The sequence below is a fragment of the Lissotriton vulgaris genome, chromosome 5 (genome assembly GCF_964263255.1).
Source record: "Lissotriton vulgaris chromosome 5, aLisVul1.2, whole genome shotgun sequence".
NCBI classification, from domain to species: domain Eukaryota; kingdom Metazoa; phylum Chordata; class Amphibia; order Caudata; family Salamandridae; genus Lissotriton; species Lissotriton vulgaris.
Window position 1 is genome coordinate 838,211,793 of NC_141693.1, and position 1,028,800 is coordinate 839,240,592.

Here is a 1,028,800-nt window from a genome sequence, read left to right on the forward strand (position 1 = left end):
GTGTTTCCTGGCCGCCCCTCCTGGTTTTGTTGTGGTTCCTGCCTGGTTTGTTCCTGGCTGGGGCCTCCTGGGGGTGCCTGGTGGGTTTTTTTCTGGCTGGTGTAGTGGGCGCCTGCTCTTCTCCCCCCCCCCCCACCCCGGATTGTTTTTCCGGTGGTGGTTCGTCTTTGGTTCATGTGGTTCTTACCGCTGCTGTCTAGGCCTGGCTGTCTTTTGCTGCTGCCTTGTTCTGTCTTGCCGCCTATTCTCCGGGTAGCCTGCCTGGCCTCCTGGGGCTGCCGAGTGCTGTTGGCTTCTTGGTCCATCTGCACTCGGGTGTGTTTGCTTCCTGGGTTGTTGTGGTCTCGTCTGGTTCCCATGGTGGGTGCCTGGCTGGGTGTCTGATGGGGCTTTTCCGCTCCTGCGTGTTGGGCTCCTTTTTTTTTCTTTTTTTTTTTCCAAAAACCTTTATTGCACCAGTAAGTTACACAGCGGAACGCCTACAACCCGTCTGGCTGGCCGCTATAGCAAGTTATCAATCACATTGCGGCATCATAAAGTTTGCATCTGAATAACCATCTTAATACATATTTAAATATCTGCCGCGAAAAGGAGGTGCAGTATACGTATCAAGGTTACAGTTCGTTATAGGTTTTTGATTTTCCAGTTTTGAAGAACAACAACAAATCAACTTAAACGTTAGGAATAGTGATTTGGCCGTGTGTTGGGCTGTGCAGACCGAGTTACAAGTATCTCACCAGAATGTTCCACGGTAGTCCCTTTCCCAGCGACCCTGAAGGCCCCTGGGGGCCATGTGTATGCACAAGTGTATTCCCCTCGTGACTAGTGTATCACATTACCCCCCCCCCCGTTTCCCCCCCTATTATCGCAGTAAAGAAGGCAGTCATCTTGCCCCAGGCTTTCCTTCCCCCAACAATTCGCCTACAGTATCAGCCCACTTCCTCTTCCTCGTCTGACTCATCCTGGTCATCTTCCGGTAAGGCATCACAGATCTCCCCCTTGTACACATTCCATTTGGTCCAGATCTTATTCCATTTTCCCGGGCATGCACGGGCAGAGTACACCGCCCTTTCTGTTATCATTACCGTATCCATATTTAAACACCGTGGATATCCCTATGGTGTCCCAGTGTGAGAATCCCTTACTATTTCTCAGATTGCCTAAAATTCGAGAGTCCCATAGTGGGGTCATTTTGGTGATCCTCCCCTCCCAACCCAGAGCTGCTGTCGCTGTATGCCAAAGCTGCACCGTTAGTTTGGTGGGTCCGATTAAGGCGCGGATTTTGCGTTGGTCGTACAATGGGCCCAGTAGGCTATTAGTGCCCAACTGCGCCCGGTCGGCCCGGAATGCTAGCTCGGCCTGTGAAGCATGAATCCATTGGTTGATGGGTTTAAGGTGTGCCGCCCAGTAATAGTTTTAAGTTAGGTAAGGCGATACCACCGTCGTACCAACCTCTGTGCAATTTGGATTGCGCAATGCGCGCCGGGAGGTTTCCCCATATGAGGTTTGATATCAACTCCGCCACTTTTTGAAAAAACCAAGGGGCCACTGGATAAGGTGTATTTTCAAGGACATATAAAAATCGAGGCAAGGACATCATTTTATAAAGTGCCGCTCTACCCAGGAGCGTGAGCGGGAGTCCTGACCAAAACGCAATATTTTGTTTGAGTCTGTCCAAATGGGGCTTCAGATTTTTGTCAATAAACTCCATGGGATCCCTCGTGACATGAATGCCCAAGTATTTAAAAGACGAACCCGCTATCTGCAGAGGACACCCTGCATCGAGGGTCGGGACCTGCCCCGTTAGAACATACATCTCCGATTTACTCCAATTCAACGTATACCCGGATATCCTGCCGTGTGTATCACAGAGGTGCAGCAGGGCCGGCACTCCGCTTTCTGGGTTTAAGTAGATCAGCATGTCGTCTGCATATAGAGACAGCCTGTCCTCCCACCCCTCCCTCCAGCATATTCCCTTAAGTAGGGGCGAGGTCCTTATAAGAGTGGCGAGGGGTTCCAGGGAAATCGCGAACAGTAAGGGTGATAGTGGGCAGCCCTGCGTCGTGCCCCTCCCTAGTGGGAACACTTGCGAGATATGTCCATTAGCCACCACCTGAGCCACCGGGTCAGTGTATAATAGTTTAACCCACGCAATAAAGCGGGGCCCGAATCCCAAGTGCGACAGTGCCTCAAACAAGCATGTCCATTCCACCAGATCAAATGCCATCTTAGCATCCAGGGCTAATATCACTGCCTGTGTGGTGATCGAGTCCGCCCTAGCCAGTACTCCGTGCAACCTGCGCAGATTTAATGCTGTGTTTCTGTGTGGCATAAAGCCGGACTGGTCCAGGTGTATAATCGACGGTAAGTGAGGCAGGATTCTCATTGCAAGGAGTTTGGCCAGAATTTTGGCCTCTGCATTAAGCAATGATATGGGGCGGTAGGAGGAGCATTCCTCGGGCGGTTTACCTGGCTTTGCTATTGCCACTATGGTCGCCGCTCTTTGGTCTGGTGGGAGTGCACCCCTTTCTAGACATTCCCTAAACATCCCCAGCAGATGCTTACTGAGGGCCTCCGGCACTGCTTGATACCATTCAATAGGTATGCCATTAGGTCCCAGTGCTTTGCCCGGGTTCAAGGCATGAATAGCCAGTTCGATTTCATCAGCGGTGATGTCCGCTTCCAGCTCCCTCGATACTTCCGGGGACAGTGTTTGGATTTCGATCGGTGCTAGGACTTCTCTGGCCATCTCGGGTGTAATCACACGTTCAGGGGTGTACACCCGTTTGAAATGGTTCGCAAGCAGTTCAGTAATACGTCCCGGGTTCGTATGTACGTCCCCGTGTTCATCCTTCAAACATTGGATTCCCTTAGGATTCCCCTCCTTTTTGTCAAGCCACGCCAGCATTTTCCCGGCCTTCTCACCCACCTCATAGATCCTATTGTAAGTGTCAGTTAGGTGCCCCTTTACTTGGGTACGCAAGTGATCGTTGTACAGCTGCTGTTGAAGAGCAAGCACGTGTTGGGTGGATGGAGTGGGGTGTTGTTCGTGTGCTGTCGTCAGGTCTTGCAAAGCTAATTCCAGATTAACCAGTTCCTGAGACTGCCCCCTTTTATGTCCCGTGATAGTTTATAGCTTTTCCTCTCAAGACCGTTTTATAAGCCTCCCAAAGTGTTTCAGTGGAGCACACTGAATGAGCATTTTCATTAAAGTACTTTGTCGTTACTTTCTTAAGGGCCTTACGAACCTGGGGAATCTTAAGATAAGTGGCGTGTATGGGGTATATGCGTTTGCGCGATCGTTCCTGCAAGGAAAGCGTGAGGACAAGTGGGGAGTGGTCCGAGATCCCTCTGGGTTGGATTGTAATTGTGTCTACCTGTCAGAGACCGTCCCCCAGGGTCAGGAAATGGTCGATTCTAGATAGACTGCCATGTACTGGGAAGTGAAACTTGTATTGTTTAGCACCGGGGTGTGTGTGTCTCCAAATATCGATCAGTCCCATGGCTGTTAAGAACCGTTGGAAGTGAGGGGCCCCTCCAGTGTGGATCGGTGTGGGAAATCTGTCGAGTTGTGTATCCAGAATTGCATTGAAGTCCCCCCCAAGGATGATCTCCCCCTTGGGAAGAACTAGAATAAAGTTTCCCAATTTCGGGAGGTGAACAGAGTGCAAAGCCGGTGGGATGTATACTGAAACTAGGTTGAAGAGCTTTCCCTCCCACTGACCCTGCAGTGCCGCAAAGCAGCCTTGGTCATCGGTCCTAGTCTGTAAAGGGATAAAATGTGTGTTTTTCTGTATCAGGATGCCGGTCCCCCTGGAGCCGGAGGTGAACTCAGAGTGGACAACCATTTTATAGCCTCGTCTATCCAAAGCCTTGGTGGCTCCCCCAGTCAGGTGTGTTTCCTGCAATAGTGCTATAGTGGGTTTCTGTCTCTTAAGTGCAGTTAGCACCAGTCCCCGCTTAACCTTATCCCCCAGTCCTCTCTCGTGCCAAGTCAGTATGCGCAAAGAGGGGCACTGTGTTACAGCGACTATGTCACCCCTTTCAGGAACTGGGACGTTAGCCATTTGGTACTATGGGATCCATAATATATTGATCGGCATGAGTGTCAGCTGCGCCGTCGTGTAGTAACATGTTGAGGGTCTGCGTGGAGACATCTAGTCGACTCCCCCCCTGCCCACCTTGCAGTGACTCATATGGAAGCTTAGTCTGCGTCTTCGACCATACATATGTATTCCTAACTATAACAGTGTAACCCTTCCCCCAACCCCCCCTCCCTGCTACCCTGCCTAACGGACTTTCAACTGCCCGCCCCCCAACTGAGCAGAGTGCTTCACCCAACCCAAAACCAGAGTACTTGCGTGTAGGGGGGAGAGCGTCTCCCCGAGCAGGTGGCATCCCTGCGTGCTGTCGGGGTGTCCATGCCAGTGTCCATGTGCAACTGCTAAACAGTGTAGAAACGGTCAGCGGTCGCCTCGACCTCAGAATCCAGAGGGGGGGGGGGGTCATTCCTCTCCACCCGCCCCGGCAAATACACTGGACGGAGAGCCTTCCGCCCCTCCTCGGCCAGACGTCTGCGAGCCAGCCCTACTGTCACCTCTGCGGCCGTGATTAGATCTGTGCGTTCTCCGCTGCCGGTCCACAGTTTGCCATCCCTCCAGCCAGTCCCAGGCTGCGCCTGGGGAGTCGAAGAATCATACCTTTTTGTCCGCTACCACTCGCAACCAGGCCGGGAAGAGCATCGAGTACGGTAGTTCCTTCTCCCTTAAAGTCTTTTTCACCTCCAGAAATGTCCTCCTCCTCCTGGAGACCTCCGCCGTGTAGTCCTGGAAGAAGGCTATTCTCGAGTTCTGAATTTGTATAGCCGGAGCTATTCTTGCGGCCTGGAGGATGGCGTCGCGGTCCCTGAAGTTGAACAGCCGTGCTAAGATTGGCCTAGGCGGACCTCCTGTCTTCGGTTTGCCCCTGGCACTCTGTGGGCCCTCTCCACCGAAAAGAAGTTCGAAAGGCCCTTGGGCTGGAGTCTGGTTTTGATTATGTCCTCCACATAGAGGTCCATTGCGCCCGTGTCTTCCGATTCCGGCACCCCTAAAATTCGGACGTTGTTGCGCCGGGAGCGTCCTTCCTGATCGTCCAACTTTTCTTTGAGCAGTTTATTGTCCGTTTGCAGTCGCTCCATCGCCGTCTGTAGTTGGGATACATCTTCGACCAAGGATTTTGTGACAACTTCTACTTGTTTGACCCTTTCGTTCATTTTCTGGAGGTCCGCCCGTATCAAGGTGACTTCTGTGGCCGTAGCTCCCACCGTCGCTTGCACCTGGGCCAGTGCCGCCAAGACATCTTCGAGTGTGGCCTTCTTCGTCCCCTCTGTGTCCGCCGCTTTCCCAGCGTTCTTGCGCTGTTCTGGCGGAGGAGTGTGTCTCTCATAAGCAAATTTGTCTAGCTTGGCCTTGGTAGTGTTATGCTTGGGGCCTCTGGTGGACATTGTGATGTTCTTATGGGCGTTTCAGTCCGGTGTTGAGGGACAGTGTGTGGGCCCAGGGGGGCTACCCTCCCGTCCTCCCGCGTCCGTCTGCGAGGTCGCTGCGTAGTTAATTGCTCAATGCCCGTGAGTAGGGTCTCCTTATAGGCCTTTGTGTGTAGGGTTCCTGCCCAGTGGAGGCACGATGTCAGGCAGGTCACTATCTGCACAAAAGGTATGGGATGTGGTATCCCACCTACAGGTGTCGCTGCTTATGTGGCCTGCTGAGTTTATGCGCCCGCAGAGTGTCCATATGCAGGTAAGGCTGGGGACTGCGTGCCGCGGCGGATGCTTGGCCTCTGTCCGCTCTCCGCTGCGTGATTGTGTCCCCTCAGCAGGTGTGCCGGTACTGTCTCGTGTGTTGTCTTTTAAAATTATTTCCCGGGGAGGGGGGGAAGGGGGGGCCTCAGCTCACCGCCCCTGCCACAACTGTTTGCCACACGTTCGTCCGCCGACCCCTGCAGAGGCACAGCTGCAAGGTCAGCGGGTCTCAATGTTCTAGCCCAGGGAGAGTTATCCGTCACCTGCAGGAGCTCGGCGCGCGACGCGCATCCAGTGCTCGAAATGGCGGTTCCTGTTCACGGACCGCCGGTGTCTTCCCCGGCGCCCCTGGAGGTGGCACAACAGTTGTGGCTGCTGCCACTGGATGTCGCCGGGCCCGCTCCCGTCACCTGGCCTCCGGAGGATGTTTGAGGGCCGTTCAGGTAGCGCGTCCCAGAGACCGGCACTTCCGGTCCCTCACCGCCGCCCAGAGTCTACTTCCGGCTGGTTCCGATCCGCCCGCAACTCCGCAGCTTCCAGGAGGCCGGCAGGCCCCTCCTCACTCCGATCCCCGCTGCACTAGTTCGAGCTGTGCCAAGGCCATCTCCGCCTCCAAATTGCTCAGTCAGGTGCTGCCAGGACTCCAGGTCCGGTCCACCCCTCCAAACACTGTGAAATTCAGGATTATTAGGTCGGATTTTCGTGGGAGGCCGCCTCGTCGCGGGAGCCCCTCTACACTGCAGCCGCCATCGTTGGCTGCTAGCCGTTGGGCTCCTTTTTGACCTTTGCTTCCTAGCCTGGGCTCTCTTGGCGGGGTGCTCTGCGGCTGTGGCCACATCCTGGTCAGTCCATCCGGGCTTTCTCCTGCTGGTGGTTTTCTTCCCGGGCTTGTTTCACCTGTGTTGGGGCCTGTGTGGGGTCCTGTGGCTCCGGGTATGCCGGCTTCTTGCTGGTTCGGGGTGGCCTCAGGCTGTGCCTCTTGAGTTTTCTGGCTGTGCTGTCGCTTTTCGGCCTGCTCTGGGAGTGTTTTGCTGGGCGTTTCCTGGTTCTTTCCTGATTCTGGTATCCTGGCTCGCTTCTTCCTCCCTTGCTTCCCCGGACTTTGTTCCTGGTGTGGGTCTGTTTGGGTGCCCCCCCCCCCCCCATCTGGTTGGGGTGCGGTTCTGTGGTGCTCTTGCCTCTATGGGGTCCTCCCTCCTGGATGCGGGTTGTCTGGAAAAAAAAAATTCCTGCTGCTTGGCCCTGTGCTTTCTCTGCTTCCTCCGGCTTTGGCGGTTTCCTCTGTTTCTTATCTGGCCTTCTGTGTGGGCCGTCGGTGGGATGGGGTATCCCTGTTCCTCCCTGCCCTTTGCTTTGGCCTGGGCGCTGCGTGGGCTCCTTCCGGGGTTTGGTTGGGCCTGCGGTTCCTCCTGCGTGGTCGGGTTGCTTGGCTCTGGTCCTGGCTTCCTGGTTCCTTTGACGTGTGTTGCCCCTTTAGATCTGGGTGCTGTGCGCCCTGGGGACTTTTCTTTTTTCTGCTGCTCCTGCCCTTGCTTGACCTACTCTGTGCCTGGTTTGGGTGTCCCGGTTGCTCTGGACTCCCGTCCTACCTTGTTTTCCGTCCCTTTCTGGGTCTGGTTTTCTCTGGGGATTGTGGCCGGTGGCTTTGTCCCCGCCCTTGTTGGGCTTGTTTGTTGTTGGTTTCCGGTCTTGTTGGCCTCTCCTTTGTTGGTCGGCTTACGGCTGGTTCTTTCAGGGGGCTTCTCTGGCCTGTGGTCTTTGCGTTTGCCTCCTCTTCCCCTGCTGTTCTGGGTTTGGTGGCTTTCCAGGTTTGGTTGGTGGCCTCCTTCCCTGTGGGGTTTTTGGCCTCCTGGGGTTTCGGTTCTCTTTCCCCTTCCCTGTCTCTTCTGTTTGGTTGGGGTCTCGCTCCTGTCTGGCTCCTGGGCTCTTGCTGCTTCCTGGTCCTCCTCAGCGGAGTTTTGGTGGGTTTTCTCTTCTGGATTCTCTGGGGCAGGGTCCTTCAGTTCGAAGGGGTGGGCCGGTTTCTGGCCTGTGCTTTCCTCCTTTCTTGGTTGGTCTTGGTGCTTGTGTCTGCGCTCTGTTGGCCGTTTCTTTCTTTGGCCTTCTTCGGGGCTGTCTCGGTTTGCTCTGCGTCTGTGTGGCTGCCAGGTCCTGTGTGCCGTCCCGGTGGTTCTGGGCTTAGCAGCCTTGTCCGGTGGTTTGCTTTGCCGTGTCCTTTGGTTCCACTTGCCCTGTCTCCGGTTTCTCTGGTTGGCGGCCTCCTTGTTGGGGTTCTGGCCTTCTGTTGGTCTCCGGTCCTTGTTTCCTCTGCTGTCCTGTTTTGGGTTGCAGGCCGGTTGTTTCCTGCGGTTCCCCTTTTCCTCCTCCTTGGTGCTCCCTTGGGTTGCCACTTTTGTTATGATTTCCTGGGTGTGCTTGTGGGTGTGGAAGGCCAGTTTTCTGCTTTGGTATTCTCCACTTTGTAATGAATGGGACAAGGACATGAGGGACCTGGGGGTAATGTTTTATTACTTACCGGTAATCTTCATTACTCCGGGTCCCGTTGTCCTCGTCCCATTCATACGCCCCTCCCTCCCGGCCGGCCTTCCTGTCTGGGCTTGTTTGTACAGGAGGGCAGCTGGGTAAGTACTGCTTATGTACTCCCGGTGGGAGGGGCAGTATTGGGGTACCAGCGTGCCTCTGCTCTTTTTTTCTGTCGGGAGATGGTCATCTCCACTTTGTAATGAATGGGACGAGGACAACAGGACAAGGAGTAATGAAGATTTCATGTAAGTACTAGAGCATTTCCAGGACTTGAGGAGCAAACCTGTGAAAGGCCAAAAAATTGCCACATTTTTGCACCTGAGAAGTACTGATAGGATCATACAGCCGCCTCATACTTGTGACTGTCCAGCATCGCTCTGCTGAACCTTGCAGAAAGTGCCCTTTAGAGCTGGCTACTGAATCGTGCAGTCCTCCAGCGTCTGCCCAATCCATCCAAGCTACTGCACCTTGACTATGTGGACAGGACCGGTACATCTGATAAAAGACCAACGCATAGTCTGACTGACTGACTGACTGAATTATTTTTAGAGCGCTCTTATGCCGAGGCGTCTTGGCGCTGTAAGACGGAGGGATAGAGGTGGGAGTTAGGGCAGCACAAAGAGCCAGGTCTTCAGCGCCTTTCTAAACTTAGCTATGCTCTTTTCGGAAAGTAGTGAGGATGGTAGACTGTTCCAGAGCTTTGGAACTTGATGGGAGAAGGATCTGCCACCCCAACGGACTCTCTTAGTCATAGGGATGTGCAGTAGGTTTTGGGAGCTGGATCTGAGTGAGCGCTCGGGTACATAGGGGGAGAGAAGATTGGAGAGCTGTTTAGAGGTCTGCCCATAGAGGGATTTGTGGGCCAGGCACATGACCTTGAATTGGATTCTTCTCCTGACTGGAAGCCAATGGAGTTCGCTTATTGCTTTAGAGGTGGGATGTCGTTTGGGGAGATTAAGCAGTACTCTGGCCGCTGCGTTTTGGATAGACTGGAGTCGGTTAGGTTGTTTTTCGCCGGCATCTATGTACAGGGCAATACAGTAGTCTACCCTAGACATGATCAGGGCTCCCACTACTGATTTCCTCAAGGCGAAAGGGATGTAGGGCAGGATTTTTCAAAGGACCTTCAGTGTAAAGAAACAGGACGAAGTGACCTGGTTGATTTGGGCTGTACAGGAAAGGTCTTTGTCCATTATGAAACCAAGGTTTCTGACCTTGTTGGCCGGGGTTCTGGCTTCTGAAGGCCACCAGAGATCGTTCCAAATGGAGGGTTTTTGGCCAAACTCGATCACCTCCGTTTTTTCGGTGTTAAGTTTGAGGAAGTGAGCGTTCATCCATGACTTTACGTCTGACAGACAGTTTCTGAAACTGGTGGCAGTGGCTTCTACTGTCTGCGCCAGTGAGACCACCAGTTGGGTGTCGTCAGCGTACGAGACTAAATGCAGGCCGTGGGATTTTATCAGTGCAGCTAGGGGTGTAACATAAAGATTAAAATGGGTTGGTGACAGAGCGGACCCCTGAGGGACTCCGCATGGTAGAAGGAACTCCTCGGAGAGGAGACCATCCCAGTGGATTTGGTGAATGCGTGCCTGCAGAAAGGACTGGAGCAGTTTTAGGGCGGTGTGGGAGATGCCCAACGTTGTTAGTCTGTTTAAGAGGACTTCATGGTTCACGGTGTCAAACGCCGCTGTCAAATCCAATAAGATCAGAGCGTCTCTGCCTCCTTTGTCCATGGATTGACGAATGTCATCAGATGCAATGATCAGAGCAGTTTCCGTTGAGTGACAGGCCCTGAAGCCATGTTGCGTGGGGTCTAATAGGTGGTTGTCCTCAAGGTGTTTTGTTAGCTCCTGATTCATTGCATTTTCAAGAATTTTGGCAGGGAGGGGCAGGCATGATATAGGGCGGTAATGCTTAGCTTCCTTGGGGTCGAGGGTCTCCTTTTTGAGGATGGGCCTGATACACGCCTTCCTCCAACTGCTGGGGAATTATCCGGAGTTAATTGCAGTATTAAGGAGGGGGGTTAGGGCTTGACTGATGATTTCGGGGACCAGATGTAGGACATGAGGGGGTCTGCCCTCCATGGGTGGAACGCAGACAAGCGGCAGAACGTTTCTGCAGTGACTCACTATTCTAGGGCTAGTTCAAGAAGCCTCCCAACTAAACATAATAAACTGGACAGAAAAAGAAAATGACCGGCAAGGAAACAGGTAGCTTAAGGGAACATCACACAAGACAAGAAAAATGGTTCGTTAGATGGACTGGGGTGAGGTTACAGGAGGTGGGAGGATTAAACAAGAGACGGAGAAAAACATATTGCTTCAAATAAGCATTGTTAATAAGGCTTCTTCCCGGCTTTCATAGGTAGGAGGTCTCTGTGAAGCATACACCTTTATTATGCAAGTACTGGCATAAGGAACATAGAAACTGAAGTAACGTCATAGGAGTAGCACAGCAAGCCAAAAATCTGTACTCAAGTTAAACACACAATCATTACTTTAATTGTGCATGTACCCCCCACACATCTTTACAAATCTTAGACTCAAACATGCAGCGCTGTGCACAACTGGCCCCAGTGCTGTGTCTGTTTGAAATGCTTGAAAGCCAACACTCATGAAATCTATGAAACGTTTCTCTGTATATTTTTAGTGGCTAGTGTTTTTATGTTCACTGCACGTTGGAATATGCTAATTTGTTGGACGTGGTATCTTTTTATTTATAATTTCAGGAATTCATGTATGTTGAGTGGTTGCTTCTACTAGGGGCGGCTCTAGGGTAATGGCGGCCCTGGGCAGGGAGCGTAGGTAGGGGGCCCCGGAAGAGGGGGTCCGGGTGGGGCAGAGCGCGGAGGCCAGTAATGGGGGGGGGGGGGGTCAGGGTGTTTAGAAGTGGAACTGAGCCGGAGGCCGCCAAATCCCTGCCAGGGGCCGCCACACAAATATGTATCCATCCTCAGAGGATAAATATATTAAGGATATATATTGGTGTGGTGGCCCCTGGGGTCTGGTGGCCCTGTGCAGGTGCACAGCTTGCACGTGCCTACGGCCGGCCCTGCTTCTACAAAAGGCACACCACACACTTTTTTTGTGTGTTTTATAGCGCGAACTAGACCCGATTGTATCAGAGCACTCACTGTACATGAGCACTAGATGTGTTGCAGAGGGGCACATTCATTTCTGTTAGGCTCGGGGAGATTAAGTGATTTGGCCAGAATCACAGGATGTTGCGCTTCGCTTTGAGACTCAAACCCGGTTCCCCAGCTCCGAGGTCGACCGCTTTAGCCCTTAGGCCACATCCTTTCCCTGCCTTTGCTGGCAAAATTACCTAATTTTCTATGGCTACAACGGAGACCTTTAAATACTTAGGGCCCGGGGGATATTTACAACTGAAGTGGCGGAGTGGGGCTTTAGCCGTCATGGCTTAACGCCTAACTCTGCCACTTCAGAAACACAAGGCTACACAATATTTGCAAAAATGTGGTGCAGCCTGGCGTTTACACCTGCGCTGGTGCTACACTTAGCATTAGAGCACCAACCCAGGCACCCTTGCACTATAGTGTAAGGGTGTCTGCGTGAAGGGGAAAGATTATCTATGTACAGGAAGGTCCCCCTCCCTATACAGAAACAATCTTTAAATGCCAGCTTGTCACTTCCATGTGTACTGCTTAATGCAGCACACATGCAAGTCACAAAATGTCATTTTTTTTAAAAGATCATTTATGTGCAGGAAGGGCGACCTTCCTGTACACAAGCAATCCAAGGCTTTTTGCTTTTTCCATGTGTGCTGCACAAGACAGCACACATGGAAAAAGCAAAAACGAGGAGAAAAAGCATTTCTCCTCGTTTCGCCAATTTAAGACTAGGGGGGTCATCCTATCTGTGATTGGGACCGCCCGCCATAAGGGCAGGGGTTCCGTGGGGGGCATTAGGGCGCATCCTGCATTTTTAGCATTGTGGCGGGCGGTGCTCTCAGCACCGCCAGCCACAATGCTAAAAATGCACGTATGCATTTGCATACAAAAAGTGGCAGGCACCGCGCGGTGCCTGCCGCTTTCTTTATGCAAATGCAGGGGGGTACCACAGGTACCCCCCATGTGCACCCCCCACCTCTCCTTCACTCTGGGGGCCCACAGGGGGCCCCCAAAGTGAAGACCGCATGCCTTTCCGTGGCAGGCATCTAAAGAAGCCCATGTTAACATGGATGGCAGTGTCTGATAGACACCGCCACCATATTAAACCTTTTCCGCCCCGGTCGCCGGGGTGGAAAAGCGGCGGACGGTCTTTCCGTCCGCCGCGCTCCCCCCCCCCCCCCCCCCCTAATATGGCGGGGGTCATTTAGGTGAGGATGGCGGGCAGATTGCCCCGCCAGGCCGGCGGTGGCTACCGCCAGCCTGGCAGGGGCAATCCGCCTGCCATCCTAATGGACCCCTGGGTATTCCCTGGTCTTAATTTTGGCGCTGCCTCCTAGTTACGCTGCCCTTGTAAATAGGAGGCAGCCTCAAAATCAATGGGTGTTGCGGTGGAGCGCCCACTGCAACACCCATTGCGAACTCCCACTGCAACACTCATGGGCCTTCCCTTGCACGCTAAATAGAACGTGAAAGGGGGTCTTATTTACAAGGCAGTATTAAGCCACGTTAAGTGGCTTAACGCTGGCTTGTAAATAAGTCGAGGCCCCTATCGCCATCACAACGTCACTGAAAGTGACGTTGTGACGGCATAGGGGCTTGTAAATATGCCCCCTTAGATCTTCTGCTGTGGTCACTCACCTGGAGATCGCAGACAGTGGCTCACTCTGCGGCACTTTTTACCGAATACCAATGTCTGAATCAGAAGCCTTTATGTTTCTGGAAGAGGCTCTGACCTTTGAACCTAAAGCACATGGAACGAACCCATCTTTAGTCAGTTTATTTTTTTCGTGCTTCTTTAAAGTTTTACTATTTGGATTTAACGAATAAAAATGACACTAACATTACTGGGTTTAATTGGATTCGGATTTCGATTATAATCTTTTTGTAATCTTCGGGTTTCCACTGGATTTGAATGTGTGTTTTCACCATCAAGCATTACGCTTTTGATAACAATCACTAATAGTTAGCCTTTGATGGAAAGTGCATTTTAAAAGACAAATACTACGGATTTCTGTCGAAAGCACGCCGAAAGTGTGACAGTTGATTGTTTCTTAGCAACCTAAAGAATGGTGTTTACAGGAGAGCCCATAAATATAGAATTTGGCTTGGGGCAAAACCCTCTGTTCAAAAGCAATCCAGTTACAGAGACCTGCCCACATGAGAAACCCTACACTGAGGCACGCGCCCCAGCTTGAACGGAAGCAAACAGGCCGCAGTGACCAGGGATATTCAGCTGAAGCAGGGGCCACATTTTGCGGAAAGGATTTCTGTTCTACCAAAACATCACTTTTGCTTAGCAAAGTTCAGAGAAACGGAGAAACCAAAAAGCACCGTGATGAGGAACGGTCGTCGAACAGGCTGAAGGTATGCATTTTAACTTAATATTTTAACAGAACTGAATGGTTTATGTTATCGGTGAAAACTGACAACACAAGCATGAGATGCTGGAAAGCAGTCTCGATTATGAAAGAATGTTGTTTGCAAGAACTGGGAAGACGAGTTTCAAACGTCTGGCCCGTGACGCAGATTTTTATTGAAGGTTAATGTGTAGTCAACTAATGCAAACTATGGCATCAGAAGGGCATATATATGATTGGTGGGCGTGAAGCTACTGTATTTTGGATATGGCTAGACATGTCAGCCAACCAAACAGTAAAATCCAGTCTTTTTTATTAAAAAGCGATTAGGAAACATGGAAATAACCTCGACTGAACGTATTGGCATATACATGCCCCTCATAAGGTGTCATAGTGGAGAACATGAAAACCGACTCGAATTTACTATCTGCAGGTATAGCACCCCAGCCCTAAATTTCAACCGAGATGAAATTACTCAAAATTACTTTCAATTCAGCTGCAATCTAAATTAGACCCCAAACCTCCGAACTATCAGAAAGCTAATTTCGTATTTTCACTCAAACGTATAAAACCCAAAGCGCATTTTAAATACAGAACAGGCTGAAAATGAAGAAAGTACTTCAAGCTGTGCAATATAATGAAGAAAGGAAAGTCAATGTTCTGGAATTATCAAGAGACAGAAATTGATGCGTTTTCTTGAAATAATTTTTTTTTCTGTTCTCATTGTGAGCCTCTTTTATATGCTCATTTTCATCTTTGGGAGCCTAGAGCCAGTGCAGGCACCCTTGGATCATGGTGCAAGGATGCTTGCGTTGCGAGGAGAATTGTTTATTTGCAGGAATTGATACCTTCCTGCACAAAAACAATCTCTCGAGGCATTGTCCTCTTTCTAAGGGGACTAAAAATTGCAGAACACATAGAAAGAAGAAATAAATAGGAGAAAAAAGACGTATCTCCTCATTATGCCATCTTCTGGGAGGCATCGCGATTTCACGCAATCCCACGTTTACAACCTTTGTAAATCCAAGCTTGCATGAAATCCATAGCTGGATGCATGGGAACGCCCATGTTCCACCCATGGAACGCCTTTCAGAATGAGATGTAACGCAATGCCGCGGAAGCGGCTGCGTTCCATTACATTTTATTTACAAAGCCCCGCAAGGCAGCACAAATCGCCCCTTGTGTGGCATTGTAAATATCTACTAGCATTTTGCGTCAGGGCTGCGCCACAAAAGTGGTGCAAACATGATGCAAATTGAGAGTAAAACTGGCCCTGGTTTTCTACTCTGTCTTTGGTATTTGCTGATTAACCATAGGTCATGTGTTCCTGTCTCACCTCATGGGACACAAGAAGGCCAATATACCTCTTTGACATGCCCTTCTGAGAGGTATTTCATTAATATTACCAAGAAGAGATTCCAACACTCTCCAAAACCTCAAGGTTAGTTCGGTTGGCCGTCTTGGAAACTATGGTGCAGCGGGTCACTAAGTGAGCTGTCATCCACTTCAACACGTCAGCTTTCCTGGCCTTAATCGTTGGAGTTTCAGCTACTTTCCAGTACATAGCTAGTTAGCTTTTGGCCAAAATAAGCATCAAATCTCGGACTTCAAATTAGTTTCTACCCTCTGGGGAGATTCCCAGCAGACAGATATCCGGTGCATTAACTACAAATGTTCTAATATGCCTTTTATTTTATTATTTACTGTTGCAAGCCTATATGTCTGTATAACAGGCCACCCCCACCGCATATAATTAAACCTTGCAGTCTGCGAAATATGAGGAAGGTTCCCTGACCTGTGCCAAATATTCTTCTTACTCTCTACGGCGCAAGGTTTAGTCCATGTAATATAGTGGATTCAGTTTGAATCTTCTGTTCTGGACAGTCTGATGATTTACTCTTTTGCAATACTTCATTCTTCCTTACGAAGGAGCATATTCATGAGAGCTTTGCGTCATGCTTGCACCACCCAACGTGGTACATGCGTGATGCGAAGCTCTAACTTTGCGTGGCGTCGAATGTCTTTAAAAATATGGAATAATGCAATGCAACGAAAATCGCTGCGTTGCATTACTCTGCGCAAGGGAGGTGTTCCTTGGGCGTTTCGGTGGGATGTAACCCTGGTCTTGCATTGGCACCTCTATACAGCCAGGTGGGATCGCACCGCCCCAAACACTATCAGGTCCTCTACCTGAGAATAGACTAGTTCCCATCAAGGCAAAGGAGGGTCCTGGCGACATCATTTATACTCACACTAAAGACATACACCCCACCCACAGCGTACCCACGCAGAACTATAGGGGATTGTGTGACAGAATAACGAGAGACAGAAAATCGACCTACAGAAATATTGACGCAAAAATATCGAAATCAAGAACATTGACATCCTATCTACATTATGGTAAGTACAAATATATCGAAAAAATAATACCGATGACAAAAATATTGTCGTTAAAAATATCGGGTTTTTTTAAGTTTCAAAAATAGTGTAAAATAAAGTAAATAGAACATATAATTAAAATCAACATAGTTAAAAATATTTTAAACTGTTTAAAAATTTAAAGTAATATATATAATGTAAAAATAAACAGATACATGTAACATAATATATATACTTAATAATAATTTTTAATAATTATTTCATGAACTTATAAATTGTTAAAAAATATCTGACAAAAAAACAAATACATCTCTACATATAAAACAATAATATAAATATATTAAAAAAAAAAATTGTGTTGGATAGCAAAGGGGTTAAAATTACTATTCCCACTCCAGCGTGTGCAACAGTGTGGAAAGTGTTGGATAGCGTAGGGGTTAAAATTACTATTCCCACTCCAGTCAGTGCAACAGTAGGGAAAGTGTTGGATAGCGTGGCGGTAAATAGTGTAGCATAGGGGTTAAATAAACATACAGATTAATTACATTTAAAAAAAAATAACATATTCATAATTAAGGGGCCTATTACGATGGTGGATGGACAAAGTCCACCCGCCATCGCAAAGGAGCCAGGGACCGACCGACTAAGGATGCGCCCGCCACACTGGCAGGCCCATCCCGCATTTTTTACATTGCGGCGGGCGGTTCTGAAAGCAGCAACCGCCGCAATGTAAAAACTGCATGTTGTGCATTTGAATGCACAACATGACAGGCACCTTGTGCATGCGAATGTAGGGGAGTACCATGGGTACCTCCCAAGTGCACCCCCACACACCAGGGGCCCGCAATGGGCCCCCAACACAGAAGACTGCATGCCTTTCCATGGCAGCATCGCCGCCATGGAAGGGCCATTTGTCGCCTGCATCATAATATGGATGGCAGACAATGCCAGCATGAAATGAAATGAAATGAAAATGGATTTTATAAAGCGCGAATAGCTGCCCTGAGGCATCCAAGCGCTGAAACCGAGGTGCTGCCTACAGAGGCCCATGATATGCTCCTTTTCCGCCCAGTCGACCGGCGGAAGGGCGGCAGACGGCCGTACTAATATGGCGGGGGGGGGTCTTTTCAGGTATGGATGGTGGGCGGACCACCCCGCCGGGCCAGCGGTGGCTACCGCCAGCTTTGCGGGGCGATCTGCTCGCCTTGCTAATGGGCCCCTTATTAACAAAAATATTATTAATAAATACCACTAAAATTAAATAAATATTTACTTAATAAATGACTTCCCACCCTATTCCTCTATAAACGTACAACCCACTAAACAAAAAAGATAACAGCATTATTTAAATGATCAACTAATCAATTAATAAAAATTAACTACCATTTAATAATTAAACAACAATAAATTAATCAATACCAATTAATACAAATTAAATATACTTATTTATAATAAATTACTCCCCACCCTATTCCCCTATAAACCCACAACCGGCAACACACAAAAAAATAACAAAATTAATTTAATTATAAATTAACCAATTAATACAAATTAATTGCCAATTAATAATGAATAAACAATAAATTAATAATCAATACCAATTAATACAAATTAAAATGTACTTAATTATAATAAATTACTTCCCACCCTATTCCCCTATAAACTCACAACCCGCTACACATAAAATATAACACATTTAATTTAATGATCAATTAATCAATTAATAAAAAATTATTACCAATGAATAATTAACTATACATTAATTAACAATAGCAAATACAAAATAATAATGAATGAATTATAGTTATAAATTAATAAAAATGTATTACCGACGAATAATTAATTAACAATCAATTCATAACCATGCACCTGGTGGGCTCTGCGACGGCTGTTGGTCTCTAGAGCATCCGGGGAAGTGAAGCCTTGAGATGCCGCCGAAGTGAGCCAAACAAGCAAAGGAGCGGACGGAGCTGGCGGGGATGCTCCCAGCACGCCCTACTCCCCTTGGCAAGAAGCCACCCCTCTACTGCAGAGATATTTTTGGGTTAATTAGGCGGTCAACCCCCGTATGATCAGGGTAAGGTGGTAGCAACAGCCTCAGCACAGGAGCTGATTATACCTTTGGCCACAGGGAATAAAGCAGTGGAAGAAGGGGGGCTCTAGCTCCTTTGAATGTCCTGCACAAAAAGTGCCTGAAAATGAATGCGGGGAGCAATTAGCCTCAGCAAGAGAGATCCTGGGGACTGGAAGGTCTGGGATACAGGGGTTGGAGACAACCACAGTCGTTTTAAACGAGGTAGAACCGCCAGGGCAAGATACTAGTAGCGAACTAGGTCCCCAGCTTGTATATAAAAAAAACTCATGAGCAAACAGATGTGAATCAGAGAGGGGGGTCCCATGCAGAGAAATTATTTTTCAGACGATTCAGACCTGTCTGGCCTTAGCGAGATGCTGACGGATGACGGATCCGTTCAAGAATGAAATTAAATTAATTTGTACTTATAAAGCGCACTTATACCCCAACCGGGGTTTCCTGGCGCTGTACGCATAGCGCTGTGGAACCCTTCCTGGCTTTTCCCTGTGAAATGTCCACTCCTGGGCACCCCCAAGGTGAAGAAAGGCATCCCAGCGCTGTTGGGGCCGTTATGGAGATTAAGCAAGCTATTGCCCAAAGTTGCAGAGTTGGACCCATGATTAGAATAGGCACCGAGGCGAGAATTATCAGGTCTGAGGAAATTGAGCCCAAGACCCGCCGAGGCGGGAATTGAACACTGGTCCCGGGCCAGACCTCTGCATCAGGGTCTGCCGCTCTAACCATTGAGCCACACTTCTCCAAGAATCATCACTGAACAGATGAAAGGATGGGAAAGCCCACAACTTAGAAATGGCTCCCCCCTCTATAAAAGAAGCTGCGAGCGAACGTGAAGAATTGAGAGGGAATCAGGATCTGAATTGGGCATTACAACTGAAGTGGGACTCGCCAGGTATATAGCGAGAATGAGGGAGAAAAATCAGGCACCTACCAGGGTGCCCCTACACCGGATCTGTCTGCCGCACCCTCAATGGAGGTAATCTACGCCACCCTGAAGCAGATGCAGTCTGAGGCAAGAGTGGAACACAAAAGAGCTCACTTGGCTACTAAAAAGATTCAAGGTGCCGTATGTAAGGTATCTAAAATTTGTTCTGAGATGGCAGAGCGGGTTACTATGGTCGAGGAGGGAATAGAGGCAGTTGCCATGGTGGCAGCAGCGGTCGAGCAACGGCAAAATGTACAGGAGACACAGCTCGCAGATGTGATGTGGAAGTCGGAGGAGTTTGAAAACCACCAGCGTAGAAATAACCTTCGGTTCCTTGGTCTAGCTGAGATGGCAGAGGGAAATGACATCAGATCTTTCATGTTGAAGCTACTTAAGGGAGCCTTTCCCGATGTTGCCCATTGGGAATGGGAATCTGAGGTCAAAGAGTTCATCGTTTTCCTCTGATGCTCAAAAAAAATAATCAATCTCAGCAGGAAGAGAAACCAAAAGCGGTTCTGGTATATTTTTGCAATTTTTTTCTGCCCCAAGCCATCTTCGACAAGGCAAGGCCTGAGGCAAAGAGGTAATTTGATGGCCATAACTTCTTTGTTTGCATAGATTTTTGTCATGCAACGGTAGAACAGAGGTGGCAGCTCCATCAGCTCTTTTCTTCATTCCAGTGACTTGGGTGTGAAGTATATCTATTGAGTCCGGCCCGCCTCAATATTATATTCAAGGGAAAGACAAGGACTTTTTTCTCTGTATCAAAGCATTAGACTATTTAGGTTTAAAGTATTTTATTCAGTGCAACAGACATAGAAAAACAAAAACATACAGACGGTATGAAGCATTAGTGCGGGGTGGACACGGCTGCTCCCACAGCGTTACATATGCAGAGGATAGGTTGACTACGGGCCAGCCCAAAGTGGCCTTGCTGGACACGCATTGTTGCAGTATAGCGTTACATTTCCTTCCCAAACTCCCCCCAACCCCAACTCCCAACTCCCCAATTCCCCTACCACCCCCCTCCCACCCACCTGCCGTCCAGTGTACAAATCTTTCCAAGACAACCGCCAAGGTCGCCCGCAAGTGGAGGGGTGAATCTCTCAGTCACTCAAGGGTTCGGCACGGTTGGATCCGTGAGCCGCAAGAGGCGAAGATATCTAGGACAGGTGAGTTCCCTAAATTCAGTGAGTAATAGAGAGTGGAATGGTTTCCAAAGCTCGTTAAATTGCTCTATATCCCCCACCACCGTGAGTGATAGTTTCTCCATGCCCAATAAATGCCACAATCTGTGTAGCCAGCCCGTGAGTGATGGTATCGTGGTAGTGCGCCAATGTAGTAAAATGTTCTGAACGGCTGAACCCAATGCAATAGCTATCTGTCTGCCCCTGCGGGATCGAAGGGGATACATCAACCCATTCGGGAGCCCCAACAGGGTGTATGCGGGGAAACGTGGCAGCTCCGTGTCAAAGTGGGAGTCAATTTCGTCCAACACTTCCTTCCAATAGGGCTCTAGTAGTGGGCATTCCCACAGAATGTGTGTCAATGTGCCTCGACCTCCACACCCTCTCCAGCATGTGTTCTCCCTGCTACTGTCCATTTCATGAACCCGCTCCGGTGTGTAGTACCAATAGGTGGAGACCTTTGTCAGAGTGTCAGTAAGGCCCATGTGGTATGCTGAGTGTCGTGCCCTGTAGTATATTTGTTCCCATTCCTTGTGGCTCAACGTTCAACCTAGCTCCCGTTCCCAACGCTCTCTTCCCGGGTTATTGAGGTGTGTGGAAAGAGGCTGCAGCAGCTGATAGAGATCTGTAATCAATTTGGAGTCCAATGTGCGCGTCAGATGCCATTTCTCGTATGGTAGGAGTCGTCTGTCGGCCGATTCCCGCACCTGTGGCTGTATTGCCCAGTGGCGAGCCTGCATGTAGCAGAGTCTTCCTGATTCGGGGAACGAAAATTCCTGTCGAAACTGCGGGAAGGAAATAATTCCTTCAGGACCATACAAATGACACAGGGCTCGGCACCGGGCCGCTCGCCAATGGGTAAATGCCCCCTTCTCCAACCCCGGAGTAAAGTCCGGGTTGTCCACCAGCGGTGTAAGTGGCGACAGGAACGTGGTGAGATTATGTGCAAGGTTGGAGGCGTCCCAGACCCGCAGGGGTACCCTAGTGACAAAGGAGGCGAATAAATTCGCAGGTCGGTGAGGCCGGCGCAGAAATGGAATTTCTTGCAGGGATCGGCCCGCTACAGCCTGATCCTGGAAGAGCCAGTGCTTATCCGACTCCCATCGGCTCCATTCCACCAGATAGCGTAATTGGGCTGCGTAGAAGTGTCTACGGAGATCTGGTATTCCTAGCCCTCCTGCCTCGTGCGCCAGCATGGAGAGAGCTCTGCGCATTCTAGGCTACTTGCCGTGCCAGATAAAGCGCGAGAGATCTGCCTGCAGCTGAGGAATCCACCCAATCAGTGGTTGGAGTGGCAAGGCCCGGAACAAGTAGAGAACCTGGGGGAGGACCGTCATTTTGATGGCAGCTATCCTGCCCAGCCAGGAAAGAGTGCCGCGATTCCACCGACCCAGTTCCTCCCGAACCTTCTTGCCCAGTGCGGTGTAGTTAGCTGTTACCATGGCCGGTAGGGTAGGGGTTAGCTGGATCCCCAGGTAGGGCACCGAGTCCGACGACCAATGCATGGGGAATCGGCCTTGTAGATGCACTCTGGTGGCCGCCGTAAGGGAGATATCCAGAGCCACAGATTTCCCCATATTCATTTTAAAACCTGTGACTGCACCAAAGGAGTCCAGCTCCTCGATGCAAGCCGGCAGGGCCGTCATGGGCTCATCCAGCGACAGTATGACATCGTCCGCATAGAGGCCAATGGTGTGTATAAAGCCCCCAAACCGTACCCCTGTTGCTGCCGGGTTGTCACCCACCCGTTGGGCGAATGGTTCCATATAAAGGGCGAAGAGTAATGGAAAGAGCGGGCAGCCCTGCCTGGTACCTCTCTCGATGTGAAAACTCCCCGAGCTGCAACCATTCACCCGCACCACCGCAGTCGGAAATTTGTAGCAGTTAAGAACCATGGAACGAAATTTATCTCCCATGCCTGCCTTCACCAGGACCTGCTCGAGATAAGGCCAATGCACTCGGTCAAACGCTTTCTCGGCGTCCACCGCCAGCATCATTCTCTCTCCCGGAATTCGAGAGGCCTTCTCTAAGAGGTGAACAATCCTCTTGGTGTTGTCCACCGTCTGCCTCCCTGGGACAAATCCCGCCTGGTCCGGATCTATAAGACCTGGTAGGTGGGGGCCAATCGGGCCGCCAGAATCCCTGTGTACAATTTTAAATCCACATTCAGGAGGGATATCGGTCTGTAGGAGCCGCAGTGCTTCCGGTCCTTCTCAGGTTTGGGGATAACCGTGAGTGAGGCCCGTAGGAGGTCAGGCGGGATAGCCCCTGGAGTGGCAAATGAATTAAAAAGGCGAGTGAGAATCGGGGCCAGTGTCGAGCAGAACGTCTTGTAAAAAAGCGATGTGTACCCATCCGGGCCCGGTGCCTTGCCATGCTTGAGCTTAGCGATGGCAGAAATTACTTCTTCTATTTGGATTTCTCTATCAAGATGCTCTGCCTGCGAGGCATCCAGGGAGGGCAGGGTCACCGAGTCCAAATAGGCGGACGTCGCAGCATCATCCGGCCGGTCTCCGGCATATAGATCCGCATAGAATCTACGGAACGTATCGACTATCTGGGCGTCTTCCGACACCACCGCCCCGTGGGATCCAAGATTTCCTTCACCACTTGACTCTGTTGCTCCACACGGAGCCGGTTGGCCAGCAATCTGCCACAGCGGTCCCCACCTGTATAGTATTTATGGCGCAGGCGAAGCGCAGCATATTCCTCGCGGTCCAAATCCAGGGCCGCCAAGAGCTTCCTCGCCTCCTTAAGCTGCCTCCATATTCTGGGGGCCCCCGTCCTGTGGTGTATCTGTTCGAGCTCACTAACCCGCTGGGTGAGTTCCTCCATTTTGGCCTGTCGTTCTTTATTCTCAGCCGAGGAGATCGCTAGAAATTCCCCCCTGAGAACTGCCTTCAAGGCTGCCCACTGCGTTGCCAGGGTGGTGTCAGGGTTATCGTTGTGGGACAGATATTCCCGGACCGCTCCCTCAATGCGGTCCACCACTGCCTTCCTGTGCAGCAAGGTGTCCCGGAGGTGCCATATTCTGGGAGAACTCGCCACCGGCGGTAGGCCCAGGGTGGCGGAGACCAGGGCATGGTCCGATAAGGACAGTACCCCCAGGTCCGATGTAGAGACCAATGCCCGTACCGGAGTTGTGACCAATAGATGGTCCAGCCTCGCGTACGTCTTATGGGCATGGGAGTAATACGTATATCCCCAATCAGTGGGATGCATGTGTCGCCAGAGGCCATGCAGGTCAACTTCTGATAGCTGCGCCTTACACCCGGCTGAGAACTCCCCGACGTGCGGGGTGCGGATCGGTCCACGGCCGAGTCAAAAACCATATTAAAACCCCCCCCAATGATTATTTGCCCAGCTTGCGATGCAGTAACATCCACAAGCGCTGATCGTAGGAAGCGTTCCTGTTGTTCATTAGGGCTATACAGGGACCCAACGGTGAAGGTGATACCCCCGGTCCTAAACCAGTATGCCAGCAGCCGGCCTTTGTGTTCTGTGTGTTTGTGAAGAATTTCCCCCTTAAAGTGTGTGGCTACCAGGATTGCCACCCCTGCTGTCTTATTGGCGCTGGAAGAGTGAAACTGTGTAGGAAATTTATGCGAGTGCATCCTGTGAGTGTCCATCTGGAGTAGATGCGTCTCTTGAAGGAGACATATGTCAGCTTGAGTGCTCTCCAGGAGAGACAGGACCGCACGTCTCTTAACCGGGTTGTTGAGGCCCCGTACATTAAGAGTCACTACCTTAAAAGTGCTGGGAGGCATGGAAAAGGGTATACGTGAACACGAAGTGTCCCCGCCCGGGCAAGGCAAGGTAGACAAGCGCAGCTGAGGCTGCTAGGGCCTACATGGTACACTGGACGGCTCCCCCCCTTCCCCACCAACCCCTAAATCCCTACCCAAAACTCCCCGACCCCCCTCCAACCCTCTCTCCCCAATCCAAAACCGAAACATCCCCAACAACCCCTTCCCCTCCCTCCCTGCCCCCCCAACCGGTCCCAAAATTCCATTGTCCCAGTCCGGTCCTCAGCGGACAAGTCTGCGGAAAGTTACTCAAGTGGACGTCCAGCCACTGCCCACCCCCTCGCCGCCCCCCCGCCCCGAACCCCCAAACCTGCTTCAACTGAAAGGCTATGTCGATCTCCCCCCGGAGTACATTCAGGCTGTCAGAGCAACTTCAGTAGATGCTGTGTCTCTGGCTACTTCTTGGACTGCGTTGGCCATGTCCGCTCGGATAGTGGGTGAGTCTGGTCGAGCAGAGGATGCAGAGGATCGCCGCGCTGGGATCGTCTGCCAGCCGTCCCTGGTAGCGCGCCGTCGGCGAGGGGTGGGAGCCGCGTCGTCCGTTGCGGTAATTCCAAGTACCCCGCAGGTGTCCTGGAGGGAGCGAAGCTGATGTAAAGTCCTGTTCCATCTAAAAATAAGGCGGAAGGGGTGGCCCCAAAAGTACTGTGTGTTGTGATCCCTCAGGAAATCCTTTGCAATTTTAAATGCCTTACGCTTCTGGAGTGTGATTATCAATAAATCCTGGAAGAGAGCGACCTGGTGCCCCCGGAAATGCAGGGACTGCTGCTGTCGCGCCTCACGGAGATTCCGCTCCTTCAAGGCATAGTCCGGCAGGAAAGCCAAAATATCAGGCGGGGGTGCAAAGGCTCTGCGTGCCGGGCCCACCCTATGAGCTCTGTCTATTCTGATGGTGAAATCATCCGGCTTCCCCAGTATCTCCCTAAAGAGGTCTCTTAGATACCCAGCAATGTCCTCACCCTCTTCTCCAGATGGAATTCCCCGGACCCGTATGTTGTTGCGACGGGACCGGTTCTCGAGGTCCTCATTGTGCGATTGGAGTTCGATTTGCTGATCCCTTAGGCGCAGCACCTCCTGCTGCAGCTGTGCAATCTCTTCATCCCGGGAGTGACCAGCTTCCTCCATAGTAGACACTCTCTCGCCAAGGCCTTCGACCTCTCTCCGCACCTCCCGGACCTCCCCTGCAACTTCCTGCTTCAGTGCTTGGAAATCTTCCCTAAGTGAGCTAAAGAGGGATTCGAGGAAAAATCTAGTTACCGGAGGTTCCCCCCCTGCGGCCCCTTGGGAGCTGCTCGAGTGGCCTGGCGATTGCTGTCTTGCCTCGCTGGGCCTCTATTCAGCATTTCTGGTAGTGTCCGGTCCCCTTTCTTGTTTCCTCTGTTGCCAGCCATGCTGCCAGTGAGGACCCCAAGGGAGCACACTGTCGCTTTATAAGCACTTGTCGTAGTTATCCTCGCTCCGGGCGCCCGGTGCCGTAATCACGGTCCGTGGCCAGTTCCACAGTTTACGTCAGCGGCAGGCTGGAGAGGATTCGCTTCGGGGGAGCCCTCCGCCAGGCCGCCACCCCGGTCTCGCGTAGTGAACTGCGCCGGCGCTCCACACCTAAGTCCGTCTCCTCCGGGCACCGGACATTCGTTCCTCCCCGCTCGGCGCCGGAGTCCGCTACGGTGATTCCCGCTCTGGTCCTCTGGTGGGCCGGCTCAGCTGGAATAAGGTCGCTTCAGGGGAACTCTCCACTAGTCCTCATCCCCGGCCTCGCGTAGCGATCTGCGCCAGCGCTCCGGGTTCAAGTTTCTCACCTCCGGGCACCGGTCATTTACACTCCCCGGCTCGGCGCTGTAGTCTGCCACGGGGATTCCCGTTCCGGTCCCTCAGCAATTCGCTGCCGCCGGAAGAAGTTCGCTTCAAGGGAGCTTGCCGCTAGGCCTCATCCCCGGCCTCGCGTAGCGATCTGCGTCAGCGCTCCGGGCTCAAGTCTCTCACCTCCGGGCACCGGGCATTTGCACTCCACCGCTCGGCGCTGTAGTCTGCCACGGGGATTCCCGTTCCGGTCCTTCGGCGAGCCGCTGCCACCGGAAGAAGTTTGCTTCAAGAGAGTTTGTCACTAGGCCTCATCCTCGGCCTCGCGCAATGATCCGCACCGGAACATCGGGTACTAGTCTGTCGCCTCTGAGCACCGGGCACGCGCACCCCTCCGTTCGGTACCAGAGTCTGCCGAAGCAAGTCCCGCTCTAATTCTCCAGCGGACTGCTCCACCACAGGACGTCTCCGGGCTGGCCCGAGCCTCGTGGCCTCAGCCTGTGGTCATCTCGACGCGCCGCCTCTGCCTCCGGTCACACTCCTTGGGCTCCGGGACAGCGGCCCCGGGAGCCAGCAGTACCACCGTCGTCGTCACTGGGCGATCTCTCAATCTCCTAACAGATCCCCAGCCGTTTGGGGGGAGATCTGCTAATAAAGGCGGTACAGGGGCTCGGGATTATGGGAGCTCGCAGAGAGTGCGACCGCTCACTCCGCCATCTTGGCCACGCCCCCGCATTAGACTATTTAAAGGAGATTTCTAACGTGACTGTAATAGGCGGATTGTCATGCTTGGCTGGTTCTGCTGTTTCATAGACAAGGCCCTTTTCTTTAAGGAGGGATGCTGGGTATTTTCCTACTTTTTTTCTGTGTGTTCTGTTCTGGATGCAGGCCCTTTTGGTGGGTCCCCCTTGGGGGCTTTATTTTGGTGGTTAGGCTCGGGGTCGGGACAGGAGCAGCAGCGGCTTGGTGGGTAGGAACAATATTGAGGGTCAGAATTGACCCTTTTGCTCGTTATAAGGGATGGGAGTGGGGAGGGCTAGTTGAAAGGGGGTGGGGAGGGTTGCAAGTCATGGGGTAGGAGTTGCTTGAGTAGGCAGCAGAGTTTCTGGCAGGTTTTGCATCATATTACAATATGACTAATTTAAGAATAGCCTCAATTAACATTTGTGGGCTTAACAACTTTCAAAAGAAACAAAGGGTCAACATAGACTTTTCTTACAAGAAACTCACGTTGAAGGGTCTCAAACAGCTATTAGAATTCTCAGGTTACCAAATCATATCCAGGACTCTGCAAGGATCCCGCACGGGGGGGGGGTAGTAATTCTGGTTCATAAGAGCAAGATTTGTTATAATAAAACCAGATCAGATAATCACGGGAGATGGGAGGTTGCAGAAATTTTGCATACACAAGGCTCTTTTACTCTTTGCTCTATGTATGGTCCTGTTATTGATGATACTACTCTACTCGCTGGGATTTGCACTGAATTAGATGGGTGGGCATTCCCTTTAGATATCTGTGGGGACTTTAACATTAATATTAAGGGAGACACCCTAAGTGTTGATACCGTGGCCTACCATGGACACAAGCCTAAGGTGTTCCGGCCATTAAAACATCTAGTTCAAACTCATGGGTTATATGATGTATGGGCTAAAAAGTTCCCCTCGGACCCCGGCTTTACATACTATTCTGCTTCACATAAAGTACACGTCCTCCTTGATTACTTTTTTATATCTAGTGGATGGCTCCAGGTGTCACGTATTTTTAAATACTCTCATGTAATGTCCGGCCATAACCTGTTAATATTGGAGGTAGATATTCAAGAAATTCCACAGATTAACAAAGCATGGTCGTTTGAGAGAGCGTTACTCTTAGATGAAGACTATCTGTACCAGATGAGGAATTGGATACGGTTATTTATGACTGAGAATGTGGGGACTGCCCCCCTGAGCTTAGTATGGAATGCGCTGACAGCAGGGATCGGGTGGAAATGATAAGGTTGCGCTGGGGCATACCGCCCAATTACTTTAATCAACTGCGATACAAAGATCTTCACCAAAATGTTGGCCTCAAGGTTATCGGGGGACATAAGGAAAATTGTGTCACCTATACAACATCGTTTTATCCCAGGGTTTCAAACAACAGACCACACCCAGTGGGGTATTACCTTATTTGATATAGCTAAAATTTGAGGGTAGCCCATGGCATTGCTGTTATTGGATGCCGAGAAAGCCTTGATAGGGATTCTTGGCCCTATCTCTGGAAAAGAAGGGATTGAGGCGCAAGTTTATCGGGTGGATTAATATGTTATACATTAACCCTACGGCTAGGATCACATTAATGGGTGGAAAATCAGAGCTAGTTAAAATTCAGCTCTCCCCTGCTTTTTGCCCTTTATATAGATCCTCTGATTTATCGAATTAAGAACAACCCCCTAATCTAATTTCCACTTCGGGCTTGGAGACTAAAATATTGGCGTATGCCGATGACCTTGCAATTGTGACTCCAGATCCCACTACGGCAGTTGAGCAGATTGAAGCCAAGGCTTGTCGATTTGGTTGAATCTCGGTTTATTAGCTGAACCGGAACAAAATCCAGATTCTCATTAATGATAATGTTTGCTATGAGGATACACAAGTTTTGTCGGATGCTGTTAATTTGGCGGTTAAGATCTCGGCAGACACGGATAAAATTATTGGGGGGAACCTGGGTCCATTGTTCCCAGTAAGCTGCGCGGCCGGGCGCGCGCACACTGTCTCTCCTCGAGCACACAGTGTGACATTTGAAGCGTGCACTGCAGCAGGTTAGTCCAGCAGCAAGTACCTCCTGCGCTTGCTGCATTTTTTTTGTTGAAAGGCCACGGCTGCAGGACAGACAGATTGTAAGTGTTTGTGAAGGTATTCATGTTAATCGCAGCGCCCATCACACGCTGCAATTAACATGATTACTCTAACAAAGGCACACAATCTGTCCCGCAGCTCCGTCCTTTCAACAAAAGAAATGCAAAGAAGTCTACAATCGTGACTTGTGCTTACCTGAAGCCACACGTCGTGCTTGTAGACTTGCTACATTTCTTTTGCTAATAGAGTGGTGCAGATTGTTTGCAGAGCTCTATTAACAAAATAAACTAGCAAGTCTACAAGCTTTGATTCTTAGGTTGTTGAACGACGTGAGGCTAGGAGCTGCTTTCTCAACTCGAAAGATGGCAGCTCTAGCCTTAGCCACAACCTCGCCCAAAAGTAGAGAAGCATTTTTTATTTTATATACAATGAAGTCATAGCTATTTCTTATTTATCTTATGAAATTACAACCATTGACAAAGCCAGTAGCCCTGGCTTGTTGTAAGTGTAATGTTACTCGATGTGTTATATATTTATACATATGGATAAATGGACAGATGCAGCAAAATACCAGTGGGGCAGCACACTATCCTAAGTACAGATTTTAGTTTAAGTATTTCAAACCACTCCCTTAATTACATTAGACAAGCCCCTATGAGAGGCCCCCCATGTTTTTCATCCCACTTAAAGCCCTGACTACAAGCATGATGTGCTTTGATCTGCCACCAGTGGTGTCAACAGACTTACTTCATGCCTGGGACTCTATCTGCCAGAGAGCAGACATACACAGAAAGTAACCCCAAACCCAAGGCTTTAAGTGGGCCGGGTCAGACACAAAAAGTTACCCCAAACCCAAGGCTTTAAGTGGGCCAGGACCTGCTGGTGGTGATCAGCAGGTGCCATGATGACCCTAGCACTGGTCGCACATAGTGCAACAGTCTTTTTTGGTGCCCCCTCCCCCATTTCCTCTTTCTCCATGAATTCCCTCACTACCACTGACCAACTATGCACCTCATCTCTCTATAGCACCTTTCTGACCAACATTTAATTTTGTTATTACGCTACTCATAGTTTACTCACACTCAGTTCTGTGACCTGCATGGTACACTTTCTTTGTAGCAGGCACATTAACCCTCTGCGCTGTGTGGGTGGCAGGAGTGCCCATGTGAGTGCACAGTGAGCAATGCAACAGTGGAAGTACGATAAGAGGAGTGACTGCAGGTTGAGTGATGTTACCGCATGAATTCGGGTTCGGCTGTAAGTGCAGAGTAGGATGAATGAATGCACAATCCTCAAATTACTGATATTGATGTTGCCCCTAGCTGTAATATTATTAGCTGGAATATCGTGGGGCTTAGATCCAAAAGGGACAATCCGAGTTGGCTTAAGTTCTTAAAAAAGTACGACATTATTGCTCTTCAGGAGACATGTGAGAGGGAGAGCAATTTTTGGTTAGATGGGTTTAAATCATATTGCTCGCCCGCTCGACCTACGTCGGCAGGAAGAGCCAAGGGAGGCTTAATGCTCCTTTTCTCCCTAAAGATAAAAGGGTCCGTAAAGCTGTTGGAGGTAATCTCTGATAATTGTTTGATAGCAGAATTAGGTACTCCCAATCATCCTAAAATATTGTTAATCAACTTCTATAATTCTGGGGAATGTGATTCCAGAAATGAACATCTTTCTTATTTGAAATGTTTTTTAGAAGCGTATAGATCACAGCAATCCACTTTTTATTATACCATACTTATGGGCGATTTCAATGTTCACCTGTGTGATTTGAACTGCCAAATCGACGATGCCCTTGGTCCTGATTATTCGACGATACCCCATTTTGAGCATACATTTAAGGGGGAGGCTCTGTAGGATCTCCTGTTAGGAGCTGATCTCTTTGAACCGGGTTTCCATGATCCAACTGAGAGGGTACCAACATTTAAGGCCAGGGGTAGGGACACCATCATTGACTACATATTTTTGTCCCCCTCAATGCTAGGGAACGTAGTATTTTATAATGTGAGGTTATCTCCCTTTAGCGACCATAACCTAGTTATCCTGGAGTTAGATAAAGATATGGACCTTTTGTGCTCTCCAGGCAAGGCCAGGGGAGCCAATCTTGTGATAATTAGAGACCAAGGTAGGAGGCTCAAATGGTCTAAGGTAGTCCCTGAATCTTTTTTTGCTAATTTATGTAGGAAGGCTAAAAATCATATTGCAAAGTGTGTGGATTATTCCACTCCAAAGGACAAGGTCATTAGAGCCTTTGAAGTTATCTATGACCAGGTAGCAACTGATTTGACTGTTATAAGTAAGGCCAGGCCTAACCCAGGTGAATGGTGGTTTGATGCTAAATGCTCTAGAGCCCTGAAAAATAAACCAAGAGACAGGGAGCAGATAGTTAGTCTCAGAAAACATTATAAACTAGCGGTATATATCTGCAAAAATGAGATTAAATCAGAGACCTGGAATGCCTTAATGTCTGTTGAAATTATGAAGGATAGCTCAAAGTTTTGGGCTATTGTAAACAGCCCTTTTCTCTTGGGGCAGGAGAATGGTAGCCTGGAAACTAACACCCCAGAGGAGCAGTGGCTATCACACTTTGAGGGTATTTATGGGTCAAATGAGGCTCATGAGCATTTTATAGTTCCAGATATTTGTGATGATTTACCTCTCTTGGTTTTTATAGAGGAGGACATTGAGAAGGCAATAATAGACACATCTAGTAATAAGGCACCCAGCCCTGATGGTGTTCCTGCTGACCTTTATAAGGATGAGCCTACATTTTGGGCTAAAATTTTAGCAAATGTGTTCAATGCAGCAGTTGTCCAGGGGTTCCCTGCATCTTGGTCCCAGTCTACTATTAAACCGGTTTTTAAAAAGGGTCAGAGAGGGGATCCAAGGGTTACAGACCTATTTCATTGATTGACTCTGCCGTTAAAATTTTAGGTAAGGTAATTCTGGCCAAAGTCACGGATTGGGTAAACGATAATGGGGTTTTATCCAATCTTCAGTATGGCTTTAGACAAGGTAGAAGCACTATGGACCAGTGCATTAATCTATATTTACTGACAGGCAAATACACTGTAGTGAAAAAAGGTTCCCTGCATATGGGCTTTATGGATCTTTCCTCAGCTTTTGATCTGGTAAACAGATCGAGGCTCTGGTCCATTTTACTCGACATAGGGATTGATCCTCGTTTGGTTTATTTTTTAGCAGATTTACATCGGGGCCTTTTGGCAGCTGTTAGGGTTACTCAGGATGGCAAATGTACAAGACACTTTGAGTCTGGTAGAGGCGTTCGCCAAGGCTGTATATTGGCACCATTACTTTTTACGCTTTACATCAATGCCCTAGACAAAACCCTGGATAGGGCCAGCCTGCACATCCCGCGTGTAGGAAATAGGACCATTCCGGTACTCCTTTATGCGGATGATGCCGTGTTATCTCGAACTCCCAAAGACCTTCAGAGACTCTTGGACACATTTGGGATTTTTATGAAATCCCTTAATCTGGTGGTAAACATCTCAAAATCACACGTCCTGACAATGGGTCAATGAACGAATAATGTTAAAACTTTTTTACGCAATGGAGCTGAGGTGACAAGAGTGACGGCTTTGACATATTTGGGGGTTTTATTCAACGACAGATGCTCTTGGGTCCCCCAGCTTAAAGCTAAAAAGAATGCAGTAGTGAGATCGTCGTCAGCGCTACTGGGCTTCTCGCACCGATTGGGAGGCAGGACTTTTGAGGCAATTCTTGCCATCTATAGGTCTAAATGTTTGGCTATCGCTACCTATGGCGATGCCATTTGGGGTTACAAGCAATTGGCAGGGGTTCAGTTGGCTGAAAACAAATGTTTACGTTCCCTTTGTCTGTCCCCCAATCAACCCCAACTTACGCCATTCATCAGGAATTGGGGATGGGGTATGTGACTGATCTGGTGAGATTGGCTCCCTTGGTTTGTTGGATGAAAACTTCGCTCAATCCAGAGCTAACCTTGAACCATCAGATTTTAAGGGACTGTGTTGCCTTAGATAAAGCCAGCAGTATCCAGTGGTTGTCGTACGTTAAGGGTATGTTTATTAAATTAGGGCGCCCTGATATTTATAATGCCCCTGAAGGGATCAGAAAAATTGATGTATAATGGGTGAAATCACAGTTCTTGAATATATTGAGGTTGGAACAGGAGGATCAGGAAATACAAAAACCTTTGGTTAGGGCTCATTATTTAACAATTTCCTCGCCGTCAATAGAGCCCTATCTGAGACTTGTGACTAAGCCCTTCCATCGCTGGCTTCTGACTAGGTTTCGATTTAACTTAATTCACTTTTCCTCTGGGTAATTTCCCCGGTTGGTGTAAACCAGAAGACATAGGCCGTGTCATTGCAACTATTTTTCACCACAGGACACTATGCACTTTATAATGTTTTGTGATTTTTATACTGACATTAGGAAGAGGTTTAGAGGTTTTTAATTCTGCTCCTGAGCAGAAAGGGCTTTTTACAGGTCAGACCAGCTCTAATGTACCTTCAATTGTTAGATAACACCTGGAACATTTTTAACATTGCCAGTTTTCTTGTTGCTGCTGTCCATCTTAGGAAAAAAAATTCCCTATGACGATTGAAACATTAATTTTACTGAATTTCATCTTACTATAACTGTTTTTTATCTGATATATTCTTTTTAAGTCTTACTTAATTATAGATTTTGTGTAGAAATTTTATAAATTTTTATGTCGCCCATTCGTATTGAAAGATAATATTGTTGTTTTGTGTTCTGTGTTTTGTATTGTACTGTTATGATTTTAATTAATCGAATAAAGTGGTTTGACTGACTGATAGACTGAATGAATGCATGATTAGTGATGGGCTTATTTGAGCCAGATTGCAGATTGATCAGTGTGGGGGACAAGTGAGTGAAGTGTCACATGAGTGCAGGGAGAGTAGTGTGCTCTGTGACTGCAGGGTGAGGCCCAATGTGAACAGCACACATGCATTGTGAGTGCAGCGTGATCACTGTGAGTGCAGGGTAAGCGGTTGAATGGTGTGGGCTGCATGGTGATCAGTGTGAGTGAATTGTGATCGCTATGAGTGCAGGGTGAGTGTGAAAGTGAAAGTGAAGTAGATTACCAGACACTTGAAGTAACTCAGCATGTTATTGACGGCAGCCTAGGGTTTCAAATACAAGTTAAACTATTGCTAGTATGGCATTAATGAGGGATCAAGAGTGGAGGAAATAGATAATGTGCTGATCATTCAACAAACGTTCACTCTTATGATTAGGGTTGCCAGGTCATTATTTTGATGTCCCAGACGGTACAAAAATAAACAGCCACCTTATTTATCATATGCAAATAACAACCAATGACAAAGCCAACAATAATGGCTTGTTGTAGGTGTAATGTTACTTGTTGTATTAGAGATTGGAATTTTCTCTAGTGGAAGTTTTAAGGTAGCACAGAGGGTTAATATGCCTGCTGCAAAGAACATGTACCATGCAGATCACAAAGTGCAAAGAATGAAAATTGGTTAGCGGGTTACTATTTCTGTCAGAGAGGTAATTTTGTTACTTGCAGTTTATAAGTTAAAATCCTAATATAGAACAGTAATCTATTAACTGTCATCAAAGAACTTCATGCATACTGCAAGGTATAAATGAGAGCCTTATGATTTTTTTTCCACAGCCATTCATTATCCTAATGTTGCAAATAGGGTTCATTGGGGTACAATGCGATCCTTATTAATGAGTAATCCTAACCATGGTGTTACATTTTAAATTCCGAGTTTGTGATTCTCCAGACAAAGTACTCTTAAACTATACTGCCTATCAGTATGTATCACATGTCACGCATATACCTTGCAGATCTCTGTCATTTGTAACATTTCTTATAGACTGATTTACATACCTATGATTGATTATCTCCGTTTAATATGTGTGCAATATAAAGTACACCCCACACTCGTATGAGAGACGTTATAAAACAAATTAAATACATCTCAGAGAGAATAGTAATGGAGACCTTCCTGGGCACTGTTAAAGGGTAATAGCAAGGGAATCACTGGCGGGGTGGTCATTGGGGTGCGCCAACAAATGTCACACAAGGCGCCACCAGTGCTAAGACCGGCTGTGTGCGGGGCATATTGTGTGCCTCTGAGAAAGTATTCATGGTAATTGCAGCACATGACTGGCGCTGCGATTAACATGAATACTGACACAATCGGCACTGATATTTGTTGCTGCTACTGCACACTCGGTTGGGTTACTGGCGCACATAGCCTTCGCTGCAGCGCACAGAGACCTTACAGTGCCACACACAGAGGGAAGAAATTAGAGGGAACATTGCCTGGGACCATTAATAGACAGAACTAAAACTAATCTACACAGATGGAATAACCTTACATTAACTTTGATGGGTAGGAGCAACTTATACAAATGATGTTTCTCCCTAAGATCTTATATTTTTTTAGAGCCATCCCATTGGAGGTAAATAATAATTGGTTTAAGATGCTGGACAGCATGATGGTAAGGTTCTTTCGGGCTTATGGTAGACCACAGAGGGCACTGAAGTTTATTTGTTTGTCAAGAGAACGGGGGCGGGGCGGTATCACATTTTAGGTTGTATTATTGGGCTTCTGCCCTTCAACAAATTACTCCCCTACTGTTTGATGCAGGTCAGAGAGGGGCAGGGGGCAGGACTGTGCCATCGTGTTTCGAGAAGTGGCCCGTGGGTCTTTGTTCCGACAGCTCAAATTTAGCTACTTTTAAAAAGTAAGATTCAAGACCCTATTATATGCAGCTCAGGTATGGACCAGCATTCGGAATAAGTGTGGGACATGCGATTCTGCTTTTACAATCCCCTCCAAGATAACCTTCTTCTACCTGTTATTTTTCACAATTCATACATCAATCGGTGGGGGAAGAATAGCTGCCCCTATATTCTTGGGTACTTTTTAAATGTAGAGGGTTTTGCCACATTTGAGGATGTGAAAAGAAATTTTCATTAGGAAATAATTAATTTTTCAAATTCTTCTAAATTAGAGACTTTGTTAGGAAGGAAAAGGGTGGAGGTGAAGGTTTTAATAAAGTAGAATTGGTGGAGTTGATGAGGGGAGAAAAACACCCGATTGGGAAGATTTATAAACTGTAAAATGGCAGGCTGGGGGATGATATTGAGAAACATGTGGCTATGTGGCTGGCAAGCAATTAGGTTAAGGAGAGGGACAGCCTCCTCTCTTTGGAGCTTACTCGATCAACGCTGCTGTCTGCTAATCTACAAGTCCAACATTATAAGATTTGGTAAAATCTATATACAACGCCGGCAGAGATCAGCAAATGGGGGCAGGTTGGTGATTTAAATTTTCCACGCTGTCAAATATTCTGGCTTGATTTTGCCAGATTGTCCAGGGTTAGCGAGTCTAAGACGAGAACGAAATTATTTTTTTAAGGTCAAATTGAAATTGAAGGTTTTGGTCACATTGCAATTAATTATTTTAGGAGTTTATGAACAGGAAATCTCCCCGGGGGCACACTCTATGTTTTTGTGTCTCTTGATGGCTGTGTTTAGATTGTGCTTAACGACAGCTTGGTTGGACCCTAATCCTCCATCGTATAATCATTGGCTGGGCCGTTTAATTTCAGTGTACCATATTGAAAGGGCGGTTTATGCTCAGAAGGGTCTCGCGCTCGTAAAAAGGGGGCTGTCAATTTGGGCACCTTTGAGGGAATGGTTGGAATCCCAGTAATATGGCCAATAGACACTCTGCTTAAGGCTTCCTTATTTCTTTTCCCTTTCTTGCTTTTCTTTGTTTTGTACAAGTATGTTTTGCTTAAATTGCTGCACGGAACAACTGATGTGGTTCTGGTTTTGTGTAATGGCTTGGATCGTGGGTGGGGGAGAGAGGCTTAGAGAAATTAATTTGTAAAAAGCTAATAAAGATGGTTTAAAAAAAAGGATGGTGCAGCCTACCGTCACATCGGGCTATACCCCGGTCCAGGAAGGGCCAATATTATATTCTGCCCCTCTAACAGGTTTGTTCCAATTGGGAAGGTTGCCCCAAATCTCTCCCCCTGGAGGTAGGAAACCCATTAGACACCAGGGTTTTTGCATTTGGGGCAAAATAAAGTGGTGGGGATGTTGCACGTTGACATTGGAAACACCCTCACCACAAATGGGGCAAACCAGTCTTTCTTCCCCCTCCCCAGTGTTGGCCAGGCGCTTTGCCCATATTTTGTTCCTGAGAGGGCAAAACACTAACTGAAGACTCGGGAAAACAAAATGGTGCCAAAACAAACACAATGGAGGGGGCGGCCTACATGGGCATTGAGTTATATCTCAGCCCTAGAAGGATCAATGGTGTCTATCTCCCTGGGGGCAGATAGAAGAGGCTTGACCCAATTGGGAAGGGTGCCCCAAATCTTCCCCCTGGGATGGTATAGGTGGGGGCAAAAAGCCCACTAGACACCAGAGATTTTGCATTTGGGGAGAAAGAACGGGATTACGTGCATTGCACTCTGGCATTGTCCACACCGCCCATCCCCCAAGGGAAAATCCAGTCTTTCTGCCTCCCCCCCTGGAAGAGACAGGGGGCTTTGCCCCCAATATGCCCCTAGGGGTATCAGAAAGCAACTGTAAGGCAGGAATATATCTTTCTATAAAAAAATGGGGTGGGTCTGACCCATCCTAACATCAAACCCCACCCTCACCCTCAACAGTCTTTCTGCTCCCCTGGGGACTAAAACATCCCATCCCATCCCATACCAATGGCAAGTGAGAGGCTATTTGATTATTTTGGGTGTTATTTTTACATATGGGCCAGGAGAGTGGCTAAAATCCCAGTATCATCCCACTTGCCATGGCGAATGACAGCTCTTTTTTGGTTTGGGTGGGCCACCCGGGGAACCCTACTGGAGTCCGAAATTTCTGAAAACTAGACACCTGGGGAAGTCCAGGGTGGTGTGCTTCCCATGGATCCCACAAGATTTTATTATCCTCAATGCCCAGCAAACCTCAAGTCTTGCCCTAAATCACACACTTTCCCTGCATTTCTGTGGCATAAATTTCCACAATCCACAGGAATCCAGAAAATTGTTACCACACAGCAGTCCCCAATTGTCCTGATAAATAAGCTACTTGCTAGGCCTAGTGCCCGAGATAAAAATTGATCAAACCAGTGTCAATGGTAGTCCTCGCAGTAAAGGTTTGCAGGATATTGTGGGTAAGAAAAGCTTTTGGGATGCATGCAAGGCACGCTACCCTTGAATCTCCTGGGTGTCTAGTTTTCAAAAATGTCTGTGGTAGGTAGGTTTCCATGGGTGGCAGGCTGAGAACGCAGCCACCTTTTTTGCTGATCTCTCCACGTAGTGCTTTAGGGCCTTTTGTATCACAGCTTCTTGGCCTCCTCACACAAGTGGGGTACTGTTATCGAAAGCTATGAGATCTCGGGGAGGGGGTACAAAAGTTATGGATCCCCACATATTCTGGAACTTTCTAGCATACATTTATGAGTATTATATATGTTTTAGTCAAAGTCTAAGGTTTGTAAGGGCTTCTGGGTAAGAAACCCTGGGGAGAGCTGTTGTATGGCCCATGGGGACATTGTAGTCTTCTATAAGTTAGCATGAGCATGCTGCAGACTGTCTGCTGCTTTCACACATTACTACACAAGTTTATTTAGCAAATGCCTCTTTTGCCATTTTCACATGTTCACTCTCTGAAGGTTCCTGGGATTTAGTCTGAACATTGTGAGCAACGTTAATCAACAGTGACCCATTTTATTCTGTTCTGGTCAGGCCCTAGCACCTAGACAAAACATACTGATGCAGCTGTTGTTTGGGAACACGTACTTTGGTCTTAATGGAATGCATGAATAGGTATCACACACTTGGAGAGGGACCTTTTCAGGGAGAAGAGCAAGACAGCACCTATGATGTAGATCTACCATCTATAGACTGAGGTATGGGGTCTTCAGATAATGCCCAGAGATCTTTTATTATATAATCATTCTGGTTAAATATAAGGGGAGGGAGATTAGGCTATACTGTCTTTTCATAATGACAGCTCCTTTCATAACTTATAGACTAATTGCTATGCTAACCATATTTGTGTCATGCATTTTCTTGCTTATTGTGGCACTTATACTGCACCTTAGAGCATGTTAGTTAAAATAAATATTTTACACTTATTCATGTCTCTGTCAATTCTTATTGTGGACAAGTACAAGAGTGTGAGCAAAAGGGTGTGTCTTGCAACAGTGATTCCTCAGAGAGTCAGCAGTGTTGTGTTCTGGGGTGTCTTATCATTTGTTTCTCTGTGAGTTGATACGAAGCAAGTGAGACACAATAGCTAGTCGGTCCTGGTCTCATGGGTACTAAGCTGGTAGGATGACCCAGTCCCTATGCACTAAGGTCCAATATTCCTACGCATAGTTCTGTGTTTGCGCAGAATCCCTGCAACATGGGGCCGCCAACATTTGGTCTGGTACTTATTCACAGGACCCCTGAGTAGCGCTTGTGCTTGTCCATGATACCCTCTCACCGGTTCCGGGAGACGTCCAATGGGAGGGGGCTTTGCCTCCTATATCTGTAGGGTACACCTCTTTTTGTAGGTTTTTCAAACTTGAAGTTTAAAAGGTTTAATTGACACTGCCATTTTAGTTGCTCTATTTACGTTTACACCTGGCACAACCAACAGCTATTCTGGCACATAGCCGGGCAGCGGTTACAGCCTACTCGACTCAGCATGAAGTCCCCATTGCGGGCGCAACCTTTATTTTCATGGTTGAGGCAAAGCCACCATACCGCTTCAAAGTGTTTTATTCTTAGGTTGCATTTCAAGCGGCAGATGCAAATGGAAAGGGGCGACCAATCGGTCCCCCCGAACGTATGGCAGAGTACCACGATCCCCCCGGGAAGCCATCTTGGGCGGGAGGCGAGTCTCGGCTGGTATGCCCGAAGCGGCGTAGCCGGGGCGCGCCTTTTCCCGCCCTCGAGTGGGTTGGCCTAGACACTAACGCGGCTGGCCACGCCCTTGGGGCAGGCAGGGGCGGGTTTACGCCCGCCCTGAAGACGGATAAAAGGAGAAGCATGACCAGAAGGCATCCTCTTGTTCCTGTGCTCTGAAGCTGCACCTCCTCGCTGCACGTGAGCTCGAGACGGAACGAAGAGCCAATTTTGAGCGTTGTAATCCTCTTGTTTGTTTTCTAGATACTCTGCTGGAGAATGCCGAAGAAGGCGGGAAAGCGGATGACTACCGACCAGATGCTGCGTGTTCTCATGAAAGAGGTGACCGACTTAAAGAGGCGAATGGATAAAGACGAGGAAGGGAGGCCGAAACGTCCTTTGGAGGGAACAGCCCCGGGAGGAAAAGGCAAGAGGCCCAGGAGGGGAGCAGCTGGGGGAAATATCCCGGGTCCCAGTGTCCCGCTCGAAGCACCCACTCCCGTGCCGGAGGAAGGGAATCCGATTCCCGTTGTGGTCACCCCCGTGTCCGGGGAAGATATGCCGCCCGAGCTGGCAGCACAATTAGCAGCGTGGTTGGGTAAAGGTAGCGAGGGCGCCACGGCTGTCGACGCGCAGGTGTTGATGAAGCAACTGCGTGAAACTCGGGAAGCAGCGAGGGTATCCACGCCGGCTGCGGCCGTAGAGAAGCCACAGGGGACGGTTGTAGTCGCTGAGACGGCGTCCGGTTCAGGTAAGCGGCCATTGCCGATTGCGAGGGAAGAATCGGCACCCTCTCGAAGGGAGAAGTTGGGTCAGCATGTCCCTTTAGCTATTAAAGAAAAGATATGGGCAGGGGAATATGTAAACATCTTCTCGTTGCTTACTGATCATTATGAGATGGAGCATGTTAAAAGTCAGAAGGACCTCATGCATCCGAGTGTTTGGCGCGCAAAGATGGCCGCCTTTAAGGTAAATGAAAACATTGGCAATTGGGGCAAGGCGTGGGGGGTTTTCACATCGATCTTGGGAGAACGAAGGCCCGAATTGCTACCCGAATTGCCGATTTATCAGTCACGGATCATGGGGTACTCGGTATCACACGAGGGTAATCATTGGTTCTGCTATGATAACCTGTTCAGAAAAGCAAAAGAGCATGATAAAAACTTAACTTGGGATTGTTATGATTCTGTGTCCTGGTCCAAAATGAAGGATACTGGTATGTTGAAATTGCCATTAGTAGGGAGTAACGTGGGCGAATCCTCCCGTCAGTATGCGGGGACGCCCTTTCGATCAGGTACGGGTACCGACAATCACTCGAGGCCTACCGGTTTGTTGGAACTTTAACAGGAGTAAATGTACTAGGCCCCAGGGGTCGTGCAAATTTAGACACGAATGTAGTGGGTGTGGGCAATCATCCCATCCTGAGTCCACGTGCAGAGCCAGAACGGGTGATAACGGGGGTAGAGGAGGTGCCAAACAGGTCTAACATAGTCCGAGGGGCGCCTTTACCTACCCCGATTGATACCTTGGCAATGATTCCCTGGCTCAGTGAATACCCGGATCGTGCTTCCGCTGGGGTGGTGCGGAACGGGTTTTCATATGGTTTCCGCATCCCAGTGGGGGACTTTCAGGGTGTGGAAAAATGCAAAAATCAGATATCGGTCTTGCAGCATACGACCGTGGTACAGGAAAAGATCCGGAAGGAGGTTACTCGAGGTCGAGTCGCCGGTCGGTTTAGTGTGCCCCCGGTTGCTAACTTTGTTTGTTCGCCTTTAGGAGTGGTCCCCAAGAAGGACCCGGGTGAGTTTCGGCTGATACATAATTTGTCAGCCCCACGTGGTCTTTCCGTAAACGAAGCGATAGACCCGGAAATGTGTTCGGTGCGGTACGCATCCTTCGATGAGGCCGTAGCCATTTTGAATCGCCTGGGGCCCGGTGCGCTGATGGCAAAATCTGATATCGAGTCAGCGTTCCGGTTGCTCCCGGTACATCCAGACGATCAGCGTCTCCTGGGTTTCATGTTTCAGGGTCAGTACTACATGGATAAGTGTATGCCGATGGGATGCTCTATTTCTTGTGCCTATTTCGAGAAATTCAGTAGTTTCCTACAATGGGTCTTCACTAAGAAGACGGGTTTCCAACATGTGATGCATTATCTCGATGATTTTTTGTTCCTGGGGGCAGCCGGGGATCCGGAATGTGGGCAAGCTTTGGCTGCATTTTGTGTTTTAATGAATCAGTTTGGCGTGCCATTGGCACCAGGTAAGACGGTGGGTCCTTCGACTCGCCTCGAGTTTCTGGGGATCGAGTTAGACTCCGGAGAAGGTTGTTTCCGTTTACCAAGTGATAAAGTGTTAAAGTTCAGGGCATCCCTGCAGATGTGTATGAGTGAATCTAAGGTTAAGCTGCATCAATTACAGCAGTTAGTGGGACAGTTGAATTTTGCCCTAAGAGTTATACCAATGGCCCGCCCTTTTTCCCGTTCGATCGCTCAAGCCATGGTTGGACTGAAAGAAGGCCATCATCGCACAAGGCTCTCGGCAGAGGTCCGCCAGGACATGCGCATTTGGTTGGCATTTCTGGCGGATTTCAATGGTCGAGTCGTCTGGAACAAACCGGCCGTGTCCTCTGAGGAGCTGGGGCTGTGGACAGATTCGGCAGGGAGTATAGGTTTTGGTGCCATTTTCGGTACTCGATGGTCTGCACAAAGATGGCCGGCATGGTGGCGCGACAGGGGACTGACAAGTAACATTGCTTTCTTGGAACTCTTCCCCATTTTGGTGGCCCTGAGAACGTGGCCTGAAGGGTTCAGAGATCACTCTGTGGTATTCTGGTCTGACAATATGACCGTGGTTGAGTGTATCAATAGCCAGGCAGCACGATGCAAATGGATTTTGAGACTGCTCAAAGAAATCGTATTACTGTGTATGCAATTGAATGTGCTATTCAAAGCAAGACATGTCCCGGGGATAATGAACCAGGCGGCTGATGCCCTTTCTCGTTTCCGTATGCAGGCTTTCTGGGGTTTTCTTCCCACAGCGGACCCGGAGCCAGCACCCTTTCCCGAAGCTCTCTGGTCTCTCGGTGCCCCGAACTTCGTAACCTCGTGGGAGAGAGTTTAGCACCCAGGACGAGGAAGGCATATGAAGGGGCGTTCCAGTCCTATTTAGCCTTTTTGGGGACTGCTAGAGAGGAGCTTTGGGGTCAGGAGGAATGGGTAGTGAACTTTCTGATGTCTTTACATCTGGCAGGGAAATCGGTGGCCACGGCCCAGAGGCTGCCATTTCCTTTGTTGCTAGGGCTCATGGGATCCAGGACCCGACAGCGTCTTTCGTTGTGCAAAAAGCGCTACGTGGGTGGCAACGCCTTGAGGGTCGCAGAGTAGATGACAGGCGCCCGATAGGTTTGGATAGGTTGGCCCAGTTATTATCCAGACTCCCTACAACATGTTCATCTCAGTTTGAGACAGTGCTGTTCCGAGCCGCTTTTACGCTGGCATTTCACGGGGCTATGCGGGTATGCGAATTAGTGGCGATGAACAAGCAGGATGTGACGGGAGGTCTGTGCGCAGAGCACGTTCAGATCAGAGGGGAGACAATGACTGTCTCGTTTGTGAGGTCCAAGACCGATCAACGTGGGATGGGTGACTGCATAATTATACGCAGGATTCCCGGGTCATCCATGTGCCCAGTGAAGTGTTTAGAGGATTATTTAACACGAAGGATGGCATCATGGGGGGGGACCTTGTTGAGACACGCGGACGCCACCCCACTGACAAGGTTTCAGTTTCAGCGGGTGCTAGCGATGTCAATTACAGCTGCGGGCTTGAACCCGGGCGAGTTCGGGACCCATTCCTTTCGGATAGGGGCTGCTACAGAGGCTACAGCCAGGGGTCTGAATGTAGAACAGGTTAAACGTGTGGGGCGTTGGTCCTCCAATTGTTATAAAAGGTATGTGCGTTTGCACATGTTGTGAAGCTGTAATGATGTACTCACGCTTCTTGTTTTGTTTGGTTTTCAGTTACGCAAGCCTACGAGGCGGGGCGGACTATGCAGTCGATCCAACACCGGGACAGCGGTCAGACATCACCGGCTGTGAAAAAGGAGGTGTGGGTCGTGGGCCACTCATACGTGAGGCGTGCCGCGGACGTATTCAAGGCAGGTGACATGGTGCACGTGGCTGGGGAATACGGGTACAGTGTGTCCTTCTACGGAATGGGCGGTCTCTGTATTGACCAGTTTCAATCATTTTTTGAGGGTTTGCTAGAGCGGACGAGGTCACCGCCGTCTGTAGTCATAGTACATCTTGGGGGCAATGATTTGGTCACCACTGGTAGACGACTTCTCCTGGAGGCGATGCTTTCCACTGTAAGTTGGTTAGCGAGGAGAGTTCCAGGGTGCACAATTGCGTGGTCCCATATGATCCCACGAAAAGTGTGGCGGGGGGCTATTTCTGTTTCTGCTTTAAATCACTCGGTGAGAAAAATTAATAACAAAGTGAGTAGGTTGTTCCGGTCCAATGCACTGCATTCTATTTCGCATAGGTGTATTAATAATGACAGTATGTATTTGGGGGACGGTGTTCATTTGTCTCGGGTGGGGAATGAGTTACTCATAGGAGACTTCATAGCTTGGCTAAAGATGTTAAAACATGACCTTTAGATAGGAGTTTGGTGGGGGGTCCGGATAGCCGGTCAACTATCCGGACCTGTGGCGGTAAGGTCATGATCGGTGAGCACTAATTGGAAGATCCCTATGAGTGGGCGTTACCCATTACGGATGGGGGCGCTCGGGGGAGGTGGCCATTGGCCCCTCAACGGGGAGGCGGTCCCTTCTAAGGATGGGTCGCCGAAAGGAAAGGGAAGGCGGTCAAGGCCCCTTCATGGGTAGGAGGGGTTACAGCCCCCTCCTGGTGAATTTCCCGGGGCCAGGACGTCTGCGACGGCAGATGTGGTAAGTTGTGTGGGGTGTGGGGGGGGGTCTACGCTACCTTCTAGATACCTCACACGAGCCTCGTACGACCTTTAAGTGGCGTCGAGTTTTACTGGGGCCCCCGTCAAGTCAAGGGAAATTGGTAGTTGCACTTGAGGTATGCCTCCGTGCCGCCCCTCACAAGGGAGGGGGATATGTCTGGGTTAGGGATCTTGACACCGGTTACGACCTTGCCGTGGGCCCTTAAACGTTAGGATGTACAATTTCAAAATTTCAAGTAAATGTTTTGTAGGATGTTAGTTCGGCTAGGAGAACCTTTGTATTAGAGGATATGTTAAGGTTAGCCAAACATCGCAATGTGGTAATGAAATTGTACATGATATGAAACTGTTATTTTTAATGTTTTAATTTTGTTTCATATTTTAATAAATACGGCCGGGAAGGGTAACTCCCTTCCCGACTTCCAAAAGTTCAAGAACGGTTTCCGGTTTCCCATCCTTGGGGAGTGTGTTGAGAGGGGGTGGCGGGTATCTCAGCCATATGGAAAGGGGCGACCAATCGGTCCCCCCGAACGTATGGCAGAGTACCACGATCCCCCCGGGAAGCCATCTTGGGCGGGAGGCGAGTCTCGGCTGGTATGCCCGAAGCGGCGTAGCCGGGGCGCGCCTTTTCCCGCCCTCGAGTGGGTTGGCCTAGACACTAACGCGGCTGGCCACGCCCTTGGGGCAGGCAGGGGCGGGTTTACGCCCGCCCTGAAGACGGATAAAAGGAGAAGCATGACCAGAAGGCATCCTCTTGTTCCTGTGCTCTGAAGCTGCACCTCCTCGCTGCACGTGAGCTCGAGACGGAACGAAGAGCCAATTTTGACCCACCCACCAGCCCCTGAAGACAGCGAGTGGTTTTAATAAAGTTTGATGGATAACTGTGATTTTCGTTTACAGGTTGTGGTATTATCGTGAAGATTTTGAGTATGCAATAAAGAATGGTCGATTTGTGTTATGTTTTGCAAATAAAGTAATTCTGCTTTAGTGTTCATCAGTACGCATGCGTTTGAATAAAGTTGTTGTTGCTACTGTTGGTTAGATGTAGTCATTTAGTATTTAGTTAGCGTTGTCGTATTTATTTTGGTCGGGCGGTAAGGTCATGATCGGTGAGCACTAATTGGAAGATCCCTATGAGTGGGCGTTACCCATTACGGATGGGGGCGCTCGGGGGAGGTGGCCATTGGCCCCTCAACGGGGAGGCGGTCCCTTCTAAGGATGGGTCGCCGAAAGGAAAGGGAAGGCGGTCAAGGCCCCTTCATGGGTAGGAGGGGTTACAGCCCCCTCCTGGTGAATTTCCCGGGGCCAGGACGTCTGCGACGGCAGATGTGGTAAGTTGTGTGGGGTGTGGGGGGGGTCTACGCTACCTTCTAGATACCTCACACGAGCCTCGTACGACCTTTAAGTGGCGTCGAGTTTTACTGGGGCCCCCGTCAAGTCAAGGGACATTGGTAGTTGCACTTGAGGTATGCCTCCGTGCCGCCCATCACAAGGGAGGGGGATATGTCTGGGTTAGGGATCTTGACACCGGTTACGACCTTGCCGTGGGCCCTTAAACGTTAGGATGTACAATTTCAAAATTTCAAGTAAATGTTTTGTAGGATGTTAGTTCGGCTAGGAGAACCTTTGTATTAGAGGATATGTTAAGGTTAGCCAAACATCGCAATGTGGTAATGAAATTGTACATGATATGAAACTGTTATTTTTAATGTTTTAATTTTGTTTCATATTTTAATAAATACGGCCGGGAAGGGTAACTCCCTTCCCGACTTCCAAAAGTTCAAGAACGGTTTCCGGTTTCCCATCCTTGGGGAGTGTGTTGAGAGGGGGTGGCGGGTATCTCAGCCATATGATAATTTGTTTTGCGCTTACACAGCCGCTGCTCCGCCAGCAGCATATTGTCCTTATGCATTAATTGAAGTTTCGTTGACGTCCTGGAAGCATACAGTTTGGTTTAATGGTGCCCTTCCTCACCCTGTCTCTATTTTTCGAATGGGCCCCTTGTCTATCAATAGGTTTACTTGGCCTGTTTTTGCTGGTTTTACACCACATCCCAATTATCTTAATGTTTACTATAGTGGAGCTACGTCTACTATACACACAATTAGTTCATCTTCATAGGCAAGTCATACAGTTTATGTGTTGTGCACTTCAGGCAGCTCCGGCTGGAGCTGCTCCTCCGGCACCAGGTCAGGGCGGAGGACTTGTGATTAATCCTGTCATGATTAACTCTATGATGGGAAAACGTCCTCAGAATCGTTAGGACTTACCATTTTGGATCGCATAAAAAATTGAGCAACTTGAGGCTGTATTTCCTCATACATCTCCTCTTGAAAAACACAGGATCTTTACAATGAGTTTGCCAAGTGATTCCTCCTTTAGCGGACTACACCACCTGGGGGCCAGTGTTTGCTTCAGTATATACATTGTGCTTGGGAACCCCTCCATGAGCATTCTGCCGACCATTCTGAAAAGGGTACAGGATGAACAAGGGGCTGGTCCAGCCCTGGATTTGGGGAAGAAGTTTTAGTGGGAATGTTCCCTATCATCTTCAATATTATTCTGGCCAACATTAACGGTGAAGCAGTTTGCTTACAAGGGCGCCAATGCCTGGCAGCGGTGGCGGATGTGGATCGGGAGCGACAATCGACGATTACTATTGCAGATGTGCATACATCCTTGGGTCACAATAGCTTAGGAATTCGACCATTTACCTGGCACAGAGTAAACCCCCTCCGGAAAAGAAAGGTCATCCAGTCTTGGAATAAAAATGTACGGCAGCACTAGAAACCTGGTTCTCGTGCTGGTTCGCCTCCACCTGACCCTTCTGAACATAGCTATGATTTGCCTGACTGCTCTAAAATTAACACCGCTGAGAGGTTTCAGGTTCAGGTTCCTGATCCTCATTCTCCTTGTTTCTTTCAGGAATCATCATATCAACAGTTTGACGGAGAAGGGCGACTGGATTGCAGACAAGGAGAGCCTACGCAGGCGAGATGTGATCTGCAGCACCAGTTTGACATAAAAGTCAAGCAGGAGGAACCATCTCAATATCGAGCCCCATTTCAGAAGAAAAAAGTTGCTGCTTTGACTACCAAGTATACCTTAGAGGGTAAGAACCCACCACCTCGACAGGAGTTGCGCAGTAACCCTCCTCGACAGTGCAGCGAAGGTTACCATAGTACGGCAGACACTCCACTAGCGTCTGGAGGTGAAAGCAACTGACACTTTTATCACCATTGAGACAGCTGACACTTGTGTTGCTCCTCCTCATAGGCTCTATGAAGTGAGCCTCCAATTTGAAGGTGATATAAAGCAGCCTTTTTTGACAATCTAACATCTTCTTATGATATTTTGCTGTTGGAGGTCGTTTGGCTTTCCAGGTTTATCCTCGCCTCTTCTAGGGGAGAGGAGGTAATTCTTCCATGTTTTTCACTATATGTCCCAGAAAATGCTAAAAATGCCTATGCTTCAGAGTGGGCACTGGCCTTAGCTCCTGCATTATATTGTAATCAGGCAGGTTGGGACAAGGATTCACCAGTGCATGTTATTCCTTTGCGTTCTACACCACAGTCCCAACCCCAATATCCAATTAAACGTGATGCTAAAGCGTCCGTGGGTGACATTTTGACTCAATTGGAATATCAGGGTGTGACTGAACCCTGTGTTTTGTCAATGAATAATCCTCTTTTTTCAATATTGAAGCCGAAACGGTTCATATTGTATAGTTTTAGACTACAGACATGTGAACAGTCATGTTGGTACCTTTGAGGTACAGAACACACATAGCTCTGCATTAGTAAACAACATTGTTCGTAAGAAATGTAAGACTACGTTGGATATCTCCTTTTTTTAATATCTTTATTATTCAACAAGTCAGCAAATAACATAAGCAATCTTGCAATAATTCAATGATTCAATCCAATAATGATAAGCAGGAGTCCATATATCTAAAAAAGAAAATGAATATAAAGAAAGAGAAAAAAGTCATAGGAGCACAAAAAATAATATAAAGGCTAAAGTAGGAGACATAATATACGTAAGTAATTATACTAAATTCCTAATCAAAAACATTCTGATATAAGTCCCCAAACATAATTAAGTTTGTTCTGGGCTTGTAAACCCTTAGAATTTGCCAATATATGTTCCATTGAATACATCTCCTTCAACAACATCCACCATTCACTAATATTAGGAGGATATATGCTAATCCAAACTCTAGCGATGACCAATCTAGCCACCACACATAAGATCAATAATAGCCGATTTTGTTGATGACTAAACATACGAGGTCCTAACATGATATCCCTTGCGTTTGGATAAAAATCGGTCCCTAATTTCTGAGAGCAGACTTGACCTATCTGTTTCCAAAGATCTTTCAATTTTAGACACTCCAAAAACATATGTATCAGACTTGCAGAATGGAGATCGCATTTAGGACATTTCGTGCATGTGCTGGATGAACCTACAGGGACCCATTTAGTTATTTTCTCTGGTGTATAGTACAGGCTACAAATAGTGCGAAACTGCTGGATTTGTAAATTAGTGGCATGTACAGACTTCTTTACTATATGTAAACTATACTCTATGTCTTTTTTCGAGACCTCCTCACCAAGTATCGTGCTCCATTTATGAGCTAATTGATTACAATTCCCCTTTCTATTACTAGTAAGAATCTTGTGCATGCGACTAATCTTGAATTTAGCACTGTCTTGATATAATAGGTCCCATATATCCGACTCAGCAATATTAGTCCATTTTAAATGCGTCACCAGGAAGCTCTTTATTTGTAGATATTTAAAAAACATATGGCCTGGTAAATTAAACAAAATGTGTAGTTTCTCAAATGAAGCAACCCCACCATGATCAAATAAATCCCTTAATGGCTGAATCCCAAGCTCCGCCCTCTGTCTTAATACATTATCATGAAAAATCTCCGGGATCATTGGATTCGCCCACAACGGGAATTTATCGTGATAGTAGGATTGGTCACAGCTATTAAAGAAAGTTTTCCATATAGAAATAGTATCCCGCACAGTCTTGAATTTTACCCGCTTAAAGTAATTAGGATCTGTGGTTTTGTAAATATACAACTTACTGTTTTCTACCAATAACAGTTGATGGAAAAAGGTGGAACAAGAAATTAATAAGCTCTGGAAACGAGCTATAAAAGAAGACCAAAAGTACATTTTAAAATCTGGAAAGTCTATACCCCCTTGTTCAAAAGGACACTTGAATAGAGCCATAGCTCGACGTGCCGTCATGTAACCCCATAGAAAGCTGCTAAAGAGACCATCCAACCTTTTACAAAAACTGTTAGGAACACGTAAAGGAATAGATCTAAAGAGATATAAAAATCTTGCCAATATCTTCATTTTAATTATGTTGGCACGGCCAATGATACCGATCGGAAGTTTAAGCCATTTCTTTAACTGGATGGCTGTTTCTTTAATCAATAGCTCATAGTTTAATGAAATTATTTGACTAACCTGCGATGTTATTCTGATCCCCAGATAAACAGCTACAGTGCCTACCCCGCTTAGGCTATCCCAGTGTTAGAATTTACCACCACCTGTATTTTATGTGCATTTAACTTATATCCGGCTACCTTTCCGAATCTATCTGCTTCTTTTTCTATTTCTAACATTGCCCTTGCTGGTTCGGATGAAAATACAGCTAAGTCATCTGCATAGGCTGTTACCTTTAATGTGTTTGTACCTTGCTTTAATGGGATGATTTGAAGATTAGCTTATAGCGAAAAAATAAATGGTTCAATATAAAGTGCAAATAAAAGAGGAGAAAGTGGGCAGCCTTGTCGAGTACCCCGAAATATAGAGAATATTTCCGATTGTGTACCTAAATACATTAGTTTAGCTCGAGGGCTACCATATAAAGCTTGAACCCATTGTTTAAATCTTCCCCCTAAACCCGCCCTCTCCAATACTACCCATAAGAACTTCCAATCCACCCGATCAAAGGCCTTTTGTGCATCTAAATGCAGCATACCCAGATGGATCCCTCTTTTTTTCTGCAAGATCGAAAGCAGAAACTGCAGTATTTATATGAGACGTAGTCTCTCTGCTTTGAATAAAACCATGTTGGTGGATTGATACAAGTTCGGTCATTGCTGGTGCTAAACGAGTAGCTAAAATTTTGGCAAAGATTTTGGCATCTGAATTAATAAGTGAGATAGGCCTATCGGAGCCACACTCAGAAGGAGACTTGTCTTTCTTTAAAAAGAAGACTTTTCGTGTCAGGTTCCAAGATTCTGGTACTACTCTATTTTGACCAATATATTGTGTTAAATCCCTGAATTGTTTAATTAGGTGTTCCTTAAAAACTTTATAGAATTCCAAAGGGATTGTGTCCTCCCCAGTAGCTTTTCCCGAGAGGTGCGCAGATATTGCCAATATTATTTCCTCACAGCTAATATTGTTACCCATAATAACTATATCTTCTTCTTTTAATTTTGGCAAGTGTATGTTCAGAAAATATTGTTGTATATCTTGATCGTTAGCAATAGTGTCAGAAGTATATAATTTCTTACAATAAACAAAAAAAAATTGTTCTAAAATACCCTTCGGTTCTGTGTATAAAGTCCCATTTGCTGATTTAATTGCCTGAATGTAAGTTTTATCCTGATCATCAGGCTACCTTATGAGCGAGGACCTTTCCCATATGCTCCCCAAACTCATATTGTGTAGCCCGATATTTGTTAAATCTATTGACCATACTTGATCCATTAACTTTTGTAACAGCTGCTCTTGGTTGGGTGAAGCAGACCGAACTGCATTTATATGGGCCTCTTCAGCCTGTATCATAAGCAAAATATCTTGTTGTTTTTGATCTTGCTTTTTTAATTTTGTTGCAATATATATTGTAATGTCAAACCGCGAACCACCGCTTTCCATGTATCCCATATTACAGTAGGTGTAGAAGTATCCTTATTTTCCTGAAAGAAAAGTTTAAGCTGCTTGTTAATGGTCTTCACATAAAACTCGTCATTAAGTATTTGAGATTCCTTTCTGCAGGTTCAGCCAGAAAATTTAACATAAGGCAATTGTGGTCAGAAGTTATGCGCGGACATAACGCCATCTCAGCTGTGATAGCAATTCCGTTAGAAACCCACGCCATATCAATTCTTGAATATGACTGATGCGGAGATGAATAATAAGTAAAACCTGCAGTATTAGGATGTAGATATCTCTACAAATCAGTCACTAAATGTAATCTCCCCATTTCTATTATGGCTGATCTTGACCTTTTCATTCTGCGACCGGATGTCGGTCTACTAGTGTCTATATTACAATCCATAATACAATTAAAGTCCTCCATGATAATTTTTTCACCTTCCCAATTTAAAAGTTCCATATTTAGCAAATCAAAAAACAGTGGCTCATCTAGATTAGGGCCATATACAGTACCTATAACATACTTTTTAGCTTGTATTTCTACCTGGGCCAGTGCCCATCTTCCAGCTCGGTCTGTTAAAGTTTTTAAAGGGAAGCAGCAAAATCCCTTTTGATTTAAAATAGCCACCCCCCTGATGGAACAAGATTGTGAAGTGCATATAATTGTTTCATAACCCAGCTGACCTAGTAACTTCCGGTCCTTATGAGCAAGATGTGTTTCAGTTAGTACTACAAGATGCAGATTATATGTTTTCAATTCCTCATGCACCAACTGCCTCTTGAGTTTACTATTAAAGCCAGAAACATTCCAAATAATACATTTAACTTTACTCATCATAAAAATATTTGTTTTCCTGTTTAATGTAACCCCTCATTCTATCAAGTTTATTTCTCTCCTGCTTTATTGTAGTTATCTCTACTTTTTTTTTTTAGCTGTCTTGTTGAATACTTTTCCATTTTTTCCCCTATCCTACCCCACCCTGCACTCGTGAACCCACCCCAGTACCTTGGGAAAGGAATTACCCCCCTAGAAAAAAGCTGCCTAACAAGCAGCCAAAGGGAGACAGCGCATCACCTAAACAGCCCCCTCGCCCAAAAGCCCCTACCACCCTATTTATAGGATCATACAATTGATTAACCTCATCATAACAATTCTGCAACAATTCTACAGATATTCATCGGTTCAGTGCTTCCCACCCTTCATCTGTTGCCATGTATTGAGTGACTTCTTAGCCTCTTCAGTTGCTGAAAAAAAATAAGTTTGACCCCATCTAAGTACTTTTAGCCGTGCCGGCTCTTGTAAAAAGACCTGTGCATTCAGGGATTTCATAGGCTTTATTATCTGTCGCATGGACTAGCGCCTATCCATCGTAGCCTTACATAAATCTGAGCGTACAAAAAAAGTTACAGTGTCGATTGTTATAGGCGAACTAGGACGGGCCTTTAAGTATACAGCTTGACGTAACAAAAAATTGCCAAAATAAAATAACATAGGCCTTGGAAATTTAGATCCCTGCCTCTGTGGCCCAAGAGGTAATCTATGTGCCCGCTGTATCTGACTGTACCAATCCCAATCTGCCAGATCTGGGAAAGCTTTCTGAAATAACAGTACCTGGTAAGCTAGGGGGTCTGAGCCCTCTTTCCCTTCTGTTACACCAAATAGTCTCAAGTTCTGCCTCCTCTGGCGATTTTCCAGATCTTCCACCTTAAGTTGGAGTTCTTTAATTGAAGTATCGTGGGTCTATGTTAAATCTGCTGTTTGTAATACAGCTGCCTCAGTTTCCACAATACGTTGCTGAAGATCTGTTATATCGCTTACCAAGGAATCCACTTTAGCTGTTGCAGATTGGAGAGCCTGTTAAATATCTGCATTATCCGTCCTAAGCTGTGAGTAATGTTCCTGTGCTTCTTGTCTCTGATCCTTTAGAGCTTGAAAGATCAGAGCTAATGATGGTTCTAGACTAATTCTCATACTTAAGGCAGCTTCGTTATCAGCCACAGGAGATCCTGAAGCTGAAACATTATCAGTTGGCTTTACTTGTTCAGGGGCAGTGAAAGTTATCGTAGGCATCACAGAAGGGGGAGACATGCTGGAAACAATAGGAGTTCTTTCTGTGTTTTTCCTTATCGGTGTGTCTGTCGTACTGCTCCCAGAGAGTCTTAAGACCAATGATTTGACACCACCCTTCGTTTGCATCCAACAGCGAAGGAAAGTATTGTTAGGAGTTTCCTCATTGCCTGTTACACCATCCTGTTGAACCACTTTAGCCGGTGTATTCTTGTTAGTTCCCCTCAAATGTTTTCCTTTAATCATTGCATTCTTTTTCTTGGCCCTCAATCTGGGTGTATTCTTTATATTTGACTCTAGATCTTTTCTGTCTCCCTTTTGGTTTGAACTTTGAAGTGCCTCCCCTTCTTCTGATGAGCTCAAGTTTAATGAGTTCTGAGTACCATTAGGCTCATTAACAATACTGACCTCAGCTGCGTTTTCTATTATAGTCAAGCTACAGCACCTTCCTCTACTTCCTCTGTCATGCTGGCCTGAGGTCCTGCTTCATGCATAACATTTTCGTTATTCCGATTCAGCGTCTCATTATCCCCAACATCTGGCCCGGCTGCCCCCTGTTCCCCCTGTTCCACAGTCTCACCATCATCTAGTTCTACAGAGCCTACCGCCATACTAGTTTGCTGGCCAGGTATAGCCACCATAAGCAGCGCCGCGATATCCTGATTCAAACCAGTATCTGTAGTTACTTTAGATGAAATTAACTCTGCTGCTTTCCCTGAGCGGATCAACTGAAGAATGAGCTTACCAACCTTGAAGTTGTCGGCCCGAAGTCTTGTGTTCGGAGTTCCTTGTATTGTCATCAAGTCCTCGCTCCAAACTATTTCCACCACTGCCGCAGGGGGTGGGGCTTCCCTGCCCGTGTAGTACGAGCCGGCGCCTTCGGCGGGGCCATTCTGAGCTTGCTGCTTCTGCCGGCCGACCAGGAAAACCTGGACTCCCAGCCGACTCTCAAGCGCCGCGAGCAAAGCTGCCGCGGTTTACTGCCTTGCCTGAAGACTCCAATGCTAACGGCTAGCGCGAGCATGAGTCACTCGACCAGCCGGCAGGTATGTAAGAGGCACCAAGTGATTACTGTGTTGCAGCTTTATTAAAGTTAAATACTTTTTTATGCTTAAAGTCCTTAAGCTACAACCGCCGGAAAAAACTGCGCCACCCACTAACAGAAGACCGCTCATCCTCATCCTCCGCATTCCAGCAAAGCAGTGTAACAGGGCAGGGCTCGGTATAGCGATAACGGTATTACTTTAAGATCCTGTGATTACAAATCCAATTGAAGCTCTGTTTCGGTAACAACGTTACCTTGTTAGCATTTCTTCGTCTTTCTCCATTTTAGCATTCCGAAGGAAAAGGCAACTCACTAAGCGCTGTGGTAGTGCTTGCGGGCTTTAGCGGGAGCTGCTTAGAGTGCCTGACATCCCGGCGGCGTCAACCCGCCATCTTACGTCGGATATCTCCAATGTTTTTTTACAGTCACACATTGGCTCCTGAAAGCCGAGACTTGACTGCATTCAGCACTCTAGGCAACCAAAAATGATCTGAGCCCCGCCCCCAGCAATGGTGGATTGTGCTTGGCATGTGTGCGGGAGGCTGGTGTCCTCGCTCTTCTGGCCTTGAAAGCTTGCAGTTTTCGCGGCTGAGCAGTAATGCAAAGCGGAGCATTCCTTCTCGGCGGTGTTTGTTTTCCTGTCCAAGACTCCTCTGAGATTCTGAAGCGCTTGTCTGACTGAAGCGCTACGTTCTCCCTACCAGGGGTTGACGGGGCCCGTCAAAGGTAAGGAGAGAGAGGCGAGAGAGCCACGGTGGTGGCGACAGCCGCCGCCTCTATGACGCACGAGCGCTGCCTTTAATTTCATTGCAGTTATATATCGCCGAGGTCTGGGCATAGGCGGTAAATATATCTCTGCATCCTGCATCCTGCATGCTCTTTGGAAAATCGGGCGGCGAGCGGAGCCCATCCGAGCTGAGATATAGCGGCTGACGCTGTGGCCGCGAGGCGACAGGGGTAAACTTGGAGCCTGGGAGCGCCCGCAATGCTGCTGGCTATTGAATGCCCCGCCACGGAGAAATAAGTTTATGTGCTGTGGAGTGCATCAGCGCCATTTTGCAATAGGTCGGAGCTACCCACTGCTGAGATCGGCGATAGGCGCCTCGTCTTGCAAGTGTGGAGGCACGGCGAGCAGGAGGGCTGACACACTATCAGAGGCAGCAATACTGTGACATGTCCAGCCCTGCACAATAGGCTGCATAGAGGAGACGTATGTAGTGAGGGGCGGACAGAGCGGAAAATGTTGCGGTGTTCTGGAGGAAGGTGCCCCGCTGCGCGTGAGAATGATGTAAATGTAACTGTAGCCGTATTTGTAAAGCGCACTGATACCCTGGCAAGCAGTGTGTCCTGGCGCTGTACTCATACCGCTAGGGAACCCGTCCTGGCTTTTCCCCGTGAAATATCCACTCCTGGGCATCCCCGGGATGCAACCAGGCATCCCCAGCGCTGTAGGGGGCTGTTGTGGAGGCTAAGCAAGCTATTGCCCAGAGTTGCAGCGTGGGACTCATGCTCAGAGTAGGCACCGAGGCGAGAAATCATGTCTGAGGAATAATGAGCCCAAGAACCGCCGAGATCGGCCGAGATCAGCCGAGGCGGGATTTGAACCCTGGTCCCGGCCAGACCTCTGTACCAGGGACTGCCGCTCTAAGCAGTGAGCCACACTCCTCCACATGATGGGGCCACACTGAGTCTGCAGGCCTCAGGGACCAAGGAAGCGCCACTCGAAAGAGCAGACTTGTGTTTTGGGGGCACTTGGACCCAGCGGATTGAAACTGCCTACCAGTTCCCACCCACAGCTTCCTCATCATTCCTCGCGGCCCCCGCCGGCGCGCGCCGGGTGAAGCCCGGGCCAAGGGCGGGTCCGTCTGAGCCAGTCCGAACACGACTTACGGAGGATAGTACGTTTATGTGGGTTAACTAAGTTTTTGCTTGTTATCCTCATCCTTCGTAGAAGTTGGGAGCTGTCTCACTGCAGCCATAAATAAGGAAATGGCCACAGCTAGTGCGGGAAAGGGGAGAAAGTCGCTATCAGGAGGCCCAGGAAGATCAATTGTGGGAACAATAGATCAACTTTTTAACAAGGGCGTCTTCTGTCATCCAACGTGAAATTGAAATGACCGAAAAGAGGCTTTCTATGGAGCCGGTTTTCGACAAGAGGTCATCTATGGGCAGGCTGGCCCAGGCTCTTTCACCTGTGTCTCAATTAACAGCTGAGTCTGTGCCTGCTGGCCTAACTGGCGGGAAAACTCAGATCTCAATTAGCAGTAGGCCAAGTCCCCCAGCTACTGTGGACACAGCAGCAGTAGGCCCATGCATTCCTCCGCAAAACCATGAATATGCAGGAGCTACTAGATCAAGACATCTGACTCGGTCTGTATCTAGTATTAAACCAGTGACTACAAATCAGGTACCAGACCCGGCTGCCAAAAGAAAACGTGGGGGACAAAAAAGCTAAAATTCAGAAACGTGGCAACATGGAGACAAACCTGAATGTAACAGATCTTGATGCATCGCAGCCAACAGTACAGAAGTCTATGACTATACCAGGCATTGGCGACATGATCCCTTTCGAGTCCTGGGAAGACTTCTGGGTTAAATTGGAACAAATATTCACAGAGACTTGTCTACTAATCTATGATAGATTGAACTCAATAGAACATAGACTCTCTCATCTTGAATCTGTTTACACCACAGGCAGAGGGTGGCACGTGGGCAGATGATGGCACTGGGAATGTAGAGGGGACTTCTGGTATAACAAACGCAGTTTGTCATTATGGAACCTCGCTGGTAACAAACGTTCTAGTGGATCTACCAGCCTCTACTGCCTTATCTGACAAACTCCCTATTCAATCTAGTGTCCCAGTTGTGCCTAATGATCCAGTAATATCTAGGAATGGGGAGGGTGGGGGGGACTTAGGGGCAGCAAGCTATGATCAATCAGTAAATATGGCTAGGACCTCTAATGCACGCAAGAGTGTGCTTCCATGTATTGATCTCCCCCAGAATCTACTGCTTTGTGGTGGTTTTAGCAGGGGTTCCTGTTTTGAGCCAGGGAACAAAGGAGACCTACAGTGAGCTTAAAAACAAATGTATCCACTGGTTAAATTATAATAGGCCTCTCCCTAACCAGGTCTCAAGTGAAATTTTGTTTGCTAGACGTGTGGACTGGGTGGGACCATGGGCGAAAAATACCCAGGAAGATTGTGTAGTAATTAACTTTAGGAACAGATGGGCCATTGAGCACATCTGTAATTGGGGGGCAGGAAGCTCTGCAACACAAATACAATCTTTCCCCCTAACTTATTTTTACCCGGCTGCATCTACTAATCTTCAACTTGACTCTATTGCAAGAAGGCAGCCCCGGGGGGATAGGGAAAACCTGGGCTGTAATCCCTATATAGGTTACCCCAATTGGAAGGGACCTCAAAATTGTTCCCCGACACTGGCCATGTTTTATCACAACAATAGATAAAGCACCTTGGACCAAGTAGATTGACGGTCGAGGTGTAGTATGTCCCCATTCGATAAAGTTAATAAAACAAGTCTCCTAGAACCTAGGGATGGTTGTGTAGGAATAAAATGCAGTATCTTACAACATGGTTCTTTGGAGGGTGAGAGTAGCCCCGGGGCAAGCAGAGGTAATAGTTGGATGGCGAACACTAGCAAGGATGTTGGTGCCCCAGCTACAGTAACAAAGGTGGGAGCATATGTTATGGGTAATGGAGGGGTATATGATAGAGCTCCAAGGGAGAGGGAGCCCAAGCGGGGGGTGGTGGGGGGGATGCTTATGGATGACTCACCGTCTCAGTAGGACCCATAGGAGGTCAAAAGCTGGAGAGTCAAATGGTAACATCAAAATTCTGTCTTGGAATTTGGCTGGGATTAAAAACAAACTTATATGTCCTGACTGGGGTTTGTTTATAGATAAACATGATATCTGTTTTATGCAGGAGACGTGGGCCCTGGAAAACCACCATCAGAGTGGTTTTGCCTCTTTTAATATACCAGCCACAACAAGGGGCAGGGGCAGACCATCCGGGGGGCTCAGCATCTGGGTGGGGACGCACCTGGGCGCTAAAGCAGAGCAGCTGGCAACAAATTCCCATGACCTACAATGTGTCCTCTTATCCCTCCCAGCTAAGAAACGGATTGCCTTAATTAATATTTATTCAAAACCAACGCAGAGAGGCCAAGAGTCTAGAGTTATTGAATTATTAAGTGAATATATATTGACCCTTGACCCTGAGAATATCCTAATAATAGGGGCAATTTTAATTGTCAGTTTGAGCCCCTTAGTAGTATGAGCCTAGATGACCCAGATAGTGAGAATCAGTACTGGAATTTTCCAGAACCCCTAACCCCACCTGTTAGAGCGTGGCGCCGTTGGTTCTACAAATAAATTCATTCACCCTTTCCTTATCCCGGAGGGCCTGAAACGGGAGACTAAAATCTGACAGACCTGGCCTAACAACATTTAATAGAGAAGGGCAATCCTCGACCATAGACTATATTATGGTCGAAACTAGATCATGGGATAGGGTCTTGGATTTCCAGATTTACCATAGGAAAGATAGTGACCATAATGCTTCAATTGCTCTGTTTTGGCAGAACTCTGCACTCCGGACATTGAATTGCTGATTTTTAAAACAACTCATTCCACCAAACAAACCAGATTAGGAGCCCTGGTCTATCGTCCCCCTGGACCTAGCTCTAACTTTGTCAACATATTACTGGAAAATCTTGCGCCATATGTTCAAAAAGACAAAGAATTCTTGCTAATAGGTGATTTCAACCTTCACAGTGAACTTATAAATTGTAAAGAAGCACAAGCATTTCTTAACGATCTCTCATTGCTAGGTCTCCAACCACACAATGTGGGCTCAACTCACGTGGCCGGACACACCCTAGACCTGATTATAACCAATTTCCCTAGTGTCACATGCCTTCCCCCTACACAGGTCAGCTGGACTGACCATTTTATCCTTGAGTTTTATACTCCCTATCCTGTAACCACTATCCTCAAAACCACCAATATCCCTGAAATACGGCGGCAATGGCATAAAGTTAATGAGGCCTCCTTTGCAGAGAAATGTGTCCAACCCTACCATGTGATTCCTGATGATATCAACAAAGCTATTGATATGTTCAGCAAAGCCACTAAAACAGCCATAGATGAGATAGCCCCATTAAAACAATGTAGACCCCGACCAGCCAAAAAACAAGAGATCTGGTTCTCTGAAGAGCTCAGAAATCTAAAGAAAACAGCCAGGAAATTAGAAAAGATTTGGAGATCTACCCATCTGGTAACAGATAGGAAACATTATTGGGACGCTCTAAGTGTATATCATAAAGCTATTAGAACGGCGCGAAAAACCCATATTACCACTCTTATTACGGCTGCAGACAACTCCCCCAGAGTATTATACCAGGTCCTTCACTCTTTCACTAATCCTACAGCTTGTGAGAGTGCAGACACTTCGTCACAACTACTTTGCGACAATATATCGCAATTTTTCTCCAACAAAATCGATCTCATCTATGCTAAAATAGTCAACTCTAACAACAACTTGACTACCAATACAGTCCCTATCTTTCAGGATTCAGAACTTGATAGTGGCCCTCATACTTTAGACCTCTTCCCCCCTATCACTCCTAAAGAGGTGTCCCTGCTCATGACGCAGATTAAAAGTGGAAGTCCTGATGATATCATCCCGGCAAGACTCATGCCCACCTTGCTCGGAATCTTATCTCCCACCATCGAAAAACTTGTTAACTTATCCCTATGTACAGGCTCTGTCCCCAAGCAGTGGAAACAGGCCTTAGTTAGGCCAATCAGGAAGAACACCACAACTCCATGGACTGATTTGTCAAATCTCAGACCTATCTCGTTGCTGCCATTTTTGGGAAAGCTCACTGAGAAATATGTCAATCGTCATTCATCCAGCTACATTGAGAAAGCTGGCGGCTTAGACTACTCCCAATCTGGGTTTAGGCCGAAACACAGTACAGAGTCCACCCTCCTGTCTGTTACTGACGATATGCATATGTTTCAGGACAAAGGCTAATCGGTAATTTTGGTGTTATTAGACCTTTCAGCCGCGTTCGACACCGTGTCACATAACATCCTCATTGACCGGTTGTCGAACGTAGGGGTTAAGAACAAGGCCCTTGCTTGGCTAAGGAGTTTTCTTACGGATCGCACCCAGACTGTCACCATGGGTGAATACCGATCAACTGAGGTAGAGATTACGAAAGGGGTGCCACAGGGCTCCTGTCTGAGCCCAACACTCTTTAACATCTACGTGGCACCCCTGGCAAGAGTGATGCGCAAATTTGGTTTCATCCCCGTGTCATATGCGGATGACACGCAGCTCCTCTTTCCCTTTCAAAATCTCACCACGGAAATAAGAAACTCCTTCTCCGCTGGCATGAAAGCCGTCGCACAGTGGATGTCCACCAACTTCCTACAGTGCAATGTCAACAAGACGGAAGTAATGCTGTTTGGAGATGCCAAATTACTGTGGACCCCTGACTGGTGGCCATCTGATCTTGGTACTGTTCCGGAGCCCAAACAGATTGTCAAAAATCTGGGGATACGCCTTGATCACGACCTTTCCCTCAAACAGTACAGTAACATGGTAGCTGGCTCATGCTTCCACACCATCAGCATGATGCGCAGAATATTTCCCCTGCTACCGGATTCCTTCAGAAAAACTCTGGTGCAAGCCCTTATATTGAGTCGTATTGACTACTGTAACGGACTGCTCCTTTCTGCTAATGAAGGAGTTCTGGATAGGCTCCAGGTGGTCCAGAATACGGCAGCTCGCCTTGTCCTAAATGCTCCCCCCAGAACAGCATCAAAACCTCTATTACAGAAACTACACTGGTTGAGTATTCGACAAAGAGCCAAGTTTAAGATATGTTGCATTATCCATAAATGCTTAAACGGAAATGGCCCTACATACCTGGAGCAGAAATTTATCCCCTACACTCCCTCCAGATCGTTGAGATCTAGTGAGAATTTTCTGCTGGTAGTACCTCGTGCAAAAAAAACCAGACACGGAGGGAAAGCTTTATCTGTTGCAGGGCCCACACTGTAGAACAAACTGCCTCTGGCCCTCAGGCTCTGCACAGACCATTTAAAATTCAGGAAGCAACTGAAAACTCTGCTGTTCACTGACAAAATCTAGACCCTGCCCCTCATCTGCATATTTATTTAAACTCTATTTGGTATCACAGCGCAGAGATACTCCGGTTGGAGTCGATTCCAGCGCTATAGAAACCCATAAATAAATAAATAAATAAATAAATGACACTCAAGCCAGAGAGCTGGGACCTGTACAACTGCCCAGTAGAGCCCATTATTGTTCAACAACCTCTCCTGTTACATAATAATAGACAGAGAGTAAAATGGCCTCACATATTGGGTTCACCAAATAAGTTAGCACACATTTATCAGCAGGCTGTGCTGTTCCTTAGCGAAATGGCTGGGGGTTGGGCCATTGGGTATTCTAGTTGGGCAGGATGTTAGGCCAGTTAAAATACATAAACAGCTGACATCTAAAATGCTTGAGGTGTTTTATCCTGAAGTAAGCATCAAGGAAAAACCCGTCGTATCCCATCCCTGGTATAACTCCTCCTGCCGCAAAACAAAAAGAGATGTATTAGAAGCTATAAAGGCCAAGGACAAGCTGAGGATAAAGGAACTTCGGCTGCAGTATAAGCGGGTGATCCAAACAGAAAAGAAGTCCTGGGAAATCAACAAATGGGAAGATCTGAGAATTGCTCTACAGTATAAGGACTTGAAATCCTTCTGGGCAATAGTCAGTGATGGTGGGAGTGAGGGTAGATCAGCTATAACTAGAAATATAGCATCAGCAGTATGGGAAGCTCATTTTGGAACCCTGTATGCATTCTCGGGCACTGACGATTTAGCACCTTCTACCTTGGGTCCCCTCCACGAGTATCAACTGACGGGGAGACCTGAGATTACTATTGCTGAAGTAGAATCTGCGATCGTCAAGTTATTACCTAACAAAGCGCCTGGTCTTGACAAGCTTCCAGGGGACCTATTTAGGTCAGAACCAAAAATATGGGCACCCTATCTTTGTGTCTTGTTCAATTCCATTTTATTGGATTTGGACCCGCCAGATACCTACCGTGGTGCAGAAATAGTTCCCATCCACAAAAAAGGCTGTCCCCTGATACCTTCCAACTACAGGCCTATCAGCCTAATAGACATCACCCAAAAGTTGATGGAACGTATAATCTTGGAAAGAGTCCAGGCTTGGGTCGAGGAAAATGAGATCTTGAGCACTCTTCAGGCAGGCTTTAGGTCGTGTACGTCAACCATTGACCAGACATTCAGACTTCAGTTCCTGTATTGGAAAACAGTGAGTGTGGAGGGTGGCAGCCTCCAGCTAATTTTTTTGGACCTGAGGTCTGCTTTCGACCTGGTCCCTAGGGAAAAACTGTGGAGTGTTCTCTTGGACCTCAGCATCCCAACCTACCTCCTGGATGTGCTAATTAGGCTTCATACAGAAATCTTTGCCCAAGTGAGATGAGGGAAACACAGAGAGCTGACAGCCAGCTTCCCGGTTAAAAAGGGGGTGCGCCAGGGGTGTGTTCTGGCCCCTACCCTTTTTATTTTATTCATAAAAGGGCTTATAGATCATCTATTAAGTATAAAGGACATCGATGCCCCGAGATTAGCCTCAGGACGGGTACCCGCACTGATGTTCGCGGATGACACTTTGTTGTTGTCCAAGACATCAACGGGTATCCATCATCTTGGATGGCTTCGCCGATTTCTGAGCATTAAGAGGCCTGGAGATAAATTTATCAAAAACTACATTTATGATTTTCAACCCTCCAAGGCAGACCCGCCCAAACCCAGTACTGAATGGTGTACCTCTGGAGAGAGGAAAGACCTTTGAATATCTGGGCATTACCCTCGAAGAACATCTGGTATGGAACGCCCAAGTAGCTAAGGCAGCTTTAAAGCTGACTCAGATGGTGGGTGGGATATCGAAAATGCTCAGAGCATTGGTGTATAAGCCTGCTGCTCCAGTTATAGAAATATATAAAGTACAGGCTAGAGCGGCTTCCATGTACGGGGCGGAGCTGTGGGGGCACCATAGGCCCTGGAGTCTTTCAAGGGTAGAGCACTCATTTATGAGGAACATGCTGGGATTGTCAGCTAGCACCCCGCTAGTGCTTTTTCGGTTGGACCTAGGGCTACTCCCGATTGAGAACGAAGTGGCCTTAAGGCCACTTACTTACTAGAGAAGACTATGGTCAGTACCTGAACTGGCTCCATATCGAAATGAGCTCAGGGATGTGTGGGATAAAATCAGAAATAAGAAAATCCTGTGGTTAAATCACATCAAGGAACTGGTTTAATTCGATTTTAACATGAGGTGGTTTTACTTGTGTAATGTAGGAGTATATATATGATTGTGCTTGTCCTTGATCTGTTTTTATGTTATTTATCTCTTGTAATATAGTGTTGTATGTATTTTATCCTGTACTTTTATGGTCGGTTGTGACCGAAATAAACTTATCAAAAGTAAAGATATACAAGATTGCCTATTAAATATAAGAATAGCCCAGGTGTGTTTGCGGCACGCATTGTATTGATATTACATGAAATTGACCCTGATGGCTTTTCGAACGTCGATGTCATATACTTGACGGATTATGCAATGGGACCACATTATCACATGTTTTATGGCACTAGGTTACAAGTTGGAATTTGCAAAGTCGCATATTGCCTTTTTGGCTGTCCTTTTCCTTGGTTATGAACTCAATAACGAAGGTAGGGTGTTGGCCCCCCACATTTTGGAGAAATATGCTCAATTGCAACCTCCGTCTACCCTTAAAAATTTGCAATCTTTGCTGGGTTTCTTAAATTTTGGCTGGACTTATATTCCTGATTATGCCCAGCGTATCCCTCTTGACCAGTACAAATGTATTATTTACACTGATGGATCTGCACAGCCCGCCATTTGTTCTAATTATGCTTATTCAGCAGCCTGCACGATTGTGGCTGGCATGATAGTGGACTATGATTTTAAATCGTCCTTGGTTCACACACAATCCCTTAGGGATTACACAGCACAATAAGCTGAGTTAGGTGCTTTGGTTTTGGCTCTTGAATTTGCTAATCTTGAAGGAAGTAGCCTATTTAGGGTCACCCGGGACACTCGAAACCACCTCTCAGCCTTCCATCCCAATTGAAGAGTCGGTCAAACGGTATAGAGACAAAATACCGACTTTTAATTATCGACTAGACAGAATATCGAGTAAAAAATATAGAATCGACAAAATATCGACTAGACATAATATAGACTACCAAAATATCGACTAGAAAATTTTAATATCGAATAGAATGGACATAATATCGAATCAAAAATATAGAATGGACATAATATCGACTAGACATAATATAGACAACAAAAATATCGAATTTAAAGGTAAGTTAATAATAATTTTTAATTTTTGTATAATATAATTCTGTAGCGGGTTGTGAGTTTATAAGGGAATATGGTGGGAAGTAATTTAATTATAATTAATTAAATATGTTATTTTATTTATTGGTATTTAATTAGAATTAATTGTTAATTAATTATTAATTGGTAATCAATTAAACTGTAATTGGTAATTAATTTTAATTGATTAATTGATAAATATGTTAATTTTAGTATTTTATTTTCTGTAGCGGGTTGTGGTTTTATAGGGGAATAGGGGAATAGGGTGGGAAGTAATTTAATCATATTTAATTCAATGTGTTAATTTATTAATTGATAAATATGTTAATTTTAGTATTTTATTTTCTGTAGCGGGTTGTGGTTTTATAGGGGAATAGCTTGGGAAGTAATTTAATTGTAAGTAATTAAATGTTTTAAATATTTTGTTTGTGTCCAATTTTTATTTATTTTTATACTGTAAATTAATTTATTGGTAAATAATTAGTAGTAGTAGGTAATTTTTATTATTATTTAATTTTTATTTGTAATTTTAATTGATTAATTAATATGTTTATTTTGTAATTGGTATTAATATTTAAGTTTTTTATATTTTTATATGAAGTATTTACTTTCCCTACTATTGCACTCACTGGAGTGGGAATAGTAATTTGTACCCCTACGCTATGTTATATGTTATGTTATATGTTGTTTTATACAGCGCTCAATTACTACCGGAGTATCCTGGCGCGAATAACTGTTGCACTCTCTGGAGTTGGAATAGTAATTTTTACCCCTACACTATCCAACGCTTTCCCTACTGTTGCACTCTCTGGAGTACAAATAGTAATTTTTACCCCTACGCTATCCAACGCTTTCCCTACTGTTGCACTCACTGGAGTGGGAATAGTAATTTTTACCCCTACGCTATCCAACGCTTGCCCTACTGTTGCACTCTCTGGAGTTGGAATAGTCATTTTTACCCCTATGCTATCCAACGCTTTCCCTACTGTTGCACTCACTGGAGTGGGAATAGTTATTTTTACCCCTACGCTATCCAATGCTTTCCCTACTGTTGCGCTCTCTGGAGTGGGAATAGTAATTTTTACCCCTACGCTATCCAACGCTTTTCCTACTGTTGCACTCTCTGGAGTGTGAATAGTAAATTTAACCCTATTGCTATCCTCCGGAAAAAATATTGTATATGTTTTGTTAATAATATATATATATATATATGTTTTAAAATTAATTTATATTTTTTTTAAGTTACATTAATTATTTATTAATTTTAAGTTTATTTAAGTATTTTAAGTATGTTTAAAATAATTATATTTATTATTATATTACTTTTAAATTACTTTTAGGATATTTAAAAAATTTGATATTTTGACTGTCTATATTTTTTCCTATCGATATTTTGGAGTCGATATTTTTGTACTTACCTGTTTGTAGATAGGAAGTCGATATTCTGGCATTCTATATTTTTACCTCGATATTTTTGACAGTCGATATTTTGACTGTCGATATTATGTCAGTGATCCGGTCAGACAGTAAAGAGTACAAACCACGTATATGTTTATTCAGATACAGTCGAGCGGAGCCCCGTCTGCCCAGACGCTTAGGGGTGCTGCAGAGAGGACTGACATCAGAAAACATGTTGATATATTAAGACACCCCCAAACTGGAACTTTCCACATGGAGGCAGCTACACAAAGGAAGTACAGAAGGATAAGTTTTGATCTTGAGACCGGACACACACTATCTCTATGCCAAGGTCGTTCTGCCCGTACCCATTGCTGGACAAGTGGATGCAGGCCTCTGTCTAGTTTATTTATTTATTTATGCAATTTTATATAGCGCGGACTTTACCCGAAGGTGTCAGAGCGCTTCACAATAGGAACAGAAAAGATACAAACTGAGAACATTACACGAGCAACAGATTGCAGAGGCATACGTTACGTTACATACGGTAAAGTGATAATTGTGAGCAACCAAGAATACATGAGGTAGTAAAGCGCATACCTTTCTAGTGGGAAAATTTACCTCTTATTAGCGCATACCTTTCTAGTGGGAAAGGTATGCGCTAATAAGAACAGTGTATTCATTAGCAGAGCAAGGCCTAACCTTGGAGGAATTAAACTTTCCACAGCCTGCTTCGTGAGGAGAAAATAAGCAGCTAATGGCATGATTCAAAATGGCAGCTAAACATAAAATGGTGCAGCAAATGCTGACTTACATAAAACAATTGCAAGAACAGAATAGGAAAAACATCTTAATTTCATCAGTCTTGATGTGCCTACGCTTGTAGTGTGAGATTCCTTTTAGTGTGTACAATCCTTTAATGACAAATTGTTCTTCTGAACACAAAATGATTTTCGTGATTCTAAAGGTAGCGCAATTAAGCAGTTCATGCTGACTTTGAGGTGCCTCTGCCTCTAAGCGAAGGGAGTGGTAGTAGTGCAGAAAGTTAAAGAAGAAACCAGCCTTAATTGATTGAGTCACCTAAAGCCAGGGTCACCGGAATTATGAGTTTCTGAAGCAGCGTTTAATTGATTCCAGCTCAAATGGAACAAAAGTTACTTAAAACGTGACAAAGTGTGCAGAAGCAGTGGAAGGCCTTTTGCAAAGATTGACTTGTAATCTTGTAGCTGCTTATTGCTGTATTCGTGTGTTAAACTGGTATTAATGAGGTGAAATATTGCCCCTAACAGCATAACCATGAGTTAAAATGTCTAAATAATGAAGTAATGCTAACCACAAAATGTGCTGATTTGTGCTGCATAATTTATCTTTTCTTGCTGTATTATTTATTCAACCCTGCCGCATAATGTGGGCATCTCCTGTTGAATAATTCCAGTAGCTCTGCTTGTAGCTTCATGGTGGCAAATAATTAATCTATTAGAGGTGTAATGTTGGGATGTTGTCAGCTGAATTCTGGAATAATGGAGACATAAAAATGTTTGCATTATATACAGTCTGATTACTTATTACTAAAAACTATATTTTGTAAAAACTTGTTTTATCTCAAACACTGCATCAATTTGCAGCAGCCTAGCTTAGACTATGTGAAATGCTATTTTAAAATAATGACTTACATATTTACAGTGCTTTCTGCCATAGGCTGGAACCTCACAGCACTGTAACATGTCCACTGGAATTATGTGGCAGGAGAAGGCCAAAATATGCAGCAGGGTTAACAACATTTTGGAGCAAGCAAAGGCGAATTATGCTAAATAATGCTGACATTTTGTGATACGATTAGTTAATTATTTTGACATTTTTTACACTTGTTAACACTGTCCGGGCATATTTCCCTTCAAAAGTACCAGTTTAATACCCACATACATCAATATTGCACTTAAATTACTGTGAATACACAAAACAAAGACTTTGTTTTTAGCAATATCTTTGACCTAGCCAGCACACTCAGTGACCTCTGACCTCAAGGCACTCTGATCACAGTTTTGACTTCAAGGGCACTGACTAAATGAAGACTGCCTGGGCCATCTTCATTTACATGTGTTTGCAGAGGCATTTGCGCCCCCTGGGAACCAATCCAGGTCCCCCCAGGGGGGCGCTGTGAGACGTTTGCCTGATATGTGATGTCCACTATTCTAGTGGGCACCCTGTATCAGTCCAAACAACCCTTATGGTGATGGTTGTAAAGTCAACCTTATAGACCAGCTATCCTAGAGGTAGCATGGACAAAGCAGTCTTAGGCTAAAACTTCAGAGGGCATGTGAAGCCAGCTGTTTTACCATATGTAACCCTTTGAATACTAAATGAAAGGACACCACACAGGATATATATAAAATATAGATGTATTTATTTCTAAACAACCCCTCTGAGCTCTTTATGAGATCAGAGGCACAAGCACATAACAAGATACTCAATTATCATACAATAAGTTGTATAATATACAGTAGAGCCCTAGGGGCACGTCAAACCATATACTAAAATAGTGGTATAGGAACCATGTCATGAACAAAGGAAAGGCCCAGGGCCTGGGGAATCGCTGGGGCTATGCAGTACTACCAAAGGTTAGGAAGTAGGAGGCCCAGGGGAGGCGTGTGCAGTGTCTTTACACACACGCAAGTTACCATAGAGTTAGAATGAGAGCGAAAGAATTGGAAACTAGTTCTTTTAGGTCACTTCCGGATGGACTAGGAGAAAGCTACTTGAAAGTTAGACACTAGGATAGTTAATACCCACAGGAGCACCGGAGTACTCCCGTTTCCTCACCCACAGGAAGCGGGTGCATAGGTGTCAAAGTGTGTCGGGTTTCGTCGCTGAATCCTATGGAGCCTTGGAGAAAGATGCTGCAGGCGACCAGGAGAGAAGTGTCCGGGTGGATCCAAGGGTGGATCGAGGATGAAGAGTACCTGAAAGTAGAGGGGACAGAGTCTGGGTCACTAGTCAGTGACCAGGAAGGAACCAGGAAGGAACCAGGCGATGTCGAGAAGCAATCAGGTGATGTTGTGAAGCTTGTCTCTGCAGCCACGTGAACCAGGAGACGTCGACGACAACCAGGAGTCAGGCACGGACTGTCCCACAAAGGCTCTCCGTGTCAGCGGTGTCGGTTTCCGGATTGGAGTCAACAAGCCTTGGCTAAGGCAACCCACGCAGGAATCAAAGATGGCTTCTTAATCAGACCAGCAAGGTCTGATGGGCTGTTCCTTTTCAGGGGAGCAAGGGCCAGTCTGGAGCAACCAGACCAGCAGTGTAGATTCAAGTTTTCATTGTCACATAGACCACTAGCCAATGGGCAAGCGACCGGACAGACGCGTCAAGCAGGAAAATGCAAAATGACCCCACGCAGCACTCGTGGAATGTGGAGGGATGATCTTTGGTGCAGATGATGCTCCGGGCTGGGGCTTCTCAATCCCTATGCACAACTTCGAGGGTGTCTCAGAAGTTGCACAGAAAGCAATTTGATGGCTTTCCAAGATGGCCGGTCCCACGTCTCACGTCCCCTCCACGGGTCTCAGATTTAGTGTGGCTGTGGATCGGGCTGAAGGAAGTCTGGAAGTACGGGTCTTGTCAGGCTCTGTGTTCGGGCTCCGGCGGGAGCGATGACAAAGCAAACCGTTGATCGCTTGATGGTGCCTGCTTGTGCAGGGTGGTCACTCCTTGACCACAAGGGAGATTCTTCAGTCTTCTATCTTCAAGTAGAATGTCGAAGGTCCAGAGTTTCGTTTCAAGTTTCAGTCAGGATTAATCTAAAGTCTTGGGACTCAGCTCCTACCTATATACCAAATCTAGGGGCTATGTCCCTCCTATGGGCGGGACCAGGGAAGGGGGCGGTTACACCCCTTTCCCTTTGTCCAGTTTCACGCCAGAGCTGGGGCTGGAGTGCCCCAGCACCGGTTTGAACTGGACTATGCATTGGACACCTTTTGTGCCCCAGGCAGTGTCTCATTTCTTTCAGCCCTCCCTGCCCCATTACACTAGAGCCTGTCTGGACAAGACAGGAAACCTATTGACCAAGCCTCCCTCGCTGGAAGTACTCCCAGCAGCAGGAGTTCAGACTTGTGTCTGTGGCAGCAGCATCCAATTTGTGATGCTGAGGCTCTGGTTAACTTTAACCGGGATTAGTAGGAACAACATGTCTTCTCCCTCTAGAAGGGTGGAATGCTACCCCCGTCACCAGAACTGGCGAGGGGGTAGTATTCCAAAGCGTATGAAACCTTACACGACATGTTTTGATAAAGCCAAACCAGAGTTAGCATTTAACCTTGAGGTTCATAATGCACTTAAGAGTATATGGTATGGCTATATCCTAGAACAGCTATAAGGACATGGTTCCGAAAGCTGCATACAGGCTCAGCTCATGCTAGAGCCTCATCTCATATAACACCAAGCACTCTGCCTCCAGGATTGTTAAGGCCTGCCATAGGAGTGACTTATAGGTGTATATGTGTCTAGATATAAGGTTAGATATAGGAATGCTATATCTAAGCAAGGGGTGATTACACAACCTTGTCCCAGCTGAGTGATCCGCCAGTTGTGTCAGTTTGTATGGCCATCCAGGGGTGGCAAAAGATATGCTGCAGCCCCTGGTAGGCCTTGGATGCACCTATGCCCTGGGTACCTCTAGTACACTGTACAGGGGCTCATAAGGTGACCCAATGTCCAATTGGTAATGTACCTAAAGTACATTGTATAGAATTTAGAGAGAGCACAGCTGGGCTGTGGGTCTGATTAGCAGGTCCACAGCCTCATTAAGTCGAAAACCAGTGAAGCAAAAAGCAGAAAAGTGGGGTGACCATAGGAAAGCTGACCCTACTCTCCTACACAACCCCCTCGCCCAAACGCAGGGACATTATACTAACCTTGACCAGTTGTGTCTTCATGTTCTAAGTAGAAGTACCTAGAGAGACCATCTGCATTACCATGGTCAGTCCCTGGTTTGTGCTCCACTGTAAAGTCCATCCCCTGTAGGGAAATGGACCACCTGAGCAGTTTGGGATTTTCACCCTTTATCTGATTTAGCCACAAGAGGGGTTTATGGTCGGTCTGAATCTTGAAGTCAGTGCCAAACAAGTATGGTCTCCACTTCTTCAGGGCCCAAACCACATCAATGGCTGACCAACGTTTCTCTCTAGGGGTCAGACTTCTGCTAATAAAAGCAATGGGCTGGTCTTGACCATCTACATTAAGTTGTGAAAGCACAGCTCCCACCCCCAACTCAGAAGCATCTGTTTGGACAATGAACTATTTGGAGTAGTCAGGACTCTTTAAGATAGGTGCAGAGCACATGGCCTTCTTCAGGTCATCAAATGCCTTTTGACAGCTTACAGTCACCTGAACCTTTTTTGGCATCTTCTTTGAAGTCAAGTCATTAAGTGGTGTCACAATGGACCCATAGTTCTTAACAAACTGTCTGTAGTAACCAGACAGGCCCAAGAAAGCTCTGACCTGTGTCTGGGTGGTTGGAGGAGCCCAGTCCTTGATGGTCTGGATCTTACTCTCCAGTGGTTGAACCTGACCCCCACCTACAAGGTGGCCCAGGTACACAATCTTACTATGCCCTATCTGGCACTTTGTGACTTTGATAGTTAGGCCTGCCTTCTACAGGGCCTCTAAAACCTTCTTCAAGAGGATCGGGTGATCCTCTCAGGTGGAGCTGAAGACAGCAATATCATTTAGATAAGCTGCGCAAAAGTCATCCAACCCAGTGAGGACTTGGTTCACCAACCTTTGGAAAGTGGCAGGTGCATTCTTCAAGCCAAAGGGCATCACCACAAATTGGAAATGACCTCCTGGGGTTGAGAAAGTAGTTTTGGCCTTGGCATCCTCAGCTAAACTGATTTGCCAATAGCTAGCTGTCAAATCAAATGTGCTCAAAAACTTGGCAGAAGCCAATCTGTCAATGAGCTCATCTGCTCTTGGAATTGGGTGAGCATCTGTCCTAGTGACAGCATTGAGACCTCTGTAGTCCACACAGAACCTCATCTCTCTCTTACCATCTTGGGTGTGAGGTTTTGGCACAAGGACTACTGGGCTGGCCCATGTGCTCTCTGATGGCTCAATTACTCCCAGCTCCAACATTTTCTGTACCTCAGTCTTTATACAGTCCCTGACATGGTCAGGTTGCCTGTAGATCTTACTCTTCACAGGCAGACTGTCACCAGTGTCCACCTCGTGGGTGCACCAGTTAGTCTGACTAGGTGTCAAGGAAAACATATGTCTGAAGGACTGTAGAACTTGTCTGCAGTCCTGTTGCTGCTGACCAGTGAGGCTGCCAGCTAAGGCCACACCATCAACTGAACCATCAGGGTTGGAGTCAGCAGGTCTGGGAGATGGTCACTCTCTTCCTCTTGCCCCTCATCTGTAGTCATGAGCAAGCCCATGTCTGCCCTGTCAACATATGCTTTGAGTCTGTTGACATGGAGCCCCCTGTGGGGGCTCCTGGGAGTTCCAAGGTCCACCAGATAGGTGACCTCTCCCTTTTTCTCAACAATTGTGTGGGGTCCAGACCATTTGTCTTGGAGTTCTGCTGGGGCCACTGGCTCCAGCACCCACACCTTCTGTCCTGGCTGGTACTCAGTCAGCACAGCCTTTTGGTCATGCCAAGCTTTTTGAAGTTCTTGGTTAGCCTCAAGGTTTTTGGAAGTCTTCTTCCTATACTCAGCCATCCTGGAGCGGAGACCAAGTACATAGTCCACTATGTCTTGTTTAGGCTTTTTGAGAGGTAACTCCCATCCTTCCTTCACCAGACATAGGGGTCCCCTTACAGGATGCCCAAACAAAAGTTCAAAAGGGCTGTAGCCAACCCCCTTTTGTGGGACCTCTCTGTAAGCAAACCGAAGGCAGGGTAGAAGGATGTCCCATCTTCACCTAAGCTTTTCAGGTAAACCCTTAATCATACCCCTTAAGGTCTTGTTGAATCTTTCAAGAAGTCCATTGCACTGTGGTTGGTACAGTGTAGTGAATTTGTAATTTACACCACACTCCTTCCACATTGCAGTCAAGTACCCAGACATAAAGTTTGCCCCTCTATCTGAGACAACCTCCTTCGGAAAGCCCACTCTTGAGAAAACTCCCAGGAGGGCTCTTGCCACAACAGGAGCTGTTGTGGTCCTTAGGGGAATAGCTTCTGGATACCTGGTGGCATGATCCACTACCACCAGTATAAATCTGTGCCCAGAGGCTGTTTGGGGATACATTCGTCCAACAATGTCAATCCCTACTCTTTCAAAGGGTACCCCCACCACAGGTAGTGGTATGAGGGGGGCCTTTGTTGTGCCATCTGATTTGCCACTGGCTTGGCAGGTCACACAGGAGAGACAAAACTCCTTGGTATCTTCTGACATATGGGGCTAGTGAAAGTGAGGGACAAGCCTGTCCCAAGTCCTATTCTGGCCCAAGTGTCCTGCTAAGGGAATATCATGGGTAGGGCTCCTGGTTTTCCGTTTAAACGGATTTTTACATATAAATACAGATGGAAAACAATTTTTCCTTTGTCTGTATTTATATGTAAAAACGGCAAAATACTAGAAAATGTTGCTGCGCTGCCGTCTCAAATACAGAGTATCTCCCCACGCCCCCTTCCTGGTGCTGGAAATTCCTCCCTGGGCACACACACAGCCGCACCCAAGTACTTCGCAGGTCTTTTGAAAGACCATTTACTTGTTAAAGAGGCTTGATTGTTCTTTCACCCCATGCCGTAGCCTCCTCCAGCGCCCCTGACACCTCCTGACCCAGGCCCCATAAAGTTGCTCAGCTCTGCCCACTGATGCCTGCAGAGGTCTTCAGTCTGTGGGGCGCGACCCCCAGGGAGGCCTGTGCGTCATGGAAGGGGGGGCGCATTCACCACGGACATTCCGTGTATGTGTACTCCGTGACCTTCAGCAGTGTCTTTGAATCTTGCTGTGTCTGCACGCATACGGGACAGGGAATCAGTTCTAAAATTCTTTTAATTAACCTTTTTTTCTCTTCATGAAAATTCGTTTTTCTTCGTCTTTCCTTCCTACAGCTGCCTGTGACAGTGTGAAATATCTGTACACTGCCCATGCCTTGAGCCCAAAGTTCACCGGCCCTTGGGACGGAAGTGTAGATGTCCAACCAAGCGAGGGGCTGAATTCCACGGTGTAGTGCCTGCAAGCTTTTTTTATGAACGTGGGGGTTCACCCCTGGGCCTCATGTTTATATGCATAAATGACAGGTGGCACTGCCGCGTGTGTAACTTAGGCATTTTTGCCTTTATGGACTCGTATTGCCACGTGTGACCTGAGGCTTTTTTTCCACACTTGAGGTACCTGGTGAGTTGAAACAACGAGATGATGGTGTCAGACTCTGGTATCCTTTGGGTCTGGCAATGTCAAGTGTGGTTTTTTGGCAAGTAGTGTGGTTTGGGCAAGTTTGATGTCATGATTATTTTTCTTATATAAATATCGAGGACTAAACCGCTCCGCATCTTGGCGGTGGAATACAAGAGCTGTGAAACCGGGGATAACCAGGCTGGTTTCCCAACCGGGCATAACCAGGCTGGTTTCCCTATCAGCCGAGGTTTCACCCAGAGGTCAAAGTGGTTGGGACCGGAGGGGAATGACGTGTCCAGACTTTTTGTGATTTATGAAAAAAATTCTTCTACTTTTAGTAAAAAAGACAACTGTCCTAGGATGGTTACTTTCGATAGTTTAAATGCTTCACCTAGAGTATCATTCAGGGAGTGACTTGTGTTGTGGAACCCCGGCAGAAAGCTAAACAATGGGAGGTAGAGGCTCAGTGCAGTTCAGTATTTATGGATTTACCACTGTCTTCCTCGAGCTGTCAGTACAAATTATCGGACTCCTATTTGTGCCATATTATAAAACGGTAATGTGACGACTGGCTGATTTTATTTCGAACAACTTCTGAGCCCTTTTATTGCACAGGCGTGCTACTCTGGGAGACGTGGACACTGTTCAGGATTTACGAGCCTGTCACTTTCTTTTTTGCATTGTTTATACAAATTATTCCACTCTATTCGGCTCATATCCTAAAATGGGAATATTAAAAAAATTTATACTCTGACTGACTTTAAACTTAACAACCATCAGAGAGCCAGTCTCATTGGGTTCCTTTATGCTTTTACAGACACAGACCACCCCACTGAATATCGAGCAGTAGTTATTAGTTTACCAAAGGATGATCTTCAGGGATGGAATATTTAGAAACCACAGATCTCCTTTTTAATCCCAACCTCCCCTTGACACTTTGATGTACACACGTTGGTATCAATGTTGCTTTGTTTTCTCAACACGTTATTCTGCACATATTTTGACCCATTCACTAAGCTAAAGTGTTTTTATAGCAGAACTGAGAAGCACAGGTACTCTCCTTTTCAAATTACTCAGTACCGGACCATTTAAAGCACTGCTAAAGCCACAACAAATCGCTAGTTTAAGTGAGCGCATGTGTGTATTGCCAATTAAAATAAATGTGGAAAAATACTAGCTGTAGCAGCGTCTTTTGCTTGTGGCAAAAATAAACGTGGATAAATACAGAAAAAATGCCCAAAAAATAAATATGGATAAATACAGACGGAAATGGCAAAAAATTAAATACCATAAAACCGGGAGCCCTAATCATGGGCTAAGGTAAAAAGGAAACCCCTAAATGCCTGAGGTATGACCAACCTCCTGAAAGCACCAGGCTTGGGGTCTCTAGCCTCAGAATAAAGGAGTCCTTCATCCCAGTAAACTCTGTGGGTACCTGTAGCATTCCCAGCAGCCTCAGACAGAAGCAGCTTGCAGTCTGAGGGGTTCAAGAGAGGAACAGTCTAACTGTGCCTGCCTCAAGTCTGCCCTTGAAGGTCCCCCTGTCCCAAGAAACTCAACCTGGTCAGGTTCAAGTTCTTCTAGGACAGTTCCTTCAGGGGTCTCAAGATCAGCTTCCTGCGAAGGCTGATCCTCACTTGCAGGCAGGGGGGAAGGCACTGCCTTAACCCTACTGCTCTTTCTCTTGGGTGGCACTTGGTCCTTAGTTTCAGGGTCCAAGGCCTGTTCAGTTTGGCACTTTTTGGCCTGTGGCCTGGTCACAGCAAGGACATGTGCTGATATACCTAAAATCTCTGCATGAGTCCTATACTCCACTTCTGACCAACCTGAGGATTCAAGATCATTGCCCAACAGACATTTAACTGGGAGGTCTGCACTTACCACAACTCTTTTGAGGCCAGTTACCCCTCCCCAGTAGAAATTAACAACTGCCACACTAGGTGTAGTAGTGACATTGCTAGCATTGGTCACCAGGTAATTATCACCCAGTACAATCTGTCCAGGGTCCACATAGTCAGGTGTCACCATAGTGACACTGGCACATGTGTCCCTGTATGCTTGAGCCACTTTGTCATTGATTAAAGGCGTTTGCCTGTACTTGCCCAGAGTACTGGGACTCACAGTAGAGGACATACCATGTCCCCATTACAGACAAGAACAGCCTGAGTTGGAATCCTGACTAGGCCAGAATCCATTTCAGTACCCATGGTTAACCCCACTATAGCCTTGGGAACTACCACTGTTAACTGTACTAGGGGGTGCAGATGCCTTCGGGGTTACAGTGGTGGGGGCTGTACCTTTCTTGGTGTACTCACTGAACCAGTGAGAGGCAGATTGACAGACAATAATTACACCAAGGTTTCTTTGGGCCTTCTTTCTTCTTCTTAGAGTTTTGGGACCCCCCTTCATTAGAATTTTGGGGGCCTGCTTGAAGATTTCTGGTCCTTTAGTTTCTGATCCCCACCGTTTTGGTCTGCCTTTTTCTGATCACCACCTTGAACCTGGTTTTTCTGCTTAACCCTGGTTCTGACCCATTTGTCTGCCTTCTTTCCCAATTCTTGGGGAGAGGTCAGATCTGAGTCAATCAGGTGTTGGTGCAACAACTGGTTCTGACAATTGTTAAGTAATTGCTCTCATGATCAAATTATACAATCCTGTATAGTCCTTAACTTTACTTCCCAATAACCAGCCTTCCAGAGCCTTAGTGGCACAATCAACAAAATCAGTCCAGTCCTGAGTCTGTGTCTTCTGGGTATCTCTGAACATCAACCTGTACTGTTCAGTGGTTAGGCCAAACCCATCAATCAAAGCACTCTTCAGGACAGTGTAATTATCAGCATCCCCATCACTAACTGTGAGGAGCTTATCTCTACCTTTTTCTGAAAAGGAGAGTCACAAGATTGCTGCCCACTGACTTTGGGGTACCTGCTGTACTTTACAGGCCCTCTCCAAAGCAGTTATCCATTTGTGGATGTCATCCCCAACTTTGTAGGGGGGGGCACAATATTACTCAGGTGTCTATTGTCATAGGACCTGTCTTTATCCTTAGGGATATTGCTGCCACCAGTGGGTTCTGACCCACTTAACCTCTTTTCTCTAGCAAAAGCAAGTTTTTCTTTAGCTAGGGCAAGTTTCCCTCTCTCTCTATTCTGAGATTGACCTCCCTCATCCTAGCCTGGTGTTCTCTCCTCTCAGGTGAAGTCATTCCCCTCTGAGAACCTCTTGAAGCATTGGAGTGAAGAGTCACCTGAGTGAGATCTATTCCTCCTATACCTCTGATTAAGCCCACTTGAAGGCCTGAATGGGGCTGTCCCATTCTCAGCCCCAAATTGGCTTAAGTTAGCCTGGCTAAGTCTTCTGACTGGTACCTGGCTGTCTACCTCTTCTCCAGAATCCTCATCAACCTCATCCTCCTCGTCTTCTATGACTGGGGGGTCAGCATCATCATCTGTTGAGGGTAGGACCTCATCTGTCTTCCCTGTAGGGCGTGAACTAGAGGCCTTTAGAACTTCAGATTCCTCTAGGAGTTCTATCAGTTGCTGAAGGGTAGGGTTAGACCCTTGTTTCAGCCTTCATGAAGTACACAAGTGCCTCAGTTTCCTGAAGCTGAGTATATCAAATTTGGAGGGTGCCCTGGGAGGGTCACTCACCACAGGTAGAGATCCATTTGGTTGACCTGTGCCAGCCATGATCTAGTGAGGTGGAGGTGTGTGCACCTACCTACACTAAGTGTTTTCCTACTGAACCTCCTTAGGAGTTGTAGTCAGGGTGTGCTAGGCCCTTTGGTCTACAACAACTAAGTTCAGTAGAACTTAAGTATTCTAAGTCTTGTTATATGTACCTATAGGTACCTATGTGATCTTTCAAATGATATCTTAAGATTACAATTGGTAAAATAACAGCGGGCTCTTATCCCAACCGCTGCACACCAATGTGGGACGTTGGCCTGATATGTGATATCCACTATTCTAGTGGGCACCCTGTATCAGTCCAAACAACCCTTATGGTGATGGTTGTAAAAGTCAACCTTATAGACCAGCTATCCTAGAGGTAGCATGGACAAAGCAGTCTTAGGCTAAAACTTCAGAGGGCATGTAAAGCCATCTGTTTTACCATATGTAACCCCTTGAATACCAAATGAAAGGACACCACACAGGATATATATAAAATATATATGTATTTATTTCTAAACAACCCCTCTGAGCTCTTTATGAGATGCCCAAAATACAGTAGCACCCTAGGGACACGCCAAACCTAAGTTTGTCATCAGGTTGAGCACTCCTGGCAGGTACTCCGCCGTAAACGATAATTTGTGTGTCAGGCAGTAATTCCAGAATTCCTTGGCCAAATCGGCTAGGAGTTTGGACCGCGTACCCTTCAACTGGTTGATATAGCTCACTGCTGAGATATTGTCCATCTTCAATAAGCTAGCGAAGGAGGCCTTGTTGGCCGCCAGACTCTGAATTGTGAGGGAACCGGCCAGAAGCTGTAAGCAGTTGATTTGTAACAATTGCTCATGCTCGGACCAATGCCAGCCTGTAGTAACATCTCCACAGTGGGCACCCCAACCCAGTCGGCAGGCGTCTGATTCGATCACCAGATCTGGGGTAGATCCACAATGCAAGTGTTGCATCTTGAGATGCTGTAGACCCTGGTAATGTTACGGCCTGGAAAGATCGCTTGTATCGAAGATGAGTGGCATAGTGAGAACTTCTCTCCTGCCAGGGTACGACGCAGCTCCCTGCAAATCAAACGCATCTTCTGCTGGGGCAATCTAAGGCACTGCTGTACCGTGTCAACCTCAAAGCGCAAGAAAGTCATTTGTTGAGCTGGCACATAAACTGACTTCTGGTCATTCAGAATGAAGCCCAGATTCTGTAGGAGGTTCTGAGTCATTCAGAGCTGAGAGATCAAGGTGTGTTCCACCTGGTGCATTAAAAAGATGTCGTCCGGGTAAACTATGAGGCGCACGCCTCGGGCTCGGAGCCATTCCATGGCACGCCTTAGCACCTTGGTGAAGCACCAAGAATCTGACGACAGGCCGAAGTCGTATATGTGCTCGCCCCATTGAAACTGTAGAAACCATTGTGGGGCAGATTAAGTGGTACCGTCAGGTAGATGTCTTTTAGGTTGTGCTGAAGTAACCCATCTTTTGCCAATAATACTTCTCTGAGAAGGTGAAGGCCTTCCATTTTGAAGTGGTGAGGTTGATCACTGGCCTGAACCCCTTGTCCTTGTTGACAGGAAGATATTGCTCAGGAAACCTTCAGGGTGCAGGGTCATGCACACGATGGCCCCTTTGCTTAGGAGATCTTGTATTTCTCTGTCTACCACTTGCGCACTCTCGTGTGAGAAAACTAGAGTTCTAAGGAGCAAAGAACTTGTGGGGAGTCCCATAAAACTTGCTATGGAAACCCATCACCGATTGTAAAACCCAAGCATCCCCTGTAATTGCTGCCCAGTTGTGTCGGAAACACTGCAATCTTCCCCCCACCTCTGGTAGGAAAAAAGGGGTAGTCATTATTGGTGGGCCCACCAGCTGCGTTATTGGCTCCTCGGGGTTTCCTCTTCCGCTGCGAACTCTGCCGCAGCCTCCCAAGGATTAAAACCCTCTGAATTTCCATTGGTCCTGCCATTCACATGGTCTGTAGCTTGTGGAGGTTGGCGTTGGAAGGATGGGCGGAGTAGTGCCCCCTACCTCTTCTGGCCCTCCAAAAATGTGCTGGCTGAACACTTTCTTTATGGACTGTTGTGCATTGTCTAAGGAGGAGAAGGTGTTAGCAAAGTGAGACAAATCTTTAATAAATGGATGTCCAAAAAGATCCCCATTTTCCACCAGCCCGGCTTCTGTAGAAGCCATATCGCTATGTCTGGGCTCAAGCTTGATCAGTAGAGAGAGTCTACGCACAGTTGATAATGTGCAATTCGCATTGCTCTCTATGCCCAACCCGAGAGAATCGTGGGATCTATCAAGTGGCCTGTCTCTTTGGCGCCCTCTGCCATATCTAACATTTTTGTAAGTGGCCCCAGCATATTCAAGACCTTGTTCTGGCAGGCCCGCCAGGAGTGGTCAAGACCCTTCTTAAATTCTTTTATAAACTTGATGATAAAGGTGGCCATTCTGGTGTCAAATTCTGTGGTACTCGCCACTTTATTAGGCAGGGATGGCTGGGGGCATTCCTCCTTCCGGTGGCCACGGACCTCCTTGTACATCGCCTTCCGAATTCGGCTTTCCACATAGTGGTATAAGAACCACATCACGAATAAAGGAAAGGCCTAGGGCCTGGGGAATTGCTGGGGCTACGCTGTACTACCAAAGATTAGGAAGTAGGAGGCCCACGGGAGGCGTGTGCAGTGTCTTTACACACATGCGAGTTACCATAGAGTTAGAATGGGAACAAAATAATTGGAAACTAGTTATTTTAGGTCACTTCCGGATGGACTAGGAGAAAGCTACTTGAAAGTTAGACACTAGGATAGTTAACACCCACAGGAGCACCGGAGTACTCGCGTTACCTCACCAACAGGAAGCGGGTGCATAGGTGTCAAAGTGTGTCGGGTTTCGTCGCTGAATCCTATGGAGCCTTGGAGAACGATGCTGCAGGTGACCAGGAGAAAAGTGTCCGGCTGGATCCAAGGGCGGATTGAGGATGAAGAGTACCTGAAAGCAGAGAAGACAGAGTCTGGGACACTAGCCAGTGACCAGGAAGGAACCAGGTGATGTCGTGTAGCAATCAGGTGATGTTGTGAAGCTTGTCTCTGCAGCCATGTGGACCAGGATGCATCGACAACAACCAGGAGTCAGGCACGGACTGTCCCACGAAGGCTCTCGCTGTTGGCTGTGTCGGCTTCCGGATTGGAGTCAACAAGCCTTGGCTAAGACAACCCACGCAGGAATCGGAGATGGCTTCTTAATCAGACCAGCAAGATCTGATGGGCTGCTCCTTTTCAGGGGAGCAAGGGCCAGTCTGGAGCAACCAGACCAGCAGTGTAGATTCAAGTTTTCGTCGTCACAGAGGCCACTAGCCAACGGCAAGCGACCGGACAGACACATCAAGCAGGAAAATGCAAAAGGGCCCCACGCAGCACTCATGGAGTGTGGAGGGATGATCTTTGGTGCAAATGATGCTCGGGGCTGGGGTTTCTCAATCCCCAATGCACAACTTCGAGGGTGCCTCAGAAGTTGCATGGAAAGCAATTCGCTGGCTTTCCAAGGTGGCCGGTCCCACGTCTCACCTCGCCTCCACGGGTCTCAGCTTTGCTGTGGCTGTGGATCGGGCTGAAGGAAGTCTGGAAGTCTGGGTCTTGTCAGTCTCTGTGTTCGGCTCCGGCGGGAGCGACGACAAAGCAAACCGTTGATCGCTTGATGGTGCCTGCTTGTGCAGGGTGGTCACTCCTTGACCACAAGTGAGATTCTTCAGACTTCTATCTTCAAGTAGAGCGTCGAAGGTCCAGAGTTTTGTTTCAAGTTTCAGTCAGGATTAATCTAAAGTCTTGGGACTCAGCTCCTACCTATATACCAAATCTAGGGGCTGGATTACCTGCTAGGTCCCTCCTATGGGTGGGACCAGGGAAGGTGGACCAGGGAAGGGGGTGGTTACACCCCTTTCCCTTTGTCCAGTTTCACGCCAGAGCTGGGGCTGGAGTGCCCCAGCACCGGTTTGAACTGGACTATGCATGGGACACCTGGTGTGCCCCAGGCAGTGTCTCATTTCTTTCAGCCCTCCCTGCCCCAATACACTATAGCCTGTCTGGGGTGGTGCAAGCACCTCCCAAGACAGGAAACCTATTGTCCAAGCCTCCCTCGCTGGAAGGACTCCCAGCAGCAGGAGGTCAGACTTGTGTCTGTGGCAGCAGCATCCATTTTGTGATGTTGAGGCTCTGGTTAACTTTAATCTGGATTAGTAGGAACAACATGTCTTCATCCTCTAGAAGGGTGGAATGCTACCCCCGTCGCCAGAACTGGCGAGGGGGTAGTATTCCAAAGCATATGACACCTTACACGACATGTTTTGATAAAGCCAAACCAGAGTTAGCATTTGACCGCGAGGTTCATAATGCACTTAAGAGTATATGGTATGGCTATATCCTAGAACAGCTATAAGGACATGGTTCCGAAAGCTGCAGACAGGCTCCGCTCATGCTAGAGCCTCATCTCACATAAAACCAAGCACTCTGCCTACAGGATTGTTAAGGCCTGCCGTAGGAGTGACTTATAGGTGTATATGTGTCTAGATATAAGGTTAGATATAGGAATACTATATCTAAGCAAGGGGTGATTACACAACCTTGCCCCAGTTGAGTGATCAGCCAGTTGTGTCAGTTTGGATGGCCAGCCAGGGGTGGCAAAATATATGCCGCAGCTCCTGGTAGGCCTTGGATGCACCTATGCCCTGGGTACCTATAGTACACTGTACAGGGGCTCATAAGGTGACCCAATGTCCAATTGGTAATGTACCTAAAGTACATTGTATTTAATTTAGAGAGAGCACAGCTGGGCTGTGGGTCTGATTAGCAGGACCACACCCACATTAAGTCAAAAGCCAGTGAAGCAAAAAGCCAAAAGTGGGGTGACCATAGGAAAGCAGACCCTACTCTCCTACAGGCGCACCCCACAGTTTGAAGACCTCTGAGCTAAGCAGACTCTAAGATCTATTGTTTCAACAAGTAGTAGCTCTCATATCAGCTAGTGAGAACTTTGAATTGCAGGTGGCAGGTGGCAAGAACATCAAGTGAGTTGCAGTCGCTGCTAAACATGAATCTCACCCTACATTCTGGAGAATTGATTCACCAATATTTAATGCATCTGGTACAGTGGGCCTGGCCCACGTTTTTAAAGTTGTCGGATTTGCCCTTGTCACCTCTTTTCAGGCTATTTTTGGAGTAATCCCAGCTTTTATCCATTATCCATCAGAGGGTTTCCCCTTCTTCTCCTTTTGGTTTGCAGCATTCTGGTACTACTACTGCTGCTCCGTATTAGCTGCTCAAACAGTGGGACTGCCAAGCCGGGACCAGTTGCAGCTGTACAGTGATCAGATAGGGCAGCTTTTTGGTTTGATGCCATTAGAAGCTCTTAACATCAGCTATTGGCTGACCTTCCGTTATGCCTACTTCACCTGCGTGCAACCTGTGTTCTCCTGCTTCTGGTGCCCTTTTTAATGGGCCTTGGACGTCTGCCTCTCTAATACCTCACATGCTGCCCTGGATTGTGAACTGTTGATGGGTCCATTGATGGCCCATGAACAGGACTGTTCCGTGGGTAGGCGTTTTGTGTATGATTCTACATTTGGGCCATCTGAAGACTCAAGTACCTGTGCTCGCGCACAGCACTTCTTGGATCAAAGCTTCATTAAAGTCAGCGCAGGTTGTCCTGACTTGCTCCTAGCCGTGTCTGGATATGAGGAGCATGTTTGCTCATTTGAGTTGCTTAATTGGATGGCAAACCTTTTTAATATGGAAGTTTCTGACATCCTGTTAGAGCTTATGGCATTCCACCGAAATTTCTGGCCCAGATGATATGCTGTGAATGGATATGATATTGGACACAAACAAAAAAGCGGAGGATATGGGGATTTTTATCATCTCTACATTCGTTTTCATTTTTTCTGTTGATTATGATTCTATTTTGATTTTAAAATTTCTATTTCGCCTTTCACCAAGACGCTTTGCCTCTGTTTAACTCTGAGTTCTGTTTTAGTCCAGGGCTACTGACTTGACCAAGGGAGGGTGTCACATGGTCCATGGGGACATTGTCGTCTTCTCTAAGTTAGCATGAGCACGCTGCAGACTGCCCTCTGCTTTGCGCACGTTACTACACAAGTTTATTTAGCAAATCCTCTTTTGCCATTTTCACATGAGAATCTACCGCAGTGTTCAGTCTCTGCAGGTTCCTGGGATTTAGTCTGAACATTGTGAGCAAGGTCAATCAAGAATGACCCATGTTATTCTGTTCTGGTCAGGCCCTAGCACCTAGACAAAACATACTAATGCAGCTATTGTTTGGGAACACGTACTTTGATCTTAATGGAAACATGAATAGGCAGCACACACTTGGAGAGGGACAGTTTCAGGGAAAAGAGCAAGACAGCACCTATGATGTAGATCTACCATCTATAGACTGAGGTATAGGGTCTGCAGATAACGCCCAGAGATCTTTATTATTTAAACATTCTGCTTCTATATGAAGTGAGGGAGATTAGGCTATACTGTCTCTTCATAATGACATTTCCTTTCATGACTTATGGATTAATTGCTATGCTTACCATATTTGTGGTATGTATTTTCTTGCTTATTGTGGCACGTATACCGCACATAAGAGCACGCTAGTTAAAATAAATATTTTAAACGTATTCATGTCTCTGTCAAAGCGACAGGCTGTGTCTTGCAACCACAATTCTTGAGAGAGTCGGGCGTGTTATGTTCGGGGGTGTCTAATAATTTATTTCTCTGTGAGTAGTAGAGCAAGTGAGACACTATAGCTAGTTGGTCCTAGGTACAAAGGTGGTAGGATGGCCCAGTCCTTATGCACTAAGGTCCCATAATCCAACAGATAGTTCACATAGTTCTGTGTTTGTGTGGAATATCTGCAACAGAGCCATTTCCTCAGGTGTCTAGTTTTAAAAAATGTGCACATTTGCTAGGTTTTCCTAGGTTCTTGCTGAGCTAGAACCCAATTCTACACTTGCATCCTTTGGGCCATTCCTCACATAGATACCCATCTTACCATTGGCAACAAGAAATCAGCTACAACTTGAAAGATCTCCAATGTTTGCCCTAGATGTTAGAATTAATTTCAAGATGGCGGGCATCACACATAAAACTATGCACCCAGGACTAACCGCCTACTTAGGAGGCAAACTCATGATCAGAAGAAAAGGGAAGTACGAGAAACAATCCCAAATGTTAGTACAACACAATGAACCGGGTCTTCTCTTGTCTGGCCTCCAGACTCTGGAATGATTTATCTGCAGCCCTGAGGATTAATGATAACCTATTGTAATTTAGGAGGAAATGAAAACTCACCTGTTCAGAAACTGTCTGTAGATTTCTAGTCATCCTCTAGAGCACCTCAGTTTCACCTTAGTGCTACTCCATCCCTTTTCATGTTACTCTATCCACTTATTTATTGAATTTCTGGTTATTTGCAAAGTACTCCATTACCCATGAAAGAGCCTGAATTAAAATTAGAATTAAGCATTACTAACGGTAAACCTGCCTTAGGCTTCAGACATAAAACTGCATTTAAAAAGTAACATGCAGACATTTGGTGCTGCAACATGAAAACATAAGGCTTTGCTATTCACAGACTTTATTTAGACGCTTTCTATTTAATAAATCATGTAAACATTGCACAATTGTATTGTATTGTATTGTAAGGGGAATTTGTAAAGCGCGCTGACACCATGGGTTTCCTGGCGCTGGTTGGAAACAGAAAGACCAGGGGGACTTAGCTGGATTGAGGGAAAAGCCATGTTTTTAGGGTTTTACGGAAAAGAATGAGAGAATTAGAGGTTTTGAGAGAGAGGGGAAAGGAATTCCAAAGTTTTGGGGCCAGGAAAGCAAATCGCCGGCCTCCAGATCTGCAGAGTTTAATAGGGGGGATAGACAGGAAGTGAAGGTGGGAAGATCTCAGGTTCCGTGAAGGGCAATAGGTCTTGATGAGAGATTTCAGAAAGACGGGGCAGGAGCCAGATATAGATTTAAAGGTAAGGCAGCCAATCTTAAAGGCTGCCTTCGAAATGACAGGGAGCCAATGCAGTTTGGAAAGAAGGGGTTTGGCGGATTGCCACTTCGGGATCCCAAGGATCAGTCTCGCCGCTTGATTCTGAACAGATTGCAGTCTGGAAAGAGATGTTTTAGGCAGACCATGGTAAATAGAGTTCGAAAAATCTAAGTGGGAGAGGACGAGGGCCATGATGACTTGCAGAAGGGCTTCAGGAGTGAGGAGATAGGCCACCTTCCTGATCCTGCGCAGCTGGAACATGCAGGAGGAGACCACCGTCCCCACTTGGGTCCCGAGAGAAAGGCCGGAGTCAATAGTGACCCCGAGACTCTTTACCGAGGCCACGGGGGTGGGGGGGGGCCAAGGTCTGCCGGCCAAAAGTGCGGACCCCAGTAGGTAGAGCTCCTGCCAGGAAGAAGGAGCTCCGTCTTTCCGGGGTTCAGTTTGAGCTGGTTTTGACACATCCACTGAAGGATGTGGGACATAGCTGCCTGGAAATTAGGGATAGCGGAGGGGGAGTTGAGAGGAAAGATGAGTTGCAGGTCGTCCGCGTAATTCAACACGGTGACGTCCCACTGCCTCAGAGAAAAAAGAAGGGGTCGAAGATAGAGATTAAAGAGAAGAGGGGACAAAGAGGAGCCCTGGGGGACCCCACAGGGCGAGTGCTCCCTAGGAGCTCTGAAAGTGCCCAGGCTGAGGGTCTGAGACAATTAATTCATAGTTTGATTTAATGTGGCTAGTTTAGATTTTCTCCTCGTGATTAATTTGCAAACATGTTAAATGTGTGCAGCAGTAGAATATAGTTGTAATGAATTAACATGAAATTTTAAAATGTAGAAACACAGAAACAGCTCGTGATTCAGCTTTTGCTCTGAAAGCTCCAGTTGACCTTCAAAATAGGCGAATGAATTTTTCTTTCCGTGTGAAATAGAGAACGATTGGCATACTTTACAGCATGTAACCTCGGAGCCTTATATTTAGTTGCTGGAAATGTCAAGCAAAGCATCAGTTAATTATTTGCTTTAGAGAGAATAGAAAAAACGTGTACTTTAAAAATGCATTACCATGCTATGCTTCAATGATTTTCACTTAAATAACATAGTTCTTTTGCAGCATATGTTATATGTTTAGTTAAAAATAAAATATTTATGAAAGGAAGGTTAGGAGATGGAGTTATAATACCTGTCTAATGGATGACGTATGCAGACTGCCAAAAGGTGGAGATGAGAATGCTGGATTCTAATTGGATGCAGAATGAAACCATGCCACCTGCTTTGTAACAGTATTTTTTTATATAAGCATGTTCCTAGTTTAGGAGTTTCAGAACCCTTGCAGAGACCTTTGCCAGAGGTCGACTCAGACAGATTTAGGGACGGAGACCTTTGCAGACTTTTTGAGACCTGCTGAGGAGGGGAGGACATACCTTTATGGATAGCAGAACAGAGGGAGATGAAGGCAGATTAGATGCAGGTTTTGTTCCATTCTGACTTTTATTAAAATCCCCAAGCTTTATGCTTTGACTAACTGGCTTTGCCAAGGCTTATTGCTCTGTGCTTTATTTCTCTTTATGGGAGATTCTGGCATTATTAATTAGTGATTTAGCTTCTTGCTAATATCTCACTCTTGCTGTAATTTGATTCCTTCAGGAGTTCTGACTGACATCATTTGTGCCTCGTTTTCTGAGAATAGGGTGTCTTCCCTTTATGGAACACACTGTATGCAATTATAATGTGCAATGTACTAACATTATTTTTCTATTATCAATTCTGTAACCTGATTGATACCCAACTAATGCATGAAGAGTCAGAGAATCTTAAAATTAATTAGAAAATAAATCTCTATAAAACTACTTACAACTCTCATTATTGCCTAAAATGTTTATTTGCATTTGATTATTTGCCCATGTTTATGGTGGCACAGATTCATCACCTTGAGCGGAAACAAGGGTGTTGGGTATTGAAGGTAATGATGCCACATTTTCTAAATTTTCCAAAGAGAGACAACCCTGAGATTTCCGCTTTCATACCCATGCGGCTAGGCCTGCTCAATATATTTTTAGAAATTAAAATAAATACATATAAACTGTAAACATTGAACATATAGTGAAATGGTAGTAACATCAATGTTTTTTTTAGGGATTGGAACAAACAAAAATTGACAGGGCCTTCGAAGAAACCTATTGCAGTAGATTAGCTTTCTCAGGACTAGTGAATTAACTAACATTCATAGAGAAAAACAGATAATGTGGGGCAGGGGGGCATATTTCTTATTTTTAGACCTGCTTATCTTACTATGAAATCAGACCGACATTGAATTTGACAAAGAAAAATATTGATTAAAAATATCAGGAACTTTTTTAATTTTTTCCATTTACAGGAGAGATATTTTAAATCATGTCTTTCTCAGAATAAGTAGGAATGGGACACATAGCGATAATTAAACAGAAGCTCAGAATATGTTTTCAATTTACTACAAACTAAAAGAAAATCTTGCTACTAAAATGTGTAACATATTTGTATGCTCACTCTTTTAAATGAGTAGTTATATATTGTGAATTTAAGAACATATTTTAAATATTCACAGTGAGATACAATTACTTTTCAGGTGTCTGCAAGTTCTGGCCTACCAATTACCTACTTATCAGATCCTGAGAGCTTCCTCCAGTGATGTCACAGGGGAAAAAACTACTGCTCAATTCTGATGGAGAACGTTTTGAACCCCAGACACATTCATGGAGACCAAATGCTGATTTTCCTGTGCATACACAGGTTGAAATGTCAGCGGACAAAATACATTTGACATGGAATGATGGCTCAAGTTCACACATTACAGATGAAACCGGCATGCAACATCAGTGTAGCAATGCAAGTGTGATGGCAGGATTTGAGACACAATCCCCGACAACATTTTTGCTAAATGATAATGGTTCAGAAGAACGATCAACACAAGGAGAATTTTGTGAAAAATGTATTTCTCCAGTGTTTGAGTCACCTCAGGAATATGAACAAGCTCACAATCGCGCCATTAGGCACGGATGGCAAAGAAGTTCGCCTACAGCTAGAGAAGAGAACGTTAAAGCTAACCAGCCTTTTTGTCTATCTACAACAACAAAACATGTATGGGTGCAGACACGCAACAGTGAACATGACAGCTGTACTTGGGGACTTGACTACTCCGAAGAGATTCCTCGGAGAGAAGATACAATTGCTGTAGAAAAGCAACACTTGTGTGACAATATCTTTGCACAAAATCACTTTCGAACACATGTATCAATTGCAGCACTCCCTACGGAAAAGGACGCACCAAAAAATGCAGATAGGTTTTTGCAGGTTACAACCCAAAAGGTAAACATTGATAAAGTAAGTGGTGTAGTGTCTCGAGGCGCCAGATTAGAAAAAGAAAGCAAAGAACCGAAGGAGAAGCTTCAACACATGCAAAGAACAATCTCTGAATTTGAAAGCAACACATACAATAAAACGAAACCACAAAAAATTAATATTTATGAAATATTTATGTCGAGGTACCAACTTCAGTTAAAAACGAATGACTTCCAAAGTTCCGAAATGGATCTGAAGAGAATTAGAGACAACTATCAACATGTACATAAAGAAGGGGGCAAACTAACACAAAATGAAACTGAGAAGGCAAGTTTAGTACAGTCCTTGATAGACGAAATTGCACAGAAGCAAGAAGAAATAAAGTATCTAAAGGTGAAGAATGTTTGTTTAACAGATAAACTCTCACAGCAAAAGAAGAACAGCAACCTGTGTGTTAATGAATTAAAACATCTTGCTTCTAAATATATCACGCTCAAAAAACATGCAAAACAATTGGAGACCGAAAAACACCACAATATACAAGCGAAGAAAAAGGTACTGCAAATGGTGAGAAAGGCAGATATTGAAAAAGTCAAAGTTAGCAACAGGTGCAACGTACTCAAGGAAGAAAATGCTGTTTTTTTTAAATCTTCAGAAAGCATGAAAGAAGAAATACATTATTTTAAGCAAAACCAATTCAGGCTAGTGGAAGAAAAGCAAATGCTTGAAGAATGTGTCAGTAGATTACAAACAGAAAATAAACAGCTGGTAAAATGCCTCGAGCATGCTACCGAAGAGATCGAAAGCACAAAAACATTAGTGTCAATAAAGGATTTGGAAATTACGATGTTAGTAAAAAAGTTGCGAGATGCAATGGATGATCTGACAAACCTTGAAATAAATATCAGTGAGTATGAATTTGAAACAAGATCCATGGCCTTTCAAATTGAACAGATTAACCAAGAAAAATGCAAATTCGAAAAGAAAATAGAAAATAATTACCTGGAGTCCATAGCTAGAGACGAGGTTGCAGGAAAAAGCATAAGGTCATTGCAGGATGAATGCAGCGCTCTGTCAAAAATGGTATCTGATCTTAAAGAGGACAAGAAGCTGCTGAAAGATGAACTGCAAGAGCAACTAAAAGAGAAACGCTACCTAATTACAGAAAGAAACAAATATTGCAGAGACACTGAGAAGCTTGAAAAGTCAGCTAAGATTCTAGAGAGGGAGCGAGATATTCTTAAAGAAGAACTTGCTGTTATGCACATAAACTACTTGAATTTGAGTGATCGCATAACCAATCGTATAAACGTCATTGAGGAAGAAGAGGAGATTAAACTCCAGCCAAGCTAGTGGAAGGCAGGGATGTAGCCGAGAGTATCCTACAACAAGACAAAGATTATAGGGATGATTTACAAGGCCCAGGATCTGCCGGTGCATCACGTTGTGTGACGCACCGGCAGCGAGCCTGTTGCATGATGTTTACAAGAACATGCGCATGTAAAGCCACCCTGCATGGCTTTACCCGTGCTTGTAAATATCGCCCCATTTCACACAACACTTCGCGTGTTAGGGGCCCGACATGAATGTTGCTGTGGGTGTTCCCACGCAACACTCATGTTCACCGATGCATTTCCAGATCTATGAGCAATCGGAAACCTTGAAATGTGTCAGAATGCTACGCCACCCTAGGGGTGGCGTAGCGAGGTGTAACGAGGAGAAAAGTTTTCATTTCTCCTTGTTTTTTTCCTCTTTCAATGCGTGCTATATTTTACAGCACACATTGGAAGAGGAAATCACCTCAATTGATTGTTTTTGTGCAGGAAGGTGCCGCTTTCTGCACAAAAACCCTCTCCCCACGATGCAGGCATCCTTTTACCATGGTGCAGGGGTGCCTGCGTTGGCGCATGGCAGCAGTTTATGCGCCTGCGCAGGGGGAAGTGGAGAGATGCGACATATTGTTGTAAATATGGCGCATCCCTGTGCTTCCAAACTAACGCATCGCTACACAGCAAAATGACTGGCGGCAATGCGCTGCATTAGTTTCTTGTAAATAGGGCCCTATGACTAAATTAGAAGCTCAGTTACAAGTAGCAAGCAAAATAGGTCCCCAATCTTGACAAGCTGATGCAATCGTTAATTTTAAAAAATTGTTTTTTTGTAGGCATATGCCACAATAATGAAAAGAAGGGGAAAAAACAGAAAACATGGCACCACCCAAATGTGCCAACTATATGCATGCAGTAACTATGTAAATAAAAAAAATAACCTTCATACATAATGTTTATAGAACAGTTCAGGTACTTCTTTTCAAACACTTTTACTTAGAACAGGTGTTAAAGAATTATTGGCTATGGATTACTTTAACCCGAAGACTCCTCTCGGGGAGAGGAGTTGGCCTATTGGCTAGGTTGGTCGACCTCAAATCTGGGGAACTGGGTTCGAGTATCTGTAATGACGCAGAACATCCTGTGATTCTAAGCAAATTACTTAATCTCCCCGTGCCTAACAAAAAAGAATGTGTCCTCATGTAACGCAACTCGTGCTGTGTAAAGCACTCTGATACCCAATACCCTCGGGTCAAGTTCGCGCTATATAAAACTCCATTTAAAAAAAAAACCATTATATATATATATATATATATATATATATATATATACTTCAAACACACTAAGATGACACAAAATGGAAGGAAAACGCATTGTCAAAGTGAAGTATTGGCCCACTGGATCAAGAACTGAAGTGCACTTCTTTTTAGGCACATTTAATCAGGAAAAAATCAATCATCCTCAGTGCAACAGATTTAATGGCTGAAGTTGGTGATCCTTTGCTCATGCTTTGTGCTGAGTTGTGCGGACGTATCCTATGAATTGCTAGTGACTAGACCTATGAATAAAGAGAGTTGACACAAAACCTATCAATGTATATATGTATGCATTATTCATTTTGATTTTGTTTATTACATTGGTCTTGTGTATTGGGGAGGGTTACTGGCCAGTTCCCTCATCTCTGCAGCAGAATAATTTATTGGATGCTTGCGCTGCATGTGGCGTATCATCGTGTTGTTTCCAAATGAATATTTCTTGCTCGGGTTTCCCCTGGAAAGTTCCACGCCACAGATTTTGCAAGTTACCTTGGCTGCATTTACTTTTTTCTTCCCCTGTGGGATGGAAAAAAAATCCCATATAATGTGGGGTCTTGGCTGGTATGGGGTATTTTATTCATCAAGCCATCTTCTCCCTTCTTCCTCCTCCTCCTCCTCCTCCTCTTCCTCCTCTTGTAGACCACCAATGATATCTTGTGGTGGTCCTCTTGGTGGTTGTGGTGGTGGTGGTGGTGCAGATGCACCAGCTGCTGCTGCGTGAAGCCATTATAAAGATCAAAAAGGTACAGAGAGGTACAAACAGGTCTTCCTAAGTCAAAGGACAAAGTCAGAATAAGGAAAAAAGGTGGGGTCTTTCATCATTTGGATAAAAAAAAGGCCTGAACCAATGAGAAGTGTTATTTTCTGGTCACAAGACCAGGGATTTCATCATTATGAAACTAAAACTGTTCTGCACCAATTAAAAGTGTTATTTTCAGGTCACATGACCGACGCGCTTACGCGATGCGCGGGCGCGCCCTGGGCGCGCCCCGGGTCGCGTCGCGTAAGCGCGTCGGATGTTTACGTTGCGCGATCGTATTCGCTCGAGTCCTTCCGGGTGCATTTACGCCGTGCGTATCACGCGGCTGCGCGATACGTCACAATGATGTTTTCGTTCGCAATATTGGCGCTTACGGGACGCTCCCCGGTGCGCGCCCCGGGGCGCTTCATAAAACTACGCTTTCCAGGGCGCTCACCGGGGCGAGCACCGGGAGCGCTCCAAGGCAAAAAAATATATATATACAAAAAGAAAATTGGCAAAATTGTAGGGACTGGTAGCCCGATGTGCCTTTGCTATGTCTCAAGATATATGCTCAAGTGTTTTTTACGAAAATTAACTTTGAAAAGAATATATATTGTGCTACATTGGGCTATATATATGTTTGAGCCCAAATGTAGCCCAATGTAGCCCAAAGATGGCCACCAGAGACAAAAAAAAAACAAATGTAGCCCAAATATCAGCCAGATGTAGCCCAAATATAGCCCAATGACAGAATGTCACATAGTGTTCTAAAGAACAACTAGAGCGCTAACAGTCTTACTTATAAACTGAGACTTATAGTTAGGGATTAACATTTAAAAAACCTTTGAAATTCACTGAAAAAAACATAGGTTTCACACCAGTTATAGTTAGGAATTAGCATTTAAAAAACCTATGAAATTCACAGAAAAAACCATAGGTTTCACACCAGTTATAGTTAGGAAATAGCATTTAAAAAACCTATTAAATTCACTGAAAAAACCATAGGTTTCACACCAGTTATAGTTAGCTGGAAATTTTACTGACATAAAACCATTGAAATTCCACGTTATAGTTAGTTGGACTCACTATAACTTGCGCGTGTAATGCACTGCTGATGACGTCACATATTACATCACTCATGACATGGTCAGTGACATCACTCATGACATCACTGATGACACCATCCTTGTGACAGAGTGACAGACCTCCTTTCACTGTAACCCTTGAAACACATATTCAAAAATAGAAACTAAAATTTTCAAAAAAAGGAGATACCCATACCAGTTACAACAAATTCAGTAATTCCACCATTTATATACACAATACACATCCACTAATTCACCAACAGTTCTATATAGTCACTCATACATATACTCACTCATCATATGTAGTGATACACCTATACATCCTGTAACACATCGACAGTCTTCCAAAAGTTGCTCACACACATACTCACACATGCAAATAAACTATTGATCATCCATTTATTTGCATATACAGCTATACACACACTACCACCTTACTTCGAAGGAAACTTACACATACTTACTCTCTTAAACAATCACTTATAGAAACACATACTTATTTAAACAGGAACTCTTACAATCTCTCACTCTCACATATACTCACGTATATACATCAATACTCACATATACTAGATTAAAACATATGTAGTTACTGATAAAGACACTAGTGAGACAGTCATTCACTCACTAACACACACATATACACACTCATCCATCCATACAGTCCTGCACATATGCCGTCTTCCAAACACATACAAACAGTGAGTCAGTCATTTATGCATCTATGTGCTTAGTAATACCCCCACCAAACCATATAGACACTCATACTGGTGCCGCTCACAGTGTGCTTCCTGTTTGCCCTGCTGCCAAAGGATTACCTTTCCCGACGCGCATAGATCCTTGCTGCCTCCCCACTGTTCCTGACTCGCTGGTGTGAGCGCGTCCTGCAATCGGCAGGACCCGGCAACGCTCCCAGCTGGAGTCACGTGGGTAGAAGGCAGAGGCGAGTAAAAGCGCGAGGTGCACCGACCGGGGGACTGCGAGGACCAGCATTCCACAGTAAGCCCAGCTGGTGCCTCTTCCCCCGGCGGCCATGCCCACCGCCTCACGGACTTTAAAACCTTTCGCAACACCTGCTCCGCGGGTGCCGCTCACAGTGCGCTTCCTGTTTGCCCTGCTGCCAAAGGATTACCTTTCCCGATGCGCATAGATCCTTGCTGCCTCCCCACTGTTCCTGACTCGCTGGTGTGAGCGCGTCCTGCAATCGGCAGGACCCGGCAACGCTCCCAGCTGGAGTCACGTGGGTAGAAGGCAGAGGCGAGTACAAGCGCGAGGTGCACCGACCGGGGGACTGCGAGGACCAGCATTCCACAGTAAGCCCAGCTGGTGCCTCTTCCCCCGGCGGCCACGCCCATCGCCTCACGTATAACACTGACATCACCCCGACTGCGACGCGGGACGCGCACGGGACGGAGCTCGGGGCGAAGACCGCGCAAAGAGCGGGCCGTTTGAGGCCGTTCGAGAGCGTGAGAGACCGGACCGGGCCCCTGCTCTAAGCTCTGCTCTAACGGACTATTACTGCAGGTACCCATCTAAATAATTGCCACCGAAACTGATTATTCATTTGCCACCCACAAAGTCTTAGTGCATCTCACACACTGAAAATGAACACGAGGGGTAGCAAATTAAAAAAGCTAAAAAAAAGCTGGGGTCGGGGAACAGCTATTAGGCCCAATGGATGACTTTATTACTAAGGCAAACACATTCATTGATCAAAGCATTAGTTTGATTGAGGGCAGAGTCTCTACTGATCTTGCTATCGCAAGGCGATCATCAATGGGGCTATTGGCTGTAGCAAGAACTCCAGAGACAGAGAGTACACTACCGCAATCATTACAAGGCAACAATAGGCTCAGTCTCCCAAATGTCGTAGACCTCTCAGCCTCCCAACTCTCTGTAACAATTTCAGACTCTGATCTAGAAAAAACGCCTGAAATCCTACCATATCACACCCCAGAGGAAGTAAGACAAGCAAGAGGGAGGAGGGAGGGAGCCATTAAGAAAAGGAAGGGAAAGGAAAAGGCAGACAAAACTGTAGCCAAGGATCTGGTCGATCCAATAGACTCAATTGTAACTTCAAACCTGGTAGGCTCAACCCCCCAAACAGTTGATGCCGTTAACCACCATGTGACGATACATCATCCCCCACAGAATATTCCAGACACTATCACCCCAGATTCCCCTGCCATTTTGATTTCCAGCAAAGAACAGGACACATCGGAGCTGGTAAATAAAATAGCTTCATTATTAAATTCCTTCTTCCTTCCGTTAGAAACCAGATTACTAAACATCGAGACCCAATTGACTAAACTTGCTAATTATCCAAAGTCAAAAACAATTCAAGGACCGCAAAAAATGAGGATAAACAACCCTGTCGCATCATTCCCACAAAAGAAAGCTACAACTCTAGTCTGCCCATCCCCTAAACAACAAATAGCAGCAAAGGCCCCCACAATAGTGAACCCCCCCCTAAAGCCTCAACGCTTACATCTCAGATTAATATGGCCCCAAAAACACCTACATTAAAAACGCCAGCTGTAAAAACACCAGCCCCAAAAACACCTGCTCCCAAAAAAACAAATTCTCCAGCAAACAAAGGAGGTATGAGAGGAACAACCGAGAGCAGGCTCCCCGTAAACATGCCACCTGAAGCATGCCCATACGTGGTAGTGATGACTGGGGTGCCAGAACTAACGGGGGAGGGGGCAGAACCGAACTGGTCCTTAAAAAATAAGGTTTAACACTGGTTGAATACAAACCGACCCATTCCCCCCAACTGGTCAAGTAGGATAACAGCGGTATGCAGGACCCCTTGGGTGGGACATAGAAAAAAAACAATACAGGGAGATTGTATTGTGATCACCTTTGAGGACCCAAGTGTAGTCGAGTACATCTGTTCTTGGGAGCATCATAGTATAAGTGGTGGGATTGACACAAAGTATCTTTCTTTTTTCTATCCAAAAAGACACCATAATAACTATTTCCAAGAATTTGATAACACCTGGCGCAAAGCAGTCTCACAACCTTGGGAACTTGACTTCCCTGGGCCAAAAATGCCCCAACGATATAGTGACTATGACAACCCTTGGTGGTCAGTAGACCCCAATCACCAGCACTATGAGGGCCCATGGCAGATCGTGGGACCACGGAATAGAGGCAGAGAATGGGAACACTGGGGCGGGTCCCGATATCGACCACACAGACCCACCTACAGAGATACATCACACTGGGAAAACTGGCCGGGTATACCGACTATGAATCGGTTCAGTGGCCTAGAAATGGTCGACTGACCATTAGTCGAAATCCCAACTCCCGCACAAATTGTTCCAGTCCCAGTCCCAGATCCTTCTGGGAATAAGACGGTAGGGCCACAAAATAAAACACTATCGCTGTCCGTCATCTTCTGGAATATTGCAGGCCTCCGACCAAAAATAGAGGATGGCTCTGCTGCTCACTTCCTTGAGGAAGGCAAGATAATATGTCTACAAGAGACATGGGCCACGAAGGCCTTACATCTTGTGGGCTATAAAACGCACTTCTCCCCAGCCCTCCCAAGTAACGCAGGTAGACCCAGAGGGGGCCTGGTAACTTACATAGCTAATACAATAACAAATCTAAAGATATTAAATACAGAATTTCTCCCAAACTTTCAACTACTTTGCCTTCTGGTAGGGAAAAAAGATATCATTATCTTAATAAACTTTTACAATAACTTAGAGGATGAACACTTTCTCAATACTCTTCTAATAATTCAGGAAAAAATTGTTCACCTCAGACAACTATATGAAAAAAAGGGTAATGTTCATATATTATGGGGAGGGGATTTTAACTTACACCCCTGTCCATCCTCGGGCAACCAGAGTTGCGGAATAGTGGACGAAGATAAGAACCCTCTCATACACTTCCCCCATCTAAGAACGGGGTTAGCCATGAATAATCTCCTTCAGACCTCGAACTATCAATAGTAAATCAAATAGATCCAATCAAGAACCTATTAGAACCCACATATCGAGGGAGGGGGCACGAGACCACCGTTGATTACATCCTTTTGACAGATGGACTGAGACACCTAAGTAGAGATTTCAAACTCATGGAAAACACCCTAAGTGATCACTCCGCTCTTAGGTTAGACCTCCATCTGAAACACTCAATATCCCACACAACAACAATAGTAAATACCCTATCCCAAAATAGGCTTGAACTGGGAAAAAGAAATGGATACACTATAAAATGGGAAAAAGTTGATCCCACTAAACTGACCAATACATTAATAAAGACAACATACACCAACATAACAAAATGTCTAGACCTATCAGTAGATGACGGTACAGTCCTTGAAAATTTTAAGATAATACTAGAGCAAGTAAAAGTATTGCTGACCAGAAATCCGAAGCAAAATAACTCAATTCCAATAGGATGGTTTAACCATGATTGTACCAAGGCGCAAACCAATCTAAAAAAGGCCCTTGGGCAACCAATTAGAGATCAGCAACAGATACAGCACCTTAGGCTACAGTACAACAAGGCCAGAAAGATGAGGAAACAAGAGCTGAAATTAGCCCTATGGGACGATCTTCATAAAAGCGCACTTATGAAAAATAGCGAGTCTTTCTGGCGGATAGTGAAGTCCCCCCTGTTATCTGATTCCAACAGACCCCAGATCGATGTCGCCATAGATGAGGAAACCTGGGTAAATCATTTTTCTAATATCTTCAAATTAACATCCCCAATAGAAGAATCACATCATCTTCTTCCCCCAGTTGAATTTCCAATATCACTAGAATTTGATCTACTCGATATAGAACAGGCACTGCGAATGAGTAAGGGTGGTAAAGCACCTGGACTCGATGGGGTCCCAGTAGATCTGTTCAAACATCTTCCGGATCTCTGGGCCCCCATACTCACACGAGTATGTACTGCAGCTGCAAAACTGGGACTGATGGAGTCCTGGTCAAACTCCATCATGGTGCCAATCTTCAAAAAAGGGGATCGCCAGGACGTAAAATGTTAACGTCCCATCTCACTTTTAGACTCTCTGGGTAAAGTAGTTGGCAGAGTAGTCTTAGAACAACTTCAGCAATGGGCAGATGATAAAAACATACTATCGGACCTGCAATTTGGATTCAGGGAAGGCTTGGAACTGTAGAACAGGCCCTTAATCTAAGTATGATTGTGTCCAAGTATATCCACGCAAAGCCAGGGACAATGTATATGGTATACGTGGACTTGTCCTCCGCGTTTGACTGCGTATCTCACGCGAAGCTCTGGACCCTCCTAGGAACCATAGGGGTGGATCCCCCCCTTTTGGATTTCCTAAGAGAGCTATACGCTGAAGCCTCTGCAAGAGTGCGTTATGGGACAAAAGGAGAGCTCACCGCGCCATTCAGAGTAGAACGAGGAGTAAGGCAGGGATGTGTCTTAGCCCCCTTCCTCTTCTCCCTGTATACCAACGGACTGGAGGAGATGATGCTGAGGGGGGGGCAGGACCTCCCCAGACTAAAACATCGCCTGATTCCCGCACTGCTCTACGCGGATGACGCGGTTATCTTAGCACGCACACCAATCGAGCTCCAGAAATCCCAAACCAAGTATGCTGACTTCATGAGTGCCTTAGATCTACACATGAATGTAAAAAAAAACTTTTGTTATGGTGGCGGGCGGAGGGCGAAAACCTACAAAGAACATTTACCTAAATGACCAAAAACTTGAGAGGACACCCCAGTACCCTTATCTGGGTATTATGATCGATGAAAGACTAAACTGGAGGGCAGCCGTTGAGTCTAGGAGGCACCTGTTTAAGAGAGCAATTGTAGCATTGATGAACTTTTCACAGCGACTTGGAAGGAGACCACCAGCTGAACTCCTAAAAATCTATGCAGCAAAATGCCAAGCCATCGCTCTCTGTGGGGCTGGTGTATGGGGACATGCAGACATTGGCTCACTTCAAATAGCAGAGAACTCATTCATGAGATTCCTTTTATCTACCCCAAAGTGTTCTTCCATCTACGCGTGCCATATGGAACTGGGAATCCCATATATAGAAGACTTGATAAAGGTTCAGCCATTGCTACTCTGGAGACGTATGTGGCTGTCGGACAAAAATGTGCTGACCAAACACATCTTAGAGGACTCCATGGCACTGGATTGCGCGCACAAAATAGCATGGCTTACCTATGTCAGACACTTTTTCTCCGACTTGGGTCTAGAAAAGTACTATACTACTCCAGAGAAACTAACTGAAATAACTAAGAGAGACCTGAAGCAAATAACGTTGAGCCATCTAGAGTCTCTTAGACTCACCCTGCTATCGACCAAACAATCTGTGCTCCATGCGAACATGATACAGCATACCCCGCAAATGCAGCTCTACCTCACATTAGAACTCAGCACATACGATAAGATGCTCCTGACAAGGTTTAGACTGAATCTTTTTCATAGGCTTGTGGCCTTTCCAGAAAAAAACACTTGGGACGAAAATTTGGCTCTCTGCCCATGTGACGACATGTCTCCACACAATACTGTTTTGTAATTATTTTCACACTCACAGAAAGATCTGGCTATTTCCGTTGTTAAAATGCTGGGGTTTCAGACAGTGTCGGCCCACCATGTTATCCCTACAGATGTTAGACTCTGAACGCACCTGTTATCACGTACTTAACTTTTTAAAATGATTATTAGGCATAGGAATAACCTTTAAAAAAAACTGAATTACATGTATTAACTTATTCCTTTTTAAACTCAGGAATTCGGCTACATTTATGTCTTATATTTGATAACTTGTTTTCTTTTTAAATATGAAAATGTATGAACTTTGTGATTGCTTTTATGGTTTTGCATTGCCAAAAACCGAATAAAGAAATTTATATATATATATACTGATACTTAAAAAAACATCTAATAACCCATATACACAAACATGTAGCTACTCATTAACCCATGCAGCCACTTATACACAAAGTGAAACACTGATACAAACATTTAAATATTTAAACAATATTCGCTAATATATGTATTCACTAAAATACACTTAATAAGCCAGTTAACCAATCAATTTTTTTTTTAAAAACATCCATTAAAACACTTATTTTAACATTTATTCTTCCATCGACCTTTACATATACATATATAAAACATTTATTTTTCAGAAAGGCACACATTCACTGGATGGTGTCATCAGTGATGTCATGAGTGATGTCACTGACCATGTCATGAGTGATGTAATATGTGACGTCATCAGCAGTGCATTACACGCGCGAGTCCAACTAACTATAACGTGGAATTTCAATGGTTTTATGTCAGTAAAATGTCCAGCTAACTATAACTGGTGTGAAACCTATGGTTTTTTCAGTGAATATATATATATATACATAAATATATATATATATATATATATATATATATATATATATATATATATTACCTACTGGCGGTCGCCAGTAGGTAGTTATAGTTAGGATTTTTTTCAATGTTAAATCTGAAAATTCTATTTGGAATAACTTTGGCACCGGTTGACGAATCTGCCTGAAAATTTCCTCAAAATGGCCTCGCGGCGTTCCGGTCCTTCCCTGAAAGTTTGGGGGGGATTTGTCACGCGGGGGCCGAGATAAAAGGGGGGTCCCAAAACGCGTTTTCCCCATGTTAATTTCCATAGGGCGGTCGATTTCACTTTTAGCCCGAACGGCTGAATGGATTTCCACCAAACTTGGCAAAATTGTAGGGACTGGTAGCCCGATGTGCCTTTGCTATGTCTCAAGATATGTGCTCCAGTGGATTTTGAGTAATTAAGGTTCAAAAAAATATATATATCTATAGCTGCGCTCCGGTACGCGCACCGGTACGCGCACCGGGCGCTTACCGCGACTTGCGCGCAGAAAGCTGATTGGCTCTGGGGTGTCTGTAAACATTCTAAACAGTCCGGAGCGGCCGCCATCTTGTGTCTCGGTAGGATCGAGACACGAGAGGTGGCCAAAACAAAGAGGGAAATGACCATAAGGGGGCAGAGTAGACCCCCCTTGACCCCCTAGGTTTGATGTGGGGGCCATAAAAGGGCCCCGCGGAGCAAAAAAAAAATAAAAAAATTTTTTGATTTTCGCGGGGTGAGCGCCCGGTACGCGCACCGGTACGCGCACCGGTAAGCGTACCGGGGAGCGTACCATGGGGAAAAAGAATGACAGTTTTAAAAGTAGCTGTTTAAAAAAAAAATGTTTTGTTGTTTTTTTTATACATACACATACATATATATAAATGCATATGCATATATATATATATGCATATATGTGTATATGTGTGCGTGTAGAGAGAGGTAGAGAGGTAGAGGTGTAGAGGTAGAGAGGTAGAGAGGTAGCGGTAGAGAGGTAGAGATTAGTAGAGAGAGAAGAAGAGAGAGGTAGAGAGGTAGAGAGTAGAGAGTGAGTAATAGAGAGTAGAGAGTGAGTAGTAGAGAGTAGTAGAGAGCAGTAGAGAGAGTAGCAGAGAGTGAGTAGTAGAGAGTAGTAGAGTGAATAGTAGAGTGAGTAGTAGAGAGTAGTAGAGAGTGAGTAGTAGAGAGTGAGTAGTAGGCAGTAGTAGAGAGTAAGTAGTAGAGTGAGTAGTAGAGAGCAGTAGAAAGTGAGTAGTAGAGAGTAGTAAAGAGTGAGTAGTAGAGAGTGAGTAGTAGAGAGTGAGTAGTAGAGAGTAGTATAGAATGAGTAGCAGAGAGAATAGTAGTGAGTAGTAGAGAGTGAGTAGTAGAGTGAGTAGTAGAGACTAGTAGAGAGAGAGTAGTAGAGAGTAGTAGTGAGTAGTAAAGAGTGAGTAGTAGAGAGAGAGTAGTAGAGAGTGAGTAGTAGAGAGTAGTAGATAGTGAGTAGTAGGGAGTAGTGAGTAGCGAGTAGTAGGGAGTGAGTAGTAGAGAGAGAGTAGTAGAGAGTAGTAGAGTAGTAGAGAATGAGTAGTAGACAGTGAGTATTTGAGAGTAGTGGAGTAGGAGAGAGTAAGTAGTAGAGAGTAGTGGAGAATATTCCAAAGTTTGGCACAGCACCACTTTCACAATGAGTCCAATCAAATCATATCACTTAGAGTCCTTATTGAAGCGCTGAATCTTGGTGTATATTCAAATGCTTTTATTTTCCTTAAGTTTATGTACCACAGCCAGCCGAAAGGTTTCGTTCTGTACAACAGAACTTCTTCAGGGCGTTCTTATTTCCTTCAAGTTATGTCGGTATCCAGTTGTCATATAACTAGATATTTCTTCCAAATGTTAGACGAGACATAAGTATATTCTTATTCAAAGTGACTAGGTATCAATTTTACCCACACAATTCGGGCAGACTTGAGTAATTTATAGCATCCTCAAAGTCAGTCTTTCAAAAATTCCAAAGTATAGGACATGATAATCCAAATCCAAATGTTTCTCAAGAAAAGTAATTTACAATCGTTCGGAATATCGGTGTTTGGGCAGATATGATCCAGGGACCCCCAGTATGCAAGGGGAATTAGTCCCCCCTCTACAAACGCGCCAGTGGCCTGCATTGCAGAGAGGTGTAACAAGGGTGTGGCCTCATTACACTTCTCTGCAATGCAGCTCCCTCGCGCATACTGGAGGCTCCTGGTGGACCAGTTGACCCCAGGGACCCCCAGTATGCAAGGGGAATTAGTTCCCCCTCTGCAAACGCGGCAGTGGGCTGCGTTGCAGAGAGGTGTAACAAGGGGCATAGTCTCATTACACCTCTGCAATGCAGCCCCTGGCGCATACTGGAGGTTCCAGGTGGGCTAATTGGCCCCCAGGGGCCCCCAGTATGCAAGGGGAATTAGTTCCCCCTCTTCAAACATGCACGGGGGCTGCGTTGCAGAGAGGTGTAAAAAGGGTTGTGGCTTCATTACACCTCTCTGCAATGCAGTCCCCTGGCGCATACTGGAGATTCCTGGTGGGCTTTCAGGTCTTATATAGTTAGGAATTAGCATTAAAAAAACCTTTGAAATTCACTGAAAAAACCATAGGTTTCACACCAGTTATAGTTAGGAATTAGCATTTAAAAAACCTTTGAAATTCACTGAAAAAACCATAGGTTTCACACCAGTTATAGTTAGGAATTAGCATTTAAAAAACCTATTAAATTCACTGAAAAAACCATAGATTTCACACCATTTATAGTTAGCTGGAAATTTTACTGACATAAAACCATTGAAATTCCCACGTTATAGTTAGTTGGACTCACTATAACTTGCGCGCCTGTAATGCACTGCTGATGACGTCACATATTACATCACTCATGACATGGTCAGTGACATCACTCATGACATCACTGATGACACCATCCTTGTGACAGAGTGACAGACCTAATTTCAGTGTAATGTAACGCTTGAAACACATATTCAAAAATAGAAACAAACATTTTCAAAAAAATGGAGATACCCAAACCAGTAACAACAACCAATTCAGTAATTCCACCATCTATATACACATCCACTCATTCACCAACAGTTCTATATAGTCACTCATATATATACTCACTCATCATATGTAGTGATACACCTATACATCCTGTTACACATCAGCAGTCATCCAAAAGTTACTCACACACATACTCACACATGCAAATAAACTATTGAACATCCATTTATTTGCATATACATTTATACACACACTACCACCTTACTTCTAAGGAAACTTACCCATACTTACTCTCTTAAACAATCACTTATAGAAACACATACTTATTTAAACAGGAACTCCTACAATCTCTCACTATATATACTATACTCACTTATATACATCAATACTCACATATACTAGATTAAAACATATGTCGTTACTAATGAAGACACTAGTGAGACAGTCATTCACTCACTAACACACACATATACACACTCATCCACCCATACAGTCCTGCACATATGCTGTCTTCAAAACACATACAAACAGTGAGTCAGTCACCAACCCCTGCAGCCACTTATACACAAAGAGAAACACTGATACAAACATTTAAATATTTAAACAATACTCGCTAATATATGTATTCACTAAGATACACGTAATAAGCCAGTTACCCAACCAATTTTTTTTTTAAAAAAACATCCATTTACACACTTATTTAAACATTTATTCTTCCATCGACCTTTACAAATACATATATAAAACAAATTTATTTTTCAGAAAGACACACATTCACTGGATGGTGTCATCAGTGATGTCATGAGTGATGTCACTGACCATGTCATGAGTGATGTAATATGTGACGTCATCAGCAGTGCATTGCAGGCGCGCAAGTTATAGTGAGTCCAACTAACTATAACGTGGGAATTTCAATGGTTTTATGTCAGTAAAATTTCCAGCTAACTATAAATGGTGTGAAATCTATGGTTTTGTCAGTGAATTTAATAGGTTTTTTAAATGCTAATTCCTAACTATAACTGGTGTGAAACCTATGGTTTTTTCAGTGAATATATATATATATATATATATATATATATATCCCAAACAGTTGCCCGACAAAACAAGAGGGGAGCCACGCTTGAAGATCGTTTGTGCCACTTTTATTCAATGTAGGAAGCCTCGTGCACAAACTCCAGCTAGCAACAGGAAATAAATCAGAGCCTGAGCCGTGGAGTGGAGCACCGGGGCTTTGATTAGCTCCCTTGCAGAGATGTCTAATGACGCTCAGCGAAGGAAAGAAGATGCCGGTTCTGTGTGGGACAATGAAGCAGCGTGTCAGCAAACCAAGCTGCAACACCCACTGAGGTAATACATATTTCTTTCTGACACGACAGCACATCAACGAAAGACAGGGTACCACAAGTACCATCAGGCAACAGGAGTTGCCGCGCCCAGTGGGCGTGACCTATGGGAGTCAAATTGTGGCGCCAAGAAATGGTCGAGCTGATCTAAAGAACAGTCTACAGCCTCTGATGAAATGCCTTTGCATGAAACGCGTCAGGCGAGACTTTATTTCCTGTTGCTAGCTGGAGTTTGTGCACGAGGCTTCCTACATTGAATAAAAGTGGCACAAACGATCTTCAAGCGTGGCTCCCCTCTTGTTTTGTCGGGCAACTGTTTGGGATATATATATATATATATATATATATATATATATATATATATATATATATATATATATATATATATATATATATATATATATATATATATATATATATATATATATATATATATATATATATATATATATATATATATATATATATATATATATATCCATAAAAAAAAGTTGCCCTCGATGGGGCGCCCTCACTGAAGGATAGCCCTAAAGGTGGGGGCAACAGCAGGGACAGCTCACACTTCTCAATCGTGTCATATTGGCTTAACGCCTTTCAGACGGAAGTTCTTGTTCACAAGCGATTAGTAAAGAGACACAGCAAAAACGATGTAGGACTCCTGCTATTTATTGAAATCCCGCCCTAATGGGCGTGCCATGATAGGCCACTGCCTCAAAGCATCCTGGTATTAGCAGCTCATTCACCAAAAAATAACACCACAGTGGGCAAGCTGTCAGTCCGAATCAAACTCTGTTTAAAAAAAACAAGTGGTTTGATTGAAAAGCTCACACTGCAGTTGCTGAAATACTAATTCCCCACAAATGAACCTGCAGATCTGTAATTGACGCTCTGCTTTCAAAGTGCCCCAGATCCGTGCTGACAAGGCAGTTCGCCCCCGCGGCTAAGCCAGCCGCTATTCATCTGTTAGAAAAAAGTTTGCCCGTGAGGGGGCGCCAACACTGAAGGTTAGCCCCTAAAGGTGGGGGCCACAGCAGGAATAGCTCACACTTCTCAAGCGTGTCATATTGGCTTAACGTGTTTCAGACGGAAGTCCTTGTTCACAAGCCATTAGTAAAGAGACAAAGCAAAAACAATGTAGGACTCCTGCTATTTATTGAAATCCCGACCAGATGGGCGTCCATGATAGGCCAATGCCTCAAAGCATCCGTTCATACACCAAAAATTAATACCACAGTGGGCATGCTGTGAGTCCAAATCAAACTCTGTTTAAATAGAAAACAAGTGGTTTGATTGAAAGGCTGATACTGCAGTTGCTGAAATACTAAGGCCTAGATGTAGGTAATAGCAACTTACCGAATGGTAAATACCGAATTTTACAGATTCGGTATTCACTATTCGGTAATTGCTATGTAGGTAAAATATTCGGTAAAAATACCGAATCTGTAAGATTCGGTAATTACCGATTCTGTAATTACAGAATCGGTATTTGCCATTGATTCCTATGGGCCTTGAAGCCCATAGGAATCAATGGCAAATACCGATTCTGTAATTACAGAATCGGTAAAATTACCGATTTTGCAAGGGTGACAGGGTGTCACTTTGACACCCTGTTGCACCCCTGTTTCTGGCTGTGTGCCATGTGACACACAGACATGCCCTTAGGGCATGTCTGTGTGCCACATGGCACAGGTGTACATGCACAGATGTGCATGTACACTGAAATTCGTTATTTACCATGGAATAGTATTCCATGGTAAATAATGATTGGGTAAGGGCTTGTGGCACTGATTACAGTGCCACCTACATCTTGATTTACAGAATCGGTATATTTACCGATTCGGTATTTTACCGATTCTGTATATTTACCGAATCGGTAAATATACCGATTCTGTAAATAAAATGCCCCCTACATCTCAAAAGCCAAATATCGGTCGGAAACGGCCGAAATCGGCCGTTTCCGACCGGTATTAAGGCTCCTACATCTGGCCCTAAGTCCCTACACATGAGCCTTCAGTTCTGTAATCGACACTCGGCTTTCAAAGCACCACAGATACGTGCTCACACAGCGGTTCGTTCTCGCAGCCAAGCCAGCACTTTTTCATCCATTAAAAAATGTTGCCCTCGAGATGGCGCCCACACTGAAGGATAGCCCCTAAAGGTGGGGGCAACAGCAGGAACAGCTCACACTTCTCAATCGTGTCATATTGGCTTAACGTGTTTCAGACGGAAGTCCTTGTTCACAAGCCATTAGTAAAGAGACAAAGCAAAAACAATGTAGGACTCCTGCTATTTATTGAAATACCGCCCAGATGGGCGTGCCATGAAAGGCCACTGCCTCAAAGCATCCTGGTATTAGCAGTTCATACACCAAAAATTAACACCAGAGTGGGCATGATGTGAGTCCAAATCAAACTCTGTTTTAAAAAAAACAAGTGGTTCCATTAAAAGGCTGACAATGCAGTTGCTTGCCCGTGGCAGCTGGCAGTCAAGTTAGCAGGCCAGCCAGCAATATGCTGAATATGAGTGCATTGGGGGATCCTACAGTAAAATTGTTGTGTGATTGTGTGCACTCACCTTTGTCATCTTCTGCGCAGGTCCAAGAGGGAGATTGTCGCAGGCATTTAAAGCGTGACAGGACTATACTTGGGCCAGCCCTCCTCCCGCGACCCCAGGAATCAACGCAGTTAGGGCCCAGCCCATGTAGCATAAAGAACCCCAGTCGCTAAGGTAATACATGGTGTGTGGGGGATTTTAGGGGGGATGGTCAATCTAGATTGACCAAAGGTTTAGTTGTGGGGGAAGGGACATGCAAGCATTGGTAAGGAATAAGTTCCAGGTCAGCTTCCAGCAGGTGACATGTGCAGGAATAACGCTATTCTTTTATCGCAGGAGACCTTCTGCCCCCCCCGGGGCTCTCACCCCCCCCGCTTACCTCAACGTGAGGGTCTGGGGAGGCAGACCGACTGCTCGACAAAGTAGCAAAGTAAGTAGATTTGGGGAGCTGGGGGAGCAAAGCTCAAAGGGACAGAAAGGCCCACCTGTAACCTCAAGCGCGGCCAAGTGTTTACTGCCCCATTTCTTTTTCAGGAGAACCTAGCCCGAGGTGCCGACATGACTAGCCAGGGATCTCCCTCGCTTTTCTCACAGATGTCCCAGGTGGAGGACTCCTTGTCCGGAACCTCCCAAGATGCTCAGCTGGCAGGGTAATGGAGATGGTCAGGGCAAAGGGCGTGCTTTGGGCCAGCGAACTTTTGAGATCCAACAATCCGGGAGACTCCGGGATTGTCATGTCCGTTCCCCCTAACATGCAAACCCGTTGAAGAGGCAGGGGTCACTAGGTCCAAATGGCTTAAGAAGGCCACAGCCAGGTACTCACCAGAAGAATCTACAAACGCAAAAAGTAATAACACTGAACTTTCAAAGAGGCCAGTCCCAGAGCTGTCTGCGCCTGCACCGGTACCCGTGGTTGCCCTTCTAGCCGAACCTACTCTAAAAGCAACCTTTGCAACAAGGGAAGACCTTGGTAAGCTTACGCACACGCTGGCTGACTTTATGAAGGAAGTACGAGCCGGCCTACGGGCGTTCAGTAGCTCTGGGGGGGGGGGGCGGCAGCTCAAATAGTGGTGGGAGCAATGGGGCCGCACCCACCTAAGGGCAAGTGCTTGATGGCATACCATTTACACAAGTGTGGTGTGGAGGGGAAGTCATGCCTGGGGGCAGCAGTGTGCCAATTTAAGCTGTGCCAACTCAGGTGTTGAGGGACTGACAGATGCGACAAGGGAAGGGCAGCCGCAGCAGGTGGCAGTGCCAGGCAAGTCGATAACAACAGTTCCCATTCTCCCCTCCACCTCAACTGGTAGTGTGGCACCGCCAACAGTAGTAGCTACCCATCCTCCTCCAACTGCTAGCGTGGTAACTCCTATCCGGGCAGGGGACAACACTGCCCTAACGCCAACACCCAGGGAAAAAACACCGGGGGCTTCGGGAGCGCTAATGACGATGGCCCCGCTCCTGTCGGGCTGTTGCTCTTTAGCCTAGCAAGTGCCATTGGCAGCCGAGAAAGGCATTTGGCGCAGGGAGTTCATTGAGATCTTCACACACCTGATGCATGGGGCTGAGGGCGCAGATACAAGGAAAATGGGTGGAAAAGAAGAGGATAAAAAAGTTTGCTTCCAGGCATGCCCTGCGAAAACAATCAAGACATGGGCACAGGCCTTTCGCATCCTGACAGCTGTGATAGCGGAGAGAATCCCAGATCAGGGGCAGGGCTTGGTCCAATATTCTAGCTTCATACCAAACGAGGCAGAAACCAATGGGGGCATGGGATGGTACAAATATGACTGTGAGTTCAGAAAGAAGATGGCCATTTGCACAGAGCTAGATTGGGAGCAATTGGAGGTTCGACTATGGATGCAGCACATGGGCAAGGGGGGAGTAGAGCCAGTAGAGAAGGCTGTGAGTAACAGCAGGAAGGGGGAGGGGAGCAAGGGTAACAAACATGACAGGAGGTTTCAGCATAAGCAGTCCTTTCGGGGGGCAGAGGAGGTGGACAGAGGCAGGGTCCCAGAAGGCCATCCAGTAGGACATGCAGGCTCTATAATGGCGGACACTGCACCTAGGGGAGGGCCTGTAGATACTCCCACACATGTAGCAAGTGTGGTGGTCCCCATCCAGGGTTATCATGCGATAGGAGGGAGTCCCCTGCGGGACCTGCTACACAAGAGAAGTAAGAGCAAGGCGTATGCAGGACCTATCCCCCCTCCCCCCTACTGGCCATCTTGCCCCCCCCCCTAGTTGGTACAAGTTAGTGGCCTAACAAAAGGTCCCTCTCCCATTGTTATTCAGAACTTACTAGCCCTCCTAAGGGGATACACCAACGTTAAGGACAGGGGTATGCTGGCAGAGAGTTTTGTGGAAGGCTTCAGGATCCCTTACCAGGGCCCAATGGTTAGCAGGGATGCAGAGAACCTTAAGTCAACCAGGGACCATCTAGAGGTAGTGGGAGAGAAAGTCAGGAAGGAAGTGGCCTTGGGGAGGGTGGAAGGACCTTTCGCCCTACCCCCCTCCCTAATTTTGTGGTGTCACCGCTTGGGGTGGTGCCCAAAAAGGATCCTGGGGCTTTCAGGATGATACAGCACCTATCGTACCCTGAGGGTGACTCAGTGAACGCATGGCTTGATGAGAATGCTTGCTCGGTATCCTACTGTTCCTTCGACATGGCTGTGGATTTAGTGAGGAGGGCAGGAGAAGGAGCCTGGTTGGCGAAAGCTGACATCGAGTCGGCCTTCCACTTATTGCCTGTTCACCCTGAGAGCCAGCATTTACTTGGCTTTAAATGGCAAGGCAAGTTTTTCTTTGACAGAAGCATGCCGATAGGCTGTGCAGTGTTGTGCGCCTTCTTTGAAGGGGAAACAACACTTACAACGCAACTTTTACAACGCACTTTTACAACAAAACTTTTACAATGCAACATCCATTACAACGCATGCCATTACAACGCAACCATTACAACGCATGTCAATACAACGCATACCACTACAACGCATACCTTTACAACGCAGTCATTACAACGCATACCATTACAACGCATACCTACACTATCCAACACTTACCCTACTGTTGCACCCCCTGGAGTTAGAATAGTAATTTTTACCCCTACACTACCCAATACTTACCATACATGCAATGTAATGGTATGCGTTGCAATGGTATGCGTTGTAAATGTAGTATGCGTTGTAGTGGTATGCGTTGTAAAAGTAGTTTCAAAGATTTCGTTGTAATGGCATGCATTGTATTGGAATGCGTTGTAATGGATGTTGCGGTGTAAAAAATTGTTGTAAAGGTATGCGTTGTAAAAGTATGCGTTGTAACGATATACATCCTCTTTGAAGCATTCAGCTCCTTCTTGCAGTGGGCCCTCACGGAGCGATATGAGGTAGACAAGGTGACCCACTACTTGGATGATTTCTTGTTCATTGGTGGAGTTGGCACGCAGGAATGTAGTCGAGGTTTAGACGCTTTTCAGGATTTGGCCCGGCACTTAGGAGTGCCCTTAGCACCCGGCAAGACTGAAGGCCCTGCGCAGGTCCTCCCCTTTTTAGACATCGAGTTGGACACAGTAAAGGGTGTGTCGAGACTCCCGGCTGAGAAGGTGCAGGCGTTGCAACTGGACATTAGGTTATTGCTGGGGAAAGATAAGGCACCTCTGGGCGTCATCCAGAGCATCTTGGGAAAATTAAACTTTGCAGTTAAAGTGATCCCGGTGGGGAGGTTCTTTGCTAGGCGACTGGCCAGAGCCACTGCTAAAGTGGTCAAGAAACACCACTTTGTCAAGATCCCACTGGGCCTGAAAAAGGACCTGGCCATGTGGGACGAGTTCCTGTCCAATTTCAATGGAACGGTGATCTGGAGGGCTCCCTGGGTCGACAGTCCAGAACTGAACATGTTCACAGATGCTTCAGGGAGGGAGGGCTTTGGTGCAATCCTGGGTGATCTTTGGTGTGCGCAGGAGTGGCCCACGCCTGGCGCAAGCGTGGGATTACGTCTACAATCACTGTCCTTGAGCTCTTCCCAATTGTCATCTCTATCCATCTCTGGCCTGAGATCCTGTCTAACAGAAGGGTCCTATTCTGGTCGGACAACATGGCAGTGGTTCAAGCGGTCAATGGGAAGACTGCCAAGTGCCCCCTGGTACTGTGTTTATTGAGAGAGCTAGTGCGAGGGAACCTGCGCTGTAACATTCAGTGTAGGGCGAGGCACATAGAGGGGGTTAAGAATGTGGCGGCTGATGCTCTCTCTCGTTTCCAGTGGCACCGTTTCCGAGAGGCATGGCCGCAGGCGAGAGCAGAGATGACCCCCTTCCCGTCAACGCTCTGGCGGATCTTGGAGTGGAACAGGAGTTGACAACTATGGGAGAGAGGTCCTTGGCGCCAGGCACCAGGAAACGCTATGCAAGCCAACTGAATGCTTTTAACAATGCGGTGCACACTTTGGGCCTAGCGGGAATTCCCCTGGAGGGCAGGGTGCAAGCTTTTGTGGTATGGGCAAAGAAATAGGGTAGATCACATTCCTGGGTCTGTGGCCACTTGGCTGCAGTCAGCCATGATGCCAAACTTAAGGGAAACTTAGACCCAGCAAAATATTTCGCCATTGGGGCTGCCCTCAAAGGGTGGGCCAGGGAGGAGCCTAGGGTTCCAGACACCAGGTCACCCATCGAATTTCCCACTTTGCAGGCCATGTTGGAAGTAGTAGGAGGGGTGACCAACTCTCCTTTTGAGGCCTCGCTGTTCTCTGCGGCCTTCTGCCTCGCTTTTTACGGTGCCTTCCGCATCAGCGAGCTGGTGGCACGATCCAAGATAGATCAATCAGGGGATGCGTTAGGGCTAGCAGACATCACCCTGGACGAGAAGTTGGCAGTTCACCTTAGAAAGTCAAAAACAGACCAGGTGGGCAAGGGAGTTAAGGTCGTGTTGAGGCCATTGGACGATCCCATGTATTGCCCAGTCAAGTAGGTCAGGGAGTACCTGGCTATACGCCCGGCAGTAGCCGGCTACCTGCTCATCCATGAAGATCAGGCCCCCCTAACTAGGTACCAAATGGAGCGGATCATGGGGGCATGCTTATCCAGGGCGGGCATCTTAGTTTCTGGAAAAAGATATTCTAGTCATCCTTCAGGATTGGAGCAGCTACGGCTGCCTTCACTGCTGGCATGGCACCAGCTGAGGTAAAAAAGGTGGTGCGCTGGGAGTCCCAATGCTATAAACAAAATATCCGCCCTTAAGGTGCACATTTTGCAGTGTTGTGGAATTGTGTTTGCAGTGTTGTGTGTATTACTGTAGCGTGACTAAAATTTTAATAAAGAGAAGAATTTTAAACGTGTTCTTTTCCTTGTCAGGCTCCAGAGTGTGGGTCATTGGGCACTCGACGATCGCCAGGTTAGCCCGATGGGCAGCGATCAGGAACTGGACGAGTGGATTTTCAACAACTAAGTTTGAGTGGTTGGGGCATCCTGGGATGCGATGGGGCAGCCTGATGAACAAACTAGACCACGCGCTGGCATCGGCAGCATGCCACCCCAACTATTTGGTTATCCACCTGGGGGGTAACGACCTCACTTCCTTGGGAAGAACTGTTCTACTGCACAGGATGAAGAATGATCTGGGGGAGGTTAGCAGGCCCCTGGGCCAGTGCGAAGTCTTGTGGTCAGAGATCGTACAGCGGAGAATATGGCTAGGCGCGAAATCAGAGCAGGCGGTAGAACGCTTCAGGAGGCGGGTCAACAGCACTATGCATAGATTCACAGACCAGAGCGGCCTGGGTTACATTAGACACAAGATGATTCAGGAGAGAGTAAAAGGTTACTAGGAAAGGGATGGGGTCCACCTAACACCAGTAGGTATGGACTTATTCCTGCTAGACCTTCAGGAAACATTGAAACTGAACGGTTGTAAGTAGGTCAGAACGGGGCATGGTGGGGGATCCTGTCAGCAACGGGGGCCTCCGCCAGGCCTGTGGCAGAGTTACAGGGTGATCTGGAAGCAGATGGTACAGATGGGTACCTCAGCGTGGCACATAGGTGTGCCAGAGCCTAACACCCAGGGGCCTCATGTGAGGTTCCTGGAACCAATGTCGGCGCCCATTAGTCCTTAGGGCGGTTGTGGGCCTGAGCAACCGGGGGCTTGCCTAGCTACGCTCAGCCTCGAAAGGGGTGCGAGTATAAGAAATGTTGGTCAGGTGATTCTCCAAGGGTCACCGGAAGAGGCAGCATAGAGGTGGTTTGCCACGGTGCTGCCCGGCTCTTCAGGTGGACGGGTGGCGAGAATGCTGCCTGCCCATGGATCACCTGTATGATAACTCACAAGCATTACATAATGTTGTATGTAATAAACCTGCGGCAGCTTTTCCCAAGTTATCCATTGTGTGATGTGTATTATCTGCGGGAAGCATGCTAGCGGGGCGGGGTGGGCTTGTCGCCATGATGTCACTATTCCACACGCACTCCACAGTGGCGCAGCACTCTTCCGCCCTATGCATTTGTGCTTCTGTATTTCAGCATCCCACACAGTTGCGGGAATCCCCTGGGGCCTACAGTTCCTCCAATATCCCACAGGCTCTGCAGTCCATCTGTGATATCCGTCACCCTCATGGGCACACTTCAGACCAGGCGCTTGTTTTCTGGGGGCTCTCATCAATTATGTGCATCACAACCCTCTGCAGTCAGGCCCAGCACCACTGAGTCCCAGCGGCGGTGCGTCCATTGGTGCGCTGGGGCGTTGCCCCACTAATAGAAAGTAATACTCCTGTACGTCTGGCAGACATACACAGGTGTATTACTTGAAGTCCGTGCCGGGCGGTCACTGATGACGATCACCGGTGGAGAAGTGTGGCTCAATGATTAGAGCGGCAGACCCTGATGCAGAGGTCTTGCCCGGGACCAGGGTTCAATTCCCCGCCTCGGCGGGTCTTGGGCTCAAAATTCCACGGACCTGATAATTCTCGCCTCGGTGCCTATTCCAATCATTGATGAAGTAATGAACAAGACAAATGCCAATACTGTGCACTAGTTTTCAATCAATTAAAGAAAAAGCTTCTAGTCGCTAATTCAAAAAAGACCACTCTTTCAGTCAAAGTTTCTCGTAGAAAAATTAGAACCTTTTTATTTTTATTTTTGCTTTTTGTTATAGTTTAGTTTGTTTTTATGTTTCAAGGAAGAGATTTTTTTCTTATAAATGCATATACATATATTTACAACATCAAACTATCACCATAATTAGAACATGGAGGAGGGAAAAACTTTTTGGTGGGGAAGGGGGAATGAATGTGGAAGTGATTTGTGTAAACACTAAAGACACAAATGGACACAAGACACGTGTACACAAGACAGTGAAGATACATCAAACATTTCTGGGGCGCGGTGGTAATTGGTGGTACAGTTTTATCAAGTTACAAAAAAATTAATTGAGTTGCTGTATTTTATAACGGAGCTAGAACCTAGTCCTATTCACAATCATAGGAGTGGTATCAAACAATCAATGGGCTCCAAAGGTCAACACAGTAGTTAAGACCAAACACTGTTTTACAATATTTTTTTATCACTCTTATTAGTACATAATTTGATCTAAGACCAAAAACTTGGCACCACACACAACTACCGCCTCGGTCGACGCGTTTCGAATCCTTAATAAATGTAAAGGATTCTCTTCAGGACCATACACAATTAATCTGTTGCAGATTCTCGATAGAGTTTAGAGGTTGTAGTAAGTAGCAAGTGGCAATAGCATATCCAGCTATAGGTCGAGTTCCTTTCACGCACTCAGTGTGGAAAATCTCCAAACTTCAGATTCAGTCAGTTGGGGTTGTTGTATCTCAAGATAAGTTTTGAGAACAAGTGTCCGTCTCCTCCCGATTAGTTCGCCATCCTGTGTTTGGCGTAAACACAGGATTGCGAACTAATTGGTAGGAGACAACAGATTAATTGTGTATGGTCCTGAAGAGAATCCTGAAGAGAATCCTTTACATTTATTAAGGATTCGAAAAGCGTCGACCGAGGCGGTAGTTGTGTGTGGTGCCAAGTTTTTGGTCTTAGATCAAATTATGTACTAATAAGAGTGATAAAAAATTATTGTAAAACAGTGTTTGGTCTTAACTACTGTGTTGACCTTTGGAGCCCATTGATTGTTTGATACCACTCCTATGATTGTGAATAGGACTAGGTTCTAGCTCCGTTATAAAATACAGCAACTCAATTAATTTTTTTGTAACTTGATAAAACTGTACCACCAATTACCACCGCGCCCCAGAAATGTTTGATGTATCTTCACTGTCTTGTGTACACGTGTCTTGTGTCCATTTGTGTCTTAAGTGTTTACACAAATCACTTCCACATTCATTCCCCCTTCCCCACCAAAAAGTTTTTCCCTCCTCCATGTTCTAATTATGGTGATAGTTTGATGTTGTAAATATATGTATATGCATTTATAAGAAAAAAATCTCTTCCTTGAAACATAAAAACAAACTAAACTATAACAAAAAGCAAAAATAAAAATAAAAAGGTTCTAATTTTTCTACGAGAAACTTTGACTGAAAGAGTGGTCTTTTTTGAATTAGCGACTAGGAGCTTCTTCTTTAATTGATTGAAAACTAGTGCACAGTATTGGCATTTGTCTTGTTCATTACGTAGTGGCGCAGCCTTACTGTGCTTACCGCCAGACCCGTTAAGTTTCGTTATTCCAATCATTGAGTCCCACTCTGCAACTCTGGGCAATAGCTTGCTTAATCTCCACAACGGCCCCCACAACGCTAAGGATGCCTGGTCTCCACCTTGGGGGTGCCCAGGAGTGGACGCCTCACTGGGAAAGCCAGGATGGGTTCCACAGCGGTATTCGTACAAGCGCCTTGAGACCCTTGCGGGTGAGTAGTGCGCTATACAAGTATCAATTTACTATTTACTTTACTTACCGGGCGACGCCTGAGCAATCATCAGGAATAGGGGGTGGTGGTGACGTGACAAGGGGGGGTGGTGACATCGGGTGTAGCGCACTTCGTGCGCATGCTCAGCTCGGTCTGGGGTGGTCATTTTCCTGACCAGCCTGTGGAGCACATGCCCATTAGCCTGCAGATTAGAAGAGCGGGGATTGCTTCATGGCGCAGCCCCCGGTCTCCTAATGGGCGGGTGTGTACTCCTGCCCAAGCCAATCCTGGCGCTGCTGGGGAAGCGTCTGGATTGGCTTAGTCACAGCGAGGCACGGGATTTGGGAAGCGTAAGCGTTAACTGTAGTCCATAGTCGGACAATCGGACTGCGACACGACGACACGACACACACCTCGTGTTCTGGTGCGAGGACCGAGGCTGCCTGCTACTACTGCTCGTCGTGGGTGGCTCCGGTAAAGAAGAGTCTCACTGCTGGCCGAGACTTCACCACATAATAAGGTAAGTTAAGTACTTCCAAAGTGAGCTGATGCTTGATGACAAGAAATATACAATGTACCTTTCACTCGCGCCACCAACCTGATTATTGTAAGTAATAGTACATTTTAAATTACTTACAAGCAATCAGCTTGGTGGCACGGGTGGAAGGAAATGCTCATGTTAAACGTTGCTTGGCGCTCTCTAAAGTGCACAATCAAAGCGCCGGCCATTAATATACTCTTTTCCTGGAAAAGAGTATATTAATGGCCGGCGATTTCATAGTGCACATTAGAGAACCGAGCAAAGTTATGCCAACAGCAAGGCTTGTTGAAAAGTGTGGCCGGCGCTGTGATTGTCCACTTTAGAGGGCGCCGAGCAACGTTAACATGAGCATTTTGTTAACGTTGCTAGGCGCTTTTTAAAGTGCACAATCAAAGTGCTGGCCAATAATATACTCTTTTTGGCCCACAGGAATGAGAGAAAGAGGACAGCCGTATAGTGGGCTACTTCTTTGTATGTCCTTTTCACTACCTGTACAAATTTGAAGAATTTTCTTGCCTTACGTGTAAGTTATTCGAATGGCTTCTCAATTTATTTTCCCTGTTTTTACTGGAGTTTTGTTGGAGTTTCTTGACACTTCAAAGCAAAATACTAACTCAGAGCCATCCCCTTCCATAGCCATTGTTATCACCAGCGATTTTAATGCTAAGAACAGAATGGGTATTAATTATGTTAGTAATGGCAAATGCGATTTTCTCTTACAAAAAGTACATTTTAGTTAATAATCAATTGCTTAAGAGAGTGGATCTTTTTCCCGTTTATGTGTTTTTGTTTTTAAATTGTAAGTTAAACTGCCTTACTTAATGTACTTAGCTGTAAATATCAGAGTGAAAGATGGGATGCTAACAGGTGAGGCAACTTCCATGTGTCTATGATTAGTTTTATAAGACCAAAAGTACAGGTACTGTTGTATATGTGGGTGTATTGGAGTATGTAGATTTACATTTATGAAGCAGCAAACTCCTGTTTTGCCTGCCACCAAGGGATTTGCCGTGTGTATGGAAGAGACAAGATCAGATGGGCGTGGAGTCGGGGCTAATCCACAACCTTAACCCCATCGCTCAAATATATTGTAAAGGCAGCCCTTCACATTGGATGCTCATACTCTATGGATTAAACTAGCAAAATAACCTTGAGCAAGATGTACAAAGAGACACGGACTCTTTGTGACCAGTCTCATTTAGCGATACAACTATGTACTAATAGGTCACCAAATGTTCAGTCGCAGGAGTGCACAGAACAGATTGCCTAATGAATATTAGTTAGGCAAGCCGCGGTCGCAACCCCCTCGCTCGCTACGGTGCTCTATGAAATTCATTTTCCGTCTCACCACTTACAAATGTCCCCAGCCGACACTGCTGAGTCCCCGTCTCGGGCGCTAGGCTCACCTCTTCTGTGGGATCAGTTTTATCTCCAGCATCCCTGGTCACGTTGTCTCGGGCCTCCTTTCAGTCGAACTGCTTCTCGTCCCGCGGAGGTCTGTTTTCAGGCTGGGCCGTTTCTTTTCTCATTGGGACCATCATTGCTCCATTGCCAGTCCCCCCCCTGTGCCCAGCTCCTCAGAGGCCGCCTGCCACTCCCTCGTCTTTCCGCTCGGTGCTGCTTATCAGCGATCTTGCCGCCCGTTGCTGCTGCATTGCCACTGCTATGCGACACACTAGGCCCAAAGTTCGGGAGTAAGGCCCGACACACGCACTCACGTCGCTTCCAGGGAAATCAGTGGCAGCCCCTAAATGATCAGTCACCTCCACTGGGCCTCGGCTCGCTTCTCAGTGGCAAATCGTGGGTGCATGTGGTTTAGTCAGGATTTTAAGGCCTGGTCTGCCACGGAGCTCCTAACTGAGCGTCCGCTCTGATCGCCATCTTGGCCACGCCCCTTGTATCAATGTTTTCTAATGTCAGTCCTTTCAAAAGTGGCATGGTGATCCTAACTTGTCTCTGGTGGTGGGTGCTCTGCCTTTGATGGAGGTTAACCCTGCTGTGTGTCACTGTGTTTGAGGAAAGGGAATGGGCTTGGGTAGGGGAAGCAACATTAATATAGGACATGGTCAGCGACTGGCTGCCGCCCCCTCCCCAACTGCCCACACCAACCCCCGGACACATGAACATGAAACATGGTTATCTTTGGAAGGCGGGAGGTCGCAAGACCCCCCGGCCGTATTTATTAAGATATAAAAAATAACACATTTTTAATTGCATGGTAAACAAGTTATACAAAAATCAGCAGGACATTAGATACAATATTGTCAACAAGTTTGAGAGACTAACCTTAACAGAAACTCTAATACAGATTGTTTCCTAACCGAATCTAACATCCTCATCTAGATTTTTGTATACTACATTTCTGGCCATATGGCAAGGTCGCTAACCGGTGTCAGGTCCTACTAGCTGCGCCTTACCTAGAGATGTGCGCATGCGCAGCCGGGCCTGATAATTACCCGGTCCACGCCGTGAACTCCATTTACCCACTAAAGGAGGGCCCTTACTCTGCGCCATCCGGTGACGTCATGAGTATGAGCGCGCGGGGTGGCTACCAGCCTAAGGAAAGCGTGACTACTCCAACCCGCGCCCCTTTGAAGCACCAGTTACCTTGCCCCTGAAGTTCTAGGAGGGGCCAATGGCTCCCTCCCCCTGGGCGGGAACCTCCATAGGATGATGTCCGCCCCCTCAGACCTTAAAATAGCTGCTAACCGGTCATGACCTTACCGCCACAGGCCAGCATTGTTAACCGACGATCTGGCCTCCCATTCTAGACCTAAACCAGGGGCGTGCTCACCTAGGAAATCCCTTCAACCAGGCCCAGAGATTATTAGACCACAGGACGTTCCCTGCCTCTGTCAAGTGTACTTCATCCCCCAGGTAGAACTGTTCGCCCCAGATACACCCATGTGGAATCGTCTGCAACCGGGGGGCTCAAAATAGTTTGTCCAACTGTGTGTTGATCCTCTTTACCGAGTGATTCAACGCCCTGACCGAGTCCCCCCCCCTCGCCCCTGCCACCGAGGGATAAGTTGCGACCATACTACTGTGCAACCCGGGCAATTCCTGGCCACCCACCCCGCAGTGGAGATGATCTATTCGATAAGGATGCGCCACCCCAGTTTGGCCAGATCATTCTCCCCTAGGTGAAGTATGCTCCTTACTCCACGCAGAGTTATTCTTAACAAAAAGGGGGGGCGCCTGCAAGCACAGGCGCAACCGTCTCAATACCAGTCTTCCCACTGGGGAGTTGTTGAAACGTCTTGTCCATACTATCCCTGCCCCTGGGCCAACCATGGTAGTATACCCTTAGCACCCCACCTGGATGGCAATTCCCACTTCCACCTTAGGGAATGGGTAGCACTTACACCTGCCAGCACCACTTGAGCCCTTGGGTGTCCTCTTTCTCTTGATCAATCGCTACCACACTTGAAGTCGCTGCTTGCGGTCGCCGTGCCTGACGTATGCTTCCCTTTTGCCGTTCACCAGTCGCTGCTGTTGCGGTGCGGAGCATCCCTCTGATATCCGCCATGGACCCAGCCGTGAATACAAAGATAGACAAACACAAACAATTAGTGTTTCTGGCTTTGTGGCGAGAACTGCATTACACAAGCCTGTCTTACATTGCCCGCACAAGCCATGTCCTAGCCATGATTAACGCCCAATGTATTACCAGGGACACGTCCCATCGCAATAGCAACCACTTCATTCAGCCTCGAGTTAGCACAATGCATACGTGCCGAGCTGTAAAACTGGCCCTAGGCCCTTTATCAGTCCAGTCATTGCTTTGGCTCTTAGTTACCTACCGCCCAAAGTAACCTGACATGATTCAAACCACCCCTGCCCTGTGTTCCCTGCCATTACAAACCTCGGCGAGGTACAGCTCTGTCCTAGCCCGAGGGAGCATCCATACCCTTGCTTAAACAGTTGCCTTGGTCCCTTATTAGGCAGAGGGTCAGGTTCAAGTGTCTGTGCATTGCGCATAAAGCCTAATTTGTAATGGCACTCGAAGTCCTATGTGCCTAGTCAGCACCTTCAGTCTGCCCGTGTTTCAATAGATCCACCATGGGAGGACGGGCTTTCTCAGTCGTGATCCCCCAACCCCAAACTTACCACCCTCTTGTTATGTGAACACAGACAGGCATGCCATGGCGGAATGGGCGGAGCAGGCAATGCCCGGAGTAGGAGGGAGAACGCCACACTCAGCAAGGATAAAACATTGGGACCAAACTAGGGTGCAGAGCGAGGGAAAACCTCTGCGAAAGAGGCCTGTAAGAACCCGAAGCTCCTGAGGGGCACGTATTATGGTATTAGGAACATTTATTTGAAAAACAACATACCCCCACGCTATCTCTTGAAGTGAATACTCATACTCAGACTAATTGGGCCTTCGGGACCTCTACGTTTGGCATATCGGACGTTACGCTTGATACGTGCATGTTGACCTTGTCACCCAGGGCATGTCTAGAGCTCGACTGCCTATTACAGAAATGAGACATTATCCTATAACATTTCAATTATCTTCACCTAAACAAACATACACTACTGTGACCCACTCATCTCTAAATATTTGGAGTTAATATCACAAACCCATGCTAGTGACTAACCATACCACACCTAATAAAAGATGTGCTTCCCCCGACTATCTACTCTCGCTGCATTGTGTGTGGGGTAAATCCTGTCTCAGTTCTGTCCCTATTGTGAAGCGCCTTGACGCCTTCGGGTACAGTCCGCGCTATAAAAAACGCATTACTAAATTAAATAAATAAATACTGTCTGTCTCTAAACTTTGCAGCGCCAGCCCGTGTACCGATGGACTGCGCAGGTGCCCTGTGTTTAAGAGGTATAGCGCATTTAAGTAGAGAGAGATCCTATGTATGGCTTGAAGGTCATGCTTTTGAAAAAGTCATTTTTGAAAACTTTCCACAAACGATAAAATTGCACTTTCTTCCATCGTCAGCAAGACCAATTCTGCATCAGCCTCGTGACTGTGCGCTGATGAGCGATTACATTTATTTAAGCCCCCAGAGCTTCAAGGTGCATTAGTCAATATCGGGCATAAAATGTGTGTATATTTAACTGTGGTTTTTAACAAGTTTTAACTGCCTCAGACCACTCGGTTCATATCATAGCGGTGAGAAACGACCTCCTGAAATACATCGCTAATGTAAACGCAAAGCCCTTGAGGACGGTCGTGATGTATTAGCTTTCAGGTCTACTGTGTGTACGTTTTTCTTCAAACAAGACCGCTGCTTTGAAGGCTGTTGCCTAAGGGGTCCATCATATTCATTCGCATCTCCCTAGCTAATGCCTTAAAGTCATTTAGTGAGCTAGGAGCAAGAACAAGTTGTTTGTGATTTGTGGAAGGTAGTGCAGCCCTGCTGGGCCCCCAATTAGAAATGTGAGGCTCGTTGTTGTCAGAGATATCTGTCTGAAAAAGGAAAACACTACTGAAGCATGTTTCCTTTAGCACAAGTTTTGTACAACGGGACAAAATCATAAATGCGGACACTTTTCTCTTATCACAAAACAAATACAGCACCCTTAAAGTTGTGTAGTTTGCTCTCCATGCAGGCAAGAGCCTCAGTCTCACCCAGGGGTAGTTAGCGCTATTGAAATATCTTCATAAAATACAAAAACAACCACAGTACCATACTCTGTAATGAAAGTGCTAAAATCCAATTATTATGAGTGGTGCGCTATGTATAACTGCATATCATAATGAGGTGAGCAGGTTATCTGCCCAAGATCATACTGCTTGACAAAGGACTCAAAAACAAGGTCCTAACTGCAGTACTAACCAAAGTACGTGTCCCTCTTATTACCAGGTTTGTGCTGTGCTCATCAAACCTTGAAAATACAACCAGTGCCTGGCCAGGTGATGCAGAGAAACGAACTCTACTCAGAAACTAAGCCTTCGGCGTTAATGATTCAATGTTTTTTTTTTTTTTTTTTTTTTTTTGTTTTTGTAGTAAAATGATTGATTAGGGAATTTCTCCTTAGCACGAATCTAGAAAGTCTACGAACCAATGGTGCCAGGCAGTGACTAGACCGCATCAAGTTGCACTGTTGCAGTGCCATGGCGGCTGGTGACATTTGAAAGTGGTGTGGCGTAAATACTGAACTGTGGCGAGCGAGTTTTTAGCAAGCCAGGCCGAACCACCTATGGGGCGTTTGGAGGGTTCGGGGGGTTCTGCCATGAGAACATTTTGAAAAAAGCGTGGGCAAATGGTGCATTCTGAAGCACATTTGAGAAAGAGGTGGCTTGGCGAATACATCTCTGGGAGTAGCCAGACAAGTCTTTTTGCACTTGCACAGATACATCTCTCTCCCTGCATTCACATAGGCACAGTCACCCTGCACTCATAGACCCATTAAACGCCCTTCTCTGACACATCACTAAGCCAGCATTCACCCATCCACATCACTCACCCTGCACTCACACAGGCACACTGCTCACCCTGCACTCACACAGGCATCACTCACCCTGGACTCACACAGGCACACTGCTCACCCTGCACTCACACAGACATCACTCACCCAGCACTCACTCAGGCATCACTCACCCTGGACTCACACAAGCACACTGCTCAACCTGCACTCACACAGGCACACTGCTCAACCTGCACTCACACAGACATCACTCACCCTGGACTCACACAGGCACACTGCTCACCATGCACTCACACAGACATCACTCACCCTGGACTCACACAGGCACACTGCTCAGCCTGCACTCACACAGACATCACTCACCCCGGACTCACACAGGCACACTGCTCAGCCTCTTGCAATACTCGCGGTCGTGCCGTGGGGGTCATGGCAACATTGTATATTTTATTAAAAGGGATACGGCTATTTTTTTTTACCAGTAGGTTACCAACAAAACAACGTTATTATGGGCAATCTCCGGAGAGGGGCCAAAAAATGAATGGGCATATCATCTAAACTGACGTGTCTCACGTGTCTGAGCTGTTTTGAGGCACAATAGTGTGACAAACTGACACTTTCAGAATCTTCATTCAAAGTACCCTTTGTCTGCCTCATCTCACCTGCCACAAATCCAGATTCTAAACTTTTGAAGTAATTCTGTGCTGCGTTCCGGGCTTTGTTACAGCGCCTTGGGCACCCGAGGGGCACTTGGCTGTGACTCACCTCAGCATGAACTGCTGCAGGCTCGAGTGCGCGCATTCAATTTATATCTGACGAACATGCGCTGAATCCTATGCGTCGCGACACAGAGCACCCTTCACAGCTAATGGAAAGTCAAAATTGCACGTAACCCACATGGAGGAGAAGCGGAAATTAGTAACATGATCTATGCAAACTTTACACGAGCCTATGTAGCCCGGGCAGGTAGAAAGACATCAAAACAATAGAAGCTAACTGTAACATTTAGCTGAAAACGAAATCATACAAAAAAACTCATCCAGCCATACCTGAATAGAGCCCTAGGAAAGACAGTACTCAAGCAGATCCTTAGCCGGCCTAACTGGGTGCCCTCCCCCACAGCTGAGGCATTGCCCAGTGGATTAGCGAAGCCCAGAGACTCGCTACCAATCCACAGTTTCCCGTCTGCTTGGGTGAGCCAGCTCGCAGGGTGCAGGCCCAGCTGCGCGCTCACACTGACTCCCCTAAACACCAAAGGCTGCCCAGAGGCAGAGCACCAGGTAGGGGCGCCGAGACTGCACTCGAGAGAGATCAGCTGCCAAGGTACGATACAGCTGGATGGTTAATGTGTCTGCAGCTGACACGCGTGCAGCCAGAAGGTGCCAGGTTCGTGATTCCAGTGAGGCCGACTAGGCCTTCCCTTCCCATGTGGATACATTAATACCAGATTTAGACCGCAAGAGGCTCGCCAGGGGTAGTGGTGGATGCCATCCAAATAGAAAGATCTGCTTTACAAAGATCAGGTGGAGCCCCGCGTGGACCACCTCAGGCACCACCCCCCACCCACTGCCACCCAATTACTTTGATCAGATTAAGCTTTATAAAATCGCACAATCACCTGATCAGTTTAAATGCACGCCGCAGCCTTCTCCCTTTGCAAACAAAATGGGTCATGTCGCGCAGGGCTGGGGTTAACAAATACAACATTTTACTTTTTAAAACTTACCAGGTCCGCGACCGCGCCTTCTGTGCTCCGGTGTCCAGGTCCCATGATTGCTGTTGGCGCCTAGCCGCCTACAGGAACTTTCGCCGACCGCCGAGCCCTCACAGCCAATCCTGGCGCCTTTAGGGCACAGCTGCTCTCTGCCCGCCCAGCCCATTAGAAAACGGAACTTGAGCCTTTGCCCAGCCACAGCAGGCACTAGTGCGCGTGCGTGGGCACGGAGAAAAATTCGCCCTCCGTGCCCACTCATGCGCACTTGTGTCCCATGTCTGACGACAATGTGAATGCCTGTCAGTTAGCATGACGTCGGGCCGCCCGCCCACCCCCTTCAGACTCTGAAGTGGGTGGGCGGCCCGACGTCATGCTAACTGACAGGCATTGTCAGTTCAGTTATTCTACATAGGCAGGGCATCTCTGACCGAACTTAAGTAAACTGAATGAGAGTTCAGTTTACTTAAGTTCACAAAAACCGACGGAGGGAGCTGCAGGCACGGTCGGACGGCTGGCTGGTGGGGCAACGCCCCAGCGCCCTTAATGGACGCACCGCCACTGCGATAACGTAAGCATGCGTATACCCCAGCGTACCTTCGGGCTGAACAACAGATGTCTAATCAAATGCACTGTTAAACGGTAAAGGCATGGGACGAAGAGGTAATAATTTTCCAGTGTACGCAAGTAGCATTTGCACCGCGTAAATCTCGTCAACAGGCAATGCAAAGCTGTGCAGGGTTAAAAGGTTATCTTTCCCTCCATGCATGAAGATAGAGGGAAGTGGCTCAACCAATATCCGGACTGAAAATTACGTAACTCATTATTCCATATGAAATAGGACGCATTTTCTGTGTCATAATAAATTCTAGAGCAGAGGTTAGATAGCTGCTTTCAGTCGCCTATGACCAACAGTTCACCAAGTGTACACTCGTCACCCAGATGGGCATGTGCGTGTCTTGCCTGTAACACCAGTCTTAATGTATGTGCCCCAAGAAACCCTGCGTACACACCACTAAAACCAGCAACATTCCTCACACATTAAATCAATGTTTAAAAACGTCACACATAGCAATCTGAAACCCTGGCAGCTATGGTTTTAAAAAGCGTGAAGCATGAATCCGAGCGCCTTACCTAGCACCAATTACATTACATAAAGACACCTTCATTTTTTTTTTGGGGGAGATTAAATGTTTTGCCCTGACTCACAGGATGGTTAGCGTGGATACCGAGGCTCGAACCCATATCCCCAGTTCGTATAGCGTGAACATGAATCCTGAATCAAAGCGCCTTACATAGCACCAGTTACATTACATACAGACACCTTCATTTTTGGGAGATTAAATGATTTGCCATGACTCACAGGATGGTTAGCGTAGATACCGAGGCTTAGAGGCCGATCTTTAGCAGCAGCGGCATACCAGTGGACCAGCTCCTAATTATAAATGACCCATTATCTCTTCCTTAATCTTGATACCAGCCTGGCTTTCTGCCCAAATTCAAGATAAGCATGACAAAATCTGTAGATGCCAGGGATTGAACGCCGGGACTCATATACATGACAAGCATGTGATTTACCACTGAGGTACATTCCCATCTGGCGAAACCGCAACATCTAAAATGGGCAACCGGCAGCACCGACACCGCCAGCCCGGACACAACACCCGCGCCGATCACCCACGGCACCACGGCCAATGGCTCACCTGAGCGCGGGGCACGACATGCTGTGGGGGAGCGTCCAGGGAACAAGAGGGTCTCCTGGGCGCTTCCCGCTTCCTTATTCCCAAGGGCCTGTAATGTTGCCGCCAATAACCACAGATAACAGGATGTACCGGAACTGTTCTTTATTAACAAGAATTTAGCTTCACTCGAGGAGCGCCGGCCGGCGCTGCCGTCTTCATTCAATACTCGGCGCGCAATCACCCGATGCGCGCGCATCCCGCCAACATGGCCGCTGCACGTCACGTACAACGTGACGTGCATCAACTAGAACACACACTACATATCTCCCCCTTTTACTGAACCTTAAGCAGACACTTATGAGTCATTGTCTAATTCAAAGTCTCGGAATCTGGAAGGCCTTACCACCTGCCTTCCGCTCCTGGTAACCCTGAGGGGGTTCCCTTGAGTCCCATAATTTTGCACTTCAGTTCCTTCCATTTCTTCACTCTCCATTCCATCATCATTCATGCTTCTCCCTGGCCAGTCTCTCTCTGCTCCTTGACTCTCGCTCGCTCCTTCACCTTCACGCGCCATCTCTGTACTTGCTCCCTCACCTTGCTCACTTACTCTTTGTCCTTTTCCAGTGTTTACATCGTCCATATCTTCCCATTCCATTCCGGGTTGCTCCCAGCTCAATACCTTGTTGCACCGGGCCATGCGGTCCTGGGACTACACATTTCCGTCGCTCAGCAAGGCCGCTCGATCATACACTTCTTTAACTTGCATCGGTTTGCTATATTTACTGTCCCCTTTCTTCTGTAGAGTGGCCAGCTTGACTCTTACCCACTCTCCCTTCTCCAGGCCTGTTTCTTTCACATTCCTTCGTTTGTTGTAATGGTTGGTGTAGATAGTTTGTGCTCTTTCCAGGTTGGCTCTGACCACTGCAGGGGACCACTCACTGGTGATGACCTTTTCCTTCCAGACCCTATTGTCATGCGTAAAGGGTTCTCGCCCCCTCAATATTTGGAACGGGCTGTACCCCATGCCGGTGGGGGTTATTCTGTAGGCTCATACCATATTCTCTAGTGCTTTCTTCCAGTCCTTGTTGCTGGATATGGCAGCTTGTATGGCTCCCATCACTACCCTATTAAATCGCTCCACTAGGCCATTTCCTGCTGGATGGTAGATTGCCGTATGTTTGATAGTGATTCCATTTCTTTGCATGAACTTGCTCCACCTTTCCGACGTGCACTGGGGGCCATTATCGCTCAGAATAGACTTGGGGATCCCTTCCCTAGTGAAGGTCTCTGACAGAAACTGTAAGATGTTCTCTGTGTCCATGGATTCGTCCACTTTCAACTCCGGCCACTTGGAATACCGATCCATGATTACACACACGTACTTCTGTGTGCCCTGGTCATCTAGGACGGGTCCCAAAATGTCTACAGATAGTTCTTCCCACAGATTTGAGGGGGGGTCAAACTTCCCTAACGCTGGCCTCAAGGGTTTTAGGGTCTTGTCCGCTCCTTGGCATTGTGGACACTCCCTGACATGCCTCTCGGCCCTTATGTCCATGCCTGGCCACCAGTAGTTTTGTTTAGCTCTTGCCTTGAGCTTTCCTATGCCTAAGTGGCCCTCGTGTAGCAGGTCCAAGAGTTTGGTGGTGAGGTTCCTTGGGGGGATCACCTTGTCTCCTCTGTAAATGAAGACCCCTTTGTCCCCTACTGACAGTTCTTCCCGCACTTCGTAGTATGGCCTAAGGCTTACTCTCACATTTCTTTTGTCTGGCCATCCTTGTACGATGTGCTTCTTCACTTCCTTCATGTCGGTGTCCTCCTCGTATGCCTCTGCCCATTCTTGTTGGCTGATTAACTTCTCCTGGTCTTCTATGAGAGCTACCAACTCCCCCCTGCCTGCAGGGTCTTCCTTTCCGGGCTCCATGGCGGCTGCTCTACTCAGGTAGTCCGCTATTCGGTTCCGGTTTCCGGGGATGTACTCCACATCATACCTGAACTCGAGTAACTTTAGAGACATTTTGGATATCCTGGGTGTGGCACTGGCGTGTCCGCTCGATGTTAGTACTTTTAACAACGGCTTGTGGTCTGTTTTGAGTAGAAACCGGGTACCCCAGAGGAATTGCCGGAATCTCGCCATGGCCCATACCACCGCCAGCATCTCCTTCTCAATCACGCTGTATTTGCTCTCAGTATCCGTCAATGCTCTGGATGCAAAGCTGATTGTCTCCATTTCCCCTCTTCCTCGGTCTTGCATGAGCACAGCGCCCAGGCCCTTGTCGCTGGCGTCGGTCGTGAGCACAGTGGTGCCCTGTGGGTCGTAACCTTTGAGCGGTACAGCTCCTGTGACGTCCTTTTTGATGGTTTCGAACTCTGCTTGAGCTTCCGGTGTCCACTGGAACGCAGTGCTCTCCCTGGTCAGCAACCTCATGTTGTGGGTCTTTGAGGCAAAGTGAACCACAAACTTGCTGTAGTACTCCGCCATCCCCAAGAACGACCTGACCTCTTCTTTGTTCTTGGGGGGCGGTGCTTCAGCGATGGCTTTCATGTTCTCCGCCTTTGGTGTGATGCCCTGTTGTCCGATTTCGTGGCCTAGGTACGTTACCGATTGCAGGCCCAATCGGCACTTTGTCCACTCCGCTGTAAGGCCTTTGTTCTCCAACGTTTGTAGCACTTTTTCTAACTTCTGATCATGATCCAGCCTGTCACACCCCATCACCAGGATGTCGTCCTGGAAATACTGGACGCCCTTGCAGTCTCTGAACAGTTGGTGCATCATTTTCTGAAAGGCCGAGGCCAGCCCGAACGGCATGCGACAGAACTGGTAGCACCCGAACGGGGTGATGAAGGATGTGAGGCTTTTGCTGTCCGGATGTAGTGCTATTTGGTGGTAGGCCGAGGTCAAGTCGATAGTGGAGTACCACCTTACTCCTCTGGTCTTGGCCAACATCTCCTCGATTCTGGGGAGGGGAAATTTCTCCACTACAATGTTTTTATTCAGTTCTCTCAGGTCCACGCAGAGCCTGACCTTCCCATTGGGCTTCATTACAACCACTAAGGGCGCCAGCCATTCGGCGCAGGTGATCGGTTCTATTATACCCCTCTTTTCCAATTCTTGGAGTTCCATCTGGACTGCCTCTCTTACCGCAATTGGTACATTCCTCACTTTGTGAGCCACTGGGATGGCTCCTTCCTTGAGCACGATCTTGTGTTGGAATTTCTCCATCCTTCCCACCGTGCCTCCAAACACCTTTGGGTAGTTCTACCTCCATTTCTTCAGATCAGGCCATTCTTCCAGCTCTGTGAGTAGTATTTGCTCCTCTCCTCCTGGATCCAGCTTTATTCCTAGGTCGCCCTGGTCTAGCCATCCTAGGATGGAGGGTCCTCTCTCTGCAATGTACAGCTTGCACCATGCTGATCGGCCCCTAAATTCGAACAACAGGCGTCGGAATCCTACCATTGGAATGCGGTCGCCGTTGTAAGTGACCGGCCAAATGTCTAGTTTTTCCAACTCTGGGACCAACTTGGGTTTGAACGCTTCTTCCCATACTGCCCGTTGTACAATGGTGAATGGAGATCCAGTGTCTGCCACCACTGTGATGGTGATCCCGCCCATTGACATGTCCAGGACGGGTTTAGTTGACCTCTTCCCTTCCACACTCAATACCTGGTCGTATATGCATAAGACGGTGACCACCTCTTCCTCTGCGACCTCCTCCTGATCATCTTCGCCTTGGTCGACATATTTCACCACATCCTTGGGTTGTTTCTTCCGACACACCTTCTCATAGTGGCCCAAGATGCCACAGTGTAGGCACTTGGCCCGAAACGCCGGACATCTTCTATCATGTGCTTCATGGGACCAACTTCCACACCTGTAGCACGTTTTCTTGCCCTCATTGCTCGTCTGCTTCCCTTGCCATCTGTTGGTTCCTTTGGGCACCGGATTCTTGCCTCTCTGGTCTTTGCGGTGGTTTTCCTCTTGTATTCTGTTCACCATAGTTGGGGTGGCTACGTCTTTCTTGGTTGCGTCCGCGCACCTCCGTGCGAGTTCCGCCCTCTTTACGATGACCAACACATCTTTGAGTGTGGTGTCGCCGCTTGCCCATAACTTGTCTTGAACGTTTGTGCTCGTGGTATGCATCACAATCTGATCCTTGATGAATTCGTCTTCCCACAGTGCGTATTTACACGTGGCCGCCAGCTTCCTCAAGACCGCTACATATTCTTCTATGGTTTCTCCAGCCCGTTGTTTTCTCTGCTGGAAATTAAATCTGTCCACTGACACACAAATGGTGGGACGATAACGTTCATCTAGGTCTTCCACTGCGTGGGCATATACGTCGTCATCGGTGTCTTCTCTCTTTTTGGGCACCAGACTCTTGTAAATTCTGAGTCCTTCCGGTCCCAAGTTCAGTAATAGGATGCGTTTTTTCCTTTGTGGGGTGAATTTTTCCTCGTTTTCATCCTCCAGGACCCCTATGAAATTATCTATATATTCCTTCCAGTCCTCCCACTTCATCAGTGGGTCTCCGGGCTTCGGTAGGAATTGCACAGGTGCGATTGCATATCCTGCCGGTGTACTCATTTTCACCTCCCTGGTTACTGATGCCTTGCTGTCTTTGCCGGTGGGGCTACCTGGAGTGCTGTCCTTTGTCTCTGTGCTTATCTCTACTTGGGGACTCTCTGTGCTAGTCCCCACCTCTTCCTCTTTAGTATCCAGCGCTGTTCCTCTCTGGCTTTATTTAGTGGGAATGTTACGCGCTTATTCTGGCTGCTGTGGGGTATCTGTGCTGCCGCTCTGACCTCTTCGCCGCCTCCGCGGGTGGCCTTGGCTCTGCCACGCTCCTCGAGCTCGCCGTACCTTGGGTGTATCCTGCCGTGTTCCTGTGGGCCTTCGAGGTGGCTGGGTTGCTCAGGGTAGCTGTGTGCCCGGGTCTGGATGGGCCTGATGACTGCTTCCCCTGTTGTTGCCCACATGGAAGGGTCCGTTTTTTTTTCCTCCTTTTTTTTTTTTGTCTTGTTATTTTTTCTGGATGGTGTCCTCTGGCTGGGCACCTCCCGACCTCGTCGCCACTGTAATGTTGCCGCCAATAACCACAGATAACAGGATGTACCGGAACTGTTCTTTATTAACAAGAATTTAGTTTCACTCGAGGAGCGCCGGCCGGCGCTGCCGTCTTCATTCAATACTCGGCGCGCAATCACCCGATGCGCGTGCATCCCGTACAACGTGACGTGCATCAACTAGAACACACACTACAGGGCCCGCCCCCACCCCCCCCCGACCCGGAAGTCTTACTATGACATCGGGGTCAGGGAGGGCGCCAACCAATCGGTGGTGGGGTGCACCCGGTAGGGCACGCCCCACCACCGAGAGGCACGGAGGAGGAGGCGGTCGCCACGCCGCCATGCGGGCGGGGGGGCCAAGAGCCCCCCCTTTTCATTCTGTTTAGTTTTGTAATGTAGAAATAGAAATACCTACAGTGACTCCATCTTGTGAACAGACTTCCTTTCACACAAAAGCAATACGTAAGACAGAAATAGACACACCAGTAAAATATGTGCTGAAACCTGAGTTTCAATACATGGGCTAGTCACTGGGTTGAGGGTTGTGATCATTGGTAAAAAGAACACCCACTTCCAAGAAATAACCTACTGACCTCAGCACTCAGCTGAGCATATATGGCCTTGAGGGAAGTCCGGGATTAGCTCAGACATGAATAGAAGACACTCACAGCCCAAACGAGATGGTGTGACTTATGATCAGCAGCTTTGGAACGCTCTACCACTTAAAATCCGCTCCTTAGAACACCTACCTGCCTTCCGAAAAGCAATCAAAACGCACCTATTCCCGCCCCCCTAATCCTCCTCTGTTTCCTTCCACTTCCAGGCTAGGGTCTGTGGTTTCTATAGCGCCGGGACGGCTCTTCGCTGGGGCAGCTGTTTTGCGCTTTACCAAAACAATAGAATAGAATAGAATAGAATAGAATTGTGAGCAATGGAATGTGGCCAGGAAGCAACCAGTGTATCCAATGTTATAGGAAATGTATATAAGCTTTGCGCAATCAAATCTACTTTGAGACATGGTGAGTGTGCATTTGCATGTGATACTTCAGGAGGCCTCCCGGCCATGAATAAAGGCAATCCTAAGACACCAAGATGGAAGACTGGTGTAATTTTTTTATAGGCGGAGGGAAATAAATAATCACATCTGACATTTTCAACCCAGATACGGTCAAGCCTGACGGGCCTCGAGGGTCAAGCCCATCACCTCTCCTTCTCCGATTAAAGAGTGCTCAAACAGGTAAGCATAAAACAGTGTTGTATAAAATCTGCCTCCAAGGGGGGAGTAGTGGGTCCTTGTGGTTCGGGATGACAGGTAAGCCCAAGACAGTGTTTAACCCCTTAACTGCTGCCGACGGCCAACGGTCGTCACGAGCACTACCTCCCTAGTGCTGCGCACGACCGTTGGCCGTCGAGCCAGCATTCGTTCTTCGAACGTTCAGCACTGGGCGCTGAACGTTCGAAGCTCTGATGAGGTTAAATAAATACATTTATAAATAATAAATAATTGTATGTCCTTATTAGAAGAGTCTTTCCCTTTTTCCTATATTACTTTACATAAATCAACACATAATTCAACAATGAATTTGTACAACATATTTTTACAAGTTCTTCCCACCTCACAATATTTAAAGGTAAGTCCTAAATGTGATTAGACATCTAATGTTTTTGCTGGGGTCCTTCTACTTATTGTCATGTGGACTTGATTCACTTGGGTCCTCCCTCTAATTTACATAATGATACTGTACTGTGGCCCTTGGGAGGTCAGAGCTACAGTTAATACGCTGGTGCAACGTCCTGAATTACTTTTTCCTTTATGGTGCCACCTATGCACTGACTTTTGCAGGAAATGCTAGCTCTTGGCCTCAATGTAGGATACACCAACGCTTTTCAACCTTCTGGGGTGGATCTGGGTTGTAGTTGTGTGGAAGGTCTTCTTCAGGGCATTTGTGAGACACTGTGGGTGCATTAAAGGACATGTCAGAGATTTTCATGTCACAAGTGTAATGTACTGGGGTGTTTCAGTTAACACTCAATCATTTTAGACATTCCGTAATCCTGCCTAAATGGGGTATGGATCCTTAAGGTGTGGTCTGCTCTTTACATGGAAGGCTGTCTTCCATGGCAGGTGCTGTTGGCTGTGCACCTTGTCAAGCGGCTTCTGTGACCAATAGGTTACGGGGAGAGGAGGGAGGGCATGGATGTCTTATGATGCGCTCAAATCATGTGATTGCTCAATTAAAAATTCTATCCCTTTGGTTGCCCAGGTCTTTCTGTGTCATGCACCATAACCCACATCAACTCTGTGTGCATGAAGCAGTGGTTTGATTGGGTGGGGAGTAAAGGTTATCAGGCTGCAATGGACTTCGTGGTGTCATGGAAAAGTGGGACTAACTCAATTTTTCCAGTGATGACCTCACATGCTGTGGATTCTACTGGCTTATTTCAGCAACCCCGAAATTGATGAGTTTTATATGACCAAGTGATCAACCCTCTGGTTGTGCTGCCTGACCCTGCAATTAATTGCTCTGAGCAAGTGTTGATTATTAACGGTGCCGGCTCTTAGTGGATGTTTCACTCTCATACAAAGTGCCTTCGGTGCGCTGTACCCCTACAAAGGTTTTCCTCATTTTTAGGTCTCGCGCCTAGCGTTGCAGTGCGCAGAACTGCACAAGACATTTAGTAGGTAAAAAGGGGGTTTCAGAAGCTGACCTAGGAATGGCACACGCACAAGCGTGTGCTTTTCCTTTTGTGGCACGCTATTGGGCTTTGCATGCGTGCTTTTTACCAAAAGAGCAGGCAATAGGCCAAAGGCGGGCGCATTGCTCCGCCCATGGCCTGTTGGTGTCTATTATGCGCACCGGCCGTCATGTGGTTTCAATTATCGTGCCCAGACACAGGCACGATAATTGAAACTACATGGCTCGCAGTGGCGCCCGTGCACCACTCGCAGGCTTGTTCTTTTTATTTGGATCCATTTCTCAGGGAAGCAACTAAATGAAAGAAGCTGTGTTTTGTTCGGCACCACTTTCACACCTCCCAGGATAGCGATGTTTATAAAACAAAGTCTACCTATTTTTATGTGGTTGGCAGACGGTGAAATACTTAAGCTTCACAGCAGACAACATTCGTAGCATATACATTGTCATCCATGGAGGTTGCTTTGGTCAGCGCCTGGCTCTCTTCCAGAATCACCTGTAGCAGATATCCAGACTGTGTCAGATTCTTCGGAAGGCAAATCTGGTCTTTAAGTAAATTCAACAGCAAGGGCTTTTCAAAATCTGCAGGAAGACAACAGCAACCGCAACAGGCACCACATTTCAGTGTTTTCAAGACCTGTTCTAAGTGAATGGGAGTAACCTTGATGACAGCAATGGGACTAGTGCTGATGACAATTAAAATAGCACTGATGATAACAATGGGACTAGTGCCGATGATAACAATGAGAATAGCGCTGATGATACCAATGGGACTAGTGCTCCTGACAACAATGAGATTAGCACTGATGAAAACAATGGGGCTCGTGCCCATGTCAACAATGAGAATAGCACTGATGATAACCATGGGACTAGTACCAATGCCAACAAGGAGAATAGCACTGATAACCATGGGACTAGTGCCGATGCCAACAATGAGAATAGCACTGATAACAAGGGGACTAGTGCCGATGCCAACAATGAGAATGGCACTGATGATAACAATGGGACTAGTGCCCATGACAACAATGAGAATAGCACTGATGATACCAATGGGGCTAGTGCTGATGCCAAAAATGAGAATAGCATTGATGATAACAATGGGACTAGTGCCAATGCCAACAATGAGAATATCGCTGATGATAACAATGGGACTAGTGCCGATGCCAGCAATGAGAATAGCACTGATAACCATGGGACTAGTGCCCATGACAACAATGAGAATAGTACTGATGATACCAATGGAACTTGTGCCGATGCCAACAAAGAGAATAACACTGATGATACCAAAGGGACTAGTGCCAAGGCCAACAATGAGAATAGCGCTGATGATACCAGTGGGACTAGTGCCCATGCCAACAATGAGAATAGCGCTGATGATACCAATGGGACTAGTGCCCATGACAACAATGAGAATAGCGATGATGATCCTAATGGGACTAGTGCCGATGCCAACAATGAGAATAGCACTGATGATATCAATGGGACCAGTGCTGATGCCAACAATGAGAATAGTACTGATAACCATGGGACTAGTGCTGATGCCAACAATGAGAATAGCACTGATGATAACAATGGGCTGGTGCCTATGCCAACAATGAGAATAGCACTGATGATGACAATGGGACTAGTGCCGATGGCAACAATGAGAATAACAATGATAACCATGGGACTAGTGCTCAGGACAACAATAAGAATAGCGCTGATGATACCAATGGGACTAGTGCTCCTGACAACAATGAGAATAGCACTGATGATAACAATGGGACTAGTGCTGATACCCAACAATGAGAATAGCACGGATGATAACAATGGCACTAGTGACGATGCCAACAATGAGAATAGCACTGATAACCATGGGACTAGTGCCCATGACAACTATGAGAATAGCGCTGATGATACCAATGGGACTAGTGCTCCTGACAACGAGGATAGTACTGATGATAACAATGGGACTAGTGCAAATGCCAACAATGAGAATAGCACTGATGAGAACAATAGGACTAGTGCCGATGCCAACAATGACAATAGCACTGATGATATCAATGGGACTATTGCTCATGACAGCAATAAGAATAGCACTGATAACCATGGGACTAGTGCCTATGACAACAATAAGAATAGCGCTGATGAAACAATGGAACTCGTGCCCATGCCAACAATGAGAATAGCACTGATGATAACCGTGGGACTAGTGCTGATGCCAACAATGAGAATAGCACTGATGATATCAATGGGACTATTGCTCATGACAGCAATGAGAATAGCACTGATAACCATGGGACTAGTGCTGATGCCAACAAGGAGAAAAGCACGGATAACCATGGGACTAGTGCTGATGCCAACAATGAGAATAGCACTGATGATAACAATGGGACTAGTGCCCATGACAACAATGAGAATAGCACTGATGATAACAATGGGACTAGTGCTGATGCGAACAATGAGAATAGGTCTGATGATACCAATGAGACTAGTGCCGATGCCAACAAAGAGAATAACACTGATGATACCAATGGACTAGTGCCCATGCCAACAATGAGAATAACGCTGATGATACCAATGGGACTAGTGCCCATGACAAAAATAAGAATAGCGATGATGATCCTAATGGGACTAGTGCCGATGCCAACAATGAGAATAGCACTGATGATATCAATGAGACCAGTGCCGATGCCAACAATGAGAATAGCACTGATAACCATGGTACTAGTGTTGATGCCAACAATGAGAATAGCACTGATGATAACAATGGGCTGGTGCTGATGCCAACAATGAGAATAGCACTGATGATAACAAAGGGACTAGTGCCAATGGCAACAATGAGAATAGCACTGATGATAAGAATGAGACTAGTGCCGATGCCAACAATGAGAATAGCACTGATAACCATGGGAATAGTGCCCAAGACAACAATGAGAATAATGCTGATGATACCAATGGGGCTAGTGCTGATGCCAACAATGAGAATAGCACTGATGATAACCATGGGACTAGTGCCGATGCCAACAATAAGAATAGCACTGATGATACCCATGGGTCTAGTGCAGGAAGACAACAGCAACCGCAACAGGCACCACATTTCAGTGTTTTCAAGACCTGTTCTAAGTGAATGGGAGTAACCTTGATGACAGCAATGGGACTAGTGCTGATGACAATTAAAATAGCACTGATGATAACAATGGGACTAGTGCCGATGATAACAATGAGAATAGCGCTGATGATACCAATGGGACTAGTGCTCCTGACAACAATGAGATTAGCACTGATGAAAACAATGGGGCTCGTGCCCATGTCAACAATGAGAATAGCACTGATGATAACCATGGGACTAGTACCAATGCCAACAAGGAGAATAGCACTGATAACCATGGGACTAGTGCCGATGCCAACAACGAGAATAGCACTGATAACAAGGGGACTAGTGCCGATGCCAACAATGAGAATGGCACTGATGATAACAATGGGACTAGTGCCCATGACAACAATGAGAATAGCACTGATGATAACAATGGGACTAGTGCCGATGCCAACAATGAGAATAGCACTGATAACCATGGGAATAGTGCCCAAGACAACAATGAGAATAGCGCTGATGATACCAATGGGGCTAGTGCTGATGCCAAAAATGAGAATAGCATTGATGATAACAATGGGACTAGTGCCAATGCCAACAATGAGAATATCGCTGATGATAACAATGGGACTAGTGCCGATGCCAGCAATGAGAATAGCACTGATAACCATGGGACTAGTGCCCATGACAACAATGAGAATAGTACTGATGTTACCATTGGAACTTGTGCCGATGCCAACAAAGAGAATAACACTGATGATACCAAAGGGACTAGTGCCAAGGCCAACAATGAGAATAGCGCTGATGATACCAGTGGGACTAGTGCCCATGCCAACAATGAGAATAGCGCTGATGATACCAATGGGACTAGTGCCCATGACAACAATGAGAATAGCGATGATGATCCTAATGGGACTAGTGCCGATGCCAACAATGAGAATAGCACTGATGATATCAATGGGACCAGTGCTGATGCCAACAATGAGAATAGTACTGATAACCATGGGACTAGTGCTGATGCCAACAATGAGAATAGCACTGATGATAACAATGGGCTGGTGCCTATGCCAACAATGAGAATAGCACTGATGATGACAATGGGACTAGTGCCGATGGCAACAATGAGAATAACAATGATAACCATGGGACTAGTGCTCAGGACAACAATAAGAATAGCGCTGATGATACCAATGGGACTAGTGCTCCTGACAACAATGAGAATAGCACTGATGATAACAATGGGACTAGTGCTGATACCCAACAATGAGAATAGCATGGATGATAACAATGGCACACAAGTGCACAAGCGAATATTACAGCATCTACGAGCTATCACCCATGCAGATGCGACATATCCTGTAGCCAGGCACTTTGAGAACAAACATGGAAAAGATGCATCCTTGTTGAGGTATTTTGCGATAGATTGTGTTCCTCCCCAGAGGAGGGGCGGCGATAGGGAGTCCCTATTACGCAAATTGGAGACTCGCTATATAATATTACTCGACACCAAGGCACCGCAAGGTCTCAATATCGGGGTGGATTGCTACACCTATCTCTAAGTATCAAGATACCTTCTATTGCCAGCTCTCTGCACCTCATATGATTAAATTATACAATGAAGTTTGTTCCCCTTTTCTGAACTGTGGATCATTAAGTTTAATAGTTTAACATGTTCTTTACACCCTCCATGACCTTAGTAGTTCCATTGTTTTTGATTCATCATTATTTTCACTTTCTTGGTAGCACTTTATTGCCATTACAATGTTTTGCACCAACAGCGTATTTGCACAATTAATAGCCTCTACCTCAGGTTTTATGCATTTGCCCACTTGGGCATTATTGTACATTGTTTTGATTCCATGTCAACGGAACATTACAATTAGAGCATACTTTGCACAATTTTTTGGTATTTTAATGGTTATATTTTAATTGTATATAACTATTTATTCGGCTTTTAACTTTTATAACATTTTAAAAGTTTGTTGTAGCCGTTGCCATGTACAATCACACTGCATTATTTTTACCTGAGAGTTATTGTCTGGTCGATGTTAATTGTATTGTATTTATTGCAATTCTAGATCAAATTTAGACATTGAAAGTATTTTGTCTGTTTCCATCACACGTGATGGCACTTTGCACTTTAAATGGGTGATCAGCCCTCGTGACGATGTCATGTGATCAAGGCTATCTCTAGCCGAAACGCGTCATTGCGGACTGGTGCTGGGCTAAATATTAAATAAAAGAAAATTTGCACCATCTTTGGGTCTTGCTGGTTCCTGTTTTGCTAAGTGGCTGAATTTGCTGCATTGGTTAAAATCTTGGGTGCGCCACATACCTCATATATATATATATATATATATATATATATATATATATATATATATATATATATATATATATATATATATCACAGCTCAAGTTTCTTTCGCATCCCATGGAAAGAAATTACGGCACTCACGGGGAAAGTGTTCAGTATGTTTTTAATCGCTCAGCAGACAAACGCGTTTCGGTATTCCTTCGTCAGTGTCTACCATTGACACGGAAGGAAGCGTGTTTAAAAAGTTTTTTTCACGTTTGTGCATGCACATAGAAAGAGGACTGACGTTTTACCTCCGTGAGAAACGCTGTTTACATAGTAAATTACTTTTTACTTCCACATTTCAGAAATCACAATCATAAAGGCATTTTAAATTACATTTCAATAATTTAGGCACTTTATATTCTGTAATTTACCAGCATTTTTGCATACATGTGTAAAGTATATTTGCCTTTGTTGTGTGGTGTGAGTTATTCAGCCGTGGATCGGCATTGCTCACGGGGTATAATGGATCTCGTTATTTACAGAGTTTAAGCTTTACCCAAATGGGAGGACAATTCTTCATTCCTATTAAGTCCCTTAGGGGCCTTTGTTTGAAGGTCAATTATATAGCGGGATTCTAGTCTTCTTAATTTCCGCAGCCTGTCTCCACCCCTTGGGTCTACTGGAATGTGATCTAGCGCAAAAAACTGTAAGAGTTCCCTATTGCTGTTGTGCTTGAGGGCAAAGTGTTTCGCTACTGGATAGTTAAAATCCTTATTCATAATTGCACGTTGGTGCTCCAATACCCGTAACTTAACATTTTTCACTGTGCTGCCTATGTACTTTAATCCACATGGGCACAATAGGCAGTAAACAACGTATGTGGTGTTGCAAGTGAGAAACTTGGATATTTTCTTGCTGTGTCCTGACCCCGGTATTTCAAAAGTAGTTCTTTTCTTGCTCTTCTCGCAGGCTTTGCATTTGCCGCAAGGGTAAAAGCCCGGCATATCTTTAATTCTGCCTGTCACTGTGATTTTTTCGGGTAAGTGACTATGTACAATTTTGTCCCTGATGGATCTTCCTTTCCTGAAAGTGATTAGGGGAAAAATTGGAATCTCTTTTCCGATAACCTGATCAGTTTTCAGGATATGCCAACTCCTCTTTAGGATAGTTCTCAGATGATTGGAATCTTCTGAGAAGGTAGTTATTAACCTGAATTTCCCATCATTTTTATTTGGTTCTGATTTCCTAGTTTGTTCTTTTAGGAGTTGGTTTCGAGGGATTCGTTCAACTCTTTTCAGGGTATTTTGTGGAAGGATATTATCATATCCTCTAGCTTGGAATCTACCAATGCTTTCTTTTGCTGCTTTTGCAAAGTCTGTCTCTTTGGAGCAATTTCTCTTGATCCTAAGAAGTTCTCCGTAAGGGATGCTTTTAACTAGGGTCGGGGGATGGCTGCTTCCGGCATGTAAGACCGAGTTGCCAGCTGTTGTTTTTCTAAACAGTTCAGTCTCAATTGTCTCACCATTCAAGTTAACTTTCAGGTCCAGATAATTCACTGTGGATACATTAATATCTGCAGTGAAATTCAAATTCAAGTTGTTACAATTTAAAAATGCTACAAACTCTTCTGCTGAAGTCACAGATCCCTCCCATACTAGAAAGAGGTCGTCAATATACCTATACCAGACTTTCAGATTTCCTGCCCATTTTTGGAACCCGGGGCTTTGGGTCACCTGCTCCTCCCACCAGCCCACGAATAAATTCGCGTAGCTGGGGGCGAAGCAGGTTCCCATCGCCGTCCCCGTAATCTGTCTATACATTTGTCCTTGAAACAAGAAAATGTTATTGAAGAGACAATATTCAATGAATTCCAGCAGCATTTGACTATGTTTGCTGAACTTCATGGGTCTCTTGTCAAGGTAGTGTTTTATTGCCAATAGTCCCTGGTTGTGATCAATGCTCGTGTATAAGCTGGTAATATCCATAGTTATTAAAATACACGAGGGGTTACATTTCACATTTTCAATCTTATTCACAAAGTCTTTAGTGTCTCTAATGTAAGATTTTAGCTGAAGGACACTCTGAAAAAGAAAATGGTCAATGAAGATAGACATATTCTCAGATACACTTCCTATAGAGGAGACTATTGGTCTACCGGGGGGGTTCCTGCTATCCTTGTGTATCTTGGGCAACTGGTAAAAGGTTGGCACAGTTGGATTGTTATTTTTCAAAAAGAAATACTCATCGGTGTCCAGCATATCATTGCTGTGCCATTTATTGATAAGTGATTGGAATTTAGCAATGCTTTCATCATATGTCTTTCTGGTGGTTTTTTCATATGATGTCGAATCTTCCAATTGTCTCAATGCTTCTTGGCAGTATTGTGATCTTGACATTACCACGATGTTTCCACCTTTGTCAGATGGCTTACAAATAATATCTGGGTCGTTGTCAAGAGTTTTGAGGATTTCTCTTTGTTCCTTGGTCATATTCGGTGTTTTTCGTCTCATTGTTCTTTGTTGTGCTCTGAATTTTACTAGATCCTTTGTGACCGCCTCCGAAAAGGCGTCAATGGCGTCATAGGGCATGATTGGTACGAATGTCGAGGGAGGTCTGAAATTCGTTGTTGGTGCCTCTTGTTCGACACCAATCCTTCTAGTTCGTTGGGTGATGGAATCTGTGTTATCAAATTCACCACTTTCCTCCGTCCTTAGTTCTTCCAGAATCTCCCAGGTTGTGATATCATTTGTTGTTAAGATATCAGTCTCTCTGGTTCTTAGTTGTCTTGTTTCTTTAGATGAAGGTTTTAATTTGAAGTATTTATGTAATTTCATTTTTCGCACAAAGGTAAACAAATCGATTCTTGTTTGTGTGAATTCAAGTCTCTCATTAGGGCAGAATGACAGGCCCAATTGTAGGGTTTTTTCTTCCAATGGTGATAGGATTTTATCGGTCAGGTTTACAATTGTTAAACTGTCCTGGCTATCTACCATTTTGCTCCCCTTTTGCTTCTCGTGACTCTCGGCGTGAAGTTGCCTTGGTTTCTGCCTCTGCCTCTGCCTCGGCCCCTTCCAGCCCCCTCTTCGGGTTCTTCTGTTGCTTCCGGGGGTCTGCTTTTTCCTCCCCTTAGCCAAGTTGACCGGACTAGGTCGTACTCCATGTGAAAAGGGGTCTTCTCATGTGAGGTGCCTGCCAATTCATCCCCAGATTGTTCATTTTCGGTGACTTCTGATTCAGAAGTTTCTACTCTTGGCTGGGACGCACGGGCAGCTCTTTTCTTCATCTCTCTCCGTGGGGCATCGAATTTTTTCGCAAATGTTAATATCCTGCCTTGGGAGTAGTCTCTTTCGTCCCGCTCGAATTTTTCTTGTTTCCTTTGGCGAATCTTCAATTCATATTTCTCAAGTCGCTTTCTCATTTCAGATCTCAGCTCTTCTTTCCTTTGGGTATTCGTATCCTTGTTAATCTCATCCTCCAGTGCCTTAATTTCATTAATCGCCTTCTCTCTGTCACTCCATGCGAATCGTATTAGCAATTTTAACATCCCTTGACTGGATAGGGCTGTATGTTCTGCCCATAATTCCAACAGTCGGGGATCAGGATTTTCATATGCCGGGACAGTGTATATTCTCAGGCCTCTCGGCACCCTGTTAACATCCACGTAGCTTTGTAGAGAGGTGAAAGTCTGGTATAGGTATATTGACGACCTCTTTCTAGTATGGGAGGGATCTGTGACTTCAGCAGAAGAGTTTGTAGCATTTTTAAATTGTAACAACTTGAATTTGAATTTCACTGCAGATATTAATGTATCCACAGTGAATTATCTGGACCTGAAAGTTAACTTGAATGGTGAGACAATTGAGACTGAACTGTTTAGAAAAACAACAGCTGGCAACTCGGTCTTACATGCCGGAAGCAGCCATCCCCCGACCCTAGTTAAAAGCATCCCTTACGGAGAACTTCTTAGGATCAAGAGAAATTGCTCCAAAGAGACAGACTTTGCAAAAGCAGCAAAAGAAAGCATTGGTAGATTCCAAGCTAGAGGATATGATAATATCCTTCTACAAAATACCCTGAAAAGAGTTGAACGAATCCCTCGAAACCAACTCCTAAAAGAACAAACTAGGAAATCAGAACCAAATAAAAATGATGGGAAATTCAGGTTAATAACTACCTTCTCAGAAGATTCCAATCATCTGAGAACTATCCTAAAGAGGAGTTGGCATATCCTGAAAACTGATCAGGTTATCGGAAAAGAGATTCCAACTTTTCCCCTAATCACTTTCAGGAAAGGAAGATCCATCAGGGACAAAATTGTACATAGTCACTTACCCGAAAAAATCACAGTGACAGGCAGAATTAAAGATATGCCGGGCTTTTACCCTTGCGGCAAATGCAAAGCCTGCGAGAAGAGCAAGAAAATAACTACTTTTGAAATACCGGGGTCAGGACACAGCAAGAAAATATCCAAGTTTCTCACTTGCAACACCACATACGTTGTTTACTGCCTATTGTGCCCATGTGGATTAAAGTACATAGGCAGCACAGTGAAAAATGTTAAGTTACGGGTATTGGAGCACCAACGTGCAATTATGAATAAGGATTTTAACTATCCAGTAGCGAAACACTTTGCCCTCAAGCACAACAGCAATAGGGAACTCTTACAGTTTTTTGCGCTAGATCACATTCCAGTAGACCCAAGGGGTGGAGACAGGCTGCGGAAATTAAGAAGACTAGAATCCCGCTATATAATTGACCTTCAAACAAAGGCCCCTAAGGGACTTAATAGGAATGAAGAATTGTCCTCCCATTTGGGTAAAGCTTAAACTCTGTAAATAACGAGATCCATTATACCCCGTGAGCAATGCCGATCCACGGCTGAATAACTCACACCACACAACAAAGGCAAATATACTTTACACATGTATGCAAAAATGCTGGTAAATTACAGAATATAAAGTGCCTAAATTATTGAAATGTAATTTAAAATGCCTTTATGATTGTGATTTCTGAAATGTGGAAGTAAAAAGTAATTTACTATGTAAACAGCGTTTCTCACGGAGGTAAAACGTCAGTCCTCTTTCTATGTGCATGCACAAACGTGAAAAAAACTTTTTAAACACGCTTCCTTCCGTGTCAATGGTAGACACTGACGAAGGAATACCGAAACGCGTTTGTCTGCTGAGCGATTAAAAACATACTGAACACTTTCCCCGTGAGTGCCGTCATTTCTTTCCATGGGATGCGAAAGAAACTTGAGCTGTGATTCATTACGTGGGGCGCCGCCACGAGAGGCACCCGCCTGCGAGTGACCCGGATTTTGGTGCAACGGAGCGGAAATATATATATATATATATATATATATATATATATATATATATATATATATATAGAATCAGGTGAGCCCAGTTGGGTACCCTTGCCCTTAATGTTATACTACTGACACACACCAGGTTTTGACTCTGCCCTCCTTTGTCTTACATTCACAGGCTGTCCTAACTTCCTCTTTTAGTTCTGATGAAGACCCGACACAGATGCACACAATTCGGCGCATTTACATAGGGTCGAAAGGTCGACGTTCTTTTTATGTATCCGTCCACACAGAGTTTCAACGAAACAATGGAACAATTTATCCAGTTGAGACAATTGTATTCTAAAGTGGACATTCATAATGTAATGTTTTGTCTATATGTATGATTATTTGTCATTTCATTCAACTGTGTACAGCACCCTGTCACCAGTCATGACCTATTACCTTAATGTATTCATAGTCCATGTGTTTGTTTGTTTTGGACAGCTATTCATAAAATTGGGAATTAACTCACTACAAGGTTTACAATAAAATATTTACCTTAAGAACCAGTGTGGTAAGTGTGTGTCTCCTTATATATCCTTCACTGGATATATTGTTTTGATTTGTATTAATTACAGTTTGTTCAATTTACTTGCGATCCCCAACAGAACCATTGTTGTTGTTTAATGTGGAGCCTTGATGAGAGAATCTTTCATCAATGCCTATAGCGTTCACACAGTGGATTACTCGCCGTGTGTTTCAGACGCAAACTTACTTGCTCGCCAGTGAAATTTTTAATGATGCATGTCAGTGACATGCATTTTTGTGCTTGACCCACCATACGGTTCTCCTTACTTTAGGTTCAATTTGTGATGCGTCCGGACGTGATGCTTCTTTTTGCCTTCTCTGACCATTCGTGCTCCTGCTGTCAATGCGTTTCTTGAGCGTTTGCTTGAAAGCTTGAATCCTGTCAGTGTAATTTAACAGTGCTGCTGATGCTGATCCCATGGGCGGAGACGGAACGCGAGGGACCTCAGTGGGCATTTTTTTGGTTCTTTTGACGTGTGCCTGACTTCTGGGGTTTCCCAAGTGCCTGCCTTCCTGCTTTGTCCAGTTGCCTGGTTCTCTTTTAGGAGATAACGGGAGCTGTTCTTTCTTGTAGCGAGATGTAATTGAAAGTGGATATGTGCCCATTTTCCATGGTGATTGCGTATGGCCTCATACCTTGATAATGTAAATGTAAGTGGTGACCTAAATAGTGTCTTTTCTTCATATTCGTCCCTATTGTGGTGGTTCTGTATTGCGTTCCGTGCTTACATGTGTGGATTGGCCAAAATGGATTGGAGCTGACTATCTAGTGCTTGTGGTGCAGTTTATTGGACAGTGTGTCACTACAGCAAGTCCATGACTCCTGTGTAGGGATGTTCATTGCTTATATGCAAAGCATTATTTTGCTCATCTCATTGTGCCAGTTGTCCGTGGTTCCCAGGCTTAAGATAATTTTTGCTTCGAGCTGTGGCGGCAATAACCCTTGGTGAAGTACTACTTCAGTGCCTCCTAGATGCGACTCACAAGTTCTCGCAACAGAATGGCCTAAATATAAATTTCCCAAAAACCAAAACCATGGCAGTAAACCATCACAAGAAGGCAAATCCTAGTTGGTATCTGGCCGGCAAACATCTAGACCCAGCAACAATCTATAAGTACCTGAGCGTGTTGTTAGACCACAACAGCTCATTTAAGCCGCAGCTGAAATCCTTGCGAAGGAAGGGAGTCACGACCTATCTAGCGCTGAAACCCCTGAAGAAGTTGCTTCCAGACCTAACTCTTGACCCTTTTATAAAAGTCCTCTGAGCCAAACTGAAACCTATAATCACCTACGGAAGTGAATCTATGACCGGTAGAGATGCTGCAACTCTTGACAGCATAATGGTATCCTCCTATAGAGCAATTTTCCACCTTCCTAATTACGTTTCACCAGCTCAAATTAGGCTGGAATTTGGTCTTCAAAAACAGGCAGTAGAAAGGAAGGGAGCCTTAATAAAAAGCTGGCACAAAATTAGAGCTGCTGAAATAGGGTCCTTAAATATTCATCTTTGGGTAGAGCTGCACCGCACCGTAAAATTGCCAGCTTACATGTACCTCCAAGAATCCATTAAAACCCTAGGCCTGACAGACGCCTGAAACATCTCAATCGGCCACTTGGAGTTTAAAAAACTAGTAACAAAGACAACAAGATTAATATCATCAATAGCGGACAAGTATACATTGTCCAAACGTGCTCACGGAGCGAACTATGACCTTGCCCGCAGACAGGTCGCTCCCTCGCTGCTGCATGGCTCTGCCTGCATTGTTTTTGCCTAATCTTGTATTTTTCCCTTATGCCTAACTTGCTTTCTTGCCCAGACTTGTTTTTTTTCCCCTGTGCATGTACTTGCTTTCTTGACCAGACTTGTTTTTATTCCCCAGTGACTGTACTTGCTTTCTTGCCCAGACTTGTTTTTATTCCCCTGTGCCTGTACTTGCTTTCTTGCCCAGACTTGTTTTTATTCCCCTGTGCCTAACTTGCTTTCTTGCCCAGACTTGTTTCTATTCCTCTGTGTCTGTACTTGTTTTCTTGCCTAAACTTGTTTTTCCTTCCTGTGCCCAGTTCTCCCGCGGCCCCTGCCCATTTTTCCCACCACTGCGTCCCTCCGGCCCGCCCACCTGCAATCCCATTCGCCGCCCCGCTCCCGCTGCCCAGCTGCTCCTCCCTCCCACATCCTCTCATATGGAAGCCGCTATGCGGCCGCACAGCGGCCGCGCTCAGCAAGCCCGTCTGTATCCATCCGTGCCTGGACCGCGCCCAGCGCCAGGACTCATGGACACCACGAACACCACGACGCCCGACAACGCTACGATGCCAGAACCCTCAATGTACTCAACACCAGACGATCACACACCTGCTTCCTGGCCGCCCGAAGCGCACCCACGGAGCTTTTACCTGCCGGAACTGCAGCTTCACAAGCATCCGCCCCACCATGCTGCCGACCAGGAAAGAACCCAACCACCTCAGATGCATCCTTCTCAACACCGGCTCCGCCCGAAAACATGCCGTTGAACTCTGGGACCTACTCGACTCAACCTCCCCAGACGTCGCCTTCCTGACGCAGACCTGGCTGAACCCCGCCTCGGCCACCGACATAGCCATAGCTGTCCCGGAAGGCTACAAGATCACCCGCAAGGACCGCACCAACAGAGTGGGAGGAGGAATCGCCATCGTCCTCAGGAACACTCTCAGAGTCTCGACCAACACAGACGACACTCTCAGCACCGCTGAACACCTGCACTTCCAGATCCACACCGACCCCAACACCACCCTCAGAGGAACCCTCATCTACAGACCGCCCGGACCCCGACCACAGTTCAGCGACTCCATCGCCGACAGCACTTCGTCAGCACACACGCCCTCGCCTCCACGGACTACATCCTCCTCGGGGACCTGAACTTCCACCTCGAGAACAATGATGACACCAACTCCACCACCCTGATCGACAACCTAGCCAACCTCAGACTCAGACAACTCGTCACAACACCCACCCACTCCGCCGGTCACATGCTTGACCCCATCTTCTCCGCAAGCCCCCACATCTCCTTCAACCATACCACCGAACTCCACTGGACCGACCACCACTGTATCCACTTCACCTTCAAGAAAACCACTACTCACCACCGCACCCAAAAGATAACTCACCGCCGCTGGAGCAAAGTCACCGAAGACCAGCTAACCACCACCCTTGCCCAGAGCCCACCCGCCGACCATACCGACCCCAACACCGCCGCCCGCAACCTCAGACAGTGGATCAACGACTGTGCCAACACCCTCGCCCGATCAAGAAACCATCCAACAATCATACCAACAAGAAAGCCAGCTGGTTCACTGAAGACCTCCGGGACTCCAAGCAAACCTGCCGAAAGCAGGAGAAGATCTGGCTCCGTGAACGAACACCGGACAGCCCGCCGCCCACAAGAATGCCACCCGCAGACACCATCACCTCATCAGATCCGCCAAAAGGGCCTCCTTCAAAGACCGCCTAGACAACAACGCGCACAACAGCAAAGACCTCTTCAACATCGTGAAGGAACTCTCAAACCCCAGCTCCAACACCAATGACGTCCCACCCTCGCAAGACCTGTGCCACTCGCTGGCCACCTTCTTCCACCGCAATTTCACAGACATCCACGACAGTTTCAACGCCACCACCAGCCCCGACAACCGCTGAGACCTCCGCCCCCATGACCACCATCCGCACCAACCGCCTGCTCTACTGGACCAACATCAACGACGATGACACCATCAAAATCATGAACACCATCCACTCCGGATGTCCGTCAGATCCATGCCCACACCACATCTTCAACAAAGCCAGCACATCCATCGCACCCCATCCCCGGAAAATCATCAACACCTCCTTCGAGACAGCAACCTTCCTGGAGAGCTGGAAGCACACCGAGATCAACGCCTTTCTCAAGAAACCCAAGGTGGACCCCAAGGACCTCAAAAACCTCCGGACCATCTCCCTGCTCCCGTTCCCGGCAAAGGTCATGGAGAAGACCGTCAACGAACAACTGACCTGCTACCTCGAGGAGAACAACATCCTGGACCCTTCCCAGTCCGGGTTCCGCAGCAACCACAGCACTGAGACTTCCCTCATTGCCACCACCGATGACATCAAGTCCCTGCTGGACAACAGAGAAACAGCGGCCCTCATCCTCCTGGACCTGTCAGCCGCCTTCGACACGGTCTGTCACCACACACTACGAACACGCCTCCACAACGTTGGGATCCAAAAGAAGGCCCTGGACTGGACCACCTCCTTCCTCTCCGGCAGAACACAGAGTGTCCGCCTTCCCCCCTTCCGCTCCGAAGCCACCGACATCATCTGCAGCGTACCCCAGGGCTCATCCCTCAGCCCAACTCTGTTTAACATCTACATGGCACCGCTCGCCCACGTCGCCCATTGGCATGACCTCAACATCCTCTCCTACGCCGATGACACCCAGCTGATACTCTCCCTCACCAAGGACCCCCACACCACCAAAACCAACCTTCATGAAGGAATGAAGGCCGTTGCTGAATGGATGAGGAACAGCCGACTGAAGCTGAACTCGGACAAGACGGAGGTCCTCATCCTCGGATCCAACCCTTTGGCCTGGGACGACTCCTGGTGGCCGACCGCACTGGGAACCGCTCCAACACCCACCGACCACGCACGCAACCTAGGGGTCATCCTCGACTCCACCCTCTCCATGACTAAACAGGTCAACGTCATCTCCTCATCCTGCTTCAACACCCTCCGCATGCTCAGTAGGATCTACAAGTGGATCCCCACTGAAACGAGAAGAACAGTCACCCAGGCCCTTGTCAGCAGTAGGTTGGACTATGGAAACGCCCCCCTATGCAGGAGCCTCGGCCAACTCATGAGACGGCTCCAACGCATCCAGAACGCCTCTGCAAGCCTGATCCTCAACATCCCTCGCCGCAGCCACATCACACCCCACCTGAGAGACCTGCACTGGCTCCCGGTCAACAAGAGGATAACCTTCAAGCTCCTCACCCATGCACACAAGGCACTCCACAACACCGGACCAACATACAACAGACGACTCACCTTCTACACCCCCACCCACCAGCTCCGCTCCGGCCACCTCACCCTCGCTACAGTCCCCCGCTTCCAAAGAGCGACCTCAGGTGGCAGATCGTTCTCCCACCTCGCCGCAAAGACCTGGAACACCCTCCCCATCCATCCACCTACAGCAGACCCAAGACCTGCTGATCTTCAGAAAACTCCTCAATACCTGGCTTTTCGAGCAGGACTAGCATTCCCAACCCCAGCGCCTTGAGACCTTCACGGGTGAGTAGTGCGCTTTACAAATGATATGATTGATTGATTGGGCTGTGCTCAATAGTTATGATGTCCTTAAACTCCTACCCTACCTTATGATACATACAAAGATTGCCACCATGGAAAAGTTCTTAAGACTTCGGCTGGGAGTTGGCCTGATTAATCCATTTCTACCGCCTTGAGAAAGAAAAGGAGGCGATCAGTCTGTGGCACGGAGAGTCTTATTCACATTATTTGTATCTGCAAGAACTTAAAGGACATACGGATCTCCTTGCTGAAACCATTCTTTAATCTGCATGGCGTTAGGTCTTGCAGACAGGCGGTGATGCTGTGCTTTAATCCAACTTTAGTACAGCTTAATTGCCGTCTTGTAAAATTCTTCAAACAGGAAAAAGGCTGAAAAATGTATCCTCAGTTGTCATGGACTAGATCTGCTTAACAGCCCTGGCTCTTCAAGATCTTGCCCAGTAAAGCTACCTTATGGCTTCCCAAATTGGTATTGTGAACTACAAGCAGGGACATCAGGCAGTTGTCTCATGCTGCGCAGGTGCATCCCATCAGTTTAAAGTGATAAACTTTATCGAACTGACTTTTCACAGACTGAGTATTAATTGCACAATTGATTTTAGCACATATGATTCAATAGGAAGCAATTTTTTTTATGTAGTTATTTTAGCCTTGTAAACTCTTCATTTATCGTAATTTCGATTTTATTGTTCATGTGTTATATGCAAGGCTTTAATTAATCAAGCTTAATAAAATGTACTTACTTGGTGTAGTACTACGCTACGCTTGCGGAGCTTGCGTAGTTTGCGCTACTAGGCACTACGCGAATTGCACGTAGCACAGTGCAAAAACGCGTAGCGCAGCGTGCATTTTTTGCTTGCTCGCGGTCCTCAACGTCAAGTTGGCGACCGCGAGCGAGCAAAATCAACATCCCAGCGAGACTTTTTCCTCGTTCACGATCAGCAACATCAAGTTGCCGATCGTGAGCGTGGAAAAGAAATCTCCCGGCGAGATTCTCAGCGCGTGGAGGTCAGGTTTCTCATTGCGAGTGGTCGTGTATGCTCGCGACCGCTCGCGATGAGAAACTACCAGTTTGCGTTGAGGAAGCTGTCGCTCGAGTACAAATCTACTTGAGCTGCAGAAAACGACTGCTTGCACTGTGCAAGATGTCGTTTGCCAGGATTGCACTGTGTGGACAAGCATCCGGAACTGTGCAATCAGTGCGAACAGCATTTTCCCTACCGCACTACGCAGTTCGCATAGCTACACGTAGCATGCGTAGTGCAAAGTGCACTTTGCATAGCTACGCTTAGCGCTACTACGCAAACTACGCCCAGGGTTAGACAGCATAGAGTCTGTGCATCTTCCTTTGACGTGCTTCAGTACTGCAAATGTTATGTCTTGTGGCCCATGCCTATTTTCTTCGCAGTGCTGAACCATGGGTTGGTTCTGGACTTTACATTTGATCCGTGATTGATGTTGGGTAATACTTTTCTTAACTGCCTGGGTTGTTTTGCCTACATATGCAATCTTTCATGGGTATATCACACAGTAAATTACGTTGGTGCTATTACAGTTTAGGAATTCAGCATGTTTAATAGTTATTTATACCCCAGTATTCAAATTCGTCCCATTCGATGGTACTTGAACATGAGTTACAATTTCCACATCGACGGTGTCCTTCAATCGGGTGTAGTGCTAATATGGTCTGTAGGGCTGCCTTGGGTCTCTTCACCTGTGTGCTGGCATGTACCACTTTGTCCTTGATATTTTTGTTCCTTATCAATGCAAATATCTGTACGTCTCTCAGTTCTTCCAAACCTTTCACAGTATTCCAATTTCTTCTGATGATTTTGTTGACTTCATTGGTCATCCCAGAGAAGGTGGTCACACAGACCTGGGGTGTTTCTTTGGGTAGCAATAGCGTCTCTCTTGGAGTGTACCAGGCCCTTTTAAGTGATCTCTTAAGTAGTTTCCATGGGTAGTTCCTGTCGAGCAGTGTGTTCAGCAGTATGTTTGTGTTGTTAACCGCATCGCTGCTGCGGTCATTTTTGTGCTGCGCGGCTTTTTTACAAAAGCCGCGTTACATGACGAGCTCAGCTCGTCATCCGCACACGCCCCCCGTGGCTGATGACGAGCTGAGCATGTCATCAGCATCGAAGGGGTTAAAGTCATCATCCTTCTTTGCGCAGTTTCGTCTCAATACTCGATACTCAGGAACTTACTGTACGGTAGGTCTTCTCTCAAATTCCTTTGGAGGAAGCTTGAACAATGCAGGAATGTATTTCTGTCCGTATGTTTGGTATATAGAGTTGTATAAATACTCCCATTTTCGTGTTTGACAATGACGTCAACGAGTTAATCTCCTGCTTGCTTGAGTTGATTAGAAACTGTATATCTCGATTTCTGCAATTCAGCCAATCATGGAACTCCTGCAGTGTGTCAACACATTGTCAATATATCGACGCCACAATCGTATGTTGCCTTCACTTCATTGTTGAATTATGTGTCGATTTATTTAAATGTAATATACATTCAAACTGCAGTGACACACATTGTCTCAAGCGCTGCCACAGACCACTTGTTTTGTTTTGTCACGGTGTAGCTTGTAAATAACCTCTGCATATGTGAATATGTGTGCATATATATGGAAAAAGAAATGTTGATGAAGATCCATTTGACAAACGAGTGTTGTGTTGAAGAAGTTGTTTTGAGAAACAAGAACGGGGCACTACTTTCCACTCAAAATGAAAACAAAACAAATAGTTAATTTCGTGACCCTGAATAGGAAAACTCGTGCAGTTTCTTATTCATAAATAAAACTTGAATCCATGGTCTGGGAGGCCTACTGTTGCTGATAATCTACTCTGATTCCAGCCTCCTTAGCCCTCAACCGAATCACTCCCCTATAGGAGACCTACCAGAAGATTTACAGCAGCCCCTAGACACAGTGGTATCAATAGACAGTAAATCATGGGCAGAAATCCAAAGGATAATATTGCACCACACAAGGAGGAGGCTAGAAAAAGAGAGCAAGGCATAAGTACACCTACACCACATTACAGCCCAATTGGCTACCCAGAAAGTAGGAAATAGTGTTGATAAGGAAAACACAAGGGGGCAGATTTACAAGCCCCGTGTGCTACTTTTGTGCCGCTGTTGCGTCACTTCTGTGATGCAGCAGTGGAGTAAAGCTAGCGCCATGCTGCAGGGGATTTACAACGTGAATCATCTAGGGAGATGCGTCACTTTATAAAGCCCTGCGCCACATGAAACCTGCGTCAGGTTTCATGTGGGCGTAATGGCGCAGGGTGTGCGTTCCGGCGCAGGAACGCCTCGGAAAATTGCCTGAGTGAAATCTACAGGATTTCACTCAGTCACTTTTACGACCCCGCTGCGTCAAAACCTTGCGCCTTCTTGAAGCAGGTGTAAGGTGTGACGCACTATATGGAAGATAGGCCGGGTTGGCACAGTGCTGGAGTTGCGTCGCGGCCGTGACACAACTCCAGCAATGCACCAACCGTACGCCGGCAGATGTGACACGCATCTGCCTATCCATGCGCCATGGTGCGCCACATTGTAAATGCTATATATAGAGCACAATGTCCCAATAGGTACCAATAGATAAGGCAATTTCAAGTATGCATGCATCAAGCATTACAGGCAAAGGACAACAAGGAGTCTCAATTCATTCGTGAAAGGCTTATTAATCACCGTTTTTTCAAATGGGAATACAGTTATAAAGCAGCACTGTACATGAAAACATCCATGAGACAACCCAAATGGCACTTGGTGACAAGGTGATAAATAAAGTGAAAGTGACGACGCAAGTGAACGTAGTGAACAGCGTGGTCGGCGCAAAGTGACAAAAAATATACAGTGTAGGCTCAAAAATAAATTCACATTATTTCAGATTACAAGTAGAACACAGTTATGAGCCAAAAGTAATGCGCCAAAGAATTGCGCTGCAGTGTCGACGGCGTTTCGATCCTCAGTGGTTTGGGATCCTCTTCAGGACAGGGTTGACAATTGATGGAGTGCTGAGGTGAAGAAAACTGCTGGTACTGGTTAGTTGCCAGTCGTGAGGTGGCCTTAGATGCAGGCGATCAGAGGAATGAGTCGCGATCCGTCCTGGGGAAAGTCCAGGTATCTTAGATTGATGCCGGTGCAGCGCCTGAGAGAATCTGTGAATCAGTTCCGACTTGCACGGAGTGCAAGTCGGAACTCGCACTACTGATTCAGTCTCCCACAGCGCAAGATTCACTCAGGCGCTGCACCGGCATCAATCTAAGATACCTGGAATTTCCCCAGGACGTATCGCGACTCATTCCTCTGATCGCATGCATCTAAGGCCACCTCACGACTCTTGGCGCATCCCTGCTGATTTGCAGGAATGCGCCAGGTAACGTAAATCTGCCCCAAGGGGTTCAAATGTAGAAATTCAAGCACCTACCATTCACTTCCAGGTGCCACAGCCACTGCCCCAACAGCAGTGGACTCAAATGGCAGCTGCTGAACCTTCCCCAACAAATGATGCAAGGATATCAGCAACAGCAGCAACAGAGGAGATGAAGAGCAAATAAAACACATATGACATGCTATTATTGCAACAGAAAAGGGCAGGGGCGCTTAATAGCGGATTGTCGCTTTTGAAAGGCACAACTGGGACAAGGAGGACATTTTTATCCTGCACAACAATACCAGCAACAGCCACGAGGTTTCGTATACAGGGCACCACAAAGGGCTCCACAACAGCAAATGCAAATGACATTGTGAATTATTTTCAGTGTTTAACAGGGTTCTGAGAAATGATTTGCCGAAGTTACAATATGATAGTACAGTATTACAGTATATCTTTGATCTATCGGTCTGTAGCGACACACAGGAACAGTGCCCAAAGGACACTGTAGAACTACTGATTCTTGTACATAAGGGTTACAAAGTTGAAAACCAGAAACTACAGATTGCGCAATAGCCAGAACAATATTTAGGACCGATAGTGTCATCCGAGGGCTGCCACATTTCCCAGGACATAGAGGAAACAGTTAGAAACCATTAACTACCTTAGACAGTGAAGGAATTACAGACGTTTTTTGGTCCATGTAATTTTTTAAGGCGATGGATTTTTAAGGGCAGTTCCAAAATTGCAGTCTTGTTCCAGATGGTCAGGGGCACGCCCTCAAGGACCACTTTGTTACAGTGGACACCAGAATTACAGAAAAACTTCCACAAATTAAAAGAGTGTATAGCAACTGCCCTAGCACAAGCAACTCCAGATTATAACAGATAGTTGTTTCTGTTTTCCCACACCAATGGAAACACTATGACAATCGTGCTAACAAAAATATCCAGTGGGTCACACGCCAATTGCATTTTTTAAGTGGACTGCTAGATGAAATAATGAAAGGACAGTTTCCCTGTGAACAGAGACTGGCAGCTGCTTCATTTACAGTTGAAAAAGCAGCCATGGTAACAGCATGAAATCCTACAAAACTGTATGTAGAACATGAGCCCTTTGTGGTTCTACAAAGAGCAAACAGTACATTAACTACTCCAAACGCATCTGGATATGAAGTGATACTTTCAAATACAGCTATTAAGATAATTTGTGTTCACAAAGTGAACCCAGCTCAATTTCTCATAGAACCCTTAATAAAGGGTGACCATGACTGTACAACAAAAAATGAAAAAAATAGAAGTATATGCTTCAGAAATAACTTCACACTACAGCAGACTGCTGTACATTGATCCATCAAAGAGGAATAAGATACACACAGTAGTAGACGTAGCAGTAGTAGAACAGTAGCAGAGCAAAGAGTAGCACCAAATGTAGTGTATTCAGTATTACAATACTTACCAGTGCATTCACACTTTTTAGCACAAGCTGCTGAACTGAAAGCCTTGATACAAGATTTGAAAATAGGCTATCCAGACAATGTTACTATCTTTTTCCATTCAGCTTATGTCTCCTCTACCGTACATTCAGGCCTCAGTAAATGGGAAAGAAGGGACTTCAAGAAAAGTGATTGAACACCAGTAGCACATGGTCTCCTCTTGCAAGAATTGGTTTCAGAACCAGGAAGAGGGGGGACAAAAACAATAGTAAAATGTCAAGCACATACTGGGGCATTAGATGCCATTTCCCAATGGAATGACATAGCAGATAAAGCAGATATCCTCACCAATACATACAGTACTAGAAAAATAATTGAACACACTGATGTATCATATCTTACACTAGCAGCACATCATTTGCAAGACATCAAAGAAACAGCTCCACCAGAAGAAAAAGAGGTTTGGGGACAAACAGGATGTGCAGTTTCAAGTGATTTCCTGTACAGACACAGGGAGACTAGTAATGCCACAGTAATTGTTGCAAACAGCATTAACTCATTTATATTTAATACCATGTGGCCAAAGAGAAACTATTAGACACAATTTCTGCTGATTGGTTTGTCTCGGAGCTTCCCAAGTTAATAGACATATTTTTACATCAATGTCTTATATGTAAATAGTATAGTACAACAACATCACCAGTGATACCAGCATCATCCATTCCACGACCTGAAGGCTCCTTTCAAGAATTACACATAGATTAATTGGACATGATTCACAGGTGCTAGAACATGAGATATTTGATTGTAGTTATCATGTCCATCCTCTAGATGGATAGAAGCAGGGCCTTGCCACAGTGCAGGAGAACAAAGTGCAGCTAAATTCCTAGTGAAAGCACTTATCACAAAATGGGAATTCCAAAAGAGATTCATTCAGACAATGTAAAAACATTTCCCCAACCGTATATTTGAACACATGGCTATATTATTTGGCATACAACATTATTTAGTAATAGTCTATCACCCTCAAAGTAACAGAATAGATGAATGCCTTAATGGTGCTCTAAAAGACTAAGTAAGCAAACTATGAATTACAATAAATGCAAACTGGCTTTAATATTTACCATTGTCGTTGTTCGCTATTCTATTCTATTCTATAGTTTTGGTAGAGCGCAAACAGCTGCCCCAGCAATGAGGCGTCCCGGCGCTAAGAACCAAGACCTAGGCCTAGGCGGAAAAGGGTGGAAGGGAATTACGGGAATAGGTACGTTTTTATTGCCTTCCGGAACGCCGGTAGGCTTTCTATGGAGCGAATGTGTTGCGGCAGATCGTTCCAAAGTTTGGCTCCAAGACGCTGGGACGCATAGGAGGTTTTGGTTGGAAGATCGCAGGTTACGTGACGGCGCATAGGGGGTGAGGAGTGGTCGAAGCAGTGGGGGGGTATCAAGTTTGATGATTTTGAAGGTCATGATGAGGGTCTTAAATTTGATTCTGGAGTCGACGGGTAGCCAGTGTAGTTTTTGGATGGTCGCTCTGGCTGAACATCTGCGGGGGAGGCCGACTAGAGTTCTAGCCGCGGAATTTTGCACGCGTTGGAGTCGTGCTACCTCACTTTTGTTGGTGCCAAGGAGGAGTACATTGGCGTAGTCAAGACGCGAGAGGATGGTGGCTTGAATAATAAGTTGGCGAGTTTTGGCGTCGAAGAAGCCTAGTATATGGCTAAGACTCCTCAACAGGCCGATACAGGTGCCTGCAACTTTTTTGGTGTGGGCCTGAAAGTTGAGTGAGGCATCCATCCAAACTCCTAGGTTTTTCACTAGGGATTTGGGAGATGGGATGGTGCCTAGGGAGGACGGCTACCAATGCTCATCCCAGAGGCAGGTGTTTTTGCCAAGGAGTAGCACCTCTGTTTTACCAGCATTGAGCTGTAGACAGTTCATGGTCATCCATTGGGCAACCGCGGAGAGACCGTTTTTAAAACTGGAGGATGAGATGGAAGGACCTTCTGTAAGAGCGATGGCCAGCTGTGTGTCGTCGGCGTACGACACTAATGTCAGGCCCCACTCTTTGGACACCGCCGCCAGAGGCTGGACGTAAAGATTAAAAAGGGATGGGCTCAGCGTAGAGCCCTGCGGAACTCCCTGTGCAATGGGGTGGGGTTTGGATAGAAAGGGGGGGGCAGAGACCCGAAAGGATCTGTCTTTGAGAAAAGACCGGAACCAGTCCAAAGCATGGCCAGATACTCCAAATGTCTCCAAACGATTAAGAAGGATGTCATGGGAAACCATGTCAAAGGCCGCGCTGAGGTTCAGAAGAATCAGCGCAGCACTTTGACCGGCATCTAAAATCGTTCGGAGATGCTCTGTTGAGGCTAGGAGAGCAGACTCAGTACTATGGCCTGGTCTGAACCCATTTTGAGATGGGTCCAGTATGTTGTTTTTGACCATGTGCTGGGATAGAGTACTGTTCACATGTGCTTCAGCGAGTTTGGACAGCCATGGGAGCAAGGAGATTGGTCGAAAATTCTCCGGTTTAGATGGATCTAGAGTGGGTTTCTTGATGATGGGTGAAACCCACGCTTGCTTCCAGGCAGAAGGTACACTCGCTGAGGTAAAGGAGAGGTTCAAAATAGAGGTGAGTGAAGGTAGAAAGAAGTTGAGTGACTCTAAAAATTGAGCCGGGCGCATGGGGTCAGCCGGTGAACCAGATTTAACTTTTTGGCATAGTTTGATGAGGTTATCGCCGGAGATTTCCGGGATGTGAGTCAAGTTAGAATAGTTGGAGGGAGGAGAAGGGCTGTTGGAAGGGCTGGGGGCGTGCTGAGGAAAAGAAGTATAAATTTCTGTACCTTGTCGACAAAGAACCTAGCAAGATCTTCGCATTGTTGCGCGGAGGAGATACTGGGGAGGGGGGATTTGCTGCTCTGAAGTTCTTGAACGAGTTTAAAGACTTCTTTGGCAGGGGTGGGACTAGATTCGATTTTGTCAGCATAAAAGGCAGTTCGCGCAGCACGGATGGCTTTATGGTACATTTTTTGTTGTAGTAAATAGTTGGATTTTTCTTCGCTGTTATAATCCCTTCGCCAGAGGCGCTCCTCCCTTTTACAGTCTTTGCGTAGGGTTTTGAGGGTATCGTTGTACCAAGGGTTGGATGGAGAGTTGCGTCCTTTCAACCATTTTGCTGGGATGAGGACATCTAGCCCTCCCGTGATCCAGTCATGAAACGCGCTGTAGTTGGCGTTGATGTCAGAATTGGTGTCATGGGGAAATTCCCCAAGGGTGGAGTGAAGGTCACTGCGGGACAGTTTGTGCCATGGTCTTTTTAGACGACGGGTCGATGCGGTTTTGTGCCTGCTTTTGTTGACCAATATGGCCAGTTTGATGAGGTAGTGATCTGTCCATCCCATCGGTAAGGGTGTCTCTGATGTAAGTTTCTCCATATTTGTGAATACTGGGTCTAGAATGTGGCCAGCTAGGTGTGTTGGAGTTAAAATAAGAGAATTAAGTTGCAATGCAGAGAGATCCGCGAGGAGATTTTTGATCGTAGCGTCGTTTAGCAGGTCAAAGTGAAGGTTGAGATCGCCTAGAATAGTAAAGTTTGAATTTTTTGTGATTAGAGAGGTTACTGTCTCAAGGAGAGCCTCAATAAATTTTGAAGCGGGGCCAGGCGGGCGATAGATATATAGGCCCGATACAGTGAAGTTGGTGTTTATGGTGATTTTAAAGTGGGCGCTTTCACAGTCGGGCAGTTCTTCCTTAACAAAAGAACAAGGAAACATTTTCTTGTAAATTATGGCGATACCGCCTCCTCTTCCATCCCTATTGATGGTCGACATAAGGTAGTCATCTGGTAGCCTAAGGTTGGGTATGGCAGAGGTGCCATCCCGTAACCAGGTTTCACAGAGGAAGAGGATGTCAGGATCTTCGTCCAGAATGAGGGTATTAACCTCAAGGTGGTGCTTGGCTAGTGACCTCACATTGAGATGGAGAATCGTGATGGGGTGGTATTGTCAGGTTCTAGTAGCTGTCGGATGGTATGGGGGTTAGCGGTACTAAATTCACAAGTTTGACATTGAAGGCAAGTGAGACCAGGCGTACATGTAATGTTTGCGCAGGACCGTCCAGGGTTCCAGGCAAGTAGTTGCTCCCTATCGTAATGGAGGGGTGCTGATGGAGTAAGGCCAGGGGGACTGGCGAGAGGCGATGACTTGGCGAGGACGGGCGAAGACGGGCTTGCCTTAGGCGCGCCCGCTGCGCCCGTCCGCTGCGCGTCCGGTAATGACACACCTTTTATGGGGAGGGAGGAAGGAGGGCGTGGCCTCCACGGGGGCGTGGCCTGTAAGCACGCCGGCAATGGCGCCGTGGTTGTTTTTGTGAGTCCGCTGACAGCGCAGGGGCAGCTGTGCGGTGTGCTTTAGGACCGAGTCCCGTGAAGCCTGGGTGAGTAAGTGCTATAAAATCAGCAAGTTATTCAAGTGACACAAAATTTTTAAAATCAATTAGCGTCTAACTCCCGGCTTTTCGCCTCAGGAGGTTCGAAGGTTCTGGCAGGTGAGCGCTATGGATCAGCGTTATATACCTGCTCGGAAGGGGGCGTGGCCTGTCAGCACGCCGGCAATGGCGCCGTGGTTGTTTTTGTGAGTCCGCTGACAGCGCAGGGGCAGCTGTGCGGTGTGCTTTAGGACCGAGTCCCGTGAAGCCTGGGTGAGTAAGTGCTATAAAATCAGCAAGTTATTCAAGTGACACAAAATTTTTTAAATCAATTAGCGTCTAACTCCCGGCTTTTCGCCTCAGGAGGTTCGAAGGTTCTGGCAGGGGAGCGCTATGGATCAGCGTTATATACCTGCTCGGAAGGGGGCGTGGCCTCCACGGGGGCGTGGCCTGTCAGCACGCCGGCAATGGCGCCGTGGTTGTTTTTGTGAGTCCGCTGACAGCGCAGGGGCAGTTGTGCGGTGTGCTTTAGGACTGAGTCCCGTGAAGCCTGGGTGAGTAAGTGCTATAAAATCAGCAAGTTATTCAAGTGACACAAAATTTTTAAAATCAATTAGCGTCTAACTCCCGGCTTTTCGCCTCAGGAGGTTCGAAGGTATTCTCCTTCTTCGGACCATCATTTGACACCACATCGAATTGTTACAGGCAGATCGATGCCAATGGGTTATGCACCTCAGAGAAAAAATACTAAAGCACAAAAAACGATTGATTTAGTGTGGCAAGAAATGTCAGCATATATGAATGCACTAACACATGCTGTGCAAGTTTATGCCAGTTCAGCTGCAAGCAAGCTCCACTGCCCCATCAGTGGTACCACAGAACAACTTCTACCCGGGATGTCAAGTCTTCGTGAAAACCTTGTGAGACAATGAATGCAAAAACATTTCCATCCACCCTACAAAGTTATTCAAGTGCGGTGAAAGCTGAAGCACTGGATCCATGTTGCTATCTCTCACACTAATAAAAGTGAGAGCTTGCTAGATAGTCATTTTCAGATGTTGCTGATCCCCTCCTTACGACATAAGGGTCTGCCAGGTAGTAACAAAAGGGCATATTATCAAGGACTTTATCGCCGCTTCAGCTGGACTTTTTCCCCCTAATGCGGCGATAATTTCATCGCCCTATTAGCAAGCTGTCGCCAACAGCAGTTAGCGACAGTTTGTAGGCGATAGCAAGTGGTTTGGGGCCTGCTTTGCATGTCAGCGATATTTATCGCTAATGACATGCAAAGTGGGTGTACCCAACCTGTTCGCGACTGAAAGCAGTTGCTAACATCGCTATCGCCTATTGTCAATGCAGGCACAGCGAATAAAAAACGCCTGCTCAGACCACTTCTTAACCTGTATATCCAATGGGAGTTGGATATTCAGGTTAAGACCCAATTGGTGTTAATGCATGAATATCGCTGATTTTCCACTGATATTCAAGCATTGAGCCTCTATCGCCGGATATTTTATCGCATTTGAGATAAACGTTGCTAATAGCACGTTATCTCTGAGATAAAATCCGCCGATGCACGGCGATGAAAAAAATATCGCTAAGCTCATTTAGCGATAAATATCGCTAGTTGTTGATAATATGCCCCAAAGAGTTGCTGATCCCCTCCATGCGAAATAAGGATCTCCCAAGTAGCACTGCAAATGTAACGCCACAAGCACCTAGAGATGACAGGAATGTATCTGCTCGATCATCCAGGAAAAAAACTAGACTCTACAGCACACCCTTTACATACATTATGTATGGGGAATGTTTGGTATAGTAGTTTACACACCACTGTTAGAGAACACTCCAGCATGTCATGCTTTGTTTGCTCGCTGATACCACTGAAATACTGAGTGAAAGAAAAAAATAGGTCCAATGCGTCTTTTAGCAATAATGTCCTGTTACTTTGAGGGTCAGATATAGTATTCCAGGTACAATTTTAGTACACAAAAATGAACACCACAGCAGTGTTAGGAGGAAGAGCACAAAGACATTACAACAATGGCAGCAAAATAGATGTAAAAAGCAGGGCACAGGAGTGTGAAGAATGGCCTACACTTACCTTTCGGAGAGCCAGCCACAGTAGGAATGCCGGATTCATATCACTTTTGCAATATATCCCTCCAAAATACTACAGGAAGTATCATACAATGTCACAGAAAGATGCAATAAAACAAACAATACATGTAGCCCTCTATGGGACCAATAAGTCATTGGTATGACCCATTTTGACCCATTATCAGTGCAATGAGTATTTTACCACCCCTGAAATTCACTATATGTTTGAGGGAATGAAAGAGACTGTAGAAAGTTCGAGGGAATGGGACAGAGCGCATAGGAAGAGACAGAAACTGTAAGAGAATATTAGACCTCCAATGCTTACAGAAAGGAACAGCGGCATTGATGGATACCTACTGGGCATACGGTACACAAGCACATTATCATTTGCCCAAAAGTTGGCTAGGTGTTTGTTCTCTTGTTATGCTAATGTCTCAAACACTGGTGGTACCATTGCACGAAAATCTTATGGTGAGTGACATTTCCACACTTGAACAAGAGAGAAAGCATGCCCTAACACACAGATGGAAGAAAAGCATCCGTCAGCAGTTTGCTCTAGATGCCAAAGGTGTGCATAAGAGTTTCTGTTGTTCTCCAAAAGTGAAGTATGAGGAGCAAGCATCTCCCCTGGGAGACTGTTTCCAGTGTTCAAAACAGCTGCAAATGCCAGATGGCTGCAACAGATGACATGTATACCTAATGTTGATGGCCAACGGAACAGACAATGGGTTTAATGTCATCAGAGAAGGGCAATGAGAATGATGGTGATGCAACACTGTGTTGTGCTGGACTTGCTCACAGCCATGGAAGGAGGAGTGTGTGCCAATATTGGCTCCTCCTGCTGTTTGTTCATTACAGGAAATGATGAACCCTACCCTATACAAAGCAATGCTAGCTTTGCATGCTCAGAGAAAACATGGCCCCAGAAAAAATTAAACCTACTGATTGGTTTTCAAAGTGGTTCTCATGGTTACAATCCTGGATGTCAGGGTTATTTAAAGCCCACCTACCCATCATAATAGTACTATTGCTATGCTGCTGTTGCTTCTAGCTAATATTACAATGCTGTCAGAGAGGGATGGCTGAGAATCATTTCATTTTGCTGTGAGGGGAATGTCTGTGTTATTTTCCTCTGCTCACTTTACCTGCACCAGCTCCGTGAGGGGAACGGCAAGCACCGGGGCATCCACGCCGGAGACTCCATTACCCAGAAGGCCCTCTGTGGTGCCGATGAAGGGCGTCACTGTGGGGCGACTGAGCCCTGAAAAGCAACTCGGCATCACGGCAGCGTGGGACTTGCGCGGGTGGCGCCCGGGCCAAGGCCGAGCCAAGGGCAGGCCCGTCAGCGCCCGTCAGAGACCGGAGGAGACTGGACTGGGACACCCCCCTTTCAACCAGAGTTTTGCTGATTGTAACCCCTCCCAGGTGAGCCAAGTATACCTCCATATACTAGTAAGATATATGCTAACGAGACCATGGGGAAGCGTGTGGGTCAATCGGGATTTAGGCCTACTGCAACAAGTATTTACAGTATGTTGAAAAGAGCAGTCAGCATTGTCTGTAATGAAATCAAACTCACTAAGGGGCGTCTTTCTCTTGGCCTGGGGGTACCACTTCAAACTACTATTCTGACAACAGAAGTTATAAATCCAAATACCAGTGACTTAGACATTTGTACTACTACCTATGAGGAGCATAGAGGTGACTCTATAACCCATGCCCCTGTATCAGACACCCCAACAAACATTGGTGCACCTACTGGGGCGAAACGCAACAGGAAACCAGTTAAGGCAGTGCCAAGAGAAAGCAACTGACTTGACCTTGTTCATCTTGCACAACGTTGAACTCTTGTATCCTCCCTTCTACCAATCTTACAACAGTTGCGGCTCAGGTACACGTTTTAGATACCAACCCCCTCTATTGCTCTATCGGAACTCAGACTGAAACTGACCAGTTTCTTATTGATAGTAGCAGTAGGAGTGAAGGGGCCATAACCCATATCGTGGGTGCTATCACTGACCGTGTTAAGAGCGCATTTGACTGTTTGTTCTCCACTTTGAGGGATCGTTTGCGCTTGGTGCCCCCTACACCCAAACCTCTGATTTTTGTACTGGTACCCCCGTAGATGCTAATGTGATTGTGTCTCCTGATTTGGGGATACCTACCATGTCAACCATGTCACCTAATAATGCTTGAATTTACCAACAGCCCCCAAATGATCCCCCTAATTTGAATGCAGGCTCTACTCACTGAGATATTTGTAATAAAATCCGCTTGAGTTGCGAACCAGGGAGTATTGGTGGGACGAATAGGAAGATTGTGAATGATGGCATTAACAGAACTGCTGATGTATATGTGACACACATCATGCCACCCATTAGCATCCCCTCTGTGGCTTTAACTAATGCTAACGCTGTTGGCAACACCCCACAAGAGGGTGCTATTGATCCCACCTGTTCGTCAGACCCTCATGGGAGCAATTACGCTGTAAGAGTGTGGATTGGCTTTCCAAACATAAAAGGTTTAGGACATCCCTAATCGAGAACATTATTACGGTGCGGAGAGTAGGATGGGTGGGTACGTCCACAAAATCCATTAAGGGGATTGTATAGTTATTAACTTTCATAGACCATCTGTGGCAAAAGCAATATTATCGCTGCAGGAGGAGCAGGCTAATTTTATTACTAGTATCTGGGCTTTACCATTAGGCTACTTTTATAAGCCCATATTAGAGGTACCCGCCCCGCACTAATATGTCTTGTATTCCCCGTCCTTTTCGCATACTCAACAGATTTACACCCTTAACAGGTTTGGACTGCCAAGATTGTCTGTCTAGTCCACTCATAAATCAAGAGCCCCCAGAGGTAGAAGAGTCAGCATCTTGCCGAACTTGCCCCCAGCCCCGTGAACTTGACATCCCAACTGTTTCTAATGAAGATTCCATCCTTAAAATATTGAGTTGGAATGTCGCAGGCTTGATATCCAAATTAAATCTACCAGACTGGTTGGAGTTAATCCATAGTAAAGATATTGTAATGTTCCAAGAGACCTGGGCAACCCAGGAGTTGTTCCTGGAGGGGTTTGAATGTTTAAATATCGTATCCCCTACTCCTGATTCAGGTCGGCCAGCGGGAGGCCTTTCAACTTGGATTAACATCAGGGCAGGTGGTCGCACTTGAGTTCTGCCAACCAATAATGATAAATTTCAGGTCACAATTTACACCCGCGGGATTTCACTATATTTGATTAATTTTAATAATGATGATTTTAAAACTGTCCCCAATATGAACTTTATTGAGTTGTTTAAATTTGTTTCTAACCTACATACAGTTAATAGTGGTGCCCAAGTCAAGGGAATTTGTTCAGGTGGTATTTTCAACGTAAAAATCCCAACGGGTATTTATTCAGCTATTTACCCTACCGACACAAGACCGTTATGTCACAGAGGACACCAGTTATTGGACCTTTTAAGCTCAAATAACTTCCTGGATGTTATGGAGCTCGCTGCTGTGCCCTCTAGAGTTGGACACATAGAACCCACCTATAAAGGCAGGGGCTCAGCCTCTAACATAGACAATATTTTTATCACTGCTTGTTTAGAAAATTGCGTGTTAAAGGCGAAGGTAATTCTCACACTCCAGGGGGACCACAACCCGATCAATTTGACCCTGAGTCTTACACCCAGACCAATTTATGATAATGCCCAGGATGCCAGTGATCTGACTCCTACTACTGACAACCTCAGAGTGGTTTGGCGTGACATAGATAATAAAGTGGTATTCGAAAGGATGGTACGGTTTTACCCTGATTTGATTAACACCTGTCTGACGTACAGAGAATGCAACTTGGAGGTAATCGGTGCCTTCTCAGAGCTTTGCACTGGCATCAAATCACTGATGTCCGTGCCCAATAAGAAAACTAATTTAGACTCAAGTTGGTTTAACGCTGAATGTTCCTCAGCTAATGGAGCCCTGCGAAGGGCGCTTGCCAATAAAGCTAGAGACAGCTCCCCTGTTAAATCACTTAGGCTGAGATACAAGAGAGTAATCACAATCAGAAAGGAGGAGATTATAAAAGAGCATTGGGATAACCTCACTCTGGCAAACACTTTTAAAAATGGCAAGGACTTTTGGCAGGTTGTTAAAGGTAAGAGGTCTCTGGGAAACCCTATGTCATCAATTAGTTGTAATATTCCCAGTGAGTCTTGGGAGGCCCATTTTAGTAAGATCTATGCTGCCCCTGATGCTCCCTCTGTTATTAAGGAGAATTTGCCAATTACCAGGATCCCAATTATTCTAGTGGAGGTAGAGGAGGCCATTGAACAGAGCCTGGGATGTAAAGCCCCCGGGCCTGACGGTCTGCCCATTGACCCTATTAGAAGTCACCCTGATTTCTGGGCACCACTACTGTTAAACGTTTTTAACAATTTAACCAATTCCTCTATACCCCACACTTGGTCCTTCAGCATTATAGTGCCGATTTTTAAGAAGGGGGACCGCTCAAACCCAAGTTTCTACAGGCCGATCTCCCTAATCGATAATACTTTGAAAATCTTAGGGAGGGTACTGTATAATAAAATTAGGTCATGAGTCGAAGAATGTCAGATTTTACACCTGTGTCACTTGGGGTTCAGGAGTAATACCAGCACTGTGGAACAATGCCTTAACCTCAACTTGATTATCAGCAAATATAACATAGCTAAGAAAACACCTGCATATCTGGCATTTTTATGGACCTTACGTCGGCCTTTGACTTTGTTAATAGATCTCGGCTGTAGACAACCCTTTTAAATTATGGTTTGGAGGAGCCCCTTGTTTCCTTTGTAGCTTACTTGCACAAAGACCTACACGCCCGGGTGCGTATTAGCAAGGATGGGTAAGTCTCCAAAGCCATTGATGTTGGTAGGGGGGTCAGGCAGGGCTGTGTCCTGGCCCCGCTCCTATTTATTTTATACATCAACGATCTAAACAAGTCTTTGGCAACATTAACTCAGGATGTCCCACTTATTAATGGTAACAAACTCCCTGCATTGTTATATGCCGATGATGCGGTGCTGATGGGGCGTACCCCAAAAGCTCTCTGCATCTTGGTCCATGGCTTTGTAGAGTTTATGGCAGCCTTGGATCTATGCACCAATTAAAAAAAATCTTTTTTAATGGCGTGTGGGGCAAAGAAGTATTTTAAATTATCGATAGTCTTAAACTCGAATTGTTTACAGAGCACTCGCACTTTCCCATACCTTGGCTTGGTATTTGCATCAAATGGGTTGTGGACTGACCATGTGGCCTACTGTAGGAGGAAGTTTACTAATTCAATTAATACTATACTTGGGCTTCCTAAGCAGAGGAATGTTGAGGTAGTGTCCAGTTGCTACTAGCATCCAGGGTGAAGAGAACAGATTCTGTCATAAAATCCTGGGTGGCCCATCTCATCATCTAAATATGCTAGTCACTGTGAACTCAGTCTTCCATACATTGAAGACTACATTAAGGCCAGCCCAACCCTATTTTGGTTGATAATTTGTAAAAATCCAGCGGCTCAACTAACCAGAGAGATAATCTCAGACTGTCTGAAATGTGACAGGGGGATGGATATACCATGGTTGGCTGTGGTTCACAAAAGTCTAGTTACTGTGAACCTAGAATCTGCGGGCCATATTATCAAGAAAGGGCAATACATTATCTCCGCTTTTATCGGCAGGAAACTGCCGCTAAAGCGGCGATAATGAGCTTGATAATATGCCCTTGTCAATTCCCATAGAAGCCAAGGTTCTGGTGTTAACCTGGGCTTCTATGGTAATTCACAAGGGCATATTATCAAGCCCATTATCGACCAGCACCGACGACTTCATCAGCATGCACGCCCTGACCTCCACCGACTACATCCTCCTCGGAGACCTGAACTTTCACCTGGAGAACAACAACGACAGCAACTCCACCACTCTGGTCGACAACCTTGCCAACCTCGGACTAAGAAAACTCATCACAACGCCGACCCACTCTGCCGACCACACCCTAGACCCGGTCTTCTCCTCAAGCTCCCACATCTCCTTCAGCCACACAACCGAACTCCTCTGGACCGACCACCACTGTGTCCACTTCACCTTCCAGAAACCCGCCACACACCACCGCTTCCAACAGATCCGACGCCGCTGCTGGAACAAAGTCACTGAAGACCAACTACAGACAAACCTCGCTCTCAGCCCACCCACCGACCCCTCCAACACGGACGATGCGGCCCACAAACTCGGATGATGGATAGACAACTGAGCCAACACCCTAGCCCCGCTGAAAAAAACACCTAAAGAGACACCAGCAAGAGAGCCAGCTGGTTCACCCCGGAACTCCTAGCATCCAAGCGGACCTGCCGAAAACTAGAGAAAAAGTGGCACAGTGAAAAGACACCGGACAGCCACGCAGCACACAAAGACGCCATTCGCAACCACCATCATTTCATCAGGTCCACCAGGAGGATCTCCTTCAAAGACCGCCTCGACAACAAAGCACACAACATCAAGGAGCTCTTCAACATAGTGAAGGAACTCTCTAACCCCAGCTCCAACGACATCCCACCGTCGCAAGCCCTGTGCGACTCCCCCGCCACCTTCTTCCATCGCAAGATCTCCAACATCCACGACAGCTTCAACACCCAGTCAGCCCCAACAGACACCGACACACTAGACCCGCCGCACACCATTGACCGTAACCCCCTGACAGCATGGACCAACTTGAACATTGATGACGCCATCAAAACCATGAGAACAATCCACTCTGGCTCCCAGTCAGACCCTTTCCCGCACCACATCTTCAACAAAGCCAGCAGCTCCATTGCACCCCACCTGCGCAACGTCATTAATCTTTCCTTCAAGACCGCGACCTTCCCAGAGAGCTGGAAGCATGCCAAGATCAACGCCCTACTCAAAAAAGCCAAGGCGGACCCAAGGGACCTCAAGAATTTCCGGCCCATATCCCTGTTCCCAGCCAAGGTCATCGAATAGATCGTCAACAGACAGCTAACCCGATACCTCAAAGATAACAACATCCTGGACCCATCCCAGTCAGGGGTCCACAGCAACCACAGCACAGAGACCGCCCTCATCGATGCCACCAAGGCCACGCCTTGAGACCCTCGCGGGTAAGGTGCGCGCTTTACAAATTCTGTGATTGATTGATTGAATGTGTCTTTGCATGCAATAGTTCAGGAAGCCTCATGGCCATGAATAAAGGTGATCCTAAGAAACCGGCGCGGTTATTTGATGGGTAGAGAGAAATAAATGACCACATTTGACAGTATCACAAACTTACTAATAGCAGAAGTTTTCATCCTGTCTAGTTTATCCTATTTTTGAAAACCTTCGCAAATACTGTGAAGTTCACAAACATAGATGTTCAGGAATGTGCCCGCTCATAGAATTAAACATTAGTGAATTCGGTCTGTAGATAGTACATTATTTACATGTTTTACATTTTCCAGGAGCAGATGAGAAATGGGTTGTGGGGTTTAGGTATGGTATTTCCACTTGGAGCAGGTGTTTTTGAAGATCTGCAAATTTCGAATGACTGAGTTAACACAATTCCACTCCGTTTTTATTTTAGAATGGTTTGATAACTGAAGGTGCTTTAGTCAGACAGAGTTTACGTTGTGCTTCAAGTTATTCCTGGTTGGATGACAGATTTCGTGTTGTTTTTCTGTCAATGCAATTGTAAATCTCTCTAGCTCAAATGTAGCATGCGAGCCAGAAATTTTGATCCTATGCATGTTTTTAGGTTGAGCCTAGTGCAGTGCATTCACTGCTCTAGGAAATCGGCATCTTGGTATCACTTCAGCTTTTGCTGTGGCTCATGCATGTGGTGCACACACACCATTGGCCTTTGCGTCTGGTTTAGCACGCAATTGGCCAAAGGCATGTGGATGTGCTAGCTTTTAGGGAAATGTTTCCCCCCCACTGCGTTTTGCTCTCGGGAGCCAGCAACGGCGTGCAGGGCTGTCTGTTTTGGCTGAGGTTTCCTTGTGCATTGTTCAGCAGATGGCTTTTTTGAACACACACCACATTTCTTTTTAGGTCTTGCCTAAGCCAGCTCTCGTGAGCTTCTCTGCAAGACTTCTAGTAGGGACTTTTAACTTGGAGAACACGCTTGAGCACACACTTGTGCGTGTGCTCAAACGCTATTGGCCTTTGCGTGGGTCTTTCTAAGAAAGACAGCACGCAATTGGCCAAAGGCAGTGCATGTCCCGCCTTCTCTCTCCCCTGGCCTAGGGAGCTCGGGAGCGAGCAGCAATGCAGCCTGGTGCCAGCTGCATACCTCGTATTCCAGTGCACGCACACCGTGCTTGTTGCTGCATGTAATAGCCCGGCGTTGGCCTGCCTCCAGGAAGTCAAGTCGTTCTCAGTTTAAGTGTATTTTTAAAAGTTCTTGTAAGAGCGTACAGATTCGGAAATTTTATATTCTAGTAAACTGCATATATGCAGTTGTGGCTGTCATTTTAAAAAGACAATATTTTCAACATTACAATTGTTTGTGTTTTCCCCTTTAAATCTATTGTGCGTTTGGTGGCATCGCTTCACAAGCAGTTTGTGTTGAACTGCGCCTGCAGTCTTCCCAAACGTAATTTTTTTCAACATTTTATTCCAACATTTGCTTTGGGTTACTTCTAAAAATGTAGTGTTACATTTATTGCCATTCAACAGGAAATGCACAGACGCCTATGTATGGGTCTATTGTAAACTCAACATTCTTTTTGTGCGGTTACTGTCCTCAATTATGTGGCAGTGCTTGTGTATGTGACCGTCAATAACATGTTTTTTTCCCCTGGTGCTTGTTTTGTTACTGTTCGTAATAAAACAGAACATGTTTAACCCAAGAGCCTTTTGTTTCTGCTTTTAAGGGTATAGAGAACTAGACACGGACACTATTAGTTTATATGGTGTTTTTAAACCACCCCAGTAGCCAAATCTACTATAAGTTAATATTGACGTGTTAAATGTAATCGTTAGAGTGAAGGGCCTTTGATCACCGTGCTAGAGATATGACCAGTTAATTATTAGAATAAAGCCAGTACGCCTTCCCTATTTTTTGTCTCGCATACAGACAGACCTCTTTGGCTTTATCAAACCTATTGTGTACAATATCTGTATTTACAGTGACTTTGGGACCGCCCATTGAATGGCCTTTCTATCGGTTCCATTTACTTGCTCCATATTTCCTGGCTTTCTTTCCTCACGTGTTTGACCCCCTCTTGAAGCCCAGACGTTTTACTATCCTTATAATTGGAATATTTTTACCCTCCCACTTCCTACATTCAGTGAACTACCTTTTCTTTTGCTGCCAGAATTGCTTGGGATTGCATGTGTGTTTTTTTTGTTTGTTAAACTTTGCAGGCCGCCCGACTCGTCGCCGCAGGTGACCCTCATAAGAGGGCGGACACCATCCTCCCCCTGCTGGGCACCCCCCGGAGGAATGGGATGGTGTCGCCACGCAGCATGGAACCCTGGGTTGCCGCCGGAGTGGAGACTATGGGAGACCTCTACACGGATGGGGGCCTACTTCCTTTTACGGAACTATCGGAGGGCACTGGCCTGCCGCCAGGCCAATTCCTGCTCCACGCGTCAGTGGTGAGGGCCTACACGGAGTCCTGGGGGGACATCCAGGAGGAGCCACCGCTCCATCACTTGATCCAGTACCTACACGTTATGGGCAGAGGATCACACATTACACACTGGCTGGCGCAGGCGCTCCTCATACACACTCAGCGGTCCACACAACCAATTAGAGACAAGTGGGCGGTCCACCGGGGGAGGGATTGGACAGACAAAGAATGGAAACTAGTCCTAGCCAGCCCTGTGAACATCCCACGTAACTCCCGATTCCGCACTATACAACTGTATATACTGCATCAGGCATACCTGTCGCCAGACAGAATAAATAAGTACTTCACGACAGACACAGCAGCCTGCCCCAGGTGCGACCTGCTAGATGCCGACATACTGCACATGCTTTGGAGCTGCCCGACTCTGTCCACATACTGGGGGGAGGTGACATCACTCCTGACGCACAGCACAGGCCCGGGGCTACCTAACACGTGGGAGGCATGCGTTCTTGGGCTATACAAGAGGACTAAACAAAATAGAACACTGGCTCGGTTCTGGGACCTAGGCCTCATCACAGCCAAGCGCCTACTCACCAGGCACTGGAAAAGCAGAGACCCACCGACTCCCGCACACTGGCACGCATCCTTTCTCAACTGGGCCAGAGCAGAGGGCACGGCACTGCGAGGTGAGGAGATTGCGGGGTTGAGACAATTCCCGATCGCACACGTCTGGGAGGATATCCTGGGGTCCCTGCGGGGGGAGGGCGAGACCAGAGGACTCACGCAGAGACAGCTGGGAAGGGTAGGAGCCCCGCGAGCGGCGACACCATAGACGGGGATACACGCCGCGATGGCCCCCCCCACCCCCTCTGAGTGCACGGCACTGACCCCCCCCGACACACATGCCACGACCAACAACCGGCCGCACACACGAGGGCCCTCCACCACATAATAGATCGAACACTGCTCTTAGCAACTTTGCCTCGACCCGGTCCCCTAGAGTACACTTTCCCCCCCCCTCCCCCCCCCATGTCCGACCCCCCCCACGCAACCCCAAGTTAAGAGTTTCACACTCCTGTCCATGCCAGCCGCGTGAACACCCACCACCACACAGCGGAGGTCAAGTACCACTGCCTGGACACTCGGCAGGGAACACGGGAGCGGGTGACACCCACCGACGGTACAACAGTGGCGACGCATATATCTGCCACACGCGCCGCATACTGACTTGACAGATGGGGGGTCACCACCGCACACCGAACCCGTTCTGCACCAGCTCTACAGCTACATACATGAGCGAGCCATTGACCCCACATTTCATTGATGCGCCACCAGCGCATGCCTAACACGTCGATGGGACGTTGGTGCCGTGCGCACCGATGGTACGGGGCGCGGCACTGGCATCACAGACACGCTGGGAAATACTGATATGGTCATCCCTGTTTTATGTTGAAAAAGTTACTGGTTGAATTATAGAAAAATGTAAAAATGAGACGTCAATTTTAGAACTGACCGTGTGCGTAATGTGAAGAGTATACATATTCCACCAGTGAAGAGGCACGCCGGACCACGAGCGAGAAGATGCATAATGCCCTCCCCTGTAACACTATGTCCCTACCATACACAGATTTCTTGCAGCCGGCCCGCAGGGTTGTAGGCTCAGCTATATGTACTGCACCTTTTTTTTTTTCTCACAATAATAAACGTCTTCAAAAAAAAAAAAAAAAAAAAAAAAAAAATAAGAGGGCGGACACCATAGTGCCACAAGATGGCAAGCGCACCAGCCTTCTGGTGGGCAGCGGCTGGGTGCCGCTGCGGTCACGTCACTTCCGGTAAGGGGGGGGTCGGGTATTTAGGCTTCCCCCTCCCTCTGAGCGCCCTCTTTGTCGCTCCTACTGCCCTCGATGTTGGTGCCCAGGATCATCAGGATCAAAGGTGAGAGGCTTTTCCCCCTTCGTGCTCGCTCCCCCCATTAGGGGGGTTGAGATGGGCCGGGCGGCCTGCTTAGTATCGGGCCGCTGAAGCGGGGACATTTAAATGTCGAGGCTATGTGGAGTTAATTAATTTTGTGTAGTTTGTTCTCGGGGGGGCTGGGCACTGGGCGGGGTTCTGTTGCCGTTTGGTATCCAACTATTTTATGGTGTATCGGATGATGTCTTATTTAAAGTACATTCCGTATTTTCTATCATCCTTACTTGCGGAGCGGGTTTACGTAGGATAGTTTCTTTTCTGGGCAGTGGGTGTGGCTCATTTACCTGCGCGCTCGCCTCCGGCCCTGGGGACCTGGGTTCATTTCCAGAGTCCACGGAAATGGCACTCATGGCATTTCGTACGAAGCACGCGGGTATTCAGTTGGAGTATCAGGGGTCGGGGAGGTCTCTTGTCCTGGATAGTAGTTAGCACTAGCATCTCTCCCGAGTCTGGAGTAACCTCGAGCTTTAGCAGCATCTCGCTCCGTCCAAGTGAGGCAGCGGGTTCGCGGCAGTCCCTTCTCCTTTAAAGTGTAAAGTCAGTCAGCTAGCGGGCACGCAAGAGGAGCGGATGGCTGCCCGCACTCTTTCCTAGGTGGTCCTCTCCTCAGACCCTCCGGGGCCTGCAGTCCATTCCTCTACATGTAGTCGCCTGCCTACCTCTTTGCGTGGGGTCGGTCCACACCGCTGAGTTTCTCCCAGGTCGGGTAGGCCAGCTGTACCTCGTGACCTCCAATTAGCGCGCGGGTTATGGGGTTCGGCAGTGGCCATTTTCGGGGGCGCCATTGTCCGGCCGCGTGGGATATACGGGGGAGGGGCGTGGGTGTGTGGCCATTTTGGGGCAGCTTTGGACCATGCCTACCTCGTAGTGCAGGGGCCGGAGTGCACGGGGCTAAACTGCTTTCTTTATGGTCTTGGGCACTCGTCCTTCCGACATATCTTGGACTTCCTTCACTGCACTTTGGGGGCTATGCGGTGTCCAGCATGTGCTCAGTGATGGAGCGCAGGCCCGCAGGTACGATGCCTATAATTTTATGCCCGCATTCCACTTTCTCTTTCCGCATACCATTCCTTGATTGGTGGGCTATCCTGTTCTGGCAGCCTCCACTGTTTGGTCATCTGTGCAGGTTGCCAAGCAGGGGGATTCAGTGCAAGTTGCAACTTCACCTGTGGCTAACACAATTTTGAATGGGGCACCGAGCGTGGCGCCGCTGGGGAATCTCCCCGCCGCTCCTTCCGCGGCCATTGCACTGGTTCCTATCACGCCCTCTGCCGCCACAAGCGCTCCCTCAAGGGTGCCTCCTGCTTCCAGCCCTTTGCCTGTTCCCTTGCCTTCACCTGTCCATGCGATCTCCACTGCACCGCTCCTCTCTGGGCGATGCTCCTTGGCTTGGCAGGTACCTCTAGCTGCCAAAGAGGGCATTTGGAAAAGGGAGTTTATTGATATCTTTACACTGCTTATGTTGGGTCAGGAAGGCATGGATGCTAGAAAATTTGGGGCAAAGGAAAATTACAAAAAGGTAAAGTATCAGCCATGGCCTGAAAAGAACATTGCCAATTGGCTAGAAGCTTTCTCCATTTTAGAGTCCGTCACCATGGAACGTTTTCCTGAACAGGGCCCAGGCCTGGTACAATACTCTAGGATCATCCACAATGAGGCCTTGAAATGGGGTGGTAATGGATGGATCAACTACGATAGGGAGTTCAGAAGGAAAATGTCTCAATGCCCAGAGATGAACTGGGATCAAAAGGAGGTGCAGCTCTGGATGGAACACATGGGAGCTCTGGGTCAGCTTGCAGTTGGAGCAACAAGTAGTCCTCCCAGTGGGCAGTTTTCTACAGGGGGATTCTCCTATGTTCGGGGCAAGGGTAAACATTCCTTTTGAGGAGGCCGTAAAGGGGGTGGGGCCAGAGGTGGCTTCAAGCGATCTCCACCTGGCACTTGTCGCCTCTTCAACAATGGGTCTTGCTCCTGGGGGAAGACATGCAAATTCGTACATGCCTGTAACTCTTGTGGGGGACCCCACCCCGCAACCTCAGCCTCTTGCCATTCCAAACAGAGCTCCCAGCCAGCTAGTAAGGGGGGGCAGTAAGTTGGGGACAGGCAGCAGGTCCCCGTATCTGGTTCCTCCTTACACGATCTATTTCCCCAGTCTCACCCTCTCCTCCAGCAAGTTTTCACCGGCTAGCGCCACTTGGAGGGTCCCCTGTGATCCTTGACAACATCACTCCTTTGCTCAGGCGTTATCCCTTAGAGGTAGACAGCCGCTTACTTTTATTTGGTTTCCACAAAGGCTTTAGGATCCCCTTCACAGGTGCTCTGGGAAGCAAGGATGCTGACAACCTTAGATCTGCCAAGGAACAACCAGAAGTGGTGAGGGCGAAGGTGGAAAAAGAGAGATCATTGAACAGAATAGGAGGTCCTTTCCTGCACCCACCTCTAGAGAATTTTGTTGTATCTCCCCTGGTGGTCGTGCCCAAAAAAGAACCAGGTGCCTTCAGACTCATCCACCACCTTTCCTACCCTAAAGGGACTTCAGTCAACGATGGGCTAGAGGAGGGAGCATGCTCTGTGTCTTATGCCACGCTGGACGTAGCATTGGATCTAGTCAGGAGAGCGGGCAGAGGGGCCTTGTTAGCCAAAGCAGACATTGAATCAGCTTTTAGGTTACTACCAGTCCACCCGAGCAGCTACCACCTGCTAGGTTTCAAGCTCGACGGCATGTTTTACTTTGACAAATGCATGCCCATGGGTTGTGCTGTGTCCTGTGCATACTTCGAAGCTTTCAGTTGTTTCCTGCAATGGGCACTCCAAGACACATACGGTGTAGAGGGGGTGATTCATTACTTGGATGACTTTTTGTTTATCGGGAGTGACGGGACACAGCTGTGCTCACAGGCCCTGGCAGATTTTGTTCTCCTTACAGACCACCTGGGGGTCCCCCTCGCTCCCGGTAAGACAGTGGGGCCAGCACAAATCCTGACATTCCTGGGGATAGAGATCGACACGGTTGCAGGGGAGTCCAGATTACCAGAGGATAAGGTGCACGACCTGACTAACAAGATTCAAGCTTTGGTAGGGCTGGACAAAGCGTCCCTGGGTTGCATCCAGGACATCCTAGGTCTTCTCAATTTTGCTGCCAGAATCATTCCAACAGGTAGGGTCTTCGCAAGAAGACACGCCAGGGCCACAGCTAACATAGCAAAAAAGCACCACATGGTGAAACTGAACAAAGGTATTCAACACGATTTGGCCATGTGGGCTGAGTTTCTGCGCAATTTCAATGGGGCAGTGATTTGGAGGGCTCCCTGGGCGGGCAGCCCTGACCTAGCCCTTTACACGGACTCCTCAGGCAGGCACGGTTTTGGGGCCATCTTAGACAGGGAATGGTGCGCAGAGAAATGGCCCAACGCCTGGATTAAGAAAAAGGTTACTTCTAAGATCACAGTCCTTGAGCTCTTCCCCATCGTGGTGGCCTTCTACTTATGGCCTGCTATCCTGTCCGCCAAAAGCGTCCTGCTGTGGTCAGACAACTTAGCAGTAGTACAGGCCATCAACTCTCACTCTGCTAGTTGCCCCCGGTTCTATGCCTGCTGCGCGAGCTGGTGCGAACTTGCCTTTATAACAATGGGGAATGCAGGGCGCATCACATTCAGGGAATCAAGAACATCGCTGCTGACGCTCTGTCTTGTTTTCAGTGGCAACGGTTCCGAGAAGCTTGGCCAAGAGCGAGAGAGGAAGCCACCCCCTTCCCAGCGCACCTCTGGTACCTTCTGAAGTGGTGAACAGGATGAGGGCCCTGGGGGAGATGTCACTGGCGCCGAACACTAACAATAGATACAAAGCATGTGTGAAAAACTTTTGTGCCACTATGGGGCCTTGGGAAGACTCTGGGGAGGCAGCAGAATTGAAAGTCCAGGCCTTCATCCTGTGGGCCAAAGATAACAAAAAGAGCCATTCTTGGATTTCAGGCCACCTAGCAGCCATTAGTCACAAGGCCAAGTTGAAAGGACAGGCGGACCCTACCAGGACATTTGTCATCAGGGCAGCTTTAAAAGGGTGAGCTAGAGGTGAACCCAAAGTGCCCGACAACAGATCACCTATTGATTTTTTAACACTCCAGAGAATGATCTTGTGTTTGCCTCAGGTTACTTCCTCTGTTCAAGAGACTGCCTTGTGTGCATCTGCTTTCAGTTTAGCTTTCTTTGGCGCTTTCAGGATCTCAGAACTCGTTGCCAAGTCTAAGAATGACACGTCAGGTGTAGCATTGTCTCTGCAGGACGTTGTGGTACTGGGGGACACGCTCAAGATCACCCTGCGCCAATCCAAAACTGATCAGAGGGGAAGGGGGATAGAACTTTGGTTACGAAGCCTAGGCTCTCCAAAATTCTGCCCTGTGAGCCTCCTGACTGCCTACCTTGCCATCCGCCCTTTAAGTGAGGGATATCTCCTCTTGCATTCAGATGGCACGCCGCTTACTAAATACCAAGTGGAACATGTCATGCACGCTTGCTTGTTTTCGGCAGGTGTCTCAACGCTAATCAAGAAGTACAGCACCCACTGTTTCTGCATAGGTGCAGCCACAACTGCATCCTCTGAAGGGGTACACGTAGAGGGCATCAAACAATTAGGGAGATGGTCATCTGACTGTTACAAAAGGTACATCAGACCAGACAGCAGCAGGTAGTGCTCAGTGAGCACAGGATATGTGTTAATTTTTGTTCTGGGACGTGAGGCAGCAACTGTGAAGCTTGAGCATTCTTGGCCCTGTCCCACGAACTGTGTTTTGCTGTGTATGTTTTGCAGTGTGGCTTTCCTTGCCAGTGTGTTTATTGCATGTATATTAAAATAGTTTCATACAACACTTCTCTTTATTTACCAGGAACCACGGTCTGGGTGCTGGGCTACGAGGGGGTTTTCAAGTTGGCCCTGTGGGCTGAAAGCAGGAAGTGGAATCATGGGTTTAGCAAAACTCAATTTGTGTGGTGAGGAATTGCTGGCTTGCGTTGGAGCGGGGTGCTGGGCCTAATATCACAAGAATTACGAGGGAACGCCCACCCTCCAGACGTGCTTATCCTGCACCTGGGAGGGAATGACTTGCCTATCCTAGGGAAAAGGTTCCTCTTGAGGGACATGAAAGTGAACATTACCAAGATCAGCAATTTATTAGGACCCTGGGAACTATGGTGGTCTGAGATCACACCACGCCGGGTTTGGCGAGGTGCTCGCTCTGGGCAAGCGATAGAAGTGGCGCGAAGGAAGGTAAACTGTGCAATGCGTAAGTTCGCAGAACTGATGGGCTTTGGCTTAATTCGACATGGGGAACTTCACGCCAAAGCCACAGGGTGCCTTGATGAGGAAGGAGTCCACCTTTCCAAAGTAGGCATGGATTTATTTCTGTTGGACATTCAAGAAGCCCTTCTTTCAGCAGGCTGCGTCTAGGAAGGTTAGCTCAGGTGGGGGGCCCTGTCTGTGACGGTCGACACATCCAGGGCTGTGGAGGAGTTACAGGATGATCCAGAGGCGAAAGGTACTCAGGAGTACCCCATGCAGAAGCACAAAGGGTGCTCAGGCCCAAAATCCCCGGGAGATCTGTGCAGTGAACCCTGGGGGTGCGATGGCGCCCCGTTATCCTATGGGCGGTTGGTTACCTGGACAACCGGGGGTCGCTTGAACGCTCCGCCCCTCGTAGGGGGGGTGTGAGCTAGAGGGTGGACCAATGGTTCCACCGGACAGGGGAGGGGCTATCCTCTCACCACAACCGCTAAGCACCGTCTGGCCAAGGCCGAGGGCTACTTGACCTATCAGGTGGCAAACTGCGAGGGGCGGCTTGCCTTTGGATCATCTGCAAGTTAACCCACCATTGTTTTGGCATACGTATGCTAATAAACCTGCAGCTACTTTTTCCCAACAACAAGTTGTCTTGTCTGCTTATTTATTGTGGTACAACATGATTATTGGGGGGATGGTGTGCGGGCCGATATTGGCACTATGCAGGCCGCCCGACTCGCACCGCAGGTGACCCAAATAAGAGGGCGACCACCATAGTGCCACAAGATGGCAAGCGCACCAGCCTTCTGGTGAGCAGCGGCTGGGTGTCGCTGCGGTCACGTCACTTCCGGTAGGGGGGGGTCGGGTATTTAGGCTTCCCCCTCCCTCTGAGCGCCCTCTTTGTCATTCCTACTGCCCACGATGTTGCCCTCCCTGCCACTTACCCTACATCTCAGGGGGCGGGGTGCTATGCTTGTAATATTTGTTATTTGTGTTGCAGGAGGAGTTACAGGATGATCCAGAGGCGAAAGGTACTCAGGAGTACCCCATGCAGAAGCACAAAGGGTGCTCAGGCCCAAAATCCCCGGTAGATCTGTGCGTGGACCCTGGGGGTGCGACGGCGCCCCGTTATCCTGCGGGCGGTTGTTTACCTGGACAACCAGGGGTCGCTTGAACGCTCCGCCCCTCGTAGGGGGGGTGTGCGCTAGAGGGTGGACCAATGGTTCCACCGGACAGGGGAGGGGCTATCCTCTCACCACAACCGCTAAGCACCGTCTGGCCAAGGCCGCGGGCTACTTAGCCTATCAGGTGGCAAACTGCGAGGGGCGGCTTGCCTTTGGATCATCTTTAGTTAACCCACCATTGTTTTGGCATAGTATGCTAATAAACCTGCAGCTACTTTTTCCTAACAACAAGTTGTCTTGTCTGCGTATTTATTGTGGTACAACATGATTATTGGCGGGATGGTGTGCGGGCCGATATTGGCACTATGTCCCTTCCCACCCCGTAAGACGCCTCCCTCGTCACATCTCGGCTGTCTCATTATTTCTAGTCTGCTGCTTCCTCCACCCCTTCTGCTGGCCATTTGTTTCCGAATGTAATATAACACCCTTCCCCCACAGCCCACTGGGGCTCCTTCTTTCCTCACCACTACTCATTGGCGGGTAGTGTTGACTTGTCTCCTCCCACTTTTTCATTGTTTTCCTGTTCCTCCTGGTCCTATCTTTTTTTTGTTTGTTTGTTTCTTTCATGTTTTTTTTTCTTTTTTTCTTCTAGGGTAGCTTGGCACTGCAGTTTGCTACCTTACTGCTCCATTCTCATTTTGAATTTAAAAAATGTACCATTCCATGATGAACATCCAACATTTTGAAGTGGTACAATCAAATGAAAGGCAACATCGCAGCCTCATCATGAAGTTATGCGTACATGCATGTGGGTACAGTATCATGCTGGGGCAAAAATAGTTCCTGCATCGCGACTTTCTTTCAAGCATGAATGAGGTCTCTTGCAAGCCCATAAGTCATCCTGCAGGGGGCTGAATTGTGGCCTTTCTTTTTGCTAGTGCTGCTCTATAGTGGCAACAAGCATTGGCAAAGCAAAAATCTGCAAAGTCCTGTCAAAGAGCATACATATCGGTGTTGCCAATACATGTTTTTAATTTTTCAAAGAACGATTATTTTGGTGTGTGATTTCTGGGGGTATTGTTCTTCATGTATTTTAGGTTTTCTACAATATTCAAGTGTAAGGCTATATCTGTCTAAATCTGCACTGTATCTTTCCATTTGTGCTTTGTAGTTGACATTGCCATTCAGAATCCCTCAATTGGGAAAGTTCTTATCTCTCAGATGAGTTGCTTTCCATTAGTCTAACCTTATCTTATCCTTTTTTCTGAAAATGTTCGGTTGGGCAGTTAAGATTCTATGGCTTGTATTGCGTAAATCAAAGCTGTGCAATACTTTATCCATCTTTTACCACTCCTACTAAATTAAGATACACCAACTGGGAAATGTACTAAATGGATGAGTCTCGCCTTTGGGACCTTATAAGTGTTTAGTTATCCAGCACAATATCCTTGGTGCAACAACATCAACTGTGGAATACCTGAACAGCCGGCTCAAATTCCACGCACCCCAAAGGACCCAACGATCAGCCCAGCTCTCCTACACCGAGGTCCCCCGCACCAGAAAGACCAGATCGGGAGGCCGCTCCTTCTCCTTCCTCGCGGCCAAAGCATGGAACGCCCTTCCGCTCCACCTCAGACAGACAACATCGCTCCCCATCTTCGCAAGAAACCTCAAAACCTGGCTCTTCGACGGACCCCTTCCTTGATGGAATGGAACCTGCACCCCCTCCACCCCTAGCTCCTTGAGACCCTCACGGGTGAGTAGTTGCGCTTTAACAAACTCCTGATTGATTGATTGATTGAATGGCTAAACACTTAAAAGGTCCCAAAGGCGAGACCTGTTGGCTATGCCAATGCTTGCTTTCCTGGTTTTACGAAGCTGTGCATTCTTTTACTGCCTTCAGTGGATGGAACTATGGGTACCTACCTGCTTGTTTGCGTTCCTTGATAAAATTCAATAACAATACGGGAACATGAATTCTAATGACCAGAAAAATTATAACATAAAAAACAAAACAGGAGAGTTCGTTTCATTTCGAGTGGTATTAATGTCTCCAGACAAATCATACTTCAGCTAAACACTTGTGATTAATTTAGCAACCTTCAAAATGCAATATCACCTTTTAAAATACAGAGTTTATTGAAATGTATAACATTACATGCCAAACGTATGAGGAAAGTATAACAGAGAGCACTCGTCTCGTCAGTTGTTGTGTTGACCGTTACTGTTACCAGTTTAATTTGTGGGCAAATTGTGCCACATGTGTACATCGCAAATATTATTTACTCCCAACACTGACGGAACCGCAAGGGAAAACAGGCAGTTACTCGAGATCCCGTGTATGTAAAGCAGAGCCGCGTTCATATCCTACTCCAGGGCTGGTAATGCCGCGGCAGGGTGAGTGGCAGCGCCGGAAGACCCTGGGGGTGCAGCACGCCCGGTCCCTGCTGGCATGTCGCGGCACTCTCAGGTTTAGGGTTCACTGCACGCAGTGCACGTTATCCTCACGCTTCTGTTACCTGGTCAGCCCTGTGGTTAGTTAAGTCTATGAAAAGAGTGCAGCTTCGGGTGTCCGTCCGAGCGGGTAAAATAGCTCGTGGGTGGAGCGCAGTTCCACGTGCAACCTGCTAACAGTATTAACTGCCTGCTGTACCCGCACCGCTTTTTATCCTTCCCATAAAGATCAAAGCTGTACTGTTAAAGTTTGGTAATAATAGTGATGAATCCATATAGATGGTGACTATCAATATTTAAGTTTCTTGACTTATTTTCATAAGATCTTATTTGAATGTTAAGAACAAGCGTTGTGGTTAACAATAAAGCTATCTGATATGGGGAGCTCCTATGTTAAAACAATTTGTGTTACTTTTCGTTGTTCACAAGGCATAGGGTGGGGTGTTTACCAAACTGTTCAATTAGGGTTTTCATACACCCTGAAATTCAAAGGCCTACCAGTTCTATGTAGCGTTGACTTTGATCTGAAATTGCGACATCATATCATTAAATCCTTTTACAAACATTAAAATAGAAATCTGTAAGCTTCAAAGAGATACGAGTTTACCAAGACTAATACACATTGAGAGATAGGACGGGACATTTGAGAGTGGAGAAAGAAAATTTGGACAAGAGCTAGTGAAAACGAGCATTGGCAAAGCCAATAGGCCTCGCCTATGAGAAATCTATTGGTTTGTCAATGTTTGTCAGACTTGAGCTGCAGTGCAACATGGTTTGAAATCAAGAACAAGCATTGGAAATGCAATAGGTCTCGCATTAGGAAAGTTTGAGCTATTGGTCTTATAAATTACTTTTTTTAATTTATGTGTTGTTTTTTAAAATATCTAAATTAATAACTTTGTCATTTACAATGCCAATAGTTATAACTTTCGCAAATGTGACACCTATAGCATTTGTAATGCAACATGTTTTGTATTTACGTGACTTAGATGTAGTGATATTACAAATAACAATGGCTTTTAAGTTTTTTAAATAATTATTACTTAAATAAAAGTGATTCTAATTTATAATGGCAATAGCTTAAACTTTTGTAAATAACTTTAGTGAAGATTATGTTCAGAGTATTTTATTGTGACGAAAATCCAAGAACAGAAGTGAAATATTAACATCTTTTTTGACATTTGTAATAAAGCTTGAAACATTGAGAGAACATATTTGAACCAGTGATGCTGTGGTGATGCTGAGTGATGCTGTGGTTGCGCTGAGTGATGCTGTGGTTGAGCTGAGTGATACTGTGGTTGCGCTGAGTGATTCGGTGGTTGCGCTGAGTGATGCTGTGGTTGCGCTGAGTGATGCTGTGGTGGTGCTGAGTGGTGCTGCGGTGGTGCTGAGTGATGTTGCGGTGGTGCTGAGTGATGCTGTGGTGGTGCTGAGTGATGATGTGGTGGTGCTGAGTGGTGCTGTGGTGTTGCTGAGTGGTGCTGTGGTGTTGCTGAGTGGTGCTGTGGTGGTGCCGAGTGATAATGTGGTGGTGCTGAGTGATAATTTGGTGGTGCTGAGTGGTGCTGTGGTGGTGCAGAGTGGTGCTGTGGTGGTGCAGAGTGGTGCAGAGTGATAATGTGGTGGTGCTGAGTGATAATGTGGTGGTGCTGAGTGATAATGTGGTGGTGCTGAGTGGTGCTGCTGAGTGATGTTGTGGTGGTGCTGAGTGATAATGTGGTGGTGCTGAGTGATAATGTGGTGGTGCTTAGTGATAATGTGGTGATGCTGAGTGATGCTGGGGTAGCACTGAGTGATGATGTGGTGATGCAGAGGGCAGAAAGGCACAAAACATGAGTCTAACAGAGGGCAGAAGGGCAGAAAAACAAGGGAAAAACGAGTCTAACAGAGGGCAGAAGGGCACAACAAGAAGCTCTTTACAAGGAACCACTTTACCTCCATATATAGTTTCAGAGTATTAAAAAAATCACGAGTAAAGGGATCAGGCTACCTTGTGTTCAGGCTGACATGCTGGTTGCAGGACTGAAGTAGATTTAAGGGAAATAAAAAAAATTCCAAACGGTTCAGTCACTCTGAAAGGCTAAAAAAGACGAGGAAGAGCCAGTGAAAAGAAGATTCAAGAGTGCAGGAGTGGAAGTCTAATTCTGTGGTAGGCGATTAGTTTACTCCTTAATTCCAGTGTTGTATTTACCTCATGTCGCGCTCCAGTCCTCTTGGTTAACATAGCGTCTTTAAGCAGACTAGCCCTGAAGTGGCAGTACTCTCTGCAGACAGGGAAGGCAAGTCAATTTGTCTGCTTGCCCTTTGATTGCATGCTGTCTGAATTTAGCACTTAGTCCCACGAGTTAAATAGCACTTGTCAAAAACAACAGCTTTGTTCAAGCCTGTCGTTGACTTTTTACCATGCCATGAGTCCAACACTCAGTGCCAATTCTGGTGACATGGAAATGTTGATTCAGGAACAATGTGGAAGCATTTCTTCGCAGCTCCGGCAGTACACATGCTAAAGTACCGGACCTTGTAGGCGCCCATGGGACCTGTACATGGGGGTGTTGGGAGTGAGAGGGGTGATTGGGCAGAGCATGGAATGGCTACAGGAGGAGGAATGAGGGAGCGTTGCCGCTTAATTGAGAAAGACTCCATTTGTGCTCAGAGGGTGGGGGAGGGCTCATAATGCGGAGAAGGAGTGGGGAAGCAAAAACAGCTTCAAGGAACACACTGCCGTGCAAAACAAAAGAAAGGCGGCAGAGCTTCAAAAAGTATGTTTATCCATGCTTCCGTTGAAAGTGTTAGCCTGTGTTATAGAAAAGGCGCGGTATGTGTTCTGGGTAAAATATATATATATTTTTTTAAAGCAGACGCTGTATTAAAGATAAAGCATGGTATGCGTTTTGCAAAAACAAAAAGTTTTAGCTACACAATGGGCTCTGCATCATGCCACTTCTTTTGCATGTTGGAAGCAGTAAAACATAAGGCGCGCCAGCTAGTATAAAAAACAAGTAGTTGTTTAATTTGGGTGGGGGCAGCACGTATAATGGCAGTGAGTGGTGGGGTGAAGAATTAACACAGACAATGGGAAGGTAAGCGGAAAGAAGGAAAACAAAAGAAGCAGCACAGGCTGGAAAAAAGAAAGAAGCAGCAGCAACACTGACATTGAGATAGAAGGAGGAAACGGGAGTCAGGCAGCATTTTTAAAGTGGACTTGACAAACACCGCGATTCTGTGGGAAATAATATCAGAGCAACGCTCACTGGATTAGCTATCCCTCAATCTGTAGCCTGAAAAGTGATGTTAAACCCAAAAAGATGCAAAAATTGCAGACCAAAAGTGACATAAAATGGACTAAGACTAGTTGATAATACCGCACCTGGAGCAGTTTAATGAAAGTTGGCCCATGATCCCCCCCATCCCCCTCCATTATGAATTCCTTCAGTGTTCGTTGTAATAGCGCAGATAATTATGGCCGCTTGGTATGCACGGGGAAGGCACCAGCATTTTGGGTGTCGTTTGTGTGAGCAAATGGGCACTTAAACTGTGAGCCGGAGATGGATTGGGGGAGGGGGGAGAGACGTGTGGAGGAGGAGGGTGTGAGGGAGAAGTATAGAGAGAGTGAGTGAGAGAGCCCTGCGATGGAGTTTACTGTCAGCCAGAGATGATGGGGGGAGGGTAGGAGACATGATGAGAAGCAGAGACTGAGAGAGCCGCAGTGAGAGTAAAGAGTACCTGGAGTTAATACTGTAAAAAGGAATGGATGTGGGTGGTAGGGAGAGAGAGGCAGAGACAGCAAGAAAGCATTGGCATTTAAACTGTCAGCCAGAGATGGGCTGCAGGAGGGTGGGGGGAGTAAGCGAGGTTTCAAAGCGCCACGGGGAAAGGGTTCCTTTCAAGGCGCATGTCACGGACGTCGAGTCAACAAAAGGACAGGGGTTTCGAAAGGGGCAGGAAAAGGCCCTGTCACTCTTCCCAACTTCAAAAGGGGATGTTTTGTTCCAGTAATTTTTTATGTATTAGCAATCACGAAATTTAACCACTTGGATGCTATGCTTCTGCTGGAACTTCAATGTAATTTCCATTGAAATCAATGGAAACTCCATGACGAGTTACCCTTGTCATTAGCGGCGAAGAGGATAATAAATTGCTTAACAGTGTCAGTTTTTGTTTCATGGGGTTTATTCAAAAGCGTGCACATTACTCTGCTGAATTTTCTTTTTCTGTGCAGATGGATAACAGTTTGAGACATGAACACTGCCTGTTGTTTAAATAAAGAAGAGATAAAATAAAAGGAGACACGGCCTGCCGGCTGTGAAAGTACAGCCATGCAGATGGATAACAGTTTGAGGCATGAACACTGACTGTTGTTTAAATAAAGAAGAGATCAAATAAAAGGAGACACGGCCTACCGGCCGTGAAACTGAAAGTACGGCCGGCAGTGAATAATTAGGGGAGGAGAAGCTGCTGGCGGCACCAAGCTGTGGAACAGATGGTTGGCTTTGATGTGCACGCACTTTTTAGGTCAATGCGCTTGCGCATTGACCTAAAAGCGCATGGGCACATATCAAATCGCCAGTTTGGTTAAACTCTGGATAAGCCCCTATATCTCTCGCCAGCTTGAATGCACAAGCGCATCGGCAGGCGAGACCTAAAAAAACTGCTATGACGCGGCCAGCGTTGATCGCAACATAGCGCTTTAAAATAAATATAAGCCATGATGCATAGTGGCCCACACTGATGTGCAATATGTTTAAAAGAAAGGAAAGTGGGGATCGGTGTTGGTGGGGGGGGCGGGGCAGCTACTTGAGGAAGGAGCATTAACAACAGACAGAGGATGGGAGGCATCATCAGGGAGGGGGGAGGAGGGTGGAAGCAGCTCTTTTCAATTCTGGTGCAGCCAAGATGTTTTTTTAGGTCTCGCCTGGTGTTATCAGCGCGGATGCGTTGCTCTCGCCATGCGACGGCTTCTTGGAATCAATACGGAATCCAAAGCTTTCAGAGGTGGACTTGAAACTCTGCCCATCTTTTTCATTCTCTGGCATCATCCTCCATTCTAAACGTTAGCTCACGATTAAAAAGGAGGTTTCTTAGTCCCTCCTTGTTACCGCCCTGTCCACTTTTGGCCCCGCCCACTGGGATCGGATCTCTCACTTACGGCGTTACACACTCTCCTTCATTAGCTGCTACGCACTATATTTTTTGCACAACGCAGACAGCTTGTTCAAAATGCGCCTTGGGGTGCTTTTTAGGTCTCGCTGAGAACCTCGCTTGTTCATTTAATGATGATTTGCTGCGCGATTTGCTTTCACCACGCTTGTTTTATCAGATGTGCACAGTTCACTGGGATGGAGAGGTTAGGCCGTGTGGCTCGCAGAATTTACAAATATTAGCCCTCTAGTTACCATTCTAATTATATACGCTACAGAATACCCTGAGGAGAAAAACAGTGATGCGTTTTCCACTGCAGGTTTCCGGCCTGAGAGCGGACACTGGGACTGCGTAGGTACTTCTGAGCTAGACGTCAGTCACAGACGGGGTAGTTCTCCCATACATGGACAACCTGGCACTGTGCCTTTAAGACTAACAGACAGCACAAGCAGAGCCAGGCAAGCGAGCAGAAGTTCACAGCCACTAAGCTCCAATCATTACTACCACCACCCCCCTCCTGCACCTCACTTTCTGCCCTCCTTGTTCTACCTTTCCTGTGTTTTGTGTTTTTTCAGGCTGCTCTACAGCTAAGAAATGTAACTTGTGTTGGTTTGTGCCTATTTTCAAGCTGCCATACTCGGGCTCGTTAACCACACACCTTTGAACTTCTTGGCGAGTCTTCTGGTGTTTCCGCGGGTTCTCGAAGTTGCAGAGCTTTCAAAGGCGGATTTCACGCTCACCTAAGACAGAAACAAATGTATGGAAGGAGGGCGGGGGGTTGCTGGAAGAGACCATGTAACCGAAACCAATGCTAGGCATACTTTTATTTAGCCCAATGTCTCCTTACGTACCACTGAAGTACGTGTTATTACTTCTGTAGTCCAAAAAAAAGTATGCTGTTCCTAAAGGGTAAAGTGGAGAGAGAGATGTACCGAGAGGACAGTTATACCCGACACCTTGAACCAATAATGTGGGTCCGGGAGGGAAATTCCTTCCTTTGGAACTAGGGCCCTCACACACCCAGCCAGCTAGGTGTCATGCTTCATCATTGGGCCTGCTCCTCATTGGGTTGGCACTGCAATCCCCAACTGGCACCCATTGAGGGGCTCTTTGGTGGAGATCTTTTGTTCCTTGCCTGTGCAGTGTGGGTGAGGGACCTAGAAAGTGTAAGTGTGTGTTAAATGTGAAGGTTAAAAGAGGTTAGGTCAACCAATAAAATGTATTAAGCTCTGGGTCCTACCTGATTAAAAGAAAAAAGGAAGGCGGCTTTGTCTGACTCAATGGATCAGAACAAAGTTCTGCTCTATTCCAAAAGGTCAACATGTTTCTTGCCTTGACAGCCCTACAGGGTCTATGGCAATTCATCAGAACCAAAGAAAAGTGATGTGAAAAACTACCTACACACCGTGGTGATGGTGGAAAAACGACCTACCAAGTTATAGTATTGCTGCTGGTTGAACAACCATGAACGTTTAAGGAATTTCTGCAAAAGAAAAATTTACTGCACATACTTAGGTTGCGGCGTATACTTGCATTCAATATCTCTCTCATAATGATGGTAACATGAATTAAAACCCTTATGAATGGAGGGCTTACTAACCCTTGACATTAGATATAATGTTAAAAAATGCACCCATGGTTTAATCGCCAACACTTAAAACTGAGAACACGGCTCATATTACAACTCTGGCTCCCTAGTAGGACATGGACTCACCTATTCACTTTATTAAACCTCGCCTAAACAGTTTCTGGCGGGCTGCGACACCAGCAGATTCAGTGACCTGGAGGATTCATATAAGTAGGAAGAATTAAGCAACCATACACACAAAGGTACAGTTAACTGGTCCAACTCTGGCGGGTAGAAAGAAGTGACAGTATGTCCCACCTGATGGTCAAACAAAATTCACTGGTAGATCAATATGTCAAGTGGTAGAGCTACAGGGGAGGAGGCCCCACCTTATCACAATTATATAACAGAGCCCCCAAGTAGCAGTATCAAATGATGTGGAGAGCGGTGTGCATTAACTTCCAGAGGATGTGACATTCCTCAAGTCTTGATACAAACGTGTTATGACAGCCCAAGTTAAAAAGGCAGCACCCCAAAATACCCCACAAATGTAAACTAAGGGGTATAGGCAGAGCGGTTTTCATGTGAGCCCAGGATACGGGAGCACATATCAGTGTTGAAGGCAACCCATGGGCAGTGACATCACGAAGTAAAAAGCGCGCAGGAGAAAGACCAAACACGAGGTCTTATTTGCCGCGAAACCCAAGGTAGTCAAATTCTACAAGGGCCCCAATGAAGACCCCCTTCTTACCTAAATTTGATGTCGAAGTGCTTATGACCTTATGACCTACCTACCCCATCGGAACTGGGTAATGGCAGAAGACATCTCTCTTGGAAAATTATGCTATCCGGAGGAGTGCGGGGCCAGGGTCCCGGAAGTGACAAAGCATGCGTCACTTACATCTAGTGCAGAAGGTCTAGAACGCTAATTCAATTAAACTAAAACCAGGTCACTACGTCTAGAACAAAAGTGTCTAGAACGCTAACCCGGTAAAACTACATGGAGTCACTATGTCCAGGTATCACAAATGGTGGCCATATTGAGGTATATGTAAGGATTAATGTGCCGCAATTCAAAACATGAGTCTCTTTAAATTTCATGGATCTCACAAGCCTGGGCAATATCATCCGTTAATAGTGGTCAGTAAAATATCCCGCTATATGTGTAAACTGCCCGAGGGTTGCCTTAAACACCGATATGTGCTCCCATATCCTGGGCTCACATGAGAACCGCTCTGCCTATACCCCTTAGTTTAAATTTGTGGGGTATTTTGGCGTGCTGCCTTTTTAACTTGGGCCATCATTACTTCTGTAGTGTCAGAAAATGACATTAGCAAGTACTGTGGAATGTCAGTATGCGTTTATCTGTTTACAGGGGAAGCCAGTATAATATGTATCCACTGGCTTTGTATTCTGAATCAGACCCTGAGTTGGAAAGTGATCGGGAAATATTTTCTTCGATCGAATACGAAAATCGCTGAGTCGCGATGTTTTGTTTAAATGACTTCGCTAACTTCGTTTGCATTAATTCAAAATGTATTTAAGAAATTACATTTTAGTTTTATAAAATAGAGGAGACTCGCCCTACATGCATTTAGGGGATTGAGAGGAGAGGGTCGATGGTATTTTTGTAGGGCTCACCTGAGCCAGCGCATGCGCTACTCTGTGAGAAATTTAGTAAGTGGGTTTTGAAAGTGCTACCACAGGCTTTTGCTGGCCTCAAGCTTGCGGTTACGCGCACATGCACGCGTGTAGCCGCCATCTGTCTTTCCTCGTCATGGGTCATTAAATGCATCGCTCGCGGGCACCCTTACAGTCTGCGGCCACGTCACTTTCACGGCCGCTCGACCAATGCTTGTAAACCTCCTTTCACGCTTTAGTATCCTAACCCCTGTGATCGAGCAAGCTTGCACTCAAATACTCACAACAAATCACTTAGATTTATACATTTTCTACTAATTACGAAAAAAGTCCAACGCCATTGTATTGGTTGAGAGAACTATTGTCAAGGGGTTGGCTGGTAATCTCTTGTCAGTTGTGCATTGGGTGCCACTCACTACGTGTTGCCCTATGTCAGTGAGTAGTTTACATTACAGAACCGCAGAGAAGCTGACTTTACAGTAGTTAGTGTGTGCCAAACACAGTGAACAGGGTCAGTGCTAATGAGTAGGATTTCTCACCACTTCATTTTTATTTTGCATTTAACTTCGCCCTGCAGCAGCTTCGGTGGTGCGATCAATTGCCGAGAGACACTCTGTATTAAACTTGCTCCCCTCCCAACATTGCCACCTGCTTTCATTACACCTTCCTCTATGTTCCCACCTACTAAGCCTCCCAGAATGCCTGTGTACATTCTATGTTGTACTTGAATGTTCCGACTTGTCAGTTAATGGTCTGGTCAGCTGGCGAGGTGTGTTGCTCTGCTGAATCTTAATAAACCTATCTTGTAACTACTAAGAAGTGTCCTGCTGCCTACCTGAACATCTTCACAACATTTTGGCGACGAGGAGATAAAGGTTGTACCAGAACAAGGTCTGGACAAAGGTCATCCAGGAGAGCATAGAGCCCATGACTGGTATGGCGACCAGAAGCAGGTCAGAGGACCCAGAACAGGAACAAATGTTTCACATATGGAAGCTGGTCAGGAAGCTCTTAACCTTGACTGAGAACCAGGAGGGGACAAATGTCCCACTGTTTGGACAGTGGGTTCAGAACCGAGAAGAAGCTCCTGCAACTGGGTCATAGTGCCCCAGTACGGAGATAAAGCGTCCAGTATCAGAAAATGAAAGAAAATCTTTAAAAAAAAAAAAATCATGAACTGAGAGTCCAAAAATTAAACCTTAATCTGAGGCTCTCAACCATTGCAAAAGACCCAATACCGAAGAAAGAGGTCAAGAACCGGTTAGAGGGATCCAGAACCAGACCTGGTCACCTAATTCAAATTAATATGCTTCAAAAACATTGATTCCTGATCTTTGTTTGATGTAATTTCTAAGTAGAAGCATTGTAGCATCAGTTGAACCTTTATCTTCAACTTGGAGCGTAAAAAAAAGGTTGAAGACAGTGAACTGTCTCTTTATGTTTTTTGCTGGTCAAGTACAGATAGGAGAAAGTGGACTGTCATTTCCTGTTTTGGTCTGTCTAAGGGGAATAGGTGGTGGTGATACCTGTTAGTTGTTTTGGGTGGTGTGTGTTCTGGGACAACCATTGTCCCCTTTTGAACGAGCTTTGCCCACTCCTTGTTCTGAGTAAGCATGGGCGAATTTTGCGACTCTGGCGTTCGCGAACTCGCAATCCGCAAAATCCACGAATTCCCGCGATTTTTTTTTTGTGTGTTCGCAAGTGTTTCTGCCAGTTCGCGAGGATTTGGTACTAGTTCGCAATTGCGAACTTACTTGTCGGCTCGCAACGGTCGCGACTATGTTGTTTCTACGTCTGGTTCATCATCACAGCCTCCCAGCACCCTCTGTTTCACCACTGCCACCCTCTCTTTGACCCATGCCACCCTCTGTTACATCAATGCCACCCTCTGGTTCATCATCACTGTAGAAGATGGGGGGGAAAAGCAGGCACACCTGCCCTGCTTCAACTGACATGAATTAATTTGGGGTTAGTTTATTAACAACACCTGCCCTGCCCCAACTGACAATAATGAATTTGGGGCTAATTAATGTGTCACTGAATTTGAAGTTCCAGCCTGGCACCTGCTTGTCTGCTCCCTTAGCTGTAAATCAGGACCTTTGTGGCATACAGTTAAGGTCAGAGCAGGGTCACACAATAGTTGCAAGCAGGCAACCGAATTCTGGAGGGCCCCCTCAGGAAGCACAACAGGGAATCGTTACAAATCATGAGATTGACCTTTTGCACCTGCTCATTTGTTTTGCTTTTGCAAAAATCGTTTTTCGGTAATTTCGCGCTATTTGCGAGGCTCGGCGTCGTGCGAAACCGACCGCGGAAGCCGCCAATTCGTGCGAATGAGCTTTATATTTTTTTTGCGGCGTGTTATTTCGCGAGTTTTTTTGCAGTATTCGCGAGCCGCTTGCAGCGCAACACGCAAATTTACTTCAAGTTCGAGTATGGGCGCGGCCATTTTGTTTGCGTGATGTATTTCCGTTTCCGGCCGCTATGTATAATCTCGCGAAGTAAGCGCATTGCGAGTACAAGTTCGCACGAGATCGCGAGGAAAATCGCGTGCGAACTTACTTTCGCGCTCGTGAACAGGCGGCCACCTTGTTTTTCATTCATTTCCTGTGTCTGGGCATGGTGTTTATCCTCTTGCTTTCTTTGCCATCCTTTGCTTGTTTTCAGTTTTTTTTCTAACGATTTTGCTTCTTATCTATCCCTCTCTTTTCCTAGCTTTTCCTAGTCTTTTCTGCTATTTTGTTTACTTTTAAACTACTTTTTAAAACTCTTTTCTTTTCTTCTTCCCTATCCTATTCTTTCTTAATTTTCTACTTCCTACCTTACCTGCCTAGACCATGGTGAAGCCAGGCGAAGTGAAGCTGCCCAGGCACTTGAGGGCCGCAGCGGAGGCGGGGAGGAGAAGTCCTGGACCCCGTGCCAGGACAGCATGCGGGCAATTGAGGGGGGAGCAGGTGACGCGACGGGAGATCTTCAGCCCGGAGGAAGTGGGCGCGCTGGTCTACTTCGTCCAGCGCCGCCTGCCCAGGACCATCGCGGGAGGCGGCAGGATCGCGGCCGGCGGCTACAACATCCGGGAGCGCCGGAAGCGGTGGCAGAAGGTGTGCTGGGCCATGTCCCAACTCTCCGGGGTCCAGCGCACCTACAGCCAGGTCACCCACCGCTGGACGGACCTCCTGGACCGGGAGCGCGACCTGCTGGACCAGCTCGGCTTGGAGATCCCCGGGCTTGGTGAGTAGTAGTAGCTATTTCATCACTCACTACTATGTTTTCTCCTGCTCTGTGTTGTTGTATTGCAAATATTTGTTTTTTACATGGAGCAAGTCAATAATGCTGCTGACGATTACATTGTAGTTAAATTATATTTCAAAATCTTCTGTGCATTTCAGGTGCACTGCTCTCCTTCTCAGTGGCGTTGCTACTATGCTTATTTGTTTTCTATTTTGTGGTCTCATTGGCCTGAGTAACTATTATGTATGAGTGTACTTTACAGAACTGCGTAATGCTAGACACTAGGGGGCAGATTACATTTACAAGCCCCTTGCGCCACGTTTACGTTGCCTTGCGTGACGCAACAGCGGCGTAAACGTGGCGCATCCCTGCGAGTCATTTACAGATGCGTCACGTTATAAAGCCATGGGCCTGCGCCACAATGGGTGCGTTCCTAGTACGCAGGGTGGGCGGTCCGGCGGCTGTGCGCCTCGCAAAAGTGCCTGCGTGAAATCTACAAGATTTAACGCAGGCACTTCTGCGACGCTGCTACGTCAATTCAATTCCTTTTGCCTGCTTGAAGCAGGCGTAAGGACTGACACAGCATGTTAAGTATTGGGTGGCCCTGAGCATTACTGGAGTTGCATTACATTGGCGACGTGACTCCAGCGATGCGCCGCTCTTACGTGATGAGATGCGTCACGCAAGTGCCTACCCTTGCGCCAGGGCGCGCCGCATTGTAAATGAGGCGCATCTGCCGTGTCGCAAGGGTAGTTTTGCGTGACGCATTTGATCTGGCTCATCTCTGGAGATGCGCCAGAACGCGTAAGTAAGTATGCCCCTAAGGGGCAGAATTGCAATTACCGTTGCATCCCTGCAAAGTAGCAGGGATGCGCCAGTAATTGTGCGGCCCGCTACCACCACCAAACATGGTGCGCCGTATTTGCAATGCGGCTCACCATGGGCCCAAAACGTCACCGAAGCTTTACTGCTGGAGTTGCGTCGCAACGATGGCGCAGCTCCAGCAATGCTCTGGGGTACCCTATCTCCCCAATGATGGGTCAAGCCGTACGTCTGCTTCAAGCAGGTGCAGGGTTTGTGTGACGCATCATTGTCCTAAAGGTGACTGATTGAAATTTTGTAGATTTCCCTCAGCCACTTTTAGGATGTGTTCCAGCGCAGGAATGCCCTCCCTTGCGCCGGAACGCCCCCTGATGGCGCAGGGCTTTATAACGGGATGCATCTCCCAAATGCGTCACGTTGTTATAATATTATACGCCGCACCATGGCGCCTTTTTTGTTCAGCTGCTGCGTCACAAAAGTCACGCAAGAACGGAGCAAAAGAGCCGCAAGGGGCTTAAATCTGCCCCTTCCTTTGTACCCCTGACAATAAGAAAAATAGTGGCGGTGGATTGATAGTTTGACTATTTAAATGACTGGTTATGTAGCAGGCAACTGTTAGTGTTGTCACTGATCTGACTGAAATCACAATGGAGTTTGTCTGTCACTTTGCGTCTTGCCTGCAGACTGCTGCCTGCCAGTCCTAGGTGAACCTTTCAGTACTTTGTTTAGTGAGTTACGTGACTTTCGAAGTCGCAGGTCCGCAAATCAATGAAAACTAACCCTAATCAATATAATTTCGCGGAAATATTTTGTTATTGTTGTTTTGAAATGTTTGATTTGGTTGACATTGACAAGCAACAATCATCCATGTTTTCTGTTCTTTCTTTGATGTTGTACGTCAGCTCCCCCCAGGGGCCAGGGGACACAGGAGCAGCAGGCGGCGGATGCTGTTGAACAGGGCCAGGATCGGGCAGGCGAGGGCTCCTTTGCTGGCCCCAGTAAGTTTTCATTTTAGACTAGTACCTATTTTTCCTAGCGTTCCTCATTGGATTTTTTCAAAATCGTCTTTGATCTTCTTGTAGACTGTATCTAAATACTTATCCTGCCTCTACTATGACTCCCTGTGGTATTACTAGATTATTCTTATTAGTCTGTCTGTGTAGCTAACTAAGATTGCACGGTTGGCGAAACTCCCATTCTAGTCAGCAATCGCTCTATCAACTTAGTGCAGTCCTCTGGGATTGTCCATAATGTCTTTTGAAGTGTTCTATCTGCTTTGAAAATTCCCAACTATAAAATGTGAATGACCACCAAGAAAAAATAAGATACCTTTTGGTTTGGATAGGAGGACAATCCATACCACTACTGTTGCGGGGACAATTCTTCTGCAGAAACAGAACTATGGACAATAAATAGTGCATTGCTTATCAATTATAATAGGCGCTGTTAGAGTTTCCACATACCTCTGTGATAAGACTTTGAACCCCCAATGTCCTTACTGACTGACTACATAGTGTGGCACAGTCATTTACCTCCCGAATTCATCGATGATTGATCCCCAATGATGATTATCCAACGTAGCTCAAGAGTACGGAGTCAGAGTCAAGAAGTGTCAGAGGCACGGACTCATGCTTGCAAAAATTGCAAAACCTTTCGCTCAGTCACTCTAGTCTGGACCAAAAAACACAGAGTCTATTTAAGTTTAAAAGCTTTATTAAAAGTAAACACATTTATTAAAATGAAGTCATAATAAAAAAACTAAACGTTTAACTGAGAATGGAAAAGTGGTTAGTGCTGACGATTAATTGAAGACATTTCTTGTGGTCGAGCCGAGCTCTCACCTGGTTTCAACTTGATCTTGTTGTTAGAAGTCCATCTTCTGTCTGTGTGGAGAAAAATGGTGCGTGTTAAAAAGCCAGCCTTCATCAGTTGTGCCAAAAAGTGCAGCAAGACAACACCCTTCCCTGGAAAAAGGGACCATTTTTTTTACTTTAGAGTAGACAGTCACAAATTACATTGTTTTCACATGTCTTCATTCCTAGACCAAATACTAGTGAGTGGTTTATTCTAACATTCTTAAATGTACTTTGTAGGTGGAACATCTGGTGGCGGGGCCAGCGCGGAGGTGGTGGTGCTCGACACGGAGGCGGAGGGCAATTCTTCAGGGGAGGAGGCGGCGGCTCCAGTGCCGGCTGTGAGAGTTGAGACGGTGGTGGTGGCGGGCAGAGGTAAGCTCTTATATATTCCTTACTTATTGAGATTGAAGGCGTGGCTGGGAAGGAAAGAATATGAGATGCATGGCTGGGTGAATGATGAAGCAATGATTGGTGGAAGGACAACAGCCTGGGTGGGTAACCCAGAAACTGTATGTGTCCATATACCTGGATCATGCTACTATCTGACTCTTAGATAGCATATGTGTATCTAGAGCAGGGGTACTCATAGTACGGCCCGCGGGCCGGTGGCGGCCCGGCAAGCCTTCCTTGGCGGTGTGCAGACCTTGCAGACAATCACTGCTCCCCCGGCCCCCACAGAGCAGAGTGGAGATGCAGGGCCACAAAGAGGTGAAATAGAACAAAGCCTCTGCTCTGTGGGGCCGGGCAAACAGTGATTGTCAGGGTGGAGATGCAGGGGCGCTACAACAAACAAAGCCTCAATAATATGTTAATGGTCTTTTAAAGACCTGTTAAGTACTTTGGTGTGGCTGTCTGTGTGTGCGCATTGAGGAAGCTGTCTCAGCCCGGGCTGAAGGCTGACAGACAGACACACACACAGTGAGATGACAGAGGGGGAGGGAGAGGGAGGGCAGGAGGGAGCGAGAGATGGAGAGGGAGGGCAGGAGGGAGAGCAGGAGGGAGAGAGATGTATGTAAATGCTGGGTCTGGTGGCTCAGTGGATGAAGGCATCTGCTGCAGGGACCTGTGTGCAACCTCATGGTCACAAGTTTTCGTTTTGCTTTAGCCCCGCCCCCTCTGACTCCGCCCCCACCAGTGCGGCCCTCTGCCACAAACTACACTGTGAATTTAGCCCCTGAGAGAAAGTTTGTGAGTACCCATGATCTAGAGAGAGTAGACGGTCAGTGGATGAACTAAGTGTAAGTTTGAAGAGCATGTAACACTGCACCCGCACGTCCGTTCCAGTGTAGGAAAGGCAAGGAAAAGAAGTTGTAATTTTGTCCAAATACTACCATCAATAGTAGCAGTAGTTTGTATTGCAAGCACAGCATAGATCCGGTTATTACAGTGGCCACTCCCTACCTCTCTTAATAAGTTTAGTAGTACTCAGTCATTCATGTGTGGATGTATCACTGGTCACTCAATAAAAAGCAAAGCACCTAAAGTCATCCCATATGTAAGCAAAAACATCCCATCTGAAGTGATAGATAATCAGATTATTTATCTTCTTCATTCTCCATTTCTAGTACTCATTTGCACTGTAGGGTGAAAGTTAAATTAATTAAGCAGTAGCCCTTGTAACAGAGTATTCTCAGTGCCACCTAATAGAAAAGTAAGAGCTTCACCACCTGCATGTACTGGACCGGTACAGTAACGCAAGTCTAGGTCACTCATCATGGCGTGCGTCTCTTTCTCGGGTGCAAGTTCACTGCGCTGGCATTATGCCGGCTTGCAGAAGATAACGTACCAATTTTCCTAAACAAGAGACTAGAAGAAGAATAAGACTGGTGTACTTTCATAGTCGACTCCAATAGAAGTCCATAGTGCTCGTAGAATTTGTTCCTTAAACTACCACTAATGTTAGAGCAAGGATGAAGAAGTGGGAGGTTAGATAGATACTGGCCTCAATAGTTATGTAATGCGCTTGCAAGTTGCTAGTTGTACTGCAACACAAATTTCTGCTGAATGATTGAGTTAATCTTAAAGAGCATTGGTTACAGACTATGTCTTTCTTTCTTCATACAGATGCTCCTTCCAAACCAACAAGGAGGAAGGAGCTGGCTAGAGCGGCCCGGCAATGGAGGATCGATGCCACTGTTGCAGAATATCGGCGGCTGGTGGCCCTGGAGGACGACGAAAGTGCGCAGTCGACCACGACAACAACGTCGGCTGCATCGTCCTCCGTGCCCCCACAGGCTGCCACCCAGCACAGTGCACCAGCCAGACTGAGCCGGGCTGCCAAAGCCAAACGCCGACGCCGAGCAGCAAGAACAACAGATGCCTCTCACAGCCATTGCAACTGCAAGGCACGCCTGCGCCGCAGTACCCTGAGGGTGTCCCGCCTTCAGCAGGAGCTCCACCACTTTACAAACGTGTTGGAGGGGCTGTGCTTAGAGCACGCCTTGCTCCGTGAGGAGTATGATGCCCTGGCCTAAAAAGTAAACAGCATCCACCCATAGTGTCCCTTGCCCCTTTTTTAGAGACTTTTGGGGGGTGGGAATCGGGAGTTGGGTTTGGGACTTTTAAAGGACAACCGTTGGGGTTAGGGAGGGTCTTGCGGGAGATTATTTTGTTAGGGATATAAATATACTTTTTCAAACTTTATCTGAGCATACCTGTTTTTTACTGCTTGCCTGGTGGGTGGGGGTTTAACAGTAACTTTGTTTTCCTGAAAGTTTAGTTCCATTTTCTTCCTTTAAGTGTAAATGCCCAAATGTTTTCAACACTAAGTGCCTCTCACAGAGTAAGTGAAGTGAATTCAAGAGTCCTAGGACTTTAGTAGTACTACCGTCAGTCTCTCGTCTCTCCTAATACTCCATTATACTCCCTCCCACCAAATGCTTATCTTACCTGTAATTTGTGTTTGAAAGTAGGGCTAGACCCCGGGCTGGCTCCACGGGAAACAGAGAATAAGGTAGGCAGTCCTGGGCGGATAAAATTTCCTCATAGCGGTGGTACTAGTGGTGTGACACAGTGGCAGTTGCATGCCTATGAAAAAAAAGAAAATGAAATCTGGTTTGTCCTCCTGAGCAATACAACGGTACAATAGAGAATATAGCAGGTGACAGTACACTAGAACAGTGCCACATTGTAGCCTAACAAATGGTAAAGTATAACTACTAATTAGGTTGAAGTTCTTTGACATTAGCCATGGGTCTTTGTCAAGCAGAGTAAGAATATATCCTCGGATTTCTTCACCAGCCTGTTGCTATCACCTTATCCTCCCCAGCAAGTGTGTGGATTTATTGCTGTAATTTAGTCACACATCAATCAAAACCACACAGCCCGGGGGAAGAGGGTTAGGGTTTGAAAAATGGATGGGTACGGGGGTTTTTGGGAAAGGTTTTGGGAGACAAGAAAAATAGAACAGCATGGACAAACAATTGTGAACATAAACAAACCTATCCATCAATCTTTGAAAGTGCATACACTACTGCATGCATGTCAGTGAAAAGTAAGTAGTACTTTCGACAACTGTGGAAGAAAGAATGCGACAGTACAGGGCGTGTGTGGAATTATTGATAACTATATTCAACATAAGGTCTCTGTTGCCAGATACCTGAGAGCCTTGCTGGTCACTATAAATCCATTCACAACACTCAATGGGGTTGGTCTGGAAGGTATAGTAGATAGAAAAGGAGAAATTGCTCTTTTTCTAGGTGTCCCCTCACTCACCAGGGTTGCCCCTTGGTGACATGCTTCATCATTGGGGCCATCCCAGTCCTCTACGGGCTGGGGCGTGCTGCGACTTGCGAATTATGTAGGAGCACTTACAAATGACTATGTGTGGTGCAGATGTGATAGTGGAGTGGACTAAGTGATGTGTTAAGGGATCAATTTAGAAGCAGAGAGAGATCCAAGAAATGCAGTCACAGTCATAGAAAAAAACAATGGATACTGTATCTGTATGTTGTTGTAGTTGTCCTGTTGAATTTGGTAAGTAAGTTGCATGCAGAAAAAAATTCCTCTTATTAGCGGCACTCCTCCATTCCATCTGACGCTTCGTCCATCAAAGCTGGTGACCAGAAGACACCCTGTCCACTGCCTGCCTGGCGGATGCTGAATTGCGGCTCGCTAATGTGAAGCCTGACTCCATCCTTTTTTCCCCATTGCACAGATTGAAACCCGGCCTGCAATTATTCAACGAAAAACAGGGAGTGATATAATATTACAACACCACTGATAAATAAATATAAGGTATGTAGGCTGTGGAGTGCAAAAAGTCGCACTTTGATTTTCCTAGTAGACAGTACAATATTTTTGAAAGTGCGTACTCTGTCTGAGTCACCTTTTGAAGGATAAATAAGTATGGGCAAATTAATGTAGCGGATCTTTCCCCTCAAGCTAGGTGTACTGTAAACTGTGTTTTAGAACAAAATTAGATCTTCCCAGCAGTGCTCCCACCCAGACCCTTACTAAAGCCAGTCGCAAAAAATGTAGAAGACCCCCAATCAAATCTCAAAAAACGAGGCCTAGCAGAAAACTGGTGACAAAACGTACTTTGAAAGTAAAAGTAGGCCCAAATACCCCCTTACCCACCGTGGATTGTATTCAAACCACTTGCAAGCAACCAAGCAAAAGTATCCATAGCCAGCATCGCTCCAAGACTCGAACCCCCCCCCCCACCCAAACACATGCAATAGAAATACTGCTAACCCTAACGAACCCTAAGTTAAGAATAGTGGCAAAGGCTTTCTTTAACTATGCGAAATCCCCCCTTTCCCACCATGGATTTTCTTCAAATGACTTGCAACCAAAATTACACATTCTCACAAGTGCTCTAAGACCCCAGAACTCAGTTGCAAAAATCTAGAACACCCCGAAACACATGCAATCCTGCTGCTAGGGCTAACCCTAACGAACCCTAAGTTACAAAAAGTGCCAAAAGGCTTTTCCGCGTGGATTTTGTCCCAACCACTTCTATCCGGTATTAGACCTTCCCAGGAATGCCCCAAGACCCGCCAACCCACCCGCCAAAAAGCATAACACCCCCAAACAGGCCAAAAGCAAAATCTCCTACTTACAATATTTCTCGGCCTTAGGTCCAAACGCGCTGTGTAGCTAGGCCATAAGTCCGGTTTACCACCACGGATTTCCTGAAAAGCAAATGCAATCAAGATTAGAGTGTCCCAGCAGTGCTCCCAGACCCCGAAACTCACCCACAAACACCAGGAAGCCCCCCAAACAGGCCCCCAAAAACGCTACATTGAGCAAAATGTCAGAAATAGCAAAAAAGAAATCGGCGTGGATTTTGTCCCAACCACTTCTATCCGGTATTAGACCTTCCCAGGAATGCCCCAAGACCCGCCAACCCACCCGCCAAAAAGCATAACACCCCCAAACAGGCCAAAAGCAAAATCTCCTACTTACAATATTTCTCGGCTTTCGGTCCAAACGCGCTGTGTAGCTAGGCCATAAGTCCGGTTTACCACCACGGATTTCCTGAAAAGCAAATGCAATCAAGATTAGAGTGTCCCAGCAGTGCTCCCAGACCCCGAAACTCACCCACAAACACCAGGAAGCCCCCCAAACAGGCCCCAGAAAACGCTACATTGAGCAAAATGTCATAAATAGCAAAAAAAAATTGGCGTGGATTTTGTCCCAACCACTTCTATCCGGTATTAGACCTTCCCAGGAATGCCCCAAGACCCACCCGCCAAAAAGCATAACACCCCCAAACAGGCCAAAAGCAAAATCTCCTACTTACAACTTAGACTGTGCGAGAGTGTGTGGATAGGGGCGAGGAGGCCATGTTGGTCCTCCTCGACCTATCCGCCGCTTTCGATACGGTGTCCCACCAAATTCTTCTAGGCCGACTGGAGCAGATTGGACTGAGTGGCACTGCCTTGGCTTGGGTCTGTTCTTTTCTTCAAGAACGCTCCCAGAGGGTTCTTCTCAGACCCTTTGAATCGGGATGCAAACCTCTCGAACGCGGAGTCCCACAAGGCTCAGCGCTGAGTCCTTTGTTTTTCAACGTGTACTTAGCCCCACTGGCCAGGGTGGTGGAGGCATGTGGAGTCAGAGTGATCTCATACGCTGATGACACACAGCTGATTTTTTCTTTTAGAGATCCCTCTGACCCCAGCCTCTCCAGTTTCCGCCACTGTCTCGGCGAAATCTGTTCATGGATGTCCTCGAATCACCTACGGCTTAATACGGACAAGACTGAGGTCCTGTTTTTTAATCAAAAAATGACCATTCCACCCCCACTTTGGTGGCCAACGGTACTTAACCCCCCTCCAGTCCCGGTCCATTCGGCCCGTAATCTGGGCTTTATTTTTGATGACACCCTCTCCTGTAGCCCTCAAATCAATAAAGTCACTGCGACCTGCTTTGGCAAATTAAAAATGATGAGAAAGATCTTTCCATTTCTGCCAATTGAGGCTCGCAGAACCGTCACTCAGGCATTAATCACCGCCCATCTGGATTATGCCAACAGTCTGTATGCTGGGGCTCCTTTATATCAAATCGAACGCCTGCAGGTGATTCAGAATGCTGCGGCAAGACTGATTGGTAACATCCCATACAGACACTCTATCTCTGCGTTTCGAAGAGAACTTCACTGGCTTCCTATAGCCAACCGTATCAAATTCAAAACGCTTGTTCTGGCCTATCGAGCTATTAACGGATCTGGTCCAGAACACTTAAGAAAGAGATTGAGACTGTCCCACTCAGTTAGAGACCTTCGTTCTAACAATCTGCGTCTCATGCTTGTGCCTAGATTCCGGCGCTCAAGAATGGGTGGCAGAGCATTTGCTGTCTTAGCTTCCAAACATTGGAACAGCCTACCGATTGACCTTAGATTTACTCCATCTGAAGCTCTGTTCCGAAGACGCCTGAAAACTTGGCTATTCGCCTCTATCTAGTTTGCTCTTCTCCTCTAGCAGATAATTTTAGCGCCGGGACACCCCCGTTGGGGGTAGCCGTGCGCTTTACAAAATTCATAAATAAATAAATAAATAAATACAATATTTCTCGGCCTTCGGTCCAAACGCGCTGTGTAGCTAGGCCATAAGTCCGGTTTACCACCACGGATTTCCTGAAAAGCAAATGCAATCAAGATTAGAGTGTCCCAGCAGTGCTCCCAGACCCCGAAACTGACCCAGAAACAGCCGGAACCCCCCCAAAGAGCACCTCAAAGGCAAGCAAGTCAGCAAAAACACCAAAAAATTTCCGCCTCGGATTTGGTCCAAACCACTTTTATCCGGTATTAGAGCTTCCCAGCAATGGCCCCAGAGCAGTCAACCCAGGAGAAAACGAGTAGAAGACCCCCAAACAGCCAAAGAGCAAAAGTACAAAAATGGGGACTTAGTCATTTTTTTGCCAATTTCCCAAATCACTCCGCGCGCGCTATGCAGCTAGGCCCTAACTCCCCTCTGCCACCATGGATTTGCTTCAAACCTCTTGCAAAGTAAAGTATCCATAGCCAGCAGTGCTCCCAGACCCCGAAACCCACCCACAAACACCAGGAAGCCCCCCAAACAGGCCCCCGAAAACGCTACATTGAGCAAAATGTCAGAAATAGCAACAGCAAAAAATCGGCGTGGATTTTGTCCCAACCACTTCTATCCGGTATTAGACCTTCCCAGGAATGCCCCAAGACCCGCCAACCCACCCGCCAAAAACCATAACAACCCCAAACAGTCCAAAAGCAAAATCTCCTACTTACAATATTTCTCGGCCTTCGGTCCAAACGCGCTGTGTAGCTAGGCCATAAGTCCGGTTTACCACCACGGATTTCCTGAAAAGCAAATGCAATCAAGATTAGAGTGTCCCATCAGTGCTCCCAGACCCTGAAACTCACCCACAAACAGCCGGAACCCCCCCAAAGAGCACCTCAAAGGCAAGCAAGTCAGCAAAAACACCCAAAAATTTCCGCCTCGGATTTGGTCCAAACCACTTTTATCCGATATTAGTGCTTCCCAGCAATGGCCCCAGAGCCGTCAACTCACCCGCAAAGAGGTAGAACAACACACCCACAAGTGCTGAGTCTTTCTTCATTGGGCGTAAACCAGCCCTCTGCTTTGATGGAAATAGGAGTCTGGAGGAGGAGGATAGAGGAGCATGTTCTTCTGAACTTGTGAACCTGAGGAATGCAGACTGCCGCACCTTCAAATCAATAAGCAAACAAGTGAAGACAGTTCTGCTGATGGGCTTGTTTTTGTGATTAGGTGATTAAAGTTTGAATTATATTAACTGTGCACAACAAAGAAAGACAGACACACAGGAATAAAAGTGAATAAGGACGAAAAAGAAAGTTATTGATTCATTGTCTCATTTTCAGGGCTCGGTATGACGGTCCACGAATAAGAATAAGGCTTCGTCATCATACTCTGCGAATTCAGGCAGGGTGAGCTCAGTGTCACCTGACAGAGAAGAAATTCCCTCATCTATGTTGCTGTCCACCTCGTCTTCATCCGGCGCGCTTTCTCGTACTCTGTAATCTGGTGGTATGAGGTGCTGATTCATCTTGATCATTGTTAACCTCTCCACATTTTTGGGCGAGAGGCGGCTCCGTTTGGAAGTTACAATGCCACCAGCAGCACTGAAAACACGTTCAGAAGACACGCTTGCGAGTGGGCAAGACAAGTAGTTTAAAGCCAGGTTGGAGACCTGTGGCCACAATTCTTTTTTCCCATGCCAATACGCCAATGGGTCAGCATTAACATAGACCTCTGTTGAGTCATTCAGATAGTCCTTCACCATCGACTCAAGGTTCTCCTCCAAGGTTCCTCCACTTTGCTTAGCTGTTGCTGTGACCTTTTGAGAACCAAACCCAAGCCGAGCTAGCCAATCCTCTTCAGCCTCCAATGTTACTGTTGTGTCTGGTGGTGCAGATGATCCGGTTGCCGGTCTCTTTAACGGCTGAGAGGTCACTTGTGCCGCAGCCACAGGTGCAGAAGTGGATTGTTGTGACTGGGGATGGCCTGCTGATGCTGATGTACTGCCTTTTCCTTCAATTTGCTGCCGTTCTCTTTCAAACCTCTTGGCTGAGGAGGCTAGCCACTGTTTGTACTTTGTAGCATCTTCATCAGCAAAAGGAAAGAATGCTTGGCCTGCCAGTGCCTTTTTGTAGCGTGGATCCAGAATAGTAGCACAAATGTAATGCTGGTTTGAGTGGATCATTTTAAGACGTTCATCACCTTGTAGGTGCTCTAATAATATCTCCGCCTGAACAAAAGGGTCTTGGTTTTCTTCATCTTTTTCAAACACAGAACACACCTCCTTCAGTTGGTGCTCCAGCATGTACAACAATGGGATAGCTTTTCCCAAATTACAGTCCTCCTTGCTGACTGCACGCGTGAAGAACTCAAAAGGACGAAGCATGCTTGTCAGGCTTTTAACTATGTCCCATTGCGCCGCACCCATCCTCAGGTCTTCCTTCTGAGCTGTACCCTGTGTTAAGAAATAGTGATCGAGTACCGTATACTGCTCATACAGACGCTCAAGCATGTAGAAGGTTGAGTTCCAACGTGTTGCCACCTCCTGGATGAGTGCTTTCACTGGCATGTGACGTTCATATAGCAGGCTCCTCAGATGCTTCCAGGCCTTAAAAGAATGGCTGAAATGTTTGCACATTTTTCGGCAGGTGTCCACTACCCTGTACGCTGCACTGTCTTTATCACTCAAGAATTTTTTGACAACCAAGTTTATACAGTGCGCCAAACACGGCACTCTGAAATAGTGACCCAGCTGCATGGCCTTAACTATATTGGCGCCATTATCCGTGGAAACATAACCAACCTGGCGTTTTTTTGGGGACAGCCAGTCAAGGACCTTTGTGTTAAACACATCCAAAATGTTTTGTGCTGTGTGACGTTTCTCCAAACCAAACATGGCTAGTGTTGCATGTTTCCGAGCAGCTTTAAAAACTTGGTCTGGGTCAACACCTGCGTTTAGCTTTGCTTTAACCCCTGAAAAAGAGCCCCAGTGTGCAGTGATGCACATGTAATCAGCGCCTGCGCCACTGGTCCACATGTCTGTTGTCAGATGTAGTGTGAACAGCACTCTTCTGCAAAGCTGCCCCAATCACCTCCAGAACATCTTCATGTGGTGCTGGAACCGCAACTCGGGCAAAATAGAACCGGCTAGGAACCTTCCATTTAGGGCAGAGCGCTGCCACTAATTCTAGAATACCAACCCCTTCTACAAAAGAAAAAGGGAGAAGGTCCAGAGCTAGCATTTTAGCCAGCTTAGTGTTATACAGACGCGTCAGTGGGTGGTTGCGTTCATATTGCGCTTCTGTAAACAACATCTTTTTAATGTTGCCCTGGACCAAGGATTTACGGGATGATGATGATGATATCCAGTTACGCTCGCTGATGAACTTTTTCGCATTGGTGTCTCACTCTCTCCCACACTCTTAGTGTAGCTCACATGGGGTGTGCTGCTGACAGGAGTACTGGGTGTAAGTGAAGTGTTTGACACGTCTTCTTCCTCCTCGTCATCATCAGATGAAACATCAACGTTTTCATTACGTGCAATTCGGGCTTCCTTGATCGCCTCTAGGTGCGCAAACCATTGGACAGTGTGCGTTCTCCTAAGATGACCTCTCTGGCCTCCGGTACCATAGTTGGTACCAAACTTACCACGACTAACTCGAAGCTTACAAATGCTACAAATGGCTACGTTTTCCTTTTTTGGGCAAACACTAAAGAAGTCCCAAACTGCAGACTTGAAATGTCTTTGGGGGCCGGAGGAGGCGGCGATACTGGTGGTGGTGGTCCTGCTGCTAATGCCAGATGAAGTGGAGGATGTGGATTGCCGAACTTCAGTACGTTTTGCACTTTCACCACCACTAATTGAGGTTGAGGTGGATGGAGGTCCCTTCTTGCGAGGAAGAAATATGGAAGCGGTAGGTGTTGGTGTACTAGTTAACTCCAAATCCAATGATTGTTGTGTTTCCATTGCCTCCTCGTCGACATCATCATCACGCTCAGCAGCTTCTCGGGATAGGGTCAAAATGTCTCTTTGCTGCATGCCCGCTGGGGCTGCAGTGACCTTTATGATGACTGGCTCGTCGTCGTGAGAGGCTTCATCAGCAGCAATATCCGTCACTTCTTGTTGAGCCTCATCACACTCCATAGCTATGAGTTTTTCGACAACCTTCCTTTTACGCTTAGGTATCTTTGTCAGATCATGGTGTGCCTCACTCTCAGACTGCCGTGATGATGGTTCCCAATCTTCATCCAGATCATCAGAAGGAGGTGGGCTTGAAGAAGATGTAGACACCCCCCTTGATCTTTTCCTTGATAGGGATGTGGAAGACAATGAATGATCATCAGGAGGAGTGGCTTCCTCAAATGATACCTCGGTTTGATTGTCAATTTCCTGATGTGCCCCTACTTCGGGAGGAACAACTATTGTGGGCTCTTGTGAACCTCCATGCACCTCTGCTTGCGCATCTCCTTGCGCTGCCTCTCCTTCCACATGTACTTGGGCTTGTACTTGCACATGGTGTTGTTGTTGCGGCTGTGGTTGTTCAACACTTGTCAGATGAGTTACAACAACCTGTGTGGATTCAGGGACATTGCTGCTACTTTCTTGCGATGAGCCAACATCACTGGTCGATGGTGATTGAAGAAGTACAGTGACTGCCTCTGAAGCACTCAAGGGCTTTGACTTAAGTTGGCGTGGTGGTGGAGGCACTGAACCCAATGGAGCGGGGGTGCTGCTCCCAGCTTGGCCCCCAGCAGATCCCGCTGCTGCTGCAGGCGTACTTTTTTTTTTGCTCCCAAAAAACACGGCGGCCGGCACACCAGCCTCCTTGGTAACTTGCTTCTTCTGCTCCTTACTAGCAACTTTCTTGCTAGAGGAGCTACGGAGACCTTTTTTTGGGGCCATCTTCTTCAGAGCAGGTCAGACAGCAGGCCGCTGTTGCACGAATTGCAGAGTTGTCTGAGGCCAGACGTGACGTCGCGTGACGTTATGCTGCACACACACACCGCTGCAGGACTTCTTCCTGGCACTGGTGGTTCTCTTGAGTCTTGTGCACCTAAAAGCAATGGAAGACAGAAGAACATCAGTTCAGTTATACACCCCAAAAAATCGAAAAAAAACAGAAAAATCAGCACAATCCCATGCCCTCCATGATGCTTAAATTCAAGACACCCCACAGAAAGACTAGGCACATGCAAAACTCACTAGTCACTACCCCTGGTGAAAAGGCCACAACAGGCCAAAAAAACGAAAATCACAGAAAAATCAGCACAATCCCAAGCCATCCAGCCCCTCCATGATGTTTAAATTCAAGACAACCCACAGAAAGACTAGGCACATGCACCACTCACTGCCCCCTGGTGAAAAGGCCACAACAGGCCAAAAAAACGAAAATCACAGAAAAATCAGCACAATCCCAAGCCATCCAGCCCCTCCATGATGTTTAAATTCAAGACAACCCACAGAAAGACTAGGCCCATGCACCACTCACTACCCCTGGGCATAATGGATGAAGCTAGGCAAAATGGGTGCAGGCCTGAGAACACTGCCTGCATTCAAAATGGCCCCCTCCCTCACAGCACATGGCCAGGGCCTGTAGCAGCACTCAAAATGGCCCCCATCACATGGCCTGTCCACAACAGGCCAAAAAAACGAAAATCACAGAAAAATCAGCACAATCCCAAGCCACCCAGCCCCTCCATGATGTTTAAATTCAAGACAACCCACAGAAAGACTAGGCCCATGCACCACTCACTACCCCGGGTGAAAAGGCCACAACAGGCCAAAAAAACGAAAATCACAGAAAAATCATCACAATCCCAAGCCATCCAGCCCCTCCACGATGTTTAAATTCAAAACACCCCACAGAAAGACTCAGTGCACCCACCACTGAGTACCCCTGGGCAAAAGGCCCCAAAACAGCCCAAAAATCGAAAATTCCAAAATTGTAGTTGCAGCAACTGTAATGCCCCAAACAAACTTACTTATGAAATTTCTAATCCAAAAGTGATCCAAAGAAAGTCAAAAAGGCCTCAATTCCAAATATCCAGCAGCATCCACAAAAAGTCATCCTTCCAGCTCCAGATCCAAATGAAAAGTGACCAGGAGATGGACAAAGCACTGGGAGGAGCCTGCTGGACAGGAACAGGAAGTTGAAGACTGTGGGGCACTTCCTTCCTCCCACCCGCCCCTCCCCAAAATGGACTCCTCGTAAAAAAAGTGCAGGCAAATGTCAACCTGAGGAGTTATTCAGATAAAAATCATCATTTCCAGAAGGTTTATGCTGCTTGCTGGTGGATTTCTTGTACAGAATTGCAAATTTTATATTTTCGCGAGTGCGAGATTGTTGCTGCTCACCGCATCTATAAGCTCACATTTGCGAAGTACTGCGATACGTGATCACGGCGTACTCGCGTTGACAAACTCTCGCTGTACAAGTTGGCAAGCCGCGATTACGTAATCGCGCTTGCCAAATTCCCGCGGGATCCCGCAGCAAGATCCAAAATGGCGCAGCACTCGCAAAATATCTAGAAAAATAACTCGGCAAACGATGAATGACGGGAAGTAAACGCCACGCGCCGCAAAATTGTATCACCAAGAAAAAAAAAATCTGCTGCGTGCGAATTTGCGGATTTTGTGGGAAATCCGCGAGCGGAACGGATTTTACGCCCATGCTTAGTTCCGGGACGACCATTGTCCACTTCTTTGTCCTCTTCTAGTTTTGGGACCTTCGTCCTCAGCTGGTTCTAGGAGATGCGCGTCCTATTGGTTTCAGGGCCTTTGCCCCCTACTGGTTCTGGGACCATTATCTCGGTCTTGCTTCTCTGACATGGTTAGGACTAGCTTCCTGTTGTAGGACGTTTTTCCCTGGTTTAGGTCCAGCGGCCTGCTTATGGGCTTGCTTTCAATTAATTGAACTCTTTACCCTGCTCCTGGGCTCTCTGTGTCAAGCAGGTAGTAGTTGTGGGGCGCTAGTCCCTGTTTAAGGTGTTCTGACCTGCTTCCGGTTCTCCCAGGCTTCTTCACGCATACATTTTTTTAGAAAGGCTTTATTATTTTCAAGTATTTCTCACACTCCACTCATACTGCCTTAGTTTTTTCTGACTTTCAGAAGCAGATCAATAGTGTGAACTTCGTACTGCCTTAGACTTGGTACTTCTGTCAGCCTCTCTGTCACAAATCTCTGTCGTGTTCTGGTTCTGGGTCCTTGTTTGGACTTACTTAGACACAGTCCTGTTTCTGATTTTGTTTCACTCAACTTTATATAGCGTTGACTTGACTGCAGTTCATCATTCTCTCAGAAAGGGCCTTTAAACACTTTTAAACTTGAAATTTTCCTTTTCTTCATTTGGTGAAGTAAAACGGTTTCCTTTTCTTCATTTGATGAAGCATAAATGCACAAGAGTGCATGAAGATCCTCCTTTATCTAGAAATGTATTACACACTCGTTCTTGTTTTTCACCATGGGGCAGCTACTCCACCGCCATTGGGTTAAGCTCCACCTTGTGCCACCGACGCAGATTGCCCCAGCTGAGTGCTTGGTTTAGGGAGTCACGTTATTGGTATGTTTATTACCTGTTCTCGAAATTCCTCACATTAGTAGGGGTGTAAGTACAATACATGCCACAGGATCCACAGCGCTCTTGTGAAGTAGGGCAAGTTTCCAACCCTTGACCGCTACCCAAAGTGGGGGCGGAGCAGGGTTACCCACCCCCGAATCACACCACTAGTAATAAGGAATGGGACCTGTTGTAATCATAATTGTATTCGAGATTACTATAGAAGTTTTTTTGGGTGTTCGTGGTGGGGCTTTGTAGCACAGGGTAATCGTGCTTCACTCCTTTTGAAACACGCTTTACATTTAAAAACGTATTTGTCTAATAATACAGTCAGATGTGAGCCGTGAAATAAATTGCATAGTGGTTGTACTAATTCTGTACATTGGCCATTTGTATCGTTCTGTCTACAGTTGGTATGTGTATCTTAATTGGAACTAATGTGCCTACTGGAGATTTCCAGAGTTGGCAGGATCAGTAGTATAAAATACTAGTATACGTTTCGCTGCCATGCCCTTTGATTTTAAATAGCGAGGACCTAGGTCTTGGTACTGCAGACTGTGTGGACGTGATTAGGGCTCCAGCGCACCGAGCAACCCCGAAGCTCCGGTCCTGCTCTCGCCGTGCTCCAGGGCTCAGCTGTTGCACTTGTGGAATTTACACCCAGATGCTCTTCGTAGGAGGAAGAACCACAAGATGTGGGCTGACGACACCACACTGCGGCCAGGGATTGGCTGGCTTCCTCCATGTCCGCTTATTGTGCAGTCCGGCAGTCATCTTTGTTGATGTGTCAGCAGAGGCGCCCGGTGCTGTACAGGAGTGGATTGCGGGTGCGAAAGGTGTACTAGGCCTGGAGTATCAGCAAACCAAGACAAGCTTCTCTGGTGAGAAGGTAAGCCCTGGAAGTTTCAGGAGCGATTTCTGGCACCAGAAGGAGCTCAGTAGCCTTTTGGGTGCACCCCGCCTAGACGGTGCTAAAACTTGTTAATTTAGCATTGGCATAGCCAATAGGTCTCGATTTTGGGACCTTATAAGTATTTAGTTATGCAGCACAATACCCTTGGTGCAACAACATCAACTGTTGCATGGCTAAACACTTATAAGGTATCAAGTAAAGAAAAATGTTTTCCCTGTGGGAGATCCAATAATCTCAAATCCAAACGGAATTCAGAGACCACAACGAGCCCCTCTCTTTGGATTTCAACAAATAAACACTTATAAGGTCCCAAATGCGAGACCTATTGGCTATGCCAATGCTTGTTTTCTTTTGGGGGAAGGAGGGGGTAGAGGAAGCGAGTGTCAAGCGCCCCCCTCCCCCAAGATAGCTCAGAGCTGTGCAGATGCGGAGGGGGGTACAGCGTGACATGTCCAGCATCAATCCTGAATAGTGAGTATTGGGTGAGGGTGGAGGTAGAACAGCTGGGGGTCATAAAGGATGCATGAGGGCGGTGGGGAATTGGGGAGAGGGACGCACATTTTGTACATTTTCTACAAGTATTGATTATTGAGCCCCTAGGATCTGATCTGACACCGACACCCTCTTCCCCCTTAACTACTAGAAATGAAGCATCGGCATGCCCTGTGCACCTGCTGCCGATGGAAATGGCCATGGGGTGTTTTTCATCGAACTGATAATATAACGACACGTATTATAATGAAGTGACTGGTGCCTTTAGTACTTTAAAAAGTACTAAAGTGGAAATGAAAACGTAAATGAGTAATCTTTCGAGCTCTTTGTGGCTTTTGGTGAAAAACCTGAATAGATAAGATGCCACGGTAAAACAAGCACTTACCATAGTCTCTATGGAGAGTACCACCTACCAGCTATGCAGTTAAGTCGCAAATGAACAGAAAAGAGTATGCGGATTGTTCAGAAATATCTCAATGTAGCTCCTGCATCAGTGAAACATTTAAACTTGTCATTCTATTTCATGGAGGTTATTTTTCTGTATCAATGCTTATGTGTTTTGGTCATGCTACCATTTCAAACAGAATGACAATTCAGAACAACAAAAGGCGTAGAAGAGCAGTAACAGGCTGAACACATCAACTATATATGCCATTTTCTTTTTTCAAGAAGAAGTGGCTGCATTTCCAACCACTGCACTCCAGCACTGACTGAGTGACTTCCTATCCAAACCCAATTTCACAATTTCTCTCTCTCCTTCTTATTCCCTCATCCTTCCCTTCCTTATTGGCCTCCGTAATCCCCTTTACTTCTTTCCTTCCTTTGTTTCTAATCCTCCCACCTTTTCCCATTCTTCATTACTTCAACCATCTCTTCCCACTTCCTCAATTCCTTATTCCCTCAAACCCTTTCTTCCCATTTACTTCCACTGCCTCTGCCTAGAATCCTTTCTTCCTCCCTATCTTTCTTCATTACCCCCTTCTTCCTTCTTGCCCATCTTAATCCCTCTCTTCACTCTGTAATTATATACCCAGCCTTATTTCCTCAAACCTTATTTCAACTTCACTTAATCCAGTCATTCATATCTTGCTCTTCCGCCTTTCACTAAGTCCTTTCTTTAGGTCTCGCCTTTTCCATCCCGAAGGAATGGGAAATGGTGAGAATTCAAGTGCTCAAAATACTAGTGAAACCACTGGTTTTTTCGTGCGGTTTTCTTCGAGTTCACGTGGCAACAGGCACGTGCTTTTGGGCCATAAACTTTCACGGCCATCTGTTCCCCAATGTCCCTCCCACCCTTCCTTTGATCTTGCCGCGAGTTCTTACAGGCTAATGCCCCCCCCCTCCCCCCTCCCCCAGCACAGAGCGCGCATCGCTTGTTCGATTAGCAATGCAGACAGCAAATGGTCGCACGGCGTGAATAGGCGTGCCTGGAGCACCGGTCCTTTCAATTTACACAAGAATATAACTATTGGGAAAGTATGTACATTTACTGACTTGTTTAAATCTGAGTGAAATATGCGAAATACCAATTCTTGTAACTGTTTGAGTTTTGCACCTTGCTTAGAAATGGCTAAAAACTTCTTATACATTTGCGACTATTTTGAAAGTAAGTAAGCCTTTCATTTGGCTCCCCCAGTTTCCTCATTCATAAACTGTAGCACTACTCTCACTTAATTTTCAGTTGGCGTCATTAAGAGGTGACGTCACTTTCCTCTCGTTTGCTAACTTCCTTCCGGTGTCGTGTCACTTCCATCATGATTACTAGTTTTCCCTTGATGTCATCGTGCAGAGCTGATATCAATTCCCTCAAATTTATTTACTTCCACTCGGTTTCAGAATATAATGTGATGTCATTTCTGTCGTGTTTACTAATATCCAGCCTTTATCAATGATGCTAAAGTGACGTAATTTCCCATATACTTCGTAACTGTCTCTGTGTCCTGATGAATCTGTGCCTTGTTGCTTCGCCTTTAGTAGCTTACATGGGTGGCATTAAGCAAATGTTATGTCACTCCTCTCATACTTACAAACGTCCATCCTATGTCATGGTGTTAAGTGACATCATTGGTCTCATACCGAGGACTGTTCAGCTGTTGTCATGATGCAAGTGTCGTCAGTTTCCTTACATTTATCTTCACGTTGAGTCAAGATTCAACAGTGACGCCACTTTCCGAATGTTGAGCAACTCCTCTCTGCTTGCCATGATGCAATAGTGATGTCACTTTCTTCAAGTCACAACGCGTCACAATGCAAATATGATGGTACTGCTCCCACATTATAGGTCTTTCACTTGCTTTCATGGCGCTGAAGTGACATCACTTACCTCCCACTTACTAGATTCTTCCCATTGTCTTTAAACCCATTTAATTAAACATTCTAACACACTGGGGAACGTCTACGCCGTGCCAGGGTGCAAAGGTAACGTCACTTCCCTCCCATTTATTAACTTCCACCCGCTGTGGTGATGCTCAGGTAACGTCACATTTCTCACATGAGAAGCTTCTAGCCGACGTCACAGTGGAACCGAGACGTCACTTACCTCACTTTTTCTAAATCCGCCCTAGGTTATAATGCAAACGTGACGTCACTTCTCTCACTTGTACTAACTGCCGTTTGGTGTAATGATACCCCGATTGACGTCCCTCGTGGGGGCTTGCGTCCACGACCATTAAGGGGAGTGAAATGCAATAAAAACGTATAGGGAAATAAAATGTATGTTTTTTTCTAACTTTGTGATAAGAAAAGGCGATGAGGCAAGCGAAACACTCTTTAAAGACAGGGCTTTGGGTGCACGTGATTTTTGTGAGATAACGTGCCGACTGCCTACACCGATTTGAACGTCCTATATATATATATTGATTGAATTTATAATGTAAAATATAACATGTAGGTTAGTTTATAAAAATGCGCATCCTCGTAGTTTCTGCATAGGTTTTATGGTCAACTTAATGAACGGCGTGAGCTTGCTGGCTGAACGCGCCTATCAACAGTGCAGCAGGTGCTGTGGCACCGAGGCCAAGGTTGTGACCAGACATCGCCGCTCCTCAGTTCGAGGCTGTTTCTTGTCACCGAAACAGGCGATAGGAGACCCAAATTCCTTTCTTGGATTAGGTCCCATGGCCACACCATGGGAGGCTGGTAAAGGGAGTCAGGCGGGACTTTATTTTTAACAAGCATGAAGTTCAAGGATAAGACCGTGTTGAAGACAAAAACATGTAATCAGAAATGTGGGGAAAGTGCCACGACAGGTGAAAAGTTATATTTTCATATATATAAATCAGCATGGGAAGGAGAAATTGGGAGAGAAAGCCGCTGAATAAGTAAAGATGTGCATAAGGGCATCACGGTTGGGGGAATGGAATAATCTGTCATTTTTGTGTAAGGGCAGTAGCAGCTCCGAGCACTGTGAATGATACATATAGATGTGTTTCGGTGCTCGCTGGTCCTTCCTGACAGCAGTTGTTGTCGGCGTGTAGTCAAAAGCGGTTTGTTCCTTGGACGACGCATCAGACCTTTTACATGAAGCTCAGAAAAACCTATCCCCAATTTAGCTGGGAAACACTGAAAGTGTTAGTATTGTTGATGTGTGATCCTCGGCATGGGATGAAATAAACGCACATGGAGGTGGTATGTAGGGGCAGCAAAACTGGCGGATCCGTCACCTGACAAACTATGTGATCCTGAACAAACAGGCTATTTCTCTGCGCGTCAATCCCATTATCTGCCAAACACTGCTCTTTTCGGGACGGTCAGCGTTACTTGCGCTCGCAATAGGCGTCACTTACAGCTGAAGCCCGGGGCTATGTGACTCTAACCCAAAAACTTGGGATCTGCTTCCCCGCCCACTGCTTCACACTTCACAGCCTGGCGGCCGTGACTCGCATCAGGTCTGCAAAGCTACGGCCAGCTGCTGGGCAGTAAGGTTGCCTCCCCCCCAACCATGGGAAGTCCCTCCAGTGAAAGCGCAAAGGCATATAGGGGGTCTGCCCCTGATTTTCAACACTGTTCTCTATCAAAACGCCAATACTTATTGTGGGTTTTATTAACCTGCCTTCAAAATATTTGTTTTGGTAAAAGTTTCCATAACAATTATGCTGAGATTTAGTTTGTTATGCAAACGCCAGATATGAATTTCTGCCATGTTTTCTGTGCCACAGTTTTTCTATTTTGCCACTATTTTATCTACTTCGGACCATTGCCATTATAAATTACAAGCACTTTTATTTAAGTATTAATTATTTAAAAAAATTAAAAGCCATTGTTATTTGTAATATCAATACATCTAAGTCACGTCAATACAAAACATGTGGCATTACAAATGCTAAAAGTGTCACATTTGCTAAAGTTAAAAGTATTGGCATTGTAAATCACAAAACAAATATAATACAATTATGATTACAACAGGTCCCATTCCTTATTACTAGTGATGTGATTCGGGGGTGGGTAACCCTGCTCCGTCCCCACTTTGGGTAGCGGTCAAGGGTTGGAAACTTGCTCTACTTCACAAGAGCGCTGTGGAGCCTATGGCATGTATTGTACTTACACCCCTACTAATGTGAGGAATTTTGAGAACAGGAAATAAACATACCAATAACTTGACTCCCTAAACCAAGCACTCAGCTGGGACAATCTGCGTCGGTGGCACAAGGTGGAGCTTAATGAAAAGTTGTAAATAAACGTAGAAGTATGATGTTGATTTAAATTCCACACTACATAATTCACCAACAAACCGCATAATTCAACTCAAAAACACAATTACATAACACCATATACATCCAATCCAAACCACATAATTCCAAATAATGCTTCAAAATTCAACAGCACACCACATCATTAAACTCCACTACATACCATTTCACACCCAAAATACCATTCCAAATAATTACACATCGTCACACCCACTCCACATAATTCCAATATGTGCAATACCACATAATTACTATCCACATATTTCAACTTTAAACCATGCCACATATTTCCACTACACAAATCCACTCCACACCACACAATTCCGTGCCACACAATTTCACAACTAACAATCCCAAGACAACTCACATAATTCTACTACACACCACATGCATACACTCTACAGCATACAGGTAAAAGACATTATCATTAAAACGCCAATTACTATAACTCAACCACATGTGAGAGCTATTGCATTCCTTTTTGGATCATAAAAGTAAAAAAAAGGCACTTGCATGGTTTCCCGTGGTAATGCATGCATGTGCCTAAAATATAATGTGGCCATTCTTGTTTATTATAACTTTTCAACATGCTGCACAGCAGCCACGCTGCTCTACAACATAGCTTAAAAACAAAGGCCAAACCAAAACCTCTGGCTAAGCTTTTATATGGTCCCAAAGGCGGATCCTATTGGCTATGCCAATGCTTGTTGCTTTAACATACAGTGGGCTTCTGGCCCAGCCACTTGAGCTCCCTACTTCCGGTCAGCCCCCTTTAGCCATTGCTTTCTGATCATATTATTATGCGCCACAAGTGCCTACACCTACAACGGGGCACTATGCATGCCCCTGCTTTCCCTTTCAGATCTCTGGACGTGGTGCATACAGCGGGGTACAGTAGCCATTTCACCCACTATCCAGCGCTTTAAGTTTTGTTTTGTTTGTTTTGTCGTTGATGTATTGTTACACAGAACTGCACTTTACACTGTCCTGCACGCAGGCTGCCACATTCCAACACTTCATTGCACCATGGCCCCTGACCTCTTGCTCTAGCGACCTGGCACTTCAAAGTTCTCAGGTGCCAAGAAGTGATCGGGACATCCCTGTGTGTGCTTTCGGGTGTAGATGACCCATTAATGTTGCTTTTTGGAACAACTATTGAACGTGCCATCTTGCTATGGCCAGGACGGGCTGCAAGTCCTTTCACACTTGGGTCCGTGTGTGGTGGGGGCATTTTGGGTTATAGCAGCTTTTCGTGGATTTTGCCCTGTGGCGCTTAATAATTGGTCGTGTTTAAGGGTAGGAATGGATGGGGTCGTTATCCATGTTGAAACTGGATTTTATAATTATCGCAAAGTCTTTCTAGGGATCCGGCCCTGTGGAGTTGGCAGGACTAATCAAAGACTATTTATTACCCTGGCAGCGTCATGCCCCCACCTCTGTTTTTTTTATTCAATTACTGTGCCATTCTGGACACAAGCAGCTCTTATTTCACAGGCTCAGTTTCGTTTGGTGTTCAAGCTTTTCTAAACTTTAGCATTTAAGATGAAGTTCAGAGGTTACTTTTTCATGCAGTGCTCAGATTGTAAGCAATATAATAATCATGGTATGTTCCTTTAAATGAACAGTTTGGGAATACTGTAGATACCAGCCAGAGACACTCAAAAGAAGTTTGATTTAATTACTCAGTGCGTTACTAGCGTCCCGTTTTCCTGTGGTATTATGTACTCATTCAATTTGTTTTGGCAACGTTTAGGGACATTTTGAAAGATAATGGCTTGTGAAGAGTAGAGGAATGTGATGAACCACGCCCTGCCCACCCCATGACCTCCTCCTGCAATAGAGATCAACTGGCATTTAAGTGTAAAGGTAGTTAGCAGGAGCCTGACCAAACTAACTGCCGAGGCCCCGTGGGGTAGGTCTAGCATCTCGCTGACACCAGGCAGACCGAGCAGCATGTGGGACTGGAGTGAGTATGGCAGGTATATTCTCTTTGACCTCACTTTGTGGAGAAGTGTGGCTCACTGGTTAGAGGCAGACCCTGATGCAGAGGTCATACCCGGGACCAGGGTTCAATTCCCGACGTGGCTCAAAAATGTCCACGGACTCAATAATTCTCACCTCGGTGCCTACTCGAATCATGGGTTCACACTCTGGCCAATAGCTTGCTTAATCTCCACTACGGTCCCACCGCGAGGGGATGCCTGGTCTTCACCTTGGGGATGCCCAGTAGGGGTTATCTCGCAGGGGAAGCCAGGACGGGTCCCCAAAGCAAGCGCTAAGAGACCTGTCGGTGATTTGGCGCTATATAAATCGAAATTAACATAACTTTTCACCACCCCAGCTCTGTCTCGGATTTGCTGTGCTCACAATACATGTTTACCCTCCTACTATGTGTTTTAGCTTTCCCCTGCCAACTCTCTCCAGTTTACTCCTCCATATGGGTGTTTTCATACCATCTGTCATGAGTGTGCTTAGAAATGTAATGCTTAACCGGCAGGCACAATTATGCATGCCGACCATTGTGCAAATTGAGGCATGATTTGTGCAATGTTTTTCTCAGGGCATTTTATTAATATTGTGGGACTGAAATAGACTATGTTCAGCCTCCATCCCACAGTTTTTTGGGTTCGTCCACAAATCCTTCTCATCAGTTCTTCACGGTCAGCCATCGCAACACGTTATCAAGGCGGCCCAGCTTTTTTGAACAATTACATTAATGCGCGATCAATTTGTGCATTTATATTCCAATGTGCACTGCTTACTAAAGGAGGCACATTTGATACATGTTCTGGGCAGGGAGCCACGTTTGATATATGTTCTGGGCAGATCCGCTTATTGTTGACTCTTACCTATTTATGTAGTTCTACATGTACACATTTCCTTAATTGTGTGTTTGTTTCTACAGCCATGTATCTCTGCGATGCAGTTACATTGTTTCTCCTGTTGCCAAAGAAACCTTGGAATTCAATGACAGCTTATTAACCATTTTAATACTTAACTTCTCTATAACATGCTTACAAATATTAGCAAAGCCAATAGATCTACCTAAACACTTATAACAGAGGTCTTCAAACTTTTTGATGCCGAGACCCCCTTGTAAAACCTTTTTAGGCTTAAGGACCCCCTTCCGACAAAACATTCTAGAAACTGGTACTCCTCATCATAAACAACTATCGACAACCATAAATGCGCCTGTTGGACCTCATCACATCCATCCATCCATCATTCATCCACCCACACTTCCACACATCAATCCATCCTTCATCCATCCACCCTTTCATCCTTCCATCCATACATCCATCCTTCATCCATCCATCCTTTCATCCTTCCATCCATACATCCATCCTTCAACTATCCACCCAACATCCACCCGTCCATCCATCCATCCATCCATCCATCCACCCACCTTTTCACACATCCATCCATCCATCATTCATCCGTTCAACCTTTTATCCATCCATACATCTATCCTTCATCCATCCACCTTTTCATCCTTCCATCCATACATCCATCCTTCATCCATCCACCCTTTCATTATTCCATCCATATATCCATCCACCTTTTCATCCATACATCCATCCATCCTTCATCCACCCACCCTTTCATCCATCCATCCACCCATCATTCATCCCCCACCTTTTCACACAGCCATCCATGCATCCATCATTCATCCATCCATGCAACCTTTTATCCATCCATACATCCATCCTTCATCCATCCATCCACACTTTCATCCTTCCATCCTTCCATCCATCCTTCATCCATCCACCCTTTCATCCATCCATTCACCCATCACTCATCCACCCACCTTTTCACAAATCCATCCATCATTCATCCAAGCAACCTTTTATCCATCCATACATCCATCCCTCATCCATCTACCCTCTCATCCTTCCATCCACCCTTTCATCCATCCATCCTCCATCCACCCACCTTTTCACACATCCATCCATCCTTCATCCATTCATCCACCCTTTCATCTTTACACTCATCATTCATCCACCCACCTTTTCACACATCAGTCCACTCTTTCATCCTTCCATCCGTCCATCCATACAGCCATCCACCCTTTCATCCATCCATACATCCTTCATCCGTCCACCCTTTCGTCCATCCATCCATCCACCCATCATTCATTCACCCACCTTGTCTGTGCCTCTCTCATGGGGGGTCAGTATCTCTCTGCGTCGTCTTCCTTCTTCTTCCTCTATCACGGGAGGGCATTGTTGTCTTCCTTCTTCCTCTCTCATGGGAGGGCATCTCTGTGCCTCCCTGCTTGGGGGGGGGGGGAGGGAGCGACAGGCTGTATAAACGTCTCACCGTGCAGGCACCAGGTATGAGGGCTCGTGGGACTTGAACAAATGATTGTAATGTCCTTCTGCTGTTTACTGTGTGTTTGTAAAGCGCTCTGATACCTATGGGTTAAACTAGCGCTATATAAAACAAACGTTAAAAAGAAAAAGAAACCCACATCTTAGTCTATTGAACTCAAAGGGCTACAGCCTTCTCCCCCCCCCCCCCCCCCCCCCAGCTCGTGTATGTGAGCCTGGCTCAAACAGCTTGGACACACACAAAGGCACACCAGAGCACTTCACAGGTCTTTGAAAGACCTTTACTTGTTGATGAGGCGTTGATGTTTTTCACACCTCGGTGTGAATTAGGCCGTGAGCACCCTCGATCAGCCCGACGCCAGGAACTGCAGAATCTGCGACCCCCTTCCCAGGACTCCACGACCCCCCTGGGGGTCGGGCCCCACAGATTGAAGACCTCTGACTTATAAGGTCCCAAAGGCGATACCTATTGGCTATGCCAATGCTTGTTTACAATAGGAATACTCAGGTTCATTGCTTGAAAACGGAAGTGCGATTTTGCATATAAGTCGACAGTAGGTTTTGCCCGTAATGGAAATAAACTACCCCTTCCAAATGAACACAGTTTCCTTTCAAGTCATAAAAATAGGATGGGGTTATCAGCCAGGATAAAGGAGAGTTGAGGCTTGATCATACTGTCTGTACTGCTATAGTGAAATTCGTTTATGGTGAATGCGCCATTTGTGATTATTCAAATGGGGATAAGTTGCACACCTTGTTTTTCTCAGTTAACTCAATTCATCCTTCATATTCTATTTAAAGTCAAGCGTGCTCAATGGTGCTGTGCCCAGCTCCTGTGGCACGTGTTCAATAATTCACTACGTAGGGACACCATGCGCCATTTGTGCCAACAAGCACTAAAGGGGGCGCTCATACAACCTTCCATACTCTTTCGTTCAGAACAAAGTGTGGGAGGGGGCTCCTGCCATGGAAAATGCAAGGGGGAATCCTGGAGAATGCTTAGCAAATTGCTAGCCACGATGTAAACACTGTAGCGGGGGGTATATGGTGGGGGGGGCGTTAGGGATGATCTGGGTCCTGGTAATGGGGAACCCAATAAGTCATAGCCAGACTCTGTACTCGGTCTGTTCCGTCAGCCATGAGCGCTGACTTCACGTTTAATTTATACTCCCGGTCCGCACCCGCCCAGGGAGTTGAAATGGATACATTGTCCAGTATGAGCTGGGTGGCTCACTACATCCCTTCCTACTAATGTGTTCAAACAATAAACTCAAATAATAAATGCAACATAATAAACTAACAGAAAATCCAAATATGTGATGCTACAGAGTCTCTGCGTGTCCATTCTCTTCAGCAATTCAGCAACACAAAGTCTTTTAGCTTCTGACTGGGCCTTGTGTTGTTTCTCAGCTTGTACAGATGTCCCTGCCGGAGTATGCTCTCCTCTCATCTGTTTTGATTTTTCGCTCTCTGTTTTTCAAGTCCACGCTCTTACTACTTTTCTTCCACATTTTCGTCTCCTGTTTGTGCCCCCGTATCTTCAGGGAACTCAAAAGTGTTCGGGGTACTCCTCTGTCCCCCTCCTCTGCAGTTTTAGGTACGGGAGACACCAACTTCTTAAACCAGGACACCTTTCTTGCTATCCTCCTCTCCCCTCTTCTTGCCGTGACCATCGTTCCTTGCACCTCGATGACTTCCCATGGCTCCTTTTCAAATGGCATTCTGAGTTTCCATCCGGGATGTCTATGTTTCACCACCACTCGATCTCCTCTCCTGATGGCTACCTCTCTGGCTCTTCTTCTTTTGCTGGCCTTTTCATTGTTGTTCTGTCTTTTTGACTGTGCCACTGCACTGTCCAACACTCCGGCCACCAATTGTTCGCTCACAGGTACATTGTCTTGTACAGCCCTCTTCATTAGAAGGTCACTGGGGGGGCCATCCTGTAGTGCTATGGGGTGTACGTCGTTATGTCCTCAGAAATCTATTCAAACACTCTTCCAGATCTTCTCGTTGATCAACACCAATACTTAACGTCTTATTGATAGTTTGCATGAACCTCTTAACATCACAGTTGGCTTGATACCATTGAGGAGTCACCTTCGGGTGGTGGATGTTACATTGTTCCAGGTATTTTCGGAAGTCCTGACCCTGAAATGGAGGTATATTGTCCATACGCATCTCTTCGGGAATACCTAACAGGGCAAATGTCTTTTCCATTATTAGATATGCATGACAACCTCTCACTTTCTTGTTGACCATGCGAACTATCGCTGGAAACCACACTTTCAACCGGATGCGAACTTTGGTCTTCTCGATTCCTTGGTGGCTCTGGTGTGCCAGGTCCACCGTCCTCTTCCACAGACTAGAGGGCATCACTATTTCCGTACCTCGGAGAATCAATCCTTCTCAACTTTCACTGACTTCATCTCTACACCTCCACACTCCCATTCGTGCTCCCCAGTCTTCCTCCGTCATCCTGCTGTTTCCTTCTAGGAAGTTCTTCCATTAATGACTCTGCAGTGTTTCTTTGACCACCGCCAGGCACGCATCTTCTCCCGTTGCCACTACAAATTAATCTAGGGAGATTGCACGAGGACAAGCAGCGTTGACTATCTGTCTGATGACTGATTCCGCACCCTCATCGACCTCTTTGTGGCAGTCAGGACTTATCGCCAGAGGATGCCGTGACAGGTAGTCCGCCGGATTGTTCACTCCCAGCTGGTACACTACTTCTCAGTTATGTTGAAATTGCCCAACCCATCATTAAATGCGCAGCGGTCCACTTCTTGCCGTCCCTCCAAACAATGGCACCAGTGGCTTACGGTCCATGATCACCTTGAATTTGTGTCCGCAGAGATAGATGTCGAAGTGATGGCATGCCCAACGGATGGCCAACGCCTCTCACTCAATCTGTGCGTGCCTGGTCTCGACTGTCATATGCAATAGGCACCCATTCTTCACCACCATCCTGCTGAAGGACTCCCCCTCCCCCCCAGTCCCACCGTAGGGTTCCCAGGTTTGAAATGCCTCACTGTTGTCCCCTTTAAGAGTGCTCCTTTGACTTCTAAAAATGATTTCGCTGCCTCGCTGGACCATTGCCACTTCAAGTCCTTCTTGGTGGGAGCCCTCAGCGGCTCCGATATTGTGGCCAAGTGTGGGATGAATCGGCCGCAGTAATTCGTCATCCCTAGGAAACTACGCATTTCTGTTTGATTCTGGGGTGTTGCCACGGCACGGATGGCTTCCACCTTCACCGGATCCAGTTGCAGCCCATGTGTTAAAAATTTGTAGCCAAAAAACTCGACTTCATTGGTGTAAAGCACACATGTATCTCTATGCAAGGTCAGGCCTTGATCTACTAGCCTGTGCAGCTTTGCTCTCAGGCGTTCATGGTGTTCCTCTAGGGATTTTGAGAATATCAGCACATCGTCGCTGACGTTTATTACTCCCACTAGACCAGATAAGGCTTCATGGATAGCGTCTTGAAATATCTCCGCCGCTGAAGCTCCCCTAAAGCTGAGTCGCTTGAACCTTCTCAACCCCATGTGGGTGGAAAATGTGGTTATGTACCGACTGGCTTCATCTAGTAACAGTTGGTGATATCCCGAGTTCAGATCTACTTTTGAAAATCATTTGGCTCCATTTATATCTGCGACTATTTATTCTATGGATGGAGTTATGGGCCTCTCTCTCTTAATCGCTTTCTTCTGCAAGCGCATGTCCACACATAGATGAATTGCCCCTGGTTGTTTGGGCTTTGGTGCAATTAAAAGTGGTGACACCCAGGGGGTGGGTCCCTATACCTTCTCAATCACCCCTACCATTTCCAGTTTGTCCAACTCAGCTTCAACCAGTAGCCTCAGATGGAAAGGTACTCTTCTGTGTCGCAGAGCTACAGGTTTTTTGTGTTTCGTCGATGTGAAGTGTAACCTTTACTTCTTTCAGGCAGCCAAGGCCCCTGACACCAGGTCGTCGTCTGCGTGTAACTGGTGTATTTGTCGTGCAAACATCCCTAATCCCAGGTCCTCAGCTGAGTAGCAGCCCAAGAGAATCCCCGCACTACCCTTGGTCACATGGAACTTCGTGGTTGCCGATGTCCCTCCATGAGTGACTTCCACCTCTATCACCTCCTGTAGTGGTATGGGTGTATCTCCCCATGCATGAAGATTTTTGCTCTCATGCTGGGGAGGGGCGGTTTGGGTATAAGTTGTTCGTATTGTTCGGTATCTGATGCTCTGGTGTCTATTAGCACTGTGATCTTATTTTCTCTGATACCTATCTGGCACATTGGCTGTGGTCTCTTCCTTGGATTTGTGTACAATATGGCGAACACCTTGTCATCTTCATCGTCTTCTGTTATGTTCATTCTCTGGCACATGCTTTCCACCTCATCTGTCGCTTCTGTGGTGGGTACCACATGTTTGCTGGGCCCAAATTTCCTCTGTTTGCCTCTAGTGGCTGACGTTCTTGTCGCACTCAAACATGCTTTGGCAAAGTAAAAGAACTTGTCACACCTCAAACACGGTTTACCTTGTGCTGGGCATCCCTACGGTGGGTGACTATCCAATCCGCAGTTGCAACATCCTTTGCCTTCTGGGCAGCCACTCACAACTCCTCTTCCTCGGTCAGGCCCCTTCCGGACGACCTTGACTGGCTCTTCCTTGATTGTGCATGGATGCATTGGAGGGTGCCCCATTGATCGTTGCGTCCGCGCGGACACCATTTCTCTTGCCCTGGCATCTGCAAGCTCATGAGATCTCAGCAGGACTTGTATATCATTCAGCGATATTTCTGGCTGACATAGAATCAGCTTGTGAAATTCTGACGACTTGCATCCCAGGATTAGTTGCACCTTTATCTCCAGCTACTTGTCGATTCCCGTGCAGGAGCTCGCCAGCTTCCTCAGCCGTGCAAAAAACATGTCCATGGACTCCTCTTCTTTTTGTTTCGCTTGCAGCAGTTTGAGGTGTTCAAAATCAGGGTTCCCTTAAGGGTCAAAGTAGCGATCCACGGCCCTTACTGCTTTGTCATATTCGTTTCTGTCACCGGTGTCCGATAGGTCCTGAAACAGCTCATACAACTCATCCCCACCCATGTGCAACATGGTGGATCATTTGACTGCGCCATCTGTTTTGCGCACAGTGATAAAATAGTTTTTAACTGTCCAATATATTTGCGCCACCATGGCGCTGCTGTCACTGGGTCCGCCAAATGACTGAATGGTAACAGTGCATTCAGTGACGCATGCGAGCTGTGTTCTCCGGCCCCTTGTGCACCACCATCTGCCTGTACTGATATTGTTCTGGGCTTTGTTGTGCTCTTTATTGCTGCTGCGGTTCCCTCAACAGGTCTGCGCTCCCCAGGTGTGCCTCAATAAGCCCACTTGATTGGTGTGACTTTCAGGTAGTCTTGCTCTCCTCTCATTTATACTTCTCCTTCTCTTGTCTTGTGTTGCTTGTGCCCTTGTTCTTATCCTTTCTTTTTATTTTTATTTTTGTTGAAGGCTTGTTTCCACTGTCACCTGCAAGTGGGCCTTGCTGCTGCTGAGAAGCCTTACGTGCCCTGCTGTTCCCTGCAGGATCGTACTATTCTGTTGCGCGCTTCTCCCCTCGCTGTTTTGCCGCGTGGTTGCAGGGCACGACTCGTGTGCAGCTTTCGCACCTGCAGCCGTCATCCTCGCTCTTAGACCAGGAGGTCTCCTGTGCTCATCCTGTGCGCCACACACTCACTCGCTGGCCTGCCTCGACGGTGCTCCTCTCCCGGCATCGCAATGCCGCACCTCACTAGCAGGATCTTCAGGCGAGGTGATCGCCTCCTTGCTGCCTGCCACCTCTCACTACCTCACCTCAGCGCGCACCCAACCTTGTCGCTGGAGTCACGGTCTGGAACACCAATCCCACAAATACTGGTACTCTTGACGCGCCAACACACTGTTGGTCCTTGGCTTCCACCTAGTCGCCAGTGTAGCAGAGGGTCTATGGTGGGGTGCGCTAGGGAGGATCTGGGGCCTGGTAACGGGGAACACAATAAGTCACAGCCACACTCTGTACTCGGTCTGTGCCATCAGCCACGAGCACTGATGAAGTGTTTATTATATACTACCCGGCCCAGGGAGTTGATATGGATCCATTGTCCAGTATGAGCCGGGTGGCTCCCTACAAACACCAAGATGTTGAGAGTATCTCACTCACCTTTTTTCCTCGCGTAAAGGGAAGGAACCCCCTCCCTGGTAGAAATGTTTCCCAACCAGTACAATCAAAGCATAACTGGGAAATTAAGAGGGAAAAAAGCTGAATAGGTTTAATAACATGCTTAAACTTAAGTGGCATTCCCAGACATTCAAACATTCAATCCACTGAACAGATCAAGACTGCTAACCCCATCTGACTCTATTCCATGGCTGTCTGAGAACAATTATCACATGCAACAATAAGCAGGTAGAACCCAATCTTCTGTCAGACAACAGGAGCGGGTTAGTGCTTAGTTTTACTTATTTAGAGTTGCCAATTAATCCTCAATATCTACCACTTCCGTGACATAGTCTGGATGCAGTACCTCAAATTGCTTGCCTTGATAGTTGGCAACAAAGTATACCCAGCACAGCATCAACATGGACTCTATGGTGCCAATGGTAGTTCCTACAGAAAGGAATCTGAAAGTAAATTAATCATCACAAAAAAATTCACATGTGCGCATGAGCAGAGGTTACCTTAGACTCGGTACGTCGACTTTCACCTCATGGCAAGAAAGGAACTGGCCTATGATGAGGGGACATTCAATGTACATTACCTCAAAACTGCTGGCAACCGTACAACAGCTTTCTCTTAACACTCGCCAACTGAATAATCAACATACAGCCCTAACCGCCTGCTCACAAAGAAAGGAGAGTATAAACACCATGGATGCATATATTCCCCTGGGGTATAACGGTAAGAAGAATGGCCCTTTTGCTGCATAGGATATAATTGTAAAAATGAGAAGTGCCCAAATAGAGCAGATACAACGATTGGGTTACAGTGTGCAGGGATTTCAATATTCACCCGTCAGTCAGTTCCTGAAGTCAGTCCTGGTGAAATTAGGACTAAAGGAGAAAGTGGCTTCACTAAGTTATTACTGGATACGGTTATGCGATTTTTGATTGGTCGTACACAATGGGTTAGTACAGAAAATTGTACTTTACAGGGGGGTTGAAGTAAAAGATTGTTCTACAATTGAAAGCAACCAAGATCCCTTACTGCTGACATGACAGAGGGTGTGAAGATAAAGCCAGTACACTCCAAGATTCCAATGTATTCAATGACCATTGAACAAAGCTCCAACACAAGGTTCGTAAGGTGGCCCAAAAGATATTATCCTGTCTTTATGAGTCTAATAGCAAACAACACAAATGAGATCACAGACAGTGATGGGTACGGAAAAAAAGCCCTCGATGCATTGAATATGATGGGGAAAATCTCATTTTTCTAGATAAAATTGAATCCTTCAAAAGGACTGAAGAGGAGGTATCGACTGGACTGGTATGATCCTGAATGCCTCTTATAAGTAAGTTCTCTTATAATGCTTTGGTGAAGCAAAGAAACTCACCTAGCTCAGAATCACATTTCCTGGACTTAATGTGGGAGTGCAAGAACCTGTTCATGAAGAAAGAAACAACTGCAGGGCAAGTGAGTGCTTAATATATATTATTGGATGCTGCAGCAGCAAAAAATGCTAAGCTGTCCTGGAGTAAGGTCTCGCTAGGGTATATGGGCGGGATCAAATGATTTAAACATCACATTGGGCAAACTCGTAGGTGACACACTTTATTCGGATATAGATCCAAGAATTGATAAAACTGGGTGCATACCAGATAGCACAGATGCAGTTAATACACAACTTATGCACATCCCCCAATCCCCTGAAGTGACCAGAGCCATAAAACAGCAAAAAGCCAACAAAGACCACTGGAGGTCTTTTTTTGGAAGCTCCTGAATACTGTAGGTACTCCGCTTACACCCAATATCTTTAAATACGCAATTAAGAAATGACCACTATTTACCATGTTTATCAATTTTTGGTTTGCAGATCCAAGCTCTGGAGCACATTCTGGAAGTTGGGAATAGACCTGCCTTTGTTGGCAGTTTTCAGAGGGCTCCACTCCCCCAATACGGCAAATGTCCAATGTGGCTCTATGGTAGAATTTAGTTCCCCTTTCCCCTTCCCCACAGGAGTAAGGAAAGGCTGCATCCTAGTCCCCATGAATTTAGCGGATTTATAAAAATGATGGGTCAATTAGTTACTGCCATTTTAAAAGTCTATAGGCAAAAAACGGTAGCAACAGTTTGTGTACTGCTGATATGGGGTGATCCTAAACCTGGAATCTCCAAGTAGCGGAAAACAACAAAACTGATACTGATCAGTAGAAGGGGTTTTGCAGCTTTAAGAATTTTCTGGATAACATGCTATGTATTATTCTGCCATCCAGTGGTTGGATTCCTCAGGAACCGCCTAATCCAGACAGGAATAGCGGCTAAAAAAACCAGAAGAAACACCCAACAAAATTTCTGAGGCATTTTAAGATTGTTGTGGCGCTTCTCTATGAGGTGAGTACTCGAGGAAATCTTTAGTGAAGTGCGCATTCTTTTCAGCGCAAGCACTTCATCAAACCTCTAAGCACCTGTGGGGAAATAGACAAGACCACTGATATGGGTTGAAAATCGGCGTCTATCTTTAAGTTTCAGGCGTTGTTTAGTATTGTCCAATTGTTGGTTCCTGGCCACTTTGTCCCTTTCAGACAATGACCTCCACCCAGCAATGTACCCACCATTTGGGTCACGCAATCTGGGGTTCTGGTAGTGCCTCCCAACAAAGGAGGTCCTCTCAATCTTGGCTTCATAGGAAATCTTTGATGAAAAGATTTTACCAACTTTGGAGCATGAACGTCTGATTAGTTCCCAAGATCGTTCCTCTGGACAGTAGCCTTTCCAATCTACTATGTAGTACAATTTTCCTTTAACCCTTTTTGAATCCAACATTTCTTTTACTTCAAATTCAACTCCATACTCTAATTGGATGGGTTTCAGTCTTTTCGTAGATCTGGTGATACTTTCTTCAACAAAGAAACATGAAAAACTGGAAGGATCTTTAGCTTGGTAGGTAGTTTCAAACAATAAGTAACTGGAGTCATCTTTTCCCCAATCAGATATGGCCCTATAAATCTGGGTTGAAATTTCCTATTACCTTTTAACCTAAGGTTCTTTGTTCTTAGCCAAACAGTATCTCCTTTCACTAGAGGAGGGCCCTCTCTTCTCTTTTTATCTGCATAAGTCTTGTATTTCTTTTTGGCTTGTTCTAGATTCTGTGAGGCAGTTTGGTGGACTTGTTTTAAGTAGGACATTAAATCTTTCACTGCTGGGACTGACATTTCAGTTTGCCTTAATGTAGAAATCGGGTGTTGACCATAGTTCAGATAAAATGGGGAATAACCTGTGGAGACATTTCTAGCATTATTGTGCACAAACTCTGCTGTCCATAAATAATCTGGCCAATCACCATCTTGTTTCAAAAGGAACAACCTTAGGTACTGTTCCAATTCTTGTTTCACTCTCTCTGTCTGCCCATCTGTTTCGGGGAGGTAACTGGTTGAATACCTGGCTTCAATTCCCAAACCTTCCACAAAAGCCTTCCAAAAATGGGACAAGAACTATGAACCCCTATCTGAAATATTAATCTTTGGAATTCCGTGAATCTTCACTGTTTGTGTACTAAAGTGACAAGCTAGTTGTTTATCAGTGGGAACCCCTGTCCGTGCCGTGAAATATGCTATTTTTGGAAAGGCGTCTACAACCACCAAAATCGTAATAAAATACTGACTAGGAAGTCAGTCAACTATGAGATCTAGTGTGATCGTGTGCCATGGAAAGGGTGGAGTAGGCAGTCGTTGCAGCAATCCCTTCGGAGCCTGCCGTTCAGATTTTCCCTGAGCGCCTATTTTTCAAGTTTTGACATATTTTTCAATATCTCTAGTCATATGAGGCCACCAATAATGTCTTTTTACTAATTCTTCCATCTTTGATTCTGTCCTGCCAAAAGATTATCAGGGCATTCATAATTTGCTTGATTTTGCAACTCCTCGGTAGGTAAGTATAAGGCTCCTTTATGGTAAGGTAGTTGATGTTGAATTTCTCTTCCTGAATCTTTCTCGACCTAATTTTGCATTGCTTCTGGGCTCATGGCTTGAGTTACTTGCTCCTTTAAATCAATGGATGTGGTGGCACTAATTATTCTTGAGCTTGGAATTATAGTTTGACTTTGTTTGACTCTTCTGGTTGTCAGTTCCTAGTCTGGACAATTCGTCTGCCTTCCCATTCTGAGCTCCTGGTCTGTAAGTGATTATGAAGTCCTAAACAGCAAAGTACAGTGAACATCGAAGTTGTCTTGGAGTTAATGTTCTGGCCGATTTTAAGAGTTTTAAGTTTCGGTTTCTGTTACTTGATGCTGAGCCCCCATAATGGGTGCTGCCACTCCTTAAAGGCATCTTTGATGGCCAACAATTCTTTCTCTGTTACAGTATAATTCACTTCGGTGGGCGTCAGTATGCTTTATATGTAGGCGACTGGGTGTAGCTGACCTGTTACCTTGTGTCTTTGGGATAGCACTCCTCCAACTGCTAGATCCGAGGCATCAGTCTCAACGTAAAATATTTCAGAAGGATATACATGCAAGAGTATGGGTGCTGTGGTGATATCTTTTTTTAAAGATTTAAAGGCTTCTTCGGTTTCTTCTGTCCATTCAAAACAAATTCCTTCTCTGAGTAATCGTGTAAGAGGAAGTATCTTCCGTGAGAACTTGCTGATAAATCTTCTATAGAAGTTTGCAAATCCTATAAAGCTCTGAACCTCTTTAACACTTGCAAGAGATTTCCAGTCAACAACAGTCTTTATCTTTCGCTCATTTACATTTATTTCCGTTGATGAAAGGATAAAACCCAAAAACTCCACTTCAGAAACATTGAATGCGCATTTTTCTAGCTTCACAAACAGCTTGTTTTCACTGAGCTTTTGTAACTCCTCTTACTTGTCCCCAATGTTTACTCTTGTTAGAGGAATAAATCAGGATATCCCCAATGTACACAATTGCACATTGATCTATGTATTCATTGAGAACGTTGTTGATAAAATTCTGGAAGGCAGCCGGGGCATTGCACAGACCATACGGCATGACATGGTATTCAATAGCCCGAATCTTGTTCTGGAGGCTGTCTTCCACTCATCACCCTCTTGATTTCTAACTAGGTGGTAGGCCCCTCTCAGATCTAGTTTTATATATACTTGCGCTCCTTTACGCTGATCGAACAGAACCGAAATGAGAGGAAGTGGGTAATGTTTTTTTTGTGATCTTATTAATTGCGCGATAATCGATGCAAGTCCTCAAATCTCCTGTGTACAAAAAGGTATCCCCAGTTAAAATCAGGCCTAAGAGGAGAGGGAAAAAAATGTACATACAATGCCAGCAACCTCTTATCTGGCCTATCTAATTTGTGCAATGGTGTTACTCCAAAACAGACATTTCCCCAAGAGAGACCACATCTCAACACAGAAAATCAATTCTTTCCAGTTTTATTTATCAAAAAATTAATTTATTGTAGTTTTCTGCATTTTCATATACTTTTTTATGTATAAATGCTTTTTCTTATAGTCCTAACATTTACAGGTGAGAAACAAATGTATCACATTTCATTTGGAAAGAAACCTAGATTGGAACCACTGCTTTTCCATGCAATTTATATTATCCCCCAAAGAAAAGAGTCTAACACCATCATCCTTCCATTCTCACCTTGCATTCCTCTCATACATACCATCAATCATACAACACTGAAGAATCACAAAAAAACACACCTGAAATAGATTCCTGCTCATTAAACCTATCCATCACAGTTATCAAAGTCCCAGTTAGGTGTTTATAAATTCATCACATTTCTTTTCCGAATTAATCTTCTCTTGTTTTGATTCTTGGATAGGACTCCCAGATGTGTGATGACTGGCCTACGCTCGTTTCGGTAACAAAAAATGCTTTATATCACCTTGTTCTGGGCCACATGAACAATATAATTGTCATCTGTATAGCGGTCTGGGGGTCTATCTGTAATAATACAATCATTTCTGTGAGACTGGAATGTCTAACGCTATAGCCATTACATAATCATTACATGTATTCACAAACCATTTTATAAAGGCACCATCTTAGTCTCGATACGTGCATTTTGGTGAATCACTCATCACTCCTTAGATACCAAATCCCGTGTTGGAGTAGAAAAGTTATCAATTAGAAGAGGTACAAAAGTCACCCAAAATACTGTGTAGAGTGAGCAGCAAAAGAGAAATTTTTGTTTAATTAGGTACGAAATGTGAAGTTCCTACACCAATGAGAAAAGATAGCAGCATAAATAATAATAAAAAAAGAGAAACCTGCATGCGATTTAGGACATGGTATCTCTGATTTTGATCACTATTAAAAGGTCCAAAGCGTGATCATCAGAGGAGGGATTTCCTGCAGGGATACCTTTATAGCACGGGTACTCATAGTACGGCCTGGCAAGCCTTTATTGGCGGCCCGCGGACCTTGCAGACAGCGTACCTGTGTAGATTTTTTTTTTTTTTTTTACAGAGTGTTTTACAGAGTGTCAGCTCTATGGGAGCTGGGCGATTCAAGCGATAGAGTGGAGCTGCAGGGGCGCTAAGAAGAGGTGAAACACAACAAAGCCTCAGTAACAAGTAAATGGTCTTTTAAAGACCTGTGAAGTACTGGGGTGCGGCTGTGTGTGTGTCCGGGAAGCTGCCTCAGCCCAGGCTAACACACACGTGGGGTGAGGGTGACAGAGGACAGCAGGGAGTGAGAGCTGGGTGAGGGGAGACAGAGACAGATAGAGCCAGAGACAGATAGAGACATGTAGAGACAGAGCTAGATAGAGGCAGAGACAGGGACAGACAGATAGAGGCAGAGACAGATAGAGGTAATCAATCAATCAATCATCGTATTTATATAGCGCACTACTTACCCAGAGGGTCTCAAGGCGCTGGGGGGGGGGGGGGGGGGGGATCTGCTACTGCTCGAACAACCAGGTCTTGAGTTGCTTCCTGAAGGCGAGGTGGTCCTGGGTCAGGCGGAGGTGGGTGGGGAGGGAGTTCCATGTCTTGGCGGCGAGGTAGGAGAAGGACCGTCCCCCTGTGGTGGCTCTACGGATGCGGGGGACGGCGGCGAGGGCGTGGCTGGTCGATCGAAGCTGGCGTTTGGGAGCGTAGAAGTTGAGGCGGCTGTTGAGGTATCCTGGGCCTTGGCTGTGTAGGGCTTTGTGTGCGTGGGTGAGGAGACGGAAGGTGATTCTCTTGTTGACCGGGAGCCAATGCAGATCTCTCAGGTGTCCGGAGATGTGGCTGCGACGGGGGATGTCCAGGATGAGTCGTGCTGAGGCGTTCTGGATCCGCTGGAGTCTCTTCTGGAGTTTGGCGGTGGTTCAGGCGTAGAGGGCGTTGCCGTAGTCCAGGCGGCTGGTGACGAGGGCCTGGGTGACCGTCTTCCTGGTCTTGGTGGGGATCCACCTGAAGATCTTACGTAGCATGCGCAGGATGTTGAAGCACGACGTGGAGACGGCGTTGACTTGTCTGGTCATGGAGAGGGAGGAGTCCAGGATGAAGCCCAGGTTGCGTGCGTGGTCTGTTGGTTTGGGTGCGCTGCCTAGGGCGGGGGGCCACCAGGAGTCGTCCCAAGCGGCGGGTGAGGATCCCAGGATGAGGACTTCCGTCTTATCTGAGTTCAGTTTCAGGCGGCTGTTCTTCATCCATTCGGCTACCTCTTTCATCCCTTCGTGAAGGTTGGCTCTGGCGGTGGCGGGGTCGTTGGTAAGGGAGAGGATCAGCTGGGTGTCGTCGGCGTAGGAGATGATGTTGAGGTTGTGCTGGCGTGCGATGTCTGCGAGGGGGCTCATGTAGATGTTGAAGAGGGTTGGACTGAGCGAGGAGCCTTGAGGGACGCCGCAGATGACTTCGGAGGCTTCAGATCTGAATGGGGGGAGGCGACTCTGTGTCCTTCCGGCGAGGAAGGAGATGATCCACTCCAGTGCCTTCTCCTGGACTCCGACGTTGCTGAGGCGTTGTACTAGGGTACGATGGCAGACAGTGTCGAAGGCCGCGGAGAGGTCGAGGAGGATGAGGGCCGCTGTTTCTCCGTTGTCGAGCAGCGCTCGGATGTCATCGGTGACTGCGATCAGGGCGGTCTCGGTGCTGTGGTTGGCCCGGAAGCCAGACTGCGAGGGGTCGAGGGATCCGTTCGTCTCGAGGAAGGCGGCCAGCTGCTTGTTGACGGTCTTCTCGATGACTTTTGCAGGAAACAGGAGCAGCGAGATGGGGCGGTAGTTCTTGAGGTCGGTGGGGTCAGCAGATGGTTTCTTTAGTAGAGCGCTGAGTTCGGCGTGCTTCCAGCTCTCCGGGAAGGTACCGGTGTCGAAGGAGGTGTTGATGATGTCCCGCAGGTGGGGTGCGATGATAGCGTCGGCCTTGTTGAAGACGTGGTGAGGGCAGGGATCGGTTGGAGATCCGGAGTGGATGGAGTTCATCGTGCGGACGGTGTCTTCGGTGCTGATCAGAGTCCAGGCGCGGAGGGTGGTGGTGGGGGGCGGTGGTTCGATCGTGGTGTTCGTCGGTTGAGTGCTGAAGCTGTTGTGTATGTCAGCGATCTTGTTGTGGAAGTAGGAGGCAAGGGAGTTGCAGAGGTCTTGCGAAGGGGTGATGTCGTCGTTTCCGGCGTTGGGGTTGGAGAGCTCTTTGACGATGTTGAAGAGTTCTTTGCTGTTGTGTGCGTTGTTGTCCAGTCGTTCCTTGAATGCAGTTTTCTTGGTGGCGCGGATGAGCTGGTGGTGTTTTCGGGTGGCGAGCTTGAGGGCAGTCATGTTGTCCCGTGTTGGGTCTCTGCGCCAGGTTCTCTCGAGGGCTCGGCCGTTCTTCTTGAGCTCTTGAGTTCGTCGGTGAACCATGGGGCTTTCTTGCTGCCGGGTCTGCTGGGCGGGGTCCTCAGGGGGGCGAGCTCGTCTGCGCAGTCGCTGATCCACTTCGTGAGGTTGGTGGCCGCCTGGCTAGGGTTCGTTGTGCTGGTGGGAGGGTTCCTGCTCAGGGAGGATGCGAGCTGGTCGGCTGTGATCTTGTTCCAGTTCCTGCGTGCAGCCTGTTGCTGGTGGTGGTGGATCGTGGTCCTTGGGAAGCTGAAGTGGACGCAGCTGTGGTCCGTCCAGTGGAGTCCGGTGGCGTGGCTGAAGGCAATGTCCTTGCTGGATGAGAAGACGGGGTCGAGTGTGTGTCCGGCGTAGTGGGTGGGGGTGGTCACCTGTTGCTTGAGTCCCAGGTTGGCGAGGTTGTCCAGCAGGGTGGTGGTGTTGCGGTCGTTGTTGTTCTCCAGGTGGAAGTTGAGGTCCCCTAGGAGGATGTAGTCGGCGGAGCGGAGGGCGTGTGGGCTGATGAAGTCGGCGATGTCTTCGCTGAATTGTGTGCGTTGTCCGGGGGGTCTGTAGATGAGGGTGCCTCTCAGGGTGGTCTTGGGGTTGATGTGGACTTGGAAGTGCAGGTGCTCGGCGGTTGCGAGGGTGTCATCCGTGTTGGTCGTGATGCGGATGGTGTTCCTGTGGACGATGGCGATGCCTCCTCCGGTGTGGTTGATGCGGTCCCTTCGGATGATCTTGTAGCCATCTGGGATGGCGATGGCGATGTCAGGCGCAGAGGAGGCGTTCATCCAGGTTTCCGTGAAGAAGGCGACGTCTGGGGCTGTGGTGTCAAGCAGGTTCCAGATCTCCATGGCGTGCCTGTGGACGGAGCGGGTGTTGAGCAGGATGCATCACAGGTGGCTGCTGCTGTTGCTCGTCGAGGTCTTGGGCACTGCTGGAGTGGTGCAGGTCCGGATGCAGGTGAACTTGCAGGAGTTGCAGCAGAAGGGTCCGTGGGTGCGTCTCGGGGTGGCTCGGTAGCAGCCCGGGACTCGGCCGGCGTTGAGTGCGTTGAGGGTGGCGGCGTCGTACGTCCGGCGGGTGGGCTGGGGTCTGCGGGGGCCAGGCGTCCTGGCACTGGGCGCAGTCCAGGCGCGGACGGGCGCAGACGGGCTTACCTTTGGACGGGCTTACCTTTGGCGCACCTTCGGCGCTCAATCGGTGCTCCCGCTGAGCGCGTCCGCTGCGCGGTCGCTCTGGGGGCGTCATAAATCTGTAGCCGGGAGGGCGGGTCAGCTGGGAGGCGGGAGAGAGAGAGAGAGAGAGAGAGAGAGAGAGAGAGAGAGAGAGAGAGAGACAGAGAGAGACAGATAGGGGCAGGGACATATAGAGGCAGGGACAGATAGAGGCAGGGACAGATAGAGGCAGGGACAGATAGAGGCAGGGACAGATAGAGGCAGGGACAGATAGAGACAGGGACAGATAGAGACAGGGACAGATAGAGACAGGGACAGATAGAGACAGGGACAGATAGAGACAGGGACAGATAGAGACAGAGAAAGATAGAGGCAGAGACAGGGACAGTGGCAGACAGATAGAGGCAGAGACAGACCGAGACAGACAGACGGAGAGGGAGACAGAGGGCGACAGGGATAGACAAGAGACAGGGATAGACAAGAGACCGGGACAGACCAGAGACAGGGACAGACCAGAGACAGGGACAGACAGATCGAGGCAAAGAGAGACAGACAGGCAGAGACACAGGGAGAGGGAGAGGGAGGGAGACGGTCGGTTCCCACCTTACTTCCCTACTCTTAATTGGCTGGATCTCCCCTGCCCGCATTGGGAAAAGGCATGTTTTCGTCCAATTAACTCGCAGCCCTGATATATCTCCGAACTCCGACAGCAATTCCGCCGCACCCTCCAACGCTCCTCCTGCATTCTTGAGAAACAACAACAAGTCATCAGCATATAATAAAATATATTGCTGGCCTCCCCTGCACCACAATCCGTCATAATACTCGCCCGCTCTAGCCCTCGCCGCCAGCGGCTCCACAGCCAATGCAAACAACATGGGGGACAGCGAGCACCCCTGCCGGGTTCCTCGCAGCACTGGGTACTGAGATGAGATCAGCGAGCCCACTCGCACCCTGGCCACGGCTGATGCATACAACACTTTCGTCCACAGCACAAAGTCAGATCCTAGGCCAAAGCATTCCATCGTCTTATATAAATATGTCCATTCCAGGCTATCAAAAGCTTTCTCAATATCTACAGACAGCACCATTGGATGGCGCGCTCTTGGCTGTTCCCCCTCCATTATCCGCACCAGTATCCTAACATTTGCGCATGTGTTCCTAGTTGGAATGAACCCAGCTTGATCTACGTGTTTTAGCATCGTCATATGCTCTAGAAGACGGGTCGCCAGAATTCTGCTCAATATCTTATAGTCGGTGGTCAACATTGATAACAGTCGGTAGTAGGCCGTGTTCTTCCCATCCCGGCCCGGCTTCTGGAGTGGGATCACCAAAGCCTCGCGCATGGAAGAAGGCAATCGACCCAACTCTTTCGCTTCCCTATACACCTCTACTAGTCTTTGCACCAGTGCGTCCACATGCTTCCCATAGAACTCTATCGGCAGACCATCTACCCCAGGCGTTTTATTGCGGGCCAAATGCTTGATAGCGCATCTGACCTCCCCCACCTCTATGTTTCGACCCAGGCATTTCGCATGGTCGTCCTCCAGATGTGGAAGTGTAACCCCATCTAGAAAGGTATCAATGTCGGAGTCTGCCGCCACCAACAAGCTTTCATATAGGTCTTCGTAATACTGCAAAAAGCAGTGTAAAATCTCGTTCTGGGTATACACCTCCACTCCCTCTCTATCTTCCAGGGCAAGAATGGAAGAACCTCTCTTCGCAGGATTAACTAGCCAAGCCAGCAGCGTTCTGGCCCAATCAACCCTCTGCATGGGTCTTCGCAATATAATTTTTGTGGTGAAAACAGCGCAGTTCCTCCACCACCGCCGCTACCTCTTCCTTCGCTGTCCCTACCTCCTCCTGAGTTTCAGGATGGCCAGGCCGCACTCATTCAACCTCGCGTAATTTGCCTTCGACTCGGGTTACTTCCTGCAGCAACACCTTCCGCACCCCTACATGCTTTCCTATGCAGAACCCCCTCATAACTACCTTAAAGGCGTCCCATTCCACAGATCTCGTGGAGGCCGATCCCGCATTATCAGTAAAATAATGGGTTATCTCGTCCCCCACCTCCCTCTGGAAGATGGGGTCCTCCAACGTCTCAGGCCTTAACCTCCAACCCCGGTCATCCAATGCATACTGAATAATAACGGATTATGATCCGAGATCGTTCTCGCTAGGTACTCCGTGTGTACCACCTCAGGCACCAACAGCGGAGAGCACAACACCACGTCCAACCGGACATGCAGGTCGTGCATCCCCGAAAAATATGAGTAGTCCCTGTCTAGCGGGTGGTGCATGCGCCACATATCCACCAGGTCCCACCTGCTCTGCCATTCCAGCCTGCTTTTAGTCAACCTGTGTACCAGGGAGTCTGCCAGGGGGGGAATGCGACCTGTCAAACAATACATCCATCACAGAATTAAATTCTCCTCCCCCCCCCCCCCCAACACACCGGACCCGCCAAGCAATGAGCTAGTGACCCTGTCAATTGTTCCAAGAAACATGGTTGCTCAACATTAGGCGCGTAGATGCTGCAGAGCGCTATGTCTCTGCCCCGCAGCCTACCCTCTATAGCCACAAACCTGCCTTCTGGGTCTATTATCTGTTTTGTGACATGAAAATGGACTCCAGCTCTAATCCAAATTAGGGCCCCTCGTGCAAAAGCTGAGTATGTAGTGTTAAACACTTGCCCTCTCCATCGCTTTTGCAGAGCTAGACCTTCCGCCTTAGTGAGAAGAGTTTCTTGGAGAAATGCTATGCGAACCCCTCTACGAACTAGGTATGCGTAAATCTTGTGGCGCCTTACCATCGTGTGAAGCCCCCTCACATTCCAGGTGATGCATCTTAAATCAGCCGTATTCCCCATTGTCTACAGGTAGCTCCAGTCTCACATTTCTTACTCCAGAGATCGCACCGGTGAATCCCAAACCTCTCCCCAACAAAGCAGCAATACCTTCCCCCCAAGAGCAGGTCCTAGAACAAAACAACTAGTCCCCATCCAAACCAATGTCAGAACTAACACACACCTAACCCCCACCAGCAGTCGCTGAGGGAATGCCTTATGGGCAATGAGGGGGATCCTGTGCCGACGGGCTTCTGCCCAACCTCTGTCGTTCGTCCTCCCTAATCCAGCCCCAAATAACTAACAACTGCAATGAACTCCCCCCCCCAAGCGCCACCAAACCCCTCTCGAGGGCACCCATCCAAAATATAGCTTCACGCAAGGATAAAAGTCCTGCCACCTCCCATTACCCCTTCAGTTTCCTCGGGCTGTCCGATCCTCGGCCTGCAGAATCCTCAGTCCTTCTTGGCCACAACTCGCTCCCCCCTCCCGAAGCCTCAGCCTTCATCCAGTATTCCATCTGCTGTCGCCGGAGTGACCTGCCGCAGACGCACACCATCAACTTCAGAAGTTTCAGTGTCTGACTGTTCCTTGTCCTTCTCAGAGTCAGTCCCTTCCGGGGATCTCGTCTGTCGGTCTCCTGACAACGCCGATATCTCATTCAGCACCCCTCGCCGCTCCGCCTCCGCCTGCTGAACCGACGGTCTCTGCAGGTCTCGTCGTCTGTCGGATTCTCTGCGATTTACGCTGCGGCAAGCCCTCAGGGATGGTTTGCAATCCGAGGTCTTGGCCATCCTTCCCAGCTCTATAAGATTCTAACCAAGCATAGGCCTCATCCGAAGTGTCATGGAAACAGATTTGGCTTCCTGCAGGTCGCGCTGCGGCCGCGCTGCATTTTTTAATTACCTGTTTCTCATTTTATTTGGCATTATTTGTATTATCCCCTGCTTTTAGGCGTTTGCATCTGGGTATTGCCCCTCGCCCTCTTACCTGCATTTAAAAGGTTAAAGCACCGCTGTTTGGCGGGTCTGGGTCCCGGGGTTGGATCGGTGGGCGCCATCTTGCCTTGGGCTGGGTAGCTTGTTACACGGGCGCCATTTTGGAGCGTCTCTTCGCTCGTGGTGCCATTCGACGCGCCTATTTAAAGTCGTCCTTTCCCGCGCAGCGGGAACGCGCAGTGGGACGCCGTCGCTTAGCCGGAGTCGCGCCTGAGTCCTGCCCGTCTGCGCCCGTCCGCACCGAGGACGCGCCGGGCGCGCAGGGCTCAGTGGATCACCCGTTGTTTTTCTGTGGTGGTCGCGGCTCTTCCTGCCATGTTTGTGTACTCTAGCGTAACTCTGCGGGACATAGGACACTCGACTAAGTTGCAGCCTTCCTCCTGTACACCCTCTGGTCGGCCTATATCATTGTGAGTGCGGCAGTTGGACTCTTGATTCTCCAACCTCGATCGTACAGAAAAATTCTACGGCTGTACCTTGCAGCAATCACCTTGAGCATGCCCTTCGCATCTTTAGTCTTAATGCTAGGTCTCTGGTGCAGCATTATCAGGACGTGTTCGACCTGATACAGCAGGAGGCCCCGGACATCGTGGCCATTACAGAGACATGGCTGAAGGACGACGATGCAGCGATCATCAATATGGCATTCCCCTCTGACTTTTCGGTCTTTACCCTGAATCGATCTACTAGGGGAGGGGGCATTGCTCTTGCCATGCGTTCCAGTTTCATTTGTAACTGGTCGGAGCTGACTATTGCGGGATGTGAAAGTGCAGTGTTCAAGATTTTGGTCACCCCACATTTCTCACTCTCAGGGATGGTGGTCTATCGCCCCCCTGGTGGCGATGGGGCATTTAGAGCTGCCTTCCCCGACGTGGTCAGTTCTCTCGCGGTAGGCTGCCCCAACTTTTCCATCTTGGGAGACCTCAACTTACACTTTGATAATCTCAACATCTCAACGGTTAGCGGTCTTCTTGCTGACTTGGAGGCCCTTCAGCTTGTGCAATTGGTTCGGCAGCCTACTCATACAGGTGGCCATACTTTAGACACGTTTTTTACAAACTTGGCAGACGCTTCTGTCACGGCCGTTACACCCCTTGGCTGGTCGGATCACTCTTTGGTTGCCATCTGTACCCCCTTGCCGGGAATGATTACTACTCCCCCTGCTAAGTTGGTCGCGAGACGGCATTGGAGTAAATTACGGCTAGAGGACTTACATCGTGTCCTCGCCGCGGAGCCTTTAGAACCTTTGGTAGCTGTTGATTCAGGCTACGATAGGTTCTGCTCCTGGATCTCCAAGGCGCTTGACGCCCTTATTCCTATCACCGCTCGTAAGATCAGCTCCAGAGACTCAAGTCCGTGGTACGATGGCGCCTTACGTACACTCAAGGGTAGTTGTTGGCGAGCAGAGAGGGCTTGGCGGAAGGCGTACGATAACGGGAAAAAAGCTATTTATCTCGCCTCCGTCAAAACTTACCATCGGGCTGTTTGCCGAGCGCGGGCAGCCTACTACGCTGCTGAATTCGGCAACAGCTCTAACCCCTCCAAAACCATCTTTAAAGTGATGAAAGATCTTCTAGCAAAGCGAGCCTGTGCCCCGTCGACTGGTTCGACCACTCACTGTGAAGCTCTTGCTTTGTTTTTTCTGGAGAAGGTCCAAAACATCTATAAGACGTTCCCTCACACCGGGCCTCCAGTTGAGTCTCCGATTAACATCTATGGAGGTACCTCTTTGCACGTGCTGCCCCCTTTGACATCTGAGGGGTTTGACCTCCTGCCTCAGCAGGTCAAATCAGGGTCCCCCGCCGATCCGCTTAGACCGACTCTTTTCAGAGATCAGGCGTTCCTGGGCCGGGCCGTGGTACACTCCTTGATTAATATCTCGTTGGAGTCAGGCACGGTACCCGCTAGCTGGAAGCGGGCGGTGGTTTCTCCCATCTTAAAGAAGCCCTCCCTGGATCCAGAGAAACCTGAAAATGATCAGCCTATCTCCTTGCTCCCGTGGCCGACCAAAGTGTTGGAAGCCCATGTCAACAAGGTTCTTTCGGCCCACCTCATCCAGGCTAACATCTTGGATCCCACCCAGAATGGGTTCCGTGCTGGGCACAGCACGGAGACCGCCCTTCTCTCCATGGCTGAACATCTTCGCATGGTGATGGATGCGGGGCAGACAGCGGCGCTTGTTTTATTAGATCTGAGCGCCGCGTTTGATACTGTCTCGCATCCCATCCTATTGCATCGCCTGGAGGAGTTTGGTCTGAGTGGTCTGGCCCTCCAGTGGTTCCGGTCCTTCCTAGACGATCGTTTCTTTAGCGTTGCCATCCCACCGTACCAGTCCCAATTCCATCCTTTGAAACAGGGGGTGCCGCAAGGCTCCTCGCTGAGTCCCACGTTGTTCAATCTCTACGTGAGACCGCTGGCTGAGGTCGTCAAGCAATGGGGCATGACCATGGTCTCATATGCCGACGACACTCAGCTAGCGGTTACGATCAGCGGGGATGCGGACCGGGATGCCCCCAGGTTTCAGAGTGGACTCAGGGCGGTGGCAAGCTGGATGAAGAACAACTGTCTCCAGCTCAACGCAAAGAAAACGGAGATCATGATCGTCGGTAGGAGGGCGGAACTCTGGGGGGACAGATGGTGGCCTGTGGAGCTGGGGCCGGCCCCCATTCCGGTCACAGAATTAAAGAACCTTGGAGTATGGATGGATCCCTCCCTCAGTTTTGTGGGCCACACGAAGAGAACCGCGGTCTGTTGCTTTGGCATACTACGGTCGCTGCGCCCCGTCTTGAAGTTCTTTGACCATCACACCAGGCAGCTGATAGTCCAGGCTACAGTGCTATCTCGCCTGGATTATGCCAGTTCTCTTCTGGTAGGCGCTAATGTGGCGGAGGTAACCCACCTCCAACGCGTTCAGAATGCTGCGGCGAGAGCCATTGTTGGCTTACCTCGAACCTGTTCCGTCTCTGGCACTTTGAGATCTCCGCACTGGCAAGAATCCAGTTCAAAGTGCTGTGTCTGGCGTTCAAGATTCTGAGGGGTTGGAGTCCTCAAATTCTTGTGAACCTTTTGGCTTGGTATGTGCCTACCCGGCCCCTGAGATCTTTGGGTCAAGCTCTTACGGTGATTTCCCAATACAGGCTGTGTCGGGTCGGCGGCCGCTCTTTCCGGGTTAGAGCGGCCGAGCTTTGGAATTCTCTTCCTGTTGAGATGCGGTTGCTCGCCGATCTTTTAGCTTTTCGTAAAGCTTTAAAAACTTTTCTGTTTGAATAAACTGCCTTTGTTTCCTTCTCTGTTATGTTCCCTGTAGGTGTTGCTTTCTACTTGCCATGCGCCAGGACGCCCCTTAGCTGGGGCAGCTGTGCGCAATACAAAAGTTCGTAACATAACATAACATGTCTTGCCATCCACTAGGATTCTCAGCCGAGCCGGAAACAACAGAGTATTGAAGTCCTTCTTCCCTGAGTTCCCGCTTAACGGCCAAGAATGATGACCAGCGTCGCTGAGTCTCAAAGGTATAGTCCGGAAATAGGTTGATCTTACTATTCCAGACATAAGGACCCTCCGTTCGGGCCTTCTGGAGCAGCAGATCCCTGTCCCGAAAGTGCAGCAGTCTGGCCACCACCGGTCTGGGGGGGCGTCCCTGGGACAGCGGCCTGGCTGGTACTCTGTGCGTTCGTTCCAGAGTATAAAAAGAGGATAAACCCTCTGGCGTCACCTCAGTCTTCAGCCAGGACTCAAGATATCGTACTATGTCCGGTCCCTCCACTTTTTCCGGAAGGCCTACGATGCGGACGTTGTTTCGGCGATTCCACCCTTCGGCGTCCTCAGCCCGCTTCTCCAGCACACCAATACGATCCAGAGCATGAGCCACCTCAGCCTTCAGGTCCTTCTGCGCCGGCTCGATGACCGCCACCACCCCTCCACTGATTTCACTCTGTCCCCCAATTTGGCGTGGTCCACCCGCAGCAGGCCCAGCCCCGTGGCGACCTGCGCAATGTCATGTTGGAACGCGGTACGGGTTTCCGCAATCGCTGATAGGATTGTATCGAGCTGTTGCTGTAGTCCCTGGTCTCTCTGCGCACCCTGCCCATCGCAGTCCGTCCATCCCAGGGACTCGTTATGGGACTGTTGGGCTCCATCCTTCCTGCCTTTCTGTTTCACCATGGTGAGGGGGTAGGCGCTTCAACAACAGTGTCAGCTACCTCCACGCAGCTCTCCTAAATCAAGCAGGCCACTGCCCAGCACTCTCTCGAACTCCTCGCGACAGTGAGCGTCCTGTTGCTGCACCAACGCCAGTTCCAGCGTGTGGGCTGTATATTCTGTCACTATGCCACACCGTCTATTATCTACCAGGCTTCAAGAGCCTTCACCAGCACCAGCACGCACTCTGGGCCCGTCTGCCAAATATCTCAGTCTCCGGGAGGCACCGGCAGCCCAAGTGGCAAAGATGAGGCCCAGGAAACAGGAAGAGCCTCCAGGCATAAGCTCCTCGCCCCCCAATCACCGCCTCGGGACCTCCTCCTGGGCTCACGAGCCACTACCAACGCTCATACCTGCGACAGTCCTAGTGTTCCATGGCCTCTACACCAGCTCACTGATCCAGGTTTCGCCGCTCCCTGCGCACTGGCAGCAGTCCGGGCCCCCCAGCCCGGTGGGCCGGTTCCGCTCACCCTTGATAACAGGAAGAGCTCCACTCTCTCATCGGCGCCTTTGGGCTCCTCCACTGCAGCTCCGCCCCCACTCTTAATCGCAATGCAGGCAGCTCCCAGCTCAGGCCCAGTGCGCTCGCCTCAGGGGTCACTCCGCTTCTCACCACCGATTTCCCCAGACCACCGGGGGGTCCCAAATCACCGCCGCCAGCCTCACCAGACTCCTCCGTTCCCGCGCCGGGATCAAAAATGTATGTTTATTATGACCGTAGTCTTTAAATCCGCGCCGGGATCAAGGCGGCTCTCATCGCAAGCTCCGCTCTCCCGAGTTTCGATTTGGGACAGCGGCCGCCATCTTGCGCCCGCTCTCGGTCACTTTGTTCTTCGAGCCTGCAAACGAAATAGCAGCACTCCGGTGCCGTCCACGGAGCCCTCCTCTCCCCCGGGCGGGTCCACTCTATTCCCCCAGGTTCTGGCGGCACCGGCGGGGGCGATCCCTCAGGATTTCAGGATTCCTGCGGGCTTAGGTACAGAGCTCGTCGGTCAGACAGCTTCCACCAACGGCTCCCAAGCCACGCCCCCCCTAGAACTGTGTTAGTGATGAAGTTCATTAAGGTATACGGTATCTGATTTTTTCTGCGCTATAGTCTATAAATATGTAAAAAGGTGGAAATTACATATTCTAATGTATATGCCAGTATATAATAACTGATAGATATCGCTGATACTGGTGTATTGTGTGCCAAATGTGTTATTTGAGGTTCCTCTTCCTTCATTGAACATATGTATAAATCAAAAGAGAAAAAAACCAAGCTCACCGCGTATTAGTTTATTATTTCTGGATTGGGGCAAAATGCTCCTAACTAAGCCTAAGTGAACACATTAAGAAACAGAGTGATTGTCCTACTTTTAAAAGAAGGATAGCATACTGCTACTGTAAATTCCATATGTTGGCTGGAGCCACACTGACCACAGTGAGGTGATTCTACTTGGTATAAGAAGAATAACAACATATTTCTGTATGGCTGAAGTTATTAAATGTCAGTGAAAGAATGCTTTTTCCTTCCAGACTCAGATTATAATGACCTCCTTTTCCAGCGTTAGCTGACCGTGCTCAGCATAACTTGCTTGGTTCAAATACTATTCACTGTACCAGTATTTTGATCCCCAGTGGGGCCCAACTGAAGGGCAAAAAATGCTGTCTCACAAGAAGGTTCTATTAGCAGTTTCCAATAAGAGGATATCACTGCCAGGTATTGAAACCGGGCAACTCACTTAAAGCTATGTATTCATGACATTAACCGTTGACTACGTTGTCACCACCAAATAATTTCCTCATTCAGGCCTTTACGGACTGTGTCTTAAGAGAAAATCCAAAAGGTCTCTTTGTTTTCGTATTTTAGCTGGGTCTTTTCCTGGTATTGTTTTCACCCGCTCTAGAATTAACCATTTCATATCAGTTTCTGTGTGTTGGTGAGCTTGGAAATGGCTAACTAGTGGAGCCTGCTGTTTCCCAGTTCTGATTGCAGATTTATGTTCTGAGAATCTAGTGCGAAACTCTCTCGAAGTTTCGCCTATGTATCCTAGTCCACACGGACATAGGATCAGATAGACAACATTAGCACTTCTGCAGTTTGCCATATGGGTTATTTTGCCCGATTTGTCTCCATATGTCCATGTCTGGGTGGTGATGGCTGAATCACAGGTATGGCATGTGCCACACCTATGATTACCCATCAGTGGTGGTAATCCATCTATGGTGGTTTGTTTCCAGTTGTTCAGGGACCTAAATCTACTGTGCACCAATTTGTCTCTAAGGTTAGGGTTTCGTCCATATGCTACCATGGGTTTCTGCATGGTGCCCTCTCAGTCATTGGTGGTGAGTATTTTCCAATTTTTCTCCAGTATCTGCTTTATTTTATAATTGATACTGGAATGATCTACTACACAGACTAGCTTCTCTGAGGGTTTCTTGGGGTTTTTACTTATAAGAGCATCCCTGTTATAGTACTTGGCTCGCTTGAGTGATTGGCAAACTAGTCTCCTAGAATATCCTCTAAGTTAAATACGTTCCTGTAACTGTTCAGCATGTGTCATAAAATCGGTCATGTTGGTGCAGTTTCTTCGGATTCTACATTCTTTAGTGTGGTATGATTGATGGTATGTATGAGAGGAATGCAAGGTGAGAATGGAATGGAAGGATGATGGTGAGAGAATCTTTCTTTGGGGGGATACTATAAATTGCATTGAAACGCAGTGGTTCCAATCTAGGTTTCTTTCCAAATGAAATGTGAAAAAAAATTCTCACTTGTAAATGTTATAGGACTATAAGAAAAATAAAAACGTATACATAAAAAAAATATGAAAATGCAGAAAACTACAAAAAAAATTACATGTTTTTATAAATAAATAAAACTGGAAAGAATTGATTTTCTGTGATGAGATTTGGTCTCTCTTGGGGAAATGTCTATTTTGGAGTAACACCATTGCACAAATTAGATAGGCCAGATAAGAGGTTGCTTGCATTGTATGTAAGTCCTCAATTCTCCTTCCTTCTTGGGCATGAAAAATTGAGGTGAAGATACAGGAGACTGTGATGGCCAGATAAACCAGTTTGCCAGGTTTTGTCTAAGTATTCTTTCAAATGACAATGTTCTTTTTCAGTTAGAGCATAGACTCGACTGCAAGGCAGATTAGAGTCTGGCTCAAGATCTATTTTACAGTCATACACAGGATGGGGGGCCAGTTGTTCAGCTTCCGTTTCATTGAAGACATCTTCAGAATCCTGGTATTCTTGTGGTTTTTCCTGGGAATCGATGACGCACACTGATTCTCCTGTCATACACAAAGAATGAGCAGGATTACACCCAGTGGTTCTTTCCTTCCCTCCATAGCAATTTCTTCTACAATAATCGTAATACATCACAATCATCCTGGAGCTCCAATTGATAGTAGGATTGTGCTTAGTTAGCCATGGTAGACCTAACATGAACTGAAACTGGGGTGCATCATTTAGGATAAATTGAAACACTTCTTCATGTCTGTCACTAGAAATCAGTTGCACATGTTCCGTAAGGCTCACGATGGGTCCGGACGAGAGATTCGTCCCATCCACCGCCCGGACCGGTTCACTTTTTGGTTTTAGTCTTGCTCACAAACCTATTTTAGATCCAAATTATAGATCACAAAAGTTTCAGGTAGCTCCAGTATCTATCATTACTGAAACTTCTGTTAGCGTTACTTGCCTAAACTTAATTATCATGGACAAAATTAAGTGTAGGGCAGACTGGAGAGTATTGGCCACTTGATGTTCTGTTAGAGTTAATTTTTGATTAGCATCCACCGGTCGAACTCCCGCTACAGGTGGTGCTGCAAGTTTTCTTTCGGTTTCAATTAAGTCTTTGTTTTTTTTGGACAACCTCTCACAAAGTGTCCACTTGAGCCACAGTACATGCATAAGTTGCCAGCTCTCCTTTTCTCTCTCTTCATTTGTCAAAGGACCCCTTATCATTCCTATTTGCATGTGCTCCGAACCTAATTGTCCTTCTGTAGTTCTGCTGCTCTCAGACCGAACTCTATTGAATCTTGGAACTAATGGTTTGAAATCTATTCTCTTCTTGCCTTTTCTTTTGCCTTGATAGAAATCGATTTCTAAAACCAGGTCTACTAATGCCGAGATTTCCGTAGGTCATTTTGGTATTTGCACCAGCACGTCCTTGAGTTCATCTCTTAACCCTCGATAAAAGGCTGCAGCTCTTTTGCTCTCTGGCCAGTCAGTCTCTACAACCAACTTGTTAAACTGAGCCAGGTAGACCACAAGATCTCGGTTTCATTGTCGTAAGTCATGCACTTCATTATCGACGGCTTGAGAAATTCTTTGTCTGTCAAAAATCCGAAGACATTTTGTTTGAACTCTTCGTAGTTATGCAATAGAGGATCACCGCGGGAAACCAGAGGCATAGACCAAGATGCTGCGTCGCCGCTTAAGTATGACAAAACAAAGGCCACTCTTGACTGCCATCTGGGAAAATTGAGGGGCGGCACACGAAGTATAGAGAGCATTGAGTGAGGAATACCTGAGCCTTTTGGGGATCCCCACTAAATTGTTCTGGAGGGGATAACTGGGTACAAAGAGTGGATTACTTGTGTTGTCACCCTATTTCAGCCTTCAATAGGAGGGTCTAATGTTTCTCGCCCTGAACTAAATGGTTGTCTTAATCTCGGGGCTAATTCAGCTGTTTCCTTCCTTGAGTTTACAACTTCCTGTCTAAGACTCTGATTTTCCTCCCTAACTGCTACCAGCTCCTTTTGTATCATCTCCAAGACCGTTCCTAAGGTCTACAAATTAATTCCTTCAGCCATTTTGTGAGGGTGCAAGTGTAAAACGTGGGCACTTCACTGTCAAAAGCATACAGAGAATCCCTACAATGAACTTGCATAGGAACAGAGACGCTAGTTCCCTACTCTCTCTCAAGGATGTCTCGGAGACCTATTTTATATCTAGACTCCAAAAACCCCTCAAGGGGGAGTGCGTACAATAACAAACTAAGGAGAGACTGGCCCTGGAACCTTATTCACTCTGCTTTTCTTGATCTTTCGTCCGTCCAGCAGACTGTTATTCCGAGAAGACCTGAGGATACTAAACACAGAAGGTTACTGCATCACCTACTCTACTCGGTTCTAGTTTTTCTTTTATAATCATTACAATCTTATTACCTACCCAAAGTTCCAAGATCTGTGCTTCTCCTCTATGTATTCTTATGTAGTATTCTTTTCTTTCCTTTCTTTTACCGGTTACTGCCACCAGGAGACTTAACCTATCAAACAATGATATTTCTTACTGTAAATGCTTACTTAACTAACTTAAATTATATATGTACTCTTGTAATACTTCACCTACTTACTTTTTTTTTAAGTCTGTGCTTCTTTTCTTCACAACATTTTCTATAGTCATAGTGCTATACTAAGTAGGAGTCTAATGGCATTTATCTGTACAGTGCTCCTTAATTAGGAAACTAACTTTTCTTTCTTTTACAGCTTTGGTAATCACTATTTATTTTTCTGGTAAGTACTCACTCTATATTTTTCATAACTTTATACAATGCTTAGTTAATTGTCCCAAGTTCCATTATAACCGTCTTTAATAACACTCATGTCACTTAGCTCATTTCTTTCTCTCTCGTTCTTCTCACGCCGGTATCTGGAATCTGTGAAAAAGACCGACTGTCAAGAAGTTGTTGCCAGGAGCAAAGACGCTGATGGAGGGGCGACTATATGATACGCCTCAGAAATGCCCACTTGTCTCTGAAAGCCGCTGAGATATATCCTAAAACGAAGAATGGAACCGCCTAATCTCGACAGGAATAGCGGACGAAAAACCCGGAAGAAAGACCCGACGAAATTTCTAAGACACTAAAATTGTTGGGGAGCTTCTCTATGAGGGGAGTACTCGAGGAAATCTTTAGTGAAGTGTGCATTCTTTTCAGCGCACACGAGTCATCAAACCTCTAAGCACCTGCGGGGAAGTAACTAGACCGCAGATATGGGTTGAAAATTGGCGGCCATCTTTACGTTCCAGTTGTGGTTTAGTATTGTCCAATTGTTGTTTCCTGGCTGCTTTCTCCCTTTCAGACAATGACCTCCACCCAGCAATGTACCCACCATTTGTGTCACGCGATCTGGAGTTCTGACACCTGGCCAAGAGGACGGCCCACCTGCCGGTAATTGAGGGCGTCATCTTGTGGGCCCGGAGGCCTTAGCTGACTCCGCCTGTTGCTTGCACATCGGACCTCGGCGAGTGGCCCGTGAGCTGAGTCGGGCTGTGTTGAGGCCCCACTTGGCCTGCTAGAGGATCCTGGAGACCTCATCCTGCAAGCCCCTCGCTGTTCCGGACGAATATCCACAATGGTACGTCTCGACTTTGGGCCCCTGGAACGCTGAGGCGGGGTGGCACATCACGGAGTGAAAATACACGATCGCCGTCTGGGCAAGGTGAGTCTCAAATCAGGGCCGCTGTTGCTGGAACTGGCGGGGTGAGGTGTGTGCTTGGCGGCATGACTGTGCGTCCTCCCTGCCCCCTCCCCCCAGTCTCCCCTTCTCTGGAGGAGACCTGCGGACTTGGCTCCTGCGACTCTACAACTGCGTGGGGCAGAGATGTGCCCTCTTCCTTCACACTGTGGGGGCCTGCAGGCCTTATTTTGCGCACTCCTTTTAGACTACCTGAACCTGCTGGCTACACCCGGCTCCTACGAAGCGGACTTGCAGGGGGATCCTGGGGTGCGGGGTTCGGGGGTCCTGACACTTCGGTGTACACCACCTCTGGCAGTATATGGTGCTGACTTGCTGGAAGACCGCGGTCGGGACTGGTAGGGTGGAGGGGAGCGACCGACCACATGACTGGGAGGCAGGGATTCCCCCCCCCCCCTCCTGCGGGCTCATGGACCTCATTACCTAGGCTTAATCCCTGCAGCTGTGGGGTGGTGACCGATAGAACCTTTGAGCAGCAGTGATAGGCAGACTCCACCTTCTCTGGGGTAACAGGGACTCATAGACTGGGAGTACACACTGAAGGATATTCTACCCTGGCTTGGCTACCTCCCCTCCAGTGTGATCACCCCAGACTCCATCCTCACACCCTACGCCTGCTGGAGACCTAAAACCTTGCACCCCGCTGCAAAGAAAGACCCACCATATAAATAAACCTAGTGCACCATGGGCTGTGACTGTCCGGGGGGACCCTCCGCTCACCCATTGGGTGCTCTCACCAGAGGCCAATCTGACCTGAGGCTTGGGACCTATGAGGTACGCACCACTGGAAGAATAGTTGCTGCTGACTACTAAATCCTACTAGCCGAGCCAACATCAGATTGACTCACACATAATAGTGCTCCCTATTTGAGTCTGGGACTCCCGCACCGGGAGGCGTTGGGGTGCTGGGCCGGTGAAATCCAAGGAGAGCATGCCTCGTAGGAAAGCGGAGAAAGAGGCCCCTTTGGCCCCCACCAGAGAAGCCACTGTCCAGTCTATGTGGCTAAAGACTAACCCTGCCACAGTATCTCATATGAATCTTCTGTTGGCGCAGGCCCCCGAGGCCCTGTAGACAAGCTCCATCACGCAAGCCTTCCTGACCAACTTCTTGCAAGAAATAAAGACTGAAATAGGCTCCCTTAAATCTGATTTCGGATCATGTCTCCTTGACCTAAAATACGATGTGGCCAAGATTGGGGGTAGGTTGGATGACTTGGAGCGGACCCTTGACACCCGCACGGAGGAGCAAGAGAACCTTTGGCGTAGGATGTCCACATTAGAAGAACATATAGAACTCCAAATCAGGCAAGAGCACTTAGGAAATAGGAGTAGGAGGAATAACCTCTGTATCAGAGGGTTCCCTAAGGGCGCGGAAGGGCAAAATATCATGGCATAAACAGCATACAGAGTTGAGGCCCCGCGTGGTAACCCGGCCTAGTACCGGACATTACCAAGTGCACTTTTTATCAACGGAGAAGGAGGCAATTTTCCGAGTCGTCAGGGGAAACCGGGTTCAGACATATGGAGGGCACTATATCCAGATCTTCCAGGACCTAACAACAGTCACACTGAGACGGTGCAAAGACTTCGAGCAGATCACAGATAAACTGAGAGAACTAAATGTTAAATATCAATGGGGCCACCCGTTTGCCTTGATCTTTAAATGGGAAGGCCGACGAAGGTCTATACATTCTCTACGGTAAGCCCAGCAACTTCTCCAGGTCTCAGTGGAGTCCCACCCCTCTAGCCCAACTATGCCATACGCTCGGTCTAGAATTCCACTGCGCCCGGACTGGCTGGGGGCCGTTCGCTGACTTGCTTCCTCCCTGCCACACCTACGTCTTCACCTCGAGCTTCATAGACATTGAATCGCCCGGGGACTTGGAGACCCAGGTGTCTGGCTCAGACGACCCCCTTTCCCTCAGCCTAAACAGACACATTGAACGCCTTACCCAGCAGACTGGGGGGAAACTTGGGCCTTAATGAACAAGTTACTTACCTTCGGTAACTATATATCTGTAAGAGACATATATTAGTTATGGATTCCTTACCTTAGAATTACCCCCTTGTGTCAGACTGGAACCGGAGAATTTTCCTTCAGCAGTACCTTTGCACATCGGTAGGTGGCTTCCGTCGACTCCACGTTAGTCGTTGGCGTCGTGGTTCCACGCCAGAAGCACAGAGCCCTGCAAGATACTTACCACTGGTGCACAGAAACTAGGGCCCTGAAAAGGGAGTCCCTCACCCTCGAAGTCAGTACACAGAATGGGGAGGATGGGTGGGGCGGTGAGGAATCCATAACTGATATAGGTTTCTTACAGATATATCATTACTGAAGGTAAGTAACTTGTTCATCTGAATGAGACTATTAGTTATGGATTCCTTACCTTAGAAAAGATACCTCAGCAATACCAACCTGGAGGTGGGTCTGCAAACTAAGTTCCCACCAGAAAATCCTGAAGAAATGAACGGTCAAAGAACCCATCTCTCCGGACTTGGATGTCCAGGCAGTAGTGTTTAGTAAACATGTGCAAGGAAGCCCACATAGCTGCCTGGCAGATATCAAGAAGGGGGACTCCACGTCCCAAAGCAGTAGTGGCTGCCATTGCCCTCGTGGAATGGGCGTGCAAACCCACTGGAGGTTCCTTTTGCACTAAGGAATAGCAGATTTTGATGCAAAGAATGACCCATCGAGAGATGGTTCGCTTTTGCACAGCCTAACCTTTCTTGGCGCCCACATAGTCAACAAAGAGCTGGTCATCCACCTGAAATTGCTTTGTGAGAGCCAGATAGAATGAAAGCCCATGTTTTGAATCCAGACGGTGGAGCCTCTCTTCCTCCTTAGGACAGACCATCACTTTGCCCACCTTCTTCCCGCCCCCGCATCCTTCTATGTGGAAAGAGGTAAACCCTTTGGGAAAGAAAGAAGGCCTAGTGCGAAGGACAACTTTGTCTGGATGAATAGCTAGGAAAGGAGGTTTGGAAGAAAGATGCAGAAGTTCATTCACCCTGCACGTAGAGTTTATGGCTACCAAAAAGGCAGTTTTAAGCTTCAGAAGTCTGAGAGGACAGTTATGTAGCAGCTCAAAAGAAGCGCACATAAGAAGTCAGAAACCATGTTCAAGTCCCACTGGGTCATTACAAAAGATTTGAAAGGAAACGAGTAAAGCCCTTAAGGAAGCGATTTACAATAGGGGACTTGAAAAGAGAAGGCTGATCAGGTAGTCGAAGAATGGCCAAAATGGCCGAAAGATAGCCTTTGGGAGCGCCCAGAGCAGAGCCCTGCTGGTCCAAAGAAAGAATGTAGGGGAGAACGTTTGAAAGGGGGCAGAAAGGGGATCCACAGCCTTTGCTGTGCACCATGCCACAAACTTGCGTATACTATTTTGGGGGGGGGTGGGCGGCCTGGCTGCCAAGGTAACGTTACAGTCTATGGGAGGAAGGGCACAAGCAATCAACTGTTGCCGCTCAATCTCCACGCAAGGAGGTGGAGCTTGGACAGGTTCGGGTGGATGACTGTCCCCTGCTGCTGCAACAGAAGATCCTCCCGAAGAGGCAGCCTGATCAGAGGATCGATGGCCATGTGTAGAAGGTCGGGATACCAGACTCTATTGTGCCCAGTCCAGGGCCACAAGAATTACTTGGACCCAGTCATGCTTGCTGATCTTCAGCACACGGGGTAGAAGTGGTGTAGGTGGAAAGGCATATAGAAGGCCGCAACGCCACTGGCAATGAAAAGTATCGCCTAGCGAGTGCCGCCTTGAAAATTCAAATGTGCAGAATTGCTGACATTGCGCATGCTCTTCAGTGACAAATAGGTCTAACCAAGGCTCTACCCACTGCTGAAAGAGACCTTGCACCACCACTGACTGAAGACACCATTCGTGATCCATCATGCACCGGCGGCAGGGTTTGTCCGCCCACATTCAGAGAACCTGCCTGGTGTTGAAACACCAGGGACATGCACGGATGTTCCAGCCATTTCCAGAGACAAAGCGCACCCTGACATAGGGTCCACAACCCCACCCCGCCCTGTTTGTTACTGTACCATGTGGCGGTGGTGTCGTCCGTGAACACCTGCACTACTCGCCCTTTGACAAAAGGAAGGAATGCCTTCAGTGCAAGACGGATCGCCTGAAGCACCAGAAGGTTGATGTGTACCCCGGACTCCGCCGGACACCAGATGCCTCTGATATCCACCTCTCCCATGTGGCTGCCCCACCCCAAAAGTGATGCATCTGTCACCACTGTGAACTCTGGCTGGGGAAGGGAGAGGGACCTGCTGTTGACCCAATCCTAGTTCGTTAGCCACCACTGCAATTGTCGTGCAGTGCCCTCCAAGATCTGGATGCAATCGGAAAGATTCCACTGATGCTGTGCCCACTGGAACTTCAGGTCCCACTGCAGAGCCTGCATATGCCATCTGGCATAGTCCAACAGCAGGATGCAGGAGGCCCAGTAGCATCAGGGTCATTCTGACCAAAACCCGGGATAGTGGTTGAAAGATCGGAATCATAGCCCGAATATCCCGGACTCGCTGCTCAGGAGGATAAGCCCGAAACTGCACTGTGTCTAGAACCGCTCAGATGAAAAGGAGCCTCTGAGGGACTCAGGTGCGACTTCGGCACGTTTATGGTGAACCCCAGCGAATGCAGGTGGTCAGCCGTAGTCTGGAGGTGGGAGACAACAGTCTGGGGCGACGCCGCCTTCAACGGTTGACGTTCCTGAGATCCAAGAGAGGACGCAGGTCCTTGTCCTTCGTGTGGCACCAGAAAGTAACATCCACAACGTACTTCGCTCAATGGCTCCCTTGGCCAAGAGAGCTGTAACTTCTGGTTGGAGAAGGGCCAAGTAATCCTCCGACATGTAATGGAATTGAGGTGGCATGGATGGAGGGTTAATCTTGAAGGGGAGGGAGTAGCCCCTTCATACTATCTGCAAAATCCACATGTCCAACGTTATGTTGAGCCAGTGGGGAAGGTGATGGTGAATCCTTCTGCCCATTGGGGAATGGTGGCCCTGAAAGGTCGTACTAGGACGGCTTGGAGGCTGCTGCAGAGGAAGCGCTGGTGGGTCCTAAGTCCCCGGCCACACAGAGGCTGGGCAGCTTGCGCCGGCCTGTGGCCTAGGACAGAACGTGGCGGGGCATCCCTTCCGTAGCCACGAAAGGGGGGAAAAGCAGACTGCGCAGGGTGAGATATGGAAGCGAGACTCAAAGACCTGGTCGTAGCCATGGAGTCCTTAAGGAGCTTGAGCGTGTTGTCGGCTTTGTCACCAAACAAGCAACGGCCATTAAAGGGCATGTCGAAAAGCGTAGCTTGGACATCACCCAAAAAGCCAGTGGCTCTCAGCCAGGTGTAGTGTCTCAGGGCTACTGAAATCGTCCGGCCCAAAGAGTCTGCGGTATCCAGCCCACATCTTATGGCGAACTTTGCTGCGTCTCTCCTTTTGGCAACTGCACAGGAGAGCACGGCCCGGGCCTCCTCCGGGTACAATGGCAGAACCTCCACAACTCTGTCCCACACAGATTGGGAATAACCACCCAAGAGACATGGGGTGTTCACCAACCGCAGTCCTAAGCTGGAGGAAAAACACATCTTCCCAAGGTGGTCCAGCTACTTGGATTCCCTATCAAGTGGTGCAGTATGGAATGCACCCTTTGGCAGCCGAGGCTTGGACCACCAAGCGCTCAGGGGTGAGGTGCTGGGAGAGGAAAATGGGGTTGCCTGGGGCCAGGCGGTGGCATCGGGCAATCATCCTATCCACAGGAGCCCCTGTGTTGGGCTTGTACCAAGTGCCCAAAAGGATGTCTGTGAGGGCCTCTTTGAATGGCAGCAGGAGCTCTGAAGAGGCCGCGCCGGTTGAAGCACCTCGGTCAGGAGGTTAGTCCTAACTGCCGCCATAGGAAGCTCAAAGTTTAAGCCCTCAGCCATCCTATGAAACACCGTTACATATGATGCACCCTCCTCTGTAGCCACAGTAGGGAGAGAAAGCATGCCAAGGTCTGGAGAAGTGTCCAGACCACTGGCCTCACCGAACCCTTTCTCCAGTCTGGTTCTTTTAACTGGTCTGCCAAAGTGTACACAGACCGCTTCCAGTCCTCCTCATCCTCCCCCACTCAGGTCGATAGGAAACACCAGGGGAGAACAGGGCTACAAAAGTACCGGTCAGCGCCGGTCCAGACATCGGGCGTAGTCGGTCCGGCTACGTGTCCACATCGAGGGGGAGGCTGGGGTCAACGTCGGTTGGGGACACAACCGGCGTCAGATGGGGCAGATGTGTCGCCACTGGATTAGGTGTTACAAGGTCGACTGGCGCCAATCCGGATCCAGGCCTGTATCCCAGGGGGCCCTGCGGCGCCAAAGCTTCCGGCATTGAAGGCCTAGAGCCCCCAGTTGAGTCTGCGGGCCCTGAATATGGGCCGGCGTAGTCAGGCTGCCCAAAAATGGAGCGGGGGCATTATAAAAGCTACAAAGTTGGGTAGGGGTCGCCCTGGCTCCCGGAAAAGGAGGGAAGCGCAGAGCTGGACGACTACCGTCCGTATCCCACGTTGCCAGACACACTGAGATAACACAAAGAGCGACTGTGCTTTTTCACCTTCTTTTTGTGCTTCGACTTACCCGAAGACGAGGAGTGGTGGTGATGGCTCTGCAACCGGTTCCACGACCTCCCTCTCGACCAGGAACTCGAGTGCCCCCCGCAGTCAGAGCACGACTTTAGGTCATGGTCGTGCACCAGAGGCACACAAGATGGGGGTCTGTCATCTACATCAGCTTGTGGCACAAGGCTTGAAGTCGGTACGCCGAGATGACATCCCTGTGCACTAGGAGTGGAAAGACTGGAAAAATAGAAGTTGACAAAAGTCGCAAAAAGAGTCAAAAGTTACCCGAGGTACCGCTCTCTCCCGATCTGCACTGACAGGCGCAGAGAAAGAGAATTGACGTCAGTGTGCAGGGGCAGCGTCTAAGTAGATACCGCAACGTCATTCCAATGACCAGGACGCCAACGACAAACGTGGGGTCACCAGACGCCACTTACCGACGTGCAGGGGTACTGCTGAAGAAAAATTCTCTGGATCCAGTCTGACGCCTGGGGGTATTTCTAAGGTGAGGAATCCATAACTAATAGTCTGTTTCACATATCCCACTTGCGATCTTTGCCCCTATCCACTCAAGATCTTTACCTTACAACCTTGCTAAGTGTAACCCCGGGAGCGGAGGTCTTGCCCCCCCACCTCAGCACTAAGAGCCGGCCGTTAGGCATGGAGACCACACCCTGCAAAGCAACCTTCTTGGCCCACCCCCTCCATTCAGATGGTCCCCAGGAAGAGTGACTTCCCCAGAGCGAACCTGGTTGCTACTATAGGGTCTCTCCCACATCTTGAATGGTCCGTTCGGGCCCGTTTGGCTGTTTTGTTTTAGTTACTGTTGGAATGCCCCTCCCCTTTTTCCCTCACTACCCCTGAGTCCCCTGGGAGTTGGCAACACTAAACCTATACACTAATGCTTCATCCTGCCCCTATAGACACGTCCCCTAGAGGGGGGCAAAATAGGCTGGAGACCAGGTTATTCCCCTCCTTCCTCACATGTAGGCATATGGCGAAGCCCCAGATTACACTGCAAATCCCATTTCTAGTGACTAGGGAAGGCCCACATGTACTTGCTTCTCTTTCCCAACTAAGTAAATATGACACAGCTTACATTTCTTTCACTCAATGTCAAAGGCCTGAACGTTCCCAATAAGAGGCGACATATCTGGCGCTACCTTTTGTTGCAGGATCCCAACTTTATTTTTCTTCAGGAAACCCATCTACTGGGAGAGGTGTTGCGCGACGGCCAGGGTGACGGACGCTGGGGATTACGGTTCGATCCCCGGCTCCGGCGACAGGGGTCTGCCCAGCACCATGCGACTCTGGGCAATAGCTTACTTAATCTTCCCAACGGACCCCCAGCGCTGAGATACCCCTTCGGGGGTGATTTGTGCGCTATACAAGTACTGGATTTATGGATTTATTTACTGCACTCAGACAAGTCGTATGGCACACCCTAATACCCTAATCAATACTCCGCTTCTTTATTCTCTAAAACAACTGGGGTAGCTATCCTTAACCTACAAGAAACCCACCTCACACAAGACAAGGATGGTTGATATTGAATATTCAAATTTGTAATTAATGGTAGTCCTCTAACTTTGATCAATGTATATGCCCCCAATCAAACCCAGGATTCTAATCTTAGGACTCTCCTTAAGAACCTTGTCTCGCAGGAGGAAGGCCATGTGATCCTCGGTGGCAGGACTTTAACTTAGTATGGGACCCTCTCCACGACCGCAGTGCATCCTCCTTCCATGGCACAGGGGCCATGTTGGAATAGCTAAAAAGAGACATTACAGCCCTGGACTTGATAGACGCCTGGCGCTACAAGGCTCCTGATGAGCAGGACTACCGTCTTCTCTCACGTGCACCGCTCGTACTCACACATTGATCTATTTTTCATTTCGCAGTCACTCCTTCGGACACTGGAATCAGCGAATATCTCAGATATTTCTATCTTGGACCAAGCGCATATTAAGATCTCCCTGGGAGGTCTTCTCACTTTTTGCCACTCTGGCGTCTCCCTCCCGATATATTGTGGATGGGTGGATAGGGTGGTGGCATGTGGAACTTAGCCTGGCTGACAAAGCGCTTGCGACCACGTAGCACTTACATCGCTACCCCAACGGAAACTATTGTGGACATTTGAGATGAATTGGCAGGGAGCAGGGGTCTCACCACCATCCCCTCCCCTAACACCACATTGGCCCAGAACCCTTGCTTCCCCCCGGCTTTACAACCCAACTGTTTTCCTGCTTGCACGACAGTGGAATGCCACACGATTGCCAATCTCTTTGAGGGGGATACCTCTAAGTCTTTTGACCAATGCAAGCAAGACTTCCGCCTTCCAGCCATGATAAGGTTACAGTGCAACCATCTTAGTCACTATCTGTACACAATCACTGATATTCAAGGGACAATGTGCCCGCTTACCCCCTTTCAGACATTGGTAAGGTCCTTTTATGGCTCACCGGGGCTGATCTCATGCACGTACCTAGTCATGCAAGACTCCAACTCGCTACTCCTTCACCGGCAATGGATCTCTGATACCTCAAATGATATCCCCCCGGAGCAATAGGAGCAGCTGTGGCGAGATATCCACAGGACGTACAGAAGCATTGCTCATCGGGAGACAGCTTATAAGGTGATGATCCGCTGGTACTATATACTTAGGCTTTCCTGTTTTCAGTTTCTACTTTTGGTAATTTCTAGTGTTTTTTTTCAGTGTTTTCAAGTGATTTCAATACCTTAAAAAACAGTGCTCATCAGTGGTTTCACATTTTCGCGCCATTAAAAACTACAGAAATAGTGTTTTTCCGGTGTTTATGGAACGTTTTACTTTTATTATTGATTGCTTTCTGCATTGATAGCGCATGGTATATAGACAGTGTAAGTATAGTGTATATGAGGTCCAAATAGATTTTTGCAAATTAAACTTATTGTAGTACACCATACAGTACTTCTTCAGTGAGTCTCTGGTCATGTGCGCTTGCTCTTTCCTTCCCATGTAAACATTCTGTGAAAAGGACCTCTCAACATTGGCACTTGAGATGGGCAACGCTAAAACAGCCAGCACACAGTGTTAACTCTGAAGATTGCGATTCTCAGGGCAGGTTCTACAACTTTGCGCTGATCTGGGCGCTTATCCCCTCAGAGTTATTGAAGCGGTCAAAAATGAAGCAGCACTATTGAAACTAGAGGAAATTCCACAGTGATGTTTCATTGACTTCAAATGCCATTGGTGGTGAAGGGACATTTCTATGCATCATTGCAAGCCATTTCTCATACATTGTAAAATAAAAGTTCCTGAATTGCTCTTCACCATGGTTTTGCTTTCCAAGTGACAAGCATTCTATCATGGAATATGTCACTAAAGGCGTCACTCAGCCTACTCTCAAGGAGATGTTTCACATCTACACCAATTATGCTGAGCACTTGGCAGACAAGGGTGTTTCCAGACTCTAGTTTTCTTATTATGTCCACTACAGCAGTTATGTTTTCCTGTCAAAAACAAAGAATGCAGTATAGTGTTTTTCTCACATCACAATTAATATGTAACTAAAGCTCCTCACATTTCTTGCCTTTGGCATCATCACATCAAAATTAAAAAAAATTGTAAAAGGTTGCCACATGAATAATATAACATTCATTGCCCCTTGGACTGATAACCATCAGCTAAGGGACACAGTTGCGAGGACTCTTTCTTTGATGCCACACACAGCACAAAATGATAAATATTTGTGTTTTAGGTCCTGTGCATAAGAAAACAGTGCACCAGAATGGACTGAAAAGTCAATAGTATTCCTCATTACTTCTGAAGATTGGAAATATGCTATCAGCATACCATCTAACAAGTGGCAAGGATCTTTTACAGGGAAGCACTTCAGCTCAGGTATCAATTTTGACAGGTCATCACACGTTTTCATATATACGTAGCTGAATCACAGCAAATACAAACAATATCACTCCAATCTTTGTTGAACTTGGTAAGAACCTTTCTTGCAGAGCATTCCAAGTGACACTACATTCCATGTTTTCCAAAAGTCTGGTGTCATGTCTTAACCACTATACCAGATGCCTGGCGACAGCGCTCTTTACACATATGGAGGGCCAGGTCAGGCGCCATCTTTGGTGAGTCCCGGACCCCTGCTAGACTCGAGTTAGCGGTCCAGCTGGGGGAGGGGCTTGGGCCTTAAATAGAATCTGATTCCGGGGTCCTGAGCGACTGATCAGGGTAATGGCAGCACCTTGCTATATCGTTTGGAAAGGCGAGCAGACTGCGAGGGACTCTCTCCTTCTCACTTGCTCTCCGTAGTGTCACTGCAATAGCTTTTTAAAATGTTACAAACAATTGATTTAATAATTGTGTTGTGTGCTGATTTACTAATTGTACCTTTTAAAATCTTTGCGCGCTGCTACCCGGCCTCGCTGTGCCCCGTTCCACCGCGGCTTGTTGGTGCCGATTGCTGTGGAGGGCCAGGTCGGGCGCCATCTTTGGTGAGTCCCGGACCCCTGCTAGACTCGAGTTAGCGGTCCAGCTGGGGGAGGGGCTTGGGCCTTAAATAGCGATGCACTTTAGAACGCGCAGCGGCCGCGCGATTGCGCGCCGACGGAGCGCCAAAGGAGGGCCCGTCTGTGCCCATCCGTGCTCCGGACGTGCCCAGTGCCAGTCCCCCTGTCTGTTCACACAGGAAGCCGTACTCCACCAAACTACGGTACTCCCGCGATTTCCTTACTTCATTGAATGTTAGGAACTGCGGAAGTGATAACACTTGGAGGGTGGCCGATAATTTATCCCAGGAGTGTTCAGGGTGTAGCTTCCACTTTCAGCCCACTTTAAAGCTACCTTGCTCGAGATTATGTCGACCCCTCCATGATCAAAGCTGGCTTGATTAATGCTAGGTCATTGGTTAAACATGCCGCGGATATTTCTTTTTTGCTGGAGGAGAAACAATTTGACCTATTTTTCATAACTGAAACCTGGTTGAATGACACGTGTGCCCCAGCGGTGGAGCTTGCTATTCCTCGGGGCTTTAAAATCTCGAGGGTGGACCGTCCACTTGGTAGAGGGGGCGGCGTCGCTGCGGTTTATAGGGATCAATGGGCCTTTTCCTGCGAGCCCCAGGATCAGCTGGCAAACGCGCTCCATTTTGCCCTTGCATTTAATTCACATTTTACTGTAGGTGGCACTTTGGTGTACCGGCCTCCGGGATACGTTGGGAACTTTGTGGGGATGCTAGAAGAGGTTATAACTCCGCGGGCTCTTAGGTATTCAAGGTATCTCCTTTTGTGGGACTTTAACATTCATGTCGATGTCTTGGACTCCGCAGAGGCTATCCGCTTAGGCGAAGCCCTCGCTCTAGCCCACCTAAAACAGTGGGTTGGTGCACCCACTCATGTTGGGGGACATCTTTTAGATCTGGTATGTTCTAACTTTGACTTTGTCATGGCTCTGCCTGAGAATGTAACCTGGTCGGACCACAAGCTGATCAGGTTCTCCTGGTCTTTGGATGCCATCTCAGAGAGTGGTACTCCACTTGCTCACTCACAGAGGATCAATCTAGACACCTTGACTGACCTTTTATCTTTAACCCGTCCACTATTACCTTTGGAGATGGAAGCGGCGATCAGTACTTTTAATGTTTGGGTGGAACACGGGGCCGCCGCGTCCATCAACAAAGGTTGTATTCGCAGGTTGCGATCTACTCCCTCCAAACCCTTGTTCTCACACACTCTTCGAGAACTGAAATTGGGATGTAAGAAACTTGAACGGGTGTGGAGACAAGCCTATATGCCCGAGGCTAAGCGAGTTTTGCGGACGGCGCAAAAAAACTCCTATGCAGCCATTAGATCTGCCAAAAGCAGTTATTACGCAGTGCGATTTAACAAAGCAAATAACAGTAAGGAAATTCTCAATAGTAAAAAGCTTCCTATCACCATGTGCTGCACAACCAGTGTTGCCTTCATCTGAGCAATGGTGTGAAGAGCTCTCTACTTTCTTTGTTGATAAAATTGCCAAAATTCAGGATGACCTGCTTGCTGTCTGCGACGGCTTCCGGTCCTCCCCTGCATCTCCACCCACTACTATGCCGAAGCCAGGCGAACCATTTGCTAATTTTGCCCTGTCTACTGAGTCTGATATTCTTGCTGTCCTTGCGGCCTTGAAGTCAGGGTCTCCTTCGGACCCTTGCCCTGCTAGAGTCCTTGGGGGGATAGCGGAAATAGTTGTTAATGAGGTCACCCAGATTAATAATCTTTCTTTTCTTTCTGCCACTGTTCCACTCTGTTGGAAACAAGCTAAATTGCTGCCACTTTTGAAAAAGACTGGGCTGGATCCTGCTGTGCCTTCCAACTATCGGCCAATATAATTACTGCCAGCCTTAGCAAAAGTTTGCGAGAAGATAGCTTTCAAACAGTTGGACAACTTCGACACGGTGCTCCACTCCCTTCTTACTAGATTAGACTCCATTAGCATTACTGGCAAGGCACTAGACTGGTTGACGTCCTTTTTAGATAACAGGACACAAGTCTGGATGCCCCCATTTGCTTCCTCTCCAAAGAAACTTTCCACTGGGGTGCCCCAGGGGTCTACTTTGAGCCCCCTGCTTTTTAATATCTACCTGACCCCTTTGGTCTATTTGGCAGAACAGCTAGGGGCTAAAATTATGGCCTACGCCGACGATACCCAACTTTTGTTCACTTGGCCTAAAGACAATTTGGATACGAGGGCGGTTCAACTTTGTCTCCCTTCTGTCTTTCGTTGGTTAACATGTGCCCAACTTAAATGCAACGAAGGCAAGTCCGAGGTTCTTTTTTATGGCTCCTTCCCCGATAATTTTAGCAATCTTATATGGCCCAGTGATCTGCCCTGTCCAAAATCCATTGGTGGTCCAGCTAAAAACCTAGGAGTTTGGTTCGGGCAGGACCTCAAGTTTGATGACCACATTAAAAAACTTAAGGAGGTCTGCTTTTCCACCCTTAAAGCCCTACGTAGGTTTTTTTCCGCTTCTCCCGAGAGAGGCCAAAGAGACAGTTTCCCATGCACTAATACTTTCCAGGTTGGATTATGCGAATGGTTTGTTCTGTGGCCTACCGGCCTATCTGATCCAACGCCTTCAGGTCATACAAAATGCGGCCGCAAGACTTTTGTTTAACTTACCTAAGAGATCCAGTGTCCGTTCTCATCTCCGCAGCCTGCATTAGCGCCCTGTTGCCCACAGGATCATGTTCAAAAGTCTTGTCCTTTCTTTTCGTGCTGTCCATCAGACTGGCCCTACCTACTTGAGAAAAAGGTTTAATTTGTACATCCCTAATCGATCCCTCCGGTCGGCCAAATTGTGCCAAATGATCGTGCCTAAATTTAAGTACGCCCGTCTAGGTGGTCAGTCTATCTCGGTCCGAGCTGCGAGGGCCTGGAATGCTCTCCCCCTTCACTTAAAGACTGCTCCGACCATTACGGCCTTCAAGAAGGGGCTGAAAACTCACCTGTTTAACACCACTTTGTAAACTACTTCTCTTTCCCTTGTGCCCTCTGAATCGTCCTTACCTTTCCGCGCCAGGATACTATTTTAGTAATAGAGCGCGCTATAAAAGTTTTTATATCATTATATCATATACTTGTCACTATACCTTGCATTGAATGTTTAAAGCATGAGGTGTTGGCAATTTGCCTACTATCAATAGTGACTCACTTGAAACCGGGGGCTCATGTATTTAGGGGTTTTACCCATTCCATATTAGGGAAGATTCTTATGAAACCAGCCATTGTGCCTATCAGTGCAAGAATCAAACACAGAAACTATCAAATAGGATTTTTTTTGTTTTTAAACATTTTATTGGCACTTTGTAAGAAAATACAATTGATATAGTGCAGTGGCATTCAGCAAGGCATATGTGGTGTGACAAAGTAAAATACATGACTTAATTATCTTTAACAATAAGCAGAGTAAAGTGTGTCGCTTATACATTATTCACATAGCATATACTGAGTCCTATCACAGCGCAGATTACCCTTGCTTTGGTCCTGTTAGTCGCTAACATCTGACAGTGATTCTTTCTGCAAAGGCTCACAAATATTACCTCGGAAAGCATTCCACCTGCCCCACACCGAGTCCATTTTTTGTGGCATCCCCTGTGGATGTAGACTGATTTGTCTATTATAATTGCATTATCCATGTCCCGACACCATAGGCGATGGCTAGGAGTCTGTCTCGATACCCAGTGCTGAGCTATATTTCGCTTTGCCAACATCATACCCAGTGTCGCCCAGTCATGAGATTGAAGTCTGTAGGTTCCCATATGTTAAGCACACACCTTTTTGGCTCCGGCGGTAACGTAACCCAGGCGACCTGCGAAATTGTGTCCATGACTTTATCCCAAAAAGTTGTGATTATCGGGCAGTGCCAGATCGCGTGTAGGAATGTGCCAGGTGTGCCGCATTGCCTCAGGCAGAGCAGTGTGTCTGTTACGCCTAATTGATGCAGAAGTGGTTGTGTGCAGTAAATGTGGTGCAAAATTTTCAGTTGTACCAGTTTTAAATTTGGAGAAATCGCTACCTCTTTTGGGGACACAATTGCATCCTGCCAGTCCGTTTGGTCTAGTGTTCCCACCTCTGTCTCCCATCGCTCCTTAAGGGCGGTCATGGGGTCCAGCTGATTGTTTATTATTTTCCGGTATTTCAGGAAAATTGCTTTTTTATTCAGGTGGTCTGTCAGGAGCCTGTCCTCTAACGGCGAGGCTTTTGGTAGTTGTGTACCTGGTGGAAGTACTCCTCTTGGTGCATGTCTGATCTGCATGTATCGGTAAGGTTCTGTCTGTGCCAGCCCGTGAGTGGTCTGTAATTCGGCAAATGGGACAACCTCCCCTTTTTTCTATGTCTCCCACCTTTGAAATACCTATCAGGTCCCACTGTCTGAACCCTTTAATATTTTACAGTTTGCCGTTCCGTTGGGTTTCCCATAATGGCGTGGCCTGCGTTATGACCCCTTCCAATCCCAACATTCGTTGTGCCTCGAAACAGATTTTGTCGGTGTGGGCCGTTGGACCTGTGAGGGCGTCCTACTTGATTTGTTGTATAGTGTCCCCATAAACCCATCAGCTTCTACCTGTCTATCCATACGAAACGCAGGGTCATCTTGCGATGCGTGAAGCCATTGATTTATTACCTTGAGCTGTGATGTCCAGTAACATTTTTATATTGGGGAGGGCAATGCCAATGTCATTTTCCCCCTTCACTAGTTTATGCATGGCTATCCGGGCAGGCCTCCCGTCCCACAGCAGAGTGGCAACCTCAGTGTTTATCGCTGCAAAGTATGCGGGGGACTCTGGAAATGGCATGTTTTTTAGGGTATATAAAAACATGGGGAGTGCCATCATCTTAAAGAGGGCTGCTCTCCCTAGTAGACTGAGTGGCAGTGAGTGCCAGTGTTTGAAATCGCGGCGGAAACGAGTCAGTGGCTGTGTGAGGTTTTCTGCAATAAACTGTGTTTTGGTGTGTTATGTATATGCAGAGGTATTTAAATCCTTTGGTCACAATCTGGATTTCACAGTTATTCAGCCGTGGCGGGGGACCGTGAAGTACATAGAGGAGCGACTTCGCCCAATTTATGGTGTAGCCTGAGACCCGCCCATATGCTGCTCATATATCCAGTAGACTGTTAATAGAGCGTGCCGGTGATGCCAGATATAATAATATATTGTCCACATATAACGAGATGCGGTCTTCCCACCCTATCGCCCATTTCAAACCATGGATGACAAGTTCCTGTCGTACCCATGCCGCCAATGGTTACAGCAAAAAACGCAAAGAGGAGTGGTGGCAGGGGAAAGCCTAGTCTCATCCCTCTACCCAGAGGGAAGTCCGCAAAGATGTGGCCATTCACAACTACCTTCGCCAGGGGCTTTGTGTACAATCGCTGTACCCACGCGCAGAACTGTGGGCCAAATCCCATGTGGCTGAGGACCGCGAAGAGAAAAGGCCATTCGACGAGGTCGAATGCCATACAGGCATCTAAAGACAGAATAACCGCATTCAAAAGTAGTCCTGCGCGCCATGACACTGTGCAACCTCCTCAGGTTAAGTCCATGTGCTGATCTCTTGGTAACTCCCCTTTTTCCAAACTATCTACATACATATTGAGCAGATATGGTAGGAGCTGTGGTGCTGCCTTCTTATAGAGCTCCACCGGTATACCATTGAGTCCTAGTACTTTTCCCGTGTAAAACTCGCCCAGAGCTAGCATAAGCTTGTCTTGGGTTAGACCTTTCTCTAGAGCTTGCGCTGCCTCAGGTGTCAGCTTGGTCATCTGTATATCTTTCAGGAAGGCTAGATTTTCATCTATTGTGGCTGAGGCCAGAGGCGTATATACCTGTTTGTCGTGGGCCGCTAGTGTCTCAACTATTGCTGCAGGTCTGAGGTTGTAGACCCAGTTTCCAGCTGGAGTTGTGCCACCCACATGTAAGCTCTTTCCTTTCTGTCGAGCCAGGCAAGAAGTATGCCTGCTTTATTGCCTAATTCATATAGAACGTGTGCGTACATTTGGATTCGTCCTCCTCCCATGCATATGCCCTGTATTTCTGTTGCGTTAAGCGCATCTTTTGTGTGCAGAAGCCTCACTGGTGTCTGTAGCGTGGTCAGCCTCAGCCTGGGATACCCCCCGTTCTAACGTCTCAATCTGTTGTCGTTTGGTCAGTTTATGCTCAGCAACTAGTGAGATGGCTTGGCCCCATAGCACAGTTTTTTATGCCTCCTACAGAATCGAAGAGGAAACTGAGTGTTGATTTGCCGCAAAATATTGCTCGGTTGCTTTAATTAGACCTTTCCCAATCTTACTTTTTTTAGATATCCTGGGTAAAGTGGAAAGAGTCAGCGTCGTCCAGAGGTGTGTGATGCATATGTGATGAGCACCGGCGAGTGGTCTGAAATGCCCCTCAGCAAGTGTGAGATTTCAGCTACCCTTTTTAACCCAGTTGCTAGTGTAAGTATGTAGTCTATCCTGGAAAGACTATTGTGAACACTTGAGTGGTACGTGTATTGACTCCCTGTGGGTAGTGTGCTCACCATACATCAATGAGGCAGAGTGCCTCAGCAAATTCTAATAGTTTAAGGTTTGAACTGCTGGGGTCTCTAGGGGGGTTTCTGTCTAAAGATGCGTCCATTGTGTCATCAAAGTCACCCGCCACTATGAGTTCGCCCTGCGGGAGCGATAATAGGAATTTTCCCAGGGCAGGGAAGGATGTCTGATGCAGCGTCAGTGGGATATAGGTGGATACTAGGTTATAAGGTCGCCCCTTCCATTGACAAGCTATCGCTGCAAACCGTCCAAGGTGATCCGTCCAGGACCCCTTCATTATTAGTGGGAAGTGTTTATTAATTAAAATCCCCACACCTCGGGAGCCAGAGGTAAAGTCAGAGTGTACCGCCATTTTGTAACCCCATCTATCCAGGGCCTTACAAGCCGAGCTCATCAAGTGTGATTCTTGTATCAATGCGAAATATGGACCTTTGCGTTTAATGTATTGAAGGACCAGTCCCCTTTTTATTTTATCACCTAGACCATTTACATTCCATGATATCACAGTGAAAGAGAGGTGTGAGTTGTCCATCGATTTGTCTATTAGCGTCTCATGTACCATCCCGACTGTAGAAGCGAGGGGCGTCCTGTGCTATGTGTGTCATATTGCCACCCATTATGCCTTTAAGTATCCCACCGTGATTCTGCACTGAAAAAAACATCACATTAAACCGAACCCTTACCTCCTCCCCCCTCAAATAGGATTTTGATATTTCCTGATTCTCTACAGTTTATAAAATAATTTAACAAGAACTGAAACATGCTTCTAAACACTGCATCTTTAGAACATAGACCACAAAACTGAAAAAACAAAAAGGAGAAATATTTTAGTGGCATCCCTAAACAACAAAAGTAACCCTGGGCAAAGCACTATGCTACGCTCGCGTAGTTAGCGAAGTTTGCGCTACTTCGCACTACGTGAACTACACGTAGCACAGTGAAAACACATAGCGTAGTGCAGCAGTCATTTTTTGCTTGCTCACGGTCCTCAACGTCAAGTTGGCGACCGCGAGCAAGCAAAATGACATCCCGGCGAGACTTTCCTCGTTCGCGATCAGCAACATCAAGTTGCTGATCGCGAGCATGGAAAATAAACCTCCCGGCGAGATTCTCAACGCGGGGAGGTCAGGTTTCCCATGGCGAGTGGTCGCATATGCTTGCGACCGCTCACAATGAGAAACTATCAGTACGTGTTGAGAAAGCTGCAGCTTGAGTAAAAATCTACTCGAGTGGCAGAAAACTACAGCTCGCACTGTGCAAGAAGCAGTTTTGAATGATTGCACAGTGCCAGATGCTTGTCCGGACTGTGCTTTCATTGAAAACGGCATCTTGCTCAGTGCAAACAGGGTATTACGCAGTTCGCGTAGTGCTATGCATAGCTCGCGTAGTGCACTTCGCGTAGCTACGCGTAGCACTACTTCACGAACTACACCCAGCCCTAAACAAAAGTCCAGCACAATAATGTTAGCCCAGACTTTCTCACAGCTAGCTTGCATAACAAAGTTACATTGTATTGGCCCCTTCACTAAGAAAAAAATGACTTTCACTCTTTTTCCTTTCTTTGAATGGCATTTAGTTTGTGGTTGTGCAGGTGTTTTTTCAGTGTTTATATGTTTTCACTGGTGAGGGCTATTTCTCTTTAAGTGGGGTTTTATCAGTTATAGGTTTAAACCTAAAACCGGACAGCCTATATATACTATGCGCCAGCACCACTTCAAAAGATGTTTCCTACTTTCTCAGCCATATGGTGGCGCTGCGACTATGATATGGCTCCTAAATCCACATCTGGTGGTCTGGGCCAATGCTAACTTCTTTGGAAGGAGGTGCTGAGCCACATTAAAGTCCCAGTGGGATTGCCCATCCCGAATTTACCGCAGGTCATCATCTTAGGGATTAGACCCCAAACTCTTAAAGGCATGACACGCTACGATTGGCACCTATTTCTGCATATGTTAGGGGAAGCCAATAAGGTCATCGCCCTGCAATGGCAGAAGCCCTCAACCCCTCCGATGTCGTTGTGGCTCACTCGCCTGTAGTACATCATGGCTATGGAACTCTGGATTTGCCGCATCACACATACTAACGCTCACTCCACACAAGTATGGCAACCCCTAATACAGCATCTATCCGAAATAGAACACTGCAGCTTCCTCCCACTGTGCTTGCGTGCATTGCAGCTCTTTGAAGACACCCTGCTACCACAAGGTGATGCACCCTCAGAGTGAAGCCTTGCATCTGGCTTTCCATGAGAGGCCCTTTGTTTGGCTGCCCTCCCTGACTTCTTACTAATCGTATCCTCACTAGACGCTGCTCAAACGCCCATAACGTCTATTGGCTGCAGCCTTGTCCTAAACAAAGTCACCCCAGGGACCCCCACCCCTTCCCGCCCCTTTTCCCCGTTTTTCCTTCAATTCAAATAACATGTTCTCATGGACACTGGCGAATTACCCTCCTATACTGGGGCTAACTAACCAGAGAAGACATGGTATCCTAGGACCTATTCTAACAACAAGGAGGGACAGATAAAGGACAATGTTTACCGGGGTCCAATGTACGTGTCCTACAACTAGATATCAAAAGCGTGTACAGAGTTCCCCACACGAAGTAGAGTAAATTAAATAAGGGAGTGACTCTCTCTCTGAAAAATGTTTGGTCGTGCAACAGGGAATAAGGTAATCCCTTGACGGAATTAAGGATGCCTCTCACAATTAAAAGGCTGGACAACTGTTGCCATCCTACCTGATGATTGTATCGTGTCATCATTGGCCTCCTGCTCCAACGACAGGCTGGCGGTGCAATGCCTGCCGGGTAGCACTGGGTGCTACACTTTGGCGGAGTTCTTTTATTCCTGGCCAATAGATGCGTGTGTGTGAGGGGTCTAAAGAGTGCAGTAGTGAGCGTGAGTGGAGAGTTAAAAGAGGTCAGTAGAGTCCATTGAGAAAACTTTAATGATGTGGCTCACTGCCTCGTTAAAATTGGTGAAGGGAGGGGTACCGAAGCAAAAAGAGTAAGGTAATTTGGCCTCGTTCAACCCTCGCCTATGGTGCGGTCAACATGTTTCATGCCTCTAGGGCAATTCTTCAGGACCTAAGTAAGCTCATCAACTAGCAGGAAATCTCCAACCATTAGAAAGAAATTTTGCATACAACCTGCATGGTATGACGGGATGGAATCCTACGTGAGTTCCCGCCCTAGGTATGGGAAGAGAAGAAAAGAAGGACACAATCATCCCTGGGCCCATCTAGTGGAAACTTTGCACGTGGAAACATAATGCAAGAGTACGTATGGTTCAATGGCCTGTACCAAAGCACAGTGAAGGTGCAAGAGAGAGAGAGAAAAATAACCGGGGAAGGGGTTTACACTGTGTGTGCCATATGTCATCAATGATACGAATACCTTAGTTCGATATACATTAGACTTTACACTCCATGCTTTGTCACTCATCTGTGTTTTACAGCCAAGGGGTAGTGTAATTGTTAAATTGAAACAGTGGAAACAGAACCATGGGCACTTCAATGGGGGAAGGAATAATGGGATCACCAGGGTGGAACACTCTAAAGAAGACCTTACCCTTGATCCCTGGTAGACGGTCCCCACAGACTGTCCTTGTGGGGCCTGAGCTGTAAGGTGGTTACCTAAATAGGAGGGGGGAAAAACATTCTTTTTATGATCGTGGTCAATGTAACAGGACGGTCTTAAGTGGTCCCTGAGGTGGTTACACCTACAGGATCGCCAATTGATGCCACAAAAGACCCCCCATCGTGTCCGTTGACCACGTCTTACCTTGTTCGCTCGAGGCACTAGGCTTGTAAGCACCTACCCCTACCACAGCGGCGAGATCGCAGGACAGCCGGTGGATCGGTGTGTAGCTGAGCTGCTTAAGAAGCAAAATGCCGCGGGCGCCGTGAGTGGGCGTGTTTGGGGAGCGTTGCTAGGTAACGCGGCCAAGCACGGTGTGGAAAGAGGGGGCAGTCAGAAGCTAAAGCCGGTAAGCGTGAAAAGCGGAGCGCCATCTTGGAATAGAGCAACCGCAATTGTAGGCGAATGCGACGGGTACCTTAATGGATGTGGCAGAACCCAAAGAGGTTGTGGGTCCCTTGTTCAACTATGGATAGCATTGAGGGTGCTTAGACTGGAGTGGAAACAATCTAAGCATGGTTTATCTGGCTAGCATATTCCAAGGCACAGAATCATTGAGACCATGTGCATCTGTCTGGAGACGATGCACCCACCGCTGTTCCATTCTGTATAGTGCTTGTTGGTTAATGGAAGGGTGGCATTCAAGGACAGTCCATTGTATATTCTCCGCCAAGTGATTCTGTTGTCTGCAGTGTTCATACAGTCTGGTGTGTGTCTTTTTACAGCAGATGTTGCGGTTATGTTCCATGATGCGTAGTTTTACAGTGCGCATCGTCATACCGATATAGGTCAACTTGCATGGGAACGTTAACATGTAGATGCACTTTGCGCTGTTGCAGTTCGTATGCTTGTTAAGGTGCCAGGTAAAGTCATTAGGAAGTTCTATGGTTTTACCCTGGATAGTCTGAGGGCATACCACACATGATCCACATCGGTAATGGCCCGTGACAGGGGGCAAATCCCAGAGAGTATTCAGGGGGTGAGTGCTCGACTTCTTGGGGCGAGTATGGATCAGGGTGTCCTTGAGGTTGGATGTCCTTTTAAATGCAAAGCGGGGCAGAGGTATATCTAGACCCGCCGTATTTAGGATTCCCCAATGCGAATTCACAGTCTTTTTTATGAATGTAGAGTTTTTTGTGAAGGACGTCACACATGTGATCGTGTCATCTTTCTCCTTAGTGTGGACTTCCAGGAGCGAGTCTCTGTTATTATTGAGAGCCCTTTTTGATGATTTCTTGAGAAGTCGCGTCGGGTACCCCCTATCCTGGAGCTTGTGTTGTAGGGTATTTGCTTCTTGTTTATAATCTGTTACTGAGGAGCAGTTCCTGCGAAGCCGTAGAAATTGCCCGAAAGGCAAGTTATCCCTTAAGGCTCTGGTGTGGTGGCTGTTATACAGAAGCAGGCTGTTCCTGTCAGTCTCTTTCTTGAAAAGGGTCGTTGTGATTGTACCCTTCTTAGATCTGACAATCAAGTTGGATCCCACAGCAGAGTCCTCTGAGATCGTGCCTGTGAATTTCAAAAAAGGATCTTGCAGATTGATCCACGTGCAGAAGGCTTCACAGCTGGTTCGATCACCCTTCCAGAAGACTAGAATGTCGTCGATATAACGACGCCAAAGGGTGAGATTTTCTCGGAACGGGTTCTGTTCAGATGGGTAGATGTAGTTTTTTTCAAAAGTCGCCATATAAATACAGGCCAGGCTCGGTGCGAACGTAGAACCCATCGAAGTACCGCGGATCTGGTGGTAGAGCTGTGACTCATACCTGAAAAAGTTTTCTGTGAGGGCTATGTGGGCTAGTTCCATGATGAAGGCTATAGGGGTGGGAGAGGACCATTCTTCCTGCCGCAGTGTGGAATCCACAGCCTCCAAGGTGGCCTGTTGCGGGATGTTGGTGTATAACGCCTCTACGTCTAAAGTTAGGAGGAGGTCAACATCTTCTCTGCCATCCACTTCATTGATCAGACGGAGGACGTCTCTGGTATCCTGGAGGTACGAAGGAATTTGCTTCACCAGGGGCTGAAGGAAGGCATTGCAGAATTGGGATAATGGCTCCAAGAGTGACCCAATTCCGGAGACTATGGGTCTCCCGGGGACTGGGGTAGTCACCTTGTGAATTTTGGGGAGGGTATAAAAGTAAGGTGGTAAGGAAGTCAGCCTCTTTCTTGGTAATCCATTCGTTCGTCTCTCTCTCAATTATGAGGCTCATGATGGTAGTCGTCAGCCGTTTAGTAGGGTCCTCAGTGAGGTGTCTGTAGTGAGTATTATTAGACAGTTGTCGTCTACATTCGCGGTCGTAGTCCTCATAGTCTTGGATGACCGTTGCTCATCCCTTGTTGCCTGTTTGATGACAATAGATTCGTCCTTGCCCAGATGGATGGATGCTTGTCTTTCTGCAGACGTGAGGTTGTGGAACTGTTTGACGTATGGTTTGTTCTTCAGGCTCGTCAGGACTGCTCGTTCGAAAGTCAGGACTTCCGGGGGGACCATCCCATCAGTGGGAGTAAAAGTGGACGGTTTCCTTAATCCAGTGTCTTGGCTGGTAGGCTCGGGTTTATTATCAAATATGCTAGCCAGATAAACCATGCTTAGATTGTTCCCACTCCAGTCTAAGCACCGTCAACGCTATCCATAGTTGAACAAGGGACCCACAACCTCTTTGTGTTCTGCCACATCCATTAAGGTACCCGTCGCATTCGCCTACAATTGCGGTTGCTCTATTCCAAGATGGCGCTCCGCTTTTCACGCTTACCGGCTTTGGCTTCTGACTGCCCCCTCTTTCCACACCGCGCTTGGCCGCGTTACCTAGCAACGCTCCCCAAACACGCCCACTCACGGCGCCCGCGGCATTTTGCTTCTTAAGCAGCTCAGCTACACACCGATCCACCGGCTGTCCTGCGATCTCGCCGCTGTGGTAGGGGTAGGTGCTTACAAGCCTAGTGCCTCGAGCGAACAAGGTAAGACGTGGTCCACGGACACAATGGGGGGTCTTTTGTGGCATCAATTGGCGATCCTGTAGGTGTAACCACCTCAGGGACCACTTAAGACCGTCCTGTTACATTGACCAAGATCATAAACAGAATGTTTTTCCCCCCTCCTATTTAGGTAACCACCTTACAGCTCAGGCCCCACAAGGACAGTCTGTGGGGACCGTCTACCAGGGATCAAGGGTAAGGACTTCTTTAGAGTGTTCCACCCTGGTGATCCCATTATTCCTTCCCCCATTGAAGTGCCCATTGTTCTGTTTCCACTTTTTCAATTTAACAATTACACTACCCCTTGGCTGTAAAACACAGATGAGTGACAAAGCATGGAGTGTAAAGTCTAATGTATATCGAACTAATGTATTCGTATCATTGATGACATATGGCACACACAGTGTAAACCCCTTCCCCGGTTATTTTTCTCTCTCTCTCTTGCACCTTCACTGTGCTTTGGTACAGGCCATTGAACCATACGTACTCTTGCATTATGTTTCCACGTGCAAAGTTTCCACTAGATGGGCCCAGGAATGATTGTGTCCTTCTTTTCTTCTCTTCCCATACCTAGGGCGGGAACTCACGTAGGATTCCTTCCTGTCATACCATGCAGGTTGTATGCGAAATTTCTTTCTAATGGTTGGAGATTTCCTGCTAGTTGATGAGCTTACTTAGGTCCTGAAGAATTGCCCTAGAGGCATGAAACATGTTGACCGCACCATAGGCGAGGGTTGAACGAGGCCAAATTACCTTACTCTTTGTGCTCCGGTACCCCTCCCTTCACCAATTTTAACGAGGCAGTGAGCCACATCATTAAAGTTTTCTCAATGGACTCTACTGACCTCTTTTAACTCTCCACTCACGCTCACTACTGCACTCTTTAGGCCCCTCACACACACACATCTATTGGCCAGGAATAAAAGAACTCCGCCAAAGTGTAGCACCCAGTGCTACCCGGCAGGCATTACACCACCAGCCTGTCGTTGGAGCAGGAGGCCAATGATGACACGATACAATCATCAGGTAGGATGGCAACAGTTGTCGAGCCTTTTAATTGTGTGAGGCATCCTTAGTTCCGTCAAGGGATTATCTTATTCCCTGTTGCACGACCAAACATTTTTCAGAGAGAGAGTCACTCCCTTATTTAATTTACTCTACTTCGTGTGGGGAACTCTGTACACGCTTTTGATATCTCATCCTGGGACCTATCCCAAATGCATATGTATATGGTGTGGGGCCAAGGCCCTGTGGGCCTCATTACCCAGCTAGTAGTCCATACGGTTGATAATTGCTTTTCATGTGATTTGTATGTATGCATAGTTTTATGAAAACAATTAAACTGATTTAAATAACGGTGCTTCTTCCTATGTGTCCTCTTGTGTAGGCTAATACTGCCAAGTATACTTTCAGTGCTTTGTATGTTAAATTTCTTTTAAGCAAGTACATGAGGTAGCTTACCACTGTGGGGTCCTGTGTCCTGTTGTGGAGCAATTCATTTTCTCTGCTCCACAAGACATACTGCCTCCATTTTGCTATGTTGCATACTTTGCCTTCTAGCTTGCTTTGGAGGTCCGTGACTCGTTTTAGGGAGCCCATGTGGCCACTCTCTATGTCCTCAGGAGCCAGCTGCTATGCTCAGGCTGCTGGTTTCTGTGTGGTGGACCCTGCATTCCTCCATGGAGTGTAGGTCATGTATTGCTGACAGTCCTTTCACGTTTCCTTGTGCCATCTCCCCTAGGTCTGAGAACCACATTTGTCTTGCCAATGTGGAGAAATTATTTGCAATACTTTGTACTTGTTTATCACTAAAGAAGACTTGCTGAAAAAGTGTACGCTAATCTCCTTGATCAGTCTATCACCATGTCCTTCCCTTGAGTGGTGGTGTGGGTGCCTGGATGACAAGTCTTGGCATTTTGCATTTTCTGGGATTGTGCACAGGTCGATCTCTGGAGTGCCCTACTGCTGCAGGAACACCTTTTGAAGCACTCGTTTGTTTAGTTCCCATTCATGTGATACAAATCCCAGTCTGCTTAATCTCTCTGCTGCTCATTTTTCTACAGGTATATTGCTATCAAGTATATTCTCGGATAAGCCCACCTCCAAATCTCCTGGGCTAGTTTTGACAGAACACGACCTTGTCCCTCCTTGTTTGTTCAAACAGAAAGAAAATTGTGATTGTGTTATCCATTTGCATTGTCTTTTCCCTCACCTGCGTCTGAAAGGGCTGGGAAGACCGTTTTTAGCTCCAGGACATAGTGTGTTGAATTACCTCTTCCTCTAGTGATTCTCCACTGTGTTGCTGCTCCTTTCTCCACTGTTCACCCTAACATTTCCACTATCTTTTTCTGGGGGTGGGCAGTGGCTGTGGGAACATTAGCACTCTTTCTTGACCATGACCACCATGATTGAGTCACTATTGCATTTTCTCAGCCACATAGTGGATCCTTGGAGGAGTGTTTATTTTTTTCCGACATTCTAGGTTACGGTCTTGCAGGCTGCTGGCTCCCTGAAAGTCTCCTTTCCCTTGTCTAGGATAATATGCAGCATTGGGGATATTGGCTCTTGCTTTCTTCTACAAGCCTCCTACCCTCAGAGCAAGTCTGTGCCTTATCTTCCAGCTGGACCCCATACCTGTGTTTGTGCCCATTTCACCAGCAAATTGTACATGGCGATGAAATCCGGAGGCGATGGTCTCGTAGAGTAAGAGATTACTCTCATCCAGTGAGTCTGCATCAAGGTCCTGCCTCTGGTTGTCAACACTGTCAGTGTCTTGAAATATTTATTCCCTGATCATCCAGGCCTTGCATTTCGAAGAACATCTCTTGCTCTTTCTCATGTGGCTCTGGCGTGGTGGGCAGTTCGAGTTAGACTGGCTCAGTCTCTTTGTAGTGTTCTTACATTGTTGTATAGCATTTTAGGACCCTAGTGTAATTTTCCCGATTCATGCCCTTATATAAGTATAAATCACCTTGTCCTTATATAGGCATAGTAATCATAACCATATTTAGACATAGCCCATGCAGTCCAAATACAGGCATGGCTACTTCCACCAGTTCCGAAAAGCCACAACGATTTCTTGGAAAGCTTGGCTTCAGCAGTCAGGGACTTCCACTTGCTTGAATATTGATTTGTCCAAGAACTTATGGAGTTTTCAAAGAACTTCTACTCTTTGATGACGTTATTATGTCCAACTGTATGTCAAACTAGGCACCTTCAAGGTATAAATATGCCCACACTTGCCATAGCAAACACACGGTGGTTTGGAGCAGTTAGACTATCTACTTGCCCGACGCACCTCGCTACAGCAAGTGCCGAAGGAAGCCAACCCTCCAGCAGACGCAATGAGAGAGACGCTGTCTTTTCTCTTGCAGAGAAATCCAGCGGCAGTGTTCGCAAGCTCCCCTTGCGGGGTGTTGGGAAATCGAGTCCGGAGACAGATACCAGACCTTCATTTTAAACCAAGGTACGGAGCGGATTAGACCCTAAGAGAAATCTTGGATAGATTCTTGGCAAAAGAATATTAAACTTATGCTACACCACACTTACTTCTTACCTCGTACTAGACTTAGGTTAGGTACATCGGGGTAGGCGTATTTTAGAAGCACTAGTTGAGTACTTTTAGTTGTTATTTATGTATGCATGTATTTTATGGCTTAGAAACCATACCATGCTTTTACAGTATTATTTTAAAATACTCTTCTTGCTGTATGCATTATACTTTACAGCCAGTATACGATTGTAGCAGTTCAATACTTTTATTGAAAACACCCGTCTCTTTCTCTGCAACGCTGATGAAGCGAAGCATGCATTATTGACTGAGTAAAATATCTATTGTTTCCACGACTCTGAAGATACGTTTTATCTTGGGGAAAAAAAGTTGTCATGTTTATGCGGTTGTCAGAAACTAATCCCTTCTTGTTCCTTCGAGAAAGTTTCTAGTGACCTCTGAGCTAGCTGGCACTAACAATTAAGTGTGATATATATTCGATAGAGACCTAGTAGACATAAGTCCTACGTCAAATCTATAGGATATATTATTCCAATGTGCAGAGCCTATTGGGAATATAGGAACTACCCTACATGGCGCCCAACGTTTGGTAAGGCATTCATTTAACGCTAGATACTAGAGTAACTCAGTCGTGCTTTTCACAGAAACCCCTTTTTCCCTAAAATACTCCAAAAGACGTCTGGAGTGGGTTAAAGGATAAAATATCCGCCATAAATGAGTAGGACGAAAATCCATTGTCTTAGTTTGTGGTTTTGTTCAAAGTTGAAGGATACAGTGTTCCAAAATATTGTGCACTTTATCTGTGTTTCCTTGAAACTTGCTCTGCAAGACTTTTAACAAAATGTCGAATAGCGACACCGAGAATGGTGGAGCTGCAGGAACTGCAGCCCGACCAGGTTTAGACGTTACAGGTTTCCAACAAGACAGGGATGCTATAATCATCCCGGAAAATGTACGGAAAACAATAGCTATAAAGCTTATAGAAAATGGCCTATCACCGAGAGGTTGTAGGGTAATTTTTGTCATAGAGGCACACGAATATCGGCAGACAGAGGTATTCTATTCATGGATTATCTTTCCTGAAGCAAATCTAAGAACACAGGTGTTCCACTTCTACAAGATAGAGTAACCTCCAGCGGAATACGTTCCTTTCGAGGACATTGAAATTCCACTATCTTACCAAGAGCATCAGCTCTGGTTTAAAGGCGCTCTACAACATCAAAATCACATTACCAGGCTCGGTAGACCAGGAGCAACATGGCCGGTACTAGCCAGCTATACACCACATCCTGACATTGAAAGAATGACAGGTCCAGAACTGTTAGCTCAGCTAAACCAATTAATTAAAATACACAGACCAATGGTACAATATGTCTTGAGGACTAACAGTCCAACCTGCTATAAGAATTCCACAGCACACCCCTCATCAGGGGAACACAAACAGAAGTACACCACAGACTATACAATCGGCCATTGGTAAATTACCCACAAAAAGGGAATAAATTCCATTCTGATTAGCTCAAAAAAATACTCAAATCGAGGCAGTATTTCCCGATAGTACACCTCATGAGAAACACAGGATTCTAGCAATCTGTTTACCAATGGGGATCGCACTACACCTGAAGGACTGTGACACTTGGGGTACAGTCTTTGCTGCAATCTACACAAAAACACATGGTGTTCCGTCCATGGCGGTAATACCAGACGTCCTGAAACAGATTCAAAATGAATACGGGGCAAAGCCTGCTTTAAATCTCGGTATGAAGTTACTGAAGGATTTCAAACAGGTCTCAGCTATAATATTAGCTAATATTAACGGTGAAGCAGCATCCGTGGCAATCGGCCAAAAACTAAAAGAACTTGATGTAACTGAGCAACCATATGAACTGGCAAGAATAATAAAAAAAATCCTATGAGGAACTAGGTAGAGATAGTTTGGGTGGGAAACAAGTAAAGCCCGAACTAACAGAAAATCCTGAAAAAGTTTTTATTAAAAACAATCTCACTACTCCTAAAAAGAAGTAGGAAAATACTAGACAGACACTTCCTAAAGAGAAGCATTCTCAATCCAGGAGGTAGGTCTCCTCAAAAGGTGCCCTCTGAAAAAAGGTATAACCTCAGAAACCGGGATAATTTAAAAAAACCTGATAGATATCAAGATACTGATACATGTTCGTCTCGTAACTTTCAGACTTCTTCGCAGAAATCCGAAAGAAGAGGATGATCAGAACACAAGGAAGAACGCGTGAAGTCCAAAGATGATCAACACGTTCTAAAAAATAAGAAAACAATTCACCAAAAAGAAGGTAGCAAGTCTAAAAATCAGACATGCAGAGGATCTTGAGGTCACAACTCAAAAACAGGGAGTGGGCCCAGACAATGCTGGACAGCGCAGCTTTAGTTACCATAGCTCGCAAGATCCTGAAGGATCTTCTGGAGACAGTGGACCAGAACGAATACATTCAAGTTGAAACTGCAGATACCAGGGTTAGTGTACCCCATAAGTTATATGGGGTAACACTCCGGAAAGAGGGGGACATAACTAGAAAAATAAGAGCACTCTTTTGGGAAAAAACTATCTAGGGGTTATGACATCCTTCTGGCTGTAAAAGACTGGCCACCTGAATTTGTCAGGGAGTGCCCACACGGCGAAGAGATTATTATGCCAGCCTTCTCAAATCATATTCCTATTCATAAAAAATACACTTATGCCAGAAATGGGCTGTGGCCCAGGCTCCAGCATTATATAATAATCATGTGGGATGGGATAAGGACTCTCCTCACCATAAGATCCAGTTAAAAAATCAACCTACTGCTCAGAGGCAGTATCCAGTTAAGCGAGAAGCTAAAAAAACAGATCAGGGAGATCCTAGATCAACTTGAATACCAAGGGGTGATTGAAACATGCACCTCGTCAATGAACAATCCTTTGTTTCCGGTCTCCAAACCAGACAAAACATATCGTCTTGTTTTGGATTACAGACATTTAAACTCTTGTTGCAAAACCTTTGCAGTTCAAAATGCGCACAGTGCAGCACTGATTAATAACATTGTGCGCAAAAAATATAAAACGACATTAGATATTTCAAACTGTTTCTTCTGTCAAAATGTCGCACCTGAAAGCAGGTATTTGACCGCTTTCTCAATTATGGGGACATAACGTCACTTCTGTAGTCTTCCCCAGGGATTCAAAATAGTCCAGGGTTATTTTCAGCCAGAGTAACAGAGTTACTGCAAACGTATGATGATGAGGCATTATCTTATGTCGAGGACATCCATCTTACAGATGATGACTTGAACAGGCACTTGAACAGAGTAAACACCATAATACTTTGTTTCGCATCTGAAGGGTAAAAATTAAAAATCAAGAATTGCCCATCTCAGTGTCCTATTCTTAAGATACAAACTTTCAAGTGAAGGCAAAAGCCTGGCAGCAAACTTTTTAGAAAAATTTGCCTGCTCCAACCTCCAAAGACGCTGAAAAACGTAGTCAATTCTAGGATTCCTGAATTTCGGAAGAACTTACATTCTAAACTACGCAGATAGGGTTAAACCTCTATGAATTAATCAGACCAAATTTCAAACCTGATAATTGGAATCAACAACACACAAATTTTGCGTTCAGTGCAAACAGATGTTAACAACCCATTTACAGACACGCGTAAATGTACCCGTAAATGTACGCAACCTTGAAACTGAATCATCCCAGGGAGATGAGGATTCACATACCTAACCTTTAATGAAGGTGAAAAGGTACCAATAGCTTATAAATCACACTTGTACACACAAGCTGAAATGAAATTCACTTCAACAGAAAAAATTCTGAAAGCGGTTCAAACTGCAGTAGCAAAAGAGAGCTCTCAAAGGGAAAACGCATAAAGGTCGTTACTCCTGTACCTGCCTTAGAGGCAGTGACCAAAGCGAGCATTCAGAATGCAAAAGCTTTACATCCAAGATGGATACAATGGGTTAATTCTCTTGCTGCAACAGACGTTGAATACGTTTTTGAGCCCCTACTTGAAAACTCAAGAATTTCTATAATACGAACAAGAATATCCTCTGCCCACTGAGATTCTGCCTCTAGAACATTACGGATGTATAATTTATACAGACTGATCAGCACAGCCTGGGGAAAACAAGCTTATAGTGCTGCGTGCTCGATTGTCAAAGGTCGCTGGCGCGATGGTAAATTCAGACCTATGGTCACAAAAACTCAATCTCTAGGAGACTGTACAGCAAAGGGGGCTGAACTACAGGCTTTCAAGATGGCGCTGGAAAATACTGATCGCGAATTCCCCACACTCATTGTGTGCGATTCATATTACTGCGTCCAGTCTTACAATGAATACTTGCAGAACTGGGTTCAAAGACGCAAATGGTGGCACAATCAAGCATAAATTGCTTTGGGAACAAGTAGTTCTATTACAGAAAGAACTACAAAAGACTCACGTGATCCACACACTGAGTCATCAGCGTGATGGCGTTCACGTTGCAGGGAATTCATTGGCTGATGAAGCAGCGAAGGCAGCTGTGCAAACAGCTTCCGAAGCTCCAATCACTCGTTCATAAACAAAAATAGACTGCGAAATAATGCAGGTTGTTACCGCTTCCAATAAAGACAGCGGTAAAACGTTACCGAAAGGCTTTCCACTCAATTACTCCTATATAACTGATGCAAATAATATTCCTTTTGCTCGAATCCCTGGAGTGGGGGATAGAGTAATTCCAAACATGGAACACAGATTAGGACTAATTTTAGCAGCACATAAAGGGCTTGCCTCTGCGCATGCAGGTGTTTCCGCCACAGTGTCGTTATTAAAGCAAAGAAACTGGTGGCCGCGTATGAGGAAACAGACCCGAAACTATGTTTTTGAATGTGAAACCTGCCAGAAAATGAAAGTGAAACGCCCGGCACAGACGCCCCCTCTAATTTCAGATAAACCATTAGCATGTGTTTACCTGGACCACTGTGGTCCCTTACAGAGGGATGGCAATTATAAATATATCATGGTCGCAGTGGATTCCTGCTCAAGATTCATTTGAATGTGGCCTCAGCACTCGGCTGACGCCCAAACTGTTATAAAAGATTTGAGAGTCTTTATCGGCACATACGCAATCGACACGCTACATTCTGACCAGGGTCCTGCGTTTAGCTCTCGAGCTTACAAGGAGGCCATGGCCAGCATGGGCGTTCCATTGCGGTACTCAAGTCCATTCCATCCTGAGGGAAATTCTGTAGTGGAAAGAAAAAACCGGGACATAAAGCAATCTATAACAGCTAGGGTATTAGGCTCAGGTGACGTGTGGGTCAACATCTTATAAGTGTCCAACGTAGACTTAATCTGCCAAGAAGTTCTCTGGGTGGAATCACTCCATATGAAATACTTTTTGTTACTAGAATGATTGTCGAAGACCTCGATCGTCATACTTCAGTGGTAGAACAAAAACCCTTTGATATCAAAGACCCTTTGGCTGTTTTGCAGGACTTAAATGAAACAAAAAGAAGTCTAAGCAACACATTACAGAAGCCAACGACCACTGAGGAAAAACCACCTGTCCCAGCAAGACCTGTCTGGATTTCAAAGATTGGGGATCTGATCAGAGAAAATAGCGGATAAGAAGGAATTTGTGCCTTCTTACAGAAATCCAGTACCTGTCTTAGCAATCCACGGATCAAGAACAGTGTTACTGCTGCCCCTTGCTGGAAGAAAGGAGAACCGGTTTGTGTCAATCGACCTGGTAAAACCACATCATGTGGCCGATAATAAGTAGTACTCCCAGGGGACTCCAAAGATGTAGCAGAAGACCAAATCTTGCTACAATCCAAGAGGTTCAAACTGAGAGACTCATCACCTTTGAAGAATCTGCAGTAAGAAAAGAAGGACTATGCAACAAAGCCATGGAACTTGTGCCTCTTGAAACCCAAATAGCAGTAAGTCAAGAAACTCCCATCTACAATGATGTAGCATCTGACTATACCAACATGTCAAGGGTCCAAGCAGCTCCAGCGATTTCAAACAATCCGGATACAATACCAACAATTGATAGAACTGCCTCTGGTTATTTCATCAATTTTGATACATTTTATGAGGATCCCAGTAAGCCCGAAACATCAGTAAATAAAACTTTCAAGGAATAAGAGATATTTTTCACCAGCTTGCAAATACAGATCTGGTTTCACCATGGGTTGCATTTTGGATTGTTTTAGGTGTACTTTTACTCCTACTGTGGCTCATTCTCGTTTTAAGTTTGGGAAAGATGATAGATGGAAAATATAGTAAAATGGACACAGCAAGTAAGAACATCAACTTGCTCCTGAAGTCACACAAATCATCTCATCGTGAACAAAGAGACCTGTCTTTAGTGAACATCACAGCCGTTCCCCTACCTGGTGGTATAGCATGGGACAGAACTGATTATGACATTTATGGTCCTGTAGAGCTGTTGAAGATTCCACACCAATTTAAGGTTTCCTTGAGTGACTTTGTTTCACCCAGCACATTTTCTTATGATTGGGACTTTGAGACTTAATTACATAATGGAGAATTAGAAATGTCAGCAAAATTTACAGAACATGAATACTTAGAAGGTTCATCAGATTATGAACAAATGTGTTGTTTTAATCATTATGGTCATCATTATTTACACAAATCTGCAAACCCTAGAAATGTTTTTAAACAATCAATCAATCAAAGACATTTATAGAGCGCACTACTTACCCGGAGGGTCTCAAGGTGCTTGGGAGGGGGGGGGGTGCTGCTACTGCTCGAACAGCCAGGTCTTGAGCTTCTTCCTGAAGGAGAGGTGGTCTTGGGTCAGGCGCAGGTCGGTCGGGAGGGAGTTCCAGGTCTTGGCGGCCAGGTAGGAGAAGGACCTTCCTCCGGTTGTCGTTCTTCGGATGCGGGGGACGGCGGCGAGGGCGTGACTGGCTGATCGGAGGTGGCGTTTGGGAGCGTAGAAGTTGATGCGGTTGTTGAGGTAGCTAGAGACCGACGGTTTGTAGTGGCGGCTTCCAAACTTTGGAATACCCTACCCCAAGACATTAGGGCTTGTCCCACGCTACTCCAATTCCGCAAGAAATTTAAAACTTGGCTGTTTAATAAATAAACTTCTAATTGATTCCAGGTATAGAATTATCATTAGAGCAAGGCAGTCTCACCCAGCCGGCAAGTTATTCAGCGCCAAGACACCTCAGGGTATATGTTGCGCTTTACAAGTACCAATAAATAAATAAATAAATAAATAGGGCCTTGATCGTGTAGGGCTTTGTGCACGTGGGTGAGGAGAAGGAAGGTGATTCTTTTGTTGACGGGGAGCCAATGCAGGTCTCTCAGATGTCCGGAGATGTGGCTGTTTCGTGGGATGTCGAGGATGAGTCTGGCTGAGGCATTCTGGATCCGCTGGAGTCTCTTCTGGAGGTTGGCGGTGGTTCCGGCGTAGAGGGCGTTGCCGTAGTCCAGTCGGCTGGTGACGAGGGCCTGGGTGACTGTCTTCCTGGTCTCGGTGGGGATCCACCTGAAGATCTTCCGTAGCATGCGCAGGATGTTGAAGCACGACGAGGAGACGGCGTTGACTTGTCTGGTCATGGAGAGGGAGGAGTCCAGGATGAAGCCCAGGTTGCGTGCGTGGTCTGTCGGTTTGGGTGCAGTGCCCAGGGCGGGGGGCCACCAGGAGTCGTCCCAGGCGGAGGGCGAGGAGCCCAGGATGAGGACTTCCGTCTTGTCTGAGTTCAGTTTCAGGCGGCTGGTCGTCATCCACTCGGCTACATCTTTCATCCCTTCGTGAAGGTTGGTTCTGGCGGCGGCGGGGTCGTTGGTCAGGGAGAGGATCAGCTGGGTGTCGTCGGCGTAGGAGATGATGTTGAGGTTGTGTTGGCGTGCGATGGCCGCGAGGGGGCTCATGTAGACGTTGAAGAGGGTGGGGCTCAGCGAGGATCCTTGAGGGACGCCGCAGATGACTTCGGTGGCCTCTGACTTGTACGGTGGTAGACGGACTCTGTGTTCTTCAGTCGAGGAAGGAGATGATCCACTCCAGTGCCTTCTCCTGGATTCCGACGTTGCTGAGGCGCTGCACTAGGGTGCGGTGGCAGACAGTGTCGAATCAATCAATCAATCAATCAATGGGAACATTGTCCAACGCCACCAAAGGGTAGCTAAAAAACATTTAATGAAAAATGTCCATACTTCTCAGGTTTTAATGTCATTAATCCAGAAACATTTTACTTTAAAAAATGTTAAGACAGGAATGAAAAGTATGTTGACTAACACTAAGCAAGTTTATACTGCAGCCTTTTATGCTCAATTGTCCACATTAGGTTTTGACGTTTGGAAAGACAACATTGAGACCAAAACTGTCTGGGGCACAAAAGACTGGCAGGTGCAAAGTTTAGAAGCCTTATTCAGGACCTGCACCATCCCAGAACAAATAATGTTTTTAAATGAAACTGTTCAACAGACGTCTTGTCTTGGCCTCGCTAAGATAAAAGATTTAAACAAACCGTCCATACCTAAACCCACACCTGACAGCAATGGAACTACAGATGAGGAGGTGGACGTAAATTATATTTTACAACAGAACAGAACTAATCCTAATTGGAAAAAATGGTTAATCTGGCCCACAGACACAAATAACTTAAGATAGATTCCTGAACAAGTCACAAGGGTTTACAGTAACTAGGCCAGATCCAAGATATTTCCAGAGACAATATCCAGGGATAATAACTTACAGTGTAGGAAAACTGTGCCTCCAGTGGCTACAAAAATCCGCACTCCCAGATAAAAAAACAACACTTAACTTCACTTAAAGATGGCGTTGATGGGGAGGAGCTACGACACCAACCAAGATGGCCGCATAGTCTCCCGGCTCCGCTGACCTCCGTCCTACGCTCTACTATCCTGTCACCTATCCTGACTTCCTGCCCCGGATCCGTGTGTCTGACCCGATTTGCACTCCGATGATGTGCTCCCGGAGTTCCTCCGACATCGTGGAGCGGAGTAACGTCGAGGACCGATTTGAGGCCTAACTCCGGAGTCTCGAGTGCTGGCCTAGCCGGGTCCGAGTTGAACAACAACGGACTGCTGAATGCGGTTGGGTCCGGTCTCTGGAACATTCGGAATTTTGGGATTGCTCTGCTACCATCTGCTGCCTGGTGCTCTATAGGAGGTGAGGTGACTAGTGACGCGCGGTGCTGTGTTGCGGAGGTCCCGGACCGGGGGTCCGGCATTCATACCGTCGGTGCCCCTTGGGTTGGAGTCTCGCTGCGCGCTACTGCACGCTAATAGTCTGTCCCTCATGGCTAATTCCTGCCCCGCCCAATCTTCCCCCGGAGAAGGCGCCTCTCCGTGGGGACCACCATGCCTGAGGAAAAATGGAGGCTGACGGAGCAGGCTCAAAATGGCCCGTCATTGCGGACGGTGCTGGAGGCCCTTGTGGCACTCCAGGAGACGGTTAAAGCTCAGACCTGCAGCCTGTTGTTGGCGGCGGATTGAATCATAGGATTGAGACCGGATCCTGACTTGACGCCCGAGACCCAGCGGCCAGCTTGCCTTTCGATTGACGCCCCGGTGGCGTACTTAGGCCCGGCGCTGGAAGATGTATTTGCCCCTATCGCAGTGGAGCTACCCGAAAGTACTGTGCTTGGTGACAATTAATCCGTGAGAATCCCCGGTTTTGCAACTGTCGGAACATTTGCATGCTGTCCCCACTTCGGTTCCTTTTAATTGGTACTGTGAACTGTTTTGGACTGTGCCGACCCCCCTCCCCAGTCAGTCTATCAAGATGGCGGATGGGATAAAGCCTGGCTTCGGAGACGGGGAGGGGCATCGTTGATACCAGCCGACTAATTTGGGACCTGCCGTGCTTTTTTCATCTGTGGACCCCTGTTCTGCCAATTTCTGTGTAACATTCGACATTTTGAGGACGGGGCTTTCTTCCCCTTACGGACTCAGCAAATTTCATCGACGGGGCCAAGGCTGAGATTGTTTTCTGGGTTGTTCATTGTCGTACTATGGTTAACGGGATTGTTTTATTGAATTAACGGAGTCCGGGGCGGGCTGTTTAGGACGGGGGCGAGAGACCGGGAGTGCGTTGAATAACACCCTCCTCCATTTCCCCTCTTCGGGTGGGGTTTAATTTCTTTTCCTTTTTTCCCTGTTTCTTCTATATTTCGCGTTTCGGTTTTTGGGCGACAGGCACGCTGCTAGGGGGGTAGGCCGTAGTCATCTGCAGGGGTGCAGGGTGGGTGGATGGGAGTTTTGTTTTTCTTTGTTTCTATGGCCTTTTTTCTCTTATCTTTCTTTGGCCTTTTCTTTTCTCCTCTTCCGGGTCAGTGTAATGGGTTCCTTGTTTGGTCCATCTCTGCTTTCACATCTGTGCCTCAACTCTCGCGATGTTTCGGGGCCACAGGGCGGGCCTAAATGTTGGCGCGAACCGTAATAGTATGCTTGTTTATCCGGGTGTCGTCTGCTTAAACGCCACTGACCTACATGAAAACGGATTAACTGTGGACACATTGCTATTTCGCTCGCCCCCACTTCATAGCTTGAGAAATTGTATGGAACCTGATCCTTCTATCTTATATTATAAAATTAAACCTTTTGTATCCTGTTTCCAATTTGATATGTCTTCCAACCAGTACGTATTGTGGATGTAGCGACTATGCTCCCTAGAGGCTGGGTCTGAAGTTTTAATCGTAGTATTGTGTTGCAAATGCTTAGCGGCCAGCCCTGGGGGTTGTAGGCCCGTGTTTGTATCTGGTTGAAAATGTCAAATAAAGGTTTTCCAAAAAAATAAAAAAAATTAAAAAAAAGATGGCGTTGATTTAAGAGACTTCTTACTAGGACCTTGTAAACCACGTCATAAACGTTTCATATACGCTGGTATTTACGCTGCTTACAATGAAGCCTGCAAAGTCACGCAAATGGAAACTGCAGAACGAATATGAGAAATTGATCGTAGTAATTTAGAGAAAGCTCTCTCTGTAGTTGACAATGGGTTAACGACTGTCATCCAGAATTTATTCTTTGGACAGCAATGTATCCTCTGCCATAAACATAATGGAACAGGACTTGCTCATGTTACAACATGGACAGTCTCAATTGAGTTCTATAATGCTGCTAGGCTGGACGTTACAAAATCTTCGTTTAGGTTATGTGCCTTGGCGTCTAATCAACACCACGTCATTGTTTACTGGATTTAACCTTACAGATAAACAAATCTCTTTGGCACAGAGGGGAGCAGACTATACGGTGCTGAGCATAGAAAAACTGGAAAGATTACCATTAACAGTTTCTGAGAAACCAGCCGTAGAATGGATAATACATGGCACCATTACGTTGCCAGTGACAATTTTCCAGTTTCTGTATTGCTTGAAACACATACAAGCAGGCCTGTATGAAAGGTTAGGTAAAGAATACATAAAGTCAACCTGAGATATACCATACACCTGACAAATGTTGGAGTGGGGAAAAAGAGGTATTTCTTAGTGGTAAAGATTGCAAAAGCACACCGAGCTGTACACTTTTATGTCAGGGTATTAATTTACATGGAGCCTGCGATGGTTATTCGACCAACTTATTTTGCCACCTGCAGTGTTCCCCAGCAGCAGTGATAGATCCAATTTTTAGGCAGCTGTCCAATGGGAGCTACATAATGTTGAATGATCACAGCTGTTGTGGAATGATGCCAGGAATAGCCTATCTCGTTAGTGTGTTAGCCAGGGTCACTTATATGCAAGTATTGTTTCCTAAAAGTAAGAGACAGGGAGTCGCCGCTATGGCCTTCACTGAACATCTCTTCTATACGAATTGATACTTTAAGCAGAATGAAAGCCATTCTTTAACAAAAAACTGTGCCACTGGCCTCATCCAGAGAGACGTATGATCTGCAAGTTGCAAGGTCCTCTGCAGAGATACATGCCCTATTATCAACAAACTGCCCAATACATTTCGCAGAAATGTTAGGTCTTATCTTAAACATGTCTGATACCAGTGGTATGGTACATGTATTTAAGACTATTTTTCAGGACTGTTAGCACCCTTTGAAGCAGTCCTAGGCATTTTTCCAAACTTCGCGCACTCTCTGTTGGGCGGCCTGCCTCTCATTTTGGGACGCGTAGCAGGGATTCTATTTTTGTTCCTTCTGCTCCGATATGGCAAGTCCAGTCACCAGCGATACCCAGATTACCATGGAGAACACTTCTGGCAATGCAGTATCGTGAGCACATAACACAGATGCTTGGCTTGTTTGAGAGATGTGAATACCACGTGGTTCCTATCGTTCAGACCAATCTGGCAAGATTGCATCTTACCTGTTCTACGATGCCTGCTTTGTGGAGAGGAATGAGTGTTGGATATTTGTCTGACACTTCCATCAGCACTGCCAACGGATGTGGACGCTTTGCTTGGTTCAGTAACAGCTCATGCATTGTGTGGTCCCCAATCCTGATGACGGCATTCATTAAGATCTCACCAGCAATTCCAGCTGAGGGTGAGATGCGTGGACCGACAGGCACACAGGCACCATCTACTGCGAACATTGCTAATGCGAATGATGCTGACGGCGATGCTTCTCATCTGTGTACGATTGATCTACTTAATGAAAAGGTTGAACTTTCACCTACTGTGGTAGACTATTTCTTTGGCAGCTTAGAAGATTTAATGTTTTCTCATGACACCGAGAAGAACTTTTGAAATTAGCACACAGCGTTCTATGAACTCTGAATTCAACCTTCGCTTTTTCAAAACAAAACTTCTAACTTTGGAACTTTATTTTTCTACGATTTGATTTGACTTTTTTCCAAAATTGAACCTTTTTCCTTTTAGTGGCACAAAGTAATCTGCTTGAAGTAGAACTATTCTTAGAGAACAAGAATTCTTTGAATACTTCCTAGAGACAATATTGACCTTATCCAGAAAACAAAACAGTTTATATATTCTGCTATGGGATGGTCTCGACCTTTTTCTTCTGAATTTAAGAGCCATTTCATATATGTAATTTTCATGATTCATTCGGTTAACATTGCCAATATCATACTATATGCTGAAAATGAAATCATTGCTTTCAAATGCGTACAATAGAAATGCTCATTTTAGTGTACAACCATTTCAAATACATTTTATGTATTTTTGGGTGGGATTGTAAACCCATTCTTTAGATATGTTTTAGTGCTTAAATTTAGTAATGTTGAACATAATAAAGTGGAGTGGGTGTTGTGTAGCATTTTAGGACCCTAGTGTAATTTTCCCGATTCATGCCCTTATATAGGTATAAATCACCTTGTCCTTATATAAGCATAGAAATCATAACCATATTTAGACATAACCCATGCAGTCCAAATACAGGCATGGCTACTTCCACTAGCTCCGAAAAGCCACCACGATTTCTTGGAAAACTCAGCTTCTGCATTTAGGGACTTCCCCTTGCTTGAATATTGATTTGTCCAAGAACTCATGGAGTTTTCAAAGAACTTCGACTCTTTGATGACATTATTATGTTCAACTGTACGTCAAACTCTGCACCTTCAAGGTATAAATATGCCCAACCTTGCCATAGCAAACACAAGGTGGTTTGGAGCAGTTCGACTATTTACTTGCCCGACGCACCTCGCTACAGCAAGTGCCGAAGGAAGCTGACCCTCCAGCAGATGCACTAAGAGAGACACTGTCTTTTCTCTTGCCGAGAAATCCAGCTCCAGTGTTTCCAAACTCCCTTGCGGGGAGTTTGGAGTCCAGAGACGGGGAGAGAGAGAGAGATACCAGAACTCCTTCATTCTAAACCAAGGTACGGAGCTGATTAGACCCTAAGAGAAATCTTGGATAGATTCTTGGCAAAAGAATACTAAAATTATGCTACACCACACTTACATCTTCCTTCGTACTAGACTTAGGTTAGGTACATCGGGGTAGGCGTATTTTAGAAGCACCAGTTGAGTACTTTTAGTCTATTTATTTATGTATGTATTTTATGGCTTAGAAACCATACCATGCTTTTACAGTATTATTTAATAATACTCTTCTTGCTGTGCGCATTATACTTAACAGCCAGTATTACAATTGTAGCAGTTCATTTCTTCTCCATGAGAAAGAAGACTGTTCAATACATACTTTTATTGAAAACGCCAGTTTCTCTATTTCTCTGCACCTCTGATGAATCAAAGCATGCACGATTTAATAAAATATTTATTCATTGTTTCCATGACTCTGAAGATACGTTTTATCTTGGGGAAACAAAGTTGTCATGTTTATGCGTTTGTCAGAAACTAATCTCTTCTTGTTCATTCGAGAAAGTTTCTAGTGACCTCTGAGCTAGCTGGCACTCACAATTAAGTCGAATATATTCGATAGAGACCTAGTAGACATAAGTCCTACGTCAAATCTATAGGATATGTTATTCCAATGCGCAAGGCCTATTGGGAATATATGAACTACACTACAACATGATGTTTTATTCCCTAGGTTTCTCTGCTCTAGCTGCTCAGCCTGTGTGTGGGTCTTCTGTATGGAATGTTAGTGAGTGGACCTTGAGTAAAAATGCCTGGGTGAGTGGATGAGGAGTGACAGTTGGTGAACGGGGCTGAGCAGCTAGCAGACTGCTCCTGTTGGGGCTGTTGATTATCACTTAGACTGCCTACAGTATTTATATACCTGCTGTTTATGATGGTCTACATGTTACCTGTCAACCAGGGAATAAACCTACTTAATTTACATCATACCAGCGTGGCGTGATTACTACATTAATTTTGGCGACGAGGATGGGATACCTACTTGGATTCCAACTTACCAGCGTGTCATCATTACTACATTAAATCTGGCGACGAGTTGGAGACCACCCCACGCTCTACAGTTGGTAGAAGTAGTCTGAAGAGTATAAAATATGCTTTCTACAGGGAAAAGACATCAGGCGCAGACTACAGGAACAAGACGCAAAAAGCTGGAGCCACAAGATGAAACACTGAAACTTAAGGAGTTACAAAGGGAACATAAAGAGCATGCAACGCAGCCCCACCGGAGTCCATCAGACCGGACAGCCCCTATCCAAGCGTACTTTACCCGGTCTCAAGAGGCCACAACAACAAGATCTTAGACTTCAAATACAGTGATGGATGCTGCGCTGAGTGAGCCTTCTAGTACAGTAAGATTATTCTTTCATTTCCTGGATGCTGCGCTGAGTGCCATTCTTCGTTCCAACCTGCATCCTCAACAGATGGGTGCCTTGGATGAGACAAGCATATGCAGTGTTTTCTTACTACACTTTGGGAATTGGGGGATTTGGTTTGATACGTCTGGCTACAGCCAAAGTACCTGCAAGGGAAGTACTGTTGCTTTGCCAAAGACAAGTGTACATGCTGCAACATGAGTGCCATGATCGATGCACACAACGTCTTGTGGCCTTTCAATTTCTTTGACGTCAAGTAGTGAATCCAACCACTGGTACTACGTACTGACCATGGGGAGGCATATTTTGTCCATTATTAGTTTGTACACTTGAGATGTGTCCAGAGTAAGGACAGTTGAACAGTCTCTTTTCTTTTTAAATGAGGCACAAGCTGTGCCTAGCACGCACTCGGAGCGTGACAAGAAGCTTTGTTAAAAAGTTTAAGCATGTGCAGTCCTACCTGGCTTTCTCTTCTGATGTCCAGTGTTGCAGCCAAGGATCTGTTGTGACGCATCCACTTCTACAAGGTTGCTGGTTGACACGCGGCGTTTGGGGGCACCTACGGGCCAGGAGCCACCCGGCGTGACCTGAATAGTGTGCCACCATCTTGGATTTATTCTTCTTTTAAGTGTGCCAACCACATTATTTTCAACAAGGTTACTTTTGAACCTGTTGAATTTTGGTGATGTTGCAGTTTTAGTTATCTATGGAACTTTTCATCTGCCTTCCTGTAGAGTGCACATCAAGAAACTGCAAGGGTAAAGAACATACTCTGCATTCTGAGGACAAGCCTCGTAGCATGCTGCTTGTGTCGGCTGCTGTGCTCGTCAAGGGGATCGGTCTGGTAAGGCCATTGTGACTGTTTTCTCATTGGATTAAGTTGGCAAACCCTTATTTGTGTTTAGACGTGTGAAAGCTACAAGACATCTAGTATGTGTCTGCCATGACTTCGTGCTAATTGCAATTTTTGAGTTTTTGGAGTAGCTTTTTCTGAACTATGGTAAAATATTCACGTAGGAATAATTTGTGGGAGACATCCCTCACAGGTATTTTTCATCCTTTGAGTTTTTCTTCGGCAAAATGTTTGTGCACAGTCGGCCCAGACCAAAAATGTTTTCGCTACGAATAGGAGCCTGATGTGGGTTTCTGGGTAAGCTCCATGAGAAGCTGCTGGTGGACACTGCAGATGACAACAGAAGGATGACTATAGCTAATTTATATGAGACACTGCTCACAGTTGTTTTTGGTATGTGTTATTTTGCACCTGGAAACATGGTTTTGATTGAAAAGGTTTCCTACTTTAATGTTTTTTTTCAGGAAAAAAATGCATGATTTTTACAAGTGACTTATTATTGCTCTACGCTAACATGTTTTATAACCCTAAATCTTCAACGTTCTTACATACTACATTGTTTCACAGTTTAGGGGGGGAGAGTGGTTGAATTCACACTGTCCCTTACATTAGGGCTGACATAAGGGTTTTGGTTTCCCTTTCACATATGGATGGGTTTTAATCCCATATCCATATTTTTTACATGGATTACCTCATCAATTGTTGCAAGGTGTTGTTCCTTGCGTGTGTAAGACACCTTGTGCTGCACTTTTAGTTTCAAATGTATTTTATTGGGTTTTTCAGCAGGTTTAAATTGAGACATCTCGGCATATTGTACAGGCACGAGGCATATACAGCGGGCGGGACAGACCAGCATGTCTTCCCTAGCATTGAATATCCAATCAAGACATATATGCCAAAGGGATATAATGACATCATAAGTGCAAATGACCTGCAGTGCAATAAAATGAATTAAGAAGAACAACAACAACCAATAACTCCCAGCCCACCCTCCCCCAAGCCCCCCTACCCCACCCGACAAGTGTGCCTTGTGGTGTCAGAAGGTTCAACAACGGGCTCGAAAGGTCCAATGCCCCCGTCTGGGAAGTTACCGAGAGTCACAGGTGGCATCGGTGAGACGCAGAATCCTAAGGTATTTGGGGCATGTGACTTCATTGAATTCTCTGGACAGGAGGGTCAGTAACAGTAAAGGAAGCCACGTTTTCCGAAATGCATCGGTTGAGTTGGTAAGTGTGGCTTGAATGCGCTCCATCCCAAGTGTATACCAAAGCTTGTGGAGCCACCCCGTGTGTGTAGGTTTAGTCGTGGAGCCCCATAGTGATAGTGTGTGTTGCGTGGCTGCCTGTATGGCAATGCCCATTTGCCGACCTCGCAGCGACTTCATGGGGAAGGTTAGTGCGTTGGGTAGACTTAGTAGCGTATATGCCGGGAATCTCGGGATTTCAGTCTCAAAAACGGAATCTATATCGTCCAAGACCACCTTCCAATAGTCCCCGAGTTCCGAGCATTCCCAAAGGAGGGGAGTTAGAGTGCCCTTGTCTCCACATTCCCTCCAGCAGAGCTCGCTACGTGTCGGGTTCCCCTTGTGTAGGCGGACTGGGGTGAGGTGCCAGTACATGGCCAATTTCACTGCCGCCTCTCTCGCCTTCGTATTACGTGTGGTGTGTGAAACCCTGTAGTAGACATAGCCCCATTCCTTAAGTGTCAAGGTTCTATCCAATTCAGCCTCCCAACGCTTCTGGCTCGGTGTTTTAACCGGGGTGTGTGGTGGTGTAAGCATTTTGTAGAGTTCTGAGATAAGGTGTTTATCTGTGTCCATAGTGAGTAACCATTTTTCGAAGGTTGACATGGGGCGACCTACTAATGCAGCGGTGTCCGGATCTGTGAGCCAATGTCTAAGTTGGAGGTATTGGAAAAGGTGAGAGTTCTCTATGCCATATCCCTGTTTGATATCCGTGAAGGGAAGAAATCCCTGTGGATCAAAGAGGTCGCCCGCGGCACGGCATGCCGTACCCCGCCATTGGGGAAAGGCACCTGCGCCTTCACCCGGAGGGAAATCTGGGTTATCCAATATGGGAGTGAATGGGGAAGGAAAGGTTGTTAAATTGTGTTTGAGTGCCACCCTATCCCACACCTGTATAGTCGTGCGTGTGATAGGAGACCGCAGCATGTACCGCGACCTATGTTGCCTAGCGAGGAATGGAATCCTCCAAAGCGGCAACTGTGCCATAGCCCTGTCTTGGAAGAGCCATCTCTTCTCCGATTCTACTAGGTAGCTGAGTTGAGATGCCTGGAAGTACCGTAGTAGGTTGGGGACACCAAGACCACCGTCGTCCATGCTCTTGTATGCCAGTTGTTTGTGGATACATGCACGTTTACCTTCCCAGACAAAGGCAAGTAGGATGTCCTGTAAGGTTTTCAAAGTGCCCGCCGGGGGCATAACTGGGATGGTCTGGAAAAGATACAGGATTCGAGGCAGGATCGACATTTTCACCGCCGCTACTCTCCCCAGCAAGGAAAGGGGCTGTTTGGACCACCGCACCAGATCCGTCCGGATCTGTGTGGTGAGGGTGTTATAATTAGTCGACACCGTAAGGTCTGTTGAGGAAGTTAGGGTAATCCCCAAGTACGGTACCTGGGTGGCTAGTTGAAGACCGCTCCCCTGACCAATGGTAGGGGCACGTGGGGATGCATTTTTGCCCAGCGGCAGAATCAAGTACTTATCTATGTTAATTCGGAATCCCGAAACGGCTCAGAATGAAGCAAGTTCCTCCATAAAAGCGGGTATAGAGCTATTAGGTTGGTCCAGGGCAACTAGGACGTCATCCTCGTATAGGCTGATGGTATGGGGTTCGTGCCCGAAGTTGACACCCTTAATTTGTGGGTTATCTCGGACCCTCTGCGCCAGCGGCTCTATATACATGGCAAAGAGAAGAGGGGAGAGAGGACACCCCTGCCTGGTGCCGCGCTGGATTTCGAAAGGACTCTAGCGCAGACCTCCCAGGCGAACCCTCGCTTGCGGATGATGGTAACAGCTTGCTATGCGAGCACAGAAGCGGTCGCCCAGGCCAAATCGACGCAGAACTTGTAAATAATTGCAGTTCACACGATCGAACGCCTTCTCCGCGTCGACAGCAAGCAACGCGGAATCTGAGGCTTGAAAATGTGACCTGTCTATGAGGTGCAGCACCCTTTTGGTATTGTCGCTGCACTGCCGGTTGGGCACAAAGCCCGATTGGTTGGGTTCTAAAATTCCAGGGAGGCAAGGGCCAAGGCGCGCGGCAAGGATGCCTGTAAAGAGCTTTAAGTCAAGATTCAATAATGAAATGGGGCGAAAGGCAGTGCAATGCGGGGGTTTCTTACCGGGCTTTGGAAGCACCACCACCTCCGCGGCTAGCATGTCCGGAGGTATGGTGCCCAACCCCTCGAAGGAATTGAAGAGGCGGGTGAGCACTGGGGCTAGCTGCCGATTGAAGAGTTTATAAAATCCCGCCGAAAAGCCATCTGGCCCCGGGGATTTGAGTGGGCGCAGATGGGATATTGCCGCCAAAACTTCATCTTGGCGGATAGGGGCATCTAGGGCATCCGCGTTAGCTTTGGAAACCTCAGTTAGAGCCGTCGTGGCCAGATACCATTGATCTTAGCTCGTTGGGTCTTGACCTTCAAAGCGCTGGCCAGTAAGCGGCCCGTTCTATTACCCCGACATAATAAGTATGTCGAAGGCGGAGAGCCGCGAATTCTGCCCTATCTGTGTCCAGGCTAGCTAGTTGGGCACGAGCCGCTTTTAACTGCCTCCACACGCGTGGGGCGCAGGTGCGACTATGAATCCTCTCCAACTCCGCGACGCGTGCCGTGAGGTCATCCCTTTTACTTTTACTGTCCTTGGCCTCGGCCGCTGCTATAGCAATGAGTTCACCTCGAACCACCGATTTCAGGGCGCCCCAAAGCTGTCATGGATATCTCTGGTGTGTCGTTGGTAGCCAAGTAGGCAGTAATGCACTCACTGACTCGTTTAGTGACATCTGGACGTTGTAGTAGGGTTTCGCGTAGGCGCCATGGGCCTCGGGGACGGCGAGCCGCCCGAAGTGTGAGTGACATTTCAACTGCGTCATGGTTAGAGACAGCCGCCGGCGCTATGGCGACCTCCTCAAGATTCTTAAGTAAATCCGAAGAGCCTATGAAGTGATCGAGTCTGGCATACGTGTGGTGCACATGTGAGTAGAATGTGAATTGGGAAGTGTTCGGGTGATTGGCTCTCCAGAGATCTATCAAATCCCTATCTTTTAGCCATTCGTGTCCAGCGGGTGAGAGAGCACCAGTCCCTCCGTAACGGTGTCCTGATCTGTCAGCGAGTGTGTCCATAACTATGTTGAGATCCCCGCCTATGAGTAGGGGTGCATGTGGGGCTTGAAGCGCCTCCGAGATTGCGCCTTTTAAGAAGGCCTCTTGTCCTGTGTTCGGGGCATAAAGGGAGCCAATAGTAAGGTGTGTCACCTAGCTGAAATGTATGTACTAAGAGACGACCCCTGATCTCTCCCACCCTGTTACCCACCCTTCCTTGGAAGCTTCTGGAAATTAGAATCGCGACTCCAGCGGTTTTCGTTGGGAGGGAGGAAAAGAACTGCTGTGGGAAAGCGCGGGAGCGCATCCTATGCCAATCTTTTTGCAGGAGGCGAGTCTCCTGTAGTAAGCAGATATCTGCCCAGAGTGTTCCAAATAGGAAATAATAGCCCGCCTCTTGATAGGGTTGTTCAGCCCCTTCACATTTAGTGTCAGTATCTTGAGGGTAATGTATGTCATGGTGCAGTGGACTTGTAGCATAGCGCAGAGTAGGCTTCCGGCATGTCACTAACCCGCAAGGCAGCAAGTCCCAGGTCGTGTCCCTCCCGGTAACCCTGCGGATCCAATTCCAGACCCTGTACACAAGGGAATGATGAACCTCTGAGTCGGCACAGCAGTGGAGCACCATCCCCACCAATGATAGATCCAGTCTGGCACACTGGTCCCCACCCTCGAACCCCCCCCTAGCCCAACAAGCCCCCCCAAAACAACCCAGAGCCACCATTGTTTGCATCTGTGCACATGTAAGCAAAAGTTTTTGTGAGCGGAGGCTCTGCAGCTACCCTCCAGCTCAACCTCCATTCTCCCAGCCCCAACACCCTTGAAATGTATAGTCCTACTGTTCTTCCGCACAGGATCGTGGTAGAAAATACTGAAGGGGTCATCTCAGACGGCGGCCCCTCCGGCCTCCCCGCCCGACCCACCACCGTATGAGCAGAGCGTGTGCAATGCAGTCTCCCTTATGGAAGTGTCTATCACTCTGGGGAAGAAGTTTCTTTGGCCACCTCTGCTACCGCTGTCTCGCGCTCCCGGGAGATGACAGAGGCATCTGGTTTAAGGCGGTGAGATGGGGACTGTTTATAATGCACAGTTTGCCAGCCCCCCCCCCCCTGGTTGATCCTTGTGAGTTTCTGAATACTGGTTCAGTATCGACTTGGTCCAGACCCAGGAGTTCACATGTGTCTTTGAGTGACCGCAGCTGCTGTAGCCGTCCATTCCACTTGATTATCCAAAATGGGTGCCCCCATGAATAGGGGACCTCTTTCTGCCGCAAGAAGTCTGTCACTTGTTTGAATTCCTTCCTTTTTTGGAGAGTGATGGAAGAGAGATCTTGGTAGAGGGCGATGGAATGACCCTGAAACTGGAGGGGCTGGGCTCGTCCGGGAGGAAAGCCAGGATGTCCAGTGGCGGGGCCGGAGCTCTACGAGGCAACCCCACTCTGTGCGCCCTATCTATGCGAATGTTAAAGTCCGCCGGCTCCCCCAAAATGCTCCTGAAGAGGGCCTGCAGGTACGCGGTGACATCAGTCCCTTCCTCTTTCTGAGGGACCCCCCGGACCCATATGTTGTTTCGACGGGAACGGTTTTAGAGGTCCTCTGCGTGGGCTTGGAGGTCCAGCTGCTGGTCGGTGAGTCGCAAGACCTCTTGCTGGAGCTGTTCAATTTCGGCGCTTCTAGTTTGGTCGGCTTCCTCGACAGCGACCACGCCCTCACCGAGGCCCTCCACGTCGCGTCTGTGTTCTTTGACTTCACCCGCAACTTCCTGCTTTTAGGATTTGAAGTCTTCCCTGAGCGAGTTAAATAATGTTTCCAGGAAGGATCTGGTGATGGGCACCTGGTCGTCCATTGATGCCGGCGGTGCTTTCCCTGTCCCTGGGGACGGCGGGTCTTTGCTAAGTTTGAGCTGCGACTTAGCTAGTAGTTCAGGGAGCGTTTGGGACTCCTTCTTCCCCCTCTGTCCCGCCATGGTGTGGGGAGCGCAGAATACTGGCATCTCAGGACCCTAAACCGATGTAGGGGGACAGCGATGTGGGGTTGCCTGAGTGGGGAGTCCACTAGCGTCTAGTAGTTCATCCCTCACACTACTCGGGGTCAGGGCAGATATGGTAAGCTATGCACCATCCAGCCGGGGGGGGCAGTGAAGACGGCACCCCCCCCAGACCGCCAGCCACTGCGCAAGGTGGTGTATCAGGGTTCAGGGAGTGTGGCCCCACTGTCCCATTGAATGTGCCCGGACCAGCTCCTCTCACGGTGCAGTTTCGGCCCTCTCAGTCAGTTCTCCGCCGGGGGCTTGATCATGCCCCCCCGAGCTTTCCCCCGCGCCCTCCTCCACTCTCCTCACCTGTGTGGTTGCTGTGTGCTCAGGGATCGCGGCCCTCCAGCTCTGGGAACGCGGCCCGCTAGGCCCCTCCAGCGTCCGCCCTGCCCAGTGTGCTGCGGCTGTTCCTGACGGCTTGGGGCTACTAGAGGTCATGGGTGGTCAACGTCTTGTACTCCGCTGTTCACTGGACCCTCCTCATGCGCTTAGGGCCGCTACGATCAGCCGGAGAATGCGAGGTGTGCAGAGTCTAGGCCCAGAGCCGGGGGGGTCTCAATTTTCGCGACCGCCGGTCGGGGTCTCCGGCAGGGTCACCTGGTTGGAGGTGCGTCTGTTTGCCCCGGTATTTCAGCTAGTGGGGGGGCGTAAACCAGATCGCCCCGCTGGTAGGGCCACTTTGTCCGCGCTGTGCTGCTCCGGCGAGCCAGCGTGAGAAGGCGCCAGCGTCCAGCTAGCAGGCCCGAAGACGGGGCCTCGAGTTTTGCAACGGCCGGCCGGGTATTCCCTGTACACCGGCCGGGCCGTTAGTGTGGCGGCGTGTTTCTTCTTGAACCTTGCGGCTCCAGTGGTACAGGCGGAGTCTGTTAATTTACCGCTTTGTTCTCGGTGCTGTCGGCACTCTCGGACTGACTCTCAGTCCGCCGGGTAACGGCACAGGACCTGCTTAGCTCCCGGTGCGGTCACCGCCACAGATCGCCGGGTGTCAGTCTCTTGTCCGGCTCTCCTGTTGCAGTTGTCGGGGCACCGGCGGCACTCCAAGGCTGTCGCAGCTGAGCAGCTGTCCCCCTATGCTGCGCTCTGGTTTTCGGGAGGGATTTAAGCGATATTTACGGCGTTTTGGCTGGATCGGGCAGGGAGCTCTGGAGACCTGCGTCCGATCACGCCGCCATCTTGGACACGCCCCCCGCCGCCATCTTAGGCACGCCCCCCCGCCATCTTGGACACGCCCTCCCGTGCTGCACTTTTGACTCTGTTTTATATAGTGAATTTCCACTTTATGATGTGGGCGTTGTTTCCTTCATCTTTGGGCTGTGGACTATTTATTATTGCTGTATTTTTATGTTTATAGTTTATGCATTGGTTTAGTTTATTCTTCTGGTCAAAAGGGAAAATATATGTAGTATCCTTACAGGATGTTTTATTCCCTATGTTTCTCTGCTCTAGCTGCTCAGCCTTTGTGTATGTGTGTCTTCTGTATGGAATGTTGGTGAGTGGACCTTGAGTAGAATGCCTGGGTGACTGGATTAGGAGTGACAGTTGGTGAGAGGGGCTGAGCAGCTAGCAGGCTGCTCCTGGTGGGGCTGTTGGCTATCACCAACTGGCTGCCTCTCAGGACTTATATACCTGTTAATAATGACCTACTTCTTGATAAGGACTTACTGATACTACCTGTGAATAAACCTACTTGGATTACAACTTACCAGCGTGTCATCATTACTACACTTCTTGCCTCAGCCTTCCCTAAGGGTTTTGATGGGAATCAAATTGTCAGAGATGCATCAAAATCCCATTTTCTCTAGGAATGCCACCATTTTGGCTTTGAGGCAAAAACAATTCTACTCAACTTAGAGAGCTCTCTCTTAGATTTGGGTTGGCAGCCTCTTAGGAGCAGGAGCTTTGATGTGTCGATTCCTTTAACCTCTCTCGCTCTAACCAGGTTGTGTTTCTCGGTGGGATGTCTACCATTACTGTTACTGCGTTGAGACTTTGTTCGACAGCTTGAGTTCTCTCAACAACAAGCTCATTTTCTCCTGCGCCTGCACAGTGGAGTAATGTACCTGGCTCTTTATACAATCAGTGAACAGGTTTTTAAGTGTTCAGAAATGTGGCGCTCAGCTTATCACGGTAAGTATTAAGATGTTGTGGTATGGAATTAGGTGCTTCTTGGCAGAGGAAAACCTTAACCTCTGTAAGAGAAGAGGATAAGGGACCTCTCTCTAATGTAATTGGACAAGAATCCAGAGCACACTTAGTGTATCAAATCAAATTTCAATCTTCAAATGGTCAAATGGCCAAACCAATGGGATAGATCGAACAGACATAAGTTTTCAAAAGGTTTTATTGTTCAACAGTGTTCTTTTCTCAGAATCACTGTGCTTATCACTCTAGCCTACACGTGTTTCATCACAGCATGTGGCTGTGAATCTTCAGGGCTAAAAGGGATGTATAAAAGAACAAAAGAAAATAAAAAGCAAAAAGAAAATTGTAAAAACATACATGTATTATGTGTGGAGGGTAGGGGCACCAGTGAAGTGGATACCAAAAAAGAGGGTAGGGAAAAGACAGAAGGTGGCTTTGGTTATGTTTGCTCACAAAAGATTTCTAACGTTAGGTCTTAGCTTTATGGCGCGTGCAATAGGTTGTGTGTAGTGACATACGGCCTGAAAAACGGTTGGTTTATCCTATATTTAGTGAAACGGTCACAAGTTTACAATAAGCATACAATTGTGTAGTGCGGTGACTTATCATGATTGAGTATTTCCCTTTATGGGGTCTACACATTATTATTTCATTAGTGAAAAGGTTTCAAGCTTCAATTAAGCATACAATTGTGTAGCGCGGTGATTGAGTATTTCACTTTATGGGGTCTACACATTATTTCATTAATGAAAAGAATTCAAGCTTTAACTAAGCATACAATTGTGTAGCGCGGTGACTTAACAAAATTGAGTATATCACTTTACGGGGTCTAAGCATCATTCCATCATGCCTTCAAAAAAACCACTTATTGCTGTAATTCGGACAGGTGTTATTAAGTAAATTAATGTACATTAAGTAGAAAACGTCTTCCATTACTCAAATCCTAAACAGTAATCCATCTCAACATGCCATTTATCTAGAAGTATTCTCTGCCTAGAATAGGTACATAACATATTAACATCCACCTCGTATCCAGTAAAAGGGAAATACTCAATCATGATAAGTCACCGCACTACACAATTGTATGCTTATTGTAAACTTGTGACCGTTTCACTAAATATAGGATAAACCAACCGTTTTTCAGGCCGTATGTCACTACACACAACCTATTGCACGCGCCATAAAGCTAAGACCTAACGTTAGAAATCTTTTGTGAGCAAACATAACCAAAGTCACCTTCTGTCTTTTCCCTACCCTCTTTTTTGGTATCCACTTCACTGGTGCCCCTACCCTCCACACATAATACATGTATGTTTTTACAATTTTCTTTTTGCTTTTTATTTTCTTTTGTTCTTTTATACATCCCTTTTAGCCCTGAAGATTCACAGCCACATGCTGTGATGAAACACGTGTAGGCTAGAGTGATAAGCACAGTGATTCTGAGAAAAGAACACTGTTGAACAATAAAACCTTTTGAAAACTTATGTCTGTTCGATCTATCCCATTGGTTTGGCCATTTGACCATTTGAAGATTGAAATTTGATTTGATACACTAAGTGTGCTCTGGATTCTTGTCCAATGTACCTGGCTCTGCTTCGCTTAAGTTCATTATGTGTTCTGGGGGAGCTCTGCGCACGCTCCGCCTCCTTTGGCATTGTGGTCTCTCAGCAAACAGGGGTTGCAAAGTTGATGGTTGTCCTTCTGGGCGAACTCATGGTGGCACATGAGACACAGCCTAAAGGGTGTGTTATGCATTTCTGCCTGCACATTCTCAGACTGCGTGGACATCCGCCCACGTAATCTTTATTTTTTTTTCCTTTATTTCTCTTCTCTCTCCACAGATGACCTTCATAGAGTAATTTCTCCTTTACCTTCTTGACATTTTGTTGAATTTCTCACTACTGTTTCCTGGGGTTTGCAGAACTTTGGTTGATGCAGTCAGACCCGATGACCGACAAAAGAACACCAAATTGGGGACCACGCACAGGTTCTTCCGGGGAGCAAGTCTGATGTCAGATTTACACACACAGCACCAAATGGCCAGTCTACACAGGCAAAAAAGAGAAGATGAGCACTAAGATTATTCCGGACCCAACCCATAAATGGCAGAATAATGTACTGCATGTGAATCCCAAAAAGATTCATGTTGCAAAAAAAACTTATTGCACACCCTGCTTAAACTGGGACCTAGGACACCAGCAATTCCTTTGTATGTGGAGCGGAGGATGCAGAAAGTCTTGGATATAGTTGCTCTTTTTCCGCTTTTATACTGGAGTTGTTCAAACAGAAATCATCTTTCAAAGGTTTACTTACAATCAGCTTTGTAACTCTTAACCATATAGAGCAGAAAAGTCCACAGTGGGGGCATGTAAGCAAAGTGCTCAGCAATTTATGTTTGAATCATGTATAACACCCTAGTTAAATTAACGTGGAGAGCATTTCAGCCAACAATGTCTTGCAAATTAAATCCACCATTATTAGTTGCAGTACAAGTCTCATCGTTGTTATTTATTGTGCGCATTACAATCAGAAGCAAGCGCCTTAATTAGACATGTTTAGGTAGTCAGTACTTTTGGTGGTTAAATCCTAAAATAAGGTGACCTTACAAATTACTTTAAACAAACTTGAAGCTCGTATGATAGAAAAGTACCACACAGCAACACATGGTTTGAATGATCGCGATGAAATATGGGAGATTATTTGATTGCTTCTTTTTTCTGTCTGATATAGAATAGGACGATTCTGTTCTGTGTACATACTGAATATCTGTAATATGTTTTGTATATAGCTGAGCATGTCTTAGATTATTCTCCTGCACATTTGTGAACATTTTTGTATATATGTGTATATATTTGCTCATTTGTATGACTATTCTTATTCTAGTCAACTAGTAACAAGAGAGGAAGAAGAGATTAGGAACGCCCCTATTCCCATCGGATTAAGATGCAAAAGAACAATGTAGGAGCGTCAATATTAAGGATGACTACAAAATCAAGCAAACAAGTAGTCTAGCACATAGTCTTAGTTGCTTGCGAAAAACCTCAATAGGTTTGTTTGAAAGCCCTCACTCACCGACCTGGTCGGTGGCATGCTTCATCATCTGGCCCCACCAGGAGTGGGCGAGTGCCACCCTGGTGTGCTGCAACTCCAGATTACTGCAGAGCTGGTTTTTGTGAATGTGAAGTGAAAGATAAAAAGGCCAATTGAGTAAAAAAAAAGGAATTTATTCGTTTCACCAATTGGACAGGGATAAAAAATATTTATATATAGGATGACGGACAAAATTATAATTCCAATGTTATCCTAGCGTGAGGTAGGTCAACATGTTTCAGCCTATGTGAAATGTTATATCAGGCATTCGTCAGGACCAGTGAATTTAAAATATATATAGTGTGGTGTGTGTCAAGACCCCGGTGGTATGGGCGCGCTAAGGCCAACCATAGCCAGAGGTCAATTGTTTGAAAAATAGAAACATTTGTCTAAGATTCCAAAAGGTTAGAGTGGAACCGAGTTTATTGGGGGGGGGGCGCTAATAATTAGAACGCCATGGATCTCGGGAGGGGGGTGGTAGCAAAATGGCACACCGCCCTGAATGCTAGGCACCCGCTTGGTACCTGCAACGCCCTCGATTGCCGTACCCCAAAGAACGGGGGAAGGATGTCACAACCTGTTTGGGGCGTTGGTGTGGGTGGGAGAAAGGTTGGGGTCTATCTAGGACACAGTTTCTCCCTAGCTTGGGGGTGAAGTGGTGGGTGGGGGATTTTCAGGTCCACTAACTGCATTGTGAGTTCTCAGCTAGACACAATGGTATATCAAACAGTTAGAGGGGGTGGGGTAACTGTTGCTCTGCTCTACGGTTTCTCATTTCACACTGTACTCACAGTCTTTGCAGATCCATCACTTTACTCCTTATAATCCCATTCAATACAGACTCTGATCAAGTAGATACTGTGGCTTGCAGGTCCTGCCTCTCATGGAATATACAAACGCTAAATGATGGCAGAAAGGTACGGTTGATCCACACCTATCTTAACCAACAAAATCGGTCTGTTTCTTAACAGAGATCCACCTGGCCAAAGTCTCCGCACCTGGGCTTCACGTACTTGGGTGGGGCGAAATCTACTCCTTGGCCTACTCCAACTAGGCCAGGGGAGTCACAATATTATCAAACAAGCACTTGGAATGCAATAGGTCGCGCATTACTGATGGTTTGAGGTATTGGTGTTGTAAATAATGCAAGCACCCTGTGATTCTGACCGCACTGTATGGCCCAAACACGGATGGCCCTGGGTTTTTCACAGAGGTGTGGAACCAAATATCAGACTTCGGCTCCGGAACAGTAATAGAGTGGGGGGGGGGGGTTCTTTAATGCACCAATTGAGGATTCCATGGACAGATCCAGGACCTCCAGACACTCACATCCCCAGGCAGCCAAAACCCAGCATACATTGATTCTCGACAACTACTTACAGGATATCTGGCATCTCACATTGTGTGGCGTTCGAGGGAACATGCCTCTGCTCACATCATAATACATGGTCAAGAATTGACTTTTGGTTAATAGCCAAAGATGAGCAGACTTGGACCAGATTAATAGCTCACCTGCCACATACTTTTGAACTATCATGCACTGGTAAATATCGTTCCACTGGTTCCCCAAACTCTGCCCCGAGCATTTACTTGGCGTTTGCCACTGCATGTGCTGTGAGACACTGTATTCAGGGAGAAATACAGCCAGCCATTTTCGAATATTTTGAACATAATGCAGGCTCTGTGTAAACTGTCTCCACATTATGGGAGGCTTTCAAGGTAGTCATACAGGGTGTCTGCATAGCCAAGCAATCTGTTGTCCTCAAAGCTACCCATGGGTCGCTCTCGAGACTAGAGGCAGACATTCATACCCTTGAATCAGACTTCTTTCATTCCCAGGATGCCTCCATATTAGCCAATATCCGCAATAAAATCTCCGAATACCAAGATGAGGAGACTCACGAAACACTAATAAGGTAACGATGCCCAAGCTTGTGAATATGGTGAAGGAGACCACCATGGGGAAACACTAGTAGAGCTTCTTCGTAAACCAATGCTTCAACTTATGTGGCAAAGCTCCTTAAAGCAGAATGCCAAACCATTTCTTCCCCAGCTGAACTCATGAGCGTTATGTCCTCTTTTTACACCCAACTTTACATCGCCACCATCATAACTTAAGGCATATCTGGATCCTATTCAATTATTATGGCTGGACAACACCCACCAGGAATATCTTCATTCACCCAGACAGAAGAGGAAATCTCTCAAGTGATGACGAGCCTACCTGGTGACAAGACCCCAGGCCTCGACAGCCAAACAAGGGCCTTTTTATAAAGAATATGGTCCAATCCTATTTCCTTGCTTCCTGGAAATGTACCAGAACTCAATGGATGCGGGCTTCCTTCCCCCTTCACTGAAAGAAGCAGATATTGTTACATTGCTCAAGCCTGACAAACCAGCTGAACAATGCAACACTTCACACCCTTTATCCTTAATATAGGGACAAGATATTTGCAAAGGTGCTGGTGAACTGCCTTTACTGTTGCTGATCGTCAGGCCAGACATCCCACAACCTCCACACCATGTTTGCAGTCATGCACCACTTGCACCTGCAGGTAGCAGCATCAGCTGTGCTTCTTGATGCCACTAAAGCTTTCATTTTGCCAGAATGGGCATATCTTTTCTCCCTACTTCAGCGATTAGACCCCATCTCAGTTTTTCCAGAGGATCCAGCTCTTATATACCTGGCCCAGGTGCGACTTAATAGCCTCATAGCTGAACTATTTCCAATCTCACATCACAAGCGGCAATGGTGCCCACTCTCGCTGTTATTATTCTTCATTGCCAGTGAGAGTTCCTAGCAGGAAGGCCCTGTCAACATCACGCTGATAGGGGTACAGGCTACACGTCCAGGGGGTTAGTGATATTATACACAGATCACATCACCCTTTATACATGTGACCCCAGGTCAAATTTGGCCCCGCTGACGCAAGAGGTTGTGCAGTTTGGGGGTATTACGGTACACAAATAAACTGGGCCAAGTCAGTCCTCTTAACATTTACAGATACCACCCTGCCCTTACCTACATAATAGCCTTTGGAATGGGCAACTGGCCCTATCAAACACTTAGGAATATGGCTCACCAGAGACCCAGAGGAAGTATGGCAAGCCAACTATGGCCATGCAATAGACTGGCTGGAAGACTGGGTTTCAGCATGGTCCAGGCTCCCTTCATCTGTGGCAGGCCGCATTGTAATAGCAAAAATGATCATACTCCCCATATCCTTCCATCTATTCATACATTTTCCGCTGCCACTCACAAGAAGCTTCTTCAAACGCTTACAATCCAGTCAGATATCTCCGATTTGGGCAGGGGGACAGCATCGGACCCCTATGAACTGCATACACTGGTGCTCCCAGGCCCCCCTGTGAGGACGGCAGACCTGCAGCTTTGTGTGCACAGACCCATTTCTTGCATTAATGGCTCCATCCCACACCATTCCAACCACATTTGGCCATAGAGCTCCACAAAGCCTCCCTCTGGCCGCTCACAACAGCACTGTCCCTGCCTTGTAAAGACACCTAGGGCTGAGATTGACACTGTGGAAAGTGTACGCTGGGCATGGGACGGGCTCCGGTAACTTGCCAGTATTTTTAATCTGTATGCTCCTTCAGTTCATCTTGCCAATAACCCCATGCGCCTCCACTACAGGAAAAAAGGAGCTATTGGGCGCACAATTACAATGGGCGTAAAAACCTTTACGGATATATACCTAGATGACTACTTCCTTTTCTCACCCGAGGACACAGCCCTAGCCACCCCCACGTCGCTGGAAACTCTTATATTTCCAATTGCAAGCACTGTGTTTTGCACTCCACAACTTTCCGTGCCCCACCTTACTACATTGGACTAAATATATTCTAGTTCATTAGCGCAAATTGATAATGCATCTCTACTTACACAAAACACCTCTCCAATCCTTCACCAGAAGGCTTGTGAGGCTTGGAACTCTGACCGGCTCTCCTGTCTGATACCAAATGGGCTTTCTGCTGTGGCCAACTAGAAATGCTATCAGCTAACTATCTGCTTCATCTCATGCACTTCAATTACATACATCGGCACACCAACACAACTATCCAAGATGAGATTATCTCCAGACCCCCCACTGTTTACAATGTAACGTACCGTAGGCCACCGTTATACATCTTGCATGGAATTGCCCGAAAGTCCCAGCTTACTGATGCGAGATTTCCAAAACACTAGATAACATTACTGGGTGCACCACTCCCACTTCATCCTGTGATCGGCTTACTAGGATACGCAAAAGATACCGAATGTCCACCGCAGACTTAGTCATGCTACTTTTATTATCTAAACGCAGGGTTGCAATGCACTTGGACAGGAAGCAAGCCTGACGGTTCAGGTCTGGCTTAAAGATGAGTCTTACTGCTTCAAACAATTGTCTATATTTTGGGAACTCATGCAATTACGATCTCGCCCTAAAGATATTTGGGAACCCTGATTCACCTGACCCTGCAGCTTTAACAAGAACTGATGCCGCTAACCCAGATTCAAGCCCCTATAACTTTTCACAATATTTTGCAATAGGCCATTATACATGGTAGTCTGCTAACTGGCTAGCCTAGGGTGGATCTTAACTAATGTTACTGATGACCAGCTCTGCATGATGTGGACGTGCAATACGAGCTGAATTGGACTGTAATTTCTGTATTGCATGACTGTTGCATTCGAAATGTATTACTAATATGCGAAAAGCCAATAAACACAAAAAAGCCAAGTCATGTTACTAGCTGACTTCTGACAAAATGTAATTTCTTTTTTAAACATGGAAATTGGTGTTTAGTTTTCATTCTCAGACTTTAGTGATACGATTTTGTAAAGTCAGCTGCGTGACAGTTGTGCTGGAGCTTGTGAACAAAAAAGCTGCAGATGTCAATTTATTTCCAACAAAATCTAAACAGTAAATGAACTGTACAAACATTTCAAACTATCAGCAAATGGGAAAGTATAAATAATCCATTTTTAAAATTCTGAACAGTGATGGACACAGATTTCAAAAGGTTGAAAGAGACTTTACTTGATGGTGGGCAAATTATATATTTGTTGAAACCAGATTACACATTATTGTGAGCTATATGAACAAGTTAATTACCTTCGGTAACAATATATTTGTAAGAAACATAGGTTAGTTATAGATTCCTTACCTTAGAATATCCCCCAGGCGTCAGACTGGATCTGGAAAGTTTTTAGTCAGCAGTACCCCAGCGCGTCAGTAGGTGGCATCGGTCGACTCCTCGTCCGTCATCGTGGTTGCCGCGATGAGGTTGCGAAAGTTCCTTAGACGCTGCCCTTGCGCGCTGACACGCCCTTCCGCGCCAGAAACGCAGAGCCATGCAAGACACGGACCACTGGTGCACAAAACTAGTGCCCAGACAGGATGTCCTTAACCCTAGAAATCAGTTGGCAGAACGGGGAGGATGGGTGGGGCGGTAAGGAATCTATAATCAACTAATGTTTCACAGATATATCGCTACCGAAGTTAAGTAACTTGTTCATCTGAAATAACCAGCTAGTTATAGATAGCTTACCTTAGAATAGATACTCCAGCAATACCAACCCTAGAGGTGGGCCTGCGAGCCAAGATCAAACCAGAAAGTCCTGGAGAACAGAATGGCCAAAGAAGCCGTATCACCGGACTTGGCTGGCCAGGCAGTAGTAAACGTGTGTAGAGATGCCCACGTAGCTGCCTGACAGATGTCATTTAGGGGAACTCCTGTCCCAAAGCAGTAGTAGTTACCGGCGCCCTGGTAGAATGGGCATGCAGCCCCACTGGAGGCTCCTTCTAAGCCAAAGAGTACCAGGCTTTGATGCACAGAACAACCCACCTGGAGAAGGTCAGTTTGTGCACGGCCCGACCTTTCTTAGAGCCCACGTATACAACAAAGAACTGGTCGTCCACCCGTATTTGTTTCGTGAGATCCAAACAAAAAGAGCACACATTTTGGATCCAGACGGTGGAGACTCTTCCTCTTTCGAAGGATGCAGAGGCAGAAAGAATGTGGGCAAAGTGATGGTTTGGCCAATAGGAAAATAAGTGACCGACTTTGGAAGAAAGGAAGGCAGAGTTCTGAGGGCGACCTTGTCCCGATGAATAGCCAGAACGGGAGGCTTAGAAAACAGAGCTTGTAGCTCACTCACCCTTTGTGCAGAGGTGATGGCCACCAGAAAAGCAGTTTTAAGAGTTAAGAATCGGAGAGTACAGTTGTGTAGCAGCTCGAAGGGAGCGCACATAAGATAGGTTAACACTAAGTTCAAGTCCCACTGAGGCATTACGAAGGGAACAGGAGAAAACAGATGAGTAATGCCCTTAAGAAATCTATTTACAACCGAGAACTTGAAAAGAGAAGGCTGATCAGGAAGGCTCAAATGGCCAAAATGTAGCCCTTAAGAGTGCCCAGAGCACAGCCCTGATGGGCCAAAGACAGGAGGAACAAAAGAACTTCAGAAAGAGGGGCAGAAAGGGGATCCACAGCCTTTGCTGTGCACCATCTTGGGGGAGTATTTGGGTTGACGGACTAGTTGCCCAGCCCTCGCAAGGATATAATGGCCTTACCCACCCGGACATGCGTAGCGGGCACGCCGATGGCGTGCCAAAGGCAAGCCCGTCTGCGCCCATCTGCGCCAGGCTGGGCCCAGGGGCCAGTCCCCCTGCTCAAATGACCATCTATTCCTCTGAAGCTCTAAGATCATTCCACCAGGTAAAATGTTTGCTCTGTCCCACCACTTTTGACTATCTTAAACACCTCGACATCCTCCGAGACCCCACAAATCAACCAGAATCTCTGCTCACCGCTCCTTGTCAGAGCCAGAGGCCCACCTCAGCATTAGCCAGTGACCAAAAACTTCACATCTCCTACCTTAATACCCGCTCCTTCGTCAAGCATCAATTAGATATTTTCCTGTTTCTCCTCTCAGACAAACCCGATATCTTTTTCATCACAGAAACATGGCTCAATACTGACTCCTCCCCGACATCCTGGCAGCTCTTCCAGACTCCTATTACATCTTACATGCCGATCGGGCTCCAGGAAAGGCTTATTTTTTTTTTATTTGTTTACATTTGTAATGCGCACAGCTACCCAACAAAGGGTTTCCCGGCGCGGTAGATCCCAATAGCAATGCGGTTACAGAAAACTAGATGTTAAAGAGCCATGCTTTTAAGGCTTTTCTGAATTTGATGTAATTCGACTCAGACCGCAGTGTATGTGGCATTGAATTCCAGAGAGAAGGTCCTAGGAATGAAAAGGACTTGCCACCCATGCATGACAGCTTGGTCCTTGGAATTTCAAAATGATTTGCTGTGGAAGACCGAAGAGATCTGGAAGGACGGTAGGGGCGCACCAGGTTTTGCAGATATTTAGGAGCGGTGTTGGTGGAAATCCTGTGCATAAAACAGAGATTTGAATTTAACTCGATTTTCAATTTTTAGCCAGTGTAACTTCCTGATGTATTTAGTGGTTGGGGTAGAGATGGGAATTTTACAGAGTAGTCTTGCTGCTGCATTCTGCACTGATTGCAACCTGCGGACAGTAGCTTTGTTCGCCCCCAGGTACAAAACGTTGCCATAATCTAGCCTAGATGTTATTAGGGCATTGACAACTGTTTTCTTGGTGTTTTCAGACAGCATCCAACAGATCTTTTTTAGCCATTTTAATATGGCAAAGCAGGTGGCTGAAGTCTTTACCGCTTGCTGATGTAAACTGTGTGAGTCGTCAATAATGACGCCCAGGTTGCGAGCCTGAATGACCGGGGTAGGGGGGGGTGCCCATTTCAGTTGGCCAATGTTGGGGTCCCCAAAGTTCTTTATTTTTGCCCAACACGATTAACTCGGTTTTTTCGCCGTTAAGTTTTAGGAAGTTTTTTTGCATCCAATCGGCGATTTTACAGAGTCCGAGTTGTAGGGAGGAGGAATTATCAGTGTCTGCAGCTGATAAAGAAAAAAGCAGCTGGGAATCATCAGCGTAAGAAAACATTAACAGCCCTGTTTCCTCCACTATTTTGGCCAGGGGGCTCATATACACGTTGAAAAGCAACGGGCTAAGAATAGAGCCTTGTGGAACTCCGTGTTTGAATGTCATGGTATCGGAGCAGGCAGTTTGTGAGAAGACCTGGAACGTGCGGTTTTCCAATAATGATCTAATCCAGTTGAGAGCTGCCCCACGGATGCCCAGGGAGTGGAGTGTTTGGGCGAGGACCGCATGCGACACGGTGTCGAATGCCGCGCTGAGGTCGAGCAGCACAAGTGCCACTGTTTCGCCCTTGTCCACCATGCAGCGGATATTTTCGGTTACCCCCAGCAAGGTAGTTTCTGTGGAAAAGCCTGCACGAAATCCCGACTGGTGGGATGGTAATAGGTCATGAGTGGTAATGAAATCAGTGAGGCAACGATGTACATGTTTCTCCAGTATTTTTGCAAAGGTGGGCAGCAAGGATATTGGGCGGAAGTTAGCTGGCAAATTGGGGTCTGCGCCGGCTTTCTTCAGGAGCGGATGAATCATTGCATGCTTCCATTCACTGGGTACAAATTGTTCCAGTAACGAAGCATTGAGAAGATCAGTGATGGTAACCAAGACGTTGCTGTTAAGTTGCTTTAAGACTGAGCATGGCAATGGGTCTTTAGGTGAGCCAGATTTAATAGTTTTTAGCAGCCTTTGAACCATATCAGGGTTCAGAAAGGGCCAGCTATCAAGTGTGACAGAAGATGCATTAACCGGAGTAGAGCAATCCGGAATGCCTAGGGCATTACCCGAGATAGGTGATGCACAGTTTGGGGTAGCTTCAGTGGTTAAATTATATTTATTAGAAGCTTGATTAATGTCTTGGTGAATCTTGTCGACTTTATTGATGAAGAAGGCAGCTAATAGGTCACATTGAGTTTTATTAAGTTCAGGTGGGAGTTGAGACGTATTCGAGCCAGCCAGCTCTTTTACTAGCTTAAAAAGTGTTTTGGAGTGGCCTAAGGCATTTGTGATTTTTGTGCAGATGAATTCTGCTTTAGCCTTGCTACACTGCTTTTGATACGCTATTAACTGAATTTTGTATTTTTCCTTGATTACAGGTGAGTAACTCCTCCTCCATTGACGTTCAAGATTTTTACATCTAGTTTTTTCATTTTGTAAAATATCGTTGAACCAGGGCGCAGGAGAGCGGTGGGTGTTAGGTTTAAGCTTTGTTTTGGGCAGGGTGGAGTCAATGGCTGCAAGAAGCCAGTTTTGTACTGTGGAGGAAAGCTGTTGAACAGTGGTCTTAGTGCAAGGCCTATGTTCTTCCAGGAGGGTATTGAGACTGTCAATGTCAAGTTGTTTCCACTTTCTTATAAACTGGGTGGGTAGGGGAGTATTATCTTTATTTATTGAGTCGACCTGAAGGGCAAATTTAACCAAATAGTGGTCGGACCAGGGCAGAGGCTGGGCAGAATGCGTCACAATATTGTTAAGATTGGAGAAGATGGGATCTAGCAGGTGTCCAGCACGATGTGTAGGCCCTGAGTTCTTTAAGGTTAGATTGAGAGCTGCTAAGTCATTTATAAAGTCTTTGGCTAGAGAGCATTCCTCATCCTCTAGATGCAAGTTTGTCGCCTAAGATTGTGAAATTGGCAGTTCTCATAGCTAACGGTCCGATAAGTGCAGACATATTTGTCACCCATTTGGATGCTGCCCCCGGAGGCCGATAAACAAGGACTCCGGCTAAAGTGAAATAAGGGGCTAGCGTAAGTTTAAATGTCGCCGCTTGGCAGCCATCACATAAAAGAGGTTTAAATTCGCAATTAAAAATCTTTTTGAAGATGATGGCAATTCCTCCGCCAGGTACCTTTTCCCTGTCAAGTCTAGTGATAGCGTAGGAGTCCGAAAGTGCCATAGCTATGTCTGGACCCGAACTTTCTTTGAGCCAGGTTTCAGTAATAAACAATGCGTCGGGTGCTTCATCTAAGAGCAGGTTAAAAATTTCTAGTTTATGCATTGGTAAAGAGCGACAGTTGAGGCTAATAAAGGAAAAGGATTTTGTCTTTGATTTTGAGGAGTTCTTGAGGGAATCAGACAGCGTGGATTTGATCCCTACAGGGTCAATGTGTAATTGACAGGTTTGACAGGAATCCTTCTCCCACCCCAATTTTAACAACCTGCAGGAGGGTTTTGTTGCCGGTTGTAGAGCCTTCAAATCGGCAGACGTATATTTGATGTAGGGGGATTCTATGGAATGTATTGCTACATCGGCTATAGGTACCTGTGGTAGGTTGGGGACCGAACCATATGGTGGTGCCATAGCCCTGAGGTACGTCCGAGGCGCTGACGGGCTGACTCTGGCGTGACTCCGGCGCTGAGGAGGCGCTTCCGCAAACGCGACCGCTAGCGCGGAGATAGACCGTTTCCTTAAATACCGGACACTAGAGCGCTCTCACTGCTCTCGCCCCCTCACTCAAGATGGCCGCCGTAAATGCTGTTGTCACTAGCCCTCGATCTACAGCCCTAAAATCGGCTGGGAATGTCAGGAACAAAGCGAAAATAGTGGCAAGTGAGTGCCAAGTATGCCAGGTATGCTGTATGCAAACAGTATGAAAATTAGAGCAATTTAAAATTCGTCGTTTTTAAAATAAAATAAGTTGCTCGCAGTAGCTGGAAATCGCTCCTAGCGTGATCAGAGGTCAAACATTATGTTAGCAAAGCGCTGGGATCTCGCGCCTGCTTCCTAGGGGCTCCTTAAATACCGGACACTAGAGCGCTCTCACTGCTCTCGCCCCCTCACTCAAGATGGCCGCCGTAAATGCTGTTGTCACTAGCCCTCGATCTACAGCCCTAAAATCGGCTGGGAATGTCAGGAACAAAGCGAAAATAGTGGCAAGTGAGTGCCAAGTATGCCAGGTATGCTGTATGCAAACAGTATGAAAATTAGAGCAATTTAAAATTAGTCGTTTTTAAAATAAAATAAGTTGCACGCAGTAGCTGGAAATCGCTCCTAGCGTGATCAGAGGTCAAACATGTTAGCAAAGCGCTGGGAGGTGGAGTAGCAGCCATCATCAATAAAGACCATGTTTTTACTTCTATGTCCGCTCTGAATCTCCCTGCAGCAGACAACCTAATTATCAAACTTAATCTAAGGCTGGCCCATTGATCTGCGTATTAATCTACAGACCCCCCCAACATATGCCATTATTTCCTCGTTCCCTGTGCGAACAACTAGCCACTGTGGTCACGGACTACACAAATTCTTCTGCTCGGCGATCTCAACTACTGGTGTAACAATGATCTACGCGGCCCCCAGGCCAGCAAATTATTGGAACTTCTTTCAGGCCTTAATTTCAGTCACCACATTACCTCCGCTACCAACGTTAAGGGACATAGCCTTGATCAGGTGTGGAGTACCAATCTCACCATCTCCACACCTACCATATGCCCTTGCATATGGTCTGATCATTTCCTTATCAATTTTACTATTTCTATCCCGACTGGTAGCTAGTCCCCGGCAATGGAGGGGGGGCTTCATCAGAAAATGGAGCATTTGACAAACAAGCCCTTCTGGACAGTTTAGATAGCTCTATCCCAGTCGACAAAATGGACCTTGAGCAGGCTGAAGCCAACATTTCCCATTGGCTATTAGCAGCGAGTAATGTACACGTGCCCCTGAAAAGACTTAAAACCGCCCGCCGCTCGGATGCTCAGAAGTGGTTCTCCCACGACTTGAGGGCCCAAAAATTAGATATCGCCAAAAGACGTGAAAATGGAGGAGAGATTATGATCCACACGTAAAATCTCTCAATCTGGCCGCTCGTGCAGATTACAAGAAAGCAATCACCAAAGCCTCTTATTTCTCGGACATAATTACACATTCGGGAAATAAATCCAAAGATATCTTCACAATTAATAATAATTAATCTAACATGGAGAGAGTTCTTCCCAAACCGGTAGTCACCCAAAATCTGTGCAACTCTATTAATCAATATTTTCCCTGCACAAATCTCTAGCGCCTGCTCTTTCGACCATTTTCCACCTCTTGATGTACACTCCCTACAGGCCCTTCTGACAAGGGTGAAATCCGGTTCCCCAAGGGATTGTTGCCCCCCCTACATTTTATATATATATATCTTTTTATTTTTGAAAACCTTTATTGTGCAATAGCAGAAAAACAAATACGGGCCCACAACCATCCGGCCGGCCACGATACCATTTGAAGCACTGATGCAAGCAATGCGGCGACTCAGTAGCACCTCAATAAAAATGACAATCAATTAGGGTTACACTGGATACTACTGTGTTACTGAGAAACAGGAGAAATGAAGGTTAATGAAAAAAAAAATTTTTTTTCCTAGTATAAAAGTATTTTTAAGTATAGTAAACCAAGATGAGGAGAGCCCGTACAATCCCCCTAAGACATGAGTGGGCAACGTCGTCAAATGAAGACCAACAAACAAAGTAGAAACCCCCCCAGTCAGCATGGCGACACAAGGATATATGCAACAGGATTATCAACCAACCATTATGTACCATGCCGATCGTTACCCACCTCGTACCAAACCAACCCGCGGACCCAAAGACAGAAACAAGAGGAGAAAAGAGTTTAAGAGAGAAGAGAAAAATAAGGCCCATAGAAACTAAAACGGAAAAATAAAATTCCCCACCCCCTACCCCCCACCCTACACGCATGCAGAGGCTACGGCCTACCCGCCCCCAGCAGTGTGCCTGTCGCCCAATAAAGAACCCGAAATATAGAGACGAAAGAAAAAGAAGAAAAGAAAAAGGAAACCATGTAAAACCGGAGGAGGGCCAAATCCAAATTCTCCCGGTCTCCCCAGCCATACGTTTGAACTCTACCCCATTTGTAAGAACAACAACAGAAAGCATCAAGCACAAAATTGAATGGGGAGAATCACCACATCACAGCAGTACGTGTTGTGGAAACGCTCCAGACCGAGTCCCCACCGGCCAATCAAGCACAAGTTGCAAAGAGAAATCCCCTAGCCCTGGCCAGTTCGTGGGCGTCCCCCTAAACATGGCTCCCGAAGAGGACCCGCCCCAAACAGAACAAAGGAACAAAATGGCCACACTCGGCAGAGAAGAGGCGCTCGAAAACAAAATGGACATCGCCAGTCACAAATAGTTCCATAGACCCAAAAGTGGGGCGACTCCAGGTTCGCCCGATGATGTGTGTTCCATTGTAGGGAGAACAGAGCTTGCAAGACGAAGGCAACAAAGGGAACCAGTAGCTGCGATAACGGCGTCAGAAACAAAAGTAGCGATACCATAGGTGAAGGCTCAGGCTTCGGCAGAGAGGGAAACACTGTAGCGCCGCTGAGGTAGGCGGACGACAGTCCGCAAGCACTAACACAGCCGAAAGACCGCTCCTCACTGCACCCCTGTCGCAACATAGTAGCCCATGCAGAAATCAGCGGTGGCAGATCAGTGCAGCGTTGAAAGCAGGCTAGTGACGCACATCCCAGTGCGAGTGCGGCATCGTCAAGCTTCCCACCCAGCACTCGGGAGCCCTCTCGCCATTCAGATCTCAAATCGGCAAGAGCGGCAAGAACAGAACCATAGGTTAGCACAGGCTGCTGTTCCAACAACTCCGCTTTACGAGATGGGACATGCGCTCCAGCACACTTCTCCAATCCGTACAGGGTGACACAGTCTTGAGTCGAGATGACACCCGCCCTCACAACCAAAGAGCCAGCCGCCATTGCCACCCCGTCAGGGGATGCACAAGAATGCGGGGGCGAAACCGGCACCGAGAAGCTGGAGTCCAAGCTGCTGGTTTTGTCCGGACACGCTAGTAGTGGGCGACCCACAATGAGAGTCATCACCTTTTCGGCTCAAGGCGGGGGCAAACTCGGGGGTGATCCACGATCGCCAGGCAAGCGCCAGAATGGGGTCAGCACAGCGCAGCTCACCTTTAGCGTTCCACAAGGAAAAAGGAACACAATGGGCTCCCACTTGGCCGATGTGCTCAGTTCGCATAAGGGTCTATCTATTTCCCTTGCAGCAGGCAGCGTGTCTGAAAATGCCAGCTCCGCCCCAGCTCGACTGTCCGACGTCGCTCCAGCAGCAACCGGCGGTGTACGATAACACAAGTCCCGGCTCCAGGGCTACAAAGGCCGCCAAACAATCTCGTCGATATCTCCGGCAGGCAGGGACCTCGGAGGAACGCGAACAGCAACAGCGCACTTTCTCCGTCATCCAGCTGCAGCGCTATCACAGGATGGGGTTCAGGATATCATTGCGGGAAGAAAAGGCTTGCGGAGCCGGGAGCCTACGCGTCCGTCTCAATTGCCATCTTGGCTCCTCCCCCCCCCCCCTACATTTTAGGTTTAAAGTATTTTATTAAGGTACAAAAAGAACATGGGGAAGGGAATAGGAGGTCAAGTGAACATACAGTACAAGAAGCGGAACGTTGCTGCGGTTCAGAAGGAAAGTAGGGAGGCAGGAAGCCCCAGAGGGTAACAAGTCAGAAGTCATAAGGCAATAAGGCATTGTAAGTGGCCCCCCAGTAGACCCCCATTCCCTGAGCAATGCCGAGCTGTAATAGCGTCCCGCAACACAGCAAAAAAGAAAAGCACACCATCCCCCCAACCCCCCGTCCCCGGAAAAGGAGAAGAAAGAGAAACAAGGAAGGAAAAGAAAGAAAACAATACCCCAACATCCCCGTCCGAAAGTCAGCATTAGAAGCATATAACCCCGCCCCCCACCCCCAGCCCCAGACCCCAGAACCCGCACCCTCACTCCGCTGTAGCCGCCGGCGGCGTCAGCCTAAGGAGTCGCAGGTACCGTGGACATGTGAGCTCGCGAAATTCCGTGGACAGCAGTGCCAAAAAGGGGTGCCAGAGCTCTTCAAACTGGTCAACATTCCCAGCCACCGTTAGCGACATCTTCTCCATGCCCAGTACCTGCCAGAGCCTGTGTAGCCAACCAGTGATAGAGGGGGCAGTGGGGGTACGCCAGAGTACAAGGATGTTTTGAACCGCGGAGCCTAGCGCAATCGCAATCTGCCTACCCCTACGGGACCTCAGCGGGTACATCAGGTCATTGGGGAGGCCTAGCAAGACATACGCAGGGAAGCGCGGGAGCTCGATCTCAAAATGCCTATCCACCTCATCCAAGACCTCTTTCCAGTAGGCCGACAGCACCGGGCACTCCCAGAGAATGTGCGTGAGGGTGCCCTCCTGTCCGCAGCCACGCCAGCAGCCCTTATCGCCGATTTTGCGCATCTCGTAAAGCCTCTCCGGGGTGTAATACCAGTAGGTGGACACCTTAGTAAAGGTCTCCGTCAGCCCAGCGTGGTACGCAGAGTGCCTCGCCCGATACGCAATCCTGTCCCACTCCTTGTGGCTCAAGGTCCTACCCAATTCCCTGTGCCAGCGCTCCCTCCCTGGGTTATGGTAATGAAACGGCGGGGGTTGGAGAAACTTGTACAAGTCGGTGATAAGCTTGGCATCCGAGGTCCGGGTCACCAGCCATCGCTCATAGGGCGTAATCGAACGGTCAGCGACGTCGCGTATTGGGGGTTGAAGAGCCCAGTGGCGGACTTGCATATAGCGCAATCTGTCCCCCTCCGTCAGGCCAAACTCCTGTCGAAGCTGCTGAAAGGGGAGCACACCCTCCGGCCCGTAAATCTGGAAAAGCGCCCTACAGCCTGCGCTCACCCAGTGGGAAAAGGCACCCGGTTCCAGACCCGGAGTGAAGTCCGGATTGCCAACAATGGGAGTGAACGGCGATGGAAAAGTGGTGAGCTCACGAAGCTCACACACCGAGTCCCACACTCTCAGCGGAACCCGGGTGATAAAGGAGGCCTAGAGGTTAGGCGGGCGGTGAGTGCGCCGCAGGAACGGAACTTCCTGGAGGGTACGGCCCGCAACTGCCTGGTCTTGAAAGAGCCAGTGCTTGTCCGATTCCCACCGGCTCCACTCCACCAAGTACCGAAGTTGCGCCGCCTGAAAGTACTTCCGGAGGTCCGGGACCCCGAGACCCCCCGCCTCCGGGGCAAGCATGGAGAGGACCCGCTTCATCCGAGGCTTACGGCCCTGCCACACAAAGCGGGAGATGTCTGCCTGCGCCTGCCGTATCCAACCCACAGGGGGCTGGAGAGGTAGAGCGCGAAAGAGATACAAGATTTGAGGCAATATCGTCATCTTCACCGCTGCGATACGGCCCAGCCACGAGAGCAGGCCTTTGTTCCATCGGCCTAGTTCCTCTTTGATCTTCTTGCCCAGAGAAGAGTAGTTAGCTGCGACCATTGCAGGCAAGGAGGGTGCGAGCAAAATTCCCAAGTAAGGCACCGAGGAGGAGGACCATTGCAGGGGAAAAAGACGCTGGAGGTCCCGCCTGGTGTCGACAGAGAGCGACACGTCCAGGGCAGCCGACTTAGTCATATTCATTTTAAAGCCCGCCACGCGGGCAAAGGAGTTCAGTTCCTGGACGCATGCAGGGAGCGACCGCTTGGGGTCATCCAGGGTCAGCAAGATATCGTCCGCATATAAGCTAACAGTATGCGTGTATTGCCCCATCTTCACCCCAATAGCATCCGGGTTATCGCGAATCCTCTGGGCAAATGGCTCCATATAGAGGGCGAACAGGAGCGGCGAGAGGGGGCAACCCTGTCTCGTGCCGCGCTCAATGGCAAAGCTGCTGGAGCTGTGCCCATTGACACGCACAGATGCTGACGGTCTCCTATAGCAATTGAAGATCATAGTGCGGAACTTCTCGCCGATCCACAGTTTCCCGAGAACCAGCTCGAGGTACGGCCAATGAACCCTATCAAAGGCCTTCTCCGCGTCGACCGATAGCAGCATCCGTTCCCCTGGAACGCGTGAGGCCTTTTCAAGCACGTGCGTCACCCTCTTGGTGTTGTCGACCGTCTGCCTACCGGGTACAAACCCGGCCTGGTCCGCCTCCACCAAACCTGGTAGATGTAGACCCAATCTGGCCGCCAAGATCCCCGTGTAAAGCTTGAGGTCTACATTTAGAAGCGAGATGGGCCGGTAAGAGCCACATAGAGTCCGGTCCTTTCCCGGTTTCGGGATAACCGACACAGTCGCCGAGAGAAGGTCCGGTGGGATGGCTCCCGGTTCGGAGAAGGAGTTGAATAAGCGAGCCAGGAGAGGTGCGACAGTGGGGCAGAAGGTCTTGTAAAACAAGGCCGTATAGCCATCCGGGCCCGGGGCCTTGCCGTGCTTCAGCCGTGCAATAGCGGAGATGACTTCTTCCACATGAATATCCCTCTCCAGGTGGTCCGCCTGGGCGGGATCCAGGGCTGGGAGGGTTACGGAGTCCAAATAGGCCTCAGCCTCTCCCGGTGGGGAGGGCTCTGCAGTGTACAGCGCCTCGTAAAAGGCACGAAAGGAATCCGCCACCTCCGCATCACCGGATACCGGGACCCCATCTACTCCCACTAGCTCTTTTACTACGTTGCGTTGCTGCGCAGCCCTGAGCCGGTGGGCCAGGAGCTTACCGCATCTATCTCCGCCGGTGTAGAAGGCATGCTTCAGGCGCAACGCCGCATACTCCGCCCGGTCCAGGTCCAACGCAGAGAGGAGTTTCCGCGCCGCCTTCAGCTGCCTCCAAACACGAGGAGCCCCCGTCCGGCGGTGAACCTGTTCAAGTTCTCTGACCTGCGCCGTTAGTTCTTCCCTTTTGCGTTGGCGCTCCTTGTTCTCCGCCGAGGAAATGGAGATAAACTCCCCTCTGACGACCGCTTTCAAAGCCGCCCACTGCGTTGCCAGGGACGTGTCGGAGTTGTTATTGTGGGTCAGGTACTCCTGGATGACCTCCTCCACTCGCTTCACCACCGATTTCTTATGGAGAAGCGTGTCCCGAAGCCGCCACATCCCTCTGGAGGGGGGGCTGCCGGCCAAGCAAAGACTCCGGAAACCGGCGCATGGTCGGACAGGGACAAGACTCCGATGTCCGCCGTCGTGGCGGCCGAGCGAAGCGGTCCGCTCACCAAGAGGTAATCCAACCGCGAATAAGTGCGGTGTGCGTGGGAGAAGTATGAGTAGTCCCTATCGGTGGGGTGCACGGTGCGCCAGAGGTCATACAGGTCCATCTCTGCAATCTGGTCCTGTACCGCTTTAGAAAGCTCCCCCGTCTGCGGAAAGCGCTGGGCGGACCTATCCAGGGTGGAGTCGAAGACCATGTTCAAGTCTCCCCCCAGGATGATATGGCGATCAGGCGAGGCAGTAACGTCCACCAACACAGATTCCAGGAAACGATCCTGGTGGTCATTCGGGCTGTACACGGAACCAACCGTAAAGGCAACACCTCCTAGACGCATGCGATACACTAGAAGCCTCCCCTTCTGCTCGGCATGTTTATATAACACCTCACCCCTAAAGGAGCTGGCTAGAAGAATGGCCACCCCTGCGGTCTTAGTCGCAGCCGAGGAAAAGAGTTGCGTGGGGAACTTGGCAGAGCGCAACCTATGGCAATCTTTAGAGAGTAAATGGGTTTCCTGCAGGAGGCAAATATCCGCCTGCGACCCCTCTAGCAGAGAAAGGATCGCCCTACGCTTCACAGGGTTATTCAGACCCTTAACGTTAAGGGTCACCACTTTCAGGGGCGGCATCTCTCCCGGGGAAGCAAAGCGCTATGCAGCAAGCGAGGGACTAGTGGAAGGGGCGCGCGGGCCAGGGGCGCAGGGAAGGCCAGAGTCGGCTTCGCATGTATTCGGACAGTATCGGACGGGACCCTCCCAACATCAAACCAGTTCTTAAACCCCCCTAAAACCAACCCATGGCAACTAGCCAAAACCAAAAACAAGAAAAAACACCCCATTGTCTCAGTCAAGCCCAAGTGGGCGAGTCTGCAGAAAACAGTCAAGTGGACGTCCAGCCACACACCTCCAACCTCTCCCCCCCCATTCCCCAGCCCCAACCCAGCATCGTAGAAGCTAAGAGACTCTCCCCCCGGAGTAAAGTTAGGCCGTCAGGGCCACGCCGGTAGATTCAGGCAAGTTCCTGGCCGCAGTCCTCAGGGCCTCCGCCATGTTCGCTCTGATGGTAGGAGAGTCAGGACGACTCGCCGCCGCCGACGAATGGCGCCTCCTCGATCTCCGTCGGCCCCGCCGCTCGGTGCGCCTCCACATGGGGGTAGCCCCTTCTTCCTCTGTAGCTGTGAGGCCCAGCACCCCACAGACATCCTGTAAGGAGCGCAGCTGATGTAGCACCCCATTCCATCGAAAGATAAGACGGAAGGGGTGACCCCAGGAATAGGCCGTTTCATGCTCCCGTAGAAAGTCCGTGGCGATGCGGAAGGACCTGCGTTTCTGCAGTGTGATGGCGGACAGGTCTTGATAGAGCGCCACGGGTCGTTCTCGAAAGGACAGCGGTTGCTTCCTGCGGGCCTCCGACATGATGCGCTCTTTTAGGGGGAAATCCGGTAGGAATGCCAGGATATCAGGCGGGGGCGCCGATGACTGGCGCTGGCGGCCCACCCTGTGCGCTCTGTCGATGCGGATCGGGAAGTCCGCTCCTTCTTCCAAGATGTCGCGGAACAGGTCCTGCAGATAGGCCACTAGGTCCGTACCCTCATCCGCGGATGGAACGCCTCGCACCCAGATGTTATTCCGTCTGGACCTGTTCTCAAGGTCCTCCGAGTGGGCCTGGAGCTCGACACACTGCTCCCGTAGGCGAAGGACGTCCTGCTGGAGGTGGACTATCGCCTCGTCGCTGAGCCGCCGTTTCCACAGTGTCGACCCGCTCGCCCAGGCCCTCGACTTCCCTACGTACTTCACGGACCTCCCCGGCCACCTCGGTCTTGAGAGTCTGAAATTCCTCCTTGAGAGAGCTGAATAAGTCCTCCATGAAGGACCGCGTGACTGGTGGTTCGCCTCCGGTGGCATCCGTTGAGGCCCGGGAGGACCCCGGGGACGGCTGCGCCCTGTCGCGTAGTTGCTGGGTCCTGCCGAGCATTTCCGGCAGAGTGCGATCTCCCCGTGCCGCGCCTCTTCGCCCAGTCATCCTGGCTTCCGCGGTGGATGAGGCCTAGAGCCAGCCGCTGTGGACGTGCCCAACTGCTCGTGGGCACAAGATGCGAAGTCCTCGCCAAGGACAAGGGTAGTGCGTCACAGGCGACAAAATGGCGGCCCGGGTCAGGGCGAGACGACCATCGAGCCAGTCAGGGTGGTCAGCAATGTTCAAAACGGAGGCTTCCAGCCATGTGTTCCCAGGGGGGACAGTAGATGCGTAGGCACCAGAATGAGCCAAGGTGTCTACGAGGCAAGGGCGCGGGCGAGGGCCACCAGTTCCAGCTCCAAAAAGACAAGATGGCGGGAGGGCGGAACCCAGACGGACAGCTTAGACCAGCAAGTCTATGGGCGACCCTCAAACAGCAATGGATCGTGAAAGTGCGAAACCAATGTCCCCCATTAGCACCGGCCAATACGCCCGGTCCGGGCACCGCTCAGACTTCGTCGCCCTTCGCTTCCAGGCTCGGGGTCTGCAAGGCGTCACACACCGACATCCATGGCAGGGGGGTGGATCGTCGTCGCAGGGCTAGGGTCTGTCGTCCGACGATGGTTCTTGCCACAAGGGCGCCGGCCAGGAAACCTCCACACTCCGCGGAGTCCGACTAGTCCGTTCCCCCAGGGTCTCCAGCGTTTCAGCACTCGGCCCAGCCGAGGCGCGCGGACAGCGCCGCAATACGCTCCGCCTCCAGGCCCTTCTCCTCGGGGCGACCCAGGCTCCACTCCTCGGAGCGATCGTTAAGCAAACTTTTCGGGGACTTCCCCCCGAGGCAACAGAAGTCAAAGTGGTATCAAAATGCGCCCCAAGAACGCCGGCACAGTTCTCTCGCCCGCAGTACAGCCGCGGGGGGAGAGAAGCGCAGGAATCGGGGCTCGAGCTGAGCTGGGCCGGGGGAGCTACGGGAGGAAGCGTCCGCTCACCCCGCCATCTTGGCCACGCCCCCCCCTACATTTTAAAAGATTTTCTCGACCCTTTCCGCCCCCATCCTGACCTTTCTCAATGCCTCCTTGTCACAGGGCATGGTCCCTAAAGCCTTTAAAGAGGCAGTAGTCGTACCCCTTCTGAAAAAACCGGGTGCGGATCCCTCAACCCTTTCCAATTACAGGCCTATCTCCCTCCATTACTTGGCCAAGGTCCTAGAAGCCTATAACCACCCACCTCTCCAATTTTATCGAACAATCCAATTACTTGGATCCCCATCAAGCTGGGTTCCGCCCTGCCAACTCCACCAAGACTGTCATTACCGCTGTCATGGACTCTCTTTGTGACAATGCAGATAAGGGAATCCCACAGGCCGGCATCTGTAACTCAGCCTACAGCTGGATCAGGTCCTTTCTTAGCGACCGCACTCAAGCGGTCCATCTTGCCCCCTTCATTGCCCCCAAACTCCACACCACCTGTGGGGTTCCTCAGGGTTCCTCGCCGTCTCCCCTTTTGTTCAATCTGTATCTGGTCCCTTTGATTCAGTCCCTGAAAGCGTTCAAGGCTGTCACATACAATTATGCAGACGACCTTCAACTTATTTTCACAATAGACAACTCCCCTGAATCCATCAGGGAGTTTCAGGGCACCATGCTGCACATTCGTCATTGGATGGATTCTAATCACCTAAAATTGAAACCCGGTAAGACTGAATTAGTCCTTAACGGCAAAAGTCAAATATTCTGGGGCCCACACTATTGGCCTCCAGAACTTGGCCACCCCCCTACTCCCTCCACCTCGGTAAAAGGCCTGGGGGTGGCCATTGACAAGGATCTGTCATTGAAAACCCAAGTAGGCACAGTGGTATCCTCCTGTTTTTACCAGCTCCGCAGGATTAAGAAAATCAGTCGGATGTTAACCCATTTGGCTTGATCCAGGTGGTGATAGCCTTAGTACTGTCACACCTGGATTATGCCAACTCCATCTACTTGGGCCTTCCTCTTTTCCTCAGCAAACGTCTCCAACTGGTACAGAATCAAGCAGCCAGATTGATCCACCAGCAACCTCGTTGGCAATCAGCTAGGCCCCTATTAAAAAAACTCCATTGGCTCCCTATTGCCCAACGAGTAGAATTTTAAACAGCATGTATCATTTTCAAATCTCTTCATGCCCGCAGTCCCCAGTTCATTAACATTCTTCTGCCTAGATACATCCCTTCTCGCAACCTCTGGTTCGCCAATCTCCATCTTTTGGCCACCCCCTCTTTCAGGCTCCAACGCCAGGGAGGACGCAGGTTTGCGACTCTTGCCTCCAGATTTTGGAATTTCCTCCCTCTGGAAATCCGCTCCTGCACTAACCTCCTAATGTTCAGGAAACAGCTTAAGACCTGACTTTTCACTCTGGCCCAGGCATAATCCTCCATCCACCCGGGCATCTGCTAGTCAGCACCTCTGGGTGAACGTGGGCTATATAAAAGATTATTAACATAACCATGCCACAAATTTGTTCCATCTGCAGGCGTATACTGCCTTAGTGAAGGGACGTCTGGCTGCCAAGATTACATCAAACTTCAGGAGGCAAGTCAAATGAAATCAACTGCCGCCACTCAATATCCATGCAAGGAGGTGGAGGATGGACCAGTTCGGTTGGAGGACCGTCCCCTGCTGCAACTGAAGATCCTCCTGAAGAGGAAGTCGGATCAATGGCCATGTTGTGCAGCTCGGGATACCAGACTATTCGTGCCCAATCCGGAGCCACAAGAATGACTTGGGCCAGGTCGCGCTTGATCTTCAGCACTCTGGGCAGAAGTGGTATAGGTGGAAAGGCATCTAGAATACAGCAAATCCGCTCCCCACTGCAGAAAGAGACCTTGCACTACCTCAGAGTGAAGGTGCCATTCATAATCCATCATGCACCTGCGGCTGAGTTTGTCCGCCCTGGCTTTCAGTGAACCTGCCAGGTGTTGAACCACTAGGGATATGCCCTGATTTTCCAGCCATGTCCAGAGGCGCAGGGCCTCCCGACAGGGTCCATGACTCCACCTGCCCGGTTTGTTGCAATAGCACATGGCGGTGTTGTTGTCCGTGAACCCCTGCACTACTCTTCCCTGGACAGAGGAAAGGAATGCCTTTAGTGCAAGACAAATCACCCGAAGCTCCAGAAGGTTTATGTGGAGCTTGGACTTCGCCGGAGAACAGAGGCGTCTGATCTCTGCCTCTCCCATGTGGCTGCCCCATCCCAGAAGGGACGCATCAGTCACCACTATGTGATCTGGTTGGGGAAGGGAGAGTAAGAGGGTTCTGCTGTTGACCCAATCCTGGTTAGGGAGCCACCACTGCAATTGTCGTGCAGTGCCCTCCGAGATCTGGACGTAATCGCACAGATTTCCCAGATGCTGCGCCCAGTGGAACCTCAGGTCCCACTGCAGAGCCCGCATAATTGACCACCAGGATGCAGGAGGCCATGAGGCCCAGCAGCCTTAGTCATCCGGACTGAAACCCTCCGATAGAGGCTAAAAGATCAGAATCATAGCCCGAATATACCGAACTCGCTGTTCGGGAGGATAAACCTGAAACTGCATCGTGTCAAAACCCGCTCCGATGAAAAGGAGCCTCCAAGATGCAATCCGGTGTGAATCCGGCACGTTGAGCGAGAATCGCAACAAATGCAGGTAGTCAGCCGTAGCCTGGAGGTGGGAGACTACTGCCTAGGGTGAGCCCGCCTTCAACAACCAGTCGAGATAGGGTAAAGACTGGAACCCCTGAATTGCGCCGATGAGCTGCAACCACTGCCATCACTTTCGTGAACACCCAAGGGGCGCTGGTAAGGCCAAAGGGGAGCACAGTAAACTGAAAGTGCTTGTGGCCTACTGTGAACCACAGGTAACGCCGGTCGGCTGGCAGAAAGGGGATGTGAAAATAAGTGTCCTCCAAGTCCAACGTTACCAACCAGTGTACAGGGTCAAGGACAGACAAGACCTGAGCGAGCGTCAACATTTTGAACTCTCCTTCCGGAGGAATCAGTTGAAGTTCCTGAGATTCAAGCTAGGATGCAAGTCTTTGTCCTTCTTGGGCACCAGAAAGTATTGGGAATAGACACCACAACAATGGGGAAATTGCTGTTTGTGGAGCGAGAGCCAGGTCCTGTTCCTGGTGAAAGGGAGAGAAGCTCTGTTGCCTGTTCTGTGTGGGCTGCTGTTAGATTTTGCGGAGTTCCTCTGGGTGCCTGCTCCCAGCCGAAGCATCTTTAACATCTTTAGCAGCTGCCGAGAGGTGAGCGGGACCAGAGGACTACAATCCCAGCATTCCCAGCGGCCGGAGCCGCCCGCATCACTGCACAGCGCCAGGAGGCGCTTAAAACTAAGCCACATCCCGCCTCGCGGGACGCCGGGCAAAGGGCGAGCCGTTTTGTGGCCGTTCGGTGGCTGAAGGAGGCTGGGCTGGGGCCACTCTGTGTCCTCTCTTCTCTGTGCCCTGCTACGTTCTTCTGTAGCAGACATCATTGGGTGGGTCATTACTTATGGCTACTACCCCTGAAATAGCCGCATTGCCACCAGAAGGGGGAAACAGTAAAGGTACTCTAGAAAATTATTTTTAAAAAGCTGCCCCTGACAAAGACAAGGAGAACTTACTGGCCGAACGTAGGGCAGAGCGACGTCGCTCCATCGAATGTATTAAGAGCAAACCTCCCTCAGCCCCACTATCTCAGACTAACTCTCCTGGTATAGGTCTGGTCTCAGAAAACGAGGACCCCCTATCCACTCAGGGTATTCCAGCACTCCTGCGAGAAACATCCCCTACACAAGCTGTCTCCAACAATATGGATACAAACGTTACATTACTTCCTAGTAACTCAAGCATGGGGTCAGAAGCTATATCCGATACCCCGCAAGTAGTGATGGTGACTACAAAAACTAAATCTAAGAAACCGGAGGTGCCCAAAGTGCATGGTCCGCCACCGAATAAAAGACGAAGGAGGGGTGGTGTTCAACAAAGAGGCAAGATCAGTCATAGTGATTTTGGTAAAGGCACTAAGACAAGAGCTACACTTGCACCTACATCAAAAGACACCTTAATATCTGATTTAACCCAAACGATTCCTCAAGCAACATCATCGACCCCTACACTAACTGCTTTGACATCTGGCCCAGAATGTGTTAGGGATTGCACACCCAACGAACAGTCGCCTGTCCTTTCCCTAGATACCATTGAACGCCTGTTTAGGTCATTTACAGTACCCATCCTAGAAAGACTGAAGAGGATAGAGCAACGGATGGAGCATTTAGAATTGGCTATTACCAACAAAGCCGGACTACCTAAGGATATAGCTAATTCAACTTCACCCCATACAGCTGCAGTGCCTTCTTCTAATCTTGCCACCCAAAAGGACTTACATCCATCTAGTAATTCTGTGAGCCGAAATCATCAGGGGGTTAATCGAGATGTATTTGCCCATCAATCTGCCCCACATGTCCCTAAGGTAACCTCGAAGGGGGGGGAATACAGCTGCTACAAGAAACAAGCCGGAGGTAAGAGGGAGGGCGTCCCCAAATAGAGTAGAACACCGTAGAGCCCGTCAAGTTGAACTACCTCCAGAAGCGGTCCCCTATGTGGTTGTGCCATATTAGAGGATGACAGGAGAGAGGGTCCCATTCAGTTAAGAAATAAAACCATGCATTGGCTCACCCAGAATAGGCCACTCCCTGGTAACATCAACAGTGAAATTGTGCATGTGCGTCGCCTCTCCTGGTTGCGGAGTCGAGAGAAAGACATCAAGGGCGATCTAGTAGTCATAAACTTTAGGGATCCGGGTGCTGTCAGACACATCCTAAATTGGATGCCAGGGAACACCAATAAGACAATTGTGCCCTGTGATCTGACGTACTTCTACCCGAGAGCCCTGGTGGCCCCTATAATGCGTCCCTGGGTCCCCTCTGGCCCACTGATCAATCCATCTATGAATTTTAGCAATCAGTATCCGCCGTATGTGCCCAAACCTATGGCCCTAAAAAATGCCTTTGGGTGGGATACTGTGCCCCACAGGGGCTATGGTAACAGTTTTAGGGGGAGGGATCATCCACATGGTATGAGGGATATGGAACACTTGCTTCCATTTACCCCATTGGAAGTTACTAACAGATTTGAAGCCTTCTCGGGCCTTGATGGCTGCGAATGACGGTCGGGGTCCCCCGATAGTATATTTCCGTCGAATAGGATCAATGACACTAAAGAGAACCTAACCCCCTATAATCAAATTCTGGTTCCTGTTTACACAGTAGTTGCAGCTAGCACAGAGGTTACCCAACAGAACATGGGTTACAGTAACTTATCTCCAGATCTTAATGATAGGATAAATCTTATGCATACCAAATCCTTGATATCCTATGACCCCATCCAACCTCAGGATTTGAAACCCCCTGAATCTAGATTTTCCCACAATAATCCATACACCTTTTCCATACTATTCTGGAATGTAGCAGGTTTACGCCCAAAATCCAACCTGCAACCATGGTTGGATACGATGAACTCACATCAAGTAGTATGCCTGCAGGAAACATGGTCAACTGACCCTATTCATCTGTTAGGCTTCAAATAATTTTTTGTCTCGGCGTCCCCAGGTGTGTTTGGTAGACCCAAGGGAGGTTTAGTAATTTATGTAACCAACAATCTCTTTCCCTCACATATAGTGGAATTGAAGGGTGAAGAGAGTTATCAAATCCTTGAAGTGTCTTTTAATAAGTGTATAACGTATCTCCTGGTTAATTTCTATAATAATTTGGACTCCGCTAACTGTGTGAGGATTTTAAATGAAATTACAACCTTTTTTACCGCCCAGCGGATTAAGAATGTCTTCTGTCTAGGTCATCTGGGGAGGGGATTTTAATATTCCACTGTGTAAAAATTGTAAAAATGGTAATTGTGGGTTACTAGATGAATGTGCTCTTCCTCTGTCTCATTTTGTGCATACACTGACTGGCAATTGTCTAAATGAATGTCTCTTTTCCCTAGAGTTGGACTTTGCTAACGAATTGACCGATCCCCCGACCGATTTCTCGCCAACCTTTCATGGGAGAGGGCTGTCTAATACTATAGACTTTATATTGTCTTCCCAGAGCATGAAAGGCCAAATGGTAAATTTCAGAACAGGCTCGATTACTGTCAGTGACCACTTCCCAAATAGTTTAGTGGTGCTACCAAAAAATGTACCCCTCAGTCCCGTAACTAATAGTTTGTTAACCCAACAAACCCCGACTATGGACAAAACAAATGGCTTTTCTGTAAAATGGGCTAAGACGGACCCGACAAAATGTTTCTGGTCATTTCTAACTAAAGCACTTCCATGGGTACAAAAATGTTTGGCGTTAGATCCCCCCCACTGCAGGTTATTACTAGCTTCCAAGAAATTACTAGAACTATTAGAGAGGAGCTTTTCCGTAAACAGACATCTAAAAAGTCAACATCCAACAGATGGTTTAATTCTCACTGCCGTAAAGCACTTTCTAACTTAAAGGCGGCCCTTTCGGAATACAGTGAGAAATAAAACCGAAATAGCCAATCTAAGAAAGCAGTATAACCTTGCCCTACTAAACCGCAGGAAAGAAATTAAGAGTAATCTATGGGCCCAACTCCACGAGAGCTGTCTAAAGATAGTGCAATGTTTTGGCGAGTAGTTAAATTCCCATTTCTGGCTGACTCATCTGCCGCGAGACATCTAGATGTCGCGGTGACAGCCGACTAGTGGGTTGCCCAATTCTCCAAAATATTTGACGGTAATCTAATTGAGACCAGTAAGGAGGGCGCAGTCATGGGTGGTCAACCTCTGGACAAAATCTACCCGATAAATCTCCTTTTTGACCACAAAGAGGTCTTTAAAGCCCTGACAGCTTCTAAAACTGGCAAGGCCCCAGGCCCTGACGGGGTACCAGTAGATATTTATGTCCATAATCCCGAACTTTGGTCCCCCTTGATTACCCAGGTTCTAGCGGCAGTTACATCTGCCGGCTTAATTGACTCTTGGTCTACATCTATATTGCTTCCAATCTTTAAGAAGGGCGACCGCAACGACCCCACCTGTTACAGGCCTATCTCCCTTCTGGACTCCCTGGGAAAAGTTGCAGGCCGGTTGATATTGGAGCGCCTTCAAGATTGGGCGACCACAAATAACATCGTGACCGACCTGCAATATGGGTTCCAGGAGGGCCTCGGCACAGTGGAGCAGGCTTTGAATCTTTCCCTCTTGATAGGGAAATACACCGGAGCCAAAAAGTCTAATCTGTAACTGGTGTACGTGGACATCAGCGCAGCATTCGACTGCGTCCAGCATTCTAGACTTTGGACCATACTCTGGGATCTGGGGGTTGACCCCCCGCTCGTTATTTTTCTCCGCGAACTCTATTCAGATGCCACTGCTCGCGTCAGGTATGGAGTAAACGGAGAATTATCCCTCGCATTTACCATCACAAAAGGGGTTAGACAGGGTTGCGTGCTAGCACCCTTCCTGTTTAATTTATATACCAATGGCCTTGAGGTGGCCATGCTAGAAGGGAGCCAGGACCTCCCAACGATAGCGCATCGCCCAATTCCGGCGCTACTATACGCTGAGGATTCAGTAATTCTAGCCAGAACACTGAACCAACTACAAAACCAACTCAACAAATACTGTCAATTTATGGGTGCATTAGGCCTAAAAGTAAATGCGAAAAAGACCTTTGTCATGCACCTTGGTCCCAGGGTACATAAACCAAAGAGTATTTATAATGATAAAGTGAGGCTGGAATGTACCAAGGTATATCCCTACTTGGGATAATTTGAGTTGGAGACAGGCTATGAACAGCAAAAAACTTTTTTCAGCATGCAACTTCGGCTTTAGTCTTTCGAGAAAATTGGGTAAACTGGCTCCACTAGAACTGTTAAAGATCTATTATGCAAAATGCCATTCTGTAGCAGTCTATGGAGCCGGGGTCTGGGGATACTCAAACATCGACCCCCTCCAGAGCATTGAGAACGGGTTTTTAAAATATCTGCTGGCGGTACCACAAAGCGCCCCCAAATTACGCAAGCCACACAGAATTGGGTGTAGACTATCTCATAGATATCATTAGGTCCCAACCCATCCTCCTGTGGCACCTTATTTGGACAAAGACCCAATGTCATTTGACACGCTCACTAATCACAGACTGCTTGGGCTTAGATAGATGGAATAAAATACCCTGGCTAACATATATTAGCAATTTCTTCAGAGACTGGGACCGCTCTTCCTACTTTCAAGACCCCTCCTGTTTAGCCGATATCAGTAGGAAAGATTTAAAAAAGTTATGCTTAACTCACTTGAGAGAACTACGTCTATCTCAGGAAATAAATAAGCCCTCCAACGTTCAAATTCTGACAGTACAGACCATCCCGGGTATCCAAGCATACCTAACCTACCATCTCACCTCATATGAAAAGTACCTATTAACGAGGTTTCGTTTTGATTCTTTTTTTCGTATTGTGACATTTCCTAAAAAACAGGACTGGTCTCCCATTATTATAAAGTGCCCGTGTGACGGAATATCCCCACAATCAACAATGCACGTCACTCTCTTTTGCAGATATTATGTCTTTGCCCGTAAGCGTTGGATTGTGCCGCTCTTACGCACATTAGGTATGAGATCCTGTCGTCCGGCCTATTTGGCTTTGAAATTCTTGGACTCAGAATATGCCGCAAAATGTGTAGCCTGTTTTTTAAAATCCTGTATAAAATATCGTTCTAACCTTGACTGATTATATTACATTAACTTTTCTTCCTTTTATAATTGTTTTTCTAAATTGACTTATCTATATGCACTAACCATGGAAATGTTAATTTTAATCAGCTGTTTTATTTTTCAGTCTTTGTTCTATTTTTAATTATATTGAGATGTTTTTATATGTTCTGTTTATGTACTTTTTATGGTTTCAAAAGTTTTGTAACCGAATAAAAGTTTTATGACTGACTGACACCACAACCTACTTCTGGGGCAGGAACGCGCTCGAGGGCCCCCTTGGCCAAGAGGGCTGAAACTTCCTGTTGGAGAAGGGCCAGGTGATCCTCCACCATGCGATGGTACTGAGGTGGCAAGAAGGGAGGGGTAGTCTCAAAGGGAGGGAGTAGCCCCTTCAGACTATCTGCAGAACCCACCTAACTGATGTGATGTTGCGCCAGTGGGGGAGGTGATGGTGGATCCTGCCGCCCACTGGCATTTGGTGGCCCTGGAAGGTCTGGCTAGGAGGGTTTGGAGGCTGATGCAAAGGGGGATGTGGTGGACTGGCCCACTCGCTGGCCCCCAGAACCACACCAGTGGTTTCCACGTCCCAAGCTGCACTGGGGCTGAACAGCCTGTGCCGGCCTGTAGCTCTGGGCGGGACGTAGTGGGGCACCCCTTCCGTAGCCACGAAAGGGGCGAAAGGCAGACTGCGCAGGGCGGGTGGTGGAGAGGCCCAAGGACATGGCCATAGCCCAAGAGCCCTAAAGCGCTCTAGCGCGTTGTCTTCCTTGTCGCCGAAAAGGCGACTGCCATCAAAGGGCATGTCCATAAGTGTGGATTGGACATACCTGGGAAAAACCAGCTGAACGCAACCAGGCATAGCGCCGAAGGGCTACTGACGTGGCAATCGTCCTGCCAAGTGCATCAGTGGTATCCAGTCCATAGCGGATGGTAAACTTCGCTGCATCTCTCCCTTCGGCGACTGCACGGGAGAGCACGGCCCGGCCTCATCCGGGCACTGAGGCAGCACATGCGCCACCATATCCCACACAGAGTGGGAATAACGGCCCAACAGACATGCAGTGTTTACCGGCCACAGTCCCAGGCTGGAGGAAGAAAACATCTTTCCAAGTTGGACCAGCTTCTTGGATTCCCTATCAGGTGGAGCTGTAGGGAAGGCACGTTTGGACTACTAAGCTCTTAGGGGTGGGGTGTTGGGAGAGAAAAGTGAGGTTGTCTGGGCCAGGCAGTGGTGTCTGGCAACTATCCTATCCACAGGAGCCCCTATGTTGGGTCTGGACCAAGTGCCTAAATAGATTTCCGTTAGGGTTTCATAGCACGGCAGCAGGGGCCCGAAGAGCTCGCTGCCGGCTGAAGCACCTGTCAGGAGGTTAGTCCTGACTCCCACCGTAGGAAGCTAGAGGTGGAGAGCCTTGGCCACCCTACGCAACACCACTGCATATGATGCTTCCTCCTCTGTAGCCAAGGTAGGAGGAGACAACATTCCTAGGTCTGGGGAGGTATCCACACAACTTGCATCCCCCAGTTCCTCTCTCCAGTCCGGCTCGTACTCCAGCTGGTCTGTTAAAGGACCACTATACCCCTCCCAGTCTTACTCACCCTCCTCTGGCGGCCAAACTGGCTGCAAATGGGCAGGGTGGAACACAGACACAAAAGTACCCATAGGCGCCGGATCTGGCGTTGGTCGATGCCGGTCCAGCTCAGTGTCCACATTGGGGTGGAAGCCAGGGTCGACGCCGGCTGGAGGTCCAGCTGGCATCTGCTGTGGACGTGGTGACTGTGGAATCAGCACAAGTGGAGGTGTCACGAGGGTGACTGACGCCGACCCAGATCCAGGCCTGGATCCAAGGGAGCCCTGAGGAGCCGAGGCCGGAGCCGCCGTGTCAAAGGCCTAGGGCCCCCAGCCGAGTCTGCAGGGCCTGAAGGGACGCCGGCGGAGGCGGGCTGCCCAAAGATGGCATGCATTGAGTCATAAAATTTACGAAGGTGGGCAGGGGTCACTCCCAGTCCCGGAAGAGTCTACCCTGAAGCCTCTGCATCCTGAGCCGCTGGAGGGGCACCCCCCGCACCCTACATCTTGTCAGCCGACTAATGAGGGGAAGTCGAAGAGCGATGTCTCCGACTTTTTCTTGTGCTTCGACTTACCTGCCCGGAGTGCAAAGACTTAGACGAGTGGTGGTGATGGCTCTGCGATCGGTCCCGCAACCTGGGGTGTGTATCTGTCACTGACAGTCTGTTACAGGAACCGCGGGCCTTGAAACCAGGCATCCCTTGTGCCCCAGGAGACAAAAGTCGCAAAAAGTCCGTCAAAAAGTGACTGGGGGTACCGCTCTCTCCAGATCTGCGCTTGCTGGCACAGGAAAAAAAAAAACAGTCAAACGCGCGAGGGCGACGTCTAAGTAACTTCCTCAATGTTATCCTGGTGACCACCATGCTGACGACGGACACAGAGTCGACCGACTCCACCTACCGACGTGCAGGGGTACTGCGGATTAAAAACTTTACAGATCCAGTCTGACGTCTGGGGGAATATTCTAACGTAAGGAATCTATGACTGTTTCTTTCAGATAGTTTTATTAGTAAAACTGCATGTCTCTGCAAATTTTAATGGTAAATGTGCTACTGGTTAATGACAAAGCACTACCACACCATTCTATAGCACTAGATTTGTGACCATGAGCTCCAAAATGCACCACCAACTACATACCTCAGCCAAACCTTTCCCTACTAAATGTGGCTCTCATATTACCCTTTATTTTTAATCCATGCAGTCACATGGATTCAGGGCAGACAAACTGGGCCAACGTGAGCATCTTGAATTGGTCTTCCACAAACAAAGGTATTTTAGAGGTCAAAAATCTAAAATAGGCCAAAGGCATCTGTCCTTCATCACCATGAGGAAATGGCAGTAATAAAAGCCAGCCCCCATTCCTGGAGCCAGAACACTATGGCTCTTTTGGCCAAAAAATCCTGAACCTCTTGAAGCAAGATGGATAAGTGCTCCTCTGGAAGACATGCAGTTGTTGGTGGAATATGCAGGGGCCGAAAAGTTATAGCAGGGCATAGCCCATGTGAACAATCTAAAAGAACCCACCTGTCAGATGCTATATTTTGCCACTCTTTGAGGAAATGTGCGATACTGCCTCCCAAAGGAGTCCATGTGACAGTAAGGGCAAACTAAAGCAACTTGGAGCAGGGGACTGCGAATTTCACTGCCCCTGGTGGCCTGGAAGCTATCTGCTTGATTCTCGCCTGATCAACTAACAGCTCCATGACCACCACCTCTGCAACTGGCACGCTAAACCACTACAGTTGCCCTGCAAGAGGTAAAACTGATGAAGGTACTGTTTCACAGGAGGTATGAAGGCCTAGGGAAAGCATCATGGCCCAGCTTTCTTTGAAGAATTTCAATGTGGAATAAGCTTTCTTGCCAAAAGGGTGGTATCTGTAGAATGGATTATCCATCAGTAAGACTTGCATGTCCATAGAGAAGCCTATGGATTTCATTCTTGCGCGACACCCAAGCACCACTAGTGCCAAAAGCTCTGCCCAAGCAGTTGATCGTGTCTAGTCCAGAACGGATAATTTATTTGGCTACAGGTTGACCATTCTTGATCTTTAAACCAGTGTGGCCCAAAATTCCGCAAGGACTGCAGGCAAGAGCTTGCTAACCATTTCCTATAAACTGCAGGAATATCTCTTCAGCAAAGAGCTGCCAGTGACTGAACAGAGGGCTAGGCTGGCTGATCACTGAATGCTTAAACTATTCAAATTTGTCTTGTTGGGGGTTGGGGTGGGAGGGTCACGGTAAACTAACTGGGTTCAACTTAATGGTGAAAACCTGATCACACTTGCTGGTATAGGGCACTGCGTCAAGAAAACTGGGTTGCCTTGCTCTGGCCTGTGGAATTTTGCTACTAGACTGTTAATCAAAGGCCAGGTACAAGGCTTAGATCAGGGGGCCATTAATGGGCAGTTCAAAAATTCCCTAAAGGCTCAAAGCAATTTGGCCCAGATTGTAGATTGTTAACGTGGTGGTCATTTCTTTAGAAGGCTGCTGTAAATTTAATACTGAAGCTGCATGTCTTATCACTTAACTGTAAATAAAACACTCTTCTATTAATGGTTATGTGGTGGGACACAAACCAGTGTCTGGCGAAGTATTCAACCCTCTGGGCTCCTGCCACTCCATGTAGAGATTGTGTTCATAGCTTGGGGGAGGTAGAAGTAGATGACTCCATCTCCAAAAGCGGGTTGATTTTAATTTGGAGTAGAAACCAAAAACTTGTTGGAGTTCTGGGGTGGTCAGCATGAATTGGGACTCTGTCGGGTTGAGGCAAATTCAGCTGTGGGTGGAGGGAACTAGTGGGACAAGGTCTTCTTGTAGCGATCTGAAGGCTGGTGAGGACATCAAAGGGGACTTGTGGGAATTTTGGTGCTGGATCAGACAAGAACCAAAAAAGTGTTGAGGCGTCAACGGTGCCAAGGTTATTTTGGCAGCTGTCCCCAGCTGGAGAGGGTCCCAAAGGTGTGTAAAATGGACCTGGAAGCTTGCCAAAACACAAAACTGTTGCAATGTTGCGGATGGCCCAGGAAAGTCAGGATGCATAAGGAGCATTTGAGGAGCTTCTCCTGAGAGAGGGTACAGGTGCGAGACAGAGGCACCGAGACATCCTCTTTTCTGGCTGAATGGCAGACTCATAAATCTCACTTGCCTTTCTTGTGCTTCCATTCGACTTACCGGAAGACTCAAATGTGACTAGGACCTGTAGCAGAACCAGCTCCGCACCATAGACTTCACGCAGAAGCAAGACTATTGGGGCTTCATTCAGGTGTTCAGCAACATGCAGCTGCACTTCACTTCCCCAGATCGCTTTCAGATTTATAAGGGCACACTCCTTGCAAGACCTGAAATTGTGCTCTGAAACAAAATATAAGAGGCATACTGTGTGGGGGTCTTCCATTGCCGCTTGCTTGCAACAGTTCCTACAAGGTTTAAGTCCTGTTTTAGGAAAGGGCATAGTTTCCTTGCACACTGCAACAAAAAATAAGAATTGAGAGAAACAAAACTTGTCATCAGACGAGCAGAACGTGGGAGCAAGATTCAGATCAGCATACAAAAGTGCAATAAACCGGGATGGTGCGAATACATGGCCCCATCATTACTTCCAGGGCTGAATGAAGTATACGTACAGCGACAGTGCTACGTACCAGTACGCAGGAGCTCTGCTATTTTAATTTTTTGGATCTATTTTACTGCAAGGGGATACACTAAATGTGAGGAATACACAGTTGGAAGTATCCATCAGAAGCAACAACTTCTGTTCTCGAATGACTGCATAACAAAACAAGATCTTAAAGCAGACATCCCATTCACATACCACTTTCTAATTAGCATGTAATCTGGAGGGTAATCAACCATTCATTTCAATACCTCCCACCATTTGCCAAGGGATCACAAGCCATAGGTGCATTACAGACAGTGAACAGCATTGGTGATTGCTACACTGCTGGTTCCCTCTGGGTTCTGATCTGGTAAACAGATATATTGTAAAATAACCGGGGAGAAAAACGTTGAGTACATTTACACCTACTCGGTTGTAGTGTGCGCAAACAAATCAGGAGTTTGGTTTTTGGGTGGGTTGGTTAGGGGGGAGTGGGCCCTAGGAAAGATTTGTGAATTTTGTCTCACTGGCCAGTTAGCTGCTGGTATGGGAAGAGCAAGTAGAGTGTGAGAAAGAGGCCACCAATGTTGCCAATAAGGAGTAATATACTCTACCGGCCCTAACATATCTGGTTGCAAGGAGGGCATCCCAACTTTTTTTTCAGTCAGCCTACCACAACAAATGGGCACCAAAAACCAAATATTGAAATTCAATTTTAGTTTCTCACAGGTAGTAAATGAGTGCTTTCCACAAGCTCAAGTTATGAAGTGCCCTCTCTGCTTGAGTCTTTGGGTCCTGAAAGAAAGCAGTTGGGATACTCTGGTAATACCATTTTTGGTAGAAACGGTATTAGTTCCCAAGACAACCTTGTCCTGGTCTATTTGAAGGTATGGTTCTAGGATTGTCAGCCCCTGCAGCTCACTCACCCTGCAGAGTGACGTGATGGCTAGGTAATTCAGTTAAGTCTTGTCCATTGGTTCAAATGGTTCTGCCATGAATTGCGTGAGCACTGTATTCAGGTTCCACATGGGTGTTTTTCTTGGCAAAGTCACTCTTTGATCCTTCCAGTAGTGTTTATTAATGGTAGTGTTAAAAGGCAGTTATCCTGGTATAAAAGACTATGGCGTCCAGGCGTACCTTTAGTTATGCGTAAGACAGGCTGCAGTCTAGTAGGTGGTACGGTTGTTAGAAACGTTCCGTGTTGTGTCCTTGTTTCTACTCTTCCTTGGACCCTGCACCAGTCCACCTGGCTGTATAAGACATTTTGGTGCTGTAAACATTCCTCACACAGTATTTCTATTGTTCGGGGGGGGGGGGGGCTGTTGAATGTGCCCAAACTCTATTAGGCATTCACAAGCCACTAAGTTGAGGGTGGCTGGCACCGGGTGACTGTTCTGCATGTTTAACAGGTCTCGAGTTGTCTTGATTAGCATGACTTGTCCTTTGGAAATCTCTAATAGATCCAAGTACCATGTTTGTCAGGCCCATTGTGGGAAATGTAGTGTGAGTAATGTTCCTGGTGGGTCTGGCCTTGTCCCGAACTCTTGGGATCAGGGAAAATAGTTGGAAAGGCATAGGCAACTATGACCAGTTTATCGACAGGGCATTCACCTTAGACTCTTGGTGTGGAAACCTGGATGCAAAGTTTAAGCATTTCGCATTTTTAGGTTTTTCCCCACTGCTTAAACACACTGTCCAGTACTTCCGGGTTCATCTCACATTTGTGGGAGGAGTTCTCTTGCCTGCTCGGTCTCTGTTTCTTCATTCTGCATCCCAGGAAAGTGTATTGTTACCAGGGTTGCGTTCTGTTGAATCACACACCTCCCTATCTCCTGCGCTAGTTTTGACAATGGGAATGCCTGGTTACTCACCAGTAATCATCATTACTCCGAGACCTGGTCTCCCCGTCTCACAAGTTACTTACCTTCGGTAACAATATATCTGTAAGAAACAGTAGTTAGTATTAGATTCCTTACCTTATAATATCCCCAGGAGTCAGTCTGGATCCGGAATTTTTTGCGTAGCAGTACCCCTGCACGTCGGTAGGTGTCGTCTGCGGCTCCGCGTCTGTGCTGGGATGACGTCGCCAGAGTACTTAGACACCACCCTCGCGCGCTCACGTCAGTTCTTATTCACAGCTTTTCCGTGCCAGAAACGCAGAGCCATAATAAAAACAGACACTGGTGCCATGAAACTAGGGCCCTCAAAGGGATGACTTTAACCCTAGATATCTGTTCGCAGAACGGGGAGGATGGGTGGGGCGGTAAGGAATCTAATACTAACTACTGTTTCTTACAGATATATTGTTACCGAAGGTAATTAACTTGTGCATCTGAAAGAAACAGGTTAGTATTAGATTGCTTACCTTAAAATAGATACCCTAGCAATACCAACCCCGGTGTTGGGTCTGCGAACCAATGATCACACCAGAAAGTCCTGGAGAACGGAACAGCTAAAAAAGCCATCTCTCCGGACTTGGCTGTCCAGGCAGTAGTGTCTTGCGAACGTGTGCAGCAAGGCCCACGTAGTTGCCTGACAGATGTCCTGCAAGGGGACTCCCCGACCCAGGGCAGTAGTAGCCACCGTGGCCCGAGTGGAATGGGCACGTAGCCCCACAAGATGCTCCTTTTTAGCCAGTGAATAACAAGCCTTGATGCACAAGACAACCCATCGGGAAATGGTCCGTTTGTGCACCACCCGTCACTTCGTAGCGCCCACGTAACCAACAAAGAGTTGGTCATCCACCCGGAACTGGCATGTGCGATCCAGATAGTATGAGAGCGCACGTTTTGGGTCCAGACGGTGGAGCCTCTCCCTCTTTCGAGGGAGGCGGAAAGAAGGTGGGCAAGGTGATGACTTAGGTAAAGGTCTATAGACAAGTTATAGCAAACTAATGACAATTAATTGAAGAAGCATTTAACAACCCACATGTGAAGGACTTATCACCAAATTAGATCCAAAATATTCATTATATTTTTATTTATTGATCAAAAAATTGTTTTACAGTTATTGCTTATATTTCATATTGTGTTTCCAAATTCTAATTCATTATTTACAGAGCGACACCATGAATCTTCATTAAACCCACATAAGACATATACATTACATGAGACATAGAAAATAGAGACAAAACCGTGAGTAGACACATGGACGATGGAGGCAAAGCGGTAGATAAGGGCACTACGCGCGTTTCGGCTTGTAAGCCTTCATCAGGTTACCGTCTATTATACTACAATTAAAAATAGGTGATTAGTCAATTTATATACAGTGGGAATTATGAAAATAACAATGATTGATATAATCAGTACATTTATCTGATCTCACTCAAAAGAATTAAAAATACAGATACATATTTACAAAACTATACATGTAATATTTACAGAGACACTTATTTAATAAGAATGTATCTAAACTAACATATACATATACTATATACAAGCTTCATTTATTTGACCCATCATAAAAGAAAGGGAGATATTTATTTGCTTCACCTCAAGAACTTTATAGAAAATCATCATTGCCAGAAAAAGAAGTTACATAAGACCTCTGGATACCTATTGACCTAAATGATTAAAAGAAGGTTCACAAAGAAATGACAAATGGATGGAAACACATGAATATTGTGTGGTATCTTAAGGACAGAATCCATTCTATCGAACAAATAATGAAAATGATATAATGATGAATAAGTAATACTTACAAAAAAGACACAAATAAACAATGACTTTGAAAACAGCCAACCGTCGGCACCAGATATATCTATTTAAAAGGAAAGACAACCAGAAATAACATAGTAGAAATGGGCGTAATAATCTAAATGCAATAACGGGCTATACGTAATAGCCCCATGAACATACACATTGCATACATATAAAGAAAAATTTAAACCAACCTTCAATATCATTGACTGAATTGAATTTGTGAATTAAGTGCACGTGAAAGAAGCAAAAAGAATGGAAAGAATACTAAAAACGAAGCGGTCATGTGATTTACTATAAACCAAGAAAGAGGAAAATAAAAGAGAGCCGAAAGGGACCCAAGTGACTATAGATGTGACTCATAAACCAATTAAAATGTACTTTAGGTTTAGTAAACCGCACTTACCCAAAAGAGAGCAATGAGTTTGGAAACACAAATAAATCGATGATATTACATTAATGAAGACACAATTCCTATTGACACGATAAAGATAATTCATAATGAAAGTTACATAAGAATATGTAATTGTCAGACAGCTCATTAAACAATGTGCTCAAATATAGAAAAATTAGGAATATATGTACCTCACGGATACGGAGGGTCTTCTAACAATTCTCCTGATATGTATCACTTAGGGATGTGACGCACCACATGTGCGACGAAAATTGGGGGGGGATTTAATAAAGAAAACCTGGAATTTATAACACAAAAAGACACCGATTGTAACTGAAGATAACATAGTGAAGAATAAGGGCTCACATAAATGGTATAGATACATGAACAAAAATGGGCACCGATCGAGGGCCGGAATAGTGTGTCAATTCATCTGTGCCAGGATATCTGAAAGAGGACTGAATATGAGTGATTGCAAGTATATTATTTTTTATATATATACTCTATAAGTATGCACTTATATTAGCGCTAACCTGGTCATGTAATTACTTATCCAAGTACTGCACGCAAACACCATTAAATGCTAATTAGTGCTGTGTCAGTAATAGCATGTAAAAAGGCTTTTAGGTTACAGTCTTATGGTATGTAAAGACTGCTATAAATGTCTTTTAATGTTATATATATGATCACACGTTAAAGTCCAAACACGTAATCTCATAGTAAATATAAAAGTCTGACATTATCAGAAAGCGAGCAAAAGGAAATGAACTATTTTAAGTGTTGGAGATAAACACCTACGAGATGCAATTATATGGCATTGGTTAGACGCCATTATGTTATATGCTCGGTCGAGGGACCTCACCTGTGCAACGTGATGATAAGGCGGGGTAAGGCCCTCGAAGTTCGGAATCACACCGTCACGGTCGACGTCTGAATCGGACAGGTATCGGTAAGACCAGTGAGGACACAAGCACAATATGCTCTGCCATTTATATGTGCAGTAAAGTGCTAACGACGCAACGAAAATGGACGAAGGACTAACACGAAGATTGAGTGGTGAACATAGACAACGGACTAATGATAAAATAATCGCAGGGAAATGAATGATGGACTAACAGGGAATGGAATAATGAACACGGACAAAAGACTAGTGATATGAGGGTTGTGATGGGGTATGGACTAATGATGAAATAGTCGCAGGAAAATGAACAAAGGACTAACGGGGAATAAAATAATAAACACTGAAAAGACTAATAATGTGATAATCGTGTTGGGATATAGATAAGAGAAGGGGGAGGGTTGTATGTTTGGAACGAAAATCGAAACTGAACTGATGAAGACTACCAACATTATAAACCACTTGTAAACAGATGAGAAATGAACAATGGACTAACAGGGAATGAAATAATGAACACGGACAAAAGACTAATGATATGATGATTGTGATGGAGTAGGGACTAATGATGTAATAGTCGCAGGAAAGTGAACGAAGGACTAACAGGGAATAAAATAATAAACATGGATAAAAGACTAATAATGTGATAATCGTGTTGGGATATAGATAAGAAAAGGGGGAGGATTGTATGTATGGAACGAAAATAGTGACAAAACTGATGACTACCAAAATTATAAACCACTTGTAAACAGATGAGGACATGATAACCTATGCATATTTTGGAAAAAGACACTATAGACATAACAGAAAATAATAAAAAAAAAAAGAAACACGTTTTTAAAAAAAGAAATAAATACAAAAAGGTAAAAAGCACAGTTATTTTCACGTGGTTTCATCCAAACAGTCAAAAAAATTAATGCACCCTACTATCCAATCACCATCTGGCCAATGCAGTACTAAAGGTTAGAGAAGAGGTACATGTGCAAGGCATACAAATGCATTAATAAAAAAGTAATCAAATTTGCATCAAAGAGAGAAAAGAGGAATAGCAGTAATCCAGAGCTTAAACCTCAAATAATGGCTTGTTCCCACAGTAATGCCGAGTTCAGTCCATTAGATACAGTATTAAACATGAAGATATAGTATACCTCACGTTTTTTTCATATTTTATCACAGCAGATCCCTGCTGTAGGTATCTTCTCAAGTACAAACCAACGTAAATCATCAGCTGAATGTTGATGTTCAAGGAAATGGAATACCATCGGAGCTGTTATTTTCTTAGTACGAATAGCGGATCTATGTTCTGTGAGTCGGACGTTCATAGTCCGAGAGGTTTCTCCAACGTACGCTTTTTGGCATGGACAGAATAGAATATAAATAATGTTTTTTGATTTACAGTTAGTTATACCCTTACATTCCACAGTTATTCCATTATGACATATAGATCTAGTTTTAAAGGATAGAGGGCATATCTTGCATGTTCTACATTTGAAGTTTCCATTAATTGGTTGCATATCAACTATGCTTCGCTGTATAGGTTGTTTAGAAGTGGGCATGCGGGATCTTACTATTAGATCTTTGATGTTCTTATTTTTTCGGTAAGCAAACATGGGTTTCTTAATGGTTTCGTTATGTGGTTTGTTTGTATTTAGCAAATGCCAATTAGAGCATATAATTTGTCGCAATTGCTCATTCAAGACAGAATGTCTTGTGACAAATACAAGATTAGTATCTTGTGTTGGAGTCACCCGACAATAGATGCTGGCGATCGTAAAAACGTGCACGTTTATATGCATCGCGTACGACTCGGTGAGGATATCCTAGATTTATGAATTTTATTCTCATCTCATTTGCACGTAGGTCATAATCCGCTAATTTGGTACAGTTACGACACAATCACAAAAATTGGCCAAAGGGGATCCTATTTTTTTTGCTTCAAAGGGTGAAAACTAGTGTGATGTAGAATGGTATTACGTGCCGTTGGTTTGGTATATAGATCCACATATAGTTGACCATTTTCATGTTTAATGATGATATCCAAAAACTAGATTTGAATATTGCTGCAATGTGATGTAAACTGGAGGTTATGGTCACACAGGTTTAGCCATTGAATATATTCTGACAAAGTATCCTCATTATCATCCCAGGTGAAGATAATGTCATCTAGACAACGTGACCATTTAAACGTTGTCTCAAAGAACGGGGCCACCTTGTTGAACACAAATTGATGTTCAAAGTGTGCTACATAAATGTTTGCTATGGTGGGTGCGCAAGAAGCGCCCATACTACCACCTTTTGTTTGTCTAAACAAGTTGCCACGAAATTCAAAAATGTTTTCCTTAAGAATAGTAAGACAGTCAATAATGAATTTTGGATTGCAGTCAACCTGATATGTCTCAATGAACCATCTGACTGCCACAAGGGCACCTTCAACCGGGATATTAGAATAAAGGCTATCGACATCTAAAGTCACTAGACATTGTCTATGTTTATTGTACGTCATTCCTTCCAATAGATTAATGACTTGGCAAGTGTCTTTTAAATATCCAGGTATATTCTCTATATAAGGACGTAAAATTGCATCCAGATATTTTGAAATAGGTTCAGTCACTGAGCCGATCGTGCTAACTATTGGCCTCAAAGGGGGATCTATCACATTTTTGTGTACTTTTGGAATACCATAAAGGCAGGCCAATTTTGGGTTTTGTACATTAAGATATTCATATTCCTTCTGACAAATGATATCATTTTTTAATGCTTGTGTAGTCAGACGAAGTATTTTAGACTTTGTTAGAGGTGGTGTTTTTGGTAATTACAGTACAAAACAGTGTCATTCAACATGTCCTCGATTTTAGTGATGTAATTATCAGTGTCCATGATGGCTATACCTCCACCTTTATCACAGCTTTTGATAGTGATAGCTGTGGAATTTTTAAGATTGGTTAGGGCTTGATACTCCTCACTGGTAATATTATATGGAGTTCTAGGAACGTATTTAGTAGCTAAAAAGTTTGTTGTAAACTACCTTTTCAAATATCTTAACCTCTGGTGCCACTTCTTCTAGAGTAGGCGTAAAACTAGATTTAGGCATTAGGCCAGATTTATTAACCTCCTGGCTAGTAGATGTATAGTCTGAGAAAAAGAACTTAAGACGGATCTTACGGAAGAATGCCATAAGATCTGAAAAAAGTTCAAACTTATTTAGCCCAGAATGGGGGACAAAGGAAAGTCCTTTTGACAGTAGAGATAAACTCGATTGGTTAAAACTAGTTTTACTGAGGTTAAAGATAGGGATCGTATCTATTACCTCCAGTAGAGGGCATTCCTGGTCTCTAAGAACTGATTGCGATTGACTACTTGAGGTACTTGGTATTGATGCGAGTATTGAACATGAGGTTGGTATTGCATTGGCTGTTGGTATTGGGGCTGATGTTGATTTGGATAACGTGGCCTCCAGTTGCCCCTGTATGGGTTGCGGCTCCCTAAAAAAGGACGCCCCCCCTTTATTATATCTTGGAGTGTATCTGGACCCTCTATGATCGGAAGAGAATGAACTTCCATCACGGTCAGAATCTGACGAATTAGAAAAAGTGATCGTTTTTTTGTAATACGGTCTCGTAAATGGCTGAAATATTGTGATGTCAGTTTGTATCACTGATTGGGTATAGAATTCATCAGCAAGATAGGGATATATTCGTTCCTTACTAAAAGATCTAATATCTTTCTGTAATTTCTCTGTTTTACGTTTTGTTAAGTAATCGTTATATGAGCTTAATTCCAAATCTAGGTCATCAAGGGATTTTTTTGCATCACTTATTGCTGGTGATGATTAGATTTTTTCTTCTAGCTCACTGATCTCTTTTAGTTATTGTGAAATAAGATCTTTTGTCGTTTCAACTATGAGCATCATTAGATCTCACGAACAGCGTTTCGCTATTTGTGACCATTTTTCTAAAAATTCCTTTGTGCGCATAGAGACCGGGGTTGTTTTTAATTTGTAAGCCCTGTGGAATTATTCCTGCTCTCAGATATTAGAGCATATATTCCCCGTGTAGCTCTATACGTTTGGTTTTCATTCTTAGAGCCAGAAGTGTAACTAATTCTTCATTAGTTTCAATATCACTTGAAGTTTGATTACCAAAAGTGGTGGATGATCCTACATGGACATAAAGTCAGCATCACTGAAGCCAAAAGTTTTTAAATTAGCCATGTTAAGATACCAAAAGATCAATACTGAACGAATAACACTAGGGACTAAAATACAGCCTGAACCAGAAGAAGGAAAATAGACTGAAGTGAAGCAAACCACTTACTGGACTAAACATACAGCAGTTGACATGTGACTCTAGTACAGTTATCTCTATATATATATTCATAAATCAGACAATATATTTAAGGAATGAGCAAACAAATTTCAATACACTTATTCAAGATGGACAAGGTGATGGACTGCCCGATGTGGAAGTCTGACTACCTTGGGCAGGAAAGAGGGTCGTGTCCGCAACACAACTTTGTCCGGATGGACACAAAGGAAAGGAGGTTGTGAAGAAAGGGCCTGGAGCTCACTCTCCTGGCAGAGGTGATGGTAACCAGGAATGCAGTCTGAAGGGTAAGAAGACGAAAATGACACTATTGAAGTGGCTCGAAGGGAGCGCACTTAAAATAAGTCAGAACAAGGTTCAAGTCCCTCTGAGGCATCACGAAAGGAACAGGGGGGGGAACATATGAGTGATGCCCTTCAAGAACCTATTTACAACTGGGGACTTAAACAAAGAGGGCTGATCAGGGAGCCTTAAGAAGGCGGAAATGGCAGGGAGGTTGCCCTTGATAGTGCCCAGAGCGGAGCCCTGCTGGGCAAGAGAAAGAAGAAAGAGGAGAACCTCTGAAAGAGGGGCAGAGAGTGGATCCACAGTCTTCTGCGCACCATGCCACAAATTTATTCCACCTGCAGGCGTATACAGATTTTGTGGAGGGCGCCTGGCTACCAGAATAACATCACAGACTTCAGGAGGCAAGTCAAATGGCCTCAACTGTCGCCGCTCAATCTACACGCATGGAGGTGGATCCTGGACAGGTTCGGGTGGAGGACCGACCCCTGCTGCTGCAACAGAAGGTCCTCCTGAAGAGGTAGACTAATCGGGGGATCGACTGACATGCTGAGCAGTTCAGGATACCAGTATCTTCATGCCCAGTCCGGAGCCACAAGGATGACTTGGGCCCGGTCGTGCCTGATCTTCAGCACTCTGGGCAGAAGTGGTATAGGCGGAAAGTCGTACAACAGACCGCAACTCCACTCGCGACGAAAAGCGTCTCCGAGCGAGTGCTGCCTTGGAAATTCCAATGCGCCTTCTCTTCTGTGGGGAATAGATCTAACCAAGGCTCTCCCCACTGCTGAAACAGACCTTGCGCCACGTCAGAGTTCAGACGCCATTCGTGATCCATCATGCAACAACGGCTGAGTTTGTCCGCCCTGGCGTTCAGGGAACCTGCCAGGTGTTGAACCACCAGGGTCACGCCCTGATCTTCCAGCCACTGCCAGAGGTGCAGAGCCTCCTGGCATAGGATCCACAACCCCACCCGCCCTGTTTGTTAGAGTACCACATGGCGGTGGTGTTGGCCGTGAACACCTGCACTACACTCCCCCGAACAGAGGGGAGGAATGCCTTCAGTGCAAGCCGGATCGCCCGCATCTCCAGAAGGTTTATGTGGAGTCGGGACTCCGCAAGAGACCAGAGGCCTCTGATCTCCACCTCTCCCAAGTGGCCCCCCCAGCGCTGGAGGGATGAGTCAGTCACAACTACGTGCTCTGGTTGGGGTAGGGAGAGGGATCTGCCGCTGACCCAATCGCGGTCCGCGAGCCACCACTGCAACTGTCTTCCTGTGCCCTCTGAGATCAAGACATGGTCGGACAAGTTGCCCTGATGCTGGGCCCAATGAAACTTCAGATCCCACTGCAGAACCCGCATCCGCCACCTGGAGTGATGCACCAGAAGGATGCAGGAGGCCATCAATCCCAGCGTCAACCTGACCGAGACTCGGGAGAATGGCTGAAAGATTATAATCGGAGCCTGAATATCCAGAACACACTGTTCGGGAGGATAAACCCGAAACTGCGCAGAGTCTAGAACAGCACCGATTAAGGAGCTTCTGAGAGGGACACAGGTGCGACTTCGGCACATTGATGGAGAACCCCAGCAGGTGCAGGAGGTCGGTGTAGTCTGGAGGTGGCCGACTACTTTCTGGGGCGAGCCCGCCTTCAACAACCAGTCGTCTAGGTAGCTTAGGAGGCACTTACGGAACCGCTCCCGCCTAGCCTTAGACGTCAATGCCTGGCAGTCAGGGTACGACTTGTCATCATGGTCGGGCCCCAGGTAATACAGGCACCGGCGATGGGGGTCAGTAGCCGACATCAGTCTGCTACAGTCGGCACAGGGTTTGAACCCGGGCATCCCTACCGGCACCGATTGAGTCGGTCGACTCGAAACGGATCCAAGAAGGATCGAAAAAGCTTAGTCAAAAAGTGACTAAAGGGTACCACTTTCTCTTGACCTGCGATTGCTGGCGCGGAAAAAAGAATAACCGACGTCAGTGCGCGAGGGCGGTGTCCAAGTACTCCGGCGACGTCATTCCGGCGCCAACGACGCCAAATGCAGAGCCACAGATGACGCGCAGGGGTACTGCTACGCAAACATTTCCGGATCCAGACTGATGCCTGGGGATATTCTAAGGTAAGGAATCTAATACTAACCGGTTTCATTCAGATGCATTCATTAACAGTGAGCAGCTAGTCTGGACAGGTGTGCCTTCACAGAAACCTAATACCTAGCAGAGCTTTTTGCACTTCCACAAACATGGCATCACCATCATGTGACAAAGGGGGAAGTGCTGTAGAGAAACTTCCTGAGAACACCAAAGAAAAAACCTAGAAACCAAAGAATCACCCCAAAACCAAATACAGGGAGGGAAGGGCTCAGTAATGGGACGGTGAGACCAGGACTCCGAGTAATGATTATTACCGGTGAGTAACCGGGCAAGGAAGGACGAAGACCCTGCCCAGAGAGGACATAGGTGACAAACAAGGAATCAACCGTACGGAAATCAGAGATCCTCTCCAAAGAGATGTGGAGAGCCCTCCGCACATCCAAAGAATGGAGGACCACCTCCGCAGGAGAGGCAGGATCCAGAAAAAAAAAACAGGGAGAATATCCTCCTGACAGTGGAAAGATGACAACACCCTAGGCAGAAAAAACTGACTGGGACGGAGAATGACATCAGCGCAAAAAGGCAAAAAGGGGGGCAAGGCCATCAAAGCCCCAATCTCACCAACCCGCCGCCCAGAAGTTACGGCCACCAGGAAAAGAACCTTAGCAGAAAGGAACTTAAGGTCCACGGAGACCAAAGGCTCAAAAAGGGTGACCCGTCAAGGCCTGGCGAACCAAGGGAAGATCCCAGGCAGGCACAGGGGAGTAAGAAACCGGATGTTGAAGCTGAAAACTCAGCAAAAGGCGAGCCACCAACGGAGAGACAGAGGACACCGAGGAATCCCGAAAGGCAAGAATGGCAGCCCACTGCGCATGCAGAGAAGAAACAGCGAGCCCCAAGACGAAACCATACCGCAAGAAGTCCAACACCCTCACAGGAGGCAGAAGAGACCCCATCTAAGACACCAGGAGGAGAAATTCTTCCAATGACGGCCATAGGACTTCAAGGCGGAACGGCGTCGCAATAACTGGAGGCACCGAGCAACCTCAACCGAGCAACCCTGACCCAACAAACCAACCCCTCAAGTTCCAAACCCCCAGCCGCAGGTGGCGCAGGGAGACAATCCCGAGAAGAGGAGCCCGCAGAGGGGAGGGACACAGGGGAAACCTTCAATGGGGGCATACAGATGAGGCCAGAAGCAGAGGGAACCAAGACTGACGAGACCACTCCGGTACAACCAGGATAACCTCCACCCGGTCCAACCGAATCATCCGTAGGACCCGCGGAAGCAAGCCAACTGAGGGAAGGCAAACAGGAGCCCCATCAACCACGGAACCGAGAAAGCATTGGTCGCCCACACCAACCGGGAGGGAACGAGGCTGCAAAACCGCGGAAGAAAGGCAGAATCCTCCGAGGAAAAAAGATCCAGCCATGGAAGGTGGAACTGGAGGACAAACAAACAGATCTAACAGAGCCAGGACAGACACATGGACACCGAGGAAGGGAACACACTGCCCAAAGAGTCTGCAGGCCCATCCTCCCACCCCGGAAGATGGGGCAGCCGTCAGAGATAAGAGAGACCGCCCGGCCCAAAGACTGACACCCTGGAAGAGATAAACAGAGACCGGCACAAGCCCCCATGACGAGCGACATAAGCCAGAACAACCAGGTAGATGGCCTGAACCGAGAAAGCACGGCCCGAAGGAGAGGTTCAAACAAACAAAGAGCTATCCAAACTGCCCACAACACCCTCCAGTTTGAGGACTGGAGAGACACGAAAACAGGACCACCGAACCTTGGAAGCACCCAGGACAGCACCCCAACCCATGGCACAGGCATCAGTGGACAACACCACCACAGACTGAGAAGGAAGAAGGCCGAAACCCCTAGAAAGAGAACCACTGGAGAACATCCTGAAGCCACGGAGCGACGGGAACCAGGGCATCGTAGACCAGAGAGGCAGGACCCCAGTGCAACAGGACATGAAGGAGGGGACACAAAAGCAGCCGGGTCCAAGGGAGGAGTGGTAGAGGGGAAGCCAACTCCCCATGACTCTGCCACCAGAGACTGGCAGACACCCGGGACACGGACAGAACCCAAGAAAGGTGACGGAACAAAGCCAACTGGCGATGCCGGGCGAGGAATACTATCCCCAGAAAGGGAAGACACCCGGCGAGCGGCAAGGAACCCATTGGACCCCAGAAGACTACACATCAGGGCCACATCCCACAGATGCAGACCTCCAGAATGGAGAACACCCACCAGAGGTGCCAAGAGGCGCACGAAAACCTGTGGCTCAGAGGAAAGGCTGAAAGGAGGCACCCAGAACCGGAAGAGCTGAGAACCAACCACAAACCTGAGAAACCGTGGAGCCGCAGGATGGATCGGGACGTGCAGATAAGCAGCCAACAGGTCCATGGACAACAAAGTCACCAACACGAATGTAAGGCGGGGGACGAAGAGATCGACCCCCACCAGAACCAAGAGAGGGGGCAACCCTGAAGCATTGCACCCGGAGACCAAGAAGATGAGTGAACCCACGCCCTCACCAAAGGAACCTTCACGACAGCCGCCCGCCCCAACATGAGGCACACGAGGACCAGCACAGCCACCCGCCATAGAGGGTGACAGGGAGGAGAGAACTCTACCCTAGAACCCTCGGCACAGTAGTCAGCACCGTCCCAAGCATCCGGAACCCCCAACCACCGGGGCAGGAACAACAAAGGCGACCCCCAACCGGAAAATCACTGGTAGGGGCATGGGACCAGTCACCCCCAGGGGCCCCCTGGCCATGACCCCAGTCATGAAAGGGCTGCGAAGTACCCCGAGCAGAAGGCCCAAAGGTACAGCGGTAGCCAAACCCACACCCCAGAGAAGGAGGGCAGACAGGAGTCACAAGCATGCAGCACCCTGCCGATAGCACGAGCATATCCACGGGAACCTACAAAGGGCAAGCCAAGCAGGACCAACCACTGAGAAGACCCAGCCTACCAGGAACACATCCAGACAGGACGCCTCGCAGCAATCTAAGCTTCAGAAGCAGCGCAGTGGCACACAGAGTGACAATCAGGGCACCTGCAACACCAGGAGGGCCAAGAGAGGAGGCATCCACACCACCCCGCAAAAGAATAGCCAGGGCCCGGACCATGCCAGCAGAATAGGCCGTCGCCCCGACAAAAAAGCGGGAAGCAGCAGTGGAACGCCACTCTCCCCTCAACATGCTAACCACAGCGACAGAAGGAAGGGCACCTCCATACAAGAACCAAAAACGTGAGGAAAGGCCAACAATCAAAACGCCAGCCAGGACGGAGTGGAAGCGCACACAGATGAACAAGTCCGAGAGCTCCGCACCGTGAACAAATTCACCAACAGCCTGCCAAGCCCAGAAGGTAGCAGCAACCGCCACATGAAGCAGGCGAAAGGAATCCAAAGGATGCATAGAGGTGCATGTTGAGAGCACAGTCTCACTGCCTGTAGTGCAGCAGGCAAACATGGTGCAGGTCAGAACAGAACTACATTGCGAGAGATGTCGGACGTGTTTGCACTGAGATATCCATATGAGGCATATGCAGAAGAGGCATCCAGTGCCACGGCAGCAACGCAAGAGAGGAGGACACAAAGCAGCCAGAGGACAGGACCCAAGAAAAAGAGACCCGCCCTGAAAGGCATGAAGTCCTGAGGCCCTGTCCCACACGAGACACAGGGGGAGGATGCTGAAAAAGTGTCCGGCTGCCCAAAAACATCCCCAGGGAGCTGCGCATGCCGCAGGAAACACAGCCAAAAATCCCCGCCCGCTAAAGCAGGGCGCATCGGGACCGGCATTGAGAGGAACGGCCGCTAGAGCAGGCCGAGGAGGCACAGGTGCACTCGACATAGGCTGAAACCTAAACAGTACGAGTCGAGACAACTGACTGCAGAAATCAAATGCCCCAAAACAAGCAGCAGCCAAAAAAGAGGTACAGGCGGCCACTAGAGCGGACCACGCAAGTGACAGGCCCCCCCACCCACAAACAAGTACATGAAGGCGGAGCCACAAAGTGCAGTGAGCGAGCCTCAGGTAGTCACACATGCAATAAAAAAAAGAAAAAAGGCGGCTGCGAAAGCAGGCCGCCACAACAACAAAAAACAGAGAAAATTCACCCCCAACAGCTCCTGCTGGGACATCAGTAGACTGCGAAGGCAGATAAAAAAAAAAAAAAAAAAAGAACAGGAAGTTTCTCTACCGCACTTACCCCTTTGTCACATGATGGTGACACCATGTTGGGAGAAGTGCAAAAAGCTCTCCTAGGTATTAGGTTTCTGTGGAGCAGACTAGCTGCTCACTGTTAAGGAGTGGGAGGGGGAGACAAGACGAGGAGGTAATGACTATTCCTTCATGCTTGTTGAGGTAAAACAGTCATTGTATTGTCTGTATAAGCACTGTTTGGCACCTCACATGTGCCTGAAAAGCACTAGGGAGACCATCTTAAGTTCCAGGTAGTTTATGCCGTTCACAGCTTGCACCAGGCTTGAGACATCTGATCTTTAAATTCCCCACGTGCGCTGCCCAGACTTTGTGAGACACATCTGTTATGGTCACCAGGGGTGTTGGTAACTTGAAGTCTTCCTATACTTATGTTTGACACTATAATTATGTTTGACAGGTTCCACCATTCTATACTCTCCTGCAGTGACAACCACTGGACTCTCCAGCTCCTTGGGATTATCCATTGCAGATCCACTCCTGTATGGCTGGCATGTTTGGTCTTGCATGTGGTACGAAGGCGTTGGACTTGGCCATTTTTGTAGGGCCATCCCAGGACTTTTTGCCTTCCTCCAGTATTTTTTTGACCTGTTGGTGGTTTTATGACTATGGGCACTTTACCACAGCAGATCAGTGCTAAAGTGCATATGCTCTCCCTGTAAATTGTTATGAATTGGTGTTTCCATGTTTGGCATATCGGATTTACTAGTCAGACCCTAGTACAGTGCACAGTAGGAAAGTTACGTTTAGTATGCCTGAACTCAATGTAAAACTGCTTCTTTTAGTGAGGGTGCTTTTTGCATTCTGTGTTTGAAAATACCACTTTTAGAAGATAGGTATTTTCTTGCTTAACCATCCAGTGTGTCTCTGCTAGGTTTGTGTATTGCAATCTTCTGAAATTTCGCAAGCTCCTAAAAACTCACCTCTTCCCGCAATAACTTCTTCTCTTTCCCCGTCTTCTACCCTCAGAAGTTCTGCAATTTCAGCGCTGGGACGCTCACGGGCAGCCATGCGCTATATAAGTCCCAAATAAAAAAATAAAAAAAAAAATAAAAAAAAATGTATGGCTTTTGGATGACGGTGTGGAGAGGTGCAGAGTCTCCAGAGAGCTTGATCAATCAGGGATGGGCTGAAAAGACCTGGGTTGCATTTAGAGTCGGGTGAGGAGATTTCCTTATACCTGAATGGGCCAGGTCTGTAAAGGACAATTCAATCTCCACCTCCTGCCAGGAAGCTGCACCAGAGAGTACAGAACCGGTTTGGACTGAGCACAGAGCCTCCCTGCCACCCGAGAACAAAGGATTTTGTGGTATAAATATTGGGGCCCAGAACTTTAGATCACTTCTGGGAAATCAAGAGCAACCTTTGCCAAGGAGAAAAGCCGGAGAAGTGGATGAGGAATACTGCCCCTGTGCTGTTTACTGTCTGGAATGGGCCTGCAGTGGCTACTTGCTGCCAGGGAAAGGAGAAAAGGACCTGGAACTGAGATTGTTCGAGAGGTCTCGGGAACAGCAAAGACCTGACCGCGTCTGTGGGCACCACCTCGGATCGCTTCACAGAAGAAAAAGGAACTGACTGTCATCGAGTCAGTTGCAGGATTCCATGTCCTGAAAGCAGCGCCGAGAGCAACGACTCGCTTCGCAACCCTGGTCTTACTGTCAACAAGCCGCTACTTGCACCACATCCTGTGGGCACCGCACCCCGCAACGCTTCATTACACGCTGCAAGGACGTCACTGACTCAGTAAACAAGCCGCTGCCTGCACCAAATCATGAGGACATCGTCCGCCACAATGCTCCATTTCACAACGTGACCGCGACGTTTGCCTTGACTGACTCGCACAGACGCGTTGGTCGCAACAAGAAAGGTACTTCAGAGTCTGTCGACGCTTCAGCTGGCCCATATCGATGTGTTTTTTGATTTTCCTGCAATTTAAAGGTTATTTTGCATCATTACTATTTTTCATGAGTATTGTTGGATTTTTATTGCATTTGGTTTTGTTGGTTTAGATAAAGATTTACTATTTCTTTTAACTGATGTGGTGTCCATAGTGTTTTTAAGTATTACTGAATGTGTTCACAAAAGCCTAATACACTGCCTCTGCTTGTGCTAAGCTACCAAGGGGATGAGCAGGGGCTATATTAGAAGTGTATCCCCCTTACCCTTACTAGAAGCAAGCGCCCCTTTTTGGACAAAGGTACCTACCTCTGCCAACAAGAGACCCCCACTTCTAACAAGGGGGATGTTATGTTATGTTACGGAATCTTGTATAGCGCGTGGCTACCCCAGCAACGGGGCGTCCCAGCGCTTCCAGACAGGCCTGAAACTAGTGCGACAGAGGATGTGCTAGATGGACGTAAACAACCAAGTTTTTATGAGTTTTCGGAATAGCAGATGGTTAGAAGTGGCTGGAGCTTTTAGGGGAATGGAGTTCCAAAGCTTAGGGGCCAAATACCTAAAGGAGCGGCCGCCGGCTCTGCTCCTCCGAATCTTGATGGTGCGTGCTAAGGAAAGATCCGTTGAGGAGCGGAGTGCGCGCGTAGGGATATAAAAGGAGCATAGTCCTTGAAGAGTTTGGGGGCCAGCGCTATACAAGATTTTGTGGGTGAGGCAGAGGGTCTTGAATTGTATGCGTTGCTTTATAGGTAGCCAATGTAGTCGCTGGAGAAAGAGGGGATGTATGACAGGTTTTGGGTAGAGCAAATAGAACACGGGCAGCGGCATTTTGTGCTCTTTGCATCCTGTTTATTGTAGTCGTGTTAGAGCCTAACATGAGGGAGTTGCAATAGTCCAGATGAGAAAGGCCTGATGCCTGGACTATGAGCTGGCGGGTGGGGGGCTCAAAAAAACCCAGAATAGGTCTGAGAGAGCACAGACGCCCGTAGCAGGTGCCCGCCACTTTTTTGGCATGGGATTCCAGATTGAGCGAGTTGTCAAGCATCACTCCTAGATTTTTTACTAACTCCTTAGGTATAGGAGCTAATCCCAGCGGCGGAGGCCACCAGTGCTCGTCCCATGTCTGCGTGCCATTGCCAATCAGGAGTACCTCTGTTTTGGAGGAGTTTAATTGAAGACAGTTGATGTATGAAGCAGTCATACCCATCAGCTTCATGACAGTTGTCCCCGTCAGAAACTGTCCTTTCTGGTAGAGGAGAGTTTGCTCCGCTACTGCGGTCATTCTTGGGGACTGGGTATACATGCACTGTCCTAGAGTCAATTTTATCCCCTAGCAACACCTTCACTTTCTCCTGGAATGGGGAAGACTTTTGCAGTTTATGGTAAACCCTAGATTCAGAAGCATTCTGATGACTGTTTGCATGCCTCTGTTGTATTTGTGTTTCCAGTTTGCCTATACCAACCAGTAGTCTGTTAGTGTAGACATGTTTTTTTTGTTCAAATGTTTTTATTGAAGGTTTCTATTGCATTACAACCATTATCCTGGCAAGTGTATACAGTTTGAGATATGATAAAGAAAAATACAGTAATTCATGGCTAGTGGCTATACTTCGGACAGCAGTAACATGTCAATTCGATCGTTGATGTTATCATCCCAAACCTAGTCCCTGTACATATCTGTAACTATCACTCAGTGGGGAAAGAATCCATGTCCACCCGTTAGTGCATCACTATGCAGGGCACGGGCCATATGGTGATATTGTTTAGGGGGTCTTGGGACTCTGATGTTAGTGTAGACATGTTCACCCTTTCTTCATGGGTGGGTCACCACCACAGATAGGCATTTTGAACACCCTTGGCGCAGATTTATCCTGAAGATAGAACTCTGAAATAGTAGTGTACTCTGTCCACGAGAAAGCAGTGTTATTTCTTGTGGCACATTGACATTTGAAATTAGTGTCTTTTAGGTCTAATGTGACAATATAGTCTCCCCTTCTTAGAAGCGGGATCACTTCTTGCAACTTTGGCATTTTGAAATGTGTTCGTAAGAATTGGTTTAGGTACCAGGTCTAGGATTGATCTCCTTACATTTTGTTTTGCTATTAGTAAGTATGCCGAGTAGATGCTACCGCCGGTTTCTCGCTGTGGGACACTATGGCTCACTTTTTGATGAGCTCCTTGACCTCTTCTTGCAACTGTGTGAGTTTTTGTTCCCTTTATGTTCTTGACTTTATGGGAACATGAAGTGGTGGTTTGGTAAGTTCTATACAGTAGCCATGCTTTATGATGTTTAAGATCCAATTGTCCGAGGTGACTGACCACCATTCCCGGAGTAATTATCCTACTCTTCCCCCTCCACAGGTGTTGTGTAGTCACTTGGTAGTTTCCTCCCCTCACGGGTCGTCCCCTACCTCTGGACTTTCCACAAAAGAACTCTCTCACTGGGTGTTGTAACGGCTGATGAGAAGGTTGCTGTGTGGCCTGTTGGTTCGAACCCTGTTGGTCTTCTGTTGTGGGCATCTCCCCTTCTAATAGACCCTCAGAACATTAAGGCCCCATGGACTAACCCGTTTCATTGTCTTTCTTGATTAGTTGGAGTGCCTGGACGGCAGTCCCTAAGAGACCCTTCCCTTTAAATGGCATGCTTATCACCGAGTATTGTACCTAGGACTTGAATTCAGAGACCCTGGGCAATAAGTGCATCCTCAGTGTGATGCCCAGGCACAGCAGTCTGCTTGCTGGCTCTGCTACGTCCAGTGTGGATTTGAAGGAGGAGTTGGTGATGTTCTTGCCTTTCTGGATGACTGCTTTTCCTCTCTTTTGGAACTCCTCTGGGAGGTGTTGCATCAGTCATTCCCTTTCCTCCAAGCACTGGTGGCCATTTCAGTTAAGAAGTGTGTTGGAGTTCGAAATTCTCCATTGTGTTGCCATCTTCCTACCAACCAGGTCCATCATCTTGATTTCTTTCTCTGGAGGTAGGGCTGTAGATGTGGGTGCTTTATTACTCTCTCTGGCTGTGGCCACTATTATGGAGTCTGCTGTTAAGTTTTTCTTGATGTACTGGGGATTTTGTGTAGATATTTGTTCTCCACTCAAGGAGTTATCGCCCTGGCAGGAAAGGATTATATTCATCAGTCATAATCTATGAATAATCCCCACCCATGTGCGGAATCCCGGAGCATATAGAAAATACATTAAAATATATATATATATATATATATTAATATTACCCACTGGCGATAGCCAGTAGGTATATATAGTTAGGATTTTTTCTCTATGGAACTTTTGAAAATCCTATGCCTAATAACTTTGGCGTTTGTGGACGGAATTGGCTGAAATTTTCAGGAAAATGGCACATTTTGTTTCTGAGCAGCGCCTGGAAATTTGGGGGGGTTCGTCAAGGGGGGGCCGAGAAAAAAGGGGGGTCCCAAAACGCGTTTTTCCCATGTTAATTTCCATAGGGCGGTTGGCCTCACTTTTAGCCCGAACGGCTGAATGGATTTCCACGAAACTTGTTAAAATTGTAGGGACTGTTAGCCCGATGTGCCTTTGCTAGGTCTCAATATATGTGCTTCAGTGGATTTTGAGAAATTAACGTTTAAAACAAGATATATATCTGTAACAGCGCTCCGGGTAGCGCTCCGGTTCGCGAACTTTTCGCGTATCGGAACTTTGCGAAGCGAAGCTGATTGGCTCTCCGGTGTCTGTCAACATTCTAAACAGTCCGGAGCGGCCGCCATCTTGTCTCTCGGTAGGATCGAGAGACAAGGAGGCCAAAACAAAGGGGGAAATGAAGGAAAGGGGGCAAGGTAGAACCCTTCTGACCCCCTAGGATTGATGAGGGGGATATTATAGAGCCACGCGGGCCCCCCCAAAAAAAAAAAAATCCGATTTTTTCGCCGTAGAGACGCGTCTTGGTACGCGAACCGGGCAGCTAACCGGCAGTGTAACGGGAGTCTGAGGAGTAGCTGATTGGCTGTCAACATTGTAAACAGTCCGGAGCGGCCGCCATCTTGTCTCTCGGTAGGATCGAGAGACAAGAGGAGACCAAAACAAAGAGGGAAATGAAGGAAAGAGGGCAAGGTAGACCCCTTCTTACCCCATAGGATTGATGAGGGGGATATTATAAAGCCACGCGGGGCCAAAAAAACCAACAAAAAAAAAACGATTTTTTCGCCGTAGAGACGCGTCTTGGTACGCGAACCGGGCAGCTAACCGGGCAGCTAACCGGGAAGCTAACTGGCAGTGTAACAGGAGTCTGAGGAGAAGCTGATTGGCTGTTATTGTAAACAGTCTGGAGCGGCCGCCATCTTGTCTCTCTGTGGGATCGAGAGACAAGAGGTGGAAAAAAAAAAGGTGTAAATGAATGAAAGGGGTAAGGCAGACCCCTCCTGAACCCCTAGGATTGATGAGGGGGCTATTAAAGTTCCCTGCGGGGCAAAAGAAAAAACAAATTGCGATTTTTCGCGGTAAAGGTGCTTCCTGGTACGTTAACCGGGCAGCTAACCGGCAGCGTAACGGGAGTCCGACATATTGTGTTTTTTGAACGTTTGTGATATGTGCACGTGTGGATTTTGTCTAATTAAGGTTAAAAAAAAAATATATATATATATCTTTAAGCGTGTTCTGGCGCGCTTACGTTTTGGGTTTGGTTTGCGCTGCAGAGACGATACGTCACGGTTATGCGATGTATCATGAGGCGTCTCACGGGCTACGTGATACGTCACTTAATAAAGAATATATTTTACAGCTATAGATATTAGCTTTTAAAAAAACCAATGAAATTCACAGAAAAAACCATAGGTTATAGACCATATATAGTTAGGGATTAGCATTTAAAAAACCGTATTTTATTTGCACAAAACCATTGAAATTCCATATATAGTTAGTTGCACTAACTATATATCGTGGACCCGCAATCCACTGCTAATGATGTCACATATTACATCATTCATGACATGGTCAGTGACATCACTGATGACATCACTGATGACATCTCAAATGACATCACTGATGACATCTCAAATGACATCACGATGACATCACTGACATCTCATTTGACATTACTGATTACATCACTGATGATATCATTTATGTGATAATACATCTTCAGACTCTAATATAACCTTAGATACACTCAGTGTAAACAGGCACTCACAGACTGTCACACATCCATGGAGTTACTCACACACCTAGTCAGTCATGGAAAGAATCAATCACATCTCCATTTCCTCAACTATACAGTTATACACACCTTACTTATTCAAACATATAGTAACACATATTTACTCTCTTATACAATCCTTGATACAAGTTCACAATGATTCATACAGCCACTCACACATTCACTGGCTCTTATGTTCAGTTATTTATATATGTCAACTCTCACATGGAGTGTGTTTTACATATGTACTTACTTTGACATGTAGCACTGAGATATCCATTCACTCACCAATATACTCATGCACACAGTCAACTGTCCATACAGCTGTTTCTACATGCACTTTTGAACCCATACACCTAGGGAATCAACTGCTCACACATCTATGCACAGAGTTACACACCGCCCAGCCACCCACACACATACTCAGTCTCCCATACAAATACTTGGGCAACCATTCAATAACCCATATAGTTACTGATATAGCTACTGATTTAAACATGCAGCAGTTTACAGAACAACATAAATAATGATTGCCAAATTAAGACACTTTAATCACTAACCCATACACTCAGTGAGACACATTTAATCATTCTCTCATACAGTCAGTCATGCACCTACTAAATCCTTCATCCAGACACTTATACATCCACTCATTCTTCAATATGTAAGACATATTTTAACTTTACAGAAACATACAGTCACTGGGTGTTGTCATCAGTGATGTCATCAGTGATGTCATTTGAGATGTCATCAGTGATGTCACTGACCATGTCATGAATGATGTAATATGTGACATCATTAGCAGTGGATTGCGAGTCCGCGATATATAGTTAGTGCAACTAACTATATATGGAATTTCAATGGTTTTGTGCAAATAAAATAAGGTTTTTTAAATGCTAATCCCTAACTATATATGGTCTATAACCTATGGTTTTTTTCAGTGAATATATATACACACACACACACACACACACACACACAGATATATACACACACACACAGATATATACACATATATATATGCATTTGTGAAACATAACTGCAGCCTAAAATATTTCCAACCTGGCAAAAGTAAAGCTGAAATTACAAAGGTTTGCATTGTAGACACCATACCTTCCCAACCCCTAAGGAAAAGCAAGAGCAGTAAACATTTGTCATACAAACAATGCTTTATTGCCATAGAGAAAACCTGTAATTGCAGGCATTTGCCAGTAGGCTGCAGCAAAATACTAAGAAACAAGAAAAACCTGGCACCTTGCCTTTGAGGCATTAGTAAGGGTACCGTGCATTTAGGACCTGCAGGAGACCCCTTGCTCCCATGATGCACCACAGGTGACAGTTTGGTCAGTTTTTTGGAGGTGCCTAAGCACCTGTGCAGATCCGTAGTCATTAAACAAAACACTTCTAAGCAATGCTCGTCCGGGGAGGTGGGTGGGTCGCTTATGATGTTGATGAGTATATCCCTGGATGAGAACTAGGAATACATGTAAGGCACAAGTTACTACTTGTAAGAGACATTAGTTAGTGATAGATTCCTTACCTTAGAATATCCCCAGGCGACAGACTGGATCCGGAATTTTTTGCGTAGCAGTACCCTTGCGCGTCGGTAGGAGTCTTCTGTGCCTCCGCGTCAGTCGGCGTCGTGATGACGTCTGAGTACTTAGACGCCGCCTCCGCGTGCTGTCAGTTCTTAGACAGCTTTTCCGCTCCAGAAACGCAGAGCTATGCTAAAAACCAACACTGGTGCCTTGAAACTAGGGGCCTGAAAGGGGATGACAGTAACCCTAGATATCGGTTCGCAGAACGGGGAGGATGGGTGGGTCGGTAAGGAATCCATCCCTAACTAATGTATCTTACAGATATATCGTTACACAAGTAGTAACTTGTGCATCTGAAAGAGACACGTTAGTGATAGATTCCTTACCCTAGAATAGATACCCCAGCAATACCAACCCCGGTGGTGGGTCTGCGAACCAATAATCACACCAGAAAGTCCGGGAGGACGGAACGGCCAAAGAAGCCATCCCTCCAGACTTGGCTGTCCAGGCAATAGTGTCTTGCAAATGTGTGCAGCGAGGCCCACGTAGCTGCCTGGCAAATGTCCTGCAAGGGCACTCCTCGGCCCAAGGCAGTTGTAGTCGCCGTGGCTCGAGTGGAATGAGCCCTCAGCCCAACAGGGGGTTCCTTCTTAGCCAAGGAGCAGCACGACTGGATATACAATATGATCCACCGCGAGATGGTCCGTTTGTGTACCGCTTTTCTGTTCTTAGCACCCACGTAACCAACAAAGAGTTGGTCATCCACCCGGAACTGGCATGTGCGATCTAGATAGAAAGAGAGCGCATGTTTTGGGTCCAGACGGTGGAGCCTCTTCCTCTCTCTCGAGGGATGCGGAGGCGGAAAGAAGGTGGGCAAGGTGATAGATTGCCCAATGTGGAAGGCCGTGACTACCTTGGGCAAGAAGGAGGGCCTTATCCGCAACACAACCTTGTCCGGATGGACTGAAAGGAAAGGAGGTTTACAGGACAGAGCCTGGAGCTCACTCACTCTCCTGGCAGAGGTGATGGCTACCAGGAAGGCAGTCTTCAAAGTGAGAAGGCGAAGAGGGCAGTTGTGAAGTGGCTCAAAGGGAGCACACATCAGAAATGTAAGAACCAGGTTCAAGTCCCACTGAGGCATCACAAAGGGAACAGGAGGGAACGTATGTGTGATGCCTTTCAGGAATCGATTAACGATGAGGGACTTGAACAAAGAAGGTTGATCAGGCAGCCGCTGAAAGAGCAGAAAGGTAGCCCTTGATAGTGCCCAGAGCAGAGCCCTGCTAGGCAAGAGAAAGAAGAGGAGAACCTCAGAAAGAGGAGCCTTTGCTGTGCACCATGCCACAAATCTGTTCCACCTGCAGGCGTATACCGACTTTGTGGAGGGACGGGTAGCTGCCAGAATGATGTTGCAAACTTCAGGAGGCAAATCAAATGGCCTCAACTGTAGTTGCTCAATCTCCAAGCATGGAGGTGGAGACTGGACAGGTTCGGGTGGAGGACCGTCCCCTGCTGCTGCGACAGAAGGTCCTCCTGAAGAGGCAGACGAACCGGGGGATCGACTGACATACTGAGTAGCTCGGGATACCAGTACCTTCGAGCCCAGTCCGGAGCCACAAGGATGACTTGTGCCCGGTCGCGCCTGATCTTCAGCACTCTGGGCAGAAGTGGTATAGGCGGAAAGGCGTACAACAGACCGCAACTTCACTCGCGACGAAAAGTGTCTCCGAGCGAGTGCCGCCTTGGAAATTCCAACGCGCAGAACTGACATTGCGCGTTCTCTTCGGTGGCGAATAGATCTAACCAAGGCTCTCCCCACTGCAGAAAGAGACCTTGCGCCACGTGCGAGTTGAGCCGCCATTCGTGATCCATCATGCACCGGCGGCTGAGTTCGTCCACCCTGGCGTTCAGAGAACCGGCCAGGTGTTGAACCACCAGAGTCACGCCCTGATGTTCCAGCCATCGCCAGAGGCGCAGAGCCTCCGGGCAGAGGGTCCATGACCCCACCTGCCCTGTTTGTTGCAGTACCACATGGCGGTGGTGTTGTCCGTGAACACCTGCACTACACTCCCTCAGACAGAGGGGAGGAATGCCTTCAGTGCTAGACGAATCGCCTGCAGCTCCAAAAGGTTGATATGGAGCCGGGACTTCGCCAGAGACCAGAGGCCTCTGATCTCCGCCTCTCCCATGTGGCCTCCCCAGCCCTGGAGGGACGCGTCCGTCACAACTACGTGCTCCGGTTGGGGAAGGGAGAGGGATCTGCCGCTGACCCAATCTCAGTCCGTGAGCCACCACTGCAGCGGTCTCACAGTGCCCTCCGAAATCAGGACATGGTCGGACAGGTTGCCCTGATGCTGGGCCCACTGAAACTTCAGGTCCCACTGCAGAGCCCGCATCCGCCACCGGGCGTGATGCACCAGAAGGGTGCAGGAAGCCATCAGCCCCAGAAGCCGCAGCGTCAACCGGACCGAAACTCGGGATAAAGGCTGGAAGATTGGAATCAGAGCATGAATATCCCAAACCCGCTGTTCGGGTGGGTAAACCCGAAACTGCGCCGAGTCGAGAAACGCTCTGATGAAAAGGAGCTTCTGAGAGGGACACAGGTGTGACTTCGGCACATTGATGGAGAACCCTAGCTGGTGCAAGAGGTCTGCCGTAGCCCGGAGGTGGTTGACTACTGTCTGGGGCGAGCCCGCTTTCAACAACCAGTCGTCGAGGTAGGCGAAGGCTGAGACCCCTAACCGGCGCAGATGAGCTGCGACCACCGCCATCACCTTCGTGAACACCTGTGGGGCGCTGGTAAGGCCGAAGGCGAGCACGGTAAACTGAAAGTGCAGGTAACGCCGGTGGGCCGGCAGGACGGGGATGTGGAAATACGCGTCCTGCAAGTCCAACGCTACCATCCAGTCTCCTGGGTCCAGGGCAGCCAAGACCTGAGCCAGAGTCAGCATTTTGAACTTCTCCTTCCGGAGGAAGCCATTGACGTTCCTTAGGTCCAAGATAGGGCGTAGGCCCCCTTTGCCCTTCTTGGGTACCAGAAAGTAGTGGGAGTAGCAACCACGTCCTACTTCTGGCCCAGGAACGTGCTCGATGGCCCCCTTGGCCAAGAGGGCCGAAACTTCCTCCTGCAGAAGCCGCAAGTGATCCCCCGATACGCGGTGGTGTTGCGGTGGCATGGCTTGAGGAGTCATCTCGAAGGGGAGGGAGTAGCCCCTCCGGACGATCTGCAGCACCCACCTGTCCGAAGTGACAGTGGGCCAGTTAGAATGGTGATGGCGAACCCTGCCCCCACTGGCGTCACATGGGCGGAAAAGCACGGACTAGGAGGGTTTAGAGGCGGATGCTGCGGGGGAAGGTGTGGACTGACCTCGCCGATGTCCCCGACTGCCTCCACGGCAGTTTCCACAGCCGCCACCGCGCTGGATGTTAGTCTGCGGCGAGTGGCTGGCGGCACGTGTGGGGTCGCCCCTTCCTTTGCCACGAAAGGAGCGAAAGGCGGCCGTTTGCTGGCGCGGGGCCGAGAGGCCCAAGGACTTGGCCGTAGCCCTGGAGTCCTTAAAGCGCTCAAGCGCGTGGTCTGCCTTGTCGCCAAAAAGGCGTCGGCCATCGAACGGCATGTCCATCAGAGTGTTCTGGACATCTGCCGAAAAATTGGCGGCCCTCAGCCAGGCGCGGCGTCTCACCGCCACCGTCGTTGCCATTGCTCTGCCCAGCGAGTCGGTGGTATCCAGCCCACACCGGATAGAATACTTGGCTGCATCTCGGCCCTCCACAAGGGCTTGGCCGAGTTTGGCCTGTACCTCAAACGGACACTCTGGCAGCACTTCCGCCACCGTCTCCCACAGAGAGTGGGTGTAGCAGCCCAAGAGGCATGCGGTGTTGGAAGACCGCAGTCCCAAACTAAGGGAGGAGAATATTTTCTTTCCATAATTCTCATACCTCTTGGATTCCCTGTCCGGCGGAGCCGACGGGAATGCGGTCTGGGAATTGGAGGCCTGGATGACCAGACTCTCGGGGTGGGGTGGGTGGACAGGAAACATTGGTTGCCCGGGGCCGGGCGGTGGCGTCTGGCCACGTTCCTACCTACGGGCAAACCCATAGCGTGCTTGGACCAGGTGCCCAAAAGAACGTCGGTCAAAGCCTCATTAAAGGGCAGCAGAGGCTCGGCCGAGCTTGACTGCGGTTTAAGGACCTCAGTGAGGAGGTTAGTCCTCACGGCCGCGACGGGGAGCTCAAGGCCCAAGGCCTTGGCAGCCCTCGTCAACACCACACTATAGGTTGCCCCCTCCTCCAAAGCCATGGTAGGAGGAGAGACAAAACCAGTGTCTGGGGAGGTGTCCAGACCACTGGCCTCCCCAAGGTCTCCTGCCCAGTCCTCTTGAGACTGACACACACTGGTCAGAGGGTCTTCAGACCCCTCCCAATCCTCCTCATCACCCATCTCCTGATACTCAGGGTTGTCAATCAATGTGGCCGGTTCGTAGAAGTGGATATCTCCAAACGGCGTCTGATGCGGCGCCCAGTGGACCTTACGACACCCCCCCCCCCCCCCCATCCCCCCGGCGTCGGTACTGCAGGTGTCGTCCGAGGACGGCGCCGCCCCCGATTCCTCCTTTGCTCCGGTTCCGACGTCGGAGCGGCGCCGTCCTCGGACGACACCTGCAGTACCGACGCCGGGGGGATGGGGGGGGGGGGGGGGTGTCGTAAGGTCCACCGGTGACGATCCAGAGCCCGAGGAAGGTCCAGCGGTGTCCCGCAGCACCGGGCCCGAAGGCGCCGGCGGCGCTTGACCTTGCGGCGGTGTATGGGCCGAAGCACCCGACGGGGTTGGGCCGAAGCACCAGACGGCGTCGAGGCCGAAGCCCCCGACCCCATAGGGGCCCCAGACTGATTCGAATAGAGGGCCCGGCAGTCGGAGCAGGCCTTGTCGTCGTGGTCGACGCCAAGACAAGTTAGGCACAGGTGGTGAGGATCCGTGACAGACATTGTGCGGTCTCAATCTTCACAGTGCTTGAAACCAGGCATCCCTACGGGACCGATCGGAGTCGCAAGACTTCGAGAAGGATCAAAAATGATCTCAAAAAAAGTTAGCCAAAAATTGACTGGGTTACTGCTTTTTCGAGATCTGCGTTGGCTGGCGCGGAAAAAAGAAATACCGACGTCAGCACGCGGAGGCGGCGTCTAAGTACTCAGACGACATCACGGCGCCGACGATGGACGCGGAGCCGCAGACGACGCCTACCGACGCGCAAGGGTACTGCTACGCAAAAGTTTCCGGATCCAGTCTGACGCCTGGGGATATTCTAAGGTAAGAAATCTATCACTAACGTGTCTTTCAGATGAACTTCTGTATCACCGCCGGGATCAGAGGGAGTGGAGGAAAAATGTACAGGAATGTCTGAGACCAGCTGATCAAAATTGCATTCCCCGTGATCCCTGCTGGGGAAATCTGGACGCAAAGACTGGGCATTTCGCATTTGCCGCGTGAACAGATCGATGTCTGGACCCCCCCCCCCCATTGCCGAAACACCTCCTGAGTGAAGTCTTCGTTTAGCACCCAGTCATGTGCTTCTAAGAAGTCTCTGCTTAGACCATCTGCCTGAACATTCAGGTTCCCTGGAAGGTGAAATGCAACAATGAAGAGAACTCTCACCAGAAGCCACCGCCAAATATATTGAGCTTCGAGACCGAACTCGTGATCTGGTGCCTTCTTGTTTGTTCAGATAGAACATCGTTGTCGTCTGAACTTGAATGTGGCCGGACTGACGAGACGGGTACAGGGACTTGAGCACCAGATAGACCGCCTGTAGCTCCAAGAATTTGATATGATAGCTTCTTCCTGTCTCGGACCATAGACCTTGTACCTGAAGCTGGTCCATGTTAGCGCCCCAGCCTTGCATGGAGGCCTCCGTGACCACTGTGTTGGAGGGGACTGATGAAACGGTAACCCTTGCAGCAGGTGAGAGCGTTTCATCCACTATCAGATGGAGTCCCTGGCAAGTTGGTGGAGAGAGACCCGATCCTCCCAGTGACCTGACCTGTGAGACCATTGATCCTAGAGTGCCTGCTGCAGAGGTTGCATGTGAAGGCATGCTTTGGGCACAATGTAGATGCAAAAGGCCATCGATCCCAGTAGTGAAGACACTTGTCTGGCTGTAGGACTTTGGGTGTCGAGAAGGGTGCGGCACTTCAGAAGCATTGATGACAACCTCTCCTCCAAAGGACACACGCTTGCTTCTGCAGAGTCCAGGAAGGCGCCCAGATAGTGTATTCGTTGGGTGGGGTTGAGGACCGACTTTTTGTAGTGGACTTGCAACCCCAAGGAATGCATCGGGTTGAGACAGTAAGAAAGATGGCTCTGAAGTAGCACAGGCGTGGAGCTTTTCAGGAGCCAGTCATCTAGGTATGGTTAGATTAATATCTTCAGTCTGCGGAGGAAGGCAGCCACCACCGCCATGCACTTGGAGAATGTCTGCGGGGCGTATTTGAGGCCGAACGGAAGAACTATACTGATAGTGGTGACGAGCTATCTGGAACCGGAGAAACTTGCGATGCTTCACTGAGACCGGTATAAGAAAATAGGTGTCCTGCAGGTCGATGGCACACATCCAGTCTCCCTGGTGAAGGTGCTTAAAGATCTGAAGCAGGGCCAGCATACAAAATCTCTCCTTGATGAACCTGTTCAGCAGGCGCAGATCGAGGATAGGTCTGTACTCTTTGGCAATTATGGATGGAACGGAACCCACCGTAGCAGGGGTGTGGAAGGTGGCCATAGCCGGTTCCAAAATTTCTGGCACTAGGGGTAGCAGCCGGTCTAGGAGCTGTAAGGTATCAAAGATGACGGACGTTGACACCACCAGGGTATGCAAAGTGATGTTGAGTTTCTTTGCACGCCTACCCAGCACATCCGTGAAAGTCGAGATGTCATCGATGGGCGACACCAGTGATGGAAGAGTTGACAAGAAGGTCAGGGAGTAGTCCCGGACCGAAGATCTTGTAGAGGAAGACCATGTGGGTGATCTTGTGCGCCTTCTCTTATGGGGTCTGTCGTGATGATGGCCATGACGACCCCTGACGAGAAGATCGAGATCTTGGTCTGGAAGGCGATCTTGGTCTCCTAGGGGGAGACTTCGAGGGTCCAGCAGTAGTACTTCTCTGAGGAGTGGTCCTGAATGGCGAATATGTGCGGGAGTAATCTGAGCCCCGACTACTGCGGCCACCTGACCCAGCACCTTGTGGACGGCGAGGTGACAGACCATGGGCCCTCTCCCCTGTAGGTCTGGGGACTACCTCTGGTGATATCTCGACAATATACAGTTCTGGAGACGATGACCGGTCTCCAGATGATGATCTGGACCTTGGAACAGACGGTCCTGTAATCTTTTCCCCTCTACGTCGAGTGCCTCAATGTCGATGAGTTCTGCGTCACCATCGGCGTCAAATGGGGTCTCGATGGTGGCCTTAACATTGATCGCCTACGGCGATTAGATCTTGACGTGGACCTTCGAATTCGTGTTGGAGATCTCAATGTCGATCTGCCATGGCGTCGAGTCGATGGTGATCTTTCATGACATTGTGTCGACTGATCTGTCCTGTCGTGTCGACGTCAATCTTCTTGATGACGAGTGGTGGGACCTAGACGACCCTCTCGACGGTGGCAAGCCCACTGGTGGCGAGACGTTTGCAGTCGCGGCTCTCGACGCTGACCCCCTTGAGGGCGGAAGAGTGTCCTGACGTCGATGGAAGCCTCTACTTCAATGGAGACATAGGTCTCTCAGCACCCACATCCGTCAAGCCCGAAGTGTGGTGCCTGGACGCCAACTTACTTGCATGCGGCGGAGACTCAACTTCGAGATGGTGTTCTGTCCCTCGACGCTGAAGAGTATCTGGGCCTCTTCGACGGCGACGATGGTGAGTCTTTTGTCCCCTTCCTCTTTCTGGGGTCAGGAGAGGTGGAATGCCGCAGTTTTTGATATTGCTTGCTGGAAGATGGTCCAAGGTCTCCATGGCCACCAAACTGATAACTTAAGTCCTTTTCCAGCAGTGCATGAAGTTATGCGTTCCCTGTCACGCAGGGTCGCAAGGAGAACTTCTGGGAGTGGTGGCACTGGTCAGGATTGTGTGATTATGGAAGGCACACAATACACACAGAGTGTGGATCTGCCAGTGCGATTTTCTTGTCACAGGAGGGACATTTCCCGAATAAGGCTGGCATTCTGACTGGAAACATTTTATGGAAGACCACAAAACCAGCAGAAGCCACCTTTAGAAAGCAGAAAACGTTGAATGTTCTGAAAAACATCTCTTCAAAATCAGTTTTAGTCACAACACTGAAGAGCTCATCCAGGATCCTCTTAGGAGGAGCCGGAAAAAATAACTGACCCAACTGTCACCTGTGGTGCATCATGGGAGCAAGGGGTCTCCTGCAGGTCTTAAAGGCATGGTACCCTTACTCTAATGCCTTGAAGGCAAAGTGACAGTTTTTTCTTGTTTTAGTATTCTGCTGCAGCCTACTGGCAAATGCCTGCAATTACATTTTCTTTATGGCAATAAATGATTGTTTATATGACAAATGTTTACTGCTCCTGCTTTTCCTTATGGTTGGGAAGGTATGGTGTCTACAATGCGAACTGACTTCAGCTTTTCTTTTGCCAGGTAGGAAATATTTTAATATGAAGGTATACGCTTCACATATGCATATATATGTATTTTCTATATGCTCCGGGACCCGCACATGGGCAGGGATTATTCATAGATTATGACTTTGAGTATCCCCTGGATGAGAACTTAAAGGCTTCTTTGCCCTGGTCCATAATGCTGGGGAGCATAAAAAGGTTTGCCTTCTGGGATGGCATCCTGGTTTCATGGAGGATGCAAGATTCCTTCTCCTCCTCCAGATGGAGCCCATATTTGTCGGCTGCCATCTTTATGAGTCGACTGTACATGGACAAGTTCAGCAGGGGCAATGGCTTGAAGGGTAGCTGTGGATTCCTTCCTTGGAGATTCGGCATTGAGATCCTGGTATTCATTGAACCGGCTCGGTCTCTCCCCTCCTGTTCTTCCTCGTGGTTCTGTCATCAACGTTGCTTCGATGTCTGGCACATCTCCCAGAGACCTCGTCTCCAAAGGTTTTGTTGGAATACGAAAGTACTTAGAGGGAGTCTTGCTCCCTCTCAGGAAGAGCGCTGCCATTTCAGCCACGAGCGAGCATTCGCCATGAATCGCTGAGGAAGGCTTTCTTCAAGGCAATCAGCTCAGTGTCCTTTGCCTCTCTGGCCCTTTCCTTCTGCACCTCCTTTGCCAGCGTCCAGGCTTGCCCCATTTGAGTCCCTTGATCGGGACCCACCAGACTGTCGGTGCAGACATTCGGTTGTTGATTCTTTAGACATTGTGTCCTTCTTGGCCTTTGGGGACTTGTGTTACCTTCCACTCTTCTGCATCCCTCTGCTTTCCTCACAGTTTGTTCTCCCCCCCCTCCCACCCCCCACACCCCCATCTACAACTTTAACTTTCCTTCCGGCATCAGACTCTCCTCCCTGCGCCAGTACAGCTTCTTTGAAGTTTTCTTTGACGCTGGCGAGACCCAAGACCTTCAGTGATTCCTGTGATTTCCAAGTGCCGGCCATAGAGTGATATACAAGTCGTTGCATGAGTCTGGCCATAATGCTTTGGTAGGGTTCCAGCCCAGGCTTTGCAGTCTTTGGCTTGATCGGTTGGGAGGCACAGGATATAATGCAGTTTGGACAGAATTTAAAAGGAATGTTCTCCATATCGGTCTTTCTCCTCTATACTCTAGCCACATGTTCTCAAGTACTGGGGTCCCTCTCCAATGATACAATGTTCCTTGTGGTCTACAGAGATTCTGGGTGTCTTTTTTTACTTTCTCTGAAGATCCTCTTAGATTCTATGAAGGTCTTCCGGTGTGCTTCCTGACCACAGAGGGAAAGAATCTAAAGGTGGTGACGCACAGGAACTTTCAGGGGCTGCCTGACATTACACACAAGATGGACTTACCACCAAATGGTGATTGACGATACCCACACAAAAAAAGAAAAGATGGGAGGACAAAACAATGCGGGATCCAACAACTAGATGGTAAAATAAAATTCACAGCATGTGAATCCGGAAAAAGATTCATGCTGTAAAATATGCGTTTCCCCTTTAATGTGGTTCTTTCACCATTTTTCTGTTTTATGGGCTTTCTATAACAGTTTGCTGTGCTAATATTATTTTAATGGACACTACCACTCTTGGGATGTGTACCAAATTGGAGTAGTGCATTGGTCAATGTGGTTTGCATTGGGAGGTCGACTGGGATAGGAATAATGAGTTTTACTCGAAGTTTGAATTTAGTTATCATTTTGTCACTCAATTGTAATGTGGTTGAGCATTAAAAAAAACAAAAATGTGTTATTAAAAGAAGGCTTGGTTTTTCAGACAAAACAGCATAAAGTAATGGATGTAATGCTTTAATTAATTTCCTACACTGGTTGACTTTTTGTACGCTAAATTTACAAACCAGGCAGATGAGGGACAAACCATTGTAACTCAGCATTTATATTTATTTAAACATGAGCAAACCATTTTTCAACAAACCGTAATTATAACTTTAATACAACGATACAAATATTACAATAGCTTTAGTAATTCTTCCACAGGAAGGCTTTACACTTTAAGTACTTAAAATTCCTAACTAAATGTTAGACAAGTGCAATGTTGGTATGAAAATACAAAGCCCTACATATAAAATATACATTGGTGCATTTTCCAGTGTAGGGAATCTAAAACTGTAAAATTTAGTGGACAGTTCCATGTGAGTAAAGTACGTAAAGCCACAGTCAGAATATATTCATTCTCATGGTCCTGCTTTATCAATGTAGAATGTTTTCTTTTATAATAAAGAACCTAAAAACACAAGTCCGATAGTTTATCTTATGAACGTCAACCTTGGGCATCACCAGAAGCAGGTTGCATCAAAGTGCAACAAAACCTGTTTTTTGGTCTGCAGGCACCTTTTATTCAGAGGTCATACTAGTTATTACTTTCAATGACCTTGAATACTCCAGTTTCCTTAGGTGGTATAACAGTCTTCATCTGGCCTGAAATTATAAATAAGAGTTATGTACATTAAAACCCACAACATAAAATTTCATTTCACTAACAATTCAATTACTTTAGACATTTTTTTGCATTGACACTTTCTGGCATTAAATGCCACATTCAGACAAAACAACAAGTCCTGTATAAGAGGCTAACTATAAAATGCTTCTTTCCCATAGATTCCAAAATGCAGTTTTAGGTTTCAATCCTTACCTTTTGAATCAAGCCAGGACACTGGTTTTAATAGTGATAAGTTGGAGGTTTTCGCAAATATGTACCAGAATACTGCAAAAAATATGTTGGCTCCCCCAAAGCAGTTCAAGCTTAATTGCATTCTGAATGTGTATAGCACTGCAGGACAGTGACATCGTTCAGTTTAGAATGACAATTGATTGAAAAATAAATGCACCAATATAAGGAAGGATAACCAGAATAACTAGGTAACCAACAGAGCATTTGCAAGGATTGGACACATTTTATTTAGTAAAACCTGCACAAATTAAACTGGAGGATATAAGGATTTCATATTTGACTGCAGCACTCAGTTTGAGGAGTACCTTTTCCAAAACCTATTCAAAGTCAGGAACTGTAAGAGGAAACAGAAAAACACCAAGTGGGGCAAATAATCAAGGTGGGTTTAAAATGGCACAGGGAAATGGAAAATCTGACATCCAGTGCAGAACACTTGGGACTAAATTAAAATGGTTAATAGTGTTGTGAAGTGTTAAGACTGCGGATCCACTTGGGAATCTTTATTTTAATTATCTTTACAGAATTTAGTGGATTTGTATTACCGAAGAAGCTTCTTGGTAGTCCTGGAATTGACATTGCCAGGCCACACAAATCCTGGCAGCTTAAGTAAAATAAAATAGGGCTGGGTACACCTTGCTACCATAAGAAGTTCAAAGCAGGAACTTACAAAGCTCTGGCACTAAGCTTAGAGTGTGGAGGATCTAGGCAATGAAATAAAGCCAATATTGTGAATTCCAGGTGGGTGGATCCCACATGTAGCGGTAATTCAGGGCCAGGTCAACTATACAGGTACTGCCATGAAGTATAGGGGAGTATGGCAAGAAGAGGGTAGTCTTGGGAAACTACTGAGCTGTGGGTGAAGCAGCAAGGGATTGTAGAGATAGCATCCAGCCTCCACTCACATGCCAGCAGCATCAATGGCACCAACGATGACACAGAGTAACACAATTACATGCCCAGCACCAGTCTGCATGGTAGTGCCAAAAATCAAGTTTCTCACCTTTGAAAATGCCTTTTCTGCGGTACAGACTAACTGCAGCTTCCTCACCTTGTTAATTTCCCTGACACCAGACTTGATCTAAGAAATGTTCATAGCAACACTCGCATGCCAGGTGTTGATATCCTTAGGCTCTGTGCGGGCTTTATTCTTACTTGGATGTAAAGTCGGGTACACTGACATCTGCATGCAGAGGTGGTGCAGATATAGTTTATCAATTCTTTTTCCACACTGTTGGACACACTAACTTCAGGAATCAGACTGCACCAGTGTACAGATCTCTAGAATGGAATCTCATTAGTATGGGTAGATTAGCCCATTCCACAGAATGGGAAAGAGGGTGGTTCAGTGATGAATCTGATCTGCGATCAGACATATCCTCTACCAGAAATGGAGTTACAAAAGTCAAGTAACTTGTTCTTCTAATGGCTACTTGTAACTGCAGCTTCCACAACTTGTGAACAGATGCCAAAGCAGTACCTCCCAAGTGGTGGGTGTGAGGTTTGTGGTGTATTATAAAGTATGGTTGTGTCACCTTACAGTCTTATACACTCGCAAAATTATCTTGGGTTCAAACAGGCTAGCTTGTGAAACCTTTAGCTAAATGCAGCATAGCGGTGGCGTCGAGCAGCAAGGCTTAAACAAAGGTACTAGTGTAAAGTATTTATTAGCACCAAGCAACTTAAGTCACAAAACACGAAAGAAATCTGCAACCAATTATTAAAAATAGAGGATATTTTATGAATTTTTCGACACCAAGGTGAGCAAATTCAACCGAAGGGTTAAGGAGATATAGATTTTAAAGTAAAACAAATCTCTGCTTTTTAGCGCAAAGCGCAAACAAGCAATGATAACAGTAAAATTGAGTAACTTTTGAAAACATTTAAAACCATTGTGTTAGACTAATCTGGCTTGAGTAGGGCAACCAAACGCGGCAAAGAGAAGATTAGGGAGGCCACTGAGGAGTATCTGGACCGTTACCGGACCATCAAATGAGTCTCAATGCCAGTCTACACTTGATATGAAAACCGCCATAATGGAGTGATCTGGGTGCTGGGGATGAAAATGCTCTGGGTGCTAAGCTGTTTATTGGGGGGGGGGGCTAGTCCTTGCGGTCATTCCTCAATCCGTCCACAGATTAGGTGTGGTGACTTTAGCAACAGAGGTCGGGGTCCTCCCAAGTCCTCTTAGCCAGCATAAGGTCAGCTGCTGCTGGGCTACTAGACTCTGTACACAGCGAGCCCAGTGGTATTCTTTGGTGGAGACTTGTGTCCCTTGGGGGGTGACCAACCCGGACTCAGATGTCCAGCGGACTCCGGTGCAACTTTTGGCCATCGAAGTCTGTCTCTCGTGGTACCCAACGGTGTTTGGAAGCATATCCCGGAAGGTGGCTACTGCCTTTCTAGAAGGGGCTTTTTCAAATTTGATGGCCCTCGTGCTAATTCTAGGGGGTCAGTCAAAAGTCCCTTGGAGTCACTTTTTTGATCTGGGGCTCGAGAACGACTTTCCCTTGAGCAAGGAGGCACAGTCCTTTTTGCTAGCCCAAAGTGAGGCAGGTGCAGCAGGGTGTAACCTCTTGTCCAATCCAGGGGTCCAAAAGGCAGTCCTCTTTTGGTCCTTTCTCCAGTTATGGTGTGATCGGAGGGTCAAGGTGCTATATTTATGCCCAGAACGTGCCAAATGGAGACAAAACAGTTACTAGACAACGGGCTACCAGGATCCCTCATCATTCTGTGACAATTTTAGGCTTTGGGTGGCATCTAGCAACCCCAGAGTGCTCTATTGTGCTCACTCCCAAGATGTCAATAACAAGAACCCTGTACCCCGGTCGTCGGATAACACTGTTACTTGGCGCTAATAATTAATCACCTGGAGAAAACACAACTGTCAACTTCCAGATAAGCATCCCCTCTTATGTAGTAAGGTATGCTAAACGAGTCATATAAGACAACAAATCTTTCTATCGATAATAGTTTTCAACCAGACAGTCACACAGAGACAAACAATGTCTGCTCCACTGAGACAGTACACCAAACCACACTTACTCCGTTTCATCACACTTTTTTCACAGGACGACACCTCACGGGCGCACACCCTCGGGGCCAACGGCAGATGTTACCAACCTAGGACCCCTTTCTCATCATTGGTAGTCATTCTGATTCAAAAAAGAAGGAAAAAGGAGTGCCCAAAACAAGCAACTTAGCATGTGAAAAATTAATTATTAATTAAAAACTCGTCCCAGGTTCCTGGGACGAGTTACCACGCCGTTCCAAACCCTGTATGATTGATGCAACAATCGCCAGGAGGAGCGTTTCAATTATTGAAACGGGCTTACATACAGAGCCTTTTTTTTGCCCTACCAGCCGGTATGAGATGACATGGCTGGATGAGGTCCCAGAGTTATGGTGTCCAACATTGGTGCAGTGACTAAGTTGTGAGCCCTGACTAATCTGCCAGAAGGTGTGAAGGCAGAGAAACATGTTGGCTGTAGGTATTGGTATGCAAAACTAAGCTACCAACCTTTTTATTTCATCAGAACACAACTAATTTAAGAACAACATTTGTGTCACAGGTGTGCCTGGTGATTTTAATCACTTGTTCTGTCACTCTAAGGAGCGGTTTCTAGTTATTTTTCACATGCTAAGTTGCTTGTTTTGGACACTCCTTTTTCTTTTTTGAATCAGAATGACTACCAATGATGAGAAAGGGGTCCTAGGTTGGTAACATCTGCCGTTGGCCCCGAGGGTGTGCGCCCGTGAGGTGTCATTCTGTTTCATCACACTTTTTTCACAGGGAGTAAGTGTTGTTTGGTGTACTGTCTCAGTGTACTGTCTCAGTGGAGCAGACATCGTTTATGTCTGTGTGACTGACTGGTTGAAAACTATTGGGAATTATCTATAGAAAGATTTGTTGTCGGATATGAAAAAATTTAGCATACCTTACTACATAAGAGGGGATGTTATCTAGAAGTTGACAGTTGTGTTTTCTCCAGGTGATTAATTATTAGCGCCAAGTAACAGTGTTATTCGACGTCTGGGGTACAGGGTTCTTGTTATTGACATTGTTTGAGTGGCGGGCTGCCCTGTTCTCACCCCCTTTTCCCTCTTGGCTCCTTGTTGAAATATATACTCACTCCTTGAATGTGAGATTAGTTGCCCATCCTAGACGTGTGACTACCTGTGGGCTACACACCCATGGGAAAACCAGATTAAGCTCTAGTCTCCCCTCTGTTCCAACCTAAACAAAGGGGAAACCTTTCAGGAGTGGGATCGCCATTTGCCCACCAAAGATGGCTTCGTCCTTGAAGCTCACCTTTTAGCCAGACAGAAGTCAGTCAGCAACTCTGTTAGCCAGTGAGGCTACTAACTTTTCCAGAGTAAAAACAGTTTGGAAGTTTCACTGTTAGAGCATGTAAAAATTGGATGTCCTCCGTAAAAATATACAGCCCTATGCCTAAGGGTTTTATGGGTCTTTCTTATGGGAAACAAATATTGTTTAGGGAAGTGGGGCCTTTTCAATTGGTTTTAATGGAAAAGTCGAACTAGCAGTTTTAAACTGTCTCTTCCAGGCTGTAGAAGTTGTCTGGGAGCCTTTTTGTACTTTGTCACAGACAATACTGCAGCCCTGGGAGGACACTTCTTATAGGCCCTTATTACTCTTAGTACCATATACTAGCGAGTTAGAAGTCAGCTTAGAAAAAATTCTTTCAGTGACAAGTGAATTGCCTGCAACACTAGCAAGTTGATACAGAGGGGAGTCTCCGGCGGAGATCACTGTCCTCAACACCACCTCTCCCTGATGAACACCACAAACAAGCAACGATGTAGCAATCATGATTCTTAGTCCCAAGTGGGGTGGGAAGAAAGATATGAAGTTGGCCCAATTGCAGCCCAGCAGCCACCACTTCAGGTCTTTTGCAGCCCAACGACACCTGGATGAAATGTGTAGGGTTCCCTTGGAGTGGAATCCATTGAAACTTCAAATCCCATTACAGAGCCTCCATGTGCCACCTGGCATGGTCCACGAGTAGTATGAAGAACGGCAAGAAGCCCCAGAGCCACTCTCATAGACCAAAGGTTGAAACATCAGGATCATAGCATGAATGCCTTGGACTCGTTGAGAAGGAAAAGAGGCTCAGAAATGCACCATATCTAGGATGGCTCCAATGAAGGGGAGACATTGTGAAGGAGTCAAGTGTGACTTCTACACATTTAAGGAAAATCAATAGGAAAGGAGAGTAGGGGGTATCAGTATTCCACGATCTGGAGTACCCACTGATTTGACGTGAGGCCCCTCTATCCACGGAGTAAACTGTGACTGTCTCCAACCGGGTGATTACGTGCGACTAATTACATTAAAGGAGCTTTTTCTGTGGCTGTAGGAGGGGGTTTGGGTAGCAGGTTTCCCCTGGTTCCACAGCTCTACCTTGAATGGAGAGGGAGGCCTGTTGCTGCTAAAGAACATATGGTCTCTGACCATATGGTCCCTGCCTCTGCTGGTAGCCACTACTGAAGCCTCAAAAGTGGAGCTCCTGCCAGGGGAACTGCAGAGCTAAGCTCAGAGAGCAGGCAATGGCCATATTTTCCGTAAACCTCAAGGACAGTCACCTTCATATGAATCGCCTAGAAGCGTAGGGTAGGTCCATGAAAAACAGCTGGATGTCAGATGAAAAACCTGTGGAGTGAATCCAGGCATGACACTTGAGCACCACACTGGTACCAAATGCTCTGCCCAGATCGGATTTATACATTTCACTGCATCTTGCCCATTTAAGATCAGCTTTTGCCAGGTTTGATGTACGTCGTCTGAGGGCGCTGGCAAATGTCTGCCACTTTGTCTCATACTGTTTACCCACGAAGCATGTGGTATTAACTGACCTGAAAGCGAAGCTAGCCAAAGAGAACATTCATTTGATGAATGTCTCCATCCTTTTTTAATCAGTCTTGGTGATGGTAGGGAATGGATTGGGCTTCATGATCCTCAAACAAGGCTGGGTGTAAGAGGATGTTGCAATGGGAAGTTTGGATCTCTGGGTGCAGGCCTGTGCTGGCTCACCACCTATATATTCGACTAGAGGGCAAGATGCTGAACCCCCATGACCACGATTAGAACAGTCACAGGAGGGTGTCTGCTCCCGTGATTTTAACTGGGACCGTCGGACCATAGATTTTGATTTGTGAGCCCCCCCCCCCCCTTTTTTTTTACTTCTGGTATTTAGCGACTGCAAGTCTGACCTGGCAGTCGAGATGGCCTTATTTATCTTTGTGCAGCACAGACAACGCAGTAATGTTTGAAGCCAAGACAGGTGTCCATCATCGACATCTGTTGGCGACAGTCCCAACACGGTCTAAACCCTGTAGTCTTAGGTAGTGATATTGCCTGCACTATGAGAAGATTTGAGGGAAAAATATGTCCGCAAAGAAAGGATTTGAATAAAATAAAGTTCTGCACCAGCAGGTGTGAAAAGAAATCAACTGACAAGCGAGGAGGTGGCACCGAATTCACTTTCAGGGCGGGACTGATTCGACATTGAGCCACACAATCTATCAATGGACAGGGGAATTTATACAAAGGTTGTTGAATACAGTCCTACACCTGGGGAAAATCACAAGCTAAGGTTGAGAGGCGTCTCCAATCGAAGCCTCTGATCTCTAGCTCCTTCAGATGGGCACCCCAACTGAGGTTGGATGCAGGCAGTCAGCACCATAATCCTGGTCACTGGAGAGCAGAAGGCCATGCCTTGAAACAGGTGCTCCTCTACTAAGCACCATGCCAGGTCCACCTCAGTGTTCAGCAATATCACAATGGTGTCAGACAGATCTCCCCTATGTTAGAAGCATTCTCTGCAGAGGCACCACTGTAAACCCTTCATGTGCCATTGTGCTTATGTGGCTATGAGAAAGCAGGAAGCCAGCAGGCTAAGCAAACAAAAACCCATTAGGATTGGGATCCAAATTACTCAAAACATTACAATGATCCTGAATGTCATAGCACCTCAGTGGAGGAGGAAACGTTCATACAGATATTTTGTTCAGTTATGCTCCCCTGCATAGGAGATGCTGAGAGGCTGAGATTGGGGCACATCGATGGAAGGGCAGAGACAGTTACCTGCATTTGATGCAAAACCATGGGTGGCAAGCAGGCTTTGAGTAGCCAATCGTCCAGGTATGCGAATACAGAGATACTTTAAAAAAAAAGTTTCAGAGACCTTTATTGGTTATAGCACGTGGTGTACACAGCACATGGCCTACAACCCGGGGGCAGGGCACTCAAAATGTCAGGAAGGGATAAACATATCTCGTACAACACTGCCATAAGGCAGACAACCCAGAGGTCCGGCGGCAAAATATTTTCATAGTGTGAAACATAAGCAAGAACAGAAGGGAGGGGAACAGTAGAAGGCCATCCTACCTCCCCAGTTGAATCTTACTGTGCCCAATAGTATGCTCAGGTCTCAAGCCATGTTCCACAACGCCAGCCATCCATATCCCCGAGAAGGTCAGAACACAACCAAAAAACTCAAAAGAAACCCCACCCCATCCCCCCACCCGCCATCCACATCTATCTCCAGTCTGACCTAAAACGTCCGCCACAACCTGCTTCTAAATCTAGACTGCTCTGCTGCCTCAAATAACGCGATGGTCAAAGCACAGCATCTCACGCCCAACCACATACTGTGGGGAGGTCCAGTGCCAGCTCCACGCCCCCTCTCAAACAGGTATTGCTCTGAGGTGTCAGACAAGGGCAACCCCGATCACATCCACCAAGCACAGACTCCCATCCGGCTAGCACCCGGGACTGCTCTGTCAAGTCAAACTATTCCACTTCCGTAGTTTGCATTCCTCCAAATGCTCCCCCCCTCCCCAGCTGCCTCCTCGTTCTCCACTACATCTAGCACCCTCAGCTGTAGGCGCTTGGTAGAGACCCCAGAAGTTCTTTGGACGACTAGTTGGCGGCAATAGCTCACTAATGCTCCGACTGGGTGCAGCAGTACAACATGTCATGCGACCATCTTTTCACAGTGGGCAGAGGCCCTCTCATCCAGCACAACGCAAGCACGCGACTGGCAATCAGCATTCCCATGTCCACAAGGTGCCTAACAACCGCTGGCAAAGACTTGGAGTATCCCAATAGCGCCAGAGCCGGATCAGGGGTCAAGTCTGTTCCTAGGATCTCATTCAATCCCGTGTAGACTCTAATCCAATATTTACTGACCCCCGGACATGTCCACGCCAGATGTAAAAAATCTGCAACTTGCACGCGACAACGCTCACATTCCGCCGAGTGCCGGAGGCCATATCTATGCAAACGCTCTGGGGTATAATCGACCCTCTAGAAATATAAAGTGAATCAACCTATGTCTACTATTTTGCTAAATCCTCTTCATGCAGCAATATTTCCACATGTCGTCGTCAACTGTGGTCTGCAAGTCTTGTTGCCAGGCAGCCCTGGCCTTCATGTACTGGTGCTCCCTATGTGTCATTGCAGTCTTGTACAGCACTGTCACGAGCTTGCGGGGTGACTGCCTTAATTACATAGGTAAGCTCCGGCACCTCCGGAGGCTCCGCCAAATCCGACCCCAACAATTCCAGAAACGCGCTGCGGATCCATTGATACTGGAACTTCAGTAACAGTGAGCTACGGGCGATGTCAGTCACCACCTGGTCCCACCTCCTAACCGCGCCATCCAAGAACAAGTCTCCCATCGTGAAGATGTCCAGGCTATGCAACACTTGGATAATGCCTCGCTCTGTAAGCGGTGAAAGCCAGAGGGCCCATTCTATTGGCATGACTGGAGAGTACATGAGAGCTTCCCCCCTGTGCCTGCAGGAGAGAGTACCAAGCATGATTCGTGGCTGTAATGGAGTCTAATATGCCAGTCCTGCGGTCTAGCGGCCGGCATATCGTGGCCGGTATTGGCAGTGGGTCTGCAAAAAGCCGTTCCATCCGAACAAGAGGAATGTGCTCATCTCCATGTATCCAAGTGTGAAGATGTGCTGCCTGTGCCGCTCTGTAGTATAGCTCCAGATCTGAGGCTGCGAGGCCGCCCATGTTCTATGGAAGCGTCAGAAGAGACCACCGTACTCTGGGCTGTTTGCCCGCCCAGGCGAGCTTAACCATTAGTTGTGTCAAAGTCTTAAAGAAAGCCTTCGAGAGCACCACCGGAATCGCACTAAATAGGAAGAGGAATCTTGAGAGCACTACCATTTTCATGATAGCAATACGCCCCATGAGTGAAAGGGGGAGACTGCACCAAACATCAATATCATCTTCCAGCCTATTGCAGGTTACCTCATAATTTTCACAAAGTAATGTCTCATGGTCAGTGTGGATCCGGACTCCCAGGTACCTGACTGGGTCGCTAGACCACTACAGGGGGAACTCCATGTCAAATTGTCTCATTACCAGGGTGAGCGGGAATATGACCGATTTCGACCAATTAACCTGCAGACCAGAGAGTGCCTCAAAGTGAACAACCTCTCTAATCATGGAGGATAAGTTATGCTCAGGGTCACGGACATACAGTAAAGTGGGATCCGCATATGTCGAGACGACAATCTTATAAGACGGAAAGCGGACTCCCTCGTGTCCATGGTTTTCCCGCAGTGCGCAGGCCAGTGGCTCAGCAACTAGGGCATAGAGTAGCGGAGAAAGGGGGCATCCCTGTCTTGTTCCTCTGCCGATCTGGATAGGGTCGGTAACCATATCTTCCAGACAAAGCCTCGCCGTCGGCTTATGGTATAGAGCCCCTATCATTTGTAGAAACTGCTCACCTACACCAGACCGCCGTAGAACCAGGGTCATGAATGGCCATTCGACGGAGTCAAAGGCATTTTCCATGTCCAGGAAGACATCAATTGCCTTTGCGTCCTGCCGAACATGCTGTATGGTGCCCAATACCGTCCGTATATTATACGTCAAGTTTCTGCTGGGTATGAAACCTGCCTGCTCCGGCGCTACTACTTCATGGGCCAGGAGGGAGAGGCGAGTCGCCAACACTTTAGCATATATCTTGGTGTCCATGTTCAACAACGAGAGAGGCCTGTATGAGCTGCACTCGCTAGGATCCTTCCCTGGCTTTAGTATGGTAACTATAAGAGCCTTTCTCAGAGGGCGGCATAGCGCCGTCCACACAAATGTCATCAAAAAGCGACGCCAAATGGAAGTAATTTGTCTTGGAAGGCTTTGTAAAAGGCAACAGTCAGGCTGTCAGTCCCCGGCGCGCCACCTGAACGCATGCTCGCAAGAGCTTCCACTATTTCGTCCCGTTCTATGGGTTGCATGAGGAATTCACGGTGGGCATTGGACAGTCGCGGCAGATCGATGTGCTCCAAATAATCAGTCGCCTCATCAGTGAGATCCCCCCTATAGCGGAGTAAAGATCAGAGTAATACCTCCGAAATTGGTCTGCAACTTCCAGCTCCCCAGTCACCGTCTGTCCGTCCGAGGCCAGCAATTCCGAAATGAGGGACTTCCCCCCCCCCCCCTATTCCCCTTGAGTAGTCTAGCTAGAAAAGAACTCGGCCGCTCCCCTTCCCCATATGTACGTGCAACCGTGTCACAGGGCGAGGCCAGCAGTCTTCGCTCAAGGGACGCCAACTGTTTTTAAAGTGTAGCCAGCCTCTGTCTGATAGATATATGCACGCTGGAGTCTCCCATACCGTGAGGAAACTGTCCACAGAGTCAACATTTGCCTCGAAGATGATTTCTATCTCCTCCGCTAGTTCGCCTCTGAACACTGGGTCTAACAGTGAGTAGGGTGGAAAGCACCAGGTGAATGGGGGGATCCTTTTCTTGGACGGCTCCAGCACCAGCGGTAGAGGAGAGTGATCAGACAGCGTCCTGGGTAGTACCATGCAGGAGCTAATTTGGGCCATCATGGAGGAGGAGGCCAACCAGTAATCTATTCTGGTATGAATATTATGGAAAGCAGAATAATGGGTATACCCTCCCTGGTTACTGTGCCTAAACCGCCAGACTTCTTCCAGGTCTAGTGTGGTAATTGCCCGCTGTACCACTTGCACCGCAGCCGAGGGCCTGCAGACCTATCCAGCGCTGGGGCCAGAACTAAATTTAGACCCCCACCCCCAAATTCGCACGGCAGGATAAGAGCGTGCCACAGTTGTCACTTTGTGAAAAAACTCCGGGGAGTTGTAATTCGGGCCATAAACATTGAGTATCAACAGGTCTAGTCCCATCCCCGCACATCGGGACACCACAAAGCGTCCCTCTGGGTCCGCAACCAGCAAACTCTGGGTAAGCTTAGACCTAGGGTTGACCCAAGTCAGCACACCCCTGGCGTGGGACGTAAAGCCCGCAGTAGCTATGTTACCCGCCCAGCCCTTGCTAAGCAGCATTCTACTTGTGAGGGGTAGATGCGTCTCCTGTAACAGAGTAAGGTCTACATGCTGTCTGTGTAGTTTAGTACCTTCCTGAGCTTTCGGTGGTCATTTAGGCCACATACATTCCACATGAGGGCTCTGAGTAAAGTTTGTGGAGCGCTGTTATTCAGCTTCGGCGTGGAAGACGTAAGAGTGGTACAAGAACAGCGCTAGCAACAGGCAGTGTCTTAATGGCCGAACAGTCTATGTGCATAAGCAAAGAAACCACAACAAACTTCTTAATCCACCATCTGTCAATAAACAATCATCAAACAGACCCAACCCCCACCCACAGTAGACCCCCCCCCAAACTGGACTCCAAATCCACCCCACCCACCTATATTCCCACCCCTTGAATTCGACGTCTCAAAAGCGTCGATTGGGAGCATCGTCCACTGGGGCCATGCCACCATTCACTTATGCTTAAACACACAATATCTCGGCAGCCTCGTATGGCTTCCGCCGTTGTTCCATAAAACACCAACCAATAAGCAAGGAACCTGGAGCGACCCCAAGAGCCAGCCAGCTATGAAGGACAGTGTAGAACGCAACATATTCTCATCATCTAGGAAGGGACGGCACCGCGAGGGAGCCCTCTCATAGAATCGCATAAGTCGGAACGATCATAAGCACAATTAGTACAAGATATTCGTAGGGTACGAACAGAATCTAGTGACCCACCACTGTGCGCTGCCCCCACCCCAGCAGGATTGTTCAGCAAATATGACAATGTCTGTGGTCCAAGTCTGAGGCATAGCCATCTCAGGAGAAGATCACTCCTCCACCTTACCGCCTCACATTACCTGCTTCATTAGGGCCACTATTCTTGCTCGTCCAGATGACTGTCAGCCTCGACCTCAGTGCGCTGCTCACGGCGTCTCCGCGTCGCTCCTTCGCCCATTTTTTCAGGGCCTGCTGCAGGGCCAGAGGGTCTGTGAGCAAGTGGGAGTGGCCCCGCCTGTTGACCCTCAGTTTGGCGGGGTAAAGCATTGCATAGTCCAGCCCCTGTTCTGAATTGTTTCTTATAGGGAGCACAGTGCTTACGGGCCTACTGTACCCTGGCAGTGAAATCCGGATATAATATTTGAGCCCTCGTATTGCAGAGACTTTTCCCGGGCTAGACGCAGCGCAGTATCCCAGTCTCTGTAGTTGAGCAGTTTGGCGATTACAGGACGAGGCAGCACGCCCGGGTGCAGACGCGGGCCCAGTGAGCGGTGTGCTCTTTCGACGATGAACACCTGTAAAAAGGATTCATTCCCTAGCAGGGTGACCAACAGCTTTTCAACGAAGCGCTCCATGTTGCCTGTCTTCGTGGTCTCTGGAAGGCTCGTTATCCTGAGGTTACACCGACGTGAACGTGCCTCCAAGTCCTCGGTTTTATCCAGCAGCACTTGCATCAGTTTTTCCACCTTCTTATGGTCCGTTCCAAGTTCCATCTGCGACTCTTCCACCTCCGTGAGCCTCCTCTCAGACATGTCCAGCCGCTCAGCATGCTTATCTATCCTTTCAGCCATTCTATCCATCCTATAGGTCAAGGCATCAATTTTGGAGCCTAAGGCAGTTATACTGGTCTGTAGGCCTTTCTCCATGGCTAGCAGGATCGACTTTATATCCGTAGTATCAGCAGCTTTGTCTTCTGGATGCATGGATCCCGTCTCTGTTTCTGCCGCGTCAAGCGTCTTGGCCCGCCGCTGACCAAAGGCGAGCTAAGTCTGACTTAAATCACCTTTACCCATTTCCGTGGAGGTTCCAAATCGGGCACTACTACGAGTATTACTCTGGATACTGTAGTATTGTTGTTCGCCAATACGTAGGCCGTTCGGGTCCTTACGCTGAGGACTTTATTTGGCCCTGGGGTTTACGCAGGCCTCTCCGCACTCCGCCACCTTCCAGTAATTACAGTTCACAGCAGGTAATCGTGGGACCGACCAGGGCCCCACTAAGAGCCACAATCCAAACACTTCCGACAATCGCGTCAGCGCCCCAACGCAGTCCCAATGGCCTTGTTCGGTCGTAGACGTATGCCGCTACTCACAGGTTCTACGGACGCTAGGCTGTTCCTCCTGTCTTCTCATGTGGCCGCCGCAGACCCTTCCCTCACAGATCCCTGTACCCAGTGCAGCGTGCAGTTTCTAGGGCGTCCGCGGTCATGACACCTATTGTCCCCGCCACCTGCTGGCCAAGCCGCGCCAACGCTGCCTGGTGGTAGATGTATTATGTGGGCCCACTCGCTCCTCGCCCGCAGCACAATGACCAGGCTCAGCCTCCAGTTGCGTCAAGTGTACGCAAGATGGGGCAGTCTGCATCACACTCAATCCTACGTAGTCCAATGTACACTCAAGTGAACCTGGGGACTCCCACTGTGGTAATGCTGAGCACTAGCAGCTCAAAGGGGAAATCGGCATGTGAATTTTGCCCCCCATCCTGCAATAATGCCTGCAGCACTTGTCCTTGATATTATTCAACAGGTGTTCTTCTGCCTATTGAGCGAATGCACAGCTACACCCGTGTTCTCCCCATACACCAAGCAAGTACGTCAGTCCTCCTGCTGTGCGTCCAGCCCAGTTATAGGAGATGTAGAGGGTTCTTTTCGTGGGCCTTCCCTTCGGGGCTCTCTTTACTTAAGGCAACCCTCTGTCACCAGCATACAGCCTCTGCAAGTCTAGGAGGCAGCCGCTCTCACCATCGCACTGGGGCGCCCGCGACCGCTCCTCCTCAATGGCCGCCGTCTCCTCACGCTACTCTCCCACCAGGGAGACGGTGGATTATGGTGCCGTGGGGGGGGGATTTCCAGGCGCCCCGCTAGACCGCCGAGGCGCCCCTCCGTCGGGCCAGTCTCCGATACGGCCGCCAGCACGCCCGCCTCAATCGGCGATCTGCCTGTTCCATTCCCAGGTGGGCGGGGCCAATCGGCCGCCCGCAACAGCTCGCCAGTCAGCCCCTGTGGCACTCTAGGTTGTGGCTCAGTACAGCCAGCGTCTCTCACTCTCCCGGGCAATCGCTGGGCGCAGCGGCTCAAGGAAAGCACTCTCAGGTGCAGTTTCTCTTCTCTAGCGGAATTAGCAGATTACCGCTGTTTTGCCCACTGTATGCAGGATAGTGAAGGATATTTACGAACCACCTAGCGGAGCCCAAGGCTCACCTGGCCATCTTAGTTGCCGGCAAGCTCTGCCCCCCATCGAATACAAAGATCCTTATCTAATATAAATCACAACATTCGCCATCTCCTTGGTGAAGATCTGAGCTGCCGGCGTCAGTCCAACAATGAGGACTGCAAACAGGTAGCGAGTGACCCCACCACATATTGCAAGTATCTTCAGTGTGACTGCAGGATCAGTGCATGCATATATAGGTCCTGCAAGTCAAGGAACAACGCCAACGCCCAAAAAAACCTGAACAGGGACATGTTGAAATTCTCCTTTAACAGGTAAATGTTCAAGAGCCAGAGGCCAAAGACTATTCTGTTGGATTTATAGTGCACATGGCTACCCAGAGGCTTCCCAGCACTAGACTACCAACACAACCCCACCAAATCTGTATCCAAGGCTAAAAGAAATCTAGAACAAAGGCTGCAGGCTTGGGACGGAGATTCTTCAGGTGCGACCACCACTTCGAGAGGCAAGTTGTGATCTTGGAGAAGAGGTAGGTACCCCAAAGGAAGGCACAGGGGACCGTGGAGCCCCGGGTTCAGGGGTGTCTTTTGGTGTTGGGAAAGCTTACCCTCACAGCTGGTCGCGGTAGGAGGGGTCCCTTGTTCTGAGGCCGCAGGTGTCGTCGAGGATAGTCTTTGTGCCCTGGACTTCGGGTCCCAGTTGCCGGGGGGACGTCCTCGTGGATCACTCTGGTACGGGCCGGGCGCGTGCAGAGTGGGCTGGATTCGCAGTTCCTGGCTAGCACCAGGGGTATTGCTGTTGGAGCAGAGCCTCTGCTCATGGGAGTCCCAGTCTGTTAGAGGGTCAAGGCAGACAGGTTCTCCGGGTTGTCCAAGGTTGCTGTCCGCATGAGTCGCCGGGATTTTTGCAGGAGCAGGTTCCAGAATCGACAGGCCGGTAGGGCTGGGCCCAAGTCAGTTGGTATAGTCCTGTTAGCAGCTGCACGGCGGGTCTTCTTGATCTGATTTCTTGTTTTCTTATCGGGATCTGCCGAAGGAAGGTTCAGGGTGCCCCTAAATACTAACTTTAGGGGCGTTACAGGTAGGGCAAGGGCAGGGACCAATGGGTCCCTGTCCTTGGGTGGGTACACCCCCTTGCTTGCTCCTCTCCTGTGGGAGGGGGGCAGGAGCCTAGATGTGATTGGGCAGGGCTCCCCATCTTCAAGATGGCCGGAACCCGGGGTCGTGCTTCACCTCGCCTCCTCCATCCGGGGGTGTGGGATTGGCACAGGCTGGCACCCCCCGCCTTCCTGACGTTGGGTTTCCCGCCAGAGTGGGGGTCAGAACTGGTGGGGGCCAGTTGCAGAGTGCAGCAAGTGGCCTAGGGAAGCTCACAAGGGTGGCAGGCCTTTAAAGCTTCCCCCTGCCCATCCTGGGGGAGGAGACCTAGCATCTTGCCCAGGATGTGCATTGTTGCGGGCCCAGGAGAGCGGGGGGCTCTCCACTCAGGGGTCCAGCAACATGTCTGCTGTGTGGCAGCCCGGTCAGCCACTCAGACAGACGTGGATTGCAGGTTAGGGTTCAGGGGGCATCTCTAAGATGCCCTCTGAGGTGCATTTTACATTAAATCCCACACTGGCATCAGTGTAGGTTTAATATGCTGAGAGGTTTGATCTCAAACTAGTCAGACTTCAGTGGAGCCATTATGGTGCTGTGGAGTTCGTAATGACAACTTCCCAGCACCATATACTCTTAATGGCATCACTGCACTTACAGTGCCCAGGAATGTCCCTAGGTACTGTAGGGGCACAGGGCTCATGCACCTGTACCCACACCACTGGCATAGGGCACCCAGCTAGAGGGGTGACTGAGGTATGCCAGGGCAGTGGGTTTTGTGGGCATGGTACACAGGGATGTGTGCCATGTCGACTTTGTTTAGTTCTGTACCTAGGCACTCAGCCTGCAAAGGCAGTGTGTGGGTGTCAAGGTACAGGGCCCCTAAGGGTGGCACAATAAAAGCTGCAGCCCTTAGGGGCCTTCTCTGGTCACCATGCCCTGGGGACCATTTACTAGGGGCTGATATAGGTGGCCAGAGATGCCAATTTGGTTTTAGTTTCAACACAGTTTTAGGGAAGGAACACAGGCCCTGGGCACCTGGTTGGCGGGAGCCCAGGGCACAGTCAGTCAAAGCACATCAGCAGTTAAGCAAAAGGTGGGGGCATACCAATGCAAGAAAGATGGCACTTTCTCACACACTTATTATGTTACTTTGATGTATTAACATTTACTTAACTAATTAAGGTAACACCTTATCATATTACTCAATGTAAATGTCACGCCCCCTGCCCTAGCCCTATTTAACAGTCTGGAGTCACCGCTGCGCGGTAGCGACCAGGGCGAAGACCGGGCAAAGAGCGGGCCGTTTGAGGCCGTTAGAGACTGTTGGAGACTGGACTGGGCCACAGCTCTTGGCTCCAATACTTGACCTTAGCTACACTGCCCTAAACCCTCCCCAGATCACGCATTATGTCAACTCGAGAATACAAGAGTAGGGCAGCGAAGGGGAAAATGAAAAACGGAACCTTAGATGATTTTATCTCCAGGACCAACATTGCCATAGATCAGGAAATTGGCAAAATGCAGCGTAGGGTGTCCTGTGAACTAGAAGCAGCGAGAAGGTTATCACAGGAATTGGCCATGGCTAAAAAATCTTCTCCAGGGCACTTTGCTTTTGTTAAATCACCAGACCGTACAACTGAACCTACTACTACTTTGATTGTCACACAGGCCTAAATCCATCAGCCACTAGCACCTACGTCACATATACCCAAGGCGGAGTCCTCACAAGCAATCCCCGACACTCAACCATCCTTGGCAAGCGGGGAGGCCGGGTTTGATATAACTGGCGAGGGGGCCCCGCTGAAGACGGTTCTTACTGTCAAAACCAAGGAAGATACCGGGGGGATTCCGCATCCCACTCAAAAGGGCTCTAACCTCAAAAGAAAGCGCAAACAAACTTCTGCCTACTCAAGGAAAAAGGCCAAGGTAGCTAAAGCCCAACTACCCACCAAGGCACTGCCTCACACACCGCCCAAACCTCGTTCAAATCTAGAAATAGAACCTAGCGTTGTAAATTCAAAGGATGAGAGTGACCTAAATAATCTTGTAATTGATAGCGAGGATGGTGGGGTTCCACTTTGTACTATAAAAGGGAAGGATGTGGAATTCCTGACAATTGTGTGGGGCCCGTCGAAGCCAGATTAATTCGAATAGAAACCCAGTTGCTAGAGATCGAAAAAAGTATCCTTAATCTAGCCACTATTAGTATAACCGACAAAAACAAAGCACCCTGCCCACCGACCGCTACCAATAACACATTATCACCACCATCTGTTGCCACACCATTACCTGCCCCAAACTCCACGAAGGCCCCGAAAGCCAGACCCATCCCAAAACCACAGCATAAGGGTGTCAACGATATTCCTGCTAATAAGGTAGCGGCTGACGTAAATCAGCAGGTGATCCCTCCCGCTCCTGCTACGACAATCACGACAGCTACCACCAGCGAGCACAATAACCCTCATTCAACAACATTGAGAGCAAGACCTAACAAATCATTATAGGGGCTATGTAGATCTTCCCCCTGACGTTAGGCCATATGTAGTCGTGCTCACGGGGTGCCAGAATTGTATCACCAGCAGGAAGACTATGGGTCACTTAAAAATAAAGTTATACACTGGCTCAACACCCATAGGCCTATACCAAACCACCTGAGAAGTAAAATTCTCATGGTGCGTCGGGTACCCTGGATAGGCACCTCGCATAAGTCTATTGATGGTGATTGTGTGATTGTCTCATTCGAAAATCCCAATACCGCACAACACATCTACTCCTGGAATTATAACAGTGCGAATTCGCCCATAGCATCCAGACCCCTAACCTTCTTTTATCCTCCACTTCCTCACTACAACGCAGGAGGAAACTGGAGCTGGATACCAGAGAGGAAATGTATGCATGGTGGGACTCAAACAATGGGCAAACACATATAGCGGGTGGTCAGGAGCCCCTGTCTACAACAGATTTGGGTGCCTTGAGGAAGTGGACTGACTCTCTCATAGGCTCACAACTAAACTACCACAAGTAGACTTAACTGTTCTGCCCACCCTTTGGTACGATCTGCCTTCATCCCAGCACACTCACGGTCTGGAGACTCCAATCAACTCGCAGATGAGAATAGGCATGAAGATAATCTTTCCGTTGACCATTCTGTAGGTACTATACACACCCCAATAATCCCAATCAATAAGTCACTTATTGTCAATAGAGATTTAACCACTAAGTATAACTCCCCTCTAGAGGAAATGTCTCAATCAACCTCACTGATAAATGGAGGCACGCCTCAATATTTGCACAGTCATCTAAGGGCAAGTGGGGCTTCCCACTGGAAAAATTACACTGACCAGTCTATGACCCCTGGACGACTCTCCATACTCTCTTGGAACCTCGCAGGGCTGGCTAATAAAATAGGCTCCTCTGAGTGGCTGGAACTAATAGAAGGCTACGACATATGTTTGTTCCAAGAAACATGGGCCAGGGAGAAGCAATCCCATATAGGATATGCTTCTTTTGAAACTTTGGCAAATTGGTGTGGGAAGGGATGCCCATCTGGGGGCCTTCTGATCTGGGTGGCTTCTCATCTTGGCTGTAGGGCAACACTCCACGAAACTGACTCAGCTGACTTCCAGTGCGTTGTGTTGGAATGGGCACACGGTCCTAGTATAGCATTGATGTATACGCAAGAGCGGTAGGGGTAGCAGGCACCTCGAGAACAATTGAGGATTTAGCACTATTCCTTGATTCCGCCAGCCTAAGTTCCACACTTATCGTAGGGGGAGATTTCAATACCCAATATGAGCCTCTCCCAGACCATCTAGTGGGTGTCACGAGTGATGAGGATGATCTTTGGGGGATCCCCTCCCTGGTGGCTCCACCGTTAAAGGCTTGGACACCTATCGCTACTCAAATTACCTCCCTAACGCTTTGCCACTCACGGAGGGCATGTAATGGCCGGGCCGAAGGAGACAATCCACCTAAATACACCTTCAACAGGCCAGGCTATGAGTCTAGAATAGACTATATCATGGTCTCGTTGAAGGATTGGGATAAAGTGCAGGACTTTAGGATAGTCTCTAGGAATGATAGCGACCATAATGCGCTCTCATTAACACTTATGGCCCAGGGTTTGCCCATGGGTAGGGCAGAAGAAAGCTCAGCCTCCCCGGCTGCCTTGGTCTTGCAAAGCAGTAGGCGCAGAATCAAATGGCCGAAATTCCTAGAGAACCCAAATAATATTCAAAGAATCTATACAGCGGTGGTCAACGCGCTAGAACAAGTTGAGGTCCTTACTCCGCACTCTGTTATTGCCACTGATCCTCTTGCGTTAGAAGAACCTGAGTTACCTAATAACACTGAAATCAACACTGCTAACTTCCCTGTGCTTGGGGTTATCCACTCTGAGCTATGCACTAACCTGGCAGAAGTCCTAAACCCTGTGTCTAGGCCTAAGAAACCTAAGAAGAAAAGAGCCACTTGGTTTAATGCTTCATGCAGGAGAGCAAAGGCTGCATTGCTAGAGTCACTAAAAACAAGGGAGAGCCTAAGCAAAATCAGGGCAAAACGACTTGCCTATAAATCCACCCTACACATTGCCAAAATAGAGTGGGATGAGGGAAATTGGTCTGATATGACAGCCGGCCTTAACACTGGTGACAGCCGGAAATTCTGGCAAATTGTTAAGCATGGATCAGCAGAACCCCTACCCGCAGTTGAAGCAAATATAGCACCCGCAGTTTGGGAGGAACATTTTAAAAATCTATATAGTCCACACAACTTGGAACAATCAGTGACCCCTTTAGAACACACAATGGATCAACACACCGAAAACATGGTACCCATGGACGGATTCACCTTGGAAGAGGTTACTATGGCGATCACGGGGCTAGCGCCCGAAAAGGCGCCAGGCCTCGATAGGCTTCCAGGTCACCTATATAAACACGAAGCAAAAATTTGGGCCCCGTACCTTCAGGTGCTGTTTAACGCTATTTTGAATGGCATGATGATCCCCCCTACTTGGCTGGGGGCAGAGATAGTACCCATTTTTAAGAAGGGTTGTCCTCTGCTCCCGGTCAATTACAGGCCAATAAGCCTGATAGACGTCTCACAAAAGCTATTCGCCAGGCTATTGTTGGATCGTCTGTCTGAATGGATGACGGAACAAGACATACTGAGCCCCCTCAAGGCTGGTTTCAGAGAGAAAGTTTCAACGATGGACCAGGTCTTTCGGCTTGCCCTCATTCATTGGAAAGCGGTACAGTTGGGGGCTGGCAGCCTCTACACTGTATTTCTGGACCTGAGGGCGGCGTTCGACCTGGTCCCCCGCAAAAAACTTTGGGATGTACTAGCCAAATTGGGTGTCCCCAAGGGCCTGCTGGAGATGATTATTCATCGCCACACTGACAACTTTGCACAAGTAAGGTGTGGCAAGGATGGCGCCTTGTCAAATAGGTTCCTCGTTGACAGGGGGGTAAGGCAGGGCTGCGTACTCGCACCAACCCCGTTTTGCCTCTACGTCAACGGGGTTATCCCGCACCTCAATGGGGTGGCCAATTCTGATGCTCCCAAGCTAGCAGGATCCCGAGTACCGGCGATCATGTACGCTGACGATACCTTGTTGCTTTCTAAGACTATGATGGGTATCCAGAGAGTACTCGATGGTTTTGCGGGTTTCTGTGCGGAACATGGTCTAGAAATTAATACCACAAAGACCAAGTTCATGGTGTTTAATCCCCCCCCCAAAACTCCGATCCACCCCAACTATTGCACATAGGAGACTGGAAAGGGTGAGGACCTTTGAGTATCTAGGAATTATCCTAAATGAAAGAATGACCTGGTGCACCCACCAAGAGAAAGCACTCCTTAAACTGACTCAGTACTCGGGTGGCATCATGAAGCTTCTGTGTAATAACAAGTCATCTATCCGGCCTGTTGGCCCACCACTGCAGATCTACAGGGCACAGGCAAGGGGGGCTGCCATGTACGGGTGCGAGCTCTGGAGTCATGTACCCTCTCAGGATTTGCTAAAAGAGGAGAACAAGTTTATCCGGAGGATTGTAGCCCTTCCCCCCCAGCACTCCCCTTGTTCCCCTAAGGATGGATCTTGGGATGCGACCCCTTGACGAAGAACTGGCTTTCCGACCACTAGCATATTGGCTCAGGATATGGTCTGTCCCGGAACTAAAGAGCTACAGACAAGGACTTCAGGAGGTGCTCGCAATCCCTAATGCGGGAGAAATCAAATGGCTGAAATTTATAAAAACAGAGCTGGAGGGTCTGGGCCTTCTGAAATTGTGGTCCGACCCCATAACCACCTGCCCATTGCTTCCCAAAAAGCTATTGGCTAAAACATACCATGATTGCAAATTATCGGCACTGTACCGCCACCAAAACAACGGGACACTAACTGATTCATTTCTATGGACTAAGGACACTTATACTTTTGAGCCAGTACTAGATAACCTTTTCCCTCCCTGCTCAGGAAACTCTATTTACAATGGAGACATGGGACTCTTCCGCTCCGAGTATTCACAAGCAATTGGAGTGAACAAACAAACCGTGTATGTCCTGCTTGCAAATTGGCTAATGAGACTGAGCTCCATATAACTTTTTTTTGCCCTGTTTATCATCCGATACGTAGGAAATGGATTATTCCTCTGTGTAGAAACTTAAAATTTACTGAATGTTCGGCTGCTTTTAGAGTTCTTAAAACTGACCTCTCCAACCACATTGTATTTACAGTAGCTAAGTACCTAGGTGCAGTCTGGTCTCTTAGGAGTAAATGTATCAAGGCTGCCTAGCAAACAATTTATATTGCAATGTGATGAAATTTATAATATTTTAAATGTTTTATAATGTATAAATGTCTTTTATGGTAAAACATTTTTGCCGAAATAAAGAATAAAGTAAAAAAAAAAAAAAAGTAAAATGTCCTATTACTTATGTTCCTATCCAATACTCATCACCATACCATTTAAGATTTTGCATGCTTTATTCTATACGTTTATCTCTTTACTTTCCTTCTTCCTCTTCCTTTCTTTCTATTATATTGTATTTCTTTTATGTCCATCTCTATTTATACAATGCATTGTAAATATTGCTTTTCTAATATTTATCTTATCCATTTATATCCATCTAATTAATTATGGTAATGCTAAAACTATATTACTATACAGCTGTTATACTATTTAGTTATAGTATCTTAACATGATTGTCTGATTTTTATTACTATCATAAGATCGCACATATATTATATTATTCTATATATTGTTCATTACTCTTCATATGATGACTTTATCGTACCCTTTTCACCTATCTTACTGCCAGATGGGGCTCCACCGACGCGTCTAGCCGGAAAGTTTAGATCAATAGGAAACGGTTTTATCCCCTTAAATACTATTACTTTTACGTAGTATACACAACTCTTTCCAATTTTCTTTCCTATTTGCCTTTGCTTTCTTTCCCCTTTTTTATAAATTCTTTTAGTTTTAGCATACCAATCTCTTTTTCATCAATTATCCCAATATCTATTATCAGTTATCTGATACTACCTCTTCCTCCTTGTCCAACACTTTCTCTTTCATCCTTATTCCTCTTCCATTCTCTTATCCTTCTCAGAGGTTAATATCCTCTCATCTCAACGTACAAATGGCATTTAATGTCCCTTCCACTTTTCATCCACTGCGTATCATTTCATGGAATGTTCATGGCCTCACATTTTATTAAACTGAAAAAATATTATCATACCTACAAACTAAAGACGGATATTGCACTTTTACAAGAAACTCATCTGAATGCTCAAGAATCCTCTAACCTACGAATAGACTGGGTAGGAAAGGTTGTACATTGTGGTCTGACAACACAGCCTCTTCCAAATGATGCTCAACCAAGGAAATGTGGCGCAGCTATTCTACTTCATAATTCCTTACCTGTTACGGTTATCAAAACCTGGATTGATCCGAAGGGCAGATACATTTTTTGCAAAGCTAAAAATAGGTGACAAGGTCTTTTGTGTAGGCTCCGTGTATGCCCCAACAGGAGCAAAACATTTAATTTTTTCTCAGCTTAAAATAGACTGGTGATTGAAATTGGCGCATCCAAATACATAATTGGTGGTTACTGGAATTTAGCCCGTGTCTCTGCATTAGATCGAACAGGCCCTTTAGACAAATGTAATGAAGGATATAGAGCTTTATTGAGCTACATAACCTCGGATAATGGACTAATACTGGCGCCTTTGCCATCCATTGGATCAGGAGTTTACCTTTCTTCTACCCATGGCATCCAATCCAGAATAGATTATTTTCTTCTCACATACGATGACTGCTAACACCACAGATTCCCAAATCTTAGAAACTGCAATATCCGATCATGCGCCTGTTCTTCTTGCCTTAGAATTAGGTTTAACCTCTCCAGGCCGTAAACCATAGTGTCGAAATATCCAAAGGTATCACCCACCTAACAGTAAAACCCTACCGCGCTCACACCTCTCTGATTTTAACATTAACAAGTTTTCAGTTTCTTCCAATAGAACTGTTTGGGCTGCGCAACCATTCGTGGTCAATCAATGAGAGATGCAGCAAAAGCCAATAAGTCAGCGTCACTTTGTTGTATTGAGTTGGAGACTCAAATTATTTATCTAACAATATTCATCCCACCCTACAATAACCAACCATCGTAGATTAGAACTCGCTAAAATGCAACCTAATAACTTCTAAACTTCAAAGCAGAATATGCCCTACAACGCCTTAAGGGTAGACAATATGAACAAGAGGAGAAAGCAGGTTGATTGCCTGCTGCCCAACTGAACGTGACGCAGCTATGGCTATTCCTGAAATACGTAGTGAAACGGGTGAGGCTCTTACAAAACCGCAAGAAATGGTTGACACCTTTACATCTTTATATAAACCTCTTTATTCTCCTGACACGTCAAAAACCGAAAATCAATTAGCCGGCTATCCTGCAGACATCAATCTTACTTCCCTTACAGATGACGGTAGAGCCCTCCTTGCCGGAAATATTACCCAAGAAGAAATAGCTGCAGTTATTACCAAATGACCTAACCACAACTCTCCTGGGGAAGACTCTTCCCCTACGGAATTTTATAAATGGACTGGATCAGAAACAGTTGACACCTTGTTTTCTGCTTTTCAAAAAGCTGCCCAAGTAGATCCACTTGGTCCTATTTCTACTAAAGCATTAATTGCAGTTATTCCTAAACCTGGTAAACATTCAATAATCTGTAGTAGTTATCGACCTATATCATTAATAAGGAACATGCTACTTACCAGTATGCATCTGTTCTTGGCATGTAGAGATGCAGAGTTGCACACTGTGCATAGATCGCCACCTAGTGTTGGGCCCGGATGTTTGCACTTTGCTTTCCTGAAAAGTTCTTCGGAAGTCACGAGATAGGCGGCGACTCCATTGGACCACATTATGCATGGGCATCGGCTCCATCCCAGATTGTTTTTCGGCATTAGGGAAATGATGGAGCTTTTGCAAGAAAAAGGAAGGATGCCCATATAATTTATATCTAATTAAGATAATCCTGGAACAGACAAGGGTAGCCGGGTGGGAGTGTGCAACTCTGCAGCTCTACATGCCAAGAACAGATGCATACTGGTAAGTAGCACTTTCCATTCGAGGCATACGAGCTGCAGATTGCACACTGTGCATAGATTGTATAGCAGTACCCACTCTTAGCGGCGACCAACCCTATCTTGCAGTTTGGAATAATGTTTTGAGAACAGCCTGGCCCACATTAGCCTGTTGTTTGGTTTGCACATCTACACAATAGTGTCATTGAAGCCCCTATTTTTCTTGTAGAGTGAGCTTTAAGAGGAACAGATAACGCACGTTTAGCTTTGTGGTAACAAATCTGTATGCATTTGACAATACATCTAGCTATCCCAGATTTTTAAATGGGATTACCTTTGTGTGGTGGTGAGAAAGACACAAAAAGTTGTTTCGTCTTACGAAAGGGTTGTGTCCTCTATGTAGTATAGCAATGCTCTTTTGACATCTAATGTGTGAAGAGCTCTTTCTGGTACTGTCTGGTTGCGAGAAGAAAACGGGCAGTTCCACAGATTGATTGAGATGGAAGGGAGAAATGACTTTGGACAAGAATTTTGGATTAGTACGCAGAACTACCTTATTGTGATGTATTTGCAAGAAGGGTTCTTGAATGGTTAGTGCTTGTAGTTCACGAACTCTCCACAGAGAAGTAATAGCTACTAGTAAGGCAACCTTTCACGTTACAAATTGTAGTTCACATATGTGTAAGGGTTAGAAGGGAGGTCCCATTAACAATGTGAGAACCATTTAAATTCCATACAGGTGAAGGTGATACTCTGGGAGGAATTATTCTTTTAAGGCCTTCCATAAAGGCTTTAATGGCAGGCACTCTGAATAGAGATAGATGTTGTCTGTTTTGCAGATATGCAGCTATTGCAGCAAGATGTAGTCTAATAGACGTATTGGCTAAGTTACATCTTTGGAGATGCAGTAAGTATCTTATGATGTGTTGAATAGACACATCTAGAGGATTAATATTGTTGTTCTGACAATATATTACAAATAGTTTCCACTTGGCTGCATAACATACCCTAGTGGTTGGATATCTAACAAATAGTTTCTTACCTGTCGGTGTAGTTTTGCAGCTTGAAGATCTTTCTGGATTCACTATGCTGTGCATATTCCGCCATCTAGTGGTTGGAGTTCGGAAAGTGCTTTGTATTTTTTTTTTTGCTGTGAGAGGTTGCGAAACCTGATCCCCTCTGGTGAGGCTACAACCCCCATTGTGTGTGTGCAGGCTCTCAGATTATTTTTCCCATTCTGCCTTCCGATTTTTTTTTCATCGCTTAATAAGTCTACTATATATATTGCCTAAGGGGCTGAGAGTACAGAGACACTTGTAAATATTTAAAAGGATACACAAACAAAAGGAAGGGTATCAAAAGTTCCAAAAGTGATGCTGTCAAAAGCTTTTAAAGATTGAATAATAAAGAACATTTTGCAACTGAAAACATCGGCTTGTTCGTGAAATCAAATTTACATTGACTTATCAATTGCAATAGACTTGTGCTTAAAGTGTGCTGGGCTACTACGTGTTAGATTTTTTAAAGGAGACTTCTATATAAATATTATATACCTATTGACATGTACACACCTGTTTTTTGTTTTTGTTTTGTATGTATGTGTTTACATACTTATGCAAACATCTATATCTCTATATATCCTTGTATTACAACCTGCTTCTCCAGCCTCATCTTTCTGGCAGAGGTGGGTGGGTTCAGGGCCGACTCTAGGCTCATGGTGGCCCTGTGCAGGGAGCGTAGGTGGGGGCCCCGGAAGGAGCTCAGGAAGGTGTTTTAATAATACGTCCAGAAAAGTCGTTCGATGATTGACCTCACTGTGTCCGTCACTCACTATCCTCCCTGCGTGTCTCCATCAGACAATCTCCATCACTTCGCCCAATCACTCACTCGCTTCTGTTTGTGTCTCCATCACACAATATCCTGTCTCCATCACTCATTCGCTATCACTCACTCTACTCCCTGTGGGTCTCTATCACACAATAACTGGTCTCTCTCCCTCCTTCACTCTGTTGCTCTATCACTCACTCTCCTCCCTGTATGTCTCCATCAGATTATCTTCAAGTCTCTCTCCATATCTTCCTCTCTATCACTCACTCTGTGTCTCTCCATCACACAATATTGTCGTTGTCTCTCTATTCATCACTCCCTCTCGTTACTCAGTCTCCTCACTGTGTCTCCATCATATAATATCTTCTTTGTCTCGCTCATCACTCATTCTCTATCACTCACTCTCCTCTGTGTGTGTGTCTCCATCACACAATATCCTCACGGTCTCCATCACTCATTCTTTATCACTCACTCTCCTTTGTGTGTGTCTCCATCATATAATATTGCCCATATCTCTATTCACCACTCCCTTCACTCAGTCTCCACCCTGTGTCTCCATCAAATAATATCCTCTTTGTCTCCCTCATCACTCATTCTCTATCACTCACTCTCCTACCTGTATGTCTCCATCATACAAGATCCACATTGTCTCTCTCCTTCCATCACTATGTGTGACACCATCAGATAATCTCCTCTGTGTCTGTCTCCATCACTTCCTCTCTATCACTCACTCTCTTCACTCACTCTCCTCCCTGTATCTCCATCATATAATATCCTTGTTCTCTCTCACTCATTCTCTATCACTCTCTACTCTCTATGAGTCTCCATTAGATGATGCCCTTCGAGTCTCTCCATCTATTCCACCCTATCACTCACTCTCCTGTGTCTCTCCATCACAAAATATCCTCGCCGTCTCTCCATCAATCATTATCACTCACTCTCCTCTGTGTGTGTCTCCATCAGACAATATTGTTGTTGTTTCTAGCACTCTCCTCCCTGTGTCTCCATCATATATTATCCTCTTTGTCTCTCTCATTGCTCACTCTATCACTCACTCTCCGCCCTGTGTGTCCCCATCAGATCATCTCCTTGTCTCTCCATCACTTCCTTTTTATCACGCACTCACTCTTCCCTGTTTCTCGCTTTGTCATTTCCTTCCATCTTTATCTCGCACTCTTCTTTCCGTTCTTGACCACACAAAGGTCTCTTCTCCATCACTTATGTCCACTCCTGTCCCCATCATTCTCTTTCTCTGTTGCTGCCTCTGTTCATCACTCCCTCTAGTCCGTCTCCTCCACCCACCCTGTACTCACTCGGCTTTTTCTCAATCACTTCCTCTCACACTCCGTTTGTCTCCATCCATCCCTCTCCGTCTCTTTCCGAGTCCCTCACTTCTCCTTGTTCTCTCCCAGTCCCAATTCTTCGGTGCCCTCGCCCCTGCAGCTTTTTATGTCATTCCCTCTATCTGTAGTCTTATTCCCTCATCTCTTTCTTCGTCCTGTACACTCTCTCATCAGTGCCAACTCTTCTATCTGTTTCTCCTTTATCAGCTCTTGAGTGTCGACCTTTATTTCTCTCTGTCCTTTCTACAACACTCTCTTCACTTTCTCAGCACATCTTTCCTATCTTTTTTTATTCACTCTTCCCCGATCTCCTTATTCGGCGCCTCGTCAGGGGTAGTAAGCGCTATATAAATACAATTACAGTGACTTCTGTAATGGGCGGCCACTCCCTCTCTCTCTGCGTTGCTGTCTCCTCTCCATCCACCTTTCTCTCCTCGCCTCTCTTACCCTTCTCGTTCTATGTCAATCAGCTCCTTCATGCTCTTCGGGACCTCTGTGACCTGCCTTCTGTTCACTGATCACCTTTCCCAGTCTGTCTCTTTCACCATCACCTCCTTCCCCCTCTCAGACTTTCCTATCCTTTTCTCCCCCTCCAAGGCTTCGCCCCCGATCTGTCTCTGCCCCTCGTCCTCTCAACCTGGCTCATTTCAGGACACGTCCACCTGCTCTCTACTCTCCTCGCAGCCCCCAGCTCGAGCTCTCGGAAGAGAGTACTGTGCTGAGGGGCCCCCTTCAGCTCGGGGCCACCCGCACTGCGGGGGCCTGTGTTACACCCTGCCTGGAACAAAACCATCAGGAGTCAGGAAAAATACAGGCCTCGTAAAGTACTCATGGTTTTTTCAACCTAATGCACCACCCCCTGCAAAAGAACCCGACCGATGCACCCCAAAATGACATACATGATTACTGAACGATTTCAAGCTTATATAGCTTTTATCTTAAGTGCTGCCCATTGCACATTATTTATACGTGCCACCCGACCCGATTCTGAAGGGAGACTTCCGATTTTTGAAACGGTCTCCCTCCTTAAATTGCTTCTGCTTCCTTACAAGTCAAGTCAATGGTGAAAATACTTCCCACACATTTTTTCAAATTCTCCTACTTTTCAGTTTTGAAATATCGTTATGAATGCATTATATGACTATAACAGGATTGAAATGTGCATACATTTTACGAACATCGGATTCAAACCTGCAAAGTACAAGTGTGCGGATGTGATACAATAGCAGGCTGGACCGTCGGACTAGGAGTCAGACTCGGACGCAGACTCACCTCACACAGACTCACCTGACCTGAGGTCTGGGGCCTGGGCGGGACTGGCCTGCAGCTCAGAGTTCTGTTAGCCGCAAGCGGGACGGGCAGAGGCTGCGGCCAGCGCGACGCTAGCCAGGTAGGGGGCCGGGGTGAAAAGAATTTAAATGACAGCCCTGACCTGCGAAGGAGAGTTGCTGTGCGAGGTCTTCTCTTGGATGTCACAGCCACACCTTACCTCATCTCTAACGCGCATTTTTAATTGCCTATGTCATGACAAATAGAATCACCAGCCCTGCCCCCGCCCCCCCCCCCTGCACAACGCGCAGACGCGTCCTGGGACCGGAAGGGGGAAAGTGAAACCAGTGCGCACAGTGCCCGCGCGCACCCATCCAGTTATTTAATTTAAAGAGAGCCTTGCGCACCATTTCTTAAGGCCCCGCGCACCACTAACTATCTTCAGGGGCCCCGGCCGGGGCCCCGCACCATTTAACATCAGGGGCCCCCCGCACCATTTGCAAGAACCTCAGGAGCCCCGGCCGGGGCCCGCGCACCATTTGCAAGAGCCTCACGGGCCCCGGCTGGGGCCTCCGCACCACCATAGTAACTATCCTGACCTCAGGGGCCCTGGCTGGGGCCCCCCCGCACCATTTGCAAGAGCCCCAGGGCCCCGGCCGGGGCCCGCGCACCATTTATAAGTGCCTCAGGGGCCCCGACCGGGGCCCGGGCAACAATCAGTTAAGAGCCTCAGCGCGGGCCCAGGCATGCATGCCAAGGCTTGCGCACCACCACCATTTAATTTTTTAAAGAAGCCGCTGGGCGTGCAGTGCGCCCAGCGCACTATTAAAATCCACAATGTATTGTGAGGGGGCCGGGGCCCCTGGAGCACGGGGGCCAGGGGCGTAGCTAGAGCTTGTGGCGCCCAGGGCTATCCCTCAGATTGCCGCCCCTTGGGCTATGTCGCCAATTAAACCGTCTTCAGATTATGCCGGACTCAGATTAACCGGCTGGAAAAGCACTTCCCGAATGGGCTGCATTGTTTCCGGGGACCATTCAGCTGCCCCCATCTGGCCATCAGCCAAAGAATGGTGGAACATTTAATCACCAGGAGATAGAATGCTCTTTAACAGCGTATCTCATACAAGTTACAAGTTACATTAGAGATTAAAACAATTACATAATTTATCAAAACACCTCATCTGACACTTTTCTTGCATGTTGGGTGCATTAGCCTCTCACTTGTGCTCATTAGTTATACACGAGTTAGCACCTTTAGAGGAAGGGTACCGAAAATGTAAATGTATAGTGCACTAATCACCCCAAAGGGTCTCAAGGTGCTTGCTTTGGGAACCCGTCCTGGTTTTTCCCTGTGAGATAGCCCCTACTGGGCACCCCCAAGGTGAAAGCCAGGCATCCCGCTGCGGGGGGCCGTAGTGGAGATTGAACAAGCTATTGCCCAGAGTTGCAGAGTGTGAGCCCCTGCTTTGAGTAGGCACTGAAGCCAGAATTATCGAGTCCGTGGACATTTTGAGCTCAAGACCCTGCCGCCCCGGGAATTGAACCCTGGTCCCGGTCTGACCTCTGCTTCAGGGTCTGCCTCCTCTAACCAGTGAGCCACACTTCTCCACAAAAAAGAAAATACACATTACTCATTAGTTCCCCATTAGGTGCCTGAAAGTCTATTACAAACAAATACCGGCTCACAGTGGCTGGTACTTACTGTCTTGGGCCACGGCCCGGCCGGCCGCAGATGAGTCTGAATCAGTCCGGACTGTGGAGCTGCAGGCAGTGACTCTGGTCTGCAAGAGCTGGCTGCAGGCAGGCAGGCTGCGCTCATAATTACAGGAAAGGCCGCAAAACACCACGGCCCACGGCTATTCAGGTTTGTAGCCCGGTCCGCAGGGCCGTGACCTGCACACTGATCAGGCTGTCCCTGGCTGACTCTAGTTCCCGGGGGGGCCGTCCTCTGTGTCTCTCCTGGCGGCTCCTTGGCATTGCAAACCAAGTCACTCACTTAGTTCTGGTCTGCAGTTGAGTGTGTGCCTGCCAGGAATGCCTTAATTCACAGTGGGATCCCCAATGCATGTGGGGGCACTGACACGGAGTCCTAGCCCCCCATGGTGTGCACAGCCATTAGCAACCTCTGAGGGCAGGCCCCGCCCCGTGACTAATTAGTGTCAAAGCTGCGCGGCGCCACAGGAAATATGCAGCCAGGTGCGAAATGAGTCCGATGGCCGGGACAGACCAATTGTAACATTTTAGCAGTCACTCTCATCCACTCGAGCTGAGAGCAGACTAACAATTAACCATTAAGTTTATTTATTTATGTGTTTTTATATAGCGCAGACTTTACCCGAAGGCGTCAGAGCGCTTCACAATAGGAACAGTAATGATACATGAGGAGAAAATTACAATTGAACAAATTACAAAAGCAAACGTTAAATTACATGAGGCAAAATTGACAATTGTGAGCAACAAAATACATGAGGTAGCAAACGGTGCAATACAGGAGGAAAAAGTGACGTGTGCAGGTTAAAAGAGAAAACAAAGTGCAATTAGAGGTATAATACTGCAATAAATGGCAGATACTCAAGCACAAGAACAAACGTTACGTAGGCAATGGTGGCACTTGTGCAAGTATCTAAAGCAAACAAAATGTGAGCGGTAGCAAACAGTGTGTTACAAGAGAAAAGAGAAAAGTGGCGTGTGCATGACCACTGTCCAGGAAGTTCGGTGGAGCTGTCACTAAGACCTTCCTGCGTGAAGCTGAAAAGATCCTCAAGTTAACCTACAAGGCGTCTGACTCAGTGGTGGCTGGTGAAGTTTTATAGTGGTAGGGCTCCAGATGAACCCATGTATTTGCCTAGGAGAGTGAACCCAGTGAGCGACCGCAATCTCCCCAAAGGGGGAGGTGAGTTATACCTGCGCATGGCCAACTTAAGTTAAAAGCATTCTTTCATTGATAGGATTTATCCTCATGTTTGCACTGTTAAGTACACTGGATCCAGTTGAACACTGTAAACCAGGCACTGCTTGTAACATAATTATCTGAAAAGAGATTGTGTTGCATAAAATATTATTTTTCCTAAATTTAAGTCATCAGCCACCAAAGAACCCTGTGACAACAACCTGTACGTAGGAGGGGAAGGCTAAAGACACATGTAGACGCTGAAGCCTTTATAGACAGAGAGGTGTTGCCTGGAGGAACGTGCTATTTGTTTGACTAGGCAAGTAGTAAAAGTTAATAATGGCACAGATTGCAATCACTAATTTTAATAAATGGACAAGTGTTAATTTTACTCAAGTATTAAAATGTAACTGAATGCAAGGCTTCACATTTGTACGATAATTATTATAAAACTGTGCACTGTTTAAACAAAAAAGGGATTCCAAATAAGGAGGTGCACTTCCACTTCCTACCACAAAAAAGGCAGCCCACATTCCTTTAACCATCACAAAGTCTGAAGAGCAGTTATGATTTAAGCTGGAGAGGGGCAAGTTTTTGGGAAAAATGTTGCCACTTAGTTTTTCCTACTCTTTATTTTGGACAGCATTCACACCTTTAAACTGGGTTTACTTTAGTTTTGTTTCTTTTAAATTGAATGTTTTATGGGTGTCAACACATACCAAAGTGAGAAACAAGAAAAACAATCTTATAAGAAGCCCCCATATAAAATTCATGCTAAACCGAACATCCGCAAGCAAATTCTTTTACACGTGTTCCTTTTCCCCCCGCTTGTTTCTGCAGAGTAACTTTCTGGCAAAGGCATGCACATAAAACATGTCAATCACCACACGCCCACAACACGTACTAGCATTTAAACATATTTATGTTCTATCAATCTTACACAAGAAAGGCTGACCCCGGCCCGGGCCTCCTCCAGTTCAATCACTGCCTGTGCCGTGGTGAAGTGAGATTTGTTGACCTCCGTTTAAGGCAAGTGAATAAAACTACCTGCAGTGCTGTGCTCTGCCTTGTACTCCTGCTCTCCAGTGCGCGCTACTCTTGTCTGGACCGAAGCAGTGACCCAGTGTTGAATGCTATTGCAATTTATTTGAAGTACATCACAGAATCATACCATTGGAGCCTGCAGCATTTTAAGAACACTGACTGGGCAAAAACTGTTGCGCAGCCTTCGATGTAGCATGTTTAGACTCAGTCTCCATCTACGCTTGCGCATATCGTCATGGCAGAGGGGTGGGGCCAGAGAGGCTTGCTAACCCCACCACAACCCGTGACGGTGTTGTGGAAGCTGAGGGGTCACAGCGCCAGCGTTTGATTGACACTTAGCCCCTTGTTCTGCAGGGCTTCAGACTGAAGCGCCCAGGGCGAAGTTTACATCTTTGTCAGAAGGGGTCCAGTCGGCCGCCTCAAAAATAGTGCCGCCCGGGTAGGACCGCCCCCCTCGCCCCCCCTAGCTACGCCAGTGACGGCCGAGGCCCCTCCCCCCCCCTCCCCCCCCCCCCCCCCCCCCAATGCGGGGCCCTGTGTTACGCCCCTGCAAGAGATTGAACACAACGCTGCCATTGCAATTAGGGGTCCGAGCCGGAGGCCGCCAAATCCTGCCAGGGGGCCGCCACTGCCACGATTATCAGATCCTTCCGATCCGAGTCGTGGAGGCCCCTGGGGTTTGGCGGCCCTGTGCAGGTGCACACTTTGCACATGCCTAGGGCCGGCCCTGGTGGGTTCGCTAGTGAATCCAGAAAGATCTTCAAGCTGCAAAACTACACCGACAGGTAAGAAACTATTCATTTTGCAGCGTGAATGTTTCTGGATTCAATATGCTGTGCATAGACTTCATAGCGGTTTAGTTAAGTTTGCGGCGGCTGGGTGGAAGATGAGCATTGGTTGTTGATCATATGTTGAAGCACCTTCTGTCCGACTCGTGCATCCTTGTTCATTTGTATATCCACACAGTAGTGCTTCGTGAACGTGTGCACTGAAGCCCATGTTGCCGCCAGGCATATGTCTTGAAAGGGTGTGTTAGCCAAGAAGGCTATTGTTGCACCCCTCTTCCTGGTAGAGTGGGCCCGTGCCCCTCTTGTTAATTATTGGCCTACCTGTTTACCTAGTAGGTATCCATACGGCTTTCCTTTGAGGAAAGTACCAATATACGTACTACTTTCCGTATTAATTTGTATTTGCTTAAAAAATGTTAGATGTGACCAGGAACAACCCCAATGGACGTTTTATTCAAATGGTTAAACGTTCTAGGCCCATTCATCCTTGTGTAGGCTAACACCTTGTTATATTCTGTGCGTGCTATTTTTAATATGGTCCTTACCAACCACTAGCTCCCTTTTTTTTAATGCAATGGGCCGGTTTTTACTACCATAAGTAGATATGGCTTAATGGTTTTTTGGGGTGCCTGGTTGATTTACTGGAGTATGTATTTGTTGTCTGATGCTCACCTTGGTAGCCCAGACCACTGCAGGGGCATGCTGATGCCCTGTTGACATTTGTTACCACCCGTCCGTGGTTATGGTGTTGTAGAACATGGGCGCTATTACCTGCTTATGAGTCCTGTTAATGTTCTTAGGAGAGTAAAGAGGGTAGAGGAAAGAAAGGCCTTACCCTATTATCTGCCTTAGCTTGTACATAGAAGCGTACCTGATGCTATATCAGCCATATATCTAATATATATATTTTAATGCAGAAGCCCACATATGTGTGCGCTAATCCTTTCTTTACTAAGAGTACTCCACCCATGTGGTCTACCCAAATATGGACTTGTACAGGAGAAGTTGTCCTGGACTTAGTTTGGCCACTGGGTTAAAGGAAGGTGACGGCCCTCTGAGTGTATCGCGCCCAGTGGGCCTTTTGGCTAACTACTTGCGAATGTCTCCTAACTTTTATTAGGCCATTGCCTTGTGCTAGTTGGTATTGAGCTGCCTTGTGATTCCGTGCAAGGGAGAAACACCGTAACCTTTCTCTGACGTGTGAAGACCATGTGTAATTTCTATTATGTAGGCAGGAAGCCTGAAGAACTGCACCCTGCTTGTGTTCATTGTGCCCTTATGTAAGGTAATGGTAGTTGTAACGGGAACACGTCCTAGTTAGGTGAGTGTTGCATTTGCCCTTTTACCTTGTGATGAGGAGGTCCCCTCCGGTGGCCCACATGTGTATGTGTTCATACATGATCCCATTCAACCTACTTTGCTATAGGGTAGGCATATGCAATGTGTGAGGTATTGCTTTGATTGTGTTTGTGTTACTGTGTGTATGTGCAGCACGTGGTGGTAGGGTGTGCACCCCCCACTGTAGTTGGCGAATTTTATGGTCACGGTGAACCGCAGTTGGCCGGCCATATGGGATGCCTTTGGAAGTCTTGGTTAACTCCATTTAAGAGCCCCAGCTTCTTTATTGTGTTCAGAAAGGCCGCAGTGAACCTCAGTTGCCGGCTTTCTGATTGGAATCGGTGGCTAACTCCCCTTGAAGAGCTGCCGGCTCCCTTATGGTGTGAAGGCAGTCTCTGTCTTCCACCTTTTGGGCTCGCCATGCCCATAGTGTGTGTGAGGTGAGTGGTTGTGGTAAACCCACCCCTCTCATGGTGATCAGCCCATTTAGTGAAGTTGAATCACCCTTGTTATGGAAGCAACCATAATGTTGTACTGCAATAGTTTTGTGTGAAGTGAGTGTGGTTGTGGTAAACCCACCCCTCTCATGGTGATCAGCCCATTTAGTAAAGTTGAATCACCCTTGTTATGGAAGCAACCATAATGTTGTACTGCAATAGTTGTGTGAGGTGAGTGTGGTAAACCCACCCCTCTCATGGTGATTAGCCCATTTAGTGAAGTTGCATCCCCCTTGTTATTGAAGCAACATAATGTTGTGCTGCAAGTATATATTGCATTGGTGAAAGAAATGCTGTGTAGCGTGCGTAGATATGAACATGCATTTTTGGGTTTGTAGTCTTGCTGAGTGAGACTCCAATACCCCTTAGAAGTAACAGTGTGCTTAGAGTATACATTGTGTCCTTTCTGCAGCACTGTCTTTTTCAGAAAATTATGTATGTTGTATATTTAACCCAGGCGCCATGCGCTGAGTGTTACTGGTAAGTGGAGCGTATATGCCCGCATACATACACCTATACATACCTACACTCTACACACAAATACATGTATATACACGTATACCTGTATACATATACCTACATATATACAGCCCTATGCGAAAACTGTACACACCCCTATAGTTGAATGTACCTCTGTACACATATATGTATACATACAACTATATATACACACCCGTATATAAATATTTTATTTATGTATTTATTTCATGTTTTCTTCATGGATATATCTTTATATGTATCCCTGTACATTGAAATACCTAGATATATATATGCGCCCATGATACATATACACATATATATTTAATATGTAACCCACCTTTGATGTGGGTATTATATGTGTTCCAATATTTGAGCTGCAATAAGGGCTGACTGTATATCTCTTGGTTGCATACAAACGCAACCCCGAATTATTTCTTTTTACTCTGCCCTTTATTGGTTTAACCTTTATAAAGTGAAAGGTGCATGGCTGTATGTACTTGTCCACATGTAGCCCCAGCCCCTGTATTTATGCGTGCAAGATTAATGCTATTCATTCTTGATCCCTTGTAGAAGGGATTAACATAGCCAAGCCACGTTAGAGGTTGCAGAGGCCCAGTCTGTAAAGCTGCAATATTGCGCGCCTTTGTACCTTGTGGTGTGAGCACCTTTGTGATTCCGACGGTAGCAGTGCCCTGCAGCAGGACAATAATGCTTTGAAAGTGGCCGTAGTCACTGGTAATCTGTTTGCATATTACCGGTGTTATTGTGATATTCCTGGCCATGTGCTTTGTAGCTGGATTGTTTATGACTTAGCACAATAGTTGTAAGGCAGCTGTTTCCTTTGCAGTTGCGATGCATTTTTCCCTGGCCCACGTGTTAATGCGTGTTTGATGCGCCAGCATAGGTTATTCGTGAACTGTTGCTTTTTTCTTAGTTTAAAGCTTGGCAGTTTCTGGAGCAATACAGGGCATTTCGCGTGTACTTGATCTGTATCACTTTCCCCCCCTAATTGTGAGGCAGCTATTTCATTTTGCAGCTGCGATAAAATGTGCCCTGGCACACGTGTTAATGCGTGTTGGAGGCAGCAGTATTGGTTATTTGTACCTGCGGCTTACTATTAAGTCAAATGCCTTGAGCAGCTATAAATAGTGCCAAAGGTTGTAGCTCGTTTTTTGGGCCCTTGCGTTATGTTATAGAGGGGCTATGTACTATATTTGATAGCCCCAGCCAACATTTTATGTTGTTGCTGGGGCCCCCTTTTCCAAATTCCTGTGTCTCTGCCTGTTCTCAGAGAGCATTAGAGGAATGCGCTCTTGGAGAGAAGCTGAAAATTTATTTGTGGGGGATGGCCTTCAACTCTGAAGAATCCCTTGTGCCCGCTTTGAAGTGGAGTGAGGGGTTTCCCTCCATCTGCCGAGACGTGAGCAGCATATGGCGGCCCGCTCCAAGTGTTGTGTCCAGATATTTGCAGTTGTGCTGAACAAAGGGTTTGTTCTGCAATGAGGCCTACTAATATCTGCGGTTTTCTTTTTCTTTTTTACAGTTTGTGAGGGAGAACTTTTGGTCTAGGCCTCTATATGGAGTAGGCCTGAGTATCATCCGTGGTATCTGCTAAGGCATGTGCCAAGTTAGAAAAACAACCAGCCTTCGTTTTTTTTAGGTCTTGTAGAGAGACCTATTGCCGCCCATCCACAAAGCTGACTTTTTACGATCCGGATTTTGACGAGTGCATGTGCTCTCGTGCACGAGCTTGCCCGAGCCTTCTGCCTGCCTCCTGCCTTGAAGGCAATCTGCTTCTCCGCCTTCCTGGCAGCCAAACGCTCTTCAAAGGGTTTGCTCCACGCCCCCGCCTGCACCACTCTCCATACTTCTCCTCCCACCTCCCATGGCCGTCCTTTCTGCCCGCCTCAAACCCGTCCTCCTCCTTGCCACACTGAAGCACCCCATGTTTATGACCTACCTAGTTTCTCATTGTAATGCACACAGCGCTCATTAAAGCTGAACAGAGGCAAACATCACTTCGCGCACTCCCTGCCGCCCTCCTTTGTTGTACGAGTAGTTACAGTGAAGCCGTGCATCAGGCAAGCTGAACTCCTCTTGAAGTACACCGCTTTGTTTATGATGAGGTACTCAAGCGCGACGCTTCCCCAGCACGCGCTTGGCCTCACTTCTCATGCACACCCCATATGGTCGTTCCCTCCCACTCGCTCGCACATCAAAGGCTGCAGCTCCCCGCACCACCATTCCCCCCCCACACCAATGCTGAGAGCTTGTTGTTGGCCATATTATTCATAAGACATTTCTCTGATGTGCAAGCTAGCAGAGAAACCCCTCAGACGGTTTAAAGACTGACTTTGCTTCACCTTCTATTCATTTCTACCAGCCGCTGCGTTAGTGAAATACGGAAATAATGTTGGGGGGTGTCTGCGTCGCTTTTCTTGTAGTTGTCTGGCGACGTGCTCAGAGGTCTTCTTACTGCACGTTCAAAGCAACAAAGACCCCAAGGAAATAAGTTGCAGTGCTAGATGGCAGGAGAGCACACAATAAACCAGGTACATTGTTCTTTTTTGAGATCTCACACCGTGAATGCACGGCTAAGAGCGATCGCTTTATGCAGCGGTTCTTCCTGTTTGACTTCTCGTGACCCCCACTTAATTATTACTGGAAATCCCCATTGAGTCATTATTACAATCTGGACCCACCCACACACCCAAGTCACTGAGGACTTCGCCTAAGCAATTTAAAGTGATTTGAACCTCAAATACTGAAATAAGCATTCAGCAAATAAATGCGCCAACAAAATATTTTACTTTAGCCACAAGCATTTTTTTTAACGAGATTTTAATGGGTAGGCCGGTTCATCTTTAAATTCAATTGAGACCATCTCTCTACATACTATATTGTGTTAGACATTCTTGCAGTAGTCTCACACATCAATCTGATAACTTAATTTAGACTCGCTCTATACATTTTTTATGGGTGCACCGTTTTAACCAATTTTTTCATGTTGGGTTGAGTCTTCACAAGGACGTCAGGCTTAGCAGGAACCCGTGCCCCCTCTAACACAGCAAAGGCCGCATCTGTGGTTTCTAGAAATGGGTTCCATGTATAGGATTCATTGTCTGACTTCAGAATGCACCTTCTCACAACCCCTTCGAGCACTGTTATCTTAACATTTGTGTTTCTCTCTTACGATGTCTGCCCTGCCACTATTTACTTGGTACCCTCACACCTCCTCACCCTCAAACCCTCTCACCTTCACCCCACACACCCTCACCTTCACCTCACCCTCACACCCTCACCTTCACCCCACACACCCTCACCTTCACCTCACCCTCACACCCTCACACCCTCACCTTCACCCCACACACCCTCACCTTCACCTCACCCTCACACCCTCACACCCTCACCTTCACCCCACACACCCTCACCTTCACCTCACCCTCACACCCTCACCTTCACCCCACACACCCTCACCTTCACCTCACCCTCACACCCTCACCTTCACCCCACACACCCTCACCTTCACCTCACCCTCACACCCTCACCTTCACCCCACACACCCTCACCTTCACCTCACCCTCACACCCTCACCTTCACCTCACCCTCACACCCTCACCTTCACCTCACCCTCACACCCTCACCTTCACCTCACCCTCACACCCTCACCTTCACCTCACCCTCACACCCTCACCTTCACCTCACCCTCACACCCTCACCTTCACCTCACCCTCACCCCCTCACCTTCACCCCCTCACCTTCACCTCACCCTCACACCCTCACCTTCACCCCTCACACCCTCACCTTCACCTCACCCTCACACCCTCACCTTCACCCCTCACACCCTCACCTTCACCTCACCCTCACACCCTCACCTTCACCCCACACACCCTCACCTTCACCTCACCCTCACACCCTCACCTTCACCTCACCCTCACACCCTCACCTTCACCTCACCCTCACACCCTCACCTTCACCTCACCCTCACACCCTCACCTTCACCCCACACACCCTCACCTTCACCTCACCCTCACACCCTCACCTTCACCCCACACACCCTCACCTTCACCTCACCCTCACACCCTCACACCCTCACCTTCACCCCACACACCCTCACCTTCACCTCACCCTCACACCCTCACACCCTCACCTTCACCCCACACACCCTCACCTTCACCTCACCCTCACACCCTCACCTTCACCCCACACACCCTCACCTTCACCTCACCCTCACACCCTCACCTTCACCCCACACACCCTCACCTTCACCTCACCCTCACACCCTCACCTTCACCCCACACACCCTCACCTTCACCTCACCCTCACACCCTCACCTTCACCTCACCCTCACACCCTCACCTTCACCTCACCCTCACACCCTCACCTTCACCTCACCCTCACACCCTCACCTTCACCTCACCCTCCCACCCTCACCTTCACCCCTCACACCCTCACCTTCACCTCACCCTCACCCCCTCACCTTCACCTCACCCTCACCTTCACCTCACCCCCTCACCCTCACCTCACCCACACCCTCACACCCTCACCCTCACACCCTCACTCTCACTCACACCCTCACACCCTCACACCCTCACTCACTCACACCCTCACTCACTCACACCCTCACTCACTCACACCCTCACTCACTCACACCCTCACTCACTCACACCCTCACTCACTCACACCCTCACTCACTCACACCCTCACTCACTCACACCCTCACTCACTCACACCCTCACTCACTCACACCCTCACTCACTCACACCCACCCTCACTCACACCCTCACTCACACCCTCACCCTCACTCACACCCTCACCCTCACTCACACCCTCACTCTCACTCACACCCTCACTCTCACACCCTCACTCTCACACCCTCACTCTCACACCCTCACCTTCACTCACACCCTCACCTTCACTCACACCCTCACCTTCACTCACACCCTCACCTTCACTCACACCCTCACCTTCACTCACACCCTCACCTTCACTCACACCCTCACCTTCACTCACACCCTCACCTTCACTCACACCCTCACCTTCACTCACACCCTCACCTTCACTCACACCCTCACCTTCACTCACACCCTCACCTTCACTCACACCCTCACCTTCACTCACACCCTCACCTTCACTCACACCCTCACCTTCACTCACACCCTCACCTTCACTCACACCCTCACCTTCACTCACACCCTCACCTTCACTCACACCCTCACCTTCACTCACACCCTCACCTTCACTCACACCCTCACCTTCACTCACACCCTCACCTTCACTCACACCCTCACCTTCACTCACACCCTCACCTTCACTCACACCCTCACACCCTCACTCACTCACACCCTCACACCCTCACACCCTCACACCCTCACACCCTCACTCACACCCTCACGCCCTCACTCACTCACACCCTCACGCCCTCACTCACTCACACACTCACACCCTCACACACTCACACCCTCACACACTCACACCCTCACTCACACCCTCACTCACACCCTCACACCCTCACTCACACCCTCACACCCTCACTCACTCACACCCTCACTCACTCACACCCTCACTCACTCACTCACACCCTCACTCACTCACACCCTCACTCACTCACACCCTCACTCACACCCTCACTCACTCACACCCTCTGTCACCCTCACCCACCCTCACCCCCTCACTCAACCTCACACCCACACCCTCACACACCCTTACCCTCACACACCCTTACCCTCACACCCTCACCCGCACACACCCTCACCCACCCTCACACACCCTCACCCACACCCACCCTCACTCACACACCCTCACCCGCACACACCCTCACCCACCATCACACCCTCGCCCTTACACCCCCTCACACACCCCCACTCTCACCCTCATCAGCATAGCCTAACAAAACATAGCATGGCCTAACAAAAAAAGCATAGGATACACAACCTCACAACCCTCTCACCCTCGCTCTAAAACTCAACCTCACTCACCTACCCACCTTCACCCAAATCCTCACTCACCCACCCTCACCCACCCACCCTCACCCACCCTCACTCACCCACCCACCCACCCACCCACACTAGCATTGCATAACAAACCATAGCATAGCAAAAAAAGCATTGGATAGGAAAACATTGCATAGCATAAAAAACATTGCATAGCATAAAAAACATTGCATAGCATAAAAAACATTGCATAGCATAAAAAACATTGCATAGCATAAAAAACATTGCATAGCATAAAAAACAAAACATAGCATAAAAAACAAAACATAGCATAAAAAACAAAACATAGCATAAAAAACAAAACATAGCATAACAAAACATAGCATAACAAAACATAGCATAACAAAACATAGCATAACAAAACATAGCATAACAAAGCATAGCATAACAAAGCATAGCATAACAAAGCATAGCATAACAAAGCATAGCAAAACACAGCATAGCAAAACACAGCATAGCAAAACACAGCATAGCATAACAAAGCATAGCATAACAAAGCATAACAAAGCATAGCATAACAAAGCATAGCATAACAAAGCATAGCATAACAAAGCATAGCATAACAAAGCATAGCATAACAAAGCATAGCATAACAAAGCATAGCATAACAAAGCATAGCATAACAAAGCATAGCAAAACACAACAAAGCATAGCCTAGCAAAACACAACAAAACATAGCATAACCAAAAACAACGAAACATAGCGTAACAAAACAAAGCATAACATAACAAAACCTAGCATAACAAAACACAACAAAACAGCATAGCTTAAAATAAAACATAGCATGGCTGAACAAAACATAACAAAACATAATAGCATAGCAAAACACAGCATAGCATACCAACACAGCAAAACACAGCACAGCAAAACATAGCACAGCAAAACATAGCACAGCAAAACATAGCACAGCAAAACATAGCACAGCAAAACATAGCACAGCAAAACATAGCACAGCAAAACCTAATAGCACAGCAAAACCTAATAGCACAGCAAAACCTAATAGCATAGCAAAACCTAATAGCATAGCAAAACACAGCATAGCATACCAACACAACAAAACCTAGCGTAACAAAACATAGCACAGCAAAACAAAGCATAGCATAATAAAACACAACAAAAAGCAAAACATAGCATAGCAAAACATAGCATAACATAGCATAGCATAACAAAACAAAACATAGGATAGCAAAATACATAGCATACAGCATCACTCAGCACCACCACAGCATCAATCTGTGCAACCATTCAACAACTGGTTCAAATATGTTATCTCAATGTTTCAAGCTTTATTACAAATGTAACAAAAAGATGTTATTTGACATATGTTCTTGGATTTTCGTCACAATAAAATACACTGAACATAATCTTCACAAATGTTATTTACAAATGTTTAAGCTATTGCCATTATAAATTACAATAACTTATTTAAGCATTAATTATTAAAAAAAATTAAAAACCATTGTTATTTGTAATATCAATACATGTAAGTCACGTAAATACAACACATATTGCATTACAAATGCTATAGGTGTCACATTTGCGAAAGTTATAACTATTGGCATGGTAAATGACAAAGCTATTAATTTAGCTATTTTCAAAAACAAAACCTAAATAAAAAATGTGTCATTTACAATACCAATAGCTCAAACTTTCCGAATACGAGACCTACTGCATTGCAAATGCTTGTTTTTTTTAAACTGAAAGCAGAGCGTTACATTTACGCTCTAGCCCTGTTAAGGAAAAAAAACGTTATGTACCACAGCTTTAAATTAGGTGTTAAAACCATTTTAAGAAACACCCCTGCCCTTTCCCCGAGGAGCTTTGTTCGGTTCAGTACCTGTAAGCATTGCGCGCTACCCTTACGTTAGCAATGTTCTGAACAGGGTGCTGTGCGGAAGAGGCACAGTTGTGCGTTCCCACACCTCTTTTCTAACGTTTGAAATTCAGATTGTAAACTACTGAAAGAGACGGACGTAATGTACAAACATCCCCTGTCCCATTACCAGAGGTGCTGTGCGGTCCATGTGTTGTGCATTCCCAACCTAGCACCAACTAAGAAGTAGGCTTTAGTAACGAAGACAAAAAGTGTACAAGTAAAACGCACAATGGCACACTGCCTTAGGCCCTACACAGTAGCTGTGACCTTGTGATAAAAGAAGCGGCCGGGCTTCTTTATTTAAGGCTCTTTGCTGGTACCTGGAGCAAATCAACCGTGGTTTGCTCATAGACTAATCATGCTGGTACCCGGAGCAATTCATCCATGTTTTGCTCATAGTCAAATTAATAAAGGAGCAAATTCTTACCTCATGGTCAGATGAACTATCAGCTCCCTGCGGAGAACCCCCCAAATACCAGGAGACTTCATTCTGCCAGCGAACACAGTACTTGCTCTGGTACCACCCCTCTCGAGGGTTTCTGGTGGGCTCTTTTCTTGCCAGCCTCTGCTGCGGTCCCATCCGAGACGTCTTCAGTTGCACCTCCGATCTCCATGGCGGAAAAAATAATCTGAGAGTCTGCACACACACGATGGGGGTTGTAGCCTCACCAGGGTGGGGGGGGGGGGGGGGGGGGGGGGGGGGGGGGGGGGGGGGGGGGGGGGGGGGGATCAGGTTCGCAACCTCCCACAGCAAAAAAAAAAAAAAAAAATACAAAGCACTTTCCGAAATCCAACCACTAGATGGCGGAATATGCACAGCATAGTGAATCCAGAAAGATTCACGCTGCAAACTTCTTTTATGACATTCGTGCAGTCTGGAGGAAGGTTCAGGTATCCAAATTCTAGGATTTCAGGAGCCAGATTGCAAGGTTGAGCTGAGCTGGGTCCGGGTGTCTGATCTCTCCACGGTTCTGTTTTAAGAGGTGTGGAGACAGGTGCAATTTTTGGTGCGTTACTACAGACCGTTGTAGCAGTGTGGTGTACCATGGCTGTCTGTCCACGTTGGAGCAACTAGGATGAGGGTTAGAGAATGCTGCTGTAGTTTGTGTACTACTAGTGGCATGAGTGGTAGAGGTGGAAAAGCGTACGCAAATCTGTTTGACCAGTTCATCCATATTGTATTGCCTTTGGACAGTGGGTGTGGATATCTGGCAGTGAAGCTTGGCATTTGGCGTTTGTGGGTGGCAAATAGGTCTATGTGAGGTGGTCACCACATCTGAAAGATTGGCTGAAGAACTTGCATATGAAGTTCCCACTCGTGGGTCTGTTGTGTTTGACGACTGAACAGATCTGCTATGGTATTTGTCCTCCAGGAACATGCAGGGCTAGAAGGAATAAGTTTTGAGGTATAGCCCACCGCCATATGTCCTGTGCTAGTTGGGAGAGCTGCATGGAGTGTGTCTCCCTGCTTCTTTATGTAATCCATAGCTGTCATGTTGTCTGTGCTGACTAACACAGCTTTGTTTGATACTTGCTTTTGAAAAGCTTTCAGTGCTAGGAACATTGTAAGTAACTCCAGATGATTGATGTGGAGTAAGAAAACAAGTTACTTACCTGTAACTTTGGTTCCCCAGTATTGGTAACTTTCATAGATTCCCATGCTTTGTATCATTCCCCGTCGTCGGAATGGGAGCCTCGGTAAATAGTAAAAAACTATAGTAGTAAGCACAAAGTGAAAAAATAGGCCTAGGCCTCATCTCATTTTGTAGCTTATCCACCTCTTTTTGTAAAAGAGACCAAATTTCTGCAGCAGCCAATCAGAGCAGCCTCACCCCATAGAACCTTCCTGAGAGAAGCTCAGAGCCTCAGATTTTCGTAGCCGTTGTATACAGCTATCCACCAAGATCAGAAGAGTGATCTTTCCCAGGGGAGGTGGGTGGGCGCATGGGAATCTATGAAAGTTACCAATACTGGGGAACCAAAGTTACAGGTAAGTAACTTGTTTTCTTGCCCCAGTATTGGAACTTTCATAGATTCCCATGCTTTGTATCAGAGTAACTAGCAGTAAAGAAAACATATTTTGTCATACCTGAACCTGAAAATGTGACACATATCTGTAAAAACAGCAGAACACATAGGATCATGAAATATGACAATAATGCAGTATACAAAATATGCAAAGGAAGGCGGGATAGAAAGGAAAGCTCACCGACTTATTGGAAAAGATTCCTCAGGACTGCTTGGCCCACTGCTGCGTCCTCCTTCACAGAAGAATCCAGGCAATAGTGGCGGGTGAAGGTGTGGACACTGCTCCACGTTGCCGCCCTGCAAATGTCCTTGATAGGGACTCCTGCGAATAACGCCGCAGATGAAGCCATGGATCTGGTAGAGTGAGCACGAACTGCTCGCTGCAGAGGTTTCCCAGCCGCCTGGTGACAAAATTGTATAGCACTGGAAATCCAACGGGAAATACAAGCCTTAGAAACTGCACAACCCTTGCGTGGAGCACTGAAGGAAACAAAGAGCTGTGAAGATTTCCTGAACTGCTTCGTTCGCTCCATGTAGAATTTCAGGCATCTGTGAATGTCCAGAGAGTGCAGAGTTCTTTCCGCAGGTGAAGAAGGTTTTGGAAAAAATGGTTTCAAGACCACGGGTTCATTTAGGTGGAATTCCGAAGGAACTTTCGGGATAAATTTAGGATTCGTCCGTAGAATCAGCACATTATTTTTAAACTGGAGAAATGGTTCCTCAATCGTGAAAGCCTGGATCTCGCTTACTCTGCGAGCCGATGTCAGGGCCAAGAGAAGAGCCACTTTCCAGGAAAGAAACTTAAGGTCAGACTTATGCACAGGTTCAAAAGGGGCTTTCATGAGGGATGACAAAACTAGATTCAAGTGCCAGGTCGGAGGAGGTGGCCGGACTGGAGGAAAAACCCTGAATAAACCTTTCAGGAATTGCTTGACAATCCTGGCCGACCATAGGGAAGGCCCTGAAGATGAACGTCTGAATCTAGAGATGGCTGCCAGATGGACCTTTATCGACGATGGAGCCAATCCCGATTTCGCCAGTGAAAGAATGTAAGGCAAGAGCTTGTGTGGAGAAGAAGTATACGGGTGTAAACCTTCCTTCTGGCACCAAACACAGAATCTCTTCCATTTGGCTCGATAGGTCTTGTTGGTACTAGGGGCTCGAGCCTGAGCTAGAATGTCTCTACATTCACTTGAGAGATCTAAACCCTGGAACTCTCTGAACTCAGGAGCCACGCTGTCAATCGCAGGGACCTCAAGTCCGGATGTAGAACCTGACCGTGAGACATTGTTAGCAAAGTTGGAACAGGCTGTAGGAGCACTGGCTGGTCCTGGGAGAGGAGAAGAAGCTCCGAGTACCAAACTTGTCTGGGCCATGCTGGAGCGATCAAAATCATCCTGCACGGTTCCACCTTGAGTTTGCTGACCAACTTCGGAATCAGTGGAATGGGAGGAAAGGCGTAAACAAAGGCGCCTGACCAGGCAATCAAAAGCGCATTCCCCAAGGATTCCCGATGGTGAACCCTGCTTGCGAAGGACAGGCATTTGGCGTTCTGGGGAGTCGCAAACAGGTCGATTGATGGTGTCCCCCATCGAGCAAAGAGTTCCTCCAGAACGGTCTGATCCAGTTCCCACTCGTGAGAGACTGTCCTCTGACGACTCAAAGCGTCCGCCTTGACATTGAGTGTCCCCGCTAGATGTTCCGCTGAGAGGGAGACGTTGTTCTGTATTAACCAATTCCATATCGTTTGGGCTTCCTTGGAGAGGGTGGAGGATCTTGTGCCACCCTGTTTGTTTATGTAGTGCATGGCTGTAGTGTTGTCCGTACGAACCAGCACTGCCCTGTTTTGAATCCTCGGAAGAAAAGCTTGAAGAGCCAAGCGGATCGCGAGAAGTTCCAGGAGGTTGATATGGAACTTGCATTGCACTGGACTCCAGTGACCGCTGACCTTCAGCTCCTGGAGGACCGCTCCCCATCCTTCCATGGAAGCATCCGTTGTTACAATCAGGGGAGATTGAGGAATGAGGAACGATAAGCCCTTGGAAAGATTGTCTTTTTCCAGCCACCAGCCGCCTGCTTTTCTCATTTCTTTGGTAACGACAACCTTGTCGTCGAAGGATCCTGTGACCTGCCGCCACTGTCTGTCCAGTTGCTCTTGTAGTGGACGCATCCTGAGCCTGCAGTGCGGAACTAAAGGAATGCAAGATGAAATTGATCCGAGAAGTGATTTGTACTTGCGAACTGTCAGTGTCTTTCGAGATTGGAGAAGACGAGCTGAACACATTAGTTTGGTCTGGCGCTCCTCCGATGGAAGGGCTAAGCAACTGTCCGTGTTCAGGATGGCTCCTAGGAACCTTGCTGACCTGGATGGGTATAAAACCGATTTCTCCCTGTTGAGTCGAAGACCTAGTCGCTCGAACAGATCCTTGCACGTCCGGACTGCACTGGACGCTTCTTGAACAGATGGAGCTTTCAGCAGCCAATCGTCCAGGTATGGAAACACCTGAATAGCTTGTTTTCTGATAAAAGCTGCCACCGGAGCTAGAACCTTTGTGAAGATCCGTGGGGCGGACCGGAGACCAAATGGCAGTACCTTGAATTGAAAGTGACTCTTGCCCACTGTAAAGCGCAGATATTGCCTGTGAGCTGGATGGATAGGAACGTGGAAGTAGGCGTCCTCCAAATCGAGGGTCGCCATACAATCCCCCGGATTGAGCAGACGAAGGATGTCCTGAAGAGTGACCATCCTGAAGGACAACTTCACGAGATAAGTGTTGAGCTGCCGTAGATCTAAAATTGGACGCCACTTGTTCTTTGTCTTCCGAACCAGGAAGAACCTGGAATAGAACCCTTTCCCCTTCTGCGAAAGGGGTACAGGCTCTACCGCCCCCTTGGTGAAAAGTTGGTGGGCTTCGAGATGAAGGAGCCTGAGATGTTTCGGAGGGAAGGCATCCGGCGCTCTTGTTGGAGGAAGGTCTTGAAACTCCAATGTGTGTCCTTCTCTGACAATCTGGAGGACCCACTGATCCGATGTAATAATCATCCAGTTGTGTAGGCAATGGGAAATCCTGCCCCCCACAGATGTGAATGAGGGAACAGGAACAGTGGAAAGAGCCACCTGGCCGCTATTGTTTCCTGGTGTTGTCTCTCCTTTGCTGCCCCTGACGTCCTTTAGGCTGCTGGCGAGAGAAAGAGCCCCTTTGAGAGTACTGTGGCTTATACGACTGGCTGGACTGAGATCCAGAAGAGTAGCGATTTTGATTACCTCCACGATAAGAAGAAAAACCTCTTCCTCTAGCTCCTCTGAAGGGCACCTTACGATACTGCAATGTACCCAAGGACTTAGCTGTATTCGTGTCCTTTTTGATTCCTTGCAGGGCCTCATCGACGTGCTTGCCAAATAGCATCTCACCGTCATATGGTAGATCCAAGATCTTATTCTGCACCTCCTGCCTGAACCATGTGGCCTTTAACCACCCTTGGCGTCGCAGAACCGCCGAGCCGGCTAGTGCTCGGAATGCGGTGGTTGCAATATCCATTGCCACATCAATGACCTCCGAAGAGGCCCGCTCCCCTTCGAGCAAAATCTTCTTCACATCTTCCTTAGACGAATCCTGCAGTTCGTCTACAAATGGGGCAAGATCGCACCACATTTGTCGATCATAGCGTCCCAGAATCGCTAACGCATTGGCTGCCCTAACCAGGAGACTGGCCATAGCTGAAAACCTCTTGCCCACATTGTCTAGGCGCCTGCCCTCCTTATCCGGCGGCGTAGTCATCGGCGTAGAAGGATTCTTGGACTTGCTCTGGGCAGCCTGCGAAATGACCGAATCCGGTTTCGGTTGGCCAAGTAAACATGCTGGACTGCCATCCGGTGCCTTATACTTCTTTTCTAGTCTCGGAAGTACCGGGAGGACTGTGGCCGGATTATGCATAGCCTTCAAGCCCTCAGACCAGACATGCTCAATGATTGGAATGGACCTCACTGACTTTCTGAATGGTTCTTTAAAGTCATACAAAAAGCAATCCGATTGCACTGTGGTCACTGGGAGACCAAATCTTTTGGATGCCCTGTCCATTAAGTTGTGAAACCCTCCAACGTCCGCTGGAGGCGAAGTAATATTATCCGGGTCGGTGTTGTCCGGATCTATAGGGTCAGCAGTATTCCATGGCGCCTGTTGATCTTGATCAGGATCCGCTTGCTGGTCTGCATCTGAAGACGCAGCGTCATCATCATCAGTATCTTGCACCTGTACTACCTCTTGAGGGCGCACTTCCAGCGCAGTGGCACGCTCTCTTGGGGGTAAAGAATGGTCTGCCACAGGACGTAATGTCTGAGGCGGAGGTGTCGTGGGGCGCACTTGTTGGGCTTCCGGAGGCGCCGGGAAACGTTGCTTGTAATCCCGCAACATAAGTTGTAAATCCGCCACTAAAGTGGATGGTATTGCCACCATACCCTCAGGTAACTGACGCATCGGTTGTTGTGGAGGCACGTGCCTGGTAGCAGTACGTTCCTCCTCATAATAATGCTCTGGAGCATAGTGCTGTCGTTCCATCTGCTCCTCCTCAGAGCTAAACTCCTGCACCTTAACCTGGAGGTCAGAAGGGCTATAGGCCTGCCCAAATTCACTGAAAGTCTCTTCCTCAGAGTCATCCTCCAATAGTAGTGTTGGTGGTAGCTTCTGAACCTGGCGAGGAGACGTCATCTCTGGCGTGATCTGTTTCCTTTTTCGCGAAAAAACATGTTTTCCCGCCATTTCCATCGTCGACGAGGCCGTCGTCGACGAGGCCGTCGTCGACGAGGCCGTCGTCGACAGGAAGGTCTTCTGTGTCTGTGTCGACAGTGGAAGTGTAGACATAGAAACTGTCTTCGTCGACGAGGATAGCGTCGTCGACGAGGTGAAGCTCATCGTCGACGATGGTGGACCGTCGACGAGCTCGTCGTCATCAACATGGCAACCGGCGTCGTCGACATCGTCGTCGAAGTCGTTCTCGTCGACGACACCGCCGTCGACGGCAGCTTTGCAGACATTGTCGTCGACGTGGAGGTGGTCACCCTCGTCGACGACGAGCAGGATTCCGGAGCCTTGAAAACAGTCGACGGTGTAGGCGTCGACGCAGCCGTCGTCGAGCCCGTCGACGAGGCAACCTTGGTAGAGCTGTCCTTTTTAACACTCGTAGACGACGTACCTGGGAGTTTAGTCGTCGACGGTTTCTGCTTCTTGTCTGAAGCGACCTCTTGAGTCGGGGTTGAAGGCTTTTTGACCCCACGATCTTTCTCTGAGGAAGGCGAAGAGACTGTAGAAGCCTTTCTCACCTTTTTTGAGGCCAGAAGTTCCTCAGGCTTACCCTGCCTCTCCTTTTCACCTCGGTGAGGAGATTTTTGGGCAGCCGGCCTGTCGGACCTGTCAGAGGTCCCTGGTAAGGCCTTGTGACGGGACTCGTCTGAAGCAGAAAGGGGGGACCTACCCCTTTTTAGAGACCTTCTGGATGACACCATAGACGAGGAGCCCTCACTGTCCGAAGAGATAATGTCTTTCCGGTCTTTCATCTTCTGAAGCCATGTGAGGAGACGTCCTTCCCTGTCCCTCTGGGTCTTGGCTGAGAAGGATCTGCAAATCGGACAGCCTGTTGGTTTATGGTCCGGATATAAACAGTAGATACAATCCTCATGTTTGTCCTCGACAAACAACCTCTTCTTAGAGCAGGTGGCACAGGCTCTAAAAAGGGCTTTCCTCTCTGACATGCTGAGAAAAAATCCAAGTAGTTGAAGAAAAAACTGAAGAAAACTGAGCAGAGCTCAATGGAGACTCCCTTGCACAACGTGCGGTAGAAAATCTGAGGCTCTGAGCTTCTCTCAGGAAGGTTCTATGGGGTGAGGCTGCTCTGATTGGCTGCTGCAGAAATTTGGTCTCTTTTACAAAAAGAGGTGGATAAGCTACAAAATGAGATGAGGCCTAGGCCTATTTTTTCACTTTGTGCTTACTACTATAGTTTTTTACTATTTACCGAGGCTCCCATTCCGACGACGGGGAATGATACAAAGCATGGGAATCTATGAAAGTTCCAATACTGGGGCAACTTTTGTTGCAGTGTCCACCTGTCTTGCATTGTGTGTTGCAGTAGGTGGGCTCCCCAGCTGGAGAGCGATGCGTCCACAGTCAAGATTATCTGAGGAACTGGCTCTAGGAACGGTCGTCCCTTGGAAAGGTTTTGGTGTTACACCACTGCAGAGAGCAATGAGTCTGAATGTCTACCAACGAACAAGTTACTTACCTTCGGTAACGATATATCTGTAAGAAACATTAGTTAGTGTTAGATTCCTTACCGTAGAATATCCCCAGGCGTCAGTCTGGATCCGGAAACTTTTGCGTAGCAGTACCCCTGCGCGTCGGTAGGCGTCGTCTGCAGGCGTCCCCTGCGGCTCCGCGTCCGTCGTCGGCGTCGTGCGCCGTGATGACGTCGCTGGAGTATATAGACGCCGCCTCCGCGCGCTGACGTCAGTTCTTCTTTTTTCCGCGCCAGTGGACGCAGATCTGAAGAGCAGTACTCCGGTCTTTGACCAAGTTTTTCGAAGTTAATTACTCACTTGTGCCTGATAGGATGCCTGGGTTCAAGCACTGTGATGACTGTGAGCGCCTCCGCGCGCTGACGTCAGTTCTTTGCACACAGCATTTCCGCGCCAGGAGACGCAGAGCCATGAGAGAACCAACACTGGTGCCATGTAAAACTAGGGCCCTGAAAGGGATGTCCTTAACCCTAGGTATCAGTTCGCAGAACGGGGAGGATGGGTGGGATCGGTAAGGAATCGAACACTAACTAATGTTTCTTACAGATATATCGTTACCGAAGGTAAGTAACTTGTTCATCTGAAAGAAACACGTTAGTGTTAGATTCCTTACCGTAGAATACATACCCCAGCAATACCAACCCCGGTGGTGGGTCTGCGAACCAATACAAACTACACCAGAAAGTCCTGGAGGACAGAACGGCCAAAGAAGCCATCCCTCCGGACTGGACTGTCCAGGCAGTAGTGCCTCGCAAAGGTGTGCAGCGAGGCCCACGTAGCCGCTTGGCAAATGTCCTGCAAGGGGACTCCCCGGCCCAGGGCAGTGGTAGCCGCCGTGGCCCGAGTGGAATAGGCCCTCAGCCCAACAGGAGGCTCCTTCCGAGCCAAAGAGTAGCACGCTTTGATGCAGAGGACGACCCATCGAGAGATGGTTCGTTTACAGACCGCCCGTCCCTTCTTCGCACCCACGTAGCCAACAAACAGTTGGTCATCCACCCGGAACTGGCGTGTGCGATCCATGTAAAATGAAAGCGCACGTTTTGGGTCCAGACGATGGAGCCGCTCTTCATCCTTTGAAGGATGCGGAGGCGGGAAGAAGGAAGGGAGGGTGATGGACTGCCCGATGTGAAAGGCCGAAACAACCTTGGGCAGGAAAGAAGGTCTAGTCCTCAGAACCACCTTATCAGGATGAATGGACAGGAAAGGAGGTTGGACAGAAAGAGCCAGGAGCTCACTCACTCTCCTGGCAGAGGTGATGGCAACCAGGAAAGCCGTCTTTAAAGTCAGGAGACGGAGAGGACAAGAATGAAGGGGCTCAAAGGGAGCACACATTAGAAAGGTCAGAACTAGGTTCAAATCCCACTGAGGCATCACAAACGGAACAGGTGGAAACATGTGAGTGATGCCTTTCAAGAATCGAGTTACAATCGGGGATTTGAACAAAGAAGGCTGATCAGGAAGCCTCAAAAAGGCTGAAAGGGCAGAAAGGTAGCCCTTGATAGTGCCCAGAGCAGAGCCCTGCTGGGCAAGAGAAAGAAGAAACAGAAGAACCTCCGAAAGAGGGGCAGAAAGAGGATCCACAGCCTTTGCTGTGCACCATGCCACAAATCTGTTCCACCGACAGGCGTATACCGACTTAGTGGAGGGACGCCTGGCTGCCAGAATAACATCACAGACTTCAGGAGGCAAGTCAAATGGCCTCAACTGCCGCCGCTCAATCTCCAAGCATGGAGGTGGAGGTGGAGACTGGACAGGTTCGGGTGGAGGACCGTCCCCTGCTGCTGCGACAGAAGGTCCTCCTGAAGGGGCAGGCGGATCGGGGGACCGACTGACATGCTGAGTAGCTCGGGATACCAGTATCTTCGAGCCCAGTCCGGAGCCACAAGGATAACTTGGGCCCGGTCGCGCCTGATCTTCTTCAGCACTCTGGGCAGAAGTGGTATAGGCGGAAAGGCGTATAACAGACCGCAACTCCACTCGCGCCGAAAGGCGTCGCCGTGCGAGTGCCGTCTTGGAAACTCCAACGCGCAGAACTGATGACATTGCGCGTTCTCTTCGGTGGCGAATAGATCTAACCAAGGCTCTCCCCATCGCAGAAAGATGCCTTGCGCCACGTCCGAGTTCAGACGCCACTCGTGATCCATCGAGCACCGACGGCTGAGTTCGTCCGCCCTGGCGTTCAGAGAACCTGCCAGGTGTTGAACCGTCAGAGTCACGCCCTGACGTTCCAGCCATTGCCAGAGGCGCAGAGCCTCCTGGCAAAGGGTCCACGACCCCACACCGCCCTGTTTGTTGCAGTACCACATGGCGGTGGTGTTGTCGGTGAACACCTGCACCACACTCCCGTTGACAAAGGGGAGGAATGCCTTCAGTGCCAGACGAATCGCCCGCAGCTCCAACAGGTTGATATGGAGCCGGGACTCCGCCGGAGACCAGATGCCTCTGATCTCTGCCTCTCCCAAGTGGCCACCCCAGCCCTGGAGGGACGCGTCCGTCACGACAACGTGCTCCGGTTGGGGAAGAGAGAGGGACTTGCCCCTGACCCAATCGCGGTCCGTAAGCCACCACTGCAGTTGTCTCGCAGTGCCCTCCGAGATCAAGACGTGGTCGGACAAGTTGCCCTGATGCTGGGCCCACTGAAACTTCAGGTCCCACTGCAGAGCCCGCATCCGCCACCGAGCGTGATGCACCAGAAGGATGCAGGAAGCCATCAGTCCCAGCAGCCGCAGCGTCAACCTGACCGAAACCCGGGATAGCGGCTGAAAGATGGGAATCAAAGCCTGAATATCCCGAACCCGCCGTTCCGGAGGATAAACCCGAAACTGCGCCGAGTCCAGAACCGCTCCGATGAAAAGGAGCTTTTGAGAGGGACACAGGTGTGATTTCGGCACATTGATGGAGAACCCCAGGTCGTGCAAGAGGTCTGCCGTCATCTGAAGGTGGTGGACGACTGTCTGGGGCGAGCCCGCCTTCAACAACCAGTCGTCTAGGTAGGGGAAGACTGAAACCCCCAACCTGCGCAGATGGGCTGCGACCACCGCCATCACCTTTGTGAACACCCGTGGGGCGCTGGTAAGGCCGAAGGGAAGCACGATAAACTGAAAATGCTCCTGGCCTACCGTGAACCGCAGGTAACGCCGGTGGGCCGGCAGGACGGGGATGTGAAAATAGGCGTCCTGCAAGTCCAACGCTACCATCCAGTCTTGTGGGTCTAGAGCAGCCAAGACCTGAGCTAACGTCAACATCTTGAACTTCTCCTTCCGGAGGAAGCCGTTGACATTCCTTAGATCCAAGATAGGACGTAGGCCCCCCTTGTCCTTCTTGGGCACCAGAAAGTAGTGGGAATAACAACCACGCCCTACTTCTGGCCCAGGAACGCGCTCGATGGCCCCCTTGGCCAAGAGGGCCGTAACTTCCTCCTGCAGAAGTGTCAAGTGGTCCCCCGACACACGGTGGTTCTGCGGTGGCATGGCTGGAGGAGAGGTCTCGAAGGGGAGGGAGTAGCCCCTTCGGACGATTTGCAGCACCCACCTGTCCGAAGTGATCGTGCGCCAGTGAGCGTGGTGATGGCGAACCCTGCCACCCACTGGCGTCACATGGGGCCGAAAGCACGGACTAGGAGGATTTTGGGGTAGATGCTGCGGGGGAAGGTGTGGTCTGACCCCGCCGTTGTCCCCGACCGCCGCCACAGCGGTTTCCACGGCCGCCACCGCGTTGAAAGGATTGTTGCGGCGCGTGGCTGGCAGCACGTGTGGGGGCGCCCCTTCCTTGGCCACGAAAGGGACGAAACGAACCCGTTTGCTGACGCTGGGTCGAGAGACCCAAGGACTTGGCCGTGACCCTGGAGTCCTTGAAGCGTTCCAGCGCGTGGTCCGCCTTGTCACCGAAGAGGTGACAGCCATCGAACGGCATGTCCATCAGTGTATTTTGGACGTCTGCCGAAAAATTGGCGGATCTCAGCCAGGCGTGGCGACGAATCGCCACTGTCGTTGACATAGCTCTGCCCAGCGAGTCGGTCGTATCAAGACCACACCGTATCGAATATTTCGCTGCATCTCGGCCCTCAGCCACAGCCTGACCGAGTTTTGCCCGCACCTCCATGGGGCATTCTGGCAGCAGTTCCGCGACCGTATCCCACACAGAGTGGGTGTAGCGGCCCAAGAGGCAGGCGGTGTTGCAAGACCGCAGGCCCAAACTAATGGACGAGAAGACCTTCTTGCCAAATTGGTCATACCTCTTGGATTCCCGGTCGGGCGGGGCCGACGGGAATGTGGACTGGGAGGTCGAGGCCTGGATCACCAGACTCTCAGGAGTGGGGTGGGTAGACAGGAACTTGGGGTCGTCCGGACAAGGACGGTGGCGCCTGGCCACGTTCCGATCAACAGGCGGACCTGAAGCGGGCCTGGACCAAGTGCCCAACAGAACGTCTGACAAGGCTTCATTAAACGGCAGCAGTGGCTCCTGTGGGCATGACTGCGGTTTGAAGACCTCGGTGAGGATGTTAGGCCTCACGGCCGCGACGGGGAGCTCAAGGTGTAAGGCCTTGGCAGCCCTCATCAGCACCACAGAATATGCAGCTCCCTCCACCGATGCCACGGAAGGAGGAGAGATCAAACCAGGGTTAGGAGAGTCGTCCAGACCACTGGCATCCCCCAAGTCACCTGTCCAGTCCGGGTCATACTGGCACTCGCGTGACAGAGGGTCCTCGGACCCCTCCCAACCTTCACCGAACTCTCCATCATCTCCGTATTCGGAGTCAACGATGTAGACCGGCTCCTCGGGGTTCATGGGCCCCATCGGCGCCGGGACCGGCGTCGAGCGACGCCCGTCCGGCGCCGTGTCCGGCGTCGGGGAAGGTAAGGGGACGGCGCCAGCCGGAGCCGGCACCGGAGAACCGGCGTCGCGCGGGGGCGGCGTCGGGGGTAACCCCGATGGCAACGGCGCCGGGGAGGCCGGAAGACCAGCCGGCGCCAATCCCGAAGGCCCTTGCGGCGCCGGGGTCGGAGCCGTCGGCGGCGCCGGAGCACCCGACGGCGCCGAGGCAGGGACACCCGAACCGCCAGGACCCCCAGACGGTAGCACTGGGCCCGAAGGCACCGTAGGCCCCGTCGGAGAACCGAGCGCCCTCATGGCCACGAGGAACGCCTCGATCTCCTCAGGCGTCGCACCGTGCCCAGGGACCAGAGGGTATGAGGCAGGCCGCGCCGGCGACTCCCGCGGAGCCGCGGGGTTGGGGTCACCCGAGCCCCCGGCCGCATCGCGCGAGCGTCGGGGGGAGTCGGGGGTACGATGACGACGCCCCGACTTCTTATGCTTCCTACCTGACGAGTGGTGTCGACTTCCGGAACGCTCGGTGCGGCTCCGCGATCGTTCCCTCGAACGCTCTCTCGACCTCCGGCCGGACCGGGACCGCTCCCGGTCCCGACGTGGGGCCGACACCCGGAGCTCCAGTAGCTTGCGGGACCGCTCCCGCCTAGCCTTGTTGGTGAGGGCCCGGCAGTCGACGCAGGAGTCCACGTCGTGGTCGGGGCCCAGACACCGGAGACAGAGGCGGTGATGGTCTGTGACCGACATCGTGCGCTCACAGTCATCACAGTGCTTGAACCCAGGCATCCTATCAGGCACAAGTGAGTAATTAACTTCGAAAAACTTGGTCAAAGACCGGAGTACTGCTCTTCAGATCTGCGTCCACTGGCGCGGAAAAAAGAAGAACTGACGTCAGCGCGCGGAGGCGGCGTCTATATACTCCAGCGACGTCATCACGGCACACGACGCCGACGACGGACGCGGAGCCGCAGGGGACGCCTGCAGACGACGCCTACCGACGCGCAGGGGTACTGCTACGCAAAAGTTTCCGGATCCAGACTGACGCCTGGGGATATTCTACGGTAAGGAATCTAACACTAACGTGTTTCTTTCAGATACTAGGTCTGTCAATTGACCTTGATCCTGCTTCCATTGACGTGATAAGCATTCTTGTAGTGGACGCATTTGAAGTCTTGCATGGAGCACTATGAAAATGCAAGAGGCCATCATCCCTATGAGTTGCATGAACACTCGTGCTGGAATGGAGTGTTGTAGCTGAAACTTTGTTAGAAGAGTTTGCATGCTGGCTATCCTTGCTGGAGTGGGATAAGCTAGCGCTGTTGAGGTGTTTATTGTGGCACCAAGGAACTGTTGTACTTTAGATGGTTGTAGATGGGACGTGACGTGGTTTATTGTGAACCCCAAGTTGTGGAGCAGCTGTATCATGGCATGAGTGTTCCACGCATTGGTTGTATGAGCTGGCTTTTATGAGCCAGTCGTCGAGGTACGGGAAGACATGGATGTGCTGTCTTCGTAAATGCGCTGCCACTACTGCTAAGCACTTGGTGAATACTCTTGGTGCTGTTGTGACTCCGAATGGGAGTACTTTGAATTGATAGTGTTGCCCGTCTATTAAAAATCTGAGATACTTCCTATAAGCCTTGTGAATGGGAATGTGGAAGTATGCATCCTTGAGATCTAAAGTAGTAAGGAAGTAGTTTTGCGACAGGAGCGGAAGGACTTGGTGTGACCATGTGAAAATGGTCTGACTATGTATATGTTTAGCGGTCTGAGGTCTAGAATAGACCTTCGAGAGACGTCCTTTTTTGGAATTAGAAAATATAGAGTAAACCCCCTTGTTTTGTTGGTGCAGAGGAACTGGTTCTATTGCCCTTTTTTGTAGCAGAGATACTACTTCTTGCTTTAGCAGTGATAGATGTTCTTGTGACATTGGACGCTGTTTGGGTGGTATGTTTGGAGGGGTAGATGTTAGTTCTAGACAGTAACCTGACTGAATAATTTGTCGCACCCACCTGTCTGATGTGATGTTGGTCCATGCAGGAAGGAATTGTTGCAGTCTTCCCCCCACAGTGGAATGTTGGGGGGAAGGGGAGGAACGTCATTGGGTAGGGGTAGAAGCAGAGCAGGAGTTGTTGGTTTTGCCTCTGCCTTTGTTGTTGTTACCCCTGTAACCTTACAGGAGCTGCCCGAGTCAAAGAGGTAAACTTACACCTTTGCATTTACAAACTATAAGTTGTTAGCAGTGAAAGCGTAAGACTGGGGAGAATCTACAGTTGGGACGGAGAACTCTACACATAAACCGATAGGACAGACTCCCGGTCTGGGGGACCTATGGTAAGAAACCCAACCAGACCCCAAATACGAAAAAAAAAGAGTAGGGTTTGGGGTGACCTGCACACGCATAGGGCTGAGCTCCCACCCCAGAATGGGGCAAATCATATTTCTGCCCTGGATATATGTAAAAGATATATCTTTGAACTTATGACACTCAATTAGACTCTTTAAAAAATGGCATACCCCAGTATTGTCCTTTGCCCAAATCAGCACATAGAGCACTGGAATATTTCACATTTCCCTTTTTGAAGCATTAGTCATTTTAACCAATTTATTTCAAAATTATGCTTTAAATGCACTTTTGATTTACTCTTTTTCAAAATGTTTGCAGGGCAGGTGAACCTATCAAAACATTACTTTGAGGAAGGCTTCCTTGCTGAAATTCATATCTGGTATTGAATCGGACTTTCAGCAGTACAGTTGAGATTGTGGGTGGAGCCAATATTTGTGGGTGGAGCCAATATGTGGTTGGAGCCATTATAAGAGGGTGGAGCTAGTGGAGGAAGTGGGTGTAGCAGGGGGGGGGTATGTGGGGGTTGCCTCCGACAAACATTTCAGCACCTGGACTTATTTAACAAATTAAGCACTGTCAATATAACTGCCACCATGGCGCATTGGCTTTCAACACCAGAAGGGCAGAGCCATGAAGTGACTGACAAGGGTGAGTTAAAAAATAACGGCTAGCCCGGATGCACAAGTTACTTACCTTAGAATTACCCCAGGTGTCAGACTGGATACGGAAAGTTTGTCAGCAGTACCCCTGCGCATCGGAAGGTGGCGTTCTGCTCAGAGTCAGTCGAAGGCCTCGTGATCTCAAGGATGAAGTCGCAGTAGCTATTTGGACCCCGTCCTCACGTGCAGACTTCAGTTCTGTATAAGACTTTCCGTGCCAGGAACACAGAGCCATTCAAGATACTGACCACTGGTGCATTAAACTAAGGCCCTGAAAGGGATGACCCTAACCCTAGTAATCTATCACTAACTAATGTCTCTTACAGATATATCGTTACTGAAGTTAAGTAACTTGTGCATCTGAAAGAGACTTTAGTTATTGATTCCTTACCTTAGAATAGATACCCCAGCAATAACCTCAGTGGTGGGTCTGCGAACCAAGATCACACCAGAAAGTCACGGAGAACAGAACAGCCAAATAAGCCGTCTCTCCGGACTTGGCTGTCAAGGCAATGATGCTTAGTAAAAGTGTGAAGCGAGGCTCACTTGGCTGCCTGACAGATGATGTCTTACAGGGAGACACCACGCCCCAATGCAGTAGTAGCGGCTGTCTCCCTGGTAAAATGGGCGTGTAGCCCCACCGGAGGTTCCTTTTTAGCCAGAGAATAACAGGCCTTTATACACAAGATGACCCAGCGGGATATAGTCCTCTTGTGTACAGCCCGACCTTTCTCGGTGCCTACTTAGCCAACAAAGAGCTGGTCATCCACCCGGAACGGTCTTGTGTGATTCAGGTAGAATGAGAGCACACGTTTTGGGTCCAGACAGTGGAGCCTCTCTTCCTCTCTGGAGGAGTGCAGGGGCAGAAAGAAAGTGGGCAAGGGGATAGTTTGACATTGGAGAGTGGGGCGACGTCTCACCCCAACCAATCGCACAGCTTAAGTGTAGCCACCATGGTAATCAAGTATACCAGTTTTTATCTTTATCACAGTACTCCTTTACTCCATTGTTTTCAACTTTCTTTTACTTTATCAACAGTGTTTTAGATCCACACGTAGAATATAAAATGCCTTTTTTTAAGTTTCAAGTGTTCAACCTGTGTCCATCCGGACCTCTTGAGAGAACACGATTAATGCAAAGTTCATTTGAAGCAGCGTTTATTCAATAAAAACCCAATGCATTTCGGGCTATTTAGCGCCCTTCGTCGGGGGTCACTGTAAATACACAATGAAACAGCACCAATCATCATTTAACTCCATGTTACACCATCACTCAATTATATACAGATTACTGTAAACCAACACTGTACCACATCAGGCATAAACAATTATGCCCTTATCTCAACAACGTGACCAGTCATTTCCCACATAGCACACCAATACCTTCTAGCAAAATCATGTTGGGACCTTCATCCTTTATACACCCTGTTCTTCTCCAACAATCACATGTCTATACTTCATGCAATCACATGTCTATACTTCATGCCAAACAGTATGTGAAGCTTTTCTTTCCTTCCTCCCCTCTATCATCTGAGTGAGTGACTGCCAGAACGCTGAAAATTACTAGCGTATTTTAGACTAATGGTCGTTTTATTATCATTTGTGCACATATCTTAAAAGAGCACTGCTCATAACTGTTTAATTCCATTTTAAAAGCAAAGTAACATCTTTACCGGAGTGCTGACCCGATTCCTTTTCTTGCCCGCCTCGGTCCGACTCGGTAATTATTTACCGTTGTGCGGAGGGCGGACAGGTGAGGGCCAGGCACTTCCGGGAGCGGTCAGCGCTCTAGTTCTCCACTGGGGGCTACTTAGCCATCGCCTCCCAGGAAGCGCGCAGCGATTGCGCGCAGCCTCATAGCAGCCGAAGACCAGCCAAAGAGCTGCCCGTCTGCGCCCGTCCGCGACAGGACGAGGCGACGGGGCGCGACACTTTCATCATGCCGCTCCTTCGTGCTGATAAACAAATCAGGTATGAGGCTTCATATTTGAAATCCTTAAAGCAACACACTGCCCCATGTCACTCTGAGGATAGTAGACCTTGCTTCGAAGGACCGTTTTCTTGCAAAAAATGCCATTACTCCTCCATACCTTTTACTGACGCCCATGACCCTAGCAAGTCAGCACATGATTTGCACTGTATCCTTATTAACGTTCGCTCCATGCCCAAGCACCAAATCGAAATCTGGGATTTAATACTCTTTGAGCCCAGACCTCTGTTTCATTACCGAAACTTGGTTGAAGCCCCACACGGTATCTGCCATTACATTGGGAATACCTTTGGGATATAAATTTTACCACTCTGACCGCCCTGATAAAACTGGTGGCAGTATCGCAATAATTTTTAAAGAGTCCCTTAAATTAGACATTCTGGACAAACAATGCTGCAAGGAAATGGAAATAATGGTTTTCCGAATTATTTCCTCAAACAGAAAGACCTGTAAAGGCGCACTCGTATACAGACCACCCCTTCCAGGTCCTACCTTTTCCACATCTCTGTTAGAGATGTTAGGCCCTCATTTACGGGCCAATGAGGACTTTCTCCTTCTTGGAGATTTTAATATTCATACTGACCAACCTGACTCCATAGGAGCAAAAAGCCTGTCTACTGACATGGATACCATTGGTCTGACACAAAAAAAATCAGGATCCCACTCATGAAGGTGGACATTGTATTGACCTGATTTACACCAACTTTGATAACATACTGTGTCATAAACCCGCCCAAGTCAACTGGACAGATCATTTTTTATTAAAATTTACTATTTTTAAAGCTAACGTAGGTCCCCATAAGAAACCTCTACCCCCCACCACACGCAGACAATGGCACAAACTTACACTGGAGATGCTACAAAAGGTGTGGGAAAAACCCGAGATCAGTGATGCTGAAGAAGTAGAACACAAGCTTACCATGCTCCAGCAATCTCTCACCGTAGCCATGGATAAAATTGCCCCCCTGAAAACTTTTAAACAGCACCCCGTAGCCAAACAGGAAAAATGGTACACCGAGGCTCTTAGGAAAGAGAAGCAAGAATGCAGGAGGATAGAGAAAAGATGGAGGAAATCACACTGAGGAGAACAAAAAGGCACATCGTGCAGCGCAAAACAACTATTACAAACATATTAAAGCTGCCCGTAAAAACAGTATCGCTCAACAACTCATAGAAGCCGGTAATTCTCCTAAAGAATTGTATAGGATCCTTGAAACTTTCACAAAACCCATGGCTTGTATAAGCCCAGATGACTTCTCACAAAGTTTATGCGAAGAAGTTTCATCATACTTCGAAAACAAAATAGAAGCCATCTACGAAAAAATTCTTGTATCCCAACCAAATAGTGATATCCTGAATGTCTCCGCCCCAAATAAAAATACCAATTCCACACTAACTACATTCCCTCCTGTCAATACTGAAGAGCTTTACACAATAATGACCCAAGTAAAATCTGGATCACCGAATGACCTTATTCCTGTTAAGACTCTAACTTCCCTCCGTACCCTGTTAGCCCCCCACATTCAGGATGTAATCAATCAGTCTCTAAAAGAGGGAAAAGTACCAGCTGAGTGGAAAAACGCAGTAGTGAACCCCATCCGCAAGAATGCGGCGCTCCCGTGGACGGAGCTCTCCAACCTCCGTCCCATCTCCCTTCTGCCTTATTACAGCAAGATGGCAGAGAAGCATGTCAATACACACCTGTCTAGTTACATCGAGGCAGCGGGCGGCCTAGACCACTCGCAATCTGGTTTTAGGCCCAACCATAGCACTGAATCAGCCCTCCTCTCAGTGACAGATATCAGAATGTCACTTGACAGGGGGAGCTCAGTGATTCTGGTGCTATTGGATCTGTCCGCTGCCTTCGACACGGTGTCGCACAAAATTCTCCTCGACCGTCTGAAGGCAGTGGGAGTAAAAGGGACCGCCCTTGCGTGGCTTGAAAGCTTTCTTGCAGACAGACAGCAAGGGGTCAAACTGGGCTCCCATAAATCTGTCTGCAGGAAGCTTACCAAGGGTGTACCACAGGGCTCATGTCTGAGCCCTACGTTATTCAACGTATACGTGGCCCTTTGGCAGAGATTATCAGATCATATGGGTTCTTTCCAATCTCTTACGCTGACGACACTCAGCTGTTATTCCCCTTCCAGACCATAACACCTGCAGTTTTGAAATCCTTCCAAGACGGAATGAGAGCGGTGGCGGGTTGGATGGCCCGAAACTTCCTCCAATGCAATGTGTCCAAGACGGAAGTCATGTTGTTTGGAGGGGCCACCAGGCTCTGGTCGCCGGATTGGTGGCCACTCGAGCTAGGACCTGTCCCAGCGCCCAAACTAACCATTAAAAATCTGGGAGTGCGCCTGGACCAAGCCCTGATCATGAAAGATCATGTCAGTCAGGTTACGGGAACATGCTTCCGTACAATAGGTCTTCTACGGCGTATCTTCCCTTTCCTACCCAACACCCACAGGAAAACACTGGTACAGGCACTAGTTCTTGGACGAGTGGACTATTGTAATAGTCTACTCATTTCCGCCAACCAGGAACAGCTACGCAAACTGCAGGTAGTGCAGAATACTGCAGCAAGACTCATCCTGAATGCCCCTCCCAGCACCCCTTCTCGTCCCCTTCTTTCCCACCTTCATTGGCTCCCGGTGCAACAACGTATAGACTTCAAAATCTGCTGTATCATGCACAAGTGCATATATGGGTCGGGTCCTAAATACCTAAAAGAGATTTTTCTTCCCTATTCCCCTGGACGTGCTCTGCGTTCCAGCAACACTATGCTGCTGCAAGTACCCAAAGTCACTAAAGCTAGGCAGGGGGGGCGAGCACCCTCCCTCAAAGGCCCCATGCTGTGGAACTCTCTTCCACCCCAACTGAGGCTGATCAATAACCTCTTTTCCTTCAGGAAAAAACTAAAGACTCACTTGTTCGCACAATAATAACCCGGCCATTCTCTCTCCCTATCTCACCATCAATACAATTTGGCCTACTCTTGCAGAAGCTACGCGCAGAGATACCCCTTCGGGGCCGATTCAGGCGCGATACAAGACCACAAATAAATAAATAAATAAAATAAATATCCCTCTTCAATCTTTACCAGGCCCATTCTTTCAATGGAACAAGGTGATAGTTTGCCAGATGTGGAAGGCAGTAACAACCTTTAGCAAGAAGGAAGGACGAGTGTGGAGCACAACCGTGTCAAGATGAACAGACAGAAAAGGAGGTTTACAGGAAAGAGCCTTGAGCTCACTCACTCGCCTTTCGGCGGTGATGGCAACCAGGAAAGCAGTCTTTAAAGTTAGTAAACGAAGAGGACAGTTGTGAAGTGGCTCTAAAGGAGCGCACATTGTAAGAAAGTGGCTCTGTATATACTGCACCAAACTAAGGTTCAGTGTGCACAGAGTCTACAGTGAACAGAGTCCACAGTGCACAGAGGTATGGCAGAAGCTAAAGTTAGATAGAACCGTACTCTCTAAAGTGGCAGCTTGGTCGAGCATACAACTGAATACTTTCAAATAGCAATAGACAAATGCAATTGACAGTTGTTGCAATAGGCAACACAAGTTAAACACACTTTAACATTGAGCTCAAAGGGAAGTTAAGTAAATGCAATAAAATCACTTTACAAATGTTTTTCTTACTCAGGGCTTGATTCAGCTCTGGTGCATTTCCTGTAGACAGTTGAAAGAAATAGTTTGTTACACAGGCGATTTTTAAGGAATAATTGTATGTCTTGAAAATCGACACTTAGAAGAAATTTTGGTAAAAACCAAGCAATGTAATCCTATGGAGGAAAATCCAGTTAACGGTAAGTCAGTTATATTTATTTTTAGGGTCAGTGCTGGGCACCAAGTTTCAGCAATGGGATCTCTCCTGATAACAGGTGAGTAATTTCGTTTTCGTTGATCGGACAATCTTTAAGGAATATTTAAAAGTTGCAAAACTCGACACTTAAAAGAAATTCGGAGTGAAACCAAGCCAATGTTACCCTATGGAGAAAATCAAGTTATCAGTCTTTGGGTAAGTACTCAGCTGACTGAGTGAAGGTTCTGGGGGGTAGACTCGGGGTCTCCCAGGGTCAGGTAGGTACAGTTGTTACACCCTCAGGGGCACAGGGGCAGCCGGGTGCAGAGTGAGTAGGCCCAATGTGATCCTATGGAGGATAGGGGGACTTTGGTTGGTGGTTGCTAGCAGGCAGACCACGCGGCTGTGGGAGCTGAGCTCCTGGTCACTTACGCAGGGCAAGTGGGGAAGTAGGATAGGACAGATGCTGCACTTCCAGTGGCACTCAGGCGGCTGGGTGCAAGGTGCTTTTGGCCGCCCAATGTATTTCAATGGAAAAGCTGAAAGTTGAACAAAGGCTGCAAGCTCGGGGACAGATTCTTCAGGTGCGACCACCACTTCGAGAGGTAAGTTGGGATATTGTGGGATAGGTAGACACCCAGGAGTTGGGCACAGGGGGCCGTTGAGCAGCGGTGTGTCGGGAAATCTTACCCTTAGCTGGTCACGGCCCCTTGTTGTGAGGCTGCATGCGTCGTCAGGAGCGTTGAGGAGGGTCCATGGGGCTGGCACACCCCCTTTCCTCACTTAGGATTTCCCGCCTGTCTTCCCGCCTGAGTAAGGTTCAGAACCAGTGGGGCCAGTTGCTGAGTACAAGTGGCCTGGAGAAGCTCACAAAGGCGGCATGCCTTTGAAGCTTCCCCTGCCCATCCTGAGGGCGGAGGCCTAGTCTCTCGCCCGAGGATGTGCATTGTTGCAAATCCAGGAAAGCAGATGGCTCTCTACCCAGGGGTCCAGCAACATGTCTGCTGTGTGGCAGCCTAGGCAGCCACTCAGTCAGGACGTTGGCTGTGGGTTAGGTTCAGGTGGCAAATCTAAGCTGCCCTCTGTCGTGCACTTTACATTAAATCCCACACTGGCGTCAGTGTGGTTTTAATGTGCTGAGAAGTTTGATACCAAACTTCCCAGTCTTCAGTGTAGCCATCATGGTGCTGTGGAGTTTGTGGTGATGACCTCCAGGCACCATAAACTCTTAATGGCAGCACTACACAGTGCCCAGGAATGGACTTGGGTACTGTAGGGGTACAGGGCTCATGCCCTTGTACCCACACCACTGGCATAGGGCACCCATCTAGAGGGGTGACAGGTATGCCAGGACAGTGTGTTGTGGGCATGGCACACAGGTATTTGTGCCATATTGACTCTGGTTTGTTCTGCACCAAGACACGCAGCCTGCAAAGGCAGTGTGTGGGTGTCATGGTACAGAGCCTCTAGGGGTAGCACAATAAGTCCTGCAGCCCTTGGGGGCCTTCTCTGGTCACAGTGCTGTGGGTACCTAGGGTACCATTTACCAGGGGCTGACGTGGCCGGAGATGGCAATTGGGTTCGATTTTGGGGGAAGAACACAGGCCCTGGGAACCGGATTGGCAGGGTCCCAGGTCACACCAAGGAACAGTGCATCAGTAGTCTGGCAAACAGTGGGGGGTTACTGCAACAGCAACCCACTTTCCTACACACAAATAAGTATAAAACCAAATTCAAGTCCCACTGAAGCATCACAAATGGAATAGGAGAGTAGAGGTAAGTAATGCCTTTGAGAAATCTATTTACGACAGGGGACTTGAGAAGAGGGGGCTGACCAGGGAGCCTGAGAAAGTCCGAAATTGCTTAAAGGTAGCCCTTAATAGTGGCCAGAGCAGAGCCCTACCGGGCCAAAGAAAGAAGGAACAAAAGGACTTCTGAAAGAACGGCAGAAAAGGAATCTACAGACTTTGCAGTGCACCTTGCCACAAATATGTTCCACCTGCAGGCAAATACAGATTTATTGGAGGGATGCCTGGCAGCCAGAATGATATCAGACTTCAGGAGGCAAGTCAAATGTAATCGAATGTCGCCGCTCAATCTCCACGCAAGGAGGTGGAGGCTGGACAGGTTCAGGTGGGAGACAGTCCCCTGCTGCTGCAACAGAAGATCCTCCTGAAGAGGCAGTCGGATCGAGGGATCCACGTTCCTACTGAGTGGATTGGGATACCAAACTCTTCAAGCCCAGTCCGGGGCCACAAAAATGACTTGGGCTCGGTCGCGCCTGATCTTTTTCAGCATTCTGGGTAGAAGTGGTATAGGCAGAAAGGCGTACAATAGACTGCAACTCCACTCGTGACGAAAAGCGTCGGTGAGCGAGTGCCGCCTTGGAAATTTCAATGCCCAGAACCGCTGACATTGCACGTTCTCTTTGGTGGCGAATAGATCTAACCAAGGCTCTCCCCACTGTTGAAAGAGACCTTGCACCAACTCTGAGTGAAGACACCATTCGTGATCCATCATGCACCAAAGGCTGAGTTAGTCTGCTCTGGCGTTCCAACGACCTGCAAAGTGTTGAAGCACCAAGGAAATGCCTTTATGTTCCAGCCATGTCCAGAGATGCAGAGCCTCATGACATAGGGTCCACAACCGGATCCCGCCTTGCTTGATGCAGTACCACATGGCGGTGGTGTTGTCTGAACACCTGCACTACTCTCCCCTTGACAGAGGGAAGGAATGCCTTTAGTGCAGTAGGATCGCCCAGAAGGTTGACATTGAGCCTGGTCTCCACAGGAGACCTGATGCCTCTGATCTCCGCCTCTCACATGTGGCCGCCCTATCCCAAGAGAGAAGCATCAGTCACCTCTGTGTGCTCCGGTTGGGGAAGGGAGAGTTATCTGCCACTAACCCAATGCTGGTTCGTGAGCCACCATTGCAACTGTCGAGCAGTGCCTTCGTAGATCTGTACGTACTCTGACAGGTCCCCTTGATGCTACGCCCACTGGAACTTCAGGTCCCACTGCAGAGCCCGCATATGCCTTCTGGCATGAGTGGTCAGCAGGATGCAGGAGGCCATGAGGCCCAGCAGCCTCAAAGTCATCCGGACCGAAACTAAGGACAAGGGCCGAAAGGTCGGATTCATAGCCCGAATGCCCCAGACTCGCCGTTCGGGAGGATAAACCCGAAACTGTGCCGTGTCCAGAACCATTCCGATAACGAGGAGCTTCTGAGAGGGAATCAGGTGCGACATCAGCACGTTGATTGAGAACCCAAGCAAATGCAGGAGGCCAGCGGTAGTCTGGAGGTGGGAGATGACTGCCTGTGGAGAGCCCGCCTTCAACAACCAGTTGTATAGCTAGGGGAAGACTGAAACCCCTGATCCCGCCCAGATGAGCTGCGGCAACCTCCATCACTTTCGTGAACACCGAGGGGCGCTGGTAAGGCCAAAAGAGAGCACAGTGAACAAAGTGCTCGTGGGTTACCATGAACACCAGGTAACGCCGGTGGGCTGGCAGGACTGAGATGAAAATAAGTGTCCTGGTAGTCCAACGCTACCATCCAATTTTGCGGGTCTAGGGCAGACAGACCTGAGCAAGTGTGAGCATCTTGAACTACTCCTTCCGGAGGAATTGATTGATGTAATGGTCTAAGATAGGACGTAGTCCTTTGTCTTTTTTTGGAACCAGGAAGTAGTGGTAGTAACAACCACGACCTACTTCTGGCGTTGGAACGTGCTTGATGGCCCCCTTGGCCAAGAGGGCCACAACTTCCTGCTGGAGAAGTTCCAAGTGATCCCCCCCAACATGCTGTGGTACTGAGGTGGCATGGCTGGAGGGGTGGTCTCGAAGGGGAGGGAGTAGCCTCTTCAGAAAACATGTAAAACTCACCTGCCCGGAGTGATGGTGCACCAGTGGGGTAGTTGGTGACAAATCCTGCCGCCCACTGGTGTCTGGTGAGCCTGAAACACCGGATTTGGAAGGTTTGGAGGCAGTGGGTGGCAGGGGAGGTAGTGGACTGACCCGCCCGCTGGCCCCGTGACCCACCTCGCCTGGACCAATGTCCACGGCTGCGCTGAGAGTGTTGCTGCGCAGGCCTGTGGTTTTCAAACAATCGTGTCTGGGCACCCCTTCCTTGGCCACGAAAGGAGCGAAAAGCAGACCCCGAAGAGTGCGCGTGGCCAAAAGACCCAAGGATTTGGCCGTAGCCAGAGAGTCTTAAAGCGCTCCAACGCACTATCTGCCTTGTCGCCAAAAAGGTGTGTGCCATCAAAGGGCATGTCCATCAGTGTGTTCTTGATATCCCCTGAAAAGCCAGTGGTCCTCAGCCAGGCGTGATGGCCTAGCGCCACTGTCTAAAAAATAAAAAAAAAATAAAAAAAAAAAAAAACGCTCTGCCATGCGAGTCGGCAGGGTCAAGGCCTAGAACGAATCGTAAACCTGCCTGCATCTCTCCCCTCAACACTAGCCTGGGAGAGCACCATCCGGGCATCATCTGGGAAACTGAGGCAGCACCTGTGCCACCATATCTCACACAGTGGGAATAACGGCCCAAGAGGCATGTGGTGTTCACAGACCGCAGAGCCCTGAACTGGCGGTAGAGAAAATCTTCCTAAACTGCTCCAGTTTCTTTGCTTCCCTGTCCGGAGGTGCAGAAGGGAATGCGCTTGGGGACGGAGAGGGTTGGATAACCAAGCTTTCAGGGGTAGGGTGTTGGGAGAGGAAAATAGGGTCGCCCGGGGTCAGGCGATGGCGTCTGGCCACGTTCCTATCCACGGGAGCCCCTATGTTGGGCCTGGACCAGGTGCCCAAAAGGACGTCTGAAAGTGAATCATTAAAGGGCAGCAGCGGCACCACAGAGGAAGCCGCCGGCCGAAGAACTTTTATCAGGAGGTTAGTCCTGAAGGCCACTGTAGGGAGCTCGAGGTGGAGAGCCTCTGCTGCCCTACGTAACACCACCAAATAAGTACCACCCTCCTCCATAGCCACGGTAGAAGTAGACCATGCGCCAGGTTCTGGTGAGAAATCCAGATCAACTGCGTTCCCCAGATCCTCTGACCAGTCCGGGTCTAACTGGCATTGGGCTGCGAGAGGGTCGGGGTGGAAGCTGGGGACGACATCAGCCGGGTAGCCGGCCAGCAACATAGATGTCAGAGGTCGTATGAGGTCAATCAAACGGCTGGGATCCTTGCATGGATCCATGGGAGTCTCGTGGCACAAAGGTCAGAGCCGTCAATGAAGTCATGGCCGGAGCCGCCGAAGGGCGAGGACCCCCAGTCGGACCTGCGGGGCCTGAATGCGCGCTGGCGGGGCCAGACGGGCCAAAGAGGTGGGCTATGGCTGACAGAAATTCCTGCAGCTGGGCCGGAGTCACCGACTGATCCGGGAAGGGTGGGTAGGCAGACGCAACTGCTTAGGCACCACTGGAGCCGCGGGGGGGAGGCACCACCCACACCTGGAGCAGAGTCGCGGAACAGGCGAGGGGAAGGTGAAGAGCGACGTCGCTTCTTCGACTTCTTGTGCTTCATCTTACCTGACCCAGAGTGCGAAGACTTCGAATGATGGTGGCGGTTCCTCGACCTCCCACAGGACCGGGACCTTAAACTGCACAGAGCAGATTCCTGGGCCTCAAGCAACTTTCAGGACTGCTCCTGCAAAGTTTTAGGAACCATGGCCCGGCAGTCTGGCACAATGTGGGGTCGTGGTCGCGCCCCAGGCAACCAGGCAATAGAGACACTTGCTGTGCGGGTCCATCACCGACATCATGCGAGGACAAATCTTGCAAGACTTGAAACTGGGCATCCCTATACACCAGGAGTCAAATGCACAAAAGACAGACAAAAGTCCCCAAAAACTCAGTCAAAAATTGGCTGGGGGTACCTCTCTGTGGATCTGCGTTTGCTGGTGCGGAAAAAAAATATAACTGACTTCAGCGAGAGAGGGCGGCGTCTAAGTAGCTGGCGCCACGCCATCCCAGCAATCACGATGCCTCCGACGGACTGATTTGCATATGGCCATGTCTGAACTGGGGTGGCAGAGTGGGCTAAAGAACGGTGATGGATTAAAACCTGATCTGTTGACTGGGTGTGAGTGCTTGATTGGTTCAGATGCTCCGTCCATCACCACGGATGTGGAGCTGCATGACGCCACCTTCCGACATGCAGGGGTGCTGCTGATGAAAACTTTCCGGATCCAGTCTGACGCCTGGGGTTAATTCTAAGGTAAGGTATCTACTACCAACGTGTCTTTCAGATACTAAAATAAATTCCACAGTGCGGGGAGGATGGGTGGGTTGGTAAGGAATCTGCAGCTAGAGCTCTACCTGATTAAGTATTACGAAGGTAAGTAACTTGTCCATCTGATAGAGACCTATAACCACAGATGTCCTATCTTTGAATAGATACCCAAGCAATACCTTCTCTGGAGGAGGGACTGCGGATCAGTTTTAGACCACAATTTCCTGCAGAACTCAGTGGCCAAACAGGCCCTCCCTGTGAACATGAGAATCCAGGCAAAGTGTCTGGAAAACGTGTGCAGAGAAGATCATGTGGCGGCTTGGCAGATATCAGCAACTGGAACTCCCTGCTGGAGGGTTGTGGTGGTGTCTGCCTTCGCCCTGGCAGAATGATTCAGGAGGATGCTTCTTTGCGGGGGGGGAACGGACGACTACGACTGATTGGACCTCTGGTTGCCTGATCCATGGGGTTGAAAGAAGCCGCGACCATGGTCACGCAGGGTTGCTGGACTTGCTTGGTCTTGTGGCTGTGATATGGCTGGCGCAGTTGAACATCTCCTCTGTGGTCAAAAAAGAGATGAAAAGCAGACAGGACAAGTGGTCAGTGAGAGTCCCAAGGACTTTGCCGTAGCCAGCGAGTTCTTAAAGCGCTCCAGGGCCATGTCCACCTGCTCTATGAAGAGACCGGTGCCATCAAAGAGCAGGTCCATAAGGGAGGCCGACCACCCTCTGAAAAGCCACAAATCCTCAGCCAGGCACTTCTGACTACATTGCACAGCGAGTCAGGGTTGTCAAGCTTACAACGAATGGTGAACTTGGCCTCATCTCGCCCATACAATAACGCTTGGGAGAGAAAGTCCTGGGTCTCCTTGAGGACCTGCAGCGGCACCTGCGCAACCATTTTCCACAACGAGTGGGCATAACAGCCCACTAGGCATGCAGTTTTCACTGACCGCAATGCAAGGCTGTTGGAAGAAAAAATCTTCTTACTCCAACTATTCAGCCTCTTGGATTTCCCTTTCAGGGGATGCGGAAGTTAATGCGCCTTGTGTGGTAGAGGCTTGGACCATGAAACTCTCTGGGTTTGGGTGATTGGTGAAGAATTTTGGGTTACTCAGTGCAGGGTGATGGCAGCGGGCAATTATCCTATTACAGGAGCCCCTATGCTGGGCTTGGACCAGGTACGCAGAAGGACATCAGTCAAGGTCTCGCGGAAAGGTAGGAGGGGTTCCGAGGAGGAGACACCCAGCTGCAGAACCTCCATCAAGATGTTAGTTTTGACATCCATTGAAGGTAGCTGAAGGTACAGGACCTCTGCTTCTCGCTACCATAGCATATGAAGCTCCCTCCTCCGTATCCATGGTGGGGGGGGGGGGGGGGGCGGGGGGGGGGGGGGGGGGGAAAGTAGGCTAGAATCCAGGGAGGTATCCAGTCCACTGGCCTCACCCAATTCTTCATACCAGTCCATTTCGTGCTCAGTTTGGTCTTGTAACGGGTGCAGCGACCTATCCCAATCCTCCTCCATTCCTAGTCCCTCAAAATAAGGCAGAGGAACTGACCTAGGACTCTAAGGTGGCACAGGAAACTGTCAAAAGGCACCAATCTGGGTCATCGGGGAGAAGCATGGGACTGGCACCACTGGGAGTTTGTGAGGGGCCGGCGCTAGGGAAGGTCACAGGGGTATGACAGAAGCCGATCCAGATCTACCACCTGATCCACTGGGTTAGTCGGCACCAGAGCTGCCAGCATAGAACCCAATGGAGATCTGAAGGCGCACCGGGAGTGTCAGGTCACTCAAACAAGAGGCACATGGCCTCATAGACTTTAAGCTGGGCAGGGGTTGCTCCTGGAAATTCAAGGAAGCGTGGAGCAGTCTCCGGCACAAGTTCCGCAGAACTAGGCATAGAGCATTGAGGCATCTCTGTTGTGTCGGCTGATGGATGAGGAGAAGGACACAAAGCATGCTTCAGCTTCTTGTGTTTCTTATGCCTCTTACGCGACTGACTAGACTACTTCAAGCAGGGGGATGAGGACTTCGGACTCCCAGAGCGGTGCCCAGAACTTCCTCTCGACCGGAACCAGGATCGAGACTCTCCGGGGTGAGCGACATGGAGCCAAACGCCGGGCCAAAAGCAGGCTCCCTCAAAGCCTTTGGAGCCATGGCCCAGCAGTCAGAGCACAACGCAGAATTGTGTTCCGCTGCAGGCACCAGAGAAACTAAATGTTGCTCCATCACAGACATGACGCAGTGGCAGGCACAGCACAGTTTGAATCTAGCAGTCATCTGTGACATCAAGAAGCGGGTTTTAAAATTTTATCTAGGTAACACTAAGGATCTGCGGAGATCTGACCAGTTATTTATAAACTATGGTCTCACTCCTACCGGTCTAGTGACTTCTAAGCAGTCTATCTCCAGATGGATTGTTTCCTGCATTCTTCTCAGTTACTAAAAAGTGAATAAATCCTTATCTACTAAGCATAAAGCTCACTCCACTAGAGGGGATGGCAGCTACTGCAGCCTTGCTTCGTTATATTCCAATTGCAGAGATTTGAGAGGCTGTTACCTGGAAATCAGTTCATACTTTCACTTAACACTACTGCCTGTACTCGGATGCCAAGGCAGATGCTCAGGTAGGGCAGGCTTCCCTCCGAAACTGGTTTGCCTTAAAACTACATATAATTTTTCTCCATCTCTTCGACCACGTTCTATAGGGAAGGGCTTGCTAGTCTATTTAGTGCTTATGACTATACATTGAAATTCGCTACGAGAGAAGGAATGGTTTCTTACTTGTAACTCCAGTTCTCTCGTAGGGGGTATTTCTAGGATCAGTCTAAAGCAACTCTCCGTCCTCCCGGTGGAATAGACACAGAAATCCATAGCAAAGCATGCATTCTCTTCTCCCTGAAAAAGAATTGAAGTAACTGCCTCACTGCGCAGTGGTGCATGATAGGGATACTGGTGGTCTCTGGAATATATAAAACTTCAGCCTATGGGCTATTCCTTTCATCTATATAATAAAAAAGGGGGTTTTGTGAAGGAAATTATTCTGTGTTGAATACAAAAAAATTACACAAAATGTAGTATACTGGCTACCTTTTTTCAATTCTAGATGAAGATGCGGCCAGTGTCGCGTATGTATTTAGGCTTCATTATTGTCTTCCTATCTCTTAAGTGTATTTGCAGGTCTTCCTGAAGAAAGGTAAAAAATATATACTTAACTCCTCCCATGCTCATGCCACGGCGCTCATGACTAGCTCAGCTCGTCATGGCCCGTGGAACGCTCAGGTGGGGGGGGGGGGGGGGGGGGGGGGGGGGGGGGAATGAGCATGCGGGCGCTGTGTGCGCCCCCCCCCCCCCTCCCCCCCAGCAGGAGAATAACCTCTGCATCGAAAGGGCTAATATACATCTAAAGAAGTGCTCAGGCAACCCCGCACGTGGGCGGGACTGTTCAGGCGCCTATGACATGAGAACAGGAGTTACAGGTAAGAAACTGTTCCTTCTAATGAGACATCTCTCCCCCCCCCCCCCCCCTCCCAATTGACGAATAGGTGGTATTAGCAGTCTATGGATTGAATTGTTTTTTTTCATATATGCACATTTGCTTGGCTGTTCAATTATTAAGGCTCCTACCCCCATATTTGTTACTTATTTGTAAAGTGCCTTGTAAATATTTCTTGTGCTAGGAAAGAAAGGACCTACAGAGACACACAGGCAAAATTCTACTAGAAAAGCATGACAGACTACAACCTTCCTGCTTATGTCCTTAACATAAAATACACAATTTTAGCTGTTCAAATGGTAGGTGATTTTCTCTTGGCTCCAACTGGAGAGACTTCCAAAGGCCAGGAACTGGAAATCATAAGAGTCATCCTATATGTGCCAGCTTAATACAATTGGCTGTCAACCGGCACATGTTTTCAGAACGCATGGAACAGGCAAGAGTGTAATTTGTAACACCTTGGATAGTTCATATTTCTCTTAATCTTGCAATACAAAGGACTTAGACTACCCTTTACTAGATTGACCGACAGCAGTGCCCTACGGTCCTCTGACATTTTAAGATTTTATATTCGAACTGCAAATTGCGCACTCTTTGCAACTCATTCACATCCGTCTTTGCAGGCCTTCCTGAAAAAAAGGCGAAAAATATCCACTTAAGATATATCTAAAGTGCTCCAGGGTCCCAGCACATGGGCGAGATTATTCAAGTGCTTATGACCATGCATGGAAATCCCCTACGAGTCAACTACTTCCCTGAAGTCGATACACATCACTGTAGGAGGGCCTACCTTGTACACTTTGCTGCAGAAATAATAAACATTGGAAGGATGGAGGACACCCTCAGTTAAGTAAACAGACTCATGTGTCAAAAGTTTTTCTTCCTGCACTCTCGAGTAGGCACACTACCTTTTCCAAAAATAATTTGAAATATTGATCAAATGGTTTTACCAGGAGGTCAATGTGCACTGACCCGTAATTTATGAATGCTAAGCAGAAACAAATTAAGATTCATTTTACTGAGCTGTACACACATTTAAAGTACTGCACCACTTACCAATAAGGTCACTTCTATCCAACAGCAGCTCAAGGTCTTGGTCACTAATCACCTTATCAGCAGATCCTTTAACCTCCCTGTACATTAAGAAAACATTTATTTTAATTGTGAACTTCATCTAACCAAAATACGGTGCACTTTAGACGATCAAAATACCTTTCAAAATCTCTGGAACGGAGCAATTCCATTAGCTCTTGAGGATCCAAACAGCTTTTAGACTGATGTATTCCTGCCTGGCCACCTTTAAACTTGTCTGTGAAAAATAAATGTTACATTGGTTAAGAAAACTTCTGCGGGCAAAGTGCCCAAGGTTAAGATTCTCTTACATTTTGACTAAGTCCTCCTAAGCCACTCTCTAGAACATCAGAGGAACAAGCGTACAGACAGAAAAATGGTTATCAACACCAGTGCTAAAAAGAATCATTGTCAAATGCATGCAATAAGGAATCCCTTAACAAAACTGTTTGGGGCTCCTAAAAAATTCCTGTCACTTAGAGACTCAAGTCAAGTTAGAAATAAGTGGAAAGCGTTACGGCAATCAACGTCTTCAATAACCGAATTGGATTTAATCAGACCCCAAATGAGCAAGACATTTTTTTAGGATTGTTTAAAACAAAACCCCTCCCGAAAACTACCCTGCTGCAAGTGAAACTCAATCTGCAGTCTAAAATGGCAATAAATGTGGAAAAGCACAGTCCTATAGACAGCAAGACGAGTTAAAAAAATTTTTTTTAAAAAACCCTACCCCTTCAAGGCTCGGGTTTTCTATCTCCCAGGATGCCCAATACTTTCCTCCAAAACAGACTGCATGAATGAAAAAACTAACTTTTGATTCCCTTTTGAGAAAGATACAAAGCCAGGGAGGAGGGTATGAAGTTTATGGCTTCAGTGAACATTCCAAAGATGCAGAACCAGGACCATAAGTGACTTTCTACTACATCACAGGACCTTCAATTGATAGTAAATTATTACAAAAGAGCACCAAGCACATCCCTCATCTCCCAAAGTTCTCCACCATAGGAGCGAATAGAAAGAAAACCTTTCAATATGACATTAACCACTGCAAAAGATAGTTAATTGAAAAAAAAATCTTAAGGTAGCATTAGTTTCTCTATATTCCACTATGATCTTAGAATTTGAACTGTTTTGTAAAAGAATGAAAATATTTCCAAGTGGCTGCTTTACATACAAATTGAAAGGGAATGTTTCTTAACCAAGCCATAGCTGCACTTTCTCTCGTAGAATGAGCTTATGGCCTATTTGAAAGGAGTCTGTAAGCAAACTGAGCACAGAGTAATGCATGAAAATCCAATCAGAATGGATTTAAAAGTTGCATAGCTAGTATGTGTTGGCACATAAGTACTATATGTAATAAGGTTAAATCTACTTTTATATGAAAAACATTCAAACCAGCAACAAAAGCATGCAGAGAACATTCTGCAGGAGTAGCTGGCTTACTAAAGAAGCAGATAAAAAGATCACTTAATATTATTGTTACCTTAAGTAACAATGTTTCATATATCCTACTTGAATGGGAGCTCTATATAGTTCAGCAGTGCAAAGTACATGTAGTTCACTAGCAATCATGCTGTGGTGATGGAGAACAGGCAGCTGACTGACTGCAAGAAACCAATGAAGTCTTGTGAAAGGGCTCAAAATTTGAAACTGTTCGAGAATTCAGGCTTCAGTTTGAGAAAGGGACTATCAGGCAAATATTTTTTAAACCTTACATGAAGTCTTTGATTACTGGGATCGCGAAGGAGATTAGAGGGGGTCCTTTCCTGTATGATGTTAAAGCTACAAGATGTACTTTTATCGGAGCAAATTGCAGCTTAGAGATTTGGCTAGGGCAGCAAAGTACAACTTGATAACATCTGGGCAGGAAATACAAATTTGAATCACATGCAGAATCTTTCCATTTTGAACGCACATAAGGCTCTCATTTAAAGATCTTACTTTTGTCACATTTGCCATACACGACTGGCAAATTTAAATGACAATAGTGACTGAGCTTAGGGGCTATGTTACAAACTTAAATGACATCAGGTTTGGGGAGGGAAGAACTGAGCTTGCAGTCTATGCCCAAACTTCGATTTGCATGGTAGTCTGTGGACTTTAATAACATTTGAAGGATGTCGAGAAACCATACTTGCCAGGATCATTCTGGAGCAACAAGACTCCAGTTGTTCGGGTACTCCACGGTTTCAACAAGAGCAATGGTATTCATGGATTTGATGGAGGTGTAAAGGAATGTCCAAGTAGCTCATTAAAAGGGCTCCGGGAGAGGGCCTGGATCCAACTGCCTCAATGAGAAGCTTCGGCATTTGACTTTTGAGAGGTCACAAAGTCTATTTGCTGAAAACCCATTTGTTGAAAAATATTAATCATCTACGGCCCCTTCAGAGTTTCCTTGTAAACCTGCTTACAAGGTAGGTTTGGACATTTTGTATTCTCAGTAAGTAACTTGCTTTTATTGACAGGCTCAGGATTAGAAGCCATGCTTAAATGTTCTGTGCGCCCAGACAGGGCTTGGATGTAGAACCTGTTAACATGGTGGTGGTATGGTAATCTGAATTAGCATACTATCAAACAGATGGTAAAAAAACAAAAAAAGAAACAAATCAAAAACTAAACGGACTGACATGAGCTCCAGAAAGTGTATGATATGGTCTTTCCTTCCTTGGCGATATGCCCTAGGCTGACCAATCCATCAGGAAACATTGGTCATTACTACACACACACACACAGAACCACACACACAGAACCACACCCACAGAACCACACCCACAGAACCACACACACCCACAGAACCACACACACCCACAGAACCACCCACAGAACCACACACACCCACAGAACCACACACAGAACCACACACAGAACCACACACACATATATATATATATATATATATATATATATCTTGTATAGCGCAACAGCTACTCCAAGGGAGTAGCCGTTGCGCTTTGTGCTCCAGACCCAAAAGAAAACTGAAAACATAACAGCAGAGAAAACAGAAGCTAAAAATGGAAGCGCACTAGCCAGAAAATAACCAAGTCTTTAAACCCTTCCTAAAGGCAAGCAGATTAGATGTGGCCCGAAGGGACAGCGGTAAAGAGTTCCATAGCTGGGGTGCCAGGAATCTAAAGGACCGACCGCCCAGTCGGGCCCTCTTTATACGTGGAACCACAGCAAGTGCCAGTGACTCCGATCTTAAAGATCGTGTTGGCCGGTAAAAGTCCAGCCTCTTCTGTAGGTATTTGCACCAGTGGCATGCAGGGCTTTATGGGCCAAAGTCATGGCTTTGAACATTATCCTCTTCCGTATGGGAAGCCAATGAAGGGATTGGAGCAAGTTAGAGGCACTGGTACGGCGATGCAGGCCAAAAAAAAAAAAAAAAAAAAAAAAAATAAAAAAAAAAAAAAAATCGCTCGTGCTGCAGCGTTCTGGGTCACCTGCATGCGCTGTAAGAGATATTCTGGCAGACCCAGATACAAGGCATTAGCATAGTCCAATCTGGATCCTATGAGTGCCTGTACAGTTATCCTCCGATGTTCCTCAGAGAGTAGAGGAAAGAACTTTCGAAGCATCCCGAGGATACCGAAACACGTCCCTGTAAGAGTGGCCACCTGGGATTTGAGCGTGAGCTCGTTGTCAATTTTAATTCCCAGGTTCTTAGCCCATTTAGATGACTGAGCTGGGGGGGAACATGTCGGCAGGCCACCAACCATGCCAGTCCGGTTCCGATGGGCATCCGAAGAAAAGTATCTCGGATTTATCCGAGTTGCACTTGAGGCTGTTCAGTTGGAACCAGTTGAAAACAGCCCCAAGGCACTCACGGATACTTTCCCCATCGAAGTCTTCGCTCTTGCGGCAGGTGAAAAGAAGCTGGGTATCGTCAGCATATGAGACGATCCGGGCCCCATAGGACTCCGCCAATGTCGCCAGAGGGGTCATGAGGATGTTAAATAGAGTAGGGCTCAGTACTGAGCCCTGAGGAACTCCAACTCCCAATGGCGGCATTTCGGCAGATCCAGGTGAGGCCCAGACCGTCTGTCGGCGGTTGGCTAAGAAGGAACAAAACCAGTTGAGCACCGTCCCCCCTAGACCGATGTCATGTAATCTAGTGAGGAGATCCTCATGGGGGACGGTGTCAAAAGCCGCCGTCAGATCTAACATAACCAACATCACCCTGCCTCCAGCATCCAGCACCTCCTTCACAATCTCAGAGACTTCCAAAAGCGCCGTCTCGGTGCTTAAGTTGGATCGAAAGCCCGATTGGGACGCATGGAGTAGCTCATTCGACTCCAGGAAGTTAGAGAGCACGCTATGAACGCGTTTCTCCAAGATTTTAGTAAGTGCTGGAAGGAGCGAGATCGGTCTGTAATTGGACGGGGCTTCGGGATCGAGGTTGGGCTTCTTAAGAAGAGGAATAACCATGGCCTGTTTCCAGGAGTGTGGCAAAACTCCCTGACTCAAGGAGAGGTTGAGAATAGGATTGGCTATGGGGTTGACAACATCTGCCATTCTCGCTAGAAATTTTGCTGGGCATGGATCGCGAGGTGAGCCAGATTTAAGATTCCTCATCAATGCTAGGGATGAGGATATCGTAAGGGGCGGGAAGTCTAGCAGAGCTGGGCAGGTGGGCTATCTCGTTAGACAGAGTCAAAGGATCAGCTGTCGGTCTTGGGGGAAAGGAGTCCTGTATCTGCCTAATTTTGGTGGTAAAAAAATTAGCAATGGTGTCGGCCCAGGTCTCAACCGGGGCTTTCTGTGCTGAGATTGAGCGCGGGGTAGTAAATTCTCGAACAATCGAAAAGATCTCCTTGCAGGAGTTTGCTGCTTCCTCAATTCTTTTGGCAAAATAGCATTTCTTGCCCTGTAGGATTAAACCATGATAAGATTTCATCATGGATTTGTAGATCTGTTTAGCCTCGGTATCATAATGGGCTCTCCAAGCCCGTTCGGCGACTTTACATTGTCTACGGGAATGGGCCAGTTCATCCGTAAACCATGGGGCCGAGATCCGTTGGGTATCAGATCTGGGTGGCTGTAATGGGGCTAGCTCATTCAATCTAGCTAGGAACCAGGACTGCAGAATGTCAAGGTCGTTATCCAGATCACCAGTGTAGGACAGAGGATGGTCCACCAGGGCCTGGGCTAACAGATCTGGAGTCACCCGATGGTACGCCCTGTAGTTACTGCCCTGTAGTCTCATAGCACTGACAGCTGGTTTCTCAGTGGCAGATATTTGAAAATGGACAAGACAATGGTCAGACCATAATACTGGCAGAAGTGTAATAGCCACGATTGGTGAAGTGGAAAAGACCTGGTCAAGCGTATGACCTTTGTCATGGGTCGGGCCAAAGAGATAAGGGGACATGCCCAAGGTAGATGTGATATCCAGCAGCTTAATAGCATCTTGATCCTGATGATCTTCCATGTGGAAGTTGAAGTCTCCCGCCAATAGACACTGCTCAGATCTCAAGACTAGTGCAGACAGGACCTGCTGGAGATCAAAGAAAGATCCCACAGGACCCGGGGGCCTATAAACTACGAGACCCTTTACCGCTTGTTGAGGTGATAGGGATAGGGTAAAGGCGAGGGATTCGGCGCCCGCGATGGTCTCAATGTGCGTAACTGTGCACGTGAGAGATTTTTTCACAACTAGGGCGACTCCTCCCCCCTCTTCCCTTAGCTCTATCTTGTCGATGGATGATATACTCGGAAGGAATGGCTGCCACTATGTCCGGATGGGAGGACTCATTGAGCCAAGTCTCAGTGAGCAGAAGACAAGTAGGACTGGTCGTAGAGAGGAGATCAAAGATCTCCTGAGTGTGTCTGTGTAGCGACCTCGTATTAAGGAGTAGGCACAGATGTTTAATGCTGCAGTCCTTCACGGGACGGGTGGGGAGGAGGTTGCTGGTAGGATGCCAGTTACAGACAGGGCAATTATGTTTACCCCTATAGCGACCAGGAAATACTAAGTGACAGGAAGCATCCAAAGCGCGCAGGGAGTGGAGCTCCTGGGAGGAGTAAGAAAGCACTCTCTGCTTCCAAGCTGAGTGGTCGCTCCCCTGCTGCTGAGGTATCGTTTGTGCAGCGCTTACGCTCTAACCTGGTCTGCTTTTAATAATTACTGCCTGCTGTGTGTCCTCATTACCGCTGCGTGCTGGAACTGCCGCTTTGCCCATTTAAGTGCTGAATTTACCGATTTGCCCATTTACAGTGCGATACTGCTAGCGTGACTGTTGCATATTGTGTTTTCATCTCGCCGCTTTAACTCATTAGCATTTTGTTCCGTAGCGTGACACTATTGTAGTATTTGCGTTTCCCCCCTAGCGCTCCTGCCGCCCTGACCCCTCCACCTCCATTTTGTTGTTGTTTTCGTCCTCCTTTGCCCGCCCCGCCTCCCAGCTGAAGCGCCCTCCCACAGACAACAAACAGCGCTCCCACACCAGGAAGCGCCGTGACTCACTCTCTGCTTCCAAGCTGAGTGGTCGCTCCCCTGCTGCTGAGGTATCGTTTGTGCAGCGCTTACGCTCTAACCTGGTCTGCTTTTAATAATTACTGCCTGCTGTGTGTCCTCATTACCGCTGCGTGCTGGAACTGCCGCTTTGCCCATTTAAGTGCTGAATTTACCGATTTGCCCATTTACAGTGCGATACTGCTAGCGTGACTCTGTTGCATATTGTGTTTCCATCTCGCCGCTTTAACTCATTAGCATTTTGTTCCGTAGCGTGACACTATTGTAGTATTTGCGTTTCCCCCCTAGCGCTCCTGCCGCCCTGACCCCTCCACCTCCATTTTGTTGTTGTTGTCGTCCTCCTTTGCCCGCCCCGCCTCCCAGCTGAAGGGCCCTCGCCCCTCCCCCCCACCATCCATTTATGGCCAATGCCCCCACGTGCAGCGTCCACGCGCTACGTACACGCCGAAGGTGCGCCAAAGGTAAGCCCGTCTACGCCCGTCCGCGCCTGGACCGCGCCCAGCGCCAGACCCCCTGCCCCTCGCGCTCCCCAGCCCTCCCGCATTACCTATGATGCCGCCACCCTCCTAGCCCTTGACCCCGGTCGCGCCCCCAACTGCGTCCAAGCCGCTCCTGGACACACCCATGGCCCTTTCTCCTGCTACTCCTGCAAATTCAGCGGCACCGACAACATCTCCGCTACGACCACACCACAGATTCCCGACCCCAACCACCTACAATGCATCCTTCTCAACACCCGCTCGGTCCACAGACACGCCATTGACCTATGGAACCTACTAGACACCATCTCTCCAGACGTCGCCTTCCTTACGGAAACATGGATGAATGCTTCCTCCGCACCAGACATCACCATTGCCATCCCTGAAGACTATAAGATCACCCGCAAAGACCGTACCAGCCACACAGGAGGAGGAATCGCTATCGTCCATAAGAAATCTATCCGCATCTCAACCAGCTCTGACGCCAACCTCGCCAACTCCGAACACCTTCACTTCCAGATCCACATCGACCCCAAAACTACACTCAGAGGCACCCTCCTCTACAGACCACCAGGACCCCGCGCAAAATTCAGTGAAGACATCACAGACTTCATCTCTCCACACGCGCTCCCCTCCAAAGACTATATTCTTCTGGGAGACCTCAACTTTCACCTCGAAAAGATAAACGACCACAACACCGCCACCCTCGTGGACAACCTCGGACTTAAAAAACTAGTCACCTCCCCCACCCATATCGCAGGTCACACACTCAACCCCATCTTCACTTCCAGCAATCATGTCTCCTTCAGCCACACTACGAATCTCCTATGGACCGACCACAGCTGCGTTCACTTCACCTACAACAAGCCGAAACCCATCAACCACTCCCAACCTACCCTGCAAAGAAACTGGAACAAAATCACCACGGACCAAATATCCGCATCGCTCCTTCGAAACTCCCCAGCACTCTCTTCTAACGCCAACGAAGCCGCCGCCAACCTCACCCTATGGTTATCCAACACCGCCGACACCTTAGCTCCACTGAAAAAACGTCAAAGTAAACCTGGCAACAAGAAAACCTCATGGTTCAACGATGATCTCAAGAAGTCCAAGAAACTCTGCCGCTCCCTTGAAAAGGCCTGGAAAAAAGACCCAACCACCAACACCAAGGACGCCTTCAAAAGCGCCACCCACACTCACCACCAACTGATCCGAAAAGCCAAGAAAACAGCATTCAAGGATCGACTTGACAACAACGCCCACAACAGCAAGGAACTTTTCAACATCGTCAAGGAATTTTCCAATCCCTCGGCCAACTCCAACGACATCACCCCCTCTCAAACCCTCTGCGACTCCCTCGCCTCTTTTTTCCACAACAAGATTGCAGACATCCACAACAGCTTTGACAACCAACCCGGAAACCAACCCACCCTACCATCTGCTGACCATCTTCCCCCCGTGAACACCCTTAACGCCTGGAACCCAATCTCCACTGAGGACACCATCCGCCTGATGAATTCCATCCACTCAGGATCCCCCACAGACCCATGCCCTCACCACATCTTCAACAAAGCAGACTCCGTCATAGCACCGCACCTCCGTGACGTCATCAACTGCTCCTTCAACTCCGCTACCTTCCCAGAAGACTGGAAACACGCTGAACTCACCGCCCTTCTGAAAAAACCAACAGCGGACCCCACCGAACTCAAAAATTACCGCCCCATCTCGCTTCTCTCATTCCCGGCCAAAGTCATCGAAAAAGCCGTCAACAACCAGCTCGCCGCCTTCCTCGAAGCCAACAAATCCCTCGACCCCTCACAATCTGGCTTCCGAGCAAAACACAGCACTGAGACCGCCCTCATCGCAGCAACAGACGACATTCGAACTCTACTGGACAATGGAGACACAGTCGCCCTCATCCTCCTCGACCTCTCTGCAGCATTCGATACAGTCTGCCACAGCACCCTTCTACAACGCCTCAATAACATCGGAATCCAAGGAAAAGCACTTGAATGGATCACATCGTTCCTCACCGGAAGAACCCAGAGAGTCCGCCTTCCTCCATTCAAGTCCGAGGCCTCTGAAGTCATCTGCGGCGTATCTCAAGGATCCTCACTCAGTCCCACCCTCTTCAACATATACATGAGCCCCCTCGCGGCCATCGCACGCCAACACAACCTCAACATCATCTCTTACGCGGACGACACTCAACTGATCCTTTCTCTCACCAATGACCCCAGCACCGCCAAAACTAACCTACACGAAGGAATGAAAGAAGTTGCCGAATGGATGAAACAAAGCCGTCTGAAACTGAACTCAGACAAAACAGAAGTCCTCATCTTAGGCACATCCCCCTCTGCTTGGGACGACTCCTGGTGGCCGGAAGCCCTCGGAAAAGCACCCATCCCGACAGACCACGCACGGAACCTTGGCGTCATCCTGGATTCTTCACTCTCCATGAGCAAACAAGTCAGCGCTGTATCCTCTTCCTGCTTCAACATTCTTCGCATGCTCAGAAAAACATTTCGCTGGATCCCCTCCGAAACAAGGAAAACAGTCACCCACGCCCTGGTCACGAGCCGACTGGACTACGGAAACACCCTCTACGCAGGTACCACCGCTAAACTCCAGAAAAAACTCCAACGAATCCAAAACGCATCAGCCAGGCTCATATTAGACATCCCACGCAACGAACACATCTCTGGTCACCTTAAAGACCTCCACTGGCTACCCGTCAATAAGAGGATCACTTTCCGTCTGCTCACCCACGCACACAAATCACTCTACAACATCGGACCAGATTGCCTCAACTCTCGACTGTCCTTCTACACCCCCTCACGCCAACTACGTTCCTCCAACCAAGCCCTCGCCACTGTACCTCGCATCAACAAGACCACCATGGGAGGCAGATCCTTTTCATACCTGGCTGCTAAAACATGGAACTCACTCCCCGCTTACCTTCGCCTCACCCAGAACCACCTAGCGTTCAGAAAGCAGCTTAAAACCTGGATATTTGACAAATAATCCTCCTCCCCTTCCTAAGCGCCTTGAAACCCTATGGGTATGTAGTGCGCTATACAAATGTTATGACTTGACTTGACAAGGGGGACAAAATAAACCAAGAGAGCCTGCCAAGCCGTACGCCTCCGGGACGCTGACGGGCAGGACTCTGGCACGACTCCGGCGCAGATCCGGCGCGTCCGCTGCTCGGAGGGCGGAGAGTCCTACCCCCAAGATGGCGGCCGAAATGAGATCCCAGCCCTCGGCGTCAATACTCAGCCGAGGGCGGTCTGAAACCCCAGGCAAGGGGGAGGGAGCAGGCGAAGCGCTTACAAGCGCTGGGAAGTCTGAGGCAAGGCAGCGGCACGCTTACAACACAAGCGCGATCCTAAGCTGCACAGAAATTAAATTAAAATTGACTAACACGAAAGTCAAACACACTCGCTTTAAAATTGCCAAAGAAAAGAGAGGAGACCTCCCGGCTTCCGCCTCAGGAGGGAAAAGGTTAGGTAGCAGTTGTTAATCACTTTGAAATGCCCCCGCCGCGCTTTGCCTTCCGCAGAGCTAGTAATTTGAAGGACAAGCTAGTCCACACGAGGACCAATGTAAGAACGGAGACAGAAATGAAAACTATCCCAAATGGACATTTTCCGTGTGGAAACTGTTCTGTGTGCCCCATGACTAAAAAACTACTACAGTGACACTACAATCTGGCAAGACCTGGACACTGAACCATTTCAGTAATTGCAACACTTCCAACGTTGTATATAGACTGAGATGTGAATGTGGGTTAGATTACATAGGGCTCACCACACGCAAAATCAAACTCCGGATTCAGGAACATGTCAGTACCATCAGGATTGGAAAACTAACTACTAAGTTAGTACAGCACTGTCACCGGAATAAACACACTTTCACGTGGGTAGTACTAGAAAGAGTGATGGGCGACATCCAGACTATCGAGAGACGTCTGATTGTGAAGGAGGCACACTGGATATACAAGGAACAAAGTGAGCAGAGAGGACTAAAAGAACTCCTGGAGTGGAACAAGTTGCGCTTATACATGAAAAATGTTTTCAGGACATTCAAAGTTCCCTAATCCAGTGGGGCACGGACACACTTTAACAGTCAGATATTTGGTCATTGTGAATTATAACGACTGTGCATACATCTTGTGTGAATGCTCCTTGGTTCAGTAGGCTTGAGGACCAGCGCCCCGTCTAGATTATTGGGGAACTAAAAGGCTGTAGGTTGCAGGAGAGAAAGATCATAAGGGGGTCTAAGAACCGTATTATATGAAATAATAGAGTTTAAGATCAACTTCAACTGTAGTGGACAAGCGAACACACCACTCCAAGATGGCCCCTGCGCAACATAATATGACTGTCATGGTCACAAGGATTTACTATAAATACTTAGAGCAGCCATGTGCAAACACGAAATTACCAACAAAATATAAATATGAGAGGTGCCTTGACATCTAGGCACCTATAAATTGAAGCAGTAAAATCACCCAAAAATACGGAGTTTTTAACTACAGCGAGTTTTTCCCTTTATAAATCTATAATTATATGCTTAATACTCCGCCCTTCGTCCATTTATTGCCACACTACCGAGTTAGGCGAATCGAGCAATGATCAGAGAGGTACACGAGAAGCGGATATAGATATATATATATATATATATATATATATATATATATATATAGATAGATATATATATAGATAGATATATATATATATAGATACGGAGCCTGTTTAGTGATGGCCACCAGAGCACCACGTGATGAGGGGAACCAATCTGGAAGACCGAATCACGAAAATGAGGGAGGGCGATTAACGGAGCAAGAAAAACAAATAGAGCAGCTGTGACACTCGTTCGGCGTTCGAGTAGTGAGTAGACGCCGAACGATTATACTCCTAGAGATGAGGTCAGAAAGGTTAACGGAATCGATGGGGGAAGCCGGCTTACACGGGTAAGATCGCTCTGTGGAGGGGGCTAACTTCTGATATCAATTCCTTTCGCAGTAACTGCATGAAAAGGAGATAGGATATCGCTCACCAATGGGGGCATTTTCCTAGCGTTTTTCCCTCTTGGCTGGTATGAGAGGTTAAACTACATACAGGGTAATTATATCCTATCATTGAAATAGCGTGATTGATAAACTGCAATAGTGTCAATGTTTGCACTACAGTGAGGTGACCAGGAAGGTAACCCTAGATATCTGTCTGTTTTTTACAGCATTGGCAGCACAGTGCCTCTAGCAGTGGCATTCAATTCGGGTGGCCTTGAGGAAATTGCCTGATCTAAACCATGGCAATGAAACATGTCGGCTGTAAGTGGGGTGTGAAGTGATAGGTAGTCTTCACACTCTTCTTTTTTATACTTTGTCTTACTGTTCGCAACAAAGAAGGGAATACAAGTAAAGTTTAAAGCCCTTGTTGCGCAGTATCTTATATGTTTACATGTTTAAATGTTTAAATGTTTGTTAGTTTTGTTACATATAAGTTGTGTTCACTGCATCACGCACTGTTACTTTTGGGTTGAGACACGTTTCCTTTAAAGCTTGATGGCACCAATGATGATAACAGGGCCATCCTGGTGAGTACCAGCTAGGGGTCCCATTGGTGGTGCGCCCGTGAGGTGCCATCTTGCTCTTCACACATTTTTTGTTCGTCCAAAGTGTTCGTGAGTTCTGTGTTGTCTTGTAATGTCAAGATCAGAGTAAGGCTGCTTTTTAATTAAGCAATTGATTGAGATGTCATGAGTATCCCTAGATTAAGGAACTCCCTGGTGTGAATTACTAGCGACCAGTGACGTCTATGTATCACTAAGTAGCATTGCATTGAGAACTAGGACTTGTTGTGTTCATTGACTGCAGGTCTTCTGACCCAGCCACATGCAAAGGAGTCTGTTCCTGCCAAGCTAGATCCTCCCCGGACTGGAAACAAGCCTCCTTGGACGGTTTGGGGGTAACACCCCTTATCAACCAGGCTAGATTGAATCCAGTGGCACAGTGAGCAAGGTTTTCCCATGGGCTGGTAGTCAGAGGTACCCACACCCCAGGGATGGGCTAGGGAGGTCTAGACATCAATAGACTGGTCTCGCTATCTTGGGAGTGGGTTGAATGGTACAACTTGGGACAGCCAGGTGCCACACTTCACAAGCAGTGGTCACCAGGTGGGAGGGAACCTGATAGCCCATTGGCTACCAACCGCATTCTAACTGGAAGGCATTTTCCAACCCCAATAGTGGCACACAGGTGTTGAAAAGTAATCGACAATCATGAACATCACCGGCGCCATCTTGCCTACCAAGAAGCCACTGTCCGCACGTAAACTGCATCCATTTTAGGTGGCGCGGCCATCTTGCGCTTTGCAAGTCACCTGTGATTCACCCTGACCCTGCAACCATCCCCGGTGCCCTGATTCAGCATGACCAAATGCACTTGGGTCATAAAACCTTGTCAGCCTGACAAAGCCCCGGAGCCACTTCCCACCCTAAAACACATTTGTTCTTTCATCCTCTGCACATGAGCAAGGCCTTCTGATAACCCCCAACTGCACTTGGCCACTTGATCCGGTCCCAGACTGTAAACCAAGCCTTGTGGACGTACTTTATTGCCCTCACACAGCAGGACTTGTTACACCAACAGAAATGCTTGATCCTATCACTTACATAACCTTTAGATCTGACCGATCCCACACACTTTTAGGTCTTGTAGGAATGTCCAGCTGCAAGATGACAATCTGTTAGATTTGGGAGGGGGAACGACAGCTGGTGGGTCTGTGTGGGAACCGGTTGGAGGCAGGAATTCCTAGGATGTTTGACCACTAATAAAGTTACTAAAAATGGTATAAAAGGGAGGGCAGCAGAGAAATTGTCAGAGCATCTCCCAAAGACATTCTGCCTGTCTGCGTCGACGTTCTCTCCTCTGGAGCAAATAAATTTGTTCTTTGCTTTTCAGCTCCCAGCGCCTGCCTCTATTTGTTTAACGGGTAACTAAGAGAATTAGAGGCTACTAAAGCCAAGCAGTGTTTGATGCTAACTAGAAAATCTGCTTTTCTACACAGGCCTCAAGTTACTTACCTGTAACTTTGGTTCTCCAGTATTGGTAACTTTCATAGATTCCCATAGCTTGTATCATTCCCCCGTTGTCGGAATAGGAGTCTCGGTAAACAAAATAACATAGTAGGAGGTACAAAAGGGAAAGAAAAAAGGGCTAGGCCTCATTCCCTTTTGTAGCATATCCACCTCATTTTGCAAAAGAGACCAAAGTAAAGCAACAACCAATCAGATTAGCCTCAACCCATAGAACCCTCCTGAGAGAACGTCAGAGCCTCACATTTTTGTAGCAGTTGTGAAATAGTATAGCAAAACCTGCTGAGGGCTGAGCTTTCCCAGGGGAGGGGGGGAAGTGCGCATGGGAATCTATGAAAGTTACCAATACTAGAGAACCAAAGTTACAGGTAAGTAACTTGTTTTCTTACTCCAGTATTGGAACTTTCATAGATTCCCATAGCTTGTATCAGATTAGCTAGCAGTCAGAGCACATTTTGCACCCTCATTTACATCTTTCTCCAACACTTGTGTTTTTTTTTTTTTAAATACAGCCATAATAAACAGTGCAATCACAAAGAACACATAGCAAAATGTGCAAATAACAGTAAGAAGAGGAAGGAGGGAAGAAAGGAAAGTTCACCACTCAATGGAAGAGGTTCCTCAGGACTGCCAGGCCTACAGCCGTGTCTTCTTGCGCAGAGGACTCCAGGCAGTAATATCTTGTGAAGGTGTGCGTGCTGCTCCGAGTTGCAGCCCTGCAAATGTCTTTAATCTGAACTCCCGCAAAGAGCCGTAGAGGTAGCCATGGAACTTGTCGAATGTGCTCTAACTCTGCCTTCTAGAGGCTTGCCCGCTGCAGAGTGACAGTACTTTATGGCACTGGAGATCAATCTAGCGATACCCTACTTAGAGAGGGGTAAGCCTCTGTGGGGAGCACTAAATGCGATGAACAATTAAGATTTTCGAAATCCCTTAGTGCGGTCCAGATAAAATTTCAAGCACCGCTGCACATCCAGTGAATGAAGTGTCCTTTCCGCCTGCGTCGAAGGCTGAGGAAAGAAAGCCTTGAGAATCACTGGCTCGTTTAAATGAAAGTCCGAAGGCACTTTTGGTTTGAACTTTGGGTTAGTCCTTAGAATTACTGTATTTCTTTTGAACTGGAGAAAAGGTTCCTGTATTGTGCGAGCTTGCAATTCTCCAATACGTCTTGCAGAAGTGAGAGCAAGAAGGAGCGCCAGTTTCCACAAGAGGAATTTCATGTCTGTTCGATTAATCAGGTCAAAGGGATGCTTCATCAGCTGGGTGAGAACCAAGTTCAAATGCCATGTGGGAGGTGGAGGCCTCACTGGAGGAAAAACTCGAAATAGACCCTTGAGAAATTGTTTGACAATTCTGGATGACGAGAGAAGATCCAGATGCAGTGAGTCTGTAGCGAGAAATTGCCGCTAAGGGAACCTTTATGGATGAATGGGCCAGTCCTGCCTTAGCCAAGGACAGGAGTAAAGGAAGAACCTGACGAGGTTGGGATGAGAAAGGGTCAACACCTTTCTGCTGACACCAGATGCAAAATCGTTTCAATTTCAAACGGTAAGTCTTGTTAACGGAAGGAGCTCGAGCCTGAGAAAGAAAATCTCTAATTTCATACGAGAGATGAAGGTCTAGGAAATCTCGCTGCTCAGGAGCCATGCTGATAGGCGTAAGGATCGAGGATCCGGATGCCAGATCTGGCCCTGGGATATTGTGCGAAGATCCAGTATTATCTGTAAGGGATGTGGAGGGGCCAGAGAAAGGAGGTGAAGCTCCGTAAACCAAAACTGCGTCAGCGAAGCTGGCGCTATTAGCAGTATCTTGCACGGTTCCGTTTTGATCTTTCGTAGTAGTCTCGGAATTAATGGAATCTGGTTGGGGGGAGGGGGGCGAAGGTGTATACAAATGGCTATTTGTATACGCCTAGGCTATTGAAAGCGCATTCCCCAGCAATCCTCGATGGTGTAGTCTGCTTGCGTAAAACTGGCATTTTCTGTTCACCGGGGTGGCAAAGATCTATTGAGGGTTTGCCCAAAGGTGGAAAATTTCCTACAAGACCGTCTGGTTTAGTTCCAATTCGTGGCCGACTAAAGCCTGCTGAGCCTGTCCGCCTTCTCGTTTAGCACTCCTGGTAGGTGTTCTGCTTGTAGCGATATTCCGTGTAGGATTGCCCACTTCCAAATTTTTGGGGCCTCCTGTGACAACAGAAGGGATCTGGTACCCCCTCTTTGTTTATGTACTGCATGGCCATGGTGTTGTCCGTGCGAACGAGAACCACTGAATCCCGCCACTGCAGAAGAAATGCGTCCAGTGCCAGAATGATTGCCCTGAGCTCCAGGAGCTTGATGTGAAGGCGGCGATGCTGGGGCAACCAACGCCCACTCACATGTAAGTTCTGAAGCAGTGCACCCCAGCGAGGCATCTGTTACCACCTGAGGAGCTGGATGGCTTACGAAGGATAGACCTTGGGATAAATTCTTTTCCTTTGTCCACCATAAGGCTGCTTTTTTCATTGCCGTCGTAATCACCACTTTGTCGAAGGAGCCATGAATTTGCTGCCACTGTATGTCTAGTTGCTCCTGAAGAGATCGAATCTGCAACCTTAATGAAGAAATCACTCCCAGAAGGGATTTGTAACGGCGTACTGAAAGACACTTTCTTTTTCTCAACAACTGAGCCATGGACCTCAGTTTCTCTTGCCTTTCGACGGATGGAGAAGCCTTGCTGAGAGACGTGTCCAGGATAGCCCCTAGGAATGAATTGGTATGTGAAAATATGCATCTTCGAGATCGAGAGTGGCCATGAAACCCCCGGGTTGAGGAGGTGTAAGATACCATGGAGAGACCATCAGGAAGGGTTGACTTATGAGATAGGTGTTTAGCTCCCTGAGGTCTAAAATGGGGCGCCATTTCTCGTGTGTCTTCTTGACCAGGAAAAACCTGGAATAGAAACCTTCCCTTTTTGAGAGAGAGGAACTAGCTCTACAGCTCCCTTGAGGAGCATCTGATGAACTTAGAGCCTCAAGAGATGCAGATGTTTTGAAGGCATGGCAGCAGAGGGCTTGGAAGGTGGTCTGTGAAAAAACTCAGTGTACGGCCATTTTGAATGATGTTGAGCACCCAATAGTCCGATGTTATCCGTGTCCAGTTGTGGAGGTAATGAGACACCCTGCCTCCCACAGATGTTGATGGGGAGGTGGGTACAGCAGGCAGAGTCAGAACGCCGCTAGGAAGCGCTTCGTCCCTGGCGATTCAGTTTTCCTCTAGAGTTGTACCCAGAGAAAGACTAGGTCTGGCCTAGTCTTTGTTGGTACGATGGTCTATAAGATTGAGGCGTTGAACTGTAAGAAGAGTACCATTGTTGCTGGTACGAACCTCTGTAGGATGTGGCACTCTTCCCTCTGGCCCCACGGAAAGGAACCTTCCGATATTGAAGAGTACCAAGAGATCTAGCCATCTCCGTATCCTTCTTAATGTCCTGGAGGGCATGGTCGATATGCTTTCCAGATAATGCCTCACCATCAAATGGAAGATCCAGGATTTTTTTCTGAACCTCTGTTCAGAACCATGTCGCTCTGAGCCATCTTTGGCGACGAACAGCCGCGCCTCCAGTGAACGGAAAGCTGTTGTGGCAATATCCATGGCGCAGTCAATGACTTCTGCTGACGTAGCCTCTCCCTCCTGAAGTATCTTCTTGGCTTCCACCTTGGCCTCCTGAGGAAGCTGGTCCAAATATGGTGAAAGATCGGACCACATTTGGCGATCATATCTGCCAAGGATCGCCAACGCATTCGCCGCCCGTACCAAGAGACTTGCCATAGAGGAAAACCTTTCCCCCGCATTATCGAGGCGCCTGCCCTCTATCAGGAGGAGTTAGGGGTGCAGAAGGATTGCGCGACTTCCTCAACGCCACCTGCGATATTACCGAATCCGGCTTCGGCTGACCAATTAAGGACGCTGGACTATACTCAGGGGCCTTCTATTTCTTTTCCAGGCGTGGTAACACTGGAATGACTGTCGCTGGGTTTTTCATCGCTTTCAAACCCTCATCCCAAACATGGCTGACAATGGGAATGGATCGGACAACTCTCCTGTAGGGTTCCTTAAAATCATAGAACAGAATTGAACAGAAGGCAAAGGAAGCTTAAATCTACTGGAAGCTCTTTCTATCAGTTTGTGGAACCCCACCAATGTCTGCCAGGGGAGAATCCACTGGATCCGGAGTAGGTGAGGCTGGGTCTGGGATCACAATCATCTCACTCTGTAGCCGGATTAGACCGGTTATCATCATCCTGAACCTCGTCTGAGGAATCATCTTGTATATCCTGTACCTCCTGTAGCACTAGAGGTATGCCTGGACCAGGTTCCTGCCGCTCTGAAACCATCTGGGACGGCTCTCCCGGAGAAACCACTGCAGAAGCTGATGGTGCAAACACAGCCTGTACTGCAGAGAAAGACAAAGCAGGATGAGGAGTAGCTTGAGAAAACCTCTTCTTGTAATCCTGCAACATGTTCTGAAGATCTGCGAGGAGGGAAGGAGGAACTGAAACCATCCCCTAGTGTGCACTTTCCGGATGACGGTAGGATTGCTGGTATGTGCCTTCCTGGAGGTATTCACGCTCCGAATCTGTGTCCTGGCATTTTACCAGCAATTGTAAGGGGCTATGGGCGTGGACAAAAGAATCCTAATCATCCCAGTCAGAAGCCTCTTATTCCTCTAGTAAGAGTGCAGAAGGCAAGGGGGCAACCCTCCTTGGAGACGTCATGTCAGGCGTTATCCTCTTCAAGGAAATAGTGATCCTCTACGTCAACTGAACCGTCGGCGATGGGGTTGCAAGAGATACAATTGTTCAAGGAAGATCCACCGTCGACTGTTGAATACTCGGCGGAATGGGCGTAGTCGACACTGCCATCGAAGAGACCATCGACACTCCTGCCATTGTCTTATCACTCGTCGACATCGTAGTCACCGCTACCGTCGTCGCCGCCGCTACCGTCGACGCGGACTTTGATATGAGGATACCAGAAGGCACTGTCGACGGCGTAACTTACCTCACCTGGGATTTGGAAGTGTTCGTCGGAGTCTTCTGCAGCGTCGTCTACGATCTAGAATTCCTCTAGTAAGAGTGTGGGAGGCAAGGGGGCAACCTTCCTTGGAGAAATCATGTCAGGCGTTAACCTCTTCAAGGAAATAGTGATCCTTTCCGTCGACAAAGACGGCGTTGATGGGGTTGCAAGAGATACCATAGTCGATCAAGTAGTCGACAGAAGATCCACTGTCAACGGTTGAATCGTCAACGGTTGAATAGTAGACGACGGAATGGGTGTTGAGACCGTCAACACTTTTGCAGTTGTAGTAGCTCTCGTCTACTACAGTCGCTACCGTCGTCGACACTCGTCGAAACCGTCGTCGACGCTCCCGTCGACGTAGATATGAGGATACCAGAGGCATCGTCGCCGAGCCAGTCGACGATGTAACTTTCCTCACCTGGGATTTGGAAGTGTTCATCAACTGAGTCTTCTGCAGCGGCGTCGACTATATAGAATGTTTCTCCGACTTCTCAGAAGATAGAGAAGAAAGCTTTTTAAAAGCTTTAGCAGACTCCAACACTGCTGTAGCTGAAGATAGTCCTTCCCTCTCCTTTGCACCATGGTGAGTAGATTTCCTAGGACTTCGGCTCAGACTCATGGGGGTCTTTTTTGAGGCCTTAACAGGTCGTTCTGAGGATGGTGAAGGGGCAGCCCTACCACTTTTCACTGACCTAGATGAGGAGGCAAAAGATGAATCCTCACTGTCACTGGACAGTTTCCTTCCTTGACTTAACCTTCTGGAGCCAAGTGAGGAGGTGACCCTCACGGTCCTGGAGGGTTTTTGTAGAGAAGGTGCGGCAGATCTTGCCTTGTGATCAGGGTACAGGCACTAAATGCAGTCCTTATGCCTGTCCTCTATATACAGCCTTTTCTTGCCACAGGTGGAACAAGCCTTGAAAAGGGCTTTCTTCTCCTTGACTGACATTTCAGATGAAATACTAAACATTTCTGAAGACAAAAAATGCTGGAAAAAAACAATCAAAAATGTTGAAGTGAGCAGAGCTCAAAGGAGACTCCCTAAGCACAATGTGCAGTAGATAATCTGAGGCTCTGAGGTTCTCTCAGGAGAGTTCTATAGGGTGAGGCTAATCTGATTGGTTGTTGCTTTACTTTGGTCTCTTTTGCAAAATGAGGTGGATATGCTACAAAAGGGAAGGAGGCCTAAGCCTTTTTTCTTTCTCTTTTGTACCTACTGCTATGTTACTTTGTTTACCAAGACTCCCATTCTGATGACAGGGAATTATACAAGCTATGGGAATCTATGAAAGTTTCAATACTGGAGTAACTAGATAGACTTGGAAGAGGGACTGAAGGACAGCCTTGCTGCACTGAGAAACCAGCATAGAAAGGCTGCACCAACAAGGACTACAATTTCTGCATTTGGTAGCTAGAGGAGAGGGGCTGTGTAGGAAAGTAGGATCTGCTTTTATGGTTACGCCCACTTTTTGCTTGATTTAATGCGGGTTTTGACTAGTCTGACTGGGATCCTGCTAACCAGGACCTCAGTCTGTGCTTTCTCCCCTAAAATGGTTTGGTAAGTACCAAGGACCATCCCAGATTGGACACTGGTCTAACCTTATCAGTCCATAGTATATGGTAGATAGGTACACCTATCTTGTGGAGAGAAGGCAACAAACAGTTGTTTAGTCTTTCTAAAGTCCTTGTCCTGTCGATGTAATACAGGAGAGCTCTTTTGACATCTAAGGTGTGCAGTGCTCTGTCTGCTACTGAGTCTGGGTTTGGAAAGAAAACCGGCAGTTCTATGTTTTGATTAATGTGGAACTGCGAGATGACCTTTGGCATGAACTTGGGGTTGGTGCGCAGCACTACCCTGTTTGCATGAATTTGTTGGTAGGGCTCTTGAATTGTCAGGGCTTGAAGCTCACTGACTCTTCGTAGCGATGTGATGGCTATTAGAAAAGCTACTTTCCAAGTAAGAAACTGTATCTCACAAGAATGGAGAGGCTCAAAGGGGGGCCCCATGAGCCTGGTGAGAACGATCGAATATGCTACTTACCAGTATGCATCTGTTCTTGGCATGTAGGGCTGCTGACATTCATATCTGTGCATAGATCGCCGCCTAGTGTTGGGTCCGGATGATTGCACATTGTTGTCCTGGAAGAGTCTTCGAAGTATCACGAGATAGGTGGCTCCTCCCCTGGACTACAGCGCGCATGGGCATCGACTCCATCCTCAGATTGTTTTTAGCCATTGTGGCCAAGATGGAGTGAAACTAAGTGAATGATGACCATGCTAGAAGTAGGTGTGAATTCTGCAGCTGCTACGGGCGCCGGGGAGGAGGGCGGGCGATATGAATGTCAGCAGCCCTACATGCCAAGAACAGATGCATACTGGTAAGTAGCATATTTGGTTCGAGGCACGTGGGCTGCTGAATTCATATCTGTGCATAGAATACATAGCAGTCCCTCCATTAACGGCGGCCGCCCGTGCCAGCTGCAGCAGTTTGGAAAAGTGTTTTGAGAACAGCCTGTCCTACAGCTGCCTGCTGTTTGGAGTGCACATCAACACAATAATGCTTTGTAAATGTGTGTGTGGTAGATCATGTGGCTGCTCTACATATGTCTTCCAAAGGAATATTTCCAAGGAAAGCCATGGAGGCCCCCAACTTTCTGGTGGAGTGGGCCCTTGGTGGAATAGTGAGAGTACGTTTGGCTTTCAGATAGGAGATCTGGATACATTTAACGATCCACCTAGCAATACCAGCCTTGGAAATGGGGTTACCTTTGTGGTGTGGTGCAAAGGCAACAAAGAGTTGCTTAGTCTTCCTAAAATCCTTGGTCCTATCGATGTAATACATCAGGGCCCTTTTGACGTCAAGGGTATAGAGCATTCTCTCCGCCAATGACTCAGGATTTTGGAAGAAAACAGGCAATTCAATAGTCTGGTTGATATGGAATTGAGACACGATCTTAGGAATGAATTTGGGGTTAGTGCGAAGCACTACCCTGTTAGAATGAATTTGAATAAATGGCTCTTGGATAATTAGGGCTTGCAGTTCACTAACTCGCCGTAGCGATGTAATCGCTATGAGAAAAGCCACTTTCCACGTCAAGAATTGAATCTCGCATTGCAGTGGTTCAAAGGGAGGACCCATCAGCCGGGTGAGGACCACATTGAGGTTCCACTCCGGAGCTGGTGGAGTCCGCGGAGGAATGACTCGTTTTGAGTCCTTCTAGAAAGGCCTTAATAGCAGGCACTCTGAAGAGTGAGAGGTGCTGCCTGTTCTGGAGATAAGCGGCCATCGCAGATAGATGTATGCGAATGGAAGCATAGGCCAGATTACATTTGTACAGATGGAAAAGGTAACAGATGTTATTCTGAATAGACGCATCTAGCGGGTTAATGTTGTGGTCTGCACAATAAACGACAAACCGCTTCCATTTTGCCGCACAGCATGCTCTGGTGGTGGGCTTCCTTGCCTCCCGAATGATGTCCATACAGTCAGAAGGCAAGTGCAGGTAGCCAAACTCTAAGACTTCAGGAGCCAGATCACCAGGTTGAGCTGTTGCGTATCTGGATGCTGAATGTCGCCATGGCTCTGCGTCAGAAGGCTGGGCGTGAGACGTAGCCTCTGATGCGGTACCACGGACAGTTCTAGAAACGTGGTGTACCATGGTTGGCGAGCCCACGTTGGAGCAACCAGGATGAGAGTCATCGAGTGCTGCCTGAGCTTGCATGCCACCAGCGGTATCAGAGGTGCTGGGGGAAAAGCGTACGCAAATTTGCCTGACTAGTTCATCCATATCGCTTTGCCCTGTGACTGTGGGAACCTGGCGGCGAAGCTTTGGCATTTTGCGTTCTCCCTTGTGGCGAACAGGTCTATCTCTGGATGACCCCACCTTTAGAAGTACGGGTGGAGGACTGATGGATGTATCTCCCACTCGTGCATTTGGTGGCTGTGCCTGCTGAGCAGGTCTGCCATCTGATTGTCCTTGCCCGGGAGGTGTTCTGCCATGAGGAAGATGTTCCTCTGAATGGCCCACTTCCACATGCTCTGATCCAGATGAGACAGCTGCGGAGAGTGTGTTCCTCCCTGCTTTTGAATGTAGTACATGGCTGTCATGTTGTCCGTCCGGATCAACACGACCTTGTTGCACAGATGTACTTTGAAGGCTTTGAGTGCCATGAAGATCGCCATCAGTTCGAGAACATTGATGTGCATCTTCCGTTGCTGTTGCGTCCATAGTCCCTGCACTGTGTAATGGAGTACATGAGCTCCCCATCCCTGGAGAGAGGAGTCTGTTGTCAGGATGATCTGTGGCACAGGCTCTTGGAACGGTCGGCCCTTGCAAAGGTTTCGTGGATTCCACCAATGCAGAGAGTTGTATGCCTGACCGCTCACCAACACTAGGTCTTTCAACTGCCCGTGAGCCTGAGTCCACTGACGTGCTAAGCACTCCTGAAGCGGGTGCATATGTAGACTATGGAAATGCAGGAGGCCATCATGCCTATCAACTGCATGAACACTCTTGCTGGAAGCAAGAGTTGAGGTCTGAACTTCTGCATCAGCGATTGAATGCTGCTGACCCTCACTGAATTTGTCTGTGCTGTGGCTGCCAGAGTGTTTATGGTCGCACCCAGATACTGCCGTATGTGGGCCGGTTGGAGGTGGGATTTTGGGTAATTCAGTGAATCCCAGATCGTGCAGGAGGCGAATGGTGTGGGACATGTGGGCGGCACACTGCTGGGCTGACTTTGCCTGGATGAGCCAGTCGTCCAGATAACGGTAGACGTGGATGTTCCGTCTCCTGAGATGCGCCACCACTGTCGCCAGGCACTTTGTGAACACCCTGGGTGCCGTGGTGACACCGAAAGGCAAAACCTTGAACTGGTAGTGCTGGTTTTGTATGGTGAACCGGAGGTACTTCCTGTGTGAAGGGTGCAGTGGAATGTGAAAGTACGCATCCTTTAGGTCTAAAGTCGCGAGAAAATCCCCATGACTGAGCAACGGGAGCACTTGCTGCAGGGTCAGCATATGGAAGTGCTCCGACAGGATGTAGTAGTTGAGTGGCCTGAGGTCCAGGATGGGCCTGAGGGACCCGTCCTCCTTTGGTATTAAGAAGTACAGGGAGTACACCCCTGTGCCTCTTTCTTGCATAGGAACAAGCTCTATTGCTCCTTTTTGCAGCATAACAGTGACTTCCTGCTGCAATAAATGCAAATGCTCGGCCGACATAGGACAGTTTCTTGGGGGCATGTTGGGTGGAGTGGATGTTAACTCCAGACAATAACCGTATTGGATGAGTTTCCTGACCCACCTGTCTGTGGTGATGGACTTCCAGACGGGCAGGAACTGCTATAGTCTCCCCCCAACCGGTGTTGTATGGTCGGAGGGAAGTGACAAGGCGTCACTGTTTGCTGGTGGCAGAGGATCTGTAGCTGTTTCGACGACCTCTGCCCTTGGCGCTGTTACCGCGATATCCACCTCGACTCTTGTTGGTGTATGTGGACTGAGTGTTGCCCTTGTTGTACTGCGTGGACTGGGAGAGCTGGCCCCTGGAAACGCCTCTAGTGCTTGAGCGACGAAAAGACCCACCCCGAAACTGCTGGGACTGTAAGGCACCCATGGATTTCACAGTCTCCGTGTCCTTTATCTTTTCTAGGGTAGTGTCAACCTCAGGGCCAAACAGGTGATCTGGGTTGACTGTTTGGTTAAGGATGGTGGTTTGGATTTCGGGCTTAAATCCAGAGATTCTCAGCCATGTCGCCGTAGCATAACACTAGTGTTTATAGCTCTGGCAGCGGTATCAGCTGCGTCCAGAGCGCACTTAATGGAAGCGCTAGAGATCAACTTCCCTTCCTGAATCAGCATCTCAGCCGCCTCCTTGTATTCATCAGGCAGGTGCTGTAACAGGGTCTCCAGTGTGTCGTAGTGTGCCCTGTCATAGCGCGCCAGAAGCGCTTGTGTGTTAGAAATGCGCCAGATGTTGGCTGCCTGTGCTGCTAGCCTCTTCCCCGATGCCTCAAAGACCTTGGATTCTTTGTCTGGGGGAGGAGCATCACCCGTAGTCTGTGAATTAGCCCTCTTCCGGGCATTCGAGACGACAAGGGAGTCCAGAGGCAACTGTCCTTTGCTGTAGGTAGGATCAGTAGGCGCGGACTTGTATTTCTTCTCAATCCTAGGGTTTATCACCCTCGCCCTGGTAGGTTCTTTAAAGAGCTCAGCAGCATGCTTTAAAACACCTTTCAGCATAGGCAGAGTCTTAACTGTTTTTTCCGATACTGAGAAGGTATCAAAAAGGAAATAGACATCCACAGGGTCAGCATGGAGCTGTACGTTGTGATTGTTAGCTGCCCGCTCAATGAGGGCATTGAAAGCTGCAGAGTCTTCTGTAGGGGACGTTTTTGCAGAAAAAAGTTGAGGGTCTTGTCCTGATTGAGGATCCCCTGGGTCACCACCAGCTGCCCAGGGTTCGTAGGTATCCTCAGGGTCTGTATAGACAGGATAACTGTACTCATCTCATCATCCCCCTCTCCAGCGTCCACATCCGAGTAAGTGGGCGAAGCATTACGAGTCTGTGGGGAAAGTGGTTCCACCAAGGCTGGAGCGAAAGCAGAGTCCTTTTTCGAGAGGGATCTCGTAAGACTCCATTGGGCGTTCTGGGGCGATTTTCCGCTTGTGGAGGGAAAGCTTGCCCGTTTCGGCATCGATGAAGTGTTCCTGATGCTCGTCCACTGAAGGTCGTCGAGGTCGCGGGCCGGGGACCACCGCTGACAACTTTGGCGCCGAGGAGACCTTTTCGGGCACGCCGGCGACTGCCTTAGGAGCGAAAGCCTTCGGCGCAGTCTTCGGCGGCAACGTGAAATGGATGGGTGTGGACGCCTTAAGTGGTTTCTCCACCGGTTTCGTAGGCGGAGGATCCTTCGGACCGACTGACGCGGTCCCGTCCCTGATGCGCTGCAGGGAGTCAGTCACCTTCTTGGTGAACGTGGCGGATGGGCGCGCCGATTCAATGGAATCCCTCGAGGTCACACCTGGAGTAGACTCTCGGGGCGCGGTGCCCTTGTCCTGCTGACGCGGAGCCGCGAGAACCTTCGGGTCATCCAGCCGCTTCTTCGGGTCACCAAGAGTTTTCTTCGGGTCGCCGACAGCCTTCTTCGGGTCGCTGAGGCTTTTACCGGCGTCGACCGTCTTCGGCGCCAACACGCTCGGCCACCTTCACTTTAGTCTTCGGCGCGGCAGACTTCGTCTCGACGCCCTTGACTTGAGCCTTCGGCTCGACAGCCACCTTCGGCTTCTTCGGCGCCGAGGTCTCCGAGGCCTTGGAGCCGACCAAAGCGATGCGCACTTCCGGTTTCGAGGACGGCACCTGCGCAGTATCCTAAGTCGAGATCGTAGGCTTCGCTTTCGTTTTGCCAGGGAGTGGCTCGACAACAATGTCCGTGGCCGAGCCCGAAGGCGGGGCCGTAGAACCCATAGTGAGATCTTGGGTAAGGCCCGAAGGCGATCCCTCGACCTGAGCCTTATAAACTGGCACAGCCCCAGAGTCAGTTTGAGGAAGCTCCTCATCCGAGCTATCCTCCATGGCCCCGAGGGCCCCGTCGTCGTCCCTTACCTAGTCGACGACTTCTTCGGCCTCGAACATCTCTGCATCCGCGTCATAGTCGTAGTCTACGTCCGACGCGGGGTTCGATTCAGAAATGTCCTGGATAGATTCGTCCTCTACATCCCCTGCATCAAAGATGTCCACAGGCGCCGGTGCAGCATGCTGGGCCTCCTGGCGCGAAACCCGAAGCTTAAGCGTCTTCTTGGACCTGAAGCGTGAACAAGCCATACACTTGTCTTCATCGTGGTCCGGCGACAGACACTTGTTGCACACCGGGTGGACGTCGATGTGGGGATACTTCGAGTTGCAGACGGGACATCTCTTGAATGGACTTCGTTCCATGATGGACGGTCGATAGGTCTGGAGCGTCGACTGGGCCTTCCGCGCCGAGAGCACGCGGGTGTAGAGAATCCGGCTCGGAACCGAGCTGGAAGAACTAAGACCGAACGCAAGACTATACCGACGTATTAGACTAAAGACCTTTTGGTCTCAAGAAAGTTTTCTATCGATTCCGACAAGAGGGAGTTCAAAGACATCCGAACCCAATGGCGGAAAAAAACAATCTGAGGATGGAGAGGATGCCCATGCGCACTGTAGTCCAGGGGAGGAGTCACCTATCTCGTGATACTTCAAAGACTCTTCCAGGACAACAATGTGCAATCATCCGGACCCAACACTAGGCGGCGATCTATGCACAGATATGAATTCAGCAGCCCACATTCCTCGAACATTTAGATTCCAGACAGGCAAAGGAGGGTGTCTGGGAGGGATCACTCTTTTAAGGCCTTCCAAAAAGGCTTTGATGGCAGGCACTCTGAAAAGGGAAAGGTGCTGCCTGTTCTGAAGATAAGTGGCCATAGCAGCCAAATGTATCCTGATGGAACTATACACTAGATTGCATTGGTACAGATGCAGCAGGTAACATATGATGTTCTGCGTGGACGCACCTAGCGGGTTAATGTCATTGTTGGAACAGTATATGACAAAACGCTTCCATTTGGCTGCATAGCACACCCTAGTTGTAGGCTGCCTTGCCTCTTTGATGATGTTCATACACTCAGGGGGCAAGTTGAGGTAGCCAAACTATGACCTCAGGAGCCAAATCGCTAGGCTCAACTGTTGCGGATCTGGGTGCTGAATGTCTCCATGGCTCTGAGTGAGGAGGCTGGGAGTGAGGCGCAGCCGTTGGTGAGGCACCACTGAAAGTTCCAGGAACGTGGTGTACCAAGCTTGCCGTGCCCACGTTGGAGCAACCAGGATGAGCGTCATGGAGTGCTGCCGCAGTTTGCGCGCCACAAGCGGTATGAGTGGGGCTGGGGGAAAAGCGTATGCAAATCTGCATGATCAGTTCATCCATATCGCATTGCCCTGAGACTGCGGGTGTGGGAACCTGGCGGCGAAGCTTTGGCATTTTGCGTTCTCTTTTGTGGCGAAGAGGTCGATCTCTGGATGACCCCACTGCTGGAAGTATGGTTGGAGCACCGAGGGGTGAATCTCCCACTTGTGCATCTGATGACTGCCTGCTGAACAGGTCCGCCATCTGGTTGTCTACGCCCGGGCGATGTTCCGCCATGAGGAAGATGTTCCTCTGAATGGCCCACTTACACATGCTCTGGGCTAGGTGAGACAGCTGCGGGGAGCGTGTGCCTCCCTGTTTCTAGATGTAATACATGGCAGTCATGTTATCCGTCTGGATCAACACGACCTTGTTGCACAGGTGCAACTTGAACGCTTTCAGTGCCATGAAGATCGCCATCAGCTCTAACAGGTTGATGTGCATCTTCTGCTGTTGTGTTGTCCATAGTCCCGGCACCGTGTAATGGAGGACATGCGCTCCACAACCCTGGAGAGATGCGTCCGACGTTAGCACTATCTGTGGGACAGGCTCTTGGAACGGTCGTCCCCTGCAAAGGTTTTGTGGATTCCACCAATGCAGAGAGTTGTATGCACGACCGGTCACCAACACTAGGTCTTTTAGATGCCCATGAGCCTGGTTCCACTGCCGTGCTAAGCATTCTTGAAGGGGACGCATGTGCAGCCTCGCGTGCGGGACTATGAATATGCAGGATGCCACCATACCGAGGAGCTGCATGAACACTTGCGCCGGGAGCGATTGTTGAGGTCTGAACCTCCAAATGAGCTGCTGCATGCTGTTCATCCAGGCGGAGTTCGGCTGCGCTGTTGCCGTCAGAGTGTTCAATGTTGCCCCTAGGTACTGTTGTACATGGGCGGGCTGCAGGTGTGACTTTGTGTAGTTGAGTGAGAACCCTAGACTGTGAAGGAGGTGAATTGTGCGTGACATGTGGCTGGCACACTGCTGGGCTGACTTGGCTTTAACAAGCCAGTCGTCCAGGTAGGGATAGACGTGAATGTGTTGTCTTCGAAGGTGCGCAGCCACAGTCGCTAAGCACTTGGTGAACACTCTGGGGGCAGTGGTGACCCCGAAAGGCAGGACCTTGAATTGGTAATGCTGATTGTTGATGGTGAACCTGAGATATTTGTGACTTGGGTGAATGGGAATGTGGAAATATGCATCCTTGAGGTCCAGAGTGGCTAGGAAGTCGCCCTGACTGAGCAACGGCAAGACCTGCTGTAAGGTTAACATATGAAAGTGTTCTGACAGTATGTTTTGGTTGAGGGGTCTGAGGTCTAGAATGGGCCGCAGGGATCCGTCCTTTACCTTGTTCTTCTGCAGGCACGAGCTCTATTGCCCCTTTTTGCAGCATGGAGCGTACTTCTTGCTGCAATAAGTGCATGTGCTCTGCGGACATAGGACGGTGCCTTGGGGGTATGTTGGGGGGGGGGGGGGGGGGGGGGGGGGGAGGTTAGTTCTAGACAATAGCCGTATCGGATAAGTTGTCTCACCCACCTGTCCGTGGTAATGCGTTCCCAGGCTGGCAGGAACTGCTGGAGTCTACCCCCGACAGGTGTTAGATGGTCGGGGGCAGTGACAAGGCGTCACTGTTTGTTGGGAACGGAGGATCTGGCGTTATTGCCACATCCTCTGCCTTTGGCGCTGTTCCCACGGTATCCACCCCTGGTATTTTGTGTAGGTGGATTGCGTGCTCCCTTTGGTGTACTGGGCCTGCTGTAAAGCCTGTCCTCTATAGAGGCTCCCCTATTACCGGAGCGACGAAAGGAACTGCCCCGAAACTGCTGAGATTGCAGAGCCCCCATGGATTTCGCTGTCAGTGCCCTTTTTTATTTTTTCGAGTGTCGTGTCTACCTCGGGACCAAAAAGGAAGTCTGGGTTAACCGGCTGGTTGAGCAGAGTCGTTTGAATCTCTGGTTTGGACCCAGAGATGCGGAGCCATGCGTGACATCTTGGCATTACACTAGTGTTGATGGCCCTAGCTGCTGCATCCAGCGCGCATTTGATGGAGGCATTTAGAAATCAACTTCCCTTCCTGTATAATCATTTCTGCTCCCTCCTTGTAAACATCAGGCAGGTGTTGCAACAGCTGTTCTAGTGGGTCGTAGTGAGCCCTGTCATATCTAGCCAACAGGGCCTGTGTATTTGAAATCCTCCAAATATTAGCAGCCTGTGCTGCCACTCGCTTTCCTGACGCCTCCAAGATCTTTGATTCTTTGTCCAGAGGAGGAGCGTCACCACTAATTTGCGAGTATGCCCTCTTGCGGGCATTGGCCACTACCAGGGAGTCCAATGGGAGCTGGCCTTTGATGTAGGTGGGGTCCACTGGAGCAGGCCTATATTTTTTTTCAATCTGTGGGTTGATAACCCTTGCTTTTGTGGGTTCTTTGAAAATGTCTGCAGCATGCTTGAGGATCCCTTTAAGCATAGGCAAAGTTTGTGGATCTTTCAGAGGTGGAGAAAGTGTCAAACAAGACATCTTCCACAGGTTCTGCGTGCATTTCCACGTCATGGTTGAGGGCTGCCCTCTCAATCAAAGCGTTAAACGCCGCCGTGTCCTCGGTTGGCGATGTTTTGACGCTGTAGGACTGAGCGTTCGGAGCAGCTTGTGGATCAGGGTCTACAGTCTGATCTACAGCCTCAGACCACTGTTGAGGTTCGTCCTGATCGGTGTCAGCGTGATAAGTGAAGGCCGCTTGACCGTAGTCTTCACCCATGTCCTCCTCGCTTTGTGCTGGAGAATATGCCATTTGCTGTGAATAGTCCTGACATGTTCAAAGAGAACTGGTGAGGTGGCCGAGTCTTTCTTCTGTTTTAGAGGAATTTTGTAACCCTCCAAGGGATGTTCAGGTGCGATCTTCCGCTTATGGATGGTTAGCCTGCCCGATTCCGAGTCGATGAAGAGTTACGACTGGTTGTCGTACGAGGGCTTGTGGAACAAAACCCCTTCAGGGGTGGGCTTCGAAGGTGCCGACGATGTTTTCGAAGGGTCGGTGCCTCTGTGGTGTTCGAGATGCTTTGCTCGAGCCGTTGGTGGTAGACCGAACTTAATCAGAGGGTGGCAGACTTGTTTGGAGCTCGTCGTAGTGGTCGATTCGAGCTGCTTCGGCGACTGAGTAGGACGCTTGCTTGATGGTGTCGACTCGAGCTCCCGGTGTGTTGCAAGCCCGGCTTTAGGCGTCGACACTTGCTGTTTCGGGTCGGCTTTGGTTTTCGACTAGTTGTTTGCTCAGCAGTGGCTTGAGCGCTGAAATCTTCGGCTCGACGGCCTTCTTGGTCTGGAGGCCTTTGGTCTTGTCGCCATGTTTGTGCGTCGACGTCGACTGAGTCGAGGTGACTTGTTTGACGGTCGAGCTCTGTTTCGGTGCTCCAGTCTTCGAGGCAACGGCCCCTTTCGACGCCGAAGGGTTGTCGATCGTCTTTGACTTGACTGGCGTCGACCCGACCACCATTTTAAGTAGTTTCGGTTTAGATTTTGGCTTCGATGGTTTCGGTTTCGATTTTGAAGAATTGACTGATGGCTCCTTCGATGTACTTTTAGCCTGGCTTGAACGCGGGGCTATAGAATGTAAAGGAAGATCTTGGCAAAGGCCTCTCGGCGATGCCTCGACCTGAGCCGTAGGGAGCGTAATGCCAGATATAGGCCCGCTACTGCGGTTGGGCCTGGCTCATCACTGGAGTCGTCATAGACGGCTCCGATGGCCCCTTAGTCGTCCCCTACCTCGACGAAGTCTTCTTCGTGGACGTACTCTTCAACCTGCTCGTCCACCTCGAAGTTTGAGTCGTGCTGCGACGCTGGTTCTGATTACTCTTCAGGAACCTTCTTCTTCATCGGCGCCTTCGTCACCGGCCTCGAAGATGTTGACCGGCTCGGGCGCAGACTTTTGCGCTGACTGTCTTGCTGCGCGTCGAAGTTTAAGCGTCTTCTTGTAGCGGAACTTAGAGCAGGCCATACAGCTGGCCTCGTCGTGCTCGGGGGACAAACATTTATTGCACACTGGGTGCACATCAATGTGGGGGTATTTGGAATTACAGACGGGGCATCGTTTAAACGGGCTCCGATCCATCGTTGTCGTAGTCTGGGCCTTTGTCGTCGAAAGCGAGAAGCAGCCTCCGACGTCCAGTTCGAAGAACTGGAAAGAGACAGGCACCGAACGAGACAATACCGACGCTTCGAAGGCCTTTTGGCCGTAAGAAAGAGTCAATACAAAGTTTCCGAACAAGAGTCGAGAAAGTACATCCGAACCCAATGGCGGAAAAAAAGAGGATGGAGAGGATGCCCATGCGCACTGTAGTCCAGGGGAGGAGCCACCTATCTCGTGATACTTCGAAGACTCTTCCAGGACAACAATGTGCAATCATCCGGAGCCAACACTAGGCGGCGATCTATGCACAGATATGAATTCAGCAGCCCACATGCTTCGAACATAAGTTTACCTCTATCAAAGGTCAATGCACTTAAAACCTGTAGGTCACCCCTAAATCTGGCCTATAAATCCTGAAGGCTAGATGCTCTGTACCAAGTGCATGAGCAGGGCACCCCTACAGTCTACCGAGTCTATTCTCCCAGGTAGTGAAACAGCCATATAACAGGTAGAGGTGCACTGCGTCATTATGCGATGACCATCTCTAAACTTGCTGTAACAAACCTGGTCATGTTTGGTATCAAACATATTGAAATCATACCCCCAAACCGTAAACTGTGTGGGAGGTATGATTCCATGCACCGTAAAGCTCCTTTGGGAGGCCCTCCGTGCTCCCGGTACCAGTCTTCCAAACCCGGACAAGCTATGGCTGCTGCCGGCCAGAGAAGTTTCTGCACTCCTGCAGCTGAGGAAGGCAGAAGAGGTATCCTGTCACAGGGAGGCGTGACCACCTCCCAGACAGGGTTTGGTGTATTGTGGCGCTTGCCAGCACCACAGTCTGCTTGCAGGGCACACTTGGTGCCCTACATGCATAGTCTAGTTCAAACCAGTTCAGGGAGCAGTTAGCTCCCGCACAAAATCACACAAAGGACAGGGGGAGTAACCTCCCCTTGTCCAGCCCCTTAGGGAGAGACTCCTGAATCATCCCAACCCTTTACTTAGGGTACTTAAAGGCTTAACTGTGGGTGGGTCCCTTGATTCGTTGTGGGATAAGATTAATTTCAGACACCACTTCAACCATCTGGACAATAGAGAATCTGCTCTGGGCATCAAGGCTGCATTCGGGAACACTCCTGCTGCTCCTGGTTTCCTTGCCCTGCTAGTCTGCTGCAAAGTCTGTGCCTGTGCACCATACAGGACCAACCTTACAAGGCCTGTGGGCACCCACAACACCTGAAGGAATCTCCCTTGAAGTGAAGGATTTACTTCCCTGTTTCTGCAGGCCCCGCAACTAAGCTGACCGGTCTGCTAATCATGGGCTCCCACGGACTCCAAAAGGCTCATCAACATAGGTCGTTCTTCTCATCCCTTGAGACCTGCCCTGTCCTCTCACCAAGTTTGAGGCCAGTATCCCTCGGAGCCACAGGAACTGAACCCCTGTGAAGTGCGTCAACTTGCAGTTGTAAAGGCTTGTTGGCTTCCTTCTACCAAGATCTTTGCCCTCACCACATCACTTGCATCGTGGGCTTGCATCTTTGGTGAGCTGCTCGAGGTCCTCTTGAGACTCCAGAGCCTCTGGCCTGTTGGTCCTCTTGAGGGTCATTTTTTAATTCTTTGGTCTCCCCTGTTGGCTCGGGCTTGCCCAGACACCCCTGCTTGTGGGGAGTCTCCTGGAACTTGCTGGTCCCAACATTGCACATTCAACTTCCACATTGGTTGCAGTTACCAAGGCTTGTTGATGCTCCTGCTAGAAACCAACCCTTCAACTCTCGACATCAGACATGGGACAGATAGTGTAGAGCTCCTGGTCTTCCGCAGCGTTGCATGGTAGACACAGCTGCAGTTTTTAAGGTCACTGTTCGCTCTCCTGCAACACTCTACATCGGTGGGCGTGCGTCTTCCATACTGCCTGGTCACTCCTGAGTGGCATAAACTATCCTCTCAGCTTGCAGGTTCCACGAGTGGGGTTTCACTCCAATCTTCTGTCTTCTACTGGGCTTCTTCAGGGTCCACTGCGAAGGGTCCTTCTTTAAAACTGCAACCATGACTTACCCATTGACTTGCATTGATCCCTCAGTCGTGTTCCCACTCTATACACTGCTTCCGTAGGGCTCCTGGTTACTTACCTCGGGTGGTTCCTTTTGTGTCCGCTGCACTTAGTCTTCTGGGTATAGTCTTGACTTGAGTCGTGGTTCGCATACCACTATTTTAGTATATGCTTTGGTCTCCCCCTGGTGAACACCATTACGTGCTACTTACCTGTTTTTATTGAAAAGTATTGTGTGCATTGCGTATATCTCCGGCTAAGAAATATCTGTATGAGTGAGTGTCTTTTAATCAATAGATATTTTTATAAATACACTGTGGTTCTTGCTGGACTAATCTATACCTATAAAATTATGTTTTGGTAAACCAAGCTGCTTTACATACTTCAGGACTAAGTCTGAAGGCTGCTCTCCACAGCTACCATTTAGAGAGCTTTCTAAGGTTGACTAATACCACCCACTAAAATCCCCATAAGGGTTGCCTGGATTGGTGCATGGTGCCCACTTACATAAGTGTACATCATATAACAAGCCAGCTTCTCTCCGAACAGCCTGCCATGTCCTTCTCAAGGAGAAGGGGTTTACAGAGCCCAGTCATGCCAAGAGAACTCCAAGGGCCAGCTGATTGGCCTATTGTTTGCGGCACAGGGACACAGCAGCTGAAGAAGCATGTTGAGGAAAATTGGTAGCCTAAAGTCTTCAAGCCGCTTCAACCGCTGCTGTGCAGCATCGAGGACCAAGACCCGATGCAGAGTTGCACCAGAGTTCACTTAGCTAGGGAGTGCTGTCCAAGAGTTGCTGGGACCATCAGAAGGCAAGTTATCGACCCAGATAGGATTGGCTTGTGACCGCAACAGGTGACCGGTAGTCCAAGGGCGACTGAAACTGGGCTAAAACGGAGTGGACTTTGTGGGAGTCAACCCTGCAAGCAGAACTCCTCCCCTCAATACCACCATCTTCGTGGACCGAGGAATTGCTGCAGAAAGATCCCCCTTCACCCATGTCTCATCCACAGCATCCTCAGAGCACCATCAGCATCCTTTATCCCTTGCATTAGCACCACTCTATAGGAATCCACTGCAACATTGGTAAAGTGCCTAGAACTTCTAAGGGACTCATGGGAAGGTCACTGTCCCAGAGGACCTTGCTGGTCCCCTTGAATAGCATCCTTCTGGAGTTGGTCGCCCCCAAGTACTTCCAACCGACCGTATTGACACGTATGCAAGTTTTTTTTTTTTAGTTTCCAAGTGTCCAATCCATTGACTTTGGCAAGGCCTGCTGGCGAATGAGCAAAATTGCTTTCATTTACGATTGCTTGTAAAATCTATATCTTTGGAACCCTCCAGTGGTTCTATTTGCTATAGTGTCTAAATTGTCAGAAAATAGTCTATTTTTATAAATTGGTACCAGATTTGTACTATGACAATTTCTTCAATTGTTTTGATGCTGTTTAAATGCTTTACACTTGTTCCTCTGTGCAAGCCTTGTTGCTCAGTACCACAGCTACCAGGATTGAGTGAAGAGTTTTACAGACAAAACCTACTGGACCTAAATGGGCTACGTTTATTACACAGTGAGGTGGCACACCCACACCATATAATAAATCTAATTTCCTCACACTGGTGCATGACCCATTCTGCACCAGGTGCATCCAGTAAGTTTTCACTGAAGTGCTTTGAATGCATTTTGCTAATTAGGATCGTTCTCACATTTAGCCCTCAATCCCAGACAAGCTTTCTATGCTTCAGAGTCAGTGCTGGCTAGAGGATATAGGACTGCCATAATCTGCTTACCACTGCTCAGGTGAACCAGGGGTATTTGTAGCCATGCCACTAGCATTTAAAAACAAATTAGGATGGAAGACTATGGAGTGTTAACAGCAGCCCTCAGACATCCACAAGCAGAGGAATCCTACTCCTACTGACGAAGCAGCTCCAACTTCCAGAATCTACATACAGTATCAATAGGCTAGTGCCATGAGGTCGTATCTATTGCACTTACGTTAATTGTGCACTTCATACCCCTAACATATTGCTGCAGGGCTTTCAGTGGACAGACAGCACACTAGTCCATAAGGTGTGCCTCGTTGGAAGAGAGTGGAGCAACAGCATGGTCTATGTGGGAATTACTGAAAAACCCAAAGCACTGGCTTGCTCAGGAGTGCTATGAATACAATGCTTCAGTACTGTCAGCTGAATAATACACCTATTGATCTGAGGGGAACAAACAGCCTGGTTACAGGCTTGTGTCCCACTGTAATTAATTCACGTTATGATTTGTCATTAATTTGCATATTAAACTGCCCTTATCCGGCTGGATAACTGCTAAAGGAAAATGCTACTTACCAGTATGCATCTGTTCTTCGCATATAGAGCTGCAGAGTAGTACACGGTGCATTAGATCGCTACCTGGTGTTGGGCTCGGATGATTGAAGTTTGTGGTCTTCTTGGAAGAAGTCTTTGCTAGTCCCGATAGGTGACTCCTCCCTTGGACAATACTGCGCATGGGCATCAGCTCCATCCTCGGATTGTTTTTCGCCATGATGGGAAATGGAGTCAGTAGAAGTAAAGAAAAAAAGGATGTCCATGCGTATGCATCGTTGAGAAATGGAACGGATACAAGTCCCGGGGAGGCGGGAGGGCGTGTACTACTCTGCAGCTCTACATGCTAAGAACAGATGCATACTGGTAAGTAGCATTTTCCGTTCGAGGCATATGAGCTGCAGATAGTACACTGCATCGATTGTGCAGCAGTATCCCCTCTAGCGGTGGTCACCTGTATCCGTTGTAGTAGTTTGAAAGAGGGTTCTAAGGACAGCTTGGCCTACCGCAGCTTGGCTTGCACATCAACACAAAAGTGTTTAGTGAAGGTGTGTGGTGTAGACCATGTTGCTGCCTTGCGTAGGTCCTCTAGTGGTATATTTCCTAAGAAAGTCAGAGGCTCCTATTTTGCGAGTGTAGTGCGCTCTAGGAGGAACTGTTAGTGTTCGTTTAGCTTTTATATAGCATATTTGTATACACTTTACAATCCACCGTGCAATCCCACCTTTGGAGATGGGGTTGCCTTTGTGCGGAGGAGAGAAAGCGACAAACAGTTGTTTAGTTTTTCTAAATGATTTAGTCCTGTCGGTGTAGTAGAGTAGAGCTCTTTTAACATCTAGGGTGTGTAAAGCCCTTTCTGCTACTGAGTCTGGGTTTTGGAAAAACACAGGTAGCTCGACAGACTGAGGTGAAAAGGAGTGACAACTTTTGGGTGAAATGTTGGATTAGGCCTAAGAACCACTTTGTTGGGATGTATCTGAAAAAATGGTTCTTGTATAGTGAAAGCTTGTATTTCACTTAATCTGAGAGAGGTGATAGCAACAAGGAAAGCAGTTTTCCATGTTAGCAATTGCAGCTCGCATCTATTTAGGGGCTCGAAAGGGGGTCCCATAAGTCTGGTAAGGACACGATTTAGGTTCCACACAGGAGAAGGAGGCAACCTGGGTGGGATTATCCTTTTTAAGCCTTCCATGAACGCTTTAATCACGGGAACTCTGAAGAGACAGATGTCTGTTCTGCAAATAAGCTGCAATTGCTGCAAGGTGCAGGCGTATGGGAGAATATTCTCAAAAAAACAGGAGCCTAGGGGGAAACAGAAGCAGGCCGCCCCCACTCAAATATCTCATACAACAATGGCCTGCTCCTGAGCAGCTCAACGGCTAAAAAAGGAAGAATTTACTCTTGTGGTAGAGGGAGTATCTAACTTCTATCCACAGTATTACACACCGTTGTAATTTTCAGTCTGGCAATGTTGCCAAGACATGTGTATGTATATCAGTATCACCACCACGCTACATATATGTCCTCCCTTCCATACGTGAAAAAAAAAAAAAAGGGGGAGGGGAGGTTGACAGTGCCTCACGGAAGCAACATCACGGAGAGGATTGTATCAGACTGGTACTCGCCTGATTCCTCACTTCTCATCATCGGCTACTGTCAACCTTAAAGAAATGGGAGAAAAACAAACATAAAGAAAGTGCATATAGGTCAAACAACCGTGAGGTGTTGTGAGTGCTGAGGACCCAGTGTGATATTTCCGTGCCCAATTAAGTGAAAAAACAAAAAAATACCACTATAAAAAGAGTAAGACTAACTGGCAACTCATGACTTTATTCTGTGCTGTTAGCTCACTCTTATTAAAAGTCAACCGACATGTTTCATCACTTTGTCTTACAGTGATTTCTTCAGGGTTTGTTGGTGGGTCAGCGTTTAGCATGCACCTTTCAAAGTCTTCCCTTATTGTACCTGTAGCGGGTGGTGGAACACAACAGACAAACACACACAAATGTTAAAAAGTCTCAGCGGGCAGCACCGAGCCCGGTGCTCACTGGCACATGACAAATTTCTGCTATATAGATTTACCAGGTGGCCTTCTGTGATGAGCCTACCCGGCCCCCGTGGAAGACTGCGTCACGTGTATCGTTCCCTGTCTCTGTACAGGGACGCTTTGAACCGCCAAACGGTCGGTATCTGTGGCAAAAGACGAAGGCGAGCAAGTTTAGTTGTAGTGCACCTTGCTTAGCTCATGCCTATTAAATTGCGGGCGGACGTGATTCGATCCGGACCCTCTTTCCCTTTAGTTACAGCCCCTGCTCCCTCTGTCCTTTAACAGCCTGGTTACAAAACTCCTTCCCGCATATGCGTGCAGGTGTGGTCTCGGCTCACCCCTCGTGTGTTGTAGCGGGGCCGGCCGGCTGTTTACAAAGCCCGTTTCCGGGTCACGTGGACCAGCGTGATGTGCTACGTCACGTTAAACAGCGGGCGCCATCTTTGAACGGGAAAGTATCTCAAAGGGTGCGCTATTGTCGCCCCTGTGAGATACACTCGGCTTGATGTACCTAGTTAGATAATTTAGCGGAAACCAGCCCCAGCGACTCGTGGAATGAAAAACTTCTTTCCATTATTTAAATTGTGAAGCAAATTAGTAAAATCCTAATGGTGTTGTTCACCTCTCTGCATGACATACCGCCACGTTAATACAGCGATTGCCCTCTTCGAGTGGGACACTCATATCCATAAGGTCCCTGTCATTATGAAAAAGTACAGTGGAATATGACACAATAATATTATAGGGATCCCACAGCAAGGGCTTTTGTGATTACTTGACATACGGGTACATGCTCCTATTGTCACCATACCACAAGTATTTATTATGCAGTAAAGATTGATTTAACAGCAGGTGGTGTGAGAATTCTACATAGGGTCCCCTATGGGTGATACACCTTACAATATTCATACTAGATGGGGGGCCACTAGTCTCAGTGTTGTGCTGTTTGTTCATATGTAGATTCATCAAGATCGTACTCTAGGTCATTGAGACCTTGTTCCACTCAATAATGTCATTGAGGCCTTGGTCAGCTGTTAACTCTTCATAGATCCATCGTGCCTCTTTCTTTAATAATCTACTGCTCATATTGTGTGTGTCACCTTGCACTCTCTCTAACACAGTCCAGCGGAGATCTCTGGGTGTGTGTTTCAAGCTGTTGAAATGTTGTACCAGTTTGGTTGAGAGTTTAGCTGTCTTTAGGGTGCTGAGCTGTTCCTGAATTCTCACCTTGATTTTTCTGGTGGTAAGCCCTATATAGTGCAATCCACATGGACAGGTTAGTCTGTATATCACGTTACACGTGTTACAGTTACTGAAGCTGTTTAGGTGCCATGTGCTTCCATTCGTCCTAGTGATGGAGTTAGTTTTCATAGTTAGAGGACAGATGGTACATTCTCCGCACGGGTAGTGGCCAGACGGAAGATTAGAGTGGGGCAGCTTAACTTGCGGTCTTGTATGGACCAGCCGGTCCTTCAAACTGGAAGATCGCTTGAAGGCGAACCTGGGTGGTGGCATTCGCATAGAGTTGGTGCTAAGGATATGCCAGTGTTTTCTCACTATTTGGCGGATTTTGGTGGAGTGGGGTCCAAAAGTAGTGATCACTGGAATACAGTCTTCGGTTTCCTTCGGTTGTCGCTCGAGTAGAGCTTCTCTTGGTGTATTCAGTGCTCGTTTCTTGGCCTGTTTTATCGTTTTGCGGGGGTATGCTCTGGCGATAAGTTTATCAGCCAGTTCTTCAGATTGTTCCATGTAGCTGTTGGTAGTTGTGCAATTTCTCCGGTACCTCATGAATTGTCCCACAGGAAGGTTGTCTCGCAAAGCCCTGGGATGGAATGACTTATAGTGTAACAACGAGTTCTTGTCTGTGGGTTTTTGATGTACAGATGTTGCCAATTTGTTGTCTATGGCACTGATATCCAGGTCCAGATAGGTGGCTTTGTATCGGTCTATATTCCAGGTAAACCTGAGACATCTATCCAGTGTGTTAAGCCATGTTAGAAAACAGTCCAATGTCTCAGGTGTTCCTCTCCAGATGCACAGAATGTCATCTATGTATCTCTTCCAGAGGACAATGTTCCCCTGGAAGAGATTGGTAGCGTGATAGATGTGATTGGCTTCAAATTGGCCGACATAGATACATGCCAGGCTGGGGGCAAAAGTTGCCCCCATTGAAGTCCCTGAGGTCTGCAGAAACAGTTGGTCTTTGTGTGCAAAGAAATTGCGGGTCAAAGCTAATTCGATGCACTGCAGAACTAGAGTCTGTGCTGTGTCATAAAACCATTCTAGCTCCCCCAGGGAGCGGGCTGCTGCCACCAGCGTCGCCTCCTGGGGTATGCTAGTATAGAGTGACTCAATGTCAATCGTCACCAATAGATTTTCCTCAGGATTATATGTGACTGTTTGGAGATGTCTCAGGATGTCTGTGGTGTCTTGCACGTATGAGGGTTGTGTAATAACACACTCACGCAAGAAGAAATCCGCAAACTGGGAGAGCGGCTCAAGTACAGAATTTATACCTGAGACTATTGGCCTTCCAGGCGGTGGACGTTGTGGCTTGTGAATTTTGGGCACAATATAGAATGCTGGTATTCTAGGGGATGGATTGATCAAGAAATCAGCCTCTTTTACTGTGATCCATTTCTTTTCTCGGGCAGCTGCCACCATGGTCTGTATAGTCGTTTGTAGGTCAGGTGTAGGGTCTCTAGCCAGAGGTTGATAATGTTCCCTGACTCCTAGGAGTCTGTTGCACTCGGCCTCATAGTCGGAGGTGTTCATTACCACCACTGCCCCGCCCTTATCGGCTGGTTTAATTGTGATAAGATCATTGCTTTGCAGCGATTTAACTGCCAGCCAGTCAGTTTTTGACATGTTGCTTGGTTTGTTAGGGTATTGTTGTTTCTCCAAGTCCGCAATGTCCTGCAGGACTTTCTGCTCAAAAACTGTCACCTCGGGGCCCACTTGCTGATTCAAAGGTGTAAAGTTTGAGGGACGCCTAAGATCTGTGGAGAAATCCGTGTTGGAGGTGGTGTTTTCTTTCCCCTCAAAGAATTTGCGTAATTTGATTTTTCTCATAACTCCATTGAGTTCACCTCGTAATTGGAAACTATCATGCTTGGGGGTGGGGACGAAGCCGAGACCTTTATTCAGCACAGCATTTTCATGTGGTGTCAATTGGTAATCAGATAGATTTACCACTATGTTCTCTGGAGGAGTTCTATTGGCGTGCGACCCCTGCTGCGGGTGATCCTTGGGGAGTGGGTTTGTTGGTTTGTGTTGGTTATATGTCGGGCCCTTCCTCTGCCTCTCGTGTTGGCCCCTCTCTGGTTGGACTGGTGCTGCCCTAAAAAAGCTCTAAATAGGGCTCCTAGGTCCTGGTCAGAGGTGCCTTGGGGTTGAAACCTCACCCGGGCATTGCCCTGTGGGGCTTGCATCTCCAGATCATCCTCCTCGCTACTTGTATTATCAAAGGCCCAGTTCTGTGGCGTTCTCCTAGGCTGTTGTCTACCGCCTGTACCCCGGTGAGGTGCTGGGGGTTGGGCTTTAGTTTGCTGGTAGTATTCGTCCTCTGTATATGGGAAAGCCCATTCGTGACTAAACCTATCCAGATTACGTTTAAGGCCTTTTATTTTGTGATTCACCATGTATGTTTGGTACTCCCCCAAGTCAGTCTGGATCTTGGCTAGTTCTTTTGCATCAAGTATGGTGGTATCGTTTTTTATGGTGGTTTCCATTTCCAGTATTTCTGCAAGTAGCTCCTCACTAAGGCGTTTAGCAGTATTGATGATTAGAATGAGCCAGTCCCGGGTGCACTTGTTGGCTATATAGCTCCAGTCCACCCGGAACTGCTTATCCTCTAGAAAGATCTTAGGTTCTAACCTCACCTATAAACTAGCGGGTGCTGCCCCTGCTCGGAGATATTCAGTCATGAGTGCTCCGTGCAGCGCTATTCTTATTTGACGTTTTCTAAGCGTTGATAGTTTTTCCCACTCATCCCTAGCGGTGTTGGTGCTGCCCAGTGGGGTGTCTGGTAATAGGGATGGTCCCTCTAAGATATTAGCTATGTGGTCCTCCGTGAAGGCCAGGCAGAACTTTGCCATGATACTCAAGGCACCAGTAAGTCAGTGTTCGCTGAGACAATTAATCTAAAATACACTACAACAAAGTCACGGGAACTTAAACCTCCTGACAATGTATTCCTTCTGTGTGTAGTGGTTTGTGTTACAAGGCTCTCACGGCTAGGCTGCCGTACTCAACACTCTCAAAAAAACAGGAGCCTAGGGGGAAACAGAAGCAGGCCGCCCCCCACTCAAATATCTCTCATACAACAATGGCCTGCTCCTGAGCAGCTCAACGGCTAAAAAAGGAAGAATTTACTCGTGGTAGAGGGAGTATCTAACTTCTATCCACAGTATTACACACCGTTGTAATTTTCAGTCTGGCAATGTTGCCAAGACGTGTGTATGTATATCAGTATCACCACCACGCTACATACATGTCCTCCCTTCCATACGTGGAAAAAAAAAAAAGGGGGAGGGGAGGTTGACAGTGCCTCACGGAAGCAACACCAAGGAGAGGATTGTATCAGACTGGTACTCGCCCGATTCCTCACTTCTCATCATCGGCTACTGTCAACCTTAAAGAAATGGGAGAAAAACAAACATAAAGAAAGTGCATATAGGTCAAACAACCGTGAGGTGTTGTGAGTGCTGAGGACCCAGTGTGATATTTCCGTGCCCAATTAAGTGAAAAAACAAAAAAATACCACTATAAAAAGAGTAAGACTAACTGGCAACTCATGACTTTATTCTGTGCTGTTAGCTCACTCTTATTAAAAGTCAACCGACATGTTTCATCACTTTGTCTTACAGTGATTTCTTCAGGGTTTGTTGGTGGGTCAGCGTTTAGCATGCACCTTTCAAAGTCTTCCCTTATTGTACCTGTAGCGGGTGGTGGAACACAACAGACAAACACACACAAATGTTAAAAAGTCTCAGCGGGCAGCACCGAGCCCGGTGCTCACTGGCACATGACAAATTTCTGCTATATAGATTTACCAGGTGGCCTTCTGTGATGAGCCTACCCGGCCCCTGTGGAAGACTGCGTCACGTGTATCGTTCCCTGTCTCTGTACTGGGACGCTTTGAACCGCCAAACGGTCGGTATCTGTGGCAAAAGACGAAGGCGAGCAAGTTTAGTTGTAGTGCACCTTGCTTAGCTCATGCCTATTAAATTGCGGGCGGACGTGATTAGATCCGGACCCTCTTTCCCTTTAGTTACAGCCCCTGCTCCCTCTGTCCTTTAACAGCCTGGTTACAAAACTCCTTACCGCATACGCGTGCAGGTGTGGTCTCGGCTCACCCCTCGTGCTGCCCGCTGAGACTTTTTAACATTTGTGTGTGTTTGTCTGTTGTGTTCCACCACCCGCTACAGGTACAATAAGGGAAGACTGACCCACCAACAAACCCTGAAGAAATCACTGTAAGACAAAGTGATGAAACATGCCGGTTGACTTTTAATCAGAGTGAGCTAACAGCACAGAATAAAGTCATGAGTTGCCAGTTAGTCTTACTCTTTTTATAGTGGTATTTTTTTGTTTTTTCACTTAATTGGGCACGGAAATATGACCTATATGCACTTTCTTTATGTTTGTTTTTCTCCCATTTCTTTAAGGTTGACAGTAGCCGATGATAAGTGAGGAATCAGGCGAGTACCAGTCTGATACAATCCTCTCCTTGGTGTTGCTTCCGTGAGGCACTGTCAACCTCCCCTCCCCCTTTTTTTCACGTATGGAAGGGAGGACATATATGTAGCGTGGTGGTGATACTGATATACATACACACGTCTTGGCAACATTGCCAGACTGAAAATTACAACGGTGTGTAATACTGTGGATAGAAGTTAGATACTCTCTCTACCACAAGAGTAAATTCTTCCTTTTTTAGCCGTTGAGCTGCTCAGGAGCAGGCCATTGTTGTATGAGAGATATTTGAGTATGGGAGAATATGCCAAATTAGATCTTTGAAGATGTAGAAGGTAAAAAATTATTCTGGATGGAAGCATCCAGGGGGTCGATTTGAATATTCGTGCACTAAATTGTGAATCTCTTCCATTTAGCAGCGTAACACGCTCTGGTAGTGGGTTTCCTGGCTTCTTTAATAATAGCCATACAGTCTGGTGGTAGGTTTAAGTAACCAAACTCTAGGACTTCAGGAGCCAAATCGCTAGATTCAGTTGGTGCGGGTCTGGGTGCCTGATTTCGCCATGGTTCTGTGTTAACAGAGATTGAGTGAGCTGCAGCTTTTGCTGTGGAATTAGAGATAGTTCCAACAGCGTGGTGAACCACGGTTAGCGTGCCCACCTGGGACCTACAAGGATTAGTTTGAGAGACTTTTGTCTGAGCTTGCGCACCACTAATGGAATTAGTGGAAGAGGCGGAAAAGCGTACGCAAATCTGCCTGACCAGTTCATCCATATTGCATTGCCTTCGGACAGTGGGTGTGGAAACCTGGCGGCGAAGGCTGGGCCTTTTGTGTTTGTGGGTGGCGAACAGGTCTATGTGTCGATGACCCCACTGTTGGAAGAATGGCTGAAGAACTTGTGGATGCAATTCCCATTCGTGAATCTGTTGTGACTGTCGACTCAACAGATCTATCTGATTGTGAACTCCTGGAAGGTGTTCTGCTAACAGATGTATGTTTTGGGGAATGGCCCATCTCCAAATGTCTTGTGCAAGCTGGGACAGTTGCAAGAGTGTGTCCCTCCCTGTTTTTGAATGTAGTACATGGCTGTCATTGTCCGTCCGGATGAGGACAGCCTTGCACGTGAAGTTGGAAGGACTTGAGTGCTAGGAATATTGCTAGCAGCTTGAGATGGTGGATATGGAGTGGCCGCTGTTGAGCGGTCATTGACCCTGAGTGGTAGGTCGTAGGAGATGGGCTCCCCATCCTGAGAGGGATGAGTCTGTTGTGAGCACTACTCGTGGAACTGGCTCTAGGAACGGCCGCCCCTTTGTCAGGTTTTTGGTGTTCCACCACTGCAGAGAGCGATGTGTGTGGCTGTCCACCAACACAAGGTCTGTTAATTGACCGTGACCTTGGTTCCACTGTCGTGCTAGACACTCTTGTAGCGGACGCATTTGCAATCTTTCGTGTGGAACTATGAAGATGCAAGATGCCATCATGCCTATGAGTTTCATGAACACACTGGCTGGGAGAGATTGTTGGTGTTGAAAAATAGCAACTAAGGTTTGAATGCTCTGTATCCTGGCTGGACTGGGATAAGCTAGAGCTGTAGACATGTCTACTGTAGCCCCTAGATACTGGTGTACGTGCGAAGGCTCTAGGTGCGACTTGGTGTAGTTTATTGTAAACCCTAGGTTGTGCAGCATCTGGATCGTTTGGTGTGTGTGTGCAACGCACTGGCAGGCCAACTTGGCTTTTATGAGCCAATCGTCTAGATAAGGGAAGACAGGGATCTGTTGTCTTCTCAGATGTGCTGCTACGACTGCTAGGCACTTCGTGAACACTCTTGGTGCCGTTGTCACTCCAAATGGAAGGACCGTGAACTGATAGTGTTTTCCTTCCAGTACAAACCGTAGGTATTTCCTGTGAGCAGGATGTATAGGGATGTGAAAATAGGCGGCTTTCAGATCTAGTGTAGCAAGGAAGTCTACCTGTTGCAGCAGTGGAAGCACTTGTTGCAGAGTGATCATATGAAAATGGTCTGATTGTATGTAATGGTTGAGGAGACCAAGGTCTAGAATCGGTCTCAAGGTCCCGTCTTTTTTGGGAATTAGATAGTACAACGAGTAAACCCCGTCCCTTGTTTCTGTAAAGGAACTATCTGAATCGCACCCTTCTGCAGAAGGGATAGAACCTCCTGCCGGAGTCGAGCTAGATGATCGGTAGACATTGGATGCTGTCTGGGAGGGATGTGTGGAGGGGGTTGCTGTAAGTTCTAGGCAGTAGCCATGTTGGATAATCCGTCTTACCCACTTGTCTGTTGTAATAGAGTTCCAGACAGGCAGGAACCGTGTTAGTCTGCCCCCTACAGGAGTGGAATGCTGCAGGGGGGGCGTAGGGAAGTCATTGCTTAGTGGCGGAAGAGGCTCGAGTGTTATTGCCTCTACCTCTGCCCTTGGTACTATTGCCTCTGTATCCTCCTCTGTAGTAACTCTTGGTAGAGGAGGTTTGTGTCTTGAAAGACGTGTTAGTGTCTGTTCCAGTTTGTTTGGAGGCGCCTCTGTAAAAGGAGCAACGAAAGGAGCCTCGAGTTGGGGTAGACTGTAAGGCCCCCATAGACTTGGCAGTGTCTGTTTTTTCATTTTTTCGAGGGTAGTGTCTACCTTCGGACCAAATAACTGGTTTTGGTTAAAAGGCTGGTTCAAAATGGTGGTTTGTACTTCCTGTTTGAACCCCGAAATGTGTAGCCACGCGTGTCCTGATGACGACACTGGTATTAATAGCTCTAGATGCTGTGTCTGCGGCATCTAGTGCGCATTTGATGGAAGCGTTAGATATTAACTTGCCTTGCTGTATGAGGTCAGTAGCTTGATCTTTGAACTGTTCTGGGAGGTGTTCAAGCAATTTCGCCAATTGGTCGTAGTGAGCCCTATCATAAACGGGAGAGGAGGGCTTGCCTATTAGCTATGCGCCATATATTGGAAGCCTGCGCAGCTATTCTCTTGCCGGACGCATCAATCTTGGATTCTTTGTCAGGCGGGGGTACTTCACCAGAATTGGCCCTTTTACGTGCGTTGGACACCACTAATGAGTCTAGTGGTAGGTGTCCTTTAATATAGACTGGGTCCGAGGGTGCAGGTCTATATTTCTTTTCAATTCTGGGATTTAAAATTCTGGTATGCACATAATCTTTAAAGACCTCAGTAGCATGCTTAACCACCCCTTTGATCATGGGAATAATTTGAGCGGATCTCTGAGACTGCTCAAAAGTATCTAAGAGAAAATCTTTCTCAATGGCCTCAGAATGCATGGGGACACCATGGTATGTAGCAGCACTGTTGATTAGCTGGCCAAACCCAATAATATCCTCAGGAGGGAAAGGTTTAGATGCGTATGGGGGTGCCTCAGGGACATCCAGTTCATCTGCAGGTTATGGAAACTCCCACCTAATTGTGTGTATAGAAAAGTCCATGTGCCCTCACCTTCAGGGTGTGTAGTGTCTCCTTCCCCGTCCCCTCCACCTAAATCGTATTATCATTCTGTAGTGAATTTGATAATGGAGATTTTATAGAAGAGTTTTGAGGTGAAACATAGGGAGGAGCGGGAGAAGGAGGAGAGACAGGAAAGGAAAAGTGCAGAGGAGAGGTTGCACAGTCCTTGGCAGGAACCACAGGTGTAGGTGGTGTAGCTGCAGGTCTGTTCTTAAGTGGTGTGGCACCAACATGACCGGTTTTCGGGTCGATTAAGATCTTTTTCTGTTGAGGATCTGGTCGAAAAAGGTTCTCTTGAGATGCAACCTTTATCTACGCTGATTTTTTCGGTGCCGGCGTAGGTTGTTGAGTGTCTTTATCCTTTGGAGGTATTAGAGGGTCCTGTGGCTTCGGTTTCAGCGCCGAGTCTATTTTGGCTTGGAAGGCATGTTCGGGGGCTCGGCGGCCTCAGAAACAGGCTTTGTGGTTTTCGGCACCGTGTGCGGCTTCGGAGCCGGTGCGTCTTTTGGTTTCGGTTTTGGGGCAGACACATGTTTTGGTTTCGGTACTTCTTTCGGTGTCGGAGCCGAAGGGTGTTTTGGCTTTGGTGTCGACGGAGTCTTGCTCGGTGACGAGGCACCAGAAGGTTGAGGATTTTTGTCTTGGAGCCGAGGAAAGACTCTCGGTCAGTGTCGAGGCACCGGAAGGCATGGAAGATTTCTTCGGAGTCGAGCCGGAAGGCGGGACTTTCGAAGTAGATGATCGGTCTCGACTGGGCCCAGCGGGCGGAGTGCGGACCTTTGCCTTCTGCTTGGGTGTATGTGGTGCAGGGGTAGTAGTACTCACGCGCTGACCCGATGGAATGGAGTCGGAGTCATCTGCCTCGGAGACGATCTGGAGATCCGGTGAGTCTTCTTCGGGAACGAGTGGAGCCTCGTCGAAGATGTCTTCCGGTGCTGATCTCATCTCGTGTCGACAGGCCCTCCGGTCTCGGATGGTTTTCTTCGAGCGGAAGGAAGCACAGGCTGTGCAGGTCGACTCGTTGTGGTTCGGCGACAGACAGAGGTTACAGAACCTGTGGTGGTCGCTATGTGGAAACTTTGCTTGACATTTCGGGCATTTTCGGAACGGAGTCCTTTCCATATGGTGTAGGCCACATGGCATCGATAGGCCCAGAGGCCCGCTTGGATGACCGGAATGGAAACTTTGGCGTCGAAAGGTGCCGCCAATGTCGAAGGCAGGTAGTAATTGTTTTATGAAGTTCTGCACGTCAAAGTTACAGAAAAACTGTTTCTGGCCAGAGCGGAGAAACTTTCATCCGAACCCAGTGGCGGAAAAAACAATCTGAGGATGGAGCCGATGCCCATGCGCAGTATTGTCCAAGGGAGGAGTCACCTATCGGGACTAGCAAAGACTTCTTCCAAGAACAACAAACTGCAATCATCCGAGCCCAACACCAGGTGGCGATCTAATGCACAGTGTACTATCTGCAGCTCATATGCCTTGAACATAGAGTACCGATTGGGGCTATATTGATTTCATCTCTACTCTTTACTTACCCAGAACTGGGGAACCAGCATAGTAGGTGGTGCGAGGCAGCGATAACGTGCTGGTGCTTTGCTTTCTCTGAAGTGTTCCAACGCAGATCCTACCTTGACCATGAAGAGATTGGTTCAGTCGAAAGCCATGTCCATGAAAGATTGTTGGACATCCTGTGGAGTTTATGCAGGTATTGTGCCGAAGTATTACGCTTATACCAATTGCCCTACCTTTAGTGTGCAGGCCCAACCTAACTTGACTTCGCCCTGGCCATCCTGAATTATTTGTTGAAGGTTAGCCTGAAGATAATCTGCGAAAGGTAGCAAAATATCAGCCACAATGCCCACACAACGCATACAAATACCGCCTTAGGAAGCAACTTGAAATGACAGACATGAATGCAAGGCTGGTGGATGAGAACATACATTTTCCAAATGTATTTGGTTTTAGCCTACTGGTGGAGTCCTGAACTATGAGATTCTCAGGTGTTTGGCACTACAGGAAGAAAGATGGGACCCCTGGAGCTGGTCTGTCTCCTGACTATTTGGCAGTTGAGAGAAAGATATTATTCTGGCTTCGCCCAATTGCCTATGAGAGGATTATCGACTGCCTCAGTGAAGGGTCAAAATGGCTCTGCTTAAGTCTGCCAGGCAGTAAAGCCTCAGTGAGGACATTTGTTTTCACCTATACTCGGTCATCTAGGACGTCTGTTGGCCTGCTGATCACCATGGCAAAAGATGCAAACTCCCCCATAGAGGGATCAGGAAGAGAATAAAGGCTAAGCATGGGCGAATTTTGCGAATCTCGCGTTCGCGAATTTTGCGGATTTGCGAACTCGGATTTTTTTTGTGTTTGCGCGGGTTTCTGCCAGTTCGCGAGGGTTTTGTACAATTTCGCAAACGCGAACTTACCTGTCGGGTCGCAAGTTTTGCGAACTTGTTGTTTCTACGTGTCCAGCCTGTTTGGGACACTCTTCTTCATCACTGCCACTCTGACTACTCATGCCACCCTCTGGCCCACCCATGCCACCCTCTGTTTCATCACAGCACCCTCTGGTTGTCCAGTCAGTGTACATTATTGTGGCAAAGCAAGCACACCTTCCCTGCCTCAAGTGACCTGAATTAATTTGGGGCTGAGTAATGTGTCACAGAATATTTTTTTAGCTGGCACCTGCTTCCTTAGTGCTTCCTGATTAGTGATCTTTTGCACTTGCTAAATGCTTTCATAGTTGCAAAATTAGTTACAACACCTGCCCTGCCCCAACTGACAATAATGAATTAGGGGCTGATTAATGGATTTGAACTTCCAGCCTGGCTCCTGCTTGTCTCCCTTAGCTGTAATTCAGGACCTTTGTGGCATATGTGTAACTATTCTGAGGTTCAGAGCAGGGTCACATAATAGTTGCAAGTAGGCAACTGAACTCTGGAGGGGCCCCTCAGGAAGCACTACAGGAAATGGCTACTAATGATGAGCCTGAACTTTTGAACCTGGTAAGTAGTTTCAGTTTTGCTAAGATCGTATTTCTGCAATTTAGCGCTTATTCGCGGGGCGCGAAGTTGTACTTGGAAGCCGCGAACTCCCGCGAACAGTGCGAGCAAAATCCGCTGCTCGCGGATTTTGCGGGAGATTCGCGAATCTCGCGGATTGCGAATCTACCGAAAATCCGCAAGCGAAACGGATTTTCCGCCCATGCTTAATAAAGGCAGTATATAGAAATGTGTCAAGGCCATTGGAGATCCAAAAAAAGGTTTTCCTCTTAAAGTTGGGATTCATCATCCCCACAATCGCATGGATCAGGAAAATTTGTTAAAGAGAGGGTTCCGTTTTAATCCCATAGAGGCTGATTGAGGAGTGGGCTTGTTGGAGGTAGCTGTGGATTCACTTCCAAGTCAGAGAGAACTAATAGTTCTTTCCATAGAGTCTGTGTACGCATTGATGCACAGGGAACCTTTGTGGGTCTCAGCACCGTGAGGATTTGAAATAGGCATCGCTCTGCAGTCAGGATTGACCCTTAAACAGGGTCAGGGACAGAACCAGCCGATGAAAATCTGTTTGGAGACCTCAGATTCAGTGAGCTCAGAGACGTACCAGATGGAGCCTGTAAAGTACCAAAAAAGTGGAGCATTGCCTCTTTAAAAGTCTGGAATGCTGCGCATAGCCAGTGGACTCCAGGATTTGGGCTGCATCATGCCCAGCTCAGTAACTGAATACATGAGGAGGAACCGGGTCAGACCATGGGGTACCCATTCGCCTACCCAATTTCTACTGATAAGAGGCGAGAGAAAGGGAGTCACATTTTGACTTCTTGCGGATTTTAGCCCTACCTGACAATTTCTAGAAGGATTACTGCCAGTCTCAGAATCTTCTGTTTCCTGGACCAGACCATACAGTTTGGGACAGTTTGACTTCTAGGTCACAGATGACCTTTGGATTCATCCTAGAGGTCATCTGTCACATTATTCCAAGCCCTGCGGTGAACCCAGACACAGCCTTCGAGGTAATCAGTCACAAACATTTGTTTACAGCAAGCCTTGTAGGGATTAAACCCTGTAACCTTAGGGTGAGACAGGTCTCTTACGCAATGGTAAAATGTAGGCTACAAAAATGCTGTCAATTGACAGAAGTGAAGAAGCAAGCTCTGGATGAATGTCAGAAGGCACAGATAGAAAGGAATGGACGTGGACATGGACATGCAGAGGTGGCACGTATAGGTGGCCCCAAAGTTAATCTCTGGTTGGGATGGATCAGATGCGGAACAGCACGATGCCACCTACCAGCATGTGAGGGAATGGCTGAAAAAAAATCTACAGATCCAGTCTGGTACCCAGGGGTATACACAAGGTGAGGCATCTGCAATGATAAGTATCAATCAGAAAAATGCAAAAATACCCTCACCTTACAGCCACAAAAAGACATTTGGTTGGTTACATAAGAACGTAACAATGTACTTACTTTTATGAATGACCAGCTTTTCTAACTTCCTCTTGGCAGCAGCCCGTTCCACTATTTTTTGGTCGATAGTATTTGCAGTCACAAAGCGATAAACAACAACAGGTTTTGTTTGGCCAATTCTGTGACACCTATCTTGAGCCTGAAGATCACACTGTGGATTCTAAGGAGAGAGATTGTTTTAAGAAAGTTAGCTCTATGCGACTTAGTGTCTATTCTACTTGCTCTGTATATAAAAAAGGAAAAAAAACTATATTCCATTTGCAAAACACATTTGTAATGTACCTTAGGGCAAATTTCAAAACACCATGTAGGAACAGAATAAAGTCGAGTAACTTTACCTACTGTCGTCCTGTAATGGAATGCTTGAATTCAGTCAGACTAAATCCCAAGTTATTTTCTAAAACTTGCATTATTAACTTGCATACTAATTTAGTACAAAACTTCTCAGTCAATTTTCGGTATTTTAGAACGATGTAAATATAAATTCTAAAGTCAACTCCTCATGAAGCCCATGCATGTGTGGTGCTCTTATGCTGCGCTTTTATATAGTTTGTCTCTTTCGGAGTGGAATAAAACTGCGTGTTGTACTGTGCCACTTGCCAGCGAGAAAGAGTGCTGACTTTCATGATCTAGTCTGGCACCTGGGGATAGTCGCAAGGTGAGGAACCTACAGTTACAAGTATTCATTAGAATGAGACGCTCCTCCAATTCGTAAGGCAATCTGAAATCGAGTTGGATGCCATTGAGGAGAGACTTAAAATATTTGACAAAGACCAAAAATCACTACATTTTCTGCCCTGAAGAAGTCCATGAAGGACGAAACGCGTTGGCTATGGCAACAGTCTTTTTATTTGTAGAAAAATAAAGAAATAAAGCATGAACTGCAAACAACTCCACTGAATTGTTATCTTCATCGATTTGAAAAAAACTTACATTAAATGTTAACACTGTTGAAATATTAGGATATAATCACAATTCGTGTGCTGGACCATTGTGTGCTGTAGCCTGATAGAGGGGTGTCTTACCTATATCTCATGCAGTTTGTGGGCAATCATGTCGACTTCAGTTTTGTCTTCACTGAGGCATGCAGCCTGCAATGGCAGCATGCATGGCCTTGGTGAGGGGACCCTAGGGTTGCACAATTTGTGCTGCTACCCTTGGGGTCCCTCTCTTCAGTGCAAATGCTGCAGATTCTTTACCTTAGAATCATCCCCAAGCCTCAGACTAGATCCAGAAATTTGTGAGCAGCACCTCTCCGTGCCAGTAGGTGACATTGCTGGGCACCGCATTGTGCCATTTGCGCCAGAAATAACATTCGAGGTGCTTGTATAGCCGGTGCTTGTATAGCCACTGCCTGGCACGCTGATGTCAGTTACTTTTTGTGACTTTCCACGCTAGAAGCACAAAGTGCACTGATGTGGAAAGCTAGGTTCCTGAAAGGGAAAAAATCCTGTCCCTAGAAATACTACCGCAGAACAGAGGATGGGTGGGTCGGTAAGGAATCTGCAGTAGTCTCTACCAGATAAGGCGTTACTGTAGGTAAGTAACTTGTTCATCTCACAGACACTCCCAGCCACAGAGTACTTACCTTAGGATAGATATCCAGGCAATACTTCCACGGAAGTGGGTCTGTGGACCAATTTCACATGAAGTCATGCAACCCGAACAGACAAAGTGCTCATGCCTAAGGACCCGACTGACCAGATAGTTGCGTTTGGTAAACATGTGCAGTGAAGCCCATGTTACTGCCTGCAGATGTCCGGGACCGGAACTCCGTGAGCTAATGCAATTATGGAATCTTCAGCTCTGGTGTAATGAGCACGCACACCCTCACAGATTTGCTTCGTAGCCAATGAGATGGTCCGTTTCTGAACAGCCAATCCTTTCTTAACTTCGACATACCCCACGAAGAGTTGGTCATCAACCAGTATCTTGTGTGGTGAAGGTAGAATGAAGGCACTCTTTTTAGGTCCAGATTAAGTTGTTCCTCTTCCTTGAAGGGATGTAGTGATGCGTAAAAAGTAGGCAGTGATGGTTTGGCCTATGTGAAAATGAGACCACTTTCAAAAGAAAGGAAGCTCTTGTGCAAAGCACCAGTTTGTCTGGGTAGATATTAAGGTAGAGGCTTGAAAAACAATGCCTGAAGCTCATTGAGCCAGATGTTATTGCCCCCAGGAAGGTAGTCTTGATAGTAAGGAGCCTGAGAGGAGAGTTATGCAAGGGAGCGTACATCAGGAGCCGATTAGAGGTCCCAACAGAGGCATAGGAGGAGTAGACATATTGCAAACCTTACAAAAACCTATGTACAATAGGTGGTTGGAAAAGGCAAGGTTGGTCAGGCAACAGACAGCAGGAATATATCCCTCAACAGTGTGCAGAGGCTTGCTGAGCAAGGGAAAGAATGAACAGGAAACCTGGGAAAGGTAAGCAGATAGTAGATGTGTGTCTTTCTGTACACCATGCCACAAATTTTGCCAAACGGCAGGCGTACAACTCCTTGGTATCGGGACGCCTGGCTGCCACGATATCTTACAGACGTAGGGATAAAGGTCGAAAGCGGTCAACTCTCACCGTTCAATCTGCACACAAGAACATTGACTGGTTCGGATGGCGAACCCTCCCCTGCTGCCTTGACACAAGATCCTCCTGAAGGGGAAGCCTTATTGGACAACCGATAGCCATGCTCAACATCTCAGAATACCGGACTCTCCGAGCCAAATCCTGCCTCACAAGGATGACTTGTGCGCAATCATTCCTGATCTTTAGAACTCTGGGCATGAGCGGTATGGGAGAAAAGGGGTACAGGAGTCTGAGCAAAAGCTGCATTGGAAACTCCAGTGCACAGAATGGCTGACATTGCCCATTCTCAGCAGAAGCAAGCCAATCTAATGAAGGCTCTCCTCACTGTTGAAAGAGCCCTTGCGCCACGTTCAAATGGGGACACCACTCGTAATCAACTAGGCATTGCCTGCCAAGTTCGTCCACCCTGCAGAGAACTTGCAAGGTGTTGAACCCCCAGGGTTATTCCCTGCTGTTCCAGCCATGTCCAGATGCACAGGGTTCTCTTGACACAGGGTCCATGACCGCGCCTTGCCCTGCTTGTTGAATCACATGACATAAGTGTTGTCCATGAACACTTGCACTGGCCTTCCCTGGATGGAGAGTAGAAAGGCTTTCAATGCCCATTGGATCACTCAAAGCTCCAACAGGTTGATGGGAGTCCCGATTCCGCAGGAGGTCACAGTCGTCTGATCTCCACCTCTCCCAAATCACTGCCCCATCCTAGGAGTGACACATCTGTCACTACTGTCAGATTTGGCTGAAGACAGGGGTCTACCACAGACTCAATCACGGTTTATAATCCACTATTGCAGGTCTTTTGCAGTTCCATCTGCGATCTGGATGGAGGTCTCAAAATCTTTTCTGATGATGCGCCCACTTGATCTTCAGGTCCCACTGCAGAGCCTGCATATGACAACGGGCATGTGTTGCCAGAAGGATCCAGGAGAACATAAGGCAAAGAAGCCTATGTCGTCCTCACTGAAATCCAGGATAGAGGCTGAATCATATCACAGCCTGAACTCGCTCTTCTGGAGGATGTAAGAAAGTGCCCTCTTTTTGCATGGTTGCCCCCACATTTTGCTAAACTGCTAATGTACTTTGGCAGGAGCTCAAGGCACACTCAATCAGGTGCCCAAGGCCTACGTTTTGTGCCACCCTTAGAGAGAACGAACACACACACACCCCCCAACCCCACCCCCATTTTTGCCGGCTCTGAACAAAGTAAAGAGTCCAGATGGCACTCATCCTTGTGTGCCATGCCTACAACTCACTGCCCTGGCGTAGATCAGACACTCCTCTAGCTGGGTGCACTATACCAGTGGTGATGGTACAGGTGCGTGAGCCCTGTACCCCTACAGTGTCTAAGCCAATTCTTAACCATTGTAAGTGCAGTTATATCATTAAGAGTATATGGTGCTTGGAGTTTGTCATTATGAACTCCACAGTAGCATAATGGCTTTACTGAAAACTGGGAAGTTTGGTATCAAACTTCTCAGCACATTAAACCCACACAGATGCCAGTGTGGGATTTAATGAAAAATGCACACAACCTAACACCAGCGTCCAGGCTGAGTGTTGCTCCCCAGCTGCCACCACCAGACAGGTTTCTGGACCCTTGGGTTGAGAGCCTGCTGCTCTCGCGGTCTGAAACAATGCACATCCTGGGACGAGATAGCAAGCCTCCTCCCTCAGGATAGGCATGGTCCAAGAAGGGGAAGCTTTAAAGGCTTCCCCAGGACTTTTGCTGCTTCCAGCAACTGATCCCACCGATGCAGACCCCCACTTAGGGCAGGAGAATTGGCAGGAAAACCAAGTGAGGAAGGGAGGTGCGCCCACCTTTGCCGACCCCACAACTCAGGTGAGGAAGGAGAGGTGAAGCATAACTCAGCCCCCTTCCGTTTTGCAGATGGGGGACACAGCCTACCTGAGTGAGGCATATGCCCATCTCCAACTGGAGGGTGTCATAATAGTGGGTGTACCCACCCCAAGGAAGGGACCCATTGGTCCCAGCCTTTTACTTGACTGTAACGCACCTAAATTTAGTGGCACCCCTGAACCTTGCCTCCTCAGACAAGAATAGACTACGAAGAAACGGACAGAAGAAGCTGTGCCAAGTCTAAGAGGAGGACACCCACTGACTTGGGTTCAATTCCCCGCCTCGGCGGGTCTTGGGCTCAAAAATTCCACGGACCTGATAATTCTCGCCTCATGGAGTCTTACTCTGCAACTCTGGGCAATAGCTTGCTTTATCTCCACAACGGCCCCCACAACGCTAAGGATGCCTGGCCTCCACCTTGGGGGTGCCCAGGAGTGGACGCCTCACAGGGAAAGCCAGGATGGGTTCCACAGGGGCAATCGTACAAGCGCCTTGAGACCCTTGCGGGTGAGTCGTGCGCTATACAAGTATCATTTTACAATTTACTTGGCCCAGCACTACCAGCCTGTCCCACCTCGAACCTGCAGAAGCGAAACTTCGGTGTGTCCTTCAGCCAGAAACCTCAAGATCCCCCCACGACCTGCCCTGCCTTCCACAGAAAAGACTATCCTGTGAGCACCGAATTTGCTCACCCACAGACACTGGCTCCGGCCAAATCCGCAAGTATGCACCTGACGACCCCCGCCCAAGTTTTAGTGGCCCAACACCATGAGGCTGTCTCCCCGGCAATCCTGACCAGAGATCCAGTGATCTCTGACCTGCCTCGAATCTCCCAGCAACACCTGCAGTTTCTTTCTGGAGGGTCCTCCTGAACGCGACCGGAGCTGGTAAGGAAAAGCAGACGCCTAAAGACACCCCTGCACCCGAAGCACTACGGCCTTGGGTGACCCAACCAACAGTGTCCCAGCTCCCCAACTTACCACTCCAACCAGAGGCCACCTCCAGAATATCTACGTCCCCAAGCCTTCAGTCTTTGTTGTAACCAGAGAATCCCCATTGCAGGCAACAAAGCAACAGATACCACACCAGCACCCTGCACCGAGCCCCCCCTGCGGGTGCACATTGTGTGCCAACTAGGATCCCCCTTTGCGCCGAGTTTAACACCAGGATCTTTACTCCCACAACCCAGTGACCTGCTCATAAGCAGCCACCAAGCAGAGGCTTCCTGTCCCACATTGGATAAGATTGAGCCTCAGCACTGCACCCAGTCGCCCTAGTGCTGCTGAGGGTGTTTTGAGTGTGCATCCTCAACCCTGGGGGGGGGAACACTTGTTCTAACCCCAGAAACACCGCCCCAAAGACAGAGTACTTACTGGTAACTGTTAACTTCATTTCTCTCCATAGGAATACATTGACTATTTTTCTTTGAAAAATGTTTTAAGTGTGGAGTTGATTTTTATAGAAACCTGAAAAACTACAATTGTGCAAAACTGATTTTACTTATTTTTTCTTTAGGAAATGTCCCAGTGTGATATCTAGGCATATCACACAGAGTAGAAAAAGTAACTGAAAAACTGAAAACTAAAAAGTAAACAATTGTTATTTTATATATAAATGCTTAACACTACCCTCTTATAAGCCTTACTGCTCGCCCACACTACCACAAATAGTGTAAGGTGCTATCTACTTTTACCTCTGCCTAACTATGGAGTTCCACTGGACTGTGCACACTACCTCATTTTGGTATAGTATATACACAGAGCCAGCTCCCTACAGAGGATATGTCCGAAACTGCACTGTGTCCAGAACAGCTCCGATAAAAGGGAGAGTCTTAGAGGGAGTCGGGTGTGACTAACAAGTTGAAAGGGATAACCAGTGAATGCAGCAGGTCCATGTAGTCTGGTGGCGGGATATGACAGCCTGTTGTGCGCCGGCCTTTAACAGCAAGTCATCGAGATAGGGGTAGACTGGCACCCCTGATCTTTGCAGATAGTCTGCAACGACAGCCATCTGCTTGGTGAACACCGAGGGCAGCCGGTGAGGCCAAAGAAGAGCATGGCAAACAAAGTGCTCATCGCCCACCATGAACAACAGGCAACACCTGTGTATAGGCAGAATGGGAATGTGGAAATCTGTCCTTCAAGTCCAACGCTACCATCCAATCTCCCAGATCCAGGGCAGGCAGGATGTGAGCAAGAGTGAGTATCTTTAATTTCTCCTCCTGGAGGAAGAAATTGATAGAGTGCAGGCCGAGGATAATAAGGTTAGTCACCAACGTTCTTGGGCACCAGAAAGTAACAGGAATAGCAACCACAACCTACTTCTGCAGTTGGCACCATGGCTTTTTTTATTTATTTTTAATGGAATTTAGTCTTCTATAAAGAGTACATTGTTACACAATAAGTCAATGTATATTATTCAATTCCAGTTGCATCAGTCAATCTAAGCGGGCTACATCCATTTGTTTTCATCCTTCTATATATTATAAGAACAGTACAATAATACCTCTAAACTGTGTATTGCTTCCTAGGTTTCCTGCCAATAAGTTGTATAACCACTAAACATTAACAATACACCCACCTTCTCGTCCTGTCCTTCAGATCAATAATTTTCCTAACTTTGTGATCACCTATGAACAAGTTACCTTTGGTAAGGATATATCTGTAAGAAACATAGGTTAGTTATAGATTCCTTACTTTACCTCCAGGCGCCAGACTGGATCCGGAATTTTTTTTCGTCAGCACTACCTCTGCGCATCAGAAGGTGGTGTCAGTTGGCTCTGCGTTAGTCAGTCGCCGGGATGACTTCACTGTAGCTACTTAGACGCCGCCCTTGTGTGCAGACGTCAGTTCTGTACATGACTTTCCGCACCAGAATCGCAGAGCCATGCAAGACACTGACCACTGGTGCACAAAACTAGGGCCCTGAAAGGATGCCCTTAACCCTAGAAATCAGTGCGAAGAACAGGGAGGATGGGTGGGGCATTAAGGAATCTATAACTAACCTATGTTTCTTACAGATATATCGGTGCCAAAGGTAAGTAACTTGTTCATCTAAAACAGTTAGTTCTAGATTTCTTACCTTAGAAAAGATACCCCATGAATACCAACCCCCGGTAGTGGGTCTGTGAACCAAGTTCACACCAGAAAGTCCTGGAGAACAGAACGGCCAAAGAAGCAGCCTCTCCGGACTTGGCTGTCAAGGCAGTAGTGTCTCAAACGTATGCCCACGTAGCTACCTGACAGATGCCATTCAGAGTGACTCCCTGTCCCAAACACTGGAGGCTCCATTTTTGCTGGAGAATAGCTGGCTTTAATACACAAAACAACTCATCTGGAGATAGTCTGCTTGTGTACAGCCCGACCTTTCTTGGCGTCCACGTAGCCAACAAAGAGCTGGTCATACACCAGTAACTGTTTGGTGCGATCCAGATAAAAGGAAACTGCCTGTTTTGGGTGTAGACAGTGGAGCCTCTTCCTCTTTTTGTGAAAACTTTATTTAGCATTTTCCGGACATACAATGCATTGCAAAATCCACAGTTTTTTCTGTCACAAACACCTTACATATTTGACACAAGAGCCTCTCCCTCTTACGAAGGATGCGGAGGCGGTAAGAAGGTGGGCAAAGTGATGGTTTGCCCAATGTGAAAGGTGACAACCTTGGGAAGGAAGGATGGACGGGTCCTGAGGACAACCTTGTCCGAATGGACAGACAGAAAAGGAGGCTTGGATGAGAGCCTATAGAGCACTCTCTCGTCTGGCAAATGTGATGGCCACCAGGAATGCAGTCTTAAGAGTTAACCCCTTCGCTGCTGATGACGAGCTCAGCTCGTCATCAGCCACGGTGGTCGTGTGCTGATGACGAGCTGAGCTCGTCATGTAACGCGGGTTTTTGTAAATTGCCGCACAGCGGAAAAATTACAGCCGCAGCAATGTGGTTAAGAGTCTTAAGTGACAGTCGTGAAAAGGTTCAAAGGGAGCGCACATTAAATATGTCGAGACCAGATTCAGGTCCCACTGAGGCATAACAAAAGGAATAGGAGGAAAGAGATGAGTTATTCCTTTTAAAAACGGATTTACAGCCAGGGACTTGAAAAGAAGGCTGATAAGGAAGCCGAAGGAAGGCAGAAATGGCTGAAAGATAGACCCTAAGAGTGCACAGAGCAAAGCACCGCTGGGCCAAAAAAAGGAGGAACAAGAGAACCTCAGAGAGAGGGGCAGAAAGGGTATCCACAGCCTTTGCTGTGCACCATGCCACAAATCTGTTCCACCGTCAGGCATGTACAGTCTTAGTGGAGGGCTGCCTGGCTGCCAAGATTACATCACAAACTTCGGGAGGCAAGTCAAATGACGTCAACTGCCGCTGCTTAATCTGCATGTAAAGAGGTGGAGGCTGCAAAGTTTCGCGTGGAGGACCGTCCCCTGCTGCTGCAACAGAAGAACCTCCCAAAGAGGCAGTCAGGTCAGAGGATCGATGGCCATGTTGAGCAGCTCGGGATACCAGAATCTTCGTGCCCAATCTGGAGCCACAAGAATGACTAGGGGCATGATCACGACTGATCTTCAGCACTCTGGGCAGACCGCAACTCCACTCGTGACAAAAAGCGTTGCCCAACGAATGCCACCTTGAAAATTCCGAAGCACAGAATTGATGACATTACACCTTCTGTTCGGTTGCGAATAGATTTAACAAAGGCTCTCCCCACTGCTGAAAGACCTTGCACCACCTCCGTGTGAAGACGTCATTCGTGATCCATCATGCACCTGCGGCTGAGTTCATCCGCTCTGGCCTTTAGTGAACCTGCCAGGTGTTGAACCACCAGGGATATGCAATGATGTTCCAGCCATGTCCAAAGGCGGAGGGCCTCCTGACATTGGGTTCACGACCCCACCCGCCCTGTTTGTATCACATGGTGGTGTTGACCATAAACACCTGCACTACTCTTCCCCGGAGAGAGGGAAGGAATGCTTTTAGTGCTAGACTGATTGCTAGGAGTTCCAGAAAGTTGATGTGGAGCCCGGACTCTGTCAGAGACAGGAGGCCTCTGATCTCCGCCTCGCCCATGTGGCCGCTCCATCCCTGAAAGGATGAGTCAGTCACCACTGTATACTCTGGTTGGGGAAGGGAGAGGGATTTGCTGTTGACCCAATCCTGGTTCGTGAGCCACCACTGCAAATGGTGTGCACTGACCTCAGATATCTGGACGCAATCAGACAGATTCCCCTGATGCTTCGCCCACTGGAAATTCAGGTCCCACAGCAGTGCCGCATATGCCACATGGCATGATCAACCAGCAGGATGCAGGAGGCCATGAGGCCAAGCAGCCTCAGAGTCATCCTGACAAACCCAGGATAGAGGCTGAAAGATCGGCATCATAGCCTGAATATCTCAGACACTGCTCCGGAGGATAAACACAAAACTGCGTCATGTCCAGAAACGCTACGATGAAGTGGAGCTTCTGAGAGGGAATCGGGTGTGACTTTGGCACATTGATGGAAAACCCCAGCGCGTGCAGGTCAGCCGTAGTCTGGAGGTGGGAGACGACAGTGTGGCACGCATCCGCCTTCAACAGCCAGTCGTCTAGATAGGGGAAAACTGAAACCTCGATCTGCGCAGATGAGCTGCAACCACTGCCATCACTTTTGTGAACACCTGAGGGGCGCAGGTAAGGCAAAAGGAGAGCACAGTAAACTGAAAGTGCTCGTGGCCTACAGTGAACCACTGGTAATGCTGGTGGGCTGGCAGAACAGGGATGTGAAAATAAGCGTCCTGCAAAGTCCAACGCTACCAACCAGTCTCAAGGGTCGAGGTCACAGGAGACCTGAGCGAGCGTCAACATCTTGAACTTCTCCTTCCTGGGGAAGTAGTTGACGTTCCTGAGATCCAAGAAAAGACGCAGGCCCTTGTCCTTCTAGGGTACCATAAAGTAGTGGGAGTAACAACCACAACCTACTTCTGGGGCAGGAACGTGCTTGATGCCTCTCTTGGCCAAGAGCCGTGACTTCCTGTTGGAGAATACAATACCAAAACTAGGCTGGGGCTTCAGAGCAGCAAGGTCAAGCCTCTAATAACTAAACAACTGCCAGTACTGCCACTTATTCTAGGGGTCTTTTTAGAAGGGACGTATTGACATAATATGTACCATAGACTTCTTTATATATATATATAGTACTTTATTTGATTTGTAAAAATCATAAAAGGGTGGATCTTACTACCATGCAAACAGCATGTACATCGTGAAGTCAACATAAAAACAACTTTAAAATAATAAGTTAAAATGACGTAATCTTGGCTAACTTACACAAATATACAATCGCAGTGTAGACTTATAAAGATATAGCTGAATGAAAGTATGACTCTCTCATTGGAACTTCAAAACAGAAGATTGTTCTGGGAAAAGGTGCAAATACTTTGGGGAATAAATGTAATTTAGTGGGAGATACACATTTTGACTCCGAATGAAGAACACAACCTGGAAAAGTGAGAATAAAGGGGTATCCGTTAGGAAAGAAGGTGGGGGTCCAGGGTCAGCCGTGATGAGACGAGATGGCCAGGGTCATCTTTAATTACTGCCTTGTTTTCTAGCTCTTCAGCAACATGAGCAACATGAGCCAAGAATTTTATAATTTTGCAAGCTAGTTGTATCAGAGATCCGCTAAGGCATTCTATCACAGCCGCCCTGCAAGTTCTCGCCTGAGCTTCTCTGAAAAGTGGTAGCAAAAACGTTTTCCTTGGTTTTTGCAGTACCGGGCATATCCATAGACTTCTTCTACTGTCTGAAATCAATCTTAGTTTTATTTTCTTATTTTCACATCAAAAACAATTTTTCAATTTGAACAGATTTTACATTTACAGAAATTTACATTTGCACCTTCCAACATACATTTTATTTCACACACCCACTGTTTCGCACTCTTCTCATACACACCTACACACATACAACAGTATCTACAACATAATCCTATACACCATATTATTATGTACATTTCAAACAGCCATGGAATCACTTGATCGTTTTTCTGTTTATATCATATATGAACAATCCTAAGGCTGTGTGAAGAACTGGTCTACGTGTTTCAAACTCCCTGGGTTAGGGGGGAGTTCTCATCAGGACCACATAGCTCATAAATGGTGAGCTGAATTATTCACAGAGAAGAGGCAGAATATGTTTTTCTTTGCTTCGGTCTTAGTTTGTTGAAATGGATTTGATGTCTATCAAGGCAGAATGAATGCATGTCTCAATGTGGCGGAGTGCCTGTGATACCCTTTTAATCCTCCTTGGTGCACAGCAATTATTCTCCGGTTCGGTCGGGTGGCAGACATCAAATCCATTTCAACAAACTAAGATCGAAGCAAAGAAAAACAGAAAAACTATGAAAAGCGATTCCATGGCTGTTAATTTGAAATGTACATAATATGGTGTATAGGATTATGTTGTAGACTGTACAGCAGTGTCTCCCCTAGCGGTGTGCACCTGTATCTGTTGCAGTAGTTTAAAAAAGTGTTTTAAGATCAGCCTGGCCTACAGAAGCTTGTTGCTTAGCCTTCACGTCAACACAACAGTGTTTGGTGAAGGTGTGTGGTGTAGACCATGTTGCTGCTTTGCATAAGTCATGTAAGGGAATGTTTCCTAAGAATGCCATGGAAGCACCTAGGTTGCGTGTTGAATGTGCCCTAGTGGGAATTGTTAATGTGTGTTTAGCCTTTTGGTAGCATATTTGAATACATTTTACAATCCACCTAGCGATCCCAGCTTTGGAGATGGGGTTACCTTTATGAGGTCGGGAAAAGGCTACGAACAGTTGTATTGTTTTTCGAAAGGGCTTTGTCCTGTTAATGTAATAAAGTAGGGCTCTTTTGACATCAAGTGTGTGAAGCTCTTTCTGCCACAGAGTCTGGGTTCTGGAAAAACACCGGAAAATCAACCGATTGGTTAAGATGAAAAGCAATAATGTTTAAATTCCAAACTGGAGAGGGTGGCAGTCTGGGAGGAATTATTCTTATAAGGCCCTCCATAAAGACTTTAATTGCAGGTACTCTAAATAATGACAAGTGTTGTCTGTTTTGTAAATAAGCAGCAAGTGCTGCTAGCTGTAATAGTACGGATGAATATGCTAGATCACATCTTTGTAAGTGTAGCAAATAGCAAATGTCGTCCTGGATTGAAGCATCCAGCAGATCAATGTTATTGCAGTAGATGACATATGTTTCCATTTTGCTGCATAGCAAGCTCTAGTAGTAGGGTGTATGGCTTATTTAATGATGTTCATACAGTCCAGCGGAAGGTTAAGATAACCAAACTCTAGGACTTCAGGAGCCAGATCGCTATATTCAGTTTACATGGATTGGGGTGCCTTATCTCTCCATGATTCTGCATTAGCAATGTTGGGGAGAGGTATAGTTTTTGATGTGGAAATATTGAGAGTTCCAGCAGTGCGGTGAACCACGGTTGGCTTGCCCATGTGGGAGCTGCCAGGTTCATTTTGAGAGACTGTTTGAGCTTGTGTACTACCAAGGGAATCAGTGGGAGTGATTGAAAAGTGTACGCAATTCTGCCCGACCAGTTCATGCATATCGCATTGCCGTTGGACAATGGGTGTGTAAACCTGGCGGCGAAGGTTGGGCATTTTGCATTTGTGTGTGTGGGGAACAGATCTATGACTGGTCGACCCCACATTTGGAAAAATGGTTTAAGAACTTGGGGATGAAGTTCCCATTTTGTAATTTGCTGTGTCTGTCGACTTAGCAGATCCGCAATCTCATTGGGAACTCCTGGAAGATGTTCTGCCAGAAGGTATGTTTTGTGGAATGGCCCATCTCCAAATGTTTTGTGTGAGCTGGGAGCTGCAAAAAATGTGTGCCTCTTTGTTTTTTAATGTTTTTTAATGTAATACATGGCTGTCATGTTGTCCGTCCGGACTAGGACAGTCTTGGGCTGTAGATTTAGTTGGAATTACTTTAATGCTAGAAATATTGATAGTAATTCTAGGTGATTGATGTGGAGCACTTTGTTGAGTTGTCCATTTGCCTTGAATTGTGTGGTTTAGGAGATGGGCTCCCCAGCCGTTGAGTGATGAGTCTGCTGTTAGCACTATTTGTGGAACCAGCTGTAGGAACGGCCACCCTTTGGACAGGTTCTGTGTGTTCCACCACCGCAGAGAGCGATGATTGTGCGGCTGTCCACTAACACCAGATCTGCAAGTTGTGCCTGGTTTCACTGACTTGCTAGGCATTCCTGTACGGGGCGCATCTGAAGTCTTGTATGAGGTATGATAAAGATGCAAGAGGCCATCATTCCTATGAGCTGCATGAATACCCTTGCTGGGAGGGAATGCTGAGGTTGAAATCTGCTGATGTTAGCATACTGGATATCCTGGCTGGATTGGGATATTCCAGAGTTCTGGAGGTGTCTACTGTGGCCCCTAGATACTGATGCATGTGGGAGGGCTGAAGATTTGACTTGGGGTAGTTTACTGTTAATCGCAAGTTGTGTAGCAGCTGGATGGTTTGAGGAGTGTGATGAACACACTGGTTGAATGACTTGGCTTTTATTAGACAGTCGTCGAGATATGGAAAGACATGGATTTGTTGCCCTAAGTGTGCTGCTACCACCGCAAGGTACTTTGTGAACACTCTGGGTGTGGTGGTCACCGCGAATGGAAGGACTTTGAACTGATAGTGTTGTCCGTCCACTATGAATCTTATTAGATCCTTCCTGTGAGCAGGGTGTATGGGTATGTGGAAGTAGGTAGTCCTTAAGATCTGGTGTGGCAAGGAAGCCTTGTTGCAGGAGTGGGAGGACCTGTTGGTGAGTGATCATATGAAAAGGACTGTATATAGAGATTAAGGGGTCTGAGGTAGAGTATTGGCCTTAGAGTGCGATCCTTTTGGGGATTAGGAAATACAGCATCAAGGGACAGGGATTTATTCACTGTAAGGGAACTGGTTCCATTGCATGCATTTGAAGCAGTCAGAGAACCTCTTGTGTAAGAGCGTGAGGTGTTCTGTGGACATTGGACGCTGTTTGGGTGGTGTTTGGGTGGTACGGTGGGCGGGGCTGCTCGAAGTTCCAGGCAGTAACCATACTGGATAATTTGTCTCACCCATTTGTCTGTTGTGATGGAATCCCAGACAGGTAGGAACTGTGAGAGTCTTCCCCCGACTGGAGTGGAATGGTCTGGATGGAGTGGAGGGAGGGAAGTCACTGTTTATTAGTGGGGGAGACGCGAGTGTTGCCTCGGCCTCTCCACTTGTTATGTCCCCTGTATCGCCTCTAAAATATCCTCTGTTGAGGGATGTTTGCGTGGTGTTTTTGAAGAGGAGGCAGTGTCTGTTGCAATATTTTTAGATGCTCCTCTTATAGAAGGAGCAACTAAAGGACCCACGTGTCGATGGAGACTAATGCTTCCATGGATTTAGCAGTCTTGGTGTCCTTTTTCATCTTCTCTAAAGTGGTGTCTACAGTCTGTCCAAAAAGTTGTTCCTGATTGAACGGCTGGTTGAGGATAGTTGTTTGTACCTCCTGTTTAAAGCCTGAAATGCGTAACCACGCATGTTGTCTGAGTAGCACACTGGTGCTAATGGACCTAGAGGCTAGGTCTGTTGCATCAAGGGCACACTTGATTGATGCCTTGGTTAATAATTTGCCCTCTTGAATTAAATCATTTGCCTGGGTTTTGTATTTATCAGGTAAATGTTGTAATAGGGTTTTTACTTGGTCATAGTGTGCCCTATCATACCTGGGTGTTGACTATGGCCAGTGAGTAGCTGCTTGGGCAGCAACTCTTTTGCCAGAGGCATCTAAACTTCGATTCCTTATACGGACGTGGTGCTTCACCGGAGGTTTGAGAGTTGGCACATTACCATTAGTGAGTCCAAGGGTAGCTGCCCTTTGATGTAGGTGGGATCATCTGGGGAAGGTTTATATTTTTTGTCAATCCTGGGATTGAGAATTCTAGTTCTCACCGGGTCTTTGAATATGTCGGGGGCATGTGTAATTACTCTTTTAAGCATTGGCAGGATTTGGACAGTTTTGTGACTGTTCGAAGGTGTCTAGAAGTCCTTGTCTGCAGGGTCTAAATGCATGTGAACACCATGGTAGACAGCAGCTCTATTTACAAGCTGACCAAAACCAATATTGTCATCTGGGGAGATGATTTTGTTGGATATGGATGGGGGATCAGGGAGGTCTGGGGGATCCATTGGGTCTTCATAACCGTACCAATCGTCCTGTGGTGTGTCAGTGTCATCATTTGGGTCAGTGAAAGGGTCATTGTTGCCTCCCCCATCCCCTAAATTATCAACATCATCATCCTATGGTGTTGGTGAATGAGGTAGGTTTGGAGACTGTGGAGGAGAGAGCGGCTTAGGAAGAAGAGCAGGCTGAGAAGGAATAACAGGAGAAGAGGGTCTTATAGGTGAAGCAGCACAGTCTTTCTTGGCAGGCACTGCAGGAGTGTCTGGTGTGTCTAGCTTCCTCTTGTGTGGAATTGTAGCCACATGTCCTGTTTTGGGGTCTATATGGAGTTTTTTTCTGCTTGGGATCGAAAACGTTATTCCTCTTCAGTGACCGCTTTCGGTACAGACTGGTTCAGGTCAGAGCGGGGTTCGGATTTCTAATCAGAGGCCTTAGATAGTTTGGAGTCCTTTGGCTTAGCTATGGAGATGGAAATCTTTTTGGGTTTCGAAGACTTTGGCTTTGGAGCAGACAATTTTTGTTTCGTCGTCGAGGTGGTCAGTGCCTACTTTTTTGGGAGTAGGTTGCTCTCCCGTTCGGTGCCGCAGTTGCCGGAGGGACACCGATATGCAGTGTGCTCGGTCCCGAGCTACCGGAAGGCTTTTCCTTTATTTTCAGAGCCGGATCGAGGAGGAGGAGGGGGGGGGAGACTTCTGCAGCATTTTTTCGGTCGCGCCTGAGGCCAGCAGGTGAAGTCTTGACCAGGGCCTTTTTTTGGAGGTCCTTAGAATCCTCCACCGGGACATCGGGGCCTTTGTTGAAGATGTACACTGATGCTGGAGCTGCTCGCTGTGCCATGATGTGTCGTCGGGCCAGACGATCACAGATGGTTTCCTTGGATCGAAAAAGGGTGCAGGCCTGGCAATTGTTCTCTTGGTGCTCGGGCGAGAGACACAGGTGACAGACCTTGTGATGGTTACTGTGTGGGAATTTCGCTCCAAACTGGGGGAATTTTTTGAATGGAGTCCTTCCCATGAGCAGTAGGCCCGAATGGCGTCGATAGGCCTAGCGGCGCACATCAATGACGGGAATAGAGTAGTTTGAAAAGGGCACCGAAGATCACGCGATCGAGAATACCACCATCGAGTTTCAGATTGTTTGGCATCGAAAAGGTTTGGAAACAGCACCGATCTGGAACGCAAAAGTTACATCGGAACCCGTTGGCGGAAATAAACAATCTGAGGATGGAGTTGATACCCATGCGCAATATCGTCCAAGGGAGGAGTCACCTATCTCGTGACTACAAAAGATTCTTCCAAGACAACAACAAAGTGCAAGCATCCGAGCCCAACACCAGATGGTGATCTATGCATAGTGTACAATTTGCAGCTCATATGCCTCGAACGTAACAGTTTTTCAGATAATGTGCTTAGTCTCTATCGTTTAAGCCTCAGGCCTTTCTGTTCTGGGCTGGTATGTGGTCTGCCCCTCTAGAGAGAGTCCCTCTGCTCAGTCTGTTGAGGAGCTGACTCCTGATCACCCTGGAGATCTGTTATCATGGAAGCCCATGCCATTCTGTCTTCAGCCTTTTCATCCTTCCCCACAAATTTCATCCTAACTAGCTCTGCCTTTGCCCATTCTTTTAGGTCTCTTAGCCAGTCTGCATGGTTCAGGGGTCGGGTTGCATCCATATTATTACTATCCAATGCTTGGATAACACCAAACCCAAGTGAACACATTTTCTACTCAATTTCTTGTTTTTTGGCTTGGGTAGCAGGCCCAGTAACACCTGCCGGACCTCCCATGGTAAGGTCCAGCCTGCAGCCTCCCCTAGATGTGGCAAGAAACCCTCCCAAAAAGGTTGGATCTTGAGGCATTGCCTGATCATATGGAAAAAAATATGCTCCTGTGTAGTGCATCTGGGGTAGTTGTCCGTACGGTGTGGGTATATTAGATTTAAGGTGCGCAGTTAGATCTACTGGATGTATGATATTGTAATAAAGTAGTTTGTAATAAAGTAGTTTGAATCTCACATTAGCACTAACTTTGGGGACTCCTTTGAATACCTTTCCCCATTCAGCCTCAGACGGAGGCTCATTCAATATTGTGTTCCCACTTGTGCTGTAGCCCTAACGGCACTTGAGGTACATCCTCGCACAGTGCTCAATAAAGGTGGGAGACAAGTCTCCTCCCCTGTGCCATGGTTAACATTGTCGCTAATATATTAGTGATAGGGGGCTCAGTTGGGGAGTTTTGCCAACGCTCACTAGCAACGCTTGATATTTTCACATATTGCAGGAATTGCCCTTGCCCCAACTCACTTATTTTGTGCATCTTCTTGTGTTATGAATTGCCCTGCTCTATAAAGGTCCCCCAAAAGTTGGCAGCCTTCCTCCCTCCAACACCATACTATCATGGAGTCAGTAATTGCAGCGAATGGTCGCCTCTGACATAGGGGCATATCAGGTGCATATGGACCACCTGCCTAACCGCACTCTCCCATACTTTGGCTACATGAAAAATTATATATGGGCGGCTCTTGGGGACCACTCGACCCCCCCCCCATCAATAGCCCAGCAAGTGTCCCTTCTGTACGTCCCAGAAAAAAGGGATTTTTCCCAATTGTCTTAGTCATTCAGCCGATAGACCACACATTAAAACTGGGAGGCCATATAATAGAGCTCTAGTCTCAGAACCTCCAGTCGCCCCTCCCCAAGTTATTTGTGCTGTCACCAATCACACTCCTCAGTTTTTAGCCCCATAGAAGGTCACCTATCAGGATTTCTAGTGTATTGAAGTAAGATTGTGGTAGCATGTAAAACAAATGTTGCAATGTAAATAGGCAACGTGGCAAAATAATCACTTTTATGATCGCTATGCGCCCCATAAGTGATAACGGCAAGTCAGCCCAAAAGCAAATCTAGCCTCTAAATCCCTCTACCACATGACCAATGTTAAGCCTATGGTAAGCATCTGCGGAGCCGGTCAAATATATTTCTAAGTATCATGTCCCCTCTTCTGCCCACGGTATAGCCATGACGGGTCTCGAATCCAGGAGGACCACAGCTATTTTGCCCATTGGTATCACTCTAGATAGCGGACGGTTGATGGGTAATCCCGAAATGTTGCCAAATTGTCTCATTTCTGCTACAAGTATCGGGATCAAATGCGCTGGTTGTCTCAGATAGACCAGTGTGTTGTCAGCTTACAAGAATACCACATGGTTTGTGTTTCCCCAACCGTATACCCCAGGAATCCATGACTGTTCTGACGTATGGCCATTGGTTCCATAGCTATTGCAAACAATAGAGGTGCCTCGCTTTAAGGCTATGGACCTAGACACCGTTCTACCCACCTGTACTCTGGCCGTGGGGCGGCATAGAGGAGTGGCTCCATTTAAGGTATTGGTCAGCCACTCCTATCCACTGTAGAACCAGCCACATATACGGCCATTCCACTGTATCAAACGCTTGTTCAATATCCAGTGATGCGATCACAGTGTCAGTTTCCGGACGGTCAGGGCCCGGAAATACATGTGCTAACCTTCCTAAATTGTAGGTATTTCCGTCCAGGGATGAACACTAACTGATTGGAATAAATCAATCTTTTCTTCAGCAGTAGAAGACGTTCAGCCATGATAACGCTCAATATTTTTACATCAATGTTTAGCAATGATATCGGTCTATAAGAACTTGGTAAGTTGGTATAGGAGGGTGGATACCAGAGTATGGTTACCCTAGATTTTTTGCCTTGTGTTTAGCTGGTTTTCGACTTAGTTGGCCTGGGATCCTGCTAATTAGGGCCCCAGGCTATCTGCTCTCTCTTTAAAATGGACTCCATGTACCCTAGGTGCATAACTAATTGGACTGGGTCGCCTTATCAGCCCCTGTACAGTGTACTATAGGTACCCAGGGCATAGGTGCATCCAAGGCCTACCAGGGGCTGCAGCATATATTATGCCACTCCTGGCTGGCTATCAAACTGACAACTGGCTGATCACTCAGCTGGGGCAAGGTCGTGTAATCACCCCATGCTTATATATATAGTATATCTATATCTAAACCTATATCTGGACACATATATACCTATAAATGTAAATGTACAGGAATTTATATAGCGCAAATCACCGAGCGGTTTCTAAGCGCTTGCTTAGGGAACCCATCCTGGTATTCCCCTGTGAGATAACCCCGGCAGGGTATCCGCAAGGTGAAAGCCAGGCATCCCGCCGCGAGGGGCCGTTGTGGAGATTAAGCAAGCTATTGCCCAGAGTCGCAGTGTGTGAACCCGTGAATCGAGTAGGCACCGGAGCGAGAATTGTCGAGTCCATGGACATTTTAGGACAAGATCTCGCCGAGCCGGGAATTGAACCCTGGTCCCGGGCTGACCTCTGCTTCCAGGTCTGCCTCCTCTAACCAGTGAGCCACACTTCTCCACCATAAGTCACTCCTATGGCAGGCCTTTACAATCCTGGAGGCAGAGGGCTTGGTTTTATATGAGATGGTTCTCTAGCATGAGCTGAGCCTGTCTGCAGCTGTCGGGACCAACTCCCTTAGCTGTTCCGGGATACTGCCATACCATATACTCTTAAGTGCATTATAATCCTCGCGGTTACTTGCTAACTTTGGTTTGGCTTTATCAAAACATGTCGTGTAAGGTGTCATACGCTTTGGAACACTACCCCCTCGCCAGTCGTGGCAACGGGGGTAGCATTCCATCCTTCTAGAGGGAGAAGACCTGTTACTTTGCTAAAACGCGGTTAATCCTAACCAGAGCCTCAGCATCACAAAATGGATGCTGCTGCCACAGACACGAGTCTGACCTCCTACTGCTGACCGAAACTTGGAAGGGGAGGCCTGGACAAAAGGTTTACCTGTCGCAGGGAGGTGCTACACCTCCCCAGACAGGAGATAGTGGATTGGGGCAGGGTGGGCTGAATGAAACTAGACATTGCCTGGGGCACACAAGGTGCCCCCTGCAAAATCCAGTCAAACCAGTTCTGGGGCACTCCAGCAACAGTCCTGGCGCGAAACTGGACAAAGGGAAAGGGGTGTAACCACCCCCTTCCCTGGTCCCACACATAGGAGGGACCTAACAGGTAATCCAGCCCCTTGATTTGGAATAAAGGTAGGAGCTGTGCTAGTGCACATCAGATTATCCTGACTGAAACTTATGAAACGAAACTCTGGACCCTTCGACATCCTACTCGTGGCACCATCCAGCGCCTCCCAGTTTGCTTTGTTGCAGTTCCCGCCGGAACTCGAGCGACAGATCGACAAGACCCAGCTTTCCTGCCTTCCAACAGCCCGATCCACAGTCCCAGCGAATCTGAGACCCGTGGAGGCGACCTGAAGCGTGGGGCCGGCCATCTTGGAAAAACCACGAAGTGCTGACCGTGCAGCTCCCGAGGCTCCCGACGCTGTGCATTGGGGTTTGAGAAGCCCCAGCCCGAGCAGCTTTTGCACCAAAGCTCTCCCCTCCACACTCACCGAGTGCTGCGTGGGGCATTTTTGCATTTTCCTGCTCAACGCGTTGGTCCGGTCGCCTGCCCGTTGGCTAGTGGCCCCAGTACCGACGAACCTTTGAATTTACACTGCTAGTCTGGTTGCTCCAGTCTGGCCCTCGCTCCCCTGAAAAGGAGCACCCGCTCCGACCTTGCTGGTCCGAGTAAGAAGGGATCTGCGAATCCTGCGTGGGTTGCGCTTGCCAAGGCTTGTTAACTCCAATCCGGAAGCACACACCGCCAGCCTTCGTGGGACAGCTCGTGATCCACTCCTGGACATCCTTGATGTCCCAGAGTCCACGTGGCAGCGGAGACAAGCTTCACGACAACCACCTGATTGCGCCTGACATTGCCTGGTTCCTTCCTGGTTCCACCCTGGTCACTGCTCAGTGACCCAGACTCTGTCCCCTCTGCTTTCAGGTACTCTACATCTTCGATCCACCCTTTGATCCAACCGGACTCTTCTCTCCTGGCCGCCTGCAGCATCTTCATCTCCAGGCTCCACTGATCTACACGACGAAACCAGACACTTTGGCACCTATGCACCCGCTTCCTGTGGGTGAGGTAACTCATGAACACCGGTGCTCCTGTAGTGGTTTACACCTTTAGTGTCTAAGTCTAAAGTTTTGTAGTTCTAGTCCAGTCGGAAGACTCCTAAAACTGTAACTCAATAACTTTCACGCACCATTGACTTTGCATTGGTGTATGCGTGTGCTTTTAGCGCTGCACCAGAGTCCCGCGTGCTTTTCCCAACTTCATCACTGCTAGTCCCGAATAGCCCCAGCGATTCCCAAGGCCCCAGGCCTTACCACTGTTCGATTAGGGATACTTATACCACTTTTTTAATATATGGTTTGAGTGGCCACCGGCCTCATCCATAAATGTGCAACTTTTATATGTTTTACTGTGCTTTTGTTTAAACGTTTGTGCTTCTATACTCATAAAGAGTACAGGGGATTATTCAGAGAATAAATACATATATTTTTATAATATATAACTTGTGTGGTGTCCTTTCATTTGATATTACAGGATTGCATATGGTAAAACAGCTGGCTTCACATGCCCTCTTGAGTTTAGCCTAAGACTGCTTAGTCCATGCTACCCCTAGGATAGCTTGTCTAGAAGGTTGACTTTACAACCACCACCATAAGGGATTGTTTGGACTGATACAGGGTGCCCACAGAACTGTGGACATTATACATCAGGCCAACTTCTCACAGTTGGGATCTTTATCCTTTAAGGATTATGGTGGGAAGTGCTTTGCCCATGGTAGTTCTGAGCATCCCTCAATCTAACGCCTCATTGTAGATCTCCATTAGTCTATCCACCAAAACCGATCTAAAGCACTTGTAGAACTCTGCAGGGAGTCCATCGGAGCCCAGACTTTTGGCTGCCTGGAGTCGCCCTATAGAACCATTTATTTCGTTTTTAGTAAATCGGGGAACCTAGAGATTCCTGCTCTACTATGGTAAGATGGGGGTGCTTCAGCGCCTCCAAGTATCCTACCATTATCCCTAGTTCAGAGCAGTTGGTGAATACTTTTCCTAAGTGAGTCGCTAGGGATTCTGATGGCTCGTACACTAGTGCCCCTGTCTCATCCTGCATCTGTAATATTAGAGTAGTAGGCGTTTCTATTTTTACGAAGCGTGCTAGAAGAGCCCCAGTTCTATCGACTTCCTTATAGAGTCGTTGCAGATATGTCGTATGTACATTTTTTTTAACCTGCGGGGGTCTGTCTTAAGTGCCTCCTTAGCTTTGGTCCATTCTTTCAGTTTGTGTGGGGCCGTACTAATCTCGGCCTCCAGTTTTCGCAAATAAGACTCCTGTTTAGCCACATCACGTTCCAGCTGCATTCGTACTCCGAATGTGTTTTTATACAAATGCCTCGAATCACTACTTTCATGGCCTCCCATTCGATTGCACTGCTCGAGGCTGATCCCCAGTTGTCCTGGAAGTTGTTACCCCACTGTGAGTGGACACTGGTGGGTCTGTAAGCGCCTCACTGCTAAGCCGCCAGAGGTATTTCATATGTAAGCCGTCTGGTCTCCAGCTCCAGTAGTACCGGAGCATGGTGCGAGAGGTATCTCGGCTGGTATGTTATTCCTCCCACACTCCAACCCAAATCAGAGGACACAAACCAATGGTCTATGTGGCTGGTGTATGACATGACAATTGTTTTACAGTGGGGTGGCGTTCACGCCTTATATCTCACAAGTGCAGTCCCTGTGGCACCCCTTGTAATGCAGTTGTCATTTTTGGCTCAGTGTGCAATTTTGGAGGTTCCCTGTCTAGACTGCTGTCCAAAAAACAATTCACATCTCCAGCTAGTAGAATTGGAGCTCCAAGATAGGGGGACACCGTCTTGATGAGATCACTAAAAAAGGAAGCGTTCGTCGTTCAGGGCATATACAGTAATTATGTATATTTCTGACCCATCCAACCTCCCATGTAGAATGACATACCTCCCATATGGATCATTAACATGGTGCAAGTGTTGAAATGGGACCCCAGGTGCCACACATATAAGGGCCCAGTGCAAATCCAGAGTATGTAGTGGCGTATATGTGTCCCCTCCATCGCTTCCTCAAATATTTTATATAGTCTCCCCAGCTCATGGTGGTTGCCTCAACTCATTTAGTTTGCTACTCCTTCTAACATCATTCAACTCTGCACATAAAAAGGCGATTACCAACAAATCGTACAGCATATGTTCTCTCACTTGATCCTACGATGGACGTTCTGTTTATTCTCAAACATAACTACCCCAACCTCCCCCCTTCCCTTGGGCAATATCACATTCCCCACCCTTGTCATCTGTAGCCTGGTGCAGATATGTAGATGCTGCTCCATTCCTCTGCTTCAACCCCACCCCCACTTATAACCTTAAGGTAAAACAACTAGACTCCGTCCATTCCCTCCCCTCCAACCCCACCCCAATCTAGGTAAGTGGTTGGTTTGCTGCCGAGGTGTGAGTGCTTGCCTCCAACTCAGTCTACAGGCACCAGCCTCTACTAGGGAGGTAGGCCACGCCATCCATATCAGTGTGTGATAAACTGATATATTTGTGTCCCCTCCCATTCCCCCAAATAGTTCAGTCTTACCAAGTGTGCGGCGCACATAGAGGGAGTCTGATCAGTTCAATTTTCTCCAACATATTGACCCATCAAGCGCCCGCGTACTCACTCAAATTACTGCTTAATGGGTGCTTCGTTGATGGCCTCTAGTTTGGTTACCACATCCAATGCTTGTGTCATCAGGAAAGACCCAGATTCAGGTGGGGCAGCGTCCTGAGACTGTCCTGTGTTGGCGATTCCTGGATTGACTTCAGGCTTCTTTGGTGTCCACATGGAGGGAACCAGGCAGGCCCCCGGTGAACCTCTTGTGTCTTGTGTGAGAAAGTGTCATCTTTCTTGCATGGTATGCCCCCACTTTTTGCTGAATTGCGGATGTGCTTTGACTGAGTGAGCCCTGGGCTCCTGCCAATCAGGTGCCCAGGGACTGTGTTCTTTCCCTAAAACTGTATTGAAGCTAAAACCCAATTGGCATCTCAGGCCACATGCCAGGCCCTGGTAAATGGTACCATGAGTACCCAGGGCATTGTGACCAGAGAAGACCCCTAAGGGCTGCAGCACTTATTGTGCCACCCTTTGGGGCCATGTACCCTGACACACTGCCTTTACAGGGAGTGTCCTGGTGCAGAACTAAACAAAGTCGACATGGCACACATCCCTGTGTGCCATGCCCACAAATCCACTGCCCTGGCATACATCAGTCACCCCTATAGCTGGGTGCCCTAAGCCAGTGGTGTGGGCACAGGTGCATGAGCTCCCTGCCACTACAGTACCCAGGGCCATTCCTGGGCACTGTAAGTGCAGTGATGCCATTTAAGAGTATATGGTGCTGGGAGGCTGTCATTACAAACTCCACAGCACCATAATGGCTACACTGAAACCTGACAAGTTTGATATCAAACTTCTCAGTACATTAAACTCACACTAATGCCAGTGTGGGATTTAATGTAAAACGACTACAGAGGGCATTTTAGAGATGCCCCCCGAAACCTAACCTACAATCCACGTCTTGTCCGAGAGGCTGCCTAGGCTGGACCCCTGGGTGGAGAGCCCTCGCTCTCCTGGACCTGCAACAATGCACATCCTGGGCGAGGTGCTAGGTCTCCTCCCCCAGGATGGGAAGGGGAAAGCTTCAAAGGCATGCCGCCTTTGAGAGCTTCCCCAGGCCTCTTGCTGTACTCAGCAACTGGCCCCCACCAGTTCTGACCCCCACTCTGGTGGGAAGACTGTCGAGAAACCCTACGCCAGGAAAGGGAGTGTGCCAGCCTGTGCCAACTCCACCCCTCAGGTGGGAGAGGCAAGGTGAGGTGGAGCACAACTCCGGGCTACCGTCATCTTGAGAATGGGGAGCCCTAACCACTCACAGCTAGGAGCAGACTAGGGGGTGTACTCATCCCAGGACAGGGACCTATTGGTCTCTGCCCTCATCCTACCTGTAACGCCTGTAGATTTAGTATTTAGGGGCACCCTTAACGTTCCTTCCTCAAATCCGATTTCGAAAGAAGAAAGAAGACCAAGCAGAAGACCTGCCGTGCAGCTGCTAACAAGGACAACACCAACTGACTTGGCCCCAGCCCCACTGGCTTGTTGATCCTTGAACCTACTCCGGCTAAGACCCGGCGTCTCCTGCGGACAGCAACCTCGAGAACCCTGGAGGTTCTGCCTTCCTTGACCCTCTTAGAGACTGGGACTCCCATGATCTGTGGTTCTGCTTTAAGAGCAATACCCCTAGTGCCAGCCATGAACCCCGAATCCAGCACACTCAGCACCCGCCGAGCTTGGCCTGTGCCCAAGTGGACAAAGACCCCGAGGACGTCCCCCCGGCGATTCGGACCTGGAATCCAGTGCCCAAGGACTCTCCTCAACGACCCAGACGATGCCTGCAGCCTCTCAGAACCAGGGACCCCAACCAACCGCGACCAGCAGAGGATAAGATTTCCCGACGCTAAAAGACTGCTCTGCACACGGCAATCCCCGGCTCCTTGTGCCCAACTCCGGGGAGCCTACCTACCCTCCAAGATCCCAACTTACCCCTCGAAGTGTTGGTCGCTCCAGAAGATCCTCCATCCACAAACCTGCAGCCTTTGTTCCCTTTTCAAGATCTCCATTGAATACCATTGAGCGCCCGCCGGCTCAAAAGCACCCTGCAGCCAGCCGCCCGAGTGCCCCTGGCAGTGCAACCCTTGTCCTATCCTACTTCCCCATTTGCTCTGAGCAGGTGACCAAAAGCCCAGCTCCCACAGCCGCGTGGCCTGCTAGCCAGCAGCGACCAACCAAAGGACCCCGCCTCTCATTGGATAACATTGGGCTTAACTACCTCTGCACCCGGCTGGCCCTGTGCCGCTGAGGGTGTACCAACTGTACCTACCTGACCCTGGGAGACCCGAGTCTATGCCCAGAACCATAACTCTGCCAGTCGAGTACTTACCTAAAAGCCGATAACTCACTTTACTTCCATAGGCTAACATTGACTGGTTTCACTTAGAAATTCAACTAAGTGTGGAGTTTTGGAACTTTAAAATATTCACCTAAAATCATCTAAACAACGAATTCAGATTTACTCACCTGTTATCAGGAGAGACCTCAGTGCTGTATCTTTTAGCCCAGCACAAACCCTGAAAAGTAATTTTTACCGTACTTACCAGTAACCTGAAGTTTCTTCCATAGGAAACCATTGACTGTTTTTCTGTGAAATTGGTAATTTCAACTGAAAAAGTTTCAAAGTGTCAACTTTTAAAATACAATAATATTACTTAAATATCACGACTGTAACCAAAACACTTTTACTTACTGTGTACAGGAAATGTCCAAGGACTTAATCTAGGATCCAGTCTTGTGGTTAGAAAAGTAATCTACAAAGTAACTAATTACATTAACTTGAAAATTCCCATTGAGCGCAATGTTGCAATGGGTTTGAAATTGTGTTGCCTATTGCAACAAACTATTGATTTAAAATGTCTAATGGCCATTTGTATTTAACTAAAGTAACTCATTCTGAGAAAGTGTATTTTGATACCTTGTTGGCTCTAAAATAAAACTATCTTTTGATACAAAACAATTGGCCTAGAGTTCAGTTCTTGAGTGTGTGAGACATTTTGCTGACAGTGTGTACAACAAATGATTTACACTGTCCTCTGACACTGCCTTACTGCTCGACCAAGCTACCACGTTTGAGTGTAAGGTTAGATCTAACTTTAGCCTCTGCCAAACCTCTGGGGACTCTATACACACTGTACCTTACTTGGTCCAGTATATATAGAGCCACTTTCCTACATCTAGTCTATCAGCTGCTGCACCTGCTGAGAAGAAAAATGTTTTGCCGCCGTGTTCCACCCTTAGTTTTTCCAGATAGGATAGACTATCTAAGGTTCAGGACTCTCATATGGCTCGTCATGGGTAGAAAGGATAGTCTCTGCTCCTGTACTCTTTGCATATAGTCCGGGTAGATTGAGATCTGGTGTCCTGCACAGTTCAGCTAGCCTTTGTTATTTTACAGTTGTAATATTAAGTCCCGATCCCGGAAATTAAGAAATCGAGCTATGATGGCCGCGTCTGAACTGGGGTGGCAGAGTGGGCTAAAGATCAGTGATGGATTAAACCCAGATCTGTTAACTGGGTGCGAGTATTTGATTGGTTCAGACGCTCCGTCCATCACCACCCCCTTTTGTACCGCTTTGTTCGCCATAAGTTGGCAGGGTATGCTCAGACATGAGTCCATTGCTCACTTTGCCACTGGATTCAAGAAAGCCTGGCTGAAGACGGCTGAAATGCCAGAAACCGGTCCTAGGAAGCTTGTTTCCGGTCCAGGGAAGGCATGGCTTGGCAGTTCGGGCTGGACTGTTCCCATGAGGCACAGGGTCAGACTGATTTGCATATAGCCATGTCTGAACTGGGGTGACAGAGTGGACTAAAGAACGGTGATGGATTAAACCCAGATCTGTTGACTGGGTGTGAGTGTTTGATTGGTTCAGACGCTCCGTGCATCACCACCCCCTTTTGTACAGATAGTGTGTACAACAAATGCTTTACACTGTCTTCTGATACTGCCTTACTGCTCGACCAAGCTACGACGTTAGAGAGTAAGGTTATATCTAACTTTGGCCTCTGCCAAACCTCTGGGGACTCTATACACACTGTACCTTACTTTGGTCCAGTATACATAGAGCCATTTTCCTACATCTAGTCAATCAGCTGCTGCACCTGCTGAGAAGAACAAGGTTTTGCCGCCGTGTTCCACCCTTAGTTTTACCACATAGGATAGACTATCTAAGGTTCAGGTCTCTCATATGGCGTGTCATGGGTAGAAAAGATAGTCTCTGCTCCTGTACTCTTTGCATATATTCCGGGTAGATTGAGATCTGGTGTCCAGCACAGTTTAGCTGGCCTTTGTTATGTTACAGTTGTAATATTTAGTCCCGACCCCTGAAATTAAGAAATCTAGCTATGATGGTGCCCCTGGCTTTTGAGTGGGGGGTGGGGGCAGGGGGGAGAAACAACACCCAATGTGCTCTCCACTGTGAAGAACTGTGAAGATTTTTTTGGGGCCAGTACGCCAATCAGCCATTCCTCCAGGAACAGCTCTGTTGATGAACCTGCTTTTTCGGAAAATCCGAATAATCAGATTGTTTCGCAGAGACCTCCCTTCGGCATTTTGTCCTGTGCATCTAGTTGCACCACTTTTTGCTGTAAACTGGTCAGGGTATCCTTTAGTGTGAGCATCTGTTTGCAGTGTAGTCACAGTTTTAGGTGGTTGTTACTCTTTCTGCGACTTTTCGCAGGTCACAGCGAAGTAGGTTCAAATCGAAAGCCACAGATTCAATTTTGTTTTTTTAATTTATCTCACGTAGCGTGAATAGCTGTTAGCACTTCAGTTATGTATGGAGGCCTAACAGTTTTTTGTGCTAGTTCTTCTGTGCCTGTAGATATCAGCATTGAGGCTCCTTGTGCCAATGGTAGTGGTTGGGCGTAGTTTGAAGTTTTGTTGGCCTGGGCTGTCTTACTTCCTTTGTCTTTCACCATATTTTAACGTTGCGATACCAGGGAGCGAAATCACAAGTACTGTACAAACTATAAGGCTGTTACCTGATGGTGTCACATCTACTGCTTCGGACATGACAATATAAAACGTTTCTCTTATCCTGCCAGGCATTTATGCAGCAGGTATAGCGCAGCTACCTTTACTTGGTGTTGTCCTCTGAGGCTTGCTTATTGTATTATGGCTGTGAGCTTACCACCACGCGATTCCTTCTCTCACCTGTATAGCGGGGGTTCCCACTCCATGTGCCACAAATCTTCCTTTTCCCTCGGCCCGTGATAAAAGTTCAGGTTCACACAGGCCTAGTATTAAGTTTTGATGATCTCAGGGCTTGGGTAGCTGATTTTATCCTCCCGTGCTCATATTAGGAAAGTCAGTAGCTCTGGCTCTTCTCCGAGTACTAGTTCAGCGCCATTACCCAGCAGCAATTTTTTTTCCCCCAGTAGGGCCACTATGTCCGCCACTCGTGTGTAAAGACATAGGGAGGATCACCCTTCAGCTCTTTCAGCAGCTGGCACGGGCCCAGGCAGTGCGGCCCTCCATCTTCTCTCGTCACCCGCACCCACCGGCAGGGATCTGCTTGGGCATCCGGGCCAACAATGGCGTCTGCCGATCAGTTCTGGGGAAGATTTGCTGCAGGTCAGTCCAATGTTAAGCCTCAGTTTTTCCCACTGCGTCATCCTCTGATTTTCCGGGCTCAGCAAGATGGCCGCTCGGCTCTGGAAACCTCGGTCAAAATCTCTTCCCATCAGCGCAGTGCTCCAAGACTCAGTTGTTGAAGAGCACACAGGTAGAGGACTGGAGCCTAAAGTTTTACAGTTGGTAACAGGCTGTTCATAAAAGTCAGGATGTTTGTTGAATGCGGAGACAGTGGGAGCACTAAGAGAACGAGACTACTCCGCCATCTTGCTTAGCCACGCCCCCTCTATGGATTCTTTGCCAAAAAAAAAACTCACTTCCCGGCGGAAAACCAAGGTGGTCCTCCTTCAGCCTCTTGTAAGTAGGTGTTATGGAGGTAGGGGTAGTTTCAGAGGTAAGGGAGTAGTCCCTTCAGGCAATCTACACAACCTTCCTGTCTTATGGGCTGTCAACATTGCAGGTGATGGGGAATCTTGCCACCCACTGGGTGCCCATGATGGCAAACAGGCAGACTAGGAAGGTTCGGAAGCTGTGGCGGCTGGTGGGGTGGTTGACCTTAACTGGCCACCAGTTACATGGGGCCGAAACGTACCGCGTCTACAGAGAGGATTGAAGCTGCCCCCTGAAACCTTACTAGTCTTCTAATGTGCAGGCTGACTGGATCCTTCCAGCCTGCCACCAAAGATGTGTTTCTTACCCCCCTGGAGGTGACTGCCCACGTTCTCAGGAGATCAGGAACAAGGCTTGCTCTGGCCAGAGGTGTTATCTCGTCCTCCAGCAGGATGATTAGTGAGCTTGCATATAGAGACCAGAGGCTTCAAAGCCTCTTCTGCCTTTGATATGCGACCTACAGCTTCCCCCAGTCATGGGAGATGCCACCCCCTGCTCTGAGGCCCATTTGGCACTATGATGGGCAGGAAATTAGCTAAACAAGTTGGCTTGTTAGACCTCCAGGCTAGTCACACCCCTAAAGGGGGATGCCTGATGTGCTCCACGAATGAAGTATTCCACCATCTTGATTTTGATGAAATTAGGAACTCTGGGGCAGAGTTCTACCCACTCCTCACAGGAAGCGGTCATATAGGGGTGTAATGACCTCAAGGGTAAGTGGTCCATTGGCTGCTACCCTTAACTACCCTCAATTGAGTATTAAGGTGCCCATCTGACCATGAACTCAGTCACCTGACAAGGACAAAATATACGAGGAAGAGAGAACAGAGGACTGCTGGAGGACTTTGGTGACTAACCCTGGTTGCTCCTGTCCCAACTATTCAGACAACATAACTCATGCAGCTGTGCATCTTTCAAAAGCCACGGAGGGCCACCAACACTTCGCCAAGCCACCGTCATCTCCCTTGACGTGGAGGACCCACTTCCCTGCAGCCACCAACTGCAACATTAGTTGTACTGAACTGCTGAGCACAGAGTACACTGAAGCAGCAGCTACCCTGGAGGAGTGCACCATGCTCCCAGAGGTCAGATCAGTCTCCCCGCCAAGTTTGGAAATGCTAGACTCCTCCGGAGCCAACCTGCACCAGTGCCTGGGGTACAGGACCTCTAGCAGCAACCAAAGCCTGTTTGAAGTCCAATCTGGGCTCCATCACCGCAAAGATAGAACAGTCTAGGGACATCAACATTTCAGAGGCCAGCCCTGCTGTCAATCAATCAAAGCATTTGTATAGCGCACTACTCACCCGGAGGGTCTCAAGGCGCTTAGGGTAGGGGGGTCCGCTACTGCTCGAACAGCCAGGTCTTGAGTTGCTTCCTGAAGGTGAGGTGGTCTTGGGTCAGGCGGAGGTGGGTGGGGAGGGAGTTCCACGTCTTGGCGGCCAGGTAGGAGAAGGATCTTCCTCCCGTTGTGGCTCTTCAGATGCGGGGGACGGCGGCGAGGGCGTGGCTGGTCGATCGAAGCTGGCGGGTGGGAGTGTAGAAGTTCAGGCGGTCGTTGAGGTATCTTGGGCCTTGATTGTGGAGAGCTTTGTGTGCGTGGGTGAGGAGTCGGAACGAGATTCTCTTGCTGACGGGGAGCCAGTGCAGGTTTCTCAGGTGTGCGGAGATGTGGCTGTGTCGGGGGATGTCCAGGATGAGTCGTGCTGAGGCGTTCTGAATGCGCTGGAGTCTTTTCGAGTTTTGCGGTGGTTCTGGCGTAGAGGGAGTTGCCGTAGTCCAGTCGGCTGGTGACGAGGACCAGGGTGACCATCTTCCTGGTTTCGGTGGGGATCCACCAGAAGATCTTATGTAGCATGCGTAGGATGTTGAAGCATGACGAGGAGACGGTGTTGACTTGTCTGGTCATGGAGAGGGAGGAATCCAGGATGAAGCCCAGGTTGCGTGCGTGGTCTGTTGGTTTGGGTGCACTGCCCAGGGCAGGGGGCTACCAGGAGTCGTCCCAGGCTCACTTCTGCAGGTCTTACCGAGAACCGTGAGCACCTTTGACTCTGGAACAGAGGACCAAAATCCTCTGCAACGGAGATCCCCAGCCCCATGAACACAGACTGCGCCCTCCTGCTTCCAAGGCCCTCACAAACTGAGCCCCCCATTGGGAGCTCAAAACCTGTCCCCAAGTCCCCCTTTGCAGCCTGTTCTAGTTGCCCCCCCTGACTATGATGTAGCGCAAGGCTACTTACTGGCCCAGCTCATCTGCAGCCAAACACTCCAGGGTAGGTAAACCCTTGTGACCTTCAACCCCTAAGTACTAAAAGGGACCTCAAAACACGATTGCAAATACTTTTATGCATTAAGTATTTCTCCATATGAAAGCATTACAGAGTAAAAACCCATTTGTGTGACATTTTCGCTTAGATGTAAAAACAGATAACTCTTAAAATAGTTACCAAATTAAAAAGTTCTTGCTGTAAAAAAAAAAATATATATAAAAATACCCGTTATTTTTCTAAATTGGGACACTAGTTTCAGTGTGCGTCTCAACAAATGCTTACCATTTCCCTTTGATAAGCCTAAACTGCTTGTCCACACTACAACAAAAGAGCATTTTGGGATTATTATTTTAAGCCATGTAAGCCAATAAGGGTAATCTGGACTTTCTACATAGGGTACCTCATTTTGGTACACCACAAAAAAAGGCAGCTTCCTACACACTCCCATCATCAAAAGCCTGGGAAGACAACCCAGGCCTCCCCCTGGACCGTTAGCAGCACCTGCGCAACCATATCCCACTGGGCGTGGGACAAGAGACCCAAAAGGTTCATAGTCCGCAATGCCAGGGTGGCGGAAGAAAGGAAAGGAAAATGCTACTTACCAGTATGCATCTGTTGTTGGCATGTAGGGCTGCAGAGCTACACACTAATGCATAGATCGCATCAGGTGGTGGACCCGGATGATTACACTTTGTTGTTGTCTTGGAAGAGTCTTTCTTTGGTAGATCACTCCTCCTGTAGAGCGTAGTGTGTATGGGCATCGACTCCATCTTCAGATTGTTTTTCGCCATTGGGGAAATGATGGAGTTGTATGAGTACAGAAAAAGATGTCCATGTCGAATGTATCCAAGATATTACTGGAACAGAAATAGGTCGCCGGGGAGGCGGGTGGGCTTGTGCGGCTCTGCAGCCCTACATGCCAAGAACCGATGCATACTGGTAAGAAGCATTTTCCATTCGAGGCATATGGGCTGCAGATCAAGCACTAGTGCATTGATTGCATAGCAGTTCTCTCCCTTAGCGGCGACCACCAGTATCTGTTGCAGTAGTTTGAAATAATGCTTTGAGTACAGCCTGGCCCACACTAGCTTGTTGTTTTGCTTGCACATCTACACAGTAGTGTTTTGTAATTGTGTGCGGTGTAGACCATCTAGCTGCTTTGAAGATATCATCTATGGGAATATTTCCTAGAAATGCCGTAGATGCCCCTAGTTTACAGGTGGTATGAGCCCTAGGGGGAATGGATATAGTGTTTTGCTTTTTAGTAACAAATTTGAATGCATTTAACAGTCCAACTTGCAATCCCAGCTTTTGAAATGGGGTTACCTTTATGTGGAGGAGAAAAGGACAATTGTTTTGTTTTACGAAATGGTTTTGTCCTATCAATATAGTAGAGGAGCGCTCTTGACATTAATGTATGGAGAGCTCTTTCAGCAACCGTCTGTGGTTGAGAGAAGAATACTGGCAACTCGATAGATTGAGGTGGAACGGTGAAATGAATTTTGGAAGGAATTTCGGGTTTGTTTTAAGAACCACTTTGTTTTGATGGAGTTGTAAGAATGGTTCTTCAATTGTTATGCCTGGATCTCACTTACTATTCTGAGTGAGGTAATAGCAATTAAAAAAGCAACTTTCCATGTAAGTAACTAATACACACTTATGCAAGGGTTCAAATGGAGGATCCATGAGTCTAATGAGAACAATATTTAGATTCCATACAGGGGAGGGTGGTACCCTGGGAGGAATTATCCTTTTGAGGCCTTCCATAAATGCTTTAATGGCAGGTACTCTGAATAGTGACAGATGTCTATTTTGCAGATAGGCTGCTATGGCAGCAAGATGTAATCTGATTGATATGTATGTTAGATTATATATTTGAAGATGTAGTAGGTAACATATGATGTGTTGAATAGACTCATTTAGATGATTGATTGTGTTATTGGTACTGTATTATTACAAATCTCTTCTACAAGGCGGCATAGCAGGCTCTAGTGGTGGGACGTCTAGCTTATTTGATAACATTCATACAATCAGGTGGAAGGTTGAGAAACAAATTCTAGGACTTCAGGAGCCAGATCACCAGGTTGAGCTGTGCTGGATCTGGGTGTCTGCATCTCTCCCCACAACTCTTACCTCAGAACCATGGAGAGATCAGTTTTTGGTGCAGTACTACTGATAGTTCCAGCAAGGTTGTGTACCAGGGTTGTCTGGCCCATGTTGGCGCAACTAGGATCAGTGTTCGTGACTGTTGCAGCTTGCGTACCACTAGTGGAATGAGTGGGAGAGGTGGAAAAGCGTATGCAAATCTGCCTGACCAATTTATTCATATTGCATTGCATTTAGACAATGGGTGTGGATATCTGGCGGCGAAGCTTGGGCATTTTATGTTTTAATGTGTGGCGAAGAGATTATCTCTGGATGTCCCCACATTTGGAAACACGGTTGGATGACTTGTGGGTGAAGTTCCCACTTGTGAATCTGTTGTGTCTGATGATTTAATAGATCTGCCATCTGATCCTGTATTCCTGGAAGATGTTGGGCTAAAAGGAATAGGTTTTGAGGAATTGCCCATCTTCATATGCTCTGTGCTAGTTGAGAGCTGCAGAGCGTGTCCCCCCGTCCCCCCCCCCTTGTTTTTGTAGATAATACATCGCTGTTATATGGTCACTCCGGACTAAAACAGCTTTCTTTGATGCGCGTTTCTGGAATGCTTTTAATGCCAGAAAAAACGCTAATAACTCCAAATGATTGATGTGGAGTAGCGTTTGCTGTGGTGTCCACCTGCCTTGTATGGTGTGATGTAGTAGATTAGCTCCCCAGCCGGAGAGCGATGCGTCTGCTGTTAACACTATTTGTGGAATCGGCTTTGGGAACTGTCGCCATTTGGAAAGGTTTTGGGTGTTCCACCACTGCAGAGAGCGATGTGTGCGGCCGTCCACCAACACCAGATCTGTTAACGGACCTTGAGCTTGATTCCACTGACGTGCTAAGCATTCCTGTAAGGGGCGCATCTGGAGTCTTGCGTGAGGTTATGAATATGCAAGAGGCCATCATCCCCATTAGTTGCATAAACACTCGAGCTGGCAACAAGTGTTGCAGTTGGAATTTTGTTATAAGGGCCTGCATAGTTGCTATCCTGGCTGGATTGGGATATGCAAGGCCTTTTGAGGTGTCTACTGTGGCACCTAGATATTGTTGGATGTGGGATGGTTGGAGGGGAGACTTTGGGAGATTTATTGTAAACCCTAAGTCGTGAAGTAGTTGGATTGTTGTAAGAAAGTGGCTCTGTATATACTGCACCAAAGTAAGGTACAGTGTGAACAGAGTCCAACGTCCCCAGAAGTTTGGCAGAGGTTAAAGTTCGATATAACCTTACTCTCTAAAGTGGTAGCTTGGTCGAGCAGTAAGGCAGTATCAGAGGACAGTGTAAAGCATTTGTTGTACACTCAGTCTGCAAATGGTCTCACACAAGAACTGAACTCTAGGCCAATTGTTTTGTATATAAAATGATATTGTTTTATTTTAGAACCACAAGTAGGTATAAAAATACTTTCTCAGAATGAGAGGCAACAGTTGAATACTTTCAAATAGCAATAGACTTTAAAAGCAATAGATACAGTTGTTGCAATATGCAACACAAGTTAAACACAATTATAACATTGAGCTCAATGGGGATTTTAAGTAAAATGCAATATCAATTACTTTACGTATGTTTTTCTTACTCCGGTCTGGATCCTGGATTCAGGATTCAGGCCTGGTGCATCTCCTGTAAACAGTTGAAAGAAATAGTTTTTGTTATACAGGCGATTTTTTAGGAATATTTGTATGTTTCAAAAATCGACACTTAGATGCTGCACATCCAGTGGCACTCAGGCGGCTGGGTGCAGGGTGCTTTTGGGCAGTCGGGCACCCAATGGATTTCAATGGGAAAGCTGCAAGACAAACAAAGGCTGCAAGCTCTGGGACGGAGATACTTCAGGTGCGACCACCACTTCGAGAGGTAAGTTGGGAAGCTATAGGTTACGTAGACATCCAGGAGTTGGGCACAGGGGGCCATCGGGTGCAGGGGTGTCTTGGTGTCGGGAAATCTTACCCTCAGCTGGTCGTGGTTGGAGGGGTCCCATGTTGTGAGGCTGCAGGAGGAGTCAGGAGTGTCGAGGAGGGTCCTTGGGTGCTGAATTCTGGGTCCCAGTTGCCAGGGGGACGTCCTTGTGGTCTTTGTTCACTCCGTCACAGGCCGGGCGCGGCAGGTGCAGAGTGCTGGATTCGCGGTTGATGGCTGGCACCAGGGGTTGTAGATCTTGGAGCAGAACTACTGCTCGTGGGAGTCCCAGTCTGTGGATGAGCACGGCAGTCAGGTCCCCCGGGGTTTTCGAAGTTGCTGACCACAGGAGACGCCGGGGTTTAGCAGGAGAAGGTTCGAGGGTCGACAGGCCGGTAGGGGTGGGGCCAAGTCAGTTGGTGTCGTCCTCTTGTTAGCAGCTGCACGGCAGGTCTTGTTCTTCCTTGTAGTTTCGGAATTGGGATCTGAGGAACGAAGGTTCAAGGTGCCCCTAAATACTAAATGTAGGGGTGTTACCGGTAGGGGAAGTCCAGGGACCAATGGGTCCCTTCCCTGGGGCGAGTACATCCCCTATCCTGCCAATCTCCGGTGGCAGGAGCCTGTCTGATTTGGTGGGGCTCCCCATCCTCAAGATGGCGAGAGCCCGGAATTGCGCTTCACCTCGCCTCCCCCACCTGAGGGGTGGGGTTGGCAGAGGCTGGCACACCCCCTTTCCTCACTTTCATTTTCCCCCCTGTCTTCCCGCCAGAGTGGTGGTCAGAACCGGTGGGGGCCAGTTGCTGAGTACAGCAAGTGGCCTGGAGAACCTCACAAAGGCAGCATGCCTTTGAAGCTTCCCCTGCCCATCCTGGGGGCAGAGGCCTAGCACCTCGCCCCAGGATGTGCATTGTTGCAGGCCCACGAGAGGGGATGGCCGCCAACCCAGGGGTCCAGCAACATGTCTGCTGGGTGGCAGCCTAAGCAGCCTCTCAGTCAGGACGTGGGTTGTTGGTTAGTTTCAGGGGGTACTCTAAGTTGTCCTCGGTCGTGCATCTTACATTAAATCCCACACTGGCATAAGTGTGGGTTTAGTGTGCTGAGAAGTTTGATACCAAACTTCAGTCTTCAGTGTAGCCATCATGGTGCTGTGGAGTTGGTGATGACAGCCTCCCAGCACCATATACTCTTAATGGCAGCACTGCACTTATTGCCCAGGAATAGACCCGGATACTGTAGGAGAATATGGCTCATGCTCTTGTACCCACACCACTGGCATAGGGCACCCAGCTAGTAGGGTGACTGATGTATGCCAGGGCAGCGTGTTGTGGGCATAGCACACAGGGAGTTGTGCCATGTCGACTCTTTGGTTTGTTCTGCACCAAGACAGCCTGCAAAGGCAATGTGTGGGTGTCCGGGTACAGGGCATTTAAGGGTGGCACAATAAGTGCTGCAGCCCTTCGGGGCCTTATCTGGTCACAGTGCCCTGGGTACCTAGGGTACCATTTACCAGGGTCTGACCTGTGGACAGAGATGCCAATTGGGTTTTGGTTTCAATACAATTTTAGGAAAGGAACACATGCCCTGGGCACCTACTTGGCAGGAGCCCAGGGCACACTCAGTCAAAGTACATCAGCAATAAGTGGGGGCATACCATGCAAGAAAGATGGCTCTCATAATTGTGGTGTGTGTGTGATTTGCACAATGGGTATGTGACTTGGCTTTTATGAGCCAGTCGTCCAAGTATGGGAAGACATTAATCTGTTGTCTTAAATGGGCGGCTACCACTGGCAGACATTTTATGAAAACTCTGGGTAGTGTGGTTACTCCGAATGGGAGAACCTTGAATTGATAATGCGGACTGTCCACTACAAACCGAAGATATTTCCTGTGAGCAGGGTGAATGGGAATGTGGAAGTAGGCGTCCTTGAGATCTAAAGTGGCAAGGAAATCGTTTTGTTTTAGCAGGGGAAGGACCGGTTTTAGAGTGACCATGTGAAAATGGTCTGATTGTATGAATAGGTTTAGAGGTCTGAGGTCTAAGATGGACCTCAGTGTTCCATCCTTCTTTGGGATCAGAAAGTACAGGGAGTTAACTCCTGTGTTTTGATGGTGAAGGGGAACTGGTTCTATTGCATGGTTGTGCAGTAGGGAAAGCACCTCTTGTTTTAGAAGCGTTTAAATGTTCTTTTGACATTGGACGCTGTTTGGGTATTATGTTGGGGGGAGTGGCAGTGAGCTCTGGGTAATACCCGGGTTGGATGATTTGTCTCACCCACCTGTCAGTGGTGATATTCTTCATGACAGGTAGGAACTAGGTTAATCTTACCCCGACTGGAGTATGATAGTCCGGGTGAGCGGCGGTAAGTCATTGTTTGGAGGTGGTGGCAGTACGAGTATTGGTAATTTTGCCTCTACCTTTGCTGTTATTGCCTCTGTAGCCTCCTCTGTAATAACCTCTGGTAGAGGAGGTTTGTGTGGGACTTTTATATGAAGTGGAGGCGTTATCGGTGTTGAAGCCTCTAGAGGCGCCCCTATAAGAGGAGCAACAAAAGGAACTTCTGGAAGCTTGTGATTGCAAGGCTCCCATTGATTTGGCAGTATCAGTGTCTTTTTTCATCTTCTCTAAAGATGAATCCACCGTAGGTCCAAATAAGTGTTATTGGTCAAAGGGTTGGTTCAGTATGGTAGTCTGAACCTCAGGTTTAAACCCAGATATCCTTAGCCAGGCTCATCTACATAAAAGGACACTTGTATTTATGGCTCGGAAGGCTGCGTCTGCGGCATCTAGAGCACACCGAATGGAAGTATTGGTTACCAGTTTACCTTCTTGTCTGAGATCATGGGCCTTATATTGATCTGGAAGGTGTTTTAGTAGGACCTCTAGCTCGTAATAGCGTGCCCTATCGTACCTAGCTAGTAAAGCTTGTTGGCTGCTTGTGACGCTGTTCTTTTGGCAGATGCGTCCAAGAGATTTGACTCCTGGTCAGATGGTGGAGCATTTGCATGAGGTTTGAGAGTTGGCCCTTTTTCTGGCTTTGGAAACAGCCAAGGAATCTAAGGGAAGCTGTCTTTAATGTATGCATGGTCAGTTGGGGAAGCCTTGTACTTTTTTTCTATTCTAGGGTTAATGACTAGCCCTTATGGGGTCTTTAAAGACTTCAGGAGGGATTTTAATTACCCCTTTTAACATTGGTAGAATGGAGGTGGACTTTTGAGATTTTGCAAAAGTGTCCATGAGGAAGTCTTCTACGGGGTCGGTATGTAACTTTACCCTGTGGTATTCTGCAGCTCTGTGTATTAGCTGAGTGAAACCTATAGTGTCCTCTGGAGGGGATGGTCTGGATGGGTAGACATCCTCTTTTGGTACATTTGGGACATCTGGTGAGCCATTATTTTCCCATGTATCATTTTGGATGTAATGAATAGGGTCCCCTAGAGGTTCATTATCCCCTTCGTCACCAGTGGTATCATCTGGAGGAGATTCTGTTGGTAATTGAGATGGAACAGGATAAATGTACTCTAGAGGAGGAGGTGTAGAAGGAACCCTTAAAGGGAAGTAGCAATGTCTTTTCTTAAAAGAAACTGGAGGTGGTGTAGGTTAGTCCATTTTCCTTTTGTTGGAGGGACTAATCCGAAGATGACATGTTTCTGGGTCTATTTCCAGAGCTTTTTGTGTAGGATCAGGTCTAAAAAGCTCCTCTGAAGAATGGTGTTTTGTGCTGATTTTTTGGGGTCCAAATGCTTTTGCGGCACAGTCTTTGTAGTTTTATGCTCCTTTGGTTTGGAATCAGGAGCTTTGGTGGATTCCGAATATTTAGTTGGGAGTCTTTGTAACCGGTTGCTTGGTCGGCTCCAATGATTTTTTCGGATCGGAGGTGTGTGCGCTAGATGTTTTTGTAACCGGTTGTCTTTTCGGTTCCAATGTTAGTTTGGGATTTGAAGGTTGATTAGTGGGTTTCAGAACCGATGTCTTCCTTGGTTCAGAGGATTTTTTACATCCAAAGGTTCAGTGTCTATTGGTTTTGGTGCCGAAAGTGCTTATGTGGAACCAGGCTTTGGCGCAGACTAAGACAATGGTTTCTCTTTTGTCGGTGCTGATGCGGTTTTGGCACCAAGGGTAGGCTGGCTCGGTTCCGAGTGGCCTGAAGGTTTAGGTGTAGTTTTCTTTACTGGGCCTGAAGGCGGGGGTGGGAAGTTTTATCCCAGTGTGCACCAAAGGTGAAGGTATTACCAAAGCCTTTGAATGGGTGGGGGGGTGGGGGAACTTGCAACCTGTTGCCCGGGGTGATGTCTTAGACTGAGTCCTCTGCATTGGAGGCGCTGAAGGTGCCTTCTTCCATCCGCTCTGGTACATCGATGCCTTCATGGAAGATGTTGTCCTGTATCGATGTCAATGATCAAGCCATGCTTCTTCGAGCTCTGCGATCTGATGGTTTTCTTGGAGCGGAAAGAGGCACAAGACTGACAGTCTTTGGCCTCATGCTCAGGTAAAAGGCAGAGGTTACTCAACTCATGAAGATCGGCGTTTGGAAACTTGGATCCGCATTGAGGACACTTTAAGGGAGTCCTTTCCATTAGCCAAGACGGCCTGATGGCGCAGCTAGGCCCGAAGGCTTGCGTCGACGACAGGAACCGAAGTCGAAGTTTTGTGGATATGTGCATCGAAAGGGAAAAAGATCGAAAACTATACCGAAGAGTAAGGATTGCGCATCGAAAGTTACCTCGGTAACGATACCGTACTGGAACACGTGGAACACATCCAAACCCGATGGCAGAAAAAAACACAATCTGAAGATGGAGTTGATGCTCATGCGCACTATTGTCCAAAGGAGGAGTCACCTATCTTGTGACTTCCAAAGACTTGTTCCAAGACAATAACAAACTGCAAACATCCGGGCCCAGCACGAGAAGGCGATCTATGCATAGTGTGTGATCTGCAGCTCATATGCCTCCAACATACATATTTTCCCTGTCAATAATAAGTGCAGTACTTTATCCCATCACCTGCTTTAAAGATACAATTTTTTTTAAACTTTGCTACATTCTAGTATAAACATCTCATTTTGTTAAGTTTTTAATTCCAATGTTTTTGGGCTCAGCCCAGTAATAGAATTTCAGTTTCAGAAAATCCACGTGTTCTTGTTTTTAGATTCTCGAAACTTATATGACACTACGTGTCTCCTTTAATGCACCTTCAATTTTACTGGTGTTTCTTCAGATTTATTTTGGCTTCTATATTCACACATTGGCATTGGAGATATTTGCAGGCTGACTTCACAAAGTGCTAAATTGAAATGCGTGCCTCCCCCTTCGGGGGGAGTTTCAATTTGCCTGGTCATTTGTTTTCATATGACTTTATAGGGCAAACTAATTGATTCATTCTTTGCTTGAGCAGTGTCTAGAGGTGGCTGATTTCACTGCTTTTGGCTCGCAGTCAAGCATAATCTCACTACTGAAGACGTGTTAATCATTTGGAGGGTACTTCGTGCCAGATAAACAATGCAATGAGGCAAGGATAGCTAATCGAGATTTCTGCTGGCCAGGCATATTTAGCAAACTCTGGACGCATGTTGACTCATGCACCACATCAAAGCTCAGGAGCCTCAGCTATGAGATTTTAATTAGGTCTCGGCTAGGCAGTGCATGCGCGATCGAGACTTGCTGTATCTACAATGTAGAGCTGGAGAACCTCCCATCTTTTTAATGTATTCCCGTTACTGTCCTTCATAAATGCCTGCTATTTTGTCAATATGCTTATTAGTCCCTCCTTTTGGTCTTTCGTAACATCCCATGAGGACTGCCCCAATTACATGTGCTCTTACTCTTACCGTCATTTATGGTACTCTGTGAGCACCCTCTTGGTGGCTTATCTTGTTTTTTTAGGTCGAGCAGACCTACGCTCAATGCGGGAGCATTGAGGGTGTCTGCTTCAGGCCTATTGTGGCCCGTATTTAGGAATGTGGACAGCTACCAGACGCGCGCTTTGACGAGGTCAGATTTCACCTCGGGAGCGAGCGTCTGGTAGCTGCGCATGCGCGAATGAAATCCCTTGCTCACACATACCCACAGGCAGCCCCCACCCCTCTGCATGCACGCGCACACACACACAGGCGCGCGCATGCACACGCAGGCATACGACACATACAGGCACACATACAGGCACACTATCCCCTACGTCGCATTCTCTCTCAATCACACACGCGCGCACACACACACACTCCCCCCCCCCCCTTCCCCACCCCTCCCAGGCATACACACAGGCCCGCACGCACTTCACTTCAGTCCTGGGCCCCACTCACCGACTGCGCTCTTCCGGCGGGCTCCTCACGGCGCGGCGCGTCTCGTCTCCTCTTCTCAATCGGGCTCGCGGACCTCGGGAGGCGGGACTTCCGGTCGGCCGCGACCGGATTCGCCGGCCGGCCAAGAGCTTCCGGGTCGCCGCGGGCAGCGCGGCGCCCTGAAACTTGATCAACACACACTCTTGTGAAACTTCCAAAGAAACAAAGAGGCCAGTCGGAAGAGTCAATATCTATCTCTAGCGCACTACTCAGCAATTCCGTAGTCAGTTTTGAGGGAAATGAATAAGCGACAAGAAAAAGTCAACATTTCAGCTTTTATTTTTAGGTCTGGCACCTCGGCGCTAGCACTCGGAAAGCGTCTTGTAATTTAAGAAAAAAAGTAATGCAAACACACAATGCATGCACCGAGAGGGGGGTGTTGGGTCATCGTCGTTCAGGGATTGCTGTGCTTTGTCCATCGGATTTTGGATAAGCCCACAACAGAATGCCTTCCCCCTTCAGGCTGTTGTCCTTGTCATAGTCTTTCAAACCCGGTGGTAAATTAGAGGGGGGGGCCGCGTTGTGGATTGGTTGGCGACGAAATGGTCTTTTTAGATAGAGGATGCGGGCGTTAGGCATGTAGGGGCTTCTATTTGAACCCCGTGCCATTGGAGGGGTTCGGGCAGAGAGGCAAACAGGGCTGTCAGAAGGGAGGGGAACAGTGAGCGTTATTCCTCAGGTCACCTGCTTTTTTTCGGGGCCTGCGCTCTTGCTGAAAAATGTATGTATAGATTTTGAATTAAAGATGCATTGTTTATTCCGGGCGAGGTGCTTAATACTATTAGATTGTGTAACACGTATCTGTCATGTCTTCTCTTTTCCTGTAGGACATGTTTGTTAAAACTTAGAAACGGGCGCTTCTTTAATTGTAGGCCGCCTAAAAAACCTGCAATGCCTAATGTCGGGGTGCACTTGTCCCCACAGCCCCAGTACAAACTACACTCAAATGTACCCCCTCTCGCCCCCAGCACTAAGGGCGCGGTGTTATTGCACCCATTGAATCTGGGTGCCGGAATACTCAACTTTTGAGCTGTTTTGCTCTGCCGCAGGCAAGCCAGTCTTTGCTCAACTGGCACTGGGGAGTGATGGCATTATGCCTGCTTACTGTGCTACCAACTAATAAGGGTCAAGTATTGCCAGGCAGAAGAGTCCACATAAAAACACGAGAAAGAGCAAGAGCAGCAGCTCTCCAATTTCCAGGGCCTTGCTCTCTATTGTTTTTGGCTAATACGTTATAGGAAGGGCAGTGCTGACACTGATAAATAAGATAATAGATTTACAGAGGAGTACATATTGCATTACAAATGCTATAGGTATCACATTTGCGAAAGCTCTAACTATTGGCATTGTAAATGACAAAGCTATTAATTTCGCTATTTTCAAAAACACATAAATAAAAAATTTGCCATTTACTTTGCCATTTACAATACCAATAGCTCAAACTTTCCTAATGCGAGACCTATTGCATTGCAAATGCTTGTTTAATTAGTTATCAGACGGCACAGCTCCCAGCTGCTCGTTTTGCACTTGCTTTCTGATGGCGCTGCTCCAAGCTGAGCGTCTTCGGCACTTCTCCCAGTCGTACTGCTAATAAACTTATATGGGTATGCATTCCTCATGTTGTTTCAATTACATTTGTTATTTTCATTTATTATTCTAGTCTCATTTCGAGCGGAACCTGCTCAGATGGCAGCCTTTGCATTTTCAAAAAACAGCACATTGGGGAGCCCTTAGAACTTGAGAAAAAAAGCGCAATAACTACATGACTGAGACATACAGAAAGACATGCACTATTTTGAACAAGTATGCAATACAAAATGTGTTATTTTTAGTTTCTCGGCTCGTTCAAAGGCCTCGATCAAAACGTGCAAGCCAGAAAGCTCCAAAATAGCGGTCCAAGTGTGAATGGGGCCGAGAAAAGCAGCCGCTTAAGTCCTGGCCAGCCCACGAGCGCAGCAGCCAGACTGAGCTGACCAGCACTTACCGTTTGGGTGTATTCTACCCGGCTAACCTATTCCAAAAACGGTTGCCGTGCTCTCACACAGAGCACCTTTAAAGCCATTAGCAAAACGCAAGCACATGCTCACTATTCACTGTTTGCTAGTCCCCACCAATATTCGCATGCATGCAATTCCAAAATCACTAGCGCATGCATCATTGCTTTCATGGGGATTTTGTTCTATAATCATGCAGACAATTATAGGCAGTAGAGGTGGAACTATAAACGACTTATCGGCTGGCCAAAGCTTGCCTTTTTGCCGCTCATAGTAGCACTCTAGTTCTTTATTGCTGTATGATTGGGCCTTTAACACGTATACTTGCTCCATCGACTAATCCCACTAGTTTTGCAGCGTGGTTGGGTCTGGAATTGTTGTATTTCTTTTTTGTTTTGGTTGGTGGGCTTAGACATACCACCATTTGGTGTCCTTCTGTGACGTCGCCGTGCTTCCTACGGAAGCTCCCACCTTTGGTCGCCATCTTCAGATTCTTTTTTCCGCCGTTGGGTCTGGATAGATACGAAGGAGCTCCTGAAGACTGGAGAGAAGAATTGACAAAAATAATCTAAAGAACAGGAGAGGAAGTTATTTGATGTACCGGTCTTCACGTCTAGGAGCTGGGGCACAGCGAACAGAAAAATACAAAACTTCGACAGCATACGAAGAATGCGCATGCAGGGGGTTTCCTGTGCGCAGTAATGAGCAAAACACCACTCAAGTTCTGCACCAATTGTCACCACAAGTACGCACAGAAGGATCAGCATCTGGTCTGCAACCTTTGCCTGCCGCTGGACCACCGAAGCGATTACTGCAATGCATGCTCGGCTTTCACCCCAAAAATTGAGGTCAAGAGAGACAGAAGAGCAAATTACAACATGCAGGGTCAAGGCCATCACTAGCTCTTCGAGACCTGGGCCTCTCCAGCGAAGAGGACAACATCGCAGAAGGGCCTGAAGGTGACAAGGATGCGCCCATCCCAGTCAGAGATCGAAAAGAAAATTATGAAGGAGGTAAGAACCATCAACCTCAAAAAAGATAGGTGACCCACGAAAGAGTGACTAAGTCCTCAAAAGGAGCACGTAAAAGGACAAACAGTCCGTTGGTTCCTTAGACAAGGACTCAGACGTCAAAAACCCTAGGAAAAACAAAGGCATCGAAAGTCACTAAAAACTCTGTCGAAAAAAGAGTAAAACAAGCTACGACAGTTGTGTCCTCAAGCTCGAAAAGAAAGGCGGGAAATCTCAAAGCATGCACATCTAATATGGTTAAAGATAAGAGGCTCGAAGCCGAAATGGAGAAAAGACTGACGAATAACTGAAAATTCAGAATTCCACAGAGTTCAACCGACGTCGAAAAGGAGGTCGATGAACTACAGCCGCCAACAACCCCAGAACCTTGGATGAAGAGGACCAAACCTATGAGGGTTTGGCAACCTCCGAGGATCAAGATCTACAGTGACAAGATTGACACCGAATCACCAGAAGTGTGCGGCTACATATCCATTGAGGTCTTCACCACTAAATGACACTGGGATGTACAAGCAAGTCAGAAAGAAAGCAGCAGATACTTATGGAGTGCAATTGGAGGAAGAAAAGGCCCAATCATGTTTTCTACTAGAAACCTTGCTGCCTACCCAGATGAAGTAAATTCCTTCCCATGCTGCCAAGTGTACTGGACCAGGTTAAGGAAGCCTTTAAAGAACCTACTGTAAGAAAATGCCTCTATATATACTGCACCAAAGTGAGGTACAGTGCGTATAGAGTCCAAGGGTCTCCAGAGGATTGGCAGAGGCTAAAGTTAGATAGGACCTTACTCTCTAAAATGGTAGCTTGGTCGAGGAGTAAGGCAGTATCAGAGGACAGTGTAAAGCATTTGATTTACACAGTCAGCAAATGGTCTCACACAAGAACTGAACTCTAGGCCAATTGCTTTGTATAAAAAAAATTCTGTTTTATTTCTAGAACCAAGCAAGCCTGGTCCAGGTAAGCATAAGAATACTTTTCAGTAGTAAATTACTTGTATGAACACAGTTGAAAATTGCAGTGCAACTTGTACTGGTTTTGGTTACATTTTTAAGTCGGCCGTTTGCAACACACTGCAGGTATAGTACATTCAATTGAATGGGCTTTTTTAAGTAAAATGCAGTTAATTACTTTTCAGATTACTTTTGCTAACACAGGACTGGATCCTCGATTGAGCCCTGGGATATTTCCTGAAAACAGGTGAGTAAATGTTTTGGTAAAGGTACGATTTTTAAGGAATATTATTGCATTTCAAAAGTTGACATTTAGAAACTTTCACATACGATCACCAATGTTATCCTATTGGAGGAAATTCACGTAGCAGGTAAGTCATGTCAACGCTACTTTCTTACTCAGTGCTGGATCCTAGATTTAGCACCGGGACATTTCCCTAAAACAGTTGAGAAAAATGTGTTTGTTATTCGGCTGATTTTTAAAGGAATATTTGTAGTTTTCAAAAGTCGACATTTAAAAACTTGTTGGGAGAAAAAGTGTCAATGTTTTCCTATGAGATAAAATGAGTTATCGGTCTTGAGGTAAGTAATTGGTCTTTTGAGTTAGGGTTCTGGGGTTAGACTCAGTGGTCTCCCAGGGTCAGTGATGCACTGCTGCACCCTCAGCAGCACTCAAGCTGCCAGGTGCAGAGTATTGAGACCCAATGTTATCCTACGGATGATAAGGGGGCTCTGGTTGGTGGCTGCTGGCAAGCAGGGCACAGGGTTGCGGGAGCAAAGCTACTAGGGTTAACCTCAGGGCAAGTTGGGGACCAAGACTGCACAAAAGGAGCACCCTCAGCGGCTCTAGGGCAGCCAGGTGCAGGGTGCTGTTTTGAGGTCTGGTGCCCTGCTGATTTCAATAGGGATTCTCCGGGACAAAGAAACAATGCAGGCTCGGGGACGAGAATCTTCCTTGAGCGACCAACACTTCGAGGGGTAGTCTGGAGGCTCGCGGCAGGTCAGGAGTCGCCGGATCTCAGGCCAGGGGACCTCCTTGTGGAGTTTGTTCACTCAAACACGGGCCAGCTCGGTGGGTGCAGAGTGTGCTGGATTCACGGTTTCTGGCTGGCACCAGAAGCTGCAGTTTAAACACGTCCGGTGTTCAAGGGGAAACAGCTTGGAAAGTGAATGTGGCCGGTCCGCCAGGGTTTTTAAGGTTGCTGGCCGCTAGACATGCTGGGGTTTTTCAGGAGCAGGTTGGAGGGGAGACAGGCCTGTAGGGCTGGGGTTAAGTCAGTGGGTGTCGTCCTCTTGGTAGCTCTGCACAGCTTCTCGTCCTTTTCTTGTGGTTGCTGGATCAGAGGTAGGAAGGTTCAGGGTGCCCCTAAATACTAACTTTAGGGGTGTTACAGGTAGGAAAATGTCAGGGACCAACGGGTTCCTTCCCTGCTGTGGGTACACACCCTATACTGCCACTCTCCAGTGGGAGGGGGGCAGGAGCCTGTCCCTGGGTCTCCACATCCTCAAGATGGCAGGCCTCGAGGTTGTGCTTCACCTCGCCTTCCCCACCTTATGGGTGGAGTTGGCAGAGGTGGGCACACCTCTTCCTCACTTTGTTTTTCCAGCCGGGTCTTCCACCCAAGGGGGAGGGTGGCAGAACCAGTGGGGACCAGTTGCTGAGTACAGCAAGTGGTCTGGAGAGGCTCACAAAGGCAGTATGGAGGATGTGTATTGTTTCAGGCCCCCGAGAGCGGTAAGCTCTCAACCCAGGGGTCCAGAAACAGGTCTGGTGGTGGCAGCCTCGGCAGCCACTCAGTCAGGTCACTGGGAGTTGGTGGAGTTTCAAGGGGCATCTCCGTGGTGCCCTCTTAAATCCCACACTGGCAGTGTGGGTTTAATGTGCTGAGAGGTTTGATACCAAACTCCTCAGTGCAGCCATTAGAGTGCTGTGGATTTCGTGATGACAAACTCCTAGCACCATATACTCTTAATGGCAGCACTGCACATAAGTGCCCAGGAATGGACCTGGATACTGTAGGGGTACAGGGCTCATGCACCTGTACCCTCACCACTGGTATAGGTCTCCCAGCAAGAGGGGTGACTGATGGATGCCATGGCAGTGGTTTGTAGGCATGGCAAACAGGGATGTGTGCCATGTTGACTCTTCACTTTGTTCTGCACCAAGACAACCAGCCTGCAAAGGCAGTGTGCGTGTGTATCCGGATTCAGGGCTTCTAAGGGTGGCACAATAAGTGCTGCAGCCCTCAGGGGCCTTCTCTGGTCACAGTGCACTGGGTACCCGTGGTACCATTTACCAGGGGTTTACCCGTGGCCAGAGAGGCCAATTGGGTTTAGGCTTCAATGCAGTTTTAGGGAAGGAACACAGGCCCTGGGTACCCGATTGGCAGGAGCCCATGGCACCCTAAGCCAAAGCACATCAGCATTTCAGGAAAAAGTGGGGGCATACCATGCAAGAAAGAGGGCACTTTCTCAACCTGTCAAAGAAATTGAAATTGGCCGTTGGCACACGTATAAACAATGTCCTCTGTGTTAATAGATTTACGTGTAGATTTTTTCTACTCTGGCGTGCTTGATCGGTAACTTAGGGCTGCCTGTCCCTGAGATGATAGTAATTATTTAGAGAGTATGGTACGTGATAAAGATATCACAACCCTGCCGACCGCACAGCAAAATTGTATTTTTTCCTCCTTTTCGGATTTTTTAGATAACCATTTACTGCACACTCATGGTGTCTTCTTCCATGGTTCTTGCATTTATTTAAATCATTGTTTATGTTCACATTAAACTGATATGCACTTTCACATATACTTGTATTTCAGTTTTACATTTCAAAAAACCACTTTACATGCGTTGTATTGAAATTCATACAAACAATATAACAAGAATAGACGATAATTGAATTAATTGGCCCGATGCATTTCGGGACCCACGTCCCTTTTTCGGGAGACTCTGTAAAAGAACATTAACAAAAATATATTTTAACTTTGCATCATATTCAATATGTTTGTGCTTCATTATAATAGCCACTGTTAAATTCTGAGTGCGCCAGCCTTATCACATACATAAAATACATGACTACCTCAATTCATTGAAAATTGTGTTACAAATAACTGTCATAGTATCCATCAAGTTATTCAATTTCTGCTGTGGATCACAAATTAGGATCTGAAACCTGTTTGTTTCTAGAATGTTATACATATACGGAGAATATTAGAATGCTGAACTAAGCTTCAAAATACAACAATGAATGGCTGGCGTTTAAGGTATCTAACATAGCATGAAACTTTATGAATTAAAGAACACTCATGATGTTTGTGTAACGAGTGTGTTAACCTAACATGGTCCTTTGTACATACAGACAATGGTTTTATTGAAAATTTAGGATTATTCATTTAATATCATGTTTTTACACACAGCACATAGGTAGTCACTTGAAACATTGATTCAATTATGACATCTAACCTGAATGTTATTGGGTATCAGGGATACATTTAGGAAATTGCTACTGTATCGAGCTGCTAGATAACAGCCTCCGGGGAGGTGGAGTTTATCGTTTTACATGTATCATTATCGGAATCCCATTACACACAATACCGCATTGGGTTAGCATTGAATATCCCTAGCTCGAACGGTGCAAGACATTAAGTTCACCATTTATATAGGACGAAACATTTTATTGGGTCAGTGATTATCTATTTATCACCACCTGTTATTTTTCAGTTTACTTCTTTCGTATCATTTTTACACAAGACGATTTTCGGCATCCTAACATGGCCGACGGAGCTTCCAGCCCCTTTCTGTATCTTATGTTGTAGATGACCGCACCCAGAAAATAATACACTCGCGAGAACGGGTTCCAAAAAAACGGAAACCCGGAAGTCAACCGTACATCTTATGCGTATCGTACAACGATTCATGAGAACCACTAAAGGGAAGCGTTCTCTAGGAGTGCTTTAGGTCGTCCGTATACGTCTCTTTAATCTCTATCTTGCACTGCTACAAGTATTTGTCTCGAGCCCTGTCTACCGTTTTATTTCAGAAACGCCGTAGTTGACCGCGTACTCAAGGTATTGCACGTTTTTCTATTATTTTTAAACTACCTTTGTCTTTTAAACCACAGCACACAGTAGCAATCTCAGTTAAAATTTCCCTCCATTTCCCATCAGTTTATTTACACGGACCAGTGACACACGTTGAAGTTAACACTCAAGTTACACAAACATCGTGAGTGTTCGTTAATTCATAAAGTTTCATGCTACGTTACAGATATCAAACGCCAGCCATTCATTGTAGTATATTGAAGCTTAGTTCAGCACTCATGTTCTCCGTATATGTGTAACATTCTAGAAACAAACAGGTTTCAGATCCTAATTTGTGATCCACAGCAGAAATTGAATAACTTGATGGATACTATGACAGTTATTTTTAACACAATTGTCAATGAATTGAGGTAGTCATGTATTTTATGTATGTGATAAGGCTGGCGCACTCAGAATTTAACAGTGGCTATTATAATGAAGCACAAACATATTGAATATGATGCAAAGTTCAAATATATTTGTTAATGTTCTTTTACAGAGGCCCCCGAAGAAGGGACGTGGGTCCCGAAATGCATCTGGCCAATTAATTAAACTATCGTCGATTCTTGTTATATTGTTTGTATGAATTTCAATACAACGCATGTAAAAAAAGTGGTTTTTTGAAATGTAAAAATGAAATTCAAGTATATGTGAAAGTGCATATCAGTTGTTTAATGTGAACATAAACAATGATTAAAATAAATGCAAGACCCATGGAAGAAGACATCATGAGTGTGCAGTAAATGGCTATCTAAAAAATCAGAAAAGGAGGAAAAAATACAATTTTGCTGTCCGGTCGGCAGGGTCGTGATATCTTTATCACGTACCATACTCTCTAAATACTTTCTCACACCTGCCACATGCAAAGCAGTCACATCAAGAAGGGAGAAGTTGTAAAAGCATTCCTGTAAGGATCCTAGGTACATCAAGGGGTCGGTACCAGCCGACTATTACTTCCAGAGCTCGGAAGAGAGCTAATGTCCCCACCAATGTTGGCCCACCACCAGATAGGGAGCAAGAGGATGGATCTCATGGGAAGAAAGGTGGAAAGAAGTGCAGCAATACAGCGGCGCATCACAAATTTAAATGCATTGATCAGGCATGCATATCAACATTGGGAGGAAGTAGGAGAGCTACTGAAACACCTGCCAGACCAGTTCCAAAGGAGGGCAAACCACTTCGTGGAAGAGGGAAACATGGCGAACACTTGTTTAAAATCAGCCCTAGATGCTGCAGAAACATCTAGGAGACAGACGATCGGGATCACTGAAAGCAGACACCTGGCTGCGAAGCACAAGTTACTACTTGTGTAACAATATATCTGTAAGAGACATTAGTTAGTGATAGATTCCTAACCTTAGAATATCCCCAGGCGTCAGACTGGATCCGGAAAGCTTTGCTAGCAGTACCTCTACGCGTCAGTAGATGGCGTAGTAAGGCTCTGTGTCCGTCGCTGGTGTCGTAAGCGCCGAGATGACGTCACGGAGACTACTTAGGCGCCACCCATGCGCGCTGATGTCAGTTCTGTACACGACTTTCCAGCCAGGAACGCAGAGCCATGCAAGAAACTGACCACTGGTGCGTAAGAAACTATGGCCCTTAAAAGGGATGTCCCTACCCTAGAAATCAGTTTGCAGAATAGGGAGGATGGGTGGGGCGGTAAGGAATCTATCACTAACTAATGTCTCTTACAGATATACTGATACACAAGTATTAACTTGTGCATCCGAAAGACATGTTAATAGATTCCTTACCTTAGAATAGATACCTCAGCAATACCAACCCCGGTGGTGGGTCTGCAAACAAGATCACACCAGAAAGTCACGGAGAAGAGAACAGCTAAAGGAGCCGTCTTGCTGGACTTGGCGGTCAAGACAATAATGCCTAGTAAAGGTATGCAGCGAGGACCACGTAGCGGCCTGACAGATATCCGGCAGAGGGACTACCCGTCCAAAAGCAGTAGTGGCTGCTGTCGCCAGAGTAGAATGGGCACGCAACCCCACAGGAGGCTCCTTCTTAGCCAAGAAACAACAAGTTTTGAGGGGCGTGGCTAGCAGCCGATGATGGCGGCAGCCTAGAAGGAGAGCTCCGTGTCTAAAGCGGCTCCCAGTATAATCCGAACAGTTATCCGGCATTGTAATTACCCAGGCGGGTAGGCAGCGAAGCCCAGGACCAGGCGGCGGCGATTCGGATTCGCCGGACCTCAATCCGAGGTCAGGAACACCAGTTACGGTCAGCGCCCCGAGCGGGCCTGTGGGCGACCTCCGGACCGGGAGGCACAGTAAGCAGCACGCCGGCAGGAAGTGGCCTGAGTCAGGCAGTCGTCCGCCGGAAGAAACCGATCGCGGAAGACGCCGGGACACTCGGAAGCCGAGCCCTCCAGCATCCGTCACCGGACCGGGGGGAGCCGATCGGCCTGTCAAGAGGCTCAGCGGAGGTGAGGGGAACGCGCGGTGAAGGCGAGCGCCAACGCCCGGAGCGGAGACGGAGGTAGCTGACGCCGCCATTTTCGGCAGCAGCGGTCAGAGCAGCAGAACCGCGCTGCCACTGTGTAAGTGCGGCGACCCCCCCCCCCTGGCCGATCAGAAAGCCTGACACAGCGCACCATACCCGAGGGAGTCCCCGCCCAAGAGCCGACAGGAAACGGCACGGGGCACCCGTCCTCGCAGCGTAGGGGCCCATCTGGGAGCAACCCGGACCCCCCCCCCCATCGCCATTAAGGGACCGAGCACGGAAAACTCCGGTGAGCCAGGGTCGCTGTAAGCGGTAGCGGAAAGGGGCAGAGGGAGTCCTGAAGAGCGGCGCCACTCGGCTGCGTGCCCCATTAAGGAGTCAGTGGCCCGGCCGGCCACCACACACCAGATCTTTGGCCCGTGCAGATACGTAAACACATTGGGACACCTCAAGGGGGCCACAATCCCCCCCATAACCACAGCCGGGGCCCAGGGTAGATATCCAATCGCTGGCAAAGGACGATAGCTTGGCCCAGGCGGATCCAGGATGGCTGGCAAGGGGCATAAAGGCGGAACGACACAAACACGCCTAGACCGCTTTGCCTATGAAAAACCCGGCTCCCCCTCCCCCTCGCAGGACGCCAAAACACCGGCGAGCAAGACGACCGAAGTGACCGGGGGCAAGAAAGCGACCATTGACGACGTCATGCGGGCCCTTACGCAGGTACAGGCCACGGTGGGGTCGATCTCGGCCGAGATCACACTTATAAGGGCGGACTTCCATAAAATGACAGAGAAAGTGAACAATATGGAAGTAGTGACCAAGTCCCTGGTCGAGGACGTCTCGGAACTCCAGATTAGTATGGAACGCATCTCGAAGGAGAACAGAGAACTACGCGACAAGCTCGATGACCAAGAGGGGCGCTCGAGACGGAACAACATCCGTATTATTGGTGTGCCGGAATCGGAAGACACGAGGGCTATGGACCTATATGTCGAGAACTTGATCAAGGACACTCTGAAGCCCAAAGGACTCTCCGCCTTCTTCACGGTAGAAAGGGCGCACCGGGTACCGGGGGGACGCCACAAGACAGGAGCTAACCCCAGACCGATCATAGCGAGGCTCTTCAACTTCAGGGATCGGGATGCCATACTACAAGCGGCGAGGAACTCACCCCCTATCAAGGTCCAGAACGCGACGCTGGCATTCTTTCCGGACTACACGGCCGAGGTAGCGCGGAGAAGGAGAACCTTCTTTGAGGTTAAAAAAGAACTCAGAGCCAGGGAAATCCCATACTCGATGCTCTTCCCGGCCAAGCTTCGGGTCGTAGCGGACAACAAGACTTGGTTTTTCGAATCGCCGGAGGTGGCGCAAGATTGGCTGGAGGGTTGGAGGGCGGCGGGCCCTCGTCGCTCAAATAGACAGAACAAACACCGACCAGCAGGCCCCCGACAGGGCTCACAAGCCAACGACGAAGATCTAGAGGTGCATTCCCCTTTATCCGACCGTCAGGAGGACGAGGCAAACGGGGATCTGTAAAGCACAGCCATGGTCCGACTGACCGGAACATGATATGAACAGGAAACGCCGCCTTGGACACTGGGCGGAAAGGCCTCCGCAGCTGAAGAGGGGAGCCGCTGACCACGGAGAAACCTTCACCCCAGCGAGCAAGTACTATGTTAAGGGGTGGGAGCAGGCACTCTGCTGAGTTGGGGGGGCGGGCAGTTCTGAGTCCGTTGAGCAGGGGGGCAGGGAGGGGGGGAGTTGGGGGTAGAAGGGGGTTTTGGTTGTTAGTTTCTATACAGGGACAGGTTAGCTACGATGGGGCACACGAGTGTATGATGGTATGGTCACACTGCAACACACAAGGGTACTGCGCAGACCTCCTGGCCATCCCAGAGCGTAAATTCACAAGCCATGACCCAACACAGGATGGGGGAGGACTCTAATGTAGGGCAAGCGTCCCCGCTACTCCTCATGTCCTGGAACGTAAGGGGCCTGGGCGACAAGATTAAACGTGGGCTGGTACTACAGGGTATAAAGAGGCTGCACCCCGCCCTGGTCCTACTACAAGAAACACATCTCACCGGCACAGCTACGAAGGCCCTAGACAGAAAAGGCTACAGCATGATAGTACACTCTGGGTTCACAAGGGGATCCCGGGGCTCCGGGATACTAATTCATCGCTCGTCCAGGTTCATAGCCCAATCAACGGCGACAGACACACAGGGGCGCTTTGCAGCGGTACACGGCCAGTGGGAGGGGAAGCCACTGAACGTGGTCTCGGTCTACATCCCTCCAGCACTACACAACATAGCTTTCCCGGAACTGGGGAAATTCTTGTTAGATCTTCCTGAAGGGGAGCTTGTTATGGGGGGAGATTTCAATGCAGTGGCACAAGACTCCCTAGACCGCCACCCAACGCGCATGCGTACACCAGGGCCCTCCAAACTGCATGACTTCATGGAAGCACAGGGTCTAGTGGATGTGTGGAGGCGACTACACCCAGATGATAGGCAATACACATACCATTCAACAGTCCATGATAGCCTGTCGCGGATAGATTATTTCCTGACGTTGGGGGGGGGTCTCCTCACTTTCACTGACGCCCAAATTAGGCCGAGAGGGATCTCTGACCACTCCCCGCTTACACTGACTCTGTTCAGTCAGAGACAATCCCACAGACGACTTTACCCTATTTACCCGGGTTACCTTAAAGAACCGGGCGTCACTAGGGCCTTGAAGAAAGGCACACGGTCCTACCTTGCAGAAAACGTGGGGACCGTGGAGTCGCCCACTGTTCTGTGGGAGGCGTACAAGACAGTCCTCCGAGGACAGGCGATCTCGGTAATCGCACAGCACAGACGCACACGTCAGGAGCTAACAGACCTAGAGGAACAATTGGATAAGGCCACACGAGACCACGAGGGGAACCCGACTGGAGACACCCAGCACACACTACGCCTGGCCCAGCAGAGTCACGCCGACTTTCTGCGCCGCCGCGTGCGCGACAATATGTCCGCAACTGCGAGCAGGGTATACGACATAGGCGACAAGGCGGGGAGGCTTCTGGCATGGTTGGAAAGGGCGCGGGGTGGCCAGCGGGCGATACTACAACTGAGGGACCCTCAGGGTGAGGTACAAACCAGTCCGGCACAAATAGTGGAACTCCTAGCTACCCATTTCCACTCCGTATACTCCCCTGACTATGAGGTCACAAGGGAAATGGTAGAAAACTCCCTTGTGGGAGTACCGGCCCGCACTCTCTCCCCAGACCAACGGGACGAGCTCGACTCCGATCTGACAGAGGAGGAACTACAGGCAGCCATAGCAGCAATACACCCCGGGAGAGCACTGGGGCCCAATGGTGTGCCAATAGAATGGTACAAACTCATGTCCGAGACACTGTCCGCACCGTTGCTCGATATGTTTCAGGAGTGCCGGGAGCGGGGACGGCTCCCCCCTGATCAGCGCACGGCCACAATAGTCGCAATACCTAAGCCCGGTAAACCCCCAGAGGAGTGCGAATCATATCGCCCGATCTCCCTCCTTAACGCCGAGAGTAAAATCCTGGCGAAACTGTTGGCCACCAGGCTACTGCCCCATCTGGCGCACCTTATACACCCTGACCAATCGGGCTTCATGCCACACCGCAGCACGGCGCTGAACCTGCGACGGCTGCATGGGGTATTGGCCCGAGCCCCACAGTTGGAGGAAGCGGCAGCGGTACTGTCGCTCGATGCCAAAATGGCATTTGATATGGTGGAGTGGCGCTATCTCTTTGCTGTCCTGGAGCACATTGGTATCGGCCCAACATTCATATCGTGGGTCAGACTGCTATACACCGAACCTATGGCCAGAGTAACCGCAAACGGTTACATATCAAGGGAGTTCCCGTTGGCAAGGGGCACGAGACAGGGGTGCCCACTCTCGCCACTGCTGTTTGCCTTAGTGATAGAACCCTTGGCCACGATCCTCAGGACCACCCAGCTGCTGAAAGGTATACAATGGGAAGGTGGAGGCGAGGATAGGGTTTCCCTATACGCCGACGACATGCTCGTTTACCTCACGGACCTCACGACCGGAATCCCGGTCCTGCTGGCACTATGTGAAAGCCACGGCACAGCCTCGGGCTATAAACTCAATTGGTCCAAATCAGTGATATATATGGTAAAGGGCGACCTTCCGATACTACCCACAGATTGCCAACTACTCGTGGAACGCGTCACCTTTAAATATCTAGGGATATGGATCACAAGGGAGCACTCGACCTTCCTTGACCGGAATCTTCAGCCCCAGCTGGACAAATTGAAGACTGATGTGCGCCTTTGGAAAAATCTCCCCCTAACACTGCTAGGTAGAGCGGCACTCTTTAAGATGCTGGCGCTCCCTCGCTTCCTTTACGTTCTGGAAAACACGCCGGCGGTGGTTCCCGCGGCGTTCTTCCGGCAAGTCTCGGCCCAACTGTCCACTCTCCTGTGGGGAGACAAACCGGCCCGGGTCGCACAGTTGAAATTGACCAGAGACTGGTATAGCGGTGGGATAGCCCTCCCCAACCTTGAACTGTACTACTGGGCGGCTCATCTCAAGGTGATCAACCAGTGGATCCACACACCGCAGGACGACCCAGCGTACAGGGCGGACAGACACCAACTAGGCCTGTCCACTCTGCTAGCCCCGCTCTATAATAAAGGGATGGTGAGGAAACTAGAGGGGCCTACCAAACACACTGTTGCCCTATGGCACAAAGCTCAGAGACGGCTGGGATGGGAGGGAGTGATCACCAAGCTCACGCCACTATGGGACGCCAAGGCCCTCGGTAACCTGCGCAACTCCAAGGGTTTCGACCAGTGGGACACTATTGGGATCTCCACGGTGGGCGATCTATGGACCAGGGAGGGTGTGCTCTCCTTCACGACGCTAAGAGAACAATACGACCTTGCAGAGACCGAAACATATAGGTACATACAAATCAGGCACGCACTCCTATCGGTGCTAGAAGCTGGTAAGACGCCTCCGGAATCGGCTCCGTTAGAGGACCGACTGCTTACAGACTACATGGAGGCCGGGGCAACCTCCCTCACCTATCGGAAACTCATGAATAACCTGCCGGATTCCCTGGGGAAACTAAAGGAGTATTGGGTGGACGAGGTAGGGGACCTAGATGAGGCAGATTGGAACGCAGCCCTGGCTTCGCCCAGGGAGGCGGGTATTTCCACTCGATTCAGACTGATCCAGTTCAAAGTACTACACAGGGTCTACTACACACGCACGACGCTGTATAAAATACATAGAGCAGAACACCCACACTGCCTGAGAAGTTGCGGGGAGGAGGGTACACTATACCACACCATATGGACGTGTCCACACATACAGGATTACTGGCGGCGAGTCACGCGCACGATCGGTCAGACACTACAGAACCCATTTACACCAGATCCCAGGATCTGTCTCCTGAACGTCTGGGGCCCAACAGACCTTTCGTTGCATGCAAAGAGGTGGGTGGTCATAGGGGTAATGCTAGCGAAACGCGACATCGCGAAGAACTGGGGGGCACAGGAAACACCGACACTGGCGCAATGGTGCAGAAATATGGATGTGCTTATGCTCACTGAGCGGGCTGTGTACCAGCAGCGACATAATCCTCGGAAATGGAACGGGATTTGGTCACCCTGGAACAAATATAGGGGAGACCTCTGTGAACCCCTGCCTGAGGAAGGAGATGGGGATAGCTCAGAGGATGATGAAGGCCTGGATTGACGGGGGGAGGGGGGAGTGGAATGTGGGGATAGTAAATGCTACAGGACCATGGACACCTGCCCGCAGATGACCTTACTGGAATGTATACTTGAACCGAGACCTGATTGTTGCATCTAGACACTCTAATGTTGATATAGAACATTGCTAGTTTTTGACTTAGCCCTGAAAGTAGCGAATTTGAGTTGGGGGGGTAAAATATTAAAAAGTTGCTTTACTGACTATGGCAGCTGAATGTTGACGCTGCACTGCAGATCTAATGCACGTTACTGTATACCATGTGACAGCAACAACAAAAATAAAATTTCAAAAAAAAAAAAGAAACAACAAGTTTTGATGCAGAGAACGACCCACAGAGAGAGGGTCCGTTTGTGCAAGGCCCGACCTTTCTTCACAGCCACGTACCCAACAAAGAGTTGGTCATCATCCGGATCTGTTGTGTGCGCTTCAGACAGAACAAGAGCACATGTTTTGGGTCCATACGGTGGAGCCTCTTCCTCTTTTGAAGGATGCGGAAAGAAGGTGGGCAAAGTGATAGTCTGCCCGATGTGGAAGGGCATGACCACCTTTGGCAAGAAACGACTGGTCCTTAAAATCACCTTGTCCGGATGAACATAATGGAAAGGAGGTTTAGAAGAAAGAGCCTCACTCTTCTGGCAGAGGTGGTAGCAACCAGTATCGCAGTCTTTCAGATGAGAAGACTTAAAGGACAGTTGTGAAGCAGCTCCAAAGGAGCGCACATCAAAAAAGTCAACACAAGATTAAAGTCTCACTGAGGCATTATAAAGGGAACTGGAGGGAACGGTTGTGAAATGCCCTTCAAAAAACGACTAACAGGAGACTTGAAAAGAGGAGGCTGATCTGGAAGCTGTAAAAAGGCGGAAATGGCCATTGATAATGCCCAGAGCAGAGCCCTGCTGGGCCAGAGAAAGGAGAAACAGAAGAACTTCAGAAAGAGGGGCAGAAAGGGGATCCACAGCCTTCGCTGTGCACCATGCCACAAATCTATTCCACCTGCAGGTGTATACCGATTTAGTGGAGGAACGCCTGGCTGCTAAAATGACATCACAGACTTCAGGAGGAAGATCGAAAGCAGTCAACTGTTGCCGCTTAATCTCCACACATGGAGATGTAGGCTGGACAGGTTCGGGTGGAGGACCGTCCCCTGCTGCGGCCACAGAAGATCCATCCGAAGGGGCAGTCGTGGGAATAGATCGCCATGCTGAGTAGCTCGGGATACCAGTATCTTCATGCCCAATCCGGAGCCACAAGGATGACTTGGGCCCGGTCACGCTGAATCTTCTTCAGTACTCTGGGCAGAAATGGTATAGGCTGAAAGGCATACAATAGACCGAAACTTCACTCGCGATGAAGAGTCGCCGAGCGAGTGCCGCCTTGGAAATTCCAATGTACAAAACTGACATTGCGCATTCTCTTCGGTGGTGAATAGTCCTAACCAAGACTTTCCCGACTGCAGAAAGAGACCTTGCGTCACGTCCGAGTTCAGACGCAATTCGTGATCCATCAAGCACCGGCGGCGGAGTTTGTCCGCCCTGGCGTTCAGAGAACCTGCCAGGTGTTGAACCACCAAGGTAATGCCTTTATGTTCCAGCCATGTCCAGAGGCTCAGAACCTCCTGACAAAGGGTCCAGGACCCCAAACGCCCTGTTTGTTGCAATACCACATGGTGGTGATGTTGTCCCTGAACACATGCACCACACTTCCCCGGACAGATGGAAGGAATGCCTTCAGTGAGAGTCGGATTGCCCGAAGCTCCAAAATGTTGATATGGAGCCGGGACTCCGCCGGAGACCAGAGGCCTCTGATCTCTGCCTCTCCCAAGTGGCCTCCCCATCCCAGGTGGGATGCATCAGTCACTACTGTGTGCTCCGGTTGGGGAAGGGAGAGGGATCTGCCATTGACCCAATCGTGATTTGTGAGCCACCACAGCAATTGCTGTGAAGTGCCCTCCGAGATCTGGACATTATTGGACAGGTTGCCCTGATGCTGCGCCCACTGGAACTTCAGGTCCCACTGCAGAGCCCGCATATGCCATCTGGCATGTTGCACTAGATGGTTGCAGGAGGCCATCAGGCCCAGAAGCCAGAGGGTCATCCTGACTGAAACCTGGGATAGGGGCTGAAAGATCTGACTCATAGCCTGAACATCCTGGACTTGCTGCTCGGGAGGATAGACCCGAAATTGCGTCGAATCCAACATCGCTCCGAAGAAGGGGATCTTCTGAGAGGGACTCCGGTGCGACTTCGGCACGTTGGAGAACCCCAGCAAATGCAGGTCGGCCGGCCGTAGTCTGAAGGTGGGCGACTACTGCTTGGGGTTGAGCCCGCCTTTAACAACCAGTCGTTGAGGTAGGGGGAAGACTTACACCCCTAACCTGCGCAGGTGAGCAGAGACCACCGCCATCACTTTTGTGAACACCCGAGGGGCGCTGGTAAGGCCGAAGGGGAGCACGGCAAACTGAAAATGTTCCTGGCCTACCGTGAACCGCAGGTAACGCCGGTTGGCCGGCAGGACGGGGAAGTTAAAATATATGTCCTGGAAGTCCAGCGCTACCATCAAGTCTCCAGGGTCGAGGGCAGCCAAGACCCGAGCCAGAATCAACATCTTGAACTTCCCCTTCCGGATGAAGCGACTGACATTCCTGCTGCAAGCCACCCTTGTCCTTCTTGGGGACCAGAAAGTAGTGAGAAAAACAAGCAAATCCTACTTCTGGCCCAGGAATGAGCTTGATGGCCCCCTTGGCTAAGAGGGCCATAACTTCCTGTTGGGGAAGCGTGAAGTGATCCCAGACATGCAGGGGAACGGAGGCTGCATGGTTGGGGGTTAGATTCGAAAGGCAGGGAGCAACCCCTTCGGAAAAGTTGCAGCACCCACTTGTCGAAAGTGACAGAACGCCAATGGGGAAGGTGATGCCGAATCTTGCCACCCACTGGCGTGGGGTTCGACAAGCTCAGACTTAAAAGGCTTTAAAGCGGACGTCCCGGGGGCAGAGGTGGACTGACCCTCATGCCGGCCCCTCCACGCATACGGCCACGCTGTGTTTGGTTCTGCGCACGCTTTTGACTGAACGAGCAGGCAGGGGCGTCCCTTCTATGGCCAAGAAAGGAATGAAAAGTAGACGTGGCTGGGCGCGTGGCGGAATGGACCAAGGACTTGGCTGTAGCACGAGAGTCCTTAAAACGCTCAAGCGCACCGTCGTCCTTATCACCAAACAGTCGAGTGCCATCAAAGGGCATGTCCTTGAGCGAGCTTTGGACGTCCAGGGAGAACCCGATAGATCAACTGTATCTCACACTGTGTGGGAGTAGCGGCCCAACAGACATGCTTTCACCGACCGCAGCCCCAGGCTGGCCGTAGAGAATAATCGCCTGCTGAACTGCTCCAGCTTCTTAGAGTCCTTATCCAGCAAAGCCGTGGGAAAGGCACTCTGGGACTTTGAAGCTTGAATGACCAGTCTCTCAGGCGTGGGTTGAGTGGTCAGAAAAGAAGGGTCACCCGGCGCGGGGTGGTGACGCCTGGCGACGTTCTAATCCACAGGGGCCCCTGTGGTCAGCTACAACCAAGTGCCCAACAAGAAGTCAGCGAGTGAGTCATTAAAGAGTCGTGGTCGCGCTCCAGGCAGTAGAGACGGACATCGTGGGGATCCGCCACAGACATATTGCGACGGCAGGCCCAGCAGGACTTAAATCTAGGCATCCCTAATCGCAACAGATAAGATCAACATGAGACAAAAAGCCTCAAAAGAATAGCCAAAAAGTGACTAAGGTACGTGTTTCAAACGGATCTGCGCTTGCGCGGAAAAAGAAAACTGACGTTGGGGCGCATGGGTGGCGCTAAAGTAGTCTGTGACGTCATCTCAGTGCCTACATCAGTGGAGCCGCGTGAAGCCACCTACTGACACGCAGAGGTACTGCGAGCAAAGCTTTCCAGATCCAGTCTGACGCCTAGGGATATTGGAAGGTAAGGAATCCATCACTAACATGTTTCTTTCAGATTCTCATGTTTCAAGCCAGAGGTACAGAACATCCCAAACTCTGTTCAATGGTGAACAGCTATTCGTAAGCGTAGTGGATGAAAAATTAAACCAATTAAAAATGGACATTGAAACAGCAAGATCTATAGGGGCACTAAAATTCAGAGACAAGCGCAGAGGCACACTCACGGAAACCAACAAGCAGGGGAAACCACCAACCTTCAACCTCGCACCAAACCTTTCAATAAGGTTACCAAGGGTAAGCCAGGGACAACAGGGTCAATAACAAAACTGGCAATACCAACATGGAAGGCAATACTTTCGAGGGCCCCCCTCGAGCGAGAGGCCAAACGCAAAGAGGGGGACCACAGACCACCTCCAAGTGACTTCACTCCAAAAATTGTGCACCCTTAAACAAGGCAGAGGATGCTACAAGGTACAAGCACAAAACAAGATCATGGTCCTATAAACAAACAATTCCACCAACATGTTACACCAGTAGGAGGCAGGTTAACACACTTCATCCAAGAGTGGAAGTAAATCACCTCAGACAAATGGATATGAAACATAATACAGTAGTCACTGCATAGAGTTTGCAAAACAGCCAAACAAAACCAAGCAACAATCTGCATTTAGTAAAGGAACTATCACAATTGCTCGAAGAAGTGCAAGAACTTCTAAACAAAGGCAATAGAGAAAGTACCACACAAGGAAAGGAACAAGGGCATACCCTACGTCATTCCAAAGTAGACTGCACATTGTGCCCCATACTAGACCTAAGGTTCCCCAACAAATTCATAAAGGCTTAAAAATTCAAGATGACAACTTTGCAAGATGTAATAGCTCAGATACAAACAGGAGACTACATGACAACTATAGACTTAAAGGATGCATACTTGCACATTCCCATGTACAGAAAACACAAAGGTCTACTAAGATTTGGTTAGTAAGAGCAAGCTCCTACAATCTCTGAAAACGTATACATCAAGTCATACAGACACTGGTATAACTCGGTCGGCTTCTCAAAACTCTGGGACAAATCGTCACAAGAACCAGAGCAAGTAAAGGTGTTCTTAGGGGCAGAAATCAACACAATACTTGGGAAGGTATTCCCAAGCAGGAAAAGAACATCAGCACTACTGAAGGAGACGCATCTACCACAAGGGGCAAGCTCTTAAAGTGAGGCCAGTGGGGAAACTGCTAGGAATGATGGCTTCATGCATTCATTTAGTCCCAAACATTCGACTGCACATAAGACCATTCCAGGAACAGCTTCAATAACAATGGTCTTAAGCAACAGGGAGTTGGGAGGATCTAGTGGTTGTCACAGGCAGTTAATCAGAGATTGCATGGTGGAACAGAAAAAAAACATAGCACAGGGGAGACTTTTCACACAACCAACTCAAACAGTGACCATCACGACAGATGCTTCCCAGGTAGGATAGGGAGCGCACATGAACAACCTCAAAGGGGCTTGTTGACACAACAGTATGCAGTAAAACCCATCTATTTCCTGGAGTTAAAAACAGTGTTCCTAGCCTTAAAAGCCTTTCAGAAAGAGCTCTATAGGAAGGTGGTGTTAATACAAACAGACAACACAACCACCATGTTTTACATAAACCAACAAGGAGGAACAGTCTAACACTCTGAACCCTAGCCCAACAACTATGGAGATGGGCGATTCCAAGGAGCATAGACATACTAGCAGGTTTTCTGCCAGGAAAGGACAATGTGGAAGCAGACAGGCTTAGCAGACATACTTCGGCATCCCACAAGTGGGGATTGAATCAATTGGAGATCCAAAAGATATTCAAGAAATGGTGAACCCCACAAATCAACTAATTTGAAACTCCCCACAATGCAAAATGTCAACACTTCACATCCAGGCAACCGTGCAAACAATCCCTAGGGAATGCGCTAAGGATAGAGTGGCCAGGGATATTTGCTTACGCTTTTCTCCCAATACCACTACTGCACAGGGTGATCAACAAATGCAAGCTCAGCCACATGACACTAATACTCATAGCACCTCATTGGGTCAGACAGACTTGGTTCTCACAGATAATGGAGCTATCTTAAGGAACAATACACAGGTTTCCAAAGAGAAAGCACCCCTTTAACAATGCAATACAGAAAGGTACTACACCCAGAACCAGAGAGCATAAGCCTGGTGGCATGGCTCCTGAGGACTTTGAATTCTCTCACCTCAGACTGCCAAAGAGCACAATGGCAGTGCTCCAAGAAGCGGGGAAACCTACAACAAGGAAGTGTTGCACAGCAAAATGGAAAAGATTCTCTCAATGGTGCCTTAAGGAACATCTGTCAAAAAATCACAAGGGAATCAACAGTTCTAAAACACTTCACGTATTTACTACAAAATAAACTAAGCTACACATCTATAAGAGTACACTTAGCGGCAATTATAGCGTATACAAGAGGCGAAACAGGGAAACGTTTTCACATCCCACGTGGTCAAAAGATTTCTAGTAGGAGGAGTTGGCCTAACGACTAGGGTGGTCGACCTAGAATCTGGGGAACTGGTTAAGAGTCTCGGCAATGACTCTGAACATCCTGTGATTCTGGGCAAATCACGAAATATCCCTGTGCTTAACAAAAAATTAATGTGTCCTAATGTAATGCAACTGGTGCTATGTAAAGCACTCCGATACCAGATTCGGGTAATATTTGTGCTATATAAAACTAAAAAACAAAAGAGCAAAGAGAATAGCACCTCCAACGAGTATGCCAGCACCTGCATGGATCATCAATATAGTGCTCCCTCAAATGATGAAAGCAATATTTGAACAACTCCACAAAGCAATGCTACAAATGCTCACACTAAAGACTGTATTTAGTTGCAATTACATCATTACATAAAGTGAATTAGAAGCGCTAACACTGCAAGAGCCCTACTTCCAAATACATAATAACAGATACGTCATGAGAACAGATCCACACTTTATGCCAAAGGTGGTATAATGTTTCACATAAACTAAACTATACAAATACCAAGCTTCTTTCAAAAGCCAAAATCACAAGCAGAAAGGGAATTGCACACTTGACGTCACAAGAGCAGTTATGTATTACATGGAAATAACCAAGGAATACAGAAAAACAAAGCAATTCTTTGCATTATTTGTCAACCGTTCAGACGACCAGTGACCAAAAATACCACTGCAAGATGGATTGCACAAGCCATACAGTTATGTCACAAACAGGCGGGTCAAACATTAAAAAGGAGCCCCACTGGCTCACTCCACAAGAAAAAAAAAGGAGAAACAGTTGCTTTTCTTGCAAATACTCCTATCCAAGACATTTGCCAAGAAGCAACATGGTCTTCAGTGCACACGTTCACAAAGGATTACTCGGTGGACATTCAAATGAATAAAGAAGCACAAGTAGGACAAGGTCTTACAACATATATGCACAAACCAATGCTCATCTTCCACCCAACCACCATAAGACTAGCAAACCGCTACAAAGTCTATGTACAGCATGTGAATCCAGAAAAGATTCCCGTTGCAAAACGTATAGTTTACGTGTCGGTGTAGCTTTGCAGCTTGAAGAATTTTCTGGATTCACTAGTGAACCCACCCTCCTCCACCAGAAAGATTAGACGGGAGGAAATACATAAAAGGCATGAAAAAATACAGAAAAAAAAAACGATTAAGATGGTGACCAAAGGTAGGAAGCACGTCCACGTCACAGAGGAACACCAAATGGTGGTATGTCAACACCCACCAAGAAAACAAAAAAAAACGTGAAGAAATACTACAATTCCAGACCCAACATCCAGATGGTGGAATAATGCACAGCATGCGAATCCAGAAAATTCTTCAAGCTGCAAAACTACACCGACGGGTAAGAAACAATACAATTCCTAACCTTCTGGCTGAAGACAAAGCCCAACTGCCCTAGGCATTCAGCATCAGCCATTCACTATCGGTTTCAGCCGTGTCCTAAACTTTGGTGCGCTATTCATGCCCCTGCTGTTTTCCCAAAATTGAGTACTAACAGACTTCCAGACTCCATTTTCCCACTTGAATGGCATAACAATTGGGTTTCTCTTTTGTGGTGATTTTCCGTGGGATGGGGTTCCATGAGTTTTATGTTTACACTACCTACATTATAAATTTACACCATATTGAAAATAATGTTTTCCCCATCACATGCCTAGATATTCATTCACCCGATTTGCTAGGCTCGCATGCCACAAATGAGGCCACTGAACATTTTTGGCTCTGTGAGACAAATATTGGTTTGTTAAACTCGGACATGTGCGTTCAATTTTCTATGCATTAAACTACCAGCGTGCGGTTATTGCTCTAAGGGTGTTTTTAAGATTTGAAAAGGTCTATTTAAACATAGTAAAAAAGAAATTCATTCCTGGCATTGAGATCGGAGTCTGCTTCCAAAAGCAAGCTTAAAAAAACACTCCAAATTGGGTAAACAAGCTCGAAAACATACATACTTCGATATTAAAGACTTGAGCCAGAGAGAACACTGCTATTGTGGGCTATTTTCTATGTGGTAACATTGCACATCAGTTTTAAAGGATAGGTTAACTTATCACACACAATGCCTCACTACACCAATCACTGGCCCCGCAATTCAACACCACCCAACATAATTACACTCCACATAATCCCACTCAAAACAACTTAATTCAACTCCACATAATTACACTCATTTCAATACCAGATAAATACACCCCACATAAAACCACTCGATGCCACACACAATCCACAAAAAACACTGCACACCATGCCAAATTTCGATCAGAATAATTTCACTCAATGCCACACAGTTCACCACAATTCAACTCCACACATTTCCATTCCACATCACTTAATTCAACAAACCACATATTACAACACCACATACAACCAAACCACAGAATTCTACATCATGCCACAAGATTAAACAGCACGCCACATAATTTAACTATACTACACAAAATACCAATTTACATAATTCCACGCCACACTTAAAACCACATAATTACTATCCACATAATTACACTACACACCATGCCACATTATTTCACTACAGATATCCACACAACACGCTGCACAATTCCACAAATATCAATTCCAATTCAACCCACAAATATCCAGTCTGCACCATATACATCCACTCCCCTCTTTAACAAATAGGTAAAACATAATTTCAAAGCAAATGTTTAGTTTAAGGCAAACACAGCTCACATTCAGTGCAGCGTTGATTGGTTTTGAGCGTCCTGGTTCGATGCTAAACCAGAAAATGAGGGCCTGGGCCTTTTCTCCACAAGAGCTGTGATGCAGCCTGCATGGAGAATAGAGAAAGTGTGCATGACTGGTTTAGGTGGCCAGAGAGGGCCGACCAAACAGTCATTGCGCACTTGGGAGCAAGCAAACCACTCCCCCCCCCCCCCCCCCTGCTCCGTGAAGAGAGCAGCAATGACCACAAAGAAATCACATCATAATAACTCCATTATAATTTTATATTTCCTTTTCTTTACACTGCTCAAAAGTTGTGGGGCAACGCTCCTCCGCCATAACCGATGAGCTGCCACGGCTCACATCCCACCCATCTCCTCTTTTCCCTCAACTCCATTGCTGCCGCAGCACCTACGTTTGTCTTTAAATTAATCTTTACAGATCCCAACAACCATTCTTTTACCACGCCTCATAATTATACTCCACTAATCCGCACCACACAGTTCCACTCCACACCACATACATCCACTCCAAACCAAATCACATCACATAGGTAAAAGACATTGTCATGTACAGTGCCAATAGCTGTAACTAGTATATTATAAGTTTCCAACATACCGCACGGCAGCCAATCTGCTCTACAACATAGCTTAAACAAATGGCAAAGCCAATAGCTTTGACTAAACACTTAGGTCTCAAAGGCAAGACCTATTGGCCATGCCAAAGCTGGTTAATATATGCTTTTGTGAGTGCTACAGTGCTTGTGACTAGTATCTCCCGGACAGTACCCCTTTGAACCGAAAAGACCACCTGACACTTAAAAACAAACAGTTCTTGCCAGCACCTGTCTATCTCCCTTACCCCTACCTCCAGCAAAGCTTCACACAGACAGACCGACTCCAATTTACATAAATATCTCACCTGGACAATTTTGACCTCCGCCTAACCCACTACCAAGGGCCATGGCCACAGATATGGCAGGGTTGCAGTTTAAATAGCAAAGGAGCACAGTCTAAAACAACAAGTGAATCTGGCTGTATTAATTACATGCAGGTCAATTTTTTTGTAGGCCGATTATTCTGGAAGGTCCAGATTTTGTCTCTATATGAAGTGAGCGTTGGCAAAATGTGCTCTTGCAGTCACGTGTTTTGATATGCAACCCTGTATTTAAATTTGATGGGATTAGGTGACTAAATCGGATCACATATTGGAGATTCTATGCCAGTGCCAATTAACTCTTTAGTATGCGAGTGAAAACAACTTTAATTTACAGAATAGTGTGGGAAGATCTTTAAATGAGACCTTTTTTTTTCTGCGCCTACTCCCCTTGTGCAGCGTACAAATACTGTACCCCAGTTGGGATACTTCCAACTATATTTAAAAGAGCTGCCCTAGGCTTGTCACACAACCGGTTAGGACTGTTTAAATGTGTAGTCTTGGAAACACGTTTAAGCTGTCTGACACCCAGGTTTATGGTATTTAATAGTTGCACATGGGTACGCAATGCGTGCAGCACTCACATTTCTTGTCAGTATGTTGCTTAAAACATTAGTGGTAACTAAAACAGGCCTATCTGATTTAGTAATCCTTGAGGTATTTCATTATAAATGCAATGCTTGTAGGGCTGTTAACTTTAGTGATCCAATTCTTGTTAAGTCATCAAGGTCATATGCCATTTGCTGGGAAGACATGTCACTTTCTGTGATATCACTATGGTCAACTAATGTGGAATAGCACTTTCACTAACCCCAGCACTTTGGCATCCATGGTCCAAAAAGAGTTCTTGACTGAAGTCTCAATCTAAAACAGTAAAACATTGGAGCGGTTTGTGGTGGGCTTGGAAGGCTGTCTGCCCTGGTACGCCTTAAGCAAATCTGTAAGGAGTTTGCTCCTCGTGTCTAAAGTCGATCCTGAATGGCCATGCAAAGTCCCCTTTAGATGAACACAAGAAACCTAGTTTAAAACTGCTCCCAGGAGGAGGACTGTCAGTACTGATTTGCTGGAGGTGGACCTCTGCATTGTGTGGTTGAACACCATAGTTTGGAATGCTATCCAGAGCCATTGCCAGAGGGTTAGACTATTTGCAAGCTTTCCTCCTAACTTCTTTTCTGCTTTTGATAGCTGTGTTTAAGCATGGAGGTCATGAAAACCTCTGTCCTAATTACAAGCATATTAAGAGAAATTCTATTTTCTGCAAGTGGTATGTGGTTTTACCCATAGCAGCGTGTAAATTTGTACTGTTCGTCAGGAAGGTGGATGACTAACTCAGTAACAGTACTGATGTCATTTAAGATGTAGATTAAGTAGGGCCACTGGATCGTTTGAGCACAGTCTTTCAGAAGTAGTTGTGGGTCACCTTCACAGACATGCAGGGCATGACACTGATGACCCTTGAGACAAAAGTCCCTGCCAAAGGGCAAAAATAAAGAGGTGCAAAGTAGAAAGGGGGTGGGGGAGCCTTCAAACAGTGGCAAACGTTGCCCTATAGAAAGCCTCCATAAGCTGGAAGGGACACCCGTTTAGAAAAGTGAACAAGGGTATCCGCTCTAGATTCGAGACCGGGTTTAGGGAAGACGACAAACTGGATTTGGGGCTCTGCCTTCATGCAGTCTCTAATGCCATGAGCAGATGTTGCAGCAGCTTAACTTAAAAGGCATAGTCCAGGAAAAGGATATGAAGCATTGGGGCTCAGGACTAATGCCATACTAACAGGTCTGGCCCTCAGAAGCAAACACTTAAAGGATAGAGGCACATACCTACTTTCTAAACCAAATGTTAGGCAAGTGTTTTAAACAAAAACTACTTTTAATTCAAACTAAAGGAAATATTGATTAACTGACAACTAAATGTTCGAATTTGTTATGACTACTTACCCAATCACTGTCATAAATAATGACTGTATCAGCTGCAGTTAAATTAATTCCAAGGCCTCCAGCCCTTGTGCTCACCAAAAATATAAAAACTTCAGGATCCATGCTAAATTTACGCATCTGAAAAATGAAAGACCACTGAATTACAATGTAATACATGTAAATGCAGAATTACTGTAACATAACATTTGAAAAGCAAGTAACATTGTCAATTTTACTTTGGGAAACCACCATTCATTCAATTCATTCATCTTTATTTTGACACAATAGAGCCATAAAAGATACATAATAACAAGAATTACAACCAGTTCTATATAAAGAATATAATAATCTTACAGATAGCACGGAAGACGTTAGGAAATCGTAACATTAAAAACATGATTTAAATAAGCTAAAAAGACATTAGTTAAAAAACGCATAGCAATCCTTTCATTTTGACAATTTATAATCATTTCTCATTGCAAATGGTGCTTTTAAAATCTAAGAATATATGTGCATAATAGCAGCAACGTTTTATGGTCAATTACAATACAATTTTATCACTGGTTTCATTATAATTTCAGGCCCGCTTTACTACGTAAAAAACGTATTGCTAATAAGTATCTGCTTACACCAAAAACTATCACCTGCCTGGTACCAGTTTTAAGGATCCTTTCTGCTTCCTTGTATGAGCGCACACCTAGGTTTCGACAGACCGGTATGATCCATCTTTTTCTGGCTACCTCATAAAATGGACAAAAAAAAAAAAAAGGATATGGGCCTTCTTTTGTATTGCTAGGGCATAGGGTGCATAAATCACTAGCCTTTTCTGTACAGGAACTTTTCCACCTGGCTATGGTCTGGTTTGTTTTCAGGATCCATACCTGAACTTCATAAATAGTGTTTTATCCAATGGTGGTTGAACCTCATCTAGGAACTGTTCGAAATAGGGACTATCTTTAAATACAAGGAAGCTATTTGTCAAGGTTCCACTGGTTTGATCATTAGACTTACCATTGTCAATATAAGCCCAAAATACAGTTTTCAGTAATTCTTTCGAGTTTTGGGTCAATGTTGAAGGTTCTTCCCACGGTATCAAGCCAATTCTTTTTAGCCATGTGCGCACATGTTTTAACCAAACGTTTGTGGTATTGCGATCTATTCTCATTTCTTGGAGGCCATTTTTCTAGTAATCTAGCTCTGGTGTACACCAGAGTCTCACCCACAGAGATAATGGTCGCAAAATAGCATAATGGTCATTGCGCCTCATATTTAAGTTTAACATTACAGGTATTAATGGTGTACTTGTCGGCAGTCTCAAAAGCGCCCTATAAAATTTGTTTTCGCTAATCGCGAATACATTCCTACATATGGGCCCCCACATTTCTGCCCAATATAGTGCCGCAGACTGGGCCTTTAACTTGAAAACCTCAAGTGCCGGGAATACAGCCTTGCTAAAGATCTCCCCAAGTTTTTCACAATAGGCAATGTATTCTGTTTTAATAGCATTCTACTTTTTTCTACTTGGGTTTTCCACGTTAATTTAGAATCTAGTGAAACGCTTAAGTATGTGAAGTTCTGCACAGGTTCTATTTTTTCATCATTTAGCAATAGATTACCCCTAAAAGATTTGTGGTGATTTATGGCCATATATTTGGCCTTGTTAATATTAATTTCAAGGCCCTTCCCATTGCAATATGCTTGGAATTGGTTTAAAGCACAAGTTACTCCTTGTGAAACGATATATCTGTAAGAGACAGTTAGTGATAGATTACTTACCTTAGAATATCCCCAGGCGTCAGACTGGATCAGGAAAATTTTGCGTAGCAATACCTCTGCGCTCCGGCAGGTGTCGTCTACGGCTCCGCGTCAGTTGTCTGCGTCGTTAGCGCCGGATTGACGTCGTCTGAGTACATAGACGCCGCCCATGCGCGCCGACATCAGTTCTGATACACAGCTTTTCCGCGCCAGATACGCAGAGCCATGATAGAACCAAATCAAATCAAATCATAGAACCAACATTGGTGCTATGAAACTAGGGCCCTGAAAGGAGATGACCTTAACCCTAGATATCGGTTCGCAGAACATGGAGGATGGGTGGGTCGGTAAGGAATCTATCACTAACTAATGTCGCTTACAGATATATTGTTACACAAGTAGTAACTTGTGCATCTGAAAGAGACACGTTAGTGATAGATTCCTTACCTTAGAATAGATACCCCAGCAATACCAACCCCGGTGGTGGGTCTGCGAACCAATAATCACAACAGAAAGTCCTGGAGGACGGAACGGCCAAAGAAGCCATCCCTCCGGACTTGGCTGTCCAGGCAATAGTGTCTTGCAATTGTGTGCAGCGAGGCCCACGTAGCTGCCTGGCAAATGTCCTGCAAGGGCACTCCTCGGCCCAGGGCAGTGGTAGTCGCCGTGGCCCGAGTGGAATGAGCCCTCAGTCCAACCGGGGGTTCCTTTTCAGCCAAGGAGTAACACACCTGGATACACAAGATGATCCACCGCGAGATGGTCTGCTTGTGCACCGCCTTTCCCTTCTTAGCGCCCACGTAACCAACAAAGAGTTGGTCATCCACCTGGAACTGGCGTGTGCGATCCAGATAGTAAGAGCGCGCGCATTTTGGGTCCAGACGGTGGAGCCTCTCTTCCTCTTTCGAGGGATGCGGAGGCGGAAAGAAGGTGGGCAAGGTAATGGACTGCCCGATGTGGAAGCCCGTGACAACCTTGGGCAGGAAAGAGTGTCTTGTCCGCAACACAACCTTGTCCGGATGAACAGAGAGGAAAGGAGGAGTAGAAGAAAGCCTTGAGCTCACTCACTCTCCTGGCAGAGGTGATGGCAACCAGGAAAGCAGTCTTCAAGGTAAGAAGACGGAGAGGACAGTTATGGAGCGTCTCAAAGGGAGCACACATTAGGTAGGTAAGCACAAGACTCAAGTCCCACTGGGGCATCACGAAAGGAACAGGAGGAAACGTGTGTGATGCCCTTCAAAAACCTATTTACAATCGGGGACTTTAACAAGGAAGGCTGATCAGGTAGCCTTAAGAAGGCGGAAAGGGCAGAAAGGTAGCCCTTTATAGTGCCCAGCGCAGAGCCCTGCTGGGCAAGAGAAAGGAGGAAGAGGAGAACCTCAAAGGGGTGCGGAGAGTGGCTCCACAGCCTTTGCTGCGCACCATGCCACAAATCTGTTCCACCTGCAGGCGTATACCGGCTTCGTGGAGGGACGCCTGGCTACCAGAATGACATTACAGACTTCGGGAGGCAAGTCAAATGGCCTCAACTGTCGCAGCTCAATCTCCAAGCTCGTAGGTGGAGACTGGACAGGTTCGGGTGGAGGACTGTCCCCTGCTGCTGCGACAGAAGGTCCTCCCGAAGAGGCAGACTAATCGGGGGATCGATTGACATGCTGAGTAGCTCAGGATACCAGTATTTTCGTGCCCAGTCCAGAGCCACAAGGATAACCTGGGCCCGATCGCGCCTGATCTTTAGCACTCTGGGCAGAAGTGGTATAGGCGGAAAAACGTACAATAGACCGCAACGCCACTCGCAACGAAAAGCGTCTCCGAGCGAGCGCCGCCTTGGAAACTCCAACGCGCAGAACTGATGACATTGCGCGTTCTCTTCTGTGGCGAATAGATCTAACCAAGGCTCTCCCCACTGCTGAAAGAGGCCTTGCGCCACATCAGAGTTCAGACGCCATTCGTGATCCATCATGCACCGGCGGCTGAGTTAGTCCGCCCTGGCGTTCAGGGAACCTGCCAGGTGTTGAACCACCAGGGTCACGCCCTGATGTTCGAGCCACTGCAAGAGGCGCAGAGCCTCCTGGCATAGGGTCCACGACCCCACCCCGCCCGGTTTGTTGCAGTACCACATGGCAGTGGTGTTGTCCGTGAACACCTGCGCTACACTCCCCCGGACAGAGGGGAGGAATGCCTTCAGTGCAAGTCGGATCGGCCGCAGCTCTAGAAGGTTGATGTGGAGCTGGGACTCCGCCGGAGACCAGAGGCCTCTGATCTCCGCCTCTCCCATGTGGCTCTCCCAGCCCAGGAGGGACGCGTCCGTCACAACTACGTGCTCCGTGTGGGGTAGGGAGAGGGGTCTGCCACTGACCCAATCGCGGCCCGTGAGCCACCACTGCAACTGTCTTGCAGTGCCCTCCAAGATAAAGACCTGGTCGGACAAGTTGTCCTGATGCTGGGCCCACTGAAACTTCAGGTCCCACTGCAGAGCCCGCATCCGCCACCGGGCGTGATGCACCAGAAGGATGCAGGAGGCCATCAGCCCCAGAAGCCGCAGTGTCAACCTGACCGAGACTCGGGATAAAGGCTGAAAGATCGGAATCATAGCCTGAATATCCTGAACCAGCTGTTCGGGAGGATAAACCAAAAACTGCGCAGAGTCCAGAACCGCTCCGATGAAGAGGAGCTTCTGGGAGGGACACAGGTGCGACTTCAGCACATTGGAGAACCCCAGCAGGTGCAGGAGATCGGACTTAGTCTGGAGGTGGCTGATGACTGTCTGGGGCAAGCCCGCCTTCAACACCAGTCGTCGAGGTAGGGGGAAGACTGACACCCCTAACCTGCGCAGATGGGCAGCAACCACCGCCATCACTTTCGTGAACACCCGTGGGGCGCTGGTAAGGCCGAAGGGGAGCACGGTAAATTGAAAGTGCTCGTGGCCTACCGTGAACCGAAGGAAACGCCGGTGGCCCGGCAGGACGGGGATGTGAAAATAAGCGTCCTGCAAGTCCAACGCTACCATCCAGTCTCCGGGGTCCAGGGCAGGTAAGACCTGAGTCAGCATCTTGAACTTCTCCTGTCGGAGGAAGCCGTTGACGTTCCGTAGGTCCAAGATAGGGCGTAGGCCCCCTTTGCCCTTCTTGGGTACCAGAAAGTAGTGTGAGTAACACACCCTACTTCCGGCCCAGGAACACGCTCGATGGCCCCCTTGGCCAAGAGGGCCGTGACTTCCTCTTGCAGAAGTTGTAAGTGATCCCCCCCGACACGCGGTGGAATTGCGATGGCATGGCTGGATGGGTCGCCTCGAAGGGAGGGAGTAGCCCCTTCGGACGAGTTGCAGCACCCACCTGTCCAATGTGAACGTGCGCCAGTGGAAGAGGTGATGGCGAACCCTGCCCCCCACTGGCATCACATGGGCCTGAAAGCACAGAGTAGGAAGGTTTTGAGGCAGGTGCTGCGGGGGGGAAGGTGTGGACTGGCCTCACTGTGGTCCCCGACTGCCACTACGCCGGTTTCCACGGCCGCCACCACGCTGTTGAATGTCCTGCGGTGCGTGGCTGGCGGCCCGTGTGGGGGCGCCCTTTCATTGGCCACGAAAGGAGTGAAAGGCACCCGTTTGCTGGCGTGGGGCCGAGAGGCCCAAGGACTTGGATATAGCCCTGGAGTCCTTAAAACGCTCAAGTCTTGTTGCCAAAGAGGCGACGGCCATCGAACGGCATATCCAGAAGGGTAGCCTGGACATCGACCGAAAAGTTGGCGGACCATAACCAGGCGTGGCGTCGAACCGCCATAGTCGTTGCCATCGCCCTTCCCAGTGAGTTCGTTGTATCCAGCACACACCAGATGGAATACTGGTGGCAGCACTTCCGCAACCGTGTCTGTTGGTGTGGACGAGAACACCTTCCCGAACTGTTCGTACCTCTTGGATTCCCGATCGGGCGGGGCCGTCGGGAATGCGGTCTGGGAAGTGGAGGCCTGGATGACCAGGCTCTCGGGGGTGGGATGGGTGGACAAAAATCATGGGTCGCCCTGGGCCGGGAGGTAGCGTCTGGCCACGTTCCTATCCACAGGCCGACCTGTAGCGGGCTTGGCCCAAGTGCCCACAAGAATGTCACACAAGGCCTCATTAAACGGCAGTAGAGGCTCACTTGAGCTGGTCTGCGGTTTAAGGACCTCAGTGAGGTTAGTCCTCACGGCCGTGACAGGGAGCTCAAGGTTTAGGGCCTTGGCTGCCCTCGTCAACACTACACTATAAGCAGCCCCCTCCTCCGTAGCCACGGTTGGAGGGGAGACAAATCCAGTGTCTGGCGAAGAGTCAATTCCACTGGCCTCCCCAAGCTCATATGTCCAGTCCAGTTGAGACTGGCACTCCCGTGCCACAGGGTCCTCAGACCCCTCCCAATCACCCTCATCACCCATCTCCTGCAGTTCAGGGTCAGCAGATTGGGACAGTTCATGGAAATAGAAATCCCCAAAGGCAGTCGGTAGCGGCGCCGCTCTGGAACTCGACAGAGGGTAGGATCGGGGATGGCGCCTATAGCAGGCGCTGGGGGCGACACCCGCTGGGCCAGCGACACCCGCTGGGCCGGCGCCAGTGAGGTCGTGAGGTCCACCGGTGACTACCCGTATCCGGAAGCGGATCCAGGGAGGGCCTGCGGCGCCGGGACTGCAGTCGCCGGCGGCGCCGGGGCCGAAGGACCCGATGGCGTCGGAGCCGAAGCACCCGACCTGCTAGGCCCTCCAGCCGGGGCCGTTGGGACCGGAGGCGCCACGGAACCCGGCTGAGGAGGGAGGGACTGCATGGCCATGAGGTACCGCTCGACCGCCTCAGGCGTCGCGCCATGCCCACGCCATGTGGGGCAGGCGCCGACGTCCGCGACTCCGTTGGAGCCGCGTGGGTGGTGTCACCCGAACCCCCGGCCGTATCGCGTGAGCGTCGGGGTGGGTCGGAGGAACGATGACGTCTCTCCGACGTCTTACCTGAGGACTTGCATCCCGACTACCGATGTCCACTCCCAGAGCTGCGAGGGCTCAGACCCCCGCGACCCGTCCCTCGACCTCCTGTGGGACCGGGACCTGGAGCGGAGCAAGTGCAGTCGTCGTGGTCGAGGCCTAAACACTTGAGGCACCGGCGCGGGATGTCGGTAACCAACATCAGTCCGTCGCAACTGGACCAGGGTTTAAACCCGGGCATCCCTACTGGCACCGTAGGAGTCGAAGACTCGAGTAGAGAAATGATCAAAAAGATCAAAAACTTTAGTCAAAAAAGACTAAGGGGTAGAGCTTCTCCGGATCTGCGCTAGCTGGCGCAGAAAAAAGAAGAACTGACGTCAGCGCGCATGGGCGGCGTCTATGTACTCAGACGACGTCATTCTGGCGCTAACGACGCCGATGACTGACATGGAGCCGCGGACGACACCTGCCGTCGCACAGGGGTATTTGCTACCCAAAATTTTCCGGATCCAGTCTGACGCCTGGGGATATTCTAAGGTAAGGAATCTATCACTAACGTGTCTCTTTCAGATGGAAATTGCAGTCCCCATGGCGTTTGAGATATCAATAGAGTATCGTCTGCAAATAAAAGGGCAGGAACCCATTGCCCATTCAATTTCGGAGCATCGTTATTACAGCCCTCCAAGTTTGATGGGATGTCATTAACAAACTATGAAAATAGTGTGGGGGCCAGCACACATCCTTGGCGTACTGCCCTCTTAATTGGGATAGCGTTTGTTAGTTCACAGTTTCGACCACATCTAACTTTGGCGAAATGGTTTTCATGCAACCTTATGATCTGTTGCAGAAGACAATCTGGAAGCCCTTGGGAATGTAATGACTCCCATAGCAGTTCGCGTGGTATGAGATCAAAGGCAGCCCTAAGATCTACAAATGCAACATAGAGGTGTCCCTTCCTTATATTAACATATTTCAAGCATAGGCAACAGAATCTAATGACCTGATCTACAGTCTAAAACCTGCTTGAAACATCGTGAGGATGGAATTTTCTTCAATCCATATGTTCATACGAGCTAAAATGTCCTGCATAGATTTTTTGTAAAATGTCCATTAAACTAATAGGGCGATAGGTCCCTGGGTTATTCCTAACGCCCTTCTTAAAAATTAATACGATTTCCGCCCCTTTCCAGCTATCCGGTAAATCCGCGCCTGCTGCTATGGTATTACATAAAAAATTTAATGTAAGGTGCCCACACATTGATTTCATGCTTGTATAAATCGCCTGGCACTTTGTCAATTCCAGGTGCTTTTCCATTTTTAACTGCGTTAATAGCTGACACCGTTTCTTCCAGTTCAAACTCTAGTTTTGTTACACTGGGGATTTGCGATAGTATGTCCTTATTCGAAACCCCAATATTATCAGGTGCCCTATATAACTGTGTAAAGTGTTCAACCCAAGTCATTTCATCTAGAAAAAACATCCCTAGCCACTCCTCCCGTATGGTTCCCCTTTGCCTCCAATCTCCAAAACCCCACTTGGTCCATACTCTTAGCTGCTATAAGCAAATCTTTCCAACTTTCCTCATCCCAATTTGACCTTGCCTTCTCTTGCATTTTCTTGCATTCTCTTCTAGCCTGCTTGATCTCCATGGAATGCTTTTTGATTGCTTGCAATGGTCTGGCCTTGCAATTACGGCAATCCTTGTCATACTAAGGTTTGTTTGCCATATATATATATTTTTTAAAACAAATTTTATTTGTCTGTACGCACATATAATGCAGAGCTCCGAAACCCGGAGTCATCAGCAACAATAGGAAAATGATATCAGCAGACTTTTACTAAGAACACAAACACCCCTCCCCTCCCCCCCCCTCCCCTCCCTCCCTCCCAATTGCGCCGCTGCCAATGCACATATACAATAGAGAATCTGTAAATAAACATGCCAAGTTCAGCAAGACACTTCACAAATTGTCCAACGTTCCAGCTGTCAGTGTCGGAAGGGCAGCCCTCTCAGGCGGAGGGTCCAAGTCCAGCCCTCAGTAATCAGCCCACCTCTTCCAGATTTTAAAGTGTTTGCGAGGGCACCCCCTGGCCAAGAACAAAGGCTGCTCCAGTCCCATGCAGAAGTCCATTCCATTCCTCCAGGCAGCTAGCGACTGGGCGCAGGGCGCATTCCAAGCCCTGGCAATGTCTCGTTTGGCTAAGGTAAGACCCAGTAGTAATAAGGAATATGCTACTTACCAGTATGCATCTGTTCTTGGCATGTAGGGCTGCTGACATTCATATCGGTGCATACATCGCCGCCTAGTGTTGGGTCCGGATGATTGCACATTGTTGTCCTGGAAGAGTCGAAGTATCACGAGATAGGTGGCTCCTCCCCCGGACTACAGTGCGCATGGGCATCCTCTCCATCCTCAGATTGTTTTTCGCCATTGCGGCAGGGATGGAGTATGATACAGTAAGTGATGTCCATGCTAAGAATAAATCGGAGTGCTACAAGCTGCGACAGGCACCGGGGAGGAGGGAGGGCGATATGTATGTCAGCAGCCCTACATGCCAAGAACAGATGCATATTGGTAAGTAGCATATTCCGTTCGAGGCATGTGGGCTGCTGAAATTCATATCTGTGCATAGAACGTATAGCAGTGTCCCCCCTAGCGGTGGTCTCCTGTGCCAGCTGCAGCAGCCTGAAAAAAGAATCTTGAGAACAGCCTGTCCTACAGCTGCTTGGAGTACATCTACGCAGTAGTGTTTGGTAAATGTATGTATGGTAGTCCATGTGGCTGCTCTACATATGTCTTCTAGAGGAATGTTTCCCAGGAAAGCCATGGATTCCCCTAACTTGCGTGTGGAATGCGCTCTTGGGGGAACTGTTAATGTGCGTTTAGCTTTCTGATAACCAATTTGTATGCACTTAACAATCCATCTGGCTATACCAGATTTGGACATGGGGTTGCCTTTGTGCTGTGGTGAAAAAGCAACAAACAGTTGTTTAGTTTTCCTGAAAGGTTTTGTCCTGTCTATATAGTTCAGGAGAGCTCTTAACGTCCAGGGTGTGTAGAGCTCTTTCTGCCACTGAATCTGGATTTGGGAAGAACACCGGCAGTTCGATAGTTTGATTGATGTGAAATTGGGATACCACCTTTGGCATAAATTTAGGGTTTGTACGCAGTAATACTCTATTTGCATGAATTTGTATGAATGGCTCTTGAATAGTTAGGGCTTGTAGCTCACTAACCCTTTTAAGTGATGTAATCGCCACTAGGAAAGCCACTTTCCACGTTAGGAACTATATCTCACACAAGTGTAGAGGTTCAAAAGGTGGTCCCATCAGTCTGGTTAGAACCACGTTCACGTTCCAGACAGGTGAAGGTGGGTGTTTTGGAGGAATCACTAGTTTGAGTCCCTCCATAAAAGCTTTAATAGCAGGCACTCCGAAGAGTGAAAGGGGTTGCCTGTTCTGAAGATAAGCTGCCACCGCAGCTAGGTGTATACGTATGGAGCTATAGGCTAGATTGCATCTATGTAAATGTAACAGGTAACATGTGATGTTCTGAGTAGATGCATCTAGCGGATTTATGTCATTATTGGTACAGTAGATGACAAATAGTTTCGACTTCGCCGCATAGCAAGTTCTGGTCGTAGGTCTTCTTGCCTATTTGATAATGTTCATGCAGTCAGGAGGGAAGTTCAGGTAACCAAACTATGACTTCAGGAGCCAGATCGCAAGGTTCAACTGTTGCGGATCTGGGTGCTGAATGTCTCCATGGCTCTGGGTTAAAAGACTGGGTGTTAATCGCAGCCTTTGATGAGGCACCACGGAAAGTTCTAGGAACGTGGTGTACCACGGTTGCCTCGCCCACGTTGGAGCAACTAGGATGAGTGTCATGGAGTGTTGTCGCAGTTTGAGTGCCACTAGTGGTATGAGCGGGGCTGGGGGAAAGCGTACGCAAACCTGCCTGACCAGTTAATCCATATCGCATTGCCCTGAGACTGCGGATGTGGAAACCTGGCGGCGAAGCTTTGGCATTTTGCATTTTCCCTTGTGGCGAACAGGTCTATCTCTGGGTGACCCACTGCTGGGAGTACGGTTGTAGCACTGAGGGATGTATCTCCCACTCGTGCATCTGGTGGTTGTGTCTGCTGAGCAGATCCGCCATCTGGTTGTCCCTGCCTGGGAGGTGTTCCACCATGAGGAAGATGTTCCTCTGAATGGCCCACTTCCACATGCTTTGCGCTAGATGTGACAACTGTGGAGAGTGTGTCCCTCCCTGCTTCTGTATGTAGTACATGGCAGTCATGTTCGTCCGGATCAACACGACTGTTGCACAGATGTACTTTGAAGGCCTTCATTGCCATGAAGATCGCCATCAGTTCCAGCAGGTTGATATGAATCTTCTTTTGCTGTGTCGTCCATTGTCCCTGCACTGTGTAATGGAGGACATGCGCTCCCCAGCCCAGGAGAGATGCGTCCGTTGTCAGCACTATTTGTGGTACAGGCTCTTGGAATGGTCGTCCCCTGCAAAGGTTTTGTGGGTTCCACCAATGCAGAGAGTGGTATGCACAACCGGTCACCAACACTAGGTCTTTCAACTGTCCTTGAGCCTGGTTCCACTGCCGTGCTAAGCATTCTTGAAGTGGACACATGTGTAGCCTCGCGTGAGGGACTATGAAGATGCAGGAGGCCATCATGCCTATCAACTGCATAAACACACGTGCTGGAAGAGAGTGTCGGGGTCTGAATTTCTGAATCAGCAACTGAATACCGCTGATTCTTGCTGAGTTTGGCTGTGCTGTTGCCACCAGAGTGTCTATTGTTGCTCCTAGGTACTGTTGTACGTGAGCGGGTTGGAGATGAGACTTTGCGTAGGTTAATGAGAATCAGAGGCTGTGCAGGAGGTGAATAGTGCGTGACATGTGGCTGGCACATTGCTGGACCGACTTCGCTTGGATGAGCCAGTCGTCCAGATAGGGGTAGACGTGGACATGGTTTCTCCTCAGGTGTGCCGCCACTGTAGCTAAGCACTTGGTAAACACCCTAGGGGCTGTTGTCACTCCAAACTGGTAGGACCTTGAACTGGTAGTGCTGGTTTTGTATGGTGAACCTGAGATACTTCCTGTGTGCAGGATGTATTGGTATGTGGAAGTACGCGTCTTTTAGGTCTAGCGTTGCGAGGAAATCTCCCCGACTGAGCAATGGTAGAACCTGCTGTAAAGTGAGCATGTGAAAATGTTCTGACAAGATGTATTGGTTTAGGGGCCTGAGGTCTAGTATTGGCGTGAGAGACCAGTCCTTTTTGGGGATTAAGAACTACAGCGAGTATACCCCTGTACCTTGTTCCTGTATAGGGACGAGTTCTATGGCCCCTTTTTGCAGCATGCTGATAACTTCTTGCTGCAATAAGTCTATGTGCTCTGCTGACATAGGACGGTGTCTTGGGGGTATGTTGGGTGGAGTGGAGGTTAGCTCTAGACAATAGCCGTACTGAATAAGTTGTCTCACCCACCTGTCTGTGGTAATGCTCTCCCAGACCGGCAGGAACTGTTGTACTCCCCCCCCCCAGACCAGTGTTACATGGTCTGGGGGCAGTGACAAGGAGTCCCTGTTTAGTATTGGCGGAGGATCTGGTGTTATTCCTCCATCCTCAGCCTTTGCTGCTGTTGCCACAGTATCCACCTCTATTATTTTTATTGTAGGTGGTTTGCGTGCTCCCTTTATTGTATGGGATCTGTTGTGATGCCTGGCCTCGTGTAGCTCCTCTGTTACTAGAGCGACGAAAGGAACCTCCTCTAAATTGTTGGGACTGCAAGGCACCCATGGATTTGGCCGTGTCTGTCTTTTTTAATCTTTTCTAAGACTGTGTCCACATCTGGACCAAAAAGAAAATCTGGGTTCACAGGCTGGTTTAGATCTCAGGTTTGAATTCAGAGATGTGCAACCAGGCATGCCTTCTGAGCAGGACGCTTGTGTTGATGGCCCTGGCTGCAGTGTCTGCTGCGTCATTGGTAATGAGTTTACCCTCCTGGATTAGCATCTCTGCTCCCTCCTTGTAGGCCTCAGGCAAATGTAGCAGTTGCTCTAGAGTGTCATAATGTGCCTTATTGTGTCTGGCTAATAGGGCCTGTGTATTAGAAATCCTCCAGATATTATCTGCTTGAGCAGCCACCCTTTTCCCAGAAGCTTCTAGTACTTTAGATTCTTTGTCTGGAGGAGGAGCATCACCCGTAGTTTGTGAGTTGGCGTGCTTACGAGCATTTGAGACCACCAAGGAGTCTAACGGCAGCTGTCCCTTAATATATGTAGGGTCCACAGGCGCCGGTCTGTATTTCCTTTCAATCCTGGGGTTAATAACCCTTGCTCTAGTGGTTTCCTTGAAAATGTCCCCAGCGTGTTTAAGGACACCCTTTAGCATTGGCAAAGTTTTTACAGATTTCTCCGAAGTGGAGAAAGTGTCAAACAGGAAGTCCTTTTCAAAAGTCCGGGGGAGGAGACACCTATCTCGTGATACTTCGAAGACTCTTCCAGGACAACAATGTGCAATCATCCGGACCCAATACTAGGCGGCGATCTATGCACAGATATGAATTCAGCAGCCCACATGCCTCGAACATGACGTTTGTAGGTGTTACCCCCCCAATCCCCTCCATAACATGCAGCAACTCCAGTTTGGGGTCGCGGGGAAGCTTCCAGGCCAGCACTTCAGATGAACAGCTGAACACCCCAGTCCAGAATCTAGATAGCGCTGAGCACCCCCACACAGTGTGTAAAAGCCCACTTCCGACCCACAGCGGAGACACAGTCAGGGGAACCAACCATTCCCGCCCTCCTCAAGAGCTGTCGGGTGAAGTGCGATGGAGGTACTAAACTGTATAAGTCGCAGGCGTGTAGAGATTGCTGCCCCCCTCTGGTTTGCCCCATGTCCCCCTACCACGCGGACTAGTCTGTGAGCAATGATGGACTAGCATCTGATGAATACGGAAGATCTGATCTGGCAGTACCCCCATAAACAGCTTGGCCTCCAGGGGACTAAATTCGGGAAGGCTCTCCAGGTCAGCCAAGTAGGGTGTCAAAGCATGTCGGAACTGGAGGTATTTAAAAAACTGAGCGGGGCATTCCAAATTCGTCCTGGAAATTGACAATTACTTCAGCGAGAGACTTGACATCACGTTGCCTAGAGTGGAAATACCAATCGCATACCACCCTCTAAAGCCCAGTAATGCGTCCAGGTGGGGCAGGCGACCATTGCGCCAATGGGGGGGGGGTCTCTTGAGTGAGCACATTCCACCATCCCATCCTGCGTAGCACAGCCATCCAAATGCGGACCACCACCAGGGTGGCCGCAGGAAGGCACCCTCTTAGCGGCGCCGAGTACAGCAGTGTATACACAGACGCGGAGCCAATGAAAAACCGTTCAACCGCATATGCCGGTTCGCTCCTATCACCATACCACCAATCATTTAGAACCATCAGGTGCGCCGCTTGGTAGTATGAAAGCACGTCAGGTGTGGCCAGCCCCCCGGTATAGGAGGATATAAAACACGTTTGCAGCGCCTCGTGCACAGCCCCCCCGGCCCACAGAACACACCTGAGCATCAATGAATGCCATACATACAGTTTTATGTAATAGTCCCAAGCTTCATGACTCGTCCAACTGCTGCATCAACGCCGGGTCCCCTTGGCGAGACACCAAGCCAGAATGCGAGCTGCGCCCAGACCTCAATCGCCTGCGATGGCGCTGCGGACTCCTGAGCCCCTCGCGGGCCTTCCCACTCGAAGAGGAGTCCAATTCTCCCCCCTGGGCCGCGTTGACTCGGATTTTCACTGTTTCGCCTGTCCAGTGGAACACCTCCTACGTAGTATCGAAGAACAGCGTACGGGATTTGTAGATAACACGAAGCCGCGCCGGATAGAGCAAGGCATACTGAAGCTTGAGACCGCGAAGGCGAGCCTTGGCAGCCAGGAAGGATTGGCACTGCTGCTGCACTAACCGCGTGTAATCTGGAAAGATGAGGATAGTTGCATTGTTGCACGTGAGAGAGGCCTTCACTCACGCCTGCCACAGGATAACGTCCCGATCAGAGTAATTCAGAAACTTGGCAAGAATCGGTTGCGGGCGTGCGCCTACTGGGAGTCTCTGCATAAGAGCCCGGTGAGCCCTCTCCACCAAAAAGCAGCGTGATAGCGTGTCCGGGGGAAGCCAGCCCTTGAGCCACTGGGCCAGAAAAGCGCTCCACATTGTCCCCTTCACAGCCCTCTGGAAATCCCACAAAGCGAAGGCTGTTCTGTCAGGCCCGTCCTTCCGCATCTTCGACCCTCATGGGCAGGCCCTTTTGTATCTTCTCCATGGCCGCCACCTTTTTCAAAACGGACACATCATCTTCCACCTCAGATATTCGGGTCTCCGCGCCGGTGATCCGCTGCACCGCATTCCTCAGGTCTCGGCAGAGCAGAGTGACATCAGACCAGACAGCCCCAATCTTGGTGTCCAGCATATCCCTGGACTGCGTTATAGCCGCAAGAAGGCCTCATTATCCGGCGCGGCGGTCTGCGAACCCCCGCCGCCGCCAGCCCCCTGGCCCGCCTCAGTAAATATGTCCAGGGCCCCCTGCTTAGTGTGGCCACCTCCAGTATGGCCCGCAACGTGTCAATGCAGGTCGCTCAGGGCAATATGTCACCCCTCTCCAATGCCCGCAGGCGCGGCCAAGAACAGCACCGCCAGCAGGAAAGTCCAACAAGTCCTTGAGGGCAACAGGTAACTCAGCCCCCACGTCCGCAGTCTCAGGCAACAGGCCCCTGCGCTTCCACAGAGTTCTGTAGGTCAGGGGCCGCGTATCAGGGTGCCAGGCCCTCCCTTCATGAGACCGGCGCAGCCAGCCCAAGCAACAGCTCAGACGAGCCACCTGCACACACACCACTGCACTGGATCCAGAGGTTCACCAGCCGCTCTCCTGGGCCCGATCTAGCCCCAGGGTGAGCAGTAACAGGGAAGGACTATAGTCCATGGGACCTGACGCAGGAAGGAGAGGGAGGGAGGCCTTTCCCTTGCAGCCCACCGCTCCCTGCTTGCCCCCTATAATCACCGCAGCACCTGGGACCCCCACGGGGCACACCAAGCCGCCACCGCCGTCCCTGTCGAGAATCACACCGGGCAATCAAGATGGCTGTGGACCGGGGCGGCTGGACCCTCCGGCAAGGTGTTGACAGATATCAGCTCCCACAGTAGCACCTGAGGGTCCGCAGTGCACACACCACTCCACGGGTCCCAAGGATCAACACGCTTCCCCCACCGGGGCCGGATCTAGATCCCGAGCTCCCCCACCACAGGGGAAGGCCTTCAGCCCAGAAGGACTACGCCAGCAAGGGTGGAAAGGGCCCGACGCGCCCCATGACCGCCCTCGGGCTCACTCCTCTCACCGCAGCAATCATGTCCCAGTTAGTCTGGCCAGCCTTCGCCTGGGCACCGGTCACCCTCCGCTTCCACGGGGTGCCCAACGCTGACCGAGAGGTCCACCTAGCTGCTTCCTCAATGCAGGCTCACGCACGGGTGGCGGCTGCTCCCGCCAAGCCGCTCCGAAATCCTGCCTCCCTGCGACCCCACCGGGTGCCGCAGCTCCTTCCTCAGCTCTCCAGCGGTGACCCCGGACCTGCCAGCCCAGGTGTCCAGGCGCGCTCTGCTCTGGCGCGAGCGAGCCGTGCTCCCGCTCACAGCCGCCTCTCCTCCACGTCACAGCTGCCGGCCAGATGCACCCAGGCGGGGCAACACCAAAATCGAGGCCCTGGCTGCAGGTCCAACTGGACCCCGCAGGCCTCTCCGCTCCACCGGGCTACTGCTAGTCTCCTGAGGCCGCTACGGGGCCGCCGCCACCAGATGATGCCCTCAGGCCAGGCAACAGCACAGGAACTTTGGATACCCTTATGAATGCTCAGGGCCAGGATTTACGAACATGATAGGTGCAGGCTGGTCGGAGCTCTCGCTCTACACGACGGACAAGATCGCTGGCTAAGCCAGGTCCCCTCCTTGTTTGCCACATTTTTTATATTTTTGATGGTTTTTCTTGGCATTCTAGTTATTAGTGGTACTAATGATTTTAAAAAAAACATTATGTAAATCTATGAAGGCATTCCCTTCAAGTGGTATACTTAAATGCCTAGCAAATGTATCAGCCAGTAGGCTATAGATTTCTGCTAGCACTTCGCCGCATTCCAAAATATGGGCCCATTTTAATGAGCGGCGGTTATTTGTAACTAATATGACATTGTTTACATTGGCTGTGTTGATTGCATTATTCCTAGATGTACTAGGCAAGAAGCTATTAGAAACTAACAATTCAAGCGGGCATTGATCGCTCTCAATCCTGGGCATGCTCTCTAGATCTTTTACATGAGACCAGATGTCAAGGGAGGCCATAACAAAGTCTATTTTACTTTGACAATTATTCCTGAAGAAGATAGGGGCTTTTGATGAGTCTGATGGTAATCTTCCATTGCACGCTCTCAATCCATGAGTAGCTGTGACCCTCATGGTTTGAACAGCTAATACAGTGCAGGGGTCCGGGCTAATGTTATTTAACATAGGGATGTTGTTGGCACTATCGTCATCTTCAAAAATATCTCCAAGCACTATAATTGGCTCAAGATTACAGTTAAAGTTGCCACCTAGTATTATGCTTGGTCTCTCATCCAAGCAATTTAGGAATGAATCCAACATTTCAAATCATTCAACAATCTTTATTCCGTATTGTGCAAAACACCATAAAAGTACAGTTTAAAATACTAAAAATGCATATATTATTTGTTGACTATGCAGCGGGAAAGGAAACAAAGAGAAAGGTACCGGGACAGTCATTCCAATTCATTATTCCCCCATCTAGTCCCCGCTCCTTCCAGCAAGTCCTCTTGTTCCTCTAAGTTTGAATGCTAGTCTTAGAAAGCTCATGATAGAGAGCAGGGCCAGGGGATCTTGGGCCATTTGTAAATATAAAAGGGCGGCCTTAGCATGCCTAAATGTAAATTTCTTGAGCAGACAAATAAAGGCGCCTGGGCAATGAAAAAAAAGGGCACAATAATACAAAATGAAGGGTGTCCTGCAGAGATAGTTGATCGCAGCCGCAGGGACCCTTTGGCTCAACAAAATTAGAAAAACCTGCCGGGTCAGCTAATAAATAATGTAAAAGGTTGAGCCTAAAACGTGTTATTAAAAATCTACCATGGGCGTTGTATATGAGGGCTAAGCACGGTTCCATTACTTCTTTAGACCTCACTAGGCCGTAAGCTCTGACTGACTACCCCATTCCCTCTCTTCTCTAGAGGTAATTTTGTAAGTAATAAACCTCTTCTTCATGCTATCCTTATCCCGGCCTACCCTTCCTGTCTGGTTTGGGAAGAGATCTTGGGAGCCAATTTTTTCCAAAACAGCCTTAAGATACTTCAGCCAAGGAATGTCCATTCCCCTGTCCCTACCACGGCGATCCATAATTATGTGCCCGGTCAGTGTTGCCTTCGGATTCTCCCAGATCGTTAACCATGCTAACAGGGGGTCTAACCTGGAGCCTATCCTCTAAAAAGGTCCCACCCAATTCTTCGTGCACAATATATGAGGGGACACCCTGTGGGACCTTGAGGAGCCTTCTCATATATTTGTTCTCCTCCACCTGCAAATTATCAGAGTTGGCGATCCCCCAGAGTTCTGCACCATATGCCACTTTGGAGCAGCAAACTGAGTTGTATAGATTGATCATTTACTCCGGGGACTAGCGGCCCAGTCTACAGCCAACTACGCACTAGCCTATTACAGCGCTCTTCAAGTAATGCTTTAAAATGTAGTTGTCCATCCATTAAAATGCCCAAGTACGAGAAGGACTGGACCTTCCCTAATTTGTATTCGCCTATTCTATAATTGAAACATTCCTGTGGTTTCAACCCGGTTTTCATTACATAGGACTTGGTTAGATTGGCTGACCGGTCTAATTTACTCATAAAATCCACAAAGCCGTTTATCAGTATCTGTAGGCCCAGCGGAGTCCGTGCCAGCAATACCGCGTCGTCCGCATAGAGCAAGACATGTATTGCTGTTCTGCCTACTCTAGGAGACTCCACATTTATTCTTAAAAGGGCTTGTTCTAGGCCGTTTATATACAGTGAAAACAAGAATGGCGCCAAGATACACCCCTGTCGCACACGGATAGTGCAGGTGAAGGACTCAGTGCATCCGCCCTCTAAATTATACCTTATATTGGCCAGAGTATTCCAGAGCAGGGCTTATAAGATCCTGGTCTGCCCCTAGATTACTCATTTGGGCCCACAGCTTCTCCCTATTGATGCAGTCGAATGCCGCAGTAAGGTCCATAAAGGCTAAATAGACCGTTTCATTACTAGCAATGGTATATTTAGCCACCAGGAGGTATAAATGTATACATTGGTCTGTTGTAGATCTTTTGGCCCTAAATCCATACTGGACGTCAGTAATAATCGGTTAATCCTCAGCCCAGGTCATCAGACTGTTTAAGATGACACGTCCCAGGACTTTGGCAGTGACATCTATAAGGGAGATAGGGCGGTAACACTGAGGGTGGTCTCTATTACCCCTTTTAAAGACAGGCACTATTGTGGCCGATGACCAAGAGCGTGGAAGCCCCGTAGCTATAGCAGTATTTAATACTCTTGTTAAAATTGGGGCCCACAGGTCCACCTTACTTAAGAGGTCAGGCGGGATCCCGTCCGGACCCGGTGCCTTGTTAGGTCTCGGCTAGAAGCGAGCGAAGCTCGCTCTCGCCAGAGACCTTATTGTTGGCGGCTCAGCTTCCCAGGACGACAGCACTGGCCGCGCGCGGCGATTTGTTAAGGCCACGCGCACGAGAACGCGCTCGCGGCCAAGTGCTGTCCTCCTTGAAAGCTGCCTCCCTTCCCCGTGCAGGTCGGGCCGCCGCGCTGCCTGCGGCGACCCGGAAGCATTGCCGGCCAAACCGGAAGTAGGTGCTCCTGAGTGACAGGCCTTCTCCCTTCAGCGGATGGCTCTTCATAATGAGCGGACAGACGATTATTCAGGCAATTATGTGGCAAGAAAACACGCGGGCACACAACACAATGCTTGCCTAGCTCCCCAGCCGTGTCACTGATGAAATATGAGCGCTCGGTGGACTGGTGACTTCTTTGCACGTCTTATACAGCGTCTTATACATTATCCTGGCGGCGCAAGAAGCAAGCAATGCGCAAAAGTACTTAATTATTTCAATTAAGCTCGTTGCAAGAGTGATCATCTTTGCCGTCAGTATCAATCATCGGCAATTTTTCGCGGTGATGGCTGTAAGTGATGACGATTCCAGCCGGCGATAAGTGATGATGCGCCACGCCGGGGCTGACACTCCATTGGACTTTGCCGGGACGTTCTAAATACTCCTGGGCCTGTTACCCGGAGAACTATCTGTCTATGACAAAAGCCGGGCCTACAGCATATTTGTTTCTGCTTCCCAAATGGCCAGGGCTATTTTATTTGCAAACCTCATCCTTCAACTAGCCGTGGTCTCTCTGGCAGACATTTTGAAAGCTCGGCATGTTAACCTGCCAGGGAACCATGAAGGCACCGCTTCGATATCTGCAAGATAATGCTTCTAAGAGCATTTAGTACACTCACCATTCCATGGCCGAGCACGCGGGACTGCAGCATTCGGTGTTGGTCCAACTCTGATACCCCCGGCCGGACCGTATGAAGACAGCAGGATTCTAGGATCGCACAACCTCGGCCAATAAACTGTTGCTGCCCGGAGCATTGCGCCCCCAACGTGAACCGCCTATGTTGCTCTGCAGCTCATCGCTGATCCAGTCCCCTGGTCCCACAGCAGAGTGCAGAGTGCAGAGTGCAGAGTGCAGAGTGCAGAGTGCAGAGTGCAGAGTGCAGAGTGCAGAGTGCAGAGTGCAGAGTGCAGAGTGCAGAGTGGTGAGTGCAGAGTGGTGAGTGCAGAGTGGTGAGTGCAGAGTGGTGAGTGCAGAGTGGTGAGTGCAGAGTGGTGAGTGCAGAGTGGTGAGTGCAGAGTGGTGAGTGCAGAGTGGTGAGTGCAGAGTGGTGAGTGCAGAGTGGTGAGTGCAGAGTGGTGAGTGCAGAGTGGTGAGTGCAGAGTGGTGAGTGCAGAGTGGTGAGTGCAGAGCAAGTGTGCAGAGCATTGTGTGCTGTGTATTGGCAATGTTAATGACAATGCCCATTTATTTTTGATTTAAAGAAAAAAAAATGTCATGAGCAATGCCAATAGCTCTACCTTTAATGATGCCGAGACCATTGCATTGCAAATGCTTGTTTTTAGTGAGGCAGATAATGCCTGCAATAATCTCCTCTGGTGTGAATTCAAGTGTTACATTCCAACTCCCCGTCCCCTCACCGTTCTACAACTCACTGTTCTTCCGATTATAAAGCCCTTTAAAGTGCTCCACCCACTGGCCCAGGAGAACATTAGAACCTATCTGCGGGCTGTTTACATCTTGGAAACTGGGATTATTAATTATCTTCCAAAAGGTAATTACATCTTTCCTTTCTGCAGCTCCTCTTAGGTCCTCCCAAATTTGAATTTGGAGGGCCCTCTTCCGTCGCTTTAGTTGAGCCTGCATTGCATCACCCTTTGCTTATCCCTTGGATTCAGTCTTCGAGAGGCTCTTAACTTTCTCTGTGCAAGGGAACATGCACTGTCAAACCACCTGGGGTCGTTTTTGGGCTTGGCTTGTCCTGTCATTTTTAAAAGGCCATCTATTAGGCAACCCATTTCTTCAAATAGGTCCACTAAATGTGACCCTTCAATGGATGTGTCTAAGCATTTCTCTAGAAGCTGTCCGCCCTTTTTAGCTGGGGACCTGGAAAAGCTGTCCCCATTAATTCTCGATCCATTTCAGGCACCTACCCTGATCAGTGATCTTTTCTACATTTGAACCGACCCCCCTCTTTGTGACCTTACTTACATTTGCCACTAATAGGGACAGTACAAGGGGTTGTGGTCACCAAAACCGCTCAGTTCTATTGAGAATCCCTGTACCCAACTCTTTAATTATTGATTTTATTTTGGTGTCCCAATTAAGGAGCTGCAACCCCTTCCCTTAAAAGTGGGGGTGACCGACTTATTAGGGTCAGCGACCAATAGGTCCATTGTGTGCTCAAGCCCGTGGTTACTCATCACCCTGCTCAGCTCCCTGCCCTCCGGTGTGTGCTCCAAATGGGGTCCTTCCTCAATGCTACAGGAGGTCCAGTCTTCTTTAATGGGTAGCAGTTTGGGGCACAAGTGGCAATTGAAGTCCCCCGCGACTAAGAGCATGGGAGCTATTGTGCCCGGTTTTTGCTCCATCAGAAATTTTAGTCTTTCATCTAACTCACTCTGGAGCCTCCAGAGTTATAAAAATTTACCAGGGTTATATTAAAACCCCAGTTTTTAAACCCGAGGCCTATCATATATTCTGAGCTCCATTTTAGATCGTCCCAAATCCCTTCCAAGCACACATCTACAAATACTAGGAGGCCTCCCCTTGCTCTTCCAGCCATGGGCTTACTTGCCGGAATCCCAAACGATTTGTACCCAGCTAAATTAAAGTTAGAGTGGTCTACCTCCCAGGTTTCCTGAAGGCAGATCATTTTGAATTTACTAATGTATTTCACCCACTCCGAATTCTGAAATTTAGCGGACACCTGCTACATTCCAAGATAAAAAATCAATAGTGCTCCCTAATGTATCTGCCTCGGGACATAGGTTTCAGCTTGCTCTAGAGGGACCTTGGGGTGCCTCAATTCTGAGAGTCCTTATAATACAGGAGGCAAGCTGATGTGTGTTGGATGTAAATTCTCCTGCCTGCTCTTCCCCCTGTGACTTGAGTTTGACAGGGCCACACTCGGGGCACTATCTTGGCCTGATTTCTCGCCCTGTAGTCAGTCCACTTCGCTGAGATGTCTTCTCCACTGGAGTGGTGCATATCTATTGTGTAAAGGGAGTCCCAACCCTCCCCCCCGCAACCATTGGCACTTACTGCTGTCCCAGTGTTTCCTCCACCTGGGGCTCCCTGCCATGGTTCGTTCCTCGCCCCTAGCAACCCCACTCTTGGCCTGCCTGGGTGACCAACCCTGACCCTATACGCATCAAGTTGCTCAGCGTTGGGTGTGGAGACTGGTGGGATATAAAAATAACTTAGGTTCCGGGCCTGGATCGAGGATCGTGAGTGTGTCCAGGGGACCCAGCAAACATGATCCACCACCCTGGAGTCATTGAAATTAATAGTCTCCTGCTGTATTTTTTTCCCTGGCTCCTACCCAGCTGACTCTCCTAACAAGGAGGATTTTACACTTTACATCCTGGGGCAATGGCCTGTTTTTATTTAGCCAGTGAGTGGTCTTGTTTTTTAGTTGGTCGTGGGTTTCAATTTTGCCATCTTCTAGTTCAGGGACACCAGTCAGGACAACAACATAAAGTGTACTAGCTGGGGGTAAGTCTAAATGGGAGCATGAATTTGTAACCTCATTCTTATCTCCATCCCTTTCGTAAAGCAAATGCTACTTACCAGTATGCATCTGTTCTTGGCATGTAGGGCTGCTGACATTCATATCTGTGCATAGATCGCCGCCTAGTGTTGGGTCCGGATGATTGCACATTGTTGTCCTGGAAGAGTCTTCGAAGTATCACGGGATAGGTGGCTCCTCCCCTGGACTACAGTGCGCATGGGCATCGACTCCATCCCCAGATTGTTTTTAGCCATTGTGGCCAAGATGGAGTGAAACTCAGTGAATGATGACCATGCTATGAAATGATATGTGAACACTGCAGCTGCTACAGGCGCCGGGGAGGAGGGCGGGCGATATGAATGTCAGCAGCCCTACATGCAAAGAACAGATGCATACTGGTAAGTAGCATTTGCAGTTCGAGGCATGTGGGCTGCTGAATTCATATCTGTGCATAGAATACATAGCAGTCCCTCCATTAGCAGCGGCCGCCCGTGCCAGCTGCAGCAGTTTGGAAAAGTGTCTTGAGAACAGCCTGCCCTACAGCTGCCTGCTGTTTGGAGTGCACGTCTACACAGTAATGCTTAGTAAATGTATGTGTGGTAGACCATGTGGCTGCTCTACATATGTCCTCTAAGGGGATGTTTCCAAGGAAAGCCATAGAGGCCCCAAGCTTTCTGGTGGAGTGGGCTCTCGGTGGAATGGTAAGAGTGTGTTTTGCCTTTGCATAGCAGATTTGAATACATTTCACGATCCACCTAGCAATACCAGCCTTGGAAATAGGGTTACCTTTGTGATGTGGCGCAAAGGCAACAAAAAGCTGCTTAGTCTTTCTAAAATCCTTGGTCCTATCAATGTAATACATTAGGGCCCGTTTAACGTCAAGGGTGTGGAGCATCCGCTCTGCCAGTGACTCTGGATTTTGAAAGAACACTGGCAACTCAATGGTTTGGTTGATGTGAAACTGAGACAACCTTGGGTAGAAATTTAGGGTTAGTGCGGAGCACTACCCTGTTTGAATGAACTTGGAAGAAAGGCTCTTGGATTGTGAGGGCTTGCAGTTCACTAACCCTCCGTAGCGATGTAATTGCTACAAGGAAAGCCACTTTCCATGTCAAGAACTGAATCTCGCAGGAATGTAGTGGCTCAAAGGGAGGACCCATCAGTCTTGTAAGAACCACATTGAGGTTCCATTCAGTAGCTGGTGGAGTCCGTGGCGGAATGACTCTTGAGTCCTTCCAGAAATACTTTGATGGCAGGCACTTTGAAAAGTGAAAAGTGCTGTCTATTTTGGAGGTATGCGGCCATCGCAGACAGGTGAATGCGAATGGAAGTATATGCCAGATTACACTTGTATAGATGGAACAGGTAACAGATGATGTTCTGAATAGAAGCATCTAGTGGATCAATGTTGTGGTTTGCGCAATAGATGACAAACAGCTTCCATTTTGCTGCATAACATGCTCTAGTAGTGGGCTTCCTTGCCTCCCGAATGATGTCCATGCAATTGGGAGGAAGGTTGAGGTAGCCAAACTCTAGGACTTCAGGAGCCAGATCGCCAGGTTGAGCTGTTGCGGATCTGGGTGCTGAATGCCGCCATGGCTCTGCGTCAGAAGGCTGGGTGTGAGACGAAGCCTTTGATGCGGTACCACGGAGTTCCAGAAACATGGTGTACCATGGTTGGCGAGCCCACGTTGGAGCAACTAGGATGAGAGTCATCGAGTGCTGCCTGAGCTTGCGCGCCACCAGCGGTATCAGAGGTGCTGGGGGAAAAGCGTACCCAAATCTGCCTGACCAGTTCATCCACATCGCATTGCCCTGCGATTGCGGGTGTGGGAACCTGGCGGCGAAGCTTTGGCATTTTGCGTTCTCCCTTGTGGCGAACAGGTCGATCTCTGGATGACCCCACCTTTGGAAGTACGGTTGGAGTACTGATGGATGTATCTCCCACTCGTGCATTTGGTGGCTGTGCCTGCTGAGCAGGTCCGCCATTTGATTGTCCTTGCCTGGGAGATGTTCTGCCATGAGGAAAATGTTCCTCTGATGGCCCACTTCCACATGCTCTGAGCCAGATGAGACAGCTACGGAGAGTGTGTGCCCCCCTGTTTCGGAATGTAGTACATGGCTGTCATGTTGTCCGTCCGGATCAACACGACCTTGTTGCACAGATGTACTTTGAATGCCTTTAAGGCCATGAAGATTGCCATCAGTTCCAGTAAATTGATGTGCATCTTCCTTTGCTGTAGTGTCCAGAGTCCCTGCACCACGTATTGGAGTACATGCGCTCCCCAACCCTGGAGAGAAGCGTCCGTTGTCAGGATGATCTGCGGCACAGGCTCTTGAAACGGTCGGCCCTTGCAAAGGTTTCGTGGATTCCACCAATGCAGAGAGTTGTATGCCCGACCGCTCACCAACATTAGGTCTTTTAACTGCCCGTGAGCCTGAGTCCACTGACGTGCTAGGCACTCCTGAAGCGGACGCATATGTAGTCTCGCGTGTGGGACTATGGAGATGCAGGAAGCCATCATGCCCATCAACTGCATGAACACTCTTGCTGGAAGCGAGTGTTGAGGTCTGAATCTTTGGATCAGCGACTGAATGCTGTTGACTCTCACTGAATTCGGCTGCGCAGTGGCCGCCAGAGTTTTTATAGTCGCACCCAGATACTGCCGTATGTGGGCGGGCTGGAGATGTGATTTTGGATAATTCAGTGAGAAACCCAGATCGTGCAGAAGGTGAATGGTGTGGGACACGTGGTCGGCGCACTGCTGGGCAAACTTCGCTTGAATGAGCCAGTCGTCCAGATAGGGGTAGACGTGGATTTTTTGACGTCTTAGATACGCCGCCACCGTCGCTAGGCACTTTGTGAAGACCCTCGGCGCAGTGGTGACCCCAAAAGGCAAAACCTTGAACTGGTAGTGCTGGTTTTGAATGGTGAACCTGAGGTACTTTCTGTGTGAAGGATGCAGTGGAATGTGAAAGTACGCATCCTTGAGGTCCAGAGTTGCCAGGAAGTCCCCTTGCTGAAGCAGTGGGAGAACCTGCTGCAGCGTGAGCAAATGGAAATGTTCTGACACAATGTAAAAGATTAGGGGTCTGAGGTCTAGGATGGGCCTGAGGGATCCGTCCTTTGGAATTAAAAAATACAGGGAGTAAACTCCTGTACCTTGTTCGGGCACAAGCTCTATTGCTCCTTTTTGCAGCATGACGTTGACTTCCTGCTGCAACAAGTGCAAGTGCTCGCCGGACATAGGACGGCTCTTTGGGGGTATGTTGGGTGGAGTGGATGTGAGCTCCAGACAATAACCATATTGGATAAGAGATCTGACCCACCTGTCCGTGGTGATGGACTTCCACATGGGCAGGAACTGCTGGAGTCGACCGGTGTTGCGTGGTCGGGGGGCAGTGACAAGGCGTCACTGTTTGTTGGCGGTGGAGGACCTGGAGCTGTTATTACCACGTCCTCTGCCTTTGACGTTGTTGCCACGGTATCCACCCCGACCCTTGTTGGTATAGGAGGGTTGGGTGTTACTCTTATAGAACTGCGTTGACTGACGCTTGACCCCTTGAGATGCCTCTATTATTGGAGCGGCAAAAGGAACCACCCCGAAACTGCTGTGACTGCAAGGGACCCATAGACTTAGCAGTGTTGGTGTCTTTTTTCGAGGGTGGTATCTACTTCTGGGCCAAACAGGTGGTCTGGGTTGACAGTTTGGTTGAGGATGGTAGTTTGAATGTCTGGTTTGAAACCGGATATTCTGAGCCATGCATGCCTACGCAGTAGAACGCTAGTGTTTATTGCTCTAGAGGCGGTGTCAGCCACATCCAGAGCGCACTTAATTGAAGCATTGGTGATAAGCTTCCCCTCCTGTATCAACATTTCTGCTCCTTCCTTATATTGATCTGGCAAGTGCTGTAGAAGGGTCTCTAGAGTGTCGTAGTGTGCCCTGTCGTAACGTGCAAGTAGCGCCTGTGTGTTGGATATGCGCCATATGTTGGCTGCCTGCGCAGCAACACGTTTCCCCGAAGCCTCTAACACTTTTGATTCCTTGTCTGGGGGAGGAGCGTCACCCGTAGTCTGTGAGTTGGCTCTCTTGCGAGCATTGGAGACAACCAAGGAATCCAGAGGCAACTGTCCTTTGATGTATGTTGGATCAGTGGGCGCTGCCTTGTACTTTGTCGATACGTGGGTTGACGACTCTCGCCGGGTGGGCTCCTTGAAGACCTCCGGTGCATGTTTTAACACCCCTTTTAACATTGGCAAGGTCTTTACAGTTTTCTCAGCGACTGAAAAGGCGTCAAACAGAAAATCGACGTCCACGGGGTCAGCATGGAGCTCGACGTCATGATTGGCTGCCGCACTTTCAATTAGAGCATTGAATGCTGCAGAGTCCTCAGTTGGTGAAGTCTTTGCTGAGAAAAGCTGAGGCTCCTGTCCTGAATGCGGGTCCCCAGGGTCACCACCAGCAGACCAAGGCTCAGTTACATCCTCAGGGTCTGAGTAGACTGGATAGGCATACTCATCCTTGTCGTTACCATCACCCTCCTCAACATTGGAATGAGTGGGTGAAAGTTCATGGCCTTGAGGTGATGCAGGTTCCATAGGGGCAGAGGAACCAGCAGAGTCCACCTTTTTCTTAAGGGGGATTTGGAAATGTTCCAATGCCGGTTCAGGGGTGATCTTCCTTTTAAGGAGAGAGAGCTTGCCGGTGTTGGCGTCGATGATCACCTCTCGACGCTCTTCTTCAGCCAGCGGTTGGTGGCGTGGGCTTGGAACCACCGACGATGCCTTCGGCGTTGAAGAGAACTTCAAGGGCACACCGGCCCCAGGTTTCGCCGTGAAAGCCTTCGGCGCCGGCTTTGGCGGCAACGTGAACAGAATCGGCGTTGTTGTTTTCACCGTCTTTTGGATAGGCTTGGGCGGCACAGTGTCCTTCGGCTCGACTGCCGCAGCCCCCTCTTTAATACGCTGAAGGGACTCCGTGACCTTTTTAGTGAACGAGGCGGAGGGACGCACAGACTCGAGAGTCTTCTGAAGCCGGTTTTGGTGCGGCGACCAATGACGCAGTCTTCGGAGCCGACGCAGCTGCCCCCTTGGCCTTGTCGAGTGGAAGCGTGGCAGTGAGACTTGGGGTCGTCCAGCAGCCTCTTCGTGGCCTTCTTATGGTCGTCGACCTTCTTGGTATCGATTCGACTCTTAAGTGCGTCGACCAACTTCGGCGCCGACGTAGCCGTGTCGGCCGATTTTACCTTCGGCTTCGACACCGTAGTCTTTGGGTCGGCCATTTTGGCGCGGCTCTTGAGCTCGACGGCCATCTTGGATGTCTTCGGCGCCGTGGCCTCCGAAGTCTTCGACCCGACCAGTGGGACTTGCGGTTTCGGTTTCGATACGTTCGGCGCAGAAACCGATGGTTTCACTTTCGGTTTCTGTACCGTGAGTGGTGCCGTATCAATGTCTGTGGCCGGGCCTGAAGGCGGAGCCGTGGGACGGGAATCAAGGCTTTGGGTAAGGCCCGAAGGCGATCCCTCGGCCTTAGAATGATGGCTGGCCCCGGAGTCAGTGTGAGGAAGCTCTTCTTCCGAGCTATCCTCGACGGTGGCAATGGCCCCGTCGTCCCCTACCTCCTCGACGACTACATCGAAATCCTCGTCCTCCGCGTCGTAGTCCTCCTCGACCTCCGACGCCGGGTTAGATTCCGTGATATCTTGGATAGTGTCGTCGCCGACATCCTCCGCGTCGAAGATGTCCGTCGGAGGGGGTGCCGATCGCTGGGCCTGCAGTTGTGCAGCTCGGTGGAGCTTAAGTGTCTTCTTCGACCGGAACTTGGAGCAGGCCATACACTTGGCCTCGTCGTGGTCCGGCGACAAACACTTATTGCACACTGGGTGCACGTCGATATGTGGGTACTTTGAGGCACACACCGGGCACCTCTTAAATGGACTTCGTTCCATGATGAAAGTAGTCTAGAGCGTCGTGTATGCCCGTCCGCGCCGAAAGCACGCGGAAGGTCAATGTCGGTTCGGAGTCGATGAAACTAACGAACCCGAACGATAAACAATACCGACGCGAGTCCTAAAGACCTTTTGGTCTCGAGTAAAATAAGTTAAACAACTATCGATTCCGACAGAGGGAACCGAAACACATCCGAACCCAATGGCGGAAAAAAAAATCTGGGGATGGAGTCGATGCCCATGCGCACTGTAGTCCAGGGGAGGAGCCACCTATCTTGTGATACTTCGAAGACTCTTCCAGGACAACAATGTGCAATCATCCGGACCCAACACTAGGCGGCGATCTATGCACAGATATGAATTCAGCAGCCCACATGCCTCGAACCTACGATTTACTCCCTGTGTGTCCAAGGAGACAGCATTTCCTCCACTCACTGTTCTTCCGCTTGAGGTACCTGGGCCTAACGGGTGGGTAACCTGAACCTGGCAGTGGTTGATGTTACCATGGTGCTAGGGCAAACTATGGAACCCTTTAACCCTCCCTCACTTGATCATCTACAGGGCCGCAATTTACTACTTTTTTTCAATGCCTCCAGAGCTGGTCATTCAGTCCCTCCATTCCCTCAAGTATATTTTCAATTGATTTAAGTTTTCCCATTATCGGGTCCAAAGATGATGGAATGAGGGCACCTATTTTCTGCCAGTACACTTGCTCCGACTCCGCTAGGCCAATTCCAGTAGCATCTGTACTGGGGGAAGTTTCTGCATGCACAATTTCTTGTGAGACTTCAATAATCGAAGAATCTGTGTGTGGCTGCTCTCTCTTGTTTGTTAAGATTAGGTTTGGAGGTCTTGGGTTTCTTTCCCTTTTGCTGTAAGCCTACACGTGTGCCTCCTCTCCCTTTCCACCTCCCCCTCTACAGTGTCCGTAGGTTGAGAGATCTCCTTATGGACTTCTGCCACGGACATTACTGTGTTCTTTGGAGCCTCCGGCAGTGTCCTTCCTGACAATAACGGGGGGTTCGAGTGATCTCCTTCGTTGCAGCTTAATATCTGGGTTTGAGTTAAACTTACAGTCTCCGGGTGGGCGCCCCTTTCGGGACCAGACTGGCGAAGTCTTCCAGGGGAACGCACATTAATTATGCCCCCCAAAGAGGATCGTTTTGAGAACACCGGGTCCGTGGAGAGATGCCTTTCAGTGATGGAGATCTCGTGTGCAAGCACGGAACTTGCCCTGGTTATAACTGATCAAGGGGTACCGCAACATAAGATTCCCACTCCTTTCCTCCCTCTTCCTTCCCGTGCTGTGATACTGAATCAGTTTAATTACCGCTATTGGGGACAGAGGTTATTACAGTGGGCAAAGTACCAAACTTGGGGTCCACTTACTGAAGGAGCATGTCCACCATTTGAATCCAACATTTAAGGGGGGGCCCAGCCCTGTCTCTCCCGGGCTCAAACTGGCTCGCCCTTGGCCTGGGCTTCGCCCGCGCGCGTCCAGCGTAGCGGGGGCTACGAGTTTAGTAGCCCTGGGGGCGTGGCGGCACAGATGTTCAAGAACCCGCTGCACCTGGTCCTTGTAGTCCCACAGTGATAAAAGGGCGGCCAAAACACCACCAGTCCCTCCTGCGAGCAGCTCCCGCGAAGCGGGGGCCGCAAGGAGTTTAGTAGCGCTCAGGCGTGGCGGCACAGGTGTGCAAGAACCCGCTGCTCCTGATCCTTGTAGTCCCACAGTGATAAAAAGTGCGTCCAAAACACCAGTCCCTCCTGCGAGTGGCACCCACGAGTTTAGTAGCTCTGTGGGCATAGCGGCACAGGTGTGCAAGAACCCGCTGATCCTGGTCCTTGTAGTCCCACAGTGATAAAAGGGCGGCTAAAACAACACCAGTCCCTCCTGCGAGCGGACCAATAAACACTGCTTATAACTACTGCACAAAACAACTACAACACAAACTTTTGGATTTGCACATTCTACAGTCTTTGCTCATCATAAGCAATAGTTGTGCAACCCTGCTCTAATACAAAAGATATAAACACGGCAGTAGAAAGTGTGGGGATTGGGTACATTTGGGGTGCCAAGAGCAATAGGGGGTGGGGGGTGATAAATCTCATGATAAACCACACAAAGAACATGAATTTCAGTGGAACAGGGAGACGAGCAGCCAAATGGACCATTCACACTTGGTAAAGGGGACACCATGTGTGCCCTAGTAGTTTGGGTGCTTAAGGTTTGTGCTATCGGGATTACCACTAGTGGTCTAGAACAGTATATTTATCATTTTACTTAAGCAACATTCTGATATTGGATTAGCAAGTTTGAAAAATATGATCAAAAGAGATCATAGATCTGTGTAATACATCAACTCCTGTATGTCGATACAATTTCTTAATTTTACCAGTTATAAAGCTGGAGTTAAAAACAAAAATGGCTCCATATAGGAAAAAAATACCCATCAAATTAATTATCCTCCTGTGTCCAACAAATTCAAGACCACCAACGCTAATGTGTGCCAAAAAAGTAAGCGATCCATTAATTATAGCACTATAGAGACAAATGGCAATCTTCAATGCTTTTGAACTGAAGCAATATTAACATTTCTTTAATGAGCATTTTTTTGTAGCATTTTGTTGTACCTAATAGTAAATCGCTTATTGAGGAGTTAATGGATAAACCCACTTTCCAACGTTATAGCTTGACTATATGTGGCTATAAGTTTTTATTTAGATTGTCCATAAAATATATCACTGGAGATTTTGCACATCCTTGTCTGCAGGACTAGCACTCCACCTTTTTCATCATAAATCTGAAGTTACTTAGCTTTGGTAATGCCTTATCTGGTAGAGGCATCATCTAGCCGCAGATTCCTGATCTTGAATTTCCCAGGCATCACACTGGATCCGGCAGATCTTTTGCCAAGCAGTACTCCTGCATTGTGATAGGTGGCGTAGGTGAGTTCCACATGACAGTTGGCACATTCTTTGCCGTTGACATCCGCATCTACATAGGCACCAACTCAGCCTGCTGACGCCAGTTACTTTTCATGGCTTTCCCCGCAAGAATCGCAGAGCAGTTATGTGCATGGACATTGGTGTGTTTCTGAACTAGGGCCTTCAAAGGGGTCATCCCTGACTAAAAAACGGTTCACAGTGCGGGAAGGATGGGTGGGTTGGTAAGGAATCGGAGGCTAGATTATATCTACCAGATGAGGCTTTATTAAGGGCAAGTAACTTGTCCATCTGATACACACAGGAAGTCCTAAAGGACAGAGGGACCAAGCAGGCCATCCCTTCAGACTTGACTGTCCAGGCAGCAGTGTTTGGTAAAAGTATGCAGGGATGCCCGCATTGATGACTGACAAATAGAGGACAGGAACTCCAACTTGCAACGTCGTAGTAGCATCCTTACTTCTGGTGGATTGAGCCCTTAAGCCTACTGGAGGGTGCTTTTTGGCCAGAGCGTAGCAAATTTAGGTGCAGCGGACGACCCATCACGAGACAGTCCTTTACTGCACCGCAAAACACTTCTTTGTTCCACTTAACCTACAAAGAGTTGGTAGCCCACCTGTAACTCTTTTGTGCATTCAAGGTAGAATGACCACACTAGTTTTGGGTCCAAATGGTAGAGTAGCTGCTCTTCTTTAGAGGGAAGCGGAGGAGCATAAAAAGTGCGCAATGTGATAGACTATCCCATGTGTTACTTTTGGTTAGAAAGAGGCCCTAGTGTGAAGCACCTACTTATCAGGGAAGATGGTTTGGTAAGGATGCTTCGATGACAGCCTTCAATTAGCTCACAATCCTGGTATTGGTTATTGCCATTAAAAAGGCTGTATTGATGATAAGTAGCCAGAAATAAGATGTGTAACAGAACACATCAGGAATGTGAGAACAAAAATTAAGTTCCCACGCAGACATGATAAAAGGGACAGGTGGAAACATGTTCAAGGCCCTTAAGAAATCCATTTACAACAGGGGATTAAAAAAAAAGATGGTTGGTCTGGCAGAAGGGGCCAAAAGATACTCTTTGACAGTGACCAGATGCACAAGTTACTACTTGTGTAACGATATATCTGTAAGAGACATTAGTTAGTGATAGATTCCTTACCTTAGAATATCCCCAGGCGTCAGACTGGATCCGGAAAGTTTTGCGTAGCAGTATCCTTGCGCGTCGGTAGGCGTCGTCTGCGGCTCCGCGTCCGTCGTCGGCGTCGTGATGACGTCGGAGTACTTAGACGCCGCCTCCGCGTGCTGACGTCAGTTCTTAGCCACAGCTTTTCCGCGCCAGAAGCGCGGAGCCATGACAAAAACTGACACTGGTGCCAAGAAACTAGGGCCCTGAAAGGGGATGACCTTAACCCTAGATATCGGTTCGCAGAACGGAGAGGATGGGTGGGTCGGTAAGGAATCTATCACTAACTAATGTCTCTTACAGATATATCGTTACACAAGTAGTAACTTGTGCATCTGAAAGAGACACGTTAGTGATAGATTCCTTACCTTAGAATAGATACCCCAGCAATACCATCCCCGTGGTGGTGGGTCTGCGAACCAATATTCACACCAGAAAGTCCTGGAGAACGGAACGGCCGAAGTAGCCATCCCTCCGGACTTGACTGTCCAGGCAGTAGTGCCTCGCAAACGTGTGCAACGAAGCCCACGTAGCAGCCTGGCAAATGTCCTGCAAGGGCACACCTCGGCCCAAGGCAGTGGTAGTGGCCGTGGCTCGAGTGGAATGAGCCCGCAGCCCAACAGGTGGTTCCTTCTTAGCCAAGGAGTAACACGCCTGGATGCACATGATAATCCATCGAGAAATGGTCCTCTTGTGCACCGCTTTCCCTTTCTTAGCGCCCGCGTACCCAACAAAGAGTTGATCATCCACCCGGAACTGGCGTGTGCGATCCAGATAGAACGAGAGCGCACGTTTTGGGTCCAGACGGTGGGGCCTCTCCTCCTCTCTCTCGAGGGGTGCGGAGGCGGAAAGAAGGTGGGCAGTGTGATGGACTGCCCCATGTGGAAGGCCGTGACCACCTTAGGCAAGAAGGAGGGCCTAGTCCTCAAAACAACCTTGTCCGGATGGACTGAAAGGAAAGGAGGCTTACAAGAGAGGGCCTGGAGCTCACTCACTCTCCTGGCAGAGGTGATGGCTACCAGGAAGGCAGTCTTCAAAGAAAGAAGGCGAAGTGGACAGTTATGAAGTGGCTCAAAGGGAGCGCACATCAGAAATGTTAGAACCAGGTTCAAGTCCCACTGAGGCATCACGAAAGGAACAGGAGGAAAGGTATGAGTGATGCCTTTCAGAAATCTGTTTACTATAGGGGACTTGAACAAAGAAGGTTGGTCAGGCAGTCTTCTCAGAAAGGCTGAAAGAGCCTAAAGATAGCCCTTGATAGTGCCCAGAGCAGAGCCCTGCTGGGCAAGAGAAAGAGGGAAGAGAAGAATCTCAGAGAGAGGGGCATTGAGAGGATCCACAGCCTTTGCTGTGCACCATGCCACAAATCTGTTCCACCTGCAGGCGTATACCGTTTTTGTGGAGGGACGCCTGGCTGCCAGAATGATGTTGCAAACTTCAGGAGGCAAGTCAAATGGCCTCAACTGTCGCCGCTCAATCTCCATGCATGGAGGTGGAGACTGGACAGGTTCGGGTGGAGGACCGTCCCCTGCTGCTGCGACAGAAGGTCCTTCTGAAGAGGCAGACGAACCGGGGGATCGACTGACATACTGAGTAGCTCGGGATACCAGTACCTTCGTGCCCAGTCCGGAGCCACAAGGATGACTTGTGCTCGGTCGCGCTTGATCTTCTTCAGGACTCTGGGCAGAAGAGGTATAGGCGGAAAGGCGTACAACAGACCGCAGCTCCACTCGCGACGAAAAGCGTCTCCGAGCGAGTGCCGCCTTGGAAATTCCAACGCGCAGAACTGATGACATTGCGCGTTCTCTTCGGTGGCGAATAGATCTAACCAAGGCTCTCCCCAACGCAGAAAGAGGCCTTGCGCCACGTCCGAGTTCAGACGCCATTCGTGATCCATCGAGCACCGACGGCTGAGTTTGTCCGCCCTGGCGTTTAGAGAACATGCCAGGTGTTGAACCACCAGAGTAACGCCCTGATCCAGCTATTCCCAGAGACGCAGAGCCTCCTGGCATAGGGTCCACGACCCCACACCGCCCTGTTTGTTGCAGTACCACATGGCGGTGGTGTTGTCCGTGAATACCTGCACTGCACTCCCTCGGACAGACGGGAGGAATGCTTTCAGTGCCAGACGAATCGCCCGCAGCTCCAACAGATTGATATGGAGCCGGGACTCCGCCGGAGACCAGAGTCCTCTGATCTCCGCCTCTCCCAAGTGGCCACCCCAGCCCTGGAGGGACGCGTCCGTCACAACTACGTGCTCCGGTTGGGGAAGGGAGAGGGATCTGCCGTGTACCCAATCGCGGTCCGTGAGCCACCACTGCAGCTGTCTCGCAGTGCCCTCCGAGATCAGGACATGGTCGGAAAGGTTGCCCCGGTGCTGGGCCCACAAACTTCAGGTCCCACTGCAGAGCCCGCATCCGCCACCGTGCGTGATGCACCAGAAGGATGCAGGAGGCCATCAGCCCCAGAAGCCGCAGCGTCAGCCTGACCGAAACCCGGGATAACGGCCCGAAGATCGGAATCAGGGCCTGAATATCCCGGACTCGCTGTTCGGGCGGGTAAACCCGAAACTGCGCCGAGTCGAGAACCGCTCCGATGAAAAGGAGCTTCTGAGAGGGGCACAGGTGTGACTTCGGCACATTGATGGAAAATCCCAGCCTGTGCAGGAGATCCGCCGTAGTCTGGAGGTGGTTGATGACTGCCTGGGGCGATCCCGCCTTCAACAACCAGTCGTCTAGGTGAGGGAAGACTGAAACCCCTAACCTGCGCAGGTGAGCTGCGACCACCGCCATCACCTTCGTGAACACCCGTGGGGCGCTGGTAAGGCCGAAGGGGAGCACGGTAAACTGAAAGTGCTCGAGGCCTACCGTGAACCGCAGGTAACGCCGGTGGGCCGGCAGGACGGGGATGTGGAAATACGCATCCTGCAAGTCCAACGCTACCATCCAGTCTCCTGGGTCAAGGGCAGCCAAGACCTGAGCCAGTGTCAGCATTTTGAACTTTTCCTTCCGGAGGAAGCCGTTGACGTTCCTCAGATCCAAGATAGGGCGTAGGCCCCCTTTGCCCTTCTTGGGTACCAGGAAGTAGTGGGAGTAGCAACCACGACCTACTTCTGGCCCAGAAACGCGCTCGATGGCCCCCTTGGCCAAGAGGGCCGAAACTTCCTCCTGCAGGAGCCGCAAATGATCCCCCGATACGCGGTGGTGTTGCGGTGGCATGGCTTGAGGGGTCGTCTCGAAGGGGAGGGAGTAGCCCCTTCGGACGATCTGCAGCACCCACCTGTCCGAAGTGACTGTGCGCCAGTGAGAGTGGTGATGGCGGACCCTGCCGCCCACTGGCGTCACATGGGCCGAAAAGCACGGACTAGGAGGGTTTAGAGGCGGATGCTGCGGGGGCAGGTGTGGACTGGCTCCGCTTGCCTCCCCGACCGCCTCCACGGCGGTTTCCACGGCCGCCGCCGCGCTGGACGACAGTTTGCGGCGAGTGGCTGGCGGCACGCGTGGAGACGCCCCTTCCTTGGCCACGAAAGGAGCGAAAGGCACCCACTTGCTGGCGCGGGCCAAGAGGCCCAAGGACTTGGCCGTAGCCCTGGAGTCCTTAAAGCGCTCGAGGGCGTGGTCTGCCTTGTCGCCAAAGAGGCGACGCCCATCGAACGGCATGCCCATGAGGGTATTCTGGACATCAGCCGAGAAGTTGGCGGATCTGAGCCAGGCGTGGCGTCGAATCGCCACCGTCGTAGCCATCGCTCTGCCCAGCGAGTCAGTTGTATCCAGTCCGCACCTGATCGAATACTTCGCTGCGTCTCGGCCCTCCACTAGGGCTTGGCCGAGTTTGGCCCGTACCTCCAACGGACACTCTGGCAGCAATTCCGCCACCGTTTCCCATATAGAATGGGTGTAGCGGCCCAAGAGGCATGCGGTGTTGGAAGACCGCAGTCCTAAGCTAAGGGACGAGAATACCTTTTTGCCAAAGGCCTCGTACCTCTTGGATTCCCGGTCAGGGGGAGCCGACGGGAAGGCGGTCTGGGAGTTAGAGGCCTGGATAACCAGACTCTCGGGGGTGGGGTGGGTGGACAGGAAACATGGGTCGCCCGGAGCCGGGCGGTGGCGTCTGGCCACGTTCCTATCTACAGGCGAACCTGTAGCGGGCCTGGACCAAGTGCCCAAAAGAACGTCCGACAAGGCCTCATTAAACGGCAGCATAGGCTCCATGGAGCATGACTGCGGCTTAATGACCTCAGTGAGGAGGTTAGTCCTCACGGCCGCGACGGGGAGCTCAAGGCCCAAAGCCTTAGCTGCCCTCATCAACACCACACTATATGTTGCGCCCTCCTCTGAAGCCACGGAAGGAGAAGAGACGAATCCAGTGTCTGGAGAGGTGTCCAGGCCACTGGCCTCCCCAAGGTCTCCTGTCCAGTCCATGTTAAACTGACATTCCCTTGTCAGAGGGTCCTCAGACCCCTCCCAATCCTCCTCTTCCCCCATCTCCTGAGACTCAGGGTCGTAAGTGAATGAGGATGGATCATAGGTAAGGAAATCCCCGACCGGCGTCGAGATCGGCGCCGACAGGCCCCGTCCCGACGCCGGAACCCATACAGAGGAGGCATTGGGGACGGCGTCGGCCGACGCCGGAGGGGACACCACACGGACTGACCCCGGGGGGGTCGTAAGGTCCACCGGGGACGTTCCAGCGCCCGACGAGGGCCGAACGGGACCCTGCGGCGTCGGGCCCGAAGGCACCGACGACGCCGGGACAGCTGAACCCTGCGGCGCCGAGCCCGAGGGCAGCGGCGGCGTCGGGATCGTGGAGCCCTGCGGCGCCGAAGACGCCGGCGAGGCCGAAGCACCCGACGGCGTCGGGATCGCATCCCCCGACCCACTAGGGCCCCCAGACGGGTTCACTGGGCCCGAAGGCGCCGCGGAACCAGTCGGAGAAGAAAGGGACCTCATGGCCATGAGGAAGCGCTCTATCTCCTCCGGCGTCGCGTTCAGCCCAGGGACCAGGGGGTATGGAGCCGAACGCGGCGCCCGCGACTCCTGAGGAGCCGCGTGGGCGGTGTCACCCGAACCCCCGGCCGCATCGCGCGAGCGTCGGGGGGGGGCTTCTTACCTGACGACTTGGACCCGGAGGAGTGGCGCCGACTCCCGGAGCTGTGACGGCTCCGTCCCCGCGACCTGTCCCTCGACCTCCCGTGGGACCGGGACCTCACACGGCGCGGGGCCGACTGGCGGATCTCGAGTCACCTGCGGGACCGCTCCCGCCTGGCCTTCCTCGAGAGGGCCCGACAGTCGGAGCAGGCCTCGTCGTCATGGTCGACGCCCAAACGCGTCAGGCACAGGCGGTGCGGATCCGTAATCGACATGAGGCGTTCGCACTCGTCACAGTGCTTGAAGCCGGGCATCCCTAATGGCACCGTCGGAGTCGTGAAGACTTCGAAATAGATCAAAAGATCCAAAAAGTTAGTCAAAAAATGACTAGGGAACTGCTTTTTCCAGATCTGCGCTGGCTGGCGCGGAAAAAAAGAAGAACGGACGTCAGCATGCGGAGGCGGCGTCTAAGTACTCCGACGACATCATCACGGCACCCACGACGCCGACGACGGACGCGGAGCCGCAGACGACGCCTGCCGACGCGCAAGGGTACTGCTATGCAAAACTTTCCGGATCCAGTCTGACGCCTGGGGATATTCTAAGGTAAGGAATCTATCACTAACGTGTCTCTTTCAGATTACAGCCCTGCTGGGCAAGGGTCAAAACAAAAATGTTATCAAGGGTAGCAGAAAGAGGATCAATAGATCTTGTACAATATTTTACAAATTTGTCCGACCGACAGGCGTACATGGTCTTGGTGGAGGGCTGCCGAATTTACATTGCAATCTTCTGGAGGAAGGATAAGTTACTTACCTTTAATCCTAGTTCTCTTCCAGGGGTATCCTCAGTCATAAGCACTGAATATTCCCACCCATGTGCTGGGACCACCGAAATATAAAAATTATATATGGAAATCATATATATCTAGCTCCACATATATGTATGTACATATCATTTTTTCTCACACCAATGCAACCCAAATACTGAGGCTAAACAACGTAATTATCCATAAAAAGACCGTATTTGCAAGTATATAAAACACACACATTAGGTCAAATAGCACTTGAACTCTGTGTTTTAATGAACCAAATACTCATATCGTGAAAATTGCAAATAAACTAGACATTGTTAGCCCACAGGCTGCATTGCAAAGCAATAGCATAGAAAATGAAAGCATTTTCAACAAAAACTGGCACCGTGCCTTTAAGGCAGCCATGACCCCTGGCTTCTCATCATGCCTCAGGGGTGACAGTTAGGTCAGTTCTTTGCATAACCCTGAAAGTCAGGGCTCAACAACAAACTATAAACACCTTGACATCTCATTTACCTGGGGAGGCGGGTGGGTTGCTTATTACTGATTAAGATACCCCTGGAAGAGAACTAGGATTACAGGTAAGTAACTTATCCTTCACTTCTAGGGGATCTTCATTAATAGTCATAAGCACTGAATAGAATAGCAGGCCCATCAACCACCTGCAGGTAAATGAGAAACACATGACCCAACCAAAGGTTGTAACAGCTGAAAATCAGCCGTTAAACAGATTACGCAAGGAGGCCTGGCCTACCTGGGTATCTGCTCTAGTGTCTGAATCTAGACAGTAGTGTCTGGTAAATGTATGGACGGACCTCCAGGTCACTGCCTTTCAAATCTCAGACAGGGGCACATTATGAAGAAAAGCTGTAGTAGCCGCTTTTCCTCTGGTGGAATGTGCTTTAGGAGAAAGCCCCAGGGTCTTCTGCGCCCATTGGTAGGCAAGTTTGATACACAAAACTATCCACCTTGAGGAGTGTTTCGAAGCTGCATAACCAGATCTGATCGATCCATATTTGACAAACAGTTGATCGGACTTACGTACAGATTCGGACCTTTCAAGATAGACTTTTAAAACCCTTTTCAGGTCCAAAGAATGCAAGGCCCTCATCTGGAGTGGAGGGATAGGGAAAAAAGGTGGGTAGAGAGATGGTCTGGTTTACATGGAAATCTGACACCACCTTAGGCAGAAAAGAGGGATGTGTCCTAAACACCACCCTATTCAAATGGAACACTATATAAGGCTCTTTGGAACAGAGCTTGAATTTTGCTCACCCTGCGGGCCGACGCGATTGCTATAAAAAAAACAGCCTTCCAAGAAATATGCTGCAAGGTGGCTTTATGAATGGGTTCGAAAGGAGGCCCCATCAATTTCGATAGCACCAGGTTCAACTCCCAGGGGGGTGACGGAGGGCATATCCGAGGGTAGACCTTCAAGCCCTGCAGAAAATCTCACAGCCTTTAACTGGAAAAAAGGTTGGGAAGGTGACCGCCTATAAGCTGTTATAGCTGCTAAGTTCACCTTAATGGAATTACATTTCAATCCTGCTTTAGCGAGATAATAGGTTAGGGAGAATGATTTCTTCCTGACCCTTGATAGGATGACAATTGTTCTGCATACACCACATGTAGAAACGCTTCCACTTGCATAGGAATGCCTTGTGGACGGCCGTAGCTTCTTTCAAAATGTACATGCAGTCCTAGGTGGCCGTATTGCATGACCTCAGGAGCCATGCTGCCAAGTTCAGTGACGGAAGGTTGAGATGATGAATCCTCCCGTTCATCTTGGATAGCAGGTCCGGCCTGCACAGCAGCCTCCTGTGAGGACACAGACAGATGTAGAAGGTGAGTGTACCACCACTGTCTCGGACAATCGGGGGCAAGGAGAATCATCTATGTACGAGTGAGCTACCTTGCTCACCACCTTCGCGATCAGCGGAAGAGGTGGAAATGCGCACACAAATTCCCCTGACCAGTTTATCAAAAGGGCATTCCCTTTCGATCCTGGTCGGTAGAATCTGGAGGCGAAGTCTCGGCATTTGGTGTTTGTCGTCCGCGAAGAGATCTATTGTGGGACGACCCCATGGCTGGAAGATGCTAGACTACCTCGTTGTTGAGAACCCAGTCCTCTTTGTCTTCGAAATGCCGGCTTAGAGCGTCCGCCCTCATGTTCTGTTCTATTGGGAGATTGACTGCTGTGACTGAAAGATTCAGAGCCAGGAGCCAATGCCACAGATTTTACGCTTCCAGTGAGAGGGGGCGTGAGCGTGTTCCTCCCTGCTTATTCAGGTAGTACATTGTGGTGGTGTTGTCCGTTTTTATTAACACTGATGTTTGAATTGAGGGCAGGAAAGCTTTGAGGGCTAGATGGACTGCCCTCAACTCTAACAGGTTGATGTGGTAGGATCGCTCTTTGGGAGACCACAGTCCTTGAGTCTGGAGATGACCCATGTGTGCCCCCCAGCCTTGTAGTGAAGCATCTGATCAGCATCTTGGCAGGTGGAGGTAGATGGAACGGAATCCCGACTTGCATATTTCGCCTTTCCATCCACCAAGGTTTGGACGCTTGCGCTGTGTTTGACAAAGTTATCTGGTAGTCCCAGCGAGATGATTGCTGGCGCCACTTGTCCTCCAGATCCTGCTGGAGAGGACACATCCCTAGTTTGGCATTTGAGACCAGTAAAATGCAGGATGCCATCGACCCTAGCAGGAAGGAAATCCTTCGCACAGTCAGATCCTTATTTCGTAGAACCAGTTGGCATTTCTGAGTGATGGAACACTGTCTCTCCACTGAAGGAAACCCATTTCCTGCCTCGGAGTCTAGCAGAGCTCCTAGGAAATGTATTTGCTGCGTCGGCTGTGAAGTTGACTTGTTGAAATTCACATGCAGACCCAACCGATAGCATAGATAGATGCAGTTGAGAAAGTGGTTCCTTACACTGTCTTGGGAAGTAGCCTTCAACAGCCAGTCATCCAGATATCGGGTACACGAAGACACCCCTGCGGCGTAGAGCAGCTGCTACTGAAGCGATGCACTTTGTAAACTCTGGGAGCTGACTTCAACCAAAATGGGAGGATTTTGAACTGGTAATGAGAAGTCCCCACCCGGAAGCGGAGGAATTTCCTGTGACTGAGCTATTGATATGCATCTTGTAGGTCAAGCGAACACATCCAATCCCCCTGCCTGAGATGTGGATATATTTGATGAAGCTCTAACATGCAAAACTTTTCTTTTTTGACAAAGATGGAGTGTCCGCAAGTCCAGAATGAGTCTGTACTCTGCTTTCTGGTCTTTTTTCTTAACCAAAAAGCATCTTGAATAAACACCTTTCCCTCTTTGAGATCTCGGTACCCTCAATAGCGGACTTTGTGAGAAAGGTGGCTACCTCTTTTTGCAGGAGTTTTAACTAATGACTCGATGTTGGCAGTGGAGGGATAGAGGGAGGTTGATGTGTAAACCGAAGAGTAACCATTCTGAAGCATAGCTAACACCCAGCGATCTTTTGTACTGGCACGCCACTCTTCCATATGATAAACAACTCTTCCCCCCATTGGAGTGGTCAATGGCGCTTGGGGGGGGGGGGGGCGATGGGGGGGGGGGGGGGGGGGGGGGGAAGAACTTAGTCTGGATTGCGCCTTGTTGGAATTGTTGCCTTGACGCTGATTTCCTCCGCCGCTTGAGGAGCGACTGCCTCTGTATTGGGATTTTTGCTGCCCCTGTTGGTCTTCACCCTTCCGCCACTGAGGGGATTGAACCCTCTGTTGGGAAGATAGCTTATTGTAGAGGCAGAACCTTTTAGGGAATTCTTGCTTTTAAAGCCCCACGGCTTTTAAAGTGTCCAATTCTGTCTTCATACACTACATTTCCTCATCGGAGTTGAACCGAATAAAGATGATCCAGAGAAAGGCAGGTTCATGATTTGTGTCTGAGCTTCTGGCTTTAGGGCGGTAAGGCACAACCTAGAAGACCTCCTTGTGCATACCCCGTGAGCATATCCATGCGCAGACAGGGTAGCTCCGTCTGCTGCAGCGCTAATGATCTGGTTGGAAACCTGGCTGCCCTCCGTAAGGATTTGCTCAAAAACCCTGCTATCTTCTGGAGGGAGTTTTTCAATGAAGCGCTGTAGGGAATCCCACAGGAATCTATCATAGCGGCCCAATAGCGCCTCCGCATTGGAAACCTTCAGCAAGGAGGCCAAGGTGCTGCATACCCTTCGTCCCCAGGAGTCTAGCTCTCCTTGTCTGGTGGTACAGTGGAGGAAGACTCCACGGCATGGGTCTTTCTTGCTGCTGTGATAATCACTGAATCCGGGGAAGGGTCGGCTCTGAGGAATAGTGGATCCTCCTCTGGCGAACAATATTTTTTGAGAATCCTCGCTGGTACGGATTTCAATTTCGCAGGAGTGAGGAATACGTCCATGACTGGTTCTATGATCCCTGGAACCAAGGGAAGCAGAGGTTTTGCCGCTGTCCTGTGATGCAGTGTTTCGAAAATCACTGAAGACTTGGTCTGGTGAGCAGTCATGGGAATCCCCAGCTTAAGTGCCCCTCTGCCTAAAATGTCCTGGAAAGTGAAGATGTCGTCCACTGGAGAGATTAGACGGTGGACTGTGTCAGTGTTGGAGAATAGTCTCTATGTGAGCGAGTAGACGAGGAAGAAGTAGGAGATCCGTGCTCCCTTCTCCTGCTCCTTGACATGGATCTCCGCCTGCTTGATCACACTGGGGTGCGCGTTTGCTCTCTGGGCCTGGAAGGAGGTCGATCCCGATCTACCTGCTGTGTTAACCGAGCTGCTGTATCTTGGTCGGGGGCCCAGTAATTTAATGGCCTGTACCACCTAGGTGACAACCTGATGGAAGTGGACTTCAGCCTTTCTCTCCTCTCCGGGGGAACGTGCTGGAGGAGATGGGTTCACCTCTTCATGCAGTGATCTTGCAGGTGAATGTCCAGACACTACAGTCAGAAGAAAAGAATACCACATCCGAGGTCTTGATGCCGATCCGCGGTGAGATTAGAGCCTGAAGGAGAGGACGATAGGCTCACTGGAGGAGAGACCTCTCCTGAAGAACATCTAGAGCGAGATCTGGAGCAACTGATGCCTGTTGTCTTGGCGGAGACTGCCCTGAAGAAAATCTCTTCCTTTTATAGTCAGTCAGTCACAATACTTTATTTCGACAAATCAATATCATAAAAAGACAATAGTACTATACAGAGCATGCATAAAATACATTATTTATACACAGGTAAAGTTGGATGTTAAACCAGTTAAAAATTTCCCAAAAAGTTTCATAAGATAAGATCATGATAAAAAGAATAAAAGCATCAATCATTTTGGTTACCCAGACTATCATTTTTCACAATGCAGACATACAGAATTACATCCAAATTCATTTAGGAGCAATCATTCATTTTCCTAGTCCTAGTCCTGACAGCACCCACTAGAAAACTGGCAACATGGAAAATTATCCTGGGGGTCTGTAATAATTGTAAGTACAAGAGGGCAGGCTTGACCTGCAAGAACCCAGCCTCCTTTAGTATTGGGACCAGGAATTTCATCCTTAATTCCGTGTAGTGACCACAGAACATCAAAAAGTGCATTGTGCTCCGGGTGGAAAAATTGTCACAAGAGCACGGCATCGCGTTTTCAGGGGTACTGTTCACCGGCAAGTAATTACACTACTCTTAGTGGTAAAGCTTCCTCCAAGAGACTAAAAAAGGACCCACCTTCTCCTACATCAACTTCTTCAGTCACCATGGATTTGCTCCTTGAGGAAATAAGGGCTTTACGCCCCTTTGTTGAAGAAACTACTGCCACTCTCGGAAACCACTTCTACTCTTCAAGAACTTTCAAACAAATGGTTGACTGTGGAAGGTCGTGTCACAACGTTTGAGCAAAATGTGGACTCCTTAAATGCCTCTGCCTCCAAGGTGGACTCCCTCTGCTCTCAAGTCTCCAGCCTACACAAACAAATTGAAAATTTGGAAAATAGAAATCGCCGCAACAACCTTCGTATTTATGGCCTGGGAGAAAATTCAGAGGGATCGGATCCAATTTCTTTCTTTGTCTTTCTTGCCTAAACTTTTGAAACTTCCAGACAGTCCTCCGCTGAACATCCAGGGAGCGCATCGACTGGGTTCTTTGCCACATCATACATCTGCTCCTTCAATGAGTAAGCCCAGGGGGATGATTCTTTACTTTCTTGAATACACAGACCTATTGAAAGTCCTAGCAGCCGCTAGGGCATTGAAGAACATTACTTGGTCTGGAAATACTTTATTTTTGTTCAAGGCTATGCTAAATCAACAGCAGATCGTCGTAAGGAGTTTTTGGCATTGAGACCCCAGTTACGCTCTATCGGTGCCAGATATGGCCTCTACCATCCATGTCTCTTTAGAGTTACTGTCAACAATAAGACTACTTTATATGAAGATCAACTGAAACTCAAGAGCTTTCTTTACTCCTTCAATGCGGACTCCATGGATACTGCATCGTCATCTGCTGCTCCATAATATGTCTTAGCCTTTGCTACATCTTTGCCATCTGCATATGCGTTTCTTCGCTTTGTTCTAGGATGCGCATATTCACTTAGTCCTTGTCTCTTTATTGTTCTTGCAGTTTACTCTTCCTGGTTCTATCCTCCTCTCCTGTTTTCTATTTCTGCATCTTCTCTCCCTGAGATTTTCATTTTCTCTATGCTTTCCAATTATACTTTTCTAGTTACTGGTTTTCTTTTATATGATTAACAAGTTTCTTCTTTTCACAGGTTGTCTACTCACTACTCCTCCCTCTCCTATGTTCATTAGTGGCTCGTTGGTGCCGTTTCCCTCCTCGCTTCTCCTCCGTGAGTTCGGATAAGCGTCATTCCCTCATATGACCTCCTACCCTCCCTCCCTCCGACCGACCTACAGTTTATGTAAGTTTTTACTTCTTTCTTTGTTTCTCCTCTTTATGTTCTATCCTGTTCTCTTCAATGGTCCTTCCTCTTTTCTCTTTTCTTCCTACATTTTTCTCCTTATTCTCTTTTTGCTTTACTTCTTCCTCTACCTCTTTGCTTTACTACATCAATATCTTTTACCGGATCTGTTTGTTTCTATGGACGTTCTGTTGTATTGTATGCTTTATGTATTATACTACTTTTATCTAGTTACATTCAGAGTTACCTCGTGGAATGTTAAAGGATTAAATAATCCTATTAAAAGACAGCGAGTGTTATCTCACCTGTCTAAACTAAAGACATACATTGCTATGGTACAAGAGACTCATCTTTCTGATGTTGAAACTTCTAAATTAACGAGACTCTGGGTTGGTAATTGTAGGAGAGTAGGGTCTGCTATCCTATGGTCACCCCAATTTTTGCTTTTTGCTTCACTGGTTTTCGACTTGATGTGGCTGTGGGCCTGCTAATCAGATCCACAGCCAGCTGTTCTCGCTCTAAATTCACATACATGTACTATAGGTACATAACCCAATTGAAACTGGACTCGTCCGCCCCTGTACCATGCACTATAGGTGCTCAGGGCATAGGTGCCACCAAGGCCTACCAGGGGCTGAAGCATAGCTTTTGCCACCCCTGGCTGGATCTTAAATTGACACAACTGGCTGATCACTCAGCTGGGGCAAGTTAGTGTAATCACCTCTTGCTTAGATATAGTATACCTATATCTAAACCTATATCTGGACACATAAACCTGTGAGTCACTCCTATGGAAGGCCTTATCAATCCTGGAGGCAGAGTGCGTGGTTTAACGTGAGATGGAGCTCGAGCATGAGCTGAGCCTCTCTGCAGCTGTCGGGAACAACTCCCTAAGCAACAGCTTTCCAAACTGTGTGGCGCGACACGTTACTGTGTCGCGCCCCATACGTAGGTGTGTCGCGCGATGGCGCCGTAGCACTTCTTGCTCCCCCACCCGAGTGCTACGGCACTGCTCATGGCCACTGTGAGACTCTGAGTCAGGCGAGTCCAAATACATACGTTTGTTTTTTAGTGGCAGCGCGATCACCTGCAGGCGTAGCTGAGAGGGAGGGGAGGGGGGGGGGAGGGGGGGGGGGGGGGTTGGGGTGGGGGCGGTCCACCCCAGGCGGCACTATCTTTGGGGCGGCGGCCGTGAGGCACTGTCAAGCAGTCATCTGTTGCAGCAGAAAAATGATCGAACGAGTGTGAAGTATCTGCTGATGTGCCATATACCTGGGTGCTCTAATGAAACATGTTCAGAGCTCCAAGGCTCCGAGCAGAGGTGGGAAAAGGGTCTACAGCAGTGCTGTGAGGGGCAGTGCCTGTAATCTGAGAGACGCCATGGCGAACCCTGCGACACTCGTATGTGCGTCGCAGGTGCTGATGAAAGCTCTTGGAACCTGTTTGGCATGATGCCGCTGGTCCGTAGAAAGGAACCATTACCCAGGATATGCAGTGCAGCAAGCACCTAGGCATGCCGGTCCGAGTGACGGCCTTTATCATTTGAGTACAGAAAAACGGGGTCTCACTTGCATAGGCTGGTCTTGGAGATCAGCTGCTCATGTGGATCTGACACCTTTTCTACTTAACACAGCAGAGTTTATTGGGTCAGGGGGCGGCAGGCCACTGATTGTTTCCTGTGCCGTGCACGCCACTTCCAAACTAGATGACAGACACTGCCCATTCGTGACCCTCTCTGCTTTATGCCCTTTGCCAGTGTGCTGATTGTTATCTTAACGTAGTGCATGAGGCGAGGTGAGCTGCTGCATTTACTTCATTTTGTCAATCCAGCTAGATTTTAGATCACTGTGAAAATCGTGTGCTGTAAATAATGAAAATGAGGAAGAAAGTAAGGAAGGGAAGGGAAGTGAAGTGAAAGAAGGGCATAAGGGACCGGAAGGGAGAAGTGGAGTGAGGAAAGAAAAAAAAATAAAAGGGAGAAAGAATTAGGGATGAAAGATATACGGAAGGAGCAGTAAAGAAATCAATAACTGGAACACAGATGAAAAAAAGGCTAATGTTGGTAAACCAACGTTTTGTTTTTTAAAGTTTCTAACTCTGTGTTGTGCAGCTTTTCCGTATTCAACTAGAGGTCAACAAAATGCTATTTTCAGAGAGACACCATTTCCATTTTCTTTACTGTGAACCTTTTGTTTTTGGTCAAGTGATGTTGAATATGCTACTTACCAGTATGCATCTGTTCTTGGCATGTAGGGCTGCTAACATTCATATCTTTGCATTAGATCGCCACCTAGTGTTGGGTCCGGATGATCGCACATTGTTGTCCTGGAAGAGTCTTCGAAGTATCCTGAGATGGGTGGCTCCTCCCCTGGACTACAGTGCGCATGGGCATCGGCTCCATCCCCAGATTGTTTTTCGCCATTGTGGCAGAGGATGGAGTGGCAAGTATAAAGGATGTCCATGCTAATGATTGAATACAATAGTATATCTGCAGCTGCGACAGGCACCGGGGAGGAGGGCGGGCGATATGAATGTTAGCAGCCCTACATGCCAAGAACAGATGCATACTGGTAAGTAGCATATTCAGTTCGAGGCATGTGGGCTGCTAAATTCATATCTTTGCATAGAATACATAGCAGTCCCTCCATCAGCGGCGGTTGCCCGTGCCAGCTGCAGAAACCTGAAAAAGTGTCTTGAGAACAGCCTGCCCTACAGCCGCTTGCTGTTTGGAATGTACATCAACACAGTAGTGTTTTGTAAAGGTATGTGGTGTAACCCACGTGGCTGCTCTGCAAATATCCTCTAGAGGAATGTTACCAAGGAAAGCCATGGATGCCCCCAACTTGCGTGTGGAGTGTGCCTTTGGGGGTATTGTTAAAGTGCGCTTGGCTTTATGATAACAGATTTGGATGCACTTAACAATCCATCTGGCTATTCCTGCTTTGGAAATTGGGTTGCCTTTGTGTTGTGGTGAGAAGGCAACAAAGAGTTGTTTCGTCTTCCTAAAGTGTTGTGTCCTGTCTATGTAGTACATCAATGCCCTCCGTACGTCCAAGGTATGGAGCATCCTTTCCGCCACTGTTTGTGGGTTCTGGAAGAATGCAGGCAAATCGATAGTTTGGTTGAGATGAAAATGTGACACCACCTTTGGAAGGAATTTGGGGTTAGTACGTAGTACCACCCTATTTGGATGAATTTGGATGAAAGGCTCTTGTATCGTGAGTGCTTGCAACTCACTTACGCGTCTTAGTGACGTAATGGCAATTAGGAAAGCAACTTTCCACGTTAGGAATTGCAGTTCGCACGAGTGCATTGGCTCAAACGGTGGTCCCATCAGCCTGGTGAGGACCACATTGAGGTTCCACACGGGAGCTGGCGGTGTTCTTGGTGGAATGACTCGTTTCAGTCCTTCAAGAAACGCTTTAATGGCAGGCACCCTGAAGACTGAGAGATGCTGCCTATTTTGAAGGTAAGCTGCGATGGCGGATAGATGTATCCGAATAGAAGTGTACGCTAGTTTGCACTTGTAAAGGTGTAACAGATAGCAAATGATGTTAGGGATAGATGCATCTAGCGGGTTTATGTCATTGTTTGCACAGTAAATGACAAAACGCTTCCATTTTGCGGCATAGCATGCTCTGGTTGACGGCTTCCTCGCCTCCTTGATGATGTTCATGCATTCAGGAGGGAGGTTCAGGTATCCAAACTCTAAGACTTCAGGAGCCAGATCGCTAGGTTGAGCTGTTGCGGATCTGGATGCTGAATTTCTCCATGGTTCTGCGTCAGAAGTCTGGGCGTGAGGCGCAGTCTTTGATGCGGGACCACTGAGAGCTCGAGGAACGTGGTGTACCATGCTTGGCGCGCCCACGTTGGAGCAACTAGGATGAGTGTCATGGAGTGTTGCCGTAGTTTCCTCGCCACCAGTGGTATCAGGGGTGTCGGGGGAAAAGCGTAAGCAAATTTGCCTGACCAGTTCATCCATATCGCATTGCCCTGCGATTGGGGGTGTGGGAACCTGGCGGCGAAGCTTCGGCATTTTGCGTTTTCCCTTGTGGCGAACAGGTCTATGTCTGGACGCCCCCACCTTTGGAAGTACGGCTGGAGTACCGATGGATGTATCTCCCACTCGTGCATTTGATGACTGTATCTGCTGAGCAGATCCGCCATCTGATTGTCCTTCCCCGGGAGGTGTTCTGCCATGAGGAAGATGTTCCTCTGAATGGCCCACTTCCACATGCTCTGAGCCAGGTGAGACAGCTGTGGTGAGTGGGTGCCCCCCTGCTTTTGGATGTAGTACATCGCGGTCATGTTGTCCGTCCGGACTAACACCACTTTGTTGCACAGATGTACAATGAAGGACTTGAGCGCCATGAAGATCGCCATCAGTTCCAGATAGTTGATGTGCATCTTCTGTTGCTGCGTCGTCCATAGTCCCTGCACTGTGTAAGTGAGCAGGTGTGCTCCCCATCCCTGGAGAGATGCGTCCGTTGTCAGGATAACCTGTGGCACTGGCTCCTGGAACAGTCGGCCCTTGCAAAGGTTGTGTGGAGTCCACCAATGCAGAGAGTTGTATGCCCGACTGGTAACCAACACTAGGTCTGTTAATTGCCCCTGAGCCTGTGTCCACTGATTTGCTAAGCACTCCTGGAGCGGGCGCATATGCAACCGTGCGTGAGGGACTATGAAGATGCAGGAGGCCATCATGCCTATCAACTGCATGAACACTCTTGCTGGAAGCGAGTGTCCCGGTCTGAACTTCTGGATTAAGGACTGCATGCCGTCTATCCTGACCTGGTTTGGTCGTGCCGAGGCCGTCAGGGTATTGATCGTCGCACCCAGAAACTGCCGGACGTGTGCCGGCTGAAGGTGTGACTTCGGGTAATTCAACGAGAAACCCAGGTCGTGAAGGAGGTGAATGGTAGTCGACATGTCCGCGGCGCACTGCTGTTCCGATCTGGCTTGAACGAGCCAGTCGTCGAGGTAGGGGTAGACATGGATGTTCTGCCTCCTGAGGTGCGCTGCTACAGTCGCCAGACACTTGGTAAAGACCCTTGGGGCAGTCGTGACTCCGAAGGGTAGGACTTTGAACTGATAATGCGCGCCCTGGATAGTGAACCTGAGGTACTTTCTGTGGGACGGATGTAATGGAATGTGGAAATAAGCATCCTTGAGATCTAAGGTTGCTAAGAAGTCTCCTTTGTTTAACATAGGAAGAATCTGCTGCAGTGTAAGCATGTGGAAATGCTCTGACAGTATGTACAGATTGAGGGGACGGAGATCCAGAATTGGTCTGAGAGATCCGTCCTTCTTTGGAATGAGGAAGTACAGAGAATAAACCCCTGTGCCTTCCTCCCCCACTGGCACGAGCTCGATTGCCCCTTTTTGCAGCATCACCAACACTTCCTGCTGCAATAAGTGCAAGTGCTCTGCGGACATAGGTCTTTGCCTTGGCGGAATGTTGGGTGGAGTGGACTGTAACTCTAGACAATAACCGTACTGTATAAGTTGTCGCACCCACCTGTCTGTGGTGATGTTGGTCCAGACGGGCAGGAACTGCTGTATTCTCCCCCCGACAGGTGTTAAATGGTCGGGGGGCAGTGACAGAGAGTCACTGGTTGCTTGGGGCAGAGGAGCGTGAATTATTGCCTCCTTTGCCACGTCCTTTGTTGCTGTTTCCCCTGTAGCCCCTCTTGTTTTGTTTGGGGTACGAGGACTGTGCTCCACCTCTAGGGAACTGTGACTGTTGACCCATCTGTCCTCTGGTGACTCCACGGGCACCTGAGCGACGAAAATTATTGCCCCGAAACTGCTGAGATTGTAGGGCCCCCATCGATTTAGCAGTTTCGGTGTCCTTTTTAATCTTTTCCAGGGTGGTGTCAACATCTGGACCAAACAGTCTATCTGGATTGACTGGTTGATTAAGTATGGTTGTTTGAATGTCAGGTTTGAACCCCGATATGCGGAGCCAAGCCTGTCTTCTGAGCATGACACTGGTGTTAACGGCCCTAGCGGCCGTGTCCGCGACATCAAGTGCGCACTTTATGGCCGCGTTGGAGATCAGTTGTCCCTCCTGTATAAGCATTTTGGTGCCCTCTTGAAACTGCGGAGGCAGGTGTTCTACAATTTGCTCTAGTGTGTCGTAATGTGATCGATCATAACGTGCCAGTAGTGCCTGTGTATTTGCAATACGCCAGAAATTGGCAGCCTGTGCAGCCACTCTTTTGCCTCCTGCCTCTAGCACTTTGGACTCCTTATCCGGGGGAGGAGCTTCACCCGTTGTTTGGGAGTTGGCCCTCTTGCGTGCGTTTGCTACCACCAAGGAGTCGAGCGGCAACTGTCCTCGAATGTATGCAGGGTCTGCAGGCGCTGGTCTGTACTTTTTTTCAATACGTGGGTTGACCACCCTTGCCCTGGTAGGCTCTTTAAAGATGTCCGCAGCGTGCTTGAGGACCCCTTTGAGCATAGGCAGTGTCTTTACATTTCTTTCTGAGACTGAAAAAGTGTCGAATAGAAAGTCTTCCTCAACTGGGTCAGCATGCATGTCCACGTCGTGATTAGCAGCTGCCCTCTCAATCAGTGCATGAAAACCTGCTGAATCCTCCGTAGGGGATGCACGTGTACTGAAGGACTGTGGGTCTTGCCCCACATCTTGGTTGCCTTGGTCCCCAATGCCATAATAAGAATCTGGTTGCGCATCAGGTTCATTTACTGGGAACGTGTATTGTTCATCTTCACCATAGTCCCCACTGTCAGAGTGGTCTGGAGACGGTGTTGGGCTCCTTCCCACAGGAGGTATAATAGGTTCCATGAGGCCTGATGCGTCCTGTGGAACCTTCTTCTTCTTTAGGGGAATGACGTAGGATTCCACCGGCTGCGAAGTGATCTTCCTCTTATAAAGAGTTAACTTCCCCGTGTCCGCGTCTATAAAACACTCCGAATCCTCTTCAGGGTCGAGCACTTGACCCGAAGATGTCCCCGCCGTAGAGGAATCCGACTTCTTTGGCGTCGATTTCGAGGAAAAGGCCTTTGGCACCACTTTTGGCGGTAGAAGGAAAAGGAGCTTACTTGCCGGCTTGACCGGGACGTCTGCCGCCTTCTGCGTCGACGGCGTTGGCGTCGACGAGGAAAGAACCTTGTCCTTAATTCTTTGTAGTGAAGCAGCCACGAGAGATGCGTCGGTGACCGATGTCTTTGGCACCGATGAGGTGGCCTTGCCTTCGGATGCGACGTTCCGTTGGTCCTTTGGGGGGATGGACGGCGCCGACCCCGAGTCCCTGGATCGATGCGCAGATGTCCCCGATGGAGCCGGGGCAGTGTCGGTCGCCTTAGCTGGCTTCGCCGGCGCCGGCGCGCTTGTCTTGTGCGTGCCCCCCTTTTTAGAGGATCTCTCCTCCGGCGCCGATTTCGACCCCGTGGAATCGCCGTGCTTCTTCGACTTCTGCGGACCGGAGGTCGACGGAGTCGATAAGGCCGCCGGTTTATTTGTTTTCGCCGTTACGACCGCCATCTTAGGGACGTTCGAGTCCTTAACTTTCGGTTTCGGTTTCGGGTCGGCCATCTTAGGTGTAGTCGAGACCGTTGCTTTCAGTTTCGGTTTCGAAACCCTAGGCGCAGCAAGTATGTCCGTGGCCGGGCCGACAGGCGGGGCCGTGGCTTGCGCTACAGGGTCTTGGGTAAGGCCGACAGGCGATCCCGCGACCCCCTCCTGATGTTCTTCAACTTCGGGGCATAGCTCGTCCCCTGAGCTATCTTCCTCGGCCCCATAAACCATCACGTCGTCCCCTACCTCGTCGACGTATTCAAGGCCCTGACCCACGACTCCGTCGTCGTCATATTCCGGATCGGCCTCGACCTCCGTCTCAGGCGGGGAGATTTGAAGATGATGGCTCTGGTCTTCTTCTTCTTGGTCGCCGAAGATGTTATCCGGATCCGGGGCCGTCTGTTTGGCCACAAGGCGCACCGCGCGCCGAATCGTTAGAGTTTTCTTCGACCTGAACTTCGCACAGGCCCGGCAACTTCCTTCATCATGGTCTGGAGAAAGGCACTTATTACAGACCGGGTGTACATCTACATGTGGGTATTTGGATCCACAGAGCGGACAGAGTTTAAACGGACTCCGCTCCATGTTGGGAACTTAGTGTCGAGTCGCGATGAGAAGGCCTCGATGTCCGAAGAATAGTTAGAAACTCCGGTGATTCCGGCTCCGAGAGACGGAAGAAACTCGAGACCGAACGCAAACAATACCGACGTAAAGAAACCCAAAGCCTTTTGGCCGTAAAAAATGATGTTTATTCGGTTCCGACGGAGAGACGTCGAGACCGCATCCGAACCCAATGGCGGAAAAAAACAATCTGGGGATGGAGCCGATGCCCATGCGCACTGTAGTCCAGGGGAGGAGCCACCCATCTCAGGATACTTCGAAGACTCTTCCAGGACAACAATGTGCGATCATCCGGACCCAACACTAGGTGGCGATCTAATGCAAAGATATGAATTTAGCAGCCCACATGCCTCGAACACATATTTACAAGTGTGCCCATATTAACGATCTTGCACTGGGGGTGGTATTAGTGAAAATAGTAAAATTGAAGCCAGGTGGAGGAAGCTTAACACTTTCTTCATGGGAGGCATTTTAGGTAGTTAAAGCAGAAAAAGAGGGCCAAACACAAAATGTTCCAGGGCTTCAAAGTACTAAAACAGGCAATTCTTAAGTGAACGTAGTTTGGGACCAATCGACCATCAGTGTAGCCAAGTGGAGTAATTCTAAGAAAGCAATTACTTTGATAAATAATGGTAGAAAACATCCTTTAAGCTTTACCACGCAGCTTATGCCAAACTTTTTTGTTGTTGAGGAAACTAGAGCCAAAGGTATCAGAGCGCTTTACATACGCACCAGTTGTGTTACAGACGGACACTTGCATTATTTTGTGTGTGGGGTTGTGTACGTGGGGGTGTGGGGTGTGTGGGGGGGGTGTGGGGTGTGAGGCCTGACGCCCCTTAGGTGGTTTGGGCTCGCTTTCTCACGTTACCGTGTCCCTGAAATTTTTTTCACAAAAGGTGTGTCACCAACATGAAAAGTTTGGAAAGCTGTGCCCTAAGCTGTTCCTACCATATACTATTAAGTGCATTATAATCCATCGCGGTTATATGTTAACTTTAATTTGGCTTTATCAAAACATGTCCTGTCGACGGGGATAGCATTCCACCCCTCTAGAGGGAGAAGACCTGTTACTTTACTGAAACGCAGTTGATTTTAAAAGAGCCTCAGCATCACAAAATGGACGCTTCTGCCACAGACACGAGTCTGACCTCTTGCTGCTGACCGAAACTCAGTCGAGGAGGCCTGGACAAAGGCTTTCCTGTCGCAGGGAGGTGTCACACCACCCCAGACAGGAGATAGTGGATTGTAGCAGGGAGGTTTTAAAGAAACCAGACAGTGCCGGGGGCGCACAAGGGTTCCCCTTGCATAATCCGGTCAAACCGGTTCTGGGGCACACCAGCCCCAGTCCCAGCGCGACCTGGACAAAGGGAAAGGGGTGTAACCACCCCCTTCCTGGGTCCCACCCATAGGAGGGGACCTAGCAGGTAATCCAGCCCCGTAGATTGGTATAAGAATGGGAGCAGTGCCAAAGCACTCAGATTATCCTGACTGAAACTTATGAAACGAAACTCTGGACCCTTCGACATCCTACTCGACGTAGAAGACTGAAGAATCTCCCTTGTGGTCAAGGAGTGACCACCCTGTGCAAACAGGCACCATCCAGCACCTCGCCGTTTGCTTTGTTGCAGTTCCCGCCGGAACTCGAGTGACAGAGTTCGACAAGACCAAGCGTGCCTGCCTTCCAACAGCCCGATCCACAGTCCCTGCAGAGCTGAGACCCGTGGAGGCGACCGGAAGCGTGGGGCCCGCCATCTTTGAAAGACCACGAGACTCTGACCGTGCAGCCCACGAGTGACCCTCGGAGCTGTGCATTGGGGTTTGAGAAGCCCCAGCCCTGAGCCTCTCTTGCACCGAAGCTCACCCCTCTACACACAGAGTGCTGCGTGGGGCCCTTCTGCATCTTTTGGCTCAACGAGTTGGCCCGGTCACTTGCCCGTTGGCTTGTGGCCCCCGCGCCGACGAACCTTGAAAACTAGCTTGTGAATCTGGTTGCTCCAGACTTGCACTCGCTCCCCTGAAAAGGAGCGCTTGCTCTGACCCTCCTGGTCCGAGGGAAACGCCATCTTCAAATCCTGAGTGGGTTGCCCTTGCCAAGGGTTGTTTGTTCCAATCCGGAAGCAGACACCGCCGAAAGCGAGAGCCTGCGTGGGACAGTTCGTGATCCACTCCTGGACATCCTCGGTGTCCCAGAGTCCACGTGGCAGCGGAGAGAAGCGACTCGACAGCGACCTGAAAGCGACCGACATTGCCTGGTTCCTTCTGGTTCCACCCTGGTCACTGCTAAGTGACCCAGACTCTGTCCCCTCTGCTTTCAGATCATCTTTAACTTCGACCCACCATTGGATCACACCGGACACTTCTCGTCTCGACGCCTGCAGCATCTCCAGCTCCAAGCACCAGCAACCTGCGTGACAAAACCAGACACTACTTCGCACCTGTGCACCCGCTTCCTGTGGGTGAGGTAACTCAGCAACGCCGGTGTTCCCACACTGGTACACACCTCTAGTGTATTGTCTTAAGTTTCGTCCTTCTAGGTTGAGCGGAAGTATTCATAAACTATAACTTTATAACTTTTACGCACCATTGACTTTGCATTAGTGCATGCCTGTGCTTTAAGCGCTGCACCCGAATCTCGCGGGCTTTTCCCGACTTCAGCATTGCTAGTCCCGACTGCTCCCAGCGATTCCCTAGGCCCTAGGCCTAACAACTGTTCGATTGGTATCTCTTATACCACTTTAATATATGGTTTGCGTGGCACCCCCGGCCTCATCCATAATTGTGCAACTTTCATATGTTTAACTGTGCTTTTGTTTAAACGCTTGTGCCTCTGCACTCAAAGAGTACAGAGGATTATTCTAGTAATAAATACATATTTTTATAATATATACTTGTGTGGTGTCCTTTCATTTGATATTACAGGATTGTAATTGGTAAAACAGCTTGCTTAACACGACCTCTAGAGTTAAGCCTTTAAGGCTGCTTAGTCCATGCTACCATTAGGATAGCTTGTCTATAAGGTTGACTTACAACCAGACACCATAAGGGATTGTTTGGACTGATACAAGGTGGTTCCAGAATTGGAAACATATCAGGCCAACTTCTCACAGTAATGTTTTCTTTTCCCCAGCTCTAGGAAAAAAGAATGGGGTGGTTATCTTAGTTCATAAAAAATTCAGTTTGTTATTCATCAAGAATCAGACTCTGATGGTCGTTGGGTACATATTAAATTACTAATTGACAATGTACCCTTGGTTATTTTTAATGTTTATCCCCCAGTAACCGTTGACAACACTTTTTGGCCATTTCTGATAAGTTGGTTTCCCTTGATTATATCATTTTTGGTGGTGATTGTAATCAAATCCATGATCCTATTCTTGATAGAAAATCTCCTGTTAAATTTGTTAATTCTAAAATGCATAACCAATTTACCTCGGCCACCCGTCGTAAACCCTTAGTTGACATATGGAGACTTTGCCATCCTGATCTCCAAGAATTTAGTTACTTTTCCCCTCCCCACAAGACACAATACTGCATTGATTATCTTTTTCTCAGTAAATCCTTAACACAATGTACACTTGCTTCAGAAATAGGCTCTAATCTTCTCTGACCATGCCCCAGTTTTTGTTGACTTTGATCTAGTCCCTTTCTCTCCTCCCTCTGGCAGATGGCGTTTTAATAATTCCCTTCTTGCAGACCCTAAATTCTCTGGTCAATTCAGTTCTTTTATTGCGGACTTTTTTGTCGTCAATTCCATCCCGGACTCTTCTCCAACCATGATTTGGGACTCAAAGCAACCGCTAGAGGTTTTATCATTAATTACGTCTCCCAGAAAAAAAAAGAAATTCGAGAAACAGTCTTCCCAACTTTTGACTCAAATTAAACAATTAGAACACGCCTATTTTCGCTCCTACTCGGACGCCTCTTTAAAAGAACTCATTACTGCTAAGGTCTCCTTCAATAAATTATCTACCGACGCTGCTGCTTCTTATCTTCTAAAAAGTAGCGCTCGTTATTATGGAGGCCAAAATAAAATGGGTAAGCTTTTAGCTAATTATTTGAAAATTCGCCGCGATAGAACTCTGATTTCCTCCATAATTGATTCCTCTGGTACTTCTCACTTTAAGGATGATGACATTTTGCAGGAGTTGATCTCTTTCTACAAAGATCTCTACACTCCCGAGTCCTCTCCACTTACCTCTGAGTTATCCTCTTACTTTCATTCCATCCCTCCTCCGCCTTCTTCCCATGTTGATTTTGCCTCACTTGAAGCGGATATATCCCTCCAAGAAATATCCCATGCAGTATCAGTTTTAAAATGTGGTAAAGCCCCCGGCCCTGATGGCTTCTCTATTGAATTCTATGATCATTTTTCGAAACTTCTTCCACACATGCTCGTTTTATTTAACTCATTTATTGCAACTGGCACTTCCCAAGGTACCTTTCAAGATGCTATGATCTGCCTCATCCCCAAAGATAACAAAGATCCTTCTTTTTGTAAAAATGACCGCCCCATTTCCCTTGTTAATACGGATTATAAGATTTTTGCCAAATTACTCGCCCTGTGTATTGATCCCATTTTACCCGAACTTATAGGTCCTGAACAATCAGGTTTTGTGAAGGGACGTTTGTCCTCTGACAATTCCAGAGTTTTCTTTAATGTTCTTAGTAAGGCTTCTTCCCTATCCTACCCACTTGCGGCCATCACATTAGATGCCGAAAAAGTCTTTGACAGGATCAGTTGGAACTTTGTTTCGTGCCTTCACTCGGATTGGCTTTTCACCTAAATTGATCTCCCACATCTTCCTTTTGTACTCCGGCCCCAGCGCTTCTATTTTTGCTAATGGGAAACTCTGATTTCTCCCTCTCCAGGGGTGTCCGGCAAGGTTGTCCCTTATCGCCCTTATTGTTTATTGTAGCGTTGGAACCTTTTCTTACCAAACTCCGACTAGATGCCCAAATCACTGGTTTTAACCCTCATCAAGTTAAATTGTCGGTTTATGCAGATGACATCCTTTTCTATTGCTCTAACCCAGAGTCCACTCTTCCTGCCTTTTTATTCCAAGTTGACGCCTTCTCACAGGTTTCGGGATACCGTCTCAATCGTGACAAATGTGAAGTTTTACCCCTTAATGTTTTAGGTCAGCGTCATTATTTTGATCATACTGGTTTCTCTTGGCAGTCGACTAAAGTAAAATATTTAGGATTATGGTTTTCCCCTTCCATATCAGACACCTTGAAGGCTAATTTTGATTACATCACAAAGAAATTGAGTGACTATTACTGGATGGCATCCCCTCTTTCTTTCATGGTGGGGTCGTTTGGACTCCATCAAAATGATGCTAGCTCCTATCGTCTTATATTCCCTATCCATGATTCCCGTTCACATACCCTGTTACTATTTTAAACGGCTAGACTCACTCTTGGTGAAATTTCTTTGGGAAGATAAATCTCCTCGGATCGCCTTATCCTCCCTTAAAAAAGATAAACATTCTGGAGGTCTTAAATTTCCAGACTTTAAGGCATACCATCATTCTTTCATCCTTAAACAGGCCTCTCGCTAGCTATCCACAGATACTCCCACTTACTCTCCTGTTTGGCTCACACTGGAGGAATCTCTCATTTCACCGTTTACTTTTTTTGAGATTCTTGCCTTTTCAGCCAACGTTTCTCTTGAAGTCCTCTGTCATTGCTCATTCCCGTCTTCTCCTTACCCCCCTTTTACCCTCTTCTTATCCCTCTCTTACTTCTTTGTCTCATCAGTCCATCTGACATAATAAGTTACTTCGTATCAAGAATCGTTCCTTTTATTGGAAATCTTGGCAATCCAAGGGTCTATCTTGGATCTCCCAACTTCTATCCCATAACGTTCCTCTTTCTTTTACAGACCTTCAAACTCAATTTTTTCTCCCTGCTTCCTTTAGGAAACAATACGACCTGTTACTTCCTGCTCTTCTTCAGTATCTGCAATCTCTTCCTTCTTCCTTTGAAATACCCTCCTCTTACTCTACTATTCGCCCACTTTTGGATTCTTCCCCGCCCGCTTCTCACTTTTACAAATGTCTTAGGACTTCGCCTCACCGACTCAAATCAAAGACTGAATTGGCCTGGGAACGGGATTTATCAATATCCTGGCCTATCTCTCAATGGGATAAGCTGTGGTTAAAAATACACAAAACGTCCAGAGCTGCTAATACCACTCAAACTCTTTACTTTTTATATTATCGTCTACTTTTCACTCCACAGAAGTTAGCCACCTTTTCCCAGGATCTTTCGCCTAAATGTTGGTCCTGTTCCGGTACACATACGAATTTACTTCACATGCTGTTTCATTGCCCCAGCATTGCTTCCTTTTGGAAATTGGTCTAGTCTCGTTTACATAATATTTTTGGTTTTACACTCCCTTTCTCCCTTCCCAATGTCCTTTTAGGTTCCTTATCCCCTGATTTACCACTCTCCCCTTCTCACTATAAGTTGCTTGGCTTGTTTTAGGCCATTGCATTTCATCTCATTACCTCCAATTGGAAAGATTCCACTAAAGTTAGTTATTAAGCTTGGTGGAATGCGATTTGTTTTCATCATAGACTTGATACCAAATTTGTTACCCCCGTTTCATTAGCTGTTAAACGAGACATATTATGGATTCCTCTCACTACCTACCTTTCCAAAACCTCTCCCTCTCCTCAAACTGTTATTGTTAATTACCAAAATCCATCTGATGTTCGCAAACCACCATGATTTTGCTTATTTCTCTTTATTTCGATTTACAAGTTTTATGCTTATTTATTGCTTGCTGTCTCACACATTCTTTATTTACATTCATTATCTGCATACAATGTTCTGTTTTATGATTGCCATACTCCATTTCCCTCTTATTTTTGTTTCTTTTTCCCTCCCTTGTTTTTTCTTTCATGATTTACCTATAGGTGGTTTAATGATTCAGTTTTATTATACCTTCTTAAATCTCAGTTGTATACCTCTTATGCTTCTCATTGATTGACTATTACATTTTGTATTTTATGCTATGTTTTTGGTTTCAATAAATTTGACCTAAAAAAAAAAAAGGTAGGAGCTGTAAAACCAGGGTCCTGACTGAATGAGCCAGAAAGAAATGACCTAACTGTCACCCCGGAGGCATGATGGGAAGCCAGGGGTCATGGCTGCCTTAAAGGCACGGTGCCAGTTTTTGTTGAAAATGCTTTACTTTTCTATGCTACTGCTTTACAATGCAGCTTGTGGGCTATCAATGTCTCGTTTATTTGGAATTTTCACGATGTGTGTGTTTGGCTCATTAAAACACAGAGTTCAAGTGCTATTTGACCAAATGTGTGTTTTTTTTATATACTTCCAAATAGTCTTTTTATGGATAATTACATTGTTTAGCCTCAGTATTGGGGTTGCATTGGTGTGAGAAAAAATGATATATGTACATACATATACGTGGAGCTAGATACATATGCTTTCCATAAATAATTTTTATATTATTTCCAGGGTCCCCGCACATGGATGGGAATATTCAGTGCATATGACTTTGATGAGGATCCCCTGGAAGAGAACGTTGAATGCTGTAAACTGCTGCCACTCAAGGTCTACGCAAGTAGGTATAGAGTGGACAGGTTCGAGTAGAGGACCCTCCCCTGTTGCTGCAACAGAAGATACTCAGAAAGAGGCAGCCTCACTGGAGGATTGATGATCTGTTGGAGAAGCTCGGGATACCAGACACTCCATGGCTAATCTGAAGCCACAGTAATGACTTGGGCCCGGTCTCTAATCTTGTGCACTCTGGGCTCTATAAATCTGTCTAAGGATTAGTCAACCGTAGACCCACAAGATTCAGAAGGAATTTTCTCCAGACCCTCTTGGTCTAACTATTTCACACGAGCACTTAAAACTATCACTCTATCCTGTGCACGTTACTTGATGGTAACCCCTTCTGTTTTTTCAAATTGTATATTTATATATTGAACAATGAGGATTTTTTAGAAAAATAAATAGTGGAGTCCTTTCTCTACTTTTAAAGACATTTTGAATTTTTTTGTGTGGTCTGTTGGACATTTAACTGTTTTTGGGCTATTGTTTTCTCTCTGGTCTCTAAAAAAGTTTCCATTGCAGGATTAAATCGCATGTGAAATAAAAATTGAAGTATGTTGTGTTAAAAAGTACCAATTATCGTATTCAGAATCAACGTCTAGGATCGCCTTGGAAACTGCAGCGCACAAAACTGCTGACATTGCATGTTCTCTGCGGAGGAAAATAGATCGGAACAAGGCTCTCCCCCACTGTTAAAAGAGACCTTGCATCACCTCCAAATAGTCTTTCCCATTAGCACCACTCCAAAAACGTGGCCTTTCACGGGGTTAACATCTCTTATCAAGCTCCTTTAAGCTGATCGCTCGCATTCAGGTTAATGGGTCGCTTACCTCTTTGTTCCCCTTGGCAAGGGGCATGAACCAGGGGTGGCCACTCCACTTTCATCGTCCCCATGGACCCCTTTGTACAACATCTGAAGGAAAGACCACCAGTGTGGGCTGCAGTTCAGCCCCGGTCCACTGCTTCTTTTGTTATATGCAGATGATTGTTTTTCCTGCTGCACCCTTCCACGAATTTAGACCCCATCATCCAAGAAATTCAGAGATTTGCCCTTTTCTCAGTCCTTCAGAATTAACTTGGGGAAGTCTGAGCTAATTATGCTGACAGAGGTGATGAAGCAGCTTAAGTGTGAATACCCTCTACATTGGTGGGGGGACACTGTTAAATGCCTGTGAATTCATATTCACTGAGACAAAGAACAGGTCCTCTGACTAAACTATGGCCCGGCAGTTGGAAATCTAACAATACAGTTTGAGAGGTGGATCAAACTGCCGCTTTCGATAGCAGGCTGGATCCCCATTATCAAAATGGTTGTTCTCCGGCGGTTTCTTAATTTGCTCCTCAGCATATCCCATTCCCCTTCTAAGTGACTTCCTCGCCTCCTTGAGAAGCCGCCTTCTGCGCTTGGTCTGGGCGGGCTGCACGTTGGTTGGCTGGTGCTGGTCCTCGTGTATGAGAAGGGTGATTTTGGTGTGCCACATTTCCAACATTACAATCCGATAGCACAATGTCAATAAGAACACCATTGTTACCACAGAGATACTCATCTCCCCTATCAACAGAGCGCGACCATGTTGGAAGTACCCCAATGAATGTCATTCTCCCCTTTGGACATCACCAACATCCAGCCACTCTTTACCGCATGCTAGGCATGACAGTCTCAGGCAAATGCTGGGGGTGGGTGGCTGCATTTCCCCCGCCTCCTCCTGCTTTGCCGCTTGCTGACAATCGGTGGCTGCACCCCATGTCGGAAGCAATAGTCAAAAGCACATTGAGAGGATATGCATTACATACTGCTGGGGATCTTTTTCCAGATGGTCACATCATTTCCTGGACATAGAACACAAGATTTGCTACGAAACCCCAATTGAATGCTTTATCTTACATCATATTCAAAGCGCTCTGCCCTATTGCTCCTGTCGATTTCATTTCTCTCACGATCCTCAGATGACACTAAGGGTGGACACATTGTATCTAAACTACATCAGGACAACTTGGCAACGCAGCCTGCTGCAGCCGGTCGCTTGCAGGAGGAGTGGGTGGAATGGAATGCAGCGCCCTTTACCTGATGAGGTCTAATTTTTATTACTGTCTAACCAAAATAGTCTCCCTTAACCATAGATGCAAATTGATAACACATCTAATCTGACGCACTTACATTATGCCCAGTCTTTGCCAAGATTGACCCTAGCCGTTCCTCGGCCTGCCCCACATGTCATGCTGATTTTATACATCCAAGATGGTCATGTATACAATTAGGCAGCAATTAGACAGATTTTTCTACAACCCTCCCTGATGGTGGAATCAAACTTTACACCGGACCGATTGCTGGCGTTGCTGGGATATGTACATGATGTCCCAAAGGGGTTTCAAAGGTTCACAGCGATGGCACTCCTGGTGGCAAAACAGGAAATTGCGATATGTTGGGGCAGTAGTCTTACTGATGCAAAGTGAATTAAAAGTCTCTCTGGGGCGTGTGTACGAGTGTCAAGATGGCGGTCGCACCTTAGGTGTGCTCCGGACCCCTCCATCATCTGCTCGGCCACCAGTTTCCATCGGGACCTCCTGGCATCCTACACTGTGTGCCCTTCTACCGGGGGACTGCTGGAGCGCCGCTCGTTACAATGGTGGCGGTGTGTAGAGGTGAGAGCGGCCCCGGTGTCCAGGACCCAGCCGCAAGCCAAATCTAAAATGGCGGCCCGGCCACGAGGATTCTGGGTCTGCTGTCGGTACGCCGCCCTGGAATATTTGTCGCTGCCTGCGCGGTGGGGCCTTTGCTGCGGCTGGCAAATCCCCCCCCCGCCTCTGGACATTAATTGGTCGGTCTCTCTCTCTCGCTCTCTTCCCCCATCCCCTTGCGGGACCTGGGCGCACTGAAGTTTGGTGCCAGCGGCCGTGTGTGAACTGCGACATCGGCCATCGATCGGACGGTAAACGTCCAAACGTCTGTGCTACCTGGCGAGCTGCGACGCTCCTGGTCAGGGCTGGCCTGGTTCGTGGTGGGCCTGGCATCGCCCGCTGTGGCTCGGCTGTGTGGGCCGTGGTGCCGGTTGCCAGTGCTCCTGGGGCCTACGCGTTGTGCCTGAGGGCACCAGAGCGCTTCCTGTTGCGCCTGCAGCCTGGCGGCCGCTGGGGGCTTGCATGTGTGGAGTACCCCGCTGGAAATGAAGGTCTTCGGCGCTGCCCTATGGGCTGAACGGGTGTGCCTTGCGGGCCTCTGCACGAGGTTTGTGCATGTGACGGCAGTGGGCCCTGCTGTCCCGGACTGCAGACGTTGCTGCTGTGAGTCCTCATCACAACGCAGTCAGAGGATTAGTTGACAGCTTAAAGTGACTCCCCCGGACTGGAATCCCGGGCGCGGTTGGTCCCAGCTGCGGCCCAGAGGCGGGTGCGCTGGGTTGGTGCTTGTCTGGGCGGACCGTTTCCTGCCTGTTGTGGGCTATGCTGGGGTTGTGGCAAACCACGAGGAGATGCCACCGCTGCCCTTGGGCGGCCTCTTGGGACCTGCCCCCTGTCATATGGTTATTACGTTTCTATATATTGTGTTAAGTTAGCATGTGCTTATTAAATGTTTAAACGCCATATTTTCTTTCTGCTTCGGTTTGCACACGACACCTAATTGTTATTACAGCTTTTAACCTAGACGAAAGATGTGATTTATTTGAGAATATATTATTGTACTGGTATCAGTCGTGCCTGGAACACTTGGTACAACTGTCTGCACACTGAGAACTGCACACTAACACAAGGTTGCTGCAGGCCTGATCCTCGCACTACGTTAGTCATAACACAAATAATGTTTGTGCCAACTTTGGGCTTTACGTGAGTTCAAGATACAGTTACAGGGAATGAGAAAACACACTTGATGCTGGACATGCTGAGAGCTGGTAGCTGCTGATGTGATCTCCTACTGAGAATTTGAGGTATGGGTCCGCCCAGCTAAGAGCCCAGATGAGACCTTCTTAGATATAATATAATATGCTAATTAGGGTGCGCGAAATATAGGTGATACAGAATTCTATAGATTTTTGCATCATAATATGTTATCACCATTTGCTTACTATGGATTAGTGACTATGCTGCTGACTCTGATTTTTATAATATGTATGTTGATATTATACAAGATACTGCGTTTGAGAATGCTGCATTGAAAAATAAACATTTCAAACTAGCACGTGTTTTCATTGCCTCCCAGTTTCGGTTTGTAATGATAATATAACGAAAGAGTGTTCATGTGTTCCACGATACCTGAGGTATTCTAAGTTCATGTTCTGGATTGTCTAAGACATTGGGAAGTATATACTACCGATGCGATACTGTAGCTAGCTAAGTAAGGGGATTTCTGAAACATAGGTGAGTTGTGGGTCACCCTGGCTCACCCAGGTTCTAGATCTCTGTGCACAGTTCTGTGAGAGAACGGAAACCCTGCGACATGGCGCCCATACGTTGGTTGGCCTTATAACATGACACTCGAGTAGTATATCATTCAAACCTTAACGCCTACATTCCCGTTTCCGGAAAAAGGCAGTGTCGGAAAAAACCTACCTATTTTTGAAATAGGTCCTTTTCAAGCTTGAATCTATCTAAAACGGTTTCTTTGAATTACTACCCAGTTGTGCTACTAAGTATAATTTGTTTTTTCTAGTTCCTGTGCTAACATGGCTCAAGCCGTGGACATCCCGCAGCATAGTCGCATTGCGGTGCGTGACCATTTGCGGATGTATGATGTTCCTGTGGAAGGCTTGGCTGTGGTTCTGGTAGTGAGTGCGGAACATGCTTACCCATACGAATTGTTTTATTCGTGGGTGACATTTCCGCCGGTGGACGCTAATTCTGGTGTGTTCCACTCATACACTGCTTCAGATGTACCGGCTGCGTACGCTCCGTACAGAGCACTGGAGGTTCCTATTGACGCTTGGCAGCATGGAGTTTGGTTTGGTGGCGCCCTACCGCACGCTTTAACCGCTCCGAGGTTGGGTCCTTTGTCCATTCCGGGCACTCCTTGGCCCGCTTTGGCTGGATTTACTCCTCACCCTCAACGAGCCACTTGTAACGTGGCTGATCTGCGGCGGCTTCATGAAGTCGCGGTGGGAGTGATTAGAGCGCTTGTTCATTACATTGGCCGTAATGTTCAGGACGCGGCCCCTAGAGGCGCACAGCTTCGAGCAGAACATGCTGGTCTGAAAATCAACCCGGTCATGGTTAATTCCGTGATGTGTAAGAAGCGCCAGGAAAAGGACGATTTTCCGTTCTGGCTTGCTGAAAAATTCGGCCAGCTGGAAGCGGTGTTTCCCAATACGAGTCCTGGTGATAAACACCGGATTCTTACACTGAGTTTGCCGAAAGATCTGGCTCCTGACCTTGCTGACTGAGACCTGGGGAAAAACTTTTGCAGCGGTCTATTCGAGGTGCTATGGCTCCCCGTCTGTGACCAATCTGGGTGGGGTCCTTAAACGTGTTCAGGACGAACACGGACCGGAGGCGGCTGTTGAATTGGGCATGCGCCTGTGTGGCTCCTTTGATGTAGTTTGCAATCTGATCCTTGCGAATGTCAAGGGGGATGCAGTGAACTTTCAAGTTGCTAACGCATTAGCGTTGGTACCCGAAGCCGACCGACCGACAGTTAGCAAAGATTATTGTGAATGCTTACAAAATGGTGGGCCGCAATGCGAAGGGGGTTAAATCTTTTCCTGAAAAGGAGAAGAAACAGCCCCAGGGTCAGACATCGGAAACTAGTGGTCAACAAAAGTCCAAAAAACAGAATTGGCCTAAAAAGCAGAATCAGGGTAAGCAACAACAACAACAAACACAGGTTTCTGCTCCTGCGTCTCCATTGCCAGCGCAGTCGGAACGTGTTTATGATTTGCGCGACCGCGCGATGATTAAATCGCCTGAGAGGTTTCAGGCTTCTGACCAACGCTCTCCTCGTTCCTTTCAGGACTCATCGGCTCCGTCAACCGGTGGTGGAGGGGGCGGCAAGGGCCGGGGTGGCCAACAAGGACATGGTCAGCCCCGCCCGCGTACCAGTGGAGATCAGCAGGAAGGCTCTACGCCCAAGAGACCACAGTTTGCCACGAAGAAAGTCGCTGCCCTGACCGCGCATCGTTATGCCGAAGATAGTGAGAACGCGGCTTCGGAATCTGACGTGGGCTCTGACCTTGCTAGACAGCGCAGCAGAGATTACCATAGTGAGAGAGGCCCTCCGTCCACTGTTGAAGGTGACAGCGACTGACATTTATGTTGTGATAGAAACAGCAGATACGCATGTTGCTCCCCCTGAACAACTTTTTGAAATTGTCCTGTTAATTGAAGGTGACATGCAGCGAACTGTAAAAGGGGTATTTTGGGAAAATCTCTCGTCTACGTATGACATTTTGCTTTCGGAGGCTGACTGGCCCCCACCTTTTGTTCTCGCAGCTCCGCGAGGGGAGGAGGTAATCCTACCCAGCTTCGCGCACACTGTGCCGAGGGTGGAGGCGCTGCATTTTGCAGAACAGTGGGCTCTGGCGCTTGCGCCGGCTGTGTACCGCAATCAATGTGGCTGGGATAAATTGTCACCAAGCCATGAGATTCCTTTACGGTCACAGCCACAGCCTCAACCTCAATATCCCATACGGCGTGAAGCAAAAGCTTCAGTCGCAGCTATCCTTGAACAATTGGAATATCAAGGTGTAATTGAAATGTGTGTGTCACCGATGAATAACCCCCTTTTTACTGTGAACAAGCCGGACGGCTCATATCGTTTGGTTTTGGATTATAGGCATTTGAACTCGCATTGCCGTAACTGTGCAGTACAGAATACGCACGGCTCTGCGTTAGTGAATAGTCTTGAGCGTAAACGGTTCAAAACCACGCTTGACATTTCCAATGGTTTTTATGCACATAGATTAGACGGTCTAAGTTCCCAATGGACCAGTTTTACGTGCGCCGGTGTGCAAAAAATGTTTAAACGACTCCCAATGGGCTACAAGAACAGTCCTGGAGTTTTTTCCGCACGCATAGTCTCTTTTGGAGAGCTTCGACCCAGTTGCTTGTTCGTATGTGGATGACATTTATCTCACAGACGACGATCTTTGGGAGCATCTGTGTCGAGTAAATAGCATAATTTGTAACTTTGCTGACATGGGTTACAAATTTAACTTTGCAAAGTCGCACATTGCAGAGTACACGGTGTTGTTTCTAGGTTACGAGCTTAACCATGAAGGGAAGGGTTTAGCACCCCATTTCCTGGAGAAATGCGCACATTTGTGCTCTCCGACAACACTGAAAAAATTACAATCTCTTCTGGGCTTTCTAAATTTCGGGAGGACTTACATTCCGGAATATGCCCAGCGTATCAAGCCTTTGTATGCTTTGATACAACCACATTTTTCCAAATCATGCTGGCTGCCTGAGCATTCGGCCATTCTGCAGTCTTTGCAGGCTGATTTGCTCGCTTCTGAATACTTACAGACTCGTGATAACCAGACCAACCTGGTGATAAGAATTATCCCTGGGGCGGTGGGTTTCACGTACCTGACTTTTAATGAAGGAGATACAGTACCTATTGCTTACAAGTCACACTTGTACACTTCGGCTGAATTGCGTTTTTCCACTGTGGAGAAAGTTTTAACGGCTGTGCAGATGGCAATTCTAAAAGAACGTGCCCTGTCACAAGGAAAGCGCATGTTGGTTGTTACCCCGTGTCCTGCCTTAGAGGCGGTTACGAAAGCCAGTGTACCTAATTCCAAAGCTTTGCACCCTCGGTGGATTCAATGGGCTGCGTCCTTGACGTCCCAGGATGTCACGTTTATTTTTGACGCCACTTTACGGTCACAGGAGTATTTACAGTATGAATTTGTTCATCCTGCTCCATTAGCAATGCGGCCGTTGGAGGATTTCCATTGCATCATTTACACTGATGGTTCGGCGCAGGTTGCGCATGGCTCTAAACATGCCTACGTTTCCGCTTGCGCCATTGTGGTCGGTGCCATGGTGAACGATGAGTTCGAGTCTAGTGTCGTGCACACGCAGACGCTTGGTGACTGCACCGCACAATTAGCAGAGCTTCGGGCTCTGATGCTTGCATTAGAATACGCAGATCCTAGTGTGACGACTTTGATCGTAAGTGATTCTTACTACTGTGTCCAGTCTTACAATGAGAACTTGTTCTTTTGGATTCAGAATGATTTTCATGACTCCAAAGGTAGCACAATAAAACATAAAACGATCTGGGTCCGAGTGGCGGAACTTAAAGAGAAGCTGCCACTTGTGTTTGTGATTCATACTCTCGGTCATCAGCGCGTGGGGGTCCACGCTGTTGGCAACTCGCTTGCTGATGAAGCAGCGAAGTCAGCGGTATCAAAATACTTAGTTGCAGCAGTCACGAGGTCCAAAAGCAAAATAGATGATGACATCTTGGCAGCTATAGCTGCAACGGAGAAGGGAGGTAAATATCCTGCGGGATTCCCTTCTAAATAAACATACCACTTAAGTCCCGATAGGGTTCCTTATGTGAAAATCCCTGAAGTTGGCGAGCGTTTGGTTCCCAACTCGGATCGCAGAGCTGCTTTGATTACAGCGGCACATGAAGGTGTGGCGTCTGCGCATGCGGGCGTCTCGGCCACTGTAACTCAGGTACAACCGAGATTCTGGTGGCGGGGACTGTACAAACAGACGCGTGAATATGTTCTTCAATGTGACATTTGCCAGCAGATTAAACCTTCGACTGCTGCGCGTCCGCCTCAGACACAGTTGTACATCTCGAATAAACCGCTTGGTTGTGTTTATTTGGATCACTGCGGTCCATTTTCTTCTGATACTGCATATAAGTACATCTTAGTAGCAGTTGATTCATGCACACGCTTTGTGTGGGTATGGCCGCATCGGAGCGCTGATTCACGTACTGTCATTAAGGATTTGCGAGTCTTTGTGGGAATTTTTGCCTGTGGTACCTTCCATTCGGATCAGGGTCCGGCGTTTGCCTCTAAGGCATATAAGGATGCTATGGTTTCGATGGGGGTCCAAGTCAAATTTTCGAGTCCCTACAGACCTGAGAGTAATAGTGTAGTAGAACGAATGAACCGCGACTTAAAGCAATCTTTGACAGCTCGAGTTATAGGCACTGGCAGTAACTGGTTAGCCCACCTCATAGGCGTGCAGCGTGCGCTTAATAATCTCCCTAGAAGGTCTCTGGGTGGGCGGACCCCATACGAAATGCTCTTTGGTATCAAGATGTATGTACCTGACCTTGATGGGCCGGACTACAAGGCCCAGGCCGGGACCTTTGACGTAGATGAACATTGCAATGTTTTACAGAATCTACAAAAGACCAGAGACAGTCTTGCAAAGGAACATTTGCCCTCCACATCGGATGATGCGCTGCAGATCCTGGTAGTTGGCTGGCTACCCCAAGTTGGAGAACTGGTTCGAGAGAAAATCGATAACAAGAAAGAGTTTGGTCCCTCGTATCGAGCACCAGTTCGAGTCCTTGGAGTGAAGGGCACAAGAACAGTCATTTTACCACCACTTCCAGGTCGTAAGGAAAACAGATTTATTTCTATTGACAATGTCAAGACACACAGGGTGGCCGATTCTTCATAGCATGACACCGGCTGTATCCTGTCCTTCCATGGTGAGGCACTCTGTGCTGGCTATTACATCTGGTGCAGAACAGGAGGTGTCCCTCGAGATGCCTGCCATATCCAGTCCTTTATTAAATACTATTCCTGATACTAACATTGATGAGCTAAACTACACTTATCCTGCTGATTTAGCGATGCCTGATTTACAGACCCGTTTGGCAGGCCAGTCCAGATTCTCTTTTGACTCTGTTTCGGAAACTTCAAAGAAACCCACAAACATTGCAAGATATGCCACGTTGTTTAAAAAACATTTTTTAATTCCGCCTTGGACATACATTTGGTTAATCCTATTTTCATTCTATCTTTTTATGTCAATTGGTTTTGTGTTTTATTTTTTCCGCCTGATTGATGGTCACTACGTTAAAGAGAGAACAGGAATTCGGTACCTTAATGGAACATTGGCCCCTCTTTCCTCTTCACATTCTGCGCACAGACTGAAACGAAACTTAAATACAGTTAACATTACTGCTTGGCCTGTCCTTGATGGGATTGTGTGGGATGCGGTTAGATTTCAGATACACGGGCCTACTGAAGTGATTAATGTTCCAAATGTGCTTAGAGTAAACATGGGAGATGTGATTAAACAAAATGTACGTTCTGATGATTGGGATATTCAGGCCGTAGAAGCATTATTCTCGGATTTGAAGCATTATGCTGCCTTCGATGCTGAGGATCTGTATACAGATTCTATTAATTATGGTGATTTGTTTTGTTTTCAACACTATGGTAATCATTTTTTACATAAGACAAATTCCAGGAGGGTTGCTGTAAATTATACACAATGGGAACATTGCCCTGCTCCATTCAGTGGCAGTTCCAATACATTTCTGAAAAAATATACCTATTTTACAGACTTTGATCAGTCTAATCCCGAGTCATTTTTTTTTAAAATGACACAAAAACCCATTTCCAAAGTTAGACTTACCGATACAAAATTGCTGTATTCGAAGTCCTTTTTAGACAGATTGGCTGTAGATGGCTACGAGTTCTGGAAAGCAACAATTGACCTTAAATCGGTTTGGGGTACCAAAGATTGGCAGGTACAAGGCACTGAGGCTTTGCACCGTGCATGTCTCATCCCGAATCACATGTTGTTTTTAAATTCGACCATTTTGCAGACAACCTGCTTTGGATTGGCTACTTCTAAAAAATTAAATACACCGACCATCCCAGATTTAAATGAATATACAGGTTGGGGTAATTTCACTGGTTCCTCCATTCAAGAGTTGCAAACTCTTTTACACAATTCGTCCTTTAACATTTCCAGTTTGGATTCCAAGGGTTGGCTAGTATGGCAAAAGAGTGCTGATTCTTGCCAGCGCCGTTTTATGGGGTTGGCTGAGGGGTTCACAAAACTCAGGCCCGATCCACGTTTTGAAGACGACTATACGGTCACGACTTATTCTGTGGGGAAGCTGTGTCAAAATTGGTTACAACATTCCACTTTAGCTGCAGTTAAACTACATCTGTCTCAGTTACATGATAATGTGGATTTGAACGATTTTATAAAAGGCCCGGCTAAAGGTAGATCTAAATGATGGCTGTATGCGATTTACAATGAAATTTGGAAAGTTAACCAGGTTGAGGCTGCTAAACGCCTAAGAGCTATTGATCAAGCTAATTTAGAAAAAGTGCTTGCAGTAGTTGATAATAGCATTAACACACTTTCTTCCCGAATTTACACGTTGAATAATATTGTGTCTTCAGTTGTTGACATTGTACATGATGAAGTGTCCGTGTTATATCATGGTCAAAATCAGTTGCGTTCTGTGATGCAATTCGCATGGACGCTACAGACTCTTAAGTCTGGTCGAGTGCCATGGACTTTTATGAACGTATCATCATTATTTGCCCCGTTTAATCTGACTGAAAAACAGCGCATGTTGTCAATGAGAGATGCTACATTTTCTATGTTACATATTGAAAAATTAGAATCCCTGCCATTTTCGGTGGCTGAAGTGACTGCAGCAACATGGCTTATTCATGGTGTTATAACATTACCTTTTGCTTTGTATAAATTTACAAATTGTATGAAATATATAGCCATTGGGCGATATGAACCATTAGGCAGCGCTTTCCTCCATGAGACATGGTCTTTAGCATACACTTACAGATGCCTTAAGGAGGGGAATGAAGTGAATCTGAATGGTGAAGAATGTACACAGTCGCCTGACCGCTCACTTATTTGCAGACACATCCAGTTGCATGGTTCTTGTAATCAGGACAAACCAAATTTGGCCTGTGTTTTGAAAGGGACACCAGTTCCTGCAATAGTTCCCACGTTCACGTTGTTGTCCAACGGTAGTTATTTACTTTTGAATAACGAGTTTTGTTGTGGGTTAGAGGCCGGTATTGCATATGTGGTTACCGTGTCAGAGAGAGTGATTTGCTGCAAGAATGTGTTGTATCCACCCACGCATGGGAATTCAGAAGTTTTAATTTGGCCAAGAATACCAACCTTGAGAGCCGAGTTCAATGGTTTAGGCCGTATAAGAGCCCTTTTGTCTCAAAAACAGGTGGCCCTGAGCTCTGCCCGCGAAACTTATGTCCTTCACATAGCAAACACACGCACAGAAGTACAAGCGCTTTTAAGTACTGATTTGCCGTTTCATTTTTGCGAGCTGGTTCATCAAATCTTTAATGCCTCCTCCACAACAAGCCTGGCTCATTTTTTAAAAATGGTTAGCAGTGGTCTCGTGACTACGTTTGAAAAAGTATTTGGTATTATCCCTGCGTTCTTTCATTCTATATTCGCTAGCCTGTTTGGCGGATTTCCTGTTTTGCTGGCTTTGGCTGCAGGCGTTCTGGTGATATTTTATTTCATAAAACATGGATGCCCGTCATGCGCAAGGAAACGCACAGCCCCTACTGATGCAGTTTCGCAACCGGATGCTTGATTATTATGGATCCCTGCCGCTTGCGACCTTAAGCACGGCTTTTGGATTATCCTTCAGATTTTCCTATTTCACCTGTGTCCAGCCTGTGTTTCATTGCCTGAGCTGTGATTTCGACTGGGCCATTGATTTGTGTCTGTTTACCGACTTCTCCTGACATCAACTTTGATCAGCTGATGTCCCCCGTAGTGGCTCATGAGTTGATCTGTTCTGGCGAAAGGGTTATGGCTGTGGCAGCGATGCATGGACTAATGGGTCAGTGGGACATATTCGCGGCGGCGCATGACTTTCTGGCACAGAGCGTTCGAGAACCCACTGAGTTGTCCTCTGATGTTGCTAGAGGATTCGGTGCTGGAGGAGCACGTATGTTCTTTCCCATTACTTAATTGGATGGCTGAACTGTTTTCAGATGATGACAGTGATTTCATGTTGGAAGCTGTTGCTACATATTTTGCATATTCATTCAACGAGGAATGACTCTGAATACTTCCATCATTATGGCACGTGACTTTTTAGTAATTCTGAATGGTGCCAGTTTCAATACGAACATTTGATTTTTTCATATGTTCTAGGCCTGTTATTAAAAGTTAAGCCTCGAGTTAGTCTTTTTATACTTTGTGTGGCCACTTTAGGCATTCATACATATAATCTTGTGTTTTTGATTTTTACATACATTTACATACATTTAGCTTGGCTCAATATCATTGAACTCTGCTTTCATGTCTTGCCTCTCATATAGTATTGGCTTATATTTTTGTCTTTTAACCGTCCTCGGATCATTGGGGGGGTGTCATATGGTTATTACGTTTCTATATATTGTGTTAAGTTAGCATGTGCTTATTAAATGTTTAAACGCCATATTTTCTTTCTGCTTCAGGTGCACACGACACCTAATTGTTATTACAGCTTTTAACCTAGACGAAAGATGTGATTTATTTGAGAATAATATATTATTGTACTGGTATCAGTCGTGCCTGGAACACTTGGTACAACTGTCTGCACACTGAGAACTGCACACTAACACAAGGTTGCTGCAGGCCTGATCCTCGCACTAAGTTAGTCATAACACAAATAATGTTTGTGCCAACTTTGGGCTTTACGTGAGTTCAAGATACAGTTACAGGGAATGAGAAAACACACTTGATGCTGGACATGCTGAGAGCTGGTAGCTGTTGATGTGATCTCCTCCTACTGAGAATTTGAGGTATGGGTCCGCCCAGCTAAGAGCCCAGATAAGACCTTCTTAGATATAATATAATATGCTAATTAGGGTGCGCGAAATATAGGTGATACAGAATTCTATAGATTTTTGCATCATAATATGTTATCACCATTTGCTTACTATGGATTAGTGACTATGCTGCTGACTCTGATTTTTATAATATGTATGTTGATATTATACAAGATACTGCGTTTGAGAATGCTGCATTGAAAAATAAACATTTCAAACTAGCACGTGTTTTCATTGCCTCCCAGTTTCGGTTTGTAATGATAATATAACGAAAGAGTGTTCATGTGTTCCACGATACCTGAGGTATTCTAAGTTCATGTTCTGGATTGTCTAAGACATTGGGAAGTATATACTACCGATGCGATACTGTAGCTAGCTAGGTAAGGGGATTTCTGAAACATAGGTGAGTTGTGGGTCACCCTGGCTCACCCAGGTTCTAGATCTCTGTGCACAGTTCTGTGAGAGAACGGAAACCCTGCGACACCCCCCCCCCCCTCGCCAACCCCTGGGTCCGAGTGACAACTCTGGAAGAGAAGGATCTGCAGGGGACATTTGGTAAGGCCTGCTGCTCCCTGCCTGCTCCTATTGGGCTTGGGGCTTGTGCTGCTTCTGCGTGCCCCTCCGGCAGGGGGCCTACGACGAACTTACATGCTTTAGAGAGGAGGTAAGGAGTGGGGGTGCTGTGGCATCTGGGTTGGGGTGGCGGGTGCCCTGGTCAGTACGGCTTCCTTCCTTTCGCCTCGCCTCCTCCCACTCTCCCGGTGCATCCCCTGTGCCCTGAGGACGAGGAGAGCTGGCCTGGCTGGACCTCTCCTTCCCTGGCCTGGCTATGCCTGCTGCGCTTGTGATCACCTGTCGTTTCAGCCCCGGATCTGGTGCTATCCCTGCAGACGCTGGGTATGTACCGGAGCGGAGTCCAACTGGGGGGGGTTCTTGAGCGCCTGGTCCTCCCCGAGGGCAGAAAATTGGTCCTCACCACCCAAACCAAAATGGACCGCTTCACCACCCCAGAGGGGGAGCTACGGGGGAGGGGGGAGGGGGGAGGGGCCCGACAGGAGGCTCATCCATCCACTGAACTGGCTACCATCCTCCAGGCCATCCACACATCCCAAACCTCGGTGGAGGGCAAAATTGCAGAAGAGTAGATATGACTCATCAGGAAAGACCTTCGCAATACAAACGCCTGGATTAAAGACTGAGTCCAGGATCATCTCTGTGGGGGATGACGTGCAGCAACTTAAGTGGAGCTAAATGAGGTATTGGGCTGAGAGGTCCCTCACGACCCACGTCACTCCTTGCTGGGGATCACTGATGGGTCCAGGCATGATTAGCTGTTTTTCAACACAACTATGACGGTGGCCAAGCAGGACATTGCGGCGGCCTGATTAAGCCCAGATCCTCCTACCCTGGAGAGGTGGCGAAGAGGGGTGGACTGGTGTGCGACCCAAGAAAAAGCCATGTACAAAGCTAAGGGGCGTGACAAGAAATTTCGTAAAGTGTGGGGGAAATGGTTGAGGGCTGTGGAGGGTCCTGATTAATCTGACTCCAGTTTAGCCTAGGTAATTTTATGGGGATCGTGATTTGGAGGGGGTACAGTGCTTGTGCGAATTAACTTATACCTGTGATTTCCGAGTATTGGCTGAATTGTTTACATGTTTTTAAAATCAATAAAAATTTGTTATTAAAAAAAAGTCTCACTCTGCGATACCAGTGAGCTATATGCTTCATTGCAACCACCTGCATCTCGTCCTCTGGATATCTGGTAACCCGTCATATATACTAGCCACAACGGGGAATGGGTTGTCCGGACGGATGAACTGGTCTTAGGCTTCGTGTTACACATGCATTGAACTTTTTCCTGACTGGATATACATTTGAACATAGTGTGTTTTCTCTCTTGGGTCTGATATAGATGTTGTGGACATACAAGTCATTATATGATGATTGATGCACTTAATACTGGATACACTAACTTGTATGCATAGAACGTCAATTCTGCCATTCCTTACAATGAAGTAAACTTGTGTTTTTGCTACATGTCATTGAATATAAAAAATGTGGTACTGTTTTTAAGTTTAAAAAATGGTCACATTAAAAAATCTAAATCTCAATGTCTATGTTGCCAACATCCAGAATACACAAGGTATACTTACGTTTTCCTCCCTCTCTGCATAGCTCATGCTCCCATCTAGCCGGCTGAATTTGTGTTTCCTCAGAAAACAAAAGTCCAACAAAATATCCAACATCTGAGTCATTTGGGAAAATATCAACACCTATGTTGTAAAAAAAACAGAAAATATTTGAGCCCCCTACAAGGAAAGATAATCAACTGCAGAAATGCTGGTGTCCCAATTAATCCTAGTGAGTACTGGGACTGGAAAAGAGGCAACATTGACAATTTTAAAACCATTAGACTTTCTATCTTGATGGACTAATTCAATATAATCATACCACCACGAACACTACTCCTAACTAAGCCAAAAATCTCAGACAGGAACTTGCCCGACAGCATAAACCATTACGTAGTACAGCAACTGCTTTTCACACAAATCAATCTTTGAATGCACAGCCCACACTAAAAGTAAACCATACAACCTAAAGCCACTCCAATGCAATAGAGGCTTCACCGTACCACAACACTCACCATAGGACAAATGGTTAAATATATGCAAAAAATAGACCGACCACTGGATGCCACACAAGCATTTTTTTATTTCAAAGTACTTTCAGTTTTAAGGGTATAGAAATGAAAAAGATAAAAAGAGGGGTAACATTTGTTAAGAGGGTAATGCTTGTAGTTTATGAACACATCCATAAGTAGAGCAAAATGTAATCAAAATGTGTAGCCAGATCTATAGCAGAAAAGTGGGTTCTGAAGCATTAGTGATCAAAGATTAAGAGATGAGAGAAGACGGGGAAGGGGTGGGAAAGAAAAGCAAGCCCAAGAGAGGTAAGGGGTATTATTGCGGAAATTAAAGGTCTTTTGGGTGCGGAGCCAAAAGCCTTCGCAAATGGAGATTTTCGGCCTACGGCCCAGGATCGAAAAATAAGATGGGAGAAAATTGTCCCCGCGCTATTTTTAACGGAGTTATTTACTGAGGTCAAAGAGGAAATTAAGCATTGCTTAAATGTACATAGCAAGTCCACAGAAGCACTAGAGGTTTAAGACACATTAAGCTAATTGGTAAAAAGATCAAGGCAGGTACTAAGGAGGTCAAGTGGTTTCATGCTGATTGCTCCAAAACCCACAAAGCCCTTATGGTTGCATTAAAAAGTGTACCTAGAGATCCTGCCCTGATTAAAACCTAAGAAAAGCGGATGATTCAGCCTTAAAAATCAAGGAAGGCTGCTTTAAGGGAGCAGTCATGGGACGATCTAACACAGGCGAGGACTGAAGCAGATAGTCCAAAATTTTGGATTGTAGTAAACAGCTTCTTTTTTAAAGATAATATCAAGACAAAAGTAGTGTGTGTAATCCCAGCCGACCGGAGGGTTAGCCATTTTTAACAAATAAATGCAGAGGGGGTGACTGAACAAATAGGCCCTTCTTGGGTACCGAGTGCTCTACCACTCTATTTAGTGCTTGGTGTGAAAGAGGTTCAAAAAGCGATTGAGGATAATATGTCGGCCCGAAAAGCCACTGGTCCCGATGGGATACTTGTGGACTTCTATGTCAGACCTGGGTATATGGGCGAAAATTATAACCAGAGTGTTCAATGCGGCCATAAGGGTAGGTCAACCTCACTCACGGTCAACGGCAGCGATTTTGCCAATTTTCTAAAAAGTTGCTAGGGAAGACCTGGGCTGTTATAGTCCAATGTCTTTGTTGGACTCTGTAGCAAAAATAATGGGCAAAGAAGTTTTAGAGTGCCTAACCACCTGGTTGGAAGAAAAGGAAGTCCTATCAGAATTACTATTTGGTTTTCCCAAGGGCAGGGGTACAGTGGAACAATGTATGAACCTACTCATGATCACCCGTAAATATACTCTAGCCAACAAAGGACATCTGTCTTTGTCTTTTATGGATTTTACGTCTGCTTTTGACAGGGTAAATAGGTCTAAGTTATGAGATTTGTTGGTAGAAATAGGGATGATGGGACCAGTGCAAGAACCTTACTAAATTCCTATCTTAATTAGACCGTCTCTGTAAGGTATAATGAGGATGGCTCCCCATCTAATGCCTGGCAGCTAAAAATAGGAGTGAGGCAGGGGTGAATTCTTGCCCCGGTTTTATTTACACTTAACATAAATAGGTTTGGGGCACTGCTGTCAAACTCATGTCTAGACATTTAGAGTAGTTTCTAAATTAATCCCAGCACTTTTATACGCGGGTGATGCAGTTTTAATTGCCAGGACCCGGATTTCTTTGGAATCTTTAGTTAACACTTATTGATTTTATGGTAGCTCTGGACATTGCGGTCAATTTGACTAAATCTCAATGTGAATTGGTTACCAAAAAAGAGGGAATAAATCCCTTCCTTGTAAAGGAGAAGTGCTAACCAATGTGCCCACATATCCTTATTTGGGTGTGTTCTTTGTTGAAAAGGGCACCTGGGTAGCACAGCGTGCTCTAAAAAAAAAAAAAACACCTTGGAAAGAGCAGCTGGAGCCTCACTGGACTTCACTAGAAAATTAGGGAGCAAACCCATACAACCACTGCTCAAAATATACAATGAGAAATGCGTCGCTATGACAGTGTATGGTAGTGTGGTTTGGGGTTACAAGGATTGCAATAAACTTCAAGGAGTAGAAAATAAACATTTACGTAAACTCCTAGCTGCTCCCTCTAGCATTCCAGCTTTGATTATACATGAGGAACTAAGGCAGGGCTACTTGAAAGACAATATTGCTGTAGCACCCCTGATATGGTGGCTAAAAATTTCATCCAGAGAAAAGCTAAACCAAACTATCTTAGAGGACTGTATGCGATTAGATAAAGCTGCAGAAATTCCTTGGTTAAACTATTTCACAGCAGCTTTCAGCTCTTGGACAACCAGAGCCATTTAATCAACCTAGAAAGATGCATCCTGAAGCTGTGAAAACCTTAAAAACACAATTCTTAACGAGGAGACAGTTGTATAGAGAAGCAAATGAACTTAAACCTACATGTAGATATTTTACGATTATAAGTCTGGAATTTTAACTCCACCCTTTTGGTCTTTTGTTAACAATCTGCATCATCGCTTTCTTTTATCTAGATTTAATTGTATACACGGGCACCAACTGTACCCAAAGGTTTTTCAAAGTTAGACTCCTTACAACCACGTGCATGTGATAATTTTTCTGAGTAAGACAATGCACTTTGTTCTTTTGTGGTTTTTATACTGAGCTGCGAGCTGAATACATCCTACCACTTAAGAGATTGCTATTTTGCACAAGTAAGGCCAGCATTGATCTACCTACAAATGCTTTCTTCCCCACTTGTTCGTTATGGGGTCGCATGTTTATCAGCGGCAATTAGTAAGAAATAATCTGGTGCGTTAACAATAATAACCAGGGTAGTTAGAATGTCTTTGTGAATAGATTTTAACCCAGTGTAGTTTTAAATTCAAAATGTATGCGTTTTATGTAAAAATTACTTTTAAGGCCAGAACATGGCCGAATAAAGTTTTACTTAACTTGGCAGGGGTATAGGAAAAGTGATGCCATGGGTAATTCGATGATATTGATGTGATGTTAGGTATTACAGTTATCAGAGAAGAGAGGCGGATTAGCCTAATCTTAGAGATTTGAAACACAAGCATAAAGTATTTTCCAAACAGCTGTGTATCACCCTTCAGTACTTCAGAACATATGTGAACTCTACTAATCACATTGGAATGCATATCACTGGAGACCCTTAAACCCGTATATGCATGAACAAATCACTACCCCTCACATTCACATAACAAAATGGTTACCTACCCCTAGCTGTAGTTTTTCAGCTTGAAGAGTTTTCTGGATTCACTTACTGTGCTTTACTTCGCCATCTAGTAATTTGGGCCAGAAGGTCATCCCGTTTTTTTATGGGCTCTGTCATTGACCACTATTTAGTGAGATGTCTGCTCACTTTGATGTCAGACATGCACCCAGAAGTTCCTGTGCATGGTCACCATCTACAGATGTTCTTTTTTTTTACTTGGCGACTTGTATGTACTTGAATTTTCTCTTTTGATTTAATGTGGACTTTGCCTTTTCACCCCATCTCATTTTAGAGGAGACAGGCAGGTCACTTATGAAACCAGAAAACTCAAGCTGCAAAATTAATCCTACTGTTAAGTAACCATTTTGATTTGCAGCGTGAATCTTTTCTGGATTCAGATGCTGAGAACTGATTTTGTAGTAGAACAACAATGGTTCGGGGTGGCCTACAAGGTCCTGAACAATAGGTTTTAATCTAGTGATGAATCAATCTTTTGGAGCAAAATATGTAGGATAACATGTGAAAAATATATTTATTTCATATTTGCACATGTGAGGGTACATTCAGGTGCTCACATAAGTGACCGGGTGCATAACGTGACTTAAGTGAACAAAGTGGGAAAATACGAAATGTCACATAAAACAACAAGGTGTATTCCACAGAGCTATGTACAATGGGCCGGTAGAATTCCTTGGGTGGGTCGACGACGTTTCGATCTTTAATAATTTAAGATCAGGACAAGGTGAGCTTTCCTGAAACACAGTGGCGTGTGGGGCTCCGCCTTGGAATTGGTCCAGGATCAATATTGTTCACAAACTTCGCTGTTGGGTCCAAGTACAAATATCATCAATCACTCTGGATCCCGCCGAGAGTTAATCACCGTGGTCCGCGGCTTGAACGGGGATCTGTCTAGCTGCCTCGTTGCTCGTGTGTTCAGTCTGGGGAGAACGGATTTTGTAGCATTATCTGGCTCCATCCGGAGATTGGGTTGACATCTGCTTTAACTTGCAAACTTATGTTTCAATATTCTTTGTCCAACCTGTGCTTTGCTTTGTCTCTAGATGTCCACACAGTAATACTCGTTAAGTTGTGTATTGAGGACCTTGCAGCTGCCATACAGCTATATCATTGGACACCTTTACTAGGAACGCCTGGGTTGCTCCTTTTTTCCACTCTTATGAGCGCAATTGGTTTAGAGTCTAGCAGATTCCAGCTGTTGTGAAGCTGATTTGAATTGGTTAATAATGCTCAGTTATCTGCTTGGGCAAAGGATACAAAGAGCGGAATTCCCTTTGATAGGTCTTAGTTTCCAGGAGGTGGTACACAACAGCCCTTCGTACACCTAGTGTTTGTAGGGCTCTTTCAGCGTACATCTTTGGCTCTTGTGAGAAAGCCTGAAGCTGTATAGTTTGAATAATATCGAAGTGTGTCAGCCCTTTAGATAGAAACAGAGGGCCAGTCCTCAAGACAACTATTCTTATGAATCTGTAAGTAATGTTTTTATATTGGCAAATTACTTGGAGATCACAGACTATGTAGTACGGTGATAGGGGTTAGAAAGGCTGTCTATAAAGATAGGAATTTGAGTTCAGACTTTTACATGGGCTCAAAAAACCCTTTATTTGTTGGAGGAGCACTGTATTTAAGTTCCAAACTGGTGTGAAGGTACAGCCTTGGCAGGGCCACCCTTTTTGCTCCTTCTAGGAATCATTTACAAACTGGTATGGTAACAATATATCCCTGTGAGTACTCGATTGTAAGCCGCAATGGTGGCCAGGTGAACCTTAAATGACGCATACATTAAGATGTTATCTAGTAAGGAGGATTTAGTGATGGATGAAGGCACTTTAGACCAGTGGCTCGCCAAGAAACAGCTCTCAAAGTTGAGTTCAGATAGCCTAGTATTGCTCACCCAAGATATAACAAGGGGCAAAATCCTCACTGCCCTTCATAAAGACAAGAAAGGGAAAGCTGCTAGGCCGGAAGCAATCGCTAATGAGATTTAGGTTTTACTGACAGACAAAGTTATCCCTATCTGGTTGAAGCTACTTAATGAAATTCTGAGAGGTATCTCCTCTTCAACAGATTCATGGAGTGACTCATTTCGCTAATCTTGAAGCCCGGGAAGGATCCAACTCCGAGCCAGTCTTATCGGCCAATATCATTATTGAACTGCGACAACAAGATGTTCGCTGGGTTACTAAATGCCTGTCTCTAAGATAGTGGGACCGATAATTGATGAATATCAAAAGGGTTTCCTTCCAGGGAGGCAGATGAAGGATCTGGTTACAGTCTAATTGGTTCATTAGACCTAGCAACAGCGCATGGCGCTCCACTCTCAATCATCACCTTCAGTGCGGCAGAAGCCTTTGGGTTAACTAGCACTACCTGTTTAGAGTATTGAAGGCTTTTGGTTTCGATGAGCCTTCACAGAGGGCCTTAATAAAATCTCTAAAGCCGCCCCCCTCCTTTCCCTCCTGTCCAGCTGAAGTACTTACCATGCAGCGGCCAAGCTGTGGTTTGACTGCTGTTCTTGTTTGGGTTTATCCTACTACATTGAATGGCTCCCCGTGTGAGACTCTCCAGGAACACCAGAGTGCTTCTTGGACGCTTTAGTTCAGCCATCAAAGAGGCAGGTGTTGCACGCTGGATGGATATAGTAGACTGAAATGTTTATCATGGGATACCTGGAAAAATGTAACCAGCGGTGCATTATCCAAATTCAAATATCAAATTTTAATGTGATGTAAGAACCAACAGAGGCACCCCCCTGGAGGAGAACTTAATGAAGGACGATTTGCAAGATCAAAATCCGAAAAATATGGAATTAGCACTTTGGTGCAATTATCTCCTTGAGGTAGCAGACAGAAAGTTGGAATATCCTTACTTGGTCTGGGAGAAATATGTGCCTAATGAGGAGGTGAAAAACGTATGCCAAGTATCTTTAGACATGCTTTACCCGTTGATCAAATCTGCTGCACTAAGGATAAACCACTTTCACACTCCACAGGTTATACTGGTACCCACTTAAACTCTACAAAGTAAGGGACAGTGAAGGAGCAAAATGTACGAGATGTGGTGCCCTGACGGCGGATGACATCCACATGTTCGCCACATGTCCCCTGTGAAAGCAGTTCTGGGGCAAAGTGGGTAAGACCTTGTTAGACTTCCTGGGTAAAGATGTAGAGGTAAGCCGGTCTGTAATTTTATTTGGTATTGTCTTGTTGCCTGATGGAGTGGAAGGCCTTTCAGGTTTGCAGAAAAAACTAGTGTTTTATGTGATCTCCTTGGAAAGAAAATAGATCTGTAAGAACTGGGCCAGGCGGCACCTCCTATAAGAAGAGGTTGGTAGAATTCAGAAAGATTTTAGGGATTTAGATCAAAAATGTAATACCTATAGGGAAAGAACTGAGCTTGGGCTATTCTGGAAGCTCTTCGAGATCCTGAATAGTGGGGGCTGGTTGGAATAATGAGTCGAATGATTATACCTTTCGGTCAGCTCATGATGGGTTGTGCGTGTAGGCACTAGTAAGAACATCAGCTGAGACTGGACCCCCTAGTTATGAGCAGCAAGAGCAGACTAGACTGAGTGCTTATTCTACGGAGGTTATAGCAGGACATTAAAAAAATGATGTTATCCACCAAGTGAGATAGGTACGTTAGTTCAGTGGTTCTCGCAGTTCGATTGTCGATGAAACCTTGTGTTTTGCAACTGTGGATATATCGGTTCCACTTTGCGCTGTGACGCTTGCGTGTGCCTGTTTTTCTGGCCTCCTTGAGGATATCAATGTTTCTGTGTGGGAGAGAGAGGCGTCTAAAACCTACTTACTTAGGACCCAGACCACTAGGGAGGAAGTGGCTGTTTGTGTGGCAGACCTGTCCCCCTTGCATGGTCAGTAGGTCCTGCTCTCCTGGGAAGCCTATATTTGCTCCTTGAAAGATTTCCAATAGCTTTGGAAACCAAGCCTGTTTGGCCCGCTGTTGGGTTATCAGAATAAGGGTCATGCCGAGGGCCTGACTAGTCCATTAGTATTTCCATATGTCCTGAGCTAGTTTAGACAACAGTTAAGACTTTGTTCCTCTGTTTGTTGATGAAGAACATTTTAGTGGTATTGTCAGTTTGGATCAGTACAGCATGCCCTTCACTGGTGTTTGGAAGGCCTCCAGGGCAAGAAACACAGACTTGTGTTCTAAGAAATGTTTGTGTTTGACTGCCTCTGCCGGCCCCATAGGCATCTGATATTGCAGTTCTGCACGATTTCCCCCATTCTTTGTGGGATGCATCCATGGAAATTGTCAATGTTTGAGTTTGTTTTATAGAACTTCCTATGGTAACATGCTCTGTTCACCACTTTATCTCCTCCTGCGTCCTTTCTGGACAACGACTAGATTTACCCAACTCCTGGTGCTTTGTAACCATTTGTTGTTCAACCATTCCTGGATGGGTAGCATGTGTAGCCAGGCTTGCGGTATGGGTGGAATGCAAGATGCAATCATACCAATAAGTTTTATTATTGTCCTCTCCATCAGTCTGCCCCTTCTGGTTTAGACTAGCTTTGTCTGCTAGTGCCTTGATTCTTTTGGATAGTGGGTTGGCCCTTGCTGTTCGTGAATTTAGTGGCTCTTCCAAGAACACCTTCTCTTGTTCTGAAGTGGAGAGGATGTCTCTAGGCTAGCCAGGAATCTTAGTCTGTCTATTGTCTGTCACAGTTTCTAGGATCATGCAGACGTTGGCATTTTTAACTCTTACCAGCCAGTCTTCTAGGCAGATGTGTATGCCCTGCCTCAGGTGTTGCAAATGCAAAAAGAAAAATTGATGGACAGAATGCAGAACAATGTCATACATTCACCCCAGTATAGAGATCTGGGCCTAAATCCATTGTTTTTTGCTCACCATACCATTCCAGTTTGGACCCAGCCATATGCAAATCAGTTTTGACCCTGCGCCCAATGGGAACAGTCCAGCCCAAACTGCCAGGCCCTCCCTGGACTGGAAACAAGCATCATAGGACCGGTTTCGGGCTTTTAGGTGTGTGGCACGGCAACTTATGCTAGGCATTCCGTTAAAACCCTATGGTGCCGGATTTTATGCATAAAGGTATAGTATATAATTGAACTGGTAGAGAACCTGGCTTATGTTAAACTAGGTTTTACCCGTGTTTGCGATTCATTGGGATGTGGGTAGGCATCCTTTAGGTCTATTGTGTCCATGTAATCTTCTATTTAAAAAGGGATGCGACTTCTTTTAACATTGTCATTTTTAAACATTGAGTCTAGGATTGGTCTCAAGTATTGAACTTCACAAGTAAGAGGAGTGTACCTCTTAAGACTTCTATAGGGGGACTATTTCTATGGTTTGTTTATTGTGCTTTTACTTCTTTTCGTAGTTGGAGTAACTCTACCCTGGAGTGGGACCTCTCCCTTGGTGGTACCAAAGAGGGTTTCGTTTGCTTAGTGCAGTAGCCAGGCTTTATCATGTTAGTATCCATTTGTCAGAGTGATTTGTTGTATACCTGTGTATTTACTTTCTGAGCATTGTCTCATCTGCACTATATTGTATATATTTCACATTGTTCCTTCAAAGCAAATTAAGGATTTGTGGAAACCAAGAGAAGTGTCTTGTAGTTATTTTTGACATTGTCCAGTAAGACTTGAATAATTTAATTACATTGTATACCTCAGAAGCATATGATAGGCATTAAAAAAGGAGTCTAACGGGACACATTGTTAAATTATAATGCACTCTTGTTTAGGTATACAGGCTGGTATCTCTTCCAGAGGGGACAACCCATAACATTACCAGTTTTCCAGGAGGGGTGGCAGATTATGCTGGGCACAACCCCAAGGGTGTGCTCAGGGCTCCTCACAGGGAAAGGCGTCTTGCAACATTTTCCATTTCAGTAGAGCAAGGTATCCTGGGATTGCTAGGTGGCTCCAGTAAGTGACTAGAAATGGGAAGGATTGACTTGAGGGAACAATTGCCTCCTTGGCTAGCGAGTCCTTCCCTTCCACAAACGTGAAGATGGTATAAAAGTGGTACCCCAGAGAGACAGTCCCCAGATCAGTACTGGATGGGAAAAATTACAGAATGACTGCCTTTCCATTCATTAGGCCCAGCGAAGAATGACTGCACTAAAGACTGGACTGCACCTGCTACATCGGAAGGTAGTGAGTAATTTTGTCCTGCGGTTTTCAGTGCTCAATAGCGGTACCTAGTCAACACCAGCTCTTATGTCAGTTGACCACATGGAGGTGGGGGGCTGTTTCCTACTTTGAAAATGAGCACAACAGTTACTTCATAATTTAATATGAATTAAAAATTACATACCTGCTGTCTGAGCCATTTCTTTAGCTTTTAGTGGCCTGGAATAGGAGTGAGATGGTTAGCAGTTGTGCTTGGTACAGTTATTAGCGCTGGCAGGGGCAATGTAATCTATTTTGGCCTTCTGGCGAGGGCCCTGGTACTTAAATATTGACAAATTAAGGGCTGCCTGAAGGACCCACAAAGAGGACTCTGCCTGCTGCTGCCCACTGCTGCAGAGCGCCAGTTGTGCCAGGGAGGAAGAACTGACTCAAAAGGCTAGTTGGCTTGCCTCAATTTAAGCTTCAGGATCACCAAAAAGCTAGAGAACCCGGCACTCAGAGTCCAGCTGCCCAGAAACGCCTACTTGCTGCTGGATGACAAAGTGCCTGCTGGGAGACAGAGTCCTGACTTTTCTGAGGTGCCCCTCAAGTCTGAGGGTCCTGTAGCAGACTTCTAAGTGGACTCTCTAACCAAAGAAAAGAATGTACTTACCTACAAGGAACGGTTGCAACTGCTGTAACCAGGAGGCCAGTTGACCAGTGCAATTGGACATGCACTGGACTCCCCTGCTGTAACATGGGAGCTCAAGTCATGAGGCTAGAGACAACTCCTGTTGCCCATGTATAACAAGGTGGCACCAGGACCACCTTTTGGCTGGACTGCAGTAAGGGAGGAAAATGTACGGAGGACCTTTAGCCTACTGGATTTGAGAGGCAACTGTCTACCTGGACCTAAGAGGTCCCTGTGACAAACCTCCCCGACCCAGCGTTGCCCATCCAAATAAAGAAAAGTACCCGTTTTAGCCAGTTGGCTACTAACTGCAAAACACGGTTTACAATGATTTTTTGAATTTCTTAGAAAGGTAACTACAGTGATTCTTACCTTTGAAAAAGTCATACCTTCAGTTCCCCTCTATAATTTTGTCGTTTTGGTATCTATTTTAAGATAAAAAATACACTTTTTAAAAATAAATTGGTGTTATATTGTCATGGTGGTGTGTTTTCATGGACTGATTTGATACTTCTAGATGTTTTACATTTACTCTTGACTACTCTCTTCCAAGCTATCTAGGACTGAGCTAAAGGTTTTATTTCTGTAACCTAACTGGACCGGTTAAAGATTGTGGCATTAAGCAGCTCACACCAGACCAAACAAGACTGGCATGACTGGGAAAGATAAGACCCCTCCCAAACTTGACAATTGTAATAAAATTCTCCTGATGGGAGGTGATCAGCAGGCACCAGAATTTGAGAAGCCTTTGACCTTTTGCAAGACACAAGCTCTAATACCAACATTATACTCCACACCATACAGACCTCCAGTCTTGCCGTATTCAAAATTGCAGCAGTGGATGTGGCGCACCTACGTCAAGATCTTTGCAATACTGCTTTCTATGTCACCGAAGCAGAAGGCCACAATTCTACACTAGAGAACAAAGTCACTACGGCAGACAAGCAAGAAGCTCCAGAACTCTGCAACTGAAATAGTGGCTAGAGTTGAAAACGCAGAAAGCGGTAAAAGGAGCAACAGTCTTCTCTTGATTCGTTTTCTGGAGGGACTCACCCAGAATTGTTCCTTGACTCATGGCCTCACCTTCATCCCGGTAGACTGACTAACCCGTTCCCGGGTAAACGGGCACCAAGCACCTTCTAGTGCCTCCCCTCTCAGTGCCTGCATCTAGAATTAGAGAAAAAGACCTCATCCTTTGAGCGGTGAGGGAGCTCAATGGACTTAAATACGAGGTCCACAACATCCTTGCTTTCCCTCACCACACTCGCTTGTCCAAAAACAAAGGAAATCCTTCAAACCGGAGAAACAAAATGTAAGGGTGATGGGTCTTAATATAAAATAAATGACCCAGCAAGGCTGAAAGCTTTTTCAAGACAAAGCTTTGTTCTTGGACCACCCAGATCAAGCTTTGTTTTGGGTAGAAGAACCTCATTCCCCCCCCCCGCCCACCCCCGAACCAAGAAGGAAAGAGGTTGGTTGCTTGCGGCTCATGGAGGAGTGGGGAGGAGTGAGCGATGGAGGATCGTTTTGCTCTTTGCCGACAGAAGCTGGGACCGAGGCGGCCAAAAAAGCCTCTAGAGACCACATTAACTCCCAAGATACTAACAGATGTAGAGGATTAAGAAAGCCTGTCTTCTGTCCTCAATGCTGATACGGGGTTTGCACAAATAAGTTCAAGATGGAGATCACCCTTAGTTGGGCTGAAATTTATTATTTACTTTGCTGTTAGTTAAGTGGGTTTGATGTTTAGGTAACTGATGCTACGGGTGGGAAGTGAGGAGTGATGGGTGAATGATTACAAAGTTTTGAGATTGTGTAGATATTGCACACAGCGACACCATATGCAATGTGAACATTAAATTAACTTATCACAATGCACACTAAGACAGGCAGACGCAGACAGATTAAAGTTTAAGTTGGCTGTCCGTGGGCTTTTGGATATATGGTCAACAAGCTCTTGGACAGAATTAACGGGGGCTGTACTGCGGCATATCAAGTGTCTAGCCCGGAAAGCCATCCTTCTGCAGGACACACCTTTTCTGCACAAAGTACCTTTCTGGGAAGACTTGCCTATGCCATTCTGGTCATAAATGAAGACTGGATCCATAGAAGGCCCCCCCTGGGTGACCTTTAGTGCATTTGTATCGTAACCCATATGCAGATAAGTTCAGGTTCACAGCTCTTCTCTGAAATGTTACTCCAAGCCTCGGTGGGCACACCGATTATAGGTGGCCACACAACAGTTCTTTATAACCCCTTAAAAACCACTTTCGCCTCTGCTAGAACCCTGGCCCTCCACAGATGGGAGTCATCCTGGGCTTAGATGAATAGTGGCAACTTTGGCACCCACATGAAAAACCCTTTACACATCTCAACCTTGCACCATGACCGCTCTAGAATTGAAGCCTTCCTCTTCCATTGCAGGTATACAAATCTTTCTAGAATATGCTCTGACACGATGCTTCCACATGGGTGCCAATGGGACAGGGGGGTATGTGGTGGAAGGGAACGGTTTTTACTTGGATTGTAATGCTTAAATAGCTATCCTTCCCACTCAGTCTCTGGGAGGCACTGAAACCATGATTAGTGGTAACGCGTTCAGATTGGTAAGAGGTAGAGACTGTGAGAAGTTGGCCTGGTATATGATGTTCACTATTCTAGTGAGCACCTTGCACCAGTCCAAACAAGCCTTATGGTGATGGTTGTAAAGTCAACCTTGTAGACCAGCTATCCTAGGGGTAGCATGGACAAAGCAGTCTTAGGCTAAACTCAAGAGGGCATGTGAAGCCAGCTGTTTTACCATATGCAATCCCTTTAATACCAAATTAAAGGACACCACAGGATATATATTAAAAATATATCTATTTATTTCTAAACAAACCCCTGAACTCTTTATGGAGCACAGAAGCACAAGCGCAAAACAAGTAACTTAATAGAATAGACAAAAGTTGCACAATTATGGATAGGGCTGGGTGGCCCGCTAAACCATATATTAAAAAAGTGGTATAAGTACCACGTCACGAACAATGGTAAGGCCTAGGCCCTTGGGAATCGCTGGGACTACACTTGACTAACAATGGTTAGGGAGCAGGAGGCCCACGGGATGAGTGTGCAATGTCTAAAGGCACACATGTTCACACATAGAAGTCAATGGGTGCGTAAAAGTTAAAACTGAAAGGTTTGGGAGTCTTCCGACTGGACTAGAACTTAACCACTTTAAACTAGGAGTGTAAACCTTTACAGGAGCACCGTAGTACTCACGTTACCTAACCAACAGGAAGCGGGTGCATAGGTCCCAAAGTGTGTCCGGTTTCGTTGTGGAGATCTATGGAGCCTTGGAGAAAAGATGCTGCAGGCGCCAGAAGAGAAGAGTCCGGGTGGATCGAAGTTGTAGAGGACCTGAAAGCAGAGGGGACATAGTCTGGGTCACTAGCAAGTGACCAGGATGGAACCAGGTGATGTCGCTTTGCAATCAGGTGCTGATGGGAAGCTGGTCTCTTCAGCCACATGGATCAGGAGGCATCCACAACAACCAGGAGGCAGGCACGGACTGTCCCACGAAGGCTTTCGCTGTCGGCGGTGTCGGCTTCAAGTTTAGAGTCAACAAGCTTTGGCAAAGGCAACCCACGCAGGAATCAATGTAGGCTTCTTACTCAAACCAGCAAGGTCTGAGGGGCTGCTTCTTTTGAGGGAAGCAAGGGCCAGTCTGGAGCAACCAGGCCAGCGGTGTAGTTTCACAGAATAGTCGCCAAGATGGCCACTAGCCAACGGGCAAGTGATCGGGAAGACGCGTCGAGCAGCAAAATGCAAAAGGGCCCCACGCAGAACTCGGGTTGATCTTTGTTGCATTTGCTGCTCGGGGCTGGGGCTTCTCAATCCCCAATGCACAGCTTTGAGGAGGCCTCGGGGGCTGCACAGTTAGCAGATCACAGACTATTCAAGATGGCTGGTCCCACGTCTCTCGTTGCCTACACGGGTCTCAGCTTTACAGGGACTGTGGATCGGGCTGTTGGATGTCTGCAAATCCGGTTCTTGTCAGGCTCTGGGCTCGGGCTCTGGTATGAGGTGGCGGCAATGCAAGTCGTCGATCGCTGGATGGTGCCTGCTTGTGCAGGGTGGTCACTCCTTGACCACAAGGGAGATTCTTCAGTCTTCTTCCACAGTAGAGAGATGAAGGTCCAGAGTTTAGTTTCAAAGTTTCGGTCAGGATAATCTAAAGTCCTGTGACTCAGCTCCTACCTATATACCAAATCTAGGGGTTGGATTACCTGCTAGGTCCCTCCTATGGGTGGGACCAGGGAAGGGGTGGTTACACCCCTTTCCCTTTGTCCATTTTCACGCCAGAGCTGGGGCTGGAGTGCCCCAGCACCGGTTTGAACTGGACTATGCATGGGACACCTTGTGTGCCCCAGGCAGCGTCTCATGCCTTTCAGCCCTCCCTGTCCCAATACACAAAATCCTGTCTGGGGTGGTGCTAGCACCTCCCAAGGCAGGAAACCTATTTTCCAAGCCTCCCTCTTTGGATGGACTCCCAGCAGCAGGAGGTCAGACGTGTCTGTGGCAGCAGCATCCATTTTGTGATGCTGAGGCTCTGGTTAACTTTAACCGGGAATAGTAGGAACAACATGTCTTCTCCCTCTAGAAGGGTGGAATGCTACCCCTGTCGCCAGAACTGGCGAGGGGGTAGTATTCCAAATCGTAGGACACCTTACTCGACATGTTTTAATAAAGCCAAACCATAGTTAGCATTTAACCGAGAGGTTCATAATGCGCTTAAGAGTATATGGTATGGCAATATCCCAGAACAGCTGTAAGGACATGTTTCCGAAAGCTGCAGACAGGCTCAGCTCATGCTAGAGCACCATCTCACATAAAACCAAGTACTCTGCCTCCAGGATTGTAAAGGCCTGCCATAGGAGTGACCTATAGCTGTATAGGTTTCTAGATATAAGGTTAGATAAAGGTATACTATATCTAAAGCAAAGGGTGATTACACCACCTTGCCCCAGCTGAGTGATCAGCCAGTTGTGTCAATTTGGGTGGCCAGCCAGGGGTGGCACAATACATGCTGCAGCCCCTGGATGCACCTATGCCCTGGGTACCTATAGTACACTGTACAGGGGTTCATAGGGGTGACCCAGTATCCAATTGGAGACGTACCTAGGGTACATGGAGTCCATTTTAAAGAGAACAGATAGCCTGGGGACCTGATTAGCAGGATCCCAGGCCAACTAAGTCGAAAACCAGGTAAACACTAGGCAAAAAATCTGGGGTAACCATAGTCAGGTATCCACCTTCCTACAGAGAGGGAGATATGGTTTAAGACTGAAGCATTAGAAACCCAAAGCGGGATTTCTCAGCTGACCTCAAAGGAGAATATCATGCCCAATTAGATGACCTTTACCAGACTGCAAAAAAGGGTTGCTAGCCACAGCTTCAATAGCTGGAGCCCTTGCTCAATACACGAACAATAACGCTGGCTGTGAGAAAGGGCCATCTTTCTTGCATGTTATGCCCCCATTTTTTGCCGGATAGCTGATGTGCTTTGACTGAGTGTGCCCTGGGCTCCTGCCAATCAGGTGCCCAGGGCCAGTGTCTCTCACCACATATCCATATACTAGGAGTCCAGAGGGAATTTACAGGGCTAGGTCACCCTCCACTCAGTCAATCAAAAAATCAAACGAAACCTAGTCCTCAAGGCACTTAATGTTAAAGATCTGTGAACATATGTGGATTGCCAAAGAGATCATTCCAACCACACCTCTAATTCTAGAGATTGTTTACCATGTTCCAGACTAATGCCAGAAAATTAAAAAATAGCCAATCTCTGATGAACATATAACTGGACAACACAGTACAAACATCCACTAGAAGGACAACACTTGAAAAAATGTGTGAATAGCTAGATGACACCTCACGGGCGCACCACCAATGGGACCCCTGGTTGGTACTCACCAGGATGGCCCTGTTATCATCGGTGTCACCTAGCTTAACGCAAACGTGTCCGACACCCAAAGGAAAGGAAGACAGTGAATGGTGCAGTGTATGCAAAAACTTATATGTGACAAGGACTAACAACGTTCAACATATAACACAACAACTACTGTGCACACAAGATACATGAACCTTTTATTTGTATTCTCTTGTTGCCAACAGTAAACATATATACATAAAAAAGAGTGAGGCGAATACTACCTATCGATTCGCACTCAGCTCGCAGCCAACATGTTTCATTGCCTTGGTATGATTCAGGCAATTTCTTCAGGGCAAAGATTATAGGGAAGCCACTGCCAGCTATGCTGTGTTTTACGTGCTGTAAATCAAGGAAAACATACGTATGAGGTACTGCCTGTAACTCTACTGTGTAGAATCACATTGTTTTACACCACAGAATGAACAATAATTACCTAACTGGTGGCTTTTGCTTTCATACCGTTACTGCTACGTCTTTGTAAAATCAAGGACCCACTCCCGATCGGTGAGTATGGTCTTTCCTCCCTTCTATTTTTATCTAATGAAGAAAGGTACAAAGGAGAAAGCCCCGCGGGCGGACATTAGGGACAGTAATTCTAGTCTCACCGCGTCTGAGTTGCAATTCCCAACAGGTCCATCCAATCTACAGCGTTTACCCGTGGAGAATACTCGTTCGGCGTCTTCTCAGCACCGAAACGCCGAGCGAGTAGAATGACTTCCATTTATTTTCCGGATTCGACCTAACTCGGATTGTGATTGGTCCGTGCGGTCACATGTGATTGGTCCGCGTCGGTAGACTATGAGCTCGTCACCCGTGTTTACGTATCTTATATTGTTTAATTTTTAAAAACATCAAATTTCTTGTAAAAACGGGGGTTGGACAGTACTCAAGCCTAATATCAAGGGCAAAAGAATTACGATTATTATCGGCACACTGATTGCACTACGTTGAATCTGTCGGCCATACTGGAACGGTCTTCCGAAATTACCTCTGTATGCCCGTGGACACATCAAACCAACTACTGCACTTATAATGTCATTAAGTATGTAAAAAGTATCTAATGTCTGCTTTTTAATGTAGGGGATTTTTACTATTTCATATTTCAGATGGACTCAGTAGGTGAATACATTCACAAGGTGAATTGATATATTTGCAGTTTTATTTGAAATCTCTCGCTACAAAACAGTGCAGTTCCGGTCTTTCAAGTTTTCCCCGGTTCATAGGGAGGGTAAGGCATATCAGTTCACGTGGCACACTTCAAGCTCCTATGCAAAAAGGAAACTGCATCCTGTAACAATTCATGTTCTATATTTATGTATCAGACTTTACATTGCTGAGCCAAGGAACACCTCTACAGATCTTTCAGCGTAGCTTGTTCCATTCCAGTAATTCATTTAAGCCTTGCTGTTCGATTCGTTCCTGGTATATCCAGCGTCGAAGCAACTTTCTGGTGGAGTGGGCCCTTGGTGGAATGGTGAGAGTACACTTGGCTTTCAGATAGCAGATCTGAATACATTTAACGATCCACCTAGCTATACCAGCTTTGGAAATGGGGTTACCTTTGTGTTGTGGTGCAAAGGCAACAAAGTTGTTTAGTTTTCCTAAAATCCTTGGTCCTATCGATGTAATACATCAGGGCCCTCTTGACGTCAAGGGTGTGGAGCATCCGCTCCACCAATGACTCAGGATTTTGGAAGGAAACAGGCAATTCAATAGTGTGGTTAATATGGAATTGAGACACAACCTTAGGAAGGAATTTAGGGTTAGTGCGAAGCACCACCCTGTTAGAATGAATTTGGATAAATGGCTCTTGGATAGTTAGTGCTTGGAGCTCACTAACTCGCCGCAGCGATGTAATTGCTAGGAGGAAAGCCACTTTCCATGTCAAGAATTGAATCTCGCAGGAATGCAGTGGTTCAAAGGGAGGATCCATCAGCCGGGTGAGGACCACATTGAGGTTCCACTCCGGAGCTGGTGGAGTCCGTGGAGGAATGACTCGTTTGAGTCCCTCTAGAAAGGCCTTAATGGCAGGTACCCTGAAAAGTGAGAGGTGCTGCCTGTTCTGGAGATAAGCGGCGATTGCGGATAGATGTATGCGAATGGAAGCATAGGCCAGATTACATTTGTACAAATGGAAAAGATAACAAATGATGTTCTGAATAGATGTATCTAGCGGGTTAATGTGGTCTGCACAATAAATGACAAACCGCTTCCATTTCGCTGCATAGCATGCTCTGGTGGTGGGCTTTGCCTCCTTGATAACGTCCATACAGTCAGGAGGTAAGTTGAGGTAGAAAAACTCTAAGACCTCAGGAGCCAGATCGCCAGGTTGAGCTGTTGCGGATCTGGATGCTGAATGTCGCCATGGCTCTGCGTCAGAAGGCTGGGAGTGAGGCGCAGCCTCTGATACGGTACTACGGACAGTTCCAGAAACATGGTGTACCATGGCTGGCGAGCCCACGTTGGAGCAACCAGGATGAGAGTCATCTAGTGCTGCCTGAGCTTGCGTGCCACCAGCGGTATCAGAGGTGCTGGGGGAAAAGCGTACGCAAATTTGCCTGACCAGTTCATTCATACATTCATATTGCATTGCCCTGCGACTGTGGGTGTGGGAACCTGGCGGCGAAGCTTTGGCATTTTGAGTTCTCCCTTGTGGCGAACAAGTCTACCTCTGGATGACCCCGCCTTTGGAAGTACGGTTGGAGTACTGATGGATGCATCTCCCACTCGTGCATTTGGTGGCTGTACCTGCTGAGCAGGTCTGCCATCTGATTGTCCTTGCCCGGGAGGTGTTCCGCCATGAGGAAGATGTTCCTCTGAATGGCCCACTTCCACATGCTCTGAGCCAGATGAGAGTGTGTTCCTCCCTGCTTTTGAATGTAGTACATGGCTGTCATGTTGTCGGTCCGGATCAACATGACCTTGTTGCACAGATGTACTTTGAAGGCTTTGAGTGCCATCAGTTCCAGAACATTGATGTGCATCTTCTGTTGCTGATGCGTCCATAGTCCCTGCACAGTGTAATGGAGTACATGAGCTCCCCATCCCTGGAGAGAAGCGTCCGTCAGGATGATCTGCAGCACAGGCTCTTGGAACGGTCGCCCCTTGCAAAGGTTTCGTGGATTCCACCAATGCAGAGAGTTGTATGCCCGACCGCTCACCAACACTAGGGGCCCGATGTAGGTAAATCCCATTTACCGATTTTGAAATACCGAATTCTACCGATTCGGTATTTCAAAATCGGTAAATGGGATGTAGGTCCCAACATCTGGAATCGTTAGCGATTCCTTACAAATTCGGAACTTACCGATTCGGTAAATACCGAATCGGTATCTACTATTGAATCCTATGGGCCTTGAAGCCCATAGGATTCAATTCAAATACCGATTCGGTAATAACCGAATAGGTAAATACCGAATTAGTCAAGGGTGCAGGGGGTGTCACTTTGACACCCTCTAGCACCCCCAAAACGGGCATGTGTGCAATGTGGCACACAGACATGCCCTAAGGGCACGTCTGTCTGTCACATGGCACATGTGTACATGCACAGATGTGCATGTACACAGGAATCGGTATTTTACCATGGATTTGTATTCCATGGTAAAATACCGATTCTGTAAGCCATGTGCCAAAGGAAAATTGGCTTCCCACATTGCATATTCGGTAATTTTACCGTTTGGGTAAATATTACCGAATCGGTAATAATGTTACCGATTCGTTAACTATTACCGAATCGGTAAATTTACCGATTCGGTAATAACGATTCGGTAAAATTACCGAATATGTGCACCTACATCTCCCTAGCCCTTAACCGATCGGAAACAGCCGAAAATCGGTATTTTCGGCAGATTCCGATCGGTAAAGGGCTACCTACATCTGGCCCCTAGTCTTTCAACTGCCTGTGAGCCTGAGTCCACTGACGTGCTAAACACTCCTGAAGTGGGCGCATATGTAGTCTCGCGTGCGGGACTATGGAGATGCAGGAGGCCATCATGCCCATCAACTGCATGAACACTCTTGCTGGAAGAGAGTGTTGAGGTCTGAACTTCTGTATCAGCGATTGAATGCTGCTGACTCACTGAATTTGGCTGTGCTGTGGCTGCCAGAGTGTCTATGGTCTCGCCCAGATACTGCCGTATGTGGGCAGGTTGGAGGTGGGATTTTGGGTAATTCAGTGAGAATCCCAGATCGTGCAGGAGGTGAATGGTGTGGGACACGTGGGCGGCACACTGCTGGGCTGACTTTGCCTGGATGAGCCAGTCGTCCAGATAAGGGCAGACGTGGATGTTCCGTCTCCTGAGATACGCCGCCACTGTCGCCAGGCACTTTGTGAACACCCTGGGTGCCGTGGTGACACCGAAAGGCAAAACCTTGAACTGGTAGTGCTGGTTTTGTATGGTGAACCGGAGGTACTTCCTGTGTGATGGGTGCAGTGGAATGTGAAAGTACGCATCCTTTAGGTCTAAAGTTGCGAGAAAATCCCCCTGACTGAGCAACGGGAGCACTTGCTGCATGGTCAGCATATGGAAGTGCTCTGACAGGATGTAGTAGTTGAGTGGCCTGAGGTCCAGGATGGGCCTGAGGGACCCGTCCTCCTTTGGTATTAAGAAGTACAGGGAGTAGACCCCTGTGCCTCTTTCCTGCACTGGCACGAGCTCTATTGCTCCTTTTTGCAGCATGACGGTGACCTCCTGCTGCAATAAGTGCAAGTGCTAGTCCGACATAGGACGGTGTCTTGGAGGCATGTTGGGTGGAGTGGACGTTAACTCCAGACAATAACCGTATTGCACAAGGTTTCTGACCCACCTGTCTGTGGTGACTGTTTTCCAGACTGGCAGGAAATGCTGGAGTCTCCCCCCGACCGGTGTTGTGTGGTCGGGGGGCAGTGACAAGGCGTCACTGTTTGTTGGTGGCAGAGGATCTGGAGTTGTTGTTTCCATGACCTCTGCCCTTGGCGCTGTTACCACGATATCCACCTCGACTTTTGTTAGTGTACGTGGATTGAGTGTTGCCCTTGTAGTACTGCGTGGACTGGGAGAGCTGGCCTCTGGGAACGCCTCTAGTGCTTGAGCGACGAAAAGACCACCCCGAAACTGCTGGGATGTAAGGCACCCATGGATTTAGCAGTTTCCGTGTCCTTTTTAATTTTTTCTAGGGTGGTGTCAACCTCCGGGCCAAACAGGTGATCTGGATTCACTGTTTGATTAAGGATGGTGGTTTGGATTTCCGGCTTAAATCCAGAGATTCTCAGCCAGGCATGTCGTCGTAGCATAACACTGGTGTCGACAGCCCTGGCTGCGGTATCAGCCGCGTCCAGAGAGCACTTAATCGAAGCATTAGAGATCAGCTTCCCTTCCTGAATAAGCATCTCAGCCGCCTCCTTGTATTCATCCGGCAGGTGCTGCAACAGGGTCTCCAGTGTGTCATAGTGTGCCCTGTCATAGCGCGCCAGAAGCGCTTGTGTGTTTGAAATGCGCCAGATGTTGGCTGCCTGTGCTGCTACCCTCTTCCCCGATGCCTCAAAGACTTTGGATTCTTTGTCTGGGGAGGAGCATCACCCGTAGTCTGAGAATTAGCCCTCTTCCGGGCATTCGAGACGACAAGGGAGTCCAGAGGCAACTGTCCTTTGATGTAGGTAGGATCAGTAGGTGCCGACTTGTATTTCTTCTCAATCCTAGAGTTTATCACCCTCGCCCTGGTAGGTTCTTTAAAGATCTCGCCAGCATGTTTTAAAACACCTTTCAGCATAGGCAGAGTCTTAACAGTTCTTTCTGAGATTGAGAAGGTATCATAAAGAAAGTCGACATCAACAGGGTCAGCATGGAGCTGGACGTTGTGATTGCTAGCTGCCCGGTCAATGAGGGCATTGAAAGCTGCAGAGTCCTCTGTAGGAGACATTTTTGCAGAAAATAGTTGAGGGTCTTGTCCTGCTTGAGGGTCACCTGGGTCAGCACCAGCGGCCCAGGGTTCGTTGGTATCCTCAGGGTCTGTATAGACAGGATAACTGTATTCGTCCTCATCATCTCCCTCTCCAGCGTCCACATCAGAGCAAGTGGGCGAAACATCATGAGTCTGTGGGGATAGTGGTTCCACCAAGACGGGAGTGAAAGCAGAGTCCTTCTTTCTCTTGAGAGGGATCTTGTAGGACTCCAGTGGGCGTTCAGGGGTGATTTTCCTCTTGTGTAGGGAAAGCTTGCATGTTTCGGCATCAATGAAGTGTTCTTGATGCTCGTCCACAGAAGGTAGACGAGGGTGTGGGACAGGGACCACCGTTGACTACTTCGGCGCCGAGGAGACCTTCTCGGGAACGCTGGCGACCGCCTTAGGAGCGAAAGCCTTCGGCGGCAACGTAAAATGGATGGGCGTTGACGCCTTATGCGGTTTCTCCACCGGTTTCGGAGGATCCTTCGGACCGACTGATAAGGTCCTGTCCCTGATGCGCTGTAGGGAGTCCGTCACCTTCTTGGTGAACGCGGCGGATGGACCCCCCGGTTCGACTGAATCCTTCGAGGCCTCTACTGGAGTCGACTCACGGGGTGCACCGCTTTTAGCCCTGTCGACTCGGGGTCACGAGAACCTTCGGGTTGCCGAGAGCTTTCTTCGGGTCGCCGAGAGCTTTGCCGGTGTCGCCGAGAGCTTTGCCGGTGTCGACCGTCTTCGGCGCCGACGTGCTTGTCTCGACCACCTTGACTTTAGTCTTTGGCGCGGCAGACTTCGTCTCGACGCCCTTGACTTGAGCCTTCGGCTCAACAGCACCCTTTGGCTTCTTCGGCGCCGAGGGCTCTGAGGCCTTGGAGCCGACCAAAACGATGCGCACTTTCGGTTTTGAGGACGGCACCTGCGCAGTTTCTTGTGTCGTGACCATAGGTTTCACTTTCGGTTTCGATTTGCCAGGGTGTGGCTTAACAGCAATGTGCGTGGCCAAGCCCAGTTGCCACTCCGTATTTGCAGAAAATACACAACACCTTTGCCATCATTCTTCAGCACCAAACATACCCCAGAGTGGCATTACTGGAAATAATGGAAGGATGGGTGGATCACTTAGGCAGCAAATACTGGCGGGCATTGGCTTCCTGGAAGTCAAAGACATTGCTATGTACTACAGGCCCTCTTGCCCCTGTTGGTTTGGTTCAGAAATATGGACTACTGCAAGAGCAAATAATGAGATATACAAGTGGAGAGCCTGCGTTCAAAAACACATGAAAATATGGGGCTCTTGGACTTCAAGCCATCAAGACTCTGGATCGGCGCTAATCTGCTTGGTCAATCTCTACTCTATTATCCTTATGTGGTTTGTGATCTATTTTCTTACTTATTCCTTAGCTTGGCTAACAGTGTATGTGCTTATTTTCCTTTGAGAAAATGTTTATTGTTGTAATGCATTTAATTTGTACAAAATGATACCAAAAAAACAGCAATGCTTCAGTCCTCATTGCCTTGTGAAGGGCTCATTAATGCACTACGTTTGTACCTCTGGCTTTAACCCAGAGATTCAGCCAGGCATGCTTCTAAGGGATGTTCTATTGCGTTCCATACGCGATAGAACATCCCATGGACATAGCAGTTGAGTAAAGTATTAGAGTTCACAATCCTCCACTGAGCTGCCACCAGCTCTTTATTTTTCTGTCCATCTCTGTACATTTACCCTCTCTCCTCTTGTCTGAAAGGGGACACAGTTGATTGGGGGAGGGGTGTTAGCTTTCTTCCTTGTTGTCGCTGTAGCCACATTCCCCTTAATGCAGATGGGGTAATGTGGGAAATTCTGTACTTCTCAACTGAGTCACAGACTTTCAGGTAACTGGCTCTCCAAAGGCCTCCTTTCTCTTGTCAAGGATGCACAGAAGCAGGGGCACCTACCAGAGATTCAAGCAGAAAGCATGGTTCTGCTTGCTTTCTTGATGTGCACCGTATAGTTACCGTCTGCCCTCTTTATGACCATGTTGTAGACGGACAGGTCATCTAGTAATGAAGCTCCTGAGGAATATGTAGAGCCTGCGTCTTGGCAGGTTTTATGAAGACAGCAGTGTTTTAGATGTTGAAAAATGTACTGTTCCTCTTTGTAAGACTCGTGTCGGTCGGCCAGGACTTTCTAAACTTTTTGACTGGTAGTCTAGCTGGAATCGGACATCGTTTTAGTGAGTCAAAGTCTTTCTTCCACTCTAGAGAGTGGACATCTCAAGCTTAAGATGGTGCTTCTTTCGACCTCGAGCACCTGTAGTTAGGCATTGCCACCGGAGCCATCCTTTTCGGAGTTGGTGGTCCTTGGCCATATGTTTTCTTCCCCCTTTGCCTTCTCAAATACACCCCAACATCACAGGCTGTAACAAAAGTTTGCCTCAGTCAGTGCTTGGAATCCATGCAGCTCCTTTTGTTTTTGCAGTTTTTTTGTCAAGTGTTTTGATGTTGAAATGGTTTGAAGACTTGGGAGTCAGTGCCTTATGGCCAACTACCTGCTACAGTTTCTACTAGACTGCTTCCTTCGGCCTCAACTCTCTACTTGCGTCTCAAAGTTGATCACCCTTTCTTTGTGGTCTGACTCTCCTCCCTGTGCCAACTTGCCGTTGTTGAAATTTCTTAGACGTTGCTGGACAGTCCCAGCTCCTTGAGCAGGGGCAGCTTCTTCTGAGTGTCAATCATGGTATATCGTGAAGTATGTTGTCCCTCTAGCCTTCCATGCAGACCTCGCACCCTTCAGGGCTAATTTGGCAGGTCTTTCGGAGTGAACTTATGGTGGATTTTCAGGCAAATGAAAAGGCTTATTCTCCACTTCCCCTAGCTACATCTCTCGCTGCATATTCTTGGTCTAAAAACTCCCTTTTTTTTTTATTCAATAAAAAAGGTTGCGCCTTTACGCAAGTTTAAGCTATTGGCATTGTAAATGACACTGCGTTTTATTTAGGTTTTGAAAACAAAAACATAAAAAGCATTTTCAATGCAAATAGCTTAAACTTGCGTAAATGCAAGCCCTACTGCAAATGGTAGGCATCACGGACAACAGGAGGGAGGGACATCGAGAGAAGAGAAGGCACCAACAGGAGGGAGGGTGTAAAGGTGCGACAACGGGAGGAGGGGGGGGGATAAAGCGGGCATGGACAACAGTATGAAGAGCTTTATAAACACACGATACAATCCTCCCCATCTTGCGCTGTATGAGGGCAGACGCTTACTAAATGCTTATCTTCGGTCAATTCTCTGAAGAGTTAGCGGGATCCCGTTCAGCCATCAAAACCAAGTGAGGGAGTTCAACAGCTTCCTCCTGGATCACTTTGCTTCACAGTACACTCTAAATGAGTGAAGATGTTGCGCTTCGGTGAACCGATCTGTCAGCTCAGAAGCGTGTGCCTTGGAGGCGTGCAGTGCATGCTATCTAGTTTAGTCTCTTCTGGTTGCAGTAGTAATACATTTAAGACAAAATCGCCATTAAACAGAATTCGCAACTTCTTTAAAAACATGTAACAATCACATAAACCAGTATACTAACTTGCCTTCATTAAAAAGTAACCCTTGGTGTTTAATAAATGTTAAAAAGTGCTTATTGGCCCTGTGTGGCCCGGCTCCATTTCTCTAGTTGGGCGTCCAGAGCTCCCTACAGCGCCCTGACGCCGCCGGGCCCTAACTGGGGATTTAAAGAATCTACAACTACTGCAAGGCATAAGCAGGTCAAAATTTGCAATCACGACCCCCAGCCCAGGAGCTGTTCTATCAAACGCCTGGAAGCCAATCGGTTACGCAGTACTCCCCTATACAAACAGAAGGCTACAAATAAATGAGTATCTAGACAAGTGAAATGCGTGCCTTGCCAGCCCACGTTCGCACCCTTGGCAAGAAGCAAAATGAAAGGGATTTATTTGTTGTAGCACACTCTAGAAATACTTTATAGCCTTTGCCCTTACAGTTCTACCAATTCTAACAGTTATAGATAAGATGTGCTATCAAACACCTGCTCGATGGTTCTCCGTTTAAGCTCATCGTGTGTGAGGAAAGGCTGAGCCGTCGCTAAGATTTCAAGTTGCAACGGATGGCTCTACAGGTGCCAGCAGCTAGCGCTGAACTCACTGAGCTCTCAGAGTTCGGTTTGGGTGGCAGTGAAATCAGTTAGAAGTTGTAGTCCAGCTGTTCTAAAACAATCCTTGCTGTGAGATTTCCTTCCCAATGGTGAAGAGTACGCTCCTGAAACGGACATACGTTTTTGGAAGACTCCCTGCCTCTTCACCATATCCAGGTCCCTGGAGACCAGGGTGACCGGCCCCTGCACGATCTCCCCCTGTCAAACAGGATCGGGATCACCCTAATGCTCCACCCGAGGCTTCTGGCACTCTGTGTGAACTGATGCAAATCACTGCGCATTTGAGGGAGGGGGGGGGGGGGGCAGAGAATGGGAGGGAAGGTGTGGGGGGTAAAGAAGGCATGACAACGGGAGGGCTGGTTGTAAAGAAGGCACCAAAGCACGTTGTGCCTGCAGTAAGAGAAACTGGATAAAGAAAATAGTGCTCACAGTCTAAATAACACTTAGAGTGTAACAACCGAAGTAAAGGGGCCAATTGCCATGGGCTGTGACAAATAAAGAGGAGGCAGTACTACGGAGGGACTAACAAGCATATTAACAAAATCAGAAGCCAGCATTTAGCAAATATGGGCAGAGAGTGGGAGAGGCTTCTATTCCCTACTCCACAACAAATCACGAGAGCAGCACATGCATGCTAGCTCAGGCTCGACCTAAAAAATTAAATAATAAAAAAAAAAAGACTTGTCACATGCTTTTTGTATTGTCCTCTGGGGGTATTTGGTCAATTCAACCAGTTTTCCAATGCTTTCATTAACAGAAAGTTTTTTGTGATTATTTTTGTAGTCAGACCAACCAGCGGAAAAAGAATTTGGAGATGTGACCATGCACAGGAACGTCCGGGCGAAAGTCTGTCACAGGGGATGGACATATCACCAAATGGCAGTAGAATTCCATGGGGAGAAAATAGGAAGGAAAAAGACAAATGGGGCCCAAACACTAGAAGATGGAATAAATGCACTGAATGTAAACACAAAAAAGATTCATGCTACAAAACCTATATATTGCTAATGTGGATTCAGAAGTCCACTCATAGCAAACTTTAAAAAGGATCCTGCTATGGGATTATCCTTACCACATTCCTGGAAAATGCAATAGTCACACTACAGTACATTTACCATGCATCCATATTGTCAACTTCACATATGCATTAGTTCATCATAATTAAGCAAACCCTGCCCTCCACAACCAAAAACCAGTCTAACTAGGGAATACATGTCCAAATGGAAGATGCCTTTTTATGCAGTGTACCAAAATGAGGTGACTATGTAGAAAGTTTAGCCAACCCTTATTGGATAACAGGGGTTAATTTGATAATGCCAAATGCTCTTTTGTGGTAGGGTGGGCTAACAGTAGTGTTAAGTATTTGTTGTGCGCACAGTCAATAAATGACATACTGAGTAGCTCGGGATACCAGTACCTTCGTGCCCAGTCCGGAACCACAAGGATGACTTGTGCCGGGTCGTGCTTGATCTTCTTCAGCACTCTGGGCAGATGTGGTATAGGCGGAAAGGCGTACAACAGACCGCAGCTCCACTCGCGACGAAAAGCATCTCCGAGCGAGTGCCGCCTTGGAAATTTCAACGCGCAGAACTGACTGCTGAAAGAGGCCTTGCGCCACATCAGAGTTCAGACGCCATTTGTGATCCATCATGCACCGGCGGCTGAGTTAGTCCACCCTGGCGTTCAGGGAACCTGCCAGGTGTTGAACTATCAGTCACGCCCTGATGTTCCAGCCATTGCCAGAGACGCAGAGCCTCCTGGCAAAGGGTCCACGACCCCACTCCGCCCTGTTTGTTGCAGTACCACATGGCGGTGGTGTTGTTCGTGAACACTTGCACTGCACTCCCTCGGACAGATGGGAGGAATGCCTTCAGTGCCAGACGAATCGCCCGCAGCTCCAACAGATTGATATGGAGCCGTGACTCCGCCGGAGACCAGAGTCCTCTGATCTCCGCCTCTCCCAAGTGGCCTCCCCAGCCCTGGAGGGACACGTCTGTCACAACTACGTGCTCCGGTTGGGGAAGGGAGAGGGATCTGCCGTTGACCCAATCGCGGTCCGAGAGCCACCACTGCAGTTGTCACGCAGTGCCCTCCGAGATCAGGACATGGTCGGACAGGTTGCCTTGATGCTGAGCCCACTGAAACTTAAGGTCCCACTGCAGAGCCCGCATCCGCCACCGTGCGTGATGCACCAGAAGGATGCAGGAGGCCATCAGCCCCAGAAGCCGCAGCGTCAACCTGACCGAAACTCGGGATAAAGGCCCGAAGATCGGAATCAGAGCCTGTATATCCCGAACCCGCTGTTCGAGCAGGTAAACCCGAAACTGCGCCGAGTCGAGAACCGCTCCAATGAAAAGGAGCTTCTGAGAGGGGCACAGGTGTGACTTTGGCACATTGATGGAAAATCCCAGCTGGTGCAGGAGATCCACCGTAGTCCGGAGGTGGCTGACGACTGTCTGGGGCGAGCCCGCCTTTAACAACCAGTCGTCTAGGTAGGGGAAGACTGACACCCCTAACCTGCGCAGATGAGCTGCGACCACCGCCATCACCTTCGTGAACACCCGTGGGGCGCTGGTAAGGCCGAAGGGGAGCACGGTAAACTGAAAGTGCTCGTGGCCTACCGTGAACCGCAGGTAACGCCGGTGTGCCGGCAGGACGGGGATGTGGAAATACCTGTCCTGCAAGTCCAACGCTACCATCCAGTCTCCTGGGTCTAGGGCAGCTAAGACCTGAGCTAGTGTCAGCATTTTGAACTTCTCCTTCCGGGTGAAGCCGTTGACGTTCCTCAGATCCAAGATAGGGCGTAGGCCCCCTTTGCCCTTCTTGGGTACCAGGAAGTAGTGGGAGTAGCAACCACGTCCTACTTCTGGCCCAGGAACGCGCTCGATGGCCCCCTTGTCCAAGAGGGCCGAAACTTCCTCCTGCAGGAGCCGCAAGTGATCTCCCGATACGCGGTGGTGTTGCGGTGGCATGGCTTGAGGGGTCGTCTCGAAGGGGAGGGAGTAGCCCCTTCGGACGATCTGCAGCACCCACCTGTCTGAAGTGACAGTGCGCCAGTGAGAGTGGTGACGGCGAACCCTGCCTCCCACTGGCGTCACATGGGCCGAAAAGCACGGACTAGGAGGGTTTAGAGGTGGATGCCGTGGGGCAGGTGTGGACTGACTCCGCTTGTTCCCCCGACCGCCTCCACGGCGGTTTCCACGGCCGCCGCCGCGCTGGACGACAGTTTGCGGCGAGTGGCTGGCGGCACGTGTGGGGGCGCCCCTTCCCTGGCCACGAAAGGAGCGAAAGGCTCCCATTTGCTGGCGCGGGGCCGAGAGGCCCAAGGACTTGGCCGTAGCCCATGAGTCCTTAAAGAGCTCAAACGCGTGGTCTGCCTTGTCGCCAAAGAGGTGACGGCCATCGAACGGCATGTCCATAAGGGTGTTTTGGACGTCTGCCGAAAAATTGGCGGATCTCAGCCAGGCGTGGTGTCGTACCGCCACCGTCGTAGCCATCGCTCTGCCCAGCGAGTCAGTAGTATCCAGCCCACACCTGATTGAATACTTGGCTGCGTCCCAGCCCTCCACAAGGGCTTGGCAGAGTTTGGCCCGTACCTCCAACGGGCACTCTGGCAGCACTTCCGCCACCGTCTCCCACAGAGAGTGGGTGTAGCGGCCCAAGAGGCATGCGGTGTTAGAAGACCGCAGTCCCAAACTAAGGGACAAGAAGATCTTCTTGCCATAGTTCTCGTACCTCTTGGATTCCCTGTCCGGCGGGGCCGTCAGGAATGCGGTCTGGGAATTAGAGGCCTGGATGACCAGACTCTCGGGGGTGGGGTGGGAGGACAGGAAACATGGGTCGCCCAGAGCCGGGCGGTGGCGTCTGGCCACGTTCCTATCTACAGGTGAACCCGTAGCGGGCCTGGACCAAGTGCCCAAAAGAACGTCCGTCAAGGCCTCATTAAACGGCGGCAGAGGCTCCATGGAGCATGACTGCGCTTAAGGACCTCAGTGAGGTTAGTCCTCACGGCCGCGACGGGGAGCTCAAGGCCCAAGGCCTTGGCAACCCTCGTCAACACCACAGGTAGCTCCCTCCTCCGAATCCACGGTAGGAGGAGAGACAAATCCAGTGTCTGGAGAGGTGTCCAGGTCACTGGCCTCCCCAAGGTCTCCTGCCCAGTCCATGTTAGACTGGCACTCCCTGGCCAGAGGGTCCTCAGACCGCTCCCAATCCTCCTCATCCCTCATCTCCTGAGATTCAGAGTTGTAATGGTATGAGGTCGGCTAGTAGAAGCTAAAATCTCCAAATCTCCAAACTGCGTCGAGATCGGCGCAGATAGGTGCCGTCCCGACGTCGGAACCGAATGAAAGGAGGCATCAGGGACGGCGCCGGGGGAGACACCACACGGACCGACGCCGGGGGGGTCGTAAGGTCCACCGCTGACGATCCAGAGCCAGATGGAGGTCCAGCAGCACCCTGCGGCGCCGGGCCCGAAAGAGTCGGCGGCATAGGGGCCGAAGCACCCAACGGCGTTGGGGGTCGAAGCCCCCAACCCACTAGGGCACCCAGACGAGTTCGCTGGGCCCGAAGGCGCTGCAGAACCCAGAGGAGAAAGGGACCTCATGGCCATGAGGAAACGCTCAATCTCCTCCGGCGTCTCGTTCAGCCCAGGGACCGGAGGGTATGGGGCCGGACGCGGCGCCCGCGACTCCAGCGGTGTCACTCGAACCCCCGGCCGCATCGCACGAGCGTGGGAGGGGAGGGGGGGGGGGGAGGTTGGGAGTCAGAAGAGCGATGATGCCTCTTCGACTTCTTGTGTTTCTTACCTGACGACTTGGGCCCGGAGGAGTGGTGCCGACTCCCGGAGCTGTGACGCCTCCGTCCCCGCGACCTGTCCCTCGACCTCCCGTGGGACCGGGACCTCACACGGCGCAGGGCCGACTGCCGGAGTTAGAGCTGCCTGCGGGACCGCTCCCGCCTGGCCTTCCTCGAAAGAGCACGACAGTCAGGGCAGGCCTCGTCGTCATGATCGACGCCCAAACACGTCAGGCACAGGCGGTGGGAATCCGTGACAGACATGGTACGGTCGCACTCGTCGCAATGCTTGAAGCCGGGCATCCCTACAGGCACCATCGGAGTCGTACAGACTTCAAAATGGATCAAAAAGATAACCAAAACTTAGTCATAAAGTGACTAGGGAACTGCTCTTTCCAGATCTGCGCTGGTTGGCGCGGAAAAAAAGAAGAACTGACGTCAGCACGCGGAGGCGGCGTCTAAGTACTCCGACGACGTCATCACGGTGCCCACGACGCCGACGACAGACGCGGAGCCGCAGATGACGCCTACCGACGCGCAAGGGTACTGCTACGCAAAAGTTTCCGGATCCAGTCTGACGCCTGGGGATATTTTAAGGTAAGGAATCTATCACTAACGTGTCTTTCAGATACATCTGTACTGATGCCAGTACTAGATTTAAGACATTTGTTTGTTCCCAAACACAATAGGTTTCAGTAAAGTCATCATGGAGCTGGGGAACTCGTAATGACCAGCATCCAGGACAAATACATAAAGTGGCGTCCCTGTTCACTTAGCACTATCCATTAATGGAACTAGACAGCACAGGTGCACATCTGCTCGTGCAGATATGTTCTCACATGCAATATAATGCACCCTGCCTTAGGGCTATAAGGTCTGCTGTAGGCGGTGACATAATACATGCCACGTACATGGGCATGGTACATAGGGAGTGTGCAATGTCATGTTTTCACAAAGTTTTGCACCCTTTCACACATCCTGCAATGGCAGGCTGCAGTGTGTGTCCTTCTGGGTGGCATAATAAAGGCTGCAGCTTTTACGGACCCTCTTTAGTACCCATGCCAAGGTGTAACATTACTAGAGACTTACAGGGGAACTAAAGTATTTGCCAATTGGTGAATAATTGAGCAGCCTATGGTTTTAAGGAAAGAGGACCAGAGCCTGGTTAGCAGGCTTCAGTGCACTGTTAGTCTACAACCAGCTTTCTACAATGGCTGTGAAAAATAACATTTTTAAAAGAACACAATAAAGCATAGCTACACGCTTAGAGTAGGCAAGCAACTGAAAAGTTGGAATGAAATGTCAAATCAGTTACTAAATATTTGAAAGGTTCCACCTATGTAAAGCTCAAACAGCAGCACAATATTATTAAAAAAAAACAATCCGGGGTTACCTAGACAGAAAGGCAAAGGTCCTAAGTGCATTTTCAGAGCATTAATGGCAAAATGTTTAATAAAGCGCGACCAAGTTTCACAATGATAAATTGGATTAAAGGAGGCCTACATTTGTCGGATCAATTAACATTTCTACGTGACTTCCTTACTTCTACAATAGAAGTCATCCACTTACAGCTATGCCAGTTACCTCATCTCTTGCTATTCTTGCAGTGGTATTAACAGTCTGAGTCCAATGGAAGCACTCCAAATGTAAAGTGACAATGCAGCAGTACTGTGCTGCTTCAATGAGGTTCACACAACTTGTGAAACCCCAAGGAAGGCTACTTCTAACTCACTTATTCACACCTTACAAGACTATGAAGAGATTGCCTGGTAGCAGAATTTATAGCTCACTAATACTGGCCTTTTTACATGCACCCCTGGTGGAAACCTGGCCCACTGGTGCTCCATTGCAAAAGTTTAACCAACTACCTATAACTGGGTCCCTTACCGTGACACATTATTAAAGACCTAGGTAACAAGAACATCTATCTAGATGAACACAACTCTGGAAATAAGACTCAAATTGTGTGGGAGAATGTTGATCTATTGTTGCCTGCACTGATAACATTGACCCCATTTGTGCAGGATTGTACAATTTAAAATGCAGTGAAGGTGAAAAAAATCAACCTGTTTTGATTAAAGGGATGATAATACGGTTTCATACTATGCATACTATTACTTGGGACGCATATGATAATGACTGGAAATGATTGAAGCATTTATTTCGGTCTATTAAAGATATACTGCTAGAGGAAATTATTCAGCCTAGAAGAACAAGTTACTTACCTTCGGTAACGCTTTTTCTGGTAGATACACTATCTGCCTGTGGAGTTCTCACTTTTTCAATTACACCATTGCGCAGCATTCCACTGAAACTTCTCCTCAGCTCTCCCACATCAACAGACATCACAATGGAATGGCTTCGCAAGTGACTCCGTGTGAGGTCATTGGAGCCATAAGATGACCTGGTCGGCGTGCAGACATCAGTTTCACCTATTTTTTCCATGCCTTCGAGGCGAAATGGATGAACCAACAACCTCCTCACAAGTTTACGTACTATCCAAAACACAACCATATATCGAAACACTACATCAGATATTTCCCAAATTGAAGCAACCTCATGATTCAAGCAATAAATCAAATAAAACATTAATTTTCGGAATAAGCAGACATGCAATGGCGAGGAGGCTGGGTCAGTGAGGAATCCAAAGGGAGATACTGTATCCATCAGAAAAAGCATTACTGAAGGTTAGTAACCACTTCTTCTGATGGATTTATCGGCCTGTGGATTGCTCACCTTTTGAATTAAAGTCCAAAGCAGTCCCATTCTTGGAGGAGGGTGCCTACACCAAAAAAATCCTGCAACCCAGAACAAGAAAAATGGATGTCCCTCTTCACTTCCGAATCTAAGCAATAGTGCTTTGCAAAAGTGCGTAGGAAGCCCTAAGTTGCCACTTTGCAGATGTCAATTTCAGGGGCACTTCTAGCCAAAGCCGAAGACTTGGCTCTGGTAGAAGGAACAAATACCTTCAGAAGGCTTCTTCTTGTCCAAGGTGCAGGAGTTCTTGATGTCCAGGAGTATCCACCTGGACAGCACTCTTTAGTGGACAGCCTTACCCTTCATCTTGCCCACAGCCTATGAAGAGTTGCTCAGCAAGTCTAAAGTCCTTGGTTCTGTCCAAGTAGAGGCACACTGCCCTCTTTGCTTTGAGTCCAGGTGATGACGTCTCTCCTCCTTTGAAGGGGGGAGGGTAGAAAGTAGGTAAGGTGATGAACTAGCCCTAGTGGAATAGAGATCACCTTAGGCAGTAAAGCAGCTCTGTTCTTAAGAACCATCTTATCCGCATGGAAAGAAGTAAAAGGAGGCTTGGAACTAAGCCTGCAATTCACTCACCCTCCTAGCCGATGTGATTACCACTAAAAATATAGTTTTAAGTGCTAGAAACCTTAAGGGACAAGTATGCAAAGGTTCAAAGGGCGAACCCATCAATAATGTGAGAACCAAATTCAAGTCCCACTGAGGCATAATAAAGGGAGTAGGAAGAAATCTATTAGTGAGACCCTTAATGAATCTCATAACTTTAGGAGATTTAAACAATGAAAGATGATCCAGCAAACAAAGAAAAGCAGACAAGGCAGAGAAATAACCTTTAACAGTTGCCACTGTGCAACCCTATTGCGACAGGGCAAGAGAAACACTCAGAACATCAGATAATTGGGAGTTTAAGAGATCAATTGATTCATCTCCACACCATTTCACATATTTAGCTCACCTACCAGCATAGACAGATTTGGTAGTCTCTCTTCTGGCTGATAAAATAACATCCACCTCAACCAATGGGAGAGAAAGAATTCAGGTTGTCCTGTTCAATCTCCAGGCATGAAGGTGCAGGTTCTAGAGGTGCGGTTGTAGAAACTCCCCTGCGAGAGAAGGTCTGCCCGAGATAGAGAGAGCAGAGGGTACAATGAGAGGTAAAGGAGGTTTGTGTACCTTACCATTTGCGGCTAATCCAGGGTGATCAAGATGATTTTGGCCCAGTCTTGGCAAATCTTCCTCAAAACTCAAGGAATCAAGGGTATGAGGGGGGAAATGAGAAAAGAAGATGGGAGCCCCATTTTACCTGTAACGCATCCCCCCCCCCCCCCCCCCCCCCCAACGCTCCCTGCGTCGGATACTGTAGAATGACAGAGTGCGTGTTCGTATGAGTGGCAAACAGGTCCAACTGAGAAAACCCCCACATCGTGAAAATGTGAAAAACTCCCTCTGGATTTAGACTCCACTTGTGACTGTCCGCACTCACATTCATCACTCCAGCCAAGTGATTTGCAATCAGACAAATCTGATGGCCCTGAGCCCAGGACCAGAGTCGCAGAGCCTCTCTGCAGAGAAGATTCGACCCTACTCCTCCCAGTTTGTTGACGTATCACACTGCAGCCGTGTATTAAAAGTGAACCAACTAACTGGGAAGGTTAGGAAGGAAGGCCTTGAGAGCCAATGTATCGCCCACAATTCTGAAAAGATTGAAGAGAAACAATCTCCTCTGGAGATCAAAGACCTTTGACCGCCAGATCCCCCAGATGAGCTCCTCACCCTAGAGTGGAGGCATCCATTATCACTGGCCTCGAGAGAAGGGGTGTGAAACTGCTTCCCTTGAGCATTGAGACGGGATGCCTGGAGCACTGCATTGCAGATCCACTGCAGTGTCCCTGGAGATTCGTTTTTCTCGAAATCTGTTGTGTTGAAACTACTGCCTGCATAGGCACCACTGGAGGACCCTCATATGCCAGCATGCATGGCTGACCAACAGAATGCAGGAAGCAAACAGCTCAAGGCTGCGCAAGACCTACAGGACTGGAACAGACGCTCTATTCTGAAAAAGTGAAATCATAATCTGGATGTCTTGAATCCTCTGTGGATACAGGGAGACACGACTCACCATAGTATCTAGTACTGCCCCTATGAACAGGCTGCACTGAGAGGGCACCAGGTGAGATTTGGGTAAATTTATCATAAAACCCAAGCTGAACAGCTTTAACTGCAAATGATGCAGCACCATCTCTGGCGATTTTGCTTTGGGAAGCCAGTCGTCCAGATAGGGAAACACAGAAATCTTGGACCTTCTGAGATGTGCTGCCACCACTCCAATCACCTTTGTGAAGACCAGAGGTGCGGAAATAAGGTCGAAGGGAAGGACAGCAAATTGGTAAAGTTGAGACCCCACCGTAAAAAGCGGAGACACTTCCGATGCGACTGCAGAATAGGCATGTGAACATATGCATACTGTAAAATCGATCGACACCATCCAGCCTTCCATCTCCAGTGTGAGAAGAACCTGTGCCAGGGTCAACATTTTGAACTTCTCCTGCCCAAGATAAAATTCTAAATCAGGAGGTTGAGAGTTGGTCGTAAAAGACCAATCTTTATGGGAAATGTAGTACCGGAAGTAGCACCCATGACCTCTTTCCTGCTTTGGAACAATCTCGATTGCACCATTTTGCAGCAATGACAGTCCCTCCTGCTGGAGCAGCCGAAGATGCTTTTCGACTAAAGGCCCTCACAGGGAGGGAAAGGAGGGGGAAGACTCCTGAAAGGGTAGGGCATACCCATTTTCTACGATGTTTAAAACCCAGAGGTCTGTAATGACAGACCTCCAATAAGGTAGATTAGGCCAACCGTCCTCCCATGGGACAAGCATGCTCTAGGATGGCAGAGCTGCTTCGCTGCCACAATGGTTGGAGATGCAAAAGAGAAGGTGGAGGAGGAAGAGGTGGAGACTTGCTGTCTGGTAGAACCCCGCAGACGTCTGCTTCTTCCCATGGAGTACCTGATCAGAGTATTAAACCTGCAAGCCTGTCTATAGTCCCTAGGATTGATCTGAAGCCCGAAGGGCCTTGCTTTTGCCTTGCTATCCCTAAAGTGCTGCAGCGTAGAATCAGCCTTTGCTCCAAACAAGCGAGACCCATCAAAAGGCAAGTCCAGCAACATAGCTTGATCAAGCGAAAAGCCTGAACCTTGTAACCAGACATGCCTTCATGTTGCCACAGACCCCATTACTCTGTCTACAGAGTTCGCCGTGTCCAAATGTAATATCCCAAGCGACATGTGGCATTCGTAGATTAAGGACATACTTCCCAACAAAAAAAACCTTTCGTTTTGGTTTCCTATCAGCAGGCGTGGATGGAAAAGAACCTGCCTATAACTTAAAAGAAGCTTGGGCCAATAGGCTTTCTGGTGAAGGATGGGAGGACAGAAAAGCCGGATCCCCAGGAGCTGCCTTGTACCTTCTAGCCACTGTGCTGGAAATGCCAGGGAGGACAACGGCTTCTGCCAAAACATCCAAAATAGGCTCCGTTAAAGCCTCATTGAATGTAATGTATTACTTGTAAAGCGCACTGTTGCCAGCCGGCGTCCTGGCACTGTATACCGCTGGGGAACCAGTCCTGGCTTTCCCTGTGGGATGGTCCCTGCTGGGAATCCCCAAAGTGGAGCCAGGCATCCCCGGCGTTGATGGGGCCATTGTGGAGATTAGGCAAGCTAATGCCCAGAGTTGCCGAGACCCCTGGTTAGAGTAGGCACCAAGGAGAGAATTATCGAGTCCGCTGACCCTGGTCCACGACCCTGCCACGTCGGGAATTGAACCCTGGTCCCGGGCAGACTTCTGCTCACGGGTCTGCCACCTCTAACCAGTGAGCCACACCACTCCATTGAAGGGCAGCAATGGTTCTGATGCAGGATTCGAATATAGAACCTCTGAGAATATCAGATTTCAATTCAGTTGTGGGAAGTGGCAACTCTAAAAGTTCCTCAGCTCTTCATATTACAGCAGGATATGAAATCACCTCAGGAGGTGGCAAGCCCTTCGGTGATGCCAATTGCCACTCAGGGGAGGTATCCATGCTAGCCTCTTGTAATCCCTCAAACTCAAGGCTAACGTCCATTATCTCCCCTTCTCCAGCCTCTTCATGCTCCTCTTGATATTCCTCTGACTCAATAGCCCTTGAGCCTCTCTGGGCTCTCATCTTAGGCGCTGCCGAGGCAGATACCAGACGCAGCGTCAGACTTCGGAACCTGCGTCGTAGGAGGATCTAAAGGAACGGGCTCGGCGTCAGCCAGGTCGAACCGTTGCCGGATCAAATCTAGATGGCGCCAGAGAAGAACCGTCCAAAGAAACACGACCAGTTGGACTTGCAGTCCTTGCGAAACTGCTAAACATAGCATTTGAAAAAGTGACTGATCCGATCCAGAGTAGAGAATGCAGGATATTCTGGATCCAGAACAAAGGGCTCTGGAGTCATATGTGCAGGCACCATATTCAGCTCCAGCTGTGGAGTCTGTGTTCTCTGCACCAGAGGAGTAACATTCCTAGGAGTCGGAGGAGTAACATTCCTAGGAGTCGGAGGAGAAACAGCCCTTGGAGACTGAGACACCTGGTGGAGTTGGAGGAATCTCATCCTTGCGAAGACGCCTAGGACTCTGAGACTCTGACTTCGGAGTCACGTCTTTCGAAGAAAGACCACGAGAACCATGGATCCCCTTCTTGGAGGATCTCCGCTTCTTGGAGGATCTCAAAGTATGAGGAGTAGGGTACTTCGATCGGGTCCAAGATCTCCTGCGACAACTCTTTGGCCATGAATAACTTGGCCGGCCTCTCCTTCAGGGCCTTTGGATTCATCAGCTTACACCGAAGTGCATGTCCAGATGTCATGATCAGAGGACAGACACCACAATCTTAGTGCAGGTCAGTGATGGACATCTGGCCCCTGCATTCCCTGCACAGCTTGAATCCTGAATTTCGAGAAGTAACTTTCCACGGCTACAAAGTCTCAGCAACAGTAACAATTAAAACTTCCAGAAAAGGAGAGCCTGGGAAAAATGTTATGCGTCGATGGTGCCGAAAAATCGGAACGGACGTCAGCACGCCGACTACGTCATCTTATGGCTCTGATGAGGTCAGGCGGAGTCTCATGAACCACTGTTCCATTGTGACTTCTACGTGGGAAAGCGGAGGAGAAAAGTTTCTTTGGAATGCTGCCCATTGGGGAAATTCAAAAAGGTATGTCCATCAATCAGAATTTTTGGTTCCATGCTTATGTCACCATTAGAAAGGCTGACTTGTCCAATTCTAAATCATGTAATTAAGCCACTAGTCCCGATCTCATTAAACACCCAGAAAGTCTAGTTTGATGTGAAACACAAATAAAAAAAATGTGACTAAACAAAGCTTACCTTGTGACCTCGCTTTTTGAGCTCTGGTAGCATTCTGTCCAACAGGAGAAACTTGCCAGAACTGTTAACCAACTCTTCATCAACCTGTGGAGGACAATTTGTTGAATTGAATGTTCAGTAATGTGAATTACAAGTTTGCAGTGCTGTTACTTCTATCTGAATTTGTGTGCAAATCGTATTCACCAAACCACTACATGGTAACAAAGTTGTAGAGGAAATCATGCAGGACATTAGTTGTAGTCATCAGCGGCTGATCGAATGTGACAATAGACAATCATTTATATAATAACATTACTTGAGGCATATCAAAAATCCTAGGTCCAGACTCATACTGCTTTAAGTGCCAACACTGCAACAACAATCTAGGTCTTCAAGTTCCATGGATAGTAGCCTGCTCACCCCCTCTAACTACCATCCAACCAATTTTTAGTGCTTAGAAAAGGGCAAAAAGCAAAAATTCCTTGCTGAAAGGTGCTCCTAGAATTTTCAAGGCTTGTCTAAATCCTTCCTTACTTCAGCGTCTGGGTCTCTATCCTCCAGCCACAGGAATACATGCAAAACACTTACACTGTCTGGGGAAGCCCTATCTACCATCCAACTAGTACCATACTAAATCTGTAGCCATCTATAATAATCGGACTAGACAAGGCAAACTTATTCACACTGCACAGACTCACAGTCATGTGTGCCTCGCTTCCAACAAGCGCACCCAACTAGCAATATTAGAGTAAACGTCAGTGGGTCAAAGGGAAGCAGAGCATTTAACTGAAGTGAGAACAGTAGTCGGCATTCATTTGGCACAGGGAAAAAGGTCTATTCAGGACTGCTGAAATCGGTATGCTACCACCACTGCCTGTCAAAAACCCATGATCTGGATAAAGATCCAGGTCGACAAAAGAGGTTCTGGTCTGTGGCATGCCAGGCCTTCGGCCTCAGCATACACGCTAAATTGGAGTGTTAGCTGGACATAAAATGTCACGATACCAGTTGCACATGCACTTGGGTCACTCAGGATGGTGGTACATGCCGGCATATCATGCACACAGGAGTAGCAAGGACAAAGGGGGGTTTGTAGGCTATTTCTATCGATCATAACGAGATCGGGGTGCACACAGGAGTAGCAGGGATAAAGGGGGGTTTGTAGGCTATTTCCATCGATCATAACGAGATCAGAACATAGAAGCAGAACGAGGTTGATTATTGTCCTACCAAGCCACCAAATCCTGGAACAACCTCCAACAACCCATCAGGCCATCCTTATTCCCTGAATTCCACAAGAAGTTGAAGGCTGGCTTCTCAATTAGTCTTCTAGCGGGACCATTGAGACAGCCTGCACTCAGGCCTAGCCTCACCACACGCCTATTCACTAATCGGATACCCTCAAAGGTGACAAGCAGCACTGCTGCGTAATGTTACACCGGATTCAGTCTGATGCAGCTGTGACCGATCTCCAGCACCACTGAGCGCAGCTTAGGCTTTACTTCACACTGCCTGATAATGCAAAGAAAAAAAGCTCAAATGTTTAACAGTTAAGGCAACACATTGTTCCCACAGGACAGGAGTAAGAGGAAAGCAAACATTGTGTTCTGCAATGGAGTTGCATAACACATCAAAAGGTTCAAATTGAGGCATTTACAGCAAAAAAGGGCAAGACCATCCAGTCGAAGGAGGGTGCAATTTTGGACAAACCAAAGCCCACAGTAATCTAAATAGCTCCTTAACAGCATTCCGATCCTTATCTTAAGATTTAATTGTGTTTAAATGTCATTTACATTTTCCAAAAAGTTAAATCACTTACAGAAAGGCCATCAGAAATACATGCACACTACCTTAAAATCTTGAGTTGCTGGATCTAGTGGATACTCAATTAGGTATGGGTGATTACAGCATTTGCGGAGCAACATCATTATGTTCTTCATCTTCAGATTAATTTCAGAACCCCATGAGAGACTCATGTCTACAACTGGCCTAGTGAAGACAGGAAAAGTGCAATATTATCTACAAAGTAAGGATGAAACCTGCATTTTTGTTCAACTCTTTGAAGGCAAAAACTGACCAAGGATTAACTGCACAACGCAAAATGTACCTTATCAAATTTTTCTTTTATTCTTGACCTTTAATGATACAATAGTAATATTTCAACTCTGAAGTAAGGAAAAATGTCCTTAGTGGATAAAAGTTAACTCACTACATTGGGCAGCTTGCCATTTAGCTCTCAAATAAAGGCATCCAGTGTGTTTATGTACTCAAGATTTTAAGAGAGGAATACGGCCCTTAAAATGTTATACTTGTCATATCAGGAAGGTACAGCATACATGTAAATGTAAATGTGGGTGTACTTGTAAAGCGCACTGCGACTCCATGGAGTATCCTGGCGCTGAAGACTGCTGGGGAACCCGTCCTGGTTTCCCCTGTGAGATGGTCCCTTTCTGGGTATCTCCAAGGTGAAACCAGGCATCCTCGGTGTCTGTAGGGGGCTGTTGTAGAGATGAGGCAAGCTTAATGCCCAGAGTTGCAGAGTGTGTTCCCTGGTTAGAGTAGGCACTGAGGCGAGAATTATCGAGTCCGTTTGGACCCTGGTCCATGACTCTGCCGCGCGTCGGGAATTGAACCCTGGTCCTGGGCCGTTCTCTGCTTACAGGTCTGCCGCCTCTAACCAGTGAGCCACACCACTCCACTCTACTCTACTCTACATGACAACCTGTTGAAAGTAACAGCAGTGTTAGAATCACTATTTCCACCCATTTGGTCAAGACAAAAGCCAGACACCTCCGGGAAAGCTCTGCTAAAACTTATTGACCACCTACGTTGCAAAAACCTAGCTGCCTATATTTTGTGAAAGGGAAATCTGGGAAACATTTTCGCTTTTCTTCTGACAGAGCTTTAATCTAGTCTACAGTTTGTTTATTGTTATTAGTTAATAAAAACCCTCACAATACAAGTTAAACACATATAAAAGAAATCCCCTGTTAAAAAAAATATATGGTCTTAAAAACATTGACTACTATTGATGCAAAACAGGAAAATCCTTGATTTGTTAAAATAGACCGTTCTAAAATTAATTCAAATCATAATTGTATACACTTCATTTTGTTAATATAGTGAATAAGTCTGTAAAAAAAGAAAATTCTGCAGTTCTAGATATCAACATCCTGCTATTGTTTGATCACCATATAAATATCTTAGTCTTACGTCTGGACAAGAACCTTGTGCTGTTGTATAATACTTACAATTCTGTTTTACTGCTTTGTCATGAGCTATTAAAAACCTCGGAAGTTTACAATGTAACTGAGGAACTGTGGAGTCCAGACTTCTCATGATGGCTGTTTGAATCTCTCGCTCATTAAATAAGCGCTTTAAAAGTGTGGGGGGTCGCTAGAGAGCCCGGAGCAAGATGGCCGCACATTAGTGCAGCTCTGCTGGTCGGGGCCAATAATCCTGCATTATCCCGCCTTCTGCGAGTACATTCTGTGATCTCTACGGTGGAAGCAAAAGTCCTACCTGTGGGCGTTAGTTTGCTGCGACTCCTTTGATTTTTGCTGCACTCTATATGCTGCTGCTGGCATTGCAGGGATTGGACCTGGCCCTCCGTGGTGACCGGTAATGGCGGCGTGAGGATTCTGCCTGCATCGGAGGCAGGGTGACTTGCGCTGCTTCCGGACGGCAGTCCGGTGTTTCCAGCTCGCTTGTGGTGTGGGGTGCCGGGGCAGATGCGGGAGCCAGCTGAGTGCCCTTTTTGTGCAGCACGGATGAAAGCGGTCCCAGCGCCTCTTATGCGGCCGCAACATAGCGTGTGAGTTTGCGTCTGAGCAGCCCCGGCGCGGACATTCCTGGCAGCTGCAGCCGGCGCTGGCTCCTGCTCTGCCACGCTGCCCCTGTATGCCTGTGGCAGTGCGGGGGATTGGCGCAGACTGCAGGCCTTTCCCTCAGAGTTGTGTGGATGCCTGCCGGACCGGGGAAAAGAAGTGGACGGCCATAACGAGGGCATTCTGATGGATACGCTGGTGGCTCGCGCTGTGGAGGTGGGCCCGTCATTTTGTGTTTGTCGCGGGAGCGCCGCCCAGCACAGAGGAGCGCGATAATCACCCTTTCATGACCACCTGCAGAGTGGAGGAAGCATTTAATGTGATTTTGAACTTGAAACCAATATTGAGCAGTATTTGGGCAGGATTGGTTTAGAACTTTGCATTCATTAGGCTGTGGGTGCCATTTTGACTCTGGGGACTATTATAGAGGTGCAAGGGGCCCTCCATAGGGCTAAGATATACCTCTGGTAAAGAACTATAGGGCTGTACTGTATATGTCAATATCATTGCACTAACTGGTAGAACCTGCAGCCTGTGTACTGCCTTTGCTGGTGGGACGGTTTATCTTTCTCATTTCCCATTGCGGATAACAACGCTGCATTTCGCGCTTCTTGATGCCACTGTGTGCGTCTTAACAGAGGCTTGGTTCTGGTGTACTGGCGCTGCACATAGCTGGTATGTAACTTACCACGCATCTTTTAGCACGAAATACTGTTACAACGAAACTATTACAACGCAGGACCCTTTACAACGAATACCTTTACAACGCATTACACTACAACGCAGATACTATTACAACGCATACCATTACAACATAAGTATAGGTAAGTTTATCTTTTTTTTTTAAAACGTTTATTAGGGGTATTGGGTTTGGGTTTCGGGGTACAGGGGTATTTTTAGGTTTCAGGGTTGGTTTTGGGGTACAGGGGTATTTTTAGGTTTCAGGGTTGAGTTTTGGGGTACAGGGGTATTTTTTGGTTTCAGGGCTGGGTTTTGGGGTACATGGGTATTTTTAGGTTTCAGGTTTGGGTTTTGGGGTACAGGGGTATTTTTAGGTTTCAGGGCTGGGTTTGGGTTTTGGGGTACAGGGGTATTTTTAGGTTTCAGGGCTGGTTTTGGGGTACAGGGGTATTTTTAGGTTTCAGGGCTGGGTTTGGGTTTTGGGGTACATGGGTATTTTTATGTTTCAGGGTTGGGTTTGGGGTACAGGGGTATTTTTAGGTTTCAGGGCTGGGTTTGGGTATTGGGGTACAGGGGTATTTTTAGGTTTCAGGTTTGGGTTTTGGGGTACAGGGGTATTTTTAGGTTTCAGGGTTGGGTTTGGGTTTTGGGGTACAGGTTATTTTTAGGTTTCAGGGCTGGGATTGGGTTTTGGGGTATAGGTGTATTTTTAACATATATTTACAAATTCTTAAATAAAAATTAATATAATTAATTAAAATATTCAAATAATTTTTAGTTACATTATTTAAAATTATTATATACTTACGTTTTAATGGTATGTGTTGTAATAGTATCTGCGTTGTAGTGTAATGCGTTGTAAAGTTATTCGTTGTAAAGGGTCCTGCGTTGTAAAAATTGCGTGGTAATGGTATGCGTGGTAAAAGTATGCGTGCTAACGTCATACATCCCACATAGCTATTTCCAGCCATTTATATCACACTGCCCTGCACCAATGGGTAAAACTGATAAACAGGTGCAGCCCAAATTGACATTTGAATCAAAACTCCTCAAAAAAGCTGCTCTGCAGGTCATGTCAAACACCGAGACTGATGCGGAGGCTGCTGGAACCAGCAAACGGAATATGGTGGAGATGCAGCAAAGTTTGCATACCATCGATGGAAAAATTGACACAATTTACGTATGGACAATATGGCGTCCAAGCTGGACAAGCATGCAGCGCGCCTCACCGAAGCAGAGCAACAAATCTGTAACTCAGAAGATAAGGTGGAGGTCATTACAAAGTCATGCGTAATGCCACGAACTAGGACTTGGAAGCCAGATCACGGCGTAACAATCTATGCATTCTTGGTATTCCTGAGTCCACAAATATTGTGAGAATGGAGCTGTATGTGGAGGACCTGTTAAAGACGCTGTTCCGTGCGGAAAACTTCCCCGGCATGCTGGTGGTGGAGCGGGCGCATCGGTACCTTGCGCCGCAACCGGTCCTAAGGGCGCCTCCAGGTCAGATTATAGCTAGACTCCTTAATTATAGAGATTGGGATGTGCCGCTCCGGATGGCGAAAGAGATGGGCACTACACGGTATCAGGGCACAGAGATAGTTTTATCCGGATTTCATGACAGCAGTTCAACAAGCCCGGCGGGAATTTCAACCGGTCAAAAAGAAACTGAAGACACTTGGAATCCAGTATGCGATGCTCTATCCGGCCAGGCTCTAGGTCCAATACGGCAGCAAACCAAGGATCTTCATGACTCCTAAGGACGCAATGCAGTTCCTCAAACAACTTGAGCGTAAAGCCTTGATGGCGGAGGGTGGAGAAGCTGATGCAGAGTACTGATGAGGCTGTAGGGGTGCTGTAGACTACCTCCATAGTCTGGCTGTGCGATATGATGGATCACTATCAGAGACAGCAGCTTGAATATCTGAATCTCCTCAGTTGTCTGCTGCTGTAGATGTATGGCAGGGACAGGGCCTACGGCTTGCTGCATCAGGCTGGTTCCTAGTAGCCTATCTACATCATTATGCTAAAAAGACCAAAGTCTTTGTACCAACAAATCAGCACCCTCTAGAACACTCTCTGCAGAGCCAGTTCTCCTCAGATTTTTGTTAGCACAAGTGGGAACGGAGTATACCAAATTAGAGAACTGGTTCTCCGGGGAGGAGGGTGGGTGCATGTGAATCTTTGAAGGATACCAATACTGGATAACTGAAGTTACAGGTACGTAACTTGTTTTCTTATCCAGTATTAGGGTATCTTTCATAGATTCACATGCCTGAATCAGAGTAGCAAGCAGTATGCCAAGTAATAGTCGGTTGCCGATGGTGGGAGACTTGCACTGATAAACTCCCAGTTGCATCCATATTAATAATCAACAAGTGTAAGGTTACTCAATTTTTACATGTAAAACAGGATCAGTAATTTAAAGAAACATTCAAAGAGCAATAAAGTCATGGATATTTAAACGTCATGTACATCCATCTGTTAAAATCGAAATCTATACATATACATCAAAATATATATATTTATCTAGATTTAACTTTGCAAATATAAAAATAAAGAACACAGATTACCTGAAGTTGTTCTTAAAGAAAAAGGTGTCTTAGGACAGCCTGACCAACTGCCGCATCTTCTTGACCGATTGCAGGCAGTAATGTCTCGTAAACGTGTGGACATTCTTCCATGTCGCAGCACGGTAGATATTTTCCAGTGTCACTCCTGCAAATAACGCTGTAGACGCTGCTACAGCTCTCGTGGAATGAGCCTTGACATCTCAGTAGTGATCTGTTTGATTGGACATGGCAGAAATGGATTGCGGAGGCTATCCATCTGGAAATTGTGGCTTTAGTGACTGCTGTCCCCAGCGTAGTTTGACCAGAAGCCACGAATAACTGATCAGATTTTCTGAAGGTTTTTGTCCTTTGTAGGTAGAATTTTAAACATCGCTGGATGTCTAAAGAATGCAGTGTTCTTTCTGCCGGTGTAGTAGGATTTGGAAATATAGCTCTCAACTTCACTGGCTCATTTAAAATCGAACTGTGATGGTACTTTGGGTGAAAAATGTTGGATTCGTTCGAAGAGTGACGTAATCTAGTGAGAAATGCAGGAAAGGTTCTTTAATAGTGAACGCTTGAATTTTGCTTACTCTTCTGGCCGATGTTAAAGCTAAAAGTAAGACGACCTTCCATGTGAGGTACTTGAGTTCGGCCTTGTGAATAGGTTCGAAAGGATGTTTCATCAGTTGCGAGAGAACCGTATCGAGTTCCCATTCCGGTGAGGGAGGCTAAACTGGAGGTAAGCTCAGAAAAGACCATGAACTGTTTAATTTAAGATGAAGAACACAGTGAGGGAATGTTAGCAACTTTCCTGAACCTGGATAGAGCCGCCAGATGGACCTTTATTGATAAAAAAGTCAAGACCAGAGTGAGCCACATGCAGTACATAAGGAAGAATTCTCTCTATATCGGGTGTAAATTGTTGGAGACACACCAAGAGCAAAATCTCTTCCATTTAAGACGATACGTCTTCAATGTTACCTGGGCTCGCAACTTTTTTTTAAATGTCACGGCAATCCTGAGGAATATGAAGGTTGTGAAACTCGAAGTCAGGAATCATGCGTGTACTTTTAGAGATTGAGGATCTGGGTCAAGTATCTGTCCCTCATTCCGCGACAGCATTGTTGGAGTTGGAAGGAGACAGAATGGACGATCCTGGGATAGCAACATGAGCTCCTGGAACCAGTACTGGCGCGGCCACCTGGGGGCAATCAGGATGAGACTGCAACTCTCCATCGTCATCTTACGCAAGACTCTTGGTAGCAACGGGATCGGGGAAAAGCGTAAGCATAATTCCCTGACCATCGCATGGACAGGGCATTCCCTTGTGATCCCTGTTGAGGGTATCTGCAAGTGTAATACCGGCATTTTTTGTTCTGCTGTGTTGCAAACAAGTCCAACATTGGCTTGCCCCAAACATGGAACACTTATTTAATTGAGCGTGGTTCAATACCCACTCTTGGCAGTCTGGTTGGGATCTGCCGAGTTTGTCCGCTAGAGTATTGTGGCGCCCCTTGACATGCTCTGCTTTGAGAATTATGTTGTCAAGTGTAAGTTAATCCCATAACTCCTGAGCTTCCTTTGATAACATAGTCTATCTTGTTCCTCCTTGGTTGTTCATGTAGAACATGCTGATGGTATTGTCGGTTCTGACTAGAACCGAAGACCCTGTGATCCTGGGAAGGAACGCTTGCAAGGATAGGAAGATTGCTCTCAATTCCAGACTGTTGATGTGACATTTTCTGTATTCCTGAGACCATTGCCTTGTACTTGTAAATCTTGGTCCATCCCTCTATGGACGCATCAGTTGTCAGAATGAAATCTGGAGGAGTCTGTATGAACGTGAGCCCCTGCTTCAGATTGTGTAGCTGCGACCACCATTGAAGAGCATTCACCATGCATGGGGTGACTTTGATGTCGAAGGAGCAGATTACTTGTTTCCATTGAAGATTTAGTTCTTCATGTAAAGGCCGCATTTTTAGGCGCGCCAATGGGATGATATTTATGGCTGAGGAACACATTTCCAGGAGCGAAGCGAACAGGCGAACAGAAAGTGACCTTTTTGACAATTGAATTGCTAGTTTATGCAGGCGGAGTGGTCTTTGAGACAAGAATGCTTTGCATTGTATTGTCTAGACGTGCTCCTAAGAAAGGCAGAATCCTTTCCAGAAGTAATTGGGATTTGCTTGTGTTCACAGTGAGACCCAGAGATGCAAAGAGATCACGACACGTAATGCCATTCTGTACACTGTTCTTTGAATGACCTTTGATTAGCCAATCGTCCAAGTATGGGAAGACCTGGATTCCCCAAGAACGCAACTTTGCCGCTACCGGGGCCAGGCACTTTGTGAAAATCCTTGGAGCAGATTTGAGGCCAAACAGGAGCACTTTGAACTGATAGTGGGCACCAGCCACAGTGAATCGGAGATACTTTCGATGTTTTGGATGGATCGGGATGTGGAAGTATGCGTCCTCCATGTCCAAGGAAGCCATAAAATCTCCATCGTTCAGGCAGCTTAGAATCTCTGAAAGGGGGACCATAAGAAAACCCTGTTTCTTGAGGAACCCGTTGAGGTTGCGCAGGTCCAGAATTGGCCGCCATTCCCCTGATTTCTTCTTTATGAGGAAAAAACGGGAATAGAAGCCTGTCCGCCTCTGATGAATTTGAACTTTTTCTATAGCGTTCGAGGAACATTGAATAAGCTTCCTTGAACAATAAATGAAGAGGGGGAGGCAGTCCTTTGGGCGGAGTGGTTGGTGGTTTGGTGACAAATTCTAGGGTGTGTCCATGTTGTACGAGGTCTAGCACCCATTGGTCGGAGGCTATTTTTTGCCACTGGTGTAAGAAAAAAGATTCACGCCCACAGGGAGGAGAGGAAATATGGTTGGTGCCCGGCTGAACTCACTGTTTTCTTGGAGCATCTTCCCTGGATTGTTGGAGCGTTTCAGGCCTCCATGGCAAGAGAAACCAGCCGTACTGGATTGGCGGTACGAAGATTGATAATTTTGCTGGTATTGAGGCGGATATGGTCTGCTTTGCTGATGGTAACTTCCTCTAGAGGAGTAGCCACGCCCTCTAGCACCTTTGAAAGATCCTAGTTTGTACTGCAGGGAACCTAGAGACCTTGCGGTATCAGTGTCCGTTTTGATTGCCTGGAGGGCTTCGTCAATAGATTTTCCAAATAGTCTCGCCGTCGTAGGCCATATCCAAAATCTTTAATTGAACTTCTGGGCGGAAGGTGGTAGCCTTTAACCAACCCTGACACTCGAGAACTGCAGCTCCAGCCAACTGCCTGAATTTGTGTTAATATCTAGAGCGCAGTCAATAGTTTCTGCAGCGGCGCGCTCTGCCTCCATCAAAATCTTCCAAGCCTCCTGTCGTTTGTCCTCTGGAATCAGGTCAATCAGACCAGCCATGTCCGACCACATTTGCAATCATAACGCCCTATGATCGCCAAAGAATTTGCTGCCCTAATGGAGGCGGCAGCCATGGTTGAGAATTTTTTACCAATGAGATCAAGATGACATCCCTCTTTATCTGGTGGCGCAGTGATGGGTGTGGCTGGGTGTGAGGGACGGGCGGAAAAAGAAGCTAGGAGGTCTTATGCGTGGATCTATTTTGGCGAATTTATTTAAGGACTGTACACACAAAACAAAGGTATTAAATAAAAGGAATCTTCTGGTGGAACATCAAATTTGGAGGCCGGAGTCCCTCGGGCGACGTCCTCTTTCTTCAGGTGGGGGGGTGGTCCCCCGGGTAGCGTGTAGAGAGAAGAGACACAGATGGTAAGTATGGTCGTCCCGATATAAAAGGCTATAACCTGTATAGATCACTTATTTCTACAAGTTTTTGTTTCGCTCACATCACTTGGGACACATTGCACTTTTGTATATTGTGTGTATGTCGCAGATATAATTACAGTATTACCTGTCTTGTATGAAATACAAAAAATCGTTACAAACTGATACAATTGTGTTTTTCTTTTGCCAACCTTCCTCTAATAATTGAATTGCCATTGAGCTTGTTATACTGACCAAGTATTATATAAGTAATATGCCACAGGAACTTTAAATAGGTACAACACTGTTAGAGCCCAGGGTGTCGTCCGTTGGTATCAAACTGGCCGCCACAGTCAGACACGAGTCGAGACCTTTAAGACGTGCCGGTCAACATATATGCCTGCTCCCCTCTCCCTTGCAGTAATAGGCACCCCGCTACTATGGCCCAAAACAGCACTAAAGAAAAGGACAGAACCGTAAAGGAAAAGGCAAACCCAACACCAACCCTGGATTACCAACTCCCTCCCTCCAACACCCCCTTGCCCAATTCATGCACCGTGGTAGCCGTAGCTCTCCAGAGCTACGGTGGCACTTGGGCGTCCTCCGGGGGTAGCCACCACTCCTCGGACCAAGTCTCGTCCTCTCCAGCGGCGGCCTCGTCTGCTCCAGAGTCCTCAGGCGGGTCCTCGGTGTCCACAGGCGGGTCTTCGGTGTTTGTCTTTCTCGTGGTTTTAGCGTCCTCTCTCCTCCTCGCGTCTTCCTTGTTTCTCCTTTCCGTCATCCTCCGCCCTCCTAATGGTCCCGGTTGCTTCCCATTGGTTGGGATTCTCCTGTAGGGAAGAGGTCTCCGGGTTAGTTAACTCTCGATTGTCTGGGCCTGGCAGATCATAGTCAGGACTCTGTGGGGCTGATTAAGGGAGTAAAGGCGAACTCCTCCTCACATCGGGTTTTTAGTCCTTTGTTGTGCGGCAAGTGAAATGACCGAGTCTGGCCTCGGGTGACCAATGAGGCATGAAGGGCTGTTGATCGGAGCGCGATATTTTTTTATCAATGCGTGGAAGCACTGCAGGCACAGAAGAAGGATTATTTTAATGCCCTCATTCCAAATGTAATCTATTATTGGAATTGCTCTGGAAATCTTTCTAGTTTCCTCTTTTAAATCATGTAGGAAACATTCAGATTGTTCCACTGTTACTGGAAGCTGAAACCTATCTGCGGCTATCATGAGGTTATGAAATCCACCTATATCTTCAGGTGGTGAGTCCGATGGTTGTGGAGTTGGTGGAGATGGCATGGGGTTAATATAAGAATCCCACAGATCCAAAGGAGGGTCCTCTGGTAGCTTGCCTTCTACTTCCTCTTCCAAAGATGCATCCAGAGTTTGTGCAGGCTGAGCAGGCTGTTGAGGTTCCGTACCTGGAGACGTAGGTGCTGGAATCTAAGGTTGAGGTATGGAGTCTGGATCTGCCGCAGGTTAAGATGGTAAAATGACCTGCTGCGGTGGAAAGCGTTGCCTATAAATCAGGCTACATGGCCTGCAAATCCAGAATGAGGTTAAGAGGCAGATGGCTGCACTCTGAAATCCGAGAACGCCTCTGGTATCCTGAACGGTGAGGAACAACAATGTCCTTCTGATAGTAATGTTCAGTGAAGTAGTCATCTTCCTCGTCATCTTGACACAATGATTAATTCGGAAGGATAGCGAGCCACTCCAAAAGAACCCTCATTGTCATCATAGTCATCCTCTTCTTGAGCATAAGTGTCTAGGAGGTGAGATGGCGTAAGTGGCGAGATGTAACAACATTCTTGTCTCTGGAAATATCTTAAGTTGGAAACCCTTTGAAGAAACAAGCATTGAAAATGTTTGTACCGCCACTAAAGATTTAGTAGAGGCAGTTTCTATTGCTGTAGGTGGCATGGTCGATGGAGGCAGAGGAGATAGAGCTTCCGTTGATGGGCTCTTCATTCTAGTCTTGGTAGACTGACTTGAAGGAACCATCGACGATGGTCTTGACTTAGTCGACGAGGCAGTAGTCGACGGCACAGTAGATGTCTTAGACGACAACTGAGGCTTCGACAACTGAGGCTTCGTCGACTGTACCTTCGTCGACAAGTGTTTTGAGTTCGATGATGAGGCTTTCATCGACGGATCGTCTACGATGGTTTTCTTTGTCACAATGGAAATTCTAGTTGACAGGATAGGAGAGGTGATAGATGAAGTAGAAGTTGTCGCCGTAGGAGCTGAAGATGTAACAGATGGTCGACATAGGTGAAGCTGAAGAGAGAGCAGATTTTACTCACGGTTTTAAGTAGTAACTTTTTGGAGTCCTTGAGAGCTGAAGCTTCTGATGAAGGAGATCTCTGAGCAGGATCAGAAGTGGAATGGGAGGTTTTTAGATTTTTTCTCTTCTCACTTGATGAGCGGTCCTGAGATCTTGCTCTCTTGCTGGAGGTCAAAGCTCTGATCTTCAGTTGAAGATTTGAGCCATAAAAGGAATCTAGCCTCCCTATCCCTTAAGGTTTTTGAAGGGAAGGTATGGCAGATCTTACAATTTTTTGCCTCATGCTTTGGATAGAGGCAACAGATGCAGTCCTTATGTTGATCATCAACATGGACTCTTTTTGTAGCATGTTCTGCAAGGTCTAAACAAGGCCTTCTTGTCAGACATCCTCAAGGAAAAACTGAGTAGGCACTCAGGGAGACTCCCTTCCACACGACATTCTGTGAAAATCTGAGGAGAACTGGCTCTACAGAGTGTTCTAGAGGGTGCTGATAGCCGATTGGTTGGTACAGACTGGTCTTTTTAGCATAATGATGTAGATAGGCTACTAGAATCTAGGCCTCAGGCCTTGTTTAGGGCCTACTACTATCATTTACCTTAGGCACTGCTTTTTTATTTACCGTGGGACTCCCGCGACGGGGAAGGATTCAGGCATGTGAATCTATGAAAGATACCCCAATATTGGATAACATTGAGCGCCCAACTGCTCAAAAGCACCCAGCCGCCAGAGTGCCCCTGGGAGTGCAACCTCTATCCTATGTCACTTCCTCACTTGCCCTGAGTAAGTGACCAGTTGCCTGGCCTGCTAGCCAGCAGCCAACCACCAAGGGCCCCCTGCCTTCCATAGGATAACATTGGGCCTAACTCACTCTGCACCCAGCTGCCCTGTGTCGCTGAGGGTGTAACAACTGTACTTACATGACCCTGGGAGACCACCAGAGTCTATGCCCAGAACCTTAACTCTGCCAGTCGAGTACTTACCCAAAAGCCGATAACTCACTTTTCTTCCGTAGGCTAACATGGACTGGTTTCACTTGAAAATTCTTTTAAGCGTGGAGTTTTGAAACTTTAAAATTAGTCTAAAATCAGCCGAACAACGAATTAAGATTTACTCACCTGTTATCAGGAGAGATCCCACTGCTGGATCTTGGTGCCCAGCACTGACCCTGAAGACTAATTACAACCGAACTTACCACCAACTCAATTTTCGTCCATAGGAAATCATTGACTGTTTCTGTGAAATTTCATCTGTCGATTTTTGCAAATTACAAATATTCCTTAAAAATCGTACAAACAAAAACGTAATTACTTACCCGTTTAAGATAGATGTCCCAGTGCTTAACCTAGGAGACCAGCACTGTATTACAAAAGTAACGGTAACATACTTAACCTGCAATCTGAATTTCCTTCCGTAGGATAACATTGCCTGGTTTTTGCTGAAAAAGTTTCTAAGTGCCGATTTTTCAAACTTACAAATATTCCTTAAAAATAGCCTGTATAACAAAAACACAATCCTTCAACTGTTTACAGGTGGTGTGCCAGTGCTGGAACTAGGATCCATCCCAGTGTTAGAAAGAGTAACCATAACCCCACTTACATGCTAAGTGAATTTCTTCCATAGGTAATCCTAGACTGTTCTGTGAAATTTCTTCTGTCAACTTTTAAAATACCAAAATATTGCTTAAAAACCACTACTGTGACTTAATCGATTTTGCTCGAATGTTTACAGTGCATGTCCCAGGACTGAATCTAGGATCCAGTCCTACAGTTAGAAAAGTAATCCTAGAAGTAATCTATTGCCTACATTCAGAAACTCCCACTGAGCTCAATGTGTTGTGTTTGAAATTGGGTTTCCTATGGCAACAACTGTAACTATCCTATTACAAAGTCTATGGTCTATTGAAAGTACTTACCTAACAGTAACTCAATCTGAGAAAGTATATTTGGATACCTATTGTTGGTTCTAAAATAAAACAAGTTTATATTTTTTAATCAAATCATTGGCCTAGAGTTCCGTTCTTGAGTGTGTGAGACCATTTGCTGACAGTGTACAAAAAATGCTTTACACTGTCCTCTGATACTGCCTTACTGCTCGACCAAGCCACCACTATAGAGCGTAAGGTTATATCTAGCTTTAGCCTATGCCAAACCTCTGGGGTCTGTAGACTCTGTACCTATTTGCGAACAGTATATACAGAGCCACTTTCTCACAAGTTGTAAAAAGATAAGTGTTTAAGTTTGAAAAAAGTTTTAATTTCATTTCCTAATTAATTTTGGAAAGTGGGAGAAGGTATTATGCACAGCTGATGACTAGCTTATGTGGACTGGTTGCACACTTCACTTGGGGAGAGCAATATATGGGTCTGCTCTGGGGTGTGATTGAGTAGGATGCGGAGACAAGGAATTCGTTATTTGTTCATTTTATACTGGCTGCTTCAGTCACATGGGAGGAGGAAGACATTATCAGTATGAATGTGCAGAGTAATTTGGATCAGGACTTGTAAGACCCGGTCACACACTGATTACCTTGCAATGGACAGTCCTGATTACTTTGAACATTAGTGGTCTGAATAGTTACCGAAGCATTAAAGGACAAGTTACTTACCATGGGCAACACCATCTCTGGTAGACAATTGATCTAGCCACAGATTCCTTACATTCGAATTCCCCAGGCGCTATACTGGATCCGGAAGATTTTTCTTTGAGCAATAGCCTTGCACGCCAGCAGGTAGCGTCAGTTGTCTCCGCAAGACATCTCCGCTGTCTATGTCTGCATCACCTATATAGGCACCACGTCAGTGTGCTGAGGTCTGTTACTTTTCACGACTTCCAATGCTAGAAGGACAGCCATGAAGTGCATGGACATTGGCATGTTCTGATCTAGGGCCCTGAAAGGGGGTAACCTTGACCTTAGAAATCTGTACGCGGAGTGGGGAGGGTGGGTGGATCGGTAAGAAAACTACAGCTAGTTCATCTCTACCAGAAAAGGCGTTACCGAAAGGTAAGTAACTTGCCTACCTGATTGAGACATCTTGCCGCAGACTCCTTACCCCAGACTCCATACCCCATAATAGATACCAAAGCAGTAGCATCCCCTGAGGGACTCCGGACAAACAAACCAGGAAATCCTGCAGGACAGAGCCACCAAAAAGGCCATCCCTTCAGATCAGACTGTCCAAGCAGTAGTGGTTGTTAAACGTGTGCAGGGATACCAGCGTTGCTGCCTGACAAATGTCGAGGACTGACTCCCCACAACCAAACGCCATATTGGCAGCCTAAGCTCTGGTGGAATGAGCACTTAAGCCATCAGGAGGCTGATTTTTGGCCAGCGCACAAAGTTTTGATGCAGAGGCTGACCCATAGCGAGATAGTACTCTACTGCACAACCTTTCTTTGACCCAATGTAACCCACCAAGAGTTGGTCGTCCTCCCGGAACTCTTCAGCGCAATCAAGATAGACTGACACCGCACACCCAGTCAAAAGAGCTGGGTTTAATCCATCACCGTTCTTTAGCCCACTCTGCCACCCCAGTTCAAACATGGCTATATGCAAATCAGTCTGACCCTGTGCCTCATGGGAACAGTCCATCACCACCCCCTTTTGTACCGCTTTTGGCTGCCATAAGTGTGGCAGGGTATGCTCAGACGTGAGTCCCTTGCTCACTTTGCCACTGGATTCAAGCAAGCCGGGCTGAAGACGGCTGGAATGCCAGAAACCGGTCCTCGGAAGCTTGTTTCCGGTCCAGGGAAGAAATGGCTTGGCAGTTCGGGCTGGACTGTTCCCATGAGGCACAGGGTCAGACTGATTTGCATATAGCCATGTCTGAACTGGGATGGCAGAGTGGGCTAAAGAACGGTGATGGATTAAACCCAGATCTTTTGACTGGGTGCGAGTGTTTGATTGATTCAGATGCTCCGTCCATCACCACCCCCTTTTGTACCGGTTTTGAAGATAAGCTGCAATGGCAGCTAAGTGTATCCTTATAGATGAATGAGCTAGATTGCAACAATGTAGGTGCAAAAAATAGCAAATTATATTTTGCGTTTAAGCATCTAGTGGGTTTATGTCATAATTATTACAGTAAATGACAAAACACTTCCACTTTGCAGGGTAACATGCTCTGGGAGTAGGACTTCTTGCCTCCTTGATAATGTTCATACAGTTAGGAGATAAGTTTAGGTACCCAGACTAAGACTTCAGGAGCCAGATTGCAAGGTTCAGTTGTTGCGGCTCTGGGTGCTGGATGTCTCCATGGCTCTGAGTGAGAAGAGTGTTAGCCGCAGTCTTTGATGAGGCACCACGGAAAGTTCTAGAAAAGTTGTGTACCATGGTTGCCTCGCCCATGTTGGAGCAACCAGGATTAGTGTGAGTGAATGCTGGCGTAGTTTGCGTGCCACTACCGGTATTAACGGTGCTGGGGGAAAAGTGTACGCAAATTTGCCTGACCAGTTCATCCATATCCCATTGCCCTGTGACTGCGGATGTGGAAACCTGGCGGCAAAGTACTGGCATTTTGCGTTTACCTTTGTGGCGAACAGGTTCATCTCTGGTTGCCCCCACTGTTGGAAGTATGGTTGTAACACTGTGGGATGAATCTCCCACTCGTGCATCTGTTGGCTGTGTTTGCTGAGCAGATCCGCTATTTGGTTGTCCTTGCCTGGGAGGTGTTACGCCATGAGAAAAATGTTTCTCTGAATGGCCCACTTCCACATGCTTTGGGCTAGATGTGATAGCTGTGGAGAGTGTTCCTTTTTGTTTCTGTATGTAGTACATTGCAGCCATGTTGTCCGTCCGGATCAACACAGTCTTGTTGCATAAATGTACTTTGAACGCTATCATTGCCAGAAAAATTGCCATTAGCTCTAGCAAGTTGATGTGCATTTTCTTTTGTTGTGTTGTCCATATGCCCTGCACTGTGTACTGAAGGACATGAGCTCCCCATCCTATCAGGGATGCGTCAGTCAATACTATTTGTGGTACAGGCTCTTGGAACACTCGTCCCTTGCAAAGGTTTTGTGGATTCCACCAATGCAGAGAGTTGTATGCACGACTGGTCACCACCACTAGGTCTTTCAATTGTCCTTGAGCCTGGTTCCACTGCCGTGCTAAGCACTCTTGTAGCGGACGCATGTGTAGTATTGCGTGAGGGACTATGAAGATGCATGAAGCCATCATGCCTATGAGTTGCATAAACACTCTGGCAGAGAGCGAGTGTTGGGGCTTGAACTTTTGGAGCAGCAGTTGCATACTGTTGATTCTTGCAGTGTTTGGGTATGCTTTTGCTGCTAGAGTATCTATTGTTGCTCCTAGGTACTGTTGTACATGGGACGGCTGAAGATGAGATTTTTGGTAGTTCAACGTGAAGCCTAGACTGCAGTAGGTGAATAGTGCGGGACATGTGGCTGGCACATTGCTGGGCCGACTTTGCTTGTATTAGCCAGTCGTCCAGGTACGGATAGACGAGAATATGTTGTCTTCTCAAATGTGCAGCTACTGTCGCTAGGCATTTCGTGAACACCCTCGGGGCTGTTATACCAAATGGAAGGACTTTGAATTGGTAATGTTGATTTTGTATTGTGAACCTGAGATTTCCTGTGAGCAGGATGTATTGTTATATGGAAGTATGCGTCTTTGAGGTCCAAAGTTGCGAGGAAGTCTCCTTGTCGCAGCAGTGGTAAGATTTGTTGTAGAGTGAGCATATGAAAATGCTTTGATAAAATGTATTGATTTAGGGGCCTGAGGTCCAATATTGGTCTGAGAGACCCGTCCTTTTTGGGGATGAGGAAGTATAGTGAGCATACCCCTGTGCCCTGATGTTCTAATGGTACTAGTTCTATGGCCCCTTTTTGCAGCATGCTGATGACATCTTGCTGCAATAAGTTTAGGTGTTCTACAGACATAGGACGGTGTCTTGGTGGTATGTTGGGTGGTGTGGAGGTTAGCTCTAGGCAATAGCCATCCCGGATAATTTACCTTACCCACTTGACTGTAGTGAAGTTTTGCCAGACCGGTAGGAACTTCTGTAATCGTCCCCCGACTGGTGCTGTATGGTCTGGGGGTTAGCGCCAAGAAGTCAATGCTTTGTGTTGGTAGAGGATCTGGTGGTATTATTCCCTCGTCCTCTGCCCTTGTTATTGCCGCTGTATCCACCTCTATTGTTCCTATTGTAGGTGGTTTGCGTATTCCCTTTGTAGTTTGAGGTCTGCTGTGATGAGTTAACTCTGGCAGCTCCTCTAATTGGAGCGACAAAAGGAGCCTTTATGTTGTTGGGACTGCAAGGCTCCCATGGACTTCGCTGTCTGTCTTTTTTCATCTTGTCCTGGATTGTATCAACAGCTGGACCAAACAAATAGTCAGGATTTACTGGCTAGTTTAATAAAGTGGACTGGACTTCATTTTTGAAACCCGAAATGCGAAGCCAACGCATGTCTTCTGAGCATAACACTGGTGTTAATTGATCTGGCCGCTGTATCTGCCACCTCTAGGGCACATTTATTGGAGGCGTTAGTTATTAACTTTCCCTCCTGTACTAGTTCTTTAGCCTGTTCTTTGTAAGGTTCAGGTAAATACTGGAGAAGTGTCTCCAAGGTGTCATAGTGTGCCCTGTCGTACCTAGCCAACAGGGCTTGCGTATTAGATATTCGCCATATATTAGCTGCTTGAGCAGCTACCCTTTTTCCTGAGGCCTCTAAGATCTTTGATTCTTTGTCAGGAGGTAGGGCTTTTCCAGTTGATTGTGAGTTTGCACGTTTACGTGCATTGGATACCACTAAAGAATCAAAGGGCAGTTGTCCCTTAATATAGGTGGGGTCTACTGGTGCTGGCCTGTATTTCCTGTCTATTCTGGGGTTAATGACCCGTGCCCTAGTGGTTTCCTTCAATATGTCCTCTGCGTGTTTAAGTACCCCTTTTAACATAGGTAGTGTTTTGACAGATCTTTCTGATGTGGTAAAAGTGTAAAAGAGGAAATCTTCCTCAATGGGGTCTGCATGCATCTCTACATTGTGATGGAGGGCTGCCCTATCTATTAGTGCATTAAAAGCAGCTGTATCCTCTGTAGAAGGCTTTGCAGGGTATGCAGGTGTATCTGGAATGGGCTGAGAGTCTGCAGGATCTACTGGGTCCGCCCATGGTGGAGGTTGACTGTCTTGGTCAGGCTCTACTGGGTAATTGTATTCCTCATTATCTTCATAATCCACCTCTTCATCTGAGTGTGTGAGTGTATATGTGTATGTGTTAGACATAGTTGGCTTTATAGGCTCAAAAAGAATAGGTGAAGTCGAACAGTCCCTTTTCTTTTTGAGTGGGATGATACAAGTCCCTTTATCAGTTTCTGGTCTGATTTTCCTCTTGTAGAGAGTGACTTTGCCAGAATTAGGGTCAATGTAAAGTTGTGACTGTTCTTCTGATGAGGGGTCTGGATATAAGATCTCCTGCTCAGTAGTTCTTGGCTTTTTTCCCCAATGTCTTTGGTTCGATCCCGGTCTTTGGGTCGACCGCCTTTGTTTTAAAGGAAGTTGGTAGGCCAAATTTGATCGGCCCTCGGTGTTACAACAGTCTTTCTAGGTTGTGCCTGTTTCTTTGGAGCCGATGTTTTTATCTGTTCGACGTTCTTTGTCGGGCCGATAGTACCCTTCTGACCTTGTGGCGTCTTCGTAACCTGTGGTTTTGGACCGATGCCTTGCTGTCTCGGCTCGATGGCCTTCTTCGGGGTCCATTTTCTTCGGCTCGATCGTCTTAAATTGCACAGCCATTGGTTTGTCGACTGTTTCGGTTCCACACCCTTCTTCGGATCGAGTCCTTTTTAGGTTTCGCTGGGGGGCGGAGCCGTTAGGCTCCTCCTCCAGAGAAATCTATTGAGTACAGTAAGCACTCTGGAACACGCCCCCCGTCCCATTTGCTAGCTCCATAAATGGAGCCTAGCCATTGGACGAGGGGCCTGTCCATCAATGCCGGACCAGACACGGGGGCGTTCCCGAGATTCTTTGGCTTTGGCGAAGTCACGCGACGCCGGGAACGCCCCCGAGTCTGGTCCGGCCAGGCCGTGCTTGCTGCTGTCCTGCCTTGTGTCCCTCCGACCGCCGTCCCCACGTTTCCCGCCTCCCTCCCGACGTCCGTGTCCTTTCCCGCCCCCCTCGTCCTCTCCCGCCCGCCCGCCCCTCGTCCTCTCCCGCCCCCCCCCCCCCCGTGTCCTCACAAATAGTGGTATCCCGTCCCGCCCGGGGGTCAACCGGCAGCTGCTCGGCACCTTGGCCGAGGCACGAAGGGGCTGCGACCGCATTGGTGGCTTTTCGGAGGCTCGTTGACAGAGGCGCGCTCTGATTGGCCGCTGCAGTGGGCCTGTCCCCGTGAGCTGCGCCGCCGTTGGTTGGAGCCTCGCCGCGTCATCAGGATCTGCCCCGGGAGCCGCGCTGTGAGTGGCTGACTCCGGGGGAACCCTCGACGTCAGCGGAGGCCAGTGGGAGCTGCGACGGGGGCCGTGCCTGCGAGGGTGAGTCTTCGGCCCAGAAGCTGGGGGAGATCGCCTTCCACCCCGCACCCGGTATTGACACCGGCTGAAGAGAGGAAGCCTCTCTGAGTGGTGAAACTGCCTCGCAGGTTCTAGGGTGGGATAAAGGGCTGTAAAACATCTAATATAGCTCAATGGGTTGCGAACCTGCGGCAGACGACAGGGAGGAACCGCTAGGTCTCGGGTTCGACTTCCATCAGCACTGGCTCGGCCTTTCAGCCTCCCAGGGACGATGAAACGACCATCTACACTTCTAATGAATGGTTAGTATTAGCCAGTGTCCCATCCATGCCCCAGCCCAGGTGGGCACAACCACACCAGCCAGGTTCCCTCGCGGAGGGATAACAAAAGATCTTTTTTTTTGCAGGAGGGTTTTGAAGTGCCTGGAGGCGCTCGGTGCGAATTGAAAAGCGCGCTTGAACTTGCTCGATTTTATTGCATCCAAAATACCGCCCGACTGAGGTTTTTATTCCTGGCTGCGGAACAATTCCTCCTTTTGTCTGCGGTGGCAGGAAGAGGGGGCGGGGGACCGAATGTGACCCCCGGGAGCCCGGCCCGGGATGGATGCGGCGAGGAACATTGCGTTCCGCGGATCTGGCGATGGATGGCTCGAGGCGGGGGCCTGGTTCCCACACAGGGGCCCCGAGCCCCGATCCGACAGAATTATGAAATGGCTTCGGCGGCTCCCAGGAGCGGCGTCTCTGACTCACGTGCTATATTTGGATTTTCGGCGTGCGTTATGAATCCGGTGGCTGCAGCTAAGATTGCACTTATCATCATCACTTGATGTGGGGGGCAGCGAGGGAGCCCGATATGCCTCGTATCTTCCCAGATCCTAGGGCAATCGAGTGTGTGGAACCGAGCACGGGGGAGTTTTATAAATACACGTCGCTACTGTTTTCAAGGTGGCAAGGTTCAGATTTCAATTGAAAAAGACGCCTGTAACAATAGATATTACGGCAAGCCCCTGTAAAATTCCACTTCTGGTGGAAGAACTGTTGCAGAAAAAACACAAGATCGCTTTTCCGTTCAATGTTTCTATAAAACTGTTTTTGTGAACATTTCCACCCACAAGCAAAGATGCGCCAGCTTTAGAAAACATGTCCACGGTAAAGGTTTGAAAACATTGCAAAGCTCCGTGTGCGCGATCTTAATTGCCACCCATGTCTGACGTCAAACAAATATGTTTACCTTCTGACTGCACCAGAACCTACCCCTCATTTATCCTCAAATTGGGGTGCCACCCCTGACTCCAAAATCTGGCCTGAAGTCGAAAATTGAGAAAGAAATACCTAACTTTTTCACAACATAGTCAACACCTAATACATTATAATTCCGAAGACTGCACGTGTTACTTTTGTGCATAATGAAGTATTATCACATTTGCAATGCCAGGTCAAGTCACGTCAATTTAACGTTATTTGTCCACTAGGGCCATAAAAGTGTACATGTAACACATACAATATATAATAAATAGCTAAAATCACGCATAATTGAGTTAAAAGATCAAATTCATACCTAAAAAGGAGATTCAAACCGAAAATGAGTATACAATAAGAAAAATCATGATTGACAGGCTGCCAGGCGGTCACAGGCAACGGCAGCAGAAGAAACAGTGCATCATGAAAGTGCAAATCAGGAACCAAGTGCAGAGACTGCATAAATGACCCTCAGCAGATAAAAAAGAGCTAGGGAAGGGCCAGGAGTGGCCGTACTGGCCCTGTTCGTGGGAAAGAGCCTTCCTTCTTAGCATCCCCAGAGCACCCAATAGTTGGCGCGCGCGCAGAGGCATATAGAGGCGACAGCCTGATCTGAAGATGTTCAGAGTGTAGGGTGCCCGCCTGTTGCCAGTTGCTTGCAGATGGGTGGTGGCCAGGGTGTACATAGGCAGGGCATGCAAAGAGGACACGAGGATTGGTTTCTTTGGAATGTTTGCACGCTGGACAGGCAGAAGATTCCAAAGCCGACCCTTTAGAAGTGAAATGTTTCAGGGGAGGTGCACCCACTCTGAATTAGAAGTATAACGTCCAGTCCATTGGCACGGTGGTATAGTCCCAGAACAGCTCAAGTCAACAAGAAGACTTGAAGTCGAGAAACTCTTGTGACAAGGTGGCACAGGCAGCTTTTTGAGCATTGTTGGCCTGTGTACTAAGCCAGAACTGTTCCTTCAGGGATACTTTAGACGGAAAGTGGTCGTCTGCAGGTGTCGCCAATAAATCGGGCATTCCAAGGGAAAGAGCATCCTTTTGATGTGTGAAGCCAGGAGTTTTATTGAAGCCTTCAACATTGTGACCATCCTGCCATGCGGCCACGTGGTGGGCAAGCTCAAGAGAGGTCCAGCATCTCCTCCAATCCAGGAGCGGGCGCAACCTAGCTTTGCCCTCAAACCTTTTCACACCCAGGTCCAGTGATAGGGGGTGCAAAGGGGTGCTGGGAAGTAAAAGGATGAGGGAACGCAAAAATGTGTGCTCCAATGTAACCGGATCATTGTTATTAGAAGAGCTCCGAAGCTCTGTCCCGTAAAGGCCTGTTGAAACAAGTCAAAAGTTTCTGTAGTCCACTAGGAGTCTTGGAGGCCAATAAGGTGATGCCAGCCAATAGGAGGAGAGGGGTTTTAGTATTTGCAAGTGAAGGGGAATCAGTGGGGATCTGGGTTAAATAGTTCACGGTGTCATTTATGGACAAGCAGAGCAACGTTGGAGGTGGGACGCAGCCCCGGCGGACGCCTTTGGAAACCAGAGCTCTCAGTCAGCTGGCCATGAGCTCCCCCGCGGATTCGAGCATAGGTGTCCTTGTGTAAACATATAACAAGGGACAGGACGTTATTGGGCGCATGCAATGCCATATATATTACTCAGCAACAAAACAATTACCTTGGACCAGCAAAACGTTGGTGGTAACTATGCTGAAAGAAGAGTCGTAAAACCCAAGAAGATTGTCATTTTGCAAGCTATCTCCCAGGGATTTGGGAAAAAATAAATCTGCAAAAATGCACATCCCTGGTGCAGCAATGTAATTACCACATTACGTGTGTTGCTTCATATTTAGCACACCGCACATTATTCAGGGCGTTGGGCCGAGTGTGGACTAACCTACCCAGGTCAGAAGAAACCAGGAATTTACTTGTTTCCAAAAGAGATTGAAGAAACACTTCTTTCATTAAACCATTAACTCCCAGTGCAGCCTGTGTACGGGTTTAGCGCTATATTAATGCTATGGACTGGTCTGCACGAGCCCCTTTTCCCACGGACTCCTAATTCACAGCACAGCACCAGACCTGCATCCGTTAGCCCAAGATGACAATGAGTTAAGTGGTGGAGCTGGGACTTGAAGACACAATTCTATGCCCAGTGCCTCTTTTTGTAGCTTTCAGACGCCACCTGAGCCGTGAGGGTCCCCTCCTGCCTCGCTTCCAGGCAGTGCTTTATTAGGTTTCGCTGGGGGGCGGAGCCGTTAGGCTCCTCCTCCAGAGAAATCTATTGAGTACAGTAAGCACTCTGGACCACGCCCCCCCCGTCCCATTTGCTAGCTCCATAAATGGAGCCTAGCCATTGGACGAGGGGCCTGTCCATCAATGCCGGACCAGACACGGGGGCGTTCCCGAGATTCTTTGGCTTTGGCGACGTCACGCGACGCCGGGAACGCCCCCAAGTCTGGTCCGGCCAGGCCGTGCTTGCTGCTGTCCTGCCTTGTGTCCCTCCTCGCGCCGTCCCCACGTTTCCCGCCTCCCTCCCGACGTCCGTGTCCTTTCCCGCCCCCCTCGTCCTCTCCCGCCCGCCCCCCCTCGTCCTCTCCCGCCCCCCCCCCCAGTGTCCTCACAAATAGTGGTATCCCGTCCCGCCCGGGGGTCAACCGGCAGCTGCTCGGCACCTTGGCCGAGGCACGAAGGGGCTGCGACCGCATTGGTGGCTTTTCGGAGGCTCGTCGACAGAGGCGCGCTCTGATTGGCCGCTGCAGTGGGCCTGTCCCCGTGAGCTGCGCCGCCGTTGGTTGGAGCCTCGCCGCGTCATCAGGATCTGCCCCGGGAGCCGCGCTGTGAGTGGCTGACTCCGGGGGAACCCTAGACGTCAGCGGAGGCCAGTGGGAGCTGCGACGGGGGCCGTGCCTGCGAGGGTGAGTCTTCGGCCCAGAAGCTGGGGGAGATCGCCTTCCACCCCGCACCCGGTATTGACACCGGCTGAAGAGAGGAAGCGCTGGGGGGCTGTGCGCTCGCTCGCCAAAGCGTCACGGACGTGCGCCTCCCGAGTGCCCCGCATTGCGCGTGGGACCCGGGGATAACAGCCCAATACCCGATCTCCCTGATTTGAGGGGAGAAACTTTGCTATAATTCAGAGGTAAGAATATTCTCTTTTTACTAATACTGTTTGCTGTGGAATTTTATTTATTTTACCTGACTTTCCTTGGTGCTGTTTCACCTACCTTTTGCTTGTGGCCACTATGCTGGCTATTCTTGATAAATGTCCAGTTTGTGTAGGGGCAATGTCTGCCTGGTTTGTCTACCTAATTACCGCTCCATTAAAGATGTGATTTGTTCAAGAATGTGTATATATAGGGGGGCGTATCCAAGATGGCGCCTGTGTAGGATCAGAACGACGGAGCTCCACTGCACTGATTAGGCCATTGGTGGATCAGGAGCTGTTGGACATCCCTGAGTTGGCGGAATTGTATAGCTGTCTGCATGACTGATTGTGGTGCAGTGTCCCACCTAAGTGACTGCGGGCGAGAGAGCGAATCCCTGTTGGCTGCTGTGCCCGAATGTCTGGTACAGCTGTATTGGAGGAAACGAGAGCCCTGATTAAAGGTAGGTGAGGCCTACTGGTCCAGCACAAGCAATGATTGGGACTCACGCAGAGAGGGAGTCGTAGCTTATTGGTGAATCTGGGGGCTGAGTCCCTCTACTAAACTGAAGGTGTGCTTGGGTTTCTGGCAGCGGGTGGCTGGCTAAGCCTGCCCACTCAGTGCAGCTGAAGGAGCCTGGATTGCCCACAAGGTAGGGGCAGGAAAGCTGTAGTGCCTTTGGTGGAGGGGGTCTTCCTCTCCTTCCTTCAGGTTCCCGGGGGAAGGAGGGGGGGGGGGGGGGGGGGTTGGGGATGGATGTTGCAGGCTGCTACTCCTGCCTGAATGGCTAACTCTGCACTCTGCACTCGATGGGTTAGTTGGGCTGTAAAGGGACCAGCCCGGACTGACTTGGCAAACCTAGCTTGCTTGGCTCTTTTGGTGGGTGTGGAGGCGTGCTGGCCTACTGGTCCAGCACAAGCAATGATTGGGACTCACGCAGAGAGGGAGTCGTAGCTTATTGGTGAATCTGGGGGCTGAGTCCCTCCTTGATTTTGCATATTCATATGGTTTACTTATTTGGAACCTGTAGTATCCATGCAATTTAATGGGTTATTGTCCCATCCCGTACCTCTCTCTGAAGGGACATTGCAAAGTCGCCACTTCTATTTGTTCGTTATATGGAGTCCATTGCAGAGTGACTGCGGTGACATCCCCTTATAGAGGAAATTTATATGGGATGTCAAACCCATAGGTGGTGCTGTATGCTGACAACCTGCTCCTAGCAATTAGTAAGCCCTGTCGGTAGTTTCCTCCGATCTTGGAGGAGCACGAGTGCTTTGGTAAAGCATCTGGATTCAAAGTGAACACATGCAAATCTCAGGCCCTTATCCTAAATATTTCCCTTGCGGTACAAATCCAATTGGCTACTCTTTTCCTATTCCCTTGGGCATTACAGGGATGCCCATAATTGGGAATTCAACTTTTCTCTACCCTGGGAAAAAATTACGTGATACATGATTGAGTCCTAGTTATTGACAGCTGGCTCCGTGTGTGTGTGTGTGGGGGGGGGGGGCTCTTGCGTGTGTGTGTGGGGGCTCTTGCGTATGTGTGTGGGGGGCTCTTGCGTGTGTGTGTTTGTGTGGGGGGCTCTTGCGTGTGTGTGTTTGTGTGGGGGGCTCTTGCGTGTGTGTGTGGGGGGCTCTGGTGTGTGAGGGGGGCTCTTGTGTGGTGTGTGTGGGGGGCTCTTGTGTGTGTGTGTGGGGGGGGCTCTTGTGTGGGTGTGTGTGTGCAAATGCAATACGTCTTGCATTTGCGACAGAGTAAGCTATTGGCATTGTAAATGAGAATGCCATTTATTTATCTGTTTTCAAAACCAACACATAAATAAAAAGTTTGTCATTTACAATGCCAATAGCTCAAACTTTTCCGAAGGCGAAACCGTTGCATTGTAAATGCTTGTTTGTGTTGTCGGCACCGATCTTATCGGATCGACAGCCTTTTGTTTTGGAGTGGATATAGGTGCGCTGACCTTCAGCTCTACGACCCTTGCGTTCGACTCCGATGGATCGACATAGTTTGGTCCGAAGACTGTGGTCGACCAGTTTCGGTTTCGTTTTTGGTTCCATAACTTTGTTTCGATATCAACAATCTCTGGTAATGTTGACCCGATGGCTCTTTTCTAATATTCTTAGCCGAGCTGTATCGCAGGGCTATAGAAGGTGTTTCGAGATCTTGGCTAAGGCCTTCCGGCGATGCCTCAACCTGAGCCTGTGGAACCATAGAGGAGTATGTTTGGGGCGTTGTACTCACGTTTGGCCCAGTTTCATCACTGGAGTCGTCTTTAACGGCTCCGATCCCCTGTTCGTCGTCTCCTACCTCGACGACGTCTTCTCCTTCGTCGACATAGTAGTTGGATTCATGCTCTGAATCTTGATCAGACTGTTGATCTGATTCTTCGGCTTCAACGAGATCGTCGAAGATATTTTCCGGCTCCGGCGCTGGTTTCTGCATGATTTGTCTAGCGGCCTGTCAAATCTGAAGTGTCTTTTTGGATCGAAATTGGGCACAGGCTAGGCAGTCTGCTTCATTATGTTCCGGAGATAAACACTTGTTACATACAGGGTGTTTATCTATACGTGGGTATTTCGAATTACAAAGAGGGCATCGTTTGAATGGACTTCGTTCCATCGACGACCGGTCTTCTTGGCGTCGAGAAGGCCCGCGGCCCGATTAGACGTCCTGAGTTGAATAAACTGTAAATAAAGCTGTCGGCACCGATCGAAAACAATACCGACGAGTCAGAAAGCCTTTTGGCCTCTTAGAAAAGTTTTTTTCGATTCCGAACTTCGAGTAAGGGAAAGTACATCCGAACCCAATGGCGGAAAAAAACAATCTGAGGATGGAGAGGATGCCCATGCGCACTGTAGTCCAGGGGAGGAGCCACCTATCTCGTGATACTTCGAAGACTCTTCCAGGACAACAATGTGCAATCATCCGGACCCAACACTAGGCGGCGATCTATGCACAGACATGAATTCAGCAGCCCACATGCCTCGAACTTCAATAAACATGATTGATCAGAACAATTGTGGGCTAATTAACCCCCTCAAAGAGGAAATTTATACGGATGCGGTTAAATATTTTTCTTTATGTACAATATGGGTGGGCGATTTCAACTGTACTTTGTGTCAGCATAGTCCGAAAACGGTATGTTGGCTCCTAGTTACCGAAAACCAACCGCTTTCTCATTTTAAGAAATCTCCACAGGGTGAAGAGTTAAATACCATCATTGTTGTAAATTAAGTATGTTTGGTTGATACTCTAGTTCAGTGGTTTCCAAACTGTGCCCTACAGCACCCCGGTGCGCCGTTAGAACTTGCCTGGGGCGCCGCCCACGTCTTGGGAACGTGGAAAAGATAGTATACTCTGAGTTAATGTATGTGAGTTAATGTATGAAGTGTGTAAATTTACTCTGCAGCCCCGAGAGCCAGTGCAACATATGTGCGGAACCCTGCTCCCTTCTCCCAATGGTTTAATTCACTCACAATGAGGCGGGAACACCGCTTTCTTTAAGCGCTGCGAGGAGAACAGGCTCTGATTGGGGTTTCAAAACTGTCCCGGCGCTGATTGCGGAGGTTCATCAGCCTAATCTTTGCAGGATTTAGGATTGGCTGCAGAGAATGGCTCATGCCCCTGAGTGCCTCTGTAGCCTGTGCGCGAAGGGCATGTGCAGGAGCAAAGAAGGCTGCAACGCAGGACCCAGCACAGAAGAGGCACCCCTGAGGTTAGAACATCCCCCCCTCCCCTTGAGCCGGCAACCTACCGACTAGGTGAGAGCACTCAGATGTCCTGAACACTTTACCCATTTTTACAAATGCATTTTTTTAATGAATGAGCCAAAAAAACACAAAATTTATACCGCACCAACATGAGTCACTCTGATGCATTAACTTTAGCTGTGCATTCGCAAATAACGGAGACTGGCGCAGCTAAGGAAAAGTATGAGTAGAGGAAAGGGAACAACTGTGCTCGCGCTAAACGACTTCACTGGCCATCTCCTTGAAGACTGCAGTAATCAGTCTGAAAACAATTCTCACCTAACCTCTGTTGCGCCTCAAGGTCCGCATAGCTCAGTGATAAACCCTATTCACAGAGCGACAAATAAGTTTGTGGTGTGTGCCGGGATAACGTACCTCGTTACGAGTTGACTTATTTTCAGATCCGTGTGCAACCTACTGTTTTGGTTATTATCACTTCCAAAGCAATTTTCACCAGGTAAATTTCGGCAAGTGACCCCTGTCGAATTTTACAGGAGGGAAATGAAAGGTAAATACCAGTAAATGTGGATTTTCGGGCAGAGAACCAAAATCCGCAAGTTAGGCCCTATTTAGAAGTGTGAAGAAGACCAGAGAGGCACCCCAGAAGTGTAAGCGCTCCAAAGCTAGGAACTTGTCTGCTTGCGAGGATGAGAGAAAGACTCCCCTCGGGTGTGAACATCCAAGAGGTGCCCTTCTACAGATTAATAACCCTGCCTGCGCCAACCACAACTATATGTCTGACAGCCCCAGAGCCTCCCTCAACTTGTGATTGCACCCGGCCTGTGCTATGAGGGAGAAACTCTGTTCACCCCTTTCAAGCACATCTGGACAGGGTAAGAGGGGTTTTTAGTTCCTTTTCTCATAAAATGCTTTTAATTACAGATCATTCCCTCCAGGTTCTTCTGTTAGTAAGAATTGGGCTACATACAAGAAATAAAATATATTATGTCCCCAATTAAGTTATATACACATCTTTCTGGGGTTAAGAAAAGTGATTTACTTATTTTATCTTCTAACTTTGCAATTGCTTGTGTAAAGCACTTAATATTTTGGCCACGTTTGAAGTATAGAAAACTACATGAATAAAATACTCATACCCCAGGGCTCCTCTGTACCAAGCCTTGCCCCTCACACCACCCTTACCTTACTGGTCTCTTTCCTTTCACAACACTCCATCATTTCACAGCTGTGCCCAGCACAGGCCTACATACTTACCACAGTCTGTCGCCACACATTTCAACCTTTCCTTCCCCCCTACATCTCTTCTAATTTTAAATTATTCTCCATGATATTCGAGTGTAGTCTTAGATCTCAGTGCCTTGTACCCTACAACACATTTTCAGTGCCACATTTTGGCACTGTCCTTCTCTAAACACAGGGACCTCCAACACCTCTCAACTTGGTGTTCAGCAGCTTGAAATTATTAGCATGGAATTGTTGGAATGGGAATGTTGCCCACATAGGTTCTGCACCCTGCATTACATGTTTTCTATGTTGTGACTTTGAGGGGTGCACAATGACTGCCCTCATAGCAGGCGTAGAACAACTTTCCGTGTTCTGGGTAAGTTACACAGAGGTGGTTGCAGCATCCCTGCTTTTGTAAAATGGTTGAGTGACCAGACATTTTTATCTGTGTCCAGGAGAGGGTATGTAGTCTACCAACACCTCATGCAAATTTCTGCTTTTATGTGAACCCTAGATTCCTATTCTGATATCACATGCTTGCATACAGTGTGTGTATATGCAACAACTACTTGGAGCATGTTTGTTAGTGTGTGTATGGTGAGAATTTTGTAATTGTACCAGTGAGATCTACGTTGGATGGCATCTTGTTTAACACAGTACAAGATGGAAGGTTGATAAAGCTTTTCCGGACAGTGGGATGTATTGATTGGCTTCCTGTGGCTAGAATGCAGAGACACAGACATTGATGTGAAGGAGAATGGAGAGAGGTTACCCTTTTAGAAATTAACGAAATTCCGGTTAGTAAAGTGACGCTGATAAGTTCTGGAACACTGCTGTTCAGTGGATGGTAGGGGCGAAGGTAGGACTGCAGTTTATGTTGTACAAGGTGAAGTTTCTAGATGGGGCTTGTCCTTTTGTCTGTCTCTAATCATGGTTACAGGACGGTTAACACTTGCCAGGTGCCAGTGTTTTATACTCCTGCTTGAAGCCAGCATCGTTGCTAAGTGCTTATAGGTACTGAGCCAAGGCTGGGCTTACATTACCCCCTCCCCCCCCCCCACCCCCCGCCCACCCCCAAGCCCGAATTAAAAAAAAGTAACAATGGGGAGCCACAGCCAATGGGTCAAGGAAGCCGTGGTCAAAAAAGTTTGGGAACCACTGCTCTAGTTTGTACCCCACCTACACAATATTCCACTTTTTTGGGAGGAGGTAGGACAAGTACTATCGACTTTATGGTGTGAGAGACTGACTTCCTGTCCATGCAATAATTTAGCCCAGCAAAGCACAATTCACTTTATGCTGTTTTGCACATTTTATAAAGACATTAGGGCACGCTTTATTAAGCCCCTCTTGAAAGAAATTCGCCCTTGTATGGATCAAGAAGGTTTTAATTACTTCTCTGTCCACTATTGCAATCTGCAGGGCTGTGCTCAACAACATTAGAACTGCGTTGTTAATTAGGAAATGTATGAACTGTGATAGGAAACGAATATGCTACTTACCAGTATGCATCTGTTCTTGGCATGTAGGGCTGCTGAAATTCATATCTGTGCATAGATCGCCGCCTAGTGTTGGGTCCGGATGATTGCACATTGTTGTCCTGGAAGAGTCTTCGAAGTATCACACGATAGGTGTCTCCTCCCCTGGACTACAGTGCGCATGGGCATAGACTCCATCCATTGTTTTTAGCCATTGTGGCAGAGATGGTGTAATACAGTAAGTGATGACCATGCTAAGAGTAATTCTGAGTGCTGCAGCCGCTACAGGCGCCGGGGAGGGCGATATGAATGTCAGCAGCCCTACATGCCAAGAACAGATGCATACTGGTAAGTAGCATATTCGGTTCGAGGCATGTCGGCTTCTGAATTCATATCTGTGCATAGAATATATAGCAGTCCCTCTATTAGCGGCGGCCGCCCGTGCCAGCTGCAGCAGTCTGAAAAAGTGTTTAGAACAGCCTGCCCTACAGCTGCCTGCTGTTTGGAGTGCACATCTACACAGTAGTGTTTTGTAAATGTGTGTATGGTAGACCATGTGGCTGCTTTAAAGATTTCCTCTAAAGGAATGTTTCCTAGGAAAGCCATGGAGGCCCCCAACTTTCGTGTGGAGTGGGCTCTCGGGGGAACTGTTAATGTGCGCTTAGCCTTTTGATAGCAAATCTGTAGGCACTTAACGATCCACCTGGCTATGCCTGCTTTGGAAATGAGGTTGCCTTTGTATTGTGGTAAAAAGGCAACAAACATTTGTTTTCCTAAAATCTTTTGTCCTATATGTAGTACATTAGAGCTCTCTTGACATCTAGTGTGTGGAGCCTTCTTTCTGCCACTGAATCAGGATTCTGGAAGAACACTGGCAGTTCTTTAGTTTGATATGGAACTGCGAAACTACCTTAGGAAGAAATTTTGGGTTGGTGCGAAGCACTACCCTGTTGGAGTGAATTTGTATGAATGGCTCTTGGATAGTTAGTACCTGGAGTTCACTAACGCGTCGCAGTGAAGTGAAGTGATTGCTATCAGGAAAGCTACTTTACACGCCAAGAACTGAATCTCGCAGGAATGTAGAGGCTCAAAAGGTGGACCCATCAGTCTGCTGAGGACCACATTCAGGTTCCATTCAGGAGCTGGCGCGGTCCGGGGAGGAATGACTCGTTTGAGTCTTTCCAAAAAGGCTTTAATGGCTGGCACTCTGAAAAGCGAGAGATGCTGCCTGTTCTGCAAATAAGCTGCTATTGCGGACAAATGTATGCGAATGGAAGCATGGGCCAGATTGCATTTGTATAGATGTAACAGATAACAAATGATGTTGTGAGTAGAGGCGTCCAGCGGGTTGATGTTGTGGTCTGCACAGTAAATGACACCGCTTCCATTTCGCCGCATAGCATGCTCTGGTGGTGGGCTTTCTTGCCTCCCGTATGATATCCATACAGTCTGGAGGCAAATTGAGGTAGCCAAATTCTAAGACCTCAGGAGCCAGATCGAGCTGTTGCGGATCTGGGTGCTGAATGTCGCCATGGCTCTGCGTCAAAATCCTGGGTGTGAGGTGCAGCCTTTGATGCGGTACCAAAGATAGTTCCAGAAACGTGGTGTACCATGGTTGGCGTGCCCACGTCGGAGCAACCAGGATGAGCGTCATCAAGTGTTGCTTCAGCTTGCGTGCCACCAGCGGTATTAGAGGTGCTACGGGAAAAGCGTACGCAAAGATGCCTGACCAGTTCATCCATATCGCATTGCCCTGCGACTGTGGGTGTGGGTGTGGGTGTGGGAACCTGGCGGCAAAGCTTCGGCATTTGGAGTTTTCCTTTGTGGCGAACAGGTCCATCTCTGGATGACCCCACTGCTGGAAGTACGGGTGGAGTACTGATGGATGTATCTCCCACTCGTGCATTTGGTGGCTGTACCTGCTGAGCAGGCCCACCATCTGATTGTCCTTGCCTGGGAGGTGTTCCGCCATGAGGAAGATGTTCCTCTGAATGGCCCACTTCCACATGCTCTGAGCCAGATGAGACAACTGTGGAGTGTACCTCCCTGCTTCTGAATGTAGTACATGGCAGTCATGTTGTCCGTCCGGATCAACACGACCTTGTTGCACAGATGTACTTTGAATGCTTTCATCGCCATGAAGATAGCCATCAGTTCTAGAACGTTGATGTGCATCTTCTTCTGCTACGTTGTCCATAGTCCCTGCACTGTGTAGTGGAGAACATGAGCTCCCCAACCCTGGAGAGATGCGTCAGTCAGAATGATCTGTGGCACAGGCTCCTGGAACAGTCGTCCCTTGCAAAGGTTTTGTGGATTTCACCAATGCAGAGAGTTGTATGCACGACCGGTTACCAACACTAGGTCTTTCAACTGTCCGCGAGCCTGATTCCACTGACGTGCTAAGCACTCCTGAAGCTGACGCATATGTAGTCTTGCGTGCGGGACTATGAAAATGCAGGAGGCCATCATGCCTATCAACTGCATGAACACTCAGGCCTGAAGTGAGTGTTGAGGTCTGAATTTCTGTATCAGCGATTGAATGCTGCTGATCCTCACTGAATTTGGCTGTGCCTTGGCTGCCAGAGTATCTATGGTCGCACCCAGATACTGCCGTATGTGGGCGGGTTGCAGGTGGGACTTTGGGTAATTCAGTGAGAATCCCAGATTGTGAAGGTTAACGGTGTGGGACATGTGGGCGGTACACTGCTGGGCCGACTTTGCCTGGTTAAGCCAGTCGTCCAGATAAGGGTAGACGTGAATGTTCTGTCTCCGTAAGTGTGCCGCCACCGTCGCCAGGCACTTTGTAAACACCCTGGGTGCCATCTGAAAGGTAGGACATTGAACTGGTAATGCTGATTTTGGATGGTGAACCTGAGGTATTTTCTGTGTGACTGGTGTAGTGGAATATGAAAATACGCATCCTTCAGATCTAATGTTGCGAGAAAATCTCCCTGACTGAGCAACGGTAGTACTTGCTGCAGTGTTAGCATGTGAAAGTGCTCTGATAGAATGTATTGATTGAGGGGTCTGAGGTACAGTATGGGTCTGAGGGACCCGTCCTTTTTTGGAACCAAGAAGTACAGTGAGTAAACTCCTGTGCCTCTTTCTTCCACAGGCACGAGCTAGATTGCTCCTTTTGCAGCATGACTAGTACCTCCTGCTGCAATAAGTGCAAATGCTCTGCGGACATAGGACGGTGTCTTGGGGGTATGTTGGGTGGAGTGGATGTTAACTCCAGACAATAACCGTACTGGATAAGCTTTGTGACCCACCTGTCTTGTGATGGACTTCCAGACTTGCAGGAACTGTTGAATTCTCTCCCCGACCGGTGTAGTATGGTCGGGGGGCAGTGACAAGGCGTCACCGTTTGTTAGTGGCGGAGGACCTGGAGCTGTTTCCACAACCTCTGCCCTTGACGCCGTTTCCACGATAGCCACCTCTACTTTGTTTGGCGTATGTGGTTTGCGCGCCACCTTTAGTGTACTGTGTTTGCTGGGACAGCTGGCCTCTGGAAACACCTCTATTGCCTGAGCGACGAAAAGAACCACCCCTGAACTTTGCAGTCTCAGTGTCTCTTGATTTTCTCCAAGGTGATGTCCACCTCTGGTCCAAATAGATGATCAGGGTTTACTGGCTGATTTAGAATGGTGGTCTGGATCTCTGGCTTAAAACCGGAGATTCTGAGCCAGGCATGTCGCCTCAACATGACACTAGTGTTAACTGCCCTGGCCGTGGTGTCTGCTGCGTCCAGTGCACATTTGATAGAAGCATTTGATATGAGCTTCCCTTCCTGTATGAGCATCTCAGCTGCCTCCTTATATTCGTCAGGCAGGTGCTGTAACAGGGTCTCCAGTGGTCCTAATGGGCCCTGTCATACCGAGCTAAGAGTGTCTGAGTGTTTGAAATGCGCCAGATATTGGCCGCTTGAGCTGCCACCCTTTTCCCTGATGCCTCTAGCACCTTAGATTCTTTATCAGGGGGAGGAGCATCACCCGTTGTTTGTGAATTAGCCCTCTTCCGGGCATTAGAAACAACAAGAGAGTCCAACGGCAACTGTCCCTTAATGTAGGTAGGGTCCCCAGGCACCGGTTTGTACTTCTTTTCAATCCTGGGGTTTATCACCCTGGCTCTTGTAGGCTCCTTAAATATTTCCCCAGCATGTTTCAAGACACCCTTCAACATAGGCAGAGTCTTGACAGTCATCTCTGAGGTGGAAAAGGTGTCGAACAGAAAGTCCTCTTCAATAGGGTCAGCATGGAGCTGGACGTCATGATTCTTGGCTGCCCTTTCAATCAGTGCATTAAACGCAGCCGAATCCTCAGTAGGCGATATTTTCACAGTATACACATGAGTGTCTGGGGCAGTGTGTGGATCCCCCAGGGTCAGCAGCATCTGCCCAAGGTTCATTAGTATTTTCTGGATCAGTGTCCACAGGATAGCTGTATTCGTCATGGTCACTTTCCCCAGTCTCCACATCTGAATAAGTGGGCGAGACATCCTGGCCACGTGGAGATACAGGTTCTACAAGAAAAGGTGTTTTAGTAGAATCCTTTTTCAGTGGGATTTTATAGGACTCCATTGGCTGTTCTGGGGCGATCTTTCGTTTATAAATAGAAAGTCTGCCTGTCTCGGCACCGATAAACTGTTCCTGTTGCTCTTCAGGCAAGGGCCATCGATACTTTGTGGCTGGGACCACAGTTGTGGGCTTCGGCCCCGTGGATACCTTCTTGGGCACTTCGACTGCCATTTTAGGGACGAAGGCCTTCGGCACCACCTTTGGTGGCAGTGTGAAGTGGATCGGTGCCGACGTCTTTTGAGGCTTGACGGCAGGCTTCGATGGTGGAGGATCCTTAGGCCCGACAGCCGAAGCCTTGTCCTTAATGCGCTTCAGGGAGTCCGCCACCTGCTTCGAGAAGGAGGCGGACGGATGCGTCCATTCAACGGAATCCTTCGAGGCACCACCAGGCGTGGACTCGGGGGTTGCATCGCTTTTAGTCTTATCCGGAAGCGGAGGCTCAAGAACCTTCAGATCACCGAGTCCTTTGTCGGTGTCGACTGTCTTTGGCGCAGATTTTTTCGGGTCGACATCCTTGACCTTTGCCTTCGGCGTGCCAGACTTTGGCTCGACATCCTTTAGCGGCCTCTTGGGGTCGATAACACTTTTTTGCTTCGTCGGTGCCGACAGATCCGAGGACTTCGAGCCGACCAAAGCAATACACACTTTCGGTTTCGATTTAGCCTCAAGTGCTTTAGGTTGCGTAGACACCGAAGCTTTCACTTGGTTTCGATTTCGCAACTTGCGGCTCCTTAGATATGTCCGAAGCCGAGCCCGAATGCGGGGCCATAGAACTTATTGGAAGATCTTGGGTAAGGCCCTGTGGCGATCCCTTGACCTGAGCTTTATGAATTGTTTTTGCCATCTTCCATGGCCCCAAAGGCCCCATCGTCATCTTCCGCATCGAGCATTCCAACATCAGCGTCATAGTTGGAGTCTACCTCCGATGCGGGATCCAACAGGTTCTCTCGAACCTCCCGCTCTGCTCCTTCATCATCCCCGGCATCGAAGATGTCCACCGGTTCAAGTGCCGTCTACTGGGCTTCCTTGCGCGCAGCGTGCCGATGCAGAATTGTCTTTTTGGATCGGAAACAAGCCATAAAGCTGGCTTCATCATGATCAGGCGACAGGCACTTGTTGCACACCGGGTGGACGTCGATGTGGGGATATTTCGAGTTGCACACAGGACATATCTTGAACGTGTTTCGTTCCATGATGGTTCGTCGATAAGGCCTCTGGCGTCGACCGGGCCTTCAGCGCCGAAAAGCACGCGGCTCTTCTGGATATCCGGCTCGGAAAGCGAGCTGGAACAGAACTGGGCACCGACCGCAAGACAATACAGACGAACAACTAAAGGCCTTTAGGCCAACGGAAAGTTTTATATCCATTCCGACTTGAGTGAACCAATATACATCCAAACCCAATTGCGGAAAAAAACAATCTGAGGATGGAGTCTATGCCAATGTGCACTGTAGTCCAGGGGACGAGCCACCTATCTCGTGATACTTCGAAGACTCTTCCAGGACAACAATGTGCGAACATCCGGACCCAACACTAGGCGGCGATCTCTGCACAGATATGAATTCAGCAGCCCACATGCCTCGAACATTACATTTATGAAATGCTGTATATTATCAAAACTTATTTAAAAAAAGAATATATTTTTTTGTAATTTGTGAATATATGTATACACCCGAATTGTTGTATAGGAGGTTTTAAGTTTCATTAAATTGTTGTGTGTATGGAACACTTATGATTCATATGAATCGAATAAAGTTATTTGAACTGAACTGACAGAAATCGTGTATTTGAGTGTGACTAAATATAACTTGTCCTTAGGTTATGGTCTGCTTCAAATGTAATATGTACGGAATTACTGTTAGCTCCTCAGACAACTTAGTGGAAATGGATGGTATTAAGAATATACCAGAGTGTGTACTCATTAGTTCACTAAAGCCAGACCTTGGGTGGCAATAGTGGTAGTAGTGATGGTACGGATGTTATGGTAATGGCGGCAGTGAAGGTAGCTACTAAATAAGGATTGCTTTCTCCGTACAATACATGTAGGCCTTTGCCATGGCTCGTTCTAAAAAGTGTAGTGCTAAGTTGAAAAAACGGTGCTAATTTTTCAACGAAAACATCCAAGCACCACACCTGTAAGATTGCCATCACAGTCAATATATGATTTGCTATAATAAGCCAGTTACCTTTCTTGGTCTGCTTCCTGCTGCAAAAGCAGTTGATTGATTAACTTCTCCATCTCCTCTGGGGTATCACCCTCAGGTTCTCTATAATCTACTACTTTTCGACTCCTACGTTTTGGTCGTCCAGTAGAAGTTACTTCAATCTTTTGCTCCTCTTCCTGAAAATTATAGTAAGAGGTAAGTGTACACACAAGTAAACACTTGAAAGTAAAACCATTAAATCTTAGTCAAAATTACTCCATTCAGTAAAAGGTTCAAGTAGAACAAATGTAACAAAACTGGTAGACGAAAGAGCCCTATTGCAATGCATAAGGACAGGAAACTTTGCACAGTGTAAAACGCTACAGTTTCCTACCCTTAGTTGACTATTCCCTACTCACAACAATCTAGTAAACCTCTTTACACTGAAGAATCTTTAACTTTAACCTCAAACAGAGCCTACGTCTGTGCTGGAAAGGGGGTACACTCAAGTGTGCGTACATCAATTGTGGAGGGATGGCTACTGAACTCTCTAGGCTGTCTGAAGTGTAGTAATTGGAGGCGACCAATTGTTACCCAAGTTAACCGTCCTTCCTCTTAATCTAAATTGGGAGTGGGTCTACTTGTTCCCCGTATAAAATCAAAATACTGCTACATTCATCCAACCCCCTTTCTTCAAAATCGGGACTCTGAATTTCCCCCTCTCAATGCTTGTGCAAATCCTTATTGAGTAGTTCCCAGTCATGAACCTCAAGCAGTGCACTTCGACAGTGTGATTGTACCACAAGATGGCTGTTCTTCAGCATGGAGAATGAAAACTATCCCACAGCTCCCCCAGAGAAACTGTATCCAGAGCCCACTGGAAGTGTTGGGGAGAAGAACATTAGTTACTTACCTGTAAACTGTGGTTCTCCAGCATTGGTGTATTTCATAGATTCACATGCTTGAATATTCCCAGTCGTCGAAGTGCGAGTCCCGCGGTATGTATACATAGAAAAATTGTATATAATTATACATAAGAAATGTAATACACATACACATATGTACCATAGAACTGAAAGAAGGCCCATAGAAGCCTTAAAGGGAGAATTCACTTTAATAACATAGTCATTATAATAGTCCACATTCCATCCAATCAGGCAACAGCACCCTCTAGAACCTTCCCAGAAGCTCAAGCCCTCAGATTTTCGTAGCACCAAAGTGACCAAGAGTGCATGAGGAGAAGAGAGCCTCTAAGGGGAGGAATGGTGGGTCGCATGTGAATCTATGAAAGACACCAATACTGGATAACTGCGGTTACAGGTAAGTAACGCATTTCTTATCCAGTATTATGGGTGTCTTTCATAGATTCACATGCCTGAATCAGAGTAGCAAGCAATACCTTGTGCACATTTCTGATGGAACAGCATATACAAGTCATGAGATAATACATATCATGCAACTATGAACCATCAATAGATATCAACAGGAAGCAGTAACAGAGAAATGTGCCTTACATAAAAGGATGGAGGGATGGAGGAAGGCTCACCTCACTGGAATAGATGGCGTAACACTGCTTGTCCCACTGCTGCATCCTTCATCAGCTCTGTATCCAGGCAGTAGCGCCTGGTGAAGGTATGCTGCGACTTCCATGTTGCCGCCCTGCAGATGTCAATAATTGGCACTCCAGAAAATAGTGCCATAGAAGTCGACATGGCTCTTGTAGAGAGCGCCCTGATTTTAGAGTGCAATGGATGTCCGGCTCTGTCGTGGCAGAAGGCAATTGCCGAAGAGATCCATCTGGAGATGCTTTGTTTGGATAGCGGTAGACCCTTTCTAGGTCTACTGAAGGCTATGAAAAGTTGGTTGGATTTCCTGAAATGTTTGGTTTTATCAATATAAAATGTTATACATCTTTTAAGGTCCAATGAGTGCAGCGATCTCTCAGCTGCGGTGCTGGGATTTGGGAAGAATGATCTGAGAATCACCGGCACCTTTCAGTGGAAGTCCGACGGAACCTTAGGAATAAACCTAGGATTGGTCCTTAAAATTACTCTGTCATCCCTAAACTGCAGGAAGGGGTCTTGGATGGAAAGAGCCTGCAGTTCACTGACCCTCCTTGCTGATGTAAGCGCCAGGAGGAGAGCTGTCTTCCACGAAATGTATTTTAGTTCTGCCCTGTGAATGGGTTCAAAAGGGTGTTTCATTAGTTGGTTAAGAACCACATTTAGATGCCATGTTGGAGGGACCATTCGTGGACGAGGAAAAGATCTATAGAGACCTTTAAGGAATTGTTTTATCAGTCTACTAGACCAGAGAGAGGGCTCTCTATGTGTCCTTTTAAATCGTGATATCGCCGCCAAATGTACTTTTATGGAGGAGTGGGCTAGGCCAGACTGCGCCAGATGAAGCAAGTAGGGTAATATTTGTTCTGGAGAGGTAGCGAAGGGACGTAGACCTTTGTCCGCACATCAGATGCAGAAGCACTTCCACTTCAGGGAATAAGTCTTGTTAGTGATGTCCGCTCGTGCCCTGGCTAGGATATCTACAATCCTGCAGAATGTTTAACTTGCAGAATTATCGGTACTCGGGAGCCAAGCCGATAACCTGAGATTTCAGATCCGGATGTTGAATCTGCTTGTCGCTCATCGTGAGTAGAGATGGATGCTGACGTAGACTGATTGGCGGCTGCAGTGAGAGGCGATGAAGGTCTGTGAACCAATGTTGCCTCGGCCAGAATGGGGCTATAAGAATTAAAGTGCAAGGGTCCGCCTTCATCTTTGAGGTCTCTGGGAATCATTGGAAATGGAGGAAATGCGTACGCAAAGATGTTGCGCCATGCAATGGAAAATGCATTTCCGAGAGACCCTGGTTGGGGATGCCAACTTGCGAAGCTTTGGCATTCTCCCGGGTCGCAAATAGGTCGATTTGCGGTGTTCCCCACCTTGAGAAGATGTGAGCGGTGGTCGCCGTGTCTAGCTCCCATTCGTGAGATGAAGACCTCCGTCTGCTTAGGGTATCTGATGACATTGTCCTTGCCTGGGACGTACTCCACCCTCAACGATATGTTGTGGAGAATGAGCCAATTCCAGATCTTCTGCGATTCGCAAGAGTGTTAGCGAATGTGTCCCTCCCTGTTTGTTCAGGTAGTGCATCGTCGTAGTGTTGTTGGTCCCAACTAGCACTAGGGAGTTCTTGATCCTTGGCAAGAAGGCATGCAAGGCTAGGAAGAATGCCCTCCGCTCCAGCAGGTTGATATGGAGCTGTGTCTCCTGCTCAGACCATCTGCCACTGATGCGCAGTTCTTGCAGGACTGCTCCCCAACCCTCCAGTGAGGCAGGAACGGCAACCCTTGAGAGGTTCTTGAGTGACCTCCATCACTGCAATGTCCTGACGATCTGGCTCATGATCTTTATGTGGTCGAAGGTTCTCATACACTGCGTCCACTGTTTGGACAGAGCCTCTTGGAGAGGACGCATCCATAGCCGACAGTGCGGTATGAGTAGGATACACAAGGACATCATGCCCAGGAGGGATTTGAAGGTCCGGACTGAAAGTCTTCTTCGAAGCCACCGATGCGGCTAGGGAGACAAGCTTGCGTTTTCTCTACTGAGACTGGAAAGCCTTTTGTATCTAGTGTTGCTCAGAGGAAGGTAATGACTCGAGAGGGATGCAAGGTGGATTTTTCCCGATTGAGTGTAAGACCCAAGTTTTGAAGAGATTGAGACAGGCGTTGGAGGATTTGGTTGCGCCTGAGAAGGATGGTGCCTTCACCAGCCAGTCGTCCAAATACGGGAAGACTTGATGCCCGTGCTGTCTGAGGAAAGCTGCCACCGGGGAAAATCATTTGGTGAAGATTCGGGGTGCAGACTGGAGGCCAAAAGGGAGGACACAGAACTGATAGTGTTGGCCAGCCACTGCAAATCTTAGGAATTTCCTGTGACTCCTGTGGATTGGGACGTGAAAGTATGCGTCCTGCAGGTCCAAAGAAGTCATGAAATCTCCCTCCTCCAGTAGGCCCAAGACTTCTTGAATCGTGACCATGTGGAACGATTGCTTCTTTAAGAAGGTGTTGAGCGCCCTGAGGTCTAGAATGGGCCTCCATTTTTTTTCCTTCTTTTGAATGAGGAAGAAGCGGGAGTAAAATCCTCTCCCCTGGTTAGCTGACGGTACTCGCTCTATTGCCCTTTTCCGAAGCATGACCGAGATTTCCTGAAGAAGCAATCGTAGGTTCTTGCGAGGCATAGGGCGAGGAGGGGTTGTTGGAGGGATACTTTCAAACTCTAAAGAATGTCCAAATCGAATTAACTGGAGGAGCCACTGGTCCGTTGTTATCCTCCTCCAGTTGGAGGAAATGGGTCAGTTTTCCTTCAATTTTCAAAGAAGGAGATGAGGGATGGACTGGCTGTAATAGTAGGTCACGGGCGTCTGCCAGCTGGCTTTCGTTGGGTCTTTCCTCTAAAGTTGGAGTTTCCAAAGGAGGACTGCCTGTTCGGTTGGCGCGGCTGGTACTGCGACTTGCCGTGGCCATAAGAATATGAGGATCTATTTTGATAATTGCCTCTGTAAGGGGATTGTCCTCTGCCTCTGTTCGCTCGAAAGGACTGTTTTTTAAATTGCAGCGTGCCAAGTGCTCTCGCTGTATCCGTGTCCTTTATAGTTTGTAGCGCTTCATCAATCTTTGCGCCAAACAGTTGTTGTCCATCATATGGCATGTCTAGGATTTTAGACTGCACCTCCTGTCTGAATGAGGTAGACTGGAGCCATCCCTGCCTTCGCAATACAGCTGCTCCTGCTAGTTGTCTGAAACCAGTCATTGCAACATCCAGAGCACAGTCTATTAATTCAGAGGCCGAAGACTGACCTTCTAGGAGCAGAGCTTGAACCTCCTCCTTCGTGTCGTCCGGCAGTTCAGACAGATACGGAGCAATGTCTGCCCATAATTGTCTATTATATCTTCCTAGCAGCGCCATAGAATTTGCCAACTTGATAGTCATTGCCGATGTGGTTGAGAATAGTTTTCCGATGTTATCCAGCTTCCTGCCCTCCTTATCTGGCGGGGCTGTTATCGGTGAAGAGTGATTTCTGGGATTTTTCTGCGCCGCCTGTGTAACCACAGAGTCTGGTTTGGGGTGCCCTGTAAAACAGGCTGGCGCCGATGTTGGGGGCTTATATTTTTTCTCTAATCTTGAAACCACCGTAGAAACTGAGGCTGGTGTCTGCATCAATTGTAGACCCTCTTTCCATATGTATTCAATGATGGGAATTGATTTAGTTGTCTTCCTAAGTGGCTCCTTAAAATCGTAAAGGAAACAATCTGTTTCCCGAGACTCCATCGTTATGAGAAACTTTTTGGCTGCTCTCTCCATCATACTGTGGAACCTGCCTATCCGCTGGAGCCGAGGACTCAGGAAATCGTTGTTTATAGTCCTCTATTAAGAACCTTAAATCAGACACAATAGACGCTGGTAAACATACCATGGGCGTAACCAGAGTCTGAACCTGTGCCTGAACATTATGCTCCTGGGTAATTTCAACATCATTGTCCTCTTCATCCGTACTTAGGCATTTGACCACTAGGTGAGACTGACTGGTAGCCTGTGTGCTATCCTCTTCCGATTCCTCATCTTGTAGGAGACGAGCCTGTGGTAATCTTTGCACCCTACTTGGGGACGTCAATTCAGGTGTAATTTCCATTGAAGGACTCGATCGGATTCTAGACGATTTATCGTCTACGGAGAGTAGATCTTGTGTCTGTCTCATCGACTGTGGAATCGTCGATCGTCTGAGATTGCTTCCATTGTGGCGTCGACGATGTCCTAGTCGACTGTGCCGCTGACGGTATGCCTGTCGTGGCTTTCGTTGTCGATGTTGACGTAGACGATGACTTTGTCGACTATACTCTCGTCGACGATGGCACTGTCCACTATCTTTTTTGTCGTAGATTCCTTATAGACGGTACTCGTCGACGATGACTTAGTCGACTATACACTCGACGACGATTAGAATTTAGCAGACGGCACACTCGTCGACGATGAGGGCTTTGTCGACTGCACAGGCGTCGACTGCGCTGTTCTCGTCGTCGACACTGACGACGCCGTCATTGACAATTTCTTAATAATGAGACGACAAAGGCTTACCCGACGTCGACGAAGGTGTAGTTGTCGATGACGAAAACGCCGACGATGCTGACGTAGTCGATACGGTCGTCGACTTCGAGACAGACGAGACAGTCTTCCTATGCACAGACGAGGGCGTCGACGACGGCGCCGGCTTTTTGAAGGTGTGAACCTCCTTCTCAGACGCTGAAGACTTTACCTCTGAAGACTTATTTGCGGGCTTCTTTGGAAGAGCGTCTGTAGGGCTTGGGGAAGCCACCCTTGGCCTTTTTAAAGACAGCTGTGAGGAGACCGAAGAGTACTCATCCTCCTCCTCCGACTCCAGATTGTCACTTGTCTTGAGCCTGTTCAGCCAGAGTAAAAGACGTCCTTCTCTGTCTTTCAGCGTTTTAGTAGAAAAAGTTCTACAAAATTTGCAGACTTTTGCTGAATGGTCCGGATACAGGCAATACAAGCATGTCTTGGGCTGATCTTCAATATGTAACCCCTTTTTCCCACAAGAAGTACATTCTCTGAAGAGACCCCTCTTCTGAACATCAGCCATAATCAGTTGTGAAGAAAATAATCCAAATCTGTGAAGAAAGAAGCTATAGTAAGGAAACCTGAGGAGAACTCAGGTGGAGACTTCCTTAGCACAACGTGCGGTAGAAAATCTGAGAGACTTAGGCTCCTGACAGGAAGGTTCTAGAGGGAGGTGTTAGCTGATTGGCTCTCTTCTAGAGTTTGGTCCTTTTTACAAAAGGACATAGATAGGCTACTAAGGTGAGGCCCTTAGGCCTAATTCTCTCTATATATGTCTATAGGACATTACTTTTCTATGTACTCGAGACTCGACGACGGGGAATGATTCAGGCATGTGAATCTATGAAAGACACCCATAATACTGGATAACCACAGTTTACAGGTAAGTAACTAATGTTCTTCTCCAGTATTGAAGTGTCTTTCATAGATTCCCATGCTTGAATAAGAATAGAAAGCAGTAAAGTAATATATGAGTCATAAAAGGCATTCCAAAACCAAGTAAGTACAACCATAATATGAGTTATATAGCATACATTTAGACATATGGCAAAACCTTTTATGACAGGAGGCGGGAAGCAACAGAGGCTCGCCTTAGTTAAAAGATTTCGTAACACAGCTTGACCCACAGCAGCATCTGCAGCGTCCGCCGATTCCAGACAGTAGTGCCTCGTAAACGTGTGTCTGCTCGACCACGTTGCAGCTCTGGCGCAGAGGCACTCCAGCAAAGAGGGCGGTAGATTATGCCACAGCCCTGGTCGAGTGTGTTTGCACCGGAGCAGAGAGGCTTTCCGGCCTGGCAATGCCAGAAAGAAATGGCAGAAAAAATCCATCTAGTAATAGATTGTTTAGTGACTGCCTGTCATTTACAAACTCAGCCATAGGCTACAAAGAGCTAGTCTGATTTCCGAAAAGGAGAGGTGCGCTGGATGTAGAATTTCAGGCAACATAAATCCAAGGAATGAGAGAACACTCAGCAGGAGACTGAGGGTTGGGGAAGAAAGTTCTGAGAAGGACAGCCTCATTCAGATGGATATCCGAAGGAACTTTGGGAATGAATTTTGGATTTGTCCGTAAAGTAAGTGTCTTTAGTGAATTGAAGAAATTGAGGTTGTATCGTGAACGCTTGGATGTCACTTACTTGCCTTGATGATGTAAGCACGAGTAGAAGAGCCACCTTCCACATGAGGAATTTTAAGTCCACTGAATGGATGGGCTCAAAAGGAGGTAGGAGGAGCGGAGATAAAACCAGATTTAGGCGCCAAGAAGGCGGCGAACAACATATGGGCGGATACATTCGAAAAAGGCCTATGAAGAACTGTCGAATGAGAGGAATACAGGGAGGTGGTGCCATCATGCCGAAAGTGGGAAATCGCTGCCAGAAAGACTTTAAGAGTGGAATGTGAAAGTCCTGACTTTGCTAGAGATAAGAAAAAAGGCAGGATTTGCTCCAGCTTGGCGTGCATTGGATCAAGGGCTTCCTTGCGACACCAAACACAAAAAACGCTTCCATTTCAATTGATATGTTTTGATGGTGGAAGGAGCACAAGCATGAGCCAGCACCTTCCTGCACTCCGGAGTGATATTCAGACCTGCAAACTCATTGTGTTCAGGTTCCAAGCATGCAGTTGGAGATATGCCGGATCCAGATGGCAAATCCGCCCCTTGTTCATGGTGAGCATGTGAGGCAGAGGGCGAAGAGGTATCGGATCGCACTGAGACAACAGAAGGAGGTCTGAGAACCACGGGCGACGTGGCCACCTGGGCACAATCAGTATGACATGGCATGGTTGAAGCTTCATCCTGTGCAGCAGGCGCGGAACGAGAGGGAGTGGGAGAAAAGCGGAGACTAATTTGCTCGACCAATTGATCGAAAACGCATTCCTGCTAGACTCTGTTGGGATGCCGACTTGCAAAGCGTAGGCATTTGCGGTTGGTTGGGGGTCGCAAACAGATCCATCTGTGGATGGCCCCACTGGTGAAAGATGTACTCCAGAGTGGATTGGTGGAGTTCCCACTCTTGATTGTCCGCCAGAGATCTGCTGAGACAATCAGCAAGAGTGTTGGAGACGCCCGGCACGTGAACTGCAGTCAGGTGAACTGTGTTGAATCGCCCAATTCCAGATTTCTTGTGCCTGCTTGGAAAGCAGAAGAGACCTCATACCTCCCTGCTTGTTGAGGTAGTGGATGCTGGTGGTGTTGTCTGTCCGCACCAGCAGCGAGTGGCCTTTTATCAGCATCCGGAAAGATTTCAGGGTAAGGAAGATGGCCAAGAGTTCTAGACGATGGATATGCCATGTGCGTTGAGATGCATTCCATTTGCCCTTGACTGACAGTCCATGGAGGTGTGCCCCCCCAACCCTCCAAGAAAGCATCCGTTGTGAGGGTAAGCGTAGGAGTTGTTTCCCGGAAGGGCCGACCTGCGGCGATATTTGGAAGGTGAGCCTACCATTCCTAAGCTGTTTGAATGCAGAGGGTCAGGTAGAGTTTGCATTTGAACGACCCAGAGACTTGTTTCCATTGTTTGTCCACTTCCTCCTGTATGACTCATGTGGAGTCTGCAGTGCGGAATCAGAGGAATGCAAGAGGAGGCCATGCCCAGAAAAGATTTCAAGATCCAGACAGAAAATGACTTGATTTTAGCAAAGCGACCATCTTGAGTATGTGGAGTTATCGCTCCTGTGATACAAACACCTGTGCCAGACGAGAATCGACTAAGGCTCCTAGAAAGATTCTCTGTTGTGAGGGTCGAAGATGAGACTTTTCCCGATTGACAGAAAGGCCCATGGTGCGGAAAAGTGACAGGCAAGTTTGAGTATGCTGTATTGCTGTTTGACGTGTCTATGCTTTTATTAGACAATCGTCCAGATAAGGGTAAAATTGAATGCCTTGTAGGCGAAGGAAAGCTGCGACTGGAGCCATGATTTTTGTGAGGACTCTCAGCGCTGATTGAAGGCCGAAAAGCAGTACTTTGAATTGGAAGTGCTTCGATCCGACAGTAAAGCAAAGATATTTTCTGTGTTTGTGATGTATTGGCACATGAAAATATGCGTCTTTGAGGTCGATAGTGGAGAGGAACTCTCCGGGGTTGGGGTATTGTAAAATTTCCAGTAGAGTCAACATTCGGAAAGTTTGTAATTTGATGAATTTGTTGAGGGGTCGTAAGTCCAGAATGGGGCGCCACTCTCCTGACTTTCTTGATTAAAAAAGAAGCAGGAATAAAAGCCCCAGCCCTGTTGTGCTCAAGGAACCCCTTCGACAGCCCCTTTTTGTATCAGGATCTTGACTTGAGCCAACAGATCTTTTAAATGAGGTGGGGGGGTGGGGGGGGTGACCAGAAGGTGGACGGGTGGGTGGAAATTTTGTAAACTCAAGAACATGTCCTTTCGAGAGGACGTCTAGGACACAACGATCCGAGGTGATCTGAGACGAATGTAAGAAGTTGTGGGAGATTCGACCTCCAATCTTCAGAGTCAGAGAACACTTGTTGCTGGGGAAGTCACTGCTTTTAGGAGGCGTTTGCCCCCCTGTAATTATTATTTCTGATAGGGTCTTAAATCGGCTTGACGATTTTGGGATTGGTAGCTTTATCTTTGTCGGCATAGGAGCGATATTGGGAGGAGCCACGAAAATTGGAAGAACTGCCTCTGCCACGTGCTCCTCGAAAAGGCCGCTTCCTGTACTGAAGGTTCCCTAAGGCACCAGAAGTATCTGTGTCCTTAATGGCTTCCTGAGCCTCGTCGACATGCTTGCCAAACAGGAAATCCCCATCGTATGGCAAGTCAAGAATTCTCGCCTGCACCTCAGGGTGAAAAGCCGTAGATTTGAGCCAGCCCTGGTGTCGTAAAACAGCAGCTCCAGCAAGCTATCTGAACCCTGGCAAAGATGTCAACAGCGCAGTCAATCTCAGAAGAGATTCTCTCCTTCTTGGACTATCGTTCGGGCCTCGGTTCCGACGGAATCCGGGAGCTGGTCAATCAGGGCTGTGATTTCAGACCACATCTGGCGGTCATATCTTCCAATGTATGGCCAGGGAGTTGGCCGCTCTGACCGTTGTGGCAGCCATGGTGGTGAATTTTTTGCAGATAGAGTCTAATCGGCGCCCTTCCTGGTCCGGATGAGAGGTCAGTGGAGTGGCTGGATTTCTCGAACGTTTCTGGGCAGCCTGCGTTACGACGGAATCCAGACGTGGCAAGACAGCAGGGATGGAATTTGGTTGTGCCATAAGTTTGAGACATTCCTCCCAAATAAAATCAATAATTGGGATGGTATGGGTTTGCTTGAGGGTTTGATCTTTGAAATCATAGAGGAAGCAATCAGTTTGCTGCATCTCCAGGGTTAAATGGAAACGTTTGGCAGCTCGTACCATTAGATTATGAAAGCTTCCGATGTCCACCGGCGGGGAAGGCAAAGGCGGCGTAGATGGTGTTTGTGCTCTATAATCATCCCAATCTGTGAGGACGTTATCCACCTCCTGATCAGTGTCCTAGTTCACATCCGCATCATTATCAGTATCCTGCTGTGGACGGACCACTGGTGGAAAACACTTTCTTTAGCCCCTCTAGGAAATCTTTGACCACAGGCATTTTGAAGAAAGAGGTCTGGTAGGGGATTTCCTACACGCTGTGATAGCAGCTAAGCGGAACCTGATGGAGGGGTACTTCAGGCCTCACCTAGCCAAGTGCAGTAAGTAAGGAAGAATCACCTACTCCTGACCTGGAGTCGTATCAAGAGCTTTGTCCTTACACCAAAGGAAAAAAACTCTTCCACTTGAAAGCATAGGACTTTCTGGTGGAGGGCACTTTGCTTCTATAAGAATGTCCATACAGTCAGCTGAAAGGTCTAGGTGGTGTACTGGAGGACCTCAGGAGCCATGCAGTCAGCCCAAGGGAAGGGAGGTTGGGATAAAACCCTCCCCTCGTTCTTGGTCAGCAAGTCCGGGTGGCAGGGCAGCCTCCGGTGAGGAACCTCTGACAGTTGGATGACATCCGGGTACCACCACTGGCGTGGCTACTCTGGAACTTTCATGATCATGGTGTTGGTCCTGTAGAACTTCTGGATGACTGCCGGGATCAGAGGGAGCGGAGGAAAAGCGTACAGCAAGGTCTGCAACCAGCTGATCAAAAGACCATTCCCCAGTTATCCCTGCTGAGGGTATCTGGATGCGAAGACTGGGCATTTCGCGTTTGCCATGCCTGCGAACAGATCGATGTCTGGCACTCCCCATTGCCGAAAGACTTCCTAGGCGACTTCTTTATTGAGCACCCAGTCGTGCGCTTCTACGAAGTCTCTGCTTAGGCATTCTGCCTGAACATTCAGGGTGCCTGGAAGGTAGACCAACGATTGAAAGACCTCACACCAGAAGCCACTGCCAAATGGATTGAGCCTCCAGAGACAGGACTTGTGACCTGGTACCTCCTTGTTTGTTTAGATAGAACATAGTTGTTGTGTTGTCGGTCTGAACTTTGATGTGACTGGACTGAAGAGAAGGGTACAGGGACTTGAGCGCCAGATGGACCGCCCGTAGCTCCAAGAAGTTGATGTGATAACTTCTGTCCGTCTCGGACCAGAGACCTTGTACCTGAAGCTGGACCATATGAGCTCCCCAGCCCTGTAGTGAGGCATCTGTGACTACTGTCTGCGTTGGAGGCATCTGATGAAACTAAACCCCTTGTAGCAGGTGAGAGCAGTTCATCCACCATCTGATGGAGTCTCTGGCAGCTTGGTGAAGAGAGACACGATCTTCCCAGTGACCTGACCTGAGACCATTGATCCTCAAGTGCCTGTTGCAGAGGCCGCATGTGAGGGCGTGCACTGGGCACAATTTAGATGCACAAGGTCATAGATTCCAGTAGTGAACACACTTGCCTGTCTGTAGGACTTTGTGTGTCAAGAAGGGTCCGGCACTTGAGAAGCATTGATGACAACCTCTTCTCCGAAGGACAAACGCTTGCCTCTGCGGAGTCCAGGGAGGCGCCCAGATAGTGTATCCGACGGGTGGGGTTGAGGACAGACTTTTTGTAATTGACTTGCAACCCCAAGGAATGAAGCAGGTTGAGGTAGTACGAGAGATGGCTTTGAAGTAGGACTAATATCTTCCGTCTGCGGAGGAAGGCAGCCACCACCCCCATGCACTTGGAGAATCTCCGCGGGGCAGATTTGAGGCAGAACAGAAGCACTCTGCGCTGGTAGTGGTGACGAGAGATCTGAAACCTGAGAAATGTTCGATGTTTCACTGAGACAGGTATGTGAAAGTAGGCGTCCTGCAGGTCGATGGCGCACTTCCAGTCTCCCTGGTGAGGGTGCAGAAAGATTTGATGCAGTGCTAGCATATGAAATTTCTCCTTTCTTATAAACCTGTTCAGCAGGCGCAGGTCGAGGATAGGTCTGTACTCTTTGGCTACTCCTCGCTTTTGGACTAGGAAGTAGCGGGAATACACCCCCCGATTTCTTTGGAGGGGCTGGACCTCCTCTATGGCCTTCTTGGCGAGAAGGGTGGATACTTCGTGTTGTAAAAGTCAACTTTGAAGTTGAGGGAGGCACATGAACTGGGGGGCACTTGGGGAGGAGACTTAAAACTCAGCAAGTAGCCATGCTGCACAATATTCAGCACCCATTTGTCTCTTGTTATGGTTTTCCACTCTTCCAGGTGAAACATTAGACTTCCTCCTACCAGTGTGGTGAACGGGTGCGGAGGAAGCAACGACTCACTGCTTGGGAGGCTGCTTAGAGGTGGACTGCTGCTTGTTATTGCCTCTACCTCTTCCAGGGCGCCTCTGGAAGAACTGGAACCTCTGTTGGTTCTGGGAGGACCACTGAGGGGTTTGAAACCTCTGCTGGAAGGAATGTTTGTCGCCCTGACGAAAAAGTTTGCGGAATTCTTTGCGCTTCTCCTGGCAAACAGCCTTGACAGTGTCCAGCTCGGTCTTCATTTTATTCATTTCCTCATCGGCGTGAGCCCCAAACAAAGAGGACCCATTAAACTGGAGATTCAAGATTTTCTTCTGGGCATCAGGCTTGAGGCCTGTGAGGTGCAGCCAGACCGAGTGCTGTGAACAGACGCCATGGGAGTAACCATGAGCGGTGAGGTCTGAAGCATCCGCTGCAGCACTTATCACTTGGTTGGCTACGAGCCCACCTTCCAGCAAAATTTCGCTGAAGTCCTGCCTGTCTTCATTGGGGAGCTTTTCAGTGAACCTGGTCAGGGAATCCTAAAGAGACCTATCATATCGTCCGATAAGAGCGGAGGCCCTTGCAATCTTCATGTAAGAAGCCGAAGTATTGCACATCTTCCTGCCATAGGAGTCCATGTGTTTACTGTCCTTCTCAAGGGGAACAGAGGAGGGAGCAGACGCTGAGTGAGATTTCATGGCTGCCGCTACTATGACAGTCTGCTGGTGGGTCTGTTATGAGAAACAAGGGATCGGGAGCAGACGCTGAGTGAGATTATGGCTGCCGCTACTATGGCAGTCTGCTGGTGGGTCTGTTCTGAGAAACAAGGGATCCTCAGCTGGTGCTGTGAACTTTGTGGCAATTCTGGAAGGGATCGAACCCACTATAGCAGGGGTGAGGAAAGTCGCCATAGCTGGTTCCAAGAATCCTGGTACCAGAGGAAGCAGCGGTCTAGGTGCTGTACGGTGGTGTAAGGTGTCGAAGATGACGGACGTTGGAACCACAGAGGTATGCAAAGTAATGTTCAACTTTGTCATACCCCAAACCAGCACATCAGTGAACGTTGCGATGTTATCAATAGGAGACACCCGCAGTGGAGGTGTGGCAGATAAGGTCGGAGAATAGTCGCGGACCAAGGACCTCGTGGAGGATGACCATGTAGGTGATCTCCTGCGTCTTTTATGAGGACAGTCGTGATGAGAGCCCTGGCGACCCCTGAATCAAGACCAGCGCACAAAAGGAGACCTGGGCATGGGAGATGATCTCGGTCTTCTGGGGGAAGGTTTGGGTGATCATGCCGGGACGGTTCTCTGAGCAGAGGCACTGGAAGGCGAATACGTGCGAGAATAGTCCGAGCCCCGACTCCAGCGGTCGCCTGTCCCAACACCTTGCAGCCAGTGAGGTGACAGACTATACGCCCTCTTCTCTCCAGGTCTGGGAGATCAGCACAATATGCAGTCCAGGGGATGATGACTGGCACCTGGACTTTAATGCATGCTGAGTTTCCCCTGCTGCCGCGGTAGTTTTATCCCTCTGCGTCGAATGCCTAGACGTCGACGAAGTCTGGGTTACCATCGGTGTCGACTGAGCTGATGGACTATCGGAACGCCGTCCCTCTCTCGCCGGTGGCATAGACGCCGATGTGGGGACCTAGACGGCGACCTTACATGTCGGTCTGGGGACCTAGACGTCTACCTTAAACGTCGACCTGGGGACCTTGACGTCAATCTCCCGCGACGCTGTGTTTGTGACGACCTTCTTGACGTCTAGCAGTGGGACCTAGACAACGCTCTTGATGTCGACACACCAACTTGCGGCCAAGTACTCGCCGTCATGACTCTCGACGCTGACCCCCTCAAAAGAGAGAGTGTCGACAGAAGCCTCGACAGACTCTCTAAGCCTCTTGGTCCCACAGCCTTCGAAACCGAAGTGCTGTGCCTCGACGCCGACTTACTTGCATACGTCGGCGACTCATCGAGATGGTGATTTATCCCTCGACGCTGAAGAGTGACGGCGAATCTCCTGTTACCACCTCTCCTGAGCCCAGAAAGAAGGTATGTCTCCGTTTTCGGAGTAATTTGCTTGAAGGTGGTCAGAAGTCTCCATGGTCACCTCCATGTCGACTCGGGTCCTTCTCCGGCTGGGCATGAAGTTTTATCCGTTCCCTGTTGGGCAGAGTCAGTTTTGAAAACTTCTGACAGTGGTAGGACTGGTCAGTTGAGTGTGGATGGAAGACAATACACAAGGAGAGTGGGTCTGCCAGTGCCATCTTGCCACAGGAAGGGCAGTTCCTGAATAAAGCTGGCATTCTGACAGGAAAAATGTATGGCAAAACCATTAAACCAGTAGAATAAGCTGTTGAGTCAGGCAATGTTGAATTTTCTGAGAAAAACACAAATTCAATCACTTGAAGAGCTCAAGCTCCAGGATCCTTGCAGAAGGAGCCGGAAAAAAAACTGACCTAACTGCCACCTGTGGTGCATCATGGGAGCAAGGGGTCTCCTGCAGGTCTTAAAGGCACAGTGCCCCTACTTGAATGCCTTAAAGGCAAGGTGTCAGTTTCTTTGTTTCCTAGTACTCTACTGCAACCTACTGGCAAATGCCTGCAATTACAAGTTCTCTATGGCAATAAAGCATTGCTGTATGACAATTGTTTACCGCTTTCTCTTTTCCTTAGGGGTTGGGAAAGTATAGGTGCTACTATGCAAACCTATGTAATTTCAGCATTTTTGCCATTTTGGAAATATTTTATGCTGCATGTATATGTGTGTATACACAAACACACACGTATATTTTCTATGCGCTCCGGGATCCTGCACATGGGTGGGGATTATTCATAGATTATGACTATTGAAGAGTATACCCTGGATGAGAAGCAGCCTCTCCGGACTTGGCTGTCCAGGCAGTAGTGTTTGGTAAACGTGTGCAGTGATGCCAACGTAGCTGCCTGACAGATGTCAGAGGAACTCTCCTTTCCAAGGCAGTAGTGGCTGCCGTCGCCCTGGTGGAATGGGCACGTAGCCCCACTGGAGGCTCCTTTTGTGTATAAAAGCATGCAATTCTCGGTCTAAAAACAACCCATCAAGAAATGGTTTGCTTGTGTGCGGCCTGACCGCTCTTGGCACCCACGTAGCCAACAGAGTTGGTCATCCACCCGGAACGGTTTTGTGCTATCCAGATAAAGCGCGCATTTTGGGTCCAGACAGTGGAGCAGCTCTTCCTCTTTCAAAGGATGCGGAAAGAAGGTGGACAAAGTGATAGTCTGCCTAATGTGGAAGGCAGTGACAACCTTGGGCAGGAAGAAAGGAGGTTTACAAGAAAGTTACTGGAGTTCACTTGTCTGGCAGATGTTATATATATATATATATATATAAATAATACTTAACGTATAAGGCATGGAGAAAAACAATTGCTTGGACAAGAAGATGTATATCAGAATTTCTTTATTCATTGATATATACAGTATAATAGTGTGGACTGTCAAGATCAATACAAAACAAAGGAGTGTGACAAATGTGCAAGGTGTTTAGGTGGTGAACATTATATACAGTGCAGTCATATACATATATACAAGTGATGAGGATAGGCTAGATGACTTATTTTCAAAACAAAGATCTCTATCTATTCAAGTATAGAATCCTGTTGATGCTGGACCTAGAGTAAAGCGTTGACGTTTCGACCCTATGGTGCCCTAATGGGTGGTCATGGCGGATCTTTCAAGACCGGTCGAGGAGTGGTAGAGCAGGACCTGGATGGGACGCCAGCCCTCCTCCCGATCATCAGTTTTCATCACGCGATTCAAGATACTGGGCCATTGTGCCTTATTGTCCATTTTACCAGGCTGAATACCCGGCCTCCAGTAGGACTGTCTTCCCTAAAAATGAAGGGGGCCCACAGCCTTTGCTGTGCACCATGCAACAAATTTGTTCTACCGGCAGGCGTACACAGTCTTAGTGGAGGGACGCCTGGCTGCCAAGATTACATTACAGACTTCAGGAGGCAGGTGGAAAGACGTCAACTGCCGCCGCTCAATCTCCACGCAAGGAGGTGGAGGCTGGACAGGTTGGGGTGGAGGATCCTTCCCCTGCTACTGCGACAGAAGATCCTCCCGAAGGCAGTCTGATCAGAGGATTGATGGCCATGTTCGGCTCAAGATAGCAAACTCTTCGTGCCCAATCCGAAGCCACCAGAATGATTTGGACCCGGTCGCGTCAGATCTTCAGCACTCTGGGCAGAAGTGGTATAGGCAGAAAGGCGTACAACAGACCGCAACTCCACTCGCGACTAAAAGCGTCGCCTAGAGAGTGCCGCCTTGGAAATTCCACCGCTCAGAATTGCCGTCATCACACATTCTCTTCGGTGGCGAATAGATCTAACTAAGGTTTTCTCCACTGTTGAGACCTTGCACCACCTCAGAGCGAAGACGCCATTAATGATCCATCATGCATCTGCGTCGGAGTTTGTCCACCCTGGAGTTCAAAGAACCTGCCAGGTGTTGACCCACCAGGGATATGCCCTGATGTTCCAGCCATGTCTGGAGGTGGAGGGCCTCTTGTTATAGGGTCCATGACCCTACACTGTCTGGTTAGTTGCAGTACCACATGGCAGTGGTGTTGTCCGTGAACACCTGCACTAGTCTTCCCCGGACAGAGGGCAGGAATGCCTTCAGTGCATGACGAATCGCCCAGAGCACCAAAAGGTTGATGTGGAGCCCTGACTCCGCCGGAGACCAGAGGCCTCTGATCTCTGCTTCTCCCATGTGGCCGCCCCATCCCAGAAGGGACGGGTCAGTCACCACATTGTTGTCTGGTTGGGGAAGGGAGAGGGCTCTGCCATTGACCAATCCTGGTTCGTGAGCCACCACTGCAGTTGTTGTACAGTGCCCTCCGAGATCTGGACGCAATCGGACACATTTCCCATTATGCTGCACCCCCTGGAACTTCAGGTTCCACTGCAGAGCCCACATATGCCACCTTGCATGATAGACCAGCAGGTTGCAGGAGGCCATGAGGCCCAGCAGCCTCAGGGTCACTCTGACCGAAACCCACGTTAGAGGCTGAAAAATCAGAATCATAGCTCAAATATCCCAGACTCTGTTCAGGAGGATAGACCCGAAACCGCGGCATGTCCAGAACCGCTCTGATGAAGAGGAGCTTCTGAGAGGGAATCCAGTGGAACTTCGGTACATTGATGGAGAACCCCAGCGAATGCAGGATGTCAGCCGTAGTCTGGAGGTGGGAAGACGATTGCCTGGGGTGAGCCTGCCTTCAACAGCCAATCGGCGAGATTGGGGGGGGTTAGGGGAAGACTGAAACCCCTGCTCTGCGCAGAGGAGCTGCGACCGCCATAACTTTTGTGAACACCCGAGGGGTGCTGGTAAGGCCAAAGGGGAGCACGGTGAACTGAAAATGCTCGTGGCCTACCACAAACCAGTGGGCGGGCAAGACAGGGGTGTGAAAGTAAGCGTCCTGCAAGTCCAACGCTACCATCCAGTCTTCCGGGACCAGGGAAGACAAGACTTGAGCAAGCGTCAACATCTTGACCTTCTCCTTCCGGAGGAAGCGATTGATGCCCTGAGGTCCAAGATAGGACGCAGGCCCTTGTCCTTTTTGGGAACCATAAAGTAGTAGGAGTAACAACCACAATCTACTTTTGGGACAGGAATGCGCTCAATAGCTCCTTGGCCCAGAGAGCAGTAAATTCCTGCTGGAGAAGGGCCATATGATCCTCCGACATGTAGTGGTATGGCTGGAGAGGTAGTCTCTAAGGGGAGGGAGTAGGCCCTTCGGACTATTTGCAAAACCCACCTGTCCAACATGATGGTGCACCAGTGGGGGAGGGATGGCGAAACCTGCCGCCAACTGGCGTTTGATGGGCCTGAAAGGTTGGACTAGGAGGGTTTGGAGGCTGCTGCGGTAGAGGGGGGAGGGGGTGGGTTGATGGACTGCCTGCCCGCTGCCTGCTGGCCCCAGGAACCACAATGGTTGTTCCTACATCCCCAGCTGCGCGAAGGTTGGTTAACTTACTGTGGCCTGTGGCTCTGGGCGGGACGTAGCGGGGCACCCCGCCCGTAGCCACGAAAGGGGCACAAAGCAGACTGTGCAGGGCAGGAGGAGAGGCCCAAGGACTTGGCCGTAGCCCGCGAGTCCTTGAAACACTCTAGAACATTGTCTGCTTTGTCGCCAAAAAGGCGACGGCCATCAAAGGGCATGTCCATCAAGGTGTTCCGGAAATCCCATGAAAGTCGGTTGTGTCCAGCCCACAACGTATCACAGACTTCGCTGCATCCCTCCCGGCAGCAACAGCCTGGGAGAGCATTGCCCGGGCCTCCTCCTGACACTGAGGCAGCACCTGCGCCACAGTATCCCACACTGAGTGGGAATAATGGCTCAAGAGACATGCGGTGTTTACGGACCGTAGTCCAGCTTCTTGGATTCCCTTTCCGGTGGAGCAGTAGGGAAGGCACTTTTGGAAGTAGAGGCTTGGACCACCAAGCTCTCTCTGGGTGGGGTGTTGGGAAAGTAAAGTGGGTCGCCCAGAGCCGGGAAGTGGCATTGGGCAATCATCCTGTGCGCAGGAACCCCAGTTTTGGCCCTGGACCACGTGCCAAAAAGGACGTCTGAGGGCTTCATTAAATGGTAGCGAGGGCTTCATTAAACGGTAGCGAGGGCTCTGAAGAACTCGCAGCCGGCTGAAGCACCTCTGTCAGGAGGTTAGTCCTGACCACCACCATTAGAAGCTAGAGGTTGAGAGCCTCAGCCGCCATACGCAACACCACTGCGTACAGCGCTCCCGCCTCCATAGCCACGGTAGGAGGAGAAAACATGCCAAGGTCAGGTGAGGTGTCCAAACCACTGGCATCCCCCAGTTCCTCTCTCCATTCCTGTTCACTGTCCTGGTCAGCTAGAGGCTCACCTAACCCCTCCCAGTCCTCCTACTCAGCATCTGGGTGCCATTCTAGTTGAAAAGGGGCCCCAGGAGAAAACAGGGGCCTGAAAACCCCTCTCTGCATCGAATGATGCCGGTCCAGGTCCACGTCAGGATGGAGGCCGGGCCAGACGCCGGCTGGGGGGGGCCAACTGGCGTCTAACATGGAAGGGGTGCCAGAGGAAGCGGTGCCGGTGGAGGCGTAATTTGGTCAAGCGGTGCAGACCCAGATCCAGGCCTGGGCTCCCGACGAGGAGAAGTCTAAGAGCGACAATGCTTCGACTTGCTATTCTTAGACTTACCCGACCCAGAGTGCGAAGACTTCGAAGATTTTGAACCTGAATGATGGTGGCTCTGCGACTGGTACCTCAACCTCACTCGCGACCAGTACCTTGAACGGCGCGGATAAGACTTTCGGTGCTCAAGCAGTTTTTGGGACTACTCCCGAAAAGCCTTCGGCACCACCAACCAGCAGTCGGAGCACGACTTAGGGTCGTGGTCACGCTCAAGGCAAAAAAGACACATGCGGTGTGGATCAGTCACGGACATCATCCGAAGACAGGAACCGCATGGCTTGAAGCCGGGCATCCCTTGTGCACCTTAGGAGTTGAAGACTCGAAAAAGAAGTCACAAAATTCAAGAAAGAGCCAGTAAAAAATTGACTATAGTACCGCTCTCCCGGATCTGCGCTAGCTGTCGCTATAAAAAAGAGAACAGATGTCAGTGCGCAAGGGCGGCATCTAAGTAGCTGCCGCAACGTCATCCCGGCGACCACAACGCTGACGACTGAAGCAGAGTCAACAGATGCAACCTTCCGACACGCAGAGGTACTGCTGACGAAGAAGCTATCCGGATCCAGTCGGACGCCTGGGGGTAATTCTAAGGTAAGGAATCTATAACTGAAGTGTTTTTCAGATTTGGATGATTATATCGCAAAGGGCTAAGGTTTCCCAAATGCTAAGAATGCAGATTTTAAATTTGAAACCCTGCACAAACTGGAGTGTATGACTAGAGTGTGCACGCTTGCTTTACCATTCTACATATCAATCTGATCATGGATGTGAGGCACAATGTGATGAGCAGCGTAAAGGAGGCGTAATTTGTAAACTTTTTCCATCATAACACGGTTGTGTCATTACTAGGCATAATATATCACATGCATGTAGTACCTTTTGAATTTCGTATACATAACAAGTATGTTTTTCACTGCAGACTCCAAGTTTCACTCAAGCCTGGGCTCTGTTCTATTCTTTTTTGATCTTATGGAACATCAACATTCTCGCAGATGTGCTTGGTAAAAAAACAAAAATAAAGGAGAGGAACCAACTCAATGTGGAGTCTGGACTCTTCTGGCTTTCTCTAGTTTAGAAGATCTTATTTGTGCTCTGATTTTTCTTCAGCCCGAGGCAATCCTGCAACCAACCTGTCCATGGCAACCAGCGTCACTAAAAGGATGTCTTTGAAATGCCACATTCTTTGGTCAGTGCATGCACTGACCACCTTTATTTAATGCAACGTACCTGTCTATCATCTCAATTAAAGTTTAAATAGAGCATTCATGCAGCTTGCAAGATTAAAATAAATCCGGTAATTATGCAATATGTCAATATTTACTGAAGCTGATGAAATTCATTGGGCACATTTATAAGGCTACACTTTTGACCACAACAGGATCATTTAGGAATCAAAATACTTACATTCTGTTTAGTTTGAGTGAATGTGCAGCACTTTAATATGAATGAGTTTTAAACACCAGTATTTTTTAAAGTAGAAATTTAGCACACGCTATCCAAGATGCATTTATCGAATTTTATTAGTGTTAAAAAAATGTAATGGAGCTTAAAACTGCTTTAAAGAAAAAGCCACTGATAAACAGTAACTTTGTATACGGAAAGAATCAGACATTTGGGAAAATGAAGATAGATTGGATAGATTGGCATCATTCCTGAAGCAAGAAACTTACTTTATAGCGTGTTAACAGTTCCTATCCTTCGAGGAAGATTCCAATGACGGGTGAATAGCTATTCCTTCTCAGTGATATCAGTTCTTATGAGGAATTTTCTTTATACTGATAAGCACATAATTGTCCTGCCTATGCACTCGATCCCAGGGCACCTTTTTTACAAGATATGTATAATATAATATATGCTTTTTATTGAAGAAAAAACACATTTCACTTTTAAGAAAATTACTGGTTATATTAGAGACTATGCAAGGCTATGTTTGCCACTTTTCAGGTATTTACTAAAAAATTCTTTTTTTAAATAGTCACTAGAATTAACCTAGTGACCTGAAACCCTTCACAAACTTTTAAAAGTGAAATGAGAGAAAATAGGGCATAGCATTCTTAAAGTCTGGGAAAAATCACACTGCTCCTTTTATTGAAGATTTTCCAGTATGAGAAATAGGGTTACAGGCAATTAACTATTCCTTCTTCGTGGGATCATCATTACTATTCATAAGCACGGAATAGAATTTAAAAAAACATCCTTAAGGAAAGTGGAGAAAATAATGCAAAGGGAAAAACCTTACCCCTTAGAAAAGTAGAGAAAAACAAAAAGGGAAAAAAATAAAACTTTCAGATAACTAATGTAAAAGGTTCCACAGAGATGCTACGCCCATTTAAGCATCAGCTCGGTAATCTGAATCAAGATAGTAATGTCTTGGGGAATTGTGTGAAGAGCGCCACACCCTCCCAGTCTATAATATTGTAATCCATCTGAAACAGATTTTCTTTTGCAAAGACATTGGACCTCACGCAAAACGCCCATGAGGTTTGGTGACAGATTTGAATGACTGTATTGCAGGAATTCAGGAGCCAAATTAATACATTCAACGACGAAAGAATGAGGTATAAGGGATTATGTCTGCACTGCAGACTCTTGTGGACGTTCAGATAGGTGTTGCAGGTCAGTGAACCACCAATAACTGGACCACTTGGGTGCTACTATGATTTTGGTCTTGGAATGGTATAGTTTGATTAGAACTGTTGGTGTCAGATGAAATTCATCCAGAAGCTTATCACCATTCCTTTAAACCCTGGTAGTTAGAATCTGGAGGCGCATTTCAGTCTGAAAACAAGTATATTTATGAATAGTCCCAGTATTCAAAGATGGTTTCAAAGATTTTGTTGTTTGTAACACATTAGGTTCTTTTTGGAATGTATGACTGAGTCTGCTTCCATATTTTGAAAGCCAGTTGTGATGTTTAGATTTCTTGCTATCAGTCATTTCCATATAGCTTGAAATTCGAAAGATAGTCTGGAATTAGTCCCTCCCGGCCTGTCCAGAGAACCCATTGTTGCAATGCAGTTTGTTGCAAATGAAAGAAATGATTACGAAGCCAGATGAACGTTTAGGGCTTCTTTGTATGACCAAGTCCCTTGAGCCTGTAAATGGCCATTGTGAGCTCCCCATCCTTTGAGTGGGGCATCTGTTAGTAGAGTGACTGGGAGAGCTTGATTGAATTAGATCTCATTCAGTATGTATTTCGGCTATTTGCACCATCAAAGTGATTAGATCACTGAAAGCAATAGTCAATCTTTTTCCTCATCTGTCAGAGAACTGGTTTCACTGGTCCTCTAGGAATTTTTGTAAGGGCCTCATGTGAAGTCTGGGATAAGGAACCAGAAAAGTACCGCTTCTTGACCTCTGGGTCATCATGCAGAGGCTGCAGACGTCGATGTGCAGTCCAGCAGGGGTCAACCCATGAAGAACTCTTGCTCAGGATCACAAGGGAGCCTTTTCTGGACCAGTGGGCCTCTAAGACCCAGGCTGTGGGCTTAGGGTGAAAAGGTGGTCAATTTTGCGGCTCCACAGAAAGCATTGGTCTTTAAACTTCGCCTTTCAACAGGTTCTCTGTCAACAGCTCAAGAGTCTTTGTTGAAGGTAGGCAGTCTTCCCAGGGTTTGGGAGGTCACTGGTCTGCTGGACGAGTTGTGCAAAGTTCAAAGTTGGCAGACAGGCTAGCAGGGCTGAGACAACAGCAGTCGCCAGAGCTCCTGGTCCTGCAGGGATTAGCTCTTTGTAGGTTATTGGTAATCTGAGTATTAAGGTTCAAGGGTGACAAAAAACACTCAATTTAGGGGTGTTACGGGGGTTCAAAGATAGAAGCCAAAGGGCTACTTCCCTTGAGTGACTACACCCTTTGAATATCCACCCTCTGGGAGATGGCATTACCCCACTGACTAAAACATTCTAAAACAATATGGAGGATTTTCAAGGGGGGGGGGGGGGGTCACTTCAGCTCAGGACACCTTAGGGGTGGTCCTGGCTGAGAGGAGAGACACCTATCCTGCTTTCTAATGTTCCCACTGACCTTGCCGCAAAAGTGGGGGTTGGTCAGGAAGGGGGGACATCTCTACTAGCTGGAGAAGCTCAGCTCAGCATAAAAAAAAGTCAGGAAGCCTTTGAGGCTCACCCCAAGCAGGAACCGCAATGAAGGCTAATCGTGTGTAGCACCTTCACCCAGAACAGGCTTTGTTTCTGACCAATAAAAGCAAAATGCTCTCATCTTAGGGGGTCAGAAACATGCCTAGAGATGGCAGGCTGGTGCAGACCAGTCAGGCACACACTAGTGAATTGGTAGGTGTTCAGGGGGCACCTGAGGTGCCCTCTGAGTGCATTTGTTAATGAATCCAACATTGGCATCAGTGTGTGCTCAATAATCGGAGATGTTTGGTACCAAACATCTGGTAATTCGGTGAAGCCATCATGGACTTGTGGAACTTGTACAGACAAGCTCCCAGCTCATGTACTCAGTATGGCTTCCCTGTGCACTGATGTCTAAGAATTCTAGAGGGTGCTATCGCCTGATAAGTTAAGGTTTGAAGTTTGTTCCTTTTTAAAAAGATAGGTCATCTACGTAATTGATTATCACCATTGTAGCCTATTATAGTGATGCACACTGCTTTATTATGGTACCTTGGAAATCCCGCATGGACGATTATGAATTTAAGCATGTGAATCTATGAAAGATCCAATACTGGAGAAAGGAGGATTACTAGCCTGACTACAGGTAATATTCAAGCATCCATTACAATCCAAAGCTAACACATTGGTTTTCAGTCCGAAAATAAAACAGTCCAGTCTTCAAAATAAGTTCGTGAATGCAATGGCAGGTTTGTAGCAAAATGATCAGTCAGCGTGAAAAAGGTAGAGCCCAGTTCTCAGTCACCCTCAACACAGTACCGGGAAAAAAGTGAAGCAGCAGTCCGTGTTCGACATGGAGTGATGGAGCTGTTAGCGAGCTGTAAAGTGCTAGATAGAATAGTTATATGCAGCTGCGGCTTCTCTAGCTCCATTATTTCCCCAGCGTTTTTCCTTTTATATTAAATGGTAAAGGGGGCTCCAGAAAAAGCAACTTCAAGCAATTTTTCAAAATACAACAAATGAAATTTGGCAAACGTAGCCTTCAGATAGCTTGTACTAACTGTGTGCATTTCAAACTGACACTTGTAACAATAACCTAATTATAAGGTGCTTTGGAATCCTGCAGGTACGTGCTACAATTCAAATGCTTATGAACATTCATTTAGATCAGATTTAGATGCTACAATGAACTGAGAAACCACATGTAAAACTACCTACACAGTAACCGAAGTTCCATATACTACTACAGTACATACCTTATCAATTCCAAGCATTTTTACAATAGTCTTATTGAGTATTGCAGTGTAGAAGGTTTCCTGTTTCTTAGTCAGAGGTGCATAAACTATCACTTCACGCTTTGGCGGAACTTCAAGGGTAACATCAGATTTTAATCTTCTCAGCAGGAAAGGAGTCAAGATCTAAAAAAATAAATACAAAAATAAGCCATTGACAAAAGTGTAAACTCATTAGTTAAAATCAATTAGGAAATTCAATGAAGCTACGTTCTAAAATGAAGTCAAAAATCATCATCCGAGCATTTTTTAAGAGAAGGTTACTTTTCTATAAATTGTGATCATGCATTTGAGTTGCCATTCACTCACTCTGAATTATTCCCAGTAGGAAGACTGGGAATTTGACAGCGCCAGACACCATTGTTAACGCTAATTTATTCCTTTAGCCCCTTCACGGATGGGCCTTAAACCCCTCCCCGTGCTAAACCTTTTTTGACTATTTGGGCTAGTACGCTCCCAGGCCCCTGTAACTTTTTGTACACATAAGGCATCCACGCCAATTTTGCATCCTTTTCTTCCAATATCCTGAGGATTCTAAAGGTACCCAGGGTTTGTGGACACCCCTGGAGTGAACAGACAAATTAGCCAAAACTGCAATTTTTATTTCTTTTCCAGAAAAATTAGGAAGTGCTGCAGAAGAAAGAGTCTGGTTTCTTCCCTGCAAAAGATACCAACAAAGGGTTTGTGGTGCTTAAATCATCTTGCCAGCGTTCAGCCTCCCCCTTAGCTTGGGTCAAGTGACGAGGCAATGACGGACAGAGTGGGGCCTCTTTCTTCCTGAGCTGGGTTCCAGGAGAGGTGAGGTATACTCCCTGTAAAACTCGGCTGTAAGACACCAGTTGATACAGAGGAACACGAAACTGAAAATTTTGTTTAATGTTTCACTTTTTCGCAGTAGCAAATGTCTAGAACTTTGGCCCTGAAGAAAGCCGTGGAATCCTGTTCCTATCGGCTGAAACATGTTGGCCTAATATATGCAGTTATTTGTTTAGACTGCTTTCTTTGCACTGTTCTTGGTTTTAGTAAGGGGAAGAACAACCTTAAAGTTTTTACCTTGTTTCTTTACCCTTTAACTCACCACTTTATGTTTTTTGCACTGCACATGCTCCCATCACGATAGCTAGCTCATGGTCACTACAGTGATTGAGGGTTTGACCCAAATGAGTAGGGAATGGACGAGTCCCGTTGATCAAGGGACACACCATCCCACTTTGGATGACCAAATGAGAGTATTTGATTTACATTTAATTTTGATGGGAATCCAAATTTCTCTGTATGGGTCCTACCAACAATCTAAGCATGTCCTTTTTTTTAGGTATGATCCGGTTTTTCGTAGGTAGTAGGACTTAAGCCCTGTTAGCACCAACTCACTTAGTAAGGAGTTTGTAGCTTTTTGGAGTACTAGTTGCTCCCATATAGACACCCAGTTTCTCTTGTTGTTAGCGTTCAGGAACAGACAGACTTGACAGAAAACCAAAGTGCTGGACAAAGTTTTGGCATTTTACTGGGACAGCCTATTTTTCCTATTTGGTGCTTTCAACCACCAGTAAGTGGTAGAAATGGGTGTGAAAGCAATAATGGATCCTGGAAAACTATCCATTTCTGAAAAGTAGACAATTCTGAATTTAGCAAGGGGACTAATTAATAAAGATGAAAAAATAATCCCTGACTTACTTATGGGCTTTGTCCTCCCCGTGGGGGGCAGAAAAACTGAATATTTCCAGAAACGGGGGGGGGGGGTAAAAGCCCCCTCCCTGGGGTCTACTGGGTGGCTCCCTGCTTGAGGGGGGAGGATCTCCCTACTGCAGCAATCCCCAAGCAGGGATCCAAGGACTTGATACATTTTAGGAAAGCTTTGAAACCCTGCTCTTCCCCTTCAGTAATCTCCGACCCTCCTCTTGTGGTGGCTGTGCAGCTGAATTTCCCCACCTTCCAGTACTTCAGGTTACCAGTGCCATGATACCTTTTTGGTATTAAGTGTGCTTTAAAATATAAATCTATGCCGTATGTTTGGTAAGAAACATGTTACTTTGCTGCAACTTCAGTTCTCCAGCATTGGCATTCCATAGTGATGTTTCAAAACAGCACAAAACGATCCCAATTTAGTTGCACAATCAATTCATAAGACCCAAACTAATGAGGCTAGAACACTCATGTCCACTCCCACTGTGGATGTATTTCAGATATCTATACAGCTACCGTGAAAGGATATAGATAGCGGACTCTTGACTGGTGACGAGGGATGGTTTTCAGTCAACATGAAAGATACCAGTGTTGGCGCTTTGTAGTAACAGGTAACTTGTTTCTTATTAAGCACTGCATCTTTCATACATTTTCATGCTTCAACCATAATCGCAACATTTATACTGCATTCAAATTAAATTCGTAGTATGAATTGCCATCATTAAATGGGGGACAAAGTGAGAGGAGACGTGCTTTAATGGAACAGAGGACATAAAACTGCCTTAACAGAAACAAGGCGGTCTGTATCCAATCAGCAATATTTTGTAAATGTGACTGTTCTTCCTTTCCACTCCGCAGCTCCTACTTAATTTGTAGAGCAAACCGATCCTGTAGAATGTAGGGGACAAAACAGGGAAGAGCCGAACAGACTGTCCACAAGACCTGGCAAATTCAATGTAGAATTGTTTCCGTGCACATCAGGGAGAGCAATTCTCTGTACACCTTTAGCATAACTGTTCACTACAGTAAAAGTCCACTTGGATTTAAATTTAGTTTAAGTACGCAATACTACGCAGTTTACAAAGGCGCAGGAAGAGAGGTTTGATGGTAAAAGCATGAATTTCCAACTCTTCTAGCCAAGAGCACAGCAGTCTTCTACGACAACTTGAATGCCTGCCATGAATATAGGTTAAGGCAGTTACCTCGTAAGCTGGCTAAGGATAGTATACAATCAAGGAACTGGCGCCCACATGCGCAAAACATATTCAACAGCCCTTTCAGAAACTCCTTAAAGATTCTTGATAGAAAAGGAGGGTCATTATGGAGAATCTTCCCGTTCATCGTGGACCGAGTTGGCAGGGCTCTTGCATTTGAGAATTCTGAAAATTAGGGTGGGCAGGGAAGGTGGTAGAGAGTTATACTCCTGACTAGCATAGTAAAAATGCAGCCTGCTGACCTCCAGTGCAACAGCCTGCCTGCAAAGTTACAGTATTTTGTGTTCTGCAGCATCAAAACAGGACCAAAGAGACATGACCCTACATCCAAAAAAGCATGGCTGCCAAATGTTGATTCAATTCACACTTAAGACTTTCCTGCTGAGGTCACTGCCCAGGTTTCAATGGATTTTAGGAGATGTTCTGCTCTTAGTTACAATCCCTGGTGAGCACCCAAGAGCTGCACTTCCTTTGTAGCCCGTTATGTGTTTCTATAAAACATGGTGATGGTATCGCTCATTCACACCAACATTGCAAGATCTCCAGACTTGGAAGAAAAAAGGCAGGAGCCCACATTTAAACCAAGCTGAGCAGGAGAGAAATCAAACTCTAAACATGAGGGAATATCTGTCCTCAGGCTGATTTTTGAAAAGGAATGCATTACTTACCTGTAACTGCAGTTATCCGGTATAGGTATTTTCCAATCAGCTATCACCACCCTCTAGAATCTTCCTGGAAGGAGCCCTAGTCCCTCAGATTTACTTAAGCACAGAGCTAAGCAGGTGCATCACAGAACTAGAAGAGCCCTTCCAGGGGAGGTGGGTGGGTTGCATGTGAATCTATGAAAGATGCCAATACTGGATAACTGGAGTTACAGGTAAGTTACGCATTCCTTATCCAGTATTAGGGTATCTTTCATAGATTCACATGCCTGAATCAGAGTACTAAGCAATGATAACCACATTTGGGATGGTACAGCGTATACACATTCACCAGATAACATATCAATGTGACACATAGAAAGGACCAAACTAATCAAAGAAACCATTAAGGAATACAATAGAGAAATGTGTGTATACAAGAAAGGAAGGCAGGATGAAAAAAAAGCTCACCTCTATCGGAATAGATGATGAAGTACTGCCTGTCCCACTGCAGCATCCTTCAAGAGTTCTGTATCCAAGCAATAATGCTTGGTGAATGTATGCGGCGTCTTCCAGGTTGTCGATCTGCAAAGGTCTGTAATAGGCACACCGGCAAAGAGTGCCATGGAGGTAGACATCACCCTAGTGGAGTGGGCTCGGACCTTCGAATGTAGTGGTTGCCCCGCTTGCTGGTGACAGAATGTAATAGCTGAAGTGATCTAGCGAGAGATACTTGGTTTAGTGAGTGGAGTTGGTTGGACTTGCAGAAGGTCTTTGTCTTGTCAATGTAAACCTTTAGGCAGCGTTTCAGATACAGAGTTCTTTCTGCCATTGTGCGAGGATTTGGAAAGAAGGAACAGAAGACTATAGGTTCATTGAGATGGAAATCTGACTGAACCTTAGGTACAAACTTAGGGTTGTCCTACGAACAAATCCTGTCCTGTTTGACCTGAAGAAAAGGGTCTTGAATTGAGAAAGCCTGGAGCTCACTTACTCGTCTCGCTGAGGTAAGGGCTAGAAGTAGCGCAGTTTTCCAGGAAAGATACTTAAGATCAGCTCTGTGTATTGGCTCAAAAGGGTGTTTCATGAGTTGAGCAAGAACTGTTGAATTGCCAAGTGGGAGGTAAAGTTTTTACAGGAGTAAAAGTCCTGAACAGACCTTTAAGAAACTGCTTGATCAACCTGTTCGACCAAAGAGAAGGGCCAGCAGAAGACCTGAAACGGGATATTGCAGCCAAGTGAACTTTAATGGAAGCGTGAGCAAGACCAGAGTTCGACAGATGGAGGTAAGGCAATATTTGTACTGGAGAAGATGAAAACGGGTGTATCTTCCGTGACTTGCACCAGATGCAGAACATTTTCTATTTCAAGGAGTAGGTTTTGTTGGTACTGTCCGCCCGAGCCAGAACTGTTCTACAATCCGGCAGAATGTCTAGGTTCTGGAATTCTCTGAACTCAGGAGCCAAGCAGATAATTTGAGAGATGTCGTATCCGGATGCTGGACTTGCTGGTTGTTCATTGTGAGAAGAGTAGGGAGCGGTTTCAAGTGGATCGGCTGTTCCAGGGAGAGAAGGTAAGGCTCTAGGAAACAATGCTGGCGTGGCCAAGCTGCAGCTATGAGAATGTGTGTGCAAGGCTCCACTTTCAATTTCCTGAGAACCCTGGGAATCAATCGATACTGGTGACCAGAAGAATAGGAAGATCGGCTTTGGTAATCACCTCTTGTAGAAGATTGTCCCCTTCCTCTAGAGCCACGAAAAGGCAGGTTCTTAAATTGCAGGGTACCCAAAGCTCTGGTCGTGTCAGCATCCTTTTTAATACCTTGAAGAGCTTCGTCAATGTGTGATCCGAACAGAAGCTGGCCATCGTAGGGCATATCTAAGATTTTTGTTTGCATTTCCAGGCAGAATGAAGTTGCCTTCAACCAACCCTGGTGCCTTAATACAGCTGCGCCGGCCAGTTTGCTAAATCCAGTTGAAGCGATATCCATAGCACAATCTATTATTTCAGATGCAGAGTGTTCGCTTTCAAGCAAGATTTTGAGCTTCTTTCGACTCATCTGGTAAGTCCGCAAGATAAGGAGTGATGTCTGCCCACAGCTGTCTGTTATAACGCCCTAACAGTGCCAAGGAATTGGATGGACGCACCGTTAAAGCAGACATTAATGAGAAACGCTTCCCAATGTTATCAAGCTTTCAACCTTTTGTCCAGAGGGGCAGCTAGTGGGGCAGAAGGATTTTTCGATTTACGTTGAGCAGCCTGCGTGATGAGTCTGGTTTGGGATGTCCTGTCAAGCAAGCTGGAGCAGTATCTAGAGCTCAGTATTTCTTGTCCAGACGAGGCAATACCGGGGGCACAGAGAAAAGGTTTTACATAATTTTTACAACTTGATCCCATATGTATTCTAGAATGGGTATAGATCTGACTGATTTCTTAAAAGGCTCCTTAAAATCGTATAGGAAGCATTATTGCTGGCGTGACGGCACAGGTATCTGGAAACGTTGCGCCGCCCTCTCTACTATGTTGTGAAATCCCCCAATGTCCTCAAGAGGTGAACCAGCCTGCGTAGGCATGGGAGAAGCAGGACAGGGTATGACATGGTCATCCCACTCATGAGTAGACTGGGAATCATGAAGTTCCCCTTCTTCATGGGGTTCCTCCTAGTCATCTGTGGAAGGCGGAGGTGGTGGAATGACAGGTCCCGGCTGTAGATTCAAGGGTGGAAGTTGTGGTTTTGGCAGTTAAGATACAGCTGGAAGTGGAGACTTTGCAGAAGTAGGGTATCTCTGCTTATAGTCTGTAATGAGGAACTGTAGGTCGGAAACTAAAGATGCTGGTAGGCAAACCATGGGAAGCGGATGGTATTCTTGTGGACAAACATCCTGATCCTCATAATCCAAACTGTCCTGATACTTTATTTGAAGTTCAGATGGGCTTGTTGCTGTTCGAAACATACTGCCCTCATCAGAATCTTCTTCGTCCAAGAGGAGAGCCTGAGGCAATGGCTGGACCCTACTAGGCAAAGTCAGGGCCGGCGTCCAGGTGCGTTTCCTTATTTTGAGATGGACGTATGTACTTTTCAAATTAGAATCAGTCGTCGTCAAGCCTGTCGACTGTGTAGTCGACGGGGAAGCGCCGACAGGCACCATGGTCGATTGAGTTCCCGTCGACAAAGCCGCCAACATTGTAGTCGTCGACGATGGGGATCTCGTCGATGTGGTTGTAGTCAACGATGGGGATCTCGTCGACAGAGCCTTTGTCGACGATGGAGTGGATGTCGACGGGACAGTCTTCGTTGTCGACACTGTCAGCGATCGCAGCGTCGACGATTGCTTGGAGGTCGACAAGGTCTTCTTTATCTTAATCGTCGACGAGACAGACCTACCGGCCGTCGACGATGTAGTCGTTGTCGACAGTGAAGAAAAGGCGACAGAAGTGGAACAGTCTATGTCACACACAAGGCCATAGATGTGGATTTTCTCGTCTTTGAAGCCACCGTCGACAAGACAGTTGTCATCGAGTGGAAGAAGGCTTCTTAAAGGTGTGAACAATCTCCTGAGGAGAAACCTTTGGTGGCAGAGCCTTGAAATGTCCCTCTGAAGACTTGCGTCTTCTGAGGTGGCTGTGACGAAGGGCCTAGAGAAGCCACCCTTGTTCTTTTCTGCGAGGACTTGGAGGATATTGAAGAACCATCAATCCCCTCAAGAGACCCTAGTTGGTCTTGGTCTTCCAGCTTCCACAGCCAAATTAAGAGGTGCCATTCCCGGTCTTTGAAGGACAGGTACGACATACCTTGCAGTTCTTTGAAGAGTGATCCGGGTAAAGGCAGTAGAGGATCTTTGTGCTGGTCATCCACATGACGTCTTTTTACCACAGGGCCTAAAAGGCCTTTCTTAGGTATGCATGCCATGAAGAACAGAAGAACTTCACTCAGAAGATGGAAATATATGAGAAGAAACACTGGAAATCCAGAAATGAAGTAAACTGAGCAGAGCTCAGTGGAGACTCCTTTAGCACGACGTGGGGTAGAAAATCTGAGGAGCTAGGGCTCCTTCCAGGTAGGTTCTTGTGTGGTGATAACGGATTGGATCTTCTCTAGAGTTTGGTCCTTTTTTACAAAAGGACATGTATATGTTACTAATGTGAGGCCTTTGGCCAATTACTCTATATGTCTAATGAGACATTCGTTTATTTAGGTACCGGGGTCTCCTATCCCGATGACTGGGAATGATTCAGGCATGTGAATCAATGAAAGGTACCTTAATACTGGAAAAAATAATGATTCAGGTGCTTTTACCAGAAGCATTTAACTTTCTTGTGTGGCAGTCAACACATTCCAGATACCTGCACTGTAAGGGGTGTGTGGCCGTGAGGATCACCCCTACGCACCCTTTGTAGTAGAGAACCAAGCAGAAGATAAATGGAGGACAGGCTTGTTTGGGCACCTTTAAGATAGATACATTTTGTGCACCAAACGCTGCCCAAGTCGGTTCATTTCAAAATCTTTATTCTGTATTTATACAATATAAACCATGAAAATGCATCAATATATATCCTTAAAATGAAGCAGCATTCAATTTCGATTAAAAACAAATTTTTACTACAGATATTCATAGTTCTGATGCTGCAATTGATTCATCTGCTGTCTTACTTTATGTGCAAGTAATAGAAAAGCCAATGCAGCTGAACATACTTGAATATCTTCCAATTTGCATAAACATAAAAGCCATTCTATAATCCACAACAGTCTTATTAATTAATGGTTTAAAAAAAATGCTTCCTTAAAATTGTATAAAATTAGTAAAAAAGTAACTAAAATGATTAAAAAAGTAACGTGTATTATTATTCATTTAGATTTCTCATCACATGAGCTTATTATGCCAGACGGGTCAAAATAAAATGATGTACATTTGGTGATACTGTGGTACCATTTACCAGGGACTGGCCTGTGGCCAGAGATGCCAATTGGGTTAGTCTTGGTGAAAGAACACAGGCCCAGAGAACCTGATTGGTAGGGACCCAGGGCACATCTAGTCAAAGTGCATCAGTAGTCTGGCAAAAAGTGTGTGTGTGTGTGTGTGTGTGTGTGTGTGTGTGTGTGTGTGTGTGTGTGTGTGTGTGTGTGTGGGGGGGGGGGGGGGGTTACTGCAACAAAAACCCACTTTCCTACAGTAATATTTTGCCCAGTTTGCAGAGCCACAATAGGGTGGACACTAGGACACCATTAGTAAACTACCCAACACCCACAATTGGACCCTAGTACCCCCACTATCCGCCATGTGTCCGTTCCCCAAGTGGGGTCTAACAAAGGGCATAGCCAAAATCTGACATGGACCAAAACCCCTTCAAAAAACTTTCATGGCCAAACTCTTCTAGAAAACCGTGAAAGCTGCTTTGCTTCTGTGAGAAGATGAAGGTAAGGATTTGTTACTTGGAATATACAGCAGAAGATACTGAAGATTGCTCAAGGAGAAAGAATTTAAACAGTAGGGCTGCCAGAATGTAAAAAGCCAGGCCATGGAACTATTGGAAATGGTCTGGCATAATAGTAGCTCCTGAAGGGCTATCAAACCATTTTTCTTCTACTGCAGAGAAGTGTGCTCAGAATGGATTTAAAAACGAGTACTTACCAGTAACAATAGTTTTGAGTTAAAAACTCTTCTACAGTCACAGTCCTGACCAAGCCACTAGATGGGTAATTAATGGACGACTTGTAACTGCTGGAGGGTAATGTAGCAATACTGGACTTTAAATTCCTATCACAAATGTTCCCAAATTGGAACCTAATCGGATACAGAAATGAAACCTGTATGCATCACTGTAGACTGACTTCAGCAAAAACTTTCACATGAACAGTGGTAAATAAAGCCACATACCATAATTATCCTTTTCCCCATAGTAGTAGCATAAAATCGCCATGCAAGATTAACGAGGCAGAACTAATAATGTAACAGGTACTCCATTACAGAATTACAATTGGTCAGTTTCATTGAAAAAAAAGTTAACCATTCTCAAATGTGATTAATCAGACTTAAAAGGAGGCTTCCCCCAGGGCCACAATTTTCCATACATTCCAGCAGGCCTCCTAATCTCCATAGCACAGAAAATAATGGGAGAGCTTACTCAAATAAAGAGGGTTTTCCACTCAACCCCTCCCCCCGCTTTGCCCGCACTCCCATCCTCCAGAACAAGCCTCACAGTGTGAAATACATACAATTTGGATGGACTCTTAAAGTGCATATCCTAAGTATTTAGTTTCTTTTGGGGGTTTTGGTTTAAATCAACACCATTGAGGTGGCATAGTATATCCAACTGACATTGAATTACAACAAAGAATCATGAAGTAGAAGTTAGCAGTGAAAAAAATGGGCTCATTTGTAAGTTTGATGTAGAAGTTTGACTGTACCTGATGTAGCATGTGCAAAATGTTCTGCTCCCGTTCATTGGCTACGATATCTTCAGCATTCTGTGCAATAGAAGTGATGTCAAACCAAGATTCAAAGCTAGAGTGAGGATAAAACATACATGACCATTTTTCTACATGATGCAGATAAATTATTTACCAATACAAACACTTTGTTTGGATCTTTGAAGACAGCTGTTAATGTTAGTGGACGAAAACCTGGAGGAAAGGACTACCTGTAAAGCTCAATTATAACGGGATTATCAATGACAAAGTGCATTGAAATCCCGATTTTTATTTTTTATTATTTGACATTTTGCTTAAGTTAGGTGTCATATCTGGGCAGCTGAATGCTGTGTCCAGGCATTTCATGGGATAGTTTTGCTTAAATAGTATGAGCATCACCACCTTGTGCACCAGAAAAGTCCAAGTACTTTAACATAATACTAACATGGTGATACCCTTATCATGAAAATGTTTTGTTTCAGAGCTTCACTATTCAAACAAATGCATGTGGTCATCTGGGTTTCCTGAGAAGCAGCACCTCATGAAGATCTTCAGATGAATCGAAACCTTGTGTCACTGTTCATTTAAGCTGCCATGTCTTAGTTTAAAAAACATTCTCCTAGTGAAACACATCCATAAGCAGCTGGGACGGAATGTCTCCCACATGCTACAAGGGCTTGCAGCCCTACATTAAGTGATGCACCTGCATGTGAAACTGATAAACCAACGTTACTGGTGATGGCAACAAGATATTCTAGAGTGAGTTCTGAAGACTAGGTCTGTCCATGGTAATACAAATGTCTTCAAGTGGTTTGGGAATTGGAGGGACACACCAAGCCTTCGTTTTAAACAAATCTATCACCCATATCATGGTTTACTGACATGAAGCAGTGGTGCCTGGAGATACATTTTTGCAAATGAATAGTCCTTCACAGACATTTTATTCTGTGTCTTAAGAATGCGGCATACGAAACCTATTCATGTAAAAGTTATTCTTTAAAATGGGACCCATACCTTTGCGCCGACATCTGTGTGGTTGCTGTATGTATTGGCATTTATATAGCGCACTACTTACCCGTAGGGTCCCAAGGCGCTTCGACCGCTGCAAAACCCTTCCTGGCTTCCGTGAGAGATGGTCCCTTAATGGGTATCTCCAGGGTGAGACCAGGCATCCCCGGCGGTCTGGTGGGGTCGTTAGTGAAGATGAGGCAAGCTAATGCCCAGAGTTGCCGTGTGATCGCTGATCAGAGTGGGCACCTAGGCGAGAGAATTATCGAGTCCGCTGACCCTGGTCCAGAAACCTGCCGCGCCGGGAATCAAACCCTGGTCCCGGGCCGTCCTCTGCTCTCGGGTCTGCCGCCTCTAACCAGTGAGCCACACTACTTCACCTGTAGTTTGTGTACAGTGTGTACTTGAGGCGCATGCATAGTAGTAACATGAGTGGGTCTGCTAGTACCAGTGGATGAGTCCAGGAGCGTGAACAGATTTTATAAAGGTGAGGAAATGTCCAGGCAGGGGATGCCCTTTTGACTGTCTACAGATTGCTACTTCAGGAAGGCTAATACCAGTCAGGTGCACAAAGTTAGCACACGTTTGTGCCCACTTGGAGCCAACATCACCATTAGGACAGCACCATCACCTTGCACAACAAGCATTTGCAATGCAATAGGTCTCGCATTAGGAAAGTGTGAGCTATTGGTATTGTAAATGACACTTTTTTTAATGTGTTGGCTTTGAAAATATATAAAGTAATAGCATTGTTATTAACAAAGCCAATATCTTACACTTTCCTAATGAGTCCTATTGGCTATGGCAATGCTTATTGGTAGCAAGCAAGGAGAGTGACGTGGGGGTGTCCTCGAGTGACGTGGGGGTGGGGGTGTCCCCGAGTGACGTGTCCCCGAGTGACGTGGGGGTGTCACCGAGTGACGTGGGGGTGTCACCGAGTGACGTGGGGGTGGGGTGTCCGAGTGACGTGGGGGTGGGGTGTCCGAGTGACGTGGGGGTGGGGTGTCCGAGTGACGTGGGGGTGGGGTGTCAGAGTGATGTGGGGGTGGGGTGTCAGAGTGACGTGGGGGTGGGGTGTCAGAGTGACGTGGGGGTGGGGTGTGAGTGACGTGGGGGTGGGGTGTCAGAGTGACGTGGGGGTGGGGTGTCAGAGTGACGTGTCCCCGAGTGACGTGGGGGTGGGGTGTCCGAGTGACGTGGGGGTGTCCCAGAGTGACGTGTCCCCGAGTGACGTGGGGGTGGGGTGTCCGAGTGACGTGGGGGTGGGGTGTCCGAGTGACGTGTCCCCGAGTGACGTGGGGGTGGGGTGTCCGAGTGACGTGGGGGTGTCCCAGAGTGACGTGTCCCCGAGTGACGTGGGGGTGGGGTGTCCGAGTGACGTGGGGGTGGGGTGTCAGAGTGACGTGGGGGTGGGGTGTCAGAGTGATGTGGGGGTGGGGTGTCAGAGTGACGTGGGGGTGGGGTGTCAGAGTGACGTGGGGGTGGGGTGTCAGAGTGACGTGGGGGTGGGGTGTCAGAGTGACGTGTCCCCGAGTGACGTGGGGGTGGGGTGTCCGAGTGACGTGGGGGTGTCCCAGAGTGACGTGTCCCCGAGTGACGTGGGGGTGGGGTGTCCGAGTGACGTGGGGGTGGGGTGTCCGAGTGACGTGTCCCCGAGTGACGTGGGGGTGGGGTGTCCGAGTGACGTGGGGGTGTCCCAGAGTGACGTGTCCCCGAGTGACGTGGGGGTGGGGTGTCAGAGTGACGTGGGGGTGGGGTGTCCCCGAGTGACGTGGGGGTGGGGTGTCCCCGAGTGACGTGGGGGTGGGGTGTCCGAGTGACGTGGGGGTGGGGTGTCCGAGTGACGTGGGGGTGGGGTGTCCGAGTGACGTGGGGGTGGGGTGTCCGAGTGACGTGGGGGTGGGGTGTCCCCGAGTGACGTGGGGGTGGGGTGTCCCCGAGTGACGTGGGGGTGGGGTGTCCCCGAGTGACGTGGGGGTGGGGTGTCCCCGAGTGACGTGGGGGTGGGGTGTCCCCGAGTGACGTGGGGGTGGGGTGTCCCCGAGTGACGTGGGGGTGGGGTGTCCCCGAGTGACGTGGGGGTGGGGTGTCCCCGAGTGACGTGGGGGTGGGGTGTCCGAGTGACGTGGGGGTGGGGTGTCCGAGTGACGTGGTGGTGGGGATGTCCGAGTGACGTGGGGGTGTCGAGTGACATGTCCCCGTGTGACGTGTCCCCGAGTGACATGGGGAGGGGTGTCCCCGAGTGACGTGGTGGTGTCCCCGAGTGACGTGGTGGTGGGTGTGGGGTGTCCCAGAGTGACATTTCACCATATTCTTTTTGTGATTGGAGTTATTTATTTAACCTCTTGCTTTCTTATTTTCAATACTTCTTTTGGATAGGGACACTCCTTTTTCGGAAAGACTTAGTTTTTACCACAACTACACATTGAATACAAAAACACATATAAATGACTTAGGACAAGAAAATTCATTATGCCAAATAAACAAGTATACACTCAAAAATTGCAACATACATTAAAAAACACAGCGATTAATTTGTGGGTGTGTATTCAAATTTCTTTTTGAATCAAAGAACTCGATACAACTCATTCAAGAAGCAAAAAAGCAGATCGACAATTCCTATACTGCAAATAGTCTGCTTTATCAATTCATTTAATTAAATGAATTAATAAAGCAGCCTATTTGCAGTAATGTATGTTGCAATTTGAGTGTATGCTTGTTTATTTGGCATAATTAATTTTCTTGTCCTAAGTCATTTATATGTGTTTTTGTATTCAATGTGTACTTGTGGTAAAAACTAAGTCTTTCTGAAAAAGGAGAGTTTCCCTATCCAAAAGTAGTATTGAAAATAAGAAAGCAAGAGGTTAAATAAATAACCCCAATCACAAAAAGAATATGGTGTGGTGGATTTAAAAATTAAAAGTGGGATTTCAGGTATTCTTTATGTTTATACTGTATTATTGGCCCTACCTGATTCCTGTCATTGGGCTCAACCCCTGGTGTGCTACATCAAGGCGTGATAGAGATACCCGAGCCGGAAAGCACTTCCTGTCTTGGAGATTCAGACATTACACTGCTGTGGCACAGTGCTGCGCTGACTGACTGCTAGTTAGCTGAAGTAAGGCCTGGAACTTACAGGTTGGGACACTGGGGCGGCAGACAGGAGCACCAGGGCCTTGTCACGGCGTAACGCTCGCTGACCAGATAGACTAGTAAGAAGAGTGACAGACCATCACTGAGGGTCCGGGGGAGATCTTTAGCTCATTGGTGACGGACCACTGTGCGCCGGGTTCTCGCGTCGCCAGCAAGTATACAGAGCTGGGACAACTCATAACGAAGAAAACAGGACGCTGTGATCAGGCGTGCGTTCGCACCGCTATCAGAGACTGACAGAATGGGGAAATTGGACGCCCGCCAACCGCGGCTAACATTTGAAACCAAAAAATCCACAAGGCAGCACCAAGCTGAGGCAGGTAACGAGGGACACCTTGCAACAAAATCACAAGTCAACATCAGGCGATGACATGAAATCTCTATCAGAAACGTGCCAAGGGTTTTCGACCATAGCGGACAAAATGGACACAATGGCAACAAGAATGGATGCAATTGCCTGCAAAATAGAAGTCCACGAGACGCGTATTAAAGAAGCGGAGTAGCTTATTTCTGACATTGAAGACACCAAGGACCAGGTTCACAAAACTACGGCGCAAATGGATAACCTGCTTAAGATCATAGCAGTGAAGAATGAGGACATAAAAGCGTGAAGTCTCAGAAACAATATACGCATTTTGGGGATACAGGAAAGTACAAACACGGGCAAGATGGAGGAGTACATTGAAAAGCTACTGATCGAAGTGGTAGGCATGGAACTGCTTTCTCCCCATTTCATTGTTGAGAGCTCATTGATCCCTGGGACTGCGACCGCCTCCTGGGAGCACTCCCTGCCCTATCATAGCCTGTCTCTTAAACTACAGGGACAGATGTAGCCTTGCGTGTGGCCAGGGATAATAAACAATTGCATTATGATGGGATGCCCTTCACCATATACCCTGACATTACGATGCTTGGAGGAAAGGTGCAAAATCCTTACTGTCAAACAGAAACTGGGACAGGCACAGATAGACTATGCTTTGCTCTATCCTGCTCGGCTTCGCGTCACACACCGGGGGACCCAAATGTTCTTTACAAAGCCTTAACAGGTGGAAGATTTTTTTGAAGCAGCTCAAAAAAACAGAGGAACGCAGCAACCACGCCGGAGGATTCACCAAGGGCAGGAACACCAGAAGTTGAATGACAATTGCTATAGAGCCATGCAGCGTGTCGGAACACCTCACTTCACATACAATCAGCATAGCCGAGCCTGGAATACTTTGCATGGGCTTGGGATAGGAAAATCTGCACACAGGCGAGATGGCTTCAGAGAAGATGAATGATTCGTAGTGGGGATCGAGACATTCTGAAGCCGGACACCCTCGATACTGGTTCAGGGACTAGGAACATGCCGCAGTACACCTGGACTGGAGAGAGGTATTCGTGGGCCACCCAGCTGCATTACCCCAACTGGGAGTGCCCCACAATTTTCTTCCAATGGTTGGCAATTACCAACATTCTCCTTCCGGGTTTATGTTGGGAGAGAATGGACATACATGTCACGTTAGACAACGGTATGGTTGATGGGGGAGGGAGGGAAGATAACTGGCATGATTGGGATGCTTCACTGGGTGGGTAGGTAGGGAGGAGAGTTGGGGAGATCAGAACCACAGTGGACAAGATATATGGAGTACTTTTGGAAGACATGCTTATTGTTATGTGCACATGCTGAAGTACAATCTTTTACAATCCAGTAGTCAGAGAAAGATGGAATGGTATGGCGACACAGGAGGATAGAACCAGGCTTAACATACTATCCTGGAATGTCAGGGGCCTTGGCGACCCGATGAAAAGGAGGCAAGTCTTGGCCTATTTAAATAGACAGCAGATACATGTGGCATTATTGCAAGAAACCCACCTGAACTCTAGGGCCCCGAAAACATTTGCTAGCAAATGGGCGAGTTGCAGACTCCTCTCTTCCTATTACTCTTATTCACGAGGGACGGCCATACTCTTAAAAAACAGATTCGCTTCGAATTAGCAGGAACAATTGACAATCTGCACAGCAGATATGTTATAGCGTGGGGACGGTTAGGCAGACTCGGCCATGCTTGCAAATTGTTACGGTCCTAACACAGATAGCCTTAATTCTTTAAGGATATATGGGGCAAAATCATATCAATAGGATCCACTCACCAAATTGGGGGAGTGATTTCAATGTTCGCCTTCACCCGAATCTAGACAGGTCTAACATCTGCACATTCTAGAAATTCTCAGGAGGCAATGCAGGGTATAGTCTAGGAGGGTGGGCTAATTGATAGTTGGTGTTACACACCCACAGACTCAGGAGGGAACGCATTTCACATCTCAGAGGGATGTGGGCAGGCATCGACTACTGCCTCATCTCTAGGGGACAGCCATATGTAACGTGATTCACTTGGCTAGAACTTTCTCAGATCGCATCCCAGTTAAATTATTGCTCACACCGCCAGGTTACGATAGACCCAGATCAAACTGGAGACTGCAACCCACAGCTTTGCTAGACTTACTATTTCAAGCTGAACTAGAAGAAAATCAAGGATTTCTTTAGCATGAATAAAGGGTCCGTTGGCACAGTTGAGATGATATGGGAGGCATTTAAGGTAACAATAAGAGGTTTTTAAATCTAAGAGCTTTGGAGTCCTTAGAGATATACGTAGGACATTAAAATGACTGGAGCAGGAACTGCGGGGATGGAGAGACAGATGAGGCAAGGAGAGACGGGGCGGGTGCAAAAAGTTGAGAGAAACTGACTGAGGAAAGCGCAACGAGAGAGGTGCAATTTAAGGTAAGATACTGGGTGGCTCGCAAATATGGGGAAGGCAAAAGACCAGGCAAGGCACTGTCGAAGGTGACTAGACATCCAAGATTGGCTATCCAAGTGTTAGAGATACAGGGACCAGGGGCAACGATGTACTGAGACTCACCATATTAGACACGTTTATTGAACATTATAAAGCATTATATACGTTCCAAAGGCAAAACCCTATTGACCTTCACAGCTTTCTGGGTGAAGTAGAGCTCAGATGGCTCAGTGATGTACAGAGGGAATTTCTGAGCCTGCTCTTTGAGATTGATGAAATTAGGGAAGCCATAATGCAGCTGAAGAATGGAAAAACGCCGGGGTCCGATGGACTACCGGCTGAATTTCATAAGAACTACATTGATATCATGGCACCGGTTCTGAAGGAAGTTTATGAGGCATCTCTGGAGGTGGGAATACTCCCATCCTCTATGCAAGAGGCTGTAGTCACATCCCTACTGAAACCAGACTCCTATTGTCCATTATCACGAATAAACTGCAATACAAAAATCCTGGCTAAAGTCTTGGCCAATCGCCTTACTCTCTTAAATGGACAAACTTATACTTCCAGATCAATCAGGATTTGTTCCAGGCAGGGCTACATCTCAATCTCCATACTCTATTCTCCCGGATCCAAAATGTGGAGGCAGACTTTCCACTCGCTGCGGTGTTCTTAGATGCCACCAAGGCGCTTGACTCTGTAGAGTGGGATTAATTATTCTGGGTGCTACAATGAATGAATTTCCCACCCCTCTTTATATATTGGACTCCGCTACTATATTGACATCCCATGGCTAAAATTTTGATAAATGGTCATCTATCCCACCCGATAACCATAACGAGGGGGTACGCAGCAAGGGTGCTAGTTCTCCTCACTATTTGCCGTTGCAATTGAGTCGTTGGCCTCTAGACTTCGGCAATATCATCAGGACAAGGCATTTCGCTGCTGTCTGCGTCAAATATTAATATCTATGTTCGCAGATGATGTAACGTTATATATTAGAGACCCTCAGCACAATATAAACCCTCTACTCCGGGACTATATAGTGTTTGGTGGGTTATCTGATGTTAACATTAACTGGGGAAAATCAATAGTTTTTCCTCTTATGGCAGCAGTGACCCCATTTCCACTAGACTTCCCACTGGAATGGTGCGACAGACCTCCGATATCTTTGTATACAGATAACTAGAGATAGAGCATACATGATCAGACTGAACTACGGCATGGCTATAACGCGGCTCAGTGCTAATATAACCCGTTGGATTTCATTGCCTCTATCGCTGGCAGGATGGGCACCCCTTATAAAAATGGTCATACTGCAATTCCTGTATCATTTTTTAAATACACTGTACCACCCTGGTTCCTATTTTTTTAAGATGTTACGCTCTGAACTTATCAGATTGTTGTGGGGAGGGAAACCGGCATGGCTCAAATGGTCAATTTTAACGAGGACGTATCAAGGAAGGTTTGATGTTTCAGATCTTGAAAAATATTTTCTCAGAGTGCAGGCTCATTATGCCCATTGTTGGATATATCCTCCCCGTTACATGCCGCAAGTGGCCACAGGGGACTGGCTTGCAGACCCGGTGCTGCTGAATGGCATGATACATGGCCCTACACGTACCTGTGCGACACCACCCACCACTGTCACGGGCACAGTCGATGCATTGAATTGTGTGGTCGCGCTGTTGGACTCACCCTTCCTCTACTCCTCTTGACTACAGTTGTCCTACCATCCTGGTCTTTCACTGCTACAGGAAAAGGGGTTTCAAGACATATGCAAACGGGCTAATGTTGCTAACTGGGGAGACCTTTTTCATGCTGGCTCATTTCGGTCAATAGACCACCTGTTTCAGGGAATACAACGTACTCCCCTTGATTTTTTTATATGTGCGATTGCGGCAAGCAATCGTCCCAGACTTTCCACAGGAACCACAAAACTTTGTCCCATTACACCAAATGCTGGGCTCCACAGATTGCAAACACCTAGTGTCAGGCCTATACAGCTCTATACGCATGAACAGAGAGGAAATCCCGAGCCGGCTCGAACACTTGGGCAACAAGTAACTGAGGACCAATGGCATTATTGCTGCCTCCAAACTGCACAGATCTTAGGCTACGGCTGATACATTACAGATACCTACAGCGCCTGTATTACACACCAGAGAAGAAACATAGGTTTAATCTTACGGATAACGATAGATGTGAATGATACAGACAGCCGGGTTCTTTCACTTAGCCTGGCAATGTCCAGGGGTACGAGAGTTCTGGGAATTGGTATTCACAGCACATGAAAAAATGACGGAAAACACCCTAGAAAGGGACCCTCTAGTGGCGTTATTGGGAAACAACATAAATAACCCCAACACATAGTAAGTTTCTTGCCCTATCGGTATTACTAGCTAAACGCAAAGTAGCTTTTAGATGGGGCAGAGGTCGAGCTCCGAAATTCAAGGGGTGGCTAGCAGATCTAACGTATTGCCAGGAGAAGACGAAACCTACGTGGAGCTATTGCCCAGATTCTCCGAACCTAAAAACATATGGGGACCTCTTCAAGGATATTTGCTCTCACAAAACACAGATGTGGCACTTACCAAGTCATCCAGGGATACCAGTTTGTCGTAAGGTGCTGAATGACGGTCATCCTAGATATGTTGCAGAGTATGCAATACTTTCCTTTTCACAGCGATGCGCAAAGCCAAGGGGTCTAGATCTGAACGGGAGTGCTGGGTAAATTGTTAATGCCTATTTACAGATAGTAATCTCAGGAATCTACACCCGAGGTTTCTATGTTACTTGTAACACTGGTTCTTAATCCGAACTTTATATCCGACTGCACTAGCACATCATTTACATTAAGAATACGTCGTATACTAAGAGAGACTGTCATTGCTATATGATACACTGTCAGGGGGGCGTTGCTGAACAGCCACGATGGCGGACGACGCTTGCTAGAGCTCCGGGCCCGGCCGAGAGCTAGATCCTGGTGAAGCGGAGCTGCAGACCCGGTCCGAAGCGCAAATGGACCGGCGGCTGCGGACGGAGCTGGGCTGCTGCTCTGGGCCCGGTTTCGAGAATAGCCAACCTTTGGTTTGCCTGGGAACAGACGGGGCCTCGCAGGCAGCGTGAACAATCTGAGCCGGGGAGTGAGCGGTGGTGGCGGCGCCCGGCCGGCCGGCCTGACTGCAACGCGGCCGGTTGCGGAGTTCTGTGACCAGCCTGAGGAGAGATGGAGGCGGGCTGTGGGCCTCCCTCGACAGCGAAATATAAAGTCGGGGCTCCCCCACCTGCTTGAAGCTTGGCTAGAACCCAGTAACCTGAGGACGGATTGCCAGGGAAAGAGGGACGAACTGATCGCGGCCGCCCTGGAGGGCAATTGAGTAACCCTGCCGGCGCTGTTTCTGCTGTGCAGTGGTCGGCCACGACAGGGAGAGCTGGGGTCGGCGCCTCCCCCCCCCCCGTGCTGGTCCCCGATCAGACTGCGGAGGTGCGGAACGGCGGTGCAGCGAGGCACGCCGTGCGGATTAGAACCGCACTGGAGAGCCTCCGAGAATCCCCATCGGCGCCATTTTTAACGCATTGCGGATGGCCAGTGACTGGAACCCTGAAGCCCGGGAGGTGAGGCGGCGTTATCGAAGGGACACAGCGCAAGCCTGAGGCGGTGGGGCCTCTAGCCCACACACGCATTTCTACCCCGCATCCGCCCCCCTCCTCCCCAATGACAGCCCTGAAAGACAGGTGTAGACTTACACATTGCTCCGTGGTGAGGTGCAGGAACAGTGAGGTGCCTGGAGAATGCCCCGTGGAAACCACAGGACGTGGTGGTGAGAGAGGCCGAAGGGTGAAGGAGGGACATTGAGTCGCAGGGGGGAGTTTAAGTTCCCTGATATCGCAGGACGTGTGGCAGGGCGGTACCTGGGGATCGCTATGAGTCTGAATATTACCCCCGACGGACCGGGGGTGCGCGGACCCAACAGGAGGGGAGCCTCTGGATTGAGGAGACACCGGAGAGGGTGCGGACACCGGGCGCTCTGCTCTCAGCTCGGCCTGGTGCGGGCCGTACCGACCCCCCCTGCCCCCGCAAGACCACGTGGCTGAACACCCCGGGGGACAGACACCTACGAGGTCTGGAACGTGGCACCCGCTCTACGGGAGCGGGATCGATGCTGAGACTGCGCCCTGAAGGGGGCGACCCTGGTACTCAGAGGACATGGTGCGTAGAGGCCCGAAACCTGCTGAGGGACAGGGGGATTCCGATGGGACCCACCAGCGGACTGGGGCAGGGGAGGGCGGAGGCCGTCCAGGGGCTGCTGAGATGGTCCAACCGGGCGCACAACAAATGGGCAAGCTTGACCTTATCCTGCAGGAAATCAGAGACTCTAGAATAGCGATGGAACAACAAATGGGGACCCTCACCCCAACTTCTATTCTGAAGGCAGATCATGCCAAACTAGCGGAGAAGGTAAAGGACCAGGTACTAGCTGTTGCGGACCTTACACAAACAGTGACGGAACACACTACCTCTATACAGGAGCTGCTGAACCAGGTCACTTCCTTGATGGGTAGGGTGGAGGATGCAGAAGGGCGATATTGCTGCAATAATATAAGGGTGATTGGCCTGCCGGAAAGATGCAAGGGCTGCGGAGTTTACGGAAACTTGGTTCCGCGACCAGATTGCGACTGAAGGACTATCCCCACACTTCTGCGTGAAATGTGCGCATAGGATCCAGTCTGGTCCACCTAGACCGGTACCCCCACCGCGCCCTTTGATAGTCCGTATCCTAAATTACCGGCATGTCCTCCTGCAGAGAGCCAGAGAGAAGACCACTATTCACTTTGAGAATCAGAGGGTGTCCCTCTACCCAGATTACACGAACACAGTGCAAAAACGGCAGGCGTCGTACCTGGAGGTTAAAAAGAAACTTAGGAAGGCACAGCTGAAATATGCCCTCCTTTTCCCCGCCCGCATGAAAGTAATACATGGGCGGAAAACACATTTCTTTGAAAGCTCCTCCGACGCGGATGAATGGCTGGAAGTGATGGGTATTGATGGCAGCCAGGACAGCTCCCAAAGGCCGCTACCTGCAATTCAAAGGAAGATTTGGACCGCGACGATCGTAGGTCCCCGGGGGCCGGGAAGGGGGGGGACCGACGAGGCCCGTCCCGGACACAACAGCAGAAGGATCAGCTTGAGGCAGACACTGCACCACTGGACAGAGAATAGGTTGAGGAAATAGGGAGCTTTTTCGGAGCCGACATACTTCTGGCTCATGACACCTTTGTACAAGTTACGGGGCCCTCTGACGGACAATACTTGTTGCATGCCACGGTATCCCACTATATCCGGACGACTTGGGCGCCACAACAGACCCAACCACCTAGGACACTAGCTAGTACACCTGATGCATTACATGGGGACTGGATGTCACTTGGTATGTTGGTTATGTACTGGGATCAGAACACACGCAGTATCCTGTGCCCAAGTGTCCTTACAGGACACTTGGGCACAGGATACTGGGGAAGAACTACCAGATAATATATGGCAGACAATGCTCGAACACCCTTAAAGAGTCTCACGGAATGTGAAATTTAAAATGTATTCAGTCCATGGTTCTTCATAGGGCGTATCTAACCCCGGAGAGGATCCACCGGATGTTTCCAGACTCTCCCCACTGTTGCCCTCGGTGTAGAGGGAAGAGGCGGGCCTCCTTCATATGCTTTGGGCATGCCCACAACTGAGAAGCTACTGGGGGGAGGTATGTCAGACACTAAGAGGTCACGCACATGAGGATACAGGAGACTGCCTTGTACTGCCTAGTGGGAGCCAGCCACTGCCCTAAACCACTGAAAGCCAAACTGAGATTTGTGGATCAAGCGCTTCTCTTGGCTATCAGAGTGATCACCATAAGATGGAAATTCCCCAGAGCGCCCAGTGCGGAGACATGGCGGGGGGGACGTTGTAAAATGGGGCCAGATAGAGAGCGCCACCCTTAAGAGGGAGAAGGACACTTGGAGGCGGAAAAATCCCATAGCTATGGATTGGGAGGTCATGCTATTGGAATTGGATAGAAGGGACCCGGCACCATCCAAGGAGAGACGGACCACAGGAAACACACTGAATAGAGAGGTCTGGGGACAAACATACCAATGTCAGATTTGGAGTTTAGGTTTCAGTATGAACACAGTGATAAAGTAGTCTACACTGTCGACCGGAGAATCATACCCATGAGAGACTCTTGCACCCAGGAGAAAGGGGGGTTGGGGTCGGGATAGTTGGGGTGGAAGTGGGAGGGGATGTGTCTTCTTCAGACATATGTAGGGATACAGACGCTCTATATCAACCTCCCCGTAGATAGGTGTGCAGCGTCACACGCCGAGGGGCCATGTTGAAGGTATGGACATTACATAGATTCGTAACTATTGAGGGGGATTACCACTGTATTACCTACTGTAGGGGTGAAAATAGAAAACCGTGAATGTTAATATGACGATTATGGGTATGTTCTGCCTTGTTTGTACATTCAGGAATAAAGAATTATAAAAAAAATGATATGATACACTGTCTATTGGTCTGAGCTGTATTGTTTTGATATATGACAAAACTTTAAATAAGTTTTTTTTTTTTTTTTTTAAGTACCAGTGTGAGCGATCTAACGATTCGTGTCAGAAAAGCCAGGACTGGAGAGATGGAGACAATTCCATAATACAATAGGTGAGGGTCTGGGGCACACAGGGTGATTCCTAAGTTTGAAGACAGGAAATGCGAGTACAGGGCTACGGTGTGGAGACAGCAGTACTTTGGCGACAGACTGAGGTGCCAAAAACAAATTAGAGGAACAAGTACACATTTTTTGCCGCCAACTGCAAACAGAGTCCCACTCCCTCCTGGTTTGTGGTTCAGTGAAATTCAGATTTGATTCATGGTGTGAGAGTGGCCGAGAACTGACCAGGAAAACACCTCACTTGCCCTCCGTAGCGGCGTTTGACACCATCTTTGGAATCCAGTGCTTGACATTGGCGCTCTAGAGCGTGACTGGCAACCAGTCTCAGAGATAGTCATCAAAAGTCAGCATGTGGCACCGATACCAGAGCCAACTACTAACTCTGCTCATCGACACGAGCACCTGATCGTGCCAACCAGTGCCTTTAACGGTCCACCAGATAAGAGTGGCTCACACTAACCGAGTTAGCGCCAAATACTGCATGCCATCGCCTGATTCCAAGCGCCCCATTGCCACACTTGAAATTTAATAGAGGGCGTGCACACCCACAATGAGTACAGTACAGGCAGAGGAAAGCTACACAGACATGCACCCTCACTTTCCAGTTTTAGTAACTTCTAGACCCAGTTCTGCTTGAACAGGATCAAAGCAAGCTTCCCTATTACTGCCTATTACTGATACTATTCATGCATCATTGGTGAGCACAGCATACACATTCAAGCACAGTTTCACTCAAAAATCCCCACCCTTTTCACTGTGTACTGCTATGGTAGGACCAGTAAATGTAAATTTGTATTTATATAGCGCCTTCTACCCAGAGGTCTCGTAGCGCTGTATTCATACCGCTGGGGAACCCTTTCTGGCTTTCCTGTGAGATGTCCACTCCTGGGCACCCCCAAGGTGAAGCCAGGCATCCAAGCGCTGCTGGGGCAGTTGTATAGATTAAGCAAGCTATTGCCCAGAGTCACAGAGTGGGACCCATGAATAGACTAGGCACCGAGGCGAGAATGATCAGGTTTGGGGAGATTGAGTCCAAGAACGGCTTGAGGAAATATAAATTTTATGGTCGAGAAAATGTTCCCTAACGTGTACCCCACCATCTCCATGTACGAGCTTAAAGTGCATGTAACTTCCCTCCTGTGCCAGCTATGAAGACGCAAATACATTTGCGTCCAACGTTAACATGTCCTCTTTCAGATCCACCCTGAATGGGTCGAATATTCCGTTCCTAAATATGCCTTGCCACCGTCTTTGTATGGTGCACTTTCACGTATTTCTGGCTCTGTGCGAGTTAGGCCCTGTTTTCTGTCATCGAACCTCTTTTCAAAATCATCTCTGCCTCCTGAAACTGTAACGTGGGATGCCCCCCCCCGTGAACTCTGTCCTACTCCCTGCGAGGCGAGCGGAGCCTGGCTCGGCCTGCCTGCCTGCCAAAGACAGTATTTTACCTTCATGCTATCAGTATAGCCAAGCTCAGCTTCCCGAAAACACATTCCAGTCCAGCAGAATAGATAAACAATCCCCGGCTGCAGAGCAAAGGGCCCGGCCTCTCTGTCTCCATGCAAGTAATTCATAGCTCCCGTTACCATGGTAGGCCCATGACCCCCTCGCTCTACACACAGACACGTAGGCACATATGCACGCATTCATAGTCAGTATAGGATAGCCTCTGCCCAAGAGACCTTTCCTTCTAGATAATATGGTTCCCAAACATCAGATATCAGATATGATATAGGAACGAGTTGATCTGACATGCCAGACTTCTGTCTCTTTCCTCTAGTGTAAATGTCAAGTCCCCTGCACCCTCCAGCTTTACGTCAATCACACGTCATGCAGCTGCGCGCGCATCCAGACCTCAGGTTTCTGCTGACATTGCAAGATTCTGCCATGTACCCACCCACGTGACACTTTCATATGACGTCTTCTAGCACACACCTCTGTACACGCCCTAGTTCACGCCTTCTGATTACGTATTGCTAACACGTGTGTGCTCTTATCTTGTTTCTCTCAGCTGTTACGCCTTCTGCATTGATTTTCATTATGTGCATTAAGTATAAAAGTTATGTATTGTCAATAAAGTATGCCCTATCCCTTCCTGAACCCCAGTGGTGTCAGGAATCCGATATCCGGTTCTAGAACCATTCCTTTTGAAGGAATAAAACCCCTAAGAACTCTAACACCACGGACTCTGCGTCTTTTTGCGATTGAGTTATTTTATTTTAAGTACTTACCTGCATAGAAATTAGGACGGTAATTAAATATTTACCACATTAATTTGGCGCCCGAATAGGGACCCCTCCCCCACCCCACGCGCCGGTTGGTGCGTTGCAGCCTGTGCCCCCTGCCACAGTCGAGACGGACAACTACGCGTACCCGCAGGATTTCCTGTATCTCCCTCAGGCCTACGGAGGTGACGGAGACTGCGATCAGCACCCAGACGAGGCGGTGAGGAGTGCGGAGGATCCCGACCAGAGCCTAGCCGAAAGAAGCAAGGTCCGAGGTGTCAGGAGGCCCACCAGTTCCGAAGTATTCACGTATCGAGTCCAGTCCGGTCCAGTCCAGTCGAGTTTTCCGAGGCCTTCTGTTCCGTGCTTCCCGGTGAGTACCGTTGCTGGGGACGCATCTAGACGGGTGCATTATTATGTATCCGGTAGAGACGGGTTTGGGTACACAAACACGGTCTGCACTGTTTTAGACAGTGTATCTGTGCTGTTTTAGCAGTACATCAGGCATTCAAGTTCTTGCACTGTCCTGGGCAGTGTATCTGTGCTGTTTAGCAGTACATCTAGTATCAAGGGTAGTCCATATGTGTTCAAAATGTTTCATGTGATTAATGTTGTGGTATGAGTGACTGATGTACATTACTGTGTTTTTGTGTAACTAGCTGTGTTCAGAGTAAGTAACAAGTATCGAGTGACCAGCACTACGTAACAAGATGCCGTTTTTCAATAAATTAAGACAGATAGGAACTAGGAAAGGGATACTAGAGGAAGAAATTCCTGTCCCCCCTAGGGACACTCCTGGAAATTTTATGTACCATAAGCATGGCTTAGATGCCATACTGTATCTAGATTTATGGGCCGATTATACCAAGCACCTAGAAGAGAGACACAGGTGGCCTGCTACAGGAACATGGGATGCCGAGTGCATCATGAGAGTAGAGGAAGCGCTATGGAAAAAGAAAGCCAGACAGTCCCAGAAAGATGCCATAGAATTGTGGCGTAAAGAATCGCATAAGCGTACAGAAAAAGCACTCCGAAAAGCTGAGAAACAGAGAAGAGTCAGAGGAAGTCCGAGAAAACGAATTATTTATTGAAGGTATCCGAGTAAAAGCAGAACAAGTAGACCGCATGCGAAACACTCTTGCCAATGGCATGTATTTAGTGACCGAGGGTTCGCCTAAGGCCACTCCAGAAATACCGAAAGATCTGCCGCCACCATTGGTTCCGACTAAAGTAAGCCACAGGACCACAAAGGACATATTCCTTGCCTCCTATCTAGACGATGTAGCTCCCGCTTACACCAATTCACGTACTAACATACCGCCTACTGACGGTGACGTGGTGGCAACCCACCCCGAGACAATGCCCAGCCCGTACCACAACAGAATTCACCTGCCCGAAATCCTGTTCCACCTGTTCCTCCACCACTTCCTACACCTAAGATGAATACACTGAATCCGTTTGGGCCTGATCCTGGTAAAACACCAGTTCAGTTACTTACACAGACTCCACAGACAAGTCATGCTCAAGCCTCCGCCTCAGGAGGTGCGACAGGAGGTCACCAGACCCCGCCACAAACACATAGGTTAAACCTTAGGGACATATTAAAGCAACGTACACCCCGAACACCAAGTTACGACATGCTTAAAGAACCCCTTCCAATTTGCAGATACGATCCAGTACCCGGTAAAGACGACAGGATGTTGTTAGCATCTCTACGCTTACGAAAAGTTACAGATTACTTAGTGTTATTCCCAGGAATGACTAAATACCTAGATAGAATATACCATTTTATCCAGACTGGGGAAGATCCTGAAAGTATTAGAGAGGCCCTGGCTCACCAGAAAGTTGACACTCAAGGTTGTATATTACGCTTCTTCATAAACTGTTTAATAAGAGAACGAGACAGGCCTGGGGTAGACCAGGACGAGATGGATGCACTAAACAAGTGGGGTCAGAATATAGCCGATGGAAAACACGATAAACAGAATTGTATAGCAAGTATGTATAAAAAGATCAGGAAAGAAGTAATAGAAATACACGAAAGAAAGGAACAAGAAAAGGAAAGAGATAGCGACAGGAATAACTCCTCCGAGGAGGACGAACCAGAGGAACAAGACTCGGCTAAAGAAATAATAGCATATGTAGGTAAGGGAAATTACCTTAAGAAAGGCATTCGTCCAGAAAGCAAGAGAGTTTTTCTCTCTGGCATCTCAAAAACGAGTTCTCCTGAATATCTGTTTCAGGCTACCGATAAAATTCTTCAAGAACGAATGGGGTACCATGTACTCAATTCTATGGATGAACAAGAACTAGCCCGGTCAGCAGTACTATGGGCTGACAATTCTAGTACATATAATGATGATACAGTAGCACAGACATTTTTGAACCTTTCCCCAGACGAGCAGAAATTAGCTGGTATGTACATGATTCAGCATCACATCACGTTATACAGACATCAACATTCTGATCCAGGTCCTTTACCTGATACATTAGAAGCACTACTTATGAATAGATGAAGAGGCCTAAGTACCAAGTTAATTCAAATAATTCTAGAACGGCACAGATATAACGCTTTCTTAGGCCCACAATACGTTCCAGCTCCGCCCCCAGAAAGAAAAGAAATGTTTCATTTTGAAGGCAGAATCCTTTACGAGAAGTACACCCAGTTATGAATGCCGATAATACCCTACGACGTGTGTTTGTGTACACACCTTTAACAAAGTTGGAATTGTTAGAAATGAAGAAACTAGTGCCCTGTCACGATAAAGACCCTGCAGGTTTTCACCGAGAACTTAAGGACATGTTACTCATGGGAGATTACACGTATACGGATATTATGAAATTGTTAAAAGTACTGCTGCCCACGGGTATTTACGAGAAACTAAAGGAAAAAGAATGGGAGGTGGGAGACAAAAAGATTATATGGACGGAAATAGAGGACGAGGAAAAAGGTCGTACTCCAGGGCTAGGCCTTGGGGACAAAGCTAAAGCATTACCAGGTTTAATAGTACAGGTTCTGCCAAGATTACTGACAACTAAAAAGGAAGATTGGGACGCAATCTCAGCTTGTAAACAGAAACACGATGAAGATACTAGTGACTTCTATTCAAGATTCGAGAAATGTTTCATTATTAATAGTGGCCTGAAACCAGGTAGCGAGTCATACCCGCACCTTTTTGTAACTAAATTGGTTGAGAATTCCCTGACACAAGTTAAGAACCGTGTATATAAAGTCGAAAGTACATGGCAAGCAAATACGCCATCCCAGATGTTACAAATGTTACAATATCACCAGAACAGAATTAGAGAAGAACAAGATCACGAACAGAGACGTATGAAAGACACGAAAATGAAAATGTTAGTGGCCCAGTCGGTTTCAGCCGACGGTCAGAAAAAGGGTGTGACCCAGACAAGTAATTCAGCAGCTCCTGTTAAAGGGACATGCAACTATTGTAAACAACCAGGTCACTACGTAAACGAATGTCCAGTCCTGAAACACAATATATCAACAGGTAAAACTAAAGAAAGACCGCGTCAGCCTAGACAAGACCAGGTCCAGCAACAGACTTCACAGAATATACAGCCTATGCATGCTTCCCCACATACAGCGCAGACCGTAGCGGTATCACAGCCACAGCCCATTGCCGCGACCCAGCAAGTTTCGCAGCAGATGTACCAGTATGCCCAGTCTGATTATCCCGATTATCAGCGATACACATGAAATAGCCTAGAGAGGGAGGTTGGCTTGCCTCTTATTGAGATTCCTGTAGATCAAGAGGGTCCTTATGTGCATAGTCAAGTATTAGGAAAAGACAGAAAGTTTCTAATTGACACAGGGGCAAGTCGCACCACGATCAGTCACGACGAAGTTCCAGGGGCACCCCTCTCAGGCTCACAGAATGTTTCCCTTGGTTTTTCAGGACAGCCAATTGTAAATGAAGTATCAGAACCTGTCCCCCTAGCAGTAGGTCCATTATCACGTGTTACAGACCTGTTACTCACAAAATCATGTCCAGAAAACTTGTTAGGTATCAAGACACTGAAGGCTCTAGGAGCAGTGATATGTTGTTCTCCGGAAGGAGTTAGACTTTTTCTACGTGACTTTAAGGGTCACTATGTATTACGAGAGTTTGATGTCAGATTGAAAAATGTACCGAAATACCTGTGGGCACAAGGCCCAACGGATGTAGGTTGTATGCACATTACACCATACCGTGTTACACTCAAACAAGGAGTTGTTCTACCCCGAATCAGACAATACAAGTTACCACCGGATGCTGTAGTGGCTTTACTGGAAATCATTGAAGAGCTCATTGCCCAAGGAGTGGTCATAGAGACCGACTCCAATATCTGTAATTCCCCTATCATTCCGATTCTTAAACGTACTGATCCCAATGCACCGCCAGTATATCGGCTGGTGATTGATTTACGAGAACTGAACAAATGCATTGTACCACAGTATCCTGTGGTTCCCGACATCTCATCCTTATTGACTGCTATTGCTTCAGAAGCGACGTTCTTTACTGTAATTGACCTCAAGAACGCCTTCTTCAGTGTACCCATTGATCCAGAGAGCCAATATCTCTTCGGATTCAGTTTAAATGGCCGAAGCTTCAAATTTTCACGCGCACCTCAAGGATTCACAGAAAGCCCCAGCATCTATAGCCAAGCGCTAAAAAGACAACTTGACTGTATCCAAATGCCAGTTAACACTGCCTTACTCCAGTACGTCGATGATCTGCTGATCACCGCACGAATCGAACCTGAATGTGAACAAGCATCACTGACAGTTTTACATTTTCTGGCCGACAAGGGACACAAGGTGTCTCCTTCGAAGCTACAATTCTGTGTTCAGCAAGTGGTGTACCTTGGGCACTTGCTGTCCAAGTGGGGAAGACAGCTCACACCTGATCGAGTTCAGTTAATCGCACAGTTACAACAACCCAAGACACAAAAGGAAGTGCGGGCCTTTATAGGCCTCACCTCGTACTGCAGACAATGGATTCCTCAGTATGCATTTCTAGCTAAACCACTGATACAGTTGACAACACAGGAGGCAGCAACTTCGACTGTCCTCCCTTGGACTCAGGAACATACGCAGGCTTTTGAAGAATTAAAGAAAGCTTTATGTCAAGCACCAGTTCTAGCGACACCATGTTACAGCAAACCTTTTACACTTTTTGTTACAGAACGTGATGGTACAGCGTTGTCTGTCCTCACACAAGATCAAGCAGGTTCACATAAGCCTTGCGCTTATTTTTCAAGTACATTGGATCCAGTGGCCCAGGCCCTGCCTGCGTGCCTAAAATCAGTTGCAGCAACAGCCCTAGCAATCAGACAAAGCGATTCAATAGTATTAGGACACCAATTGACAATACAAGTTCCACATTCTGTAGAAGTCCTTCTAAAACAAACACAGACTCAACACCTGACTATAGCACGACTGACAAGTTATGAACTGACACTATTCCAGCCACACATAGAAATCAGACGCTGTAACATTCTAAATCCTGCCACATTGTTACCCTCGGTTATGACAGATTCAGCCCCGCATGATTGTATAGAGATCATTAATGCAGTAACAAAGCCCCGACGAGACTTAACAGATGTTGCACTGACAAATCCAGACCTGACACTTTACGTGGACGGTTCATGCATGAGAACAAGCACAGGAGAATTAGTGGCCGCATATGCAGTGACCACCGAAACTGAAATCAAAGAAACACACCGTATTGATATACTGTCCGCTCAAGCAGCAGAGCTTATCGCTCTGACTCGAGCCTGTATACTAGCCAAGAACAGAAATGTTAACATATACACAGATTCACGTTATGCTTTCGGAGTTGTACACGACTTCGGAATGTTATGGCAAGAACGAGGTTTTTTGACCTCTCACGGTGCCAAGATCCAACACGGTCCCCTCATTCAAGCACTGAAAGAAGCAATACATCTGCCTTCAGGCATATCCATCATGAAGTGTAAAGCACATACTAAAGTTACTGACTATTTCCCAGGGTAACGACCTGGCAGACCAAACAGCAAAACATACCGCATTGACTCACACCCAGACAACTGATGTGACAAAGACAATAGTACCGACACACTGTATGACAGTTAGGGATCCCACACTAGATGTAATCGATATTCAGACACATGCTACTCCAGACGAAATCAAGAAATGGACTGAACTAGGAGGGGTCCAGACAGATCAGGGATGGATGACGAAGGGAAAATCTACATGGTTTCTCCCCGACTCTATGGTTCAAGTCATAATAAATACAGCACATAGCCCAGCACACCTGGGAGAAAAAGCTATGTTAGACAGTTTACAGAATCTCTGGTTCAACAAACATTTACGAGCAGCAGCAAAACAGAAAGTGCGTACTTGCATTATCTGTTGTCAGTTCAATCCAGGAAAAAGCGTCCCTGTAGAGCAAGGTGGATTTCATCCTCCCGATCACCCTTTTGAAGTCCTCCAGATGGATTATATCCAGATGGAACGTTGTCGAGGATTCAAGTACGTCCTCGTAGTTGTTTGTGCACTTTCCCGTTGGACCGAAGCATATCCAGTCCCAGATTACACTGCCCCGACCACTGCCAAGCAGCTGGTTCGAGAATTCTTCCCACGGTACGGCTTGCCTCGTATCGTGTACTCAGATAACGGACAGCCATTCTCATCCGAACTCATGAAGCAGGTTTCACTCCTGCTAGGATATCAGTGGAAATTCCATTGCGTCCGACACCCCGAGGCTGCTGGCCTTGTAGAGAGGCATAACCAGACACTGAAAACCCGTCTTGCAAAAATATGTAAAGAGAAAGGGGTCGACTGGATAGTCGCCCTGCCAGTTGCACTGTTCTATATGAGAATGGTCCCACATTCGAGATCAGGGCTATCCCCGTATGAGGTGGTCTTTGGCCGGCCACCAAATATGTGGGGGACGCCCATGCCTAAGAAAATAACCGATGTCGACTGTAATATGCTGACAGATTACCTTGCCTCCTTGATGTCTGCACTCCAATCATGTCGTTCACAGGTTGCCGCAGCTTTCCCCGACAACACTGATGTGAAGCCACACGATGTCCGTCCCGGAGATACTGTCTTGATACGAAATTTCGACAGGAGGAGTCCGCTGGAGCCCCGTTGGCAGGAGCCGAAGCTCGTCCTTCTGACCACGAGGACTGCAATCAAGGTCGAGGGCCGCAAGGGGTGGATCCATACGAGTCATATTAAAAAATGTAATGAACTATTGCCAGAGACTGACTCTTCCACCCCCTCAAAGGACTGCCCAGATTCTAGTGACTTTAAACTCCCCATGGTAGAGAAAACTCCGCAAGAGGAGTACAAGTTGAAATTGCGGTCTAGCAAGTCAGACAGTTTAATTGTTTAAGTCCTCCCCTAGGTGAATCGGTTAAATAGTTTGACATGTATCCCCTAGACCCCAATAGAGAGAGAGATAGAGAGAAACAGATCAAGAAGCAACGATATTGCAAATCTCTCAAAAGTTACTGTATTGTTACCTTATGGATTATGTTTTCTTTAAGTCTTACTATTATTGTCACAAGTATAATTTTACATATCTATTTTCCTATTGCTACACGTGCACATTCTAATAATACTGCCGAGCATTCTTTTAGTGAGTTACCCCCTCACGAGTTGTCTTACCGACTTGCGCTACGCAACAATACATTCATTAGTATGTTACATCACTCTCATCAGACCAGCAACGCTACAAATTGTTGGATATGTGGCCGACTCCCTCCCTACCAGAAATACAGGGGAGTTCTGCCCCTCTTCCCGTACCCGTTCACACACAATGGTTCATGTGGAGCCTGGTTTAGTTTGATTAATGCCTTAGATTCAAATTCCGTAGTTTATCAGGGTAACTGGGTATGGGGAAACCTGAACACAGTTCTGCATAAAAAGTGTTATCCTGACAGAGGGACTTCCCAGAAGGACAGGGACTGATCTAGAAAATGAAGTATATGGATTAGGGAAGTTTACACTTAATCTCATGATTCTGAATGTTGAATCCGAAACCGAGCCAGACTTGCCCACTATGTCAGTACTACCAGTCAAAGGTGAATTATGTGTCAGAAAGAATGGTTCCGTACACCTGGGTCATAGTAAATGTACTACTGTGGTCGAATTTAGCGATAAGGGCAAGTCCACATTCAAAGCTACACGTCATTCCTATTTCATTTGTGGTCAGACAGCATATGTACGTTTGCCTCTAGATTGGGATGGGACCTGTTACATTGGATTCTTACTACCACCTGTTTTCTTAGCTCCACCTGATTATCATAGAAATTCCCGCCTAGTTCACAGACCCAAAAGAGATCTCCCAATTGTCGACTATACTGAGACAGCATGGGAACAGTATACAGATTTCAATAAAGGTTTTTTTCCCTATTTAGGAGCTATTTTCAATAGTAAGTCTATCCGTCACTTGACCAGAACCCTTGAAGCAGTAGTAAAAGACTACTTCCGCCCTAGGTAACTTGACTGAGGAACAGTCTGCTATGAGACTTGTCGTTCTTCAAAATTGTCTTGTTATTGACGTCATACTAGCCGATCGCGGAGGAGCCTGTAAGGTCCTCGGGTCAGCTTGTTGCGTATTCATCCCAGATAATGCTCCGTCCGTATATAAGGCTATTACCCGTCTCCATAAGATAGCTAGTCAGATACATCAGAATCCAGGCACCTGGACTTGGTCCGGTTGGCTCTGGACTACTATTTCAGCCTGGGGATGGAAAATACTGTCACTCCTTGGAACAATACTACTCATAGTGTTCAGTTGCTGTCTATGTTTACAATGTGGGCCAGCAATTTGCGGCTTGTGCGCCACATCCTGCACTCCCCATTCAAGTCAACGTTCTAAAACCCATGTGAAAAAGGATGAGCAGATGATGCTCACTACACAGATAAATGGATTAATGAAGATTGATGTATCATGAAGGGTCCGTAGGGAACAAGGAGGGAATGAGGAAATATAAATTTTATGGTCGAGAAAATGTTCCCTAACGTGTACCCCACCATCTCCATGTACGAGCTTAAAGTGCATGTAACTTCCCTCCTGTGCCAGCTATGAAGACGCAAATACATTTGCGTCCAACGTTAACATGTCCTCTTTCAGATCCACCCTGAATGGGTCGAATATTCCGTTCCTAAATATGCCTTGCCACCGTCTTTGTATGGTGCACTTTCACGTATTTCTGGCTCTGTGCGAGTTAGGCCCCGTTTTCTGTCATCGAACCCCTTTTCAAAATCATCTCTGCCTCCTGAAACTAACGTGGGATGTTCCCCCCGTGAACTCTGTCCTACTCCCTGCGAGGCGAGCGGAGCCTGGCTCGGCCTGCCTGCCTGCCAAAGACAGTATTTTACCTTCATGCTATCAGTATAGCCAAGCTCAGCTTCCCGAAAAGACATTCCAGTCCAGCAGAATAGATAAACAATCCCCGGCTGCAGAGCAAAGGGCCCGGCCTCTCTGTCTCCATGCAAGTAATTCATAGCTCCCGTTACCATGGTAGGCCCATGACCCCCTCGCTCTACACACAGACACGTAGGCACATATGCACGCATTCATAGTCAGTATAGGATAGCCTCTGCCCAAGAGACCTTTCCTTCTAGATAATATGGTTCCCAAACATCAGATATCAGATATGATATAGGAACGAGTTGATCTGACATGCCAGACTTCTGTCTCTTTCCTCTAGTGTAAATGTCAAGTCCCCTGCACCCTCCAGCTTTACGTCAATCACACGTCATGCAGCTGCGCGCGCATCCAGACCTCAGGTTTCTGCTGACATTGCAAGATTCTGCCATGTACCCACCCACTTGTGACACTTTCATATGACGTCTTCTAGCACACACCTCTGTACACGCCCTAGTTCACGCCTTCTGATTACGTATTGCTAACACGTGTGTGCTCTTATCTTGTTTCTCTCAGCTGTTACGCCTTCTGCATTGATTTTCATTATGTGCATTAAGTATAAAAGTTATGTATTGTCAATAAAGTATGCCCTATCCCTTCCTGAACCCCAGTGGTGTCAGGAATCCGATATCCGGTTCTAGAACCATTCCTTTTGAAGGAATAAAACCCCTAAGAACTCTAACACCACGGACTCTGCGTCTTTCTTTCCGATTGAGTTATTTTATTTTAAGTACTTACCTGCATAGAAATTAGGACGGTAATTAAATATTTACCACAGGCTGAGGCGGGAATTGAACCCTGGTCCCGGGCCAGACCTCTGCATCAGGGTCTGCCGTTCTAACCATTGAGCCACGCTTCTCCACTGCCAGTGCAAATTTCCCTCAGACTCTACACAGACCAGAGCTGTGAAAGCATCCCTGGCATGCGCCCTTCCAACACCTCACATGTGGTATGGGAAGAGAGACGGACGTGAAGGATAGAGGGAGTGGTAAACACAAGCAGCAGCTGAGCTCACCCCTGAGCGCCGCCTCCACCAGCAGGACACGGTTCAACCCAGTTAGGATTACTTTTGCAGTTCAGTACTGGGCTACAAGGTACAGTACTGGCTTCTCTCCTGATCACAGGTGAGTACTGCGGTATTTGGCTGATTTTATAGGAATATTTTAAGTTTTCAAAACTTCACTTAGAAGATTTTTCAAGTCAAACCAGTCAATGTTATCCTATGGCAGGAAAGTGAGTTATTGGTTTCAAGGTGAGTACTTTACTGGTGAAGCTTGGACGGATATGGACTAGAATGCCATATTAGCATGTGCTAGGAACGTACAGAGAAACTCTAGATTTAAGCTCATACAAACGTATATCATACAAAGAGCATACCTCTCGCCGGATACGATACATATATTTTAACACAACCACCTCTGCATGTGCATGTTGTCAACATCTAGATGCAGACCTGCTTCCCTTGTGGGCCTGTGCATCATTTCAGCATTACTGGCAAGAAGTAATCACAACTTTGCACTCCTGCACAGGCACGCAGCTGCAAAGGTCATGGGAAGCTTGCCTCCTAGGGCTCTATGCCAGATCTAAAAAAACCGGTCCCTTCGAGATTTCACGATCTAGGTTTAATTACTGCAAAACGTCTTATAACCAAGAATTGGAAAAGCACAAATCCTCCAGTAATAACTAGCTGGAAATGCTCATTTCTAACATGTGCACAAGCAGAAAGTATGGTATTACACAGGAAGGAGACAGCGGGACTCCGTAAACTCCCTATTGCACAAGACTGGTGCACACTCCTTACTGCACTGCGCGCCGACAACGCCATCACTGTAGAGGATGCCCTGGCCGCCGGTTCGTGAACGTACTATACAGCTAACGCTCATATCCCCAGCTCAGATATAGGCAAGTACACGTACCCCAGATGCCTCACTAGACACGGAGGTCCCCTGTGCTAGTTGGCTATTACACCTAGCCGCACGCACGCTCTCATTGTATCGAGAGGAACAGAACCAACAAGATACCCTGCCAAGTGAGAATGATTCGTTTGTATTTCGTGGATGGCAAATTTTCTCCTTTTCTTTTTATATATAGGATAAGTTTCAGTTAGGTTTGTATAGTTTTAGAAAGCAAGATTTATTGGTAACTTACACGGATTTATTTTCTTAAATTTTCAAGGGATAGAAATTCTATTCTTCTGTAATGATGTGCTATTCGGCTCCGAAGGGTAGCAGATGTATGTTCATGTTATATATGTACAAGAGCTTCAATATATTTTAGGCCTAATGTGTCTGAAGAAAGATGTGTCTGTGACCGATAATAACTTCTGAACAGAGATGTTATAGAAATGTGAGCGATGGCACACTAGAATTCCAGAGCACATACTTACCCGAGATGTTAATCACAACATTAGGAAATGCAGAGTCAACACCAATAACTTGTAGAAATGTAGGAAATAATCCTTTTATGGACAGAGATGTATCTCTCGATCTCTCTCGATCTCTCTCTCACTCACTCACTCACTCTCTCGATCTCTCTCTCACTCACTCACTCGCGCTCTCGATCTCTCGATCTCTCGATCTCTCTCACTCACTCGCGCTCTCGATCTCTCTCTCTCACTCACTCGCGCTCTCGATCTCTCTCTCTCTCACTCACTCGCGATCTCTCGATCTCTCTCTCTCTCTCGATCTCTCTCTCTCTATATCGATCTCTCTCTATATCGATCTCTCTCTATATCGATCTCTCTCTATATCGATCTCTCTCTATATCGATCTCTCTCTATATCGATCTCTCTCTATATCGATCTCTCTCTATATCGATCTCTCTCTATATCGATCTCTCTCTATATCGATCTCTCTCTATATCGATCTCTCTCTATATCGATCTCTATATTATGCTACTTACCAGTATGCATCTGTTCTTGGCATGTAGGGCTGCTGACATTCATATCTGTGCATAGATCACCGCCTAGTGTTGGGTCTGGATGATCGCACATTGTTGTCCTGGAAGAGTCTTCGAAGTATCACACGATAGGTGTCTCCTCCCCTGGACTACAGTGCGCATGGGCATCAACTCCATCCTCAGATTGTTTTTAGCCATTGTGGCCAAGATGGAGTGAAGCTATGTGAATTATGACCATGCTAGAAGTATGTGTGAATGCTGCAGCCGCTACAGGCGCAGGGGAGGAGGGCGGGCGATATGAATGTCAGCAGCCCTACATGACAAGAACAGATGCATACTGGTAAGTAGCATATTCGGTTCGAGGCATGCGGGCTGCTGAATTCATATCTGTGCATAGAATACATAGCAGTCCCTCAATTAACGGCGGCCGCCTGTGCCAGCTGAAGCAGTTTGGAAAAGTGTTTTTAGAACAGCCTGCCCTACAGCTGCCTGCTGTTTGGAGTGCACATCAACACAGTAGTGTTTTGTAAATGTGTGTGTGGTCGACCATGTGGCTGCTCTACATATGTCTTCCAAAGGAATATTTCCAAGGAAAGCCATGGAGGCCCCCAACTTTCGGGTGGAGTGGGCCCACGGTGGAATGGTGAGAGTGCGCTTGGCTCTGATAGAAGATCTGAATACATTTAACGATCCACCTGGCTATACCAGCCTTGGAAATGGGGTTACCTTTGTGTTGTGGCGCAAAGGCAACAAATAGTTGTTTAGTCTTCCGAAAATCTTTGGTCCTATCAATGTAGTACATTAGGGCCCTCTTGACGTCAAGTGTATGGAGCATCCTCTCCGCAAGTGACTCTGGATTTTGGAAGAACACAGGTAGTTCTATAGTCTGGTTGATATGGAACTGAGAAACTACCATAGGAAGGAATTTAGGGTTAGTGCGAAGCACCACCCTGTTGGAATGAATCTGAATAAATGGCTCTTGGATAGTTAGTGCCTGGAGTTCACTAACTCGTCGTAGCGACGTAATCGCTATAAGGAAAGCCACTTTCCATGTCAAGAACTGAATCTCGCAGGAATGCAGTGGTTCGAAAGGGGAACCCATCAGCCTGGTGAGGACCACATTTTGGTTCCACTCGGGAGCTGGTGGCGTCCGGAGGAATGACTCGTCTGTGTCCTTCTAGAAAGGCTTTAATGGCAGGCACCCTGAAAAATGAGAGGTGCTGTCTGTTTTGGAGATAAGCAGCCATTGCGGATAGATGTATACGAAAGGAAGCATAGGCCAGATTACATTTGTACAGATGTAAGAGATTAAAAATGATGTTCTGAATAGATGCATCCAGTGGGTTAATGTTGTGGTGTGCACAATAAATGACAAACCGCTTCCATTTCGCCGCATAGCATGCTCTGGTGGTGGGCTTTCTTGCCTCCCGGATTATGTCCATACAGTCAGGAGGTAAGTTGAGGTAGCCAAACTCTAAGACCTCAGGAGCCAGATCGCCAGGTTGAGCGGTTGAGGATCTGGATGCTAAATGTCGCCATGGCTCTGCGTCAAAAGCCTGGGTGTGAGGCGCAGCCTTTGATGCGGTACCACAGACAGTTCCAGAAACGTGGCGTACCATGGTTGGCGAGCCCACGTCGGAGATACCAGGATGAGAGTCATCGAGTGCTGCTTCAGCTTGCGTGCCACCAGCGGTATTAGAGGTGCTGGGGAAAAGCGTACGCAAATTTGCCTGATCAGTTCATCCATATCGCATTGCCCTGCGACTGTGGGAACCTGGTGGCAAAGTTTGGGCATTCGACGTTTTCCTTTATGGCGTACAGGTCTATCTCTGGATGACCCCACCTTAGGAAGTACGGGTGGAGTACTGATGAATGTATCTCACTCGTGCATCTGGTGGCTGTACCTGCTGAGCAGGTCGCCAGCTGGTTGTCCTTGCCTGGGAGGTGTTCTGCCATGAGGAAGATGCTCCTCTGAATGGCCCACTTCCACATGCTCTGAGCCAGATGAGACAACTGTGGAGAGTGTGTTCCTCCCTGTTTCTGAATGTAGTACACGGCCGTCATGTTGTCCATTCGGATCAACACGACCTTGTTGCACAGATGTACTTTGAAAGCTTTCATCGCCATGAAGATAGCCATCAGTTCTAGAACGTTGATGTGCATCTTCTGCAACGTTGTCCATAGTCCCTGCACTGTGTAGTGGAGAACATGAACTCCCCAACCCTGGAGAGATGCGTCCGTCGTCAGAATGATCTGTGGCACAGGCTCCTGGAACGGTCGTCCCTTGCAAAGGTTTTGTGGATTCCACCAATGCAGAGAGTTGTATGCACGACCGGTCACCAACACTAGGTCTTTCAACTGTCCGTGAGCCTGAGTCCACTGACGCGCTAAGCACTCCTGAAGCGGACGCATATGTAGTCTCGCGTGCGGGACTATGGAGATGCAGGAGGCCATCATGCCTATCAACTGCATGAACACTCGCGCTGGAAGCGAGTGTGGAGGTCTGAATTTTTGAATCAGCGATTGAATGCTGCTGACCCTCACTGAATTTGGCTGTGCTGTGGCTGCCAAAGTGTTTATTGTCGGACCCAGATACTGCCTATGTGGGCAGGTTGCAGGTGGGACTTTGGGTAATTCAGTGAGAATCCCAGATCGTGAAGAAGGTGAATGGTGTGAGACATGTGGGCGGCACACTGCTGGGCTGACCTTGCCTGCATGAGCCAGTCGTCCAGATAAGGGTAGACGTGAATGTTTTGTCTCCTGAGGTGTGCTGCCACCGTCGCCAGGCACTTTGTAAACACCCTGGGTGCCGTGGTGACCCCGAAAGGTAGAACTTTGAACTGGTAATGTTGGTTTTGGATGGTGAACCGGAGGTATTTTTTGTGTGACGGATGCAGCAGAATGTGAAAATACGCATCCATCAGATCTAAAGTTGCGAGAAAATCCCCCTGACTGAGCAACGGTAGGACTTGCTGCAGGGTCAGCATGTGAAAGTGCTCTGAGAGAATTTACTGATTAAGGGGTCTGAGGTCCAGTATGGGTCTGAGGGACCCGTCCTTTTTTGGTATCAAGATGTACAGTGAGTAAACTCCTGTGCCTCCTTCTTTCACAGGCACGAGCTCTATTGCCCCTTTTTGCAGCATGACGAGGACCTCCTGCTGCAATAAGTACAAATGCTCGGCGGACATAGGACGGTGTCTTGGGGGTATGTTGGGTGGAGTGGATATTAACTCCAGACAATAACCGTACTGGATAAGCTTTGTGACCCAGCTGTCTGTGGTGATGGACTTCCAGACTGGCAGGAACTGTTGAAGTCTCCCCCCCGACAGGTGTTGCGTGGTCGGGGGCAGTGACAAGGCGTCACTGTTTGTTAGTGGCAGAGGATCTGGAGTTGTTGTTTCTACGACCTCTGCCTTTGGCGCTGTTTCCACGATATCCAACTCGACTCTGTTTGGTGTATGTGGTCTGCGTGCCGCCTTTATAGTACTGTGTGGTTTGGGAGAGCTGGCCTCTGGAAACACCTCTAGTGCTTGAGCGACGAAAAGAACCACCGGGACTGTAGAGCCCCCATGGACTTAGCAGTTTGTGTCCTTTTTGATTTTCTCCAAGGTGGTGTCCACCTCTGGGCCAAATAGATGATCAGGGTTTACTGTCTGAGAATGGTGGTTTTATCTCTGGCTTGAACCCGGAGATTCTGAGCCAGGCATGTCGTCTCAGCATGACAATAGTGTTAATAGCTCTGGCCGCGGTGTCTGCCGCGTCCAGTGCACATTTGATATGAGCTTCCCCTCTTGGATGAGCATCTCAGCAGCCTCTTTGTATTCATCTGATTCAGAAAAGGGGGTGGTGATGAACAGAGTGTCTGAATTAAGCAGACCACTCTTACCCAGTCCAAAGATCAGGGCTTGATCCATCACCGTTTTTTAGCTCACTGCACCATCCCAGCTCAGAACTTGGCTATATGCAAATTAGTCTGACCCTGGCCCAGTGCATTATGGGAACAGGGCAGACCAAACTACCAAGCCAATTCTTATACTGGGAAGGAAACAAGCTACCAGGGACCGGTTTCTGGCATTTCAGCCGTCTTCGGCTATAGGTGTGGCAGGGTATACTCAGACATGAGTCCCTTTCTCACTGCACCATCAGGATTCAAGCAAGCCGGGCCGAAGAAGGCTGAAATGCCAGAAACCGGTCCCTGGTAGCTTGTCTCCTTTCTGGTGAAGAATTGGCTTGGTAGTTTAGTCTGCCCTGTTCCCATGATGCACTGGGCCAGGGACAGACTGATTTGCATATAGCCAGGTTCTGAGCTGGGATGGTGCAGTGAGATAAATAACGGTGATGGATCAAGCCCTGATCTTTGGACTGGGTAAGAGTGGTCTGCTTAATTCAGACACTCTGTTCATCACCACCCCCTTTTCTGTATCGTCTTTGTATTCATCTGGCAGGTGCTGTAACAGGGTCTCAAGTGTGTCGTAATGTGCCCTGTCATACCTGGCCAGAAGTGCCTGTGTGTTTGAAATGCGCCAGATATTGGCTGCTTGAGCTGCCACCCTTTTCCCAGATGCCTCAAACACCTTAGATTCCTTATCTGTGGGAGGAGCATCACCCGTTGTTTGTGAATTAGCCCTCTTCCGGGCATTAGAAACAACAAGAGAGTCTAACGGCAACTGTCCTTTGATACAAGTAGGGTCTCCAGGCGCCGGTTTATACTTTTCAATTCTGGGGTTTATCACCCTGGCTCTCGTAGGCTCCTTAAAGATTTCCCCAGCATGCTTCAAGACACCATTCAACATAGGCAGAGTCTTGACAGTCCTCTGAGACAGAAAAGGTGTCAAAAAGAAAGTCCACTTCAATGGGGTCAGCATGGAGCTGGACGTCATGATTTTTTGCTGCCCTTTCAATGAGGGCATTAAACGCAGCCGAATCCTCAGTAGGCGACGTTTTTACAGCATACATCTGAGTGTCTGGGGTAGAGTGAGGATCACCTGGGTCAGCAGCAGCTGCCCAGGGTTCATTGGTATCATCTGGCTCAGTGTATACAGGATAGCTGTATTCATCATCATCATCATCATCATCACCTTCCCCAGTGTCCACATCTGAATAAGTGGGTGAGACATGGCCACGTGGAGAAACCGGTTCCACAAGAACAGGTGTCGAAGTAGAATCCTTTTTCTTCAGTGGAATTTTATAGGAGTCCATTGGCTGTTCCGAGGCGATTTTCCGCTTATAAAGGTAAAGTCTGCCTGTTTCAGCATCAATAAATGATTCCTGTTGCTCTTCCAACAAGGATTGTCGATGCTTTAAGGCCGGGACCACATTCGTCGACTTTGGCACCGAGGACACCTTCTCGGGCACCTTGGTGGCCATTTTAGGGGCGAAAGCCTTCAGCGCCACTTTTGGTGGCAGCGTGAAGTGAATGGGCGTCGACGCCCTCGGAGGTTTATCGACAGGCTTCAAAGGTGGAGGATCTTTAGGCCCGACACTCGAGGCCTTGTCCTTGATGCGCTTTAGGGAGTCTGCCACTTGCTTGAAGAATGCGGCGGACGGCTGTGCAGACTCGACGGAATCCTTCGAGGCACCACTAGACGTGGACTCGTAGGTCGGTCCGCTCTTGCCCTGGTCTTGTCGACGCGGAGTCTCGAGAACCTTCGGATCACTGAGCCCTTTGTCAGTGTCTACCGTCTTCGGCGCCGATTTGTTCGGCTCGACTGCCTTGACCTTTGTCTTCAGCGTGCTAGACTTAGTCTTGACGCCCTTGAGCTGTTTCTTCGGGTCGATAACGCCCTTCTGCTTAGTCGGTGCAGACAGGTCCAAGGACTTTGAGCTGACCAAAGCAATACGCACTTTGTTTCGATGGAGGCATCAGTGCTTTTGATGGAGCTGGGATTCGCGTGCAAGCGCCCTACTCTCATGCAAAACCCTTGTCTAAATTGCATAATCGTATTAACACTGTTGTTCGTCATTTATAAAGTGTTTTTCCCAACACGCGGGTGTCCCCAGGATGCTTGCCTGTATGTCTTTTCTCATACTAACGAAGCTTGCACTAAAAGCGGCTGCTTCGCTGAAATTCAGTCTGCGCTTGCGTCGGTCATACCCATGTGATGTGACGCACTCGCATTCTGGAGGGAGTTTGTGCTCATGCGCACTGTTGCAAATATGGCTGCTTGACTCTCACCACGCTCTCCGCTTATTGCTGCTGCTTTTGCTTATCTGTCTTTTCGCACTAAACAATAACGCTGTAGTCATTATGAGGTAAGGGTTGGTTAATATCTCATCATGGTATACAGTGTGATCATTTTATATGTGATTTTAATTTGTTCTCGCTTACTTTTCATGTACCGCGTCTTTGTGGGCTGGGGCATACGTGAGCAACGCCATCTTGAGGCTCCTCTGAACCCTGTCAGCTGACCAGGGAAAATCCTAACTGCGCAGAAGCTAAAACTAGCCAGCTGGCTCCTGAAGCTCGATGCGCCTGGGAACCCATCCCGAAGATGCAAGATTATACCTTGAACTGTCATACACTGTTGCTATATACTGAACTCGTGCATTGTATTCTGTATTCCTATGCCTGGGAACGTGAACCCGGGGGGCGGGTATGCAAACCTGAATATTAAATATGGGAAAGCTGAATTTTAGGAGGTGGTAATGATCGCACCACCTCTCTTGACCAATCATAATATGAGAAGCTGTCACTTGCAACATTAGTGGGTGGTCTGAGGGTCCCCAAAAACTGTATAATTGCCCTAGTTTAGCTTGGGAAAATTGTCCGACTTGTCCGAGTAGCAGACCTGTCACTGACCCTACGAACTCTATAGGTGCTCAATCTGAAGTGCTGCGGAGCACTTTGTCCATACTTTCCACAAACTCCTAAGGGGTGGAAAATCCTAAGTGCTGGCGAAGCACTTTGCTGGGAAATTCGAAACCCAAATCGGGGTTATTGGCGGATTACTTGCAGAGAGGGGTAACGCAGGCGTTGCTGTCCGAAGCTGTGGGTGTTGGTCGTACCCTGGGAGGCCCAGTCCCTTTTAACCCGAACCTGAGGGGTATCCTGTCCTGATCTGTCCGCGAGCTGTACCTGCTTGCATTCTGGCATTCCTTCCTGAGGGTCCTTGTCCCCGTCTTCCCATCCGACCCGTGGCCAGGGTTGGACTTCAATCTGAACTTAGGTAATTATTAGACCGAGGGTTTTGCATCTCTCTCTCATTTCTCTCTTCTCTCTCTCTCTTTCTCTCAAGATTCTTTCAGTAAAGCATTACTTGCCAATGATATTACTCTATTCTCTTTTTGCGAACTACACGTGATTGTTTAATAGGTTTGTTCCACTTCTCTCCCCACCCTTAGCAAATTGTCAATCCGTTTTTCCAATAGTATGTTCCCGTTTTTCTCTTACCTTTAGTTGGTTGCAGTGAATTTAATAAGAATAGTATGAGGATAAGTACATGTTTTAGGTCCCAACCTTAAACTCGTGTCCTAGTATAAAATTGCAGTGATTAGTTCTGTTCTAAAATTCCTACCCTTAGTCTTCCCATATATTCAATGGTTATAATTCTAATACAAAGTTACATATTGGTGTTGATATTGATGTTTGATATATTATTCTGCATATCGCTTATTATCTTGGCATCTTCTCTTTGAATCTTTATATAAAGTTTAAAACTTCATCAGGTGTCTGTGGTCATTTTACAGAAATTGGGGATAAGTATGATACTAATGTTAGAAAGTATTTGATTTAGTCCTGTCTGCTCTTTTCCCTGCTAAGCTCCAGATCTGTCGTAGGAATTGTGCCTGTGGTAAGTCAGGTACATGGTAAGCAGAGGTGAAACCAACCTTAATTACTCATAAGAGCGTGTAGCAGAAGCCGAATCACCCAGTTCACCCCGAAAGTCAATGGTGTATTAAATCTATGTGCACGCCGTGGGCCCAGTGCGTGTAAGAAATAGGTGAGCTCGGTGACCCGGGTGAACTGCGCGCTCTATCACTTTCACTTGCGTCGAGACCGGTGTTTTCACTTTCGGTTTTAAAGGGTGCGGCTCCTTAGCAATGTCCGAAGCCGAGCCCGAAGGCGGGGCCGTAGAACTTACTGGAAGATCTTGGGTAAGGCCTAGTGGCGATCCTTCGACCTGAGCCTTCTGAAGCGTTTCGGCCCCAATGTCAGTTTGAGTTAGCTCCTCGCTCGAGCTATCTTCCATGGCCCCAAAGGCCCCGTCGTAGTCTCCTACCTAGTCGACGACTTCTTCCGCGTCGAGCGTTTCAACATCCGCGGCGTAGTTGGAGTCGACCTCCGACGCGGGATTCGACAGGTTCTCACGAACCTCCCGGTCAGCTCCGTCATCATCCCCGGCATCGAATATGTCCACAGGCGCCGGTGCAGTCTGCTGAGCCTCCTGGCGCGCAGCGAGACGATGCAGAAGAGTCTTCTTGGATCGAAAACAGGAGCAAGCCATGCAGCTGGCTTCATTATGATCCGGCAACAGGCACTTGTTGCACACCGGGTGGACGTCGATGTGGGGATACTTTGAGTTGCACACGGGACATCTCTTGAACGGACTCCAGTCCATGATGGTTAGTCGATAAGGCCTCTGGCGTCGACTGGGCCTTCAGCGTCGAAAAGCATGCGGCTTTTCTGGAAATCCGACACCGAACGCAAGACTATACCGACAAAAACCTAAAAGCCTTTTGGCCTTAAGAAAGTTTTATATCTATTCCGACTAGAGTGAACCAATATACATCCGAACTCAATGGCGGAAAAAAACCATCTGAGGATGGGGCGATGCCCATGCGCACTGTAGTCCAGGGGAGGAGCCACCCATTTCGTGATACTTCGAAGACTCTTCCAGGACAACAATGTGCGATCATCCGGACCAAACACTAGGCGGCGATCTATGCACAGATGAATTCAGCAGCCCACATGCCTCGAGTATATATATATATATATATATATATATATATATATATATATATATATATATATATATATATATATATATATATATATATATATATATGCTGCAGCACTTATTGTACCACCCTTAGGGGCCCTGTACCCAGGCACCCACACACTGCCTTTGCAGGCCGAGTGCCTAAGTACAGAACTAAACAAAGTCGACATGGCACACATCACTGTGTGCCATGCCCACAAACCCACTGCCCTGGCATACATCAGTCACGCCTCTAGGTGGGTGCCCTATGCCAGTGGTGTGGACACAGGTGCATGAGCCCTGTGCCCCTACAGTGCCCTGGGCCATTCCTGGGCACTTTAAGTGCAGTGATGCCATTAAAAGTATATGGTGCTGGGAGGTCGACATTACGAATTCCACAACATCATAATGACTACACTTTCTTCTTCCATACCTGCTGCCCGTTTCCTGGTGGTACAGCTTTCTCTTTGGACCCAGCAACTTCTCGCCGGACCCGCTCTGCGGGTCCCGCTTCGTCGTTTGGAAGAGGAGGACGCCAAGGGTGCCGGTAAGCCTTGCAGGGCTGCGAGCAGCGTGGTCAGGGACTCCATATCCCAGGAGTCCCTGATAGCCCGGCAGCTAACACCTGGGCCGCTCTCCCTGCAAGCCCCGCCCCTTCACCTACGGAGTCAAAAGCCAGCGCTCCCACTGTCGCTTTGGGACTTTCTTCTTCCATACCTGCTGCCCGTTTCCTGGTGGTACAGCTTTCTCTTTGGACCCAGCAACTTCTCGCCGGACCCGCTCCGCGGGTCCCGCTTCGTCGTTTGGGAGAGGAGGACGCCAAGGGTGCCGGTAAGCCTTGCAGGGCTGCGAGCAGCGTGGTCAGGGACTCCATATCCCAGGAGTCCCTGATAGCCCGGCAGCTAACACCTGGGCCGCTCTCCCTGCAAGCCCCGCCCCTTCACCTACGGAGTCAAAAGCCAGCGCTCCCACTGTCGCTTTGGGACTTTCTTCTTCCATACCTGCTGCCCGTTTCCTGGTGGTACAGCTTTCTCTTTGGACCCAGCAACTTCTCGCCGGACCCGCTCCGCGGGTCCCGCTTCGTCGTTTGGGAGAGGAGGACGCCAAGGGTGCCGGTAAGCCTTGCAGGGCTGCGAGCAGCGTGGTCAGGGACTCCATATCCCAGGAGTCCCTGATAGCCCGGCAGCTAACACCTGGGCCGCTCTCCCTGCAAGCCCCGCCCCTTCACCTACGGAGTCAAAAGCCAGCGCTCCCACTGTCGCTTTGGGACTTTCTTCTTCCATACCTGCTGCCCGTTTCCTGGTGGTACAGCTTTCTCTTTGGACCCAGCAACTTCTCGCCGGACCCGCTCTGCGGGTCCCGCTTCGTCGTTTGGGAGAGGAGGACGCCAAGGGTGCCGGTAAGCCTTGCAGGGCTGCGAGCAGCGTGGTCAGGGACTCCATATCCCAGGAGTCCCTGATAGCCCGGCAGCTAACACCTGGGCCGCTCTCCCTGCAAGCCCCGCCCCTTCACCTACGGAGTCAAAAGCCAGCGCTCCCACTGTCGCTTTGGGACTTTCTTCTTCCATACCTGCTGCCCGTTTCCTGGTGGTACAGCTTTCTCTTTGGACCCAGCAACTTCTCGCCGGACCCGCTCTGCGGGTCCCGCTTCGTCGTTTGGGAGAGGAGGACGCCAAGGGTGCCGGTAAGCCTTGCAGGGCTGCGAGCAGCGTGGTCAGGGACTCCATATCCCAGGAGTCCCTGATAGCCCGGCAGCTAACACCTGGGCCGCTCTCCCTGCAAGCCCCGCCCCTTCACCAATCACACCATCTATATACAAGCGCTTGCCCCACCGCTACGCGGGAGCGAGCGGGAGCGACCGGGAGAAGCCCGGGACAAGGGCGGGACCGTTCGAGGCCTGAGCGGACTGGACTGGGCCATCCCTCTAAGCCATTAGATACGGGCTCCATTGTCACCACCAGAAACCATGTCATCCAGGGAGTACAAGGTGAGGGCTGCAAAATCCAAATTAAAAAACGGAACCCTGGATGATTTCATTACCAAAACCCATTCCGCCATAGACAGTGAGATCGCCAAAATGCAACGTCGAGTCTCATCTGAGTTGGACGCTGCAAGGAGGCTGTCACAGGAGATAGCCGCGGCAAAAAAATCCTCCTTAGGTGCCTTCGCTTTCGCCAAAACCCCTGACCGCTCTATCGCCCAGCCACTGAAATTGATTGAAACCATTGTAGATATTCACCAGCCAATTGTTCCCTCTACACCCACACCAAAGGAGACCTTACCATTACCTTTAGTATCCCCTACCACTTCTTCAAAAGTACCTATGTCTGGGGTAATAGAGGTAATAGAGGAAATGAATGAGTCTAAGAAAGATGTGCCGGTGTTGGGTCCAGAATCTATATCTATAGTGCAGGCTGGGGGATTTCCTGAAAACAAACAGCAAGGGCCATATACCAAAAGGAAGCGTGGTAACCAAACATCATACGCTAGGAAAAAGGTAAAGGTTGCAAAATCCCAATTATCCACCAATTTGCCTTCTCCGCCTCCAGTGACAATTACACAACCTTCTGACTTTACTCCAGAGGTTAATATGGATGCGCTAGAGATAATCCAGGACAGGGACAAATTGACAATAGTGAAGGAGAATAACGAAACACCTCTTTGTGTTATAAATGGGGAAGACGTTGAATTTTTGAATGTAGTGTGGGAAACGCTTAAAAAGCTTTTAAATCCCTTTGAGGACAGATTAGCACAGATAGGTTCCCAAATTTCCAATATGGAAAAGAACCTTTTGCAGTCAGGGAAAAAGCACTCCGGTAAGGAAGATAAGGACCTAATGATTGGTGTCGAGAAACTTATAAAAAGTCTATTGAATCCCCTGATAGAGAAAACTCAAATAATAAATCTAAAATTAGATCAACTGGAGTTCTTAACATCTAAGAATACCGCTCTATTGGAAAGCCTGGTAGGAAATAAAAGACAACCAGCTACTACTGCTGGTAAGATTAATAGTGATAATACCAGTGTAGGAAAAAAGGGCCCTAAGTCTAATCAGATACCTCAACCCCTACCTAGCGGTACTACTCCCTGTACCGCCCCCTGTTCGGTTCTAACTCCCTCAATAAAAATCAAGCAGGGGAACACAGTGGGACAAAAGTCAAGTAACTCGCTGGTGGTAACTACGCCAGTTGTTACATCTGGGCCTGCCCAGATTGATAATAAAGTGAAAGAAACTCCATCGAGTAAACCTCAGGCCCCTAGTAAAACCCCACTACAAGGTAGACAAATCTACGTAAATATACCACCGGAGTCTGCTCCATACATGGCTATCCTGACAGGTGTACCACTAATCCCAGAGAATAAATACGAGAAAAACGAGGACCTCCTGAATAAAACAAAATATTGGCTAAACATAAACAGGCCATTAACTGAGGATACTACTACGAAAATCCTAAGTGTACGGAGGGTTCCCTGGGTTGGACCAAGTAAAAAAGACCTGGAGGGTGACTGCATATTGATAAACTTTAGAGATAACTGGGTCAAGGATATTATTTGCAGCAAGGCTAGGTTTGGGCGGATGGGGGACATCCAGTGCATTGGTCTTGAATATTTCTATCCCAATCTCCATCAGTCCTTCCCTGATCAAAATTCTTCCCGCCAAGGATATGGCATAAATAGCAGACACCAAATGGGGTGGGCACATAATCCAAATATGAATTATGGCCCGCATCACCTTTATACTCCTTGGCATGAGACAGCTAATCTCATGGGGCCACAAAGTATGGGAAATTTCATACAAGTCCCTCATAACCCGCGAAGACCAAGGTTCATGGGCGCAGAATATCCTGGCTGGTTCCCAAATAACAATAATAACTATAATAATAACATCCCATTGAGGAATCGCTTTGACCCTTTGATGAACCTAGATGAGGTAGATTGACTGTCACCCAGGGTTAAGGTCATAGAAACATCAATAACTGAGGGTATAAAAGAAGACCAAGGGATATGTATTTATGATGGTAATTTAGTGCGGGATACTTTTGAAGGCGAAAATGCGACTACTGGACACTCACAGAGGGGGACTGTTGCCGTGCCAATGGCCAACATAGACAAGGGATATGAACAGAATATGTTATCATTGCTTAACCCAGATATCACTGTTGTAGGAGATGATTCGGGAAATAGTGATGAAACGCAAGGGCCTCCACCTTCCTCTTCATTAATTTCCTTATTGTGCTGGAACATCTTCGGAATAACAAATAAGCTAGAGGATGAGATTTGGTTAGATTTTGTGAAAACTCATGAAATCTTGTGTCTACAAGAGACATGGTCTAAGACCACCTGTGACATCGAGGGCTTTCAATCACTTGCTGTCCCGGCTGTTCCATCTACATCGGGAAGGGCCAAAGGTGGAATATTGACTGCATTGTCTATAAAACTACAGGATCCCAAAATCTCGTCACTGGCAAAAACAAACTGGTATCAAGTATTGTTGTTGGAATACCTTTTCCCTGAACCTGTGTTATTAATTAATTGGTACTATAATATCTTTAATGGGCATGACACCTCAATAATTCAGGATTTGGAGTATGCCTTGGTTAAAGTCCGTGGTAGGCACCCTTCTTCTCCGCTTATCTGGGTGGGTGATTTTAATTGTACACTTTGCATTCATGCAGGGTCGAATGTATGTGGCCTGGAGGATTTGAATGCTCAGCCTCTAAACCACTTTAGGCACACACCGCAGGGGGACGCCCTGAATAATATCATCCTAACTAATGATCTGTGTATAGTAGACCCCTGGTCCCCCCCAGATACCCTGCATTTACCGAGCTTTCAGGGCTTGAGGGGTGAAATGAGTACAATTGATTTTGTTTTGGTATCAAGCACCTTTTTAAAGCATGTAGATAAGTTGGAGGTGGTAGCAAACCCTGCCAGTGATCATAATCCTCTAATTTTATCAATCTGGGTTCCGACACATGAATCCTTAAGGTCCTGTGAACAACCTATTCAGTACAACAAAAATCAGGGTGTCACTCTGAAATGGAGGAAGATAAATGTGTCCCAGTTGCAAGATGACATTACTGCAAACTGTAAAACCGAAATAGATACATGTCTAGCAGGATCTGATTCTCATAAGGTCATAGGAAGTTTTGAGAAGTTGTGTTGCCATATAGGACAGTGCCTAAAAAAGCCTAAAGGGAAAGGTGGCCAAAGGGCCTTTAGATGGTTTGATTCTGTGTGCTCTGCCACACATAGGTCACTAAAATTAGCTTTGTCCCAAAAGCCAAGAAATAAGGAGCTTGTAAAGAACAGTAGGAAAGCTTATAGAGACGCCATTACAAAAAGAAAGCAAGACCTGAAAGATATGGCCTGGGATGACCTTGAAAAGGCAGCAGAACTGAAAGACAGCAGGCTATTCTGGGAGGTTATAAATCGCCCCCTTTTTAAGAGTGATAACAGTGAAGCTATAGCTATGCAGGTTACTGCCGAACAATGGGTTCAACACTATAGCAAGATTTTTAATCCTAAATCATATCCAATTATTTCGAGTGTTGAGGAGACAGGGGGCGTGGTGCTACCATCTCCCTCGGCTTTGACCCTCAGCTCATCAATTACATTGACTGAGATTGAGGAAGCCTTAGGGAAAGGAGCATCTTTAAAAGCGCCAGGTCCTGATGCTGTTCCCCTCGATCTTTTTAAATCCAATACCAGCCTGTGGGCACCCATTTTATTAAATGTATTTAAAGCTGTGGTGGTTGGCCGCATCCCTGGCACATGGAAAGAGGCAACCGTTGTGCCAATTTTTAAGAAGGGTAACAGATCTGATCCTCGCTGTTACCGTCCAATTTCTTTAATAGACGCTGCTTGCAAAATCCTTGGCAGAGTCATTCTGGTGAGATTGGAAAGTTGGGCAGATTCTGTTGGTTTACTAGTTGATTCCCAATATGGTTTCAGGCACGGAAAGGGGACAAATGAGCAGTGTCTCAATTTGGCCCTGATCCTGGGCAAGTATATGAAGGCCAAAAAATCTGTTATTCATTTGGCCTTCATGGACCTGACAAGTGCTTTCGACACAGTCTGCAGGAGTAAGCTGTGGAAGATGATGACTGATATGGGCTTTGAGGAACCCCTGGTGACCTTGCTCCGTAGATTGCATGAAGCTACAAATGTGTCCATTAGATTTGGTCCCGGAGGGGAATTAACGAAACCAATACCTTCCACGGAAGGAGTACGTCAAGGATGTATCTTGGCGCCTTTCCTCTTCTTGGTTTACACAAATGGTTTAGAACAATACCTATTAAACCAGGGTTGTGATTTCCCAAAAATCAATGGTAAAAGCATTCCAATGCTTTCATATGCGGACGATACTGTCCTAATGACACTAACAGGCAATAGCATGCAAATGTGTTTAAATGCTTTTAACAAATTCATGCTTGACTTAGATCTAAAGGTAAACTTCGAGAAATCCTTTGTAATGTCCTGTGGCCCAAAGGGGCCGTCGACTAGGAAGTTTGAGGTAAACAGCCGCATAATTGGGAAAGTTGATAATTTTAATTATCTTGGTAACCTGTTTGATAGTAAACTAAGTTGGACACCGGTAATGAAGGTCCGAGCCCAGAACATGACAAGGGCGATAGAGGGTATCTTCCGCTTCTGTAGTAAATTGGGGCAAAAACATATTATGCATCTCAGAACCCTTTACACCTCAAAGTGCCTATCTGTTGCCACCTATGGGGCAGGGGTGTGGGGGACTGAAATGCCTGCCGCAATACAGGTGGTGGAAAATAACTTCATAAAAAGGGTCTTGGCAGTTCCTAAAAGCACCTCAAACACCTTCTGTCAGGATGAAATTGGTATGGTCAGTGTATCTGATATAATCAGTATGTCCCCTTTACTTTTATGGGGTAAAATCTGGCAATCAGAGGACCTGCAATTAACAAAAGAAATTATAACTGATTGCATGGCCTTAGATAACTCCAAGCAGATCCCCTGGTTATCTTATGTTTGTAATATGCTGAATAAAATCGAACTTGGTTTTTATTTCAACAGCCCTGAGAAAATCAAGGGGAATTATAAAAAGGAGATAAAATCAAAGTTCGGGAAGGCAGGTACTCAGCCTCTTATGGATAAAATTGGCACTAGAACCGTGCATGTTTGTAAACCACACCCGCAGTTTTATTTAACATTTACTCTTAATGCGCAATGGCGATTTCTTTTAACACGGTTTAGGCTGGAGACCCTCCACTTTTTACTTGCTTTCCCTAAACAAGGGGGCTGGGTTGAGAGACTGTCCCCCTGTCCTTGTAGTAACAAGGACAGGCAGAGTACCTTACATTTGGTTCTCTTCTGTTCCCTGTATAAAGAGCCAAGACTCCGGTTTATTAAACCTATTCTGAAGGGTAGGCAACCTTGTACTTACAAGGAAGGCTATGAACATTTGTTATCCTTATCCTCTGTGGAAATCTGTTGCGCAATGTTAAATTTTATCAGAATCTCCCTAAAGATCAGAAAGAATTATGGGTAGCTTCACAGGCTAAGAATATTGTAAAATTTTAAACTGTAATCTTTGAATTTCTGTCACTGTTATTATTATGTTTCTTTTAAAACAAACTGTTTACAAATTAGTTTTAAATGCCTAGTAGAAATGTATTCTTATCTGAAATGTGATACGATTGTATGTTCAATACTTTTATGATTCATTTTATGTATCGAATAAAGTTTTTTGAATACGACTACACTTAAGACTGTCGTTTGGTATCAAACTTCTCAGCACATTAAATCCACACTGATGTCAGTGTGGGATTTAATGAAAAATGCACCAAAGAGGGCATCTTCGAGATGCTCCCTGAAACCGAACCCCAATCCACGTTTGGACCGAGAGGCTGCCTAGGGTTCCACACAGCAGTCATGTTGCTGAACCCCTGGGTGGAGAGCCCCCCTCTCTCCTGGGCCTGCAACAATGCACATCCTGGGCGAGGTGTTAGGTCTCTTCCCGCAGGAAAGGCAGGGGGAAGCTTCAAAGGCCTGCCGCCTCTGTGAGCTTCTGCAGACCATGTGCTGTACCCAGCAACTGGCCCCCACTGGTCCTGGACCCTACTCTGGCGGGAAGATAGGTGGGAAAAATTACATCAAAACGGGGGGCAGCCTGTGCCACCCCCACCCCTCAGGTGGGTGAGACTAGGTGAAGCACGACCCTGGGCTCCGGCCATCTTGAAGATGGGGAGCCCTGCCCAATCACAGCTAGGCTCCTGCCCCCCTCCCACAGGAGGGGAGCAGGCTAGGGTGTGTACCCCCGCAGGGCAGGGACCTATTGGTCCCTGCACTCACCCTACCTGTAACGCCCCTAAATTCAGTATTTAGGGGCTCCCTGAACCTTCCTTCCCCAGATCCCGATAACAAAAGAAAGAATATCAAGAAGGCCCGCCGTGCAGCTGTTAACAGGACGACAAACACTGACTTGGCCCCAGCCCTACAGGCCTGTCAATCCTGGAACCTGCTCCTGCCTAATCCCGGCGACTCCTGCGGACAGCAACCTTGGGACACCCAGAGGACCTGCCTGCCTGGACCCTCTCAAAGCCTGGGACTCCCATCAGCAGAGGCTCTGCTGCAACAACACCCCCGGTGCCAGCCAGGAAGCTCCGGACCAACCCACTCTGCACCCGCCGAGCTGGCCCGTGCCAGAGTGATCCAAGACCACGAGGATGTCCCCCCAGCGACTGGGACCCGAAGTCCAGTGCCCTAAGACCCTCCTTGATGACCCCAACGCCGCCTGCAGCCTCAGGACAAAGGACCCCTCCGACCACGACCAGCAGGGGTTAAGATTTCTGGACCTCAATAAACACCCCTGCACCGGCACCTCACAGCCCCCTGTGCCCAACTCCTGGGTGCCTACCTATCCTCCAAGACCCCAAATTACACCTCGAAGTGTTGGTGGCTCAAGAAGATCCTCCATCCACCGAGCCTGCAGCCTTTGTTCCCTTTTCAAATTCCTCATTGAATAACGTTGAGCGCCCGATGCCTCAAAAGCACCCTGCAACCAGCCGCCAGAGTGCCCCTGGCAGTGCAACCTGAACCCTATCCTACTTCCCTATTTGCCCTAAGCAAGTGACCAGGAGCCCAGCTCCCACAGCCCCATGGCCTGGTAGCCAGCAGCCACCCATTGGATAACATTGGGCCCAAACTACTTCTGCACCCAGCCGCCCCTGCACCGCTGAGGGTGAACCAACTGTACCTACCTGACCCTGGGGGACCCTCAAGTCTATGCCCAGAACCTTAACTTCACCAGTCGATTACTCACCCGGAAACCGTTAACTCACTTACCTGCCATTGGATAACATTGACTGGTTTGACGCAAAAAATCGTCTAAGTGTGAAGTTTTAAAAACTTAAAATATTCATATAAAATCAACCGAATTCCAGGAGAGGAGCTACTACTGTACCTTGTAGCCCAGTACTGAACAGCAAAAGTAATCCTAACCGAGCTTACTAGTAACCTGAACTTTCTCCCCTTGGATAACATTGCCAGATTTCCCTAGAAAAGTTTCTACGTGTGAACTTTTGAAATCGCTTTTTATTCCTTAAAAATCACTGCAATAACAAACGTTTTTACTAAACTGTTTCCAGCTTAGACCCAAAGACTGAATCTAGGATCCAGTCCTGGGATTATAAAAGTAATCTATTAAGTAATTACCTGCATTTATGTAGAAAAACCCATTGATCTCAATGCTAAATTGTGTTTAGAATTGTGTTGTATACTGCAACCCCTGTACCTATTGGGAGTACACAGTTTGTTGCCTTTCTGCAAAGTACTCATCTGAGATCACTCCTATTGAGAAAAGTATATTTTTACACCTGTTGGTTCTAAAAATAAAACTATACCTGTTGATATAAAAACAATTGGCCTGGAGTTCAGTCCTAGAGAGTGTGAAAACCTTTTCTGACTGAGGGTGTACAACAAATGCTTTACACAGTCCTCTGGTACTGCCTTACTGCTCGACCAAGCTACCACTTTTGAGAGTAAGTTCAGCCCTGACTTTTACCTCCGTTATACCTCTGGGTTTGTGGACTCAATACACACTGTACCTTACTTTGGTCCAGTATATATAGAGCCACTTTCACACAATATACATCTGGATGACCGTTGTATTCCAAGAAAAATGCAGAAAATGCCAATAAAGAAATTTAAACAAAAACAAAAATGGACCTGTCCGCGGCTTTCGATCTAATAACACAAGAAAAATGATAGTCTATAAATGGAAGACATGGGCATTGAGAAACCCATCATTGATTTTTTACGAGGAATATAGGTCAGTGCTACAGTCTGTGTTCAGTATGGTAGAGCAGGCGAAATTACCAGACCCTCTGGGATAGCCTGTGGGGTTAGGCAAGGGTGCATACTCTCCCCCTTCCTATTTTCACTGTACACCAATGGTCTGGAACCTGCCCTGGCAGCATCTGCAATTGACGTTCTGAATAGTAACTCCATCCCAGTATCTATACTGCTCTACATAGATGATGCAGTCTTGCTGGCCCAGACTGGCCCAGACTGGCAATGCACTTGAGCATCTGATACACACATATACTAGGTTTATGAACAACTTAGAACGTAGTGTAAATGAACCTAAATCTTTTGTTCTAGTTGAAGGAGAGAGGCCAAAGAAAACCCCAAGATGGAATATTGAAGGAAGGAAATTGGGAGGTGATGGATTCCTTTGGTTACCTATGGTTTCTTTTTTATTCTTAAAATACTTAGCAAAACATGTTGGATAACAGGAGGTTAATGATAGAAAGAAGCATAGGGTCTCTATCTAGATTCACAAAAAGGATGGGGAGAAGCCAATTGAAGCAATTAAAAAGATTTATGAAGTAAAAATTACATCAGTTAGAACTTATGGGGCTGCTATTTGGGGAACTGCCAGCATTCAGGATTTACAACAAATTGAGGACTGCTTCTGGAAGAGTCAGCTAGGCCTCCCTAAAGCCTGTTCATCTTACATTTGTCCTCTTGAACTGGATGTTCCCTTCAACTTGGACTTGATCCATATTGCTCCACCCCTGCTGTGGCATTCGGTATGGAGAAGGGTGACATACTAAGATTCCTTAAACCTTGACGGGATATCTAAAGTCAAATAAAATTCAATTTATAAAGAATAGCTTTCTCTATCGGTCATGCTAACTTATTTGACGGTCCCCTTGCATGTAGAGCTATCTCAAGAACCAACCTTAAAGGCCTATTGCTGGCGAAGGAGAGAATATTAAGAAGCATGGTAAACTATTCAAAGTCTAGGGTAATGTATACCTCTTAGCACAAAGGTTGACCTCACAGTATCATACGTACCTTAATTCTGTGACGAACCCCAAACAAAGATACCTATTCGTTGAGTTTTGCCTAAATTTCATCCCCCCCATGGTGGGGTATACTCCCAACATACTCATATGAGGCCCTTATATGTTTGTCCCAGTGACTCTCGCTCTGCCCAATGTGATTTACACCCACTATTCTTTTGTAGTCTGTATAGGGAAAAAAGGAAGCGGTACATGTTTGCACTCTTGCAAAGTTAAAATTTTAGACCGTATTGTTTCCCAAATGTTTCAGATCCCTTTACTTGTTACTGTTTTGCCACTTTCATTCACTGTGCTCTAAACAGGAGGAAACAATTTGTTATAATGAGGCAATATTTGTAGGATTAAGAATTCTTATTAGCTTGTTTTAAATGTGTGCATCATATTACACTTTGTAAGTGGCACCTTTTTGTAAAAAAAAAATATATATATATATATAACCTTATGATAGGTATTTTAACTTTGCATGTATCATACTTTTTATGCTGTATTTTTAAGTGGCGAAACACACTGATGGCCTTTCACATACAGAAAACAAACAATTACAGGGAATACCAACTTAATTCATGCACACTAACAATTGATTGATACTACACAGCTACTGATTAACAGATCAGGAGAAATAGCTAATAGGTTAGCTGCACAAACTAAGTTCCCATCTTTACATTCACAGAATTGTTTAAAGGTTACTTTTTTTTTATTTACCTATTGATCAATAGGGTTTTATATTTTAAGTTTTGTGCATCGCTTGTATGCAAAATATAGATCAAGTTTGAATTGGAAAGCAGCAGATGTCGCTGTCCCAGATGACTGGAAGCGTCCATATGAACGAACATTAAGAGTCCTTCCTACCACCACCTACACTCGTTGTCCCCCCCCCCTCCGGCATCCACCAACAATCACCTCTAAGAAAAAAAACAGGCAGGGCTACCGGCACTAGAACGGTGAAGAAATTACATTTGAATTCCGATGTGATCCCGTCCCTTTGTTTTGCTGAAAATACTTTGCGATCTTGAGCAGTACAACTGACGTTTTTTTACTGTGCAGCAAACCCACAGTAGCAGCTGTAAGTTCAACTTTTTTTCTACATTTAATATACACATGAGGAGAGACTGGTTTTCCACGCTCTCCCATTGGCTTCCTTATTATAGCGAATATAGCTGCTGATCATCAGTGCACAAAAAACTATTTTTAAAGTATTTGAAAGACATTACAAAGCACGAGACCATGCACACACAGTATGTGTAATTCACTCAATCCTGGTGGATGCCACAGAAATCTGACACAGCAACAACTTGCGTGTGGCCAATGTCACTGGGATTCACAGCTCTACGAAAGGGCACCATCTGCCAAAAGAGGCGCATGCTGTTAAACAGTTGAGCCAGCACTGTGACCATGCATCTGGAATGACTTTGTAGCGCTACCCACGCTTAGAAATATGCATGGTTAGGATCTTCAACATGAAGCCTGTTCTGTGGCCTACAGCTGGGTCTCGAAATGCAGGCTGAGTGAGGCTGAAAAACAAACTGTTCTGACTCTGAACGTGTAACACGCAGTGGCTCAAAAAAAGATCCTAGGGGCCTGCCACTTGGAAACACTGAACAGCAATGAGTAATTTAAACATAGCGTGTGCCTTGGGGGAAGTATATTCAAAAAGTTAAAGAATCCCTCAAAAACATTCTGGACTGATTTGCTTATCTATAGTTCTGTGGCCTATGAGACACGAAATGTCGAAAGGTATGCGGAGAGCATTTTATGAAGTTTTATGGAGATAAAGAATGAATTGTGATTTTAGTAGATTTCATGGATGTTTTATTGATCTGGTTTTAAAACCAGTTTGGGGACCATGGTCTAAATAAACTTGTACTTAACTTGAAACACTGATTACAACTAATTATGGGCCAAAGGGGGTTTAAAGCAGCGACTCTGATGGGAGTGATTTTTGGACGAAGCATTCATAGATGGGAGGAGGGGAGAAAAGCTTTTAAAATGTGAGCACACACGTTAACTTGCCTTTTTCAGACTTAAATATTTGAAAATAAATGACTTTGCTGCAACAAAAGCATAAGGGGAAACATGCTGCCATTCAAATGCACAAGGAACCAAAAAAAGCGAAGCTTGCACAAACAAGCAGGAAAGAAAGGAAAAAGTAGTATCTCAAAACAAACATAGGCACTGAATTGGAAAGATACCAGTAGTTAGGTACTGCTCTGTGGGAGGGAACATAATGAGGGACAAAGGAAAGATTTTTTGAAGAATGGAAGGAATAAACAAAAAGTTAATGGCAGGTTGGAAGTCCACAGACTAAATACAGCATGTCTTGAAGAGACAGCGCATGCGCTGCCTGGGCTGATTCTAAAAAGGATCCACTTATGCCAGGCCAGAAGGGACTATGAGGGCTAGGCTTATAGCCTTCGGGTAAACACCAAAGGCACAAATGCTGAAGGAAGCCTGCACTTGTGAGAGCCCAGCTGCCCAGGATCACCTGCCCACCACTGGAAGTCAAAGTGCCTGCTGAGACATAGCCCTAACCTGCCCAAGGTGTCCCAAAGTCCAAGGGACCTTCTGGCCGAAGTTGACCCATGTCCTCCTACAAGGAAGACTCACCTGTGGACAACAGCTATAACCAGAGACTAGTAGCAACTGGACCCACACTGGACTCAACTGGGGCATTGTGGGAAATCGAGCTCTGAAGCATCAGATCTCTCGTTTGTGATCCCACCTCCCGGGAGAGTCTCAGAAATTCTCAGCATCTCTTCCACAGCTCCAGCATCTCCCTCACGAGAACCAATTCTTTGCTGGAAGCGCGATCGAGGTGAAGTCTTCTGTGAGGATCGAGACTGCTGGACCGAACACCTGGCTGCCTGGACCCAAGTGGTCCCTGTGACTGGCTCCCAAACCAATGAGGCCAATCCAAAAGAGGAATGGTAGTTGTACTAGTCCGTTGTCTCCGGAACTGCAATGCCAATTGCAAAGATTTATTGGTAGTAAAAAGAAATGTACTTACCTTTTTTTTAAATCCTCTCTGGTTCCCCTCCATAGATTTTGGTCAATTGTGTGCTTAAGATGTAAAAAAATATTCTTTATTAAATCGGTGTCACATTTTTATTGGGTTGTGTATTTTAATAACCTACTTTGGTACATCTAAATGGTTTACACGTGTTCCTTTAACTGAGCCGGACTGATCCATGTCACAGCTACCCAGCACAGAGCTAAAGGTGTTATTTAAAAAAAACTAACTGGATCGGATAAGGATTGTGGCACTATTATATGGTGAGGCATCACATCACATAACATAATCCACTTTCCTTCTGTGGAAAAAGAGGGATTTTCCTTAAGCCAGCAGTCTTAGCTTCCACTAATACCATCATCTTCTAGAACTCCTAGGCAATAATTAAATCTCTTTGGCAATACTGTCCACCTTATGTTCAGGCTAAATATCAGTGTGCTAGTTTCTTATTCACCTATTTGGAAATTAGCGATTGTCAGAGCTTCAGAATGTGTGTCAATAGGTGATGCAAGTATTCAATGTATATGCATCTTTCTTTTTGGCTTCTATAATCAGTTACTGCAACTTGAGATGAACAGTCAACCACCACAGACTGCAAAAGCTTTATATTGCTTAAAGTGTTTACATGTGTATTCTTTTTGGAAAATGTGCTGTATCTAATACCAATGGAGTACTGTATCCATTCATTATCCGTTTTAACCCCTTCGATGCTGATGACGAGCTCAGCTCGTCATCCGCCACGGGGGCGTGTGCGGATGACGAGCTGAGCTCGTCTTTTAACGCGGCTTTTGAAAAAAAGCTGCGTAGGGGAAAAAATCACCGCAGCAGCGATGCAGTTAAGGTTATACAGAAGAGTAGGGACTTCTAACCGGCAGCTTAATAATGGAAACGGATGTAGTTCGAATGCTTCATTTTGAAATCTGGCTACAGAAAACCTAGAGACGGAGGTGATATTTTGACACCCTCTGTCAAAATCCAAATCTTTGATCATACAGTAGTTCCTTTTGCACTGTGAACAGTGTAGTGGACAATTACCAACACTTATCCCAACTTAAGATGAGCCCTTTTGTGAAAGATGGAAAGGGCAGCTTTTGTGAAATGACACTTCTAAAAGAATGAAGAAAAGTTATACTGTAACGATTCTCAAAATGAAGCCTTCTGCAATACTTATCAGAAATCAAGCCTACCTCTTTAGGTCATCAAACACATCAGGCAATAGGAAATTTAGCAGTGACCACAGCTCTGCTAGATTGTTCTGTAGGGGAGTGCCAGTTAGCAGAAGTTTATTGTCCGAGCTTAACTGTTTCAACTCCCTGATCAGGCGGCAGTTCATATTTTTAATCCGGTGCCCTTCATCCAAAATCAGGTACTTGAAGTAGAAATTCTAAAGTAAAAAAAATGTTTAAAAATGTTTTATTACCATGTTGGATACGTTGAGAAAACACAATTAGAAAGACTTCTACCAATATGGATTAGTTACTTACCTGTAATCCTAGTTCTCATCCAGGGGTATACTCAAAGTCATAACCTATGAATAATCCCCGCCCATGTGCGGGATCCCGGAGCATATAGAAAATATATATATATATATATATATATATATATATGTGAACTATATATTTGCAGCCTAAAAAACATTTCCTAACTGGAAAAAGTGCAGCAACATTACATAAATTAGCATACATACAGTAGTACTCTTCCAAACCCTAAGGAAGAAAGAGAGCAGAAAACATTTGTATACAACAATGCTTTGCCATAGGAAAACCTGTAATTGCAGGCATTTGCCAGTAGGCTGCAGTAGAGTATAAAGCAAACAAAGAAAACTGACACCTTGCCTTAAAGGCATTAGAGTAGAGGTACCGTGCCTTTAAGACCTGAAGGCAACCCCCTGCTCCCATGGTGCACCACAGGTGGCAGTTGGGTCAGTTCTTTTTGGAGGTGCATAACACCTGAGGAGATCCACAATAAAACATCTCATTACTGTGTAACTCTGCTCGTCCGGTGAGGTGGGCGGGAGCTTATGACTGATGAGTATACCCCTGGATGAGAACTAGGATTACAGTTAAGTAACTTCTCCTTCTCATCCAGTGGATACTCATCAATAGTCATAATCTATGAATAGATTAGCAAGCTCATACCCAAAGTCTCGCGGACGAGCAAGAAGTATAAAAACTTCAGAGAACGACTAAGACATATATTGCAAATACATCTTATGCAAATAAGTTCCTTAAAGAGGCCTGCCCTACTCTGGCATCGGCCTGAGTATCTGAGTCCAGGCAATAATGGCGGGTAAAGGTATGGACAGACCGCCAAGCTGCCGCTTTACAAATTTCAGAAATAGGAACATTACGAAGGAGAGCTGCAGTGGAAGCTTTCCCTCTAGTAGAATGTGCATGTGGTTTACCCTGCAAGGTCTTGTTAGCTAGTTGATAAGCAAAAGCTATACAGGAGACAATCCAGCAAGAAATTGACCTTTTGGAAGCTGACAGGCCAGTATTAGTACTGCCATAGTTAACAAAAAGCCGGTCAGACTTTCTCAGAGGCAGGGTTTTTGACAAGTAGAACTTCAGGACCCTCCGGAGATCAAGGGAGTGTAATGACCTCTCCGGGGGAGTGGAAGGATTAGGAAAAAAAGGTAGGTAAGGTAATAGACTGGTTGATATGAAAGTCTGAAACTACCTTAGGCAAGAAACTTGGTTGCGTTCTTAAAACCACCCTATTGGCATGAAAAACTAAGGTTCCTTGCAACACAAGGCTTGGATTTCACTGACCCTACGGGCTAGGTAATCGCCACTAAAAAGGCAGCTTTCCAGGTCAAGTGCTGCAAAGAGGCCTTATGGATAGGCTCGAAAGGAGCAATCAGCTTAGTCAGTACAATATTAGGCTCCCAGGGAGGGGAACCTCACCGGTGGGAAGACTTTTTTTCAGACCTTCTAGAAAATCTTTAACTACAGGCATAAGGAAGAAAGAGGTCTGATGAGGAGACTTCCTATATGCTGTGATGGCAGCTAAATGAACCCTGATGGAGGGGTATTTCAAGCCTGATCTCGCTAAATGCAGTAGATATGGAAGAATCACCTGCTCTTGGCCATGTACCAGGTCAAGAGAGTGCTCACGACACCATAAGAAGAACCTCTTCCACTTGAAAGCGTAGGACTTCTAGTGGTGGGTCGCTTCGATTCTTTAAGAATAGTCATGCAGTCTGCTGGGAGGTCTAAATGTCCATACTGGGTGACCTCAGGAGCCATGCCGTCAAGCGAAGGGAAGGAAGGTTGGGGTGCAACACCTTCCCCTGGTCTTTGGTCAACAAGTCTGGACGGCATGGTAGGCGCCGGTGAGGAACCTCCGACATCTGAAGAAGATCGGGGTACCACCACTGGCGTGGCCACTCTGGTGCTAGCAGGATCATTCTGGTGTTGGTCCTGTAGAACTTCTGGATCACCGCCGGGATCAGAGGAGGAAAGGCTTAGAGTAACGTCTGAGACCAGCTGATCAAAAGGCCATTCCCCAGTGATCCCTGTTGGGGGAACCTGGATGCGAAGACGGGGCATTTTGTATTGGCCGCGTCTGCGAACAGGTCTACGTCCGGTACGCCCCAACACCGAAAAACCTCTTGAGCCACTTCGTTGTTGAGCACCCAATCGTGCGCTTCTACGAAGATTCTGCTGAGGCAGTCTGCTTGGACGTTTTGAATTCCTGGTAGATGAACAGCCACAATGGATAGGCCTCTTGCTAGGAGCCAATGCCAGATAGCTTGTGCTTCCAGAGACAAGACTCTTGACCTCGTGCCTCCCTGCTTGTTCAGATATAACATAGTTGTCGTGTTGTCTGTCTGAACCTGGAGGTGGTTGGTGCACAGAGCAGGATAAAGAGACTTGAGAGCAAGATGAACTGCTTGAAGCTCCAGGAAGTTGATATGGTAGCCTTGCTCTACCTCGGACCAAAGGCCTTGAACTTAGAGTTGGTCCATGTGAGCACCCCAGCCTTGAAGGGAGGCATCCGTGACAATTGACTGAGATGGAGGACGACGATGGAATGGCACTCCTCGGAGAAGATTGGATCGTTTCAACCACCATCTGATCGAGTCCCTGGCTTCTTGAGGAAGCAAGACCCAGTCTTCCCACTGATCCGACCACTGATCTTCGAGGGCTTGTTGTAGAGGTTTCATGTGAAGGCGAGCATTGGGCACAATGTAAATGCATGAAGCAATCGATCCCAGAAGAGAGGACACTTGTTTGGCTGTGGGGGCCTGATTGTCCAGAAGAAGGCGACCCTTCAGGAGCATAGATGACAACCTCTCTTCCGAAGGACACACGCTTGCCTGAAGTGAGTCCAGAGAAGCACCCAGGTAGTAGATCCGCTGGGAAGGGTTGAGAACTGATTTCTTCAGATTGACGTGAAGACCCAACGAATCCATCAGTTTGAGGAAGAACGACAGATTGTTCTGAAGCAGCGACGGGGTGGAGCTCTTCAACAACCAATCGTCTAGATATGGATAGACGAAGATCTTTCTTTTGCGGAGAAAAGCAGCCACCACCGCCATGCACTTTGAGAATGTCCGAGGTGCAGATTTCAGGCCAAACCGCAGCACTCTATATTGGTAGAGACGACGTCCGATCTGAAACCTTAGAAACTTCCGATGCTTGATTGACACTGGTATGTGGAAGTAGGCGTCCTGCAAGTCGATGGCACACATCCAGTCTCCCTGATGAAAATGTGGGAAGATCTGGTGCAGGGCGAGCAAACAGAACTTTTCTTTTTGTATGAACTTGTTTAGCCTTCGAAGGCCTAGAATGGGCCTGCATTCTTTGACCGTTCCTCGTTTTTGAACCAGGAAATATCGGGAGTACACTCCTTTATTTTTGTGAGTTGAGGGAACCTCCTCTATGGCCATTTTCTCTAGAAGGACGGAGACTTCGTCTTGTAGCAATTGAGTCTTGTAATGTGGAAGATGTTGCAATTGGGGGGTGGAACACCTGCGGAGGAGGAGATTTGAACCTCAGCAAGTAACCATGCTGCACAATATTCAGCACCCATTTGTCTTTTGTAATGGATTCCCACTCTGTCAGATGATGAGAAACACTGGCTCAGGGCTTAGGAGATTGCTTTGAGGAGAGCTGCTGTCTGTTCTTGCCCCCTCTTCCTCTGCCAGGACGACGCTGCTGGAACTGCCTCTTCTGCTGAGACTGGGATTGCCACTGAGGGGTTTGAACCCTCTGTTGGAAGGACTTCCTGTCTCCTTGACGAAAGCGTTTCTTGAACTCCTTGCGCTTTACTAATCCCACAGCTTTGACGGTGTCCATTTCTGCCTTCATTTTGGACATTTCGTCGTCCGTGTGTGGACCAAACAGATTTTCCATTGAAGGGCAAATTCAAAATCTTCTTCTGGGCGTCTGGTTTAAGCCCTGTCAGGCGGAGCCAGGCCGAACGACGGGAACAAATACCACTTGAATAGCCATGAGCTGCAAGATCAGAGGCATCCACTGCAGCGCTAATAACTTGATTGGCTACCAGGCCTCCCTCCTGTAAAGTCTCAAGGAAAATCCTGGCGATCTTCCTTGGGGAGCTTGTCTGTAAAGGGAGTCCCAAAGGGACCGGTCGTACCTTCCAAGCAAGGCAGAGGCACTAGCCACCTTCATAAAGGAAGAAGAGGTGTTGCATACCTTCCTACCAAAAGAGTCCATAAGTTTACTATCTTTTTCAGGTGGTACTGAGGAGGAAGTAGAGCAAGCATGGGACTTCATGGCAGCCGCCACAATGTTGGAATCCGCAGGAGAATCCGATCTGAGGAACAAGGGATCCTCTGCAGGGGCCTTGTACTTTTTGGCTATCCGAGATGGAACAGATCCCCACCACTGCTGGTGTGAGGAAAGTAGCCATAGCTGGTTCTAGGAGGCCGGGAACCAGAGGCAGTAGAGGCCTGTGCACTGTACGATGACGGAGGGTATCAATATCACAGAAGTGGGAACCACTGGAGAGTGCAGCGTGATATTCAGCTTTTTTGCTCCCCTGACCAGTACATCGGAGAAAGTCGCAAGGTCATCAATTGGAGAGACTCTGGAAGGAGGCGTAGAGGAATAGGTCGGAGAATAATCTCGGTAAGAGGACCTAGTCGAGGACGACCTTGTGGAAGATCTTGTACGCCGCCTCTTATGGGACCTATTTACAACAAGGGGTGGTGAGGGACAGAGTCTCTGAATTAAGCAGAAAGCTCTCACCCAGTCAAGAGATCAGGGCTAGATCCAACACCGTTTTTTAGCTCACTGCACCATCCCAGTTTCAGAACCTGGCTGTATGCAAATTAGTCTGTTCCTGTCCCAGTGCAGCATGATGGGAACAGGGCAAACCAAACTACAAAAGCCAATTCTTACACTGGGAAGGAAACAAGCTCCCGGGGACCGGTTTCTGGCATTACAGCCGTCTTCGGCCCGGTTTGCTTGAATCCTGATGGTGCAATGAGCAAGGGTCTCACATCTGAGAATACCCTTCCACGCTTAGGGTGGACAAAAATATTTACAACAAGGGGTGGTGAGGGACAGAGTCTCTGAATTAAGCAGAAAGCTCTCACCCAGTCAAGAGATCAGGGCTAGATCCAACACCGTTTTTTAGCTCACTGCACCATCCCAGTTTCAGAACCTGGCTGTATGCAAATTAGTCTGTTCCTGTCCCAGTGCAGCATGATGGGAACAGGGCAAACCAAACTACAAAAGCCAATTCTTACACTGGGAAGGAAACAAGCTCCCGGGGACCGGTTTCTGGCATTACAGCCGTCTTCGGCCCGGTTTGCTTGAATCCTGATGGTGCAATGAGCAAGGGTCTCACATCTGAGAATACCCTTCCACGCTTAGGGTGGACAAAAATATTTACAACAAGGGGTGGTGAGGGACAGAGTCTCTGAATTAAGCAGAAAGCTCTCACCCAGTCAAGAAATCAGGGCTAGATCCAACACCGTTTTTTAGCTCACTGCACCATCCCAGTTTCAGAACCTGGCTGTATGCAAATTAGTCTGTTCCTGTCCCAGTGCAGCATGATGGGAACAGGGCAAACCAAACTACAAAAGCCAATTCTTACACTGGGAAGGAAACAAGCTCCCGGGGACCGGTTTCTGGCATTACAGCCGTCTTCGGCCCGGTTTGCTTGAATCCTGATGGTGCAATGAGCAAGGGTCTCACATCTGAGAATACCCTTCCACGCTTAGGGTGGACAAAAATATTTACAACAAGGGGTGGTGAGGGACAGAGTCTCTGAATTAAGCAGAAAGCTCTCACCCAGTCAAGAGATCAGGGCTAGATCCAACACCGTTTTTTAGCTCACTGCACCATCCCAGTTTCAGAACCTGGCTGTATGCAAATTAGTCTGTTCCTGTCCCAGTGCATGATGGGAACAGGGCAAACCAAACTACAAAAGCCAATTCTTACACTGGGAAGGAAACAAGCTCCCGGGGACCGGTTTCTGGCATTACAGCCGTCTTCGGCCCGGTTTGCTTGAATCCTGATGGTGCAATGAGCAAGGGTCTCACATCTGAGAATACCCTTCCACGCTTAGGGTGGACAAAAATATTTACAACAAGGGGTGGTGAGGGACAGAGTCTCTGAATTAAGCAGAAAGCTCTCACCCAGTCAAGAGATCAGGGCTAGATCCAACACCGTTTTTTAGCTCACTGCACCATCCCAGTTTCAGAACCTGGCTGTATGCAAATTAGTCTGTTCCTGTCCCAGTGCATGATGGGAACAGGGCAAACCAAACTACAAAAGCCAATTCTTACACTGGGAAGGAAACAAGCTCCCGGGGACCGGTTTCTGGCATTACAGCCGTCTTCGGCCCGGTTTGCTTGAATCCTGATGGTGCAATGAGCAAGGGTCTCACATCTGAGAATACCCTTCCACGCTTAGGGTGGACAAAAATATTTACAACAAGGGGTGGTGAGGGACAGAGTCTCTGAATTAAGCAGAAAGCTCTCACCCAGTCAAGAGATCAGGGCTAGATCCAACACCGTTTTTTAGCTCACTGCACCATCCCAGTTTCAGAACCTGGCTGTATGCAAATTAGTCTGTTCCTGTCCCAGTGCATGATGGGAACAGGGCAAACCAAACTACAAAAGCCAATTCTTACACTGGGAAGGAAACAAGCTCCCGGGGACCGGTTTCTGGCATTACAGCCGTCTTCGGCCCGGTTTGCTTGAATCCTGATGGTGCAATGAGCAAGGGTCTCACATCTGAGAATACCCTTCCACGCTTAGGGTGGACAAAAATATTTACAACAAGGGGTGGTGAGGGACAGAGTCTCTGAATTAAGCAGAAAGCTCTCACCCAGTCAAGAGATCAGGGCTAGATCCAACACCGTTTTTTAGCTCACTGCACCATCCCAGTTTCAGAACCTGGCTGTATGCAAATTAGTCTGTTCCTGTCCCAGTGCATGATGGGAACAGGGCAAACCAAACTACAAAAGCCAATTCTTACACTGGGAAGGAAACAAGCTCCCGGGGACCGGTTTCTGGCATTACAGCCGTCTTCAGCCCGGTTTGCTTGAATCCTGATGGTGCAATGAGCAAGGGTCTCACATCTGAGAATACCCTTCCACGCTTAGGATGGACAAAAATATTTACAACAAGGGGTGGTGAGGGACAGAGTCTCTGAATTAAGCAGAAAGCTCTCACCCAGTCAAGAGATCAGGGCTAGATCCAACACCGTTTTTTAGCTCACTGCACCATCCCAGTTTCAGAACCTTGGTGATGGATCAAGCCCTGATCTTTGGCCTGGGTAAGAGTGCTCTGCTCAATTCAGACACTCTGTTCATCACCACCCCCTTTTCTGAATCTTATGGGACCTGTCACGATTCCTGCTGTGACTGTCCCTGGACCTAGAACGATGTCTTGATGGAGACCTCGGTCTTGGCCGGATTGGAGATTTTGGTCTGACAGGTGTCCTTGGCCGCACTGGAGAACGTGATCTGACTCGAGATCTCGGCCTGGGTGAAATCCTGGGACTCCAAGGAGATCTAGCTGGTCTGGCTGGAGTCTTTGCCTTAGAAGGGGAATATATACGGGAGTAATCCGAGCCCGGTCTACTCTGTCCAGATACAGCCCCTTGAGGATGTTGAGAAATCAAGCTGCCCGCAGATCTAGGCGAAGATTCTGGGGAGACCTGCACGATGTTCAAGCCAGGAGATGATGATGATGATTTTCCTCCTGAAGTCTTAGAACCAGGTGACTCCACCTCTGCCGTCACTATCCCTTGACTGCGAAATCCTCGACGTCGAAGAAGTCTGGGTGACTAGTGGCGTCGAGCGGTGTCTTGATGCTCGACGGTGATCGATCACGTCGTGAAAGGCTCGACTGAGATCCGACGTCGAAGTCTATCTCCCTCGACGTCGATCAGGTGGAGGTATTTGACGTCGACGATTCTCGACGATGATCTTCCTCGACATCGCGTCGACGGCGACCTTTCCTGGCGTCGCCTCGGCGTCGACCTCCTTGACGTCGAAGGATGGGATCTAACAGTCGCCCTAGACGGCGGCCCGATAGCCAGCGGCGACCTAGATGCCGCCCTAGCTCTCGACGCAGATCCCGTCCGCGGTGGCGGAGAGTGTCTCGACGTCGACGGAAGCCTCGACGTCGACAGACTTAGATGTAGCAGCAGCCATGGACTTCGAGCCCGAAGCATGGCGCCTCGACGCCGACTTGACTGCGGCGGAGATCTTAGACGTCGTGAAGATGATCTGGGCCTTTTCGACGGCGACCTCGACGGAGTTCTTCGACCTTCATTCCTCTTTCTGGAGACAGGAGAGGTGGAATGGCGCCGTTTTGGGCCGTGCTTGCTTGTAGGAGACGATATAGGGGCTGTGGAAGCACCCACCTGGTGACTTTTGTCCATCTCCTGCATGGCATGAAGTCGAATCTTCTCCCTGTCGCGAAGAGTCCGACTTTTACATTTTTTTACAGTGATGGCACGGATCAGGAATGTGTGAAGATGGAAGGCACACAATACACACAGAATGTTGGTCACAAGGACATTTCCGAAACAGAGCAGGCATTCTGACAGGAAATTCTTGTGGGTTACCACAGAAAAATAAATCAGAAGCCTTATTTACTCAAAAAATGTCGAAATATTTGAGAAAACTCTCAAAAAACCAATTTCAGTTGAAAACTGAAGAGCTCAAGCTCCAGGATCCTCACAGAAGGAACTGGAAAAAAGAACTAACCCAACTGTCACCTGTGGTGCACCATGGGAGCAGGGGGTTGCCTTCAGGTCTTAAAGGCACGGTACCCCTACTCTAATGCCTTTAAGGCAAGGTGTCAGTTTTCTTTGTTTGCTTTATACTCTACTGCAGCCTACTGGCAAATGTTTTCTGCTCTTTCTTCCTTAGGGTTTGGAAGAATACTACTGTATGTATGCTAATTTATGTAATGTTGCGGCACTTTTGCCAGTTAGGAAATGTTTTTTAGGCTGCAAAATATATATGTTTCACATATATATATACATATATTTTATATGTATTTTCTATATGCTCCGGGATCCCGCACATGGGCGGGGATTATTCAGATTATGACTATTGATGAGTATCCCCTGGATGAGAATTATTGGTTCCAATTTGGTTACATTCAGGAAACTAGTATTAGTAGTCCTTAGCTCACCCTCCCCACCCCCTTCCATGCTGTAGGCCTGTTGACAGGACCAATCTGCACCTTTACAGAAAATGGAGGAAGCCTGTATTACTGGTAGCCAAGCCTTGCATTTTACATTCACCATTATCCTCTTCTAGACTCTCAGAAGAAATACACTCACTAGCGCACGTACATGTATGCCCACAGCTTTATTTAAGAATATATTTTTAAAACAGAACTTGTCCAAAGCAAAAAGTGCCTTTGTAAGATCCAAAATCACCTGAAGGAGCTGCATACATCAACTTTATGCACAACCTTACCCTCAAAGAAAAATATATTCATCTGGAAACCTGAAAGCAACTTGCGTTAAAAGTCATTTCTAATATACTTTGGAAAACTCCTGTGGGAATCACTTGACAAGCAACTCCTTATCGGTTTTAAAGGAGGGAACGTGAATGACTGGCTCACTGCAAGCTCAAACCTGTAAGGAAGAAATACGGAGACCCAGAAAAATGTTTCAGGCAAGGTACACAATTTCAAAGGCACCTCAAAGCGACACTTACCCATAGCACTCTGCAAAAAAAGTAAATGGCCTCTAGAACAGTGGTTCCAAAACTTTAGAGCGACAACCCAATTTTTAGAACGACTAACTTTCATGACCCATCTAGCCTTAATGGACATTATGCGGAAGTTTTTTTAATGTAACTAAAGTATCATGTTGTAGCACACTCATTTACAGACCACCTATTTTCCATTGAAATGGTGACAAAGTGTGCCGACATACGGTTTCACTGAGAACTATACTGCCCACAAATGTATGGAAATATGGTTTCAGGTCATATTCCTTTTTTGTGCACCATCAAATGTCTTGATTTGGTTTGATACTATTAAAATGTGTTGCATCACAATTCAAAATTAAAACAAAATGTGCTTCATTTTGGCTTTCCTACCTGCTAAATGTGACAGTTAAATTACAGTCATTTACATTTGACAAATTACATAATACAGCCTTTCCTTTGACACTAGCTGTACCCCAGCAAGGTTGTCACATAATTCACTTTATTTTTTTCATCAGACTGCAAAGTGAGAGGATTTTGTAAGGATTAAAGTTACTTACCCTGCAAGTATCTGTTCTTGGCATGTAGTGCTGTAGATTCACATGCTTTGCATAAGTCTGCCATCTAGGGTTGGGCTCGGATGATTACAAGATTTTGTTCCAAGAAGTTAGTCACAAGGCTTTGAAACTCCTCTTTGGAATACTGCACATGGTCATCAATGTTATCTTCAGATTTTTTTGCCATTGGTAGTAGAGACTGTAAAGAATGCTGTGTATGTAAGACTTGAGATGGCCATGCGTTAGTATGAGAAAATATATCAACTGCAACCTACACAAGAATTTGTGTAAGAGGGATGGGGCATGTGAATCTACAGCACTACATAAAAAAAGAACAGATGCATACAGGATAAGTAACAATCTGTTTGAGGCATGTGTACTGTAGAAACATGCTTTGCATAGACTGTATAGCAGTCCATCTCCCTAGGAAGTGGTTAACTTGTGGGCGTTGCAGTTTTCGGAAAAAGTTTTAAGTACCTCCTGACCAACATTGGCTTGTTGGCATGCAAATACATCCGCAAGTTTTAGGAACGTGTGTGGAGTAGACCAGGTTGCTGCTTTACAAATATAAGCAATAGGAAGGTTTCCTAAAAAAGCCATAGAAACACAAACTTTCCTAGTGGAGAGTACTTTTGGTGTAACAGGTAAAATTAGTATAGCCTTTTCATAGCATGTCTGTTTACATTTAACTACCCATCTTGAATTGCCTGATTTCGTACTTGCTTTCCCTAAACGAGGAGGTGCAAAGCCAACAAAACAATTGTTTAGTTTTCCTAAATGATTTAGTCCGGTCGAAATAATACATGAACGCCCTTTTTACATCTAAACTGTGTAATGCCCTTTCTACATCTGTGTCAGTGTGGGATAAATATAGGTAAATCAATGGATTAATATGAAAACTGGAAACTACTTTTGGTAGAAATTTAGGGTTAGTTCTAAGCACCACTAGTTGAAAGAAAGGCTCCAAGGTTTTATGCCTGCATTTCACTAACTCTTCCAAGAGAAGAAATGGTAATTAAAAAAGTAAGTTACCATGAAAGATATTATAACTAACAAGAATGTAATGGTTCAGAATGAGGACCCATTAACCTCGTCAGGACAAGGTTTAAATTCCATGCTGGGGCAGGTGGAAGTCTAGGGAGAATTATTCTTTTAAGTCCCTCCATGAAAGCTTTTATAACAGGAATTTTAAACACTGATGTGTTGTCTATTCTGGAGATTTGCAGCAATAGCTGCAGGACATAATCGTATAGAAGTATATGCTAATCCAGCAGTTTGTAAATGCAATCAGTATAAAAAAATGTGTTTGTACCTTTGCTTGAAGAAGATTAGAGTTTTGTCTGTGACAAAATAGCAAAACAATTCAATTGTGCTGCATAACATTGCCATGTAGTTGGTTTAAGAGCTTCTTAAAGAATATTCATACAGTCTTGGTGCAAATTTAAGTATCCAAACGATCAGAATTCAGGAGCCAAATGGTAAGACTCCTTTCTTTGAGATAGGGATGTCTTAATGTTCCATGCTTCTGCAGGAGGCGGCCCGTGTTGAGGTGAAGCTTCTAGTATGGACTAGAGATAATTCCATGTGTTGAAAACCATGGTTGTCAAGCTCATGTGGGAACTATTAGTATCATGGTAGGCAATGTTTGCCCGAGTTTCCTAACCACTAATGGAAGTAGCGGGAGAGGTGGAAAAGCGTACGCAAATATTCCAAACCTGTTTATTCATGGAGCATTGCTTTTGGACTGATGGTGGTGATATCTGCTTGCTTAGTGTAGGCATTCACTTTTTTGTTGCAAACAGGTCTACCTCTAGGAATCCCCATTTGCGAAAGTATAGTTGAAGAACATTGGGATGAATTTCCCAATTGTGGACTTCTTGTTGTGATATGCTCAGAAAGTCTGCAGCCTGATGGCTTGTAACGGGGACATGTTCTGCTGAAAGGAGGAATGTTGTGGTGTATTGCCAACATCCATATTTTATGAGCTAAGTGAGCTAATTAGAGTGTGTGCCCCCCCGGTTTTTTGTAAAGAATACATTGTTGTCCTATTGTCTGTTCAAATAAGGACAACTTTGTGTTGTAGGTGAATTAGGCAGGCATTGATCAATAGATTAACATCTTGCAGCTCTAGGTGATGGATACCAGAGCTTTTTGAGTTTGAAATCATATAGTCCCTGAATAGTAAGGTTGTGGAGATGGCCTCCCCATACCTTTAGAGATGCATCGGTTACAGTTATTTGTGGAACTGGGTCTTGAAACAGCCGCCCTTTGTATAGATTGTGTGGATTCCACCACTGCAGAGAATGATAGGCAAGACTGTTTACCAAAACTAGATCGTGAAGTTGGTCCAGTGACTGAGTCCATTGCTGGGAGAGACATTGTTGTAGAGATCTCATGTGGAGTCTGGCATGTGGGACTATGTAAATACGTGATGCCATCATACCCAAAAGTCTGAGAAATATTTTGGCGGAATGTGAGTTCCTGTTTGAAACTGTTGAACTAATGTTAGTACATTGTGTATTCTGTCTGTGTTTGAGGATGCGAACGCTAGATTTGTGTTTAGCATGGCCCCTTGAAACCCTTGAATAGTAGCTGGCTGTAGATGAGATTTTTCAGGTTGATATTGAACCCTAGTTGTAGTTAATTTAGAGTCTCAAGTGTTTTGTTTGCAAAGTATGAAAGTATTTGCTTTTTATTAGAAAACTGCCTAGTTAAGGGAAGACATGAATGTTTTCCCTGCGCAGATGTGCTGCCAAAACTGCTAAGCACTTTGTGAATACTCTGTGCTGTAGTGATTCCAAAGGGAAGAACTTTGAACTAATATTGTTTCCCTGTCATAGAATTCTAAGATATTTTCTGGGTACAGGACGAAATGTTACATGAAAATAGGCGTCCTTTAGATCGAAGGTTGCCTTGAAGTCTTTTTGTAATAAAGAGATGATCTCTTGGAGAGTGACTATATGGAAATATTGTGATATTATGTAATGAGTAAGTGGTCTGAGAAATAGAATGGGCCCGAGAGCTCCATCCTTTTGGGGAATAAGGAACTATAGTGAATACACTCCTGTCCTGTGAAATGGTGGTGAAACTGGTTCTATAGCTCTTTTTTGCAACAGTGCTGTTATTTCTTGTTTTAGAAGGACTCGGTGTTGCATGGATAGTTTGTTTGCGCGAGGCGGAATATTTGGAGGATTTATGAGTTCCAGACAATACCCATGTTTGATAATGTCGAAGACCCATTGGTCCGTTGTAACAGTCATCCAGTTTTGGAGAAATTGTTGAAGACTACCCCCATCTGGTGTTTGGTGTTGTGGGGGGAAGGTAAAGGAGTCATCGTTGGTATTTGAGGAACGTGCATTGTTCCCTCTGCTTCTTCCTTTAAAATTGTTAACTCTGTAAGAATCTATGTAGAAGGTTTTAGTTTGGGTTTGTCCGAGTTTTCTATTGTGAACCAGAGGCATATGTGGAAGCTGTCCTTGCCACTGGTTTAAAATTGGGCCTACTTAATGAACCTCTATAGGTGTTAAGCTTGTAGAGCTCCCATTAATTTTGCTACCTGTCTTTTTTTCAAGGTCTGTGTCCTCCTGGGGGCCAAAGAGATGTTCCTTGTCAAATGGGAGGTTCAATATGGGCTTCAGTACCACAGGTTCGAAACCGGACACCCTTAACCATGCACGGTGGTGGTGGGTGTGGTGGATGTGGTGGTGGATGTGGTGGTGGATGTGGTGGTGGTGGATGCGGTGGAGCATGTGGTGGATGTGGGTGGGGGAAGGGAGAGGTTAAGGAAGACAACATTAGATTGGCATTGTGGCGACGAAAACATCTATGCCATGTCACACTTAGTGTCATGCGTGAGGACTCAATGTCTAGGGAAGAGCGTTAGACTGAGTGCTCAATTGGGCAAGTCTGTGATACGCGGATTGCAAGGCCAGTTAACATTGCTTTAGCTGAGGTCTCCCCTCTTAAATTAATATCAGGGCGTATTCTCCATAGCCTTGGGTCCCAAAATCATCTCTCTGCTCTTTAAAGAAGTCCTCTTAATTCATCGGTGTTTTTGTTAGACAAGGGCGGGAGTGCTATGTCCTTGGACCCCAGGATATTAGTCCTATTACCCAAGATGCTGAGTTCACTGCAAATCCCCTCCACAATTTTTTTTCCAGTTAAAAATTGTAAAATGAGTTTGTGGTCCTGTAATCCCGGCAGACGGCCGCTGCGAATGTTTGGAAGCTCTTTGGCTGTGGCTGGCAGTTCATTAACGAGTAGTAAGTAATTCACTGTTTGTGTAACCTGTTTACTAATGGTTTTTCCATCTGCCTACATCTGGGAAAGTCCTCAGTGGAGGGGGCCGTTGTCCCGCGCAGAGAGCCAGCGCCTGTCAATTGAAAGTAAATGGCCCGGCCCTCTGGCAGGGCTAGAATCGGGCTCCCAGGCCTTTGATTTATTGTTGGGCCTGATTAAAACCTACGCCGCTCTGTGCTAGCTGCGCTCCACACATTCACACAGCCCGGGCTCCTAAAATGCTGCAGTGCATCGAACCGCCTCGCTAAAATGGCCACCTTGAAAGAGATACGAATTGCAGCCTGTAAAAGTTGCGAACTGAAAAGGAAAATCTTTGGCTGCCTTTTATCTTTTTCGGCAGTGTACTCTTAGCCACTTGGCAGGCGTTTCTGAAGCAGTTACAAATAAGAAGCTCTTGTTTAAGAAAAGCCAGAGAAATGCTGGGAGAGAGAGAGTGGGGAGGAGAGTAGGAGGAGGAGGGGGGAGGAGAGTAGGGGAGGCACGGCCTAGCGGCCGTGCAACCAAGAAGTGAGGGGGCGGAGCTGGGGGAGGCTGTGAGAGAGTGGGCAAGGCAGGCGGCTGGGGGCATGTGCACTCGCTTTTAAGCTCAATGCGCATGCGCATTGAGCTTAAATTTCACGGGCACTGCAAGGAATCGCCACGATTCCTTGCAAGTTGGTTAAAGAGTGTTTAAGCCCCCATAGTCTCGCAAGCTCGATGCGCATGCGCATCGACAGGCGAGACCTAAAAAGGTCATACGTCACACAATGGCCTTCTGTAGGAATTCACTGGAAACATTTCCTGTATTCCTTAGGCAATATGCATCATCACTACAAGGCTAAGTGTTGCCAGTCACTGAGGTTGAGAATTGGGGTTGTAGCCATAGCTTCATCACTCGACTACAGAACATGTGCAGCAGCACTGTGGAATGCAGGGACACAACCAACACTTCACATTTCACCATTGAAGGCAGCTGGCTCTGTATATACTACATAAAAGTGAGGTATATATTGCACAGAGTCCAATTGAACCCAAAAGGCAGGCAGAGGTAAAGTAGATGGCACCTCACTATTTGTGGTAGTGTGGTCAAGCAGTACGGCTTTATCAGAGGACAGTGTTATGCATTTGTTGTACACAACCAGTCAGCATAGGAATTCACACACTCAAAGACAGAACTTCAGACCTATTGTTTATGTATAAAATATTTCTTAAGTTTATATTTTCTAGATCAAAGCAAGCCTGGCACAGGTAAGCAATAAATAATTAGTAATGCAGTTGTAACAGTGTGGATTGCAACTGTAAAGGTACTTTGATTGGATTACAGTAGTGTTACTGATAATGCAATGCTCATCAGACTACAGTACATATACTTTTACTTGATATTTTACTAGAAATACTAAACAGTTACTTCTCAGATTACTTTTCTCACAGTTTAATATACATGGATACTACACTGGGACATTTCTTGTAAAACAGGAAAGTAAAAGCGTTTGTTAGGACAATTTTAAAAGATTTCTTTAGGATTTCAAACTCCACACTTCAAAATTTCATAGAAAAACAGTCAATGTTATCATATGGAGGAAAGGAATATGCTACTTACCAGTATGCATCTGTTCTTGGCATGTAGGGCTGCTGACATTCATATCTGTGCATAGATCGCCGCCTAGTGTTGGGTCCGGATGATTGCACATTGTTGTCCTGGAAGAGTCTTCGAAGTATCACGAGATAGGTGGCTCCTCTCCCGGACTACAGTGCGCATGGGCATCCCCTCCATCTTCAGATTGTTTTTCGCCATTGTGGCAGAGATTAGTGTAATACAGTAAGTGATGACCATGCCTGAGAATGATTCTGAGTGCTACAGCTGCGACAGGCACCGGGGAGGAGGGCGGGCGATATAAATGTCAGCAGCCCTACATGCCAAGAACAGATGCATAGTGGTAAGTAGCATATTCCGTTCGAGGCATGTGGGCTGCTGAATTCATATCTGTGCATAGAATAAATAGCAGTTACCTCCTTCGCGGCGATTGCCCGTGCCAGCAGCAGCAGTCTGAAAAAGAGTTCTGAGAACAGCCTGTCCTACAGCAGCTTGCTGTTTGGAGTATACATCTAAGCAGTAGTGTTTGGTAAATGTATGTATGGTGGACCATGTGGCTGCTCTACATAGGTCTTCTAGAGGAATGTTACCTAGGAAAGCCATGGATGCCCCTAGCTTGCGTGTGGAATGCGCTCTTGGGGGAACTGTTAAGGTGCGTTTTGCTTTATGATAACAGATTTGAATGCACTTAACAATCCATCTGGCTATACCTGATTTGGAAATGGGGTTGCCTTTGTGTTGTGGAGAGAAGGCAACAAACAGTTGTTTAGTCTTTCTAAAGTCCTTTGTCCTGTCGATGTAATACAGGAGAGCTCTTTTGACATCTAAGGTGTCCAGTGCTCAGTCTACCACAGAATCAGGGTTTGGAAAGAAAACGGGCAGTTCTATGGTTTGGTTTGATTAATGTGGAACTGAGACACCACCTTGGGCATCAATTTAGGGTTGGTACGTAGCACTACCCTATTAGCATGAATTTGTAGGAAGGGTTCTTGAATTGTTAGGCTTGAAGCTCACTAACTCTTCTTAGCGATGTGATGGCTATCAGAAAAGCCACTTTCCATGTAAGAAACTATCTCACAAGAATGAAGGGGTTCAAAGGGTGGCCCCATGAGCCTGGTGAGAACTAAGTTCAGATTCCAGACAGGTGAAGGAGGGTGTCTGGGAGGGATCACTCTTGAGTCCTTCCAAAAAGGCTTTAATGGCAGGCACTCTGAAAAGGGAAAGATGCTGCCTGTTTTGAAGATAAGCTGCTATGGCGGCCAAATGTATCCTGATGGAACTATACGCCAGATTGCATCGATATAGATGCAATAAATAACATAAGATGTTTTGCGTGGACGCATCCAGCGGATTAATATTATTGGAACAGTAGATGACAAACCGCTTCCATTTGGCTGCATAGCACGCCCTAGTTGTAGGCCGCCTTGCCTCTTTGATGATGTTCATACATTCAGGGAGCAAGTCGAGGTAGCCAAACTATGACCTCAGGAGCCATATCGCAAGGTTCAACTGTTGCGGATCTGGGTGCTGAATGTCTCCACAGCTCTGAGTGAGGAGACTGGGCGTGAGGCGCAGCCGTTGGTGAGGCACCACTGAAAGCTCCAGGAATGTGGTGTACCAGGCCTGACGTGCCCACGTTGGAGCAACCAGGATGAGCGTTGTGGAGTGCTGCCGCAGTTTGCGTGCCACTAGCGGTATGAGCGGTGCTGGAGGAAAGCGTATGCAAATCTGCCTGACCAGTTCATCCATATCGCATTGTCCTGAGACTGCGGGTGTGGGAACCTGGCGGCGAAGGTTTGGCATTTTGCATTTTCCTTTGTGGCGAACAGGTCTATCTCCGGATGACCCCACTGCTGGAAATATGGTTGGAGCATCTGATGGCTATGCCTGCTGAGCGACCGTCTGCCATCTGTTTGCCTTTGCCTGGGAGATGTTCCGCCATGAGGGAGATGTTCCTCTGGATAGCCCACTTCCACATGCTCTGGGCTAGATGAGACAGTTGCAGAGAGTGTGCCTCCCTGCTTCTGGATGTAATACATGGCAGTCATGTTGTCCGTCCGGATCAACACAACTTTGTTGCACAGGTGCAATTTGAATGCCTTCATTGCCATGAAGATTGCCATCAGCTCCAACAGATCGATATGCATCTTCCTCTGCTGCGCCGTCCATTGTCCCTGCACGGTATAATGGAGGACATGCGCTCCCCAGCCCTGGAGAGATGCGTCCGTCAGCACTATTTGTGGGACTGGCTCTTGGAACGGTCGTCCCCTGCAAAGATTTTGTGTGTTCCACCAATGCAGAGAGTTGGATGCACGACCGGTCACCAACACTAGGTCTTTTAGATGCCCATGAGCCTGGTTCCACTGTCGTGCTAAGCACTCCTGGAGCGGACGCATGTGTAGCCTCACGTGCAGGACTATGAAGATGCAGGAGGCCATCATGCCGATCAGCTGCAAGAATACCTGCGCTGGGAGCGAATGTTGGGGTCTGATTTTCCGAATCAGCAGCCGCAAGCTGTTGACTATGGCAGAGTTTGGCTGCGCTGTTGCCGGAGTGTTTATTGTTGCACCTAGGTACTTTGGTACATGAGCGGGCTGAAGGTGCGATTTTGTGTAATTTAGTGAAAATCCTAGACTGTGTAGGAGGTGAATTGTGCGTGACATGTGGCTGGCACACTGCTGGGCTGACTTTGCTTGGACAAGCAAGTCGTCCAGGTAGGGATAGACATGGATGTGCTGTCTCCGAAGGTGTGCAGCCACAGTTGCTAAGCATTTGGTGAACACCCTGGGGGCAGTGGTGACCCCGAAAGGCAGGACCTTGAATTGGTAGTGCTGATTGTTGATGGTGAACCGGAGATATTTCCTGTGACTTGGGTGAATGGGAATGTGGAAATATGCATCTTTTAGGTCTAGGGGTGCCAGGAAGTCTCCCTGACTGAGCAGTGGCAGGACCTGCTGTAAGGTTAACATATGAAAATGTTCTGACAGAATGTACTGGTTCAGGGGTCTGAGGTCTAGAATGGGCCGCAGGGAACAGTCCTTTTTTGGGATTAAGAAGTACAGAGAGTACACCCCTGTACCTTGCTCTTCTAAAGGCACAAGTTCTACTGCTCCTTTTTGCAGCATGGAGAGTACCTCTTGCTGCAATAAGTGCATGTGCTCTGCGGACATAGGACGGTGCCTTGGGGGTATGTTTGGGGGAGTGGAGGTTAGTTCCAGACAATAGCCGTATTGGATAAGTTGTCTCACCCACCTGTCTGTGGTAATGCCTTTCCAGACTGGCAGGAACTGCTGGAGTCTTCCCCCGACCGGTGTTAAATGGTCCGGGGGCAGTGACAAGGCGTCACTGTTTGTTGGGGCGGAGGATCTGGCATGGTTATTTCCACGTCCTCTGCCTTTGGTGCTGTTCCCACGATATCCACCCCTGCTATTTGTTATTGGTGGTTTGCGTGGTCCCCTTGTTGTACTGGGCTTGCTGTAATGCCTGACCTCTAGAAGCTCCCCTGTTACCAGAGCGATGAAAGGAACCGCTCCTGAACGGCTGTGAATGCAGAGCCCCCATGGATTTTGCAGTCAGTGTCTTTTTTAATTTTCTCAAGGGTAGTGTCTACATCAGGGCCAAAGAGCAAGTCAGGGTTAACAGGCTGATTGAGCAAAGTTGTTTGGATTTCTGGTTTGAAACCAGAGATGCGGAGCCAGGCATGACGTCTCAGCATTACGCTAGTGTTGATGGCTCTAGCTGCTGTGTCTGCTGCATCGAGTGCACACTTGATGGATGCATTTGAAATCCGCTTTCCTTCCTGTGTCAGCATTTCTGCTCCCTCTTTGTAAGCATCAGGCAGGTGTTTGATCAGCTGTTCTAATGTGTCGTAGTGAGCCATATCATATCTGGCCAACAGGGCCTGTGTATTTGAGATCCTCCAAATATTAGCAGCCTGAGCTGCCACCCGTTTTCCAGAAGCCTCCAAGATTTTGGATTCTTTGTCCGGAGGAGGAGCATCACCACGAGTTTGCTTGTTTGCAAGCATTAGCCACTACTAGGGAGTCCAATGGGAGCTGGCCCTTTTTGTAGGTAGGGTCCACAGGCGCAGGCCTATATTTTCTTTCAATCCTTGGGTTTACAACCCTTGCCCTGGTGGTTGTCTGGAAAAGGTCAGTAGCATGTTTGAGGACACCTTTTAGCATAGGCAATGTCTTCGCAGATCTTTGAGGTGGAGAAAGTATTGAATAGGAAGTCTTCCTCCACTGGCTCAGCGTGCATTTCAACGTCATGGTTAATGGCCGCCCTTTTTTATCAAGGCGTTAAACGCCGCCGTGTCTTCAGTAGGCGAAGTTTTGACATTATACGACTGAGTGTCGGGCACAGCTTGTGGATCATCAGGGTCAACAGCATCATCCCAGTGTTAAGATTCCCCTTGATCAGCGTCAGTATGATAAATAAATCCCATATGACTGTAATCATCTCCCACATCCTCATCGCTGTGTGTGGGAGAATCAGCAACTTGCTGTGTATAGGACTCAAAATGTTCAAAAAACTGGTGAGGTGGCCGAATCCTCCTTCCTTTTGAGAGGGATTTTGTATGACTCCAAGGGATGTTCTGGAGTGATTTTCCGTTTGTGAACGGTGAGTTTGCCAGATTCAGAGTCGATGAAGAGCTTCGACTGATTGTCATACGAGAGTGCTTGGAACACCACCCTCTCCGAAATGGACTGAGGCTTGGAAGGTCCGGATACCTTTTTGGAGGTGTCGGCACTCCTTTGTGGCTCGACCGTCTTGGGCAGAGCGGTCAGCGGCAGTCGTACTTGATTGGTGGAGGATGCCCCGGAGACGGACCGACTGTTTTAGAGATAGACAAAGTCTTCGATCAGAGTTTCTTCGGTGGGTCACCAGCATGCTTGCGGCCTTGCGTCGACTCGAGCTCATGGTGCGCAGCAGGGCCGGCCTTGGGCTTCGATGCGATATGCGCTTTCGGGTCGGGTTTGGTCTTCGACTCGAGAGCCTTGCTTAATAGCGGCTTAGAGGCTACAATCGTCGGTTCAACAGTCTTTTTGGCCTGGAGGCCTTTGGTTGCAATGCCATGCTAGGACGTCGACGGGGTCAGGGTGACGTGCTTGACCGTCGAGACTGGCTTCGGCGCTCCGCTCTTCGGGCCGGCGCCCCCTTGTGGCCCCGAAGGGTCGTCGACACTCTTAGACTTGACTGGAGCCGAGGAGTCTGAGGGCGTCGATCCGATGACTGTCTTTAACAGTTTCGATTTTGGCTCTGTTGGTTTCAGTTTCGATGGATCGACCGATGGCTCCTTTGAAGTATTCTTAGCCGGGCCTTGGCGCGGGGCTATAGAATGGGGTGTAAGACCTTGGCTAAGGCCTTCCGGCGATGCCTCGACCTGAGCCTTAGAGAGCACAGTGTCAATATTAGGCCCCACAACAGCGGGTGGGCATTGCTCATCACTGGAGTCGTCAGACCGCCCCGAAGGCCTCTGCGTCGTCTCCTACCTCGACGTAGTCTTCTTCATGGACGCAGTCTTCTTCATGGACGCAGTCTTCTTCATGGACGCAGTCTTCTTCATGGACGCAGTCTTCTTCATGGACGCAGTCTTCTTCATGGACGCAGTCTTCTTCATGGACGCAGTCTTCTTCATGGACGCAGTCTTCTTCATGGACGCAGTCTTCTTCATGGACGCAGTCTTCTTCATGGACGCAGTCTTCTTCATGGACGCAGTCTTCTTCATGGACGCAGTCTTCTTCATGGACGCAGTCTTCTTCATGGACGCAGTCTTCTTCATGGACGTAGTCTTCTTCATGGACGTAGTCTTCTTCATGGACGTAGTGGTCTTCATGGACGTAGTGGTCTTCATGGACGTAGTGGTCTTCGTCCATATCGAAGTTAGAGTCGTGCTCCAACGCTGGGTTTGACCGCAGGTCAGGATCTTCTTAATAGACTCCTTCATAGTCATCGGCCTCGAAGATGTTCTCTGGGTCAGGCGCCGCTTTCTGAGCCGACTGTCCTGCTGCGCGTCGAACTCGAAACGTCTTCTTCGACCGGAACTTTGAACAGGCCATACAGCTGGCCTCATCGTGGTCCGGGGATAAACATTTATTGCACACGGGGCGCACATCAATGTGAGGGTATTTGGAGTTGCAGACGGGGCATCTCTTGAAAAGGCTCCGTTCCATCGTCGTAGCAGTTGGGGCCTTTGGTGTCGAAAAGTCAAATGGCTTTCGACATCCGGTCCGAAGAACTGGATGAAGTATAGGCACCGAACAAGACAATACCGACGCCCGAAGACCTTTTGGCCTTGCGCAAAGGGTATTATACTGATTCCAAACTTGAGTCAAGAAAGTACATCCGAACCGAATGGCGGAAAAAAACAATCTGAAGATGGAGGGGATGCCCATGCGCACTGTAGTCCAGGGGAGGAGCCACCTATCTCGTGATACTTCAAAGACTCTTCCAGGACAACAATGTGCAATCATCCGGACCAAACACTAGGCGGCGATCTATGCACAGATATGAATGTCAGCAGCCCTACATGCATCGAACGTTGTGTTATCGGTTTAACCGCAAGTACTTTGTTGCGGTAGTTGGTGTTCTGGGGTTAGACTCTGGGATCTCCCAGGGTCAAGGATGCACTATTTACACCCTCAGTGGCACTAAGGCGATTGAGTGCAGAGTGCTGAGGCCCAATGTTATCCAATGGGGTATAGGAGTCTCTGGTTGGTGCCTGCCAACAAGCAGGCCACTGAGTTGTAGAAGCAAAGCTACAGGACTTAAGGTCAGGGCAAATGGGCGGTTAGGCCAGCACAAAAGATGCACCTTCAGAGGCACTGGGGTGGCCGGGTGCAGTGCTCTTTTGGCGTTGGAAGCCAGGTAGTTTTCAATGGGGAGTCTCCAGTTTGCAAAGCACCACAGGGTCGGGGACAAAGGTCTTCAGGGTGTGACCACAGACAGGGCAGTGGGTTGTTGGCATGGCACACAGATGTGGGCCATGTGGACTCTAAACTTTGTTCTGCACCAAAACGTGCAGCCTGCAAAGGCAGTGTGCGAGTATAATGGTACAGGGCTTCTAAGGGTGGCACAATAAGTGCTACAGCCCTTAGAGGTCTTCCCTGGTCACAGTGCCCTGGGTACCTGTGGTACCATTTACCAAGGGCTGACATGTGGCCAGAGATGCCAATTGGGTTAGTTTTGGGGAAAGAACACAGGCCCTGGGAACCCGATTGGCAGGGACCCAGGGCACATCAAGTCAAAGTGCATCAGTAGTCTGGCAAAAAGGGGGTTACAGCAACAGAAACCCACTTTCTTACACTAGGCACCTGATTGGCAAGAGCCCAGGGCATACTCAAAGCACATCAGCAATTCAGCAAAAGGTGGGGCAGCCATGCAGAAAGAGGGCACTCACAAACATGTGTAATATATGGAATGTAAATATATGTGAAATTCTAAAGTGATGGTTAAAATTGTTTTAATTATCTTTCCACAATTTGTAAAGGACTCTTGTAACTGCTCAGCAGAATATGAAATCCTTAAAGAAAAAATTGCTTCCCTTCAATAATTAAGTCTTTGGTGGATACTCTACATGCAAATCGCTCCGCTCTGGCTTATTCCAGTGCCTCCTTGGAAGGGACATTCCAGAGGCATTCATAGACTCACACTGGCAAATCAGTTGCACAAACCAATAGACACAAAACCCCAAAGTCCTTTAGTCGTGTATCAGAGTTAGATTCTTCTCCTTTAAGTAAAAGCTAGAGTAAAAGACATGAATGTGTCCACAGCTGTCAACTGACGTAATATTGTATTTAAGGAATACGCAGCACCAATTTAGAGGCTAGTTTGACAGGGTGGTCTCTAAAAAGATTATATCAGACTCCTTTCTCTGAAGATCGCCATAGGTTCAACTACGAAACACTAATCAGCTCGTAGCAGTGGTTAAAAACAAAAGCAACACTTTGTGGAGCAGGGTCATTTTGTGAAAAGACATCCTGAACCACTTAAGGCACATGATGTGAGAAGTAAAGTTGCTGGTCAAATCTGATGTCCAGACACTACAACACTACTAACTAAGCAACTGCCTAGGATGTTTTTTGCATGATTCCATTAATCTCCCCCTCTAGCAGCAGATGTGAGCAAACACTACTGTCATCAGGTGTCAGCTTGAAAATCATAATTTAAATCTGAAGCAAAAAAATCTGACTTCTGGACTTAAAGGATCATTACATACTGATATTTCAGCCAAAGCATTTGCATTTAGTTTACAGCACCTGTAACACTGGTCGATCTCTCATGGCAATTTCATAGGAAGTAATAACCACAGGATGAGTCTGCAACACTCCTTCACGTTTTGAAATTTTGCGTGCCAATTTACGGCGTGTTAGCTGATCTCCATGGTACAACAAGATAGGAACCTAGGAGAAATGCATTAACATTTAAATGTGATGTGTCTCTACACCGCATTTAAGAGACTCACATAGTTCACTACTCCTACGAGACTTAATTGGTCCAATTAGTTAAGGGTCTTTGAACTTAATAGTTTAAGCTTCTGTTTGTACATTACCGTTATTATCCCAAAAAGAGAATTTTTTTTTAATTAGTACTATATTTAGAGTAATATTCAAATACATACAGTTTTAATGACATGAAATCTATGAGGTTATGCAATACTATCTGATGGTGAAAAACATTCAAACTATAGTCACTGATTGGACATTGTTCATTTCGAGATTATCAACCGTGAGTGCTTTCGGTTACAAATATTCCTTGAAAAATTATAAAATATACATACACACTATTAGATTCCGCAAATGGCTATTTATTTCCATTTTTCCACTGGAAATTCTTATACAATACGAGTTTACAACTCTTTAAGACTGGCTTTGACTCGTCCTCAACCCAGTTTACAGCACAATTTACTAAATGAGTGTAAAGACAACACATTTGGTAAAGTTAGAGCCATATGTTAAACAATTATAGACAAAACAGAGTAAAATCGTGTTCTACACTCTAAGTCTTTTGAATTTTTATACAACATGTTCATGGCAGTACAGCAAACACGTGATTTGGCTGACATGCAAGCCTACGCCGTTCAAGGGTGAAAGCATCATTAAGAATTGCAATTATCAAACTATTGTTACATGAAAGGGTATTGTGACCAAAAAATTTCAGTTGGGTACCCCCATAGGATACGTAAGCAATACCCTATGGAGTGACAATATTAGCTTACTGTAATATTAGTCTTTTCAGTTTTAAGAAAGCCACAGACTTGCAGGCCACTAAAAAGGGTGAAACAAGTGTTGACAGTACTGCTAACAACATGTAGAAGGAAAAGAAAAACAAATTTGAAAACAAAGTAAAAAATATCAAAAGGATAATTGGTGTGAAATGTTTGCCCTGTGCTTGCTCCTGAAATGTATTTATTCCCTTATTACTGTACATGAACTAAACTTACATAAAGACTAGGTTCTTACACTGAGACTGGGTATGAGTCTAACCAGTGTTCACTACACTACCCGACATACTTTCACTCAAACGGACAATTAACGTGGGTGATAGGGAGCTGCTGGGACATTTTCTATGAATATGCTCCAAAACACAGGACAAACAATATTGGGGGATACACAAAAGGGAGGGGTGAGAAAATAAAAATATAAGAAATACCTCTGGACTGAATCGTTTGAATTCTGATACCCAGTTGGGGAGTGTAGACAGAGGACCACATACAAAGAACGGTCCTGCCACTCCTCGCTCAACCATCATTGCAATAGTGGCAATACACTGGACTGTTTTTCCCAAACCCATTTCATCAGCCAAGATTCCATTAATACCGTTTTCCCATAGCATCTGCAATAGATTAGAGGGGATAAACAGACTATTTAACATTTCAAACACATGCATGCACGGTTTAAAAAAAAAAACTCAATTCAAATGTTCAATTCTATTGATGGGCGTAGTCTGTAACACACTTTAGACTCCTCTAAGTTGCAGCTCCTTAGCCTGTTGAAGATCCCTTTGATACGATGTGCATAACAAACCTATTCACTGCAGCACTGAAATTGGCGCAAGGAATAACGTGCTACTTATTTATAAAGGTGGTTCTCCAGTAATGGTATGTTAAATCTGAACATTGAATTAGAGTAGAAGCATGAGCCAACTTAGAAATCCTTTAGAGCAGAAACAAAAACCCTGTCCCCTGCAGTCAGCCGAGTTGACTTTTACCCATACCTCCTGCAACACTGTGGTCCCACCCCTCTAGCACATCCCATTCAAATTAGCAGGTCTTCTGTAACCCTGCATCCTGAATAACAATTTGCTAGGGAGGCACTGAAAGATGCATGTGAATCTGTGACTTTGCTAAAAATCCCGGTGGTTCTCCAGTACTGGAAATGACCTAATCTTACAGCATTTGATCTCATACAGTATCAAATACAAATCCATTTACCTGGGAGGTAGGCAAAGTGTTGAAGCATCATGAAATGGATTCTTTAAACACATTGCGACTAACAGACTGCCCCACAGAGTTCCCACCTTGGCTCTAGTCTTCTGAACTATGGAAATATCTGCAGTGATCCTTTCAGAACACCACTAATCATAAGGCTGAAGCAATGAGGTAACCAAACAGGGCTTATTTTCTTGTAGGATATTGTTGCCATATGCCTCCTTATGGAGGTCTGCTGCATTCCTAACATAGCTAAACTTGTGTAACCAAGTCAGTTTTCTACTTCGCAGGTCATCACATTGTATTGGAAGTACCTTTACATTGCATATTATTAAGGAGTGTCTTTACTTCACAGATCATTCATGCAAACCTAGATATATATCCATCTCTCTATACCTCTATCTCCAATACTGATATTTAACAAACTTTTTTTTTTAAATCTTATATTTATTGCAAGAGAAGATGTAAATTCAAAATAGAATCTCATTTGTAATACATATATCCTTACATAAATATCTATACATAGAGTAATCGTTTTAATGAGAAAAAAGAAAGAGAAAGAAAAACAGAGGATTGCAATACAAGTATTCACAGATGTCTAAAGCATAACAGAAAGAAATAACATGCAGGTCTCTCGAAACAGTTATCCATTTAGTTATTAAACGTTCCCCATATTTTTTCCCTTCCTTTTAGTGCTTTTGGGCCCCTTAGTTTAGCCAGTGAGAACTCCATAATATATATTTCATGGATAAGATACCACCATTCCATAACACTTTGAGGTTCTTTCGATATCCAAGTCCGCGCGATGACCAACCTAGCACAAGCAAAAACAATTGATATCAGGTCTTTAAAATTGCTTTTGATGTCTCGTATGTCTAGCAGTACTAAGTGTGCAGAGAGAGCAGGTGTTATTATGTGTTTTTTGTTGAGAACATCAATTATTCTCATCCAAAAGGTTGTGAGTTTCGGGCACTGATAGAGCATGTGTTCTATGCCGGCAGCTTCCATATTGCATTTTAAGCATTTAGTACGTTCATTAGAGATATTGCCAGAGGTTCAGCTGGAAATTCTTTGAGGCGTGTAGTATATTTGAGTGATTGTCGGGTAAGATTGTAGCCTTAAGTTTGAAGAATGAACCACCCGATTTATTTGTTTGAGTGACCCCGCAATCTGATTAGAGTTGACATTGATACCTAATCTATTGGTCCATTTGTCCGCCATTTTCCCACAATCGCCTACTCAGCCTTTGTTAAGAAGAGCATAGCTCTTACTGATGAGATTTAGTGTAGTTAGAATAGATACATTGTAGGATGTCTGAGTGTTCTACTCTCTCAATTTTTATTTTGTTGAGCAAGAAATCTTGTATCTGCATGTACTTAACCTCTTCAATGCTAATGACAAGGGTAACTCGTCCTGCACTGCCCATTCATTTCAATGGAAATCTCATTATATGGGCCTGATTCCAAAAGCGTCCAAGTGGTTAAAATACTTAGTATCTTTAATTTTATAGAGTGTTTTTAGTGTATTAAAACTTAGAAGACCATCCGATCCGTAAAGATCTCCTAAAGTATTTATGCTCTGATCTATCCATTGGGCACAGGCATCGTCAAAGAAAATAATTGGCATCCCTGGATTCCCCCATATTGAAAGATTTTATCAGTGCTCATAATTTGATCGCAGATGCTTTTGATAGCTCTTGCAGTCTTGAATTTAACTCTCTTGTAGTTGTTTGGGTCGTGTATCCGAAATAGGACCTGATTGCCTTGTAGTCCTAACAAATTTATGGTAGAATAGGGGAGCTTCTTTGGACAGAAGACTATGTATACGTTGAATGAAAGTGGCGAAAAAGTACATTTTTAGATCTGGGAAATTTAGCCCCCCATTTTCGATTGACATTTTCAGTGCAGTCACTGACCTGCGGGCTTTTTTGTATCCCCAAATGTAGCTGCTACAAATACTTTCTATTTTCTTGAAGTATAAGTTATTCAGTTGTAGCGGGATGGATCTAAATATAGTATTTTCAGTACCATCTTCATTTTAATTATATTTATACGTCCTATCAGACAGAGTGGTATTTTATTCCAATTTTTGAGAGTGGTAGTAATCTCTAAGAGGGTCGTAGTTTAGTGCAATGATTTTCTCGATGTTGGAGGTAAGTTTGACTCCTAAGTAAGTTACGTTAGCACAAAGCCCTATTATCGGGTGTGTAGGTTTATAGTTCGCCATCACTTGTGTTTTGTTGACATTTAGCCTATAGCCCGAGATGTCACCAAACTTGCTAGCTTCCTCAATTATTTTGGGTATGGCCAGTACCAGGTCAGTAGTATACATGGCTATATCATCGGCAAAAGCTGTGAATTTTAAGCATTTGCCTTCGTGCTCTATTGGGGTTATGTTCTCTTGAGCGGTTAGCGCATTTAAGAATGGTTCTAAAGCAATGGCGAATAGCAGGGGTGAAAGGACACCCCTGTCTAGTCCCCCTTTTTATTGGGAAGTTAGCCGAATTGTCTCCCAGATAGCAGACTATTGCTGTTGGTGATTCATATAGAGATTGAACCCAGCCCAGAAATTGCCCCTGTATGCCATACGCCTTTAGTGTAGCCCAGAGGTACTCCCACCCCACTCGGTCAAATGCTTTCTCTGCATCTAGCATGACCATTCCGAGTGGGGCAAGAGTAGCCGCAGAGACATCAAAGGCTGTTACAGCAGTATTGACATGTGTAGTGGTGTCTCTCCCCACCACGAATCCATGTTGGCAGTTATCAAGATCAGGCATTATAGGAGCTAAACGATTAGCTAATACTTTGGCAAAGATTTTTGCATCGGTATGGATTAGTGAGATTGGCCTAAATGATCCCTGTTCCTCCGGTGGTTTGTTCTTTTTTAAAAAGATAACTATTTTGGCAGTACGCCATGAAGTAGGAGCGCTTCCTGTTTCCCCTATAGAGTCTATCACCTGCTGGAATAAAGGGAGTAATTCCTGTTCACATATCTTATAGATCTCTATAGGCAAACAGTCTTCTCCAACAGCCTTGCCTAGGGGGAGTGCCTGTATAGCTTTCCCAATTTACTCAATAGAAATTTTAGAGCCGAGTATCCTGGTTATTTCTGGATCCAATCTCTCAGGCGTATGTTTAAGATAGGATTCAATTGCTTCTGGAGTAGGTGTATTTTCTGGGGTATAAAGATGACAATAGTATTTGGCAAATTCTTCCAGAATCTGTTCTGATTTTCTATACTCTTTAGAGTCTAGCCCTTTTATTGCTTTTATAGTAGTTTTGGCCTTTTTATCAGCTACCTTGTAGGGCAAAATTTCCCCAATTCTCTCTCCCCCTTCATACTGTGCAAGTTTGTATTTGTGCATCCTGGAGCAATATTTTTCAGAGAGTTTTCTTTAATGCAGCCCTTAATGACACTAATCCTAAGCTTAGCTCTTCAATATTAGTTTTGCCTTGTATTATAGCATCTGAGAGTTGTTGTTCAGCCAGTAGAATATTGGATGTATTCAATTTTTCTACCCCTCGTTTCTCAGCATTGTCCCGAAAAATATATTGCTGTAAGTAGCCTCTGATGCTACATTTACACGAATCCCATACATAATTGACACTAGTGGAGTTAAAATTCAGTGAGATATATTCCTGTATATGACTTAATACCAAGGATGAATTATAGATCGATTAATAAATATCTAGGGAATGTAAACTGCCGGGCTGTTTGCTTGGAGTCTAAGATTTTAAATTCGAACAATAACGGATTGTGATTTGAAGTGACTTTGGGGCAAATTTCTACTTCACAATTCTCTAGGATATTGTCTGTTGCTCATATCATGTCAATTCTAGAAAATGTTTGGTGTGGAGCAAACATTTATTTTCAATGTAATTATCTTTAAATAATATTTTTCTATACTAACTTTACCATTCCCTTAGCCCTAAACATACTTAACTGCTGCACACTACTTGCCCCATAACCATAAAAACAATTAGTACCCAAATATACACAAACGAAAACTATAAACCCATATTTTAGATCGTATTTTTTATATAAAATGGAGAGATCAATATATTAGAGAGAGGAGAGAAAGAGGAGACAAGAGACAGATGAGGAGGTAGGGAGTGTAGACCGATGAGGAAGATGGCAAGAGGAGACTGAGCAGTAGAGGAAATGGAAGAGCGAGAGGAGCGGTAGAGGAGATGGAATAGAGAAGACAGAGGGCATAGAACAAAGCTGAATGAGATAGAGGAGACAGAAAAAAGACTGAAGAGATGGAGAAAGGATGCATAGAGGATCTAAAGAGGATCTAAAATAGAGAGAAGATATATAGAGGAGACAAGTGCAAGAGATAAAGGAGCTAGAAAAAGGAGATAGCCAAAGGAAATAGACGAGATATGAAAGTGTGGACAGAAGTGAGCGGGGGATGGATTTAAATAGACGAGAGAAGATTGATAGAAGATAAAGAGGTGATCTAAACGATAGGGGAAACAGTAGATAGAGGACAGAGAAAGCGGGAGGGACAGGCAGATGGGGAAGGTTAGGACACTTGAAACTAAGTTACCTGTGATGTAAAAACCTACAAAGTAAAATACTGAAAACGTACTGGTTATATGACTCAAAATTAACTGCAGCGTACCACATACACAGTATGTATAAGGCAGTCAATCTGATTTACACCTTTCACTGAACATCAGTTTGTGAACGTTTTCCATTTCAGATCCTGTGTAAAGATAGCAGATCCTGCCATGGTTTGGTCAGAACCTCCATGGATCATTGTAATAAGCCCAAGTCAACTCTAGGACTGATGGAGGCCAGCCAAAGATGAGACGCACAAAAGGTGTGATTTAGAATTCTGCCCAAATCCACAAGCGGGTGATTAGACACAGATAACTCAAAGGCAGGGCATACTGACATGTAGAGCAGCTCAGGAACCATGCAACACTTAGCCAATTTAAGCCACCAGTATTATTTGGCAACTGCACTTCGGTCTTTTCACCTGTAGCAGAGGGATTATCATTAAATTAAGGAATTCTGTTTTAACTGAGAAAATTCCCCATCTCTCGTGTTCCGGAAGCCGGGTAGCAAACAGTGCTTTGCTGTGTTGTCACAGAAGTCTATAGTTTGTATGCCAACACTGACCTGCTCACTGGTTAGAGGCGGCAGACCCGAGAGCAGAGGACGGCCCGGGACCAGGGTTCGATTCCCGGCGCGGCAGGTTTCTGGACCAGGGTCAGCGGACTCGATAATTCTCTCGCCTCGGTGCCCACTCTGATCAGCGATCACACTCGGCAACTCTGGGCATTAGCTTGCCTCATCTTCACTAACGGCCCCACCAGACCGCCGGGGATGCCTGGTCTCACCCTGGAGATACCCATTAAGGGACCATCTCTCAGGGAAGCCAGGAAGGGTTTCGCAGCGGTCGAAGCGCCTTGGGACCCTACGGGTAAGTAGTGCGCTATATAAATGCCAATACATGCAACACCCTATAAAAAGGCTCAATTGAGAGACTTGGGCCACGACCTGCTGTGGTTATCCACCTGCATTTATGTCCAGCAGGTGCAGTGCCACCAAAACAATGTTCAATTTGGAACCCCACATCCAGATGGCCTGTGCTGCTCATTAATTTCTTTTAATGAGCATCGTCCTTCCAGTGAGTCATATCTGGAGCACAACTTGGGCACGCTCAACTCTGTGGCAAAAGCGAACTGGAATGCAGATTCACAAATTTGGGTAAGTCACAGGGCCAAGAACAAGCCCAGGTGCACCGTAAAAAGCATCCAGGAAAACAAGAGTGATACCTGGAGGTAGAGACTGCAACAACAATCTGGCAGTCCTGGAGGAAAGTGGATCATGTAGTGTGGTTGCGAGACCTCCGCGTGTAATATTGCCACAATCTGTATCAGGTCCTGGTAGGTTTCTTTAAGAAAACTTTTAGCTCCATTCTGGGTAGTTGTAGCACAGAGCAGTTAGCCTTAATCAAATAAACAAGTATAAAACATTTAGAAGTTCCAAAACAGGTAATAGGTACAAACCACAGCACACTATAAATCAGACATCAATTTATAAAAAAGTGGAGTGTATTTGTATCTTCAAAAATACACCAATACGTAAAAAATGTATCATGGGGAACAGAAATTATTTTCACAAGTGTGCAATTTTTTGTAAAGATGCAATAAATCATTGTAAGCAGATTAGCAGTTAGAAGCCAACTGTCAAGAAATACTACTGGTCTTTACTTGGATGGGCCACAAGGTCAGGGGATAGTCACAAGGACCACTACTGTCCAGGGGGGTTCCAGTCACTTCCAGCCATCTTAGGATTCTCACTGTCCTTTTCTCCTTTAAAGATGTCCGGCCTGGAAGTGGCCCTGATGCTGGGAATGCAGGATGCAGAACATGCTGCTACAGTAAGTTTTTCTGAGACCACCCAGGGGTCTTCAAACTACAGGGGTTGTCGCCTGCCTCAGGACCATCTCCCAAGATGGGCCATGGGAGGCCTGTGCATGTTCAGTTGCCACTAGTCAACTGGTCTTCAGGTTACAGCAATCTTAGTGGTTCTTTACAGGAGAATAAAGATTTTTCTTTGAGGGGACAAGAGTGCAGGCTGAACTCTGTCACAGGCCCAACAGACATGAGGAGACCTCATGAGGGTCAAGACTCTCAACAGGCACAACAGCGGCAGGCTGGTGTCCCTGGGCAGCTACGCCCTCAAGGGTTTAAGGTCTCTTTAGCTTTTGCTGGTCCTAAAGCTTAACAGGGGGCTACCCACCTAGCCTTGGGAGTCACTGCTTGTCCTGGCACACGTGGAGCTCCTTTCCACGAGTGTGCACATCAGGTAATGTAATAGCTTTTTGTAAAGCACACAACTACCTCTGCGGAGGTGCCCTGGTGCTGGCAGCAGGCTCACATGAGGGTTGGCTGGTAGTTCTGTCTGAAGAGCCAGGTTTTTAGTGCTTTCCTGAATTCTAATTCAGATTCCATCCAGCGAAGGTGGACCGGCAAAGAGTTCCAGAATCTCTGTTTTTACCAAACAAGACCTGCCACCTTTCCAGGCTTTGCAGAATCTTGGAACCTGTAAAAGCTGCAAGTGGCTGGATCTCAAGACACAATCTTGATATAGTTGCAACCTCTGCCTAAGGTACCTAGGGCCCCGATCTCTAGTGGCTCCAAAAGCTAGAATCAATGACGTAAACTCTACCCTCCTCATTACTGGAAGCCAAAGCAGCTGTCTCAAGCGAGGGGAGATATGGCATCGGAAAGGTACCCGCCAAATCAATACTGCAGCTGAATTCTGGATGATTTGTTGCCTGCTATCAAGTATGCAGGCAATCCCAGGCATAAGCTATCAGTGTAGTCCAGCTGTGAGATCACTAAAGCATGCACAGTTGCTTTCCAGTATTACTCAGGCATGAAGAGTATGAATTTCCGAATATATCTCATTTTCCAGAAACACAAAGAGGAGATGAGTCCAGCCCGAGCGTTGAATGATGGGTCCTTATCCAGCCTTATTTTACCATTTTCTGACAGTCTGCCAGGATTGGCAGTGGATTCATCTCTGGCAGCCATCAAATATTGGACGGAGGGGGATGAGCCTGACTAAAGAACAGAACTTCCGTCTTATCAGCATTCAATTTCAGACAGTTCTCATTCATCCCTTCTGAGTTTTTTTTAAACCTTCCTTAAAATTGAGAAAGGCCACCACTGAGTGTTCTTTAGAAGAACACTAGCTGTGTATTGTTCGCATAAGAGGCTACCTTTACACCCCAAGATTCAATAAGAGTGGCCAATGAGGCAACCAAGATGTTAAAAAGCAAAGGGCTCAATGCTGATACCTGTGGTACCCAGCACACCAAAGTGAAGATATAAAAGGGCGTTGAAACACCTGTTGAGAGCAATTCTCCAAGAACGAACGCATCAAGGACAGAACTGTTTCTCACACACACCCGCCTCATTCAATCTACTGAGCAGAATGGGATGAGACACTGTATCAAATGATGCCAATAAGTCTAGCAGCACCAGCATGACAGAATCCCCTTGGTCCACAGACTCTCTAACAGATTCAGAGGCTTCCAAGAGAGCGGCATCAGTACTGCAACTAGCTCTGAAACCAGACTGGGAATCATGTAGAGGTTCTTTAATTTCCATAAAGCCAGTCAGTTGGCTAAGGACCACCTCCTCTAAACTTTTTTGCAGGGGCTGGCAGTAAGAAGATCGTTCTGAAATCACTGAGCACCCCAGGATCGGCCTCAGGTTTCTTTAACAAAGGAAGCAGGAACACTTGCTTCCATGCAATTAGCAAAATATTTTCCCATCTTGCATCACTTCAGCCTATGGAATTTTTTCAAGGCTTCTTTATAGAGGACTTAGTCTTCCAAATGAAAGTACTTTCTCCAGGTTCATTCCAGCTTCTTACAATGACTTCACCATACTTCATTCCCCAGAGAACCAAGGGGCAAAAGGTTTAGATCTTTTCGAAGTGGCTGGCATTAGCAGGGCAACTATATCTAGGCCAGTCTTGACCCATGCATTAAAGAGTTGAGTAGTCGTATGGGTTACCAGACAGCTGTGGCAAGGTTTCCGAAAGCACCAGCCTGAGGGACTCTTTAGTGACTACCCGCCAAGCTCTTTTCATTACCTCAGTTGTCCTGGGTATTGATGGCCTAAATTCAGAATTAAAAGTAAGCAGTACCAAAAATTGATCGAGTCAAGCATAGGAGGACTCCCACTAAGATTCTGATTGTTAAAGAAAATCAGATCTAGCATGTGTATGAGTAGATGTGGTAACCAATTGCGCGAGGTCAAAGCCCTCTAATGTTTCCACAAACTGGGTCGCCTGGGCACAACTGTGGTCATCGGCATAAAGAATAAAATCTCCAAGGACGGTTAAATTAGCATACTGTTTAGAAAGCGGAGCAATAATATGGCTGAACTCAGATAGGTAGCCAGATGGACAGCCAGGTAGACCCTGTCATTCAGCAGGTGCAGTCAGGTTTTTGGTGCAGCCTCTTTTTGCAGAGCCCAGGAAGCAGCAGTGCAGTCCTCCTGTCTTCTTTCCAGATCAATAGTGAGAACAATGCATATGGGATGCCACTTTGTGCCATGGTCTCATTTGTGGGTGGGGAGGGCTCGATAGTTCACACCTCTTCCTAGGGTTTGGCCACCAAACAAGACCAGGATACACTTTCCTACCCAAATCCATGATTGTGCAAACCACCTTCTCCTGTGAGAAGCCCTGGACACACCTCAGGTGTTTTAAGCATGATGAGCCACTCCTCCTGGGAAAGCTGTTTGGCAACTGGCTTTCCCGCTCAGGAGGAGATGCCAGCCTGTCTGTCTACACAACGGAGCAGGCAGGCGAGCAAAGGTGTGATCGGAACCCACCATCGCTCTAGAACCGTAAATCTTGGTTAAACTCTATGCTTCACTCCTAGGTTACAGAATCTGTTACACTAAAGGTTCTGCAACGTAAGATACCACAGAACCACTTGAGATGCATGGAAAACTAGAAGGTACACAATCTAATTTAATTGCATGAATTGCAGGCTGTCGCACATGTTAACATGACCATGAATTTAATTTTGATGTATGGAAGCAGCAATGGCATGAAAGCACACATTGTGTTTGTATGAGACTGGAAACTTAAATACAGAGTTATGCATGTTGGCCTCAAAATGTGGTTTCGGAAGTTCGGTTGAGGAATGATTGAGGGATCTGTTTATGTTGAATTGCTCTTGGAAAAAAGCTACAGAAAATGTGTCAGAAAGACAATTCCTCATTCCATGAGGTATTAACCATAGCCAAAACACAGAAACACTAAAGAGTGTGCATTTAAAGAGCTTATTATCAAAGATGTATTAAAAGTAAGCAAGAGTAAAGAAACATCTGTTAAGGTTGTAGCTGGGAAAGATAATGACAATAAGTCAGTTCAAAGTAGGAGTGACAAAGTCAAAACGGGTCATACTTTTTTGGGAAATGCTATTGGTGTGGGGAGGTAGGCCAATATCAAGATGCATCTGGGATGGAAGGTTATGTGCTAGAATTGTGGGAAAAGGGGTCATGTATCTAAAGGATGTAAATCTACTGTAAAAAAAGTTAGAGGTGGATTGTAAAGATGACCTGGTAGAGGAAGCAGTAGTTTTACAAAACAAAGTTGATGGTTTAGAAGGGCCATTGGAAGAGGTACAGGTCAATGGAGAAGCAGCCAAAATGTGATTCAGGAGCCCACACCTTTCATGAGGAGAAACTTAAAAACAAAGTGAGAATCAAAGCTGGACATCAAACCCTGGGGACATGCCGGAGAACCAATAAAGTTGGCAGGATATTTAGAATTGAAGGATAGAATAATTCCTGGGAAACTTTAAGTGTCTGTGAAAGGGGATTTTCCAATACGTTGGTTTCATCAATGTGATCATTTTTTTCAACCCCAATGCGAATACTGTTGCTTGAGAGAAATGTCAACTGTCTCAGAAGGCAGTGATGATTTGTTGAATGAGTTTTCTGGCGTTTCTTCTTAGGAGTGAGCTGGGGTGCCTGAAAAACTATCTACATAAAATTAGGCTGAAATGTTATGTTCTCCCAAAAGTGGCTAAGGTTCGGAGTACCCCTTTGGCAATCAAGGACAATGAAATATGAGCTGGAAAGACTGATCGCTAATGGCACGTAGAAACTTCGAAATGGCTGGCGTCTGTGGTTATAGTTTGTAAAGCCAATGGATACACTCACTTATGTGTTTGAGGGTGATTAACAAGGCTGTGATTGTAGACTACTCCCCAACATCAGTGAAATGATGAGCTTGTTTAGTGGGTGCCAAGCACTTCTTTCTTTAGACCTTAGTTCTGCGTACCATCAAAAAATCGAACTGACGCTTCGCAGAACTGGACCACTTTAGCCACTCCTACCCTCTGGGCTCCAATTAGCTGCTTCTGTCTGAGGGCAATGGAAACATTATTGAAGGAAGTGGCAGGAGTAAAGGTTTATCAAGATAATATTCTAGTAGTAGGATTGGATATAGGGCAATACAATGGTAGGTTACATGATGTCCAGGGAAGATGGACTTGTGCTTAAAAGTGAAAAATGCATGTTTAAAGTCCCCAGGATAGAATATTCTGGGACATTTAGTCACTGCATCAGGGATTTGACCAAAGAAAGGCTAGGTTGACATGATTAAGATTCTATCTTAGCCCAAATGTAATGATGAACTACCAACATTTTTGGGTATGGCAGAATTTAATAAAATTGTGCCTACATTTGCTGAGAGGAGAATTCTCTCAAGTCGCTATTAACGTTTTTGTAGTGTGATGGTTGTCAGTGAATTGAAGGATGTGAAATCTGGTTTGGAGGAAGCCTTGGACCTAGTAAGTTTCAATAACAGGCACGTTATCTTTGTAATGACGGACGCCAGTGCCAAGAGTTTGGGGTCTGTGTTGATACAGAAGGTATCTATAGAACCATTGCATTTATTTCACGCGGTCTGAGAGGTGTGAAGATTAACTAATCTGATATTGAAAAGGAGGCCGTGGGGTATTTTGGGCTAAGAGTATGCCAACAAAGTTTCTTTGGGGACGTAAGTTTGAGGTAAAAACAGATCATAAGCCTCTCAAAGACCTCTTTGCGAAGAAAGGTATTTATCAAATCAGTCCTATCTGAAGGTGGGTTGTTGCGCTTCAGGAGTTTGAACTAATGTATGTGCCTGTAGAAAGCAATTTACAGGCGGACTCTAGGTTGTGTGTTGATTTGGATAAGGACAATCCTTTGCAAGGAGAAAGATGGTTGGAAGAGTTTGATGAAGAAGTGAATGTGTGTTGTAACAGAGGGAATAGTTCAGGAAGAACGGCAGAGGGTATTACAATGTAATGTGTGTATATAATAGGTTATAAAAATGGTCTTGAAGGTTGAGCAAACAAAAACAGGTGGGAAGGGCATGCCCTAGCAAATTGGGAAGGTCGCAATGAGTAAACTGTGCTAGATGTTTGTTCTCTCAAGAGAACCCCTGGTGCCTCTTTTGGTGTTGAGAAATATTTTGGGCTAAAGTGCCCATGCTAGCCACATGGGTATCTTTAAAATTAAGTTGAGAGCTAGGGAGTGCTACTGGTGGCCATCAATGGAATTATCGGTCAAAAAGGAAGTACAGGATTCCATTGAATGTGCACGATGTGACAGAGTTAAAATGCACAACACAGCTCATGGTGATTAGGGAGCAGGCCTCTGGATCATGGGTTGACATTGCACTAGACATACTTGGGCCAGTGAGAGTAAGTTCACATGATAATTAAGTGTTAGTGTGTCTTGGCAGGTTTTCCCGCTGGCCCGAGATCAAGGTGGTGAATTCTATCAAGTCAAAGGAAATGGTTTGTTTCCTAGAGGAACTGTTTAAGAGAGAATGCTTTTCTACCAACATTCTGACAGACAATGGAGTTCTATTGACCTCAGCAGCAGTTGAGGAATCAGAGGGTGAGAGGTGTAAAGCACAAGGTCACTCTATATCATCCTGAAACTAATGGAGGCGTAGAACGCTTTATTAAGGTCTTGAAAGCATGTTTGTAGCAGTTCCTGATGCTTGGTATGAACCGGGAGGGAAGTATGAAAAGAAAAGCAAGGGAACAGACTAACCTCGCATTCAACAGGGGTATCTCCATTTCGTCTGTTCAAAGGGAGGTTGCCAAGCGGTGAGGTTATTCCGGCTTGGGTCAATGAAAAAAGTGTGACGGTTGATGGGCATTGTGGTATCCTGCTGCGCAGCCAGAATGACTGCATGAGAGAATGTTGGTGTGTGGAATGTTGGTTTGACTAAGTCAGTTGGTGGATGGGCTGAGCAGCAGGGAGGCTGCTCCTGGTGGGGGCTTGCTTCTATGTAACCTACCACTCAAACCTACATGAAAAACTACTTGGATTAGACTACCTTCATTATACTACAGGCATGTTGGAGAATTAACAGGATAAAGAGGAGGAAAAGAATTTGAAAGCTAAATTTCTGTATGACCAGAGGAAGGCTGTCAAAGAGACAAGTGTGCAGGTGGGTAATTGGATAATAAAGTCTCCAAAAACTGATGGGAGGATATCCAAATACAGTGAGCCTTTTAGAGTAAAGAAGGTGTTTCGAAATGTGGTGAAAACTGATGAAAATAAAATTATGGATCAACGGGGTTGCCAAATGCAGCTTTGTTCTGGAAAAAGTGTAATCACACTAGATGAGGAGTTACCCGAGAAACCCAGGAGCCAAACCAAACGAGTGAGGAAGACACCGGCTTAGATTTGTGATTATGTGTAACTGTCATGCGCTGGATTCATTTTTACTTAAGTGATTGTAACAGAGTACACTTTCTTTTGTTTAGTTGGAGGGGGGGGGGGGGCTCAGTTTGGATTTTGTTTTGGGTAAATGAGGGAAGTGATGTGGTATCTTAGGTTACAGAACCTTAAGTATGTCAGGCTCTGTAATCTATGAGTGATGTACAGAGTGGAACCAAGGTTAAGGATGAGTCCGAGAGCTAGGAGAAGCAGTTGGAGGCTGATGACTGCTCAGTCTGTGGATGGGGTCCCTTAACAGCAAACTTAGATAGGATTCTGATGACATGTGGCTCGGGGGTCCTACATTTTAATGGGTTCCTTTGTTAATTCAGTGTTTATGTGCCGTGCTAGTGCTGCTAGTTCGTACCAGCTATTTTGTATGCCCAAAATCTCACCTTTGAAGTTACAGAACCTGCTGGCTCCACCTCACCAACTCATGAAGTCGCACAACTAGAATGATTTCCATTTACTGATATTTAGTTTAGTCCTTCGTACAATTTTGAATGTGGCTTCCTGTTGGACCCGGCCTTTTAGGCAGGTTCACCCCGAGACTTTTTGCTTTTTCCTAGCCTGTTTCTGGAACCTGGTGGTGATTTTAGGCCTCTGCGCACTTTCACTGTGGTACAGTGTAAAGTGCTTGAGCTCTGTGTATGTGTGGTGAGTGACCTGCCCTCCCATAGGAATGAATGGGGAATATGTATGCCCATGGTAGTTCCTGATATGTGGGGAGTGCAGGGGCGAGTTTGATATGTGCGAACTCGTGAGATTGAATGCTGCGTAATGGTATATGCGGCATGAGTGTCTAGTCCAGAAGTGCCACTTTTAGAAGTTGTCATATTTGTGTAATTTGTGTCTGGCGTGTGATTGGCTGGTGAGCCTGGGTCAGGAGTGCCTGGGCCTGCTTGTGGATTGACTGTCTGGTTTGAGGGTGACAGGGGCTGGAGAGCCCAGGAGGTTGTCTGAGTCAGCCCATGGATGAAAGGCAGCATCTGCTGCCAGGGAAGTGGGAGGAGATGGCACCTGATAGTGAAGGGCTGTGCCTGCCAAACCACAATGCTGGCTCCACCCCCCGCTGGGCGACTGTCACCTCTGTCCCTCATACTGACAGGACTTCCCTATAACCAGTTCTAGCTGGTTCTCACACTGCCTACACAAAGACTTCAAAGACTTTTCCCTGTATAAGAAGGGGCTGTGTCCCCTTCCAATTTGTTCTTGTTTCTGACTTGAATCTACCAGGGGCAGGCGCAGCCCAGCCCCTGGATGCCTGGAGGACTGCTGGGGGACCCCTCTGCCTTGCCTGGGATGATGGGGTGGGGACATTGCTTTGCCCCCTTGAAATATCTGGGACCTCTGGGCAGCATGGAGAAGCTGCATTTTCCTTCAAGAGACTTTTTTTCCTTGCCTTTACCCAGGTTTGTTGAAGCCTAAGCGCTTGACTGGTATTTATAGCACCTGGGAGCGCTGTATAGTACTTATAGCGCTGGGAGAGCGCTTTATTTGAACCCATTGCGAGCGTGGCGCCCTCACGCATTTTGCGTGAGGTTCGGCAGGTGCCTACCCTGCGACTTTGCCCGGTTATTTATTTTGAGAGTGCCCACCTCGCTTCTTTATTTTATTTTAAACTCGAGGGAGCCCACTCCTCGGTTCCTTCAGCCCCTGCCTACGAGTGCCTGGAACGGGCCGCCGCGCTGCCTGCGACAACCCGGAAGTGATTGACAGGCCGGCCAATCCTGTCGCGGCCGGCCGGAAGTCCTGTCCCCCGCAGCTCGGGGGAAGGAAGAGGCATGTCGGGCTGGTGCGAGGCTCCTGTGGCCTGGAGGGAGCCCCGAGGAGAGCGAGAAGTCCGGAGCGGCATTAGGAGACGAGCGGAGGGGGGCGCGAGGCACATTGCCGGTGCCGGCCCCCACCGCGAGTACAGGAGAGCCCCAGGGAGAGAGAGAAGACCGGCGCGCTGAACGGTGAGTGGGGCAGAAGCCAGGGAGGGGCGCCGGGACACATTGTCGGTGTCCGCCCCTCCCCAGTAGCGCGAGCTCGCGCTTATGTCAGTGTGAAGCCACGAGGGCTTCAAGGGCGGCCCCAGTTGGCAGTGGGTCGCCCCAACGTGTGTAGAGCCCTGAGAGGCTCCGCCCCGCATTCTGTGTCGAGCCCCCGAGGCTCCGGGGGCATGTGCAATTCCGAGCCTTGAGAGGCTCTTGCGGGCATTTTTCTAATTAGAGTCCCCCTGCGAGGGACTCCCACGTGGCACGAGTGATCTCTGTTAGAGCCGCGAAGGCTCTGGAGGCATTTGTTGTCAAGCCGGAAAGGCTCCCCGGGGATACCATTGCTTTCAAGGTGTTTGGAGAGCCCAGAGAGGCTCGTGGGCATATGTGTTCAAGAGCCTGTGTGGCTCCACCATTTGTGGCGCAATTCGCCAGAGGGGCTACTGAAGGCCCTGCCACAGTTTTTTTATGATTCTCCAGCTGCCCAGCAATTAGTGGGCATCTGCACCGTTTAGGCGCAATTTAAGGAGAGAGTCCCTGTGTGGGACAGAGAGGGCACAGTGGTGCCAGGCCTTCACAGACATGGCGGCCGCCCGTTGCCAGCTCGGGCTGTAGAGCGGCAGGGAGGAGGAGCGGAGACCGGGGGCGAGTCGGGCGGGCAGGCGCTGCTCACCCGAGCCGATGTGACAGCAGCGGAAGTCCCGGAGCAGTCTCGGCGGCATCGGAGAGCGGAGAGGGGCTGCGGATCACGGATCGGCGCGGTGCCCGGTCCGCACTGCGGCAGGGGAGCCCCGTCGGCGTGGAGGGCTGTGGGAGGCTCGGGTCGGTGGTGGTGGCTGCCCCGAGGCATCAACGGCCGACACCGGGACTAGGGCGAGACGAAAACCGGACCCCTCCCCCCCACCCCCAATCGGAGCAGACAACGAAGGCGAGACGAACACCGGACCCTTCCCCCAACAACAACAACGGGCTGCGTGAACAGCCTAGGAGCCCTGGCGGACGTGACACCCGGTTGCCCCCCCCCCCTCCCCTCTCATGCTGCTGCAAGGGCTACATCCTACATCCTAAGCTCTAAGGCGCCACTGAGCTGAAAATAATCATAAGGTACTTTATTTACTCCATTCATTTCAATTTTTTAAACCGCCATTGCTCACAAGGACAGGGGTCACCAACTGAAACCATAAATCTCTGCCGGTACCTCCAGAGGCCCACGAGGCTCCTCGGCATATCTCCTCCACACAGGTCCAAAGCAATAACAACAAACAGAGGACTATGATTCCCCTTCTTGGCGGCCATCTTAGACTGTTCTGTCGCAGTGGCGGCCATCATGGACTAGTTCAATCTCACTTTTGGAACAAGAGCTGTGACCAGACACATAGTCTAAGTTCTACCACCGCGCTCCTTACCTGCCTGTATCTTGTGATAGTGTCTGCCTTTCTCTTTTTTTTGCAGCCTTTCTACATTTACTTGTTTCTGCAACTGTCCTTACCTATAATGCACCGACTGCTACAACATATATTCTCGGATCCTCACAATGTACAACAATGTTTCTCTATGTACTCGCCCTATAACCTGTTATGAAATTGTTTCTTACCTGTAACGCACCGACTGCTTCCTCATATATTCCGGGGTGTCCACAGTTTACTCCGTTTGGTCTTTCGTAGTGGTCCTATATCCTGTTTTTACCTGTAATGCACCGATTGATATGCTGGGACTGATATTTCTGTCATGACTTCAAACTAATTAGTTGCAAAGGGGCAGCTGAAATTCCAGGAGCCTAGTCCCAACAGCTCGACGACTTCGGAGGGCTGGAAGTGGTCCCCCGCTTTACGGCGGAGGAGGGCACTGGACATCGAATGCTGTCTTATGTAAATCGCTTTGATAACATAATAGGTTCAAGATCCTGAAATGTGCAACGTAACTGATTCTATGTAAACTACTGTGATAACATGTAACGGAACTGGTGCTATGTAAAGCGCTCTGATAACCTAATCGGTTCAAGTTCGCGCTATAGAAAACTCTAAAAATAAATAAAATAAATAAACTTAGTGCCAGCTGCTACGTTTAGGCTTTCTTTTCGAGACTGGCGCTGCATGGCTGCGCCCCCTGACATTGAGACTCAGGGCGTCTTAGCCCCAACAAGGCCAGTTGGCCTAGGGACTGCCACAGGTGGTGGCTTATGCAAGTTGTGCACAATGTGGTTATCTACTATGTCTAGGATGGTAACTGCCTACTGTGTGTTTTTGCGCTATTGGAGTAGCTGTGCACCTCTGAATGAATTTTTAGGCATCATGTGTCTTCTTGCGCTGCACCCCTGAATGCATTTTATTGCATCATGTGCTCTGTCCTGAACACCGCTGAATGTGTAGGTTTATGCATCATGTGTTTCCCTTGTCTTACACCTCTGAATGTAATTTTATGAATCATGTGTCTTTCTTTCCTGCGCTGCACCTCTGAATGTTTTAGGCATCATGTGTCTTCTTGCGCTGCACCTCTGAATGTATTTGTGATGCATCATGTGCCTTATTCTTAACACCGCTGAATGTGTAGGTTTATGCATATGTTTCCCTTTACTACTACTCTGAATGTATATTTATGCATCATGGGTAATGTGTTCTTTCCTAGACCCCTAAATGCTGTGTGATACTTAGGTGGTTGTTCTTTTTAGTACAGGTGGTCCTAGTGAGGTCCTGGTACCTGTTCCCAGTAGTTACTGGATGTATTTTATAACTATTATCTTGTGCTTTACTTATTCTAAGTTCTAAAAGTACTATTTCTGATTATGACAGTGGCCCATGTGGCCCTGTCCTGTACATAATCCCTGGTGAATATTGCCCGTGCCAGTTGGCACAATATATTGTGTGATCCTATCTGATGTGTTTTTACAATACAAAAGTTATTTTAATATAACCTTGTGTGGAGCCCCTTTTGTGGTGTGCCTGTATGTTCTTGCTGTTGTGTGCTGGCGCTAACGCTTTACACATTGCCTCCAAGTTTAGCCTTACTGCTTGTGCCAAGCTACCAAGGGGGTGAGCAGGGGTTATCTTAGCGTGTGACTTCCTTGCCCTGACTACAATGGTGGTTTCTGCCTGGCTTTGGCGTCAGCCTTAGCCTATTAGAAATAGCCAGTTCTAACACTTCCCTTCCCATAAAACGTGTTTCTCTACAGGTAGCATAGTTGATGGGGTGAGGAGCAAGTCTTTCCATAAACTTTTATATTGGTGAGAGCAGATCACAAAATGTGTGACTGCATGCATTAATGGTCAACTTTTTCTTTTTTTTTTTTTAAAGAAAAGGGAGCAGCTCGACTTGACAGTTACAACCAAAGGTTTTAAAGGTTGGCTGATCAACATTTCAATGATACAACCAATGACCAAAGAGTTGGCTCATAAACTCCAAGATTAATCAAAAACTGTCAAGCCACAACCAAAAACTGATTTTAAAAGTAATGTTTCATTCGAAATATTACAAATATTTTGAGGCTCTTTATATACAAAGGAAAATAAGAAACCATATCCGGCAAAATAGCCCTGACTAAGTACTAATTCAGTCAACATTCATAACAGACTAATCCCTAAAGAATCAAATTGACATGGTGATTGTGACAAGGCAGAAATTAGATTGGTTCGTAAAATTAAGGAAAATATCCCTAAAAGTAGGTTGTGCAGAATTAGTTCAGTAGAACCGCTAAGCAACTAAAGTGTCAAGACATTAAAAACCTAAACGAGCCTACGATAACAAAAGTTACACTAGACATACCCGGAGCCATTCCATGCCCTCCACCTGGTACCAGCGCATTAGTCCTCCTGTGAAATACTTTGGCTGTTGGTAAGGAACTGGCTTCCCATCAAATTTCCTCACTGGATCAAGCAAATGTTTGGCATTGTGCCGCACAGCTTGAGCAAGCCGGTCCTTAATGGCAGAGTTTGAATCTCCATTTTTCTCAAGGTATTCTTTACTGAGTTTACTGGGGGAAGAGGAATCTCCCTATCAAAGAAAAGAAAAAAATATGTTATTCGAAAACAAAGTCGCAAAAGCGAAATAACTCAGTCAGAAGAGAAAAAAAAAAAAAAAAACACAAGAGCCTCAACATTCATTTAATCTTGCTTTCAGGATTTGAGAAAAATAAACTTAACTTTCCCATTAATAACACTTTATGAAAAGCACGTGCTAATTTAAATAGGGTCCGGAACGATAAGTGCCAAAAAATGGGAAAGAAAAGAAATGATAAACCCAGTAAATATATTGTCATTTGTATTTAACAAGTCTCTTGTGCAAAGTATTGGCCTAATTTGAAGCTATGTAAATCAATAGGTGAAAGACTCCACTTTAGCATGTAGGTGGTGTTCAAGGGTATGTTCCAGCACTTGACAGAGCATCCATGAGCGTGGACATACAAGGATGTAGTAGCGTTGATCCCAGCATGACTAATCCATCATACCGTACAAATATCTAAGTGCCCTGCTTGAAATTGAGGTGTATGGACGGAGAAAGCCCAATTAACAGTGTGTAGAGAGCATGTGCTCTAAATAAATTAGGTCACTCTAATGGCAAATAGTTAGGATAAATTCAATCCTGGGGCACAATAAGCATCCAAGCAGATTACTACATCTAGTGTCTGCAAGTAAGGCTGTATGTAAGGGACAATCTTTGTAAGGGCAAAACTGAAACCGGAATGATACAGCTGTGACTAGCCTAAGTGACTCCTGAATGAAAGCACTGCAAAAACAATTGCAAAAAGGAAAGTTGTTGAAACACTTTCAGTCTAAAACTGGTATAAGTGTCAAATCCAGACATCCGCAAAACAACTTTTCAAATTAGATACATCGGTATTTTACCATAATTAGAGGCAGGGTGCCACAAGTGAAATAAAATACAAATAAAGCAATTGCCAGTTAATTTCACACTACTTTGTGCAACTGCACAAAGAATTACTATTATTTCCAGACAAAAGGGTTATTTAGCTAATAGGGGACTTTTACGTCTTAATTTTATACTCCCAAACTGCTTTAAGATGTAGCCAGCATATCCACATTTACTGTCAGTAAATGCTATGTTTAAGTCAAGCTTTTAAGTGACCTAAATTGAAACGAAAAAACAGCATTAATAACTTCACTACTGCGAGAAGCAAACTGAATATTAAGCATAAACATAATCCACAATTGAAATGAAAATATGAATATACTAATCACAATGCAGACAAAATTCAGGTGCTAAGGGCTGGCAAGTAATGTTCAAGGAAGAAATAATTACCTCATTTTCCACTTTACTCTTTTTGGCCACCGATAGGATCTCCTAAAAACACAACACAGGTTAGCATGACCTAAGCATATGCAAATCTGGACAGAGCAATTCATGTTAGAGGCTATGCATGTAAAAGCTTACTTCAAATCATTTTTTTTTCCTTTTCATTGAGGAAACTGAGGGATAGCTGTGTTTTTAAATCAGAAATCAAAGTCAATACACCCACAGGGTAGAACAAGACATAGCTGTCTGATTACCAAGCCAACCTCACTATCAGTGATCAAGCAAATTAACAGGGTGGGGGAATAATGGACCCACATCAGACCTACCCCTGCCAGAAGAAGGAAATGTAAACTTAATTCGGAATGTTGTCTTGGACTTGAGAGTTTTAAATTTAGCAAAGATAGTTACGCGGTTTCAAGTAGCGTAATCAATTATGCTCATTTCATGCACCTTTTTATAATACCCTGTGCAGATGAAAAAATTCACAACATATTTAAGTTATCTAAATATCCTTGAAATCATGGTGCGCTTAAGGATGAAGTTGGATATTGAGTTCTTCAGATAGGTCACGAACCCATTTCGGTAGGAATATCAGGCTTTTAATAATTGTTGGGGTTGAATCATGTGGTCTGGGAAACCGTTGTCCATACTCAAGGCAAAGCCAATTATTCAAGGGTGTATGTCAAGTAAACAGACCCTTTGGACGGCATACAAATTAGCCTTTTTCTGTAAATGTTACTTTTGATGCAAAACGATGCACTTCCAATCACACTTCAAAAGTAACATTTAATAAAAAGGAGAAATGTTGCTCATGCAAACACTTCTAAGGAGTTTTTAACAGACGTACTGTTCATGCAGAACATGATCAGGTTTACAGGGGGATCACCACACCAAACCTTCAGCTTATTTTTTATGTATTTATTTTAAAGAGTAGGGAGAATAAAATAGTCAAGGATTAAGAGACTTCAGTAGCAGCCTCTTGCATTGGAGGATTAAAAAAAATAATTAAAAAAAAGAAAACAGCCCGAATGCATGCATTGGCTTCTACTTAGGAGCTGTAAATGTTATTTAAGAAGTATTCCATCAACAGGGTCTACAAAGAGATCCAAATTTTCACAGAAGTAGTACATTAGCGTAGCTGGCATTCTCAAAACGTGGCGTCAACTTTTACAACTAAAGTTAAAGGTCTCTTTAAAAAAGAAAAACCCAGGTCAAACTGCTTCATTGGTGAAGCTTTTGCTTTAAATCAGACCATTAGCTTCCAAAGATTATTCAGGTTGGTATCAAGATTTTGAATCCATTCCTTAGTTACAGTAGCATGGTTAGCAAAACTATGTAATGACACTATATCAGATTCTTTCACACGAGAGGTATTACATTTTTATAATTTCAGAGTAATGATTGACATTTTCACGACTATGAGTGACACCTTTTCACAAGCAAAATCAAGGTATGACGACAAGGGAAACAAATCTGAGAAATTAACTGAGAAACGAAGTTAACTGGTGCAAAGTGTAAGACATAACTGTTGAAGGACTTCTATTTAATCAGACTCCTGTCCAGGTAATATACTTCGAATCATACAAATATCGGGAACCTCCTTTGCAACATGAAATCAAGGATCTGCACACTAGCTCAGGAGCTGTGTTTTTTTGTGGTTATGTTTTTAAGGCAGAGAAACAAAACACAGATGGTCAGCATCTGTGGTGGGGCCCTCGTTCCTGGCAAAATCAGGAGATCATCAGTACTACGAGCCTCTGACGCCGCACGAGTGGCCCACTAGTCCAACAATGAACCGAAGTCGGAGAGGCCCCCACAACATGTAACAGTTGCATACTTCACGCAGCGCCGGGCAAGCCCCCTATGTCACCTGAGTTATAACACCGGCAGTGCCTAATTGTGCTCTGCTACACACAGGCTGGTAACCAACTTAATTGGGCCGCAGAAGAGCGATTCAGTCCGTACTGTGGTGGCGCTCCATTGGAGGAAGCGATACAGAGCGCTACAGGCATGGGCAGGCTCGAGCACTGTGTGCAGCAGTTCAGGTTTGCTGCCGGGCCCCGGCCCGCCTCCAGTGTCATCCAGGGTGTACAGAGAGTCTCCCTAACACGTAAACGGTATGTCACACTTTCGTACTCACAGGGAGCAACAGTGTCATGCTGCGATCACCAAGTCACGAGCTTCACACTGTGCAATTGGCGGACACCCTGCAGTACCTGCATTGCATTGCATTATTTGCAAGCTAGCTTGAATACACACCTTCTGCCCGGCAGAGTGGCGCGCCTAAAGTGAGTGTGCATGCTCCTAACATATGTATTTATTTTTATTATCAAGTTTTATATAGAGCAGACCAGAGGGTATCGGAGCGCTTTACAACAGTCGTACTGCGAAAGTCACAGAATACAGATACAAGTGTGATGTACCACAGCCAACAGGGCACTCAGCTGCCACTCCCCCCACCCCACTGCAGTACTCAGAATCCTTCAGCTCCTGAGTTTAATGCAGTACTGTATAGGCGAGATGAGCACTGCCAACGACATGGCACGTACCTGGATTACGTGGCTGCTTAGCGAGTATCCTAGCAGCCGCTACATCCTGGGTCTCGAACTCCTCTCCGACTTCCTCGGCTGCCGCAATGAATAATTGAATTTGGCGGGGGAGCAGACAGCACACGGGCTGTGGCCCGGGCCAGTGCAATGCTGCACCAGGCAGTGCAATGCTGCGGGCGCCATGATTGGATTTGGCGCCGACTGCAGAGCCAGCCCCTTACAACAAACTGAACTTCACGCACGCTGGCAACAGGATGGGACGTCCACCCCTGCAGCTCCGGCATACAATATAATTGAGTTATAATACATTGTAGCAGAGTGAGCCTTCCTGCCAGAAACCTTAGCTCAGAGGCGAACCCCAAGCCTTCGCACATGCAACGCGCTGCCAGCTGCCACACTTAGGCAGTGCTTCACATTGACAGGTGCTGAGACTGACCATGCATAAGCGCGACAACGCATTTCAGTTCGGTAATGCGGAGTACCGCACTGAAATGCATGGTACTTGGCAGGACTGCCCTTTCAGTTCTAAAATGTGAGTCTTAACATTACTTAACAGGAGCAAACCAGTTAGTGGCTCTCAATTTAAGGGTTCGTTTTGTGCACACTTTAAAACTACACATTTACCACTAAAATGTCATATTTAAAACAAACTTTATTAACAAAAGACAGCCCAGGTTGGAAAAGTGACTGGTACCGCAGTTTAGAAATGGGATTTTTGAATGCAGTTTGTGAATGAAAACATCCTATGGGTTGGGGGGGCACACTATTCCACATAACTGCCATTTTGGAATACGCTCCCTTCTATTTACCTGTGGCTTCCGTTTTTGAAAAACATTGTGAGAAGTTGGCCTGGTATCTGATGCTCACTAGTTCTAGTGATCACCTTGTACCATGCCAAGCAACCTTTATGAGGATTGGTTGTAAGTCAACCTTATAGACCAGCTATCCTAGGGGTAGCGTGGACAAAGCAGTCTTAGGCTAAACTCTGCAAAGGCATGTGAAGCAAGCTGTTTTACCGTATACAATCCCCTTGAATAGCAAATGAAAGGACAGCACACATATATATTGAAAATATATATTTACTACAAGTATCCCCTATACTCTTTATGAGCACAGAAGCAAATGCGTTAAAACAAAACACTGTTTAAATATACAAAAGTTGCACAATATGGATAGGCCCTGGTGGCCACTCAAACCATATACTAAAATAGTGGTAGAAGTATCACTAATCGAAAAGGAAGAAGGCCTAAGGCCTTGGGAATCGCTGGGGCTATTCGGGACTAGCAGTGATGAAGTCGGGAAAGGCCCGCTGGACTCTGGTGCAGCGCTTAAAGCACACGCATGCACCAATGCAAAGTCAATGGTGCGTAAAAAGTACAAAGTTACTGAAAAGGGAACCTTCCGGATGACCTAGAACCTAGCAACTTGGAACAGACACTAGAGCAATACACCATTGCTACACAGGAGCACCGGAGTGCCAGGGTTACCTCACCCACAGGAAGCCGGTGCATATGTCTCAAAGTGTGTCGGGTTTCGTCGCGCTGGTCTATGGAGCCTGGAGATGAAGATGCTGCAGGCGGGTCGTCGAGGAGAGTTCCGGTGGATCAAAGGGTGGATCTGAAGAGGTGAAGACCTGAAAGCAGAGGGGACAATGTTCAAAGCCACTTGCCAGTGACTACCGTGGAACCAGGAGGGAACCAGGCGATGTTGGGTGCAAACAGGCGAAGAAGTGAGAATTGTCTCTGCAGCCACGTGGACACTAAGAGGTCGAGGACGAGGACGAGCTGTCCCACGAAGGCTCTAGCTGATGGCGGTGTCGGCTTCTTGATTGGAGCAAACAGGCCTTGGCTAATGCAAGCTATGCAGGAAACTATGAAAGCTTCACACTCGGACCAGCAAGGTCAGAGGGGCTGCTCCTTTTTACAGGAGCGAGGGCCTGTCTGGAGCAACCAGACCAGTGGTGTTGATTTCGGATTTCGTCACCAAGATGGCCACTAGCCAACGGGCCAGTAACCGGGATGATGCGTCGAGTGGCAAAATGCAAAAGGGCCCCACGCAGATCGTGGAGATGCTGGGGGGCTGATCTTCGGTGCAGATGCTGCTCGGTGGTGGGGGTTCTCAAGCCCCAAAGCACAGCATCGAGGGTGCCTCGGGTGCTGCGCAGTCAGCTTCTTGTGGATCTTCCAAGATGGCCGGACCCACGTCTCTCGGTGCCTCCACGGGTCTCTTCTTTTCAGGGACTGTGGATCGGGCTCTGAGATGTCTGGGAATCCAGGTATTGTCGGGCTCTTGGCTCGGAAGGCGGCGGCAAAGCAGACGTCGAATTGCTGGGTGGTGCCTGTGTTCACAGGGTGGCCCACTCCTTGGCCACAAGGGAGATGCTCTTCAGTCTTCTGTGCAGCATAACGTCGAAGTCCAGTTTCTTCTTAGTTTCCAGTCGAGTTCAGGAGGATCTGAAGTCTTAGGACACAGCTCCTACTCTTATTCCAAATCTGGGTGCCGGATCACCTGCTACGTCCCTCTGGGTGGGACCAGGAAGGGGGGTGGTTACACACCCTTTCCTTTGTCTAGTTTCGTGCCAGGACTGGGGCTGGAAAGCCGCAGCACCGGTTTGAACTGGCATATGCACAGGGACACCTTGTGTGCCCCAGGCAGGTCTCATTCTATTCAGCCCTCCCAAACTCACAACATAAATTCCTGTCTGGGACGGTGCAAGCACCTCCCCTGACCGGAAACCCTTTGTCCAAGCCTCCCAAGCTGGAAGTACTCCCAGCAGCAGGAGGTCAGACTCGGGTCTGTGGTGGCAGCAGCCATTTTGTGATGCTGAGGCTCATGGTTAACTTTAACCGGGTTCAGGTTATGTACATGTTGTGTCCCTCTAGAAGGGTGGAATGCTACCCCCGTCGCCAGAATTGGCGAGGGGGTAGTATTCCAATTCGTATGACACCTTACTCGACATGTTTTGATAAAGACAAACCAAAGTTAGCACGTAACCGCGAGGATTATAATGCACTTAAGAGTAAATGGTATGGCAATATCCCGGAACAGCTAAGGGAGTTGGTCCCAACAGCTGCAGATAGGCTCAGCTCATGCTAGAGCACCATCTCACATTAAACCAAGCACTCTGCCTCTAGGATCGTTAAGGCCTGCCATAGGAATGACTTATAGGTTACCATGTGTCCATGTATGTTAGATATACTATACCCAACTAAGAGGTGATTACACCAACTTACCCCAGCTGATTGATCAGCCAGTTGTGTCAAATATGGAGGCCAGGCCAGGGGTGGCATAATACATGCTGCAGCCCCTGGTAGGCCTTTGTTACACCTATGCCCTGGGTACCTAAGGTACACTGTTACAGGGGCCTATAAGGTGAACCAGTTCCAATTGTGTATGTACCCAAGGTACATGGAGTCCATTTTAAGGAGAGAGCAATTAGCCTGGGGGTCCTGAATAGCAGGATCCCAGGTCAACTAAGTCAAAAACCAGCTAAACACCAGGCAAAAAGTTTGGGGGTAACCATAGTCAGATATCCACCTTCCTACACATTACACTCCAACTCTTGCCGATTCCTAGATCTGCAATGCACTTTCAAATTAACCCAGAGCTACCTGTAAACCACTGTGTGAGCCTGCAAGAGAAATTTTGACAGAATACACAGCAACTGAAAGCCAGCACAGTTCCTTCCGCACTGGGGTTATCAGGTTTGTGGATGGAATGTGGTATATAACATACTAGGAGGCACAGGGTCAGACTGATTTGCATATGGCCATGTCTGAACCGGGGTGGCAGAGTGGGCTAAAGAACGGTGATGGATTAAACCCAGATCTGTTGACTGGGTGTGAGTGTTTGATTGGTTCAGATGCTCAGTCAATCACCACCCCCTTTTGTAACACATGACTACTCGGCAAAATATCCGACTGATACATAATGCCATGGCAGCAGCCCTGACGCTGGGCCAACTGGCCGCCCTGCTTCTTGCAGACATAGACAAAGCGCTTGACTCCCTGAGCAGGGTGTATTTATTCCAGCTCCTCGGGCCATAAACTTTGGGCCTAGCTTCTTGGCTTGCGTGCGCCTGCTATACACGGAGTTGACGGTGTCTGTACCGGGGCACCACTCACAGCCTCTCTATCCAGCGGGGCACTAGATAAGGCTGTTCCCATTATCGTTTTCTCTTGCGATTGAGCCCCTGGCGGCGTGGGTTAGGAGTGACCCGGTCCTTCGAGGGTTAGTCTGGTCCCAGTCGCGCTTTGACCCTATAGCTTTTTAAGCGGACGATATCCCCTTTTTCATGACTGATCCTTGGTACTCGGGACCCCGCATATTGGAAATCCTCAAGGTTTTTGGGGGGTACCTCGGGCCTCCATGCTAACCCCGCCAAATCTATTTTATTCCCGTATGCTGGCATCAGGGAAGTGACACCTGGGCATCGCAACTCTCCTGGGAGACAGATGGATTCAAATATCTCGGCATATATATATCTCCCATGTCCGAAAGTCTCCTGGGCACGCAATATTACTCTGCTATTGGCTAGCCCAAATAGTGAAACAGTTGTGTGGTCTCCTCTCCCTATATGGGCGCTGCGACATTTTTAAAATGGCGTCCCTGCCCTGCATCCCCTAAAGAATTACCCATACCCCATTCCACGCTAATGGTTCATACAAGTTGCAGCCATAGAAAATACATTTATGTGGAACGTGGGGCGATCAGAGTGGCACTCCGTACATGTACACAATCCACATATTGGGAAGGGATCGCCGCAGCTGATATCTATGCCTATTATGTAGCGTCCCATATTCTGGTAATAAAAGAATGGTGGTGTAGCTCCTCAACGGACCCAGCATATTCAGCTGAACATGTTGCAATGGATCAGGTCCCACTCCTCCACCTAATTTACAGTTCCATTCCTCTCGATCATTTGCCACCGGCTAGCAGGGTGGTGATACAACTGTGGCAGACTAAGACCCGACAGATGGACTGGTAGGGGACACTTACTCAAATGACTCCCTTATGGCAGAGCTCGTACCTCCGATCCGTGAGGACATTGAAAGGGTTTAGAGGGTGGGACCGCGTCGGGATCTCGACTGTCGTGATGTAATGCGTGGAACCACAAAGAAATCTTTACAACAACAAGATCATTTCGATTTACACAAATCGCAATTCTATAAATTCCTTCAACTCCGATACGGCACTTCAACCCCAGATCCATACATTAGAATCCCTCCCTGAGTTTCAGCCCCTAGAGGGCCGGTTGCTTACAGGAGACCTACAACCCCACAAGATCAAACCGGTCTATTATACACCGACAACCCATACACCCACCACACTGGACAAGACAGCTTGCATGGCAGGCAGATATACCCGAAATCAACAATGATGATGATTGGGCCGAAGCCATCGCCAGCCCCAGGGGTGTGGTGGTTCCCATGCGTTTTCGGCTTATTCAATTTAAGAATATACATTGCGGGGGGAGGAGCTTCGTGGGCGACCAAGATGGCCGCGTAAGCTCGGAGCTCCGTGGACCGTCCGACCCACCGCAAATATCCTGCCTGAAATCCTGATCCACGTTGGTGGAATCGTATTGCTGGTGGCCTGCTGAGGCGAGGACTGCAATCAGCTTCCAAATCGGTGGTTCCTGTGCAAAGTTACGTCGAGCTGAACTCCGCTCCGTGACGGTGCCATTGTCCCTCCGGACTTCGCCACTTTGCACGATTGGACTGCGTAGTGCCCACCTGCCGCCCTAATCGGTGGAGTGATTGTGTTCCTGCTTGTGCCTTCTACACCCTGGTCTTGCCTCCTTGGCCCCACCTGCCCTCCGGCTGTGGACCCGGACTTGTGGACACCTTGCCTTTGTTCTCTCGTACCCATCATGGCGGGCAGAGGTGACCCGGACAGGACATCGAACAAGGGTGGCCGGGGCAAGTCGCAAACGCAGCAGAATCGCATTGAGTGATATGTGAATCTCAAGTCGCCACCTACATCGGGGGCCGTTTCTAAAGGGACCCCATCGACGAGCCCGCCGGATGGATCGGACCCCACCCTCGTGGACATCATGGGTGCCATCACGAGCCTCCGTGCCGACATGCAGCAACAGCACGAAACCCTGAACCACAAAGTAGACTCCATGGCCGTTGATATTACCCTTATAAGGGCCGACTTGGGCAAGACCAACGAGCGTGTGAAGGCGCTCGACATCAAGACCTCCAGCCTAACCTCCGACGTCTCCGAGTTGCAGACTGAGGTCCGCAACCTGCGGATGACCACTGATCTATTCTCAAGGCGTCTGGAGGACTTTGAGGGGCGAGCCAGGCGGCAGAACGTCCGCATAGTTGGTGTACCGGAGGGGTCCGAGAATGCCGCGACGGACCTGTTTGTGGAGGATTTGGTTAAAACCCACTTGACGCCCTCTGGACTGAGCAACTTTTTCTCGGTGGAACGGGCCCACCGGGTACCGGGTGGCCCGCCGACAACGGGAGCGACGCCGCGACCGATTGTGGCGCGCCTCCTCAACTTCAGGGACCGTGATGCGATCCTGCAAGCTTCCAGATCGCATGGGCCACTCCAGTACCAGAATGCGGAGGTGCACTTTTATCCAGACTTCACCAGGCTGGTACAGCGCCAACGCCTGAGCTACGCGGGAGTGAAGAGGCGCCTCAGGGACTTGGGTCTCAAATATTCAATGATGTTCCCCGCGAAACTCCGTGTTGAACACAAGGGACGTGCCCTTTTCTTTGACTATCCTGAAAATGTCAGTGAATGGTTGGACACGGTATCGCCACATCGGGATGAACAGGAGGATGAAGGTGGGGGCGCCTCTGGCGGAGCGGAACGGCGAGACTGAGCAAGGAGCTGATGCTACCCCTGCCTCGAATGACTGCCGGAATTGTGACTCGTTACTTAACGGTCTCTCCTTCATTTACATGGTGGGTGGCGGGACGTTTTCACGGAGATTCCTTACTCCTCTGGGTCTTTCGTAGAGTAGTTAATGGGGCGACAGGCACACTGCTGGTTGGGGGGGCTTTTTAGTCTGATGCAGGGGTGCAGGGTGGGGGGTATGTTGGGGAGAGTTGTCTCGTTTGTTGGTTTTTCCTTTCTTTCTTTTCTGTGGCAATGGGTCATTTGTGCTCCTGAACTGTATTTGATGCGGGTGTCTTGTGGGACTGGGTGGGGCCGGCTGTGGGGGGATGGGGGGTAGAAAGTTACGAATTCTCAGTTGGAATGTTAACGGGTTGGGTGACCGAATTAAGAGAGGGGTGGTGATACAACTGATCAAACGTCACATGCCTGATGTTGTCCTCCTTCAAGAGACACCTGGTGGGCAACGCTTGTAAAGCTTTGAATCGCAAGGGCTACAAAATGGTGGCACATTCGGGGTTCTCTTCCGGTTCCCGGGGGGCGGGTATCCTCGTGCGCGCGTCCCTTCCCCTAGAGATAGATGTCACCTTGATTGACGACAGGGGGCGTTACGCTGCCGTGGCTGGTAGATGGGAAGGGCGTTCCCTCACGTTGTTATCTGTCTACGTCCCCCCGGGGCTTCAATCCAGTACTTTTCAGGACCTTGGTGGTGCCATCTTGTCTCTGCCGGCTGGCCGGTTAATAGTGGGGGGTGACTTTAATTCGGGTTGCTCTGGTCTGCTTGATCGCCAACTGCCCCGGGACCTACGCAACCCACAGATGTGGCTGTCCTCCTTTCTCGAGTCTATGGGCCTGGTAGACGGCTGGCGCCTTCTACATCCTACGCTCCCGTCAATTTTCCTTTCTTTCGGGTGCACATGGGAGTCTTTCCCGCATCGACTATGTCCTCACATTGGCGTCGGACGCATTGGCCGTTTCCGAAGCCCGCTTCTTGGCGCGGGGCATTTCTGATCACTCCCCGTTATGGGTCTCTTTCGACTTTGGGGTGGTCTCGGAGCGACCGGCCGCGGTCAACCCGTGGTATTTTCGTAACATCAAGACCCGCTCCCTCCTGGCCAAAGCTATTGATCTTTATTTTTCCGAAAACGTGGGCTCGGTTAGGTCGGCCGTTACGCTGTGGGAGGCCTTTAAGACGGTGCTCCGAGGTGAGGCCCAGGCGCTCATCGCTGAGGCCCGCCGAACTAGAGATTCTGACCTGCTGTTTGTTGAGCAAGAGGTCCTGCGTCTCGAGTCCCAGTTGGGGCCCGAGCCGGACCCCTCTGTCTTGCATACCCTCTCGCTGAAACAAGCGGAGTACCACGATTTGGCCGCGAATGCCGCACTCACTCTGGCCAAGGAACAGCAGGGCCGTGTGTATGACGTGGGTGATAAGGCTGGGAAGTTGCTGGCTTGGTTAGACAGGAGGGAGATGGCCAGTCGCGTGGTGCCTGAACTCCTGGGAGAAGACGGTGTGGTCCTTACGGACCAGAGTGCCATTGTCGACTCATTCGCTGGTTATTTTCGGGGAGTCTATGAGTCTGCTTCGGACTTTTCGGAGGCGGATTCGTCGGCTTTCCTTTCGGAGATTGACCTCCCCTGCCTTTCTGAGGACGAGAGAGCGGACTTGGATAGGGACATCACCGCTGACGAGATTGCTTTGGCGATCCGCTCCCTACGGACCGGTAAGGCCTCTGGGCCTAACGGCATACCGGTTGAACTGTATAAAATCCGCCCGGATGCGGTGTCTCCGCACTTGGGGAAAATGTTCCTGGAATCCTTTGAGAGGGGCTGTCTCCCCCTGGATCAGCGACTGGCTACCGTTGTGGTCATCCACAAGGAGGGTAAACCACGTGACGTCTGTCGATCGTACCGTCCCATCTCTCTCCTTAACGTGGAACCCAAGGTCCTCGCCAAGTTGCTCGCCAACCGGCTGATTGGTGTTATTGGCGACCTCGTACACCCTGACCAGTCGGGATTCATCCCCCACCGAAACACCGCTCTCAATCTGCGTCGCCTCCACGGTGTCATGGCTAGAGCCCACACCCTCGAGGAGCCGGCTGTCCTCGCGTCCCTCGACGCCACGATGGCATTCGATTCTCTCAAGTGGCCATATCTCTGGGCAGTGCTGTCCAAACTTGGATTTGGGCCGGTCTTTGTGAGCTGGGTGAAGCTACTGTATACGGATCCGATGGCTAATGTCACGCTCAACGGCCGCCTGTCGACGCCATTCCCCCTACATCGGGGTACTAGACAGGGCTGCCCCCTGTCGCCCCTTTTGTTCGCCTTGGCCCTTGAACCGCTCGCAGCCCTACTGCGTGTGCATCCCGACCTACGCGGCATTACGTGGGCCCCTGGCTTCGAAGACAGGGTATCCTTGTACGCCGACGATATCCTGCTTTATTTGACTTCCCCCTGCAGGTCCCTCATTGTGGCCTGTGATGTGCTTAGACTCTTCGGACGGTACTCTGGTCTGATTATAAACTGGGCCAAGTCGTCCCTATATGTCCTTAAAGGAGATACTCCACGACTTCCCAGAGGCTGCAACATCCAGATTGCCACACACGGCTTCAAGTACTTGGGCATCTACATCTCTGGTAACCCCAAGTTGCGATACGACCACAACTTACTCCCTCCTCTCCAGCGTCTGCAGCGTGATGTAGACAGCTGGCGTAAGCTACCACTCTCCCTCCTAGGCCGTGCCGCTCTGTTTAAGATGATGTCCCTGCCCAGGTTCTTATACGCCCTGCAAAACGCCCAGGACCCCGTCCCGGCGCGCTACTTTCGAGACCTTGAAGGCCTCCTTCGGACCCTTCTCTGGGATGGTCGACCCCGCGTTGCCATCCACAAACTCACGCTCCCATGGTACGATGGTGGCATTGCTCTCCCAGACGTGCGCCGCTACTATTGGTCGTCTCAATTTGCTGCCCTCAACCACGGGTTCTATGGCCCGGTGGGTAGTCCCGGTTATGCCATGGATAGATGGCTGATGGGCGATGGTAACTATTATCGGGCCCTATACTCGAAGTCTTTCGACCGGCGGCTGACGGGCCCTACTCGGACGGCGGTCCACACTTGGCGGGCGGTCACTAAGGCACAAGGTTGGCAAGGCAGACTCACAAGGTTCACTCCCCTTTTTGATTCGGACATCCTGGGTAGACTATGGCACACCAAGGGGTTTGATAAGTGGGACCTCATCGGTATCAGCAGGGTTGAGGACATGCTCTCCAGAGGCTCAATTAAGACCTTCCCCCAGTTACAAACCGAATACCAGCTGGGCGCGATGGAGTTTTTCCGTTACGCTCAACTGAGACATGCGCTGCTCTCGGCCTCACCGCCGGACGGCGTCATTCCTGAGAGTTCCCCTCTGGAGGACAGGATACTGGATGGGCACATGCCGGACAGCGCGATCTCCCTTTCATATAAAAAATTGATTAACGTGCGCACAGATCTCCTCCTTAGCTTGCGGGACCAGTGGGTGGCGGATGGCCTTGAACTTGATGATGAAGACTGGCAGAGTGCGGTTTCCTCCCCTAAGGAGGTTGCAATTTCCTCCCGTCTTCGCCTCGTGCAATTTAAGATCCTGCACCGGGTGTATATGACAGGGCCTCGACTACTGCGCATGGGATTCTCGCCTGACGGTCTCTGCCGTAGAGGCTGCGGAGCTCTCGCCACTTTCTTGCACATCCTTTGGGAATGCCCAGTGATAGCCTCCTACTGGAGGAGAGTGCACCGAGTCATGGAGGAAGTTACTGGCGTGGCTGCCCACGCGGAAGCTCGTAGATGCCTCCTGAACGTATGGGAGCCTTCCGACCACAGCGCAGCGCAGACTAGGTGGGTGACCCTTGGGAACATGGTGGCCAAGAGGGACATAGCTCAGAAGTGGGGTGCGTCCGCGGCCCCCCTGCTGGTACAATGGAAAGCCAACATGGACTGGTGCATGTTCCGGGAGAAGACAGTCTATGTGGCAAGAGGGAGACCTCAAACTTGGAATAAAATCTGGGGGGCATGGAACGAGTACAGGGGAGACGTGTGCTTGCCGCCTGAATCAGTCAGCCTGCATGATAATGTGTCACCCTGACCTGTGACGCCAACTGAGCTCTGATGTACTGTATTCTCCTGGTTCTTCCCCCCCCTCCTCCTTCCCATTCTGAAATCTTATCCTTGATGTTCACTTCCCTGCCTTTCCTCCCCTACCCGTCCCTGACGCCCAGCTTCACATTGCCTCTATTGCCAATTTCGCGCCTTCAGGCGCCCTTTTGTTGAACTTCATCTTAATATAAAAACGACCTTCGATGATTATGTCTAAATCGTTTGGCACTATTTCTCTCCTGTTACCCCTGCTGCCTTGCCTCCGGGATGTCAGGCTGAATAGCTGTGTGCTCTGTTTTGAATAAAGGTTTTCAAAAATTAAAAAAAAAAAAAAAAAGAATATACATTGCGCATATTACACAAGGGTGCGGATGGGCGTTATTCAGTCTCCTATGTGCCTGAGGTGCGATAGGGAGGAGGGGACATTTCTACACACGGTCTGGAGCGGCTTGGCATTACAGACGTTTTGGCACCGAATCCGATCATGCCTCCATCAAGTGCTGTCATGGGATCTCCTACATGACACTCGCCTTTTCTTGTTACATTCTACAGAGGGTGGGGGGGAAAATAGGTATAAGAAGCACCTTTTGTTTTTAGCTCCAACTGTGGCCAAGAGGGACATAGCGCAAATGTGGAAGGTAACATCGCCCCCGACCTTGGGCAAATGGAAAACTGAACTAGTTAAATGTATGGGGGCAGAGATTGCTGTTTGAGGCCCGAAGGTGTCCCACTAAACATCGTATAATCTGAACTCGATGGGCATACTATGATTGTATCGACACCCCCTTGCCCAAGTCGGACCCCTGAGAATGGATCTTTTCTTTTTTATGTGCGGCTATATACCCACTGCAAGGTCTAAAATGTGTATATGGAAATGTTTAACCTCATCCGTGCGGTGCAGATTTACCGCCGGTGCTGGGCCCTAATGAAAACGGGCGTGGTCATGACTGAACGGTTCCGTCATAAGCACAGCTCGACCGATGCGCATGCTGGAACCGTTCCGTCATTAGCATCGAAAGGGTTAATGTTGCACACTATGACGAATACACTGCTTGCACAAATATGGAGACCGGAACCGGTCTAAGTTTTTCGTTTGTCACCTACATGTTTGGTGGGTGTTATAAATCAGAAATATGGTTGTTGGCACAAGCTAATTCTACACCTTTCTTGCCATGGTGGGGCTGAGACTCGTACATATTGCAAAATAACCAAATAAAATTGGTTAAAAAATATATATATATATATATATATATATATATATATATATATATATATATATATATATATATTGTACTAATGTAAGACTACGGTCCACTTAAATTACACGTTTTTGCACCAAAGAAAGGACTTTTCACATTTGGGACAATTTACACTATAGCGTTCTTAACCTCATCCACAAATGATACCCAAGAACAATGTATCTGTTCAAACCATGAAAATGGGTGGGCTGCAGATTCTGCTAAATGCGCTGGAGAAGTCACGATAAATACCAAACAAATGGTAAGTAAAAAATGTATTTTATGTGATATGGCTACTGTCCGTTCCTTGTACGGCAGGTCGAACATGAATCAGAGATTTTACGGACACTAACTTCAGCTATTTAGGGCGGTCCGATTTAAAAAAATAAAGATATGGTTTACAGAATAAATTAAAATAAATCCCTGTTCTTTTCTATGCGATTCTTTTGAAATGGTCAATAAGCTGCTCTCATAACTGTTATGTACTTGGGAGCCCTTGATACCTAATCCAAAATCACGACCCTTCCCCCACCTTATTATGCTCCTACAAGAAGAGCATCCTGCTTTTTGCAAACAACTCGGCCAATTCATTAAGGGTTTTAGAGAATCCATTGCATCATTCATGTCTGTGGTCCTCCACACTTCAAGCTGGGAGCGCGGGGCGAAGTGCAATTCATTTTCCTAAACTCTGTCCTTAGAAAATACCCTGCTTTAAGTAAAGCCTCAGACTAACTATTGTTCCCGCCCCATTCGTGTCATCTAGGCCTGGGCCAAAGTATCCAAATTGGGTTCTGAGCTGTAAAAGTAATTTAATTCTTTTTCTTGGGAATTTGGGGCAGTCTTACCTGAAAACCTTCCCTGGTTAGTCAACATGACCACCACAAATTGTCTTTTGGTTAACAAACCTTCTGCATACATAAAATGCTTTGTACAGCTTTCAAAGACTTGACAAAAGCTCCCTACAATTTGTAAGAGTACTCTGGACATGTATCATCAGCAAAGAGTAGGATGTCAGGGGTACTATTGCACATCAAAGGGACAAATACATTGAAAGCAATTTCAACAAATCCATTTCAACCAATAGGTGTTTGAATATCGAGCTTCAAAACACTGAGCTACAGCCAAAAATGTGGCTTCAGTACTACTTGACAGATTTACCTCTTTTGACATGACATCTGAAATCTGGTAATCTTCTCTACCCCTTTTCTTTTTCGCAGCTGCAAAAGGAATTTTATATGCTTAAATAAAGTTAACAAAAAACAGAAGCAGGAGTTTTTTTTTTTTTTTAAAGTGAACAAAATTCAATGTACCTTGCTTATCTTTCTCCTCAACTTGTTTTTCTGCCTGCAAGATAAATAAGTAAATGTATTATGAACACCCTAAACCATAAATATCACTGGAATACCAACACATGCATTCAAGAACTAAGGGTAAAGTTTTCACTTTAAAAACTCCGCGCTAAGCACCTAGTAAACATTGTTTTACACATTCTATATTGGAATATACAGTGAAACGAATGTATGCACAATTTTGTAAAGAGTATATCAATGGTGATGCAATGTGTTACAAAAAACAGTTTTACGCTGTAGACCGACAACATGCCTTCACCTGAAGGTAAAGGGATTTCTTTTTCTTAATTTTACCCTTTTACTTCTTTGGTATTCCAGTTAATTATCTATATCTCAATTTTAGCAAAGTTTACAGTAAACATATGTCACTTGTAACATAGGTCAATGAGATACATTAACGGTTCTAAAAAAACGGACTCCGTTTCTTTTGTGTTCCAATATCTATCTATACCCTCTTCCAAACGGATGTACCAGTCCATTTAAATGCAAGTATTCCAAAAGTAAAAACGTCCTAGATGAAAGAAGTTTTTAATTTAGGGTTTATCAACAATAAAACTCATTTTAGTCAAGGCTACAGTTGTACCTTTTCTACAAGTTGGATGAGGGGGTTTCCTATAGGAGTATTTTTTCCCCATAGTTTATAACAAAATTACAACCGTTCAACATGAAGACTAAAAATCTAGTGTGAGAAGTTAGCCTGGAATATGATGTCCACTATTCTAGTGGGCACCTTGCACCAGTCTAACCGACCCTTATGATGGTGGTTGTAAAGTCAACCTTATAGATCAGCTATCGTAGTGGTAGCATGGACCTGCAGTCTTAGGCTAAAACTTCAGAGAGCATGTGAAGCAAGCTGTTTCACCAATTATAATCCCTTGAATAACAAATGAAAGGACACCACACAAGGTATGGAATATGCTACTTACCAGTATGCATCTGTTCTTGGCATGTAGGGCTGCTGACATTCATATCTGTGCATAAATCGCCACCTAGTGTTGGGTCCGGATGATTGCACGTTTTTTTTTTTACATTTTTTAAAAACCTTTATTGTGCAATATCAGCAAACAATTACGGGCCTACAACCATCCCGCCTGCCTCGACGTCAGTTTAAGCACTTATGCAAGTTATACGGTGACTCAGCAGTACCTCAATATAAAATAGCAAGCATTCCGAATTACACTGAAGACTTATCAGACTGCTGAGAAACAGGAGGAGTTAAGGTTCATTTTTAAATTATTTTTTTTATAGGGTAAATTTTAAAGTTTAGAAAATAAGAAGGATCAGAGTCCATACAGTCCACCGAAGGCACAGAGTGGGCAATGCATACCACAAGATATCGAACGAGCGGAGAAACATAATCGGATTAGCGGCACAAAGATACATATACAAGGGTAAAAAGCACATATGTTTCGTGCCAGTCATTACCCACCCCATACCGAGACTCCCTGCTGACCCAAAAGAAGAAAGATAAAAAGAACTAAGAAAAGGAGAGAGAAGAAATAAAGGCCCATAGGAACTTAAAACGGACAAAACAACTCCCCCCCCCCCCCCCAACCCCCACCCTACACGCATGCAGAGGCTACGGCCTACCACCCACCCCCTAGCAGTGTGCCTGTCGCCCAGGAAAGAGTACCCTAAATATAGACACAGAAATGAGAAAGAAAGGAAGAAAAAGGAATCATATAAAACCGGAGGAGGGCCATCCATATGTGCTCCCGGTCTCCCCTACCACAAATTTATTCTCCGCCCCAAGAGCAAAAGTCAACAACAGCAAGCAATGGATACGGTAATAAATGGGGAGAGTTATCACATACTGCGCAGCTAAGTGTGTCATAGGAACATTCCAACCCGATCCTCCGCCAGCCAAATAAACATCAATCGCGAAAGGGAACCACTTAGCCCTGGCCTGTTCGTGTGAGTCCCCCAAGGTATGGCCACTGAGTAAAGCCCGTCCCATCCAACACAAAGGAACAAAATGTCCACGCAAGGCAGAGGAGCGGCATGCAAATACAAAATGGACGTCGCCAGTCACCAATAGATCCATCTTCACCGACGACCACCACCCCCAGTTCCGTCCGATGACACGCATTCCACAGCAAGGAAAGTAGGGCGTGGAAGGAGGAGGCAGTCAAGGGAGCCAACAGTTGCAAAAACATTGTCCGGGCCAATAGTGGCAATACAATGGACGAAGTCACAGTCCTCAGCTGAGAGAGGAATCCTTCAGTGTAGCAGAAGCAGACGGACGGCTGTCCGCAGGCACCAACGCAGTCCGGGATAATCCGTTCCCCTCCGCACTCATGTGGAAACATAGTAGCCTCCTCAAGGACAGGCAGAGGCAAATCCTCGCACACCTGGGAGCAATCCAACCGTAATCGCCCCAGTGTGAGCGCAATGTCGTCAAGCTTCCTTCCCAACTCTCGGGAACCATCCTTCCACTCAGATTGTAGGTCACCAAGAGCAGCAAGAACGGCGCCACAGGACAGCGTAGGCTGTAGTCCCCACATCACAGCATTACGAGGTGATTCGCGCTCCCCATCACACAGCTCATCGATAGGCAGATTAATGCACTCCATCCCGTTCAGGCAGCCATCAGGCGGTTCCACCTTGTTGGGAGAATGATGGTGAAACTGGGGCGAGTTCAGCCCGGACAGGCTACAGTTCGAATTACCAAGGCCTTCAAGGCACACATCTAAGGAGCGTCTTCGGTAATGGCCATCCCCTCTCCGACTCAGGGCTAGGGCAGATTCGGGAGCGGCCCTCAAAAACCGGGCAAGTTCGAAAATGGGGTCGATACAGCTCACCTCCAGCGTTTCGCAAATGATCAGTATTCCCAGTGAGCCCCCACCTCGAGGATGCACTCCGGTTGCGTATTGTGACAAGCAGCGCTCCGGCAGAAAAATTCTTCCTTTTCCCCTTCGGTAGTCAATTCATCCCGAAGGACCAGCTCCGCCCAGGCTCAGCTGGCCGCTGTTGATCAATTAACACCCGGCCGTGGTTCGCAGCAGAGGTCCCGGCTCCAGGGTCGTTGAGGCCGCCAACCAACTTCGTGGATATCTCCGGTTACAAGGCAGACAGACGTCGGGATGACGCGAGTGATGACAGTGCGCATACACCGGCACCCCGCTGCAGCGCAACCCCAGGATAATGACCAGGATTTCAGTGCGGGGCTCGGAGGCTTGCGGAGCTGGGAGCCTTCGCTTCCACTCCGATCGCCATCTTGGCTCCTCCCCCCGATTGCACATTGTTGTCCTGGAAGAGTCTTCGAAGTATCACAAGATAGGTGGCTCCTCCCCTGGACTATAGTGCGCATGGGCAACCTCTCCATCCCCAGATTGTTTTTCGCCATTTGGCAGAGATGGAGTGTAATACTGAAAGTGATGACCATGCCTGAAAATGATTCTGAGTGCTACAGCTACAACAGGCACCAGGGAGGAGGGCGGGCGATATGAATGTCAGCAGCCCTACATGCCAAGAACAGATGCATACTGGTAAGTAGCATATTCCGTTCGAAGCATGTGGGCTGCTGAATTCAGATCTGTGCATAGAATAAATAGCAGTTACCTCCTTAGCGGCGGTTGCCCGTGCCAGCTGCAGCAGTCTGAAAGAGTTCTGAGAACAGCCTGTCCTACAGCAGCTTGCGGTTTAGAGTGTACATCTACGCAGTAGTGTTTGGTAAATGTATGTATGGTGGTCCATGTGGCTGCTCTACATATATCCTCTAGAGGAATGTTACCTAGGAAAGCCATGGATGCCCCTAGCTTGCGTGTGGAATGCGCTCTTGGGGGAAATGTTAAAGTGCGTTTAGCCTTTTGATAACAGATTTGTATGCATTTAACAATCCATCTGGCTATACCCGATTTGGAAATAGGGTTGCCTTTGTGTTGTGGAGAGAAGGTAACAAACAGTTGTTTAGTCTTACTAAAGTCTTTTGTCCTGTCGATGTAATAGAGGAGAGCCCTCTTAACATCTACGGTGTGCAGTGCTCTGTCTGCCACCGAGTCTGGGTTTGGAAAGAAAACTGGTAATTCTATGTTTTGATTAATGTGGAACTGCGAGATTAACTTTGGCATGAACTTGGGGTTGGTGCGCAGCACTACCCTATTAGCATGAATTTGTAGATAGGGCTCTTGAATTGTCAGGGCTTGAAGCTCACTGACTCTTCTTAGCGATGTGATGGCTATCAGAAAAGCCACTTCCATGTAAGGAACTGTATCCCACAAGAATGAAGAGGCTCAAATGGGGGCCCCATGAGCCTGGTGAGAACGAGGTTTAGATTCCAGACAGGCGAAGGAGGGTGTCTGGAAGGGATTACTCTTGAGTCCTTCCAAGAAGGCTTTAATGGCAGGCACTTTGAGGAGGGAAAGGTGCTGCCTTTTTTGAAGATAAGCGGCCATGGCAGCCAAATGTATTCTAATGGAACTATACGCTAGATTGCATTGATATAGATGCAGCAAGTAACATGATGTTTTGCGTGGACGCATCTAGCGGATTAATGTCATTGTTGGAAAAGTATATGACAAAACGTTTCCATTTGGCTGCATAGCACGCCCTAGTTGTAGGTCGCCTTGCCTCTTTGATGATGTTCATACACTCAGGGGGCAAGTTGAGGTAGCCAAACTATGACCTCAGGAGCCAAATCGCTAGGCTCAACTGTTGCGGATCTGGGTGCTGAATGTCTCCATGGCTGACTGAGGAGGCTGGGAGTGAGGCGCACAGTTGGTGAGGCACCACTGAAAGTTCCAGGAACGTGGTGTACTAACCTTGCCGTGCCCACGTTGGAGCAACCAGGATCAGAGTCATGGAGTGCTGCCGCAGTTTGCGCACCACCAGCGGTATGAGTGGGGCTGGGGGAAAAGAGTACGCAAATCTGCCTGACCAGTTCATCCATATCGCATTGCCCTGAGACTGCGGGTGTGGGAACCAGGCGGCGAAGCTTTGGCATTTTGCGTTCTCTTTTGTGGCGGAGAGGTCGATCTCTGGATGACCCCACTGCTGGAAATATGGTTGGAGCACAGAGGGGTGAATCTCCCACTCGTGCATCTGATGACTTTGCCTGCTGAGCAGGTCTGCCATCTGGTTGTCTATGCCCGGGAGATGTTCCGCCATGAGGAAGATGTTCCTCTGAATGGCCCACTTCCACATGCTCTGGGCTAGGTGAGACAGCTGCAGGGAGTGTGTGCCTCCCTGTTTCTGGATGTAATACATGGCAGTCATGTTGTCCGTCCGGAAAACGACCTTGTTGCACAGGTGCAACTTGAACGCTTTCAGTGCCATGAAGATTGGCATCAGCTCCAAAAGATTGATATGCATCTTTTGCTGCTGCGCCGTCCATAGTCCCTGCACAGTATAATGGAGGACATGCGCCCCCCCAACCCTGGAGAGATGCGTCCGTCGTTAGCACTATCTGTGGGACAGGCTCTTGGAACAGTCGTCCCCTGCAAAGGTTTTGTGGATTCCACCAATGCAGAGAGTTGTATGCACGACCGGTCACCAACACTAGGTCTTTGAGATGCCCATGAGCCTGGTTCCACTGTCGTGCTAAGCATTCTTGAAGGGGACGCATGTGCAGCCTCGCGTGCGGGACTATGAATATGCAGGAGGCCATCATACCGATCAGCTGCATGAACACCTGCGCTGGGAGCGATTGTTGAGGCCTGAACCTCCGAATGAGCAGCTGCATGCTGTTGACTCTGGCAGAATTCGGCTGCGCTGTTGCCGTCAGAGTGTTCAATGTTGCCCCTAGGTACTGTTGTACATGGGCGGGCTGGAGGTGCGACTTTGCATAGTTGAGTGAGAACCCTGGACTGAAGGAGGTGAATTTTGCGTGACATGTGGCTGGCACACTGCTGGGCTGACTTTGCTTGAACAAGCCAGTCGTCCAGGTAGGGATAGACATGAATGTTTTGTCTTCGAAGGTGCGCAGCCACAGTCGCTAAGCACTTGGTGAACACTCTGGGGGCAGTGGTGACCCCGAAAGGCAGGACCTTGAATTGGTAATGCTGATTGTTGATGGTGAACCTGAGATATTTCTTGTGACTTGGGTGAATGGGAATGTGGAAATATGCATCCTTGAGGTCCAGAGTGGCTAGGAAGTCGCCCTGACTGAGCAACGGCAGGACCTGCTGTAAGGTTAACATATGAAAGTGTTCTGACAGTATGTATTGGTTGAGGGGTCTGAGGTCTAGAATGGGCCGCAGGGAACCGTCCTTTATTGGGATTAAGAAGTACAGAGAGTACACTCCTGTACCTCGTTCTTCTGCAGGCACGAGCTCTATTGCCCCTTTTTGCAGCATGGAGAGTACTTCTTGCTGTAATAAGTGCATGTGCTCTGCGGATATAGAACGGTGCCTGGGGGGTAGGTTGGGGGGTGGAGGTTAGTTCTAGACCATAGCCGTATTGGATACGTTGTCTCACCCACCTGTCCGTGGTAATACCTTCCCAGACTGGCAGGAACTGCTGGAGTCTTCCCCCGACAGGTGTTAGATGGTCGGGGGGCAGTGACAAGGCGTCACTGTGTTGGGAGCGGAGGATCTGGCATAGTTATTGCCACGTCCTCTGCCCTTGGCGCTGTTCCCATGGTATCCACCTCTGGTGTTCTTTGTATAGGTGGATTGCGTGCTCCCTTTGCTGTACTGGGCTTGCTGTAAAGCCTGCCCTCTAGAGGCTCCCCTATTACCGGAGCGACGAAAGGAACTGCCCCGAAACTGTTGTGACTACAGAGCCCCCATGGATTTTGCGGTCTGTCTTTTATTTTCTCGAGGGTTGTGTCTACCTCGGGACCAAAAAGGAAGTCTGGGCTAACTGGCTGGTTGAGCAAAGTAGTTTGAATCTCGGGTTTGAACCCAGAGATGCGGAGCCATGCGTGACGTCTTAACATTACACTAGGGTTAATGGCCCTAGCTGCCGTGTCTGCCGCATCCAGTGCGCATTTGATGGATGCATTAGAAATTAACTTTCCCTCCTGTATGATCATTTCTGCTCCCTCTTTGTAAACAGGCAGATGTTGCAACAACTGTTCTAGTGTGTCGCAGTGAGCCCTATCGTATCTAGCCAATAGGGCCTGTGTATTTGAAATCCTCCAAATATTAGCAGCCTGTGCTGCCACTCGCTTTCCTGACGCCTCCAAGATCTTTGATTCTTTGTCCGGAGGAGGAGCGTCACCACTAGTTTGCGAGTTTGCTCCCTTACGAGCATTGGCCACTACGAGGGAGTCCAATGGGAGCTGGCCCTTGATGTAGGTGGGGTCCACTGGAGCAGGCCTATACTTTTTTTCAATCCTTGGGTTGATAACCCTTGCTTTCGTGGGCTCTTTGAAAATGTCCGCAGCATGCTGGAGGACCCCTTTTAGAATAGGCAAAGTCTTTGTCGATGTGTCAGAGGTGGAGAAAGTATCAAATAAGAAATCTTCCACAGGTTCTGCGTGCATTTCCACGTCATGGTTGAGGGCTGCCCTTTCTATCAAGGCGTTAAACGCCGCCGTGTCTTCAGTAGGCGAGGTTTTGACATTGTAGGACTGAGCGTCCGGTGCAGCTTGTGGATCATCAGGATCTACAGTTTGATCTACAGCATCAGACCATTGCTGAGGTTCCTCCTGGTCAGCGTGATAAGTGAAGGCTGCCTGACCATATTCATCACCCATGTCCTCCTAGCTTTGTGCTGGAGAATATGCCATCTGTTGTGAATAGCTCAACGTGTTCAAAGAGAACTGGTGAGGTGGTCGAGTCCTCCTTTCGTTTAAGAGGGATTTTATAAGACTCCAAGGGATGTTCAGGTGCAATCTTCCGTTTATGGATGGTAAACCTGCCCGATTCAGAGTCAATGAAGAGTTTCGACTGGTTGTCGTATGAGGGTTCTTGGAACACAACCCCTTCAGGGGTGGGCTTCGAAGGCGCAGACAAAGTTTTCGATGGGTCGGTGCCTTTGTTGTTCGAGATGCTTGGCTCGAGCCGTTGGCGGCAGACCGAATTTAATCGGAGGTTGGCCGACCTTTTTGGAGCTTGCCGTAGTGGTCGATCCGAGCTGCTTTGGCGACTCAGTAGTACGTTTGCTTGCTTGCGTCGACTCGAGTTCCCGGTGCGTAGCATGCACGGCTTTGGGAGTCTACGTCACCTGCAGTTTCGGGTCGGCTTTGGTTTTCGACTCGAGTTGTTTGCTTAGTAGCGGTTTGAGTGCTGAAATTTTCGGCTCGACAGCCTTCTTGGGCTGGAGGCCTTTGGTCTTGTTGCCATGTTTGTGCGTCGAGGTGTCATGCTTGACAGTAGAGCTCTGCTTCGACGTTCCAGTCTTCGAGGCGACGGCCTCCTTCGACGCCGAAGGGTCATCGATAGTCTTTGGCTTTACTGGCGTCGACCCAACGACCACCTTAAGTAGTTTCGATTTCGAAGAATCGACCGATGGCTCCTTCGAAGTATTCTTAGCCTGGCTTGGAAGCGGGGCTATAGAATGTGAAGGAAGATCTTGGCTAAGGCCTTTCGGCGATGCCTCGACCTCAGCCGCGGGGAGCGTAATGTCAGTAGTAGGCCCTGCTAGTGCGGTTGGGCCTGGCTCATCACTGGAGTCGTCATCGACGGCTCCGATGGCCCCATAGTCGTCCCCTACCTAGACAACGTCTTCTTCGTGGACGTATTCCTCATCTTGCTCGTCCACCTCGAAGTTGGAGTCATGCTCCGACGCTGGGTCGGACTGCTAGTCAGGATCTTCGGCGCCTTCTTAGTCACTGGTCTCGAAGATGTTGACCGGCTCGGGCGCCGACTTTGGCGCTGACTGTCTTGCTGCGCGTCAAACTCGAAGAGTCTTCTTGGAGCGGAACTTCGAGCAGGACATACAGCTGGCCTAGTCGTGCTCGGGGGATAAACATTTATTGCACATCAATGTGGGGGTATTTCGAATTGCAGACGGGCATTGTTTGAACGGGCTCCGATCCATCGTCGTCGTTTGGGCCTCTGGTGTCGAAAGTGAAAAACTGCTTCCGACGTCCGGTTCGAAGAACTGGAGAAGAAACAGGCACCGAACGAGACAATACAGATGCTCCGAAGGCCTTTTGGCCTTAGTAAAGAGTTAATACAAAGTTTCCGAACTGGAGTCGAGAAAGTACATCCGAACCCAATGGCGGAAAAAAACTATCTGGGGATGGAGAGGATGCCCATGCGCACTGTAGTCCAGGGGAGGAGCCACCTATCTTGTGATACTTCGAAGACTCTTCCAGGACAATGTGCAATCATCCGGACCCAACACTAGGCGGCGATCTATGCACAGATATGAATTCAGCAGCCCACATGCCTCGAACATACAAAATATATATGTATTTATTACTAACACAACCCCTCTGAACTCTTTATGAGGTCAGAGATCGAGATACATCACTCAATAAGCATACTTTAAGTTGCACAAATACAATTCTGCCCTAGGGGCCTCACAAACCATATACTAAGTAAGTAGTATGAGAACCACTTCAGGAATAGTGAATAGGCCTAGAGCATCGCTGGGGCTACTCTGGACAACCAAAGGATTGGAAGTAGGAGGCCCACAGGAGACGCGTGCAGTGCATAAACACAGTCGCAAGTTACCATGGAGTTATAATGGGAACGTAAAAGTTACAAAGTAGTAGATTAAGGACACTTCCGGATGAACTACGGTAAAACCCTTTTAAACTAGGACACTTATAGTCAACACCCACGGGAGCACCGGAGTACTCTAGTTACCTCAGCCAGGGAAGCCGGGTGCATAGGTGTTCTTTCGAGTCGGGTTTCCTCGCAGTTTCCTATGGAGAGCTGCAAAGAAGTGCTGCAGGCAACCAGGAGAAAAGTGTCAGGGTGGATCGAAGATATGAAGAACCTGAAAGCAGAGGGGACAGTCTGGGTCACTAGCCAGTGACCAGGAAGGAACCAGGCACTGTAGAGTGTTTCAGGTGAAGCTGATCTCTGCAGCCACGAGGACCAGGAGGCGTAGACGACGACCAGGAGCTGGATTCGAGCTGTCCCACGAAGGATCTTGTTGACTGTGGTCGGTATCCAGATTGGACCCAACAAGCCTTGGCAAACGCAATCCACGCAGGAAGGGAAGATTGGCTTCAGGTCAGACCAGCAAGGTCTGGTGAGCTTCTCCTTTGCAGGGAAGCTGGAGCAACCAGGCAAGCGGTATAGTTTCACAAAAGTCTTCGGAGGGCTCACTAGCCAACGGGAAGATGCGTGGAGCTGAAATCCAGGCGCAGGCCCCACGCGGCACTCGTGAAGTGTGGAGGGCTGAGCTTCAGTGCAAATGCTGCTCGGGTCTGGGGCTTCTCAATCTCCAATGCACAACTTCGAGGGTACCTCAGAAGCTGCATGGTTATCAAAGAGCAGGTAGTCCAGGGTGTCCGGTCCCACGTCTCATGTCCGCCACGGGTCTCAGCTTTGATGTGGATCGGAGTCTGAGAAGTCTGGAAGTCCAGTTCCTGAGTCGCTGAGTCTTTGAGTTCCAGCGAGAGCATCGACAAAGCAAACCAGCAGGTTACTGGTGTTGCCTGTTTGCACAGGGTGGTCACTCCTTGACCACAAGGGAGAAGTCTTCAGTCTTCTAGTCGGAATAGAACGAAGGTCCAAGAGTTTCGTTTCAGTCCAGGATAATCTAATGTCTCTAGACAAAACTCCTATCTTACACTAAACTAAGGGGCTTGATTACCTGCTCGGTCCCTCCTATGGGTGTAACCGCTCGGGTGAGGGTGCAGCACCACTATTGGCATGGAAAACAGTGCAAGGCTTCTTGCAGCACAGGGCCTGAATCTCACTCACCCTGCGGGCTGAAGTGATGGCTCCTAACAACGCAGCCTTCCAGGTCAAATGCTGCAAAGACGCATTATGAATAGGCTCGAAAAGAGCACCCATTAATTTGGTGAAGACAATATTACGCTCCCAGAGAGGAGAGGGGGACCCACTAGTGGAAACACTTTAAGCCCCTCTAGGAAATCTTTGACCACAGGATTTTGGAAGACTGAGGTCTGGGTAGGAGACTTTCTATAAGCTGTGATAGCAGCAAAGTGGACCCTGATGGAGGGGTACTTCAGGCCTGACCTTGCCAAGTGCAGTAAGTATGGAAGAATCACTTGCTCCTGACCTAGAGTCGGTTCAAGAGCGCTGTCCTTACACCAAAGGTAAAATCTCTTCCACTTGAAAGCATAAGACTTTCTGGTGGAGGGCCTCTTTGCTTTTCTAAGAATGTCCATACAGTCAGCTGAAAGGTCTAGATGGCCGTACTGGATGACCTCAGGAGCCATGCAGACAACCGGAGGGAAGGGAGATTGGGATGAAACATTCTCCCCTCGTTCTTGGTCAGCAAGTCCAGGTGGCAGGGCAGCCTTCTGTGAAGAACCTCTGACATGGGAAGAGATCCGGGTACCACCACTGGCGTTGCCACTCTGGCGCTATCAGGATCATTCTGGTGTTGGTCCTGTAGAACTTCTGTATGACCGCCAGGATCAGAAGGAGAGGAGAAAAATCCAACAGCAATGCCTGCAACTAGCCGATTAAAAGTGCAATCCCCTGTGATCCCTGCTGAGGGTATCTGGACGCGAAGACTGGGCATTTCGTGTTTGCCACGTCTGCAAACAGATCGATGTCCGGCACTCCCCATTGCCGAAAGACCTTAAACAACGTCTTTGAGCACAGAATCGTGCGCTTCTACGAAGTCCCTGCTGAGGCCGTCTGCCTGAACATTCAAGGTTCCTGGAAGATGGACTGCAATGATTGAGAGACCTCTCGCCAGCAGCCACTGCCAAATGGATTGAGCTTCCAGAGACCGGACTCGTGACCTGGTGCCTCCTTGTTTGTTCAGATAGAACATCATTGTTGTGTTGTCTGTCTGAACCTGAATGTGGCTGGATTTAAGAGACGGACACAGGGACTTGAGCACCAGATGAACTGCCCGGAGCTCCAAGAAGTTGATGTGATAACTTTTGTCTCGGACCAGAGACCTTGTACCTGAAGCTGGCCAATATGACCTCCCCAGCCTTGCATTGAGGCATCTGTGACCACCGTCTGTGTCGGAGGAGTCTGGAAAAAAAGGGACCCCTTGTAGCAGGTGAGAACGTTTCAACCACCATCTGATGGAGTCCCTTGGCAACTTGGGGAAGAGAGACATGATCTTCCCAGCGACCAGACCTCTGAGACCATTGATCCTAGAGTGCCTGTTGCAGAGGCCGCATGTGAAGGCGTGCATTGGGCACAATGTAGATGCACAAGGCCATCGATCCCAATAGTGAAGACACTTGTCTGGCTGTGGGACTTAGTGTCGAGAAGGATACTACACTTGAGAAGCATTGATGACAACCTCTCCTCCGGACACGCGCTTGCCTCTGCGGAGTCCAGGGAGGCGCCCAGATGGTGTATTCGTTGGGTGGGGTTGAGAACAGACTTCTTGTAGTGGACTTGCAACCCCAAGGAATGCAGCAGGTTGAGGCAGTACGAGAGATGGCTCTGGAGTAGAACATGTGTAAAACTTCAGGAGCCAGTCTGGGAAGGGATAGACTAAGATCTTCCGGCTGCGGAGGAAGGCAGTCACCACCGCCATGCACTTGAAGAATGTCCACGGGCGGATTTGAGGCCGAACGGAAGCACTCTATACTGGTGACGAGAGACCTGAGAAATTTGCGATGTTTCACCGACACAGGTAAGTGAAAGTAGGCGTCCTGCAGGTCGATGGCACTCATCCAGTCCCCCTGGTGAAGGTGCGGAAAGATTTAATGTAGGGCTAACATACAGAATTTCTTCTTTCTGATGAACCTGTTCAGCAGGCGCAGGTCGAGGATAGGTCTGTACTCTTTAGCTACTCCTCGCTTTTGGACTAGGAAGCAGCGAGAGTATAACCCCTGGTTTCTTTGGAGAGATGGGACCGCCTCTATGGCCCTCTTGGAGAGGAGGATAGATACTTCGTCCTGTAACAGTTGACTTTGTAGTTTGGGAAGGCGCTTCAATTGCTGAGGTGGAGAATTTAACCTCAGCAAGTAACCATGCTGCACAATATTCAGCACCCATTTGTCTCTTGTTATGGTTTCCCACTCTTCCAGGTGGGAAACGATACTCCCTCCTACCGGAGTGGCGAACGGGTGCGGAGGAAGCAATGCCTTACTGCTTGGGAGGCTGCTTGGAGGTGGACTGTTGGTGCTTGTTATTTCCTCTTCCAGGGCGCTTTGATAGAATTGGAGCCTCTGTTGGTTCTAGGAGGACCATTGAGGGGTTTGAACCCTCTACTGGAAGGAACGTTTGTTGCCCTGACGAAAACGTTTGGGGAATTCTTTGCGCTTCTCCAGGCCAACAGCCTTGACAGTGTCCAGCTCTGTCTTCATTTTATTTATCTCCTCATCGGTGTGAGCTCCGAACAAGGAGGAGCCATTAAATGGAAGAATCTTTTTCTGAGCGTCAGGCTTGAGGCCTGTGAGGCGCAGCCCGGCTGAGCGCCGTGAATAGACACCATGGAAGTAACTATGAGCGGCGAGATCTGAAGCGTCCGCTGCAGCATTTATAACTCGATTGGCCACTAGACCACCTTCCAGCAGAATTTCGCTGAAGTCCTGCCGGTCTTTTTTTGGGGAGCTTTTCATTGAACCTTTGCAGGGAATCCCAAAGAGACCTGTCATATCGCTCGAGAAGGGCTTAGGCACTTGCAATCTTCATGTAAGAAGCCGAAGGATTGCACATCTTCCTGCCATAGGAGTCCATCTGCTTACTGTCCTTCTCCCGGGGGGACAGAGGATGAAGCAGACCGGGGGGGGGGGGGGGGGGGGGCGGGGGGACGGACAGAGGATGAAGCAGACGCTGAGTGAGATCTCATGGCTGCCACAATAACAGTCTGCTGGTGGATCAGCTCTGAGAAATAAGGGATCCTCTGCTGGTGCCTTATACTTTTTGGCAATCCTGGATGGGACAGAACCCACGTAGCAGGGTTGAGGAAAGTAGCCATAGCTGGTTCCAAGAATCCTGGCACCAAAGGAAGCAGCGGTCTGGGAGCTGTACGAATATTGTAAGGTGTTGAAGTTGATGGCCTTTGGAACCACAGGGGTATGCAAAGTGATGTTCAATTTCTTCGCACCCCTACCCAGCACAATTATGAACATCGCAATGTCATCGATAGGAGACACCCGCGATTGAGGAGTTGAGAAGGTCAAAGAATAGTCCCGGACCGAGGACCTTGTGGAGGAAGACCATGTAGGAGATCTTGTGCATCTCCCCTTCTGGGGAAGGCCGTGATGAGAGCTGTGGCAACCCCTGGATCAAGACCGGTGTACAGAAGGCGATCTTGGCCTAGAAGATGATCTTGGTCTTCTGGGGGAGATTTGGATGGACTAGCAAGGATGGTTCTCGGAGGAGAGGTCCTGGAAGGAGAGTACGTGCGAGAATAGTCCAAGCCCGGACTCCTGGGGTCGCCTGTCCCGACAACTTCAAGCCAGCAAGGTGACAGACCATAGGCCCTCTTCTCTCCAGGTCTGAGAGATTTCTCCGGTAAAATCTGCACAATATGCAGTTGCAGGGATGAGGACTGGTCCCCAGATGACGATCTGGACCTTTCTCTACGCCGGGTTTCCTCTGCGGCAGCTGTAATTTGATCCCTCGACGACGAACGCCTCGACGTCGACGAAGTCAGAGTCACCATCGGCATCGATTGAGCAGATGGGCTATGGGAATGACGTCCCTCTCTCCACGATGGTCGAGATGAGAGCCTACGGCGATGCAGGGACCTCGGCGTTTCCCTTAAGACGTTGGTCTGGGGAGCTCAGCGTCGACCTTGACGTCGATCTCCCACGAAGTCGTGCTGGCGACAATCTTGACGTCTAGTGGTGGGACCTAGAGGACGCTAGACATTGACATGCACCCTTGCAGCGAGGTGCTTGTCATCAGGACTCTCAACGCCGACCCCCTTCGAAGGTGGCGGAGAGTGTCTCGACGTCGACGGAAGCCTCAACGTCTACAGACCGTCCAGGTCTCACAGGACCCACAGCCTTCGAGCCCAAAGTGCTGTGCCTAGACGCCGACTTACTTATATGCGACGGAGAATCTTGACGTCGCAATGGTGATTTATCCCTCGACGCTGAATAGTGTCTGGGTCTCTTAGACGGCGAATCTCCTGTTACCACCTCTTCTGAGTCCAGAAAGAAGAAGGTATGTCGCAGTTTTCAGTGTAGTTTGCTTGGAGAAGGTGATCTGAAGTCTCCATGGTCACCTCCATGATGACTCTTGTCCTTCTCCAGCTGGGCATGAAGTTTAATACGTTCCCTGTGACGCAGAGTCCACCTTGAAAACTTCTGACAGTGGTAACACTGGTCAGGAGTTTGTGAGGATGGAAAACAATACACAGTGTACGTTCCCTGTGACGCAGAGTCCACCTTGAAAACTTCTGACAGTGGTAACACTGGTCAGGAGTTTGTGAGGATGGAAGACAATACACAGTGTGGATCTGCCAGTGCCATCTTCTTGCCACAGGAAGGGCATTTCCTGAATAAAGCTGGCATTCTGACTGGAAAAAGTCATTGTAAAACCAAAAAACAAGTAGAATAAGCTTTTAGGAGTCAGAAAATGTCGAGTTTCCTGAGAAAAATACCAATTATATCACTTTCAGTCAAAAAACTGAAGAGCTCAAACTCCAGGATCCTCACAGAAGGAGCAAGGAAAAATGAACTGACCTAACTGCCACCTGTGGTGCATCATGGGAGCAAGGAGTCTCCTGCAGGTCTTAAAGGCACGGTGCCCCTACGCTAATGCCTTAAAGGCAAGGTGTCAGTTTTTCTTTGTTTCTTAGTACTCTACTGCAGTCTACTGGCAAATGCCGGCAACTACAAGCTTTCTCTATGGCAATAAAGCATTGTTGTATGATAATGTGTTTACTGCTTCCTCTTTTTCCTTATGGGATGGAAAGGTAAGTACTACAATGCAAACCTATGTAATTTCAGCATTTTTGCCATGCTGGAAACATTTTAGGCTGCATGTATATGTTTTCACAAATGCATATATGTATATGGTCCAGTCGAAGGCTGCGTACTGGAGCTGGTTGGGTTTGTTCTTCGTTGAAATAAATATATATATATATATATATATATATATATATATATATATATATATATATATATATATATACACACACACATATTCACATATATACACACACATATACACACACATACATACATACATACATATATACATATATATTTTTCTATATGCTCCGGGATCCCGCACATGGGCGAGGATTATTCATAGATTAGGACTATTGATGAGTATCCCCTGGATGAGAACTGGTTTCATCCCTTTTTAGGTTTCGCCTGCGAAGAGATGCGCTCTGCGCATCTTTTCGGCGCAGGCGAAATCCTGTTGAGATCTGTAGTGTGGCTTGGTTCGGCCCTCGTCCTTGATTGGCTGGCTCCGTAAACGGAGCCTTGCCATTGGACGAGGGGCCTGTCCGTCAATGCCGGACCAGACACGGGGGCGTTCCCGACATTCTTTGGCTTTTGCCGACGTCACGGGACGCCGGGAACGCCCCCGTGTCTGGTCCGGCATTGCCGGCACTACTGCGTCTCTTCTTCCCGTTTCCCGCCCCGTGACTGGCCGGCCGGCCAATCCTAGCGCGGCCGGCCGGAAGTGCCCGCCCCCCCGCCGCCCAGGGGAAGAAGGAAGACGGCGGCCCACAGGAAGTATGGCGGCCCACGCGGGGCTCCCGTGGCCTGCCTGGAGGGAGCCCCGGAAGAAGCGGAGGACGTTGCCGGGCAAGTGTTGCGATCTGTTCTAACATTTTAGTATCCCTGCCTGACCCCACCCCCACCCACCCGTTCTTTTCATATTATATGCATTTTTTTTAATGGAACTTTCTTTTGCAAGTCATGGATTGTTCTGCTCAGGCGGAAGCATTTCTCTCTTTCTTTATTCGGGACGTGCTACCAATACATTTTCCATTAAAAAAAGGAAACCGCGCCCCAGTTTGCCAATGTTTGTTTGAAATGGTGTCTGCTGTTTCGAAGCTGGTGGTGATGTAGTTTTTTTTTAAGTGTACATGTACTTAATTCATCAAGGTTAGGAAGGCCGGTTCGGCGCTCAGTTACGTGCACGTGGGAGGCGGGTCCTCTACAACCGTCAGCAAGCGCCCAACCGCTGAACTCTGACCCGAATTGAGTTCATGATGTGTTGAATGAGAACGGGGGGGAACCCGACGAGAGGTGACGTCATCAATAGAAAGGCCGCACTTTGCCAAGCCCTCCGTCACCTTAGCGCTTAGAGCACTGATTGCCCGTCAATCATTCTATTGAGGAGCAGGGGATTAAGGCTGTTGTGCGCTCAGACCTCCTGATGGACCCTTAACTCTCCCTTGCCCTCTGCTGAGGGCATCCCGCCCCTATCTGGCCAAAACAATTGGGAAGATATCGAGGCGCTAAGAAGCCCGGTGATTGTCCTCAAAGCGGCTGGGAAGCACTCAATGGTTTCGCTGCAAGCATGATGGATGGATGGCTAGGCGTGCGGCCCAGCAGCTCAGCAGAATGACAAGGCGGCTAGAAACTGCACTCCAGACAAAGACCAGCCATATGCAAAGCACACTTAATCCAGCTCCAGGTGGAACAGTTGGTCCAAACTGCCCGATCAGGCCTTTTTTAGAAGGGAGAACAGGCGGCCCCAAACCAGTTTCAGCCTCGTGCGCTTTGTCAGTGCAGCCTCCTAGTTGCAGCATCAGCCCCCTCGTGGCGGTGAACGGTGCTCTCCAGAGGCAGGAGCAGCGGGCTAGTGACGGGGACCTCACCGAAGCCCCTATCCCGCCACTGCCTGCCCCCTGGAGGAGCAGCAGGCCTCTAGCTTGAGAGAACGCTGCCAACCCCTCTCCAACTACAGCTGTGCCGAAGCAGCTGTCCCCTAGCGACAGGGACCTCTGCCACCCTACCCTCGCCACCATCAGCATGCCCACTAGTGACAGGGACCTCTGCCACCCTACCCTCGCCACCATCACCACCTCGTGCAGGAGCAGCATGCCCCCTAGTGACAGGAACCTCTGCCACCCTACCCTCGCCACCATCACCACCCCGTGCAGGATCAGCATGCCCCCTAGTGACAGGGACCTCTGCCAACCAACCCTCGCCACCATCAGCATGCCCCCTAGTGACAGGGACCTCTGCCAACCAACCCTCGCCACCATCAGCATGCCCACTAGTGACAGGGACCTCTGCCACCCTACCCTCGCCACCCCGTGCAGGAGCAGCATGCCCCCTAGTGACAGGAACCTCTGCCACCTTACCCTCGCCACCATCACCACCCCGTGCAGGAGCAGCATGCCCCCTAGTGACAGGGACCTCTGCCAACCAACCCTCGCCACCATCAGCATGCCCCCTAGTGACAGGGACCTCTGCCAACCAACCCTCGCCACCATCAGCATGCCCACTAGTGACAGGGACCTCTGCCACCCTACCCTCGCCACCATCACCACCCCGTGCAGGAGCAGCATGCCCCCTAGTGACAGGAACCTCTGCCAACCTACCCTCGCCACCACCCCCCCCCCCCTTGCAGGAGCAGCTGCCCCCTAGCGACAGGGACCTCTGCCACCCTACCCTCGCCACCATCACCACCCCGTTCAGGAGCAACATGCCCCCTAGTGACAGGAACCTGTGCCAACCTACCCTCGCCACCACCACCCTAATTTTCTACGACATGTCAGTGCAGAGTACGACAGGAGCTGTGGGTTCTTAGAAATTGGTTTGAATTGAGAAAAATAGGCACATAGGTGATGGTAAGTTCTATCACGAAGTAAGTTTGAATTGTGATGTACAGGTATGAGTAATGTCAATTTTTCACTTTTTTGCACTTTCTGCTACAGGGTGACGTTTCCCTAGTGCTGAAAGTAGTTCTTACTGTTAGCCAGTTGTGGTAATTTGTGACTTGGGAATGATGAAAATCACCTGTTGTCTACTGAGATTCAAACTTGTGTACGACAGATTGATGCATCAGAGGCTTAAATCCACTGAACTGTACTATTTGTCTAAAAGAGGAACAATTAGCTGGGTTATTTATCTGTATGTAGCGCGTTATCCTTTTTCTGTACTCTTCCTGGAATAGTTAAACCTGTTTTACAAAAAATGAAAGATTTAATACATTTTTTTCTTCCAGACACTATAGGGAATAGTCTTTTTCTTTATGTTGCTGTTTAAAGGCATAATTTTGTAGTCGCGTAGATGGATTTTTATATGACAGTTCAGTCGAATAATTAAATTCCTCTGTTTCAATACACAAAATACGTGTCTCTAGAAATCCAAATTTGTAATCATTTTGAGTGGCACTTTGCCGGAGATTTATCCCCTGTAGCCTCGAATTCTGAATCTGAATAGTTGTCAATTTACCTCCTTCTCCTGTTTCTCCTACCTTCGCATTGGGTTCCCTCAACTTGCAACTTTTACTATCCCCTCACCCCTTCCTGTAAAATCTTCGGTAGTGGTGGTTAGTTGGTCTCCTTCATTTCATGCCGTCAGCCTGAATTTTCTGTGTATTGTGGTAATATGGATACCTTTTCTGCTGCTCAGAGCTTTGTGCTAGTTCCTTCAACAATTTCTTCCCAACTCCTGTCAACTTCCAGCGGGGGGTTGTATCACCCAACCAGTATTTTGGTTTTTGCTGTGCTTTCTGTTCTTGCATCCAGCTATATAAACCAACAGCTGACATGTGGGCCCCTGTTGCCTGCTTGTGCCTCCGTGTGCCCCTGTTGCCTGCTTGTGCCTCCGTGTGCCCCTGTCGCCTGCTTGTGCCTCAGTTTTCGTGCCCCTGTTGCCTGCTTGTGCGCCCCTGTTGCCTGCTTGTGCCTCCGTGTGCCCCTGTTGCCTGCTTGTGCCTCCGTGTGCCCTTGTTGCCTGCTTGTGCCCCTGTTGCCTGCTTGTGCCTCCGTGTGCCCCTGTTGCCTGCTTGTGCCTCCGTGTGCCCCTGTTGCCTGCTTGTGCCTCAGTGTGCCCCTGTTGCCTGCTTGTGCGTCCGTGTGCCCCTGTTGCCTGCTTGTGCCTCAGTGTGCCCCTGTTGCCTGCTTGTGCCATGTGGGTGTGTGTGGAGGGCTCTGTGTGGCTGTGTGTGTGGGGAGCTTTGTGTGGCTGTGTGTGTGGGGAGCTTTGTGTGGCTGTGTGTGTGGGGAGCTTTGTGCGGCTGTGTGTGTGGGGAGCTTTGTGCGGCTGTGTGTGTGGGGAGCTTTGTGTGGCTGTGTGTGTGGGGGGGGCTCTGTGTGTGTCATTTGCGAGAGATAAAGCTAGTGGCATTGTAAATGACAATGCCATTTATTTATGTTAAAAAATACATAAATAAAAATAATGTCAAGAGCAATGCCAATAGCTCTAACTTTAACAAAGGCGAAACCATTGCATTGTAAATGCTTGTTTGTTTCTTTCTTCCTATGTGTGGTCGTTGTGTGGGTAGACCAGCGACTTCTGATTGACACAGGTGGCAGAACTGATTTCAGTGCTCTGAATGATGGGTTTACGGGGGCACCATCCACCCAGGACCTACACTTGCACAGGAATAATCTACTTCAACTTGATTCTGGTGCAGGTCTTACAAGAGGTCTTACTGGAGAGGGGGGGGGGGGGCATAGGACAGTGGCCACGCAGGCACATTTACTCAGGGCAGGACATCCAATGACAGAAGGCCTGTTACAGCAGCCCTGAGAAGATATTTATCAAGGTCAACACGTGGAAGAGGGGCTGAATTGGGGGAGATCAAAGGCAAGGAGAATGATGGTATTGCCATAAAGCTGCATATAATTAAGAAACTCCCCATACCCTTTTATGGCTGTATAACCAGCCAGAAAATAGGGATAAGAGACCTAAAGAAGAGACCTAAAGGTTATAGCTAGTAAAAAACACAATAATCTCTAAATTCCTTTTACAAAATCATTAATAGGGAGAGAGACATAGCAAGAAGATAATGGAGGGGGATACAGTGAAAAGGCAAACGCGACTGGGGAAGGGAGCTGTGTCTATTGATAGGGAGTCCCTCCCTCCAGATGGGCCCCCCAGAGGTTGCCTCATAGTCCACCATGTGAGGTACAGATATCCTCCTAACAAATAGGTTTGATTGCTCACAACCCCCCCCCCGAAGCACATCAGATGCCACGGCAAGGGTGAGCGACTTTCAGGATAGAGAGCCAGGCTCAGAACTAGAGCCAAAGAAAAGAAGTGCCTGTGAAAAGCCTCAAGGCAGACCACGTGAGCCCAGCCTGCAATTAAAAAGTATAATCCTAAACCTTAAGACCAATGTAATGGTTAGCGCAGAGACTTCTGGACAGAACCAAAAGGACATTCAGAGAGCATGCAAAGTCCACGACTCTAAAGTAGATTACTCGGCAGAGCAGACAAGGCTTCTGGAGGAAAATATGGAGATATTAAACCTAGGCCTTCAAAATAACACGCAGCAGATAAGAGTTCTTGAAACAACAAAATAGGCAGCTAATGGAGGATACACAAAGAATAGAGATGCATGCCAGGAGAAATAATTCAAGAATTCCTGGTGTCCCCTAAGGCATGAAAAGGCAGTAATCTAAAAGAATTTGTAATTAAGCTTTTGAGGGCAAGACCATTGAAGTAAAGGTAGGACCTTGACCTAGAGGAGGATATATAGAGGATTCATAGGGACCCCTATAGATGTTGTAAAAGTCATGAGACCACTCAAAATGCTGGTTAATTTCTATTCAATTACGAAATGAAAAAAGAAAAAAAAACATCAAATGCATTAAAACACAAAGGATTCTAAGCGCTAAACCAAAAAAGCAGAACCCCAACACCCTCAACTGCTACAGTGCCTAAAAGAGCTAAGATGAGAATAACCAGGTTTCAAAAGATTTTTTTTTAAACTATAAGAAGCCTAGCTTAGAGATGTTGGCAGCCACAGAAAAGAAACAGCCGCCCCATCAGACTTTACAAAAGCTAGGAATTATAACTTTCCTACCTGAGGAGGAACTAAGCATCCTACCTGGAGCATACAATTAAAAACAGCAGAAAAATGTTTCGACCCTTTATCTAGGAAGACTGAGCAAATAGCGTTAAAAGGAGATGCGCTTTCTAATAGGGTGCCAGTACAGCGTGCAAATGCCCTCACTTAGTCATTTGGGGCTATTAAGACTAGGAAAAGACTCTGCATTCTGTGCCACCTACAGTTTACAAAGAGTATGTGTTAATATTCAGGTATAGGGCACTGCAGTAGTCAAGTCGGGAGGAGATTAAAGAAATGACCACGAAATTACCAAATTCATCCAAAGGGCGTAGAACTTTACTGGACACTGGGCCTCTTGTTGGTGAGGAAACAAAGGAGTTATGTATTGTTAACGTAGGAGAGAAAGTTGCTGTGACAGAGGATGATCTGGTTAGAGTGCTCATGCATGCACTATACAGGGTTGGGCTCCAGGAAGGTCCTGAAGGAACACCACAGGTGAGGTCACGGGCATTTAGATGTACGGTGTCAGGCTGACTAGGTCCTTCCAGTCAGGAAAAAGCAGATCCAGAGTGTGTGCCCATGGATTTCTATGTCATGTAGGCACTGGGTAAGGATAGGGTGGGAGAGAGTGTCAAAGTCAGCAGAGAGGTCCAGGAAGAGGGCTGCATTGTCTCTTCAATTCAGTCATGCAGCGGTCATCTGTGGGGAGGATCAAGGCAGTTTGTGCTGTGGTTGGTCTGAAACTAAACTGAGAAGTATTGAGGAGTTGGTGGTTGCAGGGAGTTGGTGGTGACAATCTTATTGGGTGAGGAGTTGGTTGATGTTTCTCTATAACATTAGCAGGGACTGTTAACAGGAAGATAGGTCTGTTCTTGGCAAGCGTAGTGTTTATTCAGCAAAGTAGCACAGCTTCACGTTTCCAAGCATCTCAGTAAGTCCTGGAAGAGGTGACTATGTTCAGAATGATGTGTTGCAATCTGGAGTAGGTGGGATGAGGGCAGGGATCCGATACAGCCCTCTAGTAGATGGCCTTCATTATGGTGACAGTTTCTTCTGGGTGACGACAGGCTAATGGTTAGCATTTTGTTTTTTAGAGAAGACGGATGCATTTGGTAAGGTCTGTTGGGTTGAAGTTGCTATAAATGGAAGTGATTTTGTTGCTGAAGAATTGATCAAGATTGGGGCAAAAGTTGGAGGTGCCACAATCAAAGTGCTTCTTTAGGTTCTGGTATTAATGTGGTCTGCCAGGTCAGCCTGTATGGTGGTCAGGATCATTGAACAGTAGCATCTCCGGGCTGATTTGAATGTGCTCCAGTCTGCATTGCCCCTGCTCATGCTCCAGTTGTTTGCAGTGGCTTTTCATCATTCCTCCATGTACCAACTGGCCTATGGTCTAGGTCTTGTTGTACTGCTGTTGATCCAATTGTTGAGATTCTGGATGGCTTGGGAAGGCTGCTGCTGTGCTCATGTCAGTGGGTGATACGTTTTTTTCCAGAGGGGGCTGGTTGGTGGTGCATGAGCACTAGATTGAGACAGGGATGCTGAATTTGACGGTGTGTGGTCGGTCTAGGAGTTTGCCGTGAGATTGTCTACTCAGACACTGTCGACAATGGTAAAAAGATGGTCAAGGAGGGGTCTGGAAAGTGGCAGGTTCTTTTACTCGTTCGGGAGGCCCAGACTTCCAAGGTCTTTAATGAGTTGGAGTGGCTTGGGGGGCTTTGACTGTACAAAGAAATTCATTTTTAAGAAGTGAATATGAACTTACCTGGCATATTTTCACATGCCCAAAATATGGTTGCATATTTATGCAAAAACAGAATTCACAAATGTTATGTTGTATGCCTGGAAACCTGCATCTGTGACTACTTTCTAGGTGTACTTTCGTGAATCCCTGAAATTTGCATGCAATTGCACTTTTGTTGAAAAGCGGAACCCACAAGTCATGTTTTTTTGCACACTGCCCAAAATCGGTTTACACTGTATAATGTATAGTGTGTGATATATATATAATTTTTTTTTTTTTTTTTTTTAAAGTAGTCACATGCATAACTAGACTAAATGATGCCTTTGCGAAAGGCATTCTAAATTCTCCTCAACACCTGCATGAAAGTCTAGAAAAATGTCTAACCTTTGAAAAGGTTTTCCAAGTCACAAATAATATTGGATACTTTTTATTTTGGAAGCAAACTGGTAAACTTAATTACATGCTTTTGCTTATTTTGCATATAGTAAAGAAGCATCCTGGGAGCAAGATGAATGGCCACAAATTAGTTTGCAGCAGTGTGCAAACATGTTTGCAAACTTCTGCAAATTTTATATTGGAAGCACTGCCAGCATTGAAAGTTGTGCTTTCAGTTCACTGTATTTCCTTAGATCTCACACGCTAACAGAAAGGATTTGCATTAATACACAAATCCCATTTCTGAACATCTATATACAGACGAATACCTCAACTTTGCAGCAGACAAACCTTTAACCCACCACACAGTGGCAATGTTAACTGGCAGCGAAAGGGCTTCTGTCACAGTGGTTGGAACTACAGGTCTTGTGAACAAAAACATGGTCCGTCCTTGACCAAAAACAATATGCTCTGGGCACCGGGCGATTGGAATTCCACACCCCAGGATTTTACCCATAAAGAAATGCACAATAAAAGCTAAGTGTGCATTTTGCCACAGGTTAAATATCCAAGGGAAAAGACAAAGGTAAAGATGCATATGAGCAGTAAGAGACCAATATGTCTACCAGCAAGATATTTTAATTTCATTTAAAAAACAAAAGCCCCCACCTCCCCCAAAGAACTAGCAGTATTTGTAAATAAACAATTCACCTCCAGTTTCATCATTATCAAGCTATACTAGTCTTGTCAGAATCCTTCATATTCTCTAAAAACAAACACCTAACTTCTGTCTGAACAAGGAGAACTGGAATCTCCGCCATGCACCAGTCAACCAACCTAGATACCACAGCAAGGCCAACACCACCATGTCAGGCACCTCGTTTTTTTCAGCCTGCAGCTGTATCCTTACAGCCTGCATTACTGAGCTCAAGTTAGGTTTGTAGCTCGCACAAACACCCAGAAGGTTATCCTGGCACCGAGTAGATGAGTCTAGCCAAACCAAGGGCCTAGGGGGACTACTCAAAAAGCCAGGTCTTCAGCTTCTTGAGGAATTAGAGGAGGATGCCCTTATGTGTAGCAGCAGTTATTTCCACACTTTAGGAGCAATGTAGGAGAAGGCTCACCAGCTTGATCAAGTTTCCAGTATGCATGGGATTTCTGCAAGTAGGAGTCTGGACAAGTGTAGGTGCCTTGAAGGTTTATGAAAGCAGATGTGATTGTTAAGGTATGCTGCGCCAGTGGTGTAGAACACCTTGAAAGTGTGGCTGAGAGTTTGAATTGTGCTGGATTATGTATGGGGAGCCAGTGGAGCTCCTTCAGGTGTGGTGAGATGAGACTGTGGCATGGAGGTCAAGAGTGATTTAGGCTGCTGATTTCTGAACTGTCTACAGAATACAAACCTAACTTGAGCTCAGTGACGCAGGTTGTCTGGAGCTTGAGAGCAGGTGTTCCATGTTGGGGATGTCACGACAGTGGTGCAGCGGATGGCGTTCTTGTAGATGTTTGAGATTTTTGCCTCTGGTCTTGCGAGGTCTGTCCTGTCTGGTAATCTTGTAGCCGAGGAATCTCTGTGGTGATGTCATTTACCAATGCAAGGTTCAGCCAGGTTTAAGAGATGAAAATAAGATCTGGGGCATGGTCATGCAGCAGGTCCCAGAGCAAATCTGTCTGGGATCACAATGACGGTCCCATTACCATTCTTATCTGGAGGTCCTGGGGGCCTGCAAGGCTGTCTATATACTTCCTTGACCAGGTTGCCTACATTATATCGAAGGCACTATGAAAAGGATTTTAACACATGGACCAGTCTATTCGGTGGACCTTTAAGGGACCATAAATCACCCTACCTAGATAACACACCTTAAATGTTTTATCACGTCTACTTGCACAAGCAGAACCGGACACTATGGGCTGATTAGGATGGAGGATTTTCTGCATCCTCCGGGCCGGCGGAAGCCACCGCCGGCTTGGAGGATGCGGAAAATCCTCTGCAGACCCACCAAGACCCACCGCCACATTAGGATGGCTGGTGGGTCCTGGTTTCCGTCCGCAGCTTTTCCGCCGCGGCTGGTTTACAACCGCGGCGGAAAAGCACTAATATGGTGACGGTGTCTCAGACACCGTCAACCAGATTAGGATGTGCTCGGAAACATGCTTTTCCGCGGCGGCTTTTCCGCCGTGGAAAAGCATGTGCAACTTCACTGCGGGGGCCCGTTGCAGGCCCCCTAGGTGAAGGGGCGGTGGGGGGTGCACATGGGGGGTACCTCTGGTACCCCCTGCATTTGTATGCAGAAAGCGGCAGGCACCGCGCGGTGCCTGCCACTTTCTACATACAAATGCAATGCGTGCATTTTTAACATTGCTGCGGGTGCAGCTTGAAGCAGCACCCGCCGCAATGTTAGAAATAGAGGATGTGACCGCCACGGTGGCGGTCACATCCTAATTGCACAGGAGGGAACTCCGCAGCCCATGCGGAGGTTCCCTCCTACTCAGGGGTCGTCCGTCCGCGATCCTAATGACCCCCTATATTTGAACTGAGTTTGGATAAGCAATTTGGCCTTCACTCTGCCCACCCAATCTTCATTTGCTCTCATTTGATCATAGCTCCTTCTAAGGATTTCAGTCACCTTACATTCCACACCCTCCAATTGGTAATCCATTGCAAAGGCTTTCTACTTTGTGTAGTCATCCCTTCCTTTTTCACCTAGATCTTGCCTCCTGTTGAAATTTCCACTGTCAGATTTTTTTTTTTTTTATTGAGAATGGACTTTGTCTGGCCGTGGACACCATTTAGAAATAACTGTGCGAGTAATGTCCCTCAAATGCTACGACTGATTAGGAAAAGTGCTGGTCTGTTGGCAAATCCCACACTTCCAGCACACAACAAAAGAGTCAGATTCAATCAACTCACCAAGACCACTTCAACCCCACCTGAGGATAGCAGCTCCAAGCACAATGGGAACACTGATGTGCCAGGGGCTCACATGCAGTGCCAGAATCTAGGACTCCAATCTTCATTTTGCGAACTTCTGTTTGGTGGATGGCACCAACAACTCTGGTTCAATCATGGGCACCCAAATGCACTGGTTGCAGTCACAGCAGTGTATCGTCTGTCATTAGTGCCACCACCTACAGTCTATCAGAAAGTCAATTAAGCATCCATACACATTAGGAGACTGGAAAGCTGTTGGGGCCAAAGAAGGAGCAGCCAGTGAAGTTGCTGTTCAGCTCCACCTCTGGCTTGGTTTTACAAAGAAATCCATAGAGAATCCATTTAATGGCACAATTTCTATAGACATGTAAGGGGTGTGAAATTAAAGCATCTCCTTTAAAAAGTGCTCTGGACCTTTTGCATGTGCGGGTAGACTGTTTCGGACCATCCAATAAGATCCGAGGATGCAGAGTCTGTTAAGAACTTTAGTAGTAAGCAAATGCAGCTCCAGGTCCAACTATTCATTTAACTAAGCATAGCTAACATGCCTGAATTGCAGTGGCCTTGTACCTGGGAAAATCCAATAAGATGTTCAATAAAAAAATAGAACTACAATGAGTCAACGTGTAACTATTAAGACCAAAGACCAAAACAGTAAATCAATGAATTCACCTTCATCCCTTTGGTGACCTGCTTCTTTTTTTCAAGCCTCTCGTTTCTTCTCTGCTCCTATAGAGAGAAAATATCACCATATATAATTCTGGTATAAGCAACTATAGAGACCATGTCCATAGAATGAGTTAGTTTGAAGGACTTTCCAACATACTGCATTTCTTAAAATGGTCTGCATCATAAACAGAACTCTGCATTCAACTTACAACCAAATATGTACAGATGAGAAACATGACAGCAGGAGACCTAAAAGTAAGCAGAGCATTGAGGACCATACACTTACAGGCTATTGGTATCAAGCCAAACTAGTATTCATCCATCAAGCTGGCAGTGGTTTCAAATTTGGGAAAATATACCACTACTTAAGAAAAAAAAGTTACTTACTCAAACCGATTTCTCCATTAAACTCCATCCAGAGAAGTGCTGCTTCTCTGGATGGAGTTTAATGGATTTCTCCATTAAACTCCATCCAGAGAAGTGAGTTTCCTCCTTTTCTAACAGAGGCATTTTCAGAGGGCGGGGCTGAATCAGAAGAGCAGGATGGCTGCAGCTGTTCAGACCTCAAACCCACAGCAACCCGAGACCAACGACTGGGTGGGTGATCTTGCGGGGGGGGCTGAGTGGAAGAGTCTACTGGCTGGCGGCTGACAGGGGCCCCGGTGATGACCCTGCTAATTCACGAGTATCACCCAAGTGTGCCCGCAAGTGAGGCTGCCGCCGGACTGCAGCCGCTGAACATGTGCCCCAGGCTAAGACTGAGGCGGCCCGGTTAGTTCCAGGTGCAGCCTGCCTCTGCCCTGGGGCCCCACTTGCAAAACGCAAAGAACCCCAATTACTGCCTCCCCATCACCATCCAAAGACAAGACGAGACAAGGGAGCGAGTGAGCAACTTCAACCGGGAAAGGGAGGGGGGTGGAGGGGGGGGGGGGGGGGTGAGGCGGGGGGTCCAAGACACTTCTGGGGCAGTTGATTTGACAAAGCTTCAGCGGGCGGCTGCAATCCCTAGTCCTAGGCAGGATTGGTTTCACCTGCACAGCCTGCAAATCTGTGCCAGTTAGCTTGCCCAACCCACAGCACAAACTTGCCTCAGAGTTACAAACATCCAACTCAATAACACAAAGGGAGGGACAATGAGCCTCCCTACAAACACAACTGCTGACGCCAGTGCTGCCGCAACAGACTATTTTATACAAATTTGCAGATGGACAAAAGATGAAGATCCACCCACACTCACCGCACATGGCATTGGCACTACAGCCAGCAAGCGGGCGTTGATCACAGACTTTCTAGAAGTATGTTGCAGACTCATCCGGGAGCCACAAGATTTCATACGGGATGCACGGCACACACACCACGAGGACCCTAAGGAATTAAAGTAATGACAACTTGGTTCCCCTAAGCAAAGGCATCGAGGTACCCAGCCAGAGTAGCGATAACTACAAAAATGAGGAAACGTCAGGCTCTGGGAGTATGGACATCCGCTCTCCCATATTAGAAGAGAGAGCAAGCCATTAACCCCTAATGTTCAAAATCCACCTTTAATTCCTCAAGCTCACCATGTCCAGCTAGTGGAGGCTCTAATCCATAGGAGTGGCATAAGCTGAGACCTCTTCACTAACCAACTATCACAACCGTTGCCATCGCAAACCACTACGAAAAAACCAGAAGATATTTTCACGCTCCCAGCAGGATTACATATTAGTCAGTTTGCAACTGCTTATTTTCTCCTCTCAAAGGCAGATCCACACACATTGGTACAGGGGTTGGCCTTCGAGCAGGTGCAAAATCACAATACGCTTGCACGATCACCTGAACCCCAAAACCCCAGTCAGCAAAAGTTCCACGAAACACCTCAAACCATACTAAGCGGGTGCTCGTCACAAGGAGCTTAAGAGCCTAGACCCGCTAAGGCACTGGTACGCACATCCCCACAAAGAAATGGATAAAGAATATATGGAGCACTTGTTCCAATTAGATCATTTAAATCTATCACAGATGGAAGTACTTCCAGTCGTCCTACGACTTCATGTGGCATAAACTACCACACTGCCAAACATAAGCAAATAAATAGAGCTAATTCCGCAATATAGCTCAAGGGGAGCCCATGACATTTTTAACTAAAGGGCTATATTAAAATTATTAGAAGTCCTCCCACATTAAATCCAGTGATCTGGACAGTATAGAGTTCAAACCAAATCCTAGCCAAACAGGTCCAGAAACCACAAAAGCAACCTGGACTGACCATACCTTCACAAAACAGATTCTGCGGCACAGGGAAACATTCTCCAATTGGGGCATAGAGTTAAAAAAGGTGGAGCCCCTTCGTTATCCAAGCCTGCTACAACTGCCGATCCGAACCTAGAACGTTTAAAAAGTAGCAAAAGGACCAGACAACTTTAGTAGGGTCACACACACACACTGGCAAATCACGATAGCACACTGTGAAGCAGCGAACTTAGAGGAGCACCCTCAGGTAGCATCATTAACACAGTATCGCGGAGCAACATGAACCAAACCAAGCACGCTCTCGGGGAAATCACAGGGTTGCAGGATCTGCTCCTAGAATGTAAACGGTAGGTACAAAATTAGAAGAAGCAGACTTTGCAGAATGTATTTAACAGCACGACATACTCCTATTCAAAGAAACTTGACATACAAAGTCAGCCTCATTAGGCTACAAAGAAAACCTTATCCAGAAAATTAAGGATACACAGTACGTAAGGGTAAAAGGAGGCCTATCCACCTTCATTTCGACTGATTTCCTCTTCAAAGAAGCAGTCAGACCACTGACTCCCATTGGATGCAATGCACTAAACTAGAACTTTGGCCCTCAATGAGCCTGCTAATTCTGAACATGTATATATCAATCCAGGGAAAAAGCAGAAGGGGCAAAGATTGGAGTAACTAATCGCTGCAATAAACATGCTGAAATTCATCTATCCATGCGATAATCGAATACTAACCAGGGATTTCAAAATGAACTTACTGCAAGGACAGCAGAAAAACCTAGCGGGCTTCATACAGCCAAGAAAGGGCAATACAAGTAGATAACACTCTGGGCAAGAAATGCGCAGCAAAACTGGCTGACCTCTTCCTGTATACGTTAAATGGTAGAGGTTCTTTGGACAGTCCCGCAGCCTTCACGTTATGAGCACAACAGGTTTAACAATTAATTTTACCTTAGCAGACCCAGATTTATTTCCGTATAGAACGGATTTTCAAATCCCGGAACGAGTAGAAAGCGGCCACTATCCTCAAACCTTCACTCCAAATAAGTCTGGGCGAGCGAAGCCTCGTACATTACCAACGATTAACTTGGATCAAAAACAGACTCCATAATGGAGACATGCCGCTTGTCACTAACATCATCGGAAGTAGAGAAAGACATCATAGAGGTCACTTGTTAACAATATAAAAAACATTAGAGAAATTGCACCAGCCCCACCCAGAATTTTGTTTCCCATCAGCACAAGCACTTTATATCACATCGGTGGAATAGACATGCTTACGAACAATCTCTAAGTATATCGGCTGAAGTGTCTCGCAAAAATGTTGGTTCTTGGAATCACTTACATCATGTGTGGTTCACTATTTAGATGCGTTTTTATTAAAAATTTTACCCAGATTATTTGCGTTCTAGTGTACATATCATGGTGGTTTGTCCCACCCTCTCAAGATTTTAAGCTAATCAAATCAGTATTTGCCACCCTAAGTGCTGCTTTTGATAACCCAGAAAATGGTTTGTCATAATAAAATGGTAATTATATTAAGCCATCAAATGAAAGATAATCGGGCTAAACTTTGGTTTGAAAAATATCATATGTGGCTACCAAACAGACCGCAACATTTTCCATTAAAATGTTTAAAGTAAACAATAAGGCTCCGGGCCCGATGGGTGCCCCGTCAACTTCTCTTTAACAAATAAGCTTCTATGATGTCCTCTATTGACAAAGGTTTTTACCAGTAGAATTAAAAGGGGCCCGCTTATATCATGGAACCGCTAAATTATACCAATATTCAAAAAGGGGGATAGAGCCCATCCAAAAAATGACAGACCCATATCTTTGATTGTACAGCTAAATTGATGGGTTGACTATTAAATGGGCTAGAAGAATGGGTAAGAGAAAAGAAGGCCCTTTCTGAGGCACAGTACGGCCTCAGAAAGCGAAAAGGTTTGTCTGCCGTAGGCAGAAATACACCAGGTTTCTTCCGAATACTTGTTTTTATAGGCTTTTATTAAAACGTTTGAGATGTTTGCGTTAAGATTGCGTTAAGATCACCCATTATTTAATTTGGGAATTTCCTCCAGACGCAAGAAAGGATTCTAGTAATTCAAATATCTCATTCAAGCAAAGAGTTGAATTTCATAGATGTTAAATAAAAATGATGTATCTGCAGAATAAAAACACGCTTTAGGAAATTTAATTGTGATGCATTGCACATTGTTGCAGGGAACAGTTATTTCGAAGTCCCATGGTATCTCAACTGTAAGGAGGACAGAGAGGCCACCCTTGGCATGGCCTTTCCTAGCCCTCCTAGTTGGAACATCAATAACTTTACTGTCCCAGTCAAATTTAGCTACAGACCAAGTCTCTTGGAATCAAATGATTGCTGGGCAGAATCGCATCAGGCTTTTCAGTTTAGATATTTCCAGTCCGGCCTAATTCCTGGAGATCACATCAAAGTTATCACTAAAATGGAAGTTTGGAATTACTGTTTTGTTATTTAAATTGCTCGAAGCCAAGAACAAGAGATCAATTTTTGTATTATCCGCTTTGGTTCCAGATTGGTCTATCTCCTTGGTGAATATGTACTTTGAGTGTATCCACAAAACCACTATCATGCTCATGGCTATGGTGTTTGCATTTCTTTTCCGGATTGGGATGGAAGGGGGGGGGGGGCATCTTGGATACTTGCACAGCCTCAGAGGTTGCCTTTCGGGATATTCTGCTACTTGCCCGATTAACCCCAGTGATAGCGTTGTCTTCTGTTTGTGCAAACTTTCTTCTCCGGGACCTCCTCTTAGCAATTGTTATTTACCTTAGTCTTTTTCCTCGCATTCTTCTTTTACCTGGTTACTAAGATTTCCTTGGATCTACTTCCTGTGTTGTTGAAATAGTCTGAGGAAGATTTGTTGAGATACTGACCATTAGAACAATTTAAGATAGGGTAGCAGGGAGAAGCAAGTGAGTCAATACATGACTCCTGCTCTAAAGAGGATTCTGTATATAATCTGCATTGGAGTGAACTGTTCCTTCCTCATTAGCTTTCCTCTTGTTTAGAATGATATTGCTTGTTTGAGTTGCACAAGACTTTATGAAAGTTCCATATAGCTGGTGCTTTTGAACAGATTGTGTACTCGTTTGTTTGATCTCCAACTCCAATATTTGCCCTTCTGGTAGTTCACAGATCATTTTGATTAGTTAGGGATTAATTTAGCAGTTTGATTTTCTAATGTGTGTTCAGAATTAAAGGCTACCTTTCCAGCAGTATTAAAACAGATTTTGCTTATCCTCCGTAGTGTTTATAGGGACCGAGATGATTACAAGTTAGTTTGTGTGATGGAATTAAGTTAGAGGAAAGTCTGGAGACCGAGATGGATTTGCTTTAATCAGTTGCTTTGCTCGGTGGACTATTGAATAGTTCTAGTGTCTTCGGTGGTTTGTTCCCTGACATATATGGGAGCTGGCTCAGATATGTCTGGCAGTGTATAATCCGTTGGCGGGTATGAATAGAAACTACTTCTGGAGATAGCTGCTTATTGATTAGTTCAGTGGAGAGGGGGGTGCTGTTTATTATGCATTACAAGACGTTTGGCACTTGATCTGCTTTGTTGATTGCTGTGATATCATTTAGCTCTATGACTATAATTGCTTTGTCTACTTTTGTAGTTTTCCCATTTCCTGATGTGGCCGAGTGTAACGTGGGTCAGAGTTCAGGTATCTGTGTGATCTTTTTTTTATGTGTATTAGATGTTATTCAAAGGAAGAGAAAACGGCTACAAACTGCGTAAGAGTCAAAGATCCACCGCAAAATGCAGCACATGCACAGGATATATATATCAAGCTATAGCATCAGCAGTACATCTATGTCTGCTATCAATACGTCAATGACAAACACCAGCATTGCAATCAAAACAATATCACAATGAGAATAGGAGAAAGAAAATAAGCCCATGAGACCATGTGAGAGATGCAAGAGGTTTAGCCCTAAAGAAAGAGGGATGGGAGGACATACTAGACAAGCACTTAAGAAGTCACAAGACACTAATAATGTGTTTGGATAGGTCTTCTCGTGAGTAGGGAGGGGGTAGAGGAGCCCATCTTAAGCTAGTGTGGGGGAGCGATAGCGCAGTCATATATGAGAAGATCGTCGCAAGCTCTGGACAGGTTCATGTAGGGACACAGTGCTCACCCGTCCACTGAATCGATGGAAGTTGAGTTCAGGGTGGGTCTGTATCGTTATGGACTTCCTCATTGAGAAGGAAAGTCTCACAACACTCACTGGCGTTGCAGGGGATCCCCAGTGATGTGTCCCCCAAGGGTGTGAGCTTCCGGACTAGCCCATGTCAGGAGGTCGCAGATCCTTTGATGATAGACTGGCAGAGCGGAGGACTTCCCGGCCATGGCTACATGTTGTTTAAACAGAACAAATGCAAGGTCAATACATATATGTGTTTGTCTCCCTTTCTACTGGGGCGCAGTCGCAACAGGCATGAGGGAGGCATGGGAGGGACGGGGTGTGCGGCCAGGTGTGCCACTGTCGCTACTACCACGTCGGTTGCAATATCAGACAATACCACACCATATGGTATAATCCCTCTTCTTTCAGTCCAGAGCAAGTCAGACTGTGTAAGAGTTGGGAACATACATTTGATGCGATTAGGGACTAGGTAGGCTTTGTGTACATAATGTATAAAAACTAGGGTTTCAGGACACACCCGCAACCAACTGTAGAGGTCAAACCAACTGCTCCATCCATCTATCAAAGGTTGCTGCAACACTACGTTCCATTGGGCACATGCACCGGCACGTGGTCCGGCAGGACCACATGCAAGGTCATGTATAGAGTGGTGATGGCATGTAGTGTGCCACCGGAGGGTAACAGTGCATGCAGTCCTGCAGAGGCGGATGGCTCCTCATCACCCCTGCCCCAGGAGTCTCGCGATGCGTAGTGTATGGTGCAATAAGCTGAGGAACTGACAAATCTTCACCAGCAACTGCGGGCCACTGTCATCTAAGAAGTTTCCTGCCAAGGGTGCCTGGAGGAATATCACAGCCATGCACAAATTCCAGTACCATTGAGCACCGTTCAAATAAGGGGTGGCTCCCGACAGGTAGAGGTGTACAGCCAGGCCATTGGCCACAATAATTGCACCATCGCATAGTAGATTTCAGAGTTATGGGCCCAGAGTCAGCCCTCTAAGAGCTACGTAGCGACAGTCGGCACTTCATATCAATTCAAAGCGTAGGTCATGAAGCGTCTGGAAGAATCTCCACGGGAACACAACTGACAGGGCTGTGAAAAAGCACTGCAGTCTCAGCAGCACCAACATCTTAAAGACGTCGCCTCAACCCAGTGGTTAAAGGGGCAGCAATCGCCCAAACTGTACAGAATGGCAGATAGAGCCAATTGCCCTATCAAGGTTGCCCTCCAGGAAGTCCCGCTGTGTGTAGTAGATCTGTACCACCAGGTACTTGAAGGAGTCATGGCACAGCTGACGGCACATGCTCGTGGTCTCAGTTCTACGTGGCATCTGGCACGGTGCCAGAGGGACTGACTAATTCACTAGTAATACCCACTCATCCTCCAAAGTCAACCAACTGGCGCATGAGATCAGGTACAGCAGGCTCCACGTTACTCACATAGATCAGGGAGTCATCTGCATAAAGCGAGATGACATGGTGATCCCCCGTTCCGGAACAAGTGGCACTATGGCTACTACAAACATGAGTGGGGACAGCAGGGAGCCCTGACAAGTACCAAAAATCTTGCAATCCAGGTTTAACAGCGAGAGGGGGGCGATATGATCAAACATTTAATGAGCCACAACCCAACTTCAACAGTACTACAATTGAGGCCTCCCAAAGGGAGTCAGTCATAATCCTTGGCTTCATTAACTATAGTCAGTAGGAGCAGAGCAGTCTGTGCAAGAAAGGTGGCATAATAATCCATCGGCAGGCCATCCGTGTCCAGGGTATTGTTTTGGGCAATCTGAGGTACGGTAGCACAGATCTCTTCAAGCTGTAATGGTTTGTTGAGATCAGCCCGCTGCAGAGGGTTACGTTTGGAGAGGGAATGGCGATCTAAGAACCAGAATAGAGTCTCCGGGGATGGAGAGGCGGATGCCTTACACAGTTTGCAGTAGTAATCGCAGAAGGCTGCGTTAAAGACCATGTGGGAGCTAATAAGTTCACCATCATGGTTGCGAAGCACCACAATGGGAGCGCTTTGGTGCTCCTCACGAACAAGCCATGCAAACGGTCTGCCAGAACAATCGCCCTAGGCATGTTGCAGGGCCGTCCTCTTACGGTAATCGTGGCGACTCAGTGTAGTCTCCACCACGCACATAGCTGTCTCAACCATGTAGACGACACAGTCCGGTTGGCCACTTGTATTTCCATCTGGCAGAGATCACATTCAAGGGAATCTACGTTAAGCCTTCTAAAGCGCTGACGTGCGCATACTTTTTCCTACCTCTTTACTGTTTGCACCGTTCCTTACTGCTTCATTAAAACAGTGCAGTTTCTAAACTTTTTAATCGTCATGTGAAACTACTTTTCTTCCCCTAAATGGAAGTGAAGTGATCGCTGCTTCACCCACAACAGCAAGAATTTGAGGCCTTTGATATTGGTATGCGCATGCTTTCAAGACTTAAAGTGTAATTGGAAAATGACTGAAGGTAGATCTGAGTTAACGGGCAGGAGTGAGTATGGTAACAAATGAAGATTAAATTGAATTAGGAGTATACAGTGGGCCGAGAGGGTGATGCATCTACTGTTTCCTCCGCTGGTCAACAAGTCTGCAGCAAGAGCCAGGAGTGCAAGTACTCCATCTCCGAAAGGTGCACCCAGTCCTGGCTGGGACGCTTCCATGGAAGCAGGTACTCTCCTTTCACTGAGGAGCCCAAGCCGACAGCTTCTCCCACCAACCTGCGAAGGTTCACGGTACTGCAGACACACCATGCGGCACACAAAGTGCCAGTCTAAGCAACTCTCCCCAATATTGCAGGCTCCGGTTGCACAGTCCTCCATCTGTTGTAGGTCACTGTTTTGCCCAAGTCCTGCAAATTAATGTGCACCAGATTTCATAACATGCTGCATGCTCCAGCAGCACCAAATAATTGTGGCTGAACACCAGGAGTAAGGGAGGGCCACTCCCACCTGCTTCTTTCCTTGGCCGCGACACCCAGCTCCACTTACACTGCCAGACAGTATGGCACAGCGTTATGGGGCTCTAGAGAGGCCAGAGGATTGGAACTGGCAATGTTGGCCAGCTGACACCAGAGCTTAGACCATGAGTGGTGGTCCTGGGGCTGGAATGCCCTAGTAAGTCAGCATTGTGACATAAAAGCCAGGCGGGGAAACCAAGCCCGCACAGCTACTCTCCGCTGGCTTTGGCTACATCTCTGCCCAGAACACATCACTCATTTGACACATCTGTTTATTTTTTTATTTTTTAAATTTAAAAAAAAAAAAAAAAAAAATCACTCACTTAAATCCACAGCCCCCAACAGAGTTCATACTGAGAGAACACTACTGAAATGGTGCCACTTCATTAGGACTGGTACCTGCAATACACAGGTGAACAAATCTGTGTGCATGTGAGCAGATCAACCAAAGCCAGTTTGATCAAAATCAGGACATGCTTTCTGTGGAGTCATGATTCTACCCAGCCAATCCAGTCTCACATTTTTCCGAAACTGGTGGAATAGTTTGTTGCCCTGGTTAGCAAACACCTTTAAGTCAAGGTTCAGTCCCTTCATACAGTAATTTAATGTTTAAATACCCTTAGTACAAACTAGATTTTGACTTCAAGACCATCACTGAAACCCACTACATCTTTTTTCTACACTACATTCAGAGCTGGGACATCACAGTGTACAACTACGCTGACGACCTGCAGATCATCTTCCCACTCAACTCCCCGGACGCCGTGAACAACTTCCACTCCGCCATGTTACATATCCAGGAGTGGATGAACTACAACCAACTAAAATTAAATCCTGGAAAAACTGTGCCGCTCCTCCCAGGTTCAAGCCCCTCCCATTGGGGCCCGCAGTTCTGGCCTAACAAACTAGGCCCCCCTCCGGTCCCTGTGAAATCAGTAAAGAGTATTGGTGTGACCATCGATGCCGAACTCTCCCTCAGATCTCAAGTGGGCGCTGGGATCTCCTCATGTACGTTCCAGCTTCGTAAAATCCGTAAAGTCAGTCACCTACTACCCCCAGCTGCTCTGGTCCAGGTAATCATATCCCTGGTACTATCCCGCCTGGACTTTTCCAACTCCCTGTACTACGGACTTCCAAAATCACTGCTACATCGCCTTCAGATCGTCCAGAACCAAGCAGCCCGCCTCATCTACAAAACTCCCAAATGGCAGTCGGCCAAACCTCTGCTACACAAACTGCACTGGCTACCTATAGAACAAAGGGCGGCCTTCAAGCTGGGCTGCCTCACGTTCAAATCCCTCCACTGTTACAGTCCCGCCTTCCTGTCAACACTCATCAACCCACACCGTCCAACGCGCAATCTTCGTTCAGCTCACCTTAACCTGCTCACTGTTCCCAAAACCAACAAATTCGGTTGCCGTCGGTTTGCCCACCTTGCCCCCAAATTTTGGAATCCCCTTCCCCTGACCATTAAATTCAGTAGTTCCCTCCTTCATTTCAGAAAACTGCTCAAAACCTTCCTTTTTCCCCTCCACCCGGTTAAACTCTGCCTCCTCTGACCCCAGTCTCAGCTCTGTCTTACAGCGCCAGGAAGCCCACGGTGTCAGTGCGCTTAACAAATTCCACTTGGGGGAGGAGCTTCGACAGCAAGCAAGATGGCCGCATAGTCTCCCGGCTCCGCTGACCTCCGTCTTTCGCTCGAAGATCCTGTCATCTATCCTGATTTCCCGCCCCATATCCGTGTGTATGAACTAATCTGCAGTCCGATGGAGCGATCCTGAGACTTTACCGACATTGTGGAGTGGAGTAATGTCGAGGTTTGATTTGAGGCCTAACCCAGTCTGGAAGCCAGGGTCTCGAGTGCTGGTCCAGCCAGGTCCTAGTTGAACAGCGGACCGGTGAGGGCGGCAGGGTCCGGTCCATGGAACTTTTGACATCTTTGCTCCCGATCTGCTGCCTGGTACCGTATCGGAGGTGAGGAGACGAGTGACGCCCGAGGCGGTGTCTCGGGGGTCCCTGACGCGGAGGCCTAGCGTTTGCATCGCCGGTGCCTTTGGGTTGGAGACTTGGCGCGCACTAACGCATGTTGACGATCTGTCCCTCACGGTTCATTCCTGCTCCGACTAATCTTACCCCGGGGAAGGAGACTCTCCGTGGGGATCACTATGCCTGATGCTATGCGGAACCCGGTGGAGCGGGCTAAGTGCGGCCCGTCATTGCGGTCAGTGCTGGCAGCCCTCGAGGCACTTCAGGCGACTATGGAGGCCCAGGTCTGGAATCTGATGTCGGCAGCGGATGGAATTAGAGGGTCGGGACCGGACCCTGACTCGTTGCCCAGGACCCGGCGGCCAGCTCACCTCCCGACAAACACCCCAGCGGTGCATTCAGACCCGGTGCTTGAAGCTGTGCCTGCCCCTACAGAAGTGGAACTGTTCGAACTTGCCGAGATCGGCGTTTCAACTTTATGGTCTGAATCTTTGGTTTTGCGGCCGGCGGAACATTTAACTGCTGTTCCCATTCTGGAAACTTTTGGTCGGAACTGTGAACTGTGTTGGATTGTGTCGCACCCCCTTCCCAGCTGGTCCATCAAGATGGCGGATGGGACAGTGCCTGGCCTTGGAGTCGGGGAGGGGCATCGTTGGAACCGGCCGTCTACTTTGGGATTTGCCATCTTTTCTCCATCTAACAGACCATATTTCGGCAACTTCTGTGTAAATTTTGACAATTTGACGATGGGGCTCTACTTATCGGAGGGAATCAGCAAATTTGATCGACGGGGCCAAGGCTGAGACTGTTTGGGGTTTCACACTATGGTTTCATCGGTAACGGGATTGCTTTACTAGGTTAACGGAGACCGGGGCGGGGTTTAGAGTTTCCTCCGGTGTACTTTTCTATTGTGGTCTACTCGATTGGGTCAGCTTTGTGGGGGATTCTTTGTTAAGGCGGTCGGGAGAGACCGGGAATGTGTATGATATAGCCCTCCTCCATTTCTCCTTTTAGGGTAGGGGTTTAGTTCTTCTTGCTTTCTCTTTGTTCTTCCTATATTTCGGGTTTCAGTTCTTAGGGGCGACAGGCACGCTGCTAGGGGGTAGGCCGTAGTCATCTGCAGGGGTGCAGGGTGGGGGGGTTGGGGGAGGGGAATTTAGTTTTTCCTTATTGTTTCTATAGCCTTTTTTCTCTTATCTTTCCTTGCCTTTTCTTTTGCTTCTTCCTTTTTCAGGTCAGCGTAGTGGGTCCATTCTTCTGTCAATTATCGACTTTATCTGTGCCTATACTTTTCACGGTATTTCAGTATCATTGGGCGGGCGCTTAACTGGTGCGAACTGTGATTGTATGCTTGTTTATCCTGAATTGTATGCCTTAGCGCCACTGTCTTAAATGAGATCGATCTAATTGTGGAAATCCTACTCTTTTGCCCGCCCTTTATGCGACTTTGTGATATTGTATGGCACCTGATCCTTCTATTTTTATATTGTAAAATATACCTTTAGAATCCTGTCATTCGCATGGTATGTTCTATAGCCAGTTTTAATTGAAGTTGTGGTACATTCGCTTCCCGGGAGTCTTGTCCTAACTGACTTGCTGTGATGAAACTGGTTAGCGGCCGGCCCTGGTGGTTGTAGGCCCATATTTGTAACTGGTTGAAGTATTAATAAAGGTTTTCCAAAAAAATAAAAAAATAAATTCCACTTAACATAATATAACTGCCTTATATTTCATTTGGATGTGCAGATATTGTAACACTGCTACCAATTGTAAAGCCATCTCTGAAATCCACATGGTTGTGGCGAGATCATTCCCCACCACTGGATATACTCTGCCGTTCCTCTGACTCTCGACCAAGGTATTGAGGTCTTATTCCAGGTTACCTAGTCAAGGACAACAAAATTACCACCATGAACCCCATTTCCATCCCTCATCACAGAGTTCATAACTCAAGACAATACACAGTTAAATGGAAGTAACCAACTCCCTGAACTCTGCTTTAAAGTCAGCAATTTGACATGTGTTCTGAACAGGCAATTACTGCATTATTTAAGATATATGCAACTTTTCTGGGATTTTGGTCTTGTATATTACGCAAAATCTCTATGTAGCCACTTTACAGTCAATTTCTCTCCCTTAAAATGTCCCCAAAGTTATGCAGTTTAAAAAAAGCACTTCACGCTACTGTTCAGAGCAGACATGAAGCACTAACCACGATCACAAATCATTTGCGACAACACTATAGACTTATCAAGTAGGAGAGATAAATGCGTTGATGCCCTGGTGAGATTTTGCTGTTTTCAACATACTACATCCAATCTTTTAAGTTTTGCCCAAACATATACAAAACAAAAAAACACAACAAGTGACAGTAATTTCATAATTAAATCATGCCCTTCCTGGTGACTGCCATAGGCAGTAAAATGTACAGCCTGGAAGAGAATGCATTAAACATGAGCAAAGATGACAGTACAAGCTACTGGCCAAACAAAGTTTAAAGTCAGTGGAGGTTTCAGATATCAACTTTTTAATGAAGACTGTGGTACAACTCTCCATCGCTCAAATATTTATAATACCTACACAGGCACTTAAAGAAGTCAACAATATCCATTCAGAGGGTACTAGTGCACTGTGGTGAGGGGGGGCACACAATCATCATAATTAAAATGATAAAGGAGAGATAAAAGCTGCAGCTATCCAAGTACGTAATTTGAAATCCAAACAGAGGGTCAGTTTAAAAAAAAAAACAAGCGGACTAGATCACAACTAGAGATTTGCTGGTCTCTTTTTCAAATTGTCTCCTACGTAAACTTAAGGTAATTTTTGGGAATGCACAGAGCAATTGAAGTGAAGAGGTAATGAGCATAACTTACAAAGCATCACCAGAAACTCACTTCTAATTGTTGTTGTTCCATTTTTGTCAATAGAAACTTTGAGTAGATGTTGCTTTTTTCAAGCAAGTGTTGAAGTCTCTTGTACCGTATTTCACTGGAGTCCTTCTCCCAGGACTTGCGAGCCTAAAGGAAGAAAAAAAATAAAAAATTAATACATGCACTGTTCAACACTAAACATTCTCCAACTAGAAGAAAAGTTAATCAAGCCTGCTTTCTACAAAACCATACCAAATTTGTTGAGGTACTAATAGGTGTTTGTGTGTGAAAAGAGAGGTACCCCTTAAGCTAGTCATGGGAAATGGGGTTATTACAACCCAAAGTTTCAAAGGTTCCCCTGAGTCAAATAAAGAACAGGTTCACATAAACATACCTTCAAATGCAAGCAGTACAATCATATATACCACAAAGAATATATCAGATTAAAATAATTTATTATGAATACATTTAAATAAAAACAATATCATTGGGCTAACTAATCTAATGCCCTAATCTAAAATACATAAAACAAAACAAGACAATCAATTATGACCTGCACAATTGAAGCGGAGGACAGAAGGAGTAAAACATGAAAATTGTTAAATACAGGTTGTACATATGGACTCCGTAATGTTTTCAATCAATATTTTGGTACTGCAGCATCTGTACGCAACATCGATGTCAGTCTTGAATTGTACCAGAAAAGGCGTTTCGGTGGGTTCTAATGATAACCACCTTTATCAAGACGTTGTTTATCGGTCACCATACAGGGGTCAGTAAGATCTCCCTGTTTAAATCTGCAACCCAGTATTAATTGCACTCTTAGAAGTTAAAACCAGTATTCCTTCCAGTGGATATTTCAAAATGTGTCAATGAAAATTCAAAAGCCAGATGACTTGTAGCGGTGTCTTGAAAAGATCAGCTTCTTCCATATATCAAAATATAGTTGGGGGTTAATGCTGTCACACTCACTTGCTGTCAGGGTACTTGCATCTACCTCCTAGGTCTCTGGTAACACCGGCGTGTACTGGGGTTCCGTGATGAATGCCATTAGGTGTTCTAAATTTTCCCCATCAGGTAGATCATGTCAACAATTACTTGCTAATCCTTACTATCACCATATTTGAACTTTAATTCAAAGACGATAAGGCACCTAAAACATGACGACAGGTCCCTGGGAGTCTAATATCCCACTATGTGGAAACCACAATCCTATTTTGAGGGCGGTAAAATCATTACACTCAGTAGACACAAAGACTACCTGAAGAATGATTGGTGTGAGATGCAAATCACACAGAGTTCGTATTCCTCAGAAACTTCTTGGACGTGTCCTAGGCCCGGCAGCGACTAAAAGAGGACATACCGCACTTTATAAAACTAATACATACACTAAAGCAGTAATTAAGTAGAAGTTGGTTTTATTCCTTGGAGTTAGAACTGAATTACAGGAACACACTTGCTGAAATTAATTTTAAGTATGATGCACTGCTACTGTGATCTGTGAATAGTCACACTTACTTCAAGACTATTCTTGAAGAACAATCCTTACCTTAAATTAAATTCCTAGTTAATATCAAGAATGCAACTGCACAAATAAGTATGAAAAAAGCCCCTGCAAATTCAGAAGGGAAACTTCTGTTACCGTGTACTTCAGAAGTATGATCTCAAATCTTTGTTCCTGAATTATCCAGCATACCATCTGCTAGATTCATTTGATATAGATTAGTTTTGAATTGTAGAATCTATGGGCCATATGCATGAACACATTTTCCCATAGACACAGAATGGCCAAAACCCTTTGATGCATCTTGCCCTAGATCTTTGGTGTACGCAGTTTGATTCACTAAGGAGACTTGAACTACTAGTGATAAATCCCCACCAGATACAATCTGCAATATGGGGAAGGGACATCCAGGATTTTGCTAATCAACAGCAAAATAGTCTGAGAAGCCAGTGTGCATTCATGTCCAAGATTCACATCATTTAAAATTGCAGTTTCGTTAGATCTATGCAAGCGGGGGCCCAAAACTACAGAGTAAATGTGACATCTATTCTAGAGGCAGAGTTAGGGTACAAAGGAAAACTTAAGGACTAGAAGATGGCCAGGAGTGCATAGTTCTGAAGCACTCAGTTTGCGCTTTTCTGTGAATTGCACTTTTTGGTTTGTTTCAGTGTATAACATCCTGCGAAGCACTATAGCCCACATTGTTTAAATGGTGGGCAGGCAATTTTCATACAGCCTCATTCTACAGAAAAAAACATTTCTATACCTGCTCAAGAAACGTCTGCGGCCAACTGTGCAATGCCTGCCAGCAGAAATGCCTGTAGAACAGGAGTCAGGGTGACTATGAGGCACAGGGTCAAGGCTGGTTTGCATATGGCCAGGTCTAAACTGGGGTGGCATGGTGAGCAAAAGAATGGATTTAACCCAGATCTCTTGACTAGGGGTGAATGTTTTGATTTGTTCTCAATGGAGTCCATCAATTGTGTGTCTTTTGCTTTCTCGTCCTAAGTGCGCAGGTATGCCCAGACGTGGGTCCTGGGCTGACTGCGCCACTGGAATCAAGCTACCCTGGCTGAAGAGTGGTGAACCCCCGAAACCAGTCCTAGGATGCTGGTTTCCAGTCCAGGGAGGACCTGGCTTGGCAGTTCAGGCTTGACTGTTCCCATGAGGCACCGGGTCAAGGCTGAGCAAAAGAATGATGGATTTAACCCAGATCTCTTGACTGGGTGTCAACGCTTGGATTGGTTCTGCATTCCGTTCATAAATTGTGGGTCTTGTCAGGGTGACTAAAATACAGGACTTGTGATGATATGGTCTTCAACAGCATTCCACTAAAAAGGGTATCTAAATGAACACGTGAGGAAAATGGCAAGGATGTTTTCAAGTAACCTGCCAAACCTGTGCTTTACTGCAGGAAATAGTCACTTGCCGACTGTTCTGAAGCCAAGGGGAGCTGTTGACCGGTCGCCCGCTGTATTCCCGCTGCCGCACCTCTAAGATCCTACGGTGTGGCCGCCAAGAGGCATGCGGGACCACAATATCCAGAATCCCAGGCGGCTTGGTGCCGCGCATGCTCACCACCGCGCTAGGAGGAGCACAAATACAGTGACAGCCCCTGTTGAGCGGGGAGCTTTACTGCAGGAAATAGTCACTTGCCGACTGTTCTGAAGCCAAGGGGAGCGGTTGACCGATCGCCCGCTGTATTCCCGCCGCCCGCCGCCGCACCTCTAAGATCCTACGGTGTGGCCGCTGAGAGGCGTGCGGGACCACAATATCCAGAATCCTGGGCGGCTAGCTGCTGCGCATGCTCACCACCGCACTAGGAGGCGCACAAATACAGGGACAGCCCAGTCTCGCGGGACGCCGGGCAAAGGGCAGGCCCTCAGAGGCACGGGCCTGGCCTATACACCAACGTGTTGTGTAGGTCCATATCCTTTTTACATTGGTTTACCTCCTGAGCATGGCTGAGATACGAGAAAAACCCACTTCTGGAGGCATTGTTGGGAACATCAAGGGGACCTTGGAAAACTATTTTTTCAAGACTGGCATTGATCTTGATAAGGATAGTACTTTGGCTGATCGCGGAGCGGCGTCGCTCTATTGAGTGCCAGAAAAGTAGACCGCTCTTGGATGGGGTGCCCTGTATTACACCAGCTGGTGCTACTACCCACAGAGAACGAGGACATTCTATTGACAATGTTCCTATACTCTCACGTGATACGTCCCTCTCACTTGATTCTCCAAATAGTTTATCTATGAACATTGTACCCCCCTCCTGGCGATCCCATTGCAGGCACGGATGTGTTAGCTGAGCAGCCCGTGCCTGTACTTGGAACCGTTAGGAATAAGAAGGCTAGGAAACCAGCCATGCCCAAAGTTCATGGCCCGCCACATAATAAGAGAAGGAAAAGGGGCGGAGAGCCGCTTAGAAGCAGGATTCACCACTCTGACTTCGGTAAAATCACCAAGGGGAACACAATACCTACATCTACACTGAAGGCCACTGTACCAAAAGTCCAAATTTCAACGGCCCCTACGCACACTGCGTTAATTTTAAAATCCCCTATACAGACTGCACAAACTCCCTCTGGTTTGGCTACCCCCCGACTAAGATAACAGTGCCGGCTGTTCCTCTCGAAGGCTTTGAACACCTAATTAGGTCTTTTGCTTTACCCATAATAGAGAGGTTGAAGGTAGAAGAAAGGCTAGGAGTTTTAGAAATGGCCGTTAACAAATATGTTGCACGATCTAAGGGTCCTGTGAAGCTAGCCCCACCCCTGTAGCAGCACGGTCATCTCCTACACTTGCTGTTGAGACGGGTATAAATAAAACTAGTAAGCCCACAAACATAAATAAACAGAGGGCAATACCCCCTAAACCGGTCCAACAGTTATCACCTCGTACAGCTAGTGAAGTTCTGAAGGAAGGGAACAAATCCCTCATGGGAAATAAGCTAGCAGGGAACAACTAGTACAGCTAGGACGGAAAAGGGTAGGGGGCGCCAGGTCGAATTACCCGCGCCAGGTCGAATTACCCCCTGAAGCGGCCCCTTTTGTGGTTGTTCTGACGGGGGTTCCAACATTAGGTGGGTAAGAGGGGTTTTTTCAGATAAAAAATAAAATCATATATTGGCTTAACCAAAACCGACCTCTGCCCCCTAATGTTAATGGAGACATTTTGCATGTTCGTCGACTTTCCTGGTTGGGAAACAGAGTGAAAAATTTAAAGGGGGCTGTAATTATCATCAACTTTAGAGATCCTGGGGCTGTAAGATATATTTTAGAATGGATCCCTGGGAGCATTGGGAATTCCATTGTTCCCTGTGATCTGACTTACTTTTACCCGAGATCTCTTGTGAACCCTGTATTCCATCCCAGGGCATCAGCGTACCCGCAGATCAAACCAACTATACCATATAACAACTGGTATATGATGCAGGCACCTGATCCCATGATTGCTGAAAACGCATCTAGGTGGGAAACTGTTCCTTTCAGGCGCCACATAAATGGAAACAAGAGGCTTGATCACTCGCCTTCACGTAAACAGGTTTGATGCTTGCTCTGATCTTGATTGCAATTGACAAGCGGGGACCCCCCCCCCCCCATCTATAAGCGAGCTGCAAATGTAGACCAGGACGACAATGTCACACCTAGTCCCCCATCGCAAGCTTTGATACTTGAACAAACTATCCAACCTACTGTTGGCAGCTCTTTTGATGATCAATCCTCACTGAATTGTGAGTCTGAGTTGAGGCGAATCCCTAGTACACCATACGCCTCCATAACTGGGACCTCGCAGGAGGAGGACAAAGCCTTATGCAAACTCCTTACTTGGAACGTTGCAGGCTTGAGAGCTAAAAGAGAAGATCCTTTATGGATCAATTTTATCTCTTCCTTTGATGTGATAGCCATCCAAGAATCTTGGGAAATTTCAGCAAACACTTGATTAGATGGCTTGGCTAGCCTCTTCGTACCAGCGACACCCAGCCCGGCGGGGAGAGCTAAGGGGGGGGGGGGGGGGGGGGGGGGTCTTATTTTTCTTTTTTCCCTACATCTTGCGGGTCCTTTAAAGCACTAGAGTCAGGCTCCCCTAACCTTTTGATTGTGGAATGGACTGTTTCACCGATCTGCACCATCCTACTAATTAATTTATACAACTCCTGGGAGAGGGCAATAGACACTGATCACATTGCACCCCTAGAGAATTTTTTACATAATTTCAGTCTTAATAAGCACACTGCTTTTGAGCTCATCGTGTTGGGCGATTTTAATACCCATTTATGTAATCTTCCCTGCTATATAGGTGAACATGCGGGACCTTTCGAGGCGTCTATTCCCCACTTTGAACATACAAAATCAGGCGAAGCGCTGGAAGTACTATTGGCCAGTTTTTATCTTTATGAATCTTTTAACACAGGTGGGGGGGGGGGGAATAGAGTCCCCACCTATAAAGGCACGGCTCAAGGGTCCATAATTGATTACATATTCACCACCCCTGGGCTAAATACCAAGGTGAAAACCTATAGGACCATTCCCTCAGCCTATAGTGACCATAACCCTGTGTTATTGGTGATGTGTTGGGGAGACCTTAAACGTGAGCGCTTGGGCCGCCCCCATGTGCAGGCGGTACTTGTGCCTACTGATCAGGGTAGGCGGCTCAAGTGGGGCAAGGTGGTCCCAGATGATTTTATGGCAATCCTATTGCCTAAAATCGAGGGAGACAGAGACATGTTTAAATCAAGAGGCCTCCAATCGTACAATCACTCAGGCCTTTGAATCTATATGTGCCCAAATATCGAGGGACCTGATAGTCACGCCCACCCAGAGATTGTCTAGGACATCTAAGTGGTTTGATGCAGACTGTTCACGAATACACAGTCGCTTGAAGAGCGTGTTAAAAGCCATACTGAGGGACAAGGCTCTTATTGCCAACTTGGAGGGAATATAAATTGACCTTAAAGAGGAGAAAAAGATGAAATTAAAAGTGAAGCGTGGGACAAACTTCTCTATATCGACGTCTTGCGAGACAGTAAGAAATTTTGGGAGATCATAAATCACCCTTTCTTTGCCGGGGCAGATAACGCAGCCACTGACTGCGTCATTCCGGACGAGAAGTGGGTCCTCCATTTCAAAGACGTCTATGGTGACAAGAATAGCCCAGACTTCAAAAAACAAGGCTCCGGGCCCCTATGGTGTACCTGCAGACCTATATAGACATTCCCCGATAATTTGGTCTCGGGTACCAACTAAAGTTTTCAGGGTAGCAAATGACAATGTGTTCCCCCAATACCTGGGCGACCTCCATTATAGTGCCAATTTTTAAAAAGGGACAACGCGAGGACCCGGGGTGTTACAGACCCATTTCCCTCCATGACTCTGCCATCAAAATCTTAGGCAGAGTCTTATTGTCTAAACTAAGTGGAAATTTGGAGGTCTGTGGGGGGCTTTCAGACATACAATATGGGTTCAGAGAGAAACGAGGTACTCTGGACCAATGTTTGAATTAGCACCTGTTAATTGCCAAATATGCTGTGGCCAGGGAGGGGTCTCTTTATCTGGCTTTCATGGACCTCTCCTCTGCCTTCGACTTGGTAAATAGGTCCAAACTGTGGTCAATCCATCTCGAGATGGGGATAGATCCTTCCCTGGTCACATTAATGGCCTCTTTGCACCAGGAGCTATTTGCCAAGGTAAGGGTCACAAATGAGGGGAGGTGTACGGACACTTTTAGGTCGGAGAAAGGGGTCCGCCAAGGGTGCATCCTGGCCCCCCTCTTCACCATTTACATAAACTGGTTGGGAAAACATCTAGAGGAGGGGGTGGCAGACGTTCCGCGTGTGGGAGGACTGCAGGTCCCGGCCCTCCTATACGCGGACGACGCCGTATTGATTGCTCGCACAGGTATCGGTCTACAGACACTATTGGTTCGTTTTGGTTCCTTCATGGTAAACCTTGACGAGTAAATGCCAAAAAATCTCATTCCATGATAGTGGGTAAACAGAGAGGAAAGTTTAGATCTAAAATCTTCATATGTAAGGGTGAGGTGGTTTCCAGGGTTCCAGTCTTCCCTTACCTGGGAGTCCTTTTTGACGAAAGGGGGTCCTGGGCCCCCCAGATAAAGGTGAAGAGTTTATCCTTGGCTCGTTAAACATCTGCACTGTTGGGTTGTACAAAAAGGTTGGGGGCTAGGCCGATGGAAGTGCTTTTAAAAGGTTTATAACACCAAGTGTATTCCCATTGCCATCTATGGGGCTGCCTTGTGGGGCTACGCTACCCATGACGAAATCCAAAGGGTAGAAAATGGGATAATCAGACAATTGCTCCCAGTCCCCAAATCTACCCCCACCTTTTCTATCCACGAGGAAGTGGGTTTGCCTTACATTGCAGACAAGTTGAACCTGGCACCCCTCTTATTCTGGGCAAAGACATGGCTTAATTCAAAGTTAACCTTGAACCATCTTATCCTGGAGGATGTTATTTCTTTGGACCACGCCATGAAAATACCTTGGCTGAAGTATTTAAACAAGCATTTACAATGCAATGGTTTTGCCTTTGACAAAGTTAGAGCGATTGGCATTGTCAGACAAATTTTTTATTTATGTTGGTTTTAAAAACAGATAAATTAATGCCATTGTCATTTACAATGCCAATAGCGTAATCTCACGCAAATGGACGATGGTTACAAAAAATTTTGAAAAGTGCTCTATAGAATCAGGAGGAGTCGGGGAGGGATAATGAATAGAGATAGAGCCCGAGACTAGAACCCTGGACTGCAGAACTAGAGAGGCCGAGCACTGCCCAGGTGAGCTACGGAGCTTCTCCCACATGGTGGAGTTAATAGGGGCGTGAAGAGTATGCTGCCACCCGTCCGCCGGAGGCCCCGCCCCCCCCGCTCCCGATGCCACTGCTAGGCAGTACACATTAAAGCTTTTAAAAAAAAAAAAAAAAAAAGTTGTATATAGCGCTAACGAGCCCCGAAGGGGTTAGAGCGCTTTACATGAGCACATGTTGAGTTCGAGACGGACACATTCATGTTGTTAGGCACAGGGAGATTAAGCATCCTGCCAAGACTCGAACCCGGTTTCCCAGCCTCCACTGTCAGTGCCTGAGCTTCGCAGGCTGTGCTGTTATAGGAAGTGGCGCCTACCCAATAATACATGGCAACCGGATCGGGACCAACCTGCAGAACGCAGCGCCATGACCGACCTTCCACGCGCATCATCACCCACCTGCAGGGCCCAGCCCAATGGCCTGCAATCCACGCGCATCACCTGCAGGGCCCAGCACAACAGCCTGCAGTCCATGCGCATATTCACCCTCCTGCAGGGTACAGCACCACGGCCTGCAGTCCACACGCATCACCTGCAGGGCCCAGCACAACAGCCTGCAGTCGACCCGGTGCAACGGCCTGCAGTCCACGCGCATCTTCACCCACCTGCAGGGCCTAGTGCCACGGCCCGCAGTCCACGCGCATCGTCACCCACCTGTCGGGCCCAGTAGCCCGGCCTGCAGACCACGCACTTCCGTCACCCATGCCGCTGGGCCCCACGCTCCGATGGAGGGAGGCAGCATCCGCCGGAAGGTGGGGGTGCGCTCGTGGGAGAACGAGAGCCAGAAAATAGCCGCTGGGCCTTTGTACCTCTTTCAGGTTGAGCTCACGCAGCGCAGGTTGGACGAAGCAGCAAAAGAACCCAATTAAAACCACGTTCTCCTTTCTGGAAGGAATAGGCATTGCTGTGCCACTCCATCATCCCCCCACTCCAGTGCCAGCCCCTCCCTCACGCCTGCGTTCTCTCACCTGGTTAGTCTCAGAAACAACCCAGAACACTGCGCCTTCACATCCCATAATCGGTTTCCCACCACACGGAACGCTGAATCCGCCAACTCAAGCTTGTGTGAGTAACCCTTTCACTTCTGCACAGATAGATCTATGGTTCTGTTCGTGTTTGTGTACAGCCCCCCTTTGCCCTCGTAAAATATCTGTACATCACCCCTCTATCGCCTTGGAACACCTCGCTCTTCAGTCTTGTAAACAGGGATTTAATGAACACCCTTCCTGGCAGCTTGCCAGGTAGACGGTGGGGTGCGCGGGCATTCATTCACACACTATTTCATGCTGTGCCCTTTTCCAGAGGGTTTTGTCTTTTCAGCCGCTGAGGGCTGGTTTTGCCCTCTTACCCACTGAGTGCTTCTTTTGCCCTCTCACCCTGCCGATGTTCTTTCCCTTCGCTCTTTTCATGCTGCTTTTGCAGTGTCCTCTTCTTGATTGTTTTGCTCTCATCTTTTTCATGTTTGTTTTGCCCTCACTCTTTGTTTTGCGCTCTCATTCTCTTAATGCTTGTCTTTAGTCTCGTCATTTTTCTTTGTGCTTGTTTTGCCCTGTCATCTTTCACGTGCTTATTTTGCCCTCTCACTCTTTTCCTGATTGTTTTGTTGTCTCATCCTTTTCATGTCCGCCCCCACCCCCGAATCTTCCTGTTTGCTCTGCCCTCTGTCTCTCCATGCCTGTGTTGCCTTTCACCCTCTTCATACCTGTTTATTCTCGGATTCTGTTCTGCTGGGCTTGCTCTCTCGTCCTCTGCCTGTGGTTTTTTTACTCTCTCGTCCTCTTGGGTTTGCTCTCGTCCTCTTCATACCCGTTTTTCCCTCTGTTCGGGAAAAAGAAGGAGAGCTCCTCCTCCTCCTCCCCCCCCCCCCCCCGATGACGCGGCGGAGGCTCGGCTGGCTGGGCCAATCCCAGCGCGGCCCTGGCTGGAGGCAGACGGCTGCTTCCTTCGGCTTCGGGGGCCGCAGTGGGAAACAAAAAAGGGACAATGCTGGGTCTTTTGTGCACAAATGTTTTTTTATACTTTGACACCTCGGCGTGAGGTGGGGTGGTCCACAAAATAGACAAAGGACGATCGGCAAAGGCAACTGCAATGAGGGCGGGTGCCGTCAATGCCGGCACAGATTCGGGGGCGTTCCCGGCTTTTGGCTGACGTAGCCAAAAGGGAAGAATTCTCGGGAACGCCCCCGAATCTGGTCCAAGATTGACGGACAGAGCCCTCTCCCAATGGCTAGCCTCCATTTATGGAGCTAGCCAATGGGAGGAGGGGGCAGATACCCGACCCCACAGAGCAAAACATAAGATTTTTCCTAGCGCATGCGTACTTCGTACGCATTGCTAGGCAAAACCTAAAAACACATTTTCTGTTCTAGGTAGACCGGAACTTTTTATCTCCATCTAACATCAGGAGAGAAGATGTAAAATGGATCAAGGTCCATTTTTTAGAGAGTGCGTCTTAATAGAGAGGAGAAGGAAATAATGAAACCATCTGTAAGAGCACACTATGTTAATCACCACTCCCACCCTGGAACCATACCTGAAATTTGTTACAAGACCTCTTCATAGATTCCTATTAGCAAGATTCAAGTTTAATTTGATTCAATTCTCCTTAGGTTGTTAGCCATCATGGGCCAATTCAGAAGAAGATGCCCCTCCCTGTCAGTGTGATAACTTTTCAAAACAAGATACCATGCATTTCATGATGTTTTGTGGGTTTTATACCGCCGCTAGGAACAAACATCTGTTACCTGTTTTGAGGGAGGCTGGCTTTATTCAAGTCAGACCCGCATTAATCTACCTCCAGATGTTGGGCAATATTTTTTTTTTGTAAGACTTTATTACCAGTTGTCAATTGCACAGTACATCATTTGTGTGTGTAGATGACAGTTTCCACGCCATATTCATTTTGGTGCTTGTAATACACAGCTATTTAGCCGACAACCTTCCGGTCCGGCAGCATTTAACATTGTGCTCGAGACATTCCTTCAATGAACAAAGAAATCAATAGTCTTACTTTTGTTAATTTTTTTCTGAACATCACCATAGACTCATTAGGAACAATAAACAATATATCAGGACATCTATATACGGTCAATCATTCATATCAGTGGGTTCTTCCGATTTACTATTCTATATATTTTCTTAAAATATCTCCCTCTTCCATACCCATACCCCTCCCAGTATCCCGTCAACGGGTATGTATCAGTTTCCCAGCTCGTCCTCTTCATCAGAGCTGTCATCTTCTTCCGGTAAAGGTTCGCACAGGTCACCCCTATACTTATTCCAGGGTAACCATATCCTATTCCATTTGCAAGGGTTGGCTCTTATCTTATAAACCGCTCGCTCGGTTACCATCAATCTATCCATGTGTTTGAACCATTGTGCGGACGTCGGTGCATCCGCTGCCCCCCATTTCTGCGCTATATCGCGCTTGGCCGCCATCGACCCTATCACTACCCACTGTTGCCCCCGTCGTGTTAGATCTGTCTTCCCCCATATATTCAATAAACAGACCCTCGGGTCCGGTGTGAGTGACACTTCCAGTGTTTGTGAGATGGTCCTCATGATTCGCTTCCAATATTCACTAATGATCGGGCATCCCCAAAGTGTGTGTAGAAGTGTTCCTTCCTCTCCACAGCCTCTCAAGCAGTTTGGGTGATCAGTCCTATGTATTCTGTGTAGAGTAGTTCTGGTGTAATACACTCTGTGCAGTATTTTAAATTGTACCAAGCGGAAGCGGGCCGACACTCCTGCCTCACGCGGGTATGCCAATGCGGCATTCCAGTCAGTTTCATCTATTTCCCCCCCAACTCCTCCTCCCATTTATCCCGTATTTTAGTGAATGGATCAGGTAGATTGTTTAGCAGCTTTCGATAAGTGAGTGATGTAGCCCCCGTTTGGATATAATCAGTGAGTAGGCGGTCCTCCAACGGTGATGATTCGGGGACCTTTGTCCCCAGCTCTATGGCTGCCATTAATGCATGTCTTATCTGTATATACCTATAGGTCTTAGTAGGTCCTAAGTCATATTGTTGTTGTAAGAGTGAGAATGGGATCATACCAGTACTCGTCCATAAGTCTCCCAATGTAGAAATTCCTATATTGTCCCATTGGGTGAATCCCTTGCTATGTCTCAAACACCCCAGTGATTGTGTCCCACAGAGGCGTACGTTTAGTTATTACGCCCCCCCATTTCAGTCTAGTCTGCGCCTTGTGCCAAAGTATTATCGTATGCTTCGTCGGGCCTACCAGTTTTGCCATTAGACTTTTGTTATATAATGGCGCCAGTAGACGGTGTGCCTTGCTGCGTTCTGTCCGCCAAATAAGCTGGGTCTTCTTGTGGTGCGTGGATCCACTGGTTTATCACCTTGAGTAGGGACGCCCAGTAATACAACTGTATATTTGGAAGCGCTATCCCACCGTCACACCATCCACGATTGAGTTTTATGTGTGCCACCCGAGCCGGGAGTTCTCCCCATAACAAACCTGAAAAGACTGCTGTCACCTTTTTAAAGTACGAGGGTGGGACTAGGGTTGGTGTATTTTCCAGTACGTACAAAAAAAGTGGAATTGCTTTAATATTAAATAAAGCCGCTCTACCTAGAAGTGTCAATGGTAAATTTGTCCAGAATCTCGCATCTGCCTTTAAGCGAGTGAGTGGAGGTAACAGGTTCTGAGTAAATTGGATCGAGGCGTCTGTTGACGTAGATTCCTAAATATTTAAACGAGGAGTCTGCAGTAGTCAATTGGTATTCGCTGGGTAGATGTGGCAGAGGACCCTTCAGTTCATAAATGATCGATTTCGACCAATTTATGGTGCAACCAGAGTGGATACCATGTGTATTGCATAATTCTAGCAATATAGGGATGCCAGCGGCTGGGTCGGACAGGTATATTAACATGTCATCAGCGTAGAGGGATACTCACCCCTTTCAGTAATGGAGTGTCTCTAATGACAGTTGCTAGTGGCTCCAGGACTAACACAAACAGCAAGGGGGAGAGCGGGCAGCCCTGTCTCGTTCCTCTAGCCAACGGTATATTTCTCGTGAAATGTGTCCATTGGCCGTCACATGCGCGACAGGTTCTGTGTACAAGTTTCATCCATGCAATAAATTTAGGGCCGAAGCCCATGTGTGCCAGGACTGCGAAAAGGTATGGCCACTCCACTAAGTCGAACGCCATCCTGGCGTCTAACGAGAGAATGACTGCTGGTTCCGTCAATAAGGGGGCCCGCGCCAGTGCGCCATGTACTCGGAGGTTCAGTACCGTGCTCCTATGGGGTATAAAACCGGATTGGTCTGGATGGATCAAGAGGGATAGGTGGGGCATCAATCTGGTAGCCAATGTTTTCGCCAATATCTTGGCTTCCGCATTGAGTGTCGAGATTGGCCGGTATGATGTACACTCGACGGGAGGCCTACCCGGTTTCGGGATGGCAACAACAGTGGCCATTCGTTGATCCAGGGGCAGGACCCCCCCGCTCCAAGCTATCCTTGAGCATAGCCAACAACGGCTCACTTAGTGTGTCTGTCATCGTTTGGTACCATTCAATCGGGATACCGTTGGGGCTTACCGCTTTCCCTGTGTGTACCACCGCGTCTTGGGGTAAAGTCGGGGTGCGCACCGTTTGTAGGGCCAGCGTCGCAGCACTCGCCGTGACTTCCCTTTCTGGAGTATATACTCCCTGAAAATGGTCCGCGAGGATATCAATTATTTCTGATGGGTGCGAGTGCAGCTTCCCACTCGGTCTGCCAATTGCAGTATGGTCCTGCTACCCTCTTTTCTTTTATCTAGCCACGCCAGTAGTTTACTGGCCTTGTCTCCTATATTGTATACTCTATTCGCCGTTATATTTTCAATCGTTTGTTGTCGTATATGATCATTATATGCTTGTTGGCATAGATTAAGTGTGTGTGTGTAGTGTGTCCTCTGTTGGGTGCTCCATGTGTGCCGAGTTTGCTGCTTCAAGGTTCAGTTCCAGATCCCTCAACTCCCATTGCGGTGTACGCTTATGCCCTGTTATTGTTGTAATAGCATGACCTCTCAAAACGGTTTTATATGCTTCCCATAGGGTAGTGGGGGATGACACCGAGCCAGTATTCTCCGCAAAGTAATGCCGGGTCGCTTTTTTAATTCCTTCCGGACATATGGTACCTTAATATAATCCGGATAAATTGGATATAACCTTTTGCGAACTCTTCCCGAACAGGAGATGTTTAGTGTTAGGGGGGAATGGTCCGAGATACCCCTGGGTCTAATCTGCACATCACTAATTGTAAGGTGACCGTCCCCTAGTGTGAGAAAGTAATCTATGCGGGACAGACTATTATGAGTTGCAGAGTAGTAAGTGTATTGTCAGCTCTCGGGATTGAGGTGCCGCCAGACATCCAACAGCCCTTGCGCCTCGATAAAGTCTTGAAAACGGGACGGACCAAGTGTGTGCGTTCGGGTCGGGAATCTATCCTGAGTGTTGTGTGCCACTGCGTTGAAATCTCCTCCCACTACTAGGTCGCCTTCCGGAAGATCTAACAGTAATTTCCCCAACTCGGGTAGAGTGGTCACGTGCAGTGCTGGAGGAATATATACAGAGACAACATTAAGTGGTTTGCCTCCCCATTGCCCATTCGCTACTGCAAAACGGCCATACTCATCGGCTCTCGTGGAATGCAGTATAAAGCGGGACGCCTTTCTCATTAGAATGCCCGGAGGTAAAGTCAGAGTGCACTATCATACTATATCCACGTCTGTCCAGTGCTTTGCTCGCCGTCCCCACTAGAGGTCTCCTGAAGAAGAATTAGATCCAGATTTAGTCTTTTAATACCCTGCAGGACCAACCCCCTCTTTATCTTGTCTCCTAGGCACCTCACATTCCAGGACATCAATTGTAATGGAGTTACCGGACCCATGCATGTGTTCTCATTTAGAGTAGCTGATTGTGAGTTGTGTGCCATTGCATATCTATCAGGTCCAGCTTGTACATTTCAATATCTGCTTGCAGTAGTGTTCGGTATATACCCATCTGAGTATTCAATTTGTCGTGCTGCACATTATTTCCTTGAGTCAAACAAAACAAAACCAGAAACCCCCCTATATCCCGAACAACCCCCCTCCCTGCTATACGGACATAAAACCGCCCGCCTAACTTAGCAGAGTGCCTGTCCCATTCCCCACACCAAATACTTGCTGCCGGGGGTGAAGATTCTCCGGAGCCGGCGGCACCTCATACACTCCTCGGAAGCCCTCAGCCCAGTGTCCTATAGCCGACCTTCAGGCACAACGCGAAATACAAGGTCAAGTTTTTGATTGTCCTCTTGGAGATTAGTGCTCCTTGCTGGCACCATCTTCCATTACATCTCCGTCCTGTGAGAGTTCTTCCTCCGTACTGAGAGACGTTTGCGAGCCCTCCGGAAGTCCAGTATTTTTGTCCTTTTTGGATCTGTGGGGCTGTGTTGCCGGTCTCCATCCATCGAGCCAGTCTCTCACAAGTTCAGGAGTGTCAAAGAACCAAGTCTTATTGTCAGATACCACTCTCAGCCTAGCCGGAAAAAACATGGAGTAAGGGATCTCTCGCGCTCTTAGTTCCTTCTTGACCTCCAGAAAAGTCCACCCACGGCGCGCAACTTCTGCCGTATAGTCTGGGAAAAAGGCCAGTGTGGAGTTGAGGATCTTCACCAGAGGGGACACTCTAGCCGCCTGCAAAATGGCGTCCCTGTCCCGGAAGTTGAAGAGACGGGCCAAGATGGGACTTGGTGTCGCGCCTTGCTTAGGTTTACCCCCCGGTACTCGATGCGCTCTTTCCACAGAGAAAAAGGCAGATAGTCCCTTTGGTTGGAGCTCTTTTTTAAATCAGGTCCTCCACATATAGGTCGGTTGCTCTATTTCCTTCAGATTCCGGTACACCAAGAATTCTTATGTTGTTCCTTCTCTAGCGACCTTCCTGATCGTCCAGCTTTTCACGTAGTGTTTTGTTCTCTACCGCCAATTGTTGCATCGCCGTTTGAAGCTCGGAGACGTCTTCCACTAGGGACTTCGTGACCACCTCCATCGATTTCACTTTTTCAGACATTTTTTGAAAGTCGGCACAGATCAATGTGATTTCAGTGGCTATTGAGCCCACCGTGGCCTGTACTTGAGTTAGTGCTCTCATGATGTCGTCCAGTGTTTTCTGCGTGTTCGCCCCTTCCGCCATCTTGCCGGCTGGGGCCGACGGGGAGGATGACGCCCCACCACTGGTGAATCTATCAATTTGGGTCTGCGTAGTGCCTCCTCGTGTTTTTCCTAGCCATCCTTACCCCCTCGCACCCCAAAAGTCTTGCAGGGTATATCTCCCAGTCGCCTGGTTTTCGTGGGGTATGGCGTGTAACTGGTCGTCACCTTTCTCTTTGCGTGGACAGTAGGCCAATACCTCCCGATACGCACAGGTTCTCGCAGTGTTAAACCCTGCAAGTCCCCAAGCAAGTCGGGAGCCGGTACTATAAGGCCAGAAGTCCCACTTTCAGAAGGTCGATCTTGGTGTTGTGGCGATGGTGTGCAAAGGCGGCCAATGCATTGAGTACTACGTGTTAAGATGGCGGACCGACCCTTTGTTCTCCTTAGGTTTCACCTGTCTGCCGTCTGGAAGAATTCTTTACATATCGCCTTTAGCTGGTCTCCCTATATGTGGCAGAGTCTAATCAAGACTGTTCGAGCAATTCTCGCTGTTATCGAGCTCGTGACCAACTTTTTGGACCGCGGTCGTGCGTTTCCGGTGGGGGTCGAACAGAGTTGCCCTCGCCCCTTCTCGGTCGATAATTCAGGATTGATCCCGGCTTGTTATGGTCGTCCAGGCCTCCGGGTCATCACGCCATAAGTTTCTTCTCCAATGTCGGACAGTCTCCAAAGTTGCTGCCCTGGGTTCCGCCCGGTCCTAGGCTTCGGGACCCTCCGTTAGAGCATCTTTTCTGCACGGATAAGTGGTCTGATATCAGGAGAGGCCGTCCTGTCTACGGAGCTCTTCTTATATGCTGCCGCCATGCTCGGCTGTTAGCCACGCCCCTCCATGTTGGGCAATATTTACATTACTTTTAGTGTTGCCAGCTTTCTAGCGGAAGCTTTTAGAATTAGGAAGAAACGTGTACCACTGAACACTTCATTGTAAACATGGTATCTTTTTAACAGATTTTAATTCTATGTGCCAAATACGACATAGAATAGACTAATGGCCTGCACTGATTTTCTACATAAATGAACTGTGATTTTAATGTATATGCATTGTATGTGCCTTTCATGATTTTTTTAAAAATCGAATAAAGTGTACTTTGACTGACTGTGCAAAATAGTGGTCAAGAGATTGGTTGGATTAAGGACCCCATGGCTCATTTCGGCTATAATAGCAAATTTTTTACTTAGGATTCACGTGAGTGGGTATTTGCTGGATTTGTGATTTACTGGCGATTCATATGCCTGGGAAAGGCGTTAGGAAGTCATCTTTGCAGATGTGGTTTTGAGCTACATGTAGGTTTTTTTTTTTTTTTTTAATAGGTCTTGTAGACGGCTGCACTGTCAAATCCGGTCTAAAAATAGGGCGAGAAATGCAGTTTCGAAATCCAAAGCAATTGTTTTGTCCTTTCGCTGCAGAAAGCTTATTATAGGTTTTAGTCAAATCAAAATCAAAGTGAAACCTAATCAATTAATGCAGAGGAAAGCATAGCAGGAAGGTCACAGTTCCCAGATGAAGCACAAGTAAGGGTACCAACAAAATGAAAAAGATCAGCACCCATTCACTGGTGGTAATTCTTAGTGAAGTTGTTACAGGCTCTACCACACTTGGTGTTCTCAAGTGAGACTTCACAATTTCAGTCCTACCGGTTTCCTTAATAAAAGTTTTAAAAAAATTAATTAATGCTACAAAACAGCAATTTTAAGCTAGTTCGTAACAGTGGTATGTGGTGGAGGATTGGTGCATGGGAGCAGAACGGACACTTGCAATGGTTTTTATTAGGTGACTAACTATAGGCAATCAGCTGTTCTGGCAGAAATCTAGCACCTATAGACTATGTAAAAAGGAATTTACTGTTCTATGCTACATAATTATAAAACCTCAACAGCTCCCCATTTAATCCTCATAAGAAGCTGAAAGATAGTGATGGGGTTATTAGCAAGACGGCTTATCTGCAAGCAACTGCTTCACTAGTATTGACGGATCTTAAAGTTGCACTCGTACGATGCAAAACCGGAAAGATTTTGAAGATACTGGGTTATATTTTCAAATCACAACCCACATTCAGCAACCCCAATAAACTGCCATTCCAGTCAGGAACCTTACCTTTTCCAACATTACCCTCTCTTCTTCCTCTGCAGCCTTCTCCAACTGTTCCTCCTCCGCCACCATGGAAGGGGTTATGAGAACTTCGTCCAACTGTGCATTCATTTCTGCAGAAGTTTGTGAAAGACCAATGGTTGGAAAAGTCTGCATTACTTTTAAAGTATTCACTCAAATGTATTCTTCTAGCCATTATAATAAGGATTATTAAGTACATACATTAGAAACTGGTCAGAAGCACGTCAAAAACATGTTTTAAGAAAAACAAATATAAAAACTGAAAATCATCAAGTTAAAGTGTTTACCCCTTCATCACTTTAAATTTGAAGTCAAAAGAATCTCACCTTCAGCGAGGCAAAGTATTAAAATAATAAAAACACAAACTCTGCAGTTTATATTTGATACTTTTTTTTTTTTTTTTTTAAAGCATCAGTTCCACCAAATGTTTCTGAACAGCTATGACATGTAAAACAGACGGTTTCCAAGAAAGAAGCAAAAAGTATATTAAAAAGGCTATCCCAGACTACATACACCCTTTCATATACGAAATGTGTTCACATATTAAAATCACTGGGCATTGAAAAGCGTCACTTACTGCAGCTCTTAAAGGTTCGATAGGAGCAGTCACTAGGTCCAAGCTAGAGCAGCTTTTACCATTTCGCCAGCCTTAAGTAAGTTAAAGGTTTTTTTTTTTTTTTAAACACATCCATAAGCTGAACAGTCTCCGTTGAAACAAGCAGTGAATTACAGGTCTCGAGTTAGACTCCATCGTTGAGAAAGTTGGCAAAATAAGTAGCATTAAGCTGGGGGTAATGGTTCTACTGTTTTTAGGTTCCACCTGGTGCTTGTGAAATCTCTTGTATTTATTATATCTTAAAAGGGGGTTCAATCAGTTACCAAGGCTGAAATACTTTGTTCATTTACTTTTGTGGAACTCTTTTTGTCAACTTCCCCTGCATGCATTTACATAACTTCTAAGGCTGTTCACACTGTTTAAGCCCCATTCAAAGTTAAGATAAGATCTCCTCTAAGCATGGGCGGAAAATCCGTTCCGCTCGCGGATTTTCGGTAAATTCGCGATCTTACCGAAAATCCGCAAATTCACACGCAGCGGATTTTTTTTTCTTGGTGATACAATTTTGCGGCGTAAGTTCGCAATTGCGAACATGTAGGTGCGGCCGGCAGCAACAATCTCGCACTCGCGAAATTACAAAATTTGCAATTCTGCACAAGAAATCAACTAGCAAGCAGCATATACCTTCTGAAAAGGATGATTTTTATCAGAATAACTCCTCAGGTTGACATTTGCCTGCCCTTTTTTGGATTTGAGGCCTTTTGACTTTCTTTAAATCACTTTTGGATTAGAAATCAACTTTCACAAGTAAGTTTGTTTGGTGCATTACATTTGCTGTTCTGCAGAAAAACGAGTTTTTCTAAACTGAAAGCACTCAGCAGGTGCAAGCGTTCAAATTCATCATTAGTAACCATTCCCTGTAGTGTTTCCTGACTGGGGCCCCTCCAGAGTTCAGTTGCTAGTTGCAACAATTGTATGACCCTGCTCTGACCCTCACAGCCGGATCATAGAATAGCTACAAGTAGGCAACAAAGGTCCTGGAAAAAATAATTGCACTGCAACAGAAAGCAAATTACAGATAAGGAAGCAGATGCCAGACTGGAATTTTAAAACAGTGACACATTAATAAATCAACCCCAAATTAATTCATGTCAGTTGAAGCAGGGCAGGTGTGCTTGCTTCTTCCCCCCATAATCTACAGTGATGATGATGAACCAGAGGGTGGCACTGATGTACCAGAGGGTGGCAGTGTTGAAACAGAGGGTGGCAGTGTTGAAACAGAGAGTGGCAGTGTTGAAACAGAGAGTGGCAGTGTTGAAACAGAGAGTGGCAGTGTTGAAACAGAGAGTGGCAGTGTTGAAACAGAGAGTGGCAGTGTTGAAACAGAGAGTGGCAGTGTTGAAACAGAGAGTGGCAGTGTTGAAACAGAGAGTGGCAGTGTTGAAACAGAGAGTGGCAGTGTTGAAACAGAGAGTGGCAGTGTTGAAACAGAGAGTGGCAGTGTTGAAACAGAGAGTGGCAGTGTTGAAACAGAGAGTGGCAGTGTTGAAACAGAGAGTGGCAGTGTTGAAACAGAGAGTGGCAGTGTTGAAACAGAGAGTGGCAGTGTTGAAACAGAGAGTGGCAGTGTTGAAACAGAGAGTGGCAGTGTTGAAACAGAGGGTGCTGTGAACCTGTGATGATGAACCAGACGTAGAAACAACATAGTCGCGACCGTTGCGTGCCGACAAGTAGGTTCACAATTGCGAACTGGTACAAAATCCTCGCGAACTGGCAGAAACCCTTGCGAACACTATAAAAACAAAAAAAATCCGCGAGAATTCGTGGATTGAGAGTTCGCAAATACGCAAATTTGCGAACGCCAGATTCGCAAAATTCGCCCATGCTTAATCTCCTCCCAAGAAAAAAGGCAGACAGCTTCTAACAATTTGCTGGAATGCTTGCTTTTTATTATTACTTAGTTGTGTAAAGTAAATGCTTTGGCCTCGGAACTTTGTGGCATTTCCTATTCATGCCCCAGTGACATTCTTTGCATGCATTATCGGATGTTTTCAACTTAATCCAATTGGTCATTATGATCAAATTCCACATGTAATAAACCTTGCACGTTAACCCCTTTACCACTGCCGGAATTTCCCCACGGTGCGGGAAAATCCTGCGCAGATCGGAAGGCTCCAGGACGCCCACCGTGACGTCGGACGGCCCAGTGGGCCTGTGCAGGTAAGGGGTTAAAAATAAATTTAACAAAAGAGCTTTGCTATAGTGGACTACTAAACAGGCAGTTAACTTAGACAACAGGGTCATGATTTGAATGATGCACCAGAAGCAGTAGCACCGGGCCCAAAAGTTGCCAGTACTCTTAACATCTAATGTTGCTATTTTTATTTTATGTGCTTCTATAGCGCCTGACTAGATCCCCGAAAGGATATCTCTGCGCTTAAGATAGAACAATTACATTTGACCTGTGCCTGATCATAAACAGAAATAGTAAATCATAAACTAATTAGTTGGAAGAGAAAAAGGTGAGTTAAGGTTTTTGCGAAAGGATAAAATGGTTGGTAATGAGTTTCAGTTGAATGGGAAGGGAGTTCCAAAGGACAGGTCCTGTATGTGCCAAAGCACGACCTCCCTGGCGAGATTTTTTATTTTTGGGACCTGTAATAGGTGAAGATTACTCGATCAAAGTGATCGGCCTGGTACATAGGGTAGAAAAGCTTTAGCCAAATATTTGGGGCCCTTTCCTATCAGACACCTATGAATGGTACACAGAATTTTAAACTTCGTGCGTTGCCGCACTGGTAACCAGTGAAGTTTGGCTAGTAGGGGGCGGGAGGGAGTTCTAGATGGTACATTGAGAACTAACCTCGCCGCCGTATTTTGGACTACTTGTAGTTTGTTTAATTGGCCTTCATTAGTTGACAAAAGAAGGCCATTACAGTAGTCCAATCTACTGATCACTAGTGCCTGGACTAAAGTTTTCCTGTGACCATCGGGTATATAGGGGAACACCCTTTTCAAAAGTCCGATGGCTCTAAAGCAGGTGCCCGCAACTTGGTTGACATGATGTTTAAAAGTCAAGGCTTGATCGAATAGCACCCCCAAGTTTTTGACAGTCTGCTTTGGGACAGGAACTGGTCCTAATTCTGTGGGCCACCACTCCCCAGACCATAATGTTGCTATATTTTACAACTAAACTGGCAGTCACAAGGGAAGTTATCTAGCAGGCTCTAGGGTCATGATTTTAATAGTGCAGCAGGTGCACTGGCACCTGGACCAAAGGCTCCAGGCGCGTCACTAAACACAGATTATTGCTATATTTTACAACAGGCAGACACTGTGGAAATATGAAATACTTTTAGTTAGCATAAGCTGAAGCCATCTTGTTTGTGGCATCCATTTTGTTAGCTATGTAATTCTTCTGTCTTTACTGTTGCTTGCCCTTCTATTCTGCTTGAGTCACCAGCTTCAGTTAACTCCTTCTGTACTGGGCCAAAGCAATGTATTTGCTGAGCAAATGCCTGTAGCTGCTGAAATGCACCTGGTTGAAGATGCAACTGTCGACTATTTCTGGCTGCTGTAAGCAGTTCTCTACCCCCTCCCACTTTGCTGCCTAAGTGATCACCCATCTGTCCATGTTTGTCAGTAACTATTTCTGCGTATGCCTGTACCTTCTACTTGTAACTACATGCTTACTCCGCAACAAACTCTGTATATAAGCACCATGGTCTGTGTATTCAATGTACTACCTCCTGGAACACTTGAGGGTGTTGTAAGGGCATGGTCCCACTCATGAGTGATTAATAAACTTGTTCTTTGAATTCCAGCTTTAGTGCCAATCTCCATTTTGTTGGTCAATGGACCCATGGACAAGAGGAGGGTGATCCCTGCACCAGTGTGCTCATTAAAAGGCACATTTCCACAACACAAATGCAGTTACCTTGCAGACAACTGGCATGATTTGAATGGTGCATCAGGTGCACCAGGCCCAAAAGTTGTCAGAACTACTCTAAACACCTAATATTGCGATGTTTTACTAGTATACAGGCAGACAATTGCGGTTATCCTTCAGTTAAAGGGGGCTCGATTTGAATGGCGTAACGACACTGGTGGCAAAAGGTCTAGGGACCCCACTAAACGCAGAATACGGCTATATTTAACTACTAAATGTGCAGTCACAAGTGTAATGACCTTATACGCAACTAGGGTCATATTTCAAAAGGTGCAATGGCACCAGACCCAAAAGTAGCCATAACTCCTCTAAACTTATAATATTGCAATTACATAAATGAACGTTATTATTTCCTGGTTTCATTTTTAGGTCTCGCGACCTATCGATGCGCGCAAGCGCATCGAGCGTAGCGAGAATTCATGTGGCGAAAACATCTTCAAACCAAAGGGCTTTCAGCCCCGCGGTTTTCATGCAGTGCCCGTGTACATGCGCATCGCATCCAAGCCCAGCCCAGTCCTCCCCTAGCAGCACTCCTCCCACGCCAGCAACTCCCCCCTCCCACACCAGCACCTCCCCTCTCTCGCATTCGCGCCAACCGGCTTCTCCTCCCCTAGCAGCACTCCTCCCACACCAGCATCTCCCCCCTCCCACACCAGCACCTCCCCTCTCTCGCATTCACGCCCACCCACCAGGCTCTCCCGCCCCCATCAGGCTTCCCTCCCAATCCGCCTGCCTCCCCTCGCGCATTCACGCTCCCCCACCAGGCTCTCCCGCCCCCATCCGGCTTCCCTCATAATCTGCCTGCCTCCCCTCGCTCGCATTCCCGACCCAGGCTCTCCCGGCGGCTTTCGTTTTCCGCTTCATTGCCTTCCCTGCTGCTGCTCGCATCGCACGCACTCCTCCCCCCTCCCTTTTCATCCGCTTTCATCAGGCTCATCTGCTGCTGCCATTCTCCCCTCCCTTCTCGTATTTCCTTCTCGTATTTTCTTGTTTTCATTCCTGTTCGCCAATGCTACTTTGAATCCATTCTAAACAGGCAAAAGCACTTGTGTGTGTTTTAAAAGCATGCCATGGCTTCAATGTGCGATGGCATTGCACAGGCTTATAGCCACAAGTTGAACGTGTCACTTTACCTATCCCGGTACATTCAGTTTCTGAACTTAAGGGCAAATAAGTTACATGTTCTGGTTGTGGCTCCACACTAGTGTTAACATTCTTGACTTCAGACATGCAGTTAGTGGGAGACGGGTCCACAGCGCAAAAGTGATAATCTGTTCGTCTTTTTCATCATTGCTCAAGCAGTAAAGATGCTGACATAGGCTTTGATTACAGGCAGAATTCTTAAGATTACTCAGCAAGAAAGGGGCCACGAGACAGACCTGATCACCGGCGTTCATGTGCTCTTGGAAGACTCAGCGGCTCTGTCTCTCGTGCACACACGCACTTCTCACAAGCACATTCCATTCTCTCTCTCTCTCGCTCCTCCTCCTCCATGGGGCCTCCTCCCATCCACTCCCTTTCTCTCTACTGTACTCCTCCTCGCACGCACTCACTACCCTCTCCCCTCCTCCGAAATCCGCTGCCAACTTCTACTCCACACAGCCTATTCTATTACTTTCACCCCCTGCTCCCTTTCTTGGCACCGACATCCGCTGCGGGGTACCTCCCTTCGTCCACACTATCACAGAATGTACTTCTCTTGAAGGGCAGCTCTTGACGCCTCTTGAACTCCGATGCCCAAAAAATAAAAAAACATGTTTTTTAAACAATCCCAAAAGTTTGTCTGCCCTCTTTTTACTGTGTCCCTCACTGACTTTCACATTAAGTCCCCACCACATGTTATCCTTCCTGGCCCCACACTGATCACACTCCTGCCAGGTAAGCCCCGCCCTTTCGTATGTGTCTGGTCTGTTTCTGCACTCTCATGTTATTCAATGTTTCACCACACTCGCTGAATGTCTTGAGGGAGGCCAAAGATTGTTGACATTGTCATCCAATCCCTTTTCATGCGAGCCTGTAGGAATAACCGCACAGGCAGGGGTTCCAGCCCACAACAGCCCTCTCATCAGAACCTGCAAATCGCCTGCAGTCCTCTGGGAACCCACCCCCACAACAAATAGATCAAAGGTGTCCTCCCCCTGTGCGCCCGTGAGACCCCCCCGGCCATCTGCAGGGCAGCCCCGCTCAGATAAAGGCACAGCATGCAGAGTCACAGCAGCCAGTCAGCCTGTCTGAGACCCGGGGCCCTCCGTCTCCCTGTCTGCAGAGAGCTGCAGGCAGACGGGCACTTTCACTCAGTCATCTGCTGGGACGCGCCGAGCAGCGCCTCGAAGGCCTGGTTTGTGAAATTAGCGCATTGTGACAACACATCGCCAGTCGTGCTTTGCGCTGCTCGAGCTTGGCCTTGTGGTCTGGCGAGGGGCCAATTCCTCCCTCAGTTAGGAGTGGGCACAATCTTCTAGGAAGCTTTAAGACAGTTTCTATTCATTGTGTGCCGCCTATACAAGGGAAGCTATCTCTCCAGCCTCATCATTCAGATGATTTAAGGGACAGTGTAAGACTGACCACAGTCAAACTACCTCCCCTGCGAGACTGCTGCTGTTCCCCACCCCGCATTACACACCATACTCCATTCTCGCCATCCTCCAATCTCGCCATCCTCCAATCTCGCCATCCTCCAATCTCGCCATCCTCCAATCTCGCCATCCTCCAATCTCGCCATCCTCCAATCTCGCCATCCTCCAATCTCGCCATCCTCCAATCTCGCCATACTCCAGCTCCTATAAAATCAGGCCAGGGTGAAATTCTGATCACACCACTGAAGTTAGCCAAATTCCCATTACTTGATTTGGTCTACTTTTTTAAGTAACGCAGCACCTCATATGGATAGATTGAAACCCTTAGGATGGTATTACTTGACATATTTGTCCACAGGCTCGTTTGCTTAAAAAAATATACCCTTAGATACTGTTAAGCAGAATGTTGCAATGTAGTCCGGGCCATTACTACAGTTTCTGTGTTAAATATTAAGGGACACCACCACCACGTCACTCTGGGACACCACCACCACGTCACTCTGGGACACCACCACCACGTCACTCTGGGACACCACCACCACGTCACTCTGGGACACCACCACCACGTCACTCTGGGACACCACCACCACGTCACTCTGGGACACCACCACCACGTCACTCTGGGACACCACCACCACGTCACTCTGGGACACCACCACCACGTCACTCTGGGACACCACCACCACGTCACTCTGGGACACCACCACCACGTCACTCTGGGACACCACCACCACGTCACTCTGGGACACCACCACCACGTCACTCTGGGACACCACCACCACGTCACTCTGGGACACCACCACCACGTCACTCTGGGACACCACCACCACGTCACTCTGGGACACCACCACCACGTCACTCTGGGACACCACCACCACGTCACTCTGGGACACCACCACCACGTCACTCTGGGACACCACCACCACGTCACTCTGGGACACCACCACCACGTCACTCTGGGACACCACCACCACGTCACTCTGGGACACCACCACCACGTCACTCTGGGACACCACCACCACGTCACTCTGGGACACCACCACCACGTCACTCTGGGACACCACCACCACGTCACTCTGGGACACCACCACCACGTCACTCTGGGACACCACCACCACGTCACTCTGGGACACCACCACCACGTCACTCTGGGACACCACCACCACGTCACTCTGGGACACCACCACCACGTCACTCTGGGACACCACCACCACGTCACTCTGGGACACCACCACCACGTCACTCTGGGACACCACCACCACGTCACTCTGGGACACCACCACCACGTCACTCTGGGACACCACCACCACGTCACTCTGGGACACCACCACCACGTCACTCTGGGACACCACCACCACGTCACTCTGGGACACCACCACCACGTCACTCTGGGACACCACCACCACGTCACTCTGGGACACCACCACCACGTCACTCTGGGACACCACCACCACGTCACTCTGGGACACCACCACCACGTCACTCTGGGACACCACCACCACGTCACTCTGGGACACCACCACCACGTCACTCTGGGACACCACCACCACGTCACTCTGGGACACCACCACCACGTCACTCTGGGACACCACCACCACGTCACTCTGGGACACCACCACCACGTCACTCTGGGACACCACCACCACGTCACTCTGGGACACCACCACCACGTCACTCTGGGACACCACCACCACGTCACTCTGGGACACCACCACCACGTCACTCTGGGACACCACCACCACGTCACTCTGGGACACCACCACCACGTCACTCTGGGACTCCACCACCACGTCACTCTGGGACTCCACCACCACATCACTCTGGGACTCCACCACCACATCACTCTGGGACTCCACCACCACATCACTCTGGGACTCCACCACATCACTCTGGGACTCCACCACATCACTCTGGGACTCCACCACATCACTCTGGGACTCCACCACATCACTCTGGGACTCCACCACATCACTCTGGGACTCCACCACATCACTCTGGGACTCCACCACATCACTCTGGGACTCCACCACATCACTCTGGGACTCCACCACATCACTCTGGGACTCCACCACATCACTCTGGGACTCCACCACATCACTCTGGGACTCCACCACATCACTCTGGGACTCCACCACATCACTCTGGGACTCCACCACATCACTCTGGGACTCCACCACATCACTCTGGGACTCCACCACATCACTCGGGGACTCCACCACATCACTCGGGGACTCCACCACATCACTCGGGGACTCCACCACATCACTCGGGGACTCCACCACATCACTCGGGGACTCCACCACATCACTCGGGGACTCCACCACATCACTCTGGGACTCCACCACATCACTCTAATACACCACCACATCACTCTAATACACCACCACATCACTCTAATACACCACCACATCACTCTAATACACCACCACATCACTCTAATACACCACCACATCACTCAGCACCATAACAGCATCACTCAGCACCACAACAGCACTGTCCTTGCTGGCTAACAACAAGCATTCCCATAGCCAATAGGACTCGCATTAGGAAAGTGTAAGCTATTGGCTTTGTAAATAACAATGCTATTAATTTATATATTTTCAATGCCAACACATTAAAAAAATAATCGTCATTTACAATACCAATAGCTCACACTTTCCTAATGCGAGACCTATTGGCAACGCCAGTGCTTGTTTTAAAGGTTGCTACTACTTCTCTGCACTATACCACTAGTAGCACAACATATTGACTTCTTGTAGACAAGTCATAACACTTTAATAGACTTTCTGTAACTTATATTGTACAACTACAAGCAAGCTATAGCTTACAAAAAAAAAAAAAAGCTTATTACTAATCAGATAGGCTAAATCTAATATATTTACAAATACTGGTCAGGAACTTGCTGAGCAGCTGTGAACAACAATAAAACTCACTGTGCCTCTTCTGTCCCTCTCCGGGACTATAGACTACTTTTGCGCAGAACGTTGTAGATGCCTGCGCTCTCGCAGGACAGCTGTGAAAGGAGCATGGGTACCTGGCACATCTGGGCCTTCGGGCCACACTGGGGCTGTTAACCAAAACTGCCCCTAAAAGACTGGCACTCTGGGGCTCTCTCATCACTAGGGCCCCATTGTTGCAACTGCCCACTAACACTGTGCCTGGGCCGCTCGGAGCCCTCTGACCCCCACGGGAGCCCTTGAAATTAGATATGGCCAGGCGGGCTCGCTCAGGCACTACCCATGTGCACTGGGAGCCCCCACTGGGACCACACACCGGCACCTCTGGGCTTTTACGTTGGAGCAGCCCGCTGCCAAGCAGGCCGCTCAGGATCTGAGATGCACAAGGAGAGCCATCACTTACCGGCTCTCTGGTTCTCGGGGGCAGGCTAGACTCGGAAGGTGGCATCACTCTTCACCCGGGCCCCCTCCTGGGACCCGTGACTCGCATTTGCCAGGCCAGTACTCCGCAGGGCTTCCCTTTCCCCACTGGAGCCCTGCGATGCTCTCCCTTTTCACTCAGGGCTGCCAGCAGCTCAAGGGAGCCCCGCTGATGGCCTGAGACGACGACTTCTCTGGGGCACTGGTCCAGGGCGGGGTGGGCTCCCTCCTGGATTCTCACTCTGCCCTTCACCAGCTGCGTGCGCAGGACTTCGAGAAACCGAAAGTCCCGCCCGTCGTCAGGCACTACGTTGCCTGACTTCCAGTTTTGCGCGCGGGCTGCGGCTGTGAATATTTCCCAGCAGTAGAACGCGGGGTGGGCAACTGCGTTTGAAAGTAATATAACGAGGACCATGAGGGGTAGGCTTCCTCCCAATTTAAAGTACAAAGAGGGGTGGGCACCCGCAATTCAAAATAATTAATAAGCTGCCATGTGGGGTGGGCACCCACGATAAAAATAATCGGGCTGGACACCAGCGACCAAAGCGTAACAGGGGGGATCCCTACGAGGGGGGGGGGGGGGTATTCCCTCACCCAGGGCTGCAGCTCAGTGCTGCGTGGCCCCCAGGCAATCCTCCTCTGGGGGAAAGTAAATCAAAGCGCCCTTCCGGTTTAGGAGCCATAGCTCCACAGCCAAAAAGTCCAGGAGAGTCTCCGGGGCGGAGCTGGGCCTAGGGGCCAGCACACAGGGCCCTCCAGCAGGGAGGTAGCCCCATGGCTGTCCCTCCCGGGCCCCAGCAGCAGCAAGCCCCCCTCCGTCAGGATCAGGAACAGAACAGGAACAGGCAAGGTCCAGGGAAGGGGTTCAGGGGCAGAGCTGGGCCCAGGAGCCAGCACACAGGGCCCTCCAGCAGGGAGGTAGCCCCCATGGTGGTCCCTCCTGGGACCCAGCAGCAGCAAGCGCCCCCCCTAAAGTCAAGTGAACTGAACATTTTCATGAGGTCACAGCCCCTAGATTTATATTAGCAGATCCCTTTGTGTAAAGGTGCAGGGCATGGGGGGAGCCAGATGCAACTGGTTATGGGGAGCTTTGGAGCACTTTGTTTTTTGCTCAGCTTCCCTCTCCTTTGTCAGGTGGGGGCTCAGGGATTAGATGCACCACAGGGGGCGGAGCCAGCATTGTGGAGGGAAGCCACAGTCCTATTCAGGACCCAGGTGCAACTCCTCCCTCCCATCTACATGCAGATCTCCCTATTCACCACTGAGCAGACTCCCCATGTCTCCTGGAGCCACTCTCACGTTTCAGCTCCTGTCAATCACAAGCAACTCACATCAGGCAGGCACACAGTACACAGAAATGCCAACTTCTAAAAGTGGTATTCCTCCACCAGTCACCGTAAATCTGCACACACCATTGCGCAGCATTTATCCTCACGAGTTCATACAAACTAAACTAGCCCCTCATACCAGGAATTACCATGGAGACACATATCCCCCATGCATTCCTATGGGAGGGCAGCCAATCTCACCACACGCCCTCAGTGAGCGCACGCACTTTACTCTGGGCCACAGTACTAAAGTGCGCAAAGGCCAAAAATCACTACCAATATGTCAAAGCTTAAGGCAAAAAGTTCAGAGGTGAACCTGCCAAAAGGGCCAAGTCCAACACCAAACAAGACCTCAAGCTCTGGCAATCTCTCAATCCCCTTGGCAGGGGGCACTCTTTAAAATGATGATTCTCCCCAGTTTTCTACACATTTTAGAGAACATAACCTTTCACCTTCCGGGTAGTTGGTTCAGAGACTTGGGGTAATAACCAGGTTCCTGTGGGGAGGTGGGAGACCAATTATAGCCTTGGCCAGATACTGGATTCCTCCCTTTGATGGGTGTATGGGAATGACGAATCTTCACCTCTACTATCTGACCACCAGACTTGCGGTCGTTCATGACTGTTCACTGGCGGCTGGTCGGACCCGGCTTATCGGACAGAAAGCCACACGAACTTGCTGCAAATCCAAGCCTATTTATATAGAGCCCTCATACCCCAGACGATTCCACCCATCACTAGTGCTGTTCTGGTGGCCTGGCGTTCTGCCCCGAGTTACACAGGGTGGGACAAGAGACTCACCTAACACACCTTTTTGGCACGGCACATGGCTGAGTTAAACATCGTCCCTCGAGGGCTTTTGGCAGTGGGACCGGATCGGGATCTCGTTGCTTGGAGATGTCTGGGTGGGCAATCATGTTAGGGCCTTCTTGGATCTGCAAACCGTCACTCCCTCCACCCCACCCAATTTTACAGGTATCTGCAGCTCCGCCATGCCCTCACTACACATATTCCATCAGGCACTTTGCTTCCCGAGTTCAGCCTGCTAGAGGCTCAGGTTATGACGGGAGACTTGGGCAGAGTGACTGTGTCCCGGATTTACTGCTCCCTTGTTAATAACAGCCCTGTCCCCCTTGACTTACTGCGCACCCGCTGGGAGGTTTAGGTGGGTCCCCTGGAGGAGGCAGACTGGAGCAATGCCCTTATGGCCCCCAGAACTCTGACTACTTCCTCAAAGCTATGCCTCATCCAACTCTATTATCTTCACATAGCCTGTACAGGGCAGGGATGCCACCTCTCCAGACTGCACACGCTGTGGCGACACTCGAGCCGATTTCTATCACATGGTTTGGTCCTGCCCTGGCTTCCTTTTTGTCGGGAGTGGAGTCTGAGCTTTCACAGACTCTGGGGTGGCAGATCCCTCATAATCCCATACGCCTTCTGCTGGGGGTTTTCGATGGGCTGGACGACTCTAGACCCGACAAACACTTCCTGGGTACAGCGGTGGCCAAGCGTGACATTGCGGTGGTCTGGGCTCAGGCAAAAACCTCCTACCATGCGAAAGTGGCAACGAGGGGTGGATTGTTGTGAGGGTCAGGAGGAACCCATCTTTGAGGCCAGGGGATGCCCCGAGACATTTCATAAGATATGGGGCAAATGGTTGAATCTACTGTCTTAAATATGTGCCTGTTCTTTCTCCTATGCTGTTTCCTTGCCCTTCTACCACCGGGACAGACTTTGAAGATGTATATTGTGGCTGGAACTTCAGTTATTTGCTAAAGATAGACTTTGACTCTGTGCCTAATGGGAACAGTCCAGCCCGAACTGCCAGGCTAGGTCCTACCTGGATTGGAAACAAGCATCCTAGACCGGTTTCGGGCTTTTAGCCCCCAGCCAGGATAGCTTGACTCCAGTGTTTGGTGGTGTGGTTGAAGGAGACGTGGGGGCTTGTGGAGAAGGGGTCCAGCGTGTGTCCAGCGGCATGGGTGGGTGTCGACACGAGCTGATTGAGTCCGAGGTTGTCGATCAGGGCGGTGGAGTTGGCATGGTTTTTGTTCGAGGTGGAAGTTAAGGTCCCCGAGGAGAATGTAGTCCATGGAGGTGAGGGCGCTGACGAGGTCGGCGATGGTGTCGCTGAACTGTAGTCGTGGTCTGGGAGGTCTGTAGACGAGTGTTCCTCTGAGGGTGGTGTTGAGGTTGTTGTGCTCGGCGGTGGTGAGGGTGTCGGTGGTGTTGGTCAAGATTCTGATGGTGTGTCTGTGGATGATGGCGATTTCCCCTGCCACTCCGTTGGTGCGGTCTCTGCGGGAGTTTGTAGCCCTGTGGGATGGCTATGGCGATGTCTGGTGCTGAGGTGGCGTTCAGCCAGGTCTCCGTCAGAAGGTGACGTCGGTGGCAGTGGAGTCTAGGATGTCCCAGAGTTTGATGGCATGTTTGCGGGCGTGGAGGAGGATGCAGCGGAGGTGGTTGGGTTCTCTGGTAGGTGGTTTGGAGGGCTGGATACTTGTGAATCTGCAGTTCCGGCAGGCGAAGGGCCCTTGGGTGCACTTCGGGGTGGCCCGGTAGCAGGGGCGGTCTCGTCCGGTGTGGAGTGCGTGTAAGGTGCTGGAGTTGTAGTGCAGTCTGGCGTTGTGGGGGGCACGGGGTCCAGGGGTTCTGGTGCTGGGCGTGGTCCAGGCACAGACGGGCTTGCCTTTGGCGCGGCCTCCATAAGAGGCGAAGTGGGAGGGAGGAGCAGCAGCGGGCGGCCAATGGGCGAGGGCAGGGGAAACAGAAAAAAAAAGGGGGCAGGGCCGCGGGGAGGGCACAGAGGGCAAGGGCGCAAAAGGATTGCCTCAAAAAACAAATGCAAAAAAACACAGTACACAGCAGAGAAAAAAAATGGCAGAACAGAGGGAAAAAAAAAAAAAAGAAGAGCACAGATAGCAGTTACCAGGGGTGAACCCTCGGTAGCGGCGGAGCATAGACTCGGCGATCAGGAGGAGCCGTGCGGCGTGGGGAGTGACCTGGGGTCAGGTCACTCACCTTCGCCGCTCTAAGACGTCGAATGAAGTCTTGGAAAAGTTCTGCAGCAGAAGACGCACCAAAACACAGTCTCATATCAAAACACAGCGACATGCAGAAAAGGTCGCTATATTCTTAGCGTTCCAATTAATGACAACCTTTATTTAAAACAAGGCGAAAGAAGAACTTTGCACCATTTAATTGCTTTATGTCAGCAATGTGTGGACCTGGAAGTCGTGCTCATTAAAGTGCTTGTTTTCCAAGCGCATATCTACGCCTTTCGAGCATCACGATTGTGGGAAAAACCCATGGCGTTGGATCAGTTGAACGCTCAATAAGGTCATGTTTAGGTAATTATTTAGGTTCTTTTTCATCAGCCTCTTGTAAATGAAAAGCAACTAGTCTACTTCTCTGAGCAACATAACGGGCCGTCATTAATATGCTACTTTACTTTCATAGCCTTAAGCTTTCCAAAACCTTGAAACAATAAAAGGAAATTGGCTTACTATTTGGTGAGCATTCACACTGAAATTGACAAAATCAGCCCAATTTCAGCAGCGGTACTGAAACAAAACAGACCGGTATTTGCCGTTGTACCTTGAAGCACATAGATGGGTATTTGCACCTTTGTTTTCTTGTGTTTCAATATCGCTACAAAAGATCCTTGACTTTTTATGGGCCACGATGTAGCCCAGGTATACACTTTGGTTTACAATGGCTTAAGTTGAGGCAATGAAGATTATTCATTGTATTTCTCTGCACCACTGTCAATAATAAAAGGTATTGAGCAATTTTCAGACAAGGATGTATGACTTTGGTGCTCTGGCATGTCGACTTTTCTTTTGAAAGAAATTTTTCTTCACATGCAGCCAGTTCGACATGAGCACATTTCTTCGAGGTAAACAGACATGGCACAACAGTCTTCCTCACTTTCACCTGATATTGAGGCGGACGTACTGCTAGACAATGATTTAGACGACAATACACTTTGTTCACTGTCAATTTGCCTCAACTGATGTCACCGCTGGGCCCTGTGAGGGTGCGTCAGACATGGTCTCTGGAATGTTCAGGTGGCCATTTTGGCTTCACGCTGTGATGCACTTTTTTTTTTGCTTTACAGTCGCAAAATGGTTCGCTTTCCCACAGCCTTTGCATATCTGTCAAATGGCGGGACAGCTGCCTTGTGTGGAAAACAAAATCCACATCTTAAACATCATTCCTCTTTATGAGTAGACATCACTGTGGCTCCTTCAGTATTTAGCTTACTTTTTATACTCATGCTGATTCACTCTGGGCACCTCCGGCCTCCATAGCAGCAGCTTGGTCTTTCAGCATGCTCCTCACCTCTGGCAGCCATCAACACTCACTCCAAACTAAGAGTTTCTCTCAGCTTTTGACATCTGAATGAATCTGACAAGCATCCATCAATAACTAACTTGCATATCTTCCTCATCAATAAATTCCCTGGACTTGCAGCGTTTGACGAGCGTATCAGTGTTCTCCACAAAACCAATGGGTTCACCAACTTTTTGGAATTCTTAACTGAAAATGTATCTTTCGTAATAATCATTTGGCACTGGATTAAACGTTTCTTCAATCTGACAACATGTAATTTGGTCAGTTTGCGGCATTTTTTTGTCAGTTTGCGGCTTATTACTTTTCACCAGCAAAGTTTGAGATATTTGAAAATCCTTTTATCAGTTTAAGTGAATCAATTAATTCATCAAATGTCTATCCACGCAGGCCATCTATCGCAAATATTGAGCTTTTTGGTGGTATCAAAAGGATGTGGTTGTTTCAAGAAGGCAGCAGCATAAATTACTAGGCCGACATTGAGGGTGGAGCTCTCCGCTCCCATTGGCTGTCCATTCGACCCATTTCTTAGGCCTTGCGATGAATCAGCCTCAGAGTCGTACACAGAAGATCGATAAAATGGTGAGCTTCTCCTCAGTCTCTATAGGATTCCTTCACTTGGAGACATCTGGAGTTGTTCTGAGCCGTCACCTGGCTGCTTTGGTGTTGGGCCACTTCAGGTATCGACTCCTGTGCTTACTCTTGGGTCTCCTCTCCCAGTGCAGAGATCATAGAGCTCCGCTTAGAGACTCTGGTAAGTACAATGACAGTATACTTCTTTCTTACTTATTCTGTCTGGCAGCATTTTTTCCTGCATCAGTACGTAACCATCTTTTGCAGTACCGCTTCATATAATGTACAACAAAGTCCATACCAGGAGATTTCCCCTTCACTTATCTCTGCTTATTACTTTAAAAACAATATCAGAGTAATAACTGCATATACAAGAAGAATACAAGGACAGATTTAGAGCTTGATAATACCCAATAAACATCAAAATCAGTGGAATGAGCCCAAAAAATTGAGCAAAATTGTTAAATATAACAAAAAACACTTTCCCACAATTGCCCCTGGGCTAAAAGACGCGACTCCACAGAAGGAAGGTTCAAACCTTTGTCGAAAACGGCTCATTTTCCCTTTCCATTTAGCAATACCCAAGGAGTTTCAATGCTCCTGCATCTTCATGAAAGGGGTGGGGGAAAGTCATTTCACGGGGCGGTTACAAATTTGTTTTCCCTTTTGTAGCACCCACCCTCCAGTGCGTGGTATGCTGGGTGTTGTAGTCCCTGATAATACCCTTCGGTGGGGTCCGTGTCAATGCCATCATTAAAAGTCCCCAATGTACTTAACAGTCAAAGAACACAGTCAACCAAAAATTCACATTAAAGTCTAAAAATGTTAAACAATGAGTTTCACAGGAAAATTAGAAACGCATTCGTAAAGGACAAGTTTATTCTAACACACTTAAATATGAAACCATTAACAGCATATACTATATGAAGTGTCCTTGCAGTCTTATTTGTTGGTAAAACAGAACAAAAAATAAAATGCAAATCACAGAACACAATAGTAATATTTACAACTGTGACAGGAAATCAACGTTGCCACCCATTGGCAAGAACAAAAACATAACATTTTGTAGCTCTCCTTTCAGCTGTTTGAGTGGTTCTTTTCTCATTGAAATTTCACAACAAAAGACAGCTTCAGCAAGTATTGGAACGGATAAAATGATTTAATACTCTACACCTTATGGGACAAAATCACAGGGTGATGTCATGTTGACCTGCGAGTGTAATATATACACAAACTTTTTTCGTGTGGATTATTTCAATTACTGCTGTCTAGGTTATCCGGTAGACAAGCATATAGAATAATATCTACCACGAACTTTGGCTTGTCCCTACACTCTATGTTTATACCTGTAACTTTAGTACATTTAGAGCAATTTAGGAATTCTAGGACAACAGCAAAACTGATCCTTCAAGATGGCTGTGATTTAGGCATATAGTACAGTTGTCTATATAGTACAGTTGTCTATCATGTGACAAACAGTGGCGTATCTTCAGTAAATAGCTAGCTGATATTAAATGAAAAACCGAAAGGTACATTATGTATTTATAGTTACATGGAGAACACATTTAGGCTTTGAAAAAAATGACTCGTAATTTCGAGTGACATTTTATCAGGTCGAGCTATTTTTAGGATTTACTCTACCTTTCTGGCGAGTTAATTAAAATGGGAAGAAACGCGTGTTCTGTTCATTCAGAAAGTAAATGAGCAATAAAGAGGCCTTTAAACCTTGTTTTTGCTTGACACATATGCTGTCTGTCAAAGGACAAAGGTCAAATGTCACTTTGTCTTTTTATCAATTGATGCTCATCTGTTCCTGGAAAAAAAAAAATTCTACTTCTCTCTTATTACAGTTAGTGCCTTTTGTCAAACGACATATCCCATAATAGTTTAAAAGAAAAGTCTGAACATGTCAGTTTTTTTTTCTAACATGACATTTAAACAGCTTGTAAATGAAAAATACAATTTTAAATTATATCAGTAATTATGAAATTAATTTTGCAATTCAGAAGTGCGATTCAAACAAAGTTTATATAGGAGCAAAACATCACTTCACTTGGTGATGTGCAAATGAGAAATATTTGCAAAAATTCTATTTCAGATATTGTACACTGTATAGTTTTAAAACCTAAAACCACATGTGCATTTCAATATAAAATCTGCTGATTGCAAATGACAGTGCACTGCTACTTTGTGCTTTAGTGATGTATTTATTAAAAGTGACTGTTTAACCTCTTAGCTGCTTCGAACGTTCAACACCCAGTGCTGAACGTTCGAATAACGAGCGCTGGCCCGTCAGCCAACAGCCGTGCGCAGCACTGGCAAGGTAGTGCTCGCGACGACCGTTGGCCAACGGCAGCGCTTAAGGGGTTAAACACGAGTTCAAAAACATTCCGCCCCTGCACTGAGGACAATGCGATTAATGACCAGAGGCAAGTCAGTGGTCATGCGAATCCTATATGTGGCTAGATTTGTATTATATATGGAGCAAACGTTTAGTCTAATAAAACTAAACAAGAGGTTCTGTACAGCAGACATGCCAAACTCACGTATTTGAAGATTATCTCATGTGATAAAGAAGAAAACGTTCTCAGTGAATTAAAATACTTGCCCAAGATCACACAATTTGAAACCACGTTATGGGTCAAGAGCATAATAATTAGGTTGAGTAGATTATTCCAGTCACTATACCTGAAGGTCTAGTAAAATTTTTTAGCTTTTCCGAGGCCTGACATTTTTATCTTTTTTCAGATCGCTTAGTTTACATCATAGAGGAGATACTAACCCTTTTCGAGATGGCAGTGATTTTAGCATTGAGAAATTAACAAATTTTAACAGGTGAGAAAAGCAGTCCATGTTTTCGTGCATTGCCTAAAACACTTTGCTTTTCCAGGCTTTTAAACTGACCTCTAGGGATGGGTGAGTTTAAGTATTGTGTACATAGTCATAACAGAGCTCTGAAGCGGAGGAAGGTAAAGAGTTTTTCACAGTGGCTGTCACTGCATCCTAGAGGTGTTGATGCTATGTGCGGAAAACTGTGTTTTTAGGTGAGACAGTTGGTGTGTTTATGACAGCAGGCACGGTGAAAGAGCAGACTAGGAGGTACATCCATAAGTACCTGTAGGACAGTGAGAACAGTAATGTAAAGTATTAAGATTGTATGCAAGATATGTAAATAACGGATTTTAGAAACATATAGGGGGGAAAAGACGTGCCTAACACAGCTAAATTCTGCAAAACAAAGTGGAGAGAACGAGCGAATTGGAGTGACGGATATACTATAGACGGGTACCCGTCCCACATAACTTCACAGTGTTTAAATAGCAGTATTGTGTGTGCATGGCTTCAAAAAGCTCAATTCTAGTTTTTCATAACAAAATGATTATTTATATGGTACTGCCAACAAGCACTAGAAAAGCCAAAAAGTCTGTATTGTTTCAGGAATATGTTCTTTGGTCTGTGTGATCTGACTAGATGCAATAACAAATACTGGCCATCTGGCAAGCTTTTTTCTTTTTTAATGCAAGTTCATTAAACCACGCCCTTAACCATAGCCCACGTTTCTTGGACCCTTGGTTACGTTTTTAAAACACGCCCGTTTTACGGACATCACGCCCACTTCTCTTTCCTCTACCTTTGTCAACCATCTTAGAAACAAAGCATTAATTAATTAATGGCGAGAATACAGTTCGTTCGAGATTATATATATATATATAAAATTTGTAATCGGTCATCTAAGAAACATTCACTTCTGAAGATTAAAATATAAATTGCTAAATCAACCGAGACAGTACACGCAATGAGCAACCCTTCACAATGTCTAAAAGCATAGTCACCACGGGAAGTGTCATTCGAACGTAATTAACAGGCACGGACGGAAATGCAAAGCAAGCGCCTTAGGTCCCCCCCAAGTATCACCTCTACCCCCAGGCTAGTCGTGGCTACCCGTGCTTCTACAAAACACGTGTCACCGACTCAACTTCTAATGCATACCAAATACACGCCTCACACTCCGACCACATATTAAGGCTGAAGGATGAGAAGAGGTGTGCGCACTTGGCTACTACAATGCCTCACCTGCGGGGGCGTGCAGCTGCTCCACCGGCATGGTGGCACGCGAATAACAGATGTCACAGTATCACTGGAAGGAAAAGCGTAACAGGTACTCCTGACAACCAAAATTCAGGCTAATACAGCCTCACAGTCAGGGCTGCATGCGTCTGCACGTCAGCTACCACCACGTTATTCCAAATTCCAGAGTTGCCGTCTCTTATAAGGTCTTGATTTAGCTGCCGCAACACACTCCCTAATCCTCAAGTGAGGGAGTTTTTCCGCGAGATTGCTCAGAACTGGCGCGAATTTTTTTTGCTCAATCACGTGAGACATAACCAATGCCTCAGCGTGTTATCCACCGACATAGAAAGAGGCCTGTAATTCCCAGCCCTTCGCAGTAAGGCGGCCATCTTTGAGCAGGATGCTCTCCTTTTGTTTAGTTCAGCGTTTTGACCTTTGACATGTACAGTTTTGTAGAAAATGTTTCACTTTAGGAATCATTAATTTGCAAATAAAAGTGGCAGTACAGAAATACTGACGGATCACCGGCACCGACTTTGATGCTTCACCAGTAAAGGTTGAAACCCATTCTATACATTTTATTTTTTATTAATTTATTTAGTGCAGTTTTATAAAGCGCAGACAATACCCGAAGGTGTCAGAGCGCTGTACAATAGAGCCAGTTACATTACAAGAGAACAGTGGAAACACAATAAAACACTACAAACTAAAAATGAAGGTTACATAAACACAAAATCCAACAAAGAACGCAGGAGAAAGGAATGTACAGGAAAAAAAAAATTACAATGAGTGAACTTCCAAGAGGGGCCTGCATGACAGGATTAGCTCTGAAAGTGTCTTTGAAAGAGGAGCGATTTGAGATCAGCTTTGAAGATCCGGGTAGAGGAGGTGGCACGGAGCAATGGGGAAGTGAGTTCCAGATTCTCACTGCATTGCCTGAGAAGGATTGTGCCATCGATCTTTCCCTTTTGAAGACGGGGGACTTGAGCAGAAGCTTTTCTGCATTGCGCGAGGGTCGCGAGCCTCCGGACAAGTTCAGTTTGTTTGGTAACGAGGGGAGGACGTGTGCAAGGCTTTATGCGTGATGCAGGCAGTTTTGTTGATAGAGCTTGCCTCGATCGGAAGCCATCGAAGAGAGGACAGGACAGGACACTTCATCTCCCCTGGCCTAACAAATAGCAAGCATTTGCAATGCAATAGTTTCAGCAATTTGCAAGAGTTTGAGCTATTAGCATTGTAAATGACAATGCCTTTTAATTAGTGTTTTAAAAACCAAAACATAAATACAGGTATGTCTTTTGCGATTGCAAACACTGCGATTGGTAGAATCCAGGGTGTTTGCAATCGCAAAAGACAGTGTTACGATGTAGGTAAGCATTGCGGATCGCAAAAATGAGAATCACAAATTTAGCGATTAGCAATTTTGCGTGGCAAGGATTCTGCGATTAAAAATGCGAATTCGCATGTGCATATCAGTATTTGCAAAAATCGCAAATACTGTCTACGCAAATTGCAAATTCGCAATTTAAAATGTAGCTAAAAATCACAATTGCCGATATAACGAAAATCGCAATTGTGCACTTCTCAAATACCACCAACTCTAAACAGGTGGTAACCAGGTGCAACCTATTTAAACAGGCCCATAATGCCATTGGGGCTTTCTACAATGGCTGACCTGTATGTGATATCCAGGAGGCTGCGTATCCGAGAGGCTGCACAGAGAAGGAGACGCCAGGAAAGGATCTACAGAGCACGCATCACCCTTTTCCAGCGGACCCCGAAGGACATCCATGTGCACTACAGGCTGCACCCAGACAGTATCCTGGACTTGCTAGAGAAACTGACACCCAGACTTGAACACCCCACACACAGGGCACACACCATTCCCACCCACATACAGGTTTTGTGCTCACTGCACCTCCTAGCATCAGGGAGTTTCCAGGGGGTAATAGCCGCAGCAGGAGGGGGTCTCACAGAGTGCACTTTCGCGCTTTTTCCACGCTTTCCTAGATGCTATGGTTCAAGGATGCATCACCACATAAAATTCCCAAATACACAGCAGGCACTAGACCAGACCTAGCTAGATTTTTACCAAATAGCCCATATTCCTCACGTGATTGACTGCGTAGACAGGACCCATGTTGCACTGTCACCCCATCACAGAATAAGTATGTTTTTAGAAACAGAAAATCCTATCATTCCCTGAACATCCAGGTAGTGTGCAATGCTAAACATGTCATCACAGATATTGTTGCAAAATTCCCAGGAAGCACACACGATTCCTTCATTTTTCGCCACTGTGGTTTACATCGCAGACTCACAAATGGCGAGCTTGGAGAGGGCTACCTGCTAGGTAATTGCATGGCACAAAGGAAAGGTATGAACTGGCAGGACAGTACTTAACATCAACCTACTTTCGCCCTGCAGGTGACAGTGCGTATGCTGTGTGTGACTACATCCTCACACCGTACCTCAATCCAGCCACAGCAGGAGAGCAGAGGTACAACAGTACCCACAGAGCCACAAGATGCACCATTGAGAGGTTCTTGGGAATCCTTAAAAGCCGTTTCCTGTGCCTCCATAAGAGTGAGGTGCCCTACAGTACAGCCCTGGGACCTGTTGCAAAATTGTGGTGGCTGCGCAATGCTACACAACATTGCTACTAAGAAGGGCACCCCAGTGGATCTGACAGATGCAGACACATCAGATGAGGAGGATCCAGCTCCACAATGCAGATGTGCAGGTGGTGCAGGGGCGGTTGCCGGATGCCTAAGGCGTGATGACATCACACAAAACTACTTTTAGGTGAGAAATGAGGACACAATGCCAAATAATGATTCTCAAATAAAATGTTTATTTCGTTAAGAAACAGGATTAAACCTGTCACACAGCATGACTGAAATGTTGCTAGTTGCACATGTTGAGGTCACAGTGCTATAATTTTCAAGAATCACTTAGTCCATATGGCATGTGTTGCCTCACACATTGCCATGAGTAAATGCTGTCGCTTCATCTCCTGCGTCCACGCCCTGTTGTCCCTCATTCGGCCTGCGCACTCGCCTCACTGGTGTCTTCCCCTGCTCTACCCTGACGCCCACTCCTGCGTCTTTCTGAAGGAAGTGGAGAAGTTATGCTGCTCCTGCTTGACTGTTCATCAGTGTCCAAGCTGCCCAGGGTTCCTATGCCACCTGTGGCTACAGCGTGCATGTGGTCAACCGCATGTGTGACCTGCACCATGCCCCTACCCACATCCTGGCAGCAGTGTGCCATTTCATGCTGCATGCTCACACATCTCCTAGCTAGCAGGGATATGGCGGTGGACTGGCAGTTAATAGCCATAGTGGGGAGGTCCATCCGGGTGTGTAGGCGGTGTTTCTCCCTGCGCCTGGCCAGCCTGTCTCTCCTGATCTCCCTATAAAGTGCTTCCAATGCTCCAGTCATGGTATTCACACTGAGCCGCAACTCAGACATATGATGGTTGTGTGTGGCAAGTTGGCGCTGGATTGATCGAATGCCCTTACCTTGCAGGCGCTGTGCTCTTAAAATGCTGCCCTCCAGGCCTGCAAACACCGTGTCTGTTTCGGATGAGGCATTGCTGGTGGTGGCCCGTGCCCTGCATCTTGCAACACTGCTATTGGATGTTTGTTCACTGGACTGTGGTGTGTTCTGCCTTGGTACTTGGCTTGGACCTGGCTGTGACTCCTCATCTGCATCTGTGGACTCTGCCTCCATCAGTGGCAGTGGTGAGACAATGTTGCGTCGTTTGGGTGGCGCAGGTTGTGTGTGTCTTGCTGCGCCCTGCTCCTCCTGCCCTGCCACGTCCACATTTGCTGGTGTCTCCACCCTTTCAGCCACTGTTTCCTGTGTTGTTGGTAAAATTAAATGCACACATTAGTTGTATGTCATGTTTCATTTTTTTGTTCTGCATTAAAGTTTGTAAAAGAACCAATCACATCTCTACTACTTGTCTGTTGTGCACTTGCAAGTATGACTCTACCCTATATCCCCTTTCTATGTGTCACAGGACCAAGTATCAGTGCATGGAACTACATTTCCCATAATGTAATTCTGGGTATGCTTGTGGACATGTACTGGGGTTGTACTCAGGCATTGGTGTTTGGGGCTGTGAGTGGGATAGGTATGTTTTGGGGATATTGGCATGCATCTTACATTGTCTGGTGTCCGTATTTTCGGAGCTGTCCAGGTCAGCCACGCCAGTTACAGCCTCAGGCATACGTGTGCCCTCCACCAACTCCTCCAGGGGCGCCGGCTCTGGTGCTGTTGAGGTCACACCGCCAGTCAGTTTTCCCACCCTCTCCTTGGACCTTTGCCGCATGTCGTACCACCGCTTGCGTAAACCTTCAATTGTGTGGTGGGTTACGCCAATCGCGTTCACTTTCTCCTGGATCTCATTCCAGATTCTCCTTTTCCTTGCCTCTGGAACACGGAGTGAGTTCTTTCCAAAGAGGAGGTCATGTTGCCTCACAACTTCCTCTGTGAGCACCTCAAGCTCCCTCTCACTAAACTTTTGTTCTCTTTTCCTTGTGGGTTCCTCTGGCTGCTTCTCACTCCCCTGAGACTCCATTTCACCTTCCTGCAACTGCTGAGTGAATAACACCCTCCCTCCTCACAGTCTCTCAGGCAGCTTCTGACTCAGACACAGGTGTAGCAATCAGGTGCAGCATTGGCAGTCACACTTCCTGCCTGTGATGTCATCATTCTGCACCTGAATTGCTGTTTTCCGTAATTGCGATTCCTTATTAGCGAATTCGCTATTGAGGAATCGCTATTTGATTTGAGTAATCGTTTTTTTAATCTGCAAATTTTTGAAAATCGCTATTTTTTTGCAATTATTTACCTACATCGCGATTTGCGACTCAGAAAATGCAATTCATGGAAAATCGCATTGTCCGAATAGCAAAAACTATTTGACCTACCTATGCCCCATTGTCATTTACAATGCCAATAGCTCAAACTCGCGTAAATGGGAGACCTATTGAATTGCAAATGCTTGTTAATATTTTATATTCTCTGCACCCTCTAGCAACCAAGTAATTGCCTTTTTCTCTCCCTCACCACGGCATGCCTTCAATGGTGTGATGTTGGGCCTTAAGCCCACATCATGTAAATGATGGACACTGACACCATGAGAGTTAGTGTGATAACTAGTCGCGCGCACGTGCATCCGGGCCCTTTTATTGACAGGGCCACATTACTCGTGGCACCCGTGATGGATGGGTGTGGGGGTGCAGTGTGTCCAGCCCTCGAGGGAGTGGCTGGGGTTACAGCTTCCTGCGGAACACTAGAATGTGTCCCACAGGTCATTACATTCCTCCCCAACTTTATTGAAGAACTAACAAAATGTTAATCCAATCTGTGGGGACAAAACAAACAGTTATCTGAAAACCACAGGGTCCATCAGTCTTTTGAGTCAAGTGGCAGGACGATGTCAGACAGGAGCTGGTGACTTGGCTCGGCGGGCACCCGTAGTTTAACCTGAGGGGTTCAGGACACGACCGCTGGCCTGGAGACGTCCGCTGAATACTGTCAGTTCACTGATGATGACATGTCATACGATCTTGCATGCCTCCCACCTTGCTGACATCGGTGATGGTCGCAGATACATTCTAACAGTTTTTAGGTCTCACTGAGCCAGCGCATGCGCTGCTCTCGGGACTTTTAGTAAGAGGGCTTCAGAAAATGCTGCCATGAGCCTAGAGCTTGAGTACATGTGCGTGGGCGCGCGCCTTACAGCGCCATCTGGCTTTCAAACCTTACACGCGCAGCGGCTTTCACTTTTGCCGCCGCACGTGGGCGCGCACCACTCACGCTTCTCCCCCACCACATATCGCGGCCAATGCTTGTTATTAGAACACGCTTCATGCTCTCAACCCTCACACGCGCAGCAGTTTTCACTTTTGCCGCCGTGCGTACGCGTGCACCACTCGCACTTCTCCTCCTCCCCCACCACATATCGCGGCCAATGCTTGTTTTTAGAACGTGCTTCATGCTCTTTTTTATCCCCTCTCCCGCTTTGCACTTTCGCGGCCGCGTCTCTTTCACGACTGTTCGGCAACTCACTTTCATTTTCTTCCCATGGCCAATGTGCTCCTCTCTGGAACACGCAGACTTTCAGGTTACCTTTGCATTTTACAAGTTCTACCTTGTTTAAAGGCAGTGCTAGCGGATCTGAGCCCAGGATGTCTCCAGCTTGCTTTAAGTCGATGTGCAAGATTCAATGAAGATCGTGGGAGTACTGTGCGCACACCCTACTACTCCAGCTATATTGCTTAAATCACTCTCCCCATCGTCGTATTATTGCTTGTCCCGCCACCCAATTACTGTCCTCCTGCTGTAGCTTGCTCCTTGCTGTGTCCCCGTACTGCTTGCCCCTATCACTATCAAGGGGTATTGCTTTTTTTGCCATCGGTTACATCTCCTTTCTCATCCCTGTCCCTCTCCAACATACCTACAGATACAACCCCATCCCATCTCTCTCCACACACCCTATGTTTGTTCCCCTCCGGGGGTGCTTGTCTTGCAGCCCTGGCTCCTATTCATTGCATTAAACAGAGCGTCTAACGGAGGCAATTAGCTTGAAAAATGCATTTCTCAATGTTTCTCTCCCATATCTCCCACAGCAGCACGATGATATACCTCCTGTGAGATATTGCTTTTTTATTTATTATTTTTCATATTGATTCCGGGTCCACATCCATTGGTTGTATGGACCTCTTCAACGATAATGAGCACTCTTGAGGTGCTTGCCGTTTTTGTGACAGTGTTATGAGGTCAACACTTCAGAAGGATGAGGGTCCTTCAACCCATCGAGATGGGAAACACCTGTGAGAAGTTGGCCCGATATGCAACGTTCGCTATTCTAGCGACCGCTATGTATCGTTCCAACGACCCTTATGGTGTTTGGTTGTAAGTCAACCTATAGACCAGCTATCCTAGTAGCGTGGATACGAGCAGTCTAAGGCTAAAGACTCGAGAGGGCGTGTTAAGCCAGCTGTTTACCACACATGTACCCCTTGAACACCCAGTGAAAGGACACCACACAAGTGTTATGAAAATAAACAGTATATTTATTAAGAATCACAACAGCCCTGTACTCTTTATGAGGACAGGGTACTAAGCACAAACCAAATCTCTTTAGCAAATACTTCAAGTGCACAGTTTAAAACAAGTGTCCGGGGACACGGAAAGGTTAAGGCAAGTCGGAAGCGAGGGACTCGGGACCCTAGAGTAAGGAGGCTATGCAGGCACCGAAATGCCGAGTTACCTAGCCACGAGGGCTGCGGCTGCACAAGTCTTACAGGCGTCGGGGTCTTCGCTGACGAGCCAGGAGCCGGAAGAAAGGAGTTGCTGGCCGGCGACCAGTGCTGAATAGTTCGTAGAGATCCAAGCCTGGATCGGAGATTGATGAAACCTGAAAGCAGAGGGGACCAAGTTCGTACTACTAGCCAGTAGTCAGAGGGTACCAGGAAGGCACCGGTTGGCCGTCACCTCGACCAGGTGAGTGGGCGACGCTAGGCTCTGCAGTCTCTCGGACCAGGAGGCGTTGTCGGCGACCACGGTGGAGGTGCGAGCTGTCCCACGACGGATGTCGCTGTCGGCGTCTTGAGTGGACCAGGAGGGTCCGGGGTGCTTCTCGGAAAGATGGAAGCAAGGACCAGTCTGGAGCAACCAGACCGGCAGTGATGATTCTCGGATGTCGTCACAGAAGGGCACAAGCCAGCGGCTAGTGACCAGACAACGTGCTGAGCAGCGAGCAGAAGGGCCCCACGCAGATCGTGGAGATGCTGGGAGACTGCACTTCGGTGCTGGAGCGGCTCAGGGTCGGGGCTTCTCGGACCCCAGAGCACTCACCAGAGAGTTACCTCGATGGTCGTGCTGGTTTTTAAGAGCGTGCAGGTTCTGATGATGGCCGGTCCCTCGAGGTCTCGTCGCACCCACAGATCACAGCTGAGCTGATGACGTGGGTAGAGGTCAGAGGTGCCAGGGAAGCCGGTTCTCGTCGAGCTGGGCCGTCGGATTCCTTGAGGAAGGACTTACAGCAAACCGCAGAGTTCTTAGATGGTGCCCGCTGATGCAGGGTGACTACTCCTTAGCCACAAGGGAGAAATCTTGAGAAGAGTCTTGAAGTCCTTTCGTAGAAAGTATTCTTGATTCAAAGATGATCTAATTTGGAAGGGTCCCCGCTCCGGTCTTTATTCTAAAGAAAGGGGTGGGTACATGACTAGGTCCTGCCCTAAGGGTGGGACCAGGAAGGGGGGTAGTTACGCCCCTCTCCCCTGCCGGGCTTTCCCCAGGCCAGGGCTGTCGCCCCTGGAACTGGTTCTAACCGGCAGATGCGTAGTGAGCACCGGGGTGCCACTCCGCAGTCACCTTCTCGCCAAAGCCCTACCTACCCAGAATACACAAACCCTGTCTGGGACGGTGCGAACAGCGCCCTCGACAGGAAACCCTTTGTCCAAGTGCTCCTCGCTGGAAGGACTCCCAGCAGCAGGAGGTCAGACTTGTGTCTGTGGTGGCAGCATCCATTTTGTGGAGCTGAGGCTTTCGTTAACTTTAACCGGGGTTCACAGTTACGTACATGTCGTGTCCCTCTAGAAGGGCGGAATGCTAACCTCGTCGCCAGAGTTGGTGAGAGGGCAGCATCCCGATTCGTATGACACCTTACTCGACATGCCTTGATAACGCGACACCGAAGTTACCGAGGTGGTACGCGTTATCATGGAACAGCTATTGGGTTTTGATTCCGCAAGCTGCAGCCGGGCTCGGCTCGGGCCTGAGCCTAACTCACACGAGCCCACGCACTCTGCCTTCAGGATTGTTAAGGCCTGCCATAGGAGTGACTGATAGGAACTCGGGTGTCCATTGTATGGTTAGATATAGAGCTACTATACCTAAAGCGAAGGGTGGTTACACGTCTTCGCCCCAGCTGTCGTGCAGCCAGTTGTGTCAAATTTACGAGGCCAGCCAGGGGTGGCAAAATACATGCTGCAGCCCATGGCGGCCCTGGGTACACCTATGCCCTGAGTTACAGGGTCTGATAAAGTGGCCCAGTACCAATTGGTAAATGCACCTAGGGCACATATCGGAATTTAGAGAGAGAACAGCTAGGCTGTGGGTCTGATTGGCAGGCCCACAGCCAGAGAAAGTCGTAAACCAGTGAAACAAAAGCAAAAAATCTGGGTGATCATAGGATTGCAGACCCTACTCTCCTACATGACCCCCCCCCAAACGTCGGAACAACTAGCTAACCTTGACCAGGTGAGTCTTCTTGTTCTAAGTGGAAATATCTGGAGAGCCCATCGGCATTGCCATGATCAGTACCAGGTCTATGTTCCACTGTAAAGTCCATCCCCTGTAGGGAAATGGACCACCTTAGCAGTTTGGGGTTTTCACCCTTCATCTGATTTAGCCACAAGAGGGGCTTATGGTCGGTCTGAATCTTGAAGTGAGTGCCAAACAAGTATGGCCTCAGCTTCTTCAGGGCCCAAACCACAGCAAAGGCCTCCCTCTCAATAGCTGACCAATTTTTCTCTCTAGGGGTCAGCCGTCTGCTTATAAAAGCAATGGGCTGGTCTTGACCATCAAAATTCAGTTGAGAAAGAACAGCTCCCACACCCAACTCAGAAGCATCTGTTTGGACAATGAATGGTTTGGAGTAGTCCGGACTCTTGAGGATAGGCGCCGTGCACATGGCCTGCTTTAGGTCATCGAATGCTTTTTGACAGCTCGCTGTCCACTGAACCTTCTTTGGCATTTTCTTACTTGTCAGTTCGTTTAATGGTGTCACGATGGAACCATAGTTCCTGACAAACTTCCGGTAGTATCCAGTCAGGCCCAAGAAAGCTCGAACCTGAGTCTGGGTGGTTGGAGGAGCCCAGTCCCTGATCGACTGTATCTTGCTCTCCAGTGGCTGAACCTGGCCTCCACCTACAAGGTGGCCCAGGTATACAACCTGTGTCTGCCCTATCTGGCACTTGGTGGCCTTGATAGTGAGGCCTGCTGCTTGCAGCGCCTCCAATGTCTTCCGCAGGTGGACCAGGTGATCCTCCCAGGTGGAGCTAAAGACAGCAATATCGTCAAGATACGCCGCACAGAAGTCATCCAGCCCAGTAAGGACTTGATTCACCAACCGTTGGAAGGTGGCAGGTGCATTTTTCAGACCAAAGGGCATCACCACGAACTGATAATGCCCACCAGGGGTTGAAAATGCGGTTTTAGGCTTGGCGTCCTCAGCTAACCTGATTTGCCAATACCCAGCTGTCAGGTCAAACGTACTTAGGTAGTTGGCCGAAGCCAATCTATCGATAAGCTCGTCTGCCCTTGGTATTGGGTGGGCGTCAGTCTTAGTGACTGCATTGAGACCCCTGTAGTCTACGCAGAACCTCATCTCTCTCTTACCACCCTGGGTGTGAGGTTTCGGCACTAGAACTACGGGACTAGCCCAAGGGCTATCCGAGGGTTCAATGACTCCCAGCTCCAACATTTTCTGCACTTCACTCTTGATGCAGTCTCTAACGTGATCAGGCTGCCGGTAGATTTTACTCTTCACGGGTAAGCTGTCACCAGTGTCAACCTCATGGGTACACCAATCGGTCTGGCTGGGTGTTAGAGAAAACATATGTCTGAACGACTGAAGAACCTGTTTACAGTCGCTCTGTTGATGTTCGTAGAGGCTGCCACAAAAGACAACACCATCTACCGATCCATCGTCAGGATTCTGAGTGAGCAGGTCGGGGAGAGGGTCACTCTCCTCCTCCTGTCCCTCATCTAGGGCCATGAGCAAACTCATGTCCTTCCTGTCGACATATGCCTTGAGCCTGTTGACATGAAGCACCCTGTGGGGGCTCCGGGGAGTTCCCAGGTCAACCAGGTAGGTGACCTCTCCCTTTTTCTCCAGGATGGTGTAGGGCCCGGACCATTTGTCCTTGAGTGCTGCTGGGGCCACTGGCTCCAACACCCACACCTTCTGTCCGGGCTGGTAAACAGTCAAGACAGCCTTTTGGTCATGCCAAGCTTTTTGGAGTTCTTGGCTGGCCTTAAGGTTTTCAGATGCCTTTTCCATGTACTCAGCCATCCGCGAGCGGAGGCCGAGCACATAGTCCACTATGTTGGTTGCAGGCTTTTTGAGAGGTCTCTCCCATCCTTCCTTCACCAAACACAGGGGTCCTCTTACAGGATGCCCGTACAAAAGTTCAAAAGGGCTGTAGCCAACCCCCTTCTGTGGGACTTCTCTGTAGGCGAACAAGAGGCAGGGGATCAGGACGTCCCATCTACGCCGAAGCTTTTCCGGTAGTCCATGAATCATCCCTTTTAGGGTCCTGTTGAATCTCAACAAGCCCATTGCATTGTGGATGATAGGGTGTAGTGAACTTGTAGTTGACACCACATTCCTTCCACATAGCAGTTAAGTAGCTCGACATAAAGTTTGCACCTCTGTCGGAGACGACCTCCTTAGGGAAGCCCACTCTGGAGAACACTCCAACTAGGGCTCTTGCCACAACAGGTGCTGTAGTGGTCCTAAGGGGAATAGCTTCAGGATACCTGGTGGCATGATCCACTACCACCAGTATAAACTTGTGCCCTGATGCTGTAGGTGGTTCCATGGGACCGACGATGTCGATCCCCACCCGTTCAAAGGGTACCCCCACCACAGGCAGTGGTATAAGGGGGGCCTTTGTCGTGCCACCTGACTTACCACTGGCTTGGCAAGTGACACAGGAGCGGCAAAACTCCTTGGTATCTTCGTTCATGTGTGGCCAGTGAAAGTGCGAGACAAGCCTGTCCCACGTTTTCGTCTGGCCCAAGTGACCTGCTAAGGGAATCTCGTGGGCCAAGGTAAGTAGGAAACCACGCTGAGACAAGGGGACGACCAGCCTCCTGGTCATGCCAGGCTTGGGGTCTCTCGACTCAGTGTACAGGAGTCCATCTTCCCAGTATACCTTGTGGGTACCTGTGGCGTTCCCAGCAGCCTCAGCAGCAGCCTGCTGTCTGAGGGGTTCAAGAGAAGGGCAGTCTAACTGGTCCTTCCCCAGATCTTCCCTTGAGGGTCCCCCTGAGCCCAAGAATTCAACTTGATCAAGTTCGAACTCTCTCGGCTCAGTTTCCCTCAATTCCTGTAGGTCAGCCTCCTCTGAGACTTGATCCTCGACCTGGGGCAAGGGGGAAGGCGCAGCCTTAACCCTACTGCTCTTTTTCTTGGGAGGTGTCTGGTCCGTTGTTCCAGGATCCAGCACCTGTTCAGTGGGGCATTTCCTGACCTGCGACCTAGTCACAGCGAACACATGTGCTGGCAAACCTAACATTTCCATGTGAGTCCGGTGCTCCACTTCTGACCATTGTGACGACTCCAAATCATTGCCCAACAAACAATCCACTGGGAGGTCTGGACTAACTACAACCTTCTTTTGGCCAGTTACCCCTCCCCAGGAGAAAGCTACAATTGCCATACTATGATTGGTAGTGACATTGCTTGCATTGGTCACCAGGAATTCTGTACCTGGCATGATCTGTCCAGGGTCCACAAAGTTAGGCGTCACCATGGTGACGCTGGCACAAGTGTCCCTATAGGCCTGAGCCATCTTTCCATTTATGAAAGGCGTCTGTCGGTATTTGCCCAAGGTATTGGGGCTTACGTCAGGGGATACGTCCGCGTCCCCTGTACTGACAAGGACAGCCTGAGTGAGCGTGCCAACTAAGTTGTCACGCCCCTCAGAACCCAGGGTTAACCCTACTAAACCCTTGGGAGGCGCACTACCACTGCTGACTGTACTAGGGGGCACAGGTGCCTTAGGGGCTGCAGTGGCAGGAGTCTGCCCTCCTCCTTTCTTGGTGCACTCACTAAACCAGTGAGATTTACTTTTACAGTACTGGCACCATCATTTGGATTGGCCTTCTTTCTTCTTTTGGGGAGCCTGACCCCCACCCTCTTTGGGTTGTTGGGGACCTGTCGAAGACTTCTGGTCATTTTGTTCCCCTTTAGAATCTTTACCCTTTTGGTCTGCTTTCTTCTGACCACCTTGATTCTGGCCCTGGTTCTGTTTAACTCTCGTACGAACCCATTTGTCTGCCTTCTGCCCCAATTCTTGGGGAGAGGTCAGATCCGAGTCGACAAGATGCTGATGCAACAACTGGTTCTGACAATTGTTTAAAATTTGTTCTCTCATCATCAAATTATACAATCCCTTATAATCAGTAACCTTACTGCCCAGCAACCAGCCCTCAAAAGCCTTAGTGGCACAATCGACAAAATCAGACCAATCTTGAGACTGCGTCTTCTGGGTATCCCTGAACAGCACCCTGTACTGCTCAGTGGTTAGGCCGAACCCTTCAACGAGTGAATTCTTCAAGACTTGGTAATTATTAGCGTCCTCTACCCTTGTGGTGAGGAGCTTGTCTCTTCCTTTACCTTCAAAGGAGAGCCACAAGATAGCTGCCCACTGACTCTGGGGAACACCTTGCACAGTGCAGGCCCTCTCCAAAGCAGTAATCCATTTGTGGATGTCGTCCCCTTGTTTAAAGGGGGGCACTATCTTCCCAAGGTGTTTCGTATCGAAACTCTTTTCCCTATTACTAGGTACATTGCTGCCACCAGTGGGGATTGCCCCACTTAACTGTTGCTCTCTAGCGAAAGCAAGCTTTTCCTTGGCCAGGGCAAGTTCTTCCCTTTCGATCCTTAGATTAGCTGCCCTTTCTTTCGCTTCGTACACTCTCCTCTGAGGGGACGTCATCCCTCTTTGAGAAGAGTTGTGAGAGCCGTTGGTATGGAGGGATCTGCCAGAGTCTCTTGACAGAGATCGGGCTCGTCCATTCCCCAGGTTAAGCGGAACCGACAGTAGCGCCGGGGTTCCCCCCGTACCACTATCGTGTCTGCTTAAGTTGGACCGTGTCAGTCTGACGACTTCTACCTGTCCCTTATCTGCCTCGTCCCCAGAGAGATCCTCATCCTCATCCTCCTCCACATCCTCGTTCTCGGTTGCGAGGTGAATGAGGTCAGGATCGTCCCGGGTTCCCTCGAGGGGAGGCATGTCTCCTTCTGGATTAGAAGAGCTACGAAGTTTCTCAGCTCTTCTGGCATCATAAGTCTCCAAGAGACCAATCAGAAAGGACGTTGTGGGGTTAGACCCCTGCTGAATCTTCCGGGAGTGACATAATCGTCTTAACTCCTTGAAGCTCAGCACAGTATATCCTGAAGGGATGACCTGTGGAGGGTCAACTGACACAAGGGGAGACTCAGAGTTTCCTCCTTGGCCCGACATACTGTTTCTAGTGTGGTGTAAGTGATGCACCTACCTACACTATGTGTTTTCCTACTGTACCCTTGCTAAGAGTTGTAGCCAAGGTGTGCTAAGCCTTGAGGAGCTACAACAGCTGGTTCAGTAGAACTCAGAGTATTCTAAGCTTTAGTTATATGTACTAACAGTACTTGTGCGATCTTTCAACAAGATATTCTTAGGATACGTGTGGTAAAACAACAGCAAGCTCAAATCCCAACCGCTGCTCACCAATGTGAGAAGTTGGCCCGATATGCAACGTTCGCTATTCTAGCGACCGCTATGTATCGTTCCAACGACCCTTATGGTGTTTGGTTGTAAGTCAACCTATAGACCAGCTATCCTAGTAGCGTGGATACGAGCAGTCTAAGGCTAAAGACTCGAGAGGGCGTGTTAAGCCAGCTGTTTACCACACATGTACCCCTTGAACACCCAGTGAAAGGACACCACACAAGTGTTATGAAAATAAACAGTATATTTATTAAGAATCACAACAGCCCTGTACTCTTTATGAGGACAGGGTACTAAGCACAAACCAAATCTCTTTAGCAAATACTTCAAGTGCACAGTTTAAAACAAGTGTCCGGGGACACGGAAAGGTTAAGGCAAGTCGGAAGCGAGGGACTCGGGACCCTAGAGTAAGGAGGCTATGCAGGCACCGAAATGCCGAGTTACCTAGCCACGAGGGCTGCGGCTGCACAAGTCTTACAGGCGTCGGGGTCTTCGCTGACGAGCCAGGAGCCGGAAGAAAGGAGTTGCTGGCCGGCGACCAGTGCTGAATAGTTCGTAGAGATCCAAGCCTGGATCGGAGATTGATGAAACCTGAAAGCAGAGGGGACCAAGTTCGTACTACTAGCCAGTAGTCAGAGGGTACCAGGAAGGCACCGGTTGGCCGTCACCTCGACCAGGTGAGTGGGCGACGCTAGGCTCTGCAGTCTCTCGGACCAGGAGGCGTTGTCGGCGACCACGGTGGAGGTGCGAGCTGTCCCACGACGGATGTCGCTGTCGGCGTCTTGAGTGGACCAGGAGGGTCCGGGGTGCTTCTCGGAAAGATGGAAGCAAGGGCCAGTCTGGAGCAACCAGACCGGCAGTGATGATTCTCGGATGTCGTCACAGAAGGGCACAAGCCAGCGGCTAGTGACCAGACAACGTGCTGAGCAGCGAGCAGAAGGGCCCCACGCAGATCGTGGAGATGCTGGGAGACTGCACTTCGGTGCTGGAGCGGCTCAGGGTCGGGGCTTCTCGGACCCCAGAGCACTCACCAGAGAGTTACCTCGATGGTCGTGCTGGTTTTTAAGAGCGTGCAGGTTCTGATGATGGCCGGTCCCTCGAGGTCTCGTCGCACCCACAGATCACAGCTGAGCTGATGACGTGGGTAGAGGTCAGAGGTGCCAGGGAAGCCGGTTCTCGTCGAGCTGGGCCGTCGGATTCCTTGAGGAAGGACTTACAGCAAACCGCAGAGTTCTTAGATGGTGCCCGCTGATGCAGGGTGACTACTCCTTAGCCACAAGGGAGAAATCTTGAGAAGAGTCTTGAAGTCCTTTCGTAGAAAGTATTCTTGATTCAAAGATGATCTAATTTGGAAGGGTCCCCGCTCCGGTCTTTATTCTAAAGAAAGGGGTGGATACATGACTAGGTCCTGCCCTAAGGGTGGGACCAGGAAGGGGGGTAGTTACGCCCCTCTCCCCTGCCGGGCTTTCCCCAGGCCAGGGCTGTCGCCCCTGGAACTGGTTCTAACCGGCAGATGCGTAGTGAGCACCGGGGTGCCACTCCGCAGTCACCTTCTCGCCAAAGCCCTACCTACCCAGAATACACAAACCCTGTCTGGGACGGTGCGAACAGCGCCCTCGACAGGAAACCCTTTGTCCAAGTGCTCCTCGCTGGAAGGACTCCCAGCAGCAGGAGGTCAGACTTGTGTCTGTGGTGGCAGCATCCATTTTGTGGAGCTGAGGCTTTCGTTAACTTTAACCGGGGTTCACAGTTACGTACATGTCGTGTCCCTCTAGAAGGGCGGAATGCTAACCTCGTCGCCAGAGTTGGTGAGAGGGCAGCATCCCGATTCGTATGACACCTTACTCGACATGCCTTGATAACGCGACACCGAAGTTACCGAGGTGGTACGCGTTATCATGGAACAGCTATTGGGTTTTGATTCCGCAAGCTGCAGCCGGGCTCGGCTCGGGCCTGAGCCTAACTCACACGAGCCCACGCACTCTGCCTTCAGGATTGTTAAGGCCTGCCATAGGAGTGACTGATAGGAACTCGGGTGTCCATTGTATGGTTAGATATAGAGCTACTATACCTAAAGCGAAGGGTGGTTACACGTCTTCGCCCCAGCTGTCGTGCAGCCAGTTGTGTCAAATTTACGAGGCCAGCCAGGGGTGGCAAAATACATGCTGCAGCCCATGGCGGCCCTGGGTACACCTATGCCCTGAGTTACAGGGTCTGATAAGGTGGCCCAGTACCAATTGGTAAATGCACCTAGGGCACATATCGGAATTTAGAGAGAGAACAGCTAGGCTGTGGGTCTGATTGGCAGGCCCACAGCCAGAGAAAGTCGTAAACCAGTGAAACAAAAGCAAAAAATCTGGGTGATCATAGGATTGCAGACCCTACTCTCCTACAACACCTATGCCAAGGATTGGGAGCCCTGGACAAGAGAATGCAGTGCGAACCTCGCCAGTGCTCGCACCCAGGGTACATGTGTGAGAGCAGGGCGGCGCGCTTATTAACGGGATGTTCCAGTGCCGTCTCCCTGCGGGTTCTGATCAGCTGCACCCTGAACTGGGTGAGGTGAAGTAAATCTTATCACAGATTATTTGCTGGCTCTGAAAATACCTTATCTAGCTCTATATACTAGATTCAAAGCATTGACAAAGCCCATAGGTCTCAACTATGCGAGATCTATTGGCTTTATCAATGTTTTAGCCGTGTTATATAGCAGCCCACATGCTGTGCAGCATTACTGAAAGCTTAAAAAACAAGCATTGGCATAGCCAATAGGCCTTGCCTTTGGGACCTTATAAGTGTTTACTTATCCAACACAATATCCTTGGTGCAATAACATTAACTGTTGCATGGCTAAACACTTATAAGGTCCCAAAGGCGAGATCTATTGGCTATGCCAATGCTTGTTTACAGTGGGTTGCATCGTGAGCATGGATTGAGTCCACAGTGAAAATTCTCAGAGGTGTTGCTGGACCGACTGTCACTGTTGAACTGCTAGGCTGTGACTGGCGACCTGTCGGTGGGGCAATGTCTCTTCTTGCTCTCCCGCCTGGAGGCCCGTCGTCTGTGTTGCTGCAGGAATGTAGGAGGGCTGCGCTGGGGGCCGCTTGTGTGCCGTCTGGGGGCAGCTGCAGGACTGCTGAGGAGCTGTTACTTAATCGCACGCACAACCCTCATGGGTGGATGAGTCTTGGCCAAGACTTGCACTCGCTGCCACGGTTCCGGTGTAGGCCCGGTTCACAGGTGGCTTCTGATTTCTGTGAGTCAGCTGGTGTGGCAACGATATCGGACTACAGTCCATCGGTACTCGGGGAGTGGTGTTTGACGCATGTGCTGATGGCTGGTGGGATGGCAGTTGCCAGCCAAGTGGTGAGTCGGCATGACAGGTGGTGGTGACTTTCTGGGAGAGTTTGGATGTCAGGAGGGACTTAGCAGCCAGGTGTCTCCGCTTTGTTGAGGTTGATCTTCGGTGGTGTCTTGAAACTTAGAGTGTACGGATCCTCTCTTGCCTGTTTTGGGGCCACTGCCAACTCCATCTTGAGGCGGTGTGAGGGCGGGCACTCAGTGCTGATCTTCACCCGTGGCATCTGCAGACAGGAGAAGGGATGACGAGTGACTTAGACTGCTGACGCTCAGGGATGGAGGGTCGCCTGGGGAAGCGTTGGGATGAGACGCGGTCTGCACTTGCTGCGGCTTACGCTAGATTCATCTGTGAGGCTGTATCCAGGGACGTCGGTCTGCCTTGGTGGCTGTCTGGTGTGTCGGGTTGTGCTCTTGGCTTGCTGTGTGAGCCCCCTGTCTTCTCCCTTTGTTGGTCTGTTAAGCCCACCTGTGTTCATCCGGTTTTCAGGGTGGCATAGCTGTCACTCTCTACTTTCTTCAAGGGCGTTGCTCTTGGACCTCGAGGCGGCGCTGTCATGGCACCGGCTTATGCCTTCACTCCGGCGCGCTCCTTGCTTGCTGGGCGACGTGACATCCTGTCTCGTGTCGCTGGTTGTTGGAGCGCATGTTGTTGTGGTGGTACAACCAGGTGGAGTGCGCAACTCCTCTCTTGCCTATCGTGGGTCACTGCCGACTCCATCTGGAGGCAGTGCGAGGGAGGACACTTCTGTGTTGTCTTCATCTCACTGCGGGGCTTCGCTGTTGCAGTAGAGATATATTTGTTGTCAGTGCTGCGTTCAGCAGTACTTCTTTGTGGAGATGTCTCTATCTCCTGGGCGCCTGCCCGTGCTGTCAGTTCTCGGACCAGGTGCGCTCCGTTTTCTCCTTGGGTGCTCTCTTCTGGCACTGTGTTTGCCTGTGTCGTGGCTTGCGGTTGTGTCGGTATCCCCGGAGGAGCGAGTGACGCAATCTCTTTTCCAGCTGTGGCGTTGGACAGCCACGTGTGCTGCGTGCTCTGCACCAGTCTTTCTTGCGCTGTTGGTCAAGACAGCTCCTCCGAGGCGTTGCTGTTCTGGCTGGTTGTCCACTCTTGCTAGTGGGGCTTTGTGCGTGTGGCTGCTTCTTTTTCCCTTTTGGAGACCTGGTCCGGGAGCTCCTGTCTGGGCTTGCTCAGCGTACCTGTAGGGGAGTGTGTTGTCTCTCACACCCACCAGGTGGCAGCTCTGTGTTAGAGGATCTGGGCCTCATTTATCTGTAGCGTGTCTTTGCCTATCTGGCTTCTATACGCGGATACCGGGTAGCGCTGTGCTCTATGCTCATTGATGTAGGGCTCCTTGTGCGGGCCAGGGGGCGCCTTTCTCTAATCACGTGGCGCTGGCACGCGTCTGCTGGGTGGCACTGCGGCCCTTTCCCTGCTCGGGTCAGGCCAGCTGCTGGCTTTCAGCGGTTCGCGGCAGCTTCCATCCCTTAGCTGCGGGCAGCTTCCATCCCTTAGCTGCGGGCGAATGCCTCCGCTCACAATGCCGGCAAGACGACAGGCAGCACTCCAGCGCCGCCCGAGCCACGATCTGGGGAGGCTGCTGACGTCCTGGAGGTCAAAGACTTTGGCAGGTGGGTGCGAGTGGAGCTACGGGGCATGGCAGGCGCTGAGCTGTGGCAGGGTCGCAGTCTCTCTAGCCGTTGCTGGCTGTTTGCTGTGCTCGCATGGAGCTTGCCTGCTGGAAAGGCGTTGCGCTCTGGCTTGCTTCCTGGTTCCCTCCACGGTGGGCGGTCTTGCCGGATTCTCTGCTTCAGGTCTCTGTCCATGTTTTCCCTTGGCTCGTCGACCTGCTGTGACAAATCGTCACTGCCGGGTAGCCACTGGATGTATGGGCGAGGGAACGGGGGTGAATTTGCGGGGTTCACACCTACCTTAGGACCGTCCGTTCACTCTCTACCCCTTCTGGCATCAGGGGGATTGAGGCACGGCTGGACTCCAATTGTTTCTCCATGGGTTGTGGGGAGTGGCATCGCGCCAGCTTACCACTTCGGGTGTTGGTGGCTGTGGACCTCGCCGTGGGGGTGCCATCTCTCTGGCACGTTTCCTTTTTTTTTTCCCTCGAGGGACGATAAGGTGCCAGGCTACGGGCATGTGGGGTCAACGACCCGCCTTGTCGCCAGTGTGATGGTGGGCCTTAAGCCCACATCATGTAAATGATGGACACAGACACCATGAGAGTTAGTGTGATAACTAGCCACGAGCACGTGCACCTGAGCCCTTTTATTGAAGGGGCCACGTCACTCGTGGCACCCGTGATGGATGGGTGTGGGGGTGCAGTGTGTCCAGCCTTCAAGGGAGTGGCTAGGGTTACAGCTTCCTGCGGAACACTAGAATGTGTCCCGCAGGACATTACACATGGCATAGAGTTGACAAACACAGCAGAATGCTCATGAGTTAAACATTGACAAAGATCAAAGAGCAGATGTATAAAAGAAACCTTTGGATCCTGTGTTTTTATAGGTTCTTGGAGTATAGGAGCTGCATGTGCTGCTGTGTTAAATACCTAAATGGTCTGCAACAACATCGGATTAGAATTCTATTTGGTAGTAGCATGAGAAATGAAAACTTCAGTTGAAGTAGTATATCCTTGTAAATGCTTCCACCATCAACTGTCGAGTTTGCATGAAAAAAAAATCTAAACCTGCATTATAAAGAATTCTTGGGCAGCATAAGAAACAAGCATTTGCAATGCAATCGGTCTCGCCTTTGGGACCTTAAATGTATTAATCTATGCAGCACATTGGCCTGGGTGCTAAAACATCTACTGTTCTTTAACATGGAGGGAAAGTAAGCACCAAATGGCATGACACTGGCAACACATGGTGAGAAATTTTGCCTTTCTGCAGGAAATGGTATAGTCCAAAGCTCTGTTTCGGTGGTCATATCACTGAAAATACAACATTTGAAAAAAATATTATTGTCTATGGGTGCTCGTGGAAGACAATTTCTATGGCCTGGAATCTAGAGAATGCTAAAGTGATTCTGGTATTTTACTGACCTCTGCTGATCGTTTTCTATCAAGAAAGTTAAATAAATGCAGTTGCCAGAAAAATTGTAAAAAAAAGAAAATCCCTCAGCATAAAGTAATACTGGTGTTTTACTGACCTCTACTAGTCATTGCCTATCAAGACAGTTAGATAGAGGCAGTTGAACAAGCAGAAAGCAATTCTGGTATTTTACTGACCTCTACTGGTCGTTTTCTATCAAGACAGTTAAATAGAGGCAGTTGAACAGAAAAAAGTCCCTAAGCGTAAGCAGGCAATTGCTAGGGCTGATCTCCAGAGGCCACAAAGTACATACACATATAATTATATACAAGAGGTCTCGAATGCTCGACCTAAAAATGAGTACTGAAGGTGTTGCAGGCGAATAAGGACTTGAAAGTCTCCATTTTTGGTTAGATTGCTTGGGACTTTACTTGCATTTCGTTTTCTGATACCTTCAGTGGCTAAACTCCCTCAAAAAGTAGACGGTTTACTTCTTTCCCACAAGATTGAGAAACACATGCCCTGTTTCTTTAAAGCTAATCGCACTACATGTCTGGATTAATGAAAACTAGGCTCACTGCATGTTTGTAACACGCACTGATCACCACGGTTGGCTTCAAAGCAATGTAAACCAAGCATTTACAATGCAATAGCAAGAATTTGAGCTATTGGCATTGTAAATGGCAATGCCTTTTATAATATTAAAAGTCATTGTCATTTACAACACAAATAGGCAAACTTTAGCACAAGCAAGACCTATTGTATTGTAGAGCCCGGTGTCTGTGAAGCGGGCACCGCGGTCACCAATAACGTTTCAACCAAAAAAAAATAAACATCGAGGTATCCCTGATGCGGGCGCCGCGCTCAGCATTATAGTTAAAAAAAAATGAAACTGAGCATGCAATTAAAAAGATTTAATAAAGGTGAAAGAACATGCGGTGTCCGTGAAGCAGACGCATCGTTCTTCTAAAAAGTAATAATACAAAAAAATGCTTCGCCATTGGTCCATGAGTGATGTGGGGGGGTAGGGGGCAGCCGTTTTAAAGTTAGAGTGGCATAGCGATCTATACAAAAAGCGGTAGGCGCGCTGCAAATACAAAAAAGGAGCCATCATTGTTTGTCCCCATAGTCAATAAACAAAATAGTGCTCACCCACGCAGTCTGTGTAAAAAGCCAAGTAAAAGGTCCAGTCGTTATGGGAGGTAACAAATGCAGACAAGGCAGTACCAAGGAGGCACTAACAAGCCTACTTACAAATCAGAAGCCAACATTTATGAAAGACAATGACACAAGCCAATTACAAATATGGGCAGAGAGTGGGAGGGGGTTCCAGTGCATACCCCAATATAGCATGCCTTGTATTAATCTGCTTAATTCCATGAATGCAACAGAAAACACGATGCGTATCAGTGGAGTGGCATAGAGTTTAAGAGAGTGGAATGTTGTTGAATGCTATAACTTAGAGTGGACTGGTGTAAAATGTAGTGACATAGAGTGTAGTAGGATACAGTAGAGTGGCATAGAAGGGATTAGTATAGAGTAGAATAGTGTAGAGTAAACTGGCATAGAGTGAAGTGGCAAAGAATGCAGTGGTGTTGAGTGGCCTACAATAGAGTGACGAATAGTGGATTGTTGTAAAGTTGAATATCATAGTATAGAGTGGCGTAGAGCGATGTTGAGTGGAGAGGTGTACAGAATAGTGGCATAGAGTGGAAAAGCTCAGAGTGGAGTATCATACATTCAAGTAGCATAGAGTGGAATAATATAGAGTGGCATAGAGTGAACTTGTGTAATATTGTAAAATGGAGTGGTGTAGAGCTAAATGGCATTGAGTAGAGTGGTGCACAGTGGAGTGGCAGAAACTGAAATAGCGCAGAGTGGCGCAAAGTTATGTGGCATAGAGTGGAGTGTTGTAAAGTGGAGTGTCATAGCGTGGAGTAGTGTGCCGTAGAGTAGATTTGCAAGATTGGAGTGGCTTGTAGTAGCTTGCAGTAGAGTAGGGTGACGTACAATATAATGACATAGAGTAGAGTAGCGTAGAGTGGCATATCGTAAAGTGGAGTGGCATAGAGGGGTTTAGTGTGGAGTCGAGTGGCATAAAGTCTAGTGGTACAAAGTAGAGTGGAGTGGCGTACAGTGGCACAGAGTGAAGTGACGTTCAGTGGAGCGGCATAGAGTGGAGTTGTTTAGAGTGCAAACCACTGAGAATATGGCCCTCCAAGACAGAATCAATGCGAATGCACACAACAGCAAAGAACGTTTCGCCATCGTCAAGGAGTTAGTCAGGCCCAACATTGAGACCATAGATGTCCCCCCCCCAAGATATCTGCAACAAACTTGGCACCTTCTTCCACCACAAGATCAGGAAGGTCTACGACAGCTTCAGCACCCTAGACACTGCTGCCACACCCGCCTTCATCACCGCACACAACCAAGTCACCTCCCAACATACCGTGCTTTGCTGGACCCCGCTCACTACACTGGACACACTCAAGACCATCCACTCAGAAGCCCCAATGGACCCATGCCCATACCACATCTTCCACAGAGCAGCAGCCGCCATTACCCCCCAGCTTCGCTGCACCATCGAAACTGCCACCTTCCCTGATGACTGGAAACAGGTGCAGATCAACCCCCTGCTGAAGAAGCCATCCACAGACCTGGCAGACCTCAAGAACTGTGGACCGATCTCCCTCCTCCCCTTCCCAGCCAAGGTCATAGAGAAGGCCATCATATCTCCAAGTTCATTGAAATGAACCATGACCTGGATACCTCCCAATCCGTCTTCTGAAGCAACCACAGCACAGAGACTGCACTGCTCGCCGCCACAGACAACATCCGTTCCCTCCTCGCCCGGGACGAGACCGCAGCCCTCATCCTACTAGACCTCTCGGCCGTTTCTGACACAGTCTCCCACCGCACCCTAACCACCAGACTCCACAACACCAGCATCCAACAAGACTCTGGGCTGGATCCACTCCTTCCTCACCGGCTGGACCCAGCGAGTCAGACTACCACCATTCCTCTAAGAACCCTCGGAGATCAGCTGTGGAGTACCCCTGTGTTTGTCCCTGAGCCCCACCCTCTTCATCGTCTACATGTCCCCCTCGCAGCCATCGTCAGAAGCCAGGGACGCAACATCATCTCCTACACCGACGACACCAAGCTGATGCTCTCCTTCACCAATGAACCCGCAACCGCCAGAACCAACTTTCACAGCGGAATGGAGGCCTTGGCTACATGAATGAAAGACAGCTGCCTCAAGCTCAACTCAGACAACACAGAAGTACTCATCCTGGGACCCACCCCTTAACCCTGGGAAGACTCCTGGTGGCCATCCGCTCTGGGATATTCCCACCCTGACGGACCACGCAAGTATCATACTGGACTCCTTGTTCACAATGAACTGCAAAATCAACGCAGTCCTCTCAGCCTGATACCACACACTTCACCTGTGCCAAAAGACTTTCAGATGGATCCCCACAGAATCCGGAAGGACGTTCACCCACACCCTCATCACCAGCAGACTTGACCATGGCAATGCAATCTACGCCGGTATCATCCAGGAACAGCTCAAGTAACTACAGAACGACCAAAACACCACTGCCAGACTGGTGCTCAACATCCCCTGCCGCAGCCACATCATGCAACACCTCCGACAACTCCACTTGTTCCCAGTCAACAAGAGAGTCACCCTCAACCTCCTCACTCACTCCTATAAATCCCTACACAACGAAGGACCAGCGTACCTGAACCACTGCCTCACATTCCACTTACCCACCAGACAACTCTAATCCTCCCAACTTGCCCTCACCTCCATTCCCAGGACCCAGAAGACCAGAACTGGAAGAAGGTCATTCTCTTACCTCGCTACCAAGACCTGGAACACACTGCAACTGAACCTCAGGCAATCGGAGTCGCTGACCCAATTCAGGAAGGACCTCAAGACCTGGCTCTTCGAATGATCCTCCAGCCAGTCCGACCAGCAGCCCCCTTCCCTCAGCGCCTTGACACCGTCACAGGTGAGTAGCTGCGCTTTACAAGCCCTTGGTTGATTGATTAATATAGTGGAGTGTTGTAGAGGGGAGTCATGTAGAGTGGAGTGGCATAGAGTTAAGTGGCATAGAGTGGAGTGGTATAGATTAGAGTGGCATAGAGTGGAGTGGAATAGAGTGGAGTGGTGTGAAGTAGAGATGTGTAGAGTTGAGTGGCATAGAGTAGAATAGCATAGAGTGGAGTGGCATAAAGTGGCGTAGAGTGGAGTGGCATAGAGTGGACTGGCGTGAAGTAGAATGGCATAGAGTGAGTAGCGTAGAATGAAATTTTGTACCATGGAGTGGCGTAGACTGGAGGGGTGCAGAATGGAATAAAGAGGAGTGACATAGAGTGAAACAGCATAGAGTGGCATGGCATAGAGTGAATAGCGTGCCATAGTGTGAGGCGGCTTACAGTACAGTGGCGTAGAACGGAATAGCATTGAGTGGAATGGGGTAGAGTGGAGTGGCATAGAGTAGAATAGAATAGAGAGGAATGGGGTAGAGTGGAGTGGCGTAGAGTGGAATAGAATAGAGTGGAGTGGCGTAGAGTCAAGTGATGCAAAGTCGAGTGACGTAGAGTGGAGTGGCATAGTGTGGCGTGATGTAGAATGGAGCTGTATAGAGTGGTGTGGCATACAGTGGGAGTGGCAGAGAATGGAATAGCGTAGATTGAAGTGGCATAAAGTGAATAGGTGTAGAAAATGCGTAGCATAGAGTGAAATTTTTTGCCTCTGGAACGCTGAGAGTGCTGCCTGCCATTAAGCCCTCTCCTGCCTGTTTGCAGCGCTACGCCTCGCGGCCCCCACTTCGCGGGTGCCGCTCGAAGGCAAAGACTTTTGCTGTTTGATTTGTCCCAGGATATCTGTTAGTGCACAGGAGCACCAACGCGATACCAGCGAGTTATCACCAACCTTTCGGCTTGAGGCGGGACTGCGAGGACCAGCGTGCAGCGCGGCGCTGATCGGCCGCAGCTGGTCCACTTCCCGCCCCCTCCACCGATAAAGTTCTTGCGGTGTGCGAGCAGCTTGGGTTTTGCCTCTGGAACGCTGAGAGTGCTGCCTGCCATTAAGCCCTCTCCTGCCTGTTTGCAGCGCTACGCCTCGCGGCCCCCGCTTCGCGGGAGCCGCTCGAAGGCAAAGACTTTTGCTGTTTGATTTGTCCCAGGATATCTGTTAGTGCACAGGAGCACCAACGCGATACCAGCGAGTTATCACCAACCTTTCTGCTTGAGGCGGGACTGCGAGGACCAGCGTGCAGCGTGGCGCTGATCGGCCGCAGCTGGTCCTCTTCCCGCCCCCTCCACCGATAAAGTTCTTGCGGTGTGCGAGCAGCTTGGGTTTTGCCTCTGGAACGCTGAGAGTGCTGCCTGCCATTAAGCCCTCTCCTGCCTGTTTGCAGCGCTACGCCTCGCGGCCCCCGCTTCGCGGGTGCCGCTCGAAGGCAAAGACTTTTGCTGTTTGATTTGTCCCAGGATATCTGTTAGTGCACAGGAGCACCAACGCGATACCAGCGAATTATCACCAACCTTTCTGCTTGAGGCGGGACTGCGAGGACCAGCGTGCAGCGCGGCGCTGATCGGCCGCAGCTGGTCCTCTTCCCGCCCCCTTCACCTGCTCTTCCTATAACATCGCTTAGAGTAACGCGCACGCGGGACGCGCGCGGGGCAACGGCCGGGGCGAAGACCGGGCAAAGAGCGGGCCGTTTAAGGCCGTTCAAGGACGGCAAAGGACGGCCCAGGCCCGAATCCCTGTCTTATCGCTCTGAAACCACCATCCAGGTAGGCCGATTTGTCGCTTACTCCTCTTTGAAGCCACATCCATTCAACACCTAGTACAGTCTTACCAACGTCAACCATGCGACACAAAACTAGAAGCTGCACCAAAAAAGCTACGGAGGTAGCACAAGTGACTGGCCCCATTGATCTTTTCATCTCACGGGTAAATGAGACAATTGACAAGAGCATTGTACTGCTGGAGAAAAGAGTTTCCTTGGACCTTATTAATGCGAAGCGCTCCTCTCTGGGCTCCCTTGCTAATGCAAACTCACCCTCCCAGCAAGCCTTGAACAACCGCTCTTTACCCTTGCCTTCGTCCACCATAGGCACTGCTACAGTACCGAGTGCTGTTGACTTGTCGGATGTATGTCGTTACAACGCATACTTTTACTCCGCATACCATTACAACGCGGTTTTTACAACGCATACCATTACAACGCATAGCGCTTTGAGGTGCTGGATAGTGGTAAGTATAATTTACTATTCTAACTCCAGTCCCCGTGGACCCTAGGGAAGGTGTTGGATAGTAAATTAAACTTACCTCTTATCCTAGAGCGCCCCCCAGCGCAATGCGTTGTAATGTCATGCGTTGTAATGCCTGCGTTGTAATGGTAGTGCGGAGTAAAAGTTGCGTTGTAACGGGTGTATACCTGACTTGTCAGTTACTCGTTCGGACTCGGACCCGTCCTTTGTGGATCTGGAGGCGACCCCAGATCTAGAAGCCTGCCGGACACCTAGAGAGACGGGACCGGGCCTGGATGGGTTAACTGCTAAGTCGACCCCCTCTGTGCCTAGCGACTCCAGGGGTAAGGCCTTAACTATACCTATAAATGTAGGGCCTAAGTCTAAACCCAAGGAGAAGCCTAAAGCCAAAGCCAGGAACCACAATTTGGTATCACCTACTCCACACTTAGCGTCTGGCATTCCTTGTTGGGTTGAAAATATGGTCACAGACCTCAAGCAGGATCTTGAGGCCACAATAGCAGCCCTAATAAAACCCTTGATTTCCAAACTCGACAGACTAACGTCGCTCATTAATACAAAATGGCCCAACAAGATCAACGAGCCTGGGTCTGTCCAGCAACAAGGGCACAGAGAACCACCCCCTAATCCTCAACCTCCAGTCAAGGCCACCAAGAATACAACCGACAAGGTGAAAATACCCCCATCCACCAAGGATCCACCTGCATCACACTTGCCCCATCCAGGGAACAATTTTGTTCAACCTCCACTCATCCCCACCCCAAAAGCTGTGAGCGATACCGTGACCTTGCAGCAACCAGCCGCTGGTACTAAATCTACCACTTCCCAAGCGAAGGATTCCAAAGGGAAACCCACGAACACCCCAGTTTCTCACTCTACAAATAACTCTGAAGCCCCTAAGCCTAGGCAGGCTCGCTATAAATCCATTAGCCTGCCACCAGAAGTCTCTCCTTTTGTGGTTGTGTTGACTGCCGTCCCCCCACTGAAGGAAGGAGTCAAAGAAACCTTTGTAGAGTTAAGAAACAAATGTGCCCAGTGGCTCCAATTACACAGACCCCTACCCAATAGTGTGAGTGGGGAAATTCTTGCTGTGCGCAGAGGGGACTGGGTGGGTAGGAGTAAGAAAACAATATCAGGGGATCTAATTACTGTTAATTTTAGGGATATAGGGGCAGCGAGCTTCATCTGTAATACACCTAACAGTGGTCCTGCCACCCAAATCAAACCACTCCCCTTGTCTTACTTCCTCCCTAACCCATCAAGATCCAATTTCCATCGGCCAATTATTCCAAGTAACCGAGGGCCTGCACATCCCCCACAATATGCCCCTAACCACTGGCAGCAGCCGCCTAATTTTCCATCTTTGTATCCGCATCATGCTGGCCTCCAGTGGCAACAACCTTTCCATCCTTTACCACCTTTTTTCCAACCTGCCCAGCAGTGGCAACAATTCCCTCAGCCATCACTTTCTGTCAACCATCAATGGCAACAGCCATGGCAGGACCCGTCTTCGTCCTTTGACCCCTCTTATTCACAGTTTGCCCACCCAAATAGGTAATGTGTACTAGATGAGGTCGATTGACTTACCCTCACGGGAGGCCTAGATACTAATTTCCCTCACAGTAATAACACTACGGAGGATGTATTATTGGATACATCTCTCCCCACATACCTAGAGGTGTCACCACCTACACCAATTAGGGGCAGTGTAGACCCACCTAACCCCCAAATCGCTGTGATCCCAGATGGTGATCCACCATATGGCGAGTTAAAAATCCTTAGTTGGAACCTTGCTGGGATCTCTAGGAAATTAGGCCTCCCGGAGTGGAATGCCCTGGTTGATGCTCATAAAATTTGTATATTCCAAGAGACATGGGCTACCGAACCACTGCACCGGGTTGGGTTTGTTACTTTTTTCACACCAGCAGTGAAACCCAAGGCAGGGAAGGGGCGGCCATCGGGGGGGCTTATTATTTGGATAAGTATCCTGCTTAACTGCAGGTTAACTATTAAGAAGGCAGGAACACCTGATATCCTTGGTATTTCCCTACTGGGTTTACAGGGAGGAATAACTGTTGACCTTTATAATGTTTACATCAGAGGAACAAAAAATGGGCGTATTTAACCTACAATAATGGAGCTTGAGGCCCAACTAGGGGAGCAGAGTGGACTTGGTCATATTTTAGTAGCAGGGGATTTTAACTGCACATACGAGCCACTCCCCCTAGAAGGAATACCTGACTTAGGAGAAGAGGATAGTAGATGGGGTATCCCCACCCTCTCTATCCCACCCATCAAGCGCTGGACTCGCAGTGCAATCCACTTAAACGCACTCACACTACAGTTTGGTTTAAGAGCAGCCAATGGCCGTACTCGATCTGATCTGCTGGGTGCTCCCACATTCAACAGAGCTGGTCACTCTACACGGATTGACTACATCCTGTTGGACAGGGGTCTCTGGAGTCTTGTTATCGATATGGTTGTTACTACTACCATAGAGAGTGACCATAACTCACTCTCCTTATCTTTAAAAAACCTTTGGCCCACTGAAGTGTTACCAGTCCCATTAAGCTGCCCACAGGGGATTACCGTCTCCTCTTGTGGTAGGCGTCTAAAGTGGAGCAAGATTATGTGTAATACCGACAAATTATCCACCATAGATGAAGTGGTTAAAGGCACGCAAGCCGAAATTGGCTCTATTGATCTAACTAAATCAGCAGCCAAGGCCACTACTATTTTTGAAGCTGCCATAAAAACCATAGGGGACCTCTTTTGGGTACAAGGGTCTTCAGGGAAACCAAAACCTCCATCTAAACCCAAAGGCAAACATGACTGGTACTCGGCAACATGCAGGAAGGCCAAATCACGTCTAATAGAGGCAGTTAAAGGGAAGTCCCCCCCATTAATCCAAATTGCCAGAAGAGAACACAAAAAGGCCCTCCAGCTAGCTAAAAGGGAGTGGGATGATGCCTACTGGCTAACCCTCAAGGAAGCAAGCATGAAAAAAGATTCCAAATGTTTCTGGGACACTATAAGGGCACGAAACAGACCAGATAGTGACCTTATAACTTGTAACATTCCGGGGCAGGTATGGGAGGCCCATTTCTCCAAACTTTATTCCTGTCACAATGGCCCCACTGAGAGAGGGCTTGTTCAATCCTCCCCTCATATTAACTATATGCTTCTCCCTAGCGACTCTGACTTTACTTTAAAGGAAGTGGAATATGCTATCAACTCTATCATTCCACAAAAAGCTGCTGGACCAGATGGCATTCCCGGGGACCTGCTAAAATCCGATAGTGTTAAATGGGGCAAACTTATCCACTCCCTCCTTGTTGCCATCTGTAGGGGCGCCCCCATTCCCTCATCATGGAAGGGGGCGGAGGTGGTCCCCATTCACAAGAAAGGCCCAAGGGATGATCCATCTAACTATAGGCCGATAAGCTTGCTAGATATCAGCCAAAAAGTTGTCGGTAAAGTTCTTTTACTCAGAATTCTCAACTGGGTAGAAGAAAACAAAATTCTTACCGATTTCCAGGCCGGTTTTAGAGTAGGTACTGGAACGATTGAGCAAGCTTTTAGGCTTATGATGATTTATTGGAAGGTGGTAGTGATAGGCAAGGGCAGTCTTTATCTCGCATTCATCGATTTAAAGACTGCCTTTGACCTTGTCCCTAGGGACTCGTTATGGAAGGTTCTGGCTAATATGGGGTTGCCACAGTATTTACTATCCCTACTGGTCAGGCTCCATCAGGACAGCTTTGCCCAAATAAGGTGGGGTTCTGGAGGGGAGAAAACGGGCTGTATTCCGGTCGAGAGAGGGGTCCGCCAGGGATGTGTTCTGGCTCCCACCCTCTTTTCTTTGTACATCAATGGGGTGGTTGAGCATCTACTTAAATTTCCATCTGACGAACCATCCCTGGCTGGCGAACGCATACCGACCCTCCTCTTCGCGGATGATACGCTCTTAATCTCTAAAACCCCAATGGGACTACAGAAACTCTTGGATAATTTCCAATCCTTTTGCACTGACCGAGGCCTGGTAATAAATACCAACAAAACAAAGTACCTGGTCCTCAATCCCCCCAAACAGCAAGTGCGTCCCCCATCTTAAACACTGAGCCCTTGGAAAGGGTAAAGGTATTTGATTACCTAGGGATACGCCTTTCAGACAAAATGGATTGGACGCCCCATCTAGACAAGATGCTGTTGAGCCATAAACGGATCACAGGTGCCCTCTTAAGGGAGCAACGTTCCAGTTCATCTAAACCAATAGGAACAGTCCTCGAGACCTACGCAGCCAAAGGTGTCAGCTCTGCCCTTTATGGAGCGGAACTTTGGGGCTCTGCATCTACCGAAGCTCTGCAAAGATCTGAGAATAATTTCTGTAGACAAATAATGTCCCTCCCTCAAAGCACCCCACTTTTACCTTTATTTATGGACCTTGGCTGTACCCAGATCGGCGAAATTGCGAAATTCCGCCCTCTCTTACTATGGGCCCGTATTTGGCGGGTAGAAGAACTCAGTGGCTACGCCAGAGGTCTTGAAGAAATAATGGCATCATCAAACTGGGACAGAATCAAATGGTTAAAAGACATGAAAATCCTATTGTCTAACTTGGGCTTACTCGATTCTTGGCTAAGCAGAACCTCACCCCCAAAACAAACACTCAAAAAGCTCTATCGGGATTGGATTTGCTCCCAAAGACACTCCAGCACGTCTCTTGGCAGGCTTACAGAGGACTTTTTGATGTTTAAAGACTGTCCCAGGCGGGAACCCTACCTGGACATAATTGGGAAACCTTTTGCCCGGTCTTTGTATTTTAGATTTAGAACGGGTACTTTGCCACTGAATAGCTTTACCAAAACATGGAAATCCTGTACAGGCAAAACTGATTTGTGTCCATCATGCCTAGCTCATCCAGAGACACTAGCTCATTTCCTATTTGTCTGTAGTGAATATGCTAATCCAAGAAGGGTGTGGTTGAAGAACCTATGCCGTCAGCTGGGAACCAGGAGCCATGATGTGGCAATTAGGATACTTGTCCCTGACAGCTATGTACCCTATGTGTGTGCCCTAGCCAAATTTTTATCTTGGGCTTGGGCTATTCGAGCCAGAAAGCTAAAACACTCTGTTTAATTCTTTTTTAAAGAATATTTATTCTAGTAATGTCTCAACTTCTTGTTATTAACTGGCTATGTGTTACTGAGCAAACAAAACCTAGAGTTTTTTCTCTTGATCGGGCCAGGAATATAGAATTCCTCTTCTCTTTAAGAAAATGTAATAATGTAAACTGTAAATTATTATTATTTTTACTGTTTTGCTTTTATGATAATGAATTTTTATCGAAATAAAGCTTTTTGACTTTGACTGACTTTGAAATTACATAGAACGGAGGGGCATAGAGTGGAGTGCGATAGAGTTGAGTGGCATAGAGTGGAGTGACATAGATTGGATTGGAGTAGAGTGGAGTTGCATAGAGTGGTGTGGCATTGACTGGAGTGGCATAGAGTGGAATAGCAAGGTGTGGCTTATTGTCTAGTGGTGTAAAGTGGAGTGGCATAGAGTGGAGTGGCATATAGTGGACCAGCAAAGAATGCAGTGGTGTAGAGTGGATTGGCAAATAGTGGAGTGGTACAGAGTAGAGTGTGCTAGAGGGGAGTGGTGTAGAATGGAGTGGCGTAGGGTAGAGTGGAGTGTTGTACAGTAGAGTGGAGTGGTAAAGATGTTAAGTGCTGTGGAGTGTCATAGAGTGGAGTGGAATGAAGTACAGTGCAGTGGTGTGTTGGAGAGTGGAGTAGCGTGTGGTGCAGTGAATTGAAGTGGTGTTAGATCATGAGAACTCGCAAACTTTCTCTCGGGGGCCAAATTTACAGTGTGGTTTGTGGCCGAGGGCCGCACCAGTGGGGGAGGGGCTAGAGCAAAGCAAACCTGTGACCATGAGGTTGAACACAGGCCCCTGCAGCAGACGCCTTTGTCTACTGAGCCACCAGACCTGGCATAAACACATCTCTCTCTCGCTCTCTCTCTCTCTCTCTCTCTCTCTCTCACTCCCTCTCTCTCCCTCCCTCTCTCTGTCTCCCTCTGTCTCACTCATTCTGTCCGTCTCCCTCCCTGTCTCTCCCCTGTCTCTGTCTATCTGTCTCCCTCTGTCTGCCTCCGTCTATCTGTCTCCATCCCTCGGTCTCCCTCTATCTGTCTCCCTCCCTCTGTCTCCCTCCCTCTGTCTAACTCTGTCTCCCTCTGTCTGTCTCCCTCTGTCTGCCTCCTTCCCTCTGTCTCCCTCCCTCTGTCTCCCTCTATTTGTCTCCCTCCCTCTGTCTCCCTCTATCTGTCTAACTCTGTCTCCCTCCCTCTGTCTCCCTCCCTCTTTCTCCCTGCCTCTGTCTCCCTCCCTCTGTCTCCCTCTGTCTGTCTCCCTCTGTCTGTCTCCGTCTCCCTCCATCTCCCTCCCTCTGTCTCCGTCTGTCTGTCTGTCTCTGTCTCCCTCTGTCTCCCTCACTCTATCTCCCTCCTTTTAACTCCCTCCCTCTATCTCCCTTTGTCTGTCTCCCTCTGTCTGTCTCCCTCTCTCTCCCTCTGTCTCCCCTGGCTCCCTCCCTATGTCTCCCTCTGCCTCCCTCTGTCTCCCTCCCTCTGTCTCCCTCTCTCTCTGTCTCCCTCTCTCCCTCTCTCTCTCTCTCTCCCTCCCTCTGTCTCCCCCTCCCTCTGTCTCCCTCTCTCTCTGTCTCCCTCTATCTCCCTCTCTCTCTGTCACCCTCTGTCTCCCTCCATCTGTCTCCCTCCCTCTGTCTCCCTCTCCGTATCCTTCTCTCTGTCTCTCTGCCTCTCTATCTCTGTCTGTCTGTCTCTGCATCTGTCTGTCTCTGCCTGTCTCTGTCCCTGCCTGTCTCTGTCCCTGTCTGTCCCTGCCACTCTCAATCAATCAATCAATCAGTGACACTTGTAGAGCGCGCTACCTACCCGTAGGGTCTCAAGGCGCTGGGGGGGGGGGGGGGGGGGGGGGGTGCCGCTACTGCTCGAACAGCCAGGTCTTCAGCTTCTTCCTGAAGGAGAGGTGGTCTTGGGTCAGGCGCAGGTCGGACGGGAGGGAGTTCCAGGTCTTGGCGGCCAGGTAGGAGAAGGACCTTCCTCCTGTAGTTGCTCTTCGGATGTGGGGGACGGCGGCGAGGGCGTGGTTGGCTGATCGGAGGTGGCGTTTGGGAGCGTAGAAGTTGACTCGGCTGTTGAGGTAGCTCGGGCCTTGGTCGTGTAGGGCTTTGTGTGCGTGGGTGAGGAGGCGGAAGGTGATTCTCTTGTTGATGGGGAGCCAGTGAAGGTCTCTCAGATGTCCGGAGATGTGGCTGGATCGTGGGATGTCGAGGATGAGTCTGGCTGAGGCGTTTTGGATCCGCTGGAGTCTCTTCTGGAGCTTGGCGGTGGTCCCGGCGTAGAGGGCGTTGCCGTAGTCCAGTCGGCTGGTGACGAGGGCCTGGGTGACGGTCTTCCTGGTCTCTGTGGGGATCCACCAGAAGATCTTCCGTAGCATGCGTAGGATGTTGAAGCACGCCGAGGAGACGCTGTTGACTTGCCTGGTCATGGAGAGGGAGGAGTCCAGGATGAAGCCCAGGTTACGTGCTCTCTGTCCCTGTCTCTGTCTGTCTCTGTCTCTATCGGTCTCTGCCTCTGTCAGTCTGTCCCTGTCTCTGCCTCTATCTAGCTCTGTCTGCCCCTGCCTTTATCGGTCTCTGCCTCTATCTGTCTCTGCCTCTGTCACTCTGTCCCTGTCTCTGCCTCCATCTAGCTCTGTCTGCCCCTGCCTCTATCTGTCTCTGCCTCTATCTGGCTCTGTCTCTATATGTCTCTATCTGTCTCTGCCTCTGTCTGTCTCTGGCTGTCTCTGTCTCTATCTATCAGTCTGTCCGTGTCTCTGTCTGTCTCTGTCTATCTCTGTCTCTATCTGTCTGTTTCTGTCTCTATCTGTGTCTGTCTCTGTGCTTCGGGCAGAGCACAGTACTGTGTCTACACGTCCCCGTCACCAGCCCAGAGAAAGCCCCCCACTCCCCCTTCTCCCTGTGTAATGTAAAAGCCAGCTTGTTTTCTCTCTGAATTTGCTGCTTTACAGGGTTTGTGTCCCACTACTGGGCCTGGGGTCACATCTGTTGCTGGCTTTAATTCTGACTCTCACCCCGAGCTGTCAAGCCAAAGCCCCCCTTTGGTGCAGTCACCTGAGCACGTCACAGGTCCATTTACTAGTTAATGAGGCTTTGTTGTATTTGACCTCTTCTTAGCGGCTCTGTATCTCCACTCTGACTATCGCTGGAATCGCCCGGCCCCCATAGAGCAGCAACTGGCGGTGTTTGCTGACACTCTTTAAAAAAAGAAAAAACACAGATATGATGTCTGCAAGGCCGGGGGCCGCAAAGGAAGGCTTGCTGGGCCCCTGGTGGCCCGCGGGCTGTACTATGAGTACCCGTGTGTTAGATCATGGGGTGTAAAGGGTCCTTTTTGGTAGTAGTTCTTAATTGGGTCAGTAGTTTAAAGGTGGAGGGTCTCATTCACAAAGGAATTTCTTGTGAGTTAACGATTGCTTGCTAATCACAAAGGCATTTTGCATGTAGTATCTTCACAACTGTGGCGTCTCTGCATATAAAAAGATAGGACAGTCCTATCTTTTCATGTGTGGAGACTCCGCAGTCGTACAGATAATACCAGGAAAATACCTTTATGAATAGCAAACAATGGTAAACCTACACAAAAGTGTAAGTTTATCATTGTGAATCATGCTATAATTCACAAGAAGTTAGAGATATATTGTGCAGCATTATACCTCAGTAATTTTTGCTGTCTACTAAAACAGTATTTGATTAGGTAATGCAATACCTTACAAAATTAAAAGGCAGCCGCATTGTTTAGACCACACTTAGGGCCTGATTTAGATCTTGGCAGAATCGGCCCCAACGTCGATTCCCTGCCTGCCTACTAGGCAGTCAGCCTGCTCTATTTAGATGGTGCGGATCTATGGATGAAAGACCATTGGAGTGCCGCTGACTCCGCCACATTTGTTCACCGGCATCCACAGTCCAAAGGTAAAAGCGACTGTCGAAGGAATTACAGCCAGTTTGTCCACCGAGCCAATCACAATGTGCCTTCCCGCTGATGTGACTATTGAAGGGGGAACATCAATCCAAAAATCTAAGACTGACCGTGCAGGTGTGTTAATCAATCCGAACTACACGCATTACACATTATTGGGATAATTGAGATGTAATATAATGTAGAAATTGCACTTGACAAGGTGACATTTTCGTTTTGAAATAACTGTAAAAGCAATGTAATTTCTAAACTTTTAATCAATTAATATATTTATCAATCTAACATTTCACCTTGTCTAGTCCATTTCCTGTATTTAAATAAATGTAATTTGCGCCACTATTATTTTAGGGTGCAATGCATATGTGTTTATTTTAATCATCACTTACTAAGTACAAACAAACACATATGTATTAACACTTAAAAATATATGACACATTCATTTGTTGGTGTAAGTGACCTTCATCATGATGAATGCTTGCACCACATTTTAAATGTCCATCACATACTGCTATTACTAGTGTATGGACTTAAATCAGAAAATTTTAAAAAATATGTTGCATTTTCTGTCATAAATTCAAGTTAAAATATGTGCATCAAATGTTAGTAATTAACAGTTCCAGGAATTAAAGAATAATACATGTAAAATAATCTAAGGACAAACTTGGTGACAAAAATATATTTTTTCTTTAGAAATGAGATCCGTCTCTCAAATCAGGATATCATGGATTTTAAAACATAAAAAAGTTGCCTCCTAAACATACTGCCAAAGGGGAACCTCCTTTGGAAGGGGCATATTGTGGGAACAGAGGAGGCACCTCAAGGATCTTTCTTGGGAGGGGTTGGTTTGGGTTTAACAGGGTTATGGTAGGAGGGGTGGGAGAGGCTTGGGTTTGGGAGGTAGAGGGAGCTGCAGTGTGTGATGTGCGTTTGTCTGCTTGGTTTTGCGGTTGCATGTGGGTCTGCTTTATGTTGTATATGTTTGTGCGTTTGTTTCCGGGCAGGTGTATGTTGTTCAGGTGAGTGTTTGTGTTTTCGTGGGAGTTGGTTTGCATCTAGGTGTGTGTTTGAAAGTGTGTGCTGTTGAGGTGTTTGATGTGGTGCCTGTGGGTGTATGTTTTGCAGTTGCATGTTGGTCTGGTGTATGTTTGGTTGTGTGTGGTTTTTCAGGTGCTTTGTATTGAGGCGAGGGGTGCGGTTGCGTTTGCTGGGTGTTGGTTTGAATGCAGGTATGTGTTTGGATGAGTCTGATGTTGAGGTGGTTGGTGTTGTTATGGTGCTTTTGGGTGTGCTGGTGGTTGTGGGTGTGCTGGTGGTTGTGGTGTTGGTGGTTGTGGGTGTGGTTGTGGTTGTAGTTGTGCTTATGGTTGTGGTGGTTGTGGGCGTTCTGGTGGGTGAGGTGGTTGTGGGTGTGCTGGTTGTTGTAGGTGTGGTGATGGCTGTGGTGTCCTGGTGATTGTGGTGCCTGTGGGTGTAGTGTCAATCGTGTCTGTATGTTGTTTGTGTGTTTGTATTAATGTGTGTGTATGCTGCTTGTGTCTGTGTGAGTGGGTGCCTGCAAAGAAGTGCATGTGCTTGGGATAGGGATGGGACTTTGAAAATGGGGTGAGGAAGGAACCTTAGTTGGGGCAGAAGGTTGGACTGGTTGAAAGGCAGAGGTCAGAGAGAAAACTTGTGCTGCAAATAATCTCTGCAGGCCAGACACAGAACAGTGAATGACTTCCAGGTATGCTGCCATTTGTTGAATTTGCAACTACTGCCCTGGATGGCAGTCATCAGTGCAGTCTGGCCTACAGAGATGCAACATAAGATTCAATAGCTTCCTCACTCAGCCCAGCCCCAGTGGCAGGGGCAGGGGGTGAGGTGCCTATGGTGAAGGAGACCCGTGCCTTTTTAGAGGTGTGGGATTGGCCAACTGTGAGTAGCAAGAGGGAGGGTGGAGATGGGTATGTGGGGGCAGCCACTGATGCAGGTAGTACAGTTCCTGTGGGGTCCCCCACCACTAGGGACTGATAACTTGTGGAGGCCTCTGAAGATGAAGAGCTGTAGGCCTCAGTTTCAGTCCTCTCACCCTCCATGCCACTGTGTTGATCAGTGTTGGTGCTCTCAGGACCCTAATCACAGTCGCCAGCTGCTTCCCTGCCTTTGTGATCAGTCTCCACTTTGCCTGATCCTGAAGATGTTGAAAAGACATATACAATAGTTCTATTGTATCTATGTAAATAGAACTGATCATGAACTTTGTTTTCTCAAGATATTTGCCAAATGTTCAGATTTCACCTGCTTCAAAGCTTTCAAACTTTAGTTCATGTTAATCATAATCTCATGCTTGTCAGAACCAACTTCAGAAACCATTTGGTCTCAGTTTTCAAAAATTGTGGCCTACCCACACAAGTGATATATTATTTTACTCGGGAGACTGAGGGGAACACTGAGTGGTAGGAAATTTGTGCCGGCATGGTGATCACTCACAGAAATGTGAGAAAAATGTGAATTGTTAGCTAAATTTGAGGGAAATGGGCAAGAAAACTTGGGGGGATCAAAGCAAGCCACACATCCCTGGACTCCCCCAGGTGTCTAGTTTTCAGAAATGTCTGTTTGGTATGCTTCCATATATGGTCGCTAAGCCAGGAACCTAAAAACGCAGGTGGTCCCCTTGCAAAACCAGGTTGTTTTGTGATAGATAATTTTGATGTCTTCACAATACTTTTTGGGCCCTTCCCTGTCGCAGTGAGGTACCAATTTGTATCAGGAAACCTGGGGGGAACGCTGGGTTGGTAGGAAATTTGGGGCTTCCTGGTGATCCCACAACTTTCCCACACAGAAATGTGACGATGATGATGGGACAGAAAACGTTGGGGGATCCATGCAAGCTACACCTGCCTGGACTCCTCCAGATGTTTAGTTTTCAGAAATGTCTGGGTTTAGTAGGGTTCCCTAGTTGGCCTCTGAGCCTGAGACCAAAATGCAGGTTCCTCCCTTGGAAAACCCTGTTGTTTTGTGATAGATAAGTTTGATGTCTCCACAATACGTTTTGGGCCCTTTTCTGTTACAGGCACTTCCCCCACCCACACAAGTGAGGTAGCATTTTTATTGAGAGACCTTTGGGACCACTGGGTTGTAGAAAATGTGTGCTTTCTTTCTTATTCTAGAAGAATATGGCTCAGTAGTGCAAGGAAAAGGTATAACTTTAGTCACATTTTGAGGTTTGCAGGGCACTGAGAGTAAATAAACCTGGTGGGATCCACAAGAGGCACATCACCCTGTACTCTCTTGGGATTTTAGTTTATGAAAATAACTAGAGTTGTGAGGTTTTCCTAGAGACAATGTACAGAAAGACAAAAAAGACAAATATTACTTCCCATCCACCTATTTCTCTAGTACACACATACTGGTTGGATTTGGCAAGAAGGCGAGTGAAAGGTTTAACATTTATATTTTTTAACAAGAGAATTCACAAAAAATTTAATACATTGTTAGAAACTGAAAGTTCCAAAAACTGTACCAATGACTCATAGCTTGTGAGCTGGAAAGCCGCAGCAAGGCACCAGGCCATTCACACACCTTTCATACGTGACACACACAAGACCATTTACACCTTCAGCTGAGGGTCCAGCACATTCCAACACTCACGTCAACAGACAATGGAGACAATGTACACCCTGGCAGTGAAAAACAGAAAAGACAAATATTAGTTCACACTCATGTATTCCTCAAGTACACACTCATACTGGTTGGATTAGGCACGAAGGTGAGTGAATATTCAGAGCATGAAATTATTTTAACAAGAGTTTTCACAAAAATTAAATGCACTGTTAACTATTGAAAAGTCAACAAACTGAACCAAATGACTCACAGCTCGTGAGCTGTAAAGTTGCAGCAAGGCACCAACCTCTTTAGAGACCATTCATACACCTTTAATACATGACACACGCAAGACCATTTACACTGCCAGCTGCGAGTCCAGAACATTACAACACTCACATCAACAGACAGTGCCATTCAAGGGCCCATCACTTTCCACATGACTGACACAGCAATCACACCGGCTGGGGGTTGACAAAGTGTGTGCACTGGCATTTGGCTAGTAGGATGTGTAGTGATCAGCAGCAAGTCACTACTCACACACCGCCAGTCGAGCGCCAGTCCACACACACCGCCATCATATTTTTAATACAAAAAAGAAAACACAAACGAATTGGCAATAAATACCAAACTATAACTACAAACACAACAGCTCTAACTAAATACATCACAGTAATGCCAACTATGAAATCTGAACGAAAAATATTAAATGATACAGACCAGTCAGTTTACTTTTCAGCTCACGGTTGCAACCAAAAACTCAATTCTGAGTGATACAATTTAAAACATATGGGCACACACAGCCTAGGATTAGAAGGACAATAAGGGTAGTACATACAACTCTCCTTCTGGATGCCTCTTTGGTAACAGACTATACATTTCTTAACGGGAACGTATTTTTGACTGTGGGAGGAATGTGAGTATACTAAACGGGGTAACCTGCAGGACCACTGGACCCGGGAAGACAAAGGTACAAGAAAAATGGTCACAGTGGCTGACTGCTTATAGATTTATGTACATAAAACTAAATTCAAAACCATTAAATCATTCAAAAGGTCACAGCACAGAATGATGATTTACTGTGATTTAATATTGAATCACAGAAAAGGATTCAATCAAAACATATGAATATGAAATAAATTAACATTGGTACACATCGGTGCTCAGAAAGGGAGGGAAGGCATGAGTACTCAAGGAAAGTTGGGTGATTACGTGAAGGAACGGAAAAGCAATGTGCTTCAAAATACATCCAAATAGTTTAGAACCAATTGGTCTTTGTAAATGTAGACGTATTGTAAAGCGCACTGTTACCCCGGAAACCAGTGTGTCCTGGCGCTGTACTCATACCGCCAGGGAACCCATCCTGGCTTTTCCCCGTGAAATGTCCACTCCTGGGCATCCTCGGGGTGCAGCCAGGCATCCCTAGTGCTGTAGGGGGCCGTTGTGGAGACTAAGCAAGCTATTGCCAAGAGTTGTAGCGTGGGACTCATGCTCAGAGTAGGCACCGAGGTGAGAAATCAGGTCCGAGGAATTATCAGCCCAAGATCCCCCGAGATCAGCCGAGGTGGGAATTGAACGCTGGTCCCGGGCCAGGCCTCTGCACCAGGGACTGCCGCTCTAACCATTGAGCCACACTTCCGCACTACACTTTAAATCGACTAAACAATATACGAAAGAAACATAACACTCTAGGCACAGAAAAACACGTCTCTGTTGCCCACGTTTGAAATTGATACAAAAAAGTCAACATTTCGACCCCTGTTGTCATAAAGGCTGCTTCATCCTTATTATGGGGTCTTCATCAGCACTCAAAGAGGTTATTGTGGGAGGGGATGGCGCACCTAAAAGCAAATAATCTAAAGTTAGGTGACGTTAATAGAGAGAAGATATTATTGGGAAAAAAATGCAATCAGTGGTAATTACCATTGAGGAATAGCACGAAAAATCTGGCTGTATTTTCAAAGTGTGGGCCGAGTTGGCTCCTAAGAAAGAAATCAGAGACGGAGGAGAGAAGTCAGAGGAAAGGTCACCCATTGACCCGTAGTGGCAGTCATGTAGTTAAAAAAAAACGAATCAAAAACTCACATGTAGTAGGAAAGCAATTCCAGTATAAATTAGGAGAAGAGTGTCAAAAGTACACCTTGTATTCACAGAACGGTTGATGAGTAACCTATAGAAAGTAAAGAGTTTATATTAGGCCAAGACCTAATGTGTGGAGTGAAATCTCAGAAGGGGGACATAGATGGTGCGTGCTAGAAATAGTCTTTAAGGCACGTTGTGTATTTACTTTTAATGTGTGAATCCAAATAGTGACAAAGACATCTGTGCGTCTATGCTAAAGTGAAACTCCACCACATGGCTGTTATGTCGAAACGGAAGTCGGAAGTAAGCACACCCACATGTAGGTAAGACTGTTCGTCGTCCTGACCACACCAGGACCCTTTTATTTCAAACTGAAGCCCAACCCCCAATAAACTAATGAACATCCCGCCCTATATAAGAAACAGGTGAGTCACCGCTGCCCCTTCGGGTGCCAGACATGGTAAGGTAAGGGCGGTGACCACATCACATTCCTCTATAAATTCAACAAAAAGTGAAAAAACAAACATAAATTCATTTCAGACATGTTACATAATTCCTCAAAGGTGTGGATTGAGCAGGACATGGCCGTAACTGATATCTTCCCACACCCCTTCGTTGGTAATTGGACTCGGGTACCAAACATTCACTAGAGGGAGACATAAGAGCGGACTCAGAATCCACACCTGACGGTGAAATAGATGGAGATACACGTTCTCCGTCAGTGGAACAAAGGTAGACATCGAATCCATGTCAGTAAGTTCGTCATCTGAACCCATAGATTCAGCATCGGATGGTACCACATGTCCATACTCTTGCACATCACCAGGAGCCCGATACAATTTAAAGAAAGACATATTCCGTGAAATGACCAACCCATCCCTCACAGCAGTCATTTTTGTCCCATGAACGGACTGCACAACCCAAGGCTCATGCTCAAAAGGTAAACTAAACTTCCCTCTACGGTGCCGATTCTTCACCATTACAACATCACCAATAGGAAAAGTCCTGGGCTTAGCCCCACGCCTGAACGCCATTTTATCATTCTTCACTTGTCGATTTCGCAGCTCCCCAGCCACAATAGCATAATTTGCAGGAACTGCCTCCATCTGAGGCACAAAATCATCCATAGGACGATTCATGCATAGAGACATCGGACTGACTTTAGTGGTTGAATGAGGAGTCATCCGATATTCCTTCAGAAACAGAAATATAGCACAGTCCAGATCCTGACGGTCAGTGACGGCAATCCTGATAGCTTTGTTAAGGGTACGCATAAAACGTTCTGCCTCTCCATTGGCCTGTGGCCATGAAGGGGTGACTTTATGATGGATAATACCCCTAGCTTGCAGATAAGTCGAAAATTCATGGCTGGAAAAAGGAGGTCCATTGTCAGTCCGCAATTCAGAAATCAAACCATGTGTCGCCATGATCTTATCGAACAGCGGTATAGTGGGACATGCTGTGGTAGTATCCATAATTTCCACCTCAGGATACTTAGAGAAGTCATCAATCACCACTAGCATGTGCAGTCCATCAGGTAAACACCCAAAGTCAGCACTGGCCCTCTACCAAGGGAACGAGGGGATGCCTTCTGTGATGATGGGAGCTGGAGCATCCCCACCCCCAGCAGCCTGGCACAGGGCACAACCCAACACTGTATTCTCCACCAGAGCGTCTAATCCGGGAAACCATACCTCGGATCTCAAATGGGATTTGGTCTTCACAACCCCTTGATGAACCAAGTGAGCCAAATCCACCACTCGCTGTTGAAGACAGGCAGGAATTACCAACCGTGGACTTTCATTAGATACCCCTCCTGGGAACGAGCCAGTTCATCCCGCACCTGAAAGACAGATGCCAAGGTGGATCTAGCATCCTCAGTACGACATTTTGCAGAATTCATGATCTTGTTCCACCTCCCAGTACATACAGCGGACAGGCACAGTCCCATCCTGAGCCTTAGAATCCTCAATCTCTTCCATAGAAATAGGAAGAGGCCTAGAACGCTCCACCACCAGCCGCACATACTCCTCAATGTCCTTGACATCATTTTCCTCACTAACAGTAGCAGGACGAAAATGCCGGGAAAGGTAATCAGCAGGATTCAAAGTTCCAGGATGAAAAACCACCATAATACAGTATTCCTGCAGCTGTAGAATCCACTTTTCAATGCGGGGAGGGGGCTTAGAAGACAAACCCATAAACAGTGGCTTATGGTGAGTATGCACAACAAAAAGCTGACCATATAAATACAAATGAAAATGACGACACCCCCAATGTATAGCAATGAGCTCCTTCTCGATATGGGAATATAGCTGTTCGGTGGCCGTCAAAGCACGGCTAGCATACGCCACTGGAGCCAACTCGCCATTACTCTGCCGCTGAGAGAGTAAAGCCCCCAGGCCGCCAGAGCATTAATCTATGGAAAGGTCAGAGTCCAGCAACAGATTAAAATACACTAGAGTGGTATCAGCGGAGAGGGCCTGCTTGGTGGCTTGAAAAACAGATTCTTGCTCCGGACCCCAGTCCCAGGTAACAATAGACTTGGTGAGTTCTCGCGAAGGAGCCGTCAAATCAGACAAATTGCAAATGAAATGGCCACCATAGTTGACCATTCCCATGAAACTCCTCACACCAGACACGTTAACAGGAGCAGAGGCGGTCTGAATGTCACACACCTTCAGAGGATCAGGGGACACACCATCTTGTGAAAAACGATAACCAAAGTACAAAATGTCTGTTTTCAAAAACTCACATTTCTCTTTATATCGGGTTAGTCCATGATCTAGTAGCCTCTGAAACACACCTTTAAGACGGCTAAGATGTCCATCCAAAGTAGGGGCATGCACCAGAAAGACATCACTGACATTAATTACGCCATATAGTCCAGAAAAAACCCCACCAATCTTATCCTGGAAAACCTCTGCAGCACTGGAAATGCCAAAACTCAAGCGTTTATAATGTTGTAAACCTACATGCGTAGAAAACGTGATGATCGCACGGGAAGCAGTGTCAAGCATTAACTGGTGGTAACCAGCACGGAGGTCCATTTTGGAAAGCCACCTAGACCCGCTTACTTCCACCACAATACCATCAACAGTAGGGGTAAGGTGCTATTCACGTTTAATTGCCAAATTAGGCATGTCCACGCAAATACGGACCTCCCCAGGTTGCTTAGGTTTACGAGCAATCACTATAGGTGATACCCAAGGAGTCGGGCCATCCACCTTTTCGATGATATCAGCCACTTCCAGCTTTGCCAGTTTTGCCTCCACCTTCCGCCGAAGATGAAAAGCCACCCTCCTGTGACCTAATGCCACCGGTTGGACAGAATCATCAATATGCAGCTTGATCATCCGATCTTTTAAACAGCCGATGCCATGAAATAATGGAGAAAACTGAACCAGCAAGTCACCGATAGTCCATTGATGTATGGCCAAAGACAACCAACTGCAATCTCTCGGCTGTCTGGCAACTCAGCAATAGTCCTTGGCCACTCTTCGTAACATAAACCAGCGTCTTCACAACAACAGAACCATGTGCCACTTCAGCAGTAAAAACACCAGCCAATGGAAGGGGTTCACGGGCTCCAAAAGCAAATACTTTAGTAGAGGTCCCATTCAAAACAGGAATAGTTGGCAGTCTCATCATCATGGATTTGGCCATCACATTAATAGAAGCCCCTGTATCAATCAAAGCAGGCACCGGAATGACTGTTCACCAGTACACAACATTTGGGTAGACCTCTCTGTACAGCACCCCCAGGTTGCAAGGCATGTAGAACGTGTAGTCTCCTCATCGTCATCCATATCTCCCTCTGCCAACAACAGAGCAGCCGAGTACACCTGGGCGGATGACAAAGGAACAGAATCTCGGGCAGGGGTAGAACGGCACACCTTCGCAAAATGGTTCACTTTATTGCAATTAGAGCACCGCTTCCCAACTGCAGGACTTGTCCCTTTATGAGGAAACAAACCCCCACGGTCGCTCCACTTTACCTCGGTTCAGCATCTTTTGCTTGTCACAGACCCTGGCTGAAACGGCATTCACCGGCTCCACCTTTACGGTATGTTGAAGGGCAGCATCCATATCATCCATATGAGCCGCCCTAACCTTTGAAAGCTCCTTGGATCTGCCACAAGTCAACATGTCAGCCATAGGCATATTTGGCACCTTCAATATTGCTTCACGGAGTTTACTAGAATAACAACCTTGTATAAATTGGGCCCTAATTTCGTCTGAAGCATCAGGCAACCAACAGGTACTGGCCAATGTACGTAGACGAGCATAGAAAATGTCCACAGACTCATCAGGCAACTGCCTAGCCTGACATAACAGGAACTGTTCATAATCAGGATTTGCTAGGGGCTCAAAATGGGCAGTCAGAGCTTGCTTCAAGGTGTCATAAGTATGTGGAGTACCTTCCACCACTAACCGTCCCAAACGATGAATTGCCGACCCTCCCAGATGCAACAACATCGGGCGCCTCTGTTCCTCCACCAGATCAATAGCCTCAAAATAGTTCTCCACATGGTCCACCCACTCTTTCCAGCGGGCCGCTTGGGCAGATGGTGGACCATCCAACAGAAAGTGTTCTACTGGGGGTATGGTTGTCATAATGAACCCCTAAAAGATATATCACTGTGTCACTTCTCTTGACCCAATAACACTTTAGCAGGTCAACTGATGATGTTCACAGTGACTTGAATGATCTTGATCCGTCCATGGTAGCAGCGACGTCCACAGCAACCAAAAAATGCCCCCAATAGTCTTTGTAAAAATGGTCCAATCTGTCAGTAACCCACAGCAATGTCAGGGCCAAACGCCAGTGCCAGCTACCTTAAACAGCATAAAACCAATGAGAATGGCCCACAGAGCGCTCCTGCCATGAGACGCTCGACAACCACTCTCCGCACTCAGAGCCGTCCTGCAGCTCCGAAATGACAGCGCTATGTGGAATAGCAGACTCGCTGTCACTGCCGCGAGCCAGCCGGCCCACAGCAGCACGCTGCACCACGCAGGCCACACCCCCAAACACAGCTGGAGCGGGCAGGCAGCAAGCGAGACCAGGAGAATCTTCACCAGACACGGTAATCCATCCAAAAGGCACTGCCGGAGTCCCAGGACACAGCATCACGGCAAGATGATATGCCCGCACACAGACGCCCCCAGAGGAGCGCCGCAGCTCAACAAACGATTCAGAAAAGGGGGTGGTGATGAACAGAGTGTCTGAATTAAGCAGACCACTCTTACCCAGTCCAAAGATCAGGGCTTGATCCATCACCGTTATTTATCTCACTGCACCATCCCAGCTCAGAACCTGGCTATATGCAAATCAGTCTGTCCCTGGCCCAGTGCATCATGGGAACAGGGCAGACTAAACTACCAAGCCAATTCTTCACCAGAAAGGAGACAAGCTACCGGGGACCGGTTTCTGGCATTTCAGCCTTCTTCGGCCCGGCTTGCTTGAATCCTGATGGTGCAGTGAGAAAGGGACTCATGTCTGAGTATACCCTGCCACACCTATAGTGGCCAAAAACGATTCAGAAAAGGGGGTGGTGATGAACAGAGTGTCTGAATTAAGCAGACCACTCTTACCCAGTCCAAAGATCAGGGTTTGATCCATCACCGTTATTTATCTCACTGCACCATCCCAGCTCAGAACCTGGCTATATGCAAATCAGTCTGTCCCTGGCCCAGTGCATCATGGGAACAGGGCAGACTAAACTACCAAGCCAATTCTTCACCAGAAAGGAGACAAGCTACCGGGGACCGGTTTCTGGCATTTCAGCCTTCTTCGGCCCGGCTTGCTTGAATCCTGATGGTGCAGTGAGAAAGGGACTCATGTCTGAGTATAGTACAGTGAGCTAAAAAACGGTGTTGGATCTAGCCCTGATCTCTTGACTGGGTGAGAGCTTTCTGCTTAATTCAGAGACTCTGTCCCTCACCACCCCTTGTTGTAAATATTTTTGTCCACCCTAAGCGTGGAAGGGTATTCTCAGATGTGAGACCCTTGCTCATTGCACCATCAGGATTCAAGCAAACCGGGCCGAAGACGGCTGTAATGCCAGAAACCGGTCCCCGGGAGCTTGTTTCCTTCCCAGTGTAAGAATTGGCTTTTGTAGTTTGGTTTGCCCTGTTCCCATCATGCACTGGGACAGGAACAGACTAATTTGCATACAGCCAGGTTCTGAAACTGGGATGGTGCAGTGAGCTAAAAAACGGTGTTGAATCTAGCCCTGATCTCTTGACTGGGTGAGAGCTTTCTGCTTAATTCAGAGACTCTGTCCCTCACCACCCCTTGTTGTAAATATTTTTGTCCACCCTAAGCGTGGAAGGGTATTCTCAGATGTGAGACCCTTGCTCATTGCACCATCAGGATTCAAGCAAACCGGGCCGAAGACGGCTGTAACGCCAGAAACCGGTCCCCGGGAGCTTGTTTCCTTCCCAGTGTAAGAATTGGCTTTTGTAGTTTGGTTTGCCCTGTTCCCATCATGCACTGGGACAGGAACAGACTAATTTGCATACAGCCAGGTTCTGAAACTGGGATGGTGCAGTGAGCTAAAAAACGGTGTTGGATCTAGCCCTGATCTCTTGACTGGGTGAGAGCTTTCTGCTTAATTCAGAGACTCTGTCCCTCACCACCCCTTGTTGTAAATATTTTTGTCCACCCTAAGCGTGGAAGGGTATTCTCAGATGTGAGACCCTTGCTCATTGCACCATCAGGATTCAAGCAAACCGGGCCGAAGACGGCTGTAATGCCAGAAACCGGTCCCCGGGAGCTTGTTTCCTTCCCAGTGTAAGAATTGGCTTTTGTAGTTTGGTTTGCCCTGTTCCCATCATGCACTGGGACAGGAACAGACTAATTTGCATACAGCCAGGTTCTGAAACTGGGATGGTGCAGTGAGCTAAAAGACGGTGTTGGATCTAGCCCTGATCTCTTGACTGGGTGAGAGCTTTCTGCTTAATTCAGAGACTCTGTCCCTCACCACCCCTTGTTGTAAATATTTTTGTCCACCCTAAGCGTGGAAGGGTATTCTCAGATGTGAGACCCTTGCTCATTGCACCATCAGGATTCAAGCAAACCGGGCGAAGACGGCTGTAATGCCAGAAACCGGTCCCCGGGAGCTTGTTTCCTTCCCAGTGTAAGAATTGGCTTTTGTAGTTTGGTTTGCCCTGTTCCCATCATGCACTGGGACAGGAACAGACTAATTTGCATACAGCCAGGTTCTGAAACTGGGATGGTGCAGGGAGCTAAAAAACGGTGTTGGATCTAGCCCTGATCTCTTGACTGGGTGAGAGCTTTCTGCTTAATTCAGAGACTCTGTCCCTCACCACCCCTTGTTGTAAATATTTTTGTCCACCCTAAGCGTGGAAGGGTATTCTCAGATGTGAGACCCTTGCTCATTGCACCATCAGGATTCAAGCAAACCGGGCCGAAGACGGCTGTAATGCCAGAAACCGGTCCCCGGGAGCTTGTTTCCTTCCCAGTGTAAGAATTGGCTTTTGTAGTTTGGTTTGCCCTGTTCCCATCATGCACTGGGACAGGAACAGACTAATTTGCATTCAGCCAGGTTCTGAAACTGGGATGTGCAGTGAGCTAAAAAACGGTGTTGGATCTAGCCCTGATCTCTTGACTGGGTGAGAGCTTTCTGCTTAATTCAGAGACTCTGTCCCTCACCACCCCTTGTTGTAAATATTTTTGTCCACCCTAAGCGTGGAAGGGTATTCTCAGATGTGAGACCCTTGCTCATTGCACCATCAGGATTCAAGCAAACTGGGCCGAAGACGGCTGTAATGCCAGAAACCGGTCCCCGGGAGCTTGTTTCCTTCCCAGTGTAAGAATTGGCTTTTGTAGTTTGGTTTGCCCTGTTCCCATCATGCACTGGGACAGGAACAGACTAATTTGCATACAGCCAGGTTCTGAAACTGGGATGGTGCAGTGAGCTAAAAAACGGTGTTGGATCTAGCCCTGATCTCTTGACTGGGTGAGAGCTTTCTGCTTAATTCAGAGACTCTGTCCCTCACCACCCCTTGTTGTAAATATTTTTGTCCACCCTAAGCGTGGAAGGGTATTCTCAGATGTGAGACCCTTGCTCATTGCACCATCAGGATTCAAGCAAACCAGGCCGAAGACGGCTGTAATGCCAGAAACCGGTCCCCGGGAGCTTGTTTCCTTCCCAGTGTAAGAATTGGCTTTTGTAGTTTGGTTTGCCCTGTTCCCAGCATGCACTGGGACAGGAACAGACTCATTTGCATACAGCCAGGTTCTGAAACTGGGATGGTGCAGTGAGCTAAAAAACGGTGTTGGATCTAGCCCTGATCTCTTGACTGGGTGAGAGCTTTCTGCTTAATTCAGAGACTCTGTCCCTCACCACCCCTTGTTGCAGCTCAACAAAGTCACCGGATACAGGCGGGAGAACAGCCACAGGATCCCACCTTTGTCGCCAGTAATGTTATGTCGAAATGGAAGTCGGAAGTAAGCACACCCACACGTAGGTAAAACTGTTCGTTGTCCTGGCCACACCAGGACCCTTTTATTTCAAAGTGAAGCCCCACCCCAATAAACGTATTAATATCCTGCCCTATATAAGAAACAGGTGAGTCACCGCTACCCCTTTTGGTGCCAGACATGGTATGGTAAGGGCGGTGGCCACATCACAATGGCTAGAAAAGTGATCATAAAAAAGGCAGCTAATTTCTAGTAACACGCGTCGCGTTACATGTTAATCAATTGCAACAATAGTGAGAAATGATACTCGATGCCGCTTTGGAGTTTAAGCAGTGTCTTAACAGAATCCATGAATTAAACAAAAACTGCTTGCCACTCAGCTCGAAACCCTAGTTATATGTGGTCCCCAGAGATAACCTAATGACTGAAAAACAAAATTCAAAGTGAAATGAAAAACGGGGCAGATAACTCACCGACGGTCTGATTCCAAGAAGCTGCCGCACACAGTATTCTCCGTCTATTTCAAGGGGATGAGCAGCGTGCACGTTAGTGGTGCCGCTCGAACAGACGCTCGATGCTCACTGTAGCGTTACGTGTTTAGACGGTGGGTGTAGTAAAAAGACCTACTGTTTAAACTGGATGAATGATGATGGATTAAACTCAGATCAGTTGACTGGAGGTGAGTGCTTGCAATGTTCAACACTCCGTCCATGAATCCTCTTTGGTTTTGTTTTGTTTGCCCTAAGTTGGCAGGGAATGCCCAGACATGGGTCCCTTTCTCACTTTGCCACTGGTTTTAAACTAGCCTAGCTGATGACGGCTGATTAGCCAGAAACCGGTCCCAGGATGCTTGTTTCCAGGTCCAGGGAAGACATGGCTTGGCAGTTAGGGTTGGACTGTTCCCATGAAGCACTGGGTCAGACTGATTTGCATATGGCCATGTATGAACTGGGGTGGCGGAGTGAGCTAAAGAATGATGATGATTAATCCCAGATCAGTTGACTGGAGGTGAGTGCTTGCAATGTTCAACACTCCGTCCATGAATCCCCTTTGGTTTTGTTTTGTTTGCCCTAAGTTGGCAGGGAATGCCCAGACATGGGTCCCTTTCTCACTTTGCCACTGGATTCAAACTAGCCTAGCTGATGACGGATGATTAGCCAGAAACCGGTCCCAGGATGCTTGTTTCCAGGTCCAGGGAAGACATGGCTTGACAGTTAAGGCTGGACTGTTCCCATGAGTCACAGGGTCAGACTGATTTGCATATGGCCATGTCTGAACTGGGGTGGCAGAGTGAGCTAAAGAATGATGATGATTAATCCCAGATCATTTGACTGGGGGTGAGAGCTTGCAATGTTCAACAATCCGTCCATGAATCTCCTTTGATTTTGGTCTTTCAATCTAGCCACATCCTCCACCGCTGCTTCGTTAGGAACTCATGCCTGTTCCACTACAACAAGGCTGCCTATCAGAGACTGCGGAAACTGAACAAACAGCATCTTTGACTCTGAAGAACAATCCCTAAATACAACAAAAGCATTGAAGGTTACTAATTGTAACAAGCATTTACAATGCAATAGGTCTCGCAATAGGTAAGTTTGAGCTATTGGTTTTGTAAATGACAATTTTTTGTTATGTTTTTGTTTTGAAATTAGTTAAAGTAATATATTTGTCATTTACAATGCTAATAGTTATAACTTTTGCAAGTGTGACACCTATAACCTGGGTAGCGCTGAGTGATGCTGTGGTGGTGCTGAGTGTTGCTGCGGTGGTGCTGAGTGATGCTATGGTGGTGTCGAGTGATGCTGTGGTGGTGCTGAGTGGTGCTGAGTGTTGCTGTGTTGGTGGTGAGTGGTTGTGGTATTGGTGCTGAATGGTGCCTGTGATGTTGCTGATTTCTGCTGTGTTGTTACTGTGGTTGTACTTAATGTTGTAAAGTACTAATGTTGTGGTGCAGAGGCCATAGTGAGTATTTTTGATGTCACTTGTTAAATAAACAATAGCACGCAAGTATTGGAGCAAGTCTGTGGCCTGAGTAATGGTGTTTGAGATTAAAAAAATGGAGAGCGATGAGCGTGCATGAGAGGAAGGAGGGGTGGAATGGACGAACGTGCATCTGACTGAGAGAGAGGCTGTGGTCTGCGTGTTTACGCAAAAGCATGAAACTTGTCTCATATATTTGGATACAATGACCGAAACAACAAAATACAAGTTGTGCGACACACTTTGTACTTGTTTGACTTGTATCACATATTTGGATGCAATGACAACTTGTATCACCTAAAAGAATAGCACGCCAGTAATGGATTAAGTCTGTGGCCTGAGTAATGGGGTTTGAGATTTAAAAAAATGTAGAGCGAAGAGCGTGCATGAGAGTGAGGGGGTGGAATAGACAAACGTGCAGCTGACTGAGAGAGAGGCTGTGGTCTGCGTGTTTGCGCGCAGTAAAGGAAAATAAATTAAATGTACCAAAAGCATGACACTTGTATCATATATTTAGATGCAATGACGGAAACAGCAAAATACAAGTCGGGTGCCGCACTTTGTACTTATGATGTGACTGTGGATGGGCCGTTGTGTTTTTCGTTTCCTTTAGCTCAGATTTACATTTCACAGCGGATGGCCGCCAACCGATAAGAATCTTTATGGCTGAGCTTAAAGCACTCCAGTATCCTGGTGTGGTTTCGTCCCCAGATGCCCCCCCCCCACAATAAGAAAACATGATGGTATACACAATTGCAGAGCTTTGTGTTAGTCTTTGTTACAAATGTTCTGTGGTGCAGAGGTCATAGTGAGTAGGTTTTATGTCACTTTTAAAAATCATGACTATCACGCAAGTTATGGAGCAAGTCTGTTGCCTGATTAATGGGGTTTGCGATAAAAAAAAATGGGAGAGCGAAGAGCATGCATCAGACGGAGGGAGGGGGTGGAATGGACGAACGTGCAGCTGACTGAGAGAGAGGCTGTGGTCCGCGTGTTTGCGCAAAAGCATGAAACTTGTATCATATATTTGGATGCAATGACCAAAACAACAAAATACAAGTTGTGCGCCACACTTTGTACTTGTGTGACTTGTATCACATATTTGGATGCAACGACAACTTGTATCTCCTAAAAGAATAGCACGCAAGTAATGTATCAAGTCTGTGTCCTGAGTAATGGGGTTTGAGATTAAAAAAAATGTAGAGCGAAGAGCGTGCATGAGAGTGGAGGGGGGTGGAATAGACGAACGTGCAGCTGACTGAGAGAGAGGCTGTGGTCTGCGTGTTTGCGTGCAGTAAAGGAAAAGAAATAAAATGTACCAAAAGCATGAAACTTGTATCATATATTTAGATGCAATGACGGAAACAGCAAAATACAAGTCGGGTGCCACACTTTGTGTTTATGATGTGACTGTGGATGGGCCGTTGCGTTTTTTGTTTCCTTTAGCTCAGATTTACATTTCACAGCGGATGGCCGCCAACAGATAACAATCTTTATGGCTGAGCTTAAAGCACTCCAGTATCCTGGTGTGGTTTCGTCCCCAGATGCCCGCCCCCCCACGAAAAGAAAACATGATGGTACACACAATTGCAGAGCTTTGTGTTAGTCTTTGTTACAAATGTTCTATGGTGCAAAGGTCATAGTGAGTAGGTTTTATGTCACTTTTAAAAATCATGACTATCACGCAAGTTATGGAGCAAGTCTGTTGCCTGATTAATGGGGTTTGCAATAAAAAAAAAAATGAGAGAGCGAAGAGCGTGCATCAGACGGAGGGAGGGGGTGGAATGGACGAACGTGCAGCTGACTGAGATAGAGGCTGTGGTCTGGGTGTTTGCACGCAGTAAAGGAAAAGAAAAAAATTACCAAAAGCATGAAAATTGTATCATATATTTAGATGCAATGACGGAAACAGCAAAATACAAGTCGGGCGTCACAGTTTGTACTTGTATGACTTGTATCACATATTTGGATGCAAAGACAACTTGTATCACCTAAAAAAATAGCACGCAAGTAATGGAGTCTGTGGCCTGAGTAATGGGTTTGGAGAGCGAAGAGCGTGCATCTTGTATCACCTAAAAGAATAGCACGCAAGTAATGGAGTCTGTGGCCTGAGTAATGGGTTTGGAGAGCGAAGAGCATGCATGAGCGGGAGGGGGGGTGGAATAGACGAACTTGCAGCTAACTGAGAGAGAGACTGTGGTCTGCGTGTTTGCGCGCAGTAAAGGAAAAGAAATACATTTTACCAAAAACATGAAACTTGTATCATATATTTAGATGCAATGACGGAAACAGCAAAATACAAGTCGGGCGCCACACTTTGTACTTATGATGTGAATTGAATCACATAAAAAAATAGGACGCAAGTAATGGAGCAAGTCTGTGGCCTGAAGGGGCATAAAAAAAAAACTCTGCGGCCACGAAATGAAAGCCTTTGATGCAGCAGGGGGCGGAGCGGAACCCCTTGAAGTGGAGCTACTGGCGGCACCGCGCTGGGGAAGTAACAGAAGGCTTGGATGTGAAGCTCTTGGAGGCAGGCGGCTCGGACAAAAGCTCGTGCACGAGAGCACATGCACTCGTGGAAATCCACTTTTTTGGAGAGCTTAGTTTAACTCTTGGTTTCACCGCAATAGACATGGCTTGGCAGTTAAGGCTGGACTGTTCCCATGAGGCACAGGGTCAGACTGATTTGTATATGGCCATGTCTGAACTGGGGTGGCGGAGTGAGCTAAAGAATGATGATGATTAATCCCAGATCAGTTGACTGGTGGTGAGTGCTTGCAATGTTCAACACTCCAACCATCATCCCCTTTGATTTTGGTCTTTCAATCTAACCACATCCTCCACCGCTGCTTCGTTAGGAAATCATGCCTGTTCCACTACAACAAGGCTGCCTATCAGAGACTGCTGAAACTGAACAAACAGCATCTTTGACTCTGAAGAACAATCCTTAAATACAACAAAAGCATTGAAGGTTACTAAATGTAATAAGCATTTGCAATGCAATAGGTCTCGCAATAGGTAAGTTTGAGCTATTGGTTTTGCAAATGACAATTTTTTGATATGTTTTTGTTTTGAAATTAGTTAAAGTAATATATTTGTCATTTACAATGCTAATAGTTACAACTTTTGCAAGTGTGACACCTATAACCTGGGTAGCGCTGAGTGTTGCTGCGGTGGTGCTGAGTGATGCTGTGGTGTGCTGAGTGATGCTGTGGTGGTGCTGAGTGGTGCTGAGTGTTGCTGTGTTGGTGGTGAGTGGTTGTGGTATTGGTGCTGAATGTTGCCTGTGATGTTGCTGATTTCTGCTGTGTTGTTACTGTGGTTGTGCTTAGTGTTGTAAAGTACTAATGTTGTGGTGCAGAGGCCATAGTGAATATTTTTTATGTCACTTGTTAAATAAACAATAGCACGCAAGTAATGAAGCAAGTCTGTGGCCTGAGTAATGGTGTTTGAGATTAAAAAAATGGAGAGCGATGAGCGTGCATGAGAGGAAGGGGGTTGGAATGGACGAACGTGCATCTGACTGAGAGAGAGGCTGTGGTCTGTGTGTTTGCGCAAAAGCATGAAACTTGTATCATATATTTGGATGCAATGACCGAAACAGCAAAATACAAGTTGTGCGCCACACTTTGTACTTGTGTGACTTGTATCACATATTTGGATGCAATGACAACTTGTATCTCCTAAAAGAATAGCACGCAAGTAATGGATCAAGTCTGTGGCCTGAGTAATGGGGTTTGAGATAAAAAAAAATGTAGAGCGAAGAGCGAGCATGAGAGTGAGGGGGGGGTGGAATAGACGAACGTGCAGCTGACTGAGAGAGAGGCTGTGGTCTGCGTGTTTGCGCGCAGTAAAGGAAAAGAAATAAAATGTACCAAATCCATGAAACTTGTATCATGTATTTAGATGCAATGACGGAAACAGCAAAATACAAGTCGGGTGCCACACTTTGTACTTATGATGTGACTGTGGATGGGCCGTTGTGTTTAACGTTTCTTTAGCTCAGATTTGCATTTCACAGCGGATGGCCGCCAACAGATAAGAATCTTTATGGCCGAGCTTAAAGCACTCCAGTATCCTGGTGTGGTTTCGTCCCCAGACGCCCCCCCCATATACATCTTAATTTCATAATGTTCCCTCTTTCTAAGAATGTACTGCCTAAAAATGAATTGCCCTTGAACAGGACCAAAGACTCATCCACAGCTATTTCTTTCCCTGGCACATAGATCTCTGAAAATCGATCTACAAAGTGATCAAGGACAGACCGATCCTTAGAAAGACTGTCATAATCAGGATGATCTTGTGGCAACGCTAAAGCTAAAGCTATCGGTATTTGCTTCTTCTTCGGATGTTGCATTTCATTGAAAAATGCAACTTTCGAAAAAGAAGCAAATACAGATTACGACTCATGGTTGCAGGAAATATAGCCGTTGCCATCAAGGGATTAGTAGACCAATATGAAGACAGCAATGGCTTCCTTATCAGGCCCATCAAAAAAGGTAAACCCAAGAACTTCATCAACTCATCCAGTTTTGTGGGAGTCGACCATGTAGCTCTAGAGTGGGGCTTAAGTCTGGCACTGTTGTCCCTCAAATACTGTTCAGCATACAAATTAGTCTACTCAACAATTTTATGCCAACATACAATGTGCATAAACAACAGAATTATTTTTATAGGTAAAACTTTTTCACAATTCACTCTACACCCTGCAAGACCACAAAAGGCAGGCAACACCGGCTGCACCATGTATGGGTCAACCCAGAGTCCAGCATTTCCAATGGGAAGCCTTGCGGATGCCTTTTCCTGCATTAGACAGTTTTATGAGACAACAAACCACCTAACTGACATCACTTGGAACCGATAAAAGAATAATTTTGTTTTTTTTGTTGGAGCCATATATCGAATGATCTGTGGCTTACATCAACCACTCTTATACTCTTGTTCAATTATTATAATACATTAGAGTGGCCCAAATTCACGCGCATCCATTTGCCATTGGAGTCTACGCCGGTTTTTATAACATCTTGATTTTTAAGCTTGCCGACTTAGTAATAAGATATACTACATCACCCAGAAGTCTGTTCTTTGAGAACACTAATTGA

The 1,028,800-nt window shown here is 47.7% G+C and overlaps 2 protein-coding genes across 4 annotated transcripts; one reads left to right on the top strand and one right to left on the bottom strand.

Moving 5' to 3' along the window:
* The first annotated feature begins 13,621 nt into the window (after window positions 1-13,621).
* On the top strand, window positions 13,622-92,912 carry LOC147711668 (uncharacterized). 3 transcript variants are annotated; one of them, XM_086922381.1, is made up of 3 exons: window positions 13,622-13,799; window positions 47,649-48,028; window positions 89,304-92,912. In XM_086922381.1, exon 3 carries the CDS (start codon window positions 89,366-89,368, stop codon window positions 91,367-91,369), a length of 2,004 nt encoding a protein of 667 aa, XP_086778507.1. In that variant the 5' UTR covers window positions 13,622-13,799; window positions 47,649-48,028; window positions 89,304-89,365; the 3' UTR covers window positions 91,370-92,912. The 3 variants fall into 3 exon arrangements, with proteins under 3 accessions (XP_086778507.1, XP_086778506.1, XP_086778508.1); XM_086922380.1 differs by having other exon boundaries at window positions 47,649-47,835; XM_086922382.1 differs by lacking the exon at window positions 47,649-48,028.
* A 287,263-nt stretch (window positions 92,913-380,175) lies between these two features.
* On the bottom strand, window positions 380,176-971,603 carry HELLS (helicase, lymphoid specific). The gene is made up of 22 exons (XM_086922383.1): window positions 971,310-971,603; window positions 950,507-950,613; window positions 931,899-932,021; window positions 917,628-917,684; window positions 889,967-890,000; window positions 889,815-889,873; window positions 873,890-873,931; window positions 872,396-872,623; window positions 852,606-852,788; window positions 851,213-851,356; window positions 826,550-826,746; window positions 773,874-773,970; window positions 763,894-764,055; window positions 738,076-738,230; window positions 700,770-700,908; window positions 698,941-699,024; window positions 659,375-659,494; window positions 581,697-581,813; window positions 510,471-510,630; window positions 458,403-458,499; window positions 458,247-458,323; window positions 380,176-380,733 (listed from the first exon to the last, which is right to left on the bottom strand). Exons 1-22 carry the CDS (start codon window positions 971,338-971,340, stop codon window positions 380,666-380,668), a joined length of 2,481 nt encoding a protein of 826 aa, XP_086778509.1. The 5' UTR covers window positions 971,341-971,603; the 3' UTR covers window positions 380,176-380,665.
* Window positions 971,604-1,028,800: the final 57,197 nt, after the last annotated feature.

Coding starts and splice junctions, on each gene's coding strand:
- LOC147711668 (XM_086922381.1), top strand. CDS start 89,366: ATGTCACAGGGGAAAAAACTACTGCTCAATTCTGATGGAGAACGTTTT.
- HELLS (XM_086922383.1), bottom strand. CDS start 971,340: ATGCCGGTGGAGCAGCTGCACGCCCCCGCAG. Junction 932,022..950,506: donor AGAGGGTAATGTTGGAAAAG/GTAAGGTTCCTG, acceptor TTCTTCCTTTAG/GCTCGCAAGTCCTGGGAGAA. Junction 872,624..873,889: donor AGAGTAAAGTGGAAAATGAG/GTAATTATTTCT, acceptor TTTCTTTGATAG/GGAGATTCCTCTTCCCCCAG.